Raw genomic sequence first — 1,153,433 nt, 5'->3', positions numbered from 1 at the left:
CCTGCTTCTCTGTAGGTGTTTTAGTTTGGTTGTTTTTCACTCCCTACCCCCACCCCTCTCCTACTTAACATTCACCTTATCGTAAATCACATTCTTTACAATTAATCATCAGTTTTTCCTCTGAATTTGTTTTGGGAATTAAGGAGAGAAATCAGAACAGTCATTTCCAGCAGGTAGATTCCTTATTCTTAATTTTTAATTTATTCCATAAATACACTTTTGATAAAGGCACGTTGGAGGTATTTTTGTTTTCCATGCATGTGTGTTTATTTGCATGTGCCTATATTGGGAGGACAGGTCACCACAGGAAGTGCAAGATGTCTCTTGAGCTGTAAGAGAAGTAATAATTAAAAGAAATTTTAAGCGTGATTTCCTATCAACTGACTAAATTCTACAAATAGTCAGCATATCAAAACATCAAGAATAGCAAACAGCTTCCTCTCTGTTCTGTTTTCAGGCCAAGCAAAGCTATCTGACAGAAATATAGACATTGAATGTTTAATTTCATCCAATACTCTCAGATTTTTAATCTAAGACTGGACGTTGGGAGGAGCAAGAGCTTGGGATTTTATTTATAAGATGGCTGACAGGGAAGTTTCCAATGCTGAACTTTATATCTGGGAGCAACACAAGTAAATGGAACAAGAGATAGATAGGTATATACGTACATACATATACACATATATACTTGGATGGATGTGTGTACATATACTTAGATACACAGATACATATATAGATACATACATGCAGGTATATGCATGGATAAATACATATATAGGTATACACATACATACCTTCATACATATATAATATATACATGCCTACATACCTACTGATATACATACATACTTAGAAAGATAGACAAATAAAAGAGAAAATAATGAAATCAAGTGGCTTACTAGAAAGGGCAAAATATTTTCATTTTTTAAAGCAAAGAGCAAGATAAAACTCTCATTATTACCAAGTACATTTACTCTAACAATATGTTTTATAGTTTTGTTGCTATAATTCCCCTACCTCCAAAACAATATAACTCAGGAGTTAATAGAAGAGTGACATATATACTTCTAGAAAGCAGCCTATAAACATGCAAGTTTTGTATAATTTTTCTTTGGAATGTTACATTTGTTATTGTATATTACTCAATTTTTCTATTAGATTATTCCTGATTGCCTGAGGGCCATTAGCATTTAGTTAATATTTTTGGAAGATAGAGAAATCCTTCTCTCATCTCCACTGTATCTCAGAGGTCTTCCTGGAAGAGGAGGGTTTTCTGACACAATTGATGCCTCAAAGCAAAGAGCTCCAGAGCAAGAAAGAAAAAAAAGGAAGATTTGTTTAAATAAATCTGGAAAAAACACTATAGCTTTTATTTTCTTTTAATCTAGTCAATAAGGCTCTTTTTTTTTCTCCCCATCATAAGAATAACATTTGCCCTATGACACACATACTATTGATGAAATTATCTAAGGCAATGATAATAAAATATACATGAATATTATTTATTGCACTCAAAGTTGGGGTCTGAAATCAAGCAAGCAGCTCTAAGTCTCCGTTTCATTGAGTTAGAAGTTTATTTAAGCAATCTGCCACAGTGTACATTAATAAAATGGGGCATGCCTTAGGCTCTCCAACTCCATTTTAGTCACTTAATCATCTATAACAAACTCAGCTCAGAAGTCCCGGGATGGTGAGAAATATCCCACATTCCTTACTTTCAGCATTTATAAAGCTTCACACATATGTCCTCTCCCTCTGCCCCTGCCCACTATGATTCAGTCACTTCATATTGTAATACTTTGGTGATTATTGATTTTGGGTTAAGGTTGGAGCTCAGTACAACTGTGTGAGCATTCGCTGCCTTCAATTGATGGTATGCTGCTGCCTGCCCACTCCATATTGACAGGCGTCCTCTTACTTTCAGATTGGTGTTCGTTTGCTGATGAACACGCAGGAGGGGGATCATGACCTTTTCTCTTATCTGGACAGCTCTTAGCTTCACAAACATTTTTTTGCTGCAGGGTGTTATTAACAACAGGATGATAGAACAAAGAAATGAAAAGATGGGAAGCACATCAATGTATGAAATTTTCTTTATTAGGACACCCTCGAGGCCAAAGGAGAGTGAGGTCTAATTATAAGGTGTTGCCTTTCTTCTTAGAATAACAAATTTTATACACACATGCATACACATATACATACATGCTCTAATGAGTTCATGATTTGAAAATTAAGGGTTATTTATTTCCTTGTTCATGGGAGTTTGCAAGTCTGTCTTCATTGGAAATCAGTTTTTAAAAATAGAAAGGAAAACCAAAGTAATTAAATTTATTATACATCAGTCATGAGCTAAGATTCATTATAATTAGATGCAGCATGTTGATGATTAAAATTTAATGAGCTCATTTCTCCTATGCTTGAACAGCATGTGTGTCTAGCTATATGAGATTATTTAGGGCAAAGGTATTAGAAACATAGGCAAATTATATGGATTTGCAACCCTCTTGGCCTCACATGCTCTGTATCTGAATTCAAGCACCCTCAACGCAAGGGGAATCCAGACATTTTTAGGTGAAACCCTGTCTTTAGATTTTAACATTTTCTATTTTCTATTTTCCATGCAGCTCTAAAGGGAAATTTTGAAACTAAATAGGATGGGTTAAATTCAAACTAAAATTTCTGAGACAACTGGATTTATGATGGGTTTATTTAGCTAAGGCCAATACCCTCAATGATAAGAAGCTAAATTAAGAGATATGAAATAGCCATAAGGAAAGCTACAGAACAAGAACCTATGTAACTAAATGATGTTGATACTAGGAGTCAACAGTAGGATATCTGTACCATAGTATCTCTGTGACAATAATTGTTCTAAACTACTCATTTCTATTGACTTTGTATCCTCCTATGAATAGCAAATCCCTCCCCTACTTTTATGTTCCAGATCCTAATAAAAAGGTGTGATAATGTAAAAATCAACAAAATCTTGTTTTTCAAAATTTCATTTTTAAGTTGTGGAGGTAGAAAATACTATCTAAAGGCACTAACTTCTTTTATTTTATTTGGTTCCCTTAAATAAAAGTTGTGCAATTGTATTGTTTTTTCCCCCTCACATTTTGTTTAAGATAAAAATCCCCTTTGGCTTGAAAATATACACCATATGTCAAAAGCACTTAAAAATAGAGATTTAAAATGGAAACATGATACAACCTTAACCCTAATGGTCCCAGCAGGACTTGGCCAATAAATATAAAGTAGTAAAAAAAATTTGAAATTCCAATGAGTATTGTTTTGCATTTTTATATCTCATTTCATCTAAGCATCCAAAATACTACCTAAGCATTAAAGCATTGAGTCTTCTGTTTCTGTGGAAGATAATGTTCTTGTTTTTTAATCCCTGGAATGAGTGTATCATCTTTGGAGATCAGGTAGAGAGAGAGAAAGAATTCCCAGAGCAGTGTTGGCCCCAAAGTCATGCCACTAAGAGAACCATCCACTGTTCTCTGGTATAGCATCCTCAGCTCCTGCCTGAGAACCATGGCATGGACAGAAATATAGAAGTATAAAGCAAAAACGGTAAGACTAATTACCATCCCAATTCATTTATGTATTAAATTGTAAGTGAAGAGAACAGTTATTCCCTTCCATTCTAGTATTTGTTTAATGAGAATATTCTCTTAACAATCATCCACATCTTTCCACTGCAGTTATGACTGTTGCTCAAAATTATAACCCCAAAGCATAACCCTGACACCGTTCTGAATCACTGAAGTGGGACTATATTACATTCATCAGTATGCCCATGAATCATGAATTTCACTGTACTTAACAATTCTTCCTTAATTGATCACAAGTGAGATGCATGGATACTGTGCATTAACCAGAGACTCTGATTAGCCAAAAATCTCCATTTCTCTGATGATGCTGAATAAAGAGATGCTACAAGTCAACTGAGATGACTAAGGAGAAGGCTAAATCATAACTTAGGTAAACCAGGAAAATATAATTTTTCTCATGAATTACCCATTTTTCTAAGGCCCTATAGACCAACCCAAAGATAGAAAATATGAGGATTGTATCTTGTCAATAAAATAAAGTCAGGACGCCTGGGTGGCTCAACAGTTGAACATCTGCCTTCAGTTCACGGTGTGATCCCAGAGTCCCAGGATCAAGTCCCACATCAGGCTCTTTGCATAGGACCTGCTTCTCCCTCTGCCTGTATCTCTGTCTCTCTCGCTCTCTCCCTCTCTATCTGTCGTGAATAAAGAAATAAAATCTTTAAAAAATATAAACATAAAAATAAAATAAAGTCCATGGAAATTCCCAATAGCTGCTTCAATTGGCCATAATTCATTCATTGGAGCTATTTCCCAGCCATATATGTTGAGGATTTTGTTTTTATGACATATCCGCACTTATTTTTATAATTATGTAGTGGGCTGATAGTGTCCCCCAAAATCCTGTCTACCCAAAAGTTCAGAATGAGACCATATTTGGAAATAGAATCTTGGAGGATGTAATTAAGATAAGGTCAGAGTGGATTAGAGCAGGCCCTAAATTCAAAGACTGGTGACCTCATAAGACGAGGAGAAGACACAGACACACGTGAAGACAGAGGGAGAGATTGGAGAGATGCATCTACAAGCCAAGGAACACCAATGATTACAGGCAGCCACCAAAAGCTAAGATAAAGCACGGGGGTTTCTCTCCCAGAGCCTCCAAAAGGAACCAACCCTGAAGATTGCTGGCCTAGTGAACCACAAAAATATAGTTTTTTTTAAGAGAGAGAGAGAGAGAGAGAATAAGAAAGAGCATTAGCCAAGGGGGAAGGGGCAGAGGAAGAGGGAGAAGCAGGCCCTCTGCTGAGTAGAGAGCCCAAGGTGGGGCTCAATCCCAGGAGCCTGAGATCATGACTCAACCCGAAGGCAGACACCTAACTGACCCACTGAGGTGCCTCTAAATTTTTGTTTTGAGCTGCCTAGTATGTGGCAATTTGTTACAGCAGCTCCAGGAAACTCATGCAGACTACATCCTCATTATTATCATCATTAACCATAGCTAATATTTATTGGGCCCTCTGTGCCAAGCTGTGCTATATGCTTTTTGCATAGTATCATATCTAACCCAAACAATAACTAATGGAGAAAATGAAGTTATTATTATTTCCACTTTCAGATGAGCAAACTGCTCTTTGAAACCTCCAAAATTCCACGGAAAGGAAAGAGCTGAGACCCAGTTTTCTATAAGACCAAGTATTCCTCTAGCGAATCACACTTACAGAAAATAAGATGATAGTAAGGATTTTCATGTTTTAAAAAAATTGAAAATATTTATCCTGTAGTCAGTATAAATATAACCCAACCTCTCCTACCTTTTATATCTACGCCCATGCTCCAGCACAATCATAACTAAAATTTCCATGATGAGCCAAATGTACTACAAGAATGTAGTTTTCAGCAGTGCCCCTCTAATATATTCCATAAGCCACAGAAGTGGAAATTTTGGCAAACTTTCCAACATGAAATGAAATAAAAAGGGATTTTTTGTTTAATTGTTTACCAGAAGACTACATCCTTCTGCTTAGTAAATTGGAATTTTACTGTGCTTATGGACCTAATTTTTTTCTCCAGGGAAGATGGGCAAGTCATTTTACATAAATGAAGGAGGAAAGTCTCATCTCTTTGCCTTATCCTTCTTATGCATCATGATCCAGCATACCAGTTATTTTTATGCATATGATTGGCAGCACAGCCCCAGAGGGGCATGATACTGTCATTTTCAGGATTTTCATTTCACTAACCTTGGAATAATCTAATGTGTCTTTTTCTGGCAGCCATTCAACCTCACTTCAGCTGAAAGCAGCTTTTAGAGAAATGGTAGAAAAATCTGTTCAACATTCAACAAACATTTATTGAGCACCTATTATATAGAAACCTGATTATATTCTATTGACATACAGATAAATTACTATATGACACATGTAGAAATAAAAGCTAGGCAAATAAACTGCTATACGTGTTCAGAGGAAGGTAACGGGGTGGTGACTATGGTGGTGACTATGAAAAGCTTCATGGAAGAAGGGACAGTAAGAGTCTAGTCTTGGTGCCTGCATGTGACCTGGTCCTGCAAGACAGGAGGGAACAGGGAGTGAGATATAAAGACCTACAAAGAGGGAAAGAGATTTCTTGAAATCCTTCCTCCCTACAGTGAAGGACATAGTGAGTCCTATAACACTAGACAATGAGGTCCTTGAATACAGGGATTTAGCCTCAGTAAACTCTGTGTCATCAGAGCCTAGCATAAAGTAGCTGCCCTCTCAGAGGGCGAGACAGAGAGAGAGAGAGAGAGAGAAAGAGAGAGAAAGAGAACGTGCTATAGGTATGAATATTCAGTGTATGGGCTAATCACTAAATAATTGAACATTTTATGTTACAAAGGGAATATAAATGAAAGTTCCATCTCTCTTTCAAAAGCCAGAGAAGGAAACAATGGCTTTTGGAACTAAGGTAGAATCAGTCCCCAACATCATTTCAGATTTCATGAAGGCCAATAGAGAGTTCTATACTCCCTTCCTCATCAATTCATTCTCCAAGGTTTGCCAACCAAATGAGAGCTTCTCCCTGAAATAATTCAGAGGACAGAGGCCATAGGGAACTGGAGAAAAGAAGCAGTTATTTGCAGAAAAGTCCACAAAACACAGAGTGAGAAGGAGGGTGAAGTCTGTCTTGTCTGGAAAATTGCCTGGCTGTGGAAATCTGACCTGTGCAAAAGGAAATAGGACAGAACTTGTAAGTCAGTTTCCAAGAACAAGTCTATTTTTAGGTAACCCTTTATTTTAGCAACCTCCAAGTGCAAGGGAAGTGCTTAGAACCCCTCTAACAAAATAAATATAGGTTTCTAAAGTTTAAACTGTTACATGATGTTCTTGCTTTTGCAGATGAAACTCTCAATGTGGGCAGAAGAACATTTAATGCTGTATTCAGTGTATTCATGAGGGTAAAAGAATAACTAATGAGAATAAATAAGAGCCTTCTCTGCTGGGGGAAATCTCAATGTCTTACTCTATCCAACTAAGTCAGAGTGACCCAGCTCATCTACTCTCTTGGGTTAACCTTCAGCTCATGTCATATTGTATGATAACCCATTACAGCACTCACATTAAAGGTACTTCCAGGGTGTTTCTGGGCTGTAAACTCCTGAACCACCTGGCGATTGGATAAGAAATCTCATGCACATGTGATGCCACTTCAAACCCAGAAAAAAGCATGGACAATGGATCAGGTCACAATAAAGACAATAGTGGTCTAGCCAGAACCAAAGACACTGCTTTCCACAGGCAACTTAGGCCAGGGTAAGCAAAGGGCCTGAGAAGGGTTTGAACCTCCCAGATTACCTAAAGCAACCAATGTCTCAGTGATCTATCATTCAAAAAAGTGTTCTCCCGATCCAAAATTAATACATCTAGAAAGGCAGCTGTGAGGTGAACAGAACATAAACCAAGAGCCAAGGGTCCTGTTAGTCTTTGAGCTACATTCCTTGAGCTCCTTTGAAAATGGCCCTGCCATTTCTCAGTATAATGATGACAAAAGAAGTCAGCATCTGTTATATGCTAGGTAACCTGATAGGAGCTTTCCCATGCTTTATTCTCCCTAAACGTCAGTTTTCCCACGCATAAAATTGAGAGTGTGCTGCCTCCTCTATTTATTTCTCAGAGAGCATTTTCATTTTAAATGATCTTTGTAGAGGTGCCTGGGTGGCTCAGTTGGTTAAGCCACTGCCTTCAGCTCAGGTCATGATCCCAGGGTCCTGGGATCAAGCCCCACCTTGGTCTCTCTGCTTAGCAAGGAGCCTACTTCTCCCTCTCCCTGCCACTCCTGCTTGTTCGCTCTCTCTCTCTCTCTCTCTCTGTCAAATAAATAAATAAAATCTTAAAAAACAACAACAATAAAATAAAGTAAAGGGGCTTTGCAAACCTGGAAAAAAATAAATGTTGTCTTTGCAGGATGTGTACCTGGCCTGATAATGAAGTCAGAATTGTCCTCACAGCAAATTAAAACCCACGCTCAAGTCATACAGAACCAAAGAATCATTCCCACCATCATCTTTCCTATTAGGGATTATAAATCAGTTAGTACAAAAACTTAAAATTTAAAAGACTCCTCTTTTAAGGAAAGATTCAACTCACCTTTTACAGACACATATAGATATTGAAAAGATGAATCAGGATTGGAGAATAGCCTATGGCTTGCTCTTTCCTTCCTTCCTGCCTTCTTTCCCTCTTTCCTTTGTTCTTTTGTACTTTCTTTCTATCTTTTCCCTGTGATCACCATCACCATAACCAGGTGTGGCTTAGAGTGAGCCTCCTAACCTTTAGATTCAATTCCAATCCCACAGGAAATCTAAACTCTTACAATGATGAGCATGTAACATGTCAAGCACAATGCCAAGTACACTATCTACATTCTCATTTGCCCCTCTCAAAAACTCTATGATGCAGTCACCATTATCCCCAGTTTACAGACAATGAAAATGAGACAAAGAGAAGTTTAGAAATTTGCCTAAGGCCAAAGAGCTACTATATGCCAGCGTAGGAATTTGAATCCAGGCCAACATGAAAGAGAAATCTGTGCTGTCCTTCCCCATGCCATACTGCCTCCAGGATTCTTGTTTTACCATCATATAGCTAAGCTTATGTTTCTATGTTGATAAAACTACAACCCAAGTAACCTATCAGGAAGGGCTGTGGCCATACTTAACTTCATTAGCTCTGTGCAATGAGACAAAGGTCTTCCCTCAGAGCTGCCAGAACTGATATCTGAGTGGTGACTTCTGAAGTTGCACTTGCATCCTCTTTGAGACAACAAGTGTGTGCAAAGGGAATACAAGGAAAGAGCAGGCAACCACCTCTGCATACATTCTAGCAACATCCTGCCTCAACCCTGCACTCTAACTATGCTGAGTTCCTTCCCTGTGTCTTCTATACTTTACAGGGACTACACATTTCTCCCCTAGAATCTCCTTTGTAGAAAGATTGAAGAAATGGCTCAAACCCAAAGAAAATGGAAAACACATGAGCAACAAATATGAGACATTACCTGGAGGTGATAAAAACCTTTTTACGGGGATCCCTGGGTGGCTCAGTGGTTTGGCACCTGCCTCTGGCCCAGGGCGCGATCCTGGGGTCCCAGGATTGAGTCCCACGTCGGGCTCCTGGCGGGGAGCCTGCTTCTCCCTCTGCCTGTGTCTCTGCCTCTCTCTTTCTCTGTGTGTGTCTATCATGAATAAATAAATAAAATATTTTTTAAAAAACCTTTCTACAAAAGGATATGATTCACTTCATCACGTGCGTGCTGGGCCAATCCATGATGTGGGCCCTGCTCAGTCCATGTTTCAAATGAGTTTCAATCCCCAGTATTGCTGCCCCCCTAAGCCTGTGCCTGGAACAGGTATGCAATAGTCTGCATGGATCTTATATTGGACCCAACTTGACACCTCCTTCCTGCCAAGCCAATATGATCCCCAGATTCTATATAGGGGATCTTCAGATTCCATTTTAGTGATCATACACCAGAGAAAAAAATAAGAGGCCAAGTCTGGTCTCTACCTAACTCTACTACTCTCTTTAGCTCTGTATCATTATCCAAAATCATTTAACCTGTTTGAGTCTGGGTTTCTTTGTGAGAAATATGTATAATAATTATCTGTCACGATTATTTCTCAGGATTACTGTGAATGTTCTCAGTAATATTAAAGAAGTTCTTATATAAGGTATTATTATTATTTGAAGTAAAGACAGCCTTCAATAACTTTACAGTTGTGCCAAATGGATCACTTTCATTTCCAGATATTCTCATTTAAAAAAAAAAAGTTCTACAACCATACATGCTTCCCCAAATGATCAATCCATGCTTATATTATGAATCAACTTGAACCAAACAAAAGCCACATGTAACCAAGAGGATTGTCCACTAGACTGACACAGAGTTCCATAAAGAGTTATTTTTCTTCTATGATATATTGATATGATATGAAATGACATGATATATTACATAATCTTTCCCTAAATATGTGACTCTCTAGAAGTGGCCAAGAAATTGCAGCTTTTAAATCAAAATTCATGATCAAATACTGGGTTTGATATTGGATATTCAAGTGACATCTTTAAAAACTGAGGTTATGTAAAGGATATACAATAATTTGGGTAAAGATTTAAAAAGAAAAACATAAAATACAGAACCATGTGACAATTTTGCAAGTATTAACTACATGCATCTAGAATCTATCCCCAAAGGAGTAGTTAACCAGGAGGATGAAACCCACACCTCATGAGGCCCAATAGTCACAAATGAACTATAGATTCAAACCTAATTACTTATTTCCTGAATTAATACATGTGTTATTGGTATGAACTTGCCATATTGATAAAAGAAATGTCATATTATTTTATTTTTCTAAATCAAACTGAAATTTCAATCTAATGCCCTACTCTCTGCAGTAGAGAGAAATACAAACCTCAATCATTATTGGTGTTCTTTCTTCAATCCCTATATGGGATTAAGGGAGAATACAGGGCTTTTGTAGCACCAAAAAACAGGTGCAGCGCTTCTGATCCTGGTCTATGATCATCATCACTGAGGTCTCATTATCCAAAACCACTTAGGACATTGAAAGGCACTAAGCTTACCTTACCCTGTGCCAGTGAGGACACTCAGATTGCCCACCACAAAAAACCATAGCTCTTAGAGTTCAATAATCACTCACATTCTGCCACCTCCTAACATTAAGTTAGTATGCATGAGAAAGCCTCCCTCCCTTGGAATGCTGCATGGAAGTAGGGCATTAGTCCTTGCTGCACATGCATGCATGCATGCACACATATATGCACATAAACACACAAACCTGCCCTTGGTTAAACCATTTCTTTCCCTCCATCTCTTGGAGCTCATCCTCGTCTAGAATACTCTAAACTCACTGTCAAAAAAAAAATAAAAATAAAAATAAAAAAGCCTTGACATCTGCAGCACCAGACTTGGTTTTATAGCAGGTGGTGGTATCCTTTCTTGAGTCTTCTCCAAAAATGAGAATGAAATAGAAATTTATACAACTATCACCTTCTTGTCATGCATGCAAATCACCTAGCCCAGAGTGTGGTGCCTAACAGAATACTCAAAAATCATTAAGCACTATAGTTCAAGTGCTATATATTTTTGGCACTAGGAATAAGGCTCCCAGTCTAACAGTAGAAATAAATAAAAGAATAAATACAACTGAAGTATTATGAAAAATAATAAACAGTCTGTAAGATTCAGGCACCAACCACTTAGCAGAGGCAGGCCAGGGCTCTGAGTCCCAGACATTCCCATCTCTGCTAGTCAAATCTTAACTGCTGACTTGCTAGAACTTGGGGATGCTTGGGATAGGTAAAATAAGGCAATGGGCTGCATTTTGGGGGCTTGGGCTATAGCTATTTATCAAACAGAATATAAATAGTTGAATATTTTAGCAACTGTAGAGCCATACCAATGCCTATCAGCTATCGGTCCTGATTAAATAACACAAATATCATTGCTATGTCAGAGGATGCTAGGAGTGCTCAGAAACCTGTTTGGCATGGAAGCTTTGGATCTGAGAACTTGTCAGCCAGACAAATCCAGAGAGGGTTTTCAGATAAAGATAACATCTTAGGCAAAGCCAAGAGACTTAAGGAAGCAAGATGGAGTTTTAACTAAGAAAGTGAGAGTGATAAGTCTTATTATCATTGATAGAAAGGCAAATTACCACTCTTGAATAAGTAAGTAGTAGGTAGTTGTGTGGCTTTTCTGAAAGTCCAAACTGGTTATATTGCTGATGCACTGGACCTGCCCATCTCTGCTCTTACTTTGGCCTGCATCCTCAGTCTCATCACAAAAACAAACAAACAAACAAACAAAACAAAACAAAACAAAAAAAACCTGCATGAGTTCTCTGTTATCCCCACTCAGGCAGGAACACAGGCCTCTCTCTTTCAATTGCTTGCATCAGAGCAGCTTTCACAAACAAAAAAGTCTTTCCCTAACAGCTTTATGAACAAGCACCTGTGGATGAGCTGATCTCAAGAAAAACTAACTCCAGGGGCTGCCAAGTAAGAGAAGCTGCCCACAAGTGACCCCATGAATGGAGGACCACTTACCCATCAGTTATCAGGCAACTGGCCAGCAGAGATGAAAGAGAGGACAAGAGCACCACCATTTGGATCAATGTGGCTGCTGATCAATGTGACCAGAAAGTGACAGCCAGAATGGGGGGAAAGTTGCTCAATTTGGACAACTGATTTGCCTTTGAAGAGTGACTAACATCAAATGGGAATTCAGGTTGGTTATGAAGATGCTACACAATTGATCAAATTGATTTTTTGCTCGTTGTGCCAATAGACATGACCCTCAAAACAAATATACTTTGTTCTTTTGACCAATTTGAATCTCAAGAATTCCATAAAGTGTTATATTAATTTAATTGGCAAACTTTAAGACAAAAAATCTTTAATACCAAGGTCAAAGACAGGCTTTATAAGTAGACATAAACATGGAGATTACCTGATCAAATATTTTCCTTTTACAGAGGAACCAGCCTGAAACTCAGAGAGGTGGAGTGATTTACACAAAGTCACACAGCTCCTAAGCAACAGAGCCAGGATTAACATTGGAACATTTGGTTTCTAAGTCCAGTGTCATGTTCCTTATTCCCAGGTGGAGGTGCGGAGCAGTTTTAAAGAGGCATCCGTGATTTTTGCAGGGCAAACAACTTTGCACCCATGAAGTATTCTGAGTGGGGTCCTCCCACCTAGATAAAGGCAGGGCAGTGAAATCCCAGAGCACCGGGAACCATAGAAGGAACCACTAAACATGTGCCCAAAGTCTTAGTAGGCACACCAACCTGGACCCCTGGAAGCCATTCATTTTAATTTCAACATCCTTCTCCACAGCATTTTAACCTAGGGAAGATTATCTTGGACACAAAGAAAGGCACTCAGAGTTCTCTCGATCTGAAACTTCAAAAGCAAGTGGAGTCGCTTGCGAATCCACCCTGAGGCAGGGGGCACAGAGAGCAGGCATTCTGTGGGTTACTGCCCCAGCCTTGTATGTGGATTGTGGCACAGACACACTCAGCCAGTTATCCATGAGCCGGGCTTCCTCCCGCCGTGTCATGTGGCAACGCCCAGGGGGCGCTCTCGATGTGTTTGGCAGCTCTGGAGCATAGTGCTCCAGCAGAACAACTCAACGACGGAGCAAAGGTTTTTCTGCTTTTTAATTTAGTTGAACATTTTATAGTAAAGGAGGGTCACAATCCCAAAGGGGGCATACAAAAACCACCTTGCTTACTGAGGTGGAGAAATATTTAAAATACATATATTATTGGATTACTTCCTTTCTGCCTCCATGCAAAATTAGTTTTGTTTTGTTTTGTTTTTTAATCTGCCCTAAAAGTCCAGAGTATGTTTCTATCCCTTTCTACAGCATATGGCAAGCTTTAACAATTACAGAGTAACGTTGTCTCCTGATTAAAATGGCTGGTTGAAACGACCTGCTTTTATTCCTGCTACAACTTGCCCTGTAACATAATGACCAGCTTTAAATCCATCAAAGTGGAGTACAGAGTGCGATTGCAAAGGTTCAGACATGGAAATCCAGTAAATTTTATCTGCTGTTCAGAGAAGGGGCATTCCAAGTAGAGCTCAGGCCTGCTGAGTTTAGATGATCAATTCCTCAATTCCTAATCATTCAACCTAGGGACATGCATCTACCTGCATCTCCAATTCATTCCCAAAATGTTTTCCAGAGGCATGGGCAAGGTATGTCAGGGCTTTAAGGAGCTTAAAGTGAAGGAGAACTTAGTAACATTTAAAATTGCCATCACCATATCTAAGAAGAAAAAAAATCACAATTTAAAAATAAGGCAAGAAGAGACTCAAATAATTGAATTTAATAGATACTATCTAGTGACTAGTAAATATCTAGGCAGAATTGATAAGTGATTATTATGGCTAACATTAAAATGTATATGCGTGTGTATATGTGTACCCATACATAGATACACATACCCTTCCACATCCAGGCAATCAGGGGTTTTTATGTGTATGTTTGCATATGTGAACAATTCTAGGGAAGATTATCTTGCACACAAAGCAAATGGCCCTGCCCCCATTGTGAAAGAAGCAGATCCCCTGAGATTAGGGAAGAAGGAATTGCTTATGGTCAGCAGAGGCCGAGAGAACAATGGAGACCTCAGCTAAAGGCACAGCAGCAGCAGCCTGCTAGGATGGGTGGGGGACTGACCACATGGCCATTGCAAACTAGATGGCATTGTCAGTGTCACCAGAAGTGGCTAAAAAGAGCTCAAATTAGCAATTGTTATGATTAGCAGGTGGTTTAAGAGATATGAGGCCCATGAAGTGACTCAGGCTGTAGGGGGGAGGTGGGATGGACACCAGAATGCATTTCCATTTTTCCTATAGCAAAAAATAAAGAGGCTTAGAAGCAGTTTCTTACTTAAATATAAGAATAATTGCAGATTCTTTTAAGGAAAAATGGAGATGTTTAGGATACAAAGTAGTCTCCAAGAGAAGAAAATAAAAATGTCCAGGTTTTAAAAATAATTTTGTTATAGTCTTATACAATCATTGTAGATGAATTTTAATAAAAGTAGAAATTTAAATGCTATAAAATTACAATAGATAGAAAAAAATCATACCTCTTGATTTTGTTAACTCAATTTGTCCTATATAGTGCCTATCTAAAAGATATTTTGGACAATTCAACAAAATTTAATGAATTACCTCTTTTTAACTTAGCATTTATTTACTTCCCAACTTCTCATAGAGTGTTTCACAAAGCTAATTACTTCTTACATAGATACAAGTTGGGGGTTTTATGTCTTGCTTCTCTAGCTCATGAATTAGAATATAATAAACATTTAACAGGCTGCTTTTTTATTCTTTCTTTTTAAAAATATTTGATGATGAATCGAGATAGTGAATGACTTCCCCAGAAAGGTGCCTCTGGGAATCTGCAGAGCAGAACTGTCAGGTATTTGCCATTTTTCTTGTTGCTGCCCCCAGATATAGTCTCTAAATTAGATTCATGTTCAGGTAAATTTTTGGCCAAATGGCCAGGATTTCTCTTTTGTAGTTGCCAATAGCCATAAGGCATGTGTAATAGAGACTGAAGATTGGCTCAGGGACACAAAGTTATTTTCCCTAGGTCATTTTTCTATAGGTTCTACAACTTAAAGATAGCACTTACTTAGTGTATTTGGACAGAGACACCAATTGCATCAAAACTCATTCCAATATATGCCTGGAAAAGAAACTGGAGAATTGATTTGTGAAAGAGTACTTTGCTGTGCAAGTCCATACAACTTCATGGAACAAAAAAAGACCATTCCAACTAAGGGACCTAGAACTTAGATCAACTCACATTGGAATCTGTCAGGTTTGGTGGATTTTACTGCACTGAAAACATGACATCTCAAGATAGGTAAAAAGAAAGAAGCCATTACCTAGCAAAGTCAAAGTATGAAAACATTCTACCAGTTAAGGTGTTACTAAATTATATTTAGCTTTTTACAAAACTTAGATATACTCATAAAATTATCATGACTCTCTCATTTTGTTCTAAGAAAACTTGGCCTGTGTAAGCCTATCTTTGGATTCAAATGATTCAGACATAGGTCTTACCAAGTGAAATCCCAGTAATTCAGTGCCTATGATTTGACTCTTTCTTAAGTATTTGAAGAAAATTTTTTATTCTATGTGTACTGTAATTTCATGCAATTGCCTCTAAAACTAAAATCACTTGTTATGGGATGCCTGGGTGGCTCAGCAGTTGAACATCTGCCTTTGGTTCAGGGTGTGATCCCAGAGTTCTGGGATCGAATCCCACATTAGGCTCCCTGCATGGAGTCTGCTTCTTCTCCCTCTGCTGGTCTCTGCTCTCTCTCTCTGTGTCTCTCGTGAATAAATAAATAAAATCTTTAAAAAAATAAAATAACTCATTATAAATTTACAAATATATAAGCAAGAAACTATTTTCACAAACCACAATGGAAAACATGCCTTGTTTTTTTTACAGCTTTCACCTCACCTACTATGTGACCAAAGGATCCTGCACATTTTATACTAATTCAAGCAGATTTTTTTAAAGAATCTAGATAACTTACATAAACACATGTCACACTTGTCTTTGCAGACAGCTATTCTGGTCAGCCCAAATTCACCGAGGAATGACTTGGTAACCTCCCAATTGATTCACTTCAATCATGGCTTAAGAAGAGTTAGACATCCAAAGGTCAGCCAGCTCTAGTTCCCACTCTGAATCGTCTTATCAGTAATGAAATGAGGCCTGCAATAGTGGGCTGGACATCTAGCTCCTGATGCTGCTAGACCAAAAGGGGTTTTATCTCCTGCAGAAATTGTGGGCACATGGACCTGGCCTCAGTGACACACCTGGCGTGATCTCTGATGTTCACTCCCCCATTCTCTGTTGTATTGATTCCCATCCAAATGGTCAAACCTGAACAAGCCTTTTAAAACATGAAATAATAGGCTGCTTGCATCCTGCAGGAAACTAGACCATTCGGCCACAATTGGAATAATTTTCCAGCAAAGTTGATGCATTTGTACCTCACCTGACTGAACAGAAATTAACCCCCATTCACGACACTGACCCCACACAACCCACTCAACCTGCTGCACTTGAATGTATTTATTTTGATACGTTATTCACATATCGTTGCTATGCACTTATGTATTTAGGCTGTTGCATTCATTCAACCAAGAGCTCCAATTATTTGTCCTTTTCATTAGTACTATGTTGGTGAGAAAACAATGTAATGAAGTTTTCAGAGAGGTAGAGTCTCTCGTTACTAAAATAAAGAAAAACACTGTCTTAGACCTAATTACTCAAACTGTCCAGGTAAATAAGAAAAGGAAAGCCCAATAGGTGATGGCGATTAAGGAATGCACTTCCTGTGATGAGCACCAGATTATGTATAGAAGTGTTGACTTAACTATATTGTACACCTGAAATTAATATAACCCTGTATATTAACTAACTGGAATTGAAATTAAAACTTTTTAGTAATTTAAAAATAAAAAATAGAAATAGAAAAAAAGAGGAAAGCCCAAGTTCCCAGTGTTTTTGTTGCTGATTTAAATGCACAGATGTTCAAAACAGATGCAAACATGAGTGCTTCTTTTCAAAGATGCAACTACAAATGTTTGCACAATATAATTACAGATTTTAAACATAATCTATGTCCAATAATTCTCTGTCCATTTTGCCTTTAACATCAATTAACCTAAACAAATGACAAATTTTCTTGATTATATATTTCTATAATATTTATATGCTTATATTCTATAATTACAGCTTTTAAATAAAATGAGTATGCAGTCCAAAATTAAACAAATAAATACAATGAAAAGAATGATATTGCTGTTACACTGCCAGTCTCCCAAGCCCAGCACTCAGGGATGTAAGCATAATTATCCCTAGCTTGGCTTCATTGCAATATTTGATCAGTGCCACAAGAATCATTCAGTGTCATAGACAGAAAAAGTGCGAAATAAATGTCTAAGGAATGAATATGATACTTAGTTCAACTGTACATACACGAAGAGAAAATGCTAAAGTTTATGGCTAAGGAACACACTGGAAAGAAAAAAAAAGATCTTTGACTCCCAGGGTTAATTAATTGTGTACTACACTAAGGAACTCTGTTTATGTTACGATTATAAGCCTATGGAAGCTTTGTTGTATTATCTTTAAATTGAAAAATGAAAAACACAGTAAATTTTCTTAAGATATTATTTATTTGACAGAAAAATAGATAGAGCCAAAGAGTTTAAGTGGGGAGAATGGCAGAGGAAGAGGAAGAAGCAGGCTTCTGGCTGAGTAGGGAGTCCAACACAGGGCTCTATCTCAGGACCCCAAGATCATGACCTGAACTGAAGGCAGACACTTAACTGACTGAGCTACCCAGGTGCCCCAAAAACATAGTAAATTTAAAATACATCTTATTTTAATTATGGTAAAAACTCTTCTTGAAAAGAGTCCTAAAAACAATTTAAAAAATAAAATAAAAATAAACAAATAAAAGCAGTAAAACAATTCATGAACTTGCTAAGGAGTATTTCCCACTGCTCATGTTACTTGGTATTTGGTATTTGGTCTTCATACATATATAATACATACATAATACAGCTAAATACATATGTTAATAATTGTCATAAGAATAAATTTGTATTTAAGAAAAACCTTATGCTTGATTGCTGATATTCATATATAAAAATATTATTAATCCTAGGTTTCATTCTTTCTATGAAATTAGTAACAAAATAATTAACAGATTTTTGGAAAGCCAAAACTTTTATAATTTATTTCAGATATAAACCAAAACACAACTTTAATTGCACAAATATTATTAGATCCCACATATAAGATAATTTACTAAATGCTGAGGGGGGGATACACACATGAATTAAATATGGCCACTTCTTCCTAGGAACTGTGAATCTAATGAAGAACAGAAACGAAAGAGAAAGGAATAGAAACAAGCATGTGGGCACCTGGGTGCCTCAGTGGTTAAGCGTTTGCCTTTGACTCAGGTCGTGATCCTGGTTTCCTGGGATCAAGTTCCACATCAGGCTTCCCATTGGGAGGCTGCTTCTCCCTCTGCCTATGTCTCTCTCTCTTATGAATAAATAAATAAATAATCTTTAAAAAATAAGCATGTATTGATGCATGGCATTGCCAAACACTAAGCTGTGAACTTTACATATATTATTTTGGTAGATATTTTGATAGTCATTTTTAAATACAAGGAAAGTGAGTTTCACGAAGGTTAAGTACTTTTTCCAGATCATTCAGCTAATAAGTCATAGAATCAGAATTCAGTTTCTTTCTAATTACAAAGCCTATGCTTTTGTGTCACTACTCAAGCCTGCCTCAGAGGGAGAGGTGAACAATTCTGAAGGGCAAAATACAGGAAAGTCCCACAAAGCAGCTGGCATTTTAGTCTGACCTATCTTACCAATCATTTACAGAAAGTGCAAGACTATGCTTATTTCTCAAGATACTTTATATTTACAGCATGTTAGTGAGCCTATGTCTGCAATGGGTCTCTTGATTTTTCTTCTTAAAGAAAGGAATTTGTGACAAGGATAATCCAAAATAAAACATAACCTGCAAGTTTTTTATGTTTACATTTTGGGCAACAACTCTAATAGTATATTCCTACTAGTCATGTAGCCGAGGCTATCAAAATGAGTTTGCATTCCAGCAGCACAGAATATTGATGATAGAAATTGGCCCAGGGCTACTGAGTCACCTTATGACAGCAGCTTTAATTTAAAATATGTTGTGGGTAATAGACCAAGTGGATAATCCACTTGTGGATAATTGAGAGTATATCTGTGCCCACAGTTTAAGATGTAGGTATTTCATAGAGGTCCTATAACATAACATGTCATAAAATAACCTGTTCCCAATGCACTAGTATCCATAAAATCAATAGGGTTTTGCAAGCCATGCATATGATAGATAGTATGAAATGTAATTAGTATTGGAAAATTGCTGTAAAATCTCAAGCTCTTTCTACTTAAATGACCAAGATGTGTTCCACTGGGGATCCTTTTTTAGAGCAACCTAGTGAACAGAGTCTGAAGGATTAAATAATTGGTGTCATGCTGGTTTTTAAGCAAATGAAGCCTGTTGTTTCTGTGCACAGAACACAAAATTTTATCACTACAACAAAACACTACTTTGATGGCACTTTCTGAAATGAGGTGAAAAGCAGGATTTAACAGCCCTTGGGCAGAAATTTTTGTATCCTATATCTGACCTGCCAGGAATAAATTATCTGAGGCTAACATCCCTTAGGCTAAGAGTTTATAAAGGAAAATACCCCCCACCCTCGCCAAAGCCTTAAATCTGAAGTAATACCATGAGGCACCATAATTTAGGTTCTTTGTTCTAAATAGAAAATATTCATAATAAGGCACACATACATTGGATCTAAAAGATGCTTGGAGAGAGAGAGGAAGAGAATAAATGCACTTTTTCTTTCTTTCTTTCTTTTTAATCTTATCTGTGCATTCCTGGGTCGCACAAGCATTGTGCTGACTCTGGATGAAAACACCCCTTTGATGGAGGATACATGCTGAAAGGGAGAATTCTGAATTATGTTCTCTAAATTATCCAAGGCTTGGAGAGCAAGTATTGATTTTGAAAATGACTGAGCCAGACCTCGTACTGCAGAGCCCCCTCCCTCTCTCCCCGCGCCCCAAAGCACAACAAGAGATCTTGGGCGCTGTGCAGCCGCCACGAGGCCCTGGGCTGGCATTGTTTCAAAAAATCAGAAAGTCATCCATCAACCATAGAGTCATTGGAATAAGTACATGGTGGCTAAAGACACATTTTATCTGCTCACATGCTCCGATTCAATGAGCTACGAGGAGAATTAGAATGATATTGGACCGATTAACTAATGCACTCTGGGAACCATGAACTGTTAAGGTGTTTATTTTGCTGCCTCACATAAAAGAATGAGAAGTTTATCTGCATAGTTAAGCGTTCTGTTTGCTCTAGCCATAAATAACTTAGAGCGCCTCTGAGCCAGACCTCTTTTACAGAGGCAGATTGAGAATGGGAATTTGTTCTGTAATTGTTTCCATACTTTGCAAACAATTTAGGTACAGCATGAACTGCACCATTGTATGGGTGATTGCGTGTGAGTGTGTGCGGGCATATATTCACCTGCTTGTTTGTGGCTTCCTTGGAGCAATTACTGGACATTAATTTGGGGGGGGGGAATGAAAACTGAAATTATTTGTTTCTATGCATTGAGAGCAATACTTAGTTTTATTTAGTCAGCAGTGGTGATGAACATTGAACACATCACAAATTAAGTCATATAACACTGGGTTTTCACTGTATATGCTTCTGAGAGTATATTTTACATGTGGGAAGAACAGAGTGCAGCTGAGTGATATTTATGCTCATTCTTACATGGTTACATTTTCAAAACAGCTTAAGATATAAAATTTGAAGTCCTTTATCCTTATATTTTAAATCAAAACATACTTGTCTTAATTAGCTAATAAGCTCATAGGCCCAGCATGTGTTTTAAGATATATCAATTTAAGTAAGACACCATTTAGGGCAGGGCTTCTCAACCTTGGCACTATTGGCATTTGGGGCCAGATAATTATTGTGAAGCTACCCTGTATATTATAAGATGTTTACCAGCATCTCTGGCTTCTACCCATTGGATGCCAATGACACTCACTTCCCACCAAGCAGTGACAATGAAAAACATCTCCAGATATTACTAAATGTTCCTTAGGGTGCAAAATTAATTCCAGTTGAGAACCATTGGTTAAGAATCCTTTTTTTTATAAGTTTTGAGGAAATTTTTGAATGCTTTCCTAAAGGAAAGTTACACAAACACAAGACCCCACATTCATTTGCACTGACCTCTGAGTATATTATACAGAAAAACAGTTGATGGCTCAGAGAAGATCCAGGAACTATTAGGCTTGTTTCCACATATCATGTTCTAATTCCATGATATAATCTTATTAAAGGCTCATTTCATCTCGATATGGAATTTTCTAAGCTATTTGTAGTATTGTCATTAAAATTTGGAGTTAGAAAACTTTCACAGTCTCTTTTGTGTCCATGTTTTCTATGGCGATTTTTACAAAATGGTCCAATCCCTTGGGTTGCTGTAGCTAAAAATGTTACACTGGAATTTCTCTCATAGAAACTCTCCTATTTTTTTCCCTTGGCTTTTTGAAGGATATGCAGTTGAGTGATGGCAGTGATTTCATTATCAATTCCTCCTGAAAAAGGGCAATTTTACTGGGTCAAGGTTGAAACAACAAGTCATGGGATAAAAAGAAACCTAATCTACCTCTAAATCGCTCTGCAACTAAGAGTTATTATGTTGGAGACATGTCTACATTGAATCAAAGTCAAGTCTAAACTAGGCCTCTATCCAGTGAATTTGGATAGTAGATTTAGCCAAATAGATCATTCACCACTCCCTGTCTCTTGCCAACATGGCAGGGGATGGTTTGAATGGTATAGGCTAGATAATTTTTTTAGGAATTTATAAATCCACATACTTAGAAAGTAACTTGGATGATGTTTTATATACAATTCTATACCAGCACTTCCTAAGGTGTGAATACAGCCAAAGAATTCTATTGAAAAGAAATTTTGTGAGAACTGGTTAAACATTGTGAAATGATCTAACTACAGATTTTCTTAAACCTTTAATATGTCAATGTGCCTTGTGATCTATAAGGAACAAGTTTTCCTTGTGATATATTTTGAGAAATAATATGTACATATTAGGTAAAATTTCTGGTTATTTTATAAAGATAATATCTAAAGCTCCTTTTCTCTGTACCACCTTAGATCTTGGGCTTTGATGCCATCACTTTTGGGAGTGGTGGGAATGTGGTCTGCAGGTTTATGGCCTGAACACAGTGACTGACTCAGATACATCCCTCCCCCACAGCCAAGTCATGAAAGGAATGGCAGGATATAAGCCTTTCCCAAGGGTCCACCAGCATCTAAACTCCACTCTGTTTCCTCTCCCTCCCAGAGAAAGAAACTTCATTTCCTCTAGGCTGGGACAAATGGGCACTGACTGATCACTTAGTCTCCTAAATCTATTATTTATGCTAGGACCTCAGCTTTGGCAGCTCAAAAACAAGAATTTGGCTTTTATACAACTGCATCATGCCTCTTCAAGCAATAAGCCCAGGAATGCTCTGGTTGCTGCTTAGGTGGGAGAAAGGTCACAGAGTAACAGGAATTTTTGGAGATAAAAAATATAAGTTTAATATAGTATATAAAGTATTATTCTATTATACCTCTATTACTAAGAATATTTTACATTGTCTGATTTATACCCTATTTGCTTCCATAACAAGGATTTGAGATAGCCTAATATAAAAACATAAATACAATGACAAAAGAATTCATTTGAGACCAAAAGATAAATAAAAGACCAAGTTCTATTTTCTAATACTCCAGAAGCATAACAGTTTAATATAACCATCATCATCACCAACATTTCTTGAGTACTTATTATTCGACAGACTCTGTGCTACATGTTTTGTACTCTAAAATCATTAATGAATAAGAGTTAATTACATTCTTATAACAAACCTAATAGATATTATCTCCATTTTACTAAAAGCATACTGAGGTTCTCAGCAGTTTAGTGGCTCAAAAATTCTCCCAATAGAAACACAATGCTGTGTTGGTACTGTGGTAAACCACCCAGAGCCCCTTTCTGCTGATGGCAGACAGGATCAGCTGGAGAGAGCTGCCTGCTTCAAGGTCAGACCCCTTCCCAGGACAGTGCCAGCCATGAATGACCAATGGAGGATAAAGGTCTGGCCATCTTAACCCAGATATTTCCAGATAATTCTGACGGGCCATGCTACCTCTGGCATTCCTCATGGGTTAACCAAATTTGGCCACAGTACAGCTTCTTTCTTTGGCCATTCCTATTTCCCTCCCTTCTGTTCTATGGTGTTAATCCCAAAGGCACTCTGTAAACATCTCACTTGTGAAACTTTGTCTTAAGAGTCTGTTTTCAGGGGAACCCAACCTATAGACATTATGAGGATTAAGCCCCAACTCTATTTTTCTTCAAAACCATTATTTTAATCACTGTGCTACATACAGTGAATGTATTATAGTAAATATATGTTTTTAATGTATGAATATGGAGCTATTTTAACACAACAAATTGGTAGTCCTAACAGCTCCTACATAACTTTGGTAAGGAAATTATATTCCTGTGTCAGAAGTACATTCCCTTCAGATTCCAACATCTATCTGCTTTCCCAGTGTAACACTATATCCTGATCAAAAGAAATAAACTTCTTCTCCATCATACTGAAAACAAAGATAACTGAGGTTGCCAAGGAAGAGGTGGACCCAATTAATAAAGAAACTAATTTTGGACGGAAGTTTAACTGACTGATGAACAGTGGTAATTCACTCAGGTATGTGAAAGGGGTCCATCTTCTAGGACCCTCTTTATCTTCTTGGCATGACAGAGTTCAGTAACAATGGATTCCAGGTCCTCACACGCTTACCAAGCAGGTGCAGATATCATACCCAGGGTGGGTCTCACTTCCTGCGCTGTGACACCAGGTTAGATAATCAAGAGCACTTGATTTCTCAAAAGCCCTCATGGCCATCTTTCATGGAAAAGTCAAGCAGTTTAAGTCTGTCTCATTTCAAGTCCCATGTTAGGCGATAAAGCTGAATTCCACTTAATAAGTTGTGAATTACTTTGTGAATTTTGGCTGTGAAGGCAGCCAAAGCAGATAGTTCTTGCCTATTAAGTGGATTTATCACATGTTCAATTGTGTAATTACTTTTTTAAAAAATCCATTTTCCCCATTTTATTGTCATGAAGATACGAAAGGGACATTTTGGATAAAGAAATCATTATCTAGGCGAGGGAATAACAACTGTTCCTCTTGTAAAGTTGAGCTTTTATATCCATTAAGTGGTTCAAAGAAAGGAGCACTAACTGGAGGCTACTAACTCCCTACCTCTTCACTTAGAGCAAAATAGAGCTGGTCTTATGAAGAGGTGCCTAAATAGATGTCTTGGAGAGACAATAAGAAAGCCCCATGGGTCCAGAAAATATTTGTCAAGCACTTGTGACAGTGCCTGAAGTTCCACCATTAGCAAATCATTCCTTTGGGTAAGATCTTGAAACATTTCTGATACTCAGAACCCCATCTAATTAATATGTCATTAAGGCAAAAGATGATGCTAATACTGTAAGGCATCTACTTACCTATTACTACCTGAACTGGGATATTAAAAGGAGGAAGAACATGGCAAGAAAAAAAGAAGTGAATGGGCATGTGAAAAGTGACACAGATTAATCAACAAGAGTAATATATAGCTCATCTAGTCCAATTTTCATAGATAAGAAAAGTGGATTTGTAAAATAACACTTCCCAAAGTTTGTTCTCAGCCAAAATTTTTACAGGATCTAATATGCTGTCCTTGGATACAGGATTCTGAAGTCGAATAAATCTGGGAAACCCTAGACCAAATAAGCTCAACAAGTTTCTATCCTCAGGGTACATCAGGGCTGATGTGCATTTTAAACCTGAGGTGAAGGAAAGGAAAGAATATATAGGACCACAGATCCTTATGTATGTAGCATCTTCCAAGACTAATTGCTGTAAAAATGTTTCGTGAGAGAAATGAAGTGGCTTGCCCATAGCACATACAATATTAGAACCTGGCATTTCTGACTATAGTCTAATTATTGTTCTACTATGCTATGCTACAATTCCATTAGCTTGCTTTGGGTAAGCCTAGAGCATAAAAGGAGATGCTTAGATATTCAGAGACTGGCAAAAACAATAAAAATAACATAAAATGGAAACATTACAAAAATCTGAGAAGTAAGAGGAATATGAAAAAGAGGCAAGTGGTGGATTAATTAGGTTGTATCAGAAGAGGCAAAATTCATGGAACAGAAAAGGAGGTTAAACTATACATTATAAATAACCTCAGAAAGATTAGGAAGACTATAAAAAACATGAAAACAAGAAAAAAGAAAACCAGTTGACTTTTGACAAAGACATACACTTTCTAAGAAAGAGCTCAATATGCGGGTACAGAGCATAACTCAAATGAGCAAAATAAAATCCAACCAATCCAATGAATGAGAAAAAATGGTTATGTGAGAGAAAGTTAAAAAATAAAAATCAAATTTAAAAAAAGAAAACATAGTAAACAGACAACATAAAACCACATGGCCAGAATAAAAAAGCAATGGTTCTATAAATGTAAATGGCTTAGATTCATCAATCAAAAACCAAATTCTTTCGAATATATATTTTCTGTAAAAGGAGTTCTTAAACATCAATGGCAAAGAGAGTTCAAAATAAAGTGAAAAATATATACAAAACAAAATAAACCAAAAGAAAGCCAATAAAGCTATTTTTATATCAGATAAAACAGAATTAATATGAAAAAATCACAAAGAAGAAAGATGATCATTACACAGTGGTAAAAGAATAATATAACAGGGAAAACCACAAATTACCAAAACTGGAACAGGAAGAAATAGAAAACCTGAACAGCCTAATAACCAGGGAAGAAATTGAAGCAGTCATCAAAAACCTCCCAAGACACAAAAGTCCAGGGCCAATGGCTTCCCTGGGGAATTCTATCAAATGTTTAAAGAAGAAACCATACCTACTCTACTAAAGCTGTTTGGAAAGATAGAAAGAGATGGAGTACTTCCAAATTTGTTCTATGAGGCCAGCATCACCTTAATTCCAAAACCAGACAAAGATCCCACCAAAAAGGAGAATTATAGTCCAATACCCCTGATGAACATGGATGCAAAAATTCTCGACAAGATACTAGCCAATAGGATCCAACAATACATTAAGAAGATTATTCACCATGACCAAGTAGGATTTATTTCTGGTACACAAGGCTGGTTCAATACTCGTAAAACAATCAATGTGATTCATCATATCAGCAAGAAAAAAGCCAAGAACCATATGATTCTCTCAATAGATGCAGAGAAAGCATTTGACAAAATACAGCATCCATTCCTGATCAAAACTCTTCAGAGTGTAGGGATAGAGGGAACATTCCTCAACATCTTAAAAGCCAACTACAAAAAGCCCACAGCAAATATCATTCTCAATGGGGAAGCACTGGGAGCCTTTCCCCTAAGATCAGGAACAAGACAGGGATGTCCACTCTCACCGCTGCTATTCAACATAGTACTAGATGTCCTAGCCTCAGCAATCAGACAACAAAAAGACATTAAAGGCATTCATATTGGCAAAGAAGAAGTCAAACTCTCCCTCTTCGCCGATGACATGATACTCTACACAGAAAACCCAAAGGACTCCACCCCAAGATTGCTAGAACTCATACAGCAATTTGGCAGCATGACAGGATACAAAATCAACGCCCAGAAGTCAGTGGCATTTCTGTACACTAACAATGAGACTGAAGAAAGAGAAATTAAGGAGTCAATCCCATTTACAATTGCACCCAAAAGCATAAGATACCTAGGAATAAACCTAACCAAACAAGTAAAGGATCCAAAAACTATAGAAAACTTCTGAAAGAAATTGAGGAAGACACAAAAAGATGGAAAAGTATTCCATGCTCATGGATTGGAAGAATTAATATTGTGAAAATGTCAATGTTACCCAGGGCAATTTACACGTTTAATGCAATCCCTATCAAAATACCATGGACTTTCTTCAGAGAGTTAGAACAAATTATTTTAAGATTTGTGTGGAATGAGAAAAGACCCCGAATAGCCAGAGGAATTTTAAAAAAGAAAACCATATCTGGCGGCATCACAATGCCAGATTTCAGGTTGTACTACAAAGCTGTGGTCATCAAGACAGTGTGGTACTGGCACAAAAACAGACACATAAATCAATGGAACAGAATAGAGAATCCAGAAATGGACCCTCAACTTTATGGTCAACTAATATTCAACAAAGGAGGAAAGACTATCCACTGGAAAAAAGACAGTCTCTTCAACAAATAGTGCTGGGAATATTGGACATCCACATGCAGAGGAATGAAACTAGACCACTCTCTTGCACCATACACAAAGATAAACTCAAAATGGTTGAAAGATCTAAATGTGAGACAAGATTCCATCAAAATCCTAGAGGAGAACACAGGCAACACCCTTTTTGAACTCGGCCACAGTAACTTCTTGCAAGATCCATCCACAAAGGCAAAAGAAACAAAAGCAAAAATGAACTATTGGGACTTCATCAAGATAAGAAGCTTTTGCACAGTCAACAAAACTAAAAGACAACCTACAGAATGGGAGAAGATATTTGCAAATGACATATCAGATAAAGGGCTAGTTTCCAAGATCTATAAAGAACTTTTTAACTCAACAGCAAAGAAACAAACAATCCAATCATGAAATGGGCAAAAGACTTGAAGAGAACTCTCACAGAGGAAGACATAGACAAGGCCAACATGCACATGAGAAAATGCTCTGCATCACTTGCCATCAAGGAAATACAAATCAAAACCACAATGAGATACCACCTCACACCAGTGAGAATGGGGAAAATTAACAAGGCAGGAAACCACAAATGTTGGAGAAGATGTGGAGAAAAGGGAACCCTCTTGCACTGTTGGTGGGAATGTGAACTGGTGCAGCCACTCTGGAAAACTGTGTGGAGGTTCCTCAAAGAGTTAAAAATAGATCTGCCCTACCACCCAGCAATTGCACTGCGGGGGATTTACCCCAAAGATACAGATACAATGAAACGCCGGGACACCTGCACCCCGATGTTTCTAGCTGCAATGTCCACAATAGCCAAACTGTGGAAGGAGCCTCAGTGTCCATTGAAAGATGAATGGATAAAGAAGATATGGTCTATGTATACAATGGAATATTACTCAGCCATTAGAAATGACAAATACCCACCATTTGCTTCGATGTGGATGGAACTGGAGGGTATTATGCTGAGTGAAATAAGTCAGTCGGAGAAGGACAAACATTATATGGTCTCATTCATTTGGGGAATATAAATAATAGTGAAAGAGAATAGAGGGGAAGGGAGAAGAAATGGTTAGGAAATATCAGAAAGGGAGACAGAACATGGAAGACTCCTAACTCTGGGAAATGAACTAGGGGTGGTGGAAGGGAGGGGCGCAGGGGGAGGGGGTGACGGTGGCGGGCACTGAGGGGGGCACTTGACAGGATGAGCACTGGGTGTTATTCTGTATGTTGGCAAATTGAACACCAATAAAAAATAAATTTATTATTAAAAAAAAACAAATTGGCAAAGAAGAAGTCAAACTCTCCCTCTTTGCAGATTACATGATATTGTACCTAGAAAACCCAAAAGACTCCACCCCAAGATTGCCTGAACTCATACAGCAATTTGGCAATGTGGCAGGATACCAAATCAATGCCCAGAACTCAGTGGCATTTCTATATACTAACAATGAGACTGAAGAAAGAGAAATTAAGGAGTCTGTCCCATTTACAATTGCACCCAAAAGCATAAGATACCTAGGAATAAACCTAACCAAAGAGGTAAAGGATCTATACCCTAAAAACTAAAGAACACTTCTGAAAGAAATTGAGGTAGACACAAAGAGATGGAAAGTATTCCATGCTCATGCATTGGAAGAATTAGTATTGTGAAAATGTCTATGATGCCCAGCGAAGTTTACGCATTCAATGCAATCCCTATCAAAATACCATGGATTTTCTTCAGAGAGTTAGAACAAATCATCTTAAGATTCGTGTAGAATCACAAAAGATTCTATGTTTTGTGGAATCACAAAAGCAGGAAAGACTATCCACTGGAAAAAGGACAGTCTCTTCAATAAATGGTGCTGGGAAAATTGGACAGCCACGTGCAGAAGAATGAAACTAGACCATTCTCTTACACCACACACAAAGATAAACTCAAAATGGATGAAAGATCTAAATGTGAGACAAGAACCCATCAAAATCCTAAAGGAGAACACAGGCCACACCCTTTTTGAACTTGGCCACAGCAACTTCTTGCAAGATACATCTATGAAGGCAAGGGAAACAAAAGCAAAAATGTACTCTTGAGAGACTTAATCAAGATAAAAAGCTTCTGCACAGCAAAAGAAACAGTCAACAAAACTAAAAGACAACCTACAGAATGGGAGAAGATATTTGCAAATGACATAGCAGATAAAGGGCTAGTATCCAAGAGCTATAAAGAATTTATTAAACTCAACAGCAAAGAAACAAACAATCCAATTATGAAATGGGCAAAAGACATGAACAGATATTTCACCAAAGAAGACATAGACATAGCCAACATGCACATGAGAAAATGCTCCGCATCACTTGCCATCAGGGAAAGACAAATCAAAACCTCAATGAGATACCACCTCACACCAGTGGGAATGGTAAAAATTAACAAGACAGGAGACAACAAATGTTGGAGAGGATGTGGAGAAAAGGGAACCCTCTTGCACTGTTGGTGGGAATGTGAATTGATACAGCCACTCTGGAAAACTGTGTGGAGTGTTTATAGCAGCAACGTCCACAATAGCCAAACTGTGGAAGGAACCTCGGTGTCCATCAAAAGATGAATGGATAAAGAAGATGTGGTCTATATATACATTGGAATATTACTCAGCCATTATAAATGACAAATACCCACCACTTGCTTCAACGTGGATGGAACTGAAGGGTATGATGCTGAATGAAGTAAGTCAATTGGAGAAGGACAACATTGTATGGTTTCATTCATATGGGGAATATAAAAAAGAGTGAAAGGTATTAAAAGGGAAAAGAGAGAAAATGAGTGGGAAATATCAGAGAGGGAGACAGAACATGAGAGACTCCTAACTCTGGGAAATGAACAAGAGGTAGTGGAAAGGGAGGTGGGCAGGGGGATGAGGTGACTGGGTGACAGGCACTGAGGGGGGCACTTGACGGGATGAGCACTGGGTCTTATACTGTATGTTGGCAAATTAAACTCTAATAAAAAATATACAAATAAAAGAATAATATAACAGGAAATACAACAATCATGTGTAAACAGATATTCATAATATAGCCTTAAGATAGATAAAACAGTTGACAGAATTACAGGGAAAAAAATAGATAAATTGCCCTTGTCAGGAACTAGTAGATCAAAGATTAAATAAAATGATAAATAACTTTGATCCAAATATATAAACTTTATAGTCAATGGGCATAGAATAAACTTTCATTAAAGGTATACATAAAAATTTACAAAAATTGATCATGTAGTAAGTCACAATGAAATAAAATAAAGCATTTATAAAAATAAAATCTTTAATCTCCACATCCTCTCCAAATTTGTTGTCTCCTGTCTTGTTAATTTTCACCATTCTCACTGGTGTGAGGTGGTATCTCATTGAAGTTTTGATTTGTATTTCCCTGATGGCAAGTGATGCGGAGCATTTTCTCATCTGTCTGTTGGCCATGTGTATAAATCTAAATTTATAAATGTGCTTTATAAAATCATGAGGTACATACAAGCATTAAATACCAAAATGCATTGCTTGCTGTTAAAGCAATTCTATATGGGAGATTTAGAGTCTTAACTATATTTATATAGAAAGCCAGAAGGAATGAAAAATAAATGAGAATCATTTAAATTAAAAATCTGAGGAAAAATGCAGCAATAGAATAAACTCAAAAAAACAAAAAGAAAAGGAAAAAGTAAAGATAAGGCTAAAATCAGTGAAATAAAGAATGAAAACATTAATGGTCATTAGCAAATTCCCCAAAATGGTTGTGATCCCAATGTCCTGGGATCAAGTCTTGCATGGGACTCCCCACAGAGAGCCTGCCTCTCCCTCTGCTTATGTCTCTGCCTCTCTCTCTGTCTCTCTTGAATAAATAAATAAAATATTTTTTAAAAGATGGACATGATGGTAGGAAGATTGATCAAAAAAAGAAAAAGAAAGAAAGAAGCAGCAAATAAACAAATTCAGACATTAAAAAATGAAACAGAAGAATTGTTAATAAAGAACCTAAAATCAGCCATCAGAATCTTTCCTCTACCACCATCTCTCCCCCATATACTAAATGACTTCACTTATGTGTGGAATACAAAAATCAAGAGAACAAGCAAACAAACAAACAGAAACAGACTCATAAAAACAGAGAACAAACTGGTGTTTGCCAGAGGGGAGGTGGATGGGAGGATGGGCAAAATAGGTGAAGGGGATTAACAGGTACAAACTTCCAGTTAAAATAAATAAGTCAAAGGGATGAATGGTACAGCATAAGGAATATAAATAATAATATTTGAATAACATTGTATAGTAACAGATGGTAATATATTTATCATGATAAACACTGTATAATGTATAGGTTTGTCAAATCACTATACTGTACACTCGAAACTAATATAATATTGTATGTCAACTAAATTTCAATTAAAATTTTTTAAAAATCTACGAAATAAGGTACACTAAAAGAAAAAAGTCTGGCATTATTTTACAAATGTGTTATAACAAAGCAAATAGTCTTTATCTTATACAAATTTTTACAGAAAATGGCAAAAAGAAGTTATCTAACTCATTTTATAAATAATGCCTTTATGCTGTATCCAAAAGAGGGCTATTAAAAAAATTATAGGTCAATACATATATATAAATAGATGTCAAAACATAAATAAAACATTAGTTAACTAAAACCAAGAGTGTATTATTTGTAAGACATCATTATGAAATATAATTTTTTCCTGGGATGCCTGGCTGACATAGTCAGTTTAGAGTCAACTCTTGATTTTGGATCATGTCATGATCCCAAAGTCATGATATCAAGCCCTATGTCAGGCTGCATACTACGGGTGGAACTTACTTAAGATTCTATCTCTCTCCCTCTCCCTCTCTCCCTCTCCATTGCTCTCTACCTCGCTGTGAAAAAAAAAAAAAAATATATATATATATATAATAGATTTTTCTTCTAAGTTCAATGTCAAAAATCACAAATCAAAAGAGAAAAATCACAGCAATCCCTGCTATTACAGCTCAGTCAAGTTCTGCTGGTTACCAGACAATTCAATGACAGGAGAAAGAAACAATGCAAGACTTAGGAAGAATTAGACAAAGTTTACATTTGCAGATGATATAATTATTCACACAGAAAACTCAAGAGAATAAACTACTAGAACTAGTCAGAAAGTTCATCAAGGCTGCTATATATAAGATAAATACATAAAAAACAAAAACTTCCCTCTATATCAGCAAAACTAATTAGAAAATGCAAAAGAAAATAAGTTATCAAAATAAGCATTGCAGTGATGAATCTAGGAATTAACCTAAGAATGCACAAACTTTTATGATAAAAGAAAATATCAATACAGGGAGAGACATATCAATGGATGGGATAATTTCACATTGTAAAAATATCAATTCTATCTAGATTCACTTACAAATTTAATGAAACCCAAGTCAATAGTCTAAAAGTATGCAGGAAAAAGGTATAGAATTTTTTTTAAATCTGAAATTTATATAGAAACTAAAAACGCACAAGTATGTAAGACGTTTTTGAGAAAGAGGAAGGGGTGAAACATTATGTTATCAGATATTAGAGCAATTGCACAATATTGGTATTATATCAGAGTACTATTATTGCAAAAAAGACCAAAAAATGTCTTAAAAAACAGAGAGCTCAGAAATAGAGCCGTATCTATTTGGTCTACATGGAAACTTGCCAAATGTTAGAAAGGGTATCCAAATTCACTGGGAGGGAACAGATGGACTACTTAGTAAATGGAATTGGAATAATTGGCTCAGCCTTATTAAAAAATATAAAGCTGGATCATTGCTTTAGAGTACACCCAAAAATAAACTCCATGTGGAGTGAAGATCTAAAGAATAAGACAAAATGGTAAAGTTAGAACATAGTAGAACATATAGGAGAATAGCCAACAAAACAAAAACACAGCCCTGAAGGAAAGAATTGCTGGACTGACTACATTCAAGATGAGGGCTTTTGTTCACACAATTGATATGTTTAACAGAAGACTGACAGAAAAATCTTACAATATCTATACATGAGGCAGAATTAACAACTGGAATAGATAACAAACAGGAACAAATAAAACTCCCAGCCTTCCAAAAAGATAGGGAACTCTATAGAAAAATGGGTAAAACAGATGTTTGTTTCATGAAAGCATGCTCTATTTTACTAATAGAGAAATTCTAATGAAAAAAAATGCCATATTTTTTTCCCAGAAGACTGACAAAAATTAGAAAATAGGAAATGGAAAACCTTATACATTTCTGCTGGAAGTATAAAATAGTGAAGACACAACTGGGAAAAAGATATCCATTTGTTCAGTAAAAGTTTTGGTTTAGTGGCTAATAGGAGAATAACCTTATCCTTGGCATTAGGAAGGTAGCACTACACAAGAGACACGAAGTTTATGTTCTGTATCTACACTGTCCAATATGGTAGCCACAGCCATATGTGTCTAGGGAGCATTTGAAATATGACTAGTCTAAGTTGAGACAATCTGTAAGTATAAAATACATATGGAAGATCTATGGAAGATCTTAAAAATTAACATGGCAGAAAAAGCATTAAGAAAATCCAACACACATTCATGATAAAAACTCTCAATAAACTAGAAATGAAAGGAAACTTTCTTAATTTGATTAGGACTATCTACAAAAAAACCCTATGGTTAACATAATGAGAAGCTTAATGCTTTCCCACTCAGATTACGTACAAGTTAAGGATATCCCTTCTCACCACTCTTTTCAAGATCATACTGGAAGTCCTTACTAGGACAATAAAGCAAGAAGAGGAAATAAAATGTATATAGATTGGGAAGAAAAACATAAAACTATTTTTTCACAGATGACATAATCACTTATGTAGAAAATCCAAAAATACCAGTAAAAACTCCTAGAACGAGTAAGCGATTATAGCAAAGTTGTAGGATATAAGGTTAATATACAAAAGTCATTTGTGTTCCTATATACCAACTGTGAACAAATGGAATTTGATATTAAAAACAGCATCAGGATGCCTGGGTGGCTCAGTGGTTGAGCATCTCCCTTTGGCTCAGGGTGTGATCCTGGGATCCTGGAATCAAGTCCCACACTGGGCTCGCCTCAGGGAGCCTGCTTCTCCCTCTGCCTATGTCTCTGCCTCTGTGTCTCTCTGGGTCTCTCATGAATAAATAAATAAAATCATAAATAAATAAATAAATAAATAAATAAATAAATAAAATAAAACACAGCATCTTTTATATTAGCACCCAAAAAATACTTAGGTACAAATCTAACAAAACATGTATAAGTTCTATATGGGAAAAACTACAAAACTGCAAAAAAATTAATCTAGACACAGATCTTCTATCCTTCACCAATATTAACTCAAAATGGATCACAGACTTAAATGGAAAATACAATTCCTAGAAGATAGGAGAAAACCTAGATGGTCGTGTTTATGGAGAGGCCTTTAGATACAACATCAGCCAAAGAAATAAATCACTGATAAACCAGTTTTCATTAAAATTGTCTGGAATTAAAATTAAAAATGTCTTCTCTGTGAAAGACAATGTCAAAAGAATGAGAAGGCAAATCACAAACTGGGAGAAAATATTTGCAAAAAATGCATCTGAAAAAGACCACTGTCCAAAATATGTAATATTAAAACCCAACAATAAGAAAACAAACAGTTCAATTAAACAATGGGCTGAAGACCATAACAATACCTCACCAAAGAAAATACATATATGGCAAATAAGCATATGAAAAGATGTTCCTCATAAGACATCAGGGAAGTGCAAATTAAAACAACAATGAGATACCACTGTATACCTATTAGAACAGTCAAAGTCCAGAACACTGAAAACACCTAATGCTGACAAGGATGTGGAGCACAGGAACTCTCATACATTACTGGTGGAGATGCAAAAATGGCACATCCCCTTTAGAAGACAGTTTGACGGTTTCTTACAGATTAAACATACTCTTATAAGCAATTACAAATCTTGGTATTCACCCAAAAGATGTGAAAATATGTCCACACATACCTGCACACAGATGTTTATAGCAGCTTTATTCATAAGTGCCAAAACTTGGAAGCAACCAAGATGTCCTTCAGTAGGTAAATGGATAAACAAAATGTGATACATTCAGACAATGGAATATTATTCAGTCCTAAAAGGAAATGAGCTATCGAACCATGAAAAGACATGGAGGAAATATATTTCACCAAGTAAAAAGAAAACAATTTGAAAAGCCTACATACTATACAATTCCAACTATATGACATTCTGGAAAAGGCAAAACCACAGAGACAATAAAAAGATCAGTGGTTTGGGGGTAGTGGGAGAAGAAAAGACAAATAGGTAGAACACAAAGGATTTTTAGGGAAGTGAAAATTCTCTGTATGATACTATAATGATGGGTCATAAAAAATAAATAAATAAAAAAATAAATAAAAATGATGGGTCATAATAGTATAAGTCATAATACACTTGTCTAAACCCATAGAATGTGAACCCTAAGGTAAAGTATGGACTTGGAGGGATTATGATGTGTCAGTGTAAGTTCATCCTTGGTTGGGATGCCTGGGTGGCTCAGTGGGTGAGCATCTGCCTTCAGCCTAGGGCATGATCCCGGATGTCCCGGGATCGAGTCCCACATCGGGCTCCCTGCGTGGAGCCTGCTTCTCCTCTGCCTGTGTCTCTGCCTCTCTCTCTGTCTCTCCTGAATAAATAAAATCTTAAAAAAAAAAAAAAAAAGTTCATCCTTGGTAGAAAATGTACCATTCTGGTGAGTGATGTTGATAATGAGGGAGGCTATACATGTGTGGGGACATGGAATACATGAGAAATCTCTATATCTTTCTTTCAATAATGTGTAACCTAAAACTGCTCAAAAAATAAAAATCTTTAGAAACTTAATGTGAAACATCTCAATAATTTTTTATATTAACTACTTTTGGTATATTGGGTTAAATAGAGTATATTATTAAAATTAATTTCACCTGCTTATTTTTGCTCTTTTAATGAGGCTAATAAAAAATTTAGAATTATATTTGTGGTTTGCATTTTCATCCTCTTAGATAGTGCTGCTCTAGAAGGGTTCATCTCAGGGCTATGCAACTTTAGTGTCTATTACTAAGAAAATGAAGAATAAAGGGGTAAATACACAGAAATGAGCTGCAGTTACAAAATACAACATGGATAAAACATAAGTTAAAAACAAACAAGAAATAGAATGAACATAAAATCCGAAACTATTATGTAAATTTAAAAAATCATTCATAAAGAAGTACTACAAATTCTACTATATGTAAATAAACATAAAAAGTGACTTAGAATGGCAAATATTAAAAATTGAAGAGTGATTGTTTGTGGAATGGTATAGATTAATATCAGGGATAATTGATACAGGAGAAATAAATTGTAAAATAGAAAACCAACAGAGCCTTATATGGGCTAATGCTGATAGCATGCCATGAACTCTATGCAATATAATCAACTATATTGCAGGCACTTGAGTTATAAAAGAAAATTAAAAATTACAAAGACCAGTTAAATGTCTTTGAAGACAGCTTGATTGTTTGAAAGCAGTTGAATTTGCCATTATTTAACATGTACAAGTTACATAGCCTGCCATGTGCCCATTAATAAGACACCTCTGGGATGATTTCTAAACTCAAGATGCTTCCAATCTGCCTATATCAAAAAAAAAAAAAAAAAAGCAAAAAAACTCCAAAGACCCAAAACCCTTCCCTCATAAAAGGTGGAGAGCAATGTGAAACAGAATTTAGTTACCAAGTACATGCTATGACAGGGAAAAAGAAAATGTAATCTGCAAATGTGTGAAGATGAAAAGAGAGATGAGCAACAGTAAGATTTGGAAAGGTGGTGGAATTTGGATTTGATTTAAAAGGATGAGAGGTGTTTAGACTAATGGAAAGAAAGAAGCATTCCCTGTAGATGGTTTATCTGCAAAATTGAGGGAAGTTTAGTGGATGGAAGAGTGCTGTCTTCCACTTAAGAAAGGAAGATCAACATCAAGGTAAATGACTTGACCAAAATATTACTGCTAGTCAAGCTAAAAATAAATATGAATATTACAATACTTTCTCTAACCATTGGATAATGCATCACCCACATAGCATGTACTGTTTCAGTTCACAAATGTGCTAAAAAAAAAAAAGTGAATAGGAGATAAAGCAATTTCTAAGAGTACTTTGTTTAATGCCAGGACAGAGCTGATGCACTGGAAGAGTCTGGCTTGCTAAGTAACGAGTATATTCAGGAATTTGCATTTTCAGATATGGTACAGATCTTTACTAAAGATGGAAACAGCAAAGCAGGGGGACTGTACAGTACTTAGGGAGGCATTCAAGGCCATCCATAATCTGCCTCCAGTTTATCCTTTAAGAATGTCTCCCCATTCTCCTTTGTCAGAAGTCAGGGTAATCTATTTATGCCACGTTAAAAAAAAAGATTGCCCCATTTCCCACTTACCAAGATGGTTAAATAAATAACAAAGTCTCTTCACAGAAACTTAGTAACTTATACAGAAATCTAGAAATGAATAATTATATATCTTCACACATCTGTATTTTCAGTAAGGATACCCTTGGAAAACATAATCCTTGTTCATGGCTCTCTCCAGGGCCTTAGATAGGCAAATTCAGTTTACTTGGACAAAATTCTACTTATTAATTCACCAAAAGGAGATGATGGACCATTAGCCCTTCTATACTGGCTAAATCACCAATTACCAGCAGGTAAACAGCCTATCACTGCAACACTGCCCCAAGCTTATTATGAGTGTCATTTGCAAAGGTGGAGCCCTTCAGAGAGAAATCTCTGTTTTATTAGCATAAAGAGGTCTAAAGAGCACTGACCAGGGCCAGGAGGCCCTCCGTAGTCCCCCGGGATCACTGTTGATTTATGAGCTCCCACACATTCACCTACGACATCACAATTCATTCCTCTGTAAAATACTCTATTATTCCTCCACCCAAGTGTAAGGTCAGAAAATATCAAATGGAATACAATTTCTAACCAAAGTAGGGAGAAATGTGGTATTAGAAAAAGCCCAAAGCCAAAATGAATTAAGCTGAAAAACTAACCTGGAAAAGGAGAAGTAGCCAAATGAACAAAAGCAAGTGGGAAACACTAGGGTGTGTTTTTAAAGTGTCAGTTCCCACATCCCTGGAGGTCATGCCAAAGGCATGGCCAGAGGTATGGAGCAGCACAGTGAGGAGGAAAGAGCATGAACCCTGGGAGCAGAAACCCAAGGCCCAAGATAGTGTTCCTCCATTTTGAAGCTGTATGAACTCATGCAAATTACTCAACCACACTGAATCTTATCTAAAATTTCTGAATGGCTTCATGGGATGGTGAAAAGGATTAAATAAGAATTCTAACTCCTGGCTCAGATAGGCATTTACATTGCCAATTTGATGACCTACCCTACAACCACCCCACCAATACATCTGCCCTTTATATTCATTACTCCCCTCAATTAGGCACCAGGTAAACTCTGCCAGCTTGGTCTTCTCATCTGGGAGACTTTTGTCTTTGATGTGCCTGTGTACATATCTACTTCCATCCATTTTAAGAAGTTTTCAAAGTCTAGCCCCATGTGGGGATGTACAATTAGTCCTTTATACTATCTGTGTCTTTATCTTTGATAGAAACAAAGATGTTGAATCCACCTCAGGATTACTGTGGATATTTGTTTAACAGTTCAACTTACTTTGTTTGACAAAATTACCTGTATTACAGATTGTGTGTGTGTATATATGTCTGTATATAATACAAATATATGTGTTTAACCTTTGTTTATTGTTGTACTTAGAAATACTGTTTTGTGGGAAGCTAATAATTTTCTCTTTTTGGAAAAAGAGGGCACAAGAATTGTTCAAGAAATTGAATGGTGTTTACAATTAGGATTTCCTTTCAAGTTTCAATTTCAGAATGTGAACACTTTTGGTTTCTCTGTTGCCAGTAGGCCCACTCTTACGTGTTGCGGGGTGTTAGAGGTGTATTAGAACAAGTGGAAGTCTGTACATGCCCCATGCCATTCATGTGTGTGGGAGAAGGGAAAGAAATAATATCTGAGGAGAAAAAGGTAAAACTTTTACTTCTTGTTATAAAGCCCTAATATTCTTCCTTTCTACTTCTAAAATAACTTCTGTCTAGTTGACTCTCCACCTCTCAGAGAAAAAGCTATTCCTTCTCTAGATCAGAATGAATGCTGTTCCCTGTTCCCTGACTACATCCACTCCCTGATTGCATATGACTGTTTTTCTGGAATTCTCTACAGGTATTTGTACACAGATAGGAGATCCCCTCTGACTTTGACAGTCTGTGACTCCATGGTTTTTTGCCTTCAATTATCTCCTCTCCAGAAAGCATTTTACATCTCCTTCACTTCACTAATTCCTTTCTCTCTGGTGCCCCAGTTCTGTGTGTTTAAATTGACAAAACTGCTATATTGCTAAACTACTATCACTCAGGTCTTGCTGAGGGTCCCCAGCAAAATCTACCTTGAATGAGACTTTCTTTCTTTGTTCATCTAACTGCCTCAAAGATGAACCCAGATGCCTTGGGCACTCACAGAATGTCAAATTGTTTCCACCTGGCTCTACTCCAAACTCAACCTGGAGTGGTGAGAAATACATTAGATTTGTTACTCCTTAAAACTGGCCAAGATCCACTACCCAAATACCACGACCCCAGACCCCTGCTGCCACCTTTTTCTCTGTGGTTCTTAGGGAGGATGTGGGGTGGCAATTACATTACGTTTTACTCATATCTTTCCCGTCTGTCTCTCCCTTTTATAAAGGCCTCTCAGTTACAAACTGAGGAATTTGCTTCTAGCTTCTCCCCATCTACATGCCAAACCCCTGGTACTAATAAATAGGGCCTCAGGTACAGGAATGCTTTTTCTTACAATGCTCCTGACCACTGATGTCACAAAACTTTAATCCATTCTGCTTCCTTTGTGCACTGTTCACCCCTGAGACTCAATGAAGAAATCCATCCCCTCTCATTTTGACCCTCTGTCCCAGTGTCCTAGTTTTTCCATTTCTATTCTGGACTCTTGTCACCTGAGGTCATTTCAGAGCCAGCATTCTGGGTGCAGTTTCTCATTCATTATCCAGTCAGTCAACAATTATTTGTTGATCATCTACTCTGCACCAGGCACTGTTCTAGGTGCTGGGAATGCAGAGATGTGTAAAACAATTCAGGTCCCTACCCTTATGTTGCATTTCAGTATCATGAGCAGGACAAGAGAGGTAGTGGTTACCATCTTGTAGGTCTTTCCATAGGCAGAGGTGGGCCAAGAGAGATATCATTCCACCTTGAAACAGGCACGTGTCTCCTGGCCTGAAAAATCATTCTACATGTTTTCTATTACCCTCCTCACCATCCAGCCTCTCCTTAATCCCTTCCAAATTGGCTCTATCCTCAATGAATCCAAACTTCCCAGGTTACCAAAGACCAATCACCATGTTCCACATTTTTTCTATAGTTCAACTACTCAACTGCATGTGACTTCTATACTTCTATTAGTCATGTAGACTCAAAAGCACAGTAACTTTTTAATCATCCTCCATCTTTTCCTCCTATGATTATGGACCCATAAATCATTCTTTATAATTTTTCTCACAGTTGCTCTTTTGCCCTCCATTCCACTGCCACAAGGTTTGCATCTCCTTGTGCTTGGGATTCTCTTCTAGCCAACATATCCTCCTAGTCAACGTCTCTACCTCCAGGACTATTTCATTCCAAATCATCCTCAACACATCTTGAAACACTGTATTGATCATGTCATACCTCAATCTAGATTCTTCAATGGATTCCCATTGCCTGGAGCATAAGTCCTCAGTCTGTGGCTAATAAAACATATAAAGAAGGATTTTCAGAAGCAATAACTAAATTAAATTTTTTTCATCACTTCTTAGGCTAAGTGCTTTTGGTGGGTCACAAAATCCAAGAAGACTGGCAGTGATTAAGTCACAATTAAGATCATAGGTTCAAGCCTAGGCTTCACTACTACTACTGGATGAATCCAAGTAAGTTATTTGCCTGTATGTTCTCCAGTTTCCTTATCTGTACAATGAAGATAATGATACCTACCATAAAATATAATTGTAAAAATAAAATTAGATAACCTATGTAAAGTGTTTTTCATAATGCCTAGTACAAAAATAATACTCAAAAAACTCAGTAATCAAAAATATTTGCAGAAGTTCTGATAATCTTAGGACTACAGGATTACTGGTGACATGTGTGAGGTAGGGGTGGCAATACTGTCCCAGTCTCCAAAGGTGGCCCAACCTTAAGACAGTTTTGCAAGGGACTGGAGCTGACCAACCTGACCATACAAGCTGAGAAGCTGCCTTTGTCCTAACCCCTCATCTATACCACTGGTCACACCCCATCTCCAAGAAAGGCAGGAGCCATCCTCCTGTCACTCCATTTCACTCCTTCCCTTCTCCTTTCCAAGCAGAGGGAGCTTTGTTCCTTCCTCCATGCAACCTTTTATTTTCCCATTTTCTTTCCTCTTCTGAAAAATCCATATTGACCTCATTCTTCTTCTAACTACTCCTGAACACTAAATTGCAAGTCAGCATACAATAAACTATACCAGACTTCTGCTCAAAGTAAGTCCCATTTACATCAAACATTAGAGTATAACCAGTATAGGTAATCAAAAGAGTTCTGAGCAGTTATAAGCAGCTTTTCCTGGGAAAAGAGGAGAAACCTTAACACACAATAATGAAAGGGGCCAGGCCAACTCAGTCTAATAAATACTGATTTATTTATTTTGTGCCCTTTCTATCTAGCTGTGTCCTAGCATTGTCTCAGGCATTGCAAATGGTCAGCTTATGTCTCTATCTCCATTACACAGTCAGTTTCTCAAAGGTCCTGACCAAGTCTTGCTTATCTTACTATGTACAGTCCCAGAACATCATGAAAAAGTGAATGAAAGATGGGAGGGAGGGATCCCTGGGTGGCACAGCGGTTTGGCGCCTGCCTTTGGCCCAGGGCGCGATCCTGGAGACCCGGGATCGAATCCCACGTCGGGCTCCCGGTGCATGGAGTCTGCTTCTCCCTCTGCCTGTGTCTCTGTGCCTCTCTCTCTCTCTCTGTGACTATCATAAATAAATAAAAATTTAAAAAAAAAAAGATGGGAGGGAAAAAGAAGCAGGAGGGGGGAGAGAGAAAGGAAACAAAGAGCAAGGAGGGAGAGAGAGGAGAAGAAGTCAATTTGCAAAGTAGCAAAATCAGGTAATCTTTAGCTGTATCAACATGGACAAGTGACTTAACCTCTCTGAGCCTCAGTTGGCTCATCTGTAAAATGGGAATAAGTTAATAATACCCACTTCAAGGGCTACTGTAAAGTTTTAAAAAGATAAATATAGTTAAAGTAATAGATGAAGAGCCTGGGCATAGTAGGTGATTGACAAATACTAACACCATTATAAATGAATACAACTTTTTTGAAAAAAAGAATGAAGTCACTGTGTGTATCATAAATGGAGGTGAGAAGGTCTTGGCCTGGGCCTCTCAAGTCTATCCATTGGTTTGGCCAGTCCTTTCTGGACCTTTGTCATCGGAGAGCCACTTTTCCTACATAGCTTTCACTTAAATGGGGGCTCTAAATCAAGCTGTCCTCTGCCACCATTTTTCCCTGGGCTTCTGATTATAATCATGCTGCCTGCTATTAGTACAGGGATGTTTAAAACTCCTATAAAACAAGAGCTAATTGCTGATCTGCTTAATTAAAGTGAGCCTTTTGTTGTCACACTTACAAAGATAAATGAAATAATCAGCTCCGGACTAATGAGAGATAATTAGATTATGCAGCCTCAATAAATAAAGACTAAAATGCTCCCGATTGTCCCTGTATGTCACAAAGAAGGACCATGGTGAGTCTTAAAGAAGTGTATGTTAGTGATGTTTTATTTGAACAAAAGTGAGTGATTATGGAATCCAGCTCCTCAACTCTATTGTATATTCAGATGTGCAACAATCAATAGGGAACATATTGGTGATTTCCTGACTAGGAGCCTACCAATTCTTAACAATTAGTCCTAATTTTTTTTACATAGACAATATACAGTGTAAAAGTAAATATAATTTAACTCTTGATATAGCTGATCTAATTTACTAATAAAGGGCATTTATTAATGAAACATTAACTATTAGTACTTCACAAAACATCATAGAGATGCTAAATCCTGCTTTCTTGTCTCTTAATAATTTATTCAATTACTTTACTAGAAACATTGCATTAGGTATAAAAATAAGATTGATCCAATATCGCTATAGTTGATAGTAAGCAAATTCATTTATTCTTGTGTCTCAAAAAACCTTAATTGCCTAAATCAGTCCCTGTGGCCTGGCCTTAAAAGGACAACTCTGGTTCCCTAAAACACACACAGAGAGATAGAAACAGACATCGTAGTCCCTATAGCCAAAGAAGACCGAAGCCCTTTCATACACAAACTGATTGATACAAAGATGACAATAAAATTTTTACTTTGCTCAGATAAAATAAAGACTGATTGTCCAAGACTGATTACATAGCAAAGGATACCCCCTCCCCAAAATGACAGAGACTACTATATCTGGAAAAATATCTGTTAAACAAGTAGCTTCCAGGCTTTGGATAAATGGACCAGTAATTTATATATTATTAGAATATAGGATTTCTAACTGTTTATTTTACCAATTAAAATTAAAAAAATAAATAAATAAAATAAAATAAAATTTTAAAAAGAAAAATTTATCCTCATTACATAGGATTGATTTGATTTTTAATCAAAAAATAGGGGAAAAATATAATCTTGGACTAAAAGGAAGGCCTTTAAATTGAATGAAAATAGCCTTAATAAGAAAACTCACTATTGTCCTTATTTTTCTCATTTTCCCTGCACCAATAGAAGATCCATCTTAAATAGGCATCCTTCCAAGGCTCAAAGTTTAGTAACCACACAGCTAAGCTATTCTGTCCTCAAATCATCATAGCTCCCAAAAGCCTAGAAGCTGATGATTTTTAAAGTCAATATTCTAAGTCATTTCATAGAATTAAAGGTTGATTTGAAGTAAGAATAAAGAAACCAAAGCTTTCCAAGTGCATGAGCCCACAGCAGCCCCTTCTGGTCCAGCCTAGCATACAGCTGACCAGGGCTGTAACATCTGATGAGCAGGACCAGCAGCCAAAGGAAGTATAGGATCCCCTGCCCACCCTCAGCAGTGCAGACTGCAGATCCTCCTGGCAGTAATGCCAAGTTGACTGACTTTCTAAGAAACTGGAAAATTTTAGGTCCCGTTTGTTTTCCAAGCACTTCCTAATTTATGCTCTATATAAATGATGGTTTTTAAGGAAATTGTTCTTTATAAAGGGGAAAGCTTGCTGTGGTGCAAGGGGAATAAAGCTAAAACACCAATTCTACTCTCTCATGATTAGTCAGTCTCTGAGTCTTGGTCCCTCCTAACATGGAGATGACACCTACCTCATAGGACCACTGAGATGATGACCGGACAAGCCAAGATTTAGAAGACAGCAAGCACCATGGGGATCTTCAACTCATTTCTGATTTCAATCTTAGGTTGCTGGACCTAGAATCTGAATAATATTTTCAATGCTATGTTGAATCTTAAGTCTTAAATGTAATGTCAACCTATGCAAAATTCTACCCATAATTTGCTTACGGAGCCTAGATAAGTTGACCCTCTCCTCACTCTTGAAATAATATATTCCTGCTGTCCCTGGAAACCAAGGCATGGATACAGGGGGGAGGGAGAAAAAGGCAGTCATAGATCAAGTGTCTCAAATGTCAATAAATGGCAAAGGAGAGTTATGGAGCACATAAGAGAAGGAGGAGGCTCAGAATATAGGGCTTGGGATGCCCTTTGACCCCACTCAGAGAGGCCCAGTAATAAATCCAGAGGTGAGGGACATCTTTAGATATTGGAGCCATCCAGGAAAGCCATAGAGAATTTTCCAGCATCATAAACAGTTTGGAAAGAAAAAGATCTAATTTGAGAAGACAGGACAGAATGGTGGAAAAGGAAAAAAGCCCTTACTAAGTTTTTTGCTGTTTTGTTGCTATTGGTATTGTTTTATCTGGAAAATGTTTTACTCTAGGTAGGACATTTAGAAAATCCTCAGTTGGATCTCTTCTTTAAGTCAGGAATCTTAGATAATAAGACAGATACTTCTCACAAGGCCATGTTAAGCTACTACTTCAAGAATACTGACAACCAGGGGCAGCCTGGGTGGCTCAGTGGTTTGTGTCTCTCATGAATAAATAAATAAAATCTTAAAAAAAAAAAAAAAAAGAATACTGACACCCAGCCACCCCGGCCACATTTGGGACCTAGGAGGCCTCATTCAAAACCATAGAACTGACTTGCCTTCCTACGTGCCTGGATTCCGCATCAGTGTATTAATCCGGATAAGTAATGGGAGGTGCTGTAAGAATCCCCAAATGTCAATTGTTTAACATAATAAAAGATCATGTCCCTTTCATGCCTAGTCTGTTGCAGTTTGGGGGATGGCAGTTGGAGGGGGGGCATGCTTCATGCAGTTAGTCAGGAATCCAGGCTCCTTTAGTCCAGACCTCAGAATCTTCTGCTGGATGCTCCGCATCCAGAAAGAGGGAATATAGGAGTTTTAGAGAGCAGACCTGGAAATTTGGAAATGGTGCACTTCATATCCATCCATATTTGACCAGGTAGAACACAGTCACACACTCACTCAAAGCAAGAGAACATGCAGCTTTTCTGTATGAACATGTAACATAGTCCCTGCCACACTGTGAAAGTCTGAAGAGAAAGATCAGGAGAAGAGACACAAAATATGGAAAAGCAATCCCTATGCTTAGGTATAGTAGGTAGAACACTTAGTGAATTGATTAATTACCTCTTCCACTCAAAAAAATATCTATTGAGAACTTACTGGATATAAGGCACTGTGAAAGGCACTGAGGGACCCTGAGGTAAAGATGACCCAGTGACTATAGTCAGAGAGGACCATCTCCTAAATGGGATAGCACAGGGACAATTTTCTCATCTGTAAAAGGTGATAGGGTTATATAACCCCTAGGGTGGTTGTGAGGATTAAATGAAGTGATACATGTGAAGTCTCTGGCATGTTGTAAGTCTCTCTTCTTCCTTCTTTGCCTGCATCTTTTTCTGTTTCTCCTCTCTTCTCTTTCTTTTACTCCTTCTCATCATCATCATCACTATTATTATAAGATGTAGGATGTGGACAAAGTATCATAGGAGTCAAAGGGAAATTGCACCCAATTGGAAAATGAGGGAAGCTTTAGAAGACATTGCTATTTCAGGTGGGTCCTAAAGAATAGGTACAATTTTAATAGCTAGAGGTGGAGAAGAAGGGCTTTCTAGGTGAGGAGGCAGTAGGAATAAGGACATCTGAGAAGCACAAGGGAAGGCCCTTCCTAAACACAGAGATGATGGAGGTAATAAGTGCAGGAGAGAGGGAGCACAGGCCTTGATAGGGGAGAAAAAGTAGCCAACACACTGAAAAATTAACCAACTTGGTGGAAGATGACCTCTTGCCTAGTCAAAGATGTCTAGGAGTTGTTCAAACTTTTTTTCAGAACCACCAACCCAGGGCTAAAATAGAGATATTTGGGAAGTAAGAATCCTTCCTAGAATAGAATAATGATAAAGGAGAAAAGTTTATAATATTTACAGAGAGGAGCAGATAATATGGGCAGAGCAAAGGAGGGAATAGAGACCCTGGTGGGGTCCAACAGCCCCTCCCCCAGAAGACCAGTGGATGCACAGGGAAGAGCAAGTTCTTGACCAAGCAGCACTGGAAAGCTCCAGGGGAAGTCAAGGGATTTAGTATATACAACCAGAGGGTACCCCTCCTATTTTTTTTCTTTTTTTCTTCCTTTTTCCAGTACAACTCGTGGGTACCTAAGGTGTAAGATAGAAAGGTAGGACAAGTTAGAAGTGATCAAAAATGAATTTGGAACCTCCTAGGAAAGTTGGCACTGAAAAAAAAAAAGACAAAAAAAGACAAGTGTTTGTTTTTCAAGCCAGGAACATGCGGATGTACATGTGTGGGAATCTGGACATATCACATCACTTCTCTAAGCCCCAGCTTCTTATCTGCAAAGTGGGGGAAAATAGCAGGACGTCAGAGTTATTATGGGGATCAAAATAGATAGCTTGTATAGAACGCTTAGCACAATGTCAGACACTTCATCCAATTGTAGCTATTATCTTTATTATTATTTTTACTGTTATTATTGATAATTCTTTTTTTTTTATTGATAATTCTTATAAGCTCCTGCCAACTTATCCATAGACACTTAATACATATGTGACAAACAGAAGCCTAAAATAAAATAATTTTAACTTAATAAGATAATAAAATCATTTTAAGTACAGTGTTCAAAATATACTCAGGATGATTAAGGTGATGGCTATAGAAATAATTATAAGAATTTTGGTTCTCTCAGTTTCTGATTTAAAAGATTTCAGTGTGGAAAGTGGAATATATTTCACCAAATCTGTTTCCTAATTAAGGAAAATAGAGTTCTCAATTTATAAGCTAAAATGTAAACACTTGAACTTCAGGGGAGAAATAACAATTTGAGATGTAGGCTATGATCTCTAAAATTCAGCTTATTTGCTGCTTATGTAAAAAGTACACATTCAAATGGAATGGCACTATGGCCCTTATTCAAATGCACATTGAATCAAAGAAAAACCATCTTAGCATAAATAGAAAAACTAAAATTCAAAGGAATGGAAACTACTAACGACCCTCAACTAAAAGCACCAAAGTGAGGATGAGGGCATCAAAGCTAAAATAAGAAAACATCGATTGGCATGGCAAGATGGTGGAAGAGTAGGGGTCCTCAACTCTCCTGGCCCCACCAATTTACCTAGATAACTTTCAAACCATCCTGAACACCTATGAATTTGACTCGAGATTTAAAGAGAGAACAGCCAGAACACTACAGGGTGAAGGGTTTTCGCTTCTAGAAAGGTAGGAAGGCAAAATAAAATAAAATAAATAATAAAATAAAATAAAATAAAATAAAAAAGAATTAAGTGGGGGAGGGGCCCCACGAGGAGCCAGGCTAAGGCCCGGCGGTGAAAGCCTCTGGATAGGAAAGCCCAGCTATGGAGAAGCAGGAACTTTAAAAAATCCGTACCGGATTCTTCCCAGACGGTAAGGCACTTAGGGAAATCGAGCCGAATCGCAGGAGGGGCAGTGGAGCCTCCAGTTTCCCAGAGTCACCAATAGAGGAAGTGTGCCGGGGGAAAGCTGCTACAGACGTGGGCCAGTCTCGGTAAAGGGCTGGAGCATGCCCAGCCGGGCCTTGGGGAGAAGCTGGTTGGTCAGGCGGTGGCTCCAGACAGAGGGGTCTGTGCCCTGCTGTCTTCGGGAGCCTCAGCAATTCCAATTCCAGCAGCACCGGCCCCGGATCCCAGGGCACTGAGCAGACATAGCTGGGATCCTGCACTCCCCCTGGAACAGGCAGAAGCGGGGAGGTCCCAGGACAGCGAGGACTCTCCTGCTGCTGGGCACCCTGCAAGGTGTGCAGAACAGAGCACCCGCGCCACCCGGGAGCATCTAGGCCAGTGTGGACTGGGAGACTGAGGTAGTTACTGCGGGAGCTGACTCTAGGGCTGGAGACCTGGCAGCTGCCAGTGTGATTGCTCCTCCCTGTGTCACCATGTGCCTGGGGAGGCGGGGCCACCAGGAACAGAGGCCTCATGGGGTCAACAGCTCCTACTGAGCCTTTCCCACCCCGTAGGGGGGTGGGGCATCCCCCAGGTGCATACATCTGAGAATCAGCACAACAGCCCCTCCCCCAGAAGACCAGTGGATGCACAGGGAAGAGCAAGTTCTTGACCAAGCAGCACTGGAAAGCTCCAGGGGAAGTCAAGGGATTTAGTATATACAACCAGAGGGTACCCCTCCTATTTTTTTTCTTTTTTTCTTCCTTTTTCCAGTACAACTCGTTTTTATAACAGACTCTAAATTTCCAATTTTTTTCTCTTATCCCACCTTAACTACAATATTTTATCACCTCTTCATTTTTAAGATCCTTCCTTTTTGACTTCCATATTTCTATAATTACAGGTCCTAGATATATTTTCCACTTCTAGATTCCCTTCAACATACTCAACTTAATTTGGGGAGATATACAAGATACAATTTTTGCTTTGTGTTTTTCTCTGCCTCATTCTGTTCTACAATAGAGGAAGTTAATACCCTAAAACATGACCAGCATGCACACAGAACCAAGTGATATACCATGCTGATTCATTCTGTGAGAGGCCTCATTCCCATTCTGACCCCCTCTTTTATCTCATTTATGTTTTGGTGGTCAATGTTGGGGGCCTTTACAAGTATTTCTGGTTTATCTAAATTTGGGACTGAGCATCTTCTAACATACAGAACTTAATATACTCAGAACCAAGAGGATCACCCTCTAGGACCCATCAGGTAGACTACATTCTTCCTCCACTACAACTTCTTTACCACCACTATCTCTAAGTATTCCCCCCTTTTATTTCTTCTCCTCTTTTTCTTCTTTTTTCTTTTTTCCTACTTACTTTTTTCTCCTCTTCTTCTTTGGGATTCTTGGCCTTTTTTTTTTTTTTTTTACTACTTTGTTTTAAAATTTGTTTTTCACTTTAGTGGTCCTTTTGTTTTATTTCGTTCTGGTCTTTGTTTTCAATTTCTGGTCTCTGACCTCATCAGAATCATCTAGTGTGAAATTTACTTAGGTCGTGGTTGATATTCATGACTCAGCCCCCTCATACACCACTCGGCACTGAGCAAAATGACTAGAAAGAAGAACTCACCACAAAAGAAAGAATCAGAAACAGTACTCTCTGCCACAGAGTTACAGAATTTGGATTACAATTCGATGTCAGAAAGCCAATTTAGAAGCACAATTACAAAGCTACTGGTGGCTCTGGAAAAAGGCATAAAGGATTCTAGAGACTTCATGACTGTAGAATTTAGATCTAATCAGGCCAAAACTAAAAATTAATTAAATGAGATGCAATCCAAACTGGAGGTCCTAATGACGAGGGTTACTGAGGTAGAAGAAAGAATGAGTGACATAGAAGACAAGCTGATGGCAAGGAAGGAAGTTGAGGAAACAAGAGAAAAACAATTAAAAGACCATGAGGAAAGGTTAAGAGAAATAAATGACAGCCTCAGAAGGAAATCTGAGTATACTTGGGGTTCCAGAGAGTGCTGAGAGGGCCAGAGGGCCAGAAAGCATATTTGAACAAATCATAGCTGAGAACTTCCCTAATTGGGGGAGGAAAACATGCATTCAGATCCAGGAGATAGAGAGCCCCCCAAAATCAATAAAAACTGTTCAACACCTCGACATTTAATAGTGAAACTTTCAAATCCTAAAGATAAAGAGAAAATACTTAATGCAGTGAGAGACAAGAGATTCTTAACTTATATGGGGAGAAATATCAGATTAACAGAGACCTCTCCAAAGAGACCTGGCAGGCCAGAAAGGGCTGGGATATATTCAGGGTCCTAAATGAGAAGAAATTCAGCCAAGAATACTTTATCTAGCAAGGCTCTCATTCAGAATAGAAGGAGAGATAAAGAACTTCCAAGATAGGCAGAAACTGAAAGAATATGTGACTACCAAACCAAATCTGCAAGAAATATTAAGGGGGACCCTATAAAAGAAAGAGGAAGCCCAAAGAAATAATCCACAAAAGCAGGGGCTGAATAGGTATTATGATGGCACTAAATTAATATCTTTCAGTAGTAACTCAGTAGAACGTGAATATGCTAAATGATCCCATCAAAAGATGCAGGGTATCAGAATGGATTTAAAAAAAAAAGCTGGGGTAGCAATCCTCATATCAGATAAATTAAAGTTTATCTCAAAGACTGTAGTAAGAGATGAAGAGGGACACTATATCATACTTAAAGAGTCTATCTAATAAGAAGACTTAACAATCATGAATATTTATGCCCCTAATGTGGGAGCTGCCAAGTATATCAATCAATTAATAACCAAAGTAAAGACATATTTAGATAATAATACACTAATACTAGGAGACACCAACATGGCACTTTCTGCAAATGACAGATCTTCTAAGCACAACATCACCAAAGAAATAAGGGCTTTAAATGATACACTGGATCAGATGGATTTCACAGATATCTACAGAACTTTCCATCTGAACGCAACTGAATACACACACCTTCTCAAGTGCACATGGAACTTTCTCCAGAAGAGACCACATACTGGGTCACAAATCAGGGCTCAACTGGTACTACAAGATTTGGATTGTCCCCTGCATATTTCAGACCACAATGCTTTGAAACTTGAACTCAATCACAAGAAGAAATTTGGAAGAAACTCAAACACATGGAGGTTCAAGAGCATCCTGCTAAAAGATGAGTGCGTCAACCATGAAATTAGAGAAGAATTTAAAAAGAGGCATGGAAACTAATGAAAATGAAGATACAACCATTCAAAATCTTTGGGATACAGCAAAAGCAGTCCCACAAGGGAAATACATCACAATACAAGCATAACTCAAAAAATTGGAAAAACTCAAATACACAAGCTAACCTCACACCTAAAGGAACTGGAGAAAGAACAGCAAATAAAACCTACACCAAGCAGAAGAAGAGAGATAATAAAGATTCGAGCAGAACTCAATGAAATAGAGACCAGAAGAACTGTAGAATAGATCAACAAAACCAAGAGTCGGTTCTTTGAAAGAATTAATAAGAGAGATAAATCATTGGCCAGATTATTAAAAAGAAGAGAGAAAAGACTCAAATTAATAAAATCACGAATGAAAAGGGAGAGATCACAACCAATACCAAGGAAATATAAACAATTTTAAAAACATATTATGAGCAGCTATATGCCAGCAAATTAGGCAATTTAGAAGAGATGGACACATTTCTGCAAACCCACAAATCACCAAAATTGGAACAGGAAGAAATAGAGAACCTGAACAGGCCAATAACCAGGGAGGAAATTGAAGCAGTCATCAAAAAATCTCCCAAGACACAAAAGTCCAGGGCCGATGGCTTCCCAGGGGAATTCTATAAAACGTTTAAAGAAGAAACAATGCCTATTCTACTAAAACTGTTCTGAAAGATAGAAAGTGACAGAATACTTCCAAACTAATTTTATGAGGTCTGCATCACCTTAGTTCCAAAACCAGAGAAAGACCCCACCAAAAAGGAGAATTATAGACCAATATCCCTGATGAACACAGATGCAAAAATTCTCAACAAGATACTAGCCAATAGGATCCAACAGTACATTAAGAAGATTATTCACCATGACCACGTGGGATTTATTCCTGGGATGCAAGGCTGGTTCAACACTCGTAAAACAATCAACATGATAGATCACATCAACAAGAGAAAAAACAGGAACCATATAATCCTCTCAATAGATGCAGAGGTAGCATTTGACAAAATACAGCTTCCATTCCTGATCAAAACTCTTCAGAGTGTAGGGATAGGGGGAACATTCCTCAGCATCTTAAAAGCCAACTACAAAAAGCCCACAGCAAATATCACTTTCAATAGGGAAACACTGAGAACTTTTACCCTAAGATCAGGAATATGACAGGGATGTCCACTCTCACCAGTGCTACTCAACAAAGTACTAGAAGTCCTAGCCTCAGCAATCAGACAACAAAAAGAAATAAAAGGCATTCAAACTGGCAAAGAAGAAGTCAAACACTCCCTCCTCGCAGATGACATGATATTGTATGCAGAAAACCCAAGATTTCTGGAACTCATACAGCAATTTGGCAATGTGGCAGGATACCAAATCAATGCCCAGAAATCAGTGGCATTTGTATACACTAGCAATGAGACTGAAGAAAGAAAAATTAAGGAGTCAGTCCCATTTACAAGTGCACCCAAAAGCATAAGATACCTAGGAATAAACCTAACCAAAGACGTAAAGGATCTATACCCTAAAAACTACAGAACACTTCTGAAGAGAATATGAGGTAGACACAAAGAGATGGAAAAGTATTCCATGCTCATGCATTGGAAGAATTAATATTGTGAAAATGTCAATGCTACCCAGGGCAATTTACACGTTTAATGCAATCCCTATCAAAATACCATGGACTCTCTTCAGAGAGTTGGAACAAATCATCTTAAGACTTGTATGGAATCAAAAAAGACCCTGAATAGCCAAGGGAATATTGAAAAAGAAAATCAGAGCCGGGGGCATCTCAATGCCTGATTTCAAGTTGTACTACAAAGCTGTGATCATCAAGACAGTGTGATGCTGGCACAAAAACAGACACATAGATCAATGGAACACATAGAGAACCCAGAAATTGGCCCTCAACTCTCTGGTCAACTAATATTCGACAAAGCAGGAAAGACTATCCACTGGAAAAGACAGTCTCTTCAATAAATGGTGCTGTGATAATTGGACAGCCACGTGCAGAAGAATGAAACTATACCCTACAGAAAGATAAACTCAAAATGAATGAAAGATCTAAATGTGAGAGAAGAATCCATCAAAATCAAGGGGGAAGGAGAGAAAATGAGTGGGAAATATCAGGGAGGGTCACAGAACATGACAGACTCCTAACTCTGGGAAACGAACAAGGAGTAGTGGAAAGGGAGGTGGGCGGGGGGATGGGGTGACTGGTTGACAGGCACTGAGCGGGGCACTTGATGGGATGAGCACTGGGTGTTATACTAGATGTTGGCAAATGGAACTCCAATAAAAAAATATACAAAAAAATAAGAAAACATCATCACTTGCAATCCCTGGTATCCTTTCTGGTGAAGCAATTCTGTTTCCCTTTTTATCTCTTGGAATTTAAATATGCTGCAGGAGAGAACATCAGATTTGTGGTTGAAATTACTAAAATGGGGGTTAAATTGGATCTGTCCCATTGGGTTATTATAATGTGTAAACCAGTAATACATTAAAAATGTTAGCGAGTTCCTGGTACAGCATAAGCAGTTGCTAAATGTTGGCTATCAGTGTTTATGAAACAAACCACTCCTACATGTGAGGAAACTGAAGTTTTCCAGAATTAAAGTGGCCTTACCAAGCTATCATAGCATGAAAATTTCCACTCTATTAATCTATCATAGCATGAAAATTTCCACACTATTAATCCTTATCCTATGGCCCTGGTCCAACATTTTGTATCAAGAATTTCTCAGTAAATATCACAATAGTGGAACGAAGTCTTCCTATTTGTCCTTTAAAAGACGGTAGTATTATCTCCTTCCATAAATCCCTTGTTTATCCATACTAACTCTAGTGCAACTATGTTGTAACTTCCAGAATCTAACTTTCTCTATGGAATTACTAATTCCCTAGTCTCCCACATGGACCAAATTAACACTGCTTAGTGCTAGGGAGATCATATTCCCTTATGATATTGAAACCCATAATTTTTGATCAATTAGAGGCTGGTTACAAAAACAATCAATTGATATTTAACTCACTGAGTCAGTAATCATTGCAATTTCACTTTGGAATCTCCCAGGGCACATGATTTGCCATATTTTGAAATTCACAACAGGCATTCAGAAAAGCAAAACCACTAGTAGGCTTTTTTCTCTCTTCCTTTATCAAAGAATGTAATATGTGTTCTCATTCTTAGCATTTGAAATTTGAAGTTATTGAATATAAGACATTAGAAAGTGCAGCAATTAACAACACTGAATCAGTTACAAAGAAGGATGTTCCAGAGAATTCTATGGGTTTTATTCTGAACATTTTTTATTGTCTGGAACTTGGATGTTGTGGTCACTTCTATGGTAATATAATAATAATTTGGCTATAAAATAAGAACATCCACCACCATTGAGAAAACTTTTATTATATAGATTCTCACCATGCTCAGTTAATCTATATAGAAACCTTTTGATATAAATATTAAATTCTTTTTTTCAAAAGGAATTCCTGGAGGCCCAGTGAAGTTAAAGTACCTAAGGGCAAGTCTTTAGGAAGGGGCAGCTCAGGGACTTATGCTCAATCAGTCTAATTTTAAAGACTCTGTCATTTATACTAGGTCACCAATCTCTGTAGATAGGGCCATCTGCGGGCCTATCCCTGCCTGAAACTTGGAAATCTGTTCTTTTCCTATTAGAAGCAGCGTACTGTCTAGAAAGTTCACCCCAGCCGTGGTGCCAAACTAATAACAGCTTCAAGGTCCCCTCAGCCTCTTTATCCACTGTGTGACATACAATGAGACATTTGACCTCTGTTTCCTTACTTCCAAAGAAAGAAATAAGATTTATTAAAATATTCAAATAATGTTATGAGAGTATTTGGTTGGTATTCGGCCAAAACACAGGCAGATTCTTGAGAGGCAGTGTGGTATGGTGGTAAGACTGCAGATCATCTGAAATCAAATGACCTGGATTTGAATTTTGACTCTACCCTTAATAGTTCTGTGACCTTAAACAAGTCATTTGATCCTTAAACTTCCTTCTGTAAAAATGGAAATTTAAAAATACCCACTTCACAGGACCAATAGAAGTATAAAAGCATTGAAAGATTAAAATACTTAGTACAGAGCCTGCTACATAATAAGTGCTCAATATGCCATTATTATCACCTTAGTTTTTCAGAAATGTTTGGTTTTGCCTAAGACCAGAGCTTCCTTTTTTTTTTTTTTTTTATACCAGAGCTTCCTGACGTGCCCTAGAATGCCTGCTTGGACTTCCTCCTCAGAATGTCTCCAGATGAGAAAGTACGTGGGCACCTGTCTGCACTGTGAGTCTGCCCTACTTGCCTATCCTAGGCTGTTTTCTGGCATTTCCCACCACTGCTCAACCCCTAGCCATGACATGTGGTTTTAAACACAGCAAGAAAACAATCAAGCCAGTAGTGACTTACACAAGATCCCCATCAGGCCACAGGTTTTATTAGGTTTGTCCATTCACTGTTTAAATATATTTACTTGGAGGGACCTACACAAGGATGCAGGAAAATATATCTTTAGGATTTGTCATCTTTCCAGATGTATTACTTTTCATAACCAGGGGACCTGGGGCTGAGTTCATGCTTCCTCCTCAGTCTCCATTGTATGGTGCAGTATAAGACACAATTCCTGAACCCCCTCAGTGGTGCTCCACAGAAAACTAAGAACACTGTAGATGGCCAATAAGGAGGAAGGATGATGTTGAAAATGGAAAACTACAAGGACGTGAACAGTCATCAGTCAGGAGAAGAAAGGAACCCAGCCCCAGTTCTCCTGGTTATGAAAAGTAATACATCCAGAAAGATGACAAAGCCTAAAGATATATAGAATATGGCTACTTCTAATTCTCCACCTTGGAGGCTACTAACATCCCTCCTCAATTACTGTAATAACCCTATAACTGCTTCTATTCTTGCTCCAAACACTCTATTCTAAACATAGCAACCAGAAAGAGATCATGTCACTTTTCTGCTCAAAACTCTCTAATGACTCCCTGTTTCACTCAAAGTAAAAATTGTCCTTAAAATGGTTTACATAACCCCAAATTATTTGGGCCCAATTATCCATCTGACCTCATCTCCTACCACTGCCCCATTCATTCACTCTGCTAAAGCCACACTGGCCTCTGTGCTATTTCTAACACACGAGGCATGCTTCCACCTCAAAGCCTTTGCACTGGTTGTTCCCAGTACCTGGCATGCCCCTTACCCAGACACCCACATAACCAACTTATTCTCATTCAAGTGTCTTCACTCTAGTCTTCACTCAACTAGCACTTTCTCAGTGAGACCTATGCTCACCACGTCAGTATCCATGTCACCTATTATATGCTTTTATTTGTTGTGTTTAATATTTACTGCCTGTCTCTCTGCAGCCTAAGCTACATACAGGTAGAGATATTTGTCAGTTTTGTTCATTGCTACATTCCTGAATGCCTAGAGCATTGCCTAGCACATAGAAAGTTCTCAATAAATATTTACTGAGCTAATTGAATGAATTAATGTGGGAAATGCATTCTCAATGCTTTAACTTACAGATTGATTTTAGATTTTAAAATGCCTATTATTGTAGACAGTAGCTAGCCAATTTTCTCATTTTTCTGCAAAAGCAGAGCATTCCATTTATGATATATATACTCTAAATATGGCCCTAGGGACCATTTTACAAAATTGGTATTTGATTAATAGCATCAAGTATACAGAATGGAGGGTGGGAATAATAGTACATTTTAAAACTTTTTCTCAAATATATACCTAGATACAGAGTTGTATTCTATTAATACTTTTTTGGATCCTTCTCTATGATCACCTAGGAGAGGAGCATGGCATGGAATTTAAGAGAAAAAACAATGGAGCCATATTATACGAGCTTAAATCTCCACTCTATTGCTTATGACTTTAGCTACTATTTAACCTCTTTATACCTTCCATGGAAAGCATTCAAATATAAAGTATGGTATAAAAAAAATATGACGTGTTCCTCCAATCTCATTTGCACAGTTCTAATGACAGGTGGTCTGCTCTTTGCTGAACAGCATCTTCTGTTACAAAGTCCAGGACATAATATTGAGTTAACAATTTAGCTTCCTGTAACTACTTCCAAGCACTGATTCTACAACTGGCCCTATCAGCATTTGGGAATACAAACTTCCCCTTCTACATAACTTCCAAAAAAAACTTTTCTTTTTTAACTTCTGTTACCTGTCTTCGACTTTTGAATGTAACAATTGTTATGTCCTGATTGCCTCATAAATGCTTTGGGATTCAGAAGTATGTTATGTTGTGTATTAGTATATCCCAGGCATTGTACCCATGTTACACCAGCTGGGACATTTCTAACCTTACTTATACCCCTCATCACATGCACTGGAGTGGGAACCAACCCAATGCTCATATTTAATGAGCTGGCAATACCTTCTCTCTCTGCTCAAATGTAAACTATATAGACAGGCAGTTCAAGTGGGGCTGCTTTCCCTCACATGGATACTTTACAACATATATTCCCTTTCCATGTCATCTCTTTTTTTTTTTTGTCATCTCTTTCTTAATCATACGGTAATGTTTCTATAACAATTAAGAATCTTCCAACTCTAAAATCCCATTATTCTTAATAATATGCAAATAAACTTTTTCTCCAGCCTGCTAATAGTTCAGTCAGCAATTATCTTTTGTATCTCTGTATGTATTATATATTGCCCTACTCCTGAGGCTTTGGCCATTCTCTTTCACTTTTTTATCTGGCTCACTGCAAAAATGTCTTTTGGCAGCATTCACACAAACTTGTCAATGAAACTCAGTCAACAGAATTCCAGTGGGTCACAGCAGACTTCTTGATGAGCTAGCTCACTGGTTCTGGGTAGCAGGGGCAGCTTCATTTGGGAAAAGCACAAGGACTCTTAAAATGAGATTGCCTAGCTTCAAATCCAGCTTCAGTTTGGAAAAATGGGGGACCTATGACAAACAATTTAAGTTCTCTGGCCTCCATTTCTTCAGTTAAAATAGAGATTTAAAAAAACAGCCTAGCTCAAAGATCTGTCAGGAAGATTGAATTAATTACTATATATAAAGCCCTTAAAACTGCTTGGCACATACCAAGGGCTCAATAAATGCTTGCTAACCATATGTAGAAATCACTGTCCTGGCTGTTGTTGGGAGAGGGAAAGAATTTAAGACATGATCTCCATCTACATGAAATGTGTCTACTTTTGAGGAAAAGATGAAAAAAAATGAGGGAAATAACTCACAGGTAATATTTAAAGGATGTGTTAATAGTAGCAAACTACTTTTGGAATAATCATCACTTATAATTCACCATCTAGATCTCTCCCCTAGAAGACACCTTCAACTTGGCTGGTCTAAAACCATCTCATCCCTGTGAATGATATCAATTTCATTTGCTTATTCAACAAGGATTTATTGAGACCTTATTATGACTCAAATACCTTCAAGGCATATGGGAAATTGAAGTTATGTTCAATCCCTTTCCTTTATCTTCTATATCTAATCAGATTCCAAATTCTTCCATTCCTATCCCAATCATTGATTTCTATCTCTCCCCTTCTTAACATCTCCATTGCCAGAGGATCATTTCTCATCAGGTCTGTCATCTGCTCCCTGCCACTATCCTCTCCCTGCTCCAGCCTGTTTCTCATTGCTGTCTAAAGCATAATCCTAATAATAATCAGCATGGTCATCTTCATCTCCTTTTTAAAAGCTTCTAATGATTCTGTAGAGATAAATTCTTTAGCTTGGCTTACAAATTATGTGACTATCTGATTCCAACCCGTGTCAGTGCTATCTCTTGCCAGTCACCTTACAGCAACCTCTGCACAATTACACTGATCTTCTCTCTGTGCCCTAAATAGATCTCTGTGCCCTTGAGTGATTCCATGCCATTGTGCATGTCATCCCTATTCCCATCCATGACAACACTTATTCATCCCTGTAGTCCTCAGCCCAATCAACTTCTTTAATTTAAGGCTTTCCAGATCTGCCATGTGGTTAATAACATTTCCCATCTTCTCACTAAACTTTATTTAGTCTCATTTATTTGCATAACTAATGAAATATCACATGAAAATTACCTACTATTAGGTTTGTCATAAAACAAATGCAACATAAAAGGTAGCATTTATTATTATTGGTGATTCCTGTTGTGTCAAAACCAACTGTGGACCCTGCCCTTAGACCTACCACAGGATCTAGGCTTAGAGATAGTAGAAAAAAATATTTGTTGAAGCAAGGAAAGAAGGAATGAGGGAAGGAAAGAAGGAAGGAAGGAAGGAAGGAAGGAAGGAAGGAAGGAAGGAAGGAAGGAAGGAAGGAAGGAAGGAGAGAATAAAATAAGCTGAGATAACTCACTATAAAAAACATAAAATAAGGACATAATAATGTTCTTCCTTCTAAATTTTCTAAAAATCAGTCCTCAACAAAATAAAATCCAAGAACAGTGACCAATTCTAGGTGATGCAGTTCATAAAAGACAGGAGCCTTCATGGGATTGGAAGGAAGAGATGATCATGGTTGGCCTAAAGGAAAGAAAATCAATGTCCTGGATGAGAACTGGGGGGTGGATGCTGAGGTGTGGTGTCAGGCATAAAAAGATCCACCCCTCTCCCAAATTGGAATCATGCTAACAGCTAGGTAACACAGAGATTGGGGAGGAGAAACATTTTCAGCAAAGGGTCTTCAAACAATAATGGAAAATTATATGTAATTCAAAACAAATTTGGGACTCTTTTCAGCAACATTATTTGGTATTGCAAGAACTAAAGATTAGAATGAGCTATGGGCGTAGAAATTGGTTAAATCTGCACTTCTGGGTGGCTTCAGTAGTAACATAATCCAGTTCTGTCAAGGTAGTATCTGGAAAAGTAGATAGGTATTATCAGACTAGAATTGCTGCATGAGGACTACCTGGGCAGCCTCACTTCTCAATACTCCCAGCCATACCTGATGCTTCAGCAATACAGTCACCATTCTCATCTCTGTGTTTTGTATACACATTTCCCTCCTTTTGAAATGACCTTCCCTTCTCTCCTTTTGGCTCCTTCTCAACTCTTCACCCTCAACTCTGGTTATCACCTTCAGGTGGCCTTTCCTGCCTCCCTCACCCCAGGGCTCTCCTGTCCCCATAACCATCTGCACGTTTCTTCTTGTTTTTGTCTTTCTCATGAGCTCTCTAGGGCAGGAACCAAGACTTACTCAACTTGGTTTCCCTAACACATTGCTTGACAAAAAATATTCAACCATTAAATGCCAAAGGGAAGAAAGAAGGGAGTTTGAGAATAACCTCAGGTAATTCACTCTTAAAGAGTGTCAGAACATGGCAGGGCTGCTGAGGATAGTACGACCATGGAAGGAGTAGTTATGAGAAAGAATAACAATAATGCTGGCATTTGACTTGGCAAGGTGGGTATCATTAAATCAGCTAGTGATGGTGAGAGGGAAATGCAGGTATTAATAATACAGATCTGAAAATCATCTACCATAAACTAGCAGCTGAAGCACTGAGAGAATGAATTTTCCTTTCAATTTCATTCTAATGGGCGATTATTCTTTGACTAAGATCTTTCCATCTTCTTTCCCCTCATTTGGGGACCATTACCACAGAATCAGGGTTAAATTCAAGCTTCTCAGCTTCATTTGAGTGAGGCTTAAGGCCTTTCTTGGGATCATGTTACTCACCAATTCAGTTCCCTCTGCTCCAGGAAACTCACAGACCACGCTCTCAGTGCATCTTGCAATTGCCCTCTCGGTGGTATTACTTGAGCTCCAGAGGAATCCTTAAGGGATCCTTAACTTCAGTGTCCATCTGCCTCAACCTTGGCTAATTCCTTCAAGGCCCAAACTCAAAAGTACAAAAGGCTCCTCTAAACCTAAAAGCCCCATCCTTTGCTGCATTATTGCATGTCTTTTTTATTCAGTCAGAATGAGAACAGAAGTCACATTCTTTTCTCGTTTTTTGTCCCCACTAACTCTAGGCATAATAGTTCTGCACATTCAAACAATTAATGTTTAGGATATTGGTGGGAGAGTAACAGCTTGTTATTGAACTCCTGAGGCAGCTTCCAGATCATTGTTTCTCTGCCAAATATCAATAATCTCTATCTTCTGAGCCCAGCATTATATACTTCTCTCTCTCCATCTTGAAAGCTTGAATATGGTGATTGCAACTTCTTCTTTATGATTCTAGATCTGATCTCATAATTCCCTGCATCTTTCTTTTTTTTTTTAATTTTCTTATTTATTTATTTATGATAGTCACACAGAGAGAGAGAGAGAGGCAGAGACACAGGCAGAGGGAGAAGCAGGCTCCTTGCACCGGGAGCCCAACATGGGATTCGATCCCGGGTCTCCAGGATCGCGCCCTCTGCCAAAGGCAGGCGCCAAACCGCTGCGCCACCCGGGATCCCGCATCTTTCATTTTTATTGAAGTATAATTAACATACAATGTTATATTAGTTTCAGGTGTACAACATATTGATTTGACAATTCTATACATTACTCAATGCTCACCGCAGTAAGTATACTCACCATCTGTCACTATACATTATTACAGTATTATTGACTATATTCCCTATGTTATACTTTCATTGCCATAACTTATTTATTTTGTAATTAAAGTTTGTGTCTCTTAATCCCCTTTATGTATTTTGTCCTTCCCCCATCCACTCCCCTCTAGCAATCACCACTTTGTCCTCTGTAAGAGTTTCTTTTCTTTTGTTTATTTATTCATTCATTTTTTTTAGATTCCACATATAAGTGAAATTATGTGGTATTTGCCTTTTTCTGACTTATTTCACTTACCATAATACTCCCTAAGTCCATCCATGTTGGAGCAAATGGCAAACTGTTTTTTTTATGCCTGAGTAATATTCTAGTGTGTGTTTGTGTGTGTGTGTGTGTGTGTACACATATATACACCACATCTTTGTCCATTCAACTATCAATGGCCATTTGGGCTCCCTTCATGCCTTTGCTATTGTAAATAATCCTGCAATAAACATAGGGATGTGTACATCTTTTCAAAGTAGTGTTTTCATTTTTCTTGGGTAAAAACCCAGTGGTGGAATTACTGGACCATACGGTATTTCTATATTTAATTTTTTGAGGAAATGCCATACTGTTTTCTATAGTGGTTACACCAGTTTGCATTTGACCAGTAGTGTATAAGAGTTCCCTCTTTTCTATACCCTTACCAACATTTGTTATTTCTTGTCTTTCCCTCTTTTCTATACCCTTACCAACATTTGTTATTTCTTGTCTTTCTCTGTATCTTTCTTGATCGCTTCACCATCAACATAAATGATACTGGCTCATAGCTATTTGATCACTCCAGTATGAACAACCTTCAACTCTATGTCATCTAAGCTGCCAATAGTTAGCCTTACTGACTGACCTGTACATTTTAAAAACCTGAAATGCCACACGGTTTCCACCCTTTCCCCCATCATCCAATCACCCCCTCTCTCCCAATGAACCTGCTTGATTCTCTCATCAGTAATCCCCACTACACCTTTTAGAGTTTTTTCCTTCTGTGAACAAAGAGAGTGACAGCATAAAATTTGCAGTAGTACCAAGTAGTTGAAAAGAAATGATCTAGGAAAGTCCCAGCTCATAGTCCTAAAGTAAGCTTCCCTTCTCTTCCTTTTCCCTTTGAAAATGAGGAGGAAATGCTTCCTGAAGCAGCCATTCTAACTCTGAGTATCTTTCACTATTCTAGAAACTCCATTTTCTGTCTGAGTCAAAATCTGTTTCCCAGGGCTCCCACCTGGTGGTCCCTGCTCAGTTATCTCTAGTGTTATGAATAAGAGTGAAGTTCTTCCCTGGAAGGGGGGTGGGGCTGTCCACAATCTTCAAACAACCCACATAATTCCTGGATTTGTTTCTTCTCCAAACTGACCACTTTACTCCTCCTGCTCTCTCAAATACATGATGTACTGGCCAGGTTAGTCTCCTAACATACTCCTGTGTACTACACAATATCCAGTAAATTCTGTCAGAATGCCAGTCTATTCAAAATTCCCTAGACCACAATGAGGACATTTTCTGGGGTTGACAATTTTCCCTGTTCCAAAATGGTTAAAAAATTAAGTCCTCCTTATGACTTTACTTACAAATTGAACTCTATAGGGGGGGAACTCTATAACGGGGGACTAGCTCCCAGGACTGCAAGAAATGGTAATGCCAAGTGAATGGGGATTTTTTTTTTAAGAGTCTTGAATCCTGAGGGCTTGTCTTGTTCCTTTTTTTTTTTTTAATTTTTTTTTAATTTTTATTTATTTGTGATAGTCACAGAGAGAGAGAGAGAATGAGGCAGAGACACAGGCAGAGGGAGAAGCAGGCTCTATGCACCGGGAGCCTGACGTGGGACTCGATCCCAGGTCTCCAGGATCACGCCCTGGGCCAAAGGCAGGCGCCAAACCGCTGCGCCACCCAGGGATCCCGTCTTGTTCCTTTAACTAGAAAGTTTGAGTCTTGATCCATTAATCCAGAGCTAATAAATGTCTGGTGGCAATTTGCCAGTTTGAACTCACTAGTGTGAGCTTATTCATTATTAGGAAGTAGCAATCTCTATGGGGAAATGCTTGCAAACAGGATTAGTAGAGCAAGGGGAGGGCAAAGCCTTTGGTGAAAAATGTGCCCATTGCTAATCAATGGCCAACAGCTTCTTGCTGCAGTGAGTTGCAAAAAGCAATCAAGCTCAGTGATCTTTGTGTTTATCATTTGCCAAAGCAAGGAGGAGACTTTGTTGCACTGGCTGAGTCAGGATTTCCAGAACTTTTCTACCAAAGTGCCCCTGATAACAGCAGCCAATAAGCTCATGTCCCTAGGGGGTTCAGAACAGAACCAAAAAACCCAAAATGTAGTTGAAGTTTCCTGTTTATTCTCTAACATTCATGTAAATTTAGCATCTTATTCTACACTACCCCCTCCCACTGGTTTTAATATAAAGAGAATAGGTTTACCCATATTTCCGTGTTAATCTCTTAGTCTCCAGCCCACAAACCATAACCTCAGGGTTTCATGTGCTCCTATCTGAGAAAGGAAGCCAAGCCCCACTCCAAGAAAGGAACCATATGCCCAGCAGCCTCAGCAAGACCGGCTTGGAGGTCTCATGGCAACTTCAGTGATCATTCCTTACCTAAATCCATAGGTTTATTCACTCCAGATGGAATTACCACACTATAAGATCTCAGTATTTAAACAAACACTTCCACATTCACATAACATGTGATGGGAGGCTACTTAACCTCCTCAAGCTCCAGTTTCCTCACCTGTATAACAGTATCTACTGCTTAGGCTGTGCTCAAGACTAAATCAAATTATGTGTATAAAGTGCTTACTACAGTAAGTGCAACGAGAATGTTTGTCATCATTATATTGGGTGGTATTACCAGACACCTAGAGGTTCCACAAAATCCTGCCTATGTGTGCTAAAGGGAATTCTGGAAGTAGAGAGAGTTTGAAGACCCAGAATCCAGTTTTTATTCTGCCATTAGATAGTAATGTAGTCGTAAATGAATGATTTGAACTGATTGTAGGCTTCCTCATCTATGAAAATGGGAACATGATATCTGCTTGAAGGTCATCTAATACCATTGTGAAAATTACATGAAATAGTATGTACCTGAAGTATATGAGAGAATTTGGTAAAATTAACAGAGATATAAGCTAAAATCCACCTTCTTCTTTAAAGGTACACAGTTTTCCCATGTTAACTAGTTAAGGGTTTTTGGTATATAAGAAAAACAAGGAAAAGATGTGAATAAAGCTATAATCTGAGCAATGGAGATGACCTTTGCCGACTGCTAATTTTTTTCTCCCTCCAGAACAATATATGACAATGATAATAAATGACAATGTTGAGCCCACCACCTGCCAAACATTATGTTAAATGCTTTACCTACAACCTCTTGTCTAATCCACATAAACGATTAACTTATTATGCTCCATTTACAACTGAAGGACTAAAATGCAAAGCAGGTAAGAAACATGCCCAGATTGGTAAAGCTGGCATTAGAACAAAATCTGGGTAATTCCAAACCTAAGCTCCTAACCATTATGCTCTACTATTCTACCCTTCAAAGGGCCTAAGATCTGCTTATTTACTAATCCAGAATGAAAAGAACATATTCTGGATTTCTCTCTTGAGTTCCTTTAAAACCCCTGGCTTATCCTAGGTGCACTTGGCCAGCACAGGCTGAAGCTGTGATTTCAGAGTTACTAACTGGTGATGTCAAAGAAGGGATGAGACAGAAGTTCCATGCCTTCCCCTTTCTTCTTAGGGACCAGCAGGTCTGAGAGGGTGTTTGGTAAAACTGGGTTGGAGTTACGATGTCCAGGATCTGAATTCCCAGTCTACTGATGACCAGATTTGTGACCGTGGGCAAGTTACTTTACCTCTTTGAGAGAACACTAAAACTTTTATCATATGTAAAATTAAAAAAATCATAATCTCTACCTTGCAAAGATGGCTGGGAGGAAGAGCAAAGGTTACATGAAGTGCCTAATACAGAGGAGGTAGCTCATACATAGTAGCTATTATTATCCATTATCATTTTGTAAGGAGGCAAAATCTTTCATAAAGAAAACCAAGTTCAGTTTTTAAATGTCACATTATATTAAATTTAAGATTTAACACCTGTTTTCATCTTTCCAAAGTGTTAAGCAAATGTAAGCAGTTGCCCAATAATTTTTTTTTATCTTTTATTTATGATAGTCACACAGAGAGAGAGAGAGAGAGAGAGAGGCAGAGACACAGGCAGAGGGAGAAGCAGGCTCCATGCACCGGGAGCCCAACGTGGGATTCGATCCCAGATCTCCAGGATCGCGCCCTGGGCCAAAGGCAGGCGCTAAACCGCTGCGCCACCTAGGGATCCCATTGCCCAACAATTTATGTCAGTTCACAGTGATCTCAATCTAAAAGATTTTACATCTTCTTTCCAATCAAAATCTCCCGTGAAGTGGTTAAATTCTGATAGGGAAAAGAAATCCATGTGGGTTAGCAGAGTAATCTCCTGAGAGCATTAAGATGATTCTTGAATAATTTTCAAACCTAATTGTATTTGCACTTCCCACTACTCTAAAACCAAATCAAAATTCATTGGCAAACAACAGAATCTTGCCAGGATCTCATGATTTATCATGTGAAATTTCATCGTGCACAGCAAGTAGCAAGGTAACATGGCTTTAAAATTCCTGATGATTTGTTTGTTCCCTCTAAGAAAGATGGACCTACGGGAGTCTATCATTGAGCTTCCTAGACATAATTGATAAGCCCCTAATAGGAAGGCATGGATTTGATCAAGAAGAATCACCACAGAACTCCAGAAGTCAAAGGAAGGTGGTATGCACTAATGTGAAGTTCAGGACAAACTGTCAATTCTTGCGCCCCTGGGTAGGGGTAGTAATCATGAGTGAATAAATCTTAAAAATGAAGGAAAAGGTCTAATTTGAGGAGAACCTATAAAGTGGACCCATAGGCTTCCAAACTGTTCTTGCTATTTTCCATACAACCTTGCTATTGTTACCAATAGCTTCCAGGCAGATCCAGAAGGGTGGGTGAGAGAGGATATGGAGGGGGACTCAGATGTTCTCACTGATCTCAACAGCAGATACCATGCCCAGTGATCCCACATGACTGAGACCTCAGGAATCCCCTGACAGACAAGACCTCTCTTAATTAAACCAGAGTCTCAGCCAATTTATCTAAAACAAGGACTAGAATGGCACTTTTCAAAGACCCACACCCACTTACCAAAGCCCACTACTCCTAGACAGGCAGTATAGGTAGAGATGCTAATAGCTCAGACTCCAGAGCCCAACCACTTCTCTGCTGGTTTACCTAAGACAAGTTACTTGACCTTTCTGAGCCTTAGTGAAAAGTGTAACAAACAATAATAGTACCCATTTCGTGGGGATTATGGTGACAATCAAATGAGTGCCTAGATATAAAACAGAACAATTCCTGACACAGACTGGGTGCTCAATACCTATTATTATTCTAAACAAATTCCCCCTTTGGAATATAGTTACACAGCTGACTTACAGCTCACTGTTTTTCAGGTTCTCCTTTAAATCTCATAACCCAGGGAGGTCTGGCAGGTACCATTATCCCCATTTTATAGAAGGATAACCCTCAGCTTAGAGAATTTATGTGGTTTATCCAAGGCCATGAACCTAATAATTATCAGAAAGGAGACCTGAACACAAGGGTTTGGGTTTTAAGTTTAGAGAACTTCTCTTTATATATCACACATCTTACTTATAATTTTGGCTAGAAAATTACACTAAAATGAGCATTTTCATTTTAACTCTGTACCACTTCTATATTTTAGCTTGGGATTATTCATTCCATGAATGGGCTCACATATTTGCACTGGAGTCTTAGCACTCAGGTGATGGGCCACCCTATCAGGGAGCAGGCCATTACAAGAGCCAGATCCCATTTGTTTTCCATTTGTTCACTTGAGGTTTTTTTTTTAAAGATTTTATTTATTTATTCATGAGAGACAGAGAGAGAGGGAGAGAGAGGCAGAGACACAGGCAGAGAGAGAAGCAGGTTCCATGCAGGGACCCCGATGTGGGACTCGATTCCGGGTCTCCAGGATCATACCCTGGACTGAAGGTGGCACCGCTGAGCCACCTGGAATGCCCTGTTCACTTGAGTTTTAAGTGCTTCATCATCACGTGGGATAGGACCAAAGCCAGCAGGCAAAAAACAGCTATGGGAAAACTGGAGTTACCACTTGAAAACAAATGATTATTCTGGCCAGAATCACCACATATGAAGATTTACACAAAACGTTCCTGAAATTCCATGTGTCAAGACAAGCAGCCCTGTAATAAGCTCTCTCTGGCAAATAAAATTCTATCTGCACAACCAATTAGATTGCACATGCCCAAAAGGCAGACTCATCATAACTTTTAAAGTGGTCAATGATAGTACAATCTTGCAACTGAAGAATCAGTTACTCTCAGCCTGTTGGGGAATGTTACCTGAGCAGGTTTGTATTGCTCAGATTTGCAAATAGAACAGGTGAAAATAGAACCCAGGTTCAGATTGCTCAGATTTCCAAATAGAATAGGTAAAAACAGAACCAGTAACAGCTGGCAGGTGATTATTCACACAAAGTCCTGATCTAGACAGCAGTAAGTCATATAAAAGGGAAGAATAGAAAAGGAGATGCCAAAAAAGCATTTGGTCCTTGCGTTCTCTGGAGGAGCAGATGGGCATAATCAATTACCTAAATAATTCAGAAGAGAGAAAAGGCTGCTTTCACCTGAATTATCCACAAAATTTTTAAAGATACAGTTTTGGCAAGAGTTTTCTTTTCATCTAAATGAACTGCTTATATTTCTCTGGTTTGTCAAATAATTTACTTCTTCATGAGCAGGCCTGCCTTACACAACTACTATAACCATAGAGATAACTGTTCCTGGTGATGGCCTTTCTCTTATATTTGCACTTCAGGAAAGAATTGGTTTCAAGCCGAGCCCTTTTTTTCTCCTTTGTGTACTGGTAAGCTTTTCCTCTGGAAATAAACTGGGCTGGCTGTCCCTTTGATCCCATTGTGCAATTCTATCTCGTTCATCAAGCTCTGGCACCTGACCTGTTAGAAGGTATAGAAAATAGTACAATTTGAGCATTTCAAAGTGCCGGTTTTCTATTTTAAAAAAGGGATATTTGACAGCCACCTTTAGATCCACTTGCTTATCTGGGTTACGTCTTAACAAATTTTTGTGAAAGCATACCATTTATTCACCAAAATTGGAAAAAAATGAACAATGGCAAGTTCATATCCCAGTGAATATGGCTTGAAACATCCAAATCTATAGCAAAGACTGAAAGAAGGAGTATCATCATATCAGTGTTACATCAGAAAATGGCCCAGGCCTGAGCTTCCATACCCTGCCATAAAGAGGACCACAACAGCTGGGGTGAGAGCTTAGTTTTCCAGAAGACTGCAGCTACTTTCCTTCCAGGGAAGTAATGTGGGTAGATTAGAAGCGACACAGACGTTTCCCTGGCCAGAAACCTCTTGGCTCCATCTTCATCAGGGACGATTGATCAGCTTTTACTGATTACAGGAAATGGCTGTTAACTGGGTGAATAAATAACACATCTGGAGGCAGAGGTCCTAAGATGATTCAGAACACCCTCCAGTCTGACTCTCCTGTATAATACAGTGGAGTACAAGTGCCTTCTCCCTGCATGAGACACATATTGCCATTCATCCTTATCTTTTCATCAGACCCAGAGAGCCTTGTAATGTAAGACAGCATGAAATATCAAACATCAAAAAACAGTCATTTTTGCAATAAATATCTTCATAAGACAAAGCACAATCAATGTTTGTCCCTCGGTACTTTGGACTGAGATAAAATTCTACTCTCAACTAAAAATTTTTCTGTTGCTTCTAATCAAATATCTTAACTATATTGATTCTACTCATTTAAGAACACTGTAATACTATTTCTTCATCATGTTTAACATTTTTGAACCCTCCCTTGTAGATTCTAACCCTGAGAAGAATTTTCCTAGGTGACATCACTGTTGCTGTTTAAACTTGCAGAAAGCACTTGATAGTGACCAGTCTGGCCTTTTGCTGTACTCAGAATTCACACTGCAACTCACTGTTGATAGTCACACTTTCGCTTCCATTTGCTTGTGCTTCTGATTATAACTCAATATGTTTTCATTCAGTTTGTAGAGTGCCCCTTTTTAGCCTCTAGCTGCTGGATGACACCATCTGTGATTGCCAAGGAAATTAAATTAAATTAAGTTAAAATTCAATCAACAGAAGATTGTTGCTTCTATGACTTTACTAGGAACCTTGAGAGCATAAGCGTCTAAATGCCTCTCTCTTAATACAGAAACAGGCCAGCTCTGCGATAGCAACATTGGCCCTTGGTTTAAGACTCCCCCAGAGCCAGGGGCCAGTGACTGACCCTTTCCATCCCACTTCTCATGGCCTGCAGCAGCTGGGAGACAGATTGCTTTGCTTCTGCAGTCTTTGCTTAGCTTAGGGAAATCTTTGTTTCTTATCAAAAAGAAAGAAAACAAAACTAAACTAAAAGAAAGGTTAAGTTTAGACAAAAAAAAGATTGTTAATTTGTACAATATCTTATACTCTATGCAAAAATAAATTCAAGATGAATTAAGTGGTTTTATTTCACAAATAAAAATAAACCATAAATATATTTTTTTAAAAAAAGCAATACATGGATCTCAGAATTTCTAAGCATTAGAAACACCAAGAAAAGTATTGATAGAGTCACATATACCAAATTTGAAAAAGTCATGTCGAATCATATAAACAAAATGCAAATACAAATAAAAAATAGTGGAAAGTATAACATTTATGATAGGCTATATAACCTTTAGAGATATATAAACACATACATAGGCAAGTATATGTATAAACTCATAAGAAAATAATAAAAATATTCAATTTATTGGCAATGTACATTAATAGAAATTAACAAATGAAAGAAATACAATTAGACAAGAATCTTTTCAAATTCACCTATTTTCAAAACCCAACACAGGCACACACATAAACACATTACAAAAACAATGAGAAACTATTTATTATGTAGCAAACTAACAAAGTGTCAAAATTATGTTAATTTGTTGATGGTGGAGTAAAATAAGAACTTCTGTATGCTGCTAACAAACTATAACATGCCACTATCTTCCTAGAAGTTAACTTGACAACATGTAGGGAACCTAACATCTGTGGGGAGAAATTTATTCCAGGGAATTAACCACAGCTATGCATAGGAATTTGGGAGAAAGGGTGATTATTGCAGCTTCATTCATAACATTTAAAAAAACTGGGAATAAGCTAACTACCAGTCAGGCTACATAAATTATACTACAAACACAAAATGAAATATGAACTTCAAAAATATGTGCAATGCTAAAAGGAAATTTTTATTGCATAAGAACTGTTGAAAACTGGATGAAAACATTTATATATGTGTATTTTGACTCAAGTTTTGTTCAAATATTATATAAAAATTTTAAAAGTCATATGTTGTATACCTACTATATGCATAAATAATTATAACATCACAGAGATTGAGAAAAAGGAAAAGAAAAAATGGCAAAATGCTAACAGTAATTATTACTGAATAGTGGGCACATTTGTCTCTTTAATAATTAATTTCTGTGTTTTTCAAAATTTTCTAAAATAAGATAATACTTTAAAATTTTAAAAGTAACAAATATTACTTTAAAAGGGCAGGGGCAGGGGCTTGCTTTTCCAGTGTCTCCCAAATGGCAGAGGCCTTGTTCTCTTGCTGTGTCGTAAGGTATATTTCATTACCATTTCCCATAACCATGGTATAATTATCTTCTTAACCAGTTCATAACAGGAAGTGCAAAGACTCACAGTAAGGCAAAATACCAGTAAAAATTTCCCAAGGGAAAAAACTAAGTGGTCAAGTCAGGAAATGTGGTTTGCATTATCATATGTGGCTTCCCATTCTGCCTCCCCCACCTCAGTTCTCCTCTGGGCTGCCCTTCATCCCCCATCAACACTTCACTTGAGCAAATGAGTTCAGATTTGGAAAGAAGACATTACCATTTCATTCCCTGTTCATACTTTATCACTTAAACTTTCACTCCCCAAAACCTCAGATTCTCACAGGTACGGTCCAGGCACAGCATTCAGACAGACTTGTGCTCAGAAAGACTAAGAAGAATTAATTATTTTGAATTCTGATACTTCCAAAATAGAGAATCATCATAACTATTATAACAGGTACCATTTATTGAGAACTATCTATTGTCACTTTGCTAAGTAGTTTACGTGTATTATCTTATTTTTACTCTTAAAACAACCCTGTAAAGTAGGTATAAATATCCCCATTTTACAGATAAGGCATTTGAGGCTCAGGGAGGACAAGTAACCCAACGAGTATCCCACAATCAGAATCTGAATTCAAGTCAATGTCCAAGCCTACACACCGAACCACGACATGATATTGTCTCCAAATAAGATGGAAAATCATGCATTTCAAACCAACCTGGATTCAGGCTCTGCCATTGAATTTTGGTATTTAGAGGTAAGACCTATTTATTTTAATCATTTCTCCTTCTTCAGTAGATTGTTACTGTCATGATTTGCAGCCTTATTCTCCCAACTTCCACCATCTGTTAACCAAATGTTAGTTTTAGAAATCCACATACTAGACTCCCAAAAGAAACGAAAAACTTTATGTAGATCAGGAGGACAAGCCTTGTTATTCTTATTTTATGGATGCATTCACTAAGTCCCAAGACAAGTAAAAGCATGAAACCCAGGTATCTCACAACATTTTCCTGACAGCTAGCAGTATATACAACATTAAAGGTTTTCACTACAAACAATACAAGTTTTTGTTCAATAGCTAATGAGCCTTATATTATTTACATTAACATGGCCTCTTTATGAATAAAACTAGCTTTATTTTGGAAAACTAATATTCTTTCTACATTCTCACTTTTCCATGACTTACCCTCTATGGTAACAGCCTCATGCTAGGTATAGTTGTGAGTTCTTTATGTATAGAGACTTATTCAATGCTCTGAATAATCTATGATCTAGGAATAAACTATTATTACACCCATTTTACAGACAAGGAAACTGGGGCCATGTTTTGACACCTTCGCCAAACTATTAGACCTTGGACTTGAATCCACTACACTGCTCTTTCTCCATTTAAATAAAAGACATGGAAACTGCACCTTATGATGGCCAGAGCTGTTATTTTAGTATTATTTACAACACTATTGCTTAAAGATGTGGAAAATTTGGAGCAAGTCCAGGAACACATAATGAAAATGACAATATCTGAAAAATGGAATATATGAGGAAAGGTTAAGAGAAGTAGAACTTTTTTAGCCTTATAAAGAGAAGACTCAAGGGAAAGTTAATAACTCTTCAAAAAGAATGAAGGATTATTATGGAGAGAATAGTAATTACAGTTTATTCCCACTCCATAGAGAAGAATGTAAGAGAAAACCAGCTTAAATCGTAGCAGGAGGAAATTAAACCAACTATAAGGAAGAACTGCCATCAGTCAGTATTCTCTCAATTATGAACATCAATTTAACCAGACTTCCTTTATATCACCAGTTCAAGCATTCCTTCTAATGAGGTCAAGAATTCCTTTTCAAATCTCCAATGATTAAATGGTACTCAGGATAATATTAGTTTCAAATGTTTTATTTCATTTCCCAAATCTTTGAAAATTAGGCACCCATACCAGGCTATGATGAAATCCACAAAAGTGAATATATGATTAGTCAGACTATATGATTCCCTGACCTATATACTTAGAAAGTGCTCACATGAATCAATAACCCAGGGTAGATATGGCATCACTTTCTTGAGATCCCTGTGAACAGAAGCAGATGCCCATTTGCCTGGGCACTTTTGATGCAGCCAAGGCCAGAAGCAAGGAGGTGAACTGCATTGACCTCTTGTGGTTCCTTCCTACGAGATGATTCTGTATCTCCTTACATTTAGTCATCCATCCCAATAAAGCTTCATTGTTAGAACCCATGGTTTCCTCTCAAATGAAAAGAATAAAATACAAGAATGGTAGAGGTAAAAACTGTTGATAGGTAAGACAAATTGGACTTTAAGCTAACTCTTAGGGATCTTACTGTGCCTCTAGTTCAGATTTCCTCAATGCAGTCCTTGAACCACCTTCCATTAGAATATATCTAGAACTAACTTGATAATAATTAATCAGAATATTTAAAGGAGGTCCCCAAGAATCTGCATTTTAAGCACTCCTCTCACACATTTTTTAAAAATGTACACTAAGTTCTAAGAATCAATGAGATTTACATCTAGCACCTTCATCCCACAAGTGAGGAAATAAAAACCTAAAGAAACTAATGCTTGCACTTCTAGTCACTAGAAGAATCAGGAATGGAATCAGATGTTTAGACTATCAAGCTAATAAATTTTTTGTCTACATGGAAGCACTACAAATAGAGTTTGAGAAAATGCCTATGGAATACACACTTAGCATAACAGTAATGATCAAACAAATTTTGTCTCTCTAGATAGTTTCATTCTTTGCCATGGAGAAAAATACCAGTGGTCTATTGTGTCAGTCAAGTTGCATGGCACTGTAAATAACTGAATATCATCTCCAAGCTACATTAACTATAAAGAAATATATTAACTCATCCTAGAAGTCATCCAGAGGAAAAGTACACTTCGGGTCAATTGATCCGATGGTTCAGCCCTGGCATCTGAGACCCCATTTCATCATCTCTCCTCTTTGCCATCCAGATTATTAGGCTAAACTGTCAACTCTCTCTCTTAAGGGCAGAACTTCTTTCCACAAAGTTCCGAGAAAGATTTTCTTTGTCTTTCACCAGCTCAAATAAATGTAAGTTTATCCATTCCCTCACCAATTAATGGCAATGAGACTAAAAATATTACAATTGGCTCTAATAATCAGCTGGTATGGAATGGAGGTGGGAGAGTCAAGCACAGTATTCATACAGCCTGACAATAAAAATGACAAGAAAAGCTTTCATACTATTCCCCCAACAAAGGCTAATTTCCCAAACAGAATCACTCAGGGATCTTGCTTTAACCAAACACTTTCCCCACACCTAACGTGCATGGAACTATTTTCCATTTTTAGGGTGTATTAGCCAATTTCATTTGGGGACAAAACCTTCCTGTCCCATACCCACAACCTACATTCATGACCACTGACTCAATGCTGTAGGGAGAGAAAGGCATGCTTTCTCATCTATACACAAGAGGGTTCCAAATGTATAAATATATTCATGTGCAGATAAAAATGTAATTTCTTTGTTTTTTCATGTTTGAACTAATCTTCATGTCAAACCCACAGCACCCAAGGCAGCAGAGTTAAAAGGGGTTAAATTTGGCCCAATCTAGTGAACTCAGAAGGCTAATTATGGTTTAAACAGGTATCTTAGGTAACCATGTCATCTAATGTGATTTACAGACTCAATATTTTATATTTCCTCCTACTCTTTTTCAAAATGGCATTTGAGCAAAAAGAAAGACCTAACTGCAAAGAGGAGACAACAGCCTTCCGTTCACACAACATCCTCCCACCATGCACTCTGGGTGTCTTTCACTCAAGGTACTCTCAAGAACACACTGACTCCTCCATTCTACCTCTGACCTCTCTCGATGATCCTTCTGAAGCTAGGAGCAGTGGGCTCCCTCCTCTTTCTTCCTGTTGGGACAGAAGTCCCCCATGTCTGTCCTGCTCTCCTCCTTCAAACGTAGCATTTAAATTATACACCCCTGCCCTGACCATAATAGTGATGGAGTGTAGGGAGAAAGAAGTCTGATAAAAGAGAATAAAAAGGAATTGTTTCAAAAGTGTTATATCTATTACACATGATAATGTGCAAAATATTTAGGATATCCTTCTTAGTAAACCTACTTCACTAACTCATGAGGATATGGGGAGGAGAGAGTAGGGACAAATATAGCTAACTATAAAACCATAAAACAAAACCTATCATGCCTGTGAAATATCAAACCTGAAAAGATATGTCTATCCCCTAGAGACTGAGGTGTAAGTGCAAATGGGTAAAGTATCCATGAAATAAAGAAAAGAGACAGGTTTCCAGTAATCCTAACTATGTCTAGACAGGCAACATCTAAAAGCCATATTGGCCAGAACTGTTTGTGCCATTAATCTGCATGGCAGTGAGAACCAGAAGTATCAGTGATGCCAGTACCACTAACACATAAACAATAGAAAGACACAGCCAGCCCAGAGCACAGAGCTTCTAATTGTACATAGGACTTCAGTGTCATCATAGTCCATTTTCTTAATACTTTTTCCTAAAACATTATAAACTAAAACCTAACATAAGGTGCTTAATGAAATGATATTCAGTTGTGTTAAGTAAAAATTCATATTTGAGACTCAACCATTGGCCTTCAAAATGACCATATTGTTCTTTTTTTTTCCTAATACAATCGCATGCACATATTTGAACCTAAACCCACACCTTATGCTTCTCCTACAAAAACACAGGCATGTAGCTTGCTATAAGGGAAACCATGTCTTTTAAAAAGCATTCTATTTGTTTTTTTTTTTTTTTAATATTTTATTTAGGGGATCCCTGGGTGGCTCAGTGGTTTAGCGCCTGCCTTTGGCCCAGGGAGCGATCCTGGAGTCCCGGGATCGCCCACATCGGGCTCCTGGCATGAGGCCTGCTTCTCCCTCCTCCTGTGTCTCTACCTCTCTCTCTCTCTCTCTCTGTCTATCATGAATAAATAAATTTTTAAAAAATATATTTTATTTATTTATTCATGATAGACATATATATATATATATATATATATATATATATATATACATATATATATAGAGAGAGAGAGAGAGGCAGAGACACAGGCAGAGGGAGAAGCAGGCTCCATGCCAGGAGCCTGACGCGGGACTCGATCCCAGGACTCCAGGATCACGCCTCAGGCAGGCACCAAACCACTGAGCCCTCCAGGGATCCCCACATTCTATTTGTTAAGGAAAAAAAACAAAGACCTTATAACTCAGGTTGAAAAAAAATTAAGAATTTAGTTTGAGTTTCAAAACATTATAAATACTTTTGCTAAACCATCTTCAATATTAGAAGTCAATGCTAATTAGACAGAGTCAATGCTAATTAAAAATGCATTAAAATAGAGGGAAAAGATAAAGAAGATAGAGAGGTAGAGAAAGGAATGACTAGTAACACTATGTCAACACTGCCTCCATATGCAAATAGATATATGTCACAAGGTTTTATTAGATGAAGGTGCAAGTTTTCATCTTTTTCCATTTCTGCTTTAAAATAGGAGACTTTGTGGGGCACCTAAGTGACGCAGTTGGTTAGGCATTTGACTCTTGTTTTCAACACAGGTTGTGAACTCAGAATCACGAGATCGGGCTCTATGCTCAGGACAGAGTGCTTGAGTATCTGTCTTCCTCTCCCTCTACTCCTCCTCCCCACTTGCTCTTTCTCTCTCTCTCTCTCTCTCTCTCTCTCTCTCAAATAAATAAATAAAATCTTTAAAAAATAATTTTAAAATAAAATAAGAGACTTTGTGACTGAAAGATAATTTTTGGAAACCCAATTTGGAGAAAGATGTGTTCAGCTAAGTTATACTTAGTGATAAGATGTTCATACTGAGAAATTAAATCTGCCAAGGCAGCAAAGAGGAGGTGATGTCTAAGCTGGAATTTGAAGAATGAAAGCGATTTCTCCAGGTAAAAAAGACAGAGGGGAAGGAAGATAAAAACATCTCAAAAAGAGAGAATGGCATATGCAAGACAAAGATATGAGCAATCACTTGGTGTATTCATATACCATTCCACGGATGTGAAGCAGAAGAGAATGTAGGAGAGGCTTAAAAATAGGAGTAGGCTCCCAAATGTCAAGTTTTTCAGAGAAGCTGACGTAACACAAAGATAGAATATTCCCCAAAGTATCTGATGATGTGGAAATCACCAGCAACCTTGGTCTGAATAGTATCAGCGGCCAAAATCAGGTCGCAGGGGGTTTAGTAAACAGGACATTGAAGCATGAAACAAATGAGCTACAATAGGAAAAAGAGAGAGAGAGAGAGAGAGAGAGATTGTCTAAAAACCTATACCCATCATAGAATAAAGGAAAAGTTTGTTCTGGTTTTTTCTAGAATGGGAGAACTTGCCCATAGTTTAGTCTAAGGGAAGGAGAAGAGAGAAAGAAGCTGAAGATACAGGAAAAGAGAGATTGTTGATAGTGCAGGGTTCCAGATGAGATGGGTGGAACAGAACAGGAAGGATAATGCCTCCTTGGGTCTAGAGAATGGATACAGAGATAAATAAGTTTGCAGACAGGGAGGAGACAAGAAATTAAAGAGTTCCCAATTAATCTCAAACTTCTCGTAAGTAGAAACCAACGCCATCTATTTATATTTAAACACCATTATGTTCCATACATGATTTAAGGTAGCTAAATGGGTCGTCCATATACTAAGAGAGACAGGCCTTGGAGAGGGGATAGAGCTGTTGAAGGAAATGGAAGCACTGATCAGAAAATAAAGAAAGACAAATGGTAGGGGTTCTTCAAGCCTAAGGGAAACTAGAATCCATGGATTTGTACTGATACAAATAAACTGATACAGTTTATGACAAACAGAGAAGCTTGAGGAGTAGGTACTGTTGGAGTGATAGAGATAAGGAAGGATACAAAGTTGCCATTAGAGAATGGTTATTGAAATTTCAGGTATGACACAGTCTGCATGATGGTAAGGTATTGCTGTAGATGAGAATTACTGATGTGGAGTAAAGGCCACTGGCATTGAGATCAAGGAATTGGAAATAGGGTGCTAAATGCATTGCCTACATATTGTAAGATTTCTCTCAGGTGTTGATAGAAGTTGGAGAGGAGAAAAGACTGCAAGTCATTCACAAGGGGAGGATCAAAGTGGGAGGAGGTTATAGCAACGGAGCATGGAACAGTGTGAGTAAGCTCAGTGTGAGCTTCACAACAGGCAGAACATTTAGTGTCTTTCAGACACATTCTTCAAGAGAATGGTATCAAAGACACTGTTGGGAGGGAGAGATGCTGTGGACAGGGAGAGGTGCATTCATCTAGAGGGCTGCAAGGCAAGAGATGTCTGTATATGAGAAGCCAGCCATGGTTGGGACCAGAAAATAGGAGTGCTATGAGAAGAGTCTGAAGCACAGAGACACAGTGGAAAAGATGAAGAGGAAGATCTTGAGTGAAGATGAGGGTCAGGAGAGTGGATGCCCCAGGGAAACATGGAGGGAAAATTAGTAATAGAGAGTCAGCATATCTATCATGCCCAAGACCTTGGACTCGGACTGAATTAACTGGATTCCAGTTTTCCAGTTTCTGGGTAATGCTGTTAAGGCCAAGAAAAGACCAAGGGCCAGATGGGAGTAGGGCATAGTTCTGCAGCAGTTCCCTGCTCTGGCCCTGTGCAGAAACTGTCCAGTGGCCGCTGGTAATACCCAATACAGTGGCCTGGGCATCTCAACTGCTATGACCAATTTTATTAGGATTAGTTGTTACCAGTATGTATCATACAACCTTTTTTTTCCTTACTTAACTCTGGCATGTTGGTAAATTTTCTGCTGAATTGTAGTTTATCTTTAACAGCTACAGTGTGGACTCTATAAAACTGTGATTGGTTTTACTGATCAATTTAGTTAGGATACAACTTAGCTAGTAGTTCTTCTGTTTTGTAATCTAGAAAGGAAATAAATTTTTTATGCCAATTTCCCTTCTTCCAACTGTCTCCTTATGGTCAAGCAACCTAGATAAATTGGGCCACTAATATTCACATCCTATGTGCAATGACATCTAGGTATTTGGTTTACAATTAAATAGACTTATTAGAACTGGTACTACAAGTATTTATCATCTTAACTTCCCTGCCTATACCAATGTAAGTTTTAACTATTTTTGCCACTTGGCAAACCAAATGTTTTTTATGGGCTTTCTTTCATTGCTTTATGGTTAACCATCTCAATTACAATAAGACCAGATATTTATAGACTTCCTTGTTCTCTTTATTAATTTGATCTTTAATCCTTTAAGACTATCTATCACAATTGTCTTAGTAACCCAAAGAATATGTAATCTCCCCCACTCTGTAAAATGCCTAGATGAAGATTTTCACCATAATCATATTTATTTTCATCTATTTTCCCTAGCATATCTTCTGCCACAAACACATTTTGAAACAATAAATCAATAAGTCTTTCACATTTCCCACATAACACAGCTTTAATGGGTTTTTCTACCTTGTTTGAAACTATAACCACTGCTACCAATAGAAGTGGGTCCATGTACATAATCTTTATATTCATTGTGGTATATGAAGAGTTAAATTAAAGAAGCAACCACCAATTTCAAATAGAAAGAAAGAACCAGGACCCTACAAGGCTCCCTCTCCATTCCTTCTAACCTCTGTGTTCTTCATGAGTACAGATTCAACTTCATGAAAACTAGGGTTTCTCAACCTCAGTACTGTTGATATTTGGGACTGGACCATTTTCATTGGTGGGGGGGAAGGGAGGTGTCCTGTGTATTATAGGATGTTTAGCAGTATGCCTGGCCCCTACCCAGTGTCCTCTACTGGGGGAAGGAGTGTCTGAAGCACCATGCCCCATGCCCTCTCTGAGCTGTGATAACCAAAGGTCTCCAAACATTGCCAAAATGTCCTGAAAGGCAAAATTGCTTCCATTTGAGAGCCACTGATTTAAGAAACCATCCTCCTTCTACGACCACACTCATTCCCCAGAAGAACTGCCAGTAAGAAAACAGAAAGAAGGAAAGAGCAAAGGAGAGAGAAGGGGAGGGAAAAAAGGGAACAGCAAGTAGGGGAGCAGGTACGAGAAGAGAGAGACAAAGAAAAAGATGTAAACAGATAACAACAAAACATGAAAAGAGAAAATAAAAAACAAAAAGGGAGACTGTTAGTAGAAATTTAGATCTTAAGTCCAAGTATGAAATGCATTTGTCTACCTTCCTCTAGGCCTCATCCTAATTTCAAAGATGAAAATTTTATGGCAAAATCCTTAAGCCCCCCCCCCCCCCAAAAAAAAAACTTGGATTAACAAATTTACATACATAAAGGATTTTAAAAGAAAATATGAATCAGATTCTGATAGGTTCATTGATTGTAAATCAACCAATCACACTAAAAATATTTACTGCAAAATAAATAGCCTTCCTGTGGAAGGCTGGAAGTAGAGAAACTTTGCTCACCTGAATTTGCTGTTTGTCAATTGTATGTTTGCTTAGCTTTGTTTCCTAATCATTATTTTAATATTCAGTGCTACGGATAAAGAGTATAGAACTTAGTGCCTTGTTTTCAACTGAGGTTAAGAGGGAGGACGTGATCGGAGAGCTCATGTGAATAGTACTTGAAGTGCTGGGCAATGAATATGGGCAGCTATCAGTGAATCCCTTAAGGAGTTTAAGTAAGTACAGATGAATACTAACAAAAAAATGTAAACTTTCTATGTGGCTTTAGCAAGTTCATTAATTAGGAACATGTATATAGTTTTTATTAGAATGTCATTCCTATGCTTTAACAAAATTGAGCTCCTCCTAAAATATCTAAGAATATACAAACTTAATTTAAGTATATAATCTGATGATAAACAGGTAGAAATTATAAAACAACCTCATTTGAACTAAAGAAATAATTTAAATTGTCCATAAATAATTATAATCTTACTTAACTAAGTTGTCACTACATATATCTCCATACACTGTTAGCCTGTTAGCCTACAGATACAAATAGGATCGCATTGATGATAATGTCCATATGTCACTGGCTGTTGTTCCCAATGTTCCCAAGTAGGATCATGAGGATCCTACTTCTTGGCAAGTACCTCCCAAACTTGACAGGAATTCCAGGGATTCTCCTAAGAATAGGTGCAATCAGTTGACCTGTTATCCTAATCAGGCCTCTTCTGTGGGCAATAGCTAATACCCATGAGGACCAAAGAGTGACCATGTTCTGAGGCTAAAGGAAGAGAATATCTATTTCCTCTCCATGTATTATTATACTTTCTTGAAGAGAATTCAAAACATGGGTATTTGAGTTTCAAATAGGCCTTTCAAATTTCACCTCTTCTTCTCCAACAGGACTTTGATCTGTCAATAATCCAGGCTGAAAGATTAAGTCACCACATGGCTTGTCCCACCAATTGCCAGTACTTGATCAGTTGCCACATGCTTGGTTTTTCTGAACTTGAGATAAGCTCCCTCCCTAATGGTCACTCAGGTTTTCATGCAAACCAGCCTTTGGTTTCCCTTCCCTACAAGCCTGCCAACTATTTGCAAGGGTAAGTTCAAGAGTCTTGGAAAGTTTTGCTTTATAACAGACACACTTTGATGGACTGGCCTATATTCCTTCTTAAAGAATCTGATGCTATCCACAGCATTTGCTAAGTGGGTAGTAGATCATGCAGCCTCCTTCTCAACCATGACATAGTTGATTGGACCAAGGGTGAACCCCTAACCTAAAGAGGAGACTTCCCATAACTGATTAGCAACTTGTGGCTTGGAACAAAAGGGCTATTTGGACCAATTAGATTCTTATCCTGGAAACAATTATTGGCAGAATAAAAATTTAAAAATGCAATGGACTTACATTATTGGTGGTAAATCTATAGCCTTCTTCTGCCCTAGACTTACCTTCTTGGAGGCCTGGGCATTCAATTAAGCCTCTCAATATCATTATAATCAAATTTCCATTAATTGTGGGCCAGGTAGATAAGATTTATCTCCTTCATACCAAATTCTGATTAAAACAACTATATAGAGTTGCAATCCCACGAAGTTTAATTTTGGCCTCTAGTTAGTACTACCTGGTTCATCCAGAGAAAAGTAATATACAATCCAAACACTGTAGAGACTACATGACTTCAGGAAAGAAGTAGAAACAATTTTAAGTCATTCAGGGTTATAATGTCTGGCATAGGGCCTCCTAATTCAGGAGCACAAGAGACAGTCAAAAGAAAAGCAAATGGGAAGCTCCACTTCTGGCCATCTCTGCTTCTCTTTGACATATTCCAACAACGTCCAGGCTGTGCTGCTATCGCTGGTAAGATGTTGAAATGTTATTCTATATGAAGCCAATCTGTAAATGTCATTAAATTCTAAAACCTTGATCATACTTTCAAAGGGTAAAGAGTCTGAGGGATGATGTAATAAAACTCTCTAATTTGTGGCTGCCAGTGATTTTGTTAACCTATTTCACCATTTTGGTAATTTTCTACATTATGGATTATGCTTTTCCCAAGGAGAGTCCAAATACTTTCATTTCAAGTATCCTTTGCATGTGACAACCTTCAATCAAGCAGTCTCATTCTGTGAGACTCGGAGAAGCAAGGTAAATTCTGTGAGGCCACAGCCTTTTCTGGCAAGCATGGTTATGAAGCTGTTGAGTTCATCTGCAGCAGCCATAGAGGAGTTCTGCTGTTCCAGGGATGGTTACAGGAATGTTGAGTGACAGGCAGTTGCAGCAGTGTCCTTTCCATTGGACTGCTGTGGAACAGTCCCATGGAATGATTGAGCATTCTTCCTGGCTACTCACTTCTCCTGTATGGCAACCAATCTTGGTTCTCTGACTGCCCCAAAAATCTGTAAGCTGTTTGATACTCTGTAACAAATCTTTCTCTGCTTAATCTAACTTGAGTGGGCTCTGTGGATGGCAATTGAACCCTGGCTGACCGAAAGCCAGTGAGAAAGCGTCTTCCACACTAGCAAAGAGCAGGGCTGAGCAGGACAAGTGATACAGAGAAAAAGTAAATGTGTCCATGATGACCCACAAAGTCCCAAATGGGTAGTCTAAGAGTGGAAATAGAGAAAAACACTTTCAATGAAATGCAATAAAGTTTGCCATATGACAGGCACTTGCAGGATCTCATCCTTCCCTCCTCCCTCCCCAAGCACTTATTTTGCTGTTTTCATGTTCACTGCAACTAATGTGTGTCCCTCCACTAGATTCTGAACTCCTTAAGAATAGAAACTCTGTTTATCTTTCTGCCACTTATGTCAATGTCTGAGCCCCATGCTTTGACCTAGTGGTGCTTTAGCTCTCCTTAGTGGGTGTGTTACGGTTGTTGGTGGCAAGAATCTGCCAGCTCCCCATTTCAGAGACAACAGAATAAACAAAACAGCTTCCTGTGATTCTTTTTACTTCAGGATATGGCCTCAAAAAGTCTGTGTATGAGGTGAGATCAAGTGGATCCCACCATCCAGGAGTCTTAACTGACAGCTAGCACCGGCCCTGGTGGTTCTCCAATTTGTATTTATATCTACACACGCCTCTTCCATCAAAATATGCCACATGCAACTAAAAGATATTGAATCAAATATTAATGCCCAAGATGCCCACGCATTTTTGTAATGCCTTCAACCTTCCTTACAAAGGATTTTAATGCACTCTTGTAATTTTACTTCAGCACAGCATAATCAGCAAATATCAATTTCTCTCTGGGACCACAAAGACTTGTTAACTGCAGTTCTACTATGCACGCCCTAGTAAGGGAGAGAGCTGCTGTGTCAGACTCTCAGAAATTATCTCATCTCTGCAGATCTTGGCATGAGGAAACAATGGAGCATACGAAATAAGTGCATTTGTCAGGCTCCTGGTAGCTTGTTTTTAAGAGGTAATTCCAAATTATTCTGTCTCAAAGCCCACACCTGTTTCTCTGACTGTTAAATTCTTACCCATTCTGGGACACTAAGCTTCAATGCTACCTCCACAAGGCTCAATCATCCCAACCAGAACTATACAACCAGTTGTACTTTACTTCCACTTCCTTTGTCTACTAATGTTTATGTCTTATACCACCTTAAGGTAAGCAGTTTGAGGGTAAGAACTAGTTATTTTTCATCTTTGTATCCCAGTATATTAGAAGTCATAAAATATTTGTTGACTGGATAAATGGTAAAATTTGTCATTTCTACTACCAGGGTTAAGATAGAGAGGTCCTGACAGTTAAAAAAAAAAAAATAAGAACTGAAATAGGTTTTTTATGGGCTAGTTCAGAAACAAATCACTTTTTAAAAACATTGTTTCATGGAGAAAAATAAGATCTGATTCCCCGAAAGGAAAAGTAAGACATTTTTTTTTTTGCCTTTTTCAATGACAAAATAATTAGATTCCTTGTTTTTGAAAAGCACATCTTATGTTCAGGCAGAGGGAAAATAGGGCAGGCTGTTAGGTGTGGCTGTTTCCCTCTTCCACTCACACTAGCCTACTCTTCATGCCTTTCACTTTTTCCTGAATTATAATTCATTCTCAGCAAACGAGTCATCAATGGTAGCAAGTAGCTCTATGGCACTGCCAAATTTCAACTCTGTGCACCTTGAAATGTTCATCAGGTGTGAACATTTAATAAACAAATACTCACTAAATGATTCCCTGATACTGCTTATTTCTGCTCAAAACAAAAAATTGACACAGTATCCCATCAGTGTTATTAGCAAAGATTTTCACAGCAATTTAAGGTTGGGGTTCTTAGTTACAGATCTATAAACAATCAACATTTCCTCCTGTGTTCTAAGCCCACAATGCTAGTACATTCCCCTCAGAAGGAAAAATTTGTCTTAGATTAACTTTTCCTATAGTGTTTCAGGTTAATAGGTAATGTGCAGAATGTAGATCCTATGGTCAAATAAGTTTGGAAAACACTGAGTTTAACAAAATTTAACAAATTCATTTACTTAGGATCTTTGTAGGTAGCATGCACTGTGAATCTCAGAAGGATTTCTCTAGGGTCTTGTGTTTTGAATATACACTTTGGGAAATGTTGCTTTATAATCTGACTGGCCAAGTGTTTCCTACTAAACTAGTAAATATCAGTGATGGAGAAAGCAAAAGTGAGTGATTCTAATGTCCTTTTAAGTTTTTTTCTATAAATAATAGCATAAAATCTAATGAATTTCTCATTACATTTACAGAAGAAACTTCAATATCTTAAAAAGAAACAAACTTGTAAACACCTCAACAATTCTCTGACCATTATCCACTTCTGTTCATCAAGTTTAACCTAACTTTCTCCCCATATCTTTTCTTAGAGTATTGATAATAATTATTATGAATATCCTGCTGGGAATTTTTAATTTGTAGCATTCAGGTATGCTAAATGCAGTTCTTTATTTAATCTTCAAACCTGACAAGGTGAGAATTATGACTTAGGAATCTAAGACAGAGAATTTAAATAATTCAACCAGGTAAGTGGCAGAGCCAGGCCCCAGGGTCCATGCCATAACCACTGGGGGGCACCTCCTCATTGCTATGACTCTCTAGTTTAATAAATGCTGCTCTCAGAAGCTTTCACCCCTTGGCTGCCTCTGTGTTCATGTAAACACTTTACCAACCAAAGCCTTCCAAGAGGCTAAACTCTAATTCTTTCTTTGACTACTACTTAGACCTAATGAGAAGAGAAGGTGCTAATTGGCTAATTAACTGTTCACTTCCCTCTGAGTCACTGTCTTTTGCTATTTTCATAGACTCCTTCAAGCATATCAGATTCAGAGAGAAGCTTCTTTCATGCTCTTTCAAAGAAAGGCAATCTGGAATTTAATCACCAGTTTTAACTTTGTGTCTCCTGCATTCTTTCTTGCCTACAGCAGAGAGGGGAAAAATTGCAGAAGCAAAGTATCATGTTTCTGAGGTCAGATTCTCCACTTGCACTCACTCAGTTTGGGTTTCTTTCCCTCTCCATCCTGACAGGTAAGCATGAACAGGTAAGCATGAACATGAACCTGACAGGTTCAAATACTTTGGTTTCAGGATTTTACTACCTGCTCTCACTAACTTTGTCTTTTTTCCTGAATATTCTAACGAGCAATTGAACTTCAGACGCCTGGGCGTTTCCTCGTTGCTTTGTTTGCAGGTTGTTCTTTAATCAACAAGGTCATGGGACAGCCATGTCATCATCCAATTTTGCATGTGAGGGAACAAGGCACAAAGAGATTTACAAGGGCTGTGTAGTGATGAGTCCTCAGGCTTTTCAAGCAGGGGAAGTAAGGAATCAAATGTCCACAGTGATGTCAGATCTGCCTCTTTTGTGTCCTCAAGGTAGAGTCTCATTTTCAACTTGTAGGTAGATTTTTGTAATGGCCTGAACCCCACTAAAGGATTACAATCAGGACTTAGATACACACTCTTAAACATTCTAAAAAACAAAGTGACTTTGTTGAATAAGAGCTTTAGGTATATATGTGAGTTAATAGCACAAACTTTAAAGAGTGAGTTAGTTTACAAATATTTGGGATTAAACCACTTCGAGATATGCTCATTCCTCTCTCCCACTACTAACATCTTGGTTCCATTAAATCTTCCTTGGAAAATTTCAGACATTATACTCTCCTGATCCAGAGAGTATTAACACAGGGCTTCAACTCACGGATCCTCAGATCTCTGTCTGTCTAATACTTTCAGGGTCAAATACATTGAGAACTGGGTACACATGAGGTAAGTGGCAAGACAAACACCTCTGAAGGACAAGATAAAAGGCCTACATGTGGGGGCATCTGGGAGTCTTAGCTGGTTAAGCATCTGACTCTTGAATTCAGCTCAGGTCTTGATCTCAAGGTTGTGAGATGGAGCCCAAGGTGGGCTCCATGCTCAGCAGAGAGTCATTTCTTTTCCCTCTACCTCTGCCCCTCCCCCTGCTTCCATATGCTTGCTCTCTCTTTCTCAAATAAATAAATCTTTAAAAAAAATACCTCAATGTGGATGGCATTTGCTCTTTCTCACAGGCAAGACAGTCAAGTGAAAACAGCATGCAGTTAGGAACAAAGCAAACCTGGTTATTTTCTACCCAACTAGACCACATAAGAGTTCTGTGACTTTGAGCAACTTACTTAATCTTTCTGAGCCTCAGATTCCTTACCTGTATAATTGCAATTAATATGGACCTAAAAGAGTTTTATGCATAAAATTAAATAATATATAAAAAATTCTGATCATATTGCCTGACACATGAGAGATATTCAATAAACATTCACTTCCTTCTTGCCCTTCAGCTTTTTAATTGTAAGGTAACTAAATGTTTTGTTTCAATGGAATTTTAAAGAAAATATTGTGGGAATACTCAAGACAGCAAATATGCAACAATGATAAAAATACTAGCAGCTACTCTCACCATCATTACCTATTTTTTTTTTTTTTTAGTAAGATGTCTTCAAGTACAACAACCTGATGACTTGATTCAGCTTTGCCATGACACATATATGTCCTCACATGTCTTTTTGCCCAGTGGAGGGAATGGGAAGGCAGGTGAGGGGGCCATATTATCTCAACATCACTTAAGTCTCAGGACACTTTGCTTGCTAGAGTCTGTTCCACTCCCAGCCTAGTTTCTAATTGGGCAAATTGGAAACTCAGGATAAGAAATTTTTAAGCCTGATATCTTAACACAAAAGACCAGAATGTTTGCTTTGCTTTGTTTCTAGGGTTCATTAAGGATAAGAACACTTGATCTAGATATGGAGGTTGTGACCCATCACCCCCACCCATATATCCATAGGATAGTCTGGTTTTCTGGGGCTTGCACAACTAAAGGTTCTGGAGTCATTTGACTTCTCTTAGGTCCCAAGTCACTGTGCTTGATTTAATTCACCTGATATGCACAAGTGAATTAATCTACTCTCTGTCTCACTCCATACATATATGTAGTAATAGATAAAAATTCATTTACCATGTTAATTTTAAAATTAATGCCATTTTTGCACAATAAATGTATTTGTGTAGCTCAGTCATACTATGTTTCTTTGTAGATTTAGGCTAAACTGTCACAAAAGAGTAAATATCTTAAACATTCATCTGAAAAATCTAATATGTTACCCCGAGATTCTATCCATGTTAGACAATTATTGTCTATGCTAATGCCATTGTGCATTTTTCTGTATGTTCTCTCTGCAACTGAACTACATGCAGGACTCTTTTCTGGAGCTGAGATGAAAATGTAGCATTATTTTATCCAAGATTTTAAATGCCTAGAGATATTGATCCAGCCTGCTAGCCTGCTCAGAAGGATGCCCCACTTGCTGCATTGTGCTTAGAGACAATCTAATAAAAGCTTGCTGAATAATAAACAATGGGAGCCCACCAATTCTAAAAATTTAGATTGACAGGAATAATCCCCTCCCTGGAAAAGACAGACCAGCGGGCGCTTCCCATAAACCCATTACTGCCCACTCACCCATAAGCCTATAGAAGATGTTGGATTATTGGAACTCTAAGCTTTAAGAGAAATTGCTTTCCTAAATTTGACCTCCCACACTAAATATAAAATATGGACCATCTGTAATGAAGGGATTGCAGCCCAAACAGCCATCATCTCTCTAAGGCAGAGGTTAGAAGGTTGATGCACATTGGTTCCAAAGGGATGGGGATGAGGATGACCTTTTGCCTTGAAAATGGTCACTTGGAGCTGTAATGTGAGAGAAAGGGGTCAGGTATTAGCCAGTAAAGATTCTCTGAAGCTTCTGCCTTGTTAGACTCTTACACAGGGTGGGGTGGGGAAAGCCACAAAGGCAATCTGAGAAAACAGCATCAATTCTCATAGACATGAGAATGTAATACAAAGACTATGTGAAACTGAATATACTTCACATGGGGAATATGTTTCAAGGCCTTTCAAAATAAACAAGTAACTGTAGATAAAAGACAGAGGATTTAGAAAGGAAAATATCTTCTATTGACTTGTGACACAATTTTGACCATATGATTGGCATGTCAGTGTTGCTACTTGCCCCCTACCCACAGACAAAGCACAGTTTCTTCCAGGCTTATTCTTTTAAGGAAAAATAGTTTATAAAAATAATTTATGGAGTTCAGTGAAATTCCCACTGTCTTGTCTTGAGTTTTCTTTAATTCTGACAAAAGACTTTGACAGCAATGTAAGGATGCCACCCAAAATTTTGAATGCTTTGTCAGTAATAGCTTGCAGGTGAAAAAGAAAAGGCTGCAAATCAAAGATTTCATCAGAGAAGAGAGTACCCCATTCAAGAGAGGGTAACATTAAGCAGGAAACTGAATGGCGGGGAGTGGGACATACCAGACTGATGGGAAGATCCAAAGTGGCTCACAATGATCAGGTAGATGGTTCTAATAAATGCATAAGAACACCCCCCCCCCCATCAGCCTCATGGAAGCATTTAGCAGGTTTTCTTGGATATGGTTTCAAAATACAAGTGAAGGTAAATGGAGGCCACCTTACTAAATTTTGCCATGATTGGTATTTTGGGAAGGCAAGAATGACCTGATGAATCATGAATATAAAATTAAATATTCTGTGCTCTCTTTCATCTCAAAGAAGTGTTTCCCACTCAGTTATCTCTCTCAAACCATCTCTTCTAGGCCAGTCTTTAGCAGAGCCATTCTTAATGTATGGTAAATATATGGAAAATTAAAATTCAAAGAAAAAAGAAACAACTAATAGCTGTTCCAGTTAGTAATATCTTCATCAGCTTGGTATGAGAAAGAAAAATGACAGAGTAATATTGCCACTAGCAATCCTAAGTCATGTGATTTTTTTTTTTTTTTTGGACAGATCAATGTTGGTTGCCAAGCAACCCATGCACAAAAAAAAAGAGAGAGAAAAAAGAAAAGAAAAAGAGAGGAAAGCATCATTATGTTTTTATAAACCAGTCTTTTTTTTTAGAAAATCCATGGATTTTATACCAATATTATAATTAAAATTATTTTCAAGCTCGATGTTGCTTTAAAGGAGGGTCAGCTTCATTAATCAAAAATAACTTTCCTGAACAATGGTAAATATGCAAAATATACTTGGTAAGTAAACAGTGAACTTGAGGAACAAGAGCTGAAAATTCATAGTTGTCATCTTAGAATGTTTTATTAATGACATGTGGGTGTTTATTAATGAGTTTATTGCCTTTGTGTCACACTTATGTCACCATCAAATATTAATGTTTTCTATATTATAATAATATCTATTGATATAACTGAAATTTGCTTCCAGTAGGTGTCACTATGAATAATACTTTTGAAATACTAAAATCAATAATAAGAATATTAGGTGGGCATTATAGTATGTCAGTGAAATGAATTCCACTTAAATACTGCATGTAAAATAAACTAAATATACCAAAGAATAATTTTAAGTATATGAATATACAGGTTATAGATATAGATCTTAGAATAGGCAAGAATATGTTCTCTGAAATAATAGAATAAAGATAATAAATAGAGGAAAAGAAGTTTTGTGTATTCTCTGATTTGAAGTCAGGATTCTCTTCATTATTCTAATTAATAAGTATCGATTTCATCCAATGTGACAGAAGACTATGTAGACAAGAGATGGGCTAAGTGGTTCAAATAAACCCTAAATTCATTTATCCTTGGATAAGATGGCTGCTATTCCTCCCTCCATTCACTCTTTTCACAATTATAAGGTCTTGTTTGGGAGCCATTTTTCTCATTCCACTCCACGTTGCACAGGATTGGAGAGTATCTGTGCTAGCAAAAGGACTTCCCAGTGAATACCAAGGCAGCAATGTTCATTCGGCTGGGACTCTGAGTGGAGATGACTGTCAAGGCAGCTGGAAGCCTGGCTGCACTATCTGGAGATCAATAGAGGACTTTAGCCTAGTGCTTTACGGAGTTACTAATCAAAACAGAGGGACATAGGCTTCCTTAGCCAAGAAGGAAAAACTATGAGTATTCAACAGGGACACAGATACATCTGGATTCTGGTAAAGTATCAGAATACCTCTGTCGTTGTTCTGTGACTTCTCTCATAGGGAAGGCTGGCAGGAGGAGGCAAAATAGAAAGCATGCTCCCCTCCTCACCTCTTGCTGTATACACCCTTGGGCTGCCCACAAAGTTCCTCACCTTGTATACGTCCTGCCGAATTTTCTTGAGTTTCTCAAACTTGTGCTAATGTGAAGGCAATTCCCTCCAGCCCTTGCTATCTCATCTGAAGTCAAAGTGTATCACAGTATAATGGCTTCACATATACTCTTCCTGAATCTTATTCTACAATTCTAGAATTGCTGCTGTCTTAACCTAGAGCATCAATAAGAGTAAATCTAGGACCCATTGTTACTCAGTAGACTGTGGCTTGAGGACCCTTCAGGTCCTAGATCACAGGCAGGCATATTTTTTACTATGAACAAAGGAGGGTTACCCATAAGAGTGTTGTGACAGGTGGCATTCTAAGCACTTCACATATATTACTCTTCTAATCTTCATAACAATTCTACAAGTTTGATCCTAGCTTTATCTCCATTTCACAGGTGGAGAAACTATTCAGGATTCTGCAGCTCATTAGTTTGGGGCAAGACTGTGAACCCCAAGGTGTCTGGTTCCAAATCTGGACTCTCAGTCACTACTGTGCACTCCCTTCTTATAGACTCACAGCTTAAGGGGCTAAAGGTTGATACATAAGGATGATTTTTAGCAGGAGGCCAACTATGAAGCTGTCCCTATTTCAAAACTCCTGTAGTGACCTTTTATTTTATTTTTTTTGAGGACCACCTAGTTCAGAGATTATTGATTTATACTACCTGAAGAATATGTCTCACTCCATAAAAGACACAAAAATAATTAGTTGGGAGGGATACCTGGATGGTTCAGTGGTTAAGCGTCCGCCTTTGACTCAGGTCTTGATCCTGGAGACCCAGGATTGGGCTTCCTGCATTGAGCCTGCTTCTCCCTCTGTCTATGTCTCTGCCTCTCTCTCTCTGTGTCTCTCATGAATAAATAAATTAAAATCTGAAAAAAAAACTTAGTCGGGAAAGTCTAAAACAGTACTTAGGGGCACTTCTATAAATACAAAGGTGGGAAGATGAGACCAAATTGCACATAATATAGAGACACAGCAGGTCTTGTGCTGAACTCTAAGTGCTTCAGCCACCGAGACTACAAGCAGGATCTCATCTTAGCTGGCTGGCTACAGGTCCCTATGACCCTCAGGACTTACTTATGGGACATGAAATGACAGTTATAACTGTGGGGAAAAAGCTGAAATGCCACTGGTATTGCTCTTCTCTCTGTTTTCCATGACCTTTACCTAGTGTCTGTCTCCCTCAGCCTCCTACTTGATGCTGGTCCCTGTCCTAACTCTCCATGTTAACTCTGTATTTAGAAACTATACTGCCTCTTCAAAGTCCATCTCCCAGAACCAGGTCTCAGGCCTACCACCATTTTTAAAAAATATTTATTTATTCATGAGAGAAAGAGAGAGAGAGAGAGAGGCAGAGACACAAGCAGAGGGAGAAGCAGGCTCCATGCAGGAAGCCCAACATGGGACTGGATTCCGGATCTCCAGGATCACACCCTGGGCTACGGCAGTGCTAAATCGCTGAGCCACCTGGGCTGCCCAGCCTACCACCTTCTAAGCAAGCTCTACCCTCGACTTTTTTATCAGAACCCTCCAGGAACCCTCCTGAGAAGCCTCAGAGGTCCTGGTCACCCTGGCCAACCTGGTCTCATGATCTATACTAGGCACCCAAACCATTATCACCTCTTAAGAGCCCATGTTTTCTGAAAGAAAGACTAATCTTTGAAAATGGTTTTTAAAAGATTGTGTCAAAATAATTAATTAATTAATTAATTAATTGTGTCCAGGGGAACAGAATGTTCATCTCATACATTTATCTTGTAGATATGGTTCTTAAATTTCAATGAGCACCAGAATCACCCATTAGAATTACAGACACACCTCACCTCCATCTCCTTCTAGAAAATTCTGCCTTGAAATGATAGGGCCTGGGGGTTTGTATTACTTAAAAGATAATTCACCCACCATACTTCCAAAAAGACTGCTCTGTGGTTTTTCCTGGTTTCCACTTTAACACTTGCCCCTGACTAATGAGTCTGTTCCTGGTCCCAAAACAGACTGCAAAGATAAAGTAAAACAATAAATTTTAACTCTTATTTGTGTTTAACACATTACTGACTTCAAGTGCCTAGAGGAAACTGAGGCCAGAGAAAGCAAGCGATTTGCTAAAGTTTTCAAAGTTAGTGGTGAATCTCTGACTATAATACATATCTCTCATCTTCTAGTTCTTTCCTCTACAATATACCACTTTCCCCTCTGAAGTAGACAATAGGAGGTAGGAATAATTAAATCTGTATATTTGCATATAAAAAGACAACATGTATTGAAAAATTAGAAAGTTCTGTAAAAGGCTTAGCAGATTTTTATAGGATCCAAACAATCACAGCTTTTTTAGGAAATATAACACAGAAGTAATTAAAGGTGTCTGTTTAGCGGCCTAACATTAGCCATCTTGATATTTCGCCCAGTTTTACCTTGTGCAGGAGGTCATTACAAAACAACTCCATCTGTGCCTCAGTTTCCTTATTTGTCATCAGCCCAGAGAAATGTGGTAAAAATAATTGAAGATTATAATCAGCATGCAAAAAATTCAAAATACAAACATACTTTTACCTTCAAAAAATGAAAATGAAAGATAGAGCTAAATTGAAGTGATTCTTTCCAATACAAAAGACTTATCACAATGCCTTGAAGAAGCTTCCCTAAAATATCCCAAACATGATTTATCTTACAAACATATTTCTTTACAGCCACTATTCCCAAAATTATGTTCTGCAAATTTAAGCAACATGAAAGGCAGAGACTGTCCTTATGTAATATTAAACAGCCAGATGAGAACTATAAAAATTTAGCCATGTATCCAAATAATTGGTATATGCTATATCATTATCTAATATTTTAGGAGAACTCACTTATTTATTCTGATTGAATTAGAAATAATAAGTGTTTTCTGTGAACAAACCATGTTAGAAAATTTGGTGTTTGGCAGGCTTAGTAACTGAAGGCCAACCAGGAATCAAATAGTTTTAAGTTTAGTGATGGTTGAGGATGGAAGAAAATGGGAGTCAAGTTATTTTTACATAGACACTAATGTGGTACCAGACCCAGAAAGAGATAATCATTGCTTAAGAATTATGTGATGAAAAAAAAAAAAGAATTATGTGATGAGAACTATATCTAATGACTAAACAAAAAGAAAGATCCATTCATTACTAAATAAAGACCTTTCTAGTTAACATTGCTCTGCAGGCAAGATGCAGAAAGGTCCACCCAAAAGATGAGAATCTCTCTAGATCTCAAAGTCTTCTCTAGATGTTGCTCAGTGATCTCCTCCATAGCCTCCTTCTCCTAATCCTTTCTCCATGACTTCCCTCATCATCCTCCTTCCCATTCATCCATTTATCATTCAGCTTCTGTAGGAATCTTAAAGTTGAGGAGAAGTATCAGCTTTATATGGGAAGATTGGAAATCCCTGTGTAGGAAAAGGCTCCCAGTTAATAACAAAATAGATTGTTATTAAAAAGACAATTAGAATTATAAAGTTGTTTCATCAATATTATAAATCATGACAATTAAATTGCAGGGATTTTTATTTTGCTGCTTCTTGACCCTAAAAACAAACAAACAAAAAGTGTTAAGGAAATTAAGATATGTTTTGGCAAGACATGAAATTTACTTCATTACTTAGTGCACTAAATTCTCTCTAAATAAATCCCATACTGATCTGACTTTCACCATGAAAATCTGTACAGTGAACTCCTAGTTTATTATGCCTACTTGAAAAGGGTAATTTAATAAGGCATCAGTACAAATACTTAATTGTGCAATGGCTATCGACAATGCCTTTAAACAGTTGCATATTTGCCAGATTTAGCTAATGGAAGTAGAATTGCCACTTAATGTCTCAGCTTGCACTGGTGGAAAATAAATTGTATCTGACATTCCTTTGGCTTTTAAAGGACATACTTAGATAATATTTACAGTCAAATTGATCTATTGTTGCATTTATGTTTTCTTGGGTTAAAAAAAAGGATCAAATGGGTTCTAAAGGATAATATTTCTTTATATCTGCTCAGTTTGGAATGCTTTTGCACACACATGCCTCATTTAGTGGATGTCTAACCAAAGTCTAAATATATGAATGGAAAGTTGACATTTCAATCAGGCAAACAGATATTTTAACTATAGCTCCAAGACCCAGATGTGTGGAAGATTGGTTGGTCAGTGGACTGGACTGTTCACTTTTTGTGGAGGTCATGTAGACAGAACTTTATTCATTAAATCAGTTGATACATTAAGTATTGACATATCTTATTAAGTTGTAACTAAAAGAAAAGGCTAGGAGAAAAGATCTAATATTTCAACATCCCTAACTTTCCCAGCACTATGAAATTCAAAAACAGGCAAGTCTTATTATTGACGGTGTTAAAAATCAGGACACTTTCCCTTGGGAGGTAGTAACTGGAAATAAGCACAAGGAGCTGCATCAGGTACACCGTGAAGTTCCATTTCCTGATCAGGGTGCTGGTTACATTGATATGTTTACTCATATTCTTGTCTAACAACCACTGTCAAAATACAGAACATGACCATCATCTCAGAAAGTTACTTGTGCCCCTTGCCAATCAATACCTGATCCTACCCACTCCCAGAGGCAATCACAGTTTTGATTGTTTTGCACTATAAGATTAGTTTTAACTCTTCTAGAACTCCTGTAAATTAAATCATACAGTAGGTATTCTTTTATATAAGACTTCTTTCATTCAGTATGTTTTTAAGATTCATCCATGTTGCACTTATCAATAGTTTATTTTTATTGCTCAGTAGTATTCCATTACATGCACATACCATGTTTTCTTTATCCATCCTGTAATTAATGGACATGTGGGTCATTTCCAATTTCAAGCCATTGTGAATAAACTTCCTATGAACATTCTTTTGAAGATATTTTAGTAGACATTTTTTTTCATTTCTCTTGGATAAGTACCTAGGCGTGGAACTGCTGGGCCATGGGATAGGTATAGAGTACTATTGCCTTGATTTTGGTATGAGATATGATGGATTTTCATGTATCCTTTGATAAAAACAAAGAAGTTAGGGATTCTGACAACATAATTAAGGAAACATATCTGAAGAAACATCTTTTCTCAAAAAAGTTGATCAGAATCACAACATGGAAAGGGATCTTTAATGATATGACATGGGGCCTAGGATGATGTCCTTGGCCCTCTTGTAATCAATATTTTTGTCAGCAACATGAATGAAGACATTTTAGATATATTCAACAAATTTTCATATTAGGTATATTCAAGAAATCTATAACAGGCTGAAAGAAACTCAATTCTATGAGTGCAGTATTCCCTGCACATGCCAAAGACTTTCACCCATAGCCTTTGCACAGTCTTTTCTCTGCTTTATATATCCTTTTTGAGAGTTGAGGTAACTGTAAGTGCAACATGGGCCATCACCTTGGCATGGAAAAGAATTTTAGATGCCTAACACATATATAGAATTGCAGGAAATACATCGAAGTTGCTAATAATCCCTCTTTTCTGCCTCAAGTCACATCTAGACCATTGTGTCCCATATGGGACACCTTACCCTAGCAGAAATACTATCAAGCCATGGTGAATCTGGAGGAGAAAGAGGACACTGGAAATAAAGAGGACACTAGAAAACTAAAATAAGAAGAAATTAAGAGACCTAGGATATCCATCCCTCCAATTCCAGCCTCACTCCATGGAACCCAAGTCTTGCTCCACCTTAGAAGAATCCTCACAGAATAGATTACCCCTGGAATCCTTAAGCCTTGCTCTTGTCCCTCCAGCCTTCCTCCATTAATCTTGGAATATACAGCTATGATACAAGGAGCAAGCCTGAATATGAGCAGAAAAAAATGAAAAGAACATTAAGTGATTGCATGAATTTATTGCACTCACAAGAAAATTTTGTGACTGATTAAATGTGCATAAATTTTTGTTTGCTTGATTTGGGGAAAAACAATTATAATTAAATGTCTTTATATTTTAATTCTGTAAGATACAAATGAGTTAATATTTATGAAAGCAAATTTAAAGCACTTCTAGTTATAAGAAAAGGCATCCAAATGCAAGGGAAAATTTGGAGAAGACATTAATAATATACACAATGAAGACTAAAAATTGAGGGGGGTTTTTTTGGTAAGTTCCCTTCACCAGTCCTGACACATATGGTCTAATATGACTATAAACCATGCAGTATTATGCTCCCAGGTCAAGAGCTGAGTCAGAAGAGAAAAGTTGGTCTTGCTCTCAATCTTCATAACTTCAAATTTTGGTTTTGGAGTATTTTTATTTCAACCTTATATTTGGGATCATATTTCTCTACAAGTCCAGCCAGCCTTTGCCAAGCCTTTAACGAAGAAATAGAAGCTAGAAGATCTTTCTCCATACCACTGCAGACAAGAACATTTTGTACTCTCACCCTCTCATATACCGGAAGGGAATACGTGAAATGTAAAGGGTCAAAGTCTGTTCTTTCAAGTAATTATATGTAATGTGCATCCTAGAAGCAGGTATGCTACTCACATGGATTCATATTCTGCATCCTTAATTAAGCAGTAAAATTTCACATTAAAAGAAAAGAAAACTGATCACACTGGAGTTAAAAGGCCATCTCAACAAAAGACTTTGATAAGACATCTCAAACTTGATAATATACTAGAAAAAGCCTCTAGAATCAGTTAGCCCAACTATTCTAAGTAATATGGTAATGAAACTAATGCCTTAGACAAAGCTAATTACCGTTCCTGACAAATCAACTCACAACACGGGGCAGCCCCTGGTGGCTCAGCGGTTTAGCACTGCCTTCAGCCCAGGGTGTGATCCTGGAGTCCCAGGACTGAGTCCCACATTGGGCTCCCTGCATGGAGCCTGCTTCTCCCTCTGCCTGTGTCTCTGCCTCTCTCTGTGTATCTCTCATGAATAAATAAATAAAGTCTTTAAAAAAAAAAAATCATGGCACCCACTTAGCTTGGTAGAGTCTAAAGCATTGGGTTCTCATACACAGTTTTATTGACTGCCATACAAAAATTGGCAGAACAGCTCATGGCCCATGGCCTATATTCATTTATTCATTCACTCATTCATTTGTTCATTCATTCTACAAGTACTTTTTGAGTACTAACAATATACCAAATATGCTGCTAGACCCCAACTATATATTTCCTAATCAATTAGGGAAAATCTTTGAGAAGCTAATTGCATGTCCTGTACCACTTATCCAATTTTATTTTGAAGACAAGTTTTAGATAAATAGGCTCTTTTGTTTCAAGATAATGCACTCAAATACTTCAGAAAATGGGAAATTAACTCTAAGGATATACAGGGTCTGAAACTGACAAGCCACTGAGAACCAAGGGAGCTCTGAGAACCAGACATTTTTGCCATCTCTTGTTGGAAACATGATCCTCTGTTCATTCCTCTCTTTTGACACAGTTCTCCATATTCATAGTTCTTGCTCCCCTACAACTTTGGTGTGTGACTACTGTGATACATTGCATAATATCAACTTTGATAGAAGACATATTTTTCAAAACCTCCTTCTTTGTGTGAGTGCCAAAGTTGGTCAGAAGAAGGATATGTATAAGATTTGAAAGGAAGAAGTGATGTAGAAGCCATTATCCTGGAGACTCATCACAGTCAGACATCAAGCAGAGGTGCCTGCTAGGACTCAGTATGTTCTTGCTCTCTTTTGCAACACATCTAACTCATCTTCCCAGCTGCTGGTTTTGCTGACCAACAGAAATTCCAGTGTCCCACTACCAGAAACGTGGCTGAGGACCCATAGCTTCCCCCAGAGTGATCTTTTCATAGATGTCTCCACTAACTTCCCCTGCATAGCTACAGCCAGATGTGCTTATTTTATTCTCTCTGACTTCTCTGCAATTCCTGGCTTGTCTACCCATACCAGTGCTTCAGATGGACTGCGTAGTGATTGCTCCTCTGACTCTCCAACTTCTGCCTTTAACAATTCACTTTCCCAGTTCCTTTAATGCTTGTATAAGATCTAGTACCTATAATAATCTCTTATTTCAATAGTATTTATGGTAGCTTTGTCTCAGTGCCCATGTTTTCTTTCTTTTTTTTTTTTTTTGCTTTAAATGGTTTTATTAAAAATTGTACCAATTGATGGGGGCAGAAAATATACACACACATACACGCATAAAGCCAAATATTCTGTACAGGTCAAAAAAACAATGGGTCCCCGTTCCCCTCCCTCTCTTTCTCTGTCTCTCTCCCAGAGGCAGAGTGCCTAGAACCCAGGACAACTAACCCAGGCTGAACAAAATGCTACATTCTCACTAGGTCTCCCCCTGCCAGCCCCTGTGGACCCGGGGATGGGATGGCCCCGGGGGGGCCACGCTCACAAGCGGGGAGAGGTGCCAGCTATTCGTGCAGGGAACAGGGCAGGGCACACCAGGAGCCAGCTCCCAGCCCCTGCAGCCTGCAAGGCTGGTGCACCTAACCAAGAGCTCGGCTTTCTGTATTACTCCCTCAAAGCTCGAAGTCCCCACCATCTGAGGTACCCTCTTGCCACAGGGCCCTTGCCCCTTGCCCCGAAGCCTCCTAAGTGATCCCCTTCATAGACCAAGTCTGGCTAAGGTCCAGCCTCCCACCAAAGAACTGCAGCTTCTTGCAGCCCAGTCTGAATGTTGATTCCCAGAAGCCCCGAAGAGCCGTGGAGGCAGGAGTCTTTGTGTTCTTGCTGCTTTCCACTGTCCATATCCCCTCTTCATCAAGTCCACCAAACGACACAAGCTTGCCAGCTCTCTGTATGCTCCTCTGCTGGCTGGGGCAGGCGCAGTGGCTCCCTAGCCCCCAGTGGGGGCTGAGGTGGGGCCATCCCAAACAACTCCCCCCCACTTCCATGCCCAGGCTGAAGCCACCCCAGAATGAGGCTGAGCCGGGGACAGTGAGACGAGTCAGCTGGGCCCTGCTGAGTGCTTGGAGCATGCCTGATACATAAGCTCTGGATACAGACCCACACCCCTCAGGGCTTGGGGAGGTCACTGGGAGGTGATCTTTCTCTCCTTTGCACTGAGCAAGAAAAGGTCCCAGGGACAGCTCTCCAGCAGCCCCAACTTCAAAGCAGGCAAAGGCAGAGAGGCCGGGCCAGATTCTCCAACTCACTTAGGGAGTCAGATGTCTGGCCTGGGTGGGGTTCTCTCCCTCGTTCTGTCTATCAGCTTTCAGAAACTAGGGTTCTGAATCAGAAAGAACTGTCTTGACCCTGAACATCAGGCTTCCTCACTCCAAGGCTTTTCTATGAGAGCAAGGCTTCCAGCCCCTCTCTCCCCTCACACCACAAAAACTCCCCAAGTCTTCAGCTGGTAACAGGTCAGGAGCCAGGTCAGAGTCTCCCTCCCTCCAAATCTGATTCTCCTCCCCCTAACTAGAGACAGCCAAGCTCCCCTGGGGTGGAGAATGGGGAAAGGGGGCTCAAAGGGAGGGATGCGTCTCCTGAGGCTAGACTTGAGGAAGGTTCAGACCAACTCACCAGGCAGAGGGGGAAGGGGACAGCCCAGATCACTAGGCCAATTAAAAACAGCCAGCCAGGAGGAACCACTCTCCTTCTTGGGGCCATTTACCTCCTGGGTGTTTTGTGGGGGAAAGGGCGAAGGAGGAGGTTTTCAATTTTGCCCCAGCTTGCTTAGGGTAGTGAGTTCCTAGCCTCCCGTGTAAGACGGAGGCAGTGCAGTCGGACCGCCCTCCACCTGGCCAGAGTACCCATGTTTTCTAAATCACATTCCCAAAAGCAAGAATTTTATTAGTCCAACTCATTTGTTGCATTGAGGCTGATTCAGTAAATTTAAGGGAAAGTTTTACTATTTGTATCTTTTCTTATGTATATTTTTTATTGGAGTTCGATTTGCCAACATATAGTATAACCTCCAGTGCTCATCTCATCAAGTACCCCCCTCAGTGCCCATCACACAGTCACCCTATTCCCCCCACCCACCTCCTCTCCCACTATCCCTTGTTCTTTTCCCAGAGTTAGGAGTCTCTCATCTTTTGTCAACTTCTCTGATTTTTCCACTCATATTCTCTCCTTTCCCATATAATCCCTTTCACTATTTTTTATATTCCCAGTATGAGTGAACCCATATAATGATCGTCCTTCTCCAATTGACTTATTTCACTCAGCATCATACCCTCCAATTCCAACCATGTCGAAAAAAAAATGGTGGGTATTCGTCATTTCTAATGGCTGAGTAATATTCTATTGTATATATACACCATGTCTTCTTTATCCACTCATCTTTCAATGGACAGCTAGGCTCCTTCCAGTTTGGCTATTGTGGACATTGCTGCTATACACATTGGGGTGCAGGTGTCTTGGGTTTTCACTGCATCTGTGTCTTTGGGGTAAATCGGCAGTAATGCAATTGCTGGGTCATAGGGTACCTCTATTTTTGACTCTTTGAGGAACCTCAACACAGTTTTCCAGAGCGGTTGTATCAGTTCACATTCCCACCAACAGGGCAAGAGGGTTCACCTTTCTCCACATCTTCTCTAATTGGTCTTGTTAATTATCTATCATTGTTAATTTTCCCCATTCTCACTGGTGTGAGGTGGTATCTCATTGTGGTTTTGATTTGTATTTCCCTGATGGCAAGTGATGCAGAGCATTTTCTCATGTGCTTTTTGGCCATCTCTATGTCTCCTTTGATGAAATTTCTGTTCACATCTTTTGCCTATTTCATGAGTGGATTGTTTGCTTCTTTGCTGTTGAGTTTAATAAGTTCTTTATAGATCTTGGATACTAGCCCTTTATCAGATATGTCATTTGCAAATGTCTTCTCCCATTCTGTAGGTTGTCTTTCAGTTTTGTTGACTATTTCCTTTGCTGTGTAGAAGCTCTTTATCCTGATTAAGTCCCAAGAGTTCATTTTTGCTTTTGTTTCCCTTGCCTTCATAGATGTATCTTGAAAGAAGTTGCTGTGGCCAAGTTCTAAAAGGGTGTTGCCTGTGTTCTCCTCTAGGATTCTGATGGATTCTTGTCTCACATTTAGATCTTTCATTCATTTTGAGTTTATCTTTCTGTAGGGTGTAAGAAAATGGCCTAGTTTCATTCTTCTGCACGTGGCTGTCGAATTTTCCCAGGACCATTTATTGAAGAGACTGTCTTTATTCAAGTGGATAGTCTTTCCTGCTTTGTCGAATATTAGTTGACCAGAGAGTTGAGGGCCCATTTCTGGCCATTCCACTGATCTATGTGTCTGTTTTCGTGCCAGTACCACACTGTCTTGTCTTGATGATCACAGCTTTGTAGTACAACTTGAAATCAGGCATTGAGATGTCCCTGGCTCTGATTTTCTTTTTCAATATTCCCCTGGCTATTAGGGGTCTTTTCTGATTCCACACAAATCTTGAGATGATTTGTTTCAACTCTCTGAAGAGAGTCCATGGGACTTTGATAGGGATTGCATTGAATGTGTAAACTTCCCTGGGCATCATAGACATTTTCACAATATTAATTCTCCCAATCCATGAGCGTGGAATACTTTTCCATCTCTTTGTGTCTTCCTCATATTCTTTCAGAAGTGTTCTGTAGTTTTTAGGGTGCAGATCCTTTACCTCTTTGGTTAGGTTTATTACTAGGTATCTTATGCCTTTGGGTGCAATTGTAAATGGGATTGATTCCTTAATTTCTCTTTCTTCAGTCTCATTGCTAGTGTATACAAATGCCACTGATTTCTGGGCATTGATTTGGTATCCTGCCACATTGCCAAATTGCTGTATGAGTTCTAGCAATCTTGGGGTGGAGACTTTTGGGTTTTCTGCATACAATATCATGTCATCTGTGAAAAGGGAGAATTTGACTTCTTCTTTGCCAGTTTGAATGCCTTTTATTTATTTTTGTTGTCTGATTGCTGAGGTTAGGACTTCTAGTACTTTGTTGAATAGCACTGGTGAGAGTGGACATCCCTGTCATGCTCCTGACCTTAGGGGAAAGGTTCTCAGTGTTTCCTTATTGAGAGTGATATTTGCTGTGGGCTTTTCATAGTTGGCTTTTAAGATGTTGAGGCATGTTCCTTCTATCCCTACACTCTGAAGAGTTTTGATCAAGAATGGACACTGTATTTTGTCAAATGCTTTCTCTGCATCTATTGAGAGGATAGTATGGTTCTTGTTTTTTCTCTTCTTCATGTGATCTATCACGTTGATTGTTTGATGAGTGTTGAACCAGCCTTGCATCCCAGGGATAAATCCCACGTGGTCATGGTGAATAATCTTCTTAATGTACTGTTGGATCCTATTGGCTAGTATCATTTTGAGAATTTTTGCATCTGTGTTCATCAGGGATATTGGTCTATAATTCTCCTTTCTGGTGGGGTCTTTCTCTGGTTTTGGAACTAAGGTGATGCTGGCCTCATAAAATTAGTTTGGAAGTGCTCTGTCCTTTTCTATCTTTCAGATGTCCTTTTCTATCTTTCAGATGCCTATTTAGTAGAATAGGCATTGTTTCTTCTTTAAACGTTTTATAGAATTCCCCTGGGAAGCCATCTGGGCCTGGACTTTTGTGTCTTGGGAGATTTTTTGATGACTGCTTCAATTTCCTCCCTGGTTATTGGCCTGTTCAGGTTTTCTATTTCTTCCTGTTCCAATTTTGGTAATTTGTGGTTTTCTGGAAATGAGTCCATTTCTTCTAGATAGCCTTATTGGTGTATAGCTACTTATAATACACTTTAAAAATCATTTGTATTGCATTGGTATTGGTTGTGATCTCTCCTTTTTCATTCGTGATTTTATTAATTTGAGTCTTTCCTCTCTTCTTTTTAATAAGGCTGGCCAATGACTTATCTCTCTTATTAATTCTTTCAAAGAACCAACTCTTGGTTTTGTTGATCTGTTCTACAGTTCTTCTGGTCTCTATTTCATTGAGTTCTGCTCGAATCTTTATTATCTCTCTTCTTCTGCTTGGTGTAAGTTTTATTTGCTGTTCTTTCTCCAGTTCCTGTATGTGTGAGGTTAGCTTGTGTATTTGAGTTTTTCCAATTTTTTGAGGGATGCTTGTATTGTGATGTATTTCCCTCTCAGCACTGCTTTTGCCATATCCCAAAGATTCTGAATGGTTGTATCTTCATTTTCATTAGTTTCCATGACTTTTTAAAAAATCTTCTCTAATTTCCGGGTTGACCCATTCATCCTTCAGCAGGATGCTCTTTAACCTCCATGTGTTTGAGTTTCTTCCAAATTTCCTCTTTTGATTGAGTTCTAGTTTCAAAGCATTGTGGTCTGAAAATATGCAGGGCACAATCCCAATCTTGTAGTATCAGTTGATACCTGATTTGTGACCCAGTATGTAGTCTCTTCTGGAGAAAGTTCCATGTGCACTTGAGAAGATGTGTATTCAGTTGCGTTCAGATGGAAAGTTCTGTAGATATCTGTGAAATCCATCTGGTCCAGTGTATCATTTAAAGCCCTTGTTTCTTTGGTGATATTGTGCTTAGAAAATCTGTCATTCGCAGAAAATGCCATGTTGAAGTCTCCTACTATTAGTGTATTATTATCTAAGTATGTCTTTACTTTGGTTATTAATTGATTGATATACTTGGCAGCTCCCACAGTAGGGGCATAAATATTCATGATTGTTAGAGGTCTTGTTGTTGGATAGACCCTGCAAGTATGATATAGTGTCCCTCTTCATCTCTTACTACAGTCTTTGGGATAAACTTTAATTTATCTTATATGAGGACTGCTACCCCAGCTTTCTTTTGAGGACCATTTGAATGGTAAATGGTTCTCCAACCTTTCATTTTCAGGCTGGAGGTGTCCTTAGGTCTAAAATGAGTCTCTTGTAGACAGCAAATAGATGGGTCTTGTTTTTTTTATCAATCTGAAACCCCACGTCTTTTGATGGGATCATTTAGCCTATTCACATTCAGAATTACTATTGAAAGATATGAATTTAGTATCATTGGAATACCTATTCAGTCCCTGTTTTGTGGATTATTTCTTTGGGCTTCCTCTTTCTTTTACAGGGTCCTCCTTAATATTTCTTGCAGAGCTGGTTTGGTGGTCACATATTCTTTCAGTTTCTGCCTATCTTGGATGCTCTTTATTTCTCCTTCTGTTCTCAATGAGAGCCTTGCTGTATAAAGTATTCTTGGCTACATATTCGTTTAGGACCCTGAATATATCCTGACAGCCCTTTCTGGCCTTCCAGGTCTCTGTTAATCTGATATTTCTCCCCATATAAATTAAGAATCTGTTGTCTCTCACTGCTTTAGGGATTTTTCTCTTTAACTTTGGAATTAGCAAGTTTCACTATTAAATGTCGAGGTGTTGAATGGTTTTTATTGATTTTGGGGGGTGCCTCTCTATCTCCTGGATCTGAATGCCTGTTTCCCTCCCCAAATTAGGAAAGTTCTCAGCTATAATTTGTTCAAATATGCTTTCTGGTCCTCTGGCCCACTCGGCGTTTTCTGGAACCCCAATTATACATAGATTCTTCCCTTTGAGGCTCTCATTTATTCTCCTTAACCTTTCCTCATGGTCTTTTAATTGTTTTTCTCCGGGTTCCTCAGCTTCCTTCCTTGTCATCAGCTTGTCTTCTATGTCACTCACTCTTTCTTCTACCTCATTAACCCTCGTCGTTAGGACCTCCAGTTTGGATTGCATCTCATTTAATTGATTTGTAATTTCAGCCTGATTAGATCTAAACTCTGCAGTTATGAAGTCTCTAGAATTCTTTATGCTTTTTTCCAGAGCCACCAGTAGCTTTATAATTGTGCTTCTGAATTGGCTTTCTGACATCGAATTGTAAGCCAAATTCTGTAACTCTTTGGCAGAGAGTACTGTTTCTGATTATTTCTTTTGTGGTGATTTCTTCTTTCTGGTCATTTTGCTCAGTGCAGAGTGGCTGTACGATCAAGCTGAGTCAAGAATATCAACCACGGTCTAAGTAAATTTCAGCGTAGATGATTCTGATGAGGTCAGAGACTAGAAAATGAAAACACAGTTCAGAACAAAATAAAAGGACCACTAAAGTGAAAAACACATTTTAAAACAAAGTAGTAAAAAATGAAAGGCCAAGAATCCCAAAAAAGAAGGAAAAAAAGAAAAAGGAAAAAAAGAAAAAATAAAAAGTAAAGAGGAAAAAAGAAAAAAGAAAAAGAGAAGGGGGGGGGGAAACTGGGAGATGGTAGTGATGAAGAAGTTGTAGTGGAAGGAGAATGTAATCTACCTGAGGGGTCTAGAGGGTGATTCTCTTGGTTCTGAGTATATTAAGTTCTGTATGTTAGAAGATGCTCAGTCCCAAATTTATATAAACCATCAATGCCTGTAGAGGGCCCCAACATCAACCACCAAAACCTAAACGAGATAAAAGAGGGGGCAGAGTGGGAATGAAGAGAGAATATAACCTCACAGAATGAACCAGCATGGTATTCCACTTGGTTCTTGTGCATGGTGGTCATGTTTTAGAAGGTATTAACTTCTGCCATTGTAGAACAAAATGAGGCAGAGAAAACAAAAAAACACAAAACAAAAATTATATCTTATTTATCTCCCAAAATTAAATTGAGAATGTTGAAGGGAATCTAGAAGTGGAAAATATATCTAAGACATGTAATTGTAGAAATATGAAAGTCCAAAAGGAAGAAACTTAAAAATGAAGAGGTGGTAAAATATTGTAGTTAAGGTGGAAAAAGAGAGAAAATATTGGAAATTTTTAGTCTGAAATAAAAATGAGTTGTACTGGAAAAAGGGGGGGTACTCTCTGGTTGTATATGCTGTAAATCCCTCGACTTCCCCTGGAGCTTTCCAGTGCTGCTTGGTCAAGAACTTGCTCTTCCCCTGTCCTTCCATCTGGTCTTCTGGGGGAGGGGCTGCTGTGCTGATTCTCAGGTGTGTGCACCTGGGGAGCTGCCTTGCCCTCTGGCAGGTGCCAGGCTTAGTGGGAGCTGTTGACCCTATGAGGTCTCTGTTCCCTGGTGGCCCGCTTTCCCAGGCATGAGGTGACACAAGGAGGAACAACCACACTGGCAACGGCCATGTCTCCAGCTATGGAGTCAGTTCCCCACAATAACTACCACAGTCTCTCAGTCTGCACTGGCCTAGGTGCTCCCCAGCAGTTGGGGTGTCCTGATCTGCACACCTTGCAGGGCACCCCACAGCAGGAGAGTCCTTGTTGTCATGGGCCCTCCCCACTTCCGCCTGTCAAAGGGGGAGCGCAGGATCCTGGGCTGTGTCCACATGGCACCCTGGGATCCCGGGCCTGCACTGCTGGAATCACGTTCCCTTGGGATGAGGCCCCCCAAGGCAGAAGTTCGCAGACCCCTCCATCTGGAGCCCCCCACCTAACTGACTGGCTTCTCCCAAATGCCTCGTGAGCTACGCGCTCCAGCTCTTGAGATTGGTCCACAGTTTGTGATGCACTTTCCCCCAGGCATCCCTCCTCTAATCATGATTCTGGGAAACTGGAGGCTTCACTTCCCCTCCTGAGGTTCTACCCTAGTTCCCTGCTAAGTACTTATTTGTCCAGTAAGAAGCTGGTGCAAATTTTTAAAGTTCCTGCTTGTCTAGAGCTGGGCTTTCCTGTCCTGGAGGCTTTTGCAGCCCGGCCTTAGCTCGGCTCCTCACGGGGCCCCTTCCCCACTTGATTCTTTTTTATTTGTTTCCGCCTTCCTACCTTGTTAGAAGCGAAAACCCTTCTCTCTGTAGTGGTCCGGCTGTTCTCTCTTTAAATCTCAGGTTAAATTCATAGGTGTCCAGGATGATTTGAAAGTTATCTAGGTAAGTTGGTGGGGCCAGGTGAGTTGAGGATCCCTACTCCTCCACCATCTTGCCCTGCCCCCTACTATTTGTATTCTTGAAAATCTGTATACATGGTTCTGTTATGCAATCCTGATGGAAACCACTAATTTAAGTCACAAGAAAGAAACTTAAAAATTAAGCCCAAGAGGATTTCACAATGTAACATATGTCCTCATGGCTTAGAATATCTGCAAAGTAGAAAAACAAGAACAAAATAAAACAAAACAAAAAAACTTCATAGCCAGGATGCAAACCTACATTGTTAATTTATAAATTCCAACAATAATAATAATAATGTCCAAGCTCCTTTAAGAATTCAGGTTATAATACAGAGAAATCAGGCATCAGGAAACAAGAGTGGGTAAATTCAGATCCGGGCAGCAAAAGAAAAAGCCAAGCCAGGGTAAGACAAGTATGTTTTGAAAAGGGCAATTCAAAGTCATTGAAAAAGGAGATAACATAAACTGCTCTTAATTTCTTTTCCCCAAGACTGCCCTAATGCCAAGACTCATTGAAGAAGAACTAAGACAGCTTTAGTCCTCAAGAACAAGGAGGAATGGCCACTGGGAACAAACTGGATGGCCTTCTTCAGAAATGGAGGAAAAATACCTAAGAAAATCTTAGTTCCTTATAATGAACAATTGATCAGAGATAAATTTATACAAAGGAATTTGTATTTTTAGAACTTTTATTTATGTAGCAATTCTAAGCCTGTGTATCTTTCCATTTAAAAATATTTTTGTAGAAAAAAAAATACAGATGAATAGACTGTGCCTGACCTTCCTGCTCCTTATCTACACTAAAAAATGTCAGTATCTTTTCTCTCAAGAAAAAATGTCACACAACTCATCTGGTGGCAGGCAACCACACTGAGCATTTAATTCACTCCTGTGGAGTGAGATTCCCATCCATTAAAACAACATATAGCAAATTTTACAAATATCAGGTACTATTACCAAAGTATGCAATAACTTAACAGACCTGATTTTGGTTAACTTCATTATTTTACACAATATGTGCAATTGACAACTGAAGGTAAAAATATAGATTGCTTACATATATCAAAGAAAAGTCTTTTTCTAACACTTCTTACCTTCATGTTACATTATGCTTCTAAATAGGTAGGCAGAATAAATTTCATCCTTAGTATGCTAAAGGGCATTTTTAAAATTCAATAATACATCAGAAGAATCAAAAGTGTCAAGTGTTTACATAATTGAGTTGAACAACTATTATTAAATCAGTAGCAAAGGTTACCTTTTTCAATAGGAGATAGTTTGGATAAACAGTAAAACTATTTCAAATTCCCATGGATTCTCCACCAATAGTTAAACTTCCATTCCCATAACTAAGAAATGCCCGAGGGGAAGATAACAATTTTCTCTTCCTCCTTCTGTTTTGTTAAAAACTAATAATAAAAAAAAATCACAACATGGAGTAATGAAAATCTACAGAATGAGGTCCCATGTATATACTGTAAGAAGGCAGAGTTTATAAGGCTCTTCTTATTCCAATCGGGGATTGTTCAAAGTGGTAGATGCTAAAGTGGTTGTAAATCATATTGGAAAGAGGTTTAGAGTAACAAAATTTCATACTAATTCAGAAGATTAGAATGACGTGGATGGAACTGGAGGGTATTATGCTGAGTGAAATAAGTCAATCGGAGAAGGACGAACATTATATGGTCTCACTCATTTGGGGAATATAAATAGTAGTGAAAGAGAATAGAGGGGAAGGGAGAAGAAATGGTTAGGAAATATCAGAAAGGGGACAGAACATGGAAGACTCCTAACTCTGGGAAATGAACTAGGGGTGGTGGAAGGGAGAGGCGCGGGGGGTGGGGGTGACTGGGTGGCGGGCACTGAGGGGGGCACTTGACGGGATGAGCACTGGGTGTTATTCTGTATGTTGGCAAATTGAACACCAATAAAAAATAAATTTATTATTTAAAAAAAAGAAGATTAGAACATGAAATGAACAGAAAATTCCACTGGTGGGTGAAAGAAGGATAAAAAGAACAGAGAAAAGAAAAAACCACACTTTTAAGTGAAGTTTATGCTGTCAAAAAAATAAGGGAGAACAGTTATTCTAGAGCATCCATTACTGTGGGTAATAAACACAATCAAGATAATTTAATTCAATCATTTTTCATACTAAATTTCTTTTAATCAGCTAACTAGACTAACTATCCGGATCATAAATTCAGAGTGACTGATTTAGGAAGGCCCTTTGGGATCATTTACTTCATTCTTTTCATTTTAGAAGATGAAACTACAACCCAGGAAAGAGAAACAGTTTCCCCAAGGTTGCCCAGATACTGACTGGCAGAGTTAGGTCTAGAACACAGACCTTCAAACTAATGCTCCCTTATACTCCAGTTCCTCTTCCACAAAGAAAAACAACCAACAGTTTCTGAGGACTGATTATGTGGCAACAACTACTCCAAAGATTTCCAGAGATCAACACATTTAATCTTCACAATAATTAGAGTAAGAGTCTGTTATTGTCTCCCTTTTTATAAATGGAAAAACAGGCTTTGGTTGAGTAATTTACTCAAAGATACACAGCTATTATGGCAGAGGTAAAATAAATATTGCTTGTATACTCTAAAAATAAGTTGTAAACCCTAAATTATGAATTATATACAGCTGGGCAATGCTAACAAGATTGCTGATTTTGAGAGTTATTGAAAAATTAGCTTAATTTCCAAAAGAGGCTGTCAGTTAAATGTGATGTCTAATGTGTTATCCATAGTTGTCAAAGCACAGGAGTATTCAACACAAGAAGTGCACCTGCCATTTGTATGAATTAGGACCTCCTATGTCCTATAAATAAGATCTAACTCCTTTTCAAGGAGCTCAAGATCTAACAGTAGAAATTTAGGTCTATAAAGCCTAATATGGTACAAAGAAACTTGAAAGGACCTCATAACAGACTACAACCAAACCCTGAGGATTAAATAAAAAAGGATCACAATCCTTTCTAATCCTTAAAAGTTATTCTTAAATTGTTTCATTTTGTGTGTATATTTTTAAGTAATAACCTTTTAAAAAATGATGCCTGCTCATTATTTTTCAAAAAAAATCAAGGCATATTGAAAAAAAGGCAGAGTTTATATGGATCTTGAGTGAAAATTATTACCATTGATATATAGACAGATAAATATATGGATCAATTATGCTTGATTTTAATCAAAGAAAAATTACCTGAAATGAAATCAAGGAAATTGCTGGACTTTGGATAAATATTTCCATATCACCTTCTAAAGAATCTTCTATAGGTTAAGAGTTTGGAGCCATAAATTTGGTTTTTGTTTTTTTTTTTTATCACATTTCCACTTTACACAGTAATTACTAACTTCTTGCCACAAAAGGTGAGAAAATAACCTAACTTTCTCCATCTGCCCAACTCTCTGATTTGTGCTCATTATAATTTTACACTGTCCATGGTTTATATTGACATCCTGTTCAGTAATCATAATTTTCAAAGCCTTTTAACCTTGGCTCTAAATTTTAAGTGGACTAAAAACTGGCTTGTAAGTTTTACCATCGTTTTGTCACTTCTGAGGTTTTGGATGCATTTAGCTGATAAAATTTTATCAAGTAGGAAGGGTTATTTTAAATCAAATAGTCTATGGATGTTGGATTTCTGTCATCAGTTTCTTCCTCTTACAGAAGCAGCCACTTCCCAGGGTGGCTTCAAAGCCTAATACCTCTCACACCAAGAATCACATATTTCATTCTCTATCCATATACCTATAGTAAAACAAACTATTTTTGTAATTGAGGTACATTTTATATCTCATAAAATTCATTCATTACCTTCATCCAATTCAATGATTTTTAGTAACTCTTGGGTGATGTGACTATCACCATAAATCAGTTTTAGAATGTTTCCCTCTCCAATAAAACCCCTCAAGCCCTTTTTTTAAAAAAATATATTTTATTTATTTATTCATGAGAGACAGAGAGAGAGAGAGAGAGGCAGAGACACAGGCAGAGGGAGAAGCAGGCTCCATGCAGGGAGCCTGACATGGGACTCGATCCCGGGTCTCCAGGATCAGGCCCTGGGCTGAAGGCAGACGCTTAACCGCTGAGCCACCCAGGGATCCCCCCTCAAGCCCTTTTATAGCTAATGCTCATTCGCATCCCCAGACCTAAGCAACCACTAATCTATTTTATGTCTCTATAAATTTGCATTTTCTGGGCATTCCATCTAACTAGAAACATATAATACATGGTCCGTTGTATCTGGCTTCTTTTACTTACCATAATTTTGATTTTCATCCATGATGTAGTACTTACCATTAGTTCATTCTTTATTATTGATAAGTAGTATTCCATTGTATGAGTATTTCACATTTTGTTTATCCATTCACCAAGTGGTCAATGTTTTCAATGTTGAATTCTTACCTGGTAATACCACCATGAATACTTGCATATAAGTCTTTATGTGGACATTTGTTTTCATTTCTCTTGAGTATATACCTAGGAGGAGAAGTGCTGAACTCTATGGTAGTTTTAACTTGTTAAGAAAATGCCATACTGTTATGGTGTATGCACCATTTTACATCCCCATTAACAATGTATAATGGTTCCTATTTCTCCACATCTTCACTGACATTTGTTATTCTCTTCTTTATTTACTATAGTCATTCTAGTGGGTATGAATCATTTACCTAATAGGTAATGATAAGTACATCTTTTCATGTGCTTATTAAGCATTCATATATCTTAGTGAAATGACTGTTCTTACCTTTTGCCCATTTTTAAAAGTTTTTATTTAATTCCAATCAGGTCATTACCTTAATTTCAGGTGTAAAATATAGTGATTCAACACTTCCATACAACATCTAGTGCTCATCATCACAAGTGCACTCCTTGATTCCCATCACCTATTTAACCCATCCTTCCAATTCCCTACCTTCTGATAACCATCAGTTTGTTCTCTATAATTAAGACTGTTTCTTGATTTGTTTCTCTCTCTTTTCCCTTTTTAATCTTGTTTCTTAAATCCCACATATGAATAAAATCATCTGCTATTTGTCTTTCTCTGACTAACTTACTTGACTTACATTATTATACTCTATAGATCCATCCATGTCATTGCAAATGACAAAATTTCATTTTTTATGGCTGAATAATATCCCATTGTGTATATATACCACATCTTCTTTATCCATTCATCAATCAGTGGACACTTGGACTACTTCCAAATCTTAGCTATTGTAAATAATTCTGCTATAAACATCAGGGTACATGTATTCCTTTGAATTAGTGTCTTGCATTCTTTTTTAAATTTTAAATTTATTTATTTTAAAGATAGAGTGTGAGCAGGGGGAGGAGCAAAGAGAGAGGGAGAAAAAGAATCTCAAGCAAACTCCACATTGAGTGTGGAGCCCAATGTGTGGGGTTCAATCTCATGATCCTGAGATCATGACCTGAGCCAAAATCAAGTCAGTCACTTAACCAACTGAACCACTCAGGTGCCTATTTTTGTATTCTATAATACCCAGTAGTACACTTCTTGGATCACAGGGTGGTACTATCTTTCATTTTTTTTACGTGATCTCCATACTGATATCCAGAGTGGCTGCATCAATTTGCATTCCCACCAGTAGTGCAAAAGGGTCCCCCTTTCTCCACATCCTCACCAATACCCATTGTTTCTTGTGTTGTTGATTTTAGCCATTTTCACAGATGTCAGGTGACATTTCATTGTGGTTTTTTAAGATGTATTTATTTGAGAGACAGAAGGACAGAGAGTTAGCAAGGGAAGGGGAGGAGGAAAACAGAAAGAATCTCAAGTAGAGTCCCTGCGGAGTGTGGAGCCTGACACAGGGGTTGATCTCATGACCCCAAGATCATGACCTGAGCCAAACAAAGAGTCAGACACTCAACTAACTGAGACACCCAGGCTCCTCTCATTGTAGTTTTGATTTGCATTTCCCTAATGGTAAGTGATGATGAACATCATTTCACATGTCTGTTGGCCATCTGTACATTTTCTTTGGAGAAATGCTGTTTGTGTCTTCTGTTCATTTTTTAGTTGGATTATTTGTTTTTGGATGATGAGTTTTATAAGTTCTTTATATATTTTGGATACTAACCCTTTATCAGATAGTAACTTGCAAATATCTTTTCTGTACATTGCCTTTTAGTTCAGTTGATTGTTTCCTTCACTGTGCAGAAGCTTTTTATTTTGATGTAGTCCCAATAGTTTATTTTTGCTTTTGTTTTCCTTGCCTCAAAAGACATATCTAAAAAGAATTTGCTATGGCCAATGTCAAAGTTGTTGCCTGCATTACACTCTTCTAGGATTTTTCTGGTTTCAGTTCTTTAATTTAGGTCTGTAATACAATTTGAGTTTATTTTTGTGAGTGGTGTAAGAAAGTGGTCCAGTTTCATTCTTTTGCATGTAGCTGTCCATTTTCCCCAACACCATTTGTTGAAGAGATTGTCTTTTTTTTTCCACTAGATATTCTTTCCTGCCTTATCAAAGGTTAATTGAACTATTAGTTGTGGATTTATTTCCAGGTTATCTATTGTGTTCCGTTGATCTATGTGTCTATTTTTGTGCCAGTACCATACTGATTTGATCGCTACAGCTTTGAAGTCCAGAATTGTGATGCCTCTAGCTTTGATTTTCTTTGTCAATGTTGCTTTGGGTATTTGGGATCTTTTGTGGTTCCATACAAATTTTAGGATTGTTTGTTCTAGTTCTGTGAAAAATGCTGTTGGTATTTTGGTAGGGATTGCATTAAATGTGTAGGTTGCTTTGGGCAGTATAGACATTTTAACTACTTCTTCTTCCAAACCATGAACATGGAATGTCTTTCCATTTCTTTGTGTCATCTTCAATTTCATTTATCAGTGTTTTATGGTTTTCAGAGTACACATCTTTCACTTCTTTGGTTAGTCTTATTTTTAGGTATCTCATTATTTTTGCTGCAATTTCTGCTGCTTCATTTTTGGTGTATAGAAATGAAACAGATTTCTCTACATTGATTTTGCATCCTGAGACTTTACTGAATTTGTTTCTCAATTCTAGCAGTTATTTGGTAGAGTTTCAGGTTTTCTCTATATAGTACCATGTCATCTGCAAATAATGAAGGTTTTACTTCTTCCTTACCAATGTGGATGCTTTTTACTTCTTTTTGTTGTTGGATTGCTGTGGCTAGGATTCCAGTACTATGTTACATAAAAGTGATGAGAGTAGACCTCCTTCTTTCCTTCCTGATCTCAGTTTTTCACCCTGGAGGATGATATTAGCTATGGGTTTTTCACAGATGGCCTTTATTATATTAAGGTAAATTCTCTCTAAACATACTTTGTTGAGGTTATTTATAATGAGAGGATGTTTTACTTTGTCAAATACTTTTTCTGCATCTACTGAAATGATCATATTGTTCTTATCCTTTCTCTTATTGATATGATGTGTCATGTTGATTGATTTGCAAACACTAAACCACCCTTCTAACCTAGGTATAAATCCCACTTGATTGTGATGAATGATTTTTTAATGCATTGTTGGATTCTGTTTGCTAGTATTTTGTTCAGGATTTTTGCATATGTTCATCAAGGATATTGGCCTGTAGTTCTCTTTTTTAGTGGTGTCTTTATCCAGTTTTGGTATAAGAGTAATGCTGGCCTTATAGAATGAATTTAGAAGTCTTCCTTCCTTTTCTGTTTTTTGGAACAGTTTGAGAAGAATAGATATCAACACTTATTTAAATTTTTTGTAGAATTCATGTGTACAGCCATCTGGTCCTGGACTTCTGTTTATTGGGAGTTTTTTAATTACTGATTCAATTTCATTTCAGGTTATTGTTCTGTTCATGTTCTTTATTTCTTCCTGTTTCAGTTTTGGTAGACTATATGTTTCTCAGAATTTATTCATTTTTTCTAGGTGGTCCAATAGGTTGGCATATAGGTTTTCAATATATTTTCTTATAATTATTTGTATTTCTATAATGTTAGTGGTTATTTCTCCTCACTCATTTGTGATATTATTTATTTGATACTTTCTTTTTTTCTTACTAAGTCTAGCTAATGGTTTATCAATTTATTGCTTTTTTTAAAAAGAACCAGCTCCTTGTTTCATTGATCTGTTCTATTCTTATATTCATTTCTATAGCATTTATTTCTGCTCTAATCTATGTTATTTCCTTCCTTCTACTGGTTTTAGGTTTTGTTTGTTCCTTTTCTAGCTCCCTTAGGTGTAAGGTAGGTTTATTTGAGATTTTTCTTGCTTCTTGAGGTAGGCCTACCGATTGCTATAAACATCCATCTTAGAACTGCTTTTGCTGCATCCCAAAGGTTTTAGAATGTTGTTTTTTCATTTTCATTTGTTTCCATGTCTGCCTTTATTTCTTCTTTTATTTCCTGGTTAACCCTTTCATGGTTCAATAGCATGTTATTTAAGCTCCATATATTTGTTTGTAGTCTTGCCAGACTTTTTCTTGGGGTTGATTCCTAGTTTCATAGTGTTGTGGTCAGAAAAGATCCATGGTATGACTTCAATCTTCTTGAATTTGTTAGGCTTGTTTTTTGTTTGGATTAATATAGGAACTATTCTGGAGAATGTTCCATGTGCACTTAAAAGAATCTGTATTCTGCTGTTTTCAAATATAATATTCTTCATCATCTGTTAACTTCATCTGTTTCAGTGTGTCATTCAAAGCCATTTTTTCCTTGTTGATTTTCTGTTTAGATTTTTAGATCCATTTATGTAAGTGGGGTGTTAAAATCCCCCACTACTATCATATTATTATCAATTAGTTCCTTTATGTTTGTTATTAGCTGTTTTATGTATTTGGGTTCTCTTATGTGTGAGTTCTCTTATGTTGGGTGCATAAATACTTACATGTTATATCTTCTTACTGTATTATCCTCTTTATTATTATATTGTACCTTTCTTTGTCACTTGTTACAGTCTTTGGCTTAAAGTCTACTTGTCTAGGCCTGCTTGGGTGATTCAGTCGGTTGGGCATCCAAGTCTTGGTTTCTGCTTGGGTCATGGGATTTAGCCCCATGTCAGACTCCACACTGAGCATGGAGCTTGCTTAGTATTCTCTCTCTCCTCACTTTCTTTCCTTCTCCCTGCTTTTTCTCCCTCTATCTCTCTCTTTTAAAAAAGTCTATTTGTCTGATATAAGTATTGCTACTCTAGCTTTCTTTTGACATCTAATTTGCATGATAGATGTTTCTCCATCCCCTCACTTTCAATCTGCAGGTATTTTTAGGTCTAAAATGAGTCTCCTGTAGGCAGCATATAGAGGGATCTTGTTTTTTAATCCATTGTCACCTATGTCTTTCAATTGGAGGGTTTAGTCCATTTACATTCAAGGTAATTATGGATAGATCTGTATTTATTGCCATTTTATTATCTGTGTTGAAGTTATTTCTGAAGATTTCCTATGATCCTTTCTTGTCTTTTTCTCTCAATTTGGTAATTTTCTTTAGTGATATATTTGAATTTCTTTTTCTTTATTCTTTGCATATTTATTAGTGATTTTTGATATATGTTACCATCAGGTTTGAATATAACCTTCTCTACATATAGCAGTCTATAGTAAGTGATGGTCATTTCAGTTTGAATCCATTCTTTATTCCTCTCCTCCCCATGTCTTAGGTATATGGTACAATATTTTGTGAGTTCCTTGGCTGCTTTTTTGGGGAGAAATATCCATTGTTAGTGCTTTTGTCTGGGAAACTCTTTATCTCTCTTTCTATTCTGAATGATAGCCTTGCTGGATAATATTCCTAGTAGATTTTTTTTCCCATTCAGCACTTTGAATAGATCATGTCACTCTCTTCTGGCTTGGAAAATTTCTGCTGAAAAACTCCCTGATAGCATTATGGGCTTTCCCTTGTATATTATTGTCTCTTGCTGGTGCTCTCTCTCTCTCTCTCTCTCTCTCTCTCTCTCTCTCACACACACACACACACACACACACACACACACACACACTGGCTCTCTTTTGCCTTGCTGCTCTAAATTTTTTTTCTTTATCACTATATTTTGCCAATTTAATTATGATATGTCTTGCTGTGAATCTGCTTTGGTTGCTTTTGTTAGGGTTTCTCTGTGCCTCCTGGATCTGAATATCTGTTTCCCCTGAGTAGGAAAGTTTTCAGCAATTATTTCTTCAAACAAATTCTCTTCCCCCTTTTCTGGGACTCCTATAATACAAATGTTACTACATTTGATGGAGTCACTGAGTTCTCTAAGTCTATTCTTGTTTTGCATAATTCTTTTTTCTCTCTTTTGTTCAGCTTGATTACTTTCCATTACTCTAGCTTCTGGGTCATTAATTCATTCCTCTTCTTGTTCCAACCTGCTGTTCATTCCACCAAGCATGTTTCTCATTTCATTTATTGAGCCTTTTACCTCTGCTCTGTTATTCCTTATCTCAGTGTTAAGGGTCTCACTCATGTCTTCCACACTCTTCTCAAGTCCAGTGAACATCCTTATGATCATTGTTTTAAATGCTCCATCAGGCTGTTTCACTTAGCTCTCTGGCTATGGCCTTGTCCAGTTCTTTCATTTGGGATACATTTCTCTGTCTTCTCATTTTGTTGAAGTCTCTGTGCCTGTTTCTCTGTATTAGGAAAGTCAGCTACGTCTTCTGTTCTTGAGGGTAATGGCCTTAGGAAGAAAAGTCCCATAGTGCCCTGCTGTGTACTATCCCCTGTTCCCTGGGGCCTGGTACTTCCAGAAGTGTCTCTAAAGTGTGCTGCATGTGCTTTGTTTTGTCCCATCCACTTTATCCTTCAGACAAGTCACCTGCAGGAGCTCTCTTTGTTTGTTGTAGGCAGCGTTTGGTTCCTGGCCTGAGTGTGGCTCATTTTAATTAGGTGTGCTCTCGTCCACTTGTGAAATGAGATCTGTTGCTACCTCCACCAGAACTGAAGCTCTGCAAAACTCCTGATTCTGGAGATACAGTGTGAGCATCAGTCTGGACTAGTCTTCTGGAGGAGGGGGCCCACCATGCTGGGACTGAAGCAAGTGAGATGAGGAAGAGTGATTCCACTGGAGAATTCTGGAGATGGGGGTGGGGGGGGATAGGGAGGCTTGATATAAGAAGGTTGGGTAGTGAGTGTCAGTGTTACATTGGTTCCTGCAGGCAACCCTGGGCTTATGCTGAGGGCAAGGGAAGGAATTAACTTCAGCCAGTTCCTTTGTTCTCATAGTAGTGTCTCCATGAATGCTGCCTTTCTAGCACATGCTCCAAAATAAGCAAATAACCTCCCCACTGTGTGCCCTAGGGACTCTTTAGATTGCTGCTTCCATGTCATACGTTATTGGGTTGTTTGCCTGCCTTCTCTCTAAGAGCAGTGCAATGCCCTTGGGGCTCTATCCCAGCCAAGCCTGCAGACCTTTAAAACTCCAGGATTTAAGCAGCATTAGTGACCAGAACTCACAAAATTCAACCCCTCTGTTTCCAAGCCAATTGCAATAGGGATTTGTTTTCTCTGTGTGCTCCCTTGTGTGTTAGTCTGTCTCTCCTTCTCCACAACAGCAACTCCCTCCCTACTACAGCAAACCATATCTCCACACTTCCCATCTTCTTCAATGTGGCCTCTTCTCAACCTGTAGTTGTGGAGTTTGTTCTGCCAGTCTTCAGGTTAATTTCTGAGGCATTCAGGATGATTGATAGTTATCTAGCTGTATTTATGGGACAAGACAAGCCTCGGGTCCTAATCTGCCACCATCTTCCAACTTCTAAGTCCCTTTTGCCCATTTTTGTTTGGGTAATTTGTCTTCTTATTATTGGATTCTAAGAGTTCCTTGTAAATTCTGTATACACCTCCTATATTAGATAATGTGTGTTGTAAATATTTTCTCCCAGTTTATTGCTTGTCTTTTTACTTTTTAAAAAGGTGTCTTTTGAAGTAACTGTTCTAATTTACTGAAATACGCTTTATCAATATTTTCTTTCATCAGCAATGTTTTTGAAGTCATATCAAAGGAATCTTCACTGATTTAAAGTTCTTAAAATTTTTATTATGGTTTATTTCTAAAAATTTTGTTTTCAGCTTTTACTTTTAAGTCTATGACCCATTTTGACTTAATTTTTGTGTATGGTATAAGCTGAAGGCTTAAATTCAACATTTCATATTGCTTAAATTCAACATTCATATCAACAGATATTCTGCTGTCCCAGCACCTGACTACTCTTTCTCCAATGAATTACCTTGGCACTTTTGTAAAAAAAAAAATTGACTATAAATATAAAGATTTGTTTCTAGACTCACAGTGTGTTCCATGGATCTTTATCTATCCTTATCCCAGTACCATACAGTCTCAATTACTGTAGCTTTGTAATAAGTTTTGAAATGAGGAAGTTAAAGCTCTAAATAATTATCCTTCTGTTTCACATTTGTTGTGGCTATTGTAGGTATTTTGTATTTCATATAAATTTTAGAAATCTGCTCATCTATTAGGATACAAATTAAACAGATTGCTATTGGGGCACTCAAACCACTAAAAGTCTCCTATACCCTTCTTCCAGGACAAAAGGCCTTAACTGCTCTGTTGTCTTCTCAAACAAAGAACTACTTTAAGGCAATTTTTGCTCCTACCTATTCCAACAATCAGGAAAATTCTCCACAATCAAAAATTAACATGCACCTCTCACACAAACACAAATATAATCTCTGATAGAGCACCTGCTGCATATATTCCTAGAATATACAGGAAGTACTTAGCAAATACAGAGTAAAAGACTCTGACAGTTATCATTGCTATTTTTGGCAGGCAGATTTATCCACTTCACTCATACTTGCCATCCTCAATTTTTATATTACATATCTGCTTTTAGAGCTATACTGTCTAGCAGGGTAGCCACTAGCCACATGTGAGTATTTGAATTTAAATTAACTAAAGTGAAATATGATTTAAAAGTCAGTTTCCAAGTCACAGTAGCTACATTTTAACCATCAGATATTTTAGTAGCTACTCTGTCAAACAGTGCTGAGAGCATTTATCTAAGAAAGTTCTGTTTGATGGTGCTGTTTTTGGAGAATTATTTTTGATGTTTTCATAAATTTTTATTAACATGAATAAAAGTCTGTGCACAGTGCCAAATTCTACAGATTTCACTAATTAAGATACATTTTTGTATATTACATCTCATGGGATCTTAATTTTTTTTTCTCTCATTCAGTTCAAGTGGCTTTTTAAGGGATGACATCAAAAAATGTTTCAAGGTCCCCATATGTCTGAGAAATTGAGTGTCTGAAATGTCTTTCCATTGCTTTCACATGTGAATGAGAGCATGGCTGGACATAGAATTCTGGGATTAATGTTTTCTTCACTCAAAATCTAGTAACATTGTTCCATTTCCTTGGGAAAACCTGATGCCAGACTTTATTAGATAACCTGTTTTTAATTTCTAGGTTCTTACAGAAACATTTTGTTTCCTCTAAGTTAAAAACCTTCTCCAGGATATATCTCACAGGGGTTCTCTTCATGAATTTTGTCTGGTTTTTGGGAAGCACACTTACTCCAAACACTTATCTGTTTTCAATAGACATTTCTTTTATTATTTTTCATTGCATTTACTCCCTGTGTTCTATTTCATTTTTCTAGAATCCTTATTACATGTATATAGAAACTTCATGATTCATTCTTCATGTGTTTATTCTTAGTTCCTATTTAATTATAATCTTTCATCAAATTCTTGGAAAATTTCAAGAGCTTATCTTCATCTTCACTGATTATATATTTTGTTTTTTACTATAACCAATCTAGAGTTCACATCTCCCTTTGTATTTTCATGTGGTCATTCATGTTTTCTTATTATTATCTTAATCTTCCCCAATTTAATATTACTTTTGAAAATATCATTGTTAAAATTCATTGGTAATAAAAAATAGAATTTTCCAAAGTTTTCTCTATTTTTTTCCTGTACTTCTGTTTACTGAGGGAATAAATGCTCTGTTCCAAATAATTTATTGGTTCTGAAGTTTAAAATGGGCACAATCTATGTTCTGCTACTTACTTGAGTAAGTTCTTTAACCTCTATGGGAACTCTACTTACTTAAATGTGATTGTATGTATAATTCCCAGATTTTGGGGCTTCCATGAAGATTAAAAGAGGCAATTTATGTCAAGGGCTTGGCACATAGTGCTCAATAAGGGTTATTTATTTATGATTGGGTCTTTTCATGTATATCATTATTATCTCAATTTGTTCATTCTTAAAAGATAAGAATATATATTTGCCTTGGGAGTTGAAATAGAGTCCAGCAGAAATGCTGCTGGCTTCTGAGTGCATGTTTCAGGCCCACATGAAGAAATGATGTTAAACTTTAGAAATCTTGCAATTTTACTTTGTTAGATCAGCAGTCCAGTTGTCAGTAGGAGACAAAGACCTAAAGAGCTATATGCCACCACTAAGCCAAAAAGTCCCCTCTGTGTTGTTGAGAAAACTTGAATACACAGTTCTCAGTCTCTACTGACATGTCCCCCCTCAAAGGAACCCTCAAGTAGTGCCATAGCTTGCCTCCCACCACAGCAGTTCAAGTGTCTAGTATAACTAAGTGTACATAGTCCAGCCCAAAGTATCTCTACTCTGTTGAACTATAACATCCTGCCTTTACCCAAAATGCTCTTAAGATCAAGAGCCCTAACAACTGGTTCAAGGCCTGCCTTTACTGCAGGCCCTGCCACTTGGAAACCCATGTTCCAGTGGTGCCTACTGAACGGTTTCTTTCAGGTATTTTCCAGGCCAATCACAGATTAATTCTCTTTCTCCTCAATCCAATAATACCAGCATGGCTTGAAAAGACTCCTTAAAGTTTCCGGCTTCTCCCTTACTACCAATGCTAGTATTATACACACATGATCATTTTTAGATTCCTTTGGCCATTTCCATGGAAATTAGGGATTGGAGGAGTTAAATAACAGATCATCTCCATATTAAATAGCTTATTTTTTAATTATAATTTTACAAGAATGGTATGTGGAAAAAAGGGACACATAATGGCACGGATATTGATCTTGCTTATAGAAACAACAGCCAAAAAGTTGATTGTGGCTATGTCATTATGCATCATTGCCTTTGCTTGAAGAAGAAGAAGAAGAAGAAGAAGAAGAAGAAGAAGAAGAAGAAGAAGAAGAAGAAGAAGAAAGAGAAGAAAGAAGAAAGAAGAAGAAAGAAGGAGAAGGAGAAGAAGAAGAAGAAGAAGAAGAAGAAGAAGATCATCATCCACAATCTGCTTGGGGCAAATCATTTCCCTAAAGCAGACTACTCACTCACAGAATCATGGTTGGCTAAAAGCCAGCATAGTGCAAGCTAACTCCAATTTTGATCTTTTTTTCAGGCTATATGCTGGTGTCTAAAAGAAAGCTGTTGAGATGAACTGGTCAGCACCAGTGGGAACCAAAGCGGCTTTCTTCAAAGCTGAGCTAGGCTGCCTGGCAGTATGTTCCAGTAAACTGTTCAGTTTGAACTGATCTGTTCTGTCATAAAGCAAGAGATTTCCAGCTGATCTGTTTGCTGATCTGGTGAATTATTCTCATGTAAACAAAAGAAACACCATAGAGAGATACTGCCGTAGCTATCCCCTTATAAACACAGCCTACTTGCCACTACTGAGCATGCTCAGTCCAGACTGCATAAATATTTTATTAGAGAATTAAAGAGGCAAGCATGAGAAGGGAAGACAAGAGGGAGACTTTACAAAGTGATTGAGCCTGAAAAATAAAAAGGCACACAGAGAGCAGGGCAGAGATGGAAGACAAGGGCGGGGATAAAACACAGGGGCAGCAGCCGCAGAGATCAGACATGCCCTTGGAGAACCCTTTTTATTCATGATCAATCCTTCCAGTGCTTTCTCTGCAGGGCAAACTCACTTCTCTCTATGGAAGCCCAGAAAGTCCTGGAGTTCAAATGAAAGCTAGTAAAAGTAAGCTGATTGCTGCTAGGACATCCCTTTTAAGTGGCTGAAATCTAACCATTCCATTGTTGATACAGGCCACTCCCACTCGATCAACCATACACCTGCCTTCTCAAAGTATTTCAGTACAGGTCACAAAGCCAGCACCAACAGAGTGGAAGATGACTTAGGACAGAAATAGAGCAGGAGAATCCTCTCACCCAATGTGGCCCTTGTCTCAGCCTCAGCTCAAATTGTATTTTCTGCTGTGGGATCATGAAAGAAGAAAGAGAAACTATAATAAAGGTTTTTCTGGAGCACAGGTCCATTCACTTAGGCACCAGCTCAGATCCTGCAGATACTTAAGAAAGGAGCACAGGATGCAGAGTTAGAGCTCCCCAGTACAAGGCCATTCTCTGCCACTTTAGACATATGTGTGGCATCCATGGAGCTATTCAGGCCATAAATAACCCACAAAGCCCACTGGTATTAAAGGTGTTGTGAGAGAGAGAGTAATGATTCATGTCCCATCACCTTGCTTCAAAATTCCACTTGAAAGATGTGTATACTATAATTGTCCAGTAAAGTACAGCATAACTGGGTGAAAACCTTGGATTTCAATGTGACCAGTTGTTATAAAATGAACTTAGTTAACTGGGCAAATATACTCAGGTCATAATACTACGAAGCACATCACTATATTTAAAAGAAATATTTTCCGTGGACAGTGAGTCTTATCATAAGTGCATTTAACTCAAATTATATGAGTTAGGAAAAGAGAAAAATCATTATTTAAATGGTGCCATTCTGCTTAAAAACATACTCCTATTAGGAATTAGATGGGAAATGTAAACATACTCTTCCATCAGTTAACTAAAGGACAACATACACACACACACAAACACCCACACAGAGTCCTCTCATTGTGTGTGGATGATTTTAGGGCCATTCGTTTAGGGATAATTTTGACTACTCACAAATTTCATTTAATATGCAGACTTTATACCTAACATCATTGTAATAAGATTTGAACAATATGAAACTTGGTTCAACATAGCTTATTGCAGGCATTTCAAACTTTCATGAGCCTGCTAAGCACTGGGAGATCTTGCTAAAATTCAAGCTTTGCTTCCGTAGGTCTGGCATGGGGCTCTAGATTCTAAATTTTTTATTTCTAAAAAATTTCCAGGCAATGTCAGTGCTGCTGGACCACAGACCTCACACAATTTGAATGTCATGGCATATTGTATGGATTTAGATGTACAACATTCAACACTCAGCAAATATCTATTGAGCATCTACTACATGCCAAGCACTATGCTATTTGCTAATGATAGAGAGATGAAAGATACTCTTCATCTCTCTCAACACATTCACAGTCTAGTTTGATATAAGCAATGATACTGCATGAAACAGAAATAGAAATAGAAATCTGCCCCCAAAAAGTTTGCCTTAAAATAGCCTTTTTCTCTATCATGAATATAGTGCCTTACCACTTACAGAGCATCTTCTTAAAAATGTCCCATTTAACACTTCAAACATGGTATCTCATCTTTTCCTCAGTTGTAACATGTTACAGATGATTTTTCACATTAGCATAGCTGCATGCTTACTCCCAGTGATAAGGATTTCCTCACTGCCTTATTTAATAAATTGTTGAGTATTAAAAATGGGGTAAATGAAACGTATTCAGTGAAGCATCTATTGCATGTGCACATGTGTGTGGTGTAGTTAATAAAGCAAATTTTTATTTTTTTCTTTTTTTTTTTTATTTATTTATTTATTTATTTATTTATTTATGATAGTTACAGAGAGAGAGAAAGGCAGAGACACAGGCAGAGGGAGAAGCAGGCTCCATGCACCGGGAACCCGATGTGGGATTCGATCCCAGGTCTCCAGGATCGCGCCCTGGGCCAAAGGCAGGCGCCAAACCGCTGCGCCACCCAGGGATCCCTATTTTTTTCATAGTCTATGTAGAGTAGTGGAAAGCCCAGGAGGATGCATCTCTTTTTCTAGTATAGGATCCTCTGCTGACTAGCTGTGTAACCACATGCAAGTTAGTTAACCTCTAAGGACCTCAATTTCCTCATCTGTAAGGAAAGAGCTAGACCAGGTGACCTCTGAGGTCCTTCCCACTCTACAATCCTATGATTCTATGACCCGCCCACCTTGAATCTGCTATAATCCGTGTTTTAGATCCCAAAGACAGATTTTTTCAACATCAGCACAACTGCACCTCCCCTCAAGCCTTAGCCATACCAGTTCACAGAGCAAAGCTTTGAAATTCCCAAATACTGTAAGCTCTGGCCTGCCAGAGCCACGCAGAACTGCTACTTCACAATTCAAGCAGTCAGCTATTGACTCAAAGCAATCTATATCTGCATTAAAATGGGGAGTTTTGGATTAATGTGGAGCTGAAAGCCCGACTGAGGCTCTTTGCTGCCAGCCTGTCTCTGTAATTGCAGCATGGATTTCACCAACCACAAAGGGCAAAATGAATGTGATCATCCCCAGTAGTCGATAACCCATCGATTTTTTCTTTTGACTCTATGATTCGCACAAATATTGAAGCTCATTTTTTAAGCAAGGAGGCTTATTAATCTACATTCTTCAAAACTAGTGGCCCTTCCATGAGGTGAATTCTGAAAGTTACTTAACACGTAAGACATGAATAGATTAGTTACATTAACTTTTTAAATCTTTTTCACATACTCATGCATAAATACCCTCATGCCCTCACTCTTATTTAAAATCAGCATTCCACATAGAGAGTGGAACTTTGTGCTTATTATCATGCCATAGTGTGTCTAATTGTGTAGGAATGATCAGGAAGAAAATGCTGGCAAAGCTCATTCTGGTCCATGGTCTCTGTCTTTTTTTTTTTTTTTTTTTTTTTTTTAAGGTTTCGTTTTTCATTCACCCCTAAGGTTATAAACAGAATGTGTACAACAACACCTGTGGTTCCTAAAATGGAACAATGATCCAAGGCCATTTCTTCCCCAAATGGAGGCTATTAATCTGCAGTAGCAAACACATGTTAAGGCAGAGAAACAAAGGCAGCTCCTGCAGAGTTCAATTGTGGTTTCTCCAAACCATACTAGTTCCTTTTAATTTCTTGTGATGCATTTTCCATTTTATGATGCTTCTAGTTGTTATACTCTCTGATATTTCTTTAGTCTATTGCTTCCTTCATTTTGCTGGAAATTCAGACTCTGGATATTTTGAAACTACATATGTCAGCTTTGGTTTCATGTAGTTTGTTGCAAAATGTAGTGGCCTTCTTTCTTCAAATAGTTCTAGCTTATGAAAATAATAATGATAAAAATTGGTCACTAAATCCCATTGGCTTTATTCCTCAGGAAAATTTTCCAAATTTGGTTCCTACTCTCAACTCCAATATTAGGTTAACTGTTTTGGTTGCAAAGAAGAGAATATAATTTGGTTTACTCAGGCAAAGAGAATTTGGGGGAGTACATCTAGGAATAAAAAAATGATGAGAATCTTGACTGTGGAGATTTGGCCACACAGCCAGGCTTGAAGTGATGAGAACCTGCTTAGGGAACTTGAAGTTTATTCAGGAGCCAATACACCTCTAGTGACCAAAGTGTCTTGCTATCAGGAGTTTATTGATCACAGCTCTGTCTACCACATATAATATCTCTACTTTACTCTATGTCCACTCACTTCCACTCTGGCTTCTGACTATTTAATTCTTTCTCTATTTCTCAAGTACAAATAATATCTTAAGACCTTTTAAAATTAAGAGACTGAGGTCCATACAGATGACATAATTTACAAGACTTTACAAGATTGAACTAAAAATAAATTTGAAAACAAAAGTCATGTGTGTGAACTACCAAGGATGTACTTTATTAATGACTGGGGCACTTTCCTGTCTCCAAGATGGCATGCAGAGTGACTGCTTACTCAACAAGTTTTATAGGAGCCTGAAGAACATTCTCTGGGTCAACATAATTCCACTCTATTCATTCCCACTGCAGTAAAAATACCACATTCTCCCTCTCAGAAAAGGTAAGGATGGAATTAAGGCAGGTTTCCTCCTTCTAGGGGAAAGAAACCTAAATTTGAGCTGTGGCTCACTTGCCTTCTTTGGATCTTAGTTTCTATATCTACAAAATTCAAACACAAGATGTTTGGTCACTAGTGTTGAAACTAGATTTCCCAGAGCTCTTATGTTCCATAGGAATGTCACCCCAGGAATAAGAAGAAGGAGGCCCAGTTAGGCCCTTATCTTTATGATCCACATTTAGCACTTTGTTCATTTTTTCAAATTTGAACATTTAAACATTTCTAAGTCTTTTTCAATCAAGTATGTCTCTATTCAGAAATGTTTTAATTATGTGACTCTTGTGTGTGGCTCAAATTTAATTTTTTAACAGGAATAGGGCAAAAGAATTGTTCTGATGTTTATAACTACTGAATCATATAGTGATAATTTTACTGCACCCAAGAAAGAATTTAAATCTAAAATACAAGATCATAAGAATTCTCCAAAGTTCACAAAACCAACCTATACCCCTGGAAATTCCTTAATGTGTATAATTTAAAAGTATATACGATATTGCAATATTATCTACGTGATGCACAAAAATTTGTTAATATGTAAAACTCCAGTGAAGTGAAATTTTCAGGACTTTTTTTGTCCAGTGGTCAACTCTGACCAACTTGTTACTTTGTCCAATGTGTTTTCAACTACTCTATTTTTATCAAATTGTCTGCTTCTGGAGAGCCAGAGTTTTTTACTTTGAGCCCTAGAGAAAAACTTACAAGGAATTAATGGAAGTCGATCCAGGACTCAAAACTTCCTTCTCCCTTACAATTCTCACTCCATCACTAAAAAGCCACCAAGAGTGTCAGATTTCACTGGTGTGCCACCTTAGTTCATTCATTTATTCATTCTGGCACTTGAATGGACCAGCCTTCTTGATTCATAGTTAAAGAAGGCAAGTTTTTTGCCCTATAAGCAGACAGACAAATAAATTATTAAAATATACTGAGATTAATGCTAGTAAAAGTATATTCTACCAGAAACTAAGAGTTAAGGAAATAGTATGACATAAGGAGAGGGTCCAAAAAAAAAGCTCAAAGGACACAACCATCAATGACTTGTAGGTTGCACAGGAATTCAGAAATGGAGAAGGCCCTAGTAGAATCAAGTGATGAACAGTTATGTCTGCAGGGAAAAAAAGAAGGCAGACCTAAAAGAAATTGCAGGTAGACAGACAACCTGTGCAGAGTCATGAAAGGGTGTGGCACTTCTAGGGAACGTCAAATAATTCAGAATGGCAATAGCATTGGTTCCCACTGAAAGATGAGGGAGGAGAAGGATCAACTAGTAAGGTGGAAATATAGTCAGCAGTCAGAAAAATGCAAAGGGTTCCTGACAGGGTCATGAAAGAGGCTTTATGAGTAGATTACATGGAGAGAGGGAAGGAGATGGCCTGAAGAATTATATTCCACAGAAGAGGCAGGAACACCAGAGAAATTCTTAAAAGATAGATGATTCTATATATCAAAGTAAAAGATGTCACTATAAAGTGTGCAGGAATAAAAATCCAAACACAAGTAGGTCACTCTGGAATCAGAGTTATGAATGACAGAAAGAAGCTCTTGGAATGAAGGAAAGGGCAGGGAAATGTCACGTCAGCGAATAGAGATCGTGAACTCCTTCCAGAAGAAGACAGAGCTCAGAGTAGGTAACAAAATAACTCAAACTCTAAAATAAACTGACTATGCTCAGGGTGCTTTGCCAGCTGCTATCTCAGACCTAATCAAGTGCTCTTCGACCTGTGCCAAGAAATATCATAATCCCAGAAAGGACAAGGCAGCCAAAAGTTGAAGATGGCTGGCTAAGGAAGGGATTAAATGGGAAACAAAGAGCAAAGTCTTTTTTTAGCATCCCAGGACAGAAAAAATAATCATAGACACTAAGATATTTTTCCCATTCAATTCCTTACTTATCCAGCAAAAGGTCAAGAAACTTTAACTGCCAAGAATGAGAATGCCATTAAAAAAAAAAAAAAAAAGCCAAAACATGATTCAAAAGGGAAATCCCTCTGGCTATCTTGTCAGAGAAATTGGCCACTCACAGGTATCAATTCAGAAATTGCATAGAGATCCCCTTCTCTGGCTACCGTGTGCAGCTGTCTCTCCCACATTACAACCACACACTGCCACCCCCAAAAGAAAAATATTGCTGATACCTGCAATTCCCATAATTATCATTCCATCTCATTTGCCTGAATTTAACAGGAGTTAAAAGGTACAAACTTCCAGTGATAAGATAAATAAGTACTAGGGATGTAATGTACAACATGATTACTATAGCTATGTGTGATATAGTGGAAAAGTGTTAAAAGAGTAAATCCTGAGTTGTCATCACAATGAGATAGTTTTTCTTATCTTTTTATTGTATCCATATGACATGAGAGATATTAACTAAATCTATTGTGGTAAGCATTTCACAGTATATGTAAATCAAACCATAATCTTATGCACCTTAAACTTATATAGTGATGTATATCAATTATTTCTCAATAAAACTGGAAAACCATTTTAATGTGAATACCCTGAAGGAGGAAGAGGCACATGAAGAATTTTATCTATCATTGGATGTAGTTAGAAATAATGTATCTCCTTGTATTCTCCTTGAATAAGCAAAGACAGATAAAAAGAAGAATTCAAGAAGCACATTCCTCACTGGACAGTACAGTTCCCCCCTGTACAGGTGGGATAACACTTCTGTTCCAGTGAGGAAGAATTCCTCCAGGAGTGGCTGGTTCTGCCCTGAGGTACCTTGGTCTTTTCTCTGTGGCAAGGATGACCAAGTGCCCTGATCTAAGCCAAACTTCTAGGTAGGGAGCCCCAGAATATGCAAGACATTGAGTTAGGCAGTGCTAGTGAGATCAAAAAGGAAGGTCTGTGCTCCTGGAGAGCTTAGAATCTAGTTGTGAAGACATGAATGTCTTGAGGGAAATATGCCAGGCGAGGCAAGTGATGTTAAGTGAGAGATGGTGACTTGAGCTCCAAAATCAGGGAAAAGAGCAGTCATTTCCATCAAGGATGATGCCCCACTTCTCAAAGGTAGGCCAGCCTCATCTTTAGAATTTGTGGTCTTTGTTCAAGACTTGGGACTGAGTAGGTAAACAGGTAGACAGTTAAAGGAGAGCTTGGGTGCTCAGTCAGTTGAGTGTCAGACTCCGGGTTTCAGCTCAGGTGTCATGATCTCAGGGTCCTAGGATAGAGTACTGAATCAGGCTCCCTGTTCAGTGAAGAATCTCTCTCCCTCAGCACCTTCCCTCACTTACACACTCTCTCTCTAAAATAAATAAATAAATCATTTTTTTAAATAGGTAGATAGGTGGATATGAGAGAGATAGAGGGAGACAAAGGGAGAAAGAAGCCATAGAAAGAAACACCAGAAAATATCCCTCACCTTCTCTGACAAACAATGATTTTCAAGTGTTATTCCATCTCCTACTATGACAACTGTGGAATCACTAGTGTAATTTGGGAGCTTTTCAATGAAAGTCTATTCTGGAATCTTTATGAGAGTTCCCTTTTATTCATATTTCCTCTTTCATTTGGAGGACTAACAAGTGAACACATGGATAAGTGAAGAGCAGCCACCCTGCACAAGGTACCTTCATGTTGTATTAAGCAGAGTATGACAGAGATGGCTTTTGTGATGTGCTATCTTCCATACCCCATCCCACAATAGTCACAGAGGGGACAGAGAATGAAAGGGAGCTCAGAACTCCTGGACCACGAGCGTAAAGGTGAAAGGAATCCACTTGCAGTCCAGGAGGGACCTCTTGCCTCTCATTAGCAGTGAGTGAGTCCAAGGTGTTTCCTGTATACAGAACAAGCATAAAATTGTATCTGGTATCACAGATAAATATAGATAACAATGAACTAACAATGAAAAGAAGAAAAAATTAAAAGTTTGGTTGAACAATATTATTTTATATCTCTTACAGGAACTGCCTACCATGTAAGCTAAATTACTCTCTGCAGATTAAGGATTTTGAAAATCCTAACTCATTTTAGTTTAAGTGCTTCAGGTTTTATCTGATGAGAATCCTAATACCATTCACATGTCGTTCATGAGTCATGGTTTATTGCTGAAGTAATGTGGTTTTCTATATACAATTTTTTAAAAGATTTTATTTATTTATTCATGATAGACAGAGAGAGAGAGAGAGAGAGAGAGAGAGAGGCAGAGACACAGGCAGATGGAGAAGCAGGCTCCATGCCAGGAGCCTGATGCAGGACTCAATTCTGGGACTCCAGGATCACACCCTGGGCCAAAGGCAGGCGCTGAACTGCTGAGCCACCCAGGGATCCCCGTCTATATACAATTTTTAAATAATAGACCATGCCCTGTCCTACTATATTGAAGTTTTTCAAGTGCTGTCCTTAGCCACTATGTTGCTTGTATTGGGGGTTTCCTAATGATGCAGACTTCTCAGGCATTAACCCCACATCATTACTTCATACCAAGTGGCATGGTCTGGAGCAGTGAAAACAGCACCCCTCCTCTCTCACTCACTAAGTTGAAGCACAAGTGTTAGACCATGAATCCCCAGGACTTGAAACCCCTTCAAAAGCAGAATGCAAGACCACCAGCATTTCTCAAGATCCCTGCTCTCACCAAGTCCTTAGATCCAGCCATAACAAGAGTCCCTCACAGAAAATCTTTCTCAGCTCTTCAGTCCCCACTCCCACTGGAAGCATCCTTTGAACTAGAGCATTAGGCTTTCTCAGAAAAGTACTGCTGCCACCCTTGAAGCTCTTAGCATATAAATACCATTCCCTTTTTCTGTCTCATGAAAGCAGTGTGTGTGTGTGTGTGTGTGTGTGTGTGTGTGTGTGTGTGTGTGTGTAACTTGTCTGGGAGCAACTACTGGTTTGTAGGTCAAAGAAGATAGGAGAACCCTAAGTCCTTAGCCTAAGGTTTTAATGTCCTGGTAATTGTGTACTCAGTGGCCAGCAAAATTTTCAGGTTTCTCCCCTTCTCAGCTTAGCTTTGCAAGTGTAACAACCACTGAGTTCAAAGGACACCCTGGCCTCAGAGGAATTAAGGGGTGCCGTTAGGAAGCTGATGACCTCGGCAGCTGTCAGAGCTGAAAATTGGCTGCCTTGTGCCTCTTGGCCAGCCCCCTTCACATCTGTGAAAGAAACCGGTCACGCTTGAATCACTCCTCTTTTGTCTTCGTGGATTTTAATCTCTCCTCCAAGCCTAGGGGTGTTTATCAGGATATCAGAGTAAGAGAAGGAAAATATGATCTGTATCCCCTTGCCCACACATCTCACTCCCATATTCTACTATTAAACAAGTCAGCTAAGGCTGAATGCTGGAATCAGGTGTTTTCTGTGTCTAGAGTCTGTCCCTCTCAAAACATTGATCTACCAGTAAAAAGTTGTTGCAGCTGATAGCTAAGAATATTTCTAATCCAAAGTTGAGAGCAGGTAAAGCCCAATTTAAAGAGAATGTTTTGCTCACTGGATGGTTCTGAGCATCCTCTTTTCTTACCCCTGCTTTCTCCATCCCTAGGACCCTGGTTCTTACCTGAATGGCCCAGGCCACTGTTGAGCATTTTCTCACTGCATCCTCTCTCCTTCCAGATCCTAAAGGCTCTCTCCCCTTCACCTCTTGAGCAGCTTCAGAAAACTCACCTCTACACAAGCTTTCCCAAGGGAATTAGAAAACAGACAGGCCTCTCACAAGCCTGGTAGAAGAGAAAGAGCCCAGGATTCAAAGGTAGATCCAGGAACTGCCTCTTCCATTAACTATCTATGCCACCTCACAATAGCCTCAGGTACCACCACCTACAAAATGAAAATTTTAAACCCCAAAGATCTTTCCAACTCTAAAGCCTCATGCTTGATGGCCCCACTCTGCATGTATTTCTCACAGATCATTCTACAAATTTGAAAAATCTCTACCTAGTGTTCACACCTACTATACATACCCTTTGTTTCAATCTAGTGTTTTATTTCTGAACTTTCAAAATGCTATTGTTAATATTTTTATCTAAATAAGAATATGACTAAAGTAGTTGATTATACTTGCATATACATAAGATCCAAATGAATTCTGAACATTTTAGCCATATAGTCTGTGTCTATAAGGCTAAGCATGTGTAATTAATATTTTGCCTAAATATTTTATCATGGGGAGGCAAAACATTCAGAACATGACTCATTTGGAGGTTTTGCCATCAGGGAGACACCCTGATTGAACTTTGTACATCTGCCCACCATAACATTTGCTGCTACTGAAATAACTTTCAGTGGCTAATATTCTTGATTATGATTAATTGTTCCATTGCCCTCTAAGAGGCGCTGTTTTGAAAATCCACCAAGACCCTACTGAAATACATAGCTTACAAAACTCTTATCATTTTTGTCTTCCAGACCCCAAAACTGAAATTTGTCAAGCTTTATTCTGATGTTAGCACATCCTTAAAATTGTCATTTTTTCCATAAATGCAAAACTTATCTTTGTATGATGAAAATCAACAAGATAAAGATGAGCTGAGTTAAGACAAGAAAGAAAACAGAATACCAAGTACAAAATGTTTAAAGGAGATATCTTTTAGATATCTAAAACTGTATTTCTGATTTTTCTTTGTTATCCTTTCTCATATATAGAGATTTTAAGCAAATAATATTTAACAAAGCTACATATTAAATTAGCTACCATGCATGTTTGTTTTCAGAAATCAGAATCTATAACTCAGTTTTTAAAAATACCCTCAGCTTTTCTACCACCCTGCCTTATATTCTCGTAGGATAGGAAAAACCTTGGCAAGCATCCTGAAATCACCAGGGGGTAGGCAGCAGAATGTGCTTCTGACCACTGAAATACTCCATTGTTCACACACTACCCATACCACAGAGAGAGTGACCTCTTTCTAACACTGACAAGTGAACATGCACAGCCCTATGACTTTGATTGGCGGTTCACTGGGTCTCTGACCTTGAATGACATTACTGGCATATTTTGATTGGCAGTCTGCTGCACAGCAGACCACCTCTAGTACACATGCCCACTCTCCAGAAATCATCCCTTATCTTCTCAAAAACATTCTTGTGTTCCCAAAACATGGACTACTCATGAACAGAAATGTAACTACGGGCATCAAACGCAGCCTGAAAAAAAAAAAAAAAAAAAAGCAGGATGTTTAATATACAACCCTCAGATCTCACTGTAATTGACACATCCAGTGATGCAGTTGATCAGACTTTGGCTACATCTCCACGAGGCCAATCGTCAAAATTAGATGAGAGAAATTCAGGCGGTCACACAGACATGTTGTCTACAGAGCACCAAACATTCAAATATTTAGGCACCTCCTGATGGTTCTTAACATGCAGACAAAATATCTGAGTGACCGGTGAAGGGTTTCATTTCTCTCTGGATGCTTAGGCATACCAAAGGGAAGTCTCAGTCTCAGCCAGTCTCATGCTGCATGTGCCTGGGTAAGACAGAGGCTGATGATTCCTTTGCCACTATTCTGGTGAATGAATTCCTGCTCATTTTAACCCAGTACTCCACATGGGACCCAAATTTTTCCCTTAATAAATAAAAATATATTTTCAAATAAAATGCCACATATGTCTTAAGAAACCATTACCTTTCTTTTAAGGTAAAATCAAGATGCTCCAACGTTGGCAACAAACCCTGAACTCCCGTACTCCAAGTTAAGCAGGGCATGTTTTACCCTGTGCTAAACCCTGGTTCCATCAGAAGCCCCACTAAAATGAGAGTGAAAGAATGTAAAAATTACAAACCTTCAAATGTAAAGAAAACAAGGAGACATTTTTTTGTGAGAACAAAAAAATCTCAGGAGTCAGAAAGTAGTTGGAGGAATTAAAAGAAGTGAAAAAAAATTTTTAAAGATTTATTTATTTATTTATTTATTCATGATAGACACACACAGAGAGAGAGAAGCAGAGACACAGGCAGAGAAGAAGCAGGCCCCATGCTGGGAGCCCAATGCGGGACTCGATCCCGTGACTCCAGGATCACGCCCAGAGCCAAAGGCAGGCACTAAACCACTGAGCCACACCCATGGATCCCCAAGAAGTGAAAATTTTGACAACTAAATACCTGCAGAGGAGAATAGGAAATAAGCCAGCGCCCTACCCCCACCCCACCACAGCATCCTGGGAAGACTCAGGAATTAGAGACCTTTGGTGCCATGGAAAAAAGGAGATGGTGGGCTTGAAAATAGGACATTCGGATGAATGCCAGTATAAGGATAATTCGAACTCCCAGGTTTCCTCCCAAGCCATCAGGCAACCAGGGTCTCTTACCAAGAAGCTTATTCTATGGAGAAAATGAACCAAAGAAAATCCAAACTATGACAAAGAAGCAGGCAAGGGCACTGTAGTGAAAATAGGAAAATAAGAAAAAGCCCACATCCTAAATGGTAATTCCCCAGACTCAACTGAGATCCTCCCGGCAGCCAGGTGTAGATCTCCCTGTCATAGGGAGACTCTCTGGGAAAGAAATGCTGAAGGGAAAATTTGTGTGCAAATGGTGTATTGGGAATGCCCTCAAGATTTACACCCATGGAGGGGGTCAGGAAGCATGACTGGACAGAGGAAGAAGTTGAAGAGTAATATAGTGATAACAAAGGACTTTGTCAATCCCATGGGGAGCTCTGGGACTGGAATGGCCCTTATGAGTTGCCCCATATTGAAATAAGAGGCCAGACATTTGTACCCTCACATCAACCAATCACTAAATATGGACTACTTTCTTATGCTAGAGGCAATTCAAGAAGAGGGACTCAGCTAAGCGTTGTAACCACAACCCCCTCCCCAAACCCTTCCAAAGAAAGGAATGGTTGATTTAGTCCTCCAGGGCAGAGGGGATCTGGAAGCGCGATTTAGAGATGAGTAGGATGCCAACCCATCCCTGTCAAACTCATACTTGTTGGTCAGTCAGAATTAAAAATTTACTCCATCAGGAAGATAGGCTGGTAACTAGATGATAAATGATAACACAATGAGTCACATGCTCACCAAAATTATGGGATGAAGGTTTATTTTGTTCTGAGTGGAAAAATAAAAGTAGGGAGGTTCTGGCTATTTCTCCAGACTAAAGACGTATGAACTAGACATGGAAGGATGTTCTGAGTACCAGCTGGATTAGAAAGGACAACTACAGCAGATGGAAGGCAGAGTATAAACCAAGCAATGGAAGTACATCTAGACAACTAAGTCCAATGGGAGTAGGCAGTGAAGCAGAAAGGGACGAAAATGTCTTTAAGGCAGCCGTAACTGGAATTAAGTCCCCTGCACAGTGGAGAGCCACTGAAGTTTTCAGCAGGGAAAGAAACTGGCAAATGTCATGTTTCCAGATTTTATTGTCAGTGGTTATAGAAAAGATTAGGAATGGGAGTGTTTTGTGAGTTGGAAGAAATTTTAGAAAATCCAAAGAGGCACTATACAAAGGGTTTTAAGAACGCCCGCTGTGGACTCAGGCCTGGGTTTTAATACTCGTTCTGCTACCTGCCAGCTAGGAAAGCTTGCACAGATCACTTGACCTCATTGTCTCACCTCTAAAGCATGGGACAAAAATACCTGCTTTAAAGGATTTGGGGGTCAAATAAGTGAGATAATATATGTAAAGTGCTTAGTGTAGCACCTAGCACAGAGGAAGTGTTTATTAAATGAAATCAGATCAGGATCAGCAGCAAGAACCACATAGTGTTGGCTATATAATTGTGCAGGTAGGAGGAATGGGGAGGAAAGGAGGAAGGGAGGGATGTGAGAAAAACTTTTAAAGAAGAATCCAAAAGAGTTGAGTTTTTCTATGAAAAGAAAAGGAAATAGATGGATTTGATGATACCTTCATGGTTTTAAGCCTGGGTACCTAAAATGATGGTAACCCCATTACTAGAATAATGGACATCTAAAGGGTAGGAAATTTGGTACAATATTGGAACATTGTATTTTAACAGAGTCAGGTTTTAACCGCTCAGTATGAAGTTAGGAATGGGGATGGAGCTGAGTATGTGTGAGGGAAAGAAAGTGTCCAGGAACTGTTTAGAGACGAGGAATGGAGATAGGCAGCCTCAGCGCTGAAGGATATTCACATTTAGGAATGAAAATAAAAATAAAGTTGCAGGGGGAAAAACAGAAAAGTAGTAAGACATAATGTGATCTGTCTGGTAACCTTATGTATCAACTAGAGTAGGCCACAAGTTATCCAGATATTTGGTCAATCATTATTCTGGGTAGGTCTGTGAGGATGCTACTAGAAGAGATTAATATTTGAACTGGTAGACTGAGTAAAGAAGATTGCCCTTCCTAATGTCAATGGCCCTCATCCAATTAATTGAAGGCTTGAAAAGAAAAAAAAGACTGACCCTCAACAAGAAGAGTGAACTGCTTTTGCCTGACTGCCTTGAGCTGGGGCATGTATTTTCTCCTGCCTCTATATGAGAACTGAAACATAAGCTCTTTCTGGGTTTTGAGTCTGCCAATATTTGGATTGAAACTATACCACCAGCCGTCCTGGGTCTTCAGTTTCCAGCTGAAGATCTTAGGATTTGTCAGCCTTCATAATCATGTGAGTCAATTTCCTATAATAAATATTTTATCACACTTATATAATGAAATCATATAGATAGCTTGATGACTGATAGCTAGCTAGCTAGCTAGCTAGCTAACTAGATATCCTATTAATTCTGTTTTTCTGGAGAGCCCTGACTAATACAAAGGATGAGATTCCAGAGACCATCCAGAGAATTTCAAGAAGGAACAGGTAAATGATGTGCTACCTGTCCATAAAGTTAAATGAAAATTAGTGCCCCCCCAAAAAAAAAGAAAAGGAGGGTCCATAAATAACCTCAGGGTTGGGTAACCTTGACATAAAAAGCTTTAATAGACCAAAGAAACTGGATTGCTACATGGGAAGCTTATGAAGTCTCTCATTTTAATCCAGCAAATCTCACCAAATATTTTCAGACAGTATTTCAGATGAGAGTTGAAGGTCAAAAATGACATTCAAATTTATACTTGAAAAACAAGCATAGACAAATAAATGAAGAATAGCATAGCTGGTGTCAATCCCCCTGCAACGCACGTTTCTCAGAAGCAGAGGTTTAGTCCTGGCAGGGATGGTCTTGTTTGGCATCTAAGTTTCCTGTGCCTGCTTTAGTAAATTACCTCAAATTTGATACAACAGAATTTATTCACTCTCAGTTCTGGAGTCCAGAAGTCCAAAATCATTTTCAGTGGGTCCAAACCAAGGTGTTGTCAGGGCCATGCTCCCTCTAGAGGCTCTCAGGAAAAATCTGCTTCTTTACCTCTTCCAGTTTCTAGAGCTAGATTCCTTGCTTCATGACCCCTTCCTCCATCTTCAAAGCCACTGGCCTAGCATCTTCTTTCCTTGATTCTTCCCTCTGATTTCTCTACATGGTTTCCTTCGTTTGTGTGCCTGTGTCAAATCTCCCTTTTATAAGGAAACATGTGATTATGCTTAGGGCCCACCTTCACAATCCAGGATATTCCTCCTCTTAAAATCCTTAGGTTAATCACATCTTCAAAGTTCTGTTTTTGTCATATAAGATAACACAGGTTCCAGAGAATAAGATGTGGATATCTTTTGGGATAGTATTATTCAGCCTACAGAGTTGGTAATCCAAGGACTGTGTCAAAATGTGAACCCTAGCAACCCACTCAGCCTAGGTCCTAACTTAAAGCATCCAAACTCAAGTACTTGAACGAGAAATGTTCTAAAACCCAAACCTAAGCATAACCAGAAAAAATACAGGCATTTTAAAGAGAAGAGGAGATAAGATCCTTTTAAGAAAGATAACCCACAGTGTGGAAGGACTGTCACTTAGCAAGAACTGTGAGCCAATCAGATGCTCTGTCAGGAGGCAAAGCAACAGAAAACCTGCCTAATTGGATTGGCTGCCTTAATGGGTCAGAAGTCAACAAGTCAGAATGAAAAATATACTCAATTCAGCCAGCTGGAATTGGTTGTAAAAAGGATGCAATAAAATAGATCAATTTTCTGAGACTAGTAAGAGGGTCCATATCCAAATGGACTGAATGCTCTGTCTTTATGCACCTGTTTGTCACTTTGTGACTATAGCCTTAAACCACTCAAATGGATGAATTTATCCTGTTTTTAAAGGGTTAAGAACCAGTAAATTAATTTATTCATTTTGAGCCACCTTTCTAACTACTGCCAGTCAACTAAACTTGTTGTAAATTTGACCAATCATACTGGTTTTCTCCCTATTCAGTGTATAGCTCATCCTTTTTTTAATATGTTAATACCATTTCAGTGCATATTTTCATTAAGGTACATCTGGATGTTCCCTCTTCTCAGAAAGTCATTGTACTACACACAATTCTGTTTTTATCTGCCTCCAAAAGGGAACTTAGTAGATTAAATATTTTGGATCCAAATGGTCTACTGGACACAAAAGTGGACTCATACTTTTGACTATTCATAGCAAATTAAAATGGTCATGGAAAGGCAGCCCAGGTGGCTCAGTGGTTTAGAGCCACCTTCAGTCCAGGGCGTGATCCTGGAGTCCTGGGATCGAGTCCCACATCAGGCTCCCAGTAAGGAGCCTGCCTCTCCCTCTGCCTGTGTCTGCTTCTCTCTCTCTCTCTCTCTCTCTCTCTCTCTCTCTCTCTCTCTGTTTCTCATGAATAAATAAAATTTTTAAAAATTTTAGAAAAATAAAATAAAATGGTCATGGAAGAAGTAGAAATGGATGCTTCTGAGACAGTTTCATCCTCAGGGTCTTTTTGTTGGTCCTGAACTGCCATCCCAGCTTACTTTTCCAGAAAATATTTATTGAACACCTATCATGCAGGCCTCTTTACACAAGTTCATGTTCTTAAGGTTCTCACAATAGAATGAAACAGAGGCAGAAAGGGATAACTTCATACAGCCCAGATTCTGGATTTTCATCATATGGAGCTGTATCATGCCTACTGGCCTTATGTGTTGCAATGGGTTGAATGGTGTCTCCGCAAAATTCATACCCACCCAGAACATCAAAATGTGATCTTATTGGAAAAGAGGTCTTGTGAAGATATAATTAAAGATCTTGAAATTTAATCATCCTAGATTTAAGATAGTCCCTAAATCCAATGACCTATTAAGATTATTATCTCCCTTGCTACTACTATAAAGTAAGATCATGTCTCTCCATCCACGCCTTATACTAAACATATTTCCAGGGTATTTTTCTAGTCCTCCATTAGGTTTTTGCAAGTTGATAGTTACTATTTCAGCAATGTTGATGTTATCCCTAAAAATCTTTGCTTTCTATCTTTCATTTTCCTCCCTAGCTGACATCTTAGTAGCATCCCACAGGGGTATCTGCCTAAAAGACCAGCATTCCTCTTACTTTTTCTTTGGCAAATACGTCTTTAGGTCTATTAAAGAAAACTACCATTTGGACTAAATAGACTTAGGTCTATTTACAGAAAACTACCATTTGGACTAAATTGACCAAAGAGATGACAGGGCATTTCCCTACATGCACAAATGATTGCGTGTTTGAGTGAAGAGACCAAATTGAATGACTTTTTTGACATCAGTTTAATTCAGTGCTTTCAGTTCTGCAAAAAAGTCAGTCTTGACCCTCTAGCCAGTTTAAATATTAAGCATTTTTTTTAAAAGTGCCATTAGCCCCTGACAGGCTGATACATCTGTTAACTCAGGTTGGTTAGCTGATTTGTCCTATATCAGTCAGATCATGGAAGCACCTGGCTGTGTTACTGGGCAGTGATAGAACAGGCAAGAAATGCCAACACTGAGAACTAAATGGACTGAGGAAAGAGATGCCTCAGCTGCATCACAGAAGCAAGCCATGGCCTTTAGCATTTCTAGACCCAAAGTCCTCATAGCCAAGAAAAGGCAAGAGGAATTCTAGTCGAAAACACTGAACACAGACTCAACCCAGATGTGGGAGTGGCACCACCACGTCATTGAGGGCAGATAAGTAAAAGAAAGAGCAAAGGCTTGTAGGAATACAGTCAACCTTATCTAAACAGGGAAGTGCTTACAAGGGGATAGTAAGAGCAGGTGCAGTTCAGACAGGAAATTAACAACAAGCATGAGTGAGAAAAAAAAGAAGTTAAGATAAATTAATTCCAACAGAGTATAAAATTCTCTGGAGTCCAAGACAGCAAATAGAATCAAGGGATGAGAACTTCAGCATTTATGGAGCATATTCTAGGTGTCTGGCACTGTGCTAAATGCTTTCTTTTCTTTTCTTTTCTTTTCAGATTTTATTTACTTATTTGAGAGAGAGAAAGCACAAGCAGTGGGGTGGGGCAGAGGGAGAGAGAGAAGCAGACTCCCCACTGAGCAGGGAGCCCAAGGTAAGGTTTGATCCCAGAACCCTGGGATCATGACAAGTTCAAGGCAGATGCTTAACAAACTGAGCCACCCAGGTGTCCCAAAACTTTCAATATATTATTAGTTTACTGGTCTATTTTATAGTTAAGGCTCAGAGAGATTAAATGACTGGCCCATATAAGCATAACTGACAAGCAAATGCAAATCCAATTCTGAGCCCAAGTTCTTTCTACAGTATCAATGTTTCCCAAAGTATGAATTAAGACCACCTTCATCCAAGTCACCTAGAAATAAAAGCCTGGGGTACCTAGGTGGCTCAGTTGGTTGTGTCCAACTCTTGATTTTGGCTCAGGTCATGATCTCAGGGCCATGAGATTGAGCCCCATCTCTTCCTTCCTCTTCCCCTCCCTGCCCCTTATGCTCACTATCTCTCTCTCTTTGTAACAAATAAATAAATACCCAATATTCCTGAATCACGCTTCCTGTAGGAGATTCTATATACAATCAAGTTCTAGAACCACTGTATCCACCACAGTGCTTCCTCTCTAAGAGAAGCCTGTCTTCTGGACATTAAGTACATGTGCTTCAGGTTGAATGATGGTTGTGGGTTCTAGTTGGGGCTGAGCCCACAGTGATGGTGAAGAGCCCCAGCTACATGAAAGCAGGGACAGAAAATCCAGAGTAATTCTCCACAGAGCATGGTGAGTCCAGCAGCCCTTTCTGTCAGCAACCTCAGGTTTCATTCTAGAACCTTCAAACCCAATACAACAAGAAACCAACCAGGGGGTGAAGGCCATGTGATCCAAAGTGTGTCAGCTGTGGTACTGAACCCAAAATCCTGATCCCGAGAATCAGTTTTTTCTTTCTTCTTCTGTGTGAAATTCTTGTTTTTTAACACTACCAGCTCCTGTTCTGGACTTTTATATGTATTTATTCACATAAACCTACAACCACTTAATGAAATACATATAATTTCTATCCCCATTTTATAGATTAAAGAACTAAAACACCAACACATTAGGCAACTTGTACAGAGTCACACAGCTAGCAAGTGCTATAGGGGGGACTATAATCTATAAAGAATCCCTACTCTCAGTCACAACACTATTCTTTAAACAGTGTTTAGGTATGCCTGGATGGCTCAGCAGTTAAGCATCTGCTTTGGCTCAGGGCATGGGCCAGGGGTCCTAGGATGAGTCCCACATCAGGTTCCCTGCTCAGTGGAGAGCCTGCTTCTCCCTCTGTCTATGTCTCTGCCTCTCTCTGTGTGTCTCTTATGAATAAATAAATAAAATCTTTATAAAAAAAGCATTTATGGTGCCACCTTCCATGTTCCTGATGCTCATTAGGAAGCTTAAGGTACCATCTTGGGACTCAAATTAAGAGTCAAACACTGTCCTGAGCACATGTATCTCATCAGCTGTGCTGGAGAAACAGAGATCTCAGCAAATTTGATCCAGTCACATCAGATTCTGCTGTGACATCATCAATGGATATGATCCGATACTGTAGGCCAAATGGGCAGAGTGGCCAAGCACCCACAGATGCATGCAATACTGTTTTATTTACTGTGAGTCTCCAGAAAGCATCATGACATCTCCAAAAGGCCTAATCTGGAATCTTAAAAAGAAAAAATATATTCTGCCCTGGAAACAGAAAGATATAATCAACAAGAAAGCAGATCTTTCAAGAGTCCCTGAGTACAAAAAAAAAAAAAAAAAAAAAAAAGGACAGCAACAGCAGCACATGCTAGGGGGTTGTCTTCAGTGGCTGAAGTGTCTACAACTGCCCAACAAGGTAAATCAAATCTGCTGCCAATACATTCTTCTGCTGTCCAGATAAAACGGCAGACTAAGCTGGTGAACTTTCACCCTTCACCCGCGCTCTTCAAGCCAAAGTACAGATTAAAAAAAATCAATAACCCCAATCGATGGGAAAATATTTTTAGTCTCTAACTGAACGATATGTTTTGACAAGGCCAAAGAGGAGCACAAAAGAATGGCAAAAGATAAAAGACAGAAAATTAGGAATTTGCTTTATTGGAGGACGTGGAATCACCAATCACTTTCTTTTCCCTCACTGACATTTGTCTAAATTATCTCACAGCAAGGAAATAAAGTGTAAGGAGATGAATTTATAAAATGGCATGATTCACCGCCAAGCACCTTAAAACCTATTATTGCTACCATTTTCTGTTGCCATTTCCAAGAAAGCAATCTACAGAAATGCCCATGTTCAGAACAGAGTCGGAGGAAGGAGTATTTCCCCAAAGTGGATACAGTGAACAATGGAACAGTCTCCCACCCCCACCCCAACCTGGAAATCACATCCAATACTAAATACACTGGAAAGTGTTTAAAATCCACCCAATTTGGCTCCATTTTCTCTCAAAATAACCATTGTTTTTCATAACCCAATACCCTGGAGGTTCTTTCATAACTGAGCAAATTAAACACATAATATCACCTTGTCTTCTGGCCCCTTAAGCAGTAATTTATTTTTGTACATAGACCCGAGCCTGCTGTATTTCTAAAAATTATTTCACATTTTTTCTATGTTGAATAAAGGTGGTAAAGAAACATGAGACCCTGAATAAAATAAACAGAAATTATCCAGGACATGTTTGCCTTTTTTGTCCGAGAAAATCTTGAACATAAACTGTCTTACCAATCAATTAACATTTTCAATTGTTTATAGCAATAACAATTGGTGAATAGATAGATTTATGGAATTCAAAAATCTATATAAATCCAATAGAATTATAGTTGGAATAGTAGCAACCTATCTTACTTATCAATGCGTTTCCTTTTCTTTTTTCTCCCCAATATCAATGCCATATTATTTGATAAGCCTTTGACATGAATTTACTAACTATAGTTTTGCTACAATTCCTTATTTGTCTATCAGAAGTTTAAACACATAACAAATATATACTCAAGCTGGTGGCTATATCTATGTAATGGTAGCCAATTCAAACCACAAAAATCAGTCAATTAAGTAAAAAAGGTTGCCAAACCAATGTTTGGCATTGTATATTTTGGCAGTCAAAGCATCCATTCAATAACTATTTGATTAGCCAACTTTTTTACACTGTTAGTAAGTTGCTTTGTTGTTGAGATAGACATAGACTCTATAAGGAAATCATTATGGCATGACAAAAAAATTTGGACAGTCCAGTTCCCTAGGACTCTGCTACAAGAGCCCATGGTCAGTCTTATACATTGAGCTTCTATTTAGGCAAGTGGTATAAACCTTCAAAGACTGTTATTACCTCACTTCACAGACTCCCCAGTACTCTTTGATTGACTTATACTTCTGTAATAGTGATGATATACTTCTCTGTCTCTGGTAATAAAAATCATATAATATTTGCTTCTCTTTCCTGAGCATTAACTATATCCCACACATTCTGCACTTAGCATTTTTTTACAAACTTGATCTCATTTATCTTTATAATAAGCCTATATTGTAGATAGTATCATCCCTATATTATAGAAGAAAAAAAAATCTTAAGGACATGAGGTAATTAATTGCACAAGGCCACAACAGCTAAGTGGTAAAAGCCAGGGTATAAACCCATTTTTGTCTGATTCTACTCCACTAGCTCATTCAGTTGATGGTTCTACCATTTTGATGGAATGGAGCTGATCAAATTTACTATTGGTAATAGTTGGAATAACCAGAAAATTATACTACATCAAGTCTTTAGTTCACAAACCATTCTGTCATATTCAAATAGGCACAAAAGTCACTTTTAATTTATTGTCTTTAGTTATACAATACATGTGTTAAGCATCCTTAATTCCAAAATATTTATGTAGATACAGATCACTAGTAAATTCCCAACAGGTCCCATTGTTAGGGAAAATTGCACAGAGTTCAATGCATTATAAGTATTATAAATACATTAAAAGTACATCCTATGTATACTTCATAAGCAGTAGTATGTCCAAACCAAGAGTATAATATATGTTATCCATGAAGACTTAATTCCTCAGAATCTTTAAAGATAATTTTGTAATATTGAATTCCCATATTTTACACATTTCCCCAAATAGCTATCAATAGCCATTTTTCGCTTTTCACAAAATTCCCAGAGGAATTAGGATACTGTGCTCTCTCTCTCTCTCTCTCTTTTTAACATTCCCTGGAAGTAGTTACCACAGTGGTTGATTGTTGAAGCACTAGTGATTGAAATGAGTAGGTAATTATGATGTTGAAAGCTTTCAACATGCCCAGGGAAGTGTGATGACTACTTGAATTAGCTAACGAAAACATGTCAAGTCACTGCCAAAAGATCTGTCACAAAAATCCATCATTTGCAGCTAGGAAGTTACCAACAGTGTGAAAAATCAGAATGATCCTTTATAACTCTGAGTAGATCATCCACAGATGATCCATCATTTGCAAATGAAACTGGGTGTACATGTGAATCCCAAAACGTTGCAGGCATGCACAACTCAGTGATTCATTGGTCATTGCAATGTTCAAAACATTTTATTTCAATGGAGCCTGAACGTTCTTTAGCAAAATTGATTTAGCTACCTTCTTTTATCTTTCACATAAAACCCAAAACTTGTTCCATATTAATAAAATAACATTAATAGTAATAAAGCTGCTAACATTAAGACTTACTGTGTACAAGGCACTTTGCTAAGTGCTTTGCATTAATTCATATAATCCTCACCAAAGCCTATCAGTTAATTGCTATTATTCTCCCCATTTTAAAGATGTGGGCTGAGATTAAGTAATTTGCCCAAAAGGCATTAAATTAATAAACAATGTAGCCAGGGTTAATTATGCATCACAATCCAGGCACTGGGGCTAAGACCTCTTGGAGAGTCATAATAAACAAGGCAGACACAACTTCTATTTTTGTGAAGTTTAACAAATTAAACTCAATCCCAGGTCTGACTTCAAAGTTCATGCTATTTTTTAAAGATGTATTTATTTTACAGAGATAGAGAGAGAGGACGAGGAGGGGTAGAGGGAGAGGGAGAGAAAGAATCTCAGGCAGACTCCCTGCTGGGCATGGAGGCCAACATGGGGCTCCATCTCAGGACTCTGAGATCATGATTCGAACCAAAATCAAGAGTCACTCAACCAACTGAACCACCCAGGTGCCCCTCAATGCCCATGCTATTAATTGCCACTCCAACCTATCCCTAGATGTTATTGATGGCTCACTTTGTTGGGAAAGGCAGTCTTATGCATGCAGTCTTTCTTGGGCCTGGAGTACTCTTTACCAAGACATAAGGAACCCTTGCAGCCCATGTGGGGCTCATCACCTTGTATGGGAACACCTTTCCCTGCTCAAGCTCAATGTGTGTTTTTGTTCTACTTAAGCATGTATGTTACATAGCACTTGGTCATCCCACTACTATATCTGCCTCCCACAGAAATGGGACAGGGTCCTTCTGCTGCAGCCACAAGAAGAATTCATGCAAGCCATTGGCCCCGCACTGGCTACTAGTAGGGACCTGCCTATCATAGGGCACCAACATCCACCACTGAAACTGATCTTGGTGTCTCTTCCCTGAGTAAAGTGTTGTTCAATCCAGTGCTTGAATATATTGTGTTTTCCTTGGCAACTCCAATAGCAAGATACAGAGGCCAGAAGGGCTCAGATTTCTACTCCTGGTAATAGTCAATAGATGTCACTTGCTTGACACACTTCATTCAGACATTTTAAGTATGTTATTTCTCTCAACCCTCAAAACAGCCCAATGAGTGAGAGAACCAGGATGTGAATCCACAGGTAATTCAAACCAACTTTCTCAGTGGCAGCAAAGTCTCCCTTTGGTGTGGGAGCCCACTCAATGTTGTATCACTTCTCTGTGTTCTCACTTCCCATTCCCATCACCTTCTCCCTGAAGCCCAAATTATGAAAAATCCCTCCAGGCTTCTCTCCTACATACCAGCTTCTTTCTTTTGTTCTTGAGGCCCTCAAAGTTCAGCACAAGCTCCTTAAAACACCAGCTTCATCATATGATAGCCCCAACTTAGAAACCCCAATTGGCTCTCCTATCCACCCAATAAATTCTCACTGTAGAGCCTGGCATTCATAGCCCTCCACCATGGGGGCCCAGATCCCCCTTCCGACACAGTACCCCAGTTTCTGGGCATGAACTGTCCCCTCAGGCACATTCTTCTCCCACTACCTCTCATCTGCCCTGTTCACACACACTATGCTCAGTGACTATGGAGTTCAAGAAGTGCCTCTTCTTACCTGGCCTCCTTCCTGGAGAGCTCTCCTCCCATGTCCAGGGGCAAACTTCAGTCCTTCAGTCCATGAGGCTCTCCTACACCTCACTAGCCCATGCCCATCTTGCCTTCTCTTCTAAAGTCAGTACCACATAGCTGGTATTTACTCATTCAACACATACAGGATTGAATGCTCATATTTTCTACCTAGGAGTATAGGGGAAGACAAAAGTGTAGTCTCTGACCACAGTGTGTTCAGTTATAAGAACTCACACCATCAAACAGATGCAAAATGCATGCAGTAATAAAAGTATATGCAAGGCAGAGAGGCATCCTGGGATGAGGCTAGGGAATAACTCAACCTGGGGCAGGGGCCAAGCAGGATCAGCTTCCTCATGAATCAATAGGAGTACCCAAGGCAGTCATGTAGGAAGAAGAATAAGACAAGAATCAAGGACTGATTTGTATCAATAATTTATAGTTTTCTTATCTGTCCTGCTCAGTTCACAAGGTTGTTTTGAGATTCAAATATGATAGGAAAGAGAGCTCATCAAAAATTCTAAGGCAAACCTAACTGTATTATTACTGTATATAGGTTTTGCCTCTCCAGTTAAATCCTAAATTCTTGAGATGTAGAGACTGATACAGGAAGGTGATGCTCTAAATGTAGCCTTTAGTCCATTTCCCTTAAACTTCACAATGCTTCTCATAGAACAGGAACAAAATCCAGATTTCTTTCCATAGCCTGAGGACCTTAGGACCTGTGTGGCCACTGCCTAGAATACATTACCACAGATCTTTGCATGGCCTGGTCTCATGATCATAACGAAGGTTTCATGATTCAGGTTTCAGATTAAACATCATCCCTTTAGAGACACCTCTCTGTTCCCTCACTTCTTCTTTATTATTTTTTTATCCTTTATAGCACTTATCATTATCAAAGGTTATCCTACTAGACTACAAGTTCCATGCCACCATAATCTCTCACTGCCTGGATCAGAAAACAAAGGAAAGATGTTCAGTATTGAATTATTGGATCTCCAATGCAATCATAGATAACTTGGACTGAATCATATTTTGTATTAAGCCAATTTAACTGTGCTTAACCCATATACTCAGGTCCTCCTGTTCTGGAGAATATGCCTGCTCCTAAGCAGTCCTTGTCTCAGGGACTTGCAAAATGCCAAAATGCAGGAAGACAATGGCTCTTTCCTTCTATGGTAAAAATCCTCAACTCATTAAAATGATCATGCACTGAGCCTTTGAGGGTATACAGAGAAGAGAGAGGGAGATTTTTCCTGAGAAAAATGCTGGGACTGAAGCCCACACTCTATGGGAGAGCATCCAAGGAGCGCAACAGGATCCCAGAGGTATTGAAGGTACATTTAATGAAGTGAAACCACAAGGATGGATACCCCAAATGATATGGGTCTTGATCTCGGGAACCCAGGATCACACCCTGAGCCAAAAGGCAGACGCTCAACCGCTGAGCCACGCAGGTGTCCCTGGGATAGGGCTCTTCTTTTCTTTACGGAAAGGGAAAGTTTGCAGATACACACAGGGTGCCATAAGCCTAGGATTCAGAAAACCTAGGTTTGAATCTTGGAGCTATGTGGCCTTGGACAACTCACTAAATCTCTCTGAGCCCCAAATCAATAAAATGCAAATACCATCACCTCCAGAGCTGTGCAAAAGAAGAATGTCATGTGTATGAAAATGCTATGTGAAATAAAGAGTCCTAAAATTAACACTTTCTTCCCATGAAGAGAAGAAACTAATAAAAAACAGCTCTAACTCTATTTTATAGCCAGATTTTTCTAGCTCTAGAGTGAGCCATCAAGATATCTGTTTATCATTGTACATGCTCAATATTACCAATCCTTTCTCCTCATCTCTGTAGTTCTTATGGTAATGAAGACATATGATGCAAAGCACCAGTCTAGCTCCAAACTACATTATCCCCATACTCCCACTCCCATTACTTCTTTGTATATCCTATATTATGTAAGGTAGGCCAACATCTGGGACATACAAATCCCAAAATCTTAGTGGATTAATTCTGCATAAACTTATTTCTTGATCATGCAATCATCCTATGTGGGTCTAGGTGGAAAGAGGGTAGAATGTGTGTGTGCTGTGCTCTATGCAATCATTCAGGTACCCAAGTTGCCCATGGTTTTGCCATCTTCAACATGTAGTTTCCAAGCTGCATGGCACTGACATCGAGTTAGTAGACAGGAAGAGATAGAATGGGTAAGACACATTCAATTTTTAAACATCTCAACCTCAAAGTGATACATACATTCCTTTTACTCACATTCTGTATGTGAGAACTAGTCATTTAGCCCCACCTAGATAGGTAGGGGATTGGGTCACAGAGAAGTCAGGATTTGTAGTCTTTGATTTTCCAGTCACTTCACAGGACCAGTTTTATATTATGAAAAAGGAGGTGAGCAAAACAGTTTAGGTAGATAGCTAGCTATGTCTGCCACACACACAAAAATGTGATCTACTGATCTCACATTTTATATTTTTCTTCACATTCTCCAAATATACTATATCCACAACCCCACTTTTCCCATTCCTGTGCCTTTGATTTTGCTACTCCATTTATGTAAAGTATGTTTTCCTCCTTGTACCTATCAATACAAATCTCTCAAGCCCAGCTTAATTCTGACCTCCTCCATGATGTTGTCCCTGATCCATTCTGTAGAAAGTAATTTCTCTCCCTCTGACTTCCATGTTTTTTTTGTACCTTCCATTTTGGTACTGGTGTTTCTTTCAGCATTTTGCTTCTATTTATCTAAATCAACTCCCTTAATAGATCACAATCTATTGGAGCATTCGGCCTATGTTTCATTCACCTGTGTGTCCTTTGCAGTATCCAGTATCATGCCTGACATGTAGTGGCCACTCAATACAAGATGGCAAACATGAGCCTTCATGGGCATGAAGACACATTTATAGTTCACTTGCTTGAGGGTAGATCCTTGTTTATAAAGAAGTGAGGGGAACGGCAGCTATTCCTTCAAGGCTCCAAAATATAAAAAGAAAAGAAAACCCTGTAAATTCCATGTTAGCTACTCCCACTCTTTCCACTCAAAACAGCAGGTGCTTCCTGACATGTAAGTCAGTGTTGCCTTTTATGGGGAGCATTTTGAGTGACTTGGCTTCTGTTTTACTCTATCACAGATGTCTAGGTAGCTAAAAGGCAACTTAAATACCCCAAACAATCAAAACTGAGCCATATTTTAGAGTACAGCTCCCAGCATGTTGAGCTAGGAAAATAAAATTTGTTTTAGCTGTTGAGAAAAGTTGTTTGTGAAGCCCTCCTTGTCCATATTTTTAGCATTTAAATAAACATTCCAAACCAAAATTTAATAAATAAATTGTGATATATCCTCATGATATAATATTCTGCTGCATAAAAAGGATAATGTATTTATACCTCAAGGAGCTAGCAAAAGAAGAAGAAATTAAAACCAAAGTTAGTAGATGAAAGGAAAAAATAAAGATAGAGCAAAAACAACTGAAATGGAAAGCAGAAAAACAATAGAAGAAAATCAACAAACCTAAGGGTTTTTTTAAAAGCTCAATAAAATTGAGGTGCCTAGGACACTCACTAAGTTAAGTGTCTGACTCTTGATCTCAGCTCAAGTCTTGATTTCAGGGTCATGAGGTTAAGCCCCACACGGGATCCATGCTGGGCATGGATCCTAACTAAAAAAAAAAAAAAAAAAAAAAAAAAAGTTTTTTTGAGAAACCCTTAGCTAGGCTACCTAAGAAAAAAAGGAGAAGACTCAAATAACAAAAGGCAGAAATGAAAGAGAAGACATTTTAAGTGATGCCACAGAAATGAAAAGAATTAGAATACTGTGGGCAATCTAGAAAAAAAATGGATAAGTTTTTAAAAACATACAATCTTCTAACACTGAATTATGAAGAAATACAAAATCTGAACAGAACATTAATTAGAACAAGATGTCAATAATTAAAAAACTTTCCAACAAATAAAAGCTCAGGACTTGATGGCTTCACTGGTGAATTGTATTTAAGGAATTAATACAAATCCTCTCAAACTCTTCCAAAAAAATGAAGAGAAGGGAATACTCCTGAATTCATTTTCAGGACCAGCATTACCATGATACCAAAGCCAGATAAGGACACCACCAGAAAAGAAAATTACAGGCCAAAATAGCTAATGCACATATTTGCAAAGCTCCTTAACAAAATACTAGCAAAACCAAATTAATTGCAAACTAAAAGAAATTTATCCCTGGGATGCAATAATTCAACATACACAAATCAAAGAATGTAAAATATCACATTACCAGAATGAAGGGGAAAGTCCACCAATCATATCATTTAATGCAGAAAAAGCATTTGACAAAATTCAACACTCATTCATGATTTTAAAAAAATTAGGAATAGAAGAAAATTACCTCAACATAATAAAAGCCATATATGAAAAGCCCACAGCTAATATCATACTTAATGGTGAAAAACAGAAAGTTTTCCCTCTAAGATAAGAAAGAAGACAAGAATACCCAGTACCACTTCCATTCAACATAGGATTATAAGACCTAGAACAATTAAGCAATTTGGATTGGAAAGAATAAGTAAAATTATTTATGTTCACAAATGACATGATCTTATGTGTAGAAAACCCTACAGATTCCACAAAAATAACTACTAGAACTAAAAAAAAAAAAAAAAATGAATCTGGCAAAGTTGCAGGATTCAAAATCAGTACACAAAAATCACTTGCATTTATATACACTAAAAATGAACAATCTGAAATTAAAATTAAGAAAAGAATCCCATTTACAGAAGCACTAAAAGGAATAAAATATTTAGAAATAAACTTAACCAAAGAGGTAAAAGATTTATATTCCAAAAACCACAAAACATTCCTATAAGAAATTAAAGAATACAAAATAAATTAAAATACATCACATGAATGGAAGATATAACATTGTTCATGGGTTGGAAGATATAATATTGTTAAAATATCCATACTACTCAAAGCAATCTATGGATTCAGTGCAACCTCTACCAAAATCACAATGTCATTTTTTGCAGAAATAGGGAGGGAAAAATCTCATAGCCCATATAATATCTCAGAGAACACTGAATAGCCAAAACAAACCTGAGAAAGAAAAATAAGCTAGAAGCCTGACACTTCCTGATTTAAAACATATTCTAGAGTCACAATAATCAAAACAACAATGTAAATAAAGACACATAAATAAATGGAACCCAGGAAATCTCAGAAATAAATCCTCACATATATTGTGAAATAATCTTTGGCAAGAGTACCAGTCCTCCACAATGGGGAAAGGATAATCTCTTCAACAAATGGTAATCGGAAAACTGGATACCCACATAGAAAAAATTAATTTGGACCCTTATCTTACACCATATACAAAAATTAACTCAAAATGGGTTAAAAACCAAAACATAAGACCTCTGAAACTATAGAACTCCTGGAAGAAAACCTAAGGAAATGCTTCATGACATTGGATTTGGCAATGTTTCTTGGATATTACACCAAAAGCATAGGTAATAAAAGTAAGAATAGACAAATGAAACTACATCAAGTTTATAAACTTCTGTGCAGAGAGGAAACAACAAAATGTAAAGAAAACCTAGAGAATGGGAGAAAACATTTCCAAACTATGTATCTGATAAAGGGTTAATATCAAGAATATATTAAGAACTCCTACAAAAAACAGATCATACTTGAATAGCATTTCTCCAAAAACATCCCAGGTTTGAGGTGATAGAGACATGAACCAGGGGGAAGGGAGGAGTAGAAATAACAATGATGGATATAAGAGCTCTGAAGAAAAGGAGATATAAAAATGGCCAACAATCATATGAAAATATGCTCAACATCACTAATCACCATAAAAATGCAGATCAAAACCACAGTGAGATATCATCTCATACTCATTAGGATGGCCACTATCAAACAAAAGAAAACAAAACGAAACACATAAAATAACAAGTGTTGTCAGGAAAGCAAAGAAATAGAAACCCTTGTGCATTGTTGATGAAGATGTAAAATGGTTTAGCCACCATGGAAAACAGTATGAGTTTCCTCAAAAAATTAAAAATAGAATTACCATATGATCCTGCAATCCCAATTCTTGTATATATCCAAAAGAATTGAAATCAGAATCTTGAAGAGAAATTTGCACACCCACATTCATTGCAGCCCTAATCACAATATCCAAGAGGTTGTCCATTGACAGATGAATAGACAAAGAAAATGTGGGATATACATACAATAGAATATTGTTCAGCCTGTAAAAAGAAGGCTACAACATAGATAAATCCTGAGGACATTATGCTAAGTGAAATAAACCAGTCACAAAAAGACAAAGACTGCATCATTCCTCTTAAATGAGGTATCTAAAATAGTCAAACTCAGAAACAGAAGGTAGAATGGTGGTTGCTAGGAACTTGGGGGAGGGAGAGAAGGGATATGCTTTTCAATGAGTATAGAGTTAAAATTCTGCAAGATGAAAATAAATTTTTAAAAAATGGTTAAGATGGTAAGAAAAAAAGTGATGTATATGTATACTTGTTACTGGATGTTAATGATGTATTATAAAAAGAAAGTTATGGAACAGAATGTGCAATATGATCCTACTTTTGTAAATACATGTATATACATATGTATATGTAATCTTATGTATCTCTATGCATATGTATATATGTGCATTTTGCGTTTATATGCTTTTTTTAAATTTTTTTATTTACGATAGTCACACAGAGAGAGAGAGAGAGAGGGAGAGAGAGAGAGAGAGGCAGAGACATAGGCAGAGGGAGAAGCAGGCTCCATGCACCAGGAGCCCAACGTGGGATTCGATCCTGAGTCTCCAGGATCGTGCCCTGGGTCAAAGGCAGGCGCCAAACCGCTGCGCCACCCAGGGATCCCCATTTACATGTTTTATATATATTTTTATATACTATGAATATCAGCACAACCTGGCAGATTTCATGTCTGTCTGATCTATCATTCTATCCATATGCTAATGATTAGCATATGGTTGGTTAGAAACATTTAATAAATAAGAATGTGTGTCATGAAAAAAGACTGGAAAGTTATACACCAAAATGTTAACAGCAGTCTGTATTGCAAAATTTTTTGTGTTTACCAATCTATATTTCTAGGATCTCTTCTAACAGCAGTCTTTTTTGTACTCAAAAAAATATTTAAGGTAATAGATCGAGAAAAAATGCTATGAGTCTGGATGCACATAGTAAAATAAGTGAATTTTCAGCCCAAATATATTTTACCTAAAATTTCTGATAAAGTGAATAAAATTTCCCTTTTTCTTTGGAGGAAAGGGATAGCTCTAGAGACTCAAAATATAATGATAAGACAGAGTTTATGGCTAGATGATAAGATCAGGAAAGAGCTTGAAGAAGTATTTCCAGAGACTGGTCTAGAAGGACATGTGTACTTTCAGTAAGTAAACAAGGAAGAAAAATTCATTTCAAAGAGGAGACAAGAGGGCACATGGGTGGGTCAGTCAGTTAAGCATCTGCCTTGAGCTCAGCTCATGATCCCAGGGTCCTGGGATAGAGCTCTTCCTCAGGCTCTCAGCTTAGTGAGTCTGCTTCTCCCTCTCCCTCTGCCCCTCCCTCCTGTTCATGCTTTCTCTCTTAAATAAATAAGAAAATCTTGAAAAAAAAAAAAAAAAGAAAAAAAAGGAGACAAGACTAATTGCAGTAACACTGGGATAGAAGAGGTAGGTTTCAGTGATAATTAGTTGGAGTAGATGTGAGTCTTTAAAGGAAAAGAGATTGGGGGATCCCTGGGTGGCTCAGCAGTTTGGCGCCTGCCTTTGGCCCAGGGCGCGATCCGGGAGTCCCGGGATCAAGTCCTACATCGAGCTCCCAGCATGGAGCCTGCTTCTCCCTCTGCCTGTGTCTCTGCCTCTCTCTCTCTGTGTGTCTATCATAAATAAATAAATAAATTTTAAAAAGAAAAAGGAAAAGAAAAGAAAGAAAAGAAAAGAAAAGAAAAGAAAAGAAAAGAAAAGAAAAGAAAGAAAAAAAGAAAAGAAAGAAAAGAAAAGAAAAGAAAAGAAAAGAAAAGAAAAGAAAAGAAAAGAAAAGAAAAGAAAAGAAAAGAAAAGAAAAGAAAAGGAGATTGGAAAAAGGGTTTGTTGTGGTTCTCCCTATAGAAGGGCAGAAGTTTGGACTTTGTCCTGTGGGTGGTAGTGAGCTACCATTTTGTTAGCAGAGATATGGCATGGCCAAATACTGTTGTACAAAGATTTATCTGCCAATAAGTTGTAGCATGGCCTTGGATTGAAGAAAATGGTTAGAAAGCTCAGGCAATAGCCCAGGTTTGAGGTGATAGATATCTGAACCAGGGGAGAGGAGCGAAGAAGAAATAGCAAAGACAGATATAAAGGCTCTGAAGAAGAATCAACAGGAGGTGCTTTTCTTCCCATGAAGGTAAAAAATCAGATTAAAATAACCAGAGCATAGGGATCCCTGGGTGGCGCAGCGGTTTAGCGCCTGTCTTTGGCCCAGGGCGCGATCCTGGAGACCCGGGATCGAATCCCACGTCGGGCTCCCGGTGCATGGAGCCTGCTTCTCCCTCTGCCTGTGTCTCTGCCTCTCTCTCTCTCTCTCTCTGTGACTATCATAAATAAAAATAAAAATAAAAAAATAAAAAAAAAAATAACCAGAGCATATTTCTGTGGGGAGAGGTTTTTGAAAGGAAGTCTGTATAGGCAGAAAGGTCTTCAAAGGAATTCTAGGGGTTTTTTGGTGTGTGTGTGGGGGGGGGTATTTTTGGTTTTCCAATTTTTTGGAGGGAGTACTGTGAAGATCTGAAGGTAGGAAAGAATCAGACAATGGGGACAGAAAGACTGAAGATGAAGGAGAGGTGGGATGACTGAGATGGATCTCCCAGGAAGGAGTGCAGAGGGGGGACCCAGAGTAAGGCAGAAAAAAGAGATGACAACTATCTCTGACAGTGAAATAAAGATGAGAGGGTGTGATGTTCTGAGATAGAAGCGGTAATTGTGAGCTCACATGTCATCAGATAATCCTTCGGTTTGCTGTAAAGGAGTTAGAAAGTCTCTGGCCTTGCAAAGGACTGAGGAAGGAGCAAAAGGAAGGCATCTGAAACACCAGTGTGGAAAGGGTCTCAGAAAAACAGAAGATGAATAAAGGGTCTGACATCTAGATTTAGCAGTGGGTCAGACTCACAAGACTCAGCAACTCGTTTGGCTAATGCCACAGAACTCAGGTCCCTTAGCACAAAGGCTGGGGATGCTTGACAAGCCATAGAAATTCATGGTGGGTTCTGGATATGGGGAGGACTGTTGTTAAGATGGGCAGGCAAACCTGTTCAAAGTTCATGGGAGAGGGGTTGACCAATAGGAAGTTGGATTTGCTTTTGAACTCTACTCATACCTTTGGTGATTTGGGGTGACAATATCTCATGCACAAGATAGGACCATGGGGAGCATAAGTTTTTGAGAAAGGACCATGGAGAGAATAAGTTTTTGAAAAAATGGTAAAGAGACCACTTAAGATGACTGGCTGAACATACTAAGAATGGTGGTTTCACTTGAAATGGGGAACAGCATCACTTGTTGGATCTTATTCTCCTCTGCCTCCCAAGAGCCTCAAGAGAAATCAGTAAGAATATATGACAGTGGGACCCTGGAGGGATGAAAAATGCAGCAACTAGGAATATGTTTAGACAAAGCTAATATAAAGTTATGAAGTAAAAGAAGACACTGGCAAAATGCTGAGGAAGAGTCAAGCCAGAGATCACAGTGTATAGACCGACAGAAGCTCAGGAGGAAAGAGAATCCTTTTGTTTTACCGAAGTGTGCAGACACTTATCTTGGGAGAGAAGTGTGAGACATGTGCCCTTCTCAGATCTTGGATTCAGGAGATCACAGAACTAGATGCTAGGTAAACTCAGTTGTTTTTGTTATTATAAACAAGAGTTAACATCTCTTGAGTGTTTCTTATTTTCCAAGATCTTTAAAGGCACCATCTCATTAAATTCTCACAACAATCCATTTTCTATTAAGTAAATTGGATTTAGAAAGATTAAAATTAACTTTAACTGGAGCTAGTAAGTGAAGAGTTGGGCTTTGAGCCCAAGATTCTGTAAAGCCAGAGCCCAAATTCGGAAGTGGTAGGCTTTTCTGGGGTGATTGTAAGAAAAGGAAGCACCAGGGAGGCCGAGAGGTGAGGGCTTCCAGATAATTACGTGATAATTCAGGAGTCTCCTTGCCAGGGGCATCTGCAACACTCAGGTTACCCACATAGACCTAAAAAGCAGTTTCTAAATCAGCTACAACTAAAAAGAAAAATCGATCGAAAAGTCTGTGTTTGGTAGAATAACTCTAGCAACATACCCAGCATCAAAGACAGCCCAGATTAAAAGGAGGCAATGTTTAAAGGGCTTCCCAGATACACCAGCAGCTCCCACAAAGCCATTTGGGACATGCTTCAAGGTGACTCCATTTATCACTGCTCTCAAGAGACCACCGTGTAGACCTCCTAATATCATCATATCCTGGGGACTGTAGGTTCGCAGGTCACCACCTTTAATATTGGTCGTGACTGGGAGTTATTTGGAATGTGTGACATCCTGTATCATCTGGGATTGGAAGAAAGCAAGAGAGACAGATACAAGTTCAAATGATATTTTTCCAGCAATTTCTAACATATGTGTACTCTCCACTTGTGTGCTTCCATCTTCCTGCTTTCCTGACCAATGTGGAGTAGCTATTTCCATCCCCAAGAGCAGGAGACAAGGATTTTAGCTAAAAAGGCAAGCTGACATTTTAGCAATGAACAGACTAGGAATATTGCATGCTAAGATCTGAAGTTGAGCCAGTGAGTCTCCATCTATATAGGAGGAAGGAGAAATGAGCAACCACAATGGGATGACACAAGGCAACAAGGCTCTAATATCTTTATATACTCTGTATATAGATCAGCTCTGTATTTAGTACACATCAAACATCTACAATTATTTAAATTTTTAAATACAACTTCTTTTTTTCTAAATTCAGTTAAATACCTCCATGAAGACAGTATCCTAGTCTGATTCATCTTGCCCTCCCTCACATACTAAGCTCAATATCTGGCACATAGGTCTTGAGAAATAAGAAACCTGTTAGTGTTTCTAAATGCAGCCTGTTGCCTATTTTTTTCCATTTTTTTTAAAAGTGGAAATTTTTTAAAACTGGAAACATCAAACCTCATGTCTGACTCATATGCAATCTAATCTACCACAGACTTTCTCTATGGTCTCAGGAGTTGTTTAGACCAGGACTCATGCCATCATTTTTAAGGCCATAGTAAGGAGCAATGATAAAAAGCACTACCTAACAGTTTGCGATATGACTGGTTCCGCTGATGTTGTATAGCATCAACTCTATTCTTTTGGAAATATCTGAACCACTCTGGAGAATGCCGTTGGACTCTTTTAAGGAATCATACTTCAGAGCCAAAACATTTTGTGTAAATTATCAAGTCTAACCCTCTCATCTGACAGATGGAGAATCACAGGCACAGAAGGACAGAGTCTTGCCTGCAGTCACACATCTGGTTGGTGGCCGGACTAGGATGGGAGGCTCGGTCTATATCCCACTTTTCTCCACCCTGGCTCCATCCCCTCCTTTAGCTCTCAAAGCCTTTGCTGACCTCCCCCCATATTCCCCTACACTGAAATTAGATCCTTCTCCTACTCACCCTCACCCTCACAGTACTTTATAGCTTTGTACATTTATTTGTAGAACTCTATGTTGAAAATCTGCTCTCCACCAGAACTATCCAGTATCAGTAGCTTGCCAGGCACAGAATAGTCAATACACATTTGTAGAATGAATGACTAAGTGAATCCTCTCCAACGCATTTCCCATGATATCATACAGCCTTCATTTAATTATGTATCGAATATGTCTTTTTACTTTTTTACCTATTGGAAAAAATTTCCCTTTTCTGTGCATCCAAAAACATTGAGAAGTAATCCTTAAAGATAAAAATAATGTATTTTTACAAAACAAATAATATCTCCTGAATATACTATAAATAGAAGTTTTATAAATCATTTTCAGAGAATCCTTACTCCTTAAGGGCTAGGACCATATTTCTTGATCTTTTTACCAGTTCCCCAGCACACAGTAGGAATGGTAAGCAACAAGAAATAAAAATCAAAATGCATTTATTGAATAAAAGAATAAAAAATGAGTAAGATATGTACACTGTACATGTGGCTGGATATTGGTAAATTATCTAAATGATGAGCTGAAATATCACCCAGAATTTTGGTGTTTTTTACAGTTTTTCTTGGATGAGCCATTTGCGTCGGAGCCACATCTTGAGAAATAAGCAGGAGGTGGATGGTGCAGCGTTTGAACCCAAAGTGAGCTCTTGGTCTCTGTTAGAAGAGGTTAGGAACTCTGTATCCTCAAAAGTGAAAATAAGTGGGGGTCACAGAGAGGACAAGGAATACACCATCCCCTGCCAGCCACAGTAGCAGGGACTCCAGAGCGATGCTGTCCCCGCTCTGTGTGGAAATCTAGTCATGCTGCAGCCTGCTGGCAGAGCAGCAGCTGAAGAGAAGCCACCCACCGCTCTAGGAGAGCCCCCACACAGCCAGGCTGGCCTGACCTAACTGCCCTTCAAACAGAAAGCACTTTTCTGAATTTTAGAGCAACCAACTACAGCCACCCCTGTGGTAGCCTTAGGTTAAGTCCAAGAAAGCAAGGGTTAACATCTAGTGCTGTGCAGTGAAAGCACCGCCTGTATTATGTTAAACCCCCTTTATATAAAAGGGAAAATCCAACTGTTGTGCAGAAAATCCCTACCCTTTCCGATCGATGCTTCCTACCACTAGGGCATCTAGTAATTTCTGATTCAGTCTCCTGTAGCCTTTACTTCAATGACAGGGCACAGCAGGCCAGGGGTAGACAGCAGCCAGGCCCCGTGTGGCAAACCATCAGCCTTGCCAAGAGGTGTGAGTGTTGGCGGGTGATGCACAAAGCGGAGAGGATGTCACCATGGGTCGCACTGGGACTGTTTTAAGCCATGCCCGGGTCCTCAATCATAGACTCTGAGTTCAAAGGGCTGTTAGGCTGTTGGTCACTGATCTCATCTCAAGGTGATAGTCACCTCTGGCCTTTCAGCAGACAGCAAGCCCACTGTCCATCCATCTTGGAGCAGCTTGACACTGGATTCTCTACCCATTTTACAGCCAGTGAACATTCCCTATTGATTTATTGATCCATGTCTGCCTGTGGAGGGAGCTCAGAACAGATTCTGTGTGCACTCACGGCCTGCTGCATGGATTTTTTTCCCCTCCTTTCTTTTCTCCTTTTTATCAAGGCATGTTAGCAGTCTGGGATGCAGCAGGAATTAGAGCATGCAGGAGCCCAATTTACCAGTCATGAATGTTCCCAGCTCCTGTTGATCTGTTGAGTCTGCCTGTCTTTTCTTTCCTTTTCCCTTTTTTTTTCATTTTGTTCCAAACTCTCTGAAATACCCATCCCTCATTTATTCTTGCTTTGTCCTGTCAGTCCCTCCTTTCCCTTATCTTTTATTTGAGATCCAACACAGAAAAAGCAAAGAGAAGGGGGTTAGGAGAACTAACATACTTTTTCCCTATTGTCCGTTCGCTGCTACATCCCATTTCAAGCACCTAATTGCCAAAAACAAAGAGTTCCTCCTCACTCTTAGATTTGAATAAGCAATATTCAATTGCTTTGAATGATTTATAATTAAATTCTGAGTCATTCTGATTATACCAGTTTCTCTTCTAGAAAAACAAATTTTTTCAGCACATTCACCCTTCCTGGAATTTCATAAAGGAGCATTCAAAAGCCGTGAAATCTGTGTGGTCCTTAAAGTTTTTAATCAGCAGAGCAAGGTTAGAAGGGCCTATGAAGGACCTATGAAGCAAATCCCTATCTTCGAGAGACAGAACGTGCAAAATCCTTATAAACACCACAGATCTACCAAATTTAAGTGTAACAATAGAAATTATTGGAATAACAGCTAGTGTCATATAAGCAGACCACACGATAATGCTTAGTAGTAATTACTTCCAAGCCATCCCTGATGGGATCTACAAATCACTCCTCTGGATCCTATGGTTCCTCACTCCTTTGGAGTCTTCAGTGAAAGAAATCCTTTATATCCTGATAGGAGTTAGATGGAAAGATGACTATGTTGTCTTATGAGTGAATATTGCATTGATCTGTTCACTGAATACCCAGTGTCACATTTTATTCACAAATATATTTTCTAAAAATAATAATAATTTGTTTTACTTGAAGAAAAAAAAAAAAAAACAAATCATTCTTACACAAGCAAAATCTCCCAAAGAGACACACTGGAGTAGTCTTACTCTCCAATGCCTCTTAATGCCTGTTATCTAGCCTCTGTATTCTAGAAATTTCTGGAAGTATATGGAGTGGACCTTCAGTAGCCCCATTTAAATCCCCTTGCCCACCAAAGAAATTCTCACTGCACTTGGAGACATCAGTTGTCCAAGAGAATATAAGCTAGTTTCCTATGCTTCTATCTGCTTTTTTAATCATATAAGTATTACCAATTTTTGGTGTCTTTTAATTACCTGTATTTAATCTTTTTAAAAATTAATTGATGGAGACACCTGGGTGGGTCAGTGATTGAGCATCTGTCTTTGGCTTAGGTCATGATCCCGGGGTCCTGGGATCGAGTCCTGCATCAGGCTCCTTGCAGGAAGCCTGCTTCTCCCTCTGCCTAGGTCTTTGCCCGCCTCTCTCTGTGTCCCATGAAAAAATAAATAAAATATTTTTTTAAAAAATTTAATTGATGAGCATTAAGGAAGGTGCACAATAAGATGAGCAATTGGGTGCTATATGTTGGCAAACTGAATTTAAATTTTAAAAATAAAGTTTTTTAATAAACAAATACTTAATTGAAGTCAAGATTCCAATGTAAACCATTAAGGTAAGGAAAGACAATTAAAACAAAATTAAAAATGCAAATTAAAGCAGGTTACCACTTTTTATGTATCAATTAGCAAAAAAAATGCATGGTAATTCATAAGACTGAATATGGTGAAATAAACATTCTGTATGCGATGTAAGTTGGTAAAACCATTTTTAAAATGAATTGGACATAGCAGCCTGGGTGGCTCAGCAGTTTAGCGCCACCTTCAGCCAGGGCCTGATCCTGGAGACCAGTGACCCAGTCCCACATCAGCCTCCCTGTAGGGAGCCTGCTTCTCCCTCTGCCTCTGTCTCGGCCTCTCTCACTCTCTGTGTCTCTCATGAATAAATAAATAAAATCTTATATCAATAGTCTTTAGAATGAATACATCCTTTTGACCTAAAGCAATAATTTGGGGATCCCTGGGTGACTTGGCGGTTTGGCGCCTGCCTTTGGCCCCGGGCGCCATCCTGGAGTCCCAGGATCGAATCCGACGTCGGGCTCCTGGCATGGAGCCTGCTTCTCCCTCTGCCTGTGTCTCTGCCTCTCTCTCCCTCCCTCCCTCTCTCTCTCTCTCTCTCTCTCTCTCTATGTTTATCATGAATAAATAAATAAATCTTAAAAAAAAAGAAAGAAAAAAATAAAGCAATAATTTTAGGGGCACCTGGATGGCTCAGTTGGTTAAGTGTCTGACTCTTGATTTTGGCTCAGGTCATGATCTCAGGATCCTGAGATGGAGCCCCAGCCCCACATCAGGCTGCACATTCGGCAGGGAGTCTCCTTGAGATTCTCTCCTTCTCCTTTTCCTTTTGCCCCTCCCCACCTCACTCATTCATGCACTCACTCTAAAATAAATAAATTAAAAAAAATAATAATTTTAAATAATGAAAAAGTACCTAGGTTTAAAAAGATCCACAGCAGTGATACATGAAGATAGCACAGAAAAAAAGAGGAAATGATCTAAATTTCAAAAATATGGAATAATTAATTTGAGGTATATTCAATGTAATGCATCATTATAAAGCATGGATGACTATGAAGAATATATAATAAGGTGAAATTCCTCTACTATAAAAGCAGGTGGAGGGGACTATCAAATAATATCAACAATGCAATTATAATTAGAAGGAGAAGAATAGGCACAGAGAAAATATACTAAAAAGAAATTCTCTAAATGCCAGTAATAGGGGCACCTGGGTAGCTCAGTCATTTGAGCACCCGACTCTTGGTTTCAGCTCAGGTTGTGAGATCGAGCCCCCAGTTGGCTCTACACTCAGTGTGAATCTGCTCAGATATTCTTTCCCTCTGACTCCTCCCCCGCTCACTTTCTCTTTCTCTCTCAAACAAATAAATAAATCTTTAAAAAAAATAAAAATAAATGTCAGTAATAATATCAGGTATGAATTAAGAGATTATAATCATTTTTCTTATCCAATGTTCTTTTCATTTGCCTATGTAATGTTTCTAGGAAACTTAAACATAAAGCCTTAGAAAAAGTGGAACAATACTTTGCCTTTGAAATTATTGGGGATGGTTTCCAAACATGTAATGAAAACTTCATATTTTTATTTTCTTAACTGATAAGTCACCTATGGAACAGAAATAGGGAACTGGGCTATTTGCTTTAGTAAAGTGATTTTGAAAGTAGCTGAATTTTTCCACCATAATCAGTAGAAAGCTTTTCAGCAGTGGGCAGCCAGCAAACCAGCAAAACAACAGGAATGACTAGATATTTTGAGATTATGTGGTACAATAGAAAGTCTTTGGGTCAAATGCTCTAGATTCCAGACTCCATATTGCCATTAACCAACTGGAAACAAGGATCACTGAATTTCTTCATATTTTAGTATTTTTCTCCATTCAAACAGATAAAATCATATTTAATCCATAAACTAACATTGCCATCATTCAGTTCCAGTTCTCACTTCCCCCTCATCCTTCTTCTAGTTGGACTGGCTACTTTATAAAGTAGTCCTTCAGTTCCATCATCTAGAATGGTACTAAATGAAAGGGATTACAAGGGAAAGGAGGGAACTGAGTGGGAAAAATTAGAGAGGGAGACAAACCATGAGAGACTGCTAACTCTGGGAAACAAAGGGTTTCGGAAGGGGAAGTGGGTGGGGGGATGGGGTAACTGGGTGACAGGCAATGAGGAGGGCACATGATGGGATGAGCACTGGGTGTTATACTATATGTTGACAAATTGAATTTAAATTAAAAAATGTAAAAAAATTAATTAATTAATTTTAAAAAATAGAATGATATTCTGAGGGAAGTGCTGACCAATGGCAGAGGCCCTCACAGGGGTGTGGCAGGAGACCAGGTGGAGCCAGTCCATTGACCTGCATGTATCTGGGAGCTGGGCTGCAAGAACACACAAAAGCAAACACTAAACCCAGATGTCCCAGCAAAAGAACAAAGGTTGAAGCTAGGCAGACCTTTAACAAGATTAAGTCAACAGTTAAACAAAATGTTTTACCTGGATTCTCTTACAATTCGAGAGTTACAGTCATCAAATTCATTATGTGAACACACTGCCCACAAAAATGTCCAGAAGTCTAAATGATCATCCTTCTTGCCGAGAACAAGCATTAATTCTTTTCCCTGAGCTACTCTAAGAGTCCAGATGGTCAAGTTACTTGCAACAGCTATGGAGGCAGGTCTTGAACTGATTTCCTTATTGAGCTAGCATTCATCAAACTCCACAATTCACTAAGCAAACAGAATGCGAAGAATAGGCACAATCCTGGCCTCTAAGGTTTTTTTCAGTCTGTTGGAAATAATAACCAATTGTTATACACTTATCATCCTATACAAGATCTGGTGCTTTCAGTGCTGTGCTCATTTAACCTCCCAACAGCCCTGTGAGGTCTTGCTAAGCAAATCGCAGCAGTCCATAATTGGGCATAAGCTGCTAGACTGGGAAAAGGACACAATTATGACTAAAAGAGCCTCTTCTGATCATGTTTGGTATAGGCAAATATCCCGAGAGCAAGGAGAAAATGGGCACAGAACATAAGAGGCTCAATAAAGTTGAAAAAGTATATAAGAATTAGAATGGATAAATCATAGCATGTTATTATGTTCTTGTGCAAAGGAGGAAGGAAACATACTTGCATATTCACTACAACAATATGCCCAAGGATCCCAAGTAGGAGTGTTAAGGAAAGCAAAGTCCCCTGGGATCTTCAGCTCAGAAGGGGGGGTGCCTATAATTTCTATGAATACTTCTTGTCCTATTCCTCTGGCCTCAGAGTTCCAGCATCATTATTCCCTATCCTAAAGTCTAGAGAATCGAGTCGAACCATCCAGATGCAAAGCTTGTACTTATTTTTCTCATCTAATAGTCCAGAGTTCACATACTGGGAGACTATTTTCACAGAAAGTAGAAAGCCCTCAGCCATCTCCATTCTACTCAAACTAAGCCCCTCTTCTGCCTAAATCTTGCTGCCTAAACTTATGGGGAAGAAAGCACACTATGCCAGAGCTGGGATGAAACTTGGAAATTATTTTGTCTAGTCTTTTATTTTATAAATAAAAAACTGAGAGCCCACACCTTGCCTAAGAGATCACACCCTGCCTTAGGCCACTCATCCAACCACCAAACTCTTCGTGACATGGGCCAAGGTAGATCTATCTGTTCATATGAACAGATGTTCATACATGCAATCCTAGAGCAAGCAAGTGACACACTTGGAAGTCACTTGCCTAGATTGCATATTTGTCATTGAAGACCACTTGTATTTGGCATAACTATGGTTTGTGCTGCAAAGGAAGTACAGTTGGGAGGCTACTTCTTTCCTGTCTCTGTATTATATGAACGTGTAGACAAAAGCAAATGCAAATGTAGACACTAATGTTACCTTAAAATGATTTCACTAATGTTGGTATTGGTATTCTTCATCGATTAGAACCTTCTTTTGACTTATTCATGGCTTAATTTTGCTTGTTAAAGAAAATAAAGCAGACTTCTAATCATCTAAGGTGTGATACTTGCAGCTTTCAACATGTACTGGTTAAACAAGCTGGCCATGATACAAAATCATTCATTCTTGCCATCTTTCTGCCAGATTATTCCTGCACACACACCCATACCTCTGGCCCTCTCCATTCTGCCACTTGCTGATGCTATTTGCCAGGGAGTGAAGGTGTCCGTGAGGTCTGAAAATTGGATCACAGGGACAGCTCCACTCCGCTCCTAGTCATGCTGTCGGCAAGACTGATCAATCAATACTCCATGTGACACTTTCAGAATTCATTGGAAATGATGCCCTTTTCAAATGACACCCACATTTTATCCAGGGCAGCTCCAGCAGGGGGAATAAAGCACCATACCAATGTGTTTTTCTTAGATATATTTGGTTCCAGTAAACTTTGCTGAGTAGGACCAATGAATGAGTCTATATCTCTAATCTCTTTGCTCCCATCCCAGAGCCTTTTGAACAAGGAGATACAATATTTAAGCAACATTGCAAGCTGACATTTTCCTGGGCCCCTGAACCTCTCATATAACATAGATGATAGCCACACTTCTTTCAGTGCAATGGGTCTTTTAAAATTCTAGGTTTGTTGTAGACTTCCAGCACACCAAGCTCATAAAGAAAACAAATAGAATTTTTTTTCCATAATGAAAGCTTAAAATCGCCAGGGTACCATTCTAAGTACTTTTAGAGTACTTAGAATACTAAAGACTTGATCTTTACCTCACTCCTAAAATGCTGACAGGAGCACACAAAGGCAATAGTTTGCTTTCTTTGCAGTAAAGGTGCAGCTACCTAGGCCAGAGCAGAAGGTTTAGTAGTGCTACTTAACCAAACCAGATGAGAAGCTCTGGTTTATTTGCTATAAGTTCTAATGAGGTGACACATAGTGTTCCCAGAACATCCTAATACCAGATAACCCACCCAAGCCCTGGGAATAGAGGTTTCCAAAAGCCTTGAGGGATTGAGCAACCAGAAAAGTGACTCTTGTAACTCTGGAGGACCCTAGAGGAAAGGTTAGAGATGAGAACAGAAAGCACTGAGATCCTAGCTGCCACTATATTAAGAGTTAAGAACAGTGATTATTAGCTTAAGGACACATCAGGATCTCTTGGAGGGCTTGTTGAAACACAGGTTGCTGGGTCCCCACCCCAGAGTTTTTGATTCAGTATTTCTGGACAGGGACCCCAGCCTTTAAGTTTCTAACAAATTTTGATATGATTCTGATGCTGCCACTCTGGGTGCCACATCTTGAGGACTACCAGTTTAAGGTACCTTTAAATTACCTGCAAATCAAATAAAGTCAGTATAAACCTAATGTAAATAGAACTAGATTTTTTAAATTTTATTGTGCTTATAAAGGTAGATAAAGCATCTCTTTAGTAGAATCAATTTCAAAAATATTGTGGGGCTTTTGTTTTTATTTTTGTTTTGTTTGGCACTATGAAAGAACAAGGGTGGACTATGAATTTTGTTCTCTGACAATGAGGATTCTGCAAACAAAACATGCATGGTCCTTGGCAGTTCAAGCTCCTCTTAAGGTTCAGGGAGCAATCACTGGGGCCTTGGATATCCAGGTCAACTGAGTTAACCAGATGCTGGTCAATCACGGGGCTTTGGGCTGTCACAATGAATGGGCAATCAATGGGCCATCCCATTCGGTTGTTGAAACACAAAATCTAATGGCTGACCATTTCAGGATCCAGTTCTCATGAAATCGCCTGAGCTATCTTTAATGGCCAAGTTCTCAAGTAAGAAGCAATTTGATTGGCCCCTCAGCAATTTTCTCCCTCAGCCAATCAGGTTTAATGGTTAAGAACTGACAAAAGTCCCTGAATAAAACAACCCAGATAGTCTTCTAACAGTAGTTCAAGAAGATTTTATTGGAAATCAGTTTTCCTTTTTTGGCAAATCAAATGAATGCAAATCTATGAACACATGAATATGGAAATGGAATACAGAGTATCCTGCTTCATCCATCAGCACCCCTTTATACAGAATTCCCGTATCTGTGGATTTGCTTCCATGCTGCTCTGCAGCAACGAAGAGAGTTTCACTTTCAGTTAGAGTGTATGAGATTTATGAGTCCCTCAGACCGAGGATAATTAGAAAAAGAGAAAGTAGTGTAGGGAATAGGAAAAAAACACACGCAAAAAAAGACAGCAAAACACAAGCAAGAGTTTTTACAATGTTTTTTCCCTCTCTTTACCTTGAAAGAAGGTAAAACCTGGCCTTAGAACTGCACTCCTGTGTCCTTCGAAGGCAGGTAGCAGAAATACATTGGGGGTTGAGCACACTTTAGCATGAACTTGGCTTACCAGGGATATTCTAAGTCTATGTGTATTAGGAAAAGAGGTAAGAAATACCTATGTGGTGAGAATGACTAAGTTAAATAAAATTTTTCCAAAGGTTTAGGGGTTTCTTCTCTCTCTCTATTTTTACTTTTAGCATCAAGTCACTCCACATTTGCACACACAAATAGGATCTGAAATGAGAGGCAACAACTCTAAGCCATTACATTGTAAAAAGTATTAAATATTTGAATAATGGGAAGACATAAAGAAAAGCCCTTTAACATGCATATTATCTGGAAAAAAGAAGAAAAGATGAATTCATTGCTTTTAAAGTATTAAAACAAAGATAGAGGAAATCACAAAATATTTTGCAGTAATAAAAATGACAAATGGAAACTATGATGTAACTTTTATAACCAACTAATAAAGAGTAATATGTTATTGGTGTTCTCTTTATTTAGGGTGTTAATTTTACTGCGTTATTTTTTTCTCATCAATAATCTTTTTATTGGTTATGTGCTGAACTTATAATATCTTGAAAGTTTGGGGTGAAATAAAATATTAAAATTATTTTCACTCATTACTTTTAATTGTTCGAACATGGCTACTAGAAAATATAAAATTACAAATGTGGCTTAAATTTGTGATTCAAATTATAATTTATTGGATTTTAGTGCTTTACTTTCACCTCATAAAATAGTTTAAATGATTTTTTGTGTGTCCATACATTTCCTCAGTTCCCCAACTCTTTTGCCTATAAAATCTTCTGGTTCTCTATTTTTATTTAAATTCAAGTTAGTTAAAGAACTCTATTACATTGTTGGTGGGGATGCAAACTGGTGCAGTCACTCTGGAAAACAGTTCCTCAAGAAGTTAAAAATCATCTGATTCTCATCCATGAATCCTCTTAGCAGGAGACTTTCAATAACATAATCCTTATGGATTTAGAAGCAAACCTACATTGTATATGCAAGGCAATAAGCTCAAATTGGTTAGGAACTGTGCACAGCATTGTATGAGGCAGGAGGTGGAAGAACAGGGGAGAATAGGAAAGATAGCCAGATATGTTCCTCTTGACCTTAAGCAGCTCACAATCTAGTGGTGGGCACAGATTAACAAATACCAAACCATAATACAAGTGGTAAATCAAGTGTCCAAAGTGTTTGAGATTCATTGTGTAAAACCAGGAGAAAGGAAAGTTCTAGAAGTTTTCACAATGGACAACACATTTAAACTGCACGTTGAAACAAACAAGACTTTGTCATGCTAGAAATGGGGGTGGAAGAAGGGAGTACTCTAGTCAAAGTTTGTGTCTTATTTAAGAAGTCCTCCTGTATCAGTCAGGGTTCACAACTACCAAGAGTATTATGAGATACAGGATTTATTTTAGAAATCAGACTTTGCACAAATTTGGGAAGAACTGAGGAAGTAAGTCTGGTGGAGGCAGTCAGGGGGTCAGAGGAAAGGTCATTAAATAGTCCATCTGGAACACTGGCAAAGGAGGACAGACCAAAGCCTGCAGGGAAATGCAAGAAACCAATCCAGGCAGCCATGAAAAGGAAACCACAAGGAGGAATTGTGGGGAGGTCTAGAGCAATCTATTGCTTTTTTTTTTTTTTTTAAGACTATTTATTTGAGAAAGAGAGCACAAGTGAGGGGAGAAGCAGACTCCCTGATGAATAGGGAGCCCAACATGGGGCTCAATCCTAGGACCCCAGTGTCATAACCTGAGCTGAAAGCAACACTTAACCAACTGAGCCATCCAGGTGCCCCAACTTACTGCTTTGTAAAGAGTCAATGCCTCTGCACATCCAGAGTCAAGAGTCTGATAGTAGGCTTGAAGTCATTATTGGTCAGCTGGATAGCAATTGGGAACATGAGCTAGATGCAAGGTGGCAGAGAGCAAGGACCAGCAGAACCCACCAGGCTCTCCATATGACCATGACAAACTTTCACAAGTCATAATGGCTGCTGGTCTCCTATCACTCAAAGTTCATTCAAGTTCTTCTTTTGAACAACTCTAATCAGAGACCATACAGAGGAAGAGAGAGAGTTGTGGAAATGTGATACCTACTTAATCAAATTGATGCCCATTGTAAGAAGGAAAGCACAGTTGTAAGAAGGAAAACTAGAAAGTTTTAAGACCATGGAATGTTCCCTGTATTCTAAAGAAGCTGGCAAGTCATTGAAAGTTTTAACAGCAGATCTCATATAGAATTTCTTTTTCTACAAAATAACTCGAGTGGCTATATGCCATATATCACACATGACAAATAGAGAAGAGGTCCTTTCGTATCTCCCTGAATTTACTCAAGCTATTTCTTCTCCCTAAATTGCAGTTATTTTTGCTCATCCAATGAAAAGCTCTCCCTCCTCACAGATTCCATTCAAACATTACTTCCTCTGTGCACTATTCCCTAACTTCCCACCTGCAATTCTTCATTATCCTTTTTGAGCTCCCATAACATCTTGTACATACTTCCACTGAAGCCCTTTTCATTTTATGCTATGATTTTCTATTTTCATGTTTCTTCTTCAGTTAACCACAAGATCCTTGAGGAGAGAGATCGTGCTTTATTAATTATTGTATGCCCAAGATCTGGTTCATAATTAGTATTCAATAAACATGGAATAAATAAATGAATAAACATAATAAATGAATAAAGCCCAGTGAGAATATAAATGCAGTAGTCCATACTAAATATCCAGAAGGCCTGGATTAGAAGAAGAGGTAGAGAGTGAGACATCAAAATAATGTCTCTCTCTAATAAAAACAGAATGGCTAGAATTTGGTACCAACTGGTGAAAGATGTAGAAGACAGACTCTGATCTATGCTATAAATGAAACAAAGCATACGGTTGTAGAAAAGAGCATGTTAGGTTTCCTCAAAGAGATAGAGTTGTTAGAACATTAAGAAAACTATATGTCCATAAAGTAAAATACAGTCAAACCACTATCCAACATATGGACCCACCTTGTCAGGAAGTCAGAAAACTAAAAGAAGTTAACAATATTATGTATTAGAATTTTCTATAAGAAACTTTAATTTCTCAACATCTACCCTATTTCCATTTTGTTTTAGTTGGCAACAATCCCCGGCACCATTTTTTTAAATTTAAATTCAATTTAATTAACATACACTAGATTATTCGTTTGAGAGGTAGAATTTAGTGATTTATCAGTTGCTACAACACCCAGGCTCACTACTTCAACTGCCCTCTTTAATGCCCATCATCCAGCCACCTCTTCCCCCTCCCCCACCACACCTCCCCTCCACCAGCAACCCTCAACTTGTTTCCTACAGTTAAGCATCTTATGGGTAAAAAAAAAAAAGCATCTTATGGTTTGCCTCCATGTTTTCATTTTATTTTATTTTTCCTTCCCTTCCCCTATGTTCATCTGTTTGGTTTCTTAAATTCCACATATGAGTGAAATACAGTATTTGTCTTTCTCTGTCTGACTTATTTTGCTTAGCATAATGTCCTCTAGTTCCATCCACATCATTGCAAATGGCAAGAATTCACTCTTTTTTCATGGCTGAGTAGTATTCCACTGTGTGTATGTATATACATACCACATCCTTTTTATCCATCAATCTGTCAATGGACATCTGGGCTCTTTCCATGGTTTGGCTATTGTGGACATTGCTGCTATAAACACTCAGGGTGCATATGCCCCTTCAAACACTATGTTTGTGTCCTTTGGACAAATACCTAGTGGCATAATTGCTAGGTCAGAGGGTAGTTCTATTGTTAACTTTTTGAGGAACTTCCATATCGTTTTCCAGAGTGGCTTCACCAGTTTGCATTCCCATCAACTTTGTAAGAGGCTTCCCCTTTCTCCACATCCTCAACAACTTTAATGGAATCCAAAGAACCATAAAACTATAAAACTATAGAAGTATAAAAATATATAATAACTATTTTTTATTCAATTTTTTTATTTAACTTCTAGTTAGCACACAGTGCAATATTGGTTTCAGGAACAGAATTCAGGGATTCATCACTTACATACAACACTCAGTAAAAACACATTTTAAATGTAATTTTAGCATGAAGCACCTAGCATTGTTAGTTCATTACAGATTTCCAAAATGGCTCACACTGCACTAAGCAAGCCAGCAAGCTCCTATATCATATTTATTTATCAACAGGCTGAATCTCCTTTCAAAAGGCTTTCACATAGGCTGGGACCAAATTCCAGCTCTACTCCATATTAGCTGAATGATCTCAAACAAGTCTCTTAAACTTCTAAGTCTGTTTTTACATCTATAAAACTACTGACCTATTGAGTGATTCTTTTTTATTTTTCCAGTATTTTATTTTATTTTTAAAAGTCTGAGTGGTGCCTGGGTAGCTGAGGGTTTAAGTGCTGGGCTCTTGATTTTGGCTCAGGTCATGCTCAAGGTTGTGCAATCTAGCCCCAAAGGGAGCCGGACCTCTGGCTTCCCACTCAGTGTGGAGTCTGCTTCTCTCTCTCTCCCTTTGCCCCTCTCCCAGCTTACACATGCATGCTCTCTCTCTCTCCCTCAAATAAATAAATAAACCTCTAAAAAAAATTTGAGACTAAAGAATACAAATGTATACTATAAAATTCAAAAAATATATAAAGGTGTATTCATTGAAAATTCTTCCCACCCTGTCTTCTAGTCACATAGTTCTCACATTATTATGCATTTTTCCTACACACAAATGTTCCAAACCCCATATACTATTCTGAACCCTGTTTTTCCATTCACTTGGCTTTGAATAAGTACATATTATGCTGTATCATTGTTTTATAATAGCTGTTTTGTATTTTATTGCATGGATCTTTCATAAATTATTTAACTTCTCTCCCTCTCTCTCTCTCTCTCTCTCTCTCTCTTTTTTATGCAAACACACGAGGGTTTCTGTACAAGCTTGAGCTTGGCTCCAAGTGTATCCGAAAAGGCACAGCAGGGACTTGGACCCTGAGGTGGGTTCCAGCTTAGTTTTATGGGCTGGTCTAGGGGACATCCAGAAGGGGAGGAGGAATTTCTCAAGTTCTGTTTACATTCTGATATGGGGCTTTCAAGGGCATTATGCTCTGTTCTCATTCTGATGTGGGACTTTCTACCATGGGCATTGAGCTCTGTTCTCATTCTAATATGGGGCTTTCTAGGGTATTAAGCTGTAAGCTGTTTTTTCCTGTAACTGAACTAAGGTAAAGTTCAGGTCTTATTCACAGGGGCCTGAGATGGCTAACACTGAACTTTTTAACTTGTCTCTTAAAGAACATTTCAGTTGATTCTAATCTTTTGATATTACAATGTTGGGAAGAATATCCTAGTACATATTTATTTAACTCACACCACAATTCTATCTATGAAATAAATAAAAGTGGAGATGTTGGGTAAAATGATATATGCATATTTTTTCTTTTGTAGTTATTTTCTGGAAAGTACACAACATTAAAAATGCATTTCTTAATGGATTATGACAGTGATGTTTCAGGCAACCACTGCCCCGTCAAGAAACAGAATGTTGTCAGAATCCCAAAAGCACCCCCCCTCCTAACCACCAACACTTAGAGCTCCTCAAATGCAACTTATATATCTGGTTTCCATGGCAATCTCTGCTTACCAAGTCTCACTACCAAAAAAAAAAAAAAAAATCAAACACCACAGCCCACCCTAGCCTGCTTTTTGAACTCTGCATAAATGAAATCACAATGCAAGTATGCTTTCAAATTCAGCTTCACTCATTCAGCACTACATTTTAAAAAGGCAGCCATGTTGTTACATTTATATGTAACTCATTTATTATGGATATATATAATTTCATTGTATGAATATACTACAATTTATGTATCTATTCTAGATAAGACATTTGGGTATTTTTCAGTTTGAGCCATTGAAGTAACCCTGCTACGAACATTTTCATCTGTCTCCTAGTGCACATGCGCTCATGTTAGGATTGTAACTTCTGGGTAATACATGTTCTTCAACTTTGATAACACCAAACTGTTTTTCAAAGTAACCATACCAATATACACTCCTATATGACTCCCCTTGCTCCATATCCCCAACAGTACTAAACATTTGTCAGTCTTATTAATTTTAGCCATTCAGTAAGATGACTAGTAGTATCTTCTTGTGGTTTTAATTTGTACTTCCTTGACTACTAAGGAAATTTCAAACATATCTTAGCCATTTGAATCTTATATTTTATGGAGTGCCTGTTCAAGTCTCTTATTTATATAAGTTGTTTTTAAATTTCTGGGGGGTTTTCTTATGCTTTGAATATGTCTTTCATGTTTGTTGCAAATATTTTCTTGCCTTTCACTCTCTTATAATGAAAAGAAGTTCTGAATTTTAATCTAGCCATTTTACCTTTTTCTTTTATAGTTAGTGCTTTCCTTACCCTCCACCATAAAGATATTCTCCTAGGTTATCTTCTTCACTGTTACTATTTTACCTCCTATATCCACATTTACAATCTACCGGGAACTGATTTTTGTGTATGGTGGGATGTAGGGGTCAAGTTTCCTTCTCTCCATGTCTTTTTTTATTCATCTGTTCCACCATAATTTATTAATAAAACTAAGCTTTCCAACTATTTTGGAGCACCACCTTTGTTATAAATTAAATGTTCATAAATGTGTGGTCTGTTTCTGAACTTTCTATTATATTCCACCATTCTATGTGCTTATTCCATATTAACTACTGACCTTTTCTTCTTCAAAAATGCCTTGACTATTCTTGACCCTTTAGATTTTCATAAATTTTAGAATCAATTTGTTTATTTCCACCAAAAAAATACACTTTTTATTGGGAATGGTATTTTTATTTGGGACTACACTATCAGTTTGGGGAGCATTAACATCTTTATTTATATTGAGTCTTCAAATCTATATACATGGTTTTTCCTTTCTTTTATTTATGCCTTCTTTTTAATTTTTATGTTTTATAGTTTTCTACATAGGTATCTTATACATCATTTCCCAGATTTGTCCCTAGATAAGTGACATTCTTCATGCATCATAAATAATATCTTTTTGTTCACTTCCTAGCTGTTTATTACAGGTATATACAGACATACAACTGATTTTTCAGAGTTTACCCTACATATTTGTACCTTTGAATAATACTTTTATTTCTCCCTTTCCAATCTATTTACCTTTTTTCCTTGTTTTTTTCCTGACTTTTTGCACTGGATAGCATTTTCAGTACAATGTTGAAGAGAAGTAGTGATCCTGGCTTTATACTATTCCTTCTCAAAGGGGTAGCTTCTAACCATAAAGTATTGATTTTTTATAGCTATCCTTGATAATATTAAGGAAATCTCCCTCTACTTCCAATTTGCTAAGTTTTTATTATTAACCAATATTAAATTTTATCAGATATAATTTCTAAATCTATTGAGATGGTTACTTTTTATCACTTATTCTAAGTGAATTACATCAATTTCAGATGCTAAACCAATCTTTTATTCATTTTTATATATTTCTAAGTTTAGTTTCCTAATATTTTGATTAGTCTCTCTTAAATTTCCATCCATGAGTGAGGGGGCCTTATGCTCACTTTTAAAAATGTGTCAACAATATTCTTTTTTGTGTAAGACTGTTGTTATTTTGTTCCTAAAGATTTAATGTAATTTACTGACTACTGATCTGTAGTTTTCTTCATGGGAAAGTTGTAATTAGTATTTGACTTCCTTAATAGCTAAAAAAATTATCCAGGTTTTCTCTTCCTTCTGATATCTTTTTTAATAAATTGCATTTAAGAATACATCCATTTTATCTAAATTTTAAAACATATTGTTTTAATGTTATTCATAAGAGCTTCTTATCATTTTAATATCTGTAGGCTCTAAGATAACCACTTGTTTATTCTTAATGTTGATTTTCTTCTCCTTCCCCCTCTTCCCTTCTCTCTCTTCCTCTCCCTCCTTCTCTCTCTCTCTTTCCCTGCCTCTTTCTTTCTCTCATATCCTACCATTCCTGCCCTAGGACCTTTCAGTTTTATTAGCCTCTTCTGAAACCAACTGTTGCCCATCTTGATCCTCTCTATTACATGTTTGTTTTTGTTTTCCTCTTCATTACTTCTTACTCTTATATTTAATAATGTCATTCCTTCTGCTTTATTTGGTCTAATTTGCAGTTGTTTTCCAACTTAGGATGGATGCTTAGCTCATTGATTTCGCCTCCCATCTTTTCTAACATATTCACATAAAGCTATAAATTTCCCAATAAGCAATATTTTGCCTATATCCCACAACTTTTGATATGTAAAATTTCCAGAGTCATTCAATTCAAAGAATTTTCAAACTTCCATCATGATTTCTTCTTTAACCCATGGGTTATTGTCCAGAAGCATTGGTCTGAACTTACCAATATTTGGGAATTTTCTAGCTTCCTCTGTTATTAACTTCAAGCTGTGATTTTTTTTTTCTTATTTCACTTATCAAGTTGATTCCCATCCAGAATAAGTTTTTGCACTCCCTGGCTCACGGTCCAAAGAGTTCAGAGGTGGATTCAAGTCACAGGTAAAATTCAACTTTTCGGTCACATCCAAAGCTGGCTCTGAAGCCAGTGATTGGCTCTGAGCCAATCTCCTCAGCTCAGAATTACCTTAATAAATGGTGACCCCTCCAGTATGTGCAGAATTCTGTGTTCAGAACAGAAGCCATTTCTCCCCCCTCTAACTTCACCCACAAATGATTTCCTGAAGCTAAACTGAAAACTCCAACAAATAGGTGCTAGAATAGAGTCCTAGCACAGGTCCTTCATACAGGGCTCCTGTGTGGCACAACCACCACGACATCATCTATATAGATGGTGTCCCCTGAAGTTGTGCAAGCACTCTCTATGCAATCATACACAGTAGCCCTGGTCCTTTACCATGCGGAGCCTCAGCCAGGGGGTATTCCTTTCTTGGCTAGATGCCAATTGCACTGGGTCAGAAACCATGTATATTTTCCCTTGTGTCAGCTGTGACACTTAGCTCAATGCCTAGCACCCGTGTTCATAAATTCTGTCAGTGAAAACGGGTGATGTTATTTTCTCCTACAAATGTTAGAGCAAAAGTTCACTGGAATTAAAACCAAGAAAATTTTCTAAATAGAGATGGAATCAATATAAATTTAAATCAAGTTTCAAGTAACATGCAAAGCCAGAATCTAGAAAAAGGGCAAGTAAGAGAATGGTAATTGTCTGAAACAATGGGTCTTAAACCTAAAAAGCAAATACATACAGTGGAACTATTAAAAACTAAACTTTATTTGGGGCACCTGGGTGGCACAGTCGCTTAAATGTTGGAGTCTTGGTTTCAGCTCAGGTCATGATCTCAGAGTTGTGATCTCAGGGTCATCAGATGGAGCCCCCATGTCAGGCTCCACACATAGCGCAGAGTCTGCTTGAGATTCTCTTTCTCCCTCTCTCTCTCTACCCCTCCTACTTATGCTCTCTCGCTCTCTCTCTCTCTAAAATAAATAAATATTTTAAAAATAAATAATAAACAAACTAAACTTTGGTTGAAAAGCCAATTGGATTCAAACAAATTTAAAATTATGACATTTGGGAGTACATACTTGATTACAAAAATCATTGTTCAGGCAATTTAGTAGTAAATATCAGACAGCCTAGGTGTTTAAATTTGGCTTTCTCTAACCTCTTTGACATATTTTTTCATAGCACAGGATTTTGAGGATTTTTTTAATGAAACAAACAGATAAAAGATAACAGGCAGAACTGAATTTAAACTAATGAAAATTGAGTTTGATAAAATTGAGTAAGTAGATTCATTTCTTTGAGCTTTTACCTTATCCCTGAAATATAAAGTAGTTCAGTCAGTATTTCCTCCAATACAGTCTGTAGAACCTCAGTCCAATCAAATATTAACATGACAAAGATTTATTTCCAATAAGCTTAGAAAGTGATAGCTTAAATAACTAATTTATTGCAACATTCCTGTTTTTAATACATTGTGAATATCCAAAAATAAGATACACTCTGCAGCATTTCTCAAGCTTACTAGAGGACAAAAGCATTTTTATAAAACATCCTATAAATTACTGCACTGTGAAACTAGGTTGGTTTTGTTCAGTTTCATTTTATTCCACTACTAAGTTTCCATGATCTTAAGTAGATCTAAAATATTATTCCCAAATAAGTTTGGAAAACACTGGAATTAAACAGAGTTAAATACGTTTTTTATTGTTCCATAGTGCTATATAACTTTGCAAGAAGCAGACATGGTATATGGTGTTTATGTGATCATTGGACTCTGTAATATCTTGTAGGACTGGTGCTCTACAAAATACATGTAGGTAAATGGTGATCCAGTCCATAGGATTTAATGTTTTTGTTCATTGTGAGGCCTGGGAATGGAAGGGGAAGATGTTTTCAAATCTTTGGTAAACAAATTAAAGAGCCTAATGTGATGGCAAGTAGAAACCAAGGTTAGGACATTTAAAAGTAGATGTAAATTGTTATATATTACTGATGGAGGTATTCTATGAAGAACAATTTGTCAAGTTACCCTACATATATACATGTATTTGTACTAATGCAGTCATTAATAGTCATTCATTGCAGCATTATTTGAAAATAACTGAAAATTAGAAACAACACAAGTGTCTAGAGAATACATGTTAAAGTAAGTTACATACATATAATGGATTCTGTGCAGCTGCTAAGGTCAGTTAAGATGCAGGTCAATTCCATGAAAGTGAGCCTTCAAAGACACGTCTTGCTAATTTTTTTATCTCAAGGATCTACCGCAGTTCCTGAAACATTATGGGTATTCCATAAATATTTGATAAATAGTAAATAAAGTTATTGAATGTATGACACCTCTAAAATCATAGCCCTCTACATCAATGAACTTAATTCCTACATTTTCTTTTCTGGGGACCCAAGTAATTCATCATTCAAAAATTTATTAAGTACCTATGATGTAGCATACATTATGCTAGCTATACAGAAATAAATCATAAACAGATTGTGCTGGTCAAGAATTCAACTCTTTTGTAAAAGAAGTTAAGAAAATAGGGAATAAAGCATGACTGGAACTCAGGAATAGAAGCCATCACTTAATCCACTCATTCATTACTAAATTACTAAATTACAAATATACAATGAAAGAATTTACAAAAGTTCTTAAGAGGTACTATATTTTTAAAATACTTGTGTATACTTCTAGGTGACTAACCATGTTCCCTACATCCAGTACAGAAAGTGATATTCAATTATTCGAATAATCCAGGGACATAGAAGGGAAAAAGCAAGTCTAGCTTCCAGTAGTATCCTGTCGTGGAATGACTGCTTTTATATAAACTAAATCACTTTCCTATCTTCCAGTCATTTCCCATTTTTCCTTCTTCATCCTATAATCCCCTTGACAAAAACAAGCAATTAATTGTTCTGTGCTTACTGTCTTAGGGTAAATTTGTAAAAAAAGAAAAAAAGAAAAAAAAAAAAAAAAGGTCTTCCCAGCTCTAAACTCCAAAACCTAAACCTTGAAGGAACTGGAGAGGACTTTGGGCATAAAGAAAAAATGTTAGAGAGAAGTGGGATCTGGGCAGTGTGTGGGCTTCTGAGAGAGACCATAAAAGATTTTCCCAGAGGACAGGAAATGATGAAATTTAATGTTGATCCTTACAAAAAGCCAGTGCCCTAGCAGAGCTCAGGGAGCAGAAGGGGAAGGAAGCACAGTGAGGCATCAGGTACCTTAGGGATCCCCAAAGAGATCTCAATGTTCCAGGACAGCAGGAAAGGAAAGAATAATGACACACACAGGAGCAACAGAGAGCCACTCAGCTTGAAGGAGCCATGAAAGGAAAAAGGAAAATCTCATGGGCACTATGCAGGAACCAATATCAGAGAACCAGATGAAAAATGAGTATCTCAGTAGATAAATGTATTCAACAATGTCAGAGGACAGAGGCCATCCTGCCATGCTTGGGTACCACATAATCTATGTCCCCCCAAAACTTAGATTTCCATTATAAGAAAGGGGAGGAGGGAAGTTATGTTTCTGCCAAACCAAAATGGAGGCTTAAAATAGAAATTTAAGTTGAAATTACAAAATACAAATTTGAGGTACAAGAAAAAAAAAGAAAAAAGTCATGCTTTCTGCCCACCTGTGTTGTGGGCTGTCATAGAAACTGGCTATAGCTAGCTCCACATGCCTTAGGATTCCTGCAATTACCATGCCTTTCATTCATACAGAGACTCTAAAATCTCTGCTTTCAAACTCTAACAGAATTCCCTCTGTGGATGGTCTCAAACATCACCTGGGCCTTAATATGATGGCCTTGCTAATGCAGATCTGCTTTCAGCAGAGGAGATCTCCTTCTTCAGAACAGCTAAGACACAACGAGTTGAGACCCAAAGCCACTCACTCTCCAAGAATGTGGTCATTAGAGCTATATAATCCGTCACCTTTGGGTGGTAATTAGAAAAGGGAAGTCAATAACAATAGTACATAACACTACTTTACCAAGATTTAAACAAGTTGTAATATTGTAGAACATCTATTGATGAGTCCGAATGTGCCACAGGCTATTGAGCACAAGAAGGGCTTTGATGGGAAGCTTTTCATTATTAATTTGATGGGGTGAGGTTTATAGACATCACAGCATACATTTTCGTTTGTTACATGAGCCCCAGCTTCCCACATCCATCAAATCTAATCAGCAGCTTATGGGGTGACACCCAAGGTGGGGGAGGATATCCCAGAGATCTGTATGTGGGACTTGAAACCCCACGAAGGAGAAGAGTCTAGCCCTGTTGACTTTGTAAGCTCTTTCCCAAGTGTAGGAAATAATTCAGAGAAGCAAAAGAAAAGGGACCTGTGATACTTGGTAAAAATAATCTGAGCTGGGAATCAAGAAGCCTGAGTTTATTCAAGCTTTGCCAGTAACTAGTTCTGTGCCCTTAGATACAGGCCTAACATCACTTTACCTCTCTGGGCTAGAGTTTCTGCAATTGAAAAATAATCTCCTAAGGTGACTTTCAGGCCCAATATTTTATAATTTTTGTATCTTAGGTTATCTCTTCCAGTCTCATAGTTTAAATAACATATAAATGCTGCTACTCCTTATATTTATGTGCATCCCAACCTCTCTCCTGAACCACAGACTTACATATACACCTGCCTTCAACAAATTCATTTGGATGGCATCTCAAATGTCACATCCAAAACCAAATTCTTGACTGCTCCCTAAAGCCTGCTTCTCCCAACCCCAGTATTCTCAACTCATTAAATATCAACAGCACTCTGGAGCTTGTCTTCCAATCCTCTACCTCTCACACTCCAGATCTAATCCTTTAGCAAATTTTGTTAGCCCTATCTTGGAAATATGTCCATAATCTGATGCCCTCTACCACAAATTACTAGTCCAAGGGTTCATTTTCTTCCAACTTAACTAGTGCCTGCTCCTCCTACACTTGTGCTCATCTCTGGGCTATTCTCCACAGAGCAGCAAGAAAGGCCACTCCTCTGCTCTTGCCTCAGATATCTTTGTAGTTTGCTTCTCACTTCCTTCAAGTGTCCATTCAAGCTCACCTTATCAGAGAAACCTTTCCTCATCATCCCATTTAAAATAATATTTGTATAAGTTTTTTATGCTATGCAACAAATCACCATAAACTGAGAAGCTTAAAATAACAGGTATTTATTTTCTCACAGTTTTTTAAGACAGAAATATGGGCACATCTTATCTCTCAAGGCTGCAAACAAGGTGTTGGATGGGCTACATTCTCATCAGAAAGCTTGACTAGGGAAAAATCCACTTCCAAACTCATTCATGTTTTTGTCAGAACTCATTTCCCTGGTAGCTGTGTGACTGGGCTTCCTATTTTCTTAGTAGCTAAAGGAGGCTGCTCTCAGCTTATAGTGGCCGCCTTCAGTCCTTATCATGTGTTTTCTTCCATACACAGTTCACAAAGCCAGCAAGAGAATTTCTCTCTCACCTCAAGTAGAGCCCAGTTCTCTTTCAGGGGCTTTTACCCTAAGTCAGGCCCATCTTGGATAATGTCCTTTCTGATTAGCTCAGAATCAGCTGATTTGGGAAATTAATTACATTTTCAAAATCTCTTTTGTTTGCCATAAAAATCTCCTATGTTTGCCATAAAACATAACCTAATCATAAAATTCACATTCCATTCTATTCACAGGTCTCATTTACATTTAAATTAGGGAAGTGGATGAGAGGTATTATACAGACAGTGTAACCAGGGGCAGGTATCTTGGAGACCATCTTATAATTCTGCCTATCACAGCATTCCACCATAACCTTTATCCCATCTCTTTTCATATCCTTTGCCCTCAACCTACATTTTGTTTGTTTATTTATTATTTTATCTTCCCTGCATAAAATGAAAGATTTCTGAGAGCAAGGATTTAATTTAATAATACTTGCTGCCATTTTTCTGGTAACTACAACAGTTTCTGACTCAAAGCTCAATAAATGTTCCTTGGATGAACAAATGAATGAATGAGTTTAGACATAAATATCTTTGACTCTTTATCATCCCAGGAACTCCAATATGTTATCTCCCATTGTGTATTATTCCTCTAACAGACCCTGGTCACATGCAAGTCAGCTTCAGTGAATATTTATTGAGCACTTACTCTTTACCAGCCACTTGAACACACTGTAGTTAATCCTCACAATAATCCTCTCTAAATCACACAATCTCTTCTGAGCCTGGCTGGTAGAAAATTGAATTTCAGGCATACTTTTGGGAGTCCTATATTCCTATAGTAGGTACTAAGTATTTATTCTCTCTTTCTCCTGTTCAGTAATAAAACTCCTTAATTTTAGCTAGGCACACAGTTGATTACAAGCCCCCCAACACAGTTTCTCTTGAAATTAGGTATAATCATAAGACCAGGTTCAAGCCAATAGATTATAGAAGTCCATGCCTTCATCGCCATAAAGACAAGATCGCTTTCCCTGAACATCCCTTTTTCTCTTTTATTAAGGCTGGATCATAGACACAGAGGTAAGCTAGATCCAACACTCTAAAATGAAATCCTTAGCCTCGGGTTGACAGGTCTTTAAAGGATCCATGAATAGAAATTATGGGGTCCAGAAACTGAGATAGCAATTACATCCTTATTTTCAGAAACCTCTCATTGAAATTCAGTTTTTTCTCTTATTTAAAACGTAGACAATAATCAAGATCCTAGAGGAACAATAGCCAAACTGTGGAAGGAGCCTTGGTGTCCATCGAAAGATGAATGGATAAAGAAGATGTGGTTTATGTATACAACAGAATATTACTCAGCCATTAGAAGCGACAAATACCCACCATTTGCTTCAACGTGGATGGAACTGGAGGGTATTATGCTGAGTGAAATGAGTCAATAGGAGAAGGAAAAACATTATATGTTCTCATTCATTTGGGGAATATAAATAATAGTGAAAGGGAATATACGGGAAGGGAGAAGAAATGGGTAGGAAATATCAGAAAGGGAGACAGAACATAAAGACTCTTAACTCTGGGAAACGAACTAGGGGTGGTGGAAGGGGAGGAGGGCGGGGGGTGGGGGTGAATGGGTGACAGGCACTGAGGGAGGCACTTGACGGGATGAGCACTGGGTGTTATTCTGTATGTTGGCAAATTGAACACCAATAAAAAATTTATTATTAAAAAAAAAAGATCCTAGAGGAAAAAAGAGGCAACAGCATTTTTGACTTAGGCCACAACAACTTCTTGCAAGACACATCTATAAAGGCAAGGAAAACAAAAGCAATAATGAACTATTGGGACTTAGTCAAGATAGAAAGCTTCTGCACAGCAAAGGAAACAGTCAACACGTCCACAACAGCCAGACTATAGAAGAAGCTGATATATCCTTTGACAGATGAATGGATAAAGAAGATATACACACACACAGATACATACAATGGAATATTACTCAGCCATCAGAAAGGATGAACATCTACCATTTACACTGACGTGGATGGAACTGGAGGGTATTATGCTGAATGAAATAAGCCAATTGGAGAAAGACATTTATCATATAGTTTCACTCATATGTGAAATATAATAAAAAGTGAAAGGGGCTATAAGGGAAGGGAGGGAAACTGAGTGGGGAAAAATTAGAGAGGAAGACAAACCATGAGAGACTTCTAACTCTGGGAAACAAAGAGTTGCAGAAGGGAAGGTAAGTGGGGGGATACGGTAACTGGGTGACAGGCATTAAGGAGGGCATATGATGTGATGAGCACTGGGTGTTATACTATATGTTGGCAAAATGAACTTAAATTTTTTTTTTAATGTAGGCAATAAACCATAGTAGTGTTCATAGTACCTATGACCTTGTCACCCTCAGAAACCAAAGATATTTTCATATCATACTCCATTTATAAAGATATCATGAAATAACATTTTATATTCATCATTATTTGGAAACTAAAGTATTGGACACACCAATAGATCATGTTAACAATTAGTAAAGAAGCATATGCATTAGTATATCACAAATTTGTCTTTTTATGATTGTGACAATTGTATTTTGTTATAATTTATATTCTTTATAATCCCCCTATGAAATTGAATTTAAATAAAATATTTTTTCAATTCCCCTATGTATTTTTATGCATTTAAAATCATTTTTAAAAGATTTTTATATTTACTTGAGAGCAAGAGACAGTGTGAGTAGGAAGGAGAAGGAGAGCTTGATGCAGTGCTTGGTCTCACAACTGAGAGATCATGACCTGAGCCAAAAACAAGAGTCAGACACTTAACCAACTGAGCCATCCAGGCACCCCTAAAATCGGCTTTTTTTAGACACAGTTCACACATTTCACCAGATTGCCCAAAGGGGCCATTGCATAAGATTTTAACATCCTGTTCCAAGAGATGGGAAGGTACCAAGATGGATAGAACATGGAATCCTAAATGCCCTTGTGGAGCAGAGCTATTTACCAGATCCAAATAGCTCATTTACTTCCAGACTATTACAACAGAGAGGGGGAAAAAAACTTACGAATTGTTTTAGCCTCTGTATCTTAAGGTCTCTGTGTTACAGTAGCTGAGCCTATATTCTAGTTAATATCCTACCCTAAAGTCAAGCAAGAATCCTGGGGGCCTTATGCTATATGAAGCACTTAGGCCAGTCTTCAGATGGCCCTGATACAACTGATAAGCTCACTCTTCAAGCCTGTATTTTCCTAAAAGACAACAGTGGGCACTGGAAACTGTTAATGCCTGCTGGTGCTAGAGAAACAGTTCTTAAGGTCTGGCCCATCTATCACCCTAGCCTTACTCATCAGAAGTCCCAGCAACTCCACTGAAAGACAAAGGAGCAATGATCCTGACTCCATGGAATTTACCAAACCCCATACTCTTCTTGTCTCAAAAAAGGAATGTTCTAAAAAATCTCACCCATCTTTACCTTGGTTCATTTCTATCTCCCAAATTCAGTCATTCATCTCCAGTTCCCCCACTCCACTGGAGTGATACAAAATAATTCTCTTCAATGAGCTTATGTTTTGCAAACAACATCCTGATTGGATGTTGCCTGGAAACTTCTTTTTCTGCCGTACCCATTCCCCTTCACAAAATTTCCAGAAGCAGAGAACATAAAAATTAGGTTACAGTCTGGCTATGGGGAAATTAAAAAATTCTATAAGCAGTGAGATAAAAGATATTATCTCAATATATTATGTTACAGCTACTGCAACAATCCAAATGGGAAGTCTTAAGAACTGATTTTAAGAGGTGGTAAGAGCAGAGAAAGGAGGGTGGGGATTATACAGAATTTATGGAGGCAGAACAAAAGCAAATAGCGACTGATTAGATATGGAAGGATCATGAAAAAAGAGAAGCCAAAGTTGCCTTCAAAGTTGAGGCTTAAGTAAGCAAAAAAGGATAAATGAGAGAGAAACATAAGAGAGAATATCATTCCATAGAAAACAAGAGCTTTTAGATAAGTTGGGTTTGAAATTCCAAGTGGAAACCCCAAGAGGCATGAATGGGAGCTCAGAGACGGGTATCTAAATAGAAATGTTGAGAGAGACCAAGAAAATGAAGGAGCTCACCAAGACAGAGAATTAAAAAGGGCAAAAGCAGAATGTCACCTCTGATCCTTAAGGAATATTCACATTAAGGGATGGAAGAAACGTTCAAAGGAGACTTAAAAAAAAAACTACTCAAAAAGGAGGAATAAAGTTAGAATAGTGCAATGTCACAGACCGCGTGGGCTTCAAGCAAAATGCATAGAAAAACTAAGGACACCAACTGAGCAAAGGCCAGGGGATTTTGCAATGAAAAGATAGTTGGTTAGCAGATAGCTTACTAATAGGTATCCATATAAATAAGACACCCTGAGGTACCAATATTACCAGGGACAGAAACCGTCAAGATTCTTTTCAGGGCTGTAATGGAGCTACAATCTCCCCCTTAACACCTTTTTCACAATTTCTAGCAAACTTACTACAAAAAATAGGTCTGCTTGCTATTTATAATCATGAAATGTCCCTGGCTTGAAAAATATCTCCATCCCAGAAGGCATCATTCAAAGGCAAATGGACTTGGAATTATTAAATGTATTCCATTGGATCAATATCATGGAGAATACTTATTTTCATTTCACTTATCAGAAAACTACATGTATTACATATAGCAGCTCTTAATATATGAAACGTTTTCCTCCAAGCTGTTCAAATGAAGATATTTCCCTCCATTTTCATTCTATATTGAAGGAATAATGTAAGTCCTATTTAGAGCACTAGCTAGTGCTTGCCTAAACCCTGCAAATGTTCACCCACGATGGAATCAATAGATGGAATATAGAATTCATCTCACAGATGAATGACGCCTAATGGACCCTAGATTTTAATTCTGAGACATGAGCCCAACCTGAAAAGCTAAAAGAGAGAGAGAGAGAAAAAAAAGAAAAACCAAGTTCTTCAAGTCAGAAACAAACACAAGTATTCATATTTAGACAAAGGAAAAATTATGCAATTAACAATGCCCACATAACCTCTCTGGTGAGCATGAATAAAACATTAACAGGAATTACACAGATTAAATATTGAGGTGCTGGATGCTGGAACTCACCACAAATAATGAAAGCTTTTACACTGATCAGTTATCTCCTTATTAAAAGATTTGCAAAACTCAGAAAGAAACATATCAGACAGAAATTAAAGAAGCCTCTTTTCCCTACCATTAGCCCTGGTAGAAAAGTAAAATGACAAATTTAGGTTATGCTCAGCTTCCCTAACATCTGATAATTTAAAGCATTCTCATGGTTACATGAATTTTTCAATTTCTCTCCAGATATCTGGCAGCATTTGGATGCAGGCTTCCAACTTGTGTTCAGTGTCCATGCTCTGTTTTCATTAAAATCAATTGTGTTGTAGGTAGCTATGAGGTCAGATCCTCAGCAGTACATGGCACTGAGCAGGCTCCAATCTGATAGAAGTTTCAGGAAGCTGAAATAAGGGGATCTTGGTGATGTCTCTGATCACTGCACCATAGTGGTATTGTACACTCTTCTCTCTTTCCCAATCCTCACATCTCCTCCATCCTCTCAGCCTCTAATCTACCCTGGCTGAGATCAGAATTTCCCAGTGCACGCTTCCTCACAATCCCTTGTCCTCCTTTTGTTTTTGCATTCATCCCTCCTCTCAGTCTCATGATAAAAGGAGCTTCCCTTTTCTCTGTGGTAAATCCTCCCACCACTCAGATTCTAGTTTTTTCTTTTGTCCATTCCTAAAACATGGTGGTCACGGAATCATCAGTCCTTTTCAAGCATCTCTACTGGCTCCTCATCCTCTCTTGAAAGCATATCTTGACTTCTCCTATTTTGGTTTTGGGAAAAGAATGACCAATCATAATCTGCAGGGAGGTCTCACTACTCATGGTATAATTCCATACACCTCTTTCTTCTCTGTCAACCTTTCCAATACATATTATACAGTGGGAGGCAAAAGAAATATGCAGTAGTTAAGAGAAAATAAAAAGGGGAAAATTCCATTCACAGAATCAAGAAAAATATTGAATATAAGGGAAAAAATTTTAACAAAAATGTGCCTATCAAAAGAACATCACAATACTAGCAGATATAATTTTTTAATAAATAGATGTGCTCTGGATGGGAAAACTGCTTGTCAAAAAATGTCCACAAAATGATGGAAGGTAAACTAAAGAAGCTGCCTGAAATATATTTTGTTTTTGCCCATCAAGAACCTTTAAAAATTGTTCAGGGATCCCTGGGTGGCGCAGCGGTTTGGCGCCTGCCTTTGGCCCAGGGCGCGATCCTGGAGACCCGGGATCGAATCCCACATCGGGCTTCCGGTGCATGGAGCCTGCTTCTCCCTCTGCCTGTGTCTCTGCCTCTCTCTCTTACTCTCTCTGTGACTATCATAAATAAATTAACATTTAAAAAAAATAAAATAAGATAAAAATAAAAATAAAAATTGTTCATATTTTGGGCGCTTGGGTGACTCAGCAGTCGAGCATCTGCCTTTGGCTCAGGGTGTGATCCCGGAGTCCCGGGATCAAGTCCCACTTCAGGATCCTTGTATGGAGCCTGTTTCTCCCTCTGCTTGTGTCTCTGCCTCTCTCCCTCTCCCTCTCTCTCTCTCTCTCTCTCTCTGTCATGAACAAATAAATAAAATCTTAAAAAAAATTGTTCATATCTTTTTGACTAGGTAGTACCATTTCTAGGAACCTGACAGAACTATAGATCAAAATGCATGCACATTTTATATCTTCATCTGTATATTCATTTCAGTTGTATTTATGATGATAAAAAAAACTGAACACACCCTAAAATTCCAATAAAAGGTAAATGGTTAAAATTTATGTCACATCTAAGCAATAAAATGTTTGTATCTATTAAAACTCAGGTTGATAAGTGTACAGAGAAATGCTTATTTTGTACCAGTTAGGAAAACATTTATATTAACAAGTATAAATTCAACTATATGAAATGCTATATAAGACATTAGAGGAATGTATGCCAACATGGTAATAACAAATGACCTCTGAGGAATACATTTTTAGTAATGAACTTTTTCCATTCTTTTATACATTTCTGTACTTTCCAATTTGTCTAAAATTAGCATATATTATTTTTTTAAATATAAAATTGAGAAATTAGAGGATATTTAAAGGAAGAGGTAAGGCACTCCCAAAACAGTAGAATTTTGCATTAGGCACATGGTTTTGGCATCAAGCAAATTTGGTTTCAAGTTCTAGTTCTGCCCTTTCTAGTTCTGTGACTCTGGGTAACAATTCTAGATCTCAATTTCTTCCTCTATGAAGTTAACAGTACTGATCCACAGGGTTATTGGAACAATTAAATTATACCATTCACACGCTGGTTACATATAATAAGTCCTCAAATTCCCGAAATGATTGGTCCCCTTCTCTCTCTGCCACACCCCTACTATTCCCCTTCTAGGAAAAAATGAACAAACAAAAAAATTTTCATAAAAAGAAAAAAAGCAGATCGCTTTTACTGAGGATAAAGATAAGTGTTCTTCCTATACTGGCAGAAAGTAGGTTCTAGGATTTAAGCAATGAATAGCAAAGGACTGAGAAGGCAAGTAAAGAAGCCTAAACTATGAACTTGACCATCATTTCACATGGCTGCATGGGTCGAATCCTTCAAGTGAGAATGTACAGACCGAATCTATAGGTAGCCTGGCAGGAAGGCAGACTGATCATGACTGAAACAGCCTGGGCCTGCACCCTCATTTTCCAAAAGGAAAATTAGTTCCCATTCATATGGCCTACCATATGCTTTCCACCTTCCAAGAGTTTATTCACACAATTCCCCCTGCTAGGAGGTACACCACTCCCACCCACCTTACTCTCTACCTAATGCCATCACCTTTAGAGACCAGCCCCAGAACCACCTTTACCTGGAGATCCTTCTCAATCACATAATGCACTGGAATTCCACATCCTTTACTTCCTGGTATAAGGACTGTGGCCCCATCTCCAGGCCCTGGCTTGCTCCCTGCTCTTGTCTACTAATGAGCTAGCCCTTGTGGCCTTGTCTCATCTCCCTGCTGGATCACAAGTAGTCTTCATTTTCCTGTTGTAAATATGTGACACAAAACAGGTTTTCAGGAAGACTTTGAATGAATAAACTAATTTCCTATTCAGGAATTAATTAAATTAATAAAACCTGTTCCATGGACAGCTTCCCTTTTCTTCAACTTCTCACTTTAAGAAAATACAGAAATAAGTCACTTTCTCCTCCATTTTTCATTCCAACAAAGAATCAGGACGCTGGTACAGGTATAATGCTCCTTCTTTTTGTGACCTACAGCCCTGCAGAGGCTGCCTTGAATTGTAGCCGACTATATAGATTTTTAGTTTTGAATCTGCAGTACATACAGTCTCATCTCTCAGAAACCAGATATTGATCCCTGTCTCACTGGGTCCACACAAACTGGATTGCCTGAATTCAGGGATTGTTTTTTAAGGAACAAATTCAGTAAATTAAATGGGGTGGGGGTCTTATACTATGCCAAATAGCAAGTCTGAGTGTGTCTTTTGTTTTTTATCTAGTTTTTCTGGTGGCAAAGAAATCTACAATGTAGAAAGGTTTTAGGGAAGCCATTTTTACATGACTTATCTAAAAATGATCCATATACTTATAATTTTGCCAACTTTGCCATAAATGAAATTGTGCCCCCAAGCAAGCCCTAGCTACATATACCAAGAGAATAGTTAATGAAGAAGGTCAATCCAGTGGCTGATTCACAGATGGCTACAAAATATCATAGATGTTGCCTCCATGGTAAGTAAGCCAGCCATAGAGTCCACAAATATTCATTACACACCTCATGATTTACCAGATGCAGGAACAATACAGATTGGTATCTATGCTCATAGGCTTTCCATCTAGTGGGATAGATGGACCTTAAACTAGTCACTACAGCTGTGATGGGAGGAGCCTAGGAGAAGTAAAATTGCTCTAGACTTTGACCAGACCTAACTGAGCCTGGAGAATAGTCCCTTAAGGATTTATCATGTAAACAGAACTCTGAAAGATAAGTAAAATTCAGTTAGGCTACTTGAAGCCAGCAGTTGATAAGACAGATTGCTCCAGACAAAAGGAGCAGCAAGCACCAGGGTCCTGGGATAAAAGAAAGCATGGCCTGTTTGAGAAGTGAGAGATGTCCTCGATGGCCAAATGGTATAAAAACAAGGTGGGATTATTTTTTTTTCAATAAAGGTGGGGGAAGAAGAGGGTTGGGGGAGCCATGAGAGTTGAGACTGAAAAGGTAAGTAATGGTAAGTAAGACCCTTGGTAAGACCCTCTGAAGAGTCTAGAGGGCCAGGTGAAGATTCTGAACTTTTTCCTAAATGCAATGAGAAGGTACTTTTGAGTTTTAAGTTTGGTTACTTTGAAAACAATAAAGAGAACTATTTCAAAGGGGAACGGGGGGCAGTCCGGGTGGCTCAGCAGTTTAGTGCCGCCTTCAGTCCAGGGCCTGATCCTGGAGACCCGGGATCGAGTCCCACATCGGGCTCCTTGCATGGAGCCTGCTTCTCCCTCTGCTTGTGTCTCTGCCTCTCTCTCTCTCTCTCTCTCTGTGTCTCTCATGAATAAATAATAAAATATTAAAAAATAAATAAATAAAATAAAAGGGGAACGGTAGAATTAGAGAGATGACTTAAGAGGCTGTTGCTGTAGTCCAAACAAGATGACAGTGACCTTAGTGGCACAGTGACAGTGGGCATGGAGAAGAGGGGATAGATTTGAGGAAGAATTACAAAATTGTCAATCCTCAGAATCACACTGATGCCTCATTTTATTAGGTCAACTTCCCACCTCATACCCCTCCCCCTCCTAATATCCCACTATCCACTAATATCCTGATAATAGAAGGGGAAAAATGCCCTTTCCTTCAGCCCTGAAGCATTTTTGAGAACTTATCTATCATATATCCAGTATCAGTTAGAAAGAGACAGTCCACCATTAAATATGCTTATCCCCATTTCTTTTTTTTTTTTAAGATTTCATTTATTTATTCATGAGAGACAACACAGAAAGAGAGAGAGGCAGAGACACAGACAGAGGGAGAAGCAGGCTCCATGCAGGGAGCCTGATGTGGGACTTGATCCGGGGACCCCAGGATCACACCCTGGGTTGAAGGTGGCTCTAAACCGCTGAGCCCCCTGGGCTGCCCAATTTATCCCCATTTCTACATCAAATTAACCAGTGGAGACTGTCCTTAAAAGGAAAGAAATCAGTTCCAGCACAGCGACTAGGAACCAGAAGTGAGCCTGAATATTGAGTCCTCCAACTTCTCCCAGTCCAGGCAGGGTTTTGTCTACTTTACCACCCGGAGAGAAGATGGTGGTCAGCATCAGGCTGCCCCAAGAAGGTGGGAGACTGACTACTCTTCCCCTCTGCTTCCAGTAAAACTACAACCACTTCAGGACTAAAATGGATGTTGATCACAGGTTCTTAAGAGGACTTTTAAAAGAAAACAAATAATATGTGCCCTCCTCTATTGTGTATTTTCCTAGAAACCCTCTATGAAAGGTTTTTATTATCCAAGGTAGCTTTTTAGATGTTGCTCCAGCCCTAAGTGTATTCGCATTAAGATGCAGCTTATTTCTTGTGTCTCCCAGAACCTTGCCCTCTCGCTATTAGTACATTCATCACCCCTCACACTCACAACAGAACAAGAGAAGTCAAAGTAGATGAAAGGGACCAGATCCATTTGCTCCTAACCAGGCCCCTTAAGAGCCTCTTAGAAGATCCCAGGTTACAAATATGTTCATCTCTTCTATTCACAAATACCTTTTTGAAGGCAAAGACGGGTCTATAAAATGGGATAAGAATAAAGTCTGTTTTTCCCACTGCCCCTCCTAAAACATTTTCTTCAAAATATTTTTATCTCTTAGCCACAAGAATGGCTTTAGATGTATACTATTTGTTCCAAAATGTGTTTTAAACATATACCTGTTTCCCTAGGATTATGGGTTCCTGTGGCAATCAACCTACTAAAAGGTGTGAACAGGGAAAAAACTTAACACTTTTGTTTTGAGGGACAGAGATAGAAATCAGGGCCTTATGATCACATCTCTATCAACAGAATTGCATGTACTTTAACAGCAACTTTGTATTGACTTCAAAACCTTTGCAGGGACACCTGCTAGTTTCCATGACAACCACCTCTACAGCACCTAGTTTTCTCCCTGTACATTGGTGACACAAGACAGAGGAAGGCCACATGTGATAGATTCAGTTATACACCAGTTGCTGCCATGAATATTCAAGAGAGCTCCAATTTACCTTATACTTTGAGAGTTTAAGATGTTACATAACTGACATGATGCTGTGGTCAAAGTAATCCCCAGCAGGGATCCCTGGGTGGTGCAGCGGTTTGGCGCCTGCCTTTGGCCCAGGGCGTGATCCTGGAGACCCGGGATCGAGTCCCACCTCGGGCTCCCGGTGCGTGGAGCCTGCTTCTCCCTCTGCCTGTGTCTCTGCCTGTGTGTGTGTGTGTGTGTGTGTGTGTGTGTGTGTGTGTGTGTGACTATCATAAAAAAAAAAAAAGCATAACAGCACGTAAAAATACAGATCTGCTGTAAGGTAGGCTGTGAGCCTTGAACAGGGCTGGACTTTTCTCATGCCAAAATGCATTTTTCAGTGAGCCCTGCCACCTGAATGCAAAACTACATGAAGAGTGTTTAATTTCCTTTGATTTTTTTACCTTTTTCTTTTCAAAGGCCTTTTTTTCACTTTTAGAATGGAGCAATGATGAAAAATACATTAAACATGAGGATGAGACTTCTAATCTGAACTATCCTTCCAGTCATCCTAATTGAAATACTCTATGAATTAGAGGATCCCTCATAGAAAACATCTTTATGAGAAACATAAATTAAGTTCTAGGGAAATTATTCTCTCCCAGGGATCTGACTGCTGATTTTTGTCCTGGTCATACAGAAAGTGCTGCTCAGTGCTAAAGCATAGACACTTGAGTCGAACCATGCTGAGCATCCCACTCTGTCATCTACGATTGCTAAAACCTTTGCAAGTTACTTAACCTTCAAGTTCCAGGTTCTTTTTATGTAAGCTGGGAATAATAACTACTTCACAAGATTATTGGACCTAAGATAACATAAAAATCCTAGCATTGTGCATGGCAGATATATTATTCACATTCTTTTTTTTCTTTTTTTTAAGATTTTATTTATTTATTCATGAGAGACACACAGAGAGAGAGAAAGAGAGAAAGAGAGAGAGAAGCAAGCTCCATGCAGGGAGCTGGACATGGGACTCGATCCCAGGACTCCAGGATCATGCCCTGAGCTGAAGGCAGCACTAAACCGCTAAGCCATCAGGGCTGTCCATATTATTCACATTCTTATTAATTATTGTTGTACTTATTATATTATAACTCAGAACAAAGAGTCATCTTCATGTTCTTTAGGCTAGTTTGAAGAAATGTTAGTTAATGTTAGTTAAAACTATCATATTCCAGCTTCAAAGGACCTAATTTTTATATCCTGTTAGTAAAGAAATGAAATATTTTAACAGATTCCAAAAATATTATTTTAATTGCATTTCCATGATAATTCCTCAAAATTATATTTTACTTAAATTTCTCGAATAAAGGCTTCAGATACTGATGTTCCATCATAAGAGACTTTAGGTGTGTCAATGACATCCTAAACTGTTGTTCTAAATTATTATTTTTAAAAATTAGTCCATTTGGACAAATTCTGCAGAACCATATCCAGATTTCTACCAGTCCTGGAAAAATTTTTACTATCTAACCTCTGAAGTCCCTTTTGATGTACTTTATGAATTTAAAAATATTTTCAAAGCCATTAAAGTAAAATAAGGATCTGATTCAAAAATTTTTCTTAAAATATAAACCTGTTTTTGAAAGAGAATTCCCACTGTCCTCCCAAACACTATGAACTATCATTTGCTTAATTCCGTTTGTGAAGAGATTTCACTAGACCGAATCTGAATGCAAACTAAACAGCATAAACTATGGCCTGTTCCCTCTGGCTAGAATCAAAATGGATTGGCTGGGCAGTCAAGCCAGATTTATCACTGGACCTCAACCTTTGTTTAATGATGCACCCAGGGACACCTGGGTGGCTCAGAGGTGGTTGAGCTTCTGCCTTTGGCTCAGGGTGTGGTCCCAGAGTTCTAGGATCGAGTCCCACATTGGGTTCCTGGCAGGAAGCTTGCTTCTCCCTCTGCCTGTGCCTCTGCCTATCTCTTTCTGTCTCTCATAAATAAATAAACAAAATCTTAAAAATAAATAAAGACGCACCCACCACCAAACCAGCTGTTTGTTTATTTCTTTGTTTAGCATGATGTAGGCTTTAATCGATTCGCTTTGATCATTGAAACTGTCTTTCAATGGTGCTGCATGCCCTATCCTGTCAAAGTTCAGTTGATGTACAGCATGAAAGCTCTACCTCAACTCTGCCTTTTGGTTACCCTGGAATATCCTGAAGTACTTTCTTTTTGCCCTGTGTCTGGAGCACTTGGGTGCTCTGTCCTTACTGAGAGAGTCACCACTTCTTTTTCATCAAAATAGGACAACTGAAAGAGTTCAATGAAGGGACTGTTTTTATAGGAGTGTGGACAGCTTAAGAAAACCATCAGGGGTTGGTAAAGCACCCAAGTGATAGACCATTAATAGACCAAGTCCTGAAAGAGCTAGGAGGGGGCACTATTTCCAGAAGACAAATCATCGCTACAGCTTTGGAATGATACAGACTTCAATAGAGGAAAAACAAGGTCTATCAACCCATGACGCCAACAAAAAATGAGCAGAGTAATAATGCCTTAAACTTTCTTTTTTTTTCCCTCCTACTCTCTCTTCTCTTGCTAGTCTCTTCAGAAGCTGCAGATCAAGAGATTCTAATGAATGCAGCCCATGGAGGTCAACCTTTTGGAGCAAAGCCCAAGGTAAAAAAGGTGATCCAGAGAGGGGCCTGGGTGGCTCAGTCAGTTAAGCACTTGATTGCTGATCTCAGCTCAGGTTCTGATCTCAAGGTTGTGAGTTCAGGCCCTGCATTGGGCTCTACATTGTGTGTGGAGCCTACTTTTAAAAAAGAAGGTGATCTAGAAGGGCAAATGGAAAATATTCAGCACAAACCTTTTAGAATTATCTCTGGTTGTCCAACTTCCCATAAGAACATCATTTGCTTAAAATAAGATAGTTTGTCATAAACCAAACCAATTTTGCAAACATCTGTAACACGAATATAATAAGGCACAGTCATCTTGTCCACACATTTGTGAAAACATATTTCTCTACTTCCCTGATAAAAACAAGATACAGAGACCCTGACTGTATCCCCTTCATGCCTCACCCAATTACTCAAATAGGAGATGAAATTCAGACAGGTGGAAAAGGCAGGGACAGTGATGAAACTAAGAAACCATACAGGTAGTTTGCTTACCTTCAATGAAGGTAAGCAAAGGAAGCCAAAAGGGAAGGTGTTTCCAGCAATGAAAGGGGACAGAGACCCCTGTAATCTGTCAAGTCTTTAGGAAACATGGGTGAATCTAGTAGAAGACACCCAGGACTGGGACAGATCACCTGGGCAGGGCTCCAAGACAAAAACCTGGGAAGATGAACTGGCTCAGTGAACGATGATCAAGTAGCTAAAAATCAGACTATCCAACTCTTCCTATACCTTAATCTTTATAGTTGTAAGTACATAAATTAAAGTTTACTGGCTGAGCAAAATTTGTACATGTAAGCATTGCAAAGAATAAGAAGGCAGTAGAATGTTTTAGAACACAGACTCTGGAGCCAATCTGCCTGGGTGTAAGTCCTGGATCCACTACTAACAAGCTCTGCAACCTTTAAGCAAATTATTCAATATCTCTATGTTTCATTTTCTTCTGTATAATGGACTTCATCAGAGTACTCATAAGCTCGTTATGAGAGTCAAGTGAGTTGATACATAGAACAATCCTTGGCTATCACAGGTACTCTGCTAGCTACTATCACTATCAAGAACAAAAAAAGAAGACACAGCTCTTGGCTCCAAGAATCTCAGTGACTAATAGGAAGACAGACACATAAGTAGGTTCTTTTAAGGAGCAATGCTAAATAAAAATATGTACAAATTGCCAAGAGTGCAAAGTTTAGTGTCGCTATTATTGTTTGACAACCAGCTCAACCAAATATTGTACACTATCCTTTTATTTACATTCCTATCATTTTCTATATGTAATGTGCATTCAAGAGAACTCTCTCCCTCAAATTCCAATATAACAACATGCAGCAGTTAATATTTCATTGACATTTAATCTAATTGTCTATATGTAATGGCAACAATTATAGTTATTTTGTCCCTGACATTTATGTTGTCTGAACATTATATGGCCTAAATTGACCCACAAGCTATAACTGTCTTCAGTTGCTATCTGTCTTCAAATTTCCTGAATTGAGAACAAAGTTTCAGTGCCAGGGCACACACTCTTTCACGTGCAAACAAATCTATACACACAAGCACATACATACACACAAAGGAGACATCTGGGTGCCACAACTGAATCTACCCCTGCCCAGTCAATCTGTTATTATTTTTCATCATTTCAATTGATTGCACAGCAATCAACTGGACTGATCATGTGGCAACCCAACCTGGTCATTAAGACAGCTGTGATAATCAGATCAGCTGGGGGACATTCAGTTATTTTGTTCATCCTGAGATGGCAGGAGTCTCCCATGTCAAAATATTTTGCAACCCCCAGGTAGACTATTTTTTTAAATGAGCATTCCTGTTTCAGGTGATTCACATAATTGGGATCTAATTACCAAGTTCACTTAACACATCACTTTTTGAAATGAGCACACAGGATATGTGATCAAACCTTGGAAGGTATATGCTATATCTACAGAGACTCTCCTGTTAAATAATGCAGCTGGAAAGAGATGCCGCTAAGACAAGAAGGCTTTTTGGCTCCTGCATAAAGGGCTGAATTCTTGTGGTGCTTAATATCCCAATTTCTGATTCCAAAGTCTGTGCAGCAGCAATGTCTAGTTAGCTACATCTTCATGTCCTGCAGGGTAGTGGGTGCAGCTGGACAGCAGCAAACTGCTGGCTCAGTTTGATTGTGTGGCCCAGCCTGAAGAGCCTCCTGGGACCACCAGTGTTCTGCAAATTAAAGTCGGCCTGGCCTGAAGGTCAGCAGCCATCCCCCAGCAGTCACTGGCCGTCCCAGCCCACTGCCCTTGAGAAATTGGTGCGCTGAAAAACATATTTGCTCAGAAACAGAGAGAAAGCGATTCTTCACCTAATTACATCCATTTGGTTCTGAACAGATAGATCGGTTCTCTTTGTGGGACGAACAAAGCAAGAAGGAAAGGAATGTTTATATTTATGTATTTGTTAGATCTCTCTAAAATTTTTATAAAGAAGCTGTGTAGTTAAGATTAAATAATGAAGAAGGCCTTACGCTTTGTGAATTGTACACACTACATAAAAGAGAGAAAGGAAGAATGAGAAGGCTGGGAAGGGAGCAGAGGGACAGGATGCACCCACTGTAGACTGTCTTACAGAAATAGCCACAGTGAATCCCCATTTACAAATAGCTCCCAACCACAAATGCCTTCTCTCTAGTTTCTGCCAAAATAGCAGTCATTCTCTATCATTCAAAAGCCTTTCTGAGTGCCACAGTATAATCTTTCTGAGCTCTGTGCAATGTCTTTACTCCTTGGCAAAGAGAGAAGAGTTTTAGCTAGGCATTTCATATGTAAGCTACTTTGCTAAGGATTAAGTCAATAGACAGAGAAACCCAGAGTACTCATGTTCTACAAGTACCCATGCAGCAGCTTGAGAACCACAAACACCAGTGTGCCAACTGGAGGCAAGGCCAACTGACCTCAAGTCTATTTGTGCAGATTGCAAAGTTGAAAATGTTCTCCTTGGCCAAAGAGGCTTCCAGGGTCTTTACGCTATCTTCCCTCTCACCTGATGTCCACAATGAGCTCCCTTCATTCTTTGTCTATTCCTTCCCCATCTCCATCCTCACTACCTTCACTATCCCAATTTTGTTCTCTTAGCCATTCATTCACATTAAAATAGATTAATATTTTATCAACCTATTGGGTTCAGTTATATTTTAGCTTGGATCAATGTCAAAGAGAGGAAACTCTAGTTGGAATTTCAAGCCTTCATCAGGGAAGAAGTTAGGGTCATGTGAGCCTTTCTGACTTCCCTAACAATCCTACCCTGTTGGGAGTCACAACTTTCTCTATGCTGTGCTGTGCCCCCAGAATCATTCCCTATGGCTGCCTGCATGCACATCCCTTCCATGCACAGGCATACAGAGGGCTAACTTAGAAATTATCTTGAGCATAACATTTGGTCCAAAAACCTTATGAAGGGACGCCTGGGTGGCTCAGTGGTTGAGCGTCTGCCTTTGGCTCAGGGCGTGATCCTGGAGTCCCAGGATCAAGTCCGACATCAGGCTTCCTGCATGGAGCCTGCTTCCCCCTCTGCCTGTATCTCTGCCTCTCTCTCTATGTGCCTTTCATGAACGAATAAAACAAAACAAAACAAACTTATGAAAACATGGCCCTAGATAAATAAGACAGATAGAAGAGTTGGGAATGAGAGCCAACTTTCACTCCCAGCTCCACTGGATCCATCTAAGCACGAGCATGTGTTTATGATCTCTTTACTACACAGCATCTTGCAGAAGGCAGTGGAAGCCTCTCTCAAAAAGGCTTTGAAACTCTCAGATCAAAGGGATTGTACAGTTTAATAACAAAGGGATACAAAACCTTAATGTACATTATTATCATCCTGGTTTCTGGTCTTTAAGAGAGAGCCACAATTTTTCTAGTTATTATATCTTAATTTTCAAACAGTCCTAGCTGAATTGTTCGTTTATTTTCAAGATCATGCTATTAGTTACAAGGTTAAGATTCAAATGTGCAAGGGAGAAGAAAAAGAAGCAAGTAGTGGTAAGAAAAAAGGACCCCTTGATCTTTAGTAAGTATTTTGTTTGCAAAGCATGCACATGATTCCAGCTAATGGTGAAAACATTATGATGTAGGGAATGGTCTCTTCACATTCAGCTCCACAGCATTGCAAAAGTTTAGGGTCTATCCAACTTTCCTAACTTGGCTTGAGCTGAACAACTTTGGAGTCCCATCCTGGAAGCACTTTCCTGTTAGACTAATCACGTGGAATGTCCTGATCCTGGTGAGTCTATAGTAAAGTCTGAAAACAGAGGTTTGTCTTGGCAATTCATGACTCCATACTTAAGAAAAAAGTAAAATTCGATTCAAACAACAAACCATAATTGTATTCACCTCAGAAAACTCCATACTAAGAAAGGAAGAAAGAAGGAAAGAAGTAAAAAAAGACAAACAATGTGAAGGTGTGTTATCTACATCAACACAATATACTTAGTTGAAGCATATTAACTAATCTTCTCCACCATTTTCTACTGCTGAATCCATTCCTAGCTCAATCCAAAATTTTATTCAATTTTTAAAAGAAAAAACGAAAGAAAAGAACAAGAGTGACTTTTTTATTTCTGTCATTAACTGTGGTAAAAGGATGGCTTTTCAGTCCCTGGATAGCTAAGGGCACTTCATAATAGAATCCAGCGCCTTTCACCCCTAAATCACTGATTTGAATCCAACCCAGGTCACTATTGACAGAATGTTATTACCTCTAGGTGCTGTCTGGTGGCCCATGTGGAATGAGTTGATGGTCTCTGTCCTGTTCCATGTGGACAGTTGCCCATGTCACCTTGTTGTCAGTTTCAAACGAGAAGCCAAGGAGTTAATGGATATGGAACCCAAGCCCCCCTCTCACTGCAAGGTGATGACCTCCAGGTCGGAGTGGAGGGCACTGAGTGCGACATGTGAAGCTGGGGCCCGATCTCCCTCATCACTTTCCAGGACATCAACCTATCTCATTGTTCCACAATCGCCTTTGAGAGGGACAAAGAATAAAAGACATAACTGGTGCTTTAGCCAGAATTTGTTTCCATTTTTCCGGGCATGAGAAGCTCCCAGTGATGAATGGCACTTACATTAACTTTCAGTTCAGTATCCTAAGTAGAAAAAATAGAAATTTGTAACACAAAGCAAAGCCATATGAACATTCATTTTGCAAATCAAATGCTATTGGATTATTATTGCTTTAATCTAACAGATTTTGCTACAGAATAAATTATCTGAATTCAACCAGAGCCACTGGCATAATATGGAGATTTCTTTTTAAGAGAACAAAAACACATTTAGAAAGCATGGCCATGTATACTCCATACTCTATGACTGTATATATTCCTACCTGATGAAACTTTAGAGACCATGTCATCCAACCCCTCCTCCCTTTTTGTTCAATGAGAAAACTGATGCCCACATAGGAAAAATGTCTTGTTCGAGATCACACAGTGGAAAAATAACACAACTAAGACTAATGAGGAAGTTCCTGGACTTGTACCATAGCCCATTCACAGAGGCATTTCATTTCATTTAGCAGGAATTTTTTGAGTACTTCCTATGAGCCAGGCACTCTGCTAGGTCCATTGGTAGTCATAGCAGTAGCAGTGGTGATGGAAATGCAGAAGAACAAGAGAAAGAAACAGAAACTCTCCAAGCTCAGCACTAAACACAGAGCCTGGCATTGTGAGATGTCATTAACCAGAATGGAAGTATGAACCAAAATATACACATAAGGGCTATTTTCTATTAGGTTTTGCAAAAAAAAAAAAAAAAAAAAAAAAAAAAATCCTGAAACAAAGATTTGAAAGGAATGAAAGTAATTTATTTGGGAGATGATGCCAGAAAGCAATGGTAGAGGATAGAGAAAGGGAGAGAATGGCATACAGAGTATTATGGTAAGCATGCTGCTGCTGAGAGCAACTGGGGTTCCATCCAACTGGGGACTCACATCACCTGATGGTGAGAAAATGCCTTGGGGCTGACCCACTAAGAGGTGAGGAAGCTGTGGGATCTATCTGCCAACTCCCATCTATCACTGATTAAGGGCTACACAAGCTGGGTGTTCAACCAAGCACACTCCTACAGTCACATGTGACCCTCAGATAGAGCATCATAGGTGCTGGCAGCAGGAAACCATGGCCTTTGCAGCAACCGTAAGTGTGGAAGGGGTGTGAGTGAGGCACCAATAGCTTCTGTGATAAGAGTTTATGATCTTGTTGAGAATATATCTCCCAAGGCAGCCCCGGTGGCTCAGCGGTTTAGCGCAGCCTTCAGCCCGGGCATGATCCTGGAGACCCGGGATCGAGTCCCACGTTGGGCTCCCTGCATGGAGCCTGCTCCTTCCTTGGCCTATGTCTCTGCCTCTCTCTCTCTCGCTCTCTCTGTGTCTCTCATGAATAAATAAATAAAATCTTAAAAAAAGAAAAAAGAATATATCTCCCACTGATATGCCTGGGCAGTGCAGTCAGTTGAGCATCTGACTCTTGGCTGCAGCTCAGGTCATGATCTCAGGGTCCTCGGATAAAGCTTCACATCAGGCCCCCCACTTAGTAGGGAGTCTGCTTGAGATTCTCTCTCTCTCTCTCTGTCTCTCTCTCTGTCTCTCTCCCTTTGCTCCTTCTGCTTGCGCTGTCTCTCTCTGTGTGTCTGTCTGTCTCTCTCTAAAAATAAATAAAATAAATACATAATTTTTAAGTATGTATCTAATATTTAGAAGACACAGTTCATAATACAGAACAAAGACGGTAGGTTCATTAAAGAAATACAACATGGGAAGTGATTGCTGTGTGTACTAGATACAGGGGTAGGTACCAAAGAAGGTGCTGCCCCCCAAGCACATGGCCTACCTCTCACCACTGTCTGCCCCCCTTCTTCTCACTCACAATCAGCAACTCAACATATTCCACTCTCTACCTCTGCACCTCTGCCACCTCCTCCATAATGATCCCTTGGCAGAACTTCTTCCTTCTAAAGCTCCTGCCTGGTACTTAGTGTCTTCCTCCCAGCTCCCACAAAGAAGCCCCTCCATCTCACCTGCAGAACCTCCAGAAGTGGAGTTTCTCTCTCATGTCCCATTCTCCAAATATCTTTCTATTTTTTCCATCACCTCCCCAACATCCATGATAAAAAATTGAAATCTGTTTCTGAATAGCAGCAGACAACAGGTGTTCAAGAGATTCTGTGAATAAATGAATTGCTACATTCCGAAGTCAAGCTTCCAGAAGTGCTCAAAAGAGAGCAGCCCAGACACTGAACTGAGAATTGCATAACAACTCTTGTCCAATTCCTGAAGAAAATTAGTCAGACTTCACAGCCCTCAGGAATCAACCAAGTTCCAATGATGTTTGCTGTTAAAACTAGAGGAAAAAGCCCCTTGGAATTCTTCTGCCCAAGCACACCATGTAATTCCCAGAACCTTCCCCCAGCTCCAATCTCCCTCAAAGAAACCATCTCAGTAAGGTACACAGTTTAGCAAGATTGCTTAAGTACACAGTTGCACAGACATTGAAATAAGGTTCAGGGAGGGACATCTGTCTCAGAAGATGTCAGAGAAAATGAGGAATTGTCTTCTGTTTCCCTCTTGGGCAAACCATAAGGATTTTGGAGGGGAAAGGTCATGTAGAAATGGTTATAAGATTTTTTTTTTTAATTATCTTTTCTATTGGAGGAGAAGGGGCTACGTAATAGTTAAGAAGTGCCTGTTTTGAAATAGGAGGAGATATGTCAGGTGCTTTATACTTTCTCCTTTAATTCTTTTTTTTAAGATTTTATTTATTTATTCATGAAAACAGACAGAGAGAGAGAGACAGAGAGAGAGAGAGAGAGAGGCAGAGACACAGGCAGAGGAAGTAGCAGGCTCCATGCAGGGAGCCTGACGTGGGACTCAATCCCAGGTCTCCAGGATCATGCCCTGGGCCGAAGGCAGGCGCTAAACCACTGAGCCATCCAGGGATCCCCTCTTCTTTAATTCTAATAAAATCTTATGAATAATAAGATGGAAACAATAATTGGCAAATGTTTATTGAGGCAGTATTCTGGATACTATACTAATGACTTTAATATATTATCTTGCTGGGGCACCTGAGTGGCTCAGTGGGTTAAGCATCTGCCTTCAGCTCAGGTCATCATCTCAGGGTGCTGGGATCAAGCCCCATGTCAGGCTTCCTGCTCAGCATATTCTGCTACTCCCCCTCCCTCTCCCTTTACCTCTCTCAAATGAATAAATAAAATCTTAGAAAAAAAAATATATATATATATTCTTGCTGAATACTCACAACACCCTATGAGATAGGTACAATTATTATCCTCATTTTACTCGTGCATAAACTGAGGCTTTGAAATGTTGCACAATCTGCCCAAAATCATGTAGCTTGAAACCACTGGATCTGGGATCCACATACTGTTTCAGCCATTCTGTTTCTGCTATACCACCCTGTCATGGTCTTTCACCCAGGAATCTTCCTTATATGGTGGCTCCAATGTCATGATATAAGGGAATATATGGTTACCCTCAGGGATGTCAACTTCAAAAAGTTTGGAACATATATCCCAAAGATCTTGCTCCAAATTAATCCATGGATCTAGTATCCATAAAGACCCAAGGCTTTGAGATTGAACATACAGGAGGGTCATTTCTGGTCTTCACTGTCACTTTGGCCATCCCACTAGGGCCAAGAATCACTGAAAGGATATAATTTCCTCCACTTTTACAAAACAGCTTGAGGTCTGCAGAATCAAGAATGGCTTTGTACCTAGCTCCTGACACTGGGCCCAAGTCAGCAGGGCTTGAGACATTACAGCAGTGTGATAAGACAGCATGCACATCCATCCCAGCAAAGACAGGCTCATCTGAGGAATGATGGCTAAGTCCAATTTGTGATGATCCCTGAGAGAGTCCTGTCTCTAACTGATAAGAGCCCACAAATGCCAGAAACTAAGAAAGTTGCAAACAACTTAGGAAAAAAATGATCCAAAGGGGCATCGTTAGGTCGAAAATTCAAAAACAAAGCTTACGAGTTCCTTACTCCTCTCATGACCTCAACCACAGAATAGATGCAGGAGCAGGGAAGTGGGCTGGGACATAAGCACTGTGGTTAGGATCCTTGTGCGATACTACCCCGAGGAGATTCCACCCTGGACCGAGGATTCACCAGCAGGTCTATCAGCAGCAATTCCTGAGAGAGCAGACACTAGGAGCAAAGCAGGGTACAGGAGCAATTGCTCTGGCCCATGGTGAGTGAGCAAGGCCCTGAGGGGCCATAAAAAGAGTTCTGAATTGGGAGGCAAATGGGGGCTGGGTAACTTCAGCTCTCTCCACAAATCATAGGCAATGACTAGTTTCACATCCACAGGCTACTGTGAGGATTCAATGAGAAGGTGGGGCTAAAAGTGGTACAGCGTGTGACATTTGGTACATAGCAAGCATGTGTTTGTTAAGAGCCTACTTTCAATAAAAAAGGAAAACTTTATTTAATAATTTTAATACTTCAGATATGCACAGTATTTCTCATTTCATAAAGCAGTTTTTAATATCTGAACTCTGATCCTTACAAAAATCTTACAGATAGGCATTAATATTGTTCCCATTTTGCAAGTGAGGAAAAAGAGGATTAAGATGACTCAATGACTCGCCCACAATCACACATGAAAAAAGTGATGAAATGAGGCCTTCGGCCCAGGGACTGCCAACTCTGCCCTGTGGGACAGTTGGTCATGACTTCTTGGCTCACTACTCCCAATGACTAGAAAACAGAGACATGTGACTTCTCAGCATTGAGCCAGGATAGGGTGGGTAGTCACCATCCTCCTGAGTTCCACAAATTTGTCTTTTGGAAAAAGCAGCTATATGAAAGAGCAATAATGAAGTACAACAAAGACATCTGCTAGAACCTGGCCTCTGACTTCTATTTTTCACCTAACCCAATTCCCTGCATAGAGGTAGAAGACAACTGGCTCTGACACTCCTCATTGGCCTCCTATTTGCTCCCAGGGACAACCCAGCTCACTCTCTGAGCACTCACACTCCTCTTTCTATTTCCCAGCAAGCTAAAGCTTAAGAAAACGGGCCACTTGCTAGTCTACTCACACACACACACATACACATTTTCTGGAAGTCAGCAAAGTCTGCCAAATTTCTCCCAGAGCAAACTCCTATTTTTACTTCTTCTAGTGTTTTCCTGGTCATGTCACAGGGCAGACATGTTTGGGGAGGGGGTCAGGGATGAACAGGGTCTCCCATCATCATCCCAGTCTACATTATACAGCAGAGCCACCAGTTCTAGTGGTGCACACATTTTAAAGCCAAGGATCTTTTTGATCTGTTTGACCTTTCTTTTCCCTTCAGCCTCTGACCATTACCATGCCTAGCCACACATTTCCAGGGAAGGGAAGCAGGAACCTCTTTCGTCTGTTTGCTTTATCAGACTGCAGTCACAAAAAGTCCACTCAGAACAAAGATGTTCTCTATACCCTTTACCTGGCACGTGGCCCCAGCAAGAAAAAGTGTGTTTAATGGTAAGATAGGAAGCTGAAAGATAGAGCTAAAAAGTATAACCCCCATGTGAATGGCATACCACCGCCCTTTCCAGGCCCTTACCACAGCTGCCCTGTAACGACTGATAACATATACAAAGGGGAAAAGATTATTTCTGGGGCTAAACATTAAAACAAAGGCAGCCCAGAGCTAGTTAATTCTCTGAATGAGACAAACATAAATGGTGCGTGGATGTGCAATAAGGTGTAAAAGAGGAAGTGAGATGCATTAGAACCAAGAGTGCATAATGTATTATCAACAGCTCTGTGGCTTTGATGGGTGAAGGCTTTTATACAGACGCCGCTGTATTGATAGGTATTTCAACCAGCAGTAAAAAACCGTTCTTGACATTCATCTATAGGGAAAAATATCCATGTACTCTTGGCTATAGGACCAATTAGTCTGTGAAAGCAGCAGGGAGGGGGGACAGAATATAAATGCAGGATGCATCCGCACTTGATTACTCTAATGAAATGTCCATTGATTCCTATAGATTAATGTGAGAAGAACAGCAGCTGCAGAGTGGCTAACACCTCTAGGTCAGCAGCTGTGTTAGGGGGTGGAGGGTAAACGTGTGTCTGTGTGCACAACCCCACAAGTCTTGTGCTGTAGAGAAGAGAAAAATTAGAAGAGAGGATAGTGTGTATGTGTGTGTCTCTGTGTGTTAGGGTGAGACTGATTATGCTGGACAGGATCTAGGAAACGAAGGGCTAGTTCCTCTAGAGATCAAAGAGTGGCTGTTGTGTGGCTGTGGACAATAGGAATCCAGCTCAGTCACTTGCAGAGACCCAGGCTGAGCGCTCCCTTTCCTCTTCTCTCCCTACCCACATTTGACTTTGCTGTGGGGAGAACAGAGAGCTCACAGGTCACCTAGTTTTGTTCAATTAATTTCATATAGCCTTTAACCACCCAGAGCAAATGTGGAGTTCCCAGATGGCTCTCTGTCCACTCATGGGGCCCACCCTCCTCTGCTCCCACCTCAAAGCTGATGTTGGCTTATCCGAGCCCGTATTACATGTTGGCTAAATGTACCAAACTAAGTGACATACTCCTAATCTTAAAGAACCCACTTCATCTCATGTAATTACTGGGAAACTATTGTGTTACTCTTGGACCTGGCATCAGCTTAAATTCCTCATTCCCATATAAACAGCTCTCTCATGACTGCCAGGGCCTCCTTTAAAAAAAATCCTATTCCCCAGCCCTTCAACCAAAGGTCTGGCTTCTGCTCAGGGTTTTACCTAAAATCTCTCCTGGTGGTATTTACATAAAAATGTCAACTTTCATAAAAAAAATTTTCAATTAGCTAGTATATCTTTGCTACACCTAGTTCCCAACAATTCCTACTTACAGAAAAGGAAGTGGGAGAAAAGTCTGGAACCAGGAGAGCATGCAGGCATCCAGCAGCTGCAGAGGTGCTCTGAGAAAAAGCAAGTATGCTGCATCTCTCAGAACTCAGAGGTTCCTGAGGACATCCACAGAAATGTCTGCAGAAGAATGAAGATAGGAAAGCTGGTGAGAAGCAGCCCGTCCTGGCAATCTTTTCACACTCAGAGAGGAACTTCTGCTTCAACAAGAGAATTCAGCACCCAACACATATGATCCCCACCTAAACCCAGTAAGACAGGAAATAGCAACGGTATTCTTTTTTTTTTTTTAAGATTTATTTATTTATTCATTCAGAGACAGCAAAGAGAGAGGCAGAGACACAGGCAGAGGGAGAAGCAGGCTCCATGCAGGAAGCCCGATGTGGGACTCGATCCTGGGTCTCCAGGATCACACCCCGGGCTGCAGGCGGCGCTAAGCCGCTGCGCGCCACCGGGGCTGCCCAGCAACGGTATTCAAGACCATTTCCTTCTTACTTCCTCAGAGGACCCTACTGGCTAATTAGAACATGCTGATCACTCTTTAGTTCTTTGTTTCTGGAGCTCTGTTCGTTAAAGACCAGGAGGAATGGGACCCTCCTGCAGAGTCAAGAAAATAGATGAGTGGGACAGAGTGCATTAGTAATGCTGCCAGTGAAGTCCTTAGCATGCAGAGAGAACTCTGCACAGTTTACCACAAAATACATACATTCAAGCATCTGTGAATTGGCTCAATTCACCACCATTAACTTGGTTCTAGATATGGTTAGAGGCAGAACCCTAAACTAGAATTTTATGGCAATATATATCTACTGATAGATACTGATACAGATCAGTAGTCACCAAAAATTCTGTATGCAACAAACGTGGTTGATAGGAAGATGCAAATTTTAAATGCAAAAAGGCCATATTCTCCTGATTGCTGTTCAGCCAAGGCAAGACTTACCAGTTTTCCAAGTCTCCTTCACCTGGTAGCATAATATATATCTGTGTTTTAAGGAGTATAGGCCCAACACTTTTTTTATTGAGAAGCTGCAGAACTCTAACCGGTGGTTCAATAAATTGTATTACATCCCCCTCGCACCGAATGCCCTACACGCTTTGGCTTTCCATGTGTAATTGCAAGCTGTTATTAGCCTTGAGCTGTGTCCGTTACTGGCCACACTCTTGCTGAGCGGTCAATTTTTTCCCCTGCCATTTCCTTTGCTCACACCATGCTGACCACGTTGGCCAGAGGCGGCCCGAGGTTTATAGTGCAGCATTGATTTTTCTTTTCTCTCAATACTGACAGAATCATAGATCCAAGGCAAATAAAGAAATGCATTCTGGGGTGATGAAATGTCTTTCATTCAGGCTGGATTGAATCAAAGCCCATCACAGAAATGTAGGGCTCTGAAATGCTAGGGAAGCTCATGCCTCAAATTGTGGAAAAATAAATTTTATGTTTTCTCCACTTTCCTTCAGATTTGTAAATCACTGGGGACTTGGACAGTCCAGCCTGTGACCAGCTTGGGCAACAGGGCCACTGTAAACCAAGAACGGCTGTTACCACCTTCATTAATTGGGGCATTGCTTGTAATTCTGCTTGAAGGATAGTCATTTATTAGCTTAAGTAACACCCAGGGTCTTCCAAAGAACTGTCTTACTGTAAAAATATTGACTGAGGCTCAGCCTTTGCTAAGAAATGCAAGATAGCAATTCACACAGACTTGTGAAAATCAAGCACCAAGGGGCAGCAGTGACTGACTGCAATAAATTGAGGAAATCTTCACTCAAACAAATAACTCCAGTTGACATCTGGTGAAGTGTAAATATGACCTTCACTAATTAATTTAGTGATATTCATACCTTGTTTATAGACATTAATCCAAGTTTGATCTTCGGCACACACAAGAATACGTGTTCACAGAAACAGTGGGATATTCAATGGAAAAACTCTTGGAGGGGGTAGTCAGGAGATCTGGATTTTCATTCTCACTCTTCCATCAGCAACAAATCATTAGCCCTGAACACAGCACTACATTCTTAGCCTTATATTCTTATCTGCAAAATGGAGGTGCTAATATCTACCATGGGTGGTTCTGATGGTTCAGTGGGATAATGTACATGAAATGGCTAGCACACAGCCCAGCACATGTCATTCCTTTGTGTAACATGAGGGGTTGATACCCAGATATGGTGCACTCCACGTATGTGGAAGCATACAGGTAGGCACTAAGGCCCAGCAGTAATTAAACAGCTGGCTCCTGTCTTCAAGGAGATGATAGCCTGGTGCACATTGCATAAGTATCAAATGCTCAGATGACTGCTATTATTATGATCAGTATCATTAGTTGTAGTAGTATGTTTTAGAAATGGGTCAGGCTGCATTAATAGGTCCTTTCTAGCTCTCAGAATCTAATTCGTGATCAATAATAACTATCTCTGTGTGTATGTTTGTATGCATATCTGACTGTATGTGTAATTATTATGCAGTAGAGGTTTGCACTTAAGCAGACCTATCTGCCAAAGGGCTCGTTTTCTATGTCCAAGTTTGAGACCATTCAAAATTCATGCATCTGTTTATTTGTTTTCAACTTGGCCTAATTCCAAAAAAAAATTGAAATATTCTATCACTTTAAATGTAAAATTAAGCCCCCTGGAGTGAACAAAAAGCAATTCACATTGTTCTTTGTCTGACACATCAAATCTAGGTGCCCAAAACTTAAAAATATTACAAGTACAGCCAATAAGTTTGACTTATCATATATACATGTAGATACCAAGTAGTACAAGAATATCTCTTTGATTTCTGGTGATCTTATAGACTAGACACCTCTCCACCTCCATGCCATTAAAGTTTATGGAAAGAGGAACCTTCTGTTATTTTTCATCCATCCCAAGTATTCGGCACATAACAGGTTCTTAATGAATGTTGGTCACCCAATTTGTACCCCAATCAGTCAGACAGACAGTTCTGCCCCCAATCCTTCCATAAGAAAACTGGAAAGGCAGGGGTGCCTGGGTGGCTCAGTCAGTTAAGCGTCCACTCTTGATTTCAACTCAGATCATGATCCCAGGGTTCTGAGATTGAGATGCATCCAGCTCCTCTCTCAGCGAGAAGTCTGCTTAAGATTCTCTCTCTTCCTCTCCCTCTACACCCCCCACAAAAAGAAAGGAAGGAAAGAAGGAAGGAAGAAGGGAGGGAGGGAGGGAGGGAGGGAGGGAGGGAGGGAGGGAGGGAGGGAGGAAAAGGAAAACTAAAAAGGCATCTGTTTTCCTCTATGAATGACCATAGCTAAGAACTTAGTAGCCATGGCAAATTTTGGTTTACAGTGCTCAAGGGTATCTATAATTGGAAATTCAAAGGCTCTTACCTGAACCCCGCAAAAATCTCTATAGTTCCCTGAACTTTGGAGGACATGAATGCAGAAACCCATGAGAGAGACGTAACTTCACAAGTCGGAGATACCTGATATCTTCTCCCTGTACCAGCTGGGAGTGGGAAAGGAAGTAAGGCTTTTCATCTTTGCTTCTCACTGATCCTCTGTCTCAAAATGTCCTCTAGGAAAGATGGCCTCTTCGTTTTGTTTGTTTGATTTTTTTTAATCTCAAGAGAACTTTTCTTTCAATGTTTATTGACACTTCAGTGGGTTTTGAATAGCCCTTACCATTTTTCTGCATTTGGGCAGTGACAAGTCACCTTTCTGAACATCTGTTTGACTTTCGGCATATGACATAATTCCAATGGCTGAGCCAGAATTAAAAGCTTAAATGGCAATACTTATAAAATGCTAATATGTATAAAATGCACTCCTGCTGTTTTTCAGAAAAGGGTTTAATCAATTTGTAAAAGCCATTACTCACACAAGGAACATATGTCAATTTAGACTGTTCTTAATTCCAGAGTCTACTTACTATTCTCAGGTATTTTATGTAAAATGGGTATTATAATTACTTACGGCAGGAAAAAATACTCTGTTCAGTTCTACCTTTGGCCCTGAGGAATGTGCACTCAACAAGCATTTTCTAAGCATCCACAATATATGGGCTATGGTGTCTGCCTTCCTGGAGACCTCAGAAACAAATGCAAGCAAATGGTCAAGATTCAGCTCATAGAGGCCATGATACAGGATATGCCTGGTGCTACCGGATGGGGCTAGAGGGTGGTTTGCACTTGAGGTAAGAGGCATGGGCCAGAAAAATGCTTCCCTGGCATTTCTGGGCTGAATTTTGAAGGAAACAAGACTAAGGGCAAAGGAAGTTAAAGCCAAGAAAGCATATGTGCAAAGGGCCCTAAGAGTCAAAGAAATTTGTTCCTAAATTTCCAAAGGGGAATTCTCTTGTGCTCACTTTCTAGATTGTCCCTGAGCTTTTCAAAGGAACATCTGAAAAAGTTACAGTGCTAGGAAAGGAAACCTTCCAGGCCCAGGAAAAGGGTAAGTGTGAGAAAAGGCCCATCTAGCTTGTGTTTTCTCCCCAGGTCAAAGCAGCATGAAGCTGTGAGTGGTCCCCTCCGATGCTTTGCACACATCCACATGCCAGAATCTTAGCCTTCTAAACCCCACAAGTTTTCCACAAAAATTCACCTTCCTTCAGCAGGCTCTTGAGATTTTGGCCATGGCCTAATGAGATATCTACAAAGACAAGGTGCTTCAGGGAGTACTAGGGTGACCTAGTCTCAAGACTGGCTCAGCCTTTGCCTCAGTGGGTAGAGGTGGGAATGGAATGGGAGAAAGGCAGAGCAAGACAAAGTCAGCTTTGGTGAGGAGTGAAAGGCAGAGCTAGAGTCAGCCTGAGGCCAGGAGAACAAAGAAAATTCACCCTGAAAACTCACCCAGTTCACTCCCAGGGGGCAGTCTGACAGTGCACGTTTATCATTCACCTTAATTCAAATCAATTCTGATTTGCAGGAACATCAGCTGTTTGAAGAGATAGGTGACTTCGCCAATACATTCTTGCTTATCTTTCTCACTGACTAAATTAGTAAATTTAACAACAACAACAAAAAAAAACTTTAGGGATTTGGTAAGGAAAAATGTTTAAATGAAATCATGTAGATCAAAAAGGTCTGACTGAAATGCTCATTGTGTATGTGTATATGGCCACACAGATACAGCATTTTCTAATTTTATAGGAAAGTTCAAGCCATTTAAAGAATGAATCATGCCAGGTATATCAGGTGCCAAAATGTAATACATTAAAAGTGCATAAAGTATTATTGTTAACATTAACACAAATATTTTAGAGCAAGATAGATATAAAATTTTAATTGTACAGTATTATTCTTGTATGAGTAACTTTTAGAAACCTTCAGAGATAAGAATAGCCCGGATGCTATCCAGCACCTAGAAGGGCAAACACACCCAGGTTTGGGTGGATTTTACATGATCATTTATACGAATCTCCCTAAGATCTAAAGAATCATTTAAGAAAAGAGCATCTGGTGCCTTCCTCTGACGCCAAATCCTCTGGAATTGAGAATTCCATATACAGGTGATGCCAAGCCCCATATACAGCTGCAGACCAGTGCAGAAATAATGTGTTCACTGCTATATTCCCAACACCTAAAACAGTACCAGGCACATCAAATCAACTCAATAAATATCTGTTGAGTGAAAGAGTAAGTCAATCAGTGAATGAGTGAATGAAAGCCTTGTTTCTGATAAACTCATGTATCACCAACATAGCACACTGGATGGTGCCCTCCAGATCATGTGATGTTTCCTATGCCTAGAACACTCTTCCCAAATATCCAGCTGGCTGGCTTCTCATCATTGAGGTCTCTTCCAATTATCACCTCCTCAGAGTAGCTAGCCCTCCCTGACCACAACATTAGCAGGGGGATTATACCGTCCTACTAGCAATCACAGCTATCTCCTTCTCCTGTATTATCTTCTTTGGAGTAATTATTACTCTCATAAAATACATTAGTATAATGTATTGATTTTTTATGGCTGCTGTAACAAATTACCACAGTCTCAAGCGGCTTAAAACAACATACATTTATTATCTTAAAATTCTGTAGTTCAGAAATCCAACATGGGCCTCACTGGCTAAAATCAAGACATTAGCAGACCTGCATTCCTTTCTGGAGACCCTGGGGGGTGGGGGGGGATCTGTTTTTTCACCTTTTCTAGCTTGTAGAGCCACTCACACTCCTTGAAACAAGGCCCTTTTCTCCAACTTCAAAGCCAGCAACATTGCATCTCTGACCATTTTTTTTTAAGATTTATTTATTCATAGACACAGAGAGAGAGACACAGGCAGAGGGAGAAGCAGGCTCCATGCAGGGAGCCCGACATGGGACTCGATCCCAGGTCTCCAGGATCACACCCTGGGCTGCAGGCGGTGCTAAACCACTGCGCCACCAGGGCTGCCCGCATCTCTGACCATTTTTCATAGTTCCATCTCCTGACCACAGCCAGGAAACACTTTCCACTTTTAAGAACCTCTGTGATTAGATTGGGCCCACCCAGATAATATATGATAATCTTCCCATCTCAAGGTCCTTAACTTAATCACATTTGTAAAGTCTCTTCTTCTATGTAAGGCAATATATTTACAGGTTCTTGGAACTGAGATGTGCAGACATCTTTGCTGAGCTATTATTCTGCCTACTACATATGACAGTAATTTACTTTTTTGTATTATCTGATTTCCACAGGCTCTAAGTTCCATGGCAGCCAGGACTCTGTCTCTATGCTACTGATCTATAGCACCTAGAACAATGAACGCCCCACACATGTTGAGCACTTGGTATGTATTTGTGGAATAAATGAGAAAATGAATACCCCTCTACATATGGAATAAGTTATTTGGTCTGATCTTTGGCTATCCCACAGTCTTCATCCCAATATGAGGTATTTAAGATCCACCTAAGGCATCCTCTACATTCTTGAAATAATGCATAATTACTCAGAATTCTCCAAGAACTAAAACAGGACAAAAGAACTTCTGTTAATGTTTGGGTGTCTCACATTCCTTTATTCACTCTCAGTAAAAAAGTAATTGTAGAATTTATTAGAATTATTTTTATTTAATTTACTAAATTTTTCCAGTATGTCCCTTCTTTTAGCAATTTCTTCCTACATAGAGTAAGACCGGTTTAAGCAAGGTCATGCATACATTGTGAGAGATAGAAATATTTACATTTATAACCCTTTCTTTCCAATCAAATACTTTGTGCAAATTTCCAAAAGGAGATAGCTTAATAAATTGCAATGTTTCCAGTTCACCAAGAGCTTATGTGGTATCATTTAAAGGACATCAGTGTCAAAAGCCCTTGGTTTGAGTCCTGGCTCCACTGTGTACTTCTAATTGTGTACTTTTGGACAATCCCCTTACTCGACCAGCCTCAGCTTTCTAGTACACAAAAATGGGGTAAACAGTACCTCTCAGAGTGCTGTCATCAGGAACAAAATAAGAAGATCTATCTCAAACACATATGTGGCATACACACAAGACCCTCTGTAAGTATCCATTCCTTTTCTCTCCTCCTCACTGATCTTATATCCCAAAATACTGGTAACAGGGAGAAAGGAAGCTGTGAGAACAAGCAGAAAAGGATACAAAAACGGTTGGGCAGAACCAGGAATAAGAGCCTGCTGTCAGCAGAGTTTGCTGTTTCAGATGGAAAGGGAAAAAAAATCCCCTGTATATAAATACTTGAGGAAAACATGTGGAGTTTTTCTCAATGTGGTAGTGAGGAGGATAACTCCAGCCTGGCATTCAAGTCTTCCATCAGCTAACCTTCCCTAATTCCATCAGAAATGATGCACTTACATTCTCTCTGCAAAGAGAATTCAGTACAATTTTCCATTAGAACAAATGAAACACTGAAGTGATTCAATGTTTGTTGAAAGATTAATTGCATGACACCATATGGATTGTTATCTCGGTTTGTTCAACTAGAAAAATAAATGTTTGGTAATAGCTGAAGTATCTGCCCTCCAAGTACATTATAAAGTCTTAATTCATTTTTAAGAGAAAAGAAAAGAAGATGGACTATTATTTTAATGTGATTCCTTCCCTGTCATTTGTGACTTGTGATTTGGAATGTCCTATTACTCTTCCCTATCCCAGTCTTATCTTTCAAGGCCCAGCTCAAATTTTTCTATTACACCTTTCCTGACTATGCCCAGACCTAAATGATCTTTTTACTCCCCAGTATTATAGCATTTACTATCTCTATTGCTGATTTCCAAACCTGGCCAATCATCAAAATCCCCTAGTTAAGGACAGGTTAGATTATGCCACACTAACAAACAGTCCAACATCTTAATGGTTTAACATAACAAAGGTCTAGTTATTGCTAATACAAAGCCCCCTGCAGGTCTAGATAACTTTCCAGTGCTACTTGTTCCCTGCAGGAATTCAGAGATTCAGCTCTGGCTAATGAAAATCTCATCATTCTGTACCTGCACTACCTGGAACAATTGGCCTCTTTGATTGAACAGCAATGGAAGAGAATGCTGGAGATTCTAACACTAGCAATTAAATGCCTTAACTCAGAAATTATATATATGACCTTCACTCTCAAACCACTGGCCAGAATTAGTTATATAGTACAACCAATCAGAAGGGGCTAGAGAAGTATAATCATACCAAATGACAAGAAGAAGGAGAAAGCAGGATATGGACGAGTCTCTTCCACATCGAAAACCTTTTTTAAAAATATAGAGTCACAAGAACACATCACATCCAAATCAAATCCAAAACTGAGAGTAGGTCACAAAATTCTCACTTTGAGACCCCACTTTGAGAACCCTTCATTCATATCATGTATTCTGACCTGCCATTTATTTGTCAGTATTTTATCTTTTCATGCTCAGATATGCAAAGTGTTTGAAGACAAGAACTACATCTTTAGTCAGTTCAGGAAATGTTTATTAGTCATGGTAACAGAAACTGAATGTCTGTCTGACATTTTAAAAACATGGGTATTTGCCACATTTCTGCCACTGGGTAAGTCAAGGGTAAACTTTTTAAATTTTTAACTGAAATATAATTCACATACTATACAATTCACTTTTAAAGTATTCAATAGTTTTTAGTATATTCTCATGAATCATAAATATTTCCATGATCCATGGAAAGTACAACCATCACCACTACCTCATTCCAGAATATTTTCACCACCTCAAGACGAAACTCCATACCTGTTAGCAGTCATTCCCAACTCACGAACCCCATCTCACCCCTGGAAATCACTAATCTACTTTCTGTCTATATATTTGCCTATTCATATTTCATTCAAATGGAACCACATAATGTGTGGCCTTTTGTGTCTATTCTTTCCTTATAATGGTGTTTTCTAAGCTCATCCATGTTGAAGTATATATATCAGTAATTCATTCCTTTTTGTTGCTAAATATTACTCCACTATATGGAATATCACATTTTGTTTATCTACTCATTAATGGTCATTTGGGTTGTTTCTGCTTTTAGGCTATTATGTATAAAGCTGCTATGAACACACATGTGCCAGTTTCTGTGTGAACATACATGTTCAATTCTAGATATATCCTTACAAGTAGAATTGCTGAGTCATACAACAATTCTGTTTCACAGAACTTTATTAAGTTTATTTATCTATAAAACACGATAAGTAGTTTCCTGCCTGTGAACTCCAGAAGGATGTAATAAGGATCAAATATAACAGTATTTTGTAAAGACTAAAATACCAACAAATTCTAGACACTATCATCATAACTCAAAAGCACTAGGCACAACATCTTATATAGAGTAGATGCTCCAAAAAGATGTGACAGTTGATTTATGTAATTAACAAACAAGGAGAAAAAATAGGTCTTTAAGTGGTATATTCAATCCGGAGTATCATATCAAACTAGCAAAGCAAGTTACACAGTGAATACCATGAATCTGCATTTAATGTGCTTTCCTGAAGCAGAACAATGTATGTGTTCTTGAAATAAAATCAAATTGACCTGATGTCTTTAAGGGTTTCCATACTAGCGATCCATTTCTTTAGACAGGCTGTGGCATGAACTGCTTGTGTATGCATCAGTGGTGTCCACCAGGGACATGGCAATATTTGGGAAAGCCACTCCACCTCAGCTCCTTTGAAGAAGAGTTTTGCCAAGTCTCATTGTTTTTCAGGAGTTAAATGTAGAGTCACACCCCTCCCCAACCACTTTAAAGAGGAAGCAGAATTTTTTCAATAAACTGCAAATTGCCATCCATTCTTAGGAGACATGTCACTACCATTTCGGCAGCATGTGCATTCAGGTGCTCTGTCTGAATTGAGACTTTTAGGCACTAATAATAATTAACTACTTTCTTAGCAATGAAAAAAGTCTTAAATGCCTATTTACTTAATGGTCCCCTAGGGTGTCTTTGTTTTGAATGGGATAAAAAAAAAATCTTAGCTGCAAAATAAGCAGGTGATTCTAATCAATAAAGCCAGAGGACTATATTGATTACAAGAACTCCATTCTTTAGTCATTAACCCTGTGAATTCTCTACCCAAGCCGAGTAGGACTACTTCTACCCAATAGAACACAGAAAGGCTCATTGAGAAACTAGACTCTCATTTCGCTTTCATGTCTTCCTCTTAGCCTACAGGGCCCACTTAGGGAGTCCATTCCACAGGCTGCACATGTGGAAAGATGATTCTGGTGACCCTCTGTCAGTAGGATATGTGCTTGGAAGTATTTGGAGTTTTTTTCTCCTTGGTAGTAATGGATTTGATGACAGAGTATTAATCCTAGCCTGGAAATTTCCTCTGTGAGGAGGGAAATTTCCTCTCCTCTTGATGATTGCCATCATTTCTGCATTTCAAAGAGAGTGTAGAGGTAAGACACAGCATTGATTTTATTAGTGTGAAACAGCAGTTAATATGATCCATGCAATGTACAACAGGCTAAAACAGTCTAGATCTGACAGTCTGGCTTGAGTTGCAAAGTTTAGGTTCATTGGTATATGTTATAATTGGACTAAGCATAGTTGCCAATCATTGTTTTGATCTGAAGTCCCACAGTACCCTGTAACAAGGAGTGACACACTGTATACATACCCCAGCAAGAATCAGGGGCTGTGAGTTCAAGTTCTTACCCTCCCACTAAACCAATTGAGTTATTTTATCCTTCAGGACTTGTTTCTTCACCTACTGATGGATTTGAACCAAATCTGTGCATTTCAAGTTTTAATGAGAATATGAATCACCTGGAGATGTGGGTAAAATGCAGATTCTGATTTAGTGGTTCTAAAGTAGTGCTCAAGATTCTACCCAGGTGAAGCTGGAGCTTCATCAACACACTTCAGGAGTCAGAGACTGTGACATCTGAAGTTACCATGTTCTAACACTATGGCTCTATGATCTGTGTGTTTCTAGTGGCATCAATATGTTTCTACCTTTTGCTATGGATATTTATATAAATCCCTAATTAAACTTCAAGTTCTGTGATGGCAGAACAATTGTTTCTTAAATTCTGTGTTTATGTTCTGTAAAATTCTATATCCCCAAGAAATGGGCTACACAATATTGAGCATACAATAGGTGTCTAATAAACATTTGCTAATGAATGAATGAATAAAATTTGGTATGTTTGCTCATTCTTTCTAAAAAACATTCCATTTTTTAAATTAATTAATTAGTTAATTAATTAAAAACATTCAATTTAGAAATGGAACTGGAAGGATGACAATCCACTATAACACTCTCATTTCATCCAGAAATCAAAGACCCAAATTACTCAGGATTACATAGCTAGTTTATGAGATGGTTAAAAGCAATATCCAACCTCCTTTCTCCAAAATCTATACTCATACAGAACAGCATCTTCCATAGACTTCCTTATCCTCATTCAGTCATATTTCACTAAGGGTTAATCCAGAGAAAACATCTAACTCCAGTTGAACTATACTATGTATACCTATCTTGCTTCTACATAAAAGAAAGTAACAGAGAGGTTTAAGGAGGAAGTTGAGATCAGGAAATGAATTTGATAGGAAGCTATTTATGGTCTCAGTTCCCTTCTGTTTTAAAAGACAGAGTGTTTGAGGGAAGAATCTAGAAACTATTTAGGTTGACAGATTTGGAGTAAATAAGTTAGCTTCTGGAAAAGACCAAATTACCAAACTGGTAACATGTAGTCCCAGCAGACTGACAACCATCCCATCAATCCAATAAACATTGTTTACCACCTTTCCTCCCAGGTACATGAACATGGGACTCATTTACTTTTTGATAAAGGAAATATGCAAAATTCCCATGCTACTGTGTACAAAAATTACTGCTGTGGTGAAAACTATAATAATTATTACTTGCTGAACAAAATTTACAGAAGTATAGAGTGTATGAAAGGGAGCTTATGTTAAGATTAGAGCCATTTGTAAGGGCATATCTTAATAGCTTGTTCTGCCCACAGAGAAAAGGCAGCCCTGTCAGGGTTTTAAGCATGGGAATATCATGCTTAAATCTGAGCTCTCAGGAGAAAACTCCAACAGAATGGATAGAGGGGAGACAAGGCAGGAGGCCACAAGTTTAAATAGAATGCTGCTGCAGTGCAAAACTCTATTGAGATACATGAGAACAGGAACTCAGACATTGCTAGCTTGGATAGAAAGACAGGAATTTCACAAAAGATTTGAAGTTATCTCCTATGAAAACATAGCAACATGTTATGGGGAGGTGGGAGATGGTAAGAAAAAGCCAGACCAGAAATGGAATACAAAGAAGAGTAGGAAGCAAGATTAAGGATAGGGAGTAGATACCAACATTCAAGCCATAAGGATTTAGACAGTTGTTATAGTTTGAATCCCAAATTTGGATTTCAGCGTCCTGAAAACCAAAGGGAAAATAGAAGCATGGGCAGTTTCTGTTGTCCAAATAGACCAAAAACATAAAATACCTAAAAAACAGCCCTTTAAAAGAAACAGAGCCCTTCTAAACACTCAGCAAGAAGAAAAACAAATTTTATATGCGATTTCATACAGGAAGCACCACAGAAGTATAGAGTGTAATCACAATGTTCTCAGGAATATCCTTAGTGTAAGAGTAGAAGTGATTCAATCAGAGTGTTTCTATAGAGGGCCTCAATGAAATACATGTATAATAAGCATAGAGAGACTTCGTCGAGGCAATGGTACATCAACAGTTAAGAAGGAAAAGAACAATCCAATTGACTCACTTCCAGGATCTTAACTAAGTAGCTGCCATTTCTTAACTATAGCTTCCGCTCAAATTCCTGACAATGACTGAGTGATTTTTTGTTGTTTTGGTTGTTGTCATTCTCTAACCACTTGACAATGAGCTATCACAACAGCCCCAATTGGTATAACCTGTTTTGCCGTCACAATCAGTCCATCTCTAGGAGGTAGTAGGCATTTACCTGTCTTAGCTTTAAATAAGGATTAGTCTGGTTTAAGGCAACACAGAAGCATTTATCAGGTCTGGTCCAAAGCATCTGTGGTCTTTGGTCCCTTTATATCCAGGCTGCTTTGGCTTTGTTTTCTCTAGAGTCTTCGGAAAAGTTATCTTTTAAATCCCCAGTGGGGACATTAATCTATCACAGACCTTTGTAGTAATCATATTTTATTTAACTGAAGGAAGAGCCAGAGGAGGAGAAAGAGGGGAAGGAAGGAGAGCAGAAATGAAAAGAGTGAAAAAGAAAAAAGAAGAGGCAAAAAAGAAGAAATAGGAGAAGCAAAATAGAAGAGGAGGAGCAAGGAGGAGAGAGAAGATGGACCGAAGGCAATGTACACAAGGAAAATCAGGGAAACTGTGAGACAAGGGTAAAGAGAGGCTATTTTCACCAAGGAAAGATGTTTTGCCAAGCTTCCCTGAAGAAGAGAGAATGGACATCCTTCAGATAGAATCAGCCATAAATGTAACACCACTGATTTCTCTGTGATTTGACCAGTTTCAGCTTACAGATGTGGTTACCCACATGCCCATTTTATCCCTCAACCTGACTCATCTGTCTCCCGCTACACAACTTGAGGTGAAAATACTGCTGGTGAAAATACTGGCAGTCCATCTGTGAATGGTGGCATCTTGTAAACACTATCAAAGGCCAAACCAACTCACAAAGCTGGTGTCTCAGACCTCTCAATCAACCTCACCCATCACCCCAAATAAATCTATGTCAAAACTTCTTTTTCATCCTGTATGCCCTAACAATACCTTCTAATCCCTACTTATATGGCTCCCTATGGAGTAGTAGAGTTCTTTTATACAGGTAGTAACAGGTATTAAATGAGGAGAAAACATCTCTGATGGAACTACAAAAATGTGAGCTCAGTGAAGACAAAGCTTTTGTCCGTTTTGTTATCTGCTCAGTGCCTAGAACAATGTCTGGTAGTCTGTATACCTTCAATAAATGTATCTTGGGGGATCCCTGGGTGGCTCAGTGGTTTAGCGCCTGCCTTTGGCCCAGGGCGTGATCCTGGAGTCCCGGGATCAAGTCCCATGTCAGGCTCCTGGCATTGAGCCTGCTTCTCCCTCCTCCTGTGTCTCTGCCTCTCTCTATGTCTATCATAAATAAATAAATAAGTCTTTAAAAAAAGATTTAATAAATGTATCTTGAACAAATGAGCAAATATTGGCAATAAGAATATATGCCTGCCTTTGAGGGTGCTACTTTTATGAAAATATACATGTGTATTTATAGAAATATTTCTAGAACCATGGAATGTTAGAATTAAAAGAAAACTTAGAGGTCTTATAGTCTAGCCTGAGGTTGAGAAAATGTCAATAACAATGATTATAGAAATAGTAATAAGAAGAATAAATTATTATCCCAATTTCCTGTCCTCTCCACCACCCTACATAGTCCCCAGGCAAATAACAAGTCCATATCCAGGTTACTAGCTTGATCAGGAGGTTCATGAAACTGATTGGCCTCAGAAGGAAATGGGAAGAAAGTCCAAATTTGATTCAGAACGCTGTGTATCATGGAAAGAGGGCTAGGAAAACCCAAGGGGAAAGTAATGAGGGTGAGAAAAGATTGTCCCTAAGAAATATAAGCACTTCCCCACACCCCATACCCTGAAAGGCCTAGAATAATAGCCCTCATGCTTGCTCAGTGCTCAATATTTTTACAGCACTTTTATAGCCATTCTTCACTGAATGTCACAAACTAGCATCTTGCTAGTCATATTTGGTCCAATGATGAGCTTTGTGTTGGCCCAAACACTAATCCCTATTAGGGACTTTTACTCATTCCTGAAAAACTGAATGCCATGTGAAAAGCCATCAAATGGAAAAAAATGTCTTTCCACTCATCTGAATAGGAAAAACTGTGATGTGTTCCATCCCAAATCAAAATACCCGAAATCTCTCAGGTTAAAAAAAAAAGTATAGCAATTGAACAATGAAAACAAGTATATAGGTAATAAACAACAATTTAAAAGTGAATAAATACAGTTTGCACATAAAATATAATGTGAATGTGATGAAAGTTTATTGTACTCATTTTTTTTCCTTCTTTCTGAATCATTTTCTTCATCAATTTTTCAACCTTTGTGGGGCTCATGGTTATCTTGCATTCAAACTGCACTTGAAAATAAAGTTATAACACTAAAAACACCCTCTGGGCAAAAGAAAAGCTAAATAAGAGAGCACTTCAGAATGTGGAAATAGCACACATGCAATTGCTGGAGAGTCATGAGAAGGTGCTACCTGCCACTTAGCATTCCTACACAAAGCAAAACATTTTAAGTTCATCTACACATAGAGTGCAATTCAAATTCACTCCCTATGATGCTGACTAGAAACTGTTATATCAGATACATCGGTAATTGTGTTTTTGCCTAAAGTCATAATGTAAAAATAGTATCATGTTTTATGAATGCATTTGTGTAATGTGTATACAGGTGAAAAAGTCATCATACACACACAGAAAAAGGGAGGAGGCCAACAGGTGGTATAATTTTTCAAAAGTCAATAGGGTGAAAAGCCTTTAACTAAATCATTATATGTCTATATTTTACCATGAGAATGTAAATGCTGTAAATGTAAAATGTAAAATGTAAAATTTTAAACATGCTGTAAATGTAAAATGTAAAATTTTAAACATTTTAAAAATGAAGAAAATCACACAGAAATACAGAATTCTGGTTTCTCCTGAGAAGGTGGATAACCTGAGCACTCTGGTCTCAACACGCCTTCATGGCAGCAATCAACTGGAGTAGTGGCTGCTCATTCAGAGGGTCATACATATCCCATTGTGCTGGAGAAACTGAGGCCCCAAGATGTCCTATGATGTGTTCAAACTTGGAAATGTAGAACTGGACTAAAGTCTAAGTGCTTTTATTTGAATTCTCCATCCAGAACAGAACATTACTAAGCGATGCCTCTGCTATAAGGTCCATCCAGGGGATTCAGACTTTCTCATTCAAGGTACCAGGAGATCATTGAGGAGTGCCTGGAAACAGTTATGATTTTTCTTAGCCTCTCTGATTCCTGCATTTTCCAGGTGTGTTGTGCTCTGTTCCCAAAGGACAGTACCTGAGATCATCCTTCAGTCACCAAAAACAGTTCTCAACAGTTTACCTGGGGAACTTTAATGCATATTGATGTCATGGTCTCACCACTAAAGATTCTGATTTCATGATTGGAGGTGCTTTCAGGCACCAGGAGTTTTCAGAGTTCCCAGGTAATTCTAATGGGGAGTCACCATTGGGCAACACAGATGTATACTCTCCCTTGGCCTGAGCCTCACCTTTTGCTGAGAAAGTTCTAGCTTTCTTCAGAGAAGGGAGCACTTATGCCCCTTTCTTACCATCAGGGCCATACAGGGAAGCTGGAGCTGAATCTTGCTCCTAGGTGTTAGGTTTCACTTGCCAAATCCAAAGATACTGTTGATAAGAATAACTGTTACTATTAAGGAAGCACTTAAACTTTGTGCCAGGTCCTTTACTAAATACTTAGCATATAGAATCCACTTTAAGCCTTAGCAGCACCCTGTGAGGCAAGTACTATTATCTTCTTCCCCATTTCCAAGATGAAAGCTCATAGAGTTTTCATAACTTAGCCAAGTCATCCAGTTCCTAAGAGGCAGACTGGATTCTACTGTGGCCTGATCCCAAAGCCTGAGCTCTTACACAATCATGGTATGCTGTCCAATCTAGAATGTGCCAGCATTCCACAAATGGTTTTACTTCTATAAAACAGACAACATAGGGGCACCTGGGTAGCTCAGTAGATTAAGTACCCAACTCTTGAGTTCGGCTCAGGTCATATCTCGGGGTCCTGGGATTAAGCCCTGTGTCAAGTTTGTTGCTCAGCAGGAGTCTGCTTAAGGATTCTCTCCCTCTCCCTCTGCCCCTACCCCCTCACCTCTCTCTCTAAAATAAATAAATAAATCTAACAGATAATATAATTTCAATGCTACTGGCAAAAATAGAGTTAGGTCCATTCATGGTTAAGAGCAAGAGTTCTGGAGCCAGACAGAGTTCCAATCCCAGTTCCATTACTCATGGCCTGGGTAGCTTTGGGCAAGCCACTTGACCTTAAACAGTTTCAATTTACTTTCTCCTAAAAGGGGCTAATAATAGTACCTAGACCGTAGAGCTGTGGTAAGAAGTAAATGACATTAGCAGATTGAAAATATGTAGTAGTGTTGATTTACACTATTTAATGAATAGCATATTAATTCTTTTATCATCATCACAATTATCATTACTATGCAACATCCAAGAAGACAGGGGCTTAAGTTCTTAGACTTTGTTCCCACAGATGTGTGTATATGCCTAGTTTCTACTTTGTTTTGTGACACTTAACAACACATTTATTCCACAATATATCTAAAACATGTTATTAAACACAGGCCTTCAATTCAAATATGTGTAGAGAATTTGGACAAGTATCAAGAAAAAAAATCTATGATAAGATGAATCCAAAGGATCCTCTTTTCTGATGGTTCAGTAATCTAGCAACAAATTTGCACTTGCCCTGCAGCATCAGAAAGTATTAAGCCAAGGGAACTACTAATTCTATTCTCTTACTAAATTAGAGAGTTGAAGTCTTAGAGTAAATTTACTTTGGAGGAATTTATAATGCAGATCAGACAGCTATCCAAGATACACAAACCAGCAAACAAGTCTCAATACCCATGAGATAAAATGAAGATGATATTACAACTTTGTAATAATGAGAGATAAACAATTCTCTGGAAGGCGAGAGGAAAGTAATGGGTTGTTTGAAATTCCAGGGATTAGAGTGATGGCTCTAGAAGACCCACAACATTTAGCACATTGACATAGGCAAGTAGAAATTTCTTAAGTGTTTTATTATCACAGTAATGAGAATTCAGAACAATTTACTTATACTTTAAACTTCTCCATTATTGTTTCAAGACCCTTTCTCCAAAGATTTTCTTCATATTATCTCACATCTAAGTATAATTTCAACTGTGAAAAAAAGACTATGGAAGGATAAAATGTTCTGAATATTTAGAACATTCAAGAGCTCACATATTCCACCTGGGGTGTTTGCCCTCAATTGGCTGTTGGATCAAGCTTGTTCCCTGTGGTCTGTCAGCTCTACTCCCAGTTTGCTACTTAATCGATCCACACATGTAGATATGTGTCTGAGTGTTAGGATATTTTGCATTTTAGAAAAAAAAAAAGACAAGAAGTCTTAGCAATGTGTCTGATCCAATTATAGGAGCCCACAGAAAAGCAAAGAAAGGTTCGAAGAAGCCCACAGTGGGAGAGGAGTCCAGAATAACTTTATTGGTGGTCTTGAAGAGCTGGGCTAAATCACCTCAATGAGCCATTAAAGGAGGAAGGGGAAAGAAAAAGGGTGATAAAGATGTATCTTAGTCCCAAATGTACTCATCACAAAAAGCTTGTTTTTTCCATGTGAACAATACCCAACTGCCATTCATTTTTAAGTAGTGATAAGAGCTATTGAGGCAGACAGGACCCTTACCTGGAATACCATTAACAAAAACTCTTAACCAGAGGTGGGCAAGGGCTTCTAACCACACATTTATCTTTTCATCTAAATGCATATGCTCAGGAAGCAATTCTGTCCAAGGGTTATCTTCAAGAAACAAAAATATACATTCTGCTCTTAAACTAAATATATGGTACAAGGTGATCATATAAATATATGGCAAAGTCCACACACACACACACACACACACACACACACACAAATCTTTTTTCAAAGAAACTTACTTTTCTGAAACTCTATGGATAAAACCTATCCAAGCATGAAAAAATATGCTATTCAGGATGCAAACAAAAGCAACAAGGTAATACTATAGCACTTTGTACTGAAAAATCAACAAGTTCTCTTAATGAAGTGAATTCTTATTTCTAAAGTATTCAGGGATCCCTGGGTGGCACAGCGGTTTAGCACCTGCCTTTGGCCCACGGCGCGATCCTGGAGACCCGGGATCGAATCCCACATCAGGCTCCCGGTGCATGGAGCCTGCTTCTCCCTCTGCCTATGTCTCTGCCTCTCTCTCTCTCTCTCTCTCTGTGACTATCATAAATAAATGAAAAAAAATAATAAAATAAAGTATTCAATAGCTGACTTTTAATTAAATAAATAAGATTTTTACAGAATTCAATTTTGACTTCTCAGTCATTTTACCTCTCTTCTTTAGGTCTTTGGGATTGCTAAGGAAGAGGCATTGTTTTTTCTCTGTCCCTTATCTTCCAACATAGGACTCTAGGAGTTTCACAAGTCAAAAAATTATATTGGGCTAGTTTAAAACTCTAAGATCCTTGAGAATAGCACCACAGCATTGAAGAAGTCCATTTAAGAAGATATCTTCATCCAAAATACCATAAACTGGATAGCCTATAAACAACAGAAATTTATTTCTCACAGCTCTGGAGGCTGAAAAGTTTAAAATCAAGATGCTAGAAGATTCGGTGTCTGGTAAGAGCCTGCTTCCTGGTTCATAGACAGCCACCTTTCTTTGGTCCTCACCTGATGGACGGGGCAAGGGAGCTCTGTGAAACCTGTTGTATAAGAGCACTCGTCCCATTTAGTAGGGCTCAAGCATTTATGACCTAATCACCTCCCAAAGGCCCCACCTCTTAATACCATTGTATTGGAAGTCAGGATTTCAACATACACATTTTGAGAATGATATAAACATTTAGTCCAATGCATTCCATTCCTGTCCCTAAAAAAATGTATGTCCTTCTTGCATGCAAAATAAGTTGATTTCATTCCAATAACTCAAAAGTCTTAACTCATTAACTCAACTCTAAAGTCTAAGTCCAAAGTCTCATCTAAATGTCATCTAAATCAGATATAGATGACACTCAAGTTATGATTGATTAATTCTGGGGCAAAATTTCTCCCCAACTGTGGACTTGTGAAATCAAACAAGTTTGTGCTTCCAGAATACAATGGCAGGATGAACATAGGATAGATATACCCATTTCAAAAGGGAGAAATAAGAAAGAAGAAAGAGGTTTAAAAAAAAAAAGTAAATCTAAACTGCAAGGCAAATTTCAAGGCTTGAGAACAATCCTCTATGATTAGACACTCTGCCTTCCAGGCCCATGGGGCAAAAATCCTACCTTCGGATCCACTGAGTGGTGACCCTACCTCTGCAGCTATGCCAAGCACACGCTAGACACCCATAGCTTTGGGCAGCCCTGCCCAGAGGTAGCTCTATACCTGGGCTCCACAATGCTACAGGAATGGAGACCCAAGCCCTAGGCTCTGCCTGGTTGCCCCATTCTTTGAATCTAAGTGGAGGCAGCTATGCTCCCTTGACTGCTGGGTACAGCTCACATAGCACTGGGGCCTACTAGAGAGACCCATGGGGTGGCCAAGGAACACAGTGGAGAAATATGGGAGCAGAGACAATGATAAGTGCTGGGCAGTCGGAAGAGGTCCCATAGGCACTGTGTTTTCTTCCATTGTCTTGAATAATAGCTCCTGGCTTCTGATTAGATGGCTGACTAATCTCCTTATCAAATGTGGTTTGGCCATCCCTTTAGTGTTCTCTCCAAAAACACTTTCTCATTTCTTTACTATGTGGATGGGCTGGGAATTTTCCAAATCTTTAAGTTCTGCTTCCTCTCTGATTAACAATCTACCTTCAAGTCATTTTTCTCTTCTCACATTTTACCATAAATATTCAGGAGAAGCCAAGTCTCATCTTCAACACTTCACTTAGAAATGAACAGAAGGTAACTATGCTTATCAGGGTGAGCATTTGGAATGTTTATAGTTTCTGAATCATTATTGTATATATCTGAAATTATAATATTATATATCAACTATACTTCAATTAAAAATAAAAAGCTTCATCTAAATATCAGTTAATTACTTCCAAGTTCTTTCTTCCACAAAACGAACACTATTTAGCCCAATGTTTTGCCACTTTATAATAAGGATGGCCTTTCCTTCAGCTTCCTGTAACATTTCCTATTTCTGTCTGAAGCCTCGTGAAAATGGCCTCTATCATCCATGTTTCTAGCAACATTCTGTTTAGGGTTCCATAGGTATTCTCTAAAAAGATCAAGGCCTTCTCCACAGCTCTCCTCTTTTCTTTCCAAGGCCTCACTAGAATCTCCTGTAACAATCCATTCACAGCAATGTAGGCTTTTTTATCACGAATCTCAAAACTCTTCCAGCCTCTACTTATCACCCAGTTCCAAAGTCACTTCCACATTTTTAGTTATTTGTGATAGCAGCAACTTCCCCTCAGTATCAATCTCTACTTTAGTCTGTTTGGACTGCCATAACAAAATACCATAGGCTGAGGGACTTATAAATAGCAGAAATTTATTTCTCATAATTCTGAAGTCTGGGAAGTCCAAAATCAAGTGGACTTGACTAAACTGAGTCCAGATTCAGGGTCTGGGGAAGGCTCACTTCCTGGTTCACAATAAGTGCCTTTCTGTAGTACCCTTATGGAGGGATAAGGGAGCTCTCTGGAGCCTCTTTTATAAAAGCACTAACATCATTCATGAAGATTCTACCCTCATGACCTAAGTACCTCCCAAAGGCCCTACCTCCAAATACCATCACATTGGAGATTAAGATTTGGGAGGCACAAACATTTGAGGTATAGCAGAAGAAAATAAAAAGAAAACTAGAATCAAGATTAGGAATGTGTGAGCTGTGATCTGAGATGCTTCCTGACTTTGGCTGAGTCATTTCTTACCATAAAATTAATAAGCTGGACTGAGGCCTCTTCCAGGACTTTACAAAGTAAGATAATTATGGAGCTAAACCAATGTTGAGGTTGGGAAAATGTATACAGATTCAGCAGCAGGCCCATAACAGAGCACTACAGAGTGGTAAGGAAGAGTTGAAGAAGAAGGGACTAATTCTGACTTAAGAACAGTAATGCCTCAGATCTGAGCTTCAGTGACTTGGTATTCAAGGTCACTAAAGAAATGGGGTATCATTTTCTATCTTATTATAGGAATCTCTTAAATATGTCCAAGAGATTAGGACTACTTCATTTAAAGTGCCTGGAGATTATATTTTCAATTAGTCTTCAGTTTTTGGTCCTAAGTTCCAAGGCTTACTTAGGTAATTGATTTTTTTCACTCTTGATAGAGCCCTAGTTTCTGTTCAAACTCAATCTCAAACTCAAAGATACAACTTCAGAAGCTAAGTTTCTAAAAATGAAGAATACCATTCCTTATAAGCTTGCCTCACCACTATACCCAAGATTAACTCTGAAACAGCTCTAGGGCTTCCACATCTTATTAACACCCAGCCCAAACAAGAAATGTCCCAATAGGAGCACCAAAGGACCTCAGCAGACCCTTGGATCCTATCTTTATTTATATACATTTTGACAAACATTGAATGTCCACTATGTATAAAACACTATGAAGAAGAAAGTTAAGAATTTCTCCGTTTTCTCAAGGAGTTTATGATCTACTGGAAAAGAGATGAACCTGAAATTGAAATGTCTTATAATTGAGGCACAAAATGCTATGATTTCACAAACTATGCAGTCCTATGTAGAAGGACTAAGTGCTCCCTCAAGAGAGGCTGATTTTCACCAATCCAACTAAGCCTAAACCTATTTTGAATCCTACTGACCTCAGCTGTGGAACCAAGCTATTGCTGGGCCTCAGATAATCTTTTGACCTGGTAGGCAACCCCTTCTTTATTCACTGCCCAAGAGAATGTTGGAGATTTTGACCAACTTGACAATCTATCATATTGCCAAATTACCTAAGCCTTTGAAAAAGGGGGATGGTCCCAGCATCTCCAAGTAGATTACCAACTTGGAATACCAAGTAAAGCTTACTAAAGAGGTGAATTTTGACCTAACACTTGAAAAAACAAATCCAGTTTTAATAACTATTTGCATATCTCCATTGGAGACAAGAGGAAAGGATAAAGAAGGCATTCCAGACAAAAAGAGCTCGTAAGAATAATGGCACAAAGGGGCATCCATGTATTCTCTCAGATATACAACAGAGACATAGGTTAACCCTAGACCAGTGGGGAATACAAAGGTGGATACACCAAGTTTCAAAGAGCTTTTGAGCCCCTTTGCTAAATGGAAATATTCATGGATACTAAGTTTCCTCAGTGTTGGGTATATTCAACAGGTCGATAAAACAAAAACTCATGGATTAATTTAATTTCCTCAGCAACTGGAATAGATCACCCAATGCTGTGGTCTTAAAGTACTGGAGACTTATAGTTTGTTTAAATAAATTTAGATGTTAGAACTTTTGACTATCTATGTATACAATGAAAAGATATTGATTAAACTATCTTTAAATAATATCCTTCTGTTACCATATGTGAAACCAAATTTAACTGAGGAGTAACAGTAAAATGAGTCCATCAAAGCCCATCAAAGCTAGAAACTGGACTTGTGTAAATCTCAAAAATATACCCTTGTCCAGTTTTAGGAATGGAGGCAAAGAGAGAAAAAAAATCCCAGCACCTACTCACAATCAATCCCTGTGTAGTGATGCTGGGGAAGTCTTACCATATCTTAAGCCCAAATCCCAGCTCAATGTGCCTAGGTGGGCTGGTGAAGTTGGTTACACTGCTCCCTCAATAGCTTTTAGAGCCACTTAGCTATATGACATGGCAGCAGTGGAAACCAACAGATAAAAACTGAGGGGCTATACTAGAACCAAGCCAAGAGTAGGAAAGGAGGACAGAATTTGCACAATTCCTCCTCATCTGTAGCTCTGTCAGATATGAACAGCAGAGAGAGGAAGTAACTGTCTCTTTACAAAGCTACTTTCCACCCTGCTTCTATTTGTTTCCATTCCTTCCAAGTCATTCCTAGGACTTTGTACAACGCATAAGGAAAATTGTCAGGAGGGTATTTGCTACTTGACATTTCCTATCGGAATTATTTTTTCAAAAGGTAAGAAAGAAAACATGTACAATTAAAAGAAGGTACATCATTCATCTTCTGCAGATATGGCTGGTATATGAAGACAAAGGCTACTCTGACATTCAACTTTGCTTTCATTGACCTCCACCCCTAAAATTGACTGTACAGAGGGCTTATCCCAACAATAATCCTGCAACAATCTGTTCAATGCCCACTTACCTATATTGAGAAGAGGATCCAGGCCAAAAGCCAGTCAGAGTGCATGCCAGCATCATTTGAAGTCAAGCTTTCTAATATCAAACTCTATGCAACAGATATATCCTTCTCTTGATGTTAAACTTGGGTTCTATTAAATTGTTTTTGAATTCCCTAAACCTGTATAGTCAAAGTAATTCAATTAATTCAACAAATACTTATTAAGTCTTGCTATGTTTCAGGTACTATTTATGCTTGGAATATGGCAGTTCACAAGAGGACAAAACGTAGTTATAAAACTTTACTCTTGATGGAGGAGGCCACATAATAGAGGTAGAAAGGAAGGAAAGAGGGAGGGAAGGAAGGAAGGAAGGAAGGAAGGAAGGAAGGAAGGAAGGAAGGAAGGAAGGAAGGAAGGAAGGAAGGAAATCAAGAGGTCGGGAGGGAGGAAAGGTGGGATAAATTAAGAAAAATAAAATAAATAAGATAGAAAGTAACAAGATTATGGGACTGAGGAGTTGCCATTTTAAATAAGGTCATCCAAGAAGGCTCTAAGGAAATAAGGTATAGACTCGATTCCAAGTAAATTTCTTGAAGAGAGAATGTAAGAAAGAACCCTTAAATCAGAAAAGCTATTTCTTGTCCTAACTCTGCCACTGATTCACTTGTGTCCTTGGAAAAGTCTTAATGTCCTCATGAAAATAAGGAGATGGGGCCCATCTCTCCATTCATTCATTCCATCCACTTTTAATGAGCATGTTTCATGGTCCAGTCCTATGCAAAGGGCTAAAGATAAAAAAATAAATAAATAAGATTTTGTCCCTGATCCCAAGGAGCTTCCAATAAGGAAGAGATGGCTCTCCTAATATCACATATAATATTAAGTAATAGTTATATAATAACAGAAATGAGAACAAAAGCTCGAAGAGCACAAAGAAGGAAGCCATGCCTAAGTATTTTTGCAGTTCTACAACTTCATGGCTTCCGAATCTAAATCTACTTTGGAGAGTATACCACTCAATGGCCTTAAGAAAGCCTGCCCCTAGACAATAATACCCCACTTTGGCTCACTGAAATCAGTTCGTCAATAAAATGCTCACTTCACTTTTAGTGTCAATAGGAGACTTATTAAGAAAGTCAAGCCTTTCTGCTAAATTTAGAAACACCACACTCATCCCAATTTTTAAAAATACACCTCTGAAAAATAGAAACACCACACTCATCCCAATTTTAAAATATACACATCTCTGAAAAATTATCATCTTAAGCTTGGTAAAATGCCTGAAGGTGGCTGCCATGGGGGGTTGGGGCACCTTGGCTTACAACCTGAGGAGAAGGTAGTTCCTTCAAAGAGAAGGCTTCAAGCAGCAGGCAATACCAGCAATACCTCTGCTGTGGTATCACTCTTATTCTACAGACCAGCTGCACACATGCTGCCTCAGTTCTCACTTTGTGTTGATTTTAGTGCAAACCTCACCCACAAATAAGTTCTCACAAGGCCTGTTTACAAACACATACACACAGTTCACCCAAACCCAAGCATTTGGTGAATTAATCTTACTGAAGATTTTGAAGTAGGGTCAGAGGAAGGTTGACATCAGAGGACTTCTAGCCTTCCAGCCCATCTCTCATGGCCTCCACCCTGCTTTCCTTTCCTGCTCTTTGTTCATTATCTCCCCAGAGCAACAGAGGAGGCATTCCTCTCTTTTCATGCAAAACATACACACTCACCTTCAGCCCTACTCTGGGAGGTCTCTTTTTTACCCTAAGCTTCCACCAAAGTATTTCCTTCAAACAAATGTGGGCTCTTTCCTGAGACAAATTCTGGTTAATAAAATGTACCTCTTTTGTTTCATTAAGAGTTATGCAAATAATGAAATTTCAGACGAGCAAGCAGATGTCCGCCAGACCAATGTTATTTGAAAACTGTAACAGAAAGGACTAAGTGGAAATTCTTAAAGATAAACTAATAACTAGGTACAATCTAGTCTCAAGTATTTGAAGCCATTTACCACAACCATATTTTTTAAACACTTGATCTTACCAAAAAGCTAAGAAGCGATAACTATTATTTTAACAAACATGCATCAAGTGTCAACTATGTACCAGGCACTATTCTAAGTTATGATACTTCAAAAAAAGAAGGCTTAAGTATCAGTCCCTACTGCACTGGACACCATAGTCACTAAAGGAAGATTGATAGATGGGGAATAGCGTCAGAGAGTGGTAAGTGCTTAAAAAAAAACACTTAATGGGACTTTGCTAAAGACTTAAACAAGAATCCACCAGCAAAAAATTCCTAAGCAACTGTGAGAAACTATGTCATGTGACATTTCTATTCCCTCTTACAGTCAAGAAAACCCCTCATTCCTAGTCCTTGAAGAGATTCATCAACTGTCCATAACACCACAGGAAGTCACACCTCTCACATTCACATGGACTTTACAGTTAACAATTAAGTGCATAAATAACTTGGAGTCTAAAAATGCAGTTTATAAGCCTGTGTAGCATAAGCCAAAAGTCTGTTCTCTTTAGAAACTAAACTTGAATTACTAATGCAGACATTGAGTGTTCTCCATCGTTGATATGCTAGTTCTGTTACAAGTAACCAGTCTCACATGTACTAGGGTGGCAAGGTAAATCTATTTCTTGTCACTCCATCTGAGTTGGAAGTAGAAATCCCCCATTCACTCCTTCAAATGGATTTTATAATTTTGTTCATGAAGGTCTTATGAAGACTTTCTAATTCAACCTGTGTCTAAATACCTAATTTTTATTGTTGTAACTATTTCCTCTCATCTCCATTCCTACGTACTTATTTCTAGAGTGGATAAGTTGTTTATGTAATGTTTACACATGCATATTGACTCTTGTATATGTAATACTTGTCAACAGATGTCCTGAAACTGAACCGTGCATTGGTCATAAATTTATTCAGTGGCAAGAAACAGGATGATGAGAGGTAGGCACCTAGAGCTAGTGTACAATATTAAGTACAAGTGGCATAAACAGGTTGAGGAACAAACACAACTGACGCTTGGTAAGCATTAATTCACCTGCTCTGAGTGTCCTGAGTGCCAGCCTACTGGCTGCAGGAGTTCAAAGTGCCTTGGACTCAGTCAGTATGTCCTCCGGAAGGAATGGAGAAGCCAGTTAAGTGGAGGCTGGATAAAAGAGATTCTATGGTATATGCATGTACAAATATATAATCTCTCCTGCTTGAGTGCTCCACTCCTTATCTCCTCAACTCAGAAAAAAAAAGTGCTCCCTTCTTATCCCCTCTTGACCCAGCTTCATGCATACAGAGGGAAAAGATCATAGGCTATTTCAGTATCCTCATGCTGTAACTCCTAAATCTTTGGCTAAATAGAGGGGCAAAAAAAAAAAAAAAAATGCAATGGGAATAGCTTAGCCATTGAAAGGACAGCAGCAGAGCCAGCTTTCAGTTTGGTGGAATAGGATAACTATAATATTCTCCTGCTTCAAAATAGCACCTCCACAAGTACTGAAATCATTTACATCCATGTTTATTGATTCAGGTTTATCGTAAGATGCAAAGAAGACTAATTTGCTCTACATAATAAAGTAACTGACTTTTCTTTTCCAATTTCCTGGAGCATCCCAAGAGACAAGGGGACTGAGAACCTAGAAAAGAGGAGAGAAGAGATAAGTGGCCTGGAAGGAAAAGTTATCTAGCAGCAGGCAGAGGATGAAAGAAGAGATGGCCAAAGAGAGCTTCTTGGCTCTGGAGAAGACTGGAAAACTGCAGGTCAATTATGCTGACCACATTTATTTAACATATTGACTTATCTGTACAGTGATGTACCTTTCCTCAGATTCCCCAATACCTTTCATCAAAGTCTATGACTTATCATACATTTATTGATAGTGGTTTGGTTATAACACTGGTTCAGTGTAAGATCAATGTAGGCTTTAAAAAAAACAGAAGCTCCAGGATGAAAAACACTGAATGGGGACAGAGAGTCAAGCACAGGTAGGAATTTGAAACAAGAGGTGACATAAGTCCTTTGGGATAGCCAAAAACACATGGGGCACTGTTTGGGATACCATAGCAGACCATGCCATCAAGCTTCTTATAGTCTTATCAAGGAAATTGTATATGTCCACATGAAATATTAACATAAGAAGAGTGGATATCATGTGCTAATATGAATGACAAGTTGTGTGGTAGAAGTTAGACACTAAGCAGGTGGCAATATCATCTGAGAAGTTTATAATATGTTATAAAAGAAAGGATATGATTTGAGTTGATTTGATCATGTCCTTACCAGAAGATAGTATTTACATCTAAAGAAAATAACAGCACTGAAAAAGCACAGTACTTCCTTGGGTACCAATCCCATCACTGTTCATTTCTCTGAGAAGATGACGTATATGAATAATTTCTGTTACAAATTTGGACACATTCTCTTCATTGATTTTTGCTCTAAAAGTTTACTTTACCAATATTGGGAATGGACTTATATATGTCAATAGGCAAGAGTTCCAATATGTATGAATGGAGAATGCCCAAGAGTCCCATGGTTACTACTCATTCCTCAGAGCCTATGATGCATGTCCTGACAGGAAGCACAGCTTCCCTTGTGACTTCCTTTGTGACTCTCTCTACAGTGGCCCACAGTGGCCCTACCCATGGCACTTTGGGTACAGTACCCAGTAGGGCAGAGATACATGTAAAATGGATATGTGGAGCCTGCTGGGGCTCAGGTCAATCCAGCTTAGAGAGTCCCAGAAAGACACCTGAAATCATCTGTGGAATTGAACCATTCCTAAGCTTCACAGATTTCTAAACAGATAAAATTTAACCATTCCACTCTACACAAGTCTACTGACAAAGAATGAAACGAGAGACTTCAAAGAAGTTTCCAGGATGGATCCTTGGGTAAGTCTTCCCACTCCATTATTTTCACACATTTCAAGTAATTATTACTTACTGTGGAAAAGGAAAATAGTTTCCTCAAACCATTTTCCCCCACCCATCTGCTGTCAGAATAGTCATTATGACGGAAAATATGTCTACAGAACTGCATAGAACAAAACAAAACACAGCACTGCTACCAAAAGGCAATAGTGCATCCACATAACAGAGTATGAATTCTCAGTTCTCCATTCCAGTAGTCTGCCTTAGACTATTAAACACATGATGAAATGAGAGAGAACGTGTACAGACACATGCTATGTCCTTCATGTACATCCACACATTTGCTTTTAAATGAAAAGGTCTTAATGCCATGTTTTAGCTCATATTTTTCTACTTTCCATAGTCCTAATTTTAAACTTTACCTTCAACATGCTGTATTTATCATTCTTAAAATGTAGGGGATATAAGCTGGCAATAATAGTCATTTGGAGCATGCATTGTAAGTTACAGAGAAAATAGAGGTTCTGGTTTATTATGCTGAAGCTGTAAAGCCACGAATACAAAATATGGCTGGCAGTCAACTTGCTTTATTCTTCTTTTAACAACTTACTAACAGTGTGTAAATAATAAAAGCAAACTTTGATTTTTCCATCAGAGCTCTCTGAAATGGATACTAGAGTGCATTTAACATTGTGACCAGAAATATTGAAATTTGACAGCTGAGAGGTTAAAGGTCTCAAATTTATACATCGAGGTGTTTGTTCCTGTCATCATCCCAGCAGCTTCCTCGGAATAACCCCTTTTGCTTACTGAACCTTTGAGAAACAGAGAACATTAAGTAATACATCTTGGCACATGTCCTGGGATTTTTGCTCCCATCAGGAAGCAAGCCATCCTAAACTCACTAAAAGAATTCTAGGGATATGAAAGGACATCCTTACAACCATTAACTGTACTGTGTAGGAAAATCTCCTATTCTTTGGGCCCACACTCTAAATATATTAGCCTAAACTCCTGGATTGTGTGCTTGGTTTCCCACATACCTCTCATCTGATAACTTCCTTCTGCCAAAATTATATTTGCTGATAGAAAATGATCAGTTGAACTCTTGCTAAAAAGGTGGGAATACTACCTTACTCCAGCAAAATTTATCTTCAGCACAAACACACCCTCCCATTTCATGGCCCATTTCAGTATCTATCTCCCCTTTCAAGTAACATACATTCTATCCTTCACGTCAGCTCCCAGGCATTCAGACTGCCCTGTCCTCCCCACTAGCCAGCTGATCAGAATTCACGCTGTTACTATTGAGAAGATTTGGGTCCACCTCAAATCTTGACTCTCCAAATGCATAAATCTAGTAACAAATTTGCAAAATATGTGGCAGTAATTTCTTCAAATAGAATAGTAGTAAACAACAAGAGTTATAAAGGAACAAGGAGAGGATTATCACAATATTTCACACACATTAAATATTTATCTGGCCTTATTCTAAATGGATCACATTTTTTAACTCATTTAATTCTCACAACAATCCCATTAGACTTATGCTATTTTATCCCTTCTCTCTTTTTTCCTTTTTAAACAGAAAACAACAAAATGGCAAAGGCTCTTTTTCTTAAAGATGACTTAAGATAAAAGATTCTGGGTAGTCTGCTAGACTCTACCACCAGAGAGGGATGTGACTAGTTCCCATTGCAATATGTACAGTTACTAAATGTCATGAATTTTCAAGATCACTTGAAAATTGATTGATGCTTAGAATGAAGAGTCCTGGAACACCAGGATTCTCCCACAAACCCATTCTTTTTTTTTTTTTTTTATGATAGTCACAGAGAGAGAGAGAGAGAGAGAGAGAGAGAGAGAGAGGCAGAGACATAAGCAGAGGGAGAAGCAGGCTCCATGCACCGGGAGCCCGATGTGGGATTCGATCCTGGGTCTCCAGGATCGTGCCCTGGGCCAAAGGCAGGCGCCAAACTGCTGCGCCACCCAGGGATCCCCTACAAGCCCATTCTTAATAAAATATACTTCATTAAGAATTTAATGTGTTAGGGTGCCTGGGTGGCTCAGTCACTTAAGCATCTGCCTTCAGTTCAGGTCATAATCCAGGGTCCTGGGATTGAGTCCCATATTGGGCTCGCTATTCAGTGGCAAGTCTGCTTCTCCCTCTCCCTCTACTCCTCTCCCCTGCTCATGCTCTCTCTCTCAAATAAATACATTAAAATCTTTTAAAAATAAATTTAGAAAATTAAATTTTAAAAAAGGATTCAATGTGTTATCCATCCCAAAGATATTTGTCATCTAATAATATCTCAAACCAGAGGGATTAATAGTCAAAGACTGAACGTTAGGCATCACTCTTCTACAAAAAAAGATATCTTTGTATCCTTTGAAATTATACTACACCAAATAACCATATCTCCACTTGTGAAAAAGGCCTTAACTGATTGAAGTAAGACAAAACAGGCAAGTCTGACTCAATGTGCCAAACACTATTCTAGGCATTGAAGGAGACAAAGAGAGGGAGACAGACAGTATATCATGCTCAGGGAGGTGGGCAGGTGAGAGTGCAGCTGAAGTTTCAGGATAAATGGATATCAGTTCAGCCAAGGGGCCTTGGGAAGAGATTCCCACCACAAAGTTCCTTGGGAAGACCCACTGGCACTGCAGAGTGAGACTGGGCAAACCTCACTAGGCAGGCTGAGCTGAAGGTCCCCAGGAATGTGGGCAGTCACATCAGCATCAGAACAGGGAAGAGAACCCTGTTGCTCAGAAACATGGCCTCTACTGGGGTACTCAGGGCTGAGCAGAGGAGGCAGTGCACACAGACATGCAGATACACACACACACACACACACACACACACACATACATCCCTTAGAAACTGCACAAAACGAAGGTGGTAGATGGAAATGATCCCTCTGGGTAAGTCCAGACCAAGGGTGGTCAGTTTTATTTCCCTCCAAAGAAATTGATATTGATATGAACTCCCCTAAACCTAGGCAGAAGCATAGAGTGCAAAAGGAAAAAATGCTACAAATAAATAGGTATTTTATGTGTCTGCTATGAAACACCTGCATAAAAGGGAAAAGGGAGGAAAATCTATTTTACACCTCAAATCTAAAGATTTTACATTCCCTTCAAGTTTTTATATTAGAGCCTAGACTTGGTATTTTATACATGTGGCCCACTCTTTATAGCTCTCTGATAAAAATAAATGTGAGGAGAAAGAACAGGCTAGACAAGCTACCACATCGCCCCTTCCTCATATTTTGCGAAAATTATCTTTCCTCAGACTCACAAAAGTCTCAAACTCTGCATGATTTACTAGGCAGGCTTTGGAAGCCAAAGCTTTTGTGGACCAGTCAGCCATGGCATATGGGCTCAAATTTTCTTAGCTCATCTACAGGTACCAGATTTACCACCCCCTCTTGGTCAGAAGAACACAGCTATGCTATGTAATGTTTTTAATAATGTGGGATCACTCTTTCGTCCTCATTATATCCTCTAAAGCTTGAATAAAACTGCACAAACTTCTTCAGCAGCCATGAAATCTATTTCCTAGTTCCCATCTAAGAACAACAAGCTAATAAGTTTGATGTCTTAATATCAGCTTTCCTGATTTCTGGAATGAAAGCCCATCCGCTAGGTCCCAGCATCCCTACCCAAAAAGGCACAATCTCTGTTGATGCCCACACATCATAGCTTCTTTGGATAATACATTTTTCCACAAGCCTTAAAACTTGTTATTAAGGTGCCTACAGCACCATGTAAGCAACTTGGAAGCAAGCCTCTCACTGAATGAATATTAAATCTCTTGGGTCAATAGGTCCTCCTGCTTCCCTGGCAGATAGAGTAAGAAAAGATGCCATGTTTTCCTTAGCTACCTAATGGCTCTCTAACTGCTGGTTTCCATTTTCAGTCTGGCACAAACAAAAAGGCTTGCAGCCCCTTCCATGGTCTCTTGAGCTCACCAACCACCATGCAAAGGCAGCAATTTTTCATTATTGATAAAATGTAATGTCATAATGTCATGGCCTTTCAGGTCATCATTTTGGTAAGTCAGCAATGACATTATCACTTTTTATAATGATAACAAATGGCCATAATGTTTGCATGTAATTTTCATTGACTCCTTCAGAATTCTCATTCAACCCCGTCAACAGATGGAACTTAATAGCAACTTCATATGTCTTTTTCCTTAGATCTGCTGAAGGCTAATAGTAAAATCTGCATGAATCAAAGCTTATTAAAAGCACAATGGCTATTCCGCCACCCCCCTTTTAACTGAATGTTTTAGTTTTAGAATGAAAAAAATTTGCAAAATGTATTTGTAACATTGGATTTGGGCATGGAAATGAATTAAGTACATTTACTTGCTATTCATTCATGAACTCTCACTAACCCCTTTCTGTTCTGTCCAGACCTGCACTTCTCCAATCTGTCCAGTGATTTTTGAGTGCTGTGTTCTGACTGTTTCATAGTAATCATAGAACATTAATTGGTCTAAATGATAAGAATCATTCATGGGGCTCTTATTTCCATATATTAGCCTTCTGACTCCTCTTCTCCCTGAGAAAGTAAAAATATTTCATTGTTTGAGCCCAGAACTAAAACCAGCATTCCTTAGAAAGTCCTTATTTTTTCAATTTATTGACAATAGAGTAACAAACAGAGTAAAGCTAGAACAAGTTTACACACTAGTCCTAAAAACACTCAGTCTAAAACACACTTGGGAGATCTCAAGAAATATTTTAGAACTCATTTAGTACTTCATGAAGAAGAAAGAAAAGAGAGGAGAAAAATTCTCACTCACAAGCTCTCTGGCCTAGGGTATGTTTGTATGTATCATATCATCTAATCTTCATAACAAACCTCTCCTCCAAAAAAATAAGAATCACTCTCTGCTTTTAACAGATGAGGAAACTGAAACTGATGCTCAAGGAGATCACAGAACTTATGAGTCAAGAAACCAGCATTCAGACATAGCAGTTCTGATTCCAAAACTCATGAGTGTTCCATCACACAAAACTCCCAAAGCAGTTATTCCCCTATCGAAGGAAGAACCAAATCTTTCAGCCATCCAAATAAAGTCATCATACATTCAGAGAAAAGATATGAGTAGATTTCAGATGTAGAAACTCTTTATGTTGCCATTAATACATCCATTTAGACTATTATTGGTACCAGTCTCAGGGCAGTCACATCTTAACTGAGTTAATGACTTCAATGCATCTGTGTGATCCCTCATTTGATGCCCTTTCCACATTATTCAGTAGATTTCACTACTGTCCAAATTAGGTAGTTTCATCAGATCTGTAGATCAGCAGCCCTCTAGCTGACATGGTAAAACCATGTAAAAGAGTAAATATTGGTGTTAGGATGAGAGTTTCCCACACCTGTTCTAGTCAATCAGAGGAGGCACTCATTACCACCTCCACTTAAAATAACAAACATTTCTAAAGATTTTACTGTTCACAAAGCACCATTCTACTCTTGCATTTATCCTCACAGCAATCCTATGTTAAGGTAAAGAAACAGATTACTTGATTTATCCAAGTTCATAGAGACACCAAGTGGCAAAAAAAAAAAAAAAAAAAAAAAATTCCAAGCAAACATCTCTGGCTCAACTGTTCATGCTTTTTCCACTCTACCAAGGCTTTTAGTGTATTTAGGGAATATGATTTCCAAAAGCAATGTACCTACCAGTATTGGGGGAAAGTTCAGCACTTCCTCCAAGGGGCAGGCCAGGCAAACACCAGGACCTCATAGAATAGAAGTCTTCTAGAAATGGAATGGTGGTATAAGGGAGTATAGAGGAAGGACTTGCAGAGAATGAGGGCTAACAAGCTATTCTATCTAATGAATTATAAGTACATGCTGGAAAAGAGGAAGGACTTCTCTTCACTCCTCTTCATTCATTCAGTAGATCCTGGAGGCTTACTCTCCATTCAATCATGTGTTCATTAATTCAATATACATTACTGAGCACCTTCTCTAGGCCAACGTCATACCAAGCATGGATGATACAATAGTGAATGAAACACACATCGACCTGCCCTCGTGGAGTTCACATTTGTGCAGATGAGATGGTCACTAATGTCATGAAAAATCATCTCACTACTATTGATGTACATGAAGACCAGTTGTGAGGACATAGAATTCGACCAATCCCAAGGAGTTAAGAAAGACCTCTCTAAAGATGAGACATTTACATTGAGATTTGAGGCATTAATGAGTAGAAGTCACCAGGCAAAACATTAGGGAACCAAGGGAATTTTCCACCCTTGCCTCCCTCTTTAAGGTTCCTTTCTGCTTGGTTTCCCTTGCCTTATTAGCCAAATACTATGGCTATCATGATGGTTACCACCTCAACCTTAATTTAGCACTTATCTGGTCTAACTCACTAACAATTTGGAGATCTGTGTATGTGTAACTTTGACAGGTCAGAGGTAGCCTGAAGGACATGCCTGATGATTTTCTGCCATGTTTGGTTTTAAATCATAGCTAATCTGGCAGTTGCTACATTGACCATCCCTCTTTCTCTTTCCTTCTCTTTGTATGACTCCTCACAATGAGTTGACATGCCCCTCTGTATACTAAGCCATACAAAACTCCACATTCCATTCCTTCTTTTTCATCTTTTTCCTTTTCATATATTACTATGAACTGAATTGAGTTTCTCCAAAATTCATATGATGAAAATCTACTTCCCAGTGTGATTGTTTGGAGACAGGGATTTAGGGAGGTAATTAAGGCTAAACGAAGTCATAAATGATAACTTTAATCCAAAGGGGCTGGTGTACTTGTAAGAAGAAGGAGAGATACCAGAGAGGCACATTTTTTTCCTCTCTCTCTCTCTCTCTCTCTCTCTCTCCTTCCTTCTCTACCTCCCTCCTTCCCTGTGTGTGTGTGTGTGTGTGTGTGTGTGTGTCTACCCACCCATCAAGAAAAGGCCATGTTAGGACACAGTGAGAAGTCAGCTATATGTAAGCCAGAAAAGAGACTCACCAGAAACCAACCCTACTAACACCTTGATCTTGAATTTCAAGTCTCCAAACCTGTGAGAAAATAAATTTCTAGTGTTTAAGACACCCAAACTGTGGTATTTTATTAGGACAGCCCAAAATGACTAATAGAGATGTGAAAACAAAAATCTGCAAGGTATAGCACATTCATTAGAAGTGTTAATAGAACTGTATTAACAAGTATTGCAAAAGTAGTAACTGCACAATTTGTACTCCTAGCTCTGGTACCCAGGAAGAGGAAATGACAGTAACATGGGGAAAAAAAATTATTGTAGAGATTGTCCAGGCAGGAAGGCTATGAACCAGCATTACTGCAGGTAAATGATACTTTCAGATGCTGTTTACCTGCAGCATCACTGCAGGTAAATGACACTTTCAGGTGTCTGTTCTAAAACTTTGTTTTTAAATTATCTTCACCATATTCTGTAATTATGTATCCAAAGAAGATACAGATCCTTCCTGAAAGAATTTTAGAATGGTTTATATCAGAAAGAGTAGGCAGCCATCCACTTACTAGGAGCAACCTCTTCGCCTAAAGACAAAGATGGTAAAGCCATTGTTTTCTAATAGGGGATTAAGCTGGAGAGGAGGGAAGGTTTAAAGAAAAGTAAAGACTGATAAACTTTCAGATTTGGCACACCAAATCCCATGGAACTTTATGTTCTTGGTGGCCATATAGATAGCAGATGTCATGATTTTCCCTTTTTCAATTGTAGGCACAGTAGAGGGAAAGGATTCAAACCTTCCAAGTTGATCTGTAGTTCTAGAAAGGGAATTGTAGTCTTCCTTGGGTTAACTTGAAAGCAGACACAATGTTTTACTTAAGCTTAAGTAGACATTTTACAAGATTTCTGAAAACACTACGTAATCCAAAGGAAAAAGGTATTGTATCAGTCAGTTATATCTAATAATGCTGAGTAATAGACCACTCTAAAACTCAGTAACAGCTAAACAATAAACATTTATTTCTCATTCATGAATCCGTGAGTCAGCTGAAGTTTGTCTGATATAAGCTGAACTCAATTGAAGGTTGGGTTCAGGTTTTTCATTCTCCTTGGACAGTGGCTACTTAAATATATTATTCTCATAGCAAAAGTTAAAAGTACAAGAAGTTCAGCAGAAGTGCAGAAGGATATCTAAAGCCGTTTCTGTAAGTCTTAGTCAAAACAAATCATAAACCAGTCCCAAAATCAAAATGCAGGGAAGCACCCTCCACCTACCACAAGACCAAACCAAGTTATAGGGCCAAGCCCAACATCAATAGGATGAGAATGTATACTCCTCCCATGGGGGTTGGAGGAGGAAGAGGAGAGTGAATATTTGCTTAACCATAATCTAATTGACCACAGAAATGCTACCTGTACTTTACAGATAAGAAAACTAAGGTCACTTTTTCAAAGTACAGAGCTAGGAGTTGAATAAAATTCTATATTTTTCCAAAGTTTACATTCTTTTCATTCATCTAATACCTTCCAAGTAATAGAAGAGAAAATATAAGAAAACACTGTCACAGAGATGATAGGCAACAACAGACTAAAGAGACATGTTTATAAACTAGGACCAAGAAATGCCTAAAGGAAGGAACAACACATGGAAGTTAGTCCACCAAATACAGTCATTTCATTATTCAAAAAATACTTATTGAACACTCACTTGGCACTAAACACTGTGATAAGCACTAAAGGCAGGATTGTTATTCTAGACAGGCATGCCAGTTAGATGGCACTTAGTTAAATGAAGCCAATCTGGAAGCAGTGCCTTCCTAGATCCTTTTGAGGACCTCTTCTTTTACATACTCCTTGGCATCTAACTGCCGCACCTTGCCAGGCCTGAACACCTAGATACCTATCCCCCAAACCTTCCTCTATAACCAGCCAGCTCAGCAGCTTAAAACAACTTAGGCTTCCTTCAACCAAGACCAAGCACCACTAGACCATTCTGAAAGGAAGCCCATCACTGGAATAACTTCTTAAATGACGTAGCACTTTCTACCTCATTTATCCTAATTCTCCCCTACTATAGTTTTCTTGCTACCTTTCCTATCACCACACTTTTACCTTATATTTATACATACCCCTAGCTCTCCTGACTATAATCTCTGCTGGTTCAACAACAATGGCTGTCTATCACAATAATAAATTCCTAGATTACTTCATGTATTCCATAAAATGCTCAGGCAACTTGTACCCAGTCCTGCATGATACAACAAATATTCCGTGAAATCACCCAAAGATCCACCCATAACATCCAGCAAAAGTTTTTAAAATCCCTTTTTTCTTCTTTTAAAATCTCCAACATTTTCTTCCCACAAACATGGCAGCTGTCCCTAAAATTGCTTTCTTTCACCCAAAACTCTCCCCAAAATTCATGGGTATCCAGTCCCTACTGACTCTTTTTTTTTTTTTTTTTAATCTTTCCTTCCTTCTCTGCTTTCATTCTATCAGTGATCAAGGGCCCATTCAATGAGCCAGGTACCTCCAGGCTCAGAGTCTTAGCCTGACTGTTATCTCTGCTCCGAAAGGCTCTTTATCTAGATGTGTACCTGGTTTACTCTTGCCTCTCTTTTAGGCCTTTGCTCAAATGCCACCTCCACTGGGAGGCCTTCTCAGGCCACCCCAGGTAAAACTGGATGTTCTTATCACACACTTGTTACCTCCATCTTCCTTCCCTGTTTTCTCTACTTCCTCAGCACTTAACACCATCTGACATATATTTTCCTCCTTTACCTTGCATATTCCCTCTCTAGAGTGCAATCTCCATAAAGGTAGGAGTGTTATCCATTTTGTTTCCTGCTATATCCCCAACACAATGCCCAGTACACAGTGGGATTTAAAAAATATGTATTTACCCATTATTATTATTCTGCATAACAGAAACCAAAAAGAAATTGGCCAACTTGAGAGTGGTGGGGGAGATGAAGAGGAAGAAAGCTATGAATACTCAGCATATAATATCTTCTCTTTTTTTCACTCTGCCACACCATTGTCTGTAGTCTGACTCAGCCCCCAACATCCCACCTGAAACAGGTATCTGCTCACCCCCTTCCTCTGGCCACCCCATAACCATTCTGTGTTACCCCATTCCATCACATCCTCCCTAGTGATCTGAGCATGCTTTGTTTCACCCTCTAGAAAAAGAGGATATCCCTTCGTCCACTTTTGATACACTCAGTCTACAGTTCCAATGATTACTCATAGCATATATGGTGTTGTTTGGGGTGCTCCTAAAGGAATTCCCATAGAGACAAGAACTTATCCTATAGGAATCAATCTCTAATGATTAGAGATTAGGCCTGTAAGCCAAGGACTACACCTGACACACCATCAGTCACAGTTCCTCAGGAGAAAAGCAGCTTGTTTGCATATCATATGAGAGGATGTTTTTTTTTCCCTGTCATAGAAACAAGGTCACCCAAATAGACCACAGGATCACTGATCTCCGTGATGTGACCATGGAGAGATACCTAAAGTGCTATGCCCTCAAAGTGTAATGCCATTAGAGTGTTTCCAAGCACAGACATGTCATGAAATGTGGTTGGGGGATTATCAGTGGATGTATATTTTACCCTTGTTCTTCCTAGCTCCAATTTACCATAGATAATTGGGAATTGACTGAATCAGATAGACAGTAAATAGGTTAGCCATTTATTTCTAATAAAATCAAATCAACTACTTGTACTCCTCTCTTTCTCTATCTACCTCTTTACACTGTTAGGTAAAATAACACATATATAACATATATATAAATATACCACTTAAACAGTCAGAATTATAAAATTAAATCATAAAGCAACAAGAAGAAAATGTGGGTGAATACTTACCTGACATAGGTAAGGGAAGGAATATTTAATCATAAAAAAGAAAGGAAGAAACAACAAAGGAAATAATACTTTATTTTATAAAATATAAAACTGTAACTATTATTTGCATTAAATGATGAAAAAGTTTTGACATATCTTATATATAAAGAGCTCCTACAAATCAATAAGAAAAATATAAATATCCTGTATACAAAAATAAATGAAATCATGAATAGCCAATGAACAAAAAAGAAAATAAGAAATCATGAATAAAAAATATGAATACTTCACCAATAAGAATATACATATGAAAGCAAGACGATGTTTTCTGCCTATAGCTTTGCAAAATTTTTTTTTAAATTATTATACTCAATGGTGAGGAGAATGCAGAAAAATAAACACTTGATACTACTGCTGGAAAACTGGTGACCCCTTTCTGGAACGTAGTTTGGCAGTTTATATATATTCTTATTTTTTATATAAAAATTTCATCTTTAGGAATTTAACCTAAAAAAATCATCAGAGATTTACACAAATGTTTATTCATAGTGATGTTTGTTCTTTGTAGGCTTTTTATATTAGAAACACCCTAAATGCTTAACAATAAAGAAAAGCTAAGTAAATAGTGACAATCATACAGTAATATACCATGCAACTGAAATTAATTGTAGAAGATTGTATTTTCAAAAAATTACTGCAACAATATTTCTGGTTGCATATGCTCTTCCAGACCCTTGCCATTTCCCACTGTGGTAAGCTGAATAATGGCCTCCCAAAGATGTCCACATCCCAATCCCTGGTATTTGTGAGTATATACTTGTGTATATACAAGTATATACTTGTGAGTATATACAGGTGAGCCCAATGTAATCAACACAGGTCCTTTTAAGAGGGAGGCAGGAGAATCAGAGTCAGAAGGGAAAAAAAGTAATGATAAGCACAGAGGGTCACAGCCAGAGACAGTTGAAGATGCTTCAATGCTGGCCTTAAAGATAGAGGATTCATGAGCCAAGGAGGGCAGGCAACCTCCCAAAGCTAGAAAAGACAAGGAAATGGATTGTCCCCTAGACCCTGATAGGATACCTTGATTCTGGCCCAGTGAAACCCATTCAGAATTCTGACCTCCAAAACTGTAAGACAATAAACCTGTGTTGTTTTAAATTTGTAACATCACTGATAAGAAACTAACAAACCATTCAAGAGGTCTATATCTCAAGGGGAGAGCTTCTGTGGGCTTTGGGGTAGGCTTTTGTGTCTGCCTTGGTGACAAGCATGTGGCAGAAGGAAGGCTGTGTGACTTCCAAAACTAAGTTATAAATGGTGAGTTAGGGCAGCCCCGGTGGCGCAGCGGTTTGGCGCTGCCTGCAGCCTGGGGTGTGATCCTGGAGACCCGGGATGGAGTCCCACGTCGGGCTCCCTGCGTGGAGCCTGCTTCTCCCTCTGTCTGTGTCTCTGCCTCTCTCTCTCTGTGTCTATGGATGGATAAATAAAATCTTAAAAAAATAATAAAAAAATAAAAGGTGAGTTAGTGCTCACTTTGGCAGCACATATACTAATACTGGAACAATACAGAAAAAATTAGAATGGCCCCTGCACATGGATGACACAAATTCATGAAGTGTTCTATATTTTTATTGTCGAGTCATTATATTGTATACCTGAAAATAATATTACGTAACTATACTGAAATTAAATTTTTTAAATTGTTTTAAAGGGACACCTGGGTGGCTCATCCATTGAACGTCTGCCTTTGGCTCAGGGCGTGATCCCGGGATTCCGGATCAAGTCCCACATCAGGCTCCTTGTAGGGAGCCTGCTTCTCCCTCTGCCTATGTCTCTGCCTCTCTCTGTGTGTCTCTCATTCATACATAAATAAAATCTTTAAAAAATAAAAATAAAATAAAAATAATAAATAAAAATAAAAATTGTTGTAAGGCGAGTTAGTGTAAACCTGGCCTTTCTTTATGGACATTTACTCGTAGAACCCTGAGCTGCAATGTAGGAAGCATGGTTACCCTGAAGCCACCATGCAGGAGAGAACACATTAGAGCCTGGGAGAAATGCCCAAGAAACCAGTTGTTCCAGCCGCCAGTTGTTTCTAGCCCACATACCAAAAATCTGAGTAAGCAAACTTCAGATAATTAGCCCAAGCCAGCTCCTGACTACAACTGCACAAAATATCCTTCATAAGAACTGCTTGGCTGAGCCTAGATAACTCTAGAACCATGAAAATAATAATAAAATTATTCTGTTGTTTTACGCCATTAGGTTTTGTGTTGGCTTTACACATCAATAAGTAACCAATACATTAATGATAAGGAGAAATGTTCAACATATAATATTAAGAGAAAAGAGTAGGGGTGTCCGGCTTGCTCAGTCAGTAGGTCACATGACTCTTGATCTCAGGGTCATGAGTTCAGGCCCCATGTTGGGTATAGAGCCTACTTTAAAAAAAAAAAAAAAAAAAGTCTATACGCTATCATCACAGTGTGTTTATGTGTGTGTCTGTGTGTACACAGAAAAAACTTGGAGTCCCCAAAATATGTTATAGAATGGTTATTTCTGTGGGCTAGGTGAGGAAATTAGTTTCTTCTTTATATTTTTATATTTCCAAAGCCTATAGAATAAACATGCATTCCTTTTGTGATCAGGGAAAATATTTTAAGCCCTTTAGTTCCTATTACTTTCAAGTATATCATGATTGCAGAAAGCATATGAGTGTATCCTGTATAGGAAAGTATGCATTCACACATGTATGTACATACCAAAGATAAAGAGAACTGGGGAAGGGGTCATTTGGTTAATTGGAGTGAGAACATGAACCTTTAAATCCTACTTTTATTCTTCCCTTCCCTGCAGTAGAAATGGCAGCAAATTCTTATAATATGGGGTCAAATACCTAATCCTTTTAGCCACTCCCAACTCAACTGTAATTGACTGATACTATTGGGTTTGGATTCCTTTCTTGACACAGATAAAAGATTATGTATAGCTTCTCCCAGAAGAAGGAAAGTAACTATCTCTTTGAGAATCACTCTTTTCTTTGGGCATAGTGCCTAAAATTCATTAGGATTTTGCTGTTCTCTGTCAGTACCTCTGGAAGATAGGCACCTGGAAAAGAGTCAGGGGTGTGACAAAGGAGGAGATGCCAGAACTCTACTGCATTCCCATTAAATCTCATGATAATCCTGGAAGCGGAATTAACAATCCCCATTTTACAGATGAGAACATTTCGGCTCAGAAAGGTTCATCAATTTACCCAAGTCAAAGAGCTAACGAATGGCAGAACTGAACTTCCAATACAAAGCTTCTTATGGTCACACTGCACTTGTCTTCTCTTTTCCTCAGTTTTACAGTTCATACCTTCACCATTGTAGTGTGAATTAAATTTCTGAATATACATATCATAGTATATTACATGGAATAATGCCTACCACTTGAAAACGCCACACTATTCAGCGTTAGCTTCCATTTCAATTTTATGACTCAAAGTCACATCACAAAGCACAAGAAGGCCCTGGGGACAACAATTGCTCCCCTTTCAAAAATCCTGCATTCAGCATCTCACCATTTTGGGTGGGCAGCAACCTACCCAGCAGTTGTTGTTATTCCATGAAAACTAGAGCTGGCCTAGATCCCATGGAGTAGCAGCCCAGTGACCCACCTCAGACACACATTTCGCGTGCTCTTTTTCAAATTGCACAATAGCTCTCACACAGTCCAAGGGCTATCATTAAAAGTCAGCTGCTCTCCGAATGTGTCGATTCTGGTGGCACTGACAAGTGAGGGTAGGAGGCAGGATTGCTTCTATAAAATAAATGAGGAGGGAAATGGTGTCGGGATGGGATTTGCCTTCTGGCTGCACTGAAAACTGAGGCCTCTGTCTTTTGGCATTTCCTAAAAGGCCTCTTGAGCTTTCCTTGGCAAGCCTTGAGACTGAGGGTACTTTTAGCTGTTTAAGCCATCCTCTTCTAACAGGGGTCAAAGGGCTAGAAAGATCTTCGCAAAAGGATAGAGAAGGAATCATTAAAAGGGAGGAGAAAGAAAGTGACAGAAGGTCAGCCTTTTTTTCCTAATGGGTGGATCCCTGAGGGTTGGGCTCAGTGTCCGTCCGCATGCTGCACACACAGGCACCTAGCTTCCAGAAACCTACGGCAATTCGATTCACACTTCCCTGAGCAGGAGACCAGAGAAGCTCAAAGGGGCAGCCTGGGGAGGGTATAGAGATGAAAACAAACACAACAGAAATCTGGCTGTGATAAGCAAATTTCATTGATCAAATTAACTTAAAACAACAACAGTATTTCAATAAGCCAGAGAAAACAAATGCTTGAAATCTTTATGTGTGTTGAGTCTACCATAAAACTTACTTCTTTCAAATATAAATTTATTCTAAAAATGTTGCTTATTGCACTGCATGAAGCTTTATATAAGGACTGGTTTGGGATTAAAATTCACCTTTACATATAACACAAGACACAAATGGTGAAGGTTTTCACTGATTTTTAGTCAACAAGCAATAAACTGCATTTGCACCCACACACCTACTCCTAACACCCCATCTGGTAACATTTCCACGTTTCAAGCAAAGAAATCAATAGCAATAATCCATAAGGGACTCATAGGGTGTATATTTTTTTATCACACTGCCATTTGAAGAAAAAAATTTTCCTTACCTACTTAGAGCAAAAGGTTGTTCTTTTTGTACAATCACATGGAAAACTCCACACTATTATTGGAGGGGGAGAGGTTAAAAGGGAAAGGGAGATGAGTCAATTAAAACAAATGTGAGAAAATCTAAACATGTGTTTTTTACAGTATAGGTTCTATTTGAACAACCCAAATGATAATCAATGCCCAAGCTGAAAAACCCCCAATCAACCTGCAAAATTCAAAATTACACTATGGTTCAGTTTCTAAGGAAAGGACAGTTAAAATCCATGTTGATGTAACTTCTCAGAGAGGAAAGCCATCCTGCTTTCAAATTGCCGTGCAGAGAGAAGACACCATGCCTGAACCCTGAAATTTAGAACTATGCCATTGCTGATTTTCTGTGCGAGAAGGAAATATGATTCTTTGTTACTGCTCTTATTTATTGCAGACCTTGTCTGGAATCTGGTATTGAAGCCATGCTTGATGAGTTGCCGCCTTGAACTTTCCCACTGATCAATGCTGGTGCTGCTGCTGCATGAAAGAATAGCTTTCATGAGGAGCCACTATCACATGGGAAACCTAGCAAGCATTTTTTTTTAAATGGCCCAGAATCTTGTATGCTTAAGCTTCAGAACATGCCCCTTTGCAAAAATAATGGCAAATGGTGACTGACCATTTGAAAATTGGAATGTTACAACAGAAAGAGGTAAGGTCAAAAGCAGAAATCCTCCTTTCTATAAAATGATCAGATACCAGGGGATGAAAATGTGCAGGAAAAAGGAAGGCTAATATGAAGCAAGAGGACAGGAATCATATTTCTTCTCAGCAGGGTGACAAATAAAAAGTTGCCTTTATTTTTCTGTGCAAATAAACTTTACTTTAGGAATTGTAGCAGTGTTTGGTCTCCCATAAAATAGGCTTTATCTGCTGTGGTGACAACCTAAGGTAGGGAGGGGTTAGTTGCAGGGTAATTGCCATCTTTTCCATTATTTTTGTCAATATTTTTGTTATTTTGTGGTGAGATTGCAGGAGAAGTCCAGACAAATGCTATTAAGAATGAGGGCCAAGAGAAAGGTTTAATCCAATTCTTTGGCAGTTCATGCGGAAAGTATGTGTCACTGGAGTAGGCCAGGACAGAGTCTTCAAACACATGTAAGTTAGTCTCTGTGTAAAACCCCAGCCTGTCCATAAGTTCTATACTTTAGAGGCTTCACTGAATGGGATATCCATGGTAAAAGCATCCACTAGAAAGAAACCTTCCTTTGAGAAAGAAGTATGGCAAGCCATCAATAGCTGTTGAAAACTAATGACTTCAGAAGGATCCCAAACAACAAACAAAAGCCATGGGAAATTGGGACAATCCATGAACCTTCATTTAGTTTATGAAATGAAACAAGAATGAGATCTGAGCTAAGTTTAAGTAAGTTTAACCCAGATACCTTCACCCACTGGCCATATTCCTGGTTTTCTCATGAGCAATAAGTATTTTAAATAATTACTAATTCTACTATGAGTCAATTACGTGTTGATTATGGGCAGCCCAGGTGTCTCAGCAGTTTAGCGCCTGCCTTTGGCCCAGGGTATGATCCTGGAGACTCGGGATCAAGTCCCATGATGGCTCCCTGCATGGAGTCTGCTTCTCCCTATGCCTGTGTCTCTGCTTCTCATTCTCTCTGTGTCTCTCATGAATAAATAAATAAAATCTTTTTAAAAATTACATGCTTATTTTAACCTCTCCTCTACCCTCCAGACATTCCTAACACTTTCTATTCCCATGGTCAAAATTTGTGTGCATGCCACAACTTCTAGTATAGAGTTTTACCAGCTCAGTCTGGGTCTTGCCTTCCTTGTACTCTCAGTTTCCTGGCTCTGTGCTTTATATATAGTAGACATTCAAGTGTTAGTTGACTGACTGGTTGATTAAATGAATATATGAGGGCCTCATCCTTAAATATGTCATCATCAAAAAAAAAAAAAAATCACAGCAAAAACACCACCTGCCCTACCCCACATTCTCCTGTGGACAAACCTCCTCCAATAAGCTGTTGGCTGGAGCCCATCCAAAGTGGTGTCACAGCCTGGCAGCGTGCAAGCAGTCGTGACAAACGCCAGACCACTCTAAAAGTTACTCCATCCCTGGGAGGAAGGGAAGAAAACTACACATACCAGTCTAACTATGACTCATCAGTGAGCTAGGGGTAGACATGCGTCTGACTGCAGGTCCATCCACCAATGAAAGGTTCTCAGGGGACAACATAGGAAGCATGCCCAGTAATTTTGTGTTCCTGCATCTCTGGCAAACATCTAGTATGACTCAACTTGAGCCCAAAGAAGCCCCAAACAGGCTCAATAACAACACAGGGACCAAACCCTGACCATACCAGACAAAGAAAGCGTTGCAGATGACTGGACTGAAGGCTAACATGACTCAGCCACAACAATAGGGCATATACAACACACACAACACTCACAAAAGACACCTCTGAAGTGCCAGGTCCTGGTGAACAGGAGACATTGCACTGCAGGGCAGCCACCACCAGACCTCTTCTTCATAAGGTCACTACTTTCAAGAGCAGGAGATGTAGCTGATTTTCCTAACACATAGAAACACACACAGAAAGTTAGACAAAATGAGGGACAAAGAAATACACTCAGAATGAACAAATAGGACAAAAATGAAGCAAGAGAGCTAAATGAAATGTAGATAAGTAATATGCCTACTAGAGAATTTTAAACAAGTCATAAATACAGTTACTGGACTTGAGAAAAGAATGGAGAACCTCAGTAAGATTCTCAAAAAAAAATAGCTTTTTAGCATTAAAAAGAACCAATTGGAAATGAAGAACATAATCAATGAAATAAAAAATATACTAAGATTCTATGCACACAAGTATTTGTCTGTGAATAATAATTTTTTTATTCTTTTCTTACCCTTGCATCTTACACAGTATTGTTTTCCAAAATATAACTTACCTGACATTGTTTTCCAAATTTTAGCTGTTTCCTTAAATTTAAAAAAAAATTAAAAATTGTAATTATTTTCCATTTTAAAAAATACACTAGAAAGAATAAATAGTAGGCTACAAGAAGCAGAAAGCAGATCAACAACTCAGAGAACAGAGTAATGCAAAGCAATCAAGCTGAACAGGAAAAAGAAAATAATAATAATAAATGAAAATAGATTTAGTGAACACAGTGATACCATCAAGTAATAATACTATTCACGTTATAGGGATCCCAGGATAAGAGAGAGAGAAGGAGGCAGAAAATTTATTTAAAGAAATAATAGCTGAAAACTGAAATCTGTGGAAGGAAACAGAAATCCAGATCCAGGAAGTACAGAGAGACAAAATCAATGCAAATATGTCCATACCAAGACACATATTAAATAAAGTGACAGAAATATTGATAGACAGAATTTTAAAAGTAGCAAGAGAAAACATTCACATACAAAGGAAACACTATACAACTTATCAGCTAATTTTTCAGCAGAAATTTTGCATGCCAGAATAAAGTGGCTGATATATTCAAAGTACTGAAAAAAAACCTTAAACTAAGATTACTTTATCCTGTGAGGCAATCATTCAGAATAGAAGGAAAGATAAAGATTTCCCAAACAAAAGTTAAAGGAAATCATCATAACTAAACCAGGTCTACAAGAAATGTTAAAGGGGACTCTGTGAGTGGGTAAAAAAAAGGCCAGAAGTAGGAGTAAGAAAAGTAGGAAGCACAAGAACAGTAAAATAAGTATATCTATAAAAGGTAGTCAAAGGATTCACAAAATAGAAGGATGTAAAGTATGATACCGTATACCTAAAACATGATGCACACCAAATACATAAAGTGCCTAATAATAAACATAAAGGAAGTAATCAATAATAATACAATAATAATAGGGGACTTTAATGAACACTAGGTATTATATAAGACTGATGAATCACTGACCTCTACCTCTGAAACTAGTAATAGATTATATGTTAATTAAATTTAAATTAATTAAATAAATATAAATTTTAAAAATAAACAAAATTTAACACTCCACTTACATCAGTGGAAAGGTCATCCAAATAAAAAATTAACAAGTAAACAATGGTCTTGAATGACACATTGGACCAGATGGATCTAACAGATATGTTCAGAACATTCCATCCTAAAACAGCAAAGAATACACATTCTTTCAAATGCACAAGGAACATTCTCCAGAATGTCTGGACAAAACAAGTCTCAACAAATTCAAAAAGATCAAAGTCATAACATGCATCTTTATGACCACACCACCATAAAACTAGATATTAACCACAAGAAAAAATCTGGAAAGAACACAAATACAAGGAGGTTAAATAACATACTTGATCTGAATGTCGGGGTGCCTGGTGGCTCAGTTGGTTAAGCATCTGCCTTCAGCTCAGGTCATGATCCCATGGTCCTGGGATTAAGCCATGCATCAGGCTCCCTGCTCAATAGGGAGCCTGCTTCTCCCTCTCCTCTCCACATGTGCTCTCTCACTATCTCTGTCTCTCTCTCTGTCTCTCTCTCTCTCAAATAAATAAAATAATTTTTAAATAAATTAAAATAAAATAATACACGAATGAGTCAACCAAGAAATCAAAGATGAAATCAAAAAATGCAGGTTGACAAATGAAAATGAAAACACATAGGTCCAAAATCTTTGGGTGGCAGCAAAAGCTGTTCTAAAGAGGGAAGTACAGGCCTATCTGCATGAAAATTTTCACATAAAAAAATTAACCTTACACCAAAAGGAGCTAGAAAAATAATAAACAAAACTCAAAACCAGCAGAAAAAGTAAATAATAAAGCAGAACTAAACAAAATATAGACAAAAAAAAAATCCGTGAAACTAGGAGCTGGTTCTTCAAAAAGATCAACAAAATTGATAAACCTTTAGCCAGACTCATCAAAAATAAAAAAAAAAAATTAAAGAGAGAGATGGAGGGGGATACCTAAAGAAATTCAATGAAATGAAAAAGAAGAAATAACAACCAATACCACAGAAATACCAAGGGTTATAAGAGAATATTAAGAAAAATTGTATGCCAACAAATTGGACAACCTAGAAGAAATGATTTAATTCCTAGAAACATAATCTACCAAAAGTGAAGCAGAAAGAAATACAAAATTTGAACAAACTACCAGCAATGAAATTGGATCAGTAATCAAAACATCAAAACACTGCCAACAAACAAAAGTCCAGGATCAGATGGCTTCACAGGTGAATTCTACCAAGTATTCAAAAAAAAAGTTAATACCTATTCTTCTCAAATTATTCTAAAAAACAAAGAGGAAGGAAAGCTTCCAAATTCATTCTACAAAGCCAGCATTAACCAGATACCAAAACCAGATAAAGACAAGACAAAAAAGAGAACTATGAAGAATAAAGAGAACTTCATCAACAAAATATTAGCAAACTAAATACAATACAATTTTTTTAAAAATCATTCACCATGATCAAATGGGACTTATTCCTGGGATGCAAGGGTGATTCAATACTCACAAATCAATCACCATGATAATCACATCAACAAGAGAAAGGATAGAAAGGAATTTCAATAGATGCAGAAAAAGCACTTCACAAAGTACAACAACCATTCATGATAGAAACCCTCGACATAGTAGATTTAGAGAGAATATACTTCAATATAATAAAGGCCATCTATGAAAAACCCACAGCTAATATTATCCTCAATGGTGAAAATTTGAGATCTTTCTCCCTAGGATAAGGAACAAGACAAGGAAGTCCACTCTCATCACTTTTTTCAACATTGTACTGAAAGTCCTAACCACAGCAATCAGACAAGAAAAAGAAGTAAGAGGCATCTAAATTGGTAAGGAAGAATAAGGTGCCTAGGTAGCTCAGGTGGTTAAGGGTCTACCTTTGGCACAGGTCATGATCACAGAGTTCTGGGACTGAGCCCTGTGTCAGTCTCCCTGTTCATGGGGGAATCTGCTTCTCCCTCCCCCAGCTCCTGCTCATTCTCTCTCTCTTTCTCTCTCTCTCAAATAAATAATATCTTCAAATTGGTAAGGAAGAATTAAAACTTTCACTATTTGCAGATGATATGGGCATATATAGAAAACCCTAAAGACTTCACCAAAAAACTAGTAGAACTGACAAATAAACTCAGTAAAGTCTCAGGATACAAAATCAATCTACAAAAATCTGTTGCTTTTCTATATACTAATAGCAGCAGAAAAATAAATTTCTATATACTAATGAAGCAGCAGAAAAAGAAATTCAGAAAACAATCCCATTTAAATTGCACCAAAAATAATAAAGTACCTAGGGATAAACATAACAAAGAAGTAAAAGATTTAGACTCTGAGAACTATAAAACACTGATGAAAGAAACTGAAGTAGACAAAAAGAAATGGAAAGACATTCCATGCTCATGGATTGGAAGAACAAATATTGTTAGAATGTCTATATTACCCAAAGCAATCTATATATTCAATGCAATCCCTATCAAAATATAACAGCATTTTTCATAGAACTAGAACAAACAATTCTAAAATTTGTATGGAGTCAAAAAAGATCCCGAATAGCCAAACCAATCTTGAAAAAGAGAAGCAAAGCTGACTTCAGAAAAGAGAAGCAATTTCAGACTTCAAGTTATATTACAAAGCTATAGTAATCAAAGCTGTGTGGCAGTGACATAAAAATAGACAAACAGATCAATAGAACAGAATAGAAAACCCAAAAAAAACCCCACAATTATATGGTCAATTAATCTTCAACAAAGGAGGCAAGAAAATGCAATGGGAAAAGACCATCTCTTCAACAAATGGTGTTAAGAAAGCTGGACAGCTACATGCAAAAGAATGAAACTGGACTACTTTCTTACACCATACACAAAAATAAACTCAAAGTTGATTAAAGGCCTAAATGTGAGGCCTAAAACCACAGACATCCTAGAAGAGAGCACAGGTGGTTATGACCCTGATATTGGCCATAGGAACATTTTTATAGATAGGTCCCCTGAGACAAGGGAAATAAAAGCAAAAATAAAAAAAAATAAAAATAAAAAAAAAATAAAATAAATAAATAAAATAAAAAAAAAAAGCAAAAATAAGCAATTGGGACTAAATCAAAATAAAAAGCTCCTGCACAGCAAAGACAACAACCAACAAAATTAAAAGGCAACCTACAGAATGGGAGAAGATATTTGCAAATAACATATCTGAAAAAATGGTTAGTATCCAAAATATATAAAGAACTTATAAAACCCAACATCCAAAAAACAATCTGATTACAAAATGAGCAAAGACATAAACAGACATTTCTACAAAAAAAAGACATACAGATGGTCAACAGACACATGAAAAGGTGCTCAATATCACTCATCATCATGGAAATGCAAATCAAAACCACAATGAGATATCACCTCACAGTTATCAGAATGGCTGAAATTAAAAACACAAGAAACAACAAGAGTTGGCAAAAATGTGGAGAAAAAGGAATCCTCATACACTATTAGTGGGAATGCAAACTAGAGAAGCCACTGTGGAAAATAGTACAGAAGTTCCTCAAAAAAATAAAAATTTAATAAAATTTAATTTAAAAATAGATCCTGTAATTCCAAACTGGGCATTTAACCAAAGAATACAAAAATACTAATTCAAAAAGATATATGCCCCCTATGTTTATTGCAGCATTATTTTCAATAGCCAAATTATGGAAGCAGTCCAAGTATCCATTAATGGATGAATTATAAGGAAGATATGGTATATATATATAATATATATATATATATAATGGAATATTACAAAGTGGAATATTACTCAGCAATAAAGAATGAAACCTTGCTATTTGCAATGACATGGATGGATCCTAAGTATATAACGCTACGTGAAATAAGTCAGTTAAGAGGAAAAAATTGCACATGATTTCACTGATATGTGGGATTTAAGAAATGAAACTAATGAACAAAGAAAAAAAGAGACAAACCAAAAAACAGACTCTTAACTACAGAGAACAAACTGATGCTTATCAGAGGGGAAGTAGTTAGGGGGATTGGTGAAATAAGTGAAGGGAATTAAAAGTACACTTATCTTGATGAGCACTGAATAATGTATAGAATTGTTGAATTACTATATTGTACACCTGAAACTAATATAACACTGTATGTTAACTCTACTAGAATTGAAAAAATTTTTTAAAAATCACAGCAGAAAATCTCTCTAACTCCTGTTCCATTTTTTTACTTTTTTTTGCAATTTTTTAATTTAAATTCAATTTGCCAACATATAGTATAATACCCAGTGCTCATCCCATCACACACTCTCCTCAGTGCCTGTCACCCAGTTACCCCATCCCCATCCACCTCCCGTTACATAACCCTTTGTTGGTTTCCAAGAATCAGAAGTCTCTCATGGTTTGTCTCCCTCTCTAATTTTTCCAACTCAGTTCCCTTCCTTTCCCTTATGATCCCTTTCACTATTTCTTATATTCCATGTATGAGTGAAACCATATGACGATTGTCTTTCTCCAACTGACTTATTTCACTCAGCATAATACCCTCCTAGTTCTATCTTCGTTGAAGCAAATGGTGGGTATTCGTCTTTTCTGATGGCTAGCATTTGTTGGACATGTCTCATATATGATGTTCTTGGCATCTTGCAACTGTTCTCTTATTCAAATCTATTACATTAAAACAAAATTATTATTATTATTATTATCACTCCCATTATACAGATAAAGAAACTGAAGCACAAAAATTTAAGTAATTTTTTCAGCTAATAAGCATCAAAGACAAGATTTCGATCTAGGCAATCTCACTCCAAAATTTAAGCTCTTAACCAACTTACTATTTGGCTTTAAGCAGTTCCTTACCCAAGAGTACTTAGGCAAAGGGTACTCTAACCAGGGAGAGAGAAGAATAGGAGATATGTGTAAGCTCTAAACTCTTTTTCTATAAAAGAGGCATAATAAAAAATGCCTACTTCATAAGGTGAAGGAATAATTAAGGTGAGGAATAAATTAATTAATATGTCAAACATTTATTCCAGTGCCTGGCACACTGTAAGCTCTCTAAAAATGTTAATTATTATTATTATTATTATTATTATCATTATCATTATCATTATCATTATTGCAAGGATAGTGAGTGGTGGAGTCAGAAGCAAACTCAGCTTTCTCCATTTCCAAACTCTAGACTGGATATATATAAAAGTAAAAAAGAAATACTTCAAAATTAGTTTAACTATTTAGAAATGAAATTATTCCCAATTAAAGATAACTGCCTAATGCACAACTCATTTAACACATCACAATAATTTGGTTGTCTTACTTTTTTAAAAACTAAACTGTACTCCTGTTGGTTTCATGGGTTTATAGCTTGTGGCTCAGGCAGAAAGATCATCCACCCTTTAAGTATTCAAAGGGATGACAGCAATTCCTTAAGTCTAGGCTAAATTTAAAACTAATGTTGGAGGCTTATGGCCTGAACATTATGTGAATTTGTTCCTAAGCCAAGGAATCATTAAACCATGGATCTTAAACAAAGAGACTTCCAGAGATCACACAACCATCCCTCTATATCCAGAGGGACAGAAACCCACTTTACTTCACTTAGCAACTTGGCATCTTCTGAAAAAAGAAGGCATTACACCACAGCTAAATTTCTTCTTCAGCACACACTGTTAAGAAACTAATTATCAAAAGTAGAAATTAAGTTTTCTCAAATTAAATTCTTATATTTCATATAATTCTTATCTTTTTCTGGTCATTCTTCTGTTTTACAAATCCTTGAAGTAATTAGATTTGTTACAGGTTTAATAGAGTAGCACTTCAGTGAGAAATCTAACTGTGCCTAACACAGTATTTGGCACACAGCACAAATCACTAAATAAGTGATAAATATGGCTATGGCAACCAGCAGGCTACTCAATGTCTCTCTTTAAGGGTATTTCCTGTTCTTCATCTGAGTTAAGAAGGAATATCCACATCAAACTAATTAGGGGTCCTTGAAACTCCTTTACATGGCAATTAAAAGATTATAAGCAGTTATTACGACCTGAACTTTGTCTCATAGTTATATTCAGCAGCCTGTCCCTAAAAAGCTTATCCACCATCTAAATCTCCATTCCATACCCTTGGCAAGACCATTATGTTGCATTACACTGGGGGCACCAAAAAGATCATGGTCTATATAGTTAAATCATGGAGTTATTCAACCCTCCTAATGATGTTCAATCTACAACTTGCAAAGCTTTAAACAATAGCTTCTTTTTTTTTTCTTTTCCCATGTTTTGTTTTATTTTTAAAAATTTTTTTTCATTTAAATTTATTTATTTGTTTTTAAATTTATTTTTTATTGGTGTTCAATTTACTAACATACAGAATAACCCCCAGTGCCCGTCACCCATTCACTCCCACCTCCCGCCCTCTTCCCCTTCTACCACCCCTAGTTCATTTTCCAGAGTTAGCAGTCTTTACGTTCTGTCTCCCTTTCTGATATTTCCCACACATTTCTTCTCCCTTCCCTTATATTCCCTTTCACTATTATTTATATTCCCCAAATGAATGAGAACATATAATGTTTGTCCTTCTCCGACTGACTTACTTCACTCAGCATAATACCCTCCAGTTCCATTCACGTTGAAGCAAATGGTGGGTATTTGTCATTTCTAATAGCTGAGGAATATTCCATTGTATACATAAACCACATCTTCTTTATCCATTCATCTTTCGATGGACACCGAGGCTCCTTCCACAGTTTGGCTATCGTGGCCATTGCTGCTATAAACATCGGGGTGCAGGTGTCCCGGCGTTTCATTGCATTTGTATCTTTGGGGTAAATCCCCAACAGTGCAATTGCTGGGTCGTAGGGCAGGTCTATTTTTAACTCTTTGAGGAACCTCCACACAGTTTTCCAGAGTGGCTGCACCAGTTCACATTCCCACCAACAGTGTAAGAGGGTTCCCTTTTCTCCGCATTCTCTCCAACATTTGTGGTTTCCTGCCTTGTTAATTTGCCCCATTCTCACTGGTGTGAGGTGGTATCTCATTGTGGTTTGGATTTGTATTTCCCTGATGGCAAGTGATGCGGAGCATTTTCTCATGTGCATGTTGGCCATGTCTATGTCTTCCTCTGTGAGATTTCTCTTCATGTCTTTTGCCCATTTCATGATTGGATTGTTTGTTTCTTTGGTGTTGAGTTTAATAAGTTCTTTATAGATCTTGGAAACTAGCCCTTTATCTGATATGTCATTTGCAACTATCTTCTCCCATTCTGTAGGTTGTCTTTTAGTTTTGATGACTGTATCCTTTGCTGTGCAAAAGCTTCTTATCTTGATGAAGTCCCAATAGTTCATTTTTGCTTTTGTTTCTTTTGCCTTCGTGGATGTATCTTGCAAGAAGTTACTGTGGCCGAGTTCAAAAAGGGTGTTGCCTGTGTTCTTCTCTAGGATTTTGATGGAATCTTGTCTCACATTTAAATCTTTCATCCATTTTGAGTTTATCTTTGTGTATGGTGAAAGAGAATGGTCTAGTTTCATTCTTCTGCATGTGGATGTCCAATTTTCCCAGCACTATTTATTGAAGAGACTGTCTTTCTTCCAATGGATAGTCTTTCCTCCTTTATCGAATATTAGTTGACCATAAAGTTCAGGGTCCACTTCTGGGTTCTCTATTTTGTTCCACTGATCTATGTGTCTGTTTTTGTGCCAGTACCACACTGTCTTGATGACCACAGCTTTGTAGTACAACCTGAAATCTGGCATTGTGATGCCCCCAGATATGGTTTTCTTTTTTAAAATTCCCCTGGCTATTCGGGGTCTTTTCTCATTCCACACAAATCTTAAAATAATTTGTTCTAACTCTCTGAAGAAAGTCCATGGTACTTTGATAGGGATTGCATTAAACGTGTATATTGCCCTGGGTAACATTGACATTTTCACAATATTAATTCTGCCAATCCATGAGCATGGAATATTTTTCCATCTCTTTGTGTCTTCCTCAATTTCTTTCAGAAGTGTTCTATAGTTTTGAGGGTATAGATCCTTTACATCTTTGGTGAGGTTTATTCCTAGGTATCTTATGCTTTTGGGTGCAATTGTAAATGGGATTGACTCCTTAATTTCTCTTTCTTCAGTCTCATTGTTAGTGTATAGAAATGCCACTGATTTCTGGGCATTGATTTTGTATCCTGCCACGCTACCGAATTGCTGTATGAGTTCTAGCAATCTTGGGGTGGAGACTTTTGGGTTTTCTATGTAGAGTATCATGTCATCAGCGAAGAGGGAGAGTTTGACTTCTTCTTTGCAAATTTGAATGCCTTTAATGTCTTTTTGTTGCCTAATTGCTGAGGCTAGGACTTCTAGTACTATGTTGAATAGCAGTGGTGAGAGTGGACATCCCTGTCTTGTTCCTGATCTTAGGGGAAAGGCTCCCAGTGCTTCCCCATTGAGAATGATATTTGCTGTGGGCTTTTCATAGATGGCTTTTAAGATGTCGAGGAATGTTCCCTCTATCCCTACACTCTGAAGAGTTTTGATCAGAAATGGATGCTGTATTTTGTCAAATGCTTTCTCTGCATCTAATGAGAGGATCATATGTTTCTTGGTTTTTCTTAAACAATAGCTTCTTAGAGTCCAGGAAACATTTCAGCATTTTGTGAGAAAGGCCTGGTTGCATTTCCCTGACCCACTTGGGCAAGAAGAAGGAGAAAAGTTATTCTTGGTGAAATTCCTAATGCACATGAAAAAGTAAAAGGTGAATCTTGCTTCCTTCAGGGAATCTCAGCAAATCTGAGAGAGATGATAGAGTGGGAACCAGGAATTTGAAGCCCTATTATTTTGAATCCATGGTTCTAATATTCTGATGGGAGCCCTCTCCTGACAACTTTTTCCTGGCAACAGATTTCTGATCTCGAAAAACACAAAATGATTCTTCTTCAAAGCTCCAACAGCAACCCAATTAGAAAGCAGCCCAGGCAAACAGATTTTTCTTCCCTTCAATCATATTCTATCATTTAGCCAAATGCAGATTCTATTTATTTCCTTACATAAGTTTCTATCATCAAACCTAGTTAACTTATAAGAGTTTTGGCTTCTCAAATTCTTTAATTTCTTGTGGTTTTGCAACTGTCTTAAACCACCAACACTTTTTTTGTATATTTTTTTATTGGAGTTCATTTGCCAACATATAGCATAACACCCAGTGCTCATCCCATCAAGTGCCCCCCTCAGTGCCCATCACCCAGTCACCCCAAATCCCCACCCACCTCCCTTTCCATCACCCCTTGTCCGTTTCCCAGAGAGGTGTCTCTCATGTTCTGTCACCCTCACTGATATTTCCCACTCGTTTTCTTTCCTTTCCCCTTTATTCCCTTTCACTATTTTTTATATTCCCCAAATGAATGAGACCGTATGTTTGTCCTTCTCCAATTGACTTACTTGACTCAGCATAATACCCTCCAATTCCATCCACATTGAAGCAAATGGTGGGTATTTGTCATTTCTAATGGCTGAGTAATATTCCGTTGTATACATAGACCACATCTCCTTTATCCATTCATCTTTCGATGCACACCAAGGCTCCTTTCACAGTTTGGCTATTGTGGACATTGATGCTATAAACATTGGGGTGCAGGTGTCTTGGTCTTTCACCACATCTGTATCTTTGGGGTAAATCCCCAGCAGTGCAATTGCTGGGTCATAGGGCAGGTATATTTTTAACTCTTTGAGGAACCTCCACACAGTTTTCCTGAGTGGCTGTACCAGTTCACATTCCCACCACAGTGCAAGAGGATTCCCCTTTCTCCACATCCTCTCCAACATTATTGGAGAGGGCATTGATTTTGTATCCTGTCTTGTTAATTTTCACCATTCTCACTGGTGTGAGGTAGTATCTCATTGTGGTTTTGATTTGTATTTTCCTGATGGCCAGGGATGCGGAGCATTTTCTCATGTGCTTGTTGGCCATGTCTGTGTCTTCTTTGGTGAAATATCTGTTCATGTCTTTTGCCCATTTCATGATTGGATTGTTTGTTTCTTTGGTGTTCAGTTTAATAAGTTCTTTATAGCTCTTGGATACTAGCCCTTTATCTGATAGGTCATTTGCAAATATCTTCTCCCATTCTGTAGGTTGTCTTTTAGTTTTGCTGACTGTTTCTTTTGCTGTGCAGAAGCTTTTTATCTTGATTAAGTCCCAAGAGTTCATTTTTGCTTTTGTTTCCCTTGCCTTCATAGGTGTATCTTGCAAGAAGTTGCTGTGGCCAAGTTCAAAAAGGGTGTTGCCTGTATTCTCCTCTAGGATTTTGATGGATTCTTGTCTCACATTTACATCTTTCATCCATTTTATCTTTCTGTAGGGTGTAAGAGAATGGTCTAGTTTCATTCTTCTGCACGTGGCTGTTCAATTTTCCCAGCACCATTTATTGAAGAGACTGTCCTTTTTCCAGTGGATAGTCTTTCCTGCTTTGTTGAATATTAGTTGACCATAGACTTGAGGGCCCATTTCTGGGTTCTCTATTCTGTTCCATTGATCTATGTGTCTGTTTTTGTGCCAGTACCACACTGTCTTGAAGATCACAGCTTTGTAGTACAACCTGAAATCTGGCATTGAGATGCCCCAGCTCTGATTTTCTTTTTCAATATTCCCCTGGCTGCTCAGGGTCTTTTCTGATTCCATACAAATCTTGAGATTATTTGTTAGAACTCTCTGAAGAAAGTCCATTGTATTTTGATAGGGATTGCATTAAATGTGTAAATTGCACTGGGTAATATTGACATTTTCACAATATTAATTCTTCCAATCCATGAGCATGGAATATTTTTCCACCTCTTTGTGTCTTCCTTTCAGAAGTGTTCTGTAGTTTTTAGGGTATAGATCCTTTACCTCTTTGGTTAGGTTTATTCCTAGGTATATTATGCTTTTAGGTGCAATTGTAAATGGGATTGGGCAGCCCCAGTGGCGCAGTGGTTTAGCGCTGCCTGCAGCCCAGGGCGTGATCCTGGAGAACTGGGATCGAGTCCCACGTCGGGCTTCTGCGTGGAGCCTGCTTCTCCTTCCTCCTGTGTCTCTGCCTCTCTCTCTCTCTCTCTCTCTCTATGTCTATCATTTAAATAAAAAAAAACCTTTTTAAAAAATTGTAAATGGGATTAACTCCTTAATTTCTCTTTCTTCAGTCTCATTCTTAGTGTATAGAAATGCCACTGATTTCAGGGCATTGATTTGGTATCCTGCCACACTGCCATTGCTGTATGAATTCTAGCAAGCTTGGGGTGGAGTCTTTTGGGTTTTCTATGTACAGTATCATGTCATCTGCAAAGAGGGAGAGTTTGACTTCTTTGCCAATTTGAATGCCTTTTATTACTTTTTGTTGCCTGATTGCTGAGGCTAGGACTTCTAGTACTATGTTGAATATTCAGCAGTGGTGAGAGTGGACATTCCTGTCATGTTCCTGATCTTAGGGGAAAGGCTCCCAGTGTTTCCCCATTGAGAATGATATTAGCTGTGGGTTTTTTGTAGATGGCTTTTAAGATGCTGAGTAATCTTCTCTCAGTCAATCTATCCCTACACTCTGAAGAGTTTTGATCAGGAATGGATGCTGTATTTTGTCAAATGCTTTCTCTGCATCTATTGAGAGGATCATATGGTTCTTGTTTTTTCTCTTGTTCATGTGATCTATCACGTTGATTGTTTGATGAGTGTTGAACCAGCCTTGCATCCCAGGGATAAATCCCACGTGGTCATGGTGAATAATCTTAATGTACTGTTGGATCCTATTGGCTACTATCTTGTTGAGAATTTTTGCATCTGTGTTCAGATATTGGTGTATAATTCTCCCCTTTGGTGGGGTCCTTGTCTGGTTTTGGAATTAAGGTGATGCTGGCCTCATAGAACGAATTTGGAAGTACTCCATCTCTTTCTATCTTTCCAAACAGCTTTAGTAGAATAGGTATGGTTTCTTCTTTAAACATTTGATAGAATTCCCCTGGGAAGCCATCTGGCCCTGGACTTTTGAGTCTTGGGAGGTTTTTGATGACTGCTTCAATTTCCTCCCTGGTTATTGGCCTGTTCAGGTTTTCTGTTTCTTCCTGTTCCAGTTTTGGTAATTTGTGATTTTCCAGAAATGCATCCATTTCTTCTAGATTGCCTAATTTATTGGTGTATAGCTGCTCATAATACACTTTAAAAATCATTTGTATTTCCTTGGTATTGGTGGTGATCTCTCCTTTTTCATTCATGATTTTATTAATTTGAGTCTTTTTTGTTTTTAATAAGGCTGGCTAATGATTTATCTATCTTATTAATTCTTTCAAAGAGCCAACTCCCAGTTTTGTTGATCTGTTCCACAGTTCTTCTGGCCTCTGTTTCATGGAGTTCTCCTCGAATCTTTATTAACTCTCTTCTACTGCTGGGTGTAGGTTTTATTTGCTGTTCTTTCTCCAGTTCCTTTAGGTGTGAGGTTAGCTTGTGTATTTGAGTTTTTTCCAATTTTTTGAGGGATCCTTGTATTGCGATGCATTTCCCTCTCAGGACTGCTTTTGCTGTATTCCAAAGATTTTGAATGGTTGTATCTTCATTCTCATTAGTTCCCATGAATCTTTTTAATTCTTCTCTAATTTCCTGGTTGACCCATTCATCCTTTAGCAGGATGCTCTTTAACCTCCACGTGTTTGAATTTCTTCCAAATTTCTTCTTTTCTTCTTGTGATTGAGTTCAAGTTTCAAAACATTAGGTCTGAAAATATGCAGGGGACAATGCCAATCTTTTGGTATCGGGTAAGACCTGATTTGTGACCCAGTATGTAGTCTATTCTGGGAAAGTTCCATGTACACTTAGAAGAATGTGTATTCAGTTGCGTTTGGATGTAAAGTTCTGTAGATATCTGTGAAATCCATTTGGTCCAGTGTATCATTTAAAGCTCTTGTTTCTTTGGAGATGTTGTGCTTAGAATATCTGTCATTTGCAGACAGTGCCATGTTGAAATCTCCCAGTGTAAGTGTATTGTTATCTAAGTATGTCTTTACTTTGGTTATTAATTGAATGATATACTTGGCAGCTCCCACATTAGGGGCATAAATATTCATGATTGTTAGGTCCTCTTGTTGGATAGATCCTTTAAGTATGATATAGTGTCCCTCTTCATCTCTTACTACAGTCTTTGGGATAAACTTTAATTTATCTGATATGAGGATTGCTACCCCTGCTCTCTTTTAAGGACCACTTGAATGGTAAATGGCTCTCCAACCTTTTAGTTTCAGGCTGTAGGTGTCCTTAGGTCCTTAAAATGAGTCTCTTGTAGACAGCAAATAGATGGGTCTTGCTTTTTTATCCAGTCTGAAACCTTGCGCCTTTTGATGGGGTCATTAAGCCCATTCACGTTCAGAGTTACTATTGAAAGATATGAATTTAGTGTCATCATAATACTATTGAGTCCCTGTTTTGTGGATTGTTTCTTTGGACTTCTTTCTTTTACAAAGTCCCCGTTAACATTTCTTGCAAAGCTGGTTTGGTGGTCACATATTCTTTCAGTTTCTGCCTATCTTGGAAATTCTTTATCTCTCCTTCTATTCTAAGTGAGAGCCTTGCTGGATAGAGTATTCTTGGCTGCATGTTCTTCTCATTTAGGACCCTGAATATATCCTGCCAGCCCTTTCTGGCCTGCCAGGTCTCTGTGGAGAGGTCCACTGTTACTCTAATATTTCTCCCCATATAAGTTAGGGATCTTTTGTGTCTTGCTGCTTTAAGGATTGTCTCTTTATCTTTGGAATTTGCAAGTTTCACTATTAAGTGTTCAGGTGTTGAATGGTTTTTATTGATTTTAGGGGGTATCTATCTCCTGGATCTGAATGCCTGTTTCCCTCCCCAAGTTAGGGAAGTTCTCAGCTATGATTTGTTCAAATATGCTATCTCTGTCTCCTTCGGGGTCCTCTGGAACCCCAATTAAACGTAGATTTTTTTTCTGAGGCTGTCATTTATTTCCCTTAACCTTTCCTCATGATCTTTTAGTTGCTTTCCTCTTGTTTCCTCAGCTTCCTTCCTTGTCATCAATTTGTCTTCTATGTCACTCACATTTTCTTTTACCTCATTAACCCTCATCGTTAGGACCTCCAATTTGGATTGTATCTCATTTAATTGATTTTTAATTTCGGCCTGATTAGATCTAAATTCTGCAGTCATGAAGTCTCTTGAATTCTTTATGCTTTTTTCCAGAGCCACCAGTAACTTTATAATTGTGCTTCTGAATTGGCTTTCTGACATTGAATTGTAATCCAAATTCTGTAATTCTGTGGCAAAGAGTACTGTTTCTGATTCTTTCTTTTGTGGTGAGTTCTTCTTTCTAGTCATTTTGCTCAGTGCAGAGTGGCTAAAAACGAGTGGTACTGGAAAAGTAAGAAAAAAAAAGAAAAAACAAAAACAACAACAACAAAAAAAACACAACAAGGAGGGATATCCTCTGGTTCTATGTACCGTAAATCCCTTGAATTCCCCTGGAGCTTTCCAGTGCTGCTCAGTCAAGAACTTGCTCTTCTGTCCTTCCAGCTGGTCTTCTGGGGGAGGAGCCTGCTGTGCTGATTCTCAGGTGTGTGCACGTCTCAGTGAGAGCTGTTTATCCTGAGGCCCCTGTTCCCTGGCGGCCCACTCCGTCCCAGGCACAGAGTGCCACCAGGAGGAACACCACCACTGGTGAGGGCCAGCTCTCCAGCTCTAGAGTCAGCTCCCACAGTAATTACTACAGTCTCCCAGTCGCATTGGCCTGGATGCTCCTGGGCAGTGGGGGTGCTGACCTGCACAGCCTGGGGGCGCCCAGCGGCAGGACTGTCCTCACTGTTCTGTGCCCTCCCCCCCTCCACCTGTCCCGGGGGAAGCACAGGATCCTGAGCTGTGTCCACTCAGGCCCTGGGATCCGGGGCCTGTGCTGCTGGAATAGCGCTCCCAGGGCCGAGGCTCCCGAAGGCAGCAGGGCGCAGCTCCCTCTGCCTGGAGCAGCCGCCTGACCGACTGGCTTCTCCCCAAGGCCCCACCGGGCGGGCTCCAGCACTTTACCGCGCTCGGCCTGCGGTCCGTGGTGTGCTCTCCCCCGGTGCACTTCCTCTGTTAGTGACCCCAGGAACCTGGAGGCTCCACTGCCCCTCCTGTGGTTCTGCCCGAGTTCCCTGCTGAGTGCCTTTCTGTCCAGGAAGAATCCGGTGCAGATTTTTAAAGTTCCCACTTCTCGGAGACTGAGCTTTCCTGTCCTGGAGGTTGTCACCACCCAGCCTTAGCCCGGCTCCTCGCGGGGCCCCTCCCCCAGAATTCTATTTTTCTTTTTTTTCCTTCTTCCTACCTTGTTAGGAAGGCACAAACTCTTCTCTCTGTAGCATTCCAGCTGTTCTCTCTTTAAATCTCAGGCCGAATTCATAGGTTTTCAGGATGATTTGAAAGTTATCTAGGTAAGTTGGTGGGAAAAGGTGACTTGGGGACCTTACTCTTCCACCATCTTGCCCCGCCCCCAACCAGCAACACTTTTGTTAAGCCATCCTGTGTCTAGAGCACAGTGATTTCCAGTTGAATTAGGTGTCAAACTTTTCTAAATGCCCAATTTAGGATCATGTTTTCATTATAAAACTAGACTAACAGGAGCACCTGGGTAGCTCAGTGGTTGAGTCTGTCTTTGGCTCAGGTTGTAATCCCAGGGTCCTGGGATTGAGTCCCACCTCAGGCTTCCCAGGGGGAGCCTGCTTCTCCCTCTGCCTATGTCTCTGCCTTTCTCTGTGTGTCTCTAATGAATAAATAAATAAAATCTTTTTTAAAAATTAGACCAACAGGAAGGCTTCGATTTTTAGAACTCTCATATTCTAATATATATGTGATGACTATTTGTTGCTAACTAAGTTGGGACTCTTAAAAGCCATTTAATAACCAAATGTCTCACTGACCTTCCTATGTACATTAGCATCACTTAACTGTGAAGTTTAAACATCCCCAAGAGGTTATTCAGTCAAGTAACTTGTCTTCACTCAAGTTAATATCCTACATAGATGAGATCTTCTGCTTCTTGGTGAGGAGGGATTATTCTAGAACTGAAGACACTGAGTGTAGGACACTCCTTCCAGAAGTCTGACTGGGAAGGAGGACAAGGAGAGACAGGACATGGAGGAGGAGAGAATATCCAAGATGGCTGGGCTTTTGTTTTAAAGATGGGAGAAATTTGAACATGTCTGAATTTGAGAGAAAAAAGCCAAGAGACATGGAAAGATTGCAGGCTCCAGAAAGAGGGGATAATCCCCAAGTGCATCGCTGAGGAGGTTGTGTACATAGAACCCAGGAAACAGTGCAGGGAATAGTCTTTCACAGGAGAAATGCTTTCTCTGGCAATAGTTTTGGTATATGGGGAGAAGCTGAAGGAATTCCAAAAGTTTATCCTGACCAAAGCACCATCTCAAGTCCAACCACCATAAAGTAGAGAAAATTCTTGTGTTTAACTTACTTCTCAATTCCATTTTGTTTTCTGCCCTATATGCCACTTTATTCTAACCAGCAGAGAATGTTACCTTTCATGGTTATGCATGAGTATTCATTTGCAAATATTTTTACTTAATTGTTCATAACATGTCAAAAAATTTTATGTTCTCTGTGTCTAAGATTTTCTTAAGTTTAAAATCCATTAATATTTTTAATTGCTACACTTTTCAAATAGATGTGAATATTTTTTGCTTACATAAAAAGATTGCAGTGAGATGATTCAAAGCAGTAACCATATCTCTGTGGTTTCTAAAGCCCTAGAACCAGAACAAAACTAGAATTTCAGAATAGTCTCTATCACTGTCCTAAAACTGCTCCCTTGAAAGTCACCATTCACTTATTTCTTGTCAAACCCAAGTCTTTTTTTCTTGATCCTTTGCTAGATATGTTACTTCTAAATTAACTCCACAAGCAGTCCTTAAGCATAGATGGTGTACAAAAATCTGTATGAGCCAATAATGAGAAGCAGTGAATGAGACACAGCTCAAGTCTTTGTTTATAAAATAAAATGTCACATACACATACACACACAGAAGACTAACTATATTGTAATGTAATAAGTGCAAAGGGAACCAAGGAGAGAACAACTAAGTCTGCCCAGGGATCAAGAAAGCCACACAGGAGGGATTCTCCTTGGCTCTGAAGGATGAAAAGGAGTCTGACATCAACTGCTCTCCTATCGTTGCAGTGCTATCTCCTTCACCAGAAACTCTTCTTCCTCTTTTCTAAGGGTATTTCTCTCCCTTTGCCCCAACCCCTAGTCTGTCCTCAGTTCTTCATTCTTCTCCATATCTACTTGCTCCCTCTGTCAGCTCCTCTCCTCTCACTGCTTTTATCAGTTTTCTGATGAGGAGGAGGAGAAGGAGGAGGGTGATGAGGATGATCATAGTAAAACCTCTTTCCCACAGTCTTCCCTCTGCACATAACATTTCTACTTGTAAGATACTCAATCTCCCATAATTCAACAGTTTCAGAACTGACCACACTCCCTTGGCCATAGCTGGTCTTCTGGGCCCTCTTTCTGTGTGGACATATCTTCCAAGATCACTGAAGCCCACAAAGACCTATCCCTTTCCCAAAAACTATCATCTTCCTGTACCTACACAGTTTAGATTTTACTGTGTGATGTCTGAAAATGTTTCACCGGCTCACATCATTCCTCTCCTACTAAACTACAAGCACCTTTGATTAAGAACTATATCTATTGCTTCTCTGAAACACTTCTTACCTGCCTTCACTCCTACTCTCCCCATTTCTTTAGGACCTAATCAATGAAAGCTGATATATGCTACCAGAGCTCTTCCTTGGCCATCTTATGCTCTCGGCAGACATCACCAATTAGACACAAAATCAAATTTACCTTACAGTCCTTTTCAACCTGCCATTTCAGGCAACTACTACCGATCCAAGGGAAATGATGCTCAGGTTAAAATCTACTATTTAATACTTTAATAGACATAGACTTGCTCTTTTTATATATATATTTTTTTTATTGGAGTTCAATTTGCCAACATATAGTATAACACCCAGTGCTCATCTTGTCAAGTGCCCCCCAGTGCCCATCACCCCATCACCCCATCCCTCCACCCACCTCCCTTTCTATTACCCCTTGTTCGTTTCCCAGAGTTAGGAGCCTCTCAGGTTTTGTCACCCTCTCTAATTTTTCCCACTTATTTTCTCTCTTTTCCTCTATAATCCCTTTCACTATTATTATTATTCCCTGTATGAGTGAAACCATATAATGATTGTCCTTCTCTAATTGACTTACTTTACTCAGCATAATACCCTCTAGCTCCATCCATGTCAAAGCAAATGGTGGGTATTCATCATTTCTAATGGCTGAGTAATATTCCATTGTATATATAGACTTGCTCTTTAATACATATTTGTTGTATTGAATAAATATTGGTTGAATTCTGGCTTCTTAACAAGGTAGCCACAAAATTCTTAAAAATAATGTTATAGTAAATATAAGTAATTATAATTAGGTCAGGCTATATAGGAGAGGGTTTGAAGTTTCATCAAAAATATGTGCTGAATTCCAGCTTCCACTTAAGATGTACAAATGTGGAAAGAACTTTGTCTCCACTCTTACAACGACATAAAATCCAGAAAATAGTCAAAATCCTATTTTTTTTTCCTTGAACCCACACGAAAGCTGAGGTTGCAGGGTGAATAATCAGCTCAAAATCTATAGAAAGAAGTGCCTTGAAAAAGGTACAGGATACAAGGGCTGATTGCCCTAGAACAGACAACAGCTACCAGACAAGCTAGTAAGGAGAACTGAGCTAAAATTCTGAACCAAATGCTGAAGGCTGTGAGAGAGGCAGGATGAGATTACAGAACGTCTGGGAGCCACAGGGAAATCCACAGACACGGGGAAATCCATACCCATTCACAGGTTTTTCACAGACATCCCTGGATGCTCATAAGAAAGACTGGAAGTAGATTGGGAAACCAGAGAAAGCAAAATACAGGTCTGGAAAGTGGAGACCAGTTGCCACCACAGGAAAGAACAAAATCCTACATACAAGTCTTCCCAAAAGATTAAAAACTTTAAGCTCTTGGGGAAAGAACAAGTCTAGTCATACTCAGGGCATAGATAAAAACCCACTGCAGCTCGGGGAAAAAAAAAAGAGAAAAAAACTTCTGTCTCTGGGAGAGAGGCAGGAAACATGAAAAGCTCAAACTATTAAAGGTTCTTAACATTGAGAAGGGACAAGATTACTGAGAAGCTCCATCCTCAAGACCCAGGAGCACAGAGCCTACCAAAGATTGAGGGCAAGCCATAAAAACAGAACTTTCCTCATCCCACCTCCTACAATACAATATTAAGAACTAAGTGGCAAGCAACAGCAGAGAAACAAGAGCATGAGAGAGAAATTCTGAAATGCAGGCTCACAGGATGGCCTAAAGTTAAGGTCGGAACAATGGCACTGGGAAAAAGACTCCAGAAACCTAGCCTCAATCTAAATACAAATTCATGCTGGAGGAATCTGCAGCTGATGATGTATTGTCATACACATGTGCACACATACATGGACCTATATTTAAAAAGAAGTATGCTCATTTTGGCCATTCATATATTTATTTCAGCCTCTAGTGGACCCTGTATAAAATGTCCAGCATTTAGTAAGAAATTGCAAGACACATAAAGAAACAAGCAAAAAATACACTATGCAGAGAACAAGCAAACAACAAAACCAGACTTGCTTATGACTCAGATGTTAGAACTTTCAGATATGGAATGTGAAATAATTATAATGAATATATTGAAGACTAAAGTATAAAAGGTAGAAAGTATGCATGAACAGATGGAGAATTCAAAAGAGAAAGAAGTACTAACCAATATTCTTCATTGAACATAGATACAAAAATTCTCAGCAATGTGTTCTCTAAAATTTAACCAAGCAATATATTTTTAAAAAAGAATATATCATAACCAAGTGGGATTCACCTTAGGGAATGAATGATAAAACATTCAAAAATCATTTGAAATAGTTTACCTTATCAACAAATTAAAGAAGTAAACAATATGGCCATCTCAACAGTTGTAGAAACACCCTTTGACAAAATGCAACATCCATTTCTGATTTTTAAAATATTTTGAATTCAGAAAACTAGTAATAGAGGAGAACTTCCACAAACTGACAAAGAGCAACTACAAAAAACCTAAAGCTAACACCATACTTCATGGTGAATGACTAAATGCTTTTCCCCTTAAGATTGAAAACAAAGCAAGGTTATCAGTTCACTCCACCCATATTTAATATTATACTGGAGCTTCTACCTACTGCAATAAAACAATAAATAAAAACATACATAATGTGAAAAGAAGAAATAAAACACTCTCCTTATAGGCAACATGATAGTTGTTGATGTAGAAATATCCCAAAGAATCTGCCAAAAAAGCTACTACAACTCCATTACAGACTTATTAGAATGGCAGGGCATTCTAAAATCCAGAACACTGACAATATGAAGTGCTGGTGAGCATGTGAAGCAACAGTAACTCTCATTCATTGCTAAGGAAATGCAAAAGATACAGCCACTTTGGAAAACAGGCAGTTCATTACAAAACTAAACATACTCCATACAATCCAGCAATCATGCTCCTTGGTATTTACCCAAAGAAGTTAAAGACTTTTGTCTATAAAAAAAAACCTGCACACAAATGTTTACAGCAGTCTTATTCATAATGGCTAAAACTTGGAAGCAACTAAGATGTCCTTTAGTAGGTAAATGGATAAATAAAATGTAATACATCCAGACAATGGCATATTATTCAGCACTTTAAAAAAGGAACTATCGAATCATGAAAAGACATAGAGGAAACTGAAATGCATACAAAGTGAAAGAAGCTAATCTGAAGAGTCTACATAGTATGTGGTTCCCACTATGTGATGTTCCAGAAAAGGCAAAACTATGGAGACAGTAAAAAGATCAGCAGTTATCAGGGGTTAGAGAGAAGAATGAATAAGAGGGGTATAATGTATTTTTAGGGCAATGAAACTACTCTGTATAATATTATAATGGTGGAATACATGTTATTATACATTTGTCTAAACACATAGAATGTAAAACACCAAGAATTAGCCTAATGTAAACTATGGGCTTTGGATAATAATGATGTGTCAATGTAGCTTCTTAAATTGTAACAAATCTACCACTCTGGTGGGCGATATTGATAATAAGGTAGGCTCTGCACCTGTGGGGACTGAGGGTATGAGGAATCTCCATACCTTCCTCTCAAATTTGCTGTGAATTTAAAACTGCTCTAAAATATAAAGTCTAAAGTCTATTATTTTAAAAAAGCAACTTCTAAAATCAATTGTTGGGGCACCTGGATGGTTCAGTTGGTTAAGCATCTGACTCTTGGTTTCAGCTCAGGTCTTAATCTCAGGGTCCTGGGATCAAGCCCCACATTGGGCTCCAGCAGGAGTCTGCTTGAGGATTCTCTCTCCTTCTCCCTATGTCATTGTCATTCCCCCCATTCTCTCTCTCTCTCTCTCTCAAATAAATAAATAAATCTTTTTTAAAAATCCATTGCATTTCTATATAACAGCAATGAGCCACTGGAAATTGAAATTTAAGACACAGCATCATTAAAATAGCCCAAGAAATATGAAATACTTAAGTATAAATCTAACAAAATTTGTGCAGTTATCTGTATGCTGAAAACTATTGAATTCTGATAAAAGAAATAAAAAGAGATCAAATAAATGGAGAGGTATACTGTGCTTACAGATTGAAAGTCTCAATATTGGGTCATCTGGGTGGCTCAGTTGATTAAGCAAGCATCTGCCTTCAGCTCCGGTCATAATCCCAGCGTCCCAGTATCGAGCCCTGAGTCAGGCTCCCTACTCAGCAGGAAGTCTGCTTCTCCCTCTTCCTCTGCTCCTATCCCAGCTCATGCTCGCTCTCTCACTCTCTCACTCTCTCTCTCAAATAAACAAATAAAATCTTAAAAAAAAGAAAGTCTCAAAATTGTTAAGATGTTAATTCCCCTCAAACTGATCTATAGATTCAATACAAGTCCAGTAAAAATACCAGCAGGATATTTTGTAAAAATGATAAGCTATTTCTAAAATTTAAGTGGAAAGGCAAAGGAACTAGTATAGACAAAACAATTTTGAAAAAAAAAGAATAATGCTTAATGTTGGAAGATTCACACTACCTGATTTCAAGAAATACTATCAAACTACAGTATTCTGGACAGGATAGTATTGTCAGAAGGGTAAACAATGGGACAGAATAGATAATCTACATATTTGGTCAACTGATTATGATCAAAAGTACAAAGGCAATTCAATGGAGAAAATACAGTCTTTTTTTTTAATTTATTTTTTATTGGTGTTCAGTTTACTAACATACAGAATAACCCCCAGTGCCCGTCACCCATTCACTCCCACCCCCCGCCCTCCTCCCCTTCTACCACCCCTAGTTCATTTCCCAGAGTTAGCAGTCTTTACGTTCTGTCTCCCTTTCTGATATTTCCCACACATTTCTTCTCCCTTCCCTTATATTCCCTTTCACTATTATTTATATTCCCCAAATGAATGAGAACATATAATGTTTGTCCTTCTCCGACTGACTTACTTCACTCAGCATAATACCCTCCAGTTCCATTCACGTTGAAGCAAATGGTGGGTATTTGTCATTTCTAATAGCTGAGGAATATTCCATTGTATACATAAACCACATCTTCTTTATCCATTCATCTTTCGATGGACACCGAGGCTCCTTCCACAGTTTGGCTATCGTGGCCATTGCTGCTATAAACATCGGGGTGCAGGTGTCCCGGCGTTTCATTGCATTTGTATCTTTGGGGTAAATCCCCAACAGTGCAATTGCTGGGTCGTAGGGCAGGTCTATTTTTAACTCTTTGAGGAACCTCCACACAGTTTTCCAGAGTGGCTGCACCAGTTCACATTCCCACCAACAGTGTAAGAGGGTTCCCTTTTCTCCGCATTCTCTCCAACATTTGTGGTTTCCTGCCTTGTTAATTTGCCCCATTCTCACTGGTGTGAGGTGGTATCTCATTGTGGTTTGGATTTGTATTTCCCTGATGGCAAGTGATGCGGAGCATTTTCTCATGTGCATGTTGGCCATGTCTATGTCTTCCTCTGTGAGATTTCTCTTCATGTCTTTTGCCCATTTCATGATTGGATTGTTTGTTTCTTTGGTGTTGAGTTTAATAAGTTCTTTATAGATCTTGGAAACTAGCCCTTTATCTGATATGTCATTTGCAACTATCTTCTCCCATTCTGTAGGTTGTCTTTTAGTTTTGTTGACTGTATCCTTTGCTGTGCAAAAGCTTCTTATCTTGATGAAGTCCCAATAGTTCATTTTTGCTTTTGTTTCTTTTGCCTTCGTGGATGTATCTTGCAAGAAGTTACTGTGGCCGAGTTCAAAAAGGGTGTTGCCTGTGTTCTTCTCTAGGATTTTGATGGAATCTTGTCTCACATTTAAATCTTTCATCCATTTTGAGTTTATCTTTGTGTATAGTGAAAGAGAGTGGTCTAGTTTCATTCTTCTGCATGTGGATGTCCAATTTTCCCAGCACCATTTATTGAAGAGACTGTCCTTCTTCCAGTGGATAGTCTTTCCTCCTTTATCGAATATTAGTCGAGAGAAAATAGTCTTTGTGACAAATGATACTGAACCATTTGGATACCAAAGGCAAAAATTTAAACTTCAATTCACACTCCTACCACATAGAAAAAATTAAGTCAAAATGAATTAGACATTATTGTGAAACCTAAACCAAAATAATTTCTAGCAGAAAACAAGAAAGAATATCTTTGTGACTTTGAGTTAGGCAAATGTTTCTCAGATACATCAGAAAAGCACACTCCATAATAGAAAAGGGTTGATCAGTTGAACTTCTTAAAAATCAAGAATCTTGGCTCTTCAAAAGACATCGTTACATAATTTAAAAAAAAAAAAAGCCACAGACTGAGAAAAAAGTACTTGTAAATCTCATACCTGATACAATACTTGTAAACAGAAAATATAAAAAGTTTCAAAACTTGGGCAGCCTGGGTGGCTCAGCAGTTTAGCTCCACCTTCAGCCCAGGGCGTGATCCTGGAGACCCGGAATCGAGTCCCACATCAGGCTCCCTGCAGGGAGCCTGCTTCTCCCTCTGCCTGTGTCTCTGCCTCTCTCTCTCTCTCTCTCTCTCTCATAAATAAATAAAATATTTTTTTAAAAAGTTCAAAACTTATTAAGAATAAGAAAACAAATAACCCAATTAAAAATGAGCAAAAGATTTAAATAGCACTTTCCCAAAGAAGATATATGGGGTGACAAATCAACACCCTAAAAGACATTCAACATCATTAGTCGTTAGGAAAATGAAAATCACAATGCGATACTATTACGTGCCTATCAAAAAAGCTAAGAAATATTTTTATTTGATAATGCTAAATGATGGTAAGGATTCAGAATAACTACAATTCATATATAACAGATGTGAATGCAAAACAGTACAAACAGTTAGAAAACAGTTTGAAAAGGGAGATGGAACATGAGAGACTCCTAACTCTGGGAAACTAACTAGGGGTGGTGGAAGGGGAGGTGGGCGGGGAGTAGGGGTGACAGGGTGACGGGCACTGAGGGGGGCACTTGATGGGATGAGCACTGGGTGTTATTCTATATGTTGGCAAATTGAACACCAATAAAAAATAAATTTTAAAAATTCCAGTTAGTTAACATAAAAAAAAAACAGTTTGATTGTTTCTTATAAAGTTAAATATACCTTACCATATGATAAAGCAATCCCACTCTATTTCATTATCCATATGAATAAAAATGTATATTCACACCAAAAACTTAAACCTGGCTGGTCATAGTAGTTTTATTCATAATTGCCACTAACTGAAAATTGAACTTCTGAATGGATAGACAAACTGGTTTATTTATACAATGGAATAATGCCTCACAGCAATACAAAGGAAAGAACTAATACGCAGGAACATGAGCGAACCTCAAATGTAATATGCTAAATAAAAAAAGGTTACAGACTATATGATTCCATTTATATGACATTCGTGAAAAGGCAAAATATGAGGTCAAAGAACAGATCACTCGTTAAAAGTGCCTGGGTGTGCAAGGAGGGTTTGACTATAAAAAGGCATAAAGGAATCTTTGGAATGATGGAACTGTTTTATGCCTTAGTATTGGTGGTAGTAATAACTTATGCATGCATTAGCCAAAATTTGCAGAACTATACACTATAAAGGGTGATTTGTACATTATATCTCAATAAACAAGTTAGGCTGGGGAGAATATAAGCTTATAATCATAGATTTGAAATACCTCCAATATTCTCTGTTGCCATATATTAGTTTGAATACAACTGCATGCATAGATAACTCCTAAATCCATCCACAATGAATTTATAATCAAGGTCTTTATGCTCATATCATACTTTCTTTAGAGGACATGCTAGGCCAGGCGGCCCCATACAACTAGTGTTAAAAAACAAGGAGCAGAGGTATCTAACTGTACCTCCTTGTCTAGTAAAAATAGAGATAAGGAGAGAAGGAGGGACAGAGGGATTTGTATATTCATAACTGACATTACATACCTATAGAAAAATGTTTTTATCATTAAGTCATCTAAGAAATTCATGCTAGCCTTGAAGTTTATTCAACATGGTACCTGGTAAAAACCATGTTAGTTTTGGTAATCCCTAATTTACTAATCCAAACAACAGCCATGTCAATAGGGATTTATTCTAGGCAGCCAAGGTACCATGTGTTAAGGTCAATAAACATGAAAACATACATAATGCATTCTTTGTAACCTAAGTGATTCTTAATGGAGAATCCTGCAAATTTAGCAAATTTCAAAAGTAGCCAAATCATTTTTATTTGCGTTATCAATTAGAGAAATGAGGACAAATAGCTCTTATGCCAAGGAAATTTTATATTCATAATTTCCACTGTAAAAAAAATTGGTCCCAGAGCTTACTGCTTCTCAGGATTCACAAAGAACAATAAAACTTTGCTAGTCTACAAATTTCACGTATAACACTTGCTCTCATGACTTGGGATTATTGATTAAGGCTCCATAAGTAAATGGCACCATGAAACACAGCAACCACTATTCTTGCACTAAAGAGATTACAATCACGATACACTGCATTTACATGGACACACAGCACACAGTGGTACAATGGACAATTGCAAATAATAATTTAATTAAATTACTAATTCAGTATCTTCTGTATGCCGGGTAATTATTTGACAAATATTGGTGTATAGTTTAGCAGCCTCAATATATTCACAGGGCTTTGTCAACACAACATAAGAACCTGCCTGTTGAGTGGACCACATTATTGAGTATTAGATAAAGGTGGTAGCAAGGGGACTAAGAGAGAGATATAATAAGGGATCAAGGGAAGAAGGAGAAACTATGCAGAAAAGCCTATCTAGTAGAAGCAATTATTAAAAGAAATTTTGAAGATGAGAAATTATTAATAGTTTTTGAATCAAGTTAATAGTCTTGATCATAATCATGTTATTAAGATGGTGCCAGAGAAAAATTGCTTTTCAGCATGTGTTTGATAGAAAATAAAGGACAAGGGCCAGAGTCCAGAGTCAAGGATATCAGTCTTCAGGTCAGATAGAATAGTTGGAGGCAGAGCTCTAGAGGGACAGGAGATGGCACAGAGGATGGCAAGAAGTGAAGGTGTCCAGATCTGCTGTGCAACATGGCACCTCTAGTTAACAATTAGGCTGCTGTACACTTTAAAACATGTTAAGAGGATAGATCTCACTCTAAGTGTTCTTACCAAAACACACACACACACACACACACACACACACAGAACACAGAAAAATTTTGGAGGTGATGGATATGTTTAATATCTTGGTTGTAATGATAGTATCACAGATATATGCATATATCCAAGCTCATCACAATGTATATATTAAATGTATGCAATTCTTTGTATTTTCTCAACAAAGCTTTAAAAAGAACTTATATGTTAAGAACAAATATTACTCTGAAACAAAAGAGTAATAGAGGGTGATTCCAGGAAATCTGTATGTTTGTTGTAAAGAAAAACAAGACGAATCAAGGGCACAAACTAAAAGAACCTCATGATTGTGAAAATCATGGAGACACTGAAGATGTTGCTGAGAAAAGACCTCAGAGACCAAAGAAGAAGTGAGAGCAGAGATTTCAAAATCTGGAAAAAGATCAGAAAGGGGGACAGAGAGACAACCTTTCCCTTTAGTGTACCCATGGAAACTTAGTGGCATCTTTTTTGCAAAGTAAAAAGGTGAAAGATGAAAACTACCACCCCAGGCAAGGGATTGCCTACTCAGTTGTTTTCAAACTCTTAAGGCTAAGAATCTGTGTTCAAAGATTGTCTTACATGAATATGCATGTTAACAAATACAATTAATGTAAGAATCTGCTCTGGTAAATGCCTTCTTCTCCCCACCTGAGCAATGGCTCATGGAAGGGTGCCATAGGATCTCAAGGCATCTCTAAAGCAAAGTTTAAAAGCACTTGGAGTTACCTCAAAGAGAGATTTCCTCTCTCCTTTCTGTAAAACATTTCCAAGAATGCTGCTCAAATTAACCCACAATGGCAAATATCCAAACTACCTCCTGAAATAAATACACAGGGCCCAGACTTATCCTTCAACAGAAATCCTATTTACTATTCTTTAAATTCTTCAAACATACAGAGAATAATAAAGTGAACATCAGTGTACCCACTACTCATATCTAATGGATGTGACCATATTGCCATATATGATTGCATCATTTTTTAAAGTAAACATTACAGAAACATTTAAAAACCCCTTTTTCCTCCTTCCCCAATCCCATTCTCCTTCTGCATGCCCCCACTGCAGATAACCACTTTATCAAGGCTATTTTTTATCCTTTTTTGAAAAAGATTTATTTATTTAGAGAAAGAGAGAGTGTGAATCCTTACGCAGACTCCCCACTGAGCAGGGAGCCCAATGCCCAGCTCAATCACAGGACTCTGAGATCATGACCCTGAACTGAAATCAAGAGTCGGCAGCATAACTGACTAAGCAACCAGCTAGCATTTATTCTTACCACCAACAACTTCTTCTTTTACTCTACTTGCACATATCCCTAAACCCCATGTTCTTCTTTTGTTTTTAAATGATATACATTATTCTGTATTCATCCTCCTGCAACTTGCTCATTTTACTCAGCATATTTTCAAGATTAATCCATACTGATGCATATATATCTCTTTGGCTTGTTTTGAAAACAAAATCTTTCTCCATTATCTGACTATACCACATTTAATCATTTCCCTATCGTGGACATTAAGTTTGTTTCCAACTTTGCACTATTATAAACAATGTTATAATGACCATCCTGTATTTATTGTGTGCCTATACAAGACTTCCTTTAGGATATACCTGAAATGGAATTACTGAGAATAAACAAAGGTTGATCTTTTAAGTCTCAGTTTAATTGTCACCTCCTTCAAGAGGCCTCCCATGGCTTGGTTTAGCAGAGTTAAGTGCTTTCCCTTTTCTGGTCCCAAAAGACCTCGCAAAGCTCTCTAGCACGTCCTGAGTTCACCACAGGGGTATAATTATTTATTTGCATGTCTGTCTCCCCAGATGAGCCATGATCCCCCAGAGAGAAGGGATCCTTGCCTAACACACAGTACATTCTTAACCAGGACTTGTTGAGTAAAAATTAAAATTAACTGACAAAAGGCCTGTGGCTCCATCAGAAGTTGTTGGAATAGCAATATGAACTCAATTTCAAGGAGACAGCACAGATTCCATCCAGAGAACCATGCATAACCCCAGGAGGGGGCCCAAATCAAGAAGTTAGGAGAAAAGACATTGCATAAAATCTGAGAAGAAGCAAAAATGAACCCACAACACTTCTGGGTCACATTACAAATAAAAACTAGCTAAGCCCAACACCTTGGAGGACTCCGTTATTGGCAAAATTTAAAAATAGTCCTAAAAGCAATGAGAACATTAGCTTGCGGCAAAATCTAAGGCACAAGGTTACAGATGGTAAAGAGGGGAAGGGCCAGGATCATGAGAGTTAAGGCTAATAAAGATATCAAAATAATTAAAGGTCTGTAAGTCTTAATTTTGCCCTAAAGGCATCTATTTCTTAATTGTGTGGCTTTGTGGGTAAGCACACACTCTCAGATCTTCCTAGTAGGCATGTGAATTGCTCTACCTTTCTTTAACAATACATAACACAGTGATAATTATGAACATTTTTGACCATCAATACCACAGCCAGAATTTGTCTTGTGAATAAATATATTTATAAAAGGGGGGGAGGAGCAAGATGGCGGAAGAGTAGGGTCTCCAAATCACCTGTCTCCACCAAACTACCTAGAAAACCTTCAAATTATCCTGAAAATCTATGAATTCGGCCTGAGATTTAAAGAGAGACCAGCTGGAATGCTACAGTGAGAAGAGTTCGCGCATCTATCAAGGTAGGAAGACGGGGAAAAAGAAATAAAGGAACAAAAGCCTCCAAGGGGGAGGGGCCCCGCGAGGAGCCGGGCCGAGGCCGGGGCGAGTGTCCCCAGGACAGGAGAGCCCCGTCCCGGAGACGCAGGAGCTGCACCGACCTTCCCGGGCGGAAAGGGGCTCGCAGGGGGTTGGAGCAGGACCCAGGAGGGCGAGGATGCCCTCGGGCTCCCGGGGACAGTAACAGCAACTGCGCACCCAGGAGAGTGCGCCGAGCTCCCTAAGGGCTGCAGCGTGCACGGCGGGACCCGGAGCAGCTCGGAGGGGCTCGGGCAGAGGAAGAGGCTCCGTGCGGAGGGGGCTGCGCGGCCCGGGAGCGCGAATCCAACAGCGCAGGCTCCGGAGCACAGGGCGCCGGGACACAGCCCAGGATCCCGCCTCCCCCGGGACAGGCAGAGGCCGGGAGGGCCCAGGACAGCGAGGACGCTCCTGCCCCAGCTGAGCAGATCAGCGGCCCCGCCCCGGAGCCTCCAGGCCCTGCAGACGGAGTTCCTGCCGGAGCTGAATCCAGGTTTCCAGAGCTGCCCCGCCACTGGGGCTGTTCCTCCTGCGGCCTCACGGGGTAAACAACCCCCACTGAGCCCTGCACCAGGCAGGGGCACAGCAGCTCCCCCAACTGCTAACACCTGAAAATCAGCACAGCAGGCCCCTCCCCCAGAACACCAGCTAGACGGACAAGTTCCAGGAGAAGCCAAGGGACTTAAAGTACACAGAATCAGAAGATACTCCCCGGTAGTTCTTTTTTTGTTTGTTTGTTTTTGTTTTTGTTTTTGTTTTGTTTTGCTTTTTGATTTGTTTCCTTCCCCCACCCCCTTTTTTTCTCCTTTCTTTTTCTTTCTCTTTTTCTTCTTCTTTTTTTTTTTTCGTTTTTTTTTTCTTTTTCTTCCCTTTTTTTTCTCTTTCTCTTTTCTTTCCTTCTTTCTCTCCTCTCTTTTTCCCTTTTTCCCAATATAACTTGCTTTTGGCCACTCTGCACTGAGCAAAATGACTAGAAGGAAAACATCACCTCAAAAGAAAGAATCAGAAACAGTCCTCTCTCCCACAGAGTTACAAAATCTGGATTACAATTCAATGTCAGAAAGCCAATTCAGAAGCACTATTATACAGCTACTGGTGGCTCTAGAAAAAAGTATAAAGGACTCAAGAGACTTCATGACTGCAGAATTTAGAGCTAATCAGGCAGAAATTAAAAATCAATTGAATGAGATGCAATCCAAACTAGAAGTCCTAACGACGAGGGTTAACGAGGTGGAAGAACGAGTGAGTGACCTAGAAGACAAGTTGATAGCAAAGAGGGAAACTGAGGAAAAAAGAGACAAACAATTAAAAGACCATGAAGATAGATTAAGGGAAATAAACGACAGCCTGAGGAAGAAAAACCTACGTTTAATTGGGGTTCCCGAGGGCGCCGAAAGGGACAGAGGGCCAGAATATGTATTTGAACAAATTCTAGCTGAAAACTTTCCTAATCTGGGAAGGGAAACAGGCATTCAGATCCAGGAAATAGAAAGATCCCCCCCTAAAATCAATAAAAACCGTTCAACACCTCGACATTTAATTGTGAAGCTTGCAAATTCCAAAGATAAAGAGAAGATCCTTAAAGCAGCAAGAGACAAGAAATCCCTGACTTTTATGGGGAGGAGTATTAGGGTAACAGCAGACCTCTCCACAGAGACCTGGCAGGCCAGAAAGGGCTGGCAGGATATATTCAGGGTCCTAAATGAGAAGAACATGCAACCAAGAATACTTTATCCAGCAAGGCTCTCATTCAAAATGGAAGGAGAGATAAAGAGCTTCCAAGACAGGCAGCAACTGAAAGAATATGTGACCTCCAAACCAGCTCTGCAAGAAATTTTAAGGGGGCCTCTTAAAATTCCCCTTTAAGAAGAAGTTCAGTGGAACAGTCCACAAAAACAAAGACTGAATAGATATCATGATGACACTAAACTCATATCTCTCAATAGTAACTCTGAATGTGAACGGGCTTAATGACCCCATCAAAAGGCGCAGGGTTTCAGACTGGATAAAAAAGCAGGACCCATCTATTTGCTGTCTACAAGAGACTCATTTTAGACAGAAGGACACCTACAGCCTGAAAATAAAAGGTTGGAGAACCATTTACCATTCGAATGGTCCTCAAAAGAAAGCAGGGGTAGCCATCCTTATATCAGATAAACTAAAATTTACCCCAAAGACTGTAGTGAGAGATGAAGAGGGACACTATATCATACTTAAAGGATCTATTCAACAAGAGGACTTAACAATCCTCAATATATATGCTCCGAATGTGGGAGCTGCCAAATATATAAATCAATTATTAACCAAAGTGAAGAAATACTTAGATAATAATACACTTATACTTGGTGACTTCAATCTAGCTCTTTCTATACTCGATAGGTCTTCTAAGCAAAACATCTCCAAAGAAACGAGAGCTTTAAATGATACACTGGACCAGATGGATTTCACAGATATCTACAGAACTTTACATCCAAACTCAACTGAATACACATTCTTCTCAAGCGCACATGGAACTTTCTCCAGAATAGACCACATATTGGGTCACAAATCGGGTCTGAACCGATACCAAAAGATTGGGATTGTCCCCTGCATATTCTCGGACCATAATGCCTTGAAATTAGAACTAAATCACAACAAGAAGTTTGGAAGGACCTCAAACACATGGAGGTTAAGGACGATCCTGCTAAAAGATAAAAGGGTCAACCAGGAAATTAAGGAAGAATTAAAAAGATTCATGGAAACTAATGAGAATGAAGATACAACCGTTCAAAATCTTTGGGATGCAGCAAAAGCAGTCCTAAGGGGGAAATACATCGCAATACAAGCATCCATTCAAAAACTGGAAAGAACTCAAATACAAAAGCTAACCTTACACATAAAGGAGCTAGAGAAAAAACAGCAAATAGATCCTACACCCAAGAGAAGAAGGGAGTTAATAAAGATTCGAGCAGAACTCAACGAAATCGAGACCAGAAGAACTGTGGAACAGATCAACAGAACCAGGAGTTGGTTCTTTGAAAGAATTAATAAGATAGATAAACCATTAGCCAGCCTTATTAAAAAGAAGAGAGAGAAGACTCAAATTAATAAAATCATGAATGAGAAAGGAGAGATCACTACCAACACCAAGGAAATACAAACGATTTTAAAAACATATTATGAACAGCTATACGCCAATAAATTAGGCAATCTAGAAGAAATGGACGCATTCCTGGAAAGCCACAAACTACCAAAACTGGAACAGGAAGAAATAGAAAACCTGAACAGGCCAATAACCAGGGAGGAAATTGAAGCAGTCATCAAAAACCTCCCAAGACACAAGAGTCCAGGGCCAGATGGCTTCCCAGGAGAATTTTATCAAACGTTTAAAAAGAAATCATACCTATTCTCCTAAAGCTGTTTGGAAAGATAGAAAGAGATGGAGTACTTCCAAATTCGTTCTATGAAGCCAGCATCACCTTAATTCCAAAGCCAGACAAAGACCCCGCCAAAAAGGAGAATTACAGACCAATATCCCTGATGAACATGGATGCAAAAATTCTCAACAAGATACTGGCCAATAGGATCCAACAGTACATTAAGAAAATTATTCACCATGACCAAGTAGGATTTATCCCTGGGACACAAGGCTGGTTCAACACCCGTAAAACAATCAATGTGATTCATCATATCAGCAAGAGAAAAACCAAGAACCATATGATCCTCTCATTGGATGCAGAGAAAGCATTTGACAAAATACAGCATCCATTCCTGATCAAAACTCTTCAGAGTGTAGGGATAGAGGGAACATTCCTCGACATCTTAAAAGCCATCTATGAAAAGCCCACAGCAAATATCATTCTCAATGGGGAAGCACTGGGAGCCTTTCCCCTAAGATCAGGAACAAGACAGGGATGTCCACTCTCACCACTGCTATTCAACATAGTACTGGAAGTCCTAGCCTCAGCAATCAGACAACAAAAAGACATTAAAGGCATTCAAATTGGCAAAGAAGAAGTCAAACTCTCCCTCTTCGCCGATGACATGATACTCTACATAGAAAACCCAAAAGTCTCCACCCCAAGATTGCTAGAACTCATACAGCAATTCGGTAGCGTGGCAGGATACAAAATCAATGCCCAGAAGTCAGTGGCATTTCTATACACAAACAATGAGACTGAAGAAAGAGAAATTAAGGAGTCAATCCCATTTACAATTGCACCCAAAAGCATAAGATACCTAGGAATAAACCTCACCAAAGATGTAAAGGATCTATACCCTCAAAACTATAGAACACTTCTGAAAGAAATTGAGGAAGACACAAAGAGATGGAAAAATATTCCATGCTCATGGATTGGCAGAATTAATATTGTGAAAATGTCAATGTTACCCAGGGCAATATACACGTTTAATGCAATCCCTATCAAAATACCATGGATTTTCTTCAGAGAGTTAGAACAAATTATTTTAAGATTTGTGTGGAATCAGAAAAGACCCCGAATAGCCAGGGGAATTTTAAAAAAGAAAACCATATCTGGGGGCATCACAATGCCAGATTTCAGGTTGTACTACAAAGCTGTGGTCATCAAGACAGTGTGGTACTGGCACAAAAACAGACACATAGATCAGTGGAACAGAATAGAGAATCCAGAAGTGGACCCTGAACTTTATGGGCAACTAATATTCGATAAAGGAGGAAAGACTATCCATTGGAAGAAAGACAGTCTCTTCAATAAATGGTGCTGGGAAAATTGGACATCCACATGCAGAAGAATGAAACTAGACCACTCTCTTTCACCATACACAAAGATAAACTCAAAATGGATGAAAGATTTAAATGTGAGACAAGATTCCATCAAAATCCTAGAGAAGAACACAGGCAACACCCTTTTTGAACTCGGCCACAGTAACTTCTTGCAAGATACATCCACGAAGGCAAAAGAAACAAAAGCAAAAATGAACTATTGGGACTTCATCAAGATAAGAAGCTTTTGCACAGCAAAGGATACAGTCAACAAAACTAAAAGACAACCTACAGAATGGGAGAAGATAGTTGCAAATGACATATCAGATAAAGGGCTAGTTTCCAAGATCTATAAAGAACTTATTAAACTCAACACCAAAGAAACAAACAATCCAATCATGAAATGGGCAAAAGACATGAACAGAAATCTCACAGAGGAAGACATAGACATGGCCAACATGCATATGAGAAAATGCTCCGCATCACTTGCCATCAGGGAAATACAAATCAAAACTACAATGAGATACTACCTCACACCAGTGAGAATGGGGAAAATTAACAAGGCAGGAAACAACAAATGTTGGAGAGGATGCGGAGAAAAGGGAACCCTCTTACACTGTTGGTGGGAATGTGAACTGGTGCAGCCACTCTGGAAAACTGTGTGGAGGTTCCTCAAAGAGTTAAAAATAGACCTGCCCTACGACCCAGCAATTGCACTGTTGGGGATTTACCCCAAAGATACAAATGCAATGAAACGCCGGGACACCTGCACCCCGATGTTTCTAGCAGCAATGGCCACGATAGCCAAACTGTGGAAGGAGCCTCGGTGTCCATCGAAAGATGAATGGATAAAGAAGATGTGGTTTATGTATACAATGGAATATTACTCAGCTATTAGAAATGACAAATACCCACCATTTGCTTCAACGTGGATGGAACTGGAGGGTATTATGCTGAGTGAAGTAAGTCAGTCGGAGAAGGACAAACATTATATGTTCTCATTCATTTGGGGAATATAAATAATAGTGAAAGGGAATATAAGGGAAGGGAGAAGAAATGGGTGGGAAATATCAGAAAGGGAGACAGAACGTAAAGACTGCTAACTCTGGGAAACGAACTAGGGGTGGTAGAAGGGGAGGAGGGCGGGGGGTGGGAGTGAATGGGTGACGGGCACTGGGTGTTATTCTGTATGTTAGTAAATTGAACACCAATAAAAAAAATAAAAATAAAAATAAATAAATAAATAACCAATCTAAAAATATATATATATATTTATAAAATCATAAAATAATTCCAGTGACAAAGCATAAATAAATACACACCAATAAAAGACAATACAAATTATCATGTGTCTACTGAACAGAATATTATATGACCATTAAAAAGAATATGTTAGAGTTACTTCTGGAAAGGAGCTTATACAATGTGGTAAGTTGGAAAAAATGCTGTTAAATCAAAAACACAACTAATAAATGAGTATGAATAGAACTCATTATCAATAACAATATAGATGTATTCACTATGATTCCTTATCTATCAAACATTTACACGCCCAAAAAAGACACTAGAAAATCAACAGTGGATACCTTTGGGATTTGAATAATATAGGGGAAGTAGAATTAGCTTTTAGTTTTCATTTGTGCCTTTTGTTATTATTTGAATTTATGTGTTTGTGCTGTATTAGCTTTATTTTTTTTATTTGTAAAAGTCCAAAAAATGAATTGACTAAGGTAGATTGTGATGAAGTGAAAAATCATGTAACCCCCTTACGGTCAACAAGGAATGCTACAAAAACAAACAAACAAACAAACAAACAAACAAACAAACAAGGAATGCTACAGCCTAAGCCACTAATCCAGACTCATTTCCTAGGCTCCACATTGACTTAAAACAGCACATCCCAACAAGGGATAATAAGAGGAAAATGAGCAGTTTTTCTCTTGCCAGAAAAAAAACTGAGCTTCTGTGCATGTGATAAGTCCTGAGAATTCCTTGCAGCTTTTCCCAGGTAATCAGAACTCTCCCAGACTCAGGTATCACTTCAACTCATGTTTTTAAATCAACAATAATGGACAAAATACAAGGCAATTAAGTTCAGGGCTACATTTCCTAAATACTAGTACAAATGACAGTTGTTTTTGACTATTCAAATTTGCACCCACTTGAGTTGGGGTAGCACACTTGGGCTTCACTTTATATACAAATAAAACAGTCTGCTCCACTCTAATCAAATATCCTTCTGAGAGCTCCTTCTCCCTCTTCCTTGCATACAAGCCTATCCCAGCAGGGACTGACATATCCCTGAGGGATGTGGTGCAATATTTTGTCGTTCTGATTGAAATGTGTGCTGTCTGGTCCCTATAGTTTAATTTAGAACAATTAAGGTCCAGGGTACATGAGCTGGCAAAGCACATTACAAACAATGGCTGCCGAATAAACTGCAAATCAATCCACACTAAATCACCCTGAAAATCCCTTCCAGCACTGCAAAGCCGTCCTGATTCCAGCCCTTCCTCCTCTCCCACTCCATCTTTGCAACAATAAGGAAGTCTCTATTGTTCAGTTTTGTAATGATTTTGCAGAAGCATTCATCCTTCCAGACATAAAACTTCACAATCTTGGGCTAGAGTCAAGGGCAGACATGGAAATGATGCTGGGAGGGGAGGAGGGGGGGCTCTGTTCATAACTACTTTGCCCCACAAATGAGGAATATTTTTTTCTATTTCCCAACTCTGATATTGACACATCATGGAAATGTGTCACCCACCAGGCTGACTCACCTTATACGAAATATTTACTCTTTTGTTCATCTTCTTGCTTGTTTATTTTGACTCCTGAGTGGGCAACTCCTTCATGCCTCACCCCTTTGTATGCTTGTACCCCATAAAGCTACATGGTCAAAGAGAAGATAAACTGCCTAATAAAAGAATTTCCTTCAGACATAGCCTACAAATATCCTATAAACCCACTTCCAGCATCCTTTATTATTATATAAATGAAAGAAGGCTAAGATAAGCACCTTATCCTGTTTTCCAGGTAGGGACACTGCAGGGTTGGCACAGACTCCTTTTCCAAATTCAAAGGAAGTTGTAAAATCATATTACATGACATCAAAATTATAAATGTACATATCCTCTCATTTAGCAATTCCACTACTATTCCTTTTTTCAATGGAACTCCTTTCCCAAAAAGACAAAAATAGGTATGTGAACATTTCTTGAAATATACTGCACAGTGAAAAGAATTATAATCAATCTAACTTTTCACCAAGAGGGGAATGGATAAATATTATATGTTATAATCATATGATAGAAACTATGCAATGCTTAAAAGAAATTTATATGAGAAATTTATGTGAGAAATAAATTGATAAGAAAATTTTATATGAACAGATTCAGAAAATTTTTCTTAAAATATATCTAAATTTAAAATGAATTCTAGAACAGATTGAATAGTATGAACCTATTTTTGTTATTATACGCATTTTTTAAATCAGGGAAAAAAGACACAAAATCATTTTTATTAAGATTTTAATTTATTTGAGAGAGAAACAGAGAAACAGAGCAAGAGAGAGCAGAAGCAGGGGGAAGGGTAAAGGGAGAGGAAGAAACAGACTTAATGAGCAGAGAGCCTGATTCAGGGCTCCATCCCAGGACCCCAGGATCATGACCTGAGTTGAAGGCAGATGCTTAACCGACTGAGCTACCCAGATGCCCCCAAAATCTTTAACTATAGTTCTTACTAGAGGTGGAATTTCAAGGGAATATTTTTCTTTACATATCTTCATTGCTTAATTTTTTACAGGAAGCATGTATTAGTCTTCTAATCAGCAAATATATACACTTATAAATATATGTAGTAATGTATAATGTAAACAATGGAAGTATCCTCTATTTTGCCTCATTTCTCTATTGACTCATCCATTCAACACACAATTATTAAAAGCTTGTTGATCTGTTGAGTGCCACTGGGGTAGGTTCTGAGAATACAAAAACAAGCCTTCATAAAGGTTATATTCTAGTGGTACAAAATATCACTCTTCTGTACACCTCCATTAGAACCTATAATCTTGGATAGATTTCCCAACCAATCAAAACAAAGAATTCAGGGACACCTGGGTGGCTCAACGGTTGAGCGTCTGCCTTTGGCTCAGGGCATGATCCTGGAGTCCCGGGATCAAGTCCTGCATCAGGTTTCCTGCATGGGACCCACTTCTCCCTCTGTCTGTGTCTCTGCCTTTCCCTCTCCCTCTCTGTGTTTCTCATGAATAAATAAAATCTTTTTTAAAAAAAAATAAAGAATTCAAATAATGAACTTGATCAACTGAAGTTCTTTGTCTTCACCCAAATTCACCTATTATAGATATACATAAGGGTAATAATAGCTGTCACACTACAACTCAGGAGCCAGTCACTTGCAATCCCTTCAGCCTCTGAAAGCTGAAGTCTTCTTGGGACTTACTTATAATACAACTATAAATACCAACATTTATTCAGCAACTACTATGTGTCAGACACTGCATTAAATTCTTTACCCATGTTAGCTTGTTATCATCACACCAGCCTTACAAAATAGTTACCATCACATATATATGTATATATGTATATACATATACTTTTTTATAGATATGACAACAGAAATCTATTAAGGTCATCAGCTAATACATGGCAGAGCCAAGACTGCATACAGCCCAAATCTTCAGACTCCTACAGCAGTGCTGGGCATATAGTAGGTGCTCATACCAGAAGTGGTCATTGCAGTAGCTGGTAGTTCTCGTAACATTTGCTAAGCTGTCAGCCTCTGAAAGGAAACTGATGAAGCAAGGGAAAAACAAAACACAATTATGAGATTTGGAAAGTCCATGCCAGTAACCTGTCAAACTCATGATTTATGAAAAGCGTTAATGAAGTATAAACAATTCCAGGTGGGTCATTCAATCAAGCTTTTGATGGTTAGATTTCACTGTTTGAGTCTGGGTGGCTACCAAATAGAATACTAATTCCTTATGAAAGAAAACTTCAGATTGAATTATGCTGTAATTATGATCTCAGGAAGGAGGCTGGCATATAAGTAAATCTATGTGCTGAGCATTTGTGTTGGCTGCAAGATCAGGTCCTATTGCATCAAGCCCTTGTGGAATGCAGGATGCTCTGGATTCAAGTTCAAGCTGCAACTTGAGACGTGAACCCACCTCACCTTCAGTTTCCTCCCAGCCAGTGAGGACCCTGGAGCTGCCCACCTCACAATGAGACAACATGTGGAAGCGAGACAATCCTTGCTGGGCTTCTGCCTCTTAAGCCTTCAAGCTCAACTTCTTCCCTAGTTTCCTCCAATGAGGAAATCCCCTAGCATCTAGCATATACTATACTAAAAACTGTGCTTCGACACAAATCCAAAAAAAGCACAGCTCTATCCCAAAGTGATCCAAAATCTGATCAGGGAACTCAATTCTTGTAGAAAGTCTATAGATAATTTCCCAGAGAGTACATCTTCATTAGGCTATTCCTTTCTTAAGAACCATTAAAGGGGACGCCTGGGTGGCTCAGCGGTTGAGTGCCTGCCTTCAGCCCAAGGTGTGATCCTGGAGTCCCGGGATCAAGTCCCACATCAGGCTCCCTGCATGGGGCCTGCTTCTCTCTCTGCCTATGTCTCTGCCTCTCTCTGTGTGTATCTCTCATGAATAAATAAATAAAATTTTTTTAAAAAGAACCATTAAAGCTACCTACCTATTGTTAGATCAAATATTAAATCTACCTACCTTCTAGGCCAAACATAACTTCCTTCCTTTATAAAATTCCTAAGTTCACAGCAGTCTTTCCTCAGCTTTGAATGACTTCAGCACCACTACTTAAAATCTGTTTTAGATATCAGAGTTTCTCCAGATGACCGGGTGGCTCAGTCGGTTAAACATCTGTCTTTGACTCAGGTCATGATCCCAGGGTCCTAGGATCAAGCCCCATATCGGGCTCAGTACAGTCAATGGGGAGCCTGCTTCTCCCTCTCCCTCTGCTGCTCCCCCTGCTTGTGCTCTTTTAAATAAACAAAATATTAAAAAAAGAAAAGATCTCAGAGTTTCTCTTAACCTTAAGATCAATTAGACCTTAAAGACATCTTCATCACAGTAATAAAGAAAAAGCAATTAAACTCTTATGGAGGGGCACCTGGGTGGCTCAGTTGGTTGCCATCTGCCTTCAGCTCAGGTCATGATCTCCAGATCCTGGGATCAAGCCCCACGCTGGGCTTAGTAGGAAGTCTGTTTCTCCTTCTGCCCCTCTCTCTGCTCCTGTGCTCTGTGCTCTCTCATTATCTCTCTCAAACAAATAAATAAAATCTTAAAAAAAAAAATCACAGAGCTTACACTGTAATGGAGGAGAAAGACAATTAAAATAAATAACCAAATGAATATATGCTATAATTTCAAGTAGAGATGAGTGCCATGAAGAAAAGAGGGAGTAAAGAGATGGTGGGTTTGGCATATTACTTTAGATAATATGTCAGGGAAAGGAAGTAGCACGTGCAAAGTTCCTGAGGCAATAATGAATTTAGTGTGCTTAAGGGAGTGAGAAAAGACTGGTGTTATTGGAACATAGCAAATGAGGGATAAGAGAATTTAAAGAAGTAGAAAAGAACCATTATTTTTAAGGCCATGTAATCTATGACAGAGTTTGAGTTTCACTCTGAGTGTGATAGGAATCCATTTGCAGAATCTTAAGTACAGGAGTGACATGATTATATTACATTTCTTAAAGATCTTCCTGTGTAAAACAGTAAGAACTGTCATTCATTGTTAATAGGAATGCAAAATGGCACAGCCACTTTGGAAGACAATTTGGCAGTTCATTACAAAACTAAAAATACTCATTATATGGTCCAGCAATCATACTCCTTGTTATTTACCCAAAGAAGTTGAAAACTTTAGTCCATACAAAAAGATGCACACAGATGTTATAACAGCTTTATTCATAATGGCCGAAACTTGGAAGCAACCAAGACATCCTTCTGTAGGTAAATGTACAAATGAACTGTGATACATTGAGACAATGGAATATTATTCAGCACCAAAAACAGTGAACTATCAAACCGTGAAAGGACATGGAGGAAGTATAACAAGTGAAAGAAGCTAATCTGAAATGGCTGCATAGTATATGGTTCCAACTATATGACATTCTGAAAAAGGCAAAACTATGGAGACAGTAAGAAGATAAGCGGTTAACGAGGATTGGGGAGAGGGAGGGATGAATAGGTAGAGCACAGAGAATTTTTATAACAGTGAAACCATACTTTGTATACTATAATGGTAAATACATGTTCTTATACATTTGTCCAAACCCATAGAATATACAACACCAAGAAAGAGCCCTAATGTAAACAATGGGCTTTGGGCTATAATGATGTGCCAATGTATGTTCATCAATAGTAACAAATATCCATTCTGGTAGAGAATGTTGATGATAGGGAAGGCTACACATGCATGGGACAAGAGGTATATGCAAAATCTCTTTCACTTCCTCTCAGCTGTGGACTTAAAACTGCTCTAAAAAGCAAAGTCTATTTTTTTAAAAAAGATCATCTGGCAGCCATATGGAAAATAAAATAGAGACCAATGTATATAGAAGTAGGAAAATCAGTGAAGAGGCTATTGCTAATTTAGATAAGAGATAAAGGAAGTCAGGACTAAGATGGCAGTGAGTAATGAGACCTGGTCAAAATTGGAGTGTATTCTGAAGGTAGAACAGACAGATTTGTTGATGGACTAGAAGTGAAATGTGAAGGAAAAACAGATCTATGATCTGACGATGCTAAGAACAGAAGAATAGAGAAGAAACAGATTTGGAGTAAAATCAAAGCCTCTGCTCTAGACATGTTAAGTCTGAAATGTCATGTTGGACACCTGGATAGAAATGTTGGACATGGTTTAAATGTAAATATCTGAGATGTGGGGCTCGGGGCTAGAGATATCAAATTATAAATCACCAACTTATGCATGGCATCAAATGCCATGGGACTAGATGAGGTAACCAATGAGAGTAGACAGTAAAGCAAAGAGTAGTAAACTGAACACTGTGCCCAGGAGCACACCAACACTTAGAGACCAAGAACAAGATACTGACTAGAAGTTACATACAAATGTGGAAGCACAAGGGATTTAAAAAAGGGACATGAACCCAGCTCCTCCCCAGCAAGAATCCTGAGTCAAAACACAGCATCTCGAACCAGAATAATAGAATGCTGCAGCATCTATCCCTTTCTTGTGGCTATCAGGAGGCAAGAACAATGGTCAGCAGCACCAATCCACTTGTATGTGCCTTCTCTCTCGAATAAATAAATAAAGAAAAAAAGGAAAGGAAAGAAAATAAAAGGAAAAGGAACCACTCCAGAAAGGTATAGGAGGAAGTTTCACAGCTCTTATTTGGCATCCTTCAAAAGCCTAGCAATGTAAGGCTCTCTAACCCCTTCTTAAGGGGGATTTTCTAACATGAAGGGTCTACTGTTGATTTTTTTTAAAGATAAAATGAGCAATATTATACTGTGCATTATAGCATTTGCATGGGGCAAAAAACCTTTCTTCTATATCTTCTCTCTCCAATCCTTCACCCATGACAGGCATCACTAATTAATCATGGTAGATTAATATGCATACTGCATCAGGATGCAAAATCAGAATCCTTTTCAACACAGCACTGCACACAGCACTATTAATCAAAATTACTACATGAGGTAAAACCTATTTCCCATCTCTAGCATAGTATTTAGCAGTAGAGCATTTAGAATCAAGCAAAGTTCTGGATTCTGGTTCTGCCCTTAATGTGAATCCACAGTTCTGAAACCCTGGGTCCCAGTTTCATTAATTAGCTGTTTGACTTTGGATGCATTAACAAATCTAAGCATCAGTTTCTTCATCTGTCCTTCAGAGGAAACGCCCATGTTCCTATGATAGCCTAGGATGAAGGGACATACTGGGATTGAGAGGAGTCCAGCAAGGCTTCACTGAAGTGGGAACACTTGAGCTGAGATGTGAGAAGGGGTGAGAGCATGGTCACTGTAGGAAGGACCATGCCACATGAGACAGTCCATAGGGATGGAGGACAGATATCAAGGGATCATCAGACAATGGCCAGACTATATAAAGCTTTTAGAACATGTTAAGAATTTTGGTCACTATCCAAAATTCCCTGGTTAACCACACAAAGGATTAAGCAGGGTAGGCAGCATAATCAAGTCCCAATCTTGAAGGCATTTCCACTAACTCTCTTATGGGGAAAATCTGTCAGGAAACTAGATTGAGAACAGAAGTCCAGTTACAAGTCAACTGCAGTGCTCAGGGAAAAGTTGTAGTAACTTAGACTAGGAAGGCAGCTTTAGAGGCTGGGAGAAGTGGAGAAAATTCAGAGATATTTTAAAAATTAAAAATTTAGGGAGGACCTCAACATCACTAATCATCAGGGAAATGCAGATCAAAACCACAATGGGATATACCTTAGACCTATCAGAATGGTTTAAATCAAAAACACAGGCAACAAATGTTGGCAAAGATGTAGAGAAAAAGGAACCCTCATGCACTAATGGTGGGAATGCAAACTGGTGCAGCCATTGTGAAAAACAGTATGGATGTTACTTTAAAAATTAAAAATAGAATTACCATATGATCCAGTAATTCTACTTCTGGATATTTACCCAAAGAATATGAGAACACTAATTTGAAAAGATATATGCACCCCTATGTTTATGGTAGTAATATTTATAAGATATGGAAGCAATCCAAGTATCCATCCATAGATTAATAGATAAAGAAGATGTGAGATAGATAGATAAATAGATGTAATGGAATATTACTCAGCCATAAAAAATGATATCTTGCCATTTGCAAAAACATGAATGGATCTACAGAAATAAGTCAAAGAAAGACAAATATCATATGATTCCACTCTTATATGGACTTTAAAACAAAGAAAAAAAGAGACAAAAAAAAACAGACTTTAAATATGGAGAAAACTAGTGGTTGTCAAAGGGGAAGGGGGTAGGGGGTTATGTGAAATAGATAAAAGAGAATAAGAGTACATTTATCTTGATGGGCACGGAGTAATGGACAGAATTGTCAAATCATTATATTGTATACCTGAAACTAATATAACACTATATATTAGTTATACTTGAATCAAAAATTATTTTAAGATTTAAAAACTATAAAAATATAAAAATAAAACAACCATCCAGGCCAGGAAAAAAAAAAGGAGAAAAGAAATTGGGGAAAACTTGTTGATGAATTAGGAAGAGATCAAAGATAATGCCCGGGGTTCTGGGGTCTTCACTTAGCCTTCCTTCCAAGTGGATGGTAGTGGCATTCACTAAGACAGTGACCATCAAGAAAAGACCAGATATTCTGAAGATTTTGTTTTGTATTTTTGTGGGGAAAGATTTACAGATCTAAGTAAAAGTATTAAAGAAGCAGATGGATACACAATACAGATACAAATGAAAGATAAAATAGTTTCAATCAGTCTTGCTGGCATATTGAACCAATGCATGAACACTCACATAGTTTCAAAAGTCTCTGACCCAAGATCACCAAGAGCAGGGAGAACCAGCTGATTTTCTCAGCCCAGCCTGGGTATACAACACCCACAGCAGGGCTGACATCTACCCAAATGCCTACCTACGAATACCTGTCTTTGCCGCATTTGCCAAGAATATTCTGGATACTAAGTAACTGAATCCTGAAATTATAGAAAATTAGCTCTAGGAGGAGACATGGAGATCATCCAATGCTATTGCATGGCCATGTGGAGATGTGTTAAGATACAACAAGCTGGATAGAGAGGGTGTTGGCCTCAGAGGAAAAAAAAAAAAAACCTGGATAGTTACCCTGTCCACTAACACTGCTGACCTCATTTAACAGATTTGAGAACTGAAGACTTTCAAGGTGAAACTATTTGTTCAAGGTTATAAAAGGAGTTAGTTGCAGGGCAGGGACCTAAATTCACACACTACCCAAAAGTTTTCAGCACTTCTGATTTTTCAAAAACTTGAAAATCCACAATTATGATAATATGTTAGAGCTATTAGCAAATCCATGAATTTAACCCCCATCCAGATTTCTATTTTCACTTACTCAATCAACAAATACTGCACCTACCAAGTATCAAAGTACCAAGTACCATATAAAAACTGAGAACCTACCAAATACCAGCAGGGCTAAAGAGAAGTCATGGTATAAACTCAGGCCTTTGTTAATCCAAGGACTGGTAAATGGCCTGACGGTCCAAGTGAAAAATGAGTTTTGAAAATTCAGTCAAATTTGTGGAAATTCAAAATCATTTTCCAGCTTTCTAAAGGCAGCTGCCAGAGACCCACATCAGAATCTACTTTTGTCAAATGATTTGCCATCATGAAGTCAGAGGCATAGAAGCTCAAGTAACCATAGGGATTTGATTTCAACACAGAGCAAGAGCACACAAAAGGTGTGACTCTTACCTGCTTTCTGCAAGGAACATGCATGGGATCAGAAAGATTGTGTTCCCCAAGTAACAATGGCCCTGTCTCACGAGGGTCATAGATTTAGTTCAGTGAGGCCTATGAAAGGTCAGATCTCTATCAGGAACAGCCCAACCTATTTGAGCCCCTTTGATATCTGGTTATCGGATGAAAACAGGACTTCTGGCACTAGATACTGCTGAGGATCTGCAGTAGGCAAGGAGTCTTTATTGCTATTCTGCTCGGAGTCAGCTAAAAAAAAAGAGGCTAAATAAAAGAGCAAAGGGAAAAGATTAACTAGAGCTTTCCAAACCTTAAACCTGCCATTTCAGTTTGGGTTTTGCACAAATTTCAGACTCCTGGCTCCTTTTGCCCCCTATGTGAACTACTTTTTTTTACCATATCTAAATTGGCTAAAGGTAGATTGGAGTATTCACTCATGCAAACGTTCTTAACCTTCTTGCTACACGTGGATTGCCTACACAAATGTGGGACCTAAATGGGTAAGTTTGATAAGATAAAATGGGTCATAAAAATTAAATTATGGGACTAGGCAGAAACCTGAAATTCTTATGATATAATGCTAGTAAAAGACTGAACTGTCACACATGCTCTGATGTGAGTCCAAAAACTGTTGTGCATTCAGTAAAACTAGGTATGAATACGACACGTTGCTGTTTATAAATGATTAAGTATTGTAGCAAAGTGAAAGGATTAAGAACTAGAAGAGGAGAAAGGACATTTTTCAGTTTACTGTAATATGGTATGTTTGAGGGATTTTTTTTTTAATTTTCTTTTTTTGACAGGGTGTGAACCTGATATGGTATAGGAAATAGTCCCCACAAGAAACAGGTGACAGAAGAGAATGCTCTCACTTTTTCCCTTTGTCTGTGTGTCTGTAATCATTATTTGCCCAGTTTCAACCAGGAATAAAGGTAGAAGACATTTATTGGAAACTTAAGTCTTGGAGCACCTGGGTGGCTCAGTTAGCTGGGTGTCTCCCTCTGGTTCGCATCATGATCCCACAGTCCTGAGATCAAGCCCCACATCAAGCCTGCTTCTCCCTCTCCCTCTGCTGCTCCCCCTGCTTGTGTTCTCTCTCTCTCTCTCAAATAAATTAAATATTAAAAAAAAAAAGAAACTCAAATCTTGATGAAAATTTCACAGGGAGTAGCTATCATCTGTGGGTTGATGTATACAGGGATCATCTGCAGAGTTTAAAAAACAAACAAACCTACCTCAATTCAAATCCCAATCTAGGGCAGCCCAGGTGGCTCAGCAGTTTAGCGTCGCCTTCAGCCCAGGGCCTGATCCTGGAGACACAGGATCGAGTCTGCATCAGGCTCCCTGCATGGAGCCTGCTTCTCCCTCTGCCTGTGTCTCTGCCTCTCAATTTCTCTCTCTCTCTCTCTCTCTCTGTCTCTTGTCTCTCATGAATAAATAAATAAAATCTTTAAAAAAAATCCCAACCTAGCGATTTCCTTCATTTCCTTGCCTGTTAAATGAGAAGAAGAAAAAGAAAGGAAATATTTGCTGAGTGCTTACTATGTACCAAGCTCTGGGCTTGACAATATTTCATACGACATTCCATCTAATCTTCACATTAGCCACATGAGACAAGTATTAGCCTTCAGTTTACTAATGATACACTGAGACTTCAAGATGTTAAAAAATGTGTGTGCAGTCGCACAGCTAGTAAGTAGCCAGGATCCAAACCAAGGATTGTCTGTCCCCAGAATCTTCTCCTTTCACTCTCCGGATGTGACTTCCCAGGGCTCTTCTGGGATTGAATTAGCTAATGGGTCAGGCTCACAGCAGAGGCCTGATAAATATTTGTTGAATCAGAATCTCACTATCACCATCAAAACCCTGTGAGCCCTGCTCTTGTTTCTTCAGCTCCCTGACCAGCCCAGAAAAAGAAGGTTTTCCCCTTTCCACTGAGTGAACCTCTGCCCATCCTTCCCACAGAGAATAGGCACTCACTGGCCTCCAGTGGGCATAAGGCAGGTCTCTCTCCACACTAGCAGAACAGCAATCAGCCTAAAGGGGTCCTGCTAGTGGAAGTGTCCAAGGCAGGACAGCACCCAGACACCAGCAGCTTCCACAGGGCTTGGGTCCTAAGCCTACTCCAAGCGTAAAGTGTGTTGATACGCAGATCTGCACTGCCAGCTCAGAGCAGAAAAAGGCCTCGAGAAGGAGAAGGAAGAGGGGAGAGGATCAAAGGGCTCCCTCCTTCTCCCCATCATAGCTTCTTTAGCCACAGACTTTGACATAAACCAAAGAGAAGGGATCCCTGGGTGGCGCAGCGGTTTGGCGCCTGCCTTTGGCTCAGGGCGCGGTCCTGGAGACCCGGGATCGAATCCCACATCGGGCTCCCGGTGCATGGAGCCTGCTTCTCCCTCTGCCTGTGTCTCTGCCTCTCTCTCTCTCTCACTGTGTGCCTATCATAAATAAATAAATTTAAAAAAAAAAAAAAAAAAAAAAACCAAAGAGAAGGTATAGCCAGGATCTAGTTTCTCTTTAAAACAGACTCCTAATTCCAATTCAGCGTTGCTCCACAGAAAGCACCTAAAGGTATTTATTTCTTAGATTCACCACAGTTACATAAACAGAATTAACTTTCCTTTCTCTCTTTATTCAAGATAAAGCAGAGATAATTTCCCCCTTTTTAATATAATCAACACTATTTTATTTCTTCACATGCAAGAAAAGAATAGGAACATTAACAACCCCAAACTGTTCCAGAATATAGTCTTTTCACTGGCCTCTTCAAATTACAATACATGTAAAGGCTCAGATAGAGAGCAGAATTAAAGACAGACACTTCCTTAGTATTTTGAAATCTTTATGAGTTACAATCCTTTTGATGCAAAGGGCTTCCTTTTTTTAACCATGATGTCTTTTATGTGAATAGTAAAAAAATGTTCACGGTAACAAATGCACCAGGAAAAAAAAGGTTAGAAAAAAATGGAAATCCTGTTTGTGTCCATAGGTGAATTGCTGCTGTGAGGCGGCTGCAATTTGACTTTGTACAAAAAGGGTCACTGAACAGAAGGTCAGGCAGCTGGCCATTTCCATTTCAAAGATGCTATCAAAAGGCCAAGAGGCAGTTCACCCAGCAGCCCTTTAGCAAACAAGATTTTCTCCTCTCTCATTTATGATATTTTTTTTATGCCAAAATAGTTTAGCAAAGAGATCCCTGATTCATTTCCCCTGGAACATACGTGGCTTGCATGAGGTTTGGGAAGAACTTTAGCTTAAGGAATTGGAAGAGTTTTGAGTAATGAGGATCTATTTGGTAGCCACTTATCAAAGGTTTTGCAGTGAGGTAATAAATCACAGCAGAGCCCCTTCACTCCAGGCCAAGACAAGTGAGGAAAGGTACCTCCGTTATTACAAATTATAGCTCTTCACATCTGCAATGAGAGAATTCAGATTTACAAACTCCTCGCATATTAATTAAGAGCCCCTTGCAAAACCACAGGAGAAAGGTACAAATTAGAGTAGATTATGATTTTTCTTGAGCTTGAGATCTTATTAGTTAGATCTGACTCAGTAGATATTATCAGGCAAAATGGCACTGGAAGAGCTAGAAACTGCAAACCTCTAAACTTCATGAGCCTGTATGACATAAATGCAACAAAGGTGGAAGGCAAACTGGAATACGGAAGAGCAGTCACACAGCCCACTATTGCTCATTGTTGAAGTCCTTTATGAAGGACACTATGAGCAGGTCTTCAGTAACTAAAGGGGGGCGGGTGGATGCAGATGGTAATCTTTGGTGTGCTTACCAAGGAAACCAGGTCAGGCTGGACCACCCGCTTGTGATCAGAACCATCAACACGAGGCCGACCCACAGGACAAGCCAGTCCTAGAAGTACCAAAGGTCAAAACAGGGAAGTCCCATCCATTGACTAGTCCTAGAAATGGAGAAGAAACCTAAGAAAAGGTCAGGAGCTACATGAATGCAGAAATAAAGTAACTCAAAGAGCAAAAGCAGATGAAAAATACAAGACCCATGTTAATTACTTTAAATGTGGTGTTTAGCAGAACAGGGCTTTGTTGTAGAAAGAAGGGATAGCATCTAGTGAGGTCACAAGGCATATGCCAAGCCAGATACTTACAGGCCCTAACGCTCCCCCAAGCTGTCTTTAAGAAGCCCTCATACTTTGCCGTCTTTAACCCTGTTCTCTGTAAAATGATACAAATGGCTTCTCAGCTTGTCCTTTTACCCCCATGACAGCGTGTGACTTGATTGACCCATCCCTAGATGACCAGTCATTAAGGGCACAGAGCAGTCATGGAAATCTCAGAGAGGTCAAGGTGCGGTCTGGAAATAGTCCCCTGGGAAAGTACGCCAGTGATTTCTTTGCTGCTTTGGCCATGTTAGTGAGCTCTGTGCCCAATGATAAAAATTAATTCTAACATTCTTGAAGAATAAATGAAAAGAGTATGACTAATAACTGTATATTTTGCAGACATACTTCATACTATGAAGAAAAACTATGGCTACCCACAATATTCTAGTAGCTTTAACTGAGTACTACATAAAATCTAATGAATGACCTTGCATTTTCTGAACATTTCTTCTTTCAAAGAGACCCTTATTTAAGTTATTTTATGCTTATAAAGGCAAAAAAGGATATCCCCTCTTGCTCTTCATTTACATTTTTCCAAAATTTTTTCTGTTTTCAGTGCTTAGGAGAAATGTCTGCTGGCAGGAAGCAGTGAGGGGAGAGACAGCAGGAAAGAAGGAAGGGAAAAAAGGAAGGGAGAGAGGAAAGAATGAAAGGAAAGAGGAAAGAAGGGTGGGAGGGACAAACACATCCAACACTGCACTGGCTGCTGCTTCAAGAAGCAATCACTGGCATCCCTCAGAACTCCCACTTAATGAGGGTCGGTCTTATCAAGTGTTTGCTCTGCTCCCATACACCTAATTGTGTGGCCTTGACTATGATGGAATTTGTTCCTTAAGAAAAAGGAAAACAGGAGCCTCAGTGCTTTAATAGCAAGGTATCTTCTGAAGTAATAAATGACCCAAAAGTTGGATTTGGCAGCAAGGGAGCCTACTTCCTATATTCTCCCCAGGGATGTCAGGAGCAGCTGTGATCATCAGAGAGAAAGAAGGGAGTCTGGGAGGAAGATGGTGTGAGTGGAGAGGACAGGAGGGAATGTAGGGGTGGTGGAATGAAGGAGAGAAGAGATCTTGCTGGATTCTCTGCCCATAAGAGCCAGGTTTTTTATCTGTTTGGAACGTTAATACACATTAATTAGCATGACCTGCAGCACTTTTCGTCACTGCCAAATTTATTAATAAGAACCTTTAAGAGCCTCTGCCTAGTAGTTCCCCAATGGAGGCTGGAGGGCATTCAGGATGAAGAGAGACGTGTCTGTGGTCATATCTTTACATTCCCACTGAATACAGTAGGTGATCCTATGATCTCCCTAAGAATTCCTGTAGGGAGGAAAGAAGGTTGGCATCCAAGGGAGTGTGGGCCAGAAATGTCTGGCCAAAGTTCATCCTCTAGGCGTGAGAACAATTGAGAAAGCCTGCTATGGCCCATAATATTAATGCCTTCCTGTTCTTCAGTGTGAAAGCCTTTTCATCTACCTGCTTTCTTTATTCATAAAAATCCCGTCAGGGAGGGGCACCTGGGTGGCTCAGTTGATTGTCTGCCTTCAGCTCAGGTCATGGTCCCAAGGCTCCTGGGATCAAGCCCTGCATCGAGCTCCCTGCTAAGCAGGGCACCTGCTTCTCCTTCTCCTCTTCCCCCTGTTTGTGCTCTCTCTCTCTCTGTCAAATAAATAATTAAAATCTTTAAAACAAAAAATCCTGTCAGTCAAGTTGTTACTACCCTTCTCATTTAACATATGAGGAAAACTGAAGCTCAGATAGGCTACATGGTTGCTCCAAGCTACCAAATGGCTGAGCCAGGACAGACACTCTGACCCACTGATTCTGTACCTAGTCATCTCAGAGCCAGACTGTGTCTGCTTGAGGAATGTGGGCTCCTCCAATCTAAACAATAAATCCGTAATGGACCTGAGATGGTGCTGGGGATTCCCATCATTTGACACCATTTTGGTTAGCCCCAAGTGAGGCAACAAAAATAAGAAGTATACAGAACTAGCTTCTCACGTTCTCAAGTCCTGGTGGGTGTTGGGCCACCATGGGAAAGGCAGGACTCTCAAGAAGCAGCTGAAAGTTCCCTGACACCAGGTAAAGAACAGAGAGGATGGAAGCAAAGATGTGGGGAAAAAAGAAAAGAAAAATAGAGACTGTCCATTCAGAGTGAGGAGCCACCAAGAATCACTAAGGAGGCCACAAGAGGCAACCAATTTGCCTCTCCTCTGGGTGAGTCTAACACAGGCACCTGCTGGAGGGAGTGAGAGAAGCAACCCAGGAATGCAACAAGGAGGAGTGCCCAGGCTGAGCCCAAACTACCTTCCAAGCCCTCTAGACCTCAATATAAAAAATCTCAAATAATACCATTTAACCTGGGTTACTTGCAAACCAAGCAGATTTCCAGCTAAAAGGGATCACCCTGTCATACTTGGGCCTGTGGGAGAACAATTTATACAATCAGTCCCTCAAAACTAGAGTGATTGTCAAGTCAGAGACAGCTAGGCTATAGAGAAAAGAGCACTGGCCCCAGTCTGGAACAGGGAGAAGAAAGAACCAACACCCACTGAGTTCTCACTATGTACCAGGTGCTGTTTGTGCATTGCTCATTTAATACCTCCAATAGCCCTACCTTAGGCATAACTATCCCTATTTTACCATTGAGGACATTGAGGCTCAGAGATTAAATAACTTGTCCAAGTTCACACAACTAGTTAAGTGGCAAGGATGGAATTCAAGCAATCCAGCACAGATTATACTATTTCCATTACACTAAGTAACTTTAGTCCAAGAATTAAATAAAACAATTTTTTAAAGATTATTTATTTATTTATTCATTTAAGAAAGAGAGCAGAGTGAAAGAAAGAGAGAGAGCACAGTGAGACAGAGAGAGCATGAGTGGAATGAGGGGCAGAGGAAGAGAGACAAGCAAACTCCCCACTCAGCTGGGAGCCCCATGCAGTGCTCAATCCCAGGACCATGAGATCATGACCTGAGCTGAAGGCAGATGCTTCAGGTGCCTTTAAATAAAACAATTTTAATAAAACATTAATAAAACTTTGAACCAAACCCAGTGGCTATGCAGATATTAGCAGTTGTGTTCAAATGATACTTGCATACAGGCAACTATTCAGATGTACAGCTCTTACACAGAATAGCCATGTGAATTGGTATCAGTGGATATGTTTCTCTCCACAAAGCAAATATCTGTACCTTACACAATTCCCCTGTGAACCCCATCATCACCATGGCCATTAAATGTGGTCCCCAGATGAAGTATGAGCATGCTGGTCAAAAATGGATATTCACAGGCTGAAAGCACTTTATGATTACCAAGGGACAAAAAATGAATTAAAATCACACCCTGCTAAGTGCCACAGAAGTATTTTCAAATTAGCATCGTTGCTGTTATCTCCTTAGTCCCTGGCATGTGGGTTGTACCTGCTGACATGTCCCTCAGGAAAACTAATATGTTCAAATCAGACCCAAGACAGCTGATTACAGTTTATTTTCCATACCAATGACAACAAAACAAGCCTGCTTTGTCAAAGGGGTGAAGTGCCGTGGGCTCTTTCTTTCTCTGTCCTAATGAAATGTGTGTGTTTCCTGAGGGTCATTTCTGTGATATACAAATTTCTAGCAAACTGAAAATAGAGGGAGGCAAGTGAAGCCCCTGGGGCACAAGCTTGCACCCCAGACACCTTGCTTACTCTTCCTAATACAGGTCCTGAATTTCCCAGCACTGGCACAGGCCCTATCCTATGAAAGAGGGGAGGAGGCTCTCAGACGAGAGTGACTGCTCTCAGAAAATGCCACTGACACCTCCATCAGTCCGGTGATATATTTTTCTAAACTTCAAGGCAAGAGAAACCAACATATGGGAATATTTAAGAGCCAGACAATGCTATTGCTCCAGCATTTCGAAACCATGATATATATCCTGCTGCTCAGGTCCCCAGTTTCCATTCTCCTAAACCCGTGGGAAGAAGGGAAGGTACAGCTATCTAGTATGATTTCTCTCCTCCCCATCTCTGATCTCCAACAGACCCCAGGGGAAGGATGAGAGCATGATAAAGGGCTATCCTGCCTGTCCATCCTACTCTCTGAGATAGCTTCCATCCTACTCTCTGAGAAGTCCCAGCCTATCACAACACCAAAGCACGATAAGAGAATATACTATATAATCAAATGAACTTAGGAAGTGATCACACTTGGGTCCAGGTTAGATAGTAATCCTTTCATATTACCGCCATGTAGATTAGGTCACCCCAGCTCTGCCAGTGAAGGAAACAAAGGTAAGAAATGTTTCAGTGTTCAGATGATCCAGGCTTCATTTCTAGCAAATGGAATCAATGGGTACAAACAAACATCGGGTGTGATCTGAACACCTCAGATGGTGTGAACAGAAGTCAGACACTGCATTCTATGGAGGCTGGTAATAAATATGCCTCGCAGTGATGCAGTGGGGAATGGAATCAAGGTTCTACTGTGCTCCCAGGAACATAGTGCTCTCAGAAGTAGTGAGATAGGGTGCCCTCCCTTACCTGCCAGGCAATGGGACTGGAAGCCCACCTCCCCCAGCTCCAGAACCCCCAGCTCCAGTTCCTAGGGTGAGAATGAGAGGAAAGCTGAGAAAATGAGAAGGTCTCCAGAGGGCAAAAGGTAGAGAAGATATGGCTGCCTCCACATGCTGCAGTTCCCGGTGCTCACATGAATTCCCAGGCAAACAGCCTGCTCACCCTCTTTCTGTAATTCTTTGAACTTTAGAGAGTGACTTTCCAACGGTCTCCACCTACAACTTCCAAACAGGGTCTCTCCGCTAAAAGAGATGGAAAACAGACATCACTTATCAGCTACGGGATCTCAGGTTACTTAACTTTTTTGAGCCTCAGATTCCTCTGCATAAAAGAGCAATAAAGGCCAGCACAATACTTACAAGCTACCCTCCCTCCTATAACTGATTCAGAGACTGTTCTTGAACTAGAGACATCGTATTAGAGAGCCCAATGCCTAACTCAAAACCCATGCATAATGAATCCATTCCTTTGGTTCTTTCCTATCCTTCCCTGCCAAGTCCACACAAACACACTGTTTTTCCCTCTAGCACAGACAGGTTCAGACAGAAGTATCCTCTCTGCACTGAAAGGATTGGGGCACCGCCAGGATTTAAACTTTCCTGGGTATTTCATCATCACAAAAGCTCAGGGGAAGAGATGGAGACTCTAGAATGAAAACCCAAGCAGGACCTGGCCGCAGAGAAGACTTTGAAGAGAAAGGATGAAACTGAGAACTCAAAACAACAGCCTCAGCAGGGGAGAAGTGGCAGAGAGTCACCTTCTCATTACCCTTTCCTTCTCTCCACCTATCTTTCCATTCACACTTTGGATGATGGGTGATGCAGAAATGTGGGAATGAGATGAGAGAGAGTTCCAGTCACCTGTGTGCTGCAGGAACAAGTAAATGAAGAAGGAAGAGGGGTCCTATGGGCACCATACCATGCAACCCAGAGAGCTATTTCTAAAAGACATCCCAAGTTGAGAGACTGAAGTTGGGAACTGATTGTAGTTCCATCTCCAGCTTGGCTGTTTGGTTAGTAATCACCCTCCCTAGGCCCCAGAACCCCATAAGACAAGTTATTATACAAACTTCATTAAGTAAGGAAGTCCAATAAGCTAGAATGCACAGATCCAAAAAAAATCACTGAAGCTCAAATGATCTAGATGTTTTTGACCTGAATTATCCTGATAATAACCTGAACTGTCCATTTGACTTCAGGGTTACAGGAAGAGCCTACTCCTCTTCTGACCAAAGGCTATATCCTAGTGAATGGACCATTCTTTTTTTTTTTTGCTTACTTTCTAAAAGACATAATCCATATAAGCATATAAAATCCAGTGTATCTGCAGATTTTCTTAAGATTAGTCATGCTAATATTTCACCTAACCTAACAGGAGATAATTTTTCCCTTTATATTTGCCATCTTTATATTCCAGAATAGGTAAAAAATAAAAATAAATTCAGAAAAGGTGAAACTATAATGACAGAAGCAGATCAACGATTGCCTGGGCCTAGGGGTCGGGGGAGGGGATTGACTATAAGAGGCAAGAGGAGGGGCATCTGGCTGGTTCAGTAGGTAGAGCACATGATTCTTGATCTTGAGATCCTGAGTTTGAGCCCCACATTGGTCACAGAGCTTATCTTTTGTTTGTTTGATTTTGGTTTGGGTTTTTTTAATGTAAATTAAAGTTACTTAACATGTAGTATATTATTAGTTCAGGGTAGAGTTTAGTGGTTCATCAGTTGCTTATTAACACTCACTGCTTATTGCATTAAATGCCCTCCTTAAAAAGAAATAAAAGGCATCCAAGTCAGCAAAGATGAAATTAAATTTTCACTCTTTGCAGACGACATGATACTCTATATAGAAAACCCAAAAGACTCCACATAGAGCTTACTTTTTAAAAAAAGGCAGGAGAAAAGTTTCCAGAGTGACAGCTGCTGTGGGAAAGATTCACCAAACTGTACAGATAGAATTACCAAATTTTACTATATGTAAATTATACCTCAATAGAAATTTAAAATGATGTTTTTTCACAATAGAGCAGAACAACTTAAGAATGTCAATGAAAATGTTTCTATTACACAGAGAAGGAAATATTAGATCTGCCAAAATGTCTCAATAACAGGATACTTCATCAGAATATGCCAATACAAAAAAAAAAAAGAATATGCCAATACTTTGTGGTATAAATCACCATCTGTCAGCTGCCTGAGGTAGAGCTGTGTAACACTGAACATGTTCACAGTGTTTGTTCCTCCATCACATCCTCTAGGAGCATTAGTTAACCCTTCAAAAATTACAGGCAATATCACTTCTCAGGTGGACAATCAGTAGAGTAGTTCGATACACTAGAAAGAAAAGGCAAGGGTTTTGAGTCAACATGGAAATATGTCTTTCCATAGCTTAAACATGTGGTATTGCCAGAACTTTACCCTAATGCCACTTCATATTGACTGGTCAAATCAACAGCTTGAGGCCCAGATGTTTTTTGCCTTATCCATTTGACTTACTAAGGGACATCCTGGTAGCACCCCAAAAATCCTCTGAGAAACCATAAGCTTGGAGTCTATAAAAGGTAGTGATAGTAGAAGAAATTTCTTCTACCCTATTATCCCCAGGACTAAGGTGTCTAGGGCTGTGTGGATAAAAGTATTGCTCCCTCTTTTTAAAGATCTGCTCAGGTGCCCTGTCTCAGACATACTCAGAAGTACCTGGAGGGAGGAGGTCCATGGAGATACCTGCATACCCATATGGAAGCCCACACAGCCAGCCCTCTGAGAGGAAAGAATATTTAAGGTCTTATTTCAGGGGCCTAGTACTCAGACCCCTGGTTGAAACTTCAGGCTGGGAGCAGAAAGAGAAAACCAATAATCTAGTGATGTCTCTCACTCAACAGTTTTAAGAAGGACAATTGTCATTTTCAGTCCATTAATTTTTTGTCAGTAGAATCTGATGGGAAATGAGTCTATGAGCTCAAATGAGCACCTCATTAATATATAAAATTCAATTTAACATATTCTAAGTTTCTGTGGGTACAAAGCACTGCAGGAGTTGTCTTCAGCATTGTCTGTCTTGTCTTCCTCTCCCTGGGCAATTTCATCCACCCCCCAGCTTTTATTGCCAGATCTCCCTGATGACATCTGAAACTCTCCAGCTCAGTTTCCTCCCCTGAGCTACAGCAATGGATTTCCACCTATCCACTGATCATCACTCCCTGGATATTTGGCAAGAAACCCAATAAAATGAGAGCAATCCAAATTCAGCATCATTACTGACAAATCTACCCTTAATAATCAAGTCAGAGATTAGCATCCATAAAATATGCACCCAGTTACTCTTACCCAAACTAAGAGGGCACCTGGAATCCTCTCTCCTCCTCAAGCACCATCATATCCATTTGGTCACCAAATTCCATCAATTCTACCTCACAGATATCTCTGAAATGTACCCTTGTCCCTCTCTCCACCCAATTTATACTTTTCCTGACAACTTCTAGTTGTTCTCCACTTCCAGTGGGATGATCCTCTTACTCACTTTCTATAGCTAATACTCTTGGACTCCCATCAGTTCACCTTTATCAACTGATGCACTTGTCCCCCAGATACTACAGGTTTGAGTGGCTAACAACACATGCCAATACCCATTTCTGGAAGACTATCCACAGCTGATGAAATCATCTTACCTGAAGATGCAGAGGATGCCATCTTCCCCTTGGGTGCAGAAGGACAACTTCTGAGATGTAGTTCATGCTCCAGAGCCCCCATGAGATCAAGCTGAGGTTAGATTCTTCCTGAAATTACATTTTTGTCCAGCTTCTTCCCCTGTTCTGTCCCACTTCCCTCACTCCTTTATACTTTTCCCCTGAGAGCATTCCTCCAATAAATCATAAGAATCTCCATCTCAGACTCTGCTTCTAGGGAATTCAACCTAAGACATCCTTCATATTAGCACAGAATTATTTATTTTTAAAGGCATAGTTGATCCTGTAACTCCCTGGCATACATTTTTAAAACTTTACCTCATTATGTACATATAATCCAAAGACCTTAGTGTGTCATATTATTTCTTACCCATCTGTCCCCTTTCCAAGATGCCCACTCCAATCAGGTCTTCTACCCTTCCTTTCTACTCAATATTCCACTTCCCCCAAAAGCCATGCTCTTTCACACATCTAGATAATAAGTTCATGTTCTTCTCTTTCCCTGAAATTCATTTCACCATTTTGTCTAAGCTCCTGTTCATCCTTTAAACTCAGGTTAAACATCTCCTCCTTGAACTTTTCCTGAGCCTTCCCACCCTCTTAGGCAGTCAGATGGCCTGTCCTCTATACTCAAGCGGTGTTGTATACACACCTCTATTACAATATTAGCCTTGTTGTATTGTATTTCCATGTTACTATGAAGACAATTCAGTGCGTCTTTGTGATATTGTGAGTTTCATCAGGACAAGGATTACATAGCACAGAATAGGTACTCACAAATATTTGTTGAATACATGTACAATCAAGAAGTCTTCCTTCTCTAGTCCTGGGATTGCCCTTTCCTATTGTCTCTATTGTTTCCAAAACAATGGTGTGGACTTCTTGTTCAACCTTATACTGCACCTTATACTGCTTCCTGAAAAGTCCACGGTGTTTACTGTGGTTTCCCTCCCTAGATATTTCAGGGGTATCTAAGGGATATATTTGTATCCCAGGGGTCATCTTGGCTGGAACTTGTCATATCTGGATCTAGATTACTACTCTAAACTTCACTGCTTGGCATAACCAACTTCTCCAGGTCACCTGAGCACTCTCAGTACCAGTTATTCCCAAGTGTGGACACTGACTCTCCCTTAATCACCCAACACAAGCCTAAGGCCGGCTATTGTATTCAGCAGATCTTTATTGAAGGCTTGGGTGTACCTTGAGGGGAGTTACAAAACAGGGAAGACCCACAACACATGGTGTGAGCAATTACTGTTCCCAGAGCCTATGGAGCCATGCCTTTGAATGCTTCTCTCTCCATGGTACTCCAATAGATATGCCACCATATTTCAAAGCCAACTTACTACTTCCATAGACAGAAGCTGTCACTTTGGAACCAATGTCTATCTCTTCCCCTTCCCTGCAACTAAAGGAGGAAATCTTTTCTTCATCTCCCAGTCAGTATCAAAACAATCTCTGCAGAGTTGCAACTCTGTCATAATGAAGAACATTTTACATCATTTTGAGTTTGGCTCTTTCATCATAACCTCAAACTGTCCTTTCCAAGAAGGATTTGCCCTTTACCTTTACATTACCAAAAGCATAGTGAAATGTTAAGGTCCCCTGACCAATAGAAAAAGAAAGAGACTGTCTTTCTTCCAATGGATAGTCTTTCCTCCTTTATCGAATATTAGTTGACCATAAAGTTCAGGGTCCACTTCTGGGTTCTCTATTCTGTTCCATTGATCTATGTGTCTGTTTTTGTGTCCACGATAGCCAAACTGTGGAAGGAGCCTCGGTGTCCATCGAAAGATGAATGGATAAAGAAGATGTGGTTTATGTATACAATGGAATATTACTCAGCCATTAGAAACGACAAATACCCACCATTTGCTGCAACGTGGATGGAACTGGAGGGTATTATGCTGAGTGAAGTAAGTCAATCAGAGAAGGACAAACATTATATGTTCTCATTCATTTGGGGAATATAAATAATAGTGAAAGGGAATATAAGGGAAGGGAGAAGAAATGTGTGGGAAATATCAGAAAGGGAGACAGAACATAAAGACTCCTAACTCTGGGAAACAAACTAGGGGTGGTGGAAGGGGAGGAGGGTGGGGGGTTGGGGTGAATGGGTGACGGGCACTGAGGGGGGCACTTGATGGGATGAGCACTGGGTGTTATTCTGTATGTTGGTAAATTGAACACCAATAAAAAATAAATTTATTTAAAAAAAAGAAAAAGAAAGAAAGAGAACAGTACTCCTGTCTTCCACAATATAAAATCTCTACCTGCAAAAACAAACAAAAACCCAGAAAACTATTATCTTTAAAATGGAAAATTTCAATAACCATCAAGCTTTCACAAACATTGTATTACCCTACTGAAATGAATATAAATAAATGGATGAAAGAGTAAACCAAATATATCCACATGAAGGGATTAAGTAAGGCTTTAGAAAAGGGACTTGAGAGAAGGAATGATTTAAACCTACAGAGAAGAGGGGAAGAAATCACAGAGCAAGGTCAGAGGCCCTGGGAACAGCACTTTCTAGGAAAACTGTAGGAGATTTGTGTATCAGTTAGGAGCAGTCTAACTGGAAAGGGAATAAGATCCCTTCCAGTACTTATATCTACTCCTATAAGGAAAGTGATATGAATGAGTATTGTTGTTGGTTGTTTTCATTGGTGCTTCTTTATACATTTCTACATGTCACACATTTCTTGCAAGGAGTATTTACCACCTTATGGTAAATCTGAAGAAAAGCATGGCTACAATATCCATAATTCTTAAAACAAACTCTAAGGAAGATCCAAGGTAACAGTAAAATTAAAATGAAAGAATCTCCATTTAGCAAATGTAGCCCTCTCTGATGGCACACTTACCAAGAAGGTAATTCAGCCCCCAAAGCATTCTATCAAAAATGGCAGAGAATGGCAACAACCTAGTCAGCATTAAAATCAAAAGAGTTGTATCTCTTTGCTCTATAACCACACCACCTCATCTTGGTGAAGGTACAGAGGCATAAATGTTCCCTTGGAAAACCTTAGCAAGAGCCAGAGACAAGCAGGATGGCAGGATGAGTTTTGCTTCACCAGAAACAGACCTTCTAGGAGCTCAATCAAGAAAGAAGTAGTAAAAAAAAAAAAAAAAAAAAAAAAAAAAAAAAAGGAAAGAAGTAGTATCTGTATGCGAAGATCAAGTAACCTCACCTGCAGGCTTGTTACTGAGAGTACCTAAAAAAGAAATTGGATTAGAGATTCCTACCAGTTGAAGCTCACACTAGAGGAGGAATGAATGAGTTCAAAATGATGTGCTTCCTACAAATAAATCTCTCAAAGAAATATGAAAGAGGAAGCATTAGAATGTGGCCTGGCCTATGAGGTAAAAGAAATCCTTCACGGACTTGGGAGTAATAAAGATTAGTACCAACTCAGGTGGAGAACATGAGGCATCATTTGGAAGATGGAAGCCCCAACATGAAACACTTGAATGAACCTAAAAGGTGACAAAACAATCCCTGGGAATGAGAAGACAATGGAGGGACTACATGATAATTCAAAGTGAAATGTGGAGAAAGCAAAGTTCAATGGTAAAACAGGAAGAGCTGCCACTGGGATGAGCAGGATGAAGTGAGCACAGGGGCAGAAGAAAGGAAACACTGAATGAAGAGGTCACCGTGCCAGGTGCTGCCTTCTTTGTGAAGTGACTCTGCCACCTAGCCAACAATACTTTAGAATAAAGAAGAAATTATCTGCTAGTTTTGAGCTCTGCGTCTGTGATCATTTGTAGCTAAGATCCTAACTTTCAACCAGGTGCTCCAGATCAGCACACTTCACTAGAGATACCAAAAAAAATTTTTTTTGAAATAAAATAAGTCAGTGGATTTAGGTCATACATCTGAGTCTTAAAGCAAAAGGGAGTAGCAAACATTCAGGGAAACATTAGTTTTAGGAATCACAGGTTAGCAATCCAAGGGGTTTTCAGAGGAGAGGGCATCCTAGGGCTTCAGGCTTAGTCACTGTGGAATTGCCATTCTGGAGGTCCAAACTGATGGAAAAATCCCTGAAAAGTGTATTAACAGAATCCCTATCCTACAGACAAGGCTGTAAAAGAGGTCTGCCTATGGAAGACACGAGAAGAGAGAACTCATACATTTTCTTATTATTCCCAGGATAGAGAGTGGGAGGCTGATCAGCTCTGAGATAACTGAAGAAGGCAGGACTTAACCCAAGTTCAAACAGAGGCCATACTACAGCTACATGAAGACTCACAAGACAAATAAAATTCTTTTTTCTTTTAATTTATTTTATACTCTCAAATAACATTTGTAATCTATTTGCACTAAAGTGGGATCTCTTCATTCTGTCCACTGTCCATCACCCATGGACGAACATATGCAAGAGAAGTTACATAATAGTATACACTGAAGAAGTAGGGATAATGTCTGACCCATAACTGGTACTCCATAAATAGCATATAGTCATTTACACACTTATTCATTTATTCAATATTCATCGACTGTCTACAATATGCAAGGCATTGTTCTAAAACAAGAATTTAGCATTTTTTTAAGAAGACAAAACCCTCACAAAGCTTACATTCCAATGGGGGAGACTGGCAAATGTGCAAATATATATATATATAATAAAGGCAAAGAGTAGGTAAACACTATGAAGAAAAAGAAGTAGATTAAGGTGATGGATAATGACTCAGAATTTCTTTAGATGGAACAGTCAGGGAAGTCTCTCCAAAGAGGTGGGATTCAAGCAGGACCTGGAGGAAGTGAGAAAGCACCATGCACAAAGGGGGCAAATACAAGGCTCTGAGTCAGGAACCAGTAAGGAGGTAAATGAGGCTGGATCAGAGGGAGAAGGGAGGAGAAATGGAGTAGAAAACTGGGCTGGAGGAGGAGGTAAGAGCCAGGTTGTGGTGGCCTTTGTGCACCTTATGAAGGACTTTGGACAGTATTCTGAATGTGGTGGGAAGCCATAGGAGGGTCCCAAGCAGGAAAGTAATGTGATCTGATCTCCATCTTAAAACTGTGACTGTCACAGGTTTGTAGAAAACTGACTGTGGGGTGTGGGAGAGCAACAGTCTGAACAGGAAAAACTCAATCAGATACTGAGGAGATGATGAGAGCTTGGAAGAGGAAAATAGAAGGCAGTTTCCCTCTTCCCCCAAAGAAAATTTCCCCCAAAAGTGCTTCAGCCAACTTGAATATACAATTTCCAGAATGTGAATTAAATAATAAAGTTTCTACTTAGACAGTATTTTAATTTTATTCACACATATATTTAAATTACATCTACAGAATCAAAATAGAAATATCAATTCACAAATATTTCTTCCTTGACCATCTCACTTTACATGAAGTAATTTTACTCAGACTTATCACAAGCTTTTTCGATCTAAGTGTCTTTTTAGAGCCATTTTTTAGGTCACTTCACACAAGTTTCAGAGCACACCATCTTCATTCATCAAGCCTGTTTGGAGTCCATGCATGATACTGTGGCTGAATGTTTATCCCAAGCCACAAATACCCACTGGTGAGGATTCAGATTTTAAATCTGTGGGTCAAATTTGGGAATAAAGCTTTTGTAAACAAAGTTTCATCAAAATATAGCCACACCTATTCATTTGTATACTCTGTGGCTGCTTTTGCTTTGTAATGGCAGAGTTGAACAGGAGAGAGGGACATATGGCTTATAAGACTAAAATATTTACTATTTGGCCTTTTGCAGAAAAGGTTGTCTGACCCCTGGTCTAGGGCATTATCTAGCACATAGTAGGCACTCAGCAGAATTTGGTACTGATTAGATGACTGTAGACAACTCCTTATTTTCTGATGGATAAGTTAGAGAAAGGAAAAAAAAACAAATAAAAAACAAACCTTATATTCTGTGGTATTTGTTAAATTTGCCCTCAAGTGCCCTCCACACTGGCCCCTTCTAGTGGTTCTTTTCAAGCACTAAGTGGTATAAAAGCTTTTCTGTCTAATTCTTAAGGGAGCATTTTCAAGGCAGCTCTCCTTCCCTCTGTGGCATGAATAACTCTAAAGACATCACTTCTCTCCTCTGTGCCTCCATTTTCCACAACTTGAAAACAGAGTGTTTGTAGATCTTGTGGGTCAAGTGTTTTCAGAGAAAAGGTACTGCAGTTAGGAGTGTTTGACTTTTATATCTGGAAAAAGCAAAGGGGCAGTAGTATGGGAAGCCCATATATACATGGAGGGGTGGAAAGTTGGGTCAGCAGTTGGAGTGAGAAGAGAGCAAGGCCCTGGGAAGACAGCACCTTTTGAAAAGAGTAATCTTTCTCCATGTGTTCAAGCCACTCTTACAAGAGCATGCTTTGAAGGGGTACAGTTCCATGTTCAAAAACTACGTATGAAATTTCCTAATCTTTTCAAAGCACACAGGCTCTCTCAGAAAAGAGTTCCCACCAGTGCTCCTATTGAGGTACTTTGGAAAGGTTTGCAGGTAGCTCAGCCCAGCTAGGGCTCTGTCAACAGTGGCACTGCTGGATATGAAATCACTAGAAAGAGCTTTAAGTTAGAAAATTGACAGAATGGTGATTGCTTTATTTCTTCTTGTAGAGCCAAGTGGAAATTATCTCCCTCTGTTGAAACAGAATCTAGTCTTAGGAGGCAGAGAGCTTACATTTTTTGGCATTGTAAGGGCTCAAAAATGTTCCATTTCACCCTCTCTCTTTTGTCTTCTGCTACCCATAAAGGAGCAAAGAGGAGCTCCGAGAGAAGTGAGTTGAACCCTTTAAAAGTATTTTAGCAGCAATTTGTGCAAGAGGACAGTCCCAGCAGTGATTTTCTGTCACCTGAAATACCCTGAGGGGCAGCAAAGAGAAACTGTGAGGGCTTTTGTGGCCGAGTCTGAAAACCCAGAGACACAGCCCTGACTGGGAGCAGCCCATCCCACAACACACTTCACAGTGAGGAGGCACGAAGCCTTCTATCAAAGCCACACTGATAACTGGGCCCCACTTTTCTCATTAAACATGATTGCATGATGGTACTGAAAGAATGAACTCCTAATAAACATGAGAATACCTATGGCAAATAGGTCATCTCAGTGTGGGATCCCCCTGAGGCAGACCCAAGACAAGGTACAGGTGGTATATTTGAGATCCAAAGGCCAGTAGGCAAGTGAGGAAGAGACCAGGAAGGCAAGGAAGACATAAAGGGTCAAATATCAAGCCCGCTACCACTGCGGTTCAGTGATTGAGTGACAGCTGCTGGAGTGATGTTAATTCCACCAGCATCCCACCCTGCGCAAAGGGATGCAGGTATTAGAAGTAAGAAGAGCTGCAGCACCTAAATATGGTAAGTTCCAATGAATATGGGTACCATGCCCATAACATCTGCTACAGAGCCACTCAATGAGTTTCCTCACATCTTTCCTTGACCACGTACCACTCCCTCATATACTTGGAAACAAGAAATTGCCTAGGATGGCATAGTGACATCTGCCACATTTACAGGGCCCATTATCTTTTGAATAGACTTCCTCTGTCAGGGGAAATCCCCACTTTGTAAACTCAATCTCCCCAAAGTACAAATATACAGACTCCCTTGCAGCTAGGACACAGACCTGAGGTTTAGGCTCTGCCAATCAGGCACACAAAGGTAAGAGTGTATTTTGGAAGTGTTCAATATAAGAGACAGGCCGAGAAAGATATCCCTTATTCCCAGGGAGAGGAGTGCCAGAAGCATACAGTGTTTGGGGTTGGAGGCAGCAGTGCCCATGAAGGCTCTCCAGTAGTTCAGAGCAGAATTTCCAGCACAAAAGGGACATCAGGGCTAGTGTCCTTAGCACTCACAGTAAATTTGGTTTCCTGCCATGTAGTGATCAACAGATTCAGGGTTTTCCCATCAGGCCAGTTTCTGTACCTGGGTGTAAGTGATCCTCCTAGAATCCTGTACCCAAATGTGTTTCTTCTCACTATGCTTTAATATCCTTAACATCAATCCCTTTCTTGCTTAAATTAGCCAGAGTGAATTCAATTTTTCATGACTAAGCCTGCATTCATAACTGATACAGGTGGAAAAAATAAATGGTAAAGGACATAGTGTGACATGGTATATCACTTTACAAAAGCATAAAAAGGGGCACCTGGGTGTCAGAGTCGGTTGAGCATCTGGCTCTTGGTCTCAGCTCAGGTCATGACCTCAGAGTCATGAGATTGAGCCCTACCTCAGGATCTGCCCTCAGTGTGGATTCTCTCTCCTTTTCACACTCACTCTGCCCCTCCCACTTGTGTTCTCTTTCAAATTAATAAACAAATAAATCTTTTTAAAATAAAATAAAATCATAAAGAAACCCAAAGAAGCTATTTGGTCTCCCTCATCCTCATAAAAATGGTACCTATAAATCATTTCAAATGAGAAACTAGTTCCCGAGTCCCTAGAGAGAAAATTCTGCACAACCTAAAAAAGTAGATCATTCCAGGAACCTACAACACCCAATGTCAAAAAGGTTCTACAGAGAGATACAAGAACTTTCCAGTCATTTAAGAGAAAATGAACTGAAATCACACATTTCTCATTGAATTTACCTTTAATGGTCTTTATTATAATAAAGCCATCTATTGCCAAACATTAGGAAACATCATTTTCATTTTCTTCCAGGTCAGTGTGAATCAAATAAAAATTTGAGAAGAAACAAAGATGTCAATATTATATTTAACATAAAAAAAAACTTTGTATTTTACATGGGCATCAAAAACACTTGTTTTCAAAAAAGTTTTCTCAAAACAGAGGATCATAGGGAAAAAGAGGAAAAAATAAAACAAGATGAAATCAGAGAGGGAAACAAACCTTATGGTTTGTCTCTTATGAGACTCTCAATCATAGGAAACAAACTGAAAGTCACTGGAAGGGAGAGGGGTGAAAAGATGGGACAACTGGGGGATGGGCATTAAGGAGAACACTTGATGTAACAAGCACTGGGTGTTACATAAGACTGATGAATCACTGACCTCTACCTCTGAAACCAATAATATTTTATGTGTTAATTAATTGAATTTAAATCTAAAAAACAAAAACAAAAGAGTTTCTTCTAGTTCCCCTTCTACTCTCTAAATTTTGAGGGCAAAAGAGGAAGTTAGGAACATTCCTTCAAATCTCTGGATCAAAATTCAACATGAGAGACTCCACCTGAATTCCTTCATTCCCTTGGAAAAATGACATCCCCCTTTCAGGCGCATAAATTCATCTCCCTTTTAAAGGATGCTCTTAAAGGATGTCTGTCCTCTGATATTTGTACTTAATGGCAAGAGCTATGATGATGATGATTACATTTGTGTCAGTGGTTTTCAGAAATCATTGGGAGGGCACTGGGTCTCAGTCGTATTGCATTAACATCTTACCTTAAATGTTTTACCCATTGACCTTAAAATATTTCAAAATTCATATTTTTCTTAGAAATTACTGGAAAATATTATAAATACAAGAAGCATAATGTTTCATGAACAAATCAGGTTATACTGCATAGGGAATAAGACTTGGAATCAGACAAGCTTAGACTCTGAGGAATGACCCTCCCCTAATTACAACCTGATAGTTGTTAACTTCGTAACTTAGGCAAGTCACGTAATAGCTCTTAGGCTTAGTTGCTTCACCTGTAATATGGGGGCACCATACCTACTACTTAGGACTGCTGTAAGGATTAAATGAGATAATATGGGCAGCCCCAATGGCGCAGCGGTTTGGCGCTGCCTGCAGCCTAGGGTGTGATCCTGGAAACCCAAGATCGAGTCCCACATCAGGCTCACTGCATGGAGCCTGCTTCTCCCTCTGCTTGTGTCTCTGCCTCTCTCTCTCTCTCTTCTGTGTCCCAATAAATAAATAAAAACTTTCAAAATAAATAAATGAGATAATATGTAAAGTAAGTAAAACATGCTTGCATTTAATAAACATTTAGTAGATGATAGCTGTTATCTTTCTTTTTTTTCTTAACTTTATGTATTTGCATCTGTACATGATTATTTTCAAATAAATATTGTACATATTTTTCAATGTGGATATAATTTTTCTTTTATGTCTTGGCTTCAGAATTTCACAAAGTCTGGTATATCTCATCTTCTGTGATCTAAAGCTATTGTCATCTGTTTATTAAACTCTTGTTTGGATGATCATCTCCCCCATCATACTTTCTGACTGCTGCCAAAGTTCTTTCTTCTGATGATGTGATGAACACACAAGCCCACACTTTAAAATGTCAAAGTGGCTTCTCCTCTCCCTGTGGATCCAATGCAAGCTCTTCATCATTTGTAGGACTGTTTCCATCCCCCTCTGATGGTCATTGTCTCATCCCCATCTGTATATCAGAGTCCAGGAAGCTCTGAATTATGTTTCTCAGATTCCCTTGCTTAACAAATTATACTCAGAGAAATAAAGGGTGGAATCATTAGCGATACCAGTGCCCAGAGTCAAGAGCCACCAAATGCCCCACACAGATCTAGGTAGGACCCTAGCACTACTATGTTTTTAAAAGCTGTTCCTCCATTCCCATGCTGGTTTCAAGTTATTCTGCTGTATACTTCAGCTCAAACTCAACCCCCACCCTTTATTTATTATTTATTTATTGATCTCCCTTAAATCGCAAGCTGCTTAAGGACAGAAAGAGTATCCTGTTCATAGCAGGAACCCATCTCCACAGTACACACACATGCTCCTGGCAAACTGCTTTGCTACATTATAAGACCTTCAAAAAATGCTTGTTTGCATACCTTTTTAAAGTTAAATGTTCCTCTCTTTGCATTCATAACTCAGCAGGTTATTTTATGCTGAATGCCTTGCTCCCTCCGAGCCCAGAATTTAAAAGTCTCCAGTAGAAAAATCTTAGAAAGATATATTTTCAGAACCAGAGGCAACCATGATTTAAATAAAGAGGGCACCAAACCTGGGCTCACAGAGCCCACATTTATTTTCAGAGACTCAAGAGAACAACCCAGCAGGACTCCACAGGTTCATAGAGAATTCTGGAGTCACAAGATGTGAGATAGGAAGGGCATCAGGGATCATATTGCCCAACCTCTTCAATTAGTAGTTAAAGAAGCAGGACAAAAAAGGAGAACATGACTTGCTCAAGGTCATGTTCTATATGAGAAGAACCTGGAGCCCCCAGCTTCTCTCCACTCAATCCAGCTCTATACAGATGGGAGGGTCAAACCATTCTTGGTGGCATCCGGAAAAGCCCTTCCACCCTCTTCTGGACCATCAAGAAGCCAAGTGTAAATCTGGCAGACCTTCCCCAGCATTCCTGGGTGACGACAGGCATAGTAACCTCAGTGACAGATCCCTGAGCACTCCCTCGCCATCCCCGTGTCCTGCCCTCTCCACAATCAATGCTTTCTAACATTTCATTTATCACTGCAGTACTTAAGAGTAAAGTCAGAAGGAGAGAAGGCTGCCATGACTGTGTGTTCTCCACACTGCTCCTCCTGCACATAAACTCTAGGTAATGATTCCTTTTGCCAGAAGCCCAGCTCCCAAAATAGTGTGGTGCATTGGCCGAGGTCCAGGAGTTAATAGGGATGGCAGCATTGTGTCTTATGAGCCGTTTTAACTGAGCTAATTTAGAATTTGCCTGACCAAGAGTACCATAAAACGTACTCCTCAAGATGAGATTGTTAATTACCACAGGATGACTCGCCTCTGTTGGGCAGCTGGGGAGAGCTGGAGGGGAAAGGCTGGTTTCCAGAAATAATCCTTCCCTCCTCACCAAATAGGACTTAAATGTGGGAAAGGGCAAAGGGGATGGACGGAGAGATTCACCCACAGGAACTAAATAGGGTTATAATTAGTTTGTGTGTTTGCAGGTGTCATCTTTCACCCTCCGCTGTGGAGGAGACTGCGGGTAAGCTCAGAATCTTTTGTGTCTCTTGGAGAAGGGCAGTGAGATCCTTGGGGTGTTAGAGGAAGAGCTGGAAGCAAGATGACTGCTAGGAGCAAGGCAAGTGAAGTCTCTGCGGTACAGAGAGACACCAAATGCAATGACCCCCGAATATAACACCGTTTACTGACAGCAGCTCCCCGCAGCTATTACAGGGCTGCCAGAGAGCATCCTAATTAGTGAGGGTTGTCAGCACTCCCATTATAATCCCCAGTTGAATGAGCTAAGTGTTTGTCACAGCCACTTCAAGTCACAGCCTCTGAAACATAGCTTTGAGTGGCCAGTCTCAATTTGTTTTTACCCCATGACTTATTCTAACCACCTGCATGCTTCATATGCATCTCAAATATATATTTAAGCAGAGCCAACTCATATAAAGGGGATTTGATTCCTACTGCTGTCTCATTGCTGAGATGCCTATCATTTTACAGAAATGTCCCCTCAAAGCACACTCTTTCCAAATGTTTCTAAGATATGAGTTATACATTATATTTGTAGCAATTCTTTCTGCCACTTTGCTCACTGTTTCCTCTCAGGCTGGCTCCATACACTGGGTCTTGACCTCACCACAATGGTTCTGAGTAAGCAGGAATGTGTTCCTGCTTTTGGCTGTATTGGACTGTAGTCTCGTGCATTAGTCGAAGATTGTGTTCTGTGAATTCATCTTAAGCATGCTCTCCTTAATATTGGTTAAGTCATGAAACCCATGTGGAATGTGAACTGTGTTAGATATTTAATCTTACTGTTATGCCATAAACCTTTACATGACATGATCTGCCTTGATGTATAGACCAGCCTTATTAAAGGTAATGGGTGTCTTGCATTCTGAATCAAGAGAGCACTCTGAAGAACAGAAATAAAACTCAAATGGGATGATATATGTGTAAAAATATGATTCATGTGAATGCAATCTTGTGAGCTCTGCCTCCCTTCTCCACAAGCCTCTTCTCTACAGCCACAATTGTCATGAGAATTCTAGGGTGAAGGGTGAGGAGGGAGAAGCCTGATTTTCTTGAAGTACCAGACAATACCCTAGGTAAGTATATCAAATGTCAGGCTTTCCTTAGGCAGTGGGGAGCTGACTTAAGCTTAAGTCTGACGCCAAAACCAGTCGTTTTGTGAAATGAGAGAAGTCCAAGAGGTACTAAGAAAAAACAGAGCCCATGTTAAATACTTAATATTTATATAAAATAAATATTAAAGGTGCTTGACATGAATTCACCTATTAAACAATGCAAGATTAACAACAGATTAAATGTCATTTCAATTCACAAACATAATCCAACATTTTGAGAAATCTAACATTTTTTAACTTTGTACTACGGTGGTTTTCAAAAATACACAAAAGAAAATAGTTTAATGAACCCCATGTATCCAACACCTAGCTGCAACACTATCAACTCCTAGGAAATCTTATTTCATTTCTATTCATCATCTCCACCTCTACCTACCCACTCCAGATAATGTTAAAGTTAAGTTCAGACTATTTCAAGAAATTTAAACAGGCATTTCACTTGCCTTAGAAAATCCACCTGGGGATAGATTACTAGGTCCTGTTAGTGCTCTAGGCCTGCCATCTTCAAGAAGGCCTCAAAACTGACCACAACCACCAGAGAGGTCCTCAAAGGGGTGTCTTCAAATGCACTATAAACCTCATCAGTAACCCAAAATTCAAGTGAGTGACTGGGTGCCACACAGAACAATTACCAGATGACCTTACAACCTAAGGGGTAGTAGTACCTACTCAAGGCCTAAGAATGGCCTTCATGAGCCAGCATGTAACAGCACTTCCCAGTCACGAAGGTAACAACATCAAGTGCTCTACTCTCAAAACATTAAAAACAAAAAAGTATCATCCTTGCCATAGAAAAGTTCATTTTCCATAGGAAAACAAAAATAAATACATATACATGGTTTGTGAACATGCATAGTCTTCATTCAACAGAAATGCATATTGAAAGTGGTATTACTAAAAATGAACCCCCCGGGGCAGCCTGGGTGGCTCAGCGGTTTAGTGCCGCCTTCGGCCCAGGGTATAGTCCTGGGGACCCGGGATCGAGTTCCGCATCGGGCTCCCTGCATGGAGCCTGCTTCTCCCTCTGCCTGTGTCTCTGCCTCTCTCTCTCTCTCTCTCTGTTTCGAATGAATGAATGAATGAATGAATGAATGACTAAATAAATAATCTTCTAAAAAAATGAACCCCCCCAAAAAAATGTTTGATAGAGCTTATAATAAGATACCAAAAGCTGGAGATTCCCATGTCCTCATCACTGTTTATATATTTTAGACTATTCTTTCAGGAACACAGAAGGAAAACATGCAAGGAAAAAAACACATTTGCACCCCTTGTAAAGCTACTTAACTTATTCCTCAGAGTATACATGAGTTTGATGATGTTGACAAATGTGCAAAATAAGTTGCTACAGTGGTAACAACCAGTGAGCATTTTAAGGGTCTGAAAATATTTGTAAGCCAGTGAAACCCTAATCTTGGCACATTAGCAGCTATTAGTATACTAAAATGATCTGCCTGGAAGGCATGGAAAAATCAGACATTCTACACTGGGAAGCAAACAAGTGTGACTAACAAGAGAAGCCTGTACTAAATTTCTAATTTTCCCCATCAGAGCAATGGCAAATCAAGCCATTAACGAGTAAATATGAGTTTTTAGATGACATCCTAGAAATGCACATCAGAGAGCAGGTGCATCCATCCACAGAATAGCTAACTTGGAAAGTTGCAACAAATCTGAGATCCTGGTTAGTGGGAGAAAAGAAAGGGGGTCTTCTTAATCAGCCTTTGTCAATCACCACCCAAACCCCAAGGAGAATGGCAATACCAGTAACCAGGCCTTGTCAGCAAGGAAGGCAGAGCTGAAGGAGCCCCAAGAGTTAAAGCCCTGTTTACTATGTCTAGAAGTAGTGCAATCTATATACCAATCACTGAAGTCATTTGAGACTTGCCTGTTGCTGACAAATGTAGATGGACAGATATGTAAAGATGATGCGTCATGAACTACAGCTGATGAATTTCCTGCAGAAGCCCCTGTACTCACATCAGAAGTGTCAAGAGGTGACAGAGCTACATCACACTGAGTCTGGCAGTTTAATTTGGTGTCAGCTATTAGTGTTGACTCTCAGCACTACTGCCGTTCAGTGTTTCTGCTGGCAAGGTGACACGGCCTCAGAGATTGCTGAATTTCTTTGTTGAGTGAAAGAGAGGTTAGGTTGCCTGGTTTGCACAGTAATCCCTTGCTGAACAATGGCGACTAAAGAGGAGCAGAGGGAGGAAACAGGGAGAAAAGGAATTTGTTGCCCAGAGCTTGTCTTAAACTTTCCTTGTACAATTTCAGGCGAGAGTCTGATGGCTTTGTTGGGCAAAAAACAAATGTCTGGAGCAAGGATGATTTATGTTGACAGTTTGGCTGATTTAGAAGGTACGGAGTACACTAGCATCACGGAAGTACTCTCCCAACATTGGTACCATTGAAACCACCACATTTGCTCAGGAAGGAGGACGTCATGAGTTGCTCTGACCTCTGGGTGTCACCCAGCAAATCCAATTCCCTTCTCCTAACCCCATGCTGTGGGAGACGCAGGCCTTGGCAGTGTACCCAAGGACACTTCAACCTTCCTGGGTTACCCTTTTTCCAGAGAAAAGAGTAGTGTATGTATTTTACATCCCTCCCCCAACCCATGCCACACTGCTGGTGGAGTGAGAAGGTATAGAGTACAGGCCAGGGAAGCCTGACATGGGCTCAAGGGAATTTGGTAAGAGGCTAATAACAGTCACCCCCTCCTCCACTCTGACGAGGACAGCACTGCCACAAATGGATGCTCTGGCCCACATGTCATGGAGGTCACAGAAAGGTGATAAAGATTACCAGTTCCTAGGATACACCCTTCCAGAACTGCCTATGGGTCTGGGGCTGCAGCAGTAGTACGGGTGGGAGGAGGGGGTTGGAAGAAACATGAAGAGGGACTTACAGTCATGAGCAGCCAAATAATGTCTCAAGCAGCAAAAAAAGCACAGCCGAAAGTTTAAAGGACTTGTCCAAGGTAGCAAATAGAATTAGAGTGGGGAAAAAAAGAAACCCTGTAGGAGCTCTATCTTATAAGAACCAGAGCAGATTACAATGCTTCCTAGCACCTGCCCTACTACATTGCACAAGAGCCTGCTGACAGTACTGTGCTCCTTACATTTTCATGGAATTTTATACTTGTCTGTGGCTTTTACACCCATTACCTCATTTGAGTCTCATTCACTTCCTGAAAGCCATTCCCAGAGGCCACCTCTGGTTCTGAGCTCCGCCAATATTCCAGCTCCCAGCCACATTCTTGTCCTTTATGGAAGAAAGCTGCCTGTCCTGGGACAGAGTCTGTAATGTACAGAACAAGGTCAACGAGAGTCCCTGCTCCACACTGGTCACCCACCTGGAATATCGCGTCCATCTGCAGGAGCCACACTTGGCGAGGGATATCAGCCAGTGGATCATGTCCTGGGGAAAGCAGCTGGGGCACTGAGGAGTTGACATTACAGTACTTGTTGAAGGGCCTTGGCCAGAGAAGACAAGAATAAGTACCATCAAGTCTTCCAGCAGCTGCAGAGTCGCCGTGTGAAAACCAAAGGGGTCCATGTGGCACTGTTCTGGGTTCCTACATAAATTAAAGAGAAACTTCCACGATGTCTGGAGCTCCGGATGTCCCGCAAATGAAAGAGGATGTTCTCAAACTCCTTGCAACAGGAACCCACTTAGGTGGCATCAAATTTGACTTCCAAATGAATGGATCAATCCATCTAGGAAAGGAAAAGCGATGGCGCTACTTCATCAATCTGAAGAGGACCTCAAAGAAGCTTCTGCTGGCAGCTTCTGGCTGATGTCACTGTTATATCCTCCAGAAACAGTGGCCAGTGGGCCGTGCTGACACGAAGTTTGCGGCTCCCACCAGAGCCACCCCTCTCATGGGCCGCTTCACTCCTGGAAACCTCATTAACTGAGCCAGGCAGCGCCTCCCCGGAGCCAGGTCTTCCACTGGTTACTGACTCCGGGCTGACCACCAGCCTCTCACCGAGGCTCTTACGTTAACCGGTGTAACACGGACTCTCCTCAGGGCCAAGAGGGCGGCGCCATCCCAGGCCACCACAGGGCAGCCCCTCAGCGACTCAGGCGGTCAAGCCCCGCAGGACGTTCTGCGCATGCGTGGCGCCACCTTAGGCGCTCCCGCTGAAAGTCCCGCGGGATCTCTTCTGTAGAGATCCTGAGGAAACTGAAAAGGAAGAGGAGGGCCCTGCTGTAAAGGCTGTGCCAGGTGGAGTTTCAGGGTGAATGGATTGCTTCAGCTCCCAAATTTACTGCTTCTCGACTGGCAGATGCAAGCTGGTCTGAAGGTGTGCAGATGCCCCCTCTGACCCTTCAAAGGTTCCCTCCTGAGGACTGGAACGCCCAGCCGACCACTGAGGACAAGTCTTCAGCTCCCACCTCACAGGCCAGGCCCCTGCACCAGTAGGAACAACCAGTGAGTATTCCTAAACTGTTCTTACACAGAATTTTTTTTTAAGATTTTATTTATTCATGAGAGACAGGAAGAGAGAGAGAGAGAGAGGCAGAGACACAGGCAGAGGGAGAAGCAGGCTCCATGCAGGGAGCCCGATGTGAGACCCGCTCCTGGGACTCCAGGGTCACGCCCTGGGCCGAAGACAGGCGCCAAACCTCTGAGCCACCCAGGGATCCCCCACTTCCACAGACTCTTAAGCAGAAAGTGGAAATGAGGTTGATGGAAAATAAACGGTTTCTTTAAAAAAAAAAACAAAACTGGGTGCCTGGGTGGCTCAGTCGGTTGAGCCTCTGCCTTTGGCTCAGATCATAATCCCGGGGTGCTGGGATGGAGCCCCACATTGGGCTCCCTGCTCAGTGGGGAGTCTGCTTCTCCCTCTACCTCTGGAGCTCTCCCTACTTGTGCTGTTTCACTCTCCCTCACTCTCAAATCAATCAATCAATAAATTTTTTTTTTAAATGAAACAAAATTGTCAAAACGACAAAAAGCAGAGCAAAGTCCAAGTAGCAGGGAATTTCAGAAGGGAAAAATCTCAAGTAAGGAAGACCTCTGGTGGTTAGACTGAATTGGAAGGAGCTGCCCCCACCGAGAGGCTAAGAGGTTTCCGGGATGTGGTAGAGGAATCTGTTCATAACATAAGGGGTTGGAGTCATTATTACTCAGGTCTTCCCACTCTACTGTTCCGTGCCCTGGAAACTTCTCAGGCCATAATGTATTATAGAAGAATGAAGGGACGTCAGACATGGCATGTGCTGCCCACGGGTGAGGAATCAATGGTTGTGCTCCACAAGGTAGGAAAGGTTGAGATAAGGAAAATGACTGCATGGGCCACTCCTAGTGCTTCCCTTTTGTTTCAGAGAGACTCCAAGGGAGAAGACACAGCTAGTGAGGAAGGTCTATCTTCTTTGAAATCTGACTGGATTTAGCTGGTTAGTTTTTTACAGGCTCAAATGAAGAAACAATATCTACCTTTTAGGGAGGTTGAGAGTTTAAGGGTCTGGCACACCCAGAATAATAACCATTTCTGTCTTATTTCCTCTGCTGTTTAGAAAGTAGTCTCGGGGATCCTGGATAGCACAGTTAAGCATTTGATTCTTGGATTTGGCTTAGGTCATGATCTCAGGGTCGTGATATCGAGCTCCATGATGGGCTTTATGCTCAGCACGAAATCTTCTTGGGATCCTCCCTCCCTCTGCCCCTCCTACTTGTTTTCTCTCTCTCTCAATCTCTCTCTCTCTCTCTCTCAAAATAAATAATAAATGGTGAAGGCAGGAGCCGCAGGCACGGCGCCCACTGCCCGCCGCCGCAGCCTCGTTCGACTACTTGGTGATCGATGGCGGCTCGGGCAGGCTGGCCAGCGCACGCAGGGCGGAGAGCCGTGGTGGAGAGCCACAAACTGGGCGGCACATGCGTGAATGTTGGATGTGTACCCAAAAAGGTAATGTGGAACACAGCTGTCCACTATGAATTCATGCATGATTACGTTGATTACGGCTTTCAAAGTTGTGAGAGTAAATTCAATTGGAGGTTATAAAGGAAAAGCGTGATGCCGACGTGAGTTGCCTGAAAACCATCTATCAGAATAATTAACCAAGTCCCATATAGAAATCATCCATGGCCATGCGGCATTCACGTGTGATTCTGCGCCCACAATAGAGGTCAATGGGAACAAATACACTGCCCCTCACATCCTGATTGCCACAGGCGTTGGCGTCCCCTCCGGTCTCAGGAGAGCCAGATCCCTCGTGCCAGCCTAGGAATAACCCGTCATGGATTTTTCCAACTGAAAGAATTGCCTGGCCGTAGTGTCATCGTTGGTGTAGGTTACATTGCTATAGAGATAGCTGGGATTCTTTCCGCTCTGGGCTCAAAGATGTCACTGGCATGATAAGGTACTTAGAAATTTTGACTCAATTATCAGTTCAAACTGCACTGAAGAACTGGAGAATTCCGGCATAGAGATCCTGAAGTACTCGCAGGTCAAGGAAGTTAAACAGACATCCTCAGGCTTGGAACTGTGCATGATTACTTCAGTTCCTGGTAGGAAACCCACCTTGACCATGATTCCAGATGTTGACTGCCTGCTGTGGGCCATTGGGTGGGACCCAAACTCCAGTAGCCTGAATTTAGACAAAGTGGGGATTCAAACTGATGACAAAGGTCATATCATAGTAGATGAATTCCAGAATACCAGCGTGAAAGGCATCTATGCAGTTGGGGACGTGTGTGGAAAAGTTCTTCTCACTCCAGTTGCCATAGCTACTGGCTGAAAACTTGCCCATGGACTTTTTGAATGCAAAGAAGATTCCAAATTAGACTATGACAACATCCCCACAGTCGTCTTCAGCCCCGCCCCGATTGGGACAGTGGGACTCACAGAAGATGAGGCCATTTATAAATATGGAAAAGAAAATATGAAGACCTATTCAACCACCTTTACCCCAATGTATCATTCAGTTACCAAAAGGAAAACAAAATGTGTGATGAAAATGGTTTGTGCCACTGTGGAGGAAAAGGTGGTTGGGATCCATATGCAAAGAATTGGGTGTGATGAAATGCTGCAGGGTTTTGCTGTTGTGGTAAAAATGGGAGCGACCAAAGCTGACTTTGACAACACGGTTGCCATTCACCCTACCTCTTCCGAAGAACTGGTCACACTTCGTTGAAAACCCAGAGACTTGTATGGCCAGCAGCTGGACTAGTAGACCTGAAACGAACCAAATAATCATGTTTTCTAACTGTTCCCATTTTACGTATCTCTTTATTGTAATCAGAATATTCTGATAGAGGAAATTTTCGGTGCATAATAGAACTTATGTATGGAATTAGAAATGTGTTTTGTCGTCCAGGATTGATTTTCATTTGATTGCATCTCAGAGTAATCAATATTTTAAAGGTAGTTGTTTTGTTTTGTTTTGTTTTTTTCCTTATTAACAGCTCTTTGCTAGCTGGTTTTTTGTTTTGTTCTATTTTGTTTTTGTTTCAGCCTTATCCCAGGTATAAGACTATATGAAGTACAGGTAATTAAAGTACTTGAAAGAATTTAACTTGCTAATTTTTATAGATGAAGTTGACAGCAGCTCTTCATATTAGGTAACGCAAGTGCACAGTCACATTAACTTTTGAAGCCAGTACTGTGCTCTGCATATTGAAAAGCTGCTTCAAAGGTGTGAACTTTTTCTAAAAGCATATAACATGAGAGACCCACTTTCCCTATTTTATTTTATTTTTTTTGTTTTAAATGATTAAAAATTGTTCCTTTTATGAAGTGAAGTACATCACACTTGGGAAAGATGTGTCCCTCCTAAGTGAGGGACATTTTGGAAGTAGTTTCTGCTTTCAGAAGGAGAATTCAAAGTCTCTTCCTGTGTTAAGAGTTCATAGTTCAATGAATGATTTCAAGTTTTTTATGTGTTCTTGTCATTTTTTTCCTGAAAACTATTTCCAAAAACCTGAAAATAAAATCACAGCCTTTTCTTCTTATAAAATTTGTTATTATGAATTTATAGCTAACAGTTCATTTTCTAAGATTATTTCACGTTGGAGATTACATGCTAACAGTGAGCTACCTTGCATAGGCTTAAGGCCTTATGAGAGGTGGATTTTTATAGATTGAGAGCAGAAGTATAAAGGAGAAACATTTAGGGATGCCTGGGTGGCTCAGTGGTTGAGCGTCTGCCTTTGGCTCAGGTCATGACATTGGGGTCTTGGGATCAAGTCCCACATCAGGCTCCCACAAGGAGTCTGCTTCTCCCTCTGCCTAAGTCTCTACCTCTGTGTCTGTCATGAATAAATAAATAAAATCTTTAAATAAATAAATAAATAAATAAATAAATAAATAAATAAATATTTTTAAAGGGGGAGGGGGTCTCATAGACCTGATCAAAATTCTCTTTTTTTCTTAGATGAGAAAACTAAGAGTTAGGAAGGTCAACTATGTACCCCAAGGTCATACTGATAATTACTAGCAGAGCTGGACCTTGAACATTGGTCTCCTGATGTTTTATCCAGTGGTCTTTCTTCTACCAAAGACCATTTTTATCCACTGGGGATACAAATACCAATTTCTCCAACAAATCAATGACATGGAAACTGAATAGATTAAAAGAGATTTAAGAGAATCAGCTAAAGCACTGGTTGGAACTTGTTTAAATTCTCATTCGAAAAAATCAAATGGAAAAATACATTTTGGAGACAATTAGCAAAACTGAATATGAACTAGGTAGTAGATAATATTATTTATTAAATTTGTATTCAATTTGATAATGGTATCAGGTATATGTAACTTTTTTTAAGTTATCAGTGTGAATTCACATTGAAGTATTAACAACTTACCAAACATGGTGAGATTTGCTTTGAAGTATGTAAAAATGGGGGGGGGGGGGGAGGCTGTAATAAATAAAATAAGATTGGTAAATGTTGGTAATTGTTGAAGCTGGGTAATGAGAAACATGGGGGCCTATTAAGCTATTCTCTCTACTTTTGTGTATACTTGAAAATGTCAATTTTTTAAGTGTTTAAAAGGAAAAAATACTAATCCAGACTTAAGGCTGGGCACGTTGAAAGCACAACCTCTCCCCTGTCTCCAGTTGAGCAGCAATGCAGGTGGGATTTGGAGGAGGTAGCCAAGGCCTGGATCACTGCTACCTTCCTGAATCCTTCACACACCACCCTCCACCTTCTCACTGAAGATGCCCAAGGGGATTGGATCACAATCCAAATGTGTTTTATATCCATTTAGCTATACTTAATTTAACAGTAAACTGCAAACCTTTCAATGAAATAGGCCTGTGCTATATTTTCCAGACTCTAATGCTTTGTTAAAATTTTTAAAATAAAAAAATATAGTTGGAAAAACCCTCATACATCCCATGCACAACATCCTGGTAATTACCAGATAGTGTTAGGGTTCATCAAAAGCTTATTTATCTCACCACTTCTTACTCTCCCCTTGTGGAGTGTCTTCTACACACACACACACACACACACACACACACACACACACACCATGAAGAATCAACTGTACAGGAATCCAGTTTGTTGCACATTAATCACAAGGAGGAAGACCTACCATTGGCTCCAAATGGAAACTTGCCTTTATTAAGGACTCAGAGTGTGGTTTGGCTTTGGACTGCATCTCTTCCCTTGTTAATTCTCTCAAGGGAATTGAGTAAGTTGGGCTTTCATAATTAAAGAAGTTATGTCTTTGTGTAAACATTGAAATAACTTTGGACCTGGATCTATTTATCACTGCAATCTTGATCTAATAGCTTATAATAGTGACTGCAAGGGCGTTTACAGGCCTCTATCCAGTGACATCTTGGAAGACTTTAGAGATAAAGGAGGGCAAAGGGGAAATATACACACATATCAACACAGCCTTGAAGAAACGACAAATACCCACCATTTGCTTCAACGTGGATGGAACTGAAGGGTATTATGCTGAGTGAAGTAAGTCAATCGGAGAAGGACAAACATATGTTCTCATTCATTTGGGGAATATAAATAATAATGAAAGGGAATATAAGGGAAGGGAGAAGAAATGTGTGGGAAATATCAGAAAGGGAGACATAACATAAAGACTCCTAACTCTGGGAAACGAACTAGGGGTGGTGGAAGGGGAGGAGGGCGGGGGTTGGGGGTGACTGGGTGATGGGCACTGAGGGGGACACTTGACGGGATGAGCACTGGGTGTTATTCTGTATGTTGGTAAATTGAACACCAATAAAAAATTAATTTATTAAAAAAAAACACAGCCTTGAGAAATTTCTTAAAATGATCAGGACTACATAAATTACCTTCAACCAAAAAGAAATTTACCTTGATCCTAACATTTTCTCCCTTCCTTGTCCTAACCATCCCTGTCTCCTTTTACTGCTATCACCTGCTATCTCTGGTCCATGATTTTTCAACATCAATGATGCTATCAGGCATCACAGAAATCCCTTTGATAAGTCAGAAACTGGCCAAATATTATTGTGGCTAGTGTCATTGTGGAGGAAACAGGAAGAGAAGCAGGACTCAGGTTTGGACTTCTAGAAGTAAAGCATGGATGCATGAAGTTATGGAGTTTGATTCTAGGACCCCACATACTAAAAGAAAGCATTCATTAATAATTGCTAAGGAACACACCTCCAGGCCCTACTCCCCTGTAATTCAGATTCAGTGTGGATATGAGTTTTGTGAGTGCAGGAACCACATCTCCCCCTTCTCTGTGTCTCTCACAAAACTCAGCACAGTACTTTGCACCTGATAGAAACTAAGTGATTAATAAGATTGAACTGGAGAGTTGCTGTTTGTACTCTAGGCACCAGGTACAAGATTCCCAAGACTCACCATTGCTAATGCCAATGGAAATTCATTCTGTTGAAAACTATACAAGGGGCACCTGGTGGCTCAGTGGTTGAGTGTCTGCCTTCACCTCAGGTCATGATCCTGGAGTCCTGGGAATTGAGTCCTGCATCAGGCTCCCCCTGGGGAGCCTGATTCTCCTTCTGCCTATGTCTCTGCCTCTCTCTGTGTGTCTCTCATGAATAAATAAATAAAATCTTTTTTAAAAAACTATATACAAATGCAATGGTTTATAACCCGAAAGTTTCAAAAGTGTTATTTCCAACCAGAAAAAACAAAGGTATTTGTATCTCATTGCATCTTTCAGTTTAAGATATTGTATTAGACTGAAATGGAGATTGTAACTTTTGTTCAAGAGATAACTCTTCTTGTCTCATTCCATTAGTTATGATGAAGCCCCATCACTAAAGACTTTACTGCCTTGCTGGGGGAGAACTTGTTATGAGTGACTGGCTTTCACAATTAGCTTAGGAAACCAGACTCATTTGTTGAATCAAAGAAAAAGTATATCAAGGAAAGAAGAAATCACCAAAGAATATCTCTCTGAGCTCACTTGTTTTCTTCCCTTGAATCAGACCACTAGCATCCCTCTTGGAAATGTGGTAACACTCAGAAGATGGACCTGAGTGCTCAAGTGGCTTCAATGGGTCTACAGCATTCATCAAGCGGTGATTGTATACAAGTCCTTTCAGTGGGATTGAAGAACCCAATGCAGACCTGGCCTATGCAGGCTTTGTATGAGAACCTTATTGTCTTATCAAGAAGACCTAAAAGAAGGGCACTTGGGTGGCTCAGTGGTTGGGCATCTGCCTTTGGCTCAGATTGTGATCCTGGGGTCCTGGGATTGAGTCCTGCATTGGGCTCCTCAAAGGGAGCCTGCTTTTCCTCTGCCTCTGCTTCTGCCTCTCTCTGTGTCTATCATGAATAAATAATTTAAAATCTTTTTTAAAAAATGAAAGAAAGAAAGAAAGAAAGAAAGAAAGAAAGAAAGAAAGAAAGAAAGAAAGAAGAAAGAAAAGAAAAGAAAAGAAAAGAAAGAAAGAAAGAAAGAAAGAAAGAAAGAAAGAAAGAAAGAAAGAAAACCTAAAAGGAAAAACTTTTTTTTGAACTAAAGAAAAAGTGGCATAAAAACTGGTAGAAAGTAGTAAAATGCAAATAAAATACCCAAGAGCTGGGAGAGTTGGATTAAGGCCATGATTAAATCAACATAGGCAATAACAATCCCTTCCATTTGTACAATACTCGACAGTGTTTAAATATACCTATTATCTCTTTTAAATGTTTTTTATTTAATTTTTTTTTTTTTTATGATAGTCACAGAGAGAGAGAGAGAGAGAGAGGCAGAGACACAGGCAGAGGGAGAAGCAGGCTCCATGCACCGGGAGCCTGATGTGGGATTCGATCCCGGGTCTCCAGGATCATGCCCTGGGCCAAAGGCAGGCGCCAAACCGCTGCGCCACCCAGGGATCCCTGTTTTTTAATATTTTATTTATTTATTCATGAAATACACAGGTAGAGAGAGAGGCAGAGACACAGGCAGAGGGAGAAGCAGGCTCCATGCAGGGAGCCTCATGTGGGACTCGATCCCAGGGCTCCAGGATCACGTCCTGGGCTGAAGGCAGCGCTAAACCGCTGAGCCACCAGGGCTGCCCCTCTCTTAATTTTCAAACAATTTTATGAAGCAGGCTTTACCTTCCCCAATTTCTCAATGAGGAAACTGAGTCCCATGTAGGTAAAGTGATAATATCCAAAGCCCCTGAGATAGTAAGTAGCAAAGCTGAACAGAAAATAACTCAGAGTTCTAATCTTTAGACTTCTAGTCATTGCTTCCCTAAAGTAGCACTCAACACTGTGTATCTATGCAGAGCTCTACTTTTACAAAGTATTTTCACAGGGACTTCATCATGTGGTCCTCTCAGCAGCCTAATGAAAGAGGCAGAGCAGGAATTGCACAGTAGAGCAAATGAAAAAGTTGGTAAGCTTTCCTACCTGAAGTCACCCAGCCAGAGACTGTCAGTGCATCCTGACTTGCAGTTCAGGGACCATTCCTTCACAACTAACTGATTTCATGGCTAGGGTGAGCAGGAGAAAGGACAAGTGCAAATGGGGGAACATGCACTTCTATTTCTTCCTGGATCTGTACCTGCAGGTAACAGTTCAAACCATGAGACCTGAAAAGGAGAGGGTCTGAGGTACAAACCAGCCTGTTCTCCCAGCAGCTTCCTTGCTTTTTTAGAGCATCAGGAATGGTGGGGCTTCCTCACATCTTCCCCACATCCCAAATCACCCTGGACCCCTTTGCTTAGATCAAGACCATGAAATTGGATGGTGAATTTAAATCACGTCCCCAGCTCCCAGCGCTAACTTGTCTAGCTTGTCAGTGGAACTGCCACAGCCTCCCCTGTTTTGCATGCCCTCTGCAAAGAAGAGAAGACAGAAAGATAACCCCAGGGTGAGCAGGAGAACCACTTTGGGAAATGTATTCCCGCAGCACCCAGGAAGGAGCGGGCTAATTGGTTCCAGAGGCGGCGGCAGCAGCGGCCTGGGCAGGTAGGATTGCGCCGTCCTTTATTGACTAGTGCAGTCACTTGTTGGGAACCTGTGTTCATTAGCTGTGTGTAAAGTGATATTAGAGGAGAGATGCTGGGTCCTGTGCTGAATGATTGAGCGCCCCACCTGATGGGAGGTACATTATGTAAAAGCTCCTGCGAGAGTAATCGAGTTACTTAAGTGGATGTGTTGAGTGTATCTGAGAGGGGGCTGCCTCGAGAATACAAGATCCAGGGCGTTGAAATGTGAAAGGTGACTCTGCATGGACTGAAATAAGCCCTCAGCCTTTTGAGGCTGTGCATCTCCCTCTGGTTATCTGGAAGTTAGAGTCTTCTCACTTCCCTTGTGCTAACTCTTCAGGTTTCTGGGGAAAGGTGGACAAGTGAGCACCAGGATGTGTTTCTGTAGCAGACCAAGGAGGAGAGTGGAAAGGCCAACTATTCTTCCTTCAAATCTTCCTTAGTTCTTTCTGTGACGTGAGGAAGCTTACTGGCTAATCCCTAGGTTTTAGACGAGTCTAAGAAATTTTTAAAAAGCTGCTAGACCAGGGATATCTCCTAGGGTGTTGCTCAGGTGAGAAGTGACAATGAGCTCACAGTACTTGTCTCCATGCTCCTAACTTTGAGAGGCATAAAAGGAAGGAGAGTCTGGTTAGCATTGGCTTTGTGCTGAAATCAAACAAGCACACCAACCCCGACAATGAGAGGTGTGGAAGGGCCACCACTGTGACTCCACAAAGTCGTGGTCCTCAGTCATCTACTTTTCTTCCTAGTTCATTACCTTCCAAACTCCCTTCCTCTTCTCTTAACCACAGCTTCCCAGTGAGACAGTGACATCCGCACAAAAGCATTTACTTGGCTCCACTTCCACCCACTTTACAGGACCTGAAGACCCTTCTAATTCTTCCCAAAGCATCCCAAGAATCCCCAGAGGCATTTCTTAGGTTCTCCAAATCAAACTCGTGGGCTACCACTGTCCCTTATTCCTGTCACACTTACACAGGGTTATGGGTGATGTCTCTCAGATCTTGCACAAAAAAGTAGTGCTTGTGTCCCTCCTGAAATCTAGGACTCTGGATCTCTTATGCAAATAGACCATGGCTCAGTCTACACTTCCCACCCCAGTCCTCCAACATGACACATTCTAGGGAGAACAGAGCTTCAGCTCATGCCATGCCTTAGCTCACTTTCAACAGCTCCCAACCAAGTATACTATGCTACCTGGATTATTCAGCATGGCATTCAAAGCCCTAGTCACTCTGCTTCTACTGCAGCTGATCTTCCAACTCTGTCCTCACACCCAAATCATCATACCCACACACTACTTGTCTTTCACTAAACAGATTTTAAGTTGCTCCCTGCTATGGGCCTTTATCCTAAAGGTGTCCTATAACTGACCTGCCCTTCCCTCCACCCACTGCTGCTTTTCAAAATCCACCCCATCAACCAGCAAGACCCAGCTGAACACAGGGTTCCCTCTTCTCCTCACAGACAAGGTTACATCACAGTCAGTCAAGGTTACAACACATACACAAAGTAGTATGTGTTTCTCCCTAAAGTGTGCACTCTGGAGGGCAGGGTCCACATCTCATTTATCTAAATCCCCACTGTCAATAAAAGAGGGCTTTGTATATAGTGGGTGCTCAATGGGTGGTTATTAAATAGAAGAGGCTACAGGCATCTAAAAAAATGATGTCTGCAGAAAATAAGTCATTTACATCATAATTATGAAATCATGTATCCATCTCATTTGTTTTACTTGATAGTACTCAGGGCGGGGTGGGGAGAGTGTGGAGAGGGAAAGAGGACTCAGAACTGTCAAGGTTTGATAGACAAGGTTAGGATTGGGAAATGCCTAAAGAATGATCCATAGAACACCCTTTTACAAGGTTCTTATCACCAATGGGAACCAGGGGGAAAAAAACAGAGTAAAAGGAGAAACAGAGTGAAGAAAGGAGATACTCAAAACAAAGGAGCCCATCACCAACTCTAAGGAGGTCTGACCCCCAACACCAACAGTGCATGCTATTGGTATCCCTCAGCCTTTTTCTTTTTGAGATTTTATTTATTTATTCATGAGAGACACACAGAGAGAGACAGAGACACAGGCAGAAGGAAAAGCAGGCTGATGTGGGACTTGATCCCAGGACCCCGGGATCACGACCTGAGCCAAAGGTAAATGCTCAAACCACTGAGCCACCCAGATGCCCTCCAGCCTTTTTCATTTCAACTTTCTTTCATAGAAGGGAAGAGAAGTTGAGATCAAAAAATATTATAACTACATAGTCTAGCCACTTCATTTTATAGAGTCAGAATTGGAGGCTCAGAGAGGTAAATTGATTCCATTAAGGTCACACACCAAAGTCAGAACAAAACCCAGGTCTCCTAACTACATTTTTTTTTTTTTACTAATATTGTGGTATTTTCTTCCCACTTCTTTTATTGTATTTATTTATTCCTGAGAGAGAGAGAGATCAAGCAAGTATAAGGAGGAGCAGAGGGAGAGGGACAAGCAGACTCCAAGCTGAGCATGGAGCCTGACTCAGGGCTCATCACGGAGCTTGATCCCAGGACCTTGATATCATGACCCGAGACTAAACCAAGAATCAGACGTTCAGTCTACTGAGCCACCTAGGCACCCCTTCTTCCCAAAGAGAAATTTCTCTTCTTTATCAAAGAGAAATGGAAATGAAATGAAAGAATGAGGAAGGATAAGGCAGAGAAAGAGCAACTAAAAAAGAGTATTCGTTCATAAACCTTTGCTACATTTCCAGTGCTCCCCCAACAGAAGGCTTTTTTAAATCCCCTTGCTTTCTGAAAAGGGATAAGAAGATATGGAATTCACAAGGGACTATGTATCCAATTGCTGAATACGAGGACCACTGCCATAACCCTAACCTCTTAGCTAGAATATTGACATTATTGTCTTTAGCACTAGTCCCCAATCCTGCCAGACTTTCCTCTCTGACTTAATAGCATAGAACTAGCACTCTAAAAATATAATTACTGCATTTGGAATGTGTTTCCTATCTATAGGCTACAGGATCTTAAGCAGCACATAAACTCTTCTGACACTGAATTATACACTGGAAAACCAAAATTGTGCATTCTGCAGAGCTAGCCTGATAGCAGTGTGATCCGATGAGCTGCAGATTCAGGGAGATGCTCAGCAGCAGCTTTCATATGAATGATGGCAGTAATCAATTTTAACATAAAGTACACAATTTACAGCAAGGGAGGTAGCCTCATAGATCTTTCTTAATCATCTTAATATGGACTATTTCTGGAGTTTTAAAATAGACCTCCAGATTCTCACCCCTGATCTACAGAGAAACTGTAGAATTTCCTTGTGCTATTACTAATATAAGACAGGTAAAAGAGAAGAGTTAGGTATTAAAAGTTTCTGAATGAATTGTGTCTGGGAAACAGCCTTAAGCATGGGTCCTTCAAGGTCACCCTTCTACCTACCACTCTTTAATATCACCTGCAAAACCACATGTGGACAAATAAATACTCCTTCCAGTCTCTGGGTCCCTTTGGGACTCCCAGAAGGCCTTAAAGTCTCTATACAATAAATGTACAGTAAACGCCAGCTATTAATAACATCACTATCTCTTTTGGTAATGTAATTTTGAGCTTTAAATAAAATTCCGATCTCATTATGTGTATCTCTTATTTGGGAAGTTTGCAATGTCATTGGAAGCTTTTGGTGAGATTAAAGTCCTAAACACTTCAGTATTATTACAAAACTCTTCAGAACCTGGTTTGACCTATCTTTCATACCTCAGTCCATTCTTCACATACCTGATGCACTCTGTCACTCCAAACTTGCTAGATCCATCACACATATGGATATCTCTCCGCTCCACTACACACTTGTTCACTTGGTGAACTCCTCCATAGCCTTCAAGACCCCATTAAGTTTCACCTTTTTGTGAAACCTTTCCCCTAACCCTGAATCAAAGTTAGTTTTCCGTATCATTATACAACTAATTCTCTATGGTTAGGTTTATTCCCAGGTATCTTATGGTTTTTGGTGCAATTGCAAAAGGGATCGATTCTTTGATTTCTCTTTCTGCTGCTTCATTGTTAGTGTATAAAAATGCAACTGACTTCTGTGCATTGATTTTATATCCTATGACTTTGCCGAATTCCTATCAGTTCTAGCAAATTTTTGGCAGAGAAAACCAATTTTTTTTTCTAGAAAACCCAAAGGAGTATCACATCATCTATAAAGAGTAAAAGTTTGACTTCTTCTTTGCTGATTTGGATGCCACCATTGAGCTAAGCTTATCCATTTACAAGATACCCTAGAAAAAAAATGGTCTCAGCCAGACACTCAGTATAAAGCATAGAGGAAGAATTCTTTTTTCTCCTCTGTAGTTTGTGGTGACTAAGATGAGACTGATTGGGACACTCCACTCACTCTGGAACCTGCAGACAGCACCCTGGGAAAACATGGAAGCCAACAAAGGATAAGAATTTTTTACGGAAGTCAGCTATCCCAGATCTCTGTCTGTGGTGCTTGGTTGAGAGATGAAGGTAAAATTTCATGTTGTATCTTTCTTTCCAAATTCAGATTGGCAGGAAAAAAATATTGGTTATGGATTATTGATTCTTTCTCTCCCAGGGACAACTGTTGCTTCTTGTTTGTCTTGTTTTGTGTCCTGATAACTCAGCCTGAAACCCCTGTCAAGTTGGGAGCCCCAAAAATATGGCCAGACAGAAATGTGGGAAATTCATATATATGAAATGATAAGCCACATGTTGTTCCCTTGCCTCAGAACAATGCTATGTGCAGAGACAGGATGTGGTTCATTCCTCTGATTGTTCCTTATACCTTTCCAAGAGTAATCCATTTCGTAGTCCCCAGCTGATGTCCATAGAGATTACAGATCATAACTGTGGCACCCATTGCCCTCACCCTGAGCTCCCTAACTTCCTGATGTCCATCTCAGGAGAATAACATGGAACAGAATGCATAAATTGTGACTTAGTTAGAAGGTACCAGAAAGGCCTTATACCAAAAGTATATCCTATCCCGAATGCAAACTTGTATAACCACTCAGAAAACAGTATGGAAGTTCTTCAAAAGATTAAAAATAGAAGCTACCATATGACACAGTAATTCCACTACTGGGTATTTACCTAAAGAAGATGAAAACACTAAATCACAAAGATATATGCACCCTGTGTTTATTGCTGCATTATTGACAATAGCCAAACTAAGAAAGCAGCCCAAGTGTCTAACAACAGAAGAGTAGATAAAGAAGATGTGGTGTATATGTACAATAGAATATTACTCAGGCATTAAAAAAATGAAATCTTGCCATTTGCAACAACATGGATAGAGCTAGAGTATAATGTTAAGTGAAATAAGTCAGGCAGAGATAAACAAATGCCATATGATTTTATTCATATGTGGGATTTAAGAAACAAAACTAACAAACAAAGAAAGAAAGAGACAAACCAAAAAACAGACTCTTAACTATAAAGAACAAATTGAGGGTTACAAGAGGAAAGGTGGGTAGGGTTTGGTGAAATGGGTGAAAGGGATTAAAAGTACTTGTCATGATGAACACTGAGTAATGTAGAGAACTGCTGAAGTACTATATCGTACATCTGAAACTAATATAACACTGTATGTTAAATATACAGGAATTAAATTTTTTTAATTAATTGAGTGATTGATTAAGAAGTATACCCTGGGGAATCCCTGGGTGGCGCAGTGGTTTAGCGCCTGCCTTTGGCCCAGGGCGCGATCCTGGAGACCCGGATCGAATCCCACGTCGGGCTCCCACTGCATGGAGCCTGCTTCTCCCTCTGCCTATGTCTCTGCCTCTCTCTCTCTCTCTCTCTCTCTCTCTCTCTATGTGACTATCATAAATAAATAAAAATTAAAAAAAAAAAAGAAGTATACCCTATCCCCATGACTTGCTTCACACATACAGATACTCACAGAAAACTAAGTTCTAGATGTTAAGATCATCTGATTAAGGTTTTTTTTGCTTCAAATATGAGAAAATGAGGCCAAAAGATATTGAGATTTAGCCCAAGATCAGTATCTTTCCTAGTTAACAGGATTTTAATCCAAGTGTCCTAATTCTGAGTAGCAAGGATTCCCCTCTCTCCAAATAACCCTTTACAAACAGAAAGGGTAACACGTTACATCACTATCACCTGAGATTTGGTTTAATCTAAACAGCCTAAGGAATAGCGGAGTATTCCATGACTAGGCTGTTTGGTAGATGGTAGAGGCAAGGTAAGGAGCACCCTCAAGACCCAGAAATTGTGAGAGACAAGTTTTACCCTCTTGACCACTTTGCCTAGGCCTTTGAAGCTAAGCTAGAGGAGAGATGGTAGGCCTTACATTCCTAAGTGTCAGATAGCATCTTCTAGAAGAAAGGATGCTGAGGGAATAACAGGGCACAAACCGTTGATAGTCTGCTTTCCTCTTATCCCTAACTTCCCCAGCCAGACCCTAGTCCAGCCATCATGGAATTATCTAGGAGTCCATTCTCTCTTTGCCTCTCTATGCCTCTTTTACCTTCATAGGAGTACTACTATTTAAAGATGAATTTTTGTCCTTTCAAGACAGCCCCTTGACATAGCAGAGACAGAAAGAGACTCTAAATGCAAGATCCCATTATCATATACCATAAAACCTTACCTACCCAGCTACAGTGGGAAGGGAAAAGCCGGTACCCTCTAGAAAGCTAAGTGGGCCAACTTGATCAAGGCTCTGATCAGCTAGGCACTACTCCCTGAAGCTACTGGCCACAGATGGCTTCTATGCATCCTGACCCCACTATATCAGCTAAAAGAGAGGAAAAGCTGCTGCCCACTTGCTGTGAGTGGACCCAAGATCATCAAGAGCTGCAAGGAACTCAAAATGTGACCTCTAGGCAGGAGATTTGGACTGGAGTGCTAAGGAGTAAAATATCCTCTATTTCCCAAGAAATTCTTTCTGTATAAATTTTTAATTATTTCAGATAAAATGTTACATGTTGATCACATATTACATGAACACAGAAAAACATATGTATGCTACAATTATAACTATGTAAAAAGCATAATTATAATAGTATAAAAGTTAACATCTATATAGTATGTGGGTTATGCACTGTACTAAACTCTTTACAAGCATTTTCCCCATTAACACAAAAATCAGTTGATATGTGTAGTAGTGGTGTTAGTTTTCTCATATTACATATTCAAAGCCAAAAGTGTGCAAATTTAGTCAGTTTGCCTACAATCACCTAGTAAGTGACTATACCAGAATTTGAACCTAGACCTATCTGATACTAGAAACATTACCCTTGACCATTCTTCAAAACTCTTACTCTATAAGTATGTAAAGGGCCTAGGAGGGAGCAAGAAATACATCAAATAGATGAGCTGAAAAGAGTAGGAAAATTATGTATTACTTTAATTATATTGTTTTCATTTTAATACTATTTGCCCAATAAATATATGTGTGTGTGTGTGTGTGTGTGTGTGTGTGTGTGTGTATGGTTGTTTATATATTGCACCTCAGAGTTTTCTTACACTGAGATTTCTAAACTCTGTCATTTTTAAAGGTTTGATATAAAGCCATTCACAAGATCACAAACCCTGCCCACTCAGGAAGCCTTGCAGCTCCCCATCTCTTGGAACCAAAGTTCAAAGACAGGCTATGAGTAGTAGCTGCTGCCCCTTCTGACTGGCCTCCAAAACAAAAAGCATATTCAGAGTTAATCAAGGAAAGCAGTTTCAAATGTTGCAGAATTCAAAAGTACCTTCAAGCAGGGCTCCTGGGTGGCTCAGTCAGTTAAGTGTCTGCCTTCAGCTCAAGTCACGATACTAGGACCTGGGATGGAGCCCCACATTAGGATCTCTGCTTAGCCAGGGGTCTGCTTCTCCCTCTACCCTTCTTTCACATTTATGTTCACTTTCCCTCTCTCACCCAAATTAATAGTTTAAAAAATAAAAAACACCTTCAAGTATTTGCCTAAGAAATAAAGTTTGCAAGTAGGATTTCCCATATAATGTGGGGGAATCCCAGCCTTTGCAGAAGAGAGCTTCTGACATAGCTCTGCCTTGCAACTATCTGTGTAACCACTGAAAAATCACCTAAGGTCTTGGCCTCGGCTATAAAAGGGTCAGGGAAGGGGGAGGCAGGTAGGTAAATTATTGAACTACCAAAGACCAGGGGCTAACCAAGGTACAGTTTGAGCCCCTCCCCATCCACTGATGTTGAATTTCTCTGGCCTCTTAGCTGCTTCTAGGCACTGCAACATGTGCGACAGTCAGTGTGTTTGGATATATACTCAAACTGGGAAATAAAGAAGAGGAAAGGCTCATTTGTTTCCATCCAGATAAAAGTATCAGCAGAAAGAAGTATCTAAAGATTGGAAATCTCACAAGAAGCTGAATCTGCTCTTTTCTGCAAGACATGAATGAGAAAGGAAGGACATGGCCCTGGGGGTCACTGCAGCCATCTTGTAACCACCAAAGGAGAGTCTGCCTGAGAATAGGGGAATGAGGAGAGCAAAGAAATGGAGGAAGGTCAGCTCTCTCCATTTGAGCCCTGGTCAAATCATACCCAAAGGTTCTGTTCAATGAACCAGTTATTCTCTTTGTTGTTAAACATTTTAAGGAAATGAAGCAGCAGAAACTTCTAAGGATAGTTCTAAAAAGAGCAGATAATTTGAGGTACCAAAAGTTTATTTTGCAGACCAATGAGAGGTCCTACTTTTTCTGTACCAGGTGAACACCAGTTGTTTCTCAGGGCCTTATTCAAGGCCCTCACATCCTACAAGAACCACAACTATTTAGGAGGCCCCCTTGACTAACTGGAGAATACCCCAGGAAGAAAAAAGGAAACAAGATGCTGGACTAAGCAGATGAGGAAAATTTGGAAGTACGTGGAATTCACCCTAAAAAAGAGACGTCCAAGAATAGAAACTGCTACCTTCAAATATATGAAGAGCTGGCAGATAGAAAGTTAAGGAGGTTTGTTTATTCTACACGACACCAAAGCTGTGTTTACCATAACGCTCTGTGGAACACCAGCCCTGCAAGGTGTATGTATAACTACAAAGGGTTTCTTCGTCAAATTAGTCTGGGAAATACTACAAACTATCCCCCTGCTTGGAAAATCACAATGGATGTTAGCATACATTAAAGAATCTGAGAAGTTCTGTAGTAAAAACAGTATTTTGCATTGTTTAGCACAGTGTATTAGGCAAGTTTCTCCAGAGAAATGGAACCAATAAGTTAGAAAGATTTAAGGAACTGGATCATTCAATTATGAAAGATGAAAAGTCCCAAGACCTACAGTTGGCAAGCTGGAGATCCAGGAGAACCAATCGTTTTAACTATAACTTATAGTCTGAAAGCCAGCCGGTTCAAAGGGTCAAGTTTTTGTTTAGAGTCCAAAAGCAGGGATCCCTGGGTGGCGCAGCGGTTTGGCACCTGCCTTTGGCCCAGGGCGCGATCCTGGAGACCCGGTATCGAATCCCACGTCGGGCTCCCGGTGCATGGAGCCTGCTTCTCCCTCTGCCTGTGTCTCTGCCTCTCTCTCTCTCTCTCTCTCTGTGACTATCATAAATAAATAAATAAATAATTAAAAAAAAAAAAATAGAGTCCAAAAGCAGGAAAAGACTGACATTCTAGCTCAGTCAGGGAAGAGGAGTTTCCTCTTCCTCAGCCTATTTGTTCTACTCATATCTTTGATTGGATGAGGTCCTCCCTCATGAGGGAGGGCAATATGCATAACTCATTCTACCCATTCAAATGTTAATCTCATCTAGAAATACTCTGACAGACCCAGAAATAATGTTTGACCAAAAGTCTGGGTACCCCATGTCCCAGTCAATTTGACACATAAAATTAATACTATTTCTCAAAACTTCTCCCACCTCAGAATGCCTCTCTAGAATAGTGTTTCTCAGACACTACTGGCCCATAGGTCACCTGTCTCAGAATCACCTGGGCTGTTCTCTTTAGAGCTTCTGATTCAGAGGTCTGGGCTGGACCTATGAATCAGCACTTTCAGGGCTATACCATCTGAACCCATGGATCAATCTTAGCACAACTAAGTGTAGGGCTTCTTTTGCTATGACATAATAGGAGGTACACAGCACCACTTGTTATATATTCTTGCCCCAAAATGGAACTAAATCTAAATAAGTCTCAGATATAAGTGACTCTCAGTTGCCTGGGCGGCTCAGTCAGTTAAGTGTCTGCCTTTAGCTCAACTCATGATCCCAGGGCAGTGGGAAATCTGCTTCTCCCTCTACCCTCCCCCCTGGTCCTAGTCACTCTCTCTCTCTCTCTCTCATGCTCTCTCTCTTTCTCTCAAATAAATAAATAAAATCTTTAAAAAAAAAAAGTGACTATCAGTTAACAGGCAATAGAGGCAAACTATTTAAAATTTACTGTGTGGATACAGTCAGCCAAATCCTGAATGTGGCACATTCTGTAAGATGAATGATTTGGTTTCTTTACAAATACGTACTATATACTTTTTTTTTAATGGGATGGCGGTGTGGGGATGGCTATCGACTATCATAGATTAAAAAAATCCTCAAGAAACGTAAAATCTAGTGCAATGTATAATGTGTAGAAACCACCTTTACAAGACATTTTGGGGGTGTGCCTGGGTGGCTCATTCGGTTAACCATCTGCCTTTGGCTCAGGTGATGATCCCAGGGTCCTAGGATTGAGTCCCATGTCTGGCTCCCTGCTCAGCAGGGAGCCTGCTTTTCCCTTTGCCCCTCCCCCTGCTTGTGCTTTGCTCACTTGCTCTCTCTCTCTCAAATAAATAAATAAACAAATAAAAGACATTTTGAGGACAACCAGGACAATATGAACATGTTTTAGGGAATTATTGTTAATTTTGTTAGTGTAATATGACATCATGAAAGCATAGAAATAAAGTTATTATCTGGCTGAGATGAATATTAACATATATGCAGATAAAATTATATGATGACTGAGATTTTCTTTAAATTACTGCATTAAAACAGAAGAGCGGGGGCAGCCCTGGTGGCGCAGCGGTTTGGCGCCGCCTACAGCCTGGGGTGTGTGATCCTGGAGACCAGGGATCGAGTCCCACGTCGGGCTCCCTGCATGGAGCCTGCTCCTCCCTCTGTCTGTGTCTCTACCTCTCTCTCTGTGTCTATGAATAAATAAATAAAATCTTTAAAAAAAAAAAAAAAAAACAGGAGAGAGGAACACGTGAGTAGTTCAGCAGTTGAGCATCTCCCTTTGGCTCAGGGTGTGATCCCAGGTCAGGGGATTGAGTCCCACATCAGGATCCCCAAAGGGAGCCTGCCTCTCCCTCTGCCTATGTCTCTGCCTCTCTCCGTGTGTCTCTCATGAATAAATAAATAAAATATTTTTTAAAAAAGGCAGGAGAGAGACTAAATAATGTTTTCAAAATATTGAAAATGGACGATGAGGACATAGTTTATAGTTTTCTCTACTGTTGTATTATATTTAAATTTTTCCATAATAAACATACTTAAGAAAAGAAGAAAAGAAAAATCATCCCCAAGTGATTCTTATGCATCCTAAAGTTCTCTCTGGGTAGTCCTAGAACAATTGGATCATGAGGAAGCAGAAATCGATTCAGTATTTCAGAAGCCTTCAAACAAGGGGTATTCAGAGAAAGGTCTAGGATAAAAGAAACTGCAGAGGGACTTTCTGCATTGTTTTGGAAGCTGGGCAATGTGACTCATCTAGCCAATAATGTGTGCACTCCAGTGTCTTCCCCTCACCACTCCTGGCCATACTGATATCCAAGGCACATGAAGGATGCCAGGTTCCAGCCACTCGTCCCCATTTAACATCAACATTCAACATGTTACAATTCCCAGGTTACAGAATCTCTAATACCCAGCCCTGAGTATGTATGGTGAGGACTTCACAGAATTTTTTATGTGACTTACTATTTGCTTTGAATTTTTTTTTAAGATTTTTAATTTACTTATTAGAGACAGAGACAGAGAGACAGAGACAGAGACAGAGGGAGAAGCAGGCTCCATGCTGGGAGCCTGACGTGGGACTAGATCCCGCGTCTCCAGGATCACACCCTGGGTTGAAGGCGGCGCTAAACCGCTAAACCGCTAAGCCGCTAAGCCACCGGGGCTGCCCCGCTTTGAACTTTTAAAGTGGCTTGTGCCAAACAAAGTCAGTGGACCATTCACCTGAGCATCTCTCCAGCCGGTAATTTGAAATATTTGACAGGCCTTGCAAATAGCCACTTGCTCAGGGCAAGAAGCTATTTATTAGGGGCACATAGAAAATGTTATTAATTTCACTTACTGTGCTACATGTATGTGTCCCTGGAGAGCAAGGAGAGATATAGTTTAAAAAAAAGAAAAGAAAAGTAGCTGTTTTAAGAATCTAGTCAATTTGAATTTCACAGACAAATTCACGTGCTAGTTATCTAGTTTCCCCTTTCTAGAAATGACTTGGAATTGTGAGAGATGCCAAATAATGAAGAAAAATAAGTAATGTCCATTTGTCACCACAGCACTCATGCTGGAGACAGGCTAATGAAGTCGGCTTGCAAAGTGTCATTTATACGTCGCTCTTAAGGTTATCTGGAGCATTTTATTTTCTTCATTTTTTTACCCTTTAAAGGTTTTCTAGCACTTTTGCTTGTAAAAATCACCTTTGCAATAGTGGCACAATTGACCATAGATGTGTACTCCTTGTTTCAATACAGGATCACATACACACAATTCTTCAGTGACTGTTCCAATCAGCCATGTCTATGATTGCTGCATATAGTAAGGGGTGCCAACCTACAGTTATTTTTCTTCTGCAAATTAGTGGTGTTGCATGTCTCTGTTAAAGTAAGTGTGTTTGACTTTCCTATTAAGGTGTATTATCCTAAATGGGCTGTCAGTCAGATTGCTCTCATTAGAAATTCAAAACTCCAAGTTCATCAGGAAATAGATTTAGAATGGCTAATGATGTTACAAAGCTGCCAACCTTTATTCATAAGAAAAATTAGCTCTGTGATATCTCAGGAACTCATCTCTTCCCTTTTCCTCCCACAAAACTTGCTGAAATCCAGGCTCTCCCTGCATCTAGCCTACACAAAAGCCTTCTCTCTTCATTTCCACCCACCTCTCTGGGCCTACACATGCTTGCACATGCACACACATACACACACACAGCTTTGCTCTTTATTCTAACATTCAAAGCACCAAACAAGTTCTATTGCTCACTCCCTTTCTCCCACCAACATCCCACTACCACCACCAAACTGATGTCCAAACCATATCACACAGTTGCTCTCCCCTGAACAGATTTAGCATGCATACCTTTCCACCCCTCCATGCTTAGAGACCCTTAACCCACATCTGCACCCATCAAATTATTCAATTATTTGATGCCTTGCTCAAATCTTCCAATTCCAGGAGCGGTTCTTGTGTCTTCCCAATGGAATTAATCTTTTCCTCATGGGTTCATTCTTTCAACTCTGCTTATCTCATTCTTACAGTATACCTACAGCCTGTATTTCATATAATTACCCTGGTATATACCTTCTTTTCCAGTAGAACATGAACCCTGGGAGAGAGAAATATGTCATATTCACCTTTGCTTCCCAAGCAACGCCTAGCACATGGTAGCTAAAATGGGTCACAGTAAAATGCTAGGCAGCTGTTCAAAAAAGATATGAAACTGTGAGCAAGATATTATATTAATTAAAAAGCAAATGGAGAAAAATGTTTATACCATACTGCCATTTATGTAAGATAAAATCAGATGTGGATGAAGACATGTAGAGAAAAAAATAGATTTTTCTTATATATATATTTTTTTTAAAGGATGTACTTTTTTTTTAAGATTTTATTTATTTATTCATGAGAGACACAGAGAGACAGAGAGAGAGGCAGAGACACAGGCAGAGGAAGAAGCAGGCCCCATGCAGAGGGCCCGACGTGGGACTCGATCCTGGGTCTCCAGGATCAGGCCCTGGGCTGAAGGCGGCACTAAACCGCTGAGCCACCCGGGCTGCCCTCTGATATATTTTTTAAGAGATACATATACATACACATATACACACACAGCTGTTAAAGTGATTGCCATTGAGGAGGGGGCAGATACAGAGGGTCAGCGGTGGGACAGAGCCTTACTTTCTCTGTGTACCATTTTATACTGTTTGAATTTTATTACTATTGCATATATTACCTTGTGCATATATTATCCACATTACTTATTCAAAGATAACAATTCAATTCAATTAAATTGAAAGTAATAAAATAAATGTTTGATTTTAATTGAAGCTGAACTGAACAACCCTGAAATTAATAATAGAACTGGCCAGAGTAGTCAAATTACCCATTCCCAATGAGTTCAGCATTCAGAGAGAGAATTTTATTCCTCTAATTATATGGTGATCCAATGCCAAGTTGAATTCATTAGTTTTAATAATGGTAATAATAATGAATATGCTTATAAAATTAATAGATCAGATACAATTTTTTATATTGAGAAATTTTTTCCAAGAGCGTTTAAATTCTATGAGCTTAGAAAATCAGTCCACTAACATTGTGAGCTCTCAGCAATCATTTTTCCCACCATTATTATTGAAAAGCATTGTTAAATACCAAAAGCTGAAACATTGAAATAAGTATTTCATTAAATCTTATAATTGCATAAATTATATCTGTAAATCCTTGTTGGAAATGTGTGCATAGGAGGCATAAAAACTGCCCTTAGAGTTCACAGTATGATATAGCCTGAGAAAGCCGTCTCCACAAAGACCTGGAACATGGTATTTGTAGCAATGAGGTTCACAGACTGGGCTGTGTGGCCAGGTTTGCACAGGTCTGTTTCCTTTTCTAGTTTCCCCATATAATGAAAGCACCCATTCTATCATACCAATTCAAAATACCATAGTTCCCTTTTTAGCTACTTATGTATCCTTCTTTCATAACCTGTTAGCAAATACATGAACATTCAAAGGAAGATTAAAAAATTAAAAGAAATCCTTCCACACCATGCATGGACTGCAGGGTGCCTTCTTCACCCTCTCTGGTGGAAAGACCCTGCTCCAGACCCCAAGGTTTCATTGCTTTCATCATTATCTTAGCCTCTGCAGCTACAAATGTTACATGTGGCCGTTAAATTATCCTGCCATCTTTAAGATCCCTTTTTAAAGAGTCACCTATGATGTATGAGCAGCACTGAAACCCCACTCTTGGAGGCTTTCAGTGGAATGTCGGGGGCAGAATGGAGACCCGAGGTGGCAGCAGCAGATCCTGGGGGACACTAATGAGGAGCAGGGCCAGTGCTCAAGAGAAGCTCTACTTATTATGAACACATTAGCCCCACAGGGCACCATGCCAGTTTTAAGAAGCAACCAATCTGGAATCTGGCACACCTGCTCAGCTATGAAAGATCTGGAAACTCAGGAAAAAATATCTGCCTATACACCTCATTTCTAGCAGTGCCCAGAAAAACATTTGTCAAAACAACTCAGGCACTTCTATTTGGTATAGTAATCTTAAGTATTATTGCTAACAATAGACATGACAGCCATTACTCTCTAAAACCAGTATGGTTATTGTATTGTAGAGGGTATACACTAAATAAACTATCATAGAATTCATGACAACAATAATAAACTATTACCATGTATTTTGTTCACCATTGATTTTATCCTAGTCTGGGATATAGCAGGTCCCTAACATTTGTTGACTATAATTGAGTATTATATACAATTAAGAAATAATATTTTATTTCTAAGAAAAAAAGACTCAATTCTTGAAAAGTTATTTCTGACTCCCATATGTTTTTATTTGCAGATATTATCATTTACTTGAAAAACTTAAAAAAAAAAAAAAGGCAGAGAAGTCAGAGATGGGCTGTACCAGAAGAAAGACACTGAGAAGAAGGGAGTTCTCTGAGTAGCTGTGTCAGGTTAGTCTCTACTTGCCTTGCCTCTCCTTCCTAGTCAGTCCTCCCTGGAAAAGCATGAGGAGCAATCCTCTTCTTTAGACAAGAAACCTTGTAGCATTTTAGCTTCTTACTCTTTTCTTTAGTACCCATCTCTTTTCTTTGTCATCTGGTGCAGGACAGACTCTGAATTGTTCCTAGGAAGTATTTGGATCCATTCTCCCCTGAATCGGGAAGAGACATTAGCAATGCCCTTCAAGTTGCAGGTTCCAAATGTACACTGCTAGTTAGCAAAAATATTAGTATAAGACTTTTGAAGAGCAATTTGGCAATGTACTAGCAAGAGTTCTAGAATCCTACAACCCATTTGGCCCAATAATTCACCTTCTGGAAAGCCAACCTAAGGAAATCATCCAAAATACATAAAAGCTTTCTAGTCAAACTCATTCAGAGCCTCATCTACAGCAGTGAAAATCTGGATACAGCCTGAATTTCTAATAATAGCAAAATGTTTTATTCTATGTACATGCTGGAACATTATATGACCATTAAAAATTATTTATGAAAAGCATTTAGAACAAGGAGGAATCCTTATATCTTAATTACAAGTGGAAAGTATGTATATATAGGATGATCTTAATTATATAAAAATGTACACATAAAAATAAGGGGCTAAGAGTGCTCAGTGTGGCTCAGTTGGTTGGGTGGCCTACTCTTGGTTTTGGCTCAAATCATGATCTCAGGGTCATGAGACTAGCCCAGAGTCAGGCTCCTTGCTCAGCAGGGATTCTGCTTAAGGATTCTCTCTTTCTCCCTTTGCCTCTCTGCCCCCACTCTTGCACTCTCTCTCTCAAATAAATAAGTAAATCTTAAAAAAAAGAAAAAAATTGGAGGGGGCTCAATTTCACTAAGGGAAATGCAAGGAAAAATTACAGTATGATAGCATTTCATACCATTAGGTCCAGAGAATTTAAAGTCTGACAATAGTAAATGTTGGTGAAGCTGGGTAATAATGAGAACCAATACCATAAATTGGCAATGTCTAGTAAAATCGAAGGATTTCCTCCCCTGGGTAGATACCCAACAGAAACTTTCCACATGAACATAAAGAGGCAGACACTGAAAAATTTATTTTTTGTAGTAGTGAAACATGAAAACAACTTACTAATTGCTAATAAGAGAATGGATAAATAAATAAGTGGTAGAAATAATGAAAATAGAGGAACTAGAGACATCAACATGCCTAACTCTCACAAACAATATTAAGCATCAAATGCAAATTGCAGAAGAATAATTATGTGAATCTTAAAACATCTTGCATTATGTACAGTAATATTTTACATTATTTAATGATAGATGCACATAAATATAATAATATGAAGAGATGGCAGTATAACAATTATCTCTTAGAGACAGGGAAAGAAACATGACAGGAAAAGAGCACAAAGGGAGTTTCAATAGCATAGACGAATGTTTTATTTCTTAAGCAGTGTAGTGAGTACCTGGGTGTTGACTTTATTATTTTTGTATCTTTCAGTATATCTTAAATTGTTCATAACAATTTTAAAATAAGTAATAAATATATTACACAAAAGAGAAGAAAATTAACTATAGTCAATCAATACAATGGCTACCTCTGTATGGTATATGAGATTCTTCTTTTTTTCCAGTCTTCACTATTTGCTAAGCAAGTATAACCTGGAAAATATGAAATTTATTTATAAACAAAGAAGCATCAATCAGAGCCAGGAATTATGTAAAGAGACTATGGGCATATAGAGGTGTGAAGCCAACGTGACAGTGACAGGGCACACTTTCTGGATCCCAACTGGTGAGCCCCTTTCCTCAGAGTGATCCCTGTGCTCAGTCAGCTTGGATAACAGGGCTCAGAACATCACAGCCATTTGTAGCTCCTGTGAGTTCAATTCAACTAATCACACATATATGAAAGACCTACAATGTACCTGGCACAGTAAAGAAGCTTTGTCTGGTCTATTCCCTGTGCTCACCTACCCACTCTAGACTAAAAGCCCAGTTCTGGCCACCACCAACCTGCCCCAGATGCCTTCCAAAACTAATTAGACCCTGTCCTGAGATAGAACCTAGTGAATTGAAATGTTCTTGACTGTATCTAGTGATATAGTGCATGTAAAGATACACGGAAGACTCTACCTCCTATCACTCTACTCTGAGCTCTTTCTCCATGTTCTATTGTTTATACTGGAGCCACACTGCTTTGTATTGACCCAGAGTTTGTCAACCTGAACCTAATAATATGACTCACCTCCACTTCCTATGGAATAACCAAAGATTATGAGGCTTAATTGATATAAAACCACTTCTCACCATTCCAGAACCCAGCCACCTCCATCCCACCAATCACCACCATTTGTTTAAGAGGATTATTCTTGGGACTGACACTAGGCAAGAAGCCCAGTCTTCAGTTCAGGGGTCTCCAGTCAACCACAGAGGAGAAAGGGACTTTTATGGGGAGCTGCAAGTGCTTAATGAAGAAAGCTTTTAAGATTAGGGGCACCCCAGGTGGCTCGGCAGTTTAGCACTGCCTTCAGCCCAGGGCCTGATCCTGGAGACCTGGGATCAAGTCCCATGTCAGGTTCCCTGCATGGAGCCTGCTTCTCCCTCTGCCTGTTTCTCTGCCTCTCTCTCTCTCTCTCTCTCTATCTATCTATCTATCTCATTAATAAATAAATAAAATCTTTAAAAAAAAAAAGATTAAAAGTCAAAATAATAGGAAAATGCCTGTCTTTGAATTTTTACCACAATAGGGAAAGCTTTTCTACTCAACATACACACATTTTTTATGAGAGGTCAAATGGACATTCTCATACACTGATAGAAAGGATAAATCTGTACATGTGGAGTGGGGTCATTTTGGTGAATCTGTTTGTTTCAGAGAGGGAGAGAGAGAAGGGGAGACAGATAGGAGGAGGGGCAGAAGGAGAGGAAGAGAGAGAATCTCAAGCAGACTCCACACCCAACATGGAGCCCAACATAGGGCTACATTCCACAAGCCTGAGATCATACCCTGAGCCAAAATCAGTTGGAAGCCCAACTGATTAAGCCACCCAGGTGCCCCTTGGTAAATCTATTTTAAAATTTTTCAATGTGCATACTATTTAACCCTGCAATTCCACTGCTAGGAACATAAGCACACACACACACGCACACACACACACAATGCTATGAGCAGTATTGCTTACAATAGCAAAAATATATATAAAACTAAATATCTATCCCTTAATTTTAATTCCATAAATTATAGCACGGTACACAATGAAATACTTCATAGCCCTGACAAAATTCAGTAGACCTTGTTGAAATGGAATGGAAATATGCCTAAAACATATTATCAATTGAAACAAAAAAATGGCTCAGAGTAGTACATATAGTATAATCTATTTGTGTAAATCTTTTTAAAGCTACCATCTGTCTACACTTGTGGTGAGCATAGCATAAGATGTAGAGACATTGAATCACTATGTTGCATACCTGAAACTAATGTAACCTTGTATATCAACTGTATTCCAATAAAAATATTTTAATAAGTAAAAATAAGACTAAATTTTAAAAAGTAAAAAATAAGATTAAATAAAAACATATGCCTGCCCACATATGGGGAATTTAAAAGTTTTTAAAGATTTTATTTATTTATTTATTTGTTTGTTTATTTATTTATTTGACAGAGAGAGAGAGAGAGCAAGCACAAGCAGGGGGAGGGGCAGATGGAAAAGGAGAAGCAGGCTCCCCACAGAGCAAGAAGCCTGATGCTGGGTTCAATCCCAGGACCCTGGGATCATGACCTGAGCCAAAGACAGATGTTTCACTGACTAAGCAACCGAGAAGTTTCTAAAAAATGTTTTAATGTATAAAAGACTACATGAGAAAGTGTTGAAAATGATTCCTGGGAGTGAGGAGTATATGGAGAGAGTTTTATTTTTCATTTTATACCCTACCCTGCTTTATATTTTTAATATATGTATACATTAACTTCAGCTATATTGTTTTTATTTTAAATAAGTTTCTCTGACTTGTTTGGAAATAATTAGATATAATTCTCTTTTTTCAAATGCATGTATATATATGTTTATATGTGTGTGTGTGTGTATATATATATATACACGCACATATATATATGTGTGTGTGTATGTACATATATATGATGAAATAGACCTAAGAAGCATCACTGAATCTGTACTAATAGAGATATACAAATGTTATACAACATTATTGTGGACATTAAATGAAAGTGACTTTTAAAACTTTAAAATATAGGGATGCCTGTGTAGCTCAGCGGTTGGGCTGCTGCCTTCAGCTCAGGTCTTTTTTTTTTTTTTTTTTTTTTTTTTTAATGGTGCGGTTTAGTTCCCTCGTTTTATATAACTTTTCAGTTAAATTTAAGCCCTTTTATTTTTTTTTTAATTTATGGTAGTCACACAGAGAGAGAGAGAGAGGCAGAGACACAGGCAGAGGGAGAAGCAGGCTCCATGCACCGGGAGCCCGACGTGGGATTTGATCCCGGGTCTCCAGGATCGCGCCCTGGGCCAAAGGCAGGCGCTAAACCGCTGCGCCACCCAGGGATCCCTTCAGCTCAGGTCTTGATCCTGGGATCCAAGATCGAGTCCTACATCGGGCTCCTGCGAAAAGCCTGCTTCTCCCTCTGCCTATGTCTCTCTTTCTCTCTGTCTCTCATGAATAAATAAATAAGTCTTAATAAAATAAAATAAATAAAATAAAATAAAATAAAACTTGAAAATATAATTCTATTTCTTAAATACTCTTTCCACTTCTCTTGCTTCCACCTCTGTACATTCCATTTGTGCTTTTAATTAGTATGACAAAAATGTTTCTAATGGATAATATAAAGCCCAGTTCACCTACTACAAATTTCAAATAAATCATCCAAATTAATCTCATCTCAGAATGTTTCCTTCATGACCTCACAAAATATCTATTATTATGGAGGGCTTTTGAAGAGTAAGTATTCAAAACAACAATTGATAACTAAGTGGGAGGGCAGTCATAGGAGGAAGAAAGAATAGTTAGGCAAGAAGGTGAAAAACTGAAAAGAAAAGCAAGACAAGACAGGAAAGCATTTCTGTGTCTGCAGGGGAGAAGTAAATGTGATTACAAGGGAAGGGGTGTCTCTTTGTAACTGACACTTGGCAGGAAGGACATTAAGATATGACAGAGTTTGAATAGACTGTATTTGAAAAGGTAAAATCATAGAGCTGTGAGAAACTCCAAGAGATTCCCCAGGGTCGTGAAAAGAATGGCAGTTATTTGATGATAAAAGATACTGAAAGCATAGGAGGCAAAATTAAACATCATAAGAATATAAATCTATATCCCGGGTAGATCAGTAAAAAGCAGTATTAGTTAAAAGTGGACAAAAACAAATGCTTGTCTGCAGTGTTTTTAAAACTCTCTTGGAATAAAGATCATACGCTTATGCACACATATATACACAAAGTACAGTGACCTATCATTACAATTTGCCTGGGACTAAGGGGTTCCTGGGATACAGGATTTTCAGTGCTGAAACCAGGACAGTCCCAGGCAAACTGGGAACAAACTGGTCACCCTATGGATGGATGGAAAGAGAGAGAGAGAGAATAGATAGAGATGGATGGATAGGGGATATATCTTACATACAAGGTCTCTGAAACATTGGTGGAGCATTACCAAAAGAATTAAGTTATTGCTGTGGCTCCCATGATTTTTAAGACTTTATTTTTTAGAACAGTTTCAAGTTCACAAAAAAAATTGAATCGAAGATACAGAGATTTCCCAAATACTCCCTCCCCACACATCAAGCACAGTTTGTTCCTTTATCAATATCCCCAACCTAGGGTGGTACATTTGTTACAATTGAAGAACCTACACTAAGCCATCGTTATCATCCAAATTCCATAGTTTACCATCACTCTAGGTGGTGAACATTCTATCTGTTTGGAAAAATGTATACTGACATATATCCACCATTACAGTATCATACAGAGCAGTATCACTATCTGAAAAATACACTGTACTCACCTATTCATCCTTCTCCCTCCTCTGAACTTCTGGTCTTTTTACTGTCTATGTAGTTTTGCTTTTTCCATAATGTCCTTTACTTGGGATCCTATAGTATGCAGCCTTTCCATATTGGCTTCTTTCCTCTGGTAATATGTATTTAAGTTTCCTTTATGTCTTTTTATGGTTTTTTTTTAATTTATTTACTCATGAGACACACACACACACACACACACACAGGCAGAGACACAGGCAGAGGGAGAAGCAGGCTCCATGCAGGTAGCCTGACGTGGAACTCGATCCTAGGTCTCCAGGATCACGCCCTGGGCTGAAGGCTGCACTAAACCGCTGAGCCACCCGGGCTGCCCTCTTTTTATGGTTTGATAGCTCATTTCTTTTTAGTACTGAATAATATTCCATTATGCAGATGTATCAAATTGTATTTACCCATTCACCTACTGAAGAACATCTCAGTTGATTCCAAATTTTGGCCATTATGAATAAAGCTGCTATAAATATCTGTGTGTAGGTTTTTGTATGGACATAAGTTTTAACTCCTTTGGGTAATTACCAAGGAACATGATGGTTGGATCATATGATAAGAATATGTTTAGTTTTATTTTTTTTAAGATTTTATTTATTTATGCAAGAGAGACATGGGGGGGTGCGGGGGGCAGAGACACAGACAGAGGGAGAAGCAGGCTCCACTCCATGCAGGGAGCCTGACATGGGACTTGATCCTAGGTCTCTAGGATCCCACCCTGGACTGAAGGCGGCGCTAAACCGCTGAGCCACCAGGGCTGCCCATATGTTTAGTTTTATAAGGAACTGCCAAGCTGTCCTCAAAGTGGCTGTACCATTTTGGATTATGATTAGCAACAAATGAGAGAGTTGCTATTGCTCCACATCCTCTCCAGCATTTGCTTTTGTCAGTGTTCCAGATTTTGGCCGTTATAATAAATGTATAGGGGTATCTCATTATTTTAATTTGCATTTCCCTGATGACATATGATGTGGAATATATGTTCATATGCTTACTTGCCATCTGTTGTATCATCTTTGATGAGGTGTCTGTTAAGGTCTTTAGCCATTTTTTAATAAGGTTGTTTGTTTTCTTTGTATATTTTGGATAATAGCCCTGTATCAGATATGCATTTTGCAGATATTTTCTCTCAGTCTGTGTTTTATCTTCTCATTCTCCTAGCACTGTCTTTCACAGAGCAGAAATTTTAATTTTAATGAAGTCCAGCTTATCAATTATTTCTTTCTTGGATCATACTTTGGTGGTGTATCTACAAAGACAGCTTTACACCCAAAGTCATCTAGGTTTCCTCCTATGTTATCTTCTAAGGGGGTTTATGGTTTTATATTATATAATAGTTTATATTTAGGTCTGTGATACATTTTGAATTAATTCATGTGAAGGATGTAAGGTCTGTGTCTAGATTCATTTTTTTGAATATGGATGTCCAGTTCTTCCAGCACCATTTGTTGAAGAAACTATCTTTGCTCCATTCTACTTCTTTTGCTCCTTTGTCAAACAGCACTGACTACATTTATGAGGGTCTATTTCTGGACCCTTTATTCTAGTCCATTAATCTATTTGTGATTTTTTTCATCAATACTACACTATCTTTATAGGTTTGAAGTCAGGCAGTCTTTAGTCCTCCAACTTTGGTCTTCTTCAATATTGCGTTGCCTATTCTAAAGATTTATTTTTATTTATATTTATTCATGAGAAACACAGAGAGAGAGGCAGAGATATAGGCAGAGGGAGAAGCAGGCTCCCTGCATGGAGCCCGATGCATGACTCAATCCCAGGACCCCAGGATCACTCCTTGAGCCTAAGGCAGACACTCAGTAAGCCACCCAGGTGTCCCTGTGTTGCCTATTCTGAGTCTTTTGCCTTGCTATGAAACCTTAGAATCAATTTGTCATTATCCGCAAAATAATTTGCTGGGATTTTTATTGGGATTGCAATGAACCTATAGGTCAAGTTGGGAAGAACTGACATCTTGACAGTATTGAATCTTTCTAACCATAAACATGGAATATCTCTCCAGTTATTTAGAGGTTTTTTTTTTATTTTATTCATCAGAGTTTTATAGTTTTCCTCCTATAGATCATGTGCATATTTTGATATATTCATAAGTGAGTATTTCAATTTGAAGGCTCCAATTATTTTTAATAAAAGCAATATAAGTTCACCTCAGCCACTATTTAGGCCCTCCATTTCTGCCCCTTGAAGAAAAATGGTATAATTTAGTGAAATTCTGCATACCCTACCTCCAGAAGAAAAATCTTCCAACATGCCAGTCAAGATAAGATTATAGCTGAGTTAATTTAAGATCTGTTTTCATCAGCTTCATAACAGGATATACCTGATATTTCATAATATTCTTAGATTTTCTTTTTAACTAAGTAGGGCAATTTCTGAGATATGAGAATTATCAGAGTTCATTTACTTATTCAACAAATCTTTACTAGGCCTCTAGTTTATGCTACATTGTTAAAGAATGCAACCAAAACTGTTCTCATAGCCTTTTCTCTAACCCTACCCTGCCAAATAAACTACTACATTTTCCAGCCCAATTTCACCTCCTCATCAATGCAAAAGAGGACAGATTAATCTACATAAGGATTTGGGAAGTGAGGTGGAAGGTAGCAGCATTGAGCTAGATTTAGAAAGCTATTTGAGTTAAATTATAGAGCAAAATGTCCTATGGCCAGCTGAGAATTATGAAGAAATAGGTGGGAAAGGAGTGAAGATTTTAAGAAGTCTTCCAGTGGACCATATTTGTGAATCTCTACTACATTTTTGAGAACTACAAGTAAAGGCTTTGAGCTATTTCAGAACAGGTGTTTGGTTACTAGATTGTTTATTTGGCAAACTCCAAGAATGAGCCACATAGGTGCTTATTCTGTAAGGATTATAGCAGAAATGCACTGTGAATCTCAGGGGAAGTAAAAACTGAATTGTGTACTGTTACTCCCATAAATAAACTTTACCCATCTGAAGGATTTGTACCCACTTAAGCTTCCCACCTCCATGAATTCCATCATATCCTCTACCACGTTATTTTCATGTTATAAACAGTGTGATCAAGTAAAATAATTATTACTTCCTTGCACTTTATTGCTGGTTTACATAAAAGACATTCTGTAAGATGACTGAAGCCCAAATGTTTTCACACTACAGTGGAAACCTGTGTGTTTGGGAAGATTAGCTCATCAATCTAAGTACCAAGCCACAAGTACACAGGCATTTCAAGTAAATTATTTCCACACGAGTCCAAATGCTAAGGAGAAATAGTTGCAATGTAAATTGTGGGTTTTACTGATTTTGCATTGACATGTCAAATTTTGCAAGAACAGTAGATAGCAAAAGCATTAGCCATATAATGGCATTTAGAACAGAAAAATATGTCTGTCTAAATCTAAAAAAACTGTACAACTTTTTCACATCAGCAAATTAAATGGATAAACACAAATATGCTCAAATTTTCTATACCATTTAATTGCAAGCATAAGAATTTAACAATACATATCTGCACAGATTCAAAGATGAGCAGAATAAATGGAAACTTAGAGATTAGTACAACTTCTTCATTTTCCAAAGGGAAAATTGAGGTCCAAGGGAATTAAGCAACTTGTCTAAAGCCACACAACTCCAGAAGTGGAAGCAATACTTGGACCTAAGTCTTATAGCTCAAAATCTGTGTTTCACCATAATACACTGCAGCACTCACAACACCTGCAATATATCTTTCTAAATGATTATCTAGGGAATCCCTGGCGGCTCAGCGGTTTAGCCCCTGCCTTCAGCCCAGGGTGTGATCCTGGAGTCCCGAGATTAAGTCCCACATTGGGCTCCCTGCGTGGATCCTGCTTCTCCCTCTGCCTATGTCTCTGCTCGCTCTCTCTCTCTCTCTCTCTCTCTCTCCCTCTCTCTGTCTCTCATGAATAAATAAATAAATCTTTTTTAAAAAATAAATAAATTATTATCTACATTTACTTTAGACATTTTTTAATATGAGTAATTTCTTCATGGTGGAAATTAAAACAGACTCTAATTGTTTTTATTCTGGTAGAAAAAGATAAAGACATAGCAACTGAAAGTGCATTTTGTCAAAGATATTCTAACTGTGTCTAGGAAGACCTTTTGATAAAGTACTAACAGAGTTCTAAAAAGGAATTAAATCTTAAGAGTATCTGATAACATGTAAAATTATAAAATTGGGATCCCTGGGTGGCGCAGCGGTTTGGCGCCTGCCTTTGGCCCAGGGCGCGATCCTGGAGACCCAGGATCGAATCCCACGTCGGGCTCCCGGTGCATGGAGCCTGCTTCTCCCTCTGCCTGTGTCTCTGCCCCTCTCTCTCTCTCTCTCTCTCTCTGTGACTATCATAAATAAAAATAAAAAAATAATAAAATTATAAAATTATATAATTAGAATAAAGGAAGCTTTTTGTAAATACGATAAATTCCCAAATCCATAAGGAAAAATTAATAAACTTGCTTACATAAAAGTATAAAAAAGACTAACAATGAGACTATTTTTTACATATCAGACTGATGAAGAGTATTAAGTTTAAAGAAATATATTTAATTGAAAAGAATATAAGATATTTTCAGTCATTCTCTATAAGAATGTAAATAGAAGCAACTTCTTTTCAGTAAAAACTGACAATATATCAAATTAAATATATTTATAACATTAACACAACAAAACTTTCTAAATTTCAATTTGATAAAGAGTGTCTACAATAAACCTGCAGCTAATATATGTAATGTTGGAAGAGTGAGTCCTTTCTCTATAAGATCAGGAACAAGATAAAGACCCCCACTCTCCCTACTCTTATTCAGCATAGTACTGGCAATACAATAGGATAAGGGGAAAAAATTTAAAATACAGATTGGAAAGAGAGAAATAAATCTCAAATAAACAAGAACATAATGAAATTTGTTTCAGGAATGAAAGAGGAAAAATAACTTTCACCACAAAAATACAAAGGATTATAAAAGAATATTATGAAAAATTATATGGCAATAAATTGGACAACCTAGAAGAAATGGATAAATTCCTAAATTTCAAAAGCGAAGCAGGAAGAAATAGAGAATTTGAACAGACCAATTACCAACAGTGAAATTGGATCAGTAATCAAAAATCTCCCAACAGAATAGAAGGGAAGGGAGAAGAAATGGGTAGGAAATATCAGAAAGGGAGACAGAACATAAAGACTCCTAACTCTGGGAAACGAACTAGGGGTGGTGGAAGGGGAGGAGGGCGGGGGGTGGGGGTGAATGGGTGACAGGCACTGAGGGGGGCACTTGACAGGATGAGCACTGGGTGATATTCTGTATGTTGGCAAATTGAACACCAATAAAAAATAAATTTATTTTTAAAAAATCTCCCAACAAACAAAAGCCCAGGAATAACTAGATGGCTTCACAAGTAAATTCTACCAAACATTCAAAAAAGAGTTATTACCTATTCTTCTCAAGCTATTCCAAAAAATAGAAGAGAAAGACAAGCTTCCAAATTCATTCTTCAAGGCCAACATTACCCTGATACCAACATCAGATAAAGACAGGACAGAAAAAGAAAACTACAGGCCAAAATCTCTGATAAACAAAAATTCTCAAGAAAGTATTAGCAAACCAAATCCAACAACACATTTAAAAAATCATTCACCACAGTGAAGTAGAATTTATTCTTGGGATGCAAGAGTGGTTCAATATTCCCAGATCAATTAATGTGATATATCACATCAACAAGAAAAAGTATAAAAACCATAAGATATTTCAATACATGCAGGAAAAGCATTTGATAGAATACAGCATCCATTCATGACAGAAACCCTCCAAAAGCTGGCTTAGAGGGACATACTTCAACATAATAAAGGCCATATATAAAAAAAAACCCACAGCCAGTGAGGTGAAAGACCTGTACTCTGAGAACCATAAACATCAATAAAAGAAATGAAGATGACACAATAAATGGGAAGACATTCCATGCTCATAGATTAAAAGAACATATGTTGATAAATGTTTACACTACACAAAGCAATCTACACATTTAATGCAATCCTTACCAAAATACCAACAGTATTTTTCACAAAAATAGAACAAATAATTCTAAGATTTGTAGAGAACCACAAACGACCCCAAATAACCAAAGAAATCTTTAAAAAGAACAAAACTGGAGTCATCACAATCCCAGATTTCAGATTTCAAGATATATTACAAAGCTGTAGTAATCAAAACAGTATAGTACTGGCATAAAAATAGATACATACATCAATAGAACACAATAGAGAGCTTAGAAATAAACTCAAAATTGTAAGGTCAATTAATCTTCAGTAAAGGAGTTAAGAATATGCAATAGGAAAAAGTTTCCTCAACAAATGATGTTGGGAAAACTGGACAGCTACATGCAAAAGAGTGAAACTGAACTACTTTCTTATACCATATACAGAAATAAACTCAAAATGGATTAAGAACCTTAATATGAGACATAGCATTCTAAAAGAGAACACAAGCAGTACTTTCTCTGACATCAGCGATATCAACATTTTTCTAGATACATCTCCAAAAAAGGAAAGCAAAATGAAAGCAAAAATAAACTATTGGGATTACATCAAAATAAAAAAAAAACTTCTGCACAGCAAAGGAAACAGCCAGGAAAACTAAAATGATTGGGAGAAGATATTTGCAAATAACAAAGCCAATAAAGGGTTAGTATTCAAAATGTGTAAAGAAAAAAAATGTATAAAGAACTTATACAACTCAAAACCAAAAAAACAAATAATCCATCTAAAAAATGGGTAGAAGACACAAACAAACATTTCTCCAAAGAAGACATCCACATGGCTAACAGACACATGAAAAGATGCTCAATATTGCTCATAATCACAGAAACGCAAGTCAGAACCACAATAAGATGTCACTTCACCCTTGTCAGAATGGAAAAAATCAAAAACACAAGAAACAGCAAGTGTTGGTGAGACTGTTGAGAGAAAGGAAACTTCTTGCACTTTTGGTGAGAATGCATATTGTGCAGTCACTGTGGAAAACAATATAGAGATTCCTCAAAAAGTTAAAAATAGAACTACCCTACAATCCAGTAATGTCACTACTGGTATTTACAAAAAAAAAAAAAACACTAATCCAAAGGGATACATGTACCCTTATGTTTATTGCAACATTATTTACAATAGCCAAATTATGGAAATAGCCCATAAAGGGATGGAAAGAGCCCAATGATAGATTAATGGATTAAGAGCTTATGAAAAAAAAGAACTTATGGTATATATATATATAATATATATAATATATATTGAATATTATTCAACCATAAAAAAGAATGGAATCTTGCCATTTGCAACAACATGGATGGATCCAGAGTATAATGCTAAGTGAAATAAGTCAGTCAGAGAACAAATACCCTAAGATTTCACTCACATGTGGAATTTAAGGAACAAAACAGATGAACAAAGGGAAAAAAGAGAGAAATAAACCAAAAAACAGAATCTTTTTTTAAAAGATTTATTCATTTATTTTAAAGAGAGAGTGTATGAGAGTGTGCAGAGGAGAGGGACAGAGGGAAAAGAGAAACTTTAGCAGACTCCACACTGAGCTCTGAGCCCAATGTGGGGCTGGATTCCACCATCTTGAGATCATGACCTCAGCTGGCACCAAGACTAGGTCACTTGACCTACTGCGCCACCCAAGCACCCACAGACTCTTAACCATAGAGAACAAACTAATGGTTACCAAAGGGGAAGTGGATGGGTGGGTGGGTGAAATAGGTGATGAGCACTGGGTGATGTATGGAATTGTTGAATCATTATATTCTGCACCTGCAATTAATATAACACCGTATGTTAACTATACTGGAATAAAAATAAAAACAAAAAAAAAGAATAAAATCTGGCCATTTGCAGCAACATGGAGAGATCTAAAGAGTATAATGCTAAGTGAAATAAGTCAGAGAAAGACGAATACCATATGATTTCACTTGCATATGGAATTTAAGAAACAAATGAACAAGGAAAAAAAGAAACAACAGAAAAACACTCAAATATAGAGAACAAACTGCTGGTTCCCAGAGGGGAGGTGGGGGGTGGGCTATAGTTGAAATAGGTGAAGAGGATTAGGAGTACACTTACCATGATGAGCACTGAATAATGTATAGAATTGTTGAATCACTATATTGTACACCTGAAATTAATATAAGAACTGTATGTTAATTACAATGAAATTAAAATTTTTAATTTAAAATAATAAAAGTAATGATACATAATATTAAATATTAATAGTATATGTTATAATTTTAGATGTAACTCACATTCTTCACACTATGAGAAAAAAAGCCTTGGTTTTAAATACAATTATAAATTGTTACACTGTGGGTAAGTCCTGAAATTTTCATGCTCTAGGTTCAATAATCCACTGTTTTCTGATTCTAATGTTCATTTTGCCCAGCATGTCTGAATAATAAATATAATTCCTTTTCTCTCGCTGCTTTAAAAAAAATCAATCATTTATCTATATATCCACATATTCACAATAGCCAAGATATTGAAACAACCTAACTGTCCAGCAACAGATGAATAGATAATGAAGATACATACAATAGTATGTATATATATATGCATACAATGGAATGTTAGCCATGTGAAACAAGGAAATTCTGTCATTTGTGACAACATGGATAGATCTTGAAGGTATTATGCGGATATAAGCCAAACAGATAAAGACAAATATTGTATGTTATCACTTATATGTGGAATCTAAAAAATAAATCCAACTCCTAGAAACAGAATAGAAAATGACTACAGGGATTGAGGGTGGGATTAATAGGGAGAGTTTGGTAAAATGGTACAAACTTTTCGCAGTAAGTTTTTAGAAGGCTAAGAATCTAATGTATAGATTGATGAATATAGTTAATAACACTGTATTATATAATTGAATTTGCTAAGAGAATAGAACTTAAATTTTATCACAAAAAAGTAATTAACGTACATATTCGTGTTGTGTAGTGATGGATGTGTTAATTAACTAGATGGGGGATTCCCTTCACAGTGTATACATATATCAAATTATCATGCTGTACACTTCAATATCTTACACTGTTGTTAATGATACCTCAAAAAATGCTGAAAAAAAAGAAATGCCGTAGTTATGAATTGGAAGACTCAACAAAGAGGTCAATTCTCCCCAAGTGATACACAGGTTAATGCAATTCTTTTCAAAATCCTAACAAGATTTTGAGGATAAAGACAAGGTTATTCCAAAATTTATATGGAAGAACACATGCCCTATAATAGTTTTAAAAATCTTCACGGGGATCCCTGAGTGGCTCAGCGGTTTGGTGCCGGGCTTTGGCCCAGGGCGCGATCCTGGAGACCCAGGATGGAGTCCCACGTCGGGCTCCCTGCGTGGAGCCTGCTTCTCCCTCTGCCTGGGTCTCTGCCTCTCTCTCTCTTCTCTCTCTCTCTCTCTCTCTCTCTCTCTCTCTCTCTCTCTCTCTCTATATATATATATATATATATATATATATATATATATAATGAATAAATAAATAAAATCTTTGAGAAAATAAATAAATAAAAATAAAAATCTTCACAAGGGGCACCTGGGTGGCTCATTCAGTTCAGTGTGTCAGACTCTTGATTTCAGCTCCAGTTGTGATCTTAGGATCAAGCCTGTGTCAGGCTCTGCACACAGCAGGGAGTCTGTTTGAGATTCTTACCCTCTGCCTGGTTCTGTCTATCTCTCTTCCTTGGCTCTGTCTCTCTGGAGCTCTCTCTCTCACTCTCGTTCTCTCTCTTTCTATAAAATAAGTTAATAAATCTTTTTTAAAAATCTTGACAAAGAAGAATATCATGGGAGGAACATTCTACCCAATATTAAGACTTATTATATAGCTACTGTAATCAAAACAATATGGTATTAGCTGAGGACAGACACATAGGTCAATGAAACAATAAAGAACTCAGAAATAGACTCAGACATATATCCTTTTGTATTTCTATCTCGGACATTTTATCTATCTACAAAATACATATCATGTATTCTTTTTTAAATTTTTTACTGAATACAATTCATACACACATCATAAAATCTATCTTTACGAAGTATACAAATTAGTGATTTCTACTATGTGCAAAAGTTATGTAACCAGGGCACCAGGGTGGCTCAGCAGTTGAGTATCTATCTGCTTTTGGTTCAGGTCATGATCTTGGGGTCCTGGGATCAAGTCCCGTATGGGACTCCCTGCATGGAGCCTGTTTCTCCTTCTGCTTATGTCTCTGCTTCTCTCTGTGTGTCTCTCATGAATAAATAAATAAATGAATAAATAAAATCTTTATTAAAAAAAGGTTATGTAACCATCACCACTACCTAATTCCAGAATATTTTCATCACCTCAAAAATAAACTCCATACCCATTAGCAGTTCCTCCCCAGCCCTTCCTACCCCTAACCTGGCAACCACTAATCTATATTCTGTCTCTGTGGATTTGTAGAGTTTGAATTTTTCATAAAAATGGAATCTGGGTAGCCCAGGGGGCTCAGCGGTTTAGCGCCGCCTTCAGCCCAGGGCCTGATCCTGGAGACCTGGGATGGAGTCCCATGTCGGGCTCCCTGCATGGAGCCTGCTTCCCTCTGTGCCTGTGTCTCTGCCTCTCTCTCTCTCTCTCTCTCTCTCTCTCTCTCTCTCTCTCTCTCTGTGTCTCTCATGAATAAGTAAATAAAATCTTTTAAAAAAATAAAAATAAAAACAGAATCATACAATATATGACCTTTTGTGTCTGGCTTCTTTCACTTAGTCTAATGTTTTCAAGATTCATGCATGTTATAATATGTATCTGTGCTTCTTATTGCTGAATGATAAACCACTGTGTGGATATTTTATTTATCCACTAAGAAGTTGATAGACTGTTCAGTTGTTTCTACTTTTTTGCTATTACAAATAATACCACTGCACACATTCATGTATGAATTTTTTGTGGACCTGTGTTTTCAGTTCTTTTCGATAGATAACCTAGAACTGGAATTGCTGGGTCATATGGTAATCTATGTTACACTTTTTCAGAGATCGCCAAACTATTTTCCAAAGAAGCTGCACCATTTTGCATTCCTACCAACAATGTTCATGAGGGTGCCAATTTCTCCATATGTTCTTGAACATTAGTCCTTTTTTCTTTATTATTATAGCCATCCCAGTTGGTGAAGTGATATCTCTTTGTGGTTTGAATTTAGGATTCCCTAATGACTAAGAATGCTGAACATTTTTTTCATGTGCTTTCTGGTCATTTGTGTATCTTCTTTGGTGAAATGTCTTTTCAAGTCCTTTGCCCACTTATTTCAGAAGTAGAATAACCTACCCTTGAAGACCAATTCATGTCAGAAGAAAAAGAAAGGAAGGGATTTAAGATGTATCTCCTTCTAGTTTGAGTAATATGAAATCGCCATTTTTGTAAGTCAAAAATTATTGAACTTAGCCAATTTAAAATGTTACAAATGAGAGACTTAGCAAATAGCTATTTTATAAAAGCAAGAGAGGGCAACCAGATGGAAGAGCTTATTTTGGAGTAAAGATAATGACTTTTATTAAACAAAAGAAGTGAAGGATTAATTTCCTATTTTCAAAAGGCAGCCTTAGAGAGATACTTTGTCAAATGTGAGAGGGAGTGTTCTCTAGCTCCTTTCCTTTAAATCATGGACAGCCTCAGCAAAGGGCAAAGAATAAACTGCCAACTCAAGAATACAGTCTTTCAGAACCAAGAGACCTATATGCAGTGATCAGCATTGTTCCCCTTCCTCCTGAACACAAAGCTAAACTCCATTCCACATCATCCCGGGCAGTTGAGTGTGGCTGCCACTGGAATGTGGGTGAAAGTGATAGGCATTCCTGAACATGACCCATGAAACCTCTATGGGTGGCCTTCGTTCCCTTCCTAGCTCCCAAGCCAATGCAGAGGCTCCATCAGAGAACAACAAGACAGAGGAGCATGTATCCCTGAGTGACCACAGTGAAGGCTCCCCATCAACCAGGAACATCCATATTTTTTGAACAAGAAATAAGTATTTATTAGGATAAGCCATGAAAATTTTTTAGATTAGTTAGCAGAGGTAGCAGATAGTCTACCCTGACTAATATAAGCTCTTAAAAAAAAAAAAAAAGATGTATTTATTTATTTAATTGAGAGAGAAAGCAGAGGGTTGGGCAGAAGGAGAGGGAGAGAGAGAAAAAAATCCTCAAGCAGACTCCCCACTGAGCATGGAGCCCAACACAGAGCTCAAACCCAGGACCCTGAAATCATGACCTGAATTGAAATCAAGAATCCACCACTTAACCAGCTGAGCTACCTAGGTGACCCTAAACTCTATAATAAATAGCCAAGGACTTTGGGTAACCATTTCTTTGTCACTGCACATTAGTATTGCCTTCTTCAGAGTCATAAGGGAAGAGTAAATCCATGGTTATATTCCAGCAGCAAATTATTTTCATGAGTATCCTACTTCTGTTTTGAAAGTGCAGGCCACTCTCCTCCTTGTAACAATCTGATCAAGTTGACACATTACAGCACTTCAACAAAATCCTTAAAAACAATAATCAAACCATTTTAAATGTGGGGTCATTAGGAAAACAAATTAGACACATGATTTCATAATTCAATATATCAATTTCACAAGTTTCAAAGCATTGAACAGATCCATGATGGCTTTCTTGTATTTATCATCTGTCATAGGAAGAAATGAGCATATATAAAATGTCCCTCAAATGTAAAAGGTAAAACAGGAGCTCTCTATGTCCTCCTCCCTCGCCACTCTCCAAAAAAGTCTGCTTTTACCCAGACTCACTACCTCAGGAATTCATACCACCATTTATTGCTTAAGCCAAACACCTAAAAGCTATTTTTTAAACTCTTTTCCCTCACTACCACCTCTCCACTTCCAATTTATCTGCAATTGCTATCAACTCCATTTCTAAATAATATTCCATTATTTTATACTGTTTTTTGTATTTTTCTTGTAAAAATACTGATCACGAAATTTAGCCTTTTGACACATTTTTAAGTGTATGATACAGTATTGTTATCTATAGGTACAATGTTATAAAGCACATTCTGGAACTTGTTCATCTTGCTTGACTGAAAGTTTATACCCGTTATTAGCAACTCCTGTTTTCCCTCCCCACCTCCACCCCTGGCAACCATGATACTATTCTTTGCTTCCATGAGTTTAACTATTTTTAAAATCTCATGTAAGTGGAATCGTACAGTATTTGTCCTTCTGTGACCCGCTTATTTCACTTAGCTAATTGCCTCCAGTTTCATTCACGCTATAACATAGATCTCCTTTTTTATGGCTGGATAACATTCCATTGTATGTATATACCACATTTTCTTCATTCATTAAACTATCAATGGACATTTATATTTGTTCCACTTCTTGGTTATTGTGAATAAAGCTGCAATGAATATTTGCAAATGCAAATATCTCTTCAAGATCCTGACTTCATTCTTTGGGATAAATACCCAGAAGTGGGATTGTTAGATGATATAGTAGTTCTATTTTTAATTCTTTGAGGAACCTCCAACTGTTTTTCATGGCAGGTGCACCATTTTGCATTCCTACCAACTGTACAAGAAGTCCAAATTTTCTATAATCTTTCCAACCCTTCTTTTTTTTAGATAAAAGCTATCCTAAGATGTGTAAGGTTACATTTCATGGTTTTGATTTGCATTTCCCTGATGGTTAGTAATGTTGAGCATCTTTTTGTATACTTGTTGGCCATTTGTCTTTCTTCTCTGGAGAAATATCTATTTAAATCCTTAGCCCATTTTTAATGTTTTACTATTAAGTTGTAGCAGTTCCTTATATATTTTGGAAATTAACCTCTTTTAAGATATATGGTTTGCAAATATTTTCGCCCATTCCATAAGTTGTCTTTTTATGTCGTTCCAATGATTGTCTTTTATGTCATTCTTTTGTTTTGCTATATGGAAACTTTTTAGTTTGATATAGTATCACTTGTCTATTTTTACTTTTGTTACCTATGCTTTTGGTGTCATATCCATGAAAATGTTGCCAAAGGGCACCTGGGTGGCTCAGTGGTTGAGCATCTGCCTTTGGCGCAGGTCGTGGTCCCGGTGTCCTGGGATCAAGTCCTGCATCAGGCTCCCCAGAGGGAGCCTGCTTCTCTCCCTGCCTATGTTTCTGCCTCTCTCTCTCTGTGTCTCTCATCAATAAATAAATAAAATCTTTAAAAAAAAAAAGGTAACCACAAAGCAACTTTAAAAAAAGAAAAGAAAATGTTGCCAAGACCAGAATTATGAAGATGTCCCCTGCGTTTTCTTCTAAGAGTTTTACAGTTTCAGGTTTTACATTTATGTCTTTAACCCATTCTGAGTTGATTTTTGTGTAAGGTGTTAAAATAAGAGTCCAGTTTCATTCTTTTGCATGTGGATATACAATTTTCCTAGAGCCATTCATCCAAGAGACTATTCTTTACCCATTATGTGTTCTTGGCACCCTTGTCAGACATTGCATGTCTATATATATATATACTCTCATATATGTGAGCATACTATATATGCATTGATTTATTTCTGGGCTATCTATCCTGTTCAATTGGTCTATATATCTGTCTTTATGTTGGTACCATATTATTTTAATTACTAGAGCTTTGTAATATATATTGAAATCAGGAAGTGGGGTGCCTGGGTGGCTCAATCGGTTAAGCACCTGCCTTCTGCTCAAGTCATGATCCCAGGGTCCTGTCATCTATTTTGTCTAAGCCCTGCATTGGGCTCCCTACTTATCACGGAGCCTGCTTCTCCCTCTCCCTTTGCCCTTCCCTGTGCTGTGCTTGCTGTCCCTCTGTTAAATAAATAAATAATTCTTTTATAAAAAAAGAGAGCAAGAAATTAGGAACTGTAATACCTTCAGCTTTGCTTTGCTTTTCCAGGATTGATTTGGCTATTTAGAGTTTTCTCTGGTTCCATATGATTTCTAGAATTGTTTTTTTCTCTTTCTGAAAATAAATGCCATTGGGATTTTGATAGGGATCACATTGTATCACAGATTGCTTTGAGTAATATGGATATTTTAAAAATATTAAGCCTTCATAAAAAAAGAACAAAATTCGGTCTTCTTGTCTGTGAACATAGAATGTCTTTGCATTCATTTGTGTCTTTGATTTCTTTCACCAATGTTTTGTAGTTTTCAGTATATAATTCCTTCATTTCTTTGGCTAAGTTTATTCCTAAGTATTGTATTCTTTTGATGCTATTCTAAATGGGATTGTTTTACTAAGTCAGTCCTTTTGTTTGTTTTTAGTGTATAGAAACATAGCTGATTTTTATATGTTGACTGTATTCTGAAACTTTACTGAATGTGTTCATTAGTTTCAACAGGTTTCATTTAGTGGAGTCTTTAAGGTTTTCTGCATATAAGATCATATCATCTGCAAACAGGGATAATTTTACTTCTTCCATTCCAGCTTGGATGCCTTTTATTTCTTTTTCTAGACTAATTGTTCTGGCTAGAACTTCTAATACTATATATTTTGAATAGAAATAATGAGAATAACCATCCTTGTCCTAATCCCAATCTTACTGGAAAAGCTTTCAGTTTTTCACCATTGAGATATGATGTTAGCTATGGGCCTTCTATATATGGCCTTTATTTTGTTGAGGCAATTCTCCTCTACTCCTATTTGTTGAGGGTTTTATCATAAAAATGTGTTGAATATTATCAAAAGCTTTTCCTGTATTAACTGAGATGATCATGTGATTTTTATCCTTTATTCTGTAAATGTGATATATCATATTATTTATTTTGTTAATTTATTATTAATTTATTTTGAACCATCCTTACATTCCAGAGATAAATCTCATTTGGTCATGGCATATGATCCTTTTAATATGCTGTTGAATTCAGGTTGCTAGTATTTTTGTCTAAGATTTTTGCATCTATGTTTTAAAGATGTCCAGTCACCAAGTATCATGTGTGGAGCAGGGAGTCCTCCCACATCTCCAACAGACAATTATCTGATACTAGCTGGGTATCCTACAATTCAACTCAATTTTAATATCTACCCAAAGATAGCATCAGATCCCACAGGTTAAGGGTTCAACCCTACAAAACTGCCCCCCTCTGACTTCAGATGCCAGTCACAAGTCCAGGTTGTTATCTGTACTTCTGACCAACTGATTATAAATCAGCACTTCCCCTCCTTTGGTAAGATTAATTTGCTAGAGTGGCTCACAGAACTCAGAGAAATATATTACTTTCTGTATCATCAGTTTTATGTATTATAAAAGGATATAACTCAGGAACAGCCAGATGGAAGAAATGCATAGAGCAAGGTATGGAGAAACTGTAGAGTTTCCATGCCACTCTCCTTGAACTTCCATGTGTTCATCAGCCCAGGAGTTCTCTGAATTCTCTTTTCAGGGGAGGCCTATTACTAGGCATAATTGACTAAATCATTGGTCATTGGAGATTGGTTCAACCTCCAACCCCTCTACATTGACTGGAGGATAGGGAGTGGGACTTAAAGTTCCAGCCCTCTAATCATCTAGTTAATTCTCCTGGCAGCCAGGCCCCATTGTTAGGTGGGGTCCACAAGTCATCTCATTAATGTAACAAAAGACACCTTTACAATTCTCATCACTTAGGAAATTACAGGGTTTCTGGAGCTCTGTGTTAGAAATGGGACCAAGACCAAATATATATTTCTTATTATAAATCCCAATATCACAAAGTCCATCAGAGATACTAGCCTATAGTTTTCTTTCCTTTTGATTGTTTGTCTGGTTTTGGTATCAGGGTAATGTTGGCCACATAAAATTAGTTTGGAAGTGTTCCCTCCTCTTCAATTTTTTGGAAAGATTTGAAAAAAACTAACATTCAGAAGTTTCATTTTTCTTCCTCTCCACCTTAGTCCACCACCTTAGGCCACCATCATCTCTCACCTGAATCCGCAATAGCCCCTTCAACTTCCACTTCCACTTGTCAATCTCTATTATTCATTGCCCATACAGCAGCCACAGAAATCTTTTATTTTTTTTTTTTTTTTAAATTTTTATTTATTTATGATAGTCACAGAGAGAGAGAGAGAGAGGCAGAGACACAGGCAGAGGGAGAAGCAGGCTCCATGCACCGGGAGCCTGATGTGGGATTCGATCCTGGGTCTCCAGGATCGCGCCCTGGGCCAAAGGCAGGCGCCAAACCGCTGCGCCACCCAGGGATCCCCACAGAAATCTTTTAAAACACAAATTAGATCATGTCACTCTGTTAAAAATTCTTCAGTGGCTTCCCATTGCATTTGAAGTACAATGCAGAGGTCTTTAACATTTTGGCCCAAAGGGCCTTTGTGGTCCAGTCCCTGCCCAAGTCTCCAATTTTTTTTTCTTTTTTTGAGTTCCAAGTCTCCAATCTTGTCTTGTGCCACTGTAGCACTCAACTACTATTCTTTAACTACCAAATTAGTCCATTTTAACAAGATATATTTCAACTTTGATGGGGTGAGCAGAGGGAAGGTGGCATACCACCTATATCAACAACCAAATTAAAGGATTATCCTGATACTATCTCTGTCCTTTTTCTTTCATACCTAACATTTGCACTGCCTTATATGTGCCTCTTAAATAAAAACAAAATAAAAAATAAGTAGAAGTGCCTGAGTGGTTCAGTTGGTTAAGCACCCAACTCTTGATTTCAGCTCAGGTCACAATCTCAAGGTTGTGAGATCAAGCCCCACATTGGGCTCCAAATTCAGCAAGGAGTCTGCTTCTCTCCCTCTGTCCACTTATGTTCGCTCTCTCTCTCTCTCCCAAATAAATAATTTTTAAATGAATAAATAAAATAATAAAAGATTTTAATTTGAAACTAGTAGGCAGATACTATTGTTCTTCTTTGACAGTTGTAAAACTGAAACAAACATGCAAAGTCATAACGCAGGAAATAGCCATATCTACCTCATTTACCTAACTTAAATGTAAAGTAAATGCTAATGAACTTCAGCCTATAATTCATCCTGCAGAGTAATAACTAAGGCAGCATCAAATATCCACCTGATATTACAAAAAGTCTTAAGAACTATAATGCCACATCTCTTACATTCATATTTAAAGAACCATGTTTTAAACATTTACATCATTTTCTGTCTCTGAAAATTGTGATATGATTCCAACTCAGATTATCTCTATAGAGCAAAATGGCATTTGTATTGTCACTATGGCAAAAAAAAATAAGTCTTAAGATATTTAACATTATTAAAGGACTATCAGTAATTATCTAACATCAAAAATCTAGTTAGGGATCCTTGACATTTCAAAACAAAACTAAAAACTCAGAAAAACATGGAATATCTTTATCAGTATGGTTCAAGATTTATTTTTATTTGAAAGCTAAAATTTATTTTTATTTTTTAACGATTTTATTTGTTTATTAGAGACACAGAGAGAGGCAGAGACATAGGCAGAGGGAGAAGCAGGCTCCCCACGGGGAGCGTGATGCAGGACTCAATCCCAGAACCCCAGGATCATGACCTGAGCCAAAGGCAGACACTCAACCACTGAGCTACCAGGTGCCACCAAATTTTATTTTTAAAAAGAATACTTTTCATTATATGTGCTAATTTGTTAGTAATCATATATTTTCCTAAGACTGAGGAGAACTGGAACACCTAATAAAGTAATTAGAAGCATACAACTATCAATAATGAATAAGTCTGAGTTGAGAAATACAAGAAATCCAAAGCCATTTCATATGAGAAACAGACAAATAAGAGAAAACATATGAATAGGAGGACATGGAATAAATACTAGTGATAGGATTAGTAACAAGAAATCAAAATGTACCCTCATAGCAATAGGACAACAAGGGAAATAAGCAACATTGCAATGACAAGTTGCAGACTGTCAAAGTCAAGAAAATAAGGAAATATATTTTTGATTGATAATAATGTCAATACACTCATGCCAGGATTGCCAGATTTTAGAATCTACTTTCAAGGTCTGTGGAGGTTGTATCACTTAGAAATACATTCAGCTGCTAGTAATACATCTGTAATAATCTTAACTTAAATATGATAAAGGTCTATTTCTCTCTCGTGAAAAAAATCCAGAAGTACACAATTAAGGGCTGGAATGATGATTCCATGGTCCTTTGGACCAGGCTACTTCTACCTTTCTGCCACACCATTTTTAACATATAGCTTTTACCCTGAAAAATGCCTCATAGTTGCAAGATGATCGCTGCAGCTCCAACCAGGAAGTCTCCATGATCCAGATATCAGGAAAAAGAAAGGGGCAAGACCTAAGGTCAAACATCCAGCTGATTCAGCCTCCTTTAAAGTACTTTTCTGAAAGTCTCACTATAAGACCCCCACTTACTTCTCATGGACCACTACCCTTTTACTGAGAGACCAGAAGACACAGTTGCATATCTGGGCACATTGCTACACCCAACATTATAGGAATTTCAATACTAAAGAAGAAGAGGAGAAACTTTGGGAGAAAAAATAAAGACATGTCTAAAGAGGAACTTTAAGAAATTTAAGATATGGAATGCTATCTATAAAAAGAGCAATGCAGGTTTTAAGACACTTCCAAGAAGACAGATAATGAAGATCCATTTTATTCTTTAAGGCTTTCTGAGTTGCTTTGTGTTTTGTTTGAATATGACCAGCTCCACCACCACTGAAGACAAGCTTCCAGTCCAGGAACAATGGTTATCCCCCCCAAAAATGCAAATCAAGTTGAAAAGAAAACAAGGTCCAAAGGCAAAGCTATGGAGTACTTAGAGTATTACTTACAAGGATGCCTGGATGACTAAGCAGTTAAGCTCTGCTTTTGGCTCAGGACATGATCCTGGAGTTCAGGGATGAAGTCCCACATTGGGTTCCCTGAGGGGAGCCTGCTTCTTCTTCTGCTTATGTCTCTGCCTCTCTGTGTGTGTCTCTCATGAATAAATAATAAGATCTTAAAAAAAAAATCTTACAAAATTAACCAAAAGTAATAGGAAATAGAAAAAATAATCACATTTACTCTCTTCAGATAAATTTAAAACTGTGATTTCTCTGTGGTTAAATTAAAAGAAACAGAGATTTGGGAATTCAGTCTTCATAAGCACCAAGAGTATGAATACTAGTTTTGGTTTGCTGTTTTTGTCATTTTTATATTGGCCTTCCTGTCCCCAACCTCCTCATTCTGCCATCAGTTATTTTACTAAGCAACAAATCAGATCATCTCATTTGCCTGCTTAAAAATTTTATATGGTTCCCTGTTGAGTAAGGTATAAAATTTAAGCCCAACTTGGCAAAAAGGCCCCTCACAGGCCCTAGCGGACTTCTGGAGCTGTGCACCATCATGCCTGCCAGGTTGAACACTCAGACTGCAATGCCTTAGCACATATTATTTCACTTTGCTTCTGCGTCCCCAGTACGTCCTCATCTTCACTTGCTCAACTCCATTTCTCCTCCTGAGCTTGAAGATTTGCTTCCTTGCGGAAAGCCTTCGGTGACAAACTCTCTGCCCCAGGCAGCTACCCATCCTCTTGATTCCCACAGCTTTCTTCAGATCTCTGAAATAGCATCTAAGTATATTTCACTTCCCTCAGATCAGGAACAACAAACACTTTCTGTTTCCTCTTAACTCCTGTGCCTGGCACACAGTGGGCGGTGGATGGCTGTGCAAACATTATGTTTTCCAAACTGCCAATCACTTTCTACCCTGTTCCTAGGAGCTTTAGGGACAACTCACCATAGCTTACCTCCAACAGGCCCATTGTCCTCACTCAGAAGGCCTAAGAGGTGAATAATGAGAGTTCGCTAAACCCACACTAAGCATTCCCCTAGAAGGAAAGGTGTCCTCAAGAACTAACACTCTGGGACACACCCCTGGGAACCACTGGTCAAAAACATTTCCCATGGGTATCTCAAAACAAAATGATGGGGAGGGGCACCTGGGTGGTTCAGTGGGTTAAGGGATTTAAGTGTCTTCTTCAGCTCAGGTCATGATCCCAGGGTCCTGGGATTGAGCCCCATTGTCTGGCTCCCTGCTCAATGAAGAACCTGCTTCTTCCTCTCCCTCTGCTCTTCCCCCTGCCATTGCTCTCTCTCTCTCAAATAAAAAAAAAAATTAAATCTTTAATAATCATAATAAAATAAAATACTGGGGAAGGGGAGGGGACATGCAAAAACATTTCCCTTTCTTTTAATGAATCTTCACACAGTAGAAAGAAAAATGAGAGAGGGAGAGAGAGAGAGAGCAAGGAATTGGAAAAGCAGTTCAAGGAAGAGAGAGTGAACTAGCGATGCCAGACTCTGCTGTGTTTGTGTATACCTCCTACTACTCTGCTACTTAGGAAGTCATCTTCAGCCAATCTTTCATCCCTCTCCTATTGATCTTTCTGAGCTTTTCCACTGCTAACCAAAACTAAAAAGGGAAATTTTGTTTGTACAAAAAAACAAAATAATGTGATTTTACTAGGATATTTACTGTATCTAGATAAATAAATTGCCAATATTAATGTCTAAATTACATTAGGTAGTATTTATTTTGTGCTGGTAAATAATAATTCAGAGTTTCTATTGTCTCTGCAACCAGCAACATCTAATAAGTCAATTCCATTTTTTTCTTCAAATTCTTTGGGAAATATTATCAGAATAAGATGGCTTATCTTTCCAGTGTTTTAAGTTTAAATTGAGGCTTCTCTTTCCATCTTCAGCTGTTTACTCTCATGTTCAGCATCTGCAGAATCAGGCCCCAGAGTTAGATCAGCCCAGAGAGTTTCTAATTTCGTGAAATCTCCATTCTGGCCTGATTCCTGCCCCCTGGGATATACAAGGCTGCTTCTGGAGTCTTTCTAAACCACACACGGGCTGTTGTATAAGGACATTTCAGTGATTAGAGTTTGTGACTCACAGCTTTTAAAAGTCTAAATTCTGGTATCTGTTTTAACACCGCTTGCTGAACAGGATTTTGGCCTCCCACTCTCTCTCCAATTCACATTATAGAAACTAGATCCAAGAATTAATGAGACAAACATTTGCAAATATCATGTTAGATGATGATAACAGGATATTTGAGAGAAGACAAGAATAAATAAAAAGGACAGAAAGGTTAATGAATATTTGGAAGTCATTTATGAATTAACCCAATATTAATTATCTACTATATGCCATGCAATTTCACATCTATTCTCTCATTTAATCTTTAAAGCAACCCTGTGGCACAGACATTAATTATATACACATTAAAAGAGCAAACTGAATCTCAGAGGGGTTAAATCTCTTGCCCAAGAGTCCCACTGCTAGTGAGTGTCACAGGATTTGAACTTAGATCACTTGACCCTTGGTTCAGAATTCTTTTCACTGCACCACTCTGTAGAAAAGACTAGTACATTCCATGGTTTGAAATTTGTCATCCATTTTCTATAATCCACCTTTTAATGTAAGCCTTACTAAAATAAGTTTTTATTATAGTACAACCACAAAAAGGTTACATTGTCTAGAAAAATAATATCCAGACATTGTTCCTATTCTTAGGATCATCTCACTTGAGCAAGAACTGGGAAAGGTAGAATCTGTAGAGACTTGATACTATTCCCAGGATCCTTTACAAACAGGAAGAAACCTCTGTCTAATGCAGACTACTCAATGACCCCCTCCTTTTGGACTAAATGGGGCCCTTTTACCGAGGAAGCAGCTAATATGGCATCAAGCTATTAATGGGAAAAGCATTTACTTTAGATTAAGAACAGTGTAAAGTAGAGTGGGAGCCCACTATGACTGGCTATTAGGGATGTTAATTAAATATTTATAATGTCTAAATTAGCATAGTGAAAGCTCAATTCATCAATTTGTTCTGGTCTGTTTGTAAGGGGGAAAAAATAACTCCGAATGCCCCTGAAGAAAGATGCTGTGTGAGTCAATAGGAAGATGACTGAACAATTTATTATGATTGTGGTAAACTTTTTATTTTGATTTTATTTAAAGGTACTTGTTGCAGCACCTTACCTTAAAGACCATTTACCACAGTCAATATACTGGAGGGCCATGCATTATTCATTGTTATCCAATGAAAAATTTGCTAAGGTACTTCAATGCTGGATGTTTGATTGATTAATTGATTTCATGATAGTTACTTCCAAAAAAGTAGGAGTTAGGGTTTAATGTTGAGAACTGGGGCTGGAAGCCAGAAGCACTGGGTCCTTACTCAATTACTAACAAGCCTGCTGAAGAACCTAGTTTTCCAAGCTTTGAAATGATATCTTGCTAATAGAGTTGTTTTCAGGCTTCATGGTTAATAATTGAGAGGAATAGTTGGATCTTCCACTGAAAATGGCTAAGTATGCAGCTGCTTTTCCTTCTATCTAGTGTCAGGAAGCCAATAATAGCAACACCTAAATGCCCACAGCCTGTGTATGCTTAATGAATGCATTTTCGGAATTCTATTAGTTTAAAGAAAAATTTTTTGCCTCATTTTATTATGGGAAAGTCCAAAAGGGAAAGGCCAAATACCCAACCTATTTTCAATTGTAGGTGAGGCTGATTGCAAGAGAGACTTTTCATCACCAACACTTTAAATGAAGTTGTCTATAGCTGGCTAATGCTCACCACCATTCACACGTTTGGATAAACATAATTATGGGAGAAAAGTCTGGAGTTTTTACAAACCCATTCTGCCCACATTAGACCAGTGGCTTCATGATCACACTTAATGAATGTACTTCCTACCCAAAACTAAAAATTAAAAAATAAGGGGCACCTGGGTGGTTCTGTCGGTGAGGAGTCTAACTTCTTCTGGGGTCATGATCCCAGGGTTCCAGGGATTGAGGCCTGCAACCAGCTCCCTCCTCAGCGGGAGTCGACTTGTCCCTCTGCCCTCCACCCCAAGCTTGTGCTCTCTCTGTCAAATAAATAAAATGTTTTTTTAAAAAAATAGAACTTTATGAAGACTTTTTAGTTTGTTTTGGCTATAAGAAACTTTTCCTTCTATCTTGTAGATTTGCTTCTCTAATAGACAAGTGGCCAGAAAGAGTTTAACTCCTCTTTATATGGGTGCATCTGATCCCTCTCTTTCTTTCCTCATTCAGACAAGCAGGCCTTCCCTAGAGGGAGAGCTGGCATGAAAGGGTTAAAGGTTCTCTGGTCAAAATGACCCAACAGAAGGAGCCCGGCCCAGAGCTGAAATCTAAGTGCTAATGACCGCTGCCCTTCACCCCGCTGCTGTCCACCGGCCAGACCTGCGGCCGGGCGGGGGCCAGGGCTGGGAGAGGGCACAATGTTCTGCATTTAACATTTGAACTTCTCCTATGCGAGGCAGCAGGCCGTTTTGTCCTGGGGTCGCTGACCCTGGCTCCCCCATCAGCTGCCCTGAAACCTTAATTGAATGACAGATGGTCATCTTCGAGGTCGCCAGAAGCTGCGCACTGCCAGCCGCGCGGGGGCTGCGGCCCCAGGCCCCAGCGGTCCTGCCCCGACTCTGCCAGCAAAGGGCGGGTGACAGAGGCAGCAGGCGCCCTGAGGAACACACCCGGCCCACGGGCACTGCGCGGTCGGTGGGTCATGGTCGCGCTCAGGAAGGAAACCAAAGCCTTAGCGGCCGCGGGGGAAAACCTCCAGATCCTAGTGCCCCTGCCAGCTTCCCAGGCAGAGCGCCCAGGGTAGGCCCACACTGGGCATTCTCCGCGGCAGCTCGCAGCCTGGCCCAGCTTCGAGCCCTGGGAAGCGACCGTCGCAGGGCAAAACCGTCTCTGCGGGAAGGCCCATGTTCCACCATCTCGTGCGTGGCCCAGAACGTGGAGCCTCTGCCACCGAAGGCCAACACGCCAGTGTCCAAGCGCAGAATGGCCATCTCCAGACCTGGCTTGCCCTCCGGGGCACGCCAGGAGGCCGGGGAAAAGCCGGATCCCACGCCGCCAGCCCTGCAGCACGCGGCCTGCCCCGAGTAGCCAGGAGCGCCTTCGAGCGAGTGCCCTTTCCGCGGGCCCCCAGCCTCCCAGGCTAATACCTGCGCGCTGGAATCTTAAAGCCACCCCACTGCGGGGAGCTTCGAGGGCTCCAGGGTAAAAGATGGGCGCCCAGAAAGGCGCCCGGGGGCACCACGTCTAGCCGCGCTGCCTCAGCAGACTACCCGTAGTGTCCTCTCTCTCTCTCTCTCTCTCTTTTTTTTTTTAAATAAAAGCTGCGAGTCCTACAATTACTGGGATTACAGTGAGCGGGTATTGATCTGCAGCCGGCATTGTAGGATCAAGCAGGCGGGCGGAGGCAGACATCTCCGCCCCCACCCCTCACCGCCACCTAGTCCTGCAAAGCGCTAAAAAAACGTTTCTAAATGTTTGATTTCAGACACACCATCAACACCTGCTGCAAAAGAATGACCTTCCCCCCCCCTTCTCCTACCCGCCGGAGCGACCACACCTCCTCCCCCTCCACCCGTGGGCCTCTCAGGCCCGAGCCAGCTACACCGCCACCTTCAGCCCTTTTCCCCCCTTTTTTTAATTACTGAGGGAAAATATACACATAAGCAAAAAAAAAAAAAAAAAAAAAAAAAAGCATCCCCGGCAGGCGCGAGAGGGGGTGGTGAGGAGGCCAGCGAAGGCGGTAATGCAACCCTAATGCACAGATAGCTGACATCAACTTCCGTCAGGCAGCTCCTGAAGATCGAACCTTTCGATTGTAACTGGGACAATTTGCATAGTGATTCCCTTTCAGAGCTTTCCCGGGTCCATAACAAGCCCAGGCAGCTATTCAAATGCAAGTTGCAACCCCAAATGCGAGGCTGGCCTGACCAAAAAGAGCCATCCTGCTGCTGGGAGAAGCGAGACCCGAGCTCTGGTTCTGATCCTTTTTCTGTTCTTCCTTTTTCTTTCTCTTCTCCGGTTCCTGATTTAGCTGGGAGCTGTTTATTTATGGCTGCAAATGTGTGTGTGCGAGGGAGAGGGAGAATTGATCTTTGCCTGGATTTAAAGATGGAGCCGAAGGCGCTGGAGGGAATTTGGGTTTGTGCGTCTGGCGCAGACCCTGCGCGCCAAAGGGGGCCGCTTGGCACCGAGCCCGAGGTCTTTCTTTCTCGCACCCCTCACCTCGAGACCCTGCAGGAATCCGCGGGCCCAGGAGCGGCCTGGCTGACCCACCTGCCCCGGGCCAGGCTGTCGAGAAAGGCTTCGTGGAGGGGGCCAACTCGTCCCCGTCTTTAAAATGAGCACAATAAAAGGTATCACCTGCGACCTGTGCGGATTATTTTTCTTAGTGTTCATTGATGCGGGAGCCGGGTGGGGCGGTTTACAGGTTCTGGGGGAGGGGGTAATTAGGGCACCTGAAATTAGGCTCCCCAGTTTCCCGATTTCTTTCACATTTGAAATTATGCAGATTGATTCTCGTTTCCCTCCCTCCTAGGGGGCAAATCCTCCAACGCAAACCTGATCGCTTGTCACAGAAGCAACTTGCCATGAAATCCGCTAATGCGCCGCGACTCGCCCACCGGGGTAAGCCAGTCTCACAGGCGCGTGCGGGGGGAGGGGGGCTGGGTAGGCCGGGGCAGGGGCTTCAGGGGCCCGGCCACGCGGGTCCACTGCTGAGCTTGTAGCCACACGGGGTGGGAGCCGAGGGCGGAGGGCAGAAGCCGCGTCACGGCCCGGGAGCCAAGCGGGGGCGCCCCCCTCCCGCCTGCCCTCCCAGCCACGGCCGCTAACGGGTCCTCCTGGCGAGTTTAAAGTAGCAAATAAGGGCTGGGAGGAGGCCTCCCAAGCAGGGTGTAAATATCCCGGCGTGCCCAGCTGGGTGGCCGGTACGCGAGCGCGTGTCTGCGGTTTGTGCGCGGTTCTCCTGCGAAGCAGCGAACGGCTGCAGAACCGCACCTGCATTGGTGCGCGTTGTGGCACTCGAGCCAGAGGAATTCACAAACCGGGGGCAAATCCCCCGTATGAAACTTGTCTACACTTTCTTAGACTGCTTCCCGCTTTCTGAATCTCCCAGGTTGCTTGGTTGTCTCTCCAAATCCAGGCCAAACCTGCTAAAGATGTTCACAGGCCACTGTTATCGCAGCACTGACCATTATCTCGGTGGCAGAACCAGCTCTTCTGGTCAGAGAGCAAAAAACGGCAACTAAATTTGTGTCCTTTCTTTCTTTCGCTTTCCTTCTTTATGTTTTTTTTTTTTTTAAGTGATGAGAAAACGTAGGCTTCTTAAACCCACAGAAGCAGCCAAACATGCATTTGCCAATGTTCTTTGCTTATATTGGTTCTGCTGCTGAAAGCTGACTGTCCATGAGCTTTTTTCGTTGTACTTGTTTTATGCAGAGCACTTGGGATATTTTTCTCATTTTTTAAGTATTTGTAAAACTTAAAAAATATAGGATGCTTTCCTGATCATTTCACAATAGGTTTCTTAAAGACCAGATATGTAGGGGGAGTATTTGGGATTGAATGGTGAAAAAAGCCGACTGGAAGGTACAAATAAACCCAGTGCAAATTGAAAACAAATTGAACAGATGAAATGACTATGAAAGAAGATGAGGGAATTAAATAGTCTGGAAAGAGCAAGTTTAAGATCTGAAGTGTCCAGATTTAATGGCTGTATGTAACAAATCAAAAAGAATTAAATCTATGCCTTTGCCTGTGTGTGCACAACCAAAGAACACAGGTCCTCCTGGGTATCTTGGTCAAGTGCACATTTATTTTTAGGAATTTCAAAGGACAGTTCAGCTTTAGGATGCTTTCCTACTTTTTCGGCAAACTACAACCAATTAGGTGACCTTCAGTTCTGGTGGAAAACAATTTAAAATATATTTCTGGCTGTAGAAAAAAAAGTGAAAATGTTAATGTCTTGATAGTTAATAAATTACAGGTTTCTCAGGGGTTAATTTGATATAAATAACCTAGTCTTCTATGAGCACAGAGGGAGTAAGGTAGAGGCCTTGACTACAAAGAGCCTCCGTCTGGTGGTGACAGAGCTTTGTGTGTCTGAGGGGAGTGTGAGGAGGCTCTGAACCTAGCTTTGGGTTTGTTGCATCCCTTTCCCTCTCTTAAAACAGTAACTCAAGATGTAAGTAAAAGTGTTTTCATTTTTTATTGATCCTGCTAACATCTTTCATTATCCAGCATGTAGCCACAGCAAATTATTGCTCATTTGATACCGAGAATTCTATTGACCATCACTTTCATTGGAGAGAGAATTCTAACTACTCCGCTGCTTTATAGTCAGTCAAAGCTAAGGCTGAGGACGTTGCTCTGCTAAAACTGAAGTAAATTGAGCCCTCTGCCTCCAGGAATTGATGGAGATGTGTTCATTACATTGGGCCACGTGAACATGCATAGAAATCTGCTTTTTACTCTGCCGACCTTGCCCCCATTCAAGCAAAAGGTCGGCCCCTTTGGAACAGATCTGCCGACTTGGAGAGCTAGGCATTCGTTTGCCTCTCCTAGATCCCTTCTGGCAACTTCTTTCCAGCTCTGACCAGGGTTGGGGCAATCGAAATGATGCAATGGAAGCCTGCTCCTGTGGCCAATCTTGTGCTCAAAAAACACCCCAATTTGGACACCTGCAGAAATAATTAAACCTCCCCATCCCCACCAAAATAAAAATAAACCTCCTAAAATATCCAGATGAGTAACTTTATGATCTGGATGTGATTTCCTAGATTAAACTGACCCCCCACACACACCAAGACCCCACCTCATCAGAGAGGGCTAAGTAAGGGAGGAGGGAGCTCTGAGATCAGCGTCTGTTCTCTTTAACGGTTGGCAATGGGCGTCCAGAATAGAATGACAGGCCAGCGAATCCTGCACCCACACCAGCAGTGGTGCAGGTGGAAGCTCAAGCCTAGTGAAGGTCTGACCTTTGACCCTCACCCCCCGCAGCTCTGGGGCTCTAAAGGCTGGAGACGGAGGCCAGTCGGGAAATGAGGTTGGAGAGAAAGACCCGGAGAGGAATGGAGAAGCCGGGTTTGTAGGTGGCTGAATTAGCCTTGACACGGGAAGGAACTGGAACTACCATACAGCAGAGGACACGCGACGCCCCAAACCTCCATCCGCGGACCTCCTCCCTAAGGCGGCTCCTCAGAACCCGCCTGCTCAGGACCCCTGCGTCCTCTCCTCTTCCCTTTGGACGTGTTCGGGAAAGGTGCCCGACTCAAGGGTGCGTTGGCCCGGCGGGACAGGGGAGAGAGCGACGCGGAGCCCGACACCCGGCCGGCGAAAGCTAAGCTGGTGGGGCTCGACCACTGCTAGCCCGATACCGGCGCCCAGCCGCGCCTGTCGGATTTCCAAGTAACAAGCAGTCCACGCCTGCCTGCTTCACCTTAAGCCCTCGACCCCAAGAAGAGGCCAGACGACCTTGGAGAAGCCATGTCCCTGGGGATCCCGTAGAAGAGGTGGTTAGGTTGGGTTTCATTTCCGAAACCTATAGGAGATAGGTCCTCTCGGTTCCAGAATAAAAGGAGAGCCAATTAATGGCTCTAACAAACCTGCCCACGGTGTAGGCAACCCCGGAAAGAGTGCCAGCTCCAAATCGGAAGGCACATGAGACTCTAAAGGACCTAGCTCAGTAGTTATTTTCCTAATGGTGCTAAGTGCCGGTGAAGCTATTCACACTCTCTCGAAGGCCGTGCTCTGTGAACCCTAGCGCGGTTGGGAGCCACTTTGTTCTAGAACAAGGCAGTGAACGAGTGGGAGGGTGTTCTGGGCACGCTGGTCTCTGACCCAAGAACAGCAACTAAGAGATGATGGTAGATTCTAACTGGACTACTGGGGATGAGGGGATGGCAGCTGGTGGGGGGCGAGGGGGGGCGGAATTTAAGCCAAGATTCACATGGTGAATTTGGGGTGGGGGGGTGTTTCTTCTTGTTCTTAACGTAGATAAATAACTCTCAGCGTTGGTATAACCAGTGCGTGCCCAAAACAGTCGTGTTCCTTGAATGCGCGCACCACCGCCACACTTGGAGAATCCAGCCCACAGAGGTTTCCAAAACCCCATTTTCCTGATTGCTGCCCAGACTCTGGAAACCCCGTGAGCCTTCGGGGAAGGGAACCTAATCCCGGCCAAGCACACACAAGAGGGTCAGGCACACACACGCACAGCGCATACAGGCACGGGAGGACCAGAGGCTGTGATTCCTTGGATGGAAGATCCATGGTGGCTGGATGGGGATCTGAGAGACCCTGACTGGGCAAAGGCTCTGGCGCTGCCAGAATGGTGTAACCTCTAAAGGAGTGTCATCCTTATAGTTATTTAGGGGAACAAGACCTGGGATCTGGGTTTCAGTTAAAGAAGTTAAGGGCAAGGAACAAATGGCCCAACATTTCTTTGGAATGAAGCAGAACTAAAAACGGAGGAAGCTGGACAGGCATTGCTGCAAACTGGAGATTAGGAAATATATTATCCTTGCACACACAGCAGCACACATCTTCTCCGATGGCGAGCTCATCTGTGAGCGGGGAGTCTCCAGCACCCACACTGAGCATCATAACTGCCCTTTCAGCCTCTTCCAGGTTTTGCTAGGCAAATGAAAGGAGCAGAACTCCTCAGTAAATTATTTTGTTCAGCCCTCTGTCTTTTTATGAAAATAAAAGGCAACACTTTGTCATTTTTAATCATATAAGCAGACAATAAACCTAATTTCGTTATTGATTTTTTCCAGAATCAAGTGATTTTTGTGCAGTGTCTGTTGTGTTTCCTTTCCAAAGAATGGCTGCTTGCTGGTAGATTGTGTGGGCATAACGCTGCATCTACTCAGCCCAGCCCGGTGATAATCTGAAACATGCAGTTGATTGTAGACTTTGAAGCCGGATAGCTGAGAGGCACCTCTTCCTGAATGGCAGGAAGTTTGGTTTTTGTCTAATTATCTGGTAATGGTTTCAACTGGGCTGCTCCTAGACCCTCAGGATAGATTTAAGGCTCTCAGCTGGTGCTTTTAGGAGTTATGGCCTCAGAGATTCACTATAATTTTTCCAAAATAAAGTCAAATAAAACTAAAAACAACAACCCAAGATTCTTGTTAATGTGTTGGGCCCAGATGGCACCATGAGTAGCATTAGCAAGGGGAGCACACTGTCCCTGTTTGCAGAGTTCCAAGCCTGGGGAAGGGGTGCTCCCTGAGCCAGCTGGACATGGGCCACTGCAAAGGCTTAGCCCAAAGCGTCAGGGGATACCAGTTACAGCAAAAGGGCCTAGAGGGTGCTTCCTCTGCATTCTGGAGTTCACTTGCCTTTTTCTTTTTTAAAAAACAAAGACTATTTGATTTCAGTGCAGAATGGAGTTGGCACCTTTCATGAGAAAGTCTTGAGGTGAAGAGAGGTGGGCCAGGCCTCCACCTAACTATAGAAGGAAGAGAAGAAGGAAAGAAATGAGGGAGGAAAGCTACAGAGAAGAAAACAATAAGAAGTGGAGAGGGAAGAAAAAAGAAAAGGAAGGGAGGAGAAAGTAAAAAAGGAGAGGTGGAGAGGAAAGAACAAACAAGAAGGAAAGGGGGAAAGAAAGGAAAAGGAAATGGATTAGTGAAAAAGATGGTGAAGGACAGGAAGGAAGAAAAAGAAGGAGTAAAAACAAAATTTAAAAGAACAAACAAAGAAAAAATACAAAATTACCCCATCCTAGGCAGGGAAACTGTAATTGACCTGGAACACATCCTACAGCTCCAGGTGGCTCCTACTCCCTCCAGAAACGGAGAACAAATGACAGCCCCAAGCATAAATTAAAAGCTCCCCAACTTCCTACTCCAATCCAAAAGACTAAACTCAGGACGGAGACGTCAGGGGGACCCACCCACTACCCTAGCAGCGTCCCCTATATCGACGCCCTTATAGTCTGCAGGGAGGGGTCGCCCTCTCCTCCCACTCCCCAGCCCGCGCCCTCCCTCCCGCGCCACCGCTTCCAGGGGGCTAAGACCCAGCCCGTGAGAGGGAGCCGGGCGCGCTGTGCCCCGCACAGGGAGCTGGAACCTCGGGCCTGCGAGTGACCCTCGGGCTTTGACCTTTCCCGCGGTCCTCCAGGGTCAGTATTTAACCTTTCACTTCCCAGTCCCTGGTCCCCGGCTGGGGAGAAAGGGAAAGCGGGTCGATATTTGGGACCGGCGGGGAGGAGGCGGGCGGCGCCCAGGCCGAGTGCGCGAGCCGAGGCCCTAACCCGAGCGCCCGCTCCCCTCCCCAGGCGCAGGGAAGCGAGAGCCTCCAGGATCCCGCGCCTGCCCTGCGCGGCGCGCTGAGGCCCGGTTACACCCGGGGTCTGGGGAAGAGCCCGCTGAGGCACGGAGGACGAGAATAAGCGTCCTTCCCAGTTTTCCTGCCCCGTTGAGAGCAGTGTCCCTTCATCCAAACGACTCTCCTCTCAGGCATGAGCCACTCGTTTGCATTTTGGGCATCCGGAAAGACTTGGCCAGATGCACTGAAGGCGACAGTGCCGAATGAGACTAGTGGTGCCCCCACCCCCACCCCCCGCCTTCAAGCCCGAAGTATTTGACCTGGGAGCGGGTGCCAAGAGTACCAGTGAAGAAATCGGGCCAAAGTCGGGGCTGACGGGCCCCAGCGACCGCCTCACGGTCCCTTCTGGGAAAGCAGAGATCAGCCTCGCTCCTGCTTCATTCCACTAACTTCCAAAAGCGCCTACAACCCGCGCCCCAGAGGGCTCACCCCGCGGGGATGGGGAAGGTGGGCGGCCAACCGGAGGCTGCAGCGGAGGGCGGAACGCCCCCCACCCCCAGCTCCCCGCGGCTTGGGGTTTTCGCGGTCTCCCCAGCTGGAGCCGGGGCCGCCAGGAGCCAGAGCGTTAGGTTCAAATGCATCAAGACTCTGAAGTCATTTATCCGGATTCATAAATAATTTTCTTATTACACTTAAGCCCGATTCCTGCCCCCTACCCATTTTTATTGCGGGGTTTCAGCGGCTAAAAAGTTTCTAAGTCGTGTGGGCCGCTGTTTTCCTTTTTCCATCATTAACATCATTAATATACGCTATCAATAACCCTGTCGTTCGGAGCCGAGTTTCACGGTATTGATCCACGCAGCTATTCATCTCTGCCATGCAAGACACGGAATAATTTTCGCATTACAGTAGCTTGGATTTGCTTTTAATTCATATTTAAAGCTGCAACCGGCTCGGTGGAGCGCTCTGCGAAAGACTAGAGGCGCCTAATTAATAATAAGTTAGAAACGAAGGAAGGCACTGGCGAATAAATAATTAATACAGACATCTATGTCTCTTTGAATATTGCTCCTTTAAAAATTTAGACTTACCAGGACCATACTGTAAGTCTGCAATTTATATTGCGGGGATGATTTAAGAAAGCTATTTTTTTTCCTTGAAATACAATACTAAATTATTTACGGTGTTTTGCAAACCTAAGTTCCTTCATTAGCTAGCCCCTCCGGTTTATTCCTACCAGGTGGAAAACACCAATTTTTTTTTAAATAATCATAATAAGAACCATAAAAATCTCCCAGCAAAAACCACTGGCTGCAATTAGCTGCGGGTGTCAAGGGTGGGGGCAGATTGGCCGGGAGAGTCCAGTATGGACACCAGTTCTCTGAGGAGTTGGGGGCTGCCATATAGGGATTTTTGTTAGGGAAGGTAAACAACAAAATCCAAAGTATTGAGCAGTGACTTTGGGCATTCGCTGGTACCAGAAGGGACAGAGTTTGACGAAAACTCAAGAGTCCTCAAAGGGCCTCTGGAAGAGAGGAGGCTGGGATTTGGAGGGTTCCTGGTTCTTCCCCAAGGTAAATAATAATAACAATAATAAATCAAGATTTCTAGAGAAAGGCTGTTGAAATCCAGAACTGGATTCCAGGTTAGCCAGGAAGTAGAGTAGGTGAGGAGAAACAACAAAAAAAAAGTGGGTAGAAGTGACTGAAATCGGATGCAATTTTTGTGTGAGAGAAACTAGGATTTGTTTGCAATATTGTTAGCAATATTGATTTTTTTTTGTTACTTGGATTAATGTATGTTAAACAGGAAAATACAGGCATTAGTCAAGTACATTATAATCATCTATTGTTGAGAGCAAAATTTCTCAGGTGAGTGCCAGAGACTCAAGAGGCAGTTCCAGGGACCTCAAGACCACCCAGGCTTAAGGTGGGGCAGTCAGAGTCCATAGGGGCTTGGCAGTGTGGGGAGAAGGAGGTGGCTTTACCTCCAATTCATTCTTTTTCCCCTTTTAGAAAATTACAGCCTTATATTTAACCAGCCTACTACCCATGTGTGTCAGGTTTGAACCCTCTGCTTGGGTTAAATGATGAATAGAGAAAATGAGAGGTGGAGGTGTTCTTCACTACCCAGATCCCCCCAAAATTCCTTACAACCCCGTCCCATCTAGCCCTGCCTCCAGAGGTCTTGGGCCTGGTAACCAACCGTACGACACTCTTGGGTCTTGACCCAGGGCTAGGGGCTCCCACATCGCAGCATTGGTGGCCGGAGGTTTGGCAGGGTGCACAGCCCACATGCCTACACAAATACACGCACAGGTTAGGCCTGAAAAAAGACACACTAGGTGGAGAGGGAGACACAGGAGCAGCTATTGACAAGCACCTGCAGACCCTCCGAACTGGGACCCCCGGACCTTGGGCAAGGACCCAGCTCAGAAAAGCATACCACAGAGAGAGGATACATCACACACACACACACACACACACACACACACACACACACCCCAATCCCTAGGGACACTACCTGTCTCAGGCCCTGCCTTCTCTCCGGGTTTTCGTGGATTGAGGGCCAAGGCTCTCAACATTTATGTGGCAAGTCTCAGAGAAGCACTCTTGCCCTGCAGCGCAGGTGAAGGTCTTTTCCGAACTCCAGCAAAGCTAAAGTGTATGAACAGGACCCCCAGGGCCTTCCTGTGCCCCAAGGGCCCTAAGGGCCAAAGGCAGGTGTGCTCCCCCAGAACAAAAAGGATACTCTGAGGATGGGTTCTCCTGCCAGTCACTGGAGTGAAGGGATCATGAAGCTGAGACCAGCAAGGTGGACAGAGCCACGTGGGCAAGAAAAGAAAGAAGAGTGCGGAAAGTGTCAAGAGGAAAGGACAGACGAAGGAAGGGAAAGAAAGAGAAGAGTTGGCCAGGAGAAAACAAAGGACCCAGCAAGGGGCCCACCAGACCCTGGAGAGAAGCACAGGCAAGGGGTGGAGAGCCCAGAACACTGGCGTTTCATTTTTAAATCTTCTAGGTGTCTGCAGGTCAAATAAAGACAAGGGCAGTAACGATTATTCTGTTAAATCTATGGTACTTGACTGCGCAAACACTAATTGATTAGACACCAAAATGATTTGTTTAAAGAGTTTTCCTTCCCAAGTGCAGCTGTTCTCTGGCCTGGGTGGACGTTATCCTGCGAGGCTACGGAAAAGCCTGCCAAGTGGGCTGTGCGCCCCACCCACCGCAGAACCCGAAACCTACGCCCGGTCGGGGGTGGTTGGTCCAAGCCTCTCCAGCCTGAGGCTCCACGGGCTGGACCGACACCTGGGAATTCTGCCCTTGTGTCCATCAGGGCTGGAGGACGGTGCACCCGGGGACCGTCCTGAGCCGACTTTGCCCTCCACCTGCCCGCTTTGTCCTGAGTTTTACTCACTTCGGGTTGCTTTGACTTGCACCACAAGGGACCTTTCTCATTTGCCTCTGTCCCCCTAACCCCTAGCCCTGCTGCTTTCTACCTGCATTCGGCTAATCCAAAACAGAGCCCCAGATGGGTGACAACGGAAGAGGAGCCTTAGCCATTGCCCCAAAACTGAAAAAAAATTGTCGCCCTCTGCAGCCATTATAGGTCTGCTTTGTAATACGTTTCAACCTTATAGAGATAAGACTAAGAAAATCCACTGAAAGGTTGGTGAGAAAAGGCCAAGTCTCCTGGAATAGAGCTGACTGCTGACTGCGTCCAGTGCCAGGTCTTCTGGCCAGAGCATCACTAGGACGCTTTGAATCCTTCTGGCAGCCCACCACCACCATCACCCCCACTCTCCAGCCTCCGCCTCAGGACACACCGTATCCCTTTAGCGCTCTTGACCTGAGGCCTTAAAAAGCCATTGCCGAAGTGGAATGGATTTAAGCCCAAGAGAAACCGCCTCTAGTTTATTAAATGACCCAAGAGATGAAGTAGTAATCCGAGATGCTCGAAGAGGGGTCTGACGTTTTGAGACTGCTGCCTCTCGCATCTACCAGAACACAATCTTCAATCTTCTCATCTTCTAGAACCCAGCGTCAGGAGGCATTGGCATGAACCCTTCACCAGTGCATCTTCTCTTTGGGATTTAAAGGGGGGAGGGGTAAGAAATGAAACAAAAAGACTGCAAAAGTACAGATATCTATATATAGTATAGATATCTATATATCTATATCTATTCATACACATATATACTTATGTCATGGGCAAAGCCGTAATTTATGTTGTTAGGTTTCCTTTTTCCTTAAAAAGGGAAAAAAGTTAACCTAACAGATGAATAAAAACTATATGCTAAACAGAAGATCAAAGACTACCGAAGAGGGCTAGAATAATTGGTTACCACTTTCTTGTCCCCCAGAGGATGGGGAGAAGCCATTGACTAATTTTTTTTTAATTATTTCCAATAGTGAATCAATCACCAGATCACTTTGAATTTTTTGGTGTTCTATTCTGAACTAACAGTAATTTTCTGAATAAAATTTCTGCAGAGATGTGAAGAAGGACAGGAGAGGCTGGCAGGAAGCACCCAAGATCAAATCCTTCATCCCACAGTTATCAAATTCTCTACTATCGCTAGACACCAAAGAAATGGTCTCTCACCAGGAGTTTAATCCTAGACTTGCTACAGGCATCACAAATTCTGGTGAGTTCCATTCTGAGACTCTGGCCAGGGAGTCAGCCTCCCCCTGGAGCCCTGAATGGGGGAATCTGCCCTGACACCAGGTTTGCTGTATGTGTGGTCAACAAACAGCAAGTAAACATTTGATGGCTCAGGGGGGCTAGAAACATTTCTTTGGAATGGTACTGAAAACTGGGACAGGGACCACATATTACATCTCTATCACTCACAAAAAAGAACTAACCCAAGGAACTCTGAAACTGATGGAAGCTTCTGAGAGCTTTGTGTGGCCAGCATTTAGAGAAATGACCTTATTTTCAGTCTCTTTTCTAAATATGGTGGAGTCTCCTGGCAAGCTCTAGTCCACTCAGTACAGGAAGGATTGTACCTGCCCAGCCACCACCACCCAACATTTACAAAATAAGTAGTCTAGAATCCTTGTTTTCTTAAAAATATTCACGAATGTTATTTTGTGATGGTGACTGACCCTATTTTTCTTTCTTTAATTTTCCTGCAGCTACTTAAAATCTAACCAGCTGACAATAATCCCTCCCCTCAAACTTCTTGGCTGTTATAAAAAATTGAACAGCATCCTGTAATTACATAGACTGATCAACCAAGTAGTTTTAAGGGACTCCCTCCTTGGACTCTAATTCTTTCATTCCCCATAATGCACCTGCTGGATACCAGGCATTGTGCTGGCACTGGAAGGGGGAAAGGAAGAGAGGAATAAAATGATGAAAAGCTATCCCAGCCCTCCATCAATTGGCAGTCCATCTAGCGTAACGCGCACACACACATTCGTCATAAGGCCCAAGAACATCCTTTCCACTCATCACACATCCCTAGTAATAAGAAAATTTTCCAAAAGGGTAAATAAGAATATAATGCTTCTTTAAAAATCACTGCAATTTCATCAACCACAGGTAAACAATGGTAATGAAAGGCATGGAAAGCCAAGAAAGATTAGGGAGATTTGCAAACCAAAGCAAGTCCTGCAAACGTGTTAGCTCAACATAGATCTCTCCTTTGGCTTCTCCTTTAGGGACCAACCCTGTACCAGACCCCCTTTTCATGGGGGAGTCCGTGTTGAGCTCACCTGATCTCAGCCCTCTTCAGATAGGCTCCAGCAGCCCAGCCAGGAACCACACAGGAAGGAGGGTTTCCAGGATCAGGGCTGGAGCATCATTATGGAGTTATCCGTAATAACTTACACAAAGAGAAAACCATGAACAATTTGTGCACTTGGTGGTATTTATTTCTTTCTTTTAACAAACTGCCTTTTGGGAAGAGAGTTGTCATAAGGGCAAATCAATCCTTTCAGAGGTGATTAAAATTGGGGGGGGGCACAACACTTTAGCTCACAGGTAGCCTACTCCTGAAACCCATTGTTTGGTCTTATGTGAGAGCTACATGCTCTATGTTGTAAGAAAAGAGAACAGAAACAATACTGAACCAAGGTTGCAGCTTCCACCAACATATCGTTGTGATCCACTAGGCAGAAAATGGTTCTATGCTTTTGTGTCTATGTGTATGCATAATTAGATGTACCTATAAGTTTAAATAGAGTAGTTCTCTGAGTGCCTTTATGTCAGTGCCCCCCCCCCATTTTTCTTCTTTGGGGGCCTTAAATTCCTAAATGTTCACTGTTCAGGTAGACACTAAGTCCACTGAGATGGACTCCCATTTCCTGGGCCTCTATGGGCGTTATTTGGACAAGATAGGAATGCCTCCAGTGATGAAGCCAGCCAGATTAACCAATCTCAGGACCACATGTTACATCTCTATTACATGTTACATCTCTATGGCCACTTTCAAGGAAGTCAGATTGGACTGTACCCACTGGCCTTGACCTATCTGGATCATGATGTTGCCCTGGTTGTGCCAGGGAACTGGATAAAGAGATGAGCCTGCTCATGCCTCAGCTGGTGGGAAGTGTCCCCCAAGGACTGGCTGGCCCAAGTGTTTGCCTAGGGTACTTAGCCACCAACTACTCCCACCACCCCAACCGGGGCCTGTCCTAGAGCCTAAGAACATTTTCAGCAGGAACACTGCTGGAGGGCTCCAATTGCCTCAGGAAAGGAACCTACAGTCCAAGTTTGGCCCAGCGAAGGCCACACACACTTTGTTCCACATCCAGGTCCCGATACCCAGGCTCTGAGAGGCTGTCCCCCATTGTGACCACTGCTTGCCCGGGGCTGAGGCTCGGCGCTGACCGGGTCGTAACTGCCAAGGGCTGGACAATGGGCACATCTGTCCTTTCTCTGAGGGATGAAAGCACCTAAGCAGACACGGCTCTGCCTTTTGTTACGGTTTTTTTTTCTTTCTTTCTTTTGTCAATGAAAGAAAGCCTCGGCATGTGGTAGCCGGGTGTACGTCCCACACTGGGGGCCTCCGCTTGCGTCCCCACCGAGCGCAAGGACCAGGTTCGATTCCAGATTGGAGCGTGATTGTGGGAAGCGGACAATCACTCCCAAAGCTGAATTGATTTTCAAATCTGGAGGCTTCTCGCGGGGACGCCGGGAAGAGGGCGTCCCTACGGGCCAAGCGGAGAGCAGCGCGCCTGGTCCACTCTGCAAGCGTCAGTCCTTCCCTCAAGCAGCGGCCTCTGGGTGCGTTACCAGGAGGGCCACAGAGAAGCCGCAGGAACAGCCCAAGCCTCGGGAGCCCCACCAGCACCCAGAAGTTAGCGTGGGAACCCGCCAGGGCGCTCCCCACCCCCAACACACACACACACACACACACACACACACACACACACACACACGCCCAGGTACTCGCGGAGCGGCGCGGCGCCTTAATTATCAGCTGCGACGAAGAAGGACCCAGGCGGCGGGGGACTACGAGGTATGGCCGGGGCCAGAACTCTTGGCACGAGCGTTCCCCTCTCCGGCTCACGGAGGAGGAAGGGTGGGCAAAGGGGCCACAGTCCCCAAGCGGACCAAGACATTTAAGATATTTGCTTCTCCTCCCTCCAAAACAGCCAAGCACCTGAAGGTGAGAGCAGGGGCTCCCAGAAGCCCTTTGGGAAACAAAGCTTGGGTAGGTCAGGGTGGAAGGAGTAACGACACAAGCTGAGGCTCCCCGGGCAGCCGACACCGAGTGGCAGCAACTGGAGAGAGGGGTGAGGACTTTGCAGCCTTGGCACACCACCCGGGATGGGAGCCGGAGCCCGGCGGGTGCTCAGAGCCGAGAGGCGCGCGAGTCTCCGCGGGTTGCGTTGGCGGCCCCGGGTCGCGCTCCCCGCCAGGCCTTCGCACGTGCGCGCCGGCCCAGGGCCACCCGGCGCCGCTGTTAGGGCGCGGGGCCCCCCTGCATCGTTCGTACGGGGACGTCACGGGCCGCGCGCGCGGGGGCTGAGGGGGCGGGGCCGAGCCGCGCGCCTGCGCGCTGAGCCCCGCGGGCGTGAGGGCGGGCCGCGGCGGCGGCGGCGGCGGCGGCGGCGGCGGCGGCAGCGGCGGCGGCGGCGGCGGCGGAACCGCGGCCACAGAGTCTGCAACAGTAACCGAGCCATGGCTGGAGCTGGCCAGCGGCGCGGGCAAGCAGCAGCCGCGGAAGACGCGCGGACTGCGTCAGGGGAGCCGGGAGCCTCAGAATCCTAAGAAGGAGAGGGGCGAGAGGGGGCCAGGGGCGGGCGGGCTGGGGGCGCCGCGCTCGCCCACCGGCACGGATCCTTTTTGGAAATTAATATTTAAAAAAAAGCCGAGGACGCAGAGGGGAAGGTGGGGGCAAGAGGGAAGGCGAGATATACAGAAAGGGAGACAGAGCCCCAGAGCGAGAGGAAGGCAGGCGGGCAGGCGACAGTCGCCAGCAGCCGATGTGAAGACCGGACTGCGCGCGCCCTTCGCCGCCTCTGCCCGGCCTCATCGATGTTGTGTCCGCCGCCCGCTCGCCCGGATCACGATGAACGCGCAGCTGACCATGGAGGCGATCGGCGAGCTGCACGGGGTGAGCCATGAGCCGGTGCCCGCTCCTGCCGACCTCCTGGGCGGCAGTCCCCACGCGCGAAGCTCCGTGGCGCACCGTGGCAGCCACCTGCCCCCCGCGCACCCGCGTTCCATGGGCATGGCGTCCTTGCTGGACGGCGGCGGCGGCGGCGGCGATTACCACCACCACCACCGGGCCCCCGAGCACAGCCTGGCTGGCCCCCTGCACCCCACCATGACCATGGCCTGCGAGACTCCCCCAGGTATGAGCATGCCCACCACCTACACCACCTTAACCCCTCTGCAGCCGCTGCCGCCCATCTCCACCGTCTCGGACAAGTTCCCTCACCATCACCACCACCACCACCACCATCACCATCCGCACCACCACCAGCGCCTGGCGGGCAACGTGAGCGGTAGCTTCACGCTCATGCGGGACGAGCGCGGGCTGGCCTCTATGAATAACCTCTATACCCCCTACCACAAGGACGTGGCCGGCATGGGCCAGAGCCTCTCGCCCCTCTCCAGCTCCGGTCTCAGCGGCATCCACAACTCCCAGCAAGGGCTCCCTCACTATGCCCACCCGGGCGCCGCCATGCCCACTGACAAGATGCTCACCCCGAACGGCTTTGAAGCCCACCACCCGGCCATGCTCGGCCGTCACGGGGAGCAGCACCTCACGCCCACCTCGGCCGGCATGGTGCCCATAAACGGCCTTCCTCCGCACCACCCCCACGCCCACCTGAACGCCCAGGGCCACGGGCAGCTCCTGGGCACGGCCCGGGAGCCCAACCCTTCGGTGACCGGAGCACAGGTCAGCAATGGAAGTAATTCAGGGCAGATGGAAGAGATCAATACCAAAGAGGTGGCGCAGCGTATCACCACCGAGCTCAAGCGCTACAGCATCCCACAGGCCATCTTCGCGCAGAGGGTGCTCTGCCGCTCCCAAGGGACCCTCTCGGACCTGCTGCGCAACCCCAAACCCTGGAGCAAACTCAAGTCCGGCCGGGAGACCTTCCGGAGGATGTGGAAGTGGCTGCAGGAGCCGGAGTTCCAGCGGATGTCTGCGCTCCGCTTAGCAGGTGAGCGGGCCAAGGAGCTGGGCGCGTGGGGAGATGAGGGATTGGGGAAGTGAAGAGACCGAAGGAAGGAGGGAAAAAGAGAGCTGGGCACGCATCATTCCGTTCTCCTTTCCCTCAGGGTAGGCGGGGGGAGTAGTTCCCCGGGCCTGGAAAAGCCAGCGCACGGCTGCCAGGAGCAGACCGCCTCCTCCGGGACTCAGTGCATCGGGCTGTGGTAGGCTCCGGGAGCTGAGTGGTACGGCCTGGGCGTGTGCGGGGACGCATGTGTGCTCGGAGACGGTGCTGGAAGCGGTCACCGCCGGAGGCGAAGAGAAGCCACCCCCCCACCCCCGCACCTGGCGGCACACGGTCTGTGTGTCGCGTCTCAGTTAGGCACTCCGGGTTTGGGAAGAGGGAGGCGATGCGTGTGTGCAATTGCGCGCAAATGCTGTCAGTTAGTACCCCTGGCGTAGACCCCGGAGTTGGGTTGGAAAGTGACGGAGCCGCCCGCCCACGTTTGGCTGAACTTGGTGCGGCGACCCCCTCCCGCGCTCACTCTATTGGCGCGGGGCAGGGGTGGGAGGGATGCGGAGCACACTCTGAGGGCTCCGTAAAAGGCTCCGAAGCCGCGGGAAGGTGTGTGTTTGGCAACGAAGCTGTTTAAGAGTTAGCCCGCGTTCAGCCGTGGTAACCGGCTGTGGAAAGGAGAGGAAGGCAGACGGTTCGGAGGTAAGGGTGAGGGCAGCGGAGCAGCCAGGGAGCTTACGGCTGAGCCCACGGACCGCCTTTGCTGCCGACTCCTTTACGACTTCACATTTCGTTTTATTCCTCTGCGTGATGTTTCGAATGAATCCCCATGCATGGGGATGGGAATGTGAACATGGCCCCCAAGTCTGTGAGCAGAGGTCTCGCGGCCCGAAACCCCGAGGTCCGGGCGTTTCCGAGTTGAGCGGGAAGGTCTGCGGGCGCTAGCAGCCCGCCGGCGCCTCGCCTGCTCAGCCCCTCTAAGCCAAGGTGCAAGGGAGGCGCCGGGAAGCTAGCGAGGGGACCGCTTAGCCCCGGCCGGATCACACCAGAGATTTCAAGCTGATTCGGCGACCCCCGAGGGCAGAGGACACTCGGGGAGGTAGAGCCAAGGGCAGTCGAGGGCGGACACGGTTTGATGAGACCCCGCCGACTTGATTGACTCCTGGGTCCCTGCTACTCCCCCGCCCCAGCCTCAGCCTGGTGCCCTGGCCCGAGTCCTGGCGAAGAGAGAGGTAAAAGCCGGAATGAGGGTTTGTTAATTAACTGATCGTTCTCCATTAATTCGTCCCTGGAGAATGAGAGACAGTCAATCCGCTCAGAGCCGGGGGCACTGAGCCGTTTCACAGTCTAAAATCAAAGCGAGAGGCGAGAGCCCCCTCCCCCACCTCTTGCGGGCCAATGAGGAGCTAGAGGGAGGCAGGTGCCGGCGTGCCAGTGAGCCAGAAGCCGGAGCCGGAGCCGGAGCCGGAGCGGAAGCCACCCCAAAGCACTCCGTGGGTCTGGGCGCCGGTGGCCTCCCTCCCCGCGCCGTCCTGGAGGAGCCTCTGCCCCGCCAAGTTTTCAGTCCGAGCCCTGTGCCTACCGATTCCAAGCAAAATCCCCACGCAGGCTGTTGCAGCTTATGCCTGGAAGTCAGCGAAGTGGTGATAGGACAGGAAGGGTAAGGGAGAGGTTGACAGAGGTGCCCGCTGGGGCTCCCGCGAATCCATTCCCGAGCCCTGTGTGCATCCACCCTATCGCGTCCCACCTCTGTGAGCTGACCGAGACTCAAGGGCAGCTCAAGTTCCAGAAGGGGTGGGAGAAACAGATGCCCTTCTCCCCGACTGCTCCGCAGCTGCCGGCGCCCAAGGTAGTCAGTGCCTTTTGGCTGGCTCACCTCAGTCTAGCGCCCCGCTTCAGAACCTTGAACCCAGGCAGTGCTCACACAGGCTTACCAGTTGGGTGGGGAGAAATGGAGGTAAGGGGTGGAAATGAAGGGAGATTTCCCACCCAGGGAAGTATGTTACCACCTCCCCACACCTAGTGAAGGCACTTGATGGAGACTTCAATGACTGCCATTCCCCACTGCCCCCTGTCATGCCCTGGAAAGTCAGACTGACAGGTTCTGTTCAGAGACAACCGGCAGCCCTGGAAACCCGGCCTAGCGCGACCAGCGCGAGCCCTCTGACCTACTGGCGTGGGCGCCTCAGTACCGTTTGAAGGGGTAGCACTAGTACTGCCACCCTCCTATGGGAGGCGTGGGCTGCTTGCCAGCCAGGGCCAGCACTCCTGTACTCCCTGGACCCAGGAGGTCATCTAAGGGGTGACAGTCTGGCACCCAACAGCCTAAGGCGAGTCACGGTCGCCCGGGGCACGTGACTTTTTGGGGGTAGAAAAAAGGAAAATCAGAGACTCTAGCAGGGCTAGCTTTGGCGCCCAACCCCAAGTGGAATCCGCATCCTAAGACCCGGATGGAGCGTCGAATGTTTAATTTTCCTTTCTTTAACTTAATTGAAAGGGTGGGAAAGGCTGGCATGGGAGTTCTTGCAGAGTGAGCCTAACTGGGAGCAATCCATTACCCTGCAGGAACTACGACTTACTTTAAAATCACTGAAATCACTGAGCGGGTCCTTTAACATTTTCCTTTGGGGATGGGGTAAGGAGGGAGTGAGGCTGTTTCCTGAACTCTCCGAATCCAATTGCAGACTTACTCGCATTTCAGGTTACTTTGGCCAAGGCTGTGGGACATTGCCTCGACCTCCTCTCCTTCAGCCTTCACCTACAGAGGTGCCCCTTGCAGTTCGGCTCACTGTTGCACTAAAGACCCCTCAACCTTGTCCCTATCCCTTGGGGAGTTTCCTTCACTCCTTGGCGAAGAATGGCTTCTCCATGCTCTTTCTGGTTACACCAGGTGCCACGAAGCCTGTTGCAGGGTGTCAAAACCTCCACACTGGGCAGCATGCTTGGGGAGGTGCCTTCTCCTTACAAAATTATGTCAGCTTGGTAGAAGACAGGAGGAAATTCTCACTAAATTAACTACCTTTAAAAAAATCAATACGTGTTCCCTCAGTGTAATACTTGCTGCTGCCCCATTAAAGTACAGTACAACTAGGCTCCCTGCAGCATCTCATCCGAGGTGAGGTGGATGGGCTGGACTGTATGGGTGGGTGGGCGCCTGGCCTCTGACGTGGGCATCTATTAAGACTTGAAGAGATTAGTTTTCAATTAAAGATTTCAGAAGGCTTTGGCCACAGTAGGGAAGCTGTCAGCCTTTGAAGAGGCTGCAACACACACCCACCACAGAGTACAGCACAGTACCTCAGAACGCAGGAGGCAAGTCCCAGTGGGTTTGGGCAGGGGCAGGTGCTGGGCCTCTCTAACCCTAGGGTACCTGAAGGAAGGGTACCTCCAAACATCACTGGAGAGCCTATACCCGGGATTGTGCCCCCTTCCTGTCCGGAATTTGCCCCAGAATGGCCTGAAGGAGAGCCTGAGCCTGGGAGAGGGTGGGAGTGGGGGAAGGGATGTCCAGCCAGGAGGTGACCATGAGAAAGTCTCACAGGGACCAACCTGGACTGTGTTTGCCATAAGTGGCCTTGTGGTCTGGTTGATTGATAACTGGCCTCCACGCAAGTCCATTTGCTTTTTGTTAATATTTATCCCAGCCGGTGACATTTCAACTGTCCCGTTCCCCACCCCCTTCCCTAGGCCAAGTGAGCCAAGAAGGAGTGCTGTGCTGGGCCTTGGGAACCTCACTTCCCCAAATCTCAAAGACCCCCCAGCCAGGAGAAAAACCGAACTGGGCATTTGGGACTCCAGAACTGAAAGGTTTCCTGGGCCCAAAAGAAGACACCAAGTAGACTGGTTCCCTCATGCCCCACTTCTCACACAGTGCAGCTGCTCCCAGCGGGCGGTTCTAACAAAGGGCCTGTGGGGCGAGGCCAACCACATCCGCTAGCTAGCAGCCCAGAAGCCAGAGGGACTGCCCAGGGTGGAGGGGAAGATGCACCTCCTCCAGAGGCTTGGTGTGGCCTCCTCCTGAATGTGCAGTGGTGGGGCAGCCAGTTATCAGGAAGAGTCCCAAAGAATCTTCATCCTCTCAGGGTGAATGGTGGCCATGTGCCCAGGAAGTTGGCTGGGCACCCCCACCCCAGCACACACACACACACACACACACACACACACACCAGCACAGCAGGATACCAAAAATTTTCACCCCAGTCACCAAAAAACTCTGCATGGGCCCTTCTCTGAGCCCATGCCTGACACCTTGAGGGCTGGGGGTCAATAGTTCCTTCTTGCAGTCCCCACTAGGGAGCACAAACCACAGTGAAGGGAGGAAGGAATGCCTAGTGTTAAGAAGTGTGCATATGGTGAAGTTTGGAGTTGACTGTTTGACGAGAGTAGGAAGACCTGCTTCTGACGCTTGAGGAGACCTGGTGGTTATTGTGTGGGGACTCTAGTGTCAGCACATGAAGGATGACTGCCTGAGACAAATAACCACATTCTGAAGACAGCTGGCTGTCCTGCCAGTGGGTGCAACCCCAAACCCCTTGGAAATGCCCAAAAGGTGATGAGGGTCAGTTAGAGTGACCCACTGGCCCCAGGGCTGTAGTGGTCACTAGAGACCCAGGCCCTGCCATAGCTACGTTTCACCTGAGACTTGGGACAGACTGTGCCAACAAAGCAGTTATATTGTAGCAGCAAAGCAACTCAAAGCCCAGGCTGCATCTTTCTTCATCTTCAAGCTTTGATCATCAGTGCCCTGCAGGGAGCTGGAATCTTGTCCTCCCAGATGCCCTCCATTGGGCTCACCTTCCCCCAGTAGCCTGATGGGCTGTGTGCTGCAGTAGCTCCGCACGCCCCCTGTGGGCTGCCACCGGCCGCCAAGCAAGCTCTTGGTTCAACATGCTATGGAGAGGAAAGGGATGCTTGCTATGGCTTTGTTTTTACATCCTTGTCCTAGTGATTAGCAAAACAGTTATTTTTTGATAGAAAAGGGGTGGGAAGGAGGAAATCTATCTTGGTCCTCACTGATGTCTAGGTATTACCCCATTGATGAAACAAAATTGCCATCCCCCCGCCAAAGTACACCCCAACTCTGACCTCTCTAAACAAGATGTGTATTTGGATTTTCTATCCAAATTATACTTTTGCTGGCATGTTTTTATCTGAGCAAAGCACGGTCAGCGTAGAGAAGGCAATCCTGTGTTGGAGGTTGCGGCTGGAGGATGTAGTACTGGGAACCTGGATTAGTGATTCCTTTGTTTTGTTGTTTCCCCCTCTAGCTAACTGACGGGGAGTCGGGGAGTCGGGAGGGAGGCTGCCCTGAGGCTTTGAGCTTGGAGGGCTTTGTGTCCTCTGGGTGGGGTGGGTGAAAGGGCCTCCGGAGGCCCACCAGCCCAGAGCCTTGGTGCGCCGTCAGGACCCTGGACAGGGCCCCGCCAGCGCCTGCCTGGTCGCGTTGTCTCCTCGCTGCTGGAAAGTGGGTAGGATGCCTTTGAAGAGTTGTACTAAGGAAGCAAAAACTAACAGCTAATATTCTGAAGTTTATGAGAAATCTCGAGGCCCCGCCAGGAATATACACCAGCACAGTCAAGTAATCAAAAAGATCAAACCTATCCTCGTCGATCAGATGATTGATCTTTTCTTCCCTCTCCCGCAGCTTTCTATGTATGTCTGAGTACATGCTCACACCTGCTTATAAAAATCGGAATTCGAGTCCCTATGGGTGTGACAGGGGTTGGATCATTAAGCTAAAACGTTCAATTCAGTCACTTTGATCCGTGCTGAGGAAAATCTATAGTCATCTCTAATCTACGAGGTCTTTAAGAAGGTTGTTACACGAGCTGTTTTGATGTCATCATTTCCACATTCATGGCAAATTCAGCTAATCAAAAAGACATTGCTACCCAAAGTTCTCAGAAGGAATAGTTCTTACAGAGTGTAACTGTAAAATTTATTCTTGATTTCCTTGTAATAAAGAAAATCCTCAAGTCTGATGGAGTTGGGTAATTTAAAAAGAGGTTCTCTGTGTTTTGCTCCTCAAAATCCATAGTTAGAAGCCTTGCGCTTCAAGTAAGTGCTCAGTGCTTTTTGTGGACTCTGCATTTTGGAATAAACACTAACTTAATGCTTTAAATCAACCAAGGAGCCTTGATGGATTGGATGAGAAGTGGATAGTTTCATTTCAGTTAAAACAGCAGAATTTCCACACTTTTGGTAAAATGGAATGGTCCCCAGCCTAGGGTAGAAATAGAAGAAGGGTCTTATTGAAGTCATGGCAGTTAGGATAGATTTCTCATAATTCTGAATAAAAGTGTTCAACAAGTATTCATTAAATACTATTTTCATCATGTCTCTATTTAAATAAGATGAATAAGCACCTTTGGGAGAAGAAAACCACCTTATTTCTACATAAAAAGTGTCAGCCTCCTACAGTTCAGTAAAAAGAAAAAGCGGATTTCTAATGTGTATGAATTTACTGCACAATCATAAATCCCTATCTTCTACCAATAGATTTGCACAGGTTTTTATTTTGTGACAAGTAAGTTAATACCAATAAGGTTTAATTTCCTCTTGAAGTGATAAGATTGGATTACATGACTAGACCAGTCATAAGACAGTCTGATGATTTTGATACAAACATGGGAATTTATGTTTTACCACTGTGTCTTGATATAGAATCATCTATTGTTCCTCTCAAAAGATGTTACATTATCATAAAGTTGGAAAAAATAGCTTCTAGAATTTTTCTTCTCCTTTAGATGAAACAATTTGATAAAACAACAGCTGAACAGAAACCAGTCCTTGAAATACTACCCATCCAATTTTTCGTGGCATTTGATAAGAAGGAGCTTGTGTCTGTTGTGTATGTTCATTAGGTACTGAACTAGAACATAAATGTTCTCCTTTAATATTCTATTTCAGTGACTCCCACATCTTACTCCATGTTGGAATAACTTAGGGATTTTTACAAATATGATTCCTAGCTAAAACCCAGGGCACTGACCTAGGCATTGGGATTTTTAAGAACTCCGGTGATTTTAATGAGCAGCAGAGTTGAGGAGACACTAATTTATGTGGTAATTACTATTATTTTCCCTGTTTCTATGTTCATTAAGGTTACATAACTTATCTCTGGTAACACAACTGGAAAGCACTGGTACCCGGAACTCATCTTTCCCAGCTCAAAACCCTAGAACCCTCTTACTCTCCACGCTGTGCCTACTAGTACAGACCCACCAGATCAGTGGACCTAGAATGTGGAGATGTCTGACTTACTGTCATAAACACCTGACTAGAAAGTGTCTGCATAATAAACGTCTTGAAATTGGAGAGTCTTCCTCTGGGACTCTCAAGGAAAGTTACATATGGAAACTTATTTCTTTTTTACTCAAAACTTATAAGAGATACTTCTTATTGCTCTCTTTTTAAGAAGCAGCCAGAGGAAATGTAAGGCAGAATGAGAGGTAGACGTGGAACCCGAGTCTCCGTATCCATTTGTTCACTTAAACAATTATTGATGGGCAAGACCCAATGGTTAGATGTGTTCTGTGGGTAGGACTGGTCCATTGGGACTCCTGCCTGGAGGAGGGCCCAAAGGCCCAAACCTCCCATACTTTCAGGGCATTGGTGTTCTGAGATCTGTACTTGCACAGCAATTACATTTCTTTGCTTCAGATCAGTGCCTATATTGCTATTCCACGCTTGCCTGCTACTCATGTTTTAGGACTCCACACTAAAAAATAATAATTTAAGTAAAACTCTGTGCACAAATTGGCAATCATCCAGAGGACAACTTACAATTTCCCTCAAACACTGGGTGTTTCCAGTTATCCATGTCTCTCATCTTCCTTCGCATATGCCATAGGGTACTCAGAATCGACAGTTTCTGAAATCACTACTTTCGTTTTTGCATCTGGTGATGATCTCATAGTCCCAAAGAGAGGTTATCAAAGGAACACAATAAACTATGAGCTTTTCGCTTTCTTTCCTGTCTTCTAAAACAGATCAATGGCAGGGGAAATTAAATAAATAAACGAGCGAAGCGCGCCACCTAGTGACCTCCGTGCTCACTGCAGATGAGGTGCGTGAGAGGAGTGGCTAACGCGATTCAAGTATTGATGGAGTCACAAAAATCGTTCATTAAGGCAATTTAATCTTTGCTATTAAATGTCCTTTCAATTCATTTGGGATAATTAAGATGCAGTTAAAGTGATTAAATTCTAATTACTTATGCTAGACAAAGACATATTTGTCACACTAATGCGGTTAACTAAGGACTCAGAAAGAAAGTTAACATTTACTTCAAATGATGCAACTGGAAAAATCAGTTCCTCTTTTCATCATTAATCCACCGAGCCGGGTGATTATGTAATGGCACTACAAGCTCATTAAGTAGGGGAAGTGCTGATTAAAATGACTGCTAGGAGGAAAACCTGAACCAGGAGCGCCTCAATAGTTTGGTTAGCATCCCAAGCAAAATTTCATGGTGTTCTTTCCCTCCATGTCCCTCATCCCAAAGTAATAAGCAACTCCTGAGTTTTGTCATGACATTTTAAAAGGAGCATTTCAGAGAAAGCCCTTATTGTGAGCCTACAGACATTGTTATTTTTCAGTGCTAAAGGATATTTTTAAGTGCTAAATGGATGCTCAGCACAGGGAGGAGCTAGTCAGATGGGCTGGGAAGGGAACTCCTGGAGCACACACCTCCAGAATGAAGATTTCCACTGAAGGTTTCTGAGGCCACCTCCCTTCATGTAAGCACCCTTCATAGTAAGCAGTCCCTCCCCGCCTCCCTAGTTCCACTGCTACTGCCTTTGGTGCAGGAGGACAGATTCCTCTGCACAGGATCATGCCACATTTGATTATTATGCACACTCTGAAGACCGCTAAGTATATCTCAGGTGCAAATAAGTCTTATTCAGTATTCTTCTGCATGCTCATGTAAAGCCATCTGAGATTATAAACCATTAGGTTACTGAGGCTATTTTACTGTAATGCCCACAAACAGTTCCCAGCCTCTTTGATGGCTTAATTATAAGTGCTGGTTGGGACACCTGGGTGGCTCAGCATTTGAGCATCTGCCTTTGGCTCAGAACATGATACTGGAGTCCTGGGATTGAGTCCCACATCAGGCTCCCTGCATGGAGCCTGCTTCTCCCACTGCCTGTGTCTCTGCCTCTCTCTCTCTCTCCCTCTATGTCTCTCATGAATAAATAAATAAAATCTTTTTTAAAAAATTGTAAGTGCTGGAAAGAAGAAGATGAATTGAAACAACTGAATTTGAAGTTTGCCTTCCTCGAAAAAATGGCTTCCTAAGGCAGTGCTTAGCATTTGCCTGGTGTGGGGAGGATGATCTGAGGACAAAGGTGGTCAGTCATAAAATTGAGGATTATTTTTGCCAAGAGATAGGTGTCTTTTAGTACTATTAAATTTGTATACTCAAAATCATAAATGTGGAAATTGCATCTTTCCCCTCTATCCCATTGGAATTCAGTATTATCCTTGTTTCTTTCATATGTAAAGAAGATAAAGTTACTGAGTTCATCAGTCATATAAGTCAAACCACTACCTTTAAAAAAGAAATTGGCAATTATTTGGATACTTACAGTTATTATTAACTTAATAGATTATATTATACCATCTTACATTACTAAAACAAACAAATTAAAATTAAAAGCCCCGGACTAAGAATCAAAAGCCCCAGAGGCACGTTCTTCTTGTACTAATTAATTCAGAGAACTTGTCATTTACCCTTTCTGGGGCCTCAGTCTCCTAAAATATAGAATGAAGGATTTGGCCTCAGGGTCCTTCTAGGTCCTATTCTATGATTGATTGCCTTCTATGATGCCTGTGTGTCCATGGTAAAGTCTCTTGTCTTTATTAGTGCTCTGTCCCAAAGTCCAGATTCAACAAGGAAAGGTCTAGGGGCTCATCTCTTGGGCAAAGTCTCAGATCAGGCTCTACTGTCAGATGGTCAAGAGAAAGCAGCCCATCCAGTCAAGAGTGCCGGCTTCTGGCACAAATATCTTGCAGTTTAAGATCACAATTCCTGTGTCCTAATAATACAAGCCTTTTGCGAGGATTTGAATCAACAGGAATTCATATACTGCTGGAATGTAAATTGGGACCATTGCTTCAAAAGATAACTTGGTATTGCCTTATAAACTTGAACTTACACCTATCCAGTGGTTTTAACTCTTTGGTATATACCCTAGGTAAACTCAGAGATGCTCCTGGAAATGTGTACAAGACCATAGCAGAATTATTCTTAAGATCAAAGAAGCCAGAAACATCCCAAATGTCCATTGACAAGGAATGCATAAATTGTGATGTATTCATATGATGCAGTAGCATACTACCATGAAAATGAATAAACACAGCTATATACAACAGCATAGTTGAGTCTCAAGAACACTGTTGAATAAAATAAACAAAAAAAGCTGTGGAAGATCTCATAAGAACAATATTGCTTTTCCAAAGCCCAAAAGCAAGCAGTGCTGAACAATTTATTGTTTAGAGATACATAAGCACATGGTAAAGCTATTTAAAAAAAAAAAACAAATGAATTAATAAACTCACATTCCAGAATATAGCTATGTACTATTAAGGGAAGGTCAGAAGATAAGCAGCTTTATAAGGCAGTTATATTGTAGTTCTTTTGTTGGATGCTGCCTTCACAAATGTTCATTTTCTTACTAGGCTTCCTATCTTAAATATATGTATTAGAGATCCCTGGGTGGCGCAGCGGTTTGGCGCCTGCCTTTGGCCCAGGGCGCGATCCTGGAGACCCGGGATTGAATCCCATGTCGGGCTCCCAGTGCATGGAGCCTGCTTCTCCCTCGGCCTGTGTCCCTGCCTCTCTCTCTCTCTCTCTCTCTCTCTCTCTGTGTGACTATCATAAATAAATAAAAAAATTAAATATATGTATTATTCCTGGAGGTAAATACTATTTAATTTTAACATTGAGGAGGAAAAAGACTGTTTTTTTCCTCTGGTTTCCCAATCCAAACAGCTTGGCCCAAACAAACCCCACAGCATTTGTACACAGTTCCTAGCCATGTACTACATGTCAGCCCTCTTAGAAATTATGTTCTACCAATTGTGGACAGGACATAAGAAGTGAAAGAGGATGTTTATAGCAGCATTATATACAATAGCTAAATTATGGAAATGACCCAAGTATTCTTTGACTGATCAATAGATAAAGAAGATGTGGTATGGGGGCACCTGGGTGGCTCAGTTGGTTAAGCATCCAACTCTTGATTCAGCTCAGGTCATGAGATCAAGCTCCATGCCAGGCATACTGGGCATCTCCCCTCCTCATGCACTCTCTAAAAATAAATAAAAATTTTTAAAAAGATGTGGTATGTACATACAATGAAATATTACTCAGCCATAAAAAAGAATGAAATCTTGCCATTTTCAATGACATGGATGGAGTTAGAGAGTATTATGCTAAGTGAAATAAGTCAGTCAGAGAAAGACAAATACTATATGATCTCACTCATATGTGGAATTTAAGAAACAGAACAAATGAGCAAAGGAGAGAAAAAAGAGAGAGGCAAACCAAGAAACAGACTCATAACTAGAGAAAAAATAATGATTACGAAAGGGAAGGCAGATGGGGAAATGGGTGAAACAGATGATAGGGATTAAGAAGGGCACTTGCTGTGATGAGCACCAGGTGTTGTATGGAAGTGCTGAATCACTATATTGTACATCTGAAACTACTATTAAACTGTATGTTAACTACTGAAATTTAAATTAAAAGTTTTTAAAAAGTGAGAGAGGAAATTTCATTAGATATGGAAAGTGGGGTTTGTTTTTCATTCCTTTGAGCACCAGCTACAGCACTAAATGTGCTCAGTACTGGGAATGGCATATACAGCAGACTTGTCCCTGAGGACACACAGTCTAGTGGGGAAGAGAAACAAATAGCTGTTCATTTCCTTCTTGATTGTTTTGTGTGTGTGTGTGTGTGTGTGTGTGTGTGTGTGTGCATGAGCACTCCCAAGAAAGAAGTTTGGGATGTGATGAAAGGACAATTTTGAAGATCTGGAAAATGAATAGGACTGGAGTCAGAAATGAAAGAAAAGGCCCCCATGCAGAGAGAATGACAGTATGTGTGGATGTCCTGGCCAAAATATTTTTTGCAGATTTCTAGAATCTGAATTATTACATAGCTGAAAGCTTGTTTCTTCCCTAGCACAGCTAAGTGACATAATACCTTCCCATCAGTAACAAAAGTGTTCTCCAAGGCTGTGGTTTTTAGTGCTGGGGAGGAGTGGGCAGAGGATTTTACATTCCTCCAAGGGAGCAAATCAGATTGGTGGAGAAAGGGGGGAAGAAAATGTGCATTGGTTAAAAAGTTTCCCAGGTGAGGGGCACCTAGGTGGCTCAGGTGCTTGAGCATCCAACTCTTGGTTTTGACTTGGGCCATGCTCTTATGGGGCATGAGATTGACAAGCCCCAATTCAAGCCCAGTGTGGAGCCCCCCCAGTCTGCCATCCAGCCCCCCACATGGAACCCCACTTCCAGTTCCTGGGGCCTTGCTCCTCACGGAGTCTGCTTGAGGATTCTCTCTCTGCCCTCTCCCCACCCCCCACCCTCATGCTCTTTCTTTCACACACACACACACACACACACACACACAAAAAAAAATTAAGAAAAAGCTTCCCAGGTGATTCTTTTACTTTTTTAAAGATTTTATTTACTTATTTTTTACAGATATAGATATACAGATATACAGATACAGATATAATATATAGTGGAATGAAGTTGTCAGATGTGTGCTTTTAAAAGAAAACTTGAGTAAAATAATAGACTATCAATAACAAGAAACTAGCTAGGAAGGGTGGAAATAGATTATGAGGGTCTGATTGTATGTCATGGTCAACAGAGTTGAAAAAAATGGGTGAGCAAAATTTGAGCGATCGATCTCTCAAAATTGAGAAGACATTGTGGAGAGCAAAAGTGAGAGAGGAACTGACTCATATGGTTCTGATTTGGGAAGCTGGGTGCTTAGATATACCTTTAGCCATAGGGTAGCTGTGTTGATGTGAATATAAAGATAGAACATTTCAGAATAGCCCACAACTGTCAAGCATATTCTTAAGAGAGGTGAGCTCTCTAGCATCCACACAAATTTGAGATGTAAAATGGGGTAAATTGCCTCTTCCTCACAGGAACATGTTACTTAATGGAGGAGACATGATGTTAGCATCGTGCTATGGTGAAGATTGTGCGTTCAGTCCTTTAGGTCTGGTTTTTATTTCCCAGTGTTGGTGGGCAGTGATGGGTGCTTTCATTCCAACCAGCTGCCTGCCATTGGGTATATAAGAGCCTTGAAGAACCAGTGTCAGACCCCAAATCTGTTCCTGCTGGTAGAGAAACAAAAGGAATCCCCTGTAATAGTAGATCAGGAGCCCTCTGTCTAAAAGCAAAGACAATAGGGGAGGGTATAGAAGCACAGAAATGTGGGAGGGCAGATAGGTGTTGGCAAGTCTTGATTTTTGTCACATCCACATTAGTCTGGGATGGGAACTACCCATTCCAGAGTCAAACTTTGGCTTGTCTCTAATCTAGTTTACACAGTTGTTACCCCATGAGCCCCAAATTTTTTAGAATTATTTTTAATTGTTTATTTTTGAGTATGTAGTATGTATATATCATGTTCTAAAAGTTAAACAACATATAAAGATATACAGAGAAAACCAGGCTCTCCTCCTCATCTAGTCCCTCAGTTCCCAGTTCTCCTCCCCTAGAGGTAAACTTTGTACCAGTTTGTGTATCTTTTAGAGATAGTCTATGGTTTATAAATATATGCTATCTACCACCTAACATCCTTGCTTTAAAATAATACAATACCTGAATACAACTGCTATATCATTTTAGAACACTACCTTCAACACAAAAGTAGAATTTTTTCCATGAGTTATTCTACTGTATATTATTAGATCCCGCTTTTGTCATGACATAGCCTTAATAAATACACTTTTTTGTTATTTGATGCATACCTACCATCTCCAAGTGCCTTGTATCTTATTTTTATAATCCGTTTTTTTGTTTTGTTTTGTTTTGTTTTTTATAATCTGTTTTTTAATTCCAGGGCTCTGGGCAGCCCCGGTGGCTCAGTGGTTTAGCGCCACCTTCAGCCGAGGGCCTGGTCCTGGAGACCCAGGATGGAGTCCCACATCAGGCTCCCTGCATGGAGCCTGCTTCTCCCTCTGCCTGTGTCTCTGCCTCTCTCTCTCTCTCTGTATCTATCATGAATAAATAAAATAAAATTTAATAAAATAAAATAATTCCAGGGCTCTAAAAAAGATTCTTTGTAAAAATATTAATATTAAACAAGGAAAAGGATGACAAGAATCTTACCCATGACACTCCCAATCAGAGATAACTCCCCCTTTTTATGAATATCCTTCTAATCTTTTCTCAACAGGATGATATATACACATTATTTATAACTTTTAAAATAAAAAATTCTGTATTATTAAATTTATGGTAGATGCTGGCTGGGCCCGGGCCAGCCTTGACCCCAGTGGAGCCCCTGCAGAAGGCCTAGAGCCACCCTGCATCAGGCATTGGCTGCAAGCTGAAGAGTTTATTTTTTTAGGTGATTTTGTGTTGGGCCTGGGATGCTGGCCCTGAGGGCCCGGCTGTGGCAGGACAGCTCTGGTCCCAAGCTGGGAGGGTGCTGGGGCGGTCACAGCACCATGCCTGCCGGCCCAAGGGGCCATGCTCAGGTCAGCGTGAGGCACCGGGGTCCACCCTCCATCCAATCAACATGCACGTTCTCCTTGAGTCCCAACATACCCGTACTTTATTTTGCTATGATTACTGTAACTACTGAGTGTACGTATTACCCGGAGACAAGATGGTGTGTGCATGGGCGTGAGCGACAGGACTAGGGCACAAGTGTGTATGCACTGGTGTGTGATTGGGCATGGGGCTGAGACAGTGTGGACCCAGCGTGCAAAGGAAGGAGTCCAACACAATAACCATGTCCCCCCAACCAGGCCACCAGCCTCCCATCCAAGGGCCCACACTGCTTCCTGTGGGCACCCAGGGCTGGCGATCAGAGGGTCTGTCCCTATTACCTCAGCTATGGTGACAATGTGACAGTATTAACAAGGTAGCACTGAGCATATCAATAAATCTTATTCTAACAAATATAAAAAATAATAAATTTATGGTAGAACATTTGAATATACATAAAAGAATAATGGAGACGATAAAATAATCCCTCATAATTCCATCATCCCTCTCCCTCCCAAATAGCTCATGTCTAGCATTTATTCATTTAACAAATATGAATAGATAAGATATTTATGATTTGCAGGATAGCAGAAATGGACAGAGAAAGACAAAGATAGTTCCTTCTATTCCTAGAATACTCTATTTTAGAAAACATACATTTTGTGCTTTCTATCTATGTGGTAACTTATGCAATCACATATTTTTGGACACTTGGGTTGGTCCATAAATTGATTGATAAGCATACATTTTTAAGACTTTATAATATTTAAAAGTATCATAACTGATACAACCTTTTCTATCACTGGACATTTCAGTGACTTCAGAGGTTTTGGTTTTGTTTTGTTTTTGCTATTACTAACGAATGACACAGCAGTCAGAAACATTAAACATAAAACATTACTGAACATTTGTTTTACTCCTTCAAAAATAATTTTTCTCTAGTTATTAAAGTAATACATGCTAGATGTAGAAGCTTTGGAAAATATGAAACATTATAAACAATACAACAAAATTAAATTATCCATTCCATAATCCATAGAGGATACCTGTGTATATGTTGATTTGTTTCCTTCTAGCTTTTTAAAAGTACAAAGATAAAGATACATCTACACTTTTTATTTTTCACAAAATTGAGCTGATAGAGAATTTACTATTGAAGGTATCTCAATGTCGTTAAATATTATCCAAAAGTTTGATTTTTAAAATTTTTATTTGAGAGGGCACTTGGGTGGCTCAGTCAGTTGGGTGTTTGCCTTCAGCTCAGGTCATGATCTCAGGGTTCTGGGATGGAGTGCTACATTGGGCTCCCAGCTCAGTAGAAAGTGCTTCTGCTTCTCCCTCTGCCCCTTTCCCCTGCTTGTGCTCTTTCTCATGCTCTCTCTCTCTCAAATAAATAAATTAAAATATTTTTAAAAAATAAGTAAGTAAAAATTGGGGAGAAATTATTTCAAAATTTTTTAAAGGTACAAAAATAAAATAGTACAAAGAATATCCATATATTGTTAACAGGACCGATTGTTAACAGGACCAATCGACCAACATTAACATCTTACCCCATTTGCTGAAGGGTAAGCACACATGCTGAGTCACTCATGCTCACTCTCTTTCTCTCTCTCACATACATACACGCACATATGGAGAAATGTTTTTCATAGACTGTTTGAATGTAACGTACACACATCTGGTCCTTTTCCCCTAAATACTTAAGAGTATGTTTCCAGGAGTAGGGCTATGCCCCTATGCAACTACAGTTCACTTTTGTCAGTTGATCCAGTAATGTCCCACATAGCATTATTCTCCAAGACAGGATACAGTCTTGGGTTCAGTCATCACTTCTCCTTTTTTCTTTATTTTGAAACAACTCCACAGCCTTTCTTTACCTTTTATAACCTTTGACATGTTTGAAACATACGATCCCCATTTAAAAAAAAAAGATATTTCTCATTTTGTGTTTGACTGATGTTTCTTCATGAATGGATTGAGGTGATGCTTTCTTACCCAGAACACTGCATGGGTGAGGAGTGTTCTCATGTCGAGAGGCCCACAAAGTCTATCTGTCCCTCACTTAACTGGTGAGTTCATTTCCATCACCCAGCCAAGCTGTTGCCAAGTTTCTCTGGTGTATAATCACTGTTGTGGGGTTTTCTTTTTCTTACAACTAATAAGCAATCTGTGAGGAAACACTTTAAGGTCATGCAAATATCTCTTTTCAAAATTTCCCTAAGACTTAGCTTCTACAGATTCTTGCCTGATCTAGTCTTTATCACAATGGTTTCTGAATGAATTTCTGTTTCCAGCAGTCCTGCCAGGTGTAGCAGACAGCTCTCAGCTTTCTTCATGAGTTAAGACCTCCCTTCTCTTTTGTTTATTCATCCGTTTATTATTGGTGTAGATTCAGATATTCCTTCCCCCCCCCAAATGATTTATAATTCCTTACTGTACTCACCTATTTCAGTGCTCAAGTTATCTCAGATTTAATAGCCCTCTGTTCTTAGGACATTCTCCCTCCCCCTTTTTAAACTTTCTGGCATTATAATAAGATCTGTCAGGCTCATCTGTTATGTATCGTGTCCCATCCCTAGAATCTGCCACTTTAATGAGTGCTGGTATATTACAGTGGGGAATAATATTAGAAACCAAGAAGTCCTGGACACTAGGTGTGGCTGCTACAGTGACTTTGTTTTGGGCTCCCTCAAAAAAAATCCAGGAAATATATGTATGCACATTATATACACATATACAAATAAACATATGTTCATACATACATAATATACATACACATAGCATGCTTATATACATATTTTTGAATCATCAGTTCACACCAATACCTCCATATCTAATTGTAATGCATACTCATAAGATTTCTTCTTGCCTCCTCCCATTCCATATTTGTACAGGCATACCTTGGAGATATTATAGGTTCAGTTCCAGACCACTGCAATAAGACAAATATTGCAATAAAATGAGTCAAATGAATAATTTGGTTTCCTAGTGTATATAAAAGTTATGTTTATACTATATTATTAAGTGTGGAATACCATTATGTCTATAAAAGATATATACCTTAATTTAAAATGCTTTATTGTTAAAAAATGTGAACCATCATCTGAGCTTTAGCAAGTCATAATCACTGGATCACAGATTGCCATAACAAACATAATAATGAAAAAGTCTGAACTATTTTAGGAATTAACAAAGTATGACACAGAGACACAGAGTGAATAAATGCTGTTGGAAAAATGGCACTAATAAACTTGCTCCGTGAGGGTTGCCATAAACCTTCAACTTGTAAAGAAAAAAAAGGGCGGGGGGCAGCCCAGGTGGCTCAGCAGTTTAGCGCTGCCTTCGGCCCAGGGCCTGATTCCTGGAGAGCCGGGATAGAGTCCCATGTCAGGCTCCCTGCATGGAGCCTGCTTCTCCCTCTTCCTGTGTCTCTGCCTCTCTGCCTCTCTCCTCTCTCTCTCTCTCTGTGTGTGTGTGTGTCTCATGAATAAATAAAATCTTAAAAAAAAAAAAAAGGAATAGCCACAAAGCACAATGAAACAAAGTATGTCTGTATACCACTTCTCTACAGTGAGATCCCTGGCATCCATAACATCTCTCTCTTTTTCTTTCTCTCTTCACCACCCATACTTGCTAATTTATTCAGTCCTATAATACATCTAAAATAATTTCAAAATTGCTCCACTCATACCCATAAAATAAGCAAACCTGCTATAACAAATTCTAGGTAGGGTTCATTTGCATTTCTTCCCCCATACCTATGCCCCAGCATCACTTGGGAACTTGTTAGAAGTCCTACTGATTCAGAAGCTCTGAGGTGGAGCCCAGTAATCTGTATTTTTACAAGCTCTGGAAGTGATTCTAAAGTTTGAGGGGACACCTGGGTGGCTCAGCAGTTGAGCATCTGCCTTTGGCTCAGGGCATGATCCTGGGGTCCTGGGATCGAGTCCCACATGGGGCTCCCTGCATGGAGCCTGCTTCTCCCTCTGCCTACGTCTCTGCCTCGCTCTCTGTGTCTCTCATGAGTAAAGCTAAAGTTTGAGAAGCATAGCTGGAAATATGCAGCCTGGGTTTATGATACACTTATGAGTGTGTGCACAAAACCAGGTGTAATTATGTAACATAGTGCTTTAAATGTATTCTAAATGTAACAGCCACAAAACACGTCCAGTGCCAACCAAGAGGTTTTCTTCTGTCACCGCATGGATGTGAACATGTAAAGTAAAAGAAAATAAACACCCCAGTTCTATTTTCTCTTCCTGGTGCCAGGAGGAGGATAATCAGGAGGCAGAGAGTGGGTGAGTGTGAAATACCATTACTTTCCAGAGGGGTAGACTCCAATCCCTCATCTGCCACCCCTGCACCCCACTGCATTTGACATTTGACAGTACACTCAAGATGGAGGGTCGTCAGTGCTGAAAAGCTCACAGCCATTAATCAGTTCCATTCTGTTCTCACCTAACCTCCTCTTTCCAAGAAATATATGTATGCATATGTGTATGCATATTTATATACATGCATCACAATACAAAATCACAATACAAAATCCCTCGGCCTCCAGCATTGAACACTGTGGATGCTTCTGCTCTAACCTCCCAATTCTTTTCCTCTGCAGACTGTCTGCAACAGTCACTGTAGCCGGGTTTTACAGGAACAGTTTCATGGTGGAAAAAGGGGAGAAGGGCTACCTAGACCTTTCCCAGCCCCAATGAAGGATCCTGCCAAATAGGCTTTCCTAAACCTAAGATCAAACTGGTTCACCTAGTGCTCTTCTTAAAATACAGATTCCTAGGCCACTCTTAAAATTCTGATTCAGTTGGTTGGTATTCCTGGCAAGTGTGTAGAGTGATTCTTTTGATCTTGGCAAGTGCTGAAATACTGGCCTAGGAGCAAGTGTCTCTCTAACTTTACTGGGCTTCTCAATTACCTGGGAAGTTTGTTTAGAATGTATGTTTGTGGATCCCATTCTCTCTGAGAGTCTAATTCAGTCAGGAGAGGATGGGGTTCTGGAATGTATTTTGAATAAATGTCCTCTTCATGTTCCCAGGGGCTGCTGATATATTTGGCCCACACCTTGCTTAGAGTGTCTTCTCTGAACTCTAGACCCTGATTCCTCAGAATGGGGTCCTGAACCATCACCTGGAGTCTGTTCCATGTGCAGACTGTCAGGCTTCACCTGACCCAGCTGAATCAGAATCTTTGTCTTAACAAGATGTTCAAATGACTCAAGTTTGTACACGCAAATTTGAGAAGCACTGATGTAGAGTACTGGTCCTCAACCTGGCTCTATGTTATAATCACCTCAAGAACTTTCAAAATCCCAGGCCTGGACCTCTGCTACACTGAATAAGTCAGTATCTCTGGAGATGGGTCTCAGGAAGCAATGTTTTTGAGATTTTTTGGGTGATTCCAATTTATAACCAAGGCTAGGAACTTCTGAGGGTCCTTCCAGCCTTATTGCAGAACTCATGCCAGCCTGGAAACCCAGGGTAGAAGGAATGATACCTCTCACCCCTGGATCCAAGGAACTAATACCCAGAGGGGTCCTATGCAAAAAAACCAATGACTTGGCAGTTGTCAGAAGAAAAAGAAACAAAATGATATTTCATTTCACCTTATATATAAAACATTCTTCATCTGAGTTCCTCATCCCTTGATTTGACTGCATGCGTCCCTGTATTTGACTAAAGGCATATGTGTGGGCCAATCACCAGACTTAGCAAGGACAGACACAGTAGCTTTCTGCCCTCTAATACCAACTGCCCCCACCGAGGCACTTCATCTGGATAAGGCTGATTGCCGTGTTTAGAGCTTATTTCAATGCCCCAGCCCAAATTCCAGCCCCTCTGCATCTTCTGTTCTTCCACTCTATTACTTCAGCCTCCTTACTAACTGTCCTGGAACTACCTTCCGACTCAGTCATAGGAGTGGTGGCAGCACCAGTTTTTTCACCAGGGGCCCAGCCCCTCTTTCACTGGTTTCTCAATAACAACTCAGAAGTATCCCCCACAGTTTTTGAAGCACCATTAAACTGCTCAAAAACAATTATCCAGTGAAAGGATTAAAAATATCTCATGGAAAATATCTCCAGTGAAAGGATTAAAAATATCTCAATTTCATTTCTTGTACACATTTCAAAAATTGTGTCTCGGGCATCTTCATTTTCTATGGAGCCACATCCAACTTATTTTTCGAACAAAGATGCTCAATATGCCAAAGAAATAATCCATGGTCTGCTCTTACAGACCTCATGGTCTAGGGAGAGAGATGAGTAGGTAAACAATTATCTGGGAAACTGATGGGGAGGTGGTCTGAGCATAGGAGACAACAATTCTCTTTGGATGGGAGAGGGAATGGAGAAGGCTTAGCAGGAAATGAGATACTGGAGCTGGATTTTGATTACATAAGGAAACTTTTGTATAGAAAAGGAAGGACATTTTGGGTGAGGGGACAACTGGAGTGAGAGAAATAGAGGTGTGAAATTGTGGATCTGGGACTGACTTCTGAGCAGTGAGACACAGTACGGGTGGTGGGTAGGCAATAGTAGGTAGTGAGATGGGAGAGGTGGCTGCAGTCAGTGTCAAGGTCCTGAAATAGCCACCGACAGCTTTCCTTTCAAGCTCTTGGGAGACCCTTGTGAGACTAATTATAAAATGCCATTGGGAGAATAGCATTTACAATTCGACTCTACAGACAACTTTCCAAAAATGCAAATAAGGAAAACCACTAATTTGAAATTTGAAATTAATTACGGAAAATTTCTGATAACTTAGTGAAAAAATCAAAACTGTAGGTTTTTTTAATGTTTCTTTTTTTTTAAGATTTTATTTATTCATGACAGACACACAAAGAGGGAGAGAGAGAGGCAGAGACACGGGCAGAGGGAGAAGCAGGCTCCATGCAGGGAGCCCGATGTGGGACTCGATCCTGTGTCTCCAGGATCCGGCCCTGGGCGGAAGGCGATGCTAAACCACTGAGCCACCCGGGCTACCCAACTGTAGGTTATTTTTAAAGGAATTCCATTTTATAACTTTCAATTGCTATGAATATTATACAGTATTATACATGGCTATTAATTAAATAGGATCAATAAACTAAGACTTGTAGTGCACGATAGGCCTGTATGAGATAATAACACATAATAAGCATGCAATTCATCAGGTCTACCATTTGTTTTGATTTTTTGAGGAATCAACATCAAAACTAGGGCATCAATATCACATTTCCAATTACTGGGGTCCAGACTATTGAGGGTCTCTTTAAGATGAGGGATACAGATATGGTAAAACTCCAAAGGTTCAGGCATGAAGAGAAGTTTAGGAATTTAAAAATCAGAATTCCTGAGCCAGCCTTTCAGAAGAGCCACATTACCTTCTGCTACTAACTGAACAAGCAACTGTGAGGCAGCAGTGGCTCTTCCCACTGGCTTCTTTGAAGCTGCAATGCAGGGAAAGAGGTTCATTCCTGGAAGGGAGGGTCCACTAGTGGGTGTTCCTTCCTGTGAGTGTCAAAAAGCTTGAGCTTGTGCTCAGGAAAATGAATGTGTGGGTGTAAATGGCCAGCAAGAGGATAATACAAGTATAATAGGGATATGAAAATGTATGCATTCAGCGAGGATTCTCAGCTCACCGTTCTAACTCCGGTTCAGCCTGAATGAGAAAGAAAAGGAACACAGAACAAAGGGAGAAGACAAAGATTGTGGAGAGAACTAAGATAGCCTAGAACCACACATAAAGGGCTGTTTGAGGGGTCACAGAGAGTGAAAGCTGATGTGATTCTCTGGTGTCCTCCTGGTCTATGCCCGAGGAATACCTGAGCCACATCTCTTCCAATACCATCACCAGGCCCTCCTGCACAGGCTATAGTCCCAGCTCCACCATTTACTGTTAGGGTGACCTTGGGCCAGTTCCTGAACCTCTCCATACTTCAGGCTGCCCATTTGTAAACTAGAGATAATAGTAGTACCTACCTCCCATAGTTGTTGAGAGGCTCTGTAAGGTGATACATATGTGGAGCTTTGCACAGGGGAAGCAGCCACACGTTTTAGCTGATCCTGTTCCATCCCTCCCAAGCACAGGCAGCCTCTGCCTCTTTGGATCATAAAGTCCAATAGCTTTACCTCCTGGGCTACAGACTATTGAGCTTTACCTAGAAAAGGTAGGTTGATGGTAATATTTTATATGCTGATTCCAGAAGGAGTGCAGGCAGCAGGTGCATGGGAAGGCAGGTCTCTGTCCTAGATGACTTTGTTAAAGAAGCAAACGAGACAGGATGGTGAGAGGTTTGGGTGACTTTTCCAACCAGAATTTGATGGAGCACATGCTTTAGCTGCTCCCCATCCTTCTTTTTCCATTTGGTCAGCTCAGTTTTGTGTAGCTTCCTCTCAAAGCACACATGCACATGAAGATAACTGTCCCCTGCTCCTCTGCATCCCTACTGAAACTAGATTCCTCTCCCAGGCCAGTGTGGGGGTGCTGTCCCCACACTGCCCAAACTCCCTCCAGTCCAACTTTCATGCTGCTCACTTTCCTGGATGGGCTCAGTATAATCCTTTCAGCCACAGTTCGACAGGTCTGGCTGACAACTGGCCTGCTGACAACTGGCCTGCTGACAACTGGTCTGCTGCCCGCTGGCTAACTGCTCCTGCTCTGCTCACCTTGGCTGCAGGTTCCCTGGGCTCTCTTTCACCAGCTGTTCCTGTCCATTTAACCATTTTTGAAGTGCTCATGATGCATCCACTGGGATGACATCTGCCTCCAGGGCACAGTGGGTTGAAGGTCCCCCACCCAATCAGCTGTGTGCCCATAGGCAAGTCACTTAGCCTTTCTGACATTGTTTCTTTATCTAAAAAGAAGTAATATCCACTCCTGCCTCACTTGACTTTTGTGGGGATCACATATAGGAGGGTTAAATGGTGATGTTTTAAGTACTGTAAACAAGATACAGGGATGAATTTTATAGATAATTTTGGGCTGGAAATGTCTGGGTTTGTTGTGGGTTTTTTTTTTTTTTTTAAGATTTTATTTATTTATTTTAGAGAGAGAGAACACAAGCAGTGGAGAGAGGAAGAAGACTACCCGCTGAGCAGGGAGCCCTATGTGGGGCTTGATCAAGACCTGAGCCTAAGGCAGTTGCTTAACCAACATTGACCCAGCACTCCTGGAGTCTCAGCTATAATCCTGAAACTGTTGTGGCCCTTTCACTAGCTGTCTGATCTTCACAGTGTGGTTGTTGGGCTGTAAAATGGGCTCAGGAACCCGCCATGTTCACTTCTAGAGTTTCACATTTTACATCTCTCACAATCACTATCTTGTTTTACTGAAATCTGTTTTATTTGTATTCTTGCTCCTCCACGTAGAGTTTGCTTGGAAAAGCAGCTCTAGCTGTCAAGAGAGGGTCATTGGGGGCTCAGTAAACATGAACAGCCGACCCCTGCTTTTCCTTGCCGCAGGTTAGAAGTTCCTTTTCAGTGGCAGACAGAGTGAGAACAGAGGACTCGTCCTGTGTGCATGCCCAGCTACTTCTTCTGTAAACAATTTTTTAAGGTGTAATGTACATACTATACAACTCATCCACTTAAAGTGTATCATTCAGTAGTTTTAGTATACTCCCAGAGCTGTGCAACTATCACAATTTTATTTTATTTATTTTTTATTTTTTTAAAGATTTTATTTATTTATTCATGAGAGACAGAGAGAGAGAGAGAGAGGCAGAGACACAGGCAGAGGGAGAAGCAGGCTCCATGCAGGGAGCCCGACATGGGACTCGATCCCGGGTCTCCAGGATCAGGCCCTGGGCCGAAGGCAGCGCTAAACCTCTGAGCCACCTGGGCTGCCCAATCACCACAATTTTAGAACCTTGTCATCACCTCCCAAAAAAAGAAACCCTACACCTATGAGGAGTTACTGGCATTTCCTCCCACTACCGACTCAGCCACAGGTAACCACCAACCCATTTTCTGTCCTTGTGGATTTGCCTATTCTGGCCCAGCTGCTTTTTTATCCTTTCTTCCCTACCCCTGAAGCCCTGAGCTCCCCTGAGCAGAGTGTGCAGGGATGTCTCTGACAAGCCCATCAGGAATCTGGGTAGAATTTTAGGGTGCGCCTTTATGTTATCAGTGCACCCCCACCTGACCCTGGAGTCACTACAGCAGCAAAGGGACAGAGAGCCTTAGCAGCTGCCTGGACTGTCCCCCTCCAAATCCAGGCTGGACCTCCCCTGAGGGATGTGGGGCATCATTGGCTTCCCTACTCAAGAATACTTGGCCCAGCAGGTTTCAGGTTTCAGCACCAACCTTGGCCTTTAGGGCAAAGACACTGGGTCTCTAGCAGGCCCCTATTAAAATGCCACAGTTTCATGGTGCCCTGGAAATCTCAGCTTGCCCCTTTACTTCTCTCTGAACCACCTCCCCTGGAATCATGTTGAGATAAGTGGACACTCGGACTGTTGTTTGGAGGGAGAAAATATTGGCCATAGCACAGGGGTCACAGGGCACAAGCCATGTATGAATGGGGGAGCCATAGGCATACAGTCTTCCCTCAACCCATTACATTCAGACCACCAGATGAATCAGGTTTGAATCACGTAGGTCTGGTTCTTCCCTGGACCCCTCAGTCATTTCACCCTGCTTCTCTGGGGTTCTCAAGGAAAAATGCCCTCCTCAATAGGATATGTCCCTAAATTTCTTTCGCCTATTAAATGTCCTCATAAAGCAGTTGCTGGATTCAGTAATGCCTCTAGAGTGACAGACATAAGATTTGCCCTTCATCTGACCCCATTCCCATCTTATTCTATCAGATAGGGTGATTGCCTAGAAGTGAGCCCCCATCCCTGATTTTTACTTGTCTATGTATGCATCCACCCCCTCCAAAATACATATTCTCCATAAGTCCTTCTTAGTGTAACTAAGGTAAACTAGAATTTTCTAAAGGACCTTTATAAATTATGTCTAAAAATAACACAATTTATGAAGTCTAATTTTCCAATCCTACCTGATAATATTACTTCCTGTACACACAGGTATTTTTTCCTTCCTACCTCATTAGAAGGTACGCTGCCCCAAAGATCTCTCCCTAAGCCCCCCACCCCCTAGACCATCTCTGCCTGCCAGGAGTAAGATGGAAGTAGTAGTGATACATGGACAGTCTGACAAAAGATGGGGCATGTACTGGAAGGATTGCTCAGCTACTCCCTAAAGTAAATAGTTCAACCCTCACACTTGTCCAGGTGCCCATGAATAATGTGGAAACCAGTAGTCCTGAACAGGGTCTGTACTGCCTGCTGCTTGCTTCCCCCTGGAGTGATGTTGGAAAGCTATTCACACACATCAAGTCATAGAGCTACACCTTGAAAGGACTGTAAGTTATTTAGTCCAGTCCTTTCATTATACGTACACAGCTGAGGAACCTGGTCCCAGCTTGGTTAAGGGCTTTAACCGACTCATTCTTTTTTTTTTTTTTTTAATATTTATTTATTCATTCATGAGCGACAGAGAGAGAGAGACAGAGACACAGGCCGAGGGAGAAGCAGGCTCCATGCAGGGAGCCTGACATGGGACTCAATCCTGAGTCTCCAGGATCATGCCCTGGGCTGAAGGTGGCGCTAAACCACTGAGCCACTCTGGCTGCCCTAACGGACTCATTCAACTAATTAATGACAGTTAGAACCACAGCCCAAAACTTCTGATGACCAGTGCAATGCTTTTTACTAAAGCTTCCTCACTCATAAACTGGAAATATAGAGTACACTGTGACTCTACCTGGACCCACGGTATACTCTCAGTAGCTACTGCCCCCAAGAATACAGCTTTATCCTAATCCACAATTTCATTTTATGTGAAGCAGCCAACTCTAGGACAGATGATCAAGAAGTCAGGAAGCAAGTTAAATGAATTGCCCTACAATTGTAATGAAAAAGTAGCAACTCAATAAAAATATAAACTACAGTTGTAGTTTAGAACTACAGAATCCCAAGTGGGCAAATGCTTAACTGTTTTTTGTGTCTGTGGTACTGCTTGTTGTAACTGCTTTAATCCCCAGAGTTCATAAACTTTAGAAGTTGAAGCAACTATGAGGAATGTGAGTTTATGTTTATCACCATCATTGAGATAAACGTGGTTGGGGATTATTTGCAGCACTGCCTGATGTTGCTACAGAGCCATTACTTGCCCTTTTTGAGAAGCCTTAAGGTGGAAGAAAAGGAGAGTCAACATCGTGGCTGTATATTCTAAAAGACAGAGTAAGGTTATGTTTGGAAATTTTTTGAGGTGATAATAGACTTTGGACCTGCTCCATTTGCCACCTGGGCTGGTTCACCCCTCCTTAGGCAACCTGGTGGTCTCCTGCTCCCAGGAGGTCACCATATTGATACCGGACTTAGTGTGGACATCCTATCAGCATAGTCCACTACAGCCCCAAACTCCTGGACTCAAGCGATCCTCCTGCCTCAGCCTCCCAAGTAGCTAGTAGGACTACAGGCATGTGCCACCATGCCCAGCAATAACAGACTTTGGAAACCAGAAGGGACACTGCTGCCATGTGTTTATTGACTCATAGGGCTTTGCATCCATAGGGGCCTTCAAACATAGTCTGCTCATTTAAAGAAGGCAGAAAAAAAGAGCAAATGAGGTGTCCAAGATCATGCCACAGGCTAGAATCAGAGCAAAGATTCCAGCCGACTGTGCAAATTCAATATTTATCCTTGTATCGTGACTAAGGAGAAGGGAAGGAATAAAAAATTAATTTGCGGGATCCCTGGGTGGCGCAGCGGTTTGGCGCTTGCCTTTGGCCCAGGGCGCGATCCTGGAGACCCGGGATCGAATCCCGCATCGGGCTCCCAGTGAATGGAGCCTGCTTCTCTGCCTGTGTCTCTGCCTGTGTCTCTGCCTCTCTCTCTCTCTCTGTGACTATCATAAATAAATAAAAAATTTAAAAAAAATTAATTTGCAAATATCTGGAATACTCTCTTAAGGGTTTATAGTTTTGTTTTTTTGTTTTTGTTTTTAAGATTTTGTTTATTCATGAGAGATACACACAGAGAGAGAGAGAGAGAGAGAGAGAGACTGAGAGAGACAGGCAGAGACACAGGCAAAGGGAGATACAGGCTCTATGCAGGGAGCCTGACGTGGGACTTGATCCCGGGTCTCCAGGATCACACCCTGGACTGAAGGCGGCGCTAAACCGCTGAGCCACAGGGGCTGCCCAGGATTTATAGTTTTGATAATCACTTCAACATATATCACCTTGTTAATTATATCCTGTGATGAAAGAAGGCCATTGTTCTCTGTTTTGCCACTGAATGAACTAAGGCTCAAAGAAAGTGAGGGACTTGCCCAAGATCACACATATAACTATGGCCACAGAACTGGGACTTGAGCTGCATCCTGAGCCCAGGTTCATCTACAAACTAGTATTATAAATCTATCTAGCTTTATAAATATCTCCCAGGCCAATAAGTCTGTGCCCACATGTTCCTAGACAAATTCTTGGCAGGATTTTGCCTAACTCAATCAGCACTTTAGATGCTGTAAAGTCCTTTATGTCACTAAATCAGGAAAATGAATACAAGCTGATGAAGAAATGCTTGGCTGATAGCTGATTCTTGGATGTTACTGTATACCATGTTTTATAAAGTATGTTCTAAGACAGGGTTTCTTAAACTAGTAAAGAACTAGCTGTCTGTTTCTAATTTCCACCTGTCCTGAAACAATAGTGTTTTTTTTTTTTAAGATTTTGTTTATTTATTTATTTTAGAGAAAGAGAGAGTGTGAGTTGGGGGAGGAACAGAGGGAGAGGGGCAAGTAGATTCCACACTTAGTACAGAACTGAACAGGGACTTGATCTCACAACCCCAAGATTGTGACCTGAGCTGAAACCAAGAGTTGGAGGCTCAACCAGCTGAGCCACCCAGGCACCTCTGGAGCAATAGTCTTGATAATACAATAAAAAATGCATTACTTGAATAATAAGCCCACACTTGAATATTGCAGCAATATCAAACTGCCATAAAAATTTCAATTGCTGGGACGCCTGGGTGGCTCAGTGGTTGAGCATCCGCCTTTAGCTCAGGACCTCCTGGAGTTCTGGGATCGAGTCCCGCATCAGGCTCCTGCATGGAGTCTGCTTCTCCTCCGTCTGCCTGCGTCTCTGCCTTTCTCTCTGTGTCTCTCATGAATAAATAAAATATTTAAAAAATATGAATTCTACAGGATGTTGAAAGGTATTCCATGAACAATGAGTCTGTTCAAGAAATGCTGAGTTAATTAATGATTAAACAAGCTTCTTTAATGCAGGACTTCTCAGAGACTTTACTGAATAAAGAATTCCTTAATCAAAGAAGTTAGGGAGAGCCTATAAGTATCACTGCACATTAGTATATCATATTTTGGGAGACCTTGTAAGTATCAGTGCATCTTAACATATTAAAGTCTCTGAGAAGTCCTGCATTAAAGAAGCTTGTTTAATCATTAATTAACTCAGCATTTCTTGAACAGACTCATTGTTCATGGAATACCTTTCAACATCCTGTAGAATTCATATTTTTTAAATATTTTATTTATTCATGAGAGACACAGAGAGAAAGGCAGAGACGCAGGCAGACGGAGAAGCAGGCTCCAGGCAGGGAGCTCTACTTGGGACTCTATCCCAGGCCTCCAGGATCACGCTCTGGGCCAAAGGTGGCGCTAAACCGTTGAGCCACCCAGGCTGCCCCAGAATTCATATTTCTTGAAATACGATTGGCTCAGTCTTGCCAGCTGTGGGCAAAGCACAGGTCCCAGGCCTAAAATGAAAGCCTCTGCCTTTTACCCATATCTTTATATGCTGCCTTTAAAAATAAAAAAATAATTTTTTATAGTGTTTATTCTTGTGATACACAAAGTCGTATCTGCCTTTTACCATCTCCCATGCCTACTTCTACCTCCCACTTAGTACTCACTATGGGTGGCCTCACCCATAGAGAAGATCAAAGTCTCCCATCTGGGATAGACCACTGCACACTGTGTGCTGCAAATATATCTGCAGCAAATGTATCACCTTTATAAAGGTGACTTATGATAGGACGTCTACTTCTTCAGCACTGCCTCTCACAAACAATAAGAATCTTTTTGCCTATAATCCAGTTCTATGATAAATATTTCTCTATTTTTAATGGAAACTGTACACCCAGACAAAATGTATAAAGCATTCCTCTCATTCATATTCTCTTGACAGTTCTAACAATGGTAGTTCTGTACAAGCTTCTAGATGTATGATTTTATTTCTGTGGGTTGTTCCTCCTAGCCTCTTTGTAAAGGTCACCCAGTGACCCTCAGCAAGCTTTAGGCCACTCTTCATTCTACTGATATTCCTGCATTCTTACTCAGCAACTCCAACATCTGCAGAGTTCTCTCCAGACATACCACATACACTGAGTCATGGCCACCCCTCCATAGTACCCACGCAGGTAAATGAGCTCCTCTTACAGCCAGGCAGTATGCCAGGATGCCCTGGAGATATGGCATGAGTCAGCCAGGTTCCATGCTCCTGGAGAATCTCACTTCTCAGGCTCTGACATCATGACATCTGTAATGCTTGAGAGCTCAGGGCAGAAACTTCCAAACTGCACTTGCCCAACATGAGTATTGTATGAGTTATTAATAGACAGCCCCTACCAAACAGGGTTCTAGGGTTAAATAAATCTGGGAAACAATTACATGTGCTAAAACATGTTGTGAATTTTGAGGAAGAAGCTATATACAGTAGATTTCTCCAAATGTGCTTGACCTGCAAACCATGTTTTCCAGGAACCCTCTCCCCTGATACCATTTGGGAAATGCTGGTTTGTAAGTAGCTTCAGACCACTTGGTCTGCCAAATGCCAAGGACCAGATTGAATTCATTCAAACATACAGCCTGGTTAGGTAGAAAATGGATATCTCTTTGTGATTTCCCTTAACTCTGCCTTTTTTTTTTAATTTTTATTTATTTATGATAGTCACAGAGAGAGAGAGAGAGAGAGAGGCAGAGACAGAGGCAGAGGGAGAAGCAGGCTCCATGCACCGGGAGCCCAATGTGGGATTTGATCCTGGGTCTCCAGGATCGCGCCCTGGGCCAAAGGCAGGAGCCAAACCGCTGCGCCACCCAGGGATCCCTAACTCTGCCTTTTGAATGGTGAATAAGTTGAGTCTGCACCTGATGCTCAGTGACTTACTTTTCCATAGGTATGTTCTGTGTAATTTACCATCTAGACCTCTAATAACTTCCCAGTCTATAGACCTAGCCCAGACCTGTCCCAACCCCAGAGCTCCATGGAGGCCCCATATGTTGTGCTGTCTACTGGACAACCACCTATTGGAAATCTTTAACAGAATGTCCAACAAGCACTTCAAATGCTGTTTGTCCCACATAGAAGTGATTACTGACCTCATAAAATTCATTTCTCCATCTGCATTCCCTAATGACCTCATTACCACCTTCCAATCAGAAACCTAGGAGTTGTTTAGAATTCCACCCTCCCAGCCAAGTTGTCGTTAAGTTCTCTTGATTCTACCTTCCAAGAAGCTCTTGAATTTAGTCTCTGTATTCCACCCTCAACTGTCATTGACTAATTTGGGGTCCTTTCTACAGTGGTTTTCTTAGGTTTTCTGGGAAACAGACTCTGGGTTTCTAAGACTTACATGTAGGCAGGTTATCAGAGTGATGGAGAATAACCCCTGTTGGGGGAATGGAGGAAAAACGACCAGGTTGAAGCAGATGAACTTTGATCCAGTTACAAGAATAGCCTCAACCAATTCTATAGCATGCTGTAGGACTGGATGACCCTTCAGAATTGTCCCAACTTGATGCATTGGGTTGGGGAGGAGGGGGTACATTCCCACTCTCTTCAGCCTCCGTCCTCCATAGCTCCATCCCCTACTCCTCTCACCCTCCCACAGGATGTAGGCAGCCTCTCACCCCACCCCATGACCAGGGCAATTGCCAGAATGGCCTTCAGCTGAGAGCCACCAGCCACCACCTCTTGCAGCAGGTGGAGGAATGAGTGTCTTACTCCTAAGGGGACCAGGGTGATGTACCATATCATCCTGTCCCCCCACAATACCACTGGAAGGGTTTTCCTAAACCTAAATTTAATTTATACGCTTTCTCAAACTCTTTCAGTAACCTCCTCCTTACCAACAAGATAATTCAACTCTGATTTTGTCTACTAACATTTATCAATCTTTCATGAGCACTGCTCCTCCTGCTGGGCATGATTTTGTCCCACTTCTCTCATTAGCAAATTCCTATACATCCTTTTCAGGCCAGTGTAAGCACCCCTCCTCTTTGATGCCTTCTTTAATATCCTCAGGCAGAAGTAATATCCTGTATACTCTTTTGATATTCAGAGTCATTTGCTTCTGTGATCATTAGACTGACCCCCTTAAGAGCAAAGTCTGTGTCATACTCATTTTTAAAGGTGAATGAATCAATCAATCAACCATGTGCATCAGTATTGTATAAAGCTGGTCTACATGGGCTAATTCAAACTAGAGATGCCTTCAGTCTAGTCAGCTGTTTTTTTCAAAGACTTATCTAGTTGCCCAGTGAGGGCTAGAGGTCCCTAGGAACAGGAATTCTATTTGGGTAAATTCAGCTGGTTCAGTATATGTAGCTTGGTGCTCTGAGGGATTGGGCATTTAATACATACTTCCCATTATGTTGTTGCTACCCCTCATACTGAGAAGAGGCATAGCCAGTGACCTACAGGATACGTTACGAAAGGTACCGTATGGCCTGACTGGCCTAAAAATATCTCTTTCATGACTGAGCTTTCCCTTCATGTCCATTCTGAAATTCTTATCCTCATATTTCCCTATGGTTGGAATTGGACCAGTGGTCACTTGGTTGGGATGAATGCATGCTAGGGCCTAGGTAAGCTAATTCATCTGTAGAAGAGAATTTGTGTCTTTTTTTTATTTTACTCTTTTCACAGATTTTATGTTTTGTTTATGCTTTGTGATATACATCATATAGTATTAGAGTAACACATATATATAATTTATAAATAAATAATATTAAGGAGTGCATACTCAAAGTATCTTTTACTAAGCAGTAAGTACTTTTACTTATTTATAAATTATATACATGTGTTACTCTAATACTATATGATGTATATCACAAAGCATAAACAAAACATAAAATCTGTGAAAAGAGTAAAATAGCACATGGTTAAAAACAATCTGGAGACCTCTAGATTGGACTTCAAAGACTGGTGTCTTCTTCAGCTTTCACCCATTAGCTTCTCATCTGATCTGACTGCTAAGCTAATTTATGCTAATGCCTTAAGGAAACTCTAAAATCCAGGTGCAATGAAGAATGAAAGATAGGGGCAGGCAGAGTAGGACTATGTGAAGAGAGCACAGAGACTGCATCTGTCCAGAGCTGATGAACCATCTAGTAAGATACTGAGAACATAGAATACAAAGAGGCAGGAGGTGGAGCAGGAGACAGTAATAGGCAGGGCAGCCAACTGGAGGTCTGAGGAGATATGAAAGAGTGATAGGACTTCAGACAAAGAACAGAGCCAGGGACATGGTCAAGCTGAACGATTAGGAGGGTAGACTTGTGGAGCCTCTGGGCTTGGCAGGGAGCTTGCTTGGCTGTGATTGAAATGTGCTGGGAGCAGGTACACCTTCATGCTGCACACCCTCCAACCGGCATAGGTAGTGACAGTGGCCCTCAGCTGAGACTCAAGCAGCCACCCACTATCTGCCTGGCCACCTGGTCACAGTGGCCATCAGCCTCCTCATCCTCACTTTCACCTTCCTGCTCAGTGTCTCTGGGCTTCTGATTCTGGTGCACACCTCACTGTACCTGCAAAACTTCAAGAAAAGATTGAGAACAAGATTGAGAGTTTGAGAGTATTGGTCTCAAGCAGATGCCAGTGGGGCTGTGGCTGGGGGTGCTGAGACACAGCAAGAGGCTGGATCTTAGGGGTCTGGGATCTGTACCCAAGACCTAGAGAATGTCACTCCCACTCTGGCTCTGAACCAGGGACCCAGAGCCCTTTCCCAGCCCTTAAGATACAGTGTTCTCTCAGTTCAAAACGCAGGACATCTGTGACCCTCCCCCCAGTTCCAAAATTGAGATCTCCCTCCTACCAGCCCCCATTACCTAGGGGACCAGACTACCCCAGCCAGAGCAACCATGGTCAACCTCAAACACTGGACCCAGAGACATTCCCCCACTCCCAATCTGGGACCCACCCATCTCCCATGCTCAGCCCCAAAGCTGGAATCTGGGACAAAGGCATTCTCTTGAACCTTGAACTAAGGCTTTTCCACACCCTACCCTAGCTTTGAGCCCCAATCAGCGTATTGCCAAATCTTGGCCCCAGGATGCAAGTGTTCCCAGCCCCCATCAGGACAGAGAATTTAAGCATCCTGACCTTGTTGAACCCTTGGTTCCAGATAACCCCCACATTCAATAGTTCGACTTGCCTCTCTCCAGCTCTGTTTAGGAATTCTGTCCCTCCTCCCCAAAGTTCCAGATTGATGAGCACCAAGGGGTAGGATGGGGTGGGGTGGGGGAAGCCCTGACCCAGAATGGGACATCTGTATCAGTGTTACTGATACAATGAAGGCTGTTGCACCACTCAACCCAAGAAAGGAAAAGAAAGGCAAGGCAAGGGAAGGAGGGAAAGAAGGGTGGGTAACAGTCTCTATCTCAACCAGGAAGATGCCCTATCTGTCTCTCACTGTGATTGAAGCTCACATCAGAGCATAGCCATCCAGAAATAAGGATAGTACAGACTACTCCACAGTGCCTGTGTAGGGTGCCGAGAGGCAGCAATCTGATTGGAGTCAGGGCATCGTTTTTATATAGATGATAGTTATTTGGGGATGGCTATAGGGATTGATTGATGGTGGGCATTAGGAGTGGGTGAAGAGTGGTATCAACAATGCGGCCCTCAGTGCCTCCTTGGCAGGTGGAAGCTAGTGAGCCCTGTTAGTCTACAAAGGGGAACTCTGGCATCTGCGATGAGGAGAAACCCTATTCCAACACCAAGCCCTGGGGGCCCAAGGGCCCCACTGGGATGATATATCACAAGAGTTCTAGCAGCCAAGAATCATGATACATGATACAGGACCAAAAGGCATGAGCAGGGAATGGGCCTTCTGAGTGGGAGATAAGGTAGGGGAAGAGTGGCACTCCAGCAGAAAAACCTTCATGAAGAGCAAAAAGGAGGCACAGAGAAACTCCAAACAGGAATGTGCCTAACGTGACAGGTTTAGCCTTGATGGCAAGGAAGTGGGCATCACACCTCCAAAAGTCCAGGGTCCACTGAATCATCAGTGGAAGACTAGTTGACGGGCATGGTAGCATTGGTAGCATGCTAGCTACAGGGCTTTCTTACATACAGAGTTGCCTGGGAAACAAAAAAGATCAGAAGGATAACAATTGCAATTCCTTTTTATATTGTTTTCAGACTCTCTTAGGCTCTTAGTATTCTACCAGGAGCAGACTGTAAAGCCTTTGAGGGGTTCCAGCCACTTCTAGGCGGTAAGACTTTGCATTTGCAAAGCATTTCAGTTGACATAAATTTTTGCATATACTGTTTCATATATCCTGACCACAACCCAGCAAGGTACATATTCTTCTATCCATTTCGCAGATGATGATATAAAAATTCATGCAAGAGGTGTATTTTGCCAGAGCCCTATATTCTGCAGAGGAGCAATCTGAGTTCCAGGTGGGGGTAATAGATTTACCACTTACCACGGACAAAGAGCAGATGCTTACAATGCCAGGACCCACCCCCAGGACTCAGAGAACCCCACCTCCTCCGAATTCCCCATCCTTATATACACTTCCTCCCAGCCCACCATGGCGCTAAAATTAGAGCTCATCTGCCACAAAGTGGTCCATAAGGAATGGCAAACAAATATTACTGGCTCTGCCTTTTTCTCTTGAATCTCCCAGGCAGTCTGTTCTAACATCTGCTGTGAGTTTTTGTTTTTGTTTTTGTTTTGCAGCTTGCAAAAGGAAAGAACAAGAACATGGGAAGGATAGAGGCAACACACCCAAAAAGCCCAGGTTGGTCTTCACAGATGTCCAGCGTCGAACTCTACATGCAATATTCAAGGAAAATAAGCGTCCATCCAAAGAATTGCAAATCACTATTTCCCAGCAGCTGGGGTTGGAGCTGAGCACCGTGAGCAATTTCTTCATGAATGCAAGGAGGAGGAGTCTGGACAAGTGGCAGGACGAGGGCAGCTCCAATTCAGGCAACTCATCTTCTTCATCAAGCACTTGTACCAAAGCATGAAGGAATAACCACGAACTAAACCTCGGTGGAAAAGCTTTAAATTAAAAAAAAAAAAATTTTTAAAAGACCAGGACCTCAAGATAGCAGGTTTATACTTAGAAATATTTGAAGAAGAAAAAAAAGTGTTATTTATAGTCCAAAGAAACCAAAGACTTAGCTCACCTGCATTCTGACTTTGTTCGGAGACACACACTTCAGCGGGGCAACGACTTGGCAAGAAAAAATATGAGCAGGAAAGCACCACTGGATCTCACACCTTCAATCCATGATCATTCTCGCTGTGCTTGGCTGTTTCGTGGTTTGGAGCATAGTGATTTTGAGCCATTGAGTGGACATCTTTTAAGATCAGACTTTCTCATCTGTTCCACCATGCCATGAAGGTGTATGGTGTCTCAGTACTGTGTGTGGGTACGTGAGTGCATACACACACACACACACACACACATACACACACATATGCACACACCACCAGTGGTTAGGGACTTAGGCAGGGCTGGTCTTCAGGAAGGGTTGTGCTATAGGAGTACAACCAACATAGTGTGGGTTGTCTGAGTTCATTGGATAGGAGTGTGATTTCACTCGTCTAGCCTAGCGTTTGAACCTGCCAGGCCCGCAACCTAAATGCAGATTCAAACCCAGCAAAGAAAATTTGAATGACACCTAAACCAGTGCATTCTCTTTGTTTGTTAAGGAATGTTCAGATATTTTTTAAGAAATGAAACAAGAGTCCATCCATTTAAAAAAAAATCACCTAGGTACCAAAGAACACAATATTATAGTGCAGGTATTTTATTGCAATGATTTTAATAACCAAAGCTATTTTTACACAAGATGCTATGTAAAGTTATACGTATGAACTGATCTAGCTGTAATACACATGCCACATAGAATCATGACTATTATTTATGACTCTGGAAGCATTTGAAATATTAGTTTTCAGAACTGGCAAGAAAGAATGTAGCTTCAGGGAAGCAATTAATATCATAACAGAGAGGTCAATGTAGTGTACATGTACGTCCAGATGGCACAGTCCCTTTTGGGATCCATAAATGATACTTAAATAGACACACAGACATGATGCCATAGTCTATTCATAGCTGAGAAAACCTGGGGATTCTTCCAAAGTAGGACCCCATTTGTAAATTAGAAAACTAAGTTTAACAGAACAAGTAATTAAATTAGAAAATTTGTTCTAAGTAATGCTATTTTTTAGTAAAAGACCATTAAATAAAGGATATCATATTTAGGTTAATTTGACTTAAAGTTGCTTTTTGCATTTGACACCAAATACCCTTTTAAAATACTTTGTAAACACACAAAGTGAACAGACCAAATTATTATAAAAATAAACTGTCCAGTATTTGTAGTTAAATTGATTTTATTGCCAGTCTCGGATAGTTTATGACTTAGACATCAATAAAACTAGCAGATGTAACTGAGAAATGGTGTAACAGCATAGAAAAAAAAAACAGAATTCTAGTGGAAGACAAGACTTTGGGCTCTACAGGCTTGAAGCTATTTATTTCACTAAGCATAGCCTCCAAAGTGTACTACATTCTTTCTTGCTATGGCATTAAGCTGGAAGTTTTTTGACATAAAGTCCACTCTCTAACAGGAACAGATAAAACACTAGACCTGAGTTTCCAAATACAAAATTTTCAATTTCTGTTTTTCCAAATCACTTACCTACAGCTGGAGAAATCAAGGGGGAAGAAAAAAGCTGACACAGTTGCATTGGTAGTACCTAAGGGAATCACTTGCTTCTCAGAAAAATTCTCTCTGAATTCATTGAACTGTGACTCATAGAAGTGGATACCTTTTGTACTATTAGGTAAAGAACTGGGTGCTCTTGGTTAATTACCACACCTAATTAGAAATATAAAATGAAATGTTGTCTCCACAATAAGTTGTTGATTGAGATTCATTAAAATGCTAAAGAAAAAAAACTTGAACCACCTTGACACAAAAACCTAACTCCCTAAGGTCAAATCAGGAGCATCTAGGTCTATAGAGGTCTAGAAGAGACAGGCACCTGGAGAGGAAGCTAAAGCAACAAGCCATCGGGATCTCCTTCATGTCTGCTATAGAATAAGAAAAGCAAACCAACACATACTTCTCCTTTAATGAAATAGCGCATTTGCCTTGACACATTTTGTTTTAGTATTTTCTTTTAATCTCACACCAAATTCCAGCTTAAAATTTTCCCTTCTAAACATGGCACAATTACAACTCAACTATTAAAAGAGACCATTTCAATGGCTACCCTTAGAGAGATGCTTAACATATGATCTTGTCAATGACACAAACCAAAAGGAAAAGACTAATTAACTTTTTCTCTCTCTCCAGAATGGAGGGGGCCAGGAGTACAGCTGTATAGTTCTAATTTAGGAGGGAGGAAAGCCTTATTTATTTAAAACATGAGAGTTTTAAATGCAGGGAAATTCAAGCTGTGTCTACACACAATCTTACCAAATTCAGCACCCCAGGAAAAACAAAAGTTGAGTTCAAACACCATGCTTTTTGTTTTGTTTTTGCTATATTACTCCGTCAGGTTAATCCAATTGCATTTTACGTTTTCAACCAATTATTTTGGTACTGTGTAGACACAGTCTCAAAGAATATTACTATATCTCTAATATTCCCATCATAATAGTTTTTTTGAAAAATAATCCATGATCCTACTTGCTAACACCAAAGATAATTTTCATACCAGCATTGAATTTGCACCCATCACATAGTTTCAGGGCCTAGAGATATATTTTCTCATGAACAGATGCACAAATCAGAGCCTGAAAAGCAATTTTTTTACTAGACTGTTCAAGCATACTCACAACCTTTGCTGTTTAGAAATAATAATAGACAAACTCAGCTTCTCACAAGCAATACACTCTTACTTCATGTATGACTGATTATTGCTTCTAACTTGGCATGTAGCATAAATTTATGGCTCAGGTTTTTTAACCTACCACATTCAGTGGAGCAGATTACGTGCCATTTGCTCACCCATTATTTCTCAATCCTTTTGCAAAATCCATCCAAAAAAGGTATCCCACACTTTTATTGGTATATTTGTTTTTTCCCACACTGCACATCACATAACATGTTTGGGGTTTTTTTTGGTAGAATGGAAGTTAAACTGTTTTTGACCAGACATCATTCAGGTCCTCTCATGACTGCAAGCTTCCCTCAAAGGAGGCAAAGACAGAGAGCGTGGGAGATATGACATCTGGACTCTCCAAAAGCCCAGATTTCAGTAAGTGTTCAGGTAGGTAAATGAATTCTGGATGTCAGGAACTAAGTATTTAGTCCTGGATGCAGCTGGTATAGATCCCTAAACCCAAAGAGAATGTGGAGAAATTCAGGCATTCAAACTGAACAGGTCACTCTTCATTGAAAAAAAAAAAAAAAAGCATAATTACATTTCCAGGACAAAAAAGTAAAAGTACTATGCTCCTTTTGGACTCATGCCACTCCCATTGCTACCCCAGGTGAATGATCCGTCTTTGCAGGTTAAATGCAAACTTTGCTATACCAAAGAGTCCTAGGACATTTTCACAAGAGCTATAAAGGCATTTTCCCTAAAAAGGTTCTCCCTTCTTTGTACATAAAGGATGAAAACTATGCATTTAGCAAACAAAGAGAAAGCACTTCTCCCTTTCCTATCTAGTTGTTTAGGGTGCATTCAAACACCAGAGGCCATTTTGAGATGCGATTGGCCTTCTGGATTATTCTTGTGGTGTGGTTAGCTTTACAGTACATTTGGTAACTATTTCCTAAATAGTAAGGACAAAGAAGCAGAAGGTAAGAAATAGCTACTTCCATGTGTTAAAAAAAAAAAAAAAAAAAAAAAAAGTGTAAAGATCTACTATTTATAGTGTGAACCAAAGACGCTACCTCACTCGATTTCCATTGGTGATTTTAATCACATTGATGATACCAAAGAATACCAAAGATATTTTCATGCACGGACTTGGTCTGCAGAGGGAGCTCCACCCCTTCCCCTCCCCCACCTCCCCTCCCCCCTCCTCGCTCTTCACTCAGTGTGTAAACTTGTCTTCATTCTTAATGATAATGATACGAAATGACAACAACAACATTAGGAAAAACTACTCTTACTACTGCTAGTTCTCCTTGTAAATCTCTAGGCAAACATGTTGCAAACTTTGTAAACTCCTAGGACGAGTGCCTTGCTTGAACCAAAGTGTTAAACCGCTGTTGACCTCTCACCTTATACTCTTTGAATACCTCAGCCTCTTAGAAAGGCCACTAATGAAAAAAAAAAAAAAAGGAATAATTATTCACCGTGGTGCTTTTTCCGTGCAACCATGCAATGAAACTTTCTTTGATACCAAAGGATGACTTCCCCCCCCCCCCAATTTCTTGCTGATAAACCAAAGCTCCTCCTCCTCGTTCCCTCTCGAGGTCCCCCCACCTCCCCGAGTCCCTTCGCCAGGCAGGCCGTGCATCACTTTTACCAATTCCTCCAAATACCTCATAGTAATAAAGTTTTAGGGTTATGTTGTATAGAGAGTCTATGTGATAAGGCAGAACTTACTAGTTTGATAATTGTTAAGGTTACTTTAAAAAAAAAACTTTATAATTCTTATTTATTTTGTAGTTTGTATGTTTGGGATGTCCCCCGCCCTCCCCCCTTCGGTTTGGGGTTTATTTTCTTGGCAGAACTGCTCTGTGGCTCAAGGAAGACTTAATTTCCGGAAATGTTCCCCAGGTGGGTTAAAGGTGTAAAAATGCAAGAATGGAATAAGAAATGATTATCATTTTTGACGGTTGGTGACTTACGAAGTTTTTGTGTTTCGTAGTTAATTTGTTTCCACAGGGTAAAAAAAAAACATATATATATATATATATATATATATAACCTCTTTTTTGTGAAACTGGTTCCTATTTTTCTCTATAATGTGCTGTGATTTTTTTAATTTAATTACATTTTATATGAGCTTATTTAATCACTGCTTTAATTTATGACTGTGTAGTTTTTACCGTGTATATAGTAGAATTGAAATGGCCAAAGCTTTATGTTACAATCTTTTTGTTCTTGATGCTAAGATAAGCTGAAGGCAAGAGCTTCTCTTAACTGCAGGGTGTATCTTTGGCTTTTTCTTAGCAGGCACTTCAATGTGTGTTGTGAACACTGCCAGGTTCCCCCCTCAAAAAAACTTGTACATGCCAAAATGAGTGTTTCAAGGTAGTCTTTTTGTCACTTAGAAAGGAGAAAGGCATTATTAGTGTTCTTCCTTTAATTTATTAATTTTTTTTCATTTTTAGAGAAGATTATTTTGCAGGTTAGACCTGAAATTCCAAAGAATTTAAGAGTTGTTTAAATGTTTCAAAGCACCGGCATTTGTGAGATACTTTGCTACTTTTTTTTTTTTTTAACCGTTCACACGGGTATGAGAAGTAAAGAGTATTAAAAAAAAAAAGAAAGAAAGAAAAGAAAAACTCAAAGAGGCAAGCTAACTTGAATTTGGAAATCCTCCTAAATTTCACCAAGTTTCTGAACTGCATCAAGGCAAGGGGCAGGGCAGAGGGGCAATTCCTCCTGGAGAGCTGAGGAAAGGATGATGGCTTCGTGCACTTACAGAGAAAGTCAAGGCTGAGAGGCAGCTGGCTCAGCTCCTGCCTGTCTGGCCAACCCATAGAAGAAGCAAGACTTGATTGCTTGGCCCCAGTTCTCAAGGAAGATGTTTCACAGTTACATGTTCCTCTCCACAGCTGTTTCTTATAATCTGTTACCTACAATTACCCCCCACGCCCTAGCCCCACTCCCTCAAGAATGGCAAGAGCTCTCCTCAAATGTGAGTCCTGAGTGAATGTAACTCAGCCCTCTTTCAATTTGTCTCTCATCACTCTTCATCTTCCCGTGACTTTTCCTGTCCAAACCAGAGATGGGCCCTGCCCCAGGCCCCCTTAAATTGAGGCTGTTCAGATACTTGGACCTGCTTTAGGTCAGCACACACGCACAAATCTCAGCCAATCAGCAGCATCCTCAGAAGCGCCGGTGCCCACTGCTTTATTTTGCTGAAATAAGTTGCTTCAACTACATGGCATAAAACCACAGATGTAAATACTTTTCCTCTCAACACAAGAATTTTATCTTATTTTCTTTTGCAGGGGTATTAGGGGTGGGGAAAGAAAGGGAGGGCTTAGAATTTGGGTCAAATGTTCCATTTTCTTAGAAACATTTTTATACTTGTTATGTATGTTAATAGGGCAATAAATCTGCTCTGAGTTGCAGGATCATTGGTAAGCATTGACTAATTATTTGTTTTTAATACAAATGCTGAGCAGTGAGTTACAGAAAGCCCAGGAAAATTGTTGAGGAAGTAGACTTTTACCATCAGCAATGAAACGCTGAACAGAGTTGTATTCACAAGGTCATATTTTCTGTTTCTGTGTTAGTCTTGATTTTTTTGTGGTATGTTCTGCATTTATTACATAATCATTGTGGGCTCGTTTTAGATTTGCCGTCTAAACCAAGTGACAAGTATTTTTTAACAAATAAACTTTAAAACATTGTCTTCCACTTGCTTCGGTAGTTGTCTTCATATCTCCCTGTGTTTCTTGTCCCCTCAGAAGGCAGCCCATCTGTCACTCACTTAGACCTGTCTCTCCCCTTCTTCTGTTTTCAGTACACTTTGACCTTAGCTATTGTTTGAGTGTGACTCAGTTTCCCTGTTCAAGTTAGCTTGATGGTTTATTATGTAAGGAGGGTGCCTAAGACAATCATCAGGTAAAAAAAAAAATTAAAATTAAATTTTAAAAAGATCAGTAGAGTAGAAAATCTTCCAAGAGCAGAGGGAGTTCTTCCTTAGCAATGAAAAAAAAATACATAAATAATTAATTACTTTAAAAACCTAACCATGAGGGGCTTAGAAGATTTTTGATAAAAGACAAATGTTGCTGTCATTTTCTTTGTCAATTAGAAAGCCGTGGTAGTTTCTATGTTGCATCTACATTTCAGACTAAATGATTATTGTACACAGTTATGGTTGTTCGCTAATATTTTGTCTCTCTCTCTCTTTCTCTCTGTCCAATGCTTCTTCTGTATTTTTGTGTGTAGCTACAAAAAGTGTAATGCATTAGGCATTATTCTGGTTTGTTTATGAGTATCTCCTGTACTGCATTAAGGTTTCTTTCACTTTTTTTTAAGCTTCGCTACTGTTCTCACTTTATGCCGTGCAATATCATCTGCTGTGTTTGCTAAGCAAAAAAGAAAAAAAGAAAAAAAAGCAAGTGATGATGCCATCATGCTTTTCAGTGTTAAAATGTTTCAGCATTTATGTAGTCACCAAAATGTAGTAAAATAAAATGTTGGATTTTCCAGCACTTTAAATTTAGACAATTCTTGCCTTCTTTTGTTTTTATTCTCTGCATTTCTCAGCAAGTAGTTCATGGATTTTCTTTGGAGAAAGGATGAAGCTTAAAGGGTAATGTATTTGACAACTCAAGCCAGTTTTATGGTTTGATGAAAGATTCATTACAAGAGAAAAAAGAAAATGGTGTTCTCCAGTGAAGCAGGAGGTGGTTTTTTTTTTTTTTTTTTTTTAAGTTTTTATTTTTAAGTAATCTCTATACCCAACAAGGGGCCCGAACTTACAACCCTGAGACCAAGAGTCACATGCTCCATTGACTAAGCCAGCCAGGTGCCCCAGGAGGCTGTTTTTAAATGGAAGTGGGACATTCTAATTGTAGATGTTAGCCATTTATATTAACCTAATTGACTTTCATATGAAATAAAAATTATTATTAGAGAGAATGGCCTTTAAAAGTCCTCATCAGTAAAATACTGTATGTGGGGGAGGGGGGGTGGGGGGGTCATGATGCTCAGGAGGTAGGGGAGAACCAAGAATTAGAGAATTAGGATCTTCTTTTCTTTAATAGAGTGTAGTGATTGATCAAGAGGCCTAGTTCAGAGAAAAGGGAAACTAGGTTTGGAATGCCTGCTGTTCTGATTACTAGATTTGTGGCCTTGGGCACATTCTTAATTTCAATGATTTAACCTTCTGAAATTTCAGTTTCCTCATCCATAAATGGGAAAAAGTATCTATATTATAGAGTTGCTGTGAGGATTAGAAATTAGAAGTAAGTAAAGCTTAGTATAGTGTCTGGCATATGTCAAATCCTTAATAAATTTTAGTTATTTTTATTATTGGTAAATATCTTAAAACGCAGATTTTTTCTAGTTAAAAAATTAATTTCTAAGTCAAGTTTTCCATTTTTTCAATATAAGAACAGGACTGCTTTCTTGGCATATTCTAGCAATTACTTTATATTCTCTAAAGGTAGGAGATTTGCAACAAAGATATAGAATAAAATGTGAATAGGGCTTTTCCAAGTGGTCCAGTGGGTTGATCCTGAAGAGATATCCAGTTTAATGTCGAAGTACCAGGACACCAGAAAGGAAAAAACATCCTGTCTAGAAGATGGTTTTTGAATGGCAAGTGGACTTTGACCCTGACAAAGAGGAAGAGACTCTTAGAGGCATCCCAAACACTGTATCCAGGAAGGCTTCAAATATTAGTCTTTGGCAGAGTAGAGCTATTTGGGGTAGACTTGGAAAGCTCCACAGGGAGAACTTAGGACAACTACGCATACTTGCAGAAGACATTGTAAATGAAGCCCAGGGGAGAAGCCAGAACAAAAATGGAAGCCTTCCAGATGGGGTCAATATTTCTCTTCTATTTCATTAAAGTGCTGAAAATAGCATACATACTGACTGCAGATGGCAAATAAATATCCATGCAATGTAATTGGTTTCAATTTCTTCCAAAGTTTTTTGTATTTCCACCCTACTAGGCAGGGACTTTCAGGGACTACGTTCATGAAAACTTGATACACTCAGTGTGTTCATGAGCATGAAGGAGGTGATGGGAGAAAATTCACCTTACTCTCTTTTCAGATGTTTAAAACTTTACTCCCACCACCAACCCCCTAATATGTTACCACTAGAAATCTCCACAACCAAGTTGTTTACTTCCCTCCACTTGAATTTTAGTTAAGCCATTGTCGGGACCACACAGCATTTATTACATCAGCCAATTCCTTAGAAAACATTAAGCAGAAATATTTTTGCCTTTTGCTGCTTCTTTAAGATTTTTCATTTTGATGGGAAAACAGGTGTCAAAAGCCAACTCTCAAAAAAAAAAAAAGCCAACTCTCCAAAACAACAAGAATTTCAGTCATTGGATGTGGCATCTTTTCTTTTTTTTTTTTTTTTAAATTTTATTTATTTATGATAGTCACAGAGAGAGAGAGAGAGGCAGAGACACAGGCAGAGGGAGAAGCAGGCTCCATGCACCGGGAGCCTGACGTGGGATTCGATCCCGGGTCTCCAGGATCGCGCCCTGGGCCAAAGGCAGGCGCCAAACCGCTGCGCCACCCAGGGATCCCTGTGGCATCTTTTCTTAACTAGCAGTCTAAGAAAACAGCTGTTGAAAAATTGACACCCAGGAAATGACATCAGTAAGTTAGCCAAATAAGATGTTCCTTGCTCATCTTATTTGTGGGATCCACATCAACAACAATTTGATATCCGTCCAAAGTCACAAATGCCTTCCTGGGAGCTATGGGATCCAACACCATATGCCAAGGGACTCAGGAGTAGTCTTGCCCACTTACACAGGGTACTAAGCATACAGACTTCTGTTCTGCTGTGGACCCAGCAATGGACCAGGAACTGACTCCAGCCCCTCTTGCTCATGGTCCAGGAGCCCCTGGAGAACACTACCTTAGACAATTACCCATGAACAAGAAATCTGTGGAAATCCAGGAGTCCAGCAGTGGCTCCAGAACACCATTAGAGGAAAAAAAAAAAGAAAGAAAGAAAAAAAATATACACACACACACACACACACACATAAGAATTTGTATGCATTGGAGAGGGTAGGAGGAACAGTTTGCCTTTACCTACATTACCCTTCCTCCATGAGGGACCTTCTTAGCCCATGATTTCTCCCCGAGTAGAAAGTAAAAAACACTTAAGTAAGCACCCAGCTTCCATAGCTGTACAGGACTGGGTCAAAGAAACCCATTTCTTTCTCACCGCATCAAAAGTAATGAATTGTGAGCTCGCAACTGGGGGACTGGAAGTGGCTAGCACAGTGGCAGATAGGGCTCCCAGAGAGCACTAAAGAGACACAGATCCTAATGTCATGGACTCCATCAAAAGTTCACCTATGATCTACTGGGGAATGCCTCACCCAGAGATCCCTCCAGCTGGCCATAGGCACCCCCAGCACTCCTCAAGTCTCACCCCTCCACTCACCACACACCCTATGGTCAGTTCCCTGTGTGTGCTCCCAGTAGAGGTGAGAGAGAGCTTTGGCAGATGGCTAATGAGCCCTCACAGAAATTCTGCACCAGCTCAAATCTGTGGTTCAGGGAAAGACCACAAACTTGAACTTTAGTACCACCCTTGGGAAAGCAAAAGGGAAGCTATCAAGACTCAACCTGGTGTTCTGAAGGATCAAGAGAGGCTGTAGAGCCTAAGAATTCTGTCACATGAGGAAGCAAGAAGCCTGAAGCAGGTGTATCCTTAGAAGGTCTAAGAAAATCTCAGAATCCCTAGCAGGGCTCAGGGAAGGTATTTCTCTATCACAGTTATTCAGTAAAGACTGGAGGGAAGGACTGCAACTTCAGATCCGAAGACAGCAATATAAGACTTGAAGGAATATGAAAATTCAAGGAAACATGACATCATTGAAGGATCATGATAATCCTCCAGTAACCTACCTGAAAGTCATGGAAATCTGTAATTTACCCAAGAAAGATTTTTAAATAGCTGTTTCTAGAAAGCTATAAGAAAACATAGAAAGACAATTCAATGTAATTAGGAAAATAACACATGAACAAAATGAGAAGTTTAACAAAGAAATGGAAACCATAAAAGATATCCACAATGGAAATTCTGAAGCTGAAGAATATAATGAATGAAATGAAAAATGCAATAGAGATCATCAACAGCAGAATGGATCAGATGAAAGAAAAAGATCTGTGTGTTAGAAGACAGAAACTTTTGAAATTATCCAGAGAGGAAAACAACAACAAAACAAAACAAAAAAAAAAGAATGAAGAAGAGTGAAGAAATCCTATGTGATCTGTAGCATACAATCAAAAGAAACAATCTGTAAGTTATTGGAGTTCCATAAGGAGAAGAGGGGAAGAAGGTGGCAGAAAGCTTACTCAAAGAAAAAATGGCTGAAAACTTCCCAAATCTGGGGAGAGATTTTAGATATCCAAGTTCATGAAGCTCATGGATCCTCAAACAAACTCAATATAAAGAGATCTTCTCCAAGACGCATTTAAAATAAAACTACCAAAAATCAAAGATAAAGAGAGAAATGTAGAGCAGGAAGAGAAAAGAAGTAACATACAAGAGAAATCCCATAAGGCTATCAGCAGATTTCTCAGGAGAGACCTTACAGTCCAGGATAGAATGAGATGATATATTCACAATGCTGAAAGAAAAAAAAAAGTCTGCCAACCAAGAATACTCTGTCCAGCAAAATTGTCCTTCAGAAATGAGAGATGAAAACTTTCCCAGACAAACAAAAGCTGAGGGAGATCATCACTAAACCTGCCTTACAAGAAATGCTAAAAGGAGTTCTTCAAGCTGGAATTAAAGGGCTCTAATTTAATAACATGAAACATATGAAAATATGCAACACACTGGTGAAGGTAAGTATATATTCAAATTCAAAATACATTAATAATGCAATACAGTGGTGTGTTAGTATAAAGGTTAAAAGGCAAATATATTAAAAATAAGTATAGTGGGATCCCTGGGTGGCTCAGCAGTTTAGCGCCTGCCTTTGGCCCAGGGCGAGATCCTGGAGACCCGGGATCAAGTCCCATATCAAGCTCCCGGCATGGAGCCTGCTTCTTCCTCTGCCTCTGCCTCTCTCTCTGTGTCTCTCATGAATAAGTAAATAAAATATTTTAAAAAAATAAGTATAGCCACAATAACTTATTAATGAATACACAAAATAAAAAGAAGTAAATTGTGATATCAAAAAGGTAGGTAGGAGTCAGGTCCCACTTTTGGCTTTGCTATCTCTATGACTCTCAATAAGTCTCTCAATCCAGTGCTTCTCAGACTACCTAGAATCTTTGTAAAATGCATATTTAGATTTAGTAAGTCTGAGATGAGACCTGAGTTTCCAGGCAATGCTGTCCACAGACCACACTTCATACAGCAAGGGTTTAACTTTTCTGAGCCTCAGCTTCCTTTTTTGTAAAATCAGGGAATAAAACTCAGAAGCTCTTCCTACTAGAGTACATTCTGATAAACCCACCAAGAGGGCTGGATCTTTAGAGGCACTAAGCACTGAAAAGATTATGATGTACCTCCTTTCACCTAATTCCAATACCATTGATGTAGAATTCAAACTCAAGACCATACTAAACCTAAAGTACATAGAAGGAAGTTAAACAAATTCTCCATTTTTCCCATAACTACTTTTTAAAAATATTTTATTTGTTTATTTATTTATTTAAGATTTATTAATTTATTCATGAGAGACATACAGAGAGGCAGAGACATAGGTAGAGGGAGAAGCAGGCTCTCTGCAGGGATCCCAGTGCAGGACTCAATCCTGGATCCCAGGATCACGCCCTGAGCCAAAGGCAGATGCTCAACTGCTGAGCCACCCAGGCATCCCTAAAGATTTTATTTATTAGTTCATGAGAAACACAGAGAGAGAGGCAGAGACAGGCAGAGGCAGAGGGAGAAGCAGGCTCACAATGGGGAGCCTGATGCAGGATTTGTTCCCAGGACCTTGGGGTCACAACCCAAGCCAAAGGCAGAAACTCAACCAGTGAGCCACCCAGGCATTCTCCACCCCACCCCACCCCCATTATGATAACTACTTCCATGCTTTTCTTAATAGATCAAACATCATAGTCTTTCCAAAATTTGTTCTCACATTTTGGGTGCCCCAGCACTGCTGGTACCTTAAGTGTGTGTGCTTCGTCCACCTAGTAATAACCCAGCTAAGCCCAGTCAACCAGCTGGCTCAAAGAATATCCTGACATATGCCCAGAACATCCGAGGCACACTTGGTTATCTGTATATTATCATCCTCTGGGAAGAGCGAAGACCAACCTGGGAGCCATCCAATCACAAAAAAAGGCTTTTTTGTTTCCTTAACTGCAATTCTACCTTATGTGCCAGGTGCCTCCTATGTAAACATTTGATTGCCTCCTCAGTCTCTGCCTGACTCAAGGATTAGCCCATCTGTTCTCAGTTCCATAGCATCTAGAGCTGCCATATAGAGCACACCAGAAGGAGGTGTCTGGGGAGGCTATTTCTTTACATAAAGCCTCCTTCCATCAGACTAATGCATTGGCTACATACTGTTATGTTAGATTGCCTCCTTATATAAATATTCACCATAAAGGGAAAAGAAAGATAATTTAGTCTTTCCTCTAGCAGAGTGATTTTTTTAATATTTTATTTATTTATTCATGAGAGAGACAGAGACACAGGCAGAGGGAGAAGCAGACTCCCTACAAGGAGTCCAATATGGGACTTGATCCTGGATCCCAGGATCACACCCTGAGCTGAAGGCAGAAGCTCAACCACTGAGCCACCCAGGTGTCCCTAGCACAGTGATTCTCAACTAGGGATGATTTTAGCCCCCGTGCATACTAGCAAACTAAATTCAGCAACACACAAAAAGGATGATGCACCATGATCAAGGGGGATCCATCCTAAGAATACAAGGTTGGTTTAACATCTGAATATCAATTTTTTTTAAAGATTTTATTTATTCATGAGAGACACAGAGAGAGAGAGAGAGGCAGAGACACAGGCAGAGGGAGAAGCAGGCTCCATGCAGGAGCCCGACGTGAGACTCGATCCCGGGTTTCCAGGATCACGCCCTGGGCTGAAGGTGGCACCAAACCACTGAGCTACCAAAGCTGCCCTGAATAACAATTAATATAATGTACCACATTACTACCATAAGGAACAAAATCCACATGATCATCTTAATAGATGCAGAAAAAAGAAGTTTCTCAAAATTCAATACCTTTTCATGATAAGAACGCTCAAGAAACTAGAAATAGGAGCTTCCTCAACCACATGAAACATATCTATGAAAAACTCACTGCTGGGGCACCTGGATGGCTCAGTCAATTAAGTGTCTGATATCAGTTCAGGTTTTGATCTCAGGGTCATGAGTTCAAACCCCGCATTGGGCTCCACACTGGGCATGGAGCCTACTTTAAAAAAATAAAGAACAAAAAATTTTTTAAAAGGAAAAAACCTTGGGACGCCTGGGTGGCTCAGCGGTTGAGCTTCTTTCTGCCTTCAGCTCAGGGTATGATCCTAGTCCTAGGATCAAGTCCCACATCTGGCTCCCTGTGGGGAATCTGCTTCTTCCTCTGCCTATGTCTCTCATGAATAAATAAAATCTTAAAAAAAAAAAAAAAGGAAAAACTTCACTGCTAACATCATACTTAATAGCAAAAGATTGACTGCTTTCCTCCTTAGATCAGGGACAAGATGAGGATGTCCACTATCAACATGTCTATACTGAAATGTATTGAAGGTGCTAATCTGGGCAATTAGGGAAGAGATAAGAAGCAAAAAGGTCTATACTGAAAAGGAAGAAGTTAAATTTTATTCACAGATGACATGACTTTGTATACAGAAAATCCTAAGGGACCTATAAATATTAGAAATGATAAACAAACTCAGCAAGGTTGCAGGATACAAGATCATTATACAAAAATCAATTGTATTTCTACACACTAGAATGAATCATCTGAAAATTAAATTAACAAAAAAACTCCCATTTCCATTAGTATCAAAAAGAATAAAAAACTAACAAATTTAACAAAAGAAATGCCAGACCTGTATGCTAAAAACTGCAGTTCATTATTGAAAAAGATTTAAAATGACATAAATAAATTAAAATTAAATAAGGTATACAAATGGAAGATAAGCATGTGAAAATATGCTCAACATCATTAGTTATTAGGTAAATGCAAATCAAAACCACAAGTAAGGGACTCCTGGGTGGCTCAGTGGTTGAGCATCTGCCTTCATCCCAGGGCGTGATCCCGAAGTACTAGGATCGAGTCCCACATCAGGCTCCCTGCATGGAGCCTGCTTCTCCCTCTGCCTGTGTCTCTGCCTCTCTCTCTGTGGCTCTCATAAATAAATAAATAAAATCTTTTTTAAAAAATCACAAGGAAATATAACTTTATACCCACTAAGATGGTTATGATAAAGACCATAACAACTATTGGTGAGGATGTAGAGAAATTGAAACACTCACATATGACTAGGTGTAAGTGAATGTAAACAGGTACAGCCACTTCAGAAAACAATTTGGCATTTCCTCAAAAAGCTAGTCATAGAGTTACCATTTGTAGGTATATAACCAGAAGAACTGAAACCATGTTCACTCAAAAACCTATGCACAAAAAAAAAAACCCTATGCACAAATGAACATTTGTAGGTATATAACCAGAAGAACTGAAACCATGTTCACTCAAAAACCTATGCACAAAAAAAAACCCTATGCACAAATGTTCATAACAGCATTAGTCATAATAGCTGAAAAATGGAAACAAGGTGTTTATCAGATCAATGAAATGTGGTATGTCTATATATAATGCACTATGATTCAACCATACAAAGGAATGAGGAACCAATTCTTCTAAGTTCTTTGGTCTAATAACTAAATTGAATAAAACAGATTGACAGGAGAAAAACAAATTTAATTTCATATATATGGGAGCCCCAGAGGTAGGAGACTTAAAGGCAAGTGGAGTAGTTGAGGCTTATATGCCAGCCTGAGCAAAGGAATGGGATATGGACCCGGGGCTTCACAGAGCAGATGTTTGGTAATCAGATGTTCACCCTGCCATATAGATAGGTCTTTGAAATAAAAAAGTGACTTGTGGTAATAGCTCTCTCTCTCTCTGAGCCAGGCCTCCTATCTAAATTCTCTTAGGTAGTTTAGGGAGAGGTAAAAGCTTTTCTTGAGTCTGCAGAGTCTTGATTGACTTCAGCTCAAAATAATCCACATGCCAAAGTGACACATTTTAGGGTGTCTGCTCCCCTTCAATTCCATCTATATGAAATGTGCACAGGGCATCTGGGTAGCTCAGTTGGTTAAGCATCAGCCTTCAGCTCCAGACATAATCCCAGGGTCCTGGGATCAAGCCCCACATCAGGCTCCCTGCTCAGCAGGGAACCTGCTTCTCCCTCTCCCTCCACCTACTGCTCCCCTTCCTTGTGTGCTCTCGCTCTCTTTCTGTCAAATAAATAAATAAAATCTTTTAAAAAATTAAAATGTTGAGAATAGGCAAGTCCATAGAAAAAGAAAGCAGATATTAGTGGTTGCCAGGGGCTGAGGGAAAGGGAAATGGGCAGTAACTGCTAATAGGTATGATGTTCCTTTTGGGAGTGATAGAAATGTCCTAGGATTAGATAGTGGTAATGGTTGCACAATCTTATGAATAAACTACAAACCATCGGATTGTACACTTTAAAAGCATGAATTTGAGGCGGGGCAAGATGGCAGAGGAGCAGGGTCCCCAAGTCACCTGTCCTCACCAACTTACCTAGATAACTTTCAAATCATTCTGAAAACCTACAAAGTCGGCCTGAGATTTAAAGAGAGAACACCTGGAATGCTACAGAGAAAAGAGTTCGCACTTCTAACAAGGTAGGAAGATGGAAAAAAAATAAATAAAAAAGCATCCAAGGGGGAGGGGCCCCCCAGGAGCCGGGCTAAGGCCGGGGGACGACAGGACAGGGAGGCGCAGCCCCAGAGAAGCAGGAACTTTACCAATCTTCCCGGACGGAAAGGTGCTCCCAGGGAGCTCGGGCAGGATCCCAGGAGGGGCAGTGGAGCCCCCAGGTGCCCGGGGTCACTAACAGAGGACCTGCACCCCAGGGGAGAGCGCCCCACACACCGTGGGCCCAGCGCTATAAAGGGCTGCAGTGCGCGCCGGGCGGGGCCAGGAGCAGCTCGGGCGGCGGCTGGGGCGGAGGGGGCTGCGCCCCCAGGAGCGCGATCCCAGCAGCGCAGGCCCGGGAGCCCAGGGCGCGGGGGACACAGCCCGGGATCCTGCGCTCCCCACGCCCCCAGGACAGGCGGAGGCCAGGAGGGCACAGAACAGGGAGGACGGTCCTGGCCCCAGGCTCCCCCAAGCTGTGCAGATCAGCGCCCCCGCCCCCGGAGCATCCGGGCCCCTGCGGACTGGGAGCTGCGGTAGTTACTGCAGAGCTGACTCTAGAGCTGGGGAGCTGGCCGCCGACACTGGTGTTCCTCCTGGTGTCACCTTGTACCTGGGACTGAGCAGGGGCCTCACAGAATAAACAGCTCACACTGAGCCGTGCACCTGGCAGGGGGTGGGGCAGCTCCCCAAGTGGACACACCTGAGAATAAGCACAGCAGGCCCCTTCCCCAGAAGACCAGCTGGAAGAACAGGGGAAGAGCAAGTTCAGGACTGAGCAGCACTGGAAAAACTCCAGGGGAAGTCGAGGGATTTACAGTATATAGAACTGGAGGATCCCCCTCCTTGTTTTTTTGTTTGTTTGTTTGTTTGTTTTTGTTTTTGTTTTTGTTTTTTGTTCTTGTTTTTGTTTTTTCCCTTTTTTTCTTTTTTTTCTTTCCTTTTTCCAGTACAACTTGTTTTTAGCCACTCTGCATTGAGCAAAATGACTAGAAAGAAGAACTCACCACAGAAGAAAGAATCAGAAACAGTACTCTCTCCCACAGAGTTACAGAATTTGGATTACAATTCGATATCAGAAAGCCAATTCAGAAGCACAATTATAAAGCTACTGATGGCTCTGGAAAAAATGCATAAAGGATTCAAGAGACTTCATGAATGCAGAATTTAGATCTAACCAGGCAGAAATTAAAAATCAATTAAGTGAGATGCAGTCCAAACTGGAGGTCCTAACAATGAGGGTTAATGAGGTAGAAGAATGAGTGAGCAACATAGAAGACAAGTTGGTGGCAAGGAAGGAAGCTGAGGAAACAAGAGAAAAACAATAATAGATCATGAGGAAAGATTAAGGGAAATAAATGACAGCCTCAGAAGGAAAAATCTATGTTTAATTGGGGTTCCAGAGGGCGCCAAAAGGGACAGAGGAGTGTATTTGAACAAATCATAGCTGAGAACTTCCCTAACTTGGGGAGAGAAACAGGCATTCAGATCCAGGAGATAGAGAGATCCCCCCCTAAAATCAATAAAAACCATTCAACACCCCAACATTTAATAGTGAAACTTGCAAATTCCAAAGATAAAGAGAAGATCCTTAAAGCAGCAAGACACAAGAGATCCCTAACCTTTATGGGGATAAGTATTAGGTTAATAGCAGACCTCTCCACAGAGACCTGGCAGGCCAGAAAGGGCTGGCAGGATATATTCAGGGTCCCAAATGAGAAGACCATGCAGCCAAGAATACTCTATCCAGCAAGCCTCTCATTCAGAATAGAAGGAGAGATAAAGAACTTCCAAGATAGGCAGAAACTGAAAGAATATGTGACCACCCAACCAGCTCTGCAAGAAATATTAAGGGGGACTCTGTAAAAGAAAGAGGAAGTCCAAGGAAACAATCCACAAAAACAGGGACTGAATAGGTATCATGATGACAATTCATATCTTTCAATAGTAACTCGGAACGTGAATGGGCTTAATGATCCCATCAAAAAGTGCAAGGTTCCAGACTGGATAAAAAAACAAGACCCATCTATTTTCTGTCTACAAGAGACTCATTTTAGACCTAAGGACACCTCCAACCTGAAAATAAAAGGTTGGAGAACCATTAACCATTCAAATGGTCCTCAAAAGGAAGCAGGAGTAGCAATCCTCATATCAGATAAATTAAAGTTTATCCCAAAGACTGTAGTAAGAGATGAAGAGGGACACTATATCATACTTAAAGGATCTAACAACAAGAGGACCTAACAACCTTGAATATTTATACCCCTAATGTGGGAGCTGCCAAGTATATCAATCAATTAATAACCAAAGTTAAGACATACTTAGATAATAATACAGTGATACTGGGAGACCTCAATGCAGCGCTTTCTGTATATGACAGATATTCTAAGCACAACATCTCCAAAGACACAGGAGCTTTAAATGATACACTGGACCAGATGGATTTCACAGATATCTATAGAACTTTACATCCAAATGCAACTGAATACACATCCTTCTCAAGTGCACATGGAACTTTCTCCAGAATAGACTACATACTGGGTCACAAATCAGGTCTTAACTGATACTAAAAGATTGGGATTTTCCCCTGCATATTTTCATACCATGATGCTTTGAAACTTGAACTCAATCAGAAGAAGAAATTTGGAAGAAATTCAAACACGTAGAGGTTAAAGAGCATCCTGCTAAAAGATGAATGGGTTAACCAGGAAATTAGAGAAGAATTAAAAAGATTCATGGGAACTAATGAGAATGAAGATACAACCATTCAAAATCTTTGGGATTACAGCAAAAGCAGTCCTGAGAGGGAAATACATCGCAATACAAGGATCCCTCAAAAAATTGGAAAAAACTCAAATACACAAGCTAACCTCACACCTAAAGGAACTGGAGAAAGAACAGCAAATAAAACCTACACCCAGCAGTAGAAGAGAGATAATAAAGACTCGAGGAGAACTCAATGAAACAGAGGCCAGAAGAACTGTGGAACAGATCAACAAAACTGGGAGTTGGCTCTTTGAAAGAATTAATAAGATAGATAAATCATTAGCCAGCCTTATTAAAAACAAAAGAAAAAAGACTCAAATTAATAAAATCACGAATGAAAAAGGAGAGATCACCACCAATACCAAGGAAATACAAATGATTTTTAAAGTGTATTATGAGCAGCTATATGCCAATATATTAGGCAGTCTAGAAGAAATGGACACATTTCTGGAAAACCACAAATTACCAAAAATGGAACAGGAAGAAATAGAAAACCTGAACAGGCCAAAACCAGGGAGGAAATTGAAACAGTATCAAAAATCTCCCAAGACACTAAAGTCCAGGGCCAGATGGCTTCCCAGGGGAATTCTATCAAATGCTTGAAGAAGAAATAGTACCTATTCTACTAAAGCTGTTCCGAAAGATAGAAAGGGATGGAATGCTTCCAAACTCGTTCTATGAGGCCAGCATCACCTTAATTTCAAAACCAGACAAACACCCCACCAAAGGGGAGATTTATAGACAAATATCCCTGATAAACACAGATGCAAAAATTCTCAACAAGATAGTGGCCAATAGGATCCAATAGTACATTAAGAAGATTATTCACCATGACCACGTGGGATTTATCCCTGGGATGCTGGTTCAACACTCGTAAAACAATCAATGTGATAGATCATATCAACAAGAGAAAAACCAAGGGTTCTTGGTTTTATGATCCTCTCAATAGATGCAGAGAAAGCATTTGACAAAATACAGCAAAATACAGCATCCATTCCTGATCAAAACTCTTCAGAGTGTAGGGATAGAGGGAAGATTCCTCAGCATCTTAAAATACAAAAAGCCCACAGCAAATATCATTCTCAATGGGGAAACACTGGGAGCCTTTACCCTAAGATCAGGAACAGGACAGGGATGTCCACTCTCACCACTGCTATTCAACATAGTACTAGAAATCCTAGCCTCAGCAATTAGGCAACAAAAAGAAATAAAAGGCATTCAAACTGGCAAAGAAGAAGTCAAACTCTCCCTCTTTGCAGATGACATGATACTGTACCTAGAAAACCCAAAAGACTCCACCCCATGATTGCTAGAACCCATACAGCAATTCGGCAGTGTGGCAGGATACCAAATCAATGCCCAGAAATCAGTGGCATTTCTATACACTAAGAATGAGACTGAAGAAAGAGAAATTAAGAAGTCAATCCCATTTACAATTGCACCCAAAAGCATAAGATACCTAGGAATAAACCTAACCAAAGAGGTAAAGGATCTATACCCTAAAAACTACAGAACACTTCTGAAAGAAATTGAGGAAGACACAAAGAGTTGGAAAAATATTCCATGCTCATGGATTGGAAGAATTAATATTGTGAAAATGTCAATATTACCCAGGGCAATTTATACATTTAATCCAATCTCTATCAAAATACCATGGACTTTCTTCAGAGAGTTGAAACAAATCATCTTAAGATTTGTGTGGAATCAGAAAAGACCCTGAATAGCCAGGGGAATATTAAAAAAGAAAACCAGAGCTGGGGGCATCACAATGCCAGATTTCAGGTTGTACTACAAAGCTGTGATCATCAAGACAGTGTGGTACTGGCACAAAAACAGACACACACAGTTCAATGGAACAGAATAGAGAACCCAGAAATGGGCCCTCAACTCTATGGTCAACCAATATTTGACAAAGCAGGAAAGACTATCCACTGGAAAAAAAGTCTCTTCAATAAATGGTGCTGGGAAAATTGGACAGCCACGTGCAGAAGAATGAAACTAGACCATTCTCTTACACCCTACACAAAGATAAACTCAAAATGGATGAAAGATCTAAATGTGAAACAAGAATCCATCGAAATCCTAGAGGAGAACACAGGCAACACTCTTTTTGAACTTGGCCACAGCAACTTCTTGCAAGATACATCTATGAAGGCAAGGGAAACAAAAGCAAAAATTAATTATTGGGAATTAAGCAAGATAAAAAGCTTCTGCACAGCAAAAGAAACAGTCAACAAAACTAAAAGACAACCTACAGAATGGGAGAAGATATTTGCAAATGACCTATCAGATAAAGGGCTAGTATCCAAGAGCTATAAAGAACTTATTAAACTCAACAGCAAAGAAAAAAAACAATCCAATCATGAAATGGGCAAAAGACATGAACAGAAATTTCATCAAAGAAGACATAGACATGGCCAACAAGCACATGAGAAAGTGCTCCACATCACTGGCCATCAGGGAAATACAAATCAAAACCACAATGAGATACCACCTCACACCAGTGAGAATGGTGAACATTAACAAGAAAGGAGACAACAAATGTTGGAGAGGATGCGGAGAAAGGGAAACCCTCTTGCACCGTTGGTGGGAATGTGAACTGGTACAGCCACTCTGGAAAACCTGTGTGGAGGTTCCTCAGAGAGTTAAAAATAGATCTGCCCTATGACCCAGCAATTGCATTGCTGGGGATTTACCACGAAGATATAGATGCAGTGAAACGCTGGGACACCCGCACCCCGATGTTTATAGCAGCAATGTCCACAATAGCCAAACTGTGGAAGGAGCCTTGGTGCCCATTGAAAGATGAATGGATAAAGAAGCTGTGGTCTATGTATACAATGGAATATTACTCAGCCATTAGAAGTGACAAATACCCACCATTTGCTTTGACGTGTATGGAACTGGAGGGTATTATGCTGAGTGAAATAAGTCAATCGGAGAAGGACAAACATTATATGGTCTTATTCATTTGGGGAATATAAAAAATAGTGAAAGAGAATAAAGGGGAAAGGAGAGAAAATAAGTGGGAAATATCAGAGAGGGAGACTGAACATGAGAGACTCCTAACTCTGGGAAACGAACAAGGGGTAGTAGAAAGGGAGGTGGGCGAGGGGTTGGAGTGACTGGGTGACAGGCACAAAGGGGGGCACTTGACAGGATGAGCACTGGGTGATATGCTGTATGTTGGCAAATTGAACTCCAATTTTTTAAAAAAGCATGAATTTTATGGCATGTGAGTTATATCTCAATAATGTTGTTATTTAAAAAATTATGGTGCATGTGGAGGGCACAGGAGCTCCCAAAAGCCTAAGCTTGGACCATATGAACAAGAAAATAAAAAATGATAGCATTGGATTCTAACCCATAGAAAAAAATAAATATCCATGAGATATCCATGCAGAAAGAAAGAAAAAGAGGGGGTGGGAAGGGAAGGTAGGTGGGAGGGAAGAAACAAGGAAGAAAGGAAGGGAAGGAGGGACAGCCCTTCCTTACAGTAGAATTCCAATTTAAAAATGTAGGAAAGATGCACTAGGCAAATATCACAGTAATAGTTGCTGCAAGTGACAACCATTGGTGAAGGCTAATAGTAAAAGTACGATAAACAGGACATGTGCAAAATCTCAAAGTATATTGCACAAGATACCTATTAATTTTTTTAAGATACCTATTAATTTTAAAAAGGAAAATAATACCTCTACATCAGGGAAACCTGACAGACACTTCCTTAAGTAAGAAGTCAAAGTTAGTATCATGACAGATTGCTGGGCTGACTCAATCTGTGGAACATATGACTCTAGATCTTGGGGTTGAGAGTTTGAGCTCCAAGCCGGTTGTAGAGATTACTTGAAGAAAAAAAAAAAAAGTTTGTGCTTCTTTAAAAAGAAGAAGAAGAAGGAGGAGGAGGAGGAGAAGAAGAAGAAGAAGAAGAAGAAGAAGAAGAAGAAGAAGAAGAAGAAGAAGAAGAAGAAGAAGAAGAAGAAAGTTAGCATCACTGTTCCTAAGTCATATTAACATCATGTATGCCTTTATATGATGATGAACTGACAAAAATAGATTTCTTCGATCTAATCATTAGAAAGTGTCAGAGAAACTAAGGGACATTATACAACATAACTGACCAGTACTCTTCAAAAGTGTGGAGGTCAAGAAAGACTGAGGACCTATCACTGTTGGAGAAAACTAAGGAAACATGACAATGTGAGCTCCTGAATCGGATCCCAGAACAACAACAAAAAAAGAATATTTGAGCGAAAACATTCAAAAAGCAAATTAGGTCCATAATAGGGCTAAAAGTATCGCGTCAATGTTAATTCTCTAGTTTCAATAATGGCACTATGGTTATGTAGGCTGTTAAAATTAAGGGAAGCTGGGTAAAAGGTCAATGGAACTTTGTACTATTTTACAACTTTTCTGTGAATCTCAAGTTATTTCAACTAAAAAGTGTAAACACTGATTTAAACAACTATTTCTAGAGTTCTTTTTATCTGCAAGTCAGTTATGAATGACTTCTTTGCTTTACAGGTTGGTAACAGAATAACGTGAGAAGCAGCAACCCAGTGACATCGCCTGCTCAAGGTCTTGGAAACCTCAGGTTTTGACATTTTCCTGGTCACAGTTCCTTAGTTATCCACACTTTGGCCAGGAGGTGGCAGCACGCAACCAGGTTCTCTTCAGCAAAACTCCAGAAGAAGCCTGAGGTGGCAAGGAGGGAGGTGGAACAATGAGACATCCCCAACCCGGGAGCCGAAGGTAACACTGTCATTATTTAGATGTACAGTCACTATAGGGAGATGCCATTTTTATGGGCATTTAAGTGATGAGGCGGGGAGGAAAGAATTGGTAAACAGTGAGGTAAGGCTTGGAGCCAAATTATCCACCCCGCCCTACCCCCCCCTGCCCCCCCCCAGCCTGGGGCACTGCTGCCACTGGGCGCTAATGCCGGCCACACTGTCAAAGAGCAACAAAGGATGGCTTGCAAATTTTTTTAAACTTTCAAAGAATGAATTACAAGGAAACGATAAATTATTAATATTATAAGAGGTTTAATAATTTTCAAATATGGGACACCTGGGTAGCTCAGCGGTTGGGCGTCTGCCTTCCGTCCAGGGCATGATCCTGGGGTCCCCGCATGGAGCCTGCTTCTCCCACTGCCTGTGTCTCTGCCTCTGTGTCTCTCTGTGTGTCTCATGAATAAATAAATTAAATCCTTAAAAAAAATAATACTAATGTTTAAATACAATTATCAGCAATTGGGGGGAGGGCTGTGGACCTGGAAGAAACTCCACATGGTTCTCTCTCCCCTCTGTCTTCTCTCCCAAACCCCACAACTGCTCCCCATCAAAGCCTGGTTGCTACCCAGCCTTTGATGCCAACCATCTTTGCTAAATTGCTAAGCCCCAGGTAGAATTGTTTAAAACACCACAGCCAGCAAGTGCCAGAGCGAGGACTTGAAGCCCAGACTCTGGAGAAGTCCAGTCCTTCCACGGAGCAGACACCGGGTCCAAGCTCCCGCCTTTTACCTACGTGTAAGTGGGATGGAAGGTAGCAGGGATCCGGGAGGTCGGGCATGGTAGGCACCAAGGATTCCCTGTCTACGGGGAGTTGTGCGTCCGCGAACCCTCCCCCAGTGGTTCAGACGCATGAAATATGCACTGCAGTGTTTTATCCTGAGTTTCCTAGACTGAGGACTTTGGTTCCTCATTCCACTCCTCCACCCACCTCACTTTTCTTCCCTCCATTGAAGTGGGAGGAACAATCATGGTTATGAAATGTAAAACCCAAAGCTTCTGACCAGAGCTTCCTGCTGCTTCTGAAGCTTCTCCCAGAGTGACCTCAATCACTAGGCCTGAAACCAAACAAACAAAAAAAGAAATCTATTTAAAGATCTCCTTGCTACCACTTCTGATCCATAGCCTACTGCTAATGGACAGATGGGCATTGTGGTGTCTGCTCAGAGAGCCCTCCCACAGCATTAAAAGACCAGGTGCACACTCCTGGCCTGGCATCCTCAGACATCGCTCCCCCCTTTCCACCCTCCTGGCCCCTTCAGCAAAACAGCAGATTGGATGCCCAGAAGGACGTGGCCTTCAGAATCAGCCAGACCCAGCAGGCCTCCGTGGTGCCAGGCCTGAGATCCTAGGACTGACAGGGATGAGCTTAAAGCATCCCAAAAGGAGCTGTTCCTGAGGGTCTGGTTCAGGCCCAGGTCAGGGCCACGGCTGGCAGCTGTGACTGTGGGAGGCACAAGGTCTAGTCCAAACCAGCCAGCCCAGGGGCCCCCTTGATTTACATCTGTCTTCCTTCCGAACCCAGGGTCCTTGTAGTTGGTCTGGACCCACTACAAGGGTAGACCTTACATGCTGCTTTGGAGATGCTTCCCACATCTGCAGCTGAATGCGACAGGATGTGGGTAAGAGGGCTGAAATACTGTGATGCAAGAATCCGTGGCTTTACATAACATAGGCACCGCTCTGCTGATGATGCAAAACTTAATACAAGAACCCAATGCCCACAAAGAAGCAACTCAAGATAGACGTGCATGGGTGTAAACATTTTGATTTGCTGTAATTTCCTCTCTACACACTTCACCGCCATCCCCCCTCCAGTTGTCAATGAGGACGCTTGGTTTTAACCAGAAGGAAAATAAAAATGTAGCCTAGCCCTGTACCCTCCCCTGATCTGGTAACCTTCATTTTAAGAACGGAGTTTGGTAGAGTTGGGTGACGACACAGTTTGTTTTTTACCTTCAGTATACATGTTTTTACAATAAGAATATTTTTTATAGTGAAAATAACCTTTCTCATTGGACCAAATTAAATTACATGATTTTATGCCTTACTATACAATTCCCAGCTGGAATTCAGATTTCTCAAATTGTCAAAAATGTTCTTTATAGTTGTTCTTCTAAAGTAGGCCCTAGAGGCAGGGCGCCTGGCTGGCTTAATTGGTAGAGCATGTGATTTCTTGGTCTCAGGGTTTGAGTTTAAGCCCCAGGTTGCGTGTAGAGATTACTTTAAAATCTTTTTGAAAATAAACAAATAAATAAACTAGGCTCCAAGAGCAGGACCACACATCGCACCTGTTTTTCATGTCCCTCTTGTCTCTTAATCTACAACATTTCCTTTTTTCATGCTACTGACCCCTGGGGGACTAGGGATGGGTTGACTTGTAGAACACCTGCCCCCTGGATGTGTCTGATGGCTTCTTCCAGATGTGGTTTAGCTTGTTTCTCTATTCCTTAAATTTCCCATAGCCTGGAAGCTAGATCTAAAACAGAGATTCAGGTTAAACATTTTTAAGGTGCCAGAATTCTCAGTCTGTTTTATAAAATGGGAAAGTGGTTCACAGAAATGCTGAGTGACATAAATGACAATTGTATAAAGTATCACACATATATCATTTGGGACTGTTCAATTAGACCACATTTATCTTAGTCTCACGAAACACAAAACCTACTTATTTATTCATTATATGGACCAAAGTCTTCTTATAATTCTGCCTTTGGAATCTCATAAGTCACAAGTGTGTGCTGTGATATGGCTTGGAAGAAATCCACATAAAAGAAATTAGGATATTTAATTCTTTTATGGGAAACACCTCTGTTTTTTTCTTGGGAGATAGATCTGTTTCCACTTTCTGATTCACAGCCCTGATCCCACTGCTTCTGATCCTAGTCTGTCTACTTGGTACCTGCTGTGCCTGGTACTTCCCTCAGGTCTAACCCCATAAGTGACAAATTGAGAGTAGCTGCAGCAAATCCAAATAGAAGAAGATTGGACTTTTTTTTTTTTTTTTTAGAATTTATTTATTTATTCATGAGAATACACAGAGAGGAGAGAGAGAGGCAGAGACACAGGCAGAGAGAGAAGCAGGCTCCATGCAGGGAGCTGGGCTGCCCGAAGATTGGACTTTTAAAGTTTTACCTTATGGTCAAAGTTTACAAGAGCTTCTAATTTCAAAATTTAATTTACCCCAAATTCTAAATATTTTACCACATTTTGTGGAATAAAAAATTTATTCTAGGGACACCTGAGTGGCTTACCAATTGGGCATCTGCCTTCGGCTCAGGCAGTGATCCCAGATCCGGAATGGGGTCCCACATCGGGTTCCTTGTGGGAGACCTGCTTCTCCCTCTGCCTGTGTCTCTGCCTCTATGTGTGTCTCTCATGAATAAATAAAATCTTAAAAAAAAAAGAATTTATTCTACAAACATGTGTCCTACTCCAACAATCCACCTTAAAGTGATCTCAGCTGTTTCTTCTGTTCAAGGAAATGTGGAACCTCTGGATTATCTTTCTTTTCTTTTTATTTTTTAAGTTTTGTTTATTTAAGTACTCTCTATGCTGAATGTGGGGCTTGACCTCACGACCCTGAGATCAAGATTCACATGCTCTTCTAGCTGAGCCAGCCAGGTGCTCCAGCCTCTGGATCATCTTAACACAGGTTAGCTCTGGCCTGTTATTATGATCATGGAACACGGAGCAACAGCTGGAAGGATATGCTCCATCTCCAAGTACTAAGTTACCCTCAGAATAAATCAGTCCATTAAAGAAAGCAAGGAGACCAAAAAAAAAAAAAAAAAAAAAAAGATGGAGGCTGGAAGGACATAACAAGCCACAACTGTAGATAAGAAACAAAGGGAGAGTGGCTGCACCATTTCACATTCCCACCAACAGTGTAAGAGGGTTCCCTTTTCTGCATCCTCTCCAACATTTGTGGTTTCCTGCCTTGTTAATTTTCCCCATTCTCACTGGTGTGAGGTGGTATCTCATTGTGGTTTTGATTTGAGGGGGGCACTTGACAGGATGAGCACCGGGTGTTATTCTGTGTGTTGGCAAATTGAACACCAATAAAAAATAAATTTATTATTAAAAAAGAAAAAGAAAGAAACAAAGGGAGAGGATAGGGCAGCCCAGGTGGCTCAGCGGTTTAGCGCCACCTTCAGCCCAGGGCCTGATCCTGGAGACCCAGGATCGAGTCCCACATCGGGCTCCCTGCATGGAGCCTGCTTCTCCCTCTGCCTGTGTCTCTGCTGCGCTTTCTCTCTCTCTGTGTCTCATTAATAAAATTTTAAAAAAATTTTTAAAAGGGAGAGGCTATAGGGGGACACCTGTCTCACATCTGCCTGAGTCCGATGAGCATGACTGCAGAGGGACTGAGGGTCTGGGGTGGGAGGAAGACTAATTTTAACGTATAGACTTTCATACTATCTGAATATTTTTTTTAGCATATATGACTTTTTCATCAACTACAGGTGTTTTTCTTTGTTGTTGTTTGTTTGCTTCATGCATTGATATATGTTACCATTCTTGGGAGGATTTGCATTTCACATGTCATCAGCTAAAGGCATCCATCAGAGATAGACTTTTAGGTGGCTGGTTATTAGAATAGGGAAGGTATTTTTGCCCAGGAGAAAGCCTCTCTCAATTCTTCTGAAATTTCCGTGACAGCTCAAGACTGTCTCCACTACACTTCTAGGCAAAGTATGTGGTGAGCTACCCTTGTATTTGGGCAGCTCTCCAGAAACAGGATGCCCTGGTCAGGCAGGGGTGGCTGTGACCCCAACCGCTCCTCTCCAAGGTGAAGCCCCGCTCTCCCCCAGCCAGAGCAGAGAGAGGTATTTTTAACCTTGGTGTTGGCTTACACAGAGATTCAGGTATTCTCTGGGGTGTACTATGAGACAAGAAAGCTGAGATCCAACACTTAGACTCATTTGCCCTACCTCAATGTGCTGGTTTTATGCACCTTGGAGAATTGGACTATAAAAGCTGTAATAAGTGAAAACTATTTGTTACAGTTCCCCAGAAACCCTTTGGATATCATATTTCTTTGGTTTCTGACACAGAATGCAGTGCAGGGAGGGGCAGCTCACCCCACCCCCACCCCGGAGTGGGGGTTGGGGGTAGGGAAGGGGATAGAAAAATTACCTCCACATCACCTGCCTTAACTAGACTAGACCAGGAAGAGAAACCAGATGTGGGTCTATTGTAAAAGAACTAGAATTACAGGTAAGCTATTTAGGTCCTCTTCAGAAGGTGGCGTGCATTAGTCATCAGATGTAATAGCACGTGCATGAGACACATCAAGTCAACAGGAAATTGATCATGTTTTTGTGAGACGGAGACAGATGTTGAAAGGTGTGTGCTACACAAAAAGATTTGTAGGAAATTCAGGGATTGTGGGGCCTTTTTTTCCATGAAATGAGGATGAAGGGGTATTGATTTATCGATTTATTAACAAAAGAGGGATACAAACATATCACTTAAGTAAATATACACCCCTCCAAGCCACCAGCTATGCAAGTACTGGGCTAGAAAGCAACTAGTCTGGGCCCATATGTGGGTAATTGTTCCTTCCCTTAAGATTAAGAAAGATACATTTAAGCAGGCTGTGAGTTTGTTTCAAACACACACACAATAGGAAAATAAATCTATAGAAACCATCAAAACTCGGATTATAAGGTTAGGTGATCTTTTAATTTCATGGCCTTTCAGAAAATGGAGCCCATTGAAATATCTAAACCAAATTTAGTCCGGGTCTTTTTGGGTTCCCACTGATGCGAGAATAAGCTTGCGCCTAGCATTCTCTCAGATCACAGCTAAGAAGTGGACGCTCCCGTACCCCTGACCCAGAATGCCCCAGGTACCAGGCAGGATGAGTAGTGCAGTAGAGCTGACTGTCTCGTTCCAGATTCTAAATGCCTGCTTGGAACCTCTCCAGAAGCCCCTCGGGGCTGTAAGGGAGGAGAGTCACTTCCAGATTCCTGAGTCACCCCCAAAGTGGCCTCGATTCCTTACTCCTCTCAGGAGTGGGTGGCAACATCCCTGCATTTGACACCCCATTCTCCTTCCCAGCTCCTCCTCCTTCCTAGCTTTCATCTTTCTTAGCTTTTAGGGTTTAAAAAAAAAGATTTTATTTATTTATTTGAAAGAGAGAGAGAGCATGGAAGAGGGGCACAAAGAGAGAATCAGACTCCCTGCTGAGCAGGGAGCCCCATGTGTGACTTAATTCCAGGACCTCGGGATCATGACCTGAGCTGAAGGCAGATGCTGAACTGACTGAGCCACCCAGGCACCACTTTCTTAGCTTTTTAAAAATCAAGACTTAGGGGATCCCTGGGTGGCGCAGCGGTTTGGCGCCTGCCTTTGGCCCAGGGCGCGATCCTGGAGACCCGGGATCGAATCCCACATCGGACTCCCGGTGCATGGAGCCTGCTTCTCGCTCTGCTTCTCTCTCTGTCTCTCTCTCTCTCTGTGACTATCATGAATAAATAAATAAATAAAAAATCTAAAAAAAAAAAAAAAACCAAGACTTAGGGGGGATCCCTGGGTGGCTCAGCAGTTTAGCGCCTGCCTTTGGCATGGGGTGATCCTGGAGTCCCAGAATGGAGTCCTACATGGGGCTCCTGGCATGGAGCCTGCTTCTCCCTCTGCCTCTCTCTCTGTCTTCAATCTATCATCTATCTATCTATCTATCTATCTATCTATCTATCTATCTATCTATCTATCATCTATCTATCATCTATCTATCTTAAAAAAAAATCAAGACTTAGGGGCATCTGGCTGGCTCAGTTGGTAGAGTGTGTGACTCTTGATCTCCAGGTTGTGAGTTTGAGCCCCATGTAAGCTGTAGAGATTATTTTAAAACAAATAAAAAACAGAGGCACTTGGATGACTCGGTTGGTTGGGTATCTGCCTTCCGCTGGGGTCATGATCCCGGGGTCTGGGGATCGAGCCCCGCATCAGCCTTTCCCCATAGTGGGGAGGCTGCTTCTCCCTCTTCTCCCTGCTCATGCTCTCTCCCATATCTCTGTCTCTGTCTAATTTCTCGAATAAATAAACAAAATCTTTAAATAAATAAATAACAAACAAAAATCAAGCTTTAAAATAAAAAATATTCCTTTTCTTTTTTTTTTAATTTTTATTTATTTATGATAGTCACAGAGAGAGAGAGAGAGGCAGAGACACAGGCAGAGGGAGAAGCAGGCTCCATGCACTGGGAGCCCGACGTGGGATTCGATCCCGGGTCTCCAGGATCGCGCCCTGGGCCAAAGGCAGGCACCAAACCGCTGCGCCACCCAGGGATCCCTTCTTTTCTTTTTTTTTTAAGATTTTATTTATTTATTCATGAGGGAGAGAGGCAGAGACAGGCAGAGGAGAAGCAGGCTCAATGCCAGGAACCCGATGCAGGACTCGATTCCAGGACTGCAGGGTCACACCCTGAGCCAAAGACAGACACTCAAATGCTGAGCCACCCAGGCATCCAGTAACAAAGTATTTCTGACCATATGGTTATATAGCTATTAAATCTTTATTTTCCACTTAATTCCTTTTTATTCCTTCAACAATATGACATGGCACAATTTTTAAAAATTTGTTTTTGTAGTAATCTCTGCACCCAATATGGGGCTTGAACTCATGTTTCCAAGATCAGGAGTCATATGCTCTTCTGACTGAGCCAGCCAGGCACCCCAATATGGCACAGCTGACAGAAGATTTTTAAGTAAACTTAAAAATCAGAATTCATTTACAGACTAAATCTTTATATTGTACGTACCTCCATGTGGTTATGGTCTAATATCTATAGCCACATAGACTTAACTAAACAATCTTACTTCTTCTGCCTTGCTTCTTAACTGGAAGAGGAATCTAGAAATCATTGCCAAACAGACTTCATGAGTCACAACAGGTGACTGTATTTTCCTTTCTGGTGTGAGGCAGTGCAAGATAAATTTAGTTTCTATTACTTTTGTTGTTTCTCAGGAAGAGCAGGACTTGCAAAGTAAATTAGGATTGCTGATCTGATTCACTTCAGTTTTCATTTCCCTTGGGGATGTTTCTGACCAATAATGGAAGGTCTTTTTGCTAACTCCTCAAGGGCTCTCTGTGAATCTGGCCTCAGATGTGATGTTTTTGTAGTTAAAACATGTTGGGATCATTAATAGCCACACTGAACTCTAGGGTTCATGCAGTCTCTTCCGTGTAGTACTAACAGACAAGAGTTTTCGGTCCTTTGTTTTTTGTTTATATTCACTCATTTCATAAACCTGAAATACATGCCTATGGTGCTTTGGATTGCCTGTGAGCTGTGTGAGAAGTGTAAGATTTGGCCTCTGTTTTCAAGGAAAGTCAGTGACTAATTCTAGGGTAGACTGAATGGCAGTAAATGATATATGTATAATAGTAATGATTTTGAGGAGGGAAAGGAATATCATAGGAGAAGGTCACTCAGGACAATATCACGAAGAAAGAAGAGTTAAACTGGTACTTAAGAAAGCAATAGAATTTGAAGCATGTCTGGCAGCATGGCAGACTAGATACTCTGAATAGATACCCCAGCAAAACAGCTAGATCTGCAATGAAACATATTTTCTTTGCATCAGTGAGCTTGTAGGAAGTAAGGGAAATTTCCCAGGGGCAGAGATTAAAATGTGAGCTATTCAGGATGGTGAATAATAAGCACACTGGAGGAAAGTTGCACTTACCCTGAGGCCAAATCCTAATGAACTGCACTAGGGAGCCTGTATTAGTTGGCTAGGCTGCCATCACAAAATATCACACACTGGCTGGCTGAAATGACAGAAATTCATTTTCTCACAACTCTGAAGGCTAGAAGTCCAAGATCAAGATGCCAACAGGGTTGGATTCCCCTGGGGCCTCTGTCCTTGGCTTAAAGATTGTCACAATCTCACTGCCTTTTCACATGTTCCCCTCTGTGCTCTTGCCTCTTGAGAAGGAAACCACTCCTATTGCATGAGGGACTGACCCTAATTGGATTAGGGACCCACCTCATTTTCACTCTATCACCTCTATCACCTCTGTAATGAGCTTATCTCTGAATACATTCTGAGGTACTAGGGATTTGGATTTCAACACATGAATTTGGAGGAAACAATTTTAGCTTATAAAAGAGACTATGCCTTGGATCACAAAGATGAACCTCACACTCTAGATTAAGCTAAGGACTCTGGAAAGGGCCCAACAGTCCCTGAAGGTAGTGGCCCCTGCATGCAGCTATAAATGAAAGTTTCTCCTGAAAAAACAGCAACTTCGGTTTGGATTCTGAGGGTTCCTATAGATTAAGATCAAACACTTATTACCAAAGATCAATAAGGAAAAAAAGCACCATGAGTGAGAACATCAGCAAAAACATTCATCATAAGTCATGCCTTAAAGAGAGTTAAGGACTTTCCAAACTTTAAACCCTAGAATTACCAAATAAAAACTATAAAATAATAATAATAATAAAATGTCTAAGTGTTTCAGGATTTCTTTTTCCTTCTTGACCCCACTGCTTCAAAGAATGAAGCAGTAGGCCAGACGAAGGAAGAGTGGTGGGCAGCAAAGCAAAGTTTATTGAGTGATAGCACAAAGCTTATTGAGTGATAGATACGAAGGTCCTGAAGAGGGAGGGAACCCAAGAGGGCTGCCACTGGAGTTTCTACGTCTAGGGATTTTTATGGGCCTGTTGGAGGCCCATATTTATCTAATTAACCCCTCTGTGCCTGTCATCCAATCAGGTTTTTGTCATCTATCCATCATGTGGGAAAGAGTGGAGGGCTCCTTCCAGGGTGGTGTAAAGTCCTCTTACGGGTGGTTTCCCTTGTCCCTGCCTGCCTTTCTTTCAACTGTCTTTCATCATAAATAAATAAAAGTTGGGGGACGCCTTCAGCTCGGGTCATGATCTCAGGGTCCAGGATTCAGTACTGAAGCAGGCTCCTCACAGGCCCCCTCCCTCTCTGCCTCTCTCTGTATCTCTCATGAATAGAGAAATAAAATCAGAGACATAGGCGGAGGGAAAAGCAGGCTCCCATTCAACCACTGAGCCACCCAGGCAGGTGTTCCAGCCCCAGCATTTTTCAACTTTTTTTTTTTCATTTTTGTGATTTCAACTTTTATTTTTATTTTTTTAAAGATTTTATTTATTGGGATGCCTTTAAAAATCTTTTTTTAAAAAAAGAGAGATATTAGGGGTGCCTGGGTGGCTTAGTGCTTGAGTGTCTGCCTTTGGCTCAGGACATGATCCTGGAGTCCTGGGATCAAGTCCTACGGCAGGCTTCCTGCATGGAGCTTGTTCCCCTCCCTGTGCCTCTCTACCTCTCTCTGTGTCTCTCATGAATAAATAAATAAATAAATCTTTTAAAAATGATGGGGCTAACTGGAAAAAAAAAAAGATACATGTAGAATTTTTAAAACAAAACATATAAATACAGAAAAAATTAAAACTCAGTAAAGATTAAATAGCAGATTAGAAACAATTGAAGCAAAAATTGGCTAACTGAAAAAGAGAGCTTCAGAAATTAACCAGAATGTAGCACAAAGAAGGTAAGATAGAAAAAAAGGAAAATGTTTAACGTAAGTCTAATTACAGTCTCAGAAGGAGAGATTAGAGAGAATGCAAGAGAGGCAATATTCAAAGAGATCGTTGCTGAGGATTTTCCCCAAGGGTGAAAGACAAAAATTTAAAGATATAGCAAAAAACGACCTATGCCGAGGAAGATAATTTCTTAAATATCTAAACCTAGTTACATTGTAGTGAAACCCGCAGAACACCAGAGACAAAGAAAACATCTTTTCTCAGGCAGAAAAAGGCAGATCATATACAAAGGAAGAGTAATCAGAATGGCAGTAGACGGTGGATTAACATTCAAAGCTTGGAGACAAAACAGCGAACAGCCTAGAACTGTGTATGCATCAAAACCATTTTGCAGGGACGCTTGGATGGCTCAGCGGTTGAGCATCTGCCTTTGGCTCAGGGCGTGATCCTGGAGTTCCAGGATGGAGTCCCACATTGGGCTCTCTGCATGGAGCCTGCTTTTCCCTCTGCCTGTGTGTCTCCGCCTCTCTCTCTTTCTAAAAAGAAAAAAAAAAAAAACATTTTGCAAGTATAAGAATGAAATGAAGATGTTTTCAGATAAATGAAAACTGAATTTGCCACCAGTAAGCCTGCAATAAGGGAATTTCAAAATGATCTTATCTTCTCTGGGGTTCCCCCCAAAGTAAATTGACTAAATGAAAGTTTATTTGAGAAGTGACCCCAGGAAACACTTGCAGGCAAGTAAGTAGGGACGTGAGACAGAAAAGTAAAGGAAGCCAGAAGAGATGCATTGTCAAGCAAGTTACTACCAGGAGCAACTGAAGTTTCATCCAACTGAGGAACTCTGGAGCCTGGGGCTGGTGTAGGGTGGAGTCAGAGTTCTCTTACCCAAAGGGCAGGAGCTCTGGGATATACACCACCCCCTTCAGAACTCAGATGTGTGCTGCTCCCAGGAGGTCTTACTCCTTCACAGTCCTACCTACACCTGGTAGGAGCAAAGGGGATGCTTGCAGAGAGGCAGATGCTAAGAGTTGGAAGCAGAACTGGCTGAGCTTGGAGATGGTTAAGTGCTGAGGTGATGTGGAAGGGCCACTGGCAAAGCCTACTACCCACAGACTGCAGAAAAACTGCGAAACAATTGTGCAAAGGAAGGTATAAAGAATAATTAGTGACTACAACCATGTAGATACATCTAAACAAACTGTCGGTATAGAATGAGAATGTTAGCATCTACTTTATAGTCCAACACAAAACAGAACTAAAATATGGGCAACCAGTATATTTTAGGGTCTACAACACTATTATGGGCGAGAAATTAAAAGTTAGGAACTGGGGTGCCTGGGTGGCTCAGTTGGTTAATCATCTGCCTTTGGCTCATGACCCTGGGATCCTTGGCTCAGCAGGGAGCCTGCTTTTCCCTCTCCCTCTGTCCCTTCCCTCACTCATGTGTGCTCCCTGTCAAATAAATAAATAAAATATTTTAAAAATGTCTTTTGTAAGTCAAGATTTCCAAAATAATGAATCATAGCCAACCTTATTGCTCATATATAAATTATTGTTTTTTTAATTATTGCTTTTAAGAACAGATATTAAGAACTATTTTTATTTTTTAAAGATTTTTTTTTATTTATTCATGAGAGACACAGAGAGAGGTGCAGAGACACAGACAGAGGGAGATGCAGGCTCCTCTCAGGGAGCCCGATATGGGACTCGATCCCCAAACTGGGATCACACCCTGAGCTGAAGGCATATGCTCAACCGCTGAGCTACTCAGGTATCCCAAGAACTATTTTTAAAGCTTATTTAACTTATCTAACTGGTAGATCCCAGGACCCTGAGATCATGACCCGAGCCAAAGTCAAATGCTCAACCCACTGAAGCACCCAGGTGCTCCAGGACGGGTATATTTTGACTTTGGGTTTTAGTGGCTATCATGGCTGATAAAGGATACTTTACAGAAGTAAAGCAGACCCAGAGGAAGAAGTATGCTTATAAATTGTGATAAGCATTATTTCTTCAATCCCACATACTCATTATGCAAGGATTTTTATTGAAATTCACCTAGGAAAGTTCCTTGTTCTCTGATTTCAATCAGTGGTGATAGCATACTAATCAGAAGGGGCTGATTTACAGGGCTTTTTTTTTTTTTTTTTTTTTTAACAAATGAGTGCAAACCCCACTGAAATTGTTCATCAGAATAATATTTAAACAAATTAGAAAATTATGTTTCTGAAGTTTTAAGCAGGCTATGTCAGGAGCCATATGGGTAGGAGGGTTAAGGTCCTCCAGTCAAGAGGTAGGTATAGAAAGAGGGATCTGAGAACAAATTTGACAGGATTTGGTGATAGCATATGGAAGAAAAGGGATTATAAATCCTTGAATTAGTGAGATTCTTTCAGGTTGCAAAATGCAAGAAATTAATCCAAATATCTCCATGAACGGGATTAGATTATAAGGATACATGGAAACCTAAAGGCGACTGGGAACCAGCTCTGAACTGCATTGCAGGCCTCATGAAAATGTCACTCAACATTTCAAACGTGGCTCTGGTCATCCAGTATCCTCTCAGGGTTTGGCCGCAGTTCTCCTCAGGGGCCAGGTTTGTGATTAATTTCCTCAGAGCCTGCTGTCTCTTGGTTTTTCCCTCCCACCCTCCGTGGACTGACTTCACTCCTTTCCCTCCTGTCCACCTCACGAATCCTGCTTCTTCATGGTTTCTATTGCCTCATGACTCTTCTTCGCTACTTTCTCCATTTCTCTCTCTAATTCAACACCAATCCACTCATTCAGCATCCGCTCTCTGTCTCACAGTTAAAGTCTCAAGGGGAGATAATCTGACTGGCCCAATCACCACAGCGTTGGCCAAAGGTCTCAGCCAGCCTTTAGACGGCTGCCTCCCAGCAGGTGTTCGCCTGGGTTGGTGGGTCATGTCTCCCTGGCACAAATTAAAGCCACCTATGCAACCTAGGTTTCTTTTATTTTTTAAAGATTTTATTTATTTATTCATGAAAGAGAGAGAGGCAGAGACACAGGCAGAGGGAGAAGCAGGCTCCATGCAGGGAGCCCAGTGTGGGACTCGATCCAGGGTCTCCAGGATTACGCCCTGGGCCGAAGGTGGCGCTAAACTGCTGCACCACCCAGGGCCACCTGCAACCTACATTTCTGATGAAGCAGCAGAGGACCTACAAATAGGCTGTGGACCTACAAAGAAGCTGAGGTTTGGCATATACATGAGATGGGTACTGAGTCGGGTGCTGATATAGTCAGTCCGTTATAGCCTGGGAGACAGGAAGATGGGATATTCTGGATGTGGCTTATTATGAAACTAAAACCAGTGATATGCATGTGTATATTTCACTTAACACTTGAAGCTCTACTTTAGGTATAACATAGGAAATAAGAATTTAAAAGTTACTATTATTACTACTAGGAGCAGAAGTATGAGTTATCATGAGGTTAAGACCTTAGACCTTAGAACTAGACTGCCTGAGGTCATATCCTCAGCACTGTTACTTATTGTCTGTGTGACCTTGCTCAAATTACCTAACTGATCTGTGTGACACTTTTGTCATCTGTAAAATGTGTATAATGAAGCCTTATTGGCAGATTATAAGAATCAAATCAATTAATATATTTAAATCACTTAAGCAGTGCCTGGCATGTAATTATCACTATATGAATATTTGCTATTTTATTTTCAATTATGAATTAGATTGCAACTACATTACCCCCATCTTGGGATCCCTGGGTGGCGCAGCGGTTTGGCGCCTGCCTTTGGCCCAGGGCGCGATCCTGGAGACCCTGGGATCGAGTCCCACATCGGGCTCCCGGTGCATGGAGGAGCCTGCTTCTCCCTCTGCCTGTGTCTCTGCCTCTCTCTCTCTCTCTCTCTCTCTCTGTGACTATTATAAATAAATAAAAAATAAAAATAAATTAAAAAAAATACATTACCCCCATCCATGCATTATATCTGCCACTTTAATCTCTTGATTTTTGAGTTTGGCCTCTGATTAAATATTATCTTGCACTGTTTTCTAATTATTTTCTGTTGCTAGTCTTGGCTCTCTAATAAGATTTTATATTTTAATATGTGTAAAATAAATTCCTTGCTCAGAATTTTAAAACTACTCTGTTTTTATTGCACAGCCAATTCTAGGACTTATCTCTCTGATAATGAGAGGGTCAAAATTCTGGGAAAGGAAATAATTCTTTTATAATAAATACTTTGAAATATTTCTCTTCTTATTTTTGTTTCAAGATATTTATTATATTGTCATAGTTTGATTCATTTCCCTCTGGAGAAGGTCAAGTTCCCTGGAACATTTGATGTCATCATTTAGAGATGAAGTAGATATTACATGTTTATTAAAAGTGCTACACAAGATTGATTCAGAAACCAGGAGGCATGCATTGATATTTTTGCATCAGTAATCTTACTGGCATGTCTGTATACTTGAACTTGAATGCTGGCTCAGATGAATCTTTTACACAATGATCAATAGTTGGTAGGATTTGTTTCAAGTTTTGAAACTGCAATGTTCCACTCTATTTACAGATGTACATTTAAGCAAATTTTCATGATGTCATTGTATTTTGAGACTGTACACCCTAATTGTGAGACATAATCCACATGGCAACAACCCAGTGGATACATTAACCAATGGATCCGTCACTCTTGGGACATGGGATCAGCCTATCCTTGAATTGAACCCCAAATTTCCCTAATCCTATCAATGCAATGATCTTCCATAGCTTCACCTTCAAGGAATCTGGTTTGGAGCTTGTGCGGCTCTCTTCTCTTTCCTCTCTCTCCAGGGTCAGTCACTGAGCCAGAACAATAACCCATAGACCATCCTTCTCTGCAAAGCCCCAGGAGAAAGAGACAGCATTTGTGCCTTCCCCGATTTCCTTCTCAGATGGCCAAAGTCACCAGCACAATTGCTCACCCTCTTCACCAGCATTATCGCTGTGTCAGTCAGCAGGTCAAGTGCTTTCCGTCTTCCCTACTGAAGCTGGCACAGGTCAGAGGTCACTATTGATGGGAGAGAGGGAAGCAAGGAATTTCAAAGCAGATAGAGGCAGGGCACATATTTCCCAATTAATAATATAGGGAAGTGACACATTAAACAAAGATACTTCATTCCTTCCCATCTTGATACCAACACTGAAATCTTTTAGGTCAGTAATGGTAGCTACCAGTACTAATAGTAGTAGAGTGTTCTCCTCAGTGTGTGTGTGTGTGTGTGTGTGTGTGTGCGCCCCAGGATCTCCAATACCTGAAATCAGGTCCAGTGGAATCACAGAGCCATGATACCTTCCAGCAAACTCAAATGTCCACACTCACAATGTGCAGAAATACAAATATGTAACCCTCCACATCATCAATACATCATTTTTTAAGCCAAAATTGTGTACTTCATATAATTCTGGGTGCTGAAGATTTCAAAATGCACAAGATATTTTTCCTGCCTTGAAGAAAGTGTAATCTCATTACAGAGCTAAGACTAGCAACAGGAAACATTTTGAAAACGGTGCAAGATAGCATTTAATCAGAAATTGTAACTTAAATGAGAGAGACCAAAATGGCAGATACAATGCACCCTGGGGTATGTGGCCTTAAAAGATGCAGTTACTCTCTCTGGACCTCGATTTCCTTATTGATTTTTTTTTTAAGATTTTATTTATTTATTTGAGAGAGAGAGCTCTCATAGCAAAGGGGAGGGGCAGAGGGAGAAGGAGAAGCAGACTCCATGCCAAGCAGGGAGCCCCAACACTTGATCCCAGGATCCTGAGATCATGACCTGAGCTGAAGGCAGATGCTTAACTGACTAAGCCACCTGGGCTCCCCTGATTTTTGTTTTATTTTTGTTTTTAGGTAGGAATAATATTAATCCCTTACTATCTGTTGAATGATTCTGTGATGCACACATGTAACAAAAAGAATGTGGCAGCACTTTAAAAAATTCTTAAATGTAGGACATCATTATTATTACTGTAATTATTGCCATTATGATTATTAATATACTACTTGAAGCTCAGAAAGGGGAAGGGATACTGATACTCAGGAAAACCTGCCCAGAGAAGAAAGTCTGGAAACCTGAGCCAGCTCTGAAGGATGAGCAGGATTTGGAAGGGGCACAAACAGGCTTGAAGGGGTGGTGGGGAGGACAGTGTGTCCAGAGGCAAGGAAGGAAGTGTCAAGGATAGGAGGCATCAGTCAGGTGCCTGTTAGGCTGAGCATAAGGACTGCTTAGGGTATAAATAGAACACATATTTGGGTGAATGAGGAGGCTGACCCAGGGCAGATCTCACCATCAAGGTAGAGCATGGGTCCCGCAGCTAGAAAGGGATACATTGGCATTTCCTTTGTTCAAGACTAGTGGTTTGGGGAAAAAAAAAAAAAAAAAAAAGACTAGTGATTTGCTTAGAAAAGGCAAAGTATACTTACCAGAGCAGATGTCCAGAGAATTAAAACATTTCATTCTGGACATTACTGGCTGAACTGAATCCATACTACCTGATCATTGTCTGTCATCACTGCTACCACTGTTCCCCAAATCCTTTCTGCTCCCAATGACCTCATTCTATGCCAACCAATGGTCATTTGTCTTCATCCTTCTTGACTTCTGCTGAGTCTGTGCCTGGTCCTTACTCATGCCACGTTTTCACAGAAGGCTGTATTGTCCACTCAGTGCTGGGAACAATTCCACCCCTGATTCCCAAGGAAATAGCTTCATAATTCTGCCTGAAATTTAAACCACTGAGATATTGATACCTGTACACCAGTCTTTTCTTTCAAAATACAAATACATCCAAGGTGGCTAAGGAAGGCCAAGACTCACACTTCACTGCTCATGATTTTAATTAATTTTTCTCCTACCATCTACCCTCGAGCTGCCCTGGAAGGGATGAAGAAATGCTTGCTTGACAAGTTTAAGTGGAAGTTAAAGTTAAGTGGTCATTGGGAAGATGAGCGACTCATGCAGGAGGGCTTTGGTCAAACGAAAAGCAGAACGAGGATACCAGAGACGAACCTAATTTTCAGACTTTGGCCAGAACTCAACCTTACCCATGTCGTACACATATCGAGGTTTCCCCCTCCTACCCCTACATCCACCCCAGGCTGTTCTTCCCCTGACTGACAGCACCAGAAGGGAGATACCTTTCATTCCTCAGAGCAGCTTCAAATAAGAATAAATACACATTCTTTTTTTCCCTCCAAACAAGTCCGCAGGGCTCTCAGAAGGCAATCCTTGGCTCCTTTTCAGGACTGATCTCAGAGTTTCAGTTGCAAATGCTTAACTGCAAATTACATCTGCCTCCCCCGACTCACCCACCCGTGAGCCACAGGGAGTGAGTGTTACCTAGCTCTGGCCTGATTAAAACTTGGGTTTATGTAAAAATATAACTTCCAGGACCCACCTGTTCTAGAATGTTCTTCTGCTAGGATAAGACTGAATCACATGGCAGCTGAGGAAACCCTTCTCTCCTTCTTCTCATGTTCCATCATTGACCTCTAAAATAGTGACTTCTGCCTACACTTTGTCCTCTCCAGGAAAGTGAGAAAGTAGCTTCTAGCTCTGCCTTTTGGGGAGGAGTGACTGAAATGGCCAGGGAGAAGGGTAAAGGTCACACTGCTTGCTCATTCTCTCCAGCTGAGACCTGCCTGCACCTCCTCTCTGATTTTGTTCCTGTGAAGCAAGTGGACCTGGGATGGGGGTGCAGGCCTACCTTCCGGAGGCTGTCTCTCTGGGCCTCTCTCTGAGTCTGATAGGGAGTGAGGGTAGAAATCCTTTCCTGCAGAGGCAGGTCAAGTATGCTCTACAGAACAGCTTTCCCTACCTACAGGTAGAACTGAAGGCCTACCTGGTCCCAGGTACAAGCAGGGTTCTCTAGTCCAGCTTTATCATTAATGAAAAAAATGTAATTTTATTCCTACCAGTTTTGCATGCCTATTTCTCAACTGATTCAGAACAAGAGTGGGGGAAGCACATGACGGACTGGGTCCCTAAGATTTCAGTGGTGTTTTAGGGAGAATTGCTTAGCCTTCTACCCCCTTGCTTCTCAGTGCCCTTTGAAGAGCAAGAACCTATTCAGATATATGTTCTTAGAGATTAAGCCACCATTTTTACCTCTACCCTAGTCTTCACCACCCCCCATCCCCATTTGAGATCTGGGGTTTGTCAAAAGTGTTCTGTGGCCTAGAGAACACCTAAAGTTGGTGATGAGGACCCAATCACCCTCAAATTACAGCCTGTTCTGCTCCCTGTTCCTCAGGCTCTGATTTGGGGCACACTGTGGATTACCAGGGTATTTGCAATGCTCTAAGGGCCCTCATCCCAAGATACACTTAAAACCACTTAAGTGGTTTCCTTTCATAGTTATCAATATTAAGAAAGACTGGACCATTTATTTATTTATTTATTTATTTATTTATTTATTTATTTATTTTTAAGATTTTATTTATTTATGAGCAACACAGCAGAGAGGAGAGAGAGAAAGAGGCAGAGACACAGGCAGAGGGAGAAGCAGGCTCCATGCAGGGAGCCTGATGTGGGACTCGATCCCAGGACCCCAGGATCAGGCCCTGGGCTGAACGTGGCATCAAACCCCTGAGCCACCCGGGCTGCCCAAGACTGGACCATTTAAAAAATATACCATTTGTTATTCCCTCTTCTTTAGGAAAAAAACCAATGTGACTTCTGTAACTTATTATTTATCAATAGGATGTTTCATAAGAGTAAATACTTTTATCTTTCAAGCAAATGTTTGATGGAATCCCTTTAAAGAAAGACATTCTTACATTACAGGTGTTTCTTATATTACAAGTTTAGAACAGTAACTCTAGAATTCTATTACATTGTCAGAGTCATTTGGCACAAACTATTATTGCAATGTCTCATAAAAAGCAATGAGACAAAAAAATAACCATTGTTTTTATGATCAGAATATTGGCTAGCTGGTATCATGGCCATATTCCAATTAGAATAATTATATTCCATCTATATATTTCTACCTATGATTCAGCTGGACTGATCTGTAATAGGAAAGGTCATATCTCAAAGTTTTGAGGTCTCAGACTTAGTAAAATCTCACTCCATTCCACTATAGAAGTGTATTCTAAAAATTGATGATAAAACAATTTTAATAGCCCCATTTTGCAGCTGACCAAATTCTTCACCATAAAGGCATTTATGCCAACATTTATTTGCATGACTTGAGGTAACATAATATTTAAATAGAAATTACATATTTTTCTGAGCTATGTTGCTCTAAGATATTACTATTAAAATTTCTGAAAAAGAAAAAAAATTTCTGAGCAAACATGTTCTTATATCTGGTGCTTAGAGCAAATACTTAAGTACCTGCACTATTCTGAACACATATGAATGGGTGACAATTCTGTCTGAAAATATTTGAGAAAGAATTTTGCTCAGTCATGAAAAATGTACATGCTAACAGAAATCTGAGATTAACTGTATCAGAAGGTTCTTCCTGGCCCCACCGATAACCCAGGACTGAAACATTTGGCATCTTCTGTTGCCTCCTTTCTTTTTGTTCTCCCATATATTGGTAGTTTCTAAGTATCACAAAATCTTTTTTATGTGACCTTCCCCATTGCTGTCTCCTTTTCATTCCTTTGGTCACAGCTTTGTCATCCTTCATTGGCATTTTTGTAAGAGACTTCTAATCATAGTACTGTCAGGTCAGACCCAGGCAAGACGGTCCCTGCCTTGGCCCTCTTCTTGCTGTACCCTTCCCCACGAAGCAAGAATACTGTAGAATTCAGGGACATACGGTATATGGGCCTCTGTTTTTACTCTTGCCTGAGCCCTATTAGCATTAGCAAAAGGCCTGTCTTACTGGCCTCCCTATGCCCCAAATTTTTCAAGATGAGCCTTAGAGTCTCCTGCTCCTAAAGCACAGTGGGGAGACATCAGTGGTATCTTGGGTTTCATCTCTAATAATCTTTGGAAATGTGCTTCTGTGCTCTGCCCTCAATTATTTATTTTGTGTCATTCACAAAGAGCTAAAAAAGAGAGCAGTGAATTTAAATGACTAACTGCATTGGGGAGTCTATCAACATCTCAAACCAATCAAATTACTGAGGAGTCCAGAGTCACATTTCTAGGAACACAGAGAACTACATATGAGCAGAGACCAAGCAAACCAATCTGCCACCGATATTTGCATAAGCCTCACGCAGTACATTACCTCACTTGACCCTTACAACTACGCTGGTAAGGCAACTAGGTGCAATATCGTTCACAGTTATAGATGAGATAACATGCTTGGAGCAGGGGAGTTAGTTGCGTAAAATTAGCTCATAAATGACGGAGAATCCTAAGCTCTGACTCCAAATTTTTGCTTCTAGGAGGTACATGATCCAGGCTTACTCTAAGACTCATACATGTGCTTTTTTATACTTGCAAAACCTACTCTAGGAAACTACATTTGGCTTCCAGCTCCGGTTTGGCACTGACGAATGTTTCTTGGGGAAGTCGTCCAATAAAGGTAAGCCTCAGTTTTCATCTTTAAGATAAAGGAGTTAAAGTAGATGATCTCTAGGGCTTCTTCCAGCCCTTTGGTTCTTTTACAGTCTATACCCCAGATTGCATTCCACACTTGTGAAAGTGGCTCTCAAACCTGGGCAGTACCACTGTGTTATATTAATGAGTCTTTATCAAATGGCCCTGGGTGTCCTCCATCCTCGTAGGTTAATCAGATCAAGTGGCACCGGTTTAATCAGAAGTTAAATGTGAATGCTGGGGAGAAAATGGCAAATCAACAGTACTTTTTTTTTGCTATTTCCAAACATTTTTAGGGGCAAGGCCACAGGCAGTATTTTCCATAGTATTCCTGTTCCAAGGGATATTAATAGGATCTTCTTGAAAAGGGAAGGGGTTTTTTTGTTTGTTTTTGTCACTTGGCTAAACAATATCAAATTAGTTTCCTTTGTAGAGAACCCTTTAATACTTATAGAGATTATTAATTCTTAATCTCCAGAAGAATATTTCTCACCTCTTAAGAATTAATGCTTGCAACATAGCTTTGGAAGACATTTGGGGAAACATTTGGGATGCACTGATTGTTGCTAGCACCTCAGAATTTATACCCAAATCAAAATGTAGCTTTTGGTGATGGCTAAATGAGATATAAGATGATGAGGTTATTTGTTTGTTCCCTCATAAACCCAAGTGCAAGAATTTACCTGCCTGCATGTCAGGTCTTCAAATACTCCCCCTAGGAGATAATATACTTAATGCAATGCCTAATCAGATCTGTCATGGTAATTGGGGGGAATGATACTGGTTGTTTTAAAAGTTCCCCAAGGGCAGCCCCAGGTGGCTTGGCAGTTTAGTGCCTGCCTTCGGCCCAGGGTGTGATCCTGGATACCTGGGATTGAGTCCCACGTCAGGCTCCCTGCATGGAGCCTACTTCTCCCTCTGCCTGTGTCTCTGCCTGTCTCTCTCTGTGTCTCTCATGAATAGATAAATAAAATCTTTAAAAAATAAATTAATTAAAATAAAAAATAAAGGTTCCCCAAGAGGTCTGTTGAAATAAAATTCTGGACTGGATGTAATCCACGGAAGGAAGTCTTCTTATTATTTAATGTTCTAATTATTTACTCCTCATTTTTAAAATCTAACCCAGCATGGGGCTTGACCTCACAACCCTGAGATCAAGAGTCACATGTTCTATTGATCTAGGCAGCCAGGCACCTCTCATTAACATTTTTCATCAAACTTAACTCCAATGACTTTTAGCTATTTTTGAAAGTCAAATCTATCCCTGTGGCAGACTGTATTTTGTGAAGATGCCTGCAATAATTCCATCCCACAAACTCTTCCTACAATGAAATCTTGAGCCAGATTATAAAGATGTCAGGCACTCTTTTTTTTTTTAAGATTTTTTTTTTTTTAATTTGCTTCAGACAGAGATAGAGAGAGCATGAGCAGGGGAGAAAGGCAGAAGGAGAGGGAGAAGCTGACTCCTTGCTGAGCCGGGAGCCCGACGTGGGGCTTGATACCAGGATCCTGAGATCCTGACCTGAGCTGAAGGCAGACACTCAACCATCTGAGCCACCCAGGCACCCTATGTTGTGTACCCTTACTCTATTGTTGTGTCTTACTCTCTTGTGACCCTCATTCTTGGAATCCAGCTACCATGCTATGAGGAGGTCCAAAGAGCATGTGCAGAGAGACCACATCGAGAGACCATGTGTAGGTGCCTAGTCAATCACCCACATCAATTGCCAGACATATGAGTAAAGATGTCTCTTGGGACACCAGGGTGGCTCAGCAGTTGAGTGCTGCCTTTGCCCCAGGGTGTAAACCTGGAGTCCTGGGATCGAGTCCCACATTGGGCTCCCTGCATGGAGCCTGCTTCTCCCTCTGCCTGTGTCTCTGCCTCTTTCTCTGTGTCTCTCATAAACAAATAAATAAAATCTTAAAAAAAAAAATGAGTAAAGATGTCTCCATCATATTCCAAACTTCAACCATTGAATCACTCCACCCTTCTTCCCAGCTGCAAACCTAGAATCACAGAGCAGAGGCAACCTGTCCCCTCTCTGCTGGGTCAAAATTCCTAGTGCACAGAATCCGTGATCATAATACAATGATTATTTTATGACCTTAAGTTCAGGGTGGGGGCAGCCCCAGTGGCGCAGCGGTTTAGCGCCGCCTGCAGCCCCGGGTGTGATCCTGGAGACCCTGGATCGAGTCCCACCTCAGGCTCTCTGCATGGAGCCTGCTTCTCCCTCTGTCTGTGTCTCTGCCTCTCTCTCTCTCTGTGTCTCAATAAATAAATAGAATCTTTAAAAAAAAAACTCTTAAAAAAAAAGTTCAGGGTGGTTTATTAGGCAGTCATAGTAACTAAACAATCAGCAATGGATAAAATGTGTTCCTGCTGAGGAAATTCAAAAGAATGTGCTAAAAGTTTTATTTCGTGAATGTTTAGAATTTGAGATTTATCATCCTTGCATCTTGGACCTCTTTGTATTAGAGATGTTTAGATTTGGTACCCAAATCACCAGCATTTAGCATTTGAATTTCTCCAAATCATAAGTTATTGTTAAACAGAAAATGTCCAGGGATTTTAGAATCCTAAAACGATCAGCATGTGCAACTCAACGTTTAGAAGCAGAGCTCATGAAAACAAATGCTTTGAGGAGCCTAAGAGATAAAATGAGTGAAGAAGAGACGTGGCCTAGGGAAAACAGGAGCTTTTCAACCAAATTACTAGTGTGTGACTTCCATGGGAAAGTCACATGGTCCCAACTTCCCTTCTGAAACTTTTGAGGAAGCCCTATTGGCCCATTGCAATCCCTGCCTTGCACCAGATCTCTTTTACAAGCTCCAAAGGACACTTAGAGCCCTGGGACATCCCCAGAATCTGAATTCTTTTGATGTTGAAACATAGATTCAAAGGTCATTCTCAAATTAAACTCACTGAGCCTGACAAATATGCTGGTGTCACAGGGTAGTCTTGATTAGACTCCTCAGCAAAAAATTAGTCTGAGAACTAGAAATAGGTCATTTGCTCTATGGGATCCCATGAAGTTTCCAGGGATAAATCCTTTTATCAATTTCATAAATTTGGTTTGGATTCCTGAGAATTCTGGGTTCTGTGAGCAACAGTTTGTCTCCCCCACCAACACTTCAGAAATGTACATTCATAGTAACCTGTGAAAAAACAAGCACTTCCTTGTTTATTGTTTTTTAAGATATATTTTCAATCAATAGATTATTATTTTAATGATTGTCTTCCCTTTTAGATGGGAAGCTTCCTTGGGGGAGGCTTTGCCTGTCTTGTTTGTTCTTGTATCCTCTGCATTCAGCACAGTGCCTGGCACACATTAAGTATACTTACAATAATACTTAGTCAATGAATGAACTGTATCCCACTCATTTAGTCCATGCACATACAGTAAACACCTACTGTGTGTCAGGTATTGATCTTGGAGGTGGAGGGGGGATGCCAGGTTGGCTCAGCAGTTTAGTACCTGCCTTCAGCCCAGGGCATGATCCTGGGGCCTCAGGATCGAGTCCCACATTGGGCTCCCTGCATGAAACCTGCTTCTCCCTCTGCCTGTGTCTCTGCCTCTCTCTGTGTCTCTCATGAATAAATAAATAAATAAAATCTCAAAAAAAAAATCTTGGAGGTAGGATAACGTTATGAGCAATACGTTAGGCCAACTCTGGGCCAATACATAGAGGCCCAACTCTGCCTTGGGGCACTTAAAATTTAGTGAGGGGAGCGGCCTGGAGAGAAAGACCCAAGTAAACAAATACACTTAATAATTTCAGGTAGTGCTAATAGTTCTGAAGAAAACAAAGCAGTGGGGGATCCCTGGATGGCGCAGCGGTTTAGCGCCTGCCTTTGGCCCAGGGCGCGATCCTGGAGACCCGGGATCGAATCCCACATCGGGCTCCTGGTGCATGGAGCCTGCTTCTCCCTCTGCCTGTGTCTCTGCCTCTCTCTCTCTGTGACTATCATAAATAAATAAAAATTAAAAAACAAAACAAAAAAACAAAGCAGTGTCTGGTGATTGAGGGGAAAGTCTTGGCTATTCCTTAGAAAGACTCTTATCACTAAGCTAATGAATGATGAGGAGCCAGATATCTATAAAAGGGAAGAGCAGTTAACAGTGGGATGAGTGTTCCAGCAGCAGGTATAACCAGTGCAAAAGTCCCAGGGCAGGATTTGGCTTATTTAGAGGATATGATATGTTGAGAACACAGAGTAGCTGGACCACAGTGGAAGAGGTCATGTGACTGGGGATAAAGTTGAGATGCTGGCAGGGACAGAACAGGAAAGGCCTTGGAAGCCACAACACAATGGGATTCCAGGGCTGCAGAGCAGCAAGCTGTAACAGGAGTCAAAGGAGCCTGTCCATCGTCGTGGACCTAAAATAACGTATAAATGCGCATATATGAGGAACAGAAACCTCACTAGTTACAGCTGCAGTCTTTCAGGTGCTATTCTCAGACCAGGATTCTGAACTTAAGGACACCTGCTGCCTTTCTTTGGGATCAGCTGCCAGCAATATAGCACCCTGGGGGCTGGTCGGCCACTCACTAGCTCTAGAAACTTGGAGTTCTGAGTTCTTGTGCGGCAGATATCAACCTGATTCAACATCATGATCATTATCATTATCTCATTAAAAAACAGCCTCAACTCCTTTACTGTAGGTTGAAGGAATCAGACTGCAGTATCATCAGGAACCAGGCCTTAACAACAAAACTATTTGGGGTGGGCCAGGCTGTCACAGTCCAAGGGCCCCCTCTTCCAGTAAGCCAGGGCCCCAGGCCTCCCCCTTTAGGGACTTCCTTCTGGCTGCTCCTACCACAGACCCCGCCCTCTGCCTATTTACACCAGAAGCAGCAATCTAGATGGGCCTAGCTGTTGTCTCCAGACCCCGGTTTTGTCTTCTGTGGCAGAGAATGCTTCTGGCCTTGGTAGAAGGGATAGGAGGTATGTGTCCAGAGAAGCGGAGGAGTGAAAGGGAGATGAGGGTGTATGGGGGTATGTGGTGGGGTGAAGAGGTTGAAGAGATTAAGCTGGATGGAGGGCTCAGCTTTGTAATGGGATGAGGTAAGAGAGATCTGGAATATTCCAGGGAGATAAAGCAGAGATTTGGTGCAACCTTGGGAGAGGTGAACCAGGCCTGTATACATTGTTATGTTAAAAGGTCACTGTGAAAAAATAATCTATAACTTGACATTTTGTAACCAGTAGCTTGGTCCTTTAAGAGAGACAGCAGAATTCAAGCTTTGGGGCAAAGTTCTGCAAAAACATGAAAGATGTTATGTGAACTTTTCAATTCAGTAGTAACCACTTTACTACGTAAAGTCCAATGATTTTGCAATGATAGATGATCAGCAAGAGCCGTGCAGGTTAATAAATACTGACAAAGGAGCTCCAAGCTAGCTACCATGCCAAATATAAAATTTCAAAATAATCGATCACAGGGTTTGGGAACTAAAAGGGAATTTAGACATCCTCTAATCTGGAGGAGGCAAGACTGACCCACTTGCCTAGACATGTTTTGTATCATGAAGGCCAACTGGCAGAGCATGCTACCTCCACTGACTCAGTTGTCACCAGTCCCTAACGCTCACCTCCTGTCAGCCAACGCCACGGAATTGTGTTACATGGCTGGGCCCCATAGAATTTGACATTGTGACCACTAGTCAACCAAGAAACCCCATTTTGCTAGGTAGAAAGGGAGAAGACTTGTATGATGTGTTAATAAAAACATTACCTATCTGCAAACAATTGGATAATACTGGGGTGAGTGACACAAGGTTTAAAGTGAAATGCTAAAGCCGAATTTGCTCAGGGCCCTGGAATAGAAAAAATATATCATTTTGAATTGGTGCTATATTATTTCTTTCCTTAAAGAGTTTAACAGAAACTGTCTTCAATCCCAACAATTTTGTGGGGTAGATTTTACAAAATAAAATTATTTCCTCTTCAAAGACTGAGAAACGGAGGCAACTTCAACACCCATACTTTGATTCAGAAAAATCCTCCAAATCCTGACCTCTGTTATGAAATTAGTAGGATAAGCAAACGTCACAAATCTTTTTTTTTTTTTTTTTTTTTTTGTGGACAGCAAAGCAAGGTTTTTTGAGCAATAGCAAAATGCTAGTCAAAGCTCCTGAGGAGGGAGGGAACCCGAGAGGGTTGCCCACAGACATCACAAATCATGCACTGCAAGCAGGTGTGCCCTGCTGGTTAACAACAACCATCCTCTCAAGTGCTGTGGTTCGCCAGGAATCTGAGGATAAACTTTCTAGCAAATGATAATGGTTGTGGGGATTACTCCTTTCCTCTTTCTTCCCAGTCTTTACATCTCAGGAATGTCTCCCTTTCTTTTTCTCAATTCCTCTTTTTTCCAAAACAAGAAAACCCAATTCCTTTCTGTTTTGGTTTTGGTTTTGTTTGTCCTTTACAATTATGGGTTATACTGATTAATTAACTGATCACACTTTAGCATAAATACATTTGCATGTTTGTGTTACCCTGGCCAATTATTCACATTTGAAGATTTTGTCACAAATGAAAAGCTTTGCTGTCCAAAGGATTAAGATTCAGGTGAGAAGTTTATTTTGGGTAGGGGGTAGGAATCTGATAGCCTTGACTCTTGAGGCTGGATAGAAAATATACTTGATTTACCGTTTGGAACCTGAAAGAAAGTCTTTCTCCTTTTCCCCACCCCCTTTTCTGTTGAGGAAGCAGGAATTTGAATTCCCTCACCTGTCAGTGAAAGGAGAAGGTTCCAGAAGGAGTAGGATGTTATGGTTGTAGAATCACAGTCCCCAAGCTTCTGAAAGTGGGACTGACCCCAGCTTCGCTCAGAGGGATTAGCCTACCCTTCATTTGTTCATTTTTCTTTGTCCTATTTACTACTGTTCTAATTTGATAGTCACTGCGATTTTCCCAGGGTAACTCCACTCCTTTCTTGAAGTCCCAGAAAACATCTGTAAACCTCCTGGTGTTTCCACTGTCTGCTGATAAGGTTTCTGTGGCACAGAGATAGTGTGAGTTGCAACTAAGATTTTCCTGGCAAAGTTTATCCTAAACAAAACTGCTCTGGGACTCACATGTGAAAGGCAAATGAATTTAACAATGCGATTTTGTGTCTTTAATGAGCACTTCTTACAAACATTCTGTTATTAAACTTTTATTTACTGAAACATTGTAAGAATAGTACAGAGAACTTCTGTATATCTGGTACCCAGATACACCAGTTTTTCAACATTTGCCACATTTGCATTATCATTCTCTCTGCCTCACACCCCTCCGTGCTATTTCATTTTTTTCTGGATCATTTGAGAGTACGTAGCAAGTATCATGCACTTTCAGTGTATATTTCCTAAGAACAAAGATATTCTTTTAAATAACCACAATAAAATTAACAAATTCCAGAAATTTAATCTTGTTAAAATAATCAACAATCTGATTCCAATTTTGTCAGTTGTCCAAATAATATTCTACTCTCCCCGTAAAATTATATCCTGTCTCTTTAGTCTTCTTTAATCTTGAATAATTCCTTAGTCTTTCACGACTTTGACATTTTTTAAGAATGTAGATTATTTATTTTATACGTTCTTTAATTGGTTCATCTGGTATTTCCTCATGATTAAATTCAAATAATACATCTCTGGCTGGATTATTAGATTGATGATTTTGTGTTCTCTCCAGATTCACATCTGGAGTCATATGGTATTTGTCTGCATCTACTAGGTGATAATGATTTTAACCACCCAGTCATTGTTTATTTCTTCTCTGTATATTTATTACTTGTACACTTGGAATCAATAAACAGTCTTTGAAAAGACAGTTAATTCATCCAAATACCCTGCTCCTCATCAAGCTTTCTCTCCTACATTTAGCATCCATTCTCATTAATCTAAGATTGTTCAAACTGATCTTTTCCACGATGGTTGCAAAATGGTCATTTTCCAATTTTATACCACTGCCTCCACATTTAATTAAGCAAGATCAGCTGTGAGGAAGAGTCTTCCCTTCTGGGCCATTTTAAGTGTATTTACAGCTGTCTTGATAAAAGTCACCTATCATATAATCCACCCTTTAAAATCTACAATTCAAAAAAAAATCTACAATTCAGTGGGTTTTTTTTTATTATGGTAAAATATATATAGTATGAAATTTACCATCTTAACCATTTTTCAGTATACAGTTCAGTGGGATTAAATATATTTGAACTGTGCAACCATCACAACCATCACTATCATCCATTTTAATAACTCTTTCATCTTATAAAACTGAGATTCTGTACTCATTAAACAGTAGCACGTTGTCCCCCAGGTCCCCAGCAACCAGCCCCTGGCATCTACCACTATACTGTCTGTGTCTATGGTGTTGACAACTCCAAGTACCTCAGTGGAATCATACAGTATTTGTCTTTTTATTACTGCCTTCCTTCATTCAGCATGATGTCCTCAAAGTTCATCCCTGTTGTAGTATGTTGCAGAATTTCCTTCCTTTTAAGGTGGAATAATATTCCATTGTATGGATATGCCACATTTTGTTTATTCATCTATTAATGGGCACGTGGTTTGCTTGCACATTAGCTATTGTGAATACTGCTAAGAACATAGGTGTACAAAGATCTCTCCAAGACCCTGCTTTCAATTCCTCTGACTATATACCCTGAAGTGGAATTGCTAGATCATAAGGTAATTCTATTTTTAATGTTTTCAGGAATTGCTATACTGTTTTCCATAACAGCTATGCTATTTTACTTTCTCACCAACAGTACACAAGGGTTCCTGTTTCTCCACATCCTAACCAGCACTTCACGAAGTATCTTTTTTTGATAGTAGCCAGTCTAATGGCTGTGAGGCGATATCTTATTATGGTTTTGATTTGCCTTTCCCTAATGATTAGTGATGCTGAGCGTCTTTTCACGTGCTTATTGGCCATTTGTACATCTTTGGAGAAATGTCTATTCAGGTATTTTGCCCAGTCTTTGAATTGGGTTTTTTGTTTTTTTCTTGTTGAATTTTGTTGAACTCCTAAAATTCTATATATATGTTTATGAAAGATATGTTTATATCTATATCTATATAGATAGATATAGATAGATAGCCTTCCTGAGGCTTCAGGAAGATGTGGGCCCACATCCACCCTGACTTTTTTTTTTTTTTTAATAAATAAGCATCAATTTTATTGAATCATGAATAATTTAAGACTGGTACAATCATCAGTTTTATTCTCTATGACGTGGGGCATGATCTCCAGTAGATCGATGGCAGATCCAAAAACCTCATGACAAATGAAAATTAAATAGGGAGGACGGGAGGGAAGGAGGAAGGAAACATACCGTACACAAAATACTCGATTCCTAGTTTTCTCTTTAAAAATGGCTAGAAAAAATTCATCAAAATGCAGCACTTTAATCGATTATTTACAATTTCTATGTTACAGTGAAAAAATGTACATCTTATAGGACATATTTCATAAACTATATATTTATATGTATATATATCTATAAAAATCTCTATATATTTTGGATATTAATCTCTTATTAGATATATGATTTGCAAATATTTTCTTCCATTCTCTGGGTTATCTTTTCACTGTGTGAATAGTATCTTTTAATGCACACAGTGTCTTAATTTTCATGAAACCCAGTTTTTCTATTTTTTCTTTATTTCCCTATGCCTTAATGTCATATCTGAGAAATCACTGTCAAATCTAGTTTCGTGAAGTTTTGTCTATCTTTTTCCTAGGAGTTTTTTTACATGGTGTCTTAATTTAGGTCCCTGGTCCATTTTGTGTTGATTTTTGTGTGTGATGTTAAAGATGATAAGTACTGCTCCATTGGATGAAGCAAGGGTAGCAAAATCTTGCAAGTCCTGAATCTAGGGCTGATGGGTAAATGAGTATCCATTGTGCTATTCTCTCTATCTTCATGTATGTTTTTTTGTTTTTATTTTTTCTGTCCCATCCTACTATGCTCCCCCATCCCAGCCCTGCCAACTCTGGGTTGTTACTGTCTGGGGATAGGTCTGTCAGGGAGGTTCCACTGACTAAATGGTGAACCCCATGAGGGACGTGGGCTGTCACGGTCACTACCGTGTCCTCAGCATCACCCAGCACAGTGTGACAAATGGTTAAACCAGTGAATGAGCACATTCTCTGTGTAAAGAAATCATCACATCAATTTAAAAGAAAATACTAAATATTGTATACCAAGTTTCTTCTTTGGACCAAGCTTGTGCTAACTGCATTATTATTATTAATAGTGGTGATTAGTAGTAGTAGTAACAACATCAAATAAAAAATGAATCCTGACAAGCCATGAGGTTGCTTGCTTTTCTTTAAATCCTCCTCCCCAATCATGCTCCCTCCATCCGTCCTCCCCCTAGTCCTATTGCTTCCATCTCTCCTCCATCTCCAACTCTTCATCCATTACAACCCCCTTCTCCTCTTCAAGTAAATAAAGGACTCAACACAATGAACCAACTAGCCCTAACAGACACATACAAAACACTCTACCCAAAAACAATGGAAGACACATTCTTCTCAAGTGCACACAGGACACTTTCCAGGACGACTATATAGACCACAATGTAAGTCTCAATAGATTGAAAAATTTAGATATCTGGGGCGCCTGGGTGGCTCAGTGGTTAAGCATCTGCCTTTGGCTTAGGTTGTGATCCTGGGGCCCTGAGAGTGAGTCCCACAGCAGGCTTCCGGGAGGAGAGATTTAAAAATCTTAAAAAAAAAAAAAAAAAAAAAAAGACCACAACAGGACACTACTATTCTCATCCCAGAAAGACTAAAATTTAGAAGACTGAAAATATTGAGTCTTTTTAAGGATGTAGATCTCCATATTGCTAATGGAGGGTGCAAAACGACATAAACTCTTTGGAAAATCATTTGTTCGTTTCTACTAGGGTTAAATGTGCATTTGCTTATGAAACAGCAATTCTATTGTTATTTCTAACAGAAATGAATGCAAATGTTCTATCATTTGTACATTATATTCAAAGCAGCTTTATTCATAATATCCAAATGATGGAACAACCCAAATGTTTATCAACAAATAAATTGTGACACATTTATATCATGGAATACTACCCATCAATTAAAAAAAGAAATAATTGGCTCTAGCAACAAGATGGAGAAATGTCAGATACTGTGTTTATGAAAGCCTGACACAAAACAGTTGTAGTATATAATTCTGTTTATATAAAGTTTAAGAACAAGCAAAAGTAAAAGGTGTTTATGAAAATCAAAATAGTGATTAATGCTTCAGGAAATAGAATGAGAAGCACATAAGAGAATCTCATGGGATACAGGAAATATTCTATAGTTTTATCTCAATGGTGGTTATCTATACATATGTAAAAATTCAAACTATATGCTTAAGATTAGGGACTTTATGCACTTTACTATATGTATTATTACTAAGTATAATAAACTTGGTCAGATCCTCAGAAGCCGTAGTACTTTGGGAAACTCAAACTATGGCATAACCATTTGGCAAATGGTTTTAATATGGTCCCAAACAGTGGACCCAGTGGGAAGAATAAAGTTATTTTGGGGGAGTAAAAGAATGAAAATTGAAGTATTTTGAAAGTAAAAACACACTGCACAAATACACAGTGTTAGCACAAGCATGTCCAGCCTTGGGCCAATGAAAACCTGAGTTAAGCCTGTGTCTCAAGAATCACTGAACACAGTTATAACATTGGCCTCAGTACATTTTTTAAAGTTTATTTTTATTTAAATATAGTTGTTATATAACATTGTATAAGGTGTACAACATGTTGATTTATTTTTTTAAAGATTTTATTTATGTATTCATGAGACATACAGACACATACACACACACACACACACACATAGGCGGAGACACAGGCAGAGGGAGAAGCAGGGCTCCATGCAGACAGCCTGATGTGGGACCCGATCCCAGGACTCTAGGATCATGCCCTGAGCTGAAGGCAGATGCTTAACTGCTGAGCCACCAAGGCGTCCCCAACATGTTGATTTTAATATATTTATATATTCCAATATGATTACCACCTGAGCACTAGCAAACACCTCTGTCATGTCTATTTCCTATGTTCTCTCTTCTTTATCATGTGTGTCTTCACACCCTTAGCACTTGGGACTGAAGAACATCTTGTTCCTTTCTGCAGGGGATGGAAAAATATCTTTGGAGGAGATCATTTGGCAAGAGAGAGAGGGATTCACAGGGTGCCATCTCTAAGGCCTGACACTCCCACATTCTTGTCATCCCAGATAGGTTCCCCCAATGCAACCTTACCCTACCCTACCCTACCTCCACCTACCTCCACTGGCTTGTAAGGCCCTCAATGTTGCTCTGGTACAGTCTCCTGTCTCCTAATTCGTCTTCTTGCTTTAGATCTCTCCACCCTGATTCCACTGTCCAGCAGCCAGAATGACTTACCCAAAAAGCAGCTCCACTGAAGTGCTTCCCTTTGTCTCAGAATAAAATTCCAAACTGGTGGTAAACAGCCTTATCTCCCCCACAGGCACACTACACAAGTTCTCAGAATGTGATATCAAGTGGAAATGTCCCCAGGTTATGATCACCTGGCTGAGAATTCTAAGGGTGTCTTTTTTTTTTTTTTTTTTTTATGGTTGATCATTTGTACATTTTTAAAATTTAAATTCAATTTGCCAACATATACTATAACACCCAGTGCTCATCCCATCAAGTGCCTTCCTTAGGACCTGTCTGTCACTCAGTCACCCCATGTCCCCACTCCAAGGGTGTCTTATTCTTGCCCCCTACTGTTGCATCTGAATTTTGGGTTCGAGATTCTGAAGGATACTAGTGATGTCAGCAGCAATTCTGTCATTTTCCTTCCTGCCTTTGTCTCCCCGAATTGTCAGCTCTACAGTTTCTAGATTTCCACACCTCAAGGACATTAAACACTAGACATGGGCCTTCCCCAAACACAGCTTCCTCTTCTGTAGTGTTCAGAATATGTATGGGTGTAGCATCAAGTACTTTATTCTCAACATAGAAATCCTTCAGAATCTAAAGTTTAGATCTTTGGTATGAAATCAGATTAACTACCAGGGGAGGAAGGTAGATACCTATTCTTTTTCCTCCTACTTTTATAGGTATAACACTACAATCTTCTTGGAAGGGCTATATATACGTGCCAAATTAAAACTTGCTCAGAACCAGATTATGTTAAACTAAAAATCTCTCAGAAGAAATAGGGAAGAATGAAAACATGTATTAAAGTCATTGTGTAGGGGCGCCTGGGTGGTTTGGTCAGTTAGGCGTCTGCCATTGGCTCAGGTCATTATCTCAGGGTCCTAGGATCGAGCCCCACATCAGGCTCCCTGCTCATCGGAGAGCCTGCTTCTCTTTCTTCCTCTGCCATTCCCTCTGCTTGTGCTCTCTAACTTTATCTCTCTGTCAAATAAATAAATATAATTTTTAAAAAAGTAAATAAAGTCAGTGTGTAAAATGCCCAAACTTGGATATTTCCTATGCAGCACTAGGTTTGTAAGCCTGTAATACATAATTCACAGTGCAAAGGTTCAAAACGATCATTCAAGACTTAGCTTCAGGGAGTCTCTCACCACTCCTTGACATGAAAAATGTTGTGAGTTTATGTATTTGGGGAGAAAGGGAGTCTAGCTTTTAGATTCTCAAGGGGATCCAGGACCTCTTTAAAAACCAACAAAAATAAGTCTTACAGTGATTAGGCTTATTATTTATACCTAGAAGCAACTACTCTTCATATTTACCCAGAGCACATGCAAAGAAGTGATATCTAGCTGATTGAATGCTATAGACCAAGATGCTTACAATTCCTGAGCACAAAGATAATTGATAATATTGTTGTTTTAGAATTGCTTCTCTCCTTTATTGGGAAGAAAGCAAGACAGACTTTGTGCTTGTTTTACCTGTCCCATGGAAATTATCTCTGGTTCAGTTATTTATTTCTCTTTTATTATTTAATTTTTATTTGTTATTATTTTTAAAGATTTTATATATTTGTTCATGAGAGACACACAGAGAAAGAAGTGGGCTCCATGCAGGGAGCCCGATGTGGGACTCATTCCTCGGATTCCAGAATCACTCCCTAGGCCAAAGTGAGATGCTCAACCACTGAGCCACCCAGGCATTCCTGGTTCAGTTTTTTAATATACTTACCTCAAATAATTATTTCTTTAACAAAAGAAAACTCTAATAAAAGGAAAGATTATCCTTGCTTGTGGTTAGAACATTTAATTGTCATCAAAATATCAGTTCTTTCTATAAATTTAATGTGATCCCAGTAAAATTACTAACAAGGTTTGGGGTTTTTTTCTTCTCCCTGGAGCTAAATAAGTTACTACCAGAATTCATGTAGGAAAATAAGTACACAACAAGAGCTAGAAGGCTTGAAGAGGAAGACCTGTGATGGGATAAGGGGAAGGGACTAGTCCTATTAGATAAGTAAAACATACAAAAAGCTTTTATTCTTAAAACCATGTGCCACTGGAACAGGAATTAAAGTGATCAATGGAATGGGAAATCCAGAATAGTCCTAAGTATGTAAGGAAGTCAAGTATATGATAAAGATGATTTTTCAAATCATGAGGTAAAAAAAAATTTTTTTTTAATGAGGGTGGGTTGATACCACAATACTACTGGATAGCCCTTTAGAAAAAGATAAATTAGATCCTTTCTTCGCAGAACACACAAGAATAAAGTTTAAATGCACCAGGAATCTAAATGTAAAATGGTCAAACCACAGTAATACTAAAGAAAACATGGGTAAATTTCTCTATATTGTGGGTATAGAAAAAATATTTTTTTTTCAATTTTATTTATTCATGAGAGACACAGAGAGAGGCAGAGGGAAAAGCAGGTTCCCTGCAGGAAGCTCAATGAGGGACTCCATCCCAGGACCCTGGGATGGTGACCTGAGCCAAAGGCAGATGCTCAACCACTGAGCCACCCAGGCACCCCTCCTGTTGTGGTCTTAATTTGCATTTCCCTGATGAGTCCTATAAGGTCCGGTTGGAGTTTGCCTCCTGTTTATTCCCCATGTGTTTATCCTCCTTTTCAAGTTTCTGATCAAGCTTTTTGCCCAAAAACTTGGTTGGCTTTTTCTTATTGATTTGTAGGAGTCTTTTTTTGGTGGTTCGGAATCCTTTGTCAGATATATATATTACAAATATCTTCTAGTGGGGGACTTGCAAGCAGATTTATCTATAAGTAAATGGAATTTCATGATCTTAAGCTGAGGACTATCAGAAGACTGAGGGGAAAATCTTGGCCTATTTCATCATGTTCTCATAAATTAAAGAAGTAAGTCCTGATCGCAGATCAATTTTCTTAAAAGGTATTTTGTTCAATTCAACTAGCCATTTTTATGAAGTATCTGTTAAAGGCTTCTAGAGATTCCAGAGTAATTAAGATGGTCTCTTCCCATGAGGTATTACTGTTGAGCAAGAGAGGCAAGCAAGTCAACCAAGACTGCCATAGAATGTGAAAAGACATGTATAATGTGCATTGGAAATGTGAATGAAGGGAAAACTAATTTGGCCTTGAGAGGAGGCAATACTGGAAAAGGATGAGTTTTGAAGATGTGGCAGGAATTTTCCATGGGTGGGTAGGCCTTGCAGGAAACAGAAACAAGAGCCCCTGGCTGGCTCAGTCAGTAGAATATGTGACTCTTGATGTCAGGGTCCTGAGTTCAAGCCCCATGTTGGGTGTGGAGACTACTTAAAAAAAAAAAAAAAAAAAAAAGGAAAAGGAAAAGGGACTGTAAGGAGCAAAATGCCCAGAGGAATGAAAAGGCCAAGTGCCAGGAGCAGTGGCGGTTGGGAATACATAGGAATTAAAAGGAATCCAGTCAGGTTGAATTACAAATATTTCTTAATTATGATATTCTATTAGTACATTTTTAAAAGATCTAGCGGAAGACCTAGTAATTATCATAATTTCAAAGTAATGATTATAGATGATGAGGTACATGTTTCAACTGTAATGTGATATGAAAATATCTGTAATTTCTATTAATGACTATCATGAGTTCCTCTAATACTATTGTTTGTTTCTTACATTCATAATCAAAGGAAATGCTCAATTTCAGTCAGATGTATTAGTGCAAATAGAAATGTACTTTTCTCAATGTCACAGATCTAGTGAAGTCTGGGTATGCATCTCAGACTAAGATCCCTGTGATTAGAAGGACACCCTGAGGATAAGCCAGAGGTAGGACAGTTAGGCCATTTCAGTGGTCCAGATGGGCCTGAATGGAGGCTGAGGTAACAGGCGGAGGGCAGTGGCTCATATTTGGAATCAAATCCAGGTGTGTGTGTTGGAAGCAGGTGGGGAGATGGTTTGGAAAGTGGGAGAAGGGAATGCCTAAGAGGAAACTCCCTCAGGTTCCCAGCTTGGCTAAGAGAGATGATGGCATCCCAAACTACACTAGCTTTTAGCTGGATTGTAGTAATTGTGTACTAACTAGCTAGTGAGGTCTGTTCTTGCCTCACTAAGGTCTAATTTCAACAGAGCAGTCAGTGAACTTTTCAAAGATAAGTAAGATTACATAATGTCTCTGTTCAAAGCCATGCAATGGTCAAAGTCTTCCCAATAGCCCTTAGGGCCCCATGTGACCTGGACCTCCATCTTCTCTCTCATCTCTTACTACTCTCACCCCCATGAACTCCCTGGCCTCCCCCATTTACTATGATGCAGCCAGTTGCTCTTCTCAAGTGTGCAAAAGAATGTTCTTGCCTTGGGCATCTGCACTTACTCTTCCTTCATCTGAGACAGTCTTTCTTTAGACAGCCACACACTAACTTCCTTAACCTTCTTCAAGTTACACCAATGAGATGTATCTGACAACCCTCTTTAAAATAGCCTCTCCTTAGGCACCTGGGTGGCTCAGTTGGTTGAGCATCTGCCTTTGGCTCTGGTCATGATTGGGGGGTCCTGGGATCAAGACCCACATTGGGCTCCCTGCTCAGCCAGGAGCCTGCTTCTCCCTCTCCCTCTGCCCCCTACTTGTGCTAGCTCTATAAATGAATGAATAAGCAAGCAAGCACACAAGCAAGCAAGGCTTCCTCAAGTCTCACTTATTCTGTTCTATTTGTTCCTGCCTTCTGACATACCAGATCACTTACTCTGTTTGTTACCTACCTGTTCTCAGTAGAATAGAAGCCTGTTGCAGACAGGGACCTTTGTTTTGGTTCCTGTTGTGCCAAACCTCTAGAACTGTGATTGGGGCTCAGCAGGTGCTCAGCAAATATTGTTTGAATGAATAGGGGATTATGGTGCATCTCCAGGAAAGGAAGGGCAGGAGAGGAGCAGAAGATTTTAGGGAATGAAGCAGAATGTTATTGATTTAATCAACCTGTGGGTTGTGCTGGTGGATGCAGATAGCTAGGTGGTCTGGAATTCAGGAGAAAGGGTGATTTGTACAGAATTGTAGATTTGAAAGCTGTTTGTGAGAAATACTTGAAGCTGGAGCCCATCCAGAGAGTACCTGTAGACTGATGAAAGAAGAAACTGACATATTTAGGAGGAAAACTAATGTTTAAAAAGTAGTTAAAAAAGAAGTGATTAGTTTTTTTCTTCTTTTTGTTTTTTTGAACTTAAGGGTTTTTTTTTTTGTTTTGTTTTTAACTATTGTTAGAAGCTTTTTTAAACTTTATTTAAATTCAATTAACATATAGTGTATTCTTAGGTTTAGAGGTAGAAGTGATTCATCAGTCTTATATAACACTCAGTACTCATTATATCACATGCCCTCCTTAATGCCCATCACTCAGTTAGCCCATTCCCCACCCATTTCCCTCCAGCACCCCTCACTTTGTTTCCTATGATTAAGAGCCTCTTAAGGTTTGTCTCCCTCTCTGATTCCATCTTATTTTTTCCTCTCCTCCCCCATGAGCCTCTGTTTTTTTCTTAAATTCCACATATGAGTGAGATGATAATTTTCTCTGATTGACTTATTTTTCTTAGCATAATACCCTCTAGTTCCATCCACGTCATTGCAAATGTCAAGATTTCATTTTCTTTGATGACTGAGTAGTATTCCATTGTACATATATACCACATCTTTATCCATTCATCTGTTGATGGACATCTGAGCTGTTTCCATAGTTTTGTTATTGTGGACATTGCTGCTATAAACATTGGGGTGCAGGTGTCCCAGCATTTCATTACATCTGTATCTTTGGGGTAAATACCCAGTAGTGCAATTGCTGGGTCATAGGGCAGCTCTATTTTCAACTTTTTGAGGAACCTCCATACGGTTTTCCAGAGTGGGTGTAACAGCTTGTATTCCCAGCAACAGTGCAAGAGGGTTCCCCTTTCTCTGCATCCTTGCCAACATCTGTTGTTTCCTGACTTGTTAATTTTAGCCATTCTGACTGGTGTGAGGTGATACCTATTGTGGTTTTGAATTGTATTTCTCTGATGACAAGTGATGTGAGCATTTTTTCATGTCTGTTGGCCATTTGTATGTCTTTGGAGAAATGTCTGTTCATGTCTTCTGCCTGTTTTTTGATTGAATTATTTGTTATTTGGGGTGATGGCTTTTTCTACTCTCCTTTATTTCTTTTGTACACACAGAAATTATTAAATTTAAAAGTGGAAAAATATATGTGTTCAGGGAAACTGGTAAGACAGTGGATTTTTCTAATTTTGGCAACCATGCTCCTGTAAAACAGTGGAGTTTTGTGAGTGTTATAAATGCTTTGTTTCAGCATTATTCGTGTTTTTGTATTTTCTAGCTGACACAAAGGCACCAGGTCAAATTCTATGAATTCTTGAGTGTCAAAGGAGACAGGGTAATTATCTGCTTTAATTCTAAGCAATCATATATTAAAATGTACTCGGAAGACTAAGTGTGAAGTGCAGGGACTGATGGGAAAAGCTGCAAAATTTAGGATCTACGTTTGAAGGAAATGTATCAAAATACATAGTCACATCATATAGTGAGTGCACTTCATTGAGAGAACTCATTTATAGTTGCTGAACAAAAGAAAGGAGTGTTAGGTGTCAGAGAGAAGGAATTAAAGTGTGTTGGCACTGATCTCTGCATTTATCTCAATTACTATCATTTTTCTTTCTTTTTCAGAAAACCTTTACTATTCACAGATTTTTGCCATAGATGAAATCTAGATTTTTTTTTCTTTTGGTAAATTGCATTAATTGTTTCTATTGCATTATATTTGTGGATTAGGTTTTGGGTGCTTTTATTTTTCAATTTTTTTTAAAGATTTTATTTATTCATGAGAGACTCAGAGAGAGAGACAGAGGCAGAGACAGGCTCCTCATAGGGAGCCCAATATGGGACTCAATACCTGGACTCCAGGATCACGCCCTGAGCCAAAGGCAGACATTCAACTGCTGAGCCACCCAGGTGTCCTTCTAAGGCATTTTAATAGGAATGGAATTAAATTTTGTTAAGTGTACTTTTCAACCTCACATAATCATTTGGTTTATGTTTCCTATAAATGGATAGGATGGTGATTTGTATTCATAGACATCATAATGTTGAAGCTGTTCTGTATTCCCACAATAAACTCTTAGTCATGATGTAATAATCCTTTACTATACTACCATGTTCTGTGCTAATACTGTATGTATTTGAGGTTTTTTACTTCCTATGTTCATAAATATGATTTGTTTCTTGTGGGTTTTTGTTTTGTTTTTGATGGAGGGGGAATGCTTTCCATTTGGTTTGTTATCAGGATTATTGTTGGTCTCAGAATGAAATGGGAAGCTTCTTATCTTTATCTTTTTGTTTCCTTTTGTTTTTGCTGTGGGCAGTATGTATAACAAAGAAATCCTCTGTTCTTTGATGGTTTGGTGGAATTCTCATGTCAACTCCTGAAGTCTTCCGGGCCTGATATCTCTCTCTAGGACAGATCTTTGGCTCTTCTATTTCTTAGATGATGATTAAGTCTAGTCTGGTTCTCTACCTACCTGTTCTTGACTCCACTTTATGGTTTATATTTTCCATAAGACAATCCATTTCAGAGTAATTTTCAAATTTGCAAAAAATCATGTGAATAAAATTTTGTCGTAATTTTTTTTAATTTTTTATTTATTTATGATAGTCACACAGAGAGAGAGAGAGGCAGAGAGACATAGGCAGAGGGAGAAGCAGGCTCCATGCACCGGGAGCCCGACGTGGGATTCGATCCCGGGTCTCCAGGATTGCGTCCTGGGCCAAAGGCAGGCGCTAAACCGCTGCGCCACCCAGGGTTCCCAATTTTGTCATAATTAAAACTATCTTCTGTAGCTATAGTTATGTCCTCTTTCTAATTTCTACTTGTTGCTTAAAGAGCTGCAGATATTTAAACTGCAACATATTGAACTGAAGACAAGAAATAATTTCTATAGTGGTCCTCTAGAAATCAGACTTTCTCATACTGCAATTAGAAGTTCAGGTGCTTAGAGCTTTGGGAATCTTGGAAAGAAAAGCCTGATAAAAAATTTGAATGGTAGAATATAAATAAGAGTATCAATCCCTTGATGCTCTGACTAAAACAATAGCTTAGAGAGTCTGAGCAACTTTGAAAAGTTTAACAGTGTTCCTGAAACTCTCTACTCTCACTGGACCATCTTATTTTCACGGGAAACACATTCACTCTTAATTTTAGTTGATCTAAGAATTATAGCATTAAAATTTTTTGTTTGACTATTGAGTTACCAGCAGGATACATCAATGTCAATTCCTTGACATTTCAATTTCACCAAGCACCAGATTCCATCTTCTCCATTTTTCTTCAATCTGGCTTAATGAATCACCTATATCTTTATTTTTAGCCTTGTTATCTTGGGCAATCCATGCCATTAATTTTCAGTTTATCTTTTCCTGAGGATGAAGAAAAATGGCCTTTTTACATCAGAACTCCCTTTCATTTGTAGGTGGCACTATTGTAAAATGCTGGCATATAGATGTCATCACTTTATTCTTTTCTGTTGACTTCTGCAAGCCTCATCTTGTTACTATGCTTCTGGCTCTACTCAGTGGCCATGTCCTACTTAATAATTTATAGTTCTGTTAATCCTGTTTTCTATCCTTTGCTTTGTTTCCAGATACAGTAAATCTTAGAAAACTCTGAACTAAACTTTGTTCTAAATGTAGGTATTTCTAGATTAATGTGTGAACACATGCCATACCCTTATCAATGTAATATATTTGGAAAACCATGAATATTTAAAGCAAACTATAGATCACAAATTTCTGAGACATACTAAGTTTAGGTTCATCCCTATAATACATATTAAGACCTGAATGGTCTAAGTATTTCAGACTAGACCATAGCACCATACAGGCAGGAGTCATGTCACTCTTATTCACTACTAATTTCCTAATGCTAGTACATGTCTAGCACATATCAGGTAATCAGTACATATTATTAGTTGAATAATGAATTAACATCTGTAGGGAATTGAATTCATTGATGTATCTTGACATTTTCACTCATGATTTGAAAGTAATATAAAATTGCATTAGATGCTTTCAAGTTGTAACTATCAAAGATGTTTGAGTTGTCTTTGTTATAGGGGTTTATTGGAAGGATTCATGGAACCATGAAAATAACAGTAACAAAAAATCTCAGAAAAGCCTCAAAAAAGGGTTCACAGAAAAATGGACCATCATTCCCATTATTTAAGACTGGCAACACCTCCAGCAGCCTACTTGCAGTTCTTGGTTTAAGAGCACTTAATGCTCTTTCAGAACCGGAAGTCTGTTATTCATTTTTCCATTGCTCACCATTAGGGAGGCCTCTGTGTCTGTTCCAGCTGTAAATCTCTATGTCTGAAGCACATCACTACCCTTCTACCACCACCATCATAAAGAGTATGATTAGCTAGTCACTAGCCAATATAATGTATTACTTCTGGGCTGAGTTCTCTAGTGATAAACAACTTCACAGGCCACTTGCCAGCCTAGAGATAGTTGCCTTCAGGTCATGTATTGATCCTTAATTCAATCACTTGTGGCCAGGGGAGTAGGGTTACATGGCAAAAAAAAAAAAAAAAAAAAGACTACAGAAGAGACAGGTACCCTAAGTCATCTTGTATGGCCTAGTCTTACAGTACTATTAAAAGCAATAACCAGGGATCCCTGGGTGGCGCAGTGGTTTGGCGCCTGCCTTTGGCCCAGGGCGCGATCCTGGAGATCCGGGATCGAATCCCATGTCGGGCTCCCGGTGCGTGGAGCCTGCTTCTCCCTCTGCCTGTGTCTCTGCCTCTCTCTCTCTCTCTCTCTCTGTGACTATCATAAATAAATAAAGAAAAAAATATTTTTAAAAAAAATAAATAAATAAAAGCAATAACCAAGGTCTGTCTTGTATCAATATCTAACCATACAAATGGCCATACTGGTTTTATTTTATTTTAATGCTGCCACATCTTTGCTGTGTGGATTTCATTTGCTAGACAAGCCATCAATTCCTGTCATATTTCCTAGAATCATCACAGTGTATCCTGATGAAGAGACAGAAATAAGCCATAATTTACTAAGAGGAAAAATGTCATGTAGAGCACATTGAAGAGAAATTCAATACACAGGCACTTATGAATAAGAGCTGGAGAGGATTTTGTTTTGTTGGGTTTTTTGTTTTGTTTTTCATATGTGACATTCCTATAAATCATAAAACATTTCTGAAGTACATTACTCTCAGAAAAACAATTTTGGTGCGATCTCTGCATGTTGGATTTTGCTGGTACACTTCATGAAGTCATGGGTAATGGCCTTTCTGGGATATAGTACAAATGGTGTTGAATTCCCAAAATAGGTGTTCAGGGTAAATCTATCGACTATTCTCAGAATTATGCTACACTGACCTGGTGCAAAGTAGTGATCTGATTCAATGCAACCACACCGTGAAATTCCCAATTGTGAGGTACTTTCTGAATACACAGTGAGTTCAATTGGGCCCAGGCTACCTCTGTCCATTTATAAAGAGTTTTGAAGTTGTTTCCTCTCTTATGGATGACACGATTGCCAAATCAAAAGAGTATTTCTCGGTCCTTTATTTATTTTTTTACTTCTCTGCAACAGCCAACATTGCTGAGTACCTTTCCTTCTTATATGCCATGGTATCTTCATCTACTCCCATGGAGTGGCCACCATTTGTATGCTAATGGTTTCAGAGTAATATGTATCTAGATTAGACCTCATCCCCCAAGCTCCAGAGCAGAATCTTTCTTTAACTTCAGAATGTTTGTCTAGATACAGGTTTTTCAAACTTAGTATGTCTAAAACTCAATACTCTATTCCCTACCCTTATCCCAGCCTTCAGTAGCCAATCTGATGTTTCTTTTGTATTTCCTACTAGTACATGGTGATCTACCAACTATTCCAAGCCAGGTTGGGGTGGAATGGTGGAGGCAAGAATGTTGTCTTCTTTTTTTGCCTATAGACAATTACCCAATTTCTATCCTTTCTGCCTCCTAAATCTCTCTCCAGTGTATCTTCCTTACTCCATTCCCACTGTTATTGCCTTGGTTGAGGTCTGCATATTCTTGGGGTTGGCCCATTGAGATAGCTTTCTTGCTACCACCTCTCCCACCATCCTTTTTCCATCACCATCTTCCACTTTGTTGCAGAAGCCAATTGTTTCTGAAATAATGTAATTATTTATTAAAAATTTTTAGAGTTTTCCACATGATAAAATCCAAATTCACTGCTAGGACTGTATTGGTTTGCTATTGCTGCAATAATGTGGTATAACAAACATCTCCAAAACATGCTGACATAAAATAAAATTTACAGTAATGGACATATGAGTTGGCTGTGGTGGTTCTACTAATCAAAGCTGAATTGATCTGTGGGTCAGGAAAGGTGGTTAGTTCTTTCCACTTGTCTCTCGTCCTCCGGGGATCACCATGTTAGCCCTAGCAAGTGTTTTTTATGTTAATGGCAGAGGTACAGGAGAGCAAACAGCCAAGTTCTCTTAAGGTCTAGCTCAAAACTATCACTTTAGTCTCATTCACTTCTTCACAGCAAGTCGTGTGACTGAGCCAGGAGCTGAGAAATTTATTCTGACTTATTATTGAGAGAGACTGCCCTTTTTTTGAGAGAGAGACTGCACTTTTATGGGAAAAGCAGGGAGATTGGGGTTGTGGTGGAGGATGAAGAATTGGGGCCGATGGCAAAAGACAAACAAACAAAGGCCTTTGTCTAATGCTGTACCTATCATTTACATTTAACTTCCTTAAATCTGACTTTCTCTATATTTTTAAGAGATTTTATTTATTTATTTGATGGAGAGATAGAGCCAGAGAGCACAAGCAAGGGGAAAGGGAGAGGGAGAAGCAGATTCCCCACTGAGCTGGGAGCCTGAGGCAGGGCTCAATCCCAGGCCCCTGAAATCATGGCCCAAAGATAGATGCTTAACCAATTGAGCCACCAGGAGCCCCTAAATCTGACTTTCTAATATGGCATCTTGAACAAAGTATGTTCTATCATGCTTCAGCAACAAGCTGTTTCATCTGTTAGGAACAACTTCCCCATCGCCATCCCACCCAATTTCGCCTGTCCAGTGAGCTCCTCTTCATCCTCCAAAACATAGCTAATATGTTCGCCTTTCCTTCTTTAGTAACTCCTTGTCCTAGAGAGAAGAGACTTTTCCTTTTTGGGCTATTTCCCTTCTGCATGAAATTTTTTTTTCTTGTAATAAAACTAAGTTGTAGTTATTTATTTACATGTGTAACTCCTTTTTAGATTAATAAAATTATTTGATGGTAAGTACTAGCTTTTCTGGCCTTTGTCTCTCTTGGGCTCAGCAATGTATTTGGCATACAAAGCTCAATGAGCGCTGAATTGAATTAGACTTATGTTAGACAGAAATGACATTTTGGAAATAAAGACCAATTACACTGAGTTGCAAGTACAGAATTTTGCCTGTGCAATTTAGAATAAAGAGGCAGCTAATGTTCCCTTCTCTCTGAAGCATGGCAGTATGAAATTATTGAGATATACATAACAGTCAAATAAAGGAATCACTTCTGGAACTCTCTTTATGCTTGTAAAAGAAAAAGAAAACTAGTAGAATTCTCTTAGTGCTGAACTGAGCTTTTGGGTTCCAACAGAAGCAATGGAAGTTTGATTTATTAAAAATACATAACAGATTACTCTATCATGCTCTATCCAGTATCTGTGAAGACTTTAGTTTCAGTTATGTGTTTTACCATTTGTAAAAAGGAGTTGGGATTTTCTGCATTATTTTTGTGCAGTCTTACAACCTTTTGTTTCTGAAAAACCTAAGATGATAATACAACCTAAGAAAAGATTTTTTCTTACAAACTTTTTTGAAGGATAACACTCTGCTTCCAAATTTTATTTCTTGAAATACCTGATCATTTAGTTTACCAGGCACATTTTGAAATGGAGATTATTGCTATTCTTTACATCTACTTTTCAAGTCAAATAGTATGGATCCTTTTTTTTTTTTTAACCATGAAAATGAATATAGTAGAATTCTCCTTAGAATGCAATAAACCGGGTGGTGGTGGGGCAGCTGGGTGGCTTAGTCGGTTGGGCGGCTGCCTCTTGGTTTCGGCTGGGGGCATGACCCTAGGGTGGGTGGGACGGAGCCCCATGTCAGGCTCTGCATTCAGGGGTCTGCTTGAGGATTCTCTCCCTCTGTTTCTCCTCCCACTCTCTCTTTCTCTCTAATAAATCTAAAAAAAAAAAAATGCAATGAACTAATATATTCTGATGAATAGATGTAAAGAATCTGTAATTTGCTTTATAGTAGACTTAATGGCTCGACCAGCTCATGGAGAGTTTAACTGTTTAGTCAAGTTCACCCATTACTACTTCTCAAAATAGCTTACACTGTTTGGGATAAGGTAGGTAGCTCTGAGCGTGATCCTTTAACAGGCTTGATGAAAATTACTAAATCAAATGTGTGCACTCTCATTAGGATGTGTGGAACTTTTGATGGGACCAGAGCAAGCGGCAAGTTCCCTTATCTGAAAATTCGCTGCTCAAAGGCCCCACTTGGTTGAGAATAGAGGATTTTCAAATGTCTTTTGTGTTGTTGTTATTGCTAAGCCCCCAAATTCTATTTTTTTAAAAGATTTTATTTATTCATGAGAGACACACAGAGAGAGAAGAGGCGGAGACACAAGCAGAGGGAGAAGCAGACTTCTCACAGGAAGCCCAATGTGGGACTCGATCCCCAGACCCCAGGATCGTGCCCTGAGCTGCTAAAGGCAGACGCTCAACCGCTGAGCCACCCAGTAGTCCCTAAGCCACCAAATTCTAAAGCAGTCCTAATAGAAATATTATGTGAGCTATATATGTAACTTCACATTGTTAAAATATCTAAATATGATCGTATTTAAAATATGATCATTTCAATATGTAATCAGTCTTTCCTTCTTTCTTTTTTTCTTTCTGGTTAAGATTTTTATTTATTCGGAGAGAAAGCGGCAGGGGTGGGGGAAAGGCAGAAACAGAGGGAGAAGCAGGTTCCCCTGGGAGCTTGGAGCCCAATGCAGGACTTGATCCCAGGAGCTGAAGGTAGATGCTTAACCAATTGAGCCACCCAGGAGCCCCTGTAATCAGTACTTTTAAAAGTATTAATAGAGATGTGTGGGGTTTTTTAAAAAAAAATATTTATTTATTCATGAGAGAGAGGCAGAGACATAGGCACAGGGAGAAGCAGGCTCTTGGAAGGGAGTCCATCCTAGGACTCTGGGATCACACTCTGAGCCAAAGGCAGATGCTCAACCACTGAGCCATGCAGGCGACCTGGTTTATATTTTTTACTACTAAGTCTTTGATATCTGGTGTTATACTTACAGCACATTTCTATTTGTGTGCTACATTTTCATTAGAAATAGTTGATCTATAAATTTCCTTAAATTTGCAGTTGGAAAAAGTAGATTCACATACTCAAGTTGTTCCAACCATGCTTCATTTTCTAATAATGAAACCAAGAACCTATCATTAAATTAATTAATTAAAATTAAAAATTCAGTTTCTCAGTTTCACCAGCCACACTTCATTTGCTCAGTAGACACATGGGACTAGTGGCTACTGACTGGCTGGAGCATTTCTGGAGAACAGTGATGGCTTCAGGTATTCTTCAGTAATTACTTGAATCTTTGTGCTGAGTCTGGTACGGCTCAACGTAAGAACTACAAAGGAACTTGAGTTCATAGTTCATCTTTGCCCTTTAAAAAGATAAAGTGAATATGTGGTTTTAAGATCATAAATATGGGGGCAGCCCCAGTGGCTCAGCGGTTTAAGAGCCGCCTTCAGTCCACAGCGTGATCCTGCAGACCCGGGATCGAGTCCCACGTCGGGCTCCCTACATGGAGCCTGCTTCTCCCTCTGCCTGTGTCTCTGCCTCTCTCTCTGTGTCTCTCATGAATAAATAAATAAAATCTTTAAAAAAATATATCATAAATATGTATTCAGACAAAAGACCAAGTGTGGCTCTAGAACACATGGTAAGGTAAGACTTTGGGCTCTAAAAGTCCAGAAAGGTTTAGGTTTCGGGAGGGAATCAATGCTGGGGGACATGGAAAAAGCCCAGAGGCAGGAAAGTACAGGGTCTGAGTGGAAAACCAAACTAAATGGGACCAATATGAGGTAGTGATTAAGAACTTATGCACCTAGACCACTCTCTTTCACCATACACAAAGATAAACTCAAAATGGATGAAAGATCTAAATGTGAGACAAGATTCCATCAAAGTCCTAGAGCAGAACACAGGCAACACCCTTTTTGAACTCGGCCACAGTAACTTCTTGCAAGATACATCCACGAAGGCAAAAGAAACAAAAGCAAAAATGAACTATTGGGACTTCATCAAGATAAGAAGCTTTTGCACAGCAAAGGATACAGTCAACAAAACTAAAAGACAACCTACAGAATGGGAGAAGATATTTGCAAATGACATATCAGATAAAGGGCTAGTTTCCAAGATCTATAAAGAACTTATTAAACTCAACACCAAAGAAACAAACAATCCAATCATGAAATGGGCAAAAGACATGAACAGAAATCTCACAGAGGAAGACATAGACATGGCCAACATGCACATGAGAAAATGCTCCGCATCACTTGCCATCAGGGAAATACAAATCAAAACCTCAATGAGATACCACCTCACACCAGTGAGAATGGGGAAAATTTACAAGGCAGGAAACCACAAATGTTGGAGAGGATGCGGAGAAAGGGGAACCCTCTTACACTGTTGGTGGGAATGTGAACTGGTGCAGCCACTCTGGAAAACTGTGTGGAGGTTCCTCGAAGAGTTAAAAATAGACCTGCCCTACGACCCAGCAATTGCACTGCTGGGGATTTACCCCAAAGATACAAATGCAATGAAACGCCAGGACACCTGCACCCCGATGTTTATAGCAGCAATGTCCACAATAGCCAAACTGTGGAAGGAGCCTCGGTGTCCATCGAAAGATGAATGGATAAAGAAGCTGTGGTCTATGTATACAATGGAATATTCCTCAGCCATTAGAAACGACAAATACCCACCATTTGCTTCAACGTGGATGGACCTGGAGGGTATTATGCTGAGTGAAGTAAGTCAATCAGAGAAGGACAAACATTGTATGTTCTCATTCATTTGGGGAATATAAAAAATAGTGAAAGGGAATAAAGGGGAAAGGAGAAAAAATGAGTGGGAAATATCAGAAAGGGAGACAGAACATAAAGACTGCTAACTCTGGGAAACGAACTAGGGGTGGTGGAAGGGGAGGAGGGGAGGGGTGAATGGATGACGGGCACTGAGGGGGGCACTTGACGGGATGAGCACTGGGTGTTATTCTGTATGTTGGTGAATTGAACACCAATAAAAAATAAATTTATAAAACAAAACAAAACAAAACAAAAACTTATGCACCAAAGTCATGCTTTTTTTTTTTTTTTTAAGATTCTATTTATTTATTAATGAGAGACAGAGAGAGAGAGAGAGAGAGAGGCAGAGGCATAGGCAGAGGGAGAAGCAGGCTCCATGCAGGGAACCCGATGTGGGACTCGATCCTGGCATTTTGGGATCACTCTCTGAGCCAAAGGCTCAATTGCTGAGCCACCCAGGTATCCCCAAAGTCATGCTTCTTGAGTGTGAATCCTGGTCTGACACTTCCTAATTGCTTGACCTTGGGCAGGTCATTTAACTTCTTTTTTTTAATTTATTTTTTAATTATTTTACTTATTTATTTTTGAGAGAGACTATGAGCAGGGGGAGGGGCAGAAGGAGAAGCGACTTCCCGCTGAGCCAGGAGCCAAAGGTGGTACTAGATCCCAGGACCCTGGGATCATGACCACACCCGAAGGCAGACGCTTAACCGAATTGAGCCACCCAGATGCCTCCTTTCTGTTCATTTAATTATAAAATAGGGATAATAATACTTCACAGGGATGTTGTGAGGATTAAACAAATTAATCTCAATACAGTTATTCAGAATAATACTTACCACTTAAGTATTCAAGAAATATTAGCTACTGTTATTAACTGTGTGGCTATTTGCTTGCTTTTGGAGTTTATATATAATAAAACAACCAGAACCATTCTATTTGGAACTTGTATCTCAAAGCAGTGAGCCCAAGTTTATATAAACTAATTTACAATCTAAATGTACAACCATTTTCAATGTTTCTGAGCCCTCGTTTTCCCCATTTGAAAAATTTGGAATAATTTAATCTATTTCATAATGTTATAGACATTAAGTGAGCCCATCAAGGAAGCAGACTTCTTCTACTTACTAACAGTAGCCTTAGGAAAGTTACCCCTCTAAGCCTCAATTTCCTAATCCACAAGATAAGAAGGTGGTATCAGGATCAAATGTATAATATGTGTGAAGTGCTGAGCACAGTTACTGCTACAGAAATGAACAATTATTAACTTTTGTGAAGGTTTAAATCTTGATGACTCAGAGACCTCTAGCAACTCAGCATATCTGATTAAGGGTTTCCATGGCTGGAAGTTTAGAGGCTTTTGTATTTCTAAGTACTATAGTCACTTCGCAGACAGGAACCAGAAAGAATCACTTTTCATTTCCTTATACCTGTGGTTATAGAAGGTAGACAAACAGGAGCCTAAAAAAAAAAAAAAAGACCAGCCAATCAATTTAAGGGAAGGTGGAAGATTGTTTCTAGTAAACAGTATCTACCTTAGCAACAGCTCCAATCTTTCTCCCTTAGAAACAAATGAACTGTAATGAATTTAATGAACCATTGGAAACAAGTTAGCTTTGGAAAAGATAGCTTGCCTTTCCTCTTGTTGCTTCAAGAACTAAAAGTACACAAATTCTTCATTTTTTTTTTACTCACTATGCAAGACTAGCTTTATCGCCACATTTTAATTAATTCTACCGTTCTTTATTTTCACAAAACTTGATGATGAAATAGATTTACCAATCATCATATTTAAAATAGTGTATTTTCATTTGATGATTCTCAATTACTTATTCATGATCATCCTTTAGCTGAAAGAACACAAAGTTGTTCTTTTGTGGTACTTGAGCAATTTCTTTCACATTTGCAACTGATTTACTGTGGTTTTTACGGAATTAAAGATTCCCATGGGGAAAAAAAAAAAAAAGATTCCCATGTTGGGGCACCTGGGTGGCTCAGTGATTGTTTGCCTTTGGTTCAGGTCACTATCCCAGAGCCCTTGGATTGAGTCCCTCATCAGGCTCCCTGTGAGGTGCTGCTTCTCCCTCTGCCTATGTCTCTGCCTCTGTATGTCTCTCATGAATAAAATAATAAAATAAATAAAATAAAATAAAATAAAATAAAATAAAATAAAATAAAAAAAGATTTCCATGTTTAGGTGACCATTCAGAACCTGGAACTTTAGAAAACTTGCAATATCAGCAATACAATTTACAGGCCAAGAAAAAAGTATGGCAATAGTCTTTGCTAGAGTTCTGTATTAGTTTCCTAAGGCTCAAGTAACAAAAATACAGTAAACTTGAGGGGCTTAAGACAACTGAAATTTATTCCCTTATAGTTCTGAAAGTGAAAAGGGTGAAATCAAGGCATTGGCAGAGCCACGCTCTCCATGAAGTCTCTGGGGGAGGGAGGGCAGATCCTTACTTGCCTCTAACTAGATTCTGGTAGCTCCTGGCAATCTTTTATATTCTTTTGGCTTGCAGCTGCATCATTCCAGTCTCTGTCACACGGCCCTCTTCCCTGTGTCTCCTCTGTCTTCAAATTGCTCTCACTTTATAAAGAAACTAGAAGTTGGATTTAGGGGCCCACTTCAATACAGCATGACTTTATGTTAACTATATCTCCAAAGACCCCATTTCCAAATAAGGTCATATTCACAAGTACAGGAATTAGGAATTCAACATAATATTCTGGGGGGCACAGTTAACCCACAACACGTTCCTACTATTATGAGACTTCAGCCCAAGGACAGTGAAAACGTATCCTTCACATACAAAGTCAGTGCTACTCACTGATTTCCCAACTCTCTAGCTTTGACCCAGTAAGGAGAAAATGCCAATTAGTATTAGGGGTATAGTTTACAGACAGGTACAAGAAAACTTTATTGGTCAATATAAAGTTTGACATGTATTGAACTCCTACTCTGTGCCAGGTCCTTTGCTTGGTGCTAGACATAACAGAAGAAAAAGGTACCCATCTCTGCTTGGTGGACCTCACTTTGGTAGCTGGACTTGTTCCATGACCTTGGTAATAGTAACAGCCTTGTATTAATAAAGTGAGCAAACCAGTTATCATCAACACCTCAGCCAGTAAAAGAACTTAGAAAGACCTCCATTAAATACACAGTTTTGTTATATGCTGCCTATTTCATTTTTTTAAAGGTTTTATTTATTTATTTATGAGACAGAGAGAGAGAGAGAGAGAGAGAAGCAAGCTCCATGCAGGGAGCCTGACATGAGACTCGATCCAATCCGGGGTCTCCAGGATCACACCCTGGGCCTCCAGGATCACACCCTGGGCTGAAGGCGGCGCTAAACCGCTGAGCCACCTGGGCTGCCCCCTATGCTGCCTATTTCAACAGAACCTGTAAAAGTTGAGGAGATTATGTCCTTGCTGAAGATGAATTAACTTTTTTGAAGTTAATTATAAGTCTTCTAACGCTAGGGGAAAGCAAAATGGAGAGCAAATCAGACGGAAAGAGGGTAAGGTTCCTGTCAACTGTTTTGACTTCCTTGCTTCACCGACCCTTAACCTCTCACCAAGTAGGAACCATTGATGTTTGCTTTGCTTGGGTGCCCCCAAAGTGCAAACACATTTATCACTAACACTTAAAGAGTTGCCATTGTGGAAAGGTCCTTATTTCCAACCCACTCTGGATATGTTTTATACAATTATAGAATTGCTTTAGAATTAGAAAGAAATTACCTTTTGTTAGAGTCAAAACACTTCTTTTTCATAGGCGAAAAATGTGACTTGACCCAAGCTGTGCAAACATAGTAGTCAGTACTTCAAGCTCCATAAGAGAAGTGACCTTGTTTTTCATCACCTTATATTGAGACTAGCATGTAGGGATGCTTGGGTGGCTCAGTGGTTGAGTGTCTGCCTTTGGGTCAGGGCATGGGGGTCTGGGGATGGAGTCCTGCATCGGGATCCCCACAGGTAGCCTGCTTCTCCCTCTGCCTATGTCTCTGCCTGTCTCTCTGTGTCTCTCCTGAATAAATAAAATCTTTGAAAAAAGAAAAAGGAGAGACTAGCATGTGCCTAGCAAATAGTGAGTGCTCAGTAAGTGTGTTCTAAGTGAATGAAACAATTGGAATAATGATTTGCCCTAATGATCTCCAATTTTTAAACAGATTCAAGATTCCTAATAAAAAGCTTCAAGTTAGTCTAACAAATGTTCAGACATCATCATTTATCCATGTGCTATAGAAACTTAATTATTTAAAATGATTATTCTTTGTGCTCCATATTATCCAATATTCTCAGCTTCTACTCTCAACATTTTTCTGGTCTTTATACTTTTTGCAAATTAGGCAGAGGAAGAGGAGCTAAATCACAGATCTAGCTCCCAGATCTGTTCACCCACTAAGCCTTTTACAATAGCTGTTATCTGGTCTCAGCTGTTGTGCTAAATTTAGGATTTTGGATTATCTGGAAGTGTTCTTTCTGTCTCCCATTACCAAGGTTAATTGAGAAGTGACTGTAGAACAAGTAAAATTTCATAAAGGAAACTACATAATCCAGTATTCAATAATATCTAAGTCAGATCCACTGGGAGTTAATATTTGTGGCCATTACATAGATTATGGAACTGTTGCCATTTGACAGAAGTTTTATCTTCATGATACCAGAACATTTCCCTGAAAATGAAATGTTACCCTCCTGAATGGTCTGCCCTGTTTGGGTTAGATACAATCTTAAAATTAATCACTGCAGTTGTCCATGTAATTTTACCATACATATCAAAACATTTAGAAAACTAGTATTTTTCATCATTGAAATTTCATGTTTTTGATAGGCAGGAGGCAAAAAATTTTGCAATTTCCAATCCTTTACTTACAAAAAAACTTCTCTGATGTAAAAGTAATACTGTAAGATTTTGGGAACTATGGAATAGTACAAAGACTTAAGTAAATCATCTTTAAACCTATGCTAATACTTTCCTGTTTTGATTCTTGCATGCAAAATCATTTCTAAAAAAAAAAACAACCCCACTTTTTCAGATGAAACCAAAGAGCCTTGCAAATTTTGTACTTCTCTGTCTCTGTTTTAAGCTCACAACCCCCCTCTGTACTGTCTCTAAACTGGGTAGCTAATAGCTTCAGCCCTCGTTAAGACTGCCTTTTTTTTTTTTTTTTAATTACAGCAGATCCTTGTCATCTGTTTAAGTGATGACACGAATCACAACACGAAATGTCATCATGTCACATTGTTATAGGACAACAAAATTACAGCTCCTCAACAATAACACGGTGTCAAAAGTGTCCTCCTGCCATGAGTCAGTGTTTCAGACGTTATAAAAGTTATTTTTAGCCCAGCGAGTACCTCGGGAGCTTGGGTTCCGAATCCTACTAAAATCTCTAGTGATTTTGGGGGAAATGTAGGGTGACAGGGGCTTCTTGTTCTTTGCCTCGTCACTCGCTGACGCATGGCTGCCCACTCCCCTGTCTCGGCCACCTCAGACCCGGGTTCCACCATGTGCTGCAATCCACTTGGGCTCGGCCGCAGCCGGGAGCCAACGTCCCGTGGAGGAGGAGGGAGGAGGGAGGAGGGAGGAGGGGGAGGAGGGAGGAGGGGGAGGAGGGAGGAGGAGGAGGAGGGAGGAGGAAGGAGGGAGGAGGGGGAGGAGGGAGGAGGAGGAGGAGGGAGGAGGGAGGAGGGAGGAGGGAGGAGGAGGGAGGAGGAGGGAGGAGGAGGGAGGAGGAGGGAGGAGGAGGGAGGAGGAGGGAGGAGGGAGGAGGAGAAGGGAGGAGGAGGAGGAGGAGACTATAATTATCCTCCCCGGCTGGAGCAGGCCCTGGATGACATCTCCCCAGTTACCCGGTGCTCTAATAGCGCAGCGCCGATTCCCGGTTCCAGTCGCGCCGCAGCGGGCTCCCAGGGCGGGCAGGGCCCGGAGCACGGTCGCCGCGCCCGCAGCGTCCCTGGCCTCCCGAGCCTCCGGGGCTCCGCGGGCCCCCCCGCCGCGCCCCCGCCGCCGCCCGCACCTGCACCGAGAGCCCGGCCCGGGGCTAGGGCCCTGCGGCGCGCGGGCTGTTACCATAACAACCGGGCGCCCGCCGCGGAGGCCGCCGGGGAGGAAGTGACGCGCGGTGGGTCGGCTGTTGTTGGGACACGTGACCCGGGCAGTGTTTTGACAGGGCAAACAGCGGAGAAAGAGCTGGGCGAGCGAGGGGGACCGGGAGCTGGGGCGCCAGAGCTAGAGACAGCGGGCGGGCGAGGAGCTGGCCGAGGCGCGGGGCAAGCGGGCCGGCCGGGGCGACGGGCGGGCGAAGCCCGGGGGCCGCGGGGCTCGGGTGCGAGTCGGGCAGGGGGGCGGGCTGGGCGCTGGGAGCGGAGCGGAGCGAGGCGGCGGCCGAGGCGGGGGTGGATGGCCGCGGGGGCTGGTGCCCTCGGGCCCCCGTGGTCCTCTGAGGCAGCCCGGGGGGCCGCTGCGCGCCACGCTCCGCTCTCGCCGGCCCTGCGCCTCTCGGAGCCTCGGGTCTGCGGCGGGGGTGTGATGTGAGCCGCCGGGCGAGCGGCGGAGGGAAGTGCCAAGAGGAGGAGGCTTGGGGACGGGAGACGGGAGCGAGTTAGTCAGCAGAGGTCGGCGGAGGGAGCCATGAAAACAACTCTCCGGCGGGGAGCGGGGCCGGCGCTGAGCTCGGGGCGGCGGAGCTGAAGGAAATCCGGGGCCCCGGGGGGACGGCGGGGGCCGCGGGGGGCGGGCTGCGCGGGGCAGGGGCGAGCGCCCGGCGGTAAACCCGCTCCCGGGGCTGAGCTCCGGCCTGGCCGCGCGGGGCTGGGCGCTTGGCGGGGGGCCCCCGGGACAGCCCGGTAGAGTTCGTTTGGGGCTGGGGGCTGGGCGCGAGGAGATGACTCGCGTTTCCTTCTGACCCTTTTATTGTGTAAACTCGGCCGCGGCGGCCGCAGGAAGGCTAGCCCGAGGGTGATCGCGCAGGTGAGGCCCCGCGGGGCGGGCGGAGCTCCCGGCGCGGCGCCGGGGTCCTGAAGAGCTTCGTGCGCCCGCGCACCCGGACCGAGGATCTCCGTACCGGCCACTGCGGAGGGGCCACTGTTCCCAGCGGTGGTTTTTTTTTTTTACAAAGGGGTTAGTTAGCTTGTGTTGTTTGAACCTTCCCCCCCCCCCCCTCCTCCTCCTCCCCTCCGCTTGCCTGTACCTCCAGGTTATAAATAGACCTTTCTTTGGTTCGGAGACTCTGTGTCAAGGAAGGACACTTTGGCCTGGAGAGCGCTCGGGCGGGGAAGAGGGTTGCTCGGTCCCGGGGAGATGGGGGAGGCGGTGCACAGAGTTTTGCCTTTTTTTTTTCCTCTCTCTCTCTCTCTCTCTCTCTTTTTTTTTTTTTTTTGTTTTTTTTTTTTGTTTTTTAGAGCTGCCGATGGTGCTGTCACCGCAGTTAGTGCCAGGAAGAGGCCTGTTAACAGGAGGTTTACTTGCAAGGTCCGGGTGTCAGAGCGGGACTCGATTAATTTTATTTTGGTCTCTTTTAGCGTTTTGAAAACGGAGCAGTAGCCGCAGCATCAGCGGCAAGCCTGTTGAAAGAACCCACAAGTGTATTTCACAGCACCCTGGGTGGAAATTGAATGTGAAAATGAAGCCAGACCGAGGTAAATGACTTCCTTAAGCAGGATTTTTTTTTTTTTTTTTTTCCCTGTGCCCCATTTTAGAAGTGTTAACCTAATTCTGGGGCAGGATCAATTCTTTGCCTATTACATATGACTACTTGTTTCTGTTACAGGTTCCAGCTGGTGAGATAGACAAGGGCGCACCGAAGGAGAGTTAGGGTCTAGATGGGAGGATTTATTCTTCAAAAATGTTTGTAAACTAGTAGTTTCAAGGGATACTCTAGTGTAACTCAAAATGATGATCAGGAACAGCATTTGTATCTTTTGCCACAGTAGTTGACATCATTTGAGATTTACCTTACTTATTTTTAGGTAAAGTCAATCTAACCGCAGCTAGAGTTTACAGACTTTTTCAACTTGAGATTTCGAACTTGATAAATCTAGAAAATTGAAGACAGAGTTGACATATGTTATTATGATTATTGCCTTTTTTTTTAAGCTGCTTTAGGCAGACCAAAAGTTTGCAAAGTACTTCAGGGCCTTATGTAAATATCAGTATAAGTAAGTGTGCCATTTCCTTTCCAAACTTGTATTTTCAGGATTTATGGGAATAATGTGTACTCTGTGTTTTGCAAGGACTTCAAAGGAATAAAGACTAATTTATCAACCTTCCTTTGATTAGTGGCAAGGACCAAGTTTAGAAGATTATTAAGATAGAAGTAGTTAGGCGTGAAGGCTTTTCAGTCAGATGGAGGTTTGATTCCAAGGAACATTATTAGAAGAGGATTATTGTATTTGGTAGAGAGCTCTACTAAATGACAGAGTTGAGGCTTTAGGATTGGAAATGTTAATTTATCCTCCTATGAATTAAAGGCTCTTTTTAAAAAAGATGTAATAAACTGGTTAATATTTCCATACTTTTTAAAAAGTGTATTAAAAGACAAATTTTCTTCTCTAGTTAAAATACGTCTTTGGTAATACATTTAAATGGCACTAGAAAGAAGTGGAGAAAGCCATACTTCCTTCTTAAGTTAATGGTTTAAATTAGTTTTAAGTGTTTGGCTGTTTCTTAAAATCGGCTACATATGCATGAAATACTACCAAGTGTAATGTTACTAAGGAGGTTGCTTGTGTAAAATGCCAAGTTGAGACTTTGAGATTACATCAGTGACTTTGGAAAAATGGCCCCAAGATCAGTAAATTGCATGTCAGAATAAACAAGCAAATAAATCAAAGTTGCTATTTGTTTTGGGTTTTTTGTTGTTAAAATTTGCTTTAAGGTTGTAAGCAGCTTAAAAAATAATATTTGTACACGTCTCTATTTTAGCCAAAACTAGTACCAAACACAATAAAACATATATATGTTATATTTACACATACATAAATAGTGATTACTAAGGAAAATAAATACATTTATTCATGAAGACTCATAAGGAAGTGACTTTTTTCTCCTTAAAATTATAGCTTTCTTTAGCATTATGATGTAAAAATGATGGAATTGCAAGTTTGGTATTAAGACTATATTTCATAATAATAATATGGGTTTTTAGGCCCGTAGCCTTTAAGTAATATTTTTTACTTTGCAAAATAGCATAGGTAAACAGAAATGAACTTTTCACAAAACATATTTAACTCTTATTATGTGAGTGTGGTCTTGTTCTGTTTTCTGTTTTAAATTTTGCTATCACAACCCACTGAATTGATTTCTTGACTGAAGTTGGAAAGGCACAGTGACGGGCAATACTTAGCTAGATGACAGTAATATCTCATTTTTTTCTACATTGGTGATTAAGAAACAATGAATTTTCTGTATAATTAAAACTTTACTTTTTAAGTGCCAAAAATATATTTTTCAATTTTATGATGTTATGTGGATAGACCTCTAAAATCTAGAAATGCCCTGCAGAGGTATTTAAATTTATGAACTTTTTTTTTTTTTTTTTTTGGTAAGATCTGATTATAAATTCTTATGCTGTCAACAGTCTTTGTTGTTAAAATGTTTATTCTTCCATCCTTTTAATTTAAATGCTTTTAGTCTCTGGGCTAGAGAACTTACTCAGTAACCACACTTAACACTGAGTTCTCTATAAAATAAGAGTAAATAGGAGGAGAACCCTTTAGATTTCTTTCAGAACTCTGAGTAAAGTATGTGAATTCCACTGTAGAGAGAAACTCTGAGATATTTGCTTAACGGGGTACAGCTATGTTTCCAGAGTTTATTCTAAATAAGCAGCTGGTTGGCTAGTTTAAAAAGTCTGGTTTAAGTGAGGAACCATAAAAATAACGGGTTTAATTATTTGCCCTGTCCTTTTATCCATGCTCCACGTTCTTCTTGGAGGTGGAGTTTGTTTTTCAGTTACCTATGATCTTTCTTGTATAAATCACACCAGTAATATATACCTAAGATTTCTAGTTTTGACTTCTTAAAAGTGGAATAAGACTTTGCAGAGCAATCTGAGGATGGTATCTTTTACATTTTAAAAACATTTTACAATTATTTGTTAAATTTCACACAATTTTATGTGTCTTATGTACACAGAAGCCAACAGTGAATTTGTTTTGGAAGGAGAGGTAAATATATGTGCTCATCAACTGTGTTCTTTCCAAGGCATTTAGCAGTTTTCACAGAAATAATTTTTTTGTACTCATTTCATTGGTTTATATGATATTTATTTATTTATTTATTTATTTATTTAGGTTTATATGATATTTAAATGAATTAATTATAAATAGGGTGGCATAAACAACTTTTGAGAACAAACACCTGAGTCTAAACATGCAACTCCTAGTAGAAATAGAAATGTGCAGACAACTAGAAAGTACCTTATTCGCTGCTGTTGTCTTCTAGTTTGCTTTGTTGGAGGCTGTGGAAAGCACTCGAGGATCTTGCTGACTGATGAGGGGGAAGTCAGGAGAGCTCCTACTGTACTTTCAGATAATTAAGATGTTATTAGGTAGGACAATGGCTACATTTCACAGTAGTTAATAGTATTTTACCATAGTCTGAGGTTAAAAAAAAAAATAGTGGGGGAGGGGCAGGCAGTGAGAATCTTAAATAGGCCCCAGGCCAAGCAGCCCAGCACCAAGCCCCACCGGGGGCTGAATCTCACAACCCTGAGCTGAAATCAAGAGTCAGATGTTTAACAGACTGAGCCACCCGGGTCTGTTAAAATTAAAAAAAAAAATTTATTTTCACATAGTTACATAACATTACTTGGGCAATGCAGCCAAAGATGAGTCTTTGATGTTATCATGAGCACAGGCTTTGGGATCAGACCTATGTTTGTATCCTTGTTCCATTACTTGCTAGCTAGGTAATCTTCATCAAATTACTTAATCCCGGAGAGTCCCAGGTTCTGTGTACAATGGGAATAATTCTAATTTCTCATAGTTGTTAGAATGAAATATGACAGCGGTTAGCACATAGTAGGTTTTAAATCAATGGTACCTTTTATCCTGTTAAGACATTTTAGATGCCTGATGGTTGGCCAGTTAGTAATGTTCAACAGAGGAAAGGAAATTATCATGTATAATAACCTCATACTCTTTTGTTTGGCATTCATAGTTCAGTCTGTTAAGGCTCAAGCACGTTTCATTGGCTCTTAATATATAGTCATCTGATAAAATATAAAAGCTATGAAAGGATGCTTTACATAATATGTATAATTTCTTTATACTATCATTTATTAGCTTAAAATGTAAGTGGTGGAATGAGTGGACTAATCTTTCTGGGAATAGATTTTTAAAAATCTATTAAATGCATTAACTGTTGACCAGAGCTGGGCAGCTGGGAGGTTCAACAATGTTAGTCTATCTTATACCTAAGGATGCAAAGTTTGGACCTGGTCCCAGATAGATATTGAATGCCCGGTATAAGAAGTCTGAAGTGTGGCTTTTGCATGGAAACAATGGCAATGTTTTATGTTTTTAACATTTAATAATTATTTGTGTTATAAATGTGTGGTATTTCTGAAGTATTTCTAAATTTATGGTATTGTATGAAAACCTAAGTAGAATAAAAATCTCTTTAATTTAAAAGATAAATGTCAGCTTGCAATGCTTTATGCTTTGGTTAGAAACAAATGTCTTTTTCATCAGACATTTCTAAGAATGTTATCTGAGCTTATCCAACAGTTACAAAAGACTAAGGTTTATAAAATCTAGTAAATCATCAATAAATTAATAAGCATGTCTTTCAATTTATATTTGAATGCATAGTATAGCATTTATGATTCTTAAATAAACACTAGTGTAAAACCTGTTCCACAAAATACCAATTAAATATTTTTTATTTTATTTTATTTTTTTTGATTAAATGTTTTTTAAAGTTAAAACTGAGAGGAGTACTGTCTTAGTTTTTTCCTATTATAATAGATTGAATATTTGTGTCTCCTCCCCCCACCAAATTCATGTGTTGAAATCCTAACACCATGAAGTGATGATGGTTGGAGGTGGAGCCTTTGAAAGGTGATTAGGTCATGAGGGTGGGGACCTAATGAATAGCATTAGTGCCCTTATAAAAGTGGCCCAAGAAAGCTCTTCCACCATCTGAAGTTACAGTGAAAAGAGAGGCATCAATGAGGATGCCAGCTCTCACCAGACTCTGAATCTGCTGGTGCCTTGTGGTTCTCCCAGGCTCCAGAACTGTGAGAAATAAGTTTCTGTTGTTTATAAGCCACTTACTTTATAGTATTTTGTTACAGCCTAATGAACTAAGAGACTCCCCTCTTCTCCTTTTTATTGTATTATAAATTGCACTTTAGAGTTAGTTAGCAGTTTATGAATTTACCTAGGGTTTAAGGCAACCCTGTTAACCTCAGGCAATTGCTTCCTAGGCAATTGAAATAGGAGGAAAGACGTGGTAAGACCTAGAAAAAAAAGTAGCAAGGGAATTAGTTGCCTTGTTTATTTGCTTAAAATAATTCATTGTTAGCCAGAAATGACATGTCTGAGGAAAAGAAATGTTGACTAGGGGGTCCCTGGGTGGCTCAGCGGTTTGGCGCCTGCCTTTGGCCCAGGGCGCGATCCTGGAGTCCCGGGATCGAGTCCCACGTCAGGCTCCTGCTTCTCCCTCCTCCTGTGTCTCTGCCTCTCTCTCTCTCTCTCTGTCTATGATAAATAAATAAATAAATCTTAAAAAAAAAAAAAAAGAAATGTTGACTAGATTAAGTAGAGCAGCCTTTTATTAAATTCCCAAGTGGAGGTGGTGGTGGTAATATTAGTAATAACCGCTAACTGTTGTGTATACTATGTGCCAGGCACTGTTTCAAGTAGTTTACATGTATAATTCATTTAATCTTCACAGTTGCTCAGGGAAGTAGATGCTTTTGTCACCACCATTTTATAAATCAATGAAACTGAGTCAGAGAGAGATTTGGTAAGTTACCCAAGGTTACACAGCTAACAAGAGGGCTTGCCAGCTTTGAAGCAGGCTCAAGTATATACTCTTAATCCTCTGACTGGTAGCAGTGAGTAATGTTAAATTATTATAAGATACTGGGACCAAACTGGCCTCCAGAAAACACTAAATCTGGTTAAGCATTGTGATCTCGGAAAACTTACCTTCTTTGCCTCACTCTCTTCATCTTTACAATGGGGAAGTAGTAGTACCTTGCTTAGGGTTATTTTTAGTATTAAATAACTGTATTTAAGGTGCTTAGAACTGTGGCTGGTACATAGTAAACATTCAAACCTGAACTGCTTTTGTTATTATGAGACATACTTTAAAAAGTCAGTTATTTAGAGAAAGATGGGGAGGACAAAAGAAAGGAGTTAATTCAACTGCACATATACTTACTGTGATTTCAAGTCAGAAGTTACGGTTGGTCTATCATCCATTTACACTTTTGGGTCTTGATACGTCAGTAGCTATTAAATAATTGCTAGCTTGATAGAATTTCTGAAATTAGATACTACCAGGATTGATATAGCCATTCCCTGTCTGTTTTTGCTAGTCATCTAATAAAAAGGAAATGATTCAGTGGATGGAACACTGTCATTTCTTTGAAGCATGAGAAAAAAAAATTGGAAGGTATACTTGAGAGGCTAAGGTGTGTATAGGGAGCATGACTTAAAAGGTGATTTCCTTTTGAAAAAGTGAAGAAACCCATGCAAACTGAGCATGCTACATTGTAAGTAAGTATAGAAAAAAAGGATTAAATGAAGAAAATTTTACATATTTACTTTTTTTTCTCTTTTCAGTCTAGTATCTAGTTATGGGAATGTTTTTTTCCCATTTGAGGCTGAGGATATTAAAAACACTGAGGTAATATTAAAAAACCGCGGTAATATCAAACTTAGAATTCTAACTTAATATTGATCTTTTTTTTTGTAGTGTAAAAGCAGAATTATTGTACCTGGAAACAGTACTTCTTTTTCAGTATGTAAACCAAAGTCAATTTGTCAATAGTTAATTCTGTCTTTGCTCAAATGGATGAAAAATCAGAATAGTTCATTCATCTTATCAGATTTTTCGTAATAAACTGAAACAGTATAGACTGGGTCACAATGCCAGTATTAAGTCAAAATATTAGACAACAATTGATGTGTAATACTAATGATACTTTGCTATAATATAAGTTGAGGGTTTTTTTTTTTTCATATTTTCCTTTTCATATTAAAGATACTCCTCCCATAAAATTGTAATAAGGCCTTTTGCATTTTTTTCTCCTTGTTCACCGTGCCCAGCCCTACAGGTTACCTTGTAGGTTTTTGACTACCTTTCAGGGCCTTATATGGACTATTCCTTCTGCCTAAAAAGCTTTTTGCTACATGCATCAAATTGATGGCTCCTTGTCATCCTTCTGATCTTGGCTTAAATGTCACTTTTCACAGAGGCTTTCTCTGACTACTCTATCTAAAGTGTTCAATTAATGTTAGCTGAATTAGCTAATTGAATTAACATTCAATTAGCTGAATTGAATTAGATGTCCTTTGTTGTCCTTTTTTTCCCCCTCAAGTTTTTATTTAAATTCTAGTTAACATATAGTGTAATGTTGGTTTCAGGAATAGAATTTAGCGATCCATTACTTATAGTATAACACCCAGTGCTCATCATAACAAGTACCCTCCTTAAGAGATGTTATTTTTTTTTTTTAAGATTTTATTTATTCATGAGAGAGAGAGGGGGTAGAGACTTAGGCAGAGGGAGAAGCAGGCCCTATGCAGGGAGCCCAGTGCCGGATTCAATCCCAGAACTGCAGGATCACGCCCTGAGCCAAAGGCAGGCACTCAACTGCTGAGCCACCCAGGCGTCCCAAGAGGTGTTATACTTAAAAACAACTTCAGGTTAAAGTTCTATATCATATTTGGTGTACTTGATGAAAGGATACTGACGCATAAAACTCTTAATCATTTCATGAGAGAATTGGATGTAGGATTTCTTTAAACTTCTCCTACATTGCTTGCTCTATAATTTATACCTATTTTATTTATTTTATTTTTTTATTTTATTTTATTTATTTTATTTTATTTTTTATTATTTTATTTTATTTTATTTATTATTTTATTTTATTTTATTATTTTATTTTATTTTATTTTTTTAATTCATGAGAGAGGCAGATACACAGGCAGAGGGAGAAGCAGGCTCCATGCAGGGAACCTGACATGGGACTCGATCCCAGGTCTCCAGGATCACGCCCTGGGCTGAAGGCGGCGCCAAACCGTTGAGCCACCTGGGCTGCCCCTACACCTAATTTTTAAAAAATTTAAACCCACAGAAAGGTTGAATCATACAATTAATCAAATACCTTCTCATAGGTTAATTATCAACACTTTACCACCTTCGTTTTATCTTTCAATAGGTAAGTGGGTGGATTAGATAGGTAGACACGGGGGGTTTTCATTTTTATTTTTTGTTTTTATAATTTGAGAGTGAGTTGCAGACATGACACTTCAACCCTGAGTACTTCAACATAGAACTGACTAGTATCAGTATGTGAAAGCTGACTATGTACATTTCTTCCCATTTCTGTATCAATTTAGTTGCTTGTAATCCTCATTAGTGGCCATTTACAACATGGAAATTGGCAATACTACAAACCAGGTTTTTTTTCCCCTCTCCAGAGCCAGTTGTTAGACATTTGCCATCACACCACTGCATGTACCTCCTAAAAGTAAGAACATTCTTCCACATACCTGCTGTACATTTATCATACTCAAGAAATCAAACACTGGCATAATGCTAATATCTAATATACAGTTTAGATTCACATTTCCCAAGTTGTCCCAATATAGTCTTCAGTCAAATTGCTTTCTATTACAGAAAAGAAGTTAAACCCTGATGTTGAACAACATTTAGAAAGGTTTTAGAGCATATCATGAGAATATGTAAAGGTAGAAGTGCACAGAAGTACTGCTGTTTGGGGAAAAAAAAATCAGGTCATGTATATAGGACAATTAAGATATTAGCAGATTTTTTTTTCCTTATTTAGCTTTAAACAAAAAGTTACTTGGACAAAATAGATTTAAGAGAATAATGAGTATTGATGAAATTCCAAGATTTTTTCTGATTGAAAATAATTATTTGAATTGAGAGGAATTATGTTTTTACTCTAAAGCCTCAGGCTACCTCTCTGATCTCATTTTTTTTTTTTTTTTAGTATTCTAATATCCCTGTAGTCTTGGCACATTGGTCTTTTTCTTCAGTCACCACAAGCATATTGACATTGTGGGGCCTTTACATTTGCTGTCCCCTTATGAAATACAAGTCTCATGACCCTGTCCTTTATTCCATTTGACTTTGTGCTCAGTTGTCATCTCCTCAAAGAAGCCTTCCCAACCATCCTATGAAAAGCACAGCTCTTTTATTTTTTCTGTACACTGCATTACTCTTCTTCATATCGCTGCTTGACTGGATGTTCTGTATTTATTTATTTATTTATTTACTTTTTTGTTTTTCTCCCTAGTAGGAATGTAAGCTTCATGAAGGTAGGGACTTAATGATGTTTATTCACTGCTGTGTTTCCCCATATGTGGACTGATGCTTGACATTTAGTAGCTGCTCAATAAATACTTATTATTAAGTGTTGCATGAATTTTAGTATCTTTGTGATATACCATAAAAGTCGTCTTTTTTTTTTTTTTTTTTAAGATTTTTATTTATTTACTCATGAGAGACACACACAGAGAGAGAGAGAGAGAGAGAGGCAGAGACACAGGCAGAGGGAGAAGCAGGCTTCTTGCAAGGAACCCGATGCGGAACTCCATCCCGGCTCCCAGGATTATGCCCTGAGCTGAAGGCAGACGCTCAACTGCTGAGCCACCCAGGCGTCCCCATAAAAGTGTTTATCACTGGAAAATTTTATTCATTTTTCCCCCTGGAACTTGTTAGTTTTGTAACTCTACGGATTAATTTTCCAGTATCAGCTTTTGTTTCTAATTGGGAATATTTATATCCACTTCTCAAAGTTACTAGAGAATCAAATGAAATAACTATATAAACATAAGACACTTGATAATTGACTGGTAAAAATGCATACCATCAGACTTTGTAGGAAATAATGAATTTCAGCTGGAGTGATTAATTTCATGGCACAGATCCATCAGAGGCAACAGCTGTGTTGAGCCTTAAAAGACATAAGACAGTTATGTTTGGGATAAATAGGTGGGAGTTTGAGATAGGTGGAAGAGATTTAGGCAGGGAGGACTGGAAGAGAGGACAATCTGAGCAATTAAGATGTTTAAGGGATAGCAGGTAGACTAACATGAATTGTAGGGCTTACTTATAAATGAGGAAAATTAGGGTTTTGAATGTCACACTAAGGGGTTCGAGCTTCATTCGCTTGATAGAGGGGCACCATTAAGTAGTTTGGTCTGATTGAAGAGAACTTTTTGGAAGAATAATTTGGCAGTATATTTCTTTTTTTTTTAAGTTTTATTTATTTAACCTCTATATACCCCATATGGGGCTCAAACTCACAACCCTGAGGTTAAGAGTCCTCTGACTGAGCCAGCCAGGTGCCCTTGAGAGTATATTTGTATTATTTAATTTCATTGTAAGCAAGCAAAGAATTACTATTGAGTATCTGGCAGTCTTAAATCAGTTTTTAGCTCTCAAAGTTATATTATGACCTGGTATTCTAAAAATTACCTGACACTCATCTCTACTGTTGGCTAATTTTTTCTTTTTCCTTTGCTACCATTCTTTGTAATATATGAGGGATTAGTTTTCCCTTATATGAAAATTCTTGGGAGTATTAACATGTACATAATATTACAATGTCATAGCTATTGTTTTATGATCCTCTTTTGTCAGAATAGTTAAACTACATTATTTTAAAGCAGCTCTGTGTTATAACAAATAGGAGAAAAACAGGATAAATTTGGAAATTTTTCTCTCATTTCAGACATTTGCTGGCAGAAACGTCATAAACTCTGGGATTAGAGGCCTTTGTACCTTCCAACCACATGTGAACTATGGGAGTAAGGAGATCCCCCTCCCCCCCAATACTGAATAAGCTTTCCTACCTGTGTTAAGGAGGGAATGGATATGTCTCCTCCCCGCTACCCAACAAAATAAACATTTTTACACCAAAGCTTCAAGGAAAAAAATTTTTTTTGGCCATAGGAGGGATTTGTTCAATGTATTACTAGTAGAAAGCACAAAGCAGGAAATCTTAGATCCCGTCATTCATAACTCCTTCAAAATTGTCTGAAATGCGTGTTCTTAAGTTAGAAAACTCATTTAGAAGTTGGGATAAGGAATATACCTATGCCTTTGAGGAAGTGTATTCAAATCTGAGTAATTATTTTGTCCATTAAATGCTGGTCCTGGAGGCATAGTTCTACAGTCCAGTATATAACAACTGTGACCTGTGCTTTTTCTTTTAGCTTCTGTTACAGAGTTCAGGTATCTGCCAGGGAACTCTGAATAGCGAACAGTGAAAAAAAATCCTCAGGTTACACAGTGGTACAGATTAAATTCCATTACCAAGAGCTCAGGACACTAAAATCCTTTTCTTATTCTGAAATTACTTTGAAAATCATGCTGTTGCTAGAAATCAGAGTTGGAAAGGTCATTACAAAGTGTGAGTCTCTTTCATTTTTACAGTAGGAAAACAAGACCCAGAGAAAAAGAAGTAACCTATCCAACTATGAAAGTAAAACTCAGATTTCCTGCTAGTCAGTCTAGTGTGTCTGTACTTCTACCTTTAGCAAGAGCACAACTGCCTCTAGGTTCTGCACCAGAAATGACATAATGATCAATCAGCCTTCCTCAAGGAACTTGGAAGAAACAAAGACTAGGTGATTATATATTAACATTATTCTCCAAATAGAATAGAAGAAAGTCAACGGTAATAGACTCAAAGTGAAAGACCTTTCATCCTTGAAATGGGATGGTAAAAAGAATATAATGAAATTAGAAATTAGAGATAATGTCAAATTTAAACATGAATTAGCAGTATAAGCTTATTATTTAGAAATACAGAGAAAAATCTGTCTTTAATTTTATCATATGAAAAACAGGGCTAGCTATAGTACTTAAAGGGCTATCATAGTGATTAAATGAAGTAATCCATGTAAAGTGCTTAGAATAGTATTTGATTATGAAGAAATGGTAAAATGTTACTTATTAATGTATTAACATTTCTTCAAAAATAAGTACAGTTTTTAGAAAGATGTATTTACTTATTTGAGAGAGAGGATAGTGTGAGGTAGGTAGGGGCTCAGGGTGGGTAGAATCATCAAACAGACTCTGCACTGAGTGCAGAGCTCAACTCAGCGCTCGATTTCAACCACCCTGAGATCAGGACCTGAGCCGAAACCAAGAGTCAGATGCTTAACTCACTGAGCCACCCAAGCACCCTAATAGGTATATATTGTAAATGTTCTACAAAGGAACCTACAAGGGCTAAGAGGGTGACTAACCAAGGGCCGGGAAAAGTATCTTTGGTTAGGATGATTAAATAAATAAGGCCTCTTGGAAAGTAAGGCAAGGATGTGAAAGAGGCAATTATGTAAGGATTGAGGGAAAGAACATTCTAGGCCAGAGGAGTAGTATGTGCAACGATCTTGAATTTAGAAAGAACCTGGCATGCTTTAGGAGCTGAAAGAACATACCTTAATTTTTTTAAAAAGATTTTATTCATTTATTCATGAAAGACACAGAGAGAGAGAGAGAGAGAGAGAGAGAGAGAGAGGCAGGGACATAGGCAGAGGGAGAAGCAGGCTTCATGCAAGGAACCCAATGTGGGACTCGATCCCAGGACTCCAGGATCACGCCCTGGGCTGAAGGCAGGCACCAAACCACTGAGCCACCCAGGGATCCCCCATATACCATAATTTGTATTTCCTTCATTTGCTTATTTTAGATAATCTCCTTTACTAGAATATTTGTTCTCCAAGGGTTGGGACATATCTGACTTCTTCCCTCACACCTGTGACAGTAGTTGGTAGGGAGTTGACATTTATCAGACACTTGAAAAAACATTTAAGTGCCTATTGTATGCTTAATCACCATCAGTGCCTTGTGATGAGGACTGGATTTTCCTTTCTCCTTTCAGACAGAAGTGTGGTAGGATGCAGTGAATTGTACATAGTTGACTTTTTTTTTTAAAGAGCATTTGAATAACTGAAGTATAAATTATTTCAAATATAAAATATAAATTTTATATTTTGAAATAGTTTCAGGGAATAAAAACATTTTTATTTAAAGTAATTTGAAAAATCAAGTAATTTGAGTTAACCATTTTACCACGAAATTCATATTTTCCTGGTGGATCAGATGAAAATGCTCTCTGGGATGGTCCTGGTTTATACCTGTTACCTCTGTCTAATCCTATTTCACAATTGTCTTCTTTCACTCTAAATGTGTCATTGTTTATACAAAGAATTTTATGGTCACCCTAATTACTAGCCATTTTGGTGTTCTACTAGCACACTCTGTAACTCCTATTTCTTTCTGTATTAAAATAGCTTAAGTATAGCTTGAGGTAGATCATTTGCCCCAGCTGTGTTCTGTAGAATATTACATATAATATTTTATAATTTGTGTGGACTCTTGTTTAAATCAAGGAATTAACAACATGGAATGCTCACTTGGATTTAGTACAAAACACTTGAACTTTGTTTCAGAAATGCTTGATTTCTGAGATGTTTTTATCAAAATCACATATTTTGACAAAATGTTTTTATTCAAAGTCATCTGAATTCTTAAGAAAAATGCCTTCTGTGATAAATTAACGATTATATAACATTGGTAAAATAACATCATTTTTAGAATTTATTGTTAAATATAGTAAAACTTTATAGACATTTGGATCCTTTTCCTTCTCTGAAAGAAATATGCATTGAATGCTGTGCTGGAAATGCAATGATGAGTAAGAACTAACTTGGCCTCTGGAAAGGCCTCTGGTTGTGGTCTTTTCTGACTTTTTTCCTGAGTCAACAGACAGATCAAGACTGGAGGGTTAGTTACCCAGTGCTGTGTTGAAAGAGGCTTAGGTGGGGGAGTAGGGGACGTGGCCCAGAGGATACCTGCACAGATCTGTAGAGCCCCTACATCCCACTACCCTCTCTTATTTGTAGTGATCTCAAATTTGGTTTGAATATAGAGTGTGTGTGTGTGTGTGTGTGTGTGTGTGTGTGTTAGATATTTGTTTTAGAGAATGTGGAATGGAAATTTATTTCTCAGTAATTGCAAGTTTTAGTTGAAGTGCTCAGTTCATGAGGCCTTCTTGATTTTGCCCCCTAGTCAGTGTAATAACTAAAACCTTCCTTGTCCAAAAGGTTAGAAACTATTGAGGCAGTCAATGATAAGTACTTTTCACCAGCTTTCTGGGTGACATCATTGTATTAACTAAAATAATGTTGAAAATTAACAGCTTTGAAAGATTGATTGTGGGCAGCCTTGGTGGCCCACCGGTTTAGCACCGCCTTCAGCCCAGCACCTGTTCCTGGGGTCCTGGGATCCAGTCCCACGTCAGGCTCCCTGCATGGAGCCTGCTTCTCCCTCTGCCTGTGTCTCTGCCTCTCTCTCTCTCTCTCTCTCTCTCTCTCTGTGTCTGTCATGAATAAATAAATAAAATCTTAAAAAAAAAAAAAAGATTGTAGCATTTAAATGAGGGAAAAAAACAACTGTCTACCTCTCCACAAAAAGCTATACACAATAAATTACAGAATTTGTACATTCTGAATCTTTAAATATCTCTAAGCATTTGTGTCTCTGGTAGTGTAGTGTCATTTCCTAGTAAAGAAGGATTTATAGAACTGGCAGCACGTGAGGTGTATGAGTTTTGATTGTAAATCTCCAGCAACTACTTCTTTTTAAAACTCTATTTAGTAAAATGAAAATATCAGCCTTTATTTTATTTTATTTTATTTTATTTTATTTTATTTTATTTTATTTTATTTTATTATTTTATTTTATTTTATTTTTGAAGGATTTTATTATTCATTCATGAGAGACACAAAGAGGCAGAGACATAGGCAGAGGGAAAGGCAGGCTTCCCGTGAGGAACCTGGTGTGGGACTTGATCCCAGGACCCCAGGATCACGACCTGAGCCAAAGACAAACGCTCAACCTCTGAGCCACCTAGGTGCCCCTCAAACTTAATATCAGCCTTTAATGTGTACTTCCAAAGTCCATGTTGGTTGAATGTGATAAGGTTGAACCAAATACCTTTTGGGACATGGCAGGGGATTGTGGTAATTGAGAGAGAGTATCACATGGAGAAGTGGCTTTAACATTTTTTTATCAACCCACTGTTACAGACCGAGTGTTGGGATGGCTGCTCCAACCTAACACTCTGTCCCCCTAAACAGAAGTCATTATTTAGTCTTGTTCTGTGGTAGTAGCTGATATTTTGTTTTTCTCATTTTATTTAAAAAGAAAATGATAGTTCCAATCCTTTAAATTAATTTGACAGCACTTTTAATCCTATGGATTGTTTTCACATTTAGAAGAACTAGAAAGACTTGGATTCAGGTTCTGATTTTGTCACCTGCTCTGTATAACCTTGATCAAATTACCTACCTTCTCTGAGCTTCAGTTTCCTCATTGGTGGAAATTGAGGTAATTTCATTTCATAGGTTTCTCATAATGACATAACCTGATTTTGTTAGAATGACACAACCTGAATAAAGTGGTTGTGCCAGGCATTTAATAAGCACATAATTAATGGCTATTTTCAATTGTTTCCAAACTTTGTAAGCTTAGGGAGTTGGAAATGATAATAATGGTGAATCCTGTTCAGAGGAAAATTAACTCAGTTTTAGATGTGTTAGCATTCGAGGTGTTAAAGGTAGCCAGAGAGTTTAGTCATATTATTTGGAAATAAGACTATATGAAATAGTCTGAAATTAGCAAATTTTTAAAAATGCAAGCAAATTTGCAGACTTAACAATTGTCTTTCTTAAAGCTACATGAGGTTTATTTAATTCTATATAACTGTTTCACTTTACCAGCTTTCTGCTGACATTGTCCAAAATTTATAATATAGAATCTGTCATTTGTATGACTTGGCATAAGTAGTAGAGGTAAAGTACCAATGATGGGTAGTTGTGAAAAAAGAAAAACATAGGACTAGGAATGAAACCTGGCTTAGGTGATTGAACTAGGTAATCCATCAGCTGCCTTAATCTTTAAGGTTCACTTTATCTATAAAGCATTCTTATTTCACAAAGTTCGATTGTCAAAGGGACAAATGAGTGTAAGATAACATTAATTTCCATTGAGATACTTTTAGTAAAACATGGTTTTTAGCAGAATAAAAAATTCATGATTGCTCTAGATTTTAAGACTGAATTAAACATACCATTCTTTATAATATAACAGCAGGAGATTAACAGCATTTTAGAACTTGTATTTAAAGAAATAATGGGTATAGGTAAAGAGGAACCCACGTGCATCTGGGCACATGTTTTATGTAATGATGATAATCACTTATAAAGAGAATTATAGGATATTAAAGTGAATTGTTATATCTGATATTCATACTTATTAAGTCAGACTAGTATGTGTACAAGATATTATTAGACAAAGTGTTTGTCCAATAGCTTAGATTATAAATAACCCCTGTTCTAGCTCATTTTAAACAATGTAGTAGGAATGATGCCAAAAAACAGGCTAGAACATTTTCTTCTCTCCAAGATCTGAGATTTTGTAAACAAGGCTCTGCTCCTGGAGCTAATCTAGGTCATCATAACCCAAAATCTTTTGAAGGATGAGAAACTCAATTAAGTCTCTTAGGTACTTTTAATATTTTAATTTTAAGAAATGTTTTAGTTCTTAAAAACAGTATTTTTAGATTGCTGTTTGGCCACTTAGCTAATTTGTACCATTTCATAATGAATAGAAATCACTGGGTAATTATTTCGGCTATAATGGTGGCTAGAAATCTTTGTGTGAGTGGAAATTAATTAACTTATTATGGCTTAATTTATCCCAGTACTGACCTAACAGTATAACATTTTGTTTTTGAATAAAAAGTGATTTAATGAGAAAAACCATAAGTTTCCTAATTTCTAAAACTATTAACAATGTTAAATTTTAGTTATTTAGTCTTTACTGGAAATTATTGAACTGTGAAATGTGGTGTTAAATGTGGCATTACTTAAGAAGCTTGCTTCTCCCTCTGCCTGTGTCTCTGCCTCTCTCTCTCTCTCACTGTGTTCCTATCATAAATTAAAAAAAAAAAAAAAAAAAAAAGCAGTGTTGGGCAGCCCACGTGGCTCAACGGTTTAGCGCCACCTTCAGCCCAGGGCGTAATCCTGGACACCTGGGATCAAGTCCCGTGTCGGGCTCCCTACATGGAGCCTGCTTCTGCCTGTGTCTGTGCCTCTCTCTCTGTGTGTCTCTCATGAATAAATAAAATCTTTTAAAAAAATAGTGTCATAAATCTTTAGTAGTCAAGATTTAAATTTTATCATTTTGTTATTAATATAGTATACTATTCATTAATAGTAATTGCCCTTTATCTGTGTGTGTATGTGTGTATATATGTGCATTCTGTAGGCCTAATATTTGTATAGGGAAAGAGGAGACTTGAATTGCTTGAGAACCAAGTCCTGGGCTAGGTGATTTATAACTCTTAGAGAAATTATTATTCCCACTTTTACAGAGAAAGAAATAGACTCAGGTTACATAATTCAATTTGCACAGCTTATTAAGTAGAAAGATCTTGAACTCCTAGACTCTCTGGCTTTCCCTCATTTTGTTTTGCTGTTTTAAAGAGTCATTCCAGTAATGAGGTTGATTTTTGTGCAAGCGTGTTTACACTGCTATGCCCTAGAAGACCACCAGGGAAGGTGATATTCTATGTGTGTAGAACATTGCTGTTTTCAAAGCCATTTTTATCCTATGCTATTTGATCCTAACAACAAACCAACATTGCAGGCAAAAAGGAAAAGAAAAAAGGATTCCTAATTTAGAAATGAGCAATTTCAGAGAAGGACGTAAGATTATAAAATTGATTAGAAGTGGAGTTTAAATTAGAACCCAGATCTATGGTTCCTGGTCAGTGTTCTTTCTCCTTTTATTTTCTCTGGATGATGTATGTGATCTATGATCATGAAGTAGTGAAGTTTCACAGATTGAATCTTTTATTGCGTCTTCATGTAGTAGTGATCACACCATACCTATGGCCTAGCTTCCTGTTTAGCAGTCAAATCCTGTTTTCCTGTACTATGGGTAATGTATCAGTGACAGATCTGAGGTATAATGGGGCTGTAAGAGTACTTATTGAGTAATAAATGGAAAATGTTGAGATTTCTATAATTAAATTTTATTCTTGTATGATGCCATATTTGCCTTATGGAGATGTATATTAGAAAGGAAATGGGGCAGCCCGGTTGGCTCAGCGGTTTAGCACTGCCTTCAGCCCAGGGCATGATCCTGGAGACCCGGGATTGAGTCCCATGTCGGGCTCCCAGCATAGAGCCTGCTTCTCCCCCTGCCTGTGTCTCTGCCTCTTTCTCTGTCTCTGTGTCTCTCATGAATAAATAAATAAAATCTTAAAAAAAAAAAAGAAAGAAAGGAAAGAAAGAAAAAGAAAGGAGATGTTAAGGGAAGGATTGGTTAAGAGCATGCATGTTAGATTCAGGAAGACCTAAACTTGAATGCTGGCTTTGCCCACTTCTAGTTACTTGGGCAAGTAACAAGCCAGTTTCCTCCTCTTTGGGGATAGTAACTGCTGCTGGGTCACAGAAGATAGATATATAAAGAGACTAACACCATGCCTGAGCCATGGGCCTACCTATATAAAAACTGTTGAATCATTACCTTCTTTTATCTTTTCTAATAGTTATATATTGTTTTGTTTAGAATATATCCAAGCTAGCATGATTATCTCTGAAGTATCTTTTTTTTTTTTTTTTAAGATTTTACTTATTTATTCATAGAGACACAGAGAGAGAGAGAGAGGCAGAGAGAGAAGTAGGCTCCATGCAGAGAGCCCAACATGGGACTCGATCCAGAGTCTCCAGGATCATGCCCTGGGCTGCAGGCGGTGCTAAACCGCTGTGCCACTGGGGCTGCCCATCTCTGAAGTATCTTAAAAGCAAATTGTTCCCAATTATTTCTGCTAACGTAGGGCACAGATGATCTGAAGCATTTAATGTTTGAGATTTTTCATTTTATATTTATTTTATTTTAATTTTTTTAAAAAAGATTTATTTATTTATTTATTCATGAGAGACAGAGAGAGAGAGAGAGAGGCAGAGACACAGGCAGGCGGAGAAGCAGGGTCCATGCAGGGAGCCTGACAGGGGTCTGGATCCTGGGTCTCCAGGATCACGCCCTGGGCTGAAGGCGGTGCTAAACCTCCGAGCCACCAGGGCTGCCCGAAAGGTCTCCTTTTTAATTTATTTCCTTATATTAGGATATTATAAGTAACTTCTATTTCCTGAGCTATCTATTTGGAGAGCACAGTTATGACCATGCTATATGTGTTGCAGGGGAAAAACAGGGCTTTTCATGATTGGGGGTTTGAGAATTGAGAACCTTGGATTAACACTGAGTATAGAATTTCATATTATTCAGATTCTTAACATGTAGACTTTTGAGACCTACAAAGTAGATAACATGCCATTCTTTTACAGCATACCCATTTATAGCTTTGTGTACTAAGATAAACAAAAGCAGGGAAAAGCAGGCATTCTTCAGAATTAAGTAAAGTGCCATTTTGAAATTTATTGGAAAACTGGCAGCCCAGAAGAAACACTTAACTAATTCTCTTTGTTGGATTTTAGTTTTTAAGGTGGCATGTCTTATGTTTTATTTTATTTATTTATTTATTTATTTATGTTTTATTCATTTATAATGACATGTTTTCAACTAAATTTAATTTTTTAAGGAGGGAGGACAGGGGGAGAGGGTAAGAATCTTAAGCAAGTTCCATACTTAGCACCGAGCCTGATGGAGGGCTCGATCTATGACCCTGAGATCATGACCTGAGCTGAAATCAATAGTCACCTACCAACTGAGCCACCCAGGTGCCCCTGACTAAATTTAATTTTTATAAGTTCTTTTTGTATGTTAATCAGTTTTAGATTATAGATAGAGGCTATCATTAGCCTTTAATTAGAAAGTTTGAAGGTTATAACTGAAAGGAAATATTCCAAAATAATTTAGGTATTAAATATATCTATATTTATAGAAATTATATAATTTATAATATTTATATAATTATGTAATTTAATATATAAATTAATATAATATTTAACTTAGGTATTAAATATATTTATTTTATATATTCATTTTATGTTTTTGAGAGTGGAAGAGATCAGTTTTGAATTACAAACTTATTCATCAAAAAATTAAAAAAAATTTTTCAGGGTCCCTGGGTGGCTCCGTTAAGCGTCTGCCTTTGGCTCAGGTCATGATCTCTCATGGTTCCTGGGATCCAGCGCCACATCAGGCTTCCTGCTCCACATGGAGTCTGCTTCTCTCTCTCCCTCTCCCTCTCCCCATCACTCATTCTCTCTCTCTCTCTAATAAATGAATAAAATCTTTAATAAAAAATTTTTATTTCCTTTGACTCCTAGATGTATGACTTGAGTAAATAAACTCAGCGCTGATTCTCTTATTTGAACAATGCAGATAATAATACTTGTTCTGGGGGATCCCTGGGTGGCTCAGCGGTTTAGCATCTGCCTTTGGCCCAGGGCACGATCTTGGAGTCCCAGGATCGAGTCCCACATCAGGCTTTCGGCATGGGCCTGCTTCTCCCTCCTCCTGTGTCTCTGTCTCTATGTCTATCATAAATAAATAAATCTTAAAAAAAAAAAATACTTGTTCTGTTTACCTCCCATGATTTTGAAATCAAATCAACTATTATTTGGGATATAAATCAGATATGGTGCTAGGTAAGCAATAATGTAGACAAACTAGTACTTCTCTTTAAAGCACAGGTATTGGAGGAGAATGTCATTAAACCAGTCATTTCGCAAATAATTATTTAACTTCTATGAATTAAGTACTAAGGAGGTACAGGGAGTCTAAGACTAGTCTTAGATCAAGGAAAGCTGCCCTGGGAAAGAGAAATTTAAGCTGGCACTTATCAATTGAAGGGATTGTGGGAGACTACTCCTAGTAGAAGAGGAATAGTATTTGCAAAAACTCTCAAGTTTTGAAGAAGCTTAGGATCTTTAGTAACCAAAAGTCCAGTCTGGCAGACAGCACCTTTCAGCCTTCACAATAGACCTGTGAGTTGACTATTTTACAGATAAGAAAACAGAAGCTCAAAGTAGTTTAGTAAATCATATTGTGTATTATTGTTTATAAATGGCAGTTTCAGGTTTTTTTAATTAAATATTTTATTTATTCATGAGAAACCGAGAGAGAGAGAGAGAGAGAGAGAGAGGCGCAGAGACACAGGCAGAGGGAGAAGCAGAGAGAGAGAGAGAGAGAGAGAGGCTGAGACACAGGCAGAGGGAGAAGCGGGCTCCCGAGCCCGATGTGGGACTCGATCCTGGGTCTCCAGGATCACACTCTGAGCTGAAGGTGGCGCTAAACCAATGAGCCACCCAGGCGGCCCTCAGTTTCAGGTTTTGAACCCAGGTTGGTTGGCCTGACTCCAAACTAATGTTCTCTCCACTGTGCCATTCTTCTCTGTGTCACTTACCTCACAGGCTTCTTGTGCTCCCAAACACATCTTCCCTCCTGTTATTTCTCAGAGGGCTTAGCAGCTCTCCGTCTGGCTAATTGTGGAGCCAATGATCTGATTCTTTCTTTACGGTAATAATGATGTTTAACTCTTACAGGTTCTGTACTTTGTACTCTTACTTGTATACTGTAAAACTGCAGGGATCCTAGAAGCTTTTTCAGGGGTAGGAATCTTGTGGACTGGGGCTGATTTGAAACTGCAGTGTTTGTGGCCTCTCATTTAAAAATAGCCTCATGTTGCTCATGGGGTGCCTTAATAGAGCCAAAATTTCCATCAGCCTCTGCTCCCTACCCTCAAGACACTCCAGATAAACAAAGATCCGAGTAATAAACAGTAGTGCTGCTCCTGTAGCCTCTGCCTATGCCTGCAAACCTCTGTCATACTGAAATCCTAAAGCCACTGCGAATAATGCATTTTATTGGAAAAATGTCAATAAAAAGAGTTTAATTGCCTTAAAAGCTTAAGAAACACTATCCTAGTTTATGTGATGTTCAAAGGAAATATTCCCTAAAAGGGAATTTTTCTGATCCTTTGTATCTGTTTTTCTCTTAACACTGACACTATCTCCCCCAAAACATCTTTGTAGGTTGTTGTTCTTAAAGCTTAGGAGTTAGTATAGACTGGTACATTGAAGCCTGGGATTGGAAACCTGAAGAAAATCTCCTGTGCCTTCAATATCTCCAGATAATTTTATGATAAAATAGATTAATTCAGGCTAAATGTCATTTTATGTAAAAAGATGTTTTGATGCAAATACCTAGTTAAATTTTCATTGTTCTGAGAGTTTGTTACGAAACTATTTTCCCTTTTTAGGTCTTTTTCTAATCTGTTAACCTCAATTTTCCTTACCCCTTAAAAGGCACTGTGTAAATCTGAGAGGGGCTATTTGATGCCCGATTCCATTTTAACTATCTAACAGGTTGTCCTTTTCTAGGAATTTGTGAAGTCTGTTGTAAAGTAATTCTTTGTTATAGGTAGATGGAGGTTGATGTTTTATTCTAATTGTACATTTTTAGATTTCTGTGGTTTCAGAGGGTTTCTCTTGGTAGAACCTTACTTGAAAGGTGAAATAATAAGTTGATTTCCTCTACCACCCCTTTGTCCTGTTTTCTGTGAAACACTGCCTGAAGTAAATGTTTGCCTTTTGAATTTCTCTCTTCTGAAAACATCCAGAGACACGCTTTTTAGGGGCTTCTGCTAGAATACTCCTGTCATTCTCGTTCTACTGTTCTTTCAAGTTGCCTAAACACAGCTGAGTTGGTAAGAAGAGCGAAGACAACATGATAGTGCTGCCAAGTAGACAGGAAGCTGTAGCGGACCCGGCAGGCAGGGGCGGCCGAGCACGCGCTCCGTCCAATCAGCTGTGAGGGCTGTTGCTATGTGCGCTCTTACTCTGCTGCCTTTGTGGAAAACCTTACACAGAGGGAAGCGGAATCAGCACCCACCGCTGAACATTTGTTTTAACCACTGCAGACATCTGGATCCCTCAGTTAGTGACTGTGTAGCTATTGACAGCCAGAAGGCAACTTCTTTTATACAAGGATTCCAGTATGGTTTTCAGTGGAAACAAAGGGCTTCACAGAGAAGGTGTGTAATGAAGTGTTTTTAACGGCTTTATTTTTAAACTTCCAATTTTCTGTAGCTGTTTACCAGTGGTGGGGTTTGCTTTGCATAGATTTTTTTAATAAATAGGTCTAGAAAGATGATCTCACTGAAAAACCTTGAACTTAGGGAATTTTCTTTAGCTTCATATTTTCTTTGAACAGCCTTGCTTTAAAAGATTATTAAAATGCTGCTCTGAACAATGAGTAGGAAGAAAAGAAGCCAAAATACAATGATAGAGGGAAAATGTGGTAAAAATGAGAATACAGGGAAGAGAATGGGGGTTAGACAGAAGCATTAATCGTTATTTGGGAGCAGGGGGTATTTTTTTTTTTAAATGAAAGCTGTTAAAGAGAATGTATTTATAAAATAAGTTACATATTTTTAATTGATTTCATGGTTTCTGAATTTGACATTGTCAGAATTTAGCTTAGAATTTTGGCATAGTTTAAGACATTTATGTGCTATCTTTTTTATAAAGGATTTCTAAAGATGCTACTTCAGATTGTACAGTCTGTAATTATTTGATCTGTAGACTAGTTCTGTGCAGTTCAGATAAAGGATGGTAGTTTAATCTAACCGCAAAGTCAGTGTCATGTTCTATTAAATGTGCAAATGGAAAGTGGAAAAATAAAGGATATTTAAGACAGCATTACCACAAATAGTTAAGATAGTATTATAAAATTAGAGTAAGCCTCTTAAATGTAAGAATTCTATACTTGTCTGAAAACTGCAAATATAGTAAAATCTTACTAAATTGAACCTCAGTAATTAAATATTTTTTTATAATTGAACAGAATATGGGTTACAATTTGGTTTTATGGGACCTGGAAAAACCAGTTTATCCAACTGATACGGAAGTTTTAAAATATCTTTAAAGTTTTTTACATAGTCTCACATAGAGTTTACATAATTGATTTAGCTAATGATTCTTTTAAATTAATTAAAGCAGGACAGAAGGCTAATAGCATATTGCCATTGATGAATAATTTTCTTTTGCTTATTCATTTTCACCTGGTTGTAAATGGCTTTTTAATTCACTCAGTGATTTATGTCTGATGAATAATATACATTTAAAATTAAAATTAGAGCTTTATTTCTCATTTCTATAGGGATTTGTTTTGTTCTTTTCAAGAAGTACCTGTCATTAAGTAGGCTTAGCAGGCAATGTTAGCATGATTTGAGGAGGGATATTTCTTTTCTTTGGAGAGAACTCAAAAGATATCTCATGCTTTGGTGCCCATCACTAATCATTTTTATTGATACATATATTTGTGTTAAGTTAAAGACTTCAGATAATAGATGCAAATTTATAAAATAAATTGTCCATAAACATTAATAGTATTTCACATGAACATGCTTGTTACTAAACTTTAAAATAAGACTCTGGCATTTCTTAGTTTTTTCATGTTAGGTTTAGCCAAAAAACATGAACTTGATAGGAGTTATCATAAAAAAATGTAGCATAATAGGGACACTTGGCTGGCTCAGTTAGAAGAACATGTGACTCTTGATCTCAGAGTCATGAGTTTGAGCCCCACGTTAGGTGTAGAGATTACTTAAATAAAACCTTAAGAAAAATTATATAGCAAAATAAAGGGAGCTATTCTTTGACCTTGATGGCCTCCCCAGTATAAAGAACTCATGTGCAAAAGAAGATCTGTGAGAGGACAGGGGTTGAGAGGCAGAGGATGATAGGACTCAAGTTCATTAAATATAACTCTAACCACATGGGAACCATTGTAGGTGTTTCTGTTTTCTTGAGCTATCTTTCTCATCAATCTTTAATTTTATTTTGAAATATGGAACCACAAAAACTGAAATTTTGCTTTAATTAATTTGCTATTTTTTCCTCTTGATTCTTTCTTGAGAATTAATAGACTTCCCAAGAGCAGGCTAGTTTTATTCATATGCTGCAAAAGATGAAGGAACATGATATTGGCAAGAAAGTTTAGCCTACTGGTGTGTCACATAAAAGCTTTGCCATTGTGTTGCAGGAGGAATAGTCTTGGCAGAATTTCAGGTTTTGTTCTTGGGCTGAGTACCTAAAGATGTTTTTTATACTGGAACATCTGAAAGTTCCTGTCTAGTATCAAAACCTCAGGGTAATAGTTGATGTTTATTGTCTGGTCAAATACAGTAACATTCAACTTTTTGAATTTATTATTTGACAATATAATTTTTATTGTCTTACTCTATTTCAGATCTTTATTTTTTTATTTTTATTTTTAAAATTTTTTTTTATTTATTTATGATAGTCACAGAGAGAGAGAGAGAGAGAGAGGCAGAGACATAGGCAGAGGGAGAAGCAGGCTCCATGCACCGGGAGCCCGACGTGGGATTCGATCCCGGGTCTCCAGGATCGCGCCCTGGGCCAAAGGCAGGCGCCAAACCGCTGCGCCACCCAGGGATCCCTATTTCAGATCTTTAAATTGGTTATACTTTTATGTACTTGTAAGGTAGAAAAATAGTTCAGTTCCTGAAAATAGTGATTTCTTTTTTCTCTTGTCCACTTACTAATATTTATCAGGTGCAATAACTGATATAACTGATTTTATTTTATTTTAAGATTTTATTTATTTATTAATGAGAGAGAGACAGACAGACAGACACACAGGCAGAGGGAGAAGCAGGTTCCGTGCAGGGAGCCCAATGTGGGACTCGATCCCAGGACTCCAGGATCACACCCCAGGCCAAAGGCAGGCGCCAAACCGCTGAGCCACCCAGGGATCCCTTGATTTTATTTTAAATAAAGTTATTTTTGTTTATTTTGGAATCACCAAGCAATAATATGTAAATAGTGTTTCATGTGCAGTTCAAAAAAATTCTGTAACTTAAAACCTCAGGAAGGGGTGAAAATCTGAGTTTTTCTTTTTTCTCCAAATCTTCTGTGAAATCTTTTTTTTTTTTTTTTTTAATTTTTATTTATGATAGTCACAAAGAGAGAGAGGCAGAGACACAGGCAGAGGGAGAAGCAGGCTCCACGCACCGGGAGCCTGACGTGGGATTCGATCCCGGGTCTCCAGGATCATGCCCTGGGCCAAAGGCAGGCGCCAAACCGCTGCGCCACCCAGGGATCCCATCTTTTTTTTTTTAAATCATTCTTACTTTAAGTAATATTCCAAATGTTTGATTCCAATATGTGTGCTTGAATGCTATATGATACAGTTTTGTTTATTGTCCCCCCCCCTTTTTTGCCTCCTTCTTGCAGATTTCATTATTTTTTCATATTCTGAATCCCAAAAAGGTTTGATGTCATATCTGAGTAGGAAGTTTAGTCATGACAACGTTTTTGTCAGGCATTTTCATTTAGCGACATGCTGTTGCATATACTCTGTTACTTTTGCAAGAATATAGTAAATCTTATTAATATTTTTGATCTTTAGATGTTGCTATATCTAAAATCAAAGATCTAGGTTTTAAAAATTTAGTCATTTGCAATATTGCTTGAGTCTGATTATATAATCCTTTGTGATGAGGCTAAGTTAAAAGTGGTAGCATGATGACCATTAATTGAGAAACTAGAGATAGCTTCTTGTTCCTTCTTTGCTAGTCTTCTCAATTTTATTCAAAGACTTCTGAACATCAAAGGATTTGAATTATAAGCTTTATGATAAACTTGTCGAAATGGCTTCGAAAAAATAAGGTTTATACGTAGTTGGGCCTGAGATTTTGCTTGAAGCTTCTTGTCATCCTGAGTATGAAAGGGAACTCCCAATCAGTTATATATGTCTCTGTTATTTAACATTTTATTGCTAAATATTGATTTCTAATTTCTTAATATTTTGAGATTTTTTGCGGAGAGGTTCAAATTTGGGGTGGCTTATCCTGTGTGATTTATTTTTTAAAAGCTTTATTTATTTGTTTGCTTGTTTGTTTACTTAAAGGGGAGAGAGAGAGCAGGAGAAGGATTAGAGGGAGAAAGATAAGCAGACTCGACAGTGATCGTAGAGCCTGTCAAGGGACTACATCCCACAACCCTGAGATCATGACCTGAGCCAAAATAGTCAGACACTTAACCTACTGAACCACCCAGGCACCCCTGATTTATTATTAGTTAGCAATATAGGGCATGATTTCATCTCTTTGAGCAGTAGTTTCAATTAACATAAAGAGATCTAATTGTGGAATTTAAATGAAACAATGTAAGGAAACTACTTAGGTTAGTGGCACTGAGTTAACATTCAAAAACGTGAGATTTTATAATAAAGTCTTTTAAATTATTGTACATATTTGAGTTCTGAGAATTTTAAGTGTAGTTTTTCAGACTTCCCCCTGAATTTCACATATGTTGATAGAATTCTAGGTTTCTCAGTTTTCTAATACTTCATGATCTAGGGAGTCATAGAAATAAATGGAATTTGGGCAGAAGAAAGGGCATTGGGTTCATAGAGAAGTACATGACTACATTTTTGGAGAAAGATAATAGAAGGAAATAATGGGTAAAATAGAAAGGTAAGTAAAGAAGGAAAGACCAAAAAAGTATTCTGTTTGATGTAGTGTTAACTTGTGTGTGTGTGTGTGTGTACATGTGCATGCATGTGCACATAAGTATCCACAAATGCTGAGCTGACTGACTAGAGTTGCTAAATGCATTAGGGATTTGTTTCCTGGGAAGTAACTTGTTTCTGATTTTTCTTTTGAATCCCTCAGCTAGAATTAGGCTAAGGGTGACCTTGTAAACTCAAATTTCCAAGACAGTATGTTCAGAAAATGGTCTTTAGTCAATTTAATAAGTACACAAAATTTCAACTGACTACAGATTTTTCATTGCTTTGAATGGTCATAATTTAACATTCTTTTAGGAGAGAGAGATAATCTGAATTCCCATCCTGGTTTTCATATTTTCATCAAGTGCTAAGATTTTGTGATTCTTATATAAACGTGTGTTTTTGTTTTTAAGATTTTATTTGTTTACTCATGAGAGACACAGAGAGAGAGAGGCAGAGATATAGGCAGAGGAGAAGCGGGCTCCATGCAAGGAGCCCAATGTAGGACTCGATCCCGGGACCCTGGGGTCACCCCCTGAAACAAAGGCAGACGCTCAACTGCTGAGCCACCCAGGCATCCCTATATAAACTTCTCTTGATTAGCTCTCCAACTTGCTGAAGATACTGTTTAGCTTATGGAGAATTAGAGAATAAACAAGTGTAAAGAAAAGACCATATTTTCCAAATGTATTGCATTTTATCACTGTTAATATGTTCAGTAGTACTACCCAACTAGCTAGCTTCTGCTTTGGGTCCAGAGATTATTTTGCAACTGACAAAAAGGATAGGAGAACCATTTTAGAAATAAGTATCCTGGTTTTACCTAATTCCATTGCATTGGTGTATTTGGCTGTGTGTGGGAGGAGTGTAAAACATACTTACTTTAATCGCTTTTCTCAAAAAAAACCCACACAGAAATCAGAAAAAAGAACAAAAGAGAGATTGCTCTATGTCAGTGTTTCTCAGTTTGGGGTACTGACTTTTGCGAATCTGCTGAAAACTGTGAATCCCCTTACTAGGAAAAAACTCCACATCTATGCATATTCACATTTGATTTTGAGGAAAATATTTAAAGTTCATAAATTCTCTTAGATTAATAAAGCTGTTGAACATACCTTGGTTTTAGAGAATAAAGGTGTTAATTTAAAATTTTTTTTTGCCTTTTTAGCACAGGGTCATCTGAGTGTACAGGGAAATCTGGAATTTGTGGTTCTGAGAGATGGTACTTTGTTTCCTTCTCTGACACCGTTTTCTCAGCTTTTTTCCCATGATTCTTTTCTGAGGTATGGAGTGATAATACCATATAATTAGAAATATTCCCACAAAGGACAAGGAAGAGGACAATATTTGCCAGTTGAGGATTTTTTGGACTCTGGAACAGTGATGAAGAATTAGGTCTAACAGTTTATGCAGAACACAGAGAAATTAAATAGGGTTAGTGCAGTTAAAGGAAATGAATAAAATTTGTATAACTCTAAGTTTGTGCCTGTGCATCCATGATGGCATGGCTTAAAGCACAATTCTGGCAACCTGGACTTAAAAGAAGCAAGACAAATGGAAATTTCCTCAATAACACCAACTAGTTTTAATTCTTACACTTTAAATATCAAGTCTTCTGGGAGCTTTCTTTGATTTCCAAGATTGAGTTTCTTCCTAAGTATTCTCATGGTACCCTACTCTACTCCTGTTATTATTTATCACATCACCATGAATTAGACATACCTAGCATCTCTATCAGACTATCCTCTTCTTGAGGGTAGCACAACAACTTGAGCTCCCCATTGCCTTTGAGAGAAGAACTAGATTTCACTGATGTTTTTGAGAGGTAGATACTTCTTTTTCAATTCTTATCTTGTAGCCAGTCTTCAAGATTTCTTAAAATTTAACTTTCTTTTCTGGAGCTTAAGCTGCCCCCAGTTTATCATATAAACAGCCAGTAGATTATTATGATGAATTCTATTAATTCCTGGAAAAGGGACAAAATTCCAATAATCAGTAAGGGAATTAGAACTCAGAAAGTGCTCTCTCTCTCTCTTTCCTTATTTTTGACAGTTTAAATGTTTTTTGCCCTAGACTAGAGATTTAGTGATTACCTAATCTAACTTCATTGTTTTGAAAGCAAATGTTTCCTTGTTCAGTTAAGAGAATTAAATTGGGGTGCCTGGCCAACTCAGTAGGTAGAGCAACTCTTGATCTTGGGGGTCATGATTTTGAGTCCCATGTTGGGAATAGAGTTTACCTAAAAATTTTTACTTTAAAAAATTTAAAAAGAATTATACCCATAAAAGGCATGAAAACCAACAAAACATTTTCAGTACAAAACTTTTTCAGTACAAAATTTAGTCCCTCTTGACTAAATTAAGACCTGCTTTAGGAAGCAAAGTTAAGGAGATTCTAACTAGGTTTAGCACAATGTTTCAGGTGATATATTTGTAGAATTTTATTTCCAACTTTGAATTTTCAAATTTGAAAAAAATAGAAAACCAGTTGGCAATTAAAATATTAAACCCAAGAGAATAAAATAATTATCTGAAAGGTAATAGCAAGCTTTTATCACTTTAATCAGAAATAAGCTGAAATAAGAAGAAAACAAGATATAATGGAACATTGACCATATAATAGAACAAATGTTCTAGTGCTTGTTCATGCCAAACAGCTAGGCTGGGCAACAGGACTAACTTGTTCTTGTGGAGTTTAATGGGTTAGAGGAGAGACACAAATTCTGATTTAATTTTATTTGTGTTAAGTTTTAGGAAGGGAAAAGCGTAAGGTGCAATGAACTCTTACAAAAGAATAAAAAGCCCTGGAAAAGTATAATGGAATCAAATGAGATGGGTAAGACCCAATGATGAATTATGTATTTAAACTTAAATAGAGATCATCTCATTATTTTTTACCATATTTATTTATTTTTAAAGATTATTTATATGAAAGAGAGGGAGTATGAGCAGGGGGAGGATCAGAGGGAAAAGGAGAGAATCTTCTTTTTTTTTTTTTTTGAAGATTTTATTTGTTCATGAGAGACACACAGAGAGAGAGGCAGAGACGTAGACAGAGGGAGAACCAGGCTCCATGCAGGAAGCCCCATGTGGGACTTGATCCCAGGACTCCAGGATCAGGCCCTGAGCTGAAGGCAGGCCCGCAACTTGAGCCACCCAAGTATCCCAGGAAACAATCTTCAGATTCTCCACTGAGCCCTGAGCCTGACCTGGGGCTTGATTCCAGGACCTGAGTTGAAATCAAGAGTCAGATGCTTAACCTATTAAAGTCACCCAGGTGCCCCTCATTCTTTCTTTCATTATTATTCCCATATAATTAACATACAGTGTTATATTAGTTTCAAGTATATAATATGTGATTCAACAATTCTGGACATTACCATAAGCTCTTCACCTATTTAACTCCTCTCTCCACCTTTTGTCCTAAATTTTTACCTGTGGAACTTTTTCTGTGAATGGGGCTTGAATTTACTACCTTGAGATTAAGAGTCACATGCTCTGCCAGCTGAGCCAGCCAGGCACCCTAATCTGTAGAATTTTGATTAAGTGGTAAAGTTAAATTTTTTACCCCATATGAGTAGAAATTATGTTAGAAAATATAATCAGTGGGAAAAAATGTAATGAGAAAAATCCCATGCATAAGAACTACAAACAAATCTAATCTTGGATGAACTCAATAGAGAAATTTAAGACTTTTATGAAGAAAATTTTAAGTCTGCCAAAGAGTGTTTTAAAAGGCTTACATAAATGGTGAGATTTTAATCTTTAATATGCAGTTTTCAAAAAAATTGTGATTTTTGAGGCACTAGTTATAATTTGGGAGAATTATTGATAATTAGGTGTCTGAAGATCAGGAAACAGTAGGAATGTTAAGAGAGTTGGAGTGCTCTCCTGATGCACAGACGGATGCATCACCTCTTTACCACAAGGTTTTTCTATGATGTGGCTTTAAGAATATAGATGCACTGCTGGAGGGAAGGATTAAAATAACTGAGGTAGGGCTGTGAGGCCTGCATGAGGGGGCAGTGCTGGAAACAGGAGGAATTCTAAGTGATCCATTGAAATGCAGAGGGTGGGATATCTTGTGGTGACTCTAAGAGAGAATGAGTAGATCAGTTTGGCCAGGGCGTTGGATGCATAAAGGTAGTAATGAGAGATGAAAAAAGGTAGATAGGGTTCTTTTTCACCTCATCTCTCATTATTCTCCTTTATGCATCCGATGCACCAACCAAACTGGGAATGGTGAGGTATCAGTTATGGGAGATTGTTAATAGAAGAAGTGATGCCTTATCACTGACTGTTTATTGTGAACAAGACAAAGGTGTAGGTGATTCTAAGATTTCAAGTCACAAAAGGCAAAAATAGCTGGCCTTGGGACAAGATTTGTGATCTCACTAGCTAGCAACCCCATGACTGTTTTTAGTTTGTGGTTGAATATATGTACCAGGATCAGTTTGTGCTTGTGGCCAAAGTGGTACTAACAATAAATGAGATAGTGTTTTATAATTTGAAAAATGGACACAAGTAGGGTCAGATATTGTTTAAGTTGGAAGGAGACACCTAGTTTCACACACCTTGATTTTATAGTTTGCTGAGGGTCACAGAGTTTAATTGACCTTTTCCAGGGTCTTGGAGCTAGTTTATTACAAAGCTGAAATTAGAATCCAGGTCTTCTGGCTTCTAGTACATGGATTTTTTTCATGCTTTCTGCAAGTTGCTGTAATATTTTTTTTTTATTAGGTTTTTGTTTTACTGAGAGATCTGTGAATTTCAAGATCCTTTACAAGTATAAATGTTATTAAGCTCTGTTATTTAGATGCCAAAATTTAGGGGAAAGATATAAGTTAAATGTGGAGTGCAAGGAGATTAGTAAGTCTATTTTCAAAACAGATGATTTTGGAAAAATACAACAACAAATAATTGCTTGATCATAATAGCTATGTTCAATTGATTATAGTTCTAATTGCATGTGAATTGGCGGAACTAAAACCAGTTTAATCTGATTCTAGGAAATATTCTATACTTGCCTGACTGAAGTTGATGATAATGACCACAGAGTCATCCAATAAAACATTAATTAAAAGCATTACATTAGCATTAAATCCTACTGCTTGATCATTATCTTTATCAAAGAATAGTGCCTTTGGCAGAGTTAACCATTTTAAAGAGGAAATAGAACAATATGAAACTGCCTTTGAGGAAAAAAATTAGAAGAGAGTATTGTTTCTCACAAACCTTATACTGAGGTGATATCCTTACAAAAGACATTTACAATTAAACTGTAAATATCCATTCTAAATAACTGATCTCCCCACATTTGCGCAGAGGTTAATGAATGAATCCATTTGAACAAATAAATGGTTACAAGGGTGGCATTGTCTGCCTGCTTCAACTGGTTGAATCACTAGAAGAGCTGGTGGGTATTCTTTCTTGGTGCTATTACATCACCTCATTTTTTTTTTTTTTCTGGCAAACTATCCTTCTCATAGACTTCTGGTCTCTTGCTCCCTTTTTAAGAATTGGCCATTTTCCACTTTTGTGAAACCTGGTCTCTACCCTTTCCATCATTGTTCCCTCAAATAATAGATAAGCTTCTGGGACTGATTGAGGTAGAAGCAGTGGAGAGGGAGGGGAAGGACCTCGTTAGCTGGGCTCTTGGTTACTATTCACACAGGCACTGAAGTCAGATAGCTTTCAGCTTAGTACCTTATGATGGGGGTTCCCAAAGACTGTCCTTAGACCCATACTGGTCTAGCATTAGCTTTTCCTTTGTTTGTGGCAAGATGACAGCCTTTCTCAAGGGGACTGTCCTTTTCTGTGATTATGCTTTCCAATTTGTTTTTAAAAATTTTATTTATTCATGAGAGACATAGAAGAGAGGCAGAGACATAGGCAGGGGGAGAAGCAGGCTCCCTCTGGGGAGCCCAGTGCAGGACTTGATCCCAGGACCCCAGGATCATGACCTGACCCAAATGCAGATGCTCAACCACTGAGCCACACAGGTGCCCCTATGCTTTCCAACTTTTATTATTAAATGCCTTTTCTTTTCCAAAATGATAGTGAAAGTAAAAGATAGGTGATACTCTTTTTCTAAATTGCTCTTATTTAAGAAGTAAAATATTAAAAATTTTTAGTTTTTAAAATTGTTTATATTGTCATCGATACGGATCATCTTTGTATAAGTTTATAAATTATTAAAAATTATAAATATAAAATTTTATATGTTGCTATTAAACTTAATGGACTTTATACATTTTCCTATATCATACAATTATTTTATTTTATTTTATTTTATTTTATTTTATTTATTTTTTTCATACAATTATTTTAATAGCTATAGGATATTTTATCATGTTGACATCACTCACTATTTTCTATAGGAAAATTAAAAAAATTTTTTTAACTTTCATTTATTTATTTATTTATTTATTTATTTATTTATTTATATATTTATTTTTTTCTTAAAGATTTTATTTGTTTATTCATGAGAGACACACACAAAGAGAGGTAGAAACACAGAGGGAGAAACAGGCTCCATGCAGGGAGCCTGATGTGGGACTTGATCCCAGAACTCCAGGATCACGCCCCGGGCCAAAGGCAGGCGCTAAACCACTGAGCCACCCAGGCATCCCTAACTTTCCTATTTTTAAAAAAAATATTTTATTTACCTGGGAGGGTGAGCCACAAGTAGGGGGAGGGGCAGAGGGACAAGCAGACTCCCTGCAGAGCAAGGAGCCCCATACCAGGCTCTGTCCCATGACCCTGAGATCACAACCTGAGTCAAAGTCAGATGCTCAACTGACTGAGCCACCCAGGTGCCTCTAAAGTTTCCTATTATCGCAACTATAACATGGATTTTCAGTATGATTTTAATTTTTATTTTTTTTAATTAAACTTCCTTTCTGGAGAGATTAAACATTCTTTGTGTTTATTCTTTTTATTTCACATGTGAATTCTTTTTCTCTTTTCATTTAATTTTTGAAATAACAATAGCTTAATTAAAATAGCATATAGAATAATGCAACAGAAATAAGAACACTTTGTAAACATACTAGAGAAACATTTCCACTTGTTTTTTTTTTTCAAGATTATTTGGGTTTTGTACAGTTTAATATGACATTGCTTTCATTTGTGTATATTTTTCTATTTCCAAGCTGAGAAAGTTCTCATTCCACAGGTCAAATAAGTACATGTTGAATATTCTACTAGTTTCCATATTAAAATTATAGGCATACCTCATTGTGCTTCACTTTAATGAGCTTTGCAGATAATTGTGTTTTTTTACAAACTGAAGGTTTGTGGCAATCTTGCATTGAGCAAGTCTCTTGGTGCCATCTTTCCAATAGTATTTATTCACTTCATTTCTATGGCATATTTTGGTAATTTTCCCGCAATATATCAAACTTTTTCATTATTATCATATTTAAATTGCTATAATCTCATGATAAAACTTCCATGAAGAGTTGCTTCCTATGGATGAGCAAAGTAGTTTCTTGAGATGGAATCTATTTTTGTGGAAGATTATTGAAATGACAACAGAAGATTTAGAATACAGCATGAGCTTAGTAAAAGATTGACTCTCATTTAAAAAGAAGTACTATGGGTAAAATGTTATCGAACAGAATCATGTGCTATAGAGAAATTGCTCATAAAGGAAAGAGTCTATTGATGTGGCAAAGTTCATTGTCTTATTTTTAAGAAATTGCCAGAGCCCTCCAACATCAGTTACACCCCAGTCAACAGTCACTAACATTGAGGCAAGACCCTCCAGTATCAAAAAGATGAACTCCCTAAAAACTCAGGTGATGGTTAGCACTTTTTACCAATAAAGTATTTTTTATTTTATTCATTTATTCATTCATTTATGTATTTTTAAAGATTGTATTTATTTATTTGACAGGTAGAGAAAGCACAAGTGGGGGAACAGCAGGCAGAGGGAGAGGGAGAAGCAGGCTCCCTGTGGAGCAGAGAGCCCAATGCAGGGCTGGATCACAAGGCCCTGGGATCAGACATGAGCTGAAGGCAGATGCTTAACTGAGTGCCCCAGGCACCCTTATTTATTCATTTTAAAAGATTTTATGTATTTATTTAAGAGAAAGTGAGAAACAGAGCATGAGTGGAGAGGGAGGGGCAAAGGGAGAAGGAGAATCAGATTCCTTGCTGAGCAGGGAGCCCAATGGAGGGGCTCCATTCCAGTACCCTGGGATCATGACCTGAGCCAAAGGCAAATGCTTAACCAACTGAGCCACCCCGACATCTTAATGAAGTTTTCTTTTTTTTTTTTTTTAATTTTTATTTATTTATGATAGTCACACATAGAGAGAGAGAGAGAGAGAGAGAGAGACATAGGCAGAGGGAGAAGCAGGCTCCATGCACCGGGAGCCCGACGTGGGATTCAATCCCGGGTCTCCAGGATCGCGCCCTGGGCCAAAGGCAGACACCAAACCGCTGCACCACACAGGGATCCCTTAATAAAGTTTTCTTAAATTAAGGTGTATACACTGCTTTTTTAGATGTAAACCTGTTACACACTTAACAGACTACAGTATGGTATAAACATAACTTCTGAGAAGCCCAAAAGTTTAGTTGACTTACTTTATTGGGATATTTGCCTTATTGTGATGGTCTGGAACTAAACCTGCACTATCTCTGAAGTGTGCCTTCATACTTTACATGTGCCTCTTTTTTGCAAGGTATTTATTTTGATATATGATCTGATGTGCTGTTTTTCAAGGTGTGTTTCAGAGATCACCTGCATCAGAGGCATATAGAGCTTTCTTGTTAAATATGCAAGCTACCTGAGCCAGAATCTGGGAATAAGACCTTGAAATATACATATGAGATGATACTTGTATTAGAATCATATTGCTGCTGTAATTTACACCTTTATGTCTTAACACAAATTTCTAGTCTTGCAAGTCTGTAGTTCAGAAGTTGAAAATGAGTCCAAAGGACTGTGTTCCTTTCGGAGGCCCTAGCAGAAAATCTGTCTCCTTAACTCTTGGAACTTCTCAGGGCCTCCCATGTTCCTTGGCTCATAGTCTCTTCTTCCATCTCCAGAGCTAGTAATGTGGATATTCTTTCCTTTCTGACTTCCTGCAACATTATAAGCATATAAATTCAGACAGTACCCATCTATAACAGACTTATTCAGTCACATTTCTAACAAAATATGGGATGCCCAGTTAAATTTGATTTTCAGATAAATGGATATTTTTTTTGTAAATATGTTCTATATTGAAATTCAATTTTAACCAGCATCCTGTATTTTTATTTGCTAAATTGGGCAACCATAATCATAGAAAGTAAATGACTTTCCATAATTCCGTCTCACACCCCCAGAATTAACTATAAAAAGTAGTTTGGTATGTTTTGGGGTTTTCTGTAAATAATTAAGATCAGCTGTATATCAGTGTTATGCATTTTTATATGCAGTGTTCTGCAACAACTTTTTTTTACTTGCTACATCGTAACAGCTTTCTGTGTTCATATCAGCAATGTTTAAAAGTTTAACTATCACATTTAGTAGTATAATCACTTAAAATTTTCTTATTAAAAGTAAAATTGTGAAAAAGTAGACTTTTTTGTTTTTTAAGTACTACACTATTTTTAATGGTTTCAAATTATAATCAAATATAATAATGACATTTAGGATTAGCCCATTTCTAGATCTTAAAGACATTACAGAGACTTTACCTGGGAGAACTTTGTGGGGTTTTTTTGTTTTTAAGATTTTATTCATTTATTCATGAGGGACAGAGAGAGAGGCAGAGACATAGGCAGAGAGAGAGGGTGGCCCCTTGAGGGGAGCCTGTTGTGGGACTCCATCCAAGGACTCCAGGATCATGCCCTGAGATGAAGCAGACACTCAACCACTGAGTCACCCCAGTGTCGTGAGAACTTTGTTTCTATTGTTAACCAAAAAGAGTTGAAAAAAAATTGGTGGTTAGATCTACATTTGACCCAGTACCGGCAATGAGCGAAGACTAGGGAAGTAAGTACTAAGATATGTTATTTCTAGAGATTTTTTGTATATTTTGTGATGGTCACATAATCTGTCTAGACTTTTTCTGATCATTCTTTAATGTTTCATCAGAGAATTTGTGAAAATAATTGAGATGAGCTACATGAAAGTATTAATGACTCAGAAAAATTACAATGTAAACAATGTTCTGCATTGACTTCAATTAAAATGATTCTAAAACTCTTAGGCCTACAATATTAAAAAATCTATGTAAACTTGACTTTGAGATGGACTTTAAGATGCAGGTTAAGAAAAATCACTTTAGTGATGGAACTTTTCTCAGTTTTAGGATCTCTTTCATGTGTTTAAGAAAGGATATTTGTGATTTTTTGCTAACTTCAAGATAATAGAGAGAGATCTTAAAGATTTGTTATATATAAAAAAAAGGATTTGTTATAAAAAGTTTAAAGGCTCCCCATTACAAAATGGAATTGAGATTTGAATACATTTAGTTTCTCTCCCAAGACTCCCCACAAATGTTTGAGTAAAAAAATTTTTTTTTGAGTCAGCTGACATGTTATTTTTTACTACAATGTAAAAAAATGAACTTGGTACAATTTCCTTATTCTTATAGCTCTCATACAACTATAAAACAAAAACAGTTTATTTACTTTTATTAATTTTTTTAAAGATTTTATTTATTTATTCATGAGAGACACAGAGAGAGAGGTAGAGACACAGTCAGAGGGAGAAGCAGGCTTCCTGCAAGGAGCCTGATGTGGGCATGATCCCGGAGTCCTGGGATTGAGTCCCACATCGGGCTCCCCATGGAGGAGCTCCCCATGGGTAGCCTGCTTCTCCGTCTGCCTGTGTGTGTCTCTCTCTCTACTGTGTGTCTCTCATGAATAAATAAATAAAATCTTAAAAGCAGGGGGATCCCTGGGTGGCTCATTCAGTTTAGTGTCTGCCTTCTGCTAGGGTCATTATCCCGGGATGCTGGGATGCAGCCCCACATCGGGCTCCTTGCTCAGTATGGAGCTGGCTACTACCTCTCTCTCTGTCTGCCACTACCCCTACTTGTGCTCTTTCTCTCTCTGTCAAATAAATAAAATCCTACAAAGAAAAACAAACAACTAAACTAAAAGCAAACCTGTAGAACCAATACACTTTAAATGATTATGATATATTACAAACTTAAGTCAAAATGTGGATATAGTACTTGGTATTATAGGCCAAATCTTTTGAGTTGAGTATGTACCTTGCTATCTGCTTGTTGTATAACCCTCTGTCAATTTTTGTTGTTACCATAGGCCACAGAGACATTGTGCTCACAATATAAAAGCATCATCTGTTTTTATTATTATTAATGAGCCCAGAGCTATTAAAGTCATGATATTTAAAGACTAGCAAAACTGTAAATGTAAGTTATAGTTGTAAATATGAATGTGAAACTGAAATTGGGACACCTGGGTGGCTCAAAGGTTGAGCATCTTGCCTTTGGCCCATACCATGATCCTCTGGTCCTGGAATCGAGTCCCACATCAGTTCCCTGCAGGGAGCCTGCTTCTCCCTCTGCCTATATCTCTGCCTTTCTCTCTGTGTCTCTCATGAATAAACAAATAAAATCTTTAAAAATAAAAAAAAATTAAAAACTGAAATTATAAGGCAATCTTTAATTATCATTAGCCACTCAGATGATTCAGAATAAGTTTGTGCTTATTTTTGGAGGTTTTCACTGAAACTAAATCACATGTTAAACTTGGAGAGAGATGTCAGGCCCCCAGAATGTCCACAGAATCCCATATGAGAACCACCTCTACCTCAGTTATTACAGACGGATATATGCAAATTCATGGTTATAACTGAAAACACAACTCCAGTGTTCATAAATTAAAGTGTGTCTCTGCTTTGCTAGTACCACCCCGACTTTCTCTATTTGGGCCCCCTTGACTAATATCTTCATTTCCTTCCTTTGTGTGATATTAAGCTTCCAACTAGAGTAGTAGTTTTCAGTCCTCATTGCACATTAGAATTGCCTAGGGAGCTTTTAAAATAATATAACACCTAGTATTGAATGGATACATGAGTTTTGTTTCTGTTTTATTATTGTTACTGTTGTTTGGTTTTAAAACTCTCCAGTTTGTTCAATGTGCTGCTAGGATTCAAAACCACAAGATTCTAGACTGTTGAAAATTTCTCAGGCACTTTGGCTTATTAAGGATCAGTAGAACTATGTATTACATAATGGTGTTTATTCTGTGCTAGATACTGTATTCTAAAGAACATACTGTTACCTCAGGAAATTGGTGATACTGTAAGATAGATATTACCTCCATTTTTTCAGGAAAGTGAAGTTTAGAAAGACTAAATAGGTTTCCTTGACTACATAGTTATTAACAGCAGAACCAGGACTCAAATTGTCTGTTAACCATAAAACTAGAACTATCCAGTCTTTTTACCCCATTATTACACTAAATATTTACTTTAACCAATCATTATTATTATTATCTTTTTTATGATAGTCACACACAGAGAGAGGCAGAGACACAGGCAGAGGGAGAAGCAGGCTCCATGCACCAGGAGCCCGACGTGGGACTCGATCCCGGGTCTCCAGGATCACGCCCTAAGCCAAAGGCAGGCGCCAAACTGCTGCGCCACCCAGGGATCCCTAACCAATCATTATTAAACACATATTTTGATGGAAGTATTTTTATTTTGATTAGAAATATATAAGCCAAAAAAAAAAAACCCACAAAGAAATATATAAACATTGGGGTGCCTGAGTGGCTCAGTTAGTTAAGCATCTGACACTGCATTTTGGCATAGGTCATGATCTCAGGGTCGTAGGATCAAGGCCCCTGTTGAGTTCTTCACTAAGCTTGGAGTCTGCCTGAGATTCTCTCTCCCTCTGCCTCTTGTGTGTGCACACACTCTCTCTAAAATAATTAAAAAAAAATTTTTAAGTAAGCATAAAGTATGAATGCAGTTTGTATGAACACCTGCACAATAGCTGTGTCTTTTTTCCCCCTTCTGAATTGAGGGGGGAAAAAACTGAAATTGAACAAATTGAAGTTTGTTGGATAAATTATTTCTGTCTTAAAAGACTGGATTTCTTTTCGAAAGAGGCTGAGAAAGCATTCAATTAGTTATTTGTTTTCAGGGTTATTAAAATATATTGCATTTAGGGCAGCCCGGTTGGCTCAGCAGTTTAGTGCCACCTTCAGCCCAGGGCCTGGTCCTGGGGTCCTGGGATCAAGTCCCACATCGGGCTCCCTGCATGGAGCCTGCTTTTCCCTCTGCCTGTGTCTCTGCCTCTCTCTCTCTCTCTCTCTCTCTCTCTCTGTGTCTTTCATGAATAAATAAATATAATCTTAAAAAGTATATATATTGCATTTAAATCAATCTGATAAAACTGGTAATTTTAGTTATTTGGTTGATTTTAAGTGTGCACACTTTCTACATTCAAAATCTTTGAAATCAGTTTGTTTCTTGTACCTGATGGTGCATTGTAGTTTAATTAGCAAATTTTTTTCTTTTTTAGTGAAAGATAAAATAGTTCTGTCTTAAAATTGATATCTTAAAAAATTGATATTTTAGTTTTGATAAATTGACAATAGTGATTGTTACCCAAGATGACCAATATATTATCAGCCTATTTTTGGAGGTAAAACAATGTATTATTAGTATTGTTGTAAAAAATAAAGTAAGGTAAAACTTCATAAGTATATAGGCACTATGGTAAGAGCTTAAGAACTATCAGGTGTAATTATAACTATTGGTGTTAAAACTGCGTGGTAGATCCCCAACCACAGACCAGAGAGCAGTGTACAGCAATCTTTCCTTCAGTATAAATGGAATAAACTGTTTTCCAGCTATTTTCTATAGACAAGTGCTTTTATAAACAGAAATCCAGCTGGCATTAAATTCGTATTTTCCAGACTCCTGTATTTACAGAATGTTGAAAGCGATAGTTGTACAACATATTGTACTCCTTGGGGACTCTTATTCTGGCATATTCTCAAAATATAGAATTTAATATAGATACTAAATAGCCTAATCCAGGGCAATTTTGTCCAAGAAACTCAGCACTAGAGATTATATGAGTAACAAGGTTATTGTCAGTAGACTTCAGAATGTCAGTTATTATAAGAACTATCCTTCCTTCAGTCACATAACAACTTTTTACTTGTGATGCAAATCCAATAACAATGTTACAGAGGCAACATTTCTCCCTTCCTCCAGTAACCTCTTTTATCCAGGCCCTGAAGACTTCTTAAGTATGTGCATACCTACCAGGCATTAAAATGTTTAATGTAAATATAAACTATGTTAATATAAGTTTGTGTAGAGGCTATTTTGTTGTTGTTGTTCTAGGACAGTAAAGACTCATCTGAACTTTGATACTTATCATTTCTGCTTGTGAAGTTGCCCTCTATAATTTTTGTTTTTATTCTTTGTAATTCATGCTTCCAGAGGGAAACATCTTAAGTACAATTTTGGGATAAGTGAATGTATTATTTTCATTTCTCATTTTTATTTTCTTAATGAAAAAGTAAAAAATAATATTTTTCTAGCATTTTATAATGGGTAATTTTTTTTAATTAATAAACTTTATTTGATTAGAATAGTTTTAGTTTTACAATAAACCAGCACAAAATACAAAGTTCCCATATATGCCTTGTCCCCACAGATATACAAGCTCTCCCACTATCCACATTTCATGCCACATGCCACAGTGGTATATTTATTATAATAGATGAACCTATATTGACATATTATCATCACCCAAAGTCCATAGTTTACATTAGAGTTCACTCTTGGTGAATAAGAATATTTTTTTTTCTGGCATTTTATAGGAGGTAAATATTTTTTAACATGGTTATTTTTTTTTAACTAAAAGTAAGTAATATACATTGAAAAATGATATTTTTTGGCAGTTCTTGTCCAAACAGTTGTTTGCTTCATAAAAAATTTCTTTTGCATTCATGGAGCATTCTAAATTAAGTAAAAGATGGCATTTCTTTGAGGGATTTATTTTACATGCTTATTTATAAAATCAAAATGACTTTATTATAAGCCTTTTCAACCTGATAAAGGACATCTATGAAAAATCTATACCTAATATCACATTTAGTGGTGAAATATTGAATACTTTTTTGCTAACATCAGAAAGAAGATATGCACTCTAGCCACTTCTTTTATTATTTTTTTTAAAAAGATTTACTTATTTTAGGGAGAGAGAGAGAGCGCGTACCCATGGGATGGGGGGTGAGGATGGGCAGAGGGAGAAGGGGAGAGAGAGAGAGAGAGAGAGAGAGAGAGAGAAAATCCTCAAGCACATTCCCCACTGAGCACAGAGCCCAATTCAGGGCTCAGTCTCACAACCCTGCGATCATGACCTGAGCCAAAAATCAAGAGTCAGATGCTCAACTGACTGAGCCACCTAGTTCCCCTCACTTCTATACCATATTGTTTACCTAGCCTTTGCCATAATGAAAGAAAAAGAAATTGGCATAAAGCCTGGAAAGAAAGAAGCAAAATTCTATTTGTAGTGACATAATTGTTTATATAGAAAATCCTGATATAAAAGGTACAGAAATGAATGAGCTATTCAAGAGTATCACTGCTTAGTAGTTTTAATACCAATACATATCATAAGAAATATCTGCCTGAGGAAGTTAGGATGTTTCACCTGTGCCTCTATTATGTAGTTTTTAAACTGGTTCTTACTTAATATAGTTTGGGCTTTAAATTGTAAATAACAGAACCATTACAGAGATTTAGGCCAACATAATCACATTTATATTTCAGATAGAATTCTAAGAAGGGAGATGGGGCTGGATGGGAAAGGTAAGAGACTAGATGCAGGGAGATCAGTCATAGAGGCGTTGTAATATCCATATAAGAGATCATGCATGGCCTTAATAATTTTGACAGAGGTCATAGACGGAGGAAGAAAGTGGCTAGAGCTACTTTAGGAAGTATAATTTATAGGACTCAATTACCAAGTTTTTTGCTTGGCCAATTAAATATGGGAAATGTTAGACTATATGGAGAACTCAAAAGGAGGAGCAAATTTGGCATTGGAGGAGCATGAGTGGTAGGGAGGAGTAGGATATAATATTGGACTTAGTGAATTCTAAATGTTTTTATCATCTTTATTTTTGTTTTCCCTTTATTTCTCACTCTTCTCTCAATTTTCTCCATTTCCTTTCCCTTGACTTTATTAAGTAGTTATACCATAGAACAGAAGTTTTCTGTTTTTTCATTCTGAGTGAGAGTAATTTAATGATTCAGTGTTTGACATACCTCACTTCAGATCATCACAATTGTATAAAGTGGTAGGATAGTTACTGTAATTGCTAAGGGGACTTCCCTTCCCCCTAATTTTTTTGTCCTCTCTTCAGGGAGACTCTTAGGCTCTGTCTGGCTTCCCTTCTTCTACACTTCAGCTTGAAACCTTACTTGAGACAGTAAGGATGGGCAGTTGTAGGGCTCACCTGTTTATTTCTCTCTCAGAGAACACGGTCCTATACTGTCTTTTGTGTAGGGTCTGAAAACAATTGTTTTGTGTATTTTGTGTGATTCGGGGTGTATGGGTAAATCAGGTCCCTATTACTCCATTGTGATTGGAAATAGCCCAATGACTACCAAAATCAAACCAGTCAGCCTAGCCACCTCATCTGCCTGGTGAAAGAATTTGTAAAATGGGTGAATAGACATTAGCTGTTTCCCTTTCAGTATATCCACTGGTGGGAAGATCAGATTTGTACTAAAGTCCTGCTTTCCTTGTGTACAGAGGCCCAACCTAGTAAAAAGTTCTTTTTCCCCTAACACTTAGGCTTACCATTTTATAAATGAAGAAATTAAGTAACATGCCTGAATTTGCCCAGGATTGGACTCACTGGATCTTGCTATCTTTGTGAAAATGGTAAAATTTTGAATTTCAAATTCTACAGTGAATGTTTTACCTACTACGGTTATGAAATAGTTATTTTATTAAAGATCAATTTGGGGGGCACCTGGGTGGCTCAGTTGGGTAAGCATCTGTCTTCGGCTCAGGTCATGATCCCAGGGTCCTGGGATTAAGTCCCACAGCAGGGTCCCTGCTCAGTGAAGAGCCTGCTTCTCACCCTCCTCCTCTGCCCCTCCCTCCTGCTTCTGTGCTCTCTCTCTCTCTGTCTCCAATAAATAAACTCTTAAAAAAAAAAAAAAAGTCAATTTTGTTTTTAAACCTTTACATGAATTTTAATTTTTACTTTGACCATCAGTTGTGTTGTATATAATTTCATTTCATTTCTGAAGTTAGGAGGAGTTTATGTTTCATTGAATCAAATATGTTATAAAGGAAATACCCCATGAAACCAATAATTTTTCTTTCTTTCTTTTAAATGATTTCTTGATTTATATTCTGATCCTTTATATGAAAACTTCACCAGATATGTCTTCTGACTTTTTTTTGTGTGTGTGTGTGTGTTTTTTTTTTTTTTGTCTTCTGACTTTAAGGAGGAATGCATTCATTTGTAGTGGGGTTTTATTTTATTTTATTAATTTTTTTAAAAAGATTTTGTTTATTTATTTGACATGGAGATAGGCCAGAGAGCATCAGCAGGGGAAATGGCAGAGGAAGAGGCAGAAGCAGGCTTCCTGTGGAGCAGGAAGCGCAATGTGGGGCTCAATCCCAGGATCCTGGGATCATGACCCGAGCTGAAAGGCAGATGCCTAACTGAGCTACCCAGGTGCCCCTATAGTGGGTTTTTAAATATTTGTCAACTAACACTGAGTTTGCTGTTTAATGTTAAATAATAATTGAAATGTAATCTCAGTTCCTGCCATAGCAAAGTATGCCAAATCAAGGGCAGTCTCTTTTTTTTTTTTTCCTAGAAATTAGAATTATTAGTTCAGCTTGCCTACAGTCACTCAGTATTTGAACTTGCATCTACTTGAACATAAAGCTTATTTTTTTCTTCCAGTTAGGCCACAGTTACAGGACCATCACAGTACTATTGAAAGAATATCAAATTTTAATATTTCAGGTTGAAAATGAGTTATATGGGCACCTGGGTAGCTCAGTCCGTTGAGTGTCCAACTCTTGATTTCAGCTCAGGTCGTGATCTCAGGGTTGTGGGATCAAGTTCTGCATCAGGCTACATGCTCAGTGTGGAGGTGGGATTTTCCTCCTCTCCCTCTGCTCCTCCCCTCACATGCGTGCGCGTTCTCTCTTTCTCTCTCTCTCAACAATCATTAAAAATAAAATGAGTTATAATTTTGGCATCTTATTTAACTCTTAGCAGAATTAATCTTTAAGATCATTTATGTAAAACTAACAGAAGAAGTGATATGAGCAATATAGTTACCAAACAATAAATCCTCTCTTAGATACTAGAGAAATAATTATGAGGGATGCCTGGGTGGCTCAGTGGTTGAGCGTCTGCCTTCAGCTCAGGGCATGATCCTGGAGTCCCGGGATCGAGTCCCACATTGGGCTCCCTGCATGGAGCCTGCTTCTCCCTCTGCCTGTGTGTCTGCCTCTCTCTCTCTCTGTCTCTCATGAATAAATAAAATCTTAAAAAAAATTATGAAAACTACTTGCTTAAGTTACAGTCAGTATTTTATGCTTACTAAATTGAAGCACTGTACCTTTTGAGCACTTTGTGAACTAAAATTCAGATCGAGTTGGTCTTTTTGCTTTAAAGATTTTTAACCAATGGATATACAGCTAACTTCTTTTTTTTTTTTTTAAGATTTTATTTATTTATTCATAGAGATGCAGAGAGAGAGGCAGAGACACAGGCAGAGGGAGAAGCAGGCTCCATGCAGAGAGCCTGACGTGGGACTCGATCCAGAGTCTCCAGATCACACCCTGGGCTGCAGGCGGCACTAAACCGCTGCGCCACCGGGGCTGCCCATACAGCTAACTTCTTATAATTAAGGGAATGTTATTTAAGAAATACTAACATGGTCCTTGGCTGGGTATGGTATTGATTTTTATAATTAGCTTCTTCAAAGTGAGAATTAAATAATATATTTACAAATATTTTTAGTGCCTTTTATGTGCTAGTCATAGTCCTTGGGTATTGAGTCTATTATCAGTCAACAGAACTGATCAAAATCCCTGCCATTGTGGAGTTTTCAGGAGGTAGACAGGTGGTAACAATATAAAACACTAAATGATATAATTTGTAAGGAGAATCAGTTTGGCTAATAGAAGTGATTTAAGTTCTGTCACAAACATGAAGGCCCGTGACTTCTAGAAGACTACCTCACAAGATGCAAACAACACCCTAAGGAAGTGAGTGGTAGTTGTACAACTTCGTTGTAGCATAGACTAGCTCTATTGTATAGTTAGTGATGTTTACTTACCCCAAAAGTAAATATTGTGCTAATTTGAAAGCAAAGGGCTGCCTCTTCAGTTTCATAAGAAAATGTGAGCCATGCAATTACTTGGGATGGCATTATATTTTAGAACATTTTAGTTACTTGTCCAAATGACAAGGAAATCTTTGAACTTTTCATTAGTTATAGCTTTCAGTTTTGGTGTTCAATGCAAAATAAGTCTTGCTTGAAAGCATGGTTGTTACATGAAAGAGGTAAAATTTATTCTAGAAATAATATATATCAAAATTTAGGTTTAAATATTTGTCCTATCATTTGCATTTATCAGCTTTTTATAGTATAGAAAGTTAAACAGTACTAGAAATTGAGTATTTTTCCCCTTTCTTTTATACTGTGATTCTTCACCTTAATATTTTCATCAAGAATCCTGAAGCTGGCAGAGTTTTTTAGAAGTAGTGTAGTCTGACAAAAGTCAAAGAAACTTAGAACAAAAGAAGTTAATAATGGGAGAATGTAGATAATATGAATCCCAGTTTTTGTTTTTTCTTTAAAGTAGGTTCCACACCCATCATGGAGGCCAATGTGGGGCTTGAACTCACGACCCTAAGATGAAGACCTGAGCTGATATTATAAGAGTCAGATGCTTAACTGACTGAGCCACCCAGGCACCCCAATCCCAGCTTAGTTTTCACTACATAGTGCTGTCTCACAATAGTGCGGAATTCCCACATGTCAGTTTTCCATATAAAATTAGAAATTTTTTGGGATACCTGGGTGGCTCAGTGGTTGGGCATCTGCCTTTGGCTCAGGGCATGATCCCGGGATCCGGGATTGAGTTCTACATCGGGCTCCCTGCGAGGAGCCTGCTTCTAAGTACAAAGAGTACATAAAGAGTATGTATGTTACAATTTCTCACATAGTGACTATACAAGCTCATCAGTCTCTTATGTGATGATAACTGTGTGCCTTGTTCATCTATAGCTCCACCATTCATACTTGAAATATCCACTGTTTTGAATTTTGTGTTAATTATTCCCTTGTACTTCTTTATACTTTTATCACATTTGTATGTAATCGCCAGGTATCTTGTTTAATTTTACTTGTATTTTAAACTTTTATGTAAATAGACTCATCCTAGTTATAGTCTTCTATAACTTGGTAGGTATCACTCGTTCTTGACTTTATGTCCACTGTTATATTGTGTCCTGTTATGCATATACCACAATTTATCCACTTTGGAGTATTTGAAAGATGGGAGTTTGGGAAAAGAGTCTGAGGAACAATTAGGAAACAGAGTATTGGCTTTCCTTAGAAGTTTTCTCCCCCTTTATTTGTTCAATTTCCTCTAGCTCTACTCTTACTGTTTTCCTTATTCTTCTTTTAGATTTTCTCCCTTCTTATTTTTCTTGTTATTTCCACCTCATATATTTTGTTTCCTTTTATTCCTTTCCTCTTATTTTTTCCTCTGTATTTTGATTCCAAATCTTAATTATCTTATTCTGTTTGTTTCTTAAAAATACCCTTATCTCCTCACAAATGACTACAGTGAAGTTAGTAAGGAGCCAGGAGGGGAATATAGATGGCACTTATAAGCTAGAGGCTTTGTGTAATTGGAAATTGCAATTGAAGAAGGAAAGGAAATATCTGTTATGACTGCCCATTATAGTCCTCAGGGAAGAGAATTGCCTTTCAGAGTTGTATGGTATAAAAGTTTTACCTTCCTTAGCCTCTGATGAACTCTACTCTTTTGTGGCCTAGAAAATATCTTTATTAACAATTGGAGGGGAAAAGCCAACACAAAGTTGCACAAATTACATTGAGCTTTTTATGAATTTGCTAATTGTTTTATTACTATAAAAAGTTGTTTATTTTATTTTATGCCTTTGTAGCATTTTTAGTTAAAATTATTTTAATGGAGGGCAGCCCGGGTGGCTCAGCAGTTTAGCGCCGCCTTCAGCCCAGGGTGTGATCCTGGAGTCCTGAGATCGAGTCCCACGTCGGGCTCCCTGCATGGAGCCTGCTTCTCCTGCCTGTGTCTCTGCCTCTCTCTCTCTCTCTCTCTCATGAATAAATAAATAAAATCTTTTTTTTATAGATAAAATCTTTAAAAAATTTTATTTTAATGGAAGATATGTAAATGCTAATAAAGGCCATTTTTTTGGTCATATAGGCTTTTAATCTATTACAATCTGAGCAGTTTAAATGATATAAAATGTATGCCTTTTTAAGGTTTTGCTATAATGTATCATAGTGTTTTTAAAAACTATAAAACATTTTATTATTAATTGCTATAGTAAATGACTATGGTAAATTCAATTTGGTAAGTTATTGCTGTTTTATATTATGCAATATTTGCAAAGATGGAAAAACGGTTACTACTTATTTTATTACTTGGCTGTAATTAACTTAGAGAACATTGAAACTAAGTGTGAAAAAAAAAAAAAAAGAAACTAAGTGTGGCCTGAGTTCTGGGTACACAAGGCCTGTCATACCTCACATTTCAGAATTTTTAAAGGTAATTTTTAGTCTAGAAACTAGAAATATTCAGCTTTTAACATTATTTAGATCCTGGGGTGCCTGAGTAGCTTAGTCGGTTAAGCATAGGCTCAGGTCATGATCAAGCCAGCCTCCTGGGATCAAGTCCCTCAGCAGGCAACCTGCTTCTTCCTCTACCTCTGTCCCCAATTGTGCTCTCTTTATCTCTGTATCAAATAAATAAATAACTTTTTAAAAAAACACTATTTAGATTCTGTTCCAAAAAGTTCAAAGTGCTCTATAAAATACTATTAAACTTGGGGTACCTGGCTGGCTCAGCCGGTTAAGTGTCTACCTTCAGTTCAGATCATGATTCCCCAGAGGCCTAGGATCGAGCCCTACATTGGGCTCCCTGCTGAGCTAGGAGTCTGCTTCTCCCTCTCCCTCTAGTGCTCACTCTGCTGCTGCCCCTGCTTGTGCTCTCCCTCTCTCTCTTAAATAAATAAATTAAAATCTTAAAAAAAAATACTATTAAACTTAAAATACCTAAGAATGATTAAGTGAATATCTTATGTTGGATTTGTTCACAATTATCAGTTTTTGTATGTATATAAAATTTTCAAAATACTTTTGTATGTATATAAAATTTTCAAAATACTAGTTCCTGTAAGTCAAATGTCTACAGACATGAGCAGTAGCATTAGAAAAATTTGAAAAACATTTTAAAGCATTGAAAATAATTGAAATACCCTAATTTTCACATGTCAAATCCCTAAGCCTGCCTTTTGTTCATTTCCATTGGTTATACTGGTTGTGCTAATTATTAAGTGTAGAGGATTTATGATTAGAGAACCACGGCCTTTCCTTTGGTTTCTGTGAGATTTAGTGTGAAGTCTGTGAGACCTGCCCCTCAAAGTTACCTGCTCTCAGTATTTTAGAGAGGACACTATCAGATGGTAGAAGTGGGTATCAAGTTGTAATTAATTAAGTAAATTATCTTGAAAAGTGACTACTAAGGTCCAGGAACATATATAAGTATAATAATTTTAGTGGTGGGAGAGGCAATTAACAACTCTTTATTATAATTCTAGTGTGAATAAGTTAGATTTTCAAAAAACGTAAATTGAAGTTAAAATAGAACTGAAAGAACTTCTCATACGTTTCTTGATATTCCTAACCACCTTCAACCTGCCATTTGTTGTAGGGCTTATCATTTGAGTTTACCTTTCCTATAATATCTGAATTCTTCAGAGCTTGTCATACTTCAACATAGATCTTGTTGATCTACAAATGCTAATAGCTACACTTAAACACTTTTTTATTTTGCTTATAGATTTATTGAGCATCTCCTATATGGCAGGCACTGTCCTAGGCACTGGTAATAGAATGATGACTATATTATATTTGGCTCCTACAGATGTAGAGCTTATGGTCTAGAGATATACAGCCATCGTAGTAGTGTGAGAATTGCAGTGGGAATGCATGAAGCTTATAAGCGGATTTTTTTCTGCATTTGCTTCCCACCTAAGTTGAAATTGAACTGAAATCAGGAACTAGAAAGAAGTTGGTAGATTTTCAACTTCTCCATTAGAGAATATGCTGCTTGTAACAGTGTATTTTTTTGTTAAGCCTTTTAATTCCTGCTTCTCTTCCCTCTTTGGTGCTTTCAAAACTCATTCAGAGTTTTTCTTTTGCAACTGTGAAAGTGTCAGGTTTAGTTTGGGTGACCATCGCATGTAGCAATTCGTATCATATAATAAATATAGAGGAAATACACCTGGGTGGAAGCCCCTTATGTATCAGTGGCAAAAAATAGGATTCAGAGTGTTTTCATGGGAAGAGATACATACCAGAGAGACAGACACAGAGAGAGAGGCAGAGACACAGGCAGAGGGAGAAGCAGGCTCCTCGAGGGGAGGATTCTGGGATCATGCCCTGAGCCAAAGGCAGACGCTCAACCACTGAGTCACCTAGGCGTCCCATTGCCTTCCTGTGAATTCTAACTTGACTTAACCATTTTACATGGCTACTACTCTGCATTCTTCCCAGAATGGTCGTTTCAGGATGCCTTTGTCTGTTTTTAAATGCAGACAGTAGTACATTGAGACACTTTATTTATAAGCAGATGTAATTGTACAGTTTTGCTAAACAGTATAAGAATAATGTTTCTAGGTGGGATATCTTCTTGCTCTTTCTAGAAGTGCATAATCTAGACCTTTCCATAATATCTAAATTGAAAGAACTTTAAACAGGGAAGACACAAGTCAGGAAAGGAGTAGTCCAAATTCATTTAGTACCAGGAATCGTTCAAGATATGTCTGTCTGAGTTGGTAGGTTAGACTCTTCAGTCATTTTTGTGTGAAATGAAAAATAAATATGAACTTCTGTAACTGAGAATTAAGAACTATTGGTAGCAGTAAGCAGATTTTTAGAGATAATTCTCTACTTTGTGATAATATATATGTGACTTTAGGCAAATGATTTTACAAAATTAGTTTTCACATCTTTAAAATGAAAGGAAGACCTGTGTCATTGTATTTGTATTTATCTTAAATTTAGCAAACACTGCCATAGTGATCACTATGTGTTATGTAATATTCTAAAAATTATAACAAATTACTTATTTCTTGTAAGTACTTTCTGAAGGTTGATACTATCATCATCCCCATTTAATAGAAAAACTGAGGCAAAGAGGGGCTATATAACTTGTAGAAAGCCAAACAACTAGCAAGTAGTAGAACTGGTTGCTTGACCTCAGAGTTCATGCTCTTAACTATTAGTCTATGCTTCATCATAAGAATTAAAAGGAAGAAGCACTTGATAAAATACTTCACAACTCAAGATGTTGGTAATCATCTTTGTTTAATTTGATGCTTGGATTATGTGACAAAACATATGGCCAACTTTTGAAAAGATAGATTATTATAAAAACATATATATGACTTAGTTTTCCAGATGACACTTCAGAATATTGCAATGCTTTAATTATAATTTTGCACTATGGTGATTATTGTATTATGTAGATGTATAGCAAAAATATTTGGTTGAAATCAAGCCACACACATGTCCAGAAAGTTGCTTTTAAAAGTAAGTCCATTATAAGTTTCTTTATAGATCACTTGCCTTTTTATTAATAGAGTACTGAGGACTTTTAAAAAATCATTTTATGTTTTATTGTTGCTTAATAACAATATTTTTGTATGTGAAGAAATTATTCTGTAAGTGAAAATATTTATGTGTAAATAATATTAATAAAATAATAGTGCACATGGGAAATTGCTTGTTTATCGTGACAGCCGCTATTCTTTGCTCTAGTCACTAAAGTCAGCTTTGCTTTTTATTCTCTGCTTAAAGACTTCTTATGGTTTGTAAATCAAGTTGCACTTGAAGAAAACTGGATTCTAATTTCCAATAGTATACAGCTCTGAACAAGAAAGATGGCATCTTTGTGTCTTATTTTCTTCATCTGGAAGTAAGGTAGATTAGGCTACATGATTTCTAAGAACCTTTACAATTCTCACTCAAAACAGAGCCATACAACACATACCTTTGAGATTGGAACATATAGATGAGATACCAAAACCCTTTTGGTGTATATAGATTTTAATCCATTAGGAGATATTCATCCATGAAATATTAAAAATATTATTATAAAGAAATGGCTGGGCTAATATAATGCTGAGTTATTCCTGAAAGTTGATTTGCACTAAACTATCCTTTCCTTTTTCATGACCACATTTGTGATAAGTGCCCCATGTCTGGGCAAAGGTTGGCTGAAGTTAGCAGTACAGTCTGTTCATAGAACACAGTGAAACTTAGCCATGTGGAGGTAAAATTCATGAGCTTGGGACTGTGCTCTAGGACTCTGAAGTAACCATTCATAGCCTAGATGTAAATTCTGGGGAAGAGTATAAAATCTGTGAAAGATCAGTGTGAAAGTGAGTTAGGAAGGACTCTTTTGTGGACAAAAATTGGGAATCGGGAAACTCTTCAGAAATCTCAGACTTGTTGGAAATGAGAAAAAGAAGCCATGTTTTATAGGTTAAAAAAAAGCAACAGTGGCACAAGGAGGGAAATGAGTAGAATATGGTATAGGGAGCAATTTGGCTGGAACAGAGACTATGTGAGGAGCAGTAAAAGAGATGAACAAGCAAAAGTGGAGACAATGAAGACTCCATAGGTGGAGTCTGAAGTAGGGTCACCTCACTGTATATCTCCAAGGGGCAGCATTCACTTCAGAATCTGGCGGGGCACAGCCAGGTATGGTGGTTCTGGCCCTAATGTCAAACTTAAAGAATTCACTTTGGGATCAACAGGCAGTTGGGTAGCCAGTAAAATAAACACAGAAAGCTTTGAGCTGAGAAGCATGTAATAGAATGGCTTTTCAGGAAGATTAATTGGACTAGGGTACAAAGTGAGTAAAAAGGGACTTAGAGTCCTAAACCATAGCTAGGATACTATTGTAGTAATTCAGGTATAAAATAAACAAATAAAATATTTTAAAAAATATAGGAGCCTAACTTGAGGTTAAAAAGGAAGTTTAAATCCAATAAAATTTTATGTTTTATTATTTATTTTATTTATTTATTTGAGAAAGAGAGAGTGAGGACAAGCGGGATGAGGGGCAGAGGGAGAAGCAGGCTCCCCGCTGAGCAAGGAGCTCCATGCTGAGCTCAGTCCCAGGACTCTGAGATCACGACCTGAGCCAAAGGCAGACACTTAACCGACTGAGCCACCCAGGCGCCCCAGGGACATTATTTTTACAGCACCTCCCAGGTTGTTCTACTTCTCTTGTTATTGTATTCCATGCCATGAAAAACATGGAATCTTTCTACTACCTTGTCAGGCTTTCAAAGTAAACTGAACAGCATATACAACAGCCCAGTGATGTGTAAGACATTCTTCTTCCATTACATCTAGACAGAGTCTTGAAGTAGCTTTGAGCCATACTGGGTTTTTGTTCTAAATGACTATGTGATGAGTACTGGTTCAGATGGGCTCCTAGTTAGGGTCTCTTGAAAAGGAGATAGTGGTTTTGGCCTCTCTCCTGGGTTTTTTTGTTTGTTTGTTTTGTTTTGTTTTGTTTTGTTTTTGAGCAACTTCTGAATAACAGAGATTCATAGACTCTCTGAATGGAAAGAACTCTTGCAAATCTAACTGAGCTACCACTTGATAATCTAAATCCCTCCAACCCCCACCCCCCACCCCTGGCATGTGTCTATGAATCTGTCCTTGAATACCACTGGTGATGATAAAGAATTTACTTCTCATGTGAGTTAGTCCATTTTATCTATGGATCACTCTGATCAGAGTTTTCCCAGTGGCCAAATTGTTTATCTCTTTTGTTGAACAGATGGGGAACTTTAAAAAACATGGTTAAACTCTAGAGCCAGAAGTGCAGGCCACTACAAGAGCAGCATAGCTCCCAGACAGACTGGGATGTAGTCATAATCCTTATTGAAGTCTTAGAGGTAGGACTCTACAACTATGTTTTGAGTCATTAATCACCAGTCTTCAAAGATACATCCTTTATAACCTTGAAAATTTATAAATGCTTTGTTTTCTTCAATGTTATGCTTTACATCAAATAAATTATTTCTTCTAAAATTGTTTCTTCTAAAACTATTAGTAAGCCCCAACAGTCCATATTTGTCTAGATATGAAATACTTTTTGTAAAAGCAAATTGTTTTCAGAAGCCCTAAGATAATAATTTATATCTGGAATAATCTGTGTCCTCAAAATATTAGGTTATATCTATAGAATTTTCATTAGCATAACAAATTTGTCATTTACTATTCATATTCCTTATGGTAAACTCTGCTGTCTGGTGTTTTAGAGATTGACATTATAGAAATTTTAACTATACAACTTTTCTAATGGCTACCATGATTTAGTATTCTCATTTCTTAAAATTCAGACACCCATAAATTTTTCCTGAGAAATTCCTAAAGACTGTCATCACATAGTCCACATGCATTTAGGTAGTATTTTAGTTTTTATAATACCACTGTATAATCCCTGCTATTCCTTGTAATTTTTTTTTAAGATTTGTTTACTTATTTATTCATGAGAGACACACGCAGAGAGAGAGAGAGAGAGAGAGAGAGAGAGAGGCAGATACACAGGCAGAGGGAGAAGCAGGCTCCATGCAGGGAGCCTGACATGAGACTCCATCTCAGGTCTCCAGGATCACGCCCTGGGCTGAAGGCAGCCCTAAACCGCTGAGCCACTGGGGCTGCCCCCTTGTAATTCTTATGTAATATTTGTATAGATAACTAATAGGTAACTACTGTCATCTCTAATCTTTGTTTCAAATTTTTCTTTTTTTTTTTTTTAATTTTTATTTATGATAGAGAGAGAGAGAGAGGCAGAGACACAGGCAGAGGGAGAAGCAGGCTCCATGCACCGGGAGCCCGACGTGGGATTCGATCCTGGGTCTCCAGGATCACGCCCCAGGCCAAAGGCAGGCGCCAAACCGCTGCGCCACCCAGGGATCCCTCAAATTTTTCATTTAAATATTTAATACTCTGGCTAGCTCAGTTAGTTATCCAAAGGATTATAGACTCCAGTCATGATTTTGGAGAGCTTTTTTTTTTTGCTTTTTATGGTTTTTTTAAAGTAAGCTCTACCCCCAATTGTGGGGCTTGAACTCATGCCCCCAAGATCAAGAGTTATATGCTCTACCAATTGTACCAGCCAGGCACCCCTGGAATTTTTTTACCTTACCATCTGAGGAGATGATGACTTAACTCAACCAAGTTTTAGCAAATGCTGTGTTATTCAAAAGTACTTTTCACAATAGTTTAGTTTTTATCAACTTGATGATTCCTACTGTGTAAGCCATTCTCTGCTGGGACTGTAGTGATAAATATAGTTTGGCAGGCATAAGGATAACACTCTTATACTCCCTACTCTTGTGCCCTTTCCCTTTTCTTTCTTTTCTTTTTTTTTTTTTTTTTAAGATTTTATTTACTTATTCATGAGACAGAGAGAGAGAGAGAGAGAGAGAGAGAGAAAGAGAGAGAGCGGGGCAGAGACACAGGCAGAGGGAGAAGCAGGCTCCATGCAGGGAGCCTGATATGGGACTCAATCCTGGGACTCCAGGATCACGCCCTGGGCCAAAGGCAGGCGCTAAACCACTGAGCCACCCAGGGATCCACACCCTTTCCCCTTTCTTAAGAAAAAACTTAGCAGGTCAGATGAACTACAGATCTTTTTTTTAAGTAGTAGCACATAAAGATGAGACTTACTACTTAGGTTGTCCACCATCCTTGTTATTCACATGGAGTAGCTGTCATCTTGGCGTCGTCACTCAGCATTCCATAGATTAGGAGCCACTGCTCTACCACAATTCTTAGCTTTTCAGGATTACCTGACAAGTTTAGGGGAAGAAACAGGATGAGCCCAGAGAAATCTCCCAGGAGCCAAAATCATGCCATGTAGCCCATGACAAGTCTTAAATAGCCTCGAAAATCCACAGAACCAACAGAGAAGGGGATTGAGTAGAATCTTTTACATCTTTTGCTTCCATCTGAAGGACACCACAGGAGACCCTTGATTTTTAATCTTAATTGGTTTCTTTTTTTTTTTATTTAAAGATTTTTACTTATTTATTCATGAAAGACAGAGAGGGAGAGAGGGAGAGAGAGAGAGAGAGAGAGGCAGAGACACAGGCAGAGGGAGAAGCAGGCTCCATGCAGGGAGCCTGACGTGGGTCTCAATCCTGAGACTCCAGGATCACGCCCTGGGCCAAAGGCAGGTGCCAAACCTCTGAGCCACCCAGGGATCCCCCATCTAATTGATTTCTTGAGGAAAGTTGAAAGCTAAGACTACTCTCTTGTTTGCACATTATTGTAAATTAGAGTCCTATTCCTGAAAACTACAGATCTTCCTTGACTTCCAGTGGTTATGTCCTGATAAACCTATTGTAAATTGAAAATATCTTAAGTGAAAAAAGCACTTATTACTCCTTAGCTAGCAAACAAAATAGCTTAGCCTAGCCTGCTTTGAATGTGCTTAGGACATTAGCCTGCATCTGGGGAAAGTCATCTAACACGAAGCCTATTTTATAATAAAGTGTTGAATATGTTGTAAAATTTATTGAATACTGTACTAAAAGTGAGAAATAGGATGGTTGTACGGGTACAGAATGGTTGTAAGTGTATTGGTTGTTTACCCCCTCCATCATATGGCTGACTGGGAGCTGGAGCTCACTGCAGCTGCCCAGCATCACAAAAGAATATCCTACCACATTGCTAGCCTGGGAAAAGTTCAAAATTCAGAGTAAGGTTTCTACTGAATATATATCACTTTCACACCATTGTCAAGTCAAAAAATCATAAGTTGATCAAGGATTGTCTGTAATTCTATACAATAAATGTTCTAAAATGTGTTACTAAAATATAGCATATATATTATTTTACAAACATATGTTAAGATATATCATAGCAATATTTATAGTTGCAATGAAAGAAAGCAAGTATGGGGTGGTTAAGGACCTAGATTCTGGAGCTAGACTCTGTAGATTCAAATTCCGACTTTGCTACTTACTAGCTGGATGATCTTGAGAAAGTTACTTTTCTATGCTTCAGTTATCTGCAAAATGGTGCTAACACTTCTCACCTTTGGAGCTGTTCTGTGGATTAAATTAGTTAATGTATAGAAAGTACTTAGAACTAGCAATGCCTGACAATATTACTAAGTGTTGGCTGTTGTTTTATGTGTTGCACATGGACATTTTAGGGACATTTTTCTGAATGGTTTTTAAATACCAGCTCAATAAAGTTAGCTTTTAAGGCTGCTTCTTTTCCTTAAAGCCTTCCTAAAGCTAGAAATAAGCATTCTTCATCATACCCTTCAAGGCTATTCACATCTGACTCCAGTTTCTTTTCCTTGCTTTCTCTATACAAATTTTCTACTCAAGCTCCATTTTCTAACTCCTGCTTCTGCTCAGTGCCTACCTCTTTTTTTTTTTTCAGTATAGTTGACATACAATGTTATATTAGTTTCATATGTACAACATAGCAATTCAGTTTATGCTATGCTCATCACAAGTATAGCTACCATCTGTCACCATACAACACTATTACAGTATTATTGACTATATTCCCTGTGTTGAGACTTTTATTCCTGTGACTTATTCCATAACTGGAAGCCTGTATCCCCACTCCCCTTCACCCATTTTGCCAATCCCCCAACCCCTTCTGAGAACAGTCAATTTGTTCTCTGTATTTATAGGTCTGATTCTGCTTTTTGTTGATTTCAATGCCAACCTCTTTTGCAAAATTTTACCACTGTTATCCAAACAACATTGGAATTTATCACATGCTGTAGTATCCTATTTGCTTTTATTTTTTGTTTTTGTTGTTTTTTGTTTTTTTTTTAGATTTTATTTATTTATTCATGAGAGACAGAGAGAGAGAGAGAGAGAGAGAGAAAGGCAGAGACACAGGCAGAGGGAGAAGCAGGCTCCATGCAGGAAGCCCGATGTGGGACTCCATCCCCAGTCTCCAGGCTCACGCCCTGGGGTGAAGGCCGCACTACACTGTTGAGCCACCTGGGCTGCCCTCCTATTGGCTTTTAACTCATTTGTGAATCAAAAACCTTTTGCAACCAGGAGCTATATGCAGTACAACTCTGTATCCCCGTCACCGAATAAGTGTAGTAAGTACTTAAGTTATATGTTGTTTACTTGGATTGCACAACAAATTGAATTTTGTGTTTGTGCATTTGCACACATGTTCAACCTGTGTAGCAGGTTAACACTTTTGAAATTTAACTGTGTTTTGTTTGCAAACTTGGAGCATTTATGAGAAATTTAAAAGTTACTGCAAGTAAGTAAAAACAGCTACAGATTAAATTGTTCTCAACTGTACAGTAACCAAAAAAACACACTTTATATGTTGTAATTTGTGTCTGCATCGCCTGGTGGATAATTACAGCATTACTCTTTTTGAAATTAATACTGTGGTATAGCATAGGCAGAGAAGGACTCCATAACTCTGAATGTCCACAGCACAGAACTGGGGTTGTGAGAACAAGGAACTAGATAGATAAGAAAGGAGCAAGGGAGAGGGGAGAAACATGCATTTGAATTTACATCTTCAATGTTTGACAATAATAATAAAGCATCTTAGCTAAAAATGTGACACAAGACTTTTTAATCTTTTGGTTATTGGTGGGATTTTACATATGAAAACTGTTGCACTTGACATCCAAAAATCTAAATATCTATAGGATTATAAGTGTATTCCTGAATTCTTACACATTTGAATTGAAGTTCACATAGAAACAATTTTGTGCTGTAATTTTAACCATCTTTGTCTTAACTGAAATTTGGAATAATCCATCCTCTCCTTACCCTGTATAACTTGTGAATCAAGAGTTTACTGTATTTTAATTGCCTCATTTTTATTTCCCTTTCCCTCTTTGTTAGTAAATATACTTGAATATGGATTGTGATATTAGATATTTTTGACGTAAAAGGTGAGCTCTTATCAAGAATACATTACATTGGAGACTCTTTTTCTTTTTTTACGTACCAGATACTTTAGATGAATATTTTGAATATGATGCAGAGGAGTTCTTGGTCTCTTTGGCCTTGTTAATAACAGAAGGACGAACACCAGAATGTTCTGTAAAAGGTCGCACAGAAAGTTTCCATTGCCCTCCAGCACAGTCCTGTTACCCAGCAACTACCAAACATGAATGCAGTGACAAGCTGGCTCAGGTAAGAATTATGTGTTGAGTATTTTTTATTTATCTTTTATGTCAACTGGTTTAAATTCGGTCATCATCTTTGGTACGTGGTAATTATAATGTTGACATTTAAATATAAAATCGGTTAAAACTATAATGAAAAAAATCCTAATTCTGGACCATGGCTAATAATCTTGATCTTAATGCTCTTGAAAGCACAGCAGGTGCCTTTGTAGATCAGCTTGCAGGTTGACGACCAATTTCATACCTGCCTTCTCCCGTGCCAGATTTAAAATTATTGTTACTATTGACTTTGTGTTTATTTAGTAGAATTATCTTCATGATTATTTTCCTCACATTAGCCAATTTCTCTCTGATAGTCCTTTCTTTTTTCCTATGTCAAGATATTTTTTACTATCATATAATGTTTAAAAATATTTATTTTGGTAGGTAGTAAAATTTGTTATAAGGATTTTTCTCAATAGTTTGTTTCTTAAATATAGTCTTAAATTTTATACTTTTTTTTTTTTTTTTTGCGATTTTATTTATTCATGAGAGACACAGAGAGAGCAGGGAGCCTGATATGGATTTGATCCTGGGACTCCAGGATCACGCCCTGGGCCAAAGGTAGATGGCTCAACTGCTGAGCCACCCAGACATCCCTTTACACTTCTTTTTTTTTTTTTTTTTTTTTTTTAGATTTTCTTTATTTATTTGAGAGAGAGTGAGCATGAGAGAAGGGGAGGAGCAGAGGGAGACAAAGAAGCAGACTCCCTGCTGAGCAGGGAGCCCAATGCAGGCTTGGTCCCAGAACCCCAGGATCATGACTTAAGTCAAAGGCAGATGCTTAGTCACTGAGCCACCCAGGTGCCTCAAATTTTACACTTTTTAAATCTTATCTATTTTGATCATTTAATGAAAATTAATTTTTAATATTTTGCTTTCCACTTAGAATGAATCTTTCTTCTGTAATGATGATATAATTTACATATTAGGCTGGGCCATCTCAAGGCCTGTCAGATTTGTGTTGTGGCAGTTATTTTTCTGCAAAATAGAGCAAAAATATCCCTCCAAGAAAATTTGCATCACAAATGTTTAGTGCTACATCTCACACTCTAGAACTCACTAGTGTTAACCCATTATTTAATGATGAAATCTAAATAGACAAGCCTAAGCAAAGCTCTGCAATTGATAACTCATTTGTCATAGAGTTGTCTGTTTTACAATTATAATTTTAAAATTTAAACATGAAATTTTTGGCCCATCAAGACATTTTGCTTATATTCATTTTCTCTCAAGTGTCGCCAAGCCAGAAGAACTAGGTCTGAGGTCTCATTGTTGTGGAAGAACAACCTTCCAATCATGGTGGAAGTGATGCTACTACCAGACTGCTGCTACAGTGATGATGGACCCACCACAGAAGGGATTGATCTTAATGATCCTGCAATTAAGCAAGATGCATTATTATTAGAAAGATGGATATTGGAGCCAGTTCCTCGACAGTAAGTTGCACAGAGTTATAAGTTGTTGGTAGATCAGGTTTTCCATTGCTTTCTATAAATTATTTTAATAATCTATCATGTCATTGAATTCTTCTATTTATGTAGTAAAATTTAAACATTTCATACTTGTGTGACTTGAAGTAACACTAGTAAGTGCACTTCTATACTCTTGAAAGCACACATCCTAAATGTTTTAGCTTCAATCTTTCTACAATTCAGTCATTTTGTACTTGCTGACATTTTTTTTTTTTTTTTTTTTTTTTTTCTTGCTGACATTTAAATGATACTTTTTACTTCCCTTAGGAGTGGTGATCGATTTATTGAAGAAAAGACTCTTCTATTGGCTGTCCGCTCATTTGTGTTTTTTTCTCAATTAAGTGCTTGGCTGAGTGTTTCTCATGGTGCTATTCCACGAAATATTCTTTACAGGTATGTCTAGGGCAAAATAAGAACAGTGCATATTCAATTATGTTGGTTAGATACTGAATATTTTACCTTTTAAGTAGTTTATTTCCTTCATTCCTAAATGTAAGTAGATAAAATTTACTGAAGTTTTTCTCAAAAGTTAGAGAAATTTAAATGGGAATCAGTATGAGTTTTGCTTTTTGGGTTAAATTTGGCATAGAATAGTTTTCAGAACATTTTTTAGCTTTCAAAACCAATAGTGGATATAATGCTGCCAGTGTATACACAGTAGAAAACTTTCTGGGCTGCTGAGTTTCCATAATGGTATACTTACTTAATTTTTGTATCTTGAAAACTATAAATTTACAGGCTGCTGAACAGCTATCTAATTGTCTCTGTAGGCAGGTGGCCATGAGATGAAGAGCATTTCTTAATCACCTTGTATAAAAGAATTAGCTGACTCTATTTATTTAGTAGTAAATACAAAGTCCATTTTTTCTCTTTTGACAAGTAACTCATAATATTCTTAAGCTTTAGGGACACCTGGGTGGCTCAGCATTGAGCATCTGCCTTTGGCCCAGGGCATGATCCTGGAGTCCTGGGATTGAGTCCCACATCGGGCTCCCTGCATGGACCCTGCTTCTCTCTCTGCATAAGTCTCTACCTCTCTCTCTCTCTCTGTGTGTCTCATGAATAAATAAATAAAATCTTAAATAATAATAAAAACATTCTTAAGCTTTAATGCTTATGTGGGCTAATATTCTTAAAAAAATACATCTCTCAAAATGTATTGCATCTGGGTGGCTCAGTGGTCAAGCATCTGTCTTCAGCTCAGATCACGATCCAGGGGTCCCAGGGTCAAGTGCTGCATCAGGCTTCCCATGGGGAGCCTGCTTCTCCCTCGACCTATATCTCTGCCTCTCTCTCTCTGTGTCTCTCATGAATAAATAAATAAAATCTTAAAAAGAGATACTCTCTGTTCTAAACTATTGTACTTTATTTGGTTTTATCAGAATGACATGCATGGTAAAGTAGCTGAAAGTAAAGCCTTGATAGTAATTAATGCAAACAAAGATCAGTCTATGACTGCCTAAAATTTTTTATAATATACTATAATGTTATGAATTGTATAATCCATTGATTCTCTATTTTTCTGTATGATTCTAGAATCAGTGCTGCTGATGTAGACCTGCAGTGGAATTTTTCACAGACTCCAATTGAACATGTGTTTCCTGTTCCTAATGTTTCTCACAATGTGGCCTTGAAAGTCAGCGTGCAGTCCTTGCCCAGACAATCTAATTACCCAGTGTTGACCTGTAGTATTCACACTAATATTGGCCTTTATGAGAAAAGAATTCAAGAACATGAACTTAAAGCCCATCAGCACCGCAATTCTAATGAAGCTGAACAATGTAGTACAAATAGTTCACAGCGTCTGTGTAGCAAACAATCTTGGGCCCTGGCACCTGAAAACGCAAAAAATGGCACAACTTCAGAGTATACTGCAGCTGTCAAAAATGTCAAACTGTATCCAGGCACTGGCAATAAATCTGACTATGGAACATGTCAAGCTAATATTCTGGGCTTCAGTGGTAGAGGAGATAGAAAGTCACACGAAACACCAGTGAGAACATTAAAATCATTTTCAATGATTGATTCCAGTGTATCTAGCCACCAGAGTTCCTGGCCATCAGTTGGTGAGACTAATCCTTTAATAGGTTCTTTAATTCAGGATCGACAAGAAGTTATTGCAAGAATTGCTCAGCATTTGATTCATTGTGATCCAAGCACTTCACATGTTCCTGGACATCCATTTAATATGCAAGAGTCTAGTTCACTTAATTCAAAACTTTTCCGGGTTGCACAAGAAAATGAAAACGTGAGAAAATGTAAAGAACCTTTCTCCATTTCTTTTGGTAGTCCGGAGCTTTCCTCCTCAGAAGATACCAGCGAGGGAAAAATTCAAGTAAAAACAGAAACTCTTCGAAGTGCAACTGGCATTTCTGATGGTCTTTATTCTCGTCAGTCTGTTGGTGAGACTAATCCTTTGATAGGCTCCTTACTCCAAGAGCGGCAAGATGTTATCGCAAGGATTGCTCAACACTTGGAGCATATTGATCCAACAGCATCACATTTGTCCCGGCAGTCATTCAACATGCATGACTCCAGTTCGGTTCCTTCTAAGGTGTTTAGGAGTTTGTATGAAGATAAAAATTTGTTGAAGAAAAACAAGGATGACACTTCCATTTCCATTTCTAATACAAAATTTTCCTTTTTGGAAGATAGCAGTGAAGGGACAAACTTAATACCCAAAAAATCATTGAGTTCTTTTAAATGCGATAGTAAAGTCAAGTCCTCTTTGAAACCTCAAATAAGAAATCTGTATCAGGACAATCCTAGTGAAATCATCCAAAATACATTTCAAGAGAGACAGAACAAAACCGCTGGTATATTGACTCCCTCAAATATGCCTCACTGCAAAAAAAATAACTTAGATTTGACAGTCAGATTGGAAAATACACTTTCTGAGTGTCAATTTAAGGAGCAAGAAATTAGCAATGAAACTGATAAACAGTATTCAAATTGCAACAATATTGAAAAACAAATTTGTACAAATAAATATAAAGAAAAAATAAAAAATGAAAATTGTAATCCAGAATCTTTTAACAATGATCAATTTGAGGATTCTAAGAAAAATGACTCAAAAATAAAAACTGCTATGTTGGAAATGTCTGGATATTTGAACAAACATGAAAACAAGTGCTCAAATAAAGACTTTAAAAGGCCCAAAACATGTGAGCAAAATAATCAACTTAATAGTATAGAAAATTATCTCAGTAATAATGAAGTTTTCAAATGCAAAAAGCCAGACCAATTAAAAAATGAACAGGATAAGAAAGAAGAGACAATTGATGAAAAATTTCAAAACTGTTCTCAGAGAAAGAATATAAAAAACTGTTTGTCTACATGTGAACGATTAAAAAGTACAGAGGCACTGGTAGGTAACATCTAATATTTCAAATATAATTCTCATTTATTATAGTTTGAATTTTGTTTTACAGGAAATTTAGTTATGAAGGCCCAAGGTGCCCACTAATTATAATACACACAGTCTATTAAAATAAACCTGCAATAAAAGTAGTAGTAACATCCTTTGAAAATAACCATCTTAATAGCAAATGTTAGGTAAATTCTTCCTGTTGCCATTTTTGGTTGTTTCAATATTCTGAACAATTGCTGGAGAGTAAATAGGCGTCAGAAATGAAATTCATATTAACTTAATGTATTGTTTGTTAGCAGCTCTGGCCTAAAACAGTGTCCCCATTGTGCTATGCCACTGCTCAGCTAAGGATTTTAGGAATGTCTATGGTGAAATCACTAGGCTGTTGGTCAGAATAGTTGGGTTCCAGTCCTGACTTCACAATTTGGTCCCTAAGTCACACTGACTAAGTCATGTAACTTTTAAAAACTTCAGTTTCCTCAGCTTTAAAATAAGAATGATAAATCTCTTGTGCCTATCTCAGTTGTGACAGTCAAATAACAAATTTTAAATATTTTGTAGGGACCCCTGGGTGGCTCAGCAGTTGAGTGTCGGCCTTTGGCTCAGGGCGTGATCCCAGGAGTTCCGGGATTGGGTCCCGCATCGGGCTCCCTGCATGGAGCCTGCTTCTCCCTCTGCCTGTGTCTCTGTTTCTCTCTCTGTGTTTCTCATGAATAAATAAATAAAATCTTTAAAAATAAATAAAAAATAAATAAAAAGTTTTGTAAACCTTCGATGCACTATGTAAATAAGATACTTCAGTCATTTCCATTTGATTTACCTTTCTACCAAACTATTTTTAACTTTAGAAAATTATTGTTATGCTTAAATTTACTAAGTACCCAAGCCCTTTTCTGAATATTTTACACATGTTGGCATACTTAATCCTTCCACTAAACTATGAGGTTAGGTGTTATTACTAACTCCAATTTAAAAAAGAGGACCCTTAGCTTGGAGAAGTTAAGTATCTTGCCCAAGGTCACAAAGCTAGTAAATGGTAGATAAGTCTTTCTGGATTTTTATGAATTTCTTTCTTTTTTTTTTTTTTAAGATTTTATTTATTTATTCATGAGAAACACAGAGAGAGGCAGAGATATAGGGAGAGGGAGAAGCAGGCTCCATGCAGGGAGTCTGATGTGGGACTTGATCCTGGGACTCTGGAATCATGCTCTAAGCTGAAGGTAGACACTCAACCACTGAGCCACCCAGGCGTCCCAGGATTTTCATGAATTTCTGGTTTTTGCGCTTAAACTTGCCTAATTGTTAAGGACTAGCTTGTTTCCAGTATCACTTCAAAAACATGGTACTGCAGCTGCGTTAGATATATTTTTAAGTTTGCATTTACTATATTTCTCTGTTATGCTCCACCAAATTATATGCTCTGAGAATGGCTCTTAATATCAACATAGTTTTATATTTTAGAATATTCTATTTTTTCTACCTGTGAGTAGTTGTTTAGTTAACAAATTAAAAATATCAAATGTTAGCTTACCAGATATTAGATTCAGTATTTATAAATATGACCATATATTGATAAGGCAATTATATTTGGACATACTTTCTTTAGAATATTTGAATTTATTCAGTATCCTAGAAAAAATTTAGAAATTGTTTTCTGATTAAATCTTCACCACCAAGGATGTAATACCTCACTACGTATTAGAATAAGACTAAAACCAAAAATTACTTAAATATTAACATTAAAATCTAATTATTTTCCTAGCAGAAGACTATACCACTGAAACATTCAAGTGTCTGGCGGAAACATAATTTTCATTCCTTAGATGGAATCTCAACGAGAGCCTTTCATCCTCGAACTGGATTGCCTCTTCTTTCAAGTCCTGTAAGGTTTTTTTCCTCTTATTCCATATTTAACATTGGAAACATCTAAAATGTTTACAGATCATTTTATCCAAATTGTGTTTGAAAAAATTTAAATACCTTTAACAGAAATTTCCAGTTAGAAAACATTTTATTTTTTGATGTATTTAATAACTATGTGTTAACATGGGCAAAGGCTAAAATTATGAATAAAAATATTAGGATTATAAAATTTCTCTGAAAGTCTTTTGTCTAATATTTTAATTATTATTACATATAAAGGAAATATTTAGTGTCAAACGGGTTTGTAAGTAGATTTTTATCTTTACACTGAAGCTAGTTGACATCAACAGCTGGATCATTTGACAATCAAATTTGTGGTTGTCTTTGATGTGGAACTCATGCAACATCTTATTTTAAGACATATAAATTTCCCCACTCTACATTTACAAATAGATTTGTAGGTCAGAGTGTGAAGGTTAAGAGTGTTGCTTTGGAAAAAAAAAAAAAAAAAGAGTGTTGCTTTCGAGTCACAAAGACTTCACTCTACCTGTGTGACATTTGTGACCTTATTTGAGTAATATAATCTGAGCCTCAGTCTCTTCATCATTAAAAAAGGGGTGAAAATGTCTCCTTTAGTGTTGTGAGGATGAGTAGTATCATTTCTAACACATAGTAAGCCGTCAGTAGTTGTTCTACCTGCCGTTTCAGTTAAACCTGAGGCAAGTGATCAGTATCAAAGCAGAAGTAAAAACACGTATATTTTGCTACAAACATAAGATAATTTTTGCTGTTTTATCTGTATTTTTTAAGTAAACTCAAAGCATACAATATCTGGCCTATATTAAAAAATAATTATTGAATAAGAAATCTAGAATTTAAATTTATAACTTTAATTTATAATTTATTTTAGAGAAGCTAAATTCTAAACAATTTAAAATAATGCCAAACATTTGACCTACCTAAAACAACTAAATCAAAATTCTAAATATGAAAAAACATTTTAATTGCTGTATATACACACGTGTGCATACAAATACAGATGGATTAACAGTGGCCTAGAATCAGCTGAAGAGCAATTGAGTGAATGGGAGACATATTAAGAAAGCACTTAGAATGGAAGTACAGAAGGGAAAAGAGATGGTAAAAGGTAAAAGAGCCACGGAAGATAAAATGAGATGTTTAGTGTAAGTCTAGTACAAATTCCAAAAAAGTAGATGGAAGAAGGAAAATGCAGTGTCAGAAGAAATTAAGGTAAAGAACTTTTCAGAACTGAAGACATGAGAGTTTTTTTCCCTAAGATTTTATTTATTTATTCATGAGAGACACAGAAAGAGAGGCAGAGACATAGACAGAAGGAGAGGTAGGCTTCTGGCAGAGAGCCCGATGTGGCACTTGATCCCGGGACCGGGATCACACCCTGAGCCAAGGCAGACATTCAACCGCTGAGCCACCCAGGCGAAGACATGAGAGTTTAGATAGAAAACTTCACATTGAGCTCTGACTACAAAAAATAGCATGGATACATATATGATATTCTAGAAAACAAGTCTTTCTAATTTGCATGTTGCATGTGTTTTTACCTTTGATATCTGGATCTTTCATTTTTTAGGATATTTTTAGCTAGACGGTGGTGTGATTGGTGTCTTAAATGTAATATGGTATACAGTGGTGGTTGAACATCCAGGGTAGTATTTTTCAGACCTATTCTCTGTGAAACTCCAGGGTTCTTGGAAATGTACAGTGGGGTGGTGGTAGAGCTGGGCAGGACTCCAGGCTCCCGTCACTATTTAATTATTCTTTCTTTTTATTTTAAAGCTATCAATCTTTTATTCCCCCCAACAAAATACAGAAGTGTAGTAGACCCTTGAACAACACAGATTTGAACTGGACGGGTCCACTTATATATGTGGGTTTTGTTTTGTTTCTGTAAACGTATTTTCTCTTCTAATTTTCTTAATAACATGTTCTTTAGCTTTAAGAATATAATACAGTATATAACAATATACAAAATGTGTGTTAATCAGCTATTTATGTTACTGGTAAGGCTTCCAGTCAACTGTAGGCTATTAGTAAAGTTTTTGGGGAGCCAAAACTTATATGTTAATTTTCAACTGCCCTGGGCAGAGGGTCAGTGTCTCATAATCCTTGTGTTGTTCAAGGGTCAACTGTATATAATAAAGTAAAAAATAAAAGTCTTTTTTTATATATTAGGATCCCATGTAAGATTTGGTTTTAGAGAAAAACAAATTCTGCTTCTTAAAAAGTCAAAACCTGGTAAAAGTGCTTTTATTAATTATCTGTTTTCTCCTACCAGTTAATAAAATGAGAACATAAGAACAATTTGTAATACAGAGCATGATTGTAAGTAAGGTGTTTTGGGAGAAGTTTTATTATTTGTCAGATATGCTTAGCTTTCTTTTGAAAAGTGTTCTATCAATTCAAGAAAAAAATTACAGTGTTTTTAAATATCACAAATGAATATTTTGATCTTAGGTTCCTCAAAGAAAGACACAATCAGGTTGCTTTGATTTGGATTCTTCATTACTGCATCTGAAAAGCTTATCGTCTAGAAGGTATTTATTCTAAAACTCGTTTGTGTATGTGAAATGATACTACACTAATTTCTAGTCTTGGGGAATAAATATTTTCTACAAAAATCACAATTTTAACAGGAATATTATTTTCTAGTTGTCATTTTCAATATTATTTCATACACAGTTATTAAGGGTGAAGAAGGGAGAAAGTAAGACAATGAGTAGCTATATTGGTCATCATAATAAACACTTTGGTTTTAACACTTAGTGGGCTTGAGTATTTCTGGTCAGTCACCTTCTCCTTTGCCTTATGCTTCTTTGCAAAAAAGCCTTAGAAATGTGTTCCATGTTGACAAGTAAATACCTTCATTATTTTCTTTAGTCACATAATTTTGCCTTTGTATTCTCATTTTTCACTGAAAATGAAGACTGAAAGAAGGCTGCATTATATTTCTAGTAAATGCCACTATATGATAAATTATACATTCAATCCTGGAACCTTCCAGAGTTTTACTTATATTTTTTGTCAAATATTATAACACAGACTACAAAATCAAATCAGGATTTTAAACTAGATATTTCCTATCTTAAAATTTGGTAGGATTAATTTTTTATCATGTAGTTTAAGTAAATTTGAAATTGATCAAATTCTCCTAATTTAATTTTGTACAAAAGGTAAATTAGAAAATGTTGTGTTTAATATGTTCGTTTGTTAATTTTCTTTTTAATAGTCCTCGACCATGTTTAAACATTGAAGATGATCCAGATATTCATGAAAAACCATTTCTGAGTTCTAGTGCTCCACCTATTACAAGTCTTAGTCTCTTAGGAAATTTTGAGGTAATGTTTTTAAGAATTATTTAAAGAGTTGACATTTCTTATCCTAGATCCAGGGTGTTATTTATGTCATTTGTTTGTGAAAAGGAAGTAAATAAATGGATTGTATTTTTCAAAGCTTTGAAATCACCTTCTTTCCTTTTCATTTCCTTTTGCCTTTACTTTTTGTAAGAAGTAAAGTTAGAATTGTTGGCAGTGACATCCTCAAATTGGGTACCTTGTGAGGAAGATAGAGGACTTACGTAAAGTGGAGTCAGGTGTCCATTACTCTGGCTAAAGGAGGGAGTTAACCACACCTTACATGGTAGTACTGACTCTGATACCCAGGAATGAGAATAGTGGGCTGATAACACCCCCTTCATGATCAAGAAGGTTGATATTCAAAATCAAATAGTTCTTTAAACTATATTTGTAACTTTGTTTCAAATCTAAATCTATTCTAAAATAAGACTATTTTTAAAAAATTGAATGGGTAAAGGTCTCCAGTAATGTGCCATTTTATTTAATAAGAATAGTCCTACTTGGGATCAAGATATCACTTCAGAGATGTTGAACTCTCTCTATTCTCTGACAGTATTTTAAAATTGCATAAGGCCACTGAGTGTCAGATGTTCTGCAACCTTTGTATTATAAGAAAATTTGTGAAGGGAAAAAAGAACATCTGACATGTAAAAACCTTAGGAAAGGGAAGATGGTTACAAGATTAGTACACTGGAATGTATTTGTACATTTGTACAGTTATACATACATTTTCATTCGACTTCAGTGGAAAAAGGTACAGAGAAGTTCTGAGACTGTCCAACTTATAGGTCCTTTTTAATTTATAGCTGTCCTGTGTATCAAGAGTTTATTTCTTTTTATTGTCGCCATATGGATATGCCACAATTTGTTTATTCATTCACCTGATTTTGGACCTTTGGGTTGTTTCCAGTTTTGGTCTATTACAAATGAAGCTGTTGTAAGGGGTGCCTGGGTAGTTCAGTTGGTTAAGCATTTGATTCTTGATTTCAGCTCAGATCATGATCTCAGGGTCATGAGATTGAGCCTCGTGGAACCCGCTTAAGATTCTTTTCTATTCCCTCTCCCCTCCGTCATTTGTGTACTCTCTAAAAAAAATAAAACAAACAAAAACACCTGCTGTGAATATTCATATATGCATTTTTGTGTGGACATAAGTTTTCATTTTGCTTGGGTAACTACCCAGAATGGAATGTCTGGGTAATATGATAGGTATATGTTTAACTTTTTTTTTTTTTTTAAGATTTTATTTATTCATTCATGAGAGACACAGAGAGAGAGAGATTGAGAGAGAGAGAGGCAGGGACATAGGCAGAGGGAGAAGCAGGCTCCATGCAGGGAGCCCGATGCGGGACTCCATCCCGGGTCTCCAAGATCACACCCCAGGACAAAGGTGGTTCCAAATTGCTGAGCCACCAGGGCTGCCCTATGTTTAACTTTTTAAGAAACTGCCAAACTGTTTTACAAAGTGGTAATACAATTTTTAATGGGAGCAAAGAGCCCCACTCAGGGCTCAATCCCAGGACCCCCTGATCATGACCTGAGCCAAAGGCAGGCACTTAACCAGGCTGAGCCACCCAGCATTCCTCACACCCAACATCTTTATCCATTGATCTATTGATGGACACTTGGGCTCTTTCCATAATTTGGCTATTGTAAATAATGCTGTTATAAATGCTGCATGTATTCCTTTGAATTAATGTTTTTGTATTTTTTGTGTAAATACCCAGTAGTTTGATTACTGGATCATAGGGTAATTCTATTTTTAACTTTGTAAAGAACGTCCATACTGTTTTCTCTAGTGGCTTCACCAGTTTGTGTTCTCACCAACAGTGCACAAGGGTTCCTTTTTCTCCACGTTTTTGTCAACACTTGTTGTTTCTTATGTTTTTGATTTTAGCTCTTACGACAGGTCTGAGGTGATCTCTCATTGTAATTTGAATTTGCATTTCCCTGATGATGTATGATGTTGAGCATTTTTTCATTTGTCTGTTGGCCATCTATATGTTTTCTTTGAAGAAATGTCTGTTCATGTCTTCTGCCCATTTTTAAGTTGGATTATTCAGTTTTTGGGTGTTGGATTGTGTAAGTTCTTTACATTTTTTTGGATACTAACCCTTTATCACATATGTCATTTGCGTATATCTTCTCTCATTCAGTAGGTTGCCTTTTAGTTTTGTTGATTGTTTTCTTTGCTGTGCAGAGGCTTTTTATTTTGATGTAGTCCCAATAGTTCATTTTTGCTTTTATTTCCCGTGCCTCAGGCAACATATGTAGAAAAATGTTATTATGGCTGATGTCAGAGACATTACTGCCTGTGCTCTCTTCTAGAATTTTTATGGCTTCAGACCTCACATTTAGGTCTTTAATCTACTTTTTAAATCTATTTTCTCTAATAAAGATTTTATTTATTTATTCATGAGAGATACAGAAAGAAAGGCAGAGACATAGGCAGAGGGAAAGAAGCAGGCTCACTGTGGGGTGCCTGATGTGGGACTCAATCCGAGGACCTGGGGATCACAACCTGAGCCAAAGGTAGATGCTCAACCACTGAGCCACCTAGGTGCCCCTGAATTTATTTTTGTTTATGGTGTAAGAAAGTGATCCAGTTTCATTCTTTTGCATGTGGCTGTCTAGTTTTCCCAGCACCATTTGTTGAAGAAACTTTTCCCCATTGGATATTCTTTCCTACTTTGTTGAAGATTAATTGACCATATAGTTGTGGATTTCTGGTTTTTCTATTCTGTTCTGTTGATGTATTATATCTGTTTTTTGCCAGTACCATATTGTTTTGATTACTACAGCATTGTAATATAACTTGAAGTCTAGAATTGTGATGTCTCCAGCTTTGCTTTCCTGTTTCAATATTGCTTTGGTTATTTGGTGTCTTTTTGGGTTCCATATAAATTTTAGGTGTTTTTTTTTGTTTGTTTTTGTTTTTGTTTTTTTGTTTTTCTAGTTCTGGTGAAAAATGCTGTTAGTGTTTTGATTTGCATTAAATATGTAGATTGCTTTGGCTAGTACAGACTTTTTTTTTTAAGATTTTATTTATTCATGAGAGACAGAGAGAGAGAGAGAGAGAGAGAGAGAGGCAGAAACACAGGCAGAGGGAGAAGCAGGCTTCATGCAGGGAGCCCGATGTGGGACTCCATCCCTAGACTCTAGGATCACGCTCTGGGCCGAAGGCAGGCGCTAAACCGCTGAGCCACCAAGGGATCCCCTAGTACAGACATTTTAACAATATTTGTTCTTCTATTCCATGAGCGTGGAAGTCTTTCCGTTTATTTCTTTGTGTCCTCCTCAATTTCATCAGTATTTTATAGTTTTTAGGGTATGGTCTTTTTTACCTCTTTGGTTAGGCTTATTCCTAGGTATCTTACTATTTTTGGTGCAGTTGTAGATGGGATTGTTTTCTTAATTTCTCTTTCTCCTGCTTCATTATTAGTGTATAGAAATGCAACGGATTTCTGCACACTGATTTTGTGTGCTGAGACTTCACTGAATTCATTTATCAGTTCTAGTAGTTTTTTTTATGCAGTCTTTAGGGTTTTCTATATATAGTATCATGTCATCTGCAAATAGGGTTTTACTTCTTTCTTACTAGTTTGGATGCTTTTGGTTGTCTAATTGCTGTGGCTAGGACTTCCAGTACTATGTTGAACAAAAGAGGTGAGAGTGGATATCCTTGTCTTGCTCCTGACCTTGGGGAGAAAAGTTCTCAGTTTTTCCCCATTAAGCATGGTGTTCACTGTGGGGTTTTCATAGATAACCTTTATTATGTTGAGGTGTGTTCCCTCTAAGCCTACTTTGTCGAGGGCTTTTATCATGAATGGGTGTTATACTTTATCAAATGGTTTTTCTGTATCTATTGAAATGATCATATGGTTTTTATCCTTTCTCTTATTGAAGTTATATATCACATTAATTGATTTGCAAACATTGAACCCCACTCTTGCATCCCTGAAATAAATCCCACTTGATTGTGGTGAATGATTTATTTATTTTTATTTTTTTATTTTATTTTTTATTTTTAAAAATTTTTTAAAGATTTTATTTATCTACTCATAGAGACACAGAGAGAGAATGAGAGGCCGAGACACAGGCAGAGGGAGAAGCAGGCTCCACCCAGAGAGCCCGACGTGGAACTCATCCAGGGTCCCCAGGATCACGCCCCAGGCTGCAGGCTGCTGCGCCACCGCCACCGGGGCTGCCCCTGATTTTTTTTTAATGTATTGTTGGATTGTTTGAGTAGCTACCATTTTCTAGTGCCAGAAAAGATAATAATGTATTTCTTTAAATGAAAAAAAAAATGAATATGTGTCAACTTCTAAAATTTATTTCTTAAAAATTATTTTGTCTTCCAGGAATCTGTCTTAAACTATCGGTTAGATCCTCTTGGCATTGTTGATGGTTTTACTGCTGAGGTAGGGGCAAGTGGTGTTTTCTGCCCCACACATTTGACTCTTCCAGTCGAAGTGTCATTCTACAGTGTTTCAGATGATAATGCTCCCTCTCCTTATATGGCAAGTATTTTAAAAATCTTTGTTGGCTAAAATCAACCAATTTAATGACAGATGTCTTTAAATTCAAAGAGATTTAAGACTGCTTTCTGGCAATGCTTGAAAACATTAAGCATTTCCTAACAAAACTGAAGGCTGAGTAGAGGCTAAAATATCAATATGTTGCCTCATAACTTCTTTTCCAGGTAGCTCTAACAACAAATTTCCTCTTTGGCATTTGAGGATCTGCTGAAAACTTACTTGTTTCTATGTGATTTGAAAACATGATAAAACTTTGATTAGTGACACTATAATTTCATATCTCTGAGAGTTAACACAAATTCTCAAGTGCTTACTGTGCTCACTGGTCCCCAAGTGTCATCTTCACACGTGATCCTCATCTCAGGAAGATCTAGGTAAAGATTTGGTGAATTAAATCTTCAGTCAGATCCTTTCACCGCCTTTTTCCTATTTGTTTTGAGACGATTTTTTTCTAATCTTAGCTATTTCTGTTTCCATACTAATGTTCTAATGGAGAGAGTAAGAGCAGTTCTGAACTTTATGATCTTATGATTTCATCTTTCCCATTTTTAAATTCTGATCGCTTGAAGATAAAATAAGCCTTCAACTGCAAAAATGATACTGCATCCTAGTGTGTGTTTAGTATCAGCCCTTTGCAAAGGACAGAGAGGAAAAAGAGCCTAATGATACAAGTCTATAAGAAGTTTACAGTGATGATATCAAATACAGAGTCAGATCTGTGTTTTCATGTTAGATCTTACTTTGAGAAGCACAAATTGCTATAGTCTCAGAACTATACTGTTCTGGCCTTGCTACTTGAATTTCCTAGCTTACCACATGGTCCTATTGATTCGTCTCCTAAGATCCTTCTCTTCAACCTTCTTGATTTTCAAGGACTAAAAGTTGTGAAAAGGGATTCTATGCAATTGAGAAACAACAAAGGAAAGGAAATTATACATTTTGGGGGACTAAATATAGCCTATTCATTATTGGCCCAGTGTGCTCAAAAAAGTAATTTTAGCCTTACTCCATTTTAAGGGTGAAAAAAATTTTTTTTAGATTTTATTTATTTATTTGAGAGAGAGAGACAGAGAGAGAGGGAGAATGAGTACAAGCAGGGGGAGGTAGAAAGGGAGAGGGAAGGAGATTCCCCGCTGATCAAGGAGCCCCATAATCCTGGGCTCCATCCCAGGACCCCAGGACCATGAGCTGATCCGAAGGCAGACACTCAACTGACTGAGCTACCCAGGTGCCCCTGAAAATTTTACTTAAGAGCCTGATTAGTGTTTCACACTTTGGTTTAAAAAAAAAAGAAAAACAGTTTTGTCTGCTCATTTACTCAAGTTTTCTTTCCCCAGTAATATTTACACTTATGGATCATAGATCATAGTCCTAAAGATGTACAGCATTATCAAAAACAGATCCACCCCTTCACAAACCTGTCCAATTGTGATAATTGAGCCACCTGTTAATTCATTTTCCATGGAAAGCTATATTCACTTTTCCAGTATGATTTTGAAAAAATAACAGCTAATATCGGATAACTAGTAACATGGAATGTACAATTGACTTAAGTTCAGTATCAGAATAAATGTATTATGCTAAAATGCTTATGATATTAGAATAGAGCTATAAAGGTATCCATTTTGCTTTACCAGGACATAAATAAGTCTCATCAGTTTCGCATATTCTATTGGCACTTAATAATTACAGAATGGAGATATAAGGTCTACAATATTGTAATCTGTCATAACGTATAAAGTCTCCATTGACCAGTAGGGTGGCTTAGAAACAAGATAAAAGTAAATGGCTGGAAATCAGCTCAAATAAATATCTTTAAGTGAAGTTTACAAGTAAGAGAGAATTTGAACTACACTTTTTTTTAAAGATTTTATTTATTCATGAGAAACAGAGAGAGAGAGAGAGGGAGAGGCAGAGACACAGGCAGAGGGAGAAGCAAGCTCCATGCAGGGAGCCTGCTGTAGGACTCGATCCCGGGACTTCAGGATCACACCCTGGGCCAAAGGCAGGTGCTAAACCGCTGAGCCACCCAGGGATCCCCTGAACTACACTTTTAAAAAGCAGAACAGCATTAATCTTTGACCTTGATTGACATCTAAAAAACAAGATTGGGATGCCTGGCTCAGCAGTTGAGTGTCTGCCTTTGGCTCCGGACATGATTCCAGAGTTCTAGGATCAAGTCCCACATCAGGCTTCCCACAGGGAGCCTGCTTCTCCCTCTGCCTATGTTTCTACCTCTCTCTCTGTGTCTATTATGAATAAATAAATAAAATCTTTTTTTAAAAAATTAAATTAAATTAAAAACATAGGATTAAGAGATAAAAGGTTTTGTCACTTTGTCTCCAGAAAGTACACACAAATGATTACAGCTTTTGATATTGGAAAGGGTATAAATCAGGTTATTGAGTTGACTTAATCTGTCCTTTAAGATTCCCTGACTTGCTTTTCTATAATATTCTTCAATAAACTTTCCATTATGTAATTAAATTTTTCTAGATTAGTTTATTCATTAAGAATGGGTTCCTTTTGTAAATGACCTAATTCAAATCTTAGACCACGAATCTTTCCTACTATAAATTAATAAACTTAATTTTGTTTCTTCAGGGAATCTTATTTATATTTTGGTAGTTTGGTATGTTTTCAAAGGACTGATCACATTTTGATAAGATAGTGTATCATAGACCAGCAGAACTGAAACACCAAATTCCTACTTTTTACCTTGGGACCGCTCTTCACAAATAATACAAATGACTCATAAAAGTAAAATTTTGCACAGAAAATTTTGTCCTTGTGGTGTAGAAGTGGTACAGGACTTTTCATTAAATAATTCCTTAAAAATTAGCTCAGAGTCACATAATCTCTTTGTCCAGCTTGGATATCAGTGGTAAAAAAAGTTCTCCAACTGCTACATTGCAATATTTCACTGTTTAGAAATTACTGAATTGGTGAAACCAGTAAAATGGTCTAAAGAATATATGCCAGTGGTAACTTCAGTTATCATTATTAACAGGATCACATATTATTTTTTGTATTTGTAATTCACCAAATTAAGATACACTTTGTTCAGTTTTACTTATTTCATATTTTCTATAGCAGAGTAATTTGAGGAATTTTTGTGTGAGATTTTGACCCACCTTAGTTTATATTAACCTTCTATTCCATTCTACAATGCCAGAAGAAAACGTATTTCTCTTCTTTATGTAAAATAAAATAGGTAGATGCATTAATATGCTGCCCCATTAAAATAAATTATTAAAATACAATAAATAATAATTATAATAATCTTAATGAAATTCCAAGTAAGTTCTCAATTTCTGTTTAAAATTCCTGATTTGCCAATACCCCTACTGATCTTACATTGCTTAGATGATTGTAAAGTGTTGGCATAAAATATAAGGTTTTAAAATGTGCATACTGTCTGTATAAATTTATTTTAGTTACCATTACCATGTTCTGAAAACTATTAAAATTGTATGTATTAAAGGAAATAAGTAGAGGCTTTATAGAAGTTTTGCCCCACCAGTTTTCTTATATGTATTTACTGGAAGGTAGCAAGGAAGAACAATAATGTATTGCACGTAGCAATGTGATTATAAAGTAGCTTTTATTTGGGTATATTTTACTTACTTTTTCTGGAACTAGGAAGTAGAGGGGCATTATATATCATAGCTGTTTTTCAGATGAAGCAGATTATTAGGGAGAAATTGTTTAAGCTTCATCAGTGACTCTTTTTGTTTAGGAATACAGTTTGTTGAAAGCTTTTTCTCATGCTTTAAATAACCATGTGGTAAATCAGATTAGACAAGAATGACCTATGTCCTTTCAGTGCCCTTTTCTGTGAACATTTCGTAATATTAATGTGCTAATTTAATAGTCTGAGGATGGCCCTTGATTCACATAGCAGAGTTTGGCCCTCCTTTTTACCCTTGTGCACTTTATTCCCCCCTCAACTTTGATCTGTCTTACAAATCCAACAGAGATGTTTGATGGGACAGTCCTATTTTATATTTACGTTTACTTAAGGTCATGTTTTGGCATGTACAATATGAAATGATGGGATATGAAATATAGAATATGCAATATTCAACTTAACTACTTAAAACTGTTACCCCAGTTAAAACAAGTGAATCAGCCTTCCTTTCTTAAAGCTATCTAAGAATTAAATATCATAGTTACCACCTGTCATTTGGTCATCATGGTTACCTAGAAACTTTCACATATTAAATCCTAGCTTTCCTTATTTTAATTTATGCTTGTTTCCCGTTGTTTGGGCTTCTGTACTGATGAGAATTTTATTCTCAGAAAACTATATAGTACAGTAGTGCTTCTCAAACTTTATCATATGTACATATATAATATCATCTGGGGGATCTTAAAATACAGCTTTGATTTGATAGGTGTAGGGAGAAGCCATAAATTGTGTTTCTCAGTAGTTTACAGGTGATGCTGATGATGCTGGTATGTCTTTAGTCAAAAATCCATATTTTAATTTAACTTACTGACTGAAGAATTAACTTCATTGTTAGCTGAGACCTAGGCCCTTCTGCATTCCTGACTTTTCGTATGTCCAAAGAACAATACATTGGTTGCTTCTTCATTTCCCTCTTCCCATGTTATATAGAAGGGAATAAACCTATCTTCTCCCTTTATTTCCTTTTTAGTTAAGGAGCTTCTTCTGTATTGTATATCTTAATAGAAACTGCAAGCACTGTGATATGTTATTTATTGCAACATCTCCAGGAAGAACAGTAAATTGTTTTCTTTTGGGTGGGACCCTCACTATTACATCCTTTAATATATCTATTGATGGGAATATTTTTTCATATAAGTAGAATTCTAAAATTTTAGTAATTATGTGATTTATTATTCTTAGTCTTTTATATAAATTTGCTTGAGTTTGTACTCAATTTGTCTTCTTTTTTTCAAGGGTGTGATTACTTTAGAGTCCCTTGGTAAAAGGGGTTATCGAGTACCTCCTTCAGGAACGATACAAGTGGTATGTGTTTTATAGCCTACAATTGCAATAATCATTCTCTCACATACATATAGAACTTAGCCCTTTCTCCTGCTACTGCTGCTGCAACAACTTTGGTAAGTAACAGTGGGGCTGCAGCTTTCTTTGGAGTTTCCCTGCTCTGCCCCAGGAATGGCCATGTTGGGGACCTTCATAAAAGGAAAGCATAAATAATCTAATGAAGGTGAATACTTTAGAAAAATAGTTTATGACAGTTTACATAACTTAAATAGAGCTATTTTCAATGTAATTAGAATTTAACATTACTAGTGTCTTCTATTAATATAATTAGCCAGATTGAGATTGACTTATTTAAAAGGAGACCTCAAATATTAGTATTGTTTTGTCAGGAACAAAATTATATTATCCCTAGTGTAATAATTTCTAAGTTAATTTACTAAGATGGTTACACAAGGTAGAAATGTAGTCTGACAGATGTGTGGGCAGAGAAGGCATCCTTTCCTTTTGGTCTAGGTGTTGATCTAGTTTTGGCTCAGGAGAATTCCTCTAGCCCAGAGCAATCATTCATCATCATTGGTCTTGGATTCTCAGAAGAGTTATTTGATATCAAGGCCAGTTTGCGATTAAGTTCATCTCCAAATCAGATCCAGGATAATCCTGCAGGCCCAGAAGTCTATTACAAAGCTGGCTCTTGCAGACTGAAAAGAATCTGATATTTCTCAGTTATACCTCAATAAAGCCAAAATTAAAAAATAAAAATAAAATAAAATAAAATAAATAATAAAAAATAAAGTCTAGCTAAGTTCCTTACACTCGGAATCTGGTCTAATTTAGTAAACCTTTTTATGACTTTTGGCCTCAATGTGATCAATGCTTTACCAGACCACTTTTACTCATCACCTTTGTTTGAATACAGCAAGGAGTCTGTTTGAGGACTGCAACTTTAATGATTAATTTTAAATCTGAAATTTAGGTTTATCTTTCATTCCTTATATGGTTTAATTATGTATAAACATGGTTTGAACTCTTGGCTTACTAGTTGTTGTGGTTGTTGACTGTATTAGCCTTAATCTTAAGACTCACGAGATTTCGAAAGTTGGATCATAATATTGATATATTTCTCATTTTGATTCAGTGAGTGATGTCCAGTGCCACGGATGAGCTTCTGAAAGCATGGGCACCAAGTTACCTATTGATGTGTTGGTAATTTGGTTAAAGTCAGATCAGCAGCTTGGGGACTTGTTTAAAAATTAGTACTTTAAAAAATAGTATTCCTCCAATTATTGATAGCCAAGTATCAATTGAATTTACTTCAGTCTTCACCAAGGATACATATTTTGGTCTATTATGATATTGATGATTTTTTAAAAGTTTAGTAATCACTACAGTTTTTGCAATGAATCCAACTGTGAGAACATTAAGTATTTTTCAGCCTCCTTAGTAACTAAAAATAATGAACTTTATTTTCTAAACCTGGAAAAATTTCCAAATAATAAAGTTTCTCTTTTTTGAGAACATATTTTTTATTTTATATAACTATATATACCTAATATACCAAAAAAGTCTAGTTTTACCTAGCTATTTTATTTTAAATTTTTTCTATTTACTCACTATCAAAATTTGAGGAAAATTAACATTCTGAGCACTTTGCAGTTGATATACTGTAATAAAGCTAATGTTTGAAATAAGTGAACTGGGTGTTCAGTAAGAGTATATTTTGCTTACTTTAATGGAAGCATTTCCTAAAATCTGAATAAAGAGTAAAAGCTATGTGTTGTCTCATATGAAATTTGTGACTAAAATTTTTTATTTGTTACAGGATTTTATAATGGGAAATAAAAATTAAACCATTTTTTAAAAATATTGAATATAACTTCATCAACTTCAAAATGTTAACTTTAGTTCCCAAAATTATATCCACTGGGATTAACTTATTATTTAAAAACCTATTTTTTTATTGGCACAATCATCTTACATCAAATCAACAGGTCACTTTTTAAAGAATGATTTTTATGTTGTTTCTTTAGACCTTATTTAATCCTAATAAGACTGTGGTGAAGATGTTTGTTGTGATATATGACTTACGAGATATGCCAGCCAATCATCAGACATTCCTACGACAAAGAACTTTTTCTGTACCTGTTAAACAAGAGATGAAGAGAAGTGTTAATAAAGAGAACATCCGACATACAGAAGAACGGTTATTACGCTACCTCATACATCTGAGGTAATGTTTCAGATAAATATGAAAATACGTTACTTCAGAAGAACAACTCCAAAATTTTAGTGTAATACCTGTCACTCTAACTAGACCAGTGTCCTTTGGAATTTGCTTTATTTGGAAACTCTTCATATGCCAAGATGCAGAAAACACATGGCATATCTTCCTGCAGTCATTGTTACTTGTTGAATCAGGAGAGTTTTCATTTGTAGCTATGTAATGTAAAATATTTTATATGAAAACAAATGCTGACATATCTAGGGTGGTCGAAACATTTTCAAAACCAATAGAATTTTAATATGAACCACATATGTGGTTCCGTATTTTCTAGTAGGCATATTAAAAAAAAGTAATAGGGATCCCTGGGTGGTGCAGCGGTTTGGCGCCTGCCTTTGGCCCAGGGCGCGATCCTGGAGACCCGGGATCGAATCCCACGTCGGGCTCCCGGTGCATGGAGCCTGCTTCTCCCTCTGCCTGTGTCTCTGCCTCTCTCTCTCTCTGTGACTATCATAAATAAATAAAAATTTAAAAAAAAAGTAATAAGAAAAAGGAAAGAGTAATATGTTTTATTTAACCCAACATATCCAAATGTTATAATTTGAGTATATAATCAACATAAAAATTATGAATGAGGTATTTTACTTTCTTTTATCAGACTATTTGAAATCAAGTATAGATTTACATGAACAAGCACAACTCAATTTGAACTAGCCACATTTCAAGTGCTCAATAGCTACATGTAGCTAGTGGCTACTGTATTGGGCAAGGAAGTTTTTAACCTTCATTCATTTAACAAATATTTATGTGTCAGATATGCTTCTGGGCATTAAGGAAACAGCAATGTGAAAATCTCAGTTCCCAAAGAGTTTATATTCTAATAATTCCATCAGAAGTACTTTCTCCTCTAACTTTTGCTACCCAAATCACAGCGCTAGGTTGTGGGAAACTGTTTGCCCTTGGGGTCCAAATTGCCAATATTCTAGGGTTAGGTTTTCGGCCCTGAAATCGTAGTAGCTCTCAGGCAATGAGCAAATCTATTGTTTAACAGAGAGCTGAGTATCAGCCTTTTACTTATAACTTTGTTCTTAGTAAGTTCTCAATCACATCAGTGAGAGTAATTCATTTTAGCCTAACTCCTTACTCCGAAAGTCCCTATTCATAAGAAGGAGGCACCTCTCATCAAGGCTGCAGGCAGCAGACCTCTTTAATCTGCTGTGGATGGTGACCACCAGCTATCCTTCAGTAGATCTGCTGTGTGGTGTCTGGAATGAATAAAGAATGAGCTGTCCACTCAAGTCCATGTTTGAAAAAGCCCATAAATGGATTCTCACATAGTGCTTAATTGGTACTCTTACCTTGGGGTCTTCTGCTGGGGTTCTGCATCCTAAGGACATGTTCAACTGGTTCAGTGTTTTTAAACCTAATTCTACCCTACCTATCATGAGCCTAATGGGAAATGTTATACAGATTGTGGGAATGAAAATCTGAAAACAGATTTGGAAGGCTTTTATAAAGAGAAATGATATGAAATAGTAGACTATAAGGATAGCTCCCAGCCCAATCTAGGATGAGATTCAACTCTCTCTAAACATTCATTTGATACCATTCCTCTTGAAGTTTAACCACTGTAGCCATACATAACCAACATTGTCCAAAGCGAACGTCAACTACCCCAGCCTTTATAATCCCTACATAGTGATTAAATACTTTAAATCCTGGGGAAAAAAACCTCTTTGGGAAATAAACCATATATGTACAAGTATGTTATATTTCCTAAAGGTCTCAGTTTTCTTCAGATTGAGAAGGTGAAAAAATTCAGACAGAATGAGTGAGCTGACATTCAGCTCACGTATAACTGACGACCAGATTTTTCAGCTAATTTAGAAGTAAAATTCGCAAACCCAAAGAGTATTTCTGCTTTGCAAAGGGAAAACCGGAGAGATTAGCACTAAAGAGTATATTTTATGTTTGATCGTCTTCCAGATAAGCTTATATGTATTATGTTATAGATATTAGGGGAGGATAGACAGTTCAATACACAGTTTTCATAACCATTTTCATTTCACTACAAACTTTTATCTTTTTAATGATGATTAGGGTTTATTTACCTAGCCATTACCAATGATAGCAGTAATTCTCCTCAGTACTTGATTATTTTCTGTGGTGACTTTTCAAGTATGGAATCCCTTTTAATGTACTCACAATTGGAAGAGGGCACATTATATGAAATGGGATGTGACCAGAGGATACTAGGTCTGCAAAGCCCAAATGTAGTATGATTGACTGATGTGAACTGAAACCTGACACTGTAGATGAGGGAGTGTGCACGGGATATGGTATCAGGGATGAAAAGTAGGATGGTGTGTGAAACAAGCAAGCCTTATAGAAAGAAACATCTCTGATACTATGAAAAGCAAAGGGAGTATGGAATGTTTAGAGAGTAGTAAGGAAGAAGCACTTAAATACCAGCACATACTTTGGCCATAGAAGACTAAATAAATATGTTGTTAGAGAGTTACTCTTAATATTGTAGCAATACTAATTCTTCCTATTTTGAAATTTTAATTACTCAAGTTTGTTTGTTTTAAAGACTCAGTCCCTGAAATGATGCATCTTTCTGTTTGCTTGTTTGTTTAGGTTCCAGAGTTCTAAATCTGGAAAGATCTACCTCCATAGAGATGTACGGCTCCTGTTCTCAAGAAAGTCCATGGAAGTTGATAGCGGTGCTGCATATGAACTCAAATCTTACACTGAATCGCCAACAAACCCTCAGTTTTCACCAAGATGTTGATAAGGAGTGACAATTTAAAGTATTCGCTCAGTACCCAAGTTTGAAAGTAAAAATTAGTGTAGAACGGAGTGTACCAATTAACAACCAGGAGAGTGGATCCTCTCCTGTTATCCTGGACCAGTTTTTATTAAAGGATTCCTGGAATGAGATCCACATATTCCAAGTAGACTGGAAACACTCATGTCCTAATAATCCTTTTTGTACTGTTGAAACCACTTCATTGGACGTGTTGCAATAGCAAAAATCCCCCCAGTTAGATTAGTGTTTACACATTTTATTTCTCAGTTATTTAATATTTAATGTTTTCCTTAATACTCAAGTGATGTTTGTCTCTAGTGTTCTAATGTAGCACAAATCCTATGTAAAATCATACTATGTATTTTTGACATTAATGTTGAAATCCAAAATATATGCACAAGTCTTTAATTTTGTGTGATGTGTTTTAAGTACTATTCATTTAATTTATTGGAAATGAGAATGAAATGTTGAGCTTCTTTAAGATTAACGCACTATGCAAGCATGTGTACCTTTTATATCTCCCAGGTTTAGTTTTTACAACACGCCACCCAGGTTGCTGCCTCACATACTAGTCCTTTAACATGCTGTTTTGGCAGTGCAGTATGGACTAAACTGCTTCACATTCCCTTTGCAAGTTCAAATCATTATGCCCATTCATATTCCTTCTAGAACTTCTTATCCCCCAAACAATTCTATTTTTCCTTAATTACTACTACAGAGGCTTTACATTAAATTGCTGTCCCATGCTAGATAACTTTTGCAAATTGTTAAAAAGAATATGTACTTTGAAAGCAAATTAGTATTTATATTGTAAATATATGCAAAAACCCAAAGAAATGTGTATTTGGCTTTTATTTTTAGATGAGACATTCATGTGATTGAGTAAATTCCTGGTAGCCATCAGACAGTTTCCATTCTAGCTTTAAAGCTCGCAAGACAATAGAGAAGATGTCTTGAGCTTCTTCTCCAAAGAAATGTATCACTTTCTTGCTCAGGGTCACAATGAAAGGAAGGCATTTGGCAACAAGGAAGAGAAGAACCACTGAGCAAGGGAACTTGACTAAATGCATCAAAAGCCCTCCCTCCATTCCCCTTAGAACAAAGAGTGGTTGTAGATGTTTGTGCAGGGACAGTGGGCATCAGGTAATAAGGCACAAATACTGGAATGCTGGTACAAATTTGTGAATGCAGGTTAGAGAATATGTACCACACAAGTAGGCCACACCAGGAGATCTGGGGCTCAAGGACCAGGTGAGTGCTCTGGAATTTGGGAGGGTGGAAGGTCTTTAGTTTGGGACCCAGCTAATGGATAGACTATTCAAGGGAAATCTGACCAGTGATGAGTAGGTAGATGTAGGTTGTGGATGGCCAGCAAGAAGCCTCTTTTAAATTTCTTTTAAGATACCAGCGGGGCGCCTGGGTGGCTCAGCTGGTTAAGCGTCAGAGTCTTGGTTTCCGCTCAGGTGATGGTTTCATGAGGCTCAGGTAATGATCTCATGCCTCCTGAGATCCAGCCCCTCATCAGGCTCTGTGCTCAGCAGGTAGTCTGTTTGAAGATTCTCTTCCTCTGCCACTTCCCCCACTTGCACACATGTGCTTGCTTGCTCTCTCAAATCTTTAAAAGACCAGCTAAAAAAGAGAAAGCTATTGATATTCCATAAAGCTAAAAAAAAAAAAAGTCAATGGCACAAATTTATGAAGATTTATTCTTAATTTTCAAGCTGTGGAAACATGGAATTAGGACCCCAAACATCTGGACTGTAGTCCTAGCTCTAATAGTATCTGATAGGACTGACTCCAGGAATTCTATAATCTTTCTGGGTCTGTGGATTGAGAAAATGGATTGATAATATGCCTTCTTAAATTCTGTCATTTGATTCTTGAAATAAGCATTCCAATATATGTATGTGGATTTCTTACACATTTGACCAAAGTAAATATTGATAAATCTATATAAAACTTAGAAAACACCAAGCAGTTAAATCATCAAGATGTCTTTTCAAAAAATAAAAAGATTGTATTTATTCATAAAAGACCTAGAAAGAGAGGCAGAGACACAGGCAGAGGGAGAAGCAGGCTCCCTCAGGGGAGCTGGATGTGGGACTCGATCTCAGGACCCCCGAACCACTACCTGAGCCAAAGGCAGATGCTCAACCACTGAGCCACCCAGGTACCCCTCAAAATGTCTTTTTTAAATTAAAAAGTTGTTGTTTCTTTGATCTCTCCAGTAATCCAAAATTTAGTGATGTATATTGCATGCAGGTGTCTTTTTCATGTGGATACCTCACTATAACCCTTCTAGAATAATTTCTAATCCATGGTTTTCCATGTTTGGAGGCATCTTTATTTGAGAGAGTTGTGTGCAGGAGTGAAGGGGAGCCACAGAGGAAGAGGGTGAAGCTGACATCCTGCTAAACAGGGAGCCCCATGTGGGGCTCAATCCCAGGACGCTGGGATCATAACCTGAGCCAAAGGCACTTACCCGACTGGGCCACCCAGGTGCCACTTTCTGAGTATTTTAAAGAAAAGTTCAAGAAGATGATTGAAATATTTGGGTGCATCCTGTACTCTTGCTGGCAAGTTTGTTTAAGGGAAACATGTACTGACATTTTATCCCTCTTCTTAGGACCTCTTATGCACACACGGTTTTTTCCAATTGAGGTATGTCACCCAGCCCCTGTCTGCTCTCACTTGCCCTGGCTCTAATTCTAGCATAATAGTTCTTTTCCTGCCCTTCTTTTTTCACAAGCTGAGACTTGACCACACTTCCTTAAAAAAAAAAAAAAAAAGATTTTATTTATTTATTCATGAGAGACACACAGAGGCAGAGACATAGGCAGAGGGAGAAGCAGGCTCCATGCAGGGAGCCTGATGCAGGACTTGATCCCAAGACTCTGAGATCATGCCCTGAGCCCAAGGCAGACGCTCAACCATTGAGCCACCCAGGCGTCCCTTGACCACACTTCCCATGTCACACCTCTTTGTATTCATAAATTGAGTGTTGGCCTGTAGGTAAAGCTACTAACAGACAACCGGTTCACCTGTGGCAGATAATAAAGATCTCCTCCCTTATTGTAGGATCACTGAGCAGTTTCACAGATTAACAAAAGAAGCCATTCTGATAACTTGCTTTAAAAAGGAACTCCGGGGCTTCCTGGGTGTCTCAGTCAGTTTACGCACCGACTCTTGATTTTGGCTCAGGTCAAGATCTCTGGATTGTTGGATCAAGTTCCCTGTGGAGGCCCGCATCAGGCTCCACACTCAGCAGGGAGTCTGCTTCAGTTTCTCTCTTCCTCTCTTTCTGTCCCTCCCCACAAAAATAAATAAATTATATATATTTTTTTATTTTTTATTTTTTTAAAGAACTCCAAGTCATAAACAAACTGAGGAAGTCTTTGGAAATTTTCTTATCAGATAAGAGTAAGTGATGAAATAGGGACTGAATGGAAGGCATTCAAAAGAAGATTCCCTTCTGCTGTTTTCCCCCAGGATGAAAGAAAGGAAAACATTTCTCCTTCAAAGCTTCATTCTAAGGATTCTCACTCTTGCCTAATTAGTTTCATGAATGAAAGTAATTCTTTTTCAATTTTAAAATACTCATGCAGGGGCACCTGAGTGGCTCAGTTCATTGGGCATCTGCCTTTGGCTCAGTTATGATCCTTAGGTCCTGGGATCAAGCCCCACGTCTGGCTCCCTGCTCGATTGGGAGTCTGCTTCTCCCTCCCCTTACTCCTGTGCTTTCTCTCTCAAAATCTTAAAAAAAATTCATGCAATATGTGTTCACTGTCATTTTTTCACACTATCTAATTATGTAAAGTAAAATGAAAGTCCTTTCCTCTGTCCACCCTTTTAGCTATTACTTTACAGAGGTGGTCAATATTAAAATTTTGTATTTGACACTATGTGGTTTACTAGACCTAGGAATACAGTGTCAGTCTAGGGAGGAAGAAGGACTTTCATCATGGTAGGAATTCATTCTCAATTCCTAAAAGTATATATATATACATCAGAATCAGCCCATTCCACTCCATAATGGATCATCTATGGGAAAGATATCCTTTATAAAAATTTTTATTAAGGTATAGTTGGTGAAAGAATGTATTTTAAACTTGGATACTGAGAGGAAGAGAGTGCCATGAATATGGCACTATTCATACTATGAATATGCCATGCACTGTAAACAATTTGTTATTTAATACTTAGAGCCATACTGCAGAGAGTATAGATCTATAATGAAAGAAAAAGAAGCTTGAAAAGTTTGCCCAAGGTCTCACTGTCAGTAGAAGACTCAGGATTCAAAATATAAGTTAAAGCTTATATCTTTTCCAGTCTACTACACAGGCATCTTGCCTCTTTTTCATTCTTGTTCCACTAGTATTATGGTCTGGCATAAGATATACTTTTCATCAATATTCTCACCAATAAAATATAATTTGCATGTGATAAGTGAGATTTATAAGGCAATGCTTATAAATTTAGACTTTAGGAAGACTAAAGACTTTAGGAAGGAGTGTCCTAAAGCTGCTCAGAGGCCATTCAATTTAGCATTTGGTCAGGAGGCATGAAAATAATGTTGATGAAAAGTTTAGAAACACATTGTGGTAAATATTTTGAGAGATTTTATTTTTGAGAGAGAGAGCAGGGTGAGGGGAGGGTTGAGGGGCAAAGGGAGAGAGAGAGAGAGGGTATCTCAAGCAGGCTCCAAGCTCAGTGAGCAGTGCAGAGCCCGATGTGGGGCTCAATCCCACAACCCCAAGATCACCACCTGAGCCAAAATCAAGAGATGCCTCACCAACTGAGTTACCTAGGTGCTTCATTTTAAGAAATTTTAAAAGTTTAAAATTTCTAGAGTCTCTTTCAGACCCCACTGTTCATTATTCTTTTTAACTCATTCAAAATCTTCCTGTTTGTATTTTTTTAAAGATTATGTTTATTTACTCATGAGAGACAGAGAGAGGCAGAGACACAGGCAGAGGGAGAAGCAGACTCCCTGTGGGGAGCCCGATGTGGGACTTGATCCCAGAACCCTGGGATCACCACCTGAGCCAAAGGCAGACACTCCACCACTGAGCCACCCAGGTACCCCCATTTGTATTTTCAGTTTATATAAAGATCTTTCATTTTACTTTGTCCCTAGAGAATGGCATCCTCCAACTTCTAAGTTCCATTTCTAAAACTCAAGTTGTTGAAACTGCTCTCTCTCTTTACAGTTGGCTGACTTGCTTATTCAGGTAATGTTTGTTTCCAGGGCTTAGCTCACAGAATTCATGATTTATACTTAGGGTTTTGGGCATTCCGTTTGTCACTTGGCTTCCTGAGTTGATCTTTCAGGCTCTTCCTATATCTTCATTTCATAAATGTATTCTGTTCTTGGGCTGCCTGGTTGGCTCAGTCAGTGGAGTGTGCAACTTTTGATCTTGGGTTGTGAGTTTGAGCCCCAAGTTGGGTGTAGAGGTTCCTTAAAAATAGTCTTTTTCAAAAATGGACTGGTGCCACCACTGAAACCAAGATGGCCAGGAGACTGGTTGCTTTCTTCAAGCATGCCTGGGCCAAGGAGCCAGTGCTGGTTGTGTCCTTCACCATTGAGGGCCACTCTGCAGTTCTGCTCACCATCAGCCCCCTCACCAAATACACCACCATGATCAACCAGGCCACACCCTACAACTATCCAGTGCCCCTCCGAGACCATGGGTACATGCCCAACATGCCCTGGTCCCCAGCTTAGATTGACTGAAGAAATTGTGAGCACCTCTGGTGACATGGAGGAGGTCCCCTCCCCTGTGGACCATAAAAGCTGAAGCCATCGTAGAGGGAAAATGTATTCTATTCTTGATATTTGTTATAATATCAGCAATGATGCAGGTGGATTTCCTCTCTCAGCTGCTTGAGGAGTGGATAGGGTGGGATATCATCTCCTTTACTTTGACAAACTCTTGAGCTAGGGCACCAACATCTCTAAAAGACTGCTGATCTTTTTTAAGCTTTTATATACCTACCAAGTTCCAAGCCTGAAAAATCTTGTGCATGTGTGGATCAGAATCACCAGGGGGAGCTTTCGTTAAGCATAAATACTTGAACCTTGCCCCACACCTAACAAGGATCTCTATTAATAGGGTTTCTCAGTGATTTTAATCCCTGGGGCCAATTTAATTAAAATTAAATAAAATTTAAAATTCAGTTTCTCAGTTGCATTAGTGATCAAGCATTAGTAATGCCTGATGGTCAACTAGAGGCAATTGGTTTTTGTTTTTTTGTATTTTTTAGAGAGGAATGGTAGGAGGGCCAGAGGAAGAGAGATAGCCTTAAATAGGCCTCATGATCTGAGTAGAAATCAAGAGTTGGACACTTTAACTTCCAAGGCCACCCACATGTGCCTGTTTCTTTCTTGTGATTTTTTGTTTTGTTTTGTTTTGTTGTTGTTTTGTTGTTGTTGTTGTTGTTGTTGTTGTTGTTTTAATCTAGGCTCCATGCCCAGTTTGGAGCCCAACACAGGGCTTATACTTACCAACCTGTGATCAAGACCTGAGATCAAGAGTCAGAGGCTCAACTGATTGAGCCACCCAGGTGCCCCTGACTAGTGACAATTGTACTGGATAGCACAGATTATTTCCATCATCACAGAAAGTTCTGTGGGACAGTACTGATATGGAATATATAAATTGCAGTTGAAGCTATGAGGTGGAAGTGATCTGGAGAGTATAAAACTTGAAGGAGATCCAAGGACAAAATTGTTAAAATCCTCCCATTAAGAGTAAGGTAATGATTCAACAAAGGAGATTAAGAAGGAACAGCCAGAGGAGTAGGAAAGAATAAAAGTGTAGTATCCTAGAAGTCAAGAGAAATAAATTTTGAAAAACAGGATGTTGGTGATCAGCGTGCAATTTAAAATATTAAGGTACATGGTTAATGATGCAGAGGAGTGTTACCTGGGGAAGGATGACTTCTCAGGCCCCCACAATGGGGCACTGACCTTTGTAAGTTTCCCATTGGCCAAAGTCTGCCTCCCAGAAATTCAAACTTGCCCTCATGTGAGTGTCCTATCTTTCAGGAACAGAATCTTTTTATCCAAGATCACATATACTGATTTTTTATATATGTGGTCTCAGATTTTAACTCGAGGTCACAAATATATTCATTTAGGATATATACCAGAATGCCAATTTATTAATAAAAATACAACTGTTTGGGGCACCTGGGTGGTTCAGTTGCTTAAGTGTCTACCTTCGGCTCAGGTCATGATCCCAGACTCCCGGGATCCAGCCCCGCAATGAGGTCGCTGCTCAGAGAGGAGCTTGATTCTCCCTCTCCCTCTGCTATTCCCCTTGCTTGTGTTCTCTCTCTCTGTCTCTAAAATAAATAAATAAAATCTTTAAAAATAAACAAACAAAGTGTTTAAAACAAAAATACAACTGTTAGATGGTTGTTAGCCTAACTAGCACATTCTCCTTTCTCCCTATAGTTCTGTATGAAGGAAAGGCAAAATTTCAGTAAGTTACTTTGTGATTATGGAATGAGAATAGCTAAGCTCATGAATTTCTCAGCTGACCCAGCTTAAAGCACTCCTAAAGGATATCTTGGTCGAAGAGTTGCCTTCTTGAATTCTTGAATTCTAAGTACATGGTTGCCTGACAAGCGTCTTCCTTCTTTACTCCTGAAGGAGTGCAGTGTAACACTTGGTTTTTCAAGTTGCAATCCCAACGCAAGTCTTCCTGTCTGAGATTCTTCCTAGGAAACTCTGATTGAATGTTTTGATGGTTTCCAAACTCCCACAGAATTGCTTTTTACTAGTTTAACTCTTAGAGGTCAATCTTATTTCCAAGTTTCTGAGAGACACTTCATTGAAATGACCTTTATAGTACTGCCAGTAGCTACTCAGATGCCTATTAGAATGAGGATTAGAGGTAAAGCCAACAGATTTGGTAATTAAGAAGGCCATTGGGTGAGTTTGTTGCCAGGGGTTTCAGCAAAGTTGTGGAAGTGGACCTGGGGTGTAGACCAATGAATGGAACATAAATTTCTTCGTGGGATTTTTATTGAACATCTAGGACAATGCTGGCCTCTGGGAGTGAAATACAAGCAAATGTGGACGAGGTCTCTGTCCTAAGGTAGCTTATCTGGGCGGGAAAAGGGCCAGTGAATTGTTATTATTACTCTATTAATAGTAATAGCAATTAATGTCTCATGATACAGTGTATGTTGCTGGAGAACTCTGCAGAGATGTGATAGCATTTAAAGAAGTGGACCTGACCTAGTGTAGGGGCTCAAGAAAAGCCTGAGATGATGTAGAATGGGGGGAGGGAGGGGGATGTGAGAGATGCATATGGTTAAGAAGGCAAAGCGGAGCCGGGAGAGATTGTGGAACGGAGCAGCACAGGGCTTTGGAGCGCGCAAAAGACAATATGCCCGGTTACAGCGCGAGAACAAGTACGAGAATCGGACTGGGCGAGTCCGGGAAAGCAGAAATTATGAAGTCCCTGGAACAGGCGGGAAAGGGGCGGGGCGGAGGGAGGAGAGGCGGCTCCGCTTGTAAACTACAATTCCCAGGAAGCATCTGGCCGGCGGACGTGAGGTAACGCGCGAGCCGCGACCTTTGAAGGAAGAAAGGAAGTGCTTCGGCGTCGCAGGGCCGGAGCCGCGGGGTAAGGTAGGCAGGGGCGCGGCGCGGCAGGGGCGGCCGGGCCGCCGCGGGTCGCGGTCGCCGAGCGCTGCGGGGCTCCGTGTCGTCATAAGGCACGGCCATTTTCGCGGGCGGAGGCGGCCCGAGCGGGCGCTGGGAGAGCAGGGGCGGGTGGGCCTCGGCCACCGGGTAATCGCATCTTCCCCGGCGTGTCGTTGCAGAAGGAGCAGTATGTCCGCGGAAGTCCCTGAGGCAGCCTCCGCGGAGGAGCAGAAGGTGAGTGTGGTCGCGGAAGGCCCAGGAGGAGCGCGCCGGGGGCCGGGCCTGCGGGGCGGCCTGCTGCGGCCGCGTGCGGAGGGGCGCGCCCGCCGGGAGTCGGGCGGCGGCGCCTGGTGCGGAGGGCGGGTCCGGCCCTCACGGCCCGGGCTCTCGCGCGTCCGCCGCCCGCAGGCCCGGCTGCTCAGCGCCAGCGTGGTGGGAGTGGGAGCCTTGTCCACGTCGGCGCCGCCCCTCGGCCGGGCGCGTGGTTCCTTGCCCTCGACTGCACATGCGAGCGGGTTTTATGCGTGGAACCTGAGTTTCCCCGTGAGTTTCACTTTGCGCAGGAAGTTGTATTTCTCCCGTGAAGAACTAACTCTGCCACTCCTGGTGTTGCCCGCATGCCTTTAACTCCTGAGGCGGTCGTCGCGTGTTTGGGCGGGGAGTTCAGACCTGGGTTGGCAGTTCGGTTCCAACCCTTGTTGGCCCCGTGACCTTCACCAGTCGCTAAACGCCTTAGTTTTCAGTCTCCTCATCTGTAAAAGTAAGAATAGCGATACTTCATGCGGTTGTTGTGGGGCTTCAACGAGCTAGGTGACTTCTGTGCTCAGAAATGTAAAGCCACTGGGATCCGCATATGGTACTTGTCTGGAAATGGAAGGCTTGGCATTTAAAAAATTTTACCAACTCAGTTGACCTGGATTTTCGTAGAGACAGGAATCTGTAATATCCTTCAGAGGTAGGAGGGTACGCCACAAATCCGTATACTTCAAATTATGAGTATTGAGGTTTTCTTTTTTTAATCTATGCTAGTTCTTGCCTGTTCCACCATTATTCCTGTTGCCCTACCCTCCTAGGTAATTGTGGCTGCCCTACAAAGGCCCAGGATACCTTGTTTCTTAAATTGTTGATGGAAAATTACCAGCACTTTTTCTTGAAAAAAAAAAATCAGAAGGCATTATCATAAATAGGATTTGGCCTAATGCTTGGACTTTGTAAGGGCTTCTGCTTAATGTTCTACCCATGCTCCTAATCAGGTTGGAAATTTAATTAGTGTGTTCTAAGCCCATTCCATATATTCTTACAAGTTAAGTTTTCTTCAGTTGGATGGATCTGTTACATTGTTATTATTTTAAAAAAAGAAAAAGCAATAGTATAAATAAGAGGCCAAGTTAGGATATTATTAGGGAATATTCCGATGAAGGCTGTGTTGGGTATTTTTTATGTTTAACAAAAATGAACTTTTAGGACAAAAAAAACACAAACGTAGTGTAAAGATTACAGTAACATGAAATGTCAATTATTAACTAAAAAATATTTATTGTGGTGTTCATAATTGCTTGGGATTTAAGAACTCCAGGAAAAAAACAACAAATTGTCTCTATACTGTTCTGTCCTAAACACTAAAATCAACCTCAGTTTTGACTTATGATATAGAAGAGTATGCTATGTAATTTTCTTTTGTGAGATTTGTTAGTGTGTTGCCAAAGTGTAAAGTGTTGATTTCTAAAATGTAAATGCTTTTACCTGGAACAGCCTAATGTTCTGACCCTTAACAGTATGAAACATGTCTTGAATGTTTTCTTTTCATGAATATCTACATTAAAATTTTAATTCAAGTCCTGTGGTTTTAGGGCTGCTGTCATTAATACCAAAGTGTAGGGGTAATATAGTGTCCCTTCTTGCATTAGGGATTGGCTGTAGATGTTAAGTGCCTGTAGCATGGATACCATCCCTAAACATGAGAATGTGCAGAGTCACTTCTGTGTTCCTATGGGCCAAATCACCTGTTTCTTCCATTTGGAAGAATAGTTAGATGACCTAAAAAATTGGATTATTCTCTCTGTACCCAGTTGACCTTTCAATTAAAGCCAAAGTATTCAGCTAAAATACCTTTATAGTTTTATAGTACATTAGCCAATTGCCTCTGAAAAATTAACAGAGATCAGCCTGCATGGAGTAGAGCTAAGTCACTGTTTCTCTGAGTGCCCCTTATTAAGAGAAGAAAACTGTATAGACCACTGTTTTTTTAATTGGGATATTAACTAAATATGTATGAACTTGAAAATAAGTATAAGCATCTGTTTCTTTAATACTGCTTTAAAATTAAAACGGGCACCTGGAAGGCTCAGTTGGTGGAGCGTGCAACTTTTGATCTCAGAGTGGTGAGTTTGAGCCCCACACTGGATGTAGAGATTACTTTAAACATTTTTTTAAAAAATTAAAAACAAATACAAACAAAATTAGTGTAAATTATTGTGTCATGGTATTTTGCTGAAAATAAATTTCCAATGTATTGAGAATGTGGTATCAATTGTTAAAGTGCGGGAACTCTTCAATATGGCAGGTTAATGGTCCCCTAGTGATATGATGACTCAGTTCTTTTTAAAGTGTAATCTATGTGATCATTTAACTCTAAGGTCAAAAATGCATCATTACATTTTAAATTGAGCTCTGTTCTTTTCTCATTATCTTGGATAATTAGAGTAGTACTGCTCAGTCTCGGTCATAAATGAAAGCTCACATGGAACTCATGTGGCACTTAAATATGAGATGGCATTTCAGATGTGCTAGTGTATGCTTATATTTTTTCTTGTAGATTATCACTGAAGTGAAAACAAAACATTAAAAATTAAGCAGAGACTTTTTGGATCTGTTACCTGTGATTCCACTTTGAATAACACTAAGCTCAGTCAGACAGGTGTGCGCTCTAGTTCTGGGGTGAGAAGAGGCATGTGGAGACTTAAAATACATAAATCTATTTTCATTGTGAGCATCTTAATTTCAGGGACCCTCCTTTATCTTTTCTCACATAGCATCTAACTTACTCGATTCATTCCATTCATTTTATTCAGAAAATATTGGTTGAATGAAATTTTCTCAGAATTTTTCATATGAAACCATTGGCAGGGATCCCTGGGTGGCGCAGCGGTTTGGTGCCTGCCTTTGGCCCAGGGCGCAATCCTGGAGACCCTGGATCGAATCCCACGTCGGGCTCCCAGTGCATGGAGCCTGCTTCTCCCTCTGCCTGTGTCTCTGCCTCTCTCTCTCTCTCTCTCTCTCTCTGTGACTATCATAAATAAATAAAAAAAAAAAAATTAAACCATTGGCAAAGTACTATTTCAATATAGATGGCAGTGGTTGTACTGCAGTTTAAAAAGGGGAGGGATTTGGACACCTGGGTGGCTCAGTGGTTTAGCTCCTGCCTTTGGCCCAGGGCATGATCCTGGAGTCCCTGGATTGAGTCCCACGTCGTGCTCCCTGCAAGGAGCCTGCTTCTCCCTCTGCCTGTGTCTCTGCCTCTGTCTCTGTGTTCCTCATGAATAAATAAAGTCTTAAAAAAAAAAAAAAGTAGGAGGAGGGATAGACTATAGTAATACGAAAACCTTTGTTTAGACCCACTTTGGAAATCTGAATGAAAGTAGAGGATTAGGGATCCCTGGGTGGCACAGCGGTTTAGCGCCTGCCTTTGGCCCAGGGCGCGATCCTGGAGACCGGATCCTGGAGACCCGGGATCGAATCCCACATCGGGCTCTCGGTGCATGGAGCCTGCTTCTCCCTCTGCCTATGTCTCTGCCTCTCTCTCTCTGTGACTATCGTAAATAAATAAAAATTTTAAAAAAATTAAAAAAAGATTAAAAAAAAAGAAAGTAGAGGATTGTATATATTTTTTCATATATACCTGGTTTTTAAGTTTAAAAGAAATCATAATAGCAGGTTTTCTAGATTTTAGTACAAATTTCATCAAGTTAAGTTAGTAAGATGTCTTGGAAGAAGCTAACTCAAGTAAGGCTCTCACTTGAAATATTTTTGTCAGTTTAAAACATAACACTTGGTACTTTTGTGAGTAGTGGAGAAGGAAGAAAACTATTATGTTAATTACTTTCATATATCGCCGTTGAAGAGTGGATACAAATTGCTTTTCTATTTTCCCAGTTTTTAAGGAATTGCGGTTAATATTGACATTTGTTGGGGCTGTTACACCACTGCCTTTGGTAACTAAAAGTCTCAAGGGTGTTTTAAATTTTTATTTATATTATATTATATTATATTATATTATATTATATTATATTATATTATGTTATATTATATTATATTTATTATATTAATTCACGAGAGACAGAGATGCAGGCTCCATGCAGGGAGTCGGACTAGGAGTCCGATGCGGGACTCGATGCTGAGACTCCTGGACCACGCCCTGGGCCAAAGGCAGCCACTCAACCGCTGAGCCACCCGGGTGTCCCTAATTTTTATTTTTAAACCAGAACCTAGTGGTCTGGTTTGTGCAACCATTAATTCTTAGCAATCTAGAGGTAAACCTCAGAAAAGTTTTAAAATGTTTCTCTTTGCTATCTTAGCAAGTATGCTTCTATACAACAGTGTTTAAGCTTGCCTCTCTTAGTCTTTTATTCTTGAACCTGTGCTACTATAACATGAAATACTTAAAAGATAACCTAATGGTAAAACTGTAAGGTGTTTAGGAAGTTTCTTAACTTTATTAAAAACAGTGTGTTTGTTCATTAGGCTTTTATTGAACACCTGTTAAGTGCCAGCTACCGGGCAAGTAGTAAGGATTTAATTGGACTACAGTGTTTTCCCATAGAGGTTGATAACAATACTGATACTTCCCTGGCAATATCCTCTAGGATTTGTTGGCCTTCGTTAATCTTTTCCTGTGTATTCATCAGTCAGTGCATCAGTGAGCATAATTGCTGAGCAGATAGATGAGAATTTGGTTAGAGTGATCAGATTTGTATTGTTGATATTGCTATGTAACTTTTCTGCTGAAGGCTGAAGAGTAGTACCAGTCATTCAGATTTATTAGCAATCCATGATAGACTACATAATCCCTGATTGGTCTTTTTTTCTGTATGTTTTTATACTTTATGCCCTACCTACTTACAAAAAGGATATCTAATGTATTTCAATAGATTAATTCACAAAATCGTATTCACAATAAATATTAGGCTGTGTACTAGGTATAGAGTATACATTGAAGATAAAGTTTATGTGCTTGCCAAAAGGGTAACCCTCATTTGAAGTAGTGTTCTTAAGTATTTTTTTTGTAAATGATAAGTGTATATCTTTGTTATGATAATCCTGGGTTTCTCTGTTCCCAGTTTGTAGCCTATAGTAAATACTCCAGAATTCTATTGATCCTTCTATACTTCTCCCCACCAAAGGGATTAGCAGCATAGAAACTGCTGAGCTGAGTGAATCCACTCACATTCTAGTATCTATTCTACAAAGTAGTAAAATTACTGTATGATACAAAAACATCTTAGAGGATAAAATTTTGAAATCAGATTTGAATCTTTAAAAATACTTCTTGGCTAAGCTTATCATTCCCCTATTTTGCTGACCCTCTCTTTTGTATCTTTTTTTCTCTCCTATTCTGTTTGGGTTCTGTTCTTTGTTTATTAAGGTTGGATACATAACTCATTGAGTTTTCATTTTCTTCTTTAATATAAGCCCTTAAGGGACATTTGTCATATCCCACAAGTTTGGTAAGTATAGAATTTTTTATTATCAGTGAGTTCCATGTGTTTTTTTATTCTTGTTATTTCTTTTAACCTTGAATTATTTCAGTAATGTATTTTTTAAGTTTGTACACATTGCAGTTTTAATGAGTTAATAAGCATTTTAATAATGTATTTTAATTTCTAAATAGTAGGGATATATAAAATTTTTATTACTGACTTTTAATCTTATTAACTATAGTCATAGGTGGTGGTCTGGATGAAAATGGTTAAGACTTTTCCATTTGTGCTTGGGAAGAGCATGTATTTCCTTTTTTTTTTTTTTTAAGAGCATGTATTTCCTAACTATTGGGTGCAGAAATACAATCTGGTATCGTGACTTTCTTTTTCACCCATCAATTGCTGAAAGGTGTGTTGAAATATCCTATGCTGATAGACTTGTCACTTGTTACTGTAATTCTGTCAACTTTTGCTTTATATATTTCGAGGCTTTTTTTTTTAAGATTCTATTTTTTTTAAGATTTTTTAATTTATTTATTCACAAGAGACAGAGAGAGAGAGAGGCAGAGACACAGGCAGAGGGAGAAGCAGACTCCATGCAGGGAGCCGGATGTGGGGCTCAATCCCAGGTCTCCAGGATCAGGCCCTGGGCTGAAGGTGGTGCTAAACCGCTGAGCCACCCGGGCTGCCCAAGATTCTATTTTTAAGTAAATCTGTATACCCAGCATGGGGCTTGAACCTACAATCCTGAGATCAAGAGTCCCATGCTATACTGACTGAGCCAGCTAGGCTCCCCTTTTGTTGTGTATTTAACCTCCAATATTAAGACTTTAAAATTTGAAAAGCTAATGCATCAATTATATCTCAGCAAAGTTGGGGAGAAATTACAAAGTGACTTGTCAGTATACATTAATGTATGCCAATTTCTTTGCTATTCCTGTATCTCAAGCCTTTTTCAAGATTTATTTTCATTCTAGCTGAAATAAATGTTTAGGAATTACTTTGAAGGATGTACAGAAACATGGAATCACACCAAATTCTGTGTGTCCTTTGCATTTTTTTAACATGACTATAGGGATAAATTGCTTATTTTACCTGACTTTATCAACTAGTGTTTTATCTGGAGAGTAGGAACCACTTTTGGTATTTGAAACAGAAAGGGATGTGTTTAGGGAATTAGGGTACAAATTATTAGAAGGGTGGAGGAATAAAGGGGGAAAATGTTTCTGGAGGTGAAAGCTCTTGGGCTACTGCTTGTCCTCACGTTGTTGGTGGCCATCACCAGGAACAGAGTCGATTCTTTCTCCTATGCCTTTTAAGCTGGTGTATAGTCATTAGCAGAACCTAGTAGGAATTCAGTCAGGGAAATACAGTTTTTGACGTCTAACTATAGGGATTTAGGGGAGTGTTTTAAAGAAGGGTGAGTATGGGCTGAATGCCAGTGGACACAGTCTGCCACCTGACATGTTAATTATATTTAACTCTAGGTTGAAAGTCCCAAGCATTTCAACTTACTGATAAGTTGAAAATATATAACTGTACATTTGCAACAAGCTAAGAAGGTTTCTGTATGGTCCATGAAAAGTATCCTAGATGTCTGGATGGGATGTACTGTGTTTGAGAAATGTTGATTTGGTCATATTTTTCCCCCTTTTGGTGTTAAATGCAGCTGAAATTCTGAATCCAGCTACAGAGTTGCAGCTAGCAGACACTTGTCCTTTTATCTATGTATTTGGAAAGAAAGTTCAAGGATTAAATTGTTTTTCTAGGACACATATCATAAATCCATTCCAAACCTAAATGATACTTTCTTCTGTTGATGCTGTTGCCCAAAATTGTATTTAAAATAAACTATTTTGATTTAATTGAACATGCTTAGTATTATGTATAAACATATACAAGAATGTATTCTTTATTTAGAAAATACAGGAATGCCAGATACAGTGGTATGTTGTGTACAACTTTCTTCCCCTCTTTTATTGAAAATTAGGGAAACCTGCAGAAACACAGGAAATTAGGGCAAGTTGCTACCACATACTAGAAATTTTAAGGAATTTCTCTTAGATATAGGGAACTGATAATTCAACTCAAAGGAAGTGAAGAGCCTTTATTTACCAGGCCCAAGAAAGCTGGATGGTTTTATTGGAAACGTAGGACTGTTAATACCCTTTAGTTTGAATGTGTGAGGACTCAAAGGCTATAATCAAGTTATAGTTCTTTTCAACTAACATCCAAATTTAAGATTAACCAATTTATAAAACAACTGTATCAGGGGACCCAAGAATAAGTTCCTTTTCCCAATTCCCTCTGAGAAGCACCACTGTGAATACAGCTGGACCTGTGGCAGATGCCTACAGTGAAAGCTGAACCACCAAGGAGAAACTCTAGCCCACCTTCCTGCACTAAATTGGTAATCTTAAATTTATATTATTTCTTTAGCTTGGGTGATGAATACAGTATAGTCCTACCTTACATAGGGGTTAGATTCTAAAGTTATCAAACAAATTGTATATAACTAAAATACCCTTGAAGAACCCCAGTGAAGTCCCAATCGTAGTGGAGATAGCCCTATCAGTTCTCAATAGGACATGTCACTTTTTTTAATCTAGTGGTTGAACAGATACCTGGACTGATTCTTCAGTTAATTGACAGCTGAGGTGTAGTAGATTTCTAGGGGCTGAGTTCTTAAACACTAGAATAATAAACGGAACACTGATACACTTCAACTCTGAAAGAACCCCAGGATTGAGATCATTATGGGAATGGCAGGTTTGCATCACACACCTCACATTTGAGCTCTCTTTGGGGTCATACTCTTCTTTTTAAAAATTTTTTTTTTAATTTTTATTTATTTATGATAGTCACAGAGAGAGAGAGAGAGAGGCAGAGACATAGGCAGAGGGAGAAGCAGGCTCCATGCACCGGGAGCCCGATGTGGGACTCGATCCTGGGTCTCCAGAATCGCGCCCCGGGCCAAAGGCAGGCGCCAAACTGCTGCGCCACCCAGGGATCCCATGGGGTCATACTCTTCTTGAATGGAATGACTGGCAGAGTCACTGATACTATTTAGAGGCTCTGTCTCTGGCAGAGCACACAGAGTTGAATTTTGTGTATATCAAGAAAGTGATATGACCACTTAAAGAGACTGAAAATCTAAATAGATACATGAGACTGTAGCATAAAAGGAGGAAGGTAGAGCACTTGAAGCAGAAGGGGGAGCACACAATATAAAGGAGGCCCCATAGAAAAAGTATATTTGACAGCAGCTGCAGCAGCATTAATCTCAAGATATTCCAAGACTAAAAATGAGATGTTGTAACACATGAGGAAGCTGGTCAAGATGAGGGAAATACTGACAATGTATAAGGTCAACAAAGCTAATTATAAAGCATGCATTAATACAATTTTGAGGAAAATGGATGGAAAAATCGTAAGTTATTTTGGGCATAAATGATTTGCTTGCTGTATAGGAACAGAAGGCTTGGCATTTATGGATATTCATTCATTTTTGACATTCATAAATAACCTGGAAGAATTTTTTTATATAAATTTATTTTTTATTGGTGTTCAATATGCCAACATCTAGAATAACACCCAGTGCTCATCCCATCAAGTGCCCCCCTCAGTGCCCGTCATCCAGTCACCCGCACCCAACCTGGAAGAATTGAGATATGCAAAGGTATGTGATTTTGCCTGGCTGACATACAGAAATGAGTTCATTAGCTGGAAGGTGCATTTTGTCTTTGCCCAGCATTGCCTATCAGGGCAGCTTTGTTTTTCTTTTTTTTTTTTTTTTATTTTTTATTTTTTTTTTATTTTTATTTATTTTTATTTATTTATTTTTTTTTTTATTTATGATAGGCACACAGTGAGAGAGAGAGAGGCAGAGACACAGGCAGAGGGAGAAGCAGGCTCCATGCACCAGGAGCCCGACGTGGGATTCGATCCCGGGTCTCCAGGATCGCGCCCTGGGCCAAAGGCAGGCGCTAAACCGCTGCGCCACCCAGGGATCCCAGCTTTGTTTTTCTTGATTGATTGATTCTTCTTCAGTACTTACCACAAAGTGATAAACATTGCTCCCCTATAAAGTATGGTTCTTGGGGGGAAAAAGTAGACTATATCAAGACTGCTGTTAAAAGTGAGTAGGTTTGGGATTCCTGGGTGGCTCAATGGTTGAGCGTCTGCCTTTGGCTCAGGTCGTTGATCCTGGGATCCAGGGATCGAGTCCCATATCAGGCTCCCCATGAGGACCCAGTTTCTCCCCTTGCCTGTGTCTCTGCCTCTCTCTCTGTGTTTCTCATGAATAAATAAAATCTTTAAAAAAAAAAAAAGTTAAGTATGTTTGGGGCACCTGGGTGGCTCAGTGGTTGAGTGTCTGTCTGCCTTTGGCTCAGATCCTGATCCCAGAGTCTTGGTATCGAGTCCCACATCAGGCTCCCCACAGGGAGCCTGCTTCTCCTCTGCCTATGTGTCTGCCTCTCTCTCTCTCTCTCTGTGTGTGTCTCATGAATAAATAAAATCTTTAAAAAAGGGGGGAGGTGGGTTTTAGTGGACTCAGCCTTTCTGTCCTGTGGCTCTACCTTGTGGATGGGGATTGGATCCACTTGGAAGGGGAATGAAGAGCTTGAGAAGAGGAGAAAGAATAATGGGAAGGGACAGGACCTTTTTCAACTTGACAAGTAGTTTCTGTTGACCATGAAGGACACTAGGACACTCCAATCACTAGAGTCTGCAGCTGGGATCTTGGGAAAACTGACAAAAGTCAATGCAAGAAAAATGTCCCTTCTTAAATGCCAGTAGTATGAGCAATCATACCGTATAAAAACCTAATGTAGGTACAACCACCATGTCCTGAAATGAGACACAACTATTTGAAAGGACTGATCTATTCCCAGGACTGAGACTGATTCACTGGGTTATGGGATAATTGACCTCAGTTTCTGAACCATGAAATTTCTTGGGAAACTTTCAAATAGAAGAATGCTACCCAAAGTACGGCACTTTGGGATTTTGATATTATAAGCTGAAGGCATCTGAGAAATAGCATGTGCAGAAAGGACTTTTGGCTTTCCCCTGAAGCAGATAATAAGATCCGCAAATGAGAGGTGCCTTCTGTATAGCTGGAGGAAAGGAACTCCCCTACCTTCAAAGATAGAGGGACACAAAGAAGACTGAACAAATAAGCCTTGCTCCTTTCCTCCATTTACCACTCTCAGCTCATGTTCCTTTTTGTCCTGTCATATTTTTTTCATTTTCTCTCTACTTTTGATTAAACCTAGTATAAAAATGAGGTTTAAACATATCTTTGGTCTTCATGTTTATGAAGCCTCCTGTATCACATAAAATTTGTATTAAATGTGCTTTTCAAAAAAATTGAGTGAATAGGCTTTGGGGCACTTGGTTGGCCTAGTTGGAAAGCATGCAACTCTTGAACTTGGGGTTATGAGTTCAAGCCCCATGTTGGTTGTAGAGCTTACTTACAAAAAAACAAAACAAAACAAAAAAAAAAGGGCACCTGGATGCCTCAGTTAAGCATCTGACTTCAGCTCAGGTAATGGTCTCAGGGTCCCCTGATAGAGCCCCATGTCAGGCTCAGCAGGGAGTCTGCTTGTCCCTCTCCCTGCTGGTGCTCTCTCTCTCAAATAAATAAAATCTTTTAAAAGAAAAAAAGAGAATAGTCCTAAAATATTGATAGTCATTTGGTTAGAAAACACATTTTTGATACATTGAAGAATGGTACCTTTGGTATGAGCGGTCTGTCATTAAATACAGGGGGAAACTAGGGAATAATATACACTGATAGGAAGATTGACAAAGATACTTCTCTTTAAAAATACCAAGGCTGGGTGGCTGGCTGACTCAGTTGGTGGAGCATACAACTCTTGATCTTGGGATTGTGAGCTTGAGCCCAATGTTAGGTGTAGAGATGACTTAAGAGAAATAAAAATTTTTTTTTAAAAAGGTCTTCTATATTGAGTTAGGGAAAATCTTCTGGTAAATAAGTTGTTAATTCCTATTAAAGAATCTCAGTGCTTCCAATCATACATGAATCTGGATTAACAGATCTTTTTGTGTTTTAAGAGTATTAAGATGGTTCTCTGAATGCAGGCAAAGAACTGATGAGTTCCATGGAAGGTGACTAACTATAAATGTATTATACATGACTGGAAAGTAATGGCAAGCAAGCCTTCAGAGCTGAGTTATCTTGATATTTTTATCCAGTGTGTGGGGTGTACACATGCATCACAGCTATAATAGAGCTATCACATGGATCATTTGAAAAACAAGACAGAGATGTTTTAAAAGCTTCTGTGCTTGATTTCTCAGTCAGATGCTGCAGTATTTGGCATTCGACAACTGAAGTCCAGATCTAGATATTAAAAGGTGAATTGTTTTAAATAAGTAAATTGTAATAGACAAGTTATTTTAAATTATTTCAGGAAATGGAAGATAAAGTGACTAGTCCAGAGAAAGCTGAAGAAGCAAAATTAAAAGCAAGGTATCCTCATCTGGGACAAAAGCCTGGAGGTTCAGATTTCTTAAGGAAACGATTGCAGAAAGGGGTAAGTTCTCTATATGATCTTCAGATGCTTAAACCCTATGAATTCAGTGTGCTGATTGTGATTACAAAATGGGTGTCTGTGTACATAACTCTGTATCTTACCAGATATATAGATACATAATTTTCCTATATTTTATACCTTTTATTGTATAAATACGTATAAGAATGAACAACTCATCACTTATTTAACTATAAACTATTTTAAACATGTGGAAAGTGCAGATAATAATATAGCAGAACCCATGTACCTACCACTCAGATTTAATATGTTAATATTTTGCCATATTTACTTCAGTTTTATCTTTGTAAGAAAGAAAATGTTGTAGATATAGTTGAAACCTACCACATGTGTGTAAATATCCTTCTTTCCCCTTCTTTCCAAAAGTTAGGACTATCCAGAAGCTGGCATTTATCTTTCTACTCATATATTTTTTTTAACTTTTACCTGTTTTAAAGATGATTTCCATGCCAGACTAAAAATATTTTTTATTTGGATGAAATCACTTATGTAAGCAGAGCTTATTATCTCCTTTACATAATACATTTTACAGTTACTCTAATACAGTTTATACATGGTAATTTTAGTAGTTCAAATTACTGAAAACATTTTTTCAAAATCTTACCAATTCTTTGTGAGGTAGAAACCATTTAATGCTCAGTAATGAGATCTGAATTGAGATAATGCTACTTGAACAAGATCCTTAGGTTTTCTTTTTTGACCTCTTTGTGAAAAATCAAAGGATTCCATCTTTTCTTTTCTTTTTTTTTTTTTTTAAGTAACTTTATTTACCACACAGGGAACAGGGAAAGATGAAGAGAATTATTAATTGAATCAGGTGCCAAATCATGTTTTTCCTTAAGTAAATACCTTGAACACTTGAACATACTGGTATCTGCTGTTTGGTTAACCAACACCTATCCATGTGTATGTGTATGTTTATATGTATAGGTATTGGCCATAGCTATACATGATTATTTTCTCAAATTGCAAAAGGATATTGTTTTCCAGCTTTATTGAGATACTGTTGACATATATATTGTGTAAGTTTAAGGTGTACAGTGTGATGATTTCACAACATACATGTTGTGAAATGTTTACTAGTAAGGTTAGTTAACACATCCCTTACCTTACATAATTACCATTTTGTTGTTACGTGAGAACATTAAAGCTCTACTCCTAGCAACTGTCAAGTATACAATGCAGTATTGTTAACTTACTGTATATTAGGTCCCTGGAACTTAGTCGTTTTATCATTGAAAGTGTGTGCCTTCTGACCAGTATCTCCCTATTTCCCCCACCCCTCAGCTTGTGGCAACCACATTCTGCTGTTTTTACACGTTTAATGTTTTTAGATTCCATATGTAAGTGAAATCATACGTTCTTTGTTTTAATACCGGGAGAGTATGGTAAATGTGGCACCTGGCTGGCTCATTCTGTACAGCATGTGACTCTTGATCTCCAGGTCATGAGTTCGAGCCCCATGTTGAGGGTAGAGGTTACTTTAAAAAAAAAAAAAAAAAGCTCGCCTAATAAAAATTCTAGCAATTCAAAATAAATACATAAAAACTTAATTTTAAAAGTGGTAAAAAGTACAGGTTTTTTTTTTTTGTTTGTTTTATATGAAAGAATAATGTTCACAGCTTTGAAATATTATTTCAAAGTTAGGAATTCAAAGGCAGGTAGGAATTATACCAAATATATAAAAAGGTAAAGTTTCTGGGGGCACCTTAGTGGCTCAGTCAGTTAAGCAAGCGTCTGCCTTGGGCTCAGGTCATTATCTCAGGGTCCTGAGATTGAGACCTGTGTCAGGCTCCCTGCTCAGTGGGAAGCTTGCTTCTCCCTCTACCTCTTTTTTTTTTTTTTTTTTTAAAGATTTCATTTATTTATTCATAGAGATGCAGAGAGAGAGAGAGGCAGAGACACAGGCAGAAGGAGAAGCAGGCTCCATGCAGGGAGCCTGATGTGGGACTCGATCCAGGGTCTCCAGATCATTCCGTGGGCTGCAGGCGGCGCTAAACCGCTGCGCCACCAGGGCTGCCCTCCCTCTACCTCTTCTCCCTGCCCTACGTGTTCTCTCTCATAAATAAATAAAATCTTTAAAAAAAAGTAAAACTTGTGTTCATGAGAAGTAATTCAGTGGGAAAATTATTACAAAAATGATAGTTAATATCTATAGTACATAAAAGGATTTTTCAGATACTCAAGAAAAACATTAAGGTGCTCCTAGATAAAGAATTTTAGCAGGAAAAATATCAGGTGCAGAAAAATGTTTATCCATGATGGAAATCTGTGAAATGTACATTAGATCATATACCATAGTACAATACAACAAAATTAGAAAAATACTTACAGTAATACTGGTGAGGTTGAAGTTGAATATAGTTAATATTCTCTTTGTTGAGTGGAGCATTTAAAATTATTACTCCTTGTGGGAAGGGATATGGATCAAGATTTATAAAGGTGTTCATATTCTTTGAATAATCCCTTGAGGGATTCAGTATAAGGAAAACGTCTTCAAGTTTGAAGATATTTATAGCTTTATTTATTTTTAAAGATTTTATTTATTCATGAGATAGAGAGAGAAGCAGAGACACAGGCAGAGGGAGAAGCAGGCTCCATACAAGGATCCTGATGTGGGACTCGACCCTGGGACTCTGGGATCACACCCTGAGCCAAAGGCAGATGCTCAACCGCTGAGCCACCCAGGCGCCCCTATTTATAGCTTCTTATTTTATTTTATTTTATTTTATTTTATTTTATTTTATTTTATTTTATTTTATATTTTATATTTTATATTTTATATTATTTTATTTTATTTTATTTTATTTTTTTAATTTATTTTTTAAAAAGATTTTTATTTATTTATTCATGAGAGACACAGAGAGAGGTAGAGGGAGAAGCAGTCTTCCTGCAGGGAGCCCAACATAGGACTCGATCCCTGGTCTCCAGGATCAGGCCCTTGGGCTGAAGGCAGCGCTAAACCGCTGAGCCACCAGGGCTGCTCCTATTTACAGCTTTATAATTAGAAGTAGCAAGAGTGCTACTTTGAATAAAAGTATTCAGCAGCAGAGGAATAGTTAAATTGTGATGTCAACAAAATAGAATATTTTGTGGTTATTTAAAAGCATAAAGATAATGTGATGTAGGGAATAAGTAGAAAAGCAGAATGAGAAAGATGTTCATTATATTATAAATATAGCTTCGTAGAATATATTTGCATCAAATCTAATTTTAAAATAGTCCCGTTAGGTGTGGTTTATGTAATAAATTATATAATCATCTCTGACTATTAAATTGTTACTTGGATTTGATTATTAACTGTTTAGGAAACTTTTTTCCTTTACCAATCTCCAGCATAATTTATTTGTGTTAACAAGCTTTCTTCCTGGGACACCTGGGTGGCTCAGTGTTTGAGTGTCTGTCTGCCTTTGGCTAGGGTGTGATCCTGGAGACCCGGGATTGAGTCCCACATCGGGCTCCCTGCATGGAGCCTGCTTCTCTGCCTATGTCTCTGCCCCTCTCTCTGTCTTTCATGAATAAATAAATAAAATCTTAAAGAAACAGCAACAAGAACAAGCTTTCTTCCATCAATTGGGCTGTTGTCTTTATAATTTTCCTCTAGCTTCAACTATTTATGGCTTTTTAGTATCTTCAAGTCAGAATTTATAAATACATATCTTGGAGTAAATAGTTGGGAAAGAGAAAATGCTACTTGAATCAAGAAATAATTACATAGGGGCAGCCCCGGTGGCTCAGCGGTTTAGCGCCTGCAGCCCAGGGTGTGATCCTGGAGACCCTGGATCGAGTCCCACGTCAGGCTCCCTGCATGAAGCCTGCTTCTCCCTGTGCCTGTGTCTCTGCCTCTCTCTCCTCTCTGTGTATTCTCATGAATAAATAAAATCTTAAAAAAAAAAGAAATGGTTAAAAAAAAATAATTACATAGAATTTGAGAAGGGAACTCTTGAATGATATTGCATTATACCAAAATGTCAATGAATAAGCACTTTTATATTAGGGAAATAAAGTTATATTCAACTATATTATTTCTTACTATTTTAAAAGGGTTTCGTTTTTTTTTAGATGTCTGGATCACAGGGTTCTTGGGTTTTAGAGGCTGTTTTTTTTTTTTTTTTTTAAGGTTTTATTTATTTGTTCATGAGACACACACAGAGAGAGGCAGAGACATAGGCAGAGGAGAGACAGGCTTTCTGTGGGGAGCCTGATCAGGACTCGATCCCACCAGGACTTGGGGATCACGACAGGAGCCAAAGGCAGATGCTCAACCACTAAGCCACCCAGGTGCCCTTGGGTTTTAGTTTTTAAGTTATAAATAGTTTCTTCATTTGGGAAGGTTGATTAGATATTTATATCTAATAGTCCCTTTCTGTTTTACTGTACTCATTAAAGTTATTACATCTATTTTAAGCTTTTCATAATGTGGCTTGTACATTTTGACATATAGACTGTTAAAACTGGGAGGGATATCGAGAAACAGTCTGGCCCATATTTTTTCATATTTGTGAAGCCCCAGAAAAACTGAGAATTCAGTTTTTTTAAGTTTTTTAAATGTATTTATGAGAGAGAAAACATGTTGGGGAGGGGGAACAGAGGGAAAGGAAAAGCAAACTCTGCACTGAGCACAGAGCCCTACTCAGGGCTCCATCTCAGGACCCTGGTATCATGACCTGAGCTGAAATAAGGAGTCAGACAGACACTTAACCATCTGAGCCACCCAGATGCTCCAAGGATTCAGTTTTAAGTAAAATAGCCTTAAAAAGTTAATTTGTCACTTTAGGTGATCACTTAGTGTCAGTGCAATTATAAATACTGATGTAAGTGTGGCTCCTAAATTTGGGTAGGAGGAGGCTTTTATAAGTTTGTCACCAGATGATCCAGAACATGTTTTGCTAATTTTTAAAGATTTGCACTTAAAATTCAAAATTTTTAAGTTGTTAAAGACAACTAATATTGCCTTGTTAGCCTATGTCTGTCTTATGGTGAGAAATGCTGATTCAGTTCACTCCTCTCTCTAGAGCAGTTTCAATTGTTAGCACTGATTTTAGTTTTGTCACTAGCCACATTAAATAAATTTAATTCCTTTTCCCCAAGCAGAGTAGCCTAACAAGTAAGTGAGAATCCCTTATGATGAATTTTCGCTTACTATACAATAAGTATAAGAAACTGACTTTATTACTTTGAGAAAAATATGCTTAAAATGTGCACTGTGTGTTAGATTTCTCATTTTATGCTTTTGACTCAGTAAAGAATTTGGCAGTCTGCTTTGTTTTCCTCTAGAAGCTACTACATTTCAGAAGTAACTCTAATAGGACAGAGTTCTGAGATTTCTTTTTCAAAATTTAATTATTTGAGAGATTGAGCAGGAAAGGGGCAGAAAGGATAGCAGGCTACCCTCTGAACAGGGAACCGGATGTGGGACTCCATCCCAGGAGTCTGGGATCACGACCTGAGGCAAAGGCAGACACCCAACCAACTGAGCCACCCAGGCGCCCCTGAGATTTTTCACTGTACGCATTTTAAAACATGCAGAAAAAAGCTACAGTAAACCTTAAAAGGACATGCTCCAAGTTTCCTTGTTACTACTCAGTGTGTTACATACATATAGTAACACATAAAAAACCGTTTTCTAGCTTTAGACTCTTTGGCTTTAGGCCTGATCTGGCTTATTAAAAAGAATAGTCCCTTGGGAGAGGCAGCCATTGAGACCTTTTCCCAGGCCACTCAATAATCTTAAACTAAGCTGTGAATTCCCAGCTACTTTATTTACCACATGAGATACCCCTGAAGTCTCAGATTTTTTTCCCCCCTCACCTTTTGTCCATGAGACACTCCTCTTAATTTCTGGATTATTCCTCTTGCCTACTCTAGAAATGTTAGGTTACCTTCCTTTGGGCACCCATAGCACCTTGTGTGCTTACAACAGTGTGATGGTTGGGATTCTGACTGTTGTGCATCTTTGTATATCTCTCCAGGACTCACATGGTGCCTCATGTATAACAGGCACTTAGTAAAGGTAGGTTAATAAACAGGATAGGTGGGAATTAAAAACGAGGCAAATTTGTTTTTACTCTGAAACAGGTACCTCATGTAGTTTAGCTATGTTAAGACTAAACTTTCGCTGTCTTTGCAATTTCTATTTTAGTGATAAAAGGTATCATTACCTTATTCATCCTTCCGCCTAAAAAGTGATAGTTGCACTTATTCAGTGTTTTAGGTGAAAAATAGAAGTGTAGGATAGGGATGTGCATTTTAAGTGATAATTTCTAATGAGTTTATCTCTTCTGTTACTCTAGCATTTATATTTTAACCTTAATTTGATTTTAGTGAACTGTGCTAATTCAAAGAAATGATTTTAAGCCCTTGCAGAAACGTTCATTCTAGATGACAGGAGCTATAAAATAATGGTTTTAATAACATAAGGTTATTGAATTAAGGTAATTGAAAGTGCGTGGCACATCTTAGATGCAAGTTGTGGATTGTTTTTATTTTCAGAATAAGCAAGAATTTCAGTTTGGTTTTTCTGTTAGTAAATGAAAGCTTTGCTATTTCATCTATATTAATGTTTTGTTTAAATTTTTTAAGAATAACTTATTTTATACTGACAGTATAGGGTCACATGTACATGTTAAATCAGTGTGATTGCATATGAAAGTTTTAAATTCCAGTCTCAATTTCTTTTTTCTTGTAGCAAAAATATTTTGATTCTGGAGATTACAATATGGCTAAAGCAAAAATGAAGAACAAGCAGCTTCCTACTGCAGCTCCGGATAAGACAGAGGTCACTGGTGACCACATTCCCACTCCACAGGATCTTCCTCAGCGGAAACCATCCCTTGTTGCTAGCAAGCTGGCTGGCTGATTAAAAGAGCTGAACTGCATGAATCTTCTAATTCCCGTTATTTCTCCTTATTATGTTACTTCTCTGCTTTTTATTTCCTTTCATTCACTAAGTCATTTGCGAATGACAGCTTTGCAGGTAGCGGTAGTGTGTGCTGCTATTGTAAGGGAATATATGTTTGTAGATTTTTTGATTAGTTTAACAGTGCACTGATAAAAGAACAGGTTAGAGCAACATAATCTACTTGAAAATAATTGTATATATTACCTAACTTCTAGTGTAGGACTGGTTCAACAAGTAACAAGCAAGTTTTTCAATTGTAATGTGTTGGCTTTCTTTAATTCATCTTAATTATAGCTTTGTATGTTACTCTTATTTAATATAACCTCTATTGTATTGATTTCTTCTGTATTTTCCTTTTGGATTTTGTAAAACAGAAGTTTAAGACCACAAGTTGGAAGAAAGGTCACATTCTTTAAACAAAAGTACATGGGGCTCTGAAAGATTTGTATCTCTGTGATTGAACTTGAATGGCCTTAAACCTGTTTCAGCTTTAACAATAGAATTTTACTTGGGCAATATTTGCCCATTCTGGTGTAACTTAATGTGACTCTAGTGCTTAACAGCTGCCATTGAAGCTAGTATTCTTATTCAGTTCTATAATGTTAGAATATCTTTTGTTGAAGATGTGAATGAAGTGTGCATGTGCATCAACTTTTGAATTCACTTTTGTGCCATTTTTGTAAATACAATAGTTTTGCACAACCTCTCACAAATGTCTGTATTAATTTCACATACTAAAAAGTAGATGATGTGCCAACCAGAAGCACAAGAGTTCCTACACAAAACTCTGTATGTCATTAGAGCTTTTGTATAGTAAGAGTAGTTTACAATCTTGGGCTTATAGAATACGAAACTGAAATTTTTGCTTAGTCTGTCATAGACTTAAGCTTTTTCATTTGTTACTAATATCCGTGACATTCAGTGGCCTTGTGCAGATATGATATGTTGCTTAGGCATATCTTTTGTCCTATGCAGAACATTTCATTTTGACTTTTATGAAAATTGCAATTCATGTAATTTATATAAACTTTTTTAATGTAGAAACTTTTTACTTCCACAGTCAATTTGGGGGACACTAGAATAAAAGGCTTCGATACTCTGCCTCCTGTGGCCCTTCCCTCCTTTTCTTCTTGCCTCTTTGACTCAGATCGTGTTCGGCTGTGCTGTTTAGTCTGTTCAGAAGCATAAGTGTATATCCTCACTCTTAAAATTTGCTCTATATTTTATAACAGAATAATGTTTTTCTTCTAATTTCTCAGTTGTTAATTAACCACTCTTAATCCTGTATAATTACTAATATTTGACACTTAAGTAAAGTGAATTTTATACTGAAACAAATACTTGAGAAGATTGGCCCAGGAACCCATGTCAGGATGAGCTGATAAGTAAGCTAAGTGAATTCTACTTGTGACACTTAGAGTCATTTATGTGGTAGGTGGAACATACATTAAAATATTAGATATTTTGCTTCTATAGATGTCACTTTAATAAAATAATCAATTTAATCTTACTTGTGGTTTATCTAGTTAGTAAATAATTTTAATTAACAGACTTCATTGGGATATATTTACTGCTCTTTTAAGAGTTCTTCCCATAGGTGATATGCTATAGCATGACAATGAAGATCAGTAGTCTGAGATGATAGTATTTTTTTCTTTGTCTTTGACTTGCACAGGGCCTCGCCTCTTTTTGGATCCAGGCATCTTTTCTAGATCTTGGCTCCATCTGTGTACTTGCTTTCCTATGACCCAAATCATTGTAAATGGTGCCTTGAGCATAGCACCTGCGCTTAAAGGCTGCCTAGTGCTCTCAGTAAGACTTGCTGATTATCTTCCTGCTCCACCCACCCCAAAAGGCAGAAAAGCAATGAAATCAGTAATGTTCTAGTTTGTAATTTTAAAGATCAGTTATATATAAACATATTTATGATGGGAGCAAGTAGATTATTCCACAATATGTATGATCGTTGTGGGATCCATTTAAGAGTAGGCAATACCCCAAAGTAGAATTTCTGTGATATCTTGTCTTTTTAAAAAAATTTTTGGTGAATACTTGCAAGCTGTCAACATTAAATTTACACATCTGAGATGATTAATCTGAAAGATCACAGAGACCATGTTATTCTTCACCATGATAGGATTCCTGCTATAGTTTACAACAAGTGATAAAACCTCTTAAGTTTTATTTTGTAAATTACAATGCTGATATTTAACCTACCTCAAAACTTGTTGAGGATCTGTGAAATACTGAGTAAGTGCCCAAAATAAAATACTGTTGATTGTCTTTTTATTAAAAATTTCCTCATTAAACCAACCTGCCTTCTGTAAAGTCACAGTGCTTAAAATCTCAGGATTTTCCTTAGGAAAGACCTGTCAACAAGAATTTGTAGGTATAATTGCTTAGCCTCCATTATTGGTGCTTGGGATAGAGAGGTTTTTAATTTTTCTATTTTTTTGTTCTGCCTCAACTCTCAGTTTATTGACATTATTTGCAGACTGTTTCACCATTGCTTGAATGAAGATGTTGACTAGATGAGTTTAATTCTCCATTTCTCTAATTTCAGAGTTGTGGTTTGAAAAATTGCTAATTTTAATTGTCTTATTTATTACAAATGAATATTGGAGTGTACTGAAGTTGAGGGTAACATATTTCATGAAAATTCGCTAATGTCTGGAATAAATTACCTGTTTTGTGTCCAGTAGCTCCTACTTTGGTGGTACACTTTGAGAAACATTTCATTTTTGGAGGTTACATCTCACTAAAACAATTACCGTTCTTGGCATGTTGGGATAGTAAGAATTGTTGGAATGTTTTGATGAACTGGCAGCAGCATGTTTGCAGTCTATTTACAAGTTATTCAATACTCATGTGCTGCTGACCTAAAAATAAGTCTTAACTATTCATCACGGCAGGCCGAGTGAGGCCTCTCTACTTGTTCTTACTTCAAAAGTTGGAATTAGTTGCTCTTTTTACTTGATGTAACAAAACCATACTTGTGAAGTTTTATCAAAGCTGAAATGTAATCTCTGCTTAAATTGTGCTGTGAATTTGGTGTTTGGTGATCCAGAGGCAGGTAGCCTATAGGAAGAGCACACTTGAGTGTCAACTAAAGGAAGTTTCTCTGGTGGCCTTTTCACACTCCCCAGCATTAAACACATTTCTTGTACTTTTCATTTTCCTTTTTCACCTCATTTTACTTCACCCTGCCCCATTTAAGCCTCCAGATGGGTTTCATTAAATGGTATTTAGGGCTGATGAATTATCATCCTTGAACGTCTTTCTCAGTATGCCACATTTAGGACACATGTTTAATTTTCTAAAACACTATCCTAATCTGGATGACTAATTTGAGCCGCTGTCCCAACTCTGCAACTCAGCATGCACTGCCAGTCTTCTCACCCCCCCATATCCTTTCTCCCCCTAATCCCCCACCACACCTTACAAAATTGAGATCAAAGAAATCTCATTCTGCGATTGTTAATTTAAGGATTTAAAAACCAATTTTAATACTGTTTCACTAGTTTCGGCCTTTGAAGTAGGTAGACTTACGGGTTTTATTCTGCAAATTGCTGGTGGTCATGAAACCATTCATGTTATGTTTGTATTATGTTATCAACCAAATAACGTTTGGAAAAAACACCTGATTTCTTTTAATAAGCCCTCAGATCTGTTACCACATCTCTCATTTGTGATGCAATAGGACACTTTGCCTGTATTAAAAGGGCCAAGAGTAAATGCCTTTTTTGTTGAACATGTCTATAGAGTTGGCAGTTAATGCTGAAATTTGTCAAATAGCCCTTCCAAAATTATACTTGTGAAATATACAAAAAAAATAAATTGATCTACTTAATTTCTATTCATTTAATTTGCAGTTTTTGTCTTATTTACATTGTTTTTCAGGAATATTTCCTGAAGTTGGTATCTTTAGATTTCAGCTACTACTATATGCGGAAAGAATTTTGTTATAGTCTGTCTGTTTTAAATTACGTATGATAGGGATGCCTGGGTGTCTCAGTGGTTGAACATTTGCTTTCGGCTCAGGTTATAATCCTGGGGTCCTGGGATCAAGTCCCACATCGGGCTATCTGCAGGGAGCTTGCTTTTCCCATCTGCCTGTGTCTGCCTCTCTCTGTCTCTCATAAATAAAATCTTTAAAAAAAAGTATGAAAATGACATCCTAACGATCTTACATTTGTTAAGGCTTTGTGATGAAGGTAACATTGTTTGCCTTCATGTTGGGGGTCTTCTTCAAAGCACTTCTAGTATCCTACTGTTGGAAATAAAAAGATGGATGAGACAAGGAGCTTACATTCTGAAAAATTATATAACATTTAACACTAGATAGAAGGTGTTACATTCATTAGGAGAGGAAGAAATAAAGTTATGGGCAGTCTAGAGGAATAAGTAATTCAATTTAGGGGATAAATGGGAGGAGTGTTAGAGGAGGGACTTTGGAGAGGGGGGTTGCAGCAGGCAAGGGAGACAACATTTAGTAGAGGGATTACTATTTTCAAATTGGCAAGGACTTGGGAAAATGTGGACTGAAAAAGGAAGTTTGGTTGGAGAGCATAGCATGTGAAGGAAGGAACTCTTGATTTTTCTCCTTAACGTTGCCTTTTCTTCCCAGCCGTCAATTCAGTAAATGATACCACCATGCGTTTACCCACTCAGGTACTCAAACCAACCTTGGAGTCATACTTGATTCCTTCGAGGCTGTGACCAACAGCCACAAAAATATACTGAATTTGTCGATCTCTCTCCATTGCTAGCCCTATACACATAGTGCTAATATTTCTTAGCTGGATACTTGGTTCCTAACATCACTTTCCACTCCTGTTACCTTGTCTGTGTTATGCTCCCATCCCTGCCTTACTCTGTTTCTATTCTTATCACTTAAAAATGTCCCAACCTTCTTTCTGCCTGTATTTGATATATTTCTCTTTTTTTATAATAAATTTATTTTTTATTGGTGTTCAATTTACCAACATACAGAATAACACCCAGTGCTCATCCCGTCAAGTGCCCCCCTCAGTGCCCGTCACCCATTCACCCCCACCCCCCGCCCGATATATTTCTTTTCCATTAGACATTTCCCCTGATTTCATAGCTTGCTTGACTCTTAATTCGTTCTGATCTCAGCTCAACTTTTAGCTTACTCAGAGGAAGATCTAATTCATTATTGTATCCCTAGCAGTTTATACATACTGAAATGCTTATTGAACGAAGTGAAACAGAATACTGACTTGAGTTGGACGTGTAATTGGGAAACCAAGTTAAGGACTGGATGCAGGGAAAGAATGTGTTTCTAACTCTGGAAGCCTTTCCTTCACTGAGTTAGGTCTTCATACTCTGTTTCTCTGCATGAGGAAGTGTCAAAGAACTTTGCTTTCATAAACCTTGTTGGTATACCTGATTTTCCATAGCAGGGATGGATTAAGTGTTCACTGCTTCTCTGCTCTTGTGATCATAACCTTGCAAGCATTCTCCATGTGATATCCAAGATTTTTTAGTGCCTTACTACCAATAACAGGCTGATCAGTATATTGTAGACTCTTGTAAACTCACATACAAGCTAATGTTTCCAGTGGAACAGTTTTGTCTACAGATAGAAAATTGCAAGGGTTGAAACCTTTGAAAACGCAAGGATTAAGGCACTTGCCCCCCTGCACAATAGAAAGTCCACAAATTTTTGACTCCAAAATGTAACTACTAATTACAGTAGTTTTTTAAAGATTTATTAGAGAGAGAGAGAGAGAGAGAGCGCCGGAGGAGGGGCAGAGGGAGAGAGAATCCTGAAGCAGAGCCCGAAGCCCCATGCAGAGCTCCATCCCGGGACTCTGAGACCATGACCTAGCCAACCCAAAATCAAGAGCAGGCTGCACAACTGACTGAGCCACCCAGGTGCTCCAAGTTAAGCCTACTTTTGACTGGAAATCTTACTGATAACAGTTGACTAACATTTTGTATGTTACATGTATTACATACTGTATTCTTTTTTTTTAAAGATTTTTATTTATTTATTCATTCATAAGAGACAGAGTGAGAGAGAGAGGCAGAGACACAGGCAGAGAGAGAAGCAGGCTCCATGCAGGGAGCCTGATGTGGGAGTCGATCCCGGGACTCCAGGATCAGGCCCTGGGCTGAAGGCAGTGCTAACTCGCTGAGCCACATGGGCTGCCCCATACTGTATTCTTAAAGTGAAGGGAAAGGGGATCCCTGGGTGGCTCAGTGGTTTAGCCCCTGCCTTTGGCCCAGGGCGCGATCCTGGAGTCCTGGGATCGACTCCCACATCAGGCTCCCGGCATGGAGCCTGCTTCTCCCTCTGCCTGTGTTGTGTCTCTGCCTCTCTCTCTCTCTTTATGTCTATCATAAATAAATAAATAAATCTTTAAAAAGAAATAAAGTGAAGGGAAAGAAAATGTTATTAAAATCATAAGGAAAATGCGTTTACAGTACTGTTTTGAAAAAAGTTCACATGTATATAAGTGAACCTGTGCAGTTCAAACCTGTATTCAAGGGTAAGGGTTACTACCCTTAGAAATGATCACTTAGAGCAGCCATATTTTTTGATTCAAGGATAAAGATCAAAGGGGGACAACACACCAGTGGGCAGCTTTCTGCCAGACTACATTTGTTAGAGAACACAAGGGGTGCGGGGTGGCGCAGTCAGTTAAGCATCTGACTTAAGCCCAGATGGTGCTCTCAGAGTCCTGGGACCAACCTCCGCCTGCCCCCTGCCCTGTAGACTCTGCATCTGGCATACAGTATGCTTGAGGTTCTCTTTCTCCTACTCTGCCCAATCCCCACTCATACAATCTCAAATAAGTAAAATCTTTAAAAATATAGTAGAACACACACTTTTCATGTTTTCAGTTATTCTCAACCACTTTAATATCAATATTATGAGAAGCCCCAATTACTATGAATGTTCTTGCTAAAAGAAGACAAATTATTGGGGTGCCTGGGTGACTTAGTTGGTTCAGCATCTGCCTTCAGCTCAGGTAATGATCTCAGGTCCTGGGATTAAGCCCTGCATCGGGTTCTGTGCTCTGGGGGGCAGGGGGGAGCCTGCTTATCCCTCTGCCTCTGCCTGCTTGTGCACTCCTGCATGTGCGTTCTCTCTCTTTCTCGCTTTGTCAAATAACAATAAAAATCTTTAAAAAGACAAAATAATAGCTTTTTTTTTTTTAATTGACAATTACTATATCTGTCTTGTAAGACATGTCTTGGAATACCTGTATGTAACTTAGGTCTATGGCTCAAGTGTTTGCCAGTTGGGGTAATTTAAGATGGTCATATGTAGTAGTATTCCTGCCACATTATTTTCTCATATGTTAGGTTTACATGTAAACTTTAAAGAGCTATTCACTGTACTTGTTTCATATCTTGTAACTCCTCTGTTTTGTTACAACATTGCCAGCTGATGATAGGAATTCATGTTTCCAAAGGAAGTGTCAGAAGCAAAGAGGAAAAAGTTCCGATAAAAGGAAGAGAAAGTGTGGAGTATAGCAGAGCAATGAGAAGAGTGGGACCTGAGGAAAGCCTGCTAGATTTGGATTTTTGTATCCCTGGTCATGTAACAACAGTTTCAATAGAGAAGTTATGTGTGGAGGCTCCCTGTATGGAGCCTGCTTCTCTCTTTGCCTGTGTCTCTGCCTCTCTCTGTGTGTGTCTCTCATGAATAAATAAATAAAATCTTAAAAAAAAAAAAAAAAGGTATGTGTGTGTGGGTATGGGGCTGAGGAACAGAAGAGCAATGATAACCAAAGATGAAGTAGTGGTAAGGGTGTGGGTTTTTTGAGAGACTGTGAGGCACATGAATGATAGTACAGTTTTTGGGTTTGCTTTTATTTATTTGTTTATTTATTTATTTATTTATTTATTTATTTGGGGGGGGTTGCTTTTAAATGTAGGTAGGATTTGAGTTTGGTTGGAGGCAAAACAAAAAGTAGAGAAGAAAAACCAAAGATGTGCGGGAGACAAAAAGGCAAGAACTAGGATGGAGAGGATGTATGAAGACATCAGCCTTGGCATGTCATTTTCAGAGTCACAGAATGAAGGACTAAAGTTCAGGAGGAAAAAGGGACATGAGAGGGGAGAGCTCTGAATGACCTTAGTCCCATTTCATAAGAAGTGGTGAGGTCTTTATTCTGGAGGGTATAAGAGAAGAGAATGTAACTTTGAGATCCAGAAGGGTCTTTACAACTTCGTGAAAGCATGTATCTACATTAACAGAGATCTAGAAGGGATCTAGAAATTTAAAAGTGGTTTCATTGGGATCATTGCTTCAATTTGAAACTTCTTTAAGAATCAAATGGAGGGACTCCTGGGTGGCTCAGCAATTGAGCATCTACATGATCCCAGGGTCTAGAGATAGAGTTCCAGACCTAATCACCTTCCAAAAGCCCCACCTCCTACTATGTTATCTTAGGAGTTAGGATTTCAACAGATGGATTAGGCTGGGGTGAGGGGGTGGAAATGGGGGCATAGTGACAGGAGTATAAACAGTCCACTGCCCAAGGCATATGAGAATGCTGTGTTATCTTTGAATTTTTTCCTATAAATCTAAAACTTCTGAGACTTTACAAGTGTATTTTTTTAAAAGATTTTATTTATTCATGAGAGAGAGAGAGAGAGAGAGAGAGAGGCACAGACACAGGCAGAGGGAGAAGCAGGCTTCATGCAGGGAGCCCGATGTGGGACTCAATCCCGGATCTCCAAGATCAGGCTCTGGGCTGAAGGCGGCGCTAAACCGCTGAGCCACCTGGGGCCGCCCCTACAAGTGTATTTAAAGAACAAAGGAAGCTCACATGGGCTAGGTAGCTCACTCCAAGTGAGAACTGGGGTTAGGCAGCCCAGGTGGCTCAGCGGTTTAGCGCTGCCTTGGGCCCAGGGCGAGATCCTGGAGACCGGGAATCAAGTCCCACGTCAGGTGGGACTCCCTGCATGGAGCCTGCTTCTCCCCCTGCCTGTGTTTCTGCCTCTCTCTCTCTGTCTCTCTCCTCTCTGTGTTCCTCATGAATGAATAAATCTTAAAAAAAAAAAAAAAAAAAAAAAGGACTGGAGTTAAGAATCAAAGTCATTTGAATCTAAGTCATTTTCACCAATGAGGACCTTCCACCACTACCCATGGAAGGTAGGTGTGTATCTGGTTGGTGGAGGTACGGGATGAGAGTGGCTAGTAAGGCCTTAAAATCAAGTAATTCAGGAAGAACAGGGCAATATGAAGCAGGTGAGTGCTATGGACATGAGCAGAAAACATTTCAAGATGCAGAATCAACTGATGGGGGAATAGGGTACCAAACAACCAGGCATAGGGATGCAAAAGCTGCCCAAATAGCTGGTGGTCAGGACAGAGGCAGAAGACTGGGAACAAAGAGCCAGAGATTACATCGATATTTTAGGACACACAAGATTAGAATCTAGAATTAGAGTAATAGGTACCGGGAATAAAAATAATTGTACCTTTTGAGTTAAGTACTATACTTTTAATCTTCCTTGCCCTGGGAGCCTTAAAATGTGGCTAGGCCTAAATTCACAGGTGGGTGGGAGCTAGAAAAACTGGCTGGAGTTATTGAAGCAAAGGAGTGGGGAGCCAGTAGTTCCTGATGCCTGCCTTCTATCTTTTGAAAGTCTTGTAGGTCAGGCTTATGCTATCCTTTTTTTTTTTAAAGATTTATTTATTTGAGAGAGAGAAGCAGAGAGAGGAAGAAGGAGAGAAACTTTAGTAGAATCTGCACTCAGCACAGAGCGTGATGTGGACCTTGATCTAAAAACCCAGAGATCATGACCTGAGCCTAAAGAGTTAGACGCTTACCTGCCTGGGCCACCCAGGTGCCCCAGTCTTCATCTAGTCTTAACTTTTCCGTTTTCTGCTTCATAGCCTAGTTTCCTTTATACATCCTTTGATAATAAATGGCCTCCCATACATATCATTATTTAGATCTTTCAGTGAGCTATTTAGGATTCTTCCCCACCCACTCAAACATCACTCTTGCCCAGTGTCTTATTCTCTGAAACACTAAATATTAGCATATGTAAATTCAACTAGTTAACCGATAACATAGTGCTTTGCCTCTGTCTCTAGAATTGGGCCAATCTTAAAGAATTAAGATGGTTTCTACGACCATGCAGACCATGCTGCATGGACGGCCCCTTCCCCTCCTCCTGCAGCTACTCCCTACAGTGAGCTCTCCCAGGTCAAGGACCATATTTCATTCATTTCTATCTTTATTATCTTAAGTGCTGGCACCTAATAGTCACTCCATAAAATTATTTTTTCAATTTGTATTTTTTTAAAGTTAATTTATTTATTTATGATAGTCACAGAGAGAGAGAGAGAGAGAGAGGCAGAGACACAGGCAGAGGGAGAAGCAGGCTCCATGCACCAGGAGCCCAATGTGGGATTCGATCCCGGGTCTCCAGGATCGTGCCCTGGGCCAAAGGCAGGCGCTAAACCGCTACGCCACCCAGGGATCCCCTATTTTTTCAATTTGAATAAAGCAATGACCACCCTACTAAAATCACTGGTCTTGGGACACCTGGGTGGCTCAGCGATTGAGCATCTGCCTTCAACGCAGGGTGTAATCCTGGGATCGAGTCCCACATCAGGCTCCCTGCATGGAGCCTGCTTCTCCCTCTGCCTGTGTCTCTGCCTCTCTCTGTCTCTCATGAATAAATAAATAAAATCTTAAAAATAAAATTGCTGGCCTCCCACATTCTGTCTTCTCTGTTTAGTTTTTGTCCATTGCATACAGTTATGGATTGAATTGTGTCCCCCCTCTCCATCCCCAAAAGATGCATCAGTCCTTCCGACCCCCAGTACCTGTGAATGAGACCTTAATTAGAAATAGGGTCTTTGGAGATGATCATGTGAAGATGAATGAGGTCATTAGGGTGGGCCCTAACCCAACATGACTGAGTCCTTATAAAAGCGTGAAATTTAGACACAGATACATATGCACACAGGAAGAATGCCATGGGAAGATGAAGACTGAGATTGGGGTGAGCAGCAGAATCCAATGAATGCCAAAGACTGTTAGCAAACCCCTAGGATGTAGGAGAGAGGCCTGGAAGAGAGTCTCCCTTCCAGCTTCCAGAAGGAACAAACACTGCCAACACTTTGATCTGACATTTTGCACCTCCAGATCATACAGCACATTACAGTTTAAGCCACAGTTTGTGGTACCTTATTACGGCAGCCCCAGCAAATAAATATTCGCCCTCTTTACCTTCTACCTTTATAATTGTCTCCCTGATTAGAACGATTTTAACAAAGGTCTGTTGGTGCGGAATTCTCTTGGTCTCAGCTTCTCCTTGATGATAAGAATATTACTTTTCTTCTGGTATAAGGAGGATATCTTTCATATAGGATTTTCGTTTCCTGCTTTTAAGAAAAAGGAAAATTAGGGTAATTTTTTTCCCCTCTTGTATTTGCTGTTTTTCAAGTCCTCTGAACTCTATGCCAAAGCAGCATACCCTCCGGTGTATGCCCTGAACTCCTTCATCAGCGTTTCCCAACAGTCCCGAGAGGTATTATCTGAGGGTGAGAAAGCAGTGGTTACCCCCTTACACAAGGCATGAAGAAATTATAAGGGGTAGAATTCAGGCCTTCTAAATCTCAGTCCAGTGTCTTTTTGTTTTACTGGTCATAGCTGCCCCATTTTTCCTTTTAATGTCTGGATAAAGAATGAGTGGGACCCCGAAACATGAAAGAGATGTGACTGTAGAATTGGAAGGAACAGAGAATTCTGTGGGTCTTTGGACTCTGTAGCCATTACTTATGGCCTCTCTGAGGGGATTGTGGGCGATGAGCAAGGAAGGATAGGCTTGAGTTTCAGGAAGTAAGGACTGGTACCAAGTGCCCCCCAACCCCCACAGCAATGGTCTTCCTTTACATACATGTACAGGACACACACACACACAACCAAGGGGCCAGCCTTGAGACATGGTCTAGATAGAAACCATCCCAGATTGCCAGAATAGGCAGTTAGGAGTTCAAAGAAATGAGAAAGAAGAGAACACTAAAAAGAGGCTGGAATAAAACAAATATGAGATTAGTCAACCAGGAGTGAAAGTGTGGGTGGGTGCTGAGCAGGTGGAGGGTGAAGAGAGTATGAGGACTGGGTGGAAAGACCACATTTTGTGCTTGATGTGCAAGGATAATGGTCAGCAAGATTGAATGCTAGCTACTTCTGAGACTCCTTAGACACTTCCTTTTCTTTCAAGATTTTGAAAGATAGAGTGAGCATGAGTTGGGGGTGGGGGACAGGGAGAGGGAGAGGGAGTAGACTGGGGCTTAGCAGGCAGCCCAACTAGGGGTTCCATCCCAGGACCCTGAGATCATGACCAGAGTATAAGGCAGATGCTTAGCCGACTGAGCCACTCAGGCGTCCCCCACCTTTGACCTTTGGATACAGAATTAAATTTTTTTTTTGATACAGAATTAATTTGCAGTACGGACTTTTCCACCAGAGTCTCCCACAATTTTCAGGTAGCCCCCAGATAGCTTTTAGTGGCATCATGAAACTGATAGTCACTAGGGCAAACAGGTGGAAGAAGAGGACTGAGGCAGAAGAGTAGTGGTACCTCTGCAAACACATAGGCCTAGGAGAGGTGGGCGCCTGGGCTACCCCCTGGGGGCATCTTGTTTTAAAAAAACGATACCCAGGCAGCTGTCTAGGTGTCCAGGATGACCTTGGTGATCTTCTGTGGCAGATTACTGGTCCTCACTGCTCAGCTCCCAGCCCACTGCTACTAACAGGACTCTCCTGGAGTTCTAGGTTGTTCTATGAAGCCTAGACTTCGAGGAAGCCTAAATTTCGAGGAAGCCTCCTCCCAGATCCTTTCCCTAGAAGTGCTTGGAAGGGGGGCACCTGGGTGGCTCAGGGGTTGAGTGCCTGCCTCTGGCCGAGGTTGTGATGCCGGGGTCCTGGGATGAGTCCTGCATCAGGCTCCTTGCAGGAAGCCTGCTTCTCCCTCTGCCTAGGTCTCTGCCTCTCTCTGATTCTCATGAACAAATAAATACAATCTTAAAAAAAAAAAGAAAAAAGAAAAATGCTTGGAAGGATAGGAAGACAGCTGGAGACTGTTTACCTGGACACACGCAGTGACACCAACTATCGCCGCCCCTCTCGGTGGCCGGGGCGTTCCGCACGGTCCGGACCCGCTTAGGGGAGAGGGGCGACCCAGGGGGGACGCGTCCCCGGGGCGGGCTGGGGCGGGGCGGGGCGGGGCGGGCGGGCTTCTGGGAGGAGGCGGCGGCCGCGCAGCCTGGCAGGCCGGGGATGCTCGCGGCCGGAGGGAGCCCGGAGCAGCCGCGGTGGCAGCGCAGGAGCGCAGCCTCCTCCCGCTCCCACAATGCACAGGGCGGCGGCGGCGGCGGCGGCGGCGGCGGCGGCATCGGCGGCATCGGCGGCATCGGCGGCCGCGCCGGGGGCTGCGGCGGCGGCGACCCCGAGGACCCCGAGCACGCGGAGCGCGTGCACCTGCTGGCGGCGAGCCCGGGCGTGATGGGCAGGGCCCCGCGCGCCGCCCGCGCCTGAGGCGCCCCGCCCCGCCCCGCCCCGCCCCGCCCGGCCCGGCCCCGCTCGCTGCCGCCGGCTGCCGGGGCGCTTCCTAGTCGGCGCGGGCGGCCGCCCAGGCGAGGTGCGGCCTCCGCTCGGGCCGGGGGCTCGCGCCGGGGCCCCGCCATGGCCGCGTCCGAGCTCTACACAAAGGTGAGGGGGCCGCGGGCGGGCGGGGCGGCTGCACCCCCGCGCCCCAGGACCCGGGCCCTGCCGCGCAGCCGCCTTCCCCTGGGGCGCGGGGCGGGGGGCGCCTGGGGCGCGAGGGCCCTGCCGGCCCGCCGGCTTCGGGAGGAGCCCTGGCTGCGGGCGGGGCTGCGTCGGCGACATCAGATGGGCCCTCCCGCGGGGACGGCGCTCGAAATAGGGTCTGGCGCTGGTCTGCGGCGCCGTCCGCCCGGCCGGCCTCCCCGCCAGCCTGCAGCCCTGCGCTCCGCGCCCGCCGAGTCTCACCTTGAGCGGCCGGCTTCCCGGGGGGGGCGGGGGCACGGGCCGGGGTCGGTCCCCTGGTCCCCTGGTCCCCGGCAGTTCGCTACCTGCGTGCAACCCCTAGAGCCCTGTTCGGCTCCATGCCTCCAGCATCCGCCGGACGAGCCTCCTGCTTCAGGATTGCGTTCGAGGGAAGCGTCCTTTCTCTCCTATACCGACGCCAGTATTTCTGGATGGCATATTTCGGAGAACCGTCCCTTTGAAGACCTCCGAAAACGTGTCTCCGGCAGCGTTGTGATGCTTTGTGAACGTGTTGTAGCCATGGCATTTTATTATACCGTAACTCCAGCGTACGTAGGTGTTTTGCCAACTATTAATTTCCTTTCATTCCACTCAACAGAATTGGCTTAGCTCTTCAAGTGCGTATGGGCAGCAGAATCTCCATTTAGGATCTTAAGAATCATGGTTTCCAAATGTGACCCTAAATTGCTGCATGAGAAAAAAGATATGGATTTCTAGCCCAGGTGCCTTTTTTCCCTTACTGCGTGACCTTGGGCAAGTCACTTAACTTCTTCTTCAGTTGTCTCATATCTGCAAGTGGAGTTAATTACACCCGCTCTGCATCTCTTACAAGGCTGTTTGTTGTGAGGATCAAATCTAGGAATAGATGGGAAAGCTTTTGTAACCTGTGAATTTCTCAAGAAATAGGTATATGATTAGTTCATTCAACCATGAGAAGAGGAGTTTGCATATAACATTCTCAAGGACCCCTTTCTTTCCAGCCATAGATTTAAAGACTGCACTGTTAGAATTTCTCTGTAAACCTGGTAATTTTCTTAGGCGTTGTTGGCCTCTAATATATGAATGAATGCAATTGGAAACTGATTTGGTTACTCTATTAATAAACATTGATAGAGTGCTAACTATGTGCCAGGCACTGCTCTAACTCATTTAATCCTCATAATGAACACGTGGAGTAGGTACTCTGAGAAACATTTTCCCATGATGAGATACAGGTCTGTAAACATTCTTTTTTTTTTTTAATTTATTTTTTATTGGTGTTCAATTTACCAACATACAGAATAACCCCCAGTGCCCGTCACCCAATCACTCCCACCCCCCGCCCTCCTCCCCTTCCACCACCCCTAGTTCGTTTCCCAGAGTTAGGAGTCTTTATGTTCTGTCTCCCTTTCTGATATTTCCCACACATTTCTTCTCCCTTCCCTTCTATTCCCTTTCACTATTATTTATATTCCCCACATGAATGAGAACATATAATGTTTGTCCTTCTCCGACTGACTGACTTCACTCAGCTAAACATTCTTTACTTACTTTGTATAGCCCTCCACTCTTCACTGTGCAGCTTGAGGAGTCCATCCCTGAGCTGCCTAATTGTAGGCTGCTTAACTAAAGACTGGATGATAAATTGCTCTTGGTCTGGGTCAGCTTTTTTTCCTCCCAAGATAATTTTTTTTTTTAGAAAAAACTTTAAAAATATTGTGATTTTTAAATTGCAGGGTTTTGGGTTTTGTTCATAGCTTCATCATATACTCTTAAAATTCACCTTCTGTCATTGTGAAAACAGACTAGACATCAAGAGTGAGTTGAGCTTAAATTGCCTTCTAAATATATTTATGTCTAAGTGTAATCTGGTCACTTGGCTAGTTGCTGCCTAATTCTTTTTGTCAATGGGCCTTAGCCTAATGGTGGGCCAAAATATTTATTGAACAACCTTCCAGGTGCAGGTACTGTGCTTAATATTGAGATGTTTTCTCTCTCTCTCTCTCTCTCTTTTAAAGATTTATTTATTTATTTTTTTTTTAATTTTTATTTATTTATGGTAGTCAGAGAGAGAGAGAGGCAGAGACACAGGCAGAGGGAGAAGCAGGCTCCATGCACCGGGAGCCCGACGTGGGACTCGATCCTGGGTCTCCAGGATCGGGCCCTGGGCCAAAGGCAGGCGCCAAACTGCTGCGCCACCCAGGGATCCCAAAGATTTATTTATTTATTCATGAGAGACAGAGAGAGAGGCAGAGACATAGGCAGAGGGAGAGACAGGCTCTTCGCAGGAGCCTGATGTAGGACTTGATCCCGGAACCCCAGGATCACGCCCTGAGCCAAAGGCAGACACGCTCAACTGCTGAGCCACCCAGGTGTACCAATATTGAGAAGTTCTAACAATGAACAAGACACCATAGCCCTTTCCCTCAAAGGGCTCACAGTCTGTTTCTTATATTCTTGACCTACTTTAAATATCTAGGAGCATAAATAACCTGTTGTTACCTCCACAGCAGGCAGACAGCTGGTGTGGTATTTATAAGTAGAAATTAGGAAATGGGTCGGGACATGGGGAAGGTTGGAATGATTCTAGAGATAAAAGCTTGGGTAGTGATTATTAGAGGAAGAGGGAAATCATTAGAAATTAAAACATTGGATAAACAGAAGAATTTTTTCCTCACAGAGGATTACAGGGAAGGAAATTCTGGAGTAGATTACAAGGAAAGATGTGTTAGTGACATGTCATAATTATGCTATTCAACAAAGTGGTTAAATCTGAAAAGTGCCCTTTAAAAAAATGTCATTCAGAGTTTAAAGGCAGATTTTGATGTGTGATATAGATCAGCTTCCATTAAGGTGAAAGGAAAGAGACTGGTCAGTTTATTCTTTGTATCTAAAATGATAATGGTTTTGTCACAGAAATTTACCAGGGCTGCCATTTTGTAAGGTTTTCCCACAATATAAACATTTTAAGTGCAATAGCTAGGTTCCTAGGATATAACATTTCTGGAAACTAACATTTTGGTTGAAATATGTTTGTTGGTTTTAAAAATAAAGGCTTTGTTGAGATGTGATTTACATACCATGTCATTCCCAATTTAAAGTTTACAATTCAGTGGTTTTCAGTATATTCATAGAGTTGTGGGTCAATTTGTTTTTAGAGCCACCTGGCTTGTTCCAAAAAGAATTGAAGATGGCCAAGATATCTCATTGCTTCTGATTTTGAAAATATTTGCTAGTCTTGACTTGCCAGTGGATATGTGAATCATAATGTCACCATAGATGCTTTCAGTAACTTCAAAGGATTCAGCATTTGTGGAGCAGAGTTTATTAATTAGGCCTAGATGGATCACCAGCAGCAATAAAATGGCATGGTAGTCCTCACATGAGCTTCCCAAAGGCAGAGAACACTGGAAATGCTGTAGAATGGTCAAGGTTCCCTGAAGTTGTTTAATTAAGAGTCCCATTGTGTATCAGGATGCTGAGTTTTGTAACTATAAAAACTTCTAAAACCCCTGCTCAAGAAGCCATGTAAACTTTCTTAGGTGAGACAGCAATTTAGGCCAATAGGTGATATGTCTGTAATCTTCCTTTCCTACTATATTCCTTCCTACCTACTGAAGGCATATGGCTTAGATTCTTTTTCCGGGATAGTTCCTGTTTTTTGTTCTATGCCTCTTCCCCTTTACCATCAATCCTGGAAATTATAACATTCTGGTGTTGAAATTACATTTTTCAGACTACTTTCAACATCTGAAAGCAGGACGGAAACCTCATCCTTGATCATGTGCCTTATTTGGGGTTTAGCAAGTATATTTGATTTCCACAAGTATCCTGTCACATCCCTTCCATCTATATTTCCTCCTGATGTCCTGAACAGTCTGTCTCCTGTAAATAATGGTCTGGGATGATTAGTCTACTTGCAGGAATGAAGCAGGGTATAAAGAAGTGGTTAAACAAGTAAGCACATTTTCAGGCATGTTGAACAGGATGAGTAATAGAGCGGGGAGCTGGGAGCCAAGGGAAGCCAAAGAAACTGTTGCAGGAAACAAAATGATGAAATGATGCAGGTCAGGGAGACTGAGGCAAAGGCAGATGATGTGGGAAAGAGGACAAACTCAAGAGACAGGTCTCTGTGATAGATTAGATATAGGGTGGGATGGAGAGGGAACAGTGTAAGTTAACAGCAGTAGCTCTAGCTTTGGAAACTGTAAATTAATTCCCATTATATCATGAATTTACAGACTCTGTGGAACTTGTAAGCTACTCAGAAATACTTCTTCAGACTGCTTGAGCAAAGCGGAAAGCTCATGATTTCCTCTTGAAATTTGTTAACTGTTTCTTGAAGTGTGAACGTCTGGTGTATTGCCCAGTGGCTAAAAGAGTACAGAGAGGTTCCAATTTTAATGAGACTTGCCACTGCCAGATAAACAGTTTAAATCTTCATGGTGCTTTTAGCTGTTCAAAGTAGGGGAACTCTGGAGCAGGGTCTGTGAGTGGGGTTCCTGGATTTAACTGCAACGTCCAAACGGTTGGACACAGGAAGTGTGGGAGAGGAGAGGTAAACCCTCTTACCTTACATCTTATCTCAGAAGGTAATTTAGCTTGTTTTTAACTTTATAATGGATTTTGCCTCCATTGGAAGAATCTAGAGGCACATTACCCATTGGGAGGATAGACTTTGATCTATTGTCTCTACTTCAGGCAATTCCTAGTGAAATATAAGGAATTGTCAGAAGTAGAAACTCCTGGAAGATCTATGGAATAAGGCCTGACCCTGGGTAAAAACATCATGTGGGCAACCACACTCCTCCCATTTCATCCCCTACTGGCATGTCTTCTTACAGCGTCTTCTCAGACTTTTTGCATTTGTCTCCCTGGGGAGTTTCTCTTCTTTCCTGCTAGCTCCATCTCTCTCTCTCTCTAATCGACTTAGGTAAAATTTATATGTAAAAAAATTCACTCATCTTAAGTATACAGTTTAGTGAGTTTTGACAAATACATTCTGTCATGTAATTACTACCACAAACAAGATATAGAACATTTTCATCGTCCTCAGGAGTTCTTCATGCTAAGCTTCTTCTCTTCTGCAGTTTATTTCTTGTAGCTAAAATGATAATTTAAAAAATAAATGCCAGTTTACTAGAGTTGTGCTTGCCCACTGGGACAGCAGGAAGAGTTGTTTGTTTTCAAAATGTATAGTATGGTTTCACTTTAGTCCAAGCAATAGAGATACTTGATATAGAGGACTGAGCTGGGGTGTTTCTCCTGTGGATTTCTTTTTTTCTGTTTTTGTTTTTTAAGATTTTATTTTTTTATTCATGAGAGACACAGAGTTAGAGACTTAGGCAGAGGGAGAAGCAGGCTCCCTGTGGGTAGCCTGATGCAGAACTGGATTCCATGACCCCGGGATCATGACCTGAGCCAAATGCAGATACTCAACCACTGAGCCACCCAGGTGTCCCCTGTGTTTTTTTTTTTTTTTTTTTTAAGATTTTATTTATCTGAGAGAGAGAGAACGAGAGGGAGAAGGGTAGAGGGGGTAAGCAGACCCCCTTCCTTGTCCCCACTGAGCAGAGAGCTCCGTGTGGGGCTATATCCCAGGATCTTGGGATCATAATGGAAGCTGAAGGCAGCAGCTTAACCGTCTGAGCCACCATGTGCCCCTCCTGTGGAGTTTCATTCACAGTAGGAGGTGAGAGTAGATGGCAGAGCAATTTAGGTGGTTTATTTCATTTTTCCTTCACACACTTACCCTTTACCTTTGCTGATGCTGTCTGCTTTTGATGCCTTGGGTCCTTAGGTCCTTAGTGCGTTAAAATCCCCTTTGATCAATTTTGCTTTTTTTTTTTTTTTAAAGGTTTTATTCATTTATTCTTGAGAGACACAGAGAGAGAGACAAACATAGGCAGAGGGAGAAGCAGGTTCCCTTGGTAGGGAGCCCGATGCGGGACTGTATCCCATGACCTCAGGATCATTACCTGAGCCAAAGGCAGATGCTCAACCACTGAGCCACTCAGACATCCATCAATTTTGCTTTTTTTTTTTTTTTTTTTTTTAAGATTTTATTTATTTATTCATGAGAGAGAGAGAGGCAGAGACATAGGCAGAGGGAGAAGCAGGCTCTATGCAGGGAGCCTGATGTGGGACTCGATCTGGGGCTCTAGGATCATGCCCTGAGCTGAAGGCAGATGCTTAACCACTGAGCCACCCTGGCGTCGCTCAATTTTGCTTTTTAACCGTTGTCCTGTTCCATCTACCTTGGTTGTAATGTCAGTCTGGGTTTGTGGTAATAACAGATTTTGAAATTGCAGAAACATCCCTGGCTTCTTCATGCCTTGGACCTTCTCCATTTCGCTTCTAAGCCCTCCTCAGATGGAAGTCCCCTAAACCAGTAGCCATCAGCATTAAACATCTTGTACAACAGAGGCTTTTTGCCAATTGTGGAACTTAGGGATGGTGTGATGATGTTTTGGTTTCAAAATAATGGCTCCAAACGTGGTTGTAATTAAGGGAGAAGTACATTATCCCCTTCTAAGTGTTCATGAGGACCATCTGTCTACATCCTTTGGCCTGATGTGCTGTTGTAGCCAAAAACATGAGCACAATGCTGAACTGGAGAGAAATTGGATGCTGAAAAGACAAGTTTTATCTCCCTGTAGTCACTCATACAAACCTTGCATTTTCTAGTGGCCAGCCTCTCGTCTGCTGTCCTACCCGCTGTTCCCTTGCGGGCTATTCCACACCAACTGCCTCATGGCAGACAGCCTCTCCTTTGCTATCCTGCCTCCACCTCCCTTGCAGTGTAGTCAATAAACTATCTCCTTTAAAAACTAAACAAAACAAAACCAAAAACAGCTTGCATTTTCCTGGCCAGGAATCCTGTATGTGTGGTTGGGGTTTCTACTTCTTGATAAAAATGCACTGAAACTAGAGGAATTTCAGACTGGGAGAAATAAAATGATTGTGGCGGTCAAGCAGATAGTAAAGAAGATAGAAAGGACTCTAATTTAGAAAGGTGAAGGTGGAAAATGGTGAAGTATTTAACATCAAGAATAACAGAAGTATGTAATATCAAATCTCAGTTTAGTAGGGGTACTCATTAGATCTTGGCATGAATGTGTCATTTAAAATGAATTTCTAGGGATCCCTGGGTGGCGCAGCGGTTTGGCGCCTGCCTTTGGCCCAGGGCGCGATCCTGGAGACCCGGATCGAATCCCACGTCGGGCTCCCGGTGCATGGAGCCTGCTTCTCCTTCTGCCTATGTCTCTGCCTCTCTCTCTCTCTCTCTCTCTCTCTCTCTGTGTGACTATCATAAATAAATAAAAATTAAAAAAAAAATGAATTTCTACTTTAAACATTACGTATTTACATTTATAAAACGTATTACCTCAAGTTATGATGACAGCTAAGATGTACTGTAAATAAAAAGGGTCTGGATAATTCATGCACCGTGGTTCTGAGATACCGACTTAACAAATATCTCTTTGACAGTGTTAAACAGTTTACCAGCCAGAGCTGTTTTTGTTGGAGGTTACAGAAACACAACTCAAAACTAAAAAGGATTTTATTTGCTCCTGTGACCTGAATGTCCAGGTTTATGGATTCAAGGCTAGAATGTGGTCTCTGAGGCTGTCACTGGCTCTCATGTCAGATTGTGCTGTCTGCCATTGGTTTCGTCCACATGACAGCTCTTTTCATGGTGAAAAAGATGGTCAGTGGCACCTGCAGACCACATGATCTTCTAGCTCTGGGCCTGGAGGAAGAGAGTCTGGTGAAAGAATTCTGGTTGCCCTTGCTATGGGTCACGTGTCCTCTCCTTTCACTGTGCTGTGTAGGCAGTCAAGTCATGCTCATCTCAGAGACCAGGCAGAGGCAGGACATCATGATTGATAGTTCTCAGACCTGGTGGGGTGGCTGACAGCTGTTGCTGATTGGAAGGAATAGTCAATATCCACCATGAATGAGTTACCCAAAGTGACAAAGCGATTGAATTCCTCCTCTCCTCTTCTGATCTTTAAGCAGAAGAATGGGAAGATTTTTGCATGATCAGAAGGTTATTGTATATATTTCCCTTAGAGAATCATTTTGAATTAAAAAAATAAAAATAAAAAAAAGAGCCGTGGAGAATCCATTTAAGCAAATGTTACTGAAATCATATAGAAATTGAAGATTTGAAAAATATTTTTCATTTAGTCGTAATCAGGGGGTTATGAACCCTATGTCACCTTTCCTTTGGAACTTTTTCAGCTGTATTTCCCTAGTGCTTTATTTCCCCTCATTTTCTTCATATTTTTGCTTGAATATATTATTCTCTTCCCCCATTTTCATTATAAGTTATAAAATTTATTATTCCCGTTTGATTCATTTCCAGTTCTCTTTTTTCCTGCTCTCTTGCCTTCCACCTGTCATCTACTTCTTGACACCCTTACTGCTTTATTTCATCTACTCACCCTAATGCTCTTTTGTGCTTTATTATAACCAAGCATACTCGTATGCACACACACCTGAAGTGCGATAAAATAAATTCTTATTAAGTGAATTGTTACTCAGTGACGACTTAGAATGAGGAGGGAACTTCATTTCCTCAGATCCTTGTACTTATGCTGTGTTACCATTCCCTGAATCCGACATCACAATAGGAAGTAATTTCTCATGAGTTTACATAAATTATTTTCTGTGTAGGGGGGTATTTATATGTTTTAAGCAAGTAAACATTTTTGTGTTAGACTACTTTTTAGTCTAGACTAGACCAATTAGAACTTAATTTTTCATTTTACCATACTGGAGTATAAACAGCAAGGTGACCAGCTATTTCTTTAAGGATCTGACCTCACTTTACAACATTTTTGTGGCAATACTTAAAAAACTTCTACCCAGAATTGGTCTCTGCATGCTCACGCTGAGAAAAACCTCACTTCTAGTTTGACAAGCATCATGCTCACACAGGAAGCAGAAGTCCCAGAGATGTTTGTCACAAAATCAGGACATACATATTTTGATGAGGAATTTGGTTCAAAACCTGGATTAATCATCTATCAATTCAGAATATATCTATTACATAGATCTCTCTCTCTATATATATATGTATCTTATTATAGAAGTGAAAAGTTAAACCCACTAGAGTTAATATTATATTATATTATATTTTATTTTTTTAAAGATTTTATTTATTTATTCATGAGACACACACACACACACACACACACACACAGAGGCTGAGACACAGGCAGAGGGAGAAGCAGGCTCCATGCAAGGAGCCTGATGTGGGACTTGATCCCGGGTCCCCAGGATCACACCCTGGGCTGCAGGCGGTGCTAAACCGCTTTGCCACCAGGGCTGCCCCTAATATTATATTTTAACCCACTCTTCCTGTTTATACTAATTTTTTTTCATCTTAGACCAAGATTTCTCAACTTCTACACTATTGCCATAGTGCAGATAGATAATCCTTGCTTTCTGTGGGCTTGTCCTGTGTGTTGTAGGATTTTTAGCGAAATCCCTAACCTTTATCTGCTAGATCCAGTAATATCCCTTATCCCCACACCAATCATAGTGTCTACAGACATTGCCAAATATCCCTTGGGGGGCCAAATCCCTCTCCCCTCTGTCCCCACTTGAGAACCTCTGCCCTAGACCTTAAGGCTTAGACTAGGGTAAGAAAAAGTGGGAAAGAGTTAAAAACAGAGGCAGAAATTTATTGGAAAAACTTTTAAAAAATAGCTTTTAAGTAATTTTTTTTTCTGCTTATAGAAATTATACATCTCAAAGAATTTGGAAAATACAGAAACATATAAAGGAAGAAAATTAAAAATAAACTAATACTACCCAGAGATAATAACTGTTAATTATAGTTCACTTCCTTAAGTTTCTCATTTATATTCATATGGTAATTTTTATGATTTTTAAAACTTAATATGTATTGCGAGAATATATATTTTTTATTCATTCATTCATTCATTCATTCATGAGAGACATAGAGAGAGAGACAGGCTCCATGCAGGGAGCCCGATGTGGGACTTGATCCCGGGACTCTGGGAGCACGCCCTGAGCCAAAGGCAGATGCTCAACCGCTGAGCCACCCAGGCATCCCAATTAATTTAATTTATTAATTTTTTAAAGAAGATTTTATTTATTCATTTAAGAGACAGAGAATAAGCAGGGGAGAAGGGCGGAGGGAGAAGCAGATTCCCACTGAGCAGGGAGCCCAATGCTGAAGGCAGATGCTTAAGCAACTGAGCCACTCAGGTGCCCCTGTGAGAATTTTTATGTTATTAAATATAAACTTTTTATATTATTTTCAGTGTCTAGATAATAATCCATCATCTGGATCTTCCACTTACTGCTGGGCATTTTCACTATTATAAGATAGGTAGTATGGTGAACGTCTTTGAACATAAATCTTTGAATTAGTCAATTTTACACTTCAAGGTCTCCCTGAGAAGTGTTGTCATTTGCATTGATGCAGGATAGGGTATTCACATTTATTTCATTTTAAAGATAGCATTTTTTAATGTACATTGCTTCAGGGCTACAATGACCAGATGTTCCGCGTATGTGAGATGCTTTCTGCCATCCAGTGCCTTTATTTTGTTTTGAGAAATCCTCTTAGATAGAAATATATGAATTTGTTTAAAAAACCTAGCCTTTTGAAAACCTAAACTATTTCCTTTTCCTGACCATTTTCCTCATTGTTACTTATTCATTGTTTCTCCTTGATTTTGGGGGAATGTGGGCCAGACAGAATTATTGAATTAGAATTAAACAAGCGAACCAACCATAAAGCTATTGTTTTAAGAGTATAAATAATATAATTTTAATTTAAAAATCACCTGAGGTAGTACATGGGTGGCTCAGTAAGTTAAGGGTCTGCCTTTGGTCCAGGTCATGATCCCAGGATCTGCATAGGGCTCCCTGCTCAGTGGGGACTCCTTCTACCCCTCCCCATGCTCATGCTTGTTTGTGTGCACTCTCTCTCTGAAATAAATAAAATCTTAAAAAAAGGAATTTCACACACAAAATAGAAAATTACCTAAAAATATGTTATCATTTTATTATAGACAAGATATTCCTCCTAATTAGAAGAAATTACTATTTGTCCGGAGTGGTCAGAGTTTGTTTTCGGTGGTTAGTCAAGAACCTGAGAGACCTTCAGCATCATTACCTGCTTTAAAACAAGTAGAATGGAGCAAAATATACCCCATGTTAAAGATAGCATCCTGGAATGGAATCTTTATGGCACTCAGAAGGTATTTGGAGGTTTGTGAGGCCTGTGGGTCATTGCTGTGTACAGCAGCCTTGCTGGAGGACTAAGTAGCCACAAATGTTGGAAGTTGATTGTGTGGAAACTTAGATATTGAGGCCATAGGAAACCGAGTAGAAGCCCTAGCCTCATTGGAAGTTTCTTTGCTTTCTTCCTCCATGAAACCTTGATTTTTACCTTCTTTAGTTGTCATTTTTTTTCTTCTAAAAACCAGGACTGGGATCCCTGGGTAGCGCAGCGGTTTGGCGCCTGCCTTTGGCCCAGGGCATGATCCTGGAGACCCAGGATCGAATCCCACATCAGGCTTCCGGTGCATGGAGCCTGCTTCTCCCTCTGCCTATGTCTCTGCCTGTCTCTCTCTCTCTGATGACTGTCATAAATAAATAAAAATTATTTAAAAAATAAAAATAAAAAAAAAATAAAAACCAGGACTTGTTTAGTTGTCATTGGTTTTCTTCTAAAAACCAGGCCTCCATAAATGCATGACTTCATGGCAATATAATGATCAAATAACAATAGTTAATATTTACTGAAGTATTACTATGCACTAGACACTATTCCAAGAACTTGGTTACAGCTGTTTCCTTCCTCGGCTTCCACCTCTCTCAATGCCTGAAAGAGAGGCAATGTATCACAGCAGTCAAGCATGGACTCTGGTTTAAATCCTGGATTCACGGGATCCCTGGGTGGCGCAGCGGTTTGGCGCCTGCCTTTGGCCCAGGGCGCGATCCCGGAGACCCGGGATCGAATCCCACATCGGGTTCCCGGTGCGTGGAGCCTGCTTCTCCCTCTGCCTGTGTCTCTGCCTCTCTCTCTCTCTCTGTGTGTGACTATCATAAATAAATAAAAATTAAGAAAAAAAATTTAAAAAAAAAAAAAATAAATCCTGGATTCACTATTGACTTTCTGTGTGAACTTGACCAAACTACTTAACTTCCCTGTGCCTCAATTTCCTCATTTTTTTAAAAATTTTTAATTAATTTATTTATTTATGATAGTCATCAGAGAGCGAGAGAGAGAGAGAGAGAGGCAGAGACACAGGCAGAGGGAGAAGCAGGCTCCATGCACCGGGAGCCCGATGTGGGATTCGATCCCAGGTCTCCAGGATCGCGCCCTGGGCCAAAGGCAGGCGCTAAACCGCTGCGCCACCCAGGGATCCCAATTTCCTCATTTTTTAATGGGGAAAATAATACCTACCTCAAGTGGTTTTAATAATAATTAAATTTTTTAATATAGATAAAAATGCTTAGAATGGCAACTGATACATAATACAGCTTAACTGTTGGCTCTTATTATTGTTGCTATTTGGTTGTAGCTATCATTTTCCTTTCTCTCTGGCTATTTTGTCTTCTTCATAAGCTTAGCCATCTACTATAACTTCCTGGATATTGGCGCTCCTAGGCTCTGTCCTTAACCTACACTCCCTCCCACTGTGACCTGATCCGCTCCTGAAGAGTTAGGTATGAACCTGGTGCTGATGACTTCCAAATGCCTGTTTGTAACCTATTTGCTGTCCTTGCAAAAAAGCTGCCTATGGACATCTTTATAGGTACCTCAAACCTGGCATATTCAACATTGAACTTGTCATCTCTCCCCTTCCTCTTCATTCCACTTTACCCTACTTCTTTGTGTCTTACTTTCCTAGCTATAGGATGGGATAATAGTAATATCGACTTCATTGAGTTAAGAGGATTAAGTGACATAGTTCATGTATAGCACTTCGCATAATGCCTGATACATATTTGAGAAATCTTAGCCACTGTAATTATTATTATTATTGTTCTCTGTCTGGTAAACGGCGTCAACATCCATCCATGTACCCAAACTTAAAACTTAGAAATTATTTTGATTTACTCCTATTTAAGCCTACCACCGCAATCACTTACCATTTCTTGGTACTATCCTTACTTTGTTTGAACCCTTATTATTTCTTGGATCCTGTAACAGCATCCTAAGCAATTTTTGGCCTACCTCCTGTAATCTGTTTTTTGTTCTGCCACCAGAGTGATCTTTATATAATGAGCGTATCTGATCACGCCACTCTCTGACTTGAAATTCCTCGGTGATTCTCTATAGGATATTGTCTTGAGAATAAATATGTTAGTGTGGTGCTTTCCAAACTTTGGTGTCCTTCTGAAATCGCCTAGAAATGTTGTTAAAATGGAGATTCTGATGTAGGTCTGTGGTGAGGCCCCGAGACTTTCTAACAATTCCTAGGTGACACCAGTGCTGCTGGATTGAGGACCAACCACACCATGAGTAGTGAGGCCATGATACACTGGGCTTTTCCTGATCTACGTTCACCCTGGGCCGCCTCCTATCTCATTTTCCTTCCTCGCATTCAGATCTTTGGTTTAAGTCAAGAGCTCTCCAGGTTGCCTTCTTCCTGCTTTGCAGCATTCCCCTTGCCTGGCTTTCTCCACTGTTCATGAATTATGTCTTTCAGATCTTAGTCTGTCTAAGATATTCCTGTGTGTTCTTATAGAACACTTTGTCCACATCCGTCCTGACACAACAGTGCATTGCAGGTGGTTATCTCCCCAGCAGAGGGGAAGTATCACATTTGTTTTGTTTTAATAACAACTTTATTGAGATATCATTTACGTGCATTACAATTCATTCATTTAAAGTATGTAATTCAGTGGTTTTCATGTTTTTTTTGACCTAGCATCTAGACTAGTATTTAGTACATAATAAATAACACCTCCATGACTGACTGAATGAATGAACTAGGTGGTGTTAAAGTACCATTGGAAAATTTTCTCCAGATCTTCCTCTGCATATCTGTAATTTTTGGCTTTAGCATTTCAGCATTCAGATTATCTTACTATTTGTCAGTAGTTCTTCATGAGCTTTCTTCTTTCATCTCCCTTTTTGGTACCAGGATGCGAACCATTTTATTCTTCTCTTGGTCAGCTTTAATGCATCATTATAGATCACTTTCCTCAATTCTCCAGTGCTTCCAGTTCTCTTTTTTCAACTTAGGCTGTAATGAGCAGTGTTAACCCTAAACACAGATCTTAACATGCTGTTCTCCAGCTGAAAAACCTCTGGCTGGTCCCCAGCCCCTCCTCCTCTGTCTATTTATCTACTGTGGAATCATCTCATTCCTTATCTTGACATTTAAGACTCTTGATCTTTTTCTAGCCCTATTCTCTTGGCTTGATCTTTCACAACGTGGGTTTCTCAGATTTTTTATGTAGCAACCATCTGGAATGCTTTTTAAAATGTAAATTCCTGAGGGGGCCTGGGTGGCTTAGTCAATTAAATGTTGGAGTCTTGATTTCTGATCAGGTCATGATCTCAAGGTTGTGGGATCAAGCCCTGTGTCAGACTTCATGCTCAGTGGAGAGTCTTCTTGAGTTTCTCTCTCTCTCCCTTTCCACTCTGCCCCCTTCCATCCCTGTTCTCTCTTTCTCTCTCTGTCTCTCGAATAATAAATTAAAAAAAAAAAAAAAAGTTAATTCCCGAGTCTTGCTTCCAGAGACTCTGAGTTAGTAGGTTTGAGAGCCCCAGGAATCTGTATTTTTAACCAATCCTGTAAGGAATTCTGATGCAGGTGGTCTGTGGAAGTCTGTTCTGGGACATAGAACCAACCTTGCTACTTGAGCCTGTGTTCCAACTTTACTTGACTTTGGACTTTTTGTCGACCATATTTCCCTCTTACCAGAATCCTCACCTAATAAATGCTCAGCAAAAGGTAGCTGACTTGAGCTCTTTGTTCAGTGGTGGTGGTGGGGGGAGTCTTTTTAAAATTATAAGACAGTTTTACTGTAGATACATTGTGGGCCATTTTCTCCCTGGCTATCCTTAATGTTTCACTTTTAATAGAATATGTGAGAAAACCTGGCACATGGAAGTGACCTAGTAAATCTTTTTTGCTATTTTTAAAGGCAACTGGAAAAACTGCCTCTCATATTAAAACTAAATTGAGAATCTTCTATGGTGAAAGATGTTCCATTACCTTTACTAATAATAGATGTGAAATAGTATAAGAAATGACTTGCAAAATTACTTTGGGAACTATTTTCCTTTCCAAAAAAATCGTTAAAAAAATCTATAAGAATAATAAATATTCAGTGTGCAGATCCTTGGAAAATTCAGAAATACAAAAGATTGCATGTAATCTCACTGTCCTCACATATTCTTAATATTTTGATATATGTCCTACTTTTTTTCCTATGTATATTTTCTCCAACAAAATGACTTATTTTGTTCATACTATTTTGTAGTGATATATTTTTCCGTAAGTAGTATGTTAGGAACATTTTCCCATACCGATACATACTTTTTTACAGTATCTTTTTAATGGATTCAGAGTGTTATATTGCTTGAGTTAGTCTTAATGTTAGTCAACCAGTCCACTATGGTAAGCTCCAATTTTTTGACAGTTTACCTTTAAATTGAAGAGAACCCAAAGCCTTTGTGTGTTCCTTTACAAAGAAATCAATTGTAGTAGTTAATGAATTTGGCTATAATTAACAAAACATCCCATTTTTCTATATAACAATACTGGTACAAAAACTTGATTATCATGTCAGTGTTAAGAACAACCCACAGGAATATCAAAGCACTCAGGAATAAATTCTTAAATGTTTGAGATCTCGGAGTGTGCCAACCACAACAGCCCAGTAGAAGGAAATTCTCCAAACTATAGACGTAGACAGGTTATGGTTATTAATCTGTGGGCCTGGTGAATCAAGCTGTAGGTTAGTTCCAACTTGAGAGGATAGTGGATCCCTTCCTCTGCAGTATTTTGGAAGCCATATGGTAGGTAGGATGAATTTTAATGTAATCTACACATTAATATACTCGCTTTTTCCTATTAATCGAGGAGACTATCCCTGACTAATAAAAGCTTCTCAGGGTTTGTCAAGCCTCTATATCCGTATTTAATGGCAGGATACCCTGGTTACTCAGAAACTGTTAGCTGCAGAAATGAAAATGTTGACTTAGGCTAAAGGGAGAAAAAATGTAGCAGAGATTGTTATTCAAGAAAAAACACATATACTAAATCAAGAGAAGTAATGGGGAAATAATCTCTGACACATAAGATTGAGCTCTTAGAAGCTCCAAAAAGAAGTCTTTTGGTTAATCTACTTCAGTTAAGCCCCCTTGGTTTACAAATACTGTAATTAAATGTTTCTATTATGATGAGTTTCTACCTTAAATGTCTGGGACATTGACCAGGGATGTGAGGGGCCTAGTTCTTGAGATAGCCAGTCCCCTGGGGCAGAGGGGCACCTCGTTGGGTCAAGGGTTTTCGAAGTCTGTGTCAGGAGCAGTGCCTTAGTCTTAGAATAATCTGCGGACCATGCAGAGTTTCCTTTTTCATCACTACCTGCTGGAGTTTGAGATTTAATTTGTCTTTGGAGCTGGGGCCTCCACTATGGTATGTTTAACAAGGATCTGGACAAAACCTATAGTATGCAGTTTAACTGGTTAGAGTGAGGATTGGGATGTCTCATCTGAGTTGATGAAAATCTAAGTGATGGGGACATTTAAGGCAGTATCAATTTAACAAAACTATAAGACTTGGTTGTAATCTGTACCATTCTGTATATTAAACCTAGATTCTTAAAATAATTATGTTTAAACAGTTGATCGTCCCCCTGTATTTTTATTTGGCTTGCTTATCTTTTGGTTGTTTTTTTTTTTTTTTTTTCAGGAATTTGTATAAGGTAACTGTCTTACACTATGGTGAAATTTAATAAATCTGAATGAGTAGAGGCCATTTATTTTAAAATATGTGATTCCAGCTTGAAAATTTCTTCTGTTGGGCATCAGTTAAGGTTTTATAACTATGAAATTAAATAGATTGAGTTTATTCGGAAAGTGGTTAATATATAGACCAATACAATAGATTGAGTTTATTTGGAAAGTGGTTAATATATAGGCCAACACAGTCTCAAGAACAGCCCTGGAACGGCTTCTATGCATGCTTTTCACTTTAGTCAACTCAGTGCCTTTGGTTTTCATTCTTCCCTGCCGTAGCACAGTGACATCAGATGCAGCTGGAGCTGAAAGAAGAAGGGTCATGTTCATTAATTCCAGTGAAACAAAAACTGCCTCAAATAATTAATGGAATAACAGTCTCTTTAAAAAGACTTTAGAGCTTTTTTTGACTTTTTTTTCCCCAAGGACTAGAGAAGGAGAATTGCACAGATTGTTCACTTGGGACCATTTTAAGCTGTTGATGTATCTTACAGTCCTCATCTGATGTTTCTAATTTCAACATAAATCATTCAGGACATGTAGTGATTTTTTTTCTTACCTTCTCTTGAGGTTCTCTGACTTCAGTGACCGTTTTCAAGAGAGCAACCCCATGAACTTTGGCTTTGTCAGAATCTAAAAATGGTCTCTATTTTATTATTTTATTTATAGTTGTCATAGTTTAAATACAGCTGACCCAGCAAGCAAAAATTTGTGTGTACAAGCAGGGTGGCAAATACCAGGTCAGGTTGCTTGCTGGGTTATTGGAGGGAAGAAGAGGCTATGTATGTTCCCATCATTATTTTCTTCAGTTGATCTTGCTATTATGAGGTTTGATTTTTTTTGTTTTTTTTTCTCTTTTTTTTGTTTATCTGTGTGTTTGTTGTCTTCCAAATAGTAAGGAAAGAGGGATTATTGGACAGAGATAGCTAGAGTTAGGGAAAAGTTAGGGATAGAGTTAGATAGCTATCTAGGGAAGATAGCTAGAGTTAGAGTTAGTTTATCTGTGTGTTTGTTGTCTTCCAAATAGTAAGGAAAGAGGGATTATTGGACAGAGATAGCTAGAGTTAGGGAAAACCAGTCAGGAAAGAAGGGGGAAGATCCTTTGCTATATGTGATTGTCTTTGTTTTCCAGTCCAACATTTAGAAGCATTCATCTTGTGACCTAACCTTCAAGGACACTGCCTTCAAGCAAACTAGAAAGTTAATCTACTTATAATTTTAGTAGATAAAAAGAGAATAAGAAGAAATTAACATATAATATGATGTATGGTTTTGTTGACAAAAAGGTCTGGACTTTATTATGTGTTGAAAGTATGCTCAGGGTCTAATGCGTGTTTAGGAGCTAAATTGCTAGAATAATAATAATAAAGATGTAAAGGCAAACAAAGGAAGCCAAAATGGAAAGAAAGAAAGAAAAAAGAAAAGAAAAGAAAAGAAAAGACTTTAAAAAAGGCGGTTTGAGACTGGGAGACCCAAATGTGTGTTACCATGTATGTGTGGGGCAGGGAAATAGCCCAGTAACTCAGGGAACCAGTGACTTGTCTACAAATAATAATTGGCCGTTGTACTTTAGAGGTAGCAAACTCAGAGTAGATGAAACAGGAGACATTAGAATAAGCAGGTCGAATATAGATGTATGGTTATGTTTTTACTTTGGTTCCTTTGTACATTGTCTTTGTGTTGTGATGTCCATTTTGGTTGGTTGTTCTTTCAAGTTGTAATTTTTATCTTAGATTTCTAAAACTTATAAAATCTGTTCAGATTACCTGACTTTTTAGGTTTTTGAAAAATGTGATTGAAATGGCTTTGCCATATAGTAATTTGTATGAACCAGATATACTATGAAAAGAAAGTAGAGAAAAGCCTATTTACATCATGTAAACAAAGTTTATGCTCAGAGGCAGCATCAGCATTTGTGCTTCAGTGAAGAAAAGTGGGAGATCCAACTATCATCTTGGCCTGAGAGTTTTTTGGTGTGGAGGGTCACCATGTCAGAGAAAATGCAGCATGAGTAGACTTGGGTCTCTTAGAGGAGAATGAGGAGTTCAAGGAGTTTCCTGGGAAAGACTGGGCTGGTTTATGTAAAGATGGAGATGCGCGGGCTCCCGGTGCATGGAGCCTGCTTCTCCCTCTGCCTATGTCTCTACCTCTCTCTGTCTCTCTGTGTGACTATCAAAAAAACAACAACAAAAAAAGATGGAGATGCACATGTCTGGAAGGATAACTGGGATGGTGATAACATAAAGGATGACTTCTTCAGTCAGTTACGAGCTGAACTAGAGAAATATAGTTGTAAGATAGAGACATCATAAAATCCAGAAGAGGTGTTGAAGCAACCCAAACTCGAACTGTTTACTGAATTCTAGGACAGAGAACCCAGAATGGGACACTTAAAACAATATGGTTATTTCTTTACCTGCTTGAATTTATTTTTGTTTTTGTAACACAAAAAATAAATGTTTTGATGTAAAGAACAAAAAAAGAGTTAAACTTTACAAATCTGAATGATTAAACAACAAATACATACAAAGAATGGGAAATACTTGAGAACAAATACATACAAATACGTACAAAGAATGGGAAATACTTGAGAACAAATAAAAAATAGCAAATAATAATGTGATATGGTTAAAAGCATGATTTCCTGTTTTAGATTGAGCTGCTTCCTGTGTGACCTGACAAATTAATGAATGTACTCACCTCAAAGGGCAGCTGAGAGGTCATATATACATATATACATATACACACACATATATATACATACATGTAAAGCACACATGCATATATGTATAAAGCACTTAGCTTACTAACTGGCACATCATAATGGAGTCTGTGAATATTAACTCTTAGTTGGTATTATTGGCTTCTCTATTTTTTTCTTTTTAAGAGAGAGAGTGTGCACTCAAGTGTGAGTGGGAAAGGGCAGAGGGAGGAGAGAGAATCCCAACTAGACTCTATACTTAGTACAGAGCCTGATGCTGGGCTCGATCTCACAACCCTGAGATCATGATCTGAGCCAAAATCAAGAGTCTGATGCTTAACTGTCTGAGCCACCCAGGAGCCCCTGCTGGCTTGTCTATTTTAAATTATTTGTAAAAATTCACTTGCTTACAAAAAAAGTCATAGTCCTAATAGATCTCTCCTTAGCATACTCTTAATGCTTTTGGAGGGTTTCAAGACATGAATTATGAACACTATTACACTTTTCCCTTTATCCTCCATAGAGTTTGGCTAGCAATTCTCTTTCACATACAGTCTGTCTATAACTCCACATTGTCAGCATCATCTGACATAGCTGTAGCTTTCATCCCAATCGCTTCTAAATTTCTCCATCAGTATTCTCAACCCTTTTTCTGCTGGAAGGAGGAACTTATTCTAAACAAAGGCTCTTAAAGGTCCTGTGTCCTGTTGTAATTGGGTAACTAGCACTTTATGCATAATATAAACATGTGTCATAAACTATTTCTCGAATCTCAAAAGCCAGTCCCAATAGGTTTTTTTGTCAGTATGGAGGTTTACAAGACAAATATTCCCTTATCTCATTTTTTAAAAAAATATTTTATTTATTTATTTGACAGAGAGAGAGAGAGAGGGCACGAGAGAGAGCCTGAGCAGAGAGAAACGGGTTCCCTGGGAGCAGGGAGCCTGATGCAGGTTCAGTCCCAGGACTCTGAGATCATGACCAGAGCCGAAGGCAGATGCTTAACCCACTGAGCCACCCAGAGGCCCCGCCCTTTTCTCACTTTTATTGAAGTTAGAGCCAGCCGTATAATTCAGTTCTGGCTAATGTGTTATAGCCAGAAATCTTTTGGAGGGCCTGTACAAGGAAAGAATTGCTTTTCTGATAGAAGGAACAAGCAAGAGAATAGTTTGGATGCATATCCTTTTCTTTATTCCATTCTGAAATGTGGACTATGATGTATGGAGTTGTGGCAGCAAAGCTGCAATCATGAGGCAACATGCCTAAGAATGAAGTTGCCAAGCTGAAGATGGTATAGCAGAAAGATAGAGTCTGGGTTCTTTTTTTTTTTTTTTTTAAAGATTTTATTTATTTTATTTATTTATTCATGAGAAACACACACAGAGAGAGGCAGACACACAGGCAGAGGGAGAAGCAGGCTCTATGTGGGGAGCCCGATACAGGACTCGTTCCCTGGTCCAGATCATTCCCTGAGCCGAAGACAGATGCTCAACTGCTGAGTACCCAGGCATCCCAAGAGTCTGAGTTCTTAATGATATTATGGTGCTGTCAGAACAACCCTGAGGATAACCTTCTCTGGACTTCTTGTTTCATACATTATTAAAGTCCTACCAGTTCAAGCTACTTGCTCAGACTTTTCTGTTCCTTGTAGCTGAAAGCATTCCCAACTTAAACAAATTGTAACAGCTTTAATATGAATAAAGTTAACATAAATTTGGGAGACATTGGGGCACCTGGGTGGCTCAGTCCGTTAAGCATCTGCCTTTGGCTTAGGTCATGATCCCAGGGTCCTTGGGATTGAGGCCTGCATCTGGCTCCCTGCTCAGTGGGAAGCCTGTTTCGCCTTCTCCTCCCTACTTGTGCTCTCTGTCACTCTCTCTTTCTCTCCAATATATAAATAAAATATTTTTTAAAAATTTGAGAGACATTTGTCTAATCTACAGGGTTATTTACACACAAAATAAATGCAAATAATCTAAGAATAGGACAGAATCTGAGAGGTGAAAATCTTTTGACTTTGCAAACCATGACTAGTAATGTCAAATAACCTAGTTCTAGTCATAATTTCTAGGTTCTCTGGCTACTTCGTGAGTCCTTTCCCACATTTTCTATGGCTTTTCAAAGTTTTGTTTTCTTCTGGCTTAGAATCCTGAACACAGCAGAGACAAGGACTGAAGTTTGAATAAGAAGGGAATAGTTGGGTCTGAGTGAAGGTGAGTGGGTGGATGATTTTAGTTAAGAGATGAGTGTGTAGAGACCATGCCAGTCTTCCACACTGTCTTGTTTCTAGGATATCTTGAAGTTCAGCATTCATGAATTTCAATGAGTGAAGAAGAGAACAAGACATTAAAAAAACAAAGGAGATGCTGAGTTATAGTGGCTGCTGCAGTTGAAGGCCTAGAGAAATGAAAAGCCCCTTCACCTTTGGGGTTCATTTGCACTTGGTCTCTCACCTCTTATCTGTAGTTTATGGTAAAGCCATGCCAACCAGATGCTTAACCCAGTCTTACTAAATTTTAGATTACCTGGTGGTGTTAAGATTTTTGTTAAGTTAGTCATTTGGTGTGAACATTTAAAGTAGAAGTAGGCAAGGAAAGGAAAACATGAGAAACTACAGAGAACTTCTGTAGAAAAAAGTAGTTAGAAGATTAAGAAATTTTGACCAGATAATGAGATTAGCATAATAGTGACATCTTCCATTGAGGAATTGCCCTCATTTAAATTTTATCATTTGCTGAGACTCCCAAGTCAATGCCTCTTTTGCATCTTTTTAAAGCTCATCATAAAAGAAAACACTAACTCTTTGTGTAACTGAGGAAATAAATAAGCCAAAATATTGTCTATCAATGGGACAGTGAGAGAATTATGCTTTAAATGGAGGCTGACACGTGTAACCTCCTATACATGTTCTTCTTTCTCTTACATTGACCAGCGAGCTTGATAGCTTCATTGTTCTCTCACTAGATGCTTTGGAAATGGCTGGCTTTATTGATCACACATTTCTGTAGTTGCAGTATGGCCAGAGAATATGTTATTTCTGGTACAGAGTGAGAAAGAGTTTGTACAAGTACCATGGGCAGGTATGAGAAGGCTGCAACCATGGTACTATTAGATTTAGGCCTTATGCACAGGAGATACAGAATAACCACAGGCTTGGCTTCCCACTCAGCCCTCATTCTGTTCAACATTAGACTGTGAATGCTTTTGATCTTTTTTTGAAAGATTTTGTTTGAGGGAGAGAGAGAGAGAAAGCACAAGCAAAGGGAGGGGGAGAGGGAGAAGCAGACTCCCTCCCTCTCAGGGAGTCTGACGTGGGGCTGAAGGCAGATGCTTAACCAGCTGAGCCACTAGACACCCCTGAGAGCTCTTGATCTTACTAGAATCCATTCTGTCTGGTATTTTGTGAATCTTAAAAAATTTGGTTTTAGTTTACATATGTAAATACTTTCTTGGCTGCTATTATAAAAGATAACAGCATTTCATATTGATATGAAAAATGTACTGGATATGGTGTTAAGTAAAAAAAAAAAAGCAAAAGGCAGTATATGTACATGTATGTGTATGTATATGCCTATGTTCTGAAAGAGTTTATACTAGACTATTTAGATTATTGAAAACAGTTATTTATAGAGGTGTGGTTATGGGAGACTTTCACCTTCTAATTTATCCATATCTATAATATTTAGATTTTTATATTCAATATATATTTCTTTTGTAATTAGAAAAAACAAGTATTTTCTTTTTAAAGTGGTGTAAACAAAGATGTTTCAAAGAAACATTTTTTAAGTTAGGAAAAGGTGTCTGAAGGTGTATAAGTATATATAGTGTATATAATATATTAAAATAATTTATAATATATCTAAGCATTGTTCTTTGCTTTCAGAACAGGGATGTTTCATTCTTGATCCTTTTTTATTGTTGGAATTAGTATCTTGGATTAGATTTGAATAAAGAACATTTTCCAGGTATGGGAAGAGAATGAGGAAGGCTGACTATCCAGTGTGATTTGGAGGGTACTAAGAGGATCTACAAATAAAAGAAAATCCATAAAGAGCTCTCCCAACTGAATAAGCTAACAAACAACTTGATTAAAAAATAGGCAAAGAATTTGAATAAACATTTATCCAAAAAAGATATGTAAATGACCACTAAGTACATGAAAAGATAGTCAACATTATTACTCATTAGGGAAATGCAAATCAAAACCGCACTAAGAGGGACGCCTGGGTGGCTCAGCAATTGGGCATATGCCTTCAGCTCAGGGCATGATTCCATGGCCTGGGTGGCTCAGTGGTTAAGCGTCTGCCTTCGGCTCAGGGTGTGATCCCGGAGTCCCGGGATCAAGTCCCACATCAGGCTCCCTGCGTGGAGCCTGCTTCTTCCCTTTGCGTGTGTCTCTGCCTCTCTCTCTGTGTGTGTCTCTCATGAGTAAATAAATAAAATCTTTAAGAAAGACCACACTGAGATAATACCTCACATTCATTAGGTTTCCTATTATTAAAACAAAACTAATGCTGTTAAAAAAAAAAAAAAAAAAACTAATGCTGTAAATGACATCTGTGTACATTCTTTGAAATTATTGAGACTTGCCATCCCAACCCTCCATTATACCTGCCACTGGTTACTTTTAAGTAACTTTTTCTCTTTGTTTTTAGTTTTCTGTGTTCAGGTTTGCTATGTTGTATTCACACATGGTTTTCATTTAGTCTGTTACGGATCCCTTAGAGCAAGATTTCTTGCTCTAGCTTAATGTTTTTCATCTATTTGGGAAAACATATGGCCAGTATCTCCTCAGATATTAGTTCTGTCCTATTCTCTCTTTCCTTTCAGGACTCAGTTATATGTAAGTTAGACCATATGTCTCTGATTGTCTTTTCTCTATTACTTATCTTATCTATTTTGGGCTCAATATGGTTATTTTCTGCTGAGATGTCTTTCACTTCACAAATCTTCTCTTTTGCTGTGTTTAGTCCATCTACTGAATTCTTTTTTTAAGATTTTATTTATTTATTCATGAGAGACACACAGAGAGAGGCAGAGACATAGGCAGATGGAGAAGCAGGCTTCATACAAGGAGCCCAATGCAGGACTTGATCCTGGGACTCTGGGATCATGCCCTGAGCTGAAGACAGACGCTCATCCACTGAGCCACTCAGGCGTCCCTCATCTACTGGATTCTTAAGTTTAGTTGTTATATTACTTAGTTCTAAAAGTTCTACATGCTTTTAAAAAGATATTCAAGGTCTTTGGGAAAGTTATCAACTATTTGCATATCTTTATATTAAACATAGTGACTATTTTTTATTGAGTTATAATTGACCTATAACATTTAGTTTCAGGTACACAATGTAATGATTCAATATTTGTATATATTGGGAAATGATCACCACAATAAGCCTACATACCATCCATCACCATGCACAATTACAATTTGTTTCTTGTGATGAGGACTTTTAGGATCTACTCTCAGCAACTTTCAAATATGTAATATAGTATTACTAACTATAGTCACTATGCTGTACATTACATCCCCATGACTTATTTATTTTGTAACTGTAAGTTTGTACCTTTAGATCCCCTTCACCCATTTTACTCTTCTGCCTCCCTCCAGGCAATCGTCAGTCTGTTCTCTGTATTTATGAGCTTGGATTTCAGTCATAGTTCTCTTAAAGTCTCTTGTTTGATCACTGCAGTATCTGGGTCCCTGGTGGATCCTTTTCCATTGTATATTTTCTTGGGTTTTGGTCATTTCATCTTTTTTCTCCTGGCATGCCTGCCAATTTTTTGTTGAATGAAGCACATTCTATAGAGGCTCTGAGTGATATCTTCTTGTAGAAATGATTGAATTTTCTCCTGGCAGACAGACTGATGGTCTTGTCCAGTTAGGGATTAAGATGTTCCACTGTTTCAGGCTTTGTAAGGATAGTCAATTTCTAGTTTGGCTTTAATCTTAACATATAATGTTTTAAGGATACCAAATGAGAGCTGGGATATATTCCCCAGACCTTTTTTCCTTCCTAGCCATAAACTCCAATTTTTGTTTCCTTACTACTTGAGGTGCCATAATTTCTCTTTAGCTGTTTAGCTTCTAAATGGTTGCTTTTTGCTTAGTTTTTCAGCCACTTTTCCTGCATATCTACAATTTAGAAACTGACAGAATATTCCAAAGGGAAATTGTGAGAAACTACTTTTTTTCCAGGATCTGGCCCCCTGTCACTTTGGAGTTCAAGGGTATTGGTACAGCCAAGTTTTGTCTTTTTAGACCTGTGAGACTGCCACAAGTTCTGGATCAACATATGGAACTCAGTCTCCATACCCTATATGTTGGCTTGGCAGATGACCTGAGGGAAAAGGTGTAGTAGCAACTGTAGGCCTCATCTCAGTGCACTTCCCTTTTCTATAGGATCTTGACTCCTCAAATCATGATTCTTTGGTTGCTCTCCATCACCTTAGTCTGCATTTTTATCTAGCTTTCTTAGTTCTCAGTGAGAATGTTATTCTGATGCAAGTTTCTCCATCTTATTTAGAACCAGAAGTCATTTGGTAAGCAATTCTATAAATATATTAAGTACTTATCTTATACAGATGCAGGAATTTTTCAGATGGCTTAATGTAAACTTTCTTTTAAATCATTTTGCAGAACCATTCTGGTAGGTAAAATATCAATTTATAAAAACTTTATTTCAGCTATCTTATGATTCATTCCAAACATGTATAATTCAGATTTGTGTATGGTTGTAAAGTAAACTATAAAATAGGTTTTCCATTTTTAAAATGAACTCCTTTTTCCTAATATTTTTAGAATTTTCATGTTATTTTTGGCTATTTGGCATGCAAAATGGAAACTTAATTTTGGCTAGTAGTGAGTTATGATGTATTTATGAAAAAGTTATTTTGCTTTTTAATTTTTTTATTTTTTCAAAGATTTTATTTATTTATTTGACAGACCACAAGCAGGGGGAGTGGCAGGCAGAGGGAGAGGGAGAAGCAGCACCCCCCCCCCCACTCCCCCCAGCATCAGGCTTCATCTCAGGACCTTGGGGATTGTGACCTGAGCCAAAGGCAGATGCTTAAACAACCAAGCCACCCAGGCACCCCATGTTTTGCTTTTTTAAAATAATTGTCTTAGATATATATTTGAATTTGTATAAGTATTTATTTTTAAAGATTTTATTTATTTTTTCATGAGCGACAGAGAGAGAGGCAGAGACATAGGCAGAGGGAGAAACAGGCTCCCTGCAGGGAGCCCAATGCAGGACTCGATCCCAGGACCCCAGGATCATGACCTGAGCCAAAGGCAGATGCTCAACCACTGAGCCAATTTTTTTAAATTTATTTTTTATTTTTTTTTTATTTTTTTTAATTTTTATTTATTTATGATAGTCACACACACACACAGAGAGAGAGAGAGGCAGAGACATAGGCAGAGGGAGAAGCAGGCTCCATGCACTGGGAGCCCGACGTGGGATTCGATCCCAGGTCTCCAGGATCGTGCCCTGGGCCAAAGGCAGGCGCCAAACCGCTGCGCCACCCAGGGATCCCCAATTTTTTTAAATTTAAATTCAGTTTGCCAACATATAATACTCATCACATCACTTTAATTTGTTTAAATTTTAAAACTAACCAAACCTTAGCTAATGTATATATATTTTTCTATAACTAAATTTTATGTATACTAACTTACCGCCATTAGGCAAATTTAAATTTAGTTTTTTATATTGTAAGTATACTGGATATAAATCTTTCTAAAATCTATTATTAAAAATAGGGTTGGCACCTGGGTGGCTTACGGGTGATCCAGTATTGGTGATCCAGTATCCCAGTATTCCCTGTGCCATTTCAATTTCATAGCTCCACATGAAATTGACTGAGGTCTTTGTTAGGTCTGCATTGCAATTTGGCTTCTCCCTGTGCCCAGTCATGTTTTCTTCCCTTCCTCCTATAGCTGTAGATCCCAAGAACACTCCCTGATAAACTGCCTGTGTATTAATCACCATCTCAGAACATGCTTTCTAGGGAACTCAAACCATGGCAGTCCCTTTCTAGCTTTTTCTGTTCATACTTTTTTATATAGTTGAGAATATTTTATATATATGCATCTCTCATATATGTATCTGTGCAGCCCTTTTCAGTATTTATGACATGAATATTTTTTCTTGTTATTTAAAGTTTATTTTTTCAGATTATAAGTATAGGTTAATAAACATTGTTTATTTAACTTTTATCACTGGACATTGAAGTTATTTCTATAGTTTGAGTATTATAAATAGTGTTTTGAATATTAAATACATTTTTATTTATATTTTGGAGTATTTTCATAGTATGAATTCCTAAAGATAGAGTTGCTAAATTTTTTTAAGGTACTTTGTATATAATGCTAAATTGCTTCCCCAAAAGGCTGTACCAGTTTATACTCCCCTCAGCAGTATATCAGTGTCCTCCTCCAAGTATCCCATTAGTATAAGTATTATCTCTCTTTTTCAAAGAGATGATATTGAATATAACTTGAACTCTTATGAGTAAATGGGCCAGCATAATAAATGTGACTAATAGTGCAAGTAGTACTGTGAAGCTCTTATAGTCTACTAAAGTGTATAGGATGTTGTCTATATGCTAATACATATTACCTCAAGTCAAAAGTTTTAGAGGGCCTGCACTGTTCATTATGAGACTATAAAATCTGACTTTTTGCTACTCTCTAGTTCCTAGAATTTTTGCAGCTTCACATCTGCAAAGATACTCTTTGGAGAGTCTTCCTAGATTGTTCCTAGATTGGGAACCTTCTTTAAATCCCTAGCCATTTTGTATAACTTGATACCCTTTCTCACCTCAGGCACATGCAGCTAGACCAGGGGTGGCAATATCTCCTACCCTGGCCATTCTGTGTCCATATCCTGCCACTTTTCCAGAGAAGGGTAGCTTACTCACTATGGTTAGATCTATATAGACTTGAAACTTGGGAGTTATGTGATAGGGCATCTTTCATCAGTCTAGGCCCCAGAAAGCAGAGGTTGCAGATGTGAACAGAGGAGCAAGAGATGAGAAACAGAGGGATTGATTAGCTTTCTGAGCCTTGTTTCCAGTTCTTTCTGAAGCCCTATTCCTCTCCTTAGGCTTCATGAAGAGCTCCATAGCTTCAAAATCCTCCTCACCTACCTAATTAACTCAAATTAGTTTGTTACTTAGGTATTACTTTTCCATCTTTAAACTGATGTGAACTTGGAACAGATAAAATTGTAAAATAAGACTACAGGTAGAGTCTGAACGAAAACTCTAAGGGGTTCTCCTTCAAGTAAAGCTTTAGTGAATGCAAGGGGTTCTACTCTTTTGAACACTCAGAGGCTTTTTTGCCTTTTATTCTGAATAGTGTTCTGGATAGTTGAATATAGCCATTTTGTAAATCAATTTAATTTTTTTTAGTACTTTGGGCTGAAATATACCTTTTAATACATAGATCTCAGGGATTATTGGCTAACATTGGCTTTTGTGAATAACATAAGGAATACTGATTTGCCAATTGGATATTTAAAAGAATATTTGATTTATTTATTCATGAGAAACCGAGAGAAGCAGAGACATAGACAAAGGGAGAAGCAGGCTTCTTGCAGGGAGCCCGATACGGGATTGGATCCCCAGACCGGGATCACTCCCTGAGCTGAAGGCAGATGCTCAACTGCAGAGCCACCCAGGCATCCTGCCAATTGAATATTATTGAGAGCTATTTAATTGTCAACATTTCACATTTATTTAAAAGTCTCTGCAGTAGTTGGTTTTCTAGGTATAACTTCAGCAGACTCATTAATACTTCCCTAGAGCTTAGTACCTGGATAAACAGTACAAGAAGTAACATTCTATCTTTTGTTTAATCACAGTAAGTTTTACCTTGATAACACTTACCTGGAAGGAACTCTGACTAAATACTGCAGTTTATTTGTAACTCACTGCTAAGTGATTATGATGTGCTTTATGGAGTTGATAGGTTTTCCCATTGTCAGGAAAGCTTTGAGGGTTTTAGTACAGAATCAGGGAGACCCTTGGCCATTTCCTTGTTCATTTGTAGGTTTTATTCTTTTTTTTTTTTCAAGTTTATTTATATAAGTAATCTCTATATCCAACATGGGGCTCGAACTCACAACCCCGAGATCAAGAGTTACATGTTCTTCTGACTGAGCCAGCCAGGTGCCCCTGTAGGCTTTGTTCTGATCCCCAGCCTAGAGATTTCATTTTATGTTTTTTGGTAGTACTAGCATTTGGATTATAGTGTGGATGAATTAGTGGAAAGTCATTCCTACTAATAGGGAATGTTTATTGGTGATGAGTCATTGATGATGAGTCAAAATGTCTTTTGTTTGGGAACCAGGGATGGCGCCACTTAGTGATGAATGCATGTTTTCTTCATGTAAGAGAGGGAAGATGTATGAGTCTGTATTGCTGATTTGGGCTGGTCCTCCCCTCCTCATTCTTTTCTATTACAGGTTGAGTTGTCACATTGTGTATTGGAGCCAGGGGCCAGTCAGTGAAACTTGTTATGCGGGTAGTTCACCATTGGGCTTTTAGTTATTTTTTCCAGCCTTACATAATGCAAGCTAAAACATAGTTTCATTATATTTGTGTTACAAATAATTTATTATTAAATACAGATTAGTTTTAGTGGAAAGGATCTATTTTTACCCATATTTCCCTCACCTTCTGCATACCCTACCTAAGTAAACCAGAATTTAATGATGTCTGTGGAGGCTGTATAGCAGTGAGTCAGAATGCTCAATATTTCTGGTGTTTGGAACTATTGCCAAGGCTTTAGTCACTCCGAGGAGCATAATGTTTTCCAGAGCATAATATGTGAGTAAGTAGCATGTTTATTTGCTAAAGAACACAGTTTTGAAATGGAAGAGACCTTCTCCATTCTTTGCTAACATGTTGTGGGAAAAAATGGCTACATATTTATTTTATGGCTCAGTAATTAATGACTAAAAGTATAAGAAATCTGATTTGCAAACTGTATGGATTGTTTAAGATTTGCCAGCCACTTAATCTGTGGCTACAGTTAAATCACTCTCAAAATTTTGGCTTGATATACAGTTTGCCATTGTGTCCCTTTCTCCCCGAACATGGTAACTGACTCTTGAGTGTCAGAGTTCAAAGTCTAGTCACATGTGACCGGGGACAACATCTCTTTCCTGAGACCTTGATAACAAGCCTGAGGATTCTAGAAGCTCCAGTTTTCATCCCATCTCATTTTCTTAATTCACAGCCTAAGCATTGGCTCTGAGTTTTCTTCTGTGATTGAAAACAAACACAGCTTTTTATTATGGAAAAATCTAAAACATATACTAAAGTAGGAAAAACAGTACAATAAGTTCCCACATGTCCATCCTCTAGCTTCAGCAATTCAATTATGGCTAATCTTCTATCCATGCCAAGTTCCACCCTCCAATATTATTTTTTTTCCTCTTATGTTATTTTGAAGGAAATCTGAGACATACTGTCATTTCATCCCAAGTATTTCAGTATATATCTGTGTAGAGAAGAATTATTCCCTCAAGCCTGACTGCTGTCCTTTCAAAGATTGGCTTTCAAGTTTGGCCCTTGGCCAGCATGTAGGAACTTGGATTTCAAGGGGGTTCTTTTGCCACCTTAATTGTAGCAGCTCATTTGTGCCCTAAACTTTGTGTACTAACAACATGGTTCGTGCTGAACAATTGCTTTCTTTCTGGGAGTCTGTAATTTTGGTACATGTTAGGCAGAGAGGGTCTGTGTAACAAGCCTCCAATAAAATGGTGGGCACCAAGACTGTAATGAGTGTCTCTGGTAGATGACATTTCAGAACTCGTTATTGAGGGAATTAAGCACATCCTATGTGACTCTACTGGGAGAAGACTCCTGGAAGCTTGCACCTGATTTCCTCTAGACTTCACCCTAGGTATCTTTTCCCTTTGCTAATTTTGCTCTGTGTCCTTTTGCTTTAATAAATCCTAGCCTGAGTACAGTATATATTGAGTTCCGAGAAATTTCTCTAAGAAATCACTGAACCTTGGAGTGTTCATGAAGATCTTTGAAACAATATCTCTAACATAAACACTTAAAATATCCACAATACCATTTTATACATAAAAATATTCATAAATTCCTTAGTATCATCACATACAAGTCAGTTTGCATTTCCAATTGTATTATCCATGTCATAATCTTTTTAGTTTAGTTCCTTAACATCATCATATTCAAGTCAGTTTGCATTTCCAATTGTATCATCCATGTCATAATCTTTTTTAATTTTTTTGTATCAAGGTTTATCAAGGTTCAGATGTTGGAGTTGGTATTTCTCTAAATCTCAATCTATACGCTCCCCTTCCATCTCTTTTTCTTTTTCCCTTGAAATTTATTTGTTGAAGAAACTGGGTCATTTGTCCTATAGAATTTCCCAGTCTGGTTTTTGCTGATTATATTGCCATGGTGTAGTTTACTGTGTTCTTCTAGAAATTGGTAGTGGGATCTAGAGGCTTTTTGTATGAGTGTTTGAATGCCAATGCCTTCATGTGTCCTGAGGCTATGCTTTAATTTCCATTTGATTGTTTGCCAAGTACTTTGAGGTTCTTGGATAAAAGGAATTCTAACAGAAAGTATCTTTGCTTTCGTTAGCATGAGACTAGATCTTTTGATATTTGGAGCCTGACTCACTGTCTTTAGAGAATCCAATCAAAAGTATATGGCTTAGTGTTCTTTACCTGTCCTTCAGGTATTAAACCTGGCAGAGTTCCCTGAGCTAAAGTTGACTTTATCTAGGGCTGGTACAATTCTGTGGTGACTGGATACTATGTGTAGGTGGAAATACAGTTTTTAAAAGTGAATCTTACTATTTTTTTAGGACCCTAAAACTTAAGATAGGAAACATTAGAACCCCACTAAAATCTGTAAGCTCTACCGTGTAGCAATTCGCTATGCAACAGAATCCTTAGTAATCTCAATAACTAAATTCTAATTAATGAGTTACTAAATTCTTCTTCAACTCTATAGGAATAATCTGACAGCAAGGGTCCAATGTAGTTATCATAGGTCATCTTTGGAGATCTGCCTTTTTGAAAGGACTGTGTGTTAGGGCATTTAATAAATATTTAGAATACAGATGTACACTTAATTTTTAAAAAATTTTAATAAAATACACAACATAAAATGTCCCATCTTATGTGTACAGTTCAGTAATGTTAAGTACATTCATGTTGTGCAATCAGTCTCCGGAACTCTTTTCGTCTTGTAAAACTGAAACTCTACCCATTAAACAACTTCCTGTTTCCCCTTACTTCTACCCCCTGGCAACTGCTTTTCTACTTTCTGTCTATGAATTTGGCTACTTTAGTTACCTCATGTAAGCGGAATCATAACAGTATTTGTCTCTTTTGTGACTGGCTTATTTCACTTAGCATAATACTCTTTGAGGTTCATCCATGGTGTAGCATGTTTTAGAATTTCCTTCCATTTCAAGGCTGATTAATATTTCATTGCATGGATATACTACATTTTGTTTATCCATTCATCTGTTGATGGATATTTGTATTACTTCCAGTTCTGGATATTATGAATAATGTTGCTATGAACATGAACATACAAATATCTCTTAGAGACCCTGCTTTCAGTTCTTTTTGGATATATATATATATATATATATATATATATATATATACCCAAATATATATATATATATAATTGCTGGATTGGATGGTAATTCTATGTTTAATTTTTTTTTAAAGAACTTCCATACCGTTTTCCATTACAGCTGGAAATTTTATATTCCCACCAACAGTGCACAGGCGTTCAGTTTCTCCACATCTTCTCCAACACTAGTTGTTTTCTGGTTTTTTAGCAGACATCCTAATGAGTATGAAGTATTATCTCATTGTGGTTTTGATTTGCATTTCTCTAATGGTTAATGATGTTTAGCATCTTCTCGTGTGTTTGTTGGCCATTTGTATATCTGCTTTGGAGAAATGTCTATTCAAGTCCTTTGCCCATTTTTTAGTCACATTGTTTATTTTTGTTGGTGTTGAATTATAGGAATTCTTTATATAGTCTGGATTTTTAACCCCTTAGTAGATTTATGATTTCCAAATATTTTCTTCCATTCTCCAGGTTGCCTTTTCACTCTTGATTATGTACTTTAATGCACAGAAGTTTTTAATTTTGTTGTAGTCCAATTTCTTTATTTTTTCTTTTGTTGTTTGGGCTTTTAGAGTCATATCCAGGGAATCATGGCCAAACCCAATGTCAGGGTTCTTTTCTCCTGTCTTTTCTTTTAAAACTTTTATAGTTTTAGCTATTATATTTAGATCTTTGATCCATTTTGAGTTAATTTTTAGATGTAGTATAAGATTAGGGACTGACTTCACTCCCTGCAGTTACACTTTTACACTTGGCTTACTGATAGGTGAGTACATCATCTCAAGGGTGAGGGGAGGGCTCTCAAGTTAGTTACACTGTTGTCAACTGCTTGCTGTGGGAAACTTGCCTTAATGCCTTCTCCTATGGGTAGTTGTTATGACCTGTCTCATTTTTCACCAGAGTGTGAGTTTTAAGAAAGAGAAATTGTTAAATAATGCTTACTATTTATTAAGCTGTAATTATTTATAATTTTTAGTTAGATTCTTAAACTTTATTATGAAAAGTTTTCAAACATAAAAGAAAATAGTAAAACAAATTCACAAGCACAGAGTTTCAACAAATATCAGCATTTTGCACATCTTGCTTCAATTATTATCTTTCCTAGCTATTTTTCTTTCTGGAGTATTTTAGGCAAATCCAAGTTATTTTATTGTTTATATGCTTAATGTAAGCATACCAGTTTCTAATCAAATATGTACTTTTTCTGTACTTTATAATAGGATACTTGCACAGTTGACCCTTGAGTATTGTGGGGGTTAGTATTGCTGACTCTCCCCATAGGCAAAAATCCAACTACATAATTTTTGCCTCCCCCAAAACTTAGCTGCTAATAGGCTACTGTTGACCAGAATCCTTACCAATAGCACAAATAGTTGATTAACACGTATTTTGTATGTTACGTGTATTATATAATGATTCTTACAATAAACTAGAGAAAAGAGAGAATATTCTTTTTTTTAATGAATTTATTTTTTATTGGTGTTCAATTTGCCAGCATCTAGAATAACACCCAGTGGTCATCCCATCAAGTGCCCCCCTCAATGCCTGTCACCCAGTCACCCCCACCCCCTGCCCCACCTCCCTTTCTACCACCCCTAGTTCGTTTCCCAGAGTTAGGAGTCAAGAGAGAATATTCTTAAGACAATCATAAGGAATGTGCATGGGAGGCTCAGCTGGTTGAGCGTCTGACCTTTGATTTTGTGTCAGGTTGTGATCTCAGGGTCGTGGGATTGAGCCCCATGTCAGGCTCCATGCTGGAGCCTGTTTAAGATTCTCTCTCTGCCCCTTGCTCATGTTCTCTCTTTAAAAAAAAAAAGTCATAAGGAAGAGAAAATATATTTACAGTACTGTATTTATTGAAAAAAATCCATGTGCAAGTGGACCTGTGCGGTTTAAATCTGTTTTGTTCAAGGGTCAACCATATAATCAGTTCATCTTGTTTTAAGCCCTTGGACTAGAATCAGCAGCGTAATTTTGATATTTGAAATTGCTTTAGAGTTTTATAATTTTACATATTTACTCTATGGCATTTCTTTGAGCATATCTGCAATTAATATGCTACTGAAGACTTAGGAACTCAAACTTCAGTTATAGCATTGCTCTTTTGGAAAAACAGCTTTATTAGTACCCCGTGTTAGAATGTAGTTTCCAAGAACTCATTATTTACGGATATCAAATACAAATATTTATAAACTGCTACAATGATGAACTCACAGGAAAGATTACAAAAATGCTTCCTTCCCTCTTTTACTTTCTTCCTCAATATTTTGAGTCCTAGTAGATATTATGTAACAAGATCAACCACCTGATCTATTGTTCTTTCAATTCTTTACTTTTTTTTGAACTGGAGAATTTAATAAAGTCCAGTAAAGTTGGGAATTTTTTGATACAGAAGCAGCACTATATGGAAGTTAGGAATTCAGCAACACATGACCATTAAATTGGGAGAGAATCAGAGGCCTCATCCAAGGTCAGAGTTTTCTTCTTAGTCTTTGTATTGCCTTATTATCCAGTGCTCTTGGAACCCAAAGGTGGGCTCCAGATAGGTCATCTCAGCAGGCTCTTTGAAGTAGGACTGTTTGGTAATTTTGAGGGGTAGGATTGAGTGGGGCCAGAGGTTTTGAGAGCTTTTGCTATGCACATAAGTTAGTTCCTTCAATATGGGACATACAAAGACTATATGTAGGGTCTAGAAACCCAAAAATGATGGTTAAAGACAAGGCAAAATTGAAACCAGGAAAAGCCATGGAGTAAAACCCATTTTGGCATACTGTTCTGTACATGCCTCAGATAGTTTTGTGTCTTTTAACCTATTTCTCCTCTCTGAGAGCCTCTTTTTTTTTTTTTTTTAAGATTTTATTTGAGAGAGAGCGAGCACTTGCGTGCAAGTGAGCTCAGTCAGAGGGAGCAGCAGGGGAGAAACAGGCCCCCCCACTGAGCAGCAACATCCCCTCCCCCCAGTGCGGGGCTTGATCCTACAACGCTGGGATCATGACTTGAGCCCAAGGCAGACACTTAACCGACTGAGCCACCCAGGTGCCCCAAGGCCCTAAATTTTAAATATTGAAGTAAAAACTCTTATCACAGTCTTCTGTAAAGGTATTTACAAAACATTCATATATAACACAAATACTAACATATTACTTTCTTAAGATAACCCACATTCCCCATGATGACATTTCAAACTCTGAATGTCTTCTACTTCATCCACATGCCTAAAGGGGTGTATCTTTGTTGGGAATCTTCTACAGAGCCTCAATTGTGGGCATCTGATGACTCCACGGGCATGATGGCAGTCAAGTGTGCACACTTGGCCTTTAGAACCGGCCCCTACTCCTCCTAGCCATTTAGTAAAGCAATAAGAAGAAACTGTAATTTCTTTTTTTCTTTTTAACGTCATCCTTATTTTTGCATGTGTTGTGTATTCATTTCCTTTTTCTCTTATTTCTGGAATTTTACCTAAGGTACTATTTGAAAAAAATCTGCAAAACGCTTTTGTTTGTTTTCAACTGGAAAAGGCTCTCACAGTTTATGGCTCCAATCTCTTAAAAATGTGAAGAAAATGAAACTTCTGGTATAGAGAGGATGCCTCTCAGAAGGTGATACTTGACCTGAGGTTGGTTAAGAAACCTACTAACAGCATGGTGTAATGGAGAGAGAACAAAAGTTGGGGCTAAACATACTTGGGTCAGGTCCTGGCTCCTCCTCTTAACTAGCCATGTCATCTGGGCCAATCTACCTTACCTCACCTGATCTCAGTTTTTTCATCTGTAAGACAGGGGTACAATGCTCAATGATAGGGCTGTCAAGTCAAAATGGACCTTGGTTCTTTTACTCCTTTGACCTTCACGGGAAAAGAGGCCTGGCTCTGGCAAGCAGGGAATAGACCATGCCATCCATGGTCCTCCTTTTTTCCACGCTCTCCCTTACTTCCACCCCAGTTTAACACAAAACCTTCTTAACAGAGGGACTAAATGATTACATATAGAATTAATATTTCATTTGAAAATGAGTAAGAAAAATACAGAAGAAGAATGTGATTTAAGCAATTCATAAAAATTAAAATCAATTTACCATAGAAATGTTGGTAGGACTATATCTTCCCTCTTGTCTGTTTATGGTGACAATTATCAACTTAAGATAGTTTTATATAGCTACTTAATGCCAGGCTCTTGAAAACATTTCTAAGGTTCACCCCAAAGAATTTTCCATAGTGTTTTCAAAAGAACAACATTCAGAGCTGACAGATAGATTTGCTTGTTGTGGGAAATATCTAAGAAATTTCAATTTTGTTATCGTAATATTAAAAAACAGGACAACAATCTTTCTTTTTCTTCTTCTAAAGATTTTATTTGTTTACTTATCAGAGACACACAGAGAGAGGCAGAGATACAGGCAGAGGGAGAAGCAGCCTCCCTGCAGGGAGCCTGATGAGGGACTTGATCCCAGGACCCCAGGATCACGCCCTGAGTGGAAGGCAGAAGCTCAACCACTGAGTGGTCCAGGCATCCCAAAAGACACCTTGTTATTTGAGAATTCAGTATCTCATGATCCAATAGGAAGTTTCATGTAGAGATCAACTGATTTCTTTCTTCTTCTTCTTTTTTTAAAAGATTTATGTATTTATTAGAGAGCGAGAGAGAGAGAAAGAGACAGAGGGAGAAAGAGAGAATCCCAACCAGGCTTCATACTCAGCACAGAGCCTGGTGTGGGATTATATCTCATGATCCTGAGATCATGACCTGAACTGAAATTGAGAGTTGGGTGCTTGACTGAGTCATCCAGCCACCCCTAGAGATCAACTAATTTCTTTTAAACTGGTTTCTTTAATTTTTTTTTTTTTTTTTTAAGATTTTATTCATTCATTCTTGAGAGACACAGAGAGAGCAAGAGGCAAAGACACAGGCAGAGGGAGAAGCAGGCTCCAGGCAGGGAGCCCGATGCGGGACTCGATCCTGGGACTCCAGGATCAGGCCCTGGGCTGAAGGTGGCGCTAAACCACTGAGCCACCCAGGGATCCCTAAACTGGTTTCTTTACTCCTGTGACAAAACTTAAACTCTCTAGGAGTCTCCTTACTTCCAATAGTATTTGAAAATACGCTCTACTGTGTTCAAGTTCAATACCCAAAACATTTTTGACATCGAAATGATTTATCACCTGCATCTTTGTTCACATTGCTAACACATTGCTATTTTATTCTTTTTTAAAGATCAGTGCTATCTTTACAGATCATTAGTAGAGGAGGAGTAATTTAAAGTACTTTAAGTATTAGGAACTTCTATGTTAGTTGAAGACTGATTAGAAATAAAGATCATTTTTAATGATGGATATTTCTTAGCTGAGAAAAGTTTTGTAATTATTCAACTCAGTCTCTTTATTATGATCACTCAAAAGAACATTTTATTAAAGAAAGACTATTAAATCAGAAAATATTTGGGGAAATAAGGATATAACTGCAATTTTTGGTTCTGTCTACAAAGTTTTATTAATTTAGGAACATAAAAATACGTTCTATTCCATGGCATTTCTTACAACGATCACTTTGGAATATTTAAATCTGCAAAAGCCTGTGAAAACTGAAACAGTGTTCACGGTTAAAACTTACTTCCTGTCTTTTTCTGGTAATAAAAAGAGCTAGGGGAGTATGATGCTTTCTCCCTGAATATTCATCTCCTCTCTTTCCAGCTATAGGAACAGGTTCATCTTTTTTCTTGAAGGGGGGTGTGTGTGAGTGTGTGTTCCCCTGTAGCTAGCTATTCAACTATCCAGAGCCTCTTGTGTTCTAGTTCTTTGAATCCTAATTCAGCTATACTTTTGAGGAAATGTAATGTGTAAAAATGAGGCACACGTGAAATTCTTAAAATTGTTTTAGGATACTTTTGATTCTGCTTTTATAGTTATTTAGTCATTTAATGAATGAATTTAATCAATTTAATTTTTATTAAAATGGAGTGTCATAGGTCAGCTACTTTCCCCCCTAGCTCACTTGTCTGTATATCAGAGCTCAACAATCCCAGTGTATATTAACAATCTTTAAAGAGAGGTTTAAAAAGTAGCCTAATTCTGACTGACTTCCTAGGGAGGCTTCCAGCCCTCTAGTGAACCCTGTGTTTTTCTTTTTGGGAGAGGGCTGCATACAGTTGCTTTTAGACAGGATTAACACCACCAGAAGCAAGGCTGTTGGTCAGAATTGCTCATTTCTATAGTGTGACATTAGTCATTTTTTTCAAGTTACTGGATTGTGTGATAAAAGTTGAAGAGCCACAGTTGGGATTCTGATAAGGATGTGGACACAGACATAAGCTAAGGAAAATGTTCTTTGGGTCAGGGAATGGACCTTCAGATCCTTGCCACTGTGTTTTTAAGGTCATTTGCTCAATTAAAATGCCTTCAGACCATAGGATATGGGGGGAAGGTAGCAGATGTTTTCTAAGTTATGGGATTAGAGTAAGTAGGAAAAAAATGCTGGGTGCTGAGGATGAATTTTTCAGGATTGTCTAGGTGTTTCTTGTCTGCTAAAGGCCTCACACACATTGCTTCTTATATTACTAAGTCTCTAATACTGCGCAGGTGTGACTTTTTCCATCTCTACTCCCGAGACTTCTGCCAAGACATTGCCATCATCAGGGTATCATAGATAAATTCACAGTGCTTGCCATACCCACAGTCTCTTCAAAGGATAACTTTAACCCTCCACCCCACCCCAACACTCTGGATTCCTGCTGAGAACCACATGATTCAGCTCCTTCTGGCCAAGCTGACTGGATCAGGGGAGGCCCTGACCCAAGGCTAGCTCACTCACAGGCTGGCAAGGGTCTTATGATGTTGGCTAGTCTCAAAAGTTCAGTCTAAACAGAGGCAGTAGTATTTAACTGAGCCATTCAGATGTTTTGTTTTGGGAATTGCAACTGAGAAGGATAGAAAAGATAAACCAGAGAAGTGTGGTATAGACACGTGTACAATGATGAACACATTGCATTGGCATATTAGAAATGCTGCAGATCCCTATTGTTTAGCTTCCTGGCCCTGCCTCAGAATCAGCTATGCTTCAGTAGTGGCCTCTGCGAAACCTACCCCTTCTCTCGTTTGTTATTCTTTTGTTTCCACTGTGTTCTTAATATATGCTCTTCCTATCTTTCACTTACATGAGCATAAGTAAGTCACAACCACTTGGAATCATAGGCCCTTTGATGCCTGATAGGAGCAAAAAACAGTGGGTGGTCTAGGGACATCATGGATCAGTCACAACTCAGGAGGAAGAGATTAGGAATGGGGACTCAGGCTCCCAGCTGTGAGCTGCTTCAACTTCTATACTAATGGACAAGTTTTGTGTGTGTGTGTGTGTGTGTGTGTTTTGACAAGTTTCCTTAAAAAACACAACAAAAACCCAGATTTTACATTTTAGAGCAGTTTTAGCTTCATGGAGAATTTAGAAAGTACAGAAAGTTCCAATATACCCTTGATTCCGACTCCATACACAGAATTTTTATTTTAAAATATATTACATATAATATAAATATATTTATAATATAAAATATAATGGTTAATATTATAATAAAACAATTATATTGTATGTAAATATATATTTGTATAATATAAACATAAATAGAACACATTTTATTAAAATATATTTATATGTATATTTTAAATATATATTTTAGGTAAAATATGTCTATTTTTACTCATATATATACTATGAACAAAATACTATAGCATATATGTACGAACAAAATACTATACACACACACACACACACACACACATACACTATGAACAAAAAAAAAAAAATCAAGGAGGGCAGCCCTGGTGGCTCCTCAGTTTAGCGCCACCTTCAGCCCAGGGTGTGATCCTGGAGACCTGGAATTGAGTTCCACATCAAGTTCCCTGCGTGGGGCCTGCTTCTCCCTCTGCCTGTGTGTCTGCCTCTCTCTCTCTGTGTCTCTCATGAATAAATAAATAAAATCCTTAAAAAAAAATCAAAGAGAAATTTCATCTTATTGAGTTGGGTGTTACTCTACAAAGGTTTTTAGAATTTATGACCAGTAGTCCCCTCTTTAACCTCATTATTAACCTGCTTCCCTTATTAACCTTACTGCTTTTTTTTTTTTTTTTTAAGATTTTATTTATTCATGAGAGACACATACAGAGAGGCAGAGACATAAGCAGAGGGAAAAGGATTTGGGACTTGATCCCAAGACCCTGGGATCACGACCTGAGCTAAAGGCAGACGCTTAGCCATTGAGCCACCCAGGTGCCCCTGCCTCACCTTCTATATTCTTATATTTATTGCAAACCTACCCTGACTTAGAGTTCCTGTGTGTTTCTGTATGGAATTATTAGGGTATGGATCATGTTGACTTTCTTTTCTCTTAGCCTTGGGTATCCTCTTCCTTTTTCAGCAATAGTAAAGGACTCAAGCCCACTCACAAAAATAAACATGAGGAATGAGTTCTACTCTTTCCCAATTCAGTTTCTTCTTTAAGATGTCTTAAGGAATAGCAAGTGGAGTCACAGAGCGACTTGGCTTAGTTATGTTGGTTGTGTCTAGACCAGTGGGAGAAAATAAGAGATGTTTGCTATGTCCAAGAAACTCACACATTCTGAGCATCCCCCTTTTATCTTTCCCCATATGATCTCAGCCTGTGTCTTCTATGCAGACACACCCTGGATCGTCTCTCTTGTGATCACAAGAATATCAAAACTGTCCAGCCACTTCCTCTTTATGATGCCTGCGTCTTGAAGTATCATGCTGAGTGAGCCATATTCTTGCTGACTGTGTCATGTCCTTATAATTCTACTGGCGTATTATATTCTGTTTCCACTAATAAAACAAATATACAAAATATGCCCAACATGCATAATTGCATACTCATACCTTTTTTTTTTTAAGATTTTATTTATTCATTCATGAGAGAGACACAGAGAGAGAGAGGCAGAGACACAGGCAGAGGGAGAAGTAGGCTCCATGCAGGGAGCCTGATGTGGGACTCGATCCTAGGACTCCAGGACCATGCCCTGAGCTGAAGGCAGATGCTCAACTGCTGAGCCACCCAGGCATCCTTCATACCTTTTTCTTTTCTTTCTTTTTTTTTTTTAAAGATTTTATTTATTTATTCATGAGAGACACAAAGAGGCAGAGACACAGAGGGAAAAGCAGGCTCCCTGCAGGGACCAGGCCCTGGGCTGAAGGGAGGCGTTAAACCGAAGGGACCAGGCCCTGGGCTGAAGGGAGGCGTTAAACCGCTGAGCCACCCGGGCTGCCCCTTCATACCTTTTTCTTGATGAAAGTTCTAGATGGTTCCTTCATCAAGTACTTCTTGAATACCTACCATATGCCAGACCTTTCATGATCTGAACTCTGGGTATCTCTCTGGTTTCCTCATTTCTTGCTATAGTAATTCTAAACTGCTTGTATTCCTCACAAATATTTCATTATCTTTTATATCTTCATTCACTTATGTTGTCTCTGTCTAGAACATGCTTCCCCCATTTACCTGGCTAACTCCTATTCATCCTTCTGTTACCTACTTATGTACACTCTCCTTTGGGAAGCTACTCTGTACTGTTTTTCTTTACTCAGGCTGGGTGATATTTGCCTCTACTGGGCTCTCATGCCACCTTATGCATATCTTCACTTACCATTTCATAGTGACTCTATCTGTGCCCTTGGGGGAGGGACAAAAACCTTCTCATTTTTGTTTCTGCAGTTCTTAGAACAGTGCATGTTATAGAATATATATATAGTAAACACTTGTGGAACTACATAGAATCAGTCATGGCATGTCAAATAGAAAATATTGTAGAATCTCTAGGCAATCCTTGGTTACATTTAACATTGTTTTTTATTGCTGGAGATCATTTACCCAAGTCTCCAACAAGGATGACCTTAGCATCTGTTGTAACAATGTGTTAATCATGAGTTACAGGAACACCACCTGTTTTTTTTTTTTTTTTAACATTTATTTATTTATTTATTGATGAGAGACACAGAGAGAGGGAGGCAGAGACATAGGCAGTGGGAGAAGTGGGCTCCATGCAGGGAGTCCGATGTAGGACTCCATCCTGCATCCTGGGATCACACCCTGAGTGGAAGGCAGACAACCACTGAGCCACCCAGGCATCCCACACCACCTGGTTTTTACTGTATGAGGGCTGACCAGGATTTTGCCAGTGTGGAGAAATGTGCTTGAATGTAGTGCTGTCCCAACTTCTGAAGTCAGTCAATGGACATAATTATAAAGACCTTCTTTTTTAAAAAAAAGATTTTATATATTTATTATGAGAGACATAGAGGCAGAGACATAGGTAGAGGGAGAAGCAGGCCTCCTATGGGGAGCCTGATGTGGGACTCAATCCCAGGACCCAGGGGTCATGACCTGAGCCAAAGGCAGACACTCAACCACTGAACCACCCTGTTGCCCCTAAAGACTTAATATGAGTATCTGTAGTGTGGTCCAGCCCACAATCAAATGCCAGGGCTCTCACAGACCCTCCAATACCCCAAGTGGATGGGTATAAGGGAAACCAAGCATAAGTCCACCTGTCTGGGACCTAGATAGACCTATGTCTAATATAGAACTGGTACTCTGTAAATACTTGCTGAATGAGTGAAACATTAGAATAAATGTATTCAATTATATGTAAAGGAAACCATGGTTTGGCACCTTGTAATTCTGTGGACAATCAAAATTGTGCTAGGGGCACAGCTAACGGTTAAAGCTAAGGAGAGATGATGCTAAGGAAAAAGTTTTCCTGTGGGCCTCTGTATACCAGTCTCCAACCTTTACTCTACTAGGAAAAGAGAATGGGAAACTAAGCTATGCAGCAATGAAATACAATTTTTGTTGAGTCTTGATTTTGCTTTCCTTATGTGTGCAGCTGTACAATTTCTTACAGATCTATTAGGTCTGATTCAGAGAGAAAGAGAGATTCAGTGAGAAGGAGAGCCAGAATGAGGAGGTGGAGGCAGGAAGGGAGGAAAAGAGTGGGAGAAAGAGAGAGAGAGAGAAAGAGAGAGAGACACTGAGAGACACAGAGAGGCAGAGAGAGAGGGAGCCAGAGGAGTCAAAGAGAATCTCAGATCTTGAGGCTCAGGGTATTCTGAGCCTGGTGCTGGGTCTGGCCTGAGCCAGCTTTGCAGTCTAGATGTATTGCCCTTGGAGCTTAAAGTTTGCTTATGAATGAGATGTTTGGACCAAATAATTTTTAACCTCTCTTCTGGTTCTAAAATTTCACACTTTCTTTGTGGTTTGAAATAGCTAGGGGTTTTCCTGAATTCTGCAGGTGTTTCCTGGGTGAGTTGAAAGCTGAATATAAATAGATTGAATTGTAGATGAGGCAGTTCAAGTTCTTTGAGTTTTAGCTAAAGACTGCAGTTGTTTGACAATCAAATTTCCATGGAGATTAGTATTTAGTTCTTATTTCTTCACACATGAAAAACAAAATGGACATGCTATAAAACATTAAAAGAATCCATTTCTTTTCCTGTCATAGTCGCTATTAATCCTAGAATGAACTCTGTGATTGATACGGAGACAGGCCTCATTTTTATAAAATAACAAATTTCAGGGGTACCTGGCTGGCTCATTTGGAAGAGTGTGAGCCCCATGTTAGGTGTAGAGATTATTTAAATTTAAAAAATAAATACATAAAATGACAAATTTCAACAAAGTGGCTTTTTTTTTTTAAAGGACTTTATTTTTTTTAAGAGCAGTTTAGGGTTCACAGCAAAATTGAGAGAGAGATACAGAGATAACTCACTCCCAGCTCCCACACATGTATAGGCTCCCCCATTATCAACACCCCATCCACCAGAGTGCAGTTGAAGTACCTACATTGACACATCATAATTACTCAAAAGTCCATAGTTTACTCTTGGTGTTATACATGCTGTAGGTATGGACAATTGTGTAATGACATGTAGCCATTGTTACATCACACAGAGTTTTTTCACTGCCCTGAAAATCATCTTTGTTCTGCTTGCTCATCCCCACTGTCACCCCAGCATTCACTGATATTCTTATTCTCTCTGTCCATACTTTTGCCTTTTTCAGGATGTTATATAGTTGGACTCATAGAGTGTGTAGCCTTTTCCAGATTGCTCCATGTATTTTCATGGCTTGATAGCTCATTTCTATTTAGCACTGAATAATAGTCCATTGTCTGAATGTACCACAGTTTATTTATTCATTCACCTACTGAAGGGTATCTTGGTTGCTTCCAAGTTTTGCAATTATGAATAAAGCTACTATAAACATCTGTGTTTTTTGTGTAGACCTAAATTTTCAACTCCTTTGTGTAAATACCAAGGTTTGTGATTGCTGGATCATATGGTAAGAATGTGTGTGTGTGTGTTTTTTTAATGCGTTTCATTTTGTAAGAAACAACCAGATTGACTTCCAAACTCGCTATTACCATTTTGCATTTCCACAAGCAATGAGTGTGAGTTTCTGTTGCTTCTCATCCTCAACGATGTCCTGAATTTTGGCCATTCTAATAGGTATATAGTGGTATCTCTTTGATGTCTTAATTTCCATTTCCCTGATGCTATATGATATGGAGCATCTTTTCATATACTTATTTGCCATTTGTATATCTTCTTTTATGAAGTGTCTTTTAAGATCTTTGGTCTATTTTTTAAATCAGGTTGTTTGTTTCTTGTTGAATTTTAAGAGTTCGTCTATTTTAGATAATAATCCTTTATCAGGTGTGTCTTTTGCAAATATTTTCTCCCAGTCCTTTACAAAGCAGAAATTTTTAATTTTAATGAAGCCCAACTTATTATTTATTTCATGAGCCATGCCTTTGGCGATGTATCTAAAAAGATATCAGCATACCCAAAGTCAACTAGATTTTCTCCTGTGTTATTTTCCAGGAGTTATATGGTTTTGTGCTTTGCATTTTAGATTTGTGATCCATTAGAATTTAGTTTTCTGAAGTTGTAAGGTCTGCGTTCCATTTTTTTTTTTTTTTTTGAGAGGGGTTGTTTGTGTGTTTGTTTTGCATGTGGATGTCCAGTTATTCTAGCACCATTAACTGAAAAGACCATTTTGGCTATATTGTATTACCGCTATCATGTTCTTTGTCAAACATCAGTTTACTGTATTTATGTGGATCTATTTCTGGCTTCTCTGTTCTGTCTCATTGATCTATTTGTTTATTCTTTTACCAATACCACAGTGTCTTGATTACTATAGTTTTATAGTAAAGTCTGGAAGTCAGATAGTGTCTGTCCTCAAACTTTGTTCTTCAGGATTGTGTTGGCTAAAAGGAGTCTTTTGTCTCTCCACATAAACTTTATTTTTTTTTAATTTTTATTTATTTATGATAGTCACACACAGAGAGAGAGAGAGAGGCAGAGACACAGGCAGAAGGAGAAGCAGGCTCCATGCACCGGGAGCCCGATGTGGGATTCGATCCCGGGTCTCCAGGATCGCGCCCTGGGCCAAAGGCAGGCGCCAAACCACTGCGCCACCCAGGGATCCCTCCACATAAACTTTAAAATCAGTATGTCAATATCTATAAAATAACTTGCTGGGATTTTGATTGGGATGGCATTAAATCTGTAGATCAAGTTGGGAAGAACTGGCATCTTGACAGCATTGAGTTTTCCTAATCATGAATGTGGAATACCTTTTTACCTATTTAGTTCTTTGATTTTATTCACCAGAGTTTTGTAGTTCTCCTCATATAAATCTTTAGCATGTCTTGTTTCAATTTATACCTCAAAATGAGGGGTTTTTAAGGTAAATAGTATTGTGTTTATAATTTCAAATTCCCCTTGTTCATTGCTGGTGGTAACTTTTTATATTGTGTGCTTAATGTATTGTCCATAATTATACATCCATATATGCACATACTATTCATACGTATGCCAGGCTGTCGTGTAGATGATGGAGATGAAACAATGAAAAAATAGACAGGTTGGAGCTTCCTGGGAAGAGAGAGAAAAATGTCATGTAGTAACTGTGCTGAGCACCGTTAATTGTTAATGAAAGGAGGGGAGAATCCCAAGCAGAGGGCACAGACTTTGAGAAGTCTTGTGCTGGAGAGAGTCTGGCAGTTTTGAAGAACTGAAGGCCAGTGGTGTTGGACCACAAAAAAGCAAGGGGTGGGAGTATGGGGAGAGATGAAGCTGGAGAGGTGGGCAGGAGCTGTGTCTCTGTAGACCAAGGCTTGGGTCGGGGTGTGGGGACTGGGGTAGAGGAGACCATGGATGGTTACAACAGTCAATTTCAGAGACCTCTACGCAAGCTTCTCTTCCATCACCAGGTGCAAACAGGTGCCTTTCTCTCACAGCTCTCTCCTACATAGAAAGTATACACACACACTAGTGGGGAAGAACAAAACCACACTGAGATAGAGCCCAGGGCAGGGCCAGGCCCACTGTCCAGCTCTGGTCTCCCTTCACCATAGAGGTCTCACAAAGGGTGTCACTCATTCATGACTGGGCAAAAAGATCAATGTTCAGGTGTTTGTAGACTTTCAGCATTGTTCACAAAGATTGTAACCATAAATACAAATCTGTGACTGTCAAGCCACTCTATTATATGTGTGTGTGTATATATATATATACATATATATATACACATATTTATTGGACAAATATAATCATAAAATGTTGATGTTTTGCATCTTGCCTTTTTCTTTTTTAAGATTTTTATTTATTTATTCATGAGAGACACAGAGAGGCAAAGGGAGAAGCAGGCTCCCTGCGGGGAGCCCGATGTGGGACTCAATCCCAGGACCCCAGAATTACAACATGAGCGAAAGGCAGACACTCAACCACTGAGCCATCCAGGTGCTCCCAACTTGCCTTTTTTAAATTAACAGAATCTTTTCATGTCAGTGCATATAGACCTACTTTATTCTTTTTTAGTATTCCATTGTATAGATGTACCTTAATCTGTTAATTATATATTACTATAGTTATATTAACCTTTTTATTAATGTAGATGTATATTAACCTTTGTGTCATTTCTAAATTTTTCACTTTTACAAACAATGCTGCAGAACAACTTTGGAAAGAATTATGTGTATTTTTTTAGTATCTCATGGGAAAAATATCTAGATATAGATTTTCTGAGTCATAGATATGCATATTTTATAAACTTTTGGTTTTATTTAAAAAGTAACACTTTTATATAAAAATTGTGAAATATAGAAATACATACAGTACAAAATCAAAAGTTTGCCGCCTTCCCAGTTTGGTATGCATCCCTGAAATATATATTTTATGTTGTGAAAGAAATTACCAAGTTTCTCTCTAAAAACATTGCATCTTCTTATCTTCATCACCAATATATGAAAACACCTGATTGTCTACTTTCTTCCCAACCCATATTAACAACCCTTTCAATCTTTTCAAATTCAGTACACAAAATTTTAAATTGTATCTTAAATTTGAATTTTTTTAAAGCATTAATGAGATTGGACATCTTTAACTTTTTTTAATGGTGCTTCTGTGATTTGTGTATTCTTTTTTTTTTTTTAAGATTTTATTTATTTATTTATTCGAGAGAGAGAGAGAGAGAGAGAGAGAGGCAGAGACACAGGCAGAGGGAGAAGCAGGCTCCATGCAAGGAGCCTGACTTGGGACCCGATCCTGAGACTCCAGGATCAAACCCTGGGCCGAAGGCAGGCGCCAAACCGGTGAGCCACCCAGGGATCCCCTGCCTATTATTTTCTTTTGCCTATTTTGCTACTGGGTTGTTTATTTTTTTCTTATTTAATTTGTAAGAGTTCTTTATAATTAAGGAAATTAGTTTGTTACAAATTATTTTGGCCAGTTTGTATTTTGACTTTGTTTATGATGTATTTTGCCACCCAGAAGTTTTTAAATTTTCTGTAAACATTTTTTTTTGGCTATCCTTTCTTCCAAATGTAGGGCCTAGGCCACCTTTTGTAGCTCCTTTTAACAGCTAAAATTCAGGTAAAAGGATACTTTAAAAAAAAAAAAAAAGGAGGGGCTGATAGGATAAGGAGGTATCCTGGAGCCCAAGAGTAAACACTTCAGTTCAGAAGCAGGCCAACAGGATTTTTTTTCTTAGGTGACTCAACAGCCTATGAGGTGTCCTGCTCATTTGCCCTCAGACTTGGCTCACTACAGGGTCTCCCCTACACCCTGGCTCCTACCCTCTCCCTGCTCTTTACTCCCAGGTCTCTTATTTCCAGGGCCAAGAATCTCCCCTCTAGCTCCCATCATTCATGAGGCTGTATGACTCCCAGTCCCTCCAGCGCAAGCCCCATTTGTCTAATATGAATGACGTTTTGGAAGCAGTTATGTGTATATTAGATTAATCCTGTCTACAGACATGCATAATTGGGGGAGGGGAGAATAATTAATCACAAGCAGAAGTTGTACAAGATGTTCTTTCAATCAGGTTTAAAGAACTTCCAATTAGAACTAAGCTATTAGAAACATTGGTCACTTATTACTCTGCTTAAAAACCTTTAATGAATTCCAGTCTTCTGCAGTATAAAGGTCAAACTGCCTAGCATGGCATGTGAGTTCTTTCACATCCTGGTCTTAACCTATTTTTTTTTCAGCACTATCATGAGCACTTTGATTCCTCACATATTTATTAACTAGTACTGCCTAACAGGTATTGTTCTAGATTCAGGAATTAATGGTGTCCCCTTCTCTTAACAGGGGTTTCAGGCTAGATGGAGAGACACATAATCCCAGGAAAACAAAGCAGGGTGGCCACAGGGTGGCCAGGGAGGACTTTTTTGAAAAGGGGACATTTAAACTGAGACCTGAGGTGTGAGAAGGAACCAGCCTTAAGGAGAGTTGGGGATCAGGGGAGGATGCTCTGGGCAGTGGGCTCAGTAATAGCCTTTGAAGTTAGAGTTTGGGGGTGTCCTAGGCTGACACAGTGAGAACTCAGAATTGAGAAGATGCTAGTGAGGTGATACTAAACCCAAGGGGGCAGGAACTAAAGCACACAGTGCGTTGTAGATATAGTAAAAGAATACAGATGAAGCACAATGAGGTCTTTAAATTTGGAGGTAGGATGGCATAGGGGTAGTGACAATACCATGTTATGGCCTTTAAACTTTATCTCATTTATCTGGGTAACTACCCTTTGATGTACATATTATTTTTATTGAAGTATAGTTAAAACACAATGTTACATTATTGGTTTCAGGTGTACAACATAGTGATTGGACAAGTCTTTCGTGTTATGCTATGCTCACCACAAGTGTAGCTACTATCTGTCACTCTACAGCCCAATTACAGTACCATTGACTATTGACATATGTATTATTAATAACCAGTTTTATGAATAAGGATCCTGAGAGAGGAAGTTGGATAATTTTCTCAAGGTGACGCCATTGCAAAGTGTTGGAGTCACTGGGTCTGTCTGACTCCAAAGCCCATGCTCTTAACCTTGACTCTGGATTCTACACTGTCTAATTGCTTTATTTTGTAAGTGAGAAAATTGAAATTCAAAGAGATTAAAAATATGTTAGAATGAGTAGGAGGATGTGAGGCACTGTTCAAAAAAAATTGAACCTTTCCATCTGGAAGGATAAAGAATGAACTTTTTATCTAGTGAAAGCTCAGAAAGCTATGAAGCACATGAAGAGGGCAACGTGGACTTCATTACATAAATAAGAACTCAGAGGCATTTTTTTGCAGCTCAAAGAAGTAGTTATAGGTAAAAAAAAGGAAGTACTTTTTACACAATGGACAATAAATATATGAAGCTGATTATCCCAGATACAGATTGAAAGTTAAGTAAATTTAGAGTAACTTTTATGAAGGCTGTACAGTGAGTTAGCTAGACAAAACCTCTTTTGTATAAAGAGCACTAAAATATCAATGAAATTTTCTGTAATAAAAACTTAAATAAGAATATTAGGAAAAATTAGAAAGGGGAAATTAACTCTGTATGATAAAAAATGAAAACAGTTTTAGGTGTGTGATAATTTTGCAATATTCAAAAATTTTAGTTGTGTATTAAGAAATAAACTCATGGATTTTTTTTTAAGGATTTTATTTACTTATTCATGAGAGACACAGAGAGGCAGAGGCATAGACAGAGGGAGAAGCAGGCTCCCCAGGGGGAGCCTGATGCAGGACTCAGTCCCAGGACCCAGGGATCATGACCTGAGCCAAAGGCAGAGACACTCAACCACTGAGCCACCCAGGTACCCCTCATGAATGTTTTTTTTTTTTTTTTTAATTTATTTATTCATGAGAGACACAGCCAGAGGGAGAAGCAGGCTCCATGTAGGAGCCTGATGAGGGACTTGATCCTGGGACTTCAGGATCACACCCTGGGCCAAAGGCAGGCGCTAAACCGCTGAGCCACCCAGGGATCCCTGGATTTTTTTAAATGAGAACCAGTGGTTGTGGGGGGGATAGAAGGAAAGAATATCCTTCCTCACTTACCGTAGACAGAAATTCTAATTGACAGGGAGATTCATCTCAGTCTTCTAGAAGGGTGTGGTCAAGTCAGTGCTAGGATACCAGCTTGACATCTGAATAAAAGACTGAGGCACAAGTTCTGTCAGAACTTCAGTTTGCCTGTGCTGCATTTATCTTTCAAAATATTCTCTCAGCATATACAGTTGAAGTAGTTTTTGCTCAAAAACAGATGTCCTTTCTTTCATAAACTATGAGAGTTTTCTACCTAAAATCTAGCGGAAGTTGATTTTGATGTTTCTGTTATCCCTTTTGTCCTATCAGTTCCTCTCAGTCCTGTTGAGAACTCAAACCAGTCAGTTTGGATGGTCTTCTTTGTCAATTCAGTAATACTATTTTGCACCTTAGGGCTGTCACACTTGAGGGAAAAGAGTGTACTCTTGTTCTCTCTAGAAGTTTGGGAATTGTTGAGATAGTGCTTTATAACCTCAATATCTACTTTTTTCTGCTTCTTGGTTCTCTAGTAGTTGTCTCATCATGCTGAAGGCACAAGCATCACTTGTGCAACTCTCCTCTTCTTTTAGGGTAACTCTGGGGCCACCTGCCTCGTTGGTGTTTAGCATCCATTTAGTTGTGCTTTCTATATATCAAATGAACACTGTGGCCTTATATAATTAGCCTAACCTGTTGTATATGCATTTAAAAATATTAATGCTACAAAATGAAAATTGTAGGTTTTGTTTGAACAATTTTTATGGGGATTCTGTTGATCAAAGTCTACTCAAGCTACAGGCAGAGGGATAGGTAGTACGTAAGATATAAATGTGAACACATTTTATGAACCTTAGAAGCTCTTCATGTTTAAGCATGTTCTCTTCGTTTTTGAAGTATCCTCCTTTTGATTTTTTTTTATTTTTTTATTTTTTTTATTTATGATAGTCACAGAGAGAGAGAGGCAGAGACATAGGCAGAGGGAAAAGCAGGCTCCATGCACCAGGAGCCTGACGTGGGATTCGATCCCGGGTCTCCAGGATCGCGCCCTGGGCCAAAGGTAGGCGCCAAACCGCTGCACCACCCAGGGATCCCTATCCTCCTTTTGAGAAATGTTGTTTCATTTGGGCAAACCAGCTTGAATTTGAAGTGTGGATGACTGGGTTATTTTTTTCCACTCATGCTTGTAGTTGGGTAGCTAATTAAATTATTTTCAAATCTCTTTCTTGCTTCTGTCTTGACTGGCTTTCTGCATAACATTCCTTCACATTTCCAATCTGTGGAAGCTCTGTGGCTCCTACAGACTCATCTACTCATTTATTCATTCACTCAACAGACATCTTCTTGAGCATCTATCTGCTAACTATTGGGCCAGGAATGGAAGCGAAGCCAGTGGATAAATCACAGATCTGGTCCTCAAGGAAGTTTCAACTAGTTAAAGAGACGGGCATGTATAAATATAATAATAATGGAATGTGGCAAGTACATAGAGATAAAAACCAGATATTGTGGATGGTCCAAGTGGGAGCTCCTGCCTTTACATGGTGGTCCAGGAAAGCTTCCTGGAGGTCATGACACTGAAATTGAGTTTTTAGAGTGGGTTGTTCATGAGAGACACCTAATTCTGGGAAATGAACAAGGGGTAGTGGAAGGGGAGGTGGGCGGGGGATTGGAGTGACTGGGTGATGGGCACTGATGGGGGCACTTGGCGGGATGAGCACTGGGTGTTATGCCATATGTTGGCAAATTGAACTCCAATAAAAAAATTAAAAAAAAATAAAGTGGGTTGTATTTTTAAAGGTCTGCCTTATTCAAGAAAGGTTATAAAAGTTTCTTTTGACAAAGGTTTAATAATTAGAAGAAAAAAAACATCAGAGACATAAAGTCAGAGGTATGGGTAAGAACAATGTATATAATAATGATCCGATATATTTACTCAGTTTTGAAATACACATTGTTTTTTTCACATTAGGAATGCATTTTATCATTGATGGTGTCTTAGATTTGATGAAATAGGATGTTCATTTATTCAGTAGATGGTTGTTGGGCGTCGATTGCGGATCAGACACTATGTTTAGCCTTGGGTATCAGTTTTGAGCAAAATAAATACAGTCCCTGCCCTCATAAGCACCCAGTAATGCAAGACCTTAGGGGATTATATGAATGCTTTATCCTGAGTTATTAAGGGTTTTAAGCAAGGGTGAGACATTAGCATATTTTTCCATTTCAAAACGACCACTCTAGGGCAGCCTGGGTGGCTCAGCGGTTTAGCACTGCCTTCAGCCCAGGGCATGATCCTGGAGACCCAGAATCTAGTCCCATATTGGGCTCCCTGCATGGGGCCTGCTTCTCCCTCTGCCTGTGTCTCTGCCTTTCTCTCTGTCTCTCTGTCTCTGTGTGTCTCATGAAAAAATAAATAAAATCTTAAACAAACAAACAAAAACGACTACTCTGGCTGCTGAATTGGGAATGTGGGAGAGACTTGATAAGAGAGTATTTCCAGCATCAGAGTAAGATTATGATGCTAGGACTTGGGTGTTGGCAGTGGAGGTGGAGAGAGATGGATTGAAGTTAGTTGTATGTTAGAGGTAGGACTTAATGATGGATTTGATGCAGGAGAGTGTAGGAGAGTATCCGTTTTCTCCCAAGAGCATCTAACTAGCTGGGTAGAGATGCCTATTACTGAGATGTGAATACTACAGGAAGGACAGATTTAAAAGTATGTGGAAACAAAGACTTCTGTTTAGGGCTTGTTAAATTTAAATACCTATAAGACATCTAAATAGAAATCTTAGCTAGTTATATGGGTCTGTGGATTTGGAGTTCAATGGAAAGAACTGGGCTAGAAGATAGAAATATGGGAAAAAATTGGTATTTAAACTCATGAAGGAATAAAAAAAATAAACTCATGAAGGTGGGTGGAATACAGTATAAATATAAAAATGGTGATTTCTAATAATATTAATATTAATGAAGAAGATACCTGATACTTATTGCCTTCTATGTGCTAAACACTGTTCTGAATACTTTACATATATTAACAGATTTAATCCTTATGATATGGGACACCTGGGTGGCTCAGCAGTTGAGCGTCTGCCTTTTGGCCAGGGTGTGATCTCGGGGTCTGGGATCGAGCCTCACATCAGGCTCCCTGCATGGAGCCTGCTTCTCCCTCACCTGTATCTCTGCCTCTCTCTCTTGCTGTGTCTCTCATGAGTAAATAAATAAAAATGTTTTTAAAAAATCCTTATGATAACTCCAGTTAGTAGGTGTTATTGTTACTCTCATTGTCAGTGAGGCACAGGAACACCTCAGAGCTAGTAAACAATAACATCCGAATAGTCTAGTCCTATAGCCTGAACCCTTAATACTATATTAGAAGAAAGAACAGAGCCAGCTCAGGGATCTGGGCAATTCCAGTATTTAGAGGTAAGACAGAGAAGCTGGATCTGGCACAAGAGACTGAAAAGGAGTGATAGAGAATGATTTGAGGGAACCGTGAAGATGGGGTATCTCAGAAACCAAGTAAAAAAATGTTCCAGGTATGCGCTAAGGTCAGTGTCAAAAGCTGCTGAAAGGTGGGTGCTTAAAGGACACATAGGCATGAAGTGGTTGATGAGGATGGGGGAGGGGTTTCCCAGATTTGGGAAGTAAAAGAGATAGGGGAGAGCCGCATGGTGCTTGCAGTTGTTAGAGGCTGAAGGACAAGCCAGGAATGATGAGAGATGAGCCTGGAGAAGTTGGCAGGGACTAGATTATGAAAGACCTGTAATGTGTCCCAAGTTAGCAACAGACCATGATCTTAGCCAGAGGTGTCTGTCCCCAAAGCTGGGAGCAAAACAAAGGGAGCCACCTGTTATAAATGGAGGGAACTGCATACCGATGTCTACTTAACTATATTGTCTCATATAGTTTATATGCTGTCTGATTCCTTCAAAATTTATCTCTTTGAGACATTTTACTTGAGATTTAAAAATTATCCATGACTTCTTTCAGCACCAAATCATTTATCAAAATGATAGATGTTCTGTGTGGGAGGAAGACCTCTATCTATCCAGAGGCCTATACATATTTAACATGACCCTGTATACTAGTCTCTAAATTGGGAGCAAGTGTTGAAAATGGTAGGAAGGTGTGAGTTTTGCTTAATTGGGCAACTTTGGTCACAATCAGGAGAAAGTGATTTATTTGGATTACATTGATCTTATTCTTCCTTGTACATTCTAAGCATCTTGAACTTCAGGATCATCTTGGGTTTGAATCCTGTCTCTGTTCTGTCACTTATTAGCTGAGTGACTTTGGGACCAGTTATTTAACCTCTCTCAGGCTGTTTATTGAATGAGGAACCTCTTTAATAACAATTATAAAGATTATTGCAAGAATTAAGTAAAAGGGAACCCTGGGTGGCGCAGCGGTTTGGCGCCTGCCTTTGGCCCAGGGCGCGATCCTGGAGACCCGGGATCGAATCCCACGTCGGGCTCCCGGTGCATGGAGCCTGCTTCTCCCTCTGCCTATGTCTCTGCCTCTCTCTCTCTGTGTGACTATCATAAATAAATAAAAATTTAAAAAAAAAAAAAAAAAAAAAAAAAAAAAAAAAAAAAAGAATTAAGTAAAAGACAGGAAAGTGAAACAAAGCATAGCGAAATAAGGGCCTTGTGATGAAAATGATCAATATGTTTCCTTTCTTTGTTGGTGATTGTATTTTACTTTTATTTTACTTATTTAAAAATTTAAAATTTATCCTCAAATACCATTAGCTAATTATAGATGAAAATAGTTATTTTTTCTTGATGCTCATATTAAGACTGCACTTGTAAAGTGAGACCTACTTCCAAAAATAATCTTTACAGAGATGTTAAAGAACTACAGTGTCTAAAAATATTCATTCCAAAGCTCTGCCATCTCATATAAAATTCTAGAAAAATAAGATTATTTAAGTTTTGCTCTTGATGGTAACAAAACATATCCAATAATTTGAAGAGTTCTTATTTTCTTCATAAGTTTAAAATAATTTCAATACCTGCTAGAAACTGACAAATTCAATTTACTTTTAAACCATGCACATTTCACAGCACATGCTGGGTAACTTCAAGAGTAACAAAAATAAAAAATCATAAATCAACCTTATCATTTTGTTCATTTATAGAAGTAAGTGAAGCTGGAATCATTCACCTATTAAAATTTTAGTCTTTAGCATCCTCAGATGATTTTTTGCTATTATTTCCTAAACTTATTTTTGGCAGAGCCTCATTCTCTGGTCAGAGCCAGTTGGAATACTGCAGAATGGATGCCATGCTGATTACTGTGGCTTTGACACATTATCTTAGATGAGACATTCTTAAGTTTCACTTGATGACATGGATCAGTTTAATAGCTGTTTTGAGTATGATACCAAGAGAAACAGTTTTGGATGGAGGAGGGGAGTTTCTTCTTAATAAGATCTGTATTAACAAGGGGGAAACATGGTAAAGTGGAAAGAACATTTGGCTTTTAGAATAAAGATTTGAATCATAGCTCTACCTACTATTAAGGTCTGAGCCTCAATATCTGTTAAAATGGGTTAGTAATGAGGTTATGGTGATGATCGGATGAAATTATAGATGTATATAGATGTAAAATATCTAGGCCTCTACTGACAGAGAAAAAATGCTCTCATTCCTTACAATCTTCATCAAGTTCCACAAAGCAAGGTTGGTGTTTGTCATTTCCCTCACCAACAGCATTGTTATGGAGCTCCAGCAGGGGCACAGAACATGTTTGCCCTTCACTTCCAGTCCTACCCAGGATGCACCGTGTGTTCACCCCCAGCCCATCTCTTCTCTTTCCTGCCATTTTAGTGTGACCCCTTATCCTGCTGTAATACTCTGGTTTACCTTTCTTCCTGTCTGTTTCCCCCACTTTGTTGCTCCAGCAGATGGCTGGTGGAAGCGGTGGTCACAATACTTCCTTCACCGTCTGAGTGAGGAATCTGTGGTAGGGTTGGGAGTGCAGAAGTCTGTTCTAGAAGTGAGGAGTAGCTTCCACTTTAAACATATGAATCATGAAGGGATGGAGGCATGAGTTTGTGTGATGGGGAAGAAGAAAGAAGTATTTCATTACTTCTTTACTCCCTACATGCCTGGCTCTTTGCTTTCTATCATCACATTGTGATTTCCTATGTAACTCAACCATCTAATGTTGCTCGCATTTTTCTTTATTTCTGGAACTTATAGACCCTTCTAGAAGATTTTGAGACCTTTTGCTAGTATTTCTTTTAGTCTACCATCTTAGGGTACAATGTCTGAGGCCAAGAACATTCTTATAACAAAGGTTCATTCACAAATTATTATAGGCAGGCCCTGTGTTAAGTGCTGAAGAGACAAGGATAAAGAAGATATATTCCTACCTCCAAGGAGCTCACGGTTGCTGAAGCGATATTAGGCACGCAAAGTTTTCATTTAGTGGGATAAGAATTCTAGTGAAGATTGTATGAAGTAATGGGGACATTGAGAATGGAGTGCCGAAGGTGAGGAACGGCTTTTAAGAGGAGATGGGTGGTACTTTAACACAGACATGAAGGATAAATAGGAGTTTGCTGGCTGAAAAAGGGAGGGATTGTGTTTCAGATCTATATATATATTTCCACCATCTGGAACACAATCTATATGCATAATATACATATATGTAATATATGTATATATGTGCATGTGTGTATATGTATACATATGTATATATGTGCATTATGTGCTTTAGGGTAGTAGTACTTGATTTTTTTTTAATTTTTATTTTTTAAAGATTTTATTATTCGTAGAGATGCAGAGAGAGAGAGAGGCAGAGACATAGGCAGAGGGAGAAGCAGGCTCCACGCAGAGAGCCTGACGTGGGACTCGATCCAGGGTCTCCAGATCACGCCCTGGGCTGCAGGCGGTGCTAAACTTCTGCACCACCGGGGCTGCCAGATTTTTTTTTTATACCAAAACATACCCTAAGGGTTATATGAGTTACTTAGTAACCATGTAAGTATCAATGTTAGTATAGAATTTAGAGGAGGGGCTGTTGATAATTCAGGATTTTTCTCCTGCTTCAGTTCATATCCTAGGAGGACACTTATTATTTGTCATAGCCTTGTTTAAATTGTCACATAAAGCATTCATTTTTGTAGACATTCAGGAACCAAGGCAGATCCTATGTTGTCAGGCTGCTTATGGTTTAATGGGGGAGCTAGGAAAGATGTGCACATGTGCTGTCTGAGAAGTGAGTAATGTATGTGGGAGTTTGGGAGAGGGGAGAGAATCACATGGGTCAGATTTTTGGGGGTTCCAGGGACTGATCATTTGCTCTATTAGTGCTGTCAGTCTTATTCCCAAAGTGTCTGATGCTTCAGAAAAACTGCTCTTGGGGCCCACACCTCAGAATTCCTTGACTGACAAAGTGCAAGTTAGCGAAATTTCTAGTGAGTCATCTGCATTAATCAGGAACCTCTTGAATGTTGCAAGAGGACACAAAAAGAAAGATGACTGGTACCTCTTTACATTTGCAGGGATAGGCGTAATCCCTAAGAAGGTAGGAGGGCCATGCTAGGCTGAGCTGGCACTGCCTGTGCCCCTCGTTGAAAGTGCCAGTGCAGGCATGTCCCCCAAACCCACCTTTCCAGTGCTCTTCTTTTTTTTTTTTTAATTTTTATTTATTTATGATAGTCACACAGAGAGAGAGAGAGAGAGAGAGAGAGAGAGAGAGAGGCGGAGACATAGGCAGAGGGAGAAGCAGGCTCCATGCACCAGGAGCCCGATATGGGATTCGATCCCGGGTCTCCAGGATCGCGCCCTGGGCCAAAGGCAGGCGCTAAACCGCTGCGCCACCCAGGGATCCCTCCAGTACTCTTCTATTGGACTCTGTCAGTATTTCCTCTTCATTGCCAGGCAGGCCCTACTAAACTGTACTACAGAAGGACAGATGGTTTGATTTTCCTTGTAAGCTATTATGCAGCTTAAATCTGTGCTAGCATTATTTACTCAGATTTTGCCTATCATCATAAAATTTAGCCCATCTCTCTTTTGTCCTTACTCACCTTTCTAATGAGGTGTTCCTTTGAATTGTCATAAATCTTCTTTGATATGTTTACCTTTTAATATTATCTCTTTTAAGCCTCTTAATCTTTTCTTCATCTCCTATAGTTTTTTGGCTTTGGTTACAGTACCTCAGGTCCTACTAAATTTTTGCTTTCCCTTCTCCTATTGGTTCCTACAGCAATGTTTACTCTGCCTACTACTTCAAGGATCTCTCTTGGTCTCTGACTCCTGTCCCATCTCAACTGTGTTTTGTGGCCTCAGGAAAAATCCTGAGGTAGGCCTCTGAAGTTTGCCTCTGCTGCTTCTCCTCCCAGTTCTCCCATCTTTTTTCCATACCTTATCCTACCTCTGTCTTAAATTACATCAACACAGATGTGCTGCTCATCAACCATGGGCAAGGATCTTGACCAACCTTATAGAGGATTCCAAAATGGCCTTAAGGAGTATGTAACCTGGTGTGGGAGGTAGATAGATCCATAAATAACTAAAATAAGGTCTGAGGTATTATAAATGAGATTTTTGAGGGACAAAATTAGAGTAGTGTGAGTAGGAGAAGGGAATGAGGAGCCTTGCAGGAGAGTCTCACCCTCTACTAGCTAGTGATGACACAGCAGAGTTGCATGACATCGGCCCCTCCCTTGTCTTGCTGGGAGCTGTGTCCAGTCTGATTCACTTTGGCTAGGGTTATCTTTTTCCTAACTGCTCTGTTTTCCCAGGAAATCCTGAACAGACTTAGTGGGTATGTGTGTCCACTCCTGTTTCTGACTCTGTCTGACTCTTGCTGTCGTGTTCCATTTCCAGGTTTCTCATAAGATCTTGGGGCCTTGTCTTCCCGCTGCAGTCTTCTGGCAGTCTCTTGCCACTGGCTGTGGCTGGACAAGTTCAGTCCTATTTCTCAGGGCTGCTATGTGTATCCTTACTGGGGACCTAGGGAAAAAGTAGAAGGTAGGGTTGGAGGTGACAGAGGCAATAAGAAGGGGGCATTGTCAGGTTGGAATTTCTTTCGTTTTCAGCAACTAAGGCATATATGTATATGCTTTATGTGTGTGTGTGTGTATATATATATATATATATATATATATAATATTTATGTATATAAGTTGCTGGGAAAAAATATTTATTTATTTATTTCCCAGACTGACCCAGTTCCAGTATAGTTGTTTTTGCAGAGTCACCAATCTCCTCGGTTAAGATGGAAAAGAACCATAAAAAGACAATGGTAATAATAGACGGAGTTCTGACCTATTTCTCCTTGGATACTTTCCCAAGAGATAGAGATAGGATAATGGGGAATTTGGTTATCAGGGTGATGTTTGATGTTTAAATATCTTGCCCGTGGTGAGTGTTAAGGGTCTTGGCCTCTCTGTGCTATCTCTAAGTGTTGCTAGCTCTTGGAAATCTAGCCTTTGGCAAAGTATGCACTCAAAGTGTTTCCAAAACACTTGTGGAAACCTGAGCCAGAACTTGGTATTGTTAAATAACAGGAAGGTGTTTCTTTCTAGGTTTAGTTGAAAATATCCTCATATTTAGAGCAGGTCAGTCATGCTTCTGCAAATTCACTTGAACCCATTTTGCTTTTTGTGCTTTCATCGTCAAGATGATAGGTCACTTCATGTCTCTGAATCTCATATATTGCATATCTCTCCTGGAACCAGTCAATCCTTCCAGAGAAAGTTATGTAAATACTGGCTTTCTAAAGTGAACTTCAGAGTGGGAGCCGCTGGTACACAGAAATGTTTCTTGAATGAGTAAAATTTTAGTAACCTTTAGTAAAGGTTTAGTAACCTCTAGTGAATTTAGTAACAGCTATTACTCAGCTAATGGACTGTGCATCTGGGACAGAAATTATAAAACAAATTTCTGTAGCATATTTGACATAGCATTAGTAATCATTTTTTATGGAATATACACTTGGTAACAATCTCAACCTGTATGCATATATTGATTTATGCTTTTCACAAGGTTTCTTTGTATGAAAGCCCTTGAGATGATCTAAATGAGTACTGCTATAATCCCCATTTTACAGATGCCTGAAATAAAGGCTAAGATGCCAGTATGGTACTCCTGGGAATTAGACTTTATAACATAGTTCAGTACTCTTTCTTTGCAAACTGTTCAGACAAGTTTTTATAAATCTAATAATAAGAGAAAAGTAAAGAAATCACAAGTTTTCTTTACCATACAAATTCTATTCAATTTAAGAAGATACCCTTTATTTTGAGATTCTTCCATTAAATACTAAGTGCCCAGCTGTGAAGTGGCTATGTACGTAGACACTTGATGTAGTATTGAACAAGGCAGACATGGAGCTTTATTCAAATGGAGGAGGAGAAATAAAAAAAGAAAATAAGCAATCATAGAACAGTGAGTAAGTACAGGTAATAATAAGAGCTTGAAGAAAATAAAATAGAGAAAGGCTGGTGGTGGTGATATTTTTATATGTGATATACTCCTGAAAATGAGCTTCAAGGTTTAATGTACATAAAGAGAGATTCCTTCCTGAGGAATCCAAGCAATCATAAAACATTTCTTCGGTTTGGTGTTTGGAGGACTCACTCATGTTAATGTATATTTTTCTTTTTCTTCAAAATTGACCCAAAGCCTCAAATTGGCTTAAGTCCAGAGAATGTCTAGTTGAGGCTAAAGATTTGCTGGTTCAGGAAGCCCTGATGATTGATTACCATACTTCTTTTTTTTTTTTTTTTTTAATTTTTATTTATTTATGATAGTCACAGAGAGAGAGAGAGAGAGGCAGAGACATAGGCAGAGGGAGAAGCAGGCTCCATGCACCGGGAGCCTGATGTGGGATTCGATCCCGGGTCTCCAGGATCGCGCCCTGGGCCAAAGGCAGGCGCCAAACCGCTGCGCCACCCAGGGATCCCCGATTACCATACTTCTTTCATGATATTAAGGTTCTGAGAGCCAAACTTACTGCTAATCAGATATACCATTTCACTTTTCTTTATATAATAATGAAGGCAAAATACTAGACAATATTGCTTTCTTAATTTTTTTTTCAATTGGCAGCAGAGCTTTCTTCAAAGGAAATTCCAGATGCCCAGTCCATAAAACAGCTGTGGCTCCAGGTCACAAGCTTATTCTGCTCTTTTCCACACCTTAATGGTCCCTAAGGAATACTTGAGAAGTCACCAAGTCTTTGCAGAACACAGGATGAAAACCACAACCAAAGATTCAAATTGTAAATCCTGCCATAAAAAGAGAGCTATGTTGTTGAAGCTGGCAGAGCCACTAATACCAGAGCTTCACATTCATGTTTTGACATTTTTAAAAGTTCAACATTCAGTGAAAAAATAGATTTATTTGTACATTTTTACTTAAAATTACATTTTCAGGTAGCATTTACTATGTAAAGCAAATTCAAACTTTAATTGTAGCTGTTTATTCAGAGTAACTTTTTTTCCTCCAATTTTTTTGAGATAGAATTGACATACAGCACTATATAAGTTTAAGGTGTAAAATAGAATGATTTGACTTACATGCAGTATAAAATTATTACCACAGTACAGAGCATATTTTTAATTTATTTATTGTCAACTGAATTTTATTTTTTTATTTTATTTTTACATTTTTTAATTTAAATTCAGTTTGCCAACACATAACACCCAGTGCTCATCCCATCAAGTGCTCTCTTCAGTGCCCATCACCCAGGTAACGGGCAGAGCATATTTTTTAAATAATATGGGCATGATGGTACTACTGGGACTAAAGTACTTTTCAACTACTAATTTAAAAGTTAAATTTCAGGGCACCTGGGTGACTTGGTTGGGTGTCTGCCTTCGGCTCTGGTCACCATCATGAGGTCCTGAGATCGTGCATCGGGGTCCCTGCTCAGTAGGGAGCCTGCCTCTTCCCCTCCCTCTCCCTCTGCCATTCCCACCACTTGTACTCTGGCTCTTTCTAGCTCTCTGTCAAATAAATAAAATCATAATAAACAAACAAATAAATAAATATTAAATTTAATATTGGCCAAGATTTATTCTTCTGTAAATTGTTTCTAATTATAAGTAAGTCCATAATGTTTATAGATTGTTATAAAGTAATTGATTTGCTAGTTTAATTTTTTTTCTGTTTGTCTTCTAGTTTGCCAGAGTTTGGATACCTGATCCTGAGGAAGTTTGGAAGTCAGCAGAGCTGCTCAAAGATTATAAACCAGGAGATAAAGTCCTCCTGCTTCACCTTGAGGAAGGAAAGGTAAAAATTTTGCTTTTATTTGTTATCATTCGCATAAAGTGAAGGGAATTCAAAAGTGTGAGTTTGCTGTGGCATAGCTGACTTCAGCTGGAAGTTACGTTTTGAACTAATCTAATATTTATACTTAAATTTAAAAAAAGTAGCAAAATAGTAAATTTAATTTTCTACACCAGTGGGTTAATGAAAATGACAGAACTTTAAAAATCCATTATTGTGGTCTATGAATTTATTATGATTAGGTTTAGATTCATTTCTATTCCTCCCAAAAATATACCTGTTTATTTTGTTTAGGCTAGCATTAATTTCGTAGTGACTAAGAAAACATTGCTTAAGGAGCCAGTCTGAGATTTGATACTTGCTGGACCTAATCATTTGAAAAATATTTACTGACAAGCTATTATGCATAAAGCAGTTTGCCAGTAACTAGAAAAATATAAAACCAATTGTGTTTCTAATTTCTGTACTTTCCGTCTGCATTCATGGCATGGGTAGACACGTCTTAGTTATATACCTTTTTTTATTTCTCCACGGCACTTGACAAGGCATGCCATACTATTTTCTTAAAAAACTTTGTGACATTAATTTTTCCATAAACAATTTATAGTCTAGCCAAGGGAACTAGGAACAAATACATGAAAAGTTACATAAGACATAGAGTCTAAAGAGTAGTTCAACACCACAGTATTAAAGATGTCAAAAGATTATGATGAACTATTACCAAATGAGTAATACTATCCTGAGAGTTAGCATGTATTGAACACTTACTATGTGGTAGGCATAGTTCTAGGTGTTTTACTTGCTCTAACTCATTTAATCCTCACAACAGTCCTATGAAGTGGGGCTGTTATTACCAGTTTATGAGTGAAGAAATGAGGGCTCAGAGGGATTGCTCAAGATTGTATAGGTATTAAGGGATGAAGCTGGGGTTTTAAGGCAGAAAATTTGTCTTCATTATTTGTGCTCATAACCACTCTGCAATGTTGTAAAGATAATAATGACTTTAGGATGCCTAAGAGAGAAATTTCATGATGGGCTGCTTTGTCAGGGAAGGCTTCAAGAAGAAAGAACAATTTTCATTGAATCTTAAAAGATAGATAGAATTTGGATTGACAAAGAGAAAGGGGGTAGACCCTTTGAGGTTTGGAATGTATTTTGGAGATAGTGAATATAACAAATTGATTGGAGCAAGAGATTTAGAAAGATGTGTGTTCTAGGTCTAGGCTTGCATATTAACGTACTTCCTGTATAGCATGTTAAGTGGCAAAAGGTGCTCTCTGACATCAATATTAGGTAAGAGAAATAGATATATTTATGAATAGTATGGCATATGATATAAAAGCAAGGAACAAAAGTAGGACAGAGTGGGGAGTGGTCAGACAGTCTGGTGAAGGTAAGGGCTCAGGGAGGCATGGTCTGAAGAATGAGAGTAGACAAGGGGAAGTGCATTTCAGGAATCCAGAAAAGTACATGCAAAGGCAGAGAGGTATGCACAGTAATGTACATTTGGGGAACTACACAAGTTCCATGTTGTTAGGATATACAAGACTGGCAAGAGGTTGGGGGCTGGGAACCAGATCACACCTGGGGATCATCCTAAAACTCTTGGACTTCAAGTGGTATGTGATGGGAGGTGATTATAATATTTTTAAAAGAGGAAGGATGCTGGATTTGTGTTTTAGAAAGGACTCCTTGGTGGTCGCATGGAGGATGAATTTCAAGAGAGCAAAACAGAGGCAAGATTAGTTGGGAAGAAGGCAGGGAAGAATTAGGCCAGATTAGGAGGGCCGTGAATGCCAAATTAAAGAATTAATTTATTCAACTACTCTGTGTTACGCACATTAGGCACCGTGAGCTATATTTTCTTAGGTTAATTCTCACAACAATCGTATAGGTTGGTAGGTAATATTATAACTGTTAAGGAAGCCAAGGCTTGGAGACATTAATTCCACCTGAGGTTGCATAGCCAGAAGTGGCTTTTGTGTATTGCAGGGATCAGTGCAAGTTTTAGTCAGTTTTGGGAAAGGACATAATATCCCTAACAGGCAGGAAGAAGTTGAGGGGCAGATGATAAATTCCTCTCCATTTAACATGGTTCATCCCAACCTGTTTTGAACATTTGAGCTCTGTATCTCTGCAATGTTAAGAAAAGTGACTTTTTATAAAACCAGCTGTTTATTCTCTACAATTAAATTTCATTTTTTTCCCTTTTTACTTGTCAGGTGTTATTTGCCCTTAATGCATAGTTGAGTAGCAATTTGCATGCCTGGCTTTGCCATAAAGCTGTATAACCTTGGCTTTAAAGTGAGTAGTACTTCTTAACTTTTGGAGCCAATTACCTCATTAAAAATCAAATGAAACTAAGGACTGTCTTTCCAAAAAATAATACACACATATATATATGTATTTATACATATTGACAAATACACATTTATACCTAATTTCAGGAGATTCTTGGACCTCTTAGGGTTCCCAAGTACTTACTACATGCCGTGCACTGCCTCATTTAATTTTTATCACACTCCTGTGAGCTATTTCTATTATGCCCTTTCTACAAATGAAGGATTCAGATTCAGTAACATACCCAACACCACAAAAGAAGTACCAGTTTCTGGATTTGAACCCAGGTTGATCTGACTCTAGAGCCAAGCTCTTTTTTTTTTTTTTTTTTTTCTAAGATTTATTTATTCATTCAGAGAGAGCGAAGAGAGAGGCAGAGACACAGGCAGAGGGAGAAGCAGGCTCCCTGCAGGAAGCCCGATGTGGGACTCCATCCCGGGTCTCCAGGATCACACCCCGGGCTGCAGGCGGCGCTAAACCACTGCGCCACCGGGGCTGCCCTAGAGCCAAGCTCTTGACCATTCTTTAGTGCTCATTCACTTGTCACAGGTGAGGGATGGGGAAGAAAATGGTCATTTAAAGAAAGATTAAAAAGTTCTGGTTCAGGGGCATCTGGGTGGCTTAGTTGGTTAAACATCCTACTCTGTTCTCCTCGGGTCTGATCTCAGGATAGTGAGCTCAAGCCTTGTGTTGGATTCCACACTGATCATGCAGCCTGCCTAAAAAAAAAAAAAAAAAAGCAAAAACTTTTGGCTCAGTAACTGGGTTAAAAAAGTCTAAGCTTCTTAAACTATATTAGCAAAAAATTATAAATACAAGTTAATACATCTAGTGAAAAAGAAGACTTCCATTTCCAGCAGTTTCTGTAGCTTTGGAAGATGCCAGGAAAAGAATGCATTTAATAGCTGAGAAGAAAATCAGGAATAACAAATAAGCAAAATGCATAGACCTTTTTACTTTTATTGCCATGATTTATCCAGATGCTGTTTCTTGTGCATTTTCAGGATTTGGAGTATCGTCTAGATCCAAAGACCAAGGAACTGCCTCACTTGAGAAACCCTGACATACTTGTGGGTGAAAATGACCTCACAGCCCTCAGCTATCTTCATGAACCTGCTGTGCTCCACAATCTCAGAGTCCGCTTTATTGACTCCAAACTTATTTATACATATTGTGGTAAGTATGTCTTGCTGTCTGAGTGGAATGAACTCTGTCCTCTGATGGACATAGCCATGGAAACATTGTGCGTGGGGAAAGAAGGCTGCAGTTGGATTTCCTCCTAGGGAGAAGATCACTTCAGAGTTATCAAAAAAAACTTCCCATGTTCATTAGCTAGTTGCATATTGTGCTGAATAAGCTCTTTGAACTTATCGTCATTTTGCTCAGGAAAAAAGACAGAACTGGGCCCATATTTTGACTTTTCTTCCTCCTAAAGAAGTTGTCTGCCAAATTCAGTGAGTTTGCCAGTTACTTTCATCTCGTATGAAAACTGCTATTTGAAGAGTAGATGTCCAGAGACTTATCTCTGGTGCAGGTTTGAGAAGTTTAGTGTTCTCTTATTCTCAGTGCAGGACTGACGACTCACAGTAGCTGTTCTTGCTTGCTGCACTGGCCTGGGCCCCAGCTTGCTGTGGTATTAGCTGCCAGTGAACCAGCTCAGCATCCTTTTTCTTTCTCTTAGAAGTGAAGCACTGTGTACTTTTTTGAGTTTTTTCCCCTTTTCCTTTTCTTGTCTTTCTCTCTTTTTTTTCTTAACCTTCATTTTTCTCTTGTCCCTGGCTCTTCTCAGTACTGACTTCCTATCTTTCTTTCCCTGATCATTCTCCCCTGAGCTCACGTCTGGGATTTCATTCATTTCCTTCCAAGTCTGTTTACTCCGTGTGACCAACTCAGCCACTCATTATTTCTTCCTTACTCCCCTGCTTTGGACAGAGACAGCTATCTTCTCTTCTTAAAAGAACTTACACATCTTATATCCTTGATACTGTTTTCTTCCCTGTCTATGAACCAAATATTTCTGTTCCTCAATTTTCACTTTTCTGTTTGTTTTTTTCTTGCACATACATTACCTTCTCAGTGAAGCCTTCCCTGCCTGCCACATCTAAGTCATAATAAGCCCCTTCTCCCCTCCTTAGTTTCCATCTTCTTTCTCTGTTTAATTTTTCTCCTTTTTCCTTTCTACTATCTAACCTATAATATTTTTCTTATCTTAAAAAAATATATTTTTCTTATCTTGTTAATTGTCTGAATTTCCCACTAGAATATACAATCAATGAGGATAAAGATTTGTCTTTTTTCATTTATTGTTATAAATCTAGCACTCAGAAAAGACTTGATACATACTTGAAGCTATATAAATATTTGTTGAATGAAGGATTTCATTAATATACAACTACTATAAAATTTAAGGAAATACAAAAAAAAGTATAAAAAAGGAAAAATAACTACATGTAATTTACTACTGAAAAATAACCAGTATTATGTTAACACATCCTGTATCTGTACATATGTGAGAGAGTATAAATAGGTATGAAATTGGAATCGGTCTGTATATACTTTTGTGTCATTTTTTCCTACAACATTTCATATTCTTTAAAAACATAATTTGTGGTAGTAGTATAATAGTCTGTCATACGGGTCTAACAAAATATTTGGTTACTCTTCCTTTATTATATATTTTGTTTCTACTTTTCACTCTCTTGAGTAAAAATATGATAAATATCGATAAATATCTTTATGAAAAAAATCTTTGCTTGAATATATGATTTCATTTGGATAAATTTCTAGAAGTGGAATTTTTTATTTAAATATTATGAAAATAGTTTTTATTTTTAGGAGTTTAGATCAGTGTTTATTTTTTTATTTTTTATTTTTTTAAAGATTTTATTTTATTTTATTTACTCATGAGAGATACAGAGCAGAAGAGAGAGAGGCAGAGACACAGGCAGAGGGAGAAGCAGGCTCCATGCAGGGAGCCAGACGTGGGACTCGATCCTGGATCTCCAGGATCACGCCCTGGGCTGCAGGCGGCGCTAAACCGCTGCGCCACCCAGGCTGCCCCTAGATCAGTGTTTAAATGGTGTTTAAGGGATCCCTGGGTGGCGCAGCGGTTTGGCGCCTGCCTTTGGCCCAGGGCGTGATTCTGGAGACCCAGGATCGAATCCCACATCGGGCTCCCGGTGCATGGAGCCTGCTTCTCCCCCTGCCTATGTCTCTGCCTCTCTCTCTTTCTCTCTCTGTGACTATCATAAATAAATAAATTAATTAATTAATTAAATGGTGTTTAAGTTAGGTCAAGGTATAATAGGCCCAGAGGCGAAGCCTGTAACATAGTTTGATCTTTAACAACTTGTTCAAGATTAATTGAGATTGAAATTTGTGTTAACTGTGGTCACTTTAGCAAGTTTGATACGTCTATTAATATATCATTGACTTCTTTTTTTGCTTTTACACCCCCCCCACAGGTATAGTCCTAGTAGCTATAAATCCTTATGAACAGCTGCCTATTTATGGAGAAGATATTATTAATGCATATAGTGGACAGAATATGGGTGATATGGATCCACATATCTTTGCGGTAGCTGAAGAAGCGTACAAGCAAATGGCCAGGTTGGTGAAAGCTCGATTTATTCTTTCATGACTCTTACTAGATGTGATAATTTCTTCTTTGCTGAGTCACAGTTATTTTAAAATACAGTGAAGAGCAACTGATAAATTATTATTAAATAAACAGCCTTGACTATTTTGGATGGTCTGCGTTATTAAAATAACTTCATATTTATAAAAGGATATGCAGTTTTAAAAACTGCCTTTGGAATCTCCTCCTGATCCTGTGACTATGCAAGGACAGATGTTATGTTTATAGATGAGAGGTCTTAAGGATTTGGTGGTATTAAGTGATGTGCCTACTATCCTTCAGCTAATGAGTGGCAGACTAGAAATAAAAGGCCTAAGTAAAAGAAGAAATCTGTCAGTATGTTAGAGAATTAAACCTCAAGGAAACTGATTTAATAATGTTACTCTTATGATCTAGAGACCAGTGATCCTGAAGAGCATCAGTAAAATGTCTTTGATATTAACCACGGAAGCCTAACATTTTAAGAGTAGAAAACCAGAGAAAAAAAGCTACTTTCAAGACTAGATCATACTCTTAATAATGTAATGTAAATCAAAACTGTGGATGTATAGAATAGTATACATTTAACTCATTTCTCCATTCTTCAGGTAAGACTCAGCATATATAAATGTGATGTGGAAAACCCTCAAGGAATTTATGAAGTGGAGAGAAAAGTAATACTGCAGAAGTTTTATTTTCTCCTTTCCAACCAGGGAGAGTGTTTGTACATAATTGGGCCAGCATGTGACAAAATTTTCAAATTATTTCATTGACAGAGTCCATAGAAGTCATTATGCCCTTTTATTAATAAAATACTATTACTTCTAATAATTGCTAAGTTATTAATCTTTTAACAGTTATTAAGTACTCTGTGCAAGGCACTGCTTAATTGCTTTCCATTTCATTAAGTAATTTTATTCTCATAGCAACCTTCTGAGGTTGGTATTATTATTAATTTTCATTTTACAAATGAGAAAACTTAAGCACTGAGAAGTTATTTAACTTTCCTAAGGCCACATAACTAGGAAGACTAGCTTTCAAATTCCATTAGTCTAACACTATGAAATACTATCATATTAAACATAAAATGACTAAATATAGTTTTGTACTACATAACATGCTGTATTATACCAGATTCTGTTATCAAATGGGAACGAGAGACAAAAATGTAAGAAAAGTTACTTAAAAAAAAAAAAAGATTTGTGAGAGAGAGCGCACGTGTGTGCAAGCAGTGGGAGGGGGGCAGTGGGAGAGAATCTTCAAGCAGATACCTCACTGAGTGTGGAGCTGCACGGGGTGGGGTGGGGGGGATTGATCCCATGACCCACGAGATCATGATCTGAACCAAAATGAGAGTCACTCAACTGACTGAGCCACCCAAGTGCCCCAGAAATGTTACTTTTTTAGGCTTTTAAATTCCATCTATCAGTATAATTTTTAAAAAATTTTTATTTATTTATTCATGAGAGACACAGAGAGAAGGCAGAGACGTAGGCAGAGGGAGAAACAGGCTCTCCACAGGAAGCCTGATGTGGGACTCAGTCCTGGAACTCTGGGATCACATCCTGAGCTGAAGGCAGAGGCCCAATTTGCTGAGCCACCCAGGAGTCCCGGCATAATTTTTTTGAAAGAATTTAAAAATTTATTTATGAGAGAACAGAGAGAGAGCCAGAGACATAGACAGAGGGAGAAGTAGGCTCCTCACAGGGAGTCCAGTGTGGGACTTGATGCCCGGACCCAGGATCACACCCTGAGCCGAAGATAGACACTCAGCCACTGAGCCATCCAGGCATCCCTAACAGCATAGTTTTCCCCGTAAATTTAGAAAGCCCACCAGTATTTGACTTGTATAGTATTGGAGCATTGCAGTATAATGTTAGCACCACACAAGTACAGCCAGAGAACTACTGGGCAGAGAGGGAATTGCATGGAGTGCCAGGACCTAAAAATTGTCTCTGATGAATATTATACTGCTCATAGAGAATTAGAGGACTTCTTCAAAAATACTGACCTTATTTTTTTTTTTTTTTTTTAAATACTGACCTTAAATATGAACGTTTGCTTCTTAGCATTTTTGGTACAGGAAACATGAGACTAGCGTTAGATTTATATGAATATTTCTGGCTTTTCAACCCTAGATTTACTTTGGTTTCCTAACATTTCCCCCCCTCATCATTCCCCTGTGACTTAGCCAATCAGTGTAATTTCTTTATTACAGATTGGCTTGTTTCTTTTCCCTTTACTCAGTTTTGTTTTTTTAAGGCAATTTTAAAATATGCTTCAATCAGTTTTGATAAATTTACCATTTATATGAAAAAATCTGTACACACAAAATGTGCTACAGCAGCTAAATAGACCGTGTCTTCTAGGCATCCAGATAGGTATTGCAGGATCCTTTCTTGTCACTTTATTCCTCACCAAGTTGAGATGTGTCTTATTTATCAGATGTGAATCCTGGAATTTCACATTATCAGTATTCCCAGAGGCCATGTACATCTTCAGGAAAGATATAGTCACTTGTTCAGTAGACCTTCACTGAACACCATCCAGACACTGTCCTGGATATGGGGGACAGCAAACAAATGAGACAAAATAGACAAAAATTCTTAACCTCACAAAGTGAGCCATGATAAACAATAAAAATAAATAAGATACACAGTTGTCACATATTAATAAATGCTATTCTGGTAAGTTAAATTAGGGAAGTAGGTAAGGAATGTTAGTAGAAAGCCTATGTACTAGGCTCAGGGAAAGCCTCATTGTAAAGCTGCCTCCCCTCTTTTTTTTTAAACTGAAAAAAAAAATCCTAAGCTTGCAAAAAGCTTGGAAAAATGGTATACAGAGGTACCATATACCCTTTCGTACAGTTTCCCTAAATGTTAACATGCTATGTAGCCATAGTCAATCATTGAAACCAAGAAATTCACATTAATATAATATTAAGTGATCTTAAAACCTTGTTTACAGTTCATCATTTCCCCTCTGATGTCCTTTTTCTGGTCTAGGATCCAATCTAGAATTATGTTTTGCACTTAGTTCTATCTCCTTAGGCTCCTGCAATCTAGGACTGTCCATTAGTCCTCTTTTCTTTCATGGCTTGGGCACTTTGGAAGAATACTAGCCAGTTATCTCGTAGGCCCTGGGGACACAGCAGTAGAAAAATTAGGCAGACTGTAAATATCCTTCCTCTCTGGAAAGTTTAAGGTTTTCTCCTGATTAGATTGAGGTTAACAATGCATCTGGGTAAGGAATCTTATAGAAATGATGTACCCTTCATCATACAGAGGAGATATAAGGTGCCAGTTATTGGGAATGTTAAGTTTGATCACTTGGTTATGGAAGTATCTACTAGATTACTATAATTACTAAACTTTAAATTAATAAGTATATTATGGGAAAATACTTTGAGACCATGCAAACACCTTGTTTCTCATGATACTTTCACTTACTAATTTTAACATCCATTGATGAGTTTTGCCTGCAACAGTTAATACTGTGGTGTTTGTCAAGTGGTCATTTGCTATTTCCATCATTTCTTCTACAGGTATGAATAGTAATTCTACTCTAAGGGAGAATTATTACTTTTCTCCATTTATTTAGTATTTATTTATTTTTTATTTGTATCAATATAGACTCATAGATACTTATTTTATTCTGTGGATTATTCTCTATTCTCTCATTATTTTGTTCAAACTTTCTCAAATTTGGCCTTTGGGAGCTCTTTCAAGTGTCCCTTCACCTGTCCTCCATTATTTTTTTATTTTTTTCCTTACTTTCTAGCATCATGTAGCTCATTTTCTAATTTCCTTGCCCCTACCTTGGAATCAGCCACTTCTTCAAGGACCCTTGATTCCTTTTTTGAGGGGATGTATACTTAGAAACCAAGATTTGCTGCTAAGTGTGCTCATTATTGCTGGGACATCATTTCTTTCTTTTTTTTTTTTTTTTTTTAAAGCTTTTCAAGTGTTTTTTTTTTTTAATTTTTATTTATTTATGATAGTCACACACAGAGAGAGAGAGAGGCAGAGACATAGGCAGAGGGAGAAGCAGGCTCCATGCACCGGGAGCCCGACGTGGATTTGATCCTGGGTCTCCAGGATCGTGCCCTGGGCCAAAGGCAGGCGCCAAACCGCTGCGCCACCCAGGGATCCCTGGGGCATCATTTCTAAGCTCGGTATACAGACCTAGGAAATAAACGTTTCCCCATAGCCTCATCAACAGAATGTGTTGTCTTACTTTTAAAATTTTGCCACACCAACAGGTAAGAAATGGTATCCTAGTTTTGTTTTAAATTGCCTTTCTTTAAATATGAGACAGTTGCATATCTTTCCATACACAAACATCTATATCTGTTTATGTCTATCTGTATATATATTAAGAAACATTAGTTCATATTGATACTTCCAGTTAAACACCGCAGTTTTAATTTTTGCTTTCCCTTTTTCCTTTTATCTCCTTTCTTTGTTCTTGAGAAACCTGGCTCTTATTATCCACAGTATATTTACTTCTTTGCTGAATCTTAGAATATTCATAAAGTAGTTTCAGAAATAGTAACCCATACTCCTGTGAAAAGCAAATTTACCACTCAAGTACAATATTTGTGTCCAATTCATTTTGTCTTTAGCCTTATGGAATATAAAGTTCTGATTTCCAAAGTTACTTTAGTTCTTATCTTACCCACTTTTTTTTTTACCCACTTTTTTAAAAACATATTTTACTTATTTATTTTTAAAAATTTATTCATGAGAGGCAAAGAGAAAGAGAGAGAGAGGCAGAGACACAGGCAGAGGGAGAAGCAGGCTCCATGCAGGGAGCCCGACATGGGACTTGATTCCGGGTCTCCAGGATCATGCCCTGGCCAAAGGCAGCGCTAAACTGCTGGACCACCGGGGCTGCCCATTATCTTACCCACTTTATTAGTTTATTTACCCACTTTCTCGTAAGTGGTCATTTAGATTGTTTTCAACATTCTGCAACTATAAACAGTGCTGTAATAAGTAACCTTGTACATATGTATTTCTGTATTTTTAGAAAGTAGCTTCAAGTAAGTTGCTAAAAGTGGTATTGCTAGGTCAAAATGTAGGTGTAAATGTAGTTTTGTAGGTATTACCAAATTCCCTCTAGAAGAGTTGTACTGGTTTGTATTTCTGCCACAATTGTTCTGCAGTCCCTTCTTTTTCATAGCCTCATCAACAAAAAGCGTGTAGTCTTTCTTTCTTAATTCTTCACTCTCCAGTGGTATCTCAATATTGTTTTCATTTGTATTTCTTTAAATATGAGTGAGTCTAAACATCTTTTCATATGTTTAAGAACCATTTTATTAATGTGTTTGTTTCTTAATGGTGAATTGTCCATTCATGTGTGTTTCAATTTTTCTATTGTGTTTTTAGTCCTTTGATCCCAAATGTGAAGAGTTTTAAAAGATATATTATGGATATTAGCCCTTTGATTATGGTATATATTACAAATATCCCCCCCCCCCCCCCGATTTATAAGTTTTCTTTACATTTTGTTTTGCTGTTTTTTTTTTAAACCTTTTATTTATTCATTCATGAGAGACATACACAGAGAGGCAAGAGATGTAGGCAGAAGGAGAAGTAGGCTCCCTGTGGGAAGCATGATTCAGGACTCAGTCCCAGGACCCCGGGATCATGACTTGAGTCAAAGGCAGACACTCAACCACTGAGCTACCCAGGTGCTCCTATGCTGTTTTTTTTTCTGATGCAAAATTATCAGTCTTTTTTTTTTTTTTTTTATTACTCTGGATGTTAAGTCATTGTTAAAAACCTTACCCTATACCAGGGTAGAAGAAGAATTCATCCATATTTTCTTATAGTCTTTGTATTATTTTATAATGTACCTTTAGATCCTTGATTCCATTGAAGTTTATTCTTTTGTATGATATGAGATATGAATCTAAATTTATCTTTTATCCAAATGGCTATCTAGTTATCCCAGCATCACTTATTAAGAAACCCATTTTGTCCCAGTTATTTCAGATGCTGCTTAGCATATCCTAGGTTTTCTCATATTTTTGGGTCAATTTCTTGGCTCTGTTCTTTGACCTCCCTTTATCTATTCATGTCCCGGTACCACACTGTTTTAATTTTAGTGGCTTTATAGTATTATTTTTGAGTAGGCTCCATGCCCAATGTGGAGCCCAGTGTGGGGCTTGAACTCATAGGCCCAAGATCAAGACCTGAACTCCAATTAAGAATCAGAGAGTAAGGGGCACCAGGGGACTCAGTGGTTGAGCGTCTGCCTTCGGCTCAGGTTGTGATCCTGAGTCCTGGGATCGAGTCTCGCTCGCATCAGGCTCCCTGCAGGGAGACTGCTTCTCCCTCTGCCTATGTCTCTGCCTCTCTCTCTGTCTCTCATGAATAAATATATAAAATCTTAAAAAAAAAAAAAAAAGAATCAGAGACTTAAACTACTAAGCCACTCAGGCACCTGTTTATAGTATTTTTTAATGTTTGGTTTCATTAAACTCTCTCATAGTTTGTTCTTTTTCATTATTTTCCTGGGTGTCCTCAGAGGTTTGTTTTTCCTTAGAGACTTTGATACCAAACTTATCTAACTCCATAAAAAATAAAGCTGTCTTTTGAGTAATAACATGAAGGAAAAGATAAAGCAAGTAATTTACATATCTGAGGAAGAATATTCCAGGCAGAGAGATCATCAGCTGCAAGGACCCTAAAAGGCCATGTGGGGTATCATAGCAAATTTGACTTCTCTGGTTGTGAATTTGGAGCAGAGGAATGGCCTGATCTTGCAGCTATGATAAAAATCGACCATAAATTGCTGCCAAAAATGCATATCGTGAATCTAATCAGGAGGAAACACTAGAAAAACTGAAAATGAGGAGCATTCCACAAAATATCTGTACATACTCTTCAAAATTACAAAAGTAAAAAAAAGTCAAAGGCTAAGGAACTGTTTATGATTAAAGGTTATGAATGATACATGCCAATTAAAATGAATATTCTGAATTGAATCCATGATGATAAGGGAGGGAAGGTAATGATGTAGGGAACATTGCTGTATGATTGGTAAAATAGTAATATATAGACTGTGGACTAAATAATACTGTTATATCAATGTTACATTTCCTGATTTTGATTACTGTAGATATGTAAAAGCGCATCACTGTTCTGAGGAAATATAGTACTCTAAAATTATATAGGAGGCATCATGTCTGTAACCCACTCTTAAATATTTCAGAAAAAATGAAAATAAGAGAAACAGAGGTGTTAAGAAAACAAACAGGCAAAACCTAAACAATTGGTGAATCTGAGTAAAGCATATAGGTGAGTTCAGTTTACAGGTTTTGCAAACAAAAGCAAAAATTAAAAGAAACAGTTGATAGTGGGACAAGGGGAGAATCCAGGAGATTAGTTAGGAGGTATTTGTATTGATCCAAGCAAGAAATAGTGATTGTCTAGTTGAAGAAGATATTAATGGAGAAAATAAAAGTAGATGAATGGATTCTGGATATATTTTTAAGAAAGAATGGACAGAGGCTTGCTTATGTGAGGGTATGAGAGAAAAAGAGAATCAGAGATGGCGGCAAGGTATTTGTTCTGAGCACCTGAAAGGTGGGAGTTGCTATTTATTGAGACAGAAGACATTGAAGGAAGAGCAGGTTGTATACGTGGGTTGAAGTATGGGAGAAGAAAGAGTTGGAGTTTCATTTTAGTTATCTATCCTCTAAGCAAAGCTGACACAAGTGATTCTTCCCCAGTAAATTTCTTGGAAACCAGGAGATGTATGTGATGTCATTCATAGATCTCTGCACTAACCTTGGTTAAGCCATCTGACCTCTTTATATTATTATTTTCCCCAACAAGGGAAAAAAAATACCTGTCATGCATACTTCACAGGTGAAAATTATACTAGATGTTAAACATAAAAGCACTCTGGGGACGCCTGGTTGGGTCAGTGGTTGAGCCTCTGCATTTGGGTCAGGTCATGATCCTGGGGTCCTGGGATCCAGTCCTGCATAGAGCTCCTTGAAGTGAGCCTGATTCTCCCTCTGCCTATGTTTCTGACTCTGTGTGTCTCTCATGAATAAATAATTAAAATCTTAGAATAAAAATAAAAGCATTCTGAACAGCATAACATACTTATTGAATCACTATGTTGTACACCTGAAATGAATATATGAATATATATGAAATATATAAATATGAATATAAAATTTTAAGTAAAAAATTTGAAAAGTATGCAGTTTTAAAAATGCTAAGTATTTAAATATAGGCTGTTACTGTCCTCAGTCATTGTTATGAAGTCTTATGTCTGCATTCTCTTTTCATCCACTTTAGCCTCTCATCTGGTTTATTATTCTTGACTGCTTATTGCTAGGCCTTTTCTTAGGGTGACTCCTTCTTTCATTTGGCTAGACAGTCTCTGAATGCTTCACTGTGCTGAGGCTCATTGGCCTGCTGGCTGTTAGATTATAAAATCTCTCCTGCTACCAACAGTGAGTTGGCTGCCCCGTGGTACCGAGTATCCCATTTATGCAAATAGACTTGAAGTAATATCTCCTACTTGATGAGGATTTTTATGTATGATATATAAAGGTGGATTAACTTCTATTAATTAATAGCTAGAATGTTTAGATGCCTTTGTGTGCAAGCATGGTGTCAGGCATGTTACCTCTAATTTTCATTATATCCCTGGGAGCAGACATCATCACCTGTGCTTTACAGGTGAGGAAACTGAGGAAAATAACTTGTTCAGGTTATTATGCTAATAAATAGTATCTGGGAGCTGAGATGTAGTTCTAACTTTGAGACTCCAAATCTTTTCTTCTTTGTCATTTCTTTTTCTTTTTTTCAACCCTATTCCCCTATTCTGAGACATCTATTCCCTCAAATTAACATTGCATACTTATATTTATGCACGTTTTATTCAGCCTAGACTATCTTTCTCTGTGCTCTTTTATCCTTATTTATTTATTATTTATTTTCCATGACTCCACTAAGTTTTACTTTGAGACTACCTCGGCACCTGGTATATGATTGTTCTTTAGAATTCTTCAAAATATGAATTTGGCACTTAATGGATGCTAGCTATCCCATAAGGTTGTAGAAGGAATAAACCATAGTAAATATAAGTCTATAAAAGTTCTAAACATATATAACTGGGTATTTCTGTTATGGCATCTTTATTTTAATCTTACAGGCTCCTTAGTGATAGAACAGAGAAGTCCATTTGACCTGAGAAGATTTGATAGTCATGTGACTACTTCCTCAGCAGGAACTGACTGGCATTAGCATGTATCTTTAGGGAACGTTTCTTTTCATTTCCTGAATGGTCTCTCTGCCTCTCTAAAGCACAGCTTTTACCAGTCTGCCAGCACATTGTTTTATAGGAAATATTTAACTTGAAAAATAATACTAAATATTGTCATTGTGAATTTATTATCTAATGTCCACTTTAGAATTTAAATTTTTTCTTCTTGAATGGATGGAGCTAGAGAGTATAATGCTTAGCAAGATAAGTCAGAGGAAGACAGTTGCCATATGCTTTCACTCATATGTGGAATTTAAGAAATAAAAAAAAATAAAGGGGAAAAAATGAAAGACAAAGCAAGAAACAGAGTCTTAACTATATAGAGAACAAACGGATGGTTACCAGAGGGGTGGGAGTGGGGAGATGGGTTAAATAGGTGATGGAGATTAAGGAGTAAATTTGTGATGAGTACGAGGTGATGTATGGAACTGTTGAATCACTATATCATACACCTGAAACTAATATAACACTGCGTTAACTAACTGGAATTAAAACAAAAACTAAAAATCTTTTCTTCTTGAGATTGATCAAAAGCAGAAATCATGAAAACATAGCATAGCAGCTTGATTTTGATGAGTGATAATGATGTAGAAAAACTTAATGCCTCTTAACAAAAGAGATAGGGATTATAGTCTCAAGTGAAGCCACATTTTTAAGTCATCACAGTAAAAACACAGCTTTTGAAGAAAGCCTTTTATCACATGAACTTAATATTTTTTCCTTTTAACAAGGGATCAAATAGGGAGAAGCAATGCTGGATTTCAGATTGATTGCCTGCAAAAAAGTAAAACTCTAGATTTTGTTTCATGCAAAGATGTTCACTTATAAACTAAATACTAGATGTAGGTGCTTGTATGCTTAAGTAAGGTAAACAGCAGCACCCAGTAGGTGGTTATCAGAGAGTCAATATCAACATGGGTCGGGCGGCCTGGGTGGTTCAGCGGTTTAGTGCTGCCTTCGGCCCACAGTGTGATCCTGGAGACCTGGGATCAAGTCCCACGTTGGGCTCCCTGCATGGAGCCTGCTTGTCCCTCTGCCTGTGTCTCTGCTTCTCTATCTCTCTCTCTGTGTGTGTGTGTCTCTTGTGAATAAATAAGTAAATAAAATCTTTAAAAAAATACATCAACATGGGTGAAAATTTAAATTGTATTCCACATGAGTCAGATCTGAGATTGGCATTACTTAGTTTAGTCATGAATGACCAGGATGTGAATGAAAATATGCTCATTAAATTTGCAGAGAGCAAGTTGATGGTCTTAGAAAATATGAATAGTATTTGGTATGACTATGATGAGCTAGAGAGATCACATTTTTTTAAACGGTAAAGTTCAGAAGGAAAATCTGTAAAAGAATACACCTGATGCAAAATAAAAACTTAGTAGGTATAAGAAAAGCCTGGATAGAACAAATAGATACAGATAGAGAAACTGAATATATACAGGTACCAAAGGAGGAAAATGGACTAAAGTGTAACTCCTTGCTTTCATCAACCTAGAGCATATATTCTGTTCTTGAATAATTTTTTCCTGATGTTTCAGGTGCCTCTACATAGTGTAGTTCCTAGTGCATTCTTCCATACAACCTAGTTTTCTCCTTATCATCATGTAAATATCAATGAAAGCATCACCTTTTTAAGAAAGCATTTCCTGACATCTCTTCCTCACATCTACCAATTCCATATCCTTCCTTGTTTCATAGTATCCTGGTTAGACCTCCTTTTTAAGCAATTACTTCACTCCATTTTTAACTTTACTTTCAGTCTCTGTCAATAGGCTTTGACCTCAGAGTCTTTTGTCTTCATAAAATAGTAGGTACGTTGTGACTGTTCATTACATGTTGAATGAATGAATGAAGCCATATTTTTAGGTGGGGGCTTTTAGTTCATATCAGAGCCTCTGGAACCACCATTGATAAAACAGGTCAGAAGGGCTTACCTCCAAGGCACCCAGTATCCAGGTATTTAGGATTACTGGAGGGACGCCTGAGTGGCTCAGCGGTTGAGCGTCTGCCTTTGGCTCAAGGCGTGATCCTGAAGTTCCAGGATCGAGTCCCATATCGGGCTCCCTGCATGGAGCCTGCTTCTCCCTCTACCTATCTCTGCTTCTCTTTCTGTGTCTCTCGTGAATACATCAATAAAATCTTAAAAAAAAAAAAAAAAAAAAAAAAAGGATTACTGTAGATGCCCTTGAGAGAATTGGCCAGAAATCATAAATGTTTGGTTCATGCGTCCTTAAGATGGTCCAGATTGATCTGTCCATGATGAAGAGTAGAGAATCTCTCTTCTTTAACTTGGTTTTATCAGGCTTTTGAAATGATAGCTATATCCCAAAAGTAGAAAGTTCTTTCTTGTAATATAAGAAAAGAACACCTGAAGGATTATAAATATTGGCTGATCAGATAAGCAAAATTTCAAAGAACAGTAAATTATTATTTATATATATGTAACCATCTAAAGCTCACAGATCAAATGAATAGAAGATAGTAGACTCTGGTATTCATTTTGAACCATAAATTAAAATTTTTTTTAAATTCAAGTATAATTAACATACAGTATTAGATTAGTTTTAGGTTTACAATATAATGATTTCAACAATTCTGTACATTACTCAGTGCTCATTACGATAAGTGTACTATTAATCCCCTTCACCTATTTAACCCCCACCTGCCTCCCCGCTTGTAATCACCACTTTGTTCTCTGTATTTAAAAGTAAGTTTTTCTGTTTGTCTTTTTTCCTTTGTTCCTTTTTATTTTGTTTCCTGAATTCCACATGTGAATGAAATCATGGTACTTGTCTTTCTCTGATTGATTTATTTCACTTAGCATTATGCCTTTTAAGTCCATCCATGTTGCAAATGGCAAGATCTTGTTCTTTTTATGGCTGAGTAACATTCCATTGTGTATATATACTGCATCTTTATTCATTCATCTGTGGATGGACATTTGGGTTATTTCCATAACTTGGCTATTATAAATAATGCTGCAATAAACATAGGAGTAAATATATCTATTTATATCTGTCTATCTCTTTTCAAATTAGTGTTTTCATTTTCTTTGGTTAAATACCCAGTAGTGGAGTTTTTGGGTGATTCTATTTTTAACTTTTTGAGGAACTCCATATTTCTTTCCACAAATGAAAACCATACCAGATAGCATTCTCACCAATGATACATGAAGGTTCCTTTTCTTCTACATCCTTGCCAATGCTTATTTCTTATTTCTTGTGTTTTTGATTTTAGCCATTCTGACAAGTGTGAGGTGATATCTCATTGTATTTTTTTTAGACTTTATTAATGAGAGAAAAGGAGAGAGAGACAGAGGCAGGGGGAGAAGCAGCCTCCCTTTGGAGAGCCTGATGTGGGACTTGATCCCAGGACCCCAAGGATAATGACCTGAGCCAAAGGCAGATGCTCAACCACTGTGCCACCCAGGTGCCCCTCTCATTGTAGTTTTGATTTACATTTCCCTGATGATGATGATAAGCATATTTTCACTTGTCTGTTGACCATCTGGATGTCTTCTTTGAAAAAAAAATGTCTATTTGTGGCTTCTGACCATTTTTAAATTGGATTATTTGGAGGGTTTTGGTGGTGAGTTGTGTAAGTTCTTTAAATAATTTCTATATTAACCCCTTATTGGATATATCACTTGTAAATCTCTTCTTTCATTCAATAGGTTGTCTTTTTTGTTTTGTTGTGCAAAAGTTTTTTCTTTTGACAAATAAAAATTGTTTAATTTTGCTTTTGTTTCCCCTGCCAAAGGAGGCATATCTAGAAAAATATTTTTAAGGCTGATGTCATAGGGATTATTGCCTATGCTCTCTTCTAGAAATTTTCGGGCTTCAGGTCTCACATTTAAGTCTTTAATCCATTTTGAATTTATTTTTGTGTATAATATAAGCAAGTGTGAACCATAAAATTTTTATCCTAGTTGTTTTTCTGTTTTCTCCTCATCTTTGTCTACTCTTTCTGTTCTGCCTTTGTGTGTCTTTATTATCTGTTGTCCTTCTCTCATCTGTGTCTCTGCTTGGCTCCCCATTTCCACCTATCTCTGCTCTTGTTCTGTCTTTTTGGCATTTCTTCCTATGGCTACGTAGGACTGGAAAACATTTTGAAGATTTTATTGTATCTTTTTATGAAATCTTTTTATAAAGATTTCTACTTCCTGGGCAGCTCCGGTGGCGCAGCGGTTTAGCGCTGCCTGCAGCCTGGGGTGTGGTCCTGGAGACCCGGGATCAAGTCCCACATCCGGCTCCCTGCATGGAGCCTGCTTCTCCCTCTGCCTGTGTCTCTGCCTCTCTCTCTCTCTCTCTCTGAATAAATAAATAAAATCTTAAAAAATAAATAAATAAAAAAAGATTTCTGCTTCTCATGTTTGAGCTAAAAGCACGTGAATTGATTATTTTACATTTTTATTCTTTGTAACCCTTTATTGATTTTGGCCATCTTAAATTCAGGAGTCCTCCAGAGGAGAAATGTTGCCCATTTCAAATATGGCTACTCAAGACCACCTGAGTATCTGTGGGCCTGTCCTTTTCCAATTGTTCTTGGTTGCAAGAGTTTACCCTAGCTTAGAGTGCAAACTATTGTCCATCCAGCATCTGAAAAATCAATTCCAGAGTTAGACATTTAGATTGTAATACTTTAGAATTTGAGTAGGACTTTGGGTACTATTTAATTTTAAAGATGAGAAAACTGTGGAGCAGAGAGGTCATACAAACTACTCAAAGCTGTGTAGTCTTTAATATTTTTCTTCTTCCATATATCATAGGAAAGGGCTATATGAATTTTTATATTTTTTGATACAACATCTTGATATTAAGACTTGAAATAGCCTTTTAAAGGCGGTACAGTGTTGTTTTTTAAAATATTTTATTTTATTTATTTGAGACAGAACATGAATGCGGAGAGAAGGGCAGAGGGAGAGGAAGAGCAAGAACCTGACTCCCCACTGAGCAGTGGACCCACTGTGGAGCTTGATCCCAGAATGCACTGTGGGGCTCAATGCCTGAGCCAAAGGCAGACAAATAAGTGACTGAGCCACCCAGGCGCCTAAGGGCAGCACAATTTAAATAGTGGTTCCCATTAATATTTCCATCAGACTAGTGGAAGTCTCCTTACGTCTTTTGCTGTTGGAAGGAGTGGTGTTACACAGGGCATAGTGATAGAACTGATCATGCAGGAATTAGGAAGAGATGATTTTTTTAATCATTTGGTGGAAGGGAATCCAAAACTACTGATCACTGCTTGATTAATATATAGAAAAAGGTGAATTCTGAGGACTTTTTTTTTTTTTAAAGATTTTATTTATTTGAGTGAGAGAAAGAGAGCATGAGTGGGGTGAGGGGCAGAGAGAAAAAGCAGACTCCTCACTAAGCAGGGAGCCCAAAGTGGGGCTCAATCCTGGGACCCTGTGATCTTGGCCTGAGCCAAAGGCATTAGATACTCAACTGACTGAGCCAACCAGGCACCCTTCAGAGGATGTTTTAAATGACTAAAAGAAAGGACACTGGCACCACAATAAAAACTATTTTATTAGACGATTTATGTTTTAATTAGCTATGAATGAACAGAGGCAATGGGAGTGTCCAGTTCTGTTGAGAAATTCAAATAAAAAGAAAATGAGAGTGTAAGTATGAGGAGGTTGTTTCATAAAAACAAGGATTATGTGCAAGCTTGTACTATAAAATTTAAACACTCCTTAGTGTGTCACCTAGGTCCTCCTCATTTTCCCCACAATATTAGAGTCAGAGTGTCAGGAGCAGGCTACTGTATACTCTCACTATATTTTTCAAGATCTAGTTAACCTTCATTTCTCAAGGGAAAAAGAAAGTCCTAAATTTCTACTTTGGAAATTTATTGCCAAGTACTGTGGATTCTACTACTTTGGTATCTCTTAAAGCTATCTACTGCTCTCAATCAGGACAGCGACAACCTTTGTTAAAACTTTCATAATTTTTCTTTTTTTTTTTTTTTTGTTTTTTTGTTTTTTTGTTTTTTTTTTAAACTTTCATAATTTTTCATCTGGACCCTCACCACTCATCCTCCACATTGCTGCCAGACTGATTTTACTAATTGGGTTGTATTATTTTCTGTTTAAAACTCTATTACCTATTAATAGACACTCTGTTACCTTGAGGTAAACTTCACATTCCTTAACATCTCATGTAAGAACTTTATGATCAGGTTCTTGGTCATCTGTACAACCTGAACTGTCACTATGCCATGTTCCATCCATGGATGGATGACCAATGTAGAATAATCTCCCCATCTTGTGGTCTTAGAGGATAGTTTCACTAAAAACCTTTGAGGTCATCCTGATCCAGTCTCTGTAAATTAAGGGCACAAATGATACCACTTTTATGTATGTTTTATTGTTCAGTTATTTTGATGAAAAGCCAATTGCTGGTTCCATCTCAGGCAGTAGCAATTTCCTACTTCTGTCCTGCTAGAAATCATAGTCAAAGCAGAGAGATTTAGGAATGCCTGGGTGGCTCAGTTGGTTAAGCATCTGCCTTCGGCTCAGATCATGATCCTGGGGTCCTTGATCAAGCCCCAGGTCAGACTCCCTGCTCAGTGGGGAGCCTGCTTCTCCCTCTCCCTCTGCCGTGGACCTGTGCTTGCTCTCTCTCTACTGTTCTCTTTCCCTCTCTAATAAATAAATAAAAATTTTAAAAGTAAAGCAGATTTAATCTTAGGCTAGTTTGCTCATTGAAATTCTATTTACTTGTAAGCAATATACGTTTATTGAGCATTTGTGATGTGTCAGGCTCTGCACTAGGTGCTGGATATTAAATATAAAGATGATTTAGGGGTCACCTGGAAGGCTCAGCGGGTTAAGTGCCTGCCTTTGGCTCAGGTCATGATCCCAGAGTTCCGGGATTGAGCCCCATATCAGGCTCCCTGCTCAGTGGGGAATCTGTTTCTTCCTCTCCATCTGCCTCTCCCCCTCCTGCCCCTTGTTCTCTCAAATAAATTAATAAAATCTTTATTATTTTTTAATAAAATCTTTAATAAAAAAAGATGACTTAGGTCTTATCCCCAAAGAAATGATAGTCCTGTGAACAAGTATATCACTTAGAGTTTTTGAGTCATTGTGTTAATGAATTAAAGATAGAATAGTAGATAGTCTTTGAGTTCTGACATATTTGAACAAGTCAGCCAACAAATACACGAACCATTTCTTTTCTGCTAATGAAGATACTTTCAGTAGGAGCTGGAGTTTGTGGAAGACATGACTTTATGGGCTGTTAACTACTAGACAATTTATCATTTTATTTCAATAGGATTTTCTTTTAAATGCCTTAACTGTGGCTCCTTTCTTTTTTGAGGTGGTTGACAACAGTACTGTAATATACCAGAATTATTGTCTAGAAATTAAATAATGTGTTTGAGATATATACACACAAAAATTCAGAGACCTCCTATTATAGATTCATCCTTAGATGTAACACTAATTTGATGCTTGATATCTTCTTTTCCCTGTCCATTGCTAGTTTGCAAGAAGTTATTTTTATTAGGAAATATCATTCCACATTGCTCCAGGTATGAACCAGAAGAAATTCACCATGGCTCACTGATGAGAACACAGAGGAAATAGTGTTAGTCACATTCAGGAGTGGACAGCACTGTTAGTTACTCTTCTTTGTTTTACAGAGATGAACGAAATCAGTCCATCATTGTAAGTGGAGAGTCTGGGGCAGGAAAAACAGTCTCAGCTAAGTATGCCATGAGATACTTTGCAACTGTAAGTGGTTCTGCCAGTGAAGCCAATGTTGAAGAAAAGGTCTTGGCCTCCAACCCCATCATGGAGGTAAGACAGCAGCAGCCATGGCCTTCTTACTATATTCTCTTAAGAAACCTACTCAAAGAAATACTGAAACAGTATATATTGTTAAAAGTCTGGGCTCTCCCAACCACTAAAAGTAAGAAAATACCTCTCCGCATATTAGTAAGAAGAGACCTATGAAAAGTAGAAAGGCAGTAAGATACACATTTGAGTAAAGCCCAGCTATGGAAGCATCTACTTAATTTCATAATCCTGCATTTTTAACCTACCACTGAATTGTCTCCAAGTAACTGACAGTGGTACTTCATTTCTTAATTTCTATTCTCCCAGTTAATTGACTCTCATCTATTATTCCTTATACTAGAAGTATGTTCATTTCCCCCTAGTTCTGAGTTCATAGGATTCACTAAAGCATGATGAGTTTTATCATCCCTCTGCCCATATTTCATTTTCTATACTTAGTACAACCTGTTGAGCTGTAGGTTTCTATCTTTTTTTTTCCAGATTTGAACTGTAGGCTTAAATCATGATGATCTTGTAAACATTTTTCTTCTTGTTTCTGTGGAGCACATCACACAGCTTTAGGTTAGAAAAAGGGATTCAGTAGCTATAAATTCCATGTGAAAGGAAGGACTATGAAAGGATGTCCTTTCAAAAGTAAAATATGTATACAAAGTGGAAATGTTTTTGTGAAAATTTGAGTACTTCAGGATTTGTAACTTGAAAATTATTTGTCTATTAACATGCTTTTAGAAAAGTCACATTTTTCTAAATAGTCCCATTAAATGGAGAAAAGTAATTCTCATTAATAATGGAGAGAAATTATTTTGGAGAGGGAGAAACAAACCATTCTTATTAAAAATTCAAGTCAGCATTTTTTATTCCTGTGTTTTTCCTTTGTCAAGCCTTATTTGTCCCCCAAACACAGACGGAGTTTAGAACTGGCCTGGTGTACCTGGGATACAAGTGGTTTTTGCAATAATCAGCCCAGAGGTAATTGTGCCTGGTTTGCAGTGCCGTGTGTGACACTTCAGAACAGAGTGTTGTGATCCGTTGCCTGCAGGGCTTCCCTCCAGAGCAGTAGGACTTCTGTTCTTGGGACCGAGAGGACAGGATTTGCTGGGGAAGTTAAGAGGCTTCCTGGGCTAGGTGCCCTGGAAAGAGAACTGGAGAAGTTTTCTAAAATAGCAGAGACTGGGGGAAACAGAGGTTTGTGCTAAAAAGAGTAGTCAACATTTTAAGCAAATATTAAGATTTTGAAACAATTCAACCTACAGATATAGTGCTGGAATCCAGTGTTAGCATTGGGGAAATCTAATCTGTACAGCCAGTTTGGGTTTTGGGTCAGAAAATAACAGGACTTGGCTTTGCTTCCTACCATTAGATTGACTATTTTTGGTCACAACGACAAATTCTCTGTATTTGGCAATAGTTTAGTTAATTCTTAGTCCCTAATATTAGAATATTCCAGTCTAGGTTGTGATGGCATCAGGGAATTCCACCTCTTCTAACCCTGGACCATAGAATAATACAAGCCTGGAATGAATCTTATAGAATGTCTAGTAGAATATTTTATGACCTTACTATATTCTCATTCAAAAAATAACTACCTTGGTTTTTCTACAATACAGATTTTAGTTGTGTTCGTAGGAGAGATTAAAATGGCCATTGATACTAGTTTTTAATATGTAGTTATAAGGAATTTACCTTATTTTCTAGGATAAACAAAAAAAAGATAAAGGCATCAGTTGTGCTTCTATATTGTTGTATAGTTTTTCTACAGGAATTTGGATTAAGAAAATTTGACAAAGAGAGAACTAATTCCCTTTCTTTTTTTTTTTTTTTAAGATTTTATTTATTTGAGAGAGAGTGTGCATGAGCACTTTGCCCCAGGGGGATGGGGCACAAGGAGAGGGAGAAGCACACTCCCTGCTGAGCAAGGAGCTAGGTATGGGGCTCCATCCCAGGACCTCAAGATCATGACCTGAACCAAAGGTTACTGCTTAACCGAACTGAGCCACCCAGGCACCCCGAGAACTAATTTTCAATAACCACAAATGAGAGCATCCCAATTTGAAAGATTAAAATGGAATCAGGGAGGTACCTGGGTGGCTTCGTGGTTGAGCAGCTGCTTTTGGCTCAGGTTGTGATCCCGAGGTCCTGGGATCAAGTTCCGGCATTAGGTTCCTCACTGGGAGCCTGCTTATCCCTCTACCTATGTCTCTTGTCTCTGCCTCTTTCTCTGTGTCTCTCATGAATAAATAAATAAAATCTTAAAAAAAAATAGAATAGAATTGGGAACTGAAGAATGGTGACAAAGGGTTTGCAGTTATAGGAAGAAGACATGGATGAAATACTGAGTATGTGGCCTAGAATGTTTGTGACTTTAAACCTGCCTCAAGACTGTGTCTCTATATCAGAGTCCTTTACTGTGTTGTCCAGAATGACATATCTAGGTCTCCAGTGATCTGAAACTCCTCCCTAGATAATAAGCACCCTACACGGTTAACATCACAGCCTAGTAGTTAATGGAATCTGTATACAATCCTTTAGAAAGCAAGATCCTCATCCTTAGCAAAGGCTCCTTTTGCAAAATATGAATGATGCACAGGTAAATGATTCTTTTTTGCTCATTTTATCATGTTTTCCTCTTCTCCTTTTCCTCTAGGAAATTTTCATCCAAAGATGGGGACAGGGAAAGATTCTTGGGGCATAGTAGTTTTAATAGTTCTTTAATAACCATAGTTAAAGACTTTTATCTGCTTTTAGTAAAGAATAACTCACACAACACTTCACTGAAATCAATAGTAAAATCAAGACCACAAAACTTTTTTCATTAACAATTACTTGCTAATTGAAATGAAAATAGCATCAAGGGAGCCTGTTGTAAATACAGTACTTATAAGGCAGAGAGAGCAATTAGGGGGAATGGACAAAAAGTATTGTTTATGTGTAGAACCTTCTTTCCTTATCAGGTTCAAGGCTTATAATCATATAATTCTAGTTTTGAAAAGGAACCTAGAGCTTATCTATATTTTAAAAAATGTTTTATTTATTTATTCATGAGAGACACACAGAGAGAGGTAGAGACAGAGGCAGAGGGAGAAGCAGGCTCCATGCAGGGAGCCTGATATGGGACTCGATCCCGGAACTTCAGGATCACGCCCTAAGCCAAAAGCAGATGCTCAACTGCTGAGCCACTCAAGCATCTGCCTAGAGTCATTTAAACTAATCAGTTTTCAATTGGAGGCACTGCTCCTCAGAGGATGAAATGTTGCCAAGATGGTAGGAGGGCCTGGTCTAATACCCAGGTATTTGCTCTTTCTACCATTCTTTGCTCTATATGTAAATACCTTTTACTCAAAGACAGAGAGGAGGGTCTGTTTCAACCCTGGCCTACTCACTGTTGCTTCTTACAGGGTGTAGTATTGTTTTGGCAGCTCAACCACTCTGACCTTCACTCTTGAGTAGATAGGAAAGGGGTGGCATATGGAAGGTGGAATAGAGTCAGGGAAGGAGGAGAAGCTGTGGCCCCCCTTTGCTAGCTTGCTTACTTGCTGGCAGGAAGTTACTCAGGACAGTGCCTGATAAACCCTTGGTGACTATTACTGCCACTGCCACAATTACTACATCTTTTTCATCTGCTCTTTGACAGAATATTCTGTGTTGAAAGAAAACCTTGTACTTTAATTTCCTTTTCTAGATAAGAATAATTGGAATATATGGAGACTTTATGTTGTACTTTTTGTCATATCAAGAACGGGAATTGGGATGCCTGGGTGGTTCAGCGGTTAAGCATCTGCCTTCGGCCTGGGGTGTGATCCTGGAGACCTGGGATCGAGTCCCACATCAGGCTCCCTGCATGGAGCCTGCTTCTCCTTCTCCCTATGTCTCTGCCTCCCTCTCTCTCTCTCTCTCTCTCTCTGTCTGTCTCTCATGAATAAATAAATAAAATCTTAAAAAAAAAAAAAAAGAACGGGAATATCTAAGTAAATGTATTGTTAAATTGTCTAAGGCTACATTACTCTTACTTTGCTGGGAGGATAGCTTTCTGTCATTCTTTCCATTTAAAATGTTAATCTGAAATGTAGCAGTGTTCTCACTGCCAGAGCAAAATAGGACAATACCTGCCCTGTATTTCAGAGAGTGAAATATACTTTCTTTGATCAGAGGATCTGATGAGTTGATTTTTTTGTGGCTGTGTGGTTATTGTTTTCATCACTTATGTTTGCATATCTTTTTTTTTTTTTTAACACTCCAGAGCATTTTCCTGTCTTTCTTTCTGCTATGGTTTCAATATAGTTCAATATACTAGTCCTAATTGTCTGGAGCTTTGCACAAGTAAATTATAGTAATCTTATGTATAATGTTTCATTAAACATTTAATACAATATATTATATGACTACTTCTCTACACCATGTTTTTTTTTTTTTTGTTTTGTTTTTGCCTTGGAAGAAAAATTTCTAGATGGCTGTTACCTAAGTCAATAAGTAGTATATACATTATTTAATTTTTAAAAGTATATAAAAAATGTACCAGAAAGTTACATTCTCTGAAATCTATAGCAGATGTTTTACAAGTTAGACACAGCTATCAAAATCCAAAGGCAAATTTTACTATGTCTGTTTTCTGAAAATGGCTTTGACCTGAGCAGAAACTTACTAAGATTCTGCTAACCCAACTGGGCCTTTGTTGTCACAGGATAAGATGATAGAAACTTCTAGCTAAAGAGATTCAACATCAAACAACATTTCCATAAAGACATTTATTTGTTTTAACCAGCTTATTTACATAAAACAGGCTGAGTTCTCAGGAAATGCAAACCCGAGTGTGTAACTAAGAGGGCTTATGCTTCGGCAGTCCTGTCCATTTCCTTTTTTATTGACCTGAATGAGTGTGTTCCAATACCACAAACACTGTGAAAATCTCCCAGCCACTGGGCTCAGATTTACTGTGTCTGAAGATAGTTTGTGTGAGAATAAGAAGGCAGATATGAACTATTAGTGGGTAACTGTGTGGTTGTACAGTGGGCAAAGCATACATGCACTGGTGCCTGCAGGGGCAAGATTGGTTCTCTTCTTAAAAGAATCAGTTTTAAAGTGCTGTGTTACATTGTGTCCTTTCTCTCCCTGAACAGACTCTGTAAATGTCATGTCATGAACTGTACTTCTAAAATATTATTTTTTTTCCCCTTCTTAGTCCATTGGAAATGCTAAGACAACCAGGAATGATAATAGCAGTCGTTTTGGGAAGTATATTGAAATTGGTTTTGATAAGAGATATCGAATCATTGGTGCCAATATGAGAACTTACCTTTTAGAGAAATCCAGAGTGGTGTTCCAGGTAAGCTGGGCGGGTACACATATATATTTGTGTTAGATTGCCATGTAATTCCAGAGCTCATGCTTGCTGGTATGTATTTTATTTGCAGATACTCTTGAGCATATTATGACAGTATTGCTACAGACTGCATTTGGAAAGAAATACGTAAACTGGTACCTGTCAGAGGCAGGGCAGTATCTATTAGACTAATAATCTATGGGAATGGGCACTGGTTTAGGTTTAATGGTTCTGACTTTTTCCTGCAGATTGTCGTAGAAAAAACTTAGTTAAAAAGAGGTGCTATTTGTTTTTTTGAGATTGTATTTATTTATTTATTTTAGAGAGTGTACATGAGTAGGGGGAGGGGCAGGAGAGAGAAAATGCCAAGCAGATTCAGTGCTGTGCACAGGCTGACATGAGTCTCCATCCCACAACCCTGAGATCATGATCTGAGCCAAAACCAAGAGTCGGACGTCTAACTGACTGTGCCACGTAGGCAACCTAAGAGGTGTTACTAGTTTAGTCTTAACTCTCGTATTTCCCAGTTGATAGGGAAGACATTGGGTCATGTGTTTCAGTGAGCTACAGTTTGAACTTAGTTACTTGTCTTCTTTTCTTCTTTCTCCTCTCTTACAATCTGATTATTATTTAGATAGAATAATGTAATGAAGATAAATAATCTCCTTTTCCAGACATAAGGTTCTGTTGAGCATCAAACCTGACCTTCAGGCCACACTGTTCTTTAGTCAACTAAATAAATACACTGCAGAATTCAAGGATATGATTGGTGGAGTATAAGGATTCAGTTTTGTATGAACAATATTATTACAGTTGCATTTTTAAAGTATGTATGTGGAAAAAGGACTGTCAGAAAATAATGTTATGAAAAAAAAGAAAATACTGTTATGTTAAAATTGTACATGATTTATTTTTTTTTTAAGATTTTATTTATTTATTCATGAGAGACAGAGAGAGAAGCAGAGACATAGGCAGAAGGAGAAGCAGGCTCTATTGTAGAAAGCCTGATATGGGACTTGATCCCAGGACCCCAGGATCACGCCCTGAACTGAAGGCAGACACTCAACTGCTGAGCCACCCAGGCGTCCCAACGTTTGTGGATCTCTTACAACCAACCACAGTAGATGATCTGATCTGACATATGGCAAAGATAGAATATTCTTTTTCATTTAAAGTGTTAGGAAGACCATGAACCTGAGTGGTACTCTGAGAAAATATTGAGTACAGGTTTATCCCCCTTTCCAGAAGTAGATTGGTCCTATGAAACCTTTTATAGGCTGAAATGGTATAAAGTGAGGAAAAACATTACCATTAATTTATATGAGAAAGTTTCTGAGCATCCTCAGACCCCAAAAATAACCTCCCTTAGGTTTTTCTTATACCTTAGGATACATCTTGCTAACAGATACCCGAAATAAGTCAAGATGAAGCACAGATGCTCACAGACACAGTTGAAAGCTATGGCAGCTTGATGCGAAGATGTGGTCTCATGGTTGCTGCTGGGGGTGTCCTGCCTCTGTAGTGGCTTTCCACAAAATAAACACTAAACACTATTTTTTGCTTTTCTTTAAAAAATACTCTCTGGATTTCTTTTGGTTAGCAAAACAGGTACTAATGTAAGCCTTTTGCTAGAATGACATGGTATAATGCAAACTTCAGAAAAGCAGGGGAGGGCAGCCAGGTGGCTCAGCTATTTAGCGCCGCCTTCAGCCTGGGGCATGATCCTGGAGACCTGGGATCGAGTCCCATGTCAGGCTCCCTGCTTGGAGCCTGCTTCTCCCTCTGCCTTTGTCTCTGCCCCCCACCCCTCTCTCTGTGTGTGTCTCTCATGAATAAATAAATAAAATTAAAAAAAAAAAAGCAGGGGATACTTGTATTTCAAAAACATGGTTTTAATTTTCCCCAAGGGTAATCATTTATGACAGTGGCATATATCAAGCTGTTCTTTACTTCAAAAGCATCATTATCAGATATTTTTTGTTGAATGTGACTAACAGGTACACATTCATATATATATATATTTGCACATAGCTAATAAATCATAAGATGATAAACCTGTATTAGAAAATTTGGGAAGGGACAACTTCTTGCATCAAGATAATTAAATATTTATTTTATGGAGGTGCCTGAGTGGCTCAGTTGGTTAAGTGTCTGACTCTTGATTTTGGCTTAGGTCATGATCTCAGGGTTTTGGGATCCAACTCCAAGTCAGGCTCTTGCTCAGTGGGGAGTCTGCTTGAGATTTTTCTTCCTCTGCCCCTCCCCCTGCTTTTTTTCCTCTCTCTTTCTCAAATAAATAAATCTTTAAAAAATTATTTTACGATTGAATTTTCGGAGTTTTAGGTTAAAATGCTGTAATTGAAAACTCTTCTTATTTCAAAGGCAGAAGAGGAGAGAAACTATCATATCTTCTATCAGCTTTGTGCTTCAGCAAAGTTACCTGAATTTAAAATGCTGCGATTAGGTATGAATATGGTATTAGATTTATCGTTCTGATACTGCTTTCTGTTAATTCCTGAGTTCATAAACCTATTAAAAAGGAGATTATTTCATGCTAAGATATTTATGAGTAAAATCATAAGAAGTCTGCAGTTGGCTTCATGATAACCTAGGGATGGGGACGGGGTGAATAGCTGCATACATGGAGCAAAATTGACCATGAGTTGAGTTTAAGATGACTGATGAGTACTCAGGCAGTCGAACTCCAGACTCAGTACACGTGACTGTGCTATCACTGCCTCTGCATTAGAGTGAACGTAAGGGTAGAAGCCAAGGCTTTTTCATAGACTGCAAATCTTTTATTTTCATTAATTGTAGGAAATGCAGATAACTTTCATTACACGAAGCAGGGTGGCAGTCCCGTGATTGAAGGAGTTGATGATACCAAGGAGATGGCACATACCAGGCAGGCGTGCACTTTGCTAGGTAACATAATTTTATTTTTGAGCTCTTATGAGCAGTAGGTCTCTGATTCAAGCAATCTTTGGAATGTTGGCTAAGCTTTGTATTACTTGGTGAGTGTTGGGAGATTGAATGTTCATTCTTTATAAAACACCTTTGGACAGCAAATGAACATGACGTTTTATTTTGGGGTGATGGGAACTATTCTAAATTCAGTTTGTAGTAATGGTTGTACAACTAATCACTGAATTGTACTTAAATCAGGTGAATTTTATGGTGTGCAAATCATCCTTCAGTAAAGCTGTTTAAAACAAATTGGGGGTCTTAGGGGAGGTAGAACTAATTTTTTTGTTTAAATTTTCACAAAATCTGACATCTAAGGCTGAATGAAATGGGTTCCTGAACAAGCTCACATTTTGTAGGATTTTGCTTTTTTTTTTTTTCACTTTTGTTTTTTGTTTGTTTATTTGTTTTGGTCTTTTGTCGTTGGGAAATATGGTTGAGCTGGTGTAGTGACAAAACATTGTATTACATGTATATTTTTCCACTGTTTTAAAAATGGCTCAGATGTCACTGTCTAGTTTCTGAGATTTAAAAAATATGGAGTCTACATACAAGTAAATCAGTCTTTAGAACTGCAGTGTACAACTTTTAGTGGTGAATTATTTATTTTAACAATCTCAAAATATAAATAACTAAAAGCATGTGATGGTATTTTGATAAGTACTATGAGTTGGGTTAATTTAATTTAAAAGCATTGCTATTTAGAGTATGGTCCAGGACCATAATGAAGCTTGCAAAAATTCAGAAACTTACGCTTTATCTCAGACCTACTGAATCAGAATCTGTATATTAACATGATCCACTGGTGATTCATTTGCACATTAAGTTTAAAAAATACTGCTATACTTCTAGGGCTAAATATATTTGTAAATAGAAAATTACAAATTTGAAAAGCCATAATTAGGAGATAGGAAAAACATTCATTATTAGATCAACTTTCAATTATCCTGTATATGATTACATATTTGGAAATAATTTTACTATTTTTACTTCCACATAATTATATCTAATATTCAGGAAATTCTTACCTTGTTGAAAAATGAAGCCAGATCTGATAAAACACCAAGGGCTGTACAGCTTTCTCATACTGCCTCGTCCTTTAGTTGCTGCTCCAGTACTGCATTTCAGTATTCCCTCATCAGGCTGGGTATAACACGAGCCCAAACTCTTCTAATCTTGCGATCTCTTTAATTTACACTTGGTCTGTAGTTAGAAGAAGTAATTAAAATAATCTGACTTAAAATAGCCTTATTGGGCGATAGCTTGCATTTGGAATAGAAAAGGTTATAATGTTAAGAAAATACTTAAATCCAGTGTATGTATGATAATTTGTTTAGCATTTATTATGTGTCCCATAGTGTGCTAAGTATATTGCATGACTACGTGCATTTTCTTATTAATGTTCATGGATGCCTTTGGAGACCGTCACTACTCTTCTCATACCTCAAAACTGAAACATAAAAAGGTGATGTTACCTAACCAGATGAAACATAAAAAGGTGATGTTACCTAACCAGATGTTACCTAAAAGATGGCAGGTCAGAAGCAAAGCCAGCCCTTGAGCCCAGTTCTTGCATCCCATGCTCCCAATCATGATGCTGCCTTGTTTTATGTGTTAATGTCAACAAAGATGAATGTTGTTAACTATGGCATGTACCATCTGCACATCTGGCAATATTCAAGAGTTAACAACAGGTTTAAAATTGTCTACTGTAATAGTTTGTAATCACTTGTTCATTTTTCTGTTGTTTCAGGAATTAGTGAGTCTTATCAGATGGGAATTTTCCGAATACTTGCTGGCATCCTTCACTTAGGCAATGTTGCATTTACATCTCGGGATTCAGATAGCTGCACAATACCTGTAAGTTAGAATGTGCTTAGTGTGATAGCTTGTATTTCAGTTTTGTTGATTCTTTAAGGAAGCAGTATATTTGAAGTTTCTCTACTAACATTATCAGATAAATTATCCCAAGTAGAATCTTGAACTGAAGGTAAAAAATATGGATGCTAATCCCTGGTGCACAGTGATTGTGTGTGTTAGGGGTAAGAGAGAAGAGAAAACTTGGATACATGTCTGGTCCATATGAACAGAGGTGGGAAGTATTCAATATGAAACTTGTATTGGGGCCATCTAGGGAGGAGGGTTCATTTGGCCCATGGCACAAGTACCAAATATTGAAAACTTTGTGTCTTCAGCTATGGAGTTTTCATATGGCTTAAAATTTATTGAAACAACTATTAGCAGTTGTAATTCTTTTTCCATCCTGCTTGCTCAAGATTGTGATAGGAAAGTCTTAAGATTTGTTTCAAAAAAAAAAAAAAAAAAAGACTTTCACTCTTTTCACTCTTCAGATATCCAAGTTGATATTTAGCAGATCTACATGTAGATTAATTTGTGACTGACTTAAATTTGTATAAATGAGATGTTAGTTTTGAAATGCACATTTCAGTCTCTGCCTGGATTCAATCCCTACTTTATTGTTTAATCTCACTGTATTTTTGGGTGAATTACTTAGCTTCTCTGAACCTCACTTTCCTTGTCTGTAAAATGAGACTATCTTTTCCAGCCGTTTTCGACTAGGTGCTCTGATTGATCTTCACACTGGATAAATTACACATATATATATATATATATAAATATATATATATTTTAAAATATTTATATATTTATTCATGAGAGACACAGAGAGAGAGGCAGAAACATGAGCAGAGGGAGAAGCAGGCTCCCCTGTGGGGAGCCCTATGTAGGACTTGATCCCAGAATTCCAGGATCAGGTCCTGAGCCGAAGGCAGATGCTCAGCTGCTGAGCCAGCCACCCAGGTGCCCCTACTTATATATATTTTAAAGATTCTGTTTTTTAGTGATCTCTATACCTAATGTGGAGCTTGAACTTATAACCCTGAGATCAAGAGTTGCATGTTCTGCTGACTGAGCCAGTCAGACACCCCATGATAAATTATATATTTTTAAAAAATTAATAAATATGCAAAATCTACTCAGAGGCCAGAAGCTAAGTAAAAATAGGAAGTAGAGCCCTGGAGTTAGGGCATTTACTGAACCTGGTGACCATGAGCTTTGGTTTTCTTAGCCAAGTAGAGTACAAAAGACAAAGCCTTGGGCTCATATAAACAGGAATCACTGCCTAAAGCTGAGACCCTAAATGGGAAATTAGTCATAAAATTGCCCACCACCTACTCCAAGAGTACAAAGAAAAGTTGATCTGGCTTGAGCAAGCCTTGTTGCTAACTGGAGGAGAAAATAGTTCCTAAAAATTTACAATAGTCAACCGACCCTCACACTTACTCCCAGACTGATTTTATAGTTCCTACTTGGTCCCAGAAAGCTAAATACAGAAAACTTAGCTTAAATGGGTCTGTCTCTATTCTCTCATGAATAAATAAATAAAATCTTTAAAAAAAAAAGAAAGAAATTGGGAGATTTTGTCACCAAGAGGTCCTCACTGAAGGAAATATTAAAGGAAGAAGCATAGAAGTCACATAGGCAGAAGGAGAATGACCCAAGATAGATCTAAAAGGAGAGAATGAATGGTGGATTCATAAACTAGGAAAGCACGTGCCAAAATAGATCAAATATCATTAATTAAAACAATAATAGTAATAATAATGAATGGTGTATTGGGCTGGAAAAGACAGAACTCCCCACAAATACTTAGTAGTTAAAAAGGGAAAGATAGTCATCTTTATCATTGGAGAAACTTGGCAGGCATTCCCTTCTGTATTTGACATTCTGTGTCTCTAATTGACGCAACCAGTAGTGAGACCAATCAGCATCATAGAACTTCTTTTTTTATTGTTGTTTTTGTTGTTTGCTTTTAAAAAGCCTTTAAATATATTTATTTCTCTGGTTTGTAGTTTATAGTGAACATGTTTTAAGCCACTCTGGAAAACTGTGTGGAGGTTCCTCAAAGAGTTAAAAATAGACCTGCCCTACGACCCAGCAATTGCACTGCTGGGGATTTACCCCAAAGATACAGATGCAATGAAATGCCAGGACACCTGCACCCCAATGTTTATAGCAGCAATGTCCTCAATAGCCAAACTGTGGAAGGAGCCTCGGTGTCCATCGAATGATGAATGGATAAAGAAGATGTGGTTTATGTATACAATGGAATATTACTCAGCCATTAGAAATGACAAATACCCACCATTTGCTTCAACGTGTATGGAACTGGAGGGTATTATGCTGAGTGAAATAAGTCAATCGGAGAGGGACAAACATTATATGGTCTCATTCATTTGGGGAATATAAATAATAGTGAAAGGGAATAGAAGGGAAGGGAGAAGAAATGGGTAGGAAATATCAGAAAGGGAGACAGAACATGAATGAAGACTCCTAACTCTGGGAAATGAACTAGGGATGGTGGAAGGGGAGGAGGGCGGGGGGTAGGGGTGAATGGATGACGGGCACTGAGGGGGGCACTTGACGGGATGAGCACTGGGTGTTATTCTGTATGTTGGCAAATTGAACACCAATAAAAAATAAATTTATTATTAAAAAAAATTTAAAAAAGAACATGTTTTAAGTTTTTTATTTTAACTCCAGTATAGTTACCATACAGTGTTAGATTAGTTTCAGGTGCATAGTGTAGCGATCCAGCACTTCCATACAATGCCTAGTGCTCATCACAGCAAGTGCATTCCTTAATCCCCATCACCTATTTCACCCACCTCTCCTCTGATAACATCAGTTTGTTCTCAGTAGTTAAGAGTCTGTTTCTTAGGCTTTTTAAGTAGTTTGGCTATTGTAAATAATACTGCAATAAATATAGGGGTGCATGTATCCTTTCGAATTAGTGTTTTTCCACTTTTGGGGTAAATAGTAATGTGCTTACTGGATCATAGAGTAGTTCTTTTTTTAACTTTTTGAGGGACCTCCATCCTGTTTTCCAGAGTGGCTGCATTCCCACTGGCAGTGTACAAGGGTTCTTTTTTCTCCATATCCTTGCCAGCACTTTTTGTTTCTTACGATTTTAATTTTAGCTATTCTGACAGGTATGCAGTGATATCTCATTATAGTTTTAGTTAGCATTTCCCTAATGGTGAGTGGTGTTGAACATCTTTTCATGTGTCTGTTGGCCATCAGGATGTCGTCTTTGGAGAAATGACTGTTCAACATTATATAACTTCTAATATGTTGTACTGAGATCACAACATCACTTTTCTGGTATTCCTGCCAAGAAGGCATGATCCAGATCTAATCATGAGATATCATCATGCAGACCCACACTGAGGGACATACTATTCAAAAATATCAAGGTCACACACACACACAAAAGACAACAACTAAAAAAGAGCAAAGACCTCTTGAGATTAAAGGAGGCTAATGAAACTGGCAACTCAATGGAGTATATGAACTCAGACTGGATCCTGGACTATAAAAATCTCTCCCTCACCTCTGTGCAGAAATTGATTAGCTCAATCAAAAAAATTGAATTAAATCTGTAAGTTAGGTAATAGAGCTGTATCATTGCTAATTTTCTAATTTTCTTCATGATATTATAGTTATATAAGATAATGTCTGGTTTTTAGGAGATACACACTAAAATATTTAGGACTAAAATGGCATCATGCTTGGAACCTTCAAAGGTTTTTTTTTTTTTTTTTTCCCACTCTACTCTCAAAGGTTCTAAAAATTAATGTGTATGTGCACATATGTGAAAGAGAATGATACAAGCAAGTGTTGTAAAATGTTAATATTTAGGGAATTTGGGTGAAGGGACTTCTTTGTACTGCTCTTGTAACTTTTCTGTTAGTCTAAAACTAGCTCAGAAGAAAAAGTTAAAAAAATAAAGTAAATCATCAGCCCCTGCTCCTCCTAAAATCATAGAAGTAGATTACTAGATAACAACTGGATAACTGGTTTAGGAATGCAGCTCTATGCTTTTGAAATAAGCATTCCTAAAACATAAAGGTATAGAAAGTTTTAAAATAAAAAGTTTAGAAAAGATATACCATAATCGCTACAATAAAACCTAGCAGACCCTGTATTGATGTTGAACAAAATAAAGTTTGGGGCCAAAAGCAGCAGTAGAGATAAATAGAGTAGTATATAATGATAGAGATTATATTCACCAGGAAGATGTAATGGTTCTAAACTTTAATGTACTTAATGGCATAGACTTAAAATATATAAAGCAAAAACCAACAGATACTACAAGAAAAAATTGATCTATCATAGTGGGAGATTATTGACTTCTCTCAGATAAAAAGGGATAGAAGTAAAGTTACAGAAAATTTGAACAAAAAAGTTTACAGCCGTGATATAATAGTAAAGTAATGCCATTGACATAGAGTATGTTAATTTTATTTTATTATTTATTCCTGAGAGACACAGAGAGAGAGGCAGAGACATAGGCAAAAGGAGAAAGAAGCAGGCTTCCTGCGGGGATCCCAAATTGGAACTCGATCCCAGGACCCTAGAATCATAACCTGAGCCAAAGGCAGACAGACGCTCAATCACTGAGCCACCCTGGTTCCCCAAATAGAATATGTTTAGAGAGTACTGATCCACTTCTAAATGATGTCAAATCATTCATATTTACATGAATGAAATTAGCTGCTTATTTAAGAGAGTTGTGACATGCTGTTGGTAATGTGCTGATTTATATCTGAAGTGATCATTTGGGAAGAGGTAAGATGAAGGAAGAACTTCCTCAGTGGAAAGGGTCAGGAGGTGAGGGTGTCAGGGCACCCAGGTTCTAATGACAACACTGACATAAATTGGTCATGTGATGTTTCAAATCCAAGCTCTCCTCTTGGGTTTCAGTCAGAGATAGCAATGTTCATCCTGCCTGTTCCCCAGGAATGTCATCAGATTCAATTGAAACATGTGAATGAAGATATTAAAAAATATAATGCACTCATGTGGATTAAATTAAACCAGTATTTGTTGAATGTCTACTCAATGCAAGGCCTATGGAAGACATTATAGGGAATAGAGATATGTAAGTCATTAAAGGTATTCTTTTTTTTTTTTTTTTTTTTTACAGATTTTATTTATTTATTTGAGGAAGAGGGTGCAAGCAGGGAAGGGTAGAGGGGGAGGGAGAAAGAATCTGAAGCAGACTCTGCACTGAGCAGGAGCCCAACATGGAGCTTTATCCCATGACTGTGAGATTATGACCTGAGCTGAAACCAAGAATCAGCTGCTTAACCAACTGAACCACCCAGGCACCCCCATTAAAGAGATTCTAATCTAAGAAGTCATGCAAATAGCTATCAAGTTATCTCTTTCAAACTCTTCAGTGGCTTCCCTTTGCTCTCAGGATGAAGACCAGCCATGGTATATACCCTGCCTGTCTCTGTGGCTTCATCTCAGATATTTTCTCCCTCACTCAGCTTTAGTCTCTCATACTACTAGTTTCACTCCCACCACAGGACTTGTATACCAGTTGTTCCCTCAGCCTGAAGATCCTTTCTTCCCCTTTCACTGAGTTAATACCTTCCTATCCTTCAGATCTCAGCTCTGTTTCTCAAGGCAACTGGCCTCTGCCTCCTGAATAGGGCACACTCCTTTCACATGGAATCGGAGTATAGCTCCTTTTTTCTTTGCAGTAATTTTACAGGTTAGGGAACAGTCATTTGATTAATATCCATTTCCTCTAGTTACTATAAGTTGTAGGCAGATAGGGGCCATGTCTGGTTTTATTTACTGGCATATCATAGGCATTCAGTAAATACTTGTTGACAAGCTGACAGATACTCTGATCAACTGAAGGAGCCTAAAGACAGATTAAAAACAAATACAGTGAAGAGACAAAGGAAGATGTAGCTTGTGAAATGAGCCCTAGAAGAGATTATAAAATGCTGCCTGGATGTTAGTCTAATGGACAGTTATGATTATGATCACCGACCACTTCACATGAGCACTGTGTTAGTTATAACAAAGAAATTTCTGGATTTTGTTACCTCTTTGTTAGTATTTTTTAGTAAATTTAGTAAATATTTGATTGATTTGGCCAAAAGAAATAACCCACTCTCTTTTTGTCAGCCCAAGCATGAACCCCTCAGCATCTTCTCTGATCTTATGGGCGTGGACTATGAGGAGATGTGTCACTGGCTCTGCCATCGGAAACTGGCTACCGCCACAGAGACATATATCAAACCAATCTCTAAGCTGCAGGCCACGAATGCCCGTGATGCTTTAGCCAAGCACATTTATGCCAAGCTCTTTAACTGGATTGTAGATCATGTCAATCAGGCCCTCCATTCAGCTGTCAAACAGCACTCTTTTATCGGAGTGCTAGACATATACGGGTAAGTGTATTTGGCTTAGTGGTCTGCCATAGAGCATTTCTTTCTAGAGATTATCTAATAACTCTAAATGTGTATTAGATTCTTTCTCCTACTGGTAAAGAGAAAAGAAAACTAGGAGAGCATTTCTAAAAACCTTATTTTGTTTGCTAGTTGCCTTTTCTGGGTGCCCACTTGAACTGTTAATACCTTTCATATACATTTGTGTGTGTGTGTTTTAAGACTTTATTTATTCATGAGACATACAGAGAGAGAGAAAGAGATACAGGCAGAGGGAGAAAGAGGCTCCATGCAGGAAGCCTAACGCAGGACTCGATCCCGGGACTCCAGGATCACGCCCTGGGCCGAAGGTGGCACTAAACCGTTGAGCCACCCGGGCTGCCCCTACATTTGTTTTTTGATGTCTAATTTTTTATTGTTTAGTGTTTTTTTTTTTTTTTTTAAGATTTTATTTATCCATTCATGAGAGACACAGAGAGAGGGGCAGAGACACAGGCAGAGGGAGAAGCAGGCTCCTTTTGAATACAGGGAGCCCAATGCGGGACTCACCCTGGGCCTCCAAGATCACGCCCTGGGCCGAAGGTGGCGCTAAACCGCTGAGCCACCTGAGCTGCCCTGTTGTTTAGTTTTTCAAAAGAACCTGTTTGATCTCTGTTCTCTGTTCCCTGTTATGTGAATGTAGACACTGTGAATCTGTAAATTGACCAGATCAATAGCTTTATCATAATTCGATTGTTCCCCACTTGGAGATGAATTGGCTCTCAAAAACTCATACTGTTGAACACATCTTTAAAGAGCTTTAAAAAAAACCTTTCTGCTATGTGCTTGATGCCTATCTGCTGGATACAGATTCCATGTAACTGACTTATAAACCTTTACCTTCACTGATGTGGAGAGTTTCACAATGTTGGGAAATTTCTTCTCTCTCTCTCTCTCTTTCTTTCTCTTTTTCTAATAGGCACATTTTGAATATTTAAAAAAGCTATTTCTTTTTCTCCTCTTCACATACTGTTTTTGGTTTTACAGATTTGAAACATTTGAGATAAATAGTTTTGAACAGTTTTGTATAAATTATGCAAATGAAAAACTACAGCAACAATTCAATATGGTAAGACTTTTCTTTCTTAACTAATATTCTACTGTAAATTATTCTTTTGAATTCCTACACTGTGTTTAAAGTCTGGTTTCTGAAATGAGGTTGTAAATTGCAATAATTGTCTAGGCTTTAGAACAACTGAGCTGTTGAGGAACTTACAATTAATAAATTAATGCAATATTAAAGAAATGATTATGACCCAGAAAAGATTCAAGATGATTTTCAGATTACAGTCTGAAAATAGTAAAAACTCAGTTGAAGTAAGTTGAGTGATGGAAGCAGGAAGTGTGATGGGTAGTAACATAGGCAGTATGAAGTTTTGAGCTTAGGATATCCTTCAGTGTATTGTCCCTGTGGAGTTAAGACTGTCTTAACTCACTTGCTGTATTAGCAAGATGCCAGCATGAAAAATCAGAACACACACTCTTTTCTGCATATTTTATTTACATATTCTTTTACAGATTCTCTTTTCAATAGACTGAGACATTCACCATGACAATGGCAATGGGCATATTTTGAGAATGGCTCTTGTGAAGTAATAATATATCTTCAAGTGTTATCGTGGTATTGGGGGGTTTCAAGATATTTAAAAATGAGAGGCAGTAGATTACAATAGTGAGGAACACAGACCTTCAAAAGTAAACTGCTTAGATTGGAATCCCATTCTGCATTGAATATTCAGGGGACCTTGGACAGGTTAATTGGCTTTCCTGGGCTTTAGTCTCTTCATCTGTATAATGGGGGTAATGATTGTACCTACTGCATATGGTTGTATATAGTAAATGAGTTAGAGTATGTAAAGTGCCAGGCACAGTTCTAAGTGCAAGATTTGGGATGGTTGTTAGTACTGATGGAAGAGGATATTAAAAATAAGTCACCCAAAAAACAAAACAAAAAAGTCACCCATAGGAATTGAAGATGGAAGAGAAGAGAGCTAGCTGAAGGATAGGAAAAGAGCCCTTAGTATCCTCATCTTAATAAGAGAGAGGTCAGGTGGCATGGTTAATGATAAAGAAAAAGAAGTTTAAAGGTATAGTTTTAAGTTACAAAATTAGTAAAAATCAAAAGAAGAACCAAAAGTAATAATATTGGGAGGAAAGCAGAAGGGCAGTGGAGAGGTGGTATATATGAATTTAGCCTCGTCTGTCTCATCAAGAAATCAATAGATGATGTTTCCAATGGACAAATTTAAAAAACGGGAAGTACACATATTCTTTAGAGGTAAGTATCAGTAAGAAATAATTAAGGAAGTTAAAAATGGTTTCCTCCAGAGAGTGAGACTGGATTGAGGGATGGGACAAGGAATTGTTGCTTGTCATCATCAAACATTTGATTGATTGATTTAAAAAAAAATACTGCATATACTCTGATGAAAATTTGAACCATCTGTATTTAGCAAGTTAAGTTACTTAACACAGTGAAATAATGCAGAGGTGATCTTCAAACCTTAGCCTTATGACTATTTCCATAAAAATGTGATTGTTCTATTTTTCATCTTTGCATAAGAAACATAAATAGAATCTTGTCTTACATTTAGATCTTTCATCCATTTTGAGTTTATCTTTGTGTATGGTGTAAGAGAGTGGTGTAGTTTCATGCTTCTGCATGTGGATGTCCAATTTTCCCAGCACCATTTATTGAAGAGACTGTCTTTTTTTCCGGTGGATAGTCTTTCCTGCTTTGTCGAATATTAGTTGACCATAAAGTTGAGGGTCCACTTCTGGATTCTCTATTCTGTTCCATTGATCTATGTGTCTGTTTTTGTGCCAGTACCACACTGTCTTGATGACCACAGCTTTGTAGTACAACCTGAAATCTGGCATTGTGATGCCCCCAGATATGGTTTTCTTTTTTAAAATTCCCCTGGCTGGGGATCCCAGGGTGGCTCAGTGGTTTGGCGCCTGCCTTTGGCCCAGGGCGCCATCCTAGAGTCCCAGGATCGAGTCCTGCATCGGGCTCCTGGCATGGAGCCTGCTTCTCCCTCTGCCTGTGTCTCTGCCTCTCTCTCTCTGTGTCTCATAAATAAATAAATAAATCTTTAAAAAAATAAAATAAAATTCCCCTGGCTATTCAGGGTCTTTTCTGATTCCACACTAATCTTAAAATAATTTGTTCCAACTGTCTGAAGAAAGTCTATGGTATTTTGATAGAGATTGCATTAAATGTGTAAATTGCCCTGGGTGGAAGGAGCCTCGGTGTCCATCGAAAGATGAATGGATAAAGAAGATGTGGTCTATGTATACAATGGAATATTACTCAGCCATTAGAAACAACAAATACCCACCATTTGCTTCGATGTGGATGGAACTGGAGGGTATTATGCTGAGTGAAATAAGTTAATCGGAGAAGGACAAACATTATATGGTCTCATTCATTTGGGGAATATAAAAAATAGTGAAAGGGAATAAAGGGGAAAGGAGAAAGAATAAGTGGGAAATATCAGGGAGGGAGACAGAACATGAGAGACTCCTAACTCTGGGAAAGGAACTAGGGGTGGTGGAAGGGGAGGTGGGCGGGGGGTGGGGGTGACTGGGTGATGGGCACTGAGGGGGGCACTTGATGGGATGAGCACTGGGTGTTATTCTATATGTTGGCAAATTGAACACCAATAAAAAATAAATTTATAATAAAAAAATAAATTTAAAAAATTTAAAAAAGAAACATAAAAACCTATCAGAGATTAAATTAAGCATTATCTTTTCTCAAGGTTTTACTGAGTTTCTTAATACTTTAATCAGAGCCACAACCTGAGCTCTTTCCAAGTACATTTTGGCACAACATGACTATCAATATAAGGAACCAACACTGGCCTCATTAGGGACTTGCTAATTTGTCTATTTTATAAGGACCCCATGTTTCTGCATGTGTGTTTCTGATTCTCTTGTTTCTCTTTCCCTCTCTTTCCATCTGTTTCTCCTCTCTGTCTCTGTCTCAGTCTCTGTCTCTCTACACACACACACACACACACACACACACACACACTATACTGCATCTTATCTTTTCTCTGCACAGTGTTTGTTCCCTCTTACTGTCATATGGCTTATGTATATATTTTCTCAAGGTTTCAACTTTCTCACTCACTTCAAGCTTCCTACGAACCCAGCAGTGGTTAGCTTACTCCTCTCATCCCCTTAATTTTCTTTGAAATCCCCATTCATCTTGACTTCTTTTGGCTTCAGCTTGCACTATTAATTGCCCATTTCCAAATTCTTCCACCTGAGAAAGAGAATCATAACTTTGTTCACTTTTCTCTCAGAGATCTCTAGCAGTTGACCAGCTGTGACTAGGAACATGGGGTATTATAGTAAAGAGCTTGGCTGCTCTGGGCCAGTCCCTTGGCAGGGATTATGGGTGGGGCAGTGGGCATGATCAAAATGGTTATTGGCATGTTTAGTGCTTGGAGGCATTATAGATTGACCAAGGATCTCTAGCCATGTTGAACCTTGTGCCCACATTGTCTTTTTGACAATTAAGTATCCAGAATTTTTGAGGCCTCATGGACTTTCCCCACCTAGGCATAGAAATGTGTGTAAGAATCAAGCCCATACAAAATCTGGACCAGTGTTTCTGTTGTCAGTGACGGCATATAAATTATTGAATTAAAAAAAGACAAGGCTCATTGTTTTGTAAAATATTGGTGCCATCAGGCAAGGCATCCTGCTGACACATGGTGCCCTATCTGCCTTCTCATTCATCAAGAGAGCAGAATAAATTTGCTTTCTGGTTAGCATGATATAAATATTCATGTGGGTGACCCTTTTGTTTGTTTGTTTTTAATTATTAAAGCTTATTGCAGCTGGTAAATGCTGCAAATGAGCCAAGAGGGGCATTATAATAAGTACAGAATAAAGTGAGAAAGTTCCAGGTGCACAAGGAGAATATGTATCAGAAATCTTGGTGACACCTAAGTTTCATGGGGCTTGGGGTCCTAGAAAATATGAGTTGTCTGGTCATAGAGAGAGCTGTTCTTTCCAGAAAAAGCATCAAAATGTGTGAGAGAACAAGGACACACAAGAGACAAAGGAAAACAGAAATCCCCAAGAACAATGAGTAGAGGTCATTAACATCTTGTGGAGACAAGAAGTTGTGGGTTGCTGCATTGGCTGGGCAGCCTGAAGCAAGAACTCTATCAGTGGTTGGATTGCCCTTCTGCCTAGAGTAACTTGAAATCCATTCATCTGCAGAGCTGATTTCATACAGTCTTTCCTCTGGGAAGCTTTCCCTCACCACCATATATCTAAACTTCATGAGGACTCTTGCTCTCATAGCTTGCATTATTTTCCTCTGTAACATTACTACAGTTTGTGATTATTTTATTTCTGTCTGTTTTTCCCATTAGTCTCCAAACTCATGCGGGCAGAACCCATGTCTAGTTTGTTAATTGTATGCAGTGACTGGCACATAGTAGACAGGTGATATGTATTTTTGCGTAAATGAGTGAATGGAGATTAGAAGCAATGGTGAGGATGGTGGTAGAAGCATTTAGCAGAAAGAGAAGTGAATTGGTATTTCTTGCAGCTACTTGTAGCATTGGATGAAGAATCCAGAAAATTGAGCCAAAGATTCCCTGACTATGGAAGATAATGGAAGCAGACATAAAACGCTGTTATCTAATTCTGAGGCACGTGAACTTCCAACATCACTGTCCCTTAAGAGAATTATTTTTGCTATGCTGTAAGCATCACCCAGTTTGGTTCAGTGGTCCAGGGTGCATCTGCTCTGCATAGTTGTTCAAGGCCAGCTAAGGCATCGTTAGCAGCACTGTGCAATAATCTGAGGCCAAAAAGTATATAGTGCAATGTTAGATGTATACATAAAAAAATATAAAATACTGCTACATTTGTCAGTTGTCTAACGCATGCATCTATGTACTTAGATTTACTAAGTAAATCTTGTTTACCAACAATCCTGTATAGCTGAGGTTTTACTATCTGTGGTTTTTATTTGCTTCTTATATTATTCTCCATGTGTAAATCATGTGTCTCCCACAAGATTATGGTTGCTGAATGCCATGGACTATCTCAAATTATGTTCATATCCTCTTAGAAAATCTAAGTTGTTTTCTATAAATGTTGTTTCTTGACTAACATTACTTGTACTGTTCAATAATGCCAGCTCTTTTTTGTCTTTTTCATTTCAGCATGTCTTCAAATTAGAACAAGAAGAATATATGAAAGAACAAATTCCATGGACACTCATAGATTTTTATGATAATCAGCCTTGCATTAATCTTATAGAATCTAAACTGGGCATTTTAGATTTGCTGGATGAAGAATGCAAGGTAAATATGATTTGCAGATGTACCTAGTCTATCAAAAGAGCTATGTCAAGGTCAGAAGGTTAGTGGATTCAAGTAGAGGTTCGTTAGTATACCATGAAGTGCCATTGTGGCAATAAGTGAGAGGTCACCCCACTTACATTCCAAAGGGTCACTAGACCCAAAGGTTTCCAAATACAATTGAAAGCTGGAGAATTTTGAGGCACCTGTGCTGCTCAGTTAGTTGAGTGGCTGACTCTTGATTTTGGCTCAGGTCATAATCTCAGGGTCCTTGGGATTGAGTCTCAAGTCAGGCTTGATGCTCAGCGGGGAGTCTACTTGAGGATTCTCTCCCTCTCTCTGCCCCTCCCCCCCACTCGTACTCTCCTTCTCTCTCGAAAATAAGTAAATAAATATATCTTTTTTTAAAAAAATTAGAAACTTGGAGAATTTCCTTTCTTTTTTCACCTGCTTCTAAGTTATGTGAAAAATTGACATTAGACACAACTACCACCAGTGTTAGCTACTTTTGTTATCAATATGCTTGTATTTGGTACTGTTTTTTTGTTCAGTGGTATGATATATTTAAAGATATGCAAGAAATCATACAAAATATATTTTGAATAATAGTTCTAAATATCTATAATTTTTAAATTGACTGCTTATTCTTTATTACTAATATATCTGGTAGAAAGGGAATTTTAGCTTTAATATTTGAAGACACAGCATGTTGAGAAAATAATGGATATCCAGCTTTACTGCTGAGTGATCTTAGACAAATAACCTATCTTTTTTCTTAACTCCTCTTTAGTTTATATGCCATAAATTACAACTTACCATAGACTGATCCTCCTAAGCATCCAGATTCCCTACAACATTAAGAATGAGTGTAATGTTCAGTTTCACTTGAAATTATATAAAAATGTAATTCAAATAAAAAATGGGATACTGCTTTTTACCTATCAGATAGGCAAGGGTTTTTTTTTTTTTTTTTTTAAGATTTTACTTATTTTGAGAGAGAGAGAGAGAGAGAGGTGCCCATGTGAATGGGAGGACAAGCAGAGGGAGAGGAAGAGAATCTCAAGAGACTCCACGCTGAATGTGGAGCACAAGTGGGTCAATCCCAGGACCCCTGGGATCATGACATCATGACCTAAGCCAAAAATCAAGAGTTGGCATTTAACTGACTGAGCCACCACACACCACAGATAGGTAGGGTTAAATTTGATAGTACCATTCATTGATAGTAGGGCGTGAGTTAATACAACGTATTTTGAGGAGATTTGACAATATTTATCAAATTTGTAACCACAGGTACCTTTGCACCTAACAATGGTGAACTGCTGGAGTTCACCCTATGAATATACTTGCAAAAGTATCCAAGGTATATATGTAAAAGAAGCCTTTGTGACCATTTTTATAAGAACAAAAAATGAGTACAGCTTAATGGCCATAAATACAAGACTGCTACTATTTAAAAAAAGTGCAAGGAGCTTACAGAATGATTCTACTTGTGTTCATACCTCTAGACAGAAAGATAAAAAAGTTGGTGGAAATGGTGAAAGGAGATTACTCTTTATTTATTTTAAAAAAAGATTTTCTTTATTTGAGTGACAGAGTGAGTGAGTACAAGTCAGGGGCAGAGGCAGAAAGAGAGGGAGAAGCAGACTCTGCTGAGCAGGGAACCCAATGTGGGGCTTGACCCCAGAACCCCATGATCATGACCTGAGCCAAAGGCAGATGCGTAAACAACTGAGCCACCCAGGTGCCCCTACTCTTCATTTTAAACCTTTCTGAATTATATAAATATTTCATTCTCTGCAGATGTTACCTTTATTTAACAAATTTTTAAAAATATGTGATATGTAGCACCTGGCAAGGTCAGTAGAGCATGTGATTCTTGATCTCAGGAGTCATGAGTTCAAGCCCCACATTGGACACATAGCTTACCTAGAAAAAAAATACATGACATCATGATAGTTCATTTTTTGTTTGCGAGGCTCTTGTTTTAAAAACAGAATATTTATTTGATGATTCCTGGTATAGGCAGATTGAGTTGCCCAAAGATTGGGTTGAGTCACCCATGAGAAGGTCTCAATCCTTGCTTTTCATTAGCAATTAATTTTTGGCATCTAGCAGAAATGTGGAAGGAATGAGTCCCTAATTGAATAAAAAAGTTGTTAGAAAAGCCAAAAAATGGCCCTTGGTTGATTCATCAGAAGAGTCTCATAAAAATATTCACCTTGTTTCCATTGTTGTTTTTTTTTCCTTTCTCCCCTGAATGTAGATGCCTAAAGGTACAGATGACACTTGGGCCCAAAAACTGTACAACACACATTTGAACAAATGTGCACTCTTTGAAAAGCCCCGTCTATCAAACAAAGCTTTCATCATCCAACATTTTGCTGACAAAGTAAGAAAGCTTTATTACCTTTTTTCTTTCTGAATATTTAAGTTCAAAGAAGGAAAAAAGTGATAGTCGAGATATTTTTATCTTTGCTGAAACTTGCATTCTTTATGGTCTTATAGGAAAAGTATTTTTCAGTGTGCTTTGTTGGTTTTCTCTTCCTTTAGCCTAAATAGAATTATATTATGAAATAAATAGGAGTCTACAATCGTCTATAATTCTGAAATCCAAGAAACTCTGAAAACTAAGAAGTCTTTTCATAATTCATTTTATGGCTAAACCTAATCTCTGACTTGAACTAACACGAGGTTGTGTATAGTCTATTTATCTCAGTTATGCTGGATATTTACATACTTCAATGTAGAAATGTTAATGTGAAAAAAAATGTTAATGTGTTTAATTGCAGGTCACTGCCTCAGACTGCTGATGTCTTTGAGGGGTTAGAATAGAGACTGTGGGCTTGTGTCAGCCTCTGTGGCTGAGGTACTGGGTCCCTACTAACAGGGTATGCAGACTTGCTACTTCATGAATTCAGTGGTGTACTCAGAAAATCAGGAGCTACGAGATTTATATTTTTTTATATTTAAAGGAAACGTGGGTAGGCTTTTGGGGGTAAACTTCCTGGAGTTTCCTTCAGGAATTGAGGATCTTCTGAGTCTCCTTAATCCTACCTGGAAACCTGGGAATGACATTAGGTCACCTAAGGGCTTTGTGTTATAGGCTGGGGAGCAACTTGAGTGGTAGATGCCCTAAGTCACTGGAGTTTTGGAAGCAAGAAGTACACTCTCAGGTAGTTTCACTTACCAGATCATACAGTATTTACCCAGGTACCACCTCAACCCTCTGTCAGACAGCTCTTTGTTCCTTCTGATCTCTCTCTAGCTTTAGTGTCTTCTCTCCCAAGAGAACTACCCTTCCTGGGTAGTGATGTGAGTCACAAGAAGATACGTTGGGTTGGCCACGGAGGAGCTCTCTTCTGCCAGCATGGAAGAAGAGGGTCAACTTCTTATGAGTCTGCTTCCCTATGAATTGGGAGGATCTTTCAGACCATAACTAATTAGCACTACCACTCTTCCCTAGGGAAAAACAGTATTTGAGGAGTTTTACTCTAGAGTTCATGTATTTCTTCCCAAGAATGGTACTGGTTTCGTAGAATAAAATTGATACCAATTTGCTGAGAGCCAGTAGGATCCTGAGCCTAATACGTACTTTTGTTGTTGATGATAATAATATCTGTTCAAAAAGTCTGTTAGTTAAGAACATTTTTGCATGTGTTTTCAGGTGGAATACCAGTGTGAAGGCTTTCTGGAAAAGAATAAAGACACTGTTTTTGAAGAACAAATTAAAGTTCTGAAATCAAGCAAGGTAACAGTGTATAGGCTTTCTTCAATCAGGATATATTCAATAAAGTGTTAATTACTTAAACATTAGCTTTTTAACAATAATGAGTTTTCTAACAAAATTAGCTTTACTGTTAGTTTTTAATTTATCAGATACATAACAGTGTGTGTCAATTCTTGTTTTAAATGCCTTACGAATGTTACTCATGTAATTTTTATAATGAGGTGATATTATCATCACATTTTACAGAAGAGGGAACTGAAGGACAGAGATTTCATAGCTAATAAGTTTTCAAGACAAAACATAGGCTGACTTGCTCAGAGTTTGCTCTTAACCACTGTGCAATATTTTGAGTTTTATGTGAAATTGTTATCTCCACAGTGGTTGTAGACTTTCTTGTGCCTTTGTGAAAAATGATGAGAGAAAACAGGTTTTTTGCTGCATCATTTAATCATTTAATTAATTAAGATTTATTTTTTTAAAAGATTTTATTTTTCTATTCATGAAAGACAGAGAGAGAGAGGCAGAGACATATGCAGAAAGCCTGATGTGGGACTCCATCCTGGGTCCCCAGGATCACACCCTGGGCTGAAGGCAGCACTGAACCGCTGAGCCACCCGGGCTGCCCTAGATTTATTTATTTTAGAGGGAAAGAGAGAGCATGAGACAGATAGTAGGGTAGAAGCAGAGGGAGCAGGAGACAAAGACTCCTTGATGAGTGGGGAGCATGACACGGAGCTTGATCCCAGGACCCTAAGATCATGACTTGAGCTGAAAGTCAGTTCGGTATCTAAGTCAGTTTCTTATTTACACTCATAAGCACTGGGCATTAATGCTTTATAGCTTATAGGAGGAATGATGTATAAAAGAAAAATCTCTCATGGTGCCAGTCCCTCAGCGTGCTGTATTCAGTTAGAGTATAAATCGTTTCTATTTACGAATAGTGATGGAAACTATAACATTCTAATACTCTGCCTAGGCAATTTAGCTTAAATGGAACATTCTCAAGTTCTCATTCCCTAGACACTTGTAATCAGTCCTTTCTTCTGACTAACTTTTCTGATGGCTAGTAGATCCTTAATTATCAGAAGGTAGCTGTGTGTTCTGGGGAATCATTTGGAGTGATTGCAGTCTATGCAGCATTGTTACAGCTAAAGCGGGGAGATGGTGCATCATGATACACATAACTTGGGTTTGGGGTTCAAATCTATTAGGGACTCTTATTTTTTCTCTTGGAACACAGCTTGTAATACAAGATAGTGGTACTACATGTTTTCCTCTTTGCAGCTAAATAAACTAGGATATATGTATATTTTTTTTCTGTAAAAGGGATATATTCATTTGTGTAGAAGCAACCATTATTGGTATGTTTGTATAACAATTTGTTTTATACATCATGAGTTATTTCTTAAATTACCCTTATGATTAAATATACACATTATGAGCAAATGGAGTTCTCTGATTTTGTTTTTTAATGAAAGAACTCTACTAAGAAAATTATTTCTGAAGTTGTTAGACAAATAATTAGTAGTTGCAATTATAATTTGAAGAATTTTATGCAGAATGTGTCACTGTTGAAGATACATAGGTTTCAAGATGTTCCTGTCAGTTAGTTTGAAGTCTCTTTCATTCCATAAAATTTCTCCTAACCATATTGACTAATACCATCCATCTACTTGTTAAATGCCAGATCTTTTAATAGTCTCTCATAGTGCTAACCTGGTATAACACAAAATTGATTGCAGAAATTATGCAATCAAGTTATCAATCCCTTGAAAACAAATATAAAAGGTTACAAGAATAGGGCTTTTAATTGTTTTCCTTATAAATCTATGTTATTTTTCAAAAATTAATTCGTGATTATTTTTCAATCTTATAATATTGGAGAGCTAGTTCATGACACCCTTCTTGCTGAGATTTTTCAGTGAGTTTTTTTTAGCTGGTGCTCACCATTTGTGTTAGTAGGTAGATGAATGAAGCATAATGATAAAGCATTTTACCTTACCTGAGGAAAGGTAATAAGATAAGACATTCAATTAGTATTTTGCTCATAAAATAATTGTAGTTCAAGACCAGCAATATGTTTGTAATGGACATTTCTGTAGATTAGGATTGCCAGTGTGAGTGGAGTAGTTTTTTTTTTTTTTTTTTTTTAAGATTTATTTATTCGTGAGAGACACACACACACACACACACACACACACACACAGAGGCAGAGACACAGGCAGAGAAAGAAGCAGGCTCCATGCAGGGAGCCCAATGTGGGACTGGATCCTGGGTCTCAGGATCACACTCTGGGCTGCAGGCGGTGCTAAACCGCTGTGCCACAGGGGCTGCTTGAGTGAAGTAGTTTTGATTTTGTTTTCCCCAAACATGGCTGTAGAATCACCAAATTTTTCCTCCTATGTTTTTGTAGCATTTGTGTCACCTTCCTCTCATATCTTTGTTTCCTAACACAGATAGATATTGATTACTTCTGGAATGAGACTCTGAAAGGGATTACTTAAGGAAGGGAAGTAGTATGGACTCCAGGTCTTCTGTGAAGGTTTACATTTGAGTTAATTTAGAGTGTAATTATCTTCTATTGTTTCTGACCCAGTTTAAGATGCTACCAGAATTATTTCAAGATGATGAGAAGGCCATCAGTCCAACATCAGCCACCTCATCAGGGCGCATGCCCCTTAGCCGCACTCCTGCAAAGCCCACCAAAGGCAGACCAGGCCAGACAGCCAAAGAACACAAGAAAACTGTGGGGCACCAGGTGAGTTGAAGGAGCTACCATGGCAGGGCTCCTTCTCCTCAGGGAAGCCCCAGGTCTTCCCTTCAGGCTCAGCTGAAGCCCCACATGGGGTCCTCAGGTGGGGAAAGGCTAGATAGAGCTTTTACTGTGAGGACATGTCACACCATCCCCTCCTGCTCCTCTCCACCCAGCTTTAGACCCATGACTCTGTGGAAGCCTTTCCCCAAATAATTTTCTTTGGCTCTTACTTCTTGTAGTATATATCCTTCACAGACCACTGCTGCTTTCAGTTTGTCCCCTGGTTGTTCCCTCTGTGTGTTTGTACAGAGCGCCAGCTCCCTCGGTGCAGGAGCAGGGCCCTCTCTTGTTGATGTCCTCAGCTCTATGGGGAGTAGGAAATCCTACATACAGGCATAGTACCTGAACAAGGCTGGGGGCTCTGGACAGGAAGCCAGTCAGCTTGCTTTCCTGTGTGGGGGACTGTGTGTCTAGGTGAAATAGGAAGCAGGGCCTTATAGAGATGCACAGCCTCCAGGCTGGAACCTGTGTCCCTGATGGTAGCCCCACTCTGGCTGCACTCTCCCACCCTCCTGCTCATTTCCTGTGCTCTTGTAAGTCACCTGCTATGTTTTTAGTATTTTGTAGCAGAATTCCTACTGTACACGATAAATGGACTTAACATTCTTCAAGTAAGGTGATATTTTTAGTCAGAATTGTGCATTCACGATAGAAAGCTATGGGAGCCTGTGTTAAAGGGGGGGAGTGAACTTTGATGTAAATGATGGACTTCAGGTAACTGATTTGTCAGACCATCCTAATGAATGTGCCACTCTGTTGGGGGTACTGATAATGGGGGAGGTGCTGCCTGTGTGGGGGCAGGGGGCAGATGGAAAATCCCTCTTCAGTTAATTTTTCTGTGAACCTAAAATGTCTCTAAGAAAACAAGTTTTTAAAAACGGAATGAGGGAAATGTGGTGGGAGGAGAACAAATGTATATTTAGTAGAATAAGCATATAAATGGCTGAGTTTAAGCAAATTTTAACCTAAAAGCCCTACATTCTTATTTAGAACACCCCCACTTCTGAGGTTGTGTCAGGTCAAAGGGGGCAAAATCATCTCCAGTAGTGTCATTGGAAAACTTTAAGTTATTATACGTCAACTTTGACAAAACCTTGATGGCTCCTTTTGTTTTGTTTTTCATGAAGTTCCGAAACTCCCTTCATCTGCTTATGGAGACCCTCAATGCCACTACCCCTCACTACGTGCGCTGCATTAAGCCTAATGACTTCAAGTTCCCTTTCACGTAAGCATTTCTCAACTACTGAATTAAAAAATGTCCAAGTTTCATAGGGATTCCCATACCAACAGAAGGAAAAAATATTTGGATAAATCTTCATGACTTGTAGAGGGAAATCACTAGTTAATAGATTTTTTTTTTCTCTTTTCGTTTTCTTTGGAGAATATGTAACAAATTAGTAGCTGACCTTTTGAAGATTTTAAAAGTGGAGGTCAACCAAGCATTCCTAGTTCTGCTTTCTATTTTGAATTTACTTTAATTCAAGGTCTCGGGGCTTTGTTAATTTGGCCATTAGTTAAAACCAGAATCAGGTCGGGTAAGGCTGCTTTGGTGGAGGCTCAGTGTTCTCCCTGCTACTTTCCAACTGTTGAAACCATCAGAGCCTGTCTACTATTACTAAATGTCTTGTCCTACATTGAACACCATGTGTGAGGGGGAAGTTTTTTTTATTCAAAATGGAAATTTTTCTCAAAATTTAAAAGTAATGCATGTGCATTGTAAAGACAGTTTTTGAAAAATATAAAATATCATAAAAATAATTTTAAAAAATTCATTATACCCTGAAAAAAAGCTGATATTCACTCACATAAATCCTTCTTAACCAACCAACATCTCTTCCTTCCCTGCTGTGTTTCTGTGTGTGTGTGTGTGTGTGTGTGTGTGAGAGAGAGAGAGAGAGAGAAAGAAAGAAAGAGAGAGAGACACTAATAAAAGGGAGGGGCTTATGCTGTAATTGCTGTTTTGTATCTGGTTTTAACTTAATAAACTTGGACGCTTTACATGTGAGTAAATAAAAATCCACATCATCATTTTAATGACTATATAGTATCTCACTGTATAGACATACATCATTTATTCAAATTATTCCCTAAATGATGACCATTTAGGTTATCCCAACTATGCTATGATAAATATATTTTGCCAAACATTCTTGTATATTTGCCTGATTATCTTCTTAGGATAATATATTTCTAGAAGAGGAATTTTTGGGTCAGATGAGGCACATTTACCAAAGGTTGTAGCTCCCACTCCCACCCAGTAAGGTATGAGCATTCATTTTCCTACGCTCTGCCAATCCCGCCCTCTGAGATTCTGCCTTAGGTGCAGGGCAGTTCTGAAAGATGTACAGCCTCCTGATAGCCAAGAAGCTCTTTCTGGAGGAAATGGGAGACAGAAAGAGCTGCCACAGCCTGGGCCACTCTTCTGGATAACCCTAGGGGCTGTTACCTTCCATCAGCCAACCCCATCACCTATGGCCAACAGAACACTTGAGAAGACAGCACAGCAGAAGGCTCAGAGAGGGTGCTCAGGGCTTAACTGGGAGAGTACCAAGAGTGATCATTCAGCAAGGGGCAGGCCTCGCTATTTCTTTTCTTAGTGTCAGTATAATGTGAAGATGCTATTTGTCTAGCATTAAATAGACAAAGTATAAAAGATATAGTACAAAATAAAAATAATTTGTATTGGTGTGGACACTAAATGCTTTGTATGTACACATGAAGTTGAATAGAACTTTTAGAAAACCAGTATTTAAAGAAAAATAATTGAATGAATGCAATTGAATTGAATAATTTGAATGAATTTAAAGAAATTCAATTGAATAATTGAATTATTAAATAATTGAATTCAAATAATTGAATTCAATTCAAATAATTGAATATTTAATTTAGAGGAATCTGCAAAGCTGGCTAGTCTTTATTCCAGGGAAGCTATATATGGTGAGGTAAAGATTAAGAGAACAACTTATCAGACCAAGCCATTTAATGAATATGGGCAAAGTAGTGAAGAATTTTGGTTTTTTAAAAATATGCCCAGTGGTATTTCTTATAGGTTTGTGGCATGAACTACAAATAATGTTTATGGCTCCGCTCTTTATTTTTACTGCTAATTATCTCTTCCCCACTGTCATACAGAGTTTTCCATTTTGATATCTGCTCCAACTTTGGAATGTTTTCTATTTTATCCATTTGGCTCCTTACAAAAGAATTTTCTCTCTGGACCGAGGAGAGTAATTTGTGGCTCTAGCCAGGCTTCTTTATATATCACTGATGTCCATTTTCTTTGACATGTAGGTTTGACGAGAAGAGGGCAGTACAGCAGCTGAGAGCCTGCGGTGTCCTGGAGACCATCCGCATCAGTGCTGCGGGCTTCCCCTCACGGTCAGCTGGGCGGGTTTCAAATATGAGGGATCTTCTGGGAGAGATTTTTGCCCCTTCAAGTAAGCTGATGTGAGTTTCTTTATACAGGTGGACTTACCAAGAGTTTTTCAGCCGTTACCGTGTCCTAATGAAGCAAAAGGATGTGCTGAGTGACAGAAAGCAAACATGCAAGAATGTGTTAGAGAAACTGATACTGGTAAGAAAGAGTCCCATTTACCTTTACCTGAACAGGTATTGGCCAAAGGCCTTGTGATTGTAATATTTGAAGCCCCTGGGAAATTCATATACTACTAATGCAGATTATTTTGCATACTATGTTAGAGGTGAAGGCATACTGTGCTTAGGATGCTAGGCCCCCTTGTGAGGAGGGTGGTCTACTGTTAGGAAACAGGAGGGTGAGGCCTGGACCCAGACCTCAGATACACTTGTTTAGAGTTTGATCATTATCAATTAGAGGTCATCTTGTACTTACAGAAGATATCAGGCCAGATATACTGTGTGATTAAGAAAAAATAAGCCTTGCCCCAAGGTAACATAGTCTGTCTTGGAAATTCATGCATTTTAGAGGTAAGTATAATATGCCTTAAGGTCTATTACACACAAAAGAAATCAGAGGAAGACAAAGCCATGTGTGCTATGGGAAGGAGGAATAATTTCAGGGAAGAAGTGTGTTTTGAGTCAGGCCTTAAAGAATTGGTAAGATAGTAAAAAAGTAGAAAGACATTCTAATAGGGAGCAATGTGTGAAAAAGTAGGAAAGCATAGAGTTGGCTCAGAAAACAGTAAACTGTTTTGTTTGCAGTATAAGATTGGTATATGGGACGGTAGGGATATGGTTAAAAAATGTAGGTTGGTGTTTGAAAAGTCATGCATGCCAAACTAGAGAGTTTTAAAATTTCAGAATGTATCACAGTCACCTGGATGGCTTGTTAAAATAGATTGCTGGAGAAAAAAAAATAGATTGCTGGGTTCCATCCTGCAGAATTTTTTTTTTTAATTTATTTATTCATGGGAGACACATAGAGAAAGGCAGAGACATGGGCAGAGGGAGAAGCAGGCTCCATGCGGGGATCCTGATGAGGGACTCAATCCCAAAACCCAAGGATCATGGCCTAAGCCAAAGGCAGATGCTCAACCACTAGCCACCCAGACACCCCCTTCCTGCAGAATTTTTAATTCTGTAGTTCTGGGATGGGCCCAATAATAAGGATTTCTAACAAGTTCCTAAGTGATGCTGATGCTCATCTGAAGACTCCATTTTGAGAACCAATGATATAGTTTATGAAGAGTTTAAGATGCATGAAAGATTTTTTTTAAAAGATTTTATTTATTCATGAGAGACACAGAGAGAGACAGAGACAGAGACACAAGCAGAGGGAGAAGCAGGCTCCATGCAGGGAGCCCAATGTGGGATTTGATCCTGGGTCTCCAGGATCACGCCCTGGGCCGAAGGTGGCACTAAACCGCTGAGCCACCTGGGCTGCCCCTCATGAAAGATATTTTAAAAAAATATTTTCACTTGTTTGACAATAGTTTGAACAGATTACCTCACTTTGAGGTAATTAGTCTTAATTACTGACTACTAACTAAATGTAATATCTCTTCTTTGGTAATAACATTTTTTGGTTTCTTGGGAAGAGCTAAGGCCACTTTCTTAGTAATGTGTAAAAAGAATCCTGCTTTTGGGTTTGGAGCAATTCCTTTTTTTAACCTAGATTCAGGTGGGAACAGAAAGCAAAATTGGACAGTCCTACACCCAGACCACGTCATCACCCAGACCACATCAGACCTGGTTCAGGGATGCGCAGGGTGGTTTGACAGAGGAGGCTGCATGGTAGAGGAGAGCAGGGGTGGAGTGGGGAAACTGAGGCAGGAGAGGGAGAGAGGAGCCACCTTCTAGCTCAGCTTATGTCTTCAGCTAGACTTCCTGTGTAAACTTTATTGATTTAAATAAAAATAATTTTACATGATTTATGTATATATGGAGATTTCTGATTTTTCTGGTTCGTATACAAGATAGGAGATGACTGTATACACTGAAAAGTGATTTTCTTTGTTTTCCCTTAGAATTTTAGAACATGGTAGTGATCATTATAAATAAATTCCACTCTTCTTTTGATATGAGCATGGTTAATAACCTGCATCCTTCTAGAGGAGGTACATAAGAATGTGATAGACCAAAAATAACATGCATGTTTATGTTGGACTCTGCTTGTAATCCAAAGGCAATGAGCAAGATAAGCGATTATGTTCCTATAAAAGGAGTTTTGAAATTTATAGAAGGATTTTAGATACATTTATAGGGATGTGTTTATTTTCAAATATTGTTGATAAAAGCAACAGATAACTGTTGCAAATTTAACTCCTGATGTGAACACGCAAGTTTCTTGTTTAATTCTTACTTTGTGTGCGTGGCTTCTTGCCTGACTCTTCATGCTGGTGTTTTTTTGTCCCTTCAGCTTTCTCATGGAACATACAGCCTGATGTAATGCTTACAGCCTGAGTCAGTCAGAGGGAGTGTCAGCATCTCCATTTCCTTGAGATATTTAAAATGCAAACATGTAAACAATAACTGCCTATAACCCACAACCAAGTTTTTGGCCTCAGATAATAATTTCAGGTAGAATGATTCTGGAAAATAACTCTTAATTAAAAACTGCAGTTTTCCTTAAAATCCCTTCTATTTGCTCAACTTGCATAGGATTAAACAGTCTGACTTTATTAGTTAATTGTGATGTAGTCTAAGTTTTAGTTAATAGAGTCATCCCTTTACTGATTCTGCTTGTAGACATTTTTTTCCTCTTTTAGAAGTTCATTTATATGGTCAACATTTCTACTTCTGAGTATACAATTTCTTCCAAAACATAGGACAAGGACAAATACCAGTTTGGTAAGACAAAGATCTTTTTCCGTGCTGGTCAAGTGGCCTATCTAGAAAAACTGAGGGCAGATAAGCTGAGGGCTGCCTGCATCCGGATCCAGAAGACCATCCGAGGGTGGCTGCTGCGGAAGAAGTACCTGCGCATGCGGAAGGCGGCCATTACTGTGCAGAGATATGTGCGAGGCTACCAGGCCCGATGGTAGGTTTCTTGGTGGCCTGTCCAGCCTGACTCATGGCCCTGGAGCCCAAAGAGCTAGCTCATCTGGTTCATTGTCCAACTGAGGACAGTTTTCAGTGGTCTTCCTATTTGAGAAGGCAACACCCTGCGTCTTCCTAGTTTCAAAGAATAACATCTACTCACAAGACCATTAAATCGAAGGAAATTTCACTCACCCTTATGAATCATTTAGATTCATCTACCAAAAAATTACAAACTACTGCCTACTTGTGTCCTTGGTGTTTTTAACTTTTTGTACTTTTATGTGGGCTTGAAGAAATCTTCTGTAAATTAAAAACAGTCATGAATATGTGGTCGTTAATAATGATTCCATTGAAGAGTTTTCAGGAGCAATTAACTGAGAAGATCTAGAGGAGAATGATACCTAGTGTGATTACATATGAGGATGATTTTAATTTAGAACTGTCAGTAGAGATGAATTAATGATGAAGAACTTCTGCCCAAACAGGTAGATTATGGAGAAACATCACACATTAGCAATGGCTAGATGTAAGAAAGCTGGTGCTAAGTAAATATGGGCTTACTGTGGATAGCCAGTCACTGATGTAAAGGAGACACAGCTGAGGTAATAAACACTGTCCTAGAAAGAGAGAACTCTTCTGAGCTTCACTTTCTTTTTTGTAAATCTTTTTTGTAATATCAGGTAATATGGGACATCCTACTATTCAGGGAAGACTCAAATCAGATAATGAATGCAACAATATTTGGGGGAACTATGAATTGCTATATGAATATAAGTGATTTTACATGTGTAATATTAGAATTATAACAATGGAGGTACTACTTGTTATGCTGAAGATATTGGTGCTTTAAGTTTCTGCAAAATGTACTCTTGGGTTTTTCTAATTACTGACAATGCACCACCCTTTTCTTTGGCCAGCTATGCTAAGTTCCTGCGCAGAACCAAGGCAGCAACGATTATTCAGAAGTACTGGCGCATGTATATAGTCCGCAGGAAATACAAGATCAGACGAACGGCCACTATTGTTCTCCAGTCTTATTTGCGAGGCTACTTAGCCAGAAATAGGTATCGCAAGGTGAGGCATTATTTCCAATTTTGTTTATTCATTCCATTAACATTAATCAAATTCTACATCTGAACAAAATACCACAGGAGTTCCTGTGGATATAAGAACTGAATGGAGACAACCAACAACTAAAATATATTTTTAAGTATTAAATGTATATATTAACAGAATAGTAGAAAAAATTACCTTTCTCCCCTTATCTGTGTAATTTGAAAAAAAGTGACTATATTAATTTCCTGTGGCTGTTATAATAAATTACCAATTTTAAGCTTTTGGTAGCTTAAAAAACAGAAATTTATGCTCTCAGAGTTCTGAGGCCAGATGTCTAAAATCAGGATCCCTGGTCCAAAATCAAGATCTCAGCAGGGCTGTACTCTCTCCAGAAGCTCCAGGAGAGAATGTCTCTTGCCTCTTCCAACTTTTGCCAGGCAGCTGCCAATAGCCATGTGTTTGTGGCTACTTCACTCCAGCCTCTGCCTCCATCTCCATATCACCTTCTTCTCTGTGTGTCTAACATTGTTTCTTTTGTCTATCTCTTATGAGAATGCTTGTGATGGATCTGAAGCCCACCCAGATAATCCATGATAATCCTCCTATCTCAAGATCCTTAATTTTTTAAAAAGATTTTTTATTTGGCGGGGGAGAGAGAGAGAATGCGTGCACAAGCATGGGGAGTGGGAGAGACAAGCAGATTCTGCAGTCAACATGGAGCCAGAAAGTGAGGTTCAACCCCACAACCCTGAGATCACCATCTGAGCTGAAATCAAGAATTGGAAGCTCACTGACTGAACCACCCAGGTTCCCCAAGACCCTTAATTTAATCACATCTGCAAAGACCATTTTCCCAAATAAGATCATCTTTACAGATTCCAAGGATGAGGATCTGATGTCTTTGGGGGCCTTTATTCAGCTGACTGTGATGAGTTTTGAATAGGTAGACTACTATGATAGATGGGTAGAAGATTGTACCAAGAATGAAACAACTTTAGAAGAATTTAGCATAGTGAAAAGGAAATAAATTACATTAATGTGCTTAAAAGTTGTATTGACTAGAATATGATGCTCCAGAAATTTTTAAGTAATCTTTATATCTAGCAATAATCAAATGACTAGATAATAGATTACCAGATTAATCTTAATCTCACCTCTGACAGTGTATGATCTAATTGATGGAAGATTTTTTTTAATAATAAAGATTTTATTTATTTATTTGACACAGAGAGATCATGGGTAGGTGGAGCAGCAGGCAGAGGAAGAGGGAGAAAGAAGCTCACTCCCCACTGAGCAGAGAGCCCGACATGGATGGAGCTCAATCCTAAGACCCTGGGACCATGACCTAAGCCGAAGGCAGATGTTTAACTGACTGAGCTATCTAGGCGTTCCTTGATGGAAGATTTTAATCTCTCACTTTGGCAAGGTTTTGAGTCTGTCCTTTAGGGTATATTCTCAATAAGTCAGAAATACAGTCTAGATCTTAGAGCTCAGTGGGCATCACCTTTAGAAGGAGCATCAGAGTGATTTGAGGGACATATCTCTGGTAACAAGCAGTGCATGGGCGTGGCCAAGTCTCATTTATGTGTTTATTTTACTCTTATTTTGAAATAATTTTAGACAACAAAGAAATATGGAAAGTTGATGCTTAAATGAGCATATTTTATAGCTATGTTTTGAAGAAAATTTGAAGACAGCTACTCTGGGTCTTTCTCTCTGCCACACCTTCTGGTGCTTTTTCTGTATAGGCATGAGCTTTCAAGGAGGGGAAAAGCCTTATTAAACTTGACCTTTTAGATACAACAAACTGGTTCCCCTCTTGTTTTCCTCAGGAATATTTGAACTGGGCTAGGAGGCCATCAGTTTAGCAGAGACAGACTCTGGCCAACTCAATCCCCACTGTGACTGGACACGTGGGGGTGGCAGGTAGAGACAAGCTCACATACAGGCCAGTAGCACCCCTGTCAGTTCTCCTTCTAGCTGTGTCCAGTCCAAGCTTCCCCTTCATGGGATTTGGGGGTCTTAAAGGGAGAGCAGGTATTATTCACTTCTTTGACTCACTGATGGACTTGAGTTTGGGAGTGAAAGCTCTAATTATATACTGTTTCCATTTGACTGAAATTTCAGAAATGGATCAATGCTCAAAGTAACGTGGAGAGAAGGAAATGGCATAGGAAAACTGGTATTAATAGCTTTGCCACTGTGTCCTGAGTTTTAAAGTTTGAAAGCCTTCAGTTTCCATCACGGATTCTTACCCATTTGGTCACTAGTCACCCAGATAAGACAAAGGGCTCCCTCAGGACTGTGACATTCAGGGGGAGCTCAGAATGCTGGTCTCACTGTAGCAGGATGCACGGTGACTGCACTGGGTGGAAGCTGAAGGCTGCTTTGGCATTAGGAGAACAGCTGGAAAGGGCAGCCTTCAATTGCCAAACAGATGATTAAGGTCTCCTAAACACCTATGATTTTTTTTTTTTTTTTGTATGTAAGACTTAGCTACTTAAAAAAAAAAAAAAAACTTAGCCACTTATTTCTTAAATGTTTTTTCTAGAATGTTACATTTTTTCTTTGTTAAATAGTCTAAAAACCAAATTTGTTCTTTTAATGATTTTATTAAACTATTTGAATAGATTTTTACATGTAAAAAGTTTCATGAGAGGTACATTATGTCCATTTGTCATAATTGCTAATACTTAATCAAATGCATATATTTAAATATCAGTTATACAAGAGTCATTTCATAAAATCATAGACATTTATTCATAGAGACACATAGAGAGAGAGGCAGAGACACAAGCAGAGGAAGAAGCAGGCTCCATGCAGAGAGCCTGACGTGGGACTCGATCCAGGGTCTCGAGGATCATGCCCTGGGCTGCAGGTGGCACTAAACCACTGCACCACCGGGGCTGCCCTTATTTTTCTTTTAAAGCTCCATCCCTACCACCTTTAATTTCATAAGTGGATTCCTGCTACATTTGAAATAGCAATGGGAAATCCTTAAAAATAATGTTCCTCAAATATGGCAAACAAGAGTGTCATTTTTTTGTTTCTTAGAGGAAGAATCAGTAAATTAGTAGTAGACATTGCAGTATCCCTAGTGTTGGCTTCTATAGTCAGCTTACTACTCATACCTCATGTCTTCAAGCATACACCCAATGAACAGTGATATGGTATCAGGAGTAAGGGTGGTGGGTCAGTCTTTTATTTTAATACCACACAGGTCTGTTCATTTTACAGGGGATCATCTGTTGCTAACAAAAATCATACACCAATAAGATACCTAATGTTTTTTTTCCTTTCTTTTTAGAATTGTTCTCCTTTTAGTATTCTAGTGCTTTTAATTTAGACAGCTTCTGTGTATATACTCTGCTTATCATCATATGTAAACATATAACATGAATAAACATTTTTCTGTATGGTTCTCAAATCACATTTTAAATTCTACTTTTCAAATCGCCTTTTAAAATAATTTTGTGGGGGATCCCTGGGTGGCTCAGCGGTTTAGCGTGCCTGCCTTTGGCCCAGGGCGAGATCCTGGAGTCCCGGGATCAAGTCCCACATCAGGCTCCAGGCATGGAGCCTACTTCTCCCTCTGCCTGAGTCTCTGCCCATCTCTCTCTCTCTCTCTCTCTCTCTCTCTCGCTCATAAATAAATAAATAAATAAATAAATCTTTAAAAAATAAAGTAAAATAAAATAAAAATTTTGTGCCTGCATAAGTTTGTGAAATGTAAAATCCATATAGTGTATTGTTGGTTCAATCTTTGTATCTTTCCACCTAGGCAGTTTATGGATTCTCCTCCTCATATGTGGGTTGATAATGTTGAACCTTGAGTCTAGTCCAGGGTCTGACATTACCTGTACTTATCCTTCTCTGCAGATGCTCCGTGAGCACAAAGCAGTTATCATTCAGAAGTGGGTCCGGGGCTGGCTGGCTCGCACCGGCTACAAGAGAAGCATGCATGCCATCATCTACCTGCAGTGCTGCTTCAGGCGGATGATGGCCAAGCGCGAGTTGAAGAAGCTCAAGATTGAAGCTCGCTCTGTTGAGCGCTATAAGAAGCTCCATATCGGCATGGAGAACAAGATTATGCAGCTGCAGCGCAAAGTTGATGAGCAGGTGTGTTTTATTCAAAAGCCCTGAGAATGGGGCATGCCTAAAGAACTCCACTGGGATTAATTTCAGCAGTGTTTGCCTTTGGCTTTACTTTTCAATCATAGCAAAAAAGTAAAATAATAATGACACTAATGTCATTATGGAAATAGTGACAAGCTCATAGGTAAGGTTATACTTGCAAGGACTAAGGGAGGAAATTATTCTGAGGAATACAGCCAGATTTATTAGCACTCCAAGTTATTTATGACCAAGAGTCGTATTGTACTTTATACTTTATAAATCTCTTTCATCATCATTACTCATTTGCATAAAGTATTTTTTTACATATAAGTTGTTTAACATTGAGATATGGTAAAAGAGGCAGGAAGATGTCCATGCTTCTGAGAAGCAGATAGTCTATTTGCAGGGCTAGTTTTATTTCCTAGAGATAGTTACTAAGTAATATTTTAGCACATGAAAATGATAAAATGCTAATTAACGATACATAAATACTGAGGAGGGGAAAACATAATAAAAGCAGGATTCATCAGGAAGAGGGAGGAGTGGGAGGAATTTTGAGGTAATAAAGAGTTTTGTAAGTAACTTGTGATTTTGAGGCCATTGTATCATTTTTATGAATCACCTGACTAGCATATGGCTTTTGGTAGAACACTGATTTATTTTCAAAAGCAAGTGTAGATCTATTTCTGGTTTAAGAATCAGGAAATTAAGAATTCACTGTGGTAACTCACCTTGTGACCATGAGAGAATCCTATCCATGTTGCTCATGATATAAAACAGAATTAATTCTCCCTGTTACCTTTTTGTATCATTATGAGGGTATTGATTGTAAAGGTTGTGGTTAGTATTTTGGTTAGATACTACAGCAGTGCTATGATGATATAGCATGAATATGATGAATAAATACGGTTTTCTCAAAATGCATTTGATATATATATTTACCTATTGTTACTTATGCGTGTGTTTAAAAGAACAAAGACTACAAATGCCTCATGGAGAAACTGACTACTCTGGAAGGAATATATAACTCAGAGACTGAGAAACTACGAAGTGACTTAGAGCGTCTTCAACTAAGTGAGGAGGAGGCTAAGGTTGCTACTGGACGGGTCCTCAGTCTGCAGGAAGAAATCGCCAAACTCCGGAAAGACCTGGAACAAACTCAGTCAGAGAAAAAATCTATTGAGGAACGTGCAGATAAATACAAACAGGAAACTGAGCAGGTAGGAGCTCTTTTTTATAACCCCATCTACTCCTTTCACAGAGGAAATGTGCTGTCATCATGACCTGGCCCATGTGGCTCAAGGTTGGTTTCAATCAAAGGTAAAATACAAATGTCAGTTTGTTTACTGTTCATTGTTAGTGTTTTCCAAGCATTTCTCCCACATGATGGATGAGTAGTTGTAGGTCTTTTAGTAGAACCTTTGACTCTAGTAAGAACAGAGGCAAAGCAGTATTGTGAGAATTCATGGCCAAGTACCTACTCTGTCCTCTTTTCCTTTAAATACATAGATCTGGATGAAGTGTAGACATCTTGTTCATCAAAAGAGTTAATGAGTAAGAAGTCAGTCAAGCAATGAAATGTCACTAGCTGATAGTACAGTACAGATCTTTATGGAAATCTGCAGTAAGGCTGTGTAAGAAGTCCAAGTGGGAGAAATCCAAATGTCGAAACACTGATTGTAGCCAAGAGCTGGTATTCAGATAGAACAACAACAATGCTTATAGACTGGTGATTTTATATTACAAATTTATATCAAAGTTTACATCAAAACTTTATTAAGTACAGAAAACATTAAGGTTCTTAAGTACCAATGCAATGTGTTATTTAAGCAAAATAAAAGTACCTCAACATAAAGCTTACTTGAAAAAAGTGATAGATTTTCATAAATTCTGCTAGTATTACCACCTTCAAATGAAAACAGAGATGACTATTGGCTGTAACTACTGGCAAGGCTTCCAATTTCCTGTACTTTTTCTGTACTGATATATATATATGTGTGTGTATATATATATGTGTGTGTGTGTGTGTGTGTGTATATATATATATATATATATATATATATATAAAATTTTATTTATTTGAGAGTGTGCAAGCGTAGGGTGAGAGGCAGAGGGAGAGAGAGAGGGAGAAGGCTGAGCGTGGAGCCTGATGCGGGGCTCAGTCTCACAACCTTGAGATCACGACCTGAGCCCAAACTGAGTCGGACTCTTAACCAACCATACCACCAAGGCTCCCCTGTACTGGTTTCTGAATATTAACACAGTGTATGCAGTGAGAACCTCAGAAGGCACTTAGGTGCAATTCAGATGGGATAGTGTAGCTAATAAAATTGCAATTTTCCCATGGTGTTCAGGGTCTTAATAATTCTTCCTGTATCTCTAGCAGATCTGGGCTCCATATACAGAAATAGCAATGGCATTAATATGTTATTTTGACATAGTAAGCTTATTCATCAGAATTCAAATAGGCATTCAGAGGGATACTCTTGAGGTTTAAGAACTCTTTTTTTCATTTCTTGAGTCTACAGAAGCTCTTCATAGATTCTTGAGTCTCAGATTCTCAGATTCCTGAAGAGGAATCTGAAGTATTTAAGAGTATTTAAGCTTGATAGGAGTATTCTCTTCTCAGGCACCTGGGTGGCTCAATCAGTTAAGTGTCTGCCTTCGGCTCAGGTTATGATCCCAGGGGCTCCTTGGGATGGAGTCCCACGTCAGGCTCCCTGCTCAGAGAGGAGCTTGCTTCTCCCTCTCCCTCTGCTATTCCATCCTGCTTGTGCTCTCTGTTGTGTTCTGTCTCTCTCTCTCTCTCTCAAATAAGTAAAATCTTTAAAAAGAAGAAAAGGAGTATTCTCTTTTCTTATTCAAAGTCAAGTTGATACCTTTCTAGTCTGAAAGAATGGCACACTTGAAGAGATTCAGATTTTTCCTTTCTCTTTTATTATCTTCTGCTTTTCCCAGAGACAGCTATAGATACCACCATTAATTCTCTTGAGCAGAGTATAGTAATTGGGAAAAATGAAAAAAATTTCACTCTGACAGCCAGCTTTATGGTCAGGAAAGCTACATTCCCAACCATTCTGATCAAGGAGCCTAGAAGATACTCTAGAACTCTTCTTTGTAACCAGGAGTGTGTATCTGAATCTACTGAAGAGTTTTTAAAAAGATAGCTGCCCAGGCTTCAGAAGTATGGGGGAGGCACATGTGTTTTGTAAAAGCACCACAGTTTATTGGCTGCACACCGCTGACAAAGAGCAGTTTCTCTCAAGAGCATGTCAGGAGTTCCACCCTTTCTAGTGAGAGCAGCTGTTAAGGCTATTTCAGTATGGAGGGAAGAGACTGGGCCATCAGAAAGAATACCTTCTGGACCGACTTCTGCTGTGGCACAGTGTTCCCATCTAATTCCCTGGTCTTTAGGGGTCCTTAGTCACAGAGCTCCCTTTCTCTGTCTCTGAACTCCTGATAACCTTCTCTTTATTATTAAAGCTATTGCATTAACATGTGACCCTTGATCTTGGGGTTATAGTTTGAACCTGATGTTGGGCATAGAGCTTACCTTAAAAAGGAAGGACGGAGGGAAGGAAAACAAGCTATCACTCTAAGAGTTCCTTGAATTTATGCTTAGAGAAAGGAATTCAGATTTCAGTCATCATAAGCACACATTTATTTCATAGGTGAACTGAGTAAGCCATAAACTTTGCAGAGTTAACCTTTGGTTTTGAGTTTTGCTTCCTGGGATCCTCATCCAACTGGGAACTGGAAAGTGAAAGGGCGAAATGTTTTGTTTGCATGTGTATGTGTCTGATTTGGGGGGGCAAAATACACATATACATAACATAAAATTTACTACCTTAACCATTTTTAAGTGTACAGTTTTGTGGCATTAAGTACTTTCACACTGTTGTAAGGCCAGAGCTTAGACATGGACTAAAAGGACTAGTTTGTAACCTTCTAAAACTCTTAAGAGGAGATAAAAGGGCAGTTTTCTTTCTCAAGACAGGTAGCAGGGAGCTTCAGAAGGAATTCGGTGAATTCCAGAACCAAAATGCCTTTCACATCTTTCTTAACCTCCTTAATCTCTCTTAATACCTGAATCATGAGTACCCATAAGCTTTGTGTTAGGCTGTTGAGGTGAGAAGGCATTTTCATTCCTTCAAGAGCAAACACTTACTAGGTGCCAGGCAATTGCTAAATGCTCAAGGTACAAAGTAAAACAACAGCAATTATCTCCATCTCCCAGAGATTTCTAGTTTCTGAGGGAAGTAGAAGTAAATCATTTATAAGGGTTATGACGAGACACATACAGGGTCCTGTAGGAGAGATACCTAATTGGAGAGAGTTTCCAGGAAGACCCTCAGGAGGGGGCAATGTTTGAGCCAAGTTCAAAAACTGACTACATGGACCGAGGTAAAGAAATGAGGCACAGAGACATGGAGGTAGGGAGGGCCTGCGGTATGCTTTTTATATCCAGTACTGGGCGTCCCCTGTCTACTGCTGCCATCTGAGTGTATTGTTTTATTTGATAGCTGGTGTCAAATCTGAAGGAAGAAAACACTTTGCTGAAGCAGGAAAAAGAGGCTCTCAATCATCTTATTGTGGAGCAGGCTAAGGAGATGACAGGTAAGGCTCAGGTGGGCATAACCTACTGTACTCCAGCCAAATGCAGACCAAGGTTTTAGAAGTTACAACTTTGCTTAGAGCTGAAATATTTTAAAAAGTTGACATTGTCATCAGTAAATTTATGAAGTTCCAAGAGGCAAGCACTGGAAATATTTTGGTTGATTTAGTTGGTGAACTTGTCATCTGGTCTTTCTTTGCACAAATGTGAATTCATGTGCAGTCAGAATCCTATGTAATTTTTTAAAAATTAATTTGTTCCTTGTGATATATTAGTTATAGCTTATAGGATTCTATTGAACTAGGAAGAAATTGTGAGCTAATATGTATATGTCTATGTGTATTTATTTTTTGCTAAAAAAATGGTTATTATTCTTTCAAGATCAGTAACTCTTTTCCACCCCCCAAAAAAGCAACTCTAATTTTTTTTAATAGAGAACTAACTAGATGTAGATATTTATTCTATTTGCTAGTTGTGAGATAGATAAGAATGATGATAATTAACAAGGAGTCCACATATATATAAATGTGGGCTAAATGATACAAAGATCAAAGCTATAGTAATTGGTGGTAAAGACAGAAAGAGATGGGTTGGAGTGAGGATATATTTTTATGAAAAAAAAATCACCAGAATATTATCCTTTTTGATGTGGTATTCAGAAAAGGAATAATAATCTCCTGATGTTTTGAGATGAGGTATTACAACAATAATGGTGTGTTATTACTGATGAGGAAACTGAGGGGGGGAAGTACCTGTTTATGAGTAAAATTAATGAGATCAGTTGTTACAGTGTTAAATTTTGGATGTCAGGTAGGGCCTCCAAGTAGAGATGTCCTGAAAACAAATTGAGATTAAAGATGAGAGACAGAAAGAAATAGGCCTTTGGGTATCCATTAAAGCTATGATGGTAAGAGAGCCCTCTGTGTTTTTTGCCCCCCACTACCTTCTCCCTCCCAATTATAGGGAATAATGTAAAGGAAAGAGAAGAAATCTGGAATTAAGCCTTATGGGATGACCACAAGTAAGGGATAAGGTGGAGAAAAGAAACTAGAAAAAAAATGATATTAAAAACAGTCATTGATCATGGAAAGGAGGCTGCTAGGATGCAGAATGTGATGGGAAGATCCAGAATGAGGAGAATACTTGAAATTGGATCACAAGAACAAAGAGCTAACATTGGATTTGCCTAGGGAAAATTTCTTGGTAGCTTTATGCAGCTTCTGCAAATTGGTGAGAATAAAAGGCAATTTATAGAATGTTAGAGGAGAAGAAATTCATTCATTCATTTACACATTATTGACGCCCTACATTAGGGAAACACTGTGGTGGGCACCAGGGAAGCAGTTGTGACAGGATACTTGCTGCCCACACCCTTATGGAGCGGACAGGGAAAGAAATGGTGAAGCAGGCGAAACAGGCAGGGCAGCTAATATTTAGCTCCAAAACATGAGAATAAAATGGGCCTTATCAATATTAGGAAGCTTAACATTTATAAATGTGACTGATTGGCTCATTTAGGTAAAACATACAGCTGAGATCTGAGGCTCTTTGCTTTGCTTTATCTGTAGTCAGGGGCTCATCTCGTCTCCAGATGACATCCCAGGCAAATGCAAGCTGCTGGCAACAGAGACAGTAGAATGGGATGGTAAATGGGTGCCCCCAGCAGCACACAAGAGAAGTAGTGACACAAATGACCAGGCATGGGGGCTTTATCTGGTTTGAAATGGGGGAGTGATTGGAGAGGGGGTGATTCGACATGGTAGAAAAATTGTAAGATCTCAGCCTGGGGACGGAGCAGAGAGTTGACACAGAACATAGGACAACTGGTTTCACTGGGAAGTCGCCACCCTCAGAGATGTGAGGAGTATCTCTGACTTTTTGACAGAGTATGCTAATTTGGACAAAAGAGTTTTATAAGAGCCTGAAATATAGTGAAATAAAAAATACTAAACAATGAGTAGTGGAGCTTGTAATGTGCTGTAAACAGTGAATGAGCTAATGGCACTAAATCCATAGTACATGGAAGACCTCAGTAGATGATTGTTATTAACAAACTATTATATTTTCTTGTCATGATGTTTTCTTTCTCTACATTCTCTTTGTAGTTCATGGTGCTAAAAGTAAAACCCTTTGTAGAGAAACTGGAAGTCAGCATACATGTTTGTACTCTTGAGTTCTGTAGAGCCATCTTTGTTATGCTTTTCCCTTTTGTTTTCTTTCAGAGACTATGGAGAAAAAGTTAGTGGAAGAAACAAAACAACTGGAACTCGATCTTAATGATGAAAGACTGAGGTATCAGAACCTTCTGAATGAGTTTAGTCGCTTAGAAGAACGATATGATGACCTTAAAGAAGAGATGACTCTGATGGTGGTGAGTCAAACATTTGCTTTTTTTTTTTTTTAATGAAAACATTTAAGCACATACAAAAGCAAATAGTGGAATGAATCCCCATTTATTTCATGTACTCATTACCCAATTCTAAAATGGTCAACACATTTCTTTTCTTTTTCTTTCTTTCTTTCTTTTTTTTTTTTTTTTTTTGGTTTCAGATGTATTATTTAATAATTTATCAGTTCTGTATAAAACCCAGTGCTCATCACATCACAGACTCCACCCAAAATTGCTAGAATTCATACAGGAATTCAGCAGTGTGCCAGGATATAAAATCAATGCACAGAAATCAGTTGCATTTCTATACACTTAAAATGGTCAACACATTTCTACCCCTACTCTATTCCTCCTACCTACCTCATCCAATGGATTGAGTTGTTGTAAAGCAAATCCCATGAATCATATGACTTTATTCATGAATACTTAGTAAAGTCAAACACTTTAAAGACTTTGTCTTACATATTGAATGACTTCATGTAAAATTTACACAGAAAGCATATATTTATGTAATTATTTCCTCTACTAGTTTTTATTATAATTTCAAAGTTGTATTCCTACAAAAAGAAAATTCAGTTTCTATTTGTAATTAAATTATCTATTTCAAGAACTCTTCTTTATCTACCAGCTACCTTTTGTATTTTTAATAGTTCTACATAGCCTCTCTCTTTTACTTAACCTACTGTCAGGAAACAAAGAGTTCTCTAGCTCTCTTGTTCCCTGTAAGTATCGGCCTTGAAGGTAACCTAATGGTACAGATGGCTAGAAATGCTCTGAAATACCTCTTATAAAAAACAAGATAATTTGATATCTGTAGCATAGAATATTTGCTTCAACTTTTGCTTTTATCTTGATCCTTGGACAATGTTTTTTAAAATGTGGCATTTAAAAAGTCAAAATAGGGATCCCTGGGTGGCGCAGCGGTTTGGTGCCTGCCTTTGGCCCAGGGCGCGATCCTGGAGACCCGGGATCGAATCCCACGTCGGGCTCCCGGTGCATGGAGCCTGCTTCTCCCTCTGCCTGTGTCTCTGCCTCTCTCTCTCTCACTGTGTGCCTATCATAAATAAATAAAAATTAAAAAAAAAATAAATAAAAAGTCAAAATAAAGGAGATTATGTAACACAAAAGAAATGAAATAAATTTGTCATCTGGAAGAGAGGAAACCTAGTCTCAAAGAAGTTAAAAAGCTAATTTAAATGCCACAGTTGGACTGTTATTTCAAACCTTGTTACTCTATCCTGATTTATATGTGACAAAGTGAAATTAGAAGTAGGAGTAGGTCACCATTACTCTTACTGACAAACCAGAAAGACTCTCATTATGTCTTGTTTTCCTTGATCTCCCTGCTGCACTTGGCCTTGTTGAAATCTTTCCTCCCTCACATTCTCCCATTCTTAGCTTTTTCTAGAGTCCTTTTCCTCTGTCTTTGAATATCATGTTCCCCAGAGTTCCATTCTTGGGTGTATTCTTCTTACCAGATAACCTTGCCAACATTTTTGGTTAATCTATGCTTTGGTTATGGTTAGAGCTAAGTTTCATGTCCCATGAGGTGTTTCTAGAGTTACTTAGGATATTAAGAAGTGGCATTGGGCAAAGAAATGATTAGGGTCAAATAAATGTGGGAAGCACTAGCTGAAACAGAGAGAAACAGATTTTTTTCCTAAAGGATTTCTTGGATTCTTTAATACTGCATGCCTTGTAAAAAACAAAACAAAACTGCATGCCTTATGAACCTCAGAAAATAAAACGAGAGAAATACGTCATGTATATGTCACTTTCTGAACATGCCCAGAAATCTCTGTGAGATTAATGTGTCTCCTCCTTAAAGAGGTAACCATGTCTAGAAAAGACCCTCCAACAGAACATGAAAGACTCCTAACTCTGGGAAACGAACTAGGGGTGGTGGAAGGGGAGGTGGGCGGGGGGTGAGGGTGACTGAATGACGGGCACTGAGGTGGGCACTGACGGGATGAGCACTGGGTGTTATTCTATATGTTGGCAAATAGAACACCAATAAAAAATAAATTTATAAAAAAAGAAAAAAAGAAAAGACCCTCCAGTAATAATGGCCATCCTCCAGCAACTTAGCAGGGCTATTCCTTCTTGCTGGGCAAGTCTCTGCCTGCTAGCTATTCTGTTCCTGCAGTGCTGTGGAAAAAGAAAGACATAATCTAGTTCCAGGGGCAGTTCAGCTGCTTGATTTCTGATTTCTCAGCCTATAATCCTCTCCACTATATGCCTGTGACTCATTGTCACTCCTCTTGGTTAACAAAATGGTCAGAGGGAGAGAAAAGGAAAATAACAGAGGAAGGAAGGTCAGAATCTGCTTGCTTCCTACTCAGCTCTTCATTAAGTCTCCTTTCCTAGCTCCAGACATAGTCTGGAATCTGTAGAAAATGTTTGCCAAGAATTACAGAGAATTTTTAAAAATGGACTTTATAATTTAGGATTAATTAAATAATAGCAATATCCTATTTTAATGTTTAGGTAGAAACTTTGAGACTAATAGATGGGTACTTGGCTAATATTTCATTGACACTCTTCTGCAGACGGCACTCACTGTGGCAATGCTTAGAAGCATTTTGTGGTAAATAGATTCCTCAAATGGATGTCAGGAAACTTTAAGGAGGGGAATTAATAGACTGCCTCAGGACTCCCGGTAATCTATGTGATAACATGGGCCAAAGTTAATGCCACTGATTACAAAGGACTAGATTTGTTGGCCCTGGTACCAAGAAGTGTTGTAGGATTTTTCCCCATGAACATTCAGTTGTAAAGTAGAGGCAAGGAAGAAAACACTAAATCCAGGGCCAAGGAAATTCAAGCAGACAGTGAAAGGATAAATGAGGCAAAGGAATGCAGGCTTGTGAAATGTTTGAAGATTCACCCCAAGTAAGGAGGGAGTCCAGCATGTCAACAATGGGGTCATTAACCTTGACAAAGGGAGTAAAACAGATTCAAGAAGAGAAGGAATTATTGGAGACATAACAGATTAAAAGAGGAGGTACAAGATGCAGATCTTGAAGGGGTACTTGATGATCAAGTAGGATGTCTGTCCTTGTAATTGTGTGGCATACGGACTAAAATCTTGGGGAACAGAAGGCCGCGCACAGCGGAGTTGTTACATCACTGCAGGGTCCTAATGCTAGGGCAACATCACTCAACATTAACTGAGTCCTTGTTACATTGATAGTTTAACCCTCACATAAACCCTATCAGGTAGATAATATTATTATTCACCTTTTCCCCATTAATGAAATTGAGCCCTGGAGAAGTTGGGTAAGGAGCAAGTAAGTGGCACACCTAGAATTCCTACCCAGCTCTCTCTTACTTCAGACCCAGAACATTTTACCACTACCCTGTATCCCAAAGTTACAATAAATAGCAAATATATAATGTTGCTTCTAGTCACACCTTAAGGTACTTCTCGCTTAGTAACACATACATGAGGGAAAATAGAAGTCTCACTCATCTTTAATAAGCTTATTAAAAACCTTTTTGAGGGTATTTATATGGACCTACCTATTTCTCATAATGACACAACCAATTTATTAATAAATACTTTCCCATACAATTGTTGGCTGGGGTAGGAACTTTAAGTAAGGTTGCCTGTGTACGCAAACAGTAAATCTGAGCACCTTTGACTTTATGTGGGTTGATTTCTCCCTGCCTGCTCAGTAATTTCAGAAGCTCTGGTGCTCTTGGGTCTTCCTTATGCACTGGGAGTACAGGTTGGGATGGCCCGGGAGTCTTTCACCTGCTCCTAGATGCTGGCTTTCCTTTGGTCATATAGATGGGCCTGGATATGGAAGAGGAAGAAGCAAAGAAGCTCTTTGTGACTTCTGGCTCCTCCTGCAGCTGGGAGAAGTAGTAAAGGAAATTGGCAGATCAGAAAAGCTTCCACAGGTCTGTCTGAAGTTTCCAGAATCAGTAACCCTATGAGATGCAGGCCCCTAAACCTATCCACCTCTTTTTGCAGGGGGCACCCTAGGAGCGAGGGCACAAAACCCAGCCTTTTTAGTCCTTCTTTCTTCAAGTCATTCTCTAACCCCCTCTCCTGCAGAAAGGAACAGACTGCAATTATTTAACTTTTCTGTTTTCTTTTTTTTTTCTCTTTTTATTTTTTTTATTTATTTTTTAATAAATTTATTTTTTATTGGTGTTCAATTTACCAACATACAGAATAACATCCAGTGCTCATCCCGTCAAGTGCCCCCCTCAGTGCCCGTCACCCATTTACCCCCACCCCCCGCCCTCCCCCCCTTCCACCACCCCTAGTTCGTTTCCCAGAGTTAGGAGTCTTTATGTTCTGTCTCCCTTTCTGATATTTCCTACCCATTTCTTCTCCCTTCCCTTCTATTCCCTTTCACTATTATTTATATTCCCCAAATGAATGAGAACATATAATGTTTGTCCTTCTCCGACTGACTGACTTCACTCAGCATAATACCCTCCAGTTCCATCCACGTTGAAGCAAATGATGGGTATTTGTCATTTCAATGGCTGAGTAATATTCCATTGTATACACAGACCACATCTTCTTTATCCATTCATCTTTCGATGGACACCGAGGCTCCTTCCACAGTTTGGCTATTGTGGACATTGCTGCTAGAAACATTGGGGTGCAGGTGTCCCGGCGTTTCATTGCATCTGTACCTTTGGGGTAAATCCCCAGCAGTGCAATTGCTGGGTCGTAGGGCAGGTCTATTTTTAACTCTTTGAGGAACCTCCACACAGTTTTCCAGAGTGGCTGTACCAGTTCACATTCCCACCAACAGTGTAAAGAGGGTTCCCTTTTCTCCGCATCCTCTCCAACATTTGTGGTTTCCTGCCTTGTTAATTTTCCCCATTCTCACTGGTGTGAGGTGGTATCTCATTGTGGTTTTGATTTGTATTTCCCTGATGGCAGGTGATGCAGAGCATTTTCTTATGTGCGTGTTGGCCATGTCTTAAGTGTTCCTCTGTGAGATTTCTGTTCATGTCTTTTGCCCATTTCATGATTGGATTGTTTGTTTCTTCATAAGCTTTCTGAATGCTAATTTCATTGGTATCACATGTCATAAATATGTCACCTGGATTCCATGAATTAATAACCCAAGGACTTCAGAAGGTTTTTGGAGCAGCTTTCTTGCCTCTGCACTGCTCATCCTTCCCATTGCTGACTCCAGAGATTCAACTTCATGCCCAAAAGTGACAGAAATTATCATCACCTATGTAGAACCCCCCTTTTTTTCTATTTATGCTCAAATACAGTGCAGTAAAATGCTTATGCTATCATTAAACATATTTCATGAGTTTTTTTATTAAGTTTTATTTAATGGCAACACTGAAATCAATGTTTGGTTGCTAAGGTTCTTATACCTACACTTCATCCAGTTTGATGGGCCACACACAACTTTAAAAACCCAAAGAGTGGGGCGCCTGAGTGGCTCAGTTGGTTAAATGTCTGTCTTTGGTTTGAGTCGTGATCTCGGGGTCCTGGGATCGAGCCCCACATCAGGCTGTCTTCTCAGTGGGGAGCCTGCTTTTCCTTCTCCTTTTGCTGCTCCCCTGCTTCTGCTGTCTCATTCATTCCATCAAATAAATAAAATCTTAAAAATAATAAAAATAATAAAAAATAAAAACCCAAATTGGGGGCTGCCTGGATGACTAAAGTCAATTAAGCATCTGCCTTCAACTGAGGTCATGATCTCAGAGTCCTGGGATTGAGCCCCACATCAGGCTCTCTTGCTCAGCAGGGAGTCTGCTTGTCCTTCTCCCTCTGCCCCTCCCCCTGCTCATGCTCTCTGTGTCCCTCTCTCTCTCTCTCTCTCAAATAAATAAAATCTTAAAAAAAAAAAAAAAAAACCCAAAGAGGACTCTGCTAATAATCACAGGTGATTTTTGTTTGAGCACTTGGTTTTTTTGACTATTTTTGTCATGCCCTGCTGGCGCATCTTTCTCTTTTTTTGAGGAGCTCAGAAAGTAACCCTTTTGTAAGAGTTTATAAGGACAAAATGGAACAGACTATTTGGGCAAAAGAGCAACAAGTCAGTGAGTGAGGGTTAGAACCAAGTTAAGGTGGATGCTGTCTTAGCTATAACTGGTTTAATTATATAGTATTAATTCTACTTGGTTTATTTGCCTTGCAGAACGTGCCTAAGCCTGGACACAAGAGAACAGACTCCACCCACAGCAGCAATGAGTCTGAATACACCTTTAGCTCTGAAATTGCAGAAACTGAAGATATGCCCTTGAGGACAGAGGTACATTTTAGATACCTATCACTAAAAGTAGGATGTGACCATGCTGTTCTTAACAGAAAGCATTTCCATTGCAGAATGGACCTCATTGCCCATAAATGTAACAGTTGTTTCAAACTCTTTATATTTCATAAATCACCAATGGGTGCTTAATTAGCTTATTAATTATTACATATATTGTCTTATATGTACTTACATAACTTATTACATATGTTTTTTGGCCAATAGACATTTTAATTTTTAATGTAATATTGATGACAAGATTTTCCCTTTTGTAATTCCCTTTCTCATCTTAACATGTCCTAATACAAAAAAACATAACCCATCATAAATTTATTTCAGACTGAGGTAAATTGTTTTAATAGTAAGGCTTTTGTCCTTGAAAATTATAAATAACCAGTGCCCAAGAGTTTAACAAAACTGCTGCTTCTGTTTGATAATAGTTTTTACCAATTAATTTTTGTCCACAAAAATGCAAGAAAAATAGCTTATAAATCTGCCTTAGTGTTTGTGTTATGTGGTATGATATCAAAATGATACATTACTGTAACTCCAAGAGTACAGTGACTTTAAGGTAGATTGTTCCCAAACCAATTCTCAGATCTTCTTTTCAAATATGATATTAGTTTCACTAATGGGTAATTCAGGCAAAATTCTTCTATTTTTATATTATGTTCTGAGAAAATGGCCAAGTCGGAAATAGAATGCTTCTGGCTGAACGGTGAAGAAAATTGAATGATTCTTTCCTTTGTCTTAGTTTTACTCAGGAATAAAAAGTTTCTGCCATCTCATTCTGTTTATTTTAAGGAAAAATGTCATATAGTTGGCATCATACATTCAAGAACCCTAAGTTAACTTATCCAAGGTCCCAGCTTGTCAGTGGCTGAGCCAGTATTCTAACTGAGGCTGGTCTGTGGGTCGCTCCATACTCTACTTGCTCCCATGCGGGGGTTTTACATGTAGTGCTGCAGTGTCGCTTCTCTCTACTGCTAACATTAAACTGTAGACTGTTGATAGAGTTTTATGGCCACCATATAGCAGGATAGAGGTTGTTCCTGTTATTCATTGCTTGTGACAAATCATCCCAAACTGCAGGGGTTTCAAGCAACAGCAATTTATTAATGTTCACAACTCTTTGGATTTTGACTGGACAGTTTTTCTGCTTTACGTGGTATTGCCAATAGTTTGTAAACTCTTGGTACTTGGAGCACCTCCCTGCATCCCAGCCCAAGGAAGAGAACCTCGGGCCTCTCCAGGTGACTTCTCTGTTGTGGCATGCTGAATGGACTCTAAAAGTGTAAGAGCAAAAGATACCAGAGCTCTTGGGGCCAGGCCCAGAACCAGCACAGTGCTAATTCTGCCACAGTCTATGTCATGGAAATTACAAGGCCAGCCCAGACTTGGGGGAAAGGCAGTGGACTTCATCTCTTGATGGGAGAAAAGACAGTTGTGTTGGGAGCAATCATTTGTAACCATCTTTGGAGACTACCACCAAGTTAGATCTTGAAGATTTCAAAATTATAGCCTCTCAGCCTCCAGTGGATATGAAAGTTTTAGGATTGTATCCAGTTGGTCTTAATGGGAGCACTCACTCCCAGCAGTCCGAGGGAAGTATGTTTACAAACTATTGGCTTCAGTGTAATACAACTTGAACAGTTCCTGCAAGGGAGGGGAAAACCATGACAAAAAGTGTGTATTTGCTGCAGAGTATTTTGTATTAAACTCAGGGCATGGTTGCCTGGGTGGTTTAGTCAGTTGGGTATCCAACTCTTGATTTCAGCTCAGGTCATGGGATCAAGCCCCATATCAGGCTCTGTGCTCAGCATGGACTCTGCTTGTCCTTCTCCTTCTGCTCCTACCCCTGCTTATCCTCCTTTCCTCTCTTTCTGTCTCCAAAATAAATACACAAAATCTTTAAAAAAGAATTAGGGAAAAAAAAAGAATTAGGGCAAAGAGGCTTCTTATTGATAGTTCTGTTTAAGGACATTACATTTTTAACCTCAAAAACTCCTCTGTGCTTTACCTAATTTTTACTAGTAATGATATTTGTTGGGGTCTCTACTCTTTTCAAGTTGTGTCCTAATTCTTACAGATTTGAGGGGAGAGTTAACCTTTTTGTTTCTAATTCTCACCCATATTTCCACTGAATCTTTTTTCAAATTAAGAGTTAGTTTAGGGGTATCTGGGTGGCTTAGTTGGTTAGCATCCAACTCTTGATCTCTGCTCAGGTCTTGATCACAAGATCGTTTGTCCAAGCCCTGAGTTGGGCTCCACAATGGCATAGCACCTACTTAAAAAAAAAAGTTAGTTTAGAGTTGGATATAGTATTTTGCTCATCTCTTTTAAATAATGAAGCATGAATTGTGCTGCAGAAGTCACAGACAGATCTGGAATACTGTGTATTGTCCTTCATATGTATTGACCATCAGCAGTAGGTCATGCACCTGGAAATCTCTCAATAATGGGAAAGGCTTTTCACTGAACTAGTCATATTATTCCTTGTTACTAAGTGTATGCATCTGAAATGTGGCTGGCTCTAGTTAGAAGGGTTGTCTTGACTATTGGACAGACTACAGTAACTCTCCTCCTTGGAACTATGTCCATAACCTGAGCCTCAGCCTCTCTGTGCCTCAGTTTCCTCACCTATGAAGTGATATGCTATGATTATTATCTTACTTTAGAGTGATGTTTTGAAGATTGAGATAATTCTTTTAAAGCACTTTTAACAATGTTTGATACATAGTAAGCATTCAATAAATCCATGTTTTTGTTCTAATAAATAGGCTTCCAGTGACTATCCTACAGTTTTGATTGGGTGTGGTCAGAATCAGAAAGATAGAAATCTATAAAACTGGCAATAGAAGAAGAGAGATTGATTATCAGAAAGGAAGTTGGATGGGAGAGAAGTATCAGACTAAGACTATGGCTGTGCATTTGCACTTCTGATTACTTTTGACCTCCAGGTTTGCATTCCTCACTGCAACTAGTTCTGTAATGGCCAGGTTTACAAATTGCCCCTAACAAAATAAAGAAGCATTTCTACTATGTATAGTATTCCCAAGCAGTTCCTTCAGAATCTGGTCCCAGGAAAATAATGGGCCCACTCTTGGTTATGAATTGATTCTTCTTTTTTTATTAAAATAGAGAAGAATTTTTCATACTGTTTTGAAACATGGAATTCCAACCTCAGTCATGTAATGATAGCAAAATTTGATGTTAAAAAAAGTATTGATGTCTTTCTAGCTTTGCCAAACCTGTGATTTGTTGTTCACAAGTTGGGCTGGCACCTCCATTGCTGTTTCCCTCTGGAGAACTCACCTGCCAGCTCCACCTGCTGTGCAGCCCTCCCACACCCACAGCATCTTCATGGTCTGGAGTGGCATTCTTTTGGAACCTTTGCTTCTCCCTGCTGTCGTGCAGCTTTCTTAGTAGTCACTGACTAACTATCCCAGTTCTGCTTCCGTCCTTCTGCTTCCTCATACCTGTCAAACCTAGGGAGAAGGTCACCACAACCGTCTCTCAGCTGTTGTTAGCAATAATTCCAGAATGATTGCAGATCTACGCTGGTAATTTTGTGAATAAATTCTCTTGTCTTCCGGATTTTCCTCAGATGAGAGACCATGATGTTTTAGGTCAGTTTCAAAGCTTCACTCTTTTAGAAAAGCCATGGATGATAAAGTCCTTTCTACAAAAAGAAAGCAAAGCAAAACCTCAGAAACTTGTCTCAGCCAGGTGGCCCAATATTCCCTCTTGCTCATGTGGCATGGAGAAGAAGTGGTATCTCTAACTAGATGTATCATTAGGGATAAGAATGGGCACTGTGCAGAGCGCCCTTAAATAATTACCAGTCATTGTGCCTCAAGCAATTTTGCAGTTGTCAGATGTTATTTTTTTTGTATTATTTCATCTCCTATTTTAGTATTCCTATCTACAGGGTTTTGCTTTTATCCGGCAGTCAACTAATTCTTTATGTAGTATTTGCTAATATCTAAAGAGTTACCTCATCCCATTTTTAATGTTTTTTTAAAGAATGAGAGCGAGCAGACACTAGCCCAGGCTGTGTGGGGGGCAGAGGGAAAGGGAGAAAGAAAATCATAAGCAGGCTCCACACCTAGCACAGAGCCCGACACCCGGCTCAGTCTCATAACCCTGAGATCATGACCTGAGCCAAAATCAAGAGTTGGATGCTTAACCAACTGAGCCACCCAGGCACCCCACCCCATCCCATTTTAATGAGAAGATTCCTTTTAAATGAAATGCCTGTTCAAGATTGAGAGGGATGATTCCCAAATGGTGACGTTTTAGGTACAATGAATGAAGTTGTGAGGTGAAGTCTATTATAGCGTAAAAAGAGATTAAATAATTAAAATTTTCAGGGACACATACTTCATTAATAGATGAACAAACATTAAAAACACATGAATAGAATGTTTACCTTGTAAATAAGCTGAACTGCAAATATTTGTGGGATGTATAGAAATGAGTTTTAATATGAATGAAAATCTATAGTAATTTTACATTCAGGCAGGATGTTGTATCTATTCTGCTCAGTCAGGACAGACTTTATGGCAAAGATCTTATACCTAAACTTTTTCTTACTGTTGAACATTACAAGGGTGGACAGTAAGAAACAGTCCAGGTCTAGCTAGTCTGTGGGTTAATGACCCCAATAGCCTACAGATAAATGCCCCATTACATAGTTTAATTGATTCTTCTGAGATGTCTTTTTAGAACTGAAGCAACACTGAATTCAGCACAAGAATTCACAAAAGACTAAAGATAGCTAACAAATATAAAAAGTATTCAACCTCAACAAAAGGCAAAGAAATGTGAATTAAAACTATAATTAAACACACTTTTGGTCTATCAATTGAGCCTTTTTTTTTTTAAATAACAGTCATTGTTGTTCCAGGCAAAGTGGTGGTTGCTGGATGGAAGTGGAAACTAATTTAGCTTAAAAACATTAATATTTAGGTATTTATGTACTAGGATATTTATTTTAGTATATTTCAGTAGCAGAAAATTAGAAGCAGAAAATTTATTTTAGTATATTTCAGTAGCAGAAAATTAGAAACAACTTCAGTGCCCATCAGTTAGGTAACAGCTAAGTAAATAATGGTACACATGACAGTTTAGCTATTAAAAATTATGGTTCCAAATATATTGTAAATTTGGAAAAGTTGTGATATAATACTAAATTTAAAAGACAATACATTATAATGAAAATATTCCAATTACTTAAATCTAAAAAAAAGGAGGACAAAATTGTAGGTTTTCTCTGGGGGTATGATTATGGTTTTATTTTTTTTTCTTTGTACTTATTTCCTAAACTTTATAAAAAGCTTATTTTGGGGCACCAGGTGGCTCAGTCAGTTAAGTGTCCGACTCTTGATTTCATGATATGAGGGTTGTGAGATCAAGCTCTGCATCAGGTTCCACACATAGTGGAGATTTTCTCTCTCCCTCTCCCTCTGTCCACCCTCCTCCTTCTCTCTTAAAATGAAATAAGCTCATTTTGCTTTTATGTCTGAATAAAAGCCTTTTAAAAAATTGAAAATCTGAAATATGAGGCACACTAATCAATTAAGAATTTTACTTTGACCATTCATTATTGCTGTTCTCTCTCTAACAAAAAGAGACGATTGTTTCCATTAAATCTAATGACACAACTTTCTCTCCTTACCTCATTAAAAGTTCAAACCTCCTACTATAATCAACTAAATAAATAAATAAATAAAATAGGGGCAAAAAAAAAAATAAAAAAAAAAAATAAAAGTTGAAACCTGAAGTAAGCAAGGTATAATACTTATAGCAGTCTCAACTTCCATGATGGTGGTTTCTCTTTCCCTTTGCTCAGCTTTAGTGTATCTCTGTTTACACTAGTAGTTCTCACCATGCTTCTGTTCTAGAACCAACTGACATACTTGTCAGATGCTGCTAGGTTATTTTTCACCTTATTAAGGGCTATGTATATTTTAGTTTTCCAGTTTTCTCTGTCTGATCTCAGTATATTTATGCTAGCACTTCACCTTTTCAAAAATCATTTTTCCTGAAAAGTAGTCCATGCTCATTGTAAACAATTCCAATGTAGAAATGTGTAAAGTAGAAAATGAAACTTTCCCATAGTACCCCCCCATTCTCCAAGATAACCATTGTTGGCCTTCTAGATTGTTGTATGCTGTATGGTGGGTATATTTAAAAGTCATGGGCATTTGTTTTTTTAACAAAAATAAAATCATAGTGTAAATACTTCCTTGCAACTTGTATATTTCACTTAATACTTTTATCTAGGACATACCCACTTGTGTATATCTATTTCATTTTTTAAACAACTATGAAATATTTTAACTTGACTATACTACAGTTTAAGTAGCTCTTCTATTGACTGACATTTGGGTTTTTTTCCCCCAGTTTTTTACAATTACAAAAAATGCTGCAATGAACATCTTTTTCCACATATTCTTGTGTACTTGTGTAAGACTTTTTGTGGGATAATTCTTAAATGTATATTGTTAGATTAAGGAGTATACACATTTAAATTTTATTAAATACAGCTAACTTCCCCTCTTAAAAGGCCTACTTATACTTCCACCAGTATTATATAAGATGCTGTTACTAACACATGGCATTATTGATCTTTCCAGTCTTTGCCAATCTGATGGGTAAAGTAATGCCTCACTGTTTAATTTGCATGTCTCTACTCATTAGCTAGGGTGGACGTGTTATTTGTATATTACTTTGCCATTTATATTTCTTCTATAAGCTTGCTATATTTCTGTTGGACTGTTCATTATTTTCTCATTGGCTTGTACATCTTCTGGATCATCTTGACCATCTTATGATTTTTGGGGGTTTAGGAGCCAAGTGAGAAGAAGGTGCCTCTGGACATGTCATTGTTCCTCAAGCTCCAGAAGCGGGTCACAGAGCTGGAGCAGGAGAAGCAGGTGATGCAGGATGAGCTGGACCGCAAGGAGGAGCAGGTGCTCCGCAGCAAGGCAAAGGTACGCAGTGCTACCCCACCCCAGGGCCGTGCCCAAACCAAGCACTGAGTGGGACTTTCTGCACTCTCTTCTTTAATGGAAACTCAGCCCAGAAGTACTTTATCCAAGCAGCATTTGGTTCTTGTAGTGAGGGCTGAACTTTCCTCACTGTTTTCTGCAGAGTAAGGAAATATTCTGAGGAAAAATGTGACAATTAAAGTATAACTACTTATTTATAAAGTTTTTAACTTTACATTTTCCCTAGGAAGAAGAAAGACCACAAATTAGAGGTGCAGAACTGGAATATGAATCACTCAAGGTAATGGGAAGCTTCAGCCCAAGGCTTTGAATATATTGTTTTGGCAAGTGACCTGCTTAGAGTTTCTCTTTTTCTCAGAGAACATCCTTAAGGACACCTTAATTCAGTCTTATTCAGGAATTACTTCTAGCTTCATGTTATTTCTTTTCATAGATTCTTTCCTATAAGCTAAAGTTCAGTCTAAGCAGAAACAGGAGGAGTAGCTGCCATCTGAGGCTCTAGAAGGTAGGCAAGGACATGGATTCTAATGTCAGATGGCCTGGGTTCAAATGTTAGATCTGCCACCATATAGCTGTGTGCAAGTTATGTATGTTTTCCATACCTCAGTGTTCTCATCTATAGAGTGAGGTTAATAATACTATTTATGTTATAGGACTGTCATGAAGATTATATGAAGTAATTCATGTACACTGTTTAGAATAGTGCCCAGCACATAGTAAGTACCCAGCAAATGTTGGCTCCTGTCATTATTCTCATCATTTTTTTTTAATGCCTGTACTTTACATATCAGCTTTAATTCTTAAAATAATCCTGCAAGTAAGTATTTTAGTTCCCATTTTACAGATGAGGAAATTGAAGCTAAGAAATATAAGTAACTTCCCTAAGATCACCCCACTAGAAACTGACAGGAACAGGATTTGAACATAGGTGTCTTTGGCTCCAAAGCCTGTGCCCTAACCACCAAACCCCACTTGTAGAGAAAGATAGCTCAGTATTAGTTTTCTAGGTATCAGAGTAAAAATGTATTCTAACTTATTTTAGAAACTGTTGGGAGGAGGAAGATGAAGGTAGAGAGTTTTCTCCTTAATGGTTAAAAGCAGTGTCTGATTAACAGGTACTATGTGTCTCTGGGCAGTTGAACAGGAAAAGGCTCTGATTAGGAAGGAACAGAAGTTTCTGAAATACAAAGTATCTTGGGTAACCCAAGAGTTTAGGTTTAAAACAAACAAACAAGAGCCCATTCCTTGATACAGAGTAGGTTGTGCACCTGGCTGGCTCAGTTGGTAAAGCATGTGACCCTTAATCTCAGGGTCATAAATTCGAGCCTCATGGTGGGCATAGAGTTTACTTTAAAAAATAAATAAATAAAATAATTAAAAATAAAATCAGAGTAGGCTGTTCTCCACTCAGCTCCTTCCTTAGCTTTCCAGAATCAGAACTTTTTGAGCCCTGTGAAGTTTGAGCTATCAGGCTATCAGCTATCAAGACACCCCCAGCTTTTTTCTAGGTTATTAATACATTATTTGTCTTAAATTTATCTTTCTCAGACATTTTCTGCTTGTGTTTATTTTTAACTATTTTCTCCATTTGTAAACAATAGTCTGGAATAACTAGAAAACTATAGCAAGATTTATGATTATAACCAAAGCTAAGAATTAGAAAAGCCACAAAATAGCATAAGAAAACTCATTATTTTAAAGAGAATTTTTTATGTCTATTTGAGAATTCTGAGGGTCTCCCTAAACTGTTATAAGGATTTTTGTATTTTTTTTTTTTTAGTAATATTACTTCAAGTCTGGTCCTGATATATTAATTCCTAACAGTGTTACGTGAATTTGTGTTAGTAGAACCCTGTCTTCTGTGGATTTTCCACTTCTTATGGTCCAGACCTGCTGATTACTGCTTCCTTTTGAGGCTACATGGCAGCTTGATACAGGGAATGCCTGTCCTCCACCCCTGTCCAACCCACAGTTCCCTTATCAACCCCTTCCCTTAAAGATAGAACTCTTCCACTGACATTTAATAAACACTTGACTAATAATACCTTGTATTTACTTTACAGTTTGAAAAGTTTTCCTGCACCTTATCTTATTTAATCATTGTCAAACTTCTGAGATAAATTATTTCCTCCTTAAAGATTATTAAACTGAGGCAGAGAACAGTTAAGAGATTAACAGAGTCTGGTCTTGAATTTAGGTCTCCAGACAGAAGGAAACTTTCAAAACAGCATTGATTCCTATTGTCACTTGTTTGAAAATTAATTTTTATTTAAATCACTATTTTAAAATACCCTAGAGAACCCTTTTACCCTTTCTAAATTATAACATGAATAAATCTATTGCTCCTTCAGTGAAAGTACTTCTCAGGTAATATTTATGTTTGCAGAGAAAGAAAAGAGTGGCAGCAAAGTGTCATCTCTATTATTCTGACTCTCTGATGCCTTCTGTACCTTTTGTCTAGAGAACCAACTCATGATATGGGTCATATAAGAAAAGAATCAGATGAGATGGAATGGCACAGGCCAATGGAAGGGGAATAGGACTGTCATCTCCAACTCTTTCCCATCTTCCTGCCTCACAAAAATGAACAAATAAGACATTCTTTGGAATATGTTAAAAGTGAAGCCTAGATTAAAAAAAAAAAATTAAGCCCAGATCACTAATTTCCCAAGTATATTAGCTCAGTATTTCTCAAAATACGGTCCCTTGGCCAGCAGCATTAGCATCACATAGTAACTTGTTGGAAATGTGCATTTGTAGGTCTCATACCAGACCTTTTGAACCAGAAACTCTGGGGGTTGGGCCATGCAGTCTGTCTGCAAGTGATTCTGATGCACTTTAAAGTTTGGGAAACATCGCATCGGAGCTTAGTGTCCAAGTAAAGACACTCATGTTTTCTGTTGCAGAAATGAGCAATATGAATCTGATTATCAGTTGGTGGGAGACTGGGGATAGGAAGGCTTACTCATTTTCCATAAGAATAGATTAATTCACATGAAAGAAAGGGTTATATATTCTTATACTAGAAAAAAAGACTATAAATAGTTTTACTATAACTGTTGAGAGGTCTGATGTGGTGCTACAAACCCAAGGTGGCTTGTCTGGAAGAAACAATAAAATATTTTATCTTATACCCAAAAGTATCTCACTTCCACAGTCATAAGGCCTTGTGTAATGTGCTAAACAAGGCAGCATGGTGCCTTCAGAGGCCTGTCTGCTTTACCGTTTCCCAGCCGGTATCCTGAGACATTTCTATTCTAGCGTCAGAACTCTATTCTGGGTTGTCATTACCATTGTTTCAGCAAAGTTTGCATAAGCAGAGCTAACTGGTGGCATGAGGATGTCTGGTAGTTTGTGAAAGTATGGAGGGATAAAGGATGAGTTTGGCCATCTGGGTGGGAAAGGAATCCATCCTTTCCTCCCACTTCCCAAGACCTGCCAGCAACTTCACAAGCCTGTCATTCACATGTCAAAGTAGTTTGAAAAATACATTGTTTGTTGTCATCAAAACACTAAATGGAATTTTATTAGTTTAAGTGATATGTTAATTTTTTTATTAGAAGTTAAAAGTCTAAGATTTCAATAGTCTTTCCATTCTGTTTTACAAAGGAAATAAGAGGATGCTACTCAAGATTTCAGGGTTCTGTTCATCTGAACTATTCATTGGAAATAACCTGACCAGCTGAACCCTCATACTTGCCTTATATTTACCTGCAGAGAAAACCTGGGCTTCTGAGGAATGGGCTAAATTCTCCCCATAGGACTCAGCAGTCTCTCCAGGCCTGTGAACACACCCTAGGCAGGCCCAGAATAAATGTGGCTCTGGAATCTGGGTTGATGAAGCAAACTGCCATTCGCCTTGCTCAGCTACACTTGATGTTAGCTTCCTTGATTTGCAGAACAGAGCTCCCAGTAGAGCCTGGAAAGCTGTTTACTAGGGTAGCTCTGGTGATCTTTCCCACCAGAATTCTACCATCTTAGGAGAACACGAGCATTCCAGTGTAAAGTTGAGGATAACAGCAGTGAACTATTGTCTCTTCATACAGCGTCAAGAGCTAGAATCAGAAAACAAAAAACTGAAAAATGAATTAAATGAACTTCGCAAGGCCCTTAGTGAGAAAAGTGCCCCAGAGGTGACTGCTCCAGGTGCACCAGCCTACCGTGTCCTCATGGAGCAGCTGACCTCTGTAAGTGAGGAGCTTGATGTCCGCAAGGAGGAGGTCCTCATCTTGAGGTCCCAACTGGTGAGCCAGAAGGAGGCCATCCAACACAAGGTAAGCATGAGTGAGTGACCAAAGTGGGTGTCTGGAGACTGGCCTCTTTCTTTCTATCCTTTCCCTTCAATTTATAATGAACCAAACACTTATGAGCATTTTTTATCTAATTAGCATTTAGTTTAAAGGATATTGTCCAAAAAAATGATATTGTCATTTTAAAAAAAAAATCTCAATGTTGCTTTAAAACTGTTATAAATGCCAATTAAAGTGAGCAAAAAATAAATGAAAACCAAAATGATCTCCCATTTCTCACTCATTAACAAAGGGCTTTTAAAATTAATCTTTAAGTAGTAATCTGGCCATGATAAATTTTGATCAAAAGTACAATCCAGAGCTCTTGGCCAGCTCAGTCAGAGGAGCATGTGATTCTTGACCTCAGGTTCATGAGTTCAAACACCACATTAAGTATAAAAATTACTTAAATGAATAAAACAAATAAGTAAACTTTTTTTAAAAAGTAAAATTCTGTTAAGTACAAAAATCCATAGATTGTCCTGCTGTGTGAGAAGACATTAAATAAGACTTTAAAATTACTTGTTGAAAATAGCCCATTTAACTGGAAAGACAACATATAAAAGGGTTAGAAATGAAATCAGTGAGTAGAAGTTCCATGCAGATGATTTCTGCTCATTTTAGGGAGTTCTGTCTAATAGGGGGAGCTGTCTCAACTGGGGAGGGGCTGCATGTAGTGTCAACAGAAAGGACCCATGCCACAGGGTAGAGGTAACCCTTCAAAGTTCTTCCTGCGCTCGGGTAATTTGAGACCATTGCTGCCATGTGTTGGTGATAAAGGGCCTTTTTGTCATTTGCCATCGTAGAGACTCTGGGTAATCATCATAAAACCTGGCCTGTGTCCCTATCCATGTTCATGCAGCAAACGAAGTGTTACCAAGAATTAGACAATCAAGTATTCCAGCTTCAGGACATACCATATAAAAAATGACTATAATATATAATGAACTGGAAGATCTGAGAATACTTTCCTTGAAATGGTAGTTCTGCATGTGGTTAAAATAATGAATCTGGCATATAACATTTGGTTTTGAGAAAGATAGCTCATACTGAGGTCGACACTGATCCAGAAAATACCAAATTCTGAAAACAAGAAATTTGCGACTAATCTTGAAAGGAAAAAATATCCCAGGAATGAGTGGATTTATATAAAGAAATGGGCTTTCTTATTTTAAATCACAAACCCATTCGGGCTGAAATGAGGAGATTCTGGAAGGGGAATCTCTCCTTTGGCCTGGCCCTGTAGTCTCTCCTTTCCTGAGGCTTTCTCAGTGTGGTTTTCATGACTACTGCTGTGGTTGGGCCTTAAGATAGAAGACTGTCTCTTTATGCTAGCTGGAGCAGAGTCCAAAATCATAATTCCTTTCTCTGGTTCCCTTGTGACAAAGTGGTATTCTCACAAGAAACTTCAGTAAAAGTTAAGGGAAAGGAAAAAATAAAATGAATCAAGGGACATAAAAAACAATCCAGTTAACAGCGCAGGGTTCTGGTATCAGATGCGCTCACTCACCCAGCTTACAGCTCCTCTCTAGCCTCTCAGATTGGCTGGTCCTGTCTCACCAAGGCCTCTGCTCTCAGCCTACACATGGCAATAGCTTGTTCTTTACTAAGAAAAATGCCCACGACGCTGATTGAGACCTTTCGAACCCATGGCTGTCTATCCCATTCAGTTTCCAGTCCAACAGACTCATCATTTCACAGCTCCTTTGCAGGACAGTAGTGAGTGACACCCAGTGAGGTAGGTGATAATCCAGCCCAGCCAAGTCTACTTCATCTGCTCCACCTCTGTGAGTATTCTGAAAGGCTCCATTTGAACAAGTGACTTCCTATCAGAGCTTGACTGTAACTCTCACAGACCTAGGATAAGACTTTCAGCATATACATTAACAGGAGGGTCATTTTCTCACCTACTCACAACTTAAAAAACCAAAGCAACTCAAAAAGAATCTCAAGCACTTGTTCCTGAAAATTAAGAATTATCACATAAATATATATTAATGTCCACCTTATGCCGGTTCCACAAATACTAATTTTTGGGTCTTTACAGTTAGCTTTTCTGTTATGATGGGATTCATTGATGGGATTTATTTATGGAACTAAGGGTTTATTGTTTTCTCTGTTTGTTTTTTGTGCTTGCTGACTTGTGATTTTCAGGATGACAAGGTAATTATAAAACTTTTAAAAAACTTTTAGTAAATACTTTTATTTAATCCTAAATTTTACCATACAAGTATTCCCCCAGTATATGCAATTGATGCTTCTGACCACCAAGTCTGTTTTGATATTTACAAATTAATTTCCTATTTGAGCCCTCTATCAGTGGAAAACTAATAGATATAGTAGGCTCCAGTCTGGATCAGAGGGAGGTCACCATGACTTCTAATTCATAGTCAGCTCTCCGACTCACTATAGTAGTTGTGGTAAGGCCATCCACAGCACAGGGGCCCAAGATGGGAGTCCCTTAATTTGGAACATACCCAAAGCACAGGTTATCCCACACTCTTTTCTAGCAGCTGTGGATTTGTTGGCCAAGGATGAGAAGGAGCCTCAAGAGTAAAGCACACTTTTCTTGAGAAGGGTAGGATTTTCCTACATGGGGCAGCCCTTTCTAAACTTCTGAACTGGCTTAGGGGAGACAAACTTTGAGCAGTGAGTCAGGAATTTCCTAATGCTAGTGGTCCAAGTCTGATCCCATGCTCCAGCCACTACTTCTTAGCTAAAGTAGGCCAGATAAGGGAAGGCCTGGCTGCTTACTATAAGGAAAACACCATATAAAGAAGTTTATCTTTCCTTTAGACTAGTTAATAGGATCAAGTTACCTAATTTACCTAAAGTTCAAAAGTACATCATACAGGTTTTCAGATATCAGACAATACATACAGCATTATTTACTATTGGGATTGGGTCTTTGAGAGTTACTACTTAAAAGTTAAAAATCTGAGTATAGCCCATTGTAGAATAGAAAAATTTTCTTTCAGAGAAAGATAAAAAAAATTTCTATGAAATATATATTAAAATATATATAAATCATAGCTAAAGAAAGCTCTGTGTAGCATTTATGGGAAAGATTTTTAAAATTTAGTAAAATATAAGCTCTTATCAGATTATATTTGGTCTCTTTTTTTTTTTTTAAAGATTTTATTTATTTATTCATGAGAGACACAGAGAGAGAGAGCAAGAGAGGCAGAGACACAGGCAGAGGGAGAGAAGCAGGCTCCATGCAGGGAGCCTGACATGGGACTCAATTCCAGGACTCCAGGATCATGCCCCAGGCCAAAGGCAGGCACTAAACCCGCCGAGCCACTCAGGGATCCCATTATATTTGGTCTTTGAGGATGCATTTATAAGCTCACAAAAAGACAGCATTAGGAGAAAAGTGGGATTTTTTTTTTTAAGTATGTTTCTGATCAAGAACTGGTCTTGAACTTATCTCAGAACTGGTCTCTAAGATCATGGTTTTTGAAGTGTTTTCTATTAAGTCCACTTCATTGTGAGACCTGCCTTTCGAACAAACATTGACTAACAGATCAGACATACACTATTTAGACAGATAGAATGGGCCCTTAGGTTCTAAAATGTATTATTCTCTAAAGGCTATAGTGCAGTAATTCTTAATCTATTCTTGCTCTGGTTTAGGAGAGACAGAGTAGCTGAATAGAAGCAAGATTTGGAAATTACATTGATTGTCAGACTGACCAAAAAGGAAAAATAAAAAAGGAGGTAAAAATGTGAGCAGAAAAGTGCTTTTCATACAAAATCATTAGTAATGCTGACCTGCCAGAAATGTATTTCAAAAAATTATGTACCATCCTATAATGGAACAGAGGGAAGAAAAATTGAGTAACAACAGATGGTGGATATTTACAAAGAGCTAAATTCTTCCCATTTATATGGGAATATATATATATAATATATATTATATATATATAAATGTGTGAGAAAAAAACTAATTTTGCTAAAGCATATCATCTACCTTTTTTGTACAGAATTTTTAATGGAAAAATGAGCTTTATGTCAAACTTCACAGTGTTTTACTGGGGCATTTGTTTTAGTATAACTAGATGGGAAGTAGTAGGAAGAATAGCTTTTGTTCTATTTTCATTCAGTAGTTGCTCAGTGTCGGGGCACCTGGGTGGCTCAGTTGGTTAAGCGTCTGCCTTCAGCTCAGGTCATGATCCCAGGGTCCTGGAATTGAGCCTCAAGTCAGGCTCCCTGCTCAGTTAGGAGTCTGCTTCTCCCTGTTTGTGCTTTCTCTCTCTCTGTGTCAGATAAGTAAATAAAACCTTATAAAAAAAATAGTTGCTCAGTGTTTTTACTTGGTTATTTTTCTAATGCTTTATGTATACTTGGAAATATATCTATGTTTTTATATATAAAGTATATACACACATATGTATATATAGACTTTGAAATATATATATTTATATTATAACATAGCATTAGAACAATTACCAGGCAAGGGACGCCTGAGTGGCTCAGAGGTTGAGCATCTGCCTTCAGTTCAGGGCATGATCGCGGGTCTGGGGATCAAGTCCCACATTGGGCTCCCTGTGAGAAGCCTGCTCCTCCCTCGGTCTCTGCCTCTCTCTGTGTGTCTCTAATGAGTAAATAAATTTAAAAAAATAAAAAGAAGAACAATTACCAGGCAGGGACACCAAGGAGCTACTTTTATATATATATATATATATATATATATATATATATATATATATATATATATATATATATATATATATATTCCCCCACCCCACGTAATATAAAACACACATTGCCCATCAGTGATTTTATTTACAGGGCAGTGGTACTCTAGAATATCACCACCCTTTTAATAGAGGGACTGAAGACACCTCTTTCTCTTAACTGCCTGTGCCTGACCCTCCTCTCTATTATATGGGGCTGGAGCTGGGGCTCTACTGGGAGAGGTGTGGTAAGGCATGTAAACTTCCCTATTCTGGAGGAAAGAAAAATGTTTTCTCTGGTCCAAAGCTTTTGAGTTGACTGCTAATGTGGAAATGTGTCATTTTCCCCTTCAGAATACAATGACAGATTCTACAATACTTTTGGAAGATGTACAAAAAATGAAAGATAAAGGTGAAATAGCACAAGCATACATTGGTTTGAAAGAAACGAACAGGTAAGTCCATTCTTTTTTCAATCATTTTAGTTTAATCTTAATCATGTATATCTTTAGTCTTTAAGCCAGCCTCTTGCGCAGTAAGTCAAAGTGTTTATATATTGCTTTATTAGACATCAGCTAACCTTCAGGGGGAATTCAAGGTTTCCAGTATATTCCCATTTAAGATCTCATTTTTAATATAAGGTACCATTATTGATGTGAGGTGTCAAGGGGAATGCATTTTACATCAAGGGATTATATTTCTGTATATTTAGGGTCTTAGCCTTGAGAAGAAAACCAGTTGCTCACTGTTGGACTATCTTGGTTAGTCTTTCATTTTTTGTCCAGGATGGTTGGGATAGTTTTTAGGGATAACTTTAGCTCTCAGTTACGAAATTTAGTGTGGAAAGAAGTGGTGAAGTATCTGGAATCACCTCAGTATTGGCCATATCATTCTACAAAGGTACTATGACTTCTAGGATGGGACTCTGATATTTAAGATCAAATATTTGTCACATTTCCTAAGGTCTTTTGAGAAAATCCTAATTCTAGTTTTATCCTATTTACTGTAAACACAAGTGAAGTTTCAGATGGCACGCAGCTCAGTCACTGTGCACCTAAGAGCTTTGGGTAGGCTGACTGAGGGTACAAGGTTTGCACAGCCATTTAATGATGAAACTTTATCAAAGACTTTTATGTTAGAGAATAGATTATAGTAGAAAAATATTGAAGGCATAAAGACCAGTTAGGAAGCTATTTCTGTAATTGCATGACTGATTACAGTGACTTGACTTGGTTGGTGGCAGCTGGGATTGAGAGAAATGGGACACTTTGAAAGATACATAAGATACATAAGATGAGATCAAAAAGCCTTGTGGCTTCTGAGATGTGTAGGTGAGGAATAGAAAATCCTAAATAGAGGGTGGCTCTTGAGTGTCCGCTGTGGATACTTGGTTAGATATAGTAATGCTTTTTGTGACCCTGGGTCTGTGGTGTGGGGAAGCACAAGGTGGAGATAATCAGTAGATTTATAAATAGTGAATGTAAGCAGCTAGGAAGACACCCAAAGAGAGAAATCCATTAGGCAGTTGAACATATAGATCTGGAATTAGAGAGGTATGTGGGCTGAGATATAAATTTTGAAGTCACTAGTGTAAATACTATTGAGACCATGAAAATAGATCAACTCTCCAGGGGGAGATGGTAAATAGAAGAGCATTCTCTGGAATGTGCTTTCTGTACACTTCATATCAACAAAAGTCTTGTAGAAGAGTAAAAACCTGGGCTCTGGAGTCAGATAGCCCTAGGCTCTGCTACTTGCCAGTGTGTTGCCTCCAAGGTATCTTATCTCTAAGCCTCGGTATCTTTGTCTGCAATGTGGCAAATGATACCCAGTGGGTTAGTAGAACTAAATGAAATAATACATGTGGAAGGATATAGAACAGTGTCTGATAGCAGATACTCAGAAATATTATTTTTATACCCCAGATAGAAAAAGCCTGTAATCAACTTTGTCATTATTATTTATTTATAATTTTTTTAAGAGAGAGAGCACATATGAGCGAGTGAGAGAGAGTGGGGTGGGAGAAGGGACAGAGAGAGAGAGAGAATCTTAAGCAGGCTCCATGCCCAGCAGAGAGTGTGGAGTGTGGAACCTGACACCATGCTCGATCTCATGATCTTAGGATCATGACCTGAGCTGAAATCAAGAGTCAAGCATTCAACTGACTGCACTACCCAGGTGTCCCTATATATACTTTTAATAAAATATGTCACATCTTTAATATAAAAGCAGTTTCCCCAGATCTAACATTAATTTTGACACAAAAAATCTTTGTAACAGTTGTATCATAAAAGTTGAGAGCTTTGGACATATTCTTATTTATAAGTCACTCCTATAGGAATTTCTTAACACAATTTTAAAAATAGGAAAGTGGTTTTTATTAAGTGAAAACAAGTTTCTACTCAGAAGACTTAAAACTTCATTTTGAACTGGACTATGAAGGTTGCCACATGAAGACAATAGCTGACGTTTTCATTCTATATGTGTGTGACTATCATGGTTGATCTTGGTCTCTTATACAATATGTGACATAAAGATCACTCTCCTAGCTGAATAAAATGTTGAAAACAACTTCTTTTTCACCTTTTCAGTCATTTCTTACTTTACAGAAAAAAGTAGCTCTAGCTCCTTGATTGTTTTGTTCTTCTTTCTACTTATTGACATGTGATGTTACATGTTACCCATTTTGTACAAAATTAACCAAAAGTAATTTTTGTGATAATGTCTTAACGCCATCTGTAATTAATAAAAACAATCTTATTGCCTTAATGAAAAATTGAAATACCGCGTGCTACTCTTGACCATCATCATCTCATGACCATCCTGTATCCCTTTGTGTTTTGCATTGTTGTTCCTTTTGCATGGAAGATCACCTGCTATGGATTGCCATGAGTTGAATGAGGATGGAGAGCTGTGGCTGGTTTATGAAGGGTTAAAACAAGCCAACAGGTTATATTTGTCTCCTCAAAATGGAATGTTATTAACTTGTTGCTTCTCTTACTAACAGTGGCCTTCTGACTTTAATTTCTGTGTTTCTTATACATTAGTTGTCTTCCTGGGTAAATTTCAGTAAAATGTAGAACATTCAGCCAAGTACCTTCTTAAATATTTTCTCCACTAAGAGATGCAATTACAGCTGAAATGGATTGATAGTGAATTTAAGAGTTGCTGCCTGTGAGTGAAGGATCTTCTCTTCATAGACTAAAATTTCTGGCTATATCACTAGGGATTGGAAAACATAACAAAACAAAACAACAAACCTTTCAATTAGAGCCCAAACTATGGTGGGAAAGAATAATACCTATTATTTAGTAGTTTCTTATTTGTAATAATGACCAATCTAAAGGAAAGTATCACCTGTGAGACTGTATTCTTATATATGTTATCATGCTGCCTAACTGCAGTGTTGAGTGCCTAATTTGGCATTCTGTGTGATTATTGTGAAATTCAGATGTGCGAAACCACAAACCAGAAGGGTCTCCTGTATTGCTACAGTTCAAAATAATAACTCAACACATTAAATGTGTTTAGGGGAAAGCAAATAAAACTGAAACAGCAATAGGTTTCTAACACAGATACTCATCTGCTCTGGGGTATTTGTATCTTTAAAGTCTCATTAAAAATACCACTTTAGTGATTAAATTTAAAAAATACTTAGCTATTTGTTCAAGGGGCTCCTGCTTATTCTGCTTTGTTGTAATCACAAGCCATTATCATTAACTTTGTGGTGTTATTGGTTCAAATGTCTTTGAAATTTTATAATCACTAAAATATTTTTAGTCTGCTGTTAACCGTTTGCTTGCAATGGCATCAGGAACTTTTGCCCAGCAGTTGATTACAAAGGGGATTAGAATAAAAGAATGTTTTTCCTTTCTTCATGTTAGTTAATTCCTAACCATAACTTTGTTTTGTGTTTGGAAAGGGGGTGAATATAGAAGTGGGGGTGCATGGTGAAGGGAGGATGCCGTTTCTCCCTGGTACTCCCGCAGTCGATGCCCTGGTTTGCTTACAGGCACAGCTGACTTGGGTGCTTGCTCAGAGAAGCTGCAACCACTTTGTCCATCCTATTAATAACATCTATGAAAAAAAAAATAACATCTATGTTCTAAAATCACATCACAAAAAAAATAACATCTATGTTCTAAAATCACATGTTATTGATATAGAAGTGTATGGGAGAGAGAAAAGATGACAAATACAAAATACACGTATGTGAAATTTCAGAATGACCTGTGTGGATTTGGATAAATCTGTATCTATTTCAGAGTCACACCAGCCTTTCTGTCCCTCAGAGATAAGAGTTGAAAGTAGAAATGGGACCCTGGTCATACTCTGCCTGAAATTAGTAACACTGAAATTCTTACAGGCATATTTAATGAGATAGGGAGTTTGTAATCTTGTCCTACACTGCAGAATTATTCTGTGGCAAAGATGCTGTCTTTGCCAACTGAAATGCTAGTTTGTAAACAGTGTAAGCCAGATTAAAAGTATGTTTTTTTAATTGACTATTTTAGTCACCATTTCTAATAAACTTTTCAAAAGAGCTTAAACTTTCCTATTTCTTAGGGCCTTTGAGAATGTTATATTTGTAGCATTCCATAATTCAGAAAGATGCAAATGTGAGAGCACTTCGCTTGTTTGCGTTTCTTAACTTGAAAGAAGTCAGAAGTTACACAGACACTACAGCTTCCCCACTTTTCCTGCCCTGGCGAGCGAGCATAAAGCCTCATGCCCAGCAAGCAGAGACACAGGTGCCATCTCCCTCTCCTACCTGTGCACTTCTCCCCAGGCTCCTGGAATCCCAGCTCCAGTCCCAGAAGAGGAGCCACGAGAACGAGGCTGAAGCCCTCCGTGGGGAGATCCAGAGCCTGAAGGAGGAGAACAACCGGCAGCAGCAGCTGCTGGCGCAGAACCTGCAGCTGCCCCCGGAGGCCCGCATCGAGGCCAGCCTGCAGCACGAGATCACCAGGCTGACTAACGAAAACCTGGTAAGCCATGCTTTCCTCAGCGTGCAGCGCCTGGCCCTGCAGCACCGGCCTTGTTTCCTTTCCGTCAGACACATCTGTATGGGCTGGGAAAAAACTTGCTGCTCCACACTCCATAGCAGAGACAGAGTAAGGAAAATGTGATTGTGTTTGTTGACGTGAAAAAGTCCCAAGCACAGGTTGTGTATCTGACAGAAGGCTCTGGGCTGTCTGAGCATTCTTAGACCTCCCTTGGGGAGCCTGGGAGATCTCCCCCAACTGTGTGCTGGGCTTTTGACATCCTTGAGAACTCGGCTCACCTGCTTCCTCCCCTTTGGCTGCAGATTCTCTGCCATTTTAAGGAGCTGTGTTACTTGGTTGTCATAGTAGAGACTAGGGATGAGCTTTAATCTTTGGTCCCCAGGCAGCCACCGAGGCCATTCCTGCCTCCATCTCGAGCAGATGGGCAGGGGTTGGAGTTATGGTGGGGAAGGTGGTTGGCAAAGCCAAGCGGTGGCTTTTGGTTGACATTGGCTAGACCTCCCAGGTCAGGGTGGAGGGATATCAGGATTTAAGTCTGTATGCTTTTGATTCTAACAGAAGTGCAGTGAATGAGGAGATTTTTTTTTCCCTTGCCAGATTCTGAATGCTGGCACAGAATCCAAGTTATTTCTTATTCCTCCTTTTTCTTTCTTTAGCAGGAAATATGTTCTGAAATATTTTTGTCACAAAATAATTTTTATTATAGACATAAATCTACTTAGGTTTGATAAGTATATTAAGTTAAAAGTCATTGAAAAGTTATAATTCTGCATTTCTATAGAAAATACTATATTGTAGTGCCAGCCTGGTTTTGAGAAAAGCTGTTTGGAACTGATAGTTGATTTGTCTTTCTTTTTTTTCCTAAATTCAGAGTTTTAATGACCTTTAATAAAATAGTTTGGATTTTCTCTGAATATTTAACGGTCTGAATTATTATAATCAACTCCGTTAGTGATCACTTATATTTCAGATCGTTTTCTAGTGTCCTCTATTTAACCACCTTTTGTATTAATTAGATGTAAAACCCAAAAGTATTCTTTTCACCTTCTGTCCCTCTGAAGGCAGCTTGCTACGTGAAGCTCCATTGTAGGAATGGGAGAAACATATGTCGGACTCTTTACATAGTGACTGAAATATCACAGATTTGTGGGGGAAAATGTTTTGAATCATGGAATATTTTTGAAACGTCATTATTCTCTCAAGTATGTTGTTGCTTAAATTAAACTAACAGTGCTTTAATGCCTCAGAATCGATAAATATACTGAATTATAACAATTGATCAGTGTATATAAATTCTGTGCTTATAAGTGATTGTTAAAATACAAGTCGAAACCATGAAATCAAGATGCTTCTGGATGGCAAACTCCCAATTTTTTCACTAAGTTGATTAATCATTTATTTTGCAATCTTGTCTGCATTATTAATTTTCTTGGCAGTTTTTCATAGCTAATACAAAAGTAAATTAAAGCTCTGAAATTTTAGGGGGGTAGAGTCTAGTTAATGAGTTTCTCTGAGTTTTAGACACCCTCTACAGGTCAGCTACTTTCCGTACCTGACTACTAATTCTGGAGAATAGTTTCAAACTTAAGTATAGGGAATAATGCACTTTTCAAAACCATGATATAATTTCTTAATTGTGCATTTCTTTGAAACACTTGAACAGAATGGTAAAGCCCAATGGACCTACACTTAGTGTTCTTGGGAACTCTATCCTGCATAACCCACTTACCCACCTACTTCCCAACACAGACACGAAGATGGCCTTTTTTCCTTCCTCCACTTGTGAACATGCTCCATGGGCCTCCCCCATGTTGCCTTTATGGAAGGAAGACACATAGCTTCTCACCAGCCTTTTCACCCTCAGGCAAGAGTGCCAACATTGCCTTAATTTTCACTTTCATTTTATTTGCCTCCTCACCCTTGTCACTGCTGCTGGCCACAGGAGAAAAAAAAAAGTACAACAACTTGTGAGGAGGTCTGAGGAGTGAAATACCAGCTTTCTGTTCTGTGTAGCCTGCTAAATGATGGCACCTGAGCGATAGCCTGTTACCCTTGAGCACATGAAAATATATGTGTATGTGTGTATCTATATAAAATTAGAATCATCTCTACTGGGAAGATCAGAAGGCAATGGGCAGATGACAAATCAGCCTTTTGAGAACATAAACTGTCATTATTTGTGTTGTAAAATATTTTAAAATTTATTTTGCTGAGAGGTCACATTCCCCTCAAAGACACAGAGAAAAACAAATATCCATTGTGCCTGTTTTTTCAGTATTTTGAGGAATTATATGCAGATGACCCTAAGAAGTATCAGTCATATCGGATTTCACTTTACAAACGGATGATTGTATGTAAACTCAGAGTGCATTTCTGTTGTCTCCCTTGCTACTTGTAGCCTCTATTACTGAAGAGCACACTGCTGCCCACCCCTCCTCAGGAATCTCTTCAAAAACTTTCACGAGACCTATTTCTCCCCACAGCTGTCTTGTAGCCAATGGTGTCACCTCTGTCAGTGTCCTGCGTCCATTGTCACGTTGGGTTTGTTATTAACAATAGGCTTACAGTGTGATGGAAGCAAAATGTGATTGGAAAGATAAAGTAAAATCCAAGAAGCACAACTGAACACTTTGAAATGTTAGCACCTATTTCCTTCGAATCAGTAGTCTAGTTTCTAAATCTGCGCTGTCTCAACTGGAAAGTGAATGAGTATTTGTGTTTATAAATACCATTATATTTGCACCATTACCTGCATAGCAACCAGACATAGCACTGACTGACTTCGCTCCTAAACTTTGAGTCTGCTGTTACCCACTTATTCTTACTTATTGATGTCTTAACTCTGTCTGCGATTTTAGCCATCAGAGACATTTTTTACCCTCTCCCCTTGAATGTACTGGCTTTCTTCTTCCTTTTTTTTTTTGCATATAAAGTACTTGGAATTCCCCCCTTTTTTCTGTAAGCAAAGTTATATCGCCTGTGAAATTTTATGGGTGTGTTATACCACCTGCCACTTGGACCTAGGTCAGCAGACCACTCTTTATCCTTTCTCTGTGTTTTTTTTTTCAACTTACCTTTTATTTCCCCCAAACTTCTTAAGTTATAGGACTAATTTCAACATTTCCAAAGGGTAGTTCTCAAAGACCGTGCTTCTCACACACAGGGGTCAGCCAAGAGCCCTGACCTAAGTTCAGCCATCCTTAAAACTTCCCACAGAACTTTTTGAGCACTTGTCAAAATTTATTTTGCCTCTTCCCCCTTGAGAGAAAGCATTCTACTGAAAAAAGCAGTACATTTTACAAGCATTTAATTGTTTTACCCACAAGGAGTCTACTGGAAAAGACTCCCCAGTGAGCCCGCTATCCATCACGCTGTAAAGGATTTTACTGCAGTGTGTATTTTAACATTTGGCTTTTATTGTAGCTGCATTTCCCATGCCTGCCAGTTTTAGCCAGGTGGTGGCTCCACCAGCGAGCTTTTCTGGAGCTTTTATGTAAACTAACAGTGTTCCTGTGATTTTGTGTCTGCTTTCCTTTTGTGCATTATAGAAGGCCTATTTTGATCTTTCTATTATATTTCTCATTTTAATCTTTAGGACTTGATGGAACAACTCGAAAAACAAGATAAGACAGTTCGGAAACTGAAAAAACAACTGAAAGTATTTGCCAAGAAAATTGGTGAACTAGAAGGTATTTTAACACGTTTTTACAACAATTGCGGCATCTTGATTTTGTATTGCTATGCCAGTGGTCTAACAGGTTTGCATGTGAATATTAGGGATGATAACAAAATTGACTTTCAGCAAATCTGACCTCTGTGGAGTGGAAATATCCATTGCTAGGTAGGGAAAAATGTTCTTCACGAAGAGAGAGAAATCATTCAACAAGCATCTAGTGACTGTCCTCTATGTGCCAGACACTGGGCTTGGCAAATATAACATAGAGGTTTAGCACATGGATTTTGGTGCCAAGCTTTTTGGCTTCAACTCCCAACTCTTCTATTAGTCATCTGATATTGGGAAAATTATTGTATATGTGCTGCCGAAGCGAGCACAGATATTGGGAAAATTATTGAACCTCTCTATGCCTCGGTTTTCCCACTTATTAAATGGGAATGATCTATGTTAAATGGCATCTACCTGACAGTTTGTAAGGATGAAATGAATTAATGTGTGTAATATACTTAGTGTGTTCCCTGACACATAGTAAATGCTGTATACAACTTAACTATTATTTTTTTTCAACTTAACTATTATTATTATTACAATTAGTATTAGGGATACTAAGAAGAGTAAGACAAGTCTGTGTCCTCAAAGAATGTAATGGAGAAAAAAGAGAAAAAATGATTTATGATTACAAAGAAATAAGATTTTTTTAACATTTCACAATTTACATATGATAATGGGAAAACAGCTTGAAAAAAATGATCAAATATCAGTTGTAATTATATACAAATGAATCTTGTCTTTTGGATTAGTGTGTTGGTTCCTTCACTAAGTATTTACCTAGCTGCCAGATATATAGCAATGAATGGAGATAAAGCCAGGTTTTAAGTTTATTTCAACAACGTTCTCATTGTTCAAGAGATTTAGAGACCCTCTTTGGAATTGCCTTCACACCTATACACTTTTGACCAAAAATGATACTCTGTAGTCTGACTACCCATCTAGTCTCTCAATGTCACTCTGCATAGTTTGGAGTGTTTGGAAGAATCTACCATGTTAACTCTGTATGGTTTTCATTCTCTCAACATGCAAGGTCTGTCACAACTGTCCTTTCTGTTTGGTCTTCCTAATTGGTCAAGTCCTGCTCATCCTTTGAGACCAGAGTCATATGTCACATCCTCAAGAGCAGCCTCTCCTGATCACTGAGACAGGCTTTATGGCTCTGTGGACCACAGTTAGCAATTTTTCCATTTGAATCACTGGCTTCCTCAGTGGACATGAGCTTTCTGAACATAGGGTCCACATCGTTTTTCCTCTTGTTTTCATAGCACCAGTATTACCTAGCTTGGTGTCTGACCTATCATAATCATTCCTTAAATGTTTGTTGAATGAATAAGTTCCAAACATATTTAGAATGATGGCATAGATGTTTACTTTGAATGTACTCTCTTGGATGTACAAATGCTGAAATATTTTTGTAGAAATCAGACAAATTACTTTGCAGTCATAATTTATAAACCTTTTTAGCATTACATGACTCCTATATTACACTAAAACTTTGAACCTCCCAAGACACACACATGGACTATAATGTCTATTGATAAAACTTTAAAAAATATTTATTCAGAAAACCTTTATGCCCTTAACTCTACTTTAATTATATCATAAGATGATAATTAGACAAGAGTGCCTGAAAGAACTGATTTTAAGGATATTAATTGGTAGATTATTTTTTAAACTTCTAATGATTTCTTTGTAATACATTAGTAAAATTTGATAAATAGCAAAGCTACTTATTTTAAGTTTTTACTCAGCTTTCTTTGATACATGTATTTTAATTGAGATAGGTTACAGTTCAAGATGTCAGCAATTTTAAGCTATTGTCAATCAGAAATCAATCTCATAAATTAAACTATCTCACCAGCTGTATTCTCAAACCTATAAGTAGCATTTGAGAAGGCACTTCATAGATTAAACAAAAGGACATCATATTCTTAAGAAAAGTTAAATTTGAAATTAAATAACACAAAATTAAAGAATAAAATGAAGTAGATGTATATGACTTGGGCTCATGCTGGGTACTCCTCCCCTAAATTAGAGACTAAGGTAACAAGCTCTTCTAACACTTTTGTCTTCCTATTTCCTTATCATCCATTATACAGAAATACAGGGAACTTTCTACAACAAAAGCCTTTTTAAAAACTAAGTTTTCTTGTATTTTTCTCTAAATATAATATACTTAAATTCTTCTGGTTTAAAATAGCAAGATTCTTATCTCCTTCTATGGGCTACCCTTAATTAAGGAGACTTTTTTAGAAGCCAGTGAAGCCTTTCATTTTTTTTTAAATGCCAACATATATAATTTTTAGCAGAAATTATAAAGCTAAATAGAGAGTGTTTCAAATTTTGATCGGCTTTGTGCTATATTTTAATCCAGGAGTGGGTGTTCCATCTCAACTTTCATAAAGTCAGGGAATTTAGACCTAAAAGAATTCTAGAAATCAGTTAATTATTTCATAGGCATAAAAAACAGAGGCCTAGAAACCATAAGGGACTGCCAAGGTCTCAGCCAGTGAGTAGCCAAACTGGAACTAGAACCCAAGCCTCCAGGAACAACTGACTTCTCTCCTTACTGTCATATTTTCCAATTTTCCTCTCTACTTATAGGAATTTATTCACCTGTCTCCATTAAACCTGAAATCAAGATCTTTCTGGTTCCAAAGTGGGGAAATTAAATTTTTTTAAAAACGCCCAATTTCCTTTCCTTTTCCAGGACAAAAAGGCTCAAGAATATTTTTCCCACAAATATAAAGAATCCAGAAAATGAAAATAGGTATTGCTTCAGGTTTTTTTAGAAGAAAGTCTGTAATAGAACATTGGACCAAATGACCCCTAAGGTCTTATGAGTCTTTGAAAACTGAAATGCAGTCCCAGCTTCTTTCTTTCAGGCCCTATAATTTCCTGATGCTGCATACATAAAGACTGACATTTTAATTAGTAGATGGCTTGTTAAAAAAATCAGAATTGTGTTGAGTTGACATCCATATTTTATCTATGAATTTTTTTTGAAAACTCAAATCTCTGAAGACAATTCAAAAGCAGAGAGAAAATTTTAATGAAAATATGGAAAACCATCTCTGACATTTTTGTGCAGAACCAAAAATATCTTGGTTAAAGGTTTTGTAAAAAGAAAGTAAGCTTTCTTTTAAAATGTGACATCTCCTAGTAAAAATATTCACCATATTTCATAAATTCTGAGGTGCTCAAATTTTTACATTTTAACATCTTAAATTAAGTTGCATCTTTCAGAAACTATTGACAGGTTGCATTTTAATTGGCAGTGTTTTTCCTTCTTTAGTGTTATGTAAAATAATGGTATATCTCATCACCAGTGGATGAAATCAGTGGGCTTTAAAACATTCTCTCGGGGTTAGAGTCCAAATAGGTACTTTTATTGATAAAGAAAATATGTTGACTCTATTTCCTCCCAGAATTATTTCTGTGGCTCAAAGTGACTAGTAACATGGATGCCAGGGATTTTACTCTTTTGTACTTTACATGCAGTGTGTACATGAGCTGTGAAGGTCACTGTCTGCTAATTCTGAGATCCTCATGTTGTTGTTTTTAAACTGACTCCAGAAGTAATCTTTGTAAAACTAAATGGCTTGAATCTCCTGTCTCCTGTATAGAGACGTATATTTTACCATGCATATGAAGCACTAGACGCCACAGCCCTGACTTGTCCAGTCACAATGTGGTCACTCTTTAGATATTATAGTGTTGATGGACGGTGGTGATTTTCAGCGCTGATAATCCTGGTGTGTGATGCTGCAGCATGAGGTGGACGGGGTGGCACTAGGCTGGCTCTCTGCCACATAAGCAAGAATACTGGCAGGTATTGGTGTTCTCCGTGATAACCTTGTCCTGCGGAACTGGCTTCCCAGAACTAACACAGGAAATTACCCAGAGTGACCGGGGAAGAACTACTGATACCTTGGGGAATCAGCAACATTAAACTTTCTAATGCTTCTGATCTGCATTGTGTCTGGCAACAGATTCAACTCAATCTATCCCTAGATAACTGCCCCCTCCCTATAGGTAAAAGAATTTAAAAACCTGCTTAGTAGCATATATTTTCACAAACACCATCATAACTCTATGTTCCCTTACCTTCCCTTGCATTTCTCATTTAATTCTCAATTTTTGCAATGAAATTGGAGACCTTTTTCTTTTCATTCTTAGCGTAATCCTTCTCTAGCACTTGCCATTAACAATAGTGACCATTTTTAACATCACAGGGCCATTAACCAGTGCTTGTACTTTAATGGTTACAGCTTCATGGTTAAGACTTAAAGCACTTGACTAAAAACAAACAAGCAAAAAACAGAATAATATTTAGGAAATCATATTAAATAAAAGCATTTATCTGTTCATAATTTCTTTGAGAATGAAGGGTAGCAGAAGAAAGTTAGGTCTTTGCCTTATGAGGCCTTTGTGAAAAATGATACATTTCACATCAACTAGTGTGAAGAAATACTTATCTACCAGCTATCTTGATGTGGTTTGAACTGATTGCAATGATACATTTTAAAGCAAATGTTCTTTTTCTTTAATGACTGGATTCATACAGCTCAAAGTGAGGGGAAATCTTTGATACTCTTGCTGCCTCTTTGTAGAATACTGTTTTTCTGTGACTTAAAGTCTAAATATCTTAAACATTATGATGATGCTGATTGGTTAACCAAGAAGTTAAACCACTTACTTTGGGGACATTTAACCTTACTTTTGACAAAGGAAACTTTATTACAAAAAAAAATGTTTTTACAGCAAGTAAGGTTCTTTGATGTTGATAGTAGCCAGGCATTAGTGGCTGTTGGAGTGACATTACCATATAATTTTGCCATCTATCCACCTAATTTTAGGAGAAAAGGGTATTTAAAGAGGAAATAATTAAGTGGCAAATATGTCAAGTTTATGTTGCTGTAGAGTTCATTTCAAATTATTGGAATGTGGAACCCTTGTATCTTTTCTACCTGGAAAATATTTTCTTCTCCTTTTTGTTTCTCATGAAGTGGGCCAGATGGAGAACATATCCCCAGGACAGATCATTGATGAACCTATCCGTCCAGTTAACATTCCCAGGAAAGAAAAGGATTTCCAAGGAATGCTGGAATACAAGAAGGAAGATGAGCAAAAGCTTGTCAAGAACCTGATTCTGGGCAAGTATTTTCTGCATGGAATAGAAGGTCTTTCTGGTGCATCTAGTCAGTGATGGGAAAGACTAGTCACTAATTTTTAAGATACTCAACACTGGTTTCTTTAGTCATCATTGCAAACTGCATTATCCTTCTGCGGTAGCATCCTGACCACGTCATGCCTTATCAAACTACAGGGAGACTTATGTAGGATCTACCTATAAGGATCCTTTGAAGCCAGACTTTCTTCACTCTGGCTACAAATTAAAATATCTGGGGAAGCTTTTGAGAAGTATTGGTGTATGGTCCCTACCATAGACTCATTACATTAGAATCTCTACAGGGAAGAGCCTGACCATGTCAAATATATTTTTTTCAATCTTTCAGAGAATTCTGAAGTGCAGCCACAGCTGAACACCACTGCTCTGGGCCATTTAACTTACTAAGTTTCATTTTTTCCCTTGCTTTCTTTCACAACTAAATGTGTCAAGAATAACACTTTGGTAATAGGGAAGAAACCAAAGAATTAAGGAAAAGATTCCAGCTATGGAGGGGAGAGGACTGGACAAATGAAATGGACATGAAAGAAGCATTTCAGAGCAGCATAGGGGCAAGATGGGGTGTAAGCCCACTAGTTCTGCAAGAAGACTCTTTAAGGGAGGGTGGGAAATGAGTTGGGAGTGCACACAGCCTGAAAGTTATGAACTGAAAAAGGGAAAAACTTCTGTGTTCAGCCTTTGTGTAGCATTCCTCCCAGCAGGTGTAGGCTGACAGCAATGCGATTGACAGTTATACCTGATTTAATATTCCTGGGGTTTGTGGCATTAAACCAAGTACTATATATAGGAGCAGAGGCACTTAGGTTTCAACATGACCTTCATTTAGCAAAAATGTTAAGAAGCCTGTGATTTTTAAGCATAGAGTTAACAAAGATTCATCAGTTCAGTAAACATTTAGTGAGCTCCTACCAAATGCTGAGCATTTTCTAGGTACTGGGTAATGAATAAAGTAATTCATGATCCCTATTCTTATAGATATTACATTGGGGCATGGGGGGAATAGAGAAAAAATAATACAATATAATGGGGTAAAAGGATAAAGAGTAAAGGCAAGTGAACTAGTTTATATAAAGTTGTCAAGAAAGTTCTCTTTGATAAGTTGATCCTTGGACAGCGATCAAAGGAAGCAAGGAAGCAAATCATCCTGGTATCTGAGAAAGAACATTTTAGACAGAAAATAGTAAGTACGTAAGCCCTGTGCAATTAGGATGAGAGGGAGAAGTGTTACTAGAGCACTGTGAACTGAGGAAGGGTAGCAGGGCCAGATCACATAGACATAGTGAAGATTTTTGATTTTATAAATGACTGAGAAGAGAAGCCTAGAAGGTTTCAGAACACGAGTGGCGTTTGTGTACAGAATTAATCCAGTCATTGTGTGAAAACTGTGCTACTGGAGAGCAGAGGATGAATCAGGGAGACTAGTCTGGAAGCCATCACTATAGTCCAGGAGAAGATGATAGTGGCCTGTTCTAGGGTAGCTAGTAGAGTAAGTTTCCGAATGTGTTTTATAGGTAAAGCCAACAGGATTTATTGTTGAATTAGACATGTGGTGTGAGAAAACAAAGGAGTCAAAGATACTGACAGAGTTTATAACCTGAGAAACCAGAAGTCTGGAACAGCCATTTACTGAGATGGGGACAACTCCTAGAAAAGCAGGTTCCATAGGGAATCAGTGGTTCTGTTTGAAACAGACTCAATTTGACATGCTTAAGCAGAGGTGTCAAGAAGGCAGTTGATACATGAGCCTGGAGTTCATGGGAGAAGTCCGGGCAAGAGATAAAAATTCAGGAGTTGTAAGATTCACATGTCCCCACCCTTAACAATTTCTCCACTTGTTGAGCTTTTGAAATATGTTTTTTTAATATGACCTATTAACCCTGAATGATTGAATTCTTTCATGAGAACTGTGCTTTTATATCTCATAAAAGCATTCCTCATGAATATTTTCAATGCTACATAAGCTTATTTTTCTCCATTCCCTTTCAGAACTGAAGCCACGTGGTGTGGCAGTCAATTTGATTCCAGGGTTACCAGCGTATATCCTATTTATGTGTGTTCGACATGCTGACTACCTGAATGATGATCAGAAAGTAAGGTCGTTGCTAACATCAACAATTAACAGCATCAAAAAAGTATTAAAGGTCAGTTCATGTTCCACAAAATTCTCATAGTGAACCTTAATGATGACAGAATCTGCACCAAGGTATTTTCCTTTCTTAGATTGGAGCTAAATTGCCAGATGTGAACACTTTCCAGTCTTAACTGATAACTTACACTGTCGACAACATTCCTTGCAACATGTCTATATGCCTTCTTGTACAGTGGGGCTCAGGTTTAACAGTAATTAAAATTAATTTGATATAATTGCATTAAACTGCAGAGTAAATTTCTTCATAAACAAAATAGAAATAGTCTGTTTTGAGATCTTACAAATAAATTAAAAATATTTAGTGTGGTCCATATATATAGGGAATATGATGCTCTAGTTAAAAAGTTAAAAAGGTATTAAGTAAGTTCAACATGACATGGCTTGTTCATAAACGAGATGGCTGATAAAACATTAAATTTTTTCTTCCAACTTTTCTTCCTGTTATTCTCCAACTCACCCCATAATTTTCCTTGTTACCTGAAATGCCTGGTTCCATGTGAGAAGCAACAGATACTAAGCAGAGAGGAAAGGCTTGGAAAAGGCAGCAGAATTATGTAATAGAATTGAAAGACCTGCATAACTCAGTAATCACTGTGTCACCTCCTCCTCTTGCCTCTCTAGAAAAACAATGAACATTATACTTAACTTTAACTCACACGTTTCTGTGAGGAGCTAAGAGAATGTGTTCCGAGTACTTTGCTTTCTGATTATCTAACTGAAGTTGGATGAAAACTTTTTGGATGGAGATAAGTGGATAGTTAACATGCCCAGTGGACGTTCTCAAATCTAGTATGTCTTTCATTAACTATTTTTTAAAAAACTGTGGTAAAATACACAAAACATAAAATTTACCACCTCGCCACTTTTTCAGTGCATGTTTCTGTGACATTAAGTACATTCTCATTGTTGTACAACCATTATCATTGCCCACCCCCAGAACTTTTTCATGTTCTCCACCTGAAGTTCTCTTCTCATTAAACACACCCTCTGTGCAGCCCCTGGTGGTGAACCTTTGACAAATGCTGGTTCTCCGTCCCTGCTATGCAGATATTCTATGTAGTTAGTTTCCCGATAGTTACCAAAGCATGGAGTTTTTGAAGATTTCACACTTAAAAATTGTTGGAGGGGGCACCCGGGTGGCTCAGTGGTTTAGCGCCACCTTCAGCCCAGGGTGTGATCCTGGAGACCCAGGATCGAGTCCTGCGTCAGGCTCCCTGAATGAAGCCTGCCTCTCCCTCTGCCTGTGTCTCTGCACCCTCACCCGTCTCTCATGAATAAATAAAATCTTTTAAAAAATTGTTGGAGGTCTTCTGATGTAACCCATTTCATTTTTGGTATATTGATGCTGTATTGCATTTAGCCTGCAAGTGTTACTAATTTGTAAGTCAATTCCTACGAAGATAGCAAAATCAAATCATGTTTTCTCCCTCTCATCCTAATTGCAGGAAGACATTCCTCTAATTTAACTGATCATTATATAGTATACTCATGACATACCATGTATTCTTGGTAAAAAATTAAAAAGGAGTGGGTACTAGCATACAACGCATTCTTGATGCCCTTCAAAATTGATGTGAATTTGCCTCTCATCCCAGTTCTGAATTGAAGTATATTTGCCTTTGATTTAGCAGCCAGTTGTTTGGCATGTACCCTAGTCCTGACGAAGAGCCATTCAGCTCCCCCCTCTCCTCTTCTGCCCAGGATTTCCTCCACCCCACCTCGGATTCTCTGTTCAGGAGTTGTATCACTGATACAACTAACCTAATCTGGGATTCAGCACTTCCTGGTATATGGTTCCCTCTTGTGCTTTAGTCCCCTCTGACCCTCTCAGTAACCCTGAGGGAAGTGAGGTGGGGTAAGCTGTGGTTGAATGAATTGTTTTCTGCCGAAAGGGACTTAGGCTAAGCTAATACCAGCAGAATGATTGGGCATCTTTTTCTAATGGCAAGAAAATAGATACCAAGCAAAGTAACAACCAACCAACAAATATGGGGTTGAAATTTTCTAGCAATGATGTAAGACTACAGTTGCAGTCTGATTTATTTTTGTAATTATAATGTAACTGAGAGAAGTGGGCCTTCTGGTAACTGTTCAGTTCCTTTCAGGTTGTTATCTCCCTAAGGAAAGTGAATGTAGCCTTTTTCTCTCCTTCAGAAAAGAGGTGATGATTTCGAAACGGTCTCCTTCTGGCTCTCTAACACATGCCGGTTTTTGCACTGTTTGAAGCAGTACAGTGGAGAAGAGGTGAGAAAACCTTGATTACAAAACCAGCATGATATATTTTCTCTGACCCCTTTAAGGAAAAATTTTAAAGCACAAAACATTTAACCATTTGTTAATTTAGAAACCTGAATTCAGAAGTGGCTTGGAAGCTCATAGTTTTGTTTGATGTCCATTGTTTATGAAACAGTGAACTAGAGAGCAACATAGTTTCTTCCCTCTGAGAGTTTGTATTATGAGAAAGCATAGCAGAAATACAATGAGCATTGGTTAATGAATTATAATGAGCAATGAAACCTCGTCAGTATGTGGAAATGGGCTTTTTGGGGACTGATATGAAAAATATTGAACTATTTAAAGAATTTTGGCTTTTGATAATACATAAAAGGTGATTAAGCTGAGGCATATCTCTTTAGATTGGTCCAAAAACCCGTTTTGCTTTTATTTGCAGTGATAGATTCATCAGGTACTTGATAGACTTCAAAACTGTTATTTCAAAACTATGTAATATATTAATATTCTTTATTAAGGCCTACTCAGTGAATATCAGACAGCACTTAACTGTACACTATGATTTTTAATTCTTACAACATCTCTGTGATAGAAATTATAACCCAGTTTTACAGATGAAGAAACTGAAGTTCGGTGAAGTTCATCAATTTGCCTGGGTCCTCTTAGTCAGAAGGAGCAGAGCTGGGATCTGGGGCTGCCTGCCTGCCTCTGACAGCCTGTGCCCCTACCCACTGCTGCCCATGCCTTCCATTTTTTGCCTGGAAGGCAGGCAGAGAAGCTGACCAGCAGCATTTTCTAGGCACCCAGAGGCTAGAGGCAAATGATGGAAAATATAAATATGAGTAAGATACAGCCCGTGAGAACATGGGACAGACAGACTAGAATTGCTGTAAGGGGCCATTAGTTATCCTGTCAGTCTCCACTTCTAGACCATGTTAGGTCGTTTGTAGGGAGGCAGATGCTTGACTGTGGGTAGAATCCATCAAGCAGGCAATGTCTGACAAAAGTACCTGCCTGTACAGTTGCTTTTCCATTTTAACTAATACCACCAAAAAATTCCATTCTAATCCTGGATGGAAAATCATGTATCATGTATCATTACCATGAAATGTAATAAAGGGCATTTTTTAATTTTTTGATCAACCTCTTGGTCTATTTTCAGATTATGTGTGCCCTCCAGAGGCAGTATTTATAAATAGGACTGTATTTAATGGAATTGAAGTTAAGAGATTAATACTTTAGATAACTTGATGTTTGGCAGTAAACCTGCTGCATCATGAATGAAAACACTCATTAATTTTTTTTCAAATTATGTTCCCCCGAATTGTTTCACTGACATGGCTATTGGAAAGGCTTAAATGCTAGCTTGCCAAGTTTAGATGTTATTCAAAAACTAATAAAGAGTGGAAGGGGGATACGAAGGAAACAAACACACAGAGCATTTGAGAATGACTATCTGGCATTCAAGCGTGGAACAGATGGAAACTCTTCAGAGGAAAGACAGCAAAGGAATCTAATAAACAAAGGAGTTAGAAGAGACATTTTATTTCACATGGGTCTCATTAACTTTGCTTTCTGGTTCTACCAGGGCTTCATGAAACACAACACATCTCGCCAGAATGAACACTGTCTCACCAATTTTGACCTGGCTGAGTACCGGCAGGTGCTAAGTGACTTGGCTATTCAGATCTACCAGCAGCTTGTGCGGGTGTTAGAGAACATCCTTCAGCCAATGATCGGTAAGGCGAGGGCTTGGCCGACATCAAGGTCTGCCTGCCTCATGTGCCCACCAGCAGCACTTGTTTTGAGGCATATCTTCATATGAAGAACATAAAGTTGTAAGACTCAGTCCTGAAATTAGCTGAGGAATCCCAGGACCCCAGCCATGACTAATTGGGATACATCAAAATCACTGCTTCCACATGATTGAAAGGGCAGTTTCTAGTGACTCTCCCCAGTGTGATGCCTTTCCCTTGAGATTGGGTTATGCTTTATACCCAGCAATATACCTCATTCTTTGTCCAATTTTCAAAAACACTTTATTTTTTAAAAAGATTTTACTTATTTATTTGTCGAGAGAGAGAGAGAGAGAGCCCACTCACGTGCACAAGCAGGGGGAGCAGCAGGTAGAGGGAGCCTGAGGCAGGCTCCATCCCAGGACTCTGGGATCATGACCTGAACCGAAAGCAGATGCTTAACTGACTGAGCCACCCAGGCACCCCTCAAAAACACTTTAAACTTTGGTCTAAGGACGCCTGGGTGGCTCAGGGGTTGAGCATCTGCCTTTGGCTCAGAGCGTGATCCTAGAGTCCTGGGATCGAGTCCCACATTGGGCTCCAGTCCCACATTGGGCTCCCTGCAAGGAGCCTGTCTCTCCCTCTGCCTATGTCTCTGCCTCTCTCTGTCTCTTATGAATAAATAAATAAAATCTTTAATAAATAAACAAACAAACTTTGGTCTAGAAAACTCTTAACACAGGGCTTCCTGGGGGGGATCCATCTAAAACTAAGGAAGTTGGGGAGAGTTTACATTTCTCCTGCTAGGCTACAATAAAAGGGTTGGGGGTACCATGGCAACAAGAATAGGTCTCAGACACTCCATGATGAGTTCTACATCTCAAGGCCCCTATGGAATTGTTAAAGGTAATTTGGTTTTAAAGTAGTGGTTTCTCATTGGATATAAGTGACTGGGGTGTGCACGTGTATGTATATTTCTATATATGTGTATTCAGCTAGGTGTGTGAGTCCACATACCTCTCTTTAAATGTGTCTACTCACCCTGGGTGTGTATTTTTGTACTGTACTGCCTATATTCCTTGGGAATGTGTAGCATGTATAAAGTAGGAATTAGGAGGCATATATAAATTGCAGGTTGCTAATTTTGAATGAATTGAATTAAATTTGCTTTAAGTTACCAAACTCTGTTATCTTCAAGCAAATGATCAGCAGCTACTTAAGGCTTCTCCCAAGCTACCCTTTCTTTTTCCACGTGTGTGTCTTCCACATTTCTACAACTTCTTCGTTGCCCTTAGTACTCCCATCTTCCATTGCAGGCCCACAATAAACCAACCATAGTCACAAAAGGCTGAGGAAGCCATGGGAGATTCTTGGCAGTGATTTCTTCAGGGTACCACCTCAGTGGTCAATTTTTCAGTTGTCCCCTAATGGTTGTGTATTCAAAGCAACGTAGGTCAGCTAAAATGTAAGAAGCAACACAGATGCAAAGAAGGTCAACTTCAGCTAATATTTCTTTTATTTCTGCCTATTTTTATTGACTAAACAGTAAGCTTAGCTCTGAGATGTCCCACTGTAAACTACTACCCCCACCTCCCAGTCATTTGATAACAACTGCCAATGTTTTGTGTCAGCCTGAGGTTCTGTGGAAGCTGCAGTTAGCACTGTGAGAAATAAAATGAATAAGAGATATAAACCGAATCAGAACTGGCCCCTGGTCTCAAGGGGCTGCCAATCCAGGGAGTAATCATCCCATAACCATCCTGGAGGAGGAGGCATAAGCCAAAGTCAAACACTGTGAGGACACAATAGAGGGAGCAGTGCCCCAGATTTGAAAAGACTGAGTTCTGGGATGCTAAGGCTAACCCAAAGCTTCCCTGCTACCAAGGAAAGCTCAGGGCAAGGAAGGGCCCAATTTTCCAGCCCCACACAACCATCCCCTCCCAAGGCTTCTCCATGACCACTGCCCAGTCTCCTGCCGGTCTTGCTACTTGGTTTGCCTGTGGGGCTCAGATATCCCTGGAAAATAACTTATCCTCTCCCTAACTGCTGCATTTGCTCAAAAACCCTCCCAAGATATCCCAGGCTTGTGCTATTATAAGGCTGCTGCTTCATATTTTATCAAATGCACCATTAAGATTTCTTAATTTCATAAATATTTTCATTTAAGAATTATTCCTTCGTTAAAATTCAAAATCTGGAAGCCCTTTTTTGGAAAGTTGTTTTCCCCTCTCTTGAGACTCAGATTATTTTCCTAAATTGAATGTCTGAGAGTACATGCATGCATTGTGTGAGCAGGCATGTGTACGCATGAAACAGGCATCTTCTAACACGTGAACTCCCCCTGCAGTGTCTGGCATGCTGGAGCACGAAACCATCCAGGGTGTGTCTGGGGTGAAGCCCACAGGGCTGAGAAAGCGAACCTCCAGCATTGCAGATGAGGGCACCTACACACTGGACTCTATCCTTCGGCAGCTCAACTCGTTCCACTCGGTCATGTGTCAGCATGGCATGGACCCTGAACTGATCAAGCAGGTGGTCAAGCAGATGTTCTACATCGTCGGGGCCATCACCCTGAACAACCTCCTCCTGCGGAAGGACATGTGCTCCTGGAGTAAAGGCATGCAGATCAGGTGAGCGGCCGCCCACAGCTCCCAACACCATCCACTCACTGCCCAAACGCTGACCGGGCTTCAGGGGCCTTCTGGCTTGTTTGAGGGCAACGCACCTGAGGTCTGCTGCCAAGCAGCCAAGCAGCCAGGGCTGCCCACACTTGGAGCTGCTTCCTCTTGCCTGGCTGGACTTCTCCCCTCTCATTCGGTATTGCTCCTGACTGCCTTTCAACACATTCTACCCACCACTGTTTGGGAACTCTGCTCCCCCATGACACTAGCTTGTTTGAGGGGACACAGAGCAGATGAAAAGTACTTCGAGTTGAGATAGCTGCTTTCTCACCTCTTGCATGTGTTTTAATTATACCTGACAAGATATCTTTATGATGAAGACTCCTAATGTTTGATTTCTTTTAGAAATTTATTTTGACAAGACACCTTTTGTACCATGGCTACAAGAGCATGTCTAATAGAATCTTTATTAACTTAAAACATGCCCCTCTGACATTTAAGAAAATGTGCACTCAATGGTCTGCCCAGCTGCTCCTTGGCATAACCCATTATCATAATAAAATTGATTTTTTTTTTTTTTTTTTTGCAAATCATTTGTTTTAAAACAGAATACTCACCAAGAGAGGGAAAAAGGATCTCTCCTACATAAGTCTTTAGTTAAATCTCAGGAAACCTTGGCATTCTTTTCAAATTTTTCATTCTGATACACAGCCATTACAGTTAACGTTAAAAAGATAATACTTCCCTCTCTGGTAGTAGAATTTATTTCTCTAAGGTTTGTTTACACCTGTGAAGCCCTACTGTAATATCATCTTGCCTCCTATCTGCCTGACTGCGAAGTTCTGATCGTGTATCCATTTAGTGCGTTAGCATGAGAACCACTGTCACTTGTTTGACTGCCTCTTACAACCTCAGCATCTGTGTAGTCTCCACATCTCTCTCCATATTTGGGGCCTTTTCTCTCCCAGCGCTCCCCACCCCCCACTTACCTTGTCTCCTTCCATCCCTGAGCTTCCTTAGGCCACAGCTCCATCACCCACGCTCTTCCCTAAAGAGGGCTGGAGTGCAAGGCCTATGTGGGGGGATCTTGTTTCTCATGACTACCTTGGATTTTGACATAAGAAGGAAAAAGTACTCAAAGGTTACTGATTCTCTCCTCTGATGTTGTAAGACAAGCTAGAAAGCATTTTCTGGTCAGCTGCATAATAACACGGCCGTGTTATGTTCTATTTTGTCTTTCAGCAAGTTTTATTTTGTAATTTTTGCTGTAATGGCTGTATTTCTGCTTTCCATTGAAGTTAATTATATCCTCTAGTCATTTACTCTTATATAATTATGATTATAAACCTCATGGCTATAATAAAACCTTAAGCACAGCTGGTAAGATTTAAGAAAATTGAACAAAAATACTGCCTGTCATTTTAACTGAAATTCCTGACAAAGCCATACATAAAAAATTAAGACATTTATGACAACATTCAGTAAATTTGCATTCTCTCCCTCTTTCTCTTTTTGGCATAGGTACAATGTCAGTCAACTGGAAGAATGGCTCCGTGACAAGAATCTGATGAATAGCGGGGCTAAAGAAACCCTGGAACCTCTCATTCAGGCTGCTCAGCTTTTGCAAGTGAAAAAGAAGACAGATGATGATGCAGAAGCCATTTGTTCCATGTGCAGTGCTCTAACCACTGCCCAGGTGAAGCACCTCTCCCTGCTGAGAGTTAGTGTAGTATTTGTCAAGGGGTGACACTTAGGGAAGTGAGGTCCCTCAGTCATGACTCTTGTCTCTGAACTGACTTCATGTGATTGGAGAAGACCTATATCTATACAAATCTTAAAGGAGATTTTACCAGAAAGTAAAAATTTGGGTGAGAGTCACAATCATCCACAGTCCACATTCAGCAAATACTTACTGTGTACAGTGTTCTGCATAACACTCCCAAGCACTGAGGTGCAACCAAGAACAAAACAACGTCCCTGCTTCCAGGGGGTGTACATTCTCTGCGTTCTATGGAGCCTGTATTCCAAAAAATAATTTTCCATACTATTTGATAATTGAATGATATTAGACTTCTCTAGTTCTAAGACAGATGATTCTTGTTCCTTCATTTCAATAAATGACTGATTGAGTGCCTATCTCAAGGCACCATACCTATTACTGGGGGAAATACGTCAAACAATAAGAAACAGCCCTTGCCTAAAAGGAATTTTCCAGTGTAGTAGGCAAGAGAGGTGTACCCAACTGATTCTACTATAAGAGGTTCCAGCATTCTATAGTAAGATGTCTAAAGGAAATGCTGAGAAGATATTACTCTGTTCAAGGAAGGTCCTATTAGCTGGGCACTGCATTTAAGGAAGTGAAAAGAGGGGAAGGGCAATTTGAGGATGCTGGCAACAGCATGAGGCAAGGCATTGGTATAAACCATGCCCGTTTTTCTTTTACCAGTTATTTCTTTGCCGACTCCTGGGCTTTCTTAATGGTCTTTACATGTCTCATACTATAAACAGCTTATAAAGATTACACATAAAATATGCATAGAAAGCAGCAAGATGGAAACGAGGGACACTATTAACAAACAGTTGCTGCTTGGGTAGACTGAGAGGATTGAGTGGGGACACTCTTCATGTTGTGTTCTTTTGTATGGTTTGGTTATTTTTCCAAATTTATATTGCTTCTTAAAATGTTCAAATATTCCATTAATACATTCCTATTTTAAAAATTCACATGATAAAGGTAAATATGCCTTTTTAGACCAGCTCTCTCTCTCCTTATCCCAGCCAGCCCTGAGTAGAATTATAAACTGTATGCACAGATCCTTTTAGTTTTCCAGACTGTAAGCACCTAGTGTGTGTGTTTGATAGTATGCTGAAGACTTTAATCATTTCATTTCTCACAGATTGTCAAAGTGTTGAATTTGTATACTCCAGTTAATGAGTTTGAAGAAAGAGTCTCTGTATCATTTATTCGTACTATACAGGTAAGATCTCCTAGGCTTTCTTTTTTTGTTTTTTTTTTTTTTTTTTTTTAAGATTTTATTTATTTATTCACGAGAGACACAGAGAAAGAGGCAGAGACATAGGCAGAGGGAGAAGCAGAAACCCCGCAGGGAGCCCAATGTGGGACTCGATCCGGGAATTCCAGGATCACTCCCTTTGCCTAAGGCAGACGCTCAACCACTGAGCCACCCAGGTGTCCCGGCTTTCTTTTTCTTTGATTCACAAACACGGTTTTTTGAATGAAAATTTTATAGTGTTTGAAAGAAAATGTGTTTTTAAATTGTATTATCTCTAATTTTAACAATGCATTAATTTTTTGATAACAGCTTATTAGAAAAATGAAGTGATTTTAAAACAAATGAAAACATTATTAGTTGAGGACTTGGTAGATTTTTGGTGCGGGGAAATAATCTTTATAGATTCAAAGAACTGATGCTCTGTTTTTATTTTTTTTTTTTATCTCAGATGCGTTTACGAGACAGGAAAGACTCTCCTCAACTGCTCATGGATGCTAAACACATCTTTCCTGTCACCTTTCCTTTTAACCCATCCTCCCTTGCACTAGAAACCATCCAGATCCCAGCCAGCCTGGGCCTGGGATTCATATCACGGGTCTGAAAGTGATGTGATATCAAGGCAAACACTGACAATAAGAACCCATTATTTCCAGTGAGCTACTGAAGAGACATTTTTAAAGAAAAAGTACTGATTATCTTTCAAACAAGAGTTTATTAACTGGAAATTTCCCTAAGTACTTTCATCACCATGGAAAGAACAATAGGCTTCTTTGTGCTGTGTTACCTTAATAGCAACACTCACCCTGGGTCAGTTAGGTTTCCCAAGGTATGTACATGCAGGTAAATGATGGAAGGAAGGGGGAAAAATGTCACCAGCTGCCGGCATTTACTATAAATCCTTAGCACTGCATCTAACTGGTATGGTAAGAATGTAAATGCCAGCTATGAGCTGTTGTTAGGAAGGCACCAACAAAGAGCCTTCTCTGCGCGGACCAGAAGAATTGAAAGAAAAATTGCCATTGAGTACATATCATATCAGTTCAGGAATAAATTATGTTGATACTGTCAAACTGGATCAAAGAAATAAACTGGCAATATATAAAGTAATTGGTCAAGTAACTTCTTATATGTGTCACTATGATATAGAGATATTAAGAGAATGTTGGTTTGCCATATAGCATAGAAGTCCATTTGTACTGTAGTTTACTGAGCATTTTAAATTGCTGCTACATACTGTGTTCTTTAATATATAAGCGATACTCTTATTAGGCACTACAACAATAAGCTTCTCTTTTATCAACTCTGTTTACAATTCAATCAGATCAGTTTTAACTGGATTATGTGCAAATATATACAGATTCACCTGCATAAGTAGCAGACACTGGGAAGTCATGTAGTAATATGACAAAATGTTTGACATTTAGGGATAGGATTAGACAAAGTGGCTATTGTTGATGTCATTATTTATTCAGAATGTATTACATTGATGTGCTCATTAATTTTCCCTGGGTGGATATCACATCAGGGTACAGTGTTCTGTAAATTGACTTATTTTTAGTTCCCGGATTGGATTCCTGCACTGCATATTCTCAGCCCTGACAGGTTTTCTTTCTTCTTAATTTATTAAGAATTAATCTCAGTTACTATCTAGAGAAGATTGTCAGCATAGTCATGATTCAGGTCTTAAAACCTTGATTATCCTATAAATTATGCAAAAGAAGGTATATAACAAATACTATGGTTCCATTTTTTTTTTTTTTTTAGGCTTTGCAACTTCTATAAATGTTCTCGGTACCACTAGATACTTTAAGGAGCATCATATTACGAATACTTTAAGACTTATATAAGAAATATAAGAAGATTGCTAAATTTTGCAGAGGACTTGTTTCATTAAGACCCAGATCCTATAAGTTTCATTCTGAAATCCTAATTAAACATATTCTCAATTTTTCCTGGAATTCCTAGAAAGACAGTAAGTCTTGCAAGTTGTACGAGAGCAAAATCTTAGCTTTCATTAGAAACTCTGGTTCTGAATTACACTCATAGATTTATGTAAACTTAACTGCTAGATCGTCTATGAAAAATGACATCTTATTAAAACGTGCAATATTAATGGAAGTCAAACAGTTTCAAATCATGATAAAGATTGTTTTTAAAGGACAAACACTGTCTGTTAACTTATTTGGACCTCACATTCCGCACTTATACAATAAGAGGGTTGGACCCTTACACATCTAAAATTCTCTCCTCTTGCCACTTGAACCATAGAGAAACTAGATGCAGTTACTCAGTGAGTTCACCCTCGAATGGAAAGAGCAGTGTTTGCTGCCTCTTAATTCTGGGAGATTAATAAAATGTAAAATCACAAGTTGATGTAACCATAACCTTTCTTAAATGTACATGATTTACATACATCCTTTTAGACAGTAAATTCATTTGAGTAATTTTTATTGCGTCATGTACTACCGTATTCAGTTTGGATACATTTATTTATTTGCAAAATCCACCAAAAATACTAGAGATTCAATCAGGCTCTCTTAGTTTTCCCCAGTTGTCAATGTGGTTTTCAATGAGCAATGAACTCTTAAAACCATTTGGTTAGTACTGAATGTGCCAGAGTACTGACTTGTTGCATAAGGGAGATGCTAAAAAGATGCCACCCTGCTGTAGACTTTCCACCTCAGACCTGGAAATCCTCCCCCCAGGCCCTCCCATAGTTTAGTCCCTGTGCAACATGTCCTGTGCACACAATCCTGCCATGTCTTCAAGAGCACACTGTAGCTCTTACTGCCATTGCAGCCCTTTATATTACCCCTGACAGCTTGTATCCTGAAATGTCTCTTTCTTGTCTCCTGTCTTTCTGCTGGAAAGTGCTGGGGCCTCCTCCTTTCCACACCTGGGCCAGAATCTCTCCTGGTCAGTGATGGTCACACAAAGATTCTACTATTCCAGGCTCCAGTTTCCTCTGAGGGCTAGCCAGGACCCCAGATGGGTATCTGAACTAATTTCTCCTAGCAGCCTAAAGATCTTTAGTCCTAACAAGAATACCTTACAACCAGGGAAACCCAAGTCCTGGTAAAAGACTCTCTGCTACTTTCTTGAGGATACAACAGTAATCTGCAGATTAGGGTTTCTTTTAGCCCCTCTGAGGACAGCTCACCCTCTCTCCCAACTACACTTTCTCACCCAGCTTCAAACCTACCTTCCCCAGCCGCCTACTCACCCACTCTGGCTGTGGAAGGCAGTGGATGGAGTCAGTCCTCGGTTGCCACCCTGGCCTACCTTCAGGCCAATGTTTGTTGTTCTCACTCAGCAGTACATTCTTTAACATTGTCACTAATTTGTTTTTTCATAATTCCCCTGGGACACATAGTAGCATTTCAAAGAAAGATCTTGAAAGAACCTGGTTCTGTCTTAATAGCTCCTTCTCAACAGTCTCCCCACACACCTTACATATGTACTTAGCTCATGTCTTGGAACGCAAGGCTGAAAAACTAGGAGCAATTTTCCTTGTAGCTTTTCTTAGGTTAAGGCTTTGGTCTCCCTGACCTGAGAGTAACTATAAAGCGGAAGGTAAGATCCACAAAGAGATTCCTTTGGAAGTTTTGGAAAATCTCCACGTACCGAGACTTCTTTTGTCAAGTGCAAAAGTACAAAAAGATATATTCCAAAGCCTACCAAAGGAAATTTGGGGATTCTGGTCAGTTTGTATGGTTTGCTTTATTTCCTTTGTTTCAGTGGATTATTGAGAATTGGCTCTTTCTGAGTGAGTCATTATGGGTTATATAGATCAGATCTTTTAACGTGTGGGAGGCTATGAAAATATTGGAATTTCAATGTAGTGATTTAAGAAATTACTCCTCTGGTAATCCTAGGTAAAGGGGCACCAGTCCTATCCTGAGAAATCCTCACACGATATTCATATGCCTGCCTGCCTGCCTGCCTTCTTTATTTTTCTCTTTTTCCTTCTCTCTCCCCCTCCCTCCCTTCCTCCCTCCCTCTCTGTCTCTGTCACACATACACACAGAGTCACCAGAATGTAGAGTTCCCCAGGAGGCATAAACAAGGATCCTCTGGGTAACTTCAATTGTTGAGGACAAAACAGAAAGCAAAAATTAGTGTGTGACCTTTCAATTCTCCTGCTGAAAGTAGTACAGAACAGGACCTTGCACCTGGCGATGCTTTTCTTAGGCTCACTTCCTCTGTTACCTCATTGTATCCTCACAACAGCACTGGAAGGTAGGAAGGGTAGCTACTACAGTCACTTGCTGATGATAACTTAAGAGGTCTGCGACTTGCTGAGGTCACGCAACCTTCCGCGATGCCACTTCCCTGCATGCAGCAGTGGCAATGTGGCAGGTGGGGGCAGGAGACTGAAGTCTCCAGGTGACATTCTGTTTCTCCTGGTACCTGTGGGGTGCCCTGGGTCAGCAAGAGGTGTTTTTTTCCTTCTTCTTTTTCTTATCGGAACTGGCAACTGGCATATGGGAACCGAGCAAGTGCCAAGTTCCAGGTTCTTTGTGCTAACGAGATGAAGTGCCCAGAGCCTGGTGGCTCTCTTCTTGTCAGTTACCTGCTATAACTGGTTTGATTTTTATAATGAGTCAGAGCTCCCTCGGAGGGTACAGTGCTCTGTGCTTAGGTCTTTAATTAGTAGCAGGCTGTCTCAACCTGACTGGAAGCAGTGAAAGCCTCCCACAAGTTAAGAGGTAGGTCACTCTCAACACACACCCAGAGCCACCACTAGAGCCACCAGGTGAGCTGTGCATCCTGCAGCCAAGCCCCCTCCCCCCACCCCCACCCCCGGGTACCTTCTGAGGCCTGTCCCTGGGCAAGCCATATACAAGTCAGTGTGTTTGAACATTACAGTGTGTGCATGCTGCCAGTGTTTACTTCGGAGCTAGGAGGTGTGCTATGTGCATGCATGTTAGAGAGGCTCTGTGTATTGCTGTGGCCTCTGTTCATGGATAAGTGCATTGTGATTCCTTCTCAGGCTGTGCTGTGAGGACCGCCTTAACCCCTGCTCCCTTCCCTCTGAGAGCTGCCTTAAGTTCTCTGGAACTTTTCCTCTGTAAGGGACTGACTTACCTGGAGAGGATAATCTTGCTGTGTTTCTCAAGGTTTTGTGAGGGTTTTGGTTGGGTGTGGCCTCCAACCACTATTCCCTTCTTCCCTTCCTGCATGACTCTCTCCTTCTGTGACTTTGCCTTCCTTTCTTTTCTGTTATTTCCAAACAGGTAATAGAACTCAGGCAGCACCAGTCTCAGAGCCAGTGAATGCGCGCTGAGAGACTGTTCCTGAATTTGGGGGGCTTTGTGTCACAAGTAAGCAAATGAACATATAGAAGAAAGAGATAAGTTAGCTTCTTAGTAATGCTTAAATGGCTTGTTTTCTCTGATCTTTTTCTTAATACAGGTAAAGGGTACAACTGTAAAACCTTCCATAGACATGCTTTAGAATGTTTTTTAGGAACCCTGTACTGTACTATATATAAAAGTTTGAATGAAAACTGGGAAGAGTTCTGTAAGTTCTAATCCATTGTATTACCCTAAATTAAATCAACCTGGAGTTATATTCAGCAGATTTCTCAATAGATCAGGAACTGAAAGGTACTCTGTAAAATAGCTGTCAAATGCATTTTATATGTTTTTTAATTTTATAATTTGGTCTAGCGAAAATGTTCGTTAGCTTAACTGAATGAATGTCTTTAGCTTCCTAAAATGACTGAAAATGACTAATGTTTCCTTAGTATTGTGATACAGCTTGAAATATTTGAAAGAAAAATGTTTTTCAAGTGGAAACTGGTATGTATAATTAAATGCTTGGTAGGTCAGTACATTTTCATGCATTTTTCAGCTAACAGTTTCAAATATCTTATTGTTACCATATGTTAGAAAAGTTTAGCCTACATTTCAGGCTCTCTAAATCACTTGAGTCATTTAATATTTTCCAACAAATGGTGAATTTTTCTCTTAAATGTGGGATATGTGTGTTGTAATTTATGATTCCTAGTTATGTATTTTTGTGGACTCCTGGAGTAATGTTCACTTTTTTGTGTCCTTGGAAAATTTAAATTGCTCTAACAATGTTACACAGAAATGAGCTCATGACATTTAACATACTGTATTTTAATTGTTAACTTTAATTATTAAGTTACTGTGAAACAGATATGCCATTTAACTACAGTGAAACTGAAAATTGCAGGTTTTCAAATATTTTTCCTTGTTGGATCTGGAAAAGGAATTCTATTTTGTTCTACACAGAAAAACATGATACAGTTAATCTTTGAAAAGTTCTTAGGTAACATATTCATCCATTAGAAAAGAAGCAGAAATACTGAGAAGTGAAAGATATTATCAGTCAACTCTGGTTTTAAACTGAAACCATCCCAGCATATCTCACATGGAATTTTAAAAAATAAGTTAATAATTCAGCTCCTGTCAACAAGAGCCTTTGAAACATGCATTTTCACTAGTTGTTATCTAGTGCTAGGATGAAAACCAAAACAATATCAGATCGACATTTACGCTCTAAATTTGTAGCTGTCTAATGTTGTCCTTAGTAAATGTGTGTCATTAATGCTGTATTCTCCTAGCTATTATAGAAAATTGTTCAAATAAAGATATGGAAATAAAGGATTTTTGTTAGTGTCTTATAAATAAACTCACAGCACAAAGAACACAGGACACACACCAACGTAGAACACATTCTGGGCTGTAAAAGCACACTTTTAATATTTAAGAGACATACAGTGTCTGCTTTCAGATGACAATAGAATTAAACTAGGTATTAATGTTAGAAAAACAGCTGGAAAATCCCCAAATTTGGAGCTTAAACAACAGTTTTTTTAAAAAGATTTTTTAAAAAATTTTCTGAGACGGAGAGCATGCATGTGGACTGGCATGAGGGAGGGGTAGGGACTGGGAGAGGGGAAAAGCAGACTACTTGCTGAGCAAGGAGCTGGACACTGGGCTGGATCCCAGGACCCCAAGACCATGACCGGAGCCGAAGACAGACACAACCAACTGGGCCACCTAGGCACCCCTTAACACACTTCTAACAGGGATTTAAAAAGAAATCTTAAACTACATGAAATTGAAATTATAAGTTACCAAAATTTGTCAGGTGCAGTGAAAGCTGTGTTTAGAGGGAAATTTATAGCATTGAATGCTTGCAATAGAAAAGAAGAAAGGCCTATAATCAATCGTTTAAGCTTCTGAGGAAACTTAGGAAGGGAATATTAAATGCAAAGTAAGCAGAAGAAATAAAAATCAACAGAAATCAAAGACACCGAGGATAGAAAATCAAGAGAAAATAGATGAAACCAAAAGGTGGTTCTTTAAAAAATCAATAAGCCTCCAGCCAGTTTAATGGAAAAAGAGAAATGACCTACAGTAGATTAGTGGTTGTGTAGGGCTGGGAGGAGTTGGGTTTTGGGAATTGAGAGGATGGAGCCATAACCAAGAGACATGAAATTTCTTTTTGAGATGATGAAACTTAAAATTAACTGTGGTAATAGTTTAATCTGTGAATCTACTGAAAACCACTGGTACACTTAAAATGGGTGAAGCATATGCTATAATAATTATATCTCAATAAATTTTTTAAGTAGATTTTTGACTTCTGGTATGACAGACTGAGAAGCTCAGCAAATTCTCTCAATAAAGGAAGGACAACGCTGGACAAAAGTGTGAAAAACAATTCTAGGGCTCTAGAAATTGATGAACATCATACAACAAACTAGTAGTGTCTATTCATGAAAAGCCACTAACCTCTAAATAAGAACAGCATTTGTCTGACAACCTTGCTCAGGGCTGCTGCCATCATCCTCACCTCACCCAGCTCAGATAGTCTGGTAGTTCTACCAGAGTCCTGCAGGCTAGGAAAACCAGTGGCTTTGCCTTTGAAGGGGCTCACTTCAGTTGGAGTGGAGTGCAGTAAAACCCCTTACCCAGCAGTGATGCTAGTAATCTCAGAACTGTGAGAGAATACCTTTCTATTGTTTTAAGCCACCCAGTCTGTGGTTGTAGGAAAGTAACACAGTATTAATCTCAAGTATCTGTGATGAATTAAGATGCATATTTTCAGCCCTAGAGGAACCACTAGGAAATTAACTCAAGAAATAGAGTTCTTGGGGTGCCTGGGTGGCTCAGTAGTTGAGTGTCTGCCTTTGGCTTCGGTCTTGTTCCCGGGGTCCTGAGATTGAATCCCACATCAGACTCCGGCTCAGCGGAGAGCCTGCTTCTCGCTCTGCCTATGTCTCTGCCTCTCTCTCCATGTCTCTCATGAATAAATAAATAAAATCTTAAAAAAAATAGAGTTCTTTTAAAAGGTAGGGATTAAAACGGTGCGCGCGTGCACACACACACACACACACACAAACAATAAAAATCCCACTATCCTGAAACAGGAACAAAAGATAGCCATATAGAAAATAAAGACAATCATAACTCCAACCATACCAACAATTACATTAAATGTGAATGGATTATACACTTCTGTCACAAGGCAGAGATTGTGAGGTATATTACCACAAAGAGAAGGACTAAAATTTTAAAAACTGGCATTATCAAGTATTGATGAGGATATTAAGCAACTGAAACTTATACACTGTAGAAGTAAATTGAGGCAATTTTAATATTTTTTAAAAAGCCCCAACGTGGGGCTTAAATTTACAACTCCAAGATCAAGAGTCACATGCTCTACCGACTGAGCCAGCCAAGGCAATTTTTTTTTTAAATTAGCTATATCTAGGGGCACCTGGCTGGTGCAGGGGCTCCATCCCAGGACCCTGGAATCATGACCGGAGCCAAAGACAGTCACTTAACCAAATGAGCCACCCAGGTGCCCCTTTCCTACTCTACGTCTTGTCTTTTTTTTATGTTATTATTTTGGACAAGAGGTACATAACATTGAATTTACCATAATCCTCTTTTTGTGGCACCTATCACTGTTAGTCTGTGCAAGGCCCTTTAAAATTTTTTTGGTTCCTTCACTTTCTTTACTGTCAGTCTAATTTCTCTCAACCTCACAGATATTCACCCTTGCATACTTCATGATGATTTTGTATTTTATCATCCATTCTTTTTCTATGTACACTTTTGTCCATGAACAATATATAATATTGCAGTTTTTGCTAGTTTTAAAATATATATAAAGGCTTTTGCTATACATCTATTCAATATTGCTTTTTATATGTCTCTGAGTCAATAGAAGTAGATAACATCCATTCCTGCTGGCAGCTGTAGAGTATTATACCATATGCATATACTATTTATTCATCTCCCATTAATGGATATTGATGAATATCTCCTTTGATATATAGAACTGTGTTGATGAAGTTATGTGTTATGATGAAGATCTATTTAACTGTCTTGTTCATGACTGTGATAATTTATCTGCCTAAACTTATTTTCAATAAATATTCTCAAATTGCTCTCTAGAATGGCATCAGTATAGTTTCCACCAAGTTGTGTGAGCAAAAAATTCTAGTAAGCATTTGATGTTGTTCCACCCAAATATTTTTGCCAAACTGATGAGTATAAAGTGATATCTCTTTGTTTTCATTTGTATTTCTCTGGTTACTAATAAGGGTGACATCTCTTTATGTGCTAACATAAAGAGTGTTCCCATATGCAAATTGCCTATTAATTTCCTTGGTCAATTAAAAAAAATGGACTTACTGTCTCTTTTTAACCAGTTTACAGTAGTTTCATATGTATCTTAGATTAATATTATAGATGGTGGGATGTTAATCATTTGTTGGTTATTAAGTTGTATTTCCCAGGCCACTGCCTTTTTTTTTATGAATGGTGTCTTTCACTGAGCCAAAATCTTTCCTTTTGATAACCTCAAATTCATTATTTATATCTTCCTATGATTGTGTTACCCTGTATCTTAAGATATTCTTTCCTGGGCAGCCCTGGTGGCTTAGTGGTTTAGCACCACCTTCAGCCCAGGGCATGATCATGGAGACCCGGGGATCAAGTCCCACGTTGGGCTCCCTGCATGGAGCCTGCTTCTCCCTCTGCCTGTGTCTCTGCCTCTCTCTCTCTCTCTCTCTCTGTCTCTGTGTGTCTCTCATGAATAAATAAAATCTTTTTTAAAAAGATATTCTTTCCTAACCTAACATTTAAAAGCTGTTACCCTTCTTTTTTTTTTTTTTTTTTTTTTTTTGTTAAGAACAGTACACTTTTAGGGATGCTTGGGTGGCTCACTCGGGTAAATGTCTGCCTTGGCCCTGGGATCAAGTCCTGCATTGGGCTCCTCGCTCCCTGCTCAGCGAGGAGTCTGTTTCTGTCTCTCCCTCTGCCTTCACTCCTCCCCCAGCTCATGGACTCTCTGTCAAATAAATAAATAAAATCATTTTTTAAAAAATATTATGGTTTTACCTTTAAGTTTTGATCATGAGTCTAACTGGAATTTATTTTTGGATACAGTATTTTCCATGGATTTGCTTGCACCACCCCCCCAACACACACACGATGGACCCATCTATTAAATAATCTTTTTTCTTCCCACTTTGATCCTTAAGGCCACCATATAATATGGGACCCTGCTGTTGGACTCCCTTCTGTCCCATTATTCATTTATTCATTCCCATACCAGTATCACACTATTTTAATGATGATTGATAGCTTTGTGATATCTCTTAATACATGGTAGAGCAAATCTCACCTCTTTGGTCTTTGTTTTGAATATTGTCTTGGTTGTACATAAATTTTATTCCATATAAAATATAGAATCATTGTATAATTTTCCAAAAGTCCCTCTAGGATTTTTATCCCAATTATATTAAGTTTATACATTATCTTACTAACCAGGGTAGAACTGATACCTGTACAATATAAAATATTCCCATCCATGAAAATGGCATTCCCCCGACCCCAATTTACTCAGGCCTTCTTTTATGTCCTTGCAGAGAAATGTAAACGCTTTCTTCGCAAAGACCAAGCGCATTCCAAGAGGGAGTGGAATCTCTAGACACTGTATGTTCGTTGATGTTGTAAATGTCTTATTTTCCATCTCTCGATCGCATTTTCTAAATGATTATTGCTCACATAAAGGGAAATCACTCGGCTTTGTGTTTGATTTTGGACACGGTCCCCTGGATGTGCTCTCTTGCACGTTCCAGCAGTCTGTCGATTCTCGTGGACGTCTCTGCGGCAGTGGTCACAGCCTCGGCGCTCTCCAGGGAGCACGCGCGAACCAAGGAAGCTGCAACCGGGACGGGGGCGGCTCGCAACGCACCTGGGCCCCCCGCGCGGCTGAGCGCTCAGCAGCCCCGCCAGGTGGACCCACTGGGCCGCCCAGCCCCCGCCGCGGGGAGGCTCCCGCCCCAGCCAATCGCGGCGCGGACCCGCGGCCAGGCCGGGAGGGGCCAGTCCGCGACGTCCCTCCGCCGAGGCCGCTCGCCCGGGCGGGCGGGGAGTCCGCGGCTGGAGCGCTCCCGGCGGGATGGCCCGGCGCTGACCCCGCTGACCCCGGCCGCACGCCCCCCGCGGAGCCCCGAGCGGCCCGGCCTGCGCCGCCCATGGCGGGGGCCGCGCTGTACACGCAGGTACCTACGGGCGGGCGCGCGGCGGGGGGCGGGGGGCGGGGGGGGCGGTGCTGACCTACCTGGCGCCGGGCCGCGGGCGCACCTGGCGCGCTCGCCGCAGGAGGGGCCGCCGAGGGCCCGGGCGCCCCTCGGGATGGGAAGGCCCAGGGCGAGGGCCACCGTCCCGGACCCGAGCTTCCCGGTGCCCAGGGATCGCGCGTCCGGCTCCCCAGCCAACAGGTGCAATCAGAGCTGCCCACGGAGACATAGAAATCTCAGATACCGGCCAGGTATAGCGCCCGTAATCTTCCTGAGCCTCCTCGGAGTCCCCTTGAACCAGCAGCTTAAGGATTCAAGATGCTTCCTGGAGTTCCTGGGTCTCCAGAACCGCCCGCAGGTGCACTGAAGTCCACCTGACACCCGAAGCTGCAGCTGCCTGGGCGTGTGAGGCCTGCTTCGCCCGTAGAAGTTAGGGCTTCTGTGAGTCCGGGGGTCACAGGCTCTTGACCGCACACTTAAGCGCTACTTTACAATTTATAAAGCACCTTTCACTTACATCCTGATTCGGGGAGTCACTCTAGAGCATTCCTTGGAAACCATCTCTTCCCCAGGCCCGAGGGCTCCACCCCTTGTACAGAAAGACAGCATTCTGGAGCCCAGGACCTTTAGAGATGAACTTGGCTAATTATTTGGATAAACAATAATTTGAAAGTGCTGGTCTGGCCCTTTTGGAAAAAAAAAAATCCATTTGAATAGCCACAAAGTCGATAGATCCTCTCACACCTCAGTGGAGTAAAAATCTATGGTTGCTAATATTCAGATGGATGAGGCTAGAATCTATCCAATTTCTTCTGACACATGTCCTCACTTTATTTTATTTTTTTTCTTACTTTATATTTAAAAGGACACTTTGCTATAAACGTCAGTATAAACGATAGTTGTAAATAAGCGTTTCGGTGGTTTAAGCAAGCTTTTTCCTTCTACTTTGCTAAATTAGTAATACAAATACAAATCATCCAAACATTACTGTGCCCTCTAACACATCTCCATTAACTAGGCTTCTAAATGGGCACTGTTTGAACTAAACTATTCTAGAATAGTTTACCGATGAGAATGCAAGCCATCAGATATCCAGCAAGTCTTCTGAGGTCTTCAGCTTACTGGAGGTAAAAGAAAATTTTGACAGAAAGAAATTCTTGGAAGATACTTTGGAGAACAGAAATTTGTTTATGATTAACATATTTTTTAGGTAACATTTTTTTCCAGACGCAAAAATACACAGGTGTAAGCATCTATATATCAAGTGCCTTACACTACAGATATTTTTAAATATCAACTAGATAGCAGGCATAATGTAGGAAAACCAATATGGAGGAGTTTTCTAGAGAAGAGCTTGGATGGACAGAGAATCTGAGAATCCCAGAGCCAGAAGGAGTGTTGTTGTAGGCTCCCAGAGCCTACCCACTTTGTGTCCATGTAGGCCCCTTTGTCCCAAGGCTGCCTCTTCCCTTCCAGGTGGTCAGTCAGCCCCCACGTTGTCAGTTCCAGAGGGGGAAGCTCCCCAGTTTGTAAGAGCTGCCTATGTAAATTTTAGAGAGCTTGCCTTCTTACTGAAACCAAGTCTAAGCCCTCTCCCTTGCTTCCCTACCACTTCCCCCCAACACTCCCAAGTCCACAAATCTAGCCATCTGGCCTAGAATGCCAGCACATTGGATTGGCTTAACTCAAAGTTCATGTCTAGGGAAACTTGGCCACCTTTATGCCAAGAAAAGTGATACTTCTCTGCACAGTCTTAGCCAGACAACATTTCAAAACAGTCTGAGACCCAATTCTGCACCAACGGGCAAATAATGGCTCTGTAGCAGGGTGATGAGTGGGCTGGTCACGTGTGACAGCCATACCTACCCATGCTCTCCAGGCTCCCCCATTCACTCAATTTACACGGCTGTTCCCTGTCTGCCCCCTGTCTAATCATCCTTCCTGTGTATGCCTGGAAGACAGCTATATTATCTCCCATAAAACATTTATTTAGCACTTTCTGTATATAAAACGATGTGCTTAGGGGAGGTTAGAAAGATTTTAAGTGATGGTCTTGCTTCTCGGGGAGTTTTCTGATTAGTGAGAAATGTCAAATAATTCAGTCTACGGAAGCCCTGAAGTGATGGAGGAGGCTGCTGGGTGATAGAGCTAAGAAGGGAGGGTCATGGCAGCTGAAGAGTCAGTTCAGGGCTTTATACCCTGGTGAAGATTTTGAATGTGGGGAGACAGGATCAGGGGCTGTGTCTTAGGAAGTTGAGTATGCCAGCTGTGCCCATGGGACTCAGGTGAATTCTCAGATCATCCTAAGTGTCTGAGAAAGTGTTAGGGCTGCAGTATTGGACAGGGTGAATGGAGGCCAAATCCAGAGAGGCTGTGGAGGTAGGTGACAGTAGGACTGGACTGGGAGGAGGGAGGAGCCAAGGATGTCATGGATTTCAGGGTCTGGATGATTGAGAGCAGGGGGTGCCGTTGACACACTTAGGCATACCAGAAGGAGATCTTGGGAAATCAGGAGGCAAAGTCTGTCCCTGTGGGGTTGAGGTGGTAAAGGGGTTTCCAGGAGCAGGTGCCCTGGGTGGTGAGAGAGTTTTTGCAGGGGTCGGGCCAGAGTCTTCTGCCCCAAGGGTTGAAGCCCAGGCAGTGAGAGCCTCCACAAAGGAGAGAAGAGAGCCAAGACAGTTCACTGGGGAATAAAACTCTTCAGAGGAGCCCCGAGATGGAGCTATCACAAGGAGGAGGTGGCGGGAGAGCTGCCATGGGAGCCACAGGAAGAGAGGTTCTGAGAAAGAGGAGACTCCTGGGAGGAAGTGTGGTGAGAGTAGCAGCTGCTACCTGAGGAAGTGTAAAATGACCCTTCTCTTTCACAAGCTATTTGGCAACATGCCTTAGAAATATCGAGAGCATTTGACCCAGCAGTTCAAACTCTTTGAAATCTCTTTGAGAGAAACCGGTTTGACCATTCACTTTTGGAACCTCTCTGGAAGCTCCTGTCACTCTTAGACTCAGGGACCAGCCAAGAGATCCCGCCTCTGCCTCTCGCCACTGCCTGCCCACTCCTGCCTCAGCTGGTGCTCTGCAAACTTCTGGCCAGCCCTTGGTGCATTCCTGCCGCTTCAACACTCTGTGTACCTCGGCTTGCAGGGCTCCCTCTGCTTGAAATAACTGCTTTGTTCAGCAGCAAATTCCCACCTTCCAAATTCAATTTGAGCAGTGCCTCTTCTTTTTTAGTTTCAGAGGTAAAATTTAGTGATTCTTCAGTTGCATATAACACCCAGTGCTCCTTGCATCACATGCTCTCCTTAATGCCCATCCCCCCACCCACCATACCCCTCCCCTCCAGCCACCCTCAGTTTGTTCCCTATAGTTAAGAGTCTCTTATGGTTTGCCTCCCTCCTTCTCTGATTTTTGTCTTCCCTCCCTTCCCCTATGATCCTCTGTCTTGATCCTTAACTTCCACATATGAGTGAATTCATATGACAATTGTCTGATTGACTTACTTTGCTTAGCATAATACCCTCTAGTTCCAACTATATTGTTGCAAATGGTAAGATTTCAAAAAGAAATCAAAGGCATCCGAATCAGCAACGAAGAAATCAAACCTCTCACTCTTCACAGATGACATGATACTCTATGTTAAAAATCCAAAAGACTCCACCCAAAAATTGCTAGAACTCACACAGCAGTTCAGCAAAGTGGCAAGATATAAAATCAATGCCCAGAAATCAGTCGCATTCCTACACACTAACAATGAGACTGAAGAAAGAGAAATTAAGGAATTGACCCTATTTATTATTGCACCAAAAAAAACATAAGATACCTAGCAGGAGTGCCTCATCTGAGAAATCTTTACACCCAACTCCTCTTTCTGGGACCCTTTCACATAGACTTGTAAGCACTAGTTAACTCTGTCTCTCCCACTGACCAAGAGTTTCTAGAGAACAGGGAAAAGTAGGGGCTCAATAAACATTTGATGCATGCATGTGAATGTGTCTTTCTGCTTTCAGAAAGAGCTGTGGGCATGAAGAAGATGATGATAGTTACTTTTATCTTGCAGTCAGTGAGCACTTCTTACGGCTAGATGCCACCCTCAGGACTGTAGGTGCCTTCTATCATTTAATCTGAATCGACAAACGTTATGTGTAGATGATGTTATCCCAATTTTATGAATGGCCCAGATGGAATAAGTTGCCTAAGGTTAGGTAGAAGTGGAGGAGGAGGCAGGATTAAAAACCTATAGTGTTTCTTTTTTTAGATCTTATTTATTTATTTATTTATTTATTTATTCATTCATTCATTCATTCATTCACTCATTCATTCATGAGAGACACACACACAGAGAGGCAGGCTCCATGCAGGGAGCCCGACATGGGACTTGATCCCAGGACTCCAGGATCACGCCCTAAGCCAAAGGCAGACGCTCAACCACTGAGCCGCCCAGCTGCCCTAAAAACCTATCTTCTTAATACTGCCCCCTACCTCAACTGTGGTTCAGCTGCATTTACCATCTTCCTCCTCTTCTGCACATTCACACAGAGGACTCGTGGAAAGGCCATCCACTTCATAGCTGTCTATTTGGTGTGTGTGTGTGGGGGGGGGGGGTTCATCTAAGAATTAGTGAAAGTGGTAAATGGGTGGTGAGGCAGAGAGCTCTGTGGCATGGCTCTAGAGATCTTTCTTAAATTGTTCAGGCTCATTTATCAGGACTCAGGTTATAACTGGTTTTAGCCACAGATTCACAGGTTATCTTTCAGTCACCTGTTTCTCTTGCTTGTGTATGAGAAACTCACAAGACCTCTTCAGGGAATTTGTGCCAAAACTCAGAGGTGCAAGGTCAGGAGAAGCAGTTCAAGGTCTCTGTATAAAATAAGGTCAAAGTTAAGTTTAATGGCTTTCCATTAGGCTATTTGAAAGAGTTTTTTGACTTCTATATATCATTAACAACTCTGGAAAATTAGATTTATCCATTGTATTACATATGGGTACTTCAAAAGAGTGAAAAAAAAGATATAAAGACTAAAATACCAAGTTTAGTCTTTAACTGGTGCAACTAAACTACTGGGAATTTGAATTTTTGTTCAATAGATGTTTGTGGAGTGCTAGTTACGGGGAAGTCTGTGTCAGGTTCCAGGTTACAAAGGCAAGACTCTTGAAGTTCAAATGCCAGTGGGGGAGATGGGAAGGTACCCAGGAACCTGGGGAAGGGGCAGAGAAAGCTCTAAAGAGGAAGCATTCAATCCTATTTGGGGTGGAGGGTGACAGGGAAAGTGCCACCAAGGAGAGGAGTTAGTGAGCTAAGTCTTGACTGTTCAGAGTGGTTTACTCACTGGCAGCGACAGGAAGGATGGCATTGGGGGTAGAAGGAAGAGAGCCAGGGAAGAGTTTGGCATGTTCTAGAAACTGCTAGTAGATTGGGTGGCAGCTGGCAGAGGGTGGACTGAAGACGGAGGGGAGCCTGAGTAGAAAAGCTGGCTAGGACAGTGGCTCCCCAGGCCTGGCTGTTCACCAGAATCTATAAGGCCGGGGGGGGGGGGGGGGGGGGGTCTTAAAGCTTTCATCTTGCCATGGAAATTTTGATTCAGGTGTAGGTGAGGGAATGTGTACATCCACAGAAACCCGGTGCTTTGCCTGGTTGAGGAAGCACTCAGCAGACCATGGTGCGGGCAAGGGTGGGGAGCTGACGGGTGGCCATGGCAGTGGTGGGGGGGGGGGGGCATGGGGCAGACAGGTGAGACTTGTTTACGATGTAGGCTTCCCAGCACCTGCTGACCATTTGGTTGTTGGGGGCGGAGGGAGGGAAGGTTGCTCGGCACAGTCCTGAGTTTGCTTTTTTAGATTTAATTTATTGATTCATGAGAGACAGAGAGAGAAAGGGAAGGGGACAGAGGCAGGGAGTCCCTGAGGTGGGACTCAATCCCGGGACCCTGGGATCACTTCCTGAGCCAAAGGCAGCCGCTTAACCAACTGAGCCACCCAGGTGCCCCCAGTCCTGGGTTTCTGACTTGACCACCCCGAGAACCGAGGAGGAGGGGTGGGTGTGGGGAAGACATAATGGTCATCAGAGCTTGGAATTTGCGAGCGGCCGAGGGCATGTGGGGGCTGCGTCTGGGAGCCCCTTGGAAATAGGGCCTAGAGCTGCTGAGATCTGGGCCGGGAAGTCACTGACGCTGCGGGCAGGGGACACTCCCTGGAGAAAGCCCGTGGGGAGGGGAGGCTGGGGGGCCTGGGCAGGGCCTGGAGGGCTGAGGGGCGAGGGGGACAGGGAGCCTGGTCCGGCTGCCCTGGCCGGGCTGAGCCAGAGGTGGAGGCTCCCTTCGTCCGAGAGCCAGAGCCGCAAGGACAAGGACGCAGGTGGGCACTTTGCTTCCTGGAGGGCCTGCGGGCCTGTGGCTGGGGCCGCGGGGAGGAGCCTGGGCGCGGGGGTCGGCATGTTCCCCAGGACATGTCGCTTCCTGAGGGCTCGCCTCACTGTCAAGCCTCCCTTGGCTTGGAAATTGGGGTCCGGCCGGCTCTCCCTGCACGGGACAGTATTGGCAGGCGAGGCCGGGCCGGGGCAGCAGCTGTGCTCCGCTGGCGGGCTCGGCGGGGGCGGGGGCGGGGGCGGGGGCTCTGCCGGGAGGCGCAGGCGCAGTCGCGGGGTGCCGGCCGCGGTCCCGCCGTCCGCGTGTCTGAGGCTGCCCGGAGCCCCCGCCCGCCCAGGCACTGCCCCTGGGCCGGGATGCCCGGGAGGAGGGCGGGCCGCGCTGGGCGTAACTGCCATGCAACTGGGTAAACTTTGTCGTGTTTACTTACCAGGCTGGGTTCCAGTCACGGGGCCCTAAGTGCCGGCAGAGACACCAGGCCTGTAGGTGTGGGCGGCCTGGGGGGGGGGGGGGGGCACGAGGCCACTTGTGTTTCGCCCCGAGAAGCAGACTTGGTCCGTAAGTCCTGATACCGCCCTCCACTTACTACTGCTTTTGGCCGAAACGAGCCAGTGAGACAAATCAGCCTGGGTACACTCAAGGAGATGGTTGCGGTTGAGAGTTCAAGACTCCTTTCTTTCTTCTTCTTCTTCTTTTTTTTTTTTTTTTTTTTTTTAAGATTTTATTGGAGAGAGTGTGAGCAAGGGGAGCAGCAGAGGGAGAGGGAGAAGCAGACTCCCCACTGAGCTCGAGGCCTGACCCGGGCCTCCATCCCAGGGCCCTTAGACCATGACCTGAACCAAAGGCAGACGCTTAACAGACTGAGCCACCCTGGCGCCCCGAGAGTTCCAGATTCTTTGCAAAGCCAGACTCCTTGAATTAACAAGTAGTCCGAAGTAGGAGTTGCAGGCCCTGGCTCCATGGAGTCCTGGCTTTTGCGACGTGGTATGGTGTTTGGTGAGTTACCGCTCTGGGCTTAGGTTTTGCGGTCAGTGAGGCAAAAGGCTTGGATTGGCTCAGTGACTTTGACATTACTTCGCAGAACTCCCTGCTTCCCTGGGAGGATCCCGGGAACCTCAGCTGTAGCTCCCAGCTCAGAGCCTCCTCGGAACACCTCCACTCGGGCAGCCCCGGTGGCACAGCGGTTTAGCGCCTCCTGTGGCCCCGGGTGTGATCCTGGAGACCCGGGATCGAGTCCCACGTCGGGCTCCCAGCATGGAGCCTGCTTATTTCTCTCTGTCTCTGAATGAAAAAAAAAAAAAAAAAGGAACACCTCCACTCTTACCTGTTTTGTATGGTAGGCTGCCACCATTTCATTTGAAGTAAGCCTTCTGTGGCTTTAAGAACTTTGACGAACAACTTGGAGTAGACAATCTCCCAGGACCCCTTCAGTTCTAAAACTCTCTAGTGGCTGGGGCATCTGGGTGGCTCAGTCTGTTGAGTATCTGACTCTATCTCAGCTCAGGTCTTGATGTCAGGGTTGTGAGTTCGAGCCCCACACTGGACTTAAAGCCTACTTAAAAAAATAATAAAATAAAATTCTATAGTATCCAATTCTTGATACATTGGGATATTCCATAAATGATTTCAGCTTTATGAGGTTAGCAATATTTTTGATATTATACCTGAGGTAGAAAATGGTAGCCCACGGCAACAAGTATGTGTGGAGGGAGGGTGGGTGTGTCTGTGTGTTTATGAGGCTTCTGTTCACCTGTTTGCATGGACATGTGTACCTAAGTGCATATCGTTGCCCTCCAGGTCATTCTTCCATTTTCTCTGTCTGTTTGTCTGAAATCTTACCCATCCTATGACACATTTCAGCAAGCTCCTGCTCTCCCAGCTAGCTGGCCAGAATTAAAGCAACCCAAATAATTAGGAACTCATAATTGATACCCAGCCAATGATATATATATAGATAGATAGATATAGATATAGATATAATCTATCTGTGTATCTCTCTCTCTCTCTCTCTCTCTCTCTATATATATATATATATATATATATTAAAGATTTTATTTATTCATGAGATACACAGAGAGAGGGAGAGACAGGCAGAGACAGGCAGAGGGAGAAGCAGGCTCCATGCAGGGAGCCCAACATGGGACTCGATCCTGAGTCTCCAGGATCATGCCCTGGGCCAAAAGCAGGCACTAAACCACTGAGCCACCCAGGGATCCCCTGTCCCAGCACTTTAAAGGGATTCATACAGAACATGCTCATTTGTGTAATGCTTCTTTGGTTCAGCCTAATATTTTGGAAATTCATTTACATTCTTGTCAGTAGTTGATTCTTTTTTATTGGTAAGTAATATTCCATTGTATGAATATACTACAATTTTGTTTTTGGTTTTTTAAAAAAGATTGTATTTATTCATGAGAGATATATATAGAGAGAGACACAAGCAGAGGGAGAAGCAGGCTCGATACAGGGAACCCGATTCAGGACTCGATCTTTGGACTCCAGGATCACGCCCTTAGCCGAACACAGATGCTCAACCACTGAGCGACTCAGGCATCCCTACCACAGTTTTGTCTTTTAATTCATTCTCATATTACTGGACATCTAGTCTGTTTCCAGTTTTGGGCCACTATGAATAAAGTAATATTAAGATTCATATACAAGTCTTTTTGTGGATGTGTATTTTGATATTTGCCTTTAAAGATTATTCTAATTATAAAAGAAATATATGTAAATTGTAGAAAATATATAGGACTAAGATGAGGGAAATTAAAATATCCTACTTTCATTGCTCAGAATATTTTTGTAACTGAAAACTGCTGAAGGTATAATCTTTCAACACAGGAATATTTCCTCAGGGTCAAGAGGTAGACCAGTAGCCCGATGAGCAGAGAGATGCAAATATGCACATCCGCACACTCAGCCACCAATTAGAGGTTGGCTGGATTAACAAGAGGACCATGATGACTGAGCAAATGCCTTTCCTTCTTGGGAACCCAGCACAGACACATAATAGATCCTTAGCGAGTATGTCATTGAATGAACGAATACGTGAATGGATGAGCAAACAGATGAACAGCCCTGCAGGACAGTGGGAGGAGGAGCAAGAGTAGTCTGTGCACGCTGGAGACAGGAGGGAGAGGAATTATTCGAGAGCCCTGTGACAGCTGCAGAGTACAAACAGGGCAGCCACCTTGTCTCTATCTCAAGCAGTATTCAGCTGCCACTGGGGAGTTCTGGAGAGTGAGACCCCCCCTTCCCAGGTGCGAGTGTGAATATTAGACACATGGGTCGGTCCACTAGGGCTGCCTTAACAGTAGACTACAGCCTGGGTGCTTAAGCAACAGATGCTTATGTTCTCACAGTTACGGAGGCTGAGAAGTCCAAGGGTGCAGACAGCTGCTTTCTCATTGTGTACTCACATGGTCTGTTTTGGTGCGAGCAGGTGGAAAGAGGGTGCACAGGAGCTCTCTAGTGTCTGTTCCTACAAGGACACTAATCCCATCAGATCAGGGCCTATGACCTCATTTAACCTTAATGACCTCTTAAAGACCCTATCTCCAAATTCAGTCACATTGGAGATTAAGGCTTCAACATATGAATTTGGGGCCAGGTGGAGGGGTGGGGGAGAGACACAATTCAGTACTTAGCAACGGGTTCTACCTGAAGACTTGTATACCAGCACTGAGCCACGTATTGCAATTGCCTGCTGGGAATTGAGCTCAGCAGCCGCATCTGGCCTTCCTGTTTCCCACAGCGAGGATCCTTGGCTCCTGACCAGTGCAGCAAGACTGAAATAACACTGCTGTGGCAATACTTCCATAGCATCTGGCAGAGCGCTTCCAACCACACATCCAATTTCACTTTCCAGCTGACCTGTGAAGTAGATATTGTACCCATTTTGTGGAGGAGAAAAGGCACGGGAAATTGTCTGGCCCAGAGCCCTAAAGCCCATCAGTGGGTGGTGAATCAAATCCCTCTGCTCCAATTCTCATAGACAGCATTCAGATCTCCCCATTGAAGGACTCATGATTTCCTTTCCATTCCCAGGCTTTCAGTTTTCAAGGTATACTTAGGAAGCTTTGGGAATTCCATTGCCTCTGAAATGAGGCAGCTAGGTCTGTGCATCACAGACACACTAAAGATTCCCTCATAAGCAAGCATCAGGTCAAAGTATTCCTGATGAAGGAACTGACTGAGGAGACAGAAAGAAATCTCCCTGAGTCTAACTATCTAATGGTCTGTGTTTTTGTTTCAAAGTGCTGAAATTAAGGCTGTTTTTTTCTGTTGGTCAGTACAACAGGGTATGGATTCCGGATGCTGAAGAAGTTTGGAAGTCTGCCGAAATAGCAAAAGACTACAGAGTTGGTGACAAAGTCCTGCGACTCTTGCTGGAGGATGGAACGGTGAGGGTCCTTGCTGGCTGTGGCTGCCACAATATATAAAGGGGAAGCTGGGCTGTATGTGGAGGGCAACATATGGTCCCATGGGAGTGACCAGCTGGTGCCGTGGACCCCCTCCTGTTTGTGCCACACCCCGGACACCGCCCTAATGAAAGCATCAAGTGCCCTGCATCCCTGGGCCTCTCTCTGGAATGAGATATAGGAAACAGGTCTGTGCCCTGTGCTCATCACCAGGGTTCCAGCATGGCTGGGGGAATGCTGAAAAGTGATTCGCTATTTTGGTTTTGTGGGTCTCAGCATAGAGATTGGGTGAAGATGAGAAACGTGGAAGGAGACAGTTGGCACCCAACCTGGTAGAGAGAAACTTCAAGTTAGAAAGAGGAAGAGAGGTAGAAGAGGGAGATGGGAAATAGGAGGGTAGAGGAGAACAGAAGGAGGGACAATCCGTCCACAGGTGGATAGAAACAGGCAAGCACTGGGATCTTGAGGGGGGTGTGGCAGGATAATTAGGGAAGTGACAGGAGGTGGAACAGGAGGACGGGAACACCCACCTTTGTGTGACATCATGAGGAGCCTGTCAGTGCTGGTGTGGCTGGATCACGTCAGCGGTGCTTCCTGTGCTCCAGTGTGACTGTGAGCAGGGCCTCCCAAAGGCCAGATATGTCTTTTGGATTATCATCTCCAGAAGAATCTACCATGGCTTTAAGTATGAAGTTGTCCTTTGCCCCCATAGCAGTAATGACACCCCCCTGGATCCATAGCTAGGGTGACCTTACTTTTTAGAGTCAAGTCCCTGGATGCAGAAGTGGACCAAGGTTTCGTGTTCCATCTGGTTATTAAGAGTTGGTCCAGGGAATATCCTATGAATAGTAAAATGCTGGAACTTTCGAGTCATGCACATGGTCTCTGTAGAGACAGGACACAATATTTACAATCAACTGTCCTGGATTGGGGAGTCGTTTCCTGAGATCCTTGGAAGGGAGATGAGCATATGAGTGCAGCGATTAAGGGCACTTTCTCGAGAATCATACTATCTGGATTCAAAGCCGGCCTTGGCCCCTCACTAGCCTGTAACTGTGAGCCCCTGGGTTTCTTCACGGGCAAATTGGAGTTAATAACTGCAGGACGTGACAGGGATGCTGAAGACCCAATGAGATGATCTGTGCTTGCGTGTGTGCAGACTCCAGAGAGACCCAAAGGAGGATGCCCTGCTCGCATGCAGCATGTCCTTTCCCACCCGTGGTTGCTTACAGCCTTGTTGAGCACCTCCTGCTCACAGTCCAGGATCTCATTAGGAGTGGGTGGCTCCAGGGAGAAAAATCTCAGTACTGCATGTGGTGGCGGCTCAGTGGCGGCTCTCACTGCTTTAGTCATGTCAGCAGGGCTGCAGGTAGCGACATACCTGGCTCTGAACCCGAGCCCAGGGGAGGCAGGTAAGCAGGCAGGCAGCCAGATTGCTCCTCACCTTAGCCCTTCTCTTCCGTGAAGGACAAAGCCTGTGTTGTGCCTCCAACAGTTAATCTAATGTTCTTTACATTTTCTCCCCTTCCCCCAAAGGGTCTCCTGTTATTTCTCTCTGTGTCTCTCATCCATAACACACACACACACACACACACACACACACACACACACACAGTGGCTCAACTGGAAAAGGAGGTTGTTGATTTAAAACAGATAACAGAAAAACTTGAGGAAAGAAAAATCCTATGTGAGTAGTACTTTTCTTGATTTTATTCTCAAAATAAAAATGTGTAGATTAACAATATTCTGTTTATCTTGGCCCAATCTTACACTGGTCACAAAAAATTAACTCAACATGAATTAAAGACTTCAACATAAGACCAGAAACCACAACACTCCTAGAAGAAAACATAGGAATGAAGCTCCTTGATGTGAGTCTTGGTGATCTTTTTGGATTTAACACCTAAAGCACACGCAACGAAATAAAAAATAAGCGGGTGTGACCACATCAAACCAAAAATCCTCTGTGCAGCAAAAGAAACTATCCACAAAGCGAAAAGGACAACCTACAGAAGGGGAAAAAGTATTTGCAAACCATATATTTGATAAGGCGGTATTATCCAAAATATACTCATCTGTGGAATTTAAGAAACAAAACAGATGAACATAGGGGAAGGGAAGGAAAATTAAATAAGATGAAAATTGAGAGGAAGGCAAACCATAACAGACACTGAACTCTAGGAAACAAACTGAGGGTTGCTAGAGAGGAGGTACGGGGCGGGGGAGGGGTTACTGGGTGATGGGTAGTAAGGAGGACACTTGATAAAATGAGCACTGAGTGTTATACGCAACTGATAAATCACTGAATTCTACCTCTGAAACTAACATAAAAAATGTTTAAAGTTTTAAAAAATAAAAATTGATGCTACTGGAAAAAAGAATTCTTAAAACTCAACACCAAAAAAACGAAACAAAGCAAACCTACAACAGTGAGAAAAATGGCCAAAGGACCTAAACAGACATTTTTCTGAAGAAGACCTACAGGTGGCCAACAGACACATGAAAAGGTGCTCAACATGACTAGTCATTGGGAAAATGCAAGTCAAAATCACCGTCTATATCACCTTGAGCCTCCTAGAATGGCCATCATCAAAAGGACCAAAAGTGACAAATGCTGGTGTGGATGTGGAGAAAAGGGAAGCCTGTGCCCTGTTGATGGGATTATAAATTGTACAGCCACTATCGATTATAAGTTGCACAGCTGCTACGGAAAACAGAATGGAGAATCCTCAAAAATTTTAAAATATAACTACCATATGATCCAACAGTTCCAGCTCTAGGGGATATACCCAAAAGAAACAAAAATACTAACTCAAAAAGGTTCCGCACCCTCATGTTTAGAGCAGCATTATTCACAATAATCAAGACATGGAAACCACCTAAGTGTCCATTGACAGATGAACGGATAAAGAAGTTGTCATGAATGTGTGTACATACAGTGGAATATTAGTCATCAAAAACAAACCCTAACATTTGTAACAACACATAATGGAACTTGAAGGTATTATTCTAGGTGAAATAAGCCAGAGAAAGACCGATACTGTATGATCTCACTTACATGTGGAATCTAACACACACACACACAACTCAGGAAAAAAAAGATCAGACTTCTGGTCACCAGTGGCCGGGGGTTGGGAGGGGGAATTGGAGGAAGGTGATCAAAAGATACAACTTCCAGTTATGAGTCCTAGGTGTGTCCTGCACAGTATGAGGGGTGTGGCCACACTGCTAGGAAGATTCAACCAAATCCTGAGAGTGCTCATCTCAAAGAGAAAAGTTTTTTTTTCTTTTTTTCCTTTCTCCCTTTTTTTTTTATTATAACACTATGAAATGATAGATGTTAGCTGAACCTTAATCATTTCATAGTATATGTAAATCAAATCATCATGTTGGATGCCTTAAAATTATACAATGCTATATATCAATTATTTCTCAAAACAGGGAAAAGTAATACTCTGGGGCACACCCACAAATATATTTACATTGAAAACAGAGCAGGCTGCTATGATCCAACCCCATTGGCCTGGATTACTCGGAGCTGATCTCCTTAGGCCACGCAGACCAACCAAGTAACCAACAAACAAAACGCTGTCAGTGTTGATAGGAGGCATCATGACACATGCTTCAGGCCAGATCTGCACTAAGTATGTGACCTTGGACAAGGAGCTTAACCTCTCGGAAGGTGTCTCCTTAGCTTTAGTTAGGGTAGTCATGCCCTCCTTGGAAGGCAGTTTGGGGGAGTGCTGAATACGTGGCAGAGGGCTTGCGCAGTGGGCAGCCAGGTCCCCTTGTGGGGCTCGTTCAGGATCAGGTATTAAAAGGAGGCAGCCTAGGAAAGTGGAGGGGAAACAAGCTCGCTGGGTGATCTTGCTCAAGTCACTTCCCTGAGCTGTGAAATGAAAGTGAAACAGAAGAGGTGGTCATAAGGTCCCTTGATATTCTGACATTTGGAGCCCAGGCATGTATGGTGCAGATCACCGCAAAGCTTGTTAACCTCGCCTTCATTCTGCTCAGGCAGCTACTTTCAGATGACTGGGCGAAATGCAGCCGAGGAGAGGCCGTCCGCAGCAAGTTACTCAGTCCAGGGTTGAGGGTGTTAGGAACAGGCAGCCAGCCCTCAGCTACAGACAGGAGTCAGGAGGACCCAGGTCCTCTCAAAGAGAGACCATCATTCACATGGGCTCCTTTAGACACCTCTCACCACCCAGCAGAACCCTTTTGCAAACAAAACTTCTATGGCGCTCAGCATCTAAACTACATACAGGTGGAACCTGTGCAGTAGAATGGGGGATGGCAGGCCCAGGTCCCTGCCCATGTGGCTCCCTGTCACCTTTCACTGAGGCTCCAAGGAGATCCTGTAGCTCTGGGAACTCCTGGTCTGGTCCACCCAGTCTTTTCACAGATGAGAGAAGAAGGACCCAGAAAGGGTGAGTGACTTGCCTTAGGGCACACAGCCAATACCCTGGTCCCCTGGCTCCCATTTCCCAACAGTCCGATTTGGAGAATATTTTCTCTTTGCTATACCTGAGTTTGTTTTTCAGAGTGTCAAGGAGATAGGACAGAGGATGGGAGTTCAGAAACACCAAGAATCGTTTTCTTCCAGAACTTCAGTGTCATCTTTGTTCACAGGAGCTGGATTATTCCCTTGATCCAGAATCTCTGCCTCCACTTCGGAACCCTGACATCCTCGTGGGTGAGAATGACCTCACGGCCCTCAGCTACCTCCACGAGCCCGCAGTGCTCCACAATCTCAGAATCCGCTTTGCAGAATCCAAACTCATTTACACCTACAGTGGTAAGGAGAGCAATTCTAAGAGCAGAACAACCTAGAAACACCATGTTTGCTGTCTAGAGTGTCCTGAGTACATTTTATATCATGTTGACATTAGAAATGTCGGCTTCTGCCAAAATGTATATTCAGACCCAGACATTAGCCCAGGTTTCTAACAAGCACAGACATTTGACCTTCAAGAGTCTGTTGTAAACAGAAGTGTCTAGAGGTGGGGAGAATCTTTCACAAGAGTTAAGATCAGACTCCCCACAATAATATATCTGGATAAAGCTTGTGTTTGAGCGTCTCGCTGGATTTGATACATTAGTTACTTATTTGGGGCAATAATGTTATCATTATATTTACATTGATTGGAAAACCTGTTCTGTTTGAGGGCATTCCCATCCGTCACCTCATCCAACCCTGATAGTAGCCCAGAAATGTGGGTGGCAGCCAGGGAGCTGAGATTCAGAGCATTCCGTGACCTACCCAGAGTCACACGGCAGGTCTAGCGACCGGCAGAGCTGGGCTTGCTCCAAAGCACCTGGAGAAGCAGGTGACAGCAGGAACCCCAGCTCTGCATCGGACGTCTCTCCCCAGGAATCATTTTGGTGGCCATGAACCCTTACAAGCCGTTGCCGATCTACGGAGATGCCATCATCCACGCCTACAGCGGGCAGAACATGGGCGATATGGACCCGCACATATTCGCCGTGGCCGAAGAGGCATACAAGCAGATGGCCAGGTAGCCTCCTGCTGCCCGGGGCTTCCTTTTTCTGACTTTGCTGGGCCCTCACAGTGGAGGGGAGACATCTGGCACGCTCTCCTCAAGGTGACCATGAGACCCGAGGGGGACGCCTGGGAAAGCAGACCCCCCCATCCTGTAGTAGCAAAGGACCGTTTGTGTCACCTGTCTAGACCAGGTTTCCAGGTCTTTCTCCCTTCTAGGTCAAAAGTCAAACCCATCAATCTGGGAACAGCAGCCACTTCTTTTGTGGTGTGTTTAGTTGGAGGAATATGGATTTCTTCTCCACTGTGAGGTGTTCAAGCTCTTTCGCCCATCCAGATCAGCAAAATCTTAGGATGGATAAGCACAGGTTTCAGATGTAGGAGATTTGGAGTTTTATCCTAATTTTGGCCCCTGTTTTTTCTGTATGGCCTCGTGGAGTTCTCATTTTGCTAGCAAACATTTATGATAAGCCTCCTGTGGACCAGGCACCATGCACACATTCTTGTACATCATCTTGGGTGCCCTCAGACTAGCCTGTGATGGAGATGCCTGGGTAGTAAGCTGAGACTTGGGAGTCACCCACCCAAGGCCACCCAGCAAGCAGAGCTGGGATGGGTGCTCAGGTTTTTTGAAAAGTATGAAGAATGAAAACACCATTTTATCTCTGTAGACCCATTATGGTTGGCAAAAGAACTTTCCAGGCAAGGGTCTCCTTTAAGTCTTGCAACACTCCTGTGAAGTCATTTGAGCCGCCATCATTGCCCTCATTTCATGAATGCAAACCCCAGACACAGGGCCTGGACCTGCTGTTTACCACATCCTGGGCACAGCATCTGCGTTTCTCTGCCTTAGGGTCTTCATGTATGAGCCAGATACTTGGAGAGCACTCATTCTAGGTAATAAGGAAGAAATAATGGTGGCGTAAACAAGGATAGAAGTATATGGCTCTCTCCTGCAAAAAAGGCTGATGGGCTAATGGGCAGACTGGGACTAGCATGGCACCTCTACCAGTCGTCAGGGACCCAATGCCTTCTACATCCTCTGTCCCTGGAGTGAGACCTTCATCCTGAGGGCAAGCTAATACTTAGCCATCCCCTCCGTACTCTAGGTTATAGAGTGTCAGGGAAGTATGTGCCCCTCTTGGTTAAGGAGACTTCTTGGAAACCCCACAAAACACCTCTGCTCCCAGTTCATTGGTCAGGACCTGCTCACACGGCCATGTCTAGTAGCAAGCAAAGCTAGAACATGTAGCCTTTCATGTGGGCAGCAGTGTGCCCACTAAAAATTGGGACGTTGTGTTTAAGAAGGAGGAAAATGATGAATGTTGAGTAGAGATTTACCAATTAATAACCAGTTACTTTGGTCTTTGCCACAGCAAGTTTCCTTCCAACTATAAAATACCTATGGTTCTGGGATTTGCCCTGGCTTCCTGTAGGTCTCCTGGGCATCTCTGTGATTGAAGTCCACGGCTCACTGTCTGATGGGCCAAGGCTGCTCCTGGTGTCAGCAATATGATCTCACTGGAGCTAGAGGGCTGAGCCAAGTTCAAGCTTAAAGAGCCTGTTTTCTCTTGAGGTCTAACTGTAATAGCACTGAATATGATATAGGCTTATGTTGGACTTGCTGATGCTAAACTGGAAGTCAGAAGAGCCCAGCTTTAACCCGTCCCCCTCCCTGTTCTGTCTGGCCAAGGGATACTGGGGGTGTCTGTCCCTTACCACCTTAGAGGGTTAGTTTTTTGGACCAGGAGCTCTATCTCTGAGGTTCTCCCAGTGTTCGCAGGGAGACTGCATGCCATGCATCCTAGGTCAAGTCACTTTACCTGTCTGTGTCACTATTGTACTCTTCTGTAAAATGGGTATATATGGCATAGGATTTTTTTTTCAAGGCCTAAAATAGAATGCTAAAAATTGTCACAGAATGGCTAGTATATAAGCAATGCTGGATACCTAGAACAGCATTATGATAAGATTCTATCATCATGTTATGAGATGAAAAGTTGAATACATTTTTTAAAGATCTGTAAATTATGTAGAACATGCTGGTTTACTGAACACATATGTTCCCAAGCATATTTTCAATAATCGCTCTCCAAATAATGCCTTTAAGATGTTTTGTGTTTATGTGGGGATACAGAGAGGAACTGGCCTCGGCCCGCGACACCTATCTTTAGAGACCTGCTTACAAGGATGGTGCAGGGCTAGCCTCTGGGAACTGGGGTTTTAGGAAGTTTCCTACCCTGCCTAGCTGGTGAGAGTGACTCACTGTACCTAAATTGTGTAAATGATGTAGTTCATGCTGAGCACCTGATTTCCTTCTGAGCATCGAGAATTTTGTTATGTGCTCAGCAGAGGATGCCTACACGACCTGGCCCCAGTGAAAACCTGGGCACCGAAACTCTGAAGAACTGCTCCCCACCCCCAGTAGACAGCACTTCCCGTATGTTGTCAGGAGATGCTGGAGGAATTAAGTGTTTATGCCCAGTTTCCTCTGGCTTTGCCCCACTCTGCCTTTCCCCTTGGCAAATTTACTCTGTATCTTTTGATATAATAAATCTTAGCCATGAGTGTGACTATGTGCTGAGTCCTGTGAGTCCTCCTACCTAGCAGATCACGGGCCTAGGAGAAGTCTTGGGGACCATTAACATGGGGGACAGAGCAGGAAACGGAGTGGTGTGTTCAGCTTGATTACTTAGGAAAAAAGACTAGGAGGACATTCACCTGGAATGTTAAAAAAGAGTTACCTTAGAGTAATGAAACAAAGTTTGTCTTCTTTCAGCTTGTCTGCATTTTTCTTCCTGAATACATATTGCCTTCTTGATAGGAAGAAACAAGCATTTTAAAAACTCTTTTATTTGCTTTAGAAACAATAAAAATCAGTCAATAATTGTAAGTGGGGAGTCAGGTGCTGGAAAGACAGTGTCCGCTCGCTACGCCATGAGGTACTTTGCCACCGTCAGCAAGTCCAGCAGTAACACTCATGTGGAGGACAAGGTTCTGGCGTCGAACCCCATAACTGAGGTATGTACCTGGCGGGGGTGGGGAGCAGGGTCACCGGCAACAGTGTGTGATGATGGAGAGGTGGGTTGATTTGTGTATGTGTTATCTCCCCTAACTGGAGTCACTTCCCTTTAAAGATCATGGAAGTGAGGGCAGGAAAGAGCCAGAAAGCCTGTTCTCTGCTGGGATTTGAAGGAGCTTGGGGTAGAGACTGCTGCTGACAAGGCTCTCTCCTCAATCTGCTGGGCTAGACAGCAGACTTCAGGAGTCCCCTGTCTGTGTTTCTATCCCAAAGGAAATCTCTTCAACCACTGACAACTGGTTCACTGAGACCAGTGGCATTTTCCAGCCAAGCGCACCAACTTTCACGAGCCAATCGTTAAATATTCAGGAATTTTTTTGCAAGCTGACTGTTAAACCTTTGGTAGTTTGACATCAATCATGGAGGGAATGTTTACACCTTACAGATTGGTAAATGCCACATATCAAGGCTCTTCCCTCTCCACTCCCTGAGAGCTGATCCATTAGCACAACGTTCATGAGGTCAGCGGTGTGGGTGAGGCCAGCCATGATAGTACTCTGGAGTAGGAGATGAGTAGGAGACAGCCCTCAAGGAGGTAGGGGCATCTGAAGGGCTCAGGGGGTGCCCACAGGCCAACTCTGACTGCTTTGCAAAATGGGGAAAGGATTGACTTAGATTTCTTTGGAAGCCTAGCAAAAAATTAAGACCATTAGATTCCTAGACCTCCTCTCTCTGTTTTCTCAAATCAAAATCATCAATGAATATTTATCAGGCCATCTGTCTTGTTTAAGCTGCTGTGCCAGATAATACAGGAAGTGATGGAAAAGAATACGACCCAGTCTCCAAGTCTCAAGACTCCTCCAACATAAACATACTTTAAAGTTAATGGAAACAATAAATCACAATCTGAGATAGCAGTAGAAAAGTCTGGAGGCACTGCCCAGTGGATAAATTTATGTGGTTATTTGTTTAGGGTTGGTCTCACCCACTAGATTGTAAGCTCCATAAAGGCAGGACCATGTCCACTGGGTTCACCTTTGCCACCCAAGCACGTGGCTCATAGCAGGGACTCGGTACATATATGTTGTCAGAAAGCATGATGAGCTGGGAAGGAAGTGCAATTTGTGTGCATGAGAAGGGTGTTTCCAGATGGAAAGTGCTCAGGAGTGGGGAGGGGATGAGTAGAAGAGAGACAGAATTTAAGAGTAGAAGTAAAAAGCAAAAGTCATGCCCAGCATATGGAAATTATGGGAGAGGGCAGTTTTTTGGCTAAGCGGAAGGTCTGAGTACAGAAGTAGTAAGAGATAAGGATAGAAATGGAGCTTGGATGAAGGATGTGTTCTTTTAATTGAGCATCTATGATATTCAGGGCGTGGATGTGTTGAGGTACTTTATATTATCTTAGGTAATCCTCCCAACTCTGCAAGTTGCATATAATTCCCATATTACACATAAAGAAATTGAGGCTTAGAAAGATGAAATAGCTTTTCTAGCGTTATACAGGTAGCAGAAAAGGAACCTGAGGCCATGAAGCATCAGAACTGGTGCTTTTTCTAATCCTGCCCAGTGTCTCCCAGCAAGACAGAAGAGAACTTTGAATGGCAGGCTGAGGATGTGCCATGTCCCCTGCGAGTTTTGGACTCTGCCCTCCTCACCCCCCTAACCTCCCTCCGCCAGTCAGACCTTTCCCCAGCATACAGGACTGGATTTTATTGAAACTGCTCCAATAGTGTTGATGCAAAAATCTTCTCAAATGCTATCGAGAAGCCTGTGTTTTGTAGGCTGTCGGAAATGCCAAGACGACCCGCAATGACAACAGTAGTCGGTTTGGGAAATACACAGAAATCAGTTTTGATGAGAGAAATCAAATTATAGGAGCCAACATGAGAACTTACCTGCTGGAGAAATCCAGAGTCGTCTTTCAAGTAAGGATAAAAAAAAATAATAGTTAAATTTCCTTTTCCCCAACTTTTAAAGTACTGTTTACATTTACATAGTCATTAGACAACCTGTGTTGCTCTGTGACAAAGAATAGAGTTTCCTGTCTTTCATTTGCATTTTGGCTTATTTCTTTCTGTTTCTTAAAAACAAAAAATTGACAGATAGATGCAATATCAGTGGAGTGAGATGAATTATGACTTTTAATTTCAGACACTTAAAAGATACTTAGAGTTTTAACAATCAAGTCTGTCTTTTTTTTTTTTTTTTTTTTAAGTCTGTCTTTCTAGAACACAAACACTCCTTGAAACAGACAAAGCTGTTAGACTGGCTTTCCTACCAGGAAGGGAATGGGCTTACAGCTAGTGGTGGGGAGTTAAAGAGAAGGGCTCTTCTGTCAGTAAAGTAGAGAAAATTCTCAAAGTTTTGGCCCAAGAGAGTAAGACTAAGCCTTGTACTGCAGGGAGTTTCTTAAAGTTTTCAACTAATACAAATTACATTATTCTCATTTCACAGAATGTTTTCATTTAATAACATTTTCTCTCGGGTCCTTATTTGGGAAGGTGACCTTGAGCCAGCCTAGGGGGAACAGATTGGGTCACAGTGTTGTTGACCAGAGAAGAAACCCAGGTAAGTGTCAGTGTCTGTGGGAGTAGAATTGTCAGCCAGGTTAGCCACTTAAGACCCTTCCATTAAAAACCTCATATTTTTACTTGTAAAGAGCTGGTGTAACTTCAAGACTTTTCTTTATTTTACAGTCGGAAAATGAACGAAATTACCACATTTTTTATCAACTTTGTGCATCTGCACAGCAGTCGGAATTTAAACATCTTAAATTGGGTATGTGGTGTGTAATATATGGAAATGTCTCTCTTCTATCTAGGGGCTTAAATGCTAGGTTGATTTCTTCTTCTTTTTTTTAATATTTTATTTATTTATTCATGAGAGACACAGACTGAGAGAGAGAGGGAGAGAGGCAGAGACACAGGCAGAGGGAGAAGCAGGCTCCATGCAGGGAGCCCGATATGGGACTCAATCCTGGGACTCCAGGATCTCCAGGATCTCCAGGATCACTCCCCTGGCCCTAAGGCAGGCGCTAAACCACGGAGCCATCCAGGGATCCCTGATTACTTCTTCTTTTTTTTTTTTTTTTAGTAATTGATTTATCTTTTTTTATATATATATATTATTTATTTATTTATTCATAGAGACAGAGAGAGAGAGAGAGGCAGAGACACAGGCAGAGGGAGAAGCAGGCTTCATACAGAGAGCCTGACGTGGGACTTGATCCAGGGTCTCCAGGATCACGCCCTGGGCTGCAGGCGGCGCTAAACCGCTGCGCCACCGGGGCTGCCCTCTTCTTATAGTAATATCACTTTAAAAATATTCTGTCCAAAGACAGATACTTGGGTTTTGGGGGTGGAATTGATGCACCTAACTAAGGAGATAGAATGAGGGGCAGAGTGATTCCAGGAGAGGAGACCCTTCAACTCTAGGATTTTTTTTTCAAAGCTCATGGATGATGGTGGTCATCTAGCTAGAACCACCTGAATAAGGCCTCCCGACCACTGGGATTCGGTGCTGTAAATCCTTAAACTTTTATCTGAACTTCCCTTGGATGTATGTTTTCTAATATGTATGACGTATTTCCCTGTCTTCTGAGACAGAGTACCTCTATCATAATTTGAGCTTCCTTGATGACTCAAGGTCATTATTATTTATAGTTCTAACTACTCCCCATACTATAGGGACAGAACTATTTGTCCTTTAGTGCAAACAGCTTGATTCCTGTGCTGTCACAGCTCTCCTCTCTTGATTGCTTGTGCTGTGTTGGTAGAATTATCCAGCGTGTTGGAGTTGAATGAATACACTCCAATCCTGGAGAAGTTGCTTGCACTTGTGAAGAGTCTAAATTTCTTCAGATTTCGTATAAAGATAACAACCATGCCTGTCTACCAACCAGAATGTTAATAGTGAATTTGGAAGGACTTTCTAACCTATTATTCAAATCTTAGGTGTGCATAATCGTTATTCTCTTGCTTGTGGTGATGATTTCATTAGGGCATACATTTATCAAAACTCACCAAATTATACATCTTAACTAGGTACAGCTTACTCTGTGGTCAGTAAACCTCAGCCAAGCTGTACAAAATAGATATGGGAACAAAACCTATGAGCTTTGCAGTCAGACAGGCCTGTGTTTAAATTCTTGCCCTACATCAGCCTTGAGCAAGACACTTCACAACTTTGGGCCTTGGCTTCTGTGTCTGTAACAGAATTCTAAGGAAGAAAGGGAATAATGTGTGTCAAGTGCTTACTGTGGTGTATTCCATGTGAGCTTCTTGTCTTGCTTCTGCTAAACATATATGTACAAATTTCTGTGTCACAGACATGACAATCTTTTGATTTCAGGGAGTGCAGAAGAATTTAATTACACAAGAATGGGAGGCAGTACTGTCATTGAGGGTGTGAATGACAGAGCAGGCATGGTAGAGACCCAGAAGACCTTCACGCTGCTGGGTAAGTAGAAATATCCTGTGCAAGGTGTGGCCATTTTCTCTTTTAAAAAGGGGGGGGGGGGCACCTGGGTGGCTCAGTCAGTTAAGCATCTGCCTTTGTCTCAGGTCATGATCCTGGGGTTTTGAGATCAAGTCCTGCATCGTTCATGTTCTCTATCTCACGTTTGCTCTCTCTCTCTCTCTCTCTGTCTCTCTCTTAAGTAAATAAATTAAATATTAAAAAAAAAAAGAGTGAAAGGCAGGGATGCCCAACATGTGTGTGTTATAAAGACTCCTAATAAACTCTAGTCTTAGGATGTGCCAATCAGAATATATTTGAGGCCAAGGGGTCAAGACTATGCTTTTTCCTTAAAAGATCTAGAAATTAACTCCTTTGCCTTCAGGCTCACTGGTTTGCGGTGACAAACATGGGCTGTCAGCCCTGTGGGTGCTTTCAAGCTCCTCTGGGCCGACTTTGGAGAAGACTGGTGAATCAGCCCAGGAGGGTCCTGTTGACCCTAGTTGGCCTGATAAAATAGCGGACACTTACATGGAACTTACCATGTACCAGGTACCATCCTAAGCACTTCACTACCTGTATTAGCTTGTTTAATTTACAAGCACTTTATGAGGTAGACACTGGCATTTCCCCCTTTTTATAATAGGGAAATGGATGAGTTTCACTTTTTGTGTGTGGGAGGGGTGTGGGAAGATAGATAAAGAGAGAGAGATCGCAAGGGAGCATAAATGGTGGGGAGGAGCAGAGGGAGAAGGGGAGAATCCCAAGGAGATTGCCCACTGAGCACAGAGCCTGATATGGGACGACCCCATGGCCTGAGATCATGACCTGAGCCAAAATTAAGAGTCAGATGCTTAAACAACTGGGCACCCCTCTTACAACATTTTTATATAGAAAACAAAATATTGGATTGCTTGGTTCTTTTCCACCTTGCTTTTCTCACATGGAGCTCACGTTTGGGAAGTGTCTACCAAATGGCATTGATAAAAATTATCATCCACTTTCCCATAGTGTATCAGTATAGACCTTAACTCATAACTGTTAGTCAAAGCTTCCAATCAGTGTGAGACCACAGATTATTTTTCCATCTTATAGAAAATACTTATTTTACCAAGTTGTTTTCATTGTCGTGGCTTGGGTGACTATATTTAAATTAAAAAGACGAAGAATTTGAAGTTAAATATATCAGAGTAATCGGCAAGATTACTCCTCTGGACAATTGAGGATGAAACATTTGGATAATTGAGAATGAAAGCCAGTTGGTTTCCTAAGCAGAATTACCATCTGATTCTGCCCCTTCCAAATCGCTCCTCCTCCTTCTCCTCTTCTTCTTCTTTTCTTCTCCTCCTCCTCCTCCTCTCTCCCCCTCCCCTCCCTCTCCTCCTCCTCCTCCTCCTCCTCCTCCTCCTCTTCCTCCTTCTTTTTCTCTTATTAGGCTCCACACCTAGTGGAAGTGTAAGGCCTGAACTCATGCCTCTGAGATCAAGATCTGAGCTGAGATCAAGAGTCAGATGCTTAACTGAGTGAGCCAACCAGGTGACCACCCCCTTCCAAACCACTTTAAAGAGAAGGATGATTTAAACAGTTTATAATAATAAGGTAAACACTTTTGGTACTGATTAACATTTTCCTAAAATAGTTAAAGTCATAATTTTATCTTTCTATAATGTGCTCTAATGAGAGGGATGTGTATGAGGTGGGATCAAGCAGCCTAGCTCTGAAAGGCCCCAGGGGAACCTTCATCCACATGCCCTGTCCTCCTGACCATCCCTGCACTTCTGTCACTCTCTCCTGCCTCTATAGTGTTTCACCTCATGCCAAAATGATATAAGAGAAAGAGAGTAAGCTTTGGAAGTGATTCAAAACCTAATTGGCAGAACTCTACGGAGATTGCCCTTTCTGAGACTCAGTTTCCCAATCTATAGAATGGCCGTATTCCTTACCCACAAGGCTCTCATAATAACTGGTAAGGAAATGTGTGTGGAAAGCCCCTGGTACCAGGCTGAGCATGTAGCAGGAGCTTGCTAAGTATAACTGCCTGCCATTGGTCTCTATTCCCTATTGTCCAAGCCCTAACCGTCCTTTGAGCAAAACCATCCCCTTCTCCATGAAGCCTTTCCTAATCTCTGGAAATCATCAGCACAATTTTTTGCACCGTCTTATACAAATTAGATCATTTGCACAAATGTCCACACCAGCTGGGCCAGGACGAGGATGAAGCAGGAGAGACAATCGGGATATGAACTTGAAGGAGGCATTCAGGTGCTCATCTCAGGGTCAGCCCCTGGCACCTAGCTCGCCTCACCTGGCCCAGCCTTGCACACCTGGCCTAGATGTTTTGACAAAGCCTTCCAAAGCCTTATGGGGAGGTAGAGTAAAACAATCTACTGCCTCTGTGGTAGGAGCCCCATTCTCTGTAGGCTTCTTTCTCACATAGGCTGATATGGTTAGATATCAGCCTATGTGAGAAATGGCTGGTTTCTCACATATGATATGTGATATGTGATATGGTTAGAAGTACTGGGGGCTGGGCGGGCATCTCTCTCCACACGGACTTCCTCGCAGAACACTGGTCTCAGTTGTGCCATGTTGTGGCTGGCTTCTCCCAGAGCCAGCTACAGTAGGCTCTGGAGGAATCTGTCAGACTTTTTATGAACCAGCCTCAGAAGTCAGGCAGCATCACTACTGCCATGTGCTAATGGTCAAAAGCTCAGACTCATACATAACTCACTGTGAGGGACTGCACAGAGCATGAGCCCTGGGAGGGTGGTATGCTGGGGGCCTCTTTGGACAGTAGCCCCCATGCCAAGCTATTAGGCATATGGTGAGGATTATGAGATAATGTCTACAGTGGTTAATGGGGCGCCTGGGTGGCTCAGTTGATTGGACAGTCGACTCTTGATTTCAGCTCAGGTCATGATCTCACGGTCCTGGGATTGAGCCAGGCATCAGGCTCCCTGCTCAGTGGAGAGTCTGCTTGAGGATTCTCCCTCCCTCTCCCTCGGCCCCCTCCCCATGCATGTATGCAAACGCTCTCTCCTCAAATAAATAAATTTAAAAAAATAATAAAGTGATTTATGAGCTATGACATGCTGTATCAATATGAGAGATCAGTATATATTTAATGAAAACATGACTTCACTGCATGAATCACTAAAAATTGTCCTAGACCAGAGGTCAGCAGATTGCTGCCTGTTTTTGTAAATAAAGTTTTATTGGAACATAGACACTCATTTGTTTAAGTATGGTCTATGGCTGTTTTCATGCATTGGTGGTGGAAGGGCTGAGTAATTGTGATATAGACTATACAGCCTCCAAAGCCTGACAAGAAAACATTGACTGTCCTGTATCTTGATGATAGAGAGAGAGTAGTTGATGGATTCCTTAGAATTTTCTTACAATGTGTGAAGTTTCATGGATGGACTTCATGAAGCCATCTTAGCTTCGCCCCTATGTGTCTCGACATGGAAGTCCCCCGGTGATGCATGCCAGACCAAGAAATTTGAGTAGACTGCAGAGGTCCATTTATTGTCGTGGAGAGGAACCAGGTGACCTCACTGTGACTTTGAGATTACCATCACCCTGTGATCTCCACAGCCAATGACCTCATTCTGTGTGTGGTTTTCATGGTCTTTAAACCTGTGCCATACAACACAGCCACAAGCGAGTGTATTTCATTTTAATTAAAATGAAATAACCTTAAAAAATCAGTGCTCATAAGCACATATGGCAAAATAGCCCCCATATTGGACAGCACAAATACAGAACATTGTCTTCACGTCAGAAAGTTCTAAACAATAGTGCTTCCCCTAACAATGTGAGAATGTGCTGTACTGCCTGCCCTGCTGGCCGTGTCCTCTCGTTTGTGTCTCAGTGTTCTCTTTCTTAGCTGGAGATCTCTAGGGGAGACTGCCTAACTTGAATTAGGTACACTTATAGCATATTCGGGCAGACCACCCTTTTTAAAAATCTAATTGCTAGATAAGTACTTGGTTGATCTGTCCATTGCTGTGGTTTGTTATGGAGCTAGGATAGAGAAATTAGTGGCAAGGTCATCTGGTTCAGTATGCAAACCCATTTCTCCACATACCCAGGAAATAGACCTCTGGAGTCTGCTCAGATTCCTTTGCTTGGCATGAGGTTGTCAGGGAGCCTCCATGTTATGCACAAGGGGGTGAAGGTAGGATGGCTTCATGAACCTCACAGGTCTTTTCACATATTGTGGTGGTGGCTGGCATTAAACTGTTTAGCTATGACATGCTCAGGGTGACCTAACCCTTCTATGCCTTAGTTTCCCCCTCCATAAAATGGGGACCATAATGAAGCTTGCTTCATATGGTTGTTGTAAGCATTAGATGAGATGATACATGGAGAGTACTGGAGTACAGGGTTCCATTTGCTTTCCCTTCCAGTTCTGCTCCTAAGACACCTTAGCTAGTCATGGAATTACCCCCTGAGGAAGCAGAAGGGGATAACTTTGACCAAAAGCTCCTTTCCTTTGTTCGCTGTCTCTCATTTAATTTGCCCTCTGATCCTTGCCTGGCCATTTAATCTCTGACAGAAAGAACACCCTAGAAGGAATCACACTTAGCCTGGAACTCAAGCTCAAGGTACTTGACCATTGTACTTCATATTGAAATCAAACTCAGGCCAGCAGTGCTTTTGCATGACCTTGTCTCACTAAAGAGAATTACTCCACTAAGATCTTTTTATTTTTATTTTGTAAGATTTTATTTATTTATTTGACAGAGAGAGAGAGAGAGAAAGAGCACAAGAAGGGGTAGAGGAAAGGGAAAGGGAAGGGGTAGAGGGAAAGGGGTAGAGGTAGAGGGAAAGCAGACTCCCCACTGAGCAGCCCTCCCCGCCCCAACACAGAGCTCAATCCCAGGACCCTGGGTTCATGACCTGAGCGGAAGGCAGACGCTTAACCCACTGAACCACCCAAGCACCCCTCCACCAAGATCTTAAATTCTCTCACATCATTGCTTTGGAGTTATTTCACTTTCGTGGGTTCTGGAAGGCATGGTATAGTTCAGTGATTTAATTATAGACCAATGACGTAGTGAGTAGGAATGCTGAACCAAAGATTCCCAAAGGGCATGTTTTTCATTGCTTTTCCTCCTCACTTACCTGCCAGTTATCATGCTGGTGGCCTATGGAGAGGGTGGGGGGTCGGGGTGTAGGTGGAGCTGGGGGCTGATTTCTGTTAGAGGCATCTGTCCTTGAAACAGAGGTGTTAGCTCCAAATGGGAAGACAGAAAATGCCTGGACTCAGCCTGAGCTGGAGTCTTCCATATATTTTTGGTTTGATTTCATTTGATCTTTGAAGGAGATAAGACTCTCTAGGTTCTGAAATTATTTAAGAACCTGACCTAGCTACTACCAAAAGAATCCAGATATCCCCAAGTGAGAAGCAGAGGGTGGCTGTGGCAGCTCTTCCTCAGCATTTAGGGCCTGCTGCTTTTTGCTTGGGGGAAGGGGGAGGGCATCACAGGTGTCCGTGACAGCTGCACTTCCCACGCAGACCAGGGAGCAGGGACATCTACATGAAGGAGCCTCCCCCACCCTCCGAGGATATCTCCACGCTCCACAAGGCTCTGCAGTGTCAGCACGAGTCGGTGCCTCGCCCCACCCACCACACTCCTGCTCTGCGGTCCTGATCTAGCAAAGCCCAGCTCACAACTGGCAGGTTCCCTATTGTGATTTATGGGTCTTAGACACAAAGTCCTTCCTAGTAGCTAGTGTGGTTTATTTTTGGCTCCAGGACATGTGCCCATGCCCCATGGTGACTGAATATGTTATATATTCATAATTTATATGCCACCTGCAACAGCCAGGGTCCCAATGGGAAATACAGGGGCCATTTAAATTAGGATAGAAGGAGGAGGGTTTATCTATGAAAGGACCAACTACAAAGATGTGGGCAGGTCTAGGGGAGCTATAAGGGGCAGTAGGGAGCCAGGGTCAGCAGCAGAGCTGTTCGCTGCTTTTCACCATTTGGGCATGGAGGTATCGCTGGAGCCAGAAAGGAGGGTTGAGGAAAGTGAGCACCAGACCAGGAACAGTGACCTGTCAGTTGGCAACACTGACAACCTGAAGCAACTTTGCAGGGAGAGAAACCTCTCTAGTGCTTCTCTCCTCCCAATCCTGCTCTCCTGCAGGAGGTCCTCATGGGTCACACCCACCCAGAGGCCAGAGGATATGAGAGCCCATGGCCTTGATGCAGACAGTATAGCCCCCCTGGGGCAGAGAGCAGCATGCGGAGCTGCAGGGGCAAATGGAATCCATCTGGCACCCCACCACTAGAATTCAAGGAATTCAAGAAAAATAAAACAAAACAGAAAACCCAGAGTGAAAATAAAGGAAGCACATCACATAGAATAAACGAGACCTGACATGAGATGGTGATGTGGGTATGAATTCTTGTGTTGCACTTCTAGCAGCGATGGCAAAAGGGGAAACCTAGTGGGCTGTCGAATCCACATGTTGTGTCATCACAAGTCAAAGTGGCAAGGATGGTGAACCGGATTCTCTCCAGGGGCTGCTTCACGTTCCTGTCCCTGCTCTTGGCACAGACGGTTCTAGAGTGTCCTGAAAGAATTCAGATGCTATCTTACTAGTGATTAAGTAAGGGAAGACATGCAGTAATCCTAATCTGGAAATGTTTTTTTTTTTTTTTCAGGTTTCAAGGAGGATTTTCAGATGGATGTTTTTAAGATCCTGGCAGCCATCCTGCATCTGGGCAATGTGCAGGTCACAGCAGTGGGCAACGAGAGGTCCTCAGTTAGCGTAAGACGCTGGCTTGTTTTTACCTTCCTGCGTTCAGAGGGTCACCCGTAGGGCATCTCATGGTTACCCTGCTTCTGCATTTTAGCACCAGGCCCACTGGGTCTTCTGGGGAGACCAGTTGTCAGGAGCAAGGAAGCAAAGAGTAAAGTGACTGGCTTGTAAGAGTAAAAATTCTTCCCCTTGTAATAGTAGAGAAGGGGAAAATACATTCTCTGTGTTTTTCTTTCATTGAGTAAATTTTACTAACTACTTGCTTTGTGCCAAGCCCTGTTGCAAGCTCTGGAGAAACAGTAGTGAACAAAACCAGACAAGAAGTGCTTCATGGTGCTCATGATCTGGGGAGTAGGAGGTGGAGAGGAGGAGACACGAGCACCACTTATGGGCTCTGGCCACTGGTGATGGCCATTAGAAAGGAAAATGAAGCGGAGTCGGGGGTACAGAGGGGCTGTGTCTTTTGTGTAGAGCATTCAGAGAAAGCCTTGCTGGTACAGTGGCGGTGGGCAGAGGCCTGACGATGAGAAGGTGAACTGTGCCTGTATTGGGGTGGGGAGAAAACATTCAAAGTAGAGGGAATAGCAAGTGCAGAGGCCCTCAAGCAGAAGGTGTTATTTAACAAATAGAAAAAATGTCAGGATAGCCAAAGAGGAGTGAGTGAAAGAAAGGGTGATAGATGAGGCCAGAAGATGTGTGGGGGTGAGGAGAGGGTGAGGTCATGTAGGGTCCTCAGGACACTGGATATTTTGAGCAGAAAGGACACCTCCCACCTCCTGACACTTGCCCACATCAGGCACCCATTGTGCTGACTCTGTCTCTCTGGAAATATATTCCCATGTAAATTTGTGACAGATTTTTTTTAATTTAATGAACACAGGTTAAGTTTATATGTGTGTATCTTTGATGGAATCATGGAAAAGTAATCCTCAGTAGGGGCATGTGTTTGGTTCTTCTCATAAATAGCCATGCAAAGAAGAAAATAACACATAGTAAAAAATGCTTCTAAGGAATACCAGATCACCTGACGTTTCAAGCTTTATGTATCTCTCTCTCTCTCTCTCTCTCTCTCTCTCTCTCTCTCTATATATATATATATATATATATATATATATATATATATATCTGGTCAACTCCCCTGACCATAACAAAATACCAAAGGCTGGGTGGCTTCAACAACAGAACTTTATTTTCTCACAGTCCTGGAGGCTGGAAGTTCTAGATCAGGGGAACAGCATGGTTGAGCTCTTGGTGAGGTTTCTCTTCCTGGCTTGCAAACATCCCCCTGCTTGCTGGGTCCTTGCAATAGAGAGAGGGACAGAGAGAGCTCTGGTCTCTTCCTCTCCTTAGAAAGGCATTAATCCCATTGTGAGGGCCCTACCTCATGGCATCATCTAGACCTAAGCACCTCCCAAAGGCCCCACTCCAAACACCATCACGTTGGAGGTTAGGGCTTCAACATATAAATTTTGGGAGGAAGTGTTTAGTTCATAGTATAACGATACCCGTTTTCCTGTGCCCAAAGGAAATTCGGTGGGAATGGTAGATAATTTGGTACACTGGTCATTTTCCAGCTCTCTAGAACCTGCAGTTCAGGGAAGAGAAAGAACCAAACAGAGTGGATGGAGGATGTGGGCTTTGGCTCAGTGCTTCAGTCCTGTTGTCCTGTGACCAGGAAGTAATCCTCCTCCCTCTCCTCAAGCACTCACACTAAGCGCCCCCCACCACCACTACCCCCCCCAGCCCCGTGTCCATCCCTCACCCAGTTGGTGAGTTTGCATGGGACTGGGAGGTTCTGGGAGGGGGGGACAGTAGGCCTGGATAGGAGCCTGGTGTGCATGTGGTGGTGGTTCTCCCTCTGTGCCTTCTCGATTACCTCCAAGAAACGGGTTTCTACCTTTGTTCTTCTCAAACTCCATAGACTGAAGGTATGATTTCCACCCAACAAATGCCCTTGCACCGATCTCTGTCCCATGAAGTTTGTTATGAAGGTAGTATTTTGGAGGAGGAGTTAAAAATGATAGACTAAAAATCCTTTGTCTATCAATCTGAGGAGACAAAGTCTCTGAAAAAGATGTAGAATCTTGAGAGCAAATTACCAGTTCTGTAATGAGTGGTCCTATCTTTGCAACATACATACCATTGATTTGCATCGGAAACTTGAAATATCGAGCAAGCCCAATCTGGCTGAAGTCATTTTTTAAAGAATTGTTGCCCCTAACCCTTCCCCCTGCACCTGCACTTGTACCTGAATGTTTTGGACTCAGATGGTTTAGTTCCTTCTTAGAAGGAAGAAAACCCATGGCTCTGCCTGTCTGTTCCCCAGTGAAGAGGTCAGGCATGTGAATACAAGCTTTGTGTTCTTGAGATGTTGGTCAGAAGGGGTGTAGGTGAGCAGCAAGGAGGCGGCAGGACTTTTTTAGATTGTTTGCTCTACTGTAATCTGATGCTTTTTAAATGCAACCTCATGGCTTTCCCATTGGCTGTGATGGTTTCTACAGATCAGCCTTCCCCGGGAACTTCCCTTGCCCAAGGGGAACGATTGTGCTCAGTCACAGGGGTCACATCTCCTTGCCATGTGACAAGGACTCCTTGCCCATGCGAGCTCAAGACAAAGAGGAACAGACCTCTCCTTGTCTCTGACCAGTGGGGCAGCTCTCATGCCCCAGCTGGGAGAGACGCAAGATTCACTTTGTGTGTCCAAAAAGTCTTCCACACATTCCTCCTCAGTTGAGAGGCCAGCTCTGTTAAAGGAGCCCCACTGTCAGGTTCTCTGACAATGACATCTATGTACCTCAGGGCTGGACCACCCACACAAACCCTGACCACACAGGTAGGGACAGGGTGAGTGACCATGCTGGCAGGTGGTCTGAGCATGTTACAAAGGGAAGAGCAGAGCCTTGAGGCTGTGTCCACATGCAGAGGAAGGGGAGGGTTGCATCTGTGGCCTTACTCACTGCTGATGTTCTTTGGCCAGAATGAAACCCCAGGTGGGATGCAGTCCAGAACTCCCTGGCATCATCATAGCCATGCCTTGATGCAGGCTCCATGCCGCTGCGGCCCTCCTGCTTTCCTCTGAGGCCTGGTCATTCTCAAGCCAGCTCATCCTTGTCTCTGGCACAGGCCTGGATGGATGCCCAGGGGCCCCTGCCGGGTGGGCTGCTGCTGGGTTAGAGGGCCAGACACCCCTGATGGGGCTTGTGCTTGTGTTTGAAGGAGGACGACAGGCACCTGGAGGTGTTCTGTGAGCTCCTGGGCCTGGAGAGGAGCAAAATTGCTCAGTGGCTGTGCAATCGCAAAATCATCACAACCTCCGAGACGGTGGTGAAGCCCATGACCAGGCCCCAGGCCATCAACGCCAGGGACGCACTGGCCAAAAAGATCTACGCTCACCTGTTCGACTTCATTGTGGAGAGAATTAACCAAGCGTTGCAGTTTTCAGGCAAGCAGCACACTTTTATTGGTGTTTTGGACATTTATGGGTAAGATTCTCTTCTGTGAGCCTGTCTTTCCTCATTGAAATGTCAAATGCCCATTATTTTTAGATCATTTTGTTCTGGTTTCTCATTTGTGTTTCACATGATCAGAAAGATGGTGGTGTCTGTGTTTGCACTTGTGGATGTTAAGTTCCGTCCCCTGGGCTACAGTGTGCTTATGTAGAGCAGGTTACATAGATGCTGAACTAACAGTGACCTGCACCAAGAGGCTTCTGTGCTGGGTGGTCCCCACGCACTTTCTGCCTCTCAAGCAGAGGCGAAACAACCAAGGCTTACATGCAGAAGTGTGTTGGCCGTTGCTCAGCTGGTGGTAGAGCCCATGTCTGGTTCTCTGCAGAGGCCTCATGAGGGGGTGGAGCCCTGACACAACTCTCCCATTTCAAAGGGGCCAAATGACAGCCCCAGACATCCTGTGCCCTGCCTGTGCTCACAGGGTCAGAGGTGGGCGCAAAGCCAGGGCTCTGACAGCCAGCTTCGCACACCAGAATCCTCTTCCATTCTCGGACCCCAGCCCTTCTCCAGCTGGCGTAATACCATTGAGGACAAAGTTCTCACCACACTGGAGTTGCTCTTCCTCCTCTTTGCCTGGTCCTCCTTTTTCTAAATCCAAGGCCACATGTGTGCCCAAGATGCTTATAGCATCCCCAGATGGCATGAGTGAGGGCAGGCCAGCGTGGAGGCAGGTTCTCAGGCTTCTTGGTGCTCAGGCTTTTGTTTGTCAACAGCTGCCTTCAGATGCTCAACGCTTCACCCCTCCCAGGACCAGTCCTGGTTTCTCAGGCAGATCATTCCATTCAAGGTGTCCCCCTCAGCCTGGAGTGTGTTCCCTCCCACCCAGTGAGCAGTAGGCCAACCCCTCCTCCCCATACAAAGGGGAGAGCCCCCACAGCAGATGGGCCGTGATGATGCTGTTGAACTTTTACCCAGGTGCAGAGAATCGGCTTTCCCATAGCTGTGTAATGTGAGACAGTGCCTCAAGGGAGGTACTTTGTTTAATTTAGATTCTGAGTTAATACATGTGACTCCCAATTAATAGCGTATGTCAACAGTTCTAAAATATTGATACGTTACTGGGATAGTCTAGTAAATGATTTACCTTGTCTTGTGCTACAAAGAGGATTTGAGGAGCCAGTGAGAATCTAAGTAGACTTTTAAAAAGAAATAATCTTTTTAAACAATGGTCTCTATTATTGGTAGAGTTACGTGATTGCTATAGTATTCTGTTCTTTTCTGTGTTTTTAAATGTCTTAAAAATAAACAGTCCTCTAAGGATATATTATTCCATTCAGTCAACACCTATTTAAGTGCCAGACATGTGATGGGTGGGATTGATAAACAGAATAGGCATATGGCCCATGTCTTTTTGGGACTTAAATTTTAGTAGAGAAAGCCGGCAGGCAATTAGAGATTGGGATGGTTCTTGTGATGGGAATAAGTAGAGAGCAGATGGATGTGCCAGAGATAACGGGGGCCAGGGGAGAGAGGAGGCAGCTGAGTACACGAAGTGAGTGAGGAGTCAGGCAGGCAGGAGTCAGATCCATGAAGCCTGGAGGCCAATGGGATAAGGAATTCGAAGTTTTGGTTAAGTGAGCAAACCTGAGACAGTAACTAAATTTATAAGAACATGCTTAGAGTAGACCTTAAATTAAAATTTTAAAATTAAAATCCTCTTCAAAAACGCTAAAGGTTGAGTGCTTGCTGCCATGTCAGAACTAACAGGCTCCTCTAAAAGAATGAGGTCCTTTCTGAGTGCTGCTGCTGCTGCCTGGGGTGAACCCTTTCAGGCCTCTCCCCATCTGGCATGTTCCTGTGGATCAGCCCCGGCTCACGCACGCCAGGCAGCTTTTGAGAGAACTGGGCTCAGTTGGACCTGGAAATACAGCAGCCTCAAAGGAGAAGTTACGAGCACTGAAAATGATGACAGGCAAAGCTGTGAGCCTTGAGGTTTCGGCTCAGAACAACATGAAACCTTGTGGTTCCCCAGCCAGTTGGCGTCTACGTGCCGTGCACCCAGAGTGAGCAAGGCCCAGGGCTGGGGGTCGGGACCCGGAGAGGGAGTGCTGTGGCACCACTGTGTGGCCCCAAGAAAGTCACAAGACCTCTCCAAACCTCGTTTCTGCCTCTGTAAGCTGGGGCCCCTCGCGCAGGGTTATGATGAACTTCAAATGGAAAAAATTGTGAAGGCATCTTAAGAACCATAAGCATCATTCACACGTGAAGTGTTGTAATAGCTAATGTGCTTCTGGCATTTTAGGTCCAAGATTTAGGTCCTTCCGTGGGTTTTGAATTTCAGATCTGAGGGCCCGTTTTTGGAAGAAGGAGTATGTAAGAGGACAGGAAAATAATTGATATTTGATATTCCACCCCTGCTCTAGAAAGCCTCCCCTTTGGCCCTGGCTGTGGGCCGTGGAGCACCACGAGGCCCTCTGGACTCACCCCCAGCCCGAGCTATGTGGGTTCTACTCCTGCTTTGAGTCACCCTGGAGCTGTCTAGAGCACCATCCAGGTCCTTAACCCACTCAGAAATTCCTACCTGAGCCAACCTGGGTTAGTCAAGTGGGATTCCCAGGGAACCGCGGTTGGAGCCAGCAGGAACTACTCACGATTAGAGCCATTAAGAACCAAGGCTTTGAAAAAAAAAAAAAAAGAACCAAGGCTTTGGAGACCCCAGAGCTGGGGTCAAAATGCTTGTCTGGTACCACTTGCTGCTGTTGGCCTCTGGCTGTCAGGTGTGACGAGGGGTCCTGCTGGTCCCGCGCCCTGCGCGTCAGGGTTAAGTGAGGTGGCGGAGCACCAAGCCCGATACCTGCAGCGCTCAGCTTCCTCCTGGCAGGAGCGTTCACCTGGCTGTAGAGTGAGAGAGTTCACGCGCCAGTTCACATTCCCAGCTTCCTTGGGGGTCTGGCGGTCTCACAGCCAGCCCAGTGCTAGTCCTGGTCGAGGCCAGGAGCTGAGCGACAGCTGCCCCGGGGGACAGCCCTGCTTGTGGCCCACGCACCGCTCACGGCAGCGCTGCCTCCACCTGCTTCCTGTTTCTCTCACCACCTGCCTCCTCCCAGGCCCTGGGTTTGCAACTCTAGAGACAAGTATTCAAAGTCTGAAAATAGACGCCTTGGCGTCTGCTGTGCTGTAGGCTCTTTACTGACCTTGCCCTTGTCTTCCAAACCCTGAAGCCAGGCCGTGGGGAGGCAGAGCTGTGCCGCCCCTCACTCAGCAGAGTGGGGAGCAGCGGCCTTGTCCGCCCCCCCAACCCCCCAAGCACAGGTGCTGTGAGCAGGCAGGTTCTCCACTGAGTCCGACACTCCCTGCGTGACCTCAGGCATGCTTCGTGACCTCTCGCAGCTTTAGCTCCTCATCCACAAAGAGAGTAATTGTTTGTGGGCGCTGTTATGTGAAGCAAACAGCCCACTGTGACCAGCCTGTCATGAGGCCGCCTCAGGGTAGGCGTTTTGTACACACCAGATTCCTTCCAGAGGCCGCCTGGAAAAAGATGATTTATAAACTGCCAGGATATTAAAACCAGAAGCTATGAAGCGTAGTTAAAACTTGCAGAAAACAGCCAACTTTTAAACTATGAAGTTTGTCAAAAAATGCTTATCTGTAAACAAATGCATGTGCCCTGCACGGATGTTTTAACTTGTTCAAACCATATTTCAGTTTTGAAACCTTTGATGTGAACAGCTTTGAACAGTTTTGCATCAATTACGCTAATGAGAAGCTGCAGCAGCAGTTTAACCTGGTAGGTGACTCTTCCGCCTTCTTGAAACTTGGTTCTCAGCCCTGCGTGTGCACCGCGGCCTCTCCTCAGGAGCCCCACGCTGGGTCACTGCACCACCTTGTGGCCCTGTCTTGAAATCACACCTTCCCAGCCTATTCCATCCTGTTCTAGCCGCCTGGCATGAGCTCAGCCGAGTCCATCACCTGCCTGCACCTGCTCACAGACCCTCTGAGCATCAGGACCAAATGCTGGAGTTTCCTGAAGGCCCCAGGGCCTTGCAAGCCTCTTTATGTTTGTACCTGCTCCCCTCTGTGCCATAACCCACCGGCTCCTGTCCTTTCCCCATCCCTTCTTCTTGATCTGGCAAATTCCTGCTCATCTGTTGAAATTCAGCTTCTCTCAAACAATTCCTGAGGAAAAAATAGTATGACATCATGGAGAGCATGGACTTTTGCTCAAAGAGAACTGGCTTTGACTCTCTGCTCTCCCGCCTTCTTCTTCTGAGACCTCAGGCTCAGAACCTCAGTTTCTTCTTTTGGAAAAACAAGTCACTGGTATCCGCCTGCCTAATATTGTTATGAGGAGTAGACCTAACATTGAATCATAGTAAGTGTTTCTTTTCTTTCCTTTTCTGCACTTTAGAATTAATCCATGTATAACATTAAATTTCACCCCATTGCAAATTTATGTTTTGTTAGCATTCTCAAGGATTCCCTAGAAGTTTAGTATTTCATAACTACAAGTAAAGCTTATTCCAGGTAGATATGCTGCATGACTCACCTGAAGTCACCCCACCATCCTTTGCATTCCCCTCCGCCCCCATCACTACTCTGCTCTCTCTGGCTTGTGTAAGAGTCATGTTTCACAACCTCCGATTGGGCTTCTGTGGTGGCAGAGGGATCTTCTGTGGGAGGCTTTCTCCTTGCTACCCCTTCTCTCCCCACCACTTGCAGTTAGGATGAGCCCAAGCCAGATCTCTGGGGAGCCTCCCTGGCACCCTTATGGCCTGAACTAGTCATGAACAAAGTTGTCCACGTGTTGGCTTCTGACACTGTCCTCACAGCCAGCATTCTCAGGCAGGCTGGCTCCCACCCAGCCCTAGAGGCTGCATCTGTCTTGGAAAGCGGCAGTGCTGTGAGCAGGGAGGGGTTGCAGGACCACCCTGAGTGGGCTCCGTGTTGGAGGCAACAGGATGTGGGGTCCCACTCAGACCAGGTGGGAGGATCATGTCAGGAACTCTGCATCATCCATCATGGGTATCTGCACCTCAAAGTCTTCCCTAAACATTACAAAACAGTCAGGTATCTGTGTTTTCCAAATGCTCACGTCCTGGACTTTGGAAGCACACTTTAATGTTCTGTTTTATTTACTCTATTAATTTCTGGATTTCCAGCATGTCTTTAAACTTGAACAAGAAGAATACATGAAGGAAGATATCCCTTGGACGCTGATAGATTTTTATGACAATCAACCAGTTATTGACCTGATTGAAGCAAAAATGGGTATTTTGGAACTACTGGATGAAGAATGCTTGGTAACTTAAATTTTTTTGTTGTTGTTCAACTTCTGCATAGTAACAGATGAGAATATTACAAACTGGATGTGTGTGTGTGTGTGTGTGTGTGTGTGTGTGTGTGTGAATTCCTGACATGTTACCCAATTGATGATGTTAATGTTGGGATAGCAGTCCATAGTAGGAACTCCAGAGGGCCAGCTGAGCTTCCCACCCTCTTCATGTGTAGCCCACCTTTAGGTACTGTGCACAACATCTCAGGTCATGTCCAGCAAGGAGAAGCCCTTTGAGGCTGTCCAAGGCGTATGTAGAATGGAAGTGAAAATAGCAGGTAACCTCATACCACTTGTTAATGACTAACAAGAATTGAGTTTTATTTCCTCTTTCTTGTGAGTCATCCACTGGGAGGTGTAGCTGAAAAATCAGTATCATACAATTCAAGAGAAGAGGTCTCTAGTTCTCCTGTTATTATCTCCCTCTAGGAAGAGCCACCTTTACAGTGGGCCAGCCTAGCAGTGTCCCTCATGGGGTCACAGGGACAAATAATCCCCAGGAAAGTACTCGTTTTTCGTTTGAAGATTGTATTTTGGGGTGTTATGTGTAAGTGATGACTCAGTGAATTGGTTTCTACTCTAGATACCAATATGGCACTGTATGTTCAATAAAATTTAAATTAAAAGAAATAAATTATCCCCAAACTTGGTGGTTTAACATAAAAATAAATAAATATTTTTTAAAGATTATATTATGATGTTTAAACATAGGTTTAGTTTCCTTTTCCAGAGATTTATTTCTTTAAAAAAAAAAGTAAAAAAAAAAAAAGTCATAATGTTGAAGACTAACTGGCCTTTCTCCCTGAAATTCTCAATTCTACACTTTTTCTCACAGATTATCCTTTCTGGTACTGCCCGTGTTTCAGCCCCTGGAGTGATACAAGATTAAAGGGCTGGCAGCAGGGCTAAGCATTCTGGAATGATCTAGTGAGGGCAGGGTGCACAGGCCAAGGCAGCCTCTAGGAAATATTTGTACCTCCTCTACACAGATGTTCGCTAGGTGATCACTATCACAGAGCAGCATGCAGGAGTCATTTGGACACAATGGGGTATTCACTGACCCGGGGCTGAATATCACTGATCGCTTCCATATCACCAGTATGAAGAACAAGTTTTGCAACTAGCTTTGTTTGAGGAAGTGGTTATTCAATAGCCTGTAAAATGGAAAAAAAAAAAAAAAAAAGCTATTTTCCTGAGACGGAGGCGAGGTGGGGAGCACTACATTTAGGTTATTCGCCTTTCCCCATCCAACTGAGAACAGAACTCACATTCATGTAATGGAATCTATGCTATTTTTTCCCCTAAACCTTTTAGACTTCTTTGGGAAGAAATAATAGGAATACTGCCACTTTGCAAAAATAAATTTCTTCACTCTTGAGTCACTCTATGTCCATTTCCTTCTAGTTTATAACATTTTGTTCTTCTAAAAGGGCATCAATATGTCTGTTTAAATGACACTCTAAAGACTGTTGGGATCAAGGACAGACGTGTACCTTGAGCTGCTCTATAGAAAGGAGCCGCAGATGTAAGCAGCTCACTCTGAGGCATCAGTTCACCTTGGTTTGTCAGAATTAGAACTTTTCTGTGCCTCTATTAATCTCTCATCTCTACTTTTCTTCCCTACTATTTGGTTTGCTTTTCTCTTGCAGTTACCACAAGGAACTGATGAAAACTGGCTTCAAAAGCTATATAATAATTTTGTCAACAAGAACTCTTTGTTCGAAAAACCCAGAATGTCAAATACATCCTTTATCATCCAGCACTTTGCTGACAAGGTACAGTGAGGGTCTGGAGCAGTGCTGTCTTCCCTGGAGCTGGTGTGGTTTCCTAGGTGCAGCTAGAAGCCGGGGACTTCTCTGGCCAGATTCAAGCACACTTGGCACGTAGCTGTGATGAAGGATACGTGTGCATGTGTTTAACAGTTTTTAATTTGTTTTTATTACAAAATATGAATTTCAGCTGTACTGCTTTAAAGATAAGTCTGCTGCTAGTAGACCTCATTTCTGATTTTGGCTTTACCGTGAATTCATTAGTGTCTTATCAGTTTTTTTCCTCTATGAAATTGTCCTCAAAACAGCATAATTGTTTTCTATAATGAAAGCTATATCTTTTTTTTTTTTTTTTGAGGTTTTCTTTCTTTATTACATTGTGGTATATGTTTTACAGTGGTAACATAGGCTGGCCCAAGATGTTGCTTTTTCTAGGTGATCTTTATTTTCTTCTTTATAGATCTATTATTCTTTATTAAACATGTGACTTTAATAAAAAGAAGAAGTTATTTTAAAATTACATTACAGAAAGCTTAGGAAAGAGGGAAAAAAGAAAAATCACCATCACCACTTGCCATAAACATATGTTTCATTTTGTTTTCCTTCCCTAAGAAACTCCTGCCCTTAGCAGTTGGGTGTCACCCTAGGGGCCTGGTCAGTGCCTTGGGATCATGGGAACAGTGCTAGTGCTGGGAGTCAGAGTATTCATTGTGACTGAGATGGCAGGGGAGGGGACAACAAGCTAGAAATTCTGTGATGAACTTTGTGGACTAGAGGAGCACTGTAAAAACCTGGTAGCATTATTGATTCCTGCAAAGATGCATATGAAGTGAATGATAATATCTGAGGTTATATTTTCTAGTTGTTGTCTTTTGCAATTCCACAGCTGGGATCCCATGGGGGAAAGCAGGGGAAAAAAGGTATCAGACTTTCCCATACACATATGGGATTTACTTCAAGACCCTCTTCATGGTACTTGGTTTCTGCACATTTAATTCTCTCACCCCTGGCACTTCTAAGAAGAACCTCTTCAAAGCAGCATTTTGGGTGGACTGCAGGTTGGTAGGGAGAAACCACACGCACTGTGAGATTAACTTAGGTTCTCAATTTACTTAGCCCGGGAAATACAATGATTTTGAAAGTGAGACGGCTGTGCTTAGATGCAACAAGTCAGCACATTTTCCCGCAGCCCCCAGAGCTCCCAAGAGAGGCACCTGTGACTGTGCCCACAGATGGTCTCCCTGGATCAGGCCAGCTCTACATTATTATATCTTTGCCCTTTTAAACCAGAGGCTCACACCACCAGCCTGGAAGAATCTATACAGCAATCCAAGGTCTTCATTCACCAGGGAGTGTTTACACACAGCCAGAGTTCCTGGTTCTTAACCCAAACTCTGCACAGCAAGGACCCTTCCTCACTTAAGGGAACAAAGCAAAGTACTTGCCCATGGGTCTGTGAGCACTCTCTCTGCCTCCAGATTCCAGAATCTGCTAAAAGCCTGTTGATGAACAGTCATTAAAATTTTATTTTAGATGTGTTTTCTAACCTATGAAAAATATATATCACATAATAAACTATGTAACCCAGAGGCATAAACTTTTGGAGTTTGAATATTTAAGCAACTACCCTGGATATGTTGTTTGAGGGGTTCAAGAAGCCTCATGGATCAGAAAGGGTTGTGTGGAGTTTTTCGAAGCCAAATTCAAGCAGTGCAAACATTTACCCACTATACTTGATTCTAAGGGCTTCAGTGGCCCTTGAACACTCTGCGATCAAATGGTCAGATATTCTTTCTACCATATTAATGCTATTTAGGGAAATATTTCTGTTTGAACACAAAGGGCAACACTGAGGTTTTTTCCTCCTCCTGATGGCTTCAAAGGCAGAGTGAACCCCAAGCCAGTTCTTAGACTTATGTGTGTATTGACTGCACATATCGCAGGGAATGACCGGTCACCTGTGGCTAGAGGGAACCCATAGGTGAATACCGAGTGATCAGTGGCTAGTGAAAAATCCAGGATTAGGAAAGCCTGGCTCTTTCCATCAGATGACATATTCCCAGCTTTGAAGGTTTTATATAAATGATTTGCTGTAAAAAACAGAAACTGAATCTCTTTTTAGAAGATTGCCTTTTTAGCTCCTTCATTAGTCATTGTTGAAAAAGAAAAAGAGAAAAACTATGATATTTAGATGCTGTTTGCTTTTCTTCTTTGGAAATAATTAAATCCTTTCTCTACATAGGTAGAATATAAATGTGAAGGTTTCCTTGAAAAGAACAGAGATACCGTCTATGACATGTTGGTTGAAACCCTGAGAGCAAGCAAGGTTGGTAAGGTCCCTAAGAGGTAATTAATGTTATTCCTTATGTAACTTGACACGGACCTAGATGTTCATCAGGAAAGAGTAAGAAGTATGTGGGCGTGTGTACTGTCTTACAGTGGCAACCTGTAGCTCAGACGTAGAAAAATAACTGTTTTGGAATTGGGACTAAAATATGTATCAAGCTTCTGAAAGCATCCAAATAATTATTCATTAGATACAAAATCAGAAATCAAATGTGTGGATACCAGAAAGGAAAGATAGCTAATATATAACCAGTTAAAGAGCCACAGTTCACATTTGATTCATTCATCCACAGATATTTATGGAGCACCTACCATGTGCCATCACTGGTCCTAGATTCCTGATGCAGCAGTGAACAAGGCAGTCAGGGTTCCTGCCCTCGTGAAGCTCACGTTCTAGAGGGAGTAACATACCCTAACCACATAAGTGGCAATGGCAGGTAGTGCTAAGCACATAAAAGAAACCAGGGCAACACAAGGAGAGGGTGACCTGGGGAAAAGGGTGCTGGTTCTGATGTGCAAGCTCCCTGAATCCACAGTTCTTTATGAGAAGTAGTGTCACCAAAGGAATAACTTCTGTTTTTTTCTTTTCCTCTTCGAACATTTCCTTATTAACATTTGAAAATAAGAATATTCCATACGTGGGACGCCTGGGTGGCTCAGCAGTTTAGCAAGTGCCTTGGGCCCAGGGCGTGATCCTGGAGTCCCAGGATCGAGTCCCACATCAGGCTCCCTGCATGGAGCCTGCTTCTCCCTCTGCCTGTGTCTTTGCACCTCTCTCTCTCTCTCTCTCTCTCTCTCTCTGTCTCTGTCTCTCATGAATAGATAGATAGATAGATAGATAGATAGATAGATAGATAATCTTTAAAAAAGAATATTCCATACACGAGCCTTCATTTTGTAAATATTTGGTTAGATTGTACTTATTTTTCTTTTGTATGTGTGTGTTTTTAAAGATTTTATTTATTTATTCATGAGAGAAACACACAGAGAGAGAGAGAGAGGCAGAGACATAGGCAGAGAGAGAAGCAGGCTCCATGCAGGGAGCCTGATATGGGACTCAATCTCGGGTCTCCAGGATCACGCCCTGGACTGAAGGCGGTGCTAAACCGTTGAGCCACCGGGATTGCCCTATTTTTCTTTTTCTTTAAAAGATCCTTGATCCTAGTGTATGTTCTCATTCATTTGGGGAATATAAATAATAGTGAAAGGGAATATAAGGGAAGGGAGAAGAAATGTGTGGGAAATATCAGAAAGGGAGACAGAACATAAAGACTCCTAACTCTGGGAAACAAACTAGGGGTGGTGGAAGGGGACAAGGGAGGGGGGTGGGGGTGAGTGGGTGACGGGCACTGAGGGGGGCACTTGACAGGATGAGCACTGGGTGTTATTCTGTATGTTGGTAAATTGAACACCAAGAAAAATTATTTTATCAAAAAAAAAAGATCCTTGATCCTTTGTTGATATTCAAGTATTTTGACAATTTCCCATATAAGCATGAGCATTTCTACTAACAGTCATAAGTAAGTCATAAGCATGACAACTTCAGTTATTAAAACCAATTTATGTTAGAGAATTCAATGTGGAAGTGGCCTGCATCTTGTGTACAAAATTAGTTGATTTAATTCACCAATTGCTTACTCGTCCCCAAGCATACCCTGGGGTCCAGTCTAGAAGATGGATGCAGATCACATGAAAGCACGGATGGGTCTCTGCTCAGCACAAAGGTTCTCAGAGGCGTGGGACATTCAGATCCACTGGTTTCACAGCCAGACATACAAGGATTCATTAGACAGGGATTTTCCCCCCACAGGAGATTGTCAGTGTCTGATTTAAAGGAAAAAAATGAATTTAACTCTAAGCAGATAAGACATTTAAAGAAGTAATTGATGCATGATAGAAAGTAATGAGTATCTTAGAAGACACTCACAAGTAAAGGATTTTTTCACTTAGAAGAAATCAGAATTAATTTGAGTTGAGCACAATTTTTTTTACTTTTTTTTTTAACATTAGTCTAAGCAAGTGCCAGAGATGGAGCTAGAAAATATTTTTTTAGTTTATTTATTTATTTATTTATTTATTTATTTATTTATTTATTCATGATAGTCACAGAGAGAGGAGAGAGAGGCAGAGACACAGGCAGAGGGAGAAGCAGGCTCCATGCGGGGAGCCCGATGTGGGACTCCATCCCGGGTCTCCAGGATCACACTGTAGGCTGAAGGCAGGCGCTTAACCGCTGAGCCACCCAGGGATCCCCTAGAAAATATTTTAATAGAACCTTGAATGATGGGTAGAGTTTGGATGTGCAGGGATGAAAATGTGAGGTAGGAGGGAGGAGATTCCTGGTGTAGAAACAGCATACAGACCCAGGTACCCATATAGACATTTGCACAGATTTACCCTCTGTTCATATTCCTGGAAAGAAGCCATGTGTCATCCGGAGGAAGGACAGTCCCCTTCTGGGATTCAGATTTGGCTGTAGAGATTGGTTGAGACTGCTGACCTCATCTTACCTGGGGTTGTAGTGGCCATTTACATGGTTTGCATCAGCTGATAACTGTGAGTGAACACCTTTGGACATTAGAATCCTCTCTGTTCTTTCCAGTTTCATCTCTGTGCCAACTTTTTTCGAGAAAATCCGGTTCCTCCTTCCCCTTTTGGTTCAGCGATCACAGTTAAATCTGCAAAGCCACTTATCAAGCCAAACAACAAGCAGTTCCGGACCACAGTGGGGAGCAAGGTACCCAGAAAGTATCTGAGGGTGAGGGGGCCTGGGGCCTAGGCCAGACCACCCCCGGGAGCCAGGCCACAGTAGTGCCCATCTTCCAGGCCTGGACATGGGCACTGAGCTGCTTCACATCCAGTACATATGGAAATACAAAGAAAGGCCACAGTTCATCATCATCACACCTCAGCCTTCAATGTTACATGCACCTGAGCAAACCACATGTTTGCTAAGTTCCCTGCTATTTGGGGTAATTGGATATAGGATATGCTAATAATCATAGTCATGGATTGAAATCTTTCATAATAGATGTTGAGACATGAAGTTAACTTTTCTTCTTAATTTACCAATGTTGGGCCTTCCTTTTTTTTTTTTTTTTTTTTTTGGCCTCGATCTAAGCATCAAATTTCAACATGACATCTGTTCTCTGACCTTGTTTCCTAGTTCCGCGGCTCTCTGTACTTGCTCATGGAAACCCTCAATGCAACCACACCCCACTATGTCCGATGCATCAAGCCAAACGATGAGAAATTACCCTTTGAGTAAGTGTTCCTATGCAGTAGAGGGAAAACACCAAGGAGGTCATTTCTGTCACAATGTTGGAGAATTTGCTTATAATTCTCTTGCACTTCACTGTTTCTGGTTTTTTTAATGATTCAGAGCAACCCCATCCTTTACATAAACTGTTAGCCAGCACAATGCCTCTAAGGAGGCTAAACTAGCTTGTCTCCAGGATGAAGCAAAGGGGCTAGCTCTGAAAGAATAGTCTGCAACTAAGGTTTGTGCAACTGAGAAAGCCAGAGCGTTTCCTAAGTTCTAAGAATAATTTGTGTATAGCATGGTGACTATAGTTAATAACACTCTATTGTGTGTTTGAAAGTTACTATGAGAGTAGATCCTAAAGGTCCTCATCACAAGAAAGAAACTGTTGTAACTATGTATGGTGATGAGTGTGATCCAGACTTACTGTGATTGTTTCACAATATGCACAAGTACCGTGTCACTGTGTTGTACACCTCAAGCTACTATGATCCTGCCTTTCGATGATAACTCAGTAAGAAAGAAAATGTGTTTTTTTAAAGGAAGGTGGTAGAGGAACAGAGGTTTCACCCTCAAATACAGCATGAGATGAGACTTGCTCTCCGGGGCCCCCAGGAAAGCCCCCAGACTAGGAGTGGGCGTTGCAGTGTCTTTGAGCTGGCTAGAGCTGAGAGGGGTCTGAGGGGTGTGCACGGTCCCTGGAGGTGGTGAATATGTGTGGGGGTGCCCACCAGAGGCTCAGACCTCAGCCAGGGGGTGTCCCATAAAGGTGATTCTAGCATCAGATGGGCACTAGGACGACGCAGGCGGGAATGTTTCTTCCGCTCTGGGTGTCATGCGAAGCTGACATGCATCAGCTTGTCACCGAAGGCCATTCCCCGCGAAGTTTCCCTGCTTCTGCTCTCTGAATCTGTCCTTTCCCCACCACTTCAGTCAGCTTCCCAAACTCTTCGCAGAGCTGCTGTTCTCATCTCCCCTGCAACAGGTGTCCGTGGAGTAGCTGCTGGGTGCCTGGTGTGGGGGTCCCAGAGGCGGACCCCACTCCCCCGGGGCGCACACTCCCGGCGGCTCTGCTGCGCTGCTCATGGGCATGTTTGTCTGTCATCATGGCTAACACGCATCCTAACACACATCTTCTTTCAGGTTCGACTCCAAAAGGATTGTTCAGCAGCTGCGAGCCTGTGGCGTTTTAGAAACGATTCGCATTAGCGCGCAGAGCTACCCTTCCAGGTTCGCTGTCACTCCTTGCTTCCGGGCGGTGGGGTGGGGAGGGGGGATCTTCCCAACTTCAGGCCTCCTGAGAACCAAGGGAGCGGCTGCCAGACTTTTTGTTAGATACTTGCATAAGATGCCCCCAAGATGCCCCCCAAGATTTTTCCCACTGTGCTTAGGGCGACCGGTGGCGGTGTGAGGGATGGGGGCCCCCCTGACCACCCCATCCCCCATTTCCACTGCCAGTGACTGTCTCCAGCTGCCTCCCCACTGCTCCTGGGAGAGGGAGCTGAAGGGGGGTACAGCACAATTGGTGAGGCGAGTGTTAGCAGAAATACTGCACGGGGAACACACAGGTGTACTCAGGGCGAGGTCAAAGGTCAGCACCATCACCCCACCAACTCCACCCCACCCCCACCCCATCAGCAGTGGGATCCACAGACAGGCCACACTTCCTCACTGCCACACCGCCTCAGATCCTGTTTGACTTTACAGGTGGACATACATCGAATTCTACAGTCGCTACGGTGTGCTCATGACCAAACAGGAGCTTTCATTTGGTGATAAAAAGGAAGTGTGCAAAGTGGTTTTACACAGGCTCATCCAGGTCAGTCTTGCTCAGCTTTTCGAATGACGGGCTCTTATGAAGATGCCCACCTTCCAAATATGTTTCCCTACCTGCCTGCCTCAGGAAGTATTGCCATGAATGCCAAAGAAGAAAGAAAATATGCCCCAAACATTTGTGTGCTGAGATCAGAGCAGACTCATGGGCGTACCATCTCCTGAGAGCAGGTGTCACCATAAGGGACCCAGACTCAAGCTCTGACCTCCACTACAGTCCTCCTCTCCTATGTTGTCTTCCCACGATCTAAGGAGCTTTGATGGACCTGGCTTAGAGCACCTGGTCAACTGACATGTCTCTACCCCAGGGGGGTCCCAGACAGGGCACTCTGTGTGGATTTGGGTCATTGCTGCAGCAATGAGTTGTGATCAGAAGGAAGTGGGGATGGTGGTACCATGGCCAGAAAAGGGGTGGTGAAGACAAACCGAAATGAAGACAGAAGCCAGGCCTTTCTAGGGTCTACTCTAATTGTAGAAACCACACATGAGAAGCTGAAGCTCCCCAGTGGCCCAACTAAGAATCACCAAGCATGCACACACCCCTGTCACCTCACAGACAGATCCCTGGACCTCAAGTCCATTTCTTCCCCCAGTGGCTTTAAACAGACATCCCAAAAAATAAATTTTGGGGTCATGATCAGAATTTTTCTGTTTTATGTCAAGGAACAGATGCATCAAAATAACAATGTTTTGGTGTCTTCGAATCTCTAAGCATCTTTTCCAAATACTATAGAAACTCTGAAAGATTTTATTTCTGATTCTCTCATTTTTCTCTTCCAGGATTCTAATCAATACCAGTTTGGTAAAACCAAAATTTTCTTCAGAGCAGGACAAGTGGCCTATTTAGAGAAACTCCGACTGGATAAGCTCAGGCAGAGTTGTGTTGTGATACAAAAGCACATCCGTGGCTGGCTCCAGAGAAAAAAGTTCCTCCGAGAAAGACAAGCTGCCTTGACTATCCAGCAGTACTTCCGGGGCCAGCAAACTGTGAGGTATGCTGGAGCCAAGAAGGGGCAGAAGCGGTGAGGCTCTCTTGACCTCTCACCTCAGGGGGAGGGGCTTGTCAAGGACAAATGGCCTTTGTCCTTGAGAGCCACAGGTGTGTGTGTGGGTGCCTTCCCATGGCGGCCAGGAGCCTGGAGATGAGAAGGTCATGTCCTTAGGGCATGTAGTGCTGACTCTGCCTCCCATTCCAATGGCAGAGATGACACTTAGGACCCTGAAGAGAGGAAGCTCCCATCAAGGTTTTGCTGAAGAAAGTCAGAACCTCAGTGAGACCAGGTAGAGGGACTGGACCCCTTTTCTGTGAGAACTTAAAATGCCTAAGACAATCAGGGTCCTGGTGAAGCCCCTAAGTTAAGACGCCATGAGTAGCCACTGGCCAGCCTACCTGCAGATCGTGGGCTGGGAGGTTGGGGGGCAGGTCACACCTGAGGGGATCCCTGGCAAGGCTCTGCAAGCAAGCACAGAGCACCTCCCAAGGGGATGGCTGAGTGGAGGGCAGTCCTACCCCTCACTGAGTGCCCCCAAGAGGCTATGCTGGGCTGGCCAGTGAGACAGTATGCTCCGCGGACAGCACCGTGTGCTAGTGTGTGTCTGCACTGCCTCCTCCTTGGCTGCTGTGAGGATAGCTGAGAAGGCAGCTGTGTAAGGCTCAGGCTGTATCCCTGAACCTGACCTCTTCCTGAGCTTGAGGCCTAACCTCCAGCAACATCTGGGCTTCTTTATGCCTTCTTCTCAGCATGCTCCAAACTGGGCCTGCCATTCCACCCCAGGGGACCATCGTACCGTATCCGCAGCCAGTCTTGGCCTCCCATGCCCTGGGCCAGTCAACAGCAGCAGTCTCCAGGGCAGGAAAACCCAGGGCTATCTTCCTGCCCAACTCATGCCCCCTTTCTGTCTGGGAATCGCCATGACCGGACAGTTCTCCCCCTGCTTGCCTCTTGTGTCTGTCCCATCATTCCATTCCCACCCCCCTGCCCTAGATTAGGCCTCCACCAGCGCTTGCCTCATGGTCCCATAGCACAGCCTCCCCCTGCTGCCTGTCTTCCTAAAGCAGGCAGGGCCTGGTGGAGCCACTTGCCCTCAATGCCTCCAGTGACCCCTGTTTCCTACACTTAGTCTTTGACAGTGTTCAAGGCCCTCCATGGCCTAGGTGCATTCGTAGGGATGGAAGGTCTGGGAGGACCAGAACCTTTCTTACACCATAGTTGGCATTCACTAAATATATTTTTAAAATAACAAACGGTCTCTATTTTTCCAACCTCACTATTTTTTTTCATGTGTCTTATATTCTGACAGTTACAGACAAATTCTCTTTTTCTGAATATTTCAGGCATTGTTAACCCTCTGTGTGTTCACTGGTCCTCAACTTGAAATGTCTTTTCCAACCTTCCACTGTTTACAGAAATTCCACTTTTCCACCAAGGGCCGGCTCACAAGCAGAATGATAGTTCTCTAAGACCTCTCTCACAGATCTTTTAGTAGTTATTTTATTTTTCCTCTTATCCCACCTGGCCATTTATAAGTCTGTCTGCTATGTGAAGTTGTTAACGCTGAAGGTAAGAACTTAACCTTCACCTCCAGTCCTTTAAATAGGACTTGACAAGCCTTTTCTGTAGGAGCCGAATATTTGGGCTTTGGGGGCCTTGCAGTTTCTCACAGGTATTCAACTCTGCTGTTATAAGCCATGGGTATTGTCCAAATACTAGGTGTAGCCATGTCCCTATAACGCTGGACAACACAGGTGGAAGGCTGGAAGGTCCCCAGGTAGTTTGCCAACCCCTGATCTAGAGCCTCTGGCGTGATTTCCCACAAGGCTGAATGAGCAAGTGCGATGCCAAAGCCCAGTTTTGTTTTCACATATGTGAGTGACGGTGGATTTATCGCCCTGGATGTGAAGAGTGTGTCAGCTGCCATGTTGTTCCCCTGGGCTGGAGCAGATCCACGTTCAGATCAGGGTGAAAAGGAGAGGTGATGAGAATGACTTCCAGTGGGCATTAGAGTCCATAGGTTTAGAGTTTAATGGGTAGATTTGCAAAACATTTGAATATTCCTCAGTGAAAAGGAAAAATGCTGTGCAAGCTCATCACTGTGCCCTAGAAGTCAGTGCTCTGTGGGTAACAGATTGACTCTGCACCCTTTTTAACCAAGGAAAGCTGTTACGGCCACAGCCTTGAAAGAAGCATGGGCAGCCATAATCATCCAGAAGTACTGCCGTGGGTATCTCGTCCGCAATTTGTACCAGCTGATTCGCGTGGCCACCATCACCATCCAGGCCTACACCCGAGGACTCCTAGCAAGGAGGAGGTATCGAAAGGTATGGCCGAGACCCCACGCTTTCTTAGGCACGGGTTCCCCAGGGCTCCCCAGGTTATTTTTCACCAGTCACAGTGACTCATTGGTTTTCTGCGTGGAGACCTTCATAGACAGTAAGGAGACCTGTCTGTTCATATATGTCCGCCACAAGTAGGTTTGGTTATTATTTCAAAGCTCTAGGTATAGTGCAACTCTGGGGGTTGATTACATGAAATTTGTATTTTACGCCGTGAGAATATTTTGGTAGTTGAATCTCTCAACGTTGGAGGAGTTGATGAGAGAAACAATTGGAAAGCCAATGTGCATTTCATAAAATCTTGTTTTGAAGATGCTGGAGGAACACAAGGCAGTGATCCTTCAGAAATATGCACGAGCGTGGCTGGCCAGACGCAGATTCCAGAGTATCCGACGATTCGTGCTCAACATTCAGCTTACTTACAGGGTCCAGCGTTTGCAGAAAAAGCTAGAAGATCAGGTAGGTGTTCCTAATGCATCTCTCATATGTACTTTTTCTAACAGATGTATTTTGTCCTGGGCCAATTCCTTAGCGAATGGGCTTAAGATTTATGCCTGTATCAAATAGTTTACCTGGACCACTTGATCTAGAAGACAGAAGTACACTGTAAAGGGCTACTACATGTTGTTGTATAGGTTGTACACTGCACAAGGGCAGCTGCCCAAGAGTATAGGTGGGGCTGAAATCCAGCCATGCTTGCTTTGGCCAAACCACGTGTCCCGGTACAAAGCTGGGCTGCCTTGAGGCAGGGGTGCCTTTTCCTCATCTGCACAAAGATGTCTGCATGCCATGCCAGGCTCCCTCAGGACTGTGTGCTCAGAGGAGTTGTTACTTTCTAATTTGCCCAACAGTCTATATGGTCTAACTGCAGCCCTGCCAGTCTTGGGGAGAGGGCTCATACTGTTCCCACCGGTAGGAAACAAAATCCACATGCTCTTAGCCCATGGGGAAGGGCTACATGCAGTACCCAGATCTCTAAAACTCATTCCTGGGCCTGTCCCAAATAATACCAAGGTTCTCCCAGGGTAAGCTTGAATCAGCCACAAGTGGTGATGCAGGAGTCCTTAGTAAGTGGACAAATGTACGAAAAATTGCTGCAGGTTTTGATGCAGTTTCTCCTTTATTGTGCTCTTGGGTGACAGGCCTGCATGTTACGTGGCTTGTGTAAAACAGCACCGAAAAACTTCCATGAGAGCTGGGAATGGGGCCCCTGGGGGCCCCGATGCTGCCTGAGCTCCATTCTAGGTATTTTCATTTGCTAAGGCTGCCATAACTGCCACAGCCTACGAGGCCTACACAACAGACATTTCTTTTGCCATGGTTCTGGAGGCTAGAAGGCCAAGGTCAAGGTGTTGGCAGAGGGGCTTTCCTAATGAGTTGTCTTTCCTTGACTTGCAGGTGGCAGTCTACTCTCTATGTGTCTTGATCTGTGTCCTGATTTCTTTTTTTTTTTTTTTTTAAGATTTTATTTACTCATTTGACAGAGCAGGGGGTGGGGAACAAGCAGCAGAGGGTGAGGGAGAGGGAGAAGCAGGTTCCCCCCACACACAGAATAGGGAGCCCAATGTGGGACTTGATCCTGGGACCCCGGAGTCACAACCTGAGCTGCAGGCAGACACTAAGCCAACTGAACCACCCAGGCACCCCCCTAATGTCCTCGTCCTCCTCTTCCTCCTTCTTCTTCTTTTTAAAAGATTTTATTTATTCATGAGAGACACACAGAGAGAGGTAGAGACATTGGCAGAGGGAGAAGCAGGCTCCCCAAGAGGAGCCGGATGTGGACTCAATCCCAGGACCCCGGGATCACAGCACGAGCTAAAGGCAGACACTCAACCACTGAGCCACGCAAGTGCCCCCTCCTCAATCTCTTCTTATAAGGACAACAGTCATTCTGGATTAGGGCCCACTGATATGACATTGACTCATTTTACCTTAATTTTGGATTTAAAGACCCTATCTCTAAATATAGCCATATTCTGAAGGACTGAGTATTATGACTATAATATATGAATTTGGGAGGTACAGGGGATACAGTTCATCCCATAGCACTAGGGTTGTCTTGGAGCTCCAGGATCAGGCTGGTCCCACACCGAAAATGCCATCAGCCCAAGAAGTTTGCCAGACCACATCTGCCTCGCTATTTACCCTGGGATGAAAATGCTCATATGTGCCATTGTAATGATAAATGTGATCAGTATAAGTAAAGCTCTGATAGATTTAGATACCATGTCAAAGGTTGTAAGAGGCAAATGGAGCAGCTTCTTTATTTTGGATAAACCTCTTAACATCTGCTGGTTTTGTTTTTTTTTTTTCCCTCTAGAACAAAGAAAACCACGGGCTGGTAGAGAAGCTGACCAGCCTGGCCGCTCTTCGGGCCAGTGACACGGAGAAGATTCAGAAACTGGAATCAGAGCTGGACAGAGCAGCTACCCATAGGCACAATTATGAGGAGAAGGGGAAGAAATACAAGGCTGCCATGGAAGAGGTCTGTGCTCGTTGTGATTATGGAAATACATGCAAGTCTTTCCTTGCAAGAGGTCAGGTCACAGCATTTTCCCACAAAGCAGATTTCTGCACAACAGATCAAATTTTGCTATCAGCTTCCATAACCAAAGGAAGCCTACCTTTCAGGGGAGGGGGGATCAGAGGCCTAGAGTCTGGGGGAAGAGGAGGAGGCTCATGCTTCAAGATGCACAACATAAGGTTTCCTCTTTTTTCAACTATGATGAAGTGATGAAAGCCCCTCCCTGGCTAGATGCTTCTTTCTCTTCTGGGATGATCTTGGTCCCCTGTCACTTGTCCATCTGGTGTGTGCCCTGAAGTATCTTCCCCAGAACAGCAGTGCAAAGTTTGGGGCGGGTTTTCATCTCTGTGGTGTAGTAGGATGAACAGTTGACAGATATCAGATGTCCTAGGCTCAAATCTTATCTTTGCTGCCATCTGGTTGGGCAAGCTTGGGCAAGCCACTTACCCTCTCTGATGTAAAATGGGAATAGCAAAAAGGAACCGACAGAGTCATCGTTAGGATAAAATAGACAAAATAATTTAGCCAAGTGCCTACCACAGAGGCCTGCACCAGTGTGAGCTACTGTGTTCTGAAGCGGCAGGATTTACTACCCTCCATTCTCTGGTACTTTCCAGAGTCCTACAGCACCCAGGTTTGTGGCAGCCTGGAGCCCCGGGGCACCCTCCCCAACCCACACTGCCAGTCGCCAACCATCAGACCCAGCAGATGCTTTGCCAGGAGAAGCTAAAATAATAGAGCTTCTGTCATGATCGCACATCCTTCCTAAGTAGCAATACTCTTAACGTTCTCACCAAGCAGTTCTTTGATGACGTACAAAAAGAAGAACAACTGAGAATGTACGAAACCTAGTTTACCTTAAAGCTATTGAGTCTGCCTCTACTCCATTTTATATCATAAATTATTTATACCTATTAAATATATAAATACCTTGGCTATTGAGAAGCTTCCAGAAAAGATAGAGGCATTTTCTTGACTTTGAGGAGACCTTGGATTTGGTTCTTCCTCCTTGACTTTGGCCATTTCTGGACCAAGATGAGAACTAGTGTCTGCTTGAAGTCACAGGGAGCCCTTCTGTGTGAGATGGAATGCAGCATCCTGTGGTGGGCCGGCGCTGGCTGTCATCCATGATAGGAGCTGAGATGGATGGATGCATGGATGGATAGATAAAAATGCATCAAGGCTGTGGTGACAAAACTTGAACTTTTTTAAAAAGATTCTTTTCCTCCCTTCACTAGAAATTGGCAAAGCTTCAGAAGCATAATTCAGAACTGGAAATACAAAAAGAGCAAATAGAGCTGCAGCTCCGAGAGAAGACTGAAGAGCTAAAAGGTAGAGCCCAAGGTGGCCCGATGCATGCTTCCATGTGCTCACCTGTCCAGGCATTCAGGAAATAACTAATGGGTGTGAATTGAGTTTTAGGTAGAATCCAGAATCTGTCATGTACTCATGAGAGTACAGTGAAATGAGATCATTTTTTGCCTCACAGAGAACAACTATATTTAAGTTGTGATAACTTTACCCTACAGACTCTTCTGCTTTATTTCCATCTTTTGTCAGATAGCTCAGCAATCGCTGCCTCAGAACCACCAGGGCCATTTGCAAAATATAGATGGTTGGGCCATAAGCCTGGAGCTCTTCCACCAGGAGATGGGGTGAGGGATGTGTCTGTGTATGGTACCGCCAGGGTGGTTCACACATCTATATTTAAAAAAAAAAAATTTAGCGATCCTGATACACAGGATCCTCTGCTCTGGTTCCCCCTCCTCTGCTACTGCCCTGGCTCTGAGTGAAGGCCCTGCTGAGCACTTGAGCCATATCACCCTGGGCTCTCAGATGCAGACCCTGGGAACCAGCGGTATCACTTTCATTCAGGGGTGTGGAGCAGGCCCCCTTAGCCTACCTCTGTCCATCCGTAGATTTCCAACTCAAATTCTAATTGCAAGTGCTTGCTAAATCCCAATAGGAGCAGGAACCTGATGGTTCCTGACCAGATGGTTTAAATTGCCACATTTGATTATCTGTCCTGTCCAGAGATCTTTTCTGTAAGCTCTGATGGGGCGACAGGGTCGTGGGAGTTCAGGCCTGGGGATCTAGCGCACACCTTAGGCCCAGCAGGCAGGATTCAGGAACCCTAGGGGTTCAGGTCAGAGTATGGGAGAAACACATCAGTAGGAGGAAATTAACATCCTGAGTCCTGGCCAGCAGAACAGGAAAGGCTGTCCAGATGGTGCCAAGCCTGGGAGTAACCTCCAGCTACAGATAATCACACCCTGCAGCCAGTCTCAGAGGACTGATGATGTGAGTGGGGAGGAACACATGGAGTCAGAGGTCTCTGAGTAAACCTCAGACCTGAATTAGGGAAGCACTTGCCCACCTCTAACTTTTTTATTACAATATACTGCTCCTGAGTATATTTGTGCTTTCTTGTAACTTTAAGTGGTTTTTCCTCACAAGAAAACTTAAATTCCTACAAGCGTGTCCTAAAAATTACATATTTGACAGCAATGACATGGTTGAGTCCATAATTTGATATTTCCTTCTAAAAAGTACCTGATGGCTTTTAAACCCCTGTTTATAAACTGCTTATCCTGTGAGTCTCCCTACACATGGCCAACAGTGTTTTGTGAAAAGTACCAGCCTTCGCTTACCCTGTGACCTAAGGGATGTTCTCACACATTCCCCCTTTTTGAGATCCCAACATGGACACCGTCCCATTGCTCCTGGGAAGAAAGTCACATTTGAGCAGCTCTTTCACCCCTTGGTAAATAGCCTGAGATGCAAGCATCAGAACTGAAGCCAATTCTGTGAGTGAATTAAAAATTGAAATTACATCAAATATGCGGGCTTCTAAATTAAAGCTTAAGCATTTTCCTAGTTTTTTTCTGGCTGACTCATGACATTCTGAGGCAGTCATTTTGATTCAGTGACATTTGATATCTATTTGACAAACTAATACCATTGGCCTTTTTTTTTTTAATCAAGTAATTCAGGGCAGCTTTCATCACCTCCTCCCTGGGCTTCCCTCTGTGGTGGGATTCAGAAATGAGGTAGAGGTCAAGGATGAGGTATCAACTAAATACAAATAGAGATGTCAGGCTTTGATGGGTTACCCCCATTTTCAAGGGCACCTGTTGTGTGTAGATATGCTGGGAAAATGGGGCTGTCACGTCTTCAGAATGACCAGACCCCCAGCGATTATTGCCTGGCTGTCCAATGTCACCTCAACCTCACTCTGTTGTTAGAGACTCTTATACTAAAATGCACCAGCAGCTTTGTCATACTACCCTGTCCACAGATGAAGACAGACACACTTTATTATTTTCTTGGTTATCATGAATGAGTGGTTCGCAGCCAAGAGACCACTCTGGTTCCCCTCTCCTCATCAGGGGACATGTTTGGTGGTCACAGTGGTAAGACACCAGAGCTGCTGCCCAGCGTCCCACACTGCACAGGACAGCCCCCTCTCCACAACAAAGTATTGTCCAGTCTGAAGCATCAACAGTGCCAGGACTGAAACCCTGTCGTAAACTGGCCATTTTCTTCCTAAAACGTTTCTGTGTACTTTTTAATAATAATAATACTAATACTAATAATAATAATAATACATATATATGTATATGAAAACATCAAGGCATTGGTTTGCAGATATATTTCAAAAAACATTCTCTTTTCACAGGAAAAATGGATGATCTCACCAAGCAGCTCTTTGATGACGTACAAAAAGAAGAACAACAGAGAATGTACGAAACCTAGTTTGCCTCAGAGCTATTGCATCTGTCTCTACTCTTTTATATGTTGCCTCTCAGCTTGCAGATAGCAGGTCACAGATACAGGAAAGCTGGGGCAGGAGATGGGGTGTGTGTGAATGTTTTTAGGAAGTGAGAGACTCACATGTGTGAGAGCCGAGTCCCGCAGGGTGCACCTTTCAGACAGCACAGGTTCTGCAGCTGTGGGCGGTGGGCCCCTGGGAACTTCTGGCTTTCCCTTCATTGCTCAGACAGAAAAGGTCAGGCCCTGCTGTCCCTTTCAGCTTCCATCAAGTCCAAGCAGTAAAATTATTGCCTTGAAAATAAGCTTTCCTCCCTCCCCTGTGTGTTGTGTCTGTTAACTTGACTCTTGCCCCAGACAATAAGGGATGGAACCCACCTCACGATAGTAAAGGCAGGTTCCCAGGACCTTGTACTGCACCTGCCCCACCTTTCCTGTCTCAGTACCAAATTCTGTTAATCTGCAAAGACTGCAGTCTACACTCCCTTCTCTTCAAGAGTCAACGCAAAGCTTTTAGATCTCAAAGGAGGGATGCATGGCAGGGTGCTGGGGAAAGACAAAATATTCCTGGCACATTTCTGTTGTCTAGAAGGCTCAGGGCTAGGTGGTAGGATATACAGCTTCCCTGTGCATTTAGTTGGCAGGAGAGCCTGGATCTTAGTAAGGAGCTGGATACCAAAACATTAGTGGAGAGAATGTAACTGAAGAGCATCAAGAGTTGACAGATACGTGTTTCCTGGTCCTGTGTGAGTAGGAGATTTTGCTCGTCACCTTGAAAATTTTATTTTTCAGTGAACTCTCAACTCTAGGAGAGGAGCTCAGTTCTTGGCTCAGTTCACTGTGACCTGGGGCCACTTGGGAACAATTATTTCAGGAAGGGGTTTGGAGAGGCAGGCTGAGGCCAGGTCACTTTAAGTTTCTTGCAGTCCTCATCAGCATTCATCTGTAGCTTGGTCTGATCCCGGGTCAGCAGACTCGAGACATTTTAGCACCTGTCACAACCCTCAACGGGCCTCCAGATGCCTGAAGTCTGTGTGTGACTCCCAACCAAAGTAGGTACAAGTCTGAGATTCTTTCGACGTAGACTTCTGGTTGCGGTTTGCTTCTTTAAAGATGCTTTACTGGCCTCTTAGGAGCACAAAGTTGAGAAGCTTGTTAATATCTACAAAAGGAAACACAGACCTGCTGGGAATGTGACTCCCTTCCTGGGGGCTCTCCCTTTGTGCTATGTAAGTCAGTCATAAATGAACTGAGATGACAGCCTAGCAAGTAGAGTGGTGATCATAAAAACTGCTGGAGTCCCTAGGACTGCTTCTGTTCTGCTGGCCCCTCTGGGTTATGTAGGGCTGGTCTGGGTCATGTCTCTCTTTGGTTATTTTCTTCATCAGTCATCCCATATTTAATTGAGCAGCTGTCTCACAAGGAATTGAGGACTCACAAGGAATTGCCCTGGACTTTGGGGCACCTGGATTTGCTGCAGTTTATTGCAGAATGTTAGAAGGGCTGGCTCCTTTGACAGGTTAAATGGCTGTATTAACTTATTTAGGACGCAGTCAAACCCTTCTAGGATCCTTGGAACTCGGCAGGGGCTAGCACTTGGCAGAATGTGCCAAGATCTTTGCCAAGGGAAGGGGCTCCTCCAAGAGACCACAGGGAACCACACAGAACTAGGGTGGCTTCTGGAGTGGAGTATCCCAACCCCACTGAGTCTTTGAGTTCAGCCTCCCTATCCTGTGTTTCCTCTGTGTGACCATAGTAGAGCCACATTTCTCAGAAGGTATAAAAAAATTTCTGTAACCTAAGGGGACAGGCAACAGTCAGCTAAAAATAAGGCCATTGTCTATTGGAAGGGTCACAGTGGATCCTAATTACATGTCTCCTTTCCGAGTCTCTTATTTTCAAGATGATGTATGGTTCTAATTCATGGTTAAGACTTGAGAAATTCTGAATTAGTTATTTCTTTTCTTTTGCTCCTAGACTTCTTGAAAAAAGTTTTGAACTGAAAACACAAGACTATGAGAAGCAGATCTGGTCTTTGAAAGAAGACATTCAAGCTCTCAAAGAGGAGAAAATGCACTTGCATCATCAACTAGAGGAAGAACGTGTCACCTCAGATGGCTTAAAGGGGGAGGTGGCCCAACTGAGAAAGCAGGCAAAGGTAGAAGGGGCTTTTCACTTGCAGATGAGCTCCCTGGCTCCGGTGGTCTTTGAGCCTCACGGAGGGAGCAGTTTCACACTCCCACAGGATCAGACATTTAAGAGCATCTGTGTAAAGGCCACAGTCAAAACGACCCTGATTCCTTCAGTTCTTCCAAGGATGAACTCCCAAGTTGCCTTTGACTTACCAATAGTTGCTTTTCATATTTTAAAAGTCCACTTTCTAACTCTTTTGAAATTATATGAATATGGTTTATGAAGTTATTCAAATATGTTTACCTAGAGAACATTTTCAAATTAAATTATAAATTGATTGTGAATCATTATTATACATTCCATCATGTTATATTTCTATAAATACCCGTATTAAAATTAAATTACCTTGTTATCAGAATCTTTTGTTTTAAGTTATTATCAGAAAATCCACAATAGTAATGATCCATGCTTGGACAATCGAGGCTTAACTGAATTCCTTCCCTACCAGGAAACACAAACTCGAATGTCCCTCTATTCTTCAATGCAAAACATTTCGGTATAAATTTGGAAAGCTTGTAAGCTTCCACTAAATAAATGAATTGCATGTTAGTAGAATATTAGCAAGATCATGTAAATATTCTCTGTAAATGTCATGGAATACCCACACGTGACTTAGAAGAACTTTAGGAATCACATCTGGGTCACCTCTTGACTTCACAAGAGAGCTGTCTATCTTCTCTGGGCCAGTTTCCTATTGTTTAAAAGAAGGAGTTCGGGGGATGCCTGGGTGGCTCAGTGGTTGAGTGTCTGCCTTCTGCTCAGGGTGTGATCCTGGAGTCCTGGGATAAGTCCTGGGATCGAGTCCCACATCAGGCTCCCTGCATGGAGCCTGCTTCCCCCTCTGCCTGTGTCTCTGCCTCTTTCTCTCTCTCTCTCTCTGTCTCTCATGAATAAATAAATAAAATCTTTGAAAAAAAAAAAAAAAGAAGGAGTTTGGACCGTGGGACCAAGGAGGACCACATATTGCTCTGACTGCTTCACTCTCAGGAGTCCCGTGAGGCTAGCATCGCATCATCTGACTAGTCTACATCTTGGGACATCACACAGCTGCTCTTGGAATGAGGCACCACTACTTGTAACTCACTTCGTCTTGGTAGCTAAAACTGTGGTCCAAACTCTCTGATGTGGTATATTAAGATTAGTCTGATTTTCACAGAAAATAAACATAATCAGTCTATAAGTACGTGCATGTATGACTTGGAACATTTGCTGAAACATTACCAAGAGCAGGGGTTTTGGATCGGACAGTCCTGGGGCCCCGTCAGCCCTGAGCATGCCATCTCACCTTCTGTAGCCCCAGTTTTCTCATCCATAAATTATCACCCCATCACCATGTGGCCTGTTATAAGGATTAGGTGATGTACCTAAAGTGATCGGTAAATTCAGTTAAATCTCCCTCTCATCCTCTGACGAAACTGGAGCTGTAGCCCTTAAACACTGAGACTGAGAAAAGATTAAGGAGGGCTTATTTCCCCACTGCATATCCCTCAATGCTATGAAAACACACACCTGTGATCCCTACTCAGGCTGACCTCACAAGGTAAATAAAGCAGAATACAACCTCTTCCCCACACCCTGTGCTCCCCCTCAGGACACCTAGTCGCACCCTCACAGCCAACTCCCAACCTCCTGGGTACCCCTGGCTCTGCTGTTGTGCCACATGTAAACCTGGCGGGAGCCCACACCCAATATTACGACAGTGGTGGCTTGCCCACATCCCTGCATCCAAGAGTTCATCATACAGTGAAAGAGAATTTAGCCTCTTCTGTTGGGCCCCTTTCCTCCCCACCCCACCCCAAAACTTAGTAATATCCTTTACAGAGTAAGGATATTAATTCTATTGCTGCAACCAACTATATCTGGGAATAAGTTACAATATTTTGAGCTGTTAAATATGCTTCAAGGCTACACTGTGTGGGCAGTGAAGTTTTAACAAGATTTTAACTGGGTGATGATGTCTTGGATAGACACACAATACCATAATAGTGTTCTCTTTGTCTGACATAAGCCATAATAGCTATTTTTTCTTCACCCGGTATGGTCATTGCTGTGATACAGACAATCTCTGAGTTTGAAAAGGAGATAGAGCTACTTCAGACACAGAAGATCGATGTTGAGAAACATGTGCAATCACAGAAACGGGAAATGAGAGGTAAGAAAAATATGAGTCACTGAGCCCATGGGTGCAGAAACAAGTTTATTACAGGTGTCACTGCTAAGGAAATGTATCCCTTGGTGTGAGCCTGGTTGGCTTGCTGTTTGGTTGGACATGTGGTAGGTTGAATAGCTGCTTGACTTCATAGCTGATAGGTTGGTTGGCTGATTGGTTGAATAGTTGTTAAGTTAGCTGTTGGTATGGTTAGCTGGACACTCTGCGTGAAATCTAGAGAACTAGGAATGGGAGAAGAGAAATCATGCAAAACTGTAATTTATACCAGTTCTGCCTTTTCCTCTCAGAAAAGATGTCTGAGATCACCAAACAACTTCTTGAAAGCTATGACATTGAAGATGTTAGAAGCAGGTAATCATTTTTGCGTTACCAGACATTTAGAAACATGTAGCACAGGAGTGAGATGATAGATTTTCTTACCCTTCCTTATTTTCCAGGCTCTCGTTGGAAGATTTGGAACATTTAAATGAGGATGGAGAACTTTGGTTTGCTTATGAAGGACTAAAGAAAGCAACACAGTGAGAAACTCCCCCCAGGGTTCTTTTTGCTTTTCAGAGATGATAGATACAGGAAAGTAACGAGTTTATCTTCCACAGATTTGACGCAGAGGAAACTCCTTATGGTGGGATGATCCAGTAATTACTGGAAATATTTCAAGAAATAAGTAATGAGTTTAATAATGAAAAAAAATATTTTTAGGGCAAACTTCCAAGTCCTAAAACCTGTAATCTGTGCAGGGAAAACTGATTATATCAAATAAGTTAGCCAATGTTGCTATAGACATAGAACTATGTTTAATTTTAAGGAATTTGCTATAATCTTTTATATACAGACATTATTTTTCAGAGAAATTTCAGGTCCACAGCAAAATTTAGCAGAAAGTATAAGGATTTCTCAGAGGTATCCCTACACTCACCCCACATAACCAGTATCAGTATCCCCCACCAGAGTGATACATTTGTTAAAATTGATGAACATCGTTGATCTGTCATTATCACCTAGAATCAATAGTTTACTTCAGGGTTTATTGTTGGTGTTATACATTCTGTGAGTTTGACAGATGCATAATGAATGTATATTTACTATTGTTGCATCATACAAACATATTCTTAAACTATGAAAGTGTAATTTTAACGTGTCTAAAATTTCTTACTAACTGCCTGTTAGTGCCACATAATTCTTCCTAACTAGCTAGAAGAATTTTATAATTCTATGTATCTAAGTCCATAGCCTGTCACTATGTGTACATAAGTAAACTTTACGTCCTTAGCAGGGCCTAAATTGTGAATTTTCGTAACTACTGCACATGTACATGCTCACAGTCAGCCGCACAGCAAAATAAAGACTATGTGGTTCATTTCTGACCCCTCCCCTGACAGCGTCTTGGAGAGCCATTTCCAGTCCCAGAAGGATTGCTACGAAAAGGAGATCGAAGCTTTGAACTTCAAAGTGGTGCATCTAAGTCAAGAAATCAACCACCTGCAGAAATTATTTAGAGAAGAGACTGACATCAATGAAAGTATCCGTCATGAAGTTACCAGGCTAACATCAGAAAACATGGTATGGTCTCAGCCATGGGCCCCGGGTGGCCATGTAATGTAGCCATTATTCTAGAGATGCCATTTGTTAGTGGGATAAAATTCAGTTTCCTGGCAGTAAACAATGGATTAGAATGTTTTCTAGGAATGAAATAACTGAGTCAGAAGATAAAACTATAAAATTACCTTGGGATGGAGAGCACTTTGATTTGAGAGTGGGTTTATTTACCATAGGATGGGTTCAAATTCTGTGATGTGTGTGTGTGTGTATGTGTGTGTGTGTGTGTTTAAATCTGTGTATTTTAAGTCTAGCCCTAACACTGTGGAAAGTGACAAAAGAAACCCCAAACACTAAGGTAGAAGGAGAACTCCTGAGTGGGGCAGGTGTTCGGGCCCGTCTCTCTGCTTATTTTCTCAAGGACTTCTCTCTTCTGTGATGCCTATTCTTTCCCTGAGTTTGTCTCATCCTTTCTTTTAACTCAAGCCTGCAGCCATGGAGAAATGCTATAGAAATCTCCTGACTCAAAGAACATCCCTTTCTTAACCCCATATCACCTATAGCCACCACCTGTTTCTTGGGGGCAGCTGGCCAGGCTTCTCAGGGGCCACCTCACAGCCACACCAATCTGTCGTGTGCACCGTGTGCACTGACCAGCTGCCTGCACATGGCTGAGCCCAAAGCATCCGTTTCCACCTCCATCTTCTCCCTCAGCAACATCTGGTGATGTTAATCATTCCCTCTTCCTCCCTCCGGTTTGTTCTGTCGCCTTGCAGGATACCACGCTTTCCTACAGGTCCTCAGCCCACCTCCCTGGCTACCCCTTCTCAGCTTTCTTACCACTTCCTTCTCCTCTGCCTCGCCTGAGAATATTAGGACATCTCTGGGCTGTGTCACAGGTGAGGAGGTGTGACCCTGGGCGCAGCAGGCATGTGGAGCAGGAGTTAAGGACCTTGTCTTTTTTAATCCTTTGGTTGAAGCTTTAATGAGGACCAGTGCAGAACATGCACCCAAATACACAATCAAGCAAGTATTCTTCATGTACACTTCAGAGAGGCACAGGTGTTTTTTAACTTGGACAACACGGGTTTTAAAACTTGGACAACAGGAAAACTGTTTACCTGACTGAGGATGGGCAGGAGTGACGTTTACAGAAATATGCAGATAGATGAGGACAAACTGGATCATTCCAGACCTCTACGAAAAGAGCAGTGCACTGCCTGAAATTCATAGGGCATGGAGGGGCCTCTTTGAGACACTATTCGATATTCGTGTTCCTAGATGAGGAGATGATGTTTCTGGGCCTGGGCCGAGGAGGCTGGCTCACCTCAGCAGAGCCCCCCACACCCTCCCAGAGAGTGTACTTCCTTCTCCCCCAGGAGACCTCGGTCTGGGTCGGTCAGGACCCAGACCATGGTCATAGCCGCGTGAGAACCACTCCCTCCTAACATGCTGGTATTGCTTGTGGCTCTGTATAGATCTTGAAGTAAAAAGCCATTAATGCCAAACCAGTCTAACGCCTTGGCTGGCCCTGCTGCACAGCTATACCAGATGTTTCCACTCCCTGGGCTTAAGCACCTAGACAGTCTAGTTTACTTCTGAGTAGCTCTGAGGTTTTGAAGTTCACAGACAAAAGTGTTTTGCATTCAAATATTTATAATTCTACTCTAAAGATGATCCCAGACTTTAAACAGCAAATTTCAGAGCTGGAGAAACAGAAGCAAGATCTGGAAACCCGCCTGAATGAACAAACAGAAAGCATGAAAGGTAACTGAAACTGTCATGAAACCACTTCTAGAAAATGGATTCTCATGTCCAGGAAATGACAGAGAAATCATTATACCCAGGGATCTCGAACTCTGGTTCTCCAGGGGCCCAACCAGGTGACATAAATGTGAAAAGAGGGCTTTTTGGAGGGGACTGTAAGGTACACAGCATTCAGAGGTGCAGCAGCCTCCAAGCTCCATTGATTGTTGCCATGTGGGACTATTGGCCCCAGTGTCACTTGATATTCCTATTTGTAAGGAAAAGCCAGAAATCCAGATTTTTATGTGAAATGTCACAATTTTGGGATTATAGCTTGGGAAATAGTTAAACATCGTTCAGAGGGCAGCTTGGGTGGCTCAGCGGTTTAGCGCTGCCTCAGCCCAGGGCCTGATCCTGGAGATCCTGGGATCGAGTCCCATGTCGGGCTCCCTGCATGGAGCCTGCTTCTCCCTCTGCCCCTCTCTCTCTCTCTCTCTCTCTCTCTCTCTCTGTCTCTCTTGAATAAATAAATAAAATCTTAAAAAAATAAATAAACATTGTTCAGAGCAAACAAAACCTCATCCCAGGCAAGAAACAACTTAGGACTGTTGAAAAGCATGACCAAACCCAAATCAGACTGCCATATGGATCCCAAAGTCATGACAGCTCTTCTCACGACAGGAAAACTGGAAGAATTGTCTAATCAGTTGAACCGCAATCGAGAAGAGGAGGGAACACAAAGAAAGTAAGTGTTAACGTGTATGTTCTTCAAGTTCATGCTCATGTAATGCTTTTCTTTTCTGGAATTGTGGAAGATAACCAAGATATGTTAATAAGGCAAAAAAGCAAGGTGCTGATTGAGGTATATATTACCATTCAGATGTGAAAGAAAGAAACACATATGTACACACAACACACACACGCACACGGGAGAACATATAAGAATCAAAACATTGCTTGGTTCCAGGGAGGGTAATTGGATGGCTGGTACACAGGGAAGGCGAGAGAACTTACTTTTCACCGTGTACCCTCTTATTCCCTTAGAATGTTGTGCCGCACACAGGGATTGTGTGTTCAAAAAACTGATGAAATAAGATTGTGTGAGAGAGAACAGATTTTCTTATAGCAGACCATTTAGGATAAGGCTTGAAATCCATGTTCAGAGTCTTCACTGATAATCCCCTCAAATTTGCATCTTGACCAGCAGAGGGCCTGGTGCTGTGGTGGGGCCTTGCAACGAAGCTGTCTTGCTGCCAATTCACTGACATACTCACTTTGCAGAGTGATACATGGACGTCCTATGTCCTAGAGAGCATTTTTAGTCATGTGACTTTATTGGTAGGATGGGGATGAAATGAGGGCCCCAAACTGTAGGAAAGCGGTGAGACACAGTCTGGGATCTCTTTTGCAAGCTACTACTCCTCTTCTTTCTGACCCCTGACTTTTTGAGAGTCTGGTCCCCAGGCCTTTCACAAAGGAGATAATCACTGGGCTTGTGGTCATAAGGGTGTGAGTGGGCGTGGATGTCCAGGGGGAACAGTCAACATCCTTTGGCAGAATGGATGCAAGAATCTCTTAACAGGTTAGAGACACCGGTACAGTCGTGGACAATTTTATACCCAGCCAGCCCTGATCTTCACCCCCACGCCCCTGCTTCAAGGACATTGCTATTCAAGTACTATTCACGTTACACATAAATTGGCCAAAGGATTTTTCTGTCTTGAAAATAATCAGCGTTTGCTCTGACAATGAATGAGTGACTTGTCCATGATGGTCAAACGGATACCAAAATTTCCTCTTTTTCTCAGGACCATAGAGGCCCAAAATGAAATACACATCAAAGAGAAAGAGAAGCTGATCAGTAAGATTCAAGAAATGCAGGAGGCCAGCGAGCACTTGAAGAAACAATTTGAAACTGAAAGTGAAGTCAAGAGTACTTTCCGGCAGGAAGCGTCTCGTCTAACTGTGGAAAACAGGGTAAGAAGTTTTCCAACTTTTTTTTTTCAACTTGTTAATAGATGATATGTGCAGGTGTCACCAAAAGCGGGGAGGGACCACCTAAAACATATGATGAACAGCTATAGACCAAAAGCCACTTCCATCAGAGCAATCTGTGTCCCTATCTCAGCAGACAGGTGGCCTCTGATGTGGCAGCCTGCTGCCAGGGAGCCTTGGGGACTTTCACTGGCCTGACGAGGGGAGTGTCCGATAAAGCGAAGAGATGATAAGCAAAGAGATGAGCACTGTCCCATGAATGGCACCCATCGAGATGACGATGTTCTGGTCTAGAGCAAGCCTTTCCCTATTAAAGGGACATGTTTTGGGGCTATGCCCTCCCTACAATTTTTCTAGTCAAAATGTTCCTCTATGAAGTGACCATGATGGCAGATGACAAATGTTTTAAAACATTAAAGTCTTCGTCAAATTGTAAATGCCCTTGTCAAAATGAAACCGGTCGAGTCTAAGTCAGGCCCCAGCAATTCTTTTGGAATATTTTTGGTGCGTGAAGCACCACAGTGGTAGATGGGTCACTTTCCTGGGAGTTGGACATGCTCAGACTCCCTCCTGGCCTGGCGACCTCCAAGACTGTAACCGGAAAAGGACTCCCCAGGGCAATGGTCAGCAGCCTGGACAGGCCCACAGGCCTTAACACTCTGTTGTCAGGGTGCCCCATTTCTTGTCTCACAGGAAAACCATGATAGGGTAAAATCATATCTTGTAGTATCAGGATTTAACTTTAAACGGGTAATTATATCCAAAGGAATCCAAAGAGTTTAACATTGAATAGAAAGTAACACAATTCCAGTCAGGGAGACCTAGATAATAAACATATTTTTCTGAGGGGGCTACAACTTCCTTGGAGAATGGCCTCCTCAGGTCACACCAGATAAGCAACTGCCTGCTGAACTTGTGTGAGAGGCTGTCCTGCCTTCTGCACTGGTGCCTACGTGTAGGTCCCTGGAGTCTCAGCTGGAGCCAGTCGTAAGGGAGGAGGTAGGTAGGTGGCTCATGTATGTTGCACATCTTGTCCCATGTGAACATTTGCTCTCTCACCATGAGCATGTGGCTCTAGGTTTTGTCAGTCCCTGAGTTGTGTGGGATTCATGTGTTGGTTTCTGATGCTCCAGTGTCAGAGGAAGGTGCAGTGCAGTCCCATCCAGTGCCTTTCCTCAGGAGCCCCTCTGTGTGTATGGCTCTGTTCCCAGGCGGGACGAGGCAATGCTGCTGCTTCCACCATGCGCTTAGCTGGGGAACAATCATAGCAACGTGTTCATTCTAACCGAGTATTCCCAACCCAGTGAGTGACCTCAGTGTCATAAATGAACAGGTTAATACATAACAAAAGAATATAATTTCTGTATATTAGGTGGTGGATGCTACCCACAAATGAGACTTACCTGTGTTAGTTTCTAAGATCTACCTTAACAATTACCACAAACTGGGTGGCTTAAAACAACAAAAATTTGTTCTCTCACAGTTGTGAAAAACAGAAGTCCAAATTCAAGGGGACAGCAGGGCCACACTCCTCCAAAATCTCTAGGGGAGAATCCTGCCTTGCTTCTTCCAGCTGCTGGTGGCTCCCACACCCCTTCATTTGTGGCAACATAACCCCAACCTCTGCCTGTGTCTTCATATGGCTGTGTCTCTCTCTGTCCTTTTCTGTCTATTAGAAGGAGACTAGATTTAGGATCCATCCCAATCCAGTATGATCTAATATTGATCCTTAGTTTAATTGCAACTCTAAAGACTCTATTTCTTTTTTTTAATTTTTATTTATTTATGATAGTCACAGAGAGAGAGAGAGAGAGAGAGAGAGAGAGGCAGAGACACAGGCAGAGGGAGAAGCAGGCTCCATGCACCGGGAGCCCGACGTGGGATTTGATCCCAGGTCTCCAGGATCGCGCCCTGGGCCAAAGGCAGGCGCCAAACCGCTGCGCCACCCAGGGATCCCTAAAGACTCTATTTCTAAATAAGTTCACATTCTAGGGTTTTAGGTAGACATGAATTTTTGAGGAGACACTATTTGAACCACTACATAATTTTGGAGTCAAAGAAAAAATCCTTATTAAAAAAGGGAAAAAATTAAAAAAAATTTAAAAAAAGGGAAAAAATAGTGATCATCTCACCATTTATCAAAGAAATTCAAAATTAAAACTACATGTTATTGTTGCCCTTCAAGTTATAGAGATCTTATGGTGCCGGTGAAAATACCTGGCAGTGGGCACTGTCACACATGGTCTCCAGGGATAGCAATTGGCATTAACTTTCTCAGAGGTAATGTGGAGGCAAATAATATGAACCTTTGGATTCACATTCTTTTTGACTCAGTAATGCAATTTCTAATATCTTATTATCCTAAGTAATTAGATCTAGGAACAAAGATTTTTGTTCAGAGTGGCCATCACAGTAAAAAAATGCATGTCCAACAGTAGTGGGTAGAACAAGTTGTTGTATATCATATGACTTAGGTATTAAAATGACAGCTTGCGTATATTATCAATGACATGGGAATGTGTCCTCAGTATAATGAGAAAAATATAGAATTGAAAACTTCATATGCAGTATGATCACAATTCTATAAAATGTGCAGGTGCCAGATTAGAAAAGAAAGAAAGGAATGAAATCAAAATGTGAACAGTGGTTTCCTCCAGGTTCTTGTTGACTGGTAACTTTTATTTTTAGATGTATTTTAGGATGGACTGAGACAAGAGGGAAGAAACTGAAGTTCCTAACATGTTTAGCCAGAGACCCAGAATTGTAGCAGAGGAGAGGTGGCCAAAGAGTGGAAACAGCACAGTCTCCCTTGGCACCAAGAGTCCCCAGAGAGCCCGTGGCTGTAGTGGCTGTGCGTGGGACACTGTGGGATGAGAAGCCTGAATCCTTTCTGAGTCAAAGCCCTTGGAATTCAGAAAGAACCTAAACACTCTACCCTTTCTAAGAAATATTTGTAGGCATCCGGGACTCTGCTGGTTCTTGAGCCAAATTTAGCATGGGCAGGGCCACCCCTTTATCATGAAGGAAATGCAAAACCAGGACCCAAATCTCTAAAGTTTCTCTGCCTCAAGCTTCTGATATCCAGAGAACCCATTTTCACACATTCATATTTTTCAATTCTCTCTGACAGGCATTAATTTAAGGGAAAAATAGATCAAGATCAATATTGCATATCCATACAGTAGGATATTATTCAGTCACAACAAGGAATGAAGTCCTGATGCATGCTTGAAACTGATGAGCCTTGAAAACATTATACTAAGTGAAAGAAGCCAGACCCAAAAGGCCACATATTGTATGATTCCCCTTATGTTCAGTGTCCAGAAGAAGCAAATAATAACGAGTCAGAAAGTAGATTGGTGATTATCAAGGACAGGAGGGGACTAGGGAAATGTTACAGGTTTCTTTCTGGTGTGACAAAAGTGTTCCAGAATTAGATGATGGTGATGGTTGCCATCGTATAGCTGACTTTAGAAAAGCACTGAGTGTACACTTCAAATGAGTGAATTGCACGGTATATGAATTATAGCTTAATAAAGCTGTTACCAAAACACAGATTGATGCTTCTAAGCTAATGTCTTTGTTTGTTTTGAATCTGTAGGATCTTGAAGAAGAGTTAGACATGAAGGACAGAGTGATTAAGAAGCTACAAGATCAAGTCAAGACTCTAACCAAGACGATTGAAAAGGGTAGGAAAAATAACATTCTCTTTCCTACCTTTTGAACTGTTGGCTAAGGGTAGCACACATTGTTTGTTTCCTGATGTGGCCCAGAGTCTCTGAAACTCAAAGGAATAATTCTCAACTGGGGAATGTGGGGGATGGGTTGGGGCTCAGTGATGGGCTAATGGAAAGATCTTTTGGCCAGAGGATAACTCACCAGCCCTCAGATAATTCCATATGCACTCATGTCATCTTAAGGGATGCCCTGTAATGAATACTTTTAATCTCTTCTGTGATTAACTCTCTCCTTTTAAAAATGAAACTGTGAACAAGTTTCAAATATAACTGCTTTGAAAGTCTCTTCCTCTCCCAGTTACATAGGATCAATATCTCCATTTCTATTAGAAGAGAGAAGAGATCTAAGAAGATAGACAGTAGTCCTGAACATGGACTGAACTTCACACTTTGAATGCCCTCATGAGCTCCTAAGAAAAGGACCCCATGCCTTTCTTTCCCTTGGCTGTTACTGAATCAGTGAACTTAGCGGACTTCTCTCTTCTACGCTCTTGATTCTTATTGCATATTGCTTCCTCTTCCTCCCAATCTGGATCACTAAGGCTGTATCTCCAACTGTCTGCTCCTTTTTCTGCATTCATTTCTTTGAAGAGCTCCTTTATTGGTATTTATTCCACTCTCACTTCAATCTCAAAATATCCACCACCAACATGAGGATCCTTCTCCTTCAATAATTAATGATAAATGTCAGTCTGCCTCATGAGGGCAAGGACCATGTCTGTCCTTCCCAAGCCCCCATAGTGTCCCCATTGGAATGGATGGATGAACCACCATCTCAACACACGGACTTCCAAAATCTACCTTCCACCTCTCACCTCTTTTCCTGAGTCCTGGCTCCTTTTTGCCTCCAAAATACTTTCTTTGCCTTTCTATTACCTCTTCCAACCCCACGTGTCTAAAGTGGAATACATCAGCTTCCCTTCCTATATTAGTTATCTATTGTCATATAACAAACTATCTTGAAATTTAGCAACTTAAAACAATGCATACTTAGCAACACACAGATTCTGAGAGTCAAGAATGTGGGAGCAACTTAGCTGTGTGGTTCTCTGAGCACCATCAAGTCGTCAGTAGGGACACAGTCACCTCAGGGCTTAGTGGGTTGTGGCATCTGCTTCCAGGCTCAGCCACATGACTCTTGGTAGGAAGCCAACATCTTTTGAACTCTCCATAGGTGCCGTTCACTTCCAGAGTCCCTGCAAGAAACAAGTCCAGATACAAGTCACCACATTCAAGAATACCCAAAGTGTAATGTCCTTATCAGATGTGTCTGCTTTATTTGTTGTTCATCCAGGTCCAGATGCAGGGTACCAATCAGACATCATGCTTACCATAAACAGTATTGCTTAGTAAAACGGTTGACCTTCTACCTTTATTAGTCTCCAAGAGAAAAGAGCTAGTATGTTAGCAGGAAAAAAAATTTTTTTTTTTTAAGCAGGAGAAATTCTTATAGAGTAATAAGGAAGTTCTGTTAACTCGCTACCTGTGCCACCTTCTTTTTCACCCACCAGACCCTACTCACCCTTCTCGGCCCAACTACTGTGCTGCCTCCTTGACTTGTTAAGAGTTCCAGCCACTTCTGTGTGAATTCTTACAGCCCCTGTATTAATTTCTTATGGCTGCTGTAACAAATCAACATAAAATTAGTGGCTTAACACAACACAGATTTGTTATCTTACAGTTCTGGAGGCCAGAAGTCCAATACGGTTTTCACAGAGTTAAAAATCAGTATGTCAGCAGGGCTGTGTTCCTTCTGGAGGCTTTTGGGGAGAGTCTTTTCACTTGTCTTTCCAGCTTCTAGAGCCCACCCACATTTCTTGGCTTATGCGTCCCTTCCTCTCTCTTCCAGCTCAACAGTATAACATCTTCAAAATCTTTCTGACTCTTGGGATGCCTGGGTGGCTCAGTGGTTGAGCATCTGCGTTTGGCTCAGGGCATGATCCCGGAGTCCCAGGATCGAGTCCCACATCGGGGTCCCTGCATGGAGCCTGCTTCTCCCTCTGCCTATGTCTCTGCCTCTCTCTGTGTGTCTCTCATGAATAAATAAAAATCTTTATAAAAAAAAAATCTTTGACTCCTAACCTCTGTTTCTGTCATTATATCTCAGAGTGGACATGAATCTTTGGCGACCAGAGGGCAGACTCTGGCCCACCCAAAGATGTCCACATCCCAATCCCCAGCACTTATACAGCAAAGGAGATTTTGCCAATGTGATTAAATTAAGGATCTTGCGATGGAGGAGATTACCCAGGCTTATTAGGTAGACCCAGTACAATCATAAGGGACCTTATAAAGAGTGGCAGGAGTGCCAGCATGAAAGAAGGCGATGTGACAATGGAAGCAGAAAGAGAGGGGGCCATGGTGATAGAAGCAGAGGTCAGAGTGATGTGGCCACAAGCCGGGGGATTTGGGCAGCCTCTGGAAGCTGAAAAAGGCAAGAAACGATTCTCCCCTAGAGCTTCCAGAACTCAGCTCTACTGACACTTTGATTTCAGTCCTTCATGTGAGATCCATTTCAGTCTTCTGAGCTCCTGCACTGTAAGATGGGAAAATCTATGGTATCATAAGTCACCAAGTTTGTGGTAACTTGTTAAAGCACATAGGAAACTAATACAGCCCCCTTAGGATCCTGCAGTTTAGTACTTTTCTCACCAACTGTTTCATAATCTTGTTTCCTTGACTGTGGCATCAGTATCATGAAAACAGAAGCAGTATCTTGGCTTGCTTTCTCCACACTGTGCTGGATTCACACCAGCACTCATCAGGATCCCTTCAAGGATAACTTCACCTTTTTGGCAGCAGCTTTACTCATTGATATACTCGCAAATATGAATCACTACCAGAGGAATTCTTCAGGATTAATAAAGTTTCCATATACCTGAAAGCCACAAGCGTTCATGTGCCAGCCAGCTGGAATGGGGTGGGAAGACAGCATAGTCTCATTATAAAGCCTATGAAAGCTGTTTCTGTGAATTTAGCTGATTTTTTGCCTCTGCCTACAGGCAATGATGTGCACTTGTCCTCAGGACCTAAGGAGTACCTTGGAATGCTGGAATACAAGACAGAAGATGAGGAGAAGCTCATTCAAAACCTCATTCTTGGTAGTGAGACCCGGAACTCTGAATGTTTGTCTGTCAGTCATTGCTACTGTCCTGGGTGGGGCGGTAGCTTCTCTTCCTCCACTGCTGCTTCTCCTAGCCCAGATCTTCTCAACCTCCGCACTAGTGACCAGATCATTCGTTGTTGGGGTTGGGGGGGGCGATGGCTATGCACTGTAGGATATTAAGTAGTGTCCTTGACTTCTACCCTCTAGAAACCAGTAACAACCTCTAGTCATGACAATAAAAACCATCTCCAGACGCTGCCAAACATCCCAAGGGAGCCAGAATTGCCCTCAGTTAAGAAGTGCTGCCCTAACCCCTTCCAGAGTCTGATCATAGAACCCAGATAGGAGACACATCCTCTCATTTTTGTGTCTTAGCACAGGAGCTATGGTGGAAGTAACTGTGACTCCTTGTTCCATTTGACTTCTGTTGAGAATTTTATTTGCGGGCAATATGATGGGGGCTTCCCAGCCACTCCTACAGTGATGTTCTAGTGTACACACAAGGGTTGGTGGTCTCAGAGCCAATCTTACTAGACTATACCATGAAAATCACATGGTTTTCCAGTGGCAGAGAGAAAAGCTGCCTTTCTATCAGCTGGTCTCAAGATCTTAAAGCAGCAAAACAATGTGGAGCCTAACTTCCTCCTCTTCTAAGTGACCCCCTCCAGAGCACATGAGCACCTGTACCCTGTCCTTTCTACCCTCACTGGTGCACACCCATGGGGACTCTCCATTCCCCTGGTTTATGCAGCTGTGGGGAGGTTTGCTTACCTTAGTCCATTCTATGAAGTTTACCCCTCCTCCCCCTGCCATTCTCTTCTCCTTGAGGCCAGTGAGGCCTCCTCTGCAGGGCTATTAATGTATCTGTTTTCCTGATTCAAGGCAGGTGCATGTGATCACTGAGATCATATCCCTCATCATAGAGGCTGGAGTCAAGTGCATGGACTTGGGGTTTCTCCCTTACATTGGAGGTCTGAAATCCAGGGTCTCCATGCTAGGGAGAAGCACGAACTCCAACTAAAATTCAACCTTTTAAAAAAAGACAAAGTACTGTGCAAATGAGAAGTAAGAGGATCAGATGGTGCCGGTATATTTTTGCCAGGAAGAGCTAGACTAAATTCCTGAAAGAGTAAAGGCATCCCTAGGCACTCAGGTGTGCATCATGACAGGAAAGCAAATAAGCCCTGTCCTATGGTCAGAGGCTCCTTATGGGGAGAGCTCACGATGAGCTCATCAACCCTTTCTGTACCAGACCTGAAGCCTCGTGGTGTGGTGGTGAACATGATCCCAGGACTGCCAGCTCACATCCTGTTCATGTGTGTGCGCTACGCAGACTCCCTCAACGACGCCGGCATGCTCAAGTCCCTTATGAACAGCGCCATCAACGGCATCAAGCAGGTGGTTAAGGTAGGAATGCCTTTGATACTGGCCCTCGGTATTTTGGTTGCTTTCAGAACCCCTTAAGGATTCATCCTTGGCGCACCTCTGGTCTTCAGTGAAGCACGAGATACCTCAGACTAGGCTCAGTCAAAGAAGCCAAGCTGTTTGGAAGAAACAAGTTTGGTTAGGGATTCCCAAGGCTACAGATAGGCCAACAGAACTCAGAGCCTTACCTTGAAGACCACAACCTGGTAGCCATGACCCCCATCGCTCCTACCCCTTCAGGGTGTGAGATGCTGGGCCATGAGGATTCATTATTCGTCAGGAGTCAGGAGTAGAAAATTAACATTTGTCTGGTGTTGAGTGTTTTCTGGTAGCTATTTTCATGAGAGCCACCAGAGTGCCCTTGGAAAGGGCCCGCAGAAATTGATGTTTTCCCTGCCCATAATTTCACAAGATGGGTTTCCTTAGGGCATGCGTGCATTGTGCCCCAGGCCACAGGCACACAGCGTTTGCCTCATCTTGCTGCTCTGGAACGTATAAATATTTAGAAAGTAAAAGATGCACAGCGTGCAGAGTATAAATCCTTTCCCACCACCATCTCCCATCCTGGCTTCCCCAGTGACTCCCTGCCCTCTGCCTTTGTGGGGGTCCGGGACCTGACCCTCCAGCACACAGCACACTGACCTCCCCACTCCAGCACACAGCACACTAAAGCAGCCCCCACATATCGTGTAGTCTCTCTGCATTTCCGACCCTACCCCGCGCCCCAACTGCCAGGGGGCTTGCTTACTCTGGCAGGCTCCACCGGGTCCTGCCATCTGGCTTCCACCCCTGTCACTCCACAGAAAGATAACCAGACATTCCTCCTGCTAAATCCAAGGGTTTTTCCTTAATTTTTGTCCTTCTCTAATGGACTGAAGCATTAGGCACGCTTCTTTGAAACTCTCCTGCTGCGTTCCTCAAGCCCCAGGACTTTCCCAGTTTTCCCCTTACCTCTGACCACCAGGCCTCTACCTTCTCTGTTCCTCTTCCTGCAGCCCCACAGCAGGGCTGTTCTCCCCAGTGGAGTCCTGGATTCCGAGCTCTTGTCTCTGCACCTCTTTCCTTCAAGGACAGCATTCTCCCCCCTTCTCAGGAGACTTTCTCAGCTGCCCTCTCTTGCCAGTGTCTTTCCACCCTCTGAGCTCTGGTATAACCCATGTACAGGTGCTCAGCCACCTGTTTCATCATGTCCCCTGGATATCATGTTATCAGTGACATTCCTCCTGGTCACAATGTGAACTCTGGGCTCATCTTTACCAGGCATTCCCGCAGTGCCTGCCTCAAGTTTCATAATAGGTGACATAACTTCTACAGAAATACTTTGCAAACCAGATCCTGCTAAATAAATGTAAGAGCTCATTGTTACACTATATACGTAATAAAACCTTTGGTGAATAAAAGAATTCACTTTGGTCAAAAGCCACCAGCTAACCCAAACAGGTAAGATACATCTGTTTTTGGCTCAAAGGTACCAGTAGTCATCAAATCCAACTCTTATCTTTTTTTTTTTTTCTTTTTTTAAGGAACATTTAGAAGACTTTGAGATGCTATCTTTTTGGCTTTCCAATACATGTCATTTTCTCAACTGCCTGAGGCAGTACAGTGGAGAAGAGGTACGGACATTTGCCTGCTGTGTGTTCTGTGCTGACTGCTGGTCTAGAACTTCCTTGTTAGCCAGAGCTCACCACAGGGAGTGGGGACATGCCTGGCTCCAGGGGCAGCCTCTGCTCCAGAGGGCTTCCTGGTTTCCTTCTTAGCCAGGAGGCCAACTTCACATCACTGTTGGACAGAAGTCACAGTCAGAAGACTTACGGAAAGAGGCCTGGACCATGGGCATGATACTAGGCCTCAGTTTCCCTTGAGTTTTAAATCAGTGAGGTAGGGGAGCCTGGGTGTCTTAGTCAGTTAAGCATCTGCCTTTGGTTCTTCAGAGCTCTTCTCTCTGCAGGATTCCAATCATTCCTCCACAATCTGTATGTCCTTTGCCATTCTGACTCTGCTCCCAAGGGGCTAGCATCATAAAGGAATCCTCCCTCTTCAAATACCCACAGAACAAAATGTCATTGACCTGAAATAACAAAGTAGCTTTTAGGATTTTCACTGCCCTCCCAAATGTTTGTACCGTTAATGGTCCCACCAGCAGTGCAGGAAGTTTCCAGCGTCATACCTTCATCAACACTTGATATTGAAGTCATCTTAATTATTTACCAATCTCATTGCTATAAAATGGTACTGTGTTGACTTAAATTGCAATTATCTGATCACTAATGAGATCAGGAATCACTCCATGTAGGGGCACATACGTGGCTCAGTTGGTTGAGCATCAGACTCTTGGTTTCTACTCAGGTCTTGATCTCAGGGTCAAGAGATTGAGCCTACATAGGGCTCCGTGCTCAGCAGGGAGTCTGCTGGAGATTCTCTGTCTCTCTCTCTGCCCTTAACCCTGCTCATTCACACACACACACTTTCTCTAAAATAAATAAATCTTAAGAAAAAAAAAAAAGGAATCACTCCATGTGCTCACTGATCATTTGGGTTTCTGTTCAAATTGCCTACTGACGTCAGTTCTCCATTTTTTTAGAAGCTATTTTTTTAAAAGATTTTATTTATTTATTCATGAGAGACAGAGAGAGAGAGAGGCAGAGACACAGGCAGAGGGAGAAGCAGGCTCCCCACAAGGAGTGCAATGCAAGACTTGATCCTGGACATCAGGATCACACCCTGAGCCAAAAGCAAGGTGCTCAACTGCTGAGCCACCCAGGTATCCCTTGACTTTTTTTTTTTCTTATTGATTCATAGGAGATATTTACATATCACGGATAAACTGTGGCTTGTCTTATAATTTTCTTTATGGGGTATGTTATGCACAATTTCTGAACTGTGGTGTATCAATCCTATTCATTTATGATGTGTGTTTTAGTGTCTTGTTCAGGAAATTCTTCCCTGCCCTGAGATCATGAACTTATTCTCTTACTTTCTTCTGAACCTCTATAATTCAAATTTAGAGCTCACAATTATGTTTTTATCTATCCAGAATTGGTGTGATTATTTATTCCATTATGTGTGAGATAATGATTTCATATCTTCTTCCGGGTGGCTAGCCAATTGTCCCAAAAAAGGAAAAGTAAAACTAAATATAGAAGCAACTCTACTAGTACTATAGAACAAAAGGAGAAATAAGTAAAGAAAATCCAACTTTTAACTAAAAGGAATACCAAAAGAAGCAGGGGGCACAGCCCAGTCCATTTAAGACAAACCGGTATGTGTGAGACATTAATGAAAGAGGATATTATTCAATACCATTTATTTGCCCCCCCCCATGTACTTTTCCCAGTCATGTTTTTTCAATTACTATATTTTCGTTTATATTTCAATGGTGCTTTTTCACCTCTGCCTCTTATCATTACATGCTCTTCTTAATGCTCTCTTTTTCTTTTATTGCTTTGAACATGTTGAACCTACTGTATTAGTCTGATTGGGCTGTTATAACGAAATATCACAGACTACAAAGCTTTTAAACTACAGAAATTTATTTTCTCACAGTTCTAGAGGCCTGAAGTCTGAGACCAGGGTGCCAGCATGGCTGGTTCCTGGTGAGAGTTTTCTTCCTGGCTTGTGGATGGCTGCCTTCTCGCTGTGCCCTCACACCGCCTTGGTGCATGGGTGTGGAAAGAGATTGAGCACTCTGTGTCTCTTAATAAAGGGACACGAATCCTGACAGATTAGAGCTTCACACTTAGGACCTCTTTTGATCTGAATTACTTTATTACAGGCCCCTTCTCCAAATACAGCTACACTGGAGGTGAGGGCTCCAACATATGAATTTGGGAGCATCATGAACATTTAGTCCATAACACACATTTTAAAAAATTTCAGATTGATCAATGTTCTATAATCATTAAGTCATGAATCTCATGCATTGCACCAACTGACCTCTTACAGCTCTTTGTTTCTGTAGGTGCTTCGTAGGGTGTTTTGATGAGCTTCCATGGGAGTTGTCTTCCACTGTATTCTGTAGGTGCTGGGGGCACATATTTGTAGGGTAAAGAGGCAGTACAGTGACAGTTGCTTATAGAAAATAAGTGGCACCACCAACATGCAGAATTCATTTGAGACATTAGGCTTTAAAGTATAAGAGCTGATTAGAACATCATTAGTAGAGATAGTATTTTAATTTCCTACATGTCTATATCATTCTAATATTTATATGCTCACATTACTTTCAGGAATTCATGAAGCTCAATAGTCCAAATCAGAATAAGAATTGCTTGAACAACTTTGACCTTTCAGAATACAGACAGATTCTTAGTGATGTGGCTATACGAATATATCATCGGTTCATTGTTGTAATGGAAAACAACATTCAGCCAATAATAGGTAAGAAAAGAATAGATGACCAAAAAATATTTACGGTAGCACTGAGACCTTAAGAAAGTAAATAAAAAAAAAAAATAAAAAATAAATTAAAAAAGAAAGTAAATCCAGTATAAGGAATGTTTACAAAGAATATAATTTTAAAACCAGAAAAACTTAATTGTGTGAATGTCTACTTTTTAATTCTTTTTAACTGCTTGAAATGACTGCTTTATAAAAGTACATGGTTCATAGGGATGCCTGGGTGGCTCAGTGGTTGAGCGTCTGCCTTTGGCTCAGGGTGTGATCCTGGGATCCAGGATTGAGTCCTGCATCAGGCTCCTTGGGGGGGGGGGGGGGGGAAGGGGCCGCGGGGGCCTGCTTCTCTTCTGCTTGTGTCTCTGCCTTTCTCTGTCTCTCATGAATAAATAAATAAAATCTTTTTTAGAAAAAAGTACATGACTCATAGTTTCCTACCTGTAAGGCTGATTCACCCTGAAGGGAAAGACTGGTGAGACCTGCTACTACTTATGTAGCTAATCTTAGGTCATGACTAAGTGTGTTTGAAATCTTAAAGTCCCCCTCAAATTCTTGTATACTTTCTTCAATTTTCTGAAGTTTAAGTACTTCAGGCTTTAAATGGTCCCAGACCATGAGTTATGATGTTAACCTGCTCCCTTTCCTGTGAAGTTGAAAGAAGAGGCGCTCCAAGCCTCCAAGCAGAGCTGCTGCCCTGTCCTAAGCAGCCCTGCCTTCCAGCCACCTCCTGCCCCACAAGCTCCCCAGTCCTGGATCCTCTCTCCCTGTCACAGCCGAGGCCCCTGCTAACCCTCACGGAAAATGTCCCACCTTAGAACAGACCCAAGAGAGCAATGGAAAATGTCCTCTGGTTGTCTCCACTGTGTGTGCAAGAAATGCTTGTGTTTTCCTGTCTTAGTGCCCGGCATGCTGGAGTACGAGAGCCTGCAGGGCATTTCTGGCCTGAAGCCCACAGGCTTCCGGAAGCGCTCGTCTAGCATAGACGACACGGACGCCTACACCATGACCTCCGTCCTGCAGCAGCTGAGCTACTTCTACAGCACCATGTGCCAGAACGGCCTGGACCCCGAGCTGGTGCGGCAGGCCGTGAAGCAGCTCTTCTTCTTGATCGGGGCAGTCACCCTGAACAGCCTCTTCCTGCGCAAGGACATGTGCTCCTGCAGGAAAGGGATGCAGATCAGGTAAGGCCCAGGCCGGGGGCCGCGGGGAAGAATGCTCTTGACCTCCAGGGCCGCAGGCTGAGCCTCTGCACGGGCCGCGCTGCCAGGGTGCGGGGCCAGAGGCCTCTCAGGCCAGGACGATGAAGTCGCCAACAGGTGCTGCAGAGAAGAGCGACCAACGATCCTCGCGGACAAGTTAAGCCCAAGAGCTGTGCACTGAGTGATTTAACAGGGAGAAGGGCATTCCAGGCAAGGGGAAACGAGACGGGCAAAGGCACGTGGGGGAGCTGAGTGGGGTGCCCCCCTCCGGCTGTAGTAGGAAGCTCTGTCTGGATCAAGCAGAGATTTGCTTGGGGAGCAGCAGGACCAATGTCCCCAGGACATGATGAGCCACACTTTTGGAGTGTGTCAACTTTTCTTGATCTCTTGGTTGGGGAAACACAAGCCCTGAGCTATCGTAAGAGTTAACGCTGCCACGTGACTAGGAAAAGACCATATATTTAAGATTTTGGTAATTTGAACAGGGATTTGATACCTGCGCGTGGCATGAGAAGCTGAGGTCATGTTGATGACAGTGATGTAAGGGGAGATGGCAAAGTACCTTAAACCAAAAGATAAACGAGGCATCCATTAAACCGTTTTAGCAATAATGAAGTTTGGAGTTGGACATCCCCACCACCAGGCTGGCGAATCCCAGGACACCAGGTTGTGGTTTTCAGATAAGAAGGAGTATTCTGAAGGGCTGGCCTTTGTGGATCTTTTTCTCATCCTTGAGAAAAGAAAGAATTTTATTTATTTCACAAGCTCCAAGCAGAAAGCCCTGTAGGCCTCTGAGGTAGGATTCAACCCTATTCAAAGTAAACCCGTAAACCTCAATGTGCCATTTGAGCCTTGACTAAGGCAATTCTCATTCCTTCTGTGGGTCTCCACAAGGGAGGATGGTCATGAGCAGGACACACGCCTCTAGGTCCTATGACAGCTGCCCAGGGGATAGGCCACATCTGTCCCCATAGGTGTTCAGCGCCGCCTTCTTTCACCAACTGAAAGTGGTCATCCGAGAAGTAATCCCCTTACACTGTGTTGCTCTGAGTAGCACATGAATTTGACAGAGATTTGTTCACTCAGATATTTATTAAGCTCCTGACATAAGCAAGGTCCATAAGGATTTGAGGTGGCTTTACAATGAAAAACAAGCCATGAAATAATAAGACATGAATACAAGTAGGAAATCAAGACCAAAGGGGGAAAAAATCATAAACACTGGACAGAGTGGCTTGAAAACTGTTTCTGGGCTTTCTGGCTGGCAGGACAGAATGCCAGACATTGTCAGCAACCTGGTCTTGTTGAGTCTGGTGAGCCAGGTATTCCCAGGGAAGAAAGAGATAAATACTGTCCTAATTACTTTTTTGTCCCTAGTCATGAATTATAAAAATAAGATTTTTAAAAAGATTTATTTATTTATTTATTCATGAGAGAGAGAGAGAGAGAGAGGCAGAGACAACAGGCAGAGGGAGAAGCAGGCTCCATGCAGTGAGCCTGATGTGGGACTCGATCCCGGGACTCCAGGATCATACCTTGGGCTGAAGGCAGCGCTAAACCACTGAGCCACCCAGGGATCCCTAAAAATAAGATTTCATGGGGAACTTTATCCCACAGTCTCTGCAGTAGCATTTTTACAGCAAGTTTCACTGCAGCTGTTTTGCTCAGTGATCTTTGATAAAAGCCCCCATAGGGTGACAGTTCTGTCAGGAACCAGAATAATGTGGCCCAAGGATATAACACTGCTTGCTGGACTAAGGGAACTAGAGAAGAACATGAAAGGCATTGATTTGGGCCTGAAAGGACAGATAGAATTTTAGGAGATGCAGACTTGGAGGAATGAGCACAAGCCTCAGTGAAGGAAAACTGATGGAGTTGAATGGAATGCCAGGGGGGTTCCAAAGAAAAAGTGGAATGCCAGCGTGAGCAAGGCGCACTCTAGTCTCTCAGCAGTCATAGCCACCACAGATTGGATTTTTTCCAAGAAGGCTTTAAACTTGGAATTCAATTTCTTTAATAGTCATAGGACTATTCAGGTTACATATCTCATCTTAGATGAGTTTTTTTTTTTTTTAAGGAATCAGCGTACTTCATCTAGTTGTTGAGTTTGTGTGTAGAACTATTAATGATATTTTCTTATTATTTTACTTTCTGCAGAATTTGCAGTGATATCCCTCCACTTACATTCCTATATTGGTAATCTGTGTCTTCTCTTTTTATCTTGATCCATCTTGCTAGAGATTTATCAATTTTACTGATGCTTTCAAATAACCAGTTTTTGCTTTCCCTGATTTTTCTCTATTTTAAAATTTTTAATTGATTTCTGATACTGTATTATTTCATTCCTTCTTCTTACTTTGGACTTATTTTGCTCTTTTTCTAGTTTCTTCAGGTAGAAGCATTGGTTATTGACTCTGAGAACTCTCTTTTCTAAGATAAGCATTTAATGCTATAAATTTCTCTCCAAGCACTAACTTTATCCCACCATTTTTGAGATGTTGTATTTTCATTTTTGTTGAATTGAAAATAATTTCTAACTTCCTTGGAGTCTTACTCTTTGACCTGTGGATCATTTAGAAGTATATGGTTTCATATCCAAGTATTCAGAGACTTTCTTGCTGCCTTTCTGTTACTGACTTTTAGTTTCATTCCATATGTTCAAGGAATGTATTCTGTTAGTCACACTCTTGGAAACAGAAGGTAGAATGGTTTTTGCCCAGGACTGAAGAGAGAGGGGAAAGGGGATGTGGTGTTCTATGGATATAGAGTTTAAGTCTACAAGATGAAAGAGTTCTGTTGCATAATGTGGTGCATACAGTTAAAACTTGTACCATACACTTAAAAATGTAAATTGGTAAATTTTATGTGTGTCTTTATCATAATAAAAAAAACATCTCAAGGTGCACGGAGGTTGAAAATGTACCATAGATTAAGACACCAGAGTCACCAACCATCCCACTTTGCCTGAGACTTTCCCAGGTTTATTTGTTAAATAAAAACTTCTAGGGGATCCTTGGGTGGCGCAGCGGTTTGGCGCCTGCCTTTGGCCCAGGGCGCGATCCTGGAGACCCGGGATCGAATCCCACGTCAGGCTCCCGGTGCATGGAGCCTGCTTCTCCCTCTGCCTGTGTCTCTGCCTCTCTCTCTCTCTCTCTCTCTCTCTCTCTGTGACTATCATAAATAAATTAAAAAATTAAAAAAAAAACTTCTAAATATTTTTACATTAAAAAAAACTTTGTATGATTTTAATTCTTTTTAAATTTATGAAGATTTGCTTTTATGACCCATAATATGGTCTGTTTTTGTGAATATTCCACATGCAGTTGAAAGGTATATTCTGCCATTGGGTGGAATGTTCTATAAATGTCAATTAGACCCATGGTTGATGGGTGTTGATGGTATCTTTCATTCCTGCTATATCCTTGATTTTCTGTGTATTAATTCTGTTGACTACTGAGAAGAGTAGAAGTCTCCAACTGTAATTTTGAATCATATGTTCTTTCAGTCTGTCAGTTTTTGCTCCATGTATTTTGAGGCTCTGTTGTTAGGTACATACACATTAAGAATCGTTATATCTGGGATGCTTGGGTGGCTCAGTGGTTAGGTGTCTGCCTTCGGCTCAGAGCATAATCCCGGGTGCAGGGTTCAAGTCCCATATCGGGCTCCCTGCAGGGAGCCTGCTTTTCTCTCTGTCCATCCTCTGCCCCTCTCTCTGTGTCTCTCATGAATACATAAATAAAATCTTAAAAAAAAGAAGACTCGTTATGTCTTCTTGGTGAGTTGACCATCCTAACGTTATATAGAGTCCTCCTTTATCCCTCTAATGGTAATCTTCTCTCCTCTGAAATCTACTTTATCTGAAAGCCTACTGTTTCTTTTGATTAGTGTTTTCATAGTGTATCTTTTCTCATCTTTTTTACTTTTAACCTACCTGTATCATATATGAAGTGACTTTCTTAGAGGCAGCATATATTAGGGTCTTGTTTTGGTTTGGGGGTTTTTTAAGCCAGTCTGACAATCTGTACTTCTCAATTGGGGTGTTTAGGCCATTTTAACTTAATGTAATTATTGATATGTTTAGATATAAGTCTACCATTTTATTATTTTCTACTTGCCTCTTCTGGTTTTTATTTCTCTGTTCTCCTTTCTCTGCCTTCTTTTGAGTTCTTTGAACATTTTTTTGGTACCCCTTTTAAATTTATCTACTCTCAGGGTGCCCAGGTGGCTCAGTCAAAAGTTAAGTGTCAAACTCTGGATTTTGTCTGGTCATGATCTCAGTGTTGTGAGATGGAGCCCCATGACAGGCTCTGCGCTGGATGTGGAACCTGCTTAAGATACTCTCTCTCTTTCCCTCTGCCCCTTCCCCTCTCTAAAAAAATTTATATACTGTGTTTTTACTATATATCTTTGTATTTTTAAAGTATTTTGTAGGATTACACTATATATATACTTAAGTTTTAAGTCTATTTATTTAGTTATTTTTAAGTTAGGCTCCGTGCCCAACATGGCACTTGAACTCACCACCCTGAGATCAAAACCTGAGCTGAAATCAAGAGGCAGATGCTTAACTGACTGAGCTACCCAGGTGCCCCTTATTCTATATTAGAATCATTATCTTAACCGTATCAAGTGGAATGTAGGAAGCTTACCATCACATAGGCCCCTTTTCCCTTTACATTATCGTTGTCTTATGTATTATATCTAGAGACATCAAAAATTCTGCTAGATAATGTTATAATTTTCATTTAAATAATCTAATATATTTTAAGATGCTCATTTGAAGAATTATTATATTTACCCACATATTTACCATGTCTGTTACTCCTTCATTCCTAATATTCCAAGTCTTATTTTTTCCTCAAAATCTCATTTTGGTGTCAGGAAGGTATCTTCTGCCTGAAGAAATTCTTTCGGGAGTCCTTATACAGCAGGTTCACTGGCAATACTTTGTTTTCTTTCATCTGAAAATGTCTTCATTTCACCTTCATTCCTGAAGTATATTTTGTGATATAGAATTCTGGATTGACATTCAGTTTTATCATCACTTTAAAAACATGAAACATTTTCCATGGTTTCTGATGAGAAATGTCAGGTTATTTGAATTATTGTTTCTTTACGAGTAATGCATGATTTTTCTCTGATTGCTTTCATGATTTTTTTTTTTTGTCTTTGATTTTCCACAGTTTAATTAGGATGTGTTTGGGCGTGGATTTCTTTGGGTATGACCTATTTGAGATTCCCTGAGCTTTTTGAATCTGTAGGCTCATACATCTCACTAAATCTGGGAACTTTTCAGTCATTTCTTCAAATATTTTGTCTGTGCCACAATTTCTCCTTTCCCCTGGAACATCAATAACACAAATGTTAAATCTTCATTATTGTTCAGTGAGTCCATAAAGTTATGTTTATTTTATTAAGTTTTTTTCCCCTCTGTCTTTAGATTGAATCATCTCTCTTGACCGTTTACTCTGGCATCTCTATCCTGCTGTTGAGCCCACTAAGAGAGTTCTTTATTTTTGTTATCGTATTTTTCACTTCTAAAGTTTTTGTTTGGTTTTTCTTTATATCATTTTTTTCTCATCTGAGACTATCTTTACATTTATTTCAAGATAGTTTGTCTTTATTTTTTGGAGCATTTTTATGATAGCTTCTTTAAAGTCTTTATCAGATAATTCCAACTCTGTGTCATCTCAGAGCTGATATCTATTGATTGTCTTGTATGACACAAATTGAGATTTTCCTGGTTCTTCATATGCCAAGTAATTTTGAATTGTATCCTGGACACTTTTAATATTATACTATGAGACTTTGGGTCTTTCAGCCTTATGGAGAATGTTGCTATTTTTTATCAGATAATCCATTTGAGTTCAAGCTGCAAGTTCTGACCATCCTTAGTGGCTTGTCATTCTCATGTCAGTTTTCAAAGGCTTTGTTATGCTATTTGGTTCTGTCTCATGTGTGACACCTCATGGTCAGCTGAAACTCGGATGGTGCTCTGTCCCATTGTTTATTCCTCAAAGTCTATGTGAGCTGTTGAGGGTTAGATCCATGCATGGACCCAGGTGTGCACTAAGGAGTTCATGACCAACTTTAAGGGATTACTTTACCAAGCTCCTCCATCTCCAAAACACCCCTGATACTTTCCAGATCCCTGGGAATCCTCATTTTGGTCCTCCAGAAAACTGGGAATTTATTTAACCCACTATGTGGTGAACTTCCTGCAAATGTCTTCATCTGGGGCTAAGTGGTGGTGAAATAGAACAGTGGGGATTCACCCCCATTCTCTTGAACTATAGTTGCTCCATTTGGAGAAGGTTTTCCTGCCTCAGAATTTGAGCTCCTTACTGGACCCTGTGGACCACAGTGAAATTGTTTGGGGCTTAAACACAAAAAAGAAAAAGTAGAAAAAAGAAAAAAAGAGGATTTCTGCCCTCTCTTAAGCGCAGTAAGACCCATCTTTTCAGTCCCTCAACCCAGATCTAGAGGGCTCCTACTGGAGATCTTTATTGCCATCAGCACCACCTGCTGAGTTTCAGCTCCTTTGAGGTCAGGCTAATGAATAGTGGACAGAAAAAGCTAGTAAACTCACTATCCATTTGACAATACCTCAAATTCTGGTCTTCTTCCCCAATCTACCTTGTCCTGTTTACTTTTCAGAGTCCTCAAATAGCTGCTTCAGGCATTTTAGTAAGCTTTAATAGCTGCATTCAACGGGAGGGGCAAAGTAGAGTATGTTCTTACCAAGAACTGGAACTCCACCACTGATTTCTCCACCATTTTTTTTTGAAGATTTTTATTTATTTATTCATGAGAGACACAGAGAGAGAAAGAGAGAGGCAGAGACACAGGCAGAGGGAGAAGCAGGCTCCAGGCAGGGAGCCCGATGTTGGACTCGATCCTGGATCTCCAGGATCACACCCTGGACTGAAGGCGGCACTAAACTGGTGGGCCACCAGGGCTGCCCTCTCCACTTTTTTTTAATTGAAGTATAATCAACATACAGTGTTATATTAGTTTCAGGTATACAATATAATGATCCAACAATTCTATACACTACGCAGTCATCATCAGGATGTGCTCTTAATCCCCTTTATCTATTTCATTCATCCTTCCACCCACCTCCCCCCTGACAACCATTAGTTTTGTTCTCTGTACTTAAGAATCTGTGTTTTTTTGTTTGTTTGTTTGTTTCTTTTTTCCTTTGTTCTGTTTCTCAAATTCCACATGTGAGTGAAATCATATGATATTCTTCAACTAACTTATTTCACTTAGCATTATACCTTCTAGGTCAATCCATGTTATTGCAAATGGCAAGATCTCATTCTTTTTTATGGCTGAGTAATATTCCATTGTATAGCTACACTACACCTTCTTTATCCATTCATCTATAGATGGACACCTGGGTTGCTTCCATATCTTGACTATTAAAAATAATGCTACAATAAACATAGGGGCGTATATAGGTTTTTGAATTAGTGTTTTCATTGTCTTTGAGTAAATACCCAGGAATGGAGTTACTAGATTATATTTCACTACTGATTTTTGAGTGGGAGAATTAACATGCTCAACATCCAGTTTAAGGAAGGACTATGGCAGGTTTATTTTTTTTTATGGCAGGTTTAAATAGTATGGATTAGAAGGGATAAGATGGGAGGCCCAATAGGAATCTATCATAATAGGAATCCAAAATAGTGGGACAAAACTGACAGTGTAAAAAAGGGAGGAAACCAATGGAAGATATGGTATCTCACATTCCTTACATCCCTGTGGAATATATCAATTCAGAATTATTGTCCCAGTGTTATAATCAAAGAGAAGACCCACATAGGGAGTGCTAATTTAGAAGGCCAGAGCTGGAAATGACCTTAGAGATCACTTGGTTCAACACTTAATTTTTTAAAGTTTATTTATTTGTCTCTATACCCAACGTGGGGCTTGAACCCATGACTCCAAGATCAAGAGTTGCATGCTCCTCCAACTGAGCCAGCCAGGTGCCCCTGGCTCAACACTCAATTTTTAAAAGCAGCTTCATTGATAGATCATTTACATGCTGTACGGTTTATTAATTCTGTAAACTATATCTGTACAGTTCATTGGGTTTTGGTATATTTACAGAGTTGTGCAAACATCGCCATAATGTACTTTTAAAACATTTCTATCACTGCAAAAAGAAACCTTAAACCCATTAGCGGCATTCTTACCCCCTACCACATCTCACTTCCCCCGTCCCCTCTCCCTTAGGCGAGACAACCACAAATATATTTTCTTTCTCTATAGGTTTGTCTGTTCTGGACACTTTTATAAATGGAATCATAAAATGTGTTGTCTTTTGTGACTGGCTTCTTCACTTAGCATAATGTTTTCACAGTCCATCCACGTGGTAGCATGTATCAATACCTTATTCCTTCTTATTGATGAATAAATGTCCCACTGTATGGACATACCACAATTTGTATATCCATCAGTTGGTGAACATTTTGGGTTGTTTTCATTTTTTGGAAATTATGAGTAATGGCATAATGAACATTTCACTACTGATTTTTGAGTAGTGAAACATTGTGTGGATATGCTTTCAGTTCTCTTTTTTTTTTTTTTTTTTTTTTTTTTTTCAGTTCTCTTAAGTATCTACCTAAAAGTGGAACTGCTGGGTCATGTCGCAGTTCTATGTTTTATGTTTTGAGGAACTGCCAACTGTTATCATTAGCAGCTCTACCATTTTACATTCCCACTAGCAACGTATGAGGGTTCTCAACACTCTCATTCACCCAGAGAGGTTCAGTAACTTTCCAAGCTCACACAAGTAGATTGGTGGAACTAAAACCATGCTTCTTAACTTGTAAACTTATGATAATTAGTGACAGACACAAGAATGAAAACCCCAGTGGACTGAATGAAAGCCTTCTATCAACTGGAAATTTTCTGTCAATTTAGGAAAACAGTTTTTTACACCAATATTAAGTCTTTAAATATCACTATGATTTTTTCCTTAAGTAGATTTTCAAATCTATTATTAAGTGTATTTTATTTTCCTTAAGTAGATTTTCAAATCTATTATTAAGGGTATTTTAATAGATCACTTTATAAATGATTGCAGTCACTGCTTTTTACTCAGATTTTCCCCCAAGTTTATTAGCTGGTATGACCCCTCACCCTAGACCATCAAGATCCTTAAAACCACGGATCATGAGAGCTAATCATCTGGTCCAACCTCCTGGTGTTACAAATGAAGAAACTGCTGGACCATGGTCCTAAGGTTCTCACTGAACCCGGGTACCCTCTTAGGACACACTGGGGTATTGGGCACCCTCTCCTGAAGTGGACAGATCTCAGTGGGTCATCCACTATTGTCTGTTTCTCTGGCTTTTACTCCAGGTGCAATATCAGCTACTTAGAAGAATGGCTTAAGGATAAGAATTTGCAGAACAGCTTGGCCAAGGAAACTTTGGAACCTCTCTCTCAGGCAGCCTGGTTGCTTCAGGTCAAGAAGATCACAGACAGCGATGCCAAGGAGATCTATGAACGCTGCACCTCACTGTCTGCTGTGCAGGTGACCAGGCTGGTTAAGTGTGTCCCTGATCTTTGCCCTCTCTAGCTTAGCCAGCCATAGGATGTGTCTGAATCTCTGTGTGCTCTTTGGGGTGCACACAGATCTCCCATGAACCACCTTCTTATCTAATAAGCATTTATTTAATATTAACTTAGGACTTAAAAACAGGAAAATGTATATGATACATTTCCTGCCCACTGAACTCACAGATGTCTATATATGAGGGGAAGGAATGGGAGGAAGGAAAGAGGTTAGAGTACATGGTTCCTAAAGCCAAATTACTGTATCAAAAAACTACATGTGGTTCCCAATAGTTCCCAAACCATCTGAATCATTATTTCATGGACAGGCTTGTGATTTTTCATGGTCAACACCATCTTATGTGCTGTTCACAGATCATAAAGATCCTTAATTCATACACACCTATAGACGACTTCGAGAAAAGAGTGACTCCATCCTTTGTTCGCAAAGTACAGGTAAGATCCTTACGGATGTGCCTTTTAGTTTTCCATATAAGAAATTAAGAGGACACCTGAATGGCTCAATCAGCTAAGTGTCCAATTCTTGATCTCAGCTCGGGTCTTGATCTCAGGCTTGTGATTTCAGGCCCCACGTTGGGCCCCACATGGGTGTGGAGCCTACTTTAAATGAATGAATGAATGAATGATTGATTGAATATTGAATTAACATTATAGAAATCTAAGATTAAAGTGCATTTACCAAACATGCACAAGAAAGGCACTTAGCAAAAGCAGCAGGAGTTCTCCCTGTCAAATACCCCAGTTTTCAGAACCCATTTTAGCCTCAGTGGGAGGAGAATGAAACACCACAACCATGATTCACCTGCTGTGTTCCTTCAGCATGTCTTATTTATCATCAATCTTCTTATTAGCACTGTGCAAGGGAGCAGAGGCTGAATGGAAAAACATAAACCCATTTGTCTTATTTTAATCCCTAAAGTATTTTCTCCAATCTGCTAAGGCATCAGTTCTCTGAGTTTGGTTCAAGGATCCTGTGGGTCCTTGAGACCCATTCAGGGGGTCTGCAAAGTCTTCCTTTTTCCAAATACATATGTGTGAAGCAGACTTTTCTTCATATACTTCAACCAAAACAACACATCACCATAGGTTGAATGCAGAAGTGGATACAAGATTCCACTGGTCTCATTAAGTCAGATGTTAAAAGATTTACAAAAATATAAAACAATACCACTTCCTACTAATTTTTTTTTGTTTTCAAAAATAGTTATTTTTCGATAAATGTTTACATGTGTTGGGTTTGTTACTTTAATGAATTCATATTTTAAATTATTGTCTTAATTACTAATATGGTGGGATCCCTGGGTGGCGCAGCGGTTTAGCGCCTGCCTTTGGCCCAGGGCCCGATCCTGGAGACCCGGGATCGAGTCCCACGTTGGGCTCCCTGCATGGAGCCTGCTTCTTCTCTGCCTATGTCTCTGCCTCTCTCTCTGTGTGACTATCATAAATAAATAAAATTTTTTTAAAAAAGAAAGTTATAAAAAAATTACTAATATGGTAAATATCAGTAGTTATACCCACATTCACAAAAGCTCTTTGGAGTCCTCAATAATCTTTAAAGAGTTATAAAGGTGTCTTGAGACAAAAAAGTTCATAAACTACTGAACTAAAAAGAAGGATAACTGCTAGAAAGATTTACTACTTCAGATCTACTCATGTTTGGGCTTAGAATTATGCCACAAGATGATAAGAATAGAAAACAGATCCATTTACAGTCAGTCCCTCCTGTAGGAAATTAACATCTGAAGTGAAACAGAACACGAAAGTAAATATTCACAAGAGCTGATTGGAAATCCTGCGTAGACCATCTCACCATGGGACTGTGTTATCAAAAGGCTCTTTTGTGCATTCTCTCACATGATTTTGAAAGGAGCTTTTCAGTGAAGGTTGGGATGTGTTTTCCTTACTCTGAACTTCTAGATAGTCATAAAGCAGAATGCAATGGTCTCCGTATTCATTTTTCTTCTGGTTTTAATTTCAGGCTCTCCTAAATAGCCGAGAGGACTCGTCACAGCTGATGTTGGATACGAAATATCTCTTCCAAGTTACATTTCCTTTTACCCCCTCTCCACACGCTCTGGAAATGATCCAGATCCCCAGCAGTTTTAAGCTAGGCTTTCTCAATAGATTATAACAGGAGAAAAGAGAGTAAGTGTACTTTCCCCTCAGAAGCTATATGAAGATCAAATATGAGGGATGTGGTTTATTCATTGGAATGGGAATGCTTTGGGATGTGATGTGAGGAAGAAAATGGGAATTCTCCAAGATGGGCCACATCTCTTGTTCCCAGGGATGGTGTTGCCATTGTCATTTTGTAAGAGTTAACGTACGCCAGCTGGGGTTGTAAAGGCCACATCTACCTTAAGAATCACAACCAGCTTTTCTTGAAGTTCCTGGAAGGCCTGTATTTCCTTCCAGGTGCCTCTTGTCCTGCTCTGTCTTATGACAGGACTCCCCCAAGAGGAAGTATGATCTGAGGACACAGTGTCTCCTAAGTTTTCTAACATTTCTGTGAAGCCCAGGTACATTTATGAAGCCACAAGTAGGTTCCAGGGTTGGGTCTTCCAGGAGATAATCCCATTTGGGCCACAATGTCCTCTCACCCCATCCCTCCTGCCCAGGGTGGGTGGGGTGGGGCCCACTGGTGTTTTACTAAAAAACACTCCTGCATGAAAAAATATTTATAATTTCAGACCCCTCTAGTTTTTAAGAGAATATTCAATCTGAACTGAACTATATGAAGTATTTTATGTATATGTCTACCTAAAACAAATATATTATTAAAATTAATTGCCATGCCATTTATCATCTCTTCTGAAAGAACTTTTCTTTACATTTTATCTGCCAACGTATTTGCCATAACTTTCTTCATTGTTCATACAACGTCTTTAAAAACTAAGTTTTAAAAGACAACTTAAATGATTTTCTCTATCTTTTCAGCATTCAAATAGGTCCTTAAATTTTCCCATAAAAATAACTGAAGAACTATGTCAGTTCCTTCTTTTGAGAAACCAATGTTTCCCAAGTTTTATGGAAACTGACTATCCCTTGTCTCCCACCCACCCCATCTCCCTGCCTAAACCTTCTCTATCCTTCCTTTCAGAGCATACAATGTTATTTGACCAGCACTGCTAGCCTTTGGCCAGTGGCCCCAGTGCTCTTCTGTACCATTCCAAGAATCCCAACTGGCCCTATGCTTCTGACAGACTCACAGGCATTGGCTGTGATTCTGTAACACAGATACATATCTTAGGAGTAGAAATGATACTTGATTATGAAGCAACATCACCCTACTTATATGTAATGATATCTTTTCATATTATAAATGATTTAGTTCATTTAGATACATTATGTATGAAGAAATGAAAAGTGAACTTTTGAAATATTTTAATCAATAAAATAAATCACCAAATGAATTGGATCAGGTTCTTCTTTTTTTTTTTTTTTAAAGTAGGCTTCACATCCTGCGTGGGGCTCAAACACACAACACTGAGATCAAGACCCGAGGTGAGATCAAGAGTCAGACGCTGTACTGACTGAGCCACCCAGGCGCCCTGCGTCAGTCAGATTCTTTTAATTGCTAGGAGACTACATTTTTATTAAGTGCACAACATTTATGACTTTCTTTAAGGATTGTATTCTTAAAGATGCTGGAATCTTTATTAGATACATAGTATCTCATAAAATATGTATAAACACTTTTAGAGGGGAAATAAATATGCCCCAAGTCCCGACCCAGGCTGTGTCTCCATGGGCTCCCCAACGGCGAGAGAAGGGGCCATCAGCAGAGACTTGGCTGGGTTTCTGATCGGCATCCGCAGACTTCTCTGTTGCCACGGAGCCAGGATAGTCAGAGGCTATAAAGAGAGACTGAGAGAATCACTGAATTTTAATCTGGGGGCACATGAAACACTTATCCGAGACTCGGACTTCAACTTGGACCAGACTCGAACCCTGAGGTTTTGTCTCACCCAGCTTTTATTAAGAGGGCTAGCAGATTGGCTATAGGAATGATCAGCTTTGAGAAGCAGAGAAAAGGTTGTTTACTTCAAAGGGTAGAACAGGCTATTCCCTCAAGGAGAGGGAGTGGAGGAACCGTATCTGGAGAACAGTGTGGCCAAGTCCCTCCCGTCCCACAGTGTGCCACGAGGGACGGGACCAGGAGATTCAGTTCTCAGATAAGTTCCGCAGCTGGTTCCCTGTACTCTGTGCCCTTTCTCTGCTCCCCATCACCCTTCCTTTCCGGTTCCCATAAGTTGGGGCTGCCTGTTTTTCAACATGCACCCCGGGCTCTCAGCTGATAACATTGCCCATCTCCTTTGCTACCCTGTGAGCTCCTGGAGAGCAGCTCCACATCTTGCTCATCCCCTTGCTCATCTCGATGGGATGGGATGAGCTGCAGGAGCAAGATCCTATTAGAGGCAGCAGGATTGGCGGAGGGGGGTAGGGGGGTGGGGGGCGGAGGGTGGGGGGAGGGTGTTGGTCAGCCTGGGGAAGGAGCAGATCTTGTTTGGGAACAAGATGAGGGGGCCTGCAGAGGCAGAGAAAGTCATGCATGGAGAAGGGAGAGGAGCACGCATCTCCCATCCCCATCAGCCCCACAAAACTGAAGGTGGGAAGAATGGCCAAAACGAAGAGGTGCTGGTGGGACGAGGACTGAGCGGGCCCAGAAGAGTGCTGACTACAGTTAGGGGTGAATGTCAGAGTTGCTCAGTGGGGCAGAGCGTGGATTCATCAAGGCCAAACCTGCCAAGGCCAAACCTGCCAAGGCCGCCTCTTGCTGTGGAAGGAGAACAGCCTGTGAAACAGGTGGAGAGAGGTGCCGAGGGCGTCTGCTGTGGACGGGCAGGAGGTTGCCATCGGCAGTGAGTGCCCCTGGGAAGGGACAAAGCCTCTGAGCCTGGATGCCCAGATAAGGAGATTAGAGGTGCAGCTTCTGCTTTTGCACCTTCACCTTCATGCTGCAGCTCTGACTCCTCAGCTGGGGGCTCCGAGTGTTGACCCTGTGGAAGGTATGTATGTGCTAACAGTATATTAGCATACTCAGGCTTTCCTGCATGCTCACGTAAGTGTTTCGTGTGCACACACCAAGGTGCTAACTGGGCATTCTGTGAGGAGGGAGCATTGGTGAAGGATGGTGGTGGTGGTGAATCCGCATGTTGTAATTGCTCTACAACCCACATGGATTTCTTTCAAAATAATAGGAAGGTGTTTTGTTTTAAAAATACATTTCGTGTGGGGATGCCTGGGAGGCTCAGTGGTTGAGCGTCTGCCTTCAGAGTTCCGGAATCGAGTCCCACATCAGGCTCCCCACCTGCTTCTCCTTCTGCCTGTGTCTCTGCCTCTCTCTCTCTCTCTCTCTCTGTGTGTCTCTCATGAATAAATAAATAAATGAGTAAATTAAAAAATATATTTAGTGTTAGCCTAAGGGGGAAAAATTAGGCATCTGTAAAAGTCATATAATCAGTTTAAAAAATTGATCCAGGTAATACTTTACATGTCAATATAAGCCTCAGAATGCAGCTTATGGAATAGGAAGAGGATTTTTTTCTTTTTTAAATTTTTATTTTATTTTTTATTTAATCATGAAAGATACAGAGCAGGAGAGAGAGAGGCAGAGACACAGGCAGAGGGAGAAGCAGGCTCCATGCAGGGAGCCGGATGTGGGACTCGATCCCGGATCTCCAGGATAACGCCCTGGGCTGCAGGCGGCGCTAAACCGCTGTGCCACCCGGGCTGCCCGATTTCTTTCTTTTTTAAAGATTTATTCATTTTAGAGGGAGAGCAGAAGTGCATATGAGCCGGAGGAGGAGCAAAGGGAAAAGAGGAAAGAAAATCCCAAGCAGACCCACCTCCCCTCCCCAGCTCCCCTTTCCTGCTGAGTTTGGAGCCCTTCATGGGGCTGGATCTCAGACCATATTTATTGAGTATTGAGACTCAATATTTATTGAGTATATGAATGTCTGCATTTGTGAAGTGTCTGTTCAAAGTCTCATGTTTTAAAAATAATTTTTAATGGGATAACGCATATAAAACTCAGCATTTTGTTTATTTTTAAATTGATTAGAATGACTTATTTATCTTAGAGAGAGAGAGAGAGAGATTGAGAGAGTGCAGTGGGGAGGGTCAGAAGGAGAAGGACAGAGAGAATCACCAGCAGACTCCCCGCTGAGTGCAGAGCCTGATGTGGGGCTCGATCCCCCCCAACCTGAGATCATGACCCAAGTTGAAATCAAGAGTCAGATAACTAACTGACTGAAGCACCCAGATTCCCCAAAACTCAGCATTTTAAAGCACACATTTCAGTGGTTTTTAGTATATACACAATGATGTGCATTATCTAATTCCAGAGCATTTGCATCATCCCAGACAATAAACCTCATACCCATTAAGCTGTCACTTCCCATTCTCTCCTCCTCCAGTTTACTGGCAACTTCTAATTTACCTTTGATCTGTACGGATTTGCCTATCCTGGATATTTCATATAAATGGAGTCACAGTTAGTGGCCTTTTGTGTCTGGCTTATTTCACTTAGCATATGTGCAAGCTTCATCCATGTTGTAGCGTGGATCAGAACTGCATTCTTTTTTATTGCCAAATAACATTCTGTATGGATATACCACATTTTTGTTTATCTGTTTCTCAGTTGATGGATCTGTGCTGTTTCTACTTTGGGCTTAAATGCTGCTACAAACGTTCCTGTATAAGTTTTCATGTGAGCAGGTGTTTTCAGTTATATGAGCATATATACTTAGGAGTGGATTTGCTGGGTCATGTGGTGACAACTTTGTTCAACTTTTTTTTTTTTTTAAGATTTTTATTTATTTATTCATGAGAGACACAGAGAGGCGGAGACACAGGCAGAGGGAGAAGCAGGCTCCATGCAAGGAGCTCGATGTGGGACTCGATCCCAGGACCCCAGGATCATGACCTGTAACACCCAGACACTGAGCCACCCAGGCACCCCTCTGTTCAACTTTTTAAGTAACTGCCAAACTGTTTTCCACAGCAGCTGCACCATTTTACATTCCTGGCAGCAATTCATGGGGGTTGTTTTGCTCACTTTTAATTGGGTCAATAAAGCATTATTCTAAAAGTAAAATTTGATACCCTATATATTCAGTAATAAGAGGCTGGCTTAACAAATTATGATACTACACGGTACAGAGTAAAACTAAAGCTGTTACCAAAGAACAGTAGATCTAAGTAGATCAGGTAAGTACTAACAGAATAAATTAGGTGAAAAAAAGCAAATAGCTGACAGCCGTATTTGTGTAACTCACAAGCTTTATCTATGATGTTAGAAAAGTCTGGAAGAATATACAATACACCAAATCTAAATATGGAGAGAAAATGCGGAGCAGGTAGGAGGGACTTTGACTTCTGACTTTCTATCTTTCGTCTGTACTCTTATAAGAATATATATGGGGTGGTGGGGTTTTTGGTAACTTTAAAGTATATATTTAGGTAACACACTGCAAAGAAATTTCATGCTTGTCTTGGGGTTAGGGGAAGGTTTGATAAGTTCTAGGACTACTGTAGAACAACTTCATGTCAAGGCTTATTAAAATGCAGCATTTTTATCTTGTCAAAATGCTCATTGGAAGCATTTGTTCTAGCTGTTAGAAGTTCCTTCATCATAAAAAGGATTATTGACAATGAAGATAGTAGAATGCACTACGATGAAATTTGGCCACGATAGGGGGACCTGGGTGGTTCAGCAGTTGAGCATCTACCTTTGGCTCACGTTGTGATCCCAGGATCCTGGGATCGAGTCCCACATTGAGCTCCCTGCAGGCAGCTGGCCTCTCGTCTCTGCCTCTCACTCTGTGTCTCTCATGAATGAATAAATAAAATCTTTAAAAAAAATTTTGGCCATGACATAAATGCTAAATGAAAAACATCAGTATATAAAAAATATAAAACCTACTCTTGCATCTGCCAAAATGTGGACCAGGAGTCTCTCTGGGCAGTGGGATTATAGGTGATTATTTTCTTCCTTATGCCTTCTTTATTTTTTTTCCAGACTCTACAATGCCCATGTAGAATATTTATAGTTTTAAATATCGTAATACTTCAAATTTACTTTGTAGCTTGCCCATGCTTAACCAACCACATCTAAAATGCTAGCTGCATGAAGCAATTTAAGGTCAATATGTCTTAAGACTTGTGGTCTCTGTGAGAAAATGATGTTTTCTAAGAATACATAATGGCACAAATGGCACAACGTGCCATACACAATGGTAGACAAAAATACTAGTAAGCAAAAAACTAAAGTTCAAAATTGTATATGACATACAGTTCCAATTTTTTAAAAAAAGTATAAGCATATGTTTATGGAGACACTAGAAGAAAATGTAAATGTAAAATGTTAATCACTGTTAGTACAGGGCATGTAGGTGATTAATTTTCCTTCTTCACATCCTTCTGTTCCCAATTATTTATGATAAACATGTGCAGCTCTCATCGCTTGAAAAAGTTTAAAATTCAGTCTGGGAAGGAGAAGAGTGTCTCTCTCCAGATTTGGAATATTGGCGTTTTTTTCTCCTTCCCTTTTTCTTGCTCTCCCACAACTTCTAGCCATCCTTGGATTCCTTCTCCACTCAGCCCCAGCGTTCCTCTCACCTTCCGTTCCCACAGCTGCCACTCTGCCCAGAGCTCATCTCCTCTTCCCCAAAACATGATAACAATCTATTAACCTAGTCAATTTTCCTGCAGTACATTCTCTCTCTGACCTACTTCTGGAAGCACAAATGCTGGAATAATCCACTTGAATGACGTTGCTCCCTTGCTGAAAAACCCATGGCTCACCTTCCTAATGCTCTTACTTGCTGTCTTCAGCATGCCCTTGTGACTGGCAGGCGTGGACAGTGGGGGACATTACCAGGTCCTTGCCAAAGGCTAGGCTCCAGTGCCCAGGCCCTTTTGCTTGCTTGCTTTTTTCTCTCTTCTTTCTTACCTTTTATTTTTAAAAATTTGTTTATTTATTCATGAGAGACACAGAGAGAGAGAAGCAGAGACATGGGCAGAGGGAGAAGTAGGTTCCCTGCAGGGAGCCTGATCAGGACTCGATCCCAGGACCCCAGGATCATGCCCTGAGCTGAAGGCAGATGCTCAACTACTGAGCCACCCAGGTGTCCCCCATTTTGCTTTCTTTAATTCATGTTTTATGAAAAGGCAGAACAGCCTGCTTGTGCCAGCTCCACGAGAAAGGTTGTAGAGTCCCACCACATAAAGGCCTCACTGCTGACCTTGAACGTATTTAATCCCGAGGCATGTCCTCGGCTACACCACCGATGTCTGCTTCCTTCCTAGGGTGGCTGTGAGCAGTCAGGGCAAGCACGCTGTGGTGGTTGGTCAGTAGCTGGTTTCCTTCTGATCTCTCATCCGTAAAGGACTATCCTCTACTCCCCTGTTCCTTAGAGATCTCATGAACTACTGCCCCTTTGTTGGAGGAGTTCAACCCAATTCATTCTCCCCATTCTTCCTCTAGTCCGATGGTGACATCTGTATGGTAGACATTCTCCCTTCAAGGTGTCCCCGCTGCTACCTGCCCTACAAATATGTTCCTCAGAAATTTGGCTTTCTTGAAATGTTCAGACCAGTGTCCCAAAGTCTCTTTGTGGGAGAGGGGACAAAACCATCCTCTACTAAGGGGGTCATTTCTTCAAACCCTGATGTGGCCCCCTCTTCGAAACACCTATTAAATTGGCTTGGTTACGATGGCTGGGCCCTCCCCCCTTTAACCTGCTTGTCGTCCTCTCCAACAGTAGCACTGCAATGTCTAGCCTCCCAGAAACTCAGAAGGCATCATAGACCTCTCCCCCTCCTTGTCCCCACACATCACCAAGTCTAGCTCCTTCTTTGTAAGCATGGTCAAATCCATCCTACATCATTGCTTCATGTAAGGCCTTCATCGTGCTCTGCCTGAAATGTGGTCACAGGCTCACCTCTGCTTTTTCCACAACTCCAGCCTCATCCCCCGCCCCTGCTGCCGCTGCTACCACAGCCACTCTCAGGGCAGCTTAACATCTATGGAGCACTCACTCTATTTCCTCCTTGAGCTAAGCTTTATGCACTTTTATAAATCCCCCAATGATCCTGTGACTGTGGATGTTAAGATCCCCATTTGATTGATTAGCAAAGATCCAGAGAGTTCGAATGACTTGCTCAAGTAGTGGCACCAGGATCTGGTCAGCCAGAGCTAGCACCCTCAGCCACCAGATGGTTTTGCTTCTGTAAGTTTACCTTCCCTTCAGTGGCCTGGGCCTGTCTGTTGACTTCGGGATGGACAGACAGGAGCCCTGGGTCTATGACTGTCAAATGTTTAATAAGTGGGATGTGTCCCTTGCAGAGAACCAATACTGTGTTTACTCAGCCTTACAATATTAGTTGAGATCAGGCTCTGCCATTTTCTAACTCTCTTCTTTACTCCAAATGTTTACCATCAGGGGAGGATTTTTTTTTAAGTTTTAAACTGTAGTATCCATTATAATAATGCTCTCCACCGTGGAGCCCCACGGGATTAATATTGTGCTGCAGAGATCAATTGTGTCCATGTCTGTAACCTGCCAAAATAGCCAGTTAAATGGTAACCCCAGAAAACCTATTGTCTGATGCTTTCTTACTGATTAAATAAACAAGTTTGTGTTGTAATAAATCAAAGGTTATAAATTAACTCATATACTTTATCCCACATGTAGAAAGGCTGAGCAACCATCGTGACCAAAGGAAGATGAGATTTTAAAAAGCTGTTTCTGTTGGCTTTTCTCATGCACCTACATCCCTTTCTCTCTCTCTCTCTTTCAGCCTCATTTTGGATAAAAAATGTGTGATCAGACCTTTCTCGTTAATGTGTTTGGCTCCTGTGACAAATGTTTCAAACAACGGGCTCTGAGACCCGTTTTCAAGAAATCTCAACAGCTCAGCTACTGTTCAACATGTGCAGAAATCGTAAGTGCCATTTAAAAAAAAAGTGGTTATCTGTTTTAAAATGATGTCTCATGTCAGGTTCCTGTGACAGAGGAGTTGCCATAAAATCAGCTTACAACCAAACATTTTCAGCACACTGAGGCTAAGTGAGGACAGTATAGTCTGGTGGTTCAAGGTGTGGATTCTCTGACCTCCTGGGTTCAAATCCTAGCTATGTACCTAGGTGGCGGAGGTCAGTTTTCCCCTATATAAAATAGGAATACTAGCATTTGTCTCATAGGGTTTTGTCAGAATTAAATGAGTTCATTTGATAAAATATTTAAAACAGTACCCAGCACAGGCTGTGTTCAATGAACGTTTTAGCTATTGCTACTTTTTTAGTGCTAATGCTTCTTGCTACTGCTGTCTGTCTGCTAGGCAAACAACCAAGACAAAAGAGACTCTGGCAAACAAACAGCCTGGAAATGCCCCTCCAAAGGCCATGGTCCAGCTTTCCCTAGGAACAGCTCTATTGAAGACTGAACCCTACAGGGCTTCCCTAGTAGCCAAAGTTAAGTTAAAGGAAAAGTGTTCCTTAGGCCTAAGATTTCAGGGAGGACTAAGGACTGACTGAATATAAATCCTTATGTTTTTCAAAGAACACAAATCAGTCCTCACCAGAGGTGGCTACACACAGGCTTTATTCAGGTTTTGCAGCAAAATGCCCATAGAATGGCGGAAGCCCCAGAAATCAGTCCTTTCTCAAGAGGATTTGCAAAGCAGTGCTAGGTATTATGGCTGAGCAGAGCCCTCACCTGGCCAAAAATGGTAAAACATGCTTCTCCAAAAGTCCAATTGGAAACCCCCAATTAGCCACACATTTTAAACCGCCCCCACCCCCCCCCCAGCAAGGATTCTCTGCACAGTTCATGTCTCCATACCCACCGGCTCTTCCCCAGAGACCCCCGCCGGGGCTGCCTCCACACCAGACAGGCTTCATCCTCCAGTGAGCTGCCCCATCCTTCCTGGGAGGCTGTGGGGCACCTGCTGGCCAGGGTTCTGCACGCACAGGCTGGGAGGACCAGGCGCTGGTGCCTTGGGGCAGTACATCCATTAAAAAAAATAAAAATAAAAAATAAAAAATAAGAAAAAAGAGGAAAGGTGATTTTTACATTTTATCCAACTGAAGAGGAAAAGGCAGTATTAATTCTCTTGGTCCCATTATAACTCCTGATAGTAATTACATTTAAAAAAAATATCCCCGTGGGCAGCCTCGATGGCCCAGCGGTTTGGGGCCGCCTTCAGCCGGGGGTGTGATCCTGGAGACCCGGGATCGAGTCCCATGTCAGTCTCCCTGCAGGGAGCCTGCTTCTCCCTCTGCCTGTGTCTCTGCTCTCTCTCTCTCTCTCTCTGTGTCTGTCATGAATAAATAAATAAAATCTTAAAAAAATATATCACTGTAAAGCAAATGGCAAGTAAACAGCCCAGAGTGACATACAGGCTTTGGGACAGCATAATAATCCTGATATCACAAGATCAGGCTTAGTGTAATGGACTTCTCCCTGCAGCAAGCACATTGTGTTCTAAACATGGCTCTGCACATCGTCAAACAGAGGACGTTCAGTTCTTAAAATAAGCCTGTTTTCCGGTGGCCCTACCATCCTGGAGAAGTGCTATTTATTCATCTTAGCTCTTCTATTTTTTAAACAACTTCTGTGGACACAAGGAGCCCAGAGTCCCCATCGTCATATCCTGCAGCATCATAGATTCTTCCCAGGGCAGAGGCTCTGGCCTGGAGATATTTTCCAGGAAACTGTCACAGGCTATCTCCACAAGCACTTGAGGGTTCCCAATATTCACTCCCAAATATTCAGACACCCTGTTGTGGGTGAGACATCCAAATGACTGGTAGCTAATTTTTACCTGGGTGTTTGCAAATGTGTAGCCCCCAGTGGACCCTTTTCATGAACAGGGAACTGTAACTCCACCCCTGCCAAAATGTAGGAGACCTCAACTTTTCTCATTTCTAGCTTCCTTACCTATAAAAAAGTTAAAACCGAAGTACAGAAAGGCTCTTTGCAAACTTTCCCATCTATTAAGAAGTCGCATGGCCTTATCTCTAGATGGTAGACCCTTCAGAATGGAGGGTGTTTGGGATTTGTTTAACAGAGAGAACCTCAGAGGAGGGCACACACCAGTGTGAATCTCTGCTCACCCCAGATGACACACAGGCAGACCCTGAAGCAGGCACACATCCCATGATGGGCCATAAGGCATCACGAGGAAATGAGGAGAGGAGGCTATTGGGCTAGGCCTTCTGAGGTGACCCTGGTGAGAAGTGCCTCCCAGGACCTAGTGTTTCATTTAAATTACTTCATGTGAATTGCTCAAGTGTATCATGGAGCCTTAATAATAATGAGCAAATACTGTGTGTCAGGCACAGGTCTGAATGCCCTGCATAGCCCCTGACGAGGCCTTTCTGAGATGTTATCCATTTACAGATAAGGAGCCTGATGCAGAGAAGTTAAGTAAATCACTCAAGGCCACACAACACAGCCTAGATTTATCCTCAGGCGATATGACCTAGCTACAACTTCTGCTCTTAAACTTTTGCTCTGCAAACTCTGAGGCAGACGTAATAGTTTTGCTTTTATAAATAGTTGTATATATCTAAGCATTTATATTTTATATTCATATTTTATATTTATTTTATTTTTAATTATATATTGCATATATTCTGTTTTATACATCCACTTAATGAACTAACATTAACTGAGTACCTACAATATACCAGTAATCATGCTAAATACTGAGAATAATTGATGAATGAACTTCTACTGATGGGAAGGGAAAGGGGAGCTGGTAGTTAATAGTATCTGCTATGATGGAGAAGCTGCTAAAAAGTTCATTCACATGATCTTATTTAATTCTCCTAATAGCCCTAGGAAGTAGATTTTCCAGCGAAGGAAACTGAGCTCAGAATCTAACCTCTAGACGACCATGTATAGATTAATACAGATTACTTCCAACTTTTCTTTGGTAAACAGCTGCCCAGGACAGCAAGTAGAAGCTGGATTCCTCAGGCAGGGAGGGGTGAGGACATACCCCCAAATCCTGTTTGGGAATGTTTGCTCTAGAGTTTTTTTTTTTTTTTTTTTAAGATTTTATTTATTTATTCATGAGAGACACAGAGAGAGGCAAAGAGAGAAAGGCAGGCTCCACGCCGGGAGCCCAGCGGGACTTGATCCCAGGACTCCAGGATCACGTCCTGAGCAGAGAGCAGACTCTTAACCGCTGAGCTACCCAGGCGTCCCATGCTCTAGAGTTTGTAACCTTAATCCACCTTCCCATTTTGCACACATGCACACATACACACATACACACATACATGCAAGCTCATGGACAGGCAAAAGGGAGAAGCAATGCGTTGGCTCCTCCACACTTAAGTCGCCAGGCATGTAGCTGAATGGAGCCACATTGTCTAGGTCCAAATCCTACCTTTACCTCTTTCTTGGGAGTGTGACTCAAGCAAATCATATAACCCTTCTGTGCCTCAGTGTCCTCATTTGTGAAATGGGGATAACAGTATCCATTCAGGGTGACTGTTGTGATTTATTAACGCAAAGTGCTTGGAACAGTGCCTGGCACCAGGACTTCTACGTAAGCGCACAGGGAGGCAAGTTTCGGGTTCGCTGGGGGGGAGCACCGGGGCTTCCCAGGACGAGGCCGGGTCTCCATCCGTGGTGCGGCCTGGGCCTCGCTGCCCGCTCCCCGCTCTCTGCGCTGCAGGAAGCAGCCGCGCCGCAGCCTACCAAGTCCCCCTGAGCGGAGACGGGTGCCGGGGACGCGGGCGCCAGGAAGGCCGCGCTCCGGGACCTCAGCGGCTCCCGGGGGCCGGGCAGTACGTGCGCGTCCTCCGCCAGGTCATCTCATCACCTCTGCGCCTCGGCTCTCCCGCCGGTGAAATGGGCACGACGCTCCCCGCTTCCCGGGGCGGGGTGCGCAGCAGCGCCACGGCGGGCATCGCCCTGGGCACGGCGCCGGGCGCGCGCGGCAGGTGCCCGGGCGGGGGCGCGGGGGGCGCGGGGGGGGGGCGGCGGGCATCGCCCTGGGCACGGCGCCGGGCGGGGGTGCGGGGTGCGGGGGCCGCGGGGGGCGCGGGGGGGGCGCGCGAGGGGGGGCGGCGGGCATCGCCCTGGGCACGGCGCCGGGCGCGCGCGGCAGGTGCCCGGGCGGGGGCGCGGGGCCGCGGGGGGCGCGCAGGGCGGGGGGGCCCACGGCGGGGGGGTTCGGCCGCCGCGGCCCCGCTCGCACCGCCCGCGTCAGCGCCGGAGGGCGGGGCCGCGGCGGGGCGAAGGCAGCCGGAGCCGCGCCGGGGGCCGCTCCCGCCCGCTCGCCGGCCAGGCCTCCGCCGCCCGCGCGCCCGCTCACCCGCGTCCCCGCTTCCCTCCCCGCCGCTTCCCGGCGCGAAGATGGCAACCGACGGGCTGCACGAGAACCAGACGCTGGCGTCGCTGAAGAGCGAGGCCGAGAGCCTCAAGGGCAAGCTGGAGGAGGAGCGGGCCAAGCTGCACGACGTGGAGCGTGAGTGCGGGCCGGGCGGGGGCTGCGCGCCGGGAGGCGGCCGAGGAAGCCAGGAGCCCCCGGGGAGCGGGCCGGGGCGGGAGCTGGGCCTGCGCCCGCCGCGGAGGGGCGCCCGGCCCCGGCCCCCGGCCCCGCCCCGGCTCCCGGCCCCCGGCTCAGGGCGCGGGGCGAGGCGAGGGCTGCGGCCGCGGCCCTGGGGCCCGAGCCCGGCGGCCCCGGAGGCCCGGACGCCTTGCACAGGCCGGTCCGCTGGCCGAGGCCGCGCCGCCTCCGGGCGGGGGCGCGGGGGTGGGCCCCTGGCGGCCGCTGTCCCCACCCGCGGCGCCCACCTGGGGACCTCGGGACCTGTGCCCCTTGCCCTGCCTGGAGGATGCGAACCGACCGCGGCGGCGGGGGCGGCGGGGGCGGGCTTTCTCCATCACTGTCGTGTGTGTTTTCTCAGTTTTGCTTTTACAAGGAGCCAGACTCTCAGTTAAAAAAAAAATCTCATTTTTCCAGTCTGCCCTCTTGGCTTGGGGGTGGAGACCCGGATGAGGGAAGAAGAGCAGAGCAGCTTTTACCAAATCCAATGACTTCGTTCCTTTAAGGCTATTTAAGAAGCTTTTGAATGGATGCGGGTGCGATTGGCAGAAGAGAGCAACAGCAGTCTTAAATAAACGTACTCATTGGCCACTAGATCATTCAGAAACCGCTCTGTGACTTTTATGAGTGAGCAATTAAATAGACAGGTGAAACGACTTGGTGGGACCAGCTTTCCTTTACTGTCAGATGGTTTGTCCCCAGCAGAGTTTGGGCTCAGGGCCAGACTTGGGGAAGTGGCTTTTACCTGCTTATCTTTCAGCTCTGAGAGTGGCAGCTCCCGGTTTGCTGAGCACAGCCTCCCCCATGGTACCCTCAGGCACTCCTGTGCATTGTGCTCCTACCATTCCTATTTGGTGCCACCCCTTTTAAATTCTATTTGGAGCAGAAACATGGGGTTCATGCTAGGTCCTTTAACGCCTGACTCCTCTCTTTGAAAATCACTTGATGGAAGCAGGTGACCTGAATCTAGAATGTGCTGTGCTTTGTAGGGACTTCCTTTAAATTAGACGTGCTAAACCCCAACATCATTTAGGGATGTGTCCAGCTACAATTAACTATAAACCCCAAATAAAGTAGCTAAGCAAATTGGGAGTTCTTTTCCTTATATAACAGGAAGAAGTGTAGGTGATCACCAGCTCTGGTCCAGCTGCTCAGCATGCCATCAGGGACTCACGCTCGAGTCTTTCTCCACCACCACCCTGAGAACATTGGCATTAGCCCTGTGATTATGATATGACCTCCACAGCTCCAAATATAACCTTTGTATCCAGGACAAGAAGGAGAAATATGGGCACCAGCCCCTGTTTCTCCTTCTTTTTTAAAATATTTTATTTATTTATTCGCGCGCACGCGCGAGAGAGAGAGAGAGAGAGAGAGAGAAGCAGAAACATAGGCAGAGGGAGAGAAGCAGGTTTCCTGCAAAGAGCCTGATGCAGAACTTGATCCTGACCCCAGGATCACTCCCTGAGCCAAAGGCAGACGTTCAACTGCTGAGCCACGCACGCATCCCGTCTGTTTCTTCCTCTTATCAGAAAAGCAGAAGTCTTCCCCATCACCTCCTTTCTCCCAACAGATTTTGTACTTTATTGGCCAGAAATAGGTCACAAAGCTACTGCAATGAAGCTGGGAAAGAAAGAAGTGAGCTGGACACATTGTCACCCCCAAATAAAGCTGGCTTTCCGTTGTCAGGAAGCATTATGGAACAGAGATTGGGAGGCACTGGACAAAGCCTGCCTCATTTCACTCTGCCATTTCCTACATTCTGCAGATGTTATCGATGATGCTGTGAGGGCGGTGTTGGCACCCCTGAGGTAGGTCTGAGTTCTGCATATTACAGGTGAGGAAACTGAGGCACAGCAAGGTGAAAGGACTTGCCAGAGGACTGCAGCCAGTAAGCAGTGGGACCAGAATTCCAGCCCAGACAGTCAGAACCTCAGCCCGGCCTCACTTCAACTTTGTGTCCAATCCTTTTGGGCCCTGTGCAGAGGAGGTTCCAGAAACTCCATCAGCTGGGCAGACTGCCTGCCTGGAGCCTCTCAGCCTTTTCTGTGACTTGGGAAATGGCTTTAAGGCAGAGAGATAGTCAGGATAGAGCTTTTCAGCAGGGAACCCCAGTCCTGCCAAGGATGCGATACCCTCAAAAGCCAGGGCCAGATTTTGGGCCCACAGTGGAAAGATCTATCCCCACCCTGCATACAAATCAGAATTTTAGAGTCAACAAGACCAGCAGTCATGTGGCCATGATCCCCATTATTTCCCCTGCAGCTTCCCAGTGGCTTCGCCTCTACTTCAGTATAGTACCTTTGCTCCTTTGAGGCTCCTGTCACTCAAATGACATCTGTTTTCCCCTCCGCCATGCTGCTGGCTCCTGACCTCCCAGCCAGACTGCCTAGTTTCTTAAGGATTCGCCACATGGCTTGAGCCTTCCTTTTGACCTAAGCCCTGCCTCATCCCTGGTGTCTTCAGGGTTCACCAGGGGGACTTCCTCACACACTGGCCTCTCATTCCATCACAGTATCCTGGATCTCGTTAGCACTCAGAGATGCTCCTCCTCTGACCACACTGTCTCCTCCAGAGAGCTCCATGACCCATGATCACTGAGCTCCTCCCTGCCAGTCTCTCAGCCTTTTATTGAGCCTGTCATTTTTGCATTGTGGTGGTGTTAGACAGATGGCCCTGTAGGCCCTACATGAGCTGGGGAACCTTTTCAGGCCACAAGCTGAGATGGCCAAGTCATTCCAGATTGCCTGGGACTCTCAGTTTTAAAATGGAAGTTCCTACATTCTGAAAACCCCTGTAGTCCTTGGCAAACTGGGACAGTTGATCAGCCTTCCATTAGCTCTGACTTGCCCAAATTCTTGCCTAAGCACACAACAAAATAGCATGAACTTGGAGGAGAAGCAAACTTCATCCAACTCCACACCCTTGCCCCTTCAGCTCTCATCCCTTTGACCCTTAGACCAGCGTCCATACCGTTGGACCTTCATCCCCAAGTCAGACCCTTGACCAACATTAAGTAGAGGAATTGGCTTATATGGGTGGCCCAAGGGGAAGCCAACCTACACCAGACTCCATAGCCCCAGGCCCTGTGCCCCTGCCTTTCCCCTTACTCCTCCAGAGCTTCCTCCTTCTCCCTACATGTCTCCCCTCATTGCCTTCTGCTTACCTTCTGCCAAGGGTAAGTGTTCCCTTGCTTGATTGTAAGACATTTTAGAATTATGAGCCTATGGCTTGTATGTTTCCTATTGCTATTGTACAAATCTCCGTAAACACAGGACATTAAAGCAAATTAAATTTATTTTTTTATAGTTCTGGATGTCAGAATTCTAAACTGGGGTCAACAGGACTTCATTCCTTCTGGAAGCTTTAGGAGAGAGTCCCTTCCTTGCCTTTTTCAGCTTCCAGAGGCTGCCTGCAATTTTTGGCTTGTGGTCCCACATCCTCCGACCTCCTCTCTGTCATCACATCACCTACTTTGACTCTGCCTTCCTTGCCTCCCTCTTATACGGACACTTGTGATTACAGTGGGCCTACCTGTATAAACCAGGGTAATTAATCATCCTATCTCAAGACTCTTAATCACATCTGCAAAGCCCCTTTTGCCGTGTAAAGTACAGGCTCCAAGAATTAGGACATGGATGTCTTTGGAGGTCCTATCACACAGCTCTCAAAACTAGAAGGGTCTGACTGCTTTACCTTTAGTCCATAGGTGCAAAAAGTTTCCTTCTCCTCCCCACGACCTGTATGGGCAAGGAGACTGCTGAGCTCCAGGGAAGGGTTAAGGGGATGCCCTACGGTTCTGCAGCTACTCTAAGGAAAAATGGGGAGTAGACACCAGAGTTCAGGCTGCTAGGGTAGCTCTCCTTCTCACCCTGCTAGGCCATCTCAGGCAGTTGAGATTTACATTAAAAGGGGGAAAAATCCATGTGTGTGTATGAAAAGGTATCAATATTAATTTAAAAAGTCCCAAGCATATATATAACATGATCTCATTAGCTTAAACAAGGAATGCTGGTATATGCATTGAATTTGTGGCAGGATACATGAGAAACTAGTTACCTCTGGAGAGGGCCCAGCAGAATGAGGGGAAGTAGAGATACCTTTTGCTTTATATCCATCTGTGCATTTACTGCTTTTATAATAAAAAAAAAATTATAAGAGTACTGGAATGGGAGTCAAGATCAAGAACAAAGAAGAGAATTCAACGTTACAGACTCTTTAACTTGAAATTAAACTGAAGAATGATCCAGAAAACAAGCTGAAAGCAGAGCAGGAGGCATGTGGTTTATTTCAGCCAACATGTATGGCAGCCTTATGGGGCTGTGGGGGGCTTCTTCCAGATTCCCAGCTTCATTGGGGCAGATTCTAATCTAGTCTAGGAACAAAGCAACTCAAAGAAGATTTATGTAGTTTCTCTAAGAACAAATGCAGATGAAATTTGGACAAGTCACAGGACTTATCAGATGCTATTCACTCTTCTATCTGTTCTAAATGAAACCTCGTGAAAAGTTTTATTTTCAAAGGTTATATTATGGGCAGAGCCTTGAACTGTTCTGATTTTATGATGTAGCGAGAAATCGAGGAAAACTGAATTTCTGGATTAGTCTGAAGCAAATATATTGATTGACTTTTTCCATGTTCTAAGGAGATATGCTGCGATTCCTGAAGCTAGAAGTGAGTTTCCCTATAACCTAATCCTCTCGCTGCTGCTCTTCCACATGCTGCCTGCAGCCATGAGAGGGAGCAGAAAGCAAACCTGCCTGGCTTTGGCTCTGCATTCATACCTGCACACCAGCTAGCTAATACAAGTGTCTCCAGGGTACCATCATAATAAACTAATGCCCACTATAACAAATTTAGAAATATAGAAGGGGATCCCTGGGTGGCGCAGCGGTTTGGCGCCTGCCTTTGGCCCAGGGCGCGATCCTGGAGACCCGGGATCGAATCCCACGTCGGGCTCCCGATGCATGGAGCCTGCTTCTCCCTCTGCCTGTGTCTCTGCCTCTCTCTCTCTCTCTGTGACTATCATAAATAAATTAAAAAAAAAAAAAGAAGAAATATAGAAGAAAAGCCATTCATAACCCCACCACCCACAGGTGCTCACTTTTAATATTTTGAGGTATTTCGTAGCTTAGGATTTTATATTTGTGCATATTATTTGTGAGCATACTTTAAATTGCACTAGATTTAGAGTTGGAGCCTAATTTTAATTTAACACAACGGATTAAATAACTCCCATGTCATTTTACCATTCTTTTTAATGTCAATATTTTGCAATAATTATATGGAGCCATGCAGTACTCCATCTGAAGGACTGTACCATAGCTTAGCCTATCCAGCTTTTAATTAGGGAATGCTGAGGAGACTTTTTCTGTGTGTAGCTAATGTATGTTTTGAAACAATTCCAAAATCTCAAGCACAAATGAGGTAATATGATTGCAGATGATTTCCTTCCCTCCAAATGTTTGTGGGTTTTGTTTCTATCCCATCCTATGCGATCCAGGGATAGAATCAGACACAATTTTTAAAATATTTGTATTTTTTAATTGAAGTATAGCTGACGCACAATGTTACATTAATTTCAGGTGTACAACAGTGATTTGACAACTCTGTGGGTTATGCTGTGCTCACCACAAGGGTGGCTACCATCTGTCACCATACAACTCTATACAATATCATTGACTGTATTCTGTCTGCTATCTCCTTCTATCCCCATGACTTTTTACTCCATAGTTGGAGTCCTGTATCTCCCACTCTTTACTCATCTTGTCCATCCGCCCACCTCCTCCCCTCTGGAGGCCATCAGTCTCTTCTCAGTATTTATGGGTCTGCTTCTGCTTTTTGTTTGTTTGTTTTGTTTTTTTTTTAGATTCCACATGTAAATGAAATCATATGATATTTGTCTTTCTCTGTCTGACTTATTTCATCTAGCTTAATACCCTCTGGATCCATCCATGTTGTCATAAATTTTAAGATCCCATTCTTTTTTTACAAAACGTATGCCATTCTGTGTGTGTATATATATATATCTCACATCTTCTTTATCCGTTCATCTACCAATGGACACTTGGGTTGCAAAATGAGTTTTTTAGAATTAGCTTTGGATAATTTTTCATCCTTAATTCCTTAGATCTTCTACCAAATAGTGGCCATCAAAGACTATGTATTGGTGCAAAATTTGGAAGGCAGTTCAGCCTCCCCTTGCTTTTACTCCAATTCCTATGGATCCTTCAAAACCAGGTACCTGGGACATCTCCTCCTGATGGCACACCTGCCAGCAGGGTCAGCCATGTCACCTTTGGCTCCGTGACACCTCTGTCATTGCACTGCAGTTGTGATCTGTATGCAGGTCTGTCTGTCCCCTACAGATGGTGAGCGCAGGAAGAGCAGGGACTGTCTCATTCTTTTCTGTACCCAAGCATCCAGCATAGAACTTGGCATATACTAGGGGTTCTGGAGGCATCCTTCAGGCTCTTTAACTTAACAGATGTGAGATTTGCCAAATAGAAGCAGGATGGAGTGGGTTGGGAGTAAACCTATATATGAGAAAGGAAAATGCAGTGAGAATAAATAATTAGTAGCTGGGATGCGGTCAGATTCACATTATATAAGGAAGGCCCCATATCGGTTGGATGAGCCATCTTTTTAATTAATTTTTTTATTTTTGTGAGAAGAACATAAAACAGCTGTGGTTGTCCCAAGGCTGAATTGGGGAAAGCAGCAATAATATCAGTGTGATGTTTCAAACCAAAACACAATATGCTCACAGCTCTCAGCTGGTTCACACTTAGGTAAATAGTCTATAAGAGTTTAGAGAAAAAAAAAAAGAGTTTAGAGAATTCACTATCTTTAAACTATATTCAGTATGTTTTTAAGAATGTATCTATGAAATACTAGTGTGCCATTTGTGGCAATAAATAATGCAATGTTTTAGCAGAAGTGATAGCATAATAACTGCACATTCATGTAGTACTTTTTTAAAAGATTTTATTTTTAAGTAACCTCTACATGCAGCGTGGGGCTTTACCTTATGACCCTGAGATCAAGAGTTGCATGCTCCACCAGCGGAGCCAGCCAGATGCCCTTCATATAATACCTTAGAGTTCAGCAAGTATTTTTTATAGTTTGGGTTTTCACAGAGACTTTTAACTTATTCACACTCATTTTCTTTTATCACACAAAAAAATGGGTTAACTAAATGAAACCAAGACTTCTTGGAGAAGTAGCTGATTCTAGGGCCAGAGCAGGGAAAGAACCTGAGCCTGGAATAAGAAGTGCTTAGAGAGATAGGGACATGTCAGAGGTCCTGGGTGCTTGCTTGATGGGGCTCCTATGGAGCAAATCGGGGACTAGTTGAGCATCAAAATAAATAATAATACTAAAGGATTATAACCCCTTGAATAAGGTGAGAATCCATGAACCCATCTAATATAGATGGATGAATAAATACATTGAAGAGGAGAGGAAGCTCCTTTTATTAGAAAGGCAACTAAAAATGCAGAGGGTATGATGGTATTAGGAAAATCACTTGCCAACTATCATTATAACCCATTCAGGCAAGAATCATTAACAGATGTTAAAACAGGATATTCAAGTTTGAAGAGTGACGGGGTATTTCTGTAGTCTCAGAGTACATCCCCACAGGACACTTTTTCATTACACAAGACAAAATGGTAACTCTCCACTGAGGAAACCTGGCAGACACCACCTCAACCAAATGGTCCGCGTGAACAGTGCCAGTGATAGGACCAACGGACAGCAGGTGCTTCCTGATGGGGCATGCTGGTGGGGACTCAGCATCAGTCTGTGGTGTACCTGCCAAGTACGCATCACCTGAATCTGATCTTGAGCAGACCAGCCCACACTGGGAAACTAAGTAGCTGGAAACTAAAGAAACATGACAATTGAATGCAGCACCTTGTCTTGGATTTTCTTTTGCTGTAAAGATATTATTGGGACAATGGAGAGTATCTCAGTAAAGTCCATAGATTGCACATAGCATTGTTTCAGTGTTAATTTTCTGACTTTGGTAATATATTATAGTTATGTAAGAGTTCCTTGTTTTTAGGAAATACACAATGCAGTGTTTAGAGAGAAGGAGGGAGGATTTCTGTGAAGGGGCGCTGTTGTCGTGGCCTTAAACCACAGTCCACCTCAATGTTCGTAGTGGCAATGTCCACAATAACCAAACTGTGGAAGGAGCCACAATGTCCTTCAACAGATGAATGGATTTTAGATGTGGTATATATGTATACAATGGAATATTACCCAACAGAAAGGATGAATACCTACCATTTACATTAACATGGATGGAACTGGAGGGTATTATGCTGAGTGAAATCAGTCAACTGAAGAAAGACCGCTATCATATGATTTCACTCATATGTGGAATGTAAGAAATAGTGAAAGGAACTATAAAGGAAAAGAGGGAAACTGAGTGGAGAAAAATTAGAGAGGAAGACAAACCATGAAAGACTCTTAACTCTGGGAAACAAAGAGTTGCAGAAGGGGAGGTGGGGGGAATGGGGTAACTGGGTGACGGGTACCAAGGAAAGCACTTGATGGGATGACCACTAGGTGTTATACTATGGGTTGGCAAATTGAATTTAAATTTTAAAAAATGAATTGAAGTAAAAACAAAACAAAACCACAGTCCAGTCTGGACCTCTCTGCCCTGTTTCTATGAGGGAAGTGGTACTTCCCCAGCAAGTTCCAGCAGCTCCCGGGAAGGAAGAGGATCAGCTGCCTTGCCTCCCACCACCCATGTTGTGCTGCTGTGCTAAGATACCACACCTTTCCTGGGGCTGTCCCTTGCCTCAAATGCCCCTTTTCCCTCCCCACCTGCCTAGGGAACAGCCCAGCTGGGAGGTTTGGAGGAGGAGAAGTGGAGGGGGTTGTTAGGTGCCCCAGTTTTTCCTTCTGGCACAGCCTTTAACCAGAGGGCAGGGGCACTGCCTCAGTTTCCTCACTTCTAGATGTGAGGCCAGGACTAGACGGTCTGTTCATGGGAACATGGCTCCTTCTGATACTGCTCGGTGACAGACTCTAAGATAAGCCCTTGAAAGGTCTTCTTGATTCTCGGGGAAGAGGCCATAGGTCCAGCCCCTGAAAGATTCCTTTTTGGAGTGCCTCCCTGGTGTGGGTTGCTTGTGTAGATCATGTGTTTAGACTTCTAGAATATTGATCTCTACTGACACCATAAGTTTTCAGTAAACCCATGGGTGTACCATTTAGTGGCTGCCCCATTCATTCTTGCCTGCGGCATGTGAATAGAGCACCTTCATGTCCCAGGCCAGAGCTAGGTACGGGGGAATCACTTAGGATCTGTCAAGCAGCATGGGTGCACATTCTGGCACCTAATGGGACAGTTTTTGTAGAGTCACTTTTCCATGTGATTGGAAAGGTAGGTAAAAGAACCAGAAGCTGCAGCTTTACTCCCAGTTGGTTGTATGAACTTGTTTTAGCCAAAGAACCCCTGTGAGCCTCAGTCTCCTCACCTGCTAAATGGGGACAGTGGTCTCACTCTGCTGCTCGCCCTGCCCACCCCACAGAGCTGTAGCCCTCCAGTGGGAGAATTCTGTAGAGTGGAAGGAGGGAAGGAAGTCTATGTATATGAAGTAGTCTTGTTATAGATCTCTCAGCATACAGAGATGGAAATGCTTTGAAGATTGTAGGGTATTAAGCACAAAGACAGAATGACAGTGTTGTCTCTACCCTCTCCTGAGTTTAAGAGAGAGCGTTGTGAAAGTATAATAGTAAAAAGGAAAATCTATGGCCACAAAGAAAGACCAGTGTCATCCCTTTGCCAGCATATGGCTCAGAATCTGGTCCTTGGTGACAGAACTGATTGTAGCTTGTCCTTCTAGTGCACCAGGTGGCCGAGCGGGTGGAAGCCCTGGGGCAGTTTGTCATGAAGACCAGAAGGACCCTCAAAGGCCATGGAAACAAAGTTCTCTGCATGGACTGGTGCAAAGATAAGAGAAGGATCGTGAGCTCATCCCAGGTATGTGGCACCTGCTCTGTGATGGTGAGCATGTGTCTAACTTTATAGCTAAAGAAGAAAGAGCACTTTCCTTTTCAAAAAACCTTTTTTTGCCCTTTATGACTGCTTATTCCCCACAGGATGTGAGCTAGCATAGTTAAGAATTCTTTGCATACTGTAGAATGTCAGTAACTTTAGATTTGGAGTTGGTAATAACTGAAACGTGAACTCTGTTTGAGAAACTATTCAAAATTATTTCTTCCTCGGCATTTTTCAGGGTTGTATTTGTGAATAAAACCATTTTTTTAGAAAGTGGGTTTTTTTTTAACCCAAAATTGAGCACATAAACGGCTGTGGCTTTGTTCAGTTTAAGAGTTCATCGATTTTTATGCCTTAAAGAACAAATGTAAGGTACATATTTTGTAGAGTATTGTTTTTTTCATTCATTTTATCTAGTTGACATAGTTTATTTTACATCTTATGTATTAGTGTTATCTATTGCTGCATAACAAATTACCCCCAAATTCAGCAATTAAAACCACAAATATTTATTATTTCACATGGTTTCCGAGAGCCAGGAATCTGGAGCAGCTTGTGTGGGTGGTTCTGGCTCAGAGAACCATGGGGGTGGTGACAGCCAGGATGGTGGTCAGGGCCGAGGTCATGGCACAGCTCGGCTAAGGCAGAAACTCACTTCCAAAATGGCTCGTTGCCAGAAGCCCTAGTTCTTCAGCACGTGGACCTTTCCATTGGGCAGCTTACATGATCGTAGCCAGCCTTCCCCAGAGCAAGAGAGGGAGCCAGAGGCTGAAGCCATGAGTGACACTCCATCACTTCTGCTATGTTCTGCCAGTCACACAGACCAACCCCAAGACCACAAGGGATACAAAAGTATGGCTATCAGGAGGCTGTTATCACTGCTTGGTACTTTTTATGCCTATTTTGATGTAACATGAATTGAATATAAAATTATAAACTGAAGTCATAGATTTTTATAGCCAGTTTGGGCTCCCCCCATCCCTGCCTTCAGCCCCACTCTTCCAAAGGACCATTTGGGGTTTTTTATTAGCCCTTTTATATATAAAAACTGCATATTCTAAATAATCCACACACTCTAACGTCTATGTCAGCTTGTGTTTGATAAGGACAGGTTTCATTAGTCTCCTATATTACCCACAGATCTAATATGTCACTTTGTACTTGCTTTCTTTCATGTTCATAAAAAATTTTATCTCTTAGGTATTTGACCGCATTAAAAAGACACTGCGAAAGAGAATAAATCCCCACCACTCTGTCGCAAGCATTATTACTATTTTAGAGCATTTCTTTCCAGACTTTTTTTTTTTTTATGAAGTGATTCTCAAGATATACATGTTGCTACCTAGCCTTTTTGACTTTCTTTATCCTTAAAAGTATAATATATGTTGGATTTTTCTGTCACTCGTGTACTGTTCTTATTAGGGAAGAGGAACACCACTGACATGCTCCATCCATCCACCTCTGCTATAGTGGGGTGGGTGTGGGAGGAAGCTGGAAACAGTAGGAACATTCTGGAGCAGACGCAGTGACTCAGAGCAGCCCTTCTCCCTTGAAGGCAGGAGATTAATCAGCCTGACTGCGTAGGATAGGGCTTGGGTGGAGGCGGTCTCTCCAGGTACATGGGCTCCTGATGTATAAATCTGTGCTCGTGGAGAGGCCCACGTTTGGTTTTATGGCTGATTTTAGGCTCTTGGGTACCTTTTTCTCTCCCGTGAACACAGTGGGTGGGCAGTGGGACAGACAGGCAGGCAGTGTGGTGGAGGAAGACACCAAAGGGAACACCAACTTGGGCAATGCACTGAGTCAGTCCCCCGGCACAGCAGGCGAGGCTCCGGGTGTGGAGGACCCCAGGGTGCAAGCCTGAAGCTCCATCTCTGTTTTTCTGCTCTGTTACCTTAATCTACCCCATATGTTGTTGTGTTTGGGCGTTTAGTTAGAGAAATGAGACTGGAAGAACCAGTGTGCTTCGGAGTTTTGAAAGGCTCCAGATTGCCCACTCTGACTTTGTTTCTGGGCCCTTCAGCCACACACAGAGGGAATATGGAAATCTTCCAATAGATTATACAAAGAAAGCAACTGTGTCACTTTAGATAATCAGACCTTGCTTGTACCTCTAAGCGGCATCTCTTCTACCCTCACCTCATTGTTCAGATTTGGCTCCAAATGGCTTCAATGATTACAAAAACCAAGTCTGCCATGGAGGCTACAGAATCTTCCATATTCTTCCTCTGCCAGGCAGAGCCTGGGGGCCCAGACGACCTGCACACCATGTGCTGGGCAGGTGACAGCATTGTAGGGACCAGGGCCTGTGTGGATTTATCTCCAGTGGGTTTGTATTACACATAGATGACACCTTGGTGACTCCCCACAGCCCCAGTGTGGTCTGCAGCAGCAGTTACAATGGAGGTTGCATTGCCAACCCAGGCCTATCCTCTACAGGTTCCCACAAGGGATCCCTACCATGATAGATGTCGTTCTCACCATAGATGTGAAATGTCAGGGGAAGTTAGGCTGATCTCAGGCCCACACAGCTCCAAGAAGTGGGCTAGGAATGAGGGTGGGGCTCTGACACAGCCTGCAGGGAGCACAAGGCACAGTACCCAGGATGGCTAGTGGGGGTGGCGAGGAAGAAAGTAAGAGACCATTAGTTACCTGTCAAGTACCTGGAGATAATTTCAGGTTTGTCTCACCCCCATATAGCTTTTTGACAGGGTATGGTGGGTGATGACAATGTACCAACAATTAGGGCTTGGTTTCTAAATGGTATAGAAGTCTTTGTATTCCTATGATGAGTATAAAGTTGAGAACTGAGCCTTTAATCAGGCTGGACCATTCGGTCCCCCATTCACTCCCTATTTGTTCAAAGATAGGCTGGAGGGTGTTGATTACCCAGGTACTTCCTCTGGCTTTGTCCTGCACACTGCCCACCCAGACATGGCTCTTCTGAGCAGTTCTCACCTATAAGGACTGGCTGACAACTCCTGAGCTGTTTATTCTTTTCCCTCCAGGATGGGAAGGTGATCGTGTGGGATTCCTTCACTACTAACAAGGTAAGATATTGTTCCTGGTGCACTGAGTAGCACCCCAGAACCCCAGCCTTGTCCTCTTCCCCTCCAAATACCCCTAGTCATGGTCATCCTGCTTCTTGGGTGCCTGTCTGGGGACAGAAACCTCAGGAAGAGGCCCATCTGTGTTCAGATAGCTCAGCAGCCCATGGCAGTGTCGGTTCCTCTCCTGGGCTGAAGCCCCTCACCCGGGAAAGAGCATGCAGAGCCCCCAGAGAGGATGCTAGCACTAAAACCAGGCAGGCTGGCCTGGAAAGCTTGTCACCTTCACACGTGCATTTATTATTTTTCTTCTAAGTGATGGTAAGAGGTTCATGAATCCCCAGCTTTCTCTGCCCTCTGTGCCTTTGACCAGACTCTGTAGCACTGTGGACATGAGCCGACAGTGGTGGGGAAGTTGAGGGTGTAGGGGGGGTTGAGGTGACTGTCCAGTGATATCCAGGCAATCTGACCTGGGCGTGCTCAGTTCCAAACTGGACTTACATTTAGACTCTTAACTAAAGTGAAAGGCCAAAATCTATGTGTAGATGTGCTTACAAGCCTGCATCAGGTTGCCATTTGTAGTAACAACTATTGAGTATTAAATACTGATTCTGTCATTTACATATAAAGGTCTTCTTTATCGCTATATAAGACAGACCTCTATCTGCCTCAAACTGAACAGCATCCATATTCCGCATTACTGAATGTGTTTAGTTAAGTGTTGTGGTAGGCAGTTGCTATACAACCTGGTGGGGGGCGGTTCTGGGTGCCAGAACCATCTTTTGGAGCAGAGTCCCTAATGGTCAGGCCCCCTGGGGAATAATAAAGATGGCAACTTAACAGTCTGCAAGGGGCTTTCCCATCCCGCACCTCCTTCCACGGAAGCCTGTGCTTCTCCCAGCGCACCTTAGCGTCCTCAGTAGCGTGTGGGGTTCTATTGCTACTGTTTAAGCCTTACATGCCATTGAGCACACACCGTCTGATTTCTGGGGAGCCGTGGTGTTGCCACTGTGGCCTCTGGCAGGAAACATAGTTATTACTTATAAGGAATGGGGCCTGGGGTGCCTTGTGGTGAGAGTGGCCATTTGCCACAGTGGATTATTCTTGGCATCTGAAAGGCTATAGACTATGTCAGAATTTCCACAAGCAGTATCAGGGCCTGTGTTTCTCCCACAAAAACACGGTGAATCATAACAGGAAAGAAGACAGGCACTCGAATGTACTTTAGGAATCATCGTCTCCCTTTACTGATGGTCTCCCCAGATGGCTGGCCTGGATGGGGCCATACATCTTGCTGGTGTTGGAACCAGGAACCAGGGTCCATGTTTCTCATGAAAATAAGACCACAGACTCAGAAGGTTTTACATTGTGGCTTTGTTGTTTGCCTGTTGGCATTCAGGAGAACGTGGTGACCCGACCACCAGCCAGGAGCAGGAACTGCCACACCTAGTTCTCATTGCTTCCAGTTACAGGTCCTCTATCACCTGTGAGCACAACTCAGGATCACTCTGCCCACCCCCTCCCCCACTCAGACCTTCCCAGGACTGCTTTCAGGGCCCATGGGGGACAGAGGCTCTTGTATACTCCCAAGGAAACAACACAACACATGTGTAGAATCATTTAAGAATAGATATTGAAAATAGGGGGAATCTAAGTAAATAAGGTAAAGCAAATAACTGAAGTGAAAATCAGACCTTTCAAAGAAGATGGGGCCCCCTATTCATTCAGAAGACCCGGGGGAGTATAACATTAAGAAATAAGTAGGGGTGCCTGGGTGGCTCTCTTTGTTGAGCATCTGACTCTTGGTTTCAGCTCAGGTTGTGATCTCATGGGTCGTGAGGTTGAGCCCCACAATGTAGGGGCTCCATGCTCAATGGGGAGTCTGCTTAAGGGTTCTGTTCCTCCCCCTGCTTGTTCTCTCTCTCTCTCTCTCTCTCTCTCTCTCACAAATAACTAAATCTTTCTAAAAAGAGTGAGGGCAGCCCGGGTGGCTCAGTGGTTTAGTACCTGCCTTTGGCCCAGGATATGATACTGGAGACCCCAGATCGAGTCCCACATTGGGCTCCCTGCATGGAGCCTGCTTCTCCCTCTGCCTGGGTCTCTGCCTCTCTCTCTCTCTGTCTCTCATGAGTAAATAAATAAAATCTTTTAAAAATTAATTAATTAATTAAAAAGAGTGAGAGAGAAATAAAATGTTACAAGTGTTGTTTTGCTGGCTGGGATTTTTAGCTCTCAGAATATATGACCTGCACTTTAGTTGATTATGAAGGGCTAAGTCTCCTCATCAGTCCCAAACTGATCTTCACCCCACACCACTGCCCTTTCAAATGGTAATGGGATTTAGCAGGAACTCCGTAATTTCATTTTGTGAAAAGTAAACTTTAATACATCTGTGAGGAAGCACTGCTCATTCCTTCTATGAAGCTTGCATTCTGTGTTTCAGGAGCACGCGGTCACTATGCCCTGCACATGGGTGATGGCCTGTGCGTACGCCCCGTCGGGATGTGCCATTGCATGTGGGTAAGTAGCAGCAGCTTTTCAGATCTCCCATTAGCCATAAAATACCATTTGATGGGCAAAAACAAGCAAACAAACAAGAACTTACTGTTTTTGCTGTTTACTGACTACGCGATGTGATGTGTTCAGTTCCTCCCTGAACTTCATGAAAGAAGAAACTACAAATGCTTATCTTCGGTACAGACCAAAGGTAGCTTGAGTTTCAAACCTGCCCCCTCTACTCTTGAATGCTGTTGGTGGGGACTATAAATTGATGCAAACATTTTGGAAAACATGTTGGTAATGTGTATCAGAAGCCTTGAAAAATTTATAACCTTTTATCTAGTGATTCCGCATCTAAGAACTTGTTTGAAAGGAATGACCCAAAATATAGAAATTCCATACAAGCAATAATATTGTAGCATTATTTAAAATTAAAAAAAAGAAGGGTGGGGAGGGATAGTGTGTCCATCAAAGGAAATCATTAAGTGAATTGTAGTACATGAGTTGAAGGGAATATTTTATACAACCATTAAAAAGGGAACTTCTTAGTTACAGTAAGTGAAAAGAACATCCAGGTTGCTAGGGAGATTGTGTTTTATTCCCTATTCTCCTAGAGCTCAGTTTAACAGAGTTGGCAGTGAGACCTGTAACTAACATAATTTTCTGTCCTTGTGTTAAACAATTCTGGAACCATCCAAAATGTCTCTACCATAGGTTCCCAGCCATGTTTAGAAAGGAGGCACTAACAAGTCTGTGATGACCAAAAACATCCAATAATAGTTCTTTGTGGATGATGGGACTATGGGGTTTTTCTCTTTTTTTTATAATTTTTGTAATTTTCTCTCTCTTTATAATTTTCCATCTTTAAAAATAAACATAGGGATCCCTGGGTGGCGCAGCGGTTTAGCGCCTGCCTTTGGCCCAGGGCGCGATCCTGGAGACCCGGGATTGAATCCCACGTCGGGCTCCCGGTGCATGGGGCTTGCTTCTCCCTCTGCCTATGTCTCTGCCTCTCTTTCTCTCTCTGTGTGACTATCATAAAAATAAAAAAATTAAAAAAAAAAGATTCTTTTAAAAAAAAATAAATAAATAAAATAAACATATTTATTTTTATAATCAGGAGAAAAAAGTTTCAAAAATCCAAAAATGAAAACCCTTGGTCTCCAAGCAAAACGTTTGGAGCCTTCTCCAACCAGAGTCACACCAGTGGTCATCCTCAACATCCCTCCCTTTTCGTGGATGTTTGGGGGCATCTTTCCATTCACTCCCCATTTGACAAGACCCTGTGTACCTTTGGAACCCATGTTCACACACATGTATTTTATATTTTCTAATTTTTTTAATAATTCAAAAGTAGGCTGTATTTCCATTTTATAACGGAATGGTAATATTTATATAAAATTCATTCCCATTTACTTCTTGTAATAATATGAGGTAAGCACAATAAAAGACACACATACACACATGATATATATAGATGTATATGTATTTATATATGCTACATATATAATACATTTAATTAGCTGTAGGTGTGTATATACACACATACACTAAGATAAGTGTAAGGGAGTTCGGCCAGCTGTATAGTTAGGAGACACAGTCCCCGCAAAACTTCTGCCACTTTAGATATCAGCCACAAATTTGGGAGTCCCCACAACCACCCTCAGGTTTGATAATTTGCTACAACAACCACAGAACTCAGGAAAGCGCTATAATACTTAGGCTCACAGTTTTAAAACAGTGAAAGGATACAAATTAGAACCAGCCAAAGGAAGAGGTGCACAGGACAGGGTCTAGGAGGGGTCTAAACCTAGAGCTTCCCATTGTCCCCTCCCTGTGGAGTCACGGACGGCATTACCTCCTGCCCACTACGCATGATGGTACACGGAGTATTATCAGCCAGGGAAACTCGCCTGAGTCTTTGGTGGCAAGAGTTTTTACTGGGCCTCAATCACATACTGCCTATGTGGCTGGCCGTCAGTCTCCAGTATGTCCTCGAGGTTTAGGCAAATATCTTTAGTTTCTTGTTCATCTGAGGAGGTCAGAACTCACCATGCATGTCCTGAAGCCCCCACCAAAAATCACACTGTTAGATTGTCTATTAGCCAAAGCTGTTCTCCGGGCAGGCAGGCCATTCCAGGGGCTCAGGGATGACCTCCCAGCAGCCAAGGATAAAAGCTGACCTCTCCTATGAGAGGACAGCTTTTCTTTTTTTTTTTTTTTTGACAAGCTTTAGATTTTATTTATAGTTTATACTTGAATGAGATCCATCTCCTCAAGTCTAGCTTAATGCTCCTTAGCTATAAATGATGGCTTCGTGTCTTTGGCCTGGGGGTCAGGAGAAATCAGTAAAAAAAAAAAAAAAAAAAAAAAAAAGAGCCATGAAGATGATTATTTTGCCCCAATGCATAAGAGATTTTTTTTCTCCTTGAAAGAAAGAGCCCTTACTCATTAGAAATAGTAAATACATTTTTAAATACTCTGGGATAATATGTTTCTAACTGGGCATTAATGGTAGCACATGCATAGAGTTGGAGGAGTTACATAATTTCTCAATATTTGATACTGAGATATCAGCTATCTGATCCTATATTACAAAAAGAATATATTGGGTAGATCCTTCTGCAATACGCAATGGATATATAACATAGTGACCAATGTCTTTATTGTTTTATATTTATTTTTTTAGAGAAAGCAAGGGGGGTAGGGGCAGAGGGAGAGAACCTCAAGCAGACTCCCCACTGATCACAGAGCCTGATGCAAGGATCCATCTCCTGAACCTGAGATCACGATCGGAGTGGAAATCAAGAGTCAGCCACTTAACTGACTGAACCCTCCAGACACCCCGTGAACAATGTCTTTAACAGTAGTTTGGAAAATGGTTCTGTCAGTTATTTCTTGCTTGAACCCAGTGGGAAAATTTTCATGAGGGCAGGGGACCAGCAGGGAAGAGAATAATTTGATAGGGCCCAGGTAGACAGGTTGTTGGTAACAGCATGGTGCAGAGTGAGAGCTCAGGGAGGAGGAATGGCTGTGCCTTCATCTCACTCATATCTGTCTCCTGGCCCCGGCATGTGATAGATGGTCAGTGCCTGCAATGACTGCCTCACAGCTTGTTAGGAAACAAAAGCAGAGGGAGCTCTGGGTGTAAATATTGGTGAAATATCAACAAACATTTAAAATATGGGGTCCACACATCGGGCTCCCGGTGCTTGGAGCCTGCTTCTCCCTCTGCCTGTGTCTCTGCCTCTCTCTCTCTCTCCGTGTGACTATCATGAATAAATAAATTTAAAAAAAATAAAATAAAATAAAATAAAATAAAATAAAATAAAATAATAAAATAAAATAAAATAAAATAAAATAAAATAAAATAAATAAAATAAAATAAAATAAAATAATAAAATAAAATAAAATATGGGGTCCAGTGGATGAGAAAAGAGCATCAAAAACTAAATTGAGCAGGGGCGCCTGGGTGGCTCAGTTGATTAAGTGTCTGCCTTCAGCTTGGATCATAATTCCAGAGTCCTGAGATGGACCCCCAAGTCGGGCACCTTGCTCAAAAAGGTCCCTGCTTTTCCCTCTCCCTCTGCCCCTCCACCTCACTCATGCTGTCTCTTTCTCTCTCAAATAAGTAAAACCTTAAAAAAAGAAGAAGTGGCAGCTGCTATAAAAGCTGAATGCAACGTGTGAACCTTGATTGGGCCCTGGCTCCCAGGACAATGGGGAAGATTGAATATGGATGGCTTATTACCTCCTGTTATGAAATTTGTGTTAGTTTTTTCAGATGTGATAATCCAGTGGCTACCTAGGAGAGTGTTCTTTTTTTTTAGAAGAGGTAAATTTGTGAATTAAAGTACTTAAATGTAACATGTCATGTCTGCATTACCTTCAAATGGGTTCAGAATTTGCTGCCACAAATATGACAAAATGCTAAGTTAGTGAATATAGATTAAGGTATCTGGGTGCTCATTGTACTATTTTTTCTTTCAGTTTTACAATACATTTAAAATCTTCAAAGTTGGAGGAAAGCTTATAATATATGATGCAGCCAAGGGAAAACATTCTGAAAAGATTACATGAATGAGAAAGTATACATGTATTCCGTTCTCTTAAATTAGCATTTGACACTTTTTTCTTCCCATGCTAGTGGCTTGGATAATAAGTGTTCTGTGTATCCACTGACGTTTGACAAAAATGAAAACATGGCTGCCAAAAAGAAGTCTGTCGCGATGCACACCAACTACTTGTCGGCCTGCAGCTTCACCAACTCAGACATGCAGGTACGTTAAGAGGTCATGTGGTGGGTCAGCCTGCCAGAGAGCAAGGGAAGTGACAGAGAACTAAGGAGAGGGGTAGCAGGGAGAGGAAGCTTTCCAGTGTCCCTGTTTATTATTATTATTGTTGTTGTTATTATATCTTATTCAAGCATAGTTAACATATAGTGTTATATTAGCTTCACATGCACAGTATAGTGATTCAACAGTTCTATGCATTTCTCACTGCTCATCTTGATAAATGTGCTCTTAATCCCCTTTATCTATTTCACCTATCACTAGGTATTTACCCCAAAGATACAAATGGAGTGATCTGAAGGGGCACCTGCACCCCATAGTTTATAGCAGCAATGTCCACAATAGCCAAACTATGGGAAGAGCCCAGATGTCCATCGACAGATGAATGGATAAAGAAGATGTGGTATATATATATGTGTGTATTTATGTGGTATATATACATATATATATATGTATATATATATGTGTGTGTATATACATATATACACAATGGAATACTACTCAGCAATCAAAAAAATGAAATCTTGCCATTTGCAACAATGTGGATGGAACTGGAGGATATTTTGCTAAGTGAAATAAATCAGTCAGAGAAAGACAATTATATGATCTCATTCACATGTGGAATTTAAAACCAAGCAGAGGGTCATAGGGGAAGGGAGGGAAAAGTAAGATGAAATCAGAGAGGGAGACAAATCATAAGAGACAATCATAGGAAACAAACTGGGGGTTGCTGAAGGGTGGGGGCATGGGGTAAAAAAAATCATCAATAAAGAGTCTTTTTTGGCTTGTCTCTTCTTTTTTCTGTTTCTTAAATTCCATATGTGAGTGAAATCATATGGTATTTGTCTTTCTCTGACTTATTTCACTTACCATTATAATCTCTAGCTCCATCTATGTTTTTGCAAATGGCAAGATCTCATTCTTTTTTATGACTGAATAATATTCCAGTGTGTAAGTGTGTGTGTGTGTGTGTGTGTGTGTGTGTGTATCTATATATATATACCACATCTTTGTCCATTGATCTATGGATGGGCACCGGGGTTGCTTCCATAATTTGGCTATGATAAATAATGTTGCAACAAACATAGGGGTGCATACATCTTTCTTAATTAGTGTTTTTATATCCTTTGGGTAAAATACCCAGTAGTGGAATTACTGGTGAGGAACCTCCATATTCTTTTCCACTGTGGCTGCACTAATTTGCATTCCTACCAATAATACAAGAGGGTCCTTTTTTTCTACATCCTGGCCAACACTTGTTATTTCTTGTGTTTTGATACTAGCCTTTCTGACAGGTTGAGGTAATAGCTCATTGTAGTTTTCATTTGCATTCTCCTGACAATGAGTGATGTTGAACATCTTTTCACGCGTCTTTTGGCCATCTATATGTCTTCCTTGGAAAAATGTATATTCAAGTCCTCTGGCATTTTTAAATTGGATCATTTGCTTTTTTTGGTATTGAGTTGTGTAAGCTCTTTCTTTATTTTGGATATTAACCCCTTATCAAATATGTCATTTGCAAAATCTTTTCCCATTCAATAGGTGATCTTCCTGTTTTATTCATAGTTTTCTTCACTGTGCAAAAGTCTTTTATTTTGGTATAATCCCAATAGTTTAATTTTGCTTTTGTTTCCCTTGGTCAAAGAGACATATTTAGAAAAATGTTTATATGGCCAATGTCAAAGAAATGACTGCCTCTGTTTTCTTCGAGGAATTTTATGGTTTCAGCTCTCATGGTTAGGTCTTTAATTCATTTTGAATTTATTTTTTGTGTATGGTAGTTCAGTTTCGTTCTTTTGCATGTACCTGTCCAGTTTTCCCAACATCATTTGTTGAAGAGACTGTCTTTTTTCCATTGTATATTCTTGCCTACTTTACTATTGACTGTAAAAGCGTGGATTTATTTCTGGAATCTCTTCTGTTCCATTGAGCTATGTGTCTGTTTTTGTGCTAGTACCATAATTCTGTGATTGCTACAGCTTTGCAGTGTATTTTGAAATCTGGGGTTTCAGTTTTGTTCTTTCTCAAGATTGCTCTGGCTAATTTGTGGGGTCTTTTGTGGTTCCATACAAGTTTTAGGATTGTTTGTTCTAGTTCTATGAAAAATATTGTTGGTATTTTTTAATATTGTTAGTATTTTAATAGGGATTGGATTAAATCTGTAAAGTCCTTTGGCTATTGACATTTTGGCAATATTGGTTCTGGAGTATGGAATATCTTCCCATTTGTGTTGTCTTCAGTTTCTTTCATTGATGTTTTACAGTTTTCAGAGTATAGATCTATCACCTCCTTGGTTAAGTATATTCTTAAGTATTTTCTTCTTTTTGGTACAAGTTGTCCATGGGCTTATTTTCTTAATTTCTTTTCTGCTGCTTCATTATTAGTGTATAGAAATGCAACATATTTCTATGTATTAATTTTATATCCTGCAACTTCACTGAATACATTTATCAGTTCTAGTAGTTTCTTTGCTGGAATCTTTAGGGTTTTCTATATATGCTCTCATGTCATCTGTAAATAGTGACAACTTACCTTCTTCCTTACCAAATTAGATGCCTTTTCTTTCTTTTTCTTGTCTGATTGTTGTGGGTAGAACTTCCAGTACTATGTTGAGTAAAAGTGGTGAGAGTGGGCATCCTTGTCTTGTTCCTGATCTTAGAGGAAAAGCTCTCAGTTTGTCCCCATTGAATATGATGTTAGCTGTGGCTTTTTATAGATGGCCTTATGTTGAGGTATGTTCTTTCTAAACCTGCTTCATTGAGAGTTTTTTATCATGAATAGATGTTGAATCTTGCCAAATGCTTTTTCTGCATCTACTGAGATGATCAAATGGTTTTTATCTTTTCTCTTGTTATGTGAGGTATCATGTTGATTGGTTTGTGAATATTGAACCACCCTGCATTCTGGAATAAATCCTATTTCATCATGGTGAATGATTTTTTAGTGTGTTGTTGAATTCAGTTTGCTAATATTTTGTTGAGGATTTTTTGCATCTACGTTCATCGGAGATATTGACCTGTAGTATTCTTTTGTGTGTGTGTGTGTCTGTCTGTCTTAATCTGGTTTTGGTATCAGGATAACCCAAGTTTTGTAGAATGAATTTGGGAGCTTTCCTAGGTTTTGGAACGGTTTAATTGAATAGGTATTAACTCTTCTCTAAATATTTGGTAGAATTCATCTGTGAAGTCATCTGGTCCTGGAATTTTGTTTTTTGGGAGTTTTTTTTTTTTTAATTAGTGATTCAATTTCATTGCTAGTAACCAGTCTATTCAAATTTTCTATTTCTTCTTGATTCTGTTTTGGAAAGGGATGTGTTTCTAGGAATTTATCTGTTTCTTCTAGATTACCGAATTTGTTGGTATATAATTTTTCATAATATCCCTTATAATCCTTTGTGTTTCTCTAGTGTAAGCTTTATTTCTTCTTCTTTATTTCTGATTATTATTTAGAGTTCTCTTTCTTCTTTTTTTGATGAGTCTGGCTAAAGGTTTATCAATTTCGTTGATCTTTTCAAAGAACCAGCTCCTGGTTTCATCAACCTGTTCTATTGTTTTTTTAGTCTCTGTGTCACTTATTTCTTCTTCTTTTTTTTTAAGAATTTTATTTATGTATTTATGTATTTATGTATTTATGTATTTATGTATTTATTTATTTATTTATGAGAGAGAGAGAGAGAGAGGCAGAGACATAGGCAGAGGGAGAAGCAGGCTCCCTATGTAGATAGAACCCGATGTGGGACTCGATATGGAACTCGATCCCGGAACTCTGGGATCACGCCCCCAACTGAAGGCAGACTCTCAACCACTGAGCTACCCTGGTGTCCTGATTTCTTTAATCTTGTTATTTCCTCTCTTCTACTGGCTTTGGCTTTTGTTCTTTTCCTAGCTCCTTTAGGTGTAAGGTTAGGTTGTTTATTCAAGATATTCTTGCTTCTTGAGGTACACCTGTATTGCTATAATTTTCCTTCTTAGGACAGTTTTTGCTATATCGTAACAATTTTGGGCTGTTGTGTTTTTGTTTTCATTTGTATCCATGTATATTCTATTTCCTCTCTGATTTCATGGTTGACCCACCCATTATTTAGTGGTCTGTTATTTAGCTTCCATTGATTTGTGTTCTTTCCAGATGTTTTCTTGTGATTGTGCTCAACTGTTGTACTTGGAAAAGATGAATGATATGATTTCAGTTTTTTTTTTTTAATTTATTGAGACTTGTTTTGTAGCCTAACCTGTGATCTATTCTGGAGAATGTTCTTTGTGCACTTGAAAACAATGTGTATTCCGCTGTTTTTGGATGGAATATTCTAATGTATGTTAGGCTCATCTGGTCCAATGTGTCCCTCAAAGCCACCATCTCCTTGTTCATTTTCTGTCTGGATGATCCATCCACTGATGTAAGTGGAGTGTTAAAGTCCCATATTATTATTATTATTGTATAACTGTCGATTTCTCCCTTTGTGTCTGTTGGTAGTTGCTTTATCCATTTAGGTGCTCTATGTTAGGTGCATAGGTGTTTACAATCGTTATATCTTCTTGTTGGAGTTTTCTCTTTGTCATTATGTAGTGCCCTGCTTTATCTTTTGTTACAGTCTTTATTTTAAGGTCTACTTTGTGCAGTGTAAGTGTCTTTCTTAACAGGAGAGGTGTGCTCTAGCAGCTGGCTCTAAGAGGGAGCTCCCGTTGTTTCTCATTGGTTATTATTATTTTTAATAAGTCAAAAATGGGAAAAGTCAGGGCTATTAATAAGAGAGAGCTGAGATAAACTGCATACCACATTCAACATCCTCCTCTAATTTACTTGGTGGTTATGGGAGTGGAACAGAGAACCTTCTAAGGGGGTGGAGATGCCTATCTTTCAGTCTGAGCAGTGGCTGCAACATGCTTAAATGTGTAAAACTTGAATGAGCTGCTGAGCTCCAGAGTTGTGCACTTTATACACCTCATTGTACTTACTTTATACTCCTGTTTTAACAATGCCAAAAGAAAAAGCTTTCAATAGTAAATCTGTTCCCTACTTCGAATAAACTGCAAGGTGAAAACAGTAGAATTTTAACACTTTGACTAAGTTTTTTAACAAGTCATAAAAGGATCCTTAGTTTATTCATTCATATCTATTTAGCAAATCTTCGTAGGTGCCCACCACCCACATTGCCAGATACCGCCGGTTCTGGAGGTGGACTCGCTCACACTCAGTCTCTGTTCTCAGGACCTTCATGGAAACCATCTGTGATTAACAGCGGGGGAAGCTGAAAGTTCAGAACGGGAGGGGTGGTGGCAAACTTGCTGAAATGGCAAGCCTTGGAGAAAGGGGGTGTTGCCAGTGAAGTGTGAGGGCAGCCCAGTGGGAGACAGGCAGCCTGAGAGGTGGGCAGGGCCAGATCAAAGGGGCCCCTGAGTCGGCCTGACCCTCGAGATGGACAGGGAACCATTGCAGGAGCTGGGTCAGATTTGGGTTTCTTTTAAGGAGAGTATCTGAGTCAGATTAAAGCCTTCCATGGCCCACTCTGGTTTCAGCTGGCTGAGGTCAGAAGGGGAGGCGAGTCTCGTGGCAGGGAGACCAGGTGACTGGCTGTTTAATTGCTGAGCAGAAGGGTGTTCGGACTCGGTGTGCAGTGTTTGCACCTGTTGTTTGCGACCAGGATTCTCATAGACCTGGACGGTAGAGAGCACTGTGGCTGGGCTGGCTGCAGTGGCCAGAACCAGGTGTCTTTGGGTCCCAGGAGCAGCCAAAGTAACACAGAACATTTAGCCTGGATGAAGGAAGGCTCAGAGGGATGCAAGAACAATGAGTCTTCAGATATCTAAAGTCCCTCTGGTGGAGTCGCATCACCCTCACCCTGTGTTACCACAGGTGCTGGAGGTGGAGATCAAAAGGGCACCTGTAAGCTAGAAAGTGCTTTCCTGCAAAGCAGGAGCTAGCCCAGGGTAGAGGTGGCCCTGCTGGCTACCACCGTGCGGATGCACCCTGGAAGACAGAGCAGGGTGAAGGTCTTGGCTCAGGGTCAGGCAGCTGGGATGAAATCCCGGCTTCACTGTGTTCTAGCGGCTCAGTCCTGAACAAAGTTGGGTTTTTAAAAGATTTTCTTTATTTATTTATTCATGAGACACAGGCAGAGGGAGAAGCAGGCTCCCTGGGGGGAGCTCGATATAGGACTCGATCCCGGGTCTCCAGGATCACTCCCTGAGCTGAAGGCAGATAGGTGCTCAACTGCTGAGCCACCCAGGTGTCCCCTAAACAAGATTTTATTCTGTTTTTTTATTCTTGGTTTTGGGGTTTTTTGTTTTGTTTTTTCGTTTTGTTTTGGTAGGCGGCACAGCAAAGTTTATTGAGCAATAGTAAAGTTCATCAAGTGATAGAGCACAAAGCTCTCGAAGAGGGCGGGGACCCGAGAGGGTTGCCCTTATTCCGTTTCCTGTTTCTCACTTTCAAGAGACAATGGTAGCAAATTCTTCTCTCATAAGGTATTCTGAGGATTGAATGGGATGATTTGTGTAAAATGCTTAGGATAGCCCCTGGTAAATATCAATAAATGTTAGGTTTGATTACTTCATTATTATTATTATTTTAAAGATTTTATTTATTCATGAGAGACGCAAAGACACAGGCAGAGGGAGAAACAGGCTCCATGCAGGGAGCCCAACGTGGGACTCGATCCCGGGACTCCAGGATCATGCCCTGGGCTGAAGGCAGGCGCTAAACTGCTGAGCCACTCAGGGATCCCTGATTACTTTATTTATTTTTTTACTTTATTATTATTAATAATCATAGCTTCCTGGGTGATTCAGATGCATGGCCTGGTTTGGGTACCTTAATGAATCTTAAGTTTCCTTCCATTTTGATAATCAAGGATGGAAAAAGAAAAAGTCAAGAGGCTGTCGTAAGATTACAATGTTAGGCCTACAAATTTTTTTTTTTTTTTAGATATATATACCATTGTTTTTTTTGTTTCGTTTTTGTTTTTGTTTTGTTTTTATGATAGTCACAGAGAGAGAGAGGCAGAGACAAAGGCAGAGGGAGAAGCAGGTTCCATGTACCGGGAGCCCAACGTGGGATTGTGGGATTCGATCCTGGGTCTCCAGGATCGCGCCCTGGGCCAAAGGCAGGCGCTAAACCGCTGCGCCACGCAGGGATCCCAAATTTTTTTTTTTTTAAGATTTTATTTATATGGGAGAGTGAGAGACTACAAGTAGGGGTGAGGGAGAGGGAGGAGCATACTCTCCACTGAGCAGGGAGCCCAATGCAGAGCTCAATCCCAGAACCCTGGGATCATGACCTGAGCTTACCCAACTGAGCCACCCAGGGGCCCTATAACCTACAAATTCTCTACATTCTGAGTAAATGACTGACAACGTGTTAGAAGTTCTGTTTAGTGCATTTATCGTGATGAGCATTTGGTTTTTAAACTCAATTTTTACTTGTAATGAAGATCACAAAAATATTAAGTTTTTAAAAATATTTCTTTACTATTTACTTATAACTTTTAAAAACCCTTCATTTCTTTGAAGAATATGGTATGGAAAATTTGCAAATTAAAGAGCTAAGCTGAGGTAATCATTTAAAGCAGATTGTTTGGATGTCCCAAAAAAGACTGGAGATTATTGGCTCTCTGCAAGTGTTAGGGCAGGAGTGGGTGTGGGCCAGGAGAGAGTAAAAGGAATTACAGTATATTATAAAATATAAGTACCCAAATTAAGACCCAGTCTAAGTCTTGTGTTTTCATAAGCTGCTTTTATAAGCCTGGGTGTACCCAGGCCAAGGTTTGAGGGAGTCCCACAAAACAGGAGCTTTGCAGCCTTGGAGATTCCTCAAATTTGAGAGCTGCTCCGGAGTGGGAGCTTTGAGAAGGGTCTTGGGGGCCACACCCAAGAAGCCTAAGCTCTCTGGAACTCATCTAGCTCTTGCTTCAGGGAGGAGCTCCAAAGTGGCTTCTTCTAGCTGCAAGGAGATTCTAGGCCTCCCCAGACTGCTGGCAGGCAGGAGGCACCAGGTCAGGGTGAGAGTAGATTCCTCTTCCTGAGTTGTGTTTCTCTCCTGCATAGAAAAAAAGATTCTTTGTAAGTACCTGTAAGAGACAAGGGAAGAGAACAGGAAGGAAGGAGAGAAGAGAAAACCAGGGATCCCTGGGTGGCTCAGCAGTTTAGCGCTTGCCTTCGGCTCGGGGCGTGATCCTGGGGTCCTGGGATCGAGTCCCAAGTTGGGCTCCTTGCATGGAGCCTGCTTCTCCCTCTGCCTGTGTCTCTGCCCCTCTCTCTCTCTCTCTCTCTCTCTCTCTCTCTCTCTCTCTCTCTCTGTCTCTCATGAATAAATAAATAAAATATTAAAAAAAAAAAAAAAAGAAGAAAACCACCACCAGCAGGAGGGATTTGGAGGCGCAGTGCAGTCAGTGGGTGCGCTGAATGCTAGCAGTCCTTAAGCCTGGTGCTCATTTCCTCTCCTCAGCCATTGGTAATCTCCACTCACAGAGGGCTCTCTATGTGGCACTGACCCTACAAGAGCCTCTTCCTGTAGTCTTATCACCTCATCCAGGCCCTGTGAGCAGCAGGAAGGTGGGGGTGCAGGGAGGCTGTGCCATCAGCACCCCAGGCTCTGCAGTACCGCCAGCTGGGTCTGAGAGGCTAGGAGCCCTGCACCTCCTCTGCCTTTCCCTCAGCCCCACGAAGCTATGCTCAGCCTGAGCCCAAGCCTCACACACTGTGAGGCTGTGGCAAAAATTAAAACCCTAACTCCACCCGCTGAGCCTCTCCCCAGGCACTGCAGGCTTCCTCTCACTGTATGGCTGGCCCTTGTACTTGGAAGTTTGCAGAAGCTGTTTGAGGGCTGGCTGCACTGACCTGAGATACATTTTCCTAAAACCTGCCTTTGATCTTATCTTCTGGCTTAGAAGCTTCCCACAGCTCCATCTTGCCCGCGGGTCAGAGTCCTCCGACCTCTCGTTTTGTGCAGGCCTTCACCTGGCCAGCTCTCATGCATCCTTGGAGACCGGCCTGGATGTTGCCAGAGTGGGCTTGCTGTCCATCCCACGGGCCTGCCTGGATCTTAGCACTTCTCACTCTATCGTGATCTTGTCTGCTGAGATCCTCGGGAAAACGTGCTATCCGTCAGTGCCAACTTTCTTAGACCTACTGCAGTCAGGGAGAACCCCAACTTGACGATCTCCACAGCACCTCAAAATGAAGAAATCGAGGAAGAACACTTGGAGGGGTGGGGGGTCGAGGCTGGGTGATGTTAAGGTGTGTCTCTCAGGCAGGAAACTGGCAACGACATCACTAGCTTTTGATTGGTGAGCCCCGTTAGGTGGAGGTCCTGAAGTGAGTCTGGATGAGCAAGCTAATAGTCCTGGTTACGTTCTTTCATTTGGGTTCCCAGTCTTCCCTTGCAGGAGCAGGTATGTCCTGAAGCAAGCCGCTAGATTGTTTTCACTCGGTCTCGTGTTGCCTCGCAGAGCACCAGGAAAGTGTGCCTGGTCTCGGAATTAGGTCAGTATCAAGACAGCAGAGACCAAGGCACAATCTTTGTGCAAACGCTAACGAATGCCTATTAGCAGAGCACCTGGATGTCATCAGCACACTGCAAATGCTTGTTGAATCTCGGTGGCCCTAGGACCATCTAGGGCACTCCCCTGCTCCTAGGAGAAGCAACCACCGGAGCGCATGTCTAACAAAATGCTGCCTGACGGGGTCCAGTGCTGCCCCAGGCAGAGTCCCATGATTGGCACTGCCATCAGCTGAGGGTTAGTGAGAGCTGTGGGGACTCGGGCCCCACCCCAGATGCAATATTAGCAAGCAGCCCGGTGGCTGGGGAGCATATTGAGAGCTGAGAAGCACTAGAAGTGTCTGGCCTGCTCATGGGAGCTGAGCAAGTTCTGTCCAACAAACGTTCACAGAGTACTTCCTCCATGCCAGGCAGGCGCAGAGCTCTGCGGAGACAGCACAGAGGCCTTCTCGATTTCATACTCTGGAGGAGGACAGGCACATAAACACACATCTCGAGGACAGTGAGGGTGTCGTAAATGAACTTTTTTTCTTAGTACAGGAGAATATTTCTGTGCTTGGATCCAGATTTAGCAAAGCATGTGTCTGTGTGTGTGTTCCAAGAGCCTCCTTTTCCCCCTTCAAACTTCAGCATCAGAGTGACTTCCCCCAACAGAGGTCATAATGACAACGCTCTTGCTGTCCTTTTCTGTGGACAGATCCTGACAGCGAGCGGCGACGGGACATGCGCCCTGTGGGACGTGGAGAGCGGACAACTGCTGCAGAGCTTTCACGGGCACGGGGCTGACGTCCTGTGCTTGGACCTGGCCCCCTCAGAAACGGGCAACACCTTCGTATCTGGGGTAAAGACCCAAGGGAAATCCCTAGGGGCCCTTTGTCTCTGTGGGAGGATTATGTTGGCAGTTCTTGTCAAATTTAGGGGGTGGATCAGACATTTCTCTAGAAGGATTTGTCCTCCACTCACTATCACACCCACGGCAATGCCAGTGCTTAGTGGGTGGTTACAGTGCAGGGCTCTGAGGGTTCTCCTGTTCTGCTGCTGACATCCAGTCTACACTGGGATCTGGAATGTTCTCATGTGAATGCTGTGACTTGAGGTGCATATCTACCACATTTTAAAAGGTTATTCCTCAAGCAAATAGCAGAGTCAGCATCTGAAATCACTGGAGACGAGCCACAAGAGTACCAAGCCAGTCAGATGGCTGCCGAAGTGAGGCAGCATTGTGGTGTGATCCGGGCATGGGGCTTGTGGGACCCTGTCCCACCCTGCCCTGCCCCTGCCACTCACCGTCACCCTCCTACCCCAGGACACGGAGAGCAGAGAACATTTGAAGGCCACGGTGGCACAGAGGAACACTCCATCAGGATGCCTGAGTCCCAGCTTTACTACTTGACTAAATTTCCTCATCTGTAAATTGGGCGTGATGCAAAACAGTACTCCCACTCCCCCAGGATATGACGTGGAGTATACTAGGTGGGAGAGTTGACAATATGTTACGCAGATGTCAGAGGCCAGTATGTCTGTGGACAACCAGAAATAAGAATGGGGAACTGACCCAGCTGACCTGGCTCAGGTCCTCTGTCACTTTAGTCAGGAGGGAGGTGAGAGAGGACATGCGGACAGACCATTGTGTGGCATTTGCAGCTGGAGGACAGAAGGGCCCTTTGCTCCAAGCTGCCTAGGTCTTAGAGCTGAGCATCAGGTGAGGGCTGTGTGGCCTTTAATCAGCAGGAACCCCATTTTCTTCTTGGGTATTTGGCCCCATCTGCATATGTTTCATTTCCGTGCCTTTGAATAAGTGTATTTATCCCTCCTCAACTGCACTGTCTTTTCAAATTGTTGATATCATTGTAGATTCTATTGTGTCTTTCAGAGCACTGACCTCCGTTTGATTTAGTGTCCTTAAAAGATTTAAAGACACTCCTGATTGCTTTGTCCACATCCTCATTAAAGATAATCAGAGTGCTGAACCCCCACAGCGGGGACTTCTGAAAAGTCAGTTATGGTACTTCATCCCGCTCTTTGCAGCTGAAACCAGCAGCTTGAACACCAATTTTAAGCCATTACTTCTGTTTAGTGAGTCTGCATTATCCTACCCAAGCTGGATAACAGGATTGCTCTGCAGGAACTTGTCATATGCTCCTAGAACCATGATGGTATAATGTGAAAACCTCATGTTTATGATTCTCTGGGTCATGTCGGCAACCTAGAGAGGGTTTATAGGTAGTGAGGCAGAAGCCCAGGACGGTGACTTGTTAGGACACCCAGCTAACTGCTGGCGAGGTCATGACGCCCAGCCAGCATGCAGCAGAGGGCCCCTGGTGCTCTACCTTTGCTCAGGGCTGTCCCATACACCTGAGACAAAGCAGGGTGGTCCCACCGTGCACCCATTGTCTGCCTGCCCTTCCCCCTGGGCTTAGGGAGGCAGAGATAAGGAAAAGGGAGAAAGGGAAGGATAGAACAAAGAGAAAAGTGCCCAGGAGGAAAGCAAGGAGTCCTTGGAGGGTTTTGCACCCCTTGGAAAGGTGCAAAAGAAGAAAACATGCTGAAGGGGAAAGCTGGGTGCCCTCCCTTGCTCCCCCACACCCCAAGACATAGTCTCATCTTCTCAGGGCTTATCCGTTGAGGAAAGCAGCCTTAGGTGAAGCTAGTCTCAGAAATGCATCTTTTTGGCCAATGGGAGGTAAACAGCTCTGTTACATAATGAGAACTCGTGCTTGTCCGTAGACAGGCCTTGCAGTGGCCATAACTCTGGGTAACTTTGCATTTGTAGGGATGTGACAAGAAAGCCATGGTATGGGACATGCGCTCCGGCCAGTGCGTGCAGGCCTTTGAAACACACGAATCTGACATCAACAGTGTCCGGTCAGTGAGTAGAATATTCATGTAAATTCTCCATTCTGCTGGTGATCCCTGGTGTGGGGTAATGCTCAGCCCAGAACCCACATCCAGACTCCTTTTACTCGGCTGAGAGAGGTCTCCCCAGCAAGAAAGGCTGATTTGTGGTGGCCCTGAACGGTGCTCCAGATCTCTTGGAGATATTTAATTTCATGCCACTCAGAGCAATTGATATTAACTTCTCTAAACAGAGTCAGTATTTCTCATTCATTTATTCAGTAAATACATATTGAGACTTATGTGCTAGACATTGTTCCAGGAACTTGTGAACAAGATAGAGAAGGTCTCTTACTTTCTTGCAGGAGATAAGACAAAATACAAATAAATAAATGTACAATTTAATTTAAGGTGGTGCTAAGTGCTAGGAGAGAAGTAAAACAGGCAGATGGGATGGGATGGGTTATTGCTTAGAATGGTCTGGGAAGGCCTCTCTGAGAAAGTGATGTTTGAAAGAGACAGGCTTGCACATAACTGGGTTAAAATGAGATGTGGAAGGACCTAACCAAAGGCCAGTTTGGGGGGTGGCTGACGTGGTCTCTGCTTTGCCTTTAAAAGATCACTCTGGCTACTGTTTGGAGAATAGACTGTAGGGAAGAAAGAATGGAAGTGTGATGACCAATTAGAAAGTTGTGTGAGTTCAAGAAAGAGGTGATGGTAGCTGGAACTAAGGAAGACATTGTGGAGACAGAAATGTCCAGAATGTGACATTTCTGAGATTTTACCCTAGCTGCAAGCTATCAAGTTAGGCTGCCACAGTTTCATGGATGCTAGTAGAAGACACAAAACTCCGGGGTTTGAGATGAAGGACAGTTTATTACTCCCAGCAGTGGCAATAGCCAGGGTATTGGCGTTTTTGTGCTCGTTGCCAGAACCCCAAATCCACAGGGTGAAATAGAGAGGACCAAATGACACCTGCACAGGCCAGAGTTTGCATTACAAGAGAAGGACCTTGAGCTTGGGAACCCAAACCATTCATAAGGGGCAGTAAGCAGTGATCCATTTACTAGGGCAGGGAAGACTGGAAGAAGTACAGGTAGGATGTGGTTATTGCACATGGTTCTGGAGCTCTGCTTTGGGACAGTTACATTTAAGATGCTTATCATACAAAAAAAAAAAAAGATGCTTATCATACAACCAAGTGGAGATGTTGAGTAGGTAGCAGGATGTATGCACTGGATCCAAGAGAGAAGCAAGGACTCGACATGTAAATTTGGAAGATGGCACTGTCAAGATAGTATTTGAAATAGAATCATCTAAGAAGTTTCATTATACTTAATGGGAAAGACACTAGACCTGTTCCCCTTAAAAGGAAGAACAAGAGAACAGTTCTTATTTACATTAACAACAGAAATGTTATGTTAGTAAGAACTTTCTAGGTCCTTGCCCTCAATTGTAGGATAGAGAAAAAGGGAAAAGACTATTACTTTTGGCAAATGTGCAGTAATTACCTAGAAAATCAAAGGAAATTAATACAGATAATAAATGAAGGCGGTACAATGCAGGACAGAATATAAAGCCACAAAAATAAACTAAACCCCTATATATTCACAGAATATAGTTTTAAAATGCACCATTCTCTCACTCATGCTGTTGCCCCTACCCTGACCCCACTTCCTCTAACATCCACTAGGTCTCAGTGTTGACTTCCCTTTCCCCAGGAAAAGGAGAAGACAATGTCTTCCCGAGAAGACAATGAACAGTAATAAGCATTAGTTGTTGAATGCTTTTCATTTGGCACCATGCCTAGGTCTTTGCCTATATGATTCGGTCTTTACAACAGGGAAAATGCATGAGCATCCTTGCTTTTCAAATGCAGAAACTGAGGCTGGGCAAGGTAAAGTCCCTCACCAGAGGTATCACGTGGAGGCAGGCAGTGGTCAGTGCAGAGGCTCTGTACATAAGGTTCCAGTATCTGTTCAGATGATCACTTTCTTATCCCCGAGCTGCCAAATCTCAGGAATGAGGGGTGTACTCAGTGGAAACCATGGTTACAGACCGCCTGCTCTGTGTTCAGTGCCTGGTGCAGATACACACATCATCTCAGTTACTCCTCACCAACGCTCTGCAAGGCCCCTACTTAAAAGGGGAGAAAACTAGAGGCCAGTGGGCCAGCCAGATGAGCCTCCCTTTCTGGCCTCTATGAAGAGTGGTCCTTATGTCCTTAGAAGTAGAGATTCAGATTCAGATTCCACAGGCCTGGCATGGGACAAGCCTTCCCAGGTGATTTCCAGATGATTCTGATAGGCACCCAGGATTGAGAATCACCACTCTAAATAAGGCTCTTTCTATCCAAACTTTCTCTCTGCAGGTACTACCCAAGTGGAGATGCCTTTGCTTCAGGATCAGATGATGCTACGGTATGTTTCTATGTTATGACAGCTTATCCTATTCCAAGAGAGAAGCAGGGGTGCCTGGGTGGCTCAATCAGTTAAGCATCTGCCTTCGGCTCAGGTCATGATCCTGGATCCTGGGATCCTGGGATCCTGGGTTTGAGGCTCCTGGCTCAGCACTGTGCCTGCTACTCCCTCTTCCCCCATTTGTACTCTTTTGCATGTGTGCTCTCTCTCTCTCTCTCTAAAATAAATAATTTTTTTAAAAAAAAGAGATATGCAATGATCTAATTTTATTTTTCAAAATTAATGTTTTTTTTTATTATAGTAATAAAGTGAATTCATTTAGGCAAATGGTAGGGGATTAAAATACCTTAACCTCCCAACCCAAGAAAATCACAGTTGGGTGAATTCCTTTGTGTCTTTTTAATTTTTAAACAAAATGCTTTATAATTTGCTTTTGTCACTTAGCAATTGATTGTGAACATTTTCCTATGCCAATGTAGCCAATCTACATTGTATTTTCTTAGTGATTGAATAGTATTTCATGTTATGGAAATGCTGTTATGTACTTAACTAGTCAATTTTTAGACACTTGGGTTTTTCTAACTGTTAAGTGTTCAGATGATCACTTTCTTATCCCCGAGCTGCCAAATCTCAGGAATGAGGGGTGTACTCAGTGGAAACCATGGTTACAGACCGCATACAGTATAATTAATACTTTTGGAACTTATTTCTCCCATATCTCATCTGCCCTACATGTTCCTTTTGCTGTACCTCTATAGGCAGCCTGGGGAAAGTGGTTGGCTCAGGATTTGACGGAGGGAAGACAAATAAACTGAATTAATAAGATCTTTTTTAAAAATGAAAATGAAAATGTAAAACTTCCATATGTCAAAAAATGTATAACAAAATATAAAGGCATACATCTATGAAAAATTTTTGCCATCTATATGACCAAATTGAAATCCTTTAGATATGAATGGAGTTGGATAATCAATAAGATAAACACCCCAATTTTTAAAAAGGGGATAAAATGTAGACTTTTTACAACATGGGAGATCCAAAATGGCAAATCAACACCTGAAAAACATTTTCAGACCATCAGACCACCCATATTCCAATAAATGCAAGTTTAAGTGATAACTGCTCATTTAGATTAGCAGTGAAATGCTGCATTGTGGAGGTGATGTGGTCAAAGAGCTTGGAGTTAGGCCCATTGGTACCATTCTTTTGGAAAACAGTTTTGCCATATGATCCAAGAGCTTTCAAAACATCCCTATTCTTTGATCTGGCCATACTATTTCTTGAAACAGTTTTATTCTGCGGATTCTATTCCTTAACTATTCTAAGGAAAACATCAGAGATATGCATAAAGATATTTACCTAAGAATGGTCCCCCAAATTTTAGTTATAAAGGAGAAAAATTAGACATAATTAAAACTCTTAACAGGGTATGGTTAAACAGATTCTGATATATCCACATAAGAAATATTCAGCAACCATGTTAGTCATGTCTTTTTGAAGATTAATGAGAAAAATGCTCATAACCTGATGTTAATAGAAGTGATAAGGAAATACCCACTCCATTTAAATATATGCATGAAATGGAAGTAGACTGAAGGAAATAGCCTCGATGTGTAAGTAAATACCTCTAGGATTTGGGGTGATTTTTATTTAGGCATTTCTGAGTTTTTCTGAATTTTCTACTATGAGTATGTATCCTTTATCAGAAAAAAAGAGGTTTCATTTTCGGTTTTGATTCCTCTCCCAAATCTTCTGTATTTGCTGTTTCTTTGAATCTCCACTGATCCATGCCAATTAATAGGAATTGGAAGAAAATACTAGAGGAAGAAACCAGAGGTATTTCCCTCATCCTCCAACTACACAAGCCATAGGCACCTGCCTCTAGCCCTGTGGCCCTCTCTTCACCAACCTGGAGCCAGAATTAAGTGTTCCTTTATCTTCTCTGTCACCCCAGTGTCGTCTCTATGACCTCCGGGCAGACAGAGAGGTTGCCATCTATTCCAAAGAGAGTATCATATTTGGAGCATCCAGTGTGGACTTCTCCCTCAGTGGTAAGATTTTCTTTTAGAAGCTTCCCTGGGGCTGTAAGACAGGATATAAATGAAACCCAGCTTTCCATCAAGCTTTCCCTCAGCTGAACTTCCTGGGAGCCAATGTGTTAAGCAATCTGCATTTGCACTGGTTTTCTTCCACGAGCCCCCACCCCCACTTCACCGCACCTGAAGCGGCCTCCCCACTCCATTCATTTTACAGGAAATGAAGGCTGTGCCACCTAATGCTGTTCTTCAAGACAACGATGCATGAAACTTCACATCTGCAGAGCCATTCACTAGGCATTTCCTCCTCTGCCTTCCATTCTCCCCTTTTTCCCTGAAAAGGGACTTTTTCCAGCTGTAGGGGGAGTGAAGCAAGAGCCCTTTTCTCGATGCCTTGAAGCTCATGCCACCTGTGCCTCACAGCTGGGGATGCGGCTAGTAAGAGTTAGGGCAGCACAGATAGGAACATTCAGTTTCCCCAGACACAGCTCCCCAGGCTAAATCTGTGCTTTTAGGCATGCATGCTGCTGCTGCCTACAACATCTTTTGCCTCCCTTCTCTGCCTGGCAAACTCCTACTCAGCCCTCAAGAGCGAACTCATGTTACTTCCTGTGTAGTGCCCTCCTTGATTCCCCTTCCTCCATGAGCACATAGCATTGTACACACAGCTAAGCATTTCCAATACAGCCCTTATTACATGGTGCTACCATGTGTCCATTTATTGTCTACTTGCCTGCCCACCACCACCCTCCACAAGGGACAGTAACCGTGCTCTCTTCTCAGAATCCCCAGGGCAAAGCATAATGCCTGGCACATAGCAGGCCCAAAATCACTGTTGATTGAATGAATGAATGAATGAATGAATGAATGAATGAATGAATGAGCGAGCAAGTGACTGCATGATCGCATGAGTGAAAGTCATGAAAAGAAAAACAGAAAGGGAAGAACTGGTTCAATAACCATCATATCCTCCTACTTTGAGGTCGCCTACTATTTGCTGGATACAACGATTATACCATCAATGTCTGGGATGTTCTTAAGGGGTCCCGAGTCTCCATCCTGTTTGGACATGAAAACCGAGTCAGCACTCTGCGAGTTTCCCCTGATGGGACTGCTTTTTGTTCAGGATCATGGGATCATACCCTAAGAGTAAGAGACACATTTTTTTATTTTACTGTGTGTGTGAGAGGAAGAGTGATTGGCCTTCTTAAAGCAGAGGCTCAGCGTAAACATGGGGCATGTCAGCCAGACAGTGCTCTAATTTCAGCTCATGGCCCCAGAACCGATCCATTGCCCCAGAGAGGTAGGGAGTCCCCCCATCAAGGCAGGTGTTCAAACTTGGTTAAATAACTATGTATCAGCATGTAATTGAAGTAATAATTGGGCCAGGTGACTCAAGCAGTTCCCATTGATCCTGAAAGTAGGATTCTTCTGATTCTATCTTGGGCAAACCACAGTGTCAATCTCACCTCTCAGTGGTGCAACCTTCTTATTCCATGGTGACACACCTTTGTGAGACCCACAGAGGGGCTTTAGGGAACTCATGAAGTCCCCAAAATTATAGGTCACATTTAATGTGTCCATTTTTCTGGGAAGAGTTGTCCTCATGGCTTTCATCAGATTCTCAAAGAGCTCTATGACCTTGTTGGATGTTGGCTCCTCATAAATAGCTCCAAAATAGCCTATTCATAAAGCAAAGTTTATTTCTTAAGTTTCTAAGTTTATTTCTTACCTCGGTGGGGACAGAGCACAAACTTGACAGTCTTAGTGGCCTCTCAGAATATAAGAACAAAGACATATGTTTAGGAGGTATGGGGAAGGGGGGGTCTGGTTTAAGGCCAGATGCAGGGATTTAATTAGGATCGGACATTTGTGGAATAATAATTTTAAGATTGCTGGACACATAGTTAGGGGAGGAAGAGGATTTTGAAGACAGTCTTGAAAAGTAACCAGTCATTTGTTGATGCTCTGGGTAGGCCTGAGAAGTGAATGTCTTTTCTAAAAAGGGTAGTTTGAGTAGTCTACTCTTAGGATAAATAAAGGATTTTTGTGAGGTTCCTAAAACATACAACAAAGGTATCTGTGAATTCATCTTCCAGGGCAAGAGTTTCCTAAATCAGTAAAGTCACCTTAATGTACTCAGTGAGGTGTGTGGGTACAGATGGTTTAGGTGCTCAGCCTAGGAGTTACCAGTCCCTGGTAGGAAGGCCACAGATGCCCTGCAGATGATTCAGCAGAGCTAGGGGGAGAGGCAGGTCCAAAGAAGCACCTTTGAGTTGCCAGGAGTAAGGTGTTATGCATCCAAAATATGAGTGCTTTATTTTGGATGGGGCACGTGTGTGTGTGTGTGTGTGTGTGTGTGTGTGTGTGTGTGTGTGTGTAAAACATTGTTTCTGTCTTTAAACTCAAGTTTCACAAGTCGTTAATTACTAAGGGACTAACAATTATCTGTTGGTGGCTTTGCAGGTCTGGGCTTAATCATCTCCTCGAGATGCACACGTAGGCACCTGAGAGTAGAATTTGAAATCGTCATATGTAAATAGTTCTTTCTTCTAGAGAATCTGAGGGTTATTGCAATGTAGATTACAGGAGCAACTCCACGGATGCAAGTTCACTCTGTGTCTCTGATATTCCTATTACGACTTCCACCCCTGGAAACACACCGGTGTGGGCCTTCAGCACTAGAACACCTTCAAGTACAGTGTTTTGCATTTTAAATGCTTTTTAAAATGTATCCATTTTTAAGGTTATTCTAATTATACAGTCTCAATGCATCCTATTACCAGTAGGATTCAGCATATAATACGTCCCCAGGACTTTCTTGAATCAGATTTGTTTTCAGAGCACTTTAGAATCTGATTCTCTCAGCGTGCACTGTGTCTTTTGGAAACTTCCTCTGGAAGTGCTGATCTCAGCGGACTATATGAGGCAGACCATGTTGATTGGTGATCTGTGATAGAAAATTCGTAATTGGACAAAATCCCTTTCTAAAAAAATATTTTTATTGTAAAATTTTCTTTTTCAGTCTCACATCTTTTTTCAGAGCAAACATTTCCTTCTGTGTGAACGGTCATAAATAGAGGAGAGAGATCCATCAAGTGGACAGGATGTTTGATTTATGAATTCCATGAGTGATGCGATGAATCGCTTGGACAGGATCCTTCCTGTCATTTGAGAGAAAAGCGGTTTGTGACACAAATGCTTCCCAGAGAAACCAAAACCTTTCTTGTGTGGGAACATAAGACAGTAAACTTACTTAAAAACCTGTTAGTAGTATTAGATGTATTAGAACTAGTAGTATCCACTCAGGCTACAGTAGATCATATCCATATGAAGCATATTCATATTTATTGCACTGAAAATATAATTACATACACAAATTAGTTGATAGGCCCCGAGTGATAATGTCTCTGTGTGTCTTAGATTGAGAAAAAATAACACAGAAAATACCTGTCTTTATTTGAAATTCAGCATTTCCTTCTGGAAGACACTACCTGTTTTTGTTAGGAGATTCCCTCTTTTCCTTGTTCTTAAGGTGTTGAGGCTTAATCTTTGTTTTAGCAAACCCCTCATTCATAAAGATAGCATGCATTACTTAGAGAAATAGAAAGTTGCCTCACACACCGAAAATCACTCCTGGTGGAGGCCTGCCCTGTGGGTGGTCTGGGGTCTTGTGGTGCCCCAGGGCTGTGTGTGCTAGTGCCCTGGGTCCTCCAGACCCCTCTCTTGTCCTAATTCTGGCCCTGCAAGCCAAGCCCAGGCCCTGCTGCTTAGAGAGGCCCTTCCAGAGCAGGAGCAGGGCATGGCCATCAGACAGGCCTGGATCTGGCTGGTGCTCCTGCAAACATCAGGATGTGTGCCAGGCCTACCCTCAAAACCACTTGTTCAGGTATCATAATGGGCCAGTCAGTCAAGAAACAGCCAGGCTAGCTTTTCCACCAATTCTTTTCAAGTAAATATAATGGTTAGATTCAGTCATTTGCCAAGCAAACATTTTACTGAGGGTTTTACTGTGCAGCACACCCTGGGGTAGAGAAATGTAAAAGGCTCCTGCTTGACTCCAAAGAGCCCAGAGGTGGGAGGGAGGTGGTCCACAGAGACCATTTCTCATCCACCTTCTTGATCATTCCCCAGTGGATCTCAGGCTGGGCAGGGGCTCAGGGATATGGACACAGGATCTCCCCAGCTCCTGCCAGCTGCTGAGAGAGTCAGCCCCCAGAGTGCACCTTATGGGATTCCCCAGCTCCACTCCCAGAACTCCCAGAGTTTGCTCCTGATCTCCTGGGTATGGGATCCCCTTCCCTCTCTCCTACTGACCCTTTAGTGTCTCTGCTCTCTGACCTGGACCTCCCACAAGTAAACGAAGATGGGACAAAGGAAAAGTCACCTAGACTAAAGGAAAGCAAATTCAATGGTACATGTTTGGAGAGGCAGAGAGCATCTTCAGTATATGTGCAAAAATGATCATAACTTTCCAATCAAAAAAGCTATGAAAAAAACTGTGAAGTATTCCCTAGAACACTCACTTATCCCCACTGGCAGTAAGCTACCTCCCTAGAAGTATTTGATTTTGTAGTGGGTGTTGTTTTAGCATTTATCGATGGAACACGTGGTTTGGAATATGCTACACCATGTGGGGCCTCTGGGGTAACTCCAGATAATAAATTGTATTTTGCATATTGAAAATAATGCTGAGTGGAGTCTTGTCATCGGTTTTTCTTCTTTCTGGAGGACTTGGGGGCAAACCTATGAAACCAGCTGCAGGGAAGGGTCCACACAGATGTGTCCTCAGGTGTGCACAGCCAGAGAAGAGAAGGGTTAGGCAGGAAGGGGAGTCAGATAAGGAGGAGTGTGGTGATGGGTATGTATGGGAAATACCTGTGAACCGAAATCAAGGCAGCTGCTTTGGAAGTGGGTGGCTGGCCCTGCAGAAGTGGGGCCCGAGCTGCCGGCCCAACTCTGGAATGAGCCAAAGGTAGGCATTCCATATCCATGTCCCCCTTCCACCCCTTGCCCACCTCTATACCTTCCCTCGATTAGAAGGGGCAGCCCGGGTGGCTCAGCGGTTTAGCGCCGCCTTCAGCCCAGGGCCTGATCCTGGAGACCCGGGATGGAGTCCCACGTCGGGCTCCCTGCATGGAGCCTGCTTCTCCCGCTGCCTGTATCTCTGCCTCTCTCTCTCTCTCTCTCTCATAAATAAATAAAAAATCTTTAAAAAAAAAAAAAAAGAGAAGTGGCTTCAAGACAGCAAAAAGGTCATAAAAGTGTTTGTACCCCGGACTCTCAGCTAAGCTAGAAGGTGGCACCACTGACACTGGGACTCATCTGTAAGTTAGAAGGGGGCAGCACAGTGACAAAGGATGTGCGCCTACGTTCAGATCCAGCTGTCCCACTCTGATAGCATCTATGATATCTGACTCTCAGCCTCAGTTTCCTCGTGTGTGGAGGGACAGAGCTAAAATACATGAAGGCCCTACCTCAGCCTTTGGCTCATCTTCAGCAGGGGTTAGCTCCCTGCTTCCTGCCTTCTCCCTTCTTGCTCTCCCATGCCTACCCCCCATCTTCCCTATGTCCCTTTCCTTCCTCTTTCTTCCCCTCAGCCCTCATGCCGTCCTCCCTCCTTAAGCAGCCCCTATTCATGTATCCAATTAGTTATTATCATCAATTAGAGATTCATCTAGGCCAGTGGTTCGAGGTGTTGGGTCTTGATGAGCCCTCTACACTTTTAAAAATTATTGAGCTTTTGGTTATGTGGGTTATATCTATCAATATTTACCATATTAGAAATTAAAACTGAGGAAAATTGTAAGAGACAAGAACGCAGACACACACATTCCATTGGTGAGGCTTTCCCCACATATTAGTAGGCTCTGGATAACTCCTCAGAGCATGAGAGTCTTAAAAAACGCACACAAAGAAAGAGTCAGCAAAAGACATGAACAGAAATCTCACAGAGGAAGACATAGACATGGCCAACATGCATATGAGAAAATGCTCTGCATCACTTGCCATCAGGGAAATACAAATCAAAACCACAATGAGATACCACCTCACACCAGTGAGAATGGGGAAAATTAACAAGGCAGGAAACAACAAATGTTGGAGAGGATGCGGAGAAAAGGGAACCCTCTTACACTGTTGGTGGGAATGTGAACTGGTGCAGCCACTCTGGAAAACTGTGTGGAGGTTCCTCAAACAGTTAAAAATATACCTGCCCTACGACCCAGCAATTGCACTGTTGGGGATTTACCCCAAAGATACAAATGCAATGAAACGCCGGGACACCTGCACCCCGATGTTTCTAGCAGCAATGGCCACGATAGCCAAACTGTGGAAGGAGCCTCGGTGTCCAACGAAAGATGAATGGATAAAGAAGATGTGGTTTATGTATACAATGGAATATTACTCAGCTATTAGAAATGACAAATACCCACCATTTGCTTCAACGTGGATGGAACTGGAGGGTATTATGCTGAGTGAAGTAAGTCAGTCGGAGAAGGACAAACATTATATGTTCTCATTCATTTGGGGAATATAAATAATAGTGAAAGGGAAAAGAAGGGAAGGGGGAAGAAATGTGTGGGAAATATCAGAAAGGGAGACAGAACGTAAAGACTGCTAACTCTGGGAAACGAACTAGGGTGGTGGAAGGGGAGGAGGGCGGGGGGTGGGAATGAATGGGTGACGGGCACTGGGTGTTATTCTGTATGTTAGTAAATTGAACACCAATAAAAAAATAAAAAAAATAAAAAAAAATAAAAAAAAAAAAAGAGTCAGTATTATTATGGAAGGAGTTTTGATCCTGGGCCCGCCCCCCCTCCCCTGAAGGGTTTTGGGTTGGGCCTCTACTTTGAAAACAGCTGATAGGGCTAATGAGCCCTTCCCAGGCACCCAGTGAAAAGTCCCTAAGGAGAGTAATACCCTTAAGGGAGCGTGAACAAAAAGGGAGGGGTGGGGTTGAGGGTCATTCAGGAGAGGCCTTCAAAGGAGGTTCAGGCAGTGGGAAGGCACAGGTACTGGAGGCTGGAGACCAACTGGGGCCTGCGGACTGCTGAAAAGCTTTTCAGAAGAGGACACTTAGGATCCTGGGGTGAGCCCTGCAGACAGGTTTGATTAACTGGGCTTGGAGTTGGGGCCTTATTGCTGCCACCTGGCTTCCTCCCAAGTCGTGGAGAGCTGGCTGCGCAGGGATTTGTAGATCTGCCACCTCCCAAACTTACCTGCTGAGAAAACCACTCGGGTCAATTGCAGGTTAAAAATACAGGTCCTAGGGGGATCCCTGGGTGGCTCAGCGGTTTAGTGCCTGTCTTTGGCCCAGGGCGCGATCTTGGAGCCCCAGGATCGAGTCCCACGTTGGGCTCCCGGCATGGAACCTGTCTCTCCCTCTGCCTGTGTCTTTGCCTCTCTCTATGTCTATAATAAATATTAAAAAAAAAAAAATACAGGTCCTAGGGGTGCCTGGGTGGCTTAGTCAGTTAAGTGTCTGACTCTTGGTTTCAGCTCAGGTTTCAGGGTCCTGAGATTGAGCCCCAGCATAGGCTTCCCACTCAGTGAGGAGTCTGCTTCTCTCTCTCTGTCTGTCTCTCTCTCTCCATAAATAAATCTTAAAAAAAAATACAGGTCCTACAAATATAGATACAGTTCCTAGAGATCTGGACTGGGCAGGACTTGAAGTGGGCCAGGAATTCTGAGGAGGCAAGTTGGGGAAAAGTTCTCAGGGAATATTTTTGTCTCCATGGATCCTTTGTAAGAACGTGAGGTTAATCCATTCACCCTCTCACCTGTGCTAGGAGAGCACTGGGTTACTCTTCAAGGCAGACCACAGACCCGTTGCTCTCTAGATGGGACGTGGCTGGAGTGGGCTGGACTTCAGGACTGCTCATTCTCCACATGGCTGACTCATGGCCATTTCTGATGGCAAAAATGAAATGGATATGTTCATGTCATTGTAAAAAGAATGCAGACCCTCTAGTAAGGAGATGGGATCAGGAATGATGCTCTGGTTAATATAAATAACTATGAACAGCTAAATATCTAAGGTAAGAGCATTTACGCAAAGATTGTAACAGCAGAAAAATGCCTCTCTTTGAACCTATGGTTATGTAACCAATATACCACCGGTGAACACTTGACTTTTTCATAAACCAGGAACCATGAAGCAGAGGTCAACCTGTCCATGCTCCCCAATAATAGGTGGCTTCACACCATAGGGTCTATACCCAAGAAAAATGAAAACATGCCCACACAGAAACTTGAACACAAATGTGCACAGTTGCCCAAAGTGGAACATCCCAAATGTTCACAACTGATGAATGGATGAGCAAACTGTGGCATAGTCATACGGTGGGGTATCATTTGGCAATAAAAAAGGAATGAGGTACTGATTCATGCCACATGGATGAACCTTGAAGAAAGTGTGCTAAGTGAAAGAAGCCAGATGCAAAGGAGTACACAGTATATGATTCCATTTATATGAAATATTCAGAATAGGCAAATCCACAGAGAGAGGAAATAGTTTGGTGGTTACATGGAGCTCAGGGTGGGATGAATGGGGAGGGGCTGCCAATGGGTATAGGATTTCCTTTGAGGTCATGGAATTAGTGGTGATGGCTGCACAACTCTGGGAGTATACTAAAAACTGCCATTATAGACTTTGCAAGAGTGAATTTTATGGTTTGTGAATTCTATCAGAGTAATGCTGTTAAAAAATATATATGGAAAAATAGTAGGTAGTCTGTAGCTATTTTCCGTATTTTAAAAAACAAACCACCAGGGACGCCTGGGTGGCTCAGTGGTTGAGCATCAGCCTTCAGCTCAGGTTGTGATCCCAGAATCCAGGATCGAGTCCCGCATCGGGCTCCCCGCATGGAGCCTGCTTCTCCCTCTGCCTGCGTCTCTGCTTCTCTCTCTCAGTCTGTGTCTCTCATGAATAAATAAATCTTAAAAAAAAAAAAAAAACACCAAAACCTTCTGATTTTCAGTTAAAGGTAGGACAATGAGCATGGTAATCCTGGTTAGTTCATATTAATAATAAAAATTTCTCTGTAAAGAACTTTTCCGAAAAAAAAAAAAAAGAACTTTTCCTATGTGCCGAGCACTGTGCTAAGCGCCTTGCATCCTCCAACTCACATAATCCTTGTAACAGCTGTATGATGTAGACAGTTTATTACCTCCATTTTTTATGTAGGGAAATTGAGGCCAGGAGAGCTGAATAACTTGCTCGTGGCTGTACAGCTTCTAAGTGGCAGAGCTAGGATTTTAACCAAATCTGACTGCAAACTGCCTCCTTGCATTGTGTGGGTCAGAAATTCTGTGTAGAGGTTAATTTGTTCATTTGCTATTTGGTCCAACTGATAATTATTAAGAGTTAACCAATGGCAGGGCCAGATTTACCACTCACCACCAAACTACTCCAAATCTAAGAAAAAACTGTGCTTGTTGCTAAAATACAATGTTCAAAAAAGTAAAATCATGACTCTCTGGCAAATAAAATATGAACATATATCAAAACATTTAATTCAGGGAATCTGGGTGGCTCAGTGGTTGAGCATCTGCCTTTGGCTCGGGTCATGGGGTCATGATCCCAGGGTCCTGGTATCGAGTCCCTCATCAGGCTCCCTGCTTCTCCCTCTGCCTATGTCTCTGCCTCTCTCTCTGTGTCTCTCATGAATAAATAAAATCTTTTTAAAATTTTTTTAATTCCATAAGGAACCCATAAGATGTCAAACACAGTTAAAATGGGAGCTTAATGTAGGGAGATTCATATTCCTTCCTGATGAAATTCAGTTGGCTCACTATAAACTGCTGGTAGACCTGTCACCCAGCAGTACCAATGGCCATTTCAACCTCTGTAAAGAGAATTCCATCGTCGTCATACACTCTCCCTGCTGCCATGGCCTCTATGTTCACAGGGCCATAGGACAAGCACTGTGCTGGCTGGGTAAAGAAGCTCTCTGACACCCACAGAGCACAGCATTTTGTCTATCTGAGTAAGAGTCTGCTCTTAATCTTCACATGGGACGTGAATACCTTCAGTCTGTAACCATTCAGAGGGATCCAGCTACATACCTCTAAGATTCCTTTGTCACCAATCTTCCAATCTTGATCTTTTTAAGGCCCTGACCATCCAGCCAAACCATCAGCAATTCCCCAAGAGTCAATGCAGATAAGCACTCTGGCTATCTCTCACTCCAGACAAAGTGGACAGTCAAATCTCTGGCTTAAATCTCTGGCCCCTGCGAGGATTTTCCTTTACCAATGTCTTCACAGTCACCCCTGAGTGGGTCTGTGATGCTACAGCTGTCCACTTTCATGTGGTACCACCACATCATATAGGCCCATCCATAATCTAGGCTTAAGGTTTTTTTTTTAATTTTTATTTATTTATGATAGTCACAGAGAGAGAGAGAGAGAGAGGCAGAGACACAGGCAGAGGGAGAAGCAGGCTCCATGCACCGGGAGCCCTGACGTGGGATTCGATCCCGGGTCTCCAGGATCGCGCCCCGGGCCAAAGGCAGGCGCCAAACCACTGCGCCACCCAGGGATCCCTAGGCTTGAGTTTTTCCTCTCTCAGTCCACTGATCATAAGCAATCCTTCAGAGGCCATAGGCATGGAATGAGGGAGGAGGCAAAGCAGTAAGAATTTGTGTTGCAGGGCTCTGAGCCACCTACTCATGCAATTTACTTGTGCCTAATGGACTCCCTGAGTTCAGTCCATTATATATAAATTATAAATATATATATATATATATTTCCACTTGATGACAGATTGCTGCTGTGCATGCCCAGCCTTATGTCTGGGTAGGTCAGACAACATCCACATGCTGAAAGCTCAAGCTATATGGTCACCTGATATCCCATGATTAGCCATTCAGGCTCTACCATGATCCAGTAGCAAGTCAGAACCTGCTTCTTGAAAGGAGACTAGCTATTTGCAGAAGAGGACACAGATTTTCTTTGAAAATCCAGAGGTCTGTGCTGTAATTCTTCTACTGGTATTTGCTGGAGTCTCCATACGGGATCCCTGTTTGACACATCACATATCATTGCATCTGTTGGAGCAAAAGACCCAAGTGGGACAGCAGCTTGTACTACAGCCTAAACGTGCTGCAGAATGTTCTCTTGTTCTCCCCAATCCGCCGGCCTGTAGATGGTCTGAATTCACACACTCATATGTGGTGGATGTTGCCTCCAAAATCCAGAAGGACCTACCAAGGGTCTTGCCTCTTTTTTCTTATAGGTGATGCAAAGTTCACCAACTCATCTCTCACCCTGGGTGGGATATTTCAACATAGTCCAGACCACTGAACCCCCAGAATTTTCACTGCTGGTACGAGTTCTGTATTAGTGCGGGTCCAACCAGGAGAAAGAAGCCATAGAGTATCATGGACAGAGAAAGATTGGTATAAGAAGTATTAACTATAATAGAGGAATTGGCCAGTAAAATAAAGAGAATTCTAAGAAATACAGGAATGTATTTCTTAGAAGCAGCCATTATCCTGGAGCTGAGTACTCAACTATTCCCACTATAGTGATTATTAAACTCTGCTGTAGGGGGGCTTGTTTCATCACTAGAAGGCAGGGTTCTTGAGAGCAGGGGCCACATGCTAGTTCTCCCTTACATCTCCAGTGCTAACAGGTTCTGAATAAACGTGAGTGAATGAACAGCCTGCAGGAGAACACTCCGCAGCCGCAGGAGAAATATCCCAGATCCAAAGACAGGTATCTCCAGCACACACCTGGATGCTTCTGTCCAATCGAGAGACGCTGATAACCCTTACAAGGGAGTCGTCTGCGGAGGGCTGTGCGTAGCCTTTGTCAGTCTCTCTCTCTCTCTTTTTTTTTTTTTTTTAAGATTTTTATTCACTTGTGAGACGGGGGCGGGGGGCAGGCTCCATGCAGGGAGCCCGACGTGGGACTCGATCCCGGGTCTCTAGGATCACGCCCTGGGCTGAAGGCGGCGCTAAACCGCTGCGCCACCCGGGCTGCCCTGTCAGTCTCTTCTCAAGTGGAGGCAAAAGTCTAGCCCAACTTTCCAGACTGTCGCCTCCGGGTTCTTAGTCCCCAGGCGCAGGCTAACCACCCCCCCCAGGTCCCAGTCTGTCTCTGAGGCCTCTGCGATCGCGCGCACGCCTCTGGGCCTGGCCTTTGCGGCCGGAACAGGTGCGGACGGGATTCCCATCAGAGGCTCTTCTCGGGACTTAGGAAAACAACTGCCCCGCGGAGCTGGGGCGGGGCGGCCCCTCCCCCTCCCCCCTCCCCGGCGGGGGCGCAGCCGGGCCTAGAAAGCCGGACGCGCTGAGCGAGCTGCTCGCCGACTACCTGCGGTCCTGCGCCCGGGAGCCCCGCGCCCCCGCGCCCTGGCCCGAGGAGGTGCGGCGGCGTCACGAGCGCTTCCCGGGGGAGCCGCGTGGAGCCGGTGGCCCGGCTGGAGCGGGAGATCCTCGCCCACCCGCAGGCCCTCAGCTGGGCCGTGACGTGGCGCTCTTGACCTTCGCGGGGACCCCCCGGAGCCGGGCGAGTGGGAGGCCAGGGTCGGCCAGGCCCGCCGGCACCTGGTGGCCCTCCTCTGCAGCCGGCTCACAGGCCAGCACCGCGCCTGGCTGGAGGCGCACGACGGCTGGGTGAGCGCTGGGGGCGCGGGGGAGGGGGGCGCCCAGGTGCCCAGGTGCCCAGCACCCGGAGGGCCCTCGCCGTCCGTGTTCGCCCGGTTGGGGCATTCCTTTCAGCAGGAGGAGGACCCTTGGAAGTCTGGCTCTCCCCCTCCTGGTGGAGTCAGACTGGCAGAGACGGCCCTTGCTAGAAGGCTCTTATTAACCCGTTCCGGAGCGGCTGCGCGCCGCCTGGTTTGCACACTTCGGCCTTCCCCTGCGCGTCTTCAGGGCTTCAGGATGCACCCACGTTAGGTCTGGATGTTTGGCTCATAGAGAGATCCCCAAACTGGCGAAGTCAGCAGCGGGGGGGCCCTGGGCCAGGTGGATTCTTTCTCCTCTGCCTGTTAAGCCACCTTTGGAGAGACAGACCCCAGAACGCTGCAGGGTGGAGAGCACCAGCCTAAGTGTGAAAAGCCGTTCCCTTGCCCAGCAGCCAACACCTCTCAGGAAGAGCCAAAGCCAGAGGTGTTGGCGGGTGGGTGCAGGCACCCAGTGGTGGTACCGACTCAATGTTCCTTCACTTCTGTTCCATTGCACCCAACCCTTAATTGGGTGATAACCAGGTGCCCTGGCTTTCAGCTGTAGGTCGTTGATCTCTGTGGTCTAGACTAGAGGGGCAGGCCATTGCCCTGCAGCTCCTAAACCAATTTAATGATCAAGGAAAGCTCATCCTTCAGGAAGAGGGTAGCATGCCTCTTGGTTTCTGAGCTAGACTCCTGTTTCTTTACTCTTTTCCTTACTGGAGTTGAATCAAGGACCCACGTTGTAGAATAAATACGGCCAAAGTATTAAAATCAGCTATTAAAAAAGAAAATCCAGGGAATTAAGGAAGACACTACAGGAAATTTAGCCTCTTGTTGGCAGTTGGCCTCACCTGTCGTGATGAATTCAGCTCCACTTGTGGAGGAGAGGTAGTACCTGAATCAGAACCTTGACCTTATACCAACACGTTGAGGTATTAGCATTCTTCTTGGCCTGTGTGCTGTCCTTCAACCATCCAGGCCTGTGAACTCTAAGAACCAGACCTGAGCCATTGTCTTAAGTGGGCATTTGGCCTTTGAGGGCCCTCGGCACTTAAAGAGGAAATTGATTGGGAGGAGGTCATTTTTTTATTTCTCATTTTAACTAATTAACATTGACTAAGGAATCCTCCTTTAACATCAAGAAGCCCAGATTCCCCCAACTGAGTAAACTGGATAGGCCCACACCTCTCCTAGCTACAGTTAAAAATGCCACTATCTCAGGGCACCTGGGTGGCTCAGTGAGTTAATCCACCGACTGTTGAATTCAGTTTAGGTCCTGATCTCAAGGTTGTGAGATAGAGCCCCATGGGCGAGGCATGGAGCCTGCTGAAGATTCTCTCTCTCTCTCTCTCTCTCTCTCTCTCTCTCCCCCCCCCCTCCCTGAACACCCCCCTCCCCCGGGTTCCTTACTTTAAAAAAAAAAAAAAAAAGCCACTCTCTGGACTTCCATTCCTTTCTTCTCCGTTTTTTCTGAATGGAGCTACTTGTTTTATTGCCTTAGGTGATCGTTTTCAACGTAGCGATTTGCCAGTTCCCCAAATGGCCTCTGCCTTTCCCTGGGAAAAGAATGTGATAGTCTACCTTCCTCTTAGTTTTTTTTTCTTTGAAATTTTGTTATTTTTACTTAAAATTTGGTATGTTAATTAAACAATGTTACTAATTTCAGATGTGCAATACAGTGATTGAAATGCGGGGTATGGGGCACCTTGGTAGTTCAGTGGTGGAGAGTCTGCCTTCCACTCAGGTCGTGATCCTGGGATCCTGGGATCCAGTCCCTCATAGGCTCTCCACAGGGAACCTGCTTCTCTCTCTGCCTATGTCTCTGCCTCTCTCTGTGTGTCTGTCATGAATAAATAAGTGAAATCTTAAAAAAAAAATGTGGGGTGTCTGGGTGGCTCAGTTAGTTGTCTACTTTCTGCTCGGGTCATGATCCCAGGGTCCTGGGATTGAACTGCCTTGGACTCCCTGCTCAGTGAGAAGCCTGCTTATCCCTCTGCCCCTCCACCCTACGCCCATTCATGCTCTCTCTCAAATCTAAAAACAATAATGAAAATCTGTAATGCTTCATGATTTAATTTGCCCATCTCCCCAGCCACCTCCCCTCTAGTTTTCTGTATAAGTCTATTTTTGCTCTTTTGTTCAGTTCTTTAGTTTTTTAGACTCCACATATCAATGAAATCATGCTTTTTGTCTCTGGCTTATTTAACTGCGGATAATGTCTTCTAGGTCCATCATGTTGTTGCAGATGGAAAGATCTCATTCTTCTTTATGGCTGAGTAATATTCTATTGTATAAATATATCCTATCTTTGTCCATTCATCTATAAATGGACACTTGAGTTGTTTCATAGTTTGCCTATTGTATATACTGCTGTAATGAGCACAGGGGTGCATATTTCTTTTCAAATTAATGTTTTTGTTTTCTTCAGGTAAATACCCAGAAATTGAATTACCGGGTTGTATGATATTTCTACTTTAATTTTTTTTTTTTTTTGAGGAACTGCCATAGTATCTTCTATAGTGGCTGCACCAATTTACATTCCCACCAATACTTCCCTTTTCTCCACATCTTCAACTCTTGTTATTTCTTGTATTTTGATACTAGACATTCTTACTGGTGTGAGATGACCTCCCATTGTGGTTTTGATTTACATTTCCCCTGATGATGAGTGATGTTGAGCATCTTGTCATGTGTCCATTGATCACACCTGTATATCTTTGGAGAAATGTCTGTTCAGGTCCTCTGCCCATTTTTAATCAGATATATTGGTGGGTAGGGAAGGTTAGTATCCTCTTAGCTTTTGAAAAAAGTAAATCAAAAGATGAGTATTCTTGCTGTGACAAACTGTCTCCTATGTCCTTCTTTCCCCCATGTTGGATTACTTAAAAATCCTAACTCGGTTTCCTAAGTACAGGTTGCCTCTTGGTCAGTATTTACTTTTTCGACTCTTTAAATCCAGGAGTTGTCTTGCTGTTTAATTCAGAAGTTCGAGGGATCCCTGGGTGGCTCAGTGGTTAAGTGTCTGCCTTCAGCTCAGGGCGTGATCCTGGAGTCCCAGGATCGAGTCCCACATCAGGCTCCCTGCCTATGTCTCTGCTTCTCTCTCTCTCTCTCTCTGTCTCTCATGAATAAATAAATCTTTTTAAAAAAATTCAGAAGTTCTAGTGCATCTTATTGAGTTCAGGTGTAGAGCATTCTGAAACTATCTAATTCCCTTCTCCTTCCCCCTTGTAGGATGGCTTTTGTCTCTTCTTCACACCCATGCTGCCATCTTCTTGGAAAAGACTACTGGTCAAGGTTCTTCTGTCATGCTTTGCCACAATGATCTTAATCTACTTCTGGAAAAGATTATCATGAGTTCTAAAATAATTAACCCATTTCTACCTGCCTGTGACCAGCCAACTGGATTTAAGATGTGAAAGAATAGAACAGAGTAAACCACCTTCTGAGACATTTTTACCTGCATTCATCTGAGGAGTCCTATGGTGATGATTCAGCCAGTGTTTTAACTGCTGGCAAGCTCTCAGAGGTATTAGGACAAAGGCACAAGTGGCTCTTTGAGTGGGAGAAATGGATTCTACGGGTTCATTACTCTAAAGAATTGCAGTAGAAGCTACATTCTAGTGAGTAGGAAACCTGGTGCTTTTTGCTGCATTTGGATAAGAATGAATATGAATCTCTACCCACAGTTTTGTGTGCTACTGCTGACTCCTTTGTCAGGTTGGTTAGTCAGGGGTAGAATGCCAGAAGGCCTCCAAGTCCCAGTTTGACAAGGAATGTAATACTAAAAACTCAGATAAGGAATCCTTTCTCAATCCTTTGAAATCTAATTTCTGAGCCTACCTTTCTAGATTTTTATATATCAAGAATTTTTTTCTGACTTCAATAAATTGTTAAATATTCAAATTTTTAATAAACTTAAATATCTCTAAAAATTTTTGTTGGTTATCTTTGGGATTTAATAAGACTTTAGGAGTAACTTGAATTGATGAAAAGTTTCTTTGCTATTTCTTTAAATACAATACATATAATTCTTGATTTTATTTATTTTTAAAGATTTTATTTATTCATGAGAGACACAGAGGCAGAGACCTAGGCAGAGGGAGAAGCAGACTCCCTGCAGGGCGCCCAATGTAGGACTTGATCCTAGGACCCTGGAATCATGACCCAAGCCAAAGGGAGACCCTCAACCACTGAGCCACCCAGGCATCCCCAATTCTTGATTTTTAAACAATCAATACACAAGCTCATAAATAGTCCTTTACTTCCACCTTTTTTCTGCAGTCAACTGATAACCTGCAAGGTGTTGGAGAGGAAAACTTTAACTCTATGCTCTTAGAATCCCTGTGAATTTAGCAGTCCAAAGACAGATTGATGAGTGAAAAACATACAGATCTTACTTTGTTTTTATAGGAGACTTTATAGAAAAGTGAAAACTTCAAAGAAGTATGTAGATTTGGGGTTTATATACCATTTTAACAAAAAGTGATAAATTGTGAAGTAGACAAAAGAAAGGGGTTAGACTGGTAGGGGTAGTATATTGTGGGGAAAGTTACCAGAAAACTAATGTGGAAACTAATGGAAGAAAAAGGTTATTTTAGTCCAGTTTATACAGACTTCCCTTGGTATTGATTTCCATTTCCAGTGATGAGTGTTCCCTCCTCCTGGGGTAGGAGGACACCTTTCTCAAGGTACCTGGCTGGCTCAGTTGGTGGAATGTGTGACTTTTAATTTCGGTTGTGTGTTTGAACCCTATGTTGGGGATAGATATTTTATCACCTTCTTTTTTATTTAATTTCTGTTTTTACAGTTACATTCTACCCTTTTGTTGTATTTAATTTTATAATGTGTGTGTGTGCATGTGTATGAGTATTTTCTGTCTTTATAATTTGGGGATGCAGTTTCTTCCAAAAGAGCAAAATATATCCAGAATCTAGTGTATGGCTCTATTCTCTTCACCTGTCTGATCATGTTTGCTGTTTTGTTTTGTTTTTTCTTTTTTTGTTTTGTTAAAGCCTTTTTAAATTTTCATCTTTACAGTCACATTCTATCCTCTCAATGTATTTAATTTTATTTTTATATAAAAATGTTTTTTTCCCTACAACTTTGAGATATAATTTCTTCTAACTGACCAAAATACAATCAGTATATAGTGTTTTGTTCTGTTCACCTATTTACAGTTACATGCCATCCTTTCATTATACTTTTTTTGTACATAGAAGTTTTTCTTTCCTCTCTTCTTTCTTTCCTCTCTTCTTTCTTTCCTCTCTTCTTTCTTTCCTCTCTTCTTTCTTTCCTCTCTTCTTTCTTTCCTCTCTTCTTTCTTTCCTCTCTTCTTTCTTTCCTCTCTTCTTTCTTTCTTCTCTTCTTTCCTCTCCTCATGAGAGACACAAAGAGAGGCAGAGACCCAGGAAGAGGGAGAAGCAGACTCCATGCGGGGAGCCCAATGTGGAACTTGATCCCAGGTCTCCAGGATCATGGCCTGGACTAAAGGCAGCACTAAACTGCTGAGCCACCTAGGCTGCCCCAGTTTTTCTTTCATTACAGTTTTGGGACTGGTTTTCTAACAAATGGACCAAAATATACACAGGACCTAGTGTATTTCTCTATTCTGTTCACCTGTTTGATTATATCCTCTTGCACTCTTATTTTTTTCCTTTGGTTTTGGCTCTTATTTTTTTTAGTGTATATTTCTCTGGGGTTGTTGCCATTTTGTATTTTGTTTCCTTGTCCATCTATACTTATCCAGGTAGAATGACAAGATGAAAAAAATTCACCTCAAAAAGAACAAGAGGCAGTACTAACTGCCAGAGACTTAATCAGTATGAACATAAGTAAGATGTTAGAACTAGAGTTCAGAATGACAACTATAAAGATACTAGCAGGGCTTGAAAAAAGCATAGATGCTAGAGAATTCCTTTCTGGAGAAATAAAAACTAAAATCTAATCAAGTTGAAATAAAGACTATTAACAAGGGATGCAATAAAAAATGGAGGCTCTAACTGCTAGGATAAATGAGGCAGAAGAGAGAATTAATGATCCAGAAGACAAAATGATGGAGAATAAAGAAGCTGAGTAAAAGAGAACTACTGGATCACCAGGGGGGAAAAAAAATCAAGAGATGAGTGATACCATAAAGTGAAACAATATTAGACTAATTGGGATCCCAGAAGAAGAGGAAAAAGAGGGGCAAAAGGTATATTGGAGCAAATTATAGCGGAGAACTGTCCTAATCTGGGGGAAGAAAACAGACATCCAAGTCAAGGAGGCATGAAGAACCCCCCCCCATCAATAAAAATAGGTCAACACCCTAAATATAACAGTGAAATTTACAAATCTCAGACAAAGAGAAAATCCTGTAGGTCTGTATGAAACCCACAAGGGTTAGAAACATTAGACTGGCAGTTGACCTATCCACAGAGACCTGGCAGGCCAGAAAGGACTGGCATGATCTATTCAAGGTGTTAAATGAAAAAAACATGCAGCCAAGAAAAGTTTATCCAGCTAGGATCTCGTTCAAAATAGAAGAGGTAAAAAGCTTCCAGGATGAACAAAAACTAAAAGAATATGTGACAACCAAACCAGCCCTGCAAGAAATATTGAAAAGGATCCTTTAAGCAAAGAGCCCAAAAGAGACCAGGAAGGAACAGAGACAATATACAGAAACAGTGACTCTACAGTTAATAGAATGGCACTAAAGTCATATCATTCAATAGTTACTCTGATTGTAAATGGGCTAAATGCCCCAATCAAAAGGCACAGGGTATCAGATTGGATTAAAAAAAAAAAAAAGCAAGACCCATTGATGTGCTGTCTTCAAGAGACTCACTTTAGACCCTAAAACACCTCCAGATTTAAAGTGAAGGGTGGAAAACCATTTATCATGCTAATGGACATCAAAAGAAAGCTGAGGTGGCAATCCTTATATCAGACAAATTAGATTTCAGAACAGAGATAACAAAGACTGTAATAAGAACACTATATCATAACTAAAGGGTCTAACAAGATCTAGCAATTGTAAATATGCCACTAACATGGGAGCAGCCAGTTAAATGAGCCAATTAATAACAAGCACATCAATAATACAATAATAGTAAGGGACTTTGACACCTGCACTAACTTCCATGGATGGATTATCTAGAAGATCAATAAGGAAACAAGGGCTTTGAATCACACTCTGGACCAGATGGACTTCAAAATATATTCAGAACATTCCATCCTTTTAAAAAAGATTTTATTCATGAGAAACACAGAGAGAGGCAGAGACAGGCAGAGGGAGAAGCAGGCTCCATGCAGGGAGCCTGATGTGGGACTCAATCTGGGGACTCTAGGATCATGCCCTGAACTGAAGGCAGACGCTCAACCACTGAGCCACCCAGGCAACCCAGAACATTCCATCCTAAAGCAACAGAATACACATTCTTCTTGAGTGCACATGGAACATTCTCTAGAATAGATCATATACTGGGTCACAAATCAGGTCACAACTAGTACCAAAAGAATGGGATTGTTCCATGCATATTATTAGACCACAAGGCTTTGAAAATGGAACTCAATCACAAGAGGAAGTTTGGAAAGAACTCAAATACATGGAGGCTAAAGAGCATCCTACTAAAGAATGAATGGGTCAACCAGGAAATTAAAAAAGAATTTTAGGGATCCCTGGGTGGCTCAGCGGTTTAGCGCCTGCCTTTGGCCCAGGGCGCAATCCTGGAGTCCCGGGATCGAGTCCCACATCAGGCTCCTGGCATGGAGCCTGCTTCTCCCTCCTCCTGTGTCTCTGCCTCTCTCTCTATGTCTATCATAAATAAATAAAAATAAATCTTTAAAAAAAATTAAAAAAGAATTTTAAAAAGTCATGGAAACAAATGAAAATGAAAGCACAACTGTTCAAAACCTTTGGGATGCAGCAAAGGCAGTCCTAAGAGGGAAGTATATAGTAATAAAATCCCTTCTCAAGAAACAAAGTTCTCAAATGTACAACCTAACCTTACACCTAAAGGAACTAGAGAAAGAATAGCAAAGAAAGCCTAAACCTAGCAGGAGAAGAGAAGTAATAAACATTAGAGCAGGAATCAATGAAAATAGAAACCAAAAGAACAATAGAACATATCAACAAGATGAAGAGCTTGTTCTTTGAAAGAATAAGATTGACAAGCCCCTGGCCAGACTTGTCAAAAAGAGAAAAGATCCAAATAAAATCATGAAAGAGGAGAGATCACAACCAACACTGAAGAAACACAATTATAAGAACATATTATGAGCAACTATATGCCAACAAATTAGGAAATCTGAAAGAAATGGATGCATTCCTACAGATGCATAAATTACCAAAACTGAAACAGGAAGAAATAGAAAATCAGAGCAGACCCATAACCAGCAATGAAATTGAAGCAAAAACCTCCCAACAAAGAAGAGTCCAGGGCTGGATGGCTTCCAAGGGAATTCTACCAAACATTCAAAGAATAATATTGATTCTTCTGAAGCTATTTCAAAAAAATAGAAATGGGAGGGAAACTTCCAAACTCATTTTTTAAGGCCAGCATTACCTTGATCCCAAAACCAGACAAAGACCCCACCAAAAAGAAGAATTACAGACCAATATCCCTGATGAACATGGATGCAAAAATTCTCATCACAATACTAGCCTAATATGATCCAACAGTACATTAAAAGATTATTCACCATAACCAAGTGGGATTTATTCCTGGGCTGTGAGGGTGGTTCAACATCCACAAATCAATCAATGTGATACACTACTTTAATAAAGGACAGGAACCATATAATCTTCTCAAAGATGCGGAAAAAGCATTTGACAAAGTACATCATCCTTTCTTGATTAAAACTTGTCACAGTGTAGAGATAGAGGAAACATAGATCGGTGTCATAAAAGTCATCTATGAAAAGCCCACGGTGAATATCATTCTCAATGGGGAAAAACTGAGGGCTTTTCCCTAAGGTTGGGGACATGGCAGGGATGTCCACTCTCACCACTGCTGTTCCACTTAGTACTAGAAGTCCTAGCCTCTGCAATCAGGCAACAAAAAGAAATGAAAGGTATCTAAATCGGCAAAGAAGTCAAATTCTCACTCTTTACAGATGACATGATACTCTGTATGGAAAACCCAATACTCAGCCCTAAAATTGCTAGAACTCCTACATGAATCCAGCAAAGTGGCAGAATGTAAAATCAATGCACAAAAATCAGTTGCATTTCTATGCACTAACAATGAGAAGAAAGAGAAATTAAGGAGTCAATCCCATTTATAATTGTGCCCCAAACCATAAGATACCTAGGAATACACCTAACCAAGGAGGCAAAGGATCTGTACTCAGAAAACTCACTAGTTTTCTGACAGTCATGACAGTCATGAAAAGAAATTGAAGAAGACACAAAGAAATAGAAAACTTTCCATGCTCATGGGTCAGAAGAACAAATATTATTAAAAAATGTCTATGCTACTTAGAGCAGCCTATACATTCAATGGAATCCCTATCAAAATACCATCAACTGGAACTGGAGGGTATGATACTGAATGAAATAAGTCAGTTGGAGAAGGACAAACATTATATGGTCTCATCCATTTGGGGAATATAAAAAATAGTGAAAAGGAATAAAGGGGAAAGGAGAGAAAATGAGTGGGAAATATCAGAGACGGAGACAGAACATGAGGGACTCCTAACTCTGGGAAACGAACAAGGGGTAGTAGAAAGGGAGGTGGGTGGGGGGTTGGGGTGACTGAGTGACAGGCACTGAGGGGGGCACTTGATGGGATGAGCACTGGGTGATATGCTATATGTAAGCAAATTGAACTCCAATAAAAAAATTTTTTAATACCATCTTATTTTACAGAGTTGGAACAAATAATCCTAAAATTTGTATAGAATCAGAAAAGACTGGGGATCCCTGGGTGGCGCAGCGGTTTGGCGCCTGCCTTTGGCCCAGGGCTCGATCCTGGAGACCCAGGATCAAATCCCACGTCGGGCTCCCGGTGCATGGAGCCTGCTTCTCCCTCTGCCTGTGTCCCTGCCTCTCTCTCACTGTGTGCCTATCATAAATAAATAAAAATTTAAAAAAAAAAAAAAAAAAAAAAAAAAAAAAAAGAATCAGAAAAGACTCCAAATAGCCAAAGGATTGTTGAAAGGTGGCATCACAATTCTGGACTTCAAGTTCTATTACAAAGCTGTAATCCTCAAAACAGTATGGTACTGGCACAAAACCAGTCATATAGATCAATGGATAAAGAACCCAAAAATGGACCCTCAACTCTATGGTCAGCTACTCTTCAACAAAGCAGGAAAGAATATCCAATGGGAAAAAGTCTCTTCAATAAATGGTGTTGGGAAAATTGGACAGCCACAAGCAGAATGAAACTGGACCATTTCCTCGCACCATACACAAAAATAGACTCAAAATGGATGAAAGACCTACATGTGAGACAGGAATCCATCAAAATCCTAGAAGAGAACACATGCAGAAATCTCTTTGACCTCAGCCACAGCAACTTCATCATGATAAAAAGCTTTTGCACAGCAAAGGGAACAGTCGACAAAACCAAAAGGGAGAAGAATGGGAGAAGATATTTGCAAATGGCACATCAGATAAAAGGCTAGTATCTAAAATCTATATAGAACTTATCAAACTCAACACCCAAAGAACAAATAATCCAATCAAGAAATGGGCAGAAGTCATGAACAGACATTTCTCCAAAGAAGACATACAGATGGCCAGCAGACACGTGAAAAAATGTTCACATCACTCAGCATCAGGGAAATACAAATCAAAACCACAATGAGATACCACTTCACACCAGTCAGAATGGCTAAAATGAACAAGTCAGGAAATGACAAACGTTGGCAAGGATGCAGAGAAAGGGGAACCAGCCCTCTTACACTGTTAGTGGGAATGCAAGCTGGTGCAGCAACTCTGGAATACAGAATGGAGATTCCTTAAAAAGTTGAAAATAGAGCTACCCTATGTATGACCCAGCAATTGCACTACTAGTTATTTACCCCAAAGATACAAATAGAGTGATCCGAAGGGACACCTGCACCCCAATGTTTATAGCAGCAATGTCCACAATAGCCAAACTATGGAAAGAACCCAGATGTCCATCAACAGATGAATGGATAAAGAAGATTTGGTATATATACACAATGGAATACTACTCAGCCATCAAAAAATGAAATCTTGCCATTTACAACAAAGTAGATGGAACTAGAGGGGATTATGCTAAGCAAAATAAGGCAGACGGAGAAAGACAAATACCATATGAGTTCATTCATATGTGGAATTTAAGAAATGAACCTAGGGGAAGGGAAGGAAAAATAAAATTGATGTGATGATCACTGGGTGTATATGCAACTGATAAATCACTAAATTCTACCTCTGAAACTAAAACAGCAGGGGGCATGGGCACCTGGATGGCTCAGTCAGTTAAGCACCCAAGCCCCCAACTCTTGGTTTTAACTCAGGTCATGATCTCAGGGTCATGAGATCAAGCTCCTCGTTGTGCTCTGTGCTGCGTGTGGAGCCTTCTTTAAAAAGTCTCTCTCTCTCTCTCTCTCTCTCTCTCTTTCCCTCCCTTTCCCTCCTCCCTTCCTCCCTCCTCTCCCCCCACTTCTGTACCTTCCCCCATCCCCAACTTGTGTGTACATGTGCTCTCTCTGTAAAAAAAACAAAATATCTGTAAAAAAAACAAAATACCTTTCTCCTAGGAAATTTATGCCCTGGTTTTAGACAGAAAAGTAGAGGGCAGAGAGCTCCTCCTGTACATGCTATTTTTCAGTTGCCTTAAGCTCAAGATAATATGCAAAAATTTCATATTTTGGAGTGAAATGTTCTAATCTACATGGTTAACAGTGCATGCCATTATTCTGCAGCCAATTGGAACCCACACCCATCTGTCCTTTCTGAGCTCACCCAAACTCTCCAGGCTTACCATGTCCAAACAGTGGTGCTCTGGAATGGATGCTCCCCAGGGCTGCTAGCAGCTGCAGGAAAAGCACCTATGAGAACTGCAGAAGCCAACCCAAATTTACTTCAAGTTCTCCATGGTCAAAGCCATTGCCAATGCTATTAGAACAAGCCTAGGACAAAAAAAGATAAAAATAATTGACACAGGAAAGGTGATGTGACCATTACAAACGATGTCATCACTGTTCTGAAGCAAATGCAAGCATTATAACCCAACAGCCAGAATGCTGGCAGAGCTGTCTAAGGCTCAAGATAAAGTAGGACGTGGTACCACACTTATGATGATCATTGCTGGTTCTCTTAGATTCCTGTATGAAGCTTTTTCAGAAAGGGATTCATCCATAATTTCCAAGTCATTCCAGAAGGATTTGGAAAAGGGTATTGAAACCTTAACTCGTCTTGACCCGTGGAACTGAGTGACAGAGAAACTGTTAAAAAATGCAACCACTTCACTGAACTCAAACATTTTCTTCATGTTCAAGTCTGCTTTCCCCATTAAGTGGAAATGCAGTGAGGGAAGTGATGGACTTGGCTGCAGCTACTGGTGTAGAGGTTAGAGATACCAAACTAGTTAAGAAACCTCAAGGGTATTATGCCAAGTAAAGTAAGTCATATGGAGAAAAACAAATAATTATGATGTCTCTCCCAGGTGGAATCTAAAAAAAAAAAAATTTAAAAAACAACCTCATTGATAACCAGAATGGTAGTTGCCAGGGTCAGGGAATGGGGTGAATAGTGTTTTTGTTTTGTTTTGTTTTGTTCTGGTTTATTTTTATTTTTTTATTATTATTCTTTTAAGATTTATTTTTTTACTTGGGAGAGAGGGAATCTCAAGTAGATTCCCTGCTGAGCAGACTTCCTGCCAAGTGTGGAGCCCAGTGAGGGACTTGATTCCATGACCCTGAGATCATGACCTGAGCCAAAACCAAAGGTCAGACGTTCAACCAGTTGAGCCACCCAAGCACCCTAAGTTTATGTATTTAAGTAATCTCTACCCATGATATGAGGCTTGAATTTACAACCCTGAGATCAAGAATCTCATGTATAGTTATGTGTACAGTTTATGTACTTTATATAGCATATATATATATGTATATATAATGAAATTGAGTGAGACAAATGATGACTACAAATGTAAAACAGCTGGTTGTCACCCAAAAGATGACCTAACCAGAGTTAAAAAGGCTAAGATTGGGCTTACTCAGTTTTCCTTATGTGCTCCCAAAACAGATAGGGATAATTACATAGTAATTTCCGATATGTCCAGATGGGCCCAATGCTAAGAAAGAAGAGAGCCTATATTCTAAATTTAGTGAAGCAAAATTTTTAAGCCGGATATAATGTTCTTATACAGAAGTTTATTCTTAAGAGATGCTGCTCTTAGTGATCTTGCATTACATTTCCTGAACAAAATGAAGATTACGGTGGCTAGAGATATTCAAAGAGAAGACACTGAAGTTCTCTGTAAGGCAACTGGAACCAACCCAGTTGTTTAATTTGACCAGTTCACTGGGGACATGTTGGATTTGGCTGAGCTAGCTGAGGGGATCAATTTAAGTGATTCTGGCAAACTGCTCAAAATCACTGGGAAAGAAGTTACAATTGTGCATGGTTCTAACAAATTGGTGATTAATGAAGCTGAGCGTTCCATTCACGATGCCCTATGTATCAATTGCTGTTTAGTGAAGCAAGAGCTCTTCTTGTGGGGAGTGGTGCTCCAGAGATAAAGTTGGCCCTATGGTTAACTGAATATTCATGAACATTGAGTGGTATAGAAAATTCTGTTGTGTTCTAATGCAGATGTAATGGAAGTCCTTCCAAGAACACTAGCTGAAACTGCTGGCCCGAATCCCGTTTCTGCAGTATTAGAATTAAGAAACTGGCATGCCCAAGGAGAAAAACTGTAGACATTAATGTCCAAAAAGGTGGTATTTTCAATGACTTTGAAATAACAGGTTGTCCAGCCTTCATTGGTTTCAGTCAGTGCACTTATCCTAGCAACCGAAACTGTCTGGAACATTGTACAAATCGATGACGTGGTAAACACTCAGTAATCTGGCTAACACTTGCTCACTTGGCATCATCATGGCCACTGACAGTGTGGTTGGAGTAGAAGACTGCCTTGGTGTTTCTTGTTCAGAAGACTCTTTCCAGGTCTTGGTCTTCCATTTGGCACTTGCTTGAAATGGTATTTATACACTTTAATGACAATACTAAATACTTGGTTTCAGAAAATAGTATGGTATCCCTCCAGGTCTTTTAGGCCATTATAAAAACTGGACCTGCTCTTTTGATTAGTCTTTTTTTTTTTTTTTTTTGAGAGAGAGAGAGGAGAGAGTACAAGCAATGGAGGTGAGGGTGCAGGCCAGAGGGAGAGGGGGGAGAATCCCAATCAGCCTCTACAGTCAGTGCACAATGAAAGGTTACATTAACTCTCCAATAATGCAGAATGCACTAGGATGGAAGAACAAGACAGAGCTCCATGTTCTGAAGAGAAAGGGCTCATAAGACTAGTCAAGGGCGCCCGGGTGGCTCAGTCAGTTAGGCATCTGACTCTTGATTTTGGCTCGGGGTCACGGTCTCAGGGTCAGGCAATTGACCTGATGTAACCTTTCATTGCTTTGTATTTTAGGGTGTTTCTTCCCTATGACTATGAGAAACAGTGTCTCACTCTTTTTTTTTTTTTTTTTTTTTTTGTGCATAGCCATGCATGACTATGTCTGTAGGAGAGACTCCTAGAGATTCTAAATCAGTTTATGTGTATTAAAAGCTGGCTACTACCAAATTATTATTTGAAATAGAGTCTATCTATCCACACTTATGCCAGGGTAGGGAATATTTAGCTCTTCACACTCTTGCCAGTATTAAATTTTCCTAAGTTTTTGCCTTTATGGCTTTTGGAGTTTGGGTCTTTTTAGGAAGGTCATCCTTGTCCCAAGATTATAAAGAAAATCTGTGTTTTGGGTCACCAAAGCAGTCTGTAATTCTTTAAGTATAGTATGAAGTAGGATTCACTTCTTCTAAGAGTTGAGGTAGATATTTCAGCATTGCAGGTAGATCATTTGCAAATATCTTCTCCTATTCAGTAGGTTGTCTTTGTTTTGTTGTTTCCCTTGCTGTGCAAAAGCTTTTCATTTTGATGTAGTCTCAGTAGTTTATTTTTGTTTTGTTCCTTTGCCTCAGGAGAAATACCTAGAAAAAGTTGGCATGGCCAGTGTCAGAGCAATTACTGCCTGCACACTCTTCTAGAATTTTTTTTGTAAGATTTATTTATTTATTTTAGAGAGCACATGTGCAAGTAGAAAGGGGAGGGGCAAAGGGAGATAGAATCCAAAGTCAACTCCCCACTGAGCATAGTGCCCAACTTGGGGTTTGATCTCATGACCAGAGATCATGACTTGAGCCAAAATCAAGAGTTGGACACAACCAACTGAGCTACCCAGGTGCCCCTTTTCTAGGATTTTTATGGTTTGAGGTCTCACATAAAGGTCTTCATTCCATTTTGAGTTTTTTTGTTTGTTTATGGTGTAGGAAAATAGTCCAGTTTCATTCTCTGCATGTAGCTGTCCAGTTTTCCCAACACCATTTATCAAAGGGCCTTTTTCCCATTGCATATCCCTGCCTCCTTTGTCATAAATTAATTGATCATATAATCATGGGTTTATTTCTAGGCTCTCTATTCTGTTCTGGTGATCATACTGTTTTGATTACTAAGCTTTTTTTTTAAGATTTTATTTATTTATTCATGAGACACAGAGAGAGAGAGTCAGAGACACAGAGGGAGAAGCAGGCTCCATGCAGGGAGCCTGACATGGGACTCGATCCCGGGTCTCCAGGATCAGGCCCTGGGCTGAAGGCGGTGCTAAACCACTGAGCCACCTGGGCTGCCCTGATTACTAAGCTTTATAATATATCTTAAAATCTGGGATTGTGATAGCTTCAGTTTTGTTCTTCTTGCTCAAGATTTCTTTGGCTATTTCCATGGTTCCACACAAATTTTAGAATTATTTGTTTTGTGAAAAATGCTGTTGTATTTTGATAGGGATTACATTAAATCTGTAGGATGCATTGGATAATGTGGACATTTTCACAGTATTTATTCTTCTAATCCATGAGCATAGAATATCTTTCCATATGTTTGTGTCATCTTCAATTTCTTTATCAGTGTTTTATAGTTTTCAGAGTACAGGTCCTTTACCTCCTTAGTTAAATTTATTCCTAGGTATTTTGGGTACAATTGTCTTAATTTTTCTTTACTACTTCATTATTAGCATATAGAAATGTAATTCATTTCTGTATATCGATTTTGTATCCTGCAACTTTACTGAATTGATTTATGAGTTCTTGTAGTTTTTTGGTGGAGTCTTTAAGGGTTTCTATATATAGTATCATGTCATCTGCAAATAGAATTATACTACTTCTTTACAATTTGGATACCTCTTATTTCTTATCTGATTGCTGTGGCTAGGACTTCCAGTTGTGGTAATAAAAGTGGTAAGAGTGGACATCTTTATCTCGTTCCTGAGCTTGGAGGAAAAGCTCTCAGTTTTTCATCATGGAGCATGATGTTAGCTGTGGGTTTTTCGTATAGGCCCTATATTATGTTATGTTTCCATAAACCTACTTTGTTGAGGGTTTTATTATGGTTAGATATTGTACTTGGTCAAATATTTTCCTGCATGTATTGAAGTAATCATATGGTTTTGATCTTTGTTGATGTGAAATACTATGTTGATTGATTTGCCAATATTGAACCACCCTTGCATCCTAGGAATAAATCCCACTTAATCTGGTGAATGATTTTTTTTTATGTATTATTGGATTTGGTTTGCTAATATTTTGTTGAGGAATTTTACATCTATATTCATGAGGGATGTTGGCCTGTAGTTCTCTTTTTTTGTAGTGTCTTTATCTGGTTTTGGCGTCTGGGTGACACTAGTCTTGTAGAATTAATTTGGAAATTTTCCTTCCTCTTCTATCTTTTGGAATATTTTGAGAAGAATAGGTATTAACTCTTCTTAAAATGTTTTGTACAATTCATCTCTGAAGCTATCTGGTCCTGGACTTCTCTGTTCATTGAAAGTTTTTTTGATTAGTGATTCAGTTTCATTCCTGGTAATCTGTCTGCTTAAATTTTCTGTTTCTTCCTTTTTTTTTTTTTTTTTTTTTTTTAATTTTTTATTTATTTATGATAGTCACGGAGAGAGAGAGAGAGAGGCAGAGACATAGGCAGAGGGAGAAGCAGGCTCCATGCACCAGGAGCCTGATGTGGGATTCGATCCCAGGTCTCCAGGATCACGCCCTGGGCCAAAGGCAGGCGCCAAACCGCTGCGCCACCCAGGGATCCCTTCTGTTTCTTCCTGATGCAGTTTTGGGAGTGTATATGTTTCCAGGAATTTGTCCATTTCTTCTAGGTTGTCCAATATGTTGGCATATAATTCCTCATAATATTCTTATAATATTTCTCCTTTTTCATTTCTGACTTTGACTGTGTACTCATTTCCCCCTCCTCCCTTTCTCCCTGTAGGAGTCTAGCCTTTTGTTGATCTTTTCAGAGCACCAGCTCCTGGTTTCATTGATCAGGTTCTCTCTTTTTTTTTAAGTTTCTTTTTTTTTTTAAGAGTTTATTGACTTATTCATGAGAGACACAGAGAGGGAAACAGAGACATAGGCAGAGAGAGAAGCAGGCTCACTGTGGGGACCCCAATGTGGGACTCAACCATTGAGCCACCCCAAAGCCATTGTGTCCCTTTTTTAAAGTTTCTATTTCATTTATTTCTGCTCTAATCTTCTTTCCTTCTATTGGTTTTGGGTTTTGTTTGGATTAGGTTGTTGATTTGAGATTTTTCTTCTTCAAGTAGGCCCATGTTGTTATAAACTTCCTTCTTAGAATGAAGAAGGAACATCCTAAACATTTTGGGTTATTGTTTTTATTTTCATTTGTCTCTGTATATTTTTTATTTCTTTGATTTCTTGGTTGACCCATTCATTATTTAATAACATGTTGTCTGACAAAAATTTCCATATATTTGTGTTCTATATTTTTTTCTTGTGGTTGATTTTGAGTTTCATACCATTGTGCTTGGAAAAGATGAATGATACAACTTCATCTTTCTGAATTTGTTGAGACTTGTTTTGTGGCCTAACATGTGATGTACTGTGGTGAATGTTTTATGTGCACTCAAAAAGAATGTGTATTCTGCTGTTTTAGGATGGAATGTTTTGAATATATGTTAGATCCAACTGGTCCTTGTGTCATTAAAAGCTATTTCCTTGTTGATTTTGTTTAGATAATCTAACCATCGATGTAAATGGAGTGTTAAAGTGCCCTTCTATTATTGTGCTACTTCCAATTACTTCTGTCATGATGATTAACAGCTGCTTTACGTATTTGGGTGCTTCCATGTTGGGTGCATAAATATTTACAATCGCTTTGTCTTCTTGTTGGATTATTTCCTTTATGATTATGTAGTGTCCTTCTTTGTCTCTTGTTACAGTCTTTGTTTTAAAGCCTATTTGTCCAATATAAGTACTCCTACCCCAGGCTTCTTTTCCCCTCCATTTGCTTGATAAATGATTTTCCATCCTTTCACTTTTTTTTTTAAGATTTATTTGTTTAAGAGAGAGAGAGAGAATGAGAGTGCAGGGGGTGAGACGGGAGGGAGAGAGAATCCCAAGCAGACTGCCGATTGTAGAGCCTGACTCAGGGCTTGATCTCACAACCTTGAAATCATGACCTGAGCCACAAGCAAGAGTCAAACCCTTAACTGACTACACCACCAAGCACCACCCCTTCACTTTTTTAAAAAAGTTTTATTTATTAAGTAATCTCTACACTTAATGTGGGGCTCAAACTCATGACCCCAGGATCAAGAGTTGTGCACTCCTCCAACTGAGCCAGCCAAGCATTTCCATCCCTGTACTTTCAGTCTGATTATGACTTTAGGTCTGAAATTAGTCTTATAGACAGCATAGGTCTTGCTTTTTTTTAATCCATTCTATCACCCTATGTCTTCTGAGAGTTTAGTCCATTTGCATGTCAAGTAATTATTGATAGATGTGTACTTATTGCCATTTTGTTACTTGTTTATGATTATTTTTCTAGTTCTTCTCTGTTCCTTGTTCTCTTCTCTCATGGTTGACTGGATTTCTTTAGTGATATACTGGGATTCCTTTCTCTTTATTTTTTGCATATCTATTACCAGTTTTTGATTCATGGTTACCATTAGGTTGATATGTGTTATGCATATAACAGTCTACATTAAGTTGATAGTCATTTAAGTTTGAACCCATTCTAAAAGCACTAAATTTTTACTTTTCTCCCACACGTTTTTAGTATATGATGTGATACTTTATATCCTTTGATATTTTTGAAGCCCTTCACTGATTTTTATAAATATGCATTATTTTACTGCTTTTTGTACGTTGTACTTTTCTTTTATGCTCAAAGAGTGCCCTTTAACATTTCCTATAGGACTGCCCTAGTGGTGATGAATTCCTTCAACCTGTGTTTGGGAAACTTTTTATCTGTTCAACTATTCTGGATGGTAGCCTTCCTGGGTAGAGTATTCTTAGTTGAATTTTTTTTTTCCTTTCAGCACTTTAAACATATCATGCCACTCTCTTCTGGCCTACAAAGTTTCTGCTGGAAAAACAGATGATAGCCCTATAGGTTTTTCTTGTATGTAACTGATTTTTCTCTTGTTGATCATAAAATTCTCTTTTTAGCACTGCTTTTTGCCATTTTACTTACTATGTGTCTTGGTGTGGACCTCCTTAGGTTGATTTTGCTGGGGACTCTGTGCCTTCTGTATCTGGATTTGTTTGCTTCCCCAGATTTGGGACATTTTCAACTATTATTTCTTCAAAAATGTTTTCTACTCCCTTCACTCCCTCTTCCTCTTGCAGGATCCCTATATTGGAAACCTGTTAGCCAGGTTTGTGCAGGTCTATGAGAAGATACCTGGAGCCATTTTGGAGAAGTTGGGGATAAAAGGATGTTGGAGAGAGTAAGTGTGCAGTAGAGTGCAGGGGTGGGGCACACATTAGCAAGCTAAGTGGAGAGGTTTGTGCTACACTGGTTCCCATGGCTGTCCATGCACCTAGGCTTGAGGGGCAGGGGAGTTAAACAGTGCCCACTGGCTCTTCTGTTCTTGGAGAAGTCTCCTAAAGATCTCTGCCCCTCCAGTGCATGCTCTGAGATTAGTAAATAAATCTTCTTCCCCTATCCCCAGCCATTTTTCAAACTGCTACTTTTATGCTGTATCTTAGCAGGGTTGTTTATTATGCTCTCTCTTTAAAGGTGGAATCTCAGTTTCCTATCATCCTCCAGCTCTCCCAGAGCTGAGCCACTGATTTTTTTTTAAGGTTTTATTTATTTATTCATGAGAGACACAGACACAGTTTCCCTCTGAGACATAGGCAGAGAGAGAAGCAGTCTCCCAGCAGGAAGCCTGATGTAGGACCGGATCCCAGGACCCAGGGATCACGCCCTGAGCTGAAGGCAGACATTCAATCACTGAGCCACCCAGGTACCCCTGAGCCACTGATTTTTTTTTTTAATAGTTAAGAGATTTTATTCTAGTAGCTATAATTAAGTGCTTGTTTGTCAAAATGAAAACTGAAAACAGGTATACAAAACAGTTGATTACTAATCGTGTATTGAAAGCAGTAAGAGGTTCCACAACACCAAATAAACCAGTTTTGAGGACTTCCCCAAGATAAAGTTGAACAGCTCCAGCTTCTTCAGTGTTTATCAAAATACAAAAGTAAACAGTAGAGGTCGTCATTTCGATGGCCTTGACCCTTGCAGGCTGAGGGAGTGAAAGCATGTGTAGACAGGGGCTCCCAGGGCTCCGGGGGCTGAGGTGCTGGGATGACTGGCCTGCCCGCGAGCACTCCTGCTGGTGAGACCCCAGGCAACCCGGAGCAAGCCAGAGTGCCCACACTGCCCCCAGGGAGACCAGGGTCCCTCCGAGGGGTCCGTGAGCAGTGATGCAGCCCCCAACCCATCTCCTGGGTGGCCGTGTAAGCACAAGTACAAGCACAAACGCTAGGGGATGCAGGATGACCTGAGACCAGAGCGATCACAAGGACCCTATCGTGACCATGCAGAATGGACCGTGAGCCACTGATTTTTAAAGTTCCAGATGTTAGGCCCCTCAGGTTTTCAACGGCAAATTTATGGGACTCATCTTCCCAGTGCAGGTCTCGCATGTCTGGGGTGCCAGATGTGGGGTCTGCTCCTTTCCCTTCTCTCCCTCCTTTCCACAGACCATCTCCTGGGTCACGTTGGTTCCTGGCTACATCTCCACCCTTCCCAACATTTTTCCATGTGACCTCTTAGCCCTGGTAGAACACTTAGCCCTTAGCCTTAGTGTTCTACCAGTCTTTGGGTCATTTTGGGGGCTATTTACACTGATGTCAGTCTTATCTAGGTATATCATGGGGCAAGATGAGTTTAGGATCCTCCTACTTCACCATCTTTCCCAGAAATCTGTTGTTTTCTATTAATGTTCTCCATTCTTCTTCTAGAAGCTGTTCCCTGCCCCCATACTCCCTTATAACTTTAAAGCCACCTTCCACTTTCTTAACACATTTCAGTCTTACATACCAAATCCGGTTGCAACTCTGCTACCTAGAGTAACTAGTAAGATACTTGTCAGGGATATGTCCTTGTTGAAAAATCTTCCTGGGGTCCTCATGGCCTACCATGGAACCAGTCTAAACCCCCGAGAGAGCTTCCCCTCAATTCTCCCTAATATTCCTTCCTATCACGTTGTTCCATGGATTCATGTTATCTTTCCTCGCACTAATTTTTGTTCATGCCATTTCCCTTCTCATCCACCATCATCACTAGTTAAAATATTTCAATACCCAATTTAAATTTTATCTCTTCAGTGAATTTGCAAGAAACCATTTTCCCTCTTGATTCTAAGCAATCTTTGTTCTCCATGGTTCACTTAAATTGCTGCTTTGTATTGTCATTATTTCTTAGTACTTTCATTCCTTACTCTCATCTCCATCAAATGGGCTGTAAATTACTAAAAGAAGCACAAATTCCTGATGACTACTACTCTCCCCAATTCATTATCAACACAAAGGCAAGCATTTAAAGTTTCAGAATACTTAATAGTGAGACTTAATTAGCTTTTTTTTTCAAATTGAAGTATAATTGACATAGGGTATTACATTACTTTCAGGTGTACAAAATGATTCTATATATGTATGTATTCCAAAAAGATTGTCACACAAAGCCTAGTCAACATCCATCACCATACAGAAGTACAAAAAAAAAAAAAAACTTTTTTTTTTAATTTGAAGTTTTACTTTCCTAGCAGTTTTCAAATATGTAATACAGTACAGGCATAACTCGCTTTATGGTGCTTAACTTTATTGCATTTAATAGATGATGCGTCTCTTAAAAAATTGAACGTTTGTGGTAGCCCTGCCTTGAGCAACTCCATCCACACCATTTTCCCAGCAGCATTTGCTCACTTGATGTCTCTGTGTCACATTTTGGTAGTCCTCAAAGTATTTCAATCTTTTTCACTATTACTCTGTTTGTTCGGGTTGTCTGTGATCAGGGATTAGGACTCACGGAAAGGTCAAATGATGATTAACATTTTTTAGCAACAAAGTATTTTTAATCAAGGTGTATGCTATATTTTAGATCTAATACTGTTGGACACTTAATAGACTGCAGTACAAACATGACTTTTAATATGCAATGGAAAACAAATTTATTTGACTCACTTTATTGTAATATTCACATTATTGTGGTCACCTGGAGCTGAACTTGCACTATCTCCGAGGTATGCCTGAATTTTAACTATAGTTGCCATGCTGTACAGAACATCCCCATGTCTTAATTATTTTATAATTGGCATTTTGTACCTTTTGACTATCTTGACCCATTTTGTTCACCCACACACCGCTCCCCCACCCATCCTGTGCCCAGTCTCTGGTAACAACCTGTATCTGTAAATTTTTTTCCTTTAAATTTCACATATAAGTGGGATCATAGGCTGTTTGTCTTTGTCTGACTTATTTCACTTATCATAATACCCTCTAGGTCCATCCATGTTGTCTCAAATGGAATGATCTCATCCTTCTTATGGATGCATAATATCCCAGGAGGCATGTATGTGTGTGTGTTTTTATCTATATATACAGATAGATATATGTATACATGTGAATCATATATTACATTTTCCTTCCCCATTTGTCTATTGATGGACACTTGAGATGCTTCCATAATTTGGATATTATATATAATGCTGCAGTGAACATAGGGGTGCATATATTTTTTTCAATTAGTGTTTTCATTTACTATAGGTAAGTATACAATAGTGGAATTACTGCATCATATGGTATTTTTAACTTTTTGAGGAACTTTCATACTGTTTTCTACAGTGGGTGTAACATTTTAGATTCCTACCAACAGTATACAAGTGTTCCTTTTTCTCCATATCCTTGCCAACACTTGCTAATTCATGTGTCTTTTAGCCGTTATGACAGGCGTGAGATGATATCTCAGTTTTGATTTGTATCTCCCTGATGAATGACGTTGAGCATCTTTTCACGTGTCTGTTGGCCATCTGTATGGCTTCTTTGAAAAAGTGTCCATGTTCTCTGCCCTTTTTGTAATTGGATTTTTAAAATATTTTTGGTGTTGAGTTGTAGAAGTTATTTTTATATTTTGGATACTAACCCCTTATTAGGTAAGTCATTTGCAAATATCTTCTCCCATTCAGTAAGTTGCCTTTTTGTTGTGTTGAGGGTTTGCTTTGCTCTGCCAAAGTATTTGGTATAATCCCAATAGTTTATTTTTGCTTTTGTTTCCCTTGCCTTAGGAGCTGTATCTAGAAAAGTGTTGCTATAACCAATTTCAGAGAAAATAACACCTGTGTTCTTTTCTAGGATGTTTATGGTTTCAGGTCTCACACTTAAGTCTTTAATTCATTTTCAGTTTATTTTTGTGTAAAGTGTAAGAAAGTGGTATAGGTTCATTCCTTTGCATGTAGCCATCCAGTTTTCCCAGCACCATTTGTTGAAAAGACCATCTTTTCCCTATTGCATATTATTGCCTCCTTTGTCATGAATAAATTGACCATATAATAATAGGTTTATTTCTGGGCCATCTATTCTGTTCTATTGATCTATGTGTCTGTTTTTGTGCCAGTACCATACTGTTTTGAGTATTATAGCTTTGTAGTATATCTTGAAATCTCAAGTTGTGATACATCCATCTTTGTTCTTTCTCAAAATCACTTTGGCTATTTGGGATCTTCTGTAATTCCATACAAACTTTAGCATTATTCTGATTTTGTGGGAAAAAAATGCTGTTGGTATTTTGGTAGGGTTTGCACTGAATCTGTAGATTGTTTTGGCTATAATGGAAATTTAACAATATTTTTCCAGTCTGTGAGCATAGAATATCTTTCTATTTCTGGCATTTTCAGTTTTTTTTTCATCAGTGTTTTAAATTGCAGAGTAAAGTCTTTCACCTCTTTAATTAATTTTATCCCAAGTCATTTTATTCTTTTTGGTACAATTGCAGGTGGTATTTTTTTAATTTCTCTTTCTGCTACCTTGTTATTAGTGTATAGAAATGCTATTGATTTCTGAGTATTAGTTTTGTATACTACCACTTTACTTAATTCATTTATCACTTCTCATAGTTTTTTGGTGGAATCTTTAGGATTTTCTTTATATAGTATCATCCAGTCTACACATAGTGACAGTTTTACTTGTTCTTTACCACTATGGATGCACTTGATCTCTTCTCTGATAGCTGTGGCTAAGGCTTCCAATACTATGTTGAATAAAAATGGTGAGAGTGGACGTTCTTGTCTTATTCTTGTCCTTACAGAGAAAGCTCTCAGTTTTTCATCATTGTGTATTATGTTAGCTGTGGATTTTTCACATATGGTCTTTATTTTGTTGAGGTATGTTCTCTCTAACGCCACTTTGTTCAGAGTTTTATCATGAGTTGACATTGAATCCTGTCAAATACTTTTTCTGCATCATTTGAGATGATCCTATGATCTTAATACTTTGTTTTGTTGATGTGGTGTGTAACATTGTTTTTTTTGCAAAGAGTGAACCATTTTTGCATTTCTGAAATGAATCCCACATGATCTATGGTGAATGATCTTTTTAATGTATCATTTTTTAAAAGATTTTATTTATTTATTCACAAGAGACACAGAGAGGCAGAAACATAGGCAGAGGGAGAAGCAGGCTCCCTGCAGGAGCTGGATGCAGGACTTGATCCCAGAACCCTGGGATCATGACCTGAGCCAAAGGCAGATGCTCAACCATTGAGCCACCCCGGTGCCCCTAGTGTATTATTGTATACAGTTGGCTTATATTTTGTTGATTTTTGCATCTATATTCTTTAGGGATATTGGGCTGTAGTTTTCTTTTCTTGTGATGTCTTTGGTTTTAGTTTCAGGGTAATGCCTCATGGAATGAATTTAGAAGCTTTCCTTACTCTTTTTCAAATAGTTTGAAAATAATAGGTATTAATTCTTCTTTAAATAAGTAGTAAAATTCACCTGTGAATCCATCTGGCCTTGGATTTTTTATTATTTTTTGGTAGTTTTTTCATTACCAATTAAATGTCATTATTAGTAATTAGTCTGTTCAGGTGGTCTATTTATTCCTGGTTCATTTTTGAAAGGTTGTATTTTTCTAGGAATTTCTCCATTTCTTCTAGGTTGTCTAATTTGTTGGCATAACATTTTTTATAATATTTTCATATAATCATTTGTATTTCTCTGGTGTCAGTTGTTACTTCTTTCTTTTCTAATTTCATTTATTTGGATCCTTTCTCTTTTTGTTGATGAACCTGGCTAAGGGTTTATCAATTTTGCCCTCCCCCCACCTGTGCTCAATGGTTTCTTAAATTACACATATGAGTGAGATCACATGGTATTTGTCTTTCTCTGGCTGACTTATTTCTCTTAGGATTATATTCTATAGCTCAATCCAGTGTGGTTGCAAATGGCAAGATTCCATTCTTTTTATGGTTGAATAATATTCTATTGTGCATATATACCATATGTCCTTTATTCATTCATCAATTGATGCTTGGACTGCTCCCATGGTTTGACTATTGTAAATATGCTGCAATAAACATAGGGGTGCACGTATCCCTTTGAATTAGTGTTTTTGGGGTTTTTTTTTTACTAAATAGTAATCCAATTACTGGATTATAGAGTAATTCTATTTTTAATTTTTTGAGGAGCCTCCATTCTCTTTTCCACAGTGGCTGCAACAGTTGGCATTCCCACCAATAGTACAAGAAAGTTGCTTTTTCTCCACATCCTCACCAATACTGGTTTCTTGTGTGTGTGTGTGTGTGTGTGTGTGTGTGTGTGTGTGTGTATGTGCGTGTGTGCTTTTTTTTTTTTTTACTTAAGCCATTCTAACAGGTATGAGGTGATATCTTGTTGTAGTTGCAATTTGCATGTCCTTGATAAGTGATGTTGAGCATCTTTTCATGTGCCTATTGGCTGACTATATGTCTCTGGAGAAATGCTTGTTTATGTCATCTGCCCATTTTTAAATGATTTGTTTTTTGGGATGTTGAATTTTTTTTGGGGGGGGGGATGTTGAATTTTTTAGTTCTTTATCTATTTTGAATACTAACCCTTTATTGGATATGTCATTTATAAATATCTTCTCTCATTCAGTTAGTTGTCTTTTAGTTTTGTTGATTGTTTCCTTTGCTTTGTGGAAACTTTATTTTGATGTAGTCCCAGTAGTTTATTTTTGGTCTTATGTCCATTGCCTCAGGAAACATATATAGAAAAATGTTACTACAGCCAATGTCATAGCAATTATTGCCTGTGCTCTCTTCTAGGAGTTTTGTGATCTCAGATCTCACGTTTACATCTTTAATCCATTTGACTTTATTTTTGTGTATGGTGATAGGAAGTGATCCAGTTTCATCCTTTTGTATGTAGCTGTCCAGTTTTCCGAACATCATTTGTTGAAAGGACTATGTTTTTCCCATTGTATATTCATTCCTCTTTTGTTGAAGATTAATTGACCATATAGCTGTGGGTTATTTTGGGGTTTTATATTTTATTCCATTGATCCACATGTCTTTCTTAGGCCAATACCATACTGTTTTATATACTACCACTTTGTAATCTGGAATTGCGATACCTCCAGTTTTTGTTTGTTTTTCAAGATTGCTTTGAGTACTTGAGGTCTTTTGTGGTTCCATATAAATTTTAGGATTGTTTGTTCTGTGAAAAATGCTGTTGGTATTTGGATAAAGATTGCATTAAATCTGTAGATTGCTGGGCACCTGTGTGGCTCAGTTGTTGAGCATCTGTCTTTAGCTGAGGTCATGATCCTGGAGTCCTGGATCGAGTCCCACATCAGGCTCCCCACAGGGAGCCTGCTTCTCCCTCTGCCTATGTCTCTGCCTCTCTCTGTGTCTCTCATGAGTAAATTAAATCTCCAAAAAAAAATCTGTAGATTTCTTTGGATAGTATGTTCTTCCAATCCATGAGCACAGAATGGCTTTCCATTTCCTTGCACTGTTTTGAATTTCTTTCATCAGCATTTTATAGTTTTCAGAGTACAGGTCTTTTACCTCCTTAGTTAAATTTATTCCTAGATATTTTATTGGTTTTGGTGTAATCGTAAATGGGATTGTTTGCTTAATTTCACTTTCTGTTCCTTCACTATTAGTGTGTAGAAGTGCAGCAGGTTATTGATTTTGTATTCATGACTTTACTGCGTTCTAATGGGTTTTTGGAGTCTTTGGGGTTTTCTATATATAGTTTCATGATATCTGCAAATAGAGTTTTACTACTACTTTACAAATTTGGATGCCTTTATTTCTTTATGTTGTTTAATTACTGTGGCTAGGACTTCCAGTATTGTGTGGAATAAAAGTGGTGAGAGTGGACATCTTTGTCTTATTTCCCATCTTAGAGGGAAAGCTCTCAGTTTTTCCTCATTGAGTATGATATTAGCTGTGAGTTTTTCATATATGACCTTTATCATGTTATGTTTAAACTTACTTTGTTGAGGGTTTTATCATGAAAGGATGTTATACTTGATCAAAGGCTTTTTCTTAAAAAAAAAAAGGCTTTTTCTACATCTATTGAAGTGATCATATGGTTTTTATCCTTGTTGATATGAAGTATCATGTCGATTGATTTGCCAATATTGAACCATCCTTGCATTCTAGGAATAAATCCCACTTGATCATGGTGAATGATTTTTTAATGTATTTTGAGGTTCAGTTTGCTAGCATTTGGTTGAGGATTTTTACATCTATATTCATGAGGGATGTTGGCCTGTGTGGGTTTTGGTTTTTTTTGTTTTGTTTTGTTTTGTTGTTGTTTTTTGTGGTGTCTACCTGGTTTTGGTGTCTGGGTGATACTGGCCTTGTAGAATGAATTTAGAAGTTTTTATTCCTCCTCTGCTTTTGGAACAGTTTGGGAATAGGTATTAACTTTTAAAATATTTGATAGAATTCAGCTGTGAAGCTGTCTGGTCTTGGACTTTTGTTTTGGAGGAACTTTTATTATTATTATTACTGATTCCATTTAATTGCTGGTAATGGTCAGTTCAAATTTTCTCTTCCTGTTTTAGTTTTGGTAAGTTCTATGTTTCTAGGAGTTTATTTCTTTTCAGTTGTATAATTTGTTGGCATATAGGTTTTCATAATATTTTGTTACAATTGCTTGTATTTCTGTAGTGTTGGTTATTATTTCTCCTCTTTCATTTGTGATTTTAGTCCTCTCTCTCTCTCTACCTCTCTCTCTATTTAATGAGTTTGCCTAGAGGATTATCAATTTTGTTGGTCTTCTCAAAGAACCAGATCCTGGTTTCATTGATCTATTTTTTTAGATTATATATCATTTATTTCTGCTCTAATTTTATTATTTCCTTCCTTTTGTTGGGTTTAGGTTTTGTTTGTTCTTCCTCTAGCTCCTATTAGGTATAAACTTAGATTGTTTGAGATTTTTCTTGCTTCTTGAGGTAGGCCTGTGTTGCTCTAAACTTCCCTTTTAGTGCTGCTTTTACTGGATCTTAAAGATTTTGGGGCATTGTGTTTTCATTTCATTTGTTTCCATGTAATTTTTTATTTTTTGATATTTTTGGTTGACCCATTCATTGTTTAATAGCATCTTATTTAATTTACATGCATTTGTGTTCCTTCCAGATTTTTTTCTTGTGGTTGATTTCTAGTTTCATAGCATTGTGGTCAGAAATGATGCATGGTATGACTTTGAATTTTTAAAAATTTATTCAGACTTATTTTGTGGCCTAATATGAAATCTCTTCTGGATAATCTTCTATGTGTAGTTGAAAAGAACATGTATTCTGCTGTTTTAGAATGGAATGATCCCAGTATGTCTTGTTAAATCCATCCAGTCCAGAATATCATTCAAAGCCACCATTTCCTTGTTGATTTTCTGTTTGGGTGATTTGTCCATCGATGTATGTGGGATGTTAACATCCCCCTACTACTGTTGTGTTACTATCAATTATTTCCTTCATGTTTGTTATGAACTGATTTATGTATTTGGGCACTCCCATGTTGGGCGCATAATTATTTACAACTGTGATAACCTCTTACTGGATTGTCTCCTTTATGATTATATAGTGTCCTTTTATGTCTCCTGTTATATAGTCTTTGTTTTAAAGTCTATTTTTGTCCAATATAAGTATTGTTACCCCAGCTTTCTTTTGACATCTATTTGTATGATAAATGCTTTTCCATCCTCTCATTTTCAATTTGCAATTGTCTTTAGGTCTGAAATGAGTCTTGAAGGCAGCATTATGATGGATCTTGTTTTTTATTTACTTTGTCACCCTGTGCCTTTTGATTGGAGCATTTAGTCAGTTTACATTCAAAGTAATTATTGATAGATATGTACTTATTGCCATTTTATTACTTGTGGTTATTTCTATAGATTTTCTCTGATCCTTTCCTCTCTTGCTCTTTCATGGTTGATTGGCTTTCTTTAGTGATATACTTGGATTCCTTTATCTTTATTCTTTTTATATCTATTACTGGTTTTTCTTTTGTGGTTAACATTAGGTTTCTATATAACATCTTCAGCTTATAGCAGTCTATATTGATGGTTCTTAAATATGAATATCTTCTTTACTCATCTCCCTACTATGTGTTAGCTATATAGTGTCATACTTTACATCCTTTTATGAATCCCTTGACTGGCTCTTACAGAAACATTTACTTTTACTGTTTTTTTATTTCCTGTCTTTGTACTGTCACTTTTGGTCTTGCCTTTCCAAACAGTCCCCTTTCCTATTTCTTGCGGGGCTGGTTTAGTGGTCATGAACTCCTTTCATTTTTAAGATTTTATTTATTTATTCATGAGAGATGCACAGATACAGGGAGAAGCAGGCTCCTCACAGCCTGATACAGGACTTGATCCCAGACACAACATCATGGCCCTGAACCGAAGGCAGATGCTCAACCACTGAGCAATCCAGGTGTTCCTGAACTCCTTTCATTTTTGTCTGTGAAACTATTTTTCCTTCTATTGTGAATGATCTACTTGCTGAATAGAGTATTCTTGGTTGCAGATTTTTTCATGTCAGCATTTTCAGTATATCATGCCACTCCCTTCTGGTCTACAAAGTTACTGCTGAAAACTGCTGATAGCTTCATGGGTTTCCCTTGTATGTAATTGTTTTCTCTTCTCACTGCTTTTCTTTTTGCCATTTTAATTGCTATTTGTCTTGGTATGGACCTTCTTTGGTGATTTTGTTGGGGGCTCTCTGCCTTCTAGATCTGGATTTCTGTTTCCTTCCCCAGATTAGGGAAGTTTTCAGCTATTATTTTTAAATGAATTTTCTGTCCCCTTTCTCTCTTCTTCTAATATCCCTATAATGCAAATGTTACTACATTTGATCGAGTCAATCAGGCATGTTACTTGTATCTGTTTCACTTAGGTTTCTTGCTATGACTTGATCCTATTCTTTCATTTGGGACATATTTCTGTGTCTCCTCTTTTTGTCTCTGTGTCTGTTTCTCAGTGTTAGGAAAGCCAGCTACTTCTCTTGCTCTTAGCAATAGTACCCTTATGAGGAATAGGTCTAGTAATGCACTATAGTGTCCCCTGTTCCCTAAGGCCTGGCACTTCAGAGAGTGTCTCCTATATGTACTGTGCTTGTGCTGCTCTTGAGTCTTGACATTTTCTTCCTCTGGTCTAGTTGTCTGCAGATGTTCTCTTTGCCTATTGTGGGCACTATTTGAATTCCTAGCAGGGGAAAAGCACATTTTAACAAGGTGTGCAGTGGTATAGTTGTGAAATGTGACCTGCCTCCACCAGAACTGAGGTCCCACAAAATGCAAGGGTTGATAGGTGGTGCTGGTAGGGTTTGTATTGGTCTTCCAGGGTAGAGGGTCTGACTTTTTTTCTACCTTTTTTTTTCTTTTTTTAGTTTCTGTCATTCCTGCTCTGATCATTATTTCTTTTCCTCTACTCCCCCTGAACTTTGTTCTTTTTCTAGTTCCTTTAGCTTTAAGGTTAGATTATTTGGGCCTCTTTTTTTGTTGTTTTGAGTTAGGCCTGTATCACTATATATCTCCCTCTTAGAACTGCATTCTCTGTATCCTAAAGACGTTGGACCATTGTTTTCACTTTCATTTGCCTCCATGTATTTTTTATTTCTTTCTTTGATTGCCTCATTGAACCATTGATTGTTTAGTATCATGTTGTTTAGTCTCCCTATGTTTGTGTTTTTTCCAGTTCTTTTTTCCTGTGATTTATTTCTAGTTACCATTGTGATCAGAAAAGATAGATGGCATGACTTTAGTCTTCTTAAATTTATTGAAACTTGTTTTGTGGCCTAATATGCACTTTATTCTGGAGAACATTTCATGTGCAATTAAAAAGAATGTATTCAAAGACACTGTTTCCTTACTGATTTTCTGCCTCAATCATCTATCAATTGATAGAAATGGAGCTTTAAAGACTCCTACTAATACTATATTACCATCAATTTCTCTTTATGTTCTGTTAATACTTGCTTTATGTATTGAAGCGCTCAGTATTGGGTGCATAAATATTTATAGTTGTTATATCCAATACTATCATTATAGTAATGCCCTTCTTTTTCTATTATTACAGTCCTTGTTTTAAAGTTGTTTATTTTTCCTGGTGCAACCACTCTAGAAAACAGTATGGAGGTTCCTCAAATAGTTAAAAATAACCACCCTATGATCCAGCAATTGCACTACTAGGTATTTACCCAAAGAATACAAAAATAGTAGCTCAAAAGTATACATACACCCTGATATTTATAGCAGCATTATCTACAATAGCCAAAAATATTAAAACAGCCCAAGTGTCCATTAACTAATGAATGAATAAAGAAGATATGGTATATATTATATATTATATATATAATGGAATATATATTATATATATAATGGAATATTATTCAGCCATAAAGAATGAAACCTTTCTACTTGCAAGGACATGGAAGGAGCTAGAGAGTATTATGCTAAATGAAATAGGTTTAAAAAAGACAAATACCATATGATTTCACTCATAAGTGGAATTTAAGGAACAAAACAAGCAAAGGAGGGACAAGCAGAAGAGAAGCAAACCAAGAAACAGACTCTTAACTATACAGAACAAACTGACAGTTACTAGTGGGGAGGTGGGTAGGGGATGGGTTAAATAGCTGATGGGGATTAAGGAGTGCACTTGTGATGAGCACCAGGTGTTGTATGGAAGTGTTGGATCTTTATATTGTACAGTAAATGTACTGTAGGCAGTATGTAGATGGGTCTTTTTTCTGTTCTACTACCCTATATTTTTGGATTAGAACACTTAGGTCATTTACATTTCAACTAAGTATTGATAGTTATATACTTATTGCCATTTTTTGTTGTGGTTTATGATTGTTTTTATAGTTCTTTGTTTCTTCTGCTCTTTTTCTTTGGATTGATGAGTTTCTATAGTGTTATGTTTGGCTTTCTTTATTTTTGTATCTATCATAGGCTTTGGGTTTGTGGTTACCATGAGGTTCATATATAACATCCTAAGTAAATAACAGTCTTTATTAATTTGATGGTCATTTCAGTGCAAACAAATTTTTTATTTTTTTAAGATTTATTATTTGAGAGGGAACATGAGAGCACACACATGTGTGGGGGCGGGTGGCAGATGGAGAAGGGAGAGATCATCTTAAGCAGGCTCCACGCTCAATGTGAAGCCCCAGGTGAGGCTTGATCCCACAACCTCAACATCATGAACCCAACCAAAATGAAGAGTTGGATACTTAACCATGTGCACCATCCATGCACCCCTCAAACAAATTCTTGGGAAAAAAAAAAAAACAGCAAAAGAACATTCTTTAGCCCTTCTCTTGCCTTTTTTTATGTTATGTGTATGTTGTCATATTTTACATCTTTTTATTCATAATTTTATGTCTAATTATAGCCATTTTAGTTCCATTTAAAGAGGAAACATGTCTGATAAGTCTGATTTAGTGGTAATGAACTCTTATCTTTTGTCTGGGAAACTTTTTATCTTTCCTTCAAATCTTTTTTTTTTAAAGATCTTATTTATTCATGAGTGACAGAGAGAGAGGGAGAGACATAGGCAGAGGGAGAAGCAGGCTCCTCATAGGGAACCCAACTTGGGACTCGATCCCTAGACCTGGTATCACACCCTGAGCCGAAGGCAGACACTCAACCACTGAGCCACCCAGGTGTCCCTCTTTACTTCAAATCTTAATGATACTCTTGCCTGGTAACGTAGTCTTGATTGTAGAGTTTTTGTCTCACAACACTTTGAATATATCATGCCACTCTCTTCTGGCCCACAAATTTTCTCTTGGAAAATTAGCTGAAAGCCTTATAGACTGTCCCTTGCTGGTAAATACTCTTTTGCTGCTTTTACGATTCTCTTCATTTTTAACCTTCAGCATTTTAATTTTTATGTGCATGGTGTGGACTTCCTTGAGTTCATCTTGTTTGGAACCCTCTCTTGGAGTGGAGTATCTATTTTTTTTCCCTAGATTAGAGAATTTTTCAGTTCTTATTTCTTCAAATAAGCTTTCTGCATCTTTCTCTTTGTTCTTCCCCTGGGACCCATGTAATGCAAATGTTTGTTCACTTGAAGTCCAGAAGATCTCTTAATCTTCATTTTTTTAATTTTATCTTTGCTGTTTAGCTTGTGTGCTTTCCCTTAGATACACTCTTCTGCATCTTCTAATCTATTGATTCCAATATATATTGGAATCTATATTACAATATAGATTGTATTCTTCAACTCTGGTTCTTTGGAATATTTTCTACTTTTTCCTCCACCCCAGTAAGTATCTTTATGATCATTATTTTCAACTCTCTATCAGGCATATTATCTGTTTCATTTCTTTTTCTGGGGCTTTTTTCTTGTTCTTTCTTTTGGAGCATATTGCTCTATCTCCCTATTTTGCTTGACTTTCTACATTTGTCTCCATGAATTACGCAGAATGGCTACTTCTCCTAAACTTGAAGGAGTATTGTCTTGTATATGGGTTTCCCCTCTGTAGACTGTGTGTGCTTGGTGACTGGCTGGCTGGCTGGAGCTGTGGCTGCATATGCTAGTTACTCTTTTAAACTGGTGCTTTTTACAGAAAGAAGAAAATATCATTAAAGAATAAGAAAAAAGAGGAAAAAAACATGACAAATTTTAAAAAGAAAAAATTTAAAAGAATTATCTTTTTTTTAAGTGACTTACCTTCTGTGCCCCAGCACTACAGAGATTATTATGAGCTATGGGCCCTGGGTTCACAGAAGTCACAAGTTCACTGTAAGTCAGACCTTTCTCAATTCTGGGTTTTTAAAGTGGAGTAGGGGAGGAAGCATCCTGCAGCTCGTCGGCCCTTTTAAACCACAGCTTTTTCTGTGTCTCAGCACAACTGAAGCTGGTGTGGGCTTGTGTGCCCTGGGCTCCCTGAGGTCCCAAGCTGACTGTGACATTGGACCAGCTGTTTGTGGTGTCCAGACCTTGCCCCACTCTAGGCTTTTAATGTGAAGTGAGAACATAAACCACGTTGTTCTCCAGTCCCTCTGATCTAGAGACCATTCCTGCAGCTCCTCTGCCACTTGACAGAGTTCTAGTGTTGCCTTTTTTATAATATGGCTTTTTTTTTCGGTGCCCAAGACAGAAGGATCTGTTCCTGGTCCCTTAGTACTGCCATTCAGAGTCCAGGGTGGGGATTCCTTTGGTTACCGTGTTTCCCTCTTGATGTTCTTTTGCCAGTCTATCTTTGGCCTTTTAATAACTGTTTAGTCAGCCCTCAGTTCTTCCCAGGAGGAACTGTTTTACTAACAGGTGTAATTTGGTATGTTCTGTGGAGGATGTAAGCTGAGGGTCTTCCTACATTCCCATTTTGGATTAGAACTATACCACACATTTTTTTTAATCAGTTCATTCATAGATGGACATTTATCTTGTTTCCATGTCTTATCTATTGTAAATAATGTTGCAATAAACATGGGGGTACATATCTTTTCTAGTTTTTTCATTTTCTTTGGGTGAAAACACACACATGGGATTGCTAGATCATACAGAGGTTCTATTTTTGTCAAGGAACCTCCATACTGTTTTCTAAAGTGGCTGTACCAATTTACATTTCCACCAGCAGTGCACAAGGATTCCCTTCTCTGCATGCACATCTTGTCTTTTTTTGATACTAACCATTTAAATAGGTGTGAGGTGATATCTCATTGTGGCTTTGATTTGTATTGCTCTGATAGTGAGGTTGAACATCTTTTCATGTGCTTACTGGCCAACTCTGTCTTTAGAAAAAATGTATTCACATCCTCTGCCAATTTGTTAATTGGATTTTTTTCTATTGTGTGAATTCTTTATATATTCTGGATATTAACCTTTTATCAGATACATGCTTTCCAAATATTTCCTCCCACTCTATATGTTTTCTTTTCATTTTGTTGATGGTTTCCTTTGCTGTGAAGCTTTCTAGTTTGATGTAGTCCTGTTTTATTTTTGCTTTAGTTAGCTTTGCTTTTGGTGGGCCAAATGTCAAAACTCATGGCCAGGACCTTTGTTACACAGCTTACCACTTATGTTTTCTTAGTTTTATGATTCCAGGCCCATTTGATTCTTTAATTTTGTGTATGGTCTAAGATGATGGCCCACATTCATTCTTTTGCATGCAGCTGTCCTTTTTTCCAACACACTAAATAGACTATCTCTCCCCTACTGTAGATGCTTGGCTTTTTTGTTGTAAATTAATTGACCATATATGCGTGGATTTATTTCTGGGCTACATGTATTATTCCATTGATTTGTCTGGTTTTTTTTGGTGTTTTATTTGAGAGAAAGCGTGCATGAACAGGGGGGATGGCAGGAGAGGGAGAAGCAGACTCCCTGCTGAGCACAGAGCCCAAAGTGGGGCTTGAGCCCAGTATTCTGGGATCATGACTTAAACCGAAGGCAGATGCCTGATTTTTTTTTTAATCAAAAGTGTGGCTGAAGATGAGGCATCTTAAAATAAGACTCAATGCAGATAGATACAGAAAACTACAAAATAAAATGTATAGATTTGACTGCAACAGCTAAGTTGGCTTCTGATAGTCTATGCATAATGCTAATGAAGCACACAAATGATTGTGCATATCTTGCAATATGCCAAATACCTAACATTCATCTGCTTAGTACGCTCAGCCTTCCTGGCCTGCAGCCTATGCCCATGAGATCATGATCCCCAACCTCTAAAACTCAGAGTGAAAACTGTATTATTAGTCTACGAGGGCTGCCACAACAAAATAACATGGACTGGGTGCTGGAGGCTGAAGTCCAAGATCAAGGTGTCAGCAGCATGGTTTCTTCCAAGGCCTCTCTCCTTGGTTTGCAGATGGCCGTCTTCTGTGTCCTCACTGATGAGGAACAGAAGCAGGAAAATGTTTACCTTTAGCCCAGAAGGCTGACCTATAGCCTGCATAGTTGCAGTAAGGATCAAATAGGTGCTGGCTGCTATGGGTCTCATGACTGCCTGTACAGCTCACCCAGTTAATATCGAGCTAAATGATAAGCACCAAAGACATCTTGGGAAAATATTAAGAGTAGAAAATAAGACATTTAGGACTAATACTCCCTGCACATCCCCTTCCCCTTGTGCAACTAAGCATATAACCACCAGTTTCATGTAGCAAAAGTGCAGCAGCCTCATCTGCCAATGGGTCCCCATCCCCATGCTAGAATAAGAGTACCTTTTTGCCCTGAAAAAGTCTTGAGAATTCTTGACTGTTCGCTCCTGACCAACATCATTTTGGCATCCAACATGGGGCCTGTATTCTCATCTGGACTCTGAGTTTTGGTGTAAACTTGATGAGTACTTTCTCTTACTTTCATTTCCAAGGCTTTTCAAGGAGTAAGCTTGTATTTATTCATTTGAGAGGGTGGGGGAGGAGTCACAGAGGGGGAGAGAGGCAGAGAAGCAGAACTCTCTGCTGAGCATGGAGCCTGCTGCAGGATTCAATCCTAGGATCTAGAGAGATCATGACCTGAGCCAAAACCAAGAGTCAGAGGCTTAACCTACTGAGCCACCCAGGCGCCCCTTACTAGAATACTTTCATGTTAACTGTTTAGGCTGCAATCCTCCAGCCTGTGGCTGTTCTATGGAGAGGAACAAAAACCTGCCCTCTGACTAGAAGCTAGTCCGCCCACCAAAATGAGACCCATTATAATAATAATATTACTTGGCCACTAACTAAGCTAATAAACCCTCCTGCTCCTACTAGACCCAGGTTACCAGAGGAATCACAGGACATCCCTAACGAAGGAGACTTGGGCTCTCTCATTTCTCTACCTCGTAACAGACGCAGGTTACTCTTGTTATGGGGAATGGGACAGGACTTCTCCCTCATTCATTTCTTGAGTCAATGGCTATAATAATTGGAGCCAATTGTTTGTAGTTAGTCTACCGCAGGAGAGGATCTTAAGGAATATTCCCAAGCAGCTGCTACAACTCTTTTTCATTTCTGGGAAGTGCTGGTCTTCTCCAGCATGATTTGCACTACCTATATTCACTTTTTGTTGGTGCAGAAAAAAAACAAACGTGTCTGCTCATCTGTCTGAACTGACAAACTTTGGGCTTTTATCCACCTCCAGCCTTCCTGGTAGCACTTCACCTCTTTGCCTCCCTTCCCCCCACCCCTCCATTCCTGCACCACTATGGGTGCAGCCTGCATAACTGGCTCCTATACCATCTCAGTGTCTCCGACCCATCTTCCCCTCACTATCATGGAGCAAAGAACACCCCTCTCTGGACTTATACCCCTCACTTCAGGTTTCGCCACTAGGGTCCCTGCAAAATTTGACAATGGGGAGCAAATTGAGCTAAGTAGGTGTAACATACCTGGTATTTAAGCTAATTTAGGTTTGTTAGCTTAATTAAGATAGGTCTTTAGAGTTATCAGCAGTAAATATAATACTTTTATCCTACCAAGACTTACTAAAGGTCGAGTAAGCTCATTACCTCTATTGCAATTTATCAGCAAAAAAGATGGCTTAAAATGACAGTTAATTCTGTCTCATGAAGTTATCATGAGTAATTGTTAAGCTAGCTTACAAAATCTTTAGTAACCTGAAACTTTGAAGTTTTGCTTAGATGACCAATGGGGTTAAATTCATCAGCTAGCTAAATCTTCCCCAAGAGATACTGAAGCACTGATTACTGAACATGAGGTTTAGCTGCTTTTAGCTTCCTATTGCAGAGAAGCTGAGGATACTGGGGTCTGTTGGTAAACATGCTTTATTGAAAGATTGTACTGTGGAAAAACATGTTTTTAGAAATTATGAAATGCATCTATAAATTTGCTGATCTAAAGAATTCTGATGTAACAGTTCACAATGGGTTCCTGAATTTTCATTGGAGACTAAGGTCTCTAAGAGTTAAAATTCTAATGTAATTAAGACTGGTGAAAATCAGGAAAGCAAATCTGTATACAAGGAAAGATGTGTTTTTAATAGGAAAGATCTAAAGAAGGGGAATATATTTTGTTGAGGAAAAAAGGTAATTTTGTCCTAAAATGAGTTGGTTGTTTGGAAACAAAAGGCTTAGGACAAAATCTAAAAGCAAAGAAAGTTGTAGAAGGCTTGTGAAGGAAAAGCTTTAGAAAATAATTTTATGTATGGTCAGGACAGACTCAGAACTGAAACTTCTCAGTATTAAAGGAGGTAAGTAGGGACACCTGGATGGCTCAGCGGTTGAGCATCTGCCTTCGGTCCAGGGCGTGATCCCAGGGTCCTGGGATCGAGTTCTACATTGGGCTTTCCGCACGGAGCCTGCTTCTCCCTCTGCCTACGTCTCTGCGTCTGTCTCTCTTTGTGTGTCTCATGAATGAATAAATAAAATCTTAAAAAAAAAAAAAACCTAACAGTTGTAGTAAAGTCTACAATTGTAGTAAGAGTCTATAGACTCTTACTGCCAGCTTGGGAAAGCAGATCATTATAGATCTTAAATGTAGAATGATCTATAATCCTGTCTAGACATGTGCTTTAAAACTTCCTGAGATGTTTGACAAACTCCACCGCCCCCCCGCCCAAGATTTGAAATGGTAAATGAAGTATTTTTGACTAATTAGGCTTGTTTATTTGGTATATTAAGTTAATTGGAAAGCCTGTCGAGGCAACAATGAAAAACCTTAGGTGGTTGTTATGTGGGTGAATGCTATAACTATTCTAGAAAATATATGAAATTCCTTAAGTTTTAGTATGTCCTAGTAAAAAGCCATTACTTCAGTTATTTCTTTGACATAACATTTCAATAATTTGATTTCCTTGTCAGTTGTATTATAATGAACATTCAGATCTTTAACCATGTCCATTTGAGGGGTTTGTGTGTTTCATTTATACATTTATAGTTTTTTTTTAAACTTATTTTAGAGAGAGCCCATGAGTGGGGTGGGGGGCGTGCAGAGGGAGAGAGAGAATCCTGAAGCTGACTCCCGCTGACTTGACTGCAGCGCTCAATGCTGTCCTCAGGACCCTGAGATCATGACCTGAGCCAAAATCAAAAGCCAGCCGCTGCTGACTGAGCCACCCAGGTACCCCTTATTTATAGTTATTCTGATACTCTTGCAAAATGTGTTTCATCTTTGAAGAGATTATTAAAGAACTGATGAATACAGGCTTTTGATATTTAAAAGTCTTAAAACTGAACTGGGTAAGAATTTCCAGAAATAATGGGAAAGCCACATTCAAAGAGAACAAAAATTAATAGGACTGAATGGTGGAAAATGGTAAAATATTCCTTTGTGAACAAATTGAAACATTTAGCTTCCCTCCCTACCCAAACCCTCCAGAATCTAGAAACTCTCAATGAACATTCTTTCTTCTGTGGCAATTACAGTTATTTGCATAACTTCAGTAAGACTGTTTTCCTTATAACAGGACACCATTTGGAAACATTGGTTACATTATCAAGGCTTTGATTGGGATGTCTTATTTGAGAGAGACATGCAAGGACTCAGATCTAGGGTCCAGATAGCTTTAAGGAATTAAGGTGGACTTTATGGAACCTACAGAGCCCCTTGGAAATGCTGGCCTGATACCTTGCTTGTAGCGTTCCCAGCCACCTTACTCCCTTCCTGGAAGGGATATTTTGGGGATCTAAAGAAGAGGAATTCACTCAGATCAACAGGTATTATAGGCAAGTCTGACAACCAGAATTTAGCTTGTCTCTGGCCTCAAGAGGCTATTAGAAGTTCAATCTAGAGATTCCTTAGAAGTTCCAGCAAGGATCTATATGATCAATCACTATTCTTGCTGACCTTATGTAAATAATTAGGCCAACCTCGTTGGCTCAGCAGTTTAGTGCTGCCTTCAGCCCAGGTTGTGACCCTGGAGTCTCAGGATCGAGTCCCATGTCGGGCTCCCTGCATGGAGCCTGCTTCTCCCTCTGCCTCTGCCTCTCTCTCTGTGTCTCTCATAAATAAATAAAATCTTAAAAAAAAAAAAAACTGGACTTCTTTTAACATGAATTAGTTTTATTTGGCTATTTCTGGAAAGAAGGGTGAATTTAGAAAGAAAAATCATGTTCCAATAATGTATCCTTATTGATTTTAGATTCTAGTTTTGTCTTTAAATGTTGTTTGTCTAAGCTAGACAACTTGACATAGACTTCAGAGAGAAGTCATAGCTCATATGTAAACAATCTTCCTGCTTGTGACACTGTGGGGATAATAAAAGGGAAAAAATCATATACCCATAGGGTCCATTTTTTAAAAAAAAATATTTTAAGTTTTATTTAAAATTAACATTATTGGTTTCAGAGGTAGAGGTAAGTGATTCATCAGTCTTATATAACACCCAGTGCTCATTACATCACATGCCCTCCTTAATGTTCATCACCCAGTTGCCCCATTCCCCCTACCACTTCCTAGGTAGATGATGATTTAAACAGCGGGACAAGGGGGTGGACTCCCCAACAACTGTATAACATCAGTTCTCTATGACTGGGATAACAAAATCGTTCCGTAAAAATCAGAGCGTATCCCACTCCATGGGGCTAACTATGAAATGGTGCAGATAATGGATGGCCCCACTTTCCTTAAAAACTGGATTGGAGAATGCACTCAGGGATGCCCTTCTCTCCGGAGACAAGTCATCTCCCACTTGCCTGCAATTCCTCATTACTAGGATAAATTAAGGCTAGACATAGGCAAAGAGGGCTTCTTGATGGTCTTATCCCTCACCCATATTTGTCCCAGGAGGTACCTCTATTGATGTAAAATTACAAGTAGAGGCTTTAGCCAAGCATAAAGTAGAGGGGCCACTTTTAACCAAACCCAACATGAAGCCACCCACAAATTTGAAAAGTGGCCCTCTAAAACCTAATGGCCACTGCTAATCCTGACTGCAAATCAAAGAGGAAATTATTATGCTAATACTGAGACTCAGTGTTGTGTTTATAAATATCCCAGACAACTCTGCCAATGTATCCAAAGCTTCAGCGGACTTGCATACATACCATACCTAAATGGTGATTTTTTTTTTTTTTACAATGGACATAATAGTATACTGAACTACAACACCAGCCTTGCTAGATGTGTGGCTTACTGCTGATAGCGAGCACTTCAGGCCTCCCTTAATGGTTTTTCTCCATTACACAGTACAGATAAGCATTATTTGTATCCATACATGGCTGCTCTGATGCATCACCTAATACCAGCACATACAGGGATATTTCCATTACTAAAATAAAATGTTTCTTGCTGGCCTATGGAAAAAGTAAGAGGCCTTTCTCTTATCTTCAGGCTATCAAAATTTTAACTGAATATTCCAGCCCACAGATGGGCTCACAGCAATGATGGACAAGATTCATGTTCCATTGGTATGACCACCTGACATCTCTTTTTTTTTTCTATCAAGTTTAGAAAATGTAATATGGCACATGAAAGCCCTTGATAAATGCGCAATTTAGGCCTTAAGTGCCTCTCAAAATAGCATTATACTATTAAACACTGAAATGACTCAAATACATAAAGCTGTTCTACCAAATAGAATGACATTAGATGTTTTCATAGCAGCACCAGGAGGAACAGCTGCCGTTATTAGAGCAGAATGCTGTGTCTACATTCCAGATCCTAACCAAACTATAACAGTCACTTACTGATGTAAATAACAAATCGGTGGCTCTTAAAGACCCGACATTGTCACTTAATGATTGGTTACAGACCTGGTTAGGAGGTGGACTAGGAAATAGAATGAGGGGGGAGGGGCAAGATGGCACAAGAGGAGGGTCCCCAAATCACCTGTCCCCACCAAATTACCTAGAAAACCTTCAAATTATCCTGAAAATCTATGGATTCGGCCTGAGAATTGAAGAGAGACCAGCTGGAACGCTACAGTGAGGAGTTCGCGCTTCTATCCAGGTAGGAAGACGGGGAAAAAGAAGTAAAGGAACAAAGGCCTCCAAGGGGGAGGGGCCCCGCGAGGAGCCGGGCTGAGGCCGGGGCGAGTGTCCCCAGGACAGGAGAGCCCCGTCCCGGAGGAGCAGGAGCTGCACCGACCTTCCCGGGCGGAAAGGGGCTCGCAGGGAGGTGGAGCAGGACCCAGGAGGGCGGGGATGCCCTCGGGCTCCCGGGGACACTAACAGACACCTGCCCCCCGGGAGATGAGCCGAGCTCCCTAAGGGCTGCAGCGCGCACGGGGGACCCGGAGCAGTTCGGGGGGGGCTCGGGGGCGGCTCCGCGGAGGGGGCTGCGGGGCGGGAGCAGCTCGAGGGGCTCGGGGGCGGCTCCGCGGAGGGGGGGCTTGGGGGCGGCTCCGCGGAGGGGGCTGCGGGGCGGGAGCAGCTCGGGGGGGCTCGGGGGCAGCTCCACTGAGGGGGCTGCAGGGCGGGAGCAGCTCGGGGGGCTCGGGGGCGGCTCCGCGGAGGGGGGGCTCGGGGGCGGCTCCGCGGAGGGGGGGCTTGGGGGCGGCTCCGCGGAGGGGGCTGCGGGGCGGGAGCAGCTCGGGGGGGCTCGGGGGGGCTCGGGGGCAGCTCCGCGGAGGGGGCTGCAGGGCGGGAGCAGCTCGGGGGGCTCGGGGGCGGCTCCGCGGACGGGGCTGCGGGGCCGGAGCGTGAATCCAACAGTGCAGGCCCCGGAGCACAGGGCGCCGGGACACAGCCCAGGATCCAGCCTCCCCCGGGACAGGCAGAGGCCGGGAGGGCCCAGGACAGCAAGGACGCTCCTGCCCCGAGCTGAGCAGATCAGAGGCCCCGCCCCGGAGCCTCCAGGCCCTGCAGACGGAGAGCTCCGGAGCTACTGCGGGGGCTGACTCCAGGGCTCCAGAGCTGCCCCGCCACTGGGGCTGTTCCTCCTGCGGCCTCACGGGGCAAACAACCCCCACCGAGCCCTGCACCAGGCAGGGGCACAGCAGCTCCCCCAAGTGCTAACACCTGGAAATCAGCACAACAGGCCCCTCCCCCAGAACACCAGCTAGACAGACAAGTTCCAGGAGAAGCCAAGGGACTTAAAGTACACAGAATCAGAAGATACATCCCCGTGGTTCTTTTGTTTGTTTTTCTTTTTGTTTTGTTTTGCTTTGCTTTTTGCTTTGTTTCCTTCCCCCACCCTTTTTTTTTCCTTTCTTTTTCTTTTTTCTTTTTTTTTTCTTTTTTCTCTTTCTCTTTTCTGTCCTCCTTTCTCTCCTCTCTTTTTCTCCTTTTCCCAATACAACTCGCTTTTGGCCACTCTGTACTGAGCAAAATGACTAGAAAGAAAACCTCACCTCAAAAGAAAGAATCAGAAACAGTCCTCTCTCCCACAGAGTTACAAAATCTGGATTACAATTCAATGTCAGAAAGCCAATTCAGAAGCACTATCATACAGCTACTGGTGGCTCTAGAAAAAAGCATAAAGGACTCAAGAGACTTCATGACTGCAGAATTTAGAGCTAATCAGGCAGAAATTAAAAATCAATTGAATGAGATGCAATCCAAACTAGAAGTCCTAACGACGAGGGTTAACGAGGTGGAAGAACGAGTGAGTGACGTAGAAGACAAGTTGATGGCAAAGTGGGAAACTGAGGAAAAAAGAGACAAACAATTAAAAGACCATGAAGATAGATTAAGGGAAATAAACGACAGCCTGAGGAAGAAAAACCTACATTTAATTGGGGTTCCCAAGGGTGCCGAAAGGGACAGAGGGCCAGAATGTGTATTTGAACAAATCATAGCTGAGAACTTTCCTAATCTGGGCAGGGAAACAGACATTCAGATCCAGGAAATAGATTCCCCCCCTAAAATCAATAAAAACCGTTCAACACCTCGACATTTAATAGTGAAGCTTGCAAAATCCAAAGATAAGGAGAAGATCCTTAAAGCAGCAAGAGACAAGAAATCCCTGACTTTTATGGGGAGGAGTATTAGGGTAACAGCAGACCTCTCCACAGAGACCTGGCAGGCCAGAAAGGGCTGGCAGGATATATTCAGGGTCCTAAATGAGAAGAACATGCAACCAAGAATACTTTATCCAGCAAGGCTCTCATTCAAAATGGAAGGAGAGATAAAGAGCTTCCAAGACAGGCAGCAACTAAAAGAATATGTGACCTCCAAACCAGCTCTGCAAGAAATTTTAAGGGGGCCTCTTAAAATTCCCCTTTAAGAAGAAGTTCAGTGGAACAGTCCACAAAAACAAAGACTGAATAGATATCATGATGACACTAAGCTCATATCTGTCAATAGTAACTCTGAACGTGAACGGGCTTAATGACCCCATCAAAAGGCGCAGGGTTTCAGACTGGATAAAAAAGCAGGACCCATCTATTTGCTGTCTACAAGAGACTCATTTTAGACAGAAGGACACCTACAGCCTGAAAATAAAAGGTTGGAGAACGATTTACCATTCTAATGGTCCTCAAAAGAAAGCAGGAGTAGCCATCCTTATATCAGATAAACTAAAATTTACCCCGAAGACTGTAGTGATAGATGAAGAGGGACACTATCTCATACTTAAAGGATATATCCAACAAAAGGACCTAACAATCCTCAATATATATGTCCCGAATGTGGGAGCTGCCAAATATATAAATCAATTATTAACCAAAGTGAAGAAATACTTAGATAATAATACACTTATACTTGGTGACTTCAATCTAGCTCTTTCTATACTGGATAGGTCTTCTAAGTACAACATATCCAAAGAAACGAGAGCTTTAAATGATACACTGGACCAGATGGATTTCACAGATATCTACAGAACTTTACATCCAAACTCAACTGAATACACATTCTTCTCAAGTGCACATGGAACTTTCTCCAGAATAGACCACATACTGGGTCACAAATTGGGTCTGAACCGATACCAAAAGATTGGGATCATCCCCTGCATATTCTCAGGCCATAATGCCTTGAAATTAGAACGAAATCACAACAAGAAGTTTGGAAGGACCTCAAACACGTGGAGGTTAAGGACCATCCTGCTAAAAGATAAAAGGGTCAACCAGGAAATTAAGGAAGAATTAAAAAGATTCATGGAAACTAATGAGAATGAAGATACAACCGTTCAAAATCTTTGGGATGCAGCAAAAGCAGTCCTAAGGGGGAAATACATCGCAATACAAGCATCCATTCAAAAACTGGAAAGAACTCAAATACAAAAGCTAACCTTACACATAAAGGAGCTAGAGAAAAAACAGCAAATAGATCCTACACCCAGGATAAGAAGAGAGTTAATAAAGATTCGAGCAGAACTCAACAAAATCGAGACCAGAAGAACTGTGGAACAGATCAACAAAACCAGGAGTTGGTTCTTTGAAAGAATTAATAAGATACATAAACCATTAGCCAGCCTTATTAAAAAGAAGAGAGAGAAGACTCAAATTAATAAAATCATGAATGAGAAAGGAGAGATCACTACCAACACCAAGGAAATACAAACGATTGTAAAAACATATTATGAACAGCTATACGCCAATAAATTAGGCAATCTAGAAGAAATGGACGCATTCCTGGAAAGCCACAAACTACCAAAACTGGAACAGGAAGAAATAGAAAACCTGAACAGGCCAATAACCAGGGAGGAAATTGAAGCAGTCATCAAAAACCTCCCAAGACACAAGAGTCCAGGGCCAGATGGCTTCCCAGGGGAATTCTATCAAACATTTAAAGAAGAAACCATACCTATTCTCCTAAAGCTGTTTGTAAAGATAGAAAGAGATGGAGTACTTCCAAATTCATTCTATGAGGCCAGCATCACCTTAATTCCAAAACCAGATAAAGACCCCACCAAAAAGGAGAATTACAGACCAATATCCCTGATGAACATGGATGCAAAAATTCTCAACAAGATACTGGCCAATAGGATCCAACAATACATTAAGAAAGTTATTCACCATGACCAAGTAGGATTTATCCCCGGGACACAAGGCTGGTTCAACACCCGTAAAACAATCAATGTGATTCATCATATCAGCAAGAGAAAAACCAAGAACCATATGATCCTCTCATTAGATGCAGAGAAAGCATTTGACAAAATACAGCATCATTTCTGATCAAAACTCTTCAGAGTGTAGGGATAGAGGGAACATTCCTCAACATCTTAAAAACCATCTACGAAAAGCCCACAGCAAATGTCATTCTCAATGGAGAAGCACTGGGAGCCTTTCCCCTAAGATCAGGAACAAGATAGGGATGTCCACTCTCACTGCTATTCAACATAGTACTGGAAGTCCTAGCCTCAGCAATCAGGCAACAAAAAGACATTAAAGGCATTCAAATTGGCAAAGAAGTCGTCAAACTCTCCCTCTTCGCCAATGACATGATACTCTACATAGAAAACCCGAAAGTCTCCACCCCAAGATTGCTAGAACTCATACAGCAATTTGGTAGCGTGGCAGGATACAAAATCAATGCCCAGAAATCAGTGGCATTTCTATACACTAACAATGAGACTGAAGAAAGAGAAATTAAGGACTCCATCCCATTTACAATTGCACCCAAAAGCATAAGATACCTAGGAATAAACCTAACCAAAGAGGTAAAGGATCTATACCCTAAAAACTATAGAACACTTCTGAAAGAAATTGAGGAAGACACAAAGAGATGGAAAAATATTCCATGCTCATGGATTGGCAGAATTAATATTGTGAAAATGTCAATGTTACCCAGGGCAATTTACATGTTTAATGTAACCCCTATCAAAATACCATGGACTTTCTTCAGAGAGTTAGAACAAATTATTTTAAGATTTGTGTGGAATCAGAAAAGACCCCGAATAGCCAGGGGAATTTTAAAAAAGAAAACCATAGCTGGGGGCATCACAATGCCAGATTTCAGGTTGTACTACAAAGCTGTGGTCATCAAGACAGTGTGGTACTGGCACAAAAACAGACACATAGATCAGTGGAACGGAATAGAGACCCCAGAAGTGGACCCTGAACTTTATGGTCAACTAATATTCGATAAAGGAGGAAAGACTATCCATTGGAAGAAAGACAGTCTCTTCAATAAATGGTGCTGGGAAAATTGGACATCCACATGCAGAAGAATGAAACTAGACCACTCTCTTTCACCATACACAAAGATAAACTCAAAATGGATGAAAGATCTAAATGTGAGACAAGAGTCCATCAAAATCCTAGAGAAGAACACAGGCAACACCCTTTTTGAACTCAGCCACAGTAACTTCTTTCAAGATACATCTACGAAGGCAAAAGAAACAAAAGCAAAAATGAACTATTGGGACTTCATAAGATAAGAAGCTTTTGCACAGCAAAGGATACAGTCAACAAAACTAAAGACAACCTACAGAATGGGAGAAGATATTTGCAAATGAAGTATCAGATAAAGGGCTAGTTTCCAAGATCTATAAAGAACTTATTAAACTCAACAGCAAAGAAACAAACAATCCAATCATGAAATGGGCAAAAGACATGAAGAGAAATCTCACAGAGGAAGACATAGACATGGCCAACATGCACATGAGAAAATGCTCCGCATCACTTGCCATCAGGGAAATACAAATCAAAACCACAATGAGATACCACCTCACACCAGTGAGAATGGGGCAAATTAACAAGACAGGAAACCACAAATGTTGGAGAGGATGCGGAGAAAAGGGAACCCTCTTACACTGTTGGTGGGAATGTGAACTGGTGCAGCCACTCTGGAAAACTGTGTGAGGTTCCTCAAAGAGTTAAAAATAGACCTGCCCTACGACCCAGCAATTGCACTGTTGGGGATTTACCCCAAAGATACAGATGCAATGAAACGCCGGGACACCTGCACCCCGATGTTTATAGCAGCAATGTCCACAATAGCCAAACTGTGGAAGGAGCCTCGGTGTCCATCGAAAGATGAGTGGATAAAGAAGATGTGGTCTATGTATACAATGGAATATTCCTCAGCCATTAGAAACGACAAATACCCACCATTTGCTTCAACGTGGATGGACCTGGAGGGTATTATGCTGAGTGAAATAAGTCAGTCAGAGAAGGACAAACATTATATGGTCTCATTCATTTGGGGAATATAAATAATAGTGAAAGGGAATAGAAGGGAAGGGAGAAGAAATGTGTGGGAAATATCAGAAAGGGAGACAAAACATAAAGACTGCTAACTCTGGGAAACGAACTAGGGGTGGTAGAAGGGGAGGAGGGCGGGTGGTGGGAGTGAATGGGTGACGGGCACTGGGGATTATTCTGTATGTTGGTAAATTGAACACCAATAAAAAACAAATTAAAAAAAAAGGAGGTGGACTATGGTCCACACTAAAGGGTCTTCACATTTCTCAGTTTCATTATAATAACCCCAATGTGTTCTCTTTTTCACTTTGTTCTCTCCTTTTGTCCAGATACATGCAAGCAGTTCCTGACTCCTTCACCCAGCCAAAGGATGATCCTTAGTACTCAAAACAAATCCATCCCGATGTCCCCTCTGGACTCTACAGCAATGGCCCTCCTTAATAGTTACTTGTAGGGACAATTTTGGTCCATAGGTAGGGACATCTCTATAACCCCTGTTAGCTTAAAGAAGTTACAGAAGACAAGCCCTTCATCCTTCAACAACCTTAAAAATTTGAGGACCAAACATTGGTCAGAGGGGAAATTATGATGGATAGAAGCGAAAAAAAATGTTCATCTTTAACCCAGAGAACCAAGCATGGAGCCCAGTTCAGGATTCAAACTCACAACCCTGAGAAAGAGTAGGATGCTCAATCAACTGAGCTACCCAAGCACCCCAACGGGCTGCTATATTCTTAAAGGGCCTCACAACTGCCTGTACAGCTCACTGATAGCTAATATCAAGCTGAATGATAAGCACTAGAGAAATCCTGGTAGTTTTATAAGCAGAAATTCAAAGAAAGACACTTAGAATCTAGTACTCGTGCACTAAGCATATAAGCACCAGCTTCATACAGCAAAAGTGCAGCTCTTTTGGCCAATGTCCCCATGTTGCAATCAAAAGCACTTTTTGAACTAAAAACATCTCAAGAATTCTTGACCATTCACTCACAACTTCACATCACTCACATGGACTTTCCTCTGCTTGCATTTCCTGGATCTCTGTTCTCATCAAGATACTCGGCCTATTGGACTAGAACCCCGCCCTCATGATCTCATTTAACATTAGTGACTTGAAGTACTTTCCAAATGCAGTCATACTGGGAGTTAGGATGTCTCTGTATAAATGTGGGGGTGACATAATTCAGTACTTAACTGTTAATCCCTCCTTCCCTTTGAAGTGCAACCCAAAAAGGCTCTTCTCTCAAGGCCCTCCACGTTACAGAGAGAAAGCTCTTCTTTAAAAAGCCAGTGTCAAGCTTCTCAGCTTTAAGTACAGCAATGGGGATCCCAGTTTCCACAAGCAGTTCAGATTGCTTACTTGACAAAGATCTGTGCCATTGGCATCTGGCTCAAATCTCTGGCCTTAAACCACGTTATGTAGAAACCACCCCATCCCACACTTGGTCTCTTTCTGACCCTTCCCTTCTGTATTGCTTTAAAAAACTTTTGAATTGGGACACCTGGATGGCTCAGTGGTTGAGCATCTGCCTTCAGCCCAGGGTGTGATCCTGGAGTCCCAGGATCGAGTCCCACATCGGGCTCGCTGCATGGAGCCTGCTTCTCCTTCTGCCTGTGTCTCTGCCTCTCTCTGTGTGTGTGTTTCTCATGAATAAATAAAATCCTTAAAAAAAAAAGTTTGAATTATAGTTGACATACAGTATTATTGCAGGCATGTGACATAGCTATTCAACATTTATATACATTACCAAATAATGCTCACCAGGTAAGAGTAGTTACCATTGGCCACCAAAGTTAATACAAAATTGACTATATTCTGTATACTGTAATTTTCACCCCATGACTTATTTGTAAGTCCAAGTTAGTACCTTTTAATCCCCTCTACATACTCCACTCACCCCACCCCCCAACTCCTTACCTTCTGGTAACCACAAGATTTTTCTTTGTAATAGGCGTTTCTTTTTTTATCTTGTTTGTTCTTTTAGATTCCACATATAGGTGGAATACTATGGTATGTGTCTTTTTCAGACTTATTTCACCTCACATGATATTGCCTCAGTCTAAGTTGTTACAAATGACAAGATCTCAATCATTTTTACAGATGAGTAATATTGTATATATAACCATTTCTTTATCCATTTGTCTATCTATTCAACACTTATGCTGTTTCCATATAGTAGGTGCTTGTGGGGGCCCAAGAAACTCTGGCTTAAGTAATTGCTAGGGTCTAGGAGCCTGTACCCTAAACCATTGTCAGGGACCCAAGAGATTGTATAGTAGGCAATGAGGGAAGTGGGCAGGGGACAATACCTTGTTAGACAATTGTGGGCCTAGGAAGCTGCATCATAAGCAATTACCAGGCACAAGAAAAAAAAATTTGGTGATTTTATTAATTGATGTGAGGGTGAGGAAACTGTAGCTGTAGGTGATTTTGTATAGCCACAAGACACTAGCTTAGGGAAATGTTGGGGGCCAGTGCAACTCTACCTTGGGTGATTATGGAGCACAAGAAAATCTGGCTGTTTATGGAGAGCCAGGAAATGCTCTGGTAAGTATTTAGAACAAAGATCTTGAATTCTGGGGGTTATGGAGGCACAAAAAAACAACTGGAGGATTTTAAGGAACCAGTAACACTATCTTATGTGATGGTGGGGCCCCAGTAATTCTACCTTATATGATCAGGGGTACCCAAGAAACAGGACCTTATGTAAATAGGGCGGCCCCAAACACTCTACCTGATGAGTTTGTACACTCCCATGAAACTACCCTAGGTGACTAAAGGTGCTGAGGACCAACCAGCTTGGTTCAATGTGGAAGCCAGGAAACAATAGGGGGGAGATTCCATGGGACCTAAACAGTTCTCCCTCAGTTGTGCTGGGATTCCAGGAGACATTACGGTAGGAATTCTAAGCCCACAAAATTCTATATAAGTGATTATGGGGGCCAAGAAAGTCTGTGTGAGTGGGGGTACCCAGGAGACTGCACATTAGGTGATTTTACAGCCAGCATTGATTGTGGGGGCCCAGAGACTAGAGCTTTAGGTGATTTTGTGGAGTGAAGACACCCCTTTAGAAGAATGTTGGGAGCTTATAAAATTCTACCTTAGGTGATTGAGGAGAGCCAGGACATACTCCACCCCTGCTTAGTTGATTGTTGAGACAAGAAAGTCACCTTAGGCAATTGGCCCGGGGAGGGGGGGCATGCAGGTGCAGGAAACTGTAACTTAGAATATTGTAGGGGTCCCAGAAAACTTGACCTGAGGTAATGTTGGGTACCCAGGAAACTCGACCTTAGTTCTCTGAGGTACACAGGGTCAACCCTTAGTGATTGAGACTGCCAAAAAACATCTGTCTTCAGAAATATTGAGGACCCTGGAAACTATACCTTAGGTATTTGGGGGAGCCAGGAACGTGTCCCTTATACAATTAGGGGAACCCAGGAAACTCAATTAGAAAACTATAGAGGCCAGGAAAATGCATCTTAGTCAATTGTATGTGGAAGCCAGGAATATATCTCCTGGTGATTTGGGGGCCTGAAATGTTCTACCTTGGGTGATCTGGGGGACTAGGAAACATACCCTTAGTTGATTAAGCCCTGGACTGTCCTCGGCTCCCATAATTGCCTCAGGTAGAATTTCTTGAGCCCTCCATAATCAACTAAGAAAAAGTATCCTGGGCCCCCTAGATTACCCAGGGCAGAATTTCCTGGGACCCCAAATCACAAATATATCGTGGCCCATACACACAATGAACTAAGGTATAGTTTTCACAATACCCCAATTTCCTAAGGTAGAATTCCTGGCAATGTACAAACCCCAATGAGATAGTTTTCTGGTCTCCCCAAATCATCTTAGGTACAATTCCTGCCATCACCTAGAATTTCCAGGGCCCTTGATATTTTAAATGTAGAATTTTTTTTAAGATTTTATTTATGCATGAGAGAAACACACACACACGGGGAGAGAGAGAGAGAGAGAGAGAGAGAGGCAGAGGGAGAAGCAGGCTCCATGTAGGGAGCCCAACGTGGGACTTGATCCCGGGTCTCCAGGATCAGGCCCTGGGCCGAAGGCAGCGCCAAACCGCTGAGCCACCAGGACTGCCCCCAAATGTAGAATTTTTAATGGGCTGTGAGATCACTAAAGCTTAGTACCCTGTCTCATTCAAAGACATAAGGCAGGTTTACCGAGCCCACACTGTTATAGGTACACGATCCTGGCCCCACACAGCCCTCTCAAATGTAAGATCCTGCCCCTCGCATGAGTGGATTCAACTAGGGAAGATTATTCTGGCTCCCACAATCACCTCAAGTACAGCTTCCCGTGCCCCACATTCAAAAAAGCTAGTTTCCTGGGCTTCCACATTCACCTACAGAAGATTCCTGGGACCACATAATCACAGAAAGGTCTCTATTAATGGTCCCCATCATCATCTAAGGTAGAGTTTCTTGATTCCAAAAGAACTCAGTTTCCTGGGCATCCAGAATCACCTAAAGTAAGTTACCTAGTACCACGCATCAACCTATGGAGTGTCCTTGGCCTTCCACCATCACCACAGCTAGACTTTATGGGGCCCCTTGCAATCGCCGAAGCTATATTTTCCTGGGACCCCCCCCCCCATTCACTGAAGCCAGAGTTTACTTGACCCCCTAAATCACATAAAGTTGCAATCATCCACCCCCCCCCCACCGCCAAAATCATCTAAGCTCTAATTTCCTGGGCCCCTAGAACACCTAATGTAGAGATGCATGAGCACACACAACTACCTAGATAAAGAATACTGAGTCCCCACCATCACCTAAACTACAGTTTCTGGTATCCCCCCAACTATCACCAAAGCCACAGTGACCTTGGCATCCATAATCACCCATGAAAAAGTACCCTGACCTTTCATCATCAAAGGGTAGAATTCATGGACCAACCCCCCCATCCTCCCAGCACTTACCTAATGTACAGTTTAATGGGCAGCACAATCAACTAAGGAGTGTTTCCTGGACACTCACAATCACAAAATGTAGAGATACTTGCCCCCCCCCCCACCCAACCTCCCACCTAAAATCTAGTTTCAGGGAACTCTACCACCATCACCTAAGGCGGATGGTTTTAGGTGCCCACAATCATCAAATTGTGTTTCCTTGATGGCTGATATCAACCAACAGAGTGCCTGGGGCTCCCAAAATCCCCTGAGAGTGTTCAGACTCCCCAAATCACCTAAAGATAAGAATCCTGCCCCTGCCATCACAAAAGTTTCGTGGGTCCTGAAGATCACCTAGAAGAGTGTTTTCTGGACCCCAGTGTCACCTAAGGAATAGATTCCTGGCCCCCCATTATCAATTAAGGGAGAGTTTCCTGGTTCTCTAGATGACTCAAGAATTTCCTGATACCCCCAAATCATTAGGGGATACATTCCTGACCCCCACACACCATCAACTAAGGTATGGTGGCCTGACCACCACAATCCCCTAGGTAGAAATCTTGGCCCCCACTATCCCCTGAGAGTTCCCTGGGCTCCCCAAATTGCCTAAGGCACACATTCTTGGGTCCCCTAAAACCTAAGGTTGAAATTCCAGGACCTTCAATATTTCCAAAGGTAGAATCGGGAGAGAGCTTGGCAGGGTGTGGAGTTGCAAAAATCACTAAGGTTTATTCCCTGTCTTCCTCAAAGACCTTGGGTCAAGTTTTCTGGCCCCCACAACCATCTAAGCTCTAGTTTTCTGCCCCTTTATCCCCCCCCCACCCACCGCTCATGAAATATCCTAAGCTGCAGTTGCCTGGACCCCCTATAATTGGCCTAAGGTGAATGTTTTGGGCTCCAACAATTAACTAAGCTTGAGTATGTCCTGGCTCTCCACAAAAATCACCTAAAGCTACAATCTCCTGGGCCCCCACAGTCAATCTAACAGCACCGGCTTGGATCCAATCACCTAACATTCAGTCTCCTCAGCCCCTCAGTTACCTAAACTAGAGGGACCTGGGCCACCACATCATCTAAAACACACCTCACTGAGCCCCCAACATCACTTCTAGACAGTTTCTAGACCTACAATTCCTAGGTTAATATTTCTTGGGGCCCCATAACACCTAAGGGAAAATTGCCTAGGTCTCTCACAGTCACTAAGGTATGGTTTCCTGGCCCCCAAAACAGTTTTCTTGGCACCTTCAATCACCTAAGGTGGATGTTCCGAGGACTCTACAAACACATCAGGTACAGTGTTTGGGGCCACCTTATTCCCATAAGGTGCGTTATCTTGGCCATCCACAGTCATATAAGGTAGAATTTCTGGGGCCCTACAATCACCAAGGCCCCCACCGTTACCTAGGGTACATGATATTGGCTCTACACAGTCATCTTGGGTATACTATCCTAGCACTCTCATTCAAACTAAGGAAGATTATTCTAGATCTCACAGTCACCTAAGATATAGCTTCTTGTTCTCCCATAGTCACAAAAGCTAGAATTTCCTGGGCTGTGACATTCACCTATGGAAGATTCCTGGGACCCCCACATTCACATAAAGTCTCCATTAATGGCACATAATCACCTAAAGTAGATTTTCCTGGCTTCAAAATAACTCAGAGTTTCCTGGGCATCTAGAATTGCTGAAAGTAAGTTACCAGGTACCCCACATCAACTTTGGTAGTGTTCCTCACCCTCCACCATCACCTCAGCCTCAATTTCCTGGATGCCCACAATCACTCCAGCAAGTCTTTCCTGGGGCTCCCATAATCACTGTAGCTACATTTTCTGGACCACCTACAATAACCAAAACTAGTGTTTATGGGCCTTCTCAATCACCTCAGTGTGGGATCATCGGTCTCCAAAAATCATCTAAGCTCAAGTTCCTAGGCTCCTTCATCACCTAAAGTAGAGATTCATGAGCACACAACCACCTAAGTAGAGTGTCCTGGTATTCACAGTCACCAAAGTCATAGTGACCTTGGCACCCACAATTACCTATGAAAAAATAACCTGGTCCCTCATCACCAAAGTATAGAGTTCAACGCACCCTATTTTCCCCACAATTACCTAAGGTACAGTTTCACGGTACATATTAGCTAAGTAGAGTTTTCTTGGCATGCACAATCACACGTTAGCATAGTTTCCTCATCCCTACAATCACCTAAGGTAGAGATACCCGTCATCCACCCAACCTCCCTCTACCCCCAGTAATCACCTATAATCCAGCTACCTGAGACCTGTTGGAGACTCCTGGGTGCCCACAATCACTTAGGATTGTGTTCCACTTATGACAAATAACCTAGAGTTTTTTGGTCCTCCAATTCCCTAGGATAGTGTTCTTTGGCTCCCCCACCCCACTACCAGTCCCCTCAAGGTAAGAATCCTGACACTCGGGATGTCTGGATGGCCCAGCGGTTTGAGTGTCTGTCTTAGGCTCAGGACGTAATCCTGGAATCTCAGGATCGAGTCCCACATTGGGCTCCCTGCAAGGAGCCTACTTCTCCCTCGGCCTGTGTCTCTGCCACTTTCTCTGTGTCTCTCATGAATAAATAAATAAAATATTTAAAAAAAGATCCTGGCCCTCTTCATATGGCTATAACTTTTTGGGCCCTTAATATCACCTAAAGGAGTATTTTCTGGGACCCCCAAAGTCATTGAAGGGAGCGATTCTTCCTTTCCCCACCCCAACATCACCTAAGTTAGAATTTCTTCTGTTTTTTTATAGTTAATTAAGGTGGAGTTTCCTGGGCTTCCCAGATCACCTAAAGTTGCTTGTTTTGTGTTCCCACAATCACCTAAAATAGAGATTCCTTCCCCCACCCCCACATCACTAAGATGAGTCCTCTGACCCTACATAAACTATGGTGGCATTTTCTTAGACAATTCCCTAAGGAAAAGCCTCCTTGGCCTGCACCATCACTTAAGGTAGACTTTCCAGGGCCCTAGAAACACCTATGGTAAAATCACTCTTGCCCCCTCTACAACCCAAGGTAAAGTATTTTGGGTCCACTATCACTGGAGGTGGAGTTCCTCGTAAAAAAAAAAAAAAAAAAAAAAAAAAAAAAAGGTCACTTCCAATTCCCCCTCCCCAACCCCTAGCAACCAGAACATCTACTCTGCCTCTATAGATAGGCCTATCTGGATATTTCATATAAACTGAATCACACAACAAATGGTTTTCTGTGTCTGATTTTATTTAGCGTATTTTCAGGATTTATCTATGTCCTAGCATGTATCAGTACTTTATTCCTTTTCATGGCTGAGTAATACTCCATTGCATGGTTATACCAAACTTTGTTTATCCATTCATCTGTTGGACATAGATGGTTTACACTTTTTGGATATAATGAATAATGCTGCTATGAATATTTTTTAACATTCTTTTACAAAGTTTTTGTGTGGACATATTTTCAATCCTCGAGTGTATTTCTAGGAGTGAAATTACAGGTCATATGGTAGCTCTATGCTTAACATTTTGAGGAACTGCCTGTTTTCCAGAGCAGTTGTACTCTCAGACATTCTCATCAGCAATGTATGAGGGTTCCGTCTTCAGGTGTATTTTTTTTTTTTTAAGATTTTATTTCTTTATTCATGAGAGGCAGAGATACAGGCAGAGGGAGAAGCAGGCTCCATGCAGGGAGCCCGACATGGGACTCGATCCCGGGTCTCCAGGATCATGGCCTGGGCTGAAGGTGGCGCTAAACTACTGAGCCACCCGGGCTGCACCCCCCTCCCCGCACCACACACACACACCCCTGGGCATCTAGGTTCTTCAGCTTTTAAACCTCAGGGTTTCAAAGGGGAAAGGGAGAGAACTGACCAAGGAGAATCTGGGGAAAACACACCTTGTGCCTTTAACATAGAATGGATGACCTGTGCCCCTTGCCCCTTACCCGGGGTGTCACAGAACCCACCCATCCTGACTTACCATCCTTGCAGCTGGAGGGTAGGGCACCTCTCCTAGACAAGGTTGAAGGTCAGCCGCTGTCATCCTCCCTCTGCCCCTACAGAGCCATGGGCGCTCCTATTAACCCACCACACTCAGCTGCGGTGCCTTAAGGCCTTCATCTGGATTTGTTTGCCTTTCAGCTGCTCAAGGGGTTTCTCTTTATGTTCAGCCACGCCTCTTTGAATCTCACTGAAAAATCAAAGGGATTGAAAATGAGGCGACTGGGTAGCTCAGTTGGTTAAGTGTCCACCTTTGGCTCAGGCCATGATCTCAGGGTCCTGGGATTGAGCCCCAAGTTGGGCTCCTGCTCAGCGGGGAGCCTGCTTCTCCTCCTGCCCCTGCCTCTGCCCTGCTTGTGCTCTCTCTGTCAAATAGAGTCTTTTTAAAAAAGTAAAATCAAACAAACAAAAAAACCCAAAGGAATTGAAAATGCTGGTGACCACAGTTTATAAAAACCTAGAACAAGGCACTTCTGTCCCCATCTAGTCAGGCATCCACTTAGCTACAACTTTCTAAGTCTGATCACCAATTTATAAGGTGATGATCCTGAGTCTGGTCTGGGAAGTGGCTCCCTCTGCAACACTAACATCACAGACCTACATTTTACCATCCTTCCTGAGCTCAACATCCCACTGAGGCCCCAGGCTTGGTAAAGCAGGTGCAGAGAACACAGCTGGTCACATCACCCAAGAGGGCCCTGACTGCAAGTCCACTGACCCCGTGGACCTCGGCACCAGGTAGGAAGCCATTTGCCTCCCACTGCACATTGACACAGCCGTGTCCACCCACTCTAGAACCCACCCGGTCCTGGGATTTTTCCCAGGACAGGATGAGAGGGCAAGCAGCAGAGATGCGTGGGATAGGTGGGTTGAATAAAAAGGAAAGAGAAGTCGAGAAGGAGGACCCTCTGGCACCATCACCTCTACCTTCTACGGCCTCCCAACAGCCCTCCCTCACATCTTTTCCATAGTCCCTTTTGCCCTGTGGATATTGAACCTAGTGCTATCCCAGCCTGAGCCTTCTACCTTGACGTTGGATGCTTATTTGTAACTACCTGAAGTCCTCTGCAATGATAACCCACACAAAGCACTTAGAACATTGCGATTATATCTCCATTTCTGATCTCAAGGCCAGCCTCAGAGAAATCTAGCAAAGCCTAGAGGGAGTTTATACTCCAGGAAGATGAAAGTCTCTATTTTGCTTACAACCAAGTTTCTCTCCTGTGCCTCAGGTAAGGGCACCCTATCACTGCCAAAACTACATCCTAAGAGTTGAGATCTGAGGCCATTGCTCTTGACTTGGGTTATAGTGATAATGACCTTGATTTCTTGATACAGCCCTAGAAATCCTGGCATATCTTGCCTCCAAGTGTTTTCTGCATTTGATTTATGAAGAATGCCAAGTGGGACGTTGCTGCTGACCTAATGCTTGTCCATAAAATGTGTTCTTAAAAATCAGATGCAGACCTGGGGCACCTGGGTGGCTCAGTCAGTTGAGCATCCAACTCTTGGTTTAGGCTCAGGTCATGATCTCAGGGCTGTGAGATCGAGCCCGGAGTCAGGCTCCCCACTCAGCAGCAGGTCTGCTTGAGAGTCTTCCCCTCTGCATCTCCCCCAACTCATGTCCTGTTTCTCTCAAATAAATAGAAAATAAAAAATAGGATGCAGACCCGATGAATCATGAAGCCATCCTGCCTCTAAGACTAATAAAAAGTGGTCTGCCAGCCCAAATCCCCCTACCAAAGACAGGTAGGGGGCTGTAATGGGGTCATCAGGTATACTTATCATCTGCTAAAAAATAGTGATTTTAAAGGCTTGTTCTTAAGTGTTTGTGTTTTCAAGGGTCACTGACTAACTCATGGTCCAAACACCAGGTAAAGAGGAAATCTTCCAGCATTTGGTCTTCAGGAGGAGTTGAAAATGGAAAAAAAAGAAGAAAGTAAATAAATCTGTGATCTGCACCCTGAAACCCTAATCTCATGTTGAAACCATGAAGACCACTGCTCTCCTGACCTAAGGATTGTAGCGACACTGACCTTGACTTCTCCATGTAGCCTAGATAGCCTGGTCCAGTCCCGCCTCATGCTGGGTGTGCATGTCAGCTTCCATTTACGTCTTCCACATCACCTCCTCCTCCTGGAAGTGGGGCCAAACTCTTCAGTAGATCATGTGCCACTGATAAGTATCATATGAGCTGCATCAAAAGGAAATGTCAGGCTAATTTTAAAACATGTTCCTCAGGTGGTCATTAGGCCAGTTCTCAATCTTGTTACACATTAGAATCACCTGAAATACTTTAAAAACCTAGGGCTGCCCCTGCAGGCTCTGGAGATTCAGTTAGATTGGCTTAGATGAGGTGTGGCTTGAGCAGGTTCTAAAAGTTCTCCAAGTTCTCCATGAGATTCTAATGTGCAATTAACCTGAGTTGTGCAGTCAGGGCTGGGAATCACTGCATTAAATGGGAACCTGATAATTAACCTTTCAGGATGATGTGGTTCCATTTGTGTTCCACTAAGTTAATTGACCCAGGTAAGACTTTATTTGAATCTTAAGATGGGGTTCCCGCCACTCAGCCAGAATTCTAAGGCTTCCTGCAGAGATTTGAAAAATGGCAACAAATGAAAGTATCAGCATCTTTAGTTCAGCATCCTTGGCTGTGGAGTATGTAGATTCACTTTTACCTGAGAACCCTCTACAAGAACCATTTAAAAATGCTTGGAACTATATGTTGAATAATTATACAAAGTTCCAGATTGCAACATGGGGATCCTTGATAGTTCACGAAGTTCTTTATTTCTTGTTCTGTTTACCTGGATTTTTGTTTCAATTTATACCTTTCATGAAAAAGTACAAAATTCAAAAGGATAAACCAGAAACATGGGAAAACCAATGGAAATGTTTTAAAGTGCTTCTCTTTAATCACTTTTGTATCCAGCTTCCTTTGATCTGTGGAACTTATTATTTTACAGAGTATTTTAATATACCTTATGATTGGCAAAGAATGCCAAGATGGTATATGCTTTTGGCAAGATGCTTTGGCTGTGCGGTGATTGAGGATACCTGGCACTATTTCCTGCATAGGCTCTTGCATCACAAAAGAATATATAAATACATTCATAAAGTTCATCATGAGTTTCAGGCTCCATTTGGAATGGAAGCTGAATATGCACATTCTTTGGAAACTCTGATTCTTGGAACTGGATTTTTCATTGGAATCATGCTTTTATGTGATGTCATTCTCCTTTGGGCATTGGTGACCATTCATTTGATAGGAACTATTGATGTCCATAGTGGCTATGACATTCCCCTAAACCCTTTAAACCTGATCCCTTTCTATGCTGGTTCTCGGCATCATGATTTCCACCACATGAACTTCATTGGAAAGTATGCTTCCACATTTACATGGTGGGATAGAATTTTCGGAACAGACTCTCACTTTACTGCCTATAATGAAAAGATGAAGAAGATTGAGAAAAAGATGCAATAAATATCTCATCTCCACCATCCTGAAAGCACACACCTCCCTGAATTGAAGCGAATAGCTAACCTTGCTTCTGCGGAGCAGAAATAAACCTGTGTCTTGGCTGCTAAGTGATACAAAGAACATTAACAACCTTTAATTATCTTCCTAGCGAGAACTTTTTCTACTTTACATAAAAGTTCTGTATGTGTAGAAATAAGTAAATCTATAACGAAGTATGATTTTCGTGAGGAGGTTGTAGAGGCCGTGTTGCTAACCTTACAGAATGGTTCTAAGTAATGGAAGAAGGATCAGTCTGTCTTTCCCCCGTAACAGCAGAGGCCTGAAGCTAAGATGGGTCTTTAAAATCTTGTAAATATATAGTGGCCATTTCAGTATCTCTTAGCAGGGTGTTGGCCTCATATTGAACTTTAAACATTTTCTAGAATTGGCCTAAACATCCAAGTATCATGGGTCGAACCATATCGATCGACAGTGAGTTCTTAGCCCACCCCAAGAACTTCCACTCTGGTCCTAAGCTGACTGGGTTGGGGTGATTCTCCTTCTTTGAGAAGCCCTTTCGGATGGCAATGTGCTACTGGTATCTATAAATTAAGATGTTTCCGAATTGTTGTAAATGGGATATTTTAGTCTAAAGGTTTTCGGGTTACTTGAATTTTTTTTAAAAATTGAGCTTTATTTCTGCTATTTACCCTTTCATTTTTGTATATCAAGTTTTCATTATACTTAAAACTGTATCTTGAAACATTGTGAACTGACTTGCTGTATTTGCACTTTGAACTATTGAAATAAATGTGATTTTTTTTTGGTCTGATAAAAAAAATCTTAAGATGGATAAAATAAGGATATCTACTTGAATTAGATGAGTGTCAACTTTCTTCTCTTTTTACTTTTTTGTTTTGAGGTTATGTATAGTGATGATTTTTAAAATATTTTTATTTTTATTTATTCGTGAGAGACACACAGAGAGAAGCAGAGACAAAGGCAGAGGGAGATGCAGGCTCCCTGCAGGGAGCCTGATGTGGCACTTGATCCGAGGACCCCGGGATCATGACCAGAGCCAAAGGCAGACACTCAACCACTGAGCCACCCAGGTGCCCCCATAGTGATAGTTTAAAGAGTCCAATAGTTCAATAAGATCTGTCAGAAAAACAACAGTCTCTCTTCCCTCTTCTTCCATTTCCCAGTCCCAGATACAACTTCTTTTAACTCTTTTAACCAATTCTTTTGATATTTGCCTCTGTATCTTTAAATAGAATGCTTGGATTACTACTTCATTTTCAGTTTGGGATATAAGCTATTGTCTTCATACCATGACTGGTGAAGACATATGTCCTTTATCCCTCATCTCCTGCCACACTAAGATTTCTGTCCCCTATCCAGCCCGATACAGTTATGCCATAATTTTATTTACATCAATGTTCATTTTTATGTTATTATGATTTTGTATGTCACTCAGAGCTGAGCCATGTAACAGGCTATGATTATTTTTCCTTTCTTGTACATTTATTTCCTTGAGTTAATCATGGTCTTAATTTTTTACTTGGCGACCTTTTATTAGCTGTTAATGAACTTTTCAGCAATCCATTCTTAAATTCTCCTCCAGTTGTTTAAATCTCTTCTCAAGGCATGTGTTCACAGAAGGCATTTTATAAATCTCACCTTTCTGAGGAACTCTCTCCCAGAGCCTATGATCTGAGCAAATCTAGGCTTGTTGTCCTCCATGCCTGCTACACACTTGTCATCTTGCATTATCCCTTCAGTATCATCCTGGATTTTCTTCACTTTTCACCTCTGTTGGGTCTCCTGTTTCTGTATCCCTGCCTTTTTTCTTTATTTTTTTAAATTTTTATTTATTTATGATAGTCACACACACAGAGAGAGAGAGAGAGAGAGGCAGAGACACAGGCAGAGGGAGAAGCAGGCTCCATGCACCGGGAGCCCGACGTGGGACTCGATCCCTGGTCTCCAGGATCGCGCCCTGGGCCAAAGGCAAGCGCTAAACCGCTGCGCCACCCAGGGATCCCTTTTCTTTATTTTTTTAAAGATTTTTAAAAATGTATTTATTTATGAGAGACACAGAGAGAGAGAGAGAGAGAGGCAGAGACACAGGCAGAGGGAGAAGCAGGCTCCATGCAGGGAGCCCGATGTGGGACTTGATCCCGGGACTCCAGGATCACACCCTGGGCTGAAGGCAGCACTAAACCACTGAGCCACCCGGGCTGCCCCCTGCCTTTTTTCTTTCTTGCTTTACTCCCCCATTTTGCTGAAACACATCCTCCAGTAACTTCCTGAGAAAGAGTATGAGAAATAACAAGAAGCCTCACATGTTTGAAAATGTCTTTATTTCACCTTCACAGTAGACTAATACTTTGGGCATAAGTTCTAGATTGTAAATTATTTTCACTCAGAATTTTATTTTACATTTTATTTTATTTTATTTTATTATTATTTATGAGAGACACAGAAATAGAGGAAGAAACATATGAAGAGGAGGAGAAGCAGGCTTCATGAAGAGAGCCTGATGCGGGACTCGATCCTGGGACTCCAGGATCATGCCCTGAGCCAAAGGCAGATGTTCAACCGCTGAGCCACCCAAGTGTCCCTTCACTCAGAATTTTAGAGGTATTCTTCCATTTTCTCTCTCTTTTTTAAAGATTTATTTATTTGACAGAGAGAGAGCACAAGGAGGGGGGACAGCAAGCAGAGGGAGAGGGAGAAACAGGCTCCCCACTGAGTAGGGAGCCCAATGTGGGGTTCAATCCCAGGACCCTGAGAACATAACCTGAGCCAAAGGCAGATACTTAACCGACTGAGCCATCCCCAGGCATCCCATGTTCTCTATTTTCTTCTAGCTTCCACTGTTAAAAGCATTCTTCCAATGTTAACTTCCAGTGTTGGTTCCTGATCCTTTTTTTGGTAGACTGTTTTTTGTTGTTGTTTTTTTTTTTCCTTTCTCTCTCTAGAAGCCTATAGGATCTCCTCTTTGACCCAAGGGTTCTGAAATTTCACAACGATATATGATATTCTTTTTTTTTTAAGATTTTATTTATTTATTCATGAGAATACACAGAGAGGAGAGAGAGAGAGAGAGAGAGAGAGAGAGGCAGAGACACAGGCAGAGGGAGAAGCAGTCTCCATGCAGGGAGCCTGACGTGGGGACTCGATCCCGGGTCTCCAGGATCACACCCTGGGCTGCAGGCGGCACTAAATCGCTGAGCCACCAGGGCTGCCCCAATATATGATATTCATCCATGTGCTAGGCACTTAGGTGAGACTTTTTACCTGGAAACTTAAGTCCTTCAACCCTGAGATTTTTTTTGAAGCATTTTATTGCTGATGCCATCCTCTCTGCTTTTCTGTTTCCTGCTCCCAGAACTCCTAATGTTTGGATGTTGAACTTCCCTGATGCCATTTACTTTTCCAAATACAGCTGGAAGAGTTTCATTGTAGACACTGTAGGACTAACCCAGTCCCACTAACCAACTTCCTTCTTTCCTGGGCTGTAAGTTTAGAATGGGAAAAGCTAAATAGTTGCTTTCCCAGCTACTCTTGCAGCTAGAACTCACCATGTGACAAAGTCCTGGCCAATGAGATGTTCGCAAAAGTGTTGGAAGGTTCTGGAAAATCTTGTTCTTTCCTAACATTAAAGCACAGACAATGCTAGCATGGCTCCTCTCCCTTCTCCCCACCTTGAATATGGAGTCATATGGATGAACATGGAGCTCAAGAGTTATCTTGAAGTCATGAGGAAATGGCAAAACAATCACAGATGTTATCCATAATATTTTTATATCAACCACTGAACCAATTCCAGAAGCTCCATGTCTCCTAAATGTTTGTTACATGAGAAAAATGAGCATTTCTTAAGCCTCTATAGGTTAGTTTTCTTGTTACTTGCAGCCAAATTTATTCCTGATAGATTCCTGCTAACTATAGACACTTACTAAATATTTGTCTGGATGAATTTTACAGAGAGTATGAGAGATTTGAGCCCATGGATGTCATATGTAAAATGTTTTCCTAAGAGACAAAACAGTAAATAAACAAACAAACAAATAAAAGGAAAGTGCCCAGGTCTCTCTTGGTGTCTTCAGAACAACTGTAGAAAAAGGTTAGGAGGACCAACAGGAAATTTTCTTTCAAGTAGGCAGAGAAAGATACCAGATGAGTCTGGGGAGAATGGCAGGATAGCAATGTCATGGCAGGGAAAGAGCACATAAAACCCCACTGCACACACACACACACAGACACACACACACACAAAAATTTCTCTTCACAGGCTTAGAGAGTCACAGTATTTGGACAACAAGGGTGTTACTTGCAAAGCAGCAAGAGAGGAAAAAGACCCAAAATGTCTGGCGAAGGAACACTTTGTTTTATCTAAAATACAGTCCTAACCATTTGTTCTTCTTGCCTTATATGTATGTTGAACCAAAATAATTACTCTGTAATTTGTGCTCCCAAGGCAGACCTTCCAGTGTTTTAACAGGAAGAAGTAGAATCGCATAAAAAGTAAAGCTCAGGGGATCCCTGGGTGGCTCAGTGGTTTAGCGCCTGCCTTCGGCCCAGGGCGTGATCCTGGAGGCCCGGGATCGAATCCCACGTCAGGCTCCCGGTGCATGGAGCCTGCTTCTCTCTCTGCCTATGTCTCTCCCCCCCCCCCCCCGTGCGTATGACTATCATAAATAAATAAAAATTTAAAAAAAGTAAAGGTCATGTCATTCTAAAAACTAGACTCTAAAGTTTTTTAGAAAGAAATGTTTTTCAGCATGATTTTAATTGTGTTTCCATTACCCAAAAAATCAAGGGGCTAAAGCAAGAGTAAATTTGATTTAAAAGATATGTATTAGGCACCAGTTGCATATCCAGAAAGGACCCAACTTGGCTATGACATTAGTTTCCTGCTGACAAGTCAGGCAGGGTCAGATAAAGTGAGGTATCATCCACCACAGGATTCTTCTGCACCTTTAGGAACTAGAGTTTGCCCCACTGGAAACAGATCATTTCTCAGAAATGAGATTTCAAGAGAAAGAAGTTGGCTTTGCTGTGGTTTGATGGCTCTGACCACAGTTTTTACCACAGCTATTTCTATTTTTGAAACCTGCTTTCCAGTAACTATGAGCAGACCTCAAGTCTGGCAATTGTCCAGAAGGCCTTCAACCACAGAGACCCTTCTGCTGAGGCCCAGGGCGTGTTCCACAAGTAGACGGAAGGTGGGGGGTGGGATGGATAAAGGAGGGGGCCAAAGGATAGCAAGTGGAATTGTGGGGGAGAGGGTACTTCTTGGGCGAGGGGCATCTTGGTAACCTGGTACAGGCTGAGCCACAGTGTGGGGCTTGCCAGCATCTACACTACCCGAAAAGGGCACTCAGATACAGCCCTGCTGTCCACCTGTGACCCAGTACAACTTCCTCATGGGACCTGAACATATGAGAAGAGATTTTTGAACAGTAACTCTTAGTAACCCTGGCTCCTCTAATGAAGAAGTATCCTCCTTCATCAGGGTCACTTAACTATTGTTTAAGAGGGTCCCTTTGTGGTGAGGCGCAGTGATGACTTGCCCTAGGAGCCCTGTATGTGCAGAGGCAGGAAAGTTGCCTCAACCTCAAGACTCACAAAATTGGTCTTCTTGGGACCCAGGGTGGTTGGTTTGCCCCATCTCTGCTCCCAGAGGAAAGAACAGGGAGCTCAGAGGTGCACACATCCCACAGTGGTCACTGCTTCCTCTGGCTTATTCTATTGAACAGAATTGAAATTCCCTCTCATCCGCCTCTCTCTTTCTGTGTCTCTCATGAATAAATAAATAAAATCTTTAACAAAAAAAAAAAAAAAAAAAAAGAAATTCCCTCTCAGCCTTAGCTCCTTACTTGTTAAAGCTAGTTTTTCACTTATGTATTTAACTTTATTGTAGTTGCGTCTCTGCAATTTTTTACAACTTGGTCTTTTTATACTCAGTTTTCAAACTCCCAACCTAAATAACAACTTGTTGGTGGCACCAGGGTGGCTTACTTGGTTAAGCGTCTACCTGTGGCTCAGGTCATGATCCTGTGGTCCTGGGATCAAGCCCTGCATCGGGCTCCCTGCCCAGTGGGGAGCCTGCTTCTCCCTTTCCCTCTGCCCCTCTCTCCTGCTCATGATCTCACATGCTCTCTCTCTCTCTCTCTCTCTCTCTGATAAAAAAAAAACTTGAAAAATTTTAAATAACAACTTGTCTTTAAAAATATATTTAACTGGGTGTTATTCTGTGTGTTGGCAAATTGAACACCAATATAAAATAAATTTATTATTAAAAAAATAAAAAATAAAATAAAAATATGTTTAAAATAATAGAAGGAGGGGTGCCTGGTTGGCTCCGTTGGTTGAGCAGCTGCCTTTGGCTCAGGTCATGATCTTAGGGTCCTGAGATAGAGCCCCACATCGGGCTCCCCACTCGGTGGGGAGTCTGCTTCTCCCTCTCCCTCTGCTGTTCTCCTTGCTTGTGCTCTCTTGCTCACATCCTCTCTCTCAAATAAATAAGTAAATAAAATCTTTTAAAATAAAACAATAGATGTATAAATAATTTATACTACTTCAATCCTGTACAGACATTTTAAATTATAATTGTCATTTTACAATTCCTGGAGGGAATAGAAATTGGCACAGCCACTTCTTATTTTATTATTTTTAGATTTCTATTATGGACAATTCCAAAAATACAAATTTAGAGGAAATGACATAATGAATCCTCACATACCCAATACCTGCTTTATACCCTTTTCTCATAAGCAAATCCTAGCTTCTCCATACAAGCTCCTGAGTTCTCTAACACAAACATAGTCACCTTCACATGGTCCTGCTTTAAAAAAAAAAAAAAAGATTCTATCTATTTATTTAAGAGAGAGCAAGAGTGAGGTAATAGATATATCCAGAACAAACAGGGGAAGCAGCAGACGGAGAGGGAAACGCAGGCTCCTCACTGAGAGCCCAACGCAGAACTTGATCCCAGGACCTCAAGACCATGACCTGAGCCAAAGGAGATGCCCAACCAATTAAGCCACCCAGGTGCCCCTGGTCCTGCTTTTTTTAGGACAAGACATTCCAAGTTCATCCTGTACTTTTGCTGTCCTAATGGAATCAGCCATTTCATTTAAATAAATAGTATTTAGAGATCCCAATTTGGGTTCTCAGGGTAAGAATGATCTTGAGCTGGTCACTGTTTCTAAGTTACAATGCCTACTTTCACATTCTTTTCTTTAAAAAGGAAAAGATTTTATTTATTTAGTTGAGAGAGAAAAAAAAAAAAAACATAAGCAGGGGAAGAGGGAGAGGGAGAAGCAGGTCCCCACTGAGGAGGGAGCCAGATGTGGGGCTCGATCCCAAGACCCTGGGATCATGACCTGAGCTGAAGGCAGATGCTTAAGCGACTGAGTCACCCAGGCTCCCCTCCTACTTTGGCATTCTTTTCTGGCTCTTTTAAACATCTGGACTCACATAACTACTCTAGGTCACACTTGACATTGACTTCACTTAGAGTAAGGATCCCAAGGACAGGAAACACAGCACACCAGCCGAGCAGTGACAGGCATTTCTCTAGGCATTCCACTCCCTGCCCTCATTGGTCATCAAGAGATGCAGACTGCTGGTTGACCCATGAGCTTGACTGGGAAAATCAGAGGCTCCTTACCACCACTCACCCTCTCCATTAATCTATCCCCAACTCCACCTCCAGTCCTTGGAATGTATGTTCTGCTTACCCTTCCCACAGTGGGAGCTATTCCAAGGACGTATCCTTGAGAGAGTAAGGTGTGGGGACCATCTGGACCGTGCGTGTAACTGAAGCCAGTCAAGGCAGCAGGGTCCAGCACTCCGCCTGTGCACAGTGACAGTTTGTGTAACGAGCTGCCGTCTCTGGAGTCCACCGTGGCTGTCCTAGTGTCTGGGTCTGTGGCATGAGTTTTGGGCTCTGGTAACAGAGACTTCCCCATTCCTGCCCAAAGCAGAAGCTGGTTCGCCACTGTTCCCACAAATCCGTGACTGTTCCATGTTCTTTCACTAAATTCTTTATTGTTCTCTCTCTCTCTCTCTCTCTCTCTCTCTCTCTCACACACACACACACACACACACACACACACACACACAAAGGCCGTCTGTATAAACTTTTAAGATTCTGGTAGGTAAAGATCTGCTCATCTTGCAGCCACATAAGACAAGCCTCGTAAGTAAGTTCTCTTGATGAAACTGGCCACCTGCTGGCCCGGAGTGGTCTGCCTCCTTCTCCAATTTGCCCTTGCCCTCTGTGTACAGGGACCAGTTTGTGAACCCCCCCCCCCCAACAGTTCCCATCATAGGGTTGCCAGCTAAAACACAGGATGCCCAGTTAAGCCTCAATTTCAGATAAACAATGATTAAAAACCTCTTATCCCAATTAGGAACCAATATCTCTAGCAACAGTTCTATAGGACAAGCTTGTTCCCATGTCCCAACAAGGGACATGCCCAGTTCCAAGTCATGATTCTCAGGGAACCCCCAAACCATAGCTTCCCACTAGGTCTTTCTAATTCATTCACTGTCCTCACTGTCCAGATACAGCGCACCATTTTTACCACAAGCCATGTTGCCTAGTAACGCAGCTGACATTCCACTCTTATCAGATTCCCAGGAGAACAGAGCTATAGAAAGTAAACTCCATGGAGAATGAGAAATAATTTTTTTTTAGCCCTGTATATATACAGGCCTTTTTTTTTGGTGGTCAGAGCTAGGACAATATACAAAGATAGACACAGATTATAGAGGAAAAGGAAAGACTCAGTTTTCCACCTAGGGAGAAAACCCAGTTCTTCCTTATTATATCTTTGTTTTCTATGTGTTTCCTTTCCTACTCACGTGAAACACTTCACTCCTGACACTTCTGGTCGCGAAGTATCTGGAGGTTATTCATCACACCAAGCAATTCTCTGCAACACCAACTGGGTGTCACAGAGTCCAAATCAATTCAGACACTATCTACCTGAAGATAGTGTCAGATCCCACAGATTAAGGGCTCAGTCCCATAAGATTGTCTCCCCACCCCATACACACATGCACACATACACAAGCACATGCATGCGTGCATGTGCACACACACACACACACACACACTTTTATGCCATTTGCAAGCCCTGATAATCACCTCCTGACCAACCTACAGATCAGTTAGTTCCAATAAGCTATAGATCAGAGGTTCAAATGACTCCCTCCTTGGGTTCAATTAATTTGCTACAACATCTCACAGAACTCAGAGAAACATTTTACTTACTAGATTATCAGTTTATTATGAAAGGACATAACTGAGGAACAGCCAGATGGAAGAAATACATAAAACAAGGTATGGAGAAGGGACAGGGGAGCTTCCATGGCCTCTTGGAATGCACCATTCCCCCCCACTTCTCCACATGTTCACCAACCCTGAAGCTCTTTGATCCCCATCCTTTGGGGTTTTTATGGAGGCTTCCTTATACAGGCATAACTGATTAAAACATCGGTCACTGGCAATCAACTCAACCACCCAGCCCCTTTCCCCTCTCCTGAGGTCAGGGGGTGGGACTGACACACTTCCAATCCCCGTCACATGATGGATTCCCCTGGTCCCTATTTTTAGGTGGGGTCCAAGAGTCACCCAATTAACATAACAAAACACACCTTTAACCCTCTCATCTCTTAGGAAATTTCAAGGGCCCTAAGAAGCTCTGTGCCAGAAATGGAGACAAAGAGCAAATATATATTTCTTGTTATAAATCACAATATCAGAGAGAGAGAGAGAGAGAGAGAGATGATAAAGATAATTCATAAATATAGAGATTAATAAATATGGATAAATAAAACACATTATGGGTTCATATTGATACTTCCAATTCCAATACAGGATTATAAGGTTGTTATATTGATCTTTATTTCTTCCTTCTTTCTCTCATGCTAAAAACCCCAGTCCTCAACACAGAAACACTTATTTACTCTTTCATATAATATATCCAACAATCTTGGGGCACCTGGTTGCTCAGTCACTTGAGTGTCTGCCTTCAGCTCAGGTCATGATCCCAGGGTCCTGGGATCAAGCCCCACAGCGGGCTCCCTGCTCAGTGGGGAGCCTGCTTTTCCCTCTCCCTGATACTTGTGCTCTCATTCTGTCTCTCAAATAAATAAATAAATTCTTTAAAAAAATACATATATCTATATCTATATCTATCTATCTATATATATATATATATATATATATATACACACACAACAGTCTTGAGATAAGAGTATCAAAGCTATCACTAAAAATATGATTACTGAAAACAGCTTAGGATATTTTTGTGACTCTTTTTGTTCTTAAGGGATATATAATCAAATAACTGTTTTAAAGTCACTAGGAAAAAAATAATAAAGTCACTAGGAAGGGGGGCACCTGGGTAGCTCAGTCAGGTAAGCACCTGCCTTCAGCTCAGGTCATGATTCTGGGGCCCTGGGAGGCTGCCCTGCCTCTCTCTCAAATAAAGACAATCTTTAAAAAAATAAATAAATAAAGTCACTAGAAAGAGATCTTCTTTATACAGTTTATACACTTCTAAAGAACTATAACTGATACAAAGTTCACGTTGCTTTTAATTGTTTAAGGATTTTTTAAAATGTTCTATACTTCTACATTTTCATGGTTCCAAAGCCAAAACTACAAAGTCTGTTCAGAGAATTCTAGCTTCTATCCTTGATCCTTTGCTCTATCCTTTTCTTTTCCTGTAGGTAATAATTTATTTTTACCTTATGGTTCATCCTTCCTTTGTGATTTTTTTTACTGTAGTTTTACTCCCCCTCTTAGGAAAAAAGTGGTATATTATGTAATTCTCTACTTGACTTTTGTTTTTCAAATGTGATTTTTAATATAAAAGCTTTATTGAGATCAATTCACAATTCAACAATTTGAAGTGTACAATTCCCTGGTTTTTAGTATATTTGAAGGGTTGTGCAACCACAATCAATTTTAGAATATTTTCATGCCTCCAAGAAGAAACCATGTATTCATTAGCAATCACCCTTCTTTTCCCAACCCCAGCCCTAGACAACCACTAATCCACTTTCTCTCTTTGGAACTGCCTGTTGTAGATATTTCATATAAATGAAATCATACAGTATGTGACCTTGTGTCTGGCCTCTTTCACCTACCAAAATATTTTCAACATTTATCCACACTGCAGCACGTATCAGAGCTCCATTTAATTTCATTGCTGAGTAACATTCCGTTATATGGAAATACCATGCTTTATCCACTTTATCTTGCTTTTACCATTTTTCCATTTGGAGACCACCCTATGGTATTAAACTGAGTTATTCATCCTTAGCATACTCTAGTGCAGATTTGCCATAGTTGATTCAACAAGTTCCCTATGGATGAGTATGCAAGTTTGTTTCTAGTGTTTTATAAATAGTAGTGCAAGAATCTTTCTGCTTACATCTCTCTGGGGGGCAATGGAAAGCTGATTCACACCTTACTATGTCCTTAAGTTTCCTTGCCTGTTCGATGATAATGACAGATGGGCTGGCCTCAGCAACTGCTAAGGAGCCTTTTAGCTTCAAAGATCTCTGATCCAGGGAGACTGACATTAGCATTCTTTGGGCTTCTGGGGGTTGAGATGGTGGCTGACTCCTTTCTATGGCAAGCACAGAATACATAGTCTTCATTTGTTCTTGTTTGGGTAGTCTTTGTTTATTTCCACAGGACCAATGGGAGCATTTTTATACTAAGGAATTCCTGGAGTTTAAAGCTCAGGGACCATTCTCACACCTGAACTTTCCCCTGAGGACCAAATGCTTGCTTTTGTAGAAATAACCAAAGACCTGTGGAATATCAGTGGCAATCCCCACTACTTTCCTTTAGACAAAGCCTCAACTTTGAAAGTGGGTGTTCTCGGGTACCATAGCTAGGAAAGAGTGGCTCACTGTTGTCTAACAGAGAGCAAAGGCGAGAGTAGGACACTAGAAAACCAGAAGGAGCATCACCTGGGAAGGAGAGCAAGTGACGTGACAACCTCGCACAATATTTCTCTACTAGATGCACATTCCCTTATTCAAGCTGAGGGAGTCAGTGAAGGAGGGACAGACCTGTAGCTCTGTTCCTGGTCCCCAAGACTCTGGGATTGTCCCCTCAAATGCCTGGAAGGCCAGGCGAGAAAAGAAATAAGTGATCCAGGGAACACATAAATTATCTGAAAGGGGCAGCAGTTCCCCCCGATTTTTGCCAGGTGAACGCCTCCAGCTTCTCTTGTTCTTTTCCAGAAAAGTTGGAAATCTACATTTTTATGTGAAATGTTCTGATTTATTCCCAAGTTTTGCAAATGTGTTTGGGAGTCCTACCCAAATCTCTGTGAAAACGAGAGAAGATGAAGGGAACTGACCCAGTTGAGGATTTAACTCAGGAAATCCATGTGGGTGTGTCCAAACTCACCACCCCTCCTGCAACCAGAGGCACACCAAGGGCTTAGAAAGGCAGACGTCCCACCTGCCCACCCACCCACCATTTAGTCTCCAAGAGCTCCAGAAGGACTCTCCAGAGCTACCACCTGACACTTCTTCACCTTTGCTTGCTTATCTTTAAAAGGGAGAGAATAAAGTCAATGACCGTAGCCCTGAGCTACATGTAATCTGCACAATGCAGCGCAGATGGGAAGTGTCATCAAGCCTGAACATGTTCAGAAGTAATTGCATTGAATCACCTCCTTGGTTCATTAAAATTTTGGGAAATGGAGAGTAGATAAAAATGTTCTTGAAAGATGAGAAATTTGAAAAAAAAAAAAAAACAAGATTAAAAGTATTATAATGCTACAATAATCAACACAGTATAGTACTAAGGTCATAACAAACTAGCAAATTGATAGCTATCCCAAGAATAAATCCTAATATACTTACGTACTTTATATATTATAATGAAATAATTTAAAAATCTATCAAAAAAAGATATTATTCCTTTAATAAATATTATTGGAATCCCCCCCAATCATTTGGGGGGAATAAACTGGCTGAGGTAGCCACCTTATACCACGTGATATATCATGATCAATTTAAGAATTAAAAAACTGGGCCACAAAAGAACTTTCTCTGCATTTAGAACAACTTCCAAAGCACCAAAGCAGCACATTACGTACCAAAGAAAGATACTGATGGATCAAAGCACAAAAAGACTTTTAACTCCTAGGGTTTTTTTTTAAAGCCATAATTAAATTTGAAGTGAAACAATAATCTGGGCAAAATAGAAGTGACAAATATAACACAGGGTACTACCTAAAGACACAGACATTATTATCAGTATTAAACACAAAGCTCTCACATAGTTCAATAGGAAAACAAATCCCCCTAAATACATAAATTGACATTTCAAGGGGAGGGAAAAAAATCAAATGGATAATACCTGTGACAATTTTGATGACTTCTTTAGAAATCAGAGATATGCATTAAAATGAGATATAAATTTTCTTTGCTTGGAAGTTAGCCGAGATTAAGAAGAGGATCTATCCAACACCAGCATAATTTGATATAAGCATCGTGGAAAACAACTTGGTATTGTCATCAGGAAAGCTTTAAATCTTACCACCTTATAATTCAGAAATTAACCTTCTAGGAAGGTATTCTAAGAAAATAATAAGAAATAGCAAAAGATATTTGAGTACAAAGAGGTCTATTGAAATATTGTTTATCATGATAGAAAATTATATCAGCCTAAATGACTTATAGCAGGGGAATGATTAAATAAATGATGAAATAGCTATAAAATGGAACAGGATACATTTTTGTTTATTATGTACATTTACAACTAATTTTCAGTAATAAAAAATAGAGGATATAATCTTGAGGCACTTTCCACAAAGATTTATGAAGCACCTACTATGTACGGGGTACTGCTTTAGGCACTTGGGATACATCATTGAGCAAAACTGAAACGATCCTGTCTTCTTGGAGTTCACACTGAGGGTGTGAGGGAGACAATAAACAATAAAAGGTTAAAGGTGCTGTGTTGAAGGAAACAAAATAAGAGCAGGGTAAGAGGGACACAAAGACTTGAAGGTATAGAGTTTAGCCACACTGGTATCAAGAGGAGTACATCTATGTACAAAAGAGACCTATGTCCTCACCTGTTAAATGTATATTTTATTTTTTTTAAATGTATATTTTAATACCCATATTATATATATATATTTTTTAAGGTTCATTTATTTATTTCAGAGCAAGAGAGAGTGCACGAGTAGGGGGGTGGGGCAGAGGGGGAGAGAGAGTGAGAGAGAGAGTAAGCAGACTCCCTGCTGAGCACAGAACCCTTGTGGGGGCTCTATCCCAGGACCTCGGATCGTGACCTGAGCAGAAACCAAGAGTTGGACGCTTAACTGACTGAGCCACCCAGGTGCGCCTATATTTATCCTTAGGTTGATTCTTTACATAGCTCATATATTAAAACAAACAAACACCAAAATATCAATAGTGGCTATCTGTGGAAGATAGGATTGTGGTGATCTTTTATTATATTGTTTATAGTTTGCTGTATTTGCTAATATGAGTAGGCCCAGTTTCATTATCAGGAATGAAACTATATATGATGTTACATGTCTTAAAAAGCGCAGTTCCAGACGCCTGGATGGCTCAGCAGTTGAGCCTCTGCCTTCGGCTCAGGTGGTGATCCTAGGGTCCTGGGATTGAGTCCTGCATCAGGCCTCCATGCTTCTCCCCCTGCCTGTGTCTCTGCTTCTCTCTGTCTCTTATGAATGAATGAATGAGTGAATGAATTAAATTAAATTAAAAATAAAAAGTGCAGTTCATCTACCCATTCCCTACCCAGGAAGGGTTTCCAGAAGAGGGCAAGGTGTAGTTTAAAGGTGGTCTGGTGTCTGACCTTTCCGAGGAGACAGCGTTCCTCCACAAGAGGGCGCCTGGCTTTCGGGTAAGGAGCGGGTGGAGACCCGAGTTTGGAGTCGGATTTGAAGGGAGCCGTGTGTAAAGCATCAATCTTACCTATTTCCACGTCCACACCTCGGAACCATGCCCAGCGTGGCTCAAAAGCCCTTGGCACTCGAAGGCCTGGCTCCTGGGTCAGTAATAATGTCAAAGTCCATTTCCCCCGAAAACAGTTAGTACATACAGTTTAGCAAGACTTGGCCTCAGCCAGTACAAGTGGGAAGAGCATGTTCCTTGCCCTCGGGAGTGAATAACCAAATGTAGGACCTCACTGACCTGATTCCCTCGTTCTCTCTCCATCGTATTCATACCCACGCGATGACATACCTGATCCCAACGACGGGGGGGCTTGTTCTGCCCTTCCCTGAAGTGGTGCACAGAAGGCTCCACTTTAGATAACTCCTAGAGGTGGCTGGCGCCCAGATGGTGCCACTTATGGATAACCACACTACCATATCCCTCACTGCATAAAAGCTGGGGATTAGGGTCCATTGGGGGGAGCGGTTGGGGGCGAGGGGAAGAAGGGCTGCATCGTGTCCTGGGCTGTGCACCTGCCCCTGTCAGTAAGTCACGCTGAATAAAACTGGGTGTAAATGGTATAGAGTGGCTTGTATTGTTTTTCAGTCTCCAGGTGTCTCCTCAGTCCAGGATGCGTCTACTGTCCCTCCTGCAACTTTTTTTTTTAAGATTTGTATTTATTTATTTATTCATGAGAGACACAAAGAGAGAGAGAGAGGGATCCCTAGGTGGCGCAGCGGTTTGGCGCCTGCCTTTGGCCCGGGGCACGATCCTGGAGACCCGGGATCGAATCCCACGTCGGGCTCCCGGTGCATGGAGCCTGCTTCTCCCTCTGCCAGTGTCTCTGCCTCTCTCTCTCTCTCTCTTTTTTTTTTTTAAAGATTTTATTTATTTATTCATGATAGTCACACAGAGAGAGACAGAGAGGCAGAGACACAGGCAGAGGGAGAAGCAGGCTCCATGCAGGGAGCCCAATTTGGGACTCGATCCTGGGACCCCAGGATCACGCCCTGGGCCGAAGGCAATGCTTGACCACTGAGCCACCCAGGCGTCCCCCCTCCTCCACCTTCTAACAACAAACCCAAGAGAACTAACTCAGTTCCTTTTTCCCAGTGGGACCGCTGGGGGAGAAAAAGGAGGTCTGTAGAGCAAGAGAAGATCCAGCAGAGGTCGATCAATGCAGAAGCAAATGTGAATCAACGGGATGCTCTCCCACGCTGGAAAGATAGGCGCATAGAGCAGGGAAAGGCAGGTGGAGAGGGCAAGAGAGGTAGAGGCACAAGTAACACTGCAAAAAGCCATTGACCTGGATGGTGCTGGAGATTTTGCAACCTAATGACCCCCGGTTATCAGAAATTGTACCCCTGGCCCCCAGTCTCTTAGCAAACCTGACCTACATGAAACCAAAGAGCAAAGAGACTGTCCATAGCTCAAGGCGCTGACGCAGTCACTCTGTTGTGCCTGCCAATTTGGCCTGCAGGTGTTTACTTATCTGATCTTGGCTGGATGAGCCCTCACTTCCATCATCCAAGGCTTGCTTCCCTACATGTTCGGGAACATAGTGCTGCAGGCACTGGCCAGAAGATGGGAACGAAAGTAGACATAATGCCCAAGAAATGTACCTGACTCATCCCAGTACATGATGGGATGGGAAAAGAGAAGAGGGCCACCCAGCCCAATCTGGGGCTCAGGGAGGGCTTCCTGGATGAGATGGTACTTGAGCTTGTTGGGAAGGACACATGGGTGTGTTTGAGAGGAGGAGAGGGTTACCGGCCAAGGGAACAGCACAGGGGTAAGAGAGGATGACCTTATGTCCATGCAAGCAGCGTGTCATGACTGGAGCCTGGTGTGAATGCATGAAAGTGGTAAGAGGCAGGGCTGAAATGGAGGCTGTTTTTATTTAGGGTGTTGGTGACCATCCTTGAGCTATGGATGGTCTCTTTGCTCTTTGGTTTCATGTAGGTCAGGTTTGCTAAGAGACTGGGGGCCAGGGGTACAATTTCTGATAACCGGGGGTCATCAATGGAGGCCCTGGGAAGCCTTGAGCGTTTTAAACAATGGAGCTACCTGAACATTGACAGTTTGCAAAAGTCACTGATGAGCTTTGTGTGGCCAGATCCACCAGATACTTTTCAATATGTATCTTATGTGAAGTTTCTCAGGAGTATTTGGTACTGCTGCCTTCTCCATCCCCCCTGGAGCAATCTCCTGTCTTCTCGGTCACTAAGTTCTGCTTTTTCTGTCTGGTTCTCTGATCACTTTTTCCAGCTCCCACTCTGGCTGCTCCTCCCCTCTCTGGCCTCTGATTGGTGTTTACAGGCCCTGTCTTGTTTCCTGCTCACCATCAGCTCCTGCTCTCAACCACCTCATTTTATTATTGTGGCATCACATATACCCATATAATAGTGTCAGGGGAGAGGGAAGGGTCCAGAGTCAAGGGTCATAGCTCCTGGTGTCATGACTCAGTGAGCATGTTCATACTGAATTATGAGCAATTGTGGGATGAGTCAGGGTGGAGGGGTCGTTATGGATTCAGGGATACTTGGAGGCATGTATTGGAGGAAGAGAGAATTGCTGATTAGAATAGTCAGTGTCCTGAATCTGAAAGAAAGTAGACTACAGGGCTCACAACTATTTCCAAGTGTAGAGGGAGTGGTAGACACCAGCATGTTTTAAAAAACCAAGTATAGGGTCTGAGAAGAATGTGAATGCAGGAAGGTGCAGGGAAGATGAGTAGGCCCAACAGAGCAAGCTGACTCCAAAGTCTGGGAAGTCACTGGAGACAGGGATCCAGGCCACAAGAGCAAGGCCAGCAGAATGAGTGGTAGCCTCTGGTTTGGATCTCGGCTCCATTGTGGGCAGGCAGGCATCCAAGGGCGTGCACTTAGCCTTGGGGACAAAGGCTTAGGGTGTTGGTGAGCCCTGTGTGCATTCCAGACCACACTGACACATCGACGGTGAGGCAGGGAAGTCGTGAGCTATTCCTGGTCCCTTCTGTTTTCCAACCTCACATGCCAACAGGACAGAATCTCTCAAGGCTCTGACATTACAGTCACTAATAAAACAAATTTGTTTTGTGCCTCATCAAGAGTAAAGTGGCAGTCAAGATCCAAAATGTTCTAAAGAAGTTTCTGTGGCATTAACAATTAGTAGAAATGGGTAGGATATTCTGTAAATGGTGTTAGAGCAGTTGGCTTTCATTTAGAAAAAATTAAGTTAGAGTCCCACTTTAACATCACCCACAAGAAGAAATCTGATAATTAGTAATTAATTTTAAAGCTTCCCACAAAGAAAGATCAGGCCCAAATGACTTAACTGACAAATTCTACCAAACACTAAAAGGACTAATACCAATCCTTCCCAAACTCTTCCAAAAAATAGAAAAGGAAGGAATATTTCCCAAGTAATTATTATGAAAAGACAACACACAGAATGGGAGAAAATATTTGCAAATCATTTATCTTAAGGGAGGGTCTATCTAGGATATGTAAATAATTCTTACAACTTAATAATAATTTTAAAAAACACAACTTACTGCTTCTCTCTCTGCCTATGTCTCTTCCTCTCTCTTTGTGTCTCTCATGAATAAATAAATAAAATCTTTTTAAAAGTGGCGGGGGCAGGTACACCAGGGTGGCTCAGTGGTTGAACGTCTGCCTTTGACTCAGGTTGTGATCCCAGGGTCCTGGGATTGAGTCCCACATTGGGCTCCCTGCAGGAAGCCTGCATCTCCTTCTGCCTATGTCTCTGCCTCTCTCTCTGTATCTCTCATGAATAAGTAAATAAAATCTTTTTTAAAAACCCCACAACTTAAAAATAGTCAAAGCATTTAGGTAGACATCTGTCCAGTGAGGATGTATACAAACAGCCATTATAGCCATGAAAATATCTCAACATCATTAGTCATTAGGGAAATGGAAAACAAAATTACAAGGAGATACCACTTCATACTTACTAGGATAGCTATAATAATTATTTTAAAAACCAGGTAATACCAAGTACTCGCAAGGATGTGAAGAAATTGGAAACACCATACATTGTTGGTGGTAACGTAAATTGGTACAGCCACTGTGGAAACAAATTTGGCGATTCCTCAAAAAGTTAAAAAGAGTTACCATGTCATCCAGCAGTTTTACTCCTCTGTGTATATACAAGAGACTTGAAAACATACTTCTGCACAAAAACAGTATGCAGCCTCATTGCTAATAGCCAAAAGTGAAAACACCAAATGTCTACCAAGTAATCAATGGATAAACAAATTGTGGTATATCTTATTATTCAGCAAAAAAAGGAAATGAGATAATCAATATGCTAACACCATGTTAAAACATGTTGCTAAATGAAACATAACATAGGGACGCATGGGTAGCTCAGCAGTTGAGCATCTGCCTTTGGCTCAGGGCATGATATCCCAAGTCTGGGAATCGAGTCCCAAATCGGGCTCCCTGTGAGGAGCCTGCTTCTCCCTCTGTCTCTACCTCTCTCTATGTTCTCTCATGAATAAATAAACCTTTTAAAAAAAATAAACATAAAACATTATGCTACATGAAAGAAATCATTCACAAAAGACCACCTGCTGTATGAATCCATTATATGAAATGTCCAGAATAGGCAAAATCTAGAGATATAGGCATAGATTAGCGTTTGCAGGGAAATGGAGGACGGTTGGAGATTGGGGAGTGACTGCTAACAGGGACTGGGTTTCTTTAGGCGAAATGAGAATTTCTGGAATTAGAGTGTGGTGATGCTTGCACAACCCTGTGAATATAGTAAAAAAAATTTTCATTATACTTTTTTAAAAGGGTAAATTGTATGATATATAAATTATACCAATTAAGCTGCAAAACAAATCTGAGGTATATTAAATATATAAATTAAAATAAGCCTTAAAAATAAAACAGATTGAATAATCTTGGAGGAAGGCCATTCTAAGTATGATACAGAATTCAGATTGTATAAAGGACAGTATTAATAGATTGAGTACATTGAAATAAACAATCTTCAATGAAACAGACACTATAAATTTTAAATATAAATCCTGAAGAACTTTTGCAACATGTGTAACATATTTATAGAATGGTCTTTAAAGTCATTATGAAAGGGGCACATGGCTGGCCCCGTCAATAGAGCATGTGACTCCATCTTGGGATTGTGAGTTCAAGCTCCACATTGGGTGTAGAGATTGCTTAAATAAATAAATATTTTTTAAAATAAAAAATAAAATTATGAACTCCTCCAATAATATGCAACACAGGGCAGAATGAGGGGAAATGGGCATTTGTATGAAGATATTTCACAGTGAGTGAAAATTGGTGCAGCCACCTGAAAGGCAATTTGGTACACGGGAGAGATGTGCAAAACACTCTAGTTCTGATGCTACCACTGCTCAAATTGGGGAAAATTACTTAATATCTCTATGTATCCTTAACTTGCAGATGGAGATAATAATACCTGCTCTACTTGACCTCATACAGTTGTTATGAAATTCACACAAACTATAGAAGTATGCTCTAAAAATCAGTAAACACTATATACAAGTCAAAGAATTGTGATTGATAAAGCTATAGATTGTCTTGATGAATTCAACAAGACAGAAGGTAGTGAAACTAATGCCTTCAGGACCCCAGTGGGTCCAGTTGGAGAAACAGCACCCTTCTGAATGGTCGATAGCTGGCAAAAAAAAAAAAAAAAAAAAAAAAAAAAAAAAAAACAAGAAGAAAGACATAGTTTATTACCATGTGTTGCAGGGACATTTGGGGACAGCCAGCTAAATATGATTCTCCTCCCTGCCTCCCATTCTCCATCAATAAGAGCTGACTCTAGCAGTAGTGTTTCTTTAATATCTTCCTACCACCTGCTCATAGTTGACTGGACTAGGGGTGGGCCAATATGATTTTCTTCCAGAGAAACTGTGAACTGGGGGAGAGAATAGACGGATGGACAGCCAGACAGAATTCTACATAGCCAGAACAGTTACATTTGAATTGGAAGTTATGAGCGACATCTTTGGACGAGGAAGCCCAGGTGGTTGAGAATGAGGCAGAGATGAGAAACAGCCTGATCCTCTTTGGGCTGCCAGCACCCAGTGGCCTGATTCTGATTCTTCCTGAGGCCCAGTTCTTGGCTCCCTGAGTCACTCTAAAATCCTGATAAATTTCTCCTTTTCTCAAAGGCTAGCATGAGGTTTCTCTTGCCAAAGATCCTTAACTAACATAATCTAGGCCTGGCTCATTTAGCAGGGTTACGATTAACAGGAACAGTACAGAGGCGGTTAAGAAACAAACCACCTTGCACTGTCTTAACTAGGTCATGAACATATTGTGCAACCTGGACAGGTATAGTCATTCCAATAAAGAGAACAGGAAAACAGGAAAGCAGCTGAGTCAGGAGCAATACAGTCATTATCCTAAACTGCACCCACATTTGACAGCACAATTCAGGATAATAAGCCTGCCAGACCAGACTACATTTTGTGAGAATTTCTAACTGCTCTTGGACTGCAACTTAGAGCTTGCTGGTTTGGGAGAGTCCCTTTTGTCCAAGGAATCCAAAATTTATAGACTCATCCCTGCAAATTATAGAAAGTTGAACCATGAATACTAAACTTAAACTCAAAACTAACAGGCAAACCCCAGAACTATCAATAGAGCCTCACTGCTCCCAAGCCCCATCAGTCCAGAAGGAATTTAAAAAAACAGCAGTTATCATTCGTTTCCTTCAAGCCCTCATTCAACAAATACTGGGTGCTTACTATGTGCCAAACACTATGCTAGGGGCTGACACAGCAGTGAACATAGGTGATGAAATCCCTACCTCCAGGAGCTTATATTCCAAGTAGAGAGAGAAGGGCAATATAAAATAAGGATATAATAGGTCAGGCTATGTGACGGAAAGAAAAGTCATGTAGGGTAGCTGTGTAGGAGTGATGGATGAATGTTATTTTTTACGCACATGTACCGGTCAGGCACAGCCTCTGTGACATTTTGAACGCAGACTTCTCTGAAGGGAGGGAGAAAGTGATGCAGCTCTTTGGGCCAAGAACTTTCCAAGCAGAGGGAAGAGCTAGTAAATACCCCATGATAGGAGCCACACAGGTGGCTGGAGCCATGTCAGCTCAGTAAAGAGTAGAGGAGGGATGTCCTATAGGCCTCAGTAAAGATTTCTAACATTTACTCTGAGGAAGTCATTCAGATTTTAACTAAAGGAGTGATGTTGTTTGACTTGATTTAAAAGAATCACTCTGCCTGCTATATTGAGAATAAACTGCAGTGGGGCCCTGGGGGCCAGTTAGGAGGCTATTGCTGTGTCCAGCACGCACACCAGCATGATGGTGGGTTGTAGTAGTGGTGGAGATGGTGAGAAGTGGTCAGATTCTGGATATTGCCAAAGGATTCACTGAGAGATTGGACATGAGTTTTTCAGAGAAAGGATTATAAAATGAGTCCCAGGCTTTTGGCTCCCAAATGAAGATGTTTGTTTAGGGCCATGGGTGAGTGGTGTTGGGGGCGGGGTCGAGGGGGGAAGGCAATGAAGTCTTTAGGGATCTGAGAGCTGCCTATGCTGAAGTACTTTAGGCAAGGTTATGGGCTGGAGGAAGGACCAAAAATTGCAGCCAGGAGTTGGGCAGAGCTGATGAGTGCTATGACTAGAACAGAAAGCCATCGTGGGTCAAGGCCAGAAGTTAAGATACTTTGGTAAGGGAAGATACTTAGGTAAGGGAATGCAATGTAGAAAGCAAAGTCACAGTCAGAATTTCAGTCCAATTTGGGAGACAGTGGCAATAATTCAGAGGGTAAGAGTAGTTATTATTTACAAAATACCAGAAATTATGCTACAAGGCTTTTTGTACCACATCTCCTTTGATCCTTACAACAGCCCCGCAAATTAGCCCCGTGTTATGAACCCTACTTTACAAATGAAGAAAATCAGGAGATTGAATAACCTATACAAGGCTGGTCAGTGGAACCCAGTTTGAAGCTAGTTTGGATCGGATTCTTAAGTATGTGTGCTTAAAGACTATGCAATACCACAAGGTTCAATGTCTCTGATGACTTCTGTACAAGTCATCTCAGAGGTTCAAGTTAGGTTGTTGTGGGAGTGGTGAGCTCAGGTGGAAGCAGAGTCCAAGTATACAGACAAATGTGGATCCAACTTTGTGGTTTAATCTGGGAGTGATGAAACAGGTTTGGACAGGAGTGTGAACCAGGAGCCCAGGATCTGGCACGCCACCACCCTCAAACTCCTACAGCAGCACTGAGAACGAGGCAAAGCATTGCAGATGCTGGTGGTTGCCACGGAAGGCAAGCATTCTGTGTAGATATGTAACATGGCCACTATGTTATCCCAAGGTATCAAAGATAAACATGCAAATCCCATGTAATTTGATTGTTAGACCCTCTGCATTGGAACTGAGACAGTGCTCAGTCCCCACAGGTAATCAAACATCCCTCTCTTCTCTAAGATACTTCTCACATACCAACAGTTGGAAAAGCTCACAAAGGTCCCCTTTCTTCACTTGGCTAATTTAAAGAGACCCCTTTCAGGGAGTATGAGGAAAGAGCTTGGTGAATTCACACTGCTCTTTCAAAGGTAAACAATCTCAGTGTTCCAATACTTTTGATTCTTTCCCTCCACCAAACGGTAAGGGTGCAGTGAACACAAAATTTCATTCTTGGCCTACTTATAAGACGATTAGCACACCCAGTCCAATAGAGATAACTATAAGACTTATAAGCAGTATACACCAGTACAAGCTAATCGTTGTGGCTATTACATTGCGTTAGAATTCAGCAAGGCGACCCTGTTCAGAAGTTGTCCCAGGAAGACGATGTTGTTAGGCTCAGCAATTTGCATCTAGTTAATAAGAAGCTTAGGCCCATAGAGATAAGTGACACCCAGGTGACAAAGAGTCAGTGTTCAAAACGATTCAGAATTCAGATCTCCCAAATCCCAGTCTGTCCTTTTTCTGCTCTATCCTGAAGATTTTATTTTATTTTAAATTTTTATTTATTCATGATAGACAGAGAGAGAGAGAGAGAGAGAGAGAGGCAGAGACACAGGCAGAGACAGGCTCCATGCTGGGAGCCCGACGCAGGACTCGATCCTGGGTCCCCAGGATCGTGTCCCAGGCCAAAGGGAGGCGCCAAACCGCCGAGCCACCCAGGGATCCCCTATCCTGAAGATTTTAATGTAAGATACTAGACTTTGATAAGCAATCCTAACATGAACAGGCAGAGGCTAAAACCACAATATTAGATACATGATAAACTCATTTAGGGTAGAACCTCTATTAGTTTTTAATTCAACAGTAAACAGGAACTGAAAAAGCTGACATTAGGAGATGAGCAATTCCGTTCAATAACACAATGGCCAGCCACTAATTAAACATGCTATTGAGTACACAGCACAGCATCTGATAGAAAACAGTGCTTTTAAATAAAACAATAATTCTACCAGGAGCAATACTGTGGACTATTTTAACCTAGAAGCAAAAGTGATACCATGTTGAATCTTATTCTGAAAACACCATTTGAGTCACGATGCTCTACTTTTACTCCTTGGATATAGGCCCCAGTGTAAATCATATAATTAGCTCAGCCTTTAAGGCTTCAACCACCTGTTCCCAACCAAAACTGCAATGGGAAATAAGAAACAATACTATCTCATCATAATCGAAGTGGCTGTGTAAGGTTCCCTAAGGTGTAACCATAGCTGTCATGCCGTTGTTTGGAATTAGAAAGTCTGATTCCTATTGTAGCTAAAGTAAATGACACATGGCAAGCCTGCTAAGATTAATTGAATGGAAAAGACTTGGTTTCCTGTGTGGGAGGGTGTGGATGAATAAGAACTCTCATATACTGTTGGCAGGAGTGTAAATCAGTACAATCATTTTGGACAGCAATATGGCATCTCATAGACTTGAAGATATGTATTCTCTGGGACCCAGCAACTAGATCTATACCCTAAAGATAGTCTTATACATGTTCACAAAAATTCTCACTGCAAGCATGTTTAGGAACAAAATTTTGAAAACAAATGTCATTTTGAATAAAATGTGAATAAAAATGATCAAGAAGTGGATAAAAACATTGCAACACAGCAATGAAAATGGAATTAGAGCTACATGTATCAACACAGTTAAATTTCAGAGACACATTGAGTCAAAAATGCAAGTTGAAGATGTGAACAATATGCCATATGGAATTTTAGAACATGTAAAATTATTTACAAAATCACATATAGTGAAAGTATAAAACTGCATTAGAATAAAATTTAGCAAAGTGTTTACCTCTGAGGAGAGGTAGGAAAATGTAATGTGGGAGGGTTAAACAAAGGGATTCAATTATACCTGTAGGTGTTTATCTGATGCAAGTCAACACTAGATGAGCTAACAAAGCAAGTGATATATATACGCTTTTTAAAAAAATTCCACACTTCTTCTATATACTTGAAATTGCATGTAAAAAACAAAGTGTGGGAGTGGGAGGGTGGGGAAGTCTACTGGCTCCAAATTAAGCCTAATATTGAAGCTTAAGAAATAGCTCTAAAAATTGTAATACCACATTAGTTCAGTAACATGACAAACCTAGTCATTTAAAAAAATAAATTATTGGGATGCCTCGGTGGTTTAGTGGTTGAGCATCTGCCTTCGGCTCAGGGCCTGATCCTGGGTCCAGGGATTGAGTCCCCCATCTGGCTCCCTGAGAGGAGCCTGCTTCTCCCTCTGCCTATGCTTCTGTCTCTCATGAATAAATAAATAAAATATTTAAAAATAAATAAATACATAAAAAGTAAATTTTTTTAAAGTAAATTATTTTTAAACATAAGATGGCAGAACAGGAAGCCCCAAAACTCACCACCCCACAGAAACACTGACTTAACAAAAAGACTTAGTATGGTCTCCTTTATGAAAACTCTAGAAACCAATTAGGAAGTCACAGTTTTCAAGACAATCTCAAAGCTAAGAACAGGTGCACTGAAATGGGTAAGAAAAGAGGTTTCATTTCAACCATGTCAGTCCCTTCCCCCCACCTCCTGCCCTGGTGCCAGCATAGCTCATGATTGGGAGGAAAAGCCCACCTCACAGCTTCTCCCTTGAAAGGGAAAGAGAAAAACAGAATGATCACCCAGTGTTCCAGATTTGCAGGGTTCCCCAAGAAACTCGCTCCAGTCTGGCCTGACTCACAACAGTACTTTGGATGCCTGGCGGTCACTGAGAACACAAGAAAGCTTGTGGGCTGCTGCAGTGCCAGAGAACCTACAATACCTCAGACTCTTGGCAGAGCAAGGGGCGACAACCCCCTGAGCTAGAACTGTCAAACCTGGGGTGAGGAAGGGGCTGGATTACACAAAGTACAGAGATGACACATACCCATACAAAGTTTGAGATGCCCCCAGAAACTCTAGCTGGGATGAATGGTGAAGATCTTCCCCAGTATAAAGCAATCCTAAGCAGAGGTGGCTATTTTTTCAAAAGCAAAAATCACAACAAAAAATAACAAGGTACATAAACAGGGAAACATGGCCCAATCAAAAGACAAAATAAATCTCCACAGTGATCAAAAAGAAAAGAAGATCTAGGAGTTACCTGTTGAGAATTCAAAACAATTGTCTTAAAGCAGCTTAATGTGCTACAAGAGAATACCAATAGGAACTTCACAAAATCAGCAAAACCATGTGCGACCAAAATGAGAAAACAACAAAGATATCAAAACTATACATATATGTAAAAATGAATAGAAATTCTGGAGCTGAATACAAAAATCGAACTGAAAAAATCACTAGAGGGAATCAACATCAGACACCATCCAGCAATCAGTGAACTCAAAGGCCGTTCATTTAAAGTTATCAAGTCAGAAAGGACATAAAAAACAACAAAAGTGAAAAGTCTAGAGACTTACGAGACTTATGAGACACAGTCAAGCAAACTGACGCATGTGACTAAGTGAAAGAAGCCAATCAGAAAAGGCTTGCATACTCTATGATCCGAACCACATGACATTCTGGAAAAGGCAAGAGTATGGAGGGAATAAAAGACCAATGGTTGCCTGGGGCTAAGGGAGGAGGAGGAAGGGGCAAGTAGGCAGAGCACAGGATTTTTAGGGTGGTGAAACTACTCTGTATGATACTAAAAGGGTGGATACATGTCATTATACTTATCTAAATGTACAGTATGTACAACATTAAGAGTAAACCCGATGTGAACTATGGACTTTGGGTGATAATAATGTGTCAATCAAGGTTCGTTGATTTTAACATATGTTACCACTCTGATAAGAGATGTAGAAGATGCAGGACGCTATGCATGTGCAGGGAGGGGAGTAGGCATATCAAAAATCTTTATACATTGTGCTTAATTTTGCTGTGAACCTAAAACTTGCTCTAAAAGTAAAGTCTACCCAATTGGAGAAGGACAAACATTATATGGTCTCATTCATTTAGGGAATATAAAAAATAGTGAAAGGGAATAAAGGGGAAAGGAGAAAAAATGAGTGGGAAATATCAGAAAAGGAGACAGAACATGAAAGACTCCTAACTCTGGGAAACAAACTAGGGGTGGTGGAAGGGAAGGTGGGCGGGGGGGGGGGGCGGGGGGGGAGGGTGACTGGGTGAGGGGCACTGAGGTGGGCACTTGACGGGATGAGCACTGGGTGTTATTCTATATGTTGGCAAATTGAACACCAATAAAAAATAAATTTATTAAAAAAATAAAATAAATTAAAAAATAAAAAACAGGAATATGAAAAAAAATAAAATAAATAAAAATAAATAAAAATAAAGTCTACCTTAAAAAAGACCTCAAATCACCTCAAAGAACTAGAAAAAGGACAAAAAAAAAACCCCTCAAATTATCAGAGGGAAGGAAATAAAAATTAGAGCAGAAATGGAGAATATATCAACCAAACAACAGACTATTAGCTACACTAAGAAAAAAAGAGAAAACATTCAACATAAATCAGAAAAGAGGACACATTACAACTGATACAGAAACAAAATGGGATCATAGAGACTATGATAAACAATTATATGCCAACAAACTAGATAATCTAGAGGAAATGGACAAATTTCTAGAAACCTGCAACCTACCAAGAGTGAACTGTGAAGAAGTTAGATATCTGAACAGACTTTAACCAGTAAGGATTGAATCAATAAAAAAATCTCTCGGGCAGCCCGGGTGGCTTAGTGTGGTTTAGCACTGCCTTCAGTCCAGGGCCTGATCCTGGAGTCCCGGGATCGAGTCCCACGTCGGGCTCCCTGCGTGGAGCCTGCTTCTCCCTCTGCCTGTGTCTCTGCCTCTCTCTCTCTCTCTCTCTCTCTCTCTTACTCTGTGTCTCTCATGAATAAATAAATAAAATCTTAAAAAAAAAAAATCTCTCAACAAAGAAAAGCACCGGACAAGATGGTTTCACTAGAGAAGTCTATCAAACAGTTAAAGAATTGTTCTCAAACTCTTCCAAAAAATTGAGGAGGGAATACTTCCAAAGTCATTCTGAGGCCAGCATTAACCTGATACCAAAATTAGACAAATGTGTTACAAGAAAACTACAGACCAATAACCCTAATGAGTACTGATAAAAAAAACCCTGAAAAAAAAAAAATCTCAAACACTAAGCAAACCAAATCCAACAGCACATTAAAAGGATTACATAATCAGAACCAAGTGGGTGGGATTCCTGGAATATAAGAATAGTTCAACATATGAAAAATGATCAGTGTAATTCACCACATAAGGACAAAAATCACAGGATTACCTCAATATATGCAATAAAAGCATTTCAACAAAATTCACCACCTTTTCATGAATTAAAAAACACTCAACAAAGTAGGAACAGAAGGAAACTACTTTAAAACAATAAAGGCCATATCGAAATCCACAGCTTAATATATCTAATGGTGAAAACCTGAAATCTTCCACTCTAAGAGTTTTCTTTCTTTTTTTCTTAAAGGTAATTGGAGTGTGTATTTAAACTCACAACACATGACTAGGATATTCAGCCAGAAAATAGTTGTATTTTTAAAGGTCTGTGAATCCAAATGAAATCAATGAATAGGTCACTGGGAAGGTAGAAGTCTGGATATTAATAGAACTGGTTTTATATAAAACAAGGATGGAAGACAAAGAGAAAAGTGAGGGTAAAGGAAAAAGGGTTTTATATTTGGATAGGTAAACAGACAAGTTCTTGATCAAAGGAAGGATGATGTACTGTAAACCAAATACACTTAAGGAGGCTCCTCTGTCTGTCCTTCAAAGCTTCCACATGAATCTGATAGCTTTGAAATATATAAAGCCTTATTCCATATTAACGTGTGAAGGCAAATCAACAAGAGGTTTCCGCGTGGACCAAGAACCTTCTTTTAAGCTGTTTAACCTAAAATAGCTTAAAATACAGACACAACTTAAAGATGCCAAAAAGTGGAATCAAATAAAGGTTTTGCTAGTGATTTTTATTCTTTCTAGCAGGTAATCTGCATTACCTAAAGAGTTCGACAGGAGCCATATTCGCTGGCCATGTTTTATTTGTCCTTTTCTTTGAACAGGATAACCAAAGATACAGACAGTATTCAATAAAATAAAATAGATGAAACGAATTCTAAGAGACTGCAATGCCACATGCTACATTTAACCTAATTTTATTCATGCTTGCCTTGGGATGGGGAAGAGATCATTCAGTAAAAACATACAGTAAAAACAAAATATGTCTTATCATGTACAACTTTTAAACTACAATAATGATGTACCTTAATTACTTCCATGCACACAAGTCTAACATTACAGTTTTTTTTTTTAAAAATAAACACAGTTAAGACTTCTAGGAGCATTTTATAATAAAGTAATTCCTAATGTTTCTTTGTAGATAGATCAAGCACCTCCAAAATACAAATTCCTATACACAGTGAGCGCTTTACTTAAAATGAATACTTAAGTAAATTAAGTACGTGGACAGCCTTAGGATGAGCTGACATTATATATTCAGCTTAAGTAGGCAACAAACCATAGTGCCAAATGGAAAAAGTGTATTTGCAAATAAATTTCAAAAACTAAGTTAACTTTTTATAATTAAATACAGAAAATATACTGATTTGCTAAAATAAATAAGATGTGATGTAGTAACACTTCACTATAAAGAATGCATACCAGAACATTTATAAACGGTGCGTGAATCTTATTAAGAATAGTTTACTACAATAAACGCTGGCTAAATAGAAGTGCATATGTGAAGCACTATGGGTGGTCTATGTTTTGCCACATACTTTTGTTACCTTGAGGTAGATAACACATGTGTACCAAATTCGGCATTCATTTTCAGTTGCTGCTGGTATCATGTGTTTTAAGAAATGTGTACAGTATGAAAAACTTGAAAATACTCATGAATGAAAAATGTCTTAGGAAAAAAATAGATATTTTCATGCAATTATGTACAGTCTCACTGTGTAAATTTCAAGGCAAGATTTTGTTTCCTGTAAAACAGATCATTGTTCTATGAGAGAATGTTTTTTACTTGTCTTAGTGCATTTCTTTTGTCTCCTCCTGCATTGCATTATTTTGCTCTACTCTTTATTTTTGTGTGCAAACGACATGCCAGTTAAAATGAAAACCATCTCACATGTAGAAAAAAAAGTCTGGATTTTAAAAACCAAGAACTAATAAAATCCTTTCTAAATGACACCATATGATTCAAGTAAAAAAAATGAAACACTAGTAATAAAAAAGACAAAACACATTTCATGAAGCATACAAAGAGAAATGTCTGCTGAGTGTTTTAGTTCAGATGTTTCAGAATGCTGCTGTATGTCTTATGAGGGATCTGAGGGGAAGATTTCATAGCAGAAGGTGTTAAGGTGGCCTGTATTGACTTAAGTGGGGACCCAACCGGACTGTGAAACTGCGGGATGCCTATGGATTCGAGCTGCTTGTTAAAGAGGAACTCCCCACTGTTGTTCAGAAACCCTTCCTCATTTCCTCTCTCTCCAAGCTTCCCATCCTCTACTGGCTCAGTTTCTAGCATTTCAGTATCCTCTTTCCTGCTAAAGAACTTGTCCAAATAACTGGTGTAAGTGTTTTCCTTCTCAATTTGTTCATCCTTCCTCACCTCACAACAAAACTGATTTATGAGAAAACAGTCCTCCCCACCACCCACAAACTGGCTATCCCAAGAAGATTGGTATAAGGCTTCCAACTGAGCCAAATTTGCCATTCCCTTTTCCTGTTTTTCTCGGCTGACTGACTTTGATATCAAACTTTTCAATTCTAGTTGGGACACTGAGCTATTCAAGTCATTTAATTTATCAACAACATCAGTAGGCTCATGTTGTGAACTAAGCTGAATAGTTCCTGCAATAAAGGAATCAAAGTCAAATCCCTGATTCTTTTCCCTTTCTTTCTCAGCCAGTTGCTGTGATGCCTCCTCTAGAGCTATCTGGGCTTTAACCAATCCATTCCTTTCACATTTTGACTTGCCTTTCTTATCAGACTTTTCTTTGCTTTGTTCTTTCCAATTGGAAAGATCTATAATAAGCTTGGGTTCATAATAATGGTTAACTTCACTCTCTCTCCAAACTAAGTTATCTAAATATGATGATGACCTTGTTTTGTAGTTACACGTATGGCTACACTCCAGATCACAGTATTTGTTTTCATGATGATCTGGGTACTGCCAACAAGGATCAGTAGAATAATTGGTATCAAAAGCAGGATCCTCCAAATACTTTTCACGATCTCCATCCAAATATTTTCGAGGATCAACCTGTACTTCTTCTTCATCAGTGACATCAGACAGAGCTCTTGGGTCAAGCTGAACTTCATCAATATCAAAGTTGTTATGTATAGGCCAATCATGCTCTGAAAATTGACAATCATGGTACCTGAAAAAATTAATGCATCACTGTTAGTCCAGGTATAGGATTTCTTTTTCAAATTCACTGAGTCCCTTTTAGGTGAAAGCACTCTGCTAGGTCTATGGAGGGACAATAGGAGTATAGCTCATAATTTTAATGGATAGGTAAGATCTGTTACTAAATAACGTAATATGAGGCAATTTTGGTAATTACCAATGAAACATAATTACAGTAAAATTCTGAGTCTTCCATTCTTAAATTTTAAGACCAAAGATCATTTCACATTTACTCCGTCTTTTCTCTATTCTATTTTTCATTTACCTTCAAACACAAATGCAGATAAACATCTGAGTAGCTGGCATGTCTATGTTCAATACTAACAGTTTCATACAAAGAAAAAATACTCTGTGTCCACAAAATCTCAATCAGGGATTGTGGCTATCTCTAATCTCAATCAGGTCTCCTACAGATTTTCACTCTCCTGGTAACAAGTCAGACTAGAACATGAGGAATGCTTTGCTGGAGTTCATGAATAGAAAAAAAAAACTTCTCCATGTATATGTACTACTGAATGTGATATTCTCTTATTGACACATCAGAGCAAGGTGACCATTCCATGCCCAAGTAGAGGCAGACTGAGACACAGACGCACACAGCTGGGGGATGGGGAGGAAGGCCTAGAAAAGAGACTGGAAGACATTTGAGTATGTATGAAAGAACTATATGTTGACAGTAGAAATGTTCATGTGGACCAACAGGTCATTGCCAGACATGTAAATGTACAAATACCTCAACTTTTTAGGAGGGGAAAAAATGCAATAACTAAACAAATTAATTTTAATATTAACTACTTATTTAATTTTAAAATACTGTTCTTTTAAACATAGAAATATATGAAATTCTAAAGTTTTAAGACTGTCATTCATAACTCTGACACCTGGCTAAATATCAAAATTACCCGAAGATTTTAAAAAATATTGATACATGGGGAGCTTGGGTGACTCTGTGGGTTGAGCTTCATTCAGACTTTTGGTTTCAGCTCATGTCATGATCTTTGGGGTTGTGAGATCAAGCCCCATAAAGGGCTGTGCGCTCAGTACGTAGTCTGCCTGAAAGATTCTTTCTCCTCCTCCTCCCCCTCTGCAGCTCCTCCACACATACTCTCTAAAATTAACAAAATCTTTCAAAATAATAATATTGATTTATGATTACATGCTACAATCCTACTTTGTAGCAAAATTGTATCTAAATTTCCCTGGAAACTTAGAAATCCTAAAAGAAAGCTGGGGGGGCAGGGGTGGAATTTTGAACTAAAATGTAAAATGTTGGGCGGCCTTGGTGACTCAGTGGTTTAGCACCACCTTCAGCCCAGGGCCTGATCCTGGAGTCCCGGGATCGAGTCCCACGTCAGGCTCCCTGCATGGAGCTTGCTTCTCCCTCTGCCTGTGTCTCTGCCTCTCTCTCTCTCTCATGAATAAATAAATAAAATCTTTAAAAAAATAAAAATAAAAAATAAAATGTATAATGTTACCTGTTTTGATATTTTCTACTATTCAAAATAGAAGAGTCCCTTATACTGAGCCCAAGATTAATTTTGTGTCATTAGGAAAATAGATTTGAACAGCATGTACCATGAAACAAAATAATTTCTATTCTAAGGTATAAGAGATTTTACATAAAATTTGAGCCATTATGAAGATATCTATTTGGATAAGGATCAGTCTTGTCATCCAACATCTTAAAAAAAAATTGTGGCATTTATAAAAGCAATAGTTTAAAAGGGTTCAGATTTCTAACCTTCAACTCTCAAGTTTAAAGGACCTTATATTTGTTAACTAAACATGCCTTAACAGCTTAGACATATTTCAAAGTAGAATTTACATTTTCCCATTATGTATATCCTAACCAGTTAACTATTAAATATTTAAATTACATAAAGGCTATTCAAAGATATTATAAGTTTAGCACAAACCCAAAGAGACCATCATTAAATTTTGAAGACATCTACACCGTTTTGTCATATGTAATTTAAAAATAAAACTTACTGCATTACGGTTTATTGAAAATACAATAAATGAGCCATAATTATATAGTATGTGCATTGTGAAAATACAATAAATGGTATTTTTCTAACTTAGGATCAATTTACCTTTCCCAGTTATAAATGTGACTATGAGTTTCATCCATAAGTAAAATATCATCAACTTCATCTTCAATATGAAAAGGATGACTTGAAATTGGCTCATCCATTGGAAAAGAATATATGCTCATGTAAGGATGGGAAAGCGCTTCTTCTGCTGTCAACCTATCCATTGGGCTAAATGTCAAAATTTGTTCCAGGAAATCCAGTGCTGCAAAAGAAAGGGATAATACATCTTAACTGTATTAGAGGTCATCAACCAAAGAAGCAAAAAAAGGGATTATACAATTAAAAACTTAAGTTTATCAGAGAATAAAATTTACCCGATTTATAGATTAAAAAGTAAAGACATTCACTCAATACAGTACATATTTGAAATCTCATACTATGGTCTCATACTATGGTCAGTTACAAAGTAAAAGAATATATTAGGTTGAACCATATGAAACTTCTATTTTTGTCAGTCAAAAATGGTCAAAGAACAGCAATTTCACATGGTTCAACCTAATACTATAGGTCATAATCTCAGCTCTGCAACTCACTAGCTTAAATGAATTACTAGCTGTAAAGGGTTTACTTAAACTTGCTGAACTTTAGTCTCTTCATGTACAAAATGGATATATAGACAGATATCTTAAAAGGTATAAAATTAAATGTAAAGCATAGCGTCTAGTGCTTAATAGAAAATCATTTACCCTTTCCTTCCCTTACCTCACTGACGAGCTGTTGTACTAATTTGTTGATCTCTGTTTCACATCAATCACACTCCAACATATTACACAAATGCACTTGTTCATTTTAGGGCTTTGGAAGTTACCTATCACATACCCAATTCTTCCCACTAACTTAGCTCATAAGCACCTAACTCATCCTGAACAACACCTGTCTTCAGCCTGAAGGTTGTCCTTATACCACCGCACGCTTGTATGCCTTATGATTTACACCAACCCTCAACTTTGAATCATTTGCTCCATCTACTTTCCCTGTTCCTAGCCATACAGCACTGATGAAAGCTCAATGCAAAAACCACACACACACACACACACACACACACACACACACAGAGCTCACTACAAATTCATATTGTAGAACTGCAATTTGGCCTTTGCTACTGCTCAGCAATGTTCCACACCATCTCTTTATGCTCTTAATCTTAATCATACCTAAACCCCCTTGACATTTATCTCAATCCCTACTTCTTCACTATGGCCTGTCATATTGTCCTCTTATTCTTACCTCTGTCTCACAGGAAAAGACAGTCCTTCTTTCTAAAACTAAGCTATATTCTAGAAAGAACACTAGTCTCAATTCCCAAATTTCTCACTAATGTAAACAATAGCTAATTTTTTATAGCCTTTAATATTTTACAAAGTGCTTTCATATACATTATCTTATTCAATCCTCAAATCATTCCAATAAAGACTAAAGAAACCTATGGCTCATTGCTACTCATGCCCTTCAGTGGCCCATGGCTGAGGCCTCTTCCACTCCTCCTCTTTACCCCCTCCTATTATATTTCCCTAATCTAGTAACTTATTTCACAATACCTCAAGCTATTATTGATTTTCTCGCAAAAGAGTCCATCTTAGTCCAGGGCTCTTGTGTCTCAAGGCAAGAGAGACTCTAAAACAGTTATAAAGGGCTGACCCAGCACAATCACCATTCTCAGAGAGAGGGGAGATATATATCCAGCCACACAAGAGGAATATACTCTAAAATCCCTAGCATTTAGGAACTGTAGGCAGCAGGAAGAGGAAGAGGTAAGAAACTAGCCAAGCTGAGCTCCCAAGTGCATGCAGAATATGCATATACAGACTATTTCCATAGTTGCAGAAAGTTCTATTGGCCAGCACTGCACTCAAGGAAATCAATCTATTTGCTTTGATGGTGCTGAAGTATACTAAGATATAGAAATACATGGTAAACTACAGCGGAAGGGAAGATGAGAGGTTAAGTACAGAGGAAAATGAAAAAAGGAGATTTCATCTAAAGATGAAAGACCACCAGGGTTCCTAATTGTATAAATGTGTTAATTCATATGTACTTAATCTTCTTTTTTTTTTTTTCCTCTGGAGACCATGAACATGTGAGAAAAGAACATGTATTATAAGTCCCATTGCCTCATAATATGCTCTGCCCCCAAATAAAACTCCAATATTAATCAAAAAGAAACTGGTGTAGAGCATATCTACAGAGTAAATCTTTAGTCTCAGGAATTTAAAAACTGCATTGACTTGTATGTGAGCATAGCTCTGCCACTTATGAATACCAAAAACTTTTGCCTGATAGTTAATTAACCCATTATCAAACATATATTCAATGCATTATGAATAATTCCAGCTGTCAGCCAAATATTCAAATTGGCTCACAGCTAAGATATGGTCCCAATCCTAATGAAGGTAGGGAAAAAGATGATTCAAATTTGGCTAGACTGCAAATGCTTCGACAGCAATGTCCTATATTACTAGCCTGCCTCTTTTGATAAGACACAGCAATAGCAACAGTGACTCCAAAGGCAATCAAGGCTATTCTTGTACCTCAACCTGGCTGAGCAGGGCCATACCTGTAAAGGGTTTTAAAAATACACATGTGGGATGCCTGGATGGTTCAGTCAGTTTGAGCATCCGATTCTTGATTTCGCCTCAGGTCATGATCTCAGGGTCATAGAATCAAGCCCCATATTGGGTCCCATGCTCAGTGAGGAGTCTGCTTCTCCCTCTCCTTCTGCCCACCCCCGTTCACACATGCCCTTTCTCTAATACATAACCTAAATAAATAAATAATTTTTTAAAAGACACATGTTCTGCTCCCCACTCTACTTCTGAATTCTAACCTAATAGTCTGCATTTTTAAAGAGCTCCCACAGGGATCCCTGGGTGGCTCAGCAGTTTGGCGCCTACCTTCGGCCCAGGGCGTGATCCTGGAGTCCCAGGATCGAGTCCCACATCAGGCTCCCTGCATGAAGCCTGCTTCTCCCTCTGCCTGTGTCTCTGCCTCTCTCTCTCTCTCTCTCTCTCTCTCTGTGTGTCTCTCATGAATAAATAAAATCTTAAAAAAATAAAAATAAAAAAAATAAAGAGCTCCCACAGAGGATTCTGAGGCATGGTCAAATGCTATGTGATTACTGTTCAGTTATGAATAAGGATGTCATGACAGTGGCTACAAGATCAGGAGCAAGATAACCAGCATTGGAATCTGATTGTGAAGATACACTTGAAGGCCAGTTAGGAATATAGAACTAGTGAAAATGAATCCTGCAAAACCTGCTGAAATTAAATACATCTGCCTCCGTTTTACTTAGGTATCCACTATATGAGTTTTAAGCACATTTGAGAAAAACAAAAAATGTCATTATGATTTTGCCATCCAGTTTTCTCAAAACACTTGCTACCTAATTTTAGTATTTTTACTAAACGTGGACCTTGAACCCTTAGATCAAGAATCAGACACTTAACCGACTAAGCCACCCAGGCACCACAAAACACGTGCAATTTTAAAACACTTTGATACATAATAACCTGAACCACATATAATGATCAGAGTGGGTGATATGTATAATGGTTATATAATTCAAAGCTTAAGATGCTTAGAAATCTATATATCCCTAAACTTGTTGATTCATGAGAGAGCTATACAATCCTGACATTGATGTGTCTTAATACAATAATTCTTAAATATGTAAGACAATCAACTTTTAGGAAAGATGTTTCTCATGTCTAACGCTCTTGCTTAAAAAAAAATGTTATACTGGGGCACCTGTCTGGCTCAGTCAGTAAAGCATACAACTCCTAATCACAGGGTGTGAGTTCAAGCCCCATGGTTGGGTATAGAGATTACTTAAAAATAAAATCTTAAAAATCTTATTACAGGTAACTACTACAAGAGTTAGACTTTTGTATATTATGTATAGCAACAAATCCTAAAGACATTTCACTCTGAGACTTGAAATTATTTGCTTTAGTGGTCAACAAAGTTTTGATTCTCTCCAAGTTTCTACTTCTTTCAAGCTCGCACAAACTCTCACATTTAGCACCTAATATTAACACAAATCTACAAACTCTTATTGTAATGTGTTTGCTCATACAGAGTTTTGCTCTTTCCCCCATCTCTCCCTTGCCCTGAAGACTTTGCTTTCCCCCAACTCAATTCACTTTTCCATATCTAAGTCACATTCATATTCATATCCACACTTATCATATAACCTTCACAGGACTCTGTTTTAGCTCAGTGAGGGACAGTATTGTAGATGCTTGTCTATAGTAGATAATATCAGAGGTGTAAGCTGAAAAACCAAGATGGGAGTTAGAACCAGAAGAGAGGGATACACTTTATGGAATCTGAAAAATCATTAAGAGGAACAAAGAACCAGATCCTAGCCTAAGAGCCAGACCAAAAAGGGAAAAGCACTGAAGTTTTAGATAAAGTATAGCGTCTGAAGACTTTTTGGGATACAGAGATCCTACCTGAATGAGTGCGCATGCACACACACATGCACACTCACACACACCCCATTACATAATGGTTACTCTTGAGTAACCATACCTTCTCGACTAATTCCTGGAAGCAGCTGAGTTAAAGGTTTGTGTGGCTCAGTCATGTCATTTCTAATGTAAACTGGAATTACGCTGAGAAGCTCCTGACGATCTTCCTCATGTACAACAGGAATAGATTCTAAAATCAGCTGCATCTGTTCAAGTTCATGTGCACCTGGTGAGATAAAATAAACATCAAATACAATATAAATAAACACATTCTTCAATATTCACTTATTTGGCAACAGACATTCTAAGGCTATAAGAAATTAACTTAAATACTGTCATGACCAATGGGAAGAAAATGATGTTAACTGAATCCTTAACCAGCAAGTTTCTCTGCTTTGAATATCATCAATCTACTCAAAAAGCACATCTATTTCAATTTCTGCTCACTGACATATTTACTTTTGACTGCTTTGATTCTATAAGATACTGACCCTTTAAGTTTAGCCTCATATTAAGGTATCACAAAATAGTGAAAAATTTGGATTCAAGAGATGTAGATTCTAGTCTTGGCTATACCACTAATTAACTGGCTAGATCTTTGGAAATCTTAGCATGGTAATCACTTCATTTCATCATCAGTAAAATGGAATATTGGCCTAGATTTACATAACAAGTTTTTTTTTTCCAGGTAGCATTTCAGGACCACTATTCAAGAAATAATAGGGGGAACTTTAAGCTAAATGGTGACTAGAAAAAAAAAAAAAAACACATTGTTTGCTTTTCCATGAATTTCTAGAATTCATTCAACCTCTACATTTTTCTTGAGTACCTGCTATAAGCAAGGCACTTTAAAATACAACTGTGAAACAAAAGAGACCAAGTCCCTGCCTTCATGGAGCTTACAATCTAGGAGAGGAAGATAGATAATAATTGTCAACATTTATGTCAAATGTAGCAAATGTTACGAAGAAAAATACACTAAGCAGGGAGGATAAACAGCACTTTCAGGGGAGGACTGCTAATTAATACAGGATGACCAAGGAAGGCATCACTGAGAAGCTGAAAACTGAGGAAGTTGGAGAACACATCATGCATTCAAATGGAGGAAGGGAGTTCCAGGAAGATGGAAAAGGTGCAAAGGTTCAGAGGAGATTGGGCTAGGTGTGTCCAAGAAACAGTAATTAGGGATGCCTAGGTGGCTCAGCGGTTGAGCATCTGCCTTTGGCTCAAGGCATGACCCTGGGGTCCTGGGATCGAGTCCCACATCGGGCTCCCTGCATGGAGCCTGCTTCTCCCTCTGCCTGTGTCTCTGCCTCTCTCTCTCTGTGTCTCTCATGAATAAATAAATAAAATGTTAAAAAAAAAAAAAAAAGAAACAGTAATTAGGTTAAGTGTAGCTGAAATACAGTGGCCACAGGGGAAGTATTGGAAGATGAAGTCTTGGAAGTATTGGAAGTCTTGGGAAGTATTGGAAGATGAAGAGTGGTAACACAATAAATACAAAGGGTTTGCTTTATCCTGAATTTGATAGGGAGACATGACAGAGTCTAAAGAAGAAAAATGACACTTTCTAATTTAGTTTTCAGAGAACTCTTATGGCTGCTATGTGGTAACTAGGCTACAGACAGCAAATATTAAAGCAGAAAGGCAGTTAAATCCTACATGAGGGGGCACCTGGGTGGCTCAGTGGTTGGGCATCTGCCTTTGGCTCAGGTCGTGATCCTGGGGTACTGGGGATCAAGTCCCACATTGGGCTCCCCATGGGGAGCATGCTTCTGCCTCTGCCTTTGTCTTTGCCTCTCTGTGTCTCTCATGAATAAATAAAATATTTAAAAAAAAATCCTACATGAGACCAGGAGAGACATAATTGACTGAACTATGAAAAGGTGGGTAGTGATAGAGATAATAATAAGTAGTTAAAAGTCTTAATATATTTCAAAGGAAGAACCCATAGAATCTCTATGAAGCCAAGATTTTTGACTCAGCATCTAAAAAAGTGGATCTGGTTTACTAAGATGAGGAAGATAGCAGAAAAAATATGAGGGGGAAATATCAGGAGCTCAGTTTGGGTAGGTTAAATTTTAGATGCTATTAGACATCTTAGTCCATGCCTTTTTGTTCTGTTCATTTGGGGCCTATACCTAATAAACAGATCTCCCACATGCTTTTATTGAATGGTTCACAAATCTACCAATAAAGCAGTAGAAAGGAACTAAAATTTGATCTTTCAAATCATTTCACAAACAATTTCCCATTAGTTGCTTAAAGTTTACATGGATTTAAGATCAAAATTATGTTATTTAAATGTGCAGCAACAAGTAATATGATATTTATTGTACGTATGTTGGAATGTACCTGAATTTTAGCAATTTAAACTCTAATTGTTCCTAGGAAAAAATTCAATCCACTTAACCATTTAGTTTCCAGGAATCACTGGTATTTTCTCACTCTGCCTAGTGGAAATTCAATCACTATCACACATCACAGAAGAAATTTCAGATAAATTTAAGGGGAAAACTACAAAAGATTGGTTAATGTTATGTAAGCTGAGTGCTCTTTAAAAAAAAATTCAAGGGCATTTATGGATACCATCCTTTCTTCAATAATGCTTTTCTGTGTACCCTTATCTTTTTTTTTAATTAATATTTTTTTGTAAGTAGATCCTGCTCCATTCCCTTTCTTCTGCTCTTAGCACAATTTGGGAGTGGTGAGAGGGTCATTCTAAGATTGGTTAGAGAGAAAAACAGTAACGTCAAAAGGGAGAAAAGACCTAATTCACCACCATGTCAATTATCAAACTAAAAAATCTTTAATACCCTATTTCCGAATGGGAATTCCTCTGCCTACTTTTCTAAGTATTCTGGCTCCATCTTAAGTAGTCATAAGTATGTTCATTATTTGACAGCTTTTTTCATCCAACTTTTCTCACTAATTCATGCATGTACATGATTTCTTTCATCAATCTTTTCTCACTGATTCAGGCTCATACCTTCATTTATATAGTACCATTCTCTCTCTCTTCCTCCCACCAAAATTCTTCACTATTCCTATGTAATGAAAAATCTTTTTACTCCATTATACCTTTTGTTTTAGCCATCATTGATGAAGACTCTAAGCTTGTAGCTCTTATACTCTGCACTAAATAATTTTATACAGACTCCTACTTTGCTTTACAACACTTGATATTTTTCATGGACTATTCACCCTTTCCTATGTTGGACTAAATTCTCTCTCATACTTCTATAGACTCCCTCATAGCACCAAACTCAGCAAAAAATTCCTTGTTTGGTTGTTTCTGAAAGGTCACAGCAGTCAGATGACAGGATATGGCAGTTCAGACATCAGAGATGATAGAGGACAAAGAATTACTGGATTTCCAATGACAGCTAAAAATTTTCACTAAGAGTAACAAACACTGACAACACTGGGCAACTCAGGCATCATTTAAGATTACCAACACGTATTGTGAGTCTAAAAAATAAAAAATTATGTTTAAGAAGAAAAACAAAATAACACTAGAATTTTGACTAAATTTGCTGAGTGAATATATTCAGTGAATATACGGTTTCTAAACTTTTTAAAATATTAAAACACCATTTTATCTTTTCATTTTAGTATCAGACTATAATAAATTATGTTAAATCTTATATAAATCTTGATTCATAGATACATACAAAATTATTTCTCTTTGAGGTAATTTTTTCCAAATATTTTTTTTCCAAATATTTTTTTTCTCCAAATATTTTAAAATTTCTAACCTGCAAAGAGGGTTTTACCAGTCAGCATTTCAGCAAAGATGCAGCCTGCAGCCCACATATCAATGGCTTTAGTATAATTATTAGGAGACAGTAAAAGACGTGGAGACCTGTACCATTTAGTAACCAATCCTTCAGAAAGATGACCCTGAAAAAAAAGAAAACACACATACTTTAGTATTTTACTTTAGCTGAAGAACAGTACATAAAACTTGACTCATTAAAGAATCCCTGATCTTAAAAAAAAAAAAAAAAAAAAGTGATATCCTAAAACAATACAGTTGATTTATATGCCTATTTTCGAGGCTCTTGCACTTTTCAGGCTCAATAGGGGGTTAAACTCTCCCTGGGATATATGATCCATAAGATGATGTTCACATGAAGTCTGCTGACCAAAATATACTATATATACTATACAAGATTAATGCTGACTATATCACATATTCAAAGCATGTTTCGAAGAGAAGCTATTTTTCACTTCAAGTCTTAAGTTACTTGAGGAGGAGGGATGCTTTAAATCAATGAGGGAAAGGTAAAAAAGAGCACCTAGGGTGCTACTTATAAACCAATGCCAACCTCCTGACAACGCAGGGGACCTGGCTCTATTATATATCCCATTCCTAATCAATTTTACTACTTTACGGTTATAAAGCACTTAACAAAAACAGTTATATACGTATACGACCTTACTTCGTCCTTAAAACAGGGTCAAAACAACCCTGAAAAATTATGAAGGTAGATATTATGCCATTTTAGAGGGACGGTAACACTCATAGATTAAGGAATCTACTTAAGGTCAGAAATGGAACTCAATTTTAACTAGTTTAACTCTTAGTTCAGTGTTCTATCCACAATACTTCATTGTTACCCATAAAAAAGATGTGATGGTTGTCCATTTCATTTTAATACTATATTTCTACATTAAAGTTTTAAAAAAATTAAGTTACACTTAATGTGAGATGCTAACATGTGAATGAAAAGATCTGTTTGTTTAGGCATGTACTATGGGAATCCAAGCAAGCAGGGAGCTCCAAGGGGTTCTTTATAACCAGAGGAGTTCCACTTTAATATTTTAAACAGCAGGATCCCACAGACAATTTCATTTGAAAACTAAAAGACCAAAGTTTGGCTCAGAAAACAATTTACTTCTTATATAAAGTTAAATTGTTACCTAAAGTACAGTTACTATGGATCCCTTAAGCTATTCTTACTGCCCATTTTATCTCTATACCAAGTTAGATATCAAACTAAATTAAATTTGCCTAAACAAAGCATAACAGAACAGTAAAGACTCAAAAGGACAAAAGACCTAAATATTGAAATAGCATCCCCTCTTACCTTCGGATAGGACCACAATTTTGCCCTAAACACATAAGAATTTATCTCACTTTTAAATAAGGGAGAGTTTCAATTATAATAAATAACCATATACTTTTAGGATCCCACTCCAACTTCCTTTAAAAAAAAAAAAAAGATGTATTTATTTATTTATGATAGACACACACACACACACACAGAGAGAGAGAGAGAGGCAGAGACACAGGCAGAGGGAGAAGCAGGCTCCATGCTAGAAGCCCGAGGTGGGACTCGATCCTGGGACTCCAGGATCACTCCCTGGGCCAAAGGCAGTGCCAAACTGCCAAGCCATCCAGGGATCCCCCCAACTTCCTTTTAAACATATGGAGATTCTGAATGAAAGTAGATCTGTATCAGAAAAAAAGGTACTACATAAAGTTTAATACAATTAATGGAGAAAAAAAATCTGTCACAGTATATAAAGAAAATACAAGTACCTAATTCCTGATGATGTACACCAGTTTAAAGGTCTGTCTCAGCTAGCTTTCCACATACCTTATGGGAATAATGGGGATCCATGATCCGTGCAAGACCGAAGTCACCTATCTTCAGCACCAAGTCTTCAGTATTAATGAAAAGATTAGCTGGTTTGAGATCTCTGTGCAGTACGTTTGCAGAGTGAATATATTTGAGCCCACGTAGCAGCTGATACATGAAAAGCCTGGCATGCTCTTCCAGTAAAGGGCCCTGCTCCAGCACATTAGCCAAGTCTGTCTCCATGTACTCCTGAACAATGTAAACACTGTTCAGTTCAGTAAGAGAGCCCACATCGTCTGTTAACTGGCTTCCGCTAGGACCAAGAATTTCAAACACTTTCACAATGTTATCATGGTCAAGTCTTCTAATAATTTTGATTTCACGTAGAGCATGTTTGACACTCTGGGGATCAGTAAGGACAATTTTCTTGATGGCTACTCTTTTGTCACAGTCATTGTCTACAGCAGAAAAAACCAAGCCATTGCCTCCACAACCCAATGGTTTTAAGTCCATATATCTAGAGCCCAGATCAAAACCATGAATGTTCATGAGACTTTCAAATTTCTCTGCCATTTTGAAACCTTTACTATTGCCTTTTTTTCCTTTCGAATTGTTGAACTTGTGTAAACAAGGAAGAAAACTGACATCAAAAGGAAAGATCTTTCAAAAAAGGAAAAGAAAAATAATTTTGCTTCCACAGCAAGATGATTTCTTGATGTTCATTGCATATGCCAACCAGGCCCGTTGAGTTCCCCTTAGATTTAAAGCTCAAAAAGCTCTACTCATATTGAGAATTAAAAAGGTTGCAGTACTCATAGTTCAAGAAAGGGGCAGCAACTCTGCAGACATTTAAAGAAAACACTCAAGAAACTCAAACGGAATGAAATGACATACTATGCACTCAGATTTAACTGTGCTAAACGATTTAACATTTAACAAAAATGTGAATAAATATGCACACAACAGGCTTCTATGAACATTCTCCTCACAGTGCAGATACATTCAGTGTTGGACTGGTCCTGAGCAGCATCATTCTAAGGTGCTGATAAGCACTATTTCCGTTTTGCCTCTTCTCTTCCTTTGTTGCTGTATATTTCAACAGGAAGCCCTGGTGGCTGTTGGTTAACAGAAGATGTCTTTTGTTAGTGATCAGGTGGCTCCAGCTCACCACAATCACAATCAAAGCTACCGTCCATCTTACTCTGATAAAACCTAGAGGATGAGAAAAAAAGAAGGAAAAGAGTCACCACTGCAGGAAATACTAAGTACTCTTCAACTTTGTAAAATGACACGAACTGGGCATTTAGCTATAAACGACTACTGGTACATTCAACTTATTTATAGTTACTAAATGGAAAGATGACCCTCAATCAAAAATAGCTATGCATGTTGTAAGCAATTCACATGTACTAGGCTCAGACTCTAGGTCCCACCATACTAGATTCTTTGTAATATTTAGTCATTGGGTTGTAACATTTCTTAAATGCCAATAAGCAAAGGAAAGAAGGTTCACGGCATTTTTACAGAATCTTTAGAATTTTTTTTTTTTTGAGGAGTACAACATGAGTACCATTTCTCTAAAAAAAACAACAACAACATAATAATAAGCCTGCAAAGGGTTAGTTCCTTAAAGAACATGTTTACTTATTAACTATGCTGATCAACATCCAATGGACAAAAATCTAGCAGTACAAATGAGAAATCTGCAGAGTATGCTCTTCAATTTACAAAAGAGTGAACTTGGGGGTGCACAGTGGCTCAATTGGTTAAGCATCTGACTTTGGCTCAGGTCATGATCTCAAGGTCCTGGGATCAAGCACCGTGTCTGGCTCTCTCCTCCCACCAGTGAGTTGGTTTCCCCCTCTCTGCACTCACATGCGCTCTCTAAACTCAAATAAATAAAAATCTGGGACGCCTGGGTGGCTCAGTGGTTGAGTGTCTGTCTTTGACTCAGGTCGTGATCCAGGGGTCCTGAGATCAAATCCCGCACTGGATTCCCTGCAGGGAGCCTGTTTCTCTCTTTGCCTATGTCTCTGCCTTCTCTGTGTCTCTCATTAATAAAAAAAAAAGTCTTTTTTTAAAACTTAATAAATAAATAAAAATCTTTATTAAAAAAAGTCAACTTAAAAAAAAGTCAACTTGAACAGTTAATAAGCCAATGAAAAGGTATTTAGCTTCACTGATAATCAGAAAAATCAAATTACCTCAAGAAGATAACATTTCAGATTAGAAAAACATTTTTAGGAGTCTGTTACTATCAAGTCTGAGGAGGAATGTGGAAAAACAAGAACTTTTGTATAATACTGGTGAGTTTAAATTAGCAAAAGAATGTCAAAGAGCAATTTAGAATAAATAAATACATAAATGAATAAGTAGCATATCTATGACTTGGAATTTTTCTTCAAAAAGCACTCCCTAGAGAAATACTTGCAAATGAACATACAAAATGCCTACCTTTTTTTTGATAATCGCAAAATATTTAAAATAGCCTAAACTTTCAACAATGTGAGAGTGAGTTATATTCATATAGTGGACTATTATATAATCGTAAAAATGAATAGAGATGGTTGAAATCATCATAAATTAAATTTAGAAAGCAAGTTGCAGATAGAAATCTATATGCTGAAACCACTTATTTCAGGTTCATAAGCATGCACAATAATGCTACTTTTAAGAGTATATATGTGGCAAAAGTATTAAAAACATACATGACAGATAAGTACCAAATTCATGATAATCATTACTTTGAGGAATGAGAGAAGGGATTACCATCAGAGTGGGGTTACACAGTATGCTCCAACTACATCTTTAATGTGCTAATTCTTTTTAAAAAATGTGTGGAAAAAAAAATGTGTGGAAGTATGACAAATTATTAGAATCTTATAGACCTGGGCGGTATGTACATGAAGAGCTCATTATCATAGTGGGGCAAGACAGGTTGATAAATAAGCAAAATACAGACATCTGATGGTAATGAGTGATATAAAATAAATAAAAGAAAGGACAGGGAGAGTGGTTAGGGAATGCCTCTACTAAGGTGGTACTGGGAGCAAAGCCCTAAAGTGGGTGGGCCTTAGGGGTGCTACGTGGGAGTAACTATTGCAGACAGAGGGGCAAGCACACAAAAGCTGAGGTTAAGTATGTGTCTCAAGTCTGAGGAACAACTAGGTGGCCAATGTAGTAAGTAGCTCATTTAAGTGTATATGCCTATAAGCAAGTAATACAGACTAACCCTTAAATGTAAAAGCTTCTTGATCTAAGCTTCTTGCTGCTTTCTGATCTAAAAGCTGGTATAGGTGTATATACAATGTTATTTTCTGAATGAGTCTGAAGAAATTGAAGTGGGACAGGTGCAATATTCATTTATTCAAAGAGCTAATCATCAAAAGGCAATGAAAAACTCTATCAATACATGAAATAAAGCAGCCCATTCTGAACTTGAAATATGTAACAACTTTTTTTTTTTTTTTAAGATTTCATTTATTTATTCATGAGAGACACAGAAAGAGAGAACCAGAGACATAATAGGCAGAGGAGCTCTGCTCCATGCAGGGAGCCCGATGTGGGACTTGATCCTGGATCTCGGGATCATTCCCTGAGCCAAAGGCAGAAGCTCAACTGCTGAGCCACCCCGGCGTCACATGTAAAAACTTTCAATCAAAACAAAACAAAACAAAACCTTTCAATCACCTTCAGGTGTGGCTTAAGAGAACTGTTAGGAATCACATACACATCAGCTGTTTTACAAGGGCAAAGCATTTATACAATAGGGAATCTGCCTTTATTTCCTTCTTGCTACATTCTCCTACATGATCCACATGTGGAAATACAAGATTTTGAAAAATACAAGGTAACAGCTACTTGCCACAATCTAAGCAAATCTTCAACTACAAGAAATCCACAAGCATTGCAACTGTGTGAAAGAGAAAATGATGATACCGATAACTCAGAGAGTAAGTAGATAAAAAATAAAGCTGTTGCCAAAAGATCTTTTTTTTTTTTTTTTTTTAAGATTTTTGAGAGACAGAGAAAGTGGGGAGGAGCAGGAGAGAATCACAAGCAGACTCCCTGCCCAAGGTGGAGCCTGAAGCCCGACACGGGGCTCAATCTCATGACCCTGAGATCATAACTGGAGCCAAAATCAAGAGTTGGACACTTAGTCAACTGAGCCACCCAGGTGCCCCGACAATAGCTTTATTTAATAAAAATTGATATTTACTACTGCTGAGTTATTTTAATAAATACAAGCACTTCTTGTATCTGCTTAATGTTGTAAAGGACATTAATTGCATAACAGCTTTGTTTTTTTACTCTAACAGAAATAGTTTCTTCTGTTTCCAAGTTTTTGTCTGCTTCACAGAAATCAAGGGGGAAAAAAAGCAGACTCTTAAAAATTCTGTACCTTGTCAGTCTGTATAAAACATTTAAAAGTTAAATGTACGAAAATAAACTTTTGAATTAAAAAACATTTCAGACTTAAAAACTTCAGACTTTTTAAAGGTCTTTAATTAACACTGTCTCCCCTTCCCATTTTTTCTATTTAGATTTATCTTGATACTTCCAGTCCCTACTAAATATCCTTTTATAAAAACATTATTTTTTAAAAGGCTCCAGTATTTTTGAGATTTTACGTTTCTTGTCTCCACCTGAAATAAAATGTTTGTTCATATTTACCTTCTTGCCCTTCTGTAGACAATCCCTTGAGGCTCAACTTTCAAGTTTTTGATAAATGTACATTTTAAAATCAGTTCTAGAGACTTAACATAAGAAAAGTAAGATCTCTAGTACTCTTTTAAACTTCTAGTTCACTAGTAAAGCAATCAGAGTCTGGCACAAATAATTTAGCTCTGCTAAAAATGACACTACTATTATGACAGAATAGCACTATAACAGGAACTGCAGCCAGATAATTGAAGAGAGATATAAGAATGAGAGATCTCCACTCAAGACCTCCACCCAGATCTGCTCTCTTTAAATTATAATGAGACCAAGAAACATCACAGACCAAAAACTACAAGGATGACAATGTTTTCTCAGAAATCTCAGTGACTGGTCAGCACTTAATAGGGGTAGAGTGGGTAAAAATTCATCTTGGGGAAGGCAGGAACTTGTACCTAGGCTGAGAACTGCAGAGTCCTCATTTTATTTTATTTTTTTAAGATTTTATTTATTTATTCATGAGAGACACAGTGAGAGAGAGAGAGAGGCAGAGACACAGGCATAGAGAGAAGCAGGCTCCATGCAGGGAGCGCGACGCAGGACTCAATCCTGGGTCTCCAGGATCACGCCCTGAGCCGAAGGCAGATGCTCAACCACTGAGCCACCCAGGCATCCCCAGAGTCCTCATTTTAGATTCACATGATGACTACTGAAAGACTTGAACAGACTTCATAGAAATATGAGGCCATTCTAAAAAAGAAAAGAATATTAATCACCAAAACTATAATTCTACAGTGAGGATTACACAATAAAAAACTGGGGGACAGGGGAGACCAATAGCAGCGCTTGCCCAGTGATCTGCCTGACAGCTCTGCACTATTCTTCAAAATCTTTCAATAACTATTAGGACAAAAGCTATTAGAGCATATTTTCATCTGGGAGCTTGGAAAGTTAAGTATGCCCACCTTTATCAGTAAGTTGAAGGTAATGGTACACTTCTGCATGATAAAGTGGATCCAGTAATGTTTCCAATTCAGTCATGCTCCATTCAGCAAGTATTTGCTAATTATATGTTATATACCTGTCAATATACTAGGTACTAGGGATAAAATGGTAAGTAAAAACCGACTAGTGCGCTGCCTTCATGCAGTTTACAGTATGGCTAGAGATAAACAAGAGTAAACTAAGAAAAAGAGGGAGGCAAAAGGGACAAGCAATACCAAGGAATGGTACAGGATGCGAAGACAGCCTACACACTGAGGGATCTGACCTAATTAGGGATGTCAGGATGTATCCCTCTGGAAGCCATAAAAAGGCTGAGTGACCAGGAAAACAGCTTCCTCATTATTATTATTACCCTGATACCAAATCATAATGTCTCCAACTACCTCCATTTTTCCCGCCAATCATGGAGTTCTGTGGCCTGACTAAAGTATGCAGGTACAATCAACCAGATTACTGCTCAGAGCACTCTCCATCCATATCAATAACCTCTAGAAATGTCCCATTTATACCACTTTCTCTACCATCGTTCACATTTAACTTCATAAAAGCCAGTTCAAGGCTTAGACTCAGGAAAAATCTGGGGTTCCATATTCCTTTTGCATTTCCACACACTTCAAGAGAGGAAAACATAAACTAAAATGAGACAGTAACTTAAAACAACCCTTCCCAGCATCCTTCCAATTTCTCTGCCTCCAAATGCTACCCATTCCTACCAACCTCAGTACTGATATTGTGTTGCTTGGATAGGGATCCTTAATTAAATTTTAATTAGCTGTGTCAATGTTCTGTTTTTAACAACTGGGTGAATAAAATGAATTATAGGGAATGATTCATAAGAATAAAGTTGGCGTGGAGCATCTGCGAGGTTCAGTCAGTTAAGTGTCCAACTCTTGATTTCAGCTCAGGTCATGATCTCGGGTCCTGGGATGGAGCCCTGAGACAGGCTTCCCGTTCAACGGAGAGTCTGCTTGAGATTCTCTTTCCCTCTCCCTTTGCCCCTCTCCCCACTCACACTCTCTTAATGAATAAATCTAAAAAAAATAATAAGTTAGCTTTATGCTTTCTCTTTGATCTTCCTTCAGTGATCCACCATAAAATGGAAGTAAAGGTTTTCTATGTAGCCCAGCCTGGGTACCAGCTTCCTACATTTATAAAGCAGTTCCCTGAAACTGTATTAGCCGCACTGGTCTTCTCAAGCACTCCTTTGTTCCGTTAATCACCACCTGCTTTCTATCACTTAGCCTATCCCCACCCAAGCCAAGAGAAATACAGGTACTCTGAGTCAAGCCTAAGTATATTCAGAAAAGTTATAAAATGCAAAAGAACGAAGACTGTAAAATAACTTCTCATTCTATCTCCCCATTCAATAGAAACTGGATTTTCCTTCCTTTTCTTATCTAAGAACAACTTGGTCCCACATCAGAAAAGGAGTCTAGATGTGCAAAGCAAGTTTGAAGTGAGAGCTTTAAACATAAGGTTACTTATCTGGTCTTCTCTTCCATCTTCTACTCTGCTGCTTATCAGGTTAAATGTTGACATGGGTCATCTGGCCTGATCACATGCACTGACAGCTCCCCCCCTCCCCCAATGGTTTGTGCCTATTCTGCTCTTCTCCAGGGTCAAGTCAGTAACTTGAGTTAACTGGAATGTAGCCATTCTCACATCTCCTCAGCCAAAACCCAGTTGCTTTTGGAGAGAAGGGAAAGGTTGAGCTCTACTTAAATTCACATAGGACTATCTCTTAACCCTGGCACAGAGAGGTGTTGTTATAGCAAATTCATCCTAAGATCATATCTCAAAGCTCTCATCAAAGCTACTAAGTTTCTAGGGCAGAGAAGGCCAAAGGCTACAGCTTAACTGCTTGTTCATATGCATTCTTGACAATGCCCTTGGCTCCTGATGTAAGGTAGTCCTTAGAGTTATCAGGGATCCCTCTCAGGATTTGGACCTCAAAGATGCTCATGGTGTAAACTAATGTCAATGAATGATCTCAGTCATCTGAGGGGGAGGGAAGACCTTAAAACTAAACTCCAAAACCTAACAGGTCTTACATGCTATCAGTGACTAGTATGTGCTATAGACAAACTTAGGAAGTCAAAGACAGATGATTACTTGGCTTCTAACAAAGTATCCAATTTTTAAAAAACTCTTCTACTCTTGACTGCTGTTCTTAAATTGTCTGAACCTTTGCCTAAATACATTTATTTTTTTTAATTTTTTTTTTAATTTTTATTTATTTATGATAGTCACAGAGAGAGAGAGAGAGAGGCAGAGACACAGGCAGAGGGAGAAGCAGGCTCCATGCACCGGGAGCCTGATGTGGGATTCGATCCTGGGTCTCCAGGATCGCGCCCTGGGCCAAAGGCAGGCGCCAAACCGCTGCGCCACCCAGGGATCCCGCCTAAATACATTTTAACATTATGGTCTTGCATTTGCCTTTGAGTATTTAAAAAGTCATTACAAAATAAATGTCATTATGTTTATTTTGATGCTCGTCTCTAGCTGCTATTTATTCTAGGGTACCCATATTAGCATATAAGAACTCCACAGACCAAGGAGGTTGGTCAAAAGTCTTTAAAGACTCTTTCAATTCTCATTCTATTACCTATGAAAGCATTGTACAAGTCTTTTACTTTACGGTCATTTGTTTCCAAGCACTTTTTATGGTGGTATGCCAGATTGGGGGACATTATTAAAGTTGCTATAAACTAAATAGTAAACAAACATAATCCTCTCTACAAATTTATGGCTGGAAATTTACAAATTATAATAGCTCTTCATCCCCTCTTCCATCTTTCTCCTTCTTGAGCCCTTCATTTCTTAGACTTCTCTTCTAACTAATGTTAAGGAAACATTGGAGCAAATATAGGAGACATGTAGACAGCCTCCTTCCTCAATTATCTTTGGCTATATGAGAATTCCAATCAAATGAAAATTAATATAAATTTCTGTAGCAGTCAGGATAGGTTCGAAAATTGTATAGTAACAAATAATCCCCAACATCTCACTGACTTACAACCAAAGTTTTAAGTCTTGCTAATGCAACAAATCCAACACAGCTGTCATCCAAGTTGTCAAAGTTAACTACCAGCTCTGTCATTGCCATTCAGTGTGCCAGTAGGAAGGAAGAAGTGCAACTATCTCATCGGTCTAAAGCTTCCATTAAAAAATGACACATCTTACTTCTGCTCATATTTAACTGACCAAGGCAGAACACATGGTCACGCCTGCTTCAAGGGAGTGGGAAAATGCAATCCTGACATGGTCCCAAGATGTTTTGAAGAGCTTTGACTGCAGCTTCAATCCTGCCATCCAACCATTATATTTTTAGTCTACAAAACCTTATTGAGTATTTACCATATGCCAGATGTTGTTTTAGGCATAAAGGTCTAGCAGGGATCAAAACAAGTTAAAAAAAACAAAAAATCACGCTGACCTTATGGAGCACAAACTCCTAGATTATTGTAGTAGATTCCTCCCTATCCCACTAACATTTCTTCCTCCTCTCTTTTCTAATACTATTCCCCCCCTTCCCTTATCTTAGGCCATCCTTCCCCAACTAGTCTTATCTCTATTCTGCAGATCCCTCTACTCTTCTACCATTTTCCAGGGCACCACCTTACCATTTTCCCCTCCCTTGGCTTCATTGTATATTGCTCTATTTTAAAATAAAAGGTCTGGGGGGCAGGGGAGGGGGCAGCCCCAGTGGCACAGCGGTTTAGCGCCACCTGCAGCCCGGAGCGTGATCCTGGAGACCCAAGATCGAGTCCCACGCCGGGCTCCCTGAATGGAGCCTGCTTCTCCCTCTGCCTGTGTCTCTGCCTCTCTCTGTGTCTCTCATGAATAAATAAATAAAATCTTAAAAAAAAAAAAAAAGTATACTCTTAAAAAAAAAAAGGTCTGAGGGGTGCCTGAGTGGCTCATTCAGGTCACTGACTGGCTCTTGATTTCAGCTCAGGTCATGATCTCAGTGTTGTGGGATCCAGCCCCACATCAGGTTCCACACTCAGTCAGCATGGAGCCAGCTTGAGTTTCTCTCCCTCTGCCCCTCCCCTACTCTCTCTCTCATAAATAAATACATGCTAAAAAAAATAAAAGGTTTGAGACTCAGTTGCATTACTAACACTTTCTGAGCATAGTATCTGGGTACTTAGTAGGCACTTAAAAACTGCACTGAATGAATTAATGTAAACAGTATTATTTTATTTGATAGTAGGAAGTTTTGGAGAAGACAAGCTCTATCCTTAATTTTTTCAGAATCTGATCATACTCTAACCTACCATGGGGAACATCAGTGATGACTCCTAGACATGGTACTTTCCTTTCCAGGAACTCCCTGCAGGAGCTTCACCCTATGGTAAACACATAGGTTTGTCAACACATGAAGCAATGACTTCAACTCACTCAGACTGAAGAAAAAAAGAAAACTTCAGCTTTGTTATAGCTCCTGTTTTATTTTGTTGAGGCAGTAAGAAGAGATTGTGCTATTGAAATAGTGTCTTATATTAGCAGACAAGCAGGTTTCTATAAAAAGTCTCATTAGCCCATGTGATACCAACTAAGTATCATGAAGATACATGAGACCTTGACATTATTCTGATTATTCTTCAGTTCACCCTAGCAGGCTCTATGGCATTTAACACCACAGCTTTCCAGATTGCACATCAAATATAACTGCTGTCATTTTTCAGCTAAGCCTGGTAAGGGTATGAAGAAGGCCGCAACATGCAAGCAAGACCATCCATAAGAAATATTTCTGGTCTCTCATCAAATGGAGAACCACATGCTTGATTGGAGAGTATCCAATTTTTAAAAAATGAACTGGAATAGCATATAACTTTCCTGGAATGTCCTTCCTCCTTTGTTTCTCCTTTTCTCCAAGGCTGAACAAAGCTTACAAGATTAAAAAAAAAAAAAAAAAAAAGTGTAAGTTTCCTATCAGATTCATGCTAAACATGGGCACTACTGAAAAATTCCTGTCTGGTTTCATGAAGACCATATTAAAAGGAAAAAACAAATGAGATAAAGAGATCTGATAACTAGTCCATGATCCATGGCTAAATTAGCTTATACTCAAAGTGGTTCACATTTTAGGCCTCAGTCCCACCATCAGGAAAATGAAGCAGCTAAACTACAGGACTTCTATGGCCTCTTCCAGCTCTAAAGTTTTATAATTTTAAGAAAAGGTTCAGGATTTCCACTTCTGATTAGAATGCAGAAATGTAAAAGACACCATTACTCTCACCCTATAAACCATGATGAGCTGGATAAGCTACAATACTGTAGTTTGGAAAACCCATCAGGAAAGCTAAAGATGCAAAGAAATATAAATAAATTAAATTCTGGAAAGTCTTAAGCCCTTCATAAAAGAAGAGACCAGGACTATTCTCATTCCTGGCAAAGTGGCAAAGCAAGAAATTTTCCACTAACAGAATTGAGAAGAAGCCAGCCAAATTTATAACCAACTTTTAAAAGCTGTATGTGGTTGCAGCTAACAGATTAGAATTCAAAGGAGGTCCAGCTACAAGTCCCACCTGCCAAACTCTTCCCCATGGGTCCTCACTGAGAACAAAAGTCTAGAGCAAGGCAGGAAAGCGGAGAGAATCTCATGGAACACATGGGCCTCCACCACATTCAAGGCAGCTGCCTCTGAAGGTGAGGGAACAAGTCAGGAAGCATAAGATAAACCTCTCCAATGCATTCTGAGTACAAGGGAGATACTCTTCCTAAGACAAATAAACAGGGCACAAATATGAAGTAAAGAAAACCTATGGTGGTACTAGAAAGCAAAGAAAATGTCCAAACAGTCCAAAGAACTGGCAGCTAGGCTAAATAGGTTCAGAAAGCTGACAGGATAGAAGCAGATAAAGAAATAATCTAACAAACTTTCCAAAACTGGGGAGTCTGGGTGGTGCAGTTGGCTAAGTGTCCAACTCTTGGTTTCAGCTCAGGTTGTGATCTCAGGGTTGTGAGACTGAGCCCCACATTGGGCTCCAAGCTCAGTGCAGAGTCTGCTTGAGATTCTCTCTCCCTCTCCCCTGCCCCTCCCAGTCATGCACGTGCACGCTCTCTAAATAAATCTTAAAAAACAAAATTAAAAAATTTTCCGTAACTGACAAAAGACACCAACTCACAGACTCAAGAACTCAATGAATTGCAAGCAGGATAAATACAAAGAAACCCATACCAAGGTATACTATAGCCAAACTGTGAAAATGGGGGGAAAAAAAGAGCAACCAGGTAAAAGAGAGTTAACTATATATAGTAGGGAAGTACAGTAAGAGTGATGGCTGATTTATCACTAGAAATGATGAAAGCCAGAAGACAACAGAACATCACTTTTCAAGTGCCAAAACAGGGAAATAACCCAGAATTCTGTGCCTAGGGATATGAAGATGAAATGAAGATATTCATTCAAAAATGAAGATGAAATAAAGACATTTTCAAAGAGACAAAAGTGGAAAGAATTTGTCTCCCTCAGATTTTTGCTAAAAAAAATGCTCAAAGTTCTTAGGCTGAAAGTGAGGAGTTGGGGGGGGGGGGAGAAAGAGAGAACGAGAACACAGGGAGAGGGCAGAGGGAGAAGCAGACCCCCTGCTGAGCAGGGAGCCCAATCCAGGGCTCCATCCCAGGACTCTAGGATCATGAATGAACTCAGCTGAAGGCAGATGATTAACCAACTGAGCCACCAGGGCACCCACCTATCTACGTTTAAATGTCTTTAAGAAACTACTGATTATTTTAAACAAAACAATAATGTATTGTGGGGTTTACAGCACATTTAGAAATAAAAATATAGGGATCCCTGGATGGCGCAGCGGTTTGGCGCCTGCCTTTGGCCCAGGGCGCGATCCTGGAGATCCGGGATCGAATCCCACGTCAGGCTCCCGGTGCATGGAGCCTGCTTCTCCCTCTGCCTGTGTCTCTGCCTCTCTCTCTCACTGTGTGCCTATCATGAATAAAAAAAAAAAATTAAAAAAAAAAAAAAAAAAAAAAAAAAAAAAGAAATAAAAATATAAAACAAGAGCACAGAGTGCTGGAAGGGAGTGAACTGAATCATGTGATCATGTTTACAGTACCGGTGAAGTAGTTTATATTATTTTAAAAAGACTATGATAGCTAGTAAAAGGCTCATGGGTCATCTTAAAACACCTTCCTTTCTGGCCATTATGTTTACTTAATAAAATGCCCATCAATGGAGAGTAAAAGGAAGGATAAAAAGAAAACTAAATAAATCAGCAACTGCAAGTAGTTTTTGTGTACTTTTACATCAACTATAATATAAACCAATATGTTAACATTAAAGCACTATCATAAAAAAAACATTAAAAAAAAGCAGTATCATAGATTCATGGATTATACCAAAGGAAATGAAAATTAACCATGTTAATCAAGATATACATATTTTAACTGAAATAACTTTGAGGGGCTCTACTTCCTGCTTTAAAAAAGTATGCACTTTTAAGATATTAAAAAATTATACTATGGAATATAGCTGTAAAGTTCAAACTGGAGGATATAAATATGTCTGGTACATATTTATCCCACATTATCTACTATTATAAAAGCAATTAATGAAAAAAGGGCTTATATAATAAAGGCCCTGAACCTGATAATAGAATTTTTAATATCTGAATTTTCAGAGAATATAAATAACAAATAGCAAGCTTGATTACGAATGTATTATATGGGAAGCATTGTACTGGACATATATCTTATACTAAATCCTAACTACACTGTAAAATGGGTTTTATGATCTTTATTTCAGAGAATTTAAATAATGCATTCAACATCACACATCAATGAGATAGCCATGATTTGAATCTCAGGTTGTAAACTAAGCCCATGACCTTCTCTCAAATCATAAAATTTTTTTTTATTGACCAGTAAACACTCTCCCACCTCTTTGAGAATACATTTCCCACATTCTTCTGCAAACCAAAAAATGTAATCATCGAAATCAGGAAATTAACACTGGTATAATGCTACCATCTAATACTCAGATTCCATTTAAGTTTCTGCAATTACATCAATAATGTACTTGACAGCTAGAGGACCCCATCCAGAATCACATGTCACATTGACTACAATACAATCTTTAACATATTTTTCCCTTTAGAAGTGTAAAGGAATCAAACGTTTTCTATAGTCCACAAAAATTTACTGAGCAATTGGCATATGCCAGACACTATTTGATGATACAGTGGATAATAAGACAGCTAAGGTTCTTCTACTTCCAAAGAGTTTACATTCTAGTTTACAATCTCGTGAGGAGAGATTAACAAACTAGTAACATAACTTCCGATTTGTCTAAATGCTATGATTGAGTGACTGGGAAATGGCCATCTATGGAGCTAAAATCTAAATAAGAAGGTACCAATTCCAAACAGAGGAAACAGCAAATACAATCTAAAACAGGACAGAATATGGTATTTGGAGGAAAAGATGCCAATGTAGCCACGGCATGCTAAGCAGAAGGAGAGAGGAATGAGGTGAAGATGGGACAGGTAGAAAGAAACACCTGAGGCAAGATTCTGAATTTTATAACTCACCACCAAAGGAAAGCTATTGAAGGATTTAAGCAGACAATTGCATGGTTTCATTTACATTTTAAAAAGATGAATTCTGGCTACTGGGAAGACAATAGGCTGAGGATAATAGAGTGAAAGTAGGCAGAGTTAAAAGCTATTTCAATAGGTCAAGTAAGATGACGGTGGCTATCACTAGGCTGGTAGAAATAAAGATGTAAAATAGGAGACAGTTTCAAGTAATATCCTGGAGACCAAGAGAACCTGGTGAGGGATTAGATATGGGGGACAATGGTAACAGAATTTAAGGATAACTCCTAGGTGCCAATTACTGAGATGGGGAAGACTAGGGGAATAATATGGGAAAGAGAATTCTATTTTGAATACATTAATTCTATTCATATAGTGTCTATTTAGATAACTAACTGGTAACATCAAGCATACAGTTGGATAATGTGTCGGGAGCTCAGGCGAGAAGTCTAAACGTAAATCTGAGAATTACCCACATATAGATAGTACTTAATAAATTGAATGAGGGGATCCCCGCTCAGCAGTTTGGTGCCTGCCTCTGGCCCAGGGCGCGATCCTGGGGTCCCAGGATCGAGTCCAATGTCGGGCTCCCAGCATAAAGCCTGCTTCTCCCTCTGCCTGTGTCTCTGCCTCTTTCTGTGTAAATATTTTAAAAATTATAATAATAAATTGAGACCACTTGGGAAAGAATTTTGAAAGGGGAGGGGGAACAGGACTAAATTCTGGGATATGTCAATATATAAGGGCAGGTAAACTACAGAAGCTTGTAAAAATTTATGACAAGGTGTGAGGTAGGAGAAAAACAAAATGTCTCATATGCTAAGAAAAACAGGTGAATATGCAGAAAACAACGGTCAACTATATTTCAAGCCGTCACAAGATCCTATAAGATGGATTTGGTAAATCAAAGTCACTGGTTTCCTGATTATAGCAATTTCAAGTGGTAAGATGGTTTAACAGAAGCCAGTCTGGAACAGGTTGAGGAGCAAAGTGGAGAGGGCGTACAAAGACAACTCTTGAAAATCGGTCTGAAGAGGATCGGAGAAATATGAAACTAGACGATAGCTAGAGGAGAAAATGAAATCAGAGAGGATTTGTAACAGATTTCTATATCCATACTGTTCAATATGGTAGCCAATTAACTATAAATGGTTACCAAACAGATGAAATGTGGTTAGCAGGGCTGAAAAACTAATTTTTTTCTAAATAAATTTTTATTTAAATAGCCACATATGGCGAGTGGCAACCAGACCAGACACTATAGTTCAGAGCACCTTTGTACACTAATAAAGATGACCCAATAGGAAGGGAAAAACTCATCATGTAGGCAAGAGAGGAGTCCTTAAGAAGAGAAGAGGCACCTGGATGGCTCAGTGGTTAAGCATCTGCCTTCGGCTCAGGTTGTGATCCCCCGGTCCTGGGATCAAGTTCTGCATCAGGCTCCCCCGTGGAGAGCCTGCTTTGCTGCTTCTCCCTCTATGTCTCTGTCTCTCTCATGAATAAATAAAATCTTTAAAAAAGAAAAAAAAAAAGGTCAAGAGAAGGAATCCAAAGCACAAGCAGAAGAATCCACAAGGGATAAACATGAGTGAAGCAAACCATGAAGTTATAGCAACTGGTGGGAACCCATAAAATTTAAAATTAGAGTATCTCTAAAGCCTAGTTGAAATCTCAAGCATAAGACTAAATTACAGAAGGCTGTAGAGGCTAAGCAGGAGTACTTGGGAAGATAATTTATATCTACTAATAAGTATTCATTGCCAGGCATTTCCAAGTGACAAATTATTTCTGCTACTCGGAACTAATACCTTGTAAGTCTTATTTTACAAATAAGAGTACTGACGCTCTGAGAAGTAAAGCAACTTCACTGAAATCACATACATAGTGAATGTCAAGATTTGGACACAGGCCAGTCTGATTTACTTTAGGGTCAGATGCTTACCACTACCTAAGTTGGGAGGTTAAGGACCAATGTTTCTGACCTGGAAATATAAAAAATGGCAGATCAATCTGGCAGCTAACAAGTACCAAAAAGCACAGAGGTCCTAAGCCAGAGGCAAAAACTGCCCCGTCCATGCTATCTACAAGATAATTAAGGAATATTTATTTAATAACTATTTTTAATTTTTTTTAAATACAAGTGAAAATATCTTTGAGACAAACAGTAAAATAAACATTTTTTGCAACTTAGATTATCTACTTTACTGAATACAAGACTATCAATCAGAAAACTAGCAGTGCTTAAAACTACTAAAGTCATATCTGGGCATATTGAAAAAGTAGGCAGAAACTGACCATCTCTCCAATTTGTAAATGAAGGAGGAAATTATTAAACTGAGCCTAATCAGTTAATAAATTACAGCTTAGGTTATTTTAAATTTAGTGTCAGTATAAATCATCCAGATCTGAGCTGTCCAATATGATAGCCACTAGCTAGCTATTTAAATATAATTAAAATTAAATTAAAAATTCAGTTCCTCAGGTGCACTAGCCACCATTAAGTGCTCAACAGTCACATGTGGCTAGTGGCTATCTCGATGGACAGCAAAGAATATAGCACTTCTATCACCACAGAAAGTTCTACTGAACAGTGATTAATTATCTTCAATTTTCCTTTTGATTTTTTTCAGGAGAGCCAATAAAAGGAGTAACTCAGAACTATATATGCTTCTAGAAATGCACGTGAATTTGAATCACCTGAGAATCCTGTAAAAATCCTGTAAAAATGTAGATCCTAGTTCAGTAGGTCTTGGGATGGGGTCAAGAATTCTACACTAACAAATTATTAGGTGATGTTAATACTGGTGGTCCAGCAATCACACTTTGAATACTAAGATCTTAGTTCTTTCTGGGTCTCAGTTTCCTCAGCTGTCATGTACCTGGGGCAAGATAATAGCCACGATCCCTCTGTAAACATTAACATTGTATAGTTTGTACAGAATTAAATGCAGAGGGATCCCTGGGTGGCGCAGCGATCCTGGAGACCCGGGATCGAGTCCCACATCGGGCTCCCCGTGCATGGAGCCTGCTTCTCCCTCTGCCTGTGTCTCTGCCTCTCTCTCTCTGACTATCCTAAAATAACTTAAAAAAAAAAAAAAAAAAAGAATTAAATGCAGAGATTTCATTTTCTGCAGAGGAAGTTTCTTCCCTGAAGTAAATGCTATGATTCTAACACGCAATTTTTGCGCCACCATTCTTTTTCCATGGAAAGACATACTAAATTTAAATAAAAATCAATGGGAAAACGTGATTTGCCATGTAAATATTCAATCTCTGTACAACTTTTCAGAAATGGGTTTAAAAGACTAACATAGGGGATCTCTGGGTGGCTCAGTGGTTTAGCACCTGCCTTTGGCCCAGGGCATGATCCTGGAGTCTCAGGATCCCGGGACTGGATGCATCCAGTCCCACATGGGGCTCCCAGCATGGAGCCTGCTTCTCCCTCTGCCCTGTGTCTCTGCCTCTCTCTCTCTCTCTCTCTCTCTCTCTCTCTCTCTCTGTCTCTCATGAATAAATAAATAAAATCTTTAAAAATGTTTAAAAAAAGATTAACGTATACGAAAGACAAACCATTTAAGAATCACAAGAGAGGTATACTATATTTTCTAAATACACAGCTCATGGAAGAAAAAAAACAAAAAACAAAAAACTTGATGCTGGACTCAGCCTGTACCATCGTTACCTTGAAAGCATCAGCTCCACATGAAAAGCGACCGTCTGGAAAAAGCCATTTACTACAATAACATTATTGTTGTTTTGTTTTTGTAAGGTTTTAAGGCTCTGAGCAATAAAACTCACCAAAATCCCCATACCACTAGCAGGCTACAGAGTAACATAACCATCCTCAAAACAGGCTGAAGGAGCTGACACGGGGCAGCCAACAATGCCACAAAGAACTTACCTTTGGGACATCTTATATTTTAACAAGGGTCCTAGGGTCATACACGGTTCAAATGGGCAATGCAAACAAAGAAATGGACTGTAGTGGTGTGGCTCACCATTTCATTAGGCAGTACCTCATAGAAAAGAGACAGGCTAAAATATCCAGTTTGTTTATAAATTCTGAATTATGTTTATGCATGACAGGTAATTATCTATACTCAAACTGGAAATACATGTTCAACCTCTAGGTAATAGGATGTTTTGAAAATCTACAATACTTTTTTTATATTTGTATTTTTATATTTCCTTTAGGAGGAAATATATTTTAAAAGTTTAAATTAAACTGCACTACAGTTCTTCTATATAAATCATGCCAGACTTCCAAAATCTTTCCAAAGACTTAATACAATACATTTTACTACCTACGAAACTCTTCAAATAAATTACTTTGAGAAAGTAAATAGTATACAAAGAAAACCTAAGAGATGGGGAGTTTTTTCTTCTCACTTTTAAAACAAACTGCTAGTCTCAATCTTTTTTTTCCCTCAATTTTATTTTAAGTCAGCCTGTTAAATGGTAGCTTTAAAAAATCAGTCAAAATATCTTATTACCCAATTTCAGTGTGAGTCCTAAATTTGGAACCGTACATTCTGCCTATTTTAAAAAATGAACTGATGAGGGGCACCTGATTGGCTCAGTCAGAGCATGGAACTCTTGATCTCAAGATTGTGGGTTCAAGTCCCATGATGGATGTAGAAATTACTTAAAAAGTAAAAAAAAAAAAAAAAAAAAAAAAATTAAATCTTAAAAAAAACATGAGATGTCTGAGTGGCTCAGTGGTTGAGCATCTGCCTTCCACTCAGGGCATGATTCTGAAGTTCCAGGATCAAGTCCCACATCGGGCTCCTTGCATGGAGCCTGCTTCCCCTCTGTCTGCCTATGTCTCTGTCTCTGTCTCTCATGAATAAATAAAATCTTTATAAAATAACTAAATACATCTTAAAAAAAAAAAAAAAACCTGATGGAAAAGTGCCTATCACAATACTTACTTCAAGTTGTCTTTGTTAAAACAGAAAATTCATATAAATCAGGAGAAAGAACTACTGTATCATTCTGTCAGAGTGAAATGCTCATATTCAGAGTTATATCCAATTAATACTTCTGCACCTTTGCAACACTAATTTCTAGATATTATAAAGATAACTTTTACATTACCAATGAGAACATAAGGCTAATTTCTACTTCAGCATAAACTTCTGTCTTTTATAATCTGTAACAAGTCTTTCTCAATAAGGCAAGAATTGCTAGTATCAAACATTTAGTAGTAGCCACTGACCAGCAATTAATTTTACCATTCCTCTCAACAAAATGTTATAAAATTCCACCTGTAGGATATTTGATCTCCTTTTAAAATGCAATTTAAGAAGCCATTACTCTTAAGAGAAACTGCGGCTCCTCTAGAGAGAGAATTATAATGTGGACAGAAACATTTTAGCCCTATCATTTAAAAAAATACAGTGTATAAAAAAAAAAAAGGGCCACGTAGCAGTCCGTGGGCAGTATGAGTCATCACCCAACTCAAAACTTGCAGCACTTCTAAGCTTCCTCCTACCAGACCCCATCCCCTTCAGCAATGTACCCTGAGTCAGCAAACCTCACTATTTTGTCAGTTATGAATTCTCACGATGTTTAAATGAACTTATGCAAAACACTGCAACACATTTAGTACTAACACTTGTCATTAGAACATGTGCTGTTTCCACTTCAAAATTAACTCCTCTTCAAATCAATCTTTAGACTCTTTCTTAATCATCACAGAGTAGCCAAACACTACATTTCATTCTCCTTTGCAAGGAACCAAGCTCCAAACTATAGTCATATATGAACGTTTTTATAAACAATTCTCCATTTCCCAGAGGTTTTTTTTTTCCCTGAACAGTAATATCTAAATAATAAAACACGTCCTGCTCAAACCCTGCATATTTCCTAGATGACTGCAATTACTGAATTTAGAACACCAATAAGCAATTTTACAAGTTTCACCCGGCAATTCTTATTAAGTGATGTAACATATATATGTGAAAGGACTTTACGCTCCTTGGCACACAGAAAGCAAGCCCTTCATAAACGTGTTTGAACAACTACTCGTAAGAGAGGTGAGAGATTCTTCCACTCAATTCAAGATCATTTTTCAAACATTAAAATCTGACATTTCTAAGAAGAAACTCTAGAGGCGGTTCCTCTCCAGAGCCAGGCCCTGTCTGGCGCGACCCTCCAATCTTCTAGTCAAATTACTGTTTCCACCTCAGTTTCCCAAGGTTGAAGACAGAGAACATGTCCAACCAGAACCTTAAAAAAAATAAAATAACAAGGCTAGAAGAAATCCATCAGAAAATTACTATGAAGCTGTTTGCGTTCCATTTAGTCCCTCGTCAAATTTTTTCCCCTTAACACATCATCTCGTCTCGTTAAAAAAAAAAAAAAAAAAAAAAAGTTAATACCGACTTTTAAGAGCATTTTTAGCATGGAGGAAAAACAACGTGAATGTGCTGCAAATGCAGGAAGGCTTCTAATTCCACCACTTCACTGGGCGTTCGCCAATGAGCAAGCCAAAGAAGAAATAAAACGGGAGAGGAAATCAAAAAGATCCTGCTTCACAGAGCTCCCACAGGACACCTGAACCGGCTGTCTTCCTAAAGCCGAGAAACAAAAGGCGCCCCGAAGACCTTTACTTTTCAACGCATCTCACCAAGTCAGACAAACACGCTCAGGCGAAGCGAAGAGGCCCTTTCTGGTGAACTGACAAAACAAGTTTCCATTTGGGTACTTGCACAGCCCAGCGCTCAGCGTCCCGAACGCCGCCGAGGCAAGGCTGCGGCGGGCTGAGGGGGCTTGAGGGGGAGAGAGGAATCCGGAACGCCGGCTCAAACAAGTTTCCTGTACCTCATGTACGGCCAGAGCTCAACACTCGGGCAGAGGACCTCGGGGCTCTGAGACCGGCCGGGGGAGCCGTGCGCGCTACGCAATTCGCCGAGTCCACTGGAGACTTTGCCCGGCCGGAGTCAGCTGAGGCCGAGTCACCGGAGTGGGAAGGGGGAGGAGACGCGGGAGCATTTCGAAGGCGGCGTGCCAGGAAGGCGAGACTCCGCGCCACCTCACGCTCCCGGGCCGCCCCTCCCGGCCGCCGCCCCTAGCCCGCCGCCCGCCGCCCGCCGCCCGCCGGCCGGGGCGGGCTTCGAACCCGCGGAGCCGGGCGCGGGCGGCGGGCGGCGGGCGGCGGGGCCGCAGCCGAGCGGCGGGGCCCCGGGGCTGGCGGGCGCGGCCCGGCCCGGCGGCCGGCGAGGGGCGTGCCGGGTGGGAGGGGCGCGCCGGCCGCTCCGCCGGCCCCACGCGGGGACCCCGGCCCGCCGCCCGCCCGCGCGGGGACGCGCCGGCCAGGCCCGAGCGGGCGGGCCGGCGGGCGGCGGGCGGACGGGCGGGCCGGGGACGGAACAAAAGCGCCTTTGTTGAGCGGCGGCCGCCGGAGGGTCACACACAATGGAGGAGGGAGCCGGCTCCTCCGCCGCCGCCGCCGCCGCCGCCGCCGGGCCCGCCGCGGCGCCCTCCCGAGCCGCCCCACCGGCGCGCCCCGCACACGTACACACACACACTCACGGGACTTCTCCGGCTCATCGAGGGAGTGCGGGGCCCGCGGACAGCCCCCAATGTCGGCTCAGGTCTCCGGCTGTGCTGGCGGCAGCGGCGTCTCCGAGGCTCTCGCTTTGCCGCAGTCGCCGCCATGTAACCCCGACCCGCGAGAGAGGGCGAGGGAGAGGGGGCGGGGTCTCCGCGAGCCACGCCCCCTCGCGTCACAGGCTCACTCCACGGGTTCCCCCGCCCCCGCCCCCGCCCGGCCCCGAGCGCCTGCACGCGCCGGAATTTCCAACGCTGGTGACTGGGCTCGGCGCGCTGCGGGGGCGGCGGGAGAGGCACGCGGTCTCGCCAGCCGCCTCGGGTGGGCTGCGCTGGGGGCTGGGGGCTGGCGGCTGGCGGGGAGGTGGGCCCAGGGGCCCTCTTTGCCCTGCCTTGGCCCCAGCACTACTGCGCAAAGCGACCAGCCTCCTTGGGGGCGTTTCCCGCGCGCCTAAGGCGGGCAAGCCCCTGGGCGCCCCAAGAGGAACGAGCCTTCGTCCAGGAGCCCAGGGATGGGCTGGGAACAAGAAAGGCTGGGCCTGAAGATGGATTGGCTAGAAGGCAACAGCCGAAGTACAAGGCAAACGCTGTTAGAGGCCAGATGCTAAGAGGGTCATTAATTCTGCCTGAGGATACGGAGGAAGGCTTCTAAGTGAGGTCGCCACGGGTGACCTTTCAGCTCTTCAGAAGGCGCCCATATAATAACCGGAGGAGGCGAGGGGGAGGGTGTTCTTGCGGAGGGAACTGTGAGAGCAAAAGCAGGAAGGAGGAGAACACCTGGCTTATTGCTGAGCTCTGGGACTAGGCCTGAATCAAAGAATTTGGGAAGGGGTGTACTGTGAGATGCGGTGGAGAATGTGGATTGATGCCTTCTTGGGACCACTTGGATGAAAGCAAACTTATTTACCACGGCTTATTAGGTCCAAGGTGCCTTTCCAGTGTTTACGGGAAATTTATATAGGTATTAAATTAGAGACGCGGGTCAGCATATTTTTTTCAATGACTTAATCGTTTCTGATGAGAACCAAACGTTTGACCATCCCTTATCCATTATTAGCATATCTTCAAGCTTCAAGCTTGAGGCATATGACCACTTTAAAGATTACATAGTAACTTCAAGTTAAGTGGTTGGGATGGAACTTGAAAGTTTTCTATTTTTTTATATTTAAAACAATACCATCCGAGTACCAGGTATGAAGAGGAGATGGTGAGCAGATAAAAACAAGAGAAAGGGGATGCCGGGTCCAACTGCAGCATTCCTAGTTTGTGGATGCAGCCTCTCTGCAACAAGAGCTCCTTACCTGTGACCCAACTATACATCCCTCCTGCCCCTGCTATAGAATACTCTGATTCCTAAGACATCTTTCCTTCCTTGTCCATCAATGTTCATCATCAGGAGGAGGTAGGAGGAAAATAAATACTGCTTTTTCCCTTGAGAGCTTATAATGTAGTATCAGTTCCTGATTTCCAGCAGAGACCACCAAAGGAAACTTGGTCAAACAAAGCTATGTTTATTGCTTAAAACAGCAAGTGACACCACTGTGTTGACAAGAGTCTCTGTAGCACCTCAAAGAGGGAGGTCAAGTGTAGAATAGTTATAAGATTCAGGGCAATCTGATTTAAGACTAGTCCTTCACTGAAAGCATGATTGAGATTGGACCAAATTTGTGATATAATCACTTAAGGTGATTACGGAGAGGGAAGAGTTTTGAAGCAAGCCTAGAAGAGTAAAGAGTTTGATAATAAACCCAAGAGTAGGGATCCCTGGGTGGCGGAGCGGTTTGGCGCCTGCCTTTGGCCCAGGGCGCGATCCTGGAGACCTGGGATCGGATCCCACGTCGGGCTCCCGGTGCATGGAGCCTGCTTCTCCCTCTGCCTGTGTCTCTGCCCCGCCCCCCCCCTCTCTGTGACTATCATAAAAAAATAAATAAATAAATAAATAAAGATAAACCCAAGAGTAATCATGTTGAGGAGCAGGCTGTTTACCCTGTTGAAGGCTACGTTAGTCAGGAGTCTGTTGTTCAAATAAATAGACTTTGAGGAAGTTCCTGAAACTGCAATTAAGTTATTTGCAATTTCATTTTCTTGGGCAAGAATTTCTTGGAATTAAAGTCATGTTTATGCAAACGGTGGAGTTGTAAAGTCATGCTAATGTAGTCAATCTTCGTTCTTAATCCTATTGTGTGGCAGTACTTTCAATTCTCGGTAGTTTTTCCAAACTACAGGTTAGGATCCAGTAGTGAATAGTGAACTCATTTTGGTGGATTATGACCTGCATTTTTTTTTTCTTAATGAAATAGAGCAAAAAACTAGAGAGCATTGTCCACAATAAAGGGTAAATACTGTTTTGTGAAACTTTTGTTTCCATTATGTACTATGTTTCAGCAAATCTGAAATGTCATTAATTATGAGACATCATTATTTTGTGTACTGTTAAAGAGAAAACAAAAAAAAGTGAAAACTCTTATCAAAATGATACTCTATTGCTACATCCTGCTTTCAGAAATAGTAACATAGAAGAAGTAGTTCTTAAAACTGAGGAAATAAGGTATATACAAATGTGCCAAGTGGGTAACAATGTAAAATGTATTTCTACTTATCACCCATTATTGCTACAAACTATGCTATTGTTAAAAGACTCTGAAAGCCACTTTTATAGTGGAGTAATGCAGGAGAGGATCAACTCCATAAAGTGGAGTTGGATATACTCCATAAAGTAGCATGAGATGAGTGCTTTCAGAGCAGGAATGGAACTTATCTGCTCTTATTGGAAAGAACAATTAATGAGAACATCAAGAAAGATTCAACTGAAAGAAAAAATATCTGAGCTGGGCTTGATTCCATCCGGAAGGATCAGGAAAGGAATTTCTGAATGAGAGAGCAGAACGTACAAAGACAGAGCACTTGGATGGCTCAGTCAGTTAAGCATCTGACTCTTGATCTTAGCTCAGGTCTTAATCCCAGGGTCTTGATTTCAAGTCCCACATGACACACAAAAGCATGAATGTGCCAGGCACACTTTGGAAATGGAAGAAATTGGACAAGGCCTAGGGAGATAAAAGCAGGTTAGCACCAGACTGAGAAGGCCTTGATTGGATGCCAAAACATTTGGATTTATGCTAAAGGCAGTAAGAGATGCATTGAGATGATATAACTGGTATTTCAGACTGATGATTCTGGCATATAGGGGAAAGGGAGGTTAGATGAACAAGCAATTGGAGACAGGGAGAGGGTAGGAGAATCCATTGTTTTTTTCTGCTCTGCATCCTTAATCTGATAACAATACTCTGGTGTCCTCTAAGAGCTGCCCTATCCTGAGTAAATCAGAATTCTGTCAAAGTGATGGAAAACCCAATCCAAACTCTGGTTTAAGCATGAGAGAAAAAGAAAGGGAGAGAATGCGTCTCTAGTGAGCATAGGAAAGGGATGACAATACAAGTGATATTCTTGGGGCAAAACCAGCTGGTCTCGCTGAATGCTTAGATGATCATGGGGTGATTCTGGAGTCACCTAGTAGCTCCCACTTCACTTGCTTGAGTTTAAATTTCCTCATTAGGCTACTTGTTTTATCTTGTTTGTTTTTTTTTTTAATTTATGATAGTCACAGAGAGAGAGGCAGAGACACAGGCAGAGGGAGAAGCAGGCTCCATGCACCAGGAGCCCAATGTGGGATTCGATCCCAGGTCTCCAGGATCGCGCCCTGGGCCAAAGGCAGGTGCTAAACCGCTGCGCCACCCAGGGATCCCCTTGTTTTATCTTTTTACAGTTTGATTACTATCTTCCTGTTAAGATAATTGTAAATATCGTTATTTGCAAGGTGCAGAGAAAAACAGATTTTAAAAATACAGACTGCTAAGCTTGATGCCAGTCCCTGGAAATTTTACAGTATAAATCATTGAACACAATGTGTTAGGGAAAATGTAACTGTTAATAGGAGTCGTGGATTGTTTTCAAGTAAATCATTACCAAAAAATACCACTTCCTGGGGCATATGAGTAGCTCAGTCGGTTGAGTGTCTGACTTCAGCTCAGGTCATGATCTCAGGGTCCTGGGATCAAGCCCAGCAGGAGTCTCCACACTAGGCAGGGAATCTGCTTGTCCCTCTCCCTCTTCTTCTGCCCCTTCCCCTGCTTGAGCTCTCTGTCTCTTTCAAATAAATAAATAAAATCTTTTTTAAAAAAGAGAAATACCACTTCCTTTCTTGATAGAATTATTACATTACTGAACAAGTAAAAAAGTCAAGACACCTTCTGGATGAGATGAAGAGATATGACTTTATATTGTTACAGAGAGGTTAATTCAAACAGTGCTGAATAATGGAGTGATATAATTCTTGAGGTCTTAAGTTCTCAAAAAAAAGCAATACAGATTTTTTTTTCCCTTTTGGCCAGTCCTGAGTAATATTTTTGTCAATGTTTTGAGTTAGGATACCAAATTTAAGAACTCAAATCAAATTATAGATGACTGAATTACTCAAAATCATGTTGTTGTTGTTGTTTTTTTAAGAGATGACATTAGGGGATCCCTGGGTGGCTCAGCGGTTTAGCGCCTGCCTTTGGCCCAGGGCGTGATCCTGGAGTCCTGGGATCGAGTCCCACGTCGGGCTCCCGGCATGGAGCCTGCTTCTCCCTCCTCCTGTATCTCTGCCTCTCTCTCTCTTTCTCTCTATCATGAATAAATAAATAAATCTTTAAAAAAAAATAAGAGATGACATTAATGTTAAATGTAACTACAGTATCTTACTATAGTAAGTGTTGTATCTTTGTTCAGAGAGATCATTTGAAAAGGGCTACGATTTGGGAGATTCAGCTTGACCTGCTATTGTGACAGTAAGTTACAGATACTCATGCAGTGCAAGCAACCAATAAAAAACTAACATAATGTAAACTGTGTTAAAGTAAAACAGCAGTCAAGGCACAGGGGTACCAGACCTGTGCTGTTGAGCTCAGGATTTCTGAACTTATGTGTTGCAATATAGGTACCACATAAAAAGTGCTACCATACATAACAAATTAGGATTCATTTGGAAAAGACATCCAGGAATAGTGTGGAAATCTTATACTCTGAAGAGAATTGAGTCTACTTAACCTGCAGGAAAGAGATCTGATAAAGGGTTCTTACAAGGAGCAAGTAGATTTATTCCATGTTGCTCTGGAGTTCAGATCTAAACCATCAGGAGGGCAACTTCCAAGAGGAAGATCTTGGCTCAGCATAAGAAAGGACAGTTTTGAATATTGGAACTGAGCCACAGTAGACAGGACTTCCTGGTGAAGTGAGCTCCACATCACTGGAAGCATTCAATCAGAAAACAATGGCCACCTGTCAGGGATGCTATAAAAGGAATTAATGGGAGGTCAAGGGGCCTGCAGAGAGGTGATAACATCCAAGGTCTTCTCTAACTTAAAGCTTTTATGTGTCTATGTTTATACTCTTTTCTTTTCTTTTTTTTTTTTCTTTTTTTTTAATTTATGATAGTCACAGAGAGAGAGAGAGGCAGAGACACAGGCAGAGGGAGAAGCAGGCCCCATGCACCGGGAGCCCGATGTGGGATTCGATCCTGGGTCTCCAGGATTGCACCCTGGGCCAAAGGCAGGCGCCAAACCGCTGCGCCACCCAGGGATCCCTATGTTTATACTCTTTATTTAAAATGATTGCTCTCTTAGACATGGTTTCTAAAAGAACATATTGTAATTTGATTTGTAAATAACTTTCCATTGAAGAAGTTCATTGCCAATGTACAGTTGATTCTTTGTTCATAGTGGCTTTGTTCTATAAAGTCACCAAGAACACTGAATTAGTGACTGCTGAGCCATTGCTCCTGGGGGAAATACAGGATTAGGTTCCTGCAAGCCTCTGGCCACAACATTTGTGTCAATCAGTCAATATATAATTTTGTTTTATGGGTATTTCTGTTTAAAGACACCTAATTTAATATATATGTTGATTTGTTAACATTTAACTTGTTGCCAAAAGCACTATAACTCATATTAAATGAGGATTATCTAACATATTTTCTCTAGAAGGCATATCACACCTTTCTTACACTAAGGGACACTCGCCAGCACATCAGTATTATGCTTGGAGGCCATTCTAAACAGCTAAATCACAACAAAGAAGAAAAAAAATGCAAAACACATGGCACTAAAGAGACCATGGAAGAGACACTTGTTTATAGCATGAGAGTTAGGACAAGAAGGCAGAGTACAGCCTTGTTCAACCTCAATGGGATCACACACATAGGGCAACTAATTTTTCACCACTCTGTGCATGTCCATAAATGACTGAAAATGATGACTGCCGATTTTGCTTTTCTTGTGTTCTTAATGGATTGACATCTAGTTTACAGCACATACTCTTTGGGACAAATAAATTGAAACAAGTGTTCAAATTTGCACACAGAATTTGTGAATAATGAGCATCAACTGCATTTAAAAATTATGAAGAGGGACTTCACCAGGAACATCATATCTATTCTTTCCTTTCCAAGTCCCTGGTGAAGTCCCTCTTCATAAATGGCTTGGTTAGGCAGCCAACTCTTGGTTTCAGTTCAGGTCATGGTCTCATGGATTGTGGGATCAGGTCCTGCATCCAGCTCTGAGCTAAACAGGGAGTCTACCTGAGATTCTCTCTCTTTGTTCCTTCCCCTGTGCACATGCACAAGCATGCTCTTGATCTGTCTCTCTCTCTCTAAAATAATCTTTTAAAAAAATTATGGAGGGGGCACCTGAGTGACTCAGTTAAGTATCCAATCTTGGTTTCAGCAGAGGTCATGATCTCATGGGTCATGAGATGGAGCTCCACATCTAGCTTCATTCTCAGCAGGGAGTCTGTTTATAATGGTTCCCTCCCTCCGCCCCTCCCCCACCCCGTGCATGTGCTGTCTCTCAAGTAAATAAATTTAAATTTATTTTTTTTAAAGATTTATTTATTCATGAGAGACACACACACAGAGAGAGAGGCAGAGACACAGGCAGAGGGAGAAGCAGGCTCCATGCAAGGAGCCTCACGTGGGACTCAATCCCTGGTCTCCAGGATCAGGCCCTGGGCTGAAGGCAGCGCTAAACCACCGAGCTATCCAGGCTGCACAATAAATTTAAATTTAAAAAGATGATGGGGATGCCTGGGTGGCTCTGGCTCAGTAGTTGAGCATCTACCTTCGGCTCAGGTCATGATCCCGGGGTCCTGGAATCGAGTCCCACATCCAACTCTTCACAGGGAGCCTGCTTCTCCCTCTGCCTATGTCTCTGCCTCTCTCTCTCTTTCTCTCTGTCTCTCATGAATAAATAAATAAAATCTAAATAAATAAAATCTAAATAAATAAATAGATGATGAAGAGAATGTTTTCAGTCAAAATCAATTGAAGTTGTATGTAAAGTTCATTAAGAGAGATCAGTTCAATGCTTTTTTGCAGTGGGAGACACCTATAAATGAAAGGCAGAGATCCCACATTTAACTTGATGGGACAACAAAGAGCTTGACCCTTGGGAGAATGGTAATGGTATCATTTATCAAATTCCCACCAAGTAGCCTATTACAGGTAAACACTTTATATAAACATCATATCATTCTCTCAGGCTATGATAAATGGGATTTTGTAGAAAAGCTGCAGTAAGCTACTTAAATTTTTTAGACAAAGCCAGGCTTTTTGTGTAATAAAATTGCTTTCAGAAACAAAAATCTGTACACGTCTTGAATAATGGTTATGTAACTTAACACTTAAATGTACTGGGAAATACCTATTGGAGTAATTTTGAGAACAGCCCAGGCTTCTGACACATGATCACTGTAAATAAAAGGAAAGAATAGATATGATGTCCTTCAGCCTATCCACAGGGAGTGATAAATATTTTGAACTGTGGGGACAAAGCAGCTTTCACTATACAAGGTCATTCCCTTCCCTTTTGCGCTCCAAAAGAGACAAGCTATCTGACACTTGGAGAAGAAGGTAATCACTATCTGTAACTCTAAGTAAACTTGTGCAGAAGATTTGTTTACATTGATGATTCTGAGTACTTAAGTTATCAACTAGTTTCTAATATGGTTTAGTAAGTCTGCCTTCCACAATCCTCTCACCTTCTATTTGACTAATATTTTGCCACCCAGTAGTTGCCACTACTAGAACACCCTTTTCTGAAAATGTCATCATCCTTTAGAGGTCAGCGTCCACCTCTGGGGTTTTGACTAAAGCCATCACAGTCTCTAACAATACCCTAGGTGTGGTATCCTGAAGGAAAAAATGCCCAGGCCCTCAGAAGGTCTAAGATCCATCTGTGCACCCTGGGTAGCTCTATCTTTGTAAATGCCCAACTCTAGGCTGTCACAGCCACCCGCCCCGTTCCCATACTCAGAGCATTATACAGGACCCCATATTCAGAAAGACTCGATGCTTGGTTTAAATTCCTAATAATTTTATCTTTGAACTCATGTTTCATAGTGCAGTTGATGAGACAATGGAATGTGCGTGTGAGCAAGAGAAGACACAATATGCACATCCGCTGTTCCTCGCCGACCCATTCACAAATAGCATTCTCAGGGCCCTGTGAGCACAGAATTCTGGTAGATGCACAACATGCTGGATGGTGTGCAGCAAAACCAAGCAATTAAGTTCAAGGTGTGTTATGCTTACAGCTGAGTAGTGCTGATAGCTCTAAAAGACCTTGCTTTCCATTGAAACCAGAACTTGCTTTGAACTCAGAAAGAAGGCAATAGCATTCTAAGAAGCACACACACAAAAATAAGGAATCCTATCGTATTCTTTCTTTCTTGTGTTTCTTCCCTGCATTAGCCAACTACTTATGCTGAAAACATTTTCATTTCCTTTCAGTCCTTTTTCACTCCTCAGTAAAGCAAAGGCAGACAGTATTGGTGGAATGTGTGTGTATCAGGAAGTGAAATAATAATGGTTAAGTTACTTTTCTGCAGTGTTCCCCCTGCTCTGGTAAGAAGAAAACATATACATATATGAACTACAAAACAGAAATTGTGGGCAGCCCAAGTGGCTTAGCAGGTTAGCGGTTTAGCGCCGCCTTTGGCCCAGGGCGTGATCCTGGAGACCGGGATGGAGTCCCACATCAGGCTCCTTGCATGGAGCCTGCCTGTGTGTGTGTCTCTCTCTCTGTCTCTCATGAATAAATAAATAAAATCTTTTAAAAAAACAAAAAAAAACAAAAAAAAACAAATTGCGTCATTTTGGTGATTTCACGGGGGAGTTAAATGCTCTTATATTTCAAGGAGGCATTGTACAATATAAAAATTAATTATGAAATGCATGCTAATTCTTGGAATGATATCAAATAGTTGTCTATTTAAAAAGAAAACACTAGGACAAGTTGAGAGAGAGAGACCAGAAGAAAGGAAAAAAAAAAAAGCTTTCTGTTTTAGTACCTTTAGCTACATTTTTTTTCCTTTTTGAAGAAGGGGCCCCAGAAATTATGTATCTGGCTGTGAACCCCTCAGTGGAATCCCAAGAGCCCTATTCTAAAAAAAATCAGTTGGGGAAAGATACCACCACCACCACCTTTCCCGACTCCCCTCACTGTCAGGCTTAGGGCAGGAGAGGTGAGAGACTATCTCTGCCCAGTGGATAAGGCTGATGCAGAGCCCAGCCACCCACACTAGGAGCTGTATTTCCTGTAGTAAACACCCAGGCTTCATTACTCATGGAGGTTGGAAGTCCGGGAGGAAGGAAGATCTTGTTGTGCTCCTGGGGCACATTTTCCCCATAGAAACAATGTTGTGGTCACAGTTCTCATCCTCTCATAGAGTTGCATATGTGCTAATGGGCTCCTAGAAGTGGGCCTGGGAACCTAAGCCAGGTTTATCACATTGTTTCTCTGGGGGAAAATGCATTTTCAGTTTCAAACAACTAAGTTAGAAGTCAACTTTTGGGAATATATCTTGGTCATGCAGGGGCTGTATGTACCTTCCTAGCTCACAAATGCTAACCACAGAGAAGGATGCTGTCTGTAAAACCAGGTAAACAACCAAACATTAATGAGAAGATTATTAAAAGTAATAACTTCATAGGGCGCCTGGGTGGCTCAGTCAATTAAGCATCTGACTCTTGATTTTGGCTCTGGTCATGATCTCAGGATCGTGACATAGGGCTCCTTAAGTGTGAAGCCTGCGTAAGATTCTAAGATTAAGATAAATCTTCCTCTGCCCCTCCCCTTGCTCACCTATGGCACACTGTCTATGAATGAATGAATTAATGAAATATCTTCACTTTAAACTCTCGATGGTATGAGGAATCCAAACCTTCAGATCTGTAGCTCGAAGAACTTGACTGCAGGTTCACCAGGGTTGATTGGTTTCTGGCAACCGGCACACACCTACCAAACCCAAGAGACTGTGTACAAAAACTGAATGCTAATCCACTAAGAATAGAACAAAAGCTGTGCTCATTTGGACTAAAGATCCATCCAGTCTGGTATTCTCTGGCAATGGTTGTGAATTTCTGTGTTTTATTCATTGTAAACTTTAGCATTGAGTGTAGGGCCTGAATATAATGATTTCTTGATAAATGTTTGTTGAAAATGAAATGTTTTTGAACATTGTAATTGCTCTCTATGACATAAACTTTAGAAAGCTAAGGATTTCCTCCAAATATCCACTTATTTAATACTTTTTTAAAAGTAACTTTCTTTTTTTTTTTTTTTTTAAAGTAACTTTCTTCTTGGGAATATTTTTGATTATTTTAGTTGTCCTTTACTATGACCTCATGTATCTATTAGGCTCTTTTCTTTCAACCTTTGAGGCAGAATTCAGTGCATGATTCTGGGTATAGCTTCATTATAATTTTGTCAAATGCAGGATAAAACTATGCTTTCAGTTTTATTTTCCACATTCTTAGCAACAAGACCAACATTTTTATATGACCTTAAGAAACCATTAACAATAACCTGTAATTTTCTTTCTTTTTTTTTTTTTAAGTAAGCTCCACGCCCAATGTGGGGTTCAAACTCATGACCCTGAGATCAAGAGTTGCAGGCTCTACTGACTGAGCCAGCCAGGTGCCCTTCGTGGTTCTTTTTCTTGAAATAAAACATAGCTCCAAGCTCATCTTCTTTTAAGTATGCTTCAGACAATCCTAAATACATTATCCAAAATTAGTGCAGAATGAAACTCATTTGCCATGCTTCTGTCCACTCACATAGCTTCATGCAATTTATCTTTTCTTCAATTTAGATCTATCTGCTTGGTATTTACTACTCTGGAGATCTTAAGGACATCACAGCCCAGTGACTTTTTTTTTTTTTTTTTTTTTTTTTATGAGCCTGCTTCCAAGCAGTCCCTGAAAGTTTTAAATCAGACAAGTCCCCCAACAGCTATTCTTGAGGGCTCCACTCTGAAATCAGAAGACTCCTGACACCAATAGTAGAGAGCAGACCTGGGTACTGGCCCTAGTTCTGCCATTTATTAGTTGTTGGGCTTCAGGCAAATACTTTAATTATTTTTTAATGGTATCAATAATGCCTGCAGTATTGTTCCAAGGATCACCTGAGACAGTGTGTGTGAGAACACTCTGAAAATGCTGACCAACTGCGTAAGTAAGGGGTGTTATTCATATTTTCATCCAGAAGCTTGCCGGGCTTAAAGCATGGTCTCCTGAAGTTAAGCCAGCTCTTTCTTTTTTCATTCAATTCATTCCACAGATGCTAAGATAGAACTTTCTCCCCACTTTCTTGGTAACTTAATTGGATAAGGGTTTTTTTTTAATCATTGGTTTTTTGTGTGTGTATGTTAGCAGAAACTTCTTAAAAAGTGCAACGTTCACCGTTTCCATGCTTATTTCTCTCTCAAAGAAATGTGGTCAAATACTGAAACATGAGACATGTTCAAGCATGTTGCTGCAAAGGTAGATGGCCAGAACACAATCTGTGCCTGCATCTCCCCACAGAAAGCAAGAATGCCTTCTACTACTCATGTTAGGAGAGACAGAAGGGAAAGCCCAGCAGAGGTGCAGCAGAAGGTACAGTGAAAGAATGAAATGAGGAGTAACTATATACAACCCCTCAGATCCCATCAGTATTACAATCAATAAATTTACTTACACGAAAGTAGCTTAGGGCAATCTCCTTTAATTTAGCCTGTGGTCCATTCAGCAAAGACAAATCTCCTCCATATTAGAAGCTTCTGATGAAGATTGATAGATACTGTTTCCAAAGAAAAAAGAAAAGGCAAATGATTGTTGGGAAGAGGGCAAAAAGACAAAATTTTAGAATGATTTAGCTGTACAGCAGGTTATGAAGGAGGGGAAAGGAAGAGATTAAAATGGTTCTTTCCCTCCTCCCTCTGTGACTCAGAGATTCATCCTAAAAATAATTTTCATTTCAGTTTGGGGAAGCTGAGCAAAGACACATCTCACCATTCCAAGTTCCATGATGGCCTTGAAGAGGGAGGGAACAAAGGGAAGAGGAAAATAGGAAACAGTAACTATTGAAGGTAATCTGGAAAATACTTTACCTACTCAGAAGAGGTGAGGTGAAATTAAAGGCCAGGCTAGCTGTGGTGAAACAGGCATTTTATGTTCTTGCCCTACTCCCAGGTATGTTGTGTCAGCAAGGATGAAGCCTCAACTTGCCTTTCAGCCTTATTTCCCACCAGCTTTTCTGGTGATCCGTGTTTTACTCATTCAAATGAATTTTTGTCTTTCAACATCACTCCCCTTTCTTGTTTTTGTTTTTGTTTTTATTTTTGTTGTTATGTTTTTATTTAGGTTAATTGGTTATTCCTCTTTCTTTGTTTCAGCAATAAGAGGTTCTTTTTTAGGTATTTCTTTAGTCATATTTAATTTATATAAGTATGTTCATTAAAAAAAATATATTTGTAGGCAGCCCCGGTGACACAGCGGTTTAGCACCGCCTGCAGCCCAGGGTGTGATCCTGGAGACCCGGGATGGAGTCCCACATTGGGCTCCCTGCAAGGAGCCTGCTTCTCCCTCTGCCTGTGTCTCTGCCTCTCTCTCTGTGTCTCTCATGAATAAATAAATAAAATCTTAAAAAAAATATATATATATATATATATATTTGTATTTTAAACTTACAGAAAAGTTGTATGCATAATGTTTTTTTTTCCTGACCCGGACAATTTGAGAGTAACCTGACATGGTATCTGTGGCAGACATTAAGATGCATGGATTAGATGCCCTTCAAGGAAGGACTTGTTGCCCTGCTGTGAGGGCTATGGTCAGCACACAGCTGTCAGCTGTCATTTCCTTCAGGGTTTGCTTCATCTGCAGAGGGCCACCTTGCCCAAGGAGATGCCCCTTTCCCAGGTGGCCCAAATTCAGTGACTGATCATGGCAAGGATAGAAAGGACTGGCTATTTTTATGTCGTTCAAGACCTCTTAGTAGGCCATTTCCACTCAAGAGCTCCCAGTGGGGGTAGCTGAGGCTATCAACCTGCATCTCAGATCAACTTCTACCTCTGCCCAATCCTGTTTGCTTCCCCTCCCATCCACAGATGTTGATCCCAAGAGCTCTCCCTAATAATTATCCTGAACACTCAAGTCCACCTCAGAGTCTGCTTCCTAGGAAACCCAAACCACTGCAAATGGAGCCAGGAGAGGTCTGAGAAAGCAAATAATAAAATGGAGTTTTGGATGTTGATCACCACTCAGCTAGTAGGAGAACCTCGCCATTGGTGATAGATGGAGTACAGATAGTCCCTGCCACAAGGTAGTAGTCCAGTTATTAAGACTTTCAATAGTGGTGAACTGGGATAGTATACCAGTGAAAGAGAATGTATTAGCTGGTGTACTATGTGGAGGAAAGAGTAACTATAAGGGGATTGAATGGTTATTGTTTAGCTCCATTAAAACTTCAGGCAAAGAAATAAAAAAGCTGATACACTGACTAGCAGTCAGCTGAAAGCCAAGCGTGAGAGCTGGAAGGTCTCTTTCATAGCAAGAGGCTCTCCTAACCTGCAGTAGAATGACAGAGAAAGTTGAGGACCAGATCGAGCTAAATCATCATGTAGCCAAGCTTCAAAGGTTAATCTACCAACTAAACAAGGTCACCTATGCTAGAGACAGCACTGTGGTTGGGAAAAAATAAGGCCCTGGCACATGGAATGGGTACATCTGAGTGGGTACTCCCCAAAATCTTGAGTTCCCAGATTTTCATTGACCCTGAGTCTGCAAAAGTGAGTTCCCTTCCTTTCCCCACACATTCCCTTTGCTCGAAACAATGCCAAGGCCTCTCAGCAAGACAACATGTAACCCCTCAGGACCTGCCCCTACCTATCCTCCTATTCACTAAATCTATAACTAGGGTTAAAGGACAGCATAACCCAGCTGGGGGCATGCTAGGCATGATAAGGGAAGCAAGAAACCAGACCTCAAAGGAGCAAAAAGATCTAACCAGCACAGACTGCAGGAGGTAGGGGAACACTTGATTAAGGGGGGATAGAACATGAGATTAGATAGCAATTTGAGTGTGCTCTCCCAAAGCACAAAATTCACACCCTGATAAAGCCTCCAGGAAATGGTGCAAACTTGCTATTAAGATGGCTTCTTTGGGCAGCCTGGGTGGCTCAGCGGTTTAGCATCGCCTTCGGCCCAGGGCCTGATCCTGGAGACCTGGGATTGAGTCCCACTTTGGGCTCCCTGCATGGAGGCTGCTTCTCCCTCTTCCTGTGCCTCTGCCCCCCCCCCCCGTCTCTCATTAATAAATAAATTAATTTTAAAAAAAGATGGCTTCTTTGAAACATGGTAAAAGTGATGGCCCATGCTAGGTGAAGTCAAAATACCATAAATGTTTTGGCAGGTGGTAGAGGAAAGGATTAAAATGTTAAAAGAAAGGCAGCCCCAGTGGCGCAGCGGTTTAGCACCGCCTGCAGCCCTGGGCGTGATCCTGGAGACCCAGGATCGAGTCCCATGTCAGGCTCCCTGCATGGAGCCTGCTTCTCCCTCTGCCTGTGTCTCTGCCTCTGTGTGTGTGTGTGTGTGTGTGTGTGTGTGTGTGTGTGTCTATGAATAAATAAAAAAAATCTTAAAAAAAATAAAAATAAAATGTTAAAAGAAATTTAAAAATAATAAAACACCTAGGAGTGAATTTAATAACAAGACTTCTACACTGAAGTTTAAAAAAAAAAGGGGAGGGAAAGAGGGAGGGGTAAATTTAATAAAACCTATACGCTGAAGATTAAACATTGTTGAAAGAAATTAAAGAAAACCTAAGTAAATGAAAAGATATTCCAAGTTCATTTATTGGAAGACTTGCTGTTGTTAAAATGGCAATATTCTCCAAATTGATCTATAGATTCAATGCAATCCCTTTCAAAATTCTGCTGGCTTTTTTGCTGAAATGAACAAGCAGATCCTGAAGAGCTAAAACAGTCTTCAGAAAGAACAAAGTAGAGGACTCAATTTTTAGTTTCAAAACTTACTACAAACAGTTGGCATAAAGATAAGCCATACAGCTCAAGAGAATAGAATTGAGTCCACAAACAAGCCTATATGTTTATATGCAACAGATTTTCTTTTTTTTTTTAAGATTTATTTATTTATTTATTCATTCATTCATTCATTCATTCATTCATTCATTCATGAGAGACAGAGAGAGAGAGAGGCAGAGACACAGGCAGAGGGAGAAGCAGGCTTCATGCAGGAAGCCTGATGCGGGACTCGATCCCAGAGTCCTGGGATTATGCCTTGAGCCAAAGGCAGACGCTCAACCACTGAGCCACGCAAGCGTCCCTGCAACAGATTTTCAACAAGAGTTCCAAAACTATTCTTGAGGAAAGAATAGTTTTTTTTAACAAATTGTTTTGGGCAACTAGATATCCCTATGCAAAAGAATGTGGTTGGGCTTTTATCTCACACAGTAAACAAAAGTTGACTCAAGATGAATTATAGACCTAAATTAATAAAATTCTAGAAAAAATTAAGTAACTGTGATCTTGGATTAGGAACAGTTTCATTGACATGGCATCAAAAACATAGCCAACCAAAGAAAAATAGGTAATTTGGATTTCATCAAAATTAAAAGCCTTTGTGCTTCAAAGAATATCATCAAGAAAGTGAAAAGACAGTCTACAGAATAAGAGAAATTATTTGCAAATCATATATCTGATAAGAGTCTAATATCCAGAATATATATCTGTATAACTATATCTTTACTCAATAATAAGAGAAATAACCCAATTCCTTTTTTAAATTCAATTTACCAATATATAGCACCCAGTGCTCATCATATCATGTGCCTTCCTTCATCCCTGTCATCCAGTTACCTCATACTCCCACCCACCTCCCCTTCTGTAACCCTTTGTTTCCCAAAGTCAGGAGTCTCTCATGGTTTGTCTTCCTCTCTAATTTTTCCTCACTCAGTTTTTCCCTCCTTCCGTTATGGTCCCTTTCACTATTTCTTATATTCCACATATGAGTGAAACCATATGATGATTGTCCTTCTCCAATTTACTAATTTCGCTCAGCATAATACCCTCCAGTTCCATCCATAATGATGTAAATAATAGGTATTCATCCTTTCTGATGGCTGAGTCATATTCCAGTGTATATATGTACCACATCTTTTTTATCCATGCATCTGTCAAAGGACATTGTGGCTCCTTCCACACTTTGGCTATTGTGGACATTACTGCTATGAACATTGGGGTGCAGGTGTCCCATCATTTCCCTACATCTGTGTTAGGGAAAGAATTTTAATAGGGATCTCTCCAAAGAAGATACACAAATGGACAAGAAGCACATGAAAATATGTTCTTCAACCTCAGTGGTCTTTAATTAAATGTAAATCAAAACCACAGTGAGAAGATGTGAGTGGCTCAGTCAGTTGAACATCCAAATCTTGATTTGGGTTCAGGTCATGATCTCAATGTCCTGGGATCAAACCCCATATCAGGCTCTTCTTGGCACCAGGTCTGCTTGGGATTCTCTCTCTCTCCTTCTCCCTCTGCCCCTCCCCCTGCTTGCATGCAGGTGAGCTCTCAAATAAATAAATAAATAAATAATAATAAATTCTTTTTAAAAACCCACAGTGAGACACCACTCAGTCCCAAAAGAATGACTATAATTTAAAAAATGGAAAATAACAAATGTTGGTGAGGATGTGGGGAAATTGAAGCCATCATATGTTGCTAGTAGAAATGTAGAATGATGCAGCAAGTTGAGAAAACAGTGACAACTGCTGAAATAGTTAAACATAAAGTTACTATTTAGCCCAGGAATTCCACCCCTAGGTATACTCAAGAGAATTAAAACATATGTCCCCACAAAAACTTGTATACAAAAATCTATAGCAACATTATTTATAATAGCTAAAAGATGGAAACAACCCAAATGTCCATCAACTGATGAAGAGATAAATAAAACATGCTATATCTATACTATGGAATACTATTCAGTTATAAAAAAGGAGGGACTCCTTTTTTATAAGTAGTATAAATGTAGTATATTTATATACTACATGTATATAGTAGCATGTATATAGTAGCATGTAGTATATCCATGCTACAACATGGATAAACTTTGAAAACATTATGCTAAGTGGAAGCAGGCAGACATAAAAGGCCACATTTATGATTCTATTCATAAGACATGTCAAAAGAGGCAAATCCATAGTGACATAGAGTAAATGAGTGGTTGCCAGGGGCTGTCAGTAGGGGACAATGAGGATTGATTGCTAACTGGCACGGTGTTACGTTTTGGTGTGATGAAATATTCTAAAACTGATTATTGTAGTGGCTGTACAACCTTGTGAACATACTAAAAACCACTGTTGTGTACTTCAAAATGGAGAATTTTATGTATGTTCATGTTATCTCAATTTTGAAAAAGGGTTTAGGGAAGTGTGAGTGCTGGTGTGCATATATTATGTAAGATCAGAAAACCCACCAGACGACTGTTCCACAGAAGGATCTGGAGTAGTGTCCACCAAAGGAAAAAGAATGTGTTGGTAAATAACACCAGAATCACTGTGAAGTCTAGTGGTGGCTTTTTTTTTAAGGCTGGACCTTATGGTAGGGGAAGCTGTTGTAAAACTGAGCTCTTCATTAGCAATGGAGGAAATATAACCCAGAAATAATTGAGCCAGATGGCATCACGCAACTATCAGAAATCATGTGGATGCAATTATGATAATGAGTGGCAAGATCAAAGTAGCAACCATGAGTACCTGACCTACAGAGAGTTATGGAAATAGTTAATAAAACATGGTATCACTTGCTGAAAAATAGATGGGCAGCCAATGAGGGTGCTACTCAGTCTGTATAAGCAAAAGAAAACAAAAAGGGTGAAAGGAATGGAATATTTGGGAGCAAAGTCCTTATATACTATGGAAATTAAATTGGGATTAATCTGGGATGCCTGGGTGGCTCTGCAGTTGAGCATCTGCCTTTGGCTCAGGGCATGATCCTGGAGTCCCTGGATCGAGTCCCACATCCGGCTTCCTGCATGAAGCCTACTTCTCCCTCTGCCTATGTCTCTACTCTCTCTCTCTCTCTCTCTCTCTCTGTATCTCTCATTAATAAATAAATAAATAAAATCTTAAAAATAAATAAGTTGGGATTAATCTGAACTGGGTTGTTATAAATTAAGATGTTAGTAATACCCCAAGCAACCACTAAAAAAATAACTCAAAAGATAGATACATATGCACTAAATAAATAGAGAAATGACAAAGGAATTAAAATGGTATATTGAGAAATATCTTTTTAGCATGAAAGAAGGCAATAATATAGTAATAAAGGAACAAAACAGACATGGCATATATGAAAGAAAGCAAAATGGCAGATGGGCAAATATAAATCCCACATGTGTAAAATGACTCAACCAGTTGATTCTGCTTCTGTCACTGACCACACCATAACTGGCACAATGGATACGTGAATTAAGTGGCCACAGTGACAAAGATTGAGGTTATTCTGGGCCAATAGCATGGGTTCGTACTTATCAGGACTCATGTAGCTATTGCCACTGCCAGATGTTCAATCTGACAGCAAAAGATTGATCCTGAGCTCTTGATAGAGCACCATTCTTCAAGGAGACCAACTAGACAATTGGTGGCAAGTTTACTACTTCGGGACATTTCTACCTTGAAAGGGCCAGTAATCCATCATGACAGGATAAATATATACTTGGGGTGAGGGTTTAAATGTCTCACCTTTGGGCATTTCCCTGGGCTAACACAATGTTTTCTCCACCAGCAGAAGACCTCCCATAACATTGAATTAGACCAAGGAACCCAACTTACAGCAAAAAAAGGTGTGAGAGTGAAACTATGACACTGTTATCTACTGGTCCTATCACTTATTGCAACGCTCCGAAACCTCTGGCCTGATGGAGCATTGGAATGCCTTGCTGAAGGCACAGCTGAAGTACTAGCTCAGATGAAATGCTCTGACTGGCATCTTCCAGGATACATTAAACCTACTGAATAAAAGATCTTCATATGGTGCTGTGTACCCAACAGGAAGAAATGTGAGTCTATGAGGCAAAATATGGAAGTAGGAGTGGTCCTGCTTATCATCACTTCCAATGGCCCCTTGGGGAACTTATGCTTCCTGTTCCTGCTATTCTGGACTCCACAGGGTCAGAGGACCTGGTTCCTAAAAAAAGGAATAGTTCTACCAGATGGGACAGCAAAAGTCACTTTGATTTACTAGCTACAACTGCTGCCTGGGCACTTTGGGCTCCTAGCATTCAGGAACAAGAGGGCTGTAAGTAGAGGAACAATCTTGGCGGGGAGTATTTATCCTGGTCATCATCAGGAGTTAGGTTTGCTGTTATACAATAAGGATAGGGAAGGATATTGATGAAAGGCAGGCAGGGACAAGGGTCCCCACCCTAAGAGGAAAACACCTTTAAGAGAATTTCCTTCCACCCTGGAAGGAGCCCTCCACTCTTTCCCATGTGATAGATAAATGACAAAAACCTGATTGGATGACAGATGCATGGAGCATTAATCAGATGAAAACAGCCCATCCACAAGCCCATAAAAACCCCTAGATGTAGAAACTCCATTGGCAGCCCTCTAAGGTCCCCTCTCACTTTGGGAGTTTTGTACCCTATCATTCAGTAAACTTTACTGGGGTGCCTAGGTGGCTCAGTCAGTTAGGCATCTGCCTTCAGCTCTGGTCATGATCCCAGGGTCCTGGGATGGAGCCCCGCATCAGGCTCTCTGCTTAGCAGGGAGTATGCTTCTCCCTCTCCCTCTGCCCCTTTCCCCTGCTTTTGCTCTCTCTCTCTCTCTCTCTAATAAATAAGTGAAGTCTTTAAAAAATAATAAAAATAAGAAAATAAACTTTACTATCACTCAATAAACTTTGCTTTGCTGCCCACCACTCTTCATCTGATCTACCTCTTCATTCTTCAGAGCGGCATGACCAAGAACCTCAGGCACTAAAGGAAAAATCCTGTAACTCCCTGAGACCAGTAGCAGCAGAGGGCTATAGCCTTGTCCTACAAGCCTTCCTCTTCTAAGTTTTCCCAGAGGGAGAGGCTTATCAGAAACCCGGAGAAGCTACTCCTCAACAAAAATGATGAAGTAACAAAGGGAATGTAACCAGAGCGTAACAGTGAATGAACATGGAGATGAGCCACTGAGATTTCCTTTTGCAAGACTTCTTGTCCAGGGATCCCTGGGTGGCGCAGCGGTTTAGCGCCTGCCTTTGGCCCAGGGCGCGATCCTGGAGACCCCGGATCGAATCCCACGTCGGGCTCCCGGTGCATGGAGCCTGCTTCTGTCTCTGCCTCTCTCTCTCTCTCTCTGTGACTATCATAAATAAATAAAAATTATTAAAAAAAAAAAAAAGACTTCTTGTCCAGGCTACTTGGAGAACTGTCAGCAGACAGCCTTCACTTACCAGCTCCTACTGGGGTGGAGAGCTGCTTCCTCAAAGCTCACGCCCCTTGGGAAACAGCCCAGGCCTGATCAAGGCCTAAATTTAAAGCCCAGCCTTTTCAGCCTGGTGTGGGACAATCATAAAGGGCCACTTCAGCTCCAGAGCTCCTCATGGGGTTAATTGAGGCTGCTGGGCCTCCCTTATACATAGCTTGCTTTTCCTCCCGTCCAAACCTGTTTCCGTCTCTTCCCTTCCACAGGTGTCAATACTGAAAGCACTCCCTAATAAACATCCTGGATGCTAAACTCTGACTCAGAGTCTTCTTCCTGTGGAGCCTAAATTGTGAAAATGCCCTGTCATTCCAAATACTTCCAGTGTGTTCCTAAGGAGAACCTTCATCTAGATAAGCTCAGGAGAACTACCAAAATCAGGAATTTAACATTGATCTATGTTACTGTCTAATCCTCAGAACTCATTCAAATTTTGTTAGTGGTCCCAATAATGTAGTTATTGTTGTTCTTCTTCTTTTGCTTTAGAGAGAGAGTATGTGTACATGAACAGGGGGTTGGGGAGGTGCAGAGGGAGAGAGAGAGAGCATCTTAAGCAGGCTCCACACTCAGAACAGAGCCCTATAAGGGGCTTGATCTCACGACCCTGAGATTGTGACCGGAGTTGAAACCAAAAGTTAGACAATTAACTGACTGCACCCCCTTTCCCAATAATGTCCTTCTTAGAGGGAAAGGATCCTGTCTAGAAATTACTATCTCAGAAATTACTGTCTCCTGTCCAGAATCCTGTCTCTTTAATCTTCTTCAGTCTTGAAAATTTGCCTAGTGCTTTCCTTTTCTTTCATGACCTGGACTCTCTTTAAGATTACAAGCCTTTTTTTTTTTTAATTTATTTATTTTTTTAGAATATCCTTCATTTTGGGTTTGTCTGAGGTTTACCTTCAGGTTATGCATCACTGGCAGAACTATTAGAGGGGTCATGCCACATTCTTGTCATTGCATACTATAGCTGGCACATGATTGTGATTTGTCCCATCACTGAGGAAGTGATTAAGATGGTGTCTGCCAGGCTTTTCCTCTGTAAAGCCACTCTTTTTCCCCTTTATAATTAAGTATTTAATAGAGAAGTACTTTTAGGCTATGTAAACATCCCATTCTTCATTAAATTTCCTATTTATTCTTTTATTTACATCCATATTGACTCTGTCATCCATAGACTTACCTATACTGTCATTTTTTTTGATACTCAAACTGTTCCACATTTGACCAGTGGGAGCCCTTCAAGTTCGCTCCTTTATCCTTTTGACATATCTCCACTGTTCCTTTTTCCTGCCTTGCTTGCTGCCCTAGACAGTCCAAGCTTATTTTATACTTTCCCTGCCGCAGCCTCAGAATCAGCCATTTCTTCAAGGAGCTCTGGTTCCCTTTGGTGGAGAATGGCATTTAGAAACCAAGATCTCAGCATTAGGTGTGCTCATTGCTATTGAGGTGTCATTGTCCTCAGGCTCTTTCAGTGGATGGAGTTAGGGACTACATGAAATACATGTATATATATATGCAACTACATGTGTATGTGTGTGTATATGTATTTATGTATGTTTACATAAACACACATTTGCATCTATATCTCTTTCTGTATGTATACATATTCAAAATCATGAGTTCACACTGATACCTCTAATTCCAATCTAACACCAACTAATCCATTCCAGTTTTTCACTTTTCATGTATTTCACTACCATCTCTACCAGTGAGAAACCTGACTCTCATTATCCTGAGTATTTCTACTTGTTTAATCAATCCTTCTGCACATAAACAACATCCTGTGATTGCTCCTTTCTCCCAATGTAGACATGCTCTTCTCCCTGCATTGGGCTGCAACTCCACCCAGATACCTTCTACATCTCACTTGGGCTCCAAAGCCCCAAGATGGACCACCGGGATAAGGAAGCCTACATGGTCACCTTCCTTTCCCTAATCTGACTCTCAGACCTGTGCCAGATGGCCTTCCTTCATGGATGCCCCTCTCACCCACCTGGATTTCTATACTCACACTAACTCCACTCCCCTTCCCTGTCCCTTGAGCTTCAACACCTGGCACCAGGCTGCCCCTCTACAGGGACTCTGTTCTCACTCTGCTCATCATATTACATTGGTATCCCCCTTCTTATGGGGACACCCTCCTCCATCCCAATTAGTTTACCCTCTATGCAGATGCCTTTCTCACCCTTCTTGAGTTCTGACACTAGCACCAGGCTGACCTCTTACCTAGATGCCCTCCTTTCACCTCTTGACCACCATGACTCCACACCCCTACCAAAGACATCCTCCTTTCTTGGACTGTGTAATGACTTTTGGACTCATTTGTGCAGGAAGAAGGATGAGAGTGGAAAAATGGAGGAAGAGGCAGCAGAACATTAGTTCACCTTTTAATTTTTAATAATGTAATTTTTCTGAGATTCACTTCCATTTTCATTTTTGGATAGATCTATTTCTGTCATCATGTCAGTTAAATTTATATTTGCCAGGAGACCCAAAGCTGCCTGCTTAGGTCATTCCTTATCTATGACAATTACCATCTCCTCTTCCAGAAACATTATGGCTCACTCAGGCCAATACATAACTGAAAATCCCCCTCTCTCATCATTCTTTTCAGTGAGGTTTTCAGGATAAGACATAAATATAGGCATGCTTATTTGGAGGAAGGGCATCTTGCTTCCATACTATCAACTTCTCCTCCTTGTTTCCTTTCCTCCTCTTCCTAACAATATTCTGTTAATTCTGTCAGGGTCATTTAAATGGAACCTCAGTTGTTTTAACTTTCTGCTAGCCTTTTTCTCATAGGAAGGTACTTTAAATGTCTTAAAGCTCTATGTACCCCAGATCCCAGTAAGAATGGATTATTCACTCCTCTTCAATGTGTTCCAAGCTGTTCTACCTGTGTGCCTTTATTCATGCTGGCACCTCTGCCCAGTCCAACCTCTCATTGCTTCTCCAAAGGTCAAAGCCCTACATCCTGCAAAGTATACTTCACATGCTACCTCCCATCAAAGCCTTTGCCAATATCCCCAATTCAGGAACCACACACACACAGAACTTTGTATGCAACTGTGATAAATATTCTTTTCTGACATATTCTAATTATCATTCTTAGGAAACCAGAAACTAGTTCCCTAGGTACAGGTACCATTAATTTTTCATATCTACTCCATGAAGGACTTGCATATAGTAGAGGCCCTATATATGTTTAATTGAAACATAATAAAGGCTTATCTATTTTATATCATTTCTTCTTTGCATAGTTCAGTCTTCAAAACAGTTAAACTTTCTAGTAGTCCTCTCTGGCATAAGAACCTAAATTTTTGACCTTATAGAAGAGAAAGATGCTTACTTTTATCATCTAAAGGACAAGAAAATGAAGATGTTTGTCTTCTTTCCCAGTGTGATGCACTAGGTTGCATTAATGTATCAAG

The 1,153,433-nt window shown here is 40.1% G+C and overlaps 7 protein-coding genes, 5 long non-coding RNA genes, 1 other non-coding gene and 3 pseudogenes across 33 annotated transcripts; 13 read left to right on the top strand and 3 right to left on the bottom strand.

The window, feature by feature from the left end:
* Positions 1–132,676: 132,676 nt before the first annotated feature.
* On the top strand, positions 132,677–137,029 carry LOC102152470. The gene is made up of 3 exons (XR_005381668.1): positions 132,677–132,786; positions 134,775–134,910; positions 136,802–137,029. It is a non-coding gene; the product is annotated as an uncharacterized LOC102152470 (long non-coding RNA).
* Positions 137,030–252,464: 115,435 nt separating this feature from the next.
* LOC119866967 lies at positions 252,465–252,569 on the top strand. Its single transcript, XR_005381918.1, has one exon. It is a non-coding gene; the product is annotated as a U6 spliceosomal RNA (small nuclear RNA).
* Positions 252,570–335,829: 83,260 nt separating this feature from the next.
* Positions 335,830–337,951, top strand: LOC100686356 (annotated as a pseudogene).
* A 5,120-nt stretch (positions 337,952–343,071) lies between these two features.
* LOC119877745 lies at positions 343,072–395,727 on the top strand. Its single transcript, XR_005381669.1, has 5 exons — positions 343,072–344,020; positions 359,832–359,946; positions 391,877–392,198; positions 392,381–392,469; positions 394,084–395,727. It is a non-coding gene; the product is annotated as an uncharacterized LOC119877745 (long non-coding RNA).
* Positions 395,728–406,395: 10,668 nt separating this feature from the next.
* ONECUT1 (one cut homeobox 1) lies at positions 406,396–447,227 on the top strand. The gene is made up of 2 exons (XM_038580457.1): positions 406,396–407,750; positions 443,499–447,227. Exons 1-2 carry the CDS (start codon positions 406,646–406,648, stop codon positions 443,789–443,791), a joined length of 1,398 nt encoding a protein of 465 aa, XP_038436385.1. The 5' UTR covers positions 406,396–406,645; the 3' UTR covers positions 443,792–447,227.
* Positions 447,228–523,898: 76,671 nt separating this feature from the next.
* Positions 523,899–610,097, top strand: FAM214A (family with sequence similarity 214 member A). 4 transcript variants are annotated; one of them, XM_038580456.1, is made up of 13 exons: positions 523,899–524,039; positions 525,235–525,351; positions 584,825–585,009; positions 586,278–586,480; positions 586,784–586,909; positions 588,053–589,883; positions 591,649–591,768; positions 594,243–594,322; positions 595,015–595,123; positions 599,503–599,661; positions 604,607–604,675; positions 606,682–606,881; positions 609,513–610,097. In XM_038580456.1, exons 2-13 carry the CDS (start codon positions 525,336–525,338, stop codon positions 609,664–609,666), a joined length of 3,252 nt encoding a protein of 1,083 aa, XP_038436384.1. In that variant the 5' UTR covers positions 523,899–524,039; positions 525,235–525,335; the 3' UTR covers positions 609,667–610,097. The 4 variants fall into 4 exon arrangements, 3 of the variants coding, with proteins under 3 accessions (XP_038436384.1, XP_038436383.1, XP_038436382.1); XM_038580455.1 differs by lacking the exon at positions 523,899–524,039 and adding an exon at positions 524,480–524,833; XR_005381667.1 differs by lacking the exons at positions 523,899–524,039; positions 525,235–525,351 and having other exon boundaries at positions 604,607–604,770.
* An 8,133-nt stretch (positions 610,098–618,230) lies between these two features.
* Positions 618,231–641,386, top strand: ARPP19 (cAMP regulated phosphoprotein 19). Of its 4 annotated transcripts, none has more exons than XM_038580450.1 (4): positions 618,231–618,328; positions 618,523–618,577; positions 630,480–630,602; positions 637,309–641,386. In XM_038580450.1, exons 2-4 carry the CDS (start codon positions 618,533–618,535, stop codon positions 637,477–637,479), a joined length of 339 nt encoding a protein of 112 aa, XP_038436378.1. In that variant the 5' UTR covers positions 618,231–618,328; positions 618,523–618,532; the 3' UTR covers positions 637,480–641,386. The 4 variants fall into 4 exon arrangements, with proteins under 4 accessions (XP_038436378.1, XP_038436380.1, XP_038436379.1 ...); XM_038580452.1 differs by having other exon boundaries at positions 618,243–618,323; XM_038580451.1 differs by lacking the exon at positions 618,231–618,328 and having other exon boundaries at positions 618,411–618,577.
* A 9,745-nt stretch (positions 641,387–651,131) lies between these two features.
* MYO5A (myosin VA) lies at positions 651,132–840,953 on the top strand. 7 transcript variants are annotated; one of them, XM_038580443.1, is made up of 42 exons: positions 651,132–651,239; positions 715,137–715,247; positions 718,589–718,760; positions 721,049–721,193; positions 738,148–738,304; positions 743,481–743,624; positions 746,004–746,085; positions 746,439–746,546; positions 748,339–748,445; positions 754,596–754,861; positions 755,885–755,966; positions 761,095–761,235; positions 763,499–763,624; positions 764,900–764,983; positions 767,559–767,720; positions 768,905–769,002; positions 771,069–771,155; positions 771,243–771,351; positions 774,023–774,234; positions 775,154–775,310; positions 779,172–779,411; positions 780,380–780,628; positions 783,932–784,025; positions 786,246–786,394; positions 792,544–792,657; positions 799,512–799,655; positions 799,900–799,953; positions 803,720–803,947; positions 806,117–806,125; positions 808,996–809,096; positions 811,510–811,590; positions 813,431–813,629; positions 815,923–815,997; positions 817,243–817,336; positions 822,384–822,530; positions 824,552–824,706; positions 826,869–826,958; positions 828,535–828,685; positions 831,030–831,312; positions 832,825–832,999; positions 834,201–834,281; positions 834,766–840,953. In XM_038580443.1, exons 1-42 carry the CDS (start codon positions 651,213–651,215, stop codon positions 834,916–834,918), a joined length of 5,643 nt encoding a protein of 1,880 aa, XP_038436371.1. In that variant the 5' UTR covers positions 651,132–651,212; the 3' UTR covers positions 834,919–840,953. The 7 variants fall into 7 exon arrangements, with proteins under 7 accessions (XP_038436371.1, XP_038436372.1, XP_038436374.1 ...); XM_038580444.1 differs by lacking the exon at positions 806,117–806,125; XM_038580446.1 differs by lacking the exon at positions 811,510–811,590 and having other exon boundaries at positions 834,766–834,918.
* A 4,856-nt stretch (positions 840,954–845,809) lies between these two features.
* On the top strand, positions 845,810–940,552 carry MYO5C (myosin VC). The gene is made up of 41 exons (XM_038580442.1): positions 845,810–845,877; positions 856,547–856,657; positions 861,305–861,470; positions 862,047–862,191; positions 865,040–865,196; positions 866,979–867,122; positions 867,894–867,975; positions 869,548–869,655; positions 876,335–876,441; positions 879,649–879,914; positions 883,587–883,668; positions 885,041–885,181; positions 886,863–886,988; positions 889,225–889,308; positions 891,931–892,065; positions 892,495–892,592; positions 893,734–893,820; positions 894,298–894,409; positions 895,204–895,415; positions 897,577–897,742; positions 898,070–898,216; positions 900,078–900,242; positions 901,520–901,613; positions 903,961–904,024; positions 906,030–906,210; positions 908,304–908,397; positions 908,703–908,766; positions 908,853–908,933; positions 909,795–909,975; positions 911,625–911,718; positions 912,379–912,442; positions 913,506–913,674; positions 917,294–917,381; positions 920,432–920,530; positions 921,788–921,942; positions 923,484–923,573; positions 926,187–926,337; positions 927,251–927,533; positions 936,924–937,098; positions 937,494–937,574; positions 939,118–940,552. Exons 1-41 carry the CDS (start codon positions 845,851–845,853, stop codon positions 939,268–939,270), a joined length of 5,229 nt encoding a protein of 1,742 aa, XP_038436370.1. The 5' UTR covers positions 845,810–845,850; the 3' UTR covers positions 939,271–940,552.
* A 217-nt stretch (positions 940,553–940,769) lies between these two features.
* Positions 940,770–950,354, bottom strand: LOC119866894. 2 transcript variants are annotated; one of them, XR_005381665.1, is made up of 3 exons: positions 949,546–950,354; positions 948,993–949,142; positions 940,770–941,006 (listed from the first exon to the last, which is right to left on the bottom strand). It is a non-coding gene; the product is annotated as an uncharacterized LOC119866894 (long non-coding RNA). The 2 variants fall into 2 exon arrangements; XR_005381666.1 differs by lacking the exon at positions 949,546–950,354 and adding an exon at positions 949,292–949,348.
* Positions 947,949–994,043, top strand: GNB5 (G protein subunit beta 5). 4 transcript variants are annotated; one of them, XM_038580438.1, is made up of 12 exons: positions 947,949–948,089; positions 952,520–952,631; positions 962,579–962,715; positions 965,742–965,783; positions 968,224–968,300; positions 972,427–972,559; positions 982,761–982,904; positions 984,837–984,928; positions 987,270–987,318; positions 989,273–989,369; positions 990,337–990,503; positions 991,821–994,043. In XM_038580438.1, exons 1-12 carry the CDS (start codon positions 947,964–947,966, stop codon positions 991,830–991,832), a joined length of 1,188 nt encoding a protein of 395 aa, XP_038436366.1. In that variant the 5' UTR covers positions 947,949–947,963; the 3' UTR covers positions 991,833–994,043. The 4 variants fall into 4 exon arrangements, with proteins under 4 accessions (XP_038436366.1, XP_038436368.1, XP_038436367.1 ...); XM_038580440.1 differs by lacking the exon at positions 947,949–948,089 and adding an exon at positions 952,086–952,104; XM_038580441.1 differs by lacking the exon at positions 947,949–948,089 and adding an exon at positions 954,481–954,523 and having other exon boundaries at positions 952,579–952,631.
* A 20,041-nt stretch (positions 994,044–1,014,084) lies between these two features.
* On the top strand, positions 1,014,085–1,016,061 carry LOC100685711 (annotated as a pseudogene).
* A 43,606-nt stretch (positions 1,016,062–1,059,667) lies between these two features.
* Positions 1,059,668–1,071,361, bottom strand: LOC111093361. The gene is made up of 3 exons (XR_005381355.1): positions 1,071,114–1,071,361; positions 1,061,933–1,062,090; positions 1,059,668–1,060,086 (listed from the first exon to the last, which is right to left on the bottom strand). It is a non-coding gene; the product is annotated as an uncharacterized LOC111093361 (long non-coding RNA).
* LOC100685546 lies at positions 1,062,136–1,064,029 on the top strand (annotated as a pseudogene).
* Positions 1,071,362–1,092,828: 21,467 nt separating the features above from the next.
* On the bottom strand, positions 1,092,829–1,129,298 carry MAPK6 (mitogen-activated protein kinase 6). Of its 4 annotated transcripts, none has more exons than XM_038580437.1 (7): positions 1,129,133–1,129,298; positions 1,117,319–1,117,390; positions 1,107,393–1,108,586; positions 1,105,545–1,105,689; positions 1,101,848–1,102,012; positions 1,097,315–1,097,516; positions 1,094,091–1,095,192 (listed from the first exon to the last, which is right to left on the bottom strand). In XM_038580437.1, the coding sequence occupies exons 3-7, from the start codon at positions 1,107,945–1,107,947 to the stop codon at positions 1,094,091–1,094,093; spliced, it is 2,169 nt and encodes a 722-aa protein (XP_038436365.1). In that variant the 5' UTR covers positions 1,107,948–1,108,586; positions 1,117,319–1,117,390; positions 1,129,133–1,129,298. The 4 variants fall into 4 exon arrangements, with proteins under 4 accessions (XP_038436362.1, XP_038436365.1, XP_038436364.1 ...); XM_038580436.1 differs by lacking the exon at positions 1,129,133–1,129,298 and adding an exon at positions 1,128,422–1,128,657; XM_038580434.1 differs by lacking the exon at positions 1,117,319–1,117,390 and having other exon boundaries at positions 1,092,829–1,095,192.
* A 204-nt stretch (positions 1,129,299–1,129,502) lies between these two features.
* On the top strand, positions 1,129,503–1,149,853 carry LOC111093291. Of its 2 annotated transcripts, none has more exons than XR_005381663.1 (5): positions 1,129,503–1,130,552; positions 1,140,955–1,141,121; positions 1,141,487–1,141,594; positions 1,148,318–1,148,588; positions 1,149,484–1,149,853. It is a non-coding gene; the product is annotated as an uncharacterized LOC111093291 (long non-coding RNA). The 2 variants fall into 2 exon arrangements; XR_005381664.1 differs by having other exon boundaries at positions 1,148,315–1,148,588.
* The last annotated feature ends 3,580 nt before the right edge of the window (positions 1,149,854–1,153,433 follow it).

This window comes from Canis lupus, chromosome 30, assembly GCF_011100685.1.
Source record: "Canis lupus familiaris isolate Mischka breed German Shepherd chromosome 30, alternate assembly UU_Cfam_GSD_1.0, whole genome shotgun sequence".
Lineage (NCBI taxonomy): Eukaryota > Metazoa > Chordata > Mammalia > Carnivora > Canidae > Canis > Canis lupus.
Note: the sequence above shows the minus strand (reverse complement) of the source record. Positions and strands in the feature narration are given on the sequence as shown.

Coding starts and splice junctions, on each gene's coding strand:
- ONECUT1 (XM_038580457.1), top strand. CDS start 406,646: ATGAACGCGCAGCTGACCATGGAGGCGATCGGCGAGCTGCACGGGGTG. Junction 407,751..443,498: donor GTCTGCGCTCCGCTTAGCAG/GTGAGCGGGCCA, acceptor TTTGTTTTGCAG/CTTGCAAAAGGAAAGAACAA.
- FAM214A (XM_038580456.1), top strand. Junction 604,676..606,681: donor CTTCAGGAACGATACAAGTG/GTATGTGTTTTA, acceptor TTGTTTCTTTAG/ACCTTATTTAATCCTAATAA. Junction 606,882..609,512: donor CGCTACCTCATACATCTGAG/GTAATGTTTCAG, acceptor TTGTTTGTTTAG/GTTCCAGAGTTCTAAATCTG.
- ARPP19 (XM_038580450.1), top strand. CDS start 618,533: ATGTCCGCGGAAGTCCCTGAGGCAGCCTCCGCGGAGGAGCAGAAG. Junction 618,578..630,479: donor CCTCCGCGGAGGAGCAGAAG/GTGAGTGTGGTC, acceptor AAATTATTTCAG/GAAATGGAAGATAAAGTGAC. Junction 630,603..637,308: donor GGAAACGATTGCAGAAAGGG/GTAAGTTCTCTA, acceptor TTTTTCTTGTAG/CAAAAATATTTTGATTCTGG.
- MYO5A (XM_038580443.1), top strand. CDS start 651,213: ATGGCCGCGTCCGAGCTCTACACAAAG. Junction 743,625..746,003: donor AATCCAGAGTGGTGTTCCAG/GTAAGCTGGGCG, acceptor CTTATTTCAAAG/GCAGAAGAGGAGAGAAACTA. Junction 786,395..792,543: donor AAGAGATGACTCTGATGGTG/GTGAGTCAAACA, acceptor TTTGCCTTGCAG/AACGTGCCTAAGCCTGGACA.
- MYO5C (XM_038580442.1), top strand. CDS start 845,851: ATGGCGGGGGCCGCGCTGTACACGCAG. Junction 865,197..866,978: donor CGTCGAACCCCATAACTGAG/GTATGTACCTGG, acceptor TGTGTTTTGTAG/GCTGTCGGAAATGCCAAGAC. Junction 894,410..895,203: donor TTTTACACAGGCTCATCCAG/GTCAGTCTTGCT, acceptor TTTCTCTTCCAG/GATTCTAATCAATACCAGTT.
- GNB5 (XM_038580438.1), top strand. CDS start 947,964: ATGTGTGATCAGACCTTTCTCGTTAATGTGTTTGGCTCCTGTGACAAA. Junction 952,632..962,578: donor CAAGCTGCACGACGTGGAGC/GTGAGTGCGGGC, acceptor TTGTCCTTCTAG/TGCACCAGGTGGCCGAGCGG. Junction 987,319..989,272: donor CAGGATCAGATGATGCTACG/GTATGTTTCTAT, acceptor CTGTCACCCCAG/TGTCGTCTCTATGACCTCCG.
- MAPK6 (XM_038580434.1), bottom strand. CDS start 1,107,947: ATGGCAGAGAAATTTGAAAGTCTCATGAACATTCATGGTTTTGATCTG. Junction 1,097,517..1,101,847: donor TCCAGGAATTAGTCGAGAAG/GTATGGTTACTC, acceptor TTTCTTTTGCAG/CACTGGATTTCCTGGAACAA. Junction 1,095,193..1,097,314: donor CACATTTATAACTGGGAAAG/GTAAATTGATCC, acceptor TAATTTTTTCAG/GTACCATGATTGTCAATTTT.